The sequence below is a fragment of the Homo sapiens genome, chromosome 20, assembly GCF_000001405.40.
Source record: "Homo sapiens chromosome 20, GRCh38.p14 Primary Assembly".
Taxonomy (NCBI): Eukaryota; Metazoa; Chordata; class Mammalia; order Primates; family Hominidae; genus Homo; species Homo sapiens.
In genome coordinates, this window is record NC_000020.11 from 18,890,113 (window position 1) to 20,043,545 (window position 1,153,433).

General features: G+C 43.2%; 4 protein-coding genes, 5 long non-coding RNA genes and 2 pseudogenes across 43 annotated transcripts in view, besides 37 other annotated features; 6 read left to right on the forward strand and 5 right to left on the reverse strand.

Annotated features, from left to right (window-relative positions):
* Positions 26,632-27,831: an enhancer, noted in NCBI's record as "CDK7 strongly-dependent group 2 enhancer chr20:18897388-18898587 (GRCh37/hg19 assembly coordinates)". NCBI's record gives its function as "activates an origin of replication core promoter dependent on BRD2, BRD4, P300/CBP, MED14 and CDK7 cofactors, with strong dependence on CDK7, by STARR-seq in HCT116 cells {active_cell/tissue: HCT116}" and the evidence as "EXISTENCE:reporter gene assay evidence [ECO:0000049][PMID:35650434]".
* Positions 135,934-135,983: an enhancer, noted in NCBI's record as "active region_17594". NCBI's record gives its function as "activates an Ori minimal core promoter by ATAC-STARR-seq in GM12878 lymphoblastoid cells {active_cell/tissue: GM12878}" and the evidence as "EXISTENCE:reporter gene assay evidence [ECO:0000049][PMID:35858748]".
* Positions 136,364-136,413: an enhancer, noted in NCBI's record as "active region_17595". NCBI's record gives its function as "activates an Ori minimal core promoter by ATAC-STARR-seq in GM12878 lymphoblastoid cells {active_cell/tissue: GM12878}" and the evidence as "EXISTENCE:reporter gene assay evidence [ECO:0000049][PMID:35858748]".
* On the forward strand, positions 154,654-160,618 carry LOC102724734 (uncharacterized). 4 transcript variants are annotated; one of them, XR_001754519.2, is made up of 4 exons: positions 154,654-154,680; positions 158,658-158,776; positions 159,072-159,268; positions 160,262-160,618. It is a non-coding gene; the product is annotated as an uncharacterized LOC102724734 (long non-coding RNA). The 4 variants fall into 4 exon arrangements; XR_937306.3 differs by lacking the exon at positions 154,654-154,680 and adding an exon at positions 157,744-157,819; XR_430280.4 differs by lacking the exon at positions 154,654-154,680 and adding an exon at positions 157,837-157,923.
* Positions 157,753-158,952: an enhancer, noted in NCBI's record as "CDK7 strongly-dependent group 2 enhancer chr20:19028509-19029708 (GRCh37/hg19 assembly coordinates)". NCBI's record gives its function as "activates an origin of replication core promoter dependent on BRD2, BRD4, P300/CBP, MED14 and CDK7 cofactors, with strong dependence on CDK7, by STARR-seq in HCT116 cells {active_cell/tissue: HCT116}" and the evidence as "EXISTENCE:reporter gene assay evidence [ECO:0000049][PMID:35650434]".
* LOC107985442 (uncharacterized) lies at positions 157,922-163,389 on the reverse strand. The gene is made up of 3 exons (XR_001754521.2): positions 163,144-163,389; positions 159,443-159,617; positions 157,922-158,221 (listed from the first exon to the last, which is right to left on the reverse strand). It is a non-coding gene; the product is annotated as an uncharacterized LOC107985442 (long non-coding RNA).
* Positions 206,966-208,165: an enhancer, noted in NCBI's record as "MED14-independent group 3 enhancer chr20:19077722-19078921 (GRCh37/hg19 assembly coordinates)". NCBI's record gives its function as "activates an origin of replication core promoter dependent on BRD2, BRD4, P300/CBP and CDK7 cofactors, and independent of MED14, by STARR-seq in HCT116 cells {active_cell/tissue: HCT116}" and the evidence as "EXISTENCE:reporter gene assay evidence [ECO:0000049][PMID:35650434]".
* Positions 224,548-224,597: a silencer, noted in NCBI's record as "silent region_12704". NCBI's record gives its function as "represses an Ori minimal core promoter by ATAC-STARR-seq in GM12878 lymphoblastoid cells {active_cell/tissue: GM12878}" and the evidence as "EXISTENCE:reporter gene assay evidence [ECO:0000049][PMID:35858748]".
* Positions 317,337-317,895: an enhancer, noted in NCBI's record as "OCT4-NANOG hESC enhancer chr20:19188093-19188651 (GRCh37/hg19 assembly coordinates)". NCBI's record gives its function as "activates a minimal SCP1, AML or CMV promoter by ChIP-STARR-seq in primed H9 embryonic stem cells {active_cell/tissue: H9 hESC(primed)}" and the evidence as "EXISTENCE:reporter gene assay evidence [ECO:0000049][PMID:30033119]".
* LOC101929547 (uncharacterized) lies at positions 317,407-322,356 on the reverse strand. 5 transcript variants are annotated; one of them, XR_007067548.1, is made up of 3 exons: positions 321,517-322,356; positions 319,952-320,108; positions 317,407-319,857 (listed from the first exon to the last, which is right to left on the reverse strand). It is a non-coding gene; the product is annotated as an uncharacterized LOC101929547 (long non-coding RNA). The 5 variants fall into 5 exon arrangements; XR_007067549.1 differs by having other exon boundaries at positions 319,952-320,329; XR_007067550.1 differs by having other exon boundaries at positions 321,386-322,001.
* Positions 322,357-322,529: 173 nt separating this feature from the next.
* SLC24A3 (solute carrier family 24 member 3) lies at positions 322,530-832,814 on the forward strand. Its single transcript, NM_020689.4, has 17 exons — positions 322,530-322,872; positions 390,847-390,975; positions 625,376-625,452; positions 689,888-689,962; positions 694,859-694,943; positions 695,329-695,432; positions 763,950-764,024; positions 775,752-775,777; positions 783,489-783,542; positions 791,746-791,879; positions 794,064-794,224; positions 794,988-795,249; positions 803,147-803,313; positions 806,685-806,799; positions 808,456-808,568; positions 827,416-827,481; positions 830,879-832,814. The coding sequence occupies exons 1-17, from the start codon at positions 322,731-322,733 to the stop codon at positions 831,026-831,028; spliced, it is 1,935 nt and encodes a 644-aa protein (NP_065740.2). The 5' UTR covers positions 322,530-322,730; the 3' UTR covers positions 831,029-832,814.
* Positions 322,881-322,930: a silencer, noted in NCBI's record as "silent region_12705". NCBI's record gives its function as "represses an Ori minimal core promoter by ATAC-STARR-seq in GM12878 lymphoblastoid cells {active_cell/tissue: GM12878}" and the evidence as "EXISTENCE:reporter gene assay evidence [ECO:0000049][PMID:35858748]".
* On the forward strand, positions 333,131-352,961 carry LOC124904879 (uncharacterized). 2 transcript variants are annotated; one of them, XR_007067552.1, is made up of 2 exons: positions 333,131-336,884; positions 343,992-352,961. It is a non-coding gene; the product is annotated as an uncharacterized LOC124904879 (long non-coding RNA). The 2 variants fall into 2 exon arrangements; XR_007067551.1 differs by lacking the exon at positions 333,131-336,884 and adding an exon at positions 343,147-343,352.
* Positions 352,190-394,484, reverse strand: SLC24A3-AS1 (SLC24A3 antisense RNA 1). The gene is made up of 8 exons (NR_024564.1): positions 394,033-394,484; positions 393,027-393,103; positions 375,621-375,887; positions 373,966-374,041; positions 371,597-371,761; positions 367,517-367,583; positions 353,765-354,176; positions 352,190-352,462 (listed from the first exon to the last, which is right to left on the reverse strand). It is a non-coding gene; the product is annotated as an SLC24A3 antisense RNA 1 (long non-coding RNA).
* Positions 369,100-369,189: an enhancer, noted in NCBI's record as "active region_17596". NCBI's record gives its function as "activates an Ori minimal core promoter by ATAC-STARR-seq in GM12878 lymphoblastoid cells {active_cell/tissue: GM12878}" and the evidence as "EXISTENCE:reporter gene assay evidence [ECO:0000049][PMID:35858748]".
* Positions 370,859-370,908: an enhancer, noted in NCBI's record as "active region_17597". NCBI's record gives its function as "activates an Ori minimal core promoter by ATAC-STARR-seq in GM12878 lymphoblastoid cells {active_cell/tissue: GM12878}" and the evidence as "EXISTENCE:reporter gene assay evidence [ECO:0000049][PMID:35858748]".
* Positions 437,502-437,591: an enhancer, noted in NCBI's record as "active region_17598". NCBI's record gives its function as "activates an Ori minimal core promoter by ATAC-STARR-seq in GM12878 lymphoblastoid cells {active_cell/tissue: GM12878}" and the evidence as "EXISTENCE:reporter gene assay evidence [ECO:0000049][PMID:35858748]".
* Positions 543,820-543,879: an enhancer, noted in NCBI's record as "active region_17599". NCBI's record gives its function as "activates an Ori minimal core promoter by ATAC-STARR-seq in GM12878 lymphoblastoid cells {active_cell/tissue: GM12878}" and the evidence as "EXISTENCE:reporter gene assay evidence [ECO:0000049][PMID:35858748]".
* Positions 544,040-544,099: an enhancer, noted in NCBI's record as "active region_17600". NCBI's record gives its function as "activates an Ori minimal core promoter by ATAC-STARR-seq in GM12878 lymphoblastoid cells {active_cell/tissue: GM12878}" and the evidence as "EXISTENCE:reporter gene assay evidence [ECO:0000049][PMID:35858748]".
* Positions 606,535-607,734: an enhancer, noted in NCBI's record as "MED14-independent group 3 enhancer chr20:19477291-19478490 (GRCh37/hg19 assembly coordinates)". NCBI's record gives its function as "activates an origin of replication core promoter dependent on BRD2, BRD4, P300/CBP and CDK7 cofactors, and independent of MED14, by STARR-seq in HCT116 cells {active_cell/tissue: HCT116}" and the evidence as "EXISTENCE:reporter gene assay evidence [ECO:0000049][PMID:35650434]".
* Positions 626,171-626,388: a silencer, noted in NCBI's record as "fragment chr20:19496927-19497144 (GRCh37/hg19 assembly coordinates)". NCBI's record gives its function as "represses an EF-1alpha promoter that drives an FKBP-Casp9 reporter gene in an ReSE screen in HepG2 liver carcinoma cells {active_cell/tissue: HepG2}" and the evidence as "EXISTENCE:reporter gene assay evidence [ECO:0000049][PMID:32094911]".
* Positions 693,163-693,664: an enhancer, noted in NCBI's record as "H3K4me1 hESC enhancer chr20:19563919-19564420 (GRCh37/hg19 assembly coordinates)". NCBI's record gives its function as "activates a minimal SCP1, AML or CMV promoter by ChIP-STARR-seq in naive H9 embryonic stem cells {active_cell/tissue: H9 hESC(naive)}" and the evidence as "EXISTENCE:reporter gene assay evidence [ECO:0000049][PMID:30033119]".
* Positions 729,935-730,848: an enhancer, noted in NCBI's record as "OCT4-NANOG hESC enhancer chr20:19600691-19601604 (GRCh37/hg19 assembly coordinates)". NCBI's record gives its function as "activates a minimal SCP1, AML or CMV promoter by ChIP-STARR-seq in naive and primed H9 embryonic stem cells {active_cell/tissue: H9 hESC(naive and primed)}" and the evidence as "EXISTENCE:reporter gene assay evidence [ECO:0000049][PMID:30033119]".
* Positions 787,496-788,474: an enhancer, noted in NCBI's record as "NANOG-H3K27ac hESC enhancer chr20:19658252-19659230 (GRCh37/hg19 assembly coordinates)". NCBI's record gives its function as "activates a minimal SCP1, AML or CMV promoter by ChIP-STARR-seq in naive H9 embryonic stem cells {active_cell/tissue: H9 hESC(naive)}" and the evidence as "EXISTENCE:reporter gene assay evidence [ECO:0000049][PMID:30033119]".
* Positions 788,475-789,451: an enhancer, noted in NCBI's record as "H3K27ac hESC enhancer chr20:19659231-19660207 (GRCh37/hg19 assembly coordinates)". NCBI's record gives its function as "activates a minimal SCP1, AML or CMV promoter by ChIP-STARR-seq in primed H9 embryonic stem cells {active_cell/tissue: H9 hESC(primed)}" and the evidence as "EXISTENCE:reporter gene assay evidence [ECO:0000049][PMID:30033119]".
* Positions 821,191-821,691: an enhancer, noted in NCBI's record as "H3K4me1 hESC enhancer chr20:19691947-19692447 (GRCh37/hg19 assembly coordinates)". NCBI's record gives its function as "activates a minimal SCP1, AML or CMV promoter by ChIP-STARR-seq in primed H9 embryonic stem cells {active_cell/tissue: H9 hESC(primed)}" and the evidence as "EXISTENCE:reporter gene assay evidence [ECO:0000049][PMID:30033119]".
* On the forward strand, positions 867,487-1,112,344 carry RIN2 (Ras and Rab interactor 2). Of its 20 annotated transcripts, XM_047440212.1 has the most exons (17): positions 867,487-867,827; positions 909,510-909,635; positions 925,111-925,186; positions 980,732-980,803; positions 980,970-981,183; positions 996,525-996,668; positions 999,454-999,546; positions 1,044,987-1,045,087; positions 1,066,503-1,066,695; positions 1,070,588-1,070,699; positions 1,074,840-1,074,912; positions 1,080,726-1,080,817; positions 1,084,542-1,085,675; positions 1,099,894-1,100,199; positions 1,102,056-1,102,187; positions 1,106,567-1,106,730; positions 1,110,501-1,112,344. In XM_047440212.1, the coding sequence occupies exons 6-17, from the start codon at positions 996,558-996,560 to the stop codon at positions 1,110,822-1,110,824; spliced, it is 2,835 nt and encodes a 944-aa protein (XP_047296168.1). In that variant the 5' UTR covers positions 867,487-867,827; positions 909,510-909,635; positions 925,111-925,186; positions 980,732-980,803; positions 980,970-981,183; positions 996,525-996,557; the 3' UTR covers positions 1,110,825-1,112,344. The 20 variants fall into 20 exon arrangements, with proteins under 20 accessions (XP_047296168.1, XP_047296169.1, XP_016883377.1 ...); XM_047440213.1 differs by lacking the exon at positions 980,732-980,803; XM_017027888.2 differs by lacking the exon at positions 925,111-925,186.
* Positions 868,535-869,109: an enhancer, noted in NCBI's record as "OCT4-NANOG-H3K27ac hESC enhancer chr20:19739291-19739865 (GRCh37/hg19 assembly coordinates)". NCBI's record gives its function as "activates a minimal SCP1, AML or CMV promoter by ChIP-STARR-seq in naive H9 embryonic stem cells {active_cell/tissue: H9 hESC(naive)}" and the evidence as "EXISTENCE:reporter gene assay evidence [ECO:0000049][PMID:30033119]".
* Positions 912,333-912,627: an enhancer, noted in NCBI's record as "tiled region #11499; HepG2 Activating DNase matched - State 12:CtcfO, and K562 Activating non-DNase unmatched - State 13:Ctcf". NCBI's record gives its function as "activates a minimal TATA promoter and a strong SV40 promoter by Sharpr-MPRA in HepG2 and K562 cells {active_cell/tissue: HepG2 | K562}" and the evidence as "EXISTENCE:reporter gene assay evidence [ECO:0000049][PMID:27701403]".
* Positions 918,976-919,909, forward strand: LOC100421663 (cutaneous T cell lymphoma-associated antigen 1 pseudogene; annotated as a pseudogene).
* RPL12P12 (ribosomal protein L12 pseudogene 12) lies at positions 933,295-933,919 on the reverse strand (annotated as a pseudogene).
* Positions 938,309-938,478: a silencer, noted in NCBI's record as "silent region_12706". NCBI's record gives its function as "represses an Ori minimal core promoter by ATAC-STARR-seq in GM12878 lymphoblastoid cells {active_cell/tissue: GM12878}" and the evidence as "EXISTENCE:reporter gene assay evidence [ECO:0000049][PMID:35858748]".
* Positions 948,267-948,768: an enhancer, noted in NCBI's record as "H3K4me1 hESC enhancer chr20:19819023-19819524 (GRCh37/hg19 assembly coordinates)". NCBI's record gives its function as "activates a minimal SCP1, AML or CMV promoter by ChIP-STARR-seq in naive H9 embryonic stem cells {active_cell/tissue: H9 hESC(naive)}" and the evidence as "EXISTENCE:reporter gene assay evidence [ECO:0000049][PMID:30033119]".
* Positions 995,628-996,128: an enhancer, noted in NCBI's record as "H3K4me1 hESC enhancer chr20:19866384-19866884 (GRCh37/hg19 assembly coordinates)". NCBI's record gives its function as "activates a minimal SCP1, AML or CMV promoter by ChIP-STARR-seq in primed H9 embryonic stem cells {active_cell/tissue: H9 hESC(primed)}" and the evidence as "EXISTENCE:reporter gene assay evidence [ECO:0000049][PMID:30033119]".
* Positions 1,021,840-1,021,889: an enhancer, noted in NCBI's record as "active region_17601". NCBI's record gives its function as "activates an Ori minimal core promoter by ATAC-STARR-seq in GM12878 lymphoblastoid cells {active_cell/tissue: GM12878}" and the evidence as "EXISTENCE:reporter gene assay evidence [ECO:0000049][PMID:35858748]".
* Positions 1,025,371-1,025,440: an enhancer, noted in NCBI's record as "active region_17602". NCBI's record gives its function as "activates an Ori minimal core promoter by ATAC-STARR-seq in GM12878 lymphoblastoid cells {active_cell/tissue: GM12878}" and the evidence as "EXISTENCE:reporter gene assay evidence [ECO:0000049][PMID:35858748]".
* Positions 1,067,897-1,068,628: an enhancer, noted in NCBI's record as "H3K4me1 hESC enhancer chr20:19938653-19939384 (GRCh37/hg19 assembly coordinates)". NCBI's record gives its function as "activates a minimal SCP1, AML or CMV promoter by ChIP-STARR-seq in naive H9 embryonic stem cells {active_cell/tissue: H9 hESC(naive)}" and the evidence as "EXISTENCE:reporter gene assay evidence [ECO:0000049][PMID:30033119]".
* Positions 1,068,629-1,069,360: an enhancer, noted in NCBI's record as "OCT4-NANOG-H3K4me1 hESC enhancer chr20:19939385-19940116 (GRCh37/hg19 assembly coordinates)". NCBI's record gives its function as "activates a minimal SCP1, AML or CMV promoter by ChIP-STARR-seq in naive H9 embryonic stem cells {active_cell/tissue: H9 hESC(naive)}" and the evidence as "EXISTENCE:reporter gene assay evidence [ECO:0000049][PMID:30033119]".
* Positions 1,090,231-1,090,732: an enhancer, noted in NCBI's record as "H3K27ac hESC enhancer chr20:19960987-19961488 (GRCh37/hg19 assembly coordinates)". NCBI's record gives its function as "activates a minimal SCP1, AML or CMV promoter by ChIP-STARR-seq in naive H9 embryonic stem cells {active_cell/tissue: H9 hESC(naive)}" and the evidence as "EXISTENCE:reporter gene assay evidence [ECO:0000049][PMID:30033119]".
* Positions 1,090,733-1,091,232: an enhancer, noted in NCBI's record as "H3K27ac hESC enhancer chr20:19961489-19961988 (GRCh37/hg19 assembly coordinates)". NCBI's record gives its function as "activates a minimal SCP1, AML or CMV promoter by ChIP-STARR-seq in naive H9 embryonic stem cells {active_cell/tissue: H9 hESC(naive)}" and the evidence as "EXISTENCE:reporter gene assay evidence [ECO:0000049][PMID:30033119]".
* Positions 1,102,893-1,103,764: an enhancer, noted in NCBI's record as "H3K27ac-H3K4me1 hESC enhancer chr20:19973649-19974520 (GRCh37/hg19 assembly coordinates)". NCBI's record gives its function as "activates a minimal SCP1, AML or CMV promoter by ChIP-STARR-seq in primed H9 embryonic stem cells {active_cell/tissue: H9 hESC(primed)}" and the evidence as "EXISTENCE:reporter gene assay evidence [ECO:0000049][PMID:30033119]".
* Positions 1,126,757-1,126,936: an enhancer, noted in NCBI's record as "active region_17603". NCBI's record gives its function as "activates an Ori minimal core promoter by ATAC-STARR-seq in GM12878 lymphoblastoid cells {active_cell/tissue: GM12878}" and the evidence as "EXISTENCE:reporter gene assay evidence [ECO:0000049][PMID:35858748]".
* NAA20 (N-alpha-acetyltransferase 20, NatB catalytic subunit) lies at positions 1,127,178-1,143,543 on the forward strand. 3 transcript variants are annotated; one of them, NM_016100.5, is made up of 6 exons: positions 1,127,250-1,127,337; positions 1,132,344-1,132,368; positions 1,135,565-1,135,655; positions 1,136,672-1,136,807; positions 1,142,396-1,142,541; positions 1,142,990-1,143,543. In NM_016100.5, the coding sequence occupies exons 1-6, from the start codon at positions 1,127,285-1,127,287 to the stop codon at positions 1,143,073-1,143,075; spliced, it is 537 nt and encodes a 178-aa protein (NP_057184.1). In that variant the 5' UTR covers positions 1,127,250-1,127,284; the 3' UTR covers positions 1,143,076-1,143,543. The 3 variants fall into 3 exon arrangements, with proteins under 3 accessions (NP_852669.1, NP_057184.1, NP_852668.1); NM_181527.3 differs by lacking the exon at positions 1,127,250-1,127,337 and adding an exon at positions 1,127,683-1,127,929 and having other exon boundaries at positions 1,142,990-1,143,517; NM_181528.3 differs by lacking the exon at positions 1,142,396-1,142,541 and having other exon boundaries at positions 1,127,178-1,127,337; positions 1,142,990-1,143,517.
* Positions 1,127,257-1,127,326: a silencer, noted in NCBI's record as "silent region_12707". NCBI's record gives its function as "represses an Ori minimal core promoter by ATAC-STARR-seq in GM12878 lymphoblastoid cells {active_cell/tissue: GM12878}" and the evidence as "EXISTENCE:reporter gene assay evidence [ECO:0000049][PMID:35858748]".
* Positions 1,127,377-1,127,496: a silencer, noted in NCBI's record as "silent region_12708". NCBI's record gives its function as "represses an Ori minimal core promoter by ATAC-STARR-seq in GM12878 lymphoblastoid cells {active_cell/tissue: GM12878}" and the evidence as "EXISTENCE:reporter gene assay evidence [ECO:0000049][PMID:35858748]".
* Positions 1,127,551-1,128,051: an enhancer, noted in NCBI's record as "H3K27ac hESC enhancer chr20:19998307-19998807 (GRCh37/hg19 assembly coordinates)". NCBI's record gives its function as "activates a minimal SCP1, AML or CMV promoter by ChIP-STARR-seq in naive H9 embryonic stem cells {active_cell/tissue: H9 hESC(naive)}" and the evidence as "EXISTENCE:reporter gene assay evidence [ECO:0000049][PMID:30033119]".
* Positions 1,128,513-1,129,712: an enhancer, noted in NCBI's record as "MED14-independent group 3 enhancer chr20:19999269-20000468 (GRCh37/hg19 assembly coordinates)". NCBI's record gives its function as "activates an origin of replication core promoter dependent on BRD2, BRD4, P300/CBP and CDK7 cofactors, and independent of MED14, by STARR-seq in HCT116 cells {active_cell/tissue: HCT116}" and the evidence as "EXISTENCE:reporter gene assay evidence [ECO:0000049][PMID:35650434]".
* A 712-nt stretch (positions 1,143,544-1,144,255) lies between the features above and the next one.
* The window catches only part of CRNKL1 (crooked neck pre-mRNA splicing factor 1), a 21,679-nt gene continuing 12,501 nt past the window's right edge, over positions 1,144,256-1,153,433 (reverse strand). For all 6 annotated transcript variants that reach the window (NM_001278627.2, NM_001278626.2, NM_001278625.2 and 3 more), the window contains 8 exons: positions 1,153,380-1,153,433; positions 1,152,213-1,152,404; positions 1,151,454-1,151,513; positions 1,150,574-1,150,654; positions 1,149,497-1,149,736; positions 1,148,237-1,148,338; positions 1,147,211-1,147,459; positions 1,144,256-1,146,250 (listed from right to left, as the gene is read on the reverse strand). The exon at positions 1,153,380-1,153,433 is cut by the window's right edge and continues 117 nt beyond it. In NM_001278627.2, coding sequence (NP_001265556.1) covers positions 1,146,083-1,146,250; positions 1,147,211-1,147,459; positions 1,148,237-1,148,338; positions 1,149,497-1,149,736; positions 1,150,574-1,150,654; positions 1,151,454-1,151,513; positions 1,152,213-1,152,404; positions 1,153,380-1,153,433 — 1,146 coding nt within the window. In that variant the 3' untranslated portion in view covers positions 1,144,256-1,146,082. The remainder of the gene's footprint in view (positions 1,146,251-1,147,210; positions 1,147,460-1,148,236; positions 1,148,339-1,149,496; positions 1,149,737-1,150,573; positions 1,150,655-1,151,453; positions 1,151,514-1,152,212; positions 1,152,405-1,153,379) is intronic.

Genomic DNA, 1,153,433 nt, shown 5'->3' on the forward strand with positions numbered 1-1,153,433 from the left:
ATTCACGTTGGTCAGGGCCCCAATTGTAAAGTGTCATGAATTGACCTCTCCAGATACAGGTGTGTGCTTCAGGGCTCACATTCCCTGGTTTCTGGCATCTGTGCCCTTTGCAGTTCACTGCCGATGCATGAGACCTCTCACCAGACAAATGGTGAGGCTGCCCGTCTCTGACCCATGGCAACCATGGGAACAATCTCCTTTGCCTCCATTGCTGCCACACTACAGTAGCTGTTTGGTTTTCTTACCTCTAAAAGTCCACCAAAGACTTGTGCCACCTGGATAAAGATATGATTAATTAAACAATGCCATCCCAGGCCTCTTTCCACAGCAGCAAATGCCACTTGACTATAGGAACCCATTAACGCAGAGCATCTGAGCAGGGTAGGTCCTGAGTGAAATAATTAGAGTCTGCATAATGGTGATAACAGTACCAATAACCATTTGTTGATCACTTGCTCTGTACAAAGCATTGTATAAGTATGTCCTATGCAATATTTGTAATTAATATTTAATCTTCATGATAACTGTGAATGCAGAACTATTTTCATCATTTTAAGCTAAGGAAGCTAAGACTTGGCAAGGGCATGTAACTTGTTTATAATCTCACAACTATTTAATAGGAAATAGATGAGCTAAAACATGAACTCCTATTTGTCCAACCCCACAGCTGGTGCTCTAAACCATAATGGCTATTGATTTCTTTTGGGAAGAAAGTTCTGTGAGAACCAGTGCCAGGGTAGAAAACCTGAACTGTAACTGATGAACTGATGGGAGCTCAGTGTGGATAAGTCTGAGAACTAAAAACTCCAGGGGGATCCAGATATGAGAGGCCTTCATACTTTTGTAAATTTTACTTCCTGGAACTCTACTAGATTCTTACAGTGAAGATTAGAGAAAAAAAAATCTTGAGTTTCTGGCATGGGTAGTCAGAATGCCAGAGCATTCACTTCTCAACAAGGCCTGCCCTCAAGAGGAACTGTTTTGCCAGAGCCTAACCTATTGGTGTTTCATGAGAGATGAATTGACCTAGGGGAAGACAAATGCCCCACCCCAGCTTTCTTTAGCCATCCTGTACCACCCTGGGGGTGAAAAAAACCTGAGAAGCACTTGTAAAGTGTACAGTCAATGATTATAGTTTATATATAAGTGAAATAAATGAGAGCAATGGTATAAAGGACAGGAGGGAGGGATTAAGAATATTTTATTATTATGAAGTACTCACACTACTTGTGAAGCAGCATAGAGTTATTTGAAAACGGACTTGGATTAGTTGTAAATGTGTATTGCAAACTTGAGCCATGACTAAAAGAGTTTTAAAAATATAATTGATATGCTAATAAAAAAAGAAAATGCAATCATATAAAATGCTCAACTAATGCCACAAAAGGCAGAAAATGTGTAGAAAACAAATGTAGAAACCAAGAGAAAAGGCAATGAATAGAAAACAGCAGCAAATATGACCGATATTAATCCAAGTATATCAATAATAATTTAAAATGTTAATGGTCTAAATACACCAATTAAAAGACAGATATCATCAGAGTGGATCAAAAAACAAGAGTCAACTATATGTCCTGTATAAGAAACCCACTTTAAATATAAAGATGCATATAGATAAAAAGTAAAGGAATGGGGAAAGAAATATGAAACACCAATCAAAAGAAAGATGGAGGAGATATATTAACTTCAGAGAAGGTAGACTTAAGATCAAGAAAAGTTATCAGGGATAAAGAGGAGCACTAGTACATAATGATAAGGAAGTCAGTTTTCCAAAAAGTCATAGCAATCCTTAATCTGCGTGCGCCTAACAACAGAGCCTCGCATATTCTCACTCATAGGTGGGAATTGAACAATGAGAACACATGGATACAGGAAGGGGAACATCACACTCTGGGGACTGTAGTGGGGTGGGAGGTGGGGGGAGGGATAGCATTAGGAGATATACCTAATGCTAAATGATGAGTTAATGGGTGCAGCACACCAGCATGGCACATGTATACATATGTAACTAACCTGCACATTGTGCTCATGTACCCTAAAACTTAAAGTATAAAAAAAAAACAACAAAATATGTGAGGCTAAAACTGATAGAAATGTAAGGAGAAATAGATGAATCCACTCTTATAATTGGTGACTTTAACATTCTTCTATCAGAAATGGACAGACACAGCAGGCAGAAAATCAGTGAGGACAATGTTGAACTCAACAGTACTGTCAATCAACTGGATATAATTGATATCTATAGATTACTTCATCAAACAACAGCAGAACACACATTCTTCTCAAGCTTACATAAAATATTCACCAAGATAGGCCACATTCTGGCCCTAAAATGCACATTAACAAATTTAAAATAATAGAAATAATACAATTTAAGCTCTCAGACAACAATGTAATTAAACTAGAAAGCAATAACAGAAAGATAGCTAGAAAATCCCCAAATAGTTGGAGATTAAATATCATGCTTTTAAGTAACATATTAGTCCGAAAGGAATCTCAAGAGAAATTTAAAAATACTTTGAACTGAAAAAATGAAAGTACTTGTCAAGATTTGTGGGATGCAGTGAAAGAAATACTAAAAAAAATTCATAGCATTGCATGTCTGTATTAGAATAGAAGAAAGATCTAAAATCAACAATCTAAGCTTCCTCTTCAGGAAACTAAAAAAGGAGAGCAAATTAAGTGCAAAGTAAGACCATTTTTGGTCTTATGGAAATAATAAAAATTAAAGTGCAAATCAGTGAAATTGAAAAGAGAAAATTAATAGAAAAAATCACTGAAAACAAAAGGTAGTTCTTGGAAAAGATTAAAACTGATCAGCCTCTAGTTAGGCTAAATAAGGAAAAAAGAGAGAATAAATTACTAATATCAGAAATAAAAGCAAGATATTACTACAGATCCCATGGACTTTGAAATAATAATAAAAATTACTATGAACAACTCTATGTTCATGAATTCAACAACCTGGATAAAATGAACCAATTCCTTGAAAGATACAATCTGCCAAGATTCACATAAAAATAGACAATCGAATAAATTTTTGCCTATTGAAGACATTATATCAATAATTAATAACCTCTTCAAAGAGAAACTACCAGGTCCAGATGCGTTCATCAGCAAATTCTACCAAACCCTTAAGGAAGAAGTTATACCAATTTTATCTCTCTTCCAGAAGATAAAAGGAAAGGGAATATTTCTAACTAATTCTATGATGCCAGCATTACCCTAATAACAAAACAAAATAAAGATATTACCAGAAAACTAAAGACCAGTATTGCTCATGAACATATCATAGAAGCAAAAAATCATTGAAAAATATTAGTAAATTAAATCCAACAATCTATAAAAAGACTTATACAGCATGACCAAGTGGGATTTATTCCAGGTATGCAAGGCTGGTTCAACAATTAACAATTAATTAATGTAATGCATCACATCAATAGAAGAAGAAAATCACAAGATCATTTCAATAGATAAAGAAAAGCACTTGAGAAACTAACAATCATTCATGGTTAAATAAAACCTCTCAGCAAACTAGGAATAAAGAAGAACTTCCTTATTTTGAAAAATAATATCTACAAAACCCTACAGCTAACATCATATTGAATGGTGAGGAAACTAAAAGCTTTCCTGCTAAGATTAGGAACAAGGCAAGGATGTTTTCTCTTACTACTCCTTTTCAACATCAAACTGGAGGTCCCAGGTAAGGCCATAAGGCAAGAAAAGAAAAGAAAAAGGTACAGATTGGGAAGGAAAAAAATAAAACGGTCTTTGCTAACAGATGAATGGTTATCTGGAATCTATAAAAAACCCTCCTGGAACTAATATCATAGCAAGGTTGCATGATACCAGATACAATCACTTTCCTATATAACAGCAATGAACAAGTGAAATTTGAGATAAAAATACTTTACTATTTACATTAGCACACCCCAAAACAAAGTACTTAGATATGAATCTAACAAAATATGTGTGAGACATAAATGAGGAAAACTACAAAACTGATGAAAAAAATCAAAGAATGAAAGAAACGGAGAGATATGCCATGTTGATGGATGGGAAAACTCAATATGTCAGTTCCTTCCAATTTCATCTATAAAGTCTATGTAATCCCAATAAAAATTCTATCAAGTTATTTTGTGGATATGAACAAGCTCATTCTAAAGTTTGTATGGAGAGATAAAAGACTCAGAATAGCCAACACAATAGTGAAGGAGAAAAAGAAAGTCAGGGAACTGACACTACTTGACTTTAAGACTTACTATAAAGCTATAGTAGCAAAGACAGTGAGGCACTGTTGAAAGAACAGACAAATAGATTAGTGGAATAGAATAGAGAGCCCAGAAATAGACCCACATACATATAATGGTCAGTTACTGTTTGACAAAGAAGCAAAGATAGTCTTTACAACGGAGGATGCTGGAATAACTAGACATCCACATGGGCCCTCCCCCACCCTCACCAATAAAAAGAATCTAGACACAGACCTCAACAAAACTAATTCAACCGCAACAAAAACTAATTCAAATGGGATCACAGTACTAAATATAAAACGCAAAACTGTAAAACGACTAGAATACAACATAGGAGAAAATCTATATGGCCTTGGCATATGGTCTTGACTTTTTAGATATAACACCAAAAGTATAATCCATGAAAGAAAAAACTGATATGCTGGACATCATTAATATCAAATTTTCTGCTCTGTCAAAGACATTGTTAAGAGAATGAGAAGACAAGCCACAGACTAGGAGAAAATATTTGCAAAAGATATATCTGATGAAGGACTGTTATCCAAAACATACAAAAAGCTTTCAAAACTCAACAAGAAAATGAACAACTTGATGGAAAAACAGGCTTAGGACCTGACAAAATATCTCACCAAAAATATATACATATAACACATAAACATCTAAAAAGGTGCTCGACATTGTAAGTTAATAGGGAATTGCCAATTAAAACAATGAGTTACCCCTACACATCTGTTACAATGGTGAAGACACAGAATACTGGCAAGACCAAATGCTGGCTGGGACGTGGAGCAATAGGAACACTTATTTATTATTGATGGAAATGCAAAATGATACAGCCACTGTGGAAGACAAGTTGTCAGTTTCTCACAAATAATCTTACCATACACTCTAGCAATCATGTTTCTTGGTACTTACCCAAATGAGCTGAAAACTTACATTCACGCAACAATCTGAATATGAAGGTTTATTTTTAACTGCAAAAACTTGGAAGCAACCAAGATGCCTTTCAGCAGGTGAGCGAATAAATAAACTGTGGTGCATCCAGACCATGGGGTATTATTCAGTGCCAAGAAGCTATCAAGCCATGAAAAGACATGGAGGAACTTTAAATGTATGTTATTATATGAAAGAAACCCCAAAAGCACACATACTATATGGATTTCCAACTATATGACTGATATGGTTTGGCTGTGTCCTCATCCAAACCTCATCTTGAACTGTAGCTCCCATAATCCCCACGTGTCATGGTAGGGACGTGGTGGAAGGTAATTTAATCATGGGGACAGGGTTTCCCAGACTGTTCTTGTGATAGTGAATAAGTCTCACGAGATCTGATGGTTTAATAAAGGGGAGTTCCCCTGCATCTACTCTATTGCCTGCCGCCATGTAAGATACGCCTTTGCTCCTCCTTCACCTTGCACAATGATTGTGAGCCATGAGAAACTGTGAGTTAATTAAACCTCTTTCTTTTATAAATTACTAAGTATTGGGTATGTCTTTATTAACGGCGTGAGAATGGACTAATACAATAATACTCTGGAAAAAGAAAATCTATCAGTAGTTTCCCAGAGTTGGGGGGTGAGAAGGATGGGTAGAGAGAGCACAGAGGAATTTTAGGGCAGTGAGATTGTTCTGCATGATACTGTAGTGGTGGATACATGTCATTATACATTTGTCCAAACACATAGAAAGTACAACACTAAGAGTGAGCCCTAATGTAAACTATGGATTTTGGGTAATTATGATGTGTCAACATGGGTTGGTTCATGGATTGTAACACATGCACCACTCTGGTGAAGAATTCAGGGAGGGTGTGCATGTGGGCAGGCAGAGGGTACATGGGAACCCTGTACTACCTACTCAATTTTGCTGTGAATCTAAAGCTACTCTGAAAAATAATCTATTTAAAAAAACAAAACAAAATCAGCCAAGGTGAACTTGAACACTGAATTAATGATGTTTTACCCAGCCTTTGGAGTGTAGAAGGCTGGTATCTATGCTCAATATTTTCAACATTGAAATACAACATCTGAAAGACTTTTATACCCCAAAATATGAGGACAATGACACGTATTTTCCTTTATTCCTCATTCTTTCCTAAGAAAGCTAGGGTAGAAAAATAAAATGAGGAGTCACCTAGTATTAACGCATTAGATTAGGGTATTAGAAGGGGATTTATCAGACTGTATGGTTTATCAATTTATGTGGACAGGGGAGACTAGGGTCAGAACTAATATATCTGAGCCATGTCATCTGTCTTAGTTTTGTTTCTCCTAGAAGCTGAGCTGAGACAAGGATTCAAGTTCAAGGACTTTATTTGGGAAATGAAAGGAACTCCAGTAGGGGAGTCAGGAAGTGATGCAAGGAAGGGAAGTGTGTTCTCAACTCAGCCACTGCTGTGGACAACTGGAGCTTGAGTTTGCTGGGTAAACTGTAAGCCAGTCTGCAAAAGGCTAGAAGAGTTATTGTATTAATATTTTGAAGGATCTCAAAGTCAAATAAAATATAGGAATCAATCTCTAAAATTAAAATGTTTTATTTTGGAGGAAAGAATTGCAATTTGGGGCATCCTTGTAGGCTGGCTGGTCTTCAGTATGTCCAAAGAACAAAGGAGAAATGTTATGTATTACTCTTTGAGAAATTTCTTTGGCACTAGTAAGCTTTTGAGGAGCTGGCAAGTTCTGATAGGTAAGTGACTGTGGTGGGCAAAAGTAGTCTTAGTTGCAGCAGGTCATTTCAGCAGCCATTAGATAAAATTGGTTTCAGGTTATGGCAGGGAGTTCAGCAGCCAGGCTTGCAGAGAATTACATTTTTGGAGCAATGTTTTGTGCCCTGAGTACTTTTTCTCCTGGCCTCTTGATTCTGTTTTAGTTGGGTATGACAAGAATGCTTAATTTTTATGATCAGCTTTCACAAGGGCAAGGGAGTTGGGATAAAAGAAAAAGTTATCCTTTAACACTTGTCTGAGTTGGGGGTTGAGATTCCTACCTGCTTCAGTTGTGTTTGTGGAGATAGAAATGGCATAATGACTGTATGGAAGAAGGAATGGTTAATTAGCTTTGTCTGGGGTGTGGCGGGGTAGGTCATGGAAAGCTTCGCAAAGGAGATGATATTGAAGAGGGGTCATGGTGAAAGTTTTGGGGTCAAGAGAGGAAGGGACTTCCAAACATAATAAGTAGCATGTGGAAAGGCATGGGTGTGGGAAACAGCACAGTGAGTCTAGGGGACAGTACCCCATCTGGTCCTCTGGTCACCTGGTCTTCTAGTGTGGTGGAAGCCTGGGCTTGAGATGGGGCAGGGAGTCGGTGGGGAGGGAGGGATGGAGAGATGGACCACAGCCAGTCACAGAGGGTCTTATTTGTCTGGATTTTGTTCTATAAGCAAGGGGGTGGAATTGAAGTGTTTCAAATAAGGTCAGATTTGCATTTTAAGAAGACCATTTTGACGAGTGTGGAGGGTGACTTAGGGCCACAGTGGGGTGGTTGTTCGGGTAGAGCATGCAGGAGGGACATGGAGGCAGAGAGACTGGCAGAATGCTCTGGGAAGAGCTGAGGGTGATAAGGGAGCGCTGGGAGGAAACCATGCAGGATTCATGGGATAAAGGAGCTCCAGAGAGAGAGGAGTTGAGATGATGTTAACTCTTATTTCAGCAACAGTAGCAATGCCGTGAGGTGGTTATTAACTTCTTTTAACTTTTAAATTTTGACGCAGTTTCAGATTTTCCGAAAAGGTGTGAGATTTTCTTTTCCTGTTTGAAAATAAGCTGCAGATGTGATGTCTACTGCAGACTGAATGTGTCCCCCAAATCCATGTGTTTAAATGCTAACCCCTACTGTGATGGTATTAGGAGGTGGGGCCTTTGGTAAATGATTAGGTCAGAGAGTGGAGCCCTCATTAATGAGACTAGTGCCCTTATAAAATAGGCCTCAGAGAGCGCACCTGCCTTGTCCATTATGCAAAGACACAGCCAGTAAGAAATCACCATCTATAAACCGGCAAGAGAGCCCTCACCTGAGACCAACTCTGCTGGTGCCTTGATCTTGGAATCTCAGCCTCCAGGACTGTGAGAAACAAATTTCTGTTTTTCATAAGCCACCCAGTCTATAATACTTTGTTATAGAAGCCAAAATAGACTGAAACAATACCCCTTTGCATTTTTAGTTATTGTTTTTCCCTAAAACAAAAATTCTCTTATATAACCATTGCACAATTATGAAAATCAGGAAATTAAATATTTATAAAATACTATTATATAAACTATAGACATGATTTAGATGTTGGTCCCTTATAGCAAAAATAAATAAATAAAGAAATAAACCAAGAAATGAAAAAAATCCTGGCTGCCGCATTGAGTTCTGTTGTTATGTTTCTTTAGCCTCCTGCAATCAGGAACAGTACCTAGACTCTTTGTCTTTCATCTCATGTGTGTGTGTGTGTGTATATATATATCTATGTATATGATATATATATATCATGTATATATGTATATATATCATGTATATATATATCGTGTATATATATATCATGTATATATATATATTATATATATATGTACTACAATCAGGAACAGTACCTAGACTCTTTGTCTTTCATCTCATGTGTGTGTATATATATGTATATATATGTGTATATATGTATATATATGTATATATGTGTATATATGTGTATATATGTATATATGTGTATATATGTGTATATATGTATATATATATCGTGTATATATATCATGTATATATGTATATATATCGTGTATATATGTATACGATAAATATATGAAAAAGTACATATATAGATATATATGTATATGTATATATATGTATATATACTTTTTCATATATATATACTTTTTGACATATTTGAAGTGCACAGGCCCATTGTGTTGCAGAATCTCTTTCCACTTGAGTTTGTCTCATGTCTCCTATGACTAGATTCAGGTGATTATTTTTGGCAGAAACACATAGAGGTGTGTTGTGTCTTCTCAGGGCATGTGACGAAGTATGTGGTGTTGACATGTCCATTATGAGGGTGATAGCTTTGAGCACTTGGTTAAGGTGGTATCTGCCAATTTCTTTTGGTTTAAAGTCGCTATTTTTCCCTTTGTCATTTATAATGACCTCGTGGGGAGATACTTTCAGACTAGGCAAATAACCCATTTTTCCTCAAACTTCTACCCTGTGGTGTTTACTCTTAACACACACTTCACAGATGAGGAAACTGATGCTCAGAGAGGTGGAGCAACTTGTCGGGCTCATGAGGTCAGCAAGCAAAACTCAAGGTTCAATTTTCTGACTCTAGGTCAGACCTCTTCACCCATGAGTGATCTCTATTCCTGGCTTAATAATGTCAGTTTCTAAACCATCCTTTGTGTGTCAGACCTGCCATGCCTTGCCCACATTTCCTTAGCCCTTACACTTGAACCTTGCTTCTGGGTGCAGCATCTGAGAGCTCAGCATGGTCACAGCACCAGCTCTGCCACCCTGTGCCCATCAGAGGTGGCACCCACTGGGAGCAGCCCTGGACTAGTCAGTGACCCCTCATACCACTCAGGAGTTGCTGTAGACATTCCTCAGCAACCTTGCCCATTGTGTGGGACGCTGTGAGGTGTGTGCTCTACATTGTTTCCCAGAGAGTCCCAGCAGGAGGAAGCTGCAGTGCCCACCACAGGGACCTGCTCGAGTGATGTACTCTCATTGGCTTCCTTCACATCCCCCTATCACCCATCCCCATTAGTTCTGGGATCACCTCCTAACTAAAGCACATGAATCCTTCTCTTGGACGTGCCTCTAGGAAAATATAAACTAGGGTCTTTGTGAAGTTTTGTGTTTCCTCTCCATTCTGGTCCCGCCTGTGAGCCCCATATCAGGGTCTCTCAAAAATCATAAGCGCCAAAATGAGCACAGCCCCCAGGTGGAGTTTGAACAGGCTAGGATGGAGCCTGCTGAGTTCTCAGGAGGGCACTTGAAGGGTAATCAGAGGAACGTATTCCCTTGCTCAACTCCAGCGAGCTGGAGACTTCCAAATTGGAGGCTGGATCCGATTGTATAGTCAGAGACATGGTTGAGAACATGCATATGCCAGAACTGAGGGCCTGAGCTCACTGTAGCCAGCAGTGGCCCTTCCCATCTCCCTTTAGGAGCAAGTGATAAGAGGAGTGTGAAATATGAAGTTGGCTTGAAGCTACAATGTTGGGGTACACACATCTTTTGAGCTAGCATCTTAGGAGGGGCTTCCTTGAAGCAAGCCCTATGATGACAATCTGTGTGCGTGTGTTTCATTAAGGCAGGACTCCGGAGAGAAATTGAAAAGGCAGTAGAGCAGGCAGGGGAGAGAAGCAGCAGCAGCAAGCAAGGGAGTAATTTCAGGTGATACTGTGGGCAGTTCTGGAATGTGAATTGCACCAAGAGTTCGCTCCACCTCAAGGCCAGGGAGTGAGGCTTTCATACCCTGCACCAGGGAGGGCAGGCACATCAACTCCAAGGCACTTCTTGCTTTCTTTGTTCTGGGTCATAGTTCCAGCAGTGCAAGGGCATTGAAGTGGGTTGCAGGTGTGAGTGATAGGAGTGAAGGCTGGGTGTAGCGGCTCCTGCCTGTAATTCCAACACATTGGGAGGCTGAGGTGGGAGGGTCGCTTGAGGACAGGAGTTCAAGACCAGCCTGGGCAACATAGAAAGACCTCCTCTCTACAAAAAATAAAGAATTAGTTGGATATTTTGGTGTGTGCCTGTGGTCCCAGCTACTTAGGAGGCTGATGTGGGAGGATCACTTGAGCCCAGGAGGTTGAGATGGCAGTGAGCTGAGATCACACCATTGCTGTCCAGTTTGAGCAACAGAGCAAGAACCTGAGTCAAAACATAAATAAAAAAAAATGTGAAGTGCACAGAAGAGGGCTGGGCACCCAGAACTGGTGTATTAGTCTGGTTGGGCTGCTATGACAAAATACCACAGAGTGGGTGCTTTGAGCAACAGAATTTTTTTTCTCACCATCCTGGAGGCTGGAAATCAAATATCAAGGTGCCACCGGGTTGATTTCTGGTGAGTGTTTCTCTCCTTGGCTTGCAGGTGGCCACCTTCCCAAATGGTGCCCTTATTTGGCCTTTCTTCTGTGCCTGCACATCCCTGGTGTCTCTTCCTGTTCCTATGAGGACACTAGTCAGATTGGATTAGAGTCCCACCCTAACAGCCTCTTTTTTTTTTTTTCCTTTTTGCCTTTACCTGAGAATCTAATGCTTTATTTAACCTTAATTACTTCTTTAAAGAAGCTAACTCCAAATACATCCACATTGGGGGTTAGAGCTTCAACCTATGAATTTGATGGGACACATTCAGTCCATGACAAATGGTGAGAAGGCTCTGAGGTCATCTGGGTGCAGTCCCAACAGTATCTATGCAGACACTTTAAGCTAAGGCCTCACGAAACCTTCTTTAGTAACCACTTCACATTGTGGGTTCATAGTAAGTGTTCTATTACCCAAATCCTCAACACCAGAGCTGTCTCCAGCCTATACCTATACAGTTTACCATAGCCATGCTCTTGGTCTTTACCCATCTTCAGGGATGGAGCACTCCCCTAGAGCTGAAAAGATCTCTGAAAGAGCTGAATCCATGGCTTCATTTTGCAGATGGAAGAAAATAAGGCTGGGGAAAGCCAAATGCCTCCCTGGAAGTTGGTGTCCTCATGGTAGAGTTGAGCTCACCGTCCAGACCTCTAGACTGAGCAGGGGAGAAAGACCTAACTTTCATTGCATGCTGCTTCTTTTTTATGTGCAAAGGAATGTGTAGCTGTTTTCCCCCATCAGATTTGCATATTCTCTTCTGGCTGCCAGGGGTGCAACCTTTTTCTCAGGGTTAATGGTATTTACATCAGTCTGAGACATCAACAGGCGCTCAAGACCCAGACTTTGCAATTAAGCCATTCCATAAGCAAAGAGGAGCTTATGGAGCTTTGTGACAGGTTGAATATTTATAAGCAGGCTTATCTTAATTAAGATTGCTGAGTGGCCAAGCTGGAATGTGTTTTCCTCTTTCACACAATGTCTTTCAGCTGGGAGGTCACTGGCGGTCAGGTTTTTGGGATGGTGGGTGGGGGAAGATTTGGCGATTGAATGAGCCACCTGCAGAAGATGGGAGAGGGTCAGCAGCTCATTCACAGGCCACCCTGAAGAACTTCTCTTGAGCAATCTGTTTACTTACCCAGCCAGCTCACGCTTAGGCTGGGGCTTGGCACTAGTTATTCTCTTCAAAGAAGCAATGTGTGCGATAAGCAACATATGCATCTGGCTATGGTTTATGGTAGACTCTGTCTGGTAGGCATGGAGCTATTTCATCTCAGCAGAGTCATCTTTTCTCGCTTGATCCAGCTGGCCAAAGCAAATGGCCTGTGGAACCAACTGGTCCTTGTTTGCCTGGGATGCTTCTGGTTTTAAAAGTCAAAATTCTATATCCTGAAAGTTCTCTTAGTCTGGTAGGTCACTCTATTTTTAGACCAAGAAGAGAAATCTCATTGGAATGAAGGCCCATTACACCTTGGCGGACTCTATTTTAAAAAATTTAACTGACAAGTAATAATTGTATATATTTATGCGGTACAGTGTGAGGTTTTGATATGTGTATACTTATGAAATAATTAAATCAAGCTAATTACTCTGTCCATCACCTAATCTACTTATTTTTTGTAAGAATATTTAAAACCTACTGTTTTAGTAATTTGGAAATATATAGTACGTTATTAGTTGATTTTCACACTGCTATAAAGTTACTACCTGAGACTGGGTAATTTATAAAGGAAAGAGGTGTAATTGACTCACAGTTCCACATGGCTGGGGAGGCCTCAGGAAACTTACAATTATGCTGGAAGGCAAGGGGGAAATGAGCTTGGACCTTTTCAAATGGCGGCAGGAGAGAGAGTGTTAGCAAGAGTGGGGAAAACTGCCTTATAAAACCATCAGATCTCGTGAGAACTCACTCACTATCGAGAGAACAGCATGGGGAAACCACCCCCTTAATCCAATCACTTCCTACCAGGTCTCTCCATAAACACCTGGGGATTACAAGTCAAGGTGAGATTTGGGTGGGGACACAAAGCCTAACTATATCAAGTACATTGTTATTAATTGTGCTTACCATGCTGCCTCTTCTTTACAGTTCAGCTGGAGGCCAAAGCGTTTGGTTTCCTGGGTGTGACCACCTCTACCTCTCCATAGCCATTTTCTCCATAGACTTGCTTGAAGCCTAAGGGATACTCCATTCCCTGTTTTCCCTTCTATAATAGTTCTGTGGATGGCTGAGGGGATGGCAGAAGACTAAGGGGAAAGTAAAGGCGTAGGTGACCCAGTCATTCCTGTCTTAGGGGCTAGGTTGGCTGGATCCCTAGACTGAGAAGCCAGGCTGAGTGTGACCTGTGGAGACCTAGAAGATTAAGAGGAATGGATATTGCCTTGCAGGGAATGGTAAGCCATGAAATGTTTTGTAAGAAGGAGTGGTACATACAAAATATTGCTCCAGAAAGCGTTTACCTTCAGGAGTTGATAGAGTGGGCAGAGCCCTGCAGGCTGGAGTTTATGGACATCCCAGTGAGAAAGGGCATGACTCGGGAGGCTGTGGAACAGCAAGTGGCCCTAGCCTGAGTGAGTCCCTGCAGTGTCCAAGAAATGATGTTGAGATATAACCACCCAAGAGAAGAGACGAGGGTCAGAAAACCCAACTGTCCAAGCTCACCAAGGGGAGAGAGCAGTGTTGCAGATGTGGTTGGTGCCTTGTCCATCTGCACCCAACACTTGCCCTTCATCTCTCCATCCAAGTTGTGCTTGGTCAAAGCTGAGCAGTTTGGGAGATAGGACCCCAATGATGATGCTGTTTGATGGATAAATACCCCCACTTCCTCATCATTGTCCCAAGGTGGGGACAACTCTGAGCTGTGTTATACACCATCTCCCACAGTGTCCAGCATGACTGATGTCAGTGGCCTGCAGTGGTAACCCAATAAATCCCAGGCATTGGCCGCCTTCCCTTCCTGGCCTCACATCCCCCTCCTCTAGTGGTGGTTTCTGGGATCGCCTCCCAAATAAGCTACTTATATTCAAATTCTTATTCCAGGGTCTGTTTCTGGGGGATCCCAGTCTAAGACAGATTAAAACCAGACGTTCTGGTATTCTGCGTCTAGACATTCTCCTTTAACATTAGACAAATCACAATCACTGCTCTTTGAACTGTGAGCTTCAGTTCTTTGCCATTTTGGGGGAGCAGTTCTCTGGATCTACTTGTCCAGATGTATACAGGTTTCTGATGGTTTGCTGTATGACGTCTCACAAGTCCTCTGCCCGTTCTGGGCCACTGCTTTCCTTTGAGTGTTGTGGTGTCTTCGGGTTTTTGTAAATCAGGACATTCGGGGGCATGCTGTGATAATCAGCTTTGCACTGTTTGGTAGCTCCGTTGATGGAAGAGGGTGCATGGTTGCTGTGTGGCATTTGGAGGCAAGGCCAGATCTAGGGATGGAGGATAGGTGGCAGCAAAGTCCTGGTCATCTCAGCTGGAACTTATCATCCTTTCCTCAAAATGTTGGAGATGAATTTTAGTCTCTCCACTCCAGAGTTTGAAAGTCTTTTACTAGTCCTGACTCAGTTTTCCAACCAACTGACATCCCTGCCCTTGAACCTAGCACCCTCCATAACCATATTGTTTCCCTAATTGTTCACAAAGTTAAGTTTGAAAATGAAAAGCCAGCAAGGGGATGATTCCAATAAAAGGAAACTGAAGAGGACTTTTATGTCTTAGAAATGCACTCATCTGCGCATCTGAGACTAATAATTGTTAGTGCATGTGCGTAAAAGTAATTTGTTACCTCTCTTTGTCTCTTTTTTACCCCTTTTTCTGAGCCTGACTCAACTATGGCTCCTTGGAGAGGGAAGTCAATGGGACTGAAATGGTTACTAATAATGGGTCCCAAAGTAGGCAATGTAGCCCAAGCCAGAGAAACTATCAAACACTAAATGGGCATCAGAGAAGTCAGACAATATGTAAATATGGATTTTGAAGATCAAAAAGTAATTCTAAGTAACCAGAAGCATTAGTATTGTCATCATTCAGGAAACACAGTTGACGACTGAAAGACCCATGGGGCACTTTTCTTAGGCAAATTTAGTGCCAATAATATTTTGAAGCCTCTTTGTAAGGTCATAGTCAAGCTCAAGTTTCATTTGAGTGTCTAAAATTTTGTGACTACAGACATCATGAAATCTTCTCTATTTCTTTTTATGTTCCCCCTGGAACTATCCCTATTGAAAAGGTGATTTTGAGGACAAATTTACATCACCAACATAAATAACATTCCATCTTTAATTAGCTTTCACGATGGGCCCAGGTGGTCCTGACAGCCTTTTGCATCCTAGAGAGCCCAGAGGAATCAGAGAAGGTGTCCATCACCAACTGTTCTTGGTAACATGCAGAGGAGATGAAGATACTTTCCTTAGGGTGGTGGGAAACTTTGATGAAGGTATAAAAAGACTGATCTGGAAGAGGAAAGGAGTTGGATAAAGGTACCAGAATGAGCATACTTTCGAATCATACTCCCTTCTGCATTAGATCTCTAGAAATTACAGAAAAGACATAAAACACATTCATTACAGCTGTAGAAAATTAGATCTTGCTTTTCTTGGATGTGAAATTATGTAAGCTAGAAGCGAGAGGAAATGAGGTTGAAAGTGGAGTTCACTGATCAAAACACATGTAGGTGAGTTTTTTTAAAAGGCAGAAGTAGTCCAGGGGTGCTGCACAAGAGTCCCAGGAGAGCTCCCAGCTTGAGGCTGTGGATGCAGAGGGTGAGAGGGTTGCCTGAGGTCATCTGCCCTGGTGACTGATGATGTGCCTCAGGTGCAGCCTGGTGGCTTGCCACCTACCTGTGTCAAGCAGCAGCAGACAGAGGCATTTTCTGCCAGGTGTGAGCAGAAACCATGAGTACTTGGGAAAGAGAGGCAGGTACCAGGTAGCTGCTGATACTGGGAGTTGACAAACTACTGACACATACATCTAAGATAACATGTCGATACAAAGTGTCTACCAAACACTATAGCGTTACTGTCAAACCTGGAAAAAAGATATCACAATCATCACTGCCATTCAACATTATGCTAAAGGCCAGTGCAATAACAGAGGTGAAAAGGAGATATTTGAAGATGATATGATAATTTAGAAAATCTAAGGAAATCAAGTGACAAATTATTAGAACTTAGATTGCTAAAAAGGCGTCTAATATAAAATCAACATTAAAAAGTCAAAAGACTTAAACATCAGCAATAATAAATTAGACAATGTAATACCAAATAGGATTCCATGACCACAAAACTGTAAAATACCTAACAAATATAATGACAAATGTGAAAGATTTACACAAAAACTTATGAATCCTTATTAAATGTCACCAATAGAAGTCTGAGTAAGTGAAAACCTATACTATGTTTCTATATTGTATATTTCTCAATTCTTACTAAATTAATCCATAAAATACCAGTGTAATTTTAAGAAAGCATATAATAAGTAGAGTAAGTCAGCCAATTTCTTTTTATGAAGAGCATGACAGGGTTCTTGCCTTGTAAGATATAACCATGAAGCTACATGCAACAAATTAACAGCCAGATGCATAAATTGTAACTATAAAGGTAGCAGAAGAAAATACAGGAACATTTGTTAGTAATCTTGAGATAGGGAAATTTTCTTAAGCAAGGCACAAAATACAGAAGGCATAATTGATAGATTTTGATAGACTACATCAAAATGAAAACTTTTATGTAACACTTGCTGGTATAAAACCACACATTAAGACAACTTAAATAACCAGAAAATATTTGCAACATATGGGAGTTAAAGGATTATAAAAATGAATGTGACTGAATCACAAAATTATCATATACTCCAAAGTGCAGATAAAGTTATCTTCTACTTTATTTCTCTGTGTTTGATTTCATCTCCTCTATAAGGCCTCCATAATTTTGTCCACTCTAGTAAGTGTAATATGAACCAATGCATCCAAAAGTTTCTTTAGACAATGCGGATCTCGTTTGGATGAAATGCCCAGACTTCCTCCCTAAGATGCAGGGGATGTAGGAATGAGGCTGTGGCTTGTGTGGCCTTGCGATGGTAAGGACAATGGAGGATTCATTGCTTGTCTTCTGGATTTCCCCTCATGTCCACTTCAGTTCATGGATTAGTGACTGCCCGGGTGCAGCTGGTGTCATGCCTGACTGCTTAATTTCTGGAGGCACTTAGGGCTGAGGTTCACGTTGATGTCTTCGTTTCTGGTTCCTTTCCTAGCTGGGCCAATGCCTATGACCCTTTTGTCAGAAGCATTCAAACCAGAGTGACTCCATCTTGAGTGAGGGCTAGGAAAATGAGGCTGGGACTTATTGGGCTGCATTCCCAGAAAGTTAAGTATCCTAGCCTCTAGATGTTTATGGTTAAGGGAACAGATTGATAACATTTACTAAACAGACCCAGACTTGAGAGTGTCCTAATATCCCAATATCTTGAGAACAGAAGCAGTCCTAATTTTGCTTTAAAGATAATATTGATTCTTCCAAAATACAGTAATTAAGAAAATTAATCCTTTATCACACACCCTTGTAGCAGAGCACATCTCCCATGATCTTTTTTTATCCTATATAAATGAGTATTGTACCTAGGGTGGACGCATTCCTCCTCTTATTTTTGGAAACACCCTGCTCTGTCTGTGGAGTAGCTGTGCTTTATTCCTGTACTTTCTTAATAAACTTGCTTTCACTTTATTACTCTGTGGACTCATCCTGAATTCTGTCTTGTGTGAGATCCAAGAACCCTCTCTTGGCGTCTGGATCAGGACCCCTTTATGGTATCGCTTTCTGGCTGACCCAGCCCCACTACTGCCCTCACTATGACCTTGCCTGAGGTCTATGTGTGTCCCCAGGCCATGTGGCCTGTCCTGCAGCCCTCACCTGGGAGCTGCTTCCCTTCATCTCATGGGCTGTTTGGTGTGCTCCTGTCTAGCCATCCGGGTACCTCTGTACCTGCTCAGGGCTACAGGGAACTCTGGGTTCCCTTAGAGCCTCAGGTAGGGAGTGTCAGATAAAAATACAGGATGCCCAGTTAAATTAGAATTTCAGATAAACAGCAAATAATATTTTAGTATACGTGTGTTCCAAATATTGCAGGTCTCAAATATTACATTATATTAGTATATTAGTTATACTAAAATAAACACTGATTGTTTTTCTAAAGTTCTTATCTAACTGGGTATCCTGTATTTTTATTTGTGAAGTCTGTCAACACTAGCCATGTGGGAGCCAAAGGCTGCTTGGAAGAGGTGAACTCGAGGCCTTCCTTCTTTTGCCTGGCTGCCTGGCACACTGCGTCGACTTGGTTGTGCCCACTCCAGTTAGGCTGGGGGCTGAGCATAAGGCTGCCTCCTTCCTCTGTCTGGATAGAAAGTGAGGTTGAGGTTCTGCTGCTTTTTGCTTTTTCCTCGATTTATCTCCTCTATGCCTTCAATCCAGAGCAATTAAACTAAGACATTCTCTTTACACAGGCTATTGGGACTTCCCCCTGCTTTCCTGTCTGTCTGTGCGGACTTTCCTTGGGTCCTCTAGGCTCTTAATATGTTCAAGGAGGGAGATAAAGGAATTTAGAAAATCTCTTCTCTCTCCACAAAGCCTGGATTTAGAGCCCATTATCTTGCTGTGAATTCAAACTCTACTTTGAATGTCAGTAGCTGAATATTAATTCTTGGTACCACTGCTATAGATAATTCTAAAATCCCTCCCTGGTCCTCAACTGCAAGGGCAGTCAAATTCCTTACACTGATTAGGGGAAACGCTGCTAGAGTATAATTTCCTAGAAGTTGGAAATGACTTTTATACAAATATAAAGTGAACAGGTGTCAAAGATTTTATTTAGCTCATTAATTATTGAAGGGGCAAGTCAGTTGTTAGAAGAGATTCAAATCAGAATTTGAGTTACAAAGAGTTATATTCTCTTTGGGACAAAACTCATTTGCATTGTTAAGGACAGGAACAATTTACATTGCTACCAGTTGTCTTCACTTTAACTGCTGCCCCTACAGGCATGTAAAATAGACTAATAATGGAAAGTCAATCCAAAGGCACAGGCCTCTCTAGACTCAGATCATCCCAGAAGGTCCCCTAGGCAATGCCCAATACTCTACTGAAAGAATTCTCAGGGATCTCTTTTGCCCATTTCCACATCTTGGACAATTTTTTCCTGACAAAGTATAATCTCAAAATTTTTTTTATCCTGTTACAATATGAAAAGATAATAAATTCAAAGAAGAGGAACTATAAATGGCTGACAAATATAAGATTAAATGCTCAACCTCACCAGCCTATTCATGGGAAACATACTAAAACAACATAAGAGTTTTATCAGTTAATATCCAGGATGGAAAGACAAAGATTTCCATGCATTGATGTTGGAAGTATAAATTGGTTACATCTTTTTGGAGCACGATTTGGTAGTGTCTATTGAAATTTTAAATGTGGGCATCTGTTTGCAATTCCACTTACAGATATATCTTCTAGAGAAATAGTAACAAACATGCAAGTGAATAACGGTGAAAGCATCACTAATTCATTTACCAAATATTCATTAAGCACCTACTTTGTGTTAAGCTCAGAGATGCTTGGCACATATCAGTGAACAAACTAGCCAAAGCTCCTGTTTGCTGGAATGTGTATTCTCACGGGTGCAGATAGACAATAAAAAATATAATGAATATATAAATCCCCTAGTTTTTTGGAAGATAATAAATGTGGAAAAAAAGAGTAAGTAGATTAGGGTAAGGAAGAATTTGTAGTGCTGAGAGTTGGGGTGGGAGTAGGGGAACGGGTTTGGGTATTAAATATGGCGGTCAGGGTAGACCTCGTTGAGAAGGTGAAATTTGAATGAAGACTTGAAAGGAGTGTGGGAGTGAGTCATGTAGGTGTTTGAGGGAAGAGCAAAGGCAAGGACACTGAGGTGGGAGTGTGCTTGGCATGTTGGAGAAAAATCAAGGAAGCCAGTGTCTGTGGATCCAGGGGAGGGTAGCAGGAAAGGAAGTTGGTGTGGATAACAGGACACCCAACTTGAGGGGCCTTACTGGGCTTTGTAAGGAATTCAGCAATCTCTGTCATTGAAGTGGGGAGCTTGTAAGGTTTTGAGCAGGGAAGTTACACCATCTGAGTGTCATGTTCCCCGAATCCCGAAAGGTTGCTATGTAGATAATACATATATGGTAGGAGCAGGAGGGTGGACACAGGACCAGTCTAGAAGTGTTGCTCCTGGTCTGGACTAGCCTATTGGGCCAGCAGTCGAGAAGTTAAAGGTGGTCAGCTTCTGCAAGTATGTGTGTGTGTTTTAAATGAATTTTATTGTGTATATACAACATGATGTTATGGGCTACATATAGATAGTAGAATAATTACTATAGTAAAACAAGTTAACGTATTCACCATTAACATATCACATAGTTACCCACACTTTTTTTTTGGTGACAAGGGCAGCTTAAATCTTCTCATTTAGCAGGAATCTCAAATAAAGTAAAATTTTATTACCTTGTAAACCAAAAATAAAATGCTAAGCCCCTCAATCGACTGAATGAACCCTCCTCTCTGCCAAGGGCTTTCTGAAGTAAACCTGAAACACTAGTTCATGTCACATGCCACGTTGGGAATGGGTTGTCGGGCATGTCTCATTATAACTTCCTTCCCCTCATTCTAACTTCCTTCCTTTGGAATTCAGGCAGAGCTGACCAGCACTAACACTAAAACTTAAGACTCATAAAACGGACTCTTTGTAGCAATAAGATAGCAACATGAGATAGCAGGCTCTGGAAGAAATAAAAGTATTTACCCCAAAATATATTTCTTTGACATATTTTGAAATGGCCTTGCAAAGTTGTCTCTTGTGGGGAAAATCCACATTGTGTAGAGAATTCCCTTTCCTTTCCAGGTCTTTTTCCTGATCCAGGAGAGAGTTAACTAAGTGTTTGGCACCTTTTTAAATCTGATAAGAAACGTTTACAATGTATTCTCTCTGAAGCCTGGTACCTGAAGGCTTCATTTGCATAATAAGAACCTTGGTCTCCACAACCCCTTATCTTAACCCAGACACTCCCTCATATTGATTTCAGATCTTTAAATAAACTCTTTCAGTCAATTGCTGGTCAGAAAATCTTTGAATCCACCTGCAACCTGGAAGCCCCTGCTTCAAGTTGTCCTGCCTTTCTGTACTGAACCAATGTACATCTTACATGTACTGATTGATGTCATGTGTCTCCCTAAAATGTATAAAACCAAGCTGTAGCCTGAGCACCTTGGACACAGGTCCTCAGATCTCCTGGGGCTGTATCACAGACCATGGTCACTCATATTTGGCTCAGAACAAATCTCTTCAAGCATTTTATAGAGGTTGACTCTTTTTGTGGACAACCTGTAGTCCTCGTGTTATACATTAGATCTGGAGGCTTATTCATGCTACACATCTGCTACTTAGAGCTCCCCATTTCCTCCCCGCTACCCTTGTACCCACTGTTTTATTCTCTTTCTCTGTATATTTGACCTTTTTTTTCTTTTTTTTTTAGATTTTAGGTATAAGTGATACTGCAATATTTTTCTCTCTGTGTTTGGATTATTTCATTTAGCATAATGTCCTAATGTCCTCTGGTTTCATCCATGTTATGGCAAATGGCAGGATTTTCCTCTTTCTTTCTTTCTTTCTTTTCTTTTCTTTTTTTTTTTTTTTGAGACAGGGTCTTGCTCTATCATCCAGGTTGGAGTGCAGTGGTGCAATCATGGCTTGCTGCAGCCTTGATCTCCTGGGCTCAAGAGATCCTCCTGCCTCAGTCCCCCAAGTAGCTGGGACTACAGGTGTGTACCACCACATCTGGCTAATTTTTTATTTTTTGTATAGACGAATTCTTACTTTGTTGACCCTGTCTCCATGTTGACTTACTAGGCTGGTCTTGAACTCCTGGGCTTAAGCAATCTTCCTGCCTTGGCCTCCCAGAGTGCTGGGATTACAGGCATAAGCCACTGCACCTGGCTGATTCTCTTCTTTTTTAAGGCTGAATAATATTTCATTCTCTCTCTCTCTCTCTATATATATATATACACACACACACACACATAAAAAATATATTTATATACACATATACACTACAGTTTTTTTATTCACTTATCTGTTAACGGACACTTAGATTGTTTCCGTATCTTTCTGCAAGTGTTTCGAAAGTAGAACCCGCATGATTTTCCACCATGTGAATCACTGGGAATCAAGGCTGACTCCTGCGTTTTTGACCTGAACAATCTGGAAGGAAGGAGTTGTCTGTCAACTCCTGGGAGGCTGAGGGTGGAGTAGAGCTCCTTTCTGGTTGGTGGGGGCACATCATCAGAAGCTGAGTTTTGTAGAAAAGAGGTTAGCAATAAAGTATTTTTTTGATAATAGCTAGAAACTGAAAACAAGAGATCATCAAAAGGGTAACAATTATGTAAACTAAGGCTGTACAGAATACAGTAGGTCCACTTTTCAGCATCGCAAGTATAGGGGACAAGGAAGAACATCCCCCTTGCCCTCTGAAGGTTCACTGAAGATCAACTGACAAAAGACAGGTTAACAGGAGGAATGACATGCAAATGTGTTATCACGCACGGGGCAGGGCCACAGAGTGATCTCCCCGTCAGGCAGTGGGGTAGAAATGGCTGCATACCTTCTTCTTAGGGGAAAGTGGGGGTAGTAAATGATTTTTAGCGGAATTCAGTGGTCTTAAAGAACACACAGTGGCCTGAGACAAAGTTTATTGGGCCTGCAGAGTAGACAATGATTTGAGACAAAAGTCTGTCCAGGTGAGTTGAAAGACTTCAGTCTTTCTTCCTGCGACATGAATTCAATTAACAAAAACTCAGGGAAGGAACCGGAGGTGACTGTTTTCTTCTTTGTCAGGTCCAGACTTTAGACAGATCAGGGAACTTCAGGAAACAACTCCATCCTGTGCTTTAGGGGAAACAGAAGATTGAGAGTGGCAGAAGGTCAGAGAGGATGTGAAGCCTTTTCTTCAGTTCAGCATGTCAAAGTGCTGTCTATTAGGATATTGGTTTCTGGGCTCCAGCAGAAGATCTCCAAGGCACAGAATTACAGAAAAAACAATGTTCAATACTACCTCATTCATCTGCACACTCCATTGACAACACAAACAGAACTGTAGACTTTTATATCCATAGCGATGTAGACAGGTATCAGAAATGATACACTTTCAGCTTACATAGATTTCTAACACAATCAGCTTTTAGGTAGTGCTCATATAATTTAAATTTAATGCATAGAAAACAAAAGAGAATAATAAAAAACCTTGTCTCACCTTGGCTGGTGTCCTCATCTATAAAGTGACCTGCAAGGTCCTTCTGCCTCCAGGAATCTGTGCTGTGTAACATCAGGTGAACCAGATTATTCTTGGTTTGAAGCCAAGGTGTATTTACTCTTTGTAAACTCATACCTGGTTGTGACCAGAGAAGGATGGAATTTGGCTTTTCCCCCTAATAAAGTTGGGGGATCACTTTGAAGTATGACTAAAATTTGGATGTACATTGGCTTTCAATTGAATTTCAGACAGGGGTTAAAGCAAGTGGCTGCCTAGAAAGTTCACACCTGTCAACGTGGTCTCTTAGAAGGAGACAGTGACATGTGTAGTGTTCACCATCAAGTTCAAGTCAGAGAGTAGTCTCATGACTGGGTGGTTGAAGCCTTGGGGCTTCCTTAGGAAATGTTTTCTTTTTACTTTACATGGTTGACCAACCTGTGGTATTTTATATACATGAGTTTTGTCCATGGTTTCCTGGCTTATCACTCCTAAAATCCTTAAGATCTCCAAAGCGCTGTCTTTTAGAGTGGCTTTTGTCTGACAGGTTCACAATGGGGGCTGGTCACCAGAAAGACCAAGCCAGGATTAGATGGTTGGACTTTCAGCCACCTCCCCCAATCTCTGAGAAGTGGGGAAGGGGCTGAAAGTTAAATTAATCACCAATGGCCAATTGTTTAACCAACCATTCCTACTTAATGAAGCTTTTATAAAAACCCAAGAGGATTGGGTTCAGAGAGCTTCCAGATAGCTGAACACATGGAGGTTCCTGGACTGTGGCACCCCGGGAGGGCATGGAAGCTCCAGGCCCCTTTCCCGATGGCTCACCCTATGCATCTCTTCATCTGTACCCTTTGTAATATTCTCTTAATAAACCAGTAAATGCAAATTTGTACATTTTCTCCAGCTAATTAATCAAACCCAAAGATGGGGTCATGGGAACCCCAACTTGAATTCAGCCAGCTGGTCAGAAGTTCTGGTGGCCTGGACTTATGACTGGTGTCTGGGAGACAGTCTTGGGGCCTGAGCCCCCAATCTGTGGGATCTGACACTCTCTTGGAGGACACACAGCTGGTGTCTGTTGCATGTCTGTTGTGACCAAACCCCCATACATTTGGTCACAGAAGTCTTCCTGTTTGTTAATGATTGTTGTGATGTGACAGTAGAGGAAAAACATGGTGGGATAGAGTTTCTTTTCTGACATAAACCCTTACACATATTCAAATAGCCAAAGACCTACTGTGCCACTCCCTTCCTGACTGTTTCTTCTGTCTCCTTGCGGCCACTCCTTAACTCTCTGATCAGGTTACCAGTCCCTAATCACTGGCTGATTGGATGTTTGAAAAGAAGGTTTGGACAGGGCATGATTCTGAAGGTGAATGTGTTTCCACTAGACACTCCCTTCCACATACCAGTGCCCTTTAGGACGACCCATGGTGGGCAGAGCATTTCTTGCTTCATTGCAACAAAGTGGAATTTATTTTAAGAAGCTAAGAATAAACTTAAAAAACATTTGATAGGCATGGCTGTTGACTTTTGAAAACTTCAAATTAAAATACTTTCATTTAATTTTTTGATTATAAAAATCAATTTGTTTTACTGAAATACAATAACGTATACAGTCAAGTACCATCCAGAGGTAATCATCATTCATGTTTGGTTTATTTCCTTCCAACCTCCCTCCCATGTATATGCTGTTAAAGAAAAATTTATTCTGACATTCATTAAAATGCTAAGGACAGCCTTATTCAGAACTATTGTGATCAGTGCCAAGACTCACAATAGAGGAGAGATGGAGCTCAACTCTGAATACAGCAAGGGCAAGTGGGGATTTAATGGTCAATGAGCAAAATGAAGTGGTCAGTGGATGGAAAATTACAAGCGGAGACATCAAGGATGGGGGATTCTTGCTAAGCTGACAGGATCCTTGCTGAAGACAGGCCAGGGTGATACAATATCATGGGTGGGGAGTGAGGAATTTGGTCAGATATTGAGTGTGATCAGATACCAAGTGTGATGGGACCAAGGCCAAGGCTGAGGCCTCATTGAGAAGAGGGCTCAGAGGAGCCTGCCGGAAGTTTGGGCAAGGAGAGAGTCTTGGACAATGCAATGGGGACAAATGACATATTTATGAAGGACCATAGTTCCTCCTCCCATCTCTCTCCACACTAGCCCACCAGGCAGAACTGGAAAACAGAGAGAGGAAATAGCAAGAATAGGATACTAGCAAGCCAATTGTCTTGAGAAGGGTAAAGTAAGCTGAGCAGAAGAAAAAAACTCCACTTGTTTTGAGGGTAGGAGAAGAAGCTGAGTCAGAGAAAAGGAGTGGGAATCTGGACATGACATGTACTTTCCTCATAGTGCCTCTTGATAAAAAAGTGAGATTGAAGGTAGGGGAAGTAATATCTTTTTCCTGACTCCTCACGGTGTTCATGACTGAGACCCCTATGACAACAGATTAATGAGAAAAAGTCATACAAATTTATGAAATATAAGTTTTGTGTGTGATGGGAGGCTTCGGAAATGATGACCCAAAGAAGCAGGGACGCTGCGTATTTTTATGCTTGGATTTGATGAAGAGTAGACAGTTATGCAGAAGTAGAATTGGACAAAGGGAGCGTGATCTAGTGGTAACAAGCTGGGAGGAGCTGAGCAAGGCCTGCTTGTTCAGATTCTTCTTGGCATATCTGTGTCTTTCTTCCAGGCATAGGACCCCTCTGGGATTAGGGTTTTATAACCTACTTTAAATAAAGGTTGGAAAATTCTTTTATGGCCTGCTTCAGGGTAGAACAGCAAGAGAAGGCTAGAGACCCTTCCTGCTCCTTCTGTTTTGCTAAATGCCAAGGTACTATATTTCGGGGTAGTGTGATATTGGAATTAGTATTTGGGCTTCCCCAGGGAAGCACCAATTTTGACCCATGATAGAATGGAGAGCCCATTATTAGTCCCCAAAGAAGCTAGTCTTGAACTATTAAAACACAAATGATGAACTCAGTGCTATAAGAAAAGGGTCTCTGCATTTAATTTATTGGTCTGGTTCTGATTAGTCGTGTGGCCTTGAGCAAATCACTTGCATTTCTGGGCTTCACGTTCCTTATCAGTGGGTAAATGAATGAATGGAATTGGTCCATTTGTAAGCCCCCATGAGTTTATAAAATTAGAGCTGTTGAAAGGGAGATCTGTGCTCAGCCTTTGTCTGAGGCAGTTTCACCCCCTTTCACCTGGGCGACTGTATGCGCCTTTGCAGTCCTTCAAGATGGCGACTGGCCCTTGCCATCTCTCAACTCCTATGATGTTTCTGGCAGAGTTCCTCCTGTTGACTCATCTTCCAACCTCAGACTCCTAAGAAAGTACAGACTAGTGATGACCAGGATGGGCCATGGTGGTTGAAAATTTAGAGCTTGGGGTAGGGTCGACCTGAGGGAAAGAACATGTTAATGAGTTTATGTGGGCAGTGAGATGATCCATGTAATGACAGGCAGAACTTAATGCTTCCTGCTCCCTCCCCTTCCTTCTCTCTTCCCCTCAAGGCTGGCTTCCCACCAGAATTGTGCTATTTAATTATCTTTGCTGATAAAGATAAATGGCAATCATTCAACTCCTGAATGAGTAAAAAGAGAAATTTCACATGAGTCACCCAGGGTCTTCTTTCAAACCTCACTGGAAACTAAGCTGTGTTTTTTTATGACTTCTCTGCTTTGCAGGGACTCTAATTTCCTCCACTGGCGACCATTACAGTCCTTTATATAGAACAGTAAAAACAACATGGCACATTAACCTTTGTGAATGACACAGTCAGAAGGTGCCTTCGTCAGCAGTGGGCTCTGATGTAAACATGGGGAAGTGAGACACAGCTTTGGTACAGATTTCTTTGTATAACTTACACCCCTGTGGCCTGGGTGACACTTTTAAAAGTCACAGAAAATGCCAGCTTTGTCCCTCCCTGTTGGAGGTGGGGGAGAGACTGTCACAAATGGCCAGTTTAGAGCAGGATGTGGACATCTCACCAGTTCTCATGGCCTTCTCTGCTGCCACCCCGCTCTGAGCCACCACCGCCTCTCCCCTGGACGATTGCAATGGCTTTGTGACTGGTTCTCCCTGTTTCTGCCCCCATGGTGTATTTTCAAATCAGCAGCCAGAGGAATCTTTTAAAAACATATTAGATTACATCACTGTTCTAGGTTACCCAGCCTCAGCTCACACTCTGAGTAGAAGACAAAGTCTTTCCAATGCCAAATGGGCTCAGGCAGTCTGCCCCAGGTACTTCTCTGTCCCGACTCCTGGCCCACATTACCTGGAAGGGCCTTGGCTCTGGCTGTTTCTTCTGCCGGTAATATTCTTCACCAGATTTCTGCAGGCCCCTCCCACTCCCCTCCTTCAAGCCATTATTCAAATACTGTCTTTTCGATGGGGGTCTTTCCTGTCTTCCTATCTGAAGATGCAAACTTATCTCCCACACTCTCTTTCCTTTTTCCTAGCACTTATCAATGTCTTACATGCAATTTTCAAAATTTAAAGCAAAAAAATCTGCTGGTTACTTCCAAAATCACCAGTTTCATATCTCTAGTTAAATAAATAAATACTATATGTAACATTATTGTTATTATTTACCATTTATCTCTCCCAAGTGAAAATATGCTCCTTGAAGATGGGAATTTTTGTCTTTGTTCCCTACTTTTGGGACTGTATCCTTTAGGTCAGGGATTCTCCAACTTTCATATGCCCGGGAATCACCTGGGGGTCCTTTTAAAAAATGTAGACTCTAATTGGTAGCTTTGGGATGAGAACTGAGAATTTGCATCTCCAACAAGCTCTCAGGTGATACTTGCTATTGAATGAATCTGGGTTCTGCCCGCCCAATGCCGCAAACTCAAACACTGACATCGGGATTTCAGTGAGAGAAAATGAGGCATTTATGGTAGGGCACTAAGCAGGGGGAATGGGGCTGCTAAAGCCTAAGACCCAAATTCCCGGAGGGCTTACAGATAAGGGTTTCTAAAGGTGGGGAGGCAGAGGTCACAGGAAAAGTCATGAGTCAATACATGGAGGCTATGCATTGCTTTGACCTAGAAAGGCAGGACATCTTGAAGCAGGGGCCCAAAGGTCATAGGTGGAGTCAAAGATTTTCTGATTTGCAATTGGTTAAGGAGGTGAAGCTTTGTGTAGAAAGTTTAGGATCAGCAGAAAAGAATGTTAGCTCTGGCTCATGGGTGTGTCCTCCTCCAGGCCTTTCAGGAAGAAATTTAGAACAAAGGACAGCAGTGACAGTTTCCAGTCCTCAGTTTCTCCTTATCTGAGGTCTGTGTGCCAGTGGATCTGTTTGGTGTAGATCAAGATTTCTGAAAAACAACTCAGGGACATACTGATATGGTTTGGATCTGTGTCCCCACCCAAATCTTGTATTGAAATGTAATCCCCAGTGCTGGAGGTGGAGTCTGGTGGGAGGTGATTGGATCATGGGGCTGGTTTCTCATGGTTTAACACCATCCCCACTTGGTGCTCTCATAGCGATAGTGAGTTCTCGTGAGATCTGATTGTTTAAAAGTGTGTGGCACCTCCCCTCCTCTCTCTCCCTCCTGCTCTGGCTATGTGAAGTGCTGGCTCCCCCTTTGCCTTCTGCCATGATTTTCTGAGGCCTCACCAGAAACTGAGCAGGTGCCAGCATCATTCTTTCTGTGCAGTCTGCAGAACCATAAGCCAATTAAACATCTTTTCTTTATAAATTACTCAGTCTCAGGTATTTCCTTATAGCAATACAATGGACTAATGGACTAATACAGAAAATTGGTACTAAGAAGTGAGGGCATTGTTATAAAGATGCCTGAAAATGTGGAAGCAGCTTTGAAACTGGGTAGCCAGCAGAGGTTGGAACAGCTTGGAGGGCTCAGAAGAAGAAAGGAAGGTGAGGGAAACTTTGGAACTTTCCAGACACTTGTTCAATAGTTGTGACCACAATGCTGATAGTGATATGGGCAGTAAAGTCTAGGATGAGGAGGACTCAGGTAGAAATGAGGAACTTATGATTGAAGCAACCATTGCAAAATTATAACTGAGAAAATTATTACAGTAAAATAGATCTGACCTAACCAACTTCATCTTGCTTCTAACCTCCAAGCTGTCCTTGTTCACTCCTGGGCATAGGCCGAACTAACTGTGGGAGGAACTTATAGTTTAATTTTGAAGCAAAGATAATAACAGCCCTTTCCCAAAACAAACCCCCTTCCTGCCTGGGGACTAGACTGCCTTTGTAAGACTAACAAATTACCTACAAGATAAGAAACTATGGTTTAAGAATCATACAGCTGGAGGCTATAAGATTCTGACCCTCCCCAAAGTGCTCCTGGGGATAACATCACTATTGTAAAACCTATGATCAGTGATTGAGATATTGATAGATCAGCTGGAACCACCCAGATTGATAAACTGGCTCATCTGATCTTGCGGCCCCCACCTAGAAACTGACTCAGCAAAAGACGACAGCTTTGATTCCCTTTGACTCATCTCCAACCCAACCAATCAGCACTCCCAACTCACTGGCCCCTCTGTGCCAAATTATCGTTAAAAACTTCAATCCCTAAATTCTCAGGGAGACTGATTATAAAACTCCAGTCTCCCACAGAGGTGGCTCTGCATGAATAACTCTTTCTCTATTGCAATTCATTGTCTTGATAAATCAGCTCTTTCTAGGCAGTGGGCAAGACATGAGTTTTGGGAGGGGCCGGGGACAGAATGATAAGGTTTGGCCGTGTGCCTCCATCCAAATCTCATGTTGAAATGTAATCCTCAATGCTGAAAGTGGGGCCTTGTGGGAGGTGATTGTATCATGGGGGCAGTTTTGTCTCATGGTTTAACAGCATCCCCCCTTGGTTGTCACGATAGTGAGTTCTCATGAAATCTGGTCGTTTCAAAGAGTGTGACACCTCTCCCCACTTCCTCCTGCTCCAGTCATATGATGTGCCAGCCCCCTTCACCATCTGCCATGATTGTAAGTTTCCTGAGGCTACCCCAGAAGCTGAGCAGATGCCAGCACTATCTTCCCTGTACAGCCTGTGGAACCACAGGGCAATTAAACATCTTTTCTTTATAAATTACCCCTTCTCAGCTATTTCTTTATAGCAGTGTGAGAACAGAGTAATACACACGTTAGGATGTTACCTTTAGTTTCCATAGGGAATCAAACATCTAGTGACTCTAACTTCCTTGGCTATTGTTTCAAGCTATTATTACCTTCTTGCATATCAAGTTGCTCTCAGGGCTAGCCAGGTGTCTGGAATTTCCCTTGAAGGAACTCAAGATTTTCTTTTATTTCCATGCTTGGAGGGCCCGTAGCCTCCAAGAGGAGTCCCTGTTGTGTCTCACAGTGATTTGGAACAGCAAGGCTGAAGACCATGTGGTTTCATGCCTGGAGGCAGGACTGCTAGTTGTTTTTTTTTTTTTTTTTTTTTTTTTTTTTTGAGATAGAGTCTTGCCCTGTCACTTAGGCTGGAGTGAAGTGGCGCAATCTCAGCTCACTATAACCTCCACCTCCCAGTTTCAAACAATTCTCCTGCCTCAGCTTCCTGAGTAGCTGGTATTATATGCACGAGCCACCATGCCTTGCTAATTTTTGTACTTTTAGTAGAGACAGGGTTTCACCATGTGGGCCAGGCTGGTCTTGAACTCCTGATCTCAAGTCATCTGCTGGCCTCGGCCTCCTTAAGTGCTGGGATTACAGGCATGAGCCACCACACCTGGCCCCACCAGTTGTTTTCTTTCCAAAGTCAAGTTCAAAAACCCAGGGCTGAGTTGATGGTATCAGTCACATGGGAGAGCTTTAAGTTACAGATTCCTGGCTGTCTACCTCAGAGTTTGTGATTTAGTAGGTCAGAAGAGGGACCTAGGAATCTCAGTTTTTTTTTTTTTTTTTAAAGTTCACTGGGTGATTTGGATGTGCAGCTGGGATGGGTAACCAATGATACGGAAAAATAAAGAATTTCTTACATATGCAAATCTGATGCTAGTTGTTGCCAAATTGTCATCTAGTCGGTACAAAATGGAAATTGGCATCTCAAATGAAAATAAAAAAATATCTTTTTTCTTGTTGGCATCATTTGGTTGGCTTCCAAAAATTTAATGATTTCAACAGAGAAAAAGGGAAAATGTGTATAATCATTTCAGAACATCCCTATTCATCACTTTAAAATTCTATTTAGTATTATGAAAATAGCACAAGCATATAGAAAACAGTTCAAACAGTAAAAAGATATGCAATGAAAAGTGAGCTTTTCTTCTATTTTGGACTTCCAGTCTCATTCTTTGGAGGAAATTTTTGTTAACAATGTCTTATCAATATTTCCAGAAAATTTCTAGGTACATACACACACACACACACACACACACACACACACACACACACACACACACCCCTACATATTTTTTCTTTGTGAAAGCAGGGGAAATGTGACCAAACTGTTTGTACCAGGCTTTTTCTTATTACTGTGTGTCTTGGTTAGCCATGTATGGAAAAGTGTATTTTTACCCTGAGATCTACCATTTCCCAAGCCCCTGCCACCCCTCCCATTGAGAGGTGAGATTTATGGCTCTTTCTTTCGAATCTGGGTGGGCTTTAGACTATGTTGAAAGTGATACTATGTGACTTTTGAGGCTAAATCATGAAAAGTAATACAACTACCACCTGGTCCTCTTGGCATTCTCACTCAAGAACCCAGCTGCCATGCTGTGAAGATGTAGAGAGACGACATGGAGAAGTCATGTTTAGGTTTTCTCGCCAACAGCCCTAGCTGAAGTCCAAGCCAACAGTCAGCATCAACTTTGGGAAATGTGAGGGACAAACTTGAGATGATTCCAGCCTCCAGCCTTCAGGCCACTCCACTGTGGAACACAGATGAACTGCAAAGGAATTGGAGACAGAATGTCCTGATCCCATTTAAGGGCTCACAGCAGGATTTACAGGAGGGTGGTATAACCTGTGTGTCATTCATGGGTGATCTTGAGCCAATCACTATGTGTTAGTTTAGCTAGTCTAGGCAACACTGCAAGAGCAAACAAATCTTCATATCTCCCAACTTCACAACATACACGTTTATTTCTCACTCTCATTGCAATCCCATGAGAGTCAGGCAGCTCTCTTTCCTATCATAACTTAGAGATCCAGTTTCCTTCTCTGTGGTGTCTCTTCTATCTTTGAGAACTTTCTTGGAATCCTTTATTGTATTCTCTTCATTTGGCTGGCCTAAGAGTGGAAAAAGAGGGCATGGAAAAATCACATGGGAAATTATATGGCTTGGCCTTATATGAACTACATCAGTTCTGCCCACAATCCAGTGTGGCAGACAAAAATATATGGCCCCCTCCTAACTGCAAGGGAGTCTGGGAAATGTAGTCTTTTTGAGTACCTAGGTAGAGGACACAAAAGTGGTGGGTGTCTGGCCAGTTTCTGCCGCACCATGCCTCAATTTCCTCTCTTTAGATGAGAATAATAATGAAGTCAACCTCCTCAGGTTGCTGTGAAGATCAAACTATAAGAAATTGTCTTATATCTGAAGTTGAATGGACTAGACGCATTTTAGGTATTATGGTATTTCCCATCAGAGAAAGATACCTGAGACACTTTCCCTCAACAGTCCAGGGGCCCCATAAATGATGAACAATGATAGGCCACTGTTCCTTCCCTGGGCTATCCTAAATGTAACCACTGGCAACCACTGCCCTAATGCCAATGCCGAGAATGCTTCTCCCCCCACGGGTGGAGAGAGTAACGTGTTACAAAAGCAGCCCACCCACGTTCTATTAGGCTCAGAGAAAAGACTCACAGGAACACAGCTGGCCCCTCACCAGACAACATTCAAGTGGGACATTAAGCAGAGATACACTTGTTCTTTTTCTCTCCAGCTTTGTACCACACTGATGGCTACCCATGCTCTCTTTCCACAGCAGCATATACATTTCAGATGAATGAGAGCAAGAGAAAATATTAAGTTAAAGACCCGGGAGCAAACATTGGCAACTCTCTTAGGATCTGGTGGTTCACAGTCTTTCTTGTCCATTCCCTCAGTAAAAATATTTAAGTTCTGGAAAATCTCAATCTTCTCACTGGTAAAATGGGGATGATAATGATATCTGAGCTGCAGAGCATACACAGTTGTGGGGAGGATCAGGTAAGGGAATGCTTAAAAAGGGCTTTGTAAAGTTTATAAACTGCCCTAAACAGAGGTGAGTATAATGGCTCAATCATGATTCACAGCAGTCTCAAACTCTTGTGTTCAAGCAATCCTCCCACCTTAGCTTTTCCAAGTTGCTGGGACTATAGGCATACCCCACCACTCCTAGCTAATTTTTCTTTCTTTTTTCTTTCTAAGCCTAACCCCCTTCTTTTTTTTTTTTTTTTTTGAGATGGAGTCTTGCTCTGTCACCCAGTCTGGAATGTAGTGGCATGATCTTGGCTCACTGCAAGCTCCGCTTCCTGGGTTGAAGTGATTCTCCTGCCTTAGCCTCTGGAGTAGCTGGGACTACAGGCATGTGTCACCAAGCCTGGCTAATTTTTGTATTTTTGATAGAGACGAGGTTTCACCATGTTGGCCTGGCTCAAACTCCTGGCCTCAAGTTATCTGCCCACCTTTGACTCCCAAAGTGTTGGGGGTATTACAGGTGTGAGCCACTGCGGCTGGACAGCTTAACTCCCTTCTAAGTCTAACCCACCTCCTTATTCCTTACTGGTAGGGGGGTCCACTGCACGGTCACCACATCCGTTATTTCATTCTGGGTCCTGAACTTTCAGCTGCATTTTTTTTTTTTCAGAGAGGAGTCTCTCTCTGTTGCCATATTGCTCTTGAAACCCTGGGGTCAAGCAATCCTCCTGCCTCCACCTCCCAAAATGCTGAAATTACAGGCATGAGCCACCAAACCTGGCCATAATCATCCCTTCTTTATACCCCTCTTCCCACTACCTTTTCTCTGATTATAAAATTTCTGTATAAATCTTGGAAAAGATGAGAAATAATAATTATAACTTCTGCTTACTGAATAATTTCTATGTCCAACTGATTTGCCCTCATGGACGGGTGGTACAGTTCTGCCCTCTTACTTGGATAGCAGACAGCTGAGCAGGCCTGTGAGATTCCAGGTTGTGAAGCCGCTTGCTTAATCTGCCTATTTCCAAAGGAAGTAGCTCATCAGTTTCACGACACGTGTCAAGGGCCTTAAAAGCATCCTTTTCCTTTGACCCTGTACATTTCCTCCTAAGAAACTTCCTTAAACACACAGTCTTTACCACAGCCCAGGTTTATGGCCAAATATTAAAAGATGGCTGCTTCAGAGGTATTTATAAAAGTAGGAAATTAAAAATTTAAATGTCTGTCATTAAGGTAATTGGTAAGTAAATCATGGAACATTCACACAGTGACATGTTTTATGACCTCTAAGGCTCGTATTTATGTTATACTTCTAATGACATAGAAAATTGTTTATTATGTAAAGGTTCACAGGATGGGCAATGCTACATACAGTTTTATGTCAACTGTGCTCAAAATGTATAGAATAATAGCAGGGAAGAAACAGGCCAAAATGAACTGTATTGGTTTTGGGTGGTAGAATTATAAGAGACTTATTTTTCTGTGTGTTTCCCTCCCCTACACCGCCTCCCGCTTTCCCATACCTTAAAAAGTTTCTACGTGGAGCAAGATTAGAAAAAAAAAATAAATTAAAATGGTTAATATAAAGTTCAAAATCCCCCAAATCTCACTCTCAAACTGACATTCCCTATCTTAACTCTCTTTGTCTCACCTATTTAGTTTCATTTACTTTTCCTTATAAATGCGTAGGTTGCCACTGATGCGCTCAGAATGAGGTGAAATTCAATTCAAAATACATAAAAACCACAGCCACCCACTCACTAAGCCTTCATGTGCCAAGGAATATTCAAAGGAACTGAGACGTAAGTGGTTCTCATATTAAATTCCCACCTTCAGTCACAAGTTAGGGAGCACAGTTGAATGTTTTTTATAATACTAAACATATCTTTTGCAAACAAGAGTAAGAGAAAAAGAACGTTTATCATGAATCCAATTATAACTGCAGCCTTTTAGAAATGAACTGCTGCAAAGAATCAGGTCAATGAAGAGAGTACAAGTTTGCCGAAGATACAAACAGCTTTGGTTTCCTTTAGAACTTGACAATTGCTGTTAAGGCTCAGAGGAGTCTTGTGTGAGTGCAGACTGAATATTCCTTCAAGGATCTTGCTTGGAGGATAGTCCATGAAAACTACAGCCAGGATTTCCAAACCTCGTCAGAAGAGGAATGCCCATAGGGGGACTTGTTTTCAGGATCATCTTGTCTAGCTTATCTGTTCGTGCTGGCTACCCCCAGAGCCACCTTGAAGTTAAATAACATACAGAGTGACTGCTGAGCAGAAGCCAATGAAGTATGATGTGTATTAAATATCATTCAATGTATCCATTTGTGCCAGAAACAAAGGCAAGAGTATTACTTATTTCTAAGCGTCAATATTTTATGAGGCCTTGCAGAGCCCTTAACAACTGGGACCCTACACATATTTACTCTACATCAGAAGATGAGTCAAGTGTAGACTTCGTTTATTAGAAATTGTCTCAAAACTCAAAATGTTGGTTTTGCTTGGGGTGTGGACTCAGTGAATGCTCTTGGTGTTTGCTGACCCTGACAACCTCAGAGACATCCATGCTCAAAATAAATCTCCAGATTGAGCACTTTATTGCTTTCTGATCTTTTCTGATTAATAGCTGATGTCAGTCCATATATCAAGTGGGGCTGGTGTTTATCACGTGGCCTTGAACTGTTTTGGGAACAGAAGTGTTTGCTAAGTAGGATGTTATATATGAGATAGTGTAGCTTTGAGACTCAACCACTGTTTACTTGGTTTGGTAAGACTACCATTTCCTTGCCTCTCTCCTCCTCTGCACTCACAAGGGGTTCACCAGCTCCTCTTACCTTCCTGGGCTCGTTCTCACATTTCCCTTGCTGTCTGTCTGACCGGTTCTGGTTAAGGCACTGCCTTTCTTGTTTGAAGCCCAGAATCTGTGTATATAAGTTATTATGGCAGGTTCTGCCATGTTTCCTGTCATGAATTTCCTGCTATGGTGACCTGATGTGTACCCCTGCACACTCTTAAACCTGGAAACCCACTCTGCTCTTTCACGATCCCTGCCAGATATTTAAGCCCTGCCCTGAAACCCGAGGATAGGCCTTTCAGGTGCCAACCACTTCTAAGTCTAACCCACCTCCTATTCCTTTCTGGTGGGAAGGTGCATAAAATGGTCACCACATGTGTTCTTTTATTCTGGGTCCCCACAATGAAATGGCTGCATTTATGAAATTCAGCCTACCCTGGGGACAGCTTCAGGGAGATACTCCTCCTTAAGAAGATGCTTTGTAGATGACTCAGCTCCACTCCTCAGATCCAAGAGATGACATTGACTAACTCAAGTGACTGCTACCCAGAAGCTGGTGCAAGTTGAAAAGTGGACCTTCTTGGGCAGCTTCCAATGATAGCAGCTTGTGTTCACTCTGTGTGAGTGAGACTGAAACAACAAGATTCAGAAGAAGAGCTAGATCTCCTTGCATGAAAGGAAGGTCATTCAGGAAAGTAAACAAAATTACAAGGGTAGTTTTACAGCCTCTGATGATGGGGATGGTACTGCCAAATATCCTCACTAATATCATGAGATTGTATAGTCAACTGTGAAATTGTCCACCTTCCTAAATAGAAAGACAAAATACAGATTATCTAAGGAGACTCCTTCCTGTGTGGGGAAGCTGGATCATATGGCCCAGATCTGTTCTCCCAAAACTAACCTTCTTGGAGCTTTCTCATTTATGTTCTGGCTCAAATGGGCATATAGCCCTTTCTCTTAATAGTGTAATTGAGAAAAGACTGACTTTCCATAAAGGCTTCTGGGTTGCAAAATGGACGTGCACACCAAAAAGAACCATAAATTAGAAAATCTGACTGTAAGGTACAGTAGTTTTTAATTTTTTTTTACATTTTTAATTCTTGGCTTGGTATGTTTGACAGAGGGTGCACTCTTCTTAGGCCTTGGCTTGCTGCTATATTGGACCCTGGATAGAGGTTGGGAAGTCCATGGATGAATTTTACCAAGGTCCACGGGTCCCCTGAGATTGTAATTGAATGCCTTTGTGCCTATTTATTTTTTGGGAATAGAGTTCATAGCTTTCATGATATTCTCAAAGATGCTTTTGTATTCCCAAAATACAAAGATATTATAGGCATCTTAGTTATAGGCATTTAGTTATATGCATCTTAGTCCCTATAACTGAATCCCATGTACCTGGTCATCTCCACTATTCAAAGACAAGAAAGAGAAAGCAAGAAAGCAAGAGTCAGTGGATGGAAACTCCCTCCAGCTTCCTTCCTTGGGTGATTTACTCCAAGAATGATTACTTTTTTCAAGGTGGGCCAACCCGTGCTGATAATCAACTCAAAATACAACTCCAATAGGAATAGCATCCCAACATTTAGGATCATGTTCTATTATAGGGCCAACCTCTACCCACTCTGGAAAATATTCCATATAAATCAAAGTTCTTCATTTTATGCTCTAAGACAGGGAACAATTTTCTTGCACATCTTTTCTTCCTGGACCTCAAATGAATTGGGTTTTTAGAATGTCAAGCAAATTTTGTCTTGATAGACACTCAGTGGGGAGAACTTTAATCTGTTGTATGTTCTCAGAAGGTTAGATCAATTAATATTGTAGAAACAATACCGCATGTAGTCTCAGGGATAGCTGTGAATATAAAATGAGACATTAGCTTAATTACCCCCAATGAATGGCTTATTGTCTTTGCCAGCAAATATGGCTCATGGGTAATTGGCAAAATCACACAGATGAATCTCCAAAGAATCCATGTTGGGCTATTAGGGGATCAGTGGCAAAAAACACTGGTTTCAGTTTGATTGATCAGATGTTGATAGTAAATGATGGAGTCATTGTGAACTAAAATGACAGTTTGGATGTCCTTTGGAAAGAATACTACCCTTGGAATGGAGAGGCCAGAGTTCTGGAGCTGTATTGGGCACCCACCAGGTGTGTAAACATAGATAAGTCACCTGGTCTGGCTGGATGCCTGTCTGGGTTCTCATCTGTAGAAAGAGTCTCCCTAAGAGCAGCTTTGACTTCTGTGAGTCTATTGGCTGTACAAATTTGAGTGACTCTGAAAAAGTCTTGGAGAGAACAAATGGCCTTAAATGTTGGTAAAAAGAGCAAGTGACAGAACAATTGTACTATGAGTTGGGGGTTGTACTAATATAGGTCTCAAACAATGGTCAATTTAAAAAACTGTTGGGACAGTGATGATCTTAATTCACTATCTGAGATGTTCAAGTGGGCATTTCTGAATATATCAAATGATTGCATAATTTCCCACATATCTTTGTCTCTATCAGGCAAGCAAACTTGAATTGATCCCCAGAACAAGAAAGAATCATAAACACATTTATTAATTAGCATCACATTTTTTTTATTATACTTTAAGTTCTAGGGTACATGTGCACAATGTGCAGGTTTGTTACATATGTATACATGTGCCATGTTGGTGTGCTGCACCCATTAACTCGACTTTTACATTAGGTATATCTCTTAATGTTATCCCTCCCCCTTCCTCCCACCCCCAACAGGCCCTGGTGTGTGATGTTCCCCTTCCTGTGTCCAAGTGTTCTCATTGTTTAATTCCCACCTATGAGTTAGAACATGCAGTGTTTGGTTTTTTGTCCTTGTGATAGTTTGCTGAGAATGATGATTTCCAGCTTAATCCATGTCCCTACAAAGGACATGAACTCATCCTTTTTTATGGCTGCATAGTATTCCATGGTGTATATGTGCCACATTTTCTTAATTCAGTCTATCATTGATGGACATTTGGGTTGGTTCCAAGTCTTTGCTATTGTAAATAGTGCCGCAATAAACATACATGTGCATGTGTCTTTATAGCAGCATGATTTATAATCCTTTGGGTACATACCCAGTATGTGGTATTGGAACCACTCTCTCCTTCACTCATGGCAGTGATCTGAAGTAACAGGTGTACATTGGACAACTGTGAAGTAAATTTTAGGCTTATAGTTCCTGGGAGGATTCAGATTCACTCAACTTCTGCCCTCAGGGACAAGGCACAAGGTCCTAAGCCAGTGAAATACTATTTTCTAAATAGCTCTAGATTGGGGCCTGAGTGGCAGACATGTGGAATGATTTTCATTTGCAGATGTTGCTCAGCAGTTTAAGCAACCTCCATCAGTCTTGCCAATTATGCACATCTTCCTCCCAGCTCTAACTTGATAATTTATTGTTTCCAAAACCTGAAGCAATCCTGGCTCAGTGGTGATTTAGCAAAAGCTGAGTGTCTTCACTTGAAATGTCTACCAGCAAACTCAGATTTGAGCCCCGGAAATATTTTTGATGGATAAAATTTACAGTAATCCCATTCAAACTGTGATCCAACAGAAGGCACCATTTATAAGTATTTACCAATGGGACTAAGGAGAGCAGAGTACAGAACAATAAGAAGACATCCAACTGAAAATAAATGCAGTCATCTTATCCCTCATGGGTTGAAAGTTTTGCTTAGACTCAGCCAGTGACCTGAGAAATTTTTGGCTAGAAAGGTGGTACATCAAAATGTTTCTGAGTAAAATAATTTTCAGCAAATATTGTTGTCAAACATAAGCATTGTACTAAGCAGGACACAAATGCAAATCAGGTACAGATATTCTATCATAAACGAGCTTAAGGGGGAGATGAGTTCATAAGTAACCAGAACATGTAGTGCTATGGGTAGGAATATTTGAGAGGGAGGAAAGAGTCAGAGCCATGGAACAGCGGTAGAAAATGCTAGATGTGCACAGGAAACTGTAAGCTTAGCTTGGTTGGAAACTGGGCTGAAAGAATAGACTGGAGTCAGAAGCAGTTCATGTTGCTTTTCTTACCACAGGCTGGAATGACATTAACCTTTTGAAAGCTAACACGTTGGCCTATCATATAGAGCCTTTGGACTGTTGGAGGCCTCTGGTAGTCAGGAGGTCCCCAGGAGGCCATATCCCAGCTGGATTGTCTTTCAATAGTTTTGAGATACTCATTGAACACCTGCGTAAAAGTATTCTACAAGGCCTTACAAGAAATGCTAAAAAGAATCTCTTCTAAGAATCTTGAAGTGTAGAAACAGTTATAAGTATCTTAACAGAGGTCCAAGGAAAGACAAAATAGACACTGAAGGGGCATTTGGTGAATGTCAGTATCTGTTTCTTTTATAATAAAACTCTTTGAACTAGAAAGAGAAGGATGGGTCTTTAATTTGATAAAGGATAATTATGGGGGGCATTCACTGTTTTGGATCATTCTATATACTTTAAAATTGTTTTATAACTTTTTATTTCAATAGGTTTTTGGGGAACAGGTGATGCTTGGTTGCATGAATAAGTTCTTTAGTGGTGATTTCTGAGATTTTGGTACACTCATCACCCAAGCAGTATACACTGTATCCAATGTGTAGCCTTTTAGCCCTTGCCACCCCCCATCCTTTCCCCCAAACCCCCAAAGTCCAATATATCATTCTTATGCTTTTGTGTCCTCATAGTTTAGTTCCCACATATGAGTGAGAACATACAATGTTTGGTTTTCCATTCCTGAGTTACTTCACTTAGAATGATAGTCTCCAATCCATCCAGATTGCTGTGGATGCCATTATTTCATTCCTTTTATGGCTGAGTAGTATTCCATGGTGTGTGTGTGTGTGTGTGTATATATATATATATATGTATATCACATTTTATCCACTCAATTGATGGCATTTGGGCTGGTTCCATATTTTTGCAATTGCAAATTGTGCTGCTATAAATGTGTGTGCAAGTATTTTTTTGTTTAATGACTTCTTTTCCTCTGGGTAGATACCTAGTAGTAGGATTGCTAGATCAAACAGTAGATCTACTTTTAGTTCTTTAAGGAACATTCACAATGTTTTTCATAATGGTTGTACTAGTTTACATTCCCACCAACAGTGTAAAAGTGTTCCCTTTTCGTTGCATCCACATCAACACCTATTATTATTTTTATTTTTTTCATTATGGCCATTCTTGCAGGAGTGAGGTGGTATTGCATTGTGGTTTGATTTGCATTTCCCTGATAATTAGTGATGTTGAGCATTTTTCCATATGCTTTTTGGACATTTGCATATCTTCTTTTGAGAATGGTTAATGATTTATTCATGTCCTTAGCCCACTTTTTGATGGGATTGTTTGATTTTTACTTGTTTATTTGTTTGAGTCTCTTGTAGATTCTGGATATTAGTCCTTTGCCAGATGTATAGATTGTCAAGACTTTCTCCCACTCTGTGGGTTGTCTGTTAACTCTGCTGATTATTTATTTTGCTGTGCAGAAGGTTTTTAGTTTAATTAAGTCCTATCTATTTATCTTTGTTTTTGTTGCATTTGCTTTTGGGTTTTTGTTCATGAAGTCTTTGCCTAAGCCAATAACTAAAAGGATTTTTTAGATGTTATCTTCTAGAATATTTGTGGTTTCAGGTCTTAGATGTAAGTCTTTGATCTATTTTGAGTTGATTTTTGTATAAGGTGAGAGATGGGGATATGGTTTCATTCTTCTACATGTGGCTAGCCAATTATCCCAGCACCATTTGTTGAATAGGGTGTCCTTTCCCAACTTTATGTTTTTGTTTGCTTTGTCAAACATCAGTTGGCTGTAACTATTTGGCTTTATTTCTCTATTCTGTACCATTGGTCTATGTGCCTATTTTTACACCAATACTATGCTGTTTTGGTGACTGTGGCCTTATGGTATAGTTTGAAGTCAGGTAATGTGATGCCTCCAGATTTGTTCTTTTTGATTAGTCTTGCTTTGGCTATGTGGGCTCTTTTGTGGTTCCATATTAATTGTGTGTGTGTGTGTGTGTGTGTTTTTTCGGATGGAGTCTCACACTGTCACCCAGGCTGGAGTGCAATGGCATATCTTGGCTCACTGTAACCTCCAACTCCCAGGTTCAAGCAATTCTCCTGCCTCAGCCTCCTGAGTAGCTGGGATTACAGGCACCCACCACCATGCCTGGCTATTTTTTTTGTGTTTTTAGTAGAGACGGAGTTTCACCATGTTGACCAGGCTGGTCTCGAACTCCTGAGCTCATGATCCACCCGCCTTGGCCTCCCAAAGTGCTGGGATTACAGGTGTAAGTCACGTGCCTGGCCCCATATTAATTTTAAGATTGTTTTTTCTAGTTCTGTGAAGAATGATTGTGGTATTTTGATGGGAATTGCATTGAATTTGTAGATTGCTTTGGGGAGTATGGTCATTTTTCACAGTATTGATTCTATCCATCCATGAACATGGGATGTGTTTCCATTTGTTTCCATTTGTTGCTGATTTCTTTCAGCAGTGTTTTGTAGTTTTCCTTGTAGAGGTCCTTCACAATCTTTGTTAGGTATATTCCTAAGTATTTCATTTTTTTTATGCAGCTATTGTGAAAGGCGTCAAGTTCCTGGTTCGATTTTCAGCATGGTGACTGTTGGTGTACAGCAGAGATACTGATTTGTTTGCATTAATTTTGTATCCTGAAATTTTGCTGAATTCATGTACCAGTTCTAGGAGCTTTTTGGATAAGTCTTTAGGGTTTTCTAGGTATATGATCATATCATCTGCAAACAGTGACAGTTTGACTTCCTCTTTCCCAATTTCTTTCTCTTGTCTGATTGCTCTGGCTATGACTTCCAGTACTATGTTGAATACAAGTAGTGAAAGTGGTTCATCCTCATCTTGTTCCAGTTCTCAGGAAGAATGCTTCCAACTTTTCCCCATTCAGTATAAGGTTGACTGTGGTTTTATCATAGATGGCTTTTATTACCTTAAGGTGTGTCCTTTCTATGCCAATTTTGCTGAAGGTTTTAATCATAAAGAGATGCTGGATTTTGTCAAATGATTTTACTGTGTCTATTGAGATGATCATGTGATTTTGTTTTAAATTCTGTTTATGTGGTGCATCACATTTATTGACTTACATATGTTAAACCATCCCTGGATCCCTGGTATGAAACCCACTTGATCATGGGACATTATGTTTTTTATATGCTGTTGGATTCAGTTTGCTGATATTTTGTTGAGGATTTTTGCATCTATGTTCACCAGGGATATTGGTCTGTAGGTATCTTTTTTTATTATGCCCTTCCCCAGTTTTTGTATTAGGGTGATACTGGCTTCATAGAATAATTTAGGGAGGATTCCTTCTTTCTCTATCTTTTGGAATAATCTCAATAGGATTGGTACCAATTCTTCTTTGAATGTCTAATAGAATTAGGCTGTGAATATATCTGGTTCTGGACTTTTTTTTCTTGGCATTTTAAAAAATTACTGTTTCAATCTTGCTGCTTATTATTGGTCTGTTCAGAGATTCTACATCTTCCTGGTTTAATCTAGGATGGTTGTATATTTCTAGGAATTTATCCATCTCCTCTAGGTTTTCTAGTTTATGTGCATAAAGGTGTTCATAGTAGCCTTGAATAATCTTTTGTATTTCTGTGGTATCAGTTGTAATATCTATTGTTTCATTTCTACTTGAGCTTATTTGGATCTTCTCTCTTCTTTTCTTGGCTAATCTGGCTAATGGTCTATCAATTTTTAAAAATCTTTTCAAAGAACCAGCTTCTTGTTCCATTTATCTTTTGTATTTTTTTTTTGTCTCAATTTCATTTAGATCTGCTCTGATCTTTGTTACTTCTTTTCTTCTTTTGGGTTTGGGTTGTTCTTGTTTCTCCATTTCTGTGAGGTGTGACTTTAGATTGTGTATTTGTGCTCTTCCAGACTTTTTGATGTAGGCATTTAATGCTATGAACTTTCCTATTAGCAATGCTTTTGCCGTATCCTAGAGGTTTTGATAGGTTGTGTCATTATTATCGTTCAGTTCAAAGAATTTTTAAATTTCCATTTTGATTTCACTTTTGACCCAACAATCATCAAGAACATGTTATTTAATTTCCATATATTTGCATTGTTTTGAGGGCTCCTTTTGGAGTTGATTTCCAATTTTATTCCACTGTAGTCTGAGAGAGTACTTGATGTAATTTCGATTTTCTTAAATTTACTGAGACTTGTTTTGTGGCCTATCATATGGTCTACCTTGAAGAATGTTCCATATGCTGATTAATAAAATGTATATTCTGTAGTTGTTGGGTAGAATGTTCTGTAAATATCTGTTATCTCCATTTGTTGTAGGGTATCCTTTAAGTCCATTGTTTCTTTATTGACTTTCTGTCTTGATTACCTGTTGAGTGCTGTCAGTGGAGTTTCCCCCACTATTATTGTGTTGCTGTCTATCTCATTTCTTAGGTCTAGTAGAAATTGTTTTATAAATTTGGGATCTCCTGTGTTAGATGCATACATATTTAGAATTGTGATATTTTCCTGTTGGACTAGTCTTTTTATCATTATATAGTGTTCCTCTTTGTCTTTTTAAACTGCTGTTGCTTTGTCTGATGTGTGTTTTTTCTGATATAAGAATACTCCTGCTTGCTTTTGGTGTCCATTTGCATGGGATATCTTTTTCCATCCCTTTACCTTAAGTTTATGTGAGTTGTCATGTGTTAGGTGAGTCTCCTGAAGACAGCAAGAACTTGGTTGGTGAATTCTTATTGATTCTGCCATTCTGTATCTTTTAAGGGGAGCATTTAGGCCATTTACATTCAATGTTAGTATCGAGATGTGAGGTACTATTCTATTCATTGTGCTGTTTGTTGTCTAAATACCTTGATTTTTTCATTGTGTAATTGTTATACAGGTGAGATTTATGCTTTAAGGAGATGCTGTTTTGGTGTATTTTTAGGATTTGTTTCAAGATTTAGAGGTCCTTTTAGTAGTTCTTGTAGTGCTGACTTGGTAGTGGCAAATTTTCTCAGCATTTGTTTGTCTGGCAAAGACTGTATCTTTCTTTAATTTATGAAGCTTAGTTTCATTGGATACAACATTCTTGGCTGATAATCATCTTGTTTAAGGAGGCTAAAAATAGAACCCCAATCCCTTCTAGTTTGTAGGGTTTCTGCTGAGAAATCTGCTGTAAATCTGATAGGTTTTCTTTTTGTTTTTTAATTATACTTTAAGTTCTGGTATACATGTGCAGAATGTGCAGGTTTGTTACATAGGTATACATGTGCCATGGGGGTTTCTGCACCCATCAACCCATCATCTACATCAGGTATTTCTCCTAATGCTATACCTCCCCTTGCTTCCCACCCCCCAACAGGCCCTGGTGTGTGATGTTCCCCTCCCTGTCTCCATGTGTTCTCATTGTTCATCTCCCACTTATGAGTGAGAACATGCGGTGTTTGGTTTTCTGTTCCTGTGTTAGTTTCCTGAGACTGATGGTTTCCAGCTTCATCCATGTCCTTGCAAAGGACATGAACTCATTTTTTTTATGGCTGCGTAGTATTCCACGCTGTATATATGCCACATTTTTTTTAACTGGTCTATCATTGATGTGCATTTACGTTGGTTCCAAGTCTTTGCTATTGTGAATAGTGCTGCAGTAAACATATGTGTGCATGTGTCTTCACAGTAGAATGATTTATAATCCTTTGGGTGGGATTGCTGGGTCAAATGGTATTTCTGGTTCTAGATCCTTGAGGAATCACCACACTGTCTTCCACAATGGTTAAACTAATTTACACTCCCACCAACAGTGTAAAAGCATTCTTATTTCTCCACATCCTCTCCAGCATCTGTTGTTTCCTGAATTTTTAATGATTGCCATTCTAACCTGTGTGAGATGGTATCTCATGGTGATTTTGATTTGCATTTCTCTAATGACCAGTGATGATGAACTTTGTTTCATATGTTTGTTGGCCACATAAATGTCTTCTTTTGAGAAGTGTCTGTTCATATCCTTTGCCCACTTTTTGATAGGGTTGTTTGTTTTTTTCTTGTCAATTTGTTTAAGTTCTTTGTAGATTCCGGATATTAGCCCTTTGTCAGATGGATAGATTGTAAAATTTTTCTCCCATTCTGTAGGTTGCCTGTTCACTCTGACGATAGTTTCTTTTGCTGTGCCAAAGCTCTTTAGTTTAATTAGATCCCATTTGTCATTTTTGGCTTTTGTTCCTATTGCTTTTGGTGTTTTAGTCATGAAGTCTTTGCCCATGCCTATATCCTGAATGGTACTGCCTAGGTTTTCTTCTAGGGTTTTTATGGTTTTAGGTCTTATGTTTACATCTTTAATCCACCTTGAGTTATTTTTTGTATAAGGTAAAAGAAGGGGTCCAGTTTCAGTTTTCTGCATATGGCTAGCCAGTTTCCCGCATATGGCTAGCCAGTTTCCCCAACACCATTTATTAAATAGGGAATCCTTTCCTCATTGCTTGTTTTTGTCAGGTTTGTCAAAGGTCAGATGGTTGTAGACATGTGGTGTTATTTCTGAGGCCTCTGGTCTGTTCCATTGGTCTATATATCTGTTTTGTTACCAGTACCATGGTGCTTTGATTACTGTGGTCTTGTAGTATAATTTGAAGTCAGGTAGTGTGATGCCTCCAGCTTTGTTCTTTTTGCTTAGGATTGTCTTGGGTATACGGGCTCTTGTTTGGTTCCATATAAAATTTAAAGTCGTTTTTTTCTAATTCTGCAAGGAAAGTCAATGGTAGCTTGAGAGGAATAGCACTGAATCTATAAATTACTTTGGGTATTATGGCTATTTTCATGATACTGATTCTTTCAATTTCCATTAGCATAGAATGTTTTTTCATTTGTTTGTGTCTTCTTTTATTTTTTTGAGCAGTGGGTTGTAGTTCTCCTTGAAGACGCCCTTCACATCCCTTGTAAGTTGTATTCCTAGGTATTTTACTCTCTTTGTTGCAGTTGCGAATGGGAGTTCACTCATGATTTGGCTCTCTGTTTGTCTACTATTGGTGTATAGGAATGCTTGTGATTTTTGCACATTGATTTTGTATCCTGAGACTTTTTGAAGTTGCCTATCAACTTAAGGAGTTTTTGGGATGAGATGATAGGGTTTTCTGAATATACAATCATGTCATCTGCAAACAGATACAATTTGACTTCCTCTCTTCCTATTTGAATACCCTTTATTGCTTTCTCTTGCCTGATTGCCCTGGCCAGAACTTCCAATACTATGTTAAATAGGAGTGGTTAGAGAGGGCATCCTGGTCTTGTGCCAGTTTTCAAAGGGAATGTTTCCAGCTTTTGCCCATTCAGTATGATATTGGCTATGCGTTTGTTATAAATAGTTCTTATTATTTTGATATATGTTCCATCAATACCTAATTTATTGAGTGCTTTTAGCATGAAGCAGTGTTGAATTTTATCGAAGGCCTTTTCTGCATCTATTGAGACAATCATGTGGTTTTTGTCATTGGTTCTGTTTATGTGACGGATTACATTTATTGATTTGCGTATGTTGAACCAGCCTTGCATCCCAGGGATGAGGCCAACTTGATCGTGGTGGATAAGCTTTTTGATATGCTGCTGGATTCAGTTTGCCAGTATTTTATTGGGGATTTTCACATTGATGTTCGGCAAGGATATTAGCCAGAAATTTTCTTTTTTTGTTGTGTCTGTGCCCAGTTTTAGTGTCAGGATGATGCTGGCCTCATAAAATGAGTAAGAGAGAAGCCCTTCTTATTCTATTATTTGGAATAGTTTCAGAAGGAATGGTACCAGCTCCTGTTTGTACTTCTGGTAGAATTCAGGTGTGAATCCGTCTTGTCCTGGGCCTTTTTTGGTTGGTAGGCTATTAATTACTGCCTCAGTTTCAGAACTCATTATTGGTCTATTCAGGGATTCGACGTCTTCCTGGTTTAGTCTTGGGAGGGTGTATGTGTCCAGGAATTTATGCACTTCTTCTAGATTTTCTAGTTTATTTGCATAGAAGTGTTTATAGTATTCTCTGATGGTAGTTTGTATCTCTGTGGGATCTGTGGTGGTATTCCCTTTATCATTTTTTATTGTGTCTATTTGATTCTTCTCTCTTTTCTTCTTTATTAGTCTGGCTAGAGGTCTATGTATTTTGTTAATCTTTTCAGAAAACCAGCTCCTGGATTCATTAATTTTTTGAAGGATTTTTCGTGTCTTTATCTTCTTCAGTTCTGCTCTGATCTTAATCATTTCTTGTCTACTGCTAGCTTTTGAATTTGTTTGCTCTTGCTTCTCTAGTTCTTTTAATCGTGATGTTAGCGTGTCAATTTTAAATCTTTCCCACTTTTTCCTGTTGGCATTTAGTGCTATAAATTTCCCTCTAAACACTGCTTTAGCTGTGTCCCAGAGATTCTGGTATGTTATGTCTTTGTTCTTATTGGTTTCAAAGAACTTATTTATTTCTGACTTAATTTCGTTATTTACCCAGTAGTCATTCAGGAGCAGGTTGTTCAGTTTCCATGTAGTTGTGAGGCTTTGAGTGAGTTTCTTAATCCTGAGTTCTAATTTGATTGCACTGTGGCCTGAGAGACTGTTCGTTATGATTTCTGTTCTTTTGCATTTGCTGAGGAGTGTTTTACTTCCAAGTATGTGGTCAATTTTAGAATAAGTGCTATGTGGTGTTGAGAAGCATGTATATTCTATTGATTTGGGGTGGAAAGTTCTGTAGACATCTATTATGTCTGCTTGGTCCAGAGCTAAGTTCAAGTTCTGAATATCCTTGTTAATTTTCTGTCTCATTGATCTGTCTAATATTGACAGTGGGGTTTTAAAGTTTCCCATTATAATTGTGTGGGAGCCTTAGTCTCTTTGTAGGTCTCTAAGAACTTGCTTTATGAACCTGGGTGCTACTATATTGGGTGCATATATATTTAGGATAGTTAGGTCTTCTTGTTGCATTGATTCCTTTACCATTATGTAATGCCCTTCTTTGTCCCTTTTGATCTTTGTTCATTTAAAGTCTGTTTTATCAGAGACTAAAATTACAACCCCCGCTTTTCTTTGCTTTCCATTTTCTTGTTGAATATTCCTCCATCCCTTTATTTTGAGCCTATGTGTGTCTTTGCAAGTGAGGTGGGTCTCCTGAATACAGCACACTGATGGGTCTTCACTCTTTATCCAATTTGCCAGTCTGTGTCTTTTAATTGGGGCATTTAGCCCACTTATGTTTAAGGTTAATATTGTTACATGTGAATTTGATCCTGTTATGATGCTAGCTGGTTATTTTGCCCATTAGTTGATGCAGTTTCTTCATAGTGTCAATGGTCTTCACATTTTAGTATTTTTGCAGTGGCTGGTATCAGTTTTTCCTTTCCATATTTAGTGCTTCCTTCAGGAGCTCTTGTAAGGCAGGCCTGGTGGTGACAAAATCCCTCAGCATTTGCTTGTCTGTAAAGGATTTTATTTCCACTTCACTTATGAAGCTTAGTTTGGCTGGATATGAAATTCTGGGGTTGAAAATTCTTTTCTTTAAGAAGTTTGAATATTGGCCCCCACTGTCTTCTGGCTTGTAGGGTTTCTGCAGAGAGATCCACTGTTATTTTGATGAGCTTTTCTTTGTGGGTAACCCGCCCTTTCTCTCTGGCTGCCCTTAATGTATTTTCCTTCATTTCAACCTTGGTGAATGTGATGATTATGTGTCTTGCAGTTGCTCTTCTCAAGGAGTATCTTTGTGGTGTTCTCTGTATTTCCTGAATTTGAATGTTGGCCTGTCTTGCTAGGTTGGGGAAGTTCTCCTGGATAATATTCTGAAGTATGTTTTCCAACATGGTTCCATTCTTGGTTCCATTCAGGTACACCAATCAAACATAGGTTTGGTCTTTTCACATAGTCCCATATTTCTTGGAGGCTTTGTTTGTTCCTTTTCATTCTTTTTTCTCTAATCTTGTCTTCACACTTTATTTCATTAAGTTGATCTTCAATCTCTGATATCCTTTCTTTTGCTTGACAGATTTGGCTGTTGATACTTGTGTATGCTTCACAAAGTTCTCGTGCTGTGTTTTCCAGCTCCATCAGGTCATTTATGTTCTTCTCTAAACTGGTTATTCTAGTTAGCAGTTCCTGAAATGTTTTATCAAGGTTCTTAGTTTCTTTGCATTGGGTTAGAACATGCTCCTTACTTGGAGGAGTTTGTTATACCCACCTTCTGAAGCCTACTTCTGTCAATTTGTCAAACTTGTTCTCTGTCCAGTTTTGTTCCCTTCCTGGCAAGGAATTATGATTTTTTGGAGGAGAAGAGGCATTCTGGTTTTTGGAATTTTCAGCCTTTTTGCACTGGTTTTTCCTCATCTCTGTGGATTTATCTACCTTTGGTCTTTGATGTTGGTGACCTTTGGATGGGGTTTTTGCATGGGTGTCTTTTTTGTTGATGTTGATGCTATTTCATTCTGTTAGTTTTCCTTCTAACAGTCAGGCCCCTCTGCTGCAGGTCTGCTGGAGCTTGCTGGAGGTCCACTACAGACCCTGTTTGCCTGGGTTTCACCAGTGGAGGATGAAGAACAACAAAGATTGCTGCCTATTCCTTCCTCTGGAAGCTTTGTCCCAGAGGGGCCCCTGCCAGGTGACAGCTGGAGCTCTCCTGTATGAGGTATCTGTCAAACCCTGCTGGGAGGTATCTCCCAGTCAGGAGGCATGGGGGCCAGGGCCCCACTTGAGTAGGCAGTCTCTCTCTTAGCAGAGCTTAAGCGTCCTGCTGGGAGATTTGCTGCTCTCTTCAGAGCTGGCAGGCAGGAACATTTAAGTCTGCTGAAGCTGCCCCTACAGCTGTTCCTTCCCCCATGTTTTCTGTCCCAGAGAGATGGGGGTTTTATGTATAAGCCCCTGACTGGGGCTGCTGCCTTTCTTTCAGAGATGCCCTGCCCAGAGAGAAAGAATCTAGGGAAGCAGTCTGGCTTCAGCGGCTTCGCCGCACTGTGGTGGGTTCCACACCCAGTTTGAACTTCCCAGCGTCTTAGTTTACACTATGAGGGGAAAACCGCCTACTCAAGCCTCAGTAATGGCAGACACCCCTCCCGCCACCAAGCTTGAGCATCCCAGGTCCACCTCAGACTGCTGTGCTGGCAGCGGGAATTTCAAGCCAGAGGATCTTAGCTTGTTGGGCTTCACGGGGGTGGTGGATCTGCTGAGCAAGACGACTTGGCTCCCTGGCTTCAGAGCCCCCTTTCCAGGGGAGTGAATGGTTCTGTCTCTTTGGCATTCCAAGTGCCACTGGGGTACGAAAAAAAAACTCCTGCAGCTAGCTTGATGTCTGCCCAAATGACTGCCCAGTTTTGTGCTTGAAACCCAGGGCCCTGGTGGTGTAGGCACCGGAGGGAATCTCCTGGTCTATGGGTTGGGAAGACTGTGAGAAAAGCATAGTATCTGGGCCAGATAGCACCATCCCTCACAGCACAGTCCCTCATGGTTTCCCTTGGCTGGGGAGAGAGTTCCCCAACCCCTTGCGCTTTCCAGGTGAGGTGATGCCCCACCCTGCTTCAGCTTACCCTCCATGGGCTGCACCCACTGCCTAACCAGTCCCAGTGAGTTGAACCAGGTACCTTAGTTGGAAGTGCAGAAATCACATGCCTTCTTCCTTGGTCTCACTGGGAGCTGCAGATGGGAGCGGTTTCTATTTGGCCATCTTGCCCTCTTCCTGATAGGTTTTCTTTTATGGGTAACCTGATGCTTTTGTCTCACAGCTTTAATATTCTTTCCTTCACCTTGACTTTAGATATCCTGATGATTATGTGTTAAATGATGATCTTTTTGTGATGAATTTCCCAGGTGCTCTTTGAATTTCTTGTATTTGGATGTCTAGGTCTCTAGCAAGGCCAGGGAAGTTTTCCTCAATTATTCCCTCAAATATGTTTTCCAAAGTTTTAGATTTCTCCTTTTCCTTGGGAACACCAATTATTCTTAGGTTTTGACACTTAGTCCAAATTTCTTGCAGGCTTCATTTATTTAAAAAAATGTTTTTTCTTTGTCTTTGATGGATTGGGTTAATTTGAAAGCCTTGTCTTTGAGCTCTGAGGTGTTTTCTTCTGCTTTTTTGATTCTATTGCTGAGGCTTTCCAGTGCACTTTGCATTTATCTAAGTGTGTCCTTGATTTCCAGAAGTTGTGAATTGTTTTTTATTTATGCTCTCTATTTCACTGAAGAATTTTCCTTTCATATCCTGTATATGTTTTTGATTTCTTTAAGTTGGACTTCACCTTTCTTCAGTGACTCCAGAATTAGCTTAATAATTGACCTCCTGAATTCTTTTTCTGGCAATTTGGAAATTTTGTCTTGGTTTGGATCCATTGCTGGTGAGCTTATATGATCTTTTGGAGGTTTTAAAGAACCTTGTTTTGTCATATTTCTGGTTCCTTCTCATTTGGGTAGACTATGTCAGAGAGAAGATCTGGAACTCAAGGGCTGCTGTTCAGATTTTTTTTATCTCATGGGGTGCTCTCTTCATGTGATGTTCTCCTCCCCACCCTAGGAATGGGGCTTCCTGAGAGCCAAACTGTAGTGATTAGTTTTGCTCTTCTGGGTCTCACCACCCAGTGGAGCTACCAGGCTCCAGGTTGGTACTGGGGAGTTTCTACAAAGAGTCCTGTGACATGATCCGTCTTCAGATCTTGTGACCCTGGATACCAGCACCTGCTCCAGTGGAGGTAGCAGAGGAGTGATGTGGACTCTGTGAGGGTCTTTGGTTGTATTTTTGTTTACTGTGCTAGTTTTGTATTAGTTGGCCTCCAGCCAGAAGGTGATACTTTCAAGAGCACATCAGCTGCAGTCTTATAGGGAGGATGCAAACTTGCCCTAGGGACACCTGGTTAAGTATCCAGGATTCTCATGTGGCGGGCAGGGTAGGGCCATAGAGCTCCCAAGAGGTTATGACATTTTTCTTCAGCTACCGGGGTGGGTAGAGAAAGACCACCAGGTGGGTCAGGGATAGGCATGTCTGAGCTCAGCCTCTCCTTGGGCGTGGCTTGCTGTGGCTGCTGTGGGTGATGGGGGTGTGGTTCCTAGTCCAGTGGAGTTATATTCCCAGGGGGATTATGGCTGCCTCTGCTGAGTCATACAGGTTGCCAGGGAAGTAGAAGAAAGCTGGCGGTCACCAGCCTCACCTTACTCTCATGCAGCTGGCAGTCCTTAAGGCTGGTCTCACTCCCACTGTGCCCTGCCAACAGCACTGAGTCTATTTCCAGGCAGCCAGTGGCCAGGGCTGAGAACTTGTCCCTGACTATGAGCCTCCCTCTTGGGAAAGCAAGCCGACTCACAGTTTTTTGGCAACTCAGGGAGCCTGCAGCAGTGATCCAGTTTCTTCAAAAGTTCTGTGGATTCTCTCGGCTTTCCTGGTATGTTCCTCTGGTAGTTCTTATTAGCAAAAGTTCACAATATGAGTCTCCACATGCTGCTCTATTTGTCTGAGTGGGAGCTGCAGGCTAGTCCTGCCTCCTATCCACCAACTTCCCAGGATGCCCTCTCTATATCTATTTTTAAATTGACTGAAGCTGAGCAGCATATATATTCAACTTGGCCATCATGATTTGTGCAGGAATGGGCAAGTGACTGTAAGTTGGGCCCAGTGCAGCACAAGGATATTTCTTCTGGCTCCTGGGAAAACAGCTCCCTAGAGGGATGTTCTCCTTCTGTTGTATGTGAACTAGAAAACTCACAGCATTGAGAGGCCTCTGGCAGCCAGTGTGGAACCAGGGAGGAAAGTGGTCTTAGACACAGGCTGAGCAGAGAGCTGGTTGGCTGCGTCAGGCTTTGCTTGGACTTGCTGTGGGACTTATATTTCACATTATAAGCCAGTTTACATTTAGTTTTCTGTTACTGAAAACAACTGGAAGATTGCTAACTGGTAAAAACATTGACCTTAAACTAACTCCACCACATTTAATGGAGAAACAGAGACATTTTCATTAAGGTCAGAAATAAGAAAAAATTGCTGTGGTTCTTTCTACAACTGAGTATTGTTTTATATGTTCCAGTCGTTCCAGCCTTAGCTAGAACTCACCCTTAGCTAGAACATATAAAAGCATAATTTTTGGAAAGGAAGGCTTTGGAAAGGATGATATTATCATTATTTACAAATTATACAATTTTCTGTTTGACAAATAATCAGCTGAAACTATAAGAGAGTTCAGGAATATGGCTAGAAATAAAATATAGGAAAAAATCTATAATTTTTCTATATAACAGTAATAATCAGTTACAAAATATGCTGGAAAATGAGTTCATTCATAATTGAAAGAAATAGTATATAGGATCAGGTTTGAAAATAACAGCATTTGACAGAGGGCAAACATTTCAGAAATACATTTAAATAATCCACAATTTAAGCGGGAGTGCAGGCCCCCTCAGAACCCTAATATCAATCATAACAAAAGTTGCATAATTATTTTTGGAACTCTGTAAGGCAATGAATACCAAATGCTATAACAGCCTAAAATCTCTTCATTTCCTTGCCTTTATCTGTCAAGAAATTTATCCCATGAAAATTACTAAAGATCTCTTCAAAGACTTAGTTCCAAGGATATGCACTGGAGTATTTTTTATAAATCCAGGAAATAATTGAAATGTAGCACAAAATGGATAAGGTTAATAAATTCTGTTCTATTCATACACAAGGGAATAGTTTGCAATTATTGAAAAGATGCTTCTTACAAGGATATTTGTTGGTTTGGAAGGACTTATATAATATGATAAATGAAAATGCAATTTTATCAGTAGTAGGTACAGAGTGACCTCATTTTAAAGCAGATGTGATGTGACAGTGGGCAGATTTGGGAGAAAGACTGGACTAGGTGTCCCAGGGGATGTCACCTGGCATAGAGGCCACGTGTCTGCAACGTGGGTCTTCAGAAGGTAGCAGTTCTGAGAGGAAGCACATAGAGACAGAGCCAGGGAAAAGGAATGCTACACTTATGTGCATAATTCTCCCCTATGGCTCCACATGTCTTTAGTGGAACACACCTTTCTTGTGGAAGGTGCATGGGACTGAGTTTTGCACTATCACTGTGGACAGAGGAGTGCGTTAGTTATTTATTGCTGTGTAACAAATTATCCCCAAAGTTAGTAGGTTTTATCTCACATTATTTATTATCTCACACAGTTTCTGAGGGTTAGGAGTCTGGGATTGATTTAGCTTGATGGTGCTGGTTCAGGATCTCACACGTCAGGCTTGACTGGGGTGGGAGGGTCTGCTTCCAAGGGACTTTCATTCCTTACCACATGGGTCTCTCCATTGGGCTGCTCACAGCATGACGCCCACCACTGCAAGGAATCAGAGAGAGAGAGAGAGAGAGAGAGAGAGAGAGAGAGGGATTGAGTACACAAGACAAAAGCCACAGTCTTTACAAGCTACTTTCAGAAGTGACATACCGTTCTTCTGCCATATGCTACTGTCACAGAGATTTACCCTAACACAATATGGGCGGGCACTGCACAAGGGTGTGAATGCTGGGACACCATTCTTGGCAACTGTGGGAAGAGAAAAGAGAGTGGAGTTAGGGTGGAGAGTGAGCCCTGATGACACAGGGGCAGACGGTGGGGTGATCACAGGTAATATGTTGAATTCATCAAGTGGTAAAATAAGTGTTTGGAGCTGAGTTCATCTCCATCTCCAAGGGGTCTTATAGGCTTAAATTGCCATATGGAGTATACACAGGATTGGACTGAAACCTTTTGCTGTCTATTACGGAAAAATTTGGGGATCAAAAAGAACCTGCTTGAGAATGGTGCCCTTCAACACATATAGCCTGAGCAGAGGGACTGGCAGTTCACATGAAGGATCTTTACACTGGAATGCAGGCCTGGAAGGAAGACGACTGCAGCTTTTGTATAAAAAAGTCTGCAGTTATTATTATTAATTTACAAGTGGAAGGGGCCAAGTTGTGCTATAGGAGGAACATGTATTCCTCGTGTAGCTGTAAATGCACAAGCCCTGCTAGCAAGTTCTCAAACCAGCAAACAATTTTGGTTTTGGCAACTGAGTTGCGCTCATTTCAGCTAGGGAAACACTGAACCAAATTCAAGGACAAGGGTTTCCTCCCACCTTTTCATCCCACCCCAGTGAGCCCACCCACAGAATCAGAGCTACCCCGCTTTCCCGTGAGAGAAGCAGAAGACTCCTTGGACATCCAGCTGAAGTTTGAAGCAGCAGTGTCTGTAGGTACAAGAGGAGAGGGGATGAGACTCTACTGCCCTCTGGAGAGGGGTCCTTGGTAAAAGATGGGGCCCAACAGCAGATGGAGGAGGTCTTGAGGGAGGTCTACAAGAAAAGCAAAAGGAAGGTTGGAGGATAGAGTTAGGAAGTTAGGGTGTGTCCTTGAGGGACTCCTTCCAGAGGCCCCTGTGCGACACAGGATTCCAGGTAGCTAAGTAAAGGTGTGTCTCCTCATCTGCCTACCTGCAAAAAGGAAACATGTAGATTTCCATCAAAATTCTATGCCTGGTTTGTGGCAGACAGAAGAGGTTGTGCCAGGGAGAAGACAGCCTGAATGCTGATAATCTGATAAGCAGTAACCATCCTCCGTGGGTGCCTGGGTGAAGGCCAACCAACCATGGACAACTCACAGTCCAAGATGCACAGAGCTGCTTCCTCTGACCTGTGCTTGAATCCTCCACACCCACCACCTCCTGCAAAGCACAAAGGGATAGTAAAGAATCCTAAGGCTCTGTTCCCATACATACACATACACCAGGTGCACACACATACACACTCATGTGCACACATATATGCAGAGACATATATGCAGAGACAACATAGGAGTCATTTAATTTTATATAGCTCACGTAAAATCCAGCCCCTTCAATGGCTCAGTCTCAGTACTGTGTCACATTCAAAGAAACACAGTCTAGCCAACAAAGGTGACTAAATAGCACATGCTGTTATACTCTTTGCAAATATCTCCCAAAGAACATTAAAGGGGAACTAATTCTTAGCCCAGAGCAATTTTTAAAAATCTCCTCTGCTCCCCTTTTACTGTTTCATGCCCTGCAATTGCTTTCCAAACTCCTGATTCTCTGTCATGCCAGTCTTCTGCTCTTGTCTTTTCTTTCTCTCTTTCTTTCCTCCCAACCCTTAAGGAATGTTTCTCTATAATTCATCTTCCAAATCTCCAGGGATCAAGGAAGGGAGAGGTCACACCTGCTTGTGGACAATGAGGAAATTGTCCCTGGAAAGGCTGGCATTGGAGATGCCCCCTGATGAATCAGCGATAGAGAAAAGAGGGAGGATACAAGGAGAGAGAAGAGATGGGGAGCTGCAAGTTACCTCAGAACCCCAGACTCATGGGCTCCTGAGCTGGAAGGGCCATTAGGGCCAGGCATGGCCATGGTGCAGTTGAACAGAGCTGCAAAGATGCATGATGCGGTCAACACCCTCTAGTAGCTCATGTAATGGGACATTGACGGCAGTGGGGTGAGGACAGTCTAGAGGTTTGCACTGGGAGATTTCGGGAGACACAAAAAGGGCCAGTGGGAGTTAACGAAGGCTTCCTGGGAGAGGGTGAGGCCAGAGGTGAGCTGGATGTATGACATTACTGAGGGAACCAGGGGCTGACAGTCTCTTCCAGGCAGAGGGAAAGGTCTGAGGAAAGGTAGGAAAAAGGGAGTGATCAAGGAAAGTATTATTTGAGCATAAAATATAAAGAAAGGAGTGATGGGAGATAGGCCAGAGAAACAAGCTTGCATGGAAAGTCTTGTTGGTCATGCTAGGGAGTTCAGAATGTGGCCTGTGGGGGAATCTCAGGGGAGTTTTAGCAGAAAGGGGTACGGGTAGACTTGCCCTATCCACACAGTTACCCAGGGACACGTGGGAATGCACTGGGCAAGGGGGAGAAGGAGAGAAGTATAGGACAGAAACTAGAGGAAATTTGGGAGGCAAAGAGTTAGGGTTTGGACATAGCAGGTGAGAGGGCAGGAAGGGCCAAGGGTGATTCTCAGGTTTGTAGCCGGGAGACGAGCAGACAGTGGGGTCTGCAGTGCAGGTGGGAAAGCAGGATTAGGCTGAGGGTTGTGGGAAATGTGGTTTTGGCTTTCGGCACATTGACTGAGGGGCTGGACAGCATCCACGTCCTAGTCCACAGGGCAGGAGTGTGTAGAATGGGGAGGGGGTGGGGACAGGACCCTGGGACACCCACAGTCTTGTGGTAAATGGTGGGAGACGCGCCCACGGTGGGGCCTAGGCGAGGGGCAGCGGGTGGAGGCCTGGGCCAGGGAAGGAGAGGGAACAAGGGGCTGGAGAAGTGTGTGGAGGAGCTTCAGTGCCAAACCACAGGGGAGCGACGGGGTCAGAGCCTGGACTGTCGGTCTGGCCATGGTGGGAGGATGGCTGGAAGGAAATGGTGTGGGGGTGGCTGTTGTGGTCTGAACACAGGGACTAGAGAAGGGCCCCAAGTGGACAACGCTTCAGCTAGGGGCCCACAATTCTAGAACCACAGTGTCTGGGTTCAGTTCCTAGCTCTGCCGCTTGATAGCTGTGTGACCTTGGGCAAATCACTTAACTTTTCTGTGCCTCAGTTTCCTCATCTGTGAAAGGAGTATGTACCTCAAGGGTTGTAATGAGGAAAAAACAAATTGGTAAATGTCAGTTATGACTTGATACAAGGTAAGTACTCTGTCAAAAGTGCTATTATTATGTTACATATGATATTTTATTGTAGAGTATATGTATAGTATCTAAATATATGTTACATATATAGTACATATACTCTAGTGTGTATACTTATTAGTCAGTTTGGGCTGCTATAACAAAATATGATAGACTGGGAGGCTTAAACAACAGACATTTATTTCTCACAGTTCTGGAGGCTGGGCCGTCCAAGATCAAGGTGTGGGCAGATCAGGTGTCTGGTGAGGGCTTGATACCTAGTTTGCTCTCAGCTACCTTCTCCTTGTATCCTTGCTTGGCAGAGAGAGAGAGAGAGATCTTTCTTTTGTCTCTTCCTCTTATCCCATCATGAGGGCTCCACCTTCATGACATAATTACCTCCAAATGTCCGACCTCCTAATACAATCACATTGGGGGTTAGGATTCCAATATTATGAATTTTGGAGGAGACATAAACATTCAGTCTATAACAACATACAATAAGTGCTATCTATTTCTATTATATATGTTACATATGCTATTATTATAGTAAATACTACTAATATATATTAGTATATTAGCAGATGTTTGTAATATTTATAATGTATTTAAATAATATGTGACACATGATTTAAAATAATATATGATATATAATACAGTATATATTATGTATATTTAGTAATATTCATTATTATTATTATTTTTTTTTAATGTTTTTTTTTTTATTATACTCTAAGTTTTAGGGTACATGTGCACATTGTGCAGGTTAGTTACATATGTATACATGTGCCATGCTGGTGCGCTGCACCCACTAACGTGTCATCTAGCATTAGGTATATCTCCCAATGCTATCCCTCCCCCCTCCCCCGACCCCACCACAGTCCCCAGAGTGTGATATTCCCCTTCCTGTGTCCATGTGATCTCATTGTTCAATTCCCACCTATGAGTGAGAATATGCAGTGTTTGGTTTTTTGTTCTTGCGATAGTTTACTGAGAATGATGGTTTCCAATTTCATCCATGTCCCTACAAAGGACATGAACTCATCATTTTTTATGGCTGCATAGTATTCCATGGTGTATATGTGCCACATTTTCTTAATCCAGTCTATCATTGTTGGACATTTGGGTTGGTTCCAAGTCTTTGCTATTGTGAATAGTGCCGCAATAAACATGCGTGTGCATGTGTCTTTATAGCAGCATGATTTATAGTCCTTTGGGTATATACCCAGTAATGGGATGGCTGGGTCAAATGGTATTTCTAGTTCTAGATCCCTGAGGAATCGCCACACTGACTTCCACAATGGTTGAACTAGTTTCCAGTCCCACCAACAGTGTAAAAGTGTTCCTATTTCTCCACATCCTCTCCAGCACCTGTTGTTTCCTGACTTTTTAATGATTGCCATTCTAACTGGTGTGAGATGATATCTCATAGTGGTTTTGATTTGCATTTCTCTGATGGCCAGTGATGATGAGCATTTCTTCATGTGTTTTTTGGCTGCATAAATGTCTTCTTTTGAGAAGTGTCTGTTCATGTCCTTCGCCCACTTTTTGATGGGGTTGTTTGTTTTTTTCTTGTAAATTTGTTTGAGTTCATTGTAGATTCTGGATATTAGCCCTTTGTCAGATGAGTAGGTTGCGAAAATTTTCTCCCATGTTGTAGGTTGCCTGTTCACTCTGATGGTAGTTTCTTTTGCTGTGCAGAAGCTCTTTAGTTTAATTAGATCCCATTTGTCAATTTTGGCTTTTGTTGCCATTGCTTTTGGTGTTTTGGACATGAAGTCCTTGCCCATGCCTATGTCCTGAATGGTAATGCCTAGGTTTTCTTCTAGGGTTTTTATGGTTTTAGGTCTAACGTTTAAATCTTTAATCCATCTTGAATTGATTTTTGTATAAGGTGTAAGGAAGGGATCCAGTTTCAGCTTTCTACATATGGCTAGCCAGTTTTCCCAGCACCATTTATTAAATAGGGAATCCTTTCCCCATTGCTTGTTTTTCTCAGGTTTGTCAAAGATCAGATAGTTGTAGATATGCGGCATTATTTCTGAGGGCTCTGTTCTGTTCCATTGATCTATATCTCTGTTTTGGTACCAGTGCCATGCTGTTTTGGTTACTGTAGCCTTGTAGTATAGTTTGAAGTCAGGTAGTGTGATGCCTCCAGCTTTGTTCTTTTGGCTTAGGATTGACTTGGCGATGCGGGCTCTTTTTTGGTTCCATATGAACTTTAAAGTAGTTTTTTCCAATTCTGTGAAGAAAGTCATTGGTAGCTTGATGGGGATGGCATTGAATCTGTAAATTACCTTGGGCAGTATGGCCATTTTCACGATATTGATTCTTCCTACCCATGAGCATGGAATGTTCTTCCATTTGTTTGTATCCTCTTTTATTTCCTTGAGCAGTGGTTTGTAGTTCTCCTTGAAGAGGTCCTTCACATCCCTTGTAAGTTGGATTCCTAGGTATTTTATTCTCTTTGAAGCAATTGTGAATGGGAGTTCACTCATGATTTGGCTCTCTGTTTGTCTGTTGTTGGTGTATAAGAATGCTTGTGATTTTTGTACATTGATTTTGTATCCTGAGACTTTGCTGAAGTTGCTTATCAGCTTAAGGAGATTTTGGGCTGAGACGATGGGGTTTTCTAGATAAACAGTCATGTCATCTGCAAACAGGGACAATTTGACTTCCTCTTTTCCTAATTGAATACCCTTTATTTCCTTCTCCTGCCTGATTGCCCTGGCCAGAACTTCCAACACTATGTTGAATAGGAGTGGTGAGAGAGGGCATCCCTGTCTTGTGCCAGTTTTCAAAGGGAATGCTTCCAGTTTTTGCCCATTCAGTATGATATTGGCTGTGGGTTTGTCATAGATAGCTCTTATTATTTTGAAATACGTCCCATCAATACCTAATTTATTGAGAGTTTTTAGCATGAAGGGTTGTTGAATTTTGTCAAAGGCTTTTTCTGCATCTATTGAGATAATCATGTGGTTTTTGTCTTTGGCTCTGTTTATATGCTGGATTACATTTATTGATTTGCATATATTGAACCAGCCTTGCATCCCAGGGATGAAGCCCACTTGATCATGGTGGATAAGCTTTTTGATGTGCTGCTGGATTCGGTTTGCCAGTATTTTATTGAGGATTTTTGCATCAATGTTCATCAAGGATATTGGTCTAAAATTCTCTTTTTTGGTTGTGTCTCTGCCCGGCTTTGGTATCAGAATGATGCTGGCCTCATAAAATGAGTTAGGGAGGATTCCCTCTTTTTCTATTGATTGGAATAGTTTCAGAAGGAATGGTACCAGTTCCTCCTTGTACCTCTGGTAGATTTCGGCTGTGAATCCATCTGGTCCTGGACTCTTTTTGGTTGGTAAACTATTGATTATTGCCACAATTTCAGAGCCTGTTATTGGTCTATTCAGAGATTCAACTTCTTCCTGGTTTAGTCTTGGGAGAGTGTATGTGTCGAGGAATGTATCCATTTCTTCTAGATTTTCTAGTTTATTTGCGTAGAGGTGTTTGTAGTATTCTCTGATGGTAGTTTGTATTTCTGTGGGATCGGTGGTGATATCCCCTTTATCATTTTTTATTGTGTCTATTTGATTCTTCTCTCTTTTTTTCTTTATTAGTCTTGCTAGCGGTCTATCAATTTTGTTGATCCTTTCAAAAAACCAGCTCCTGGATTCATTGATTTTTTGAAGGGTTTTTTGTGTCTCTATTTCCTTCAGTTCTGCTCTGATTTTAGTTATTTCTTGCCTTCTGCTAGCTTTTGAATGTGTTTGCTCTTGCTTTTCTAGTTCTTTTAATTGTGATGTTAGGGTGTCAATTTTGGATCTTTCCTGCTTTCTCTTGTAGGCATTTAGTGCTATAAATTTCCCTCTACACACTGCTTTGAATGCGTCCCAGAGATTCTGGTATGTGGTGTCTTTGTTCTCGTTGGTTTCAAAGAACATCTTTATTTCTGCCTTCATTTCATTATGTACCCAGTAGTCATTCAGGAGCAGGTTGTTCAGTTTCCATGTAGTTGAGCAGCTCTGAGTGAGATTCTTAATCCTGAGTTCTAGTTTGATTGCACTGTGGTCTGAGAGATAGTTTGTTATAATTTCTGTTCTTTTACATTTGCTGAGGAGAGCTTTACTTCCAACTATGTGGTCAATTTTGGAATAGGTGTGGTGTGGTGCTGAAAAAAAATGTATATTCTGTTGATTTGGGGTGGAGAGTTCTGTAGATGTCTATTAGGTCTGCTTGGTGCAGAGCTGAGTTCAATTCCTGGGTATCCTTGTTGACTTTCTGTCTCGTTGATCTGTCTAATGTTGACAGTGGGGTGTTAAAGTCTCCCATTATTAATGTGTGGGAGTCTAAGTCTCTTTGTAGGTCACTCAGGACTTGCTTTATGAATCTGGGTGCTCCTGTATTGGGTGCATAAATATTTAGTATAGTTAGCTCCTCTTGTTGAATTGATCCCTTTACCATTATGTAATGGCCTTCTTTGTCTCTTTTGATCTTTGTTGGTTTAAAGTCTGTTTTATCAGAGACTAGGATTGCAACCCCTGCCTTTTTTTGTTTTCCATTTGCTTGGTAGATCTTCCTCCATCCTTTTATTTTGAGCCTATGTGTGTCTCTGCACGTGAGATGGGTTTCCTGAATACAGCACACTGATGGGTCTTGACTCTTTATCCAACTTGCCAGTCTGTGTCTTTTAATTGCAGAATTTAGTCCATTTATATTTAAAGTTAATATTGTTATGTGTGAATTTGATCCTGTCATTATGATGTTAGCTGGTGATTTTGCTCATTAGTTGATGCAGTTTCTTCCTAGTCTCGATGGTCTTTACATTTTGGCATGATTTTGCAGTGGCTGGTACCGGTTGTTCCTTTCCATGTTTAGCGCTTCCTTCAGGAGCTCTTTTAGGGCAGGCCTGGTGGTGACAAAATCTCTCAGCATTTGCTTGTCTATAAAGTATTTTATTTCTCCTTCACTTATGAAGCTTAGTTTGGCTGGATATGAAATTCTGGGTTGAAAATTCTTTTCTTTAAGAATGTTGAATATTGGCCCCCACTCTCTTCTGGCTTGTAGGGTTTATGCCGAGAGATCCGCTGTTAGTCTGATGGGCTTTCCTTTCAGGGTAACCCGACCTTTCTCTCTGAATATGTGACACATGATTTAAAATAATATATGATATATAATACAGTATATATTATGTATATTTAGTAATATTCATTATTATATATAAAATACTATGTGATTGCATGTACTGCTAGTGTAGATTCTGTATATATGATTACTGTAAAAGCAATTATTATCATTGTCTTTGTTATTAGAATCCATTTGATGCCACTGTTACTGAGGTCAATAGAGAGATAGTGAGAATAACATAGAAATTGTGAATCCTGTTGATACTAGGATTAGAAATAGATCTGATTGCATGTGTGTTTGTGTGTCTATGTGCTCACGCACATGTGCACGTCGGTAGGTAATGAATCTGGCTTTGAGCACAAAATCACAGAAAGAACTGATAGGAATACTGCAGACGATGTGGTCCCATTGCTCATTTTGTTGATGAGGAAAGTGATGTCAGTGCTTCATCAAGCAACCTAAGGTCCCACTATTGCTGGCAGGTCTCTTGTCTCCTCCCTTCTTGAATTTGGGTGGAATCCAGTGAAGATGGTTAGCAAAGAGATGAGGGAGTGGTCCTGGGAGGAGGCTCCTCTACTGGAAGATTCGGCTATTCTTCCTTAACTTGAGCCTAGTGCCACGCTTCTCTCCTGCCCTTCCCTGCTTCTCTATACTTTCACTTCCCACCTTGACATTTAAAACCTCTGTTTTCTGAGTAACACTGATGCTAATGTTTGTCTTTTTGGGGCCTCCTTCTGATGCTAGGCTCAGAGGACATTCAAAATAATAACAGATCAGTGCTTCCGAAACCCAATTTAATACAAGAAGGGGTGGGTGCCTGTTTTGTCTTGAAGTCCAGAGCCAGGTGAGTCACTGTGCTCCCCATGGTCAATTTCCTGAGAGATTATCATCTTGAGGAGGACATATCAAGTACCTTCCAAGGAGGCATCCAAGATTCAGGGCTGTTTTTCCAGCCCATGGAGTCCCAGGAATTGTTTCTTCTCTATTGATTGATTCTTCTCTATTGAAGACCCTTATTGAGGACGAAAATTTTTTCTCTGTGGATTTTCCACGTAATCTTGGCTTGAGAGAAAATATAGTAATTTTAGGCAGTTTGTGATTCTAGAGGTGTTAAGAAAGACATTTCCAAATACATTTAGGGATGTTGCTGGATAAATCTAACCCCTGCCTTCCCCCCTGACTCCACCGCAGGATCACGGGGAGGCAAGGCTGTGATTGCAGCTGGGTGTCTTTGCAGCATCTCAGCCTCGTCTCCCACACCCAGTTCTTCTCCAGCATCCGGGGCTTCCATGCTGTCGACTGGTGTGACCTGAGGACCAGTGTGACCACTCCCCCTCTCCTCCCTGAGCAAGCCCCTGCCATGCTCTGTCCATCCTCTGCCCCTGACTGGCATCGACCCCTGGTACCTCAGCCTCAGTGCCAGGACTTTGAGCCAGGAGCAGCAAATTGGGGAGCCAATGTGAGGATGGGGAGAATGAGGCCTGCCATGGTCTGGGTCTAGGCTGCTTTTGTCCAGCGACTCCCCAGGGTGACCACCCCTGAAGTGGACATCATTTCTGATCTAAGTGGAAGAGTAAGACATAAAGGACAACTGAAGTGAGGGTGCAGGAGGCTGCCCCACTCAGACCGTGGTGTTTGTATCAGAAGCTCTTCTCTGTAAGGGGAAGGTGGGAGCACCAGGATCTTGACTGTATTTTCCAGCTGAGTCTTCCTGATTTGGACACGTTTTAAAACTTTCGAATTTTTAGAGTATTGGTTTAGAGTGATGGAGCCAACTTCATGGGGTCAAACATATGTAATTTACATAAAAGTACTAAACAGTTCATTTAAATTACAGTTACACACAACTCGATGGAACACTGAGTTTTAAAAAGTCCTAGAAAATGATATACCCTATGAAACACTTTTAATACAATTAAAAGCAACTAAAATGAAACAACATATTTTTAGAAAAACATGTGTTAAGACTATATGCAAAATAAAAAAGAAAATGTTAACCCAGGTGTGGTGGTATGGCCTATAGTCCCAGCTACTTGGGAGGCTGAGACAGGAGAATTACTGGAGCCCGGGAGTTTGAGGCTAGCCTGGGCAACACAGCAAGGGCCTGCCTTAAAAGAAAAAAAGAAGGAGAAAGAAAAGAGAGGAAAAAAAGAAAATGTTAAACCTTTGGTTAAGTTAATTTTGGAGAGGTGGGGGACAGTGTGGAAGAGAAGTGTATGTGTAGGTATAAATTATTCCTAGTATTTTGGGTTTTGTGTTCATAATATATTCATTGATGTTTATTACATTAGATTATTAAAATAATATAAATTAGACTAATATAAATTAAATTGTTCAGGCCAATTACAAAAGTGAATTAGTGATCTAGTTAGCATTTATTCATATGCCAGGTAGTGTTCTAAGCACTTTACATATACCATCGACTCACTGAATCCTCAAAACAGTCCTATAAGGTGGGATTATTATTATTTCTATTTCCATGGGGAAACGGAGGCACAGAGAGATCAAGCAACTAGCCCAATACCACACAGCTGAGCGGGAATTCTAACCCAGGCTGTGTGTCTCCAGAGTTCTGCTCTCTTAACCACAAATGTTGTGAATGATGTATTTTGTGAACCCAGGGTTCCTAAAAAAAGAGGAACAAGTTACCTGAAGGAACTGGTTTCTATAGAAAGCAGGTAGAGTGTGCAGGAAAGGAGGATGTGTGGCCTTAGTCTGGGAGGAAAGTTGGTGGTTTTGTTTAGACTAATGTGTCGGTTGGTTACCATCTCTACCCTCCCAGGCAAAATACTTGCACTTTAGCAATGCCTTACTGGGTTAATTCTAATAGTGGGGATTTTGGGTGACATGGCAGACTGTTGGGAGACCATCCATTGACTGCGTGAGTCTTTGAGCTCTTTTCGTATCATACTGGTGATCTGGCTGCTGGCTAGATGGAGTTAGTGCCCCTTTTTGTTTTGCCTCAAGATTTATCACCTATTAAGCAAATATTGACTTCTTAAATTAAATTGTAATGCCTCTTGCAACAGAAGTCAATAGTTGTTTGATGACATCTGGTGACTAAGTGCAGCGAGGTGGCTAGTCTATCCATCAACAAGACCTAGCATGGAGGCCTCCTTTTCCTGTAAGGCAGAGGTTCTCAGAGAGTAGTTTCCAGAACAATAGGACTAACATCCTTTGGGAAATGTTTAGAAATGCAAATTCCTGGGCCTTGCCTCCTACTGAACCCAAAGAGATGGGGGTGGTGTCCAACCCCACCAGTGGTGTGCTGGCAAATATTTAACAAGTGCCTCTTTGAAAAAGTGCAGATATTTATGTACGTAAATTTTGCTGATACATTGAATGTGTAGCACACAATTTACAAATAATAAAATATTCAATATTCTTTACTATAAATGTTATGTAGCTAATTGGCTTTTGCAGAATGCTTTCATTCATTGTTTTTTTGTCAAACTCTTGTATCAGAGACAACCTAGGGTTGCAATTGATGAATGAGTGTAGTTCCAACATGAATGTTGATATTTTTGTTTATATTAAGGAGTAAGATGAAAGTGAAACAAAATGAAGACATATGTCACAATGTCACTTGTTTGTCAGTGATGTGAACAATTTGTTTGCTGAATCGAATGTTGGAAGACTATTTTCTCAACTTTTTTTCTATTCACAATATAATAGCTACAGGTTAACATATTTTGAAGCTTAATCTGTATTTTTACAATTTTCTCCATCACTTTCTTAAGTCTAGACAATCAACAAAATAATAAATCAAGCCCATTTGCTCATTTCTGTGGTGTAAATATTTCTGTCCTGGCCAGTGTCAAGCCACAACATGATACTACTCAACAAGGAGTTAGAAAGAGATGTGTGGCCCCACATCATAATGTACTATGTCCATTGTTCAGACACAGTAGATGTAAATATCCTCCACAGATAATGGAAATATGTAGTACAATAATTAGGAAGTTGCTTCTAATGCAATTTGTTTTTCACGTAATTTCTTTATCTACACATTTTTATCATTTATTTTTTAATGACAGCTTGTGTTTCACAACAGGCTTGCAGAGTTCCTGAAAATTTAACAATGGCCCTCATGAGCTGGTATGAATTGGGCCCATCAATCTGTGTTTTAACAAGCCTTCCACATGATTCTGATGATGCGAAATTTTGTGAACCACTGCTTCAGCAGATGGTGAGAACAAGGAATGCATGTAGCTATACTTAACCTGGTACTACATGCTCTATGTCTGGCCAACCAAATGCTATACTCAAATGTTTAAGCAAGTTCACATTGGGGACAGTGGGGAAAGAAGGAAGTATATCTAAAGGAGAACAGAGGAATGAGAAAAGGTTTTAATTTTAGATCTTTGATTTTTTTTTCTTCTGGATTTGGCCTGCTTTGGTAAACTGTTTATAGATATTCAAATAAATTAGGACTAAATTATGGCTCAGTTTATTCTCTTGAAACAAAATGGCAGCCAATGCAACTGCTCAAATGACATATCTTCTGAAGTCTAAAAAACTTCAGTTAGTTCATTCAATAAATACTTACTAACTACCTATGATGTGCCAAGCACTACACCGGGTGTTGGTTGTGCAGCATCAAATAAGGTAGATAAGGACACTGATCTCAAGGTTTTAGGAGGAAGAAATAGAAAAACCCAAGTAAGTGCCTTAGGTAAGCAAGATAATTCTTTGAGAAGGAAATTATATGGGTGGAGGGTGTTGGGTGGGAAGAGATTTCTTTCTGGCTGGGGGATTAGAGAGGGCCTCGTTGAGGAGGTGTCAATAAGGTGGGTGGTGAATCCAGCCATGTAACTACCTGGGCAAAGAGTGTCCAGGCAGAGGGGACAACAATTGCAAAGATATTGAGTTGGGAATAGATTTGATGTGTCGAAGGCCTGCCTGGTAAGAGGGCTGATGTGGCTGGAGTAATGTGAATGAGGCCAGAGTGAGAGAAGATGTGTTGAAAGGCAGGCAGGCAGGGGCCAGATCAAGTTTTAGGCTAAGCAAACATTTTGGATTTCATTCTGAGTGATGGGAATCCTTTGGAGGCTTAAAGCAGGGAGTGACTGGTCTAATTTCTGCTTTAAAAAGATCACTCACTGCTGTATAGAGAATAGGCTATAACAAGCAAGACTGGAAGCAGGAAAATGCACTGGGAAAATGTTCAAAGAGTCCCAGGGACCAGATAACGGCTTGGAATGGAAGTGGCCAGATTTGGGAGGTACTGTGGAGGAATAGCAGATTGTCCTGGTTGAGAGAGTGTGGCAAATTCTAAGTACAAAATAGACCATTAACCCTACCATCTTTAAGCAAAGTAGACTAGAATCCTTGATATTTATGTCTGCTCATGTCTTACCACACTGGTTGATCTACCTGTTTCAGAATTATGTATATAGGAAGTACAAGATAAGTGGTGACCCCTTAATTGGATGGGTGGCTGAGGAGGTAACACTCCAGACAGTCTAAGAAGATGAAGTATAATCCTCTGACTGCAGCCCCATGAGCTTAGGTAGATAAGGGCCAAGCATGAGTAAGAATAGAGATTACCCCACTACCTCCTCATTCCTGTGTGTAGATGTGAGTAGCAATTACTTGTGTGTGTCTGTGGGACTCTCAGCCTGCTTGAATTGGGTGATGAAACCTGTGGCATGGGTCAGGAAACATTCACGTTTCCCATGCCATCTCCCCAGGCTTGGTGTGTGCATTTGCCAGGAGTGGGCTTGGAGAATAACCTTCCAAGGACTCTGGCCTGCAGGTGGCTTAGCCTGTGGATAACTGATAATGTCTTCCGATGCATACAGTACAGGAGCTGCCACAGGAAGACTCACAGCGATTTCCAGCCCGATGCTGAGGTTGTTACTGTGGTCCATATTTTGTGAATTATTCAACATATGATTTTTATTCAGTGACTTAAAAGAAAATATGAACACACTAACGTCTCATTTATCCAGTATTCTTTGAGAACACAACATTCCATGTAAATGCATTTTTCACGTATACCTTTAAATGTCAAGGCAAATTTTATGTCATGAAACATTTTGAGCACTTGGGAGAGAAGGCTTTCTATAGCAAGCAATACCCTGAAGCAGAGGATCTGTATGGTTTAAACTTTCCTTGAAGCCTCCTGTTCATCATTATGATTGTCAATTACCACTTTATGCTATAATGCAGTGACACAGGGACTCTGAGCTCTGTGAATCAGACTATTGTGCAAATTCCTCATTCCCTCATTTTCTCTTTGGAGAACTAGGCCCCCATTAGACTGTTTTACAACATTAACACTTAGTAATGGCACCCAGGGGCAAAGTACAAGCAAGCCGGGGTCACCTACCACAGCACTGTTTCTTGTTAGAAAATTGGTGCTTTTAAGAAGATGGTTCTTCCACGAGAGAGGTTTTGCCTAGTTGTTGTCCAGTTAGTTATCTGGCCTGCATTTACGGGAAGCAGAAGTCTCAGCGTCTCCAGAAGCTGTATCTCTCTTTTTCTGCTCATCTGAGTCATGTGCACTGAATGTGACTCCCCCACACATCTGTATTACTTATCAATACAAAAACTTAGTATTGCTCCTCACTCATAAAAAGCATCCTTAACATCTGGGAGGCCAAAAGAATGAAACGGAGTTAGAATGAGAAGGGCGAGATGCCTTCTGGGTTATCCAAGCAGAAGCCAAAGGAGGAAATTTGACTGCAGCAGACCAGGGTCCCCCCAGTATGTAAAATAGTGTCAGTGAGACCTGGGTCACCAGTCCTCACCATGGGGGCCATGCTGCAAGTGATAGTGAATAGGTGGATGCTGAAGGGGAGCTCTGGGGCAAACAGGCACAGCTGTACTGTGTTGAATGTTCTCCTAGAGCCCGTTTGTGTGTTAAGATGGACCTGGCTCTTGGAAAGGTTATGTCACAGAATCTTCTAGAGGTCTCGCTACCTCGCTGTGATGTATAATGGCTCCCTTGCTCCAGAATTTGTGACAAGAAGCGTTTGATGCAGTCATTTACATTAAAAAATAAATGGTGTCTTTCTTCCAGTCCCTGGATCCTGGCAATCAGAGGGCTGTTTCTAGTGTGCTGTGATGGACGTGCTTATCTTCCGCTGCAGTTCATCCTGCAACAGTAAAACTGCAGGCAGCACACAGACAAGTTTCTGCCGACAGGCCAGATACCAGAAGTGTAGGTGGGAAGGTTCAGGGCTGCCTTTTGAACCAAAACAGAAGAGAGATGAACCAAGAAAGTGTCTGCAGTTTGCCTGCTGTTTTCTCCTTCCTTTGGGGAAATACATAATTATTTTGTATCTACTTATACACATATGCAGGTAATTTTTCTTTTTTAAAGAGAAAGGTCAAAGATTGTCTGTGTCACATCACACTGAAACTGCTTCGGCCCCTTCCTCTGTATTTCTGTGGTAATTGGTTCTGTGAGCTACAAATACAACAGACGTGGACTGAATAGGATGAGACCACCTGTGCCAGGTCCAGGCATGCTTTTCCCAAATATGGAAAAAAACAGGGCTGTCTTGGGCTGGTGGCTTTGACTTGAAGAGAAATCCATGGTCTAAAGACTCTCTTTTGTTCCTTGTTTTTCACTTAGACCCAAGGGACAAGGACTCCACCTGTCCGGCAGCAGAGGCTGTTGCCTAAGCCTGTGTCATGTAAACTGTCCATGAACCTTTACTGCCATTACTGACATAGTCTTTGGTGCATCTCGTTGTAAGTAAGACCCTGTTATTGGGCTGGGCTTGAGATGCGTAACATCCATGGCACTATCCTTCAAGGGGCTTACAGTTTGGTTAGATAAACAAGAGTGATGCCTGAAAACAACAACAACAAAAACAAAGACAAAACCAAAACCAGACAACAACAACAACAACAAAGACAAAACCAAAACCAGACAACAACAACAACAACAAAGACAAAACCAAAACCAGACAACAACAACAACAACAAAGACAAAACCAAAACCAGACAGCATAACCACCTACCCCCCAACCAACCAACCAAAATAAAAAACCAAGAAAACAGAAACAACAACAACTACAACAAAAAACCAGCCACCATCCCCCCATTCCTTCCCTCCTCCCTCCTGCAATGTAAGCAGCTAACTTTGTTGCTGATTTCTCTTACCCGGAAGGTTTTTGGGGGCAGAGGGGTAACGACTTGTGGATTTCTTGAGCTGGAGATTATTAGAGCTTCATGCCCTGTTAACGTGTCCAAAAGAGCTCTCTGTTGTCTAGGTTCAGGGACACAGTCTGCAAATCACAGCTATCCAGGAAACACTTTACAAAGAGTTTTCTGAACACTGCATTTCATTTGTGGAGAGGAAAAATGCCTGCATTTAACTTCTGCCTCCCAATCTGCAGTTGACAGAAATGAGGAAACTGCTCAATTTCAGGTGTTTACCTCAAAATACCCCATCTTAGCCAAGTGCATGGCCGCTCCCTTCTGCGAATGCAAGCCTCCACTGTCATGCCTTGTGTTTTTTCCTCTCTCCTGGTGTTGGCTTAATGCTCACGTCCAAAAAGCAGGCTTTCAGCAAATTGCATTCTGATTGACTGACCTGGTTTTCTGCTGGGGAGCAGAACACTAAAGCCAAATGAATTTGACCAAAACTTGCTTTGCTGAATACCTTCAGTTTCTTCGGAGCAGCCTCAGACATGTTTTATAAGAGGGAATGAAGACTATTATTTAAGAAGAATGGTACAAGCTAGAATCACAGAAAAGAGGGTTTTAGAGTTGGATGAAATCTCAGGTTATTTGTCCTAAGCTATTAGCTATTCACCTCCTGGTCTTCTTTGGAGAGCGCCTATTGAGACCAGCTTTCTTTTCTTTTTTTTTTTCTTTTTGAGACAGAGTCTCTCTCTGTCACTCAGGCTGGAGTGCAGTGGTGTGATCTCGGCTCACTGCAACCTCCGCCTCCTGGGTTCAAGCGATTCTCCTGCCTCAGCCTCCGAAGTAGCTGGGATTATAGGTGCGTGCCACCACGCCTGGCCAAGACCAAGTTTCTAAATTTGTAAAACCATGTACCTTTGAACAATTAGATCTTGTCTTTTGACTTTCTGTTCACCTTGCCATTTGTTTTTAGCTCGAATCTCATACCCGTTTAATCCATCTAACTTAGGACCCTGGTATCCAAAGTGAGGTATGGCCCCATGGACTTCATAACAACACTTGATAGTGCTGGGGTAATGTGTGTGTGTGTGTGTGTGTGTGTGTGTGTGTGTTTTGAGTTGGAGTCTCACACTGTTGCCCGGGCTGGAATGCAGTGGTGCAATCTCGGCTCACTGCAACCTCTGCCTCCCAGGTTCAAACGATTCTCCTGCCTCAGCCTCCAGAGTAGCTGGGATTACAGGCACCTGCTACCACGGGTAATGTGGTTTTTTAATGGGGTAAATTGGTAAAACCCAGGGATTTAGAATCTCCTGATTGTTCTCACGGACCCTTGTCTAAGCCATCCACATCTTGGACTCCAGCCATTTCCTCTTTCAACCCAATAGCACTGTCTTCCCAAACCCTAGGACTGTCACAGTCTTCCCCAAGCTAAACACTTTAATATCTCCCTATTAGTTTTTTTTTGAAATGAACTTTTTATTTTATAATGGTTTTAAATTTACAGGGAAAGTGCAAAGGTAGAAGAGGGTTTCCATATACTCCAAACCCAGTTTTCCCTTTATTAATATTTAATATAGTATAAGACATTTGTTATAATAATGGACCAATACTTATACATTGTTATTAACTGAAGTCTATGCATTATTCAGATTTTCTTAGTTTTAACCTAAAGTCCTTGTTCTGTTCCAGGATCCCACCAGGATACTACATTGAATTTAGCAGTCATATCAGCTTCTCTCAGCTGAGATAGTTACCCAGACTTTTCTTGTTTTCGACAACCTTGGCAGTTTTGAGGAGTATTAGTCAGTATTTTGTAGAATGCTCCTCTAATGAGATTTGTCCGATTTTTTACCCCTCATGATTAGACTGCAGTGATGTGTTTTTTGGAGGAAGACCACAGAGGTCAAGTGACATTTTCCTCACCCTCAAATCAAAGGTCCACACTATCAAAATTACCTATCACTGCTGATGTCAACCTTCAACACCTGGCTGAAGTAGTCTTTGTTGGCTCTCTCCACTGTGAAGTTACTCCTTTTTCCTCTTAGAAAGTAACTTATCATCAGCAGCACCCACTAAAGGACTGGCAAGTTTTGCTCTGTCTCCTTGAGGGTGGAGTATCTACACAAATTATTTGGAATTCTTCTGCACGGAGATTTGTTTCTTCTATCCTTATTTTGAGTTATTCAAACATTTATTTGGGTTATTATGGACTTAGAGATATTTATTTGATTTTATACTTTGTATTTTCTTTTTTTTTTTTTTTTTTTTGAGACAGAGTTTTGATCTGTCTCCCTGGTTGGGGTGCAGTGGTGTGAACATAGCCCACTGCAGCCTTGACCTCCTGGGCTCAGGAAATTCTCCCACCTCAGCCTCCCAAGTAACTGGAAATACAGGCACACACCAACACATCCAGCTAAGTGTTTGATTTTTTTATAGAGATAGCGTCTCCCTATGTTGCCCAGGCTGGCCTTGAATTCCTGGACTCAAGTGATCTTCCCACCTTGGCATCCCAAAGTGCTGGGATTACAGGCATGAGCCACTGGTGGTGCCTGGCCTATTTTATGCTTTTAGTTATAATTCAATACTAGTTTATTTTGTTGTTCAAATTGTTCCAGCTTTGGTCATTTGGAGCTCTTTCAGTTGGCTCTTGTGTCTTTTCAACATAAGCTACTGTTGTGGAGGTTTCTTGAGCACTTCTTATTTCTGGTGGTACAAGATACTCCAGGTTAGGTTCCTTTTGTATCTTTCTTGCCCCAGTCTTTTTTCCAAGGTTCCTTGGTTTCCCTTTTATTTCTAAAGCTACTTAGGTATACACTGTTTCCTCAAACTTCTTCATTCAGGTTATTGCATACATTTTTAATGCAGTTAGATTGTTTTATCACATTTTGCATTCCATCCTGGGATCTCCTAACATCCTAAATGATTTTTTTTTTTTACATTGCATACATTAAGGGTCATTCATTGTGCCATCAAGTTCTATGGGTTTTGGCAAGTGTGCAGTGCCATGTATTCACCATTACAATATTTTCATTGGCTGAATGAACCCTCCAAAAATGTGCATGTCCTAAGGAATATATTACTATGAACCTGTGAATATATTACTTTACATGGGAAAAGGGAATTTTCAAATATGATGGATTTCACATTTCAGATAAGTGAAGGATTTTGAGTTGGAGAGATTATCCTTGATTATCTGAGCAGACCCAATGTAATTACAAGAAAGAGACAGAGTTAGGATGTAGAGATGTAATGGAAGCAAGAGGTTGGAGTGATGTGAGGAAGGGGCTATCATCCAAGGAATGAAGACAGCCTTTAGAAACTAAAAGGCAAGAAAATGGATTTGCTCTAAAGCCTCTGGAAGGATTGCAGCTCTGCTGACATATTGATTTTAGACTTTATTGTACAAGAAATACAAGAGGGTAAATGTATGTTGCTTTAAGCCATTAACTATATGGCAATTTATTGCAGATTTTGGTACTTGAAAATGGAGTGCTACTCTAACAAATAATAACTTAAAAATATGAAAGTGGCTTTGGAATTAGCTAATGGGTAAAGGCTGGAAGAACTTTGAGGACCATGATAGAAAAAGCCTAGATTTCTTGGACAGACTGTTGATAGAAATATGGATGTTAAAGTTTCACCCTGTGTGGGGGTTGTCAAACACCCTATACAGGAGTGTTCCTACTGGCATCAGGTTGGTGCCCCTCGAGGTCAGAGATCCCAGAGGATGGAGCAGGCACCCATCTTTGCTATTCTCCAGCCTTCTTGAGTGACATCTCTAGGCGTGGAGTGAACCAGGTGAATAGGGCCTGAAGTGAACCCTCAGCAAACCACAGCAGCCCTACAGAAGAGGTACCTGACCATTGAAAGAAAAACAAATAAACAAACAAACAAATGGAAAGCAACAACAGCATCACAAAAAAGTCCCCACAAAAACCTCATCCAAGTGTCAGTGGCCTCAATGATCAAAACTAGACAAACTCATGAGGATGAGAAAGAATCAACAAAAAGGCCCTGAAAACCCAAAAGGCCAGAGTGCCTCTTCTCCTCCAAATGAGTGCAACACCTTTCCAGCAAGGGCACAGAACTGAACAGAGGATGAGATGGATGAATTGACAGAAGTAGGCTTCAGAAGGTGGGTAATCACAAACTCTGCTGAGCTAAAGGAGCGTGTTCTAACCCAATGCAAAGGAGCTAAGAGCCTTGATAAAACGTTACAAGGGATGCTAATTAGAATAACCAGTTTAGAGAGGAACATAAATAACCTCATGGAGCTGAAAAACACAGCACGAGAACTTTGTGAAGCATACACAAGTATCAATAGCCAAATCAATCAAGCAGAAGAAAGAATATCAGACTTTGGAGACCATCTTGCTGAAATAAGGCAGGCAGACAAGATTAGAGAAAAAACATGAAAAGGAACAAACAAAACCTCTGAGAAATATGGGACTATGTAAAAACACTGAACCTATGATTGATCGGAGTACCTGAAAGAGAAAGGGAGAATGGAACCAAGTTGGAAAACACTTCAGGGTATTATCCAGGAGAACTTTCCCAACCTAGCAAGACAAGCTAACAGTCAAATTTAGGAAATACAGAGAACACCACTAAGATACTCCTCGAGAAGAGCAACCCCAAGACATAATCAGCGGATTCTCCAAGGTTAAAATGAAGGAAAAATGTTAAGGGAAGCCAGAGAGAAAGGCCAGGTCATCTACAAAGGGAAGCCCATCAGACTAACAGTGGATCTCTCAGCAGAAACCCTATAAGCCAGAAGACAGTGGGGGCCAATATTCAACATTCTGGAATTTCATATCCAGCCAAACTGAGCTTCATAAGTGAAGGAGAAATAAAATCCTTCTCAGACAAGTGAATGCTGACAGATTTCATCACCACCAGACCTGCCTTGCAAGAGCTCCTGAAGGAAGCACTAAATATGGAAAGGATAAACCAGTACCAGCCACTGCAAAAACACATCAAAATATAAAGACCAATGACACTATGAAGAAACTGCATCAACTAGTATGCAAAATAACCACGTAGCATCATGATGATAGGATCAAATGAACACATAACAATGTTAACCTTAAATGTAAATGGGCTAAATGCCCCAATTAAAAGACACAGACTGGCAAATTGGATAAAGAGTCAAGACCCATTGGTGTGCTGTATTCAGGAGACCCATTTCACATGCAAAGACACACACATAGGCTCAAGATAAAGGGATGGAGGAAAATTTACCAAGCAAATGGAAAGCAAAGCAAAACAAAACAAAACAAAGATACACAACAAAAACAAAAACAGAAACAGGGGTTGCAATCCTAGTCTCTGACAAAACAGACTTTAAGCCAACAAAGACCAAAAAAGGCAAAGAAGGGAATTATATAATGGTAAAGGGATCAATGCAACAAGAAGAGCTAACTATCCTAAATATATATGCACCCAATACAGGAGCACCCAGATTCATAAAACAAGTTCTTAGAGACCTACAAAGAGACTTAGACTCCTACACAATAATAGTTGGAAACTTTAACGCCCCAATGTCAGTATTAGACAGATCAATGAGACAGAAAATTAACAAGGATATTCAGGACTAGAACTCAACTCTGGATCAAGTGGACTTAATAGACATCTACAGAACTCTCCACCCCAAATCAACAGAATATGTATTCTTAGAGCCACATGGCACTTATTCTAAAATCAACCACATAATTGGAAGTAAAACACTCCTCAGCAAATGCAAAAGAACAGAAATCATAACAAACAGTCTCTTAGGCCATAGTGCAATCAAATTAGAACTCAGGATTAAAAAACTCACTCAAAACCACACAGCTACATGGAAGGTGAACAACCTGCTCCTGAATGACTCCTTGGTAAATAATGAAATTAAGGCAGAAATCAAGAAGTTCTTTGAAGCCAATGAGAACAAAGAGGCAATGTACTAGAATCTCTGGGACACAGCTGAAGTAGTGTTAAGAAGAAAATTTATAGCACTAAATGCCCACATCAGAAAGCTAAAAAATCTCCAATCAACACCTGAACATCACAATTAAAAGAACTAGAGAAATAAGAGCGAACAAATCCAAAAGCTAGAAGAAGACAAGAAATAACTAAGATCAGAGCAGAACTGAAGGAGATAGAGACATGAAAAACCCTTTAAAAATCAATAAATCCAGGAGCTGGTTTTTTGAAAAAATTAATAAAATAGACCATTAGCTAGACTAATAAAGAAGAAAAGAGAGAGGAATCAAATAGACACAATAGAAAATGATAAAAGGGATATCACCACTGATCCCACAGAAATACAAACTACCATCAGAGAATACTATAAACACCTGTATGCAAATAAACTAGAAAATCTAGATAAAACAGATAAATTCCTGGACACATACACCCTCCTAAGACTAAAGCAGGAAGAAGTCGAATCCCTGAATAGACTAACATCAAGTTCTGAAACTGAGGCAGTAATTAATAGCCTACCAACCAAAAAAAGCCCAGGACCAGACAGATTCACAGCTGAATTCTACCAGAAGGAACTTTGAAATAGTTCCTTCTGAAACCATTCCAAACAATTGAAAAGGAGGGACTCCTCCCTAACTCACTTTATGAGGCCAGCATCATCCTGGTACCAAAACCTGGCAGAGACACAACAAAAAAAGAAAACTTCAGGTCAATATCCCTGATATCCCTGATGAACATTGATGCGAAAACCCTTAATAAAATACTGGCAAACTGAATCCAGCAGCTCATCAAAAAACTTATCCACCACCATCAAGTCTGCTTCATCCCTGGGATGTAAGGCTGGTTCAACATATGCAAAGTAATAAATGTAATCCATCACATAAACAGAATCAATGACAAAAACCACATGATTATCTCAATAGATGCAGAAAAGGCCTTTGACAAAATTCAACATCGCTTCATGCTAAAATCTCTCAGTAAACTATGTATTGATGGAACGTATCTCAAAATAATGAAACTGAGTCTTGCTCTATCATCCAGACTAGAGTGCAGTGGCGTAATAATAGCTCACTGCAGCCTTGACCTCCTGGTCTCCAGGATCCTCCTGCCTCAGTCTTCCAAGTACGTTGTTTCTTTTTAAGAGCAGCAGTTGTACCCAGCTACTTTTTCTAGTCTCCTTTCAGCTAAGTATGACCATGTGAATAAGTTCTGGCTAATAAGATATAAGCAGTAGCTGTGAAATAGGACTTCTAGAATATTTTCTTAAATTGAGAGAAAGACTGACAGGGTATGCCTCTCTGGCCTTTCCCTTCTTCATCTTTCCTGTTCCTGGAATATGGCTAGAATGGCTGGAGATTCAGCAGCCATCTTGGCCCATTTGGATAAGCTGTATGAACAGGGAAGTCATATGATAAGAAAGGAGGAACAGAGAGAGCTAAGGAACCTAGGTTCTCAGTGGCTTTATACCACAACTGTATACCACAACTTTATACCTGCTGTAGACTGCCAACCTCTGGGATCAGGATCTGTCTGTAATAGTTCTCCATTTCTGTGTGACAAATCACTACACATTTAGCAGTTTAGGACAACACACATTTATTGTGTCATAGTCTCTGTGGGCCAGGAGTCCGGGTATAGGTAATCCGGGTCTTCTGCTCTGGGTCTTTCAGGCTGAAATCAAGGTGGCTGGGACTGTCTTCTCTCCTAAGGCTTGGGATCCTTTTCCAAGCTCACTGGTTCTTACCGTAACTCATTTCCTTGTGGTTGTATCTAGCAAGATGCAGAGCCAGGCTTTGAACCCAGGCAGTCTGGAGTCAATGCCTATTCTCAAATCAACTCTATTGTGCACACCAATCACCTGAGAACCTTTTTAAAATGCAGATTCAAATTACCACATTTTACAGGGCACGTCTAGTTGCCTTGTAAGATCTGCCTCCAGCCCAGTTAAGCCCCCACATGAATTTTCAGCTAATTCTTGAACTTACTTGCCTGACTCCAATGACCAAATAGGTTCCATCTAGAACTCCTTATTAACCACATTCCAAGCTGAGCTTTTCGTGGCTTCCTAACCTCACCCACCTGATTACCGTACTGCCTGGTTGCTGAGCTAGAAGTCACAGGGATGGTCCTGCCCTGCTTTCTCTCCTACTCCTGTAGATTCTCATTCCTGTTATCTTTCCTCCTGCCACTGCTCTGTTCTGATGCTCATCACCTCCTGTCTGGACCTGTGCAAGGATCTTCTTCATGAGCCTTCTTTCTTTCTGTGTTTCCTGGCTTGTAGTTTGGATTATTGTTCCCAATTCTTCATGCCTCTGTAAGAGAATTATTCGTCCATCCTCTTGCCATGACCTTATGATGGATGGTCCCTTGGCCTAGGGCTTGGTAAGGTGACTTGCTTTGTCAGATTGACATGTTCACAAGTGTGATTGGAGCAGAGGCTTGAAGTGTGCTTGCACAGTTGGGCTTGCCCTCTTACACTGCTGCAAGCAGGAAGATGCCCTAGACAGCTTTTGGTGCAAGAAGCATGAGAGACATGTGAAGCAGACCTGCACCCCACTTGTTGTCTGGAGCCAAGCCCACCCAAGCCCAGCCCAGGTCAGCCATACTTAAGCCCAAATGCAGGTGCGAGAATGAAAAATAAATGCTTATTATTGTTTTTGATGTGTTTGTTACTTAGCAAAAGCTGACTAATATACAGCCCTAATTTACTCTCTCCACTGCCAAAGTCACCGTTGTGAAACACATCTATCCTGTTACTGGTATACGATGTCCAATTTATTCCACAGGATAAACTCCTAAATATTTACCCTGCCCTGCATGTAAGCCAACCTTGCTCAACCTCAGTCTACCGTTCCTGTCTCATTCCGTCATGACTCTGACTCATTTGACATTCAGAATACTTGAAGGGCTGAAGCAGGCTTTGGTCTTTGACCAGTCTAAACCTTTGCTTCTTTCTCTCTGCCTGGACTCTCATCTCACATCTGCTTCCTGCCTTGTCAATTCCTGCTCATTCTTCAAAGCCTGCTCAAATGCCACCACTCTGAAGCCTTGCTTTTCTCTCCCAAAAGCGGCCTTTTGCTGTCCCCATAATAATGCTGTTTGAGTGTTCATTTCAAGGCACTGCAGCAGATTGTGTCTATGACCTGGCCTAGCCCAATAGCTTCAGGGAAGTGATTCTACTTTATTCATGCATGTGTTCCTTACATCTATGGCCAACTCATATCCTGGCATACAATGGATGCTCAAAACAGGTAAGTGAGTAATTTTAAGGGGCATCATTTGGCAGCCTGCCCTTCTAGGCACTGCAGTGAGCTTGTGGAGAGTAGATTAATTCAGAGTTCACATTGCAAGCAGTGCTGCTGTGGTTCTCAGAGTAACTCTGCCAGGAAATGAGTTAGGTGTGTTGAAGACTTACCTGTCCTGCTCCAGGGCAGATGGTTAGTGGCATAGTGCCATAGCGGGAGCATGGGACTGCAAGTCGAGAGCCAGCCTGCAGCCCTGGCACTGTCCCCAACTTACCCTTATCTCTTTGAGCTTCACATTCTTTGTACAATGAAGCATGTAGATTTGAGAGTCATCCCAGCTCCTGTTGACTCTGATGTCCAGTTGTTGCATTCTGTAGGAGTTTGGAACAGGAGAAGTGAAGAGCCATAAGGAAAAGGCCTCTCACAATGCAATTAGGGGAACCTGCCCCTTCCTGTGGGTAGGGGACTTGGCTTTCACCAACCTCTCCCATACAATTGTTCTTGTTATCTATTTGCTGGGCAGAAATGACACCCAAACTTAATGGCTTAAGACAGTAATGTTTTATTATTTCTCATGCTTTTGTAGGTTGGATGGGCTTATCTGGGTAGGTTTCACTCAGCGACTTCTATGCAGCTGTGGGGCTGGAGTTATTGGGGAGCCTGGCTGGGCTGAGTACCTGGTGCCTCATCTACACAGCTGGCAGTAATAAGGGCTGTTGGCTGGGGCTGTAACCAGAGCACTGGTGTGCGGCCTCTGTGTGTGGCTTGGGCCTCTCACAATGCGATGGCTGTGTTCTGAGTGGGAGTGTCCTAAGAGTGAGAGTTCCTAGTGACCCAGGCAGAAGTTGGGTTGACACTTCTTGCAAGATTTCTGATGACCTAGCCTCAGAATTCTCAGAACAATTTTGCCACATTGTTTTGGAAAAGGAAGTCACTAAGGCTAGCCCAGATTTAAGGGTGGGGACTCAGACTCCCCCTCCTGTTGGGAGAATGTTGAAGAATTTGCAGCCATCTTTCCTTGCCTCAGCATGGAAATATGCTAAGAATCTTGGAATTTGGAAATCAATTAAGACTGAAAAAGGCCAGATGAATAGGTCTAAATATTTTGGGGTGCTTTGAGGTCTATCCTCAAGGCTGGTGGAGAGGCTCTCTTTCTTATCCCATCTTGAATCAGAGCATCTCTCTGAGGTTCAGCTTCAGATGCTATTAAAAGAAGAATTCCATGGGTTCTAAGGGTGATGTCATGACTAGGGTTAGGTGTGCACCCCACAGCCTTAGCAAACAAATGTATGCCGAGTGAGTTTCTCCCTGGGTGCCCCTAGGCCAATGTAAGTGCCTACAGCAGAAGACACAGATGCAGGCCTGGCCTGGCCTTATAGGAGCTATTCCTTAGTAGGCAGAGCTCCAGGGACTCCCTTTCCCTATTTGGAACTTTGTTAAATTTCTCACTGGGCTATAAATCCCTCAGCATCTTGTTAACTCAGTTTTCCACTTGGAAATTGGGTGTACAGACACAACCTGTAGCACTTGTCATATTTCTATCCTCTGCTGTATCATGAACTATAAAAGGAGCTGCTAACAGGAAGCACTTTTTGTGAAAGTCCAAGAGTCTCATCTTCCTGGGCTGTTTGTTGCCATTCTACCTGGAGTCTGTTTTAGTTTGCGTTTCCCTCCACAATCTTGTTGCAGGTGGGCATGGGGTTTTCCTCGTCTCTGTGTCCTGCTTGGTGTCTTATTTGCACACAAGAGGCTCTCCATGAAGTTCAGACCTGGGTCGAAGGAGTTAAAGAGCTCCACACTTTCCCACTGACAATTTCCTTGGGAATCCCTCTAGGAGCCTCTGAATAGCTCTAACTTCTCTGCTTTGAGGATGTTTTGCTCCTAAAAGGGAGAGGGATGTCTTTTCTCTTTTGATAGATTGGTGGCTGAGCTGGAGGGAGGAGAGGTTACTCATTGCAGAGGTCAGGGTGAACAGGGAGGCGAGGAGGCCTTGGCTGGCCATGCTGCTTGGGGAACTGCTCCAAGTCTGGGCTTGTCATACTCCTTGCCTGCTTTTAGTCATCGGGGTCATTAGGCTCTGTGGCACATGGCCCCGACTCTCTCCTTGTAGAAGCGTAGAAAGATTGGCTGAGGACAATCCAAGTCCAAAATGTCATAAATTTGTCACGATTTGATTTCCCTTTTTAGGCCCTGCACTGTGTATGTATATTTATAGGTGCTTGAGGAAGGCCTGGGAATTAGATAACTCAGGGACAGTTGGCTGTCCGACCACATGTTCTTGGCTCCTCTGGAGTTAACGTTAGTGGAGAAAATGCAAAAGCAATAACTGGTCCCTGTGAGGGCAGTCTTCATTCTGCCTCTTCCCTCTCCCCAGAGTGAGTGGTTGGTTCATCTCTCTTTTTTTTTTCTTGCATTTTTTTTTTTTTTTTTTTGGAGACAGAGTCTCACTCTATCACTCAGGCTGGAGTGCAGTGGTGCCATCACAGCTCATGCAACCTCCGCCTCCTGGGTTCAAGGTATTCTCTCACCTCAGCCTCCTGAGTAGCTGGGACTACAGGTGTGCACCCCCATTCCCAGCTAATTTTTGTATTTTTAGTAGAGACGGGGTTTTGCCATGTTGGCCAAGCTGGTCTCAAACTCCTGGTCTCAAGTGATCTGCCTGCCTTGGCCTCTCAAAGTGTTGGGATTACAGGTGTGGGCCACCATACCTAGCTGGTTGGTTCATCTCTTAAGAATGACCAAGTTGAATGATTCTTCCTAGTGTGTGTAGCTGTTCCTTGATGGGGGCTCAGGAACAACAGGAATGACTCTTTCTGGGTTGACAAAGCCAGACAATCCTGTGCCTTCAGTAATGGAATCTGTCTTAGTTTGAGTTTCCCTCCAAAAGTAGAACCTGAGAAGAGAAAGTTGAGTGCAAGTAGTTTTCTGGGAGGTGAACCCAGGAGTCAGGTGGGAAGAGCAGGTAGAATGAGACAGAGAAGAAAAAAGAATCAGTTTGAGAATGTGTTGCTTTGAGCAGCAGGACTTGATTTTGCTCAGACCTCTGAGAAGCAGGATGAGAGGCTGGGACACTTATCTGTGGGCCTGGCTCCCCTGCTGGTTGTGGTAGCCCCTGGGATGTTCACCTCCCTCTCATCTGGCTGCTCTGCTACTGGACCTGAAAGGGTCTGGTGCACTGTGGAAGCAGACCCTGGGGAGAGAGAGCAGGAGAACAGGGGGCATGTGCATGTGCTTGAGGCGAAAAGCTATCATTGCTGGATGAATCTGAGCTCCTAAGGAAATGTCCACCACTCTGCCTGGAATCAGAGGTGGGCTGAGCAGACAGGATGTAGAGCATCTTTTACTTTCAACTGGGGAAAACCTCTGATGATGTCTTCAACCGAAAGGAGGCATGGGTCCCTAAGACCTACTCTATAACAGGGAACAGGAGCAATGGGTTAGGCACTGGGCTTGACTAACTCTGCAATGTTTAGGACAGAATTGTTACCACACAGAAGACCCATCACTATTGTTTCCTCCTGGCTCTTCTTTGATCAACTTCAGGTAGTTTCTCATCTGAGACCAAAAAGCCACCCATGGCCCCTTCTTTGGGTTAAAAAATATTCCAGGTCATGCCTACTCTTTTTTTCCCTCCCGCTCTACTTCCTTCTTTCATACACACACTTGTTTGCTCTCTCTTGTCTTTCTCTTTCTCTTCCATTTGTCCTCCCTCTGTCCTTTCATTTCTTCAATTTCCCTCTCCTTCCTTCCTCCCTCTTCCTCTTTTTCTCCCTTTATTTCAACAATTATTATTTAATTTCCAAATACTTAAAGATTTTCAAGATTTCTTTGTTATAAATTTCGAGTTTAATTCCATCGGATAGAGGATATATTTTGTATATAGAGTACGTATTTTATATGAATTGAATGATTTTAAATTTGCTGTGATTTGTTTATGGCCCAGAATATGGTTATTTTTGGTGAATGTTTCATTTGTACTTGAAAATAATGTGTATTCTGCTGTTGTTGGATAGAGGAGGTTCTTTTTTTTTTTTTTTCTGAGACGGAGTTTCGCTCTGTCGCCCAGGCTGGAGTGCAGTGGTGCCATCTCAGCTCACTGCAAGCTCCGCCCCCCAGGTTCATGCCATTCTCCTGCCTCAGCCTCCCAAGGAGCTGGGAGGCGCCCACCTCCCTGCTCTTTTAATTTTTTTGGTGTTTTTAGTAGAGACGGGGTTTCACCGTGTTAGCCAGGATGGTCTCGAACTGGATAGTGGAGGTTCTTTAAAGTTAAATAAGTTTTACTTGGCCTGAAGTATTGTATAGCTCTCCCATATCCCTAACTGCTTTTTCTGTTTACGTGCTCTATTGAGTACTGAGAGGGGAGTGATAGTTTCTCCAAATATAATTGTGGATTTGTCTATTCTCCATTCCCTTTTACGAGCGTTTGTTTGATATATTTTGAAGTTATGTTGTTAGGCACCTACACACTTAGTATTGTTATATCTTCTTGGTAAATTGTTCTCTGTATCATTATGTAGTGATACTCTTTATCCCTGGCAATTGTTCTTGTTCTGAAGTCTAGGAGGTCTTATTCCTTGTCTGATGCTGATACAGCATTCTAGCTTTCTTTTGGTTAGTGTTTGTATGGTGTACCTTTTCCCACGCTTTTATTGGTTATCTATCTTGTCTTTATATTAACGTGGATTTCCTGTTGAAAGCATGCCAATTTGACAATCTCTATATTTCACTTGGGATGTTTTAGACCATTTAGACAAATTCGATGTAATTATTGGTATAGTTGACTTAAATCTATCATCTTTCTAGTTATTTTCTATCTGCCCCATGTGTTCTTTGTTTTGTTTTGATTTTTTTCATTTTCTTGCCTTCTTTTGGATGTGTTGGATATTTTTTATGATGCTAGTGTATCTCCACTATCGGCTTATTTTGCATATCTATTTTTATACAGTGGTTGCTCTAGTTTTCACAATGCACATCTTTATTTTATCACAGTCTACCTTCAAAAAATATTATAGCACTACAAATACAGTATAAGAATGTTAAAACAGTAGATTTCCATATTCTCTCTCATCCTCTGTGTATTGTTGCCATATATTTTACTGATACATATTTTATAAACCTCAAAATCTATTGTTACTATTTTTGATTTACATAGCCAATGATCTTTAAAGTTACTGAAAATAACAATGTGCTTTATATTTCCCCTCATTTTTACCATTTTTTACTCTCCATTTTAAAAAGTAGATTCAAATTTCCACCTGGTAACATATTTCCTCTGCCTGAGGAACTTTTTTTAACATTTCTTGTAGTGAAGGTCTAGTTATAGTAAATTATTTCAAATTTCATGTGTTTGAAAAAGCCTTCATTTTGCTTTTTCAAATAATCTGATTTGACAGTTATTTTCATTTAGTATTTTAAAGACATCACTCCACTATCTTTCTGCTCACCTGGCTTTTGATGAATACTCTGCCATAATTATTCTCATTATTCCTCTTTATGTAATGTTTATTTTTTATCTAGCTGCCTTCAGATTTTTATCTTTGGATTTCAGCAGTTTGACTATGCTGTGCTTGTGTGTGTGTGTGTGTGTGTGTGTATGTGTGCTTGTGTGTCTATGTCTGTCTAACTTTATCCTGATTGGGGTACACAGAGCCTCTCACATCTGTAGTTTATAGTCTTTCATTAATTTTAGAAAATTATTGGCTATGATCTCATCAATGTATTTCTTCTGTCTAATTCTCCCTCTTTTCTCCTCTTAGGACTTAAATTACATGTATATAAGAAAACTTGATATTGTCCCACAGATTTTGCATACCTTGTTTTTTTGCCTTTTGTGTTTCAGTATGTATAGTTTTTATTGACCTACCTTCAAATTCACTGGATTCTTGCTTAGTTGGGTCTAGTCTGCTAATAAGACCATAGAAGGAATTTATCTCTGAAATTGTGTCTCGCATTTGCATTTGACTCTTGTTTTGACTCTGCTGAAATTCCCTATCTATCTGCTCGTGCATGTTGTTTTAACTTTTTCCATTAGATTTTTAACATCTTAATCATAGTTATTTTAAGTCCATGTCTGGTAGTTCTAACATGTAAGCTATCTCTAAGTCTGGTTCTGTTGAGTGTCATATCTTTCTACAATGTGTTGTTCTTTCTTGCTTTTTTGTGTCTTAAAATTTTTCATTGCATGCCGGACATTGTAGAAAAAGAGTAGAGACTGAAGTAAATAGTATTTACACAAGAAATGGGCATGCCTCTTCTTTCAGGCTGTCAGCATGGATGGTTCAATCAATCTCATCAGCAATTAAGCTGGGTTTTGATTTTGTAGTTGCTATCACTTCCTTCAGTACATCACAGGCTTCATATACCTGTATCAGTGGACTTTTGTTAGTGTGGAGATTGGAGTGCTAGAGGGATTGTTTCTGTGTTCCTGTTTTACACACAGCTCTTAACAACAGTACCTGTGTGGCCAGTTTCCCCGAGGTTTTGCCCCTCCCCAGTAATAGTCTCTGTTGCTTTTTACTTGGCATTCATGATGGGGACTGGGGGTAGAAAGGGTCTCAATTTTCCTTGTCTAGCCTCAGACTTAGGTAAGGATTCTGTACCTGAGTCTTGAGGATAGAATTTTATCAGCATATTCCCTCCCCACACCCCCTGCCATGGAAACCAAACTCTGTTTTGTCTTTGTGTTGTGTCTTGGTTGGGAAAGAGTTTCCTGCCCCTTACCCAGTAGTAGCAAACCTCTGCTTTGTCTTGGTGCAGGATTCTGAGCTCAAGAGCATTTCCTTCCCCTAATCTAGCAGCTTAAAGCTGTTGCTTCATCTGAACGTAGGGTCTGGGAAGAGGGCACGATGTGTACCTGTATTTTAGTGGCATCACCTGCACACCTGCTCCACTCTGGGGATGTTGTTCCAGTCTCTTTTCTCATGAGTTCCTGGTGAGGGCCCATGGCAAAGAATGTGTGAGTGACTGTGAACCCTCCTGGTGTCTGGGGATCCTCATAATTGCAAACAGATATGCTGGCCCAGACATGACCTTTCAAATTCATTAATATTTTAGCTGATATCTTCTTGTCTACTTTTGTGGTGGGTGCTTCTTCTTCCTGTGCTCTGACAAAGGTGAAACACTTTGTGTGTCCCATTTCTCCTTAGAGGGGCTTTTCGCCCTTTAGAATTTTGTTCATTTGGTTGCCCTGTGACCTCAACACTGATGGGCTCAAAAAAGTTTGATTTTGTAGATTTCCTGGCTTTTCCTCATTGGTATCATGGGGAGAAGTATTCTTTTTTGGCTTTCCACATCCTAAGTGGAAGTGGGGCAACTCTTACCTGAATGTCTGTGATATGCAGGAAACTGGGACAGGCCCTGGTGGTTGAGTTTGCACCATGACTTGTCCCTTTTGACTAATCCCCATCAGTTGGACAACTCTCTGGCCACCTTTTTGATTTGTGGAGTAGCCACCACCTGGATTTATCCCTCAACTGTAAGCACCACAGTCTTGGGGAAAAGAAGGTACCATTCCACTTCTGTGCCTGACATTCTGGGATACTGCCACCCCCCACCCTAACCCAGCAACACTTGCCTGGGAGAGACAGTGGACACATCTCATTTGCCATCTAAGGGCAGTGTGGTAGAAGGGGAGATCAGTTATGTTGTCAGAACCACCAACTCCATGAGGGCATGAACCAGGTCAGATGTACCTTTTAGCTTGTGGCTGATCCCTCTTTTCCAGTTTAAGCAAGTCTCCTGAACCCTGGGTCACAGTTTTCTTGCCTGTAAAATTAGAGGTTGGACTAAATTATCTTGGAATGGATGGCCCTCAGACCGTGGTGTGCCAGTAGTTCCTGGGGCTGTGGATTCTATCTGCACATATGCATTTTCTCACTCAAGAGGCAATGAAAGGGAACTGCTGTTATGTGGGGTTAGGAGAAATGTTCTGTGTTAAGAGCAGTGCTCAGGTTTGGGAAGAAGGAGATACCTGCTGAGCTTCTGTGGTTTTCAAACAGGGTTTCTAGCTCTGCCCCATTTCATCCAGGACAAGCGGAGACTTCACATAGCTTATTTCTTGGGCTTCCCCTCAAATGTCTGTTTGAAGAAAAGGTTTTGTGAAAAAAAAATCCACTCAGAAATCAGGTCAGTGGTTGCCTGGGAGCAGGGAGTAGAAGCACGGGCTTCAAGGAGGTGAGAGATTTTTTGGCGGGCGGGGGTGTTCTGCATCTTGAATATGGTGGTTGTTACAGGAGTATGAATCTTGGTCAAAACTCCTTGAACTATATATTAAGATGGGTTAAGTGTGTTTTATGTAAATCATACTTAAGTTGATTTGAGAATTGAAAGCCACCATTTCGGACCAGTGTTTCTCAAACTTTTAAATATCCATTCTCCTTTAGATTAGACTAAAAACCTCACACTTTTCTTTAGTTACTTAGAATTTTGAAATGAATTAACTGTAGTGGGAAAGATTAAATCAAAACAATGGGAATTTTAGAATATGCTCTGTTGATTTGGAGACAAGAATAATAAAGCAGGTACACAGTTTTGAATTATTCGGAGTTTGTATTTGCACTTTTTTTTTTTTTTAGTGTGAAGGATGTTTTCAGGACTCTGGGAGGTGCTAATCTGGGAAGTTTCAGATAACTTTGATAACTAAAATATCATTTTTTGATAACTATATAATCATATTAATCATAAACATTTATTGATGCCTACTCTGAGGCAGGCACAGTTTTAAACAGTTTATAGAAATCAATTCAGTTGATCTTATACTGATAACAGATAGACTATTATTATAATCTCCACTTGCCAGATAAGAAACTGAGTCCCAGAGAGGTCATGCAGTTTGCCTAGAGTCACACAGTTGGTAAGTAGGGGCACTGGGATTTGAACTCAGATAGCATAAATACAGAATCTTTACTTTTAACTTCTACTGTACTACCCCACACTTAAAATAACACAGGGGACCTGGCTGAACTTTCAGGGATTCCTCTGTAGAATCTTTGTGCAATTTTTAGTTTGTTTAGTTTTTTTTATTTTTTATTTTTTAAAATTTACTTTAAGTTCTGGAATACATGTGCAGAATGTGCAGGTTTGTTACATAGGTATACCCGTGCCATGGTGGTTTGCTCCACCTATCAACCTGTCATCCAGGTTTTAAGGCCTGCATGCATTTGGTATTTGTCCTAATGTTCTCCCTCCCCTTGCCCCTCACCCTCTGACAGGCCCTGGTATGTGATGTTCCCCTCCCCGTATTTGCACTTTTTAAACTTTCATTTGTGTGTGTGTGTGTTTCTGTGTGAGGATAAAGTATTATTGATACATTTGAAGTTCCCTTTGGCTACCACCATTTCATCTCTGTCTCATTTTTTCCTCCCTCCTTTTTCTTCCCTCTTTCTTTCCTTCTCTCCCTTTTCTCCCCCTAGAGGCAATAGTATAAAAATATCATGTACATTCATTCTTCCAGTCTATTTGTTGACATCTTTTCATACACACACACGTGCGCGCACACACACAGACACACACACTCCTGAAAACAAAGTCTTATTTTGAACTTTTGTTTGTAAATTTATGCAATCAGTTTCAGAGTATACAGCTCATGCTGCAATTTGCTTTATTCTAATCAACATTTTTGAGATCCACTCATCATGATATGTGTCTAGGTCTCGGTAATTTTTTTAACCTTTTACTGTTGTGTAGATTTCCATCCTACTAATACAGCACAACCTAGTTTTCAATTTCCCTTGTTGTTGTTGTTAGGTACCGCGTGGCTATGACCTTCCTTGCACGTGCAGCAGGGTTTCTCTAGCTTAAACCTACAACTGAAATTCCTGTTTTATGGAGCTAGAATATGCTTCTTTCCCAACTACACATGTACATTCCAATTCTCAGCTGAAGATTGTGATATTCACATCTTCTCCTTCTGTTACTTTGGCTCAATTGAGGGTCACAGCTGTGGACTGTGAATGTTGTCTTGTGAATGTGGACCGTGGACGGTGAATGCGGACTGTGACTGTGGGTTGATGAATATTTTCTTAAAGAGCCAAAAAGTAAATATCCCAGGCCTTGCTGGACAAGAGTTAAAATGGAGGAAATTATGTATGGAGAATACTTAAAATGTAACTATTAAAAAATGTGAAATGTGAAAATAAGCTGGGTGTGGTGGCTCATGCCTATAATCCCAGCACTTTAGGAGGCTGAGGTGGGAGGATCGCTTGAACCCAGGAGTACGAGACCAGCCTGGGTGACATAGTGAGACACCCACCTCATTAAAAGAAAAAAAATTTATAAAAACTAAAATAAAATAAAAATGTGAAAATCAAATCATCCTTAGTTTGCTGTCTGCAAAAAGCAGCAACTGGATGTATTTAGCTAATGCACTGTAGTTTACTGACCCTTGTCCTCCATGGTCTTCTAGTTCTAATATAAACTTACTTATTAACAGAAAAATCAGTGCATGTGTTGATACACACACACGGTTTTTGAGCAGGGTGAGAAGTTAGGTCGTTTGCATACACACTGGCTGTGGCCAGCCTGGGGGAACCAGTGTCCCATTTCCTAGAAGGCTGCTGTTGCCCTTCGCTCTCAGAGGCAGCAAGGCCCAAGACTGGCCTCATTTCTCACCCCAAGGTGCCCCCTGCCTCTCTGCCTTCTCTGCAGGTTCGGTGCCCCTTCCTTGGTGAGTGGACACACAGCACTGATGCTCTGTCTGCAGTGGGCATTTGCAGGTGCTGCACCCAAAGGCCTGTCTTCCTTAGCACCCTATGACACTGTCTTACAAGGATTGTGAAGTATGTGTTGGGCAGGGTCTCTCCAGTGGGCTCAAGGACAAAATGCTGTGAGGCGTTTGGAGGGACAGTGGAAGGGAGAGCCACAAAAATGGGCCATTTTGAAAATATGAAATCAGGGGGGTCAAAGGGTTCAGGGCCTTTTTCCAAAGACAGGGTCGGAATGGGATATAGACAAGGCTGATAGGGTGGAAATAACCCACCTGGCTTGTTCCCTGAGATAACTAGAGGAAGTAGGATTAATGGAATAAATGACAGTTTTGAAAAGGCTCAGGTAAAAGCAGTTGTTTGTAAAATCCTTGTCCTAGGCAGAATTTGGCATGGCCATTTCCTGTCCTTCCAATAGCACCGCATTCAGATTCACCGTGACCACTAACATCCAGTGTACTTTTTACCATTTCTTTGTAAGGCGTCTCTACAATCTCTTTCTCCAACAACTTTGAAGTTACCATCTAGGAGGTGCCTGCCCTGGGGACTCTGTAAGTTCCTCTGGTACAAGGCCCATCATTTGCAGGGAGTGGGAGGGATTACAGGAAGAGGCAAAGAGCGAACCACCCGTGTGCGTGTGTGTGTGTGTGTGTGTGTGTGTGTGTGTGTGTGTTGGAGGGAATAGAGATAGAGAAACTTTCCCTTTTCACAAATGTCAAACTTGCATAGAAAATACTGTTGCAAGGCCGGGCGCGGTGGCTCACACCTGTAATCCCAGCACTTTGGGAGGCCAAGGCAGGTGGATCACAAGGTCAGGAGATCGAGACCATCCTTGCCAACATGGTGAAACCCCATTTCTACTAAAAATACGAAAATTAGCTGGGTGTGGTGGCGCCTGCTTGTAATCCCAGCTACTTGGGAGGCTGAGGAAGGAGAATCGCTTGAACCCGGGAGGCGGAGATTGTAGTAAGCCGAGATTGCACCACTGCACTCCAGCCTGGCGACAGTTCAAGACTCTGTCTCAAAAAAAAAAAAAAAAAAAAAGGAAAATAAGAAGAAAACAAAATACTCTTGCAAATCTGAGTGCCCACTTAAATTCTGTCAATTTCACCCAGTGTGGATGAATTCAGTGCTACCACTGTCCTCTCCCCCACCCTGCCTGCCTCTTGCTGCCTACCTCTCCAGATTAGGACAGCCCTTTTTGTATTTCCCTCCAGCAAACACGCTCCCTACTCCTATCCAAGCCCCATTCATTCAATAGAGATCAGAGAAGACATGACAACAAAGAAGAGACACAACTGACTGAAATTCTTCAAGACCCAGGATGCACCTGAGTCCATTCCAGGCCCCACACCTGTGGAATGGGGCTTATGCCACGGCTCTGCGAGGCAGTCCCATGAAAAGATGAGCTGGAACTGTCAGAGATGGTGGACCAGGTGAGGCCCCTGGCCTTCTTTTTCAAATCTCTCTACATACACCATCCATCTTTGCAGCGATGACTACGCAGGGCCGGAGGTGGTAAGCTGGCAGGGCTGGCAATCAGGTGGAGGTTTCCCACTGCTGGTTTTGTCATCTATTGACTCAAGCATCCTGCCTTTTACCTAGAGCAAACAACTCAGCAATGAAATCCCATGATTCCCCAGAGCTTGGGTTTGCTGCAACCCACACATGGAGGGCTAAATTAAGCTGTTTGCACCTTGGCTGACATCTTCTAAATGGTTCTGTGGATAATGGTGTTTATCCCCTGTAGAGACGGGGCGACACAGAGGGAAGAACTCAAAGGTAGGATTCCTTGAGTAAACAAAGCTCACCGGTGAACTAACCATCCCCGTTTAAATATTTAAATTCTAGCTTCAGTGGAGAGGAGAATGTGTCATTAAATATTGTCAGGCTCCTGTGTTTATTCCCATTTCAGTAACACGGGGTCCACTGGAGAGTGTTTTATCCCCCTCTGGCCTTTGTGCGCACTGCTCCCTGAGCCAGGAGCCTGCTTCTCCCTCCCACTCTTCCTGGCTGACCTTAGTCAGGGGTTTGACGTCACTCTCTAGCTGCACCTCCCACGCTCCTGCAGTACCCTGCACTCTCCTCATCATAGAACTGATCAGAGTGGGTTGTAATTGCCCATGCACTTGTCTAAGTCCTCATGAGATCAGAAATAGCTGCTGCGTTGCTGTCCTCACAGCCTGGACCAGGCTGAACAGAGCTGAGCTGGCTCTGAAATGGCCAAAGGCACAAAACTCAAAGAGCAGATTCCCAGAGTTCAAGGGTCAGAAAAGCAAGAGTCCTCTTCAAGCCAGTGGCGCAGTGAAGGTGCGGTGAGGAGAGGCAGGCAGGCAGGAGCTGCGGGCACGGGGACCAGGCCTTGGAGTAAAATTCCTGGTGGCTGGAGTTCCAGATGGCAGCGGTGAACTGTACCAGGGTGCCCAGGACTCACTCCGGGGCTGCTGGCTGAGGATCAGGAGGGGCAGGCAGGGGTTTCATGGTGCTGGGATGGGCCAAAGGCTTAACACTGGGCATGAAGAGTCCTAAGCTGGTTCTAGAAGCCCACCCTGAGGGGTGCCTGGCCTCCACAGCACTGGTCCAGAGAGTGTGGCAAACTCAGGAGTGGCTCGGACATGGAAGCTCCAACAGTCAGGCAGGTGAGATGCTGCATACCAGGCAAGTTCAATTCATAGCAGGATTCATCTGGGGCTTGGGGATGTGGAGTGCAGGAGCCAGGCCCTGGAGGTGGGAGATGATACCAATAGAAGGGTTTCAGGGTCCAAGCAGAGCCAGCGAGGAAAAAAGCATGAGCTTTTATTAGGCTGGGTTTCCCAGAAGCAGACCCCGTGACAAGGACTCCAGGGCAGGTGGCTTATTTGGGAGGTGAAGGAAATGGGGGGAGAGTGAGGCAGTGACACAGGAAAGGGAAGGCCGCTGAGGTGCGTTATGCAATGAATGACTACAGTGGTAGCTGGGGCTCTGTCCTGCTGGGAGCTCAGGAAGCCAGGGTGGAACACGTTAGGATTGCCCCACCTGAGGAGTGAGGGAGCTGGGGCATTTACCCACCACGTCCCATCAGCCACTTGTTGAGAGCTGGTCTCCAAGGACATTGATTTATTCTCCCTTTAAAGTGACTTTAGTACCAGAGGAGACCCTCAGACAGAGATGGGGGTGCTGGCAGTGGGAGGCTGGGCCAGTGTGCACTGGATTCATCAGGCCTGAGGGCTAAGCTGCTACAAGCTTCAATGTAAACACTCATCCCTGGAGTATCTGACCTGAGGGCTGGTTTTGAGCAGCCAGACTGCGTCCTGTGGCTATGAGCGCACTTGAGCAGGCTGCTGACACACCTCCAACCCGTGGCTCTGCATGTGGCTACTTCTGCAGGCAGCAGCTGCCGGGACTCCCCCTGGACTGAGTCACTTGTGCAGAGACACCCTACCTGGCTCCTCTGCATACCCCTGTCCTCTGGGCCTGCCGTGTAGAAGACCCTTTGGAACTACTGGTTGAACAGAACTAAAATCCAGTTTGGGAGGGTCAAAGAGGAGAGGGGACCAACTGCTCACTTGAAGGTCCTGAGGCCACCATCAGTGACCTATATCCCAGTAGGAATGCCCACCACATGTGAGCCCTTGGTAAAGAGCTGCAGCAGCCATATTAACATCAGCTGATGTCCACAGAGAGCTTTCTGCCTGCCAGGCATGGTGCTCTAATGCTCACATACATTCTCTCTTTCCGTCTGCATTACCCTCCTAGCTAGGTCCTGAAAGTATCCGCACTGTACAGATGAGGAAAACTTTCGCCCAAGGACTCAGTTTCTCTTGAACTTCTTCTTGGAAAGCAGCTGCACGTGGGTTACTTACCTCTTCCTTGCCTGGTACTGTGAATGCACAGCCTTTCCCAAACCCAGGCTGGTCATGCTAGGGTGAACTCTGAGCAGGATCCTTGCACTATGCGAGGGCGGAAGTGGACAGGACTCCAGCTCTCTTTGAGCTCAGCCCTCATTTCACAGCCAGAAAATGCCTTCTGCAAGGTCACAGAGCTTGGCCTAGCAGCCCCCTCTGTGGACTCCAAGGGTAGAGCTGTAGTTATTCCTCCACAGTCCCTCTCCTGTGGATCAAAGGCAGTTTCTAAAATAATTTGGCTTATGTAGCCCATTTTCTGGGCTGTATTTTCTCAGATGAATAACTTTTTTTTTTCCAGTGGGTAAGTGGATGACTTATGGGATTGTCATGCAACGTTTAGTCTAGGAGAAAAGGCCAATTTTTGGCTAGAGTCTTGTGGCTAGTAAGAAGAGCTTTGTGACCAGAGCAAGGGCTGAACCTTGGGAAAAAACACTGAAGGAACCTGAGGCAGCCCTTCCCTCAAGTGTCCTCAGCTGCCTGGCGCTGAGGTAGGTCTGGCCTAAGAGCAGGGCTGGGCAATGCCCTTGGAAGGCCCGCTTTGCCTCTTTCCCTGGTTTCAAAAACCTCACATCCTTATTCCAACACCAGGGCATTGTCTAGGAGAATGATTTTGACTGTTGCTGAAAAGGCATGTTTCTTCCTGAGATTTTTGGATGAGTTTAATTTCCACTTGTGAAAAGTGAGAGCAGTGTTTTTCCCACTGGGTCACCATCACTCTTCTGCCAAGCCTCACTCTCCCTCCCATGTGCTCCTCTCTGCCATTGGCCTGGGAGGGCCCAGGGTCAACCTTCTCCTTCAAGGCCCTGGAATGTTGTATCTCTGTCCTGTCCAACTCATCCTCCCTCAGGCCCCAGGTTTCCAAGAGACAGAAAACCCGCGTGTCCCATTTCTATATCTTCTATTTGTCCACATCCAACGCGGAACTAGGCTGTGGTTATTTATCATGACTGTTCCCCAATATCACCTGTCTCTAGAATTAACCTGGAAAATGCCAAACTTTTCCATCAGATCCCGGGGTGGGGTCCAACATTGCCAGGCAGACCCCATTCTCTGTGGGAACTGAGAGGGAGTGGGTCTCGGGTAGAAGGCTTCCCTGGAGGCCTCCTTCTCCACGCCCCACTCCCTCAGCAAGGCCACAGCCATGTTCACATAGTGACGCTGGAGGAAAGGTAGTGGGAGGTGGTGGTGATGGAGGTAAACACAGCATGGGGTCCCAGACCAGACTGCACCATTGCACGTGCCTGGAGTGCTTAGAGAAATAATCAAACCTTGGGTCTTCCATCAGTTAGCTTTTCCTGCATAACAAGCTCTTTCAAAACTTGATGGCTTAATTTGCCAAGAAAGTAGATTTTAGATGCTCTTACCATCCACCTCCTCCACCAAAGAAAAGGATGTGAAGAGATGGATCTGTTAATTTGCTGGACTGTGGGAATCATTTCACTATGTAGATATACATCAAAACATCATGTTATATACCTTAAATATATACAACTAGAAGAAAACACTTAATAGCTTAAAACACCAGCCATTTATTTAGCTCACAGTTCTGCAGGTTTATTGCAGGAGGTCAAAGCCTGTCATTTGGATAAGCCCAGAGTCATGTGGGATGGGACCACCCAGGGCCGTGAATACGGAGAGGTGTGGACAAATTGGAGCATGGCTGCTGTCATTCACCAGATCTCTACTCCAGACTAGAATAGAGCCAGGCTCTGGGGATGCCATGACTCAACTTTTAGCCCATTTCCTGGGTGATTCTCACACAGCTGCAGCACAGAAAGTCAATTGGGGACCACTGCAAACAGTGACTGGCTGGGATTCCCACTTCTCATTGTAACATCATCATGAGTTAGAAGTCAAAAACTTGCAAGTAATGTAGGTGCCTGAAGTGTCTGGTGTGGGGCGACCTGGAGTGCTCAGCCCAGGAAACACAGGCAGTCCACAGTGGAAGGAACTCAAATTCAGTTTTGCTACATGCTGACCAGGCCCGGTCTTGTGTCCGAGTGGCATGTGGCTGTAAGCTGCTGTCCCTGGTGGGCTCAGCTGTATGGTGACTCTTTCACAGACTGTAAGAAAGGCCAGTGGTCCTGGAATGAGGGTCCACATCACTCCACGCAGACCCCCCCATTTTCATCCCGGCTGTCCCAACCGTCGGGTCAAAGCAGGGAGAGGTGCTCAGCGGTCCCCGCTTCCTTTTTTCTTTGACTCCAGTTCAGCCTCCTGCTGAAATCTTCCCTATCATCCCCTCCACTTGCCTGCTTTATTTTCCCTCCTTACCACCGTCTGATGTAGAGTTTCCCCGTGTATTTGTTCACTGCCCCGCTCTCTCCCACAAGAACATAAGCTCCATGGATGGACTCCTGTGTGTTCTGTCCACTTCGGAATCCTCAGGTCCTGCTGCACAGTGAGCCCTTATGAATATTTCTTCATTGAATGAGGCCCCCTTGCTGGCATTTTTCACTGTGGTTGTTTCTCTTTGCTGGCCAACCTGGCCTGCACCCCCCTCTCAGCCCTCTGTGCCTTGCTCTGTGGATGGAAGCTGTGTTGATGGCATGGAGCTTCCTCCCTTGAAGGCACATCTTCCCCCAAGTCCATTTGCATTGCAAGAATTTTCTCTTGAGGAGTCTGAGAGAGATGATAAAATCTCCCAATTTCCTCAGAGCCAGGCCTCACCTGGAGGCAGAGGCGGGAGGGAGGGGGCGAGGGAGGGGCCTGAGTGTTGGAAGGGGTTTGAGGCTTTGGCTTCCAGTGTTCCTCCCATCCCAGGTCTAGAACATAGACCATTAGGACTAGAAGGTCCGTAGCTGTAATTTGTGCCAGAGAACTAGAGATGGGGAGGCTGTGTGAGTGTCTGGTGTGGGACTTGCTGCTTAGGGAATCACAAGACCCCTTACCTGGGGCATTTTAATTTGTGCCCCCAGGTCTTACAGGTGAGGAAATAGAGCTGCAGAGATGTTAGAAATTTGCCCAGGGCCCCAGAACCGATGTGAGACCCCACCTCACACCTCCCACCTCCCACCTTGTTCCACTATGCCATCCTGTCCCCCTATATCTTGAGAGGGTGAGCAAGATGGAGTTTCTTTACCAAACCCAATTTTATTATATTTTATTTTTTATTTAGAAATTAAATTTTTAATTTAAAGTATTTTTTTTTTTGTTGTTGTTGTTTTAAATAGAGACCAAGTCTCACTGTATTGCCCAGGCTGGTCTTGAACTCCTGGGCTCAAGCAATCCTCCTACCTTGGCCTCCCAAAGTGCTGGGATTTACTTGAGTACTCCTGAAGCAAAGAATATACATGGACCCTAAAACATTTTTAGCAAAAGAGAAAAGGATTTTACAATTTTATAAAGACAAAAACTGCCAGGAGGCCTGGGGTCAAATTGTTCAAGAGAAAACCAAAGCCCTCCAGATAGACTTTTGATAAGTCAGTTTAAAATATAAGGGACAAGGAGAGCAACATGGCAGGACTCAGTCTCTGTGGCTTTTGGGGGCGATGTTTCCGCAGCACAAATTTGGTACTGTCATTTCTCAGACACCATCATCCAACTGCTTGTTTTCCATCTTGCTGGAAGCAGCCGTGAGCAGCCCAGGCTGTTTTAGATCACGGTTTATTGGCTGGAGATGTGGAGCATTTCCAAGGGCCAAATGTTTCAGGCAGACACACCATGTTCCTATTAGGAAACTCGGGACTTCTTGGATGAGAACATCTCACATAAAACATGAAAATTCAGCAGTTCCAAGTATCAGAGAAGTTGCAGATCTGGGTCCTTTTCCAGTATGCCTCAGAACATGTCCAGACGACCCACTGGAAATGGCATGTTGCTTTCGGATGCTAGGAGGGTGGCCTGCAGAGGTCTCCCATAGTCCAGTCCACACGGGGCTGGTGGTGTCACCCCACCACCCTGGGGCTGCACCTCCAAAAGGGCTCAGCTTCACATGACACTCCTTCAGAGGAGATGCTCTGGGCTTCATCTGTGGGGCAGTGGATTTCCCCTCAGCCTCCCTCCCAGGGGCCTAGCAGAAGGGGAGGCTAATCCACCCCTGCCAGAGCGTCCCAGATTGTAACTGGATCTGTGCATTGGGGCCCATATTGCACAAGGACAGTGTCTGCTCAACTTGCCTCCCCCAGCATCCTTGGCTTTAATGTCAACAGCCAGTGCCTGAAGCCAAAGGGGTGCTGATTCTCCATTGGTATCCGTGGAAGGACATAAAGGGGCCATTCACCGGCACCTCTCAGAGTTGTCAACCACCCAAGAGACAGCTACCAAGAGACAAGCCTGGGCAGAAAAGGTCTATGGGGATGAGCAAAGGAGAGACCTGGACATGAGTGAAAGCCCAGCCCTATGCCCTGAAAATTTGGGAGCCACATAAATGTTGGAAATGTTTCCCTACTAAAGGGATCCTACTGGGTTGTCTGAAGACCAAGAAGGGAATCCTACGGGCTGCCAGAAGGATTCATTGTCAACTTCCAAAACAACTGTCTGAGCCCAGCAATAATCAGTAGGGGAGTTACAGACACCCTCCAGTTTAATGGGGTTATTATTCATTTTTGTCCTCAAAGGTATATGTTCATGTGGAGGCCAAAGCATCTCCATCTTGAATGCTAATCTGCCATGTTGACTTCTGATGAACCTCTGTTCTGGGAATGCCTCTAAGATTTCTACTTTATCTACTAATACCAAAAATCCTACCCTTAGGTCAAATCAAGCTTGACCATAGGTCCTGTCCTTAGGCAGGTTCACATAGCATTCTTGCCTTTCCCTGGTGGAGAAGTGGGGGCTTGGCTTCAATTGTCCTACACATTACTTCCCTATGGCATACAAGCCCTGGGTCTGGGGGTGATGGCACAGGGATCCACCACCTTGTCTTGCTGTCCCCCGAGATACAGATGTGGCTTCTGTTCCTAAGTCCCTGTTAAATATTTCTTTCTGAGAAACTGCTTATGTCAGCCTCTTTCTTCAGCCTCTCAGCTTCCTTGAACTTTTTGGGGGTAGGTCTGCATAGAACAGTCTGGCCCAGATCTCTGCCCTGAAATTCACGTCTATCTATCCCACTGCCTATTTGGCATCTCCACTCAGATGCCCAGCAGGCATCTCCCATTTCACATGTCCAAAGCAAGCTCCAGTCACTTCCCCATCAACACCTCCTCTTCCTGGTCTTTCTTGTCTCAGTTAATTGCAAGTCTACCCTTCTGGGAGTGTAGGCAAAACATTTTCCAGGCACCCTTGATGCTTCCCTTTGTTCACACTGTGCATGCTCCTGGTGGCTTGACCTTCAAAATATGCCAGAACTGCCCATTTCTTACAGCCTCCATAGTCCCCATCCTGGTCCAGAACACTGTTAACTGTTGTGTGCAGTTTTGTGGCAGTCTCCCATCTGGTCACCCCTTACTATCCTTCCTCAGCACAGCAGCTGGAGGGATTCTCTTAAAAACAGGTTGGATTGTGCTGCTCTGCTGCAAACCACGCAATGGCTTCGCATTGTACTCAGAGTAAAATACAAAGTTCTGACTGTGGCCTAGAAGGCCCTGCATATTCTGGGCTGCCATCCTCTCTCTGACCTCATTTCCCAACCTGCTTTCCATGTTCCTTCCTCAGGACCTTTGTGCTTGCTGCACACCTCTCGTTGAGCTAGCCATCATTGAAAGCACCTTTGCAAAATGATAATAGTAACAGAAATTTGACAGAGTTGACTCCATCTTGCTTCTAACCTGCAAGCTGTCCTTGATTATTCCTGGGCATAGGCCAAGCTAATCTTGGGAGAAATTTAGTTTATAGTTTAATCTTAAAACAAGGATGCTTGGTCAGGCATGGTGGCTAATGCCTCTAATTCCAGCACTTTGGGAAGCTGAGGTGTGAGGATTACTTGAGCTCAGGAGTTTGAGACCAGCCTGAGCAACACAGGGAAACCCCGTCTCTCCAAAAAAATAAAAACATAAAAAGAAAAAAAAAAAGAAAAAACAGTAGCTGGGAGTGGTGGTATGCCCCTGTAGTCCTAGCTTTTTGGGAGACTGAGGTGGGGGGTTGCTGGAGCCTGGCAGGTTGAGACTACAGTGAGCAGTGATTGTGCCATTGCACTTCAGCTTGGGCAACAAAGCTAGACCCTATAGACCCTATCTCAAAAAAAAAAAAAAAAAAAAAGATGCTGTTAGCCCTTCCCAAACTAAACTGCCTTCAGGAAACTAATGAAAGGTCACAAGGTTAGTATTTTGAGAGGAGAGCCTGAATTCTTTAAGATGTAGGCTTAGTTAACAAATAACCAGCCATTGTTTTGGAGGTCACAAGTGTTGCAACGTCCCAGATTGCTCCTATAGATAACATCACTACTGTAGAACCTAAGATTGGTCTCTTGAGATGTTTTTTGGACTTTTGCATTCCTGATAACTGGCTGACTCCACCCAGACCAATGACTCATGACTGAATGAGTCCTGTGACCCCTACCCAGGAGCTAACAAAGAACAATTCCCACACTCCTATGATTTCATCCCCAACCAATCAACATTCCCCATTCCCTAGCCCCCTGCCCAGCAAACTATCCTTGAAAAACCCTAACCTCCAAGCCTTCCAGACTAATTTGATTGAGAACTTCATCCCCTACTCACCAATTAAACTTTTTTTTTTTTTTTTTTTGAGAAAGGGTCTCACTTTGTCATCCAGGTTGGAGTGCAGTGCTGTGATCATGGCTCACTGCAGCCTCCATTTCTTGGGCTCAAGTGATCCTCCCACCTCAGCCTCCCAAGTAGCTGTGACTACAGGTGTGTGCCACCACACCTGGCTATTTTTTTTGTAGAGATGAGGTCTTACTATGTTGCCCAGCTGGGTCTTGAACTCCTGAGCTCAAGCAATCTTCCCACCTTGGCCTCCCAAAATGCTGGGATTACAGGCATAAGCTGCCACGCCAGGCCATAAACTCCTTTTACTTTCTTCTTTTTTTTTTTTTTTTTAAGGCAGCGCCATGGTCTTAGTGAATTGATTTTGTCTGTGTAGCAGGCAGGAAGAACCCATTAGGTGATTATATCTCCAGGCAGTCAAGTGATGGCTTCCACCAGCTCTACTATGGTAGATGCCTTGGCACTTTGTCCATCTTTAAGGTGGCTCAGATAGATACTGCTGATGCCTGTCCATAGCCCTCAGTGCTCGTCTTTCTCATGTGTGTCAATGGCATCCTTCTGGAAGCACCTGCCACTCTCTACATAGTATGCTCATGGCTTGCATGGCACAGGCCAGGTGGGCTTTGGAAATTACCCTTCCTTCCTTGTCCATTGGTTGGGACAATTCTGAAGCACATTTGACATGGTCTCCCAGAGTTCCCCAGCAGAATTTCCGTTGCCCATAGTGTTAACTGACCTGATAGCACATGTGTTATTGGCTTCCTTCCCTTCCCCACTTTCCTATGTGTTTACTTGGATCACCTTCCAAATAAATCACTTGCTGTCAAATACTCATCTCAGGGTCTGCTTTTGGGCTTCAAGCCTCTGCTGGTGTGACAACTATCTAGGGAGGCATCCAAGTAGCCAAGACCCCATCTCCTTGTGACTCAAAGCTCAGTGTGCAAAGTCCCTCTTTCCTAGAGCAGTTATTGTTCATGACTTCACGTAGGCAAATGACTGTAGGTCTCAAAAATATAGAAGCAGATACATCCTGGAGGCCAAGAAAGCAGTCCTGCTGTGGTTCCATATGTGTTCCTTATGGCCCAAAGCATCTAGTCTGCAGTTAAAATACCCATGCAGACCCAAAGAGGCACTGGCTGAAGATGATGTAGCAGGGGACTGTGGCTGGGCTTGAGCTGGGACCTACTTTCTTCTGCCAGGAGGTTGGGTGATTTCCCAGGCCAAGTGTCTGCATGTTCCTGTAGTCCTGCTCTGTTCCTCGCTCACATGCCAATGGACCACCATCCTTGCTGGTGTTAGTAATTTAAGCTTTGATCACCCAGGGGGGAGGGAAAATCAACCTTAGTTCCTATGAGACCTTGGAGTTTCAGAGCCCAGGTTTTGCAGATTGTCCTGGTAACTATGGCTGTGGAGCAAATCATCTTAAATCTAGTGGCTTAAAACAATGACAACATTTATTTTGCTCATAAATCTGCAATTTGATCAGAGTTTGGCAGTAGCTCATCTCTGCATCCTTGGCATCAACTGGAGCACCTCAAAGGTCAAGGGCTGAAATCTTCACTCATCCATGTGTCTGGGAGTTGGTGCTGGGAAGATGTGAGCAGCCAGAGCTGGGACAGCAGGGGTCTACAGGAATCTCTCTCTGCTCTCAGTGGTCTCTCCATGGGTTCTCTTCAGGGTGATGACTTTAGGGCAGCCAGACTTCTTACCCAGTAGCTCAGAGCTCCAAAGCTACATGTCCTGAGTGAGAGGGATCCTGGTGGAAGCTGTGTGACTTTTTATGATTTAGCCTAGGAAATTATACAGCATCACTTCTGACACATTCTGTGGGAAGGAGTTATAAAGCTTCACCCATACTTGACCATGTTCGGTAAATATAATCTGCCACACAGATCTTTGATTTGGAGTCTGATGGTGTGATGTTCCTCATGGCCCAAAGTATCTAGTCTGCACTGAAAAAGCCCATGCAGACCCAAAGAGGCATTGACTGAAGCTGATGTAGCAGGGGATTGTGGCTGGGCTTGAGCTGGGACCCACCTCCTTCTGCCAGGAGACTGGGCGATTTCCCAGGCCAAGTGTCTGCATGAGTTATACATATGCCTTGCTGATGCTGTTGTTGAAGAGAGAGGAAGATTTTTGGTAGTAAACAAGGAAAGATGAAATGAAGGGAGGGATGGCAAGGGGTGGTTCCCTGCCCAGCCTCTGAGACTGCTTAAAATTCCCAGGGGGAGAGCCAGAGACAAAAGGCAATAGAACTTGTTTACACAAGGTGTTTTGAGATGCTGAGCACAAGCATCCATACTTCAAGGTCCAGGCAAAGAGGTGCAGCACAGAATAGGGGAGCAAGGCATCCTGTTCTGCTCCGGCACCTTGGGAATCAGGGTTTGGGCAGCTCTGGGAGGAGGGATTTACAAGAGTGTGCTCACGGAGGGCACTGATATTGATGGCCAAGGACCATGACAAGGGCCTGCAATAGAACATGGGAATATTTGTGCCTTTACATCTGTAAAACACCAGCTGGGAACATTCCAAAATAGTGGGAGGAGATGAGGGAGGACCTGTGTCCCTGCATCGCCAGGTGCAGCCTTGGAGCTGGGACAGGTATATGATGTGAGTATGTCCTCATCGTGTTCATAGTCACGGGTGTTTGGGGAGGGTAATAGAAGGTTAAAGATACAGTCACAATCATAGCCATTTTTGGTAAATTGCAGTGGCAGTCATGTCTGTGTGTATGTGGCTAAAAAGTGAAAGACAAAAGTTGAGTGGGTGAGTGTGTAAGACTGACATTTATACCAAGTACCTGAGTCATTCTGAAGCAGGTGGCCTACCACATGGCCTTGTTGATTAAAAAAAAAAGACCACTCTTCCATGACATGTCTGCTACACTGAGAATCCTGTCATTTCTGTGGCTGGGATTTGAATCTCAGCAGGAGAAGAGGAGTTGGGAATTTTTAACTGAAAAGAGGCCATATGGCTTCAGTGTTTCAATATGGAAGATGTCTCCTAGAGACATCCTGGGGACATTGTAGCAGTCCTGGACCTCTCCAGAAGGTGGTCACCATTTCATGGCATGATTTTTTAACAACATTCACAGGAAATTTATAATTCCTTCAAGGAAAATTATGAGACTTCTAAATGCTACTGTGTCCAATATATTTTTATCATTCAAAAAAGATTTTTTCTCATTTAGCAAAATGCATGTTGACTTTTGAAAAATCAAAGAAAAATTTGAATAAGCAAATAAGATAAAATCCCTTTACATCTTAACACTCAGATATATCCAATATTAATAGTATATATACATAAAAGACACAAAATAATAAATCATAAGTGCCTGCATTTCTCCCCTCCTTTTCTGAGAAGGGATGTCTTTATTATTCTGGGTAGAGAGATTGGTGGAAAAGAAATCTGGACAAGCTGAGAGAGACCAAGTTGATCTATACAGGAAAGGGCATGGAGATACCAGAAGGAAGAAAAATAGGGAAGGGGAGGAATTTGGAAGAGAAGGGGGAGGGGGTGCAGGGAGAGAGAAGAGGAGAAGGAAGAGAAGAGAGTAGTGAGGAAGAAAGGCAGAAAAGCTGGGAGTTTTGGGGAATGGGAAAGATCAAAAAGAGAATAGGAGGATATCCCAATAGATGTAGTACTGAGTAGAATTTTAAGGAAAATATGGCAAAATATGATTATTAAAGAAATATTTGTGGCCAGGCACGGTGGCTCATGCCTGTAATCCCAGCACTTTGGGAGGCCTAGGCGGGCAGACCACAAGGTCAGGAGTTCGAGACCAGCCTGACCTACATGGTGAAACTCCCTCTGTACTAAAAATACAAAATTAGCTGGGCCTGGTGGTGCATGCCTGTAAACCCAGCTATTCAGGAGGCTGAGGCAGGAGAATCATTTGAACCCAGGAGGCAGATGTTGCAGTGAGCTGAGATCGCACCATTGCAAGCCAGCCTAGGCAAGAAGAGCAAAAAACTCCGTCTCAAAAAAAAAAAAAAAAAAGAAAAAAAAGAAATATTTGTTAAACACACCATCAGAAAATTTATTAACATACATTACCCTTCAGTTCTGGCTTGATGATTGGAGTTGTATTAAAGCCTGAAGATGACCCAGTATTATGACCTGCCATTTTTTACTTAACAACATGTGTAGAACATAACCTTTAATGGTTACATAACATTCCACTGCATGAAAGAATGTACTATAATTTATTTAATTCATTCCTCATTGGTGATTGGGATTATTTCTTTTTTTTTGGTATGATTCTAAGCAATATACCAATGATGAATAACCTTATAAAAAATCTTCATGCACATGTATGATGATTTACGTATAGGATGACTTCCTTTGGATACATTTCTTAAAGTGGATTTACTGAGCCAAAGGATTATAAAATATTATAGCTTTTAATACTCATTGCTGGACTGTCTTACAGAAAACTTAACTAACTCTTCTCCCATTGTGAGTATAGCTCCTCATCTATTGATTCTAAACCATCTTCCTTTGCATTGTAACAATATCCTGAGAGTAAGTCAGCCAGAATGTAAGCTCCGGAAAGGCAGCAGTTCTCTCTGACTTTACATAACATGGACGGGAGCTCAATACACACCTTTGAATGAATGAATGATTGACGTGCTGGGTGGCTGGCTGGCTGGGATTGGAGTACTCAAGGGCAGGGTTTCTATTTATCCGAAGCCCTCTAATGTCTGGTACACTGCCAGGCACAAAGTAGGTATCTAATGCTAATACTCTCAGGAAGTTGGTTTTGGTCCAGCTATATTGCCATCTGGGAGTCAGTAATACTTTTTAATCTAAGAAAGTGGATGGTTGACTTGAAAATGTCTGAATTCAGAAGAAGTCTACTGCCCCAAGAATGGGTTATATTTCCTGGAGGATTGTCTACCAATATTTAGTACAGCATCCATGCTAATGACTTCTGTTGATAAGTTTCTCTTGGGGTAGGCCCAATCTGAGTAAATCTTTGCTGTCTTCAGATAACAGACCAAGCAACCTCTTGGACATTGCTTTAAAATTCTGTGTTGTGAAGATTGAAGGACAGAACGGATGGGAGGCAACTAGCGCAGTGCCTGGCACAGAGTTGCCCCTCAAAAATGGTGCCTGTTACTGTGAGTAAGTCCATCACTCATCAGTGTTGCCTGGCCTCATCCATTTAAGAATAAAGTGAGGCTGCGTGTGGTGGCTCATGCCTATAATCCCAGCATTTGGGAGGCCAAGACAGAAGGATCGCTTGAGGCCAGGAGTTTGAGACCAATCTGGGCAACATAGGGAGACCCCGTCCCTACAAAAAATAGAAAACTTGGCTGGATGTGGTGGTGCATGCCTGTAGTCCTAGTTGCTTGGGAGGCTGAGGTTGGAGGATCTCTTGAGCCCAGGAAATCAAGGCTACTGTGATCCATGACTGTGTTACAGTAGGTAGCTAGTCAGTCATGAGCCCAGCAGGAGAGGGCTCCCGCCACCACCAGGAATGTCAGGTGACCATCAGGTGATGATCAGGCGGTTGTTACATTGTTTCTCCAAAGTAATAATTGGTCACAGCCAGCACCAGGGAAAAGCAGTCTCCCAATAGATAGAAAAACATAAAACTGGTGATCAGCAGCTTCTGGATAAGATCTCAGGAGCTGGGCGAGTGGGCTCATGCATGCACACTAAGAGGCAAAATGGTAGAGCTTAACTGGTATAACCTTTCTCTAGAAACACTGTTAAGGGAACACCTCAAGTGAGCATACACACAACTTCAGTAAACACACTACACATGAGGCCCCTCCAAAGTGCTGGAAGGCCACTGTGCATGCTTACATCCCACCCCAAGGGAAGAATCAGGGGAGAAGTAAGGCAAGAGCCAGAAGGATGCCAACACATAAAACCCCAAGTCCAAAGGTCAAACCATGATCTCTCATGTTACCCACTTGGCTCTCTTTCAAGTGTACTTTATTTCTTTTCATTCCTGCCAGAAAACTTTTTAATAAACTTTCACTCCTGCTCTAAAACTTGCTTTGTTCTCTCCTTCTGCCTTATGCGCCTCATTTGAATTCTTTCTTCTGAGGAGGCAAGAATCGAGGTTGCTGCAGACCTGTAGGGATTCACCACCAGTAACAATTGCGCCACTGCACTCCATCCTGGGCGACAGAGCAAGGCCATTCCTGTCTCTTAATAAAATAAATAAAATAAAAATAATGAAACAGCAAATACCTCACATTTTGTTAGCTTTTGAGTTTATTTCTCCCTATGCTGCTACGAGTTAGTTAGTTTGTATCTTTTCCATTTTACTATTCAGGAAACTGGGGTTTGGAGAGGAAAGGCGACATTTCTGCCATCTCACAATGGTTAGCGGTCCGTTTGACTCAAGGAATGTGCGCAGCATCAGTTTTAGTCACTGTGTAAATTCCACCTTGAGTGTAGCTGCCCTTTTGACCAGTCAGTGGAGATGAAGCACAGAGCCGCCTCTCTCTCTTGGGCACTGCTGGTTGCCTGGTGCTTGTTATGTCCTTGATGAAGGTGGAAGCCATTTTCATCACAGCCGCCTTTCTGACATCCAGGCAGGTAGAGGCCAACTGTGTTTAAGAAGCTCCACTGAGGTCAGACAGACAAGCTGTGATCGCTCAGGTCAGACACTGTCTGTAAAAAGGAAGGCAACTCCTAAGAATTCTCTCGCCAACATGAGGAGAAGGTCCTGTGTAGAAAGCACAGTAGTCAAGGTTCGTTACATCAGGTTGAAAGTGAAATGCTTATATTGAAAATAAAACCGACTGGGAAAGGCCAAGTTTTTTAACTTTGGTTGACTCAAGGTGTGGACCTGGCACTTTATTTGGCCTGGGTTTATGCAATTTTTAGTCAACTCCTCAGCTGAAGGAATACAGTGAGTTCCTATGGCTGGGCACAAACACTTGTTCTTCCCTTTCAAGCCCCTTCACTTGATTCTCTTTCCGTGTTTTCCCAGCTTTGCCAGCAGCAATGGAATAGTGAATTTGCTCAAGTTGATTGCTTTTCCTTTTGGATGGGGGAGTTTTTGATCTTGGGATCTTCATCGTGAACCAGACCTCAAAGTCTAAATAGCAGCTGTCTATGCCCTGGTGTGAGGGATAAAAGCTGGTGCTTGGAGCAAAGGCTTTTCTTTTATTCTGTCAACACTCAGCTCTCCATTGCTCTGGACGGGGACTGTGTCTGGTGCCACCGACTTACCTAGAGGATGGTTAGGTGGACAGGACTGAGCAGGCTGGGAGGAGAGGCAGGCGTGTGTACGTGTGCGGGCACACACATCACAGACATCGCAGGGAGCGGTTTCCTTTTCATAACTCTTCAAACTTGATTTGTGTGTGTGTCTAAACAGATGCCTGAAAGAAGACATCTGTGTGGCAGACACTGTGCTTGCAGGCTTCTCAAGGGCATGACAGGGTGCTCGATTCTTGACCAGCCATGTGACTTTGAGTGAATCATTTAAGCACATGGAACTTCATTTCTTAAGTGCAAAGTGAAGGCCAATGGTATCCTAGGTAATGTTAATATATTTAAAAGGGCCCAGCACATAGTGAACACGTAATAAACTCCCAATTCCATCTTAATTCCTTCAACCTTAATTTTTATTCAAATGCTCTGGATTACCTAACACAGATGCCCTTTAGGCAGCTGATTGTAAGGACAGTCACTGCAATTTGTGCTGGGTTGAATTGATGCCGCTTCTAAGGCATTCAAGGTCATCTTCTTAGGAAGTCTAAGAGACAAATCTCAGACAGTGTTCATTCTTTTCCAGATGGAAAATGGAAAAATGTGGTCAAGCATCCAAATGTTTGGTCTATAAAACACTGAAAACATTCAGACATTTGGTATTGGGAGAATAAGGTGCCATCTAAGCATGTGAGTGTCATAAAGTCAACTGGCCCTGCCATTGGGATCTTTGGCCTTAATCCAGTTGCCTAGGAGAAATAACCCTGGCTTTGTGGTTTAACTCATTTTTTTTCCTCTTCTTTAGGAAAATTTGAATTTTTATCCTCACTCCAGAAGGTTAAAAAGAAGATTTCTCTGAAATTAGTTGATTTGCAGGGGCTGGCTAAGATTCTTATAAATTATAAAAAAGATGACTTTATAAGGATTCAGATTTGGATGTTGGCTCCTTATTTCAACCAAACTTGTTCCAAAGGAAATTCTGAATTTACCTTAAAGAAAAAAGAAAATAAATTATTTGTTTTCAAGATTAGTTTTTTTAAAGCCAGGTCTTATTTAGTTCTTTCACCTACATGTTAACCCAAAAAACATTTTTCATATTCCTTAGAATATGGGTTTATTTTCAATGCTGTTTGCAAATGGATGCCATAATGTTAAATATTTCCCTTAAAAAAGTGAAAGTCTTGCCACCAATGTTTCCTGCACCCATGGAGGAAGAAAGGGTGTTGGGCATATGAGATCCATGTGTCTAGGGTAGATTTGCTTACATCAATGGCCTCAGTTGACTCCTGGCTCAGCCATGTGGCTTGATTTGGCAGTGGGATGTTAGCACATGTGATGTGTGACATATAAGTTTGAACAATGCTTCTATGTTGGGGCTTGTTCTCCTACTGCTCTTGTAATAACCTGGAGAACATGCTTGAGCTAGCTTGTTTGGATTGTTACACATGAAACAGAGTCCCATTTTCCCTGATCCCAGCCAAGGCCATCATGAACCAGCTGACAGACCTGAGCGCCCCACTGAGAATAGCCCCAAACCTATGGCTAACCAACTGCATGGGGAGGACTGACCAAAACCAGCAGAAGGCCCAGGTGATCCACAAACTCAGGAGCAATGAGAAATAGCTGTTGTCAGCTCCTGACTTTTAGGGAGTTTTGTTACAGAGCATGATTGTGGTCATTGGCAACTGATACATTGCTGTGTACACTGCCCTGCGCTCTGAAATCAAATGGACCTGCTTCACCCTAGCTTCGTAACATACTACAAGGAGCATGCCGCCTAATCTCTTTGATTGCCACTTTCCCCACCTGAATTATGAAGAAAACAGTTCCTATAAGGCAGGATGGTTGAGCAAGTAGATATTAATTATCACTGGACAATTAATAAATAGCCCCCTTAATAAGGAGGCTGCTATTGCCCTGCCTTCTTCTTTATGGGTAGCAAATGGAGAGAGTGAGGCAGCTGATGTCTTGTTGCACCAGCATGGATTTTATAGACCCTTTTGTTCAAAGTCCTTGGGTTTCAGAGACTCACTCAGAGGGAAAGTCCTGGGATATCGTGCTTGGAAAACAGTATGAATTTTACTGCCAAGAAATAACCTTTGAATCTGAATTTTGGCCTTAGTTTTCATTTTTTATATTGAAGTGAGGATCAAGTAGAGACCAAAGAAACCTAGAGACATTTCCAGACTGAGTTAATCTCTTTAATCCTGAACTTTTGGATACCCAGGCAGGACCAGTTCATTGTCTCTTAAGCAAAGACATGTGAGTTGGATATAGAGAATAACAGAGTTTCAGAAGATAAATTCCACTGCCTCAATAGGTTTTTTGAAATAGATACGAGGAATTGATCATCTGGGGCGCAATGCTTGGTTGATGGAATTGCGGAACTGTCCTTTTGGGTTGGGTCTGTGTTTGCATTCCAGGCTAAGAGTTAAGAGAGCTGATCATGAGAAATACAGTTATGTTTCTACTACATCCCACCATGTTTCCATGCTATGGGGCCTCTTCATTCCAAAAGTCTTGTTCAACAGAAGTCTCAACTCTTCAACTTCCCACAGAATTCAATCAGTGTCAGAGCATGGCTGAACACAGACGCTTATTGAATGGCTGTTGGATGAATAAATGAGGGTATAAATGAATGAATTCATCCTTGCCATGAAATGGTAGTCTTTGTAAACAGAGGAGACCATTGATTAAGCATGGTAAGACTCTTAGGATGTGCACACAGAAAGGCACTTTAGGAAGCACTTTGTTCAATTCTCTCATCGAGGAGGAAAAAGTCTTGGACAGATGAAAGAGCTTGTCCTGGGTCACCCAGGCGATAATGTGCAGACTTAGAGAGGGGCCCAGGGCAGGAATCCAGCTCTCCCATCTGCTATGCCAGGATTTCTCCTGCTCTGGCCTGCTGGTTCCTCACCCAAGATTCCCTTCTTATATGCCAAGTTACAATGTATAGCCCAGGTGGTGGGAGGGGCTGGTCCCACATGCCTAGCATTTTAACTTTAATGTGTGTACTGTTACCTTTGGGAAGTTCTTTAAATTATCAGAATTTTCCTAAAGTCCTGCATTTTACCTATATACGTACACACAAGTGTGTGTATAGTATATACATATATATTATGTGTGTACATGAATAAGTATATAATATATACATATATTATATATTGTATACATATAAGTATATAATATATACATATATTATATATTGTATACATATAAGTATATAATATATACATATATTATATATTGTATACATATAAATATATAATATATACATATATTAGATATACATATATGTATATATTATATATAATATATGTAACATATACATACGTGCACATATGCTATATATGTATATACTATATATGCTGTACACATATATGTATATATTATTTATAATTTATATATGTATATATTTATATAATATCCAATCATTGTACAAAATAACTTTCTGCAGCCATTAAGCTATAACCATCACACTGGGGCTTCATCGTTTCCATAGCAACTAATGTACTGCAAAGTGAGGAGCCCAGAGAGGAACTTGGTAGAGGATTAAAAACTATACCAAATGGGGATGGTTGATGGCTACAGAAAAATAGAATATAATACCTAGTATTTGCTAGCACAACAGGGTGACTACAGCCAAAAATAATTTAATCATACATTTAAAAATAATTAATATAATTGGATTGTTTGTAATACAAAGTATAAATGCTTGAGGTGATGGATAAAAACAAAAAAAATGACCCACCCTGACAAAACTACACCATATATGAGCATCAGTAAAACGTGCCATTGGATGGGGTGAAGGAGTGGCTCATAAACTTTTAAATTGATGCCTGCTTAGGAAATCTCTGCCTATCTGACTCAAGGCTTTGCTATTTATAAGCAGTCAAAATTCTAGCATTCCTAGGCATTGCGTCCTCTCTACTGATGGTGCAGAGGTGTTGAGAAGCTGTTTGCTGTCTGTTCCTCACAGAGGCATTGAACTGAAATATTGAGGTTTCCAATTTTTTATATGTGTGGAGACTTCAAGGACTACAGGAGGTTCCAACTTTCTACCACTGGCACTTACTTGCTAAATCAGCCTTGCAAATTAGCACCTGCCCACATGCCTGGTGCTTGTTAGAAAGCTGGCCAGACTAGCAGATAAATGAGCTAGTGAACCACTAAGGGCTTTAAGGAGCTGGGCTTCTGGCCCAATCACAACTTCTTTCTTCTTTTCCCTGCTTTGTTTTGATTATTTTATTCTTTGATCGCCTTTCTTTTTCACTTTTGTTTCCCCCTTCCCCTGTTTTTTCTTTGCTGTGCATGCTTCTAGTACTCATCTTCCTACAACCCCTTACTTTTGTCTGGGTTGCCCATATGGTTATTCTCCCTGGTATTTTATTGTTGCAGCACTTGCTTTCTCCTTCCTCCCACATCATGGACTCCTGAAGGACAGAAGCTCTGCTTCCTCCCAGCTCCTAGGACTGGGAATAAGGTGTGCCTAATTAATGAGCCTAGGTCAGTGGTCTTTCTATTTTAACATGCACTGGAATCTCGTGGGTTGCTGGGCTCCACCCCCAGGAACTTCTGATTTGGTAAGTCTAGGCAGAGATGAGGACTGAGAATTTGAATTTCTAATCGGTTTCCAGGTGATGCTGATGCTGTTGGCCAGAGGTCACACTTTAAGAACCAGGATCCTAAGTCAAGCATGAACCCTTGATCAAATGACATCTTGTGGTTTATTCCTCTAGCGTTTCTTGCTCTCTTTCTTTTTTTTTCTTTAGTAGAATTGGCATCTTGCTGCACACACAGTTTTGTATTCTGTTGGTTTAACCTCTCATACCCATGGGAATATTTCCCTGTGGTGAATATTCTCTAAGTCCAGGTGCAGACCAGCTCTGAAAAGCTAAATCTCACTTGAGGGCAGTGTTAATGGAAAAAAAGGGTTTTGCTTTCTCTGAACAAAGTGGAAGAATTTATGGTAAGTGGGACCAAGAGTTCCAGCTGAAAAAGCCACGCTTGTCTTACGCTGGTGACACTCAGCTGAGCTCAGGGCAAGGCACAGCCCCTCTTGATGGCTGGAATGTGCTCCAGCTGAATGCCTTGCTGCGGGGATGAGCTTAGCTACCTGTGAGGACAGCCAGAGCCAAAGATGCAGCCAGCAGACGCCCATCAAGGGAGCGCTTTCTGCAGTTAGGGTGGGCAGGGTCAGCCTGGATCCTCCAACCCCTGTTCTTGGAGCCTGGAGGAGCTGGAGGGTAGCCTCCCATGCCGAAGTTCAGGCAGAAGCACAGATATGTGGATGTGAATATAAGGAACTCCTCCTTGGATTTCAAAGTACATCCACAGGGGATGGGTGTTTCTGCATGAAGAAAGTCCTGGAAGAGTCTCACCTCCATTTTCTGTGTGGTTTTTGATAATAAGCATATGATTTTTAAGGAGATGTCCTGCCTTTGAAAGACAGCCTCATGGCATCCCCAACGACACGGATGGGTCCAAAAGTGCTCATGTCTGATTTCAGCCACTCCGAGGGGGACAGTCCATCCAAGCAGCAGGAGTGTAAGTGCAACCCAGACGTGTGTGCATGCGTGCCTGCACATATGTGTGGGGAGTTAATGCCCTGGGGCAACTCTCTTTCAAGGAGGTCCAGAGCTAGTGATAAATACCCAGCTGCCTTTCCTTCAGGCAGATACTTCTGGGGGTACTGTGTACATTTCCCAGTGGAGCTGAACCCCTGTTGCTCAGCAGAGACCTCAGTAATGCACCCTTTCAGGGGAGTGTCTCTTCTCCCCTGTCTCAGATTTTTTGCAATCACTCTCCTAAAGAAATTACCTGTATCCAAGTCCTTATCTGAAAAGTCCTTAGTTTTGGGAGAGTCCAAACTGAGAGGGGTGACATGATTTGCTTGGTCTCTTCTGGGTGACCATAGGATGGCAAACCGCCATGACCCTCCATTCTATGGGGCCATCAGCAGATCTCCAGACATATCCCTGAACCGCACAAAATGTACTGATTGAGAGAAGAGGGCACCAAATGTTAGGACAATGGTTTGAACTGGGTTTTATGGGAACCTAGAGGTCCATACAAGGGTTGAAGGGCTGCTGTAGGGTTGGGGAGGAGAGTGGACAACGAAGACCCCGGCATCAACCACAGCAGCTCTTTGTTATCTATTTGTGCTGTGGGATTACTAAGAAAGAAGCTTAAAAAAACACATGATTTTGCTGCTAAGAAATGTCCCAGAGCCCCTGGGTTAGGGCCTAATGCATGTCCTAACAGGAGTGAACACTTTTCAACAAAGGTTGTAAGCAACACTCTCTTCTCCCATGTATCTGTTCTGTGTTTGTGCCTTTCTTGGCAGGAGGAGGTGGGCTGCACCATCCTGGGGGCACAGATGGGAAGTTGAGGCCCTTAACTTCAGGATGTTCTCCCATTCCCTCTGACGGAGCTGGAGAGAAGGCTCTGGTCCCCACAATGGTCATACTCCATGCCCGCCGTCCCTGTTGGGTGAGGCCAAGAGTGAATCACCTGATGCTCTCTGTAGCATTCTTGTTCATCTGAAACCAGGTTAGAACTCCCATCAGGGGCAATAAAGAAGGGGGATAGAAGTCACAAAAATGCACCATGCTGTCTAAATTAGGATTTAGGAAAAGTCTGAATCCATAAGGCAGAAAAGGGTTGATACTTTGCCATGGTGGATTGTTGTTGTTGCTGTTGTTGCTTATTTTGAAATGCCCATAGTAGGCCTAAAAATATACACATGGGCTGTTACATAGACAATGTGAATGGATTTGAAAATCACTGGCCAGTGACCTCTTTGTGAGTTAGGTTTAAAAGCACCACCTTTCTAGGCCCAAAGTTCCTCCAGGGTGGTGGCTCTGAGTTGAGTGGGGAGGTATTGAGCTGGATGCCTGGACTCTGTTCCTGCAGAGCCTAATCAGTATGTCTGCGGTGAGTCTTGGCATCTGGATGCCTTTTTCATGCTCCTTAGGTTATTCTGACATGCAACCAGACTTGGGAATCATCACCAGGTTAGGGTGTGTTGGTCTTGTTTGTAGGTCATTCACAGCAAGAGCCCCTGTGGCCAGTTCTGACATCTTGAAAGCTGTGGGACAACCAGCTGTGGTGCCCCTGAAACTCCTGGGGCTAGGAGACACAGCAACCCTTGTACTAGCAATGCAGGGAAAAGGGCAGTGTTCTCTGATAGGAACTTCCAGAGATGGGGACAGAAGAGCTGGTTAAAGGGCAGATTGGATTAAATAGCTGCCAGGGACCTAGCCTGCAGTTCTTTCATGCCAATTTGAAATGTCCCAAGTTTTCAAGTTTCTCAGGGGATTAATCAAGGCAACCCACTCTCCTTTATTCTAGAAAGCCGTGTATCATGGACATGAGTACACTAGTCCTGTTTTATTCTGAAGAAAGTAGAAATGTAGACTGAAGAAGGCTTTGCTCCCAGGGTATTGGGAATTGGGAAGGGAGAATTGGAAAGGGAGAGTGAAAGGAAGGAGAAAGCTGTGATGAGAAGAAAGAGGGATGTGGAAGAATGAAAAGGAGAGAGAAATGGAAAAGACAGAAAGGGAAGTGGCATAAGGACTGGAAAAGTGAGAGGCAAAGGGCACCTGTGGCTTGCTCAAGACTTCATATCCAGGTGGGATAGTTTCCTCCAACCCGTGGGGTAGACACAGCTCCAACGGTGCCACTGATGAGCTGGACTGTTGTGGAAACTGCCTTGAACCTTGTCTGCGACATACAATACCTAGACGTCAGGAGGCAAAATGGGAGGAGAGGTGTGGGGCACCCTGCGTGTCAGGGAAAGGGCTGAAGTAAAACCATGGTAAAGCCAGAGTCAGACTCACTGCTGGTGCCTTGATGAACGCAGGGGATGGCAACTCTATGTAGACAAAGTGCATCCACAGCTAACCTCTCATCTTTTGGATTCAGTGGTTTGCATCTCCTTTTGGGAATCTGCCTGTCTCTTGGCATTTGGTTGATTTCAGGTTAAAATATGTTTTGCTTGGGATTAGCCTTAGTGTCCAGATTCATCTTTTTCAGCACTGCCTTGCTTCTGACCTTGACTCTTTTCACGTTCCCCCTACCCAGCTGTGGCATCCCTCTGGTCTACCTGGATCACCAAGGGCTCTGGTTCATCACTGTTCTGCGTTCGTTCTTTTATTCATTCATTCATTGAATACCTATATATTAAGTATCTGCACAACCCTGTTGAGCCAGACACTGTGGTACTACTGAGGATGCATTGCTGCTCTTTTGGGGCTTATGCTCTGATACATCAGTTCTTAACCCTATCTGCACATTACAGTCCCTTCAAAGTCCCCCTGCCCAGGCCTTGTCTCTGACTTATTGCATCAAGATCTCTAAGCTGGGGATCCAGCAGATTCTGAGGCTCCTCTAGGCTTTATTTTTTCTTTATTTTTAAATTTTTTAAAAACTAGTTTTCTCAGGTTAAATCCTCCAGGCTCTAGACCACTGAGAAAGAATACTCTCTAAGCACTGGTATTATTTGGGTTCTAGAACTGCACCCTAGCCCCTCGATGAGGGGCATGAAAAGCATCTGACTTTCCGTCTTTGCTATGGGTAGCATTTCCTCCCTGGCTCTCTTGCTGCTGGACAGCTCCTTCCTCCATAGCCCTAGACCCACTGCTCATGCCAGCCGTGGCTTTAACTTCTGCACCACCAGTAACACCATTTCCTCTTTGTCCTTCCAGCCCTGCAGGTGGAGTGGCCTCCAGCTGTCACTAATCTTTATGTGGCTTCTCCGCGGTTCCATCACCTGTGTAACCAATCCTCTTTCATGATTCCCTCTGTTTGAAATGTCTGGGGTGAATTCTGTTTTCCTGACGTGATCCTAACTGATATAACATGAAACATAATGAAAGGCCTCTGTAAAGCGGCACTTCCCCATCTCTTGTGAGATGGTGCCTATGGTGTACAGGGAGGCAGAGACCAAGGTTGCTGGGAAAAGGATGTTCACTTCCTGCATCTGAAGCATCTGGAACAGAAATTTTCATAGATGGGCCATGGCCTGCCTGCATCCAACTCACCTGGGAAGCAATTCCTGGCTGTCACCACAAAACGGCTGAATCAAATTCTCTGGCTGGGGTCAGAAACTGTCAATTTAAAGAAGTTCCTCCTGAGTTGATATGTCTCCTAATACATGCAGCCAGGCTTCCATAGAAAGCTGCCGGTAACAGGACACATAGTTCTTGCCAGGCACACTTCTTACAGGTTCAGTTTCAGTTCCGACTCTAACTTGTGATCTCTTGCAGAAGGGGAATGTCCTTCCCTATACAGGGCAGTCATTTGGGGGATGACTGATCTATGGTTGGAAAAGCACAAACTTACATGCAGCTCTCTCAAAAATCACAGTAGTTTTGGAATCAGGGGAGTGGCTTGTGTATAAAGCAGTGTGACCTGCCAGAGAGCAAAGGGCATGAGTCTTTGACCCTTTCAGGCCTGCATTCAGATCTAAGCTCAGAAAACCCTGGCTGGATCCTTAACCTCTAGAAATCCTCAGTTCGTTGACAGCAGCACCTCCTTGTACAGTGGGGGTGAAGCATAAATGAAATAACAGCTCTTACAACCCAAGCACCTCTTAGGCATTCACCAGTGATTGGTTCCCCTCCCCTCTTTCTCCCTTCCTCCCCCAAGTTGAAAGATGAGTCCAGCAAAGGAGACTGAACGTCAAGAACTATTTGGGTTTCCACTCGGCTTGGTCATTCCTTCCTCTTTCCTGTCACGGTAAACCATGGATCCTGTTGCTTGCTTTGGGTATTTCCTTTCTGTAAGCTCCAGTGACACATAATATTTATCATTATTTTTTCTCCTTATGTATTTACTGCTTTTTAAGCTAATCTCTTTTGAGGGTGGGGACAGCATTACCTCATAGTTTCTAAGCATCTTTCTGGGCACGTTATAGGTGTTCAATAAATATAATTTATTTCAATTATTCTTCCAGTGATAACTACAACCTCTCAAACAGGATTGAATATGCAAGGTATATGCCCCTAGAAATGGAATAAGTTCTCTCAGATCCTATGCTTGCAAATGGAATAGCTGTCGTTAGATGACGGTGTGGTACTGCGGAATGCCATTGAACTTGTTTGGCTCCTCATCAGGCATAGGGACTGATACAATACTATCCACTTGACCTGCTACAGAGGAAAAAGACCCTTTACCAAAACTACCTTGTAAAGCATTTAGCTAATCATCGATTATCTGCATATTCTCTGATTTCTCTGGCCAGTCTTTTTCCCGCCCACTGCTTGTTGTTTTAAATGACATCATTGCACCCCTTTCTTCGTTTACATTCTACTCGCATATTCAAATAGCTCTTCCTAGTCCATGACTCTTACTTTCTTATTAGAATGCTCACCTGAGCGCACTTACCTTTTAGGGTTGGAGGCTTTCCCCTCTCCTTTTAGTTTCATGAATCATTTGCTAAGATTCTGCTTGCTGTGGAATAAATGCTTAATTAATCAATACAGTAGCAGTCTTTCATTTTTTTTCCCCAAGAAAACTGCAGAATTTGCTGGTCGGAAAGCTACAGCCATTCTCCACTGGGAGGCTGTTTACCTTTCTTAACATTGGAACTGAGCAAAATGGAGCTAGAGAGAGAATTTTAACATGAGTGTGACATTGGTTTCCTCACTGTTCTCTCAGGACAGCTTTGTGTGGGTTCATGAGACACAACTGTAATTATTTTCTAGAGCATGATATAAGATTAGGATTACCAGGAAAACCTCTCTGCCCTTCCAAGTACAGCTTTCCAAGTTTTGGGGGTGAGAAGGTGTGTGTAACATAAGTGTGTGTGAGGGGAGGGTAAAATGTAAGAGCAGAAGTCTATGTTTGCCCACAGGGGCATCTGGGGTCTTTTTCTCACCCAGCCATCCTTAGAGTTCTGAAGTCTGAGCCCGTCTACACTTGCTTCTTCCTTGGGACATTATCTCCAAGCAGAGAAACAGAATCTGCTCGCCATGTGTGAAAGCACAAACATCTTTTGAGTGGTGCCAAGCAGAAAGGCCTGGCTCTGAAATCCTTCCTGCTGAAAGGAGGGAGGGCCAGTGAAAACTATTAATGGGGATAACAATATCTGATGCCATTTGGTGACTGGCCTAGGGGTTTTATATGCATTATACCCAAGCCTCCCTTACCGTCCTATCCTGCTTACCTATTGCTGTGTAACAAACCTTGCCAAGACTTAGTGGCTAAAAACGATTATTGCCTTATATCTCATGATTTGTGGGTCAGAAATTCAGACCAAGCTCAGCTGGTGATTCTTTTACATCACACCTGTCACTCTGTGTCATTTGGTCCCACTCAGCTGGTGGATGGACTCCTGTGGATGACCCACATGGCTTTGTCTCATGCTTGGTCCCTTGGCAGGGATGGCTGGAAGGCTGGGCACAGCTGGACAGTCACCCAGAGAACCTACACACGGCCTCTTCAACAGGTGGCCTCGGGGAAGTCAGACTTTTTCCTCAGGGGCTCTGGACTCCCAGAAAGAATGTTCCAAGAGCTGCAGAAGAAAACTGCGAGTCCTCTGGCATTGTCCTGAAATTCTCACAACATCTCTCTGGCATATTCTCTTGGTCAAGCAAGTCACAAAAGGAAGCCTTGATACCGGGATGGGAATTAGGTCCCACCTCCCAACAGAAGGAGTAAAATGAGAAGGAAATAATATGTGGCCACCATCCTCTACCTCATCTGCTTTACATTCTCTTTCCTGTACCATGTATCACCCAACTTACTGTAAATTTACTTATTTATTAGGGTTACTGCTTATTGTTAATCTGTCCATACTTGAATATAAGCTACATGAGGGCAAGGATCAGTGTCCGTATTATTCACTAATGTATCTTAAACACCTAGAAATAGCGTCTGGCAGTGTGGCGATTCCTCAAAGATCTAGAAGCAGAAATACCATTTGTCCCAGCAATCCCATTACTGGGTATATACCCAAAGGAATATAAATCATTCTATTATAAAGATACATGCAAGTGTATGGTCACTGCAGCACTATTCACAATAGCAAAGACGTGGAGTCAACCCAAATGCACTTAATGACAGACTGGATAAAGAAAATGTGGTACACATATACCATGGAACACTATGCAGCCATAAAAAGGAATGAGATCATGTCCTTTGCAGGTACATAGGTGGAGCTGGAAGCCATTACCCTCAGCAAACTAATTCAGGAACAGAAAACCAAGCATCTCATGTTCTCACTTATAAGTGAGAGCTGAATGAGGAGAACACATGGACATATGGGGAAACAGCACACATTGGGACCTGTCGTGGGGGTCCCACGATAAGAAACTGAGGCACAGAGAGGTTAAATCACTTGTTCAAAGTCACATAGCTAGTGAGTGGCAGAGCCAGAATGTGAGCTCAGGTCTCTCTGATGTGGTTTTGTAGGTCAGAACCTAATGGTAAATTCGGCAGAGGAGAGAACAAGCAAAAAATGGTAACTGTGGCCTCTTCTTGGCCCTGGATCCATGGTTCTCCCTTGAAATGACTTATCTCACACACTGGCTTTGCCTTTTTTTTTTTTTTTTTTCCCAGAAAGACATGTGGGGAGAAAGCAAATGTGGGACTGCTGGATTGCTGTGGAAGATCGAGTGGGGGTGAGCTTGTTGCTTCTCTCTCAGTGCTGCTGGCACCAATAGACAATATAGGACTCTTGGAAGTAAAAAAGTTCTTCGTTTGATTGTGAAATCAAGCCAGGCCAAATGGGGATCAGCAGCAAATCAGCTTTCTGCATTCCTGTTGAGTAATTCTATGTGCTGGCCTCCTGGCTATATTTAGAAGCAATTCATGGTCTCTATCTTTGCTAAGGAGATGGTACAACCCAGGGGACGATGTCTCTGAAGCCACCCCATGCAGGCAGAGCTTGACGTCTGCAGTCATACCTTTCCTGTCGCCCCGCCCCCTCTTCTCCCATTGCAAATGTCAAGCTTCCCAGCATCTCCGAGGAGAAGTTAACCTCCCTGGACACTTATTTTGTTGCCTCTAGAGTTACTTCAGTGAAATGACCTCATATTACCTTGAGATCTTTTCCCTCTAAATATGAGTATTTGGGTGCACGTGATTTCCTTCAGGAGGGAGGGTCAGCATCCTGGCAGTTGAAGTTCTCTGCAGTTTGTCATCTGTTCTCCTTCTCTCTAGCTCTGGGAGACCCCTCCCTCACTGGATTCTTTACTACAATGCTGCAGCCTTCTGTGTGGTCTGACTTTGAAGTGCTGTTGCCAGTTGGTGATACTGGAACCTTGGGGGAACAGGCTTGGCAAAACAGAGCTGGGTGATTCCAGGTGGATGATGGAAACCATGGCCTAGTGGGGTTGTGTTGTAGCTGGGTTAGCAAAGACAATTCGTGGAAGGTAGCAGAAAGATATTTTAAGATGGAGGGTGGGATCCAGAAAACCAATGATTGGAGGCACAATTAGGTTAGGAACTAGAAGCAGCTAACCATAGGATCAGGGATTAGAACAGATCTGAGGTCCCAGGACAAGGCTAGTTCATTCATGGACTCATTCTCCCAGCAATATTTACTGAGTGTGTAACATGTGTCCCACATTGTGCTAGCTCTGAGAATACAGGGATGAGCCAAACAGTCATGCTCTTCCCCTCGTGGTAAAATCTAGCAGCAGAGGCTGCGGGGAAACAGGCTGATGGATACATGTACAATTGCACATGCGATGTGCATGAGAGAGAGATGGAAGGGGCATCTCAGGGGAGGCCTTCTGTCCTGGGGAGAACTAAGAGGGGTGGGAGAACAGTGTTCTTACAAAGGAAAAGGCACTTGAGGTGGCTGTGATGGTGATAAGAGTTTGGCATGTTTAAGAAATTGAGCCAAGGCTTCAGGGAGAGGCAGATATTATAGGCAAGAGTGGGGGCTCCTGGCAGAGTGGCACCTTAGTCAGGTTTTAAGGGGCCAGTAGTTCATAACCCAATAACTTCTTAAATATGTCGTGCAGTTTCTGACTATCTATGGAGAAAACACTTCTGTGCTCACCCTTCCATACTTCTGGAAGCCTCTTCCAGGAAGTCCCTCTGGATTTCCCTGCTAAAATGAGCCACTACAGAATTCTTCACTGAATGCTGCACACTCATAGCACCAGTAACCCGTTCTATCCTTAAAGAAAGGGCTGAGTGTTTCTTCATCTTTGCATCCCCAAAGCACAGAATAGGGCCAGGCACATCATATATGTGCAGTAAATAATTATGAATGAAGGGTGTTTCAAGGATTATGGCTGCATTATAAAGCTTAGCAGCCTAAGACAACCATTTTATCATGCTCACAGATCCCGGAGCTCAGGAATTCAGACAGTGTCTAGCAAGAGTGTTATGTGTCTGCTTTGTGATATTCAGGGCCTTGGCTGAAAAGAAGAATCCATGTCTAGGTAAGGCTCGGTGGCTGGGAACTGGAATTATCTGGAGGGTCTTCCCTCACCCATGTGGCTGTTGATGCTGGCTGTGGGCTGGGACCTTAGCTAGGGCTGTGTGTTAGTCCATTTTCATGCTGCTGATAAAGACATACCCAAGACTGGGTAATTCATAAGGAAAAAGCGGTTTAATGGACTCACGGTTCCACGTGGCTGGGGAGGCATCACAATCATGGTGGAAGGTCAAAGGCACATCTTGCACAGTGGCAGACAAGACAGAATGCGAGCCAAGTGAAAGGGGAAGCCCCTTACAAAATCATCAGATCTCATGAGACTTATTCACTATCAGAAGAACAGTATGAGGGCAATCTCCCCTAAGATTCAATTATCTCCCACCAGATCCCTCCCACAACATGTGAGAATTATGGGAGCTACAATTCAAGATGAGATTTGGGTGGGGCACAGCCAAGCCATAACAGGCTGTCAACTAGAACATCTACACATGGCCTCCCCATGAGGTCTGTGCTTCCTCACAATATGAAGGTCTTGGGGTAGTTGGGCTCCTTAGGCAACAGCTCAGGGCCTCAAAGTCAAGGGCCCCTACAGCACCTGATAATGGAAGCTGCATGGGCTTTTTGGACCCTATCTTAGATGTCAGCTGATGTCACCAGTACCATGTTCTCCTGGCTATAAGTGAGTCACAAGCCCACCCAGATGTAGACTCCACCTCTTCATGGAGGGGTGGGGTTTCCACTGTGCTAGCATCCCTGGCAGGTAAATTGGAGTACATTAATTCAGGTGTATCTAAACTGTGTTCTGTGGAGTGCTGTTAGGACCCTTCCTGGAGGAGCATGCGAGGCTCATCAGGCCAGGAGGAGGAAAGGAAGCCCAGGTGTCCCCACGAAGGACTTGCAGGCCCTAGAGGACAGGGTGCTTTTCAGGCTCTGTCTGCCTTCAAGCAAGGGAAGAGGCCTGGTGTGGGGTCCAGCAGAGGAACAGAAAGCCTTTCAGAGTGACGAGATTGCACAATGGGGACGGGGAAGGACAGTGCTGAGACATCAGCTGCATATCCTGCTGCGACCTCAGGGGTGGGGGCTGGAGGCAGATGCCTGTGTGCCTGCTACATGGCTCCGCTGGGGAGGGGCAGGTGAGGGCTCTGTGCTCAGTCCTGGCAGCCACTCACATCATAGCCTTGGACAAACGCAGTGACCTCGTTGTGTCTGAGTCCATCAGAGAGAGGCAGCATTGAGAAGATGAGCTGGGAAGGGCTGGGACTGCTAATCCTGGCTTCCCGGGCTCCATATCGGCCCCAACACTCAGTCAGAGCTCCAGGGGTGGAGGTTGGTCTGAGTGCAGAGACAAGCCTTTCCTGGGATGAGGCTGCATTTATGGATTTATGGGGCTGGACCTGCAATTGAGCTCAGAGCCTGGAGCTTGGCTGCATTTCTTTGCTGTCATCATGGTTCCTGCCAGCCCACTTTTTAAAAATTAGAACAAAATTCACGTAACAAAATTCACCGTTAACCATCACTGTCATCTAATCCTAGAACATTTTCCTCACTCCATAAAGGAATGCTGTCCTCATTAACACTCACTCCCCACACCTCCTGGCCCTCAGCCCTGGCCACCTGCTGGCTCTTTGGGCCTGCCTATTCTGAGCATTTCCTGTAAGTGGAATCGCACATGTGTCAGCCACATTTTTGCTCCTGATGTGGGTGTGACAACCATCTCAGGGCAGGGGTAATCTGGCCTCACGTCCCCTTGCTGTATCCGTGTCCCTCTGAGAGATGGGACAGTCCTTGACCAATGGGGGACAGAGCTGGGGAGGATGGCACTCCCCTCCTCTCCATCTCAGGTGGCCAATTCACAGGCGCAATGTGCACAGGTTCTCCAAGGAGCCCATCGGGAAGGAGCTCTGCTGGCTCGCGGCGTGACCAGTTCAATAAAGCCTCTTTAGGTTGACTTTGTTCCCTCTCATCCCTGCCAATCCTGTTCCATGAGATCACCAGCACTGCCTCCCCAAACCACAGCATGAAAAGTAGCAAAAATTACTTCTTGTACGCAAGTCCTATCTCAGATTCTGCTTTTTATTGGGGATGGGGCAAATTACACCAGTGTCCAAGAGAGGAAAACACCCAGAAAAGGACTTTGCAGCCTTTGTAAGTGGCTGTTCAGGTCCCTATTGATGTGGAAGGGGCCCGGCAGTCAGAGTCTGATTTGCACCCAGCTGTGTCTCTCAGGTGATTTTCCCCAGCACTTAGCTCCTCTATGCCTCAGTTTACCTGTCTGTAAAACGGGGATAATGACCTGTTCTACCCTACAAGGATGCTGGGAAGGTTAAATGAGATCTTGTATGACAAGTGCTGTGCACGGGTCCTGGGAGGCAGCAAATGCTATCGTGATTACTGGGCCCCTTTAGCTCAAAAATTCTGAGTGCAAGGGATCTCCAGCCTAGTCTTACTTCAGCACTCCCAGGACCCAACACTCCAGACCTGTACCGTCCAGTCAGGAGCTACTGGCCATGTGTGGCCCTTTAAATGTTGATTGCTTGAAATTAAATAAAGTAACAAATTCAGTTCCTGGGTAGCAGTGGCACATTTCAAGCGCTCAATGGGCCCATAAGGTTGGCGGCTCCCTCACTGCACGACACAGGTGTCGAGCATTTCCATCATCAAAGCAAGTTCTTTCAAACAATGCTGCTCCCACTGCTTGGAGCTGTTCATTCTTCAAGAAATATATATTTTCTTTTCATTCCTCCATGACCTTGTTCATGGTCTTCCTTTCACCTGAGTGGCCCGTCCACTCCCAAAATCTCACCAGCCATCTGGAAAGGGTGGCGCCCCCTGGGCCCTGACCAGCATGGGCCCTGCCCCTCCTGTCCCACAGCCCTGCCCCATCGGGTGGCTGGCTGCAGCCTCTGTTCCACACCGTGCGACTAGCAGCAGGAACATGACACTTCTTCCCACATCACACTGGCCAAAGCAAAGCATGGTGGTGGGGTGGTGGAGGAGGAGGAGTTCATTCTGTCTTTAGCGGGAGGGACTGCAAAGTTGCAAGAGTAAGGGCATGGGTTCACGGAGGGGTGAAACATTGGAGCCCATAACTGAATCCACCGCTGATGAGGAAGTTTAGGATTCTACTCTCAGCCCCCTTCCCCCTCCTCTCCTAGAGGCTCAGCTGTTGGTCCTCTGGCGTCCCGGAGGCTCCCCATCTGCACCTGAAGCTTCTCCCGCTTGGACAGCATCCTATGTTCATAATGGGCTCTTCCTCCCTGTCCCCAACACCATGCTGCCTGAGAATATCACCATTCCATCTCAGCTTCAAGGAAGGGGCTGCCTTAAAGTACGAGTCTCTGAGAATTAACTCTGTGAATCCATCCGAGATATTTGCAGGCTAAACCAGAACCCTGTTTACGCAGATCAGGGAGTCTTTAATGATGGTATTTTAGGCAGCATGATAGCTCTTTTGGGCCTCCATCTATCCTATCTGTGTATTGATAAACAGGAGCTGGGGCTAAGAATGATTCCTACGTGAGTCCTGCACGTGATGTGTGTGGCTGGAAGGAGCCCTGTTAGGGGTGTAGTGTAGGAACCAGGAGACTTGGGGTGGGGACCTGCTCCTCATAGGTCACCTTTAGACAATTTCTTCCCATCTCTGGGCCTCAGTTTTCTCGTGTGCTAAACAGGTGCAGAGTAGGTGGTTAGGTTGATAGTTCCCATGCTTCTGATGGCTTTGAGATGCTGTGGTCCCGAGTCCTCACTCTGTCCTTGAATGAGGCCAGCAGTTGATCTTGGTGGGATGTGTCCTGCTTTCTAGTCCTTGTCTCTTCAAACTTTTCCAACCTCTGACCCTTATTCTCTGCCAAAGAAACTGACTCCCAGACTCCCACAAAGGGGGAGTCTACTTTTTAGGGTCTGCTTTTTCCAGAAGATCTATTCGTAGAGAGCTCAATGTGGACTGGGCCATGCCTGGACATTATAGCCCCACCTGTAATCCTGCTCACCTTTGCTGGGGTGGGAGAAGGTCTTTCTAGAACATCAATGCCATGTTACAAACTCAAGTCAAAATAAATCAAATTCTAAGGGCAAATTCGGGATAACCCTAAAGCTACGGGGCTTTGATAATGAAGCAGGCCCTGATACTGGCTCCCAGGGCTTATCCCCACCTCTGCTACACCCACATGAGCATCAGAACAATGTGGCCTTTAATTTTTTACAGACAAACCCTAGGGTTTTCTTCCCAAGGAATCACATCGACTAGCATTTATCCAGAATAATTTGCTGTTGGTTTAGAAGTTCATATGTGGGGACAAGAATGTTTCTGAAAAAGGCCCAGAAATGGCTGGAGAAAATAATCTGTTTGTTTGCTCCCCTGCAACAATAGAAGCAAGTGTAATGATTCATGGCTCCTGAGGGAAGACAGCTCTGCTTCCTGCAGGATTCTCCCTGGGCAGCACCTCTCCAAAAGCATTTGCCAGGGTCAAGGTGTCTATAAAAGATTGGGAACTAGATGGAAGAAGTGTTGCAGAGGGAATTTGGGAGAAAAGGTCTTGGAGGTGCCGCAGGCTGCAGGTGCACTGGCCAGGAAGGTAGACACCAGGGGTGCGGTGATGGATTTCAGACACAGACCGCTGCGGGGGAGGGAGGGAAGAATGCCTGCCCTAATGGACCCACTAGAGCTAGGGCTCTCGCAAATCAGCCAGCCTGTCATCTGCTACTCACATCCCCCACTTGCATGTTATAGCCTGTGCCTAAAACATTTGTTCTGTGTCAGGTACTGTCTGGGAATCTAGGTATCTTAAATAAATATGACCCTTGAGGCCACTAAGGTCATTGTGAGAGTTAATTCTATATGATACAATGAATGTAATGGTTATACTAACAGAGATTTTCCAACATGCTGATGCATGTTCTTTTTTCCTCACTGTTACCTTAAAAGATAAGCCTTATTCTAATTTTATAGAGAAGGAAACAGTTTTGGAGAAATTAAATAATTTGCTTTAGGTTATAGCTCAGTCAAGAGGGGTTCTGGCAGAATAATCTATGAGACCAGCACAGTCCAATAGAAATAAATTGAACCATATGAGAAATTGTAAATTTTCTAGTAGCTACATTAAAAACTGAAAAAAAAAGTGAAATTAATTTCAATAACGTATTTTATTTAACCCACTATATCAAAAATATTATCACTGAAATGTGTAAATCAATATATATATTATTAGTGAGTTATTTTGCATTCTTTTTTATGTAACGTTGAAATTTGGTGCATTTTACATTCAGCACATCTCAACTGGGATTAGTCCATTTCAAGTGTGCAGCTGTCCCGCACTTGAAGTGTGGCATCCATATTGGATGGCAAGCACTGGGATTTTATGGAAGCCGGAAGGGGGCATGCAGCCAAGTCCATGTGTCAGGGGACATCAAGGGCAAGGTGCCACCTGAGCTGGACCTAGGAACACAAATGCCACACCACCAGGTGCAAACACCAGGGGGCACCCATCTCTATCCAGTAGTGCCAGGGGCAGCCCTAGGGGTTAGCCAGGCAGAGGAGGGAGGTGAGCTAGTGCAGGAAGACAGACTCCTTCAGCACTATCACCTGTTGAGAGAACTGCAAGCATTTGCCATGAGGATGACGTGGTGAGGTTAGACAGAGGAGGGGAGAGCAAGGTTATGGCAGGCCTCCCGTGCCACCTAAGGGGGCTGAGTTTCATTCTGCTGCTGATGCTGCGTTGTGACATCATCATAGGGTGCTCTTCAGCAGAGGACTTAGAGCAGGGAGACAGGAAAGAAATTCTCAGGAGCTGGAGAGAAATGTTTAGGGACTGGCCTGGGACAGGGGATGGAAGTGGATAGAGAGAGAGTGAGTCTACTAGCTCCCCACTTGCAAGGTTTGTGATTTTTCTGCAGAAATCCTCAGCTACTCTAGGTCAGAGGTAGATTGTCAGAAATTTGGAGCACAACAACCTGTTTCACAAACAGAGAGATATTGATTTAAGAGCAAGAGGCAGCTAGGATCACCTTCATTCTCCCTGTGGCCTGTGCTATCTCCAAACCACCCTATCCTTAATCTCCCCAGGCAGGCCCAGCACAAACCATCTGCCTCCCTCTGTCCCCTGATCTCCTCATAGTTCTCATAGTTCTAAGCAGTGTGAGTGTTTCCTTCCATTTTTATTTCTCCTGATAGCTCTGTCATATTGGAAATACCTGTCTGCAGGATCAACCGAGCTGAGAGATCACCCAGAGGCCTCTTTTCCAGAATGCCTGGTGAAAGAGAAGGCAATTCACAGAGCACAAGCTACAGCTCTGACACTGGCCCTTCCTGCTGAAATCGCCATCATTTAACGACAGTTGTGGTTCTGCCGACACAATGTACTGCCCTGGCTGTGCAGGGGTCTGGACATCTGCAAGTCTCACCAACTCCCAGGGGTGCCTTTACTGCCAGTCTGTGAGCCACACTTTAAGTAGTGATTGGCCTGAGTGGGGCTGGGAGTGGGGGTGTTTCAGTCTTAGCTGCTCACTACAGAAGCTCTTGGAGAGACTATAATTTCTCATACCTGGGCTGCACTCTAGACCTGTGAAAGCACAACCTCTGGGTGTGGGAGCTGAGGACCAGTCCAACCACCATGGACAGAAAGGCCCTGGAGGAGGGGATGCTGTGTGGAAAGAGAGGCCACAGGGAGGTGACCTGGGGCCCAGACATAAGCCACCACCCCAGCTGAGGGCTCGCACACATGAGTGAGACCATCTTGGCCCTGCAGTCCCTGGCCAGCTGCCCCAGCCAACACTCTGGAGCAGAGGTGAGCTGTCCCTGCCCCGCACTGCCTGAATCCCTGACCGACAGCAGCCATGAATTGTAATGTTTAGGCCAAATGATTGTTGTTCGTAAATCAGGAAGCTTGGGGAGATTTCTTATGCAGCAATAGCTAGCTGATACAACTCACAGGACTTTAACTGCCTTGAGAGTAGGACCTGTGTTGGTGCCCCTTTGCAACCCCTACACTTCAGTGGAAATTTGGAGAAGGCTGGAGAAATGCTAAATGCCAGGGAAAGGCCAAAGGAAAAAGTGCAGTGCTGTCCAGGCCAATGGAAGGCAGGAAGTGGAGAGTCATTGTTCGGAAATATGTTCAGCAAAGACCAAAGGAAAATGGACAGGGCTCCTCTCCTTACCCAGATGAGCATCTGGCCTTGTGTTGGCCTCGCTGACCCTGCCTGCTGTTTCTCCTGTCCACTTTCTGCTCTCCCCATGGCTCCAGCTTCCAGGCACAGCCCAAATACTTGGAGCAGTGGACAGTGGGTGGCAAATGGCTTCAGGCCACTCTCAGCAAGGCACTGGGGGCACAGCCTGACTTCCCATGGCCTTCTTTATGGTGATTCGGGTTCCTGTGGTTCTGTGACTCACCTGTCATTGCCAAAGATGCCAGGATGGGGCCTGGAACTTCAAGGCAGCCTGGGAAGGGAGCTGGCAGGACAGATCAGGAAAGAGGAGTATCCTGGGGTCCTAGCCAGATTTTGCAGTCACAGGGGCCTTTGGGGGCAGCAGCTCCCGGCCAGTCAGGCCTGACCCTTTTTTGGGACATGGGTACAGTTTGGGGGTGCGGGGCTTGGAGCTGGAGAGAGGTGTGGCCGTGTCTGCTTTAGTTCCTCTCGCAGGATCCTGTCAGAGCTCCTCTCTCAAGCCCCAGCACCTGCTGTGGCCTCCAGAACCATCTCTCCTTAGCCACAGAGGAAGGGTGCCCTGGGGCTGGGCTTCAGGTAGGGAGGGGTGAGCCTGCCTTCATGCGTGTGGTCGCCATCCTGTGGTTTCCTTCATACTTTTCCAGGGGGCTCACGCCCCATTTCAGGGCACAGACCCAGAGAGAATGACAGCCATTCCCTGTGCTTGGCTCATGCTGGGCCGTGGGCTGCTTTCGGGGTGCATGTGTGAAGATGTCTAGGGGACGCAGAGCTACATGGTGGGGCCCCTCAAAGTGGCCCATGGCCTGGCGCTGGTTCATGAGCTCCTTGTTACCAGTTGGTGACAGGATGAGCATTTAGAAACATTCGTGGAGCTTCAACAGAGCTGCAACACCCACACCTATGATACTGTATTTTTTTTTCTTTGAGACAGAGTTTTGCTCTTATTGCCCTGGCTGGAGTGCAATGGCGCAATCTCAGCTCACTGCAACCTCCACTTCCCAGGTTCAAGCAATTCTCCTGCCTCAACCTCCTGAGTAGCTGGGATTACAGGTGCCCGCCACCACGCCTGGCTAATTTTTAGTATTTTTTTTTCTTTTTTTTTTAGTAGAGACAGGGTTTCACCATGTTGGCCAGGCTGGTCTTGAACTGCTGACCGCAGGTGATCCACCCGCCTCGGCCTCCCAAAGTGTTAGGATTACAGGCGTGAGCCATCGCCCCCAGCCGATCCTGTATTTTACAGAAGAATTAGTCCACAATGGGTTGGAACAAAAATAAAATGGGTCCATCACTACAGAGAGGGAACACTGAGCTAGAAACCACCTGCTTTGTATGGACGCAGCAAAATAACCACTCCCAGGAAGCCCCCACCAGCTGCAGCTGCATGCCCCTAATTTTATACTAAACAGGGCAGCAAGGAAGGAATTAAAGTTCCCTAATATTCCAGCCAGGTCCAGTGCACGGCCAGCTCTTCCTTCTCAGAGCTTCTGCTACTCCAGTGGTTTTCACCGTGTCATCCTTGGACCAGCAATATCAGCCAGATGTGGGAGTGTGTTCGAAATGCACATTCTCAGGTCCCTCCCAGACCCATGGACGCAGGCACTCTGGGGATGGCACCAGCCACCTGTGCCTTAACAAGCCCCCAGGGAATTCTGATGCTTATTTACTTATGCTTGAGAACTCTGTGCTCTTGTCTCTAAAACATCGTTATAGATGATTTTATTCTCTGCTTCTGTTAAACTGGTCACTCTTTTCTCTACAACTACTTTCTGAGCTCATTGAATAAAGGGACTCAGAATTCTACATCTGCATCTTCCACAAATCCTCGCCCAGGCTGAGACAGGGGCTGAATAAACCAACTACTGATATATCCCACCTCTTGAAGTTTCATCACAATTACTGTACCCATTATAGAGCTGGGCAAACCAGTGAGCAGAAGGAACACCATAAAACTGATTTTGGGGCCAGACAATGGAAGAATTGGGTTGAAAATTTTCTTCCCATTCTTTTCTCCTTGGCATCAAGCAGAGAATTCATTCTCTCCCGAGTTTCCTCTTCACTAATCCCACTACCCCCCATCCCTTCCCAAACTTGGAGCTTGCTGCTCTTGGCCTTTTGTAGGGCCTGCCTGGTCTTTTGAGTTTAAAAATAAAAATTTAAAGAATTACCAAAAGGACGTTCTGAGCTCTGTCTGGCAATTTGGGCAGAGAAGCCTGACATCTGTGGCCATCACTGCCCACTGCAGACAAAACGGAGTCAGCCCTGAGACACTCCTCTCATGAAAAGACACCCCAGGCACCTGTTCCAGAAAGACCCACTCGAGGCTGGGAGCGGTGGCTCACGCCTGTAATCCCAGCACTTTGGGAGGCTGAGGCAGGCAGATCATGAGGTCAGGAGATCGAGACCATCCTGGCTAACATGGTGAAACCCCGTCTCTACTGAAAATACAAAAAATTAGCCAGGCGTGGTGGTGGGCGCCTGTGGTCCCAGCTACTTGGGAGGCTGAGGCAGGAGAATGGCACTAACCCAGGAGGCAGAGCTTGCAGTGAGCCGAGATCGCACCACTGCACTCCAGCCTGGGCGACAGAGCGAAACTCTGTCTCAAAAAAAAAAAAAAAAAAAAAAAAGTGAGGTCTGGCTGGGTGCAGTAGCTCACACCAGCACTCAGGGAGGCCGTAGCAGGAGGATTGCTTGAGGTCAGGCGTTTGAAACCAGCCTGGTCAACGTAGCAAAACTCCATCTCTACAAAATAATAATAAAAAACAATTAATGGGGCGTGATGGCACACGCTATAGTCCCAGCTACTTGGGAGGCTGAGGCAGAGAGTTGCTTGAGCCCAGGAGTTTGACACTGCAGTGAGCTGTACTTTCCCACTGCACTCCAGGTTGGGTGACAGAGTGAGACCCTGTCTCAAAAAAATAAATAAATAAGTAAAATAAAAAACAAAAGTGAGTGCTTGCACTGCCAACTAGGCATGCATGTGTGCCACCACCGAAATACGGATGGCACAAGGGAAATTTGTTCTGGCCTCAGTTCCCTGGATGTTGCTGCTCCAGCAGCCCCTGTTGGTGCCACAGGCATGCTCTGATGGCAGCTGCTTGAACTGATGAATGTTTTGCTGAGAAATCAGATAGACATGAGTAAACCAATCCAAGGACTGTAGCTCTCTCACAGTTTTGCAAGCTCAGCAAAGATAAGCGAAATTGCTTTGTGTGCAGAATGTCATTCCCTCTCTGGAAGGAAGATCTCGGTATCTTTCCATCAGGAGAATCTGGTCTCCAAGTTAACAGCACACGCTACGCAGAGGTGAAGGCTGTGGGAGGGAGGTCAGTGGAGAGAATATTGAAGATGGGCACGCCCTGGTTCTAATTGGAGTCACCTGGGGAGCTTCAAAGCCCTCCCACTTGGGCCCCACCCCCACAGCTTCTGATGTAGTCAGACGCAGAAGAGATTTTAAAGCAACCTGGGTAATTCTAATGTGTTGGCCATGTTCAAGATCGCTGGGCCAGGTTCTGGTTAGGACAGGTTATAACTCCATCCAGGTTTGATGGTCTCAGGTTTGAGGGTTCAGCCAGATGATTAGAGGGGGAGAGGACCTCTTGGAATCCTAGTCTTGGCAAATTGGGAGTTTCCTTGGGAGTTCTGAAGATACAGATTTAGATACACACACCCAGCTCTCCAGGCGATTTGTGTATAAATAAGAGCACCTCAGCTTTCCAGCGTTATCTGGATTTGGGGAACTGACTAGATAGCCCTGGGGACACCCTTGGGCTTTTCCTCCACCCCCTACTCAGGTGCTGGCAGATCTCACCTACCTCGCCCATCATTGCTTCTCAGACTTTAAAGTGCACAATAATTGCCCAGGGATGTTGTTCAAGTGCAGATTCGGACTTGCTAGCTCTGGAGTGGAGCCTGAAATTCTGCACTGCTCACAAGCTCCTAGTGATGCTGTTGGTCCCCAGGCCCATTTTAAGCAGTGAGGAGCCCAAATGTGGTCCATGTGAGCAGCCCACCAGCATCAGGCTCTTCCCAAAAGCCTTTTGCAGCTGAGTGGCCCCCTTCTAGCTGGGATTCCAGTGGCTCCTGGAGGCATTAGAGGCACCCGTTATCCCACTTCCCAGTTGTCCCTGATGGTACGCTGCCTGGAGCTGTTCCTGGTTTTCTCCCTGTGGTATCCTGACTCCCTGGAGCAATGGCTTGCAAACTTGGGTTCACCTTAGAATCACCTGAGGAGCCTTACAAAATGCTAATGCCTGGGCCCCAACCCCATTGAGTCAGATTTGTCTGTGGTGTCATCTGGGTATTGTGATTGTTAGAGATTCCCAGGTGATTCTAGTACAGCTGGCCTCAAGCCAGGAGTCTCAAAGTGTGCCTCAGACCAGCAGCAGCATGGCATCTGGGAACTTGTTGGAAGTGCAGCTTCTCAGGCCCCCAGGCTTCCTAAATCAGGAACTCGGGGCTGGAGCTCAGCAGCCTGTGAGCCCACAAGTCCTCTATGTGATTCTGACCCCGCCTTGAGTTTGAGAACCGCTTTCTTAGGATGCTAATGCAGCATAATGCTTGTCTGTAACCTTCTGACCACCGCTGAGGTGTGTGGGAGGTGGGGAACAGCTGTGGTTTCCTCGGAACCCTGAGTAAAACCAGGTGCTCCTGGGGAGGCCCCTAGGACCCTGCAAAGCTCTGAACCGTGAAGTGACTCAGGGTCCTTCTCAAGCCCCACATGTGGGGACCGGCTGCTCTGGCAGCTTCCACGGGCCACCTTCCAGCCCCAGACACATCACATCAGCTATTTAAAGCTCAGCTGAATAATATTTTCCATTATGTGGCACAGACTTTACTTCGGAGTCCTTCAGGGCTGCCAAGGGTCAGGTTTCTCAGCTTATCGAGGACTGTCTGGGACCCGAGTCCATGGGAGAGATCTCTTGTCTGTTTCTTCCCCTCCTAGTTGAGGCCTAATGGGGTGCAGGGGTTGGGGAAGAGAGAGGGGAAATGGCCTTGAGTGTCCCCTGCCCTGACAGGAAAGTCTCCTTGGGAACATGTAACTTTCATCGCCCTTTATTCCATGTGACAGGGTGGCTTCCAGAGAGGGCAAACCAATGGCCCAAACTCACACAGCTCATGCGGGAGAGCTCCAGGTCTCAAATAAAAATCTCTGGGTACATCGGGCTCATTGTCCCCCACACTGTGTTTGAGGGGAGGCCTCTTGACCCCCTCCACAGTCCTCCCTTCCAGGCTACCAGTCTGCCACCTGCAGGGATTTATTCCAGATTCAAGGTGAGGAGACACACACTACCAGGTGACAGGAGGCCCCCTGCTGCTCCCTAAGATGCCAGGAGCTGTGTTTGCAAAACGCGTTTTGAGACGTGGGGATATGGCACCCAGCAGCATCACCTGGGCTGCCCAGGCCCTGGCAGTGGGCAGCAGACAGGTCCTTTCCCCAGGTCCAGATCTCTGCCATGGGCTTCCCCAGGCCCAGTCTGTTCAGACACTTGGGCAGATGGCTTGCTTTCCAGCCACCCCCACAGAGGGGCCATCTGCTTGCATGCTCACTGTCTCCGGGCTATACCTAGGACACTGGCTCTGAGGTGTGCTCACAGTTACAGCACCTGTGGGGCATGGAGTTGTCAGAGGGGAGTTGAGCTTCCATGTAGTCAGTAGTCAACAGAGGCCTTGGTCAGTGACCCGGGGCCCTGGGCTGCTGTGGATGGAAGCAGGGCAGGTGCTTTCACACTCCTGTGTCCACTAGGTGGAGGCTTCCCCTGCGGAGGGTATAGACCGGGTTGGGGAGGGGCATGTAGGGGAATGCATCCCCTGGCCCGATGGGTATCTGGAAGGGCATGTGGCACCCACCACGGTCACATGCCAACTAGCCAAGGCCAGTCCAGGCCAGCTGAGAGTGGGGTTGGGCTGAGCAGCCATGTCGCAGTAAAGCAGCAGAGCCAGCGTGGCTGATAAGATCAAGGCAGGAAGTACCTGGAAGTACCTGGGCTTGAATCCCTCTCAGTGCTTACTAGCTATGGGAGCTTGGGGAGCTACGTGATCGCTCTGTGACTCAGTTTCCTCAACTGTAAAATGGAAATACGACTAGCACATATTTTGTTGTGAGGACTAAGTGAATCGTCATATACAGAGAATTTAACTCAGTGGTTGGCAAAGTGCTTAATAAGCAGCGTTTTTGTCCTGGACAAGGGCTCAGTGTGCTGAGGAACTTCCTCAAATATAGAGAGGATGGAGTCTGTGGTATTGGACCTTGGGGTGGGCTGCTTGGATTGAAAGATCAATAGGGTAGGCCCCTTCCTGGCACATATTCACCCAGAAATGCAGAAGGAATAAACCGATTAACACTCAGGTTTTGAGCTTCTAAATAAACTTTGAAGCCCAAGAAGAGTTTGAGAATCCTAGGGCAAGAGAGCCCCAACAGGCAGCCCGGGTCGGGGCTCCCCCACTCACCTGCAAGACCCTGAAGCAGGCAAGGAGGCTCTCGGAAGGTTCCCATGTGACCCTCCCAGGCTCCTGGAGCTTTCCTGGGCCCTGAGATGAACGCAGATTTCACGACATCCTCATGAGGGAGGACGCAGAAGATGTGGGTCATCAACTCAAGCCTGACAGGAGTGTGGCAATGCTGAGAACCAGGCAGGGGGTATGCAGCTTAGCAGACACTGATGCGGACAGGTGCCGAGCATGGTGGAGAGCTCCTGCAGATGCCTGCATCCCATGCGTGCCCACCTCCCCACTCCCTCAGCTACCACTTTTTTTTTTTTTTTTTTTTGAGACGGAGTCTCACTCTGTCACCCAGGCTGGAGTGCAGTGGCACGATCTCGGCTCACTGCAAGCTCCACCTCCCGGATTCACACCATTATCCTGCCTCAGCCTCCCGAGTAGCTGGGACTATAGGCACCCACCACCACATCTGGCTAAGTTTTTGTATTTTTAGCAGAGACAGGGTTTCACTCTGTTAGCCAGGGTGGTCTCGATCTCCTGACTTCGTGATCTGCCTGCCTCGGCCTCCCAAAGTGCTGGGATTACAGGCTGCGCCCGGCCAGCCACCGCTTTTATCAGGAACAAGAAAGGCAAGGGGAAAATCCAGATGAAATCCAAGATGACTCAGGTTATCCTGACATGGAGATAGATTAAGCCTTCTCGCCCCCAATGAATGGGGGGTACAAAATAGAGATTAAGTTGTATTGTTGAAGAAAACAAATTACAGTGGTGCCCCCTGAACTTTGGACCTGAATGTGTTATTAGAGAAATGCCAATCAAAACCACAATGAGATACCATCTCATGCCAGTTAGAATGGCAATCATTAAAAAGTCTGGAAACAACAGATGCTGGTGAGGATGTGGAGAAATAGGAACACTTTTACACTGTTGGTGGGAGTGTAAATTAGTTCAACAATTGTGGAAGACAGTGTGGCGATTCCTCAAGGATCTAGAACCAGAAACACCATTTGACCCAGCAATCCCATTACTGGGTATATACCCAAAGGATTATAAATCATTCTACTATAAAGACATATGCACACATATGTTTATTGCAGCACTATTCACAATAGCAAAGACTTGGAACCAACCCAAATGACCATCAATGATAGACTGGATAAAAGAAATGTGGCACATATACACCATGAAATACTATGCAGCCGTAAAAAAGCTTGAGTTCATGTCCTTTGTAGGGACGTGGATGAAGCTGGAAACCATCATTCTCAGCAAACTAACACAGGAACAGAAAACCAGACACTGCATGTTCTCACTCATAAGTGGGAGTTGAACAATGAGAACATGTGGACACAGGAAGTCCCAGGAACATCACATACTGGGGCCTGTCAAGGGGTGGGGGGAAAGGGGAGGGAGAGCATTAGGACAAATACCTAGTGCATGTGGGGCTTAAAACCTAGATGATGGGTTGATGGGTGCAGCAAACCACCATGGCACACGTATACCTATGTAACAAACCTGCATGTTCTGCATATGTATCCCAGAACTTAAAGTAAAAGAAAAAAGAAAGAAAAAATCTGTTCTTCCAAACTCTGCCTTTTAATTGGAGAGTTTAATCCATTTACATTTAAAGTAATTAGTAAGGAAGGACTTATGCCATTTTGCTATTTTGCCTCTCCATATGTTATTCTTTGTTTGTTCCTCTATTCCTCCATTATTGCCTTCTTTTTGGTTTAACTGAGTTTTCACAGTATACCATTTTGATTTACCTCTCACTTATTTTTCCGTATATTTTAAAAGCGACCTTCTTATTGATTATTATGGGGATTAAAACTGATACCTTAAATTTATAAGAAACTAATTTGAATCAATGCCAACTTAGCTTCAATAGTATATAAATCCTCTGGTCATACAGTGTTTTTCTTCCCTTTATATGTTGTTATTGTCACAAATTACATATTTATACATTGCCCCTTAATGTAAATCTATAATTATTATTTTCCAAAAATACATAATACAACACTGCATCCCAAAACAGTAGGACACTTATATTTACCCATGTGGTTAACTTTACCAGTGCTCCTTATTTATTTCTTTGTATGGCTTTAATTTACCATCTAGTGTCTTTTCATTTTGACCTGAAGAACTGCCTTTAGCATTTCTTGTTAGGCAGGTATTCTAGAGATAAACTCTTTCAGATTTTGCTTGTCTGGGAATGTTTTATTAATTCAATTAAATTTTATTAATTAAATTAAAACACTTCTTCAGCTTTGAAAGATAGTTTTGATAGATATGGAATATTTGGTTGACAGTAGTTTTCTTTCAGTACTTTGAATATGTCATTTCACTGTCTTATGGTGCCCATGGTTTTTGATAAGAAATTGGCAGCTAATCTTATTGAGAATTCTTAGTATGTGATGAGTTGCTTCTCTCTTACTGCTTTCAAGGTGCTCTCTTTGTCTCTGATTTTTCAGTTTGATTTTAATGTGTCTCAGTGTGGATCTTTTCGTATTTAGCCTATTTGGGGCTTGTTGAGTTTTTTGATTGTGTAGATTCTTGTCTCCCATCAAATTTGACAATGTTTTCAGCCAATATTTCTTCAAGTATTCTTTCTGCACTGCCCTCTTTCTGCTTTCTTCTGGGGGCTTTGTTGGGGGTATTGTCCCACAGGTCCCTGAAGGTCTTCCCATTTTCCCCCAATCTTTTTATAGATTTCATAATCTTTACTGTTTCATTTTCATAATTTTTATTGCTCTATCTTCAAGGTTATTGATTCTTTCCTCCATCATCTCCATTTTTCTATGTAGCCTATCCTTTTTTAAAATTTCATCTACTGTATTTTTTTAGTTATAAAATTTACATTTTATTCTTCTTTCTAGCTTTCATTTCTTTGCTGATATTTTCTATCTTTCCATTGATTTCAAGGACGTTCAAACTTGCTGGAGCATTTTTGTAATAGCTGTTAAAAGTCTTTGTCAGATAATTCTAACTTCTGTGTCATCTTGGTATTGATATGCTGACTGTCTTTTCCACTAAGAATTGTGATTTTCTTGGTTCTTCACAGGACGAGTAATTTGGGATTGTATACTGAACATTTTAAATATTTGCATCGTAAAACTCTGGATTTTGTTTTAATCATCTGTAGGATATTGATATTTTTGTTTTACCAGGCAATCAACCTTTTGAGGCCACAAATTCTGACCAGTCTTTTTAGGTTGTGGTTTCAATGTTACGTTTTCAAATCCTTGTGGTGTTATTAGTATCTGTTCCATGTGTCTCACCCAGTTCCATCTGGTATCTGGATGGCGGTCTGTCCCATAGTTCAGTTCTTGATCTATGGCATGCTGCTCATAGGGAGATCCATGCATGCACAACTTGCTGCTGAGCTGTAGATTCATGATGAACTTATGTGGCTGCTTTCCTGAGCCCCATCCTGTCCGTGACTTCCTTAGTACTTTCTGATTCCCTTAGAGACTCCCCTTTACATTCCTCCAGACAGAAACATGGCAGCATATTTATTCTGATCTGCCATACACCTTTCCAAGTGTACCAATGTCTATGGTCAAGCAGCAAGAGGAAAGAGAAAAAGAACAGGATTTTATCCTTCCCAGGGAGGATCACCGCTCCTCCAATTGGTGAGGGAAGTTTTCTTCATCAGAGTTTTAGGCTCCTGTGGGCCCTCGTTGTTTTTGCTGGTGCCACCATTGGCATTAGATTGTTTGGAAGCCAGAGTGTGAGAGAATAGGAAAACAAAAATAAGGGGGTGAAGATTTCTACACCTTGCTCTCTATGAATGTCAGAAGACCCCTTCCACACTCTGCAAGTCAGACTAGAGGGCTGCTCCTGGAGCAGTCTCTATCCATGCCAATGGTCTCTATCCATGCCAATGGTCTCTATCCATCCAAGTTTTGGGCTACACTGAGTTCAGGCCAGGGAATACAGTAAGTCCTCACCTAATGTTGTCAATAGGTTTTTGGAAACTGTGACTTTAAATGAAACAACATTTGATGAAACCAATTTTACTATAGGCTACTTGATATTAACAAGAGTGAAGTTCCTAAGGAATACTTCTGGTCACAAAAGCATCATTAAACTTATAAATAAAGACCCAAAACACTTCTAATATTAAACATTGAAATAAATGTGAGCTATATATACACTTAAGAAAGATTAATAAAAACAAGTAAGATCACTATTTACCCAATTTTTGGTGAATCAGTGAGTGATGGCAGTCATAGCAGTGGTGGGTTAAATCAAGGAATAAATGTTTGCAAAGTGAAAATAGTAAGAAGCCCCTCTCACCATCCCACAGTTCAAAAACAAGTAATAACAAACATGGCGGCCCCCTGAGCACTTTCGTGATGCATTTATTGTCCTGCATGGGTATGATTGTTGTAGAGTTTATGAATTTTTTATTTTACAGTAATTTTCTTTTCCTTTCTTTCTTTCTTTCTTTCTTTCTTTCTTTCTTTCTTTCTTTCTTTCTCTCTTTTTCTTTCTTTCTCTCTTTGTATCTTTCTTTCATTTTCCTACCCACTTATTCCAGTGCAGGGTCATAGGTGACAAGAGCCTCCCTATCCAGGAACTCAGAACAAGTCAGGCACAACCCTGGACAGGACGCTCTCTCATTACAGGGATGCTCATACCATGCTAACTTATATTGAGACAATTTAGACATGCAATTAACTGAATGTGGACAGCTTTGGGAAACCAGAGAACCCAGAAAAAAACCCACAACCCAAACAGATATGGAGAACATGCAAACTCCACACAGACAGTGGTCCCAGTTGGGAATAGATGTTTTTCTCATTGAGTTTATATGAAATGACTTTGAACAAAGCAAGGTAATTCAAGGACCTGTTGTACTGGAGGGAAATAAAGCGGCACCACTGCCAGTCCAATGGCACTTGAATTCTAGTCTCCTTGCCCATCTGCCTGTTACTCCTTGTTTTTCAGCTCTTCACATGGCTGCTCAATGCATCCTTTACAGGGATTTGGAAGCAACAGGCTGGAGTGTACTTACTGCATCTTACCCCAATCCAGAACCTCTCCTGTATCCTTTTTAGGCCTTTTGGGGTCACTCTCATACCTCCCTCATCACTGAAAAGTACACTTGACCCCTTCCCTCTGTACTGCTCTTTTATCTATTCCTAAGGCATCCTCCAACAACTGTTAAATTCCAGTAAAAAATATGTTGTTAAGTTCAATGGAAAGAATGGTCAGCCAAAGAAACCCCTCTGCTCAGGATGGAACAAAAGATCCAGGCCCCTTTCCCCTGTGACCACTTGTCAGACAAGATTCTAAACCAAACATGTATTGAACAAGAATTATATAATTGGTATTATACTAAAGTTGGAGCCCTTGTTGATCACTGGGCGTTTTTTTTACATTAAAAAGGTATATTTATATAAAATACAGATAATAGGAACAGGATAAAGATGATGATAAAATACAATTAAATATTCTGCTCAATCACAACGGTAAGAGAGAAATAGTCAACCAATATTGCTAAATTAATAACAGTGCACATTGGTACAGCCTTCTTGGAAAAGAACTTGGAAAATGAAAACCCAAGAAATATTAAAGCATTTATACATACTTGGGAATTTATGCTAAAGAAACAATTCTAAGAATGTAGGCATATAATTAAAGCATCATTACTGGCTGGGCACGATGGCTCACACCTGTAATAGGTCCTAGTACTTTGGGAAGCCATGGTGGGCAGATTACTTGAGCTCAGGAGCTTGAGACCAGTCTGGACAACATGGTGAAACCCCATCCCTACAAGAAATACAAAAATTGGCTAGGCATGGTGGTGTGCAGCTGTCATCCCAGCTACTTGTGGAGAGTGAGGCAGGAGGATCACTTGAACCTGGGAGGTCAAGCCTGCAGTGAGCCAAGATCGTGCCACTGCACTCCAGCCTGGGTGACAAAATGAGATGTTGTCTCATTTAAAAACAAGACTAATAAAGAAGAAAAGAGAGAAGAATCAAATAGATGCAATAAAAAATAACAAAGGGGATATCACCATCAATCCCACAGAAATACAAACAACTGTCAGAGAATACTATAAACACCTCTACGCAAATAAACTAGAAAATCTAGAAGAAATGGATACATTCCTCGACACATACACCCTCCCAAGACTAACCCAGGAAGAAGTTGAATCTCTGAATAGACCAATAACAGGCTCTGAAATTGAGGCAATAATTAATAGCTTACCAACCAAAAGAAGTCCAGGACCAGATGGATTCACAGCCAAATTCTACCAGAGGTACAAGGAGGAACTGGTGCCATTCCTTCTGAAACTATTCCAATCAGTAGAAAAAGAGGGAATCCTCCCTAACTCATTTTATGAGGCCAGCATCATCTTGATACCAAAGCCTGGCAGAGACACAACAAAAAAAGAGAATTTTAGACCAATATCCTTGATGAACATTGATGCAAAAATCCTCAATAAAATAGTGGCAAACCGAATCCAGCAGCACATGAAAAAGCTTATCCACCATGATCAAGTGGGCTTCATCCCTGGGATGCAAGGCTGGTTCAACATATGAAAATCAATAAACGTAATCCAGCATATAAACAGAATCAAAGACAAAAACCACATGATTATCTCAATAGATGCAGAAAAGGCCTTTGACAAAATTCAACAACGCTTCATGATAAAAACTCTCAATAAATTAGGTATTGTTGGGACGTATCTCAAAATAATAAGAGCTATCTGTGACAAACCCACAGCCAATATCATACTGAATGGACAAAAACTGGAAGCATTCGCTTTGAAAACTGGCACAAGACAGGGATGCCCTCTCTCACCACTCCTATTCAACATAGTGTTGGAAGTTCTGGCCAGGGCAATTAGGCAGGAGAAGGAAATAAAGGGCATTCAATTAGGAAAACAGGAAGTCAAATTGTCCCTGTTTGCAGATGAGATGATTGTATATCTAGAAAACCCCATCGTCTCAGACCAAAATCTCCTTAAGCTGATAAGCAACTTCAGCAAAGTCTCAGGATACAAAATCAATGTGCAAAAATCACAAGCATTCTTTTACACCAATAACAGACAAACAGAGAGCCAAATCATGAGTGAACTCCCATTCACAATTGCTTCAAAGAGAATAAAATACCTGGGAATCCAACTTACAAGGGACATGAAGGACCTCTTCAAGGAGAACTACAAACCACTCCTCAATGAAATAAAAGAGGGTACAAACAAATAGAAGAACATTCCATGCTCATGGATAAGAAGAATCAATATCGTGAAAATGGCCATACTGGCCAAGGGAATTTATAGATTCAATGCCATCCCCATCAAGCTACCAATGACTTTCTTCACAGAATTGGAAAAAACTACCTTAAAGTTCATATGGAACCAAAAAAGAGCCTGCATTGCCAAGTCAATCCTAAGCCAAAAGAACAAAGCTGGAAGCATCACGCTACCTGACTTCAAACTATACTACAAGGCTACAGTAACCAAAACAGCATGGTACTGGTACCAAAACAGAGATATAGACCAATGGAACAGAGCAGAGCCCTCAGAAATAATGCCACATATCTACAACTATCTGATCTTTGACAAACCTGACAAAAACAAGCAATGGGGAAAGGATTCCCTATTTAATAAATGGTGCTGGGAAAACTGGCTAGCCATATGTAGAAAGCTGAAACTGGATCCCTTCCTTACACCTTATACAAAAATTAATTCAAGACGGATTAAAGATTTAAACGTTAAACCTAAAACCATAAAAACCCTAGAAGAAAACCTAGGCATTACCATTCAGGACATAGGCATGGGCAAGGACTTCATGTCTAAAACACCAAAAGCAATGGCAACAAAAGCCAAAATTGACAAATGGGATCTAATTAAACTAAAGAGCTTCTGCACAGCAAAAGAAACTACTGTCTGAGTGAACAGGCAACCTACAGAATGGGAGAAAATTTTTGCAACCTACCCATCTGACAAAGGGCTAATATCCAGAATCTACAAAGAACTCAAACAAATTTACAAGAAAAAAACAAACAATCCCATCAAAAAGTGGGCAAAGGACATGAACAGACACTTCTGAAAAGAAGACATTTATGCAGCCAAAAAACACATGAAAAAATGCTCATCATCACTGGCCATCAGAGAAATGCAAATCAAAACCACAATGAGGTACCATCTCACACCAGTTAGAATGGCAATCATTAAAAAGTCAGGAAACAACAGGTGCTGGAGAGGATGTGGAGAAATAGGAACACTTTTACACTGTTGGTGGGACTGGAAACTAGTTCAACCATTGTGGAAGTCAGTGTGGCAATTCCTCAGGGATCTAGAACTAGAAATACCATTTGACACAGCCACCCATTACTGGGTATATACCCAAAGGATTATAAATCATGCTGCTATAAAGACACATGCACACATATGTTTATTGCAGCACTATTCACAATAGCAAAGACTTGGAACCAACCCAAATGTCCAACAATGATAGACTAGATTAGGAAAATGTGGCACATATACACCATGGAATACTACGCAGCCATAAAAAATGATGAGTTCATGTCTTTTGTAGGGACATGGATGAAGCTGGAAACCATCATTCTCAGCAAACTATCGCAAGGACAAAAAATCAAACACTGCATGTTCTCACTCATAGGTGGGAATTAAACAATGAGAACACATGGACACAGGAAGGGGAACATCACACTCTGGGGCCTGTTGTGGGGTGGGGGGAGGGGGGAGGGATAGCATTAGGAGATATACCTAATGCTAAATGACAAGTTAATGGGTGCAGCACACCAACATGGCACATGTATACATATGTAACAAACCTGCAAATTATGCACATGTACCCTAAAACTTAAAGTATAAGAATAATAAAATAAAAAAAAGAAAATGCAAAAACAAGTCATTATTAAAGGATTATCTCTAATAAAACTAGAGAACATTTAATTAAATATTGTACATAAATACTATGTTATGCAATATGGTAATTTAAAATAATTATTTTAAGTATATATAGGAGCAAACAAAGTTGTTTATAGTATAATGATGGATCAATTGTCTTGCTGTGTAATTTTAACACTTAGCTAGAGCAGAATGCTTTTTGTTCCTGAAACAAAAAGGATGCTACCCAAATGAAAGGGACAGGAAAGAAAACTTTAACAGAATATTTATTAAAGCCCATCACGATATAAAAATGAAAACACTTTATATTTGTACTCCACCTAGCATGTTAAAAAAAACCCAACTCTGGCCAGGCATAGTGGCTCACGCCTGTAATCCCAGCACTTTGGGAGGCTGAGGCAGGTGGATCACGAGGTCAGGAGTGAAACCCCGTCTCTACTAAAAAAAAGTACAAAAAGTTAGCCGGGCGTGGTGGCAGGCACCTGTAGTCCCAGCTACTCAGGAGGCTGAGGCAGGAGAATGGCGTGAACCCGGGAGGCAGAGCTTGCAGTGAGCCGAGATAGCGCCACTGCACTCCAGCCTGGACAACAGAGCAAGACTCTGTCTCAAAAAACAAAACAAAACAAAACAAAAAACCAACAAAAAAACAGCCCAACTCTATCAGTAGCATATATTTATCTTTTATATTGCCAAATTGTTCAATCCTCATTCATTTTAGTAGGTTGTTCTTAGCAGTGTTCTGGATTTTCTAAGTATGCAAGCATACAGTCTTCAAATGAAGTTAATTTTGCCCTTTCATCTTTAATGTTAGTCTTTTTTCTTTTTAGTCTTTTTCTTTGAGTTCTATAATATTCATCTTGAGTGATTTGTCTTACAACAGAAAATGCTTCCCAATGTTGTGACAGCAGTATTGATATATAATACAATCCTTTTCTGTTACAGAATATTTAATGTAATTTATGATATGAAAAATGTAAAGGAGAAAAAAGTTATTATAGCAAATAACATTTAGCAAATGCTAAAAAGGCATTTTACAAAATTCCACATTCAATCTTTATGAAAGTTCTAATCATAATTGAAATAGGGAGGTATAAAAAATGAAAGGAAACATTTTTCCCCAAAACTACTAACAAATACCTATTTTGTACATCACTACAAAAATATATTCAAGTAGTTATCGAAAGCAAAATAGACAAATGGGATCTAATTAAACTAAAGAGCTTCTGCATGGCAAAAGAAACTATCATCAGAGTGAACAGGCAACCTACAGAATGGGAGAAAATTTTTGCAATCTATCCATCTATCCATCTGACAAAGGGCTAATATCCAGAGTCTACAAGGAACTTAAATAAATTTACAAGAAAAAAATCAAACAACCCCATCAACAAGTGGGCAAAAGATATGAACAGACACTTCTCAAAAGAAGACATTCATGCAGACAACAGACACATGAAAAAATGCTCATCATCACTGGTCATCAGAGAAATGCAAATCAAAACCACAATGAGATACCATCTCACACCAGTTAGAATGGTGATCATTAAAAAGTCAGGAAACAACAGGTGCTGGAGAGGATGTGGAGAAATAGGAACACTTTTGCACTGTTAGTAGGAGTGTAAACTAGTGTGGTGAATCCTCAAGGATCTAGGACTAGAAATACCATTTGACCCAGCGATCTCATTACTGGGTATATACCCAAAGGATTATAAATCATGCTACTATAAAGACACATGCACATGTATGTTTATTGCAGCACTATTCACAATAGCAAAGACTTCGAACCAACCCAAATGTCCATCAATGATAGACTGGATTAAGAAAATGTGGCACATATACGCCATGGAATACTGTGCAGCCAAAAAAAAGATGAGTTCATGTCCTTTGTAGGGACATGGATGAAGCTGGAAACCATCATTCTCAGCAAACTATTCGCAAGGACAGAAAACCAAACACCGCATGTTCTCACTTATAGGTGGGAGTTGAACAATGAGAACGCTGGACACAGGGCAGGGAACATCACACACCGGGGCCTGTTGTGGGGGTGAGGGGATGGGGGAGGGATAGCATTAGGAGAAATACCTAATGTAAATAATGAGTTAATGGGTGCAGCAAACCAACATGGCCCGTGTATACATATGTAACAAACCTGCACGTTGTGCACATGTACCCTACAACTGAAAGTATAAAAAAAAAACAACTGTGTATGGTGACATAATATCTAGGTACCATAATTTATTTAATTCATGAGTTATTATGTTAAGTTGAATATCCTTGTGAACTCTCATTACTTTTTTTTTTACATTTATTTTTTTTGGCACCATGTCTACGAACTCTTTGCTTAACTCCAAGTCATGAATATTTTATTCTAACAGTTTCATGTTTTTACATGTACATTTTTAATTCTGATCCATTTTGAGTTATTTTTTTAAAAAGGTGTGTGCTTAGGTGGATTGTTTTGCATATGAATGCCAAATTGTCATTTTTTGAAAAGACTACTCTTCATCCAATAAATTTATCTTGTACCTTCCTTAAAAATCAGTTGGTCTTGAAAGGCCAAGGTGGGCGGATTACGAGGTCAGGAGATCAAGACCATCTTGGCTAACACTGTGAAACCCCTTCTCTACTAAAAACACAAAAAATTAGCCGGGCGTGGTGGCATATGCCTGTAGTCTCAGTTACTCAGGAGGCTGAGGCCAGGAGAATTGCTTGAACCCAGGAGGCGGAGGTTGTGGTGAGCCAAGATTGCGCCACTGCACTCCAGCCTGGGCGACAGGGCGAGACGCTGTCTCAAACAAACAAACAAACAAACAAGCAAACAAAATCAGTTGATCTTATTTGTGTGGATCTATTTTTGGGCTCTCGTTTTGGTCTATTGTCTTAATTACTATAGCTTTATTAAGCGTAAGTGTTAAAACCAAATAGTGTGATTTCTCTAACTTTACGCTTCTTTTAAAAAGTCATCTTGGCTATTCTAATTCCTTTGCCATTCTAGTACATATGTTTTAGAATCAGCTTGACAATATCAATGAAAAATTCTGTTGGAATTATGATTTACATTTCCTAAATTTCATAAGACATCAACTTATCAAAAAAATGTATTCTTCTGGGAATTGAGCCATCTACACTTGTGGAATAAACTCTCCCTAGTCATAGTATATCATCCTTTTAATACAGTGATGGATTCAATTTGCCAGTGCTTCATTTATACTTTGTATCTATAGTCATAAATAAAGTTGGCCTAGAGTAGTGGGTTTTATTTCATTTGTTTGTTCTTTGCTTCTCTTTTTTTAAAAAATAAATCCTATATAAAGTTTTTCCAGTATGGTTACACAACCTTCATTGAACAGATTTGAAAAGTTGTTCATCTTTTTCTATGGTCTGAAATGGTTTAATATAGGAATTATCTATGTTTTTCTATAGACTTTCTGAGTCTCTGCATGTCTAAAAATATCTTTGCTATGACAGATGATTGATATTATGGCTGGATATATAGGATTCTTAGAATACTGTCCCCATTCAATCATTTTTAAATGTTTTTCCAGTCTTACCTCTAGTGTTGCACACAAGTTGTCTGATGGTAGCCCATTCTTTTTCCGTTGTAAGTAATCTATCATTTCTTTCTATAAGTATGTAATATTTTCTTTTCCATAATTGGAATACAAAAATTTTATCAGGACATGTTACTGGAGGTCTAGGTTTTTTAAAAATTATAATTAACTTTACTTGGGACTCAATTGTTTTTTGTAACCTGAAAACTCAAACCTTTTTTTTCTAAGACATATTTTCTCTCTTGATTACCCTATTTATTACTTCTCCATCTGTTCTCTTTTCCCTTTCTAGTGAACTTTTATTAGTCACATTCAGATATCCTGGATCTGTCCTCCAAGTTTCTTTTCTTAATTCTTCATGAATTCCACATCATTTATAAAATACTTCTTCCAGTTGAGCTTCCAAAACAGTCATATGGTCCTCAGCAAAGAATGGTGTCTTCTCAGCTTATTGAACTTGTAATTTCAAAAATAAGTATTCTGGTTCTAGAAAATCTTTTGTTCTGTGTTAAATTTAATGCCCTTCGGGAGTTCTCATTTATTTTTGTTGTTGTTGTTTTTAAGTTCATCTGTCTTTTCCATTAGCTTTATTTAAACAATTGTCATCTGCTCTTCTTTTAAACTTAGTATTCTCCCTCGGGTTGCTGGAATTCCTTAATCTGGCAGTTCTCAACACTGGCCACACATGAGAATCCCTCTAGGGGGGTTACAAAAGTCCCAATACTCAGGAAACGGTGAAACCAATTAATAAAGACTTTCTGATGGTGGAACAAAGGCATCAGTAGCTTTTAAAACTCCCCAGGTGATTCCAGTGAATCAGCTAAGAATAAGCATTACTTTCTTAAATGGGCCTCATTTTATTTATCTTCTCAGGGGTGTATATTCCTTTAGAATTTTTACAGGTTATAGCTTTAGTATCACAACTGGCAGATGGTGTAAGGGACAAACATTTTTGCTCTCATTAGGTTGTGGGGTAAAACTCAGAAAACTGGGTTCACTTTGCTGGAGTATGGGAGGAGCCTCTCTGTCATTAGGTCTTTTTTGGGGCAAGTGACAGCAACTCCCTCATCTACAGAAACTGGTGCCAATGCACTTCAGTATTCAGCAGCTTTCCAGGTTCACAAAAGTCTGTGGACTAGGGAAGCCTTCTAAGGACCACATGCAAAACAGGGAGCAGGGGCAGGCAAGAGCTTTCTCTTCGAAGGTGATTGTTGGTTGTGACTTGCTAGTTCCAGATGGAGGTAAACAGCTATGCATGTAAACACCCGTATTTCCAGAATCCCCTCTATGATTTCCCCTGATAATTAAAACTTTATTACCATTTAGATTTGTATGATCACATGATCAGTGTGAATGTAAAATGTACACAGCCTCCAACTGGGTGCATCAAGAATCTCATGTAATCCACACAACAACATGGATGAATTTCAAATGCATCATGATAAGTGAAAGAAGCCAGATGCATGAGGCTGAACACCCTGTGATTCATGTATATGCCATTCTGGAAAAGACAAACCAGAGGGATAGAACACAGATCGGTGGTGACCAGGGGCAAAGAGTCAGGGGAGGGAATTGGCTACAGAGGAGCACTGGAGGAAATTGGGTGTGATCGAATTCTTCTATATCTTGATTCTGGTGGTGGTTACATCATTATATGCGTCTGCCAAAACTCACAGAACTGAGCATTAAAAATGGTGTGTTGTATTACATTTAAATTATACCTCAATAAACCCTTTTGGAAAAAAAATCATGTGTCATCTCCATTATACTGAACTCTCTGCAGATCCCCCCAAATCTCTCTTAGGCTTGTCAGCCTTTGTCTACTCTATTTTCTCTGCCAAGACATTTTCATTTAATCGTTAAGACTTGGATTAGATGCTACGTCCTCTGGGAAACCTTCCATTTTTCTGCATGACTCTTCTTGGTGTTTCTTTGCTATCCCAGCCCCGTTTGTGTGGTGTTGAGGTGCGTGTCTGTGTTTGTATTCTCTGCTAGACTGTAGGATCAGTAAAAGTAGGGATTTCATCCTGTTTATCATCATTGTATTCCTATCATCTACCTTAGTCTTGCTAAGTATCTGGTAATCTATAACTTGCAAGGATAAAGTGGCTACTCTCCAGCATATTCACCAGGACTTTCTGTTTTCGGAAACCTCCCTGGAAGCTCCAAAAAATTAAGAAATATCACAGAAATTACTTGCAAAATCCTTGCACTAGAGCAGACATGCTTGACTATGGAGCCACTGAGCTTATAAACCTGAGAGGTGGATACCTAGAGGAAGATATTTTGAGAAGATGGAAGTGAGTTCCCTGAAAATCCATGGTCCATAACACCTTATCCATTTTTATAGCCACAATCGACAAGAATGCTCATCCTATTTGCTTTCCTTGCTTGACAATATAATTTCAGAGACTGGTGAAAGATGTTTTCAGCACTAGAATCAATACTTCGGATTACAGCTGCTTTTGTGCTCGTCTCTCCCCAGTGAAAACATTGCTGGGGAAATGGGAAGATATATGGAAGCTCCATATCTCCTGATATTTTAGCTCTCAAGAATCTGTCTGTTCTAATCAATTGCTGCATTTATTTTGAAGAATTTTGAAGGCAGGGGTACAGGGTAAGAGGAGAGAAATGATAACTTTGAGGCACTTGTTCTAAAGCTGTTGTATCTGAACAAATAAGGAGCCATACGCCCACCTCTGATTCAGAATTGCATTTCTTTTCCTACAGATCCCAAGCCAAGGGCATCTTGTAAAAGCTCTTAGTGTAGTTGGGAAATGCCTCCATATTTCTCTTAATCTATACTTTCAAGGAATTCTCATTCAAGATGGAGGATAGACCACCTGCATTGGGAGAACGGGCCATCACCTCCCTTGATAGCCAAATCCCACAGAAATGTCCATCTCAGGCCACACCCTCAGGTGAGCCAGAAATGTCACTTTTTCTGCTTGTCCTTAACAGAATTGATTTCTCTTTGCATTTGTCTGAGTGGTGGAGACTTTCTCTCTTTCAGTTCAGGGTTTCTCCTCCTGTAACATCCCAGTTGCATTAAGTTCTGGGAAACTTCAGAGAGCCAAAGTGTTCAGGGATTGGGGGTGAGGGGTGCCCATCTTTTTCTCAGTTTCAGTTTTCCATGATAGACCTCATTCCATCTGGCCCTCAGTCATTGATTCATGCTAGCAGTTTCCTCATAGATATCCAGTTCCATTATTTGTTTATTTATTTTTGAGACAGGGTCTTGCTCTGTCACTCAGGCTGCAGTGCAGTGGCATCGTCATAACTCGCTGCAGCCTTGAACTCCTGGGCTCAAGCAATCCTTCCTCCTCAGCCTCTTAAGTAGCTAAGACCACAGGTGGGCAACACCATGCCTGGCTAATTTTTTAAATTTTTTTGTAGAGACGAGGTCTCACTATGTTGCCCAGGCTGGTCTCTAACTCTTGGGCTCAAGCGATCCTCCTGCCTTGGCCTTCCAAAGTGCTGGGATTACAGACATGAGCCACCACTCCCAGCCTAATTCCATTATTATATCCTTCTTCAACCAAACTGCTGGGCCTCTCTCTCTGTCACACAGAACATTTTTGTTCTTTCCCTCATTATGCAAGGGATCTCTTAGCCTGTTTTGGCCCATCTACTTAGAGACCACTCATGGCTGCCTTAGGCCCTAGAGGCATGTGGCAATTATGTTTGGCTCCTGGGGCAATCAGGAAGTGAGGTGTCAGGTTCTTGGTTCCCTGGAGTTCCAGTTACTACCCCAAGTTTCTACTTTATTGGAGCTGGAGATGGGTGGGCTTGGGGTACAAGTCCCTTTCTCAGGGCAGCCGTGAGAGTCTAGGTTACTAGACGCCACACAAACATATAGATTAGGTTGAACCATATAAAATTGTCAATTTTTTTTTGTTAAGTCTGGTTCAATAGTAGCAATTTTATACATTGTGAGCTATACATACCAAATTATGATACACATTCCTCAATCTGTTCCTCAACTTTGCAAAGGGTTTTGTTTTGTTTTGCTTTGTTTTTTTGTTTTTTTTTTGAGATAGGGTCTTGCTCTGTCACCCAGGCTAGAGTAATGCAGTGGCTCCATCATAGCTCACTGCAGCCTCATCTTCCCAGGCTCAAGTGATCCTTTCACCTCTCAGCTTCCTGAGTAGCTGAGACCACAGACATGCGCTACCACTCCTGGCTAATTTTTGTATTTTTTTGCAGAGACGGAGTTTTGACATGTCGCCCAGCCTGGTCTTGAACTCCTGAGCTTAAGCGATCTGCCAGCCTCGGCCTCCCAAAGTGCTGGGATCACAGGTGTGAACAACCATGCCCAACTGCAAAGGTTTTTGTTAGAATTTTTCCAGCAGATTTTATTCTTCCTTGGTAACCTTTACTTGTTTTTGCAAACTAATCAGAAACTTTTGTGCTTGCCTATTTTGAACAAAGTGTTTTAAAACCCCCGACACTCTTCATTTGGAAGATGGTCTAACACGCTAGAAAAGGTCCCAAATTTCTAAAGTGTGAAAATAGCAGCATTTTTATAGGTAAAACACATGATTTTGGGGAAAAAAAAATTCATGTCACATACCCAAACATCTCTTTAAAAAATGTTCTCTTTATAATAGACATTTCTTTGAAAAACAGTGTCTTTTCCCTCTTTGTTTAAATGTCATATTTACCTTGAGTGGACAGTGAGGCACTTCTTTTAAAAAGAAAATATTTGTTAGATAGCAAAGCAATGACAGCCACTTGTCATCACAGAGGAGATCAGCAAATTTGAAACATTTGTCTTTTTGTAAAAGAAAAGTGTATAACACGTCTTTAAGTCTGACAAATCTTTTAAGTACTTTGCTGTGAGATAACGTACAAATATTCATAGGTCACAAAAAAATTTTAAGTCCCCTTCTATTATGAAGTGTTATAAAAATTCTACTTGATCTTAAAGGTCCTAATTTTATAAGTTTTCCAACATCATTGACATCCTGTAATCCTTGGTACTTCTGACTGTAACATATTAGCCACAAGAGTGCGCCCAGCATGAGGCAATGTGTGACATGTGGCATGTGTCATACCATCCTAGCAGCCCTACCCCAAAATTCCTTTTTAATCTTTTAAGAACTTGCATTTATTTAAGGAAATCAGTTGTTAAGATTATATCTTTCTTTGCACGTCTTTACTATACTGATCTCCTAAAATACTTCTTTGTGGATTATCGGAACCAATCTGGCAAATTCCATAAGCTAAAACTTGTTAGAAACATCTGTACTTGATCCGTTTACAGTCTTCTGCACTGAATGCTTGCTCAAATGCTTATTTCCTCAGTGGCGTTTTCTGTGAGTATTCCAACAGTGTTTGCTGATGAAGGGATGTGTTTTCATTTGTTGCCATACTGTTTTCCATGGATTCTTTTAGTCATCTTTTATTGTTGAAGAAAGACAAGTGTTTTTTCAAAGGTAAGGTAGCTTTCTGTCCACCAATAAATAATTTTTTTGAAATTTTGTAAGGTAGTAAAGTAGTTTCAGTTAAACATCACTGAAAAAAGTCAAGGTTTGCCTTCTTGTTTTTGATGCTTTTCAAAAAATTGTCTTGCTGAACGTGATGGTTTTATCCAGCCATTCTGAACTGAATTATGACCTACAGAAAGTGATTTGAATAATTTTCCTGTATTTCTCTGTATGGCTAGCTAGTACTATTCTAGATGCACAGGGTGAAGCTAATCTCTTACATTCAGTGGATGTCTTAGGTCATTAGGACTTAATTTCCTGGAATTTCAGTTGAGAAACTTACTGTATTAATCCATTTTCATACTGCTATAAAGAATTGCCTGAGACGGGGTAATTTACAAAGGAAAGATAGGTTTGATTGACTCACAGTTCAACATGGCTGGGGAGACCTCAGGAAACTTACAATCATGGCAGAAGGTGAAAGGGTAGTAGGCACATTCTTCACAAGGTGGCAGGGCAGGATGGAGTGAGTGCAAGCAGGGGAAATGCCAGACACTTATAAAACCATCAGATCTCCTGAGACTCACTCATTATCATCAGAACAGCATGGGGGAAACCACACCCATGATCCAATTACCTCCACGTGGTCTTATTCTTGACATGCAGGGATTATGGCGATTACAATTCAAGGTGAGATTTGGGTGGGGACACAGAGCCAAACCATATCAAGGAATATTTAAGATTTTAAAAAATCACTATCAACCCCTTTGCATCATAGAATTCTCTTCCTTCCTTCAGGATCCCTGGGGACATGACTAGCACACAGATCCTTTGGCAATGCCATGTCATTCCATACATTAACTCTCGGAAGGCTAAGGTTGCTTTTGGTTAAAAAAATATAAATATGGGCTTAAATATTTAATTTGATAAATATTTTATTTCTGTACCCCCAAAGAAGTGCCTGCCCTATCCCCTGGAGTGTGGACACCTCATTCCAGAGATCATAAGTTTAGGGCACAAAGTGTCACTGTTCTTTATCTTTATTATTTACTTATTTATTTGTTTATTGAGTAATCATGCCAGTAAAACTTTTGCATTGAGAACTGAGAAATAGTGAAAGGGGGATAAAAATAAAGTCCAGTTTCTATAATAGAAAAAGGCTGGATGCACATAGGATCCCGGGAGTCTGTGGTAGATTATTTTCTTTGTTGTGCCGCACTGTTGCAGCAGAACCCTACTTATCCTGCAGAGGATGCCCCAGGTAACTTCTTCATCCTAGGTTACAGAATGTAAGTTACACAGAGCAGAACCAAACTTGCCCTGTAGCGTGGAGCCAACCTCTGCTGAATCCAACAGAGCTACGGCTGACCTGCAGATCCACGAGTAGTATCACAGTAAAATAATGGAACATGACAAACTTTTGCACATAAACCTATGAGTGTGCTCAGTGTTGAGTCCAGCATCAAGGACCTTTGCTCTCTCCAATCCTAAGTTGTATGAAGAGTTCTTCACACAGACACTTACATGCACACACATTCTCTGAGCAGGTCTGCTCAGAATTGCCTGGCTGTGACTTTGTTCTCAAAATATGTTGGTGTTTGGCAGCTATGTCAGACTATCAGCCAGTCCCTAAATACACCTTATTATTTCTCGTCATTTATGTCTCTGGGATGAAAAATATATCAGCCTGGTTGGTAAGAACAGAGTCGCTAAATGTGTTAAAGAAATAAAGGGTTTCATACAGGATTGGGGCTTACCCAAACATGGGAGGGGCTGGGAGAGTCATGGTCTGAAGGCTGCAGTTAAAGGGTAGGAGAAACAGTCACCTACAACTCAGAACTGGAAAGACTGGAACTCTTGGGCGTGCCTGAGAAGCTGCTGTGACTGCCTGCCAGAGTGGGAGTGCCCAGTGAGGTTTGCTAAACCACATGCTCCCTAAAACTGCGGTGTGAGCCAACATGACCTCCCAAGAGCTTTCCTCCTGCCTTCCCACCACAGGCTTCTCATTGGTAATAAGATTCATGTTCAAACCTGGAACCTCTCAGGGAAAGGAGTGCTAGGAAGTGGCTCCAAGTCTCAGATGGGACTCCTGGGGGTGCCACGTTGATAACAGGTGATTCAGCAGAAGGACTGACATTTGTGTGTGTTTACCAATCTAGGGCTTTACGTACCTGAGTCTGTTTGACTCCTGCAACAATGTTGAGGAGTAAGAGCTCCTCCAGGTACACAGCTGCTAAGTGGACAAGACAGGACATGGTCTTCCTGCTTAGTTCCTTCCTGACCACGTGGCATTGCTAGGGGTTATCCATCTGTTTCCTCCTCTAGACTTCAGGTTCCTTGGAGAGGGGATCTCTCTTATGCATCTTTGTATCTTCAATGAAGTAGAATTTTTGTACACCTTAGTATAGCATCTGCATATGAAAAGAATTCAATACTTCTTTTTTTTTTTTTTTTTTTTATAGACAAGGTCTCATTCTGTTGCCTAGGCTGGATGGAGTACAGTGGTGCAACCATAGCTCACTGCAGCCTCAAACTCCTGGACTCAATGGGGTCCTCCCACCTCAGCATCCTGAGTAGCTGGGCCTACAGGTGTGTGCCACCCTGCCTGGCTAATTTAATTTTTTCTTTTTTTAGAGATGGGGTCTCTCTATGTTGCCCAGGCTGGTATTGAACTCCTGGCCTCAAGTGATCCTCTCACCTCAGCTTCCCAAAGTGCTGGAATTACGGGTGTGAGCCACTGCACTCAGCCAGAATTTAATAAATTTTTTTAAAATTGAAGTGTTTAGATCTAGAAACAAAGAGCCAAGAAGATGCTCACCAATACATATCTTTCTTCTTGTCATTTAGGTTATATGTATTTTGAAACAGGAAATCTCGCCATCCTCACCAAAGCCATTTCCTTGAGAGGATTTTATCTGGTTTGTCTCCTTGACTCCAGGCAGGGCTCCATTCCAACCAGATGGAAGGTAATCTTTTATTTAATTTATCTTCTAATTATTTAGTTAATTTAAAGATTTTTTTGCTCTCTCTCCTGAAGTTGCTCAGGAATATGAAGAAAAGGGAGGGAGGCCAGACCAGGCCATTCTCAAACAGCATAGAACTTCCCAGTGACTGGATGAAAGATTTGCATTTCAGAACAGCAGCTGTTAGCTTGGTTGCTGGAATTTGCTTTCCCTCTCAACCCCCCAGCCAGCCTGTATCTCTCAGCTTCTAAAAATATAATCTTATTCTTGCTCTCTTTTCAACTTGAAATGGACATAGAATGCAGACATCTCACATCATTTACACCCAGAAGGCTGTCAGCAGCAGCGCTCAGGGAGTGAGAGTGTTTAATCTCGAGGAGGAAATAGAATGTATACACACCCTGCAAACTGAGATGTTTTACGTTGGCTCTGGCTCCTACCGCCCCCCATGTGTGGCAGCAGCTACCAAGACTCTACTGTGAATCCCCATGACTGGTAAGTCCTGTTGATCAGAACGATCGCGAATGTTTTCCTGCTCCGTAGACACGGGGCCCAGCCAGGCCACCCAGTCATCATTAACTGGGCTGCTGGTCCAGCCCTGTTTGCTGACTCTACCAGGGGTAACTATTTCATGACAAGTTTATAGGAGGGAGAAATCAAAAGTACAACCTTACTTTTTGCTGGTCTCTTCCATCCTCTGCTGGCCTCATGTGACCTCCCGAACATGGCACAGTCATCACCAGCTCCCGTTGGTCCCTGGGGTGGTTTGGCCGCAGTTACATTGGCACAGTCATTGGAAAAATCATTTCTGTACATCGCATCACTGGTGCATCTGGGCTTCTGCCTGAAGCACATGTCAGGAGGAATTGTTGGCAACCCTGAGGGCAAGGACGCATCTGCCTTGGGCTCCAGGGGTGGTGTGGCTTGCTGGAGTGGGAGGTGCGCAGCCCAGCAGGGTCAGACATTTCAGTATGCCACCCCACCCACCACACCCTACTCAGAGTGCAGGCCCCTGCGGCAAAAGCCTGTGCATGTGCTTTTCTCTCACGGCCCTCAAGAGAGGCCAAAGCTTGTGTTACTCTCACTTGCATCCTCTGATGACCTAAAGAGGGGAGAGAGGTCATTTTCATGGGGCCAATTCTATTCTCTTTTTCTCTTCTCCCTTCTCCTCTTCTTCCTCTTTTTCCCCATGACATATGTATTAAAAAGTCCACAGACTCTGGTGTACTTCTGGTGGGAATATAATTAATATGACCATTGTGATATACTGTTAGTAACATCTCATAAAGCCAAATATATATGGATACAGTATGACCCAGCAATCTCACTCCTAGAAATAAACCCAATAGAAATGCATGCAATAGTGCATCAAAAGGCATGCACTAGAATGGTCTTAGCAGCATTATTCATAGTAGCCCCAAACTGGAAATAATACAAACGTCCATCCACAGTAGAATTGCTGAACAATTTGTGCTATACTTACTACAGCAATGAGAATGAACAAAATGAACAACCTGCAGCAACATGAATGGACCTCACAAGGATAATGTTGAACATAAGAAGCCAGGCACAAAAGAGTGCATATTTTTGTGTCTGACTCCATTACATGAAGTTCAAGAAGAAGAAACATTAATGTATGGTTTTGGAAGGCAGGATGTGGGGAGGTAGTTGGGGCATGAGGAGGTTTTGGGGGTACAGGGTGGTGGCAGTGTTTTGCTTCTGGTTCTGGGGGATGGCTAAGTGTGTGTTCATTTCATGTAAGTTCATATGCATTTGTGCAATTGCCTGTAAAGTTGTCATACTTCGATAATATTAAAAATATGAAAAATAAAAATATAAAGCCCATATGGGAGAGCACACTTCTCTGCATTTTTTTTGCACTTTGGCGATGAGCTGACAGAGGGGTTGTTAACAAGCACCCTACTTGCTCACTGTGCTTGGTAGGATCCTCAACCTAGCGAGTCCCACCCCATTCCCCGGTCCCCAATCTCAAGCTCAAATCCCACACTTCCCCCTTCTCTCTAATCACACCACCAGCCCCTTCTCCTACTTTCCCTCCCTCCCAGCATCCGTAAGGCTCGACTCATGGCTCTAACTGCTGTGCCCTGCAGTGCGGGGGCCTTAACAGGGCTAGCCTTACATTCCAGCTGCTCGTGGTGCATACTGAGGGACTCAAAGCAAGACTGCCTTCTCTCCGTTTCTCTGCGGTATCTGCAACCTCCATATTGCTTAGTTCTTTAAGATTATGACATTATATATTCCTACTTAAATGTTAAAATGGAAGTAGCATGCTAATACTATCTTCAAATCCGTCCATCAGCCCAACTTCGCATTCAGGTTCCCTGTGAGCGAGAGAACCTTCCGTCAATACCCGCTTGAAAGTGGCCATCGGACTTTTGACCTTCAAGTTTTGAAGAATGGTCTGAACATTTTATTTTCCTTTTGTGTTTAATAATTGTATACTGTCCTTTCTTGACATAAAGTTGTGGCTATCAGAGATATTTTTAATCCAGTGATTTTTCAAACTGCTTTTGTTATCTGCTAAAGCCCTTCTTTTAACACTGTCTAAATGAGAATAGACGCTTATGAGAGATTAGAGCAAAGTTGTTGGGCAGTGGGGGAGGGGACTTCCAGGGCCCTCTCAGCTCCTTCCCAGTGTCCCCACACAGGTCAGTATGGGGGCCCACAGGGCCTCAGGTTGGAGCATCAGGTAACTTGCTCAATCTCTTTATTTTACAGTCTCTGCTCCAGGTCACCCTGGCCACACTCCAGAGCCAGGCAGAGACTCTCCCTCCAAAACCAGGGCTCTTTCCTCTCTGTTTCAGAAGGAATTCTGGCTTTCCGTCTCACCTCAACATTTGCAATTAGCATCCCCTTCTCTGCTTCCTCATGAGATTTCCCCTCACATTGTGCACATTTTGATTTGGGTGTGTGCTTGCATTCTGATGATTGGAAGTCCAACTTCTTAGACACTTGTAATCCCTGATTTAGGCCTGCAGGTTTGTGCTAGCAGAAGTTGCTGGAAAATGAGTCTGGGTCCTGGGGCTTTCCCCAGGGAATCTGAGACTTGGCTTCCAGGTTAAGGGAGCATGGAGTGGGTTCTGCACAGAGAGACGACCAAGGGCCAACTGAGCTTGGAATCTGGAAGAGTCCTTCAGCTGGTCATTTGCTGAAGTAGTTGCATATGAGTTTGTTGAATTTGGTGGACACAATCAATCACTGAACACACTATTTAATGCTTTAGAATGGTGTGTATGTGTGTATGTTGCATATGAATTGCCAAAGCCACACTAGTCAGAGACTCTAGGAACACACTTATCAAGCAAGGTTAGGTTCATTTAACTTTCTGCAGAAGAGGAAAGCACACACCAGGGGAATCGGGTATCTCAGAAACAGGACACTGGGATGGGGCTTCTGATAGGGTGTGGGCTTGTTGGGTGATTCTAAGGAGGGTTTGGGGAAGTGGAGGCTACTTCTGGGTTGGGTCTTATTAGAAAGCAGAAACAGTTCTGTTGTTGAGTATCTTCGTAATTGTTATCTAGGAAGCTGGAGGATTAAAATGGGGCTAAAGTTATCACTTGGTAAAGAAACAGAAGCTAATTATTAGTTAATTTTGTGGTTGCAGTGTGCCCTTGCCTCTAATTAGGTTTAGACATAATTATAGAGGGCTCTTGTTTCTGTCTTGTTTCATCCTGGTCACTGAGTGTCCTTGTCTGAATGCCTGTATTCTGTGAAAGTTGTTTAAACTCAGTAGGCAGCACTACAGGCTGCTTGCTGTTTGAGGTCAGCTGTCATGGCTGTTTGTTAACCACACACACTCATGTTTATATTATATGAGATATTTATATTATATCCATATCCATATTCATATTTGTGCAATGTGAACATATTACTAAATGATATAGTATATTTGCAAGTATCCAGCATGTGTGTCTGGCATATACAATCTGGAGAGACAATCTCACATCAAGTTTACTAGCATGAGCTTTGGAATCAGACAGACCTGGGGTTCTAATCCCTTAAGTAGATTTCTTCATCTAAGTTTCAATTCTCTCATCCATAAAATGGGGATGGTAATACTGATGATATATGTCTACCACGAGAAGTGAATGGATGTATGCATGCAAAATGATAAGCACAATGAGCACACATGTGGGTTAAACCCTTTGGTCCCCACAGCCATCCTGAGATAGGGACTAGGATGACATGGCCAGGATTTGTGGCCGAGCGTTCTGATGCCTGAGCCCGGCTGTGACAGTTGTACTCTGCTTCCTGGTACTTGGCAGATACTCCAGAGATGGTCACTGAATGTCAGTGCACTTGGGGAGATTGCATATATGAGTACTTCATCAAAGCCAGTTGCAACTTACCAGCAGGAAGAAATCAGCACTTCCACTGTTGGTGTCAGTGAGATGTGCAGGACAAGCAAGCCTGGCTTACTGACGGACAGTGGAGAACACTGGGGCCTATGACTGAGGCAGGAATGTTGCTTATCCACCTGCTCTGACACTGTTTCTTCTCAGAGAGACTGCTCCCGTGGGCAATGGAGTCACATGACCCAAACTGGCCACTCAGAGTCCCTTTCCAGCAACTTGGCTTTGGTTGGTCTCTGTTGGGTGTTGACTGGAGCTGCCATGAGGGATGAGGCTGAACTCTTCCCACCAAGTGCTTAGAGGAGATGAGACCTGTACTCAGTGACAGAGGATGCAAATGAGCAGAGAAGGAGAAATGAGAAGTCATTAGCCTCTGGAAGAGTTTTGGCCAAAGAGTTAGGGAGAAATTTGTCTCTTTCATTCCCCACTAAGGCAAAGGAAGGCGGTGATTGGCTGTCACTTAGAACCCATGAGCAAACAAGCATGATTTCTAGACTAGAAAGGACAAGACAGGAGATCTGTAGACCAGTGTTCTAAAAGTATGGTCTCCAAACCAGCAGCTAGAGCTTGTTAGACATGCAAACTCTCAGGCCTCACTGGAGACCTAAGGAATCAGGAACTCCAGGAGTGCAGCCCAGGAATCTGAGCTATAAGAAGCACTGTGGGGGCCAGGCGCAGTGGCTCACACCTGTAATCCCAGCACTTTGGGAGGCTGAGGTGGGCTGATCACAAGGAGATCGAGACCTTCCTGGCTAACACGGTGAAACCCTGTCACTACTAAAAATACAAATACAAGCTAAAATACAAAATACAATTACAAAAAAAATACAAATACAAAAAATTAGCCGAGTGTGGTGGTGCATGCCTGTAGTCCCAGCTACTTGGAAGGCTGAGGCAGGAGAATGGCATGAACCCGGGAGGCGGAGCTTGCAGTGAGCCGAGATCACATCACTGGACTCCAGCCTGGGTGACAGAGTGAGACTCCATCTCAAAAAATACAATAAATAAAAAATAAAAGAAGCACTGTGTGGATTCTGATGCCACTCAAGGTTGAGAACCACTGCTGTGGGATGGCAGGGTCTCCCTTAACACATGTGTGGAGGTGGTCCTCTACGTATGTGCCTTGCTTTGGAGCATAGTTCACAGTTAAGGCTGTTTAGTCCGTCTTCTTGCTCTGAGGATGAAAAGCCATGACAAGTGGCTGTGAGAAGCTGCAGGCCTCAACAGGGGACTACTCTGCGGGTTCCCAACCACACCTGGGTTCTTTGTGGGTTTTCCTATCCAATCCTAGACCCTAAGAGACCTGAAGATATCATGTCTCCAGGCTTATGACAGAACCTGGGAGCTGCCCTTTAGGGCTGTTCCATGTCTAACAAAGGTATGGACAAAGCTGAAGATGCCTGAGGAAAATGGTCTTAGCTTTGATTTGCTGCAAGAAGTTTTACAAAGTACGCTGTGTCAGCCCTGGGGTTTCTGGAATTAGGAAGCAGGCACAGAAAGAAACGGAGTTTACTAGCTAGCTGGGAAACCAAAGTGACCTTCTTGTTGGCTTTGGGAAGTTATGGGTTACTGATAGAAATAACCCTGTTTTCACTTTTCCCTACCAAGTTTCCCAGTGTCTTGGGCTTATTTAGGTTCCTTAAGGGATTCTCAAGGCCACCTCAGACTTTCCACCTTATGACCTGTCCAACCCAGTGGCCCTTCTCCCTCCTCTAAAAACTTCAGGCTGAGCAGCCACACACACAGAATCACTGTTTTTCTGCCTAAACCTCCATCTCTTGGTTAACCAAGCACAATGCACCAAACAGCATTATTTTACAGCTAAACAAATTAGTACAATTTTAGCTAATTTAATTTTTAAAAAGGCATTCGTTTAATCCTTTTTGTGAAAACCAAAGTGTCACCATTTATATTAACACCAAAAAAAGTTCTTAGGTAAGGCATAAAGTGAATAAAATTTGCAAAAGATCTATACATATCTATGCAGAAAACTACAAAACTTTTGAAAGAAAGCAAAGAAGATCTATTATTGATAATGGAAGGATGTTCTGTGTTCAGGTATTACAAGATTCAGTATTGTTAAGATGTGTGCTTTTCTCAACTTGATCTACAGGTTTAATGCAATTCCAACGAAAATCCCAGTAAGGTATTTTGTGGGTGTTGACAAATTGATTCTAAAGTTTACATGGAAAGGCAAAGGAACCAATACAGCCAATACGATAATGAACAAGAAGAACAAAGTTGGAGGACTGACATTACCCAACTTCAAGGCTTACTATAGTAATCAAGACAGAAATTAAATGATCAAGACGGTGTAGTATTGGTGAAGGAATAGATACATAGGCCAATGGAACATAATAGAAAGCCCAGAAATAGACCCACACAAATATACTCAACTAATATTTGACAATGGAGCAAGAGCAATTCAATTGAGCAAAGATAGTCTTTTTCATAAATGATGCTGGAACAATTGAGGGTCCAGAAGCCAAAAAAAAAAAAAAAAAAAAAAAAAAAAAAAAAAAAAAAAAAAAAAAATCTGGGCACAGATCTTAACCCTTTCATAAAAATTAACTCAAAATGGATCATAGACCTCAATGTAAAGCACAAACCTGCAAACATGCAGGACAAACCACAGGAGAAATCAAAGTGACCTTGGGTGGAGTGATGAGCTTTTAGACAAAATACTAAAAGCATGAATCTATGAAAGAAAACGCTTATTTAAATTTGACTTTATTAAAATAAAAAACTTTTGCACTGCAGAAGACATTGTTAAGAGAATGAAAAGACAAGTCACAGACTGGGAGAAAATATTTGCCAGACAAATATCTGGTAATGGACTTATATCTGAAATATAAAAAGAACTCTTAAAACTCAACAACGACAACAACAAAAACTCATGTGGGTCCATCTGGAAATTGGGATTTTTGTCCAATTTAAATAAGCAAAAGATCTGAATAGATCCCTCATCAAAGAAGATGTACAGATGGCAAATAAGCATATGAAAAAATATTCAACATCATATGCCATTAGGGAATTGCAAATTAAAACAACAATGAGATACCACTACATATATATTGGAATAGCCAAAGTCCAGAAATCTGACAATACTAAATGCCAGTGTTGATGTGAAGCAAAAACTCTCAGAGGATCAGGGTAAGATGGCAGATAGGAGGCAGGACTAGCTTGCAGCTCCTACTTGGATGAACAGAGCAGCGCATGGAGACTCACATCATGAACTTCTGCTCTAAGAACTGCTGCAGGAACATACCAGGAAAGCCGAGAGAATCCACAGACCCTTTGATGGCACTGGATCACTACTGCAGCCTCCCTGAGATGCTGAAAAACTGCCAAAGCAGCTTGCTTTCTCAACAGGGTGGCTCATGGTCTGGGACAAGTTCTCAGCCCTGGTCACTGGCTGCCTGAAAATACACACAGTGCTGTTGCGGGGGGCACAGTGGAAGTGAGACCGACCTTTAGAACTGCCGGCTGCATGGGAGCTGGATGAGGCCAGTGATTGCTAGCTTTCTTCCACTTCCCTGGTGGCCTGTGTGACTCAATAGAGGCAGCCATAATCACCCTGGGAACATAACTCCATTGGACTGAGAACCACACCCCCATTCCCCAATAGCAGCCGCAACAAGCCATTCCCAAGGAGAGGCTGAGCTCAGACACGCCTAATCCTACCCCCACCTGGTGGTCTTTCTTTACCTGCCCTGGTAGCTGAAGATGAAGTTCATAATCTCTTGGGTGCTCTATGGCCCTGCTCACTAGCTAAGAATCCTGAATACTTAACCAGCTGTCCCTTGGGCAAGTTTGCATCCTCCCTATAGGACCACAGCTAATGTGCACTTGAAAGCGCCACCTCCTGGCTGGAGGCCAAACAACATAAAACCAGCACACTAAAAACAACCAAGGACCATCACAGAGTCCATTTCACTCCCCTGCTACCTCCACCACAGCAGGTGCTGGTACCCATGGCTGAAAGACCTGAAGATGTATCACATCACAGGAGTATTTACAGACACTCCCCCGTACCAGCCTGGAGCCTGGTAGCCTACTGGGTGGCTAGACCCAGAAGGGCAAAAACAATCACTACAGTTCAGCTCCCAGGAAGCCCCATTCCCAGGGAAAGGAGGAGAATACCACATCAAGGGAGGACCCCATGGAACAAAATAATCTGAACAGCAGCTCTTGAATCCCAGGTCTTCCCTGTGACATAGTCTACCCAAATGAGAAGGAACCAGAAAAACAATTCTGGTAATATGACAAAACAAGGTTTTTTAATACATCCAAAAGATCAAACCAGCCCACCAGCAATGGATCCAAACCAAAACAAAAATATCTGAATTGCAAGAAAAAGAATTCAGAAGGTCAATTATTAAGCTAATCCAGGAGGCACCAGAGAAGGGGGAAGTCCAACTTAAAGAAATCAAAAATAGGATACAGGATATTAAAAAAAATTTTCAGTGAAATAGCATAAATAAAAAACAATCACAACTTCTGGAACTCAAGAGCACACTTAGAGAAATGCAAAATGCACTGGCAAGTCTTAGCAAAAGAACCAAATAAGCAGAAGAAATAACTTCAGAGCTTGAAGGCAAGGCTTTTGAATTAACCCAATCCAATAAAGACAAAGAAAAAAGAATAAAAAAATGAACAAAGCCTCCAAGAAGTTTGAGACTATAGTAAATGTCCAAACCTAAGAATAATTGTTGTTCCTGAGAAAGAAGAGAAATCTAAAAGTTTGGAAAATATATTTGGGGGAATAATCAAGGAAAACTTCCCCAGCCTTGCTAAAGATCTAGACACCCAAATACAAGAAGCTCAAAGAACACCTGGGAAATTCACTGCAAAAAGATAATCACCTAGGTGCATAATTATCAGGTTATCTAAAGTCAAGATGAAGGAAAGAAAAGAGCTGTAAGGCAAAATCATCAGGTATCCTATAAAGGAAAACCTATCAGATTAACAGCAGATTTCTCAGCAGAAACCCTACAAGCTAGAAAAGATTGGGGTTCTATTTTTAGCCTCCTTAAAACAATTATCAGCCAAGAATTTTGTATCCAGCAAAAATAAGCTTCATAAATGAAGGAAAGATACAGTCTTCTCCAGACAAATGCTGAGAGAATTCACTACTACCAAGCCAGCACTACAAGAACTGCTAAAATGAGCTCTAAATCTTAAAACAAAGCTTTGAAATACACCAAAATAGAACTTCCTTAAAGCATAAATCTCAAGGACCTATATAACAATAACAATGAAAAAAACACAAGGTATTCAGGCAACAAATAGTACAATGAATAGAATAGTACCTTACATCTCAATACTAATATTGAATATAAATGGCTTAAATGTTCCAAGTAAAAGATACAGAATGGCAGAGTGGATAAGAATTCACCAATCAAGTTTCTCCTGTCTTCAGGAGACTCACCTAACACATAAGGACTCACATAAACTTAAGGTAAAAGGGTGGAAAAAGATATTCAATTCAAATGAACACCAAAAGTGAGCAGGAATAGCTATTCTTATATCAGAAAAACAAACTTTAAAGCAACAACAGTTAAAAAAGACAAAGAGGGACATTAGATAATGATAAAAGGACTACTTCAACAGGAAAATGTCACAATTCTAAATATATATGCATCTAACAGTGGAGTTCCCAAATTTATAGAACAATTACTACTAGATCTAAGAAATGAGATTGATGGCAACACAATAATAGTGGGGGACTTTTATACTCCACTGGCAGCACTAGACAGGTCATCAAGACAGAAAGTCAGAAAAGAAACAATGGATTTAAATGATACCCTACAACAAATGGACCTAAGAGATATTTACAGAACATTCTACCCAACAACTGCAGAATATACATTCTATTCATCAGCATACAGAACATTCTCCAAGGTAGACCATATGATAGGCCACAAAACAAGTCTCAGTAAATTTTAAAAAATTGAAATTACATCAAGTACTCTCTCAGATCACAGTGGAATAAAATTAGAAATCAACTCCAAAAGGAGCCCTCAAAATAATGCAAATACATGGAAATTAAATGACCTGCTGCTGAATAATTGTTGGGTCAACAATGAAATCAAGATGGAAATTTAAAAATTCTTTGAGCTGAACTATAATAATGACACAACCTATCAAAACCTCATGGATACAGCAAAAGCAGTGCTAGGAAGATAGTTCATAGTATTATATGCCTACATCAAAATGTCTGGAAGAGCAAAAATACACAATCTAAGGTCACACCTCATGGAACTGGAGAAACAAGAACAACCCAAATCCAAACCCAAAAGAAGAAAAGAAATAACAAAGATCAGAGCAGAACTAAATGAAATTGAAACAAAAAAAAAATACAAAAGATAAGTGGGACAAAATGATGGTTCTTTGAAAAGATTAAAAAATAAAACCTGATAGACCAAAATTGAGATAAACCAAGAAGAGAGAAGATCCAAAGAAGCTCAATTAGAAATGAAACAGGAGATATTACAACTGATACCACAGAAATACAAAAGATTATTCAAGGCTACTATGAACACCTTTATACACATGAACTAGAAAACCTAGAGGAGATAGATAAATTCCTGGAAATATGCAACCATCTAGATTAAATCAGGAAAATGTAGAATCCCTGAACAGACCAATAAGAAGCAGTGAGATTAAAATGGTAATTTAAAAAATTGCCAAGAAAAAAAAGTCCAGGACCAGATATATTCAGAGCTGAACGCTACCAGACATTCAAAGAAGAATTGGTACCAATCCTATTGACATTATTCCAAAAGACAGAGAAAGAAGGAATCCTCCCTAAATTATTCTATGAAGCCACTATACCCTGATACCAAAATCAGGAAAAGACACACACAAAATATAAAACTACAGACCAATATCCCTGATGAACATAGATGCAAAAATCCTCAAAAAATATTAGCAAACTGAATCCAATAGCATATAAAAAAGATAATCCACTATGATCAAGTGGGTTTCATACCAGGGATGCAAGGATGGTTTAACATATATATGTCAATAAATGTAATACACTACATAAACAGAATTAAAAACAACAATCACATAATCATCTCAATAAGTGCTGAAAAAGCATGTGACAAAGTACAGCATCCCTTTATGATTAAAACCCTCAGCAAAATTGGCATAGGAGGGACATACTTTAAGGTAATAAAAGCTATCTATGACAAACCCACAGCCAACATTATGCTGAACAGGGAAAAGTTGAAAGCATTCCCCCTGAGAACTAGAATAAGACAAGGATGCCCACTTTCACAACTTCTATTCAACATAGTACTTGAAGTCTGAGCCAGAGCAATCAGACAAGAGAAAGAAATAAAGAGCATCAAAATCAATAAAGAGAAATCAAACTGTTGCTGTTTGCTGATCATATGATTGTATACCTAGAAAACCCTAAAGATTCATCCAAAAAGCTCCTAGAACTGGTAAATGAATTCAATAAAGTTTCAGGATACAAAATTAATGCACACAAATTAGTAGCTCTGCTATACACCAACAGCAACCAAGCTGAGAATCAAATCAAGAACTCAACCCCTTTCACAATAGCTGTAAAACAAACAAACAAACAAACAAAAGTCAAAATACTTAGGACTTTACCTAACCAATGACCTAAAATACCTCTACAAGGAAAACTACAAAACACTGCTAAAAAAAAAATCATAGACAACACAAACAAGTGGAAACATATCCCATGCTCATGGATAGGTAGAATCAATATTGTGGAAATGACTGTACTGCCAAAAGCAATCTATAAATTCAATGCAATTCCCACCAAAATACCACCATCATTCTTCACAGAACTAGAAAAAAACTATCCTAAAATTCATAAATTTTGTGAATTTATTTATGAATTTACAAATCAAAAAAAGAGCCTGCATACCAAAAGCAAGACTAAGCAAAAAGAACAAATCTAGTGGCATCACATTACCCAATTTCAAACTATACTATAAAGCCATAGTCACCAAAACAGTATGGTACTGGTATAAAAAATAGGCACATAGATCAATGGAACAGAAAAGAGAACCCAGAAATAAAGCCAAATGCTTACAGCCAACTGATATTTGAAACAAAGCAACCAAAAACATAAAGTGGGGAAAGGACACCCTATTCAACAAGTGGTGCTGGGATAATTGGCAAGCAACATGTAGAAGATGAAACTGGATCCTCATCTCTCACCTCACACAAAAATCAACTCAAGATGGATCAAAGACTTAAATGTAAGACCTGAAACCATAACGATTCTAGAATATAACATCTGGAAACCCTTCTACTCATTGGCTTAGGCAAAGACTTCATGACCAAAAATCCAAAAGCAAATGCAGTAAAAAAACAAAAATAAATAGTTGGGACTTAATTAAACTAAAAAGCTCCTGCACAGCAAAAGAAATAATTAGTGGAGTAAACAAACAACCCACAGAGTGGGAGAAAATCTTCACAATCTGTACATCTGACAGAGGACTAATATCCAGAATCTACAAAGAACTCAAACAAATAAGCAAGGAAAAAACAAATAATCCCATCAAAAAGTGGGCTAAGGACATGAATAGAAAATTCTCAAAAGAAGATATGCAAATGGCCAACAAACATATGGAAGAATGCTCAACATCACTAATTATCAGGGAAATGCAAATTGAAACCACAATGTGATACCACCTCACTCCTGCAAGAATGGCCTTCATAAAAAAATAATAGACGTTGGCATGGATGTGGTGAAAAGAGAACACTTTTACACCGTTAGTAGGAATGTAAACCAGTACAACCACTATAGAAAACAGTGTGGAGGTTCCTTAAATAACTAAAAGTAGATCTACTCTTTGATCCAGCAATCCCACTGCTGGGTATCTACCCAGAGGAAAAATAGTCACTATACAAAAATGATACTTGCACATGCATGTTTATAGCAGCACAATTTGCAATTGCAAAAACATGGAATCAGCCCAAATGCCCATCAATCAATGAATGAATAAAGAAAATGTGGTATATGTATACCATGGAATACTACTCAGCCATAAAAAGGAACATTTGCAGCAACCTGGATAGAATTAGATTCTAAGTGAAGTATCTCAGGAGTGGAAAACCAAACATCATATGTTCTCATTCATATGTGGGAGCTAAGCTGTGAGGACACAAAGGCATAAGAATAACACATTGGATTTTGGGGATTTGGGAGAAAGGGTTGGGGATGGTGAGGAATAGAGGACTACACATTGCATACAGTGTACACTGCTTGGGTGATGGGTGAACCAAAATCTCAGAAATCACCACTGAATAACTTATTTATGTAATCAAACACCACTTGTTTCCCCAAAACCTATTGAAATTAAAAAATAAAAAATAAACCTCTCATTCATTGCTAGTGGATATGCAAAATGTTACAGCTACTTTAAAGACAGTTTGTCAGTTTCTTACAAAGCTAAACATAGTCTTACCATAAAATTTTGAAATTATGCTACTTAGTATTTACCCCAATGAGCTGAAAACTTGTGTCCACACAAAAACCTGCATATGAATGATGACGGCAGCTTTTTGCATAATTGCCCTAAATTGGAAGCAACACAGATGTCCTTCAATAGGTGTATGGATAAACAAACTAGTACACCCATAGAATGGATTATTATTCAAGCCATGAAAAATGATGGAGAAACTTTTAATACGTTGACTAAGTGAAAGAAGCCAGTTTGAAAAGACCATACGATTCCAACTATATGATGATTTGAAAAAGACAAAACTATGGAGACACAGTGATTTTCAGAGTTTCAGGGAGAGAGAAAAGGGATAAATACGTAAAGCACAGGGAATTATTAGGGCAGAGAATCTATTCTGTATGGTAATGTAATGGCAGATACATTACAGTGACATTATCCATTTGTTCAAACCCATAGAATATTACAGCACAGAGAATGAACCTTAATGTATACAAATTAAAAAAAAAAACCATTTGGGTATCGAAGTCTCTCTCGATTCCCTTGGTGGAGTGTTTGGCCTGCTCAGGGCATTCTCTAGATGGTTCTTAGGGCAGCTGCCTCTGCTTTGGCCCACCCAGACTTACTGAGTCTGTCATTGAGCATCATCTTGCTGCCTGGGGTCATTAACAGTTCAGCTTTAGCTATATTTTCTAGTCCAGTTATCCATTCTGGGGTAGCTGGGCACATTTCTGGATTCTAGTATGTAAGGCATCTCATATTGAGTGGGATGGAGAGGGTGCAGAGAAGTATCACTGGGTTGTGTGAAGGTAGGAACTGGAGCTGGAAAGCCACTGGGATTGTGACTTTTATTACACCAATAGCCCAGTGAGAAGACATACAGGTATATCAATGTAGACATGCTGAGAGCACCCAGTCAGTGAACTCTTGCCTATTGTACTGTACATGTGAAGTGTGATGGAAACCTGGTACTGTGGCCATCAATCATATAGCTGCTAGTAACTGAAGGTGGAAGGCCTTAATACATGTGTTGCCTGCAATAAGTGTCTTTAGCACAAACTTAATCTCCCCTGCAGTTCTGGCATATGTGTGGAAAAGGAGTTTGGTGGTTGTGGGGGCACAAATCTCTCTCCTAGGACAGAGGAGGAGGAGTACAGACGTTCATCAGACAATCAAGGCAAGACTCAAGGAGTGAATAGGAAAAAAGTACTTAAGGAAGTTTTACAAGCTGTGTTTGTTAAATATTTGTGAATCAGGGTCTTTTGGGAATTAGAAAGAGAGCCAATCAAGGTGATATGGTTTTGCTGTGTCCCCACCTAAATCTCATCTTAAATTGTAGATCCTATAATTCCCATGTGTTGTGGGAGGGACCATAGGGAGAATTGAATCATGGGGGCAGTTTCCCCATACTGTTCTTGTGGTAGTGAATAAGTCTCAGGAGATATGATGGTTTGATAAGGGGAAACCCCTTTTGCTTGGTTCTGATTCTGTCTCTTGCCTGCCATCATGTAAGAACTGTGAGTCTACTAAGCCACGTGGAACTGTGAGTCCATTAAACCTCTATTGCTTTATAAATTACCCAGTCTTGGATATGTCTTTATCAGCAGTGTGAAAACGGAAATTGGTATCAGATAGTAGGGTGCTGCTTTAAAGATACAAAAAAATGTGGAAGTGACTTTGGAACTGGGTAACAGGCAGAGGTTGGAACAGTTTGGAAGACTTAGAAGAAGTCAGGAAAATGTGGGAAAGTTTGGAACTTCCTAGAGACTTGTTGAGTGGCTTTGACCAAAATGCTGATAGTGATATGGACAATAAAATCCAGGCTGAGGTGGTCTCAGATGGAGATGAGGAGCTTGTGGACTGGAGCAAAGGTGACTCTTGCTGTGTTTCAGCAAAGAGACTGGTGGCATTTTCCCCTGCCCTAAAGATTTGTGGAACTTTGAACTTTAGGGAGATGATTTAGGGTGTCTGGTGGAAGAAATTTCTAAACAGCAAAGCATTCAGGAGGTGATTTGGGTACTGTTAAGAGCATTCAGTTTTAAAAGGGACACAGAGCATAAAAGTTTAGAAATTTTGCAGCCTGATGATGTGATAGAAAAGAAAAACCCATTTTCTGAGGAGAAATTCAAACCTGCTGCAGAAATTTGCATAACTAACAAGGAGCCAAATGTTAATTCCCAAGACAATGGGGAAAATGTCTCCAGCGCATGTCAGAGACCTGCAAAGCAGCCCCTCCCATCACAGGCCTGGAGGCCTAGGAGGAAAAAATGGTTTCATGGGCCTGGCCCACCCACCAGTGTTCCCCTGCTGCATGCAGCCTAGGGATTCGGTGACCCGCATACCAGCCACTCCCGCCATGGCTAAAAGGGGCCAAGGTATAGCTTGAGTCATGGCTTCAGAGGGTGTAAGCCCCAAGCTTTGGCAGCTTCCACATGGTGTTGGGCCTGTGGGTGCACAGAAGTCAAGAACTGAGGTTTAGGAACCACTACCTAGATTATAGAAAATGTATGAAAATGACTGGATGTCCAAACAGAAGTTTTCTGCAGGGGTGGGGCCCTTGTGGGGAAACTCTGCTAGGGCAGTGTGGAAGGCAAATGTGGTGTTGAAGCCTCCACATGGAGTCCCCACTGGGGCATTGCCTACCAGAGCTGTGAGAAGAGGACCACCATCCTCCAGACCCCAGAATGATAGATCCACTGACAGCATGCACTGTGTGCCTGGAAAATCCACAGACACTTGACACCAGCCCTTGAAAGCAGCCAGGAGGGAGGCTGTACCCTCCAAAGCCACAGGGGTGGAGCTACATGAGGCCATGGGAGCCCACTTCTTACATCAGCATGACCTGGATGTGAGATCTGGAGCCAAAAGAGATCGTTTTGGAGCTTTAAGATTTGATGGATTTCAGACTTGCATGGAGCCTGTAGTCTCTTCGTTTTGGCCAATTTCTCCCATTTGGAATGAGTGTATTTATCAAATGCCTGTACCCTCATTGTATCTAGGAAGTAACTAACTTGCTTTTGATTTATAGGCTGATAGGCAGAAGGGACTTGCCTTGTCTCAGATGAGACTTTGGACTGTGGACTTCTGAGTTAATGCTGAAATGAGTTAAAACTTTGGGGGGCGGTTGGCAAGGTATGATTGGTTTTGAAATGTGAAAACATGAGATTTGGGAGGGGCCAGGGGTAGAATGATATGGTTTGGCTCTGTCCCCACCCAAATCTCATCTTGAATTATAGTTCCCATAATTCCCATGTGTTATGGGAGGGACTCAGTGGGAGTTAATTAAATCGTGGGGGCAGTTTTCCTCATACTATTCTCATGGTAGTGAATAAGTCTCAGGAGATCTGATGGTTTGATAAGGGGAAACCCCTTTTGCTTGGTTCTTTCTTGCCTGCCACCTTGGTTCTCTCTTGCCTGCCGCCATGTAAGACATGCCTTTTGCCTTCCGCCATAATTGTGAGGCCTCCCCAGCCACGTGGAACTGTGAATCTATTAAATTTCTTTTTCTTTATAAATTACCCAGTCTTGGGTATGTCTTTATCAGCAGTGTGAAAATAGACTAATACACAAGCTATCTTAAGAACTGGAGAGCATGCCTCTCATAGTTGCTGGGTATTCATCCACTAACTGATGGACTAGCTCAGGGAGTGGATATCCACCCACTAACTTAGGAGTCCCCAAACCCCAGGGCATAGACTAGTATCAGTTTGTGGCCTGTTAGGAAGTGGGCCACAGTGCAGGAGGTGAGCAGCAGGTGAGTGAGCATTACTGCCTGAACTCCACCTCCTGTCAGATCAGTAGTAACATTAGATTCTCATAGGATTGCAAACCCTATTGTGAACTGCGCAAGCAAGGGATTTAGGTTGTGCACTCCTTATGAGAATCTAACTAAACTCTGACCATCCCCCTTCCCCCACCCCTGGTGTGTGGAAAAATTATATTATATGAAACTGGTCTCTGGTGTCCAAAAGGTTGGAGATTGCAGCACTAGCTCATATCCCTCACTGAGTAAGGCTCTCAGCTGGGATATCAGCTCCAACACTTCCTGCTTGCTTGCTATGGTCTGATTTCACGTGTTCCCCCCAAATTCATGTGTTGGAAGTTTTTTCCTCAATGCAACAGTGTTGGAAGGTGGGGCCAAATGGGAGGTGTTCAAGTCATGAGGGTTCTGCCCTCACGGATAGATTAATGCCTCTACAGAAAGGGCTTGCTGGAGTGGATTTGCTCTCTTCTGCTCTTCTGCCATGTGAGGATGCAGCAAGAAGGCCCTCACCAGATGCCAGAAACTTGATCTTGGAAACTTTCCAGCCTCTGGAACTGTGAGGAAATAAATTCCTGTTCTTTATAAATTGCCCAGTCTGTGGTATTTTGTTATAGCAGTACAAAACAGACTAAGACACTGCTTAAGCCCAGCCTGTTCCTGTGACTAGAGAGAGCTCTCAGGCTGGTAACCCTGAAGCCTTCCCTGAGTGCAGGTTACCTGCAGGCAGGCTGAGGGGCACGGGTGGCACCAACAGTAGCCACCACTTTAGAATTTTTGTCTTGAGCTGAGTGAGAAGAGCAGGGAAGGTGAGTTGAGCTGAATCATTCCTGGGGCAGGTCTGCAAGCAGATTGTCCAAGGCTCCTTATTGAGGCCTTTGTTGTTGAGCCATTCCTTCGTGTTAGTGAGGTCTCCATGCCTCTTCTAAAAACATACTTACTTTTCTCCCTAAATTACTTAAAATTAGTTTGTTCCTTTACACTTTCAGAGTGAACTGACACACTATTCTAGCCAACTCTAGCTCAGGAGGGATGAGACAGAAGAGTTGGGAAGATCTTTTCCTCTTCCACCTCTTTCTGTGGTTTCTCACCTCACTGATTCTGCAGCCCCTAGAACGCTGCACGGCTGGTACTTAGCTGAAGGAGGTCACATCCTGGTGAAAGGGAAGAGATCCTTTAAGGGGATATGCCATGTGGCACCATGTTGCTGGTTCCCAAGCATTGGATGGGCTTGCTCACTCCCTTGGATATTCTGACACAGAGCTTCAGACATGGCAGGGCCAGGGTCTCTGGGATTTTCCAAAAGAACTTTGAGATTTAATAAAATACCTCTTTTAAAGTTGTTTTTAATGGAGCTCTTATGATGGATTTTGTGCAGAACTAGAAAAACAGGAGTTAGTCAGTCTCACAGAGCTGAATTAGGAAGTACCTGAGATAAAAATGTGAAGTGGGGAGAAATTTGTGTCCATAGCATCCTTTTTTCTCTTTTCATGTGAGCAGTTGGACTAGGTGACATCTAAGGTGTTGATTTTCAAAAGCTGGTTCATAGAGGGATGTCTGTCCATGATGACAATACCATTATCTTAGTTTGGGCTGCTATAACAAAAATACCATAGACTAGGTGGCTTAAACAAAAGAAATTTATTTCTTGCACTTCTGGAGGCTAGAAGTCTGAGCTCAGGGTGCCAGCATGGTTGGATTCTGGACAGGGCTCTCTTCCTGGTTTGCAGGTGGCTGTGTTCTCATATGAAAGAGAAAGAGAGGAAGCAAGCTCTTTCCATTCTGTTCTCACAAGGGCACTAATCTCATCACAAAGGCTTGACCCTCATGATCTAGCTACCGCCCAAAGGTCCCATCTCCAAATACCATCACATTGAGCATTAGGGTTTCCTACATATGAATTTGAAGAGGGACACAAACATTCAATCCATGGGACTGGTCCTTTATAATGAGAATAAAAAGGAGGATGCACTGAGTCTTACATAAAACAAAATATATTCAATTATTTTTAATGGAATAATTACCTTAATAACTATTTTGTAAAAAATTAGTTTGCAACTCTAAGCTATTTTTACAATTTTTTTTTAATTTACTGATAACATCAATCACTCAAATTAGGATGACTTGAGGACGGTTTAATAAAGAGACTATTTACAAAGACATGCTAGGGGTGGGAAAAGCCACAAGAGATAGTACATTACCCTGGGACTAGAAAGCTGGGCCCTGTTATCAACACTTGGCCTGAGTGGTAAAGGGAAGAGAAGTTTCTGGAAATTGAAAGGAGAGAGTCTTGTGGAGATGGCCACCCTAAGGGAAGCCCTTGATTATCCATAGAAAGACATCACCAGCCTGCGGAGACCTTGCAGGGAGGGAGCCTAGGAGTAATTACTCCAACACCTGCCTCTCCTTCCCTCTAAGCTGTTGCTGAGTAGCCTTGCTGGCCAAACACAGCAAAAAGACAGAGGCCAAGGGAACTGTTGGATGTGGTCCACAAAGGTTGACCTCCTGGGGCAAAGATCATGGAAGAGAAGTGGTATGGACTGACTGTGTCACCACAAAATTCGTATGTTGAGATCCTCAACCCCAATGCGATGGCATTAGAAGACTGGGCCTTTAGGAAGTAATTAGGTCATGAGGGTGGAGCTGTTAGAAATGGGATTAGAGCCCTTGTAAAAGGGACCCCACAGGCCAGGCATGGTGGCTCACACCTGTAATCCCAGCACTTTGGGAGGCCGAGGCAGGCAGATCACAAGGTCAAGAGACAGAGACCATCCTGGCCAACATGGCGAAACCCCGTCTCTACTAAAAATACAAAAATTAACTGGGCATGGTGGTGCACACCTGTAGTCCCAGCTACTTGGGAGGCTGACATGAGAATTGCTTGAACCTGGGAGGGGGAGGTTGTAGTGAGCCAAAAATCATGCCATTTCACTGAAGCCTGGTGACAGAGTGAGACTCATCTCAAAAAAAAAAAAAAAAAAAAAAAAAAAAAAGGGACCCCAGAGAGCTGTCTCACCCTCTTTCTGCCGTGTGCAAACAACAAGAAGTTGCCATCTATGAACCAGGAAGAGGGCCTTTGCCAGACACCGAATCTGCCAATGCCTTGATCTCGTACTTCTCAGCCTCCAGAACTGAGAAATAAATGTTTGTTGTTTAAGCCACCTAAACTATGGCATTTTTGTTGTTGCAGCAGCAACTAAGAAAAGAAAGGTCTAGAAGGCATCAAACAGAAGGCATCTGCAGAGTCCATTCTTTTGCCTCTCAACATCCCTTCTCCTCATCTGGGAAAAAATTCACAGAATATACAAAGTCCCATCAGAAACTACATCATTATGAGATAATATCAATGAGGTTACACTCCCAGGAGAAATCTGAAATGTTAGCCACTACTGGTGTCTCAATTTCCAATTCAGTAGAAACAATACTGCATTTCTAGAATAATCATTCTTCCTTTGAGTGTTTCTAAATCTGCCCAAGAACATGGTAACAGGAAGCAAAAGTTCTTCAAGTAGGATAGTAGAAGTAACAGTAAGAGGGACCATTCTTGGACTTTTGCTTGCTGGCTATAGCAGAGAGAACACTACATTTGGATGCTGGCTGAAGGCATGTTGTTTAGGGCAACACCCCAATTGCATAAAGGGTTGGCTCCCAAGCTGGTGCCATTCCTGAGTCTTCAGCAGGTCATTCCAGCACACATCAAGCCAGCCTCTGGGTGATGGGATGCATGGAAAGACTAGTGAATTCGATGTGTGTGGGCCCGTTGCCGCAGCCTCTTTGCAGTAAAATGTTTCCTGAGCAGAAGCAACATTGTGTGGGAAACCATGGCAATGGATTGTGCGTTTTCTAAGTCCAAGAACAGTAGCTCTGGCAGACGCGCTGCTGGCAGGGAGGATACATCCCTAACTGCAATATGTGTGTGTCCCTGTGAGGACAAAGTGCTGTTCCTGCCATGATGGAGGGGGCCAATGTATTCAATTTGTCACCAGATAGCTGACTGCTGCCATATTTATTATAGCACTGGTGGAAGCCGAGCAGAAGACAGAGGGTAAAGTTGCTGGTTGATGCCGCTCACACATGCCAACCTTCTGGTGGAAAGCCGAATGCAGAGAGGAGGAGAGCCACACATTGGTTCAGGAAACCCCCAAATTTAGGGCTCCTGCTCTGAGACCTCCACAAGTTTATGACGTTTTTAAACTTTCAGGCCCTTGTGGTTGCCTCTTCTCCCTCTGTCAAAACGGAGCCCTTTTGAGGATCTCTTCCATCTTGGTGGGGATGTAGGGAGCCCCTTGCTCTTTCTGGAAGAGTTTGCATTTTAGCTTTACCACTTAAAGTGTTACTGCCTGAAGTCTGGCTCATTCCTTTGTGGCCACAAAGTTGGACCCTTGGGAGCAGAGAGTGTTATTTGATTTGACATCATCTTGACTCTTGAAAACCACACACACCTGGGGTTGCTGGTCACAGAGACATTTTGGGGAAGACTGATTTGCAGCAATTCTCAGCTAATTTTCATAAAATAAGCAAAGGAGAAAGAACGTGGCTTCAGGGTCAGAAAATACTGGGTTTAAGTCAAGGCTTTGCTTTGAGAGGTTCTAAAGGGTATGACTTTGGGGAAGTTGCAAACTCTTGGGGAGATTCAACTTTCCTCTTCTGTAAGCTAGGAACCAGAGTGACTATCCCTCAGGGCTTTGAGGAAGTTAAATATGTTGTGCAGGTTGTAACACAATGAGGTTCCAGGGAGTGGTAATAATGCACCAAGAGGATTTGGTCCCACACGCTGCCTGTGATCCACCAGGCCCCCAGTAATCTCTGCATCACCCCCTGCCCCATCACCAATCCACAGAGTCAATAGTCATGTATTTTGCTAGGGGGTCTCAAGTTCTGAGCCTCAAAGAGGAAGTTGAGCATTACAAAAATAGAGGTGTTATATGGATAAAGCTGTAGCTTTCTACCTGTAAAACCCACCACATCAATCTGTGAAGATGCGGTTCATTATTCTCAGGATGATGCAATTAGTCTTAATGACCTGGCAGGCGCTTGTGAGCAATGATTCTTAATAAAGCTTTCAGGGCTAGGGTGAAAACCACCCACTGCTTGTGTCTATTCATCTCACTCCCAAGCTCGGCCATGCATACTCAGTTTGAATATGTGCTTCCTAAATCCATTTTAAGGGGAATTGTTTAGTGATTTACTATCATAGGCATCCTGGCTTATAGCTAAGAGATGGGCTTGCCTCTTTCAGCAAGAAAAACAGGCCAAGATGAAGATCAAAGGCAAAGAACTGGTGTTCCTCAGGAATAAAGACTGGTGGCTTGAACTGAGCCATCTTTGTGCATCACCCACTGAGTTTAATAATGTACCAAGAGGACTGGTTTTGTGTCCTATCCAAGGGGTACACGACTGCAAACTGGCTTGTTCATGAACCTCTTTCCAGCTGGCACAGCCTCATGGAGAGCTGTTTATCTGAATATTTATAATACTTATAGTAGATTAATAATTGTTATATTCCTGTTCAACAGCCATCCTTGACTTTCTTCCTTGCTAGCCGAAGGATACCTCCTACTCTGAAACAGACTGGATTCTAGCTTTCCCAGACATGCTTTCAGCTAAGACATGAGCACGTGACCAATCTTGACCAAAAAAACTAGAGGGGAAGTCAGTTAAGGGCTCATGGAAAGGGTTTTCTTCTATATTAAAAGAGTAACACAGTGGAGGAACATACTGTATCTGTGTTTGGACAGCATATATGAGAATGCAATGTCAGAAATCTAGTGACCAAGAGAGCAAAGCTGAGAGAATCACAGAGAAACCACATCAGTTTAGTTAGTGAACTAATGGGCCCTGAAGCTGCCCACCTCTGAACTTTCTATTTTATGAGATCATCAGTGCCCTTTATTGCAGGTACTTTCAGGTGATGGTTGCAGACACAGTTGTTTACCTATGCAAACATATTCCTCCATATTCCTTGCTAAAGGAATCCTAATTCAATTAATCTGGGGGGAGATCCTCTACCCTTGAGGGAGATGGGCTCAGCCTTTATGCTACTGGCAGGGCCTGGGGGGGCGCATATAAACCATCCTGGACGCAGGGATGTAAAGGGAAGCCTTCTGGAGGACCCTGGGGAAGACTCTTCTGCCCTAATAAGAGATAACTCTGTGAGCATAAAGGTTCTGCCTGACTCTTCCCCTTTGAAAACAGCATATGAGGACAAGTTGCTGAGGACGTGGCTGCTTTCTTAGGATCAGAAGAAGATGAAAAGAAAACTATAGAGGAGGCATCTTTCTTTGAGCTGATCCCTGAAACAATTGCATGTAGGATTTTAAATAAAAGCCATTTAGTAATATTTAATTTTTAGCCATGGGTGGACATTTTCCTGCTGAAGGGATTTTGAAGTGTTCAAGCTTAGACCCAAGGCCCTGGCAGGGGTTGGCAGAGGTAGATTTTAAGAGTGATGCCGATTTGTTTTCCAGTCTAAAAAAAGGGGGGCTGCCTATCATATCTTTAGAGAGCAAGCGGGAATTGGACTGGACCAAAATATGCAGTCAAGTGAGAGAAGTGGCCCTTTGATTAGGGGCTTTTTAAGGCTCCGAATCCCCAGGCAGCCTGGGACTGTGATCTGGCCATGAGATGTGGGACAGGGAAGGGGAGATGCCCCAGATGGGAAAATCTAGGGCTGTGGACCTTGCCCTCCTGAAGTGACCAAGCCACGAAGACAGGGGCTTCAGCACAGCCGAGGCTGGGGTCTGGACACCTAGTGACCTGGGGCTGCATCGTGAGTGGTGGGAGAGGGGAGGCAGCTGTTGCCCCCACAAAAGGCTGGATACGGCTACTTTTGGAAAGCAGAAGGGGAAAAATAGAGGTACATTTCAGTAATTTGCTGGTGAAGGAAGTCAGTGACTGTTTTATCACCCAGGTCCACAGCCCTGTATTGTACCACCAGGATGATGTGGCTTGGGAAAATGATAGATGCTCATGTTTACCCCCATCTCACCAGATATTAGGTTGGTGCAAAAGCTATTGCGGTTTTTGTAATAGTTTTTAAGCACCTTGAAAGCACCGATGGTTTGTTACATTCCTCTGATGTTCCTGTGCAAGCATCAAATAGTTGATATTTAAATTTAATTCAATAAATATATGTTGAGACCATGCTGTGCCCCAGGCACCATGCCAGACACTGGGATACAGCAATGGATGTTTGCCTAAAGGAGGCTTGTGTGACTTGATGTAAGCTACCCCATAACCCTTGGGGCTGTACCCAAGGGGGGCTTCTATGCTGATCTTTGTCAACCACTAGAGGGCAGAAGAAGGGGCCCTTTTCCTGAGCCTGTAACATCCCCAGAGGGATGGCACCGGGAGTGTGAGACCAGGCTCTAGAGAGCTGAGACCTAAAAGGGAGGCAGGGATGGGAAGAGGGCTCCTTGTGATTATTTCTGAGTGGTGTTCTTGGGGGTGGTTTTTTTTTTCTCTTCCCAAGGCATTCTGCAAATTGGAAAATCACTCAGTCATGCTAATTGTGACAGCGTGAGACCTCTGTCAAATTACTGTGGTGCCTGTGCTCTGGGGAACATTGCCTTTTGAGCTGTAAAATGTCTTCTTTTACAGTAATGAACATCTTTTAGCAGCATAAGAATGCACCAGGGGGTTCCCAAGAAAATGGAATAGGTGGTTTCTCATGGGTAGGTTGCCCTACCCTCAACTTGATCTAATTATAAAATGATTGGATTTTCCTTAGATAATGGAGATGATGAGGAAAATCTACTTCATATTATGAGCCAGAGCTTCAGACTGTGGCAGTTTGTTCGTCCTTGGGCAATTGTGGTTGAGTAGCTAATTGAACAGCTTTGGGCTTTGAGAAATAGCCATACGCCTTTATCTCCTTCTCAATTTTCTCATCCTTTTATGTTTATTAACCTCTAAGCATGGTTGTTCCATCATGAATAAGAAAATTCTGAATCTTTGTTTTCCTTCTCCAGAAGGGATTTCTATCTGCAGTGGAGTGAGCCCAAGTTTACCACCAGGGACTAACTGGCAGAGATTCCTGGAGCACCTGCATGATGTGGGGGGCTTGTTGGCATTTGAGTCAGGAGGAAGTGGAGATCTGAGGCTTCTCAGAGTGAGCTTCAAAGAGTCAGAGAAAAGGTTAAAAGTCCTGTAGTCTTATTTATGTGAGACCTCACAACTAAGGTGACCCTTTAAACTTCCCATGGAATTACTGGCATGAACAACTTGCTACATTACTTTGGAATTATATCCTAGATATTTTAGAAAAATGTCCAAGCAATGCACGACATTGAAAACTGCTTATTTCCAACCATTCGTTGCTCAGTCACCAAGTGCTGGCCATTGCCTAGATCCTGGGAGAAGCGGAATGTTTGTTGGTTAAGAGCGTGGAGTTAGACTACTTGGTTGTGGTCTGTGTAGGGTGCAGGGCAATGGGAATATTTGAGAAAAACCTTAAGTTTATTTCTACAGTCAGAAATGTGTTCCTCCATTGGAAATCACTTCATATTTTTAGAGGAAGTGAGAGAGATGTGGAAAGTGTAGATAGAAAATTTTAGTATGATTGATTGCTAAAAAAAATTCCCCCGGAAAGCTATTTCAAGTAGAAAATGGTGTTATGTGGTCAGGTTGGGGCAAGAAAAAAATGAAATACACCAAGATTCTGAAGAGAGCAGAACATGAAAGATGAGCCATGATTCTTTGTAGCAATATCACGTGCTGGAAGCGTCCTGTTGTGGTCACTTTGTCCTTTGTGTTAACTCCACATCCCCCTGCACTTCCTGTCCCCTCCCACAGTTGCCCAACTCGGAAGCCCTCAGACAGGTCTCCGTGTCTGTCAGCAGCTCTGCCCTCAGGGCTGAGTGGCACCTTGCAGCACTGGCTGGATCCTGAGCAGTTCCTTCCTGTCAGCTGTTGGCAAATGCTGCCTTTTGAGCAGGACTCACCTTCCTGCAGCGTGGGAACTGGGGGTGGTGTCACCAACTGTTGGACTGTGACAACTGGCATGGCTAAGAGTATAGAAAGTATCTCCTACCCTGTCCTGCTCTGCCCTTCAAGCCCGGGCACTTCTTCCATTCTCCATTGTCCAAGGTCAAAGGAAGGGCTGGTTGACTCTCAGCAGTGGGATTCCCTGCCTGCCTGGGTACCCTCCCCAGCCCAGCTTCCTTCTAGGAGGTTGGAAACAGGCCCCGGCGAGCCTGGTGCCATGTCTTCATGGGAGTTGCTTACGTGGTACACCAAGCCCAGGTATAAGAGAGGGACCAGAAATGTCAACTGTTTTCTCGGTCCAGGATTTCTCCTTTGCAATGCCTGGAAGGATTTTTTTATTTTATTCTTTACTCTTTCTATTGAGACGTAACATGCATAAAATGCCTAAAATGCACTTAGGAGTGTACGGTCCTTCTACACCTGTATAAATAGCACCCAGATCAAGATTTGGAATCCTACTAGTATTCCAGAAGGTTCCTTATTTTCCTCTTTCAGTCAATAACTCCGCAGGCAACTACCATTCTGACCTCTATTTTCATCAGTTAGTTTTTCCTGTTTTTGTCATCGTATGAATGGAATCATGCCATATATACCCTTTTGTGTCTGGCTTCTGTGCTACTATGAACACTCTTGTATATCCTTTTGTATAGCATGGACTCTTTCTCTTGGGTGCATGCTAAGAGTAGAATCACTGGGCTATAGGTCCGAATGATGTATTTTGATTATGTTAACTTAAGCATGTGCGAGTTGGCACAACAAATAACACAGCTATAAATAAAAGTAGCTATGAATAAATTATAAGTGAGTGCCCCAGCTTTCAATCAACCACACTACCAAATGGAAGCATATTCATGTCATGTCAGGGAAAGGTGATGGCTACTGATTGCCTGGCTTTGAATCTTTGCTCTGCCACTTCCCTGCTCTGCCACTGGGAAAGGCCACGTCAGCCCACTATGCCTGAGTTTCCTCATCTGTAAAATGCTGATACTATGGCAGTACCTATTTCCTAGCAGCAGGAGTGCCTATTTGACACCCAGAGATTATTTCAACACGTCCTCCTCTATAGAACAAAATGATTCAATACTAACTGCATAGTAATACAAAAAATAACAAATTTCTTTATGTGTTCATTAGTTATGAAGAATTTTTTTTTTGAGATGGAGTCTCTTTCTGTCACCCAGGCTGGAGTGCAGTGGTGCTATCTCGGCTCACTGCAAGCTCCGCCTCCCGGGTTCAAGCCATTCTCCTGCCTCAGCCTCCCAAGTAGCTGGGACTACAGGTGCCCGCCACCACACACGGCTAATTTTTTGTACTTTTAGTAGAGATGGGGCTTCACCATGTTAGCCAGGATGGTCTTGATCTCCTGACCTTGTGATCTGCCTGCCTTGGCCTCCCAAGTGCTGGGATTACAGGTGTGAGCCACTGCGCCCGGCCAAAAAGAATTAAAATGCAATTTTAATAGTATTATTCAAGTTTGGTGAAACACTTTATGTATGAATTAAAATTTTCACTTATTAAGCAAAATCAGTATGCCTTGTCCTTTGCATTCAGTTTTGCTGTTTTAAATCTTAAACACAAAAGCTCCAAGTGGTCACATGGGATTGGAGTGACTCAAATTTTGTCTTGGTCTTCACAATCACTGTGCTATCCATATATATTTAAAATCTTTTGTTTATGTGCAGGCATTGGAGACACACACTGAGCTCCAAGGCCCAAGCACGAGGAAGGATTCTGAATAATTATGACCTTACTCCTGGAGTGAACCTGTCTTGCTGATTCTGCATGTGTCCGAGGCCAACTCTGTTATTGGGAATTCTCCAAATTAACTTCCATGTAGAATATAATGTTTATTAATGGGAAAGTAAAGAAAACATACCAATTTAAAGCTTACTTGTGTATAAAATGAAGTGGTAACTACAGTAATTATTTTTAACATAGTCCAACGTTTGGTAAGGAGTATTTTATCACTGATGTTGTTTGAAATTTCTGGTTCCTGGTAATAATTTAAGAAGGAGATGAACTTCTCATTGGTTTTCTTACTGACAAGGCATCTGTTGACTTTCTGCACTCTAGGTGGAGTGTTCCACTTCCCTCTTCCTGCCACTCTGCTGCTCCCTCAGGCTGCTCTGTAGTTATTCACAAATACTTGCTAAGCGCAACCATGCATAGGGCAACACTTCCGACAATAAGGCTGGGGAGGGGAAGTGAACAAAGCAGATTCCTTGACCTCTTGGAGCTTATGTTCTAAGGAGGGGAGAAGAGAAAATAAACACCTAATTGTGTCCTATGTCAGGGAGCAACAGGTGCTCTGGAGACTAATAATACAGGTTAGGGAGGACAGAGAGGTGGAGAGGACAGTGTCATATGGATGGTCAGGAAAGGCCTCCCTGAAAAAGTGACCTGTGAGCAGAGACCTGGAGGAAGTGGAGGAGTGAGCCAAGCAGACCTCCAGGTAAACAGAGGCCCAGGCTGAGGGGGCAGGGAGGGCCGAGGCCCTGAGGAGAGGCTGGTGTGTCTGGACCAGGGTGAAAGCAGAGAGGAGGAGAGGGAGTCAGGAACAGAGATGGGTCAGGAGGACAGGGCCTTGCTGGCACAGTGGGGTTGCTGAATGCTACTCTAAGGATGATGCAGACTCATTGGGGGCTCCTATTTGAGCAGAGGAAGGACAAGCTCTGAAATGTCTTAGTGGAATCACTCTGACTGCAGAATCAAAGATAGATTTATGGTAGGATGGGGAGCAGGCAAGGGCAGCTATGGGAGAGCGTTCTTGGCAACAAGTCAGCAACCCAAGTGAGAGATGGAGATGGCTTGGACCAGGCACTAATCAGGAAGGTGGGAGAAGTGGTAAGATTCAGGGAGAGTCAGCTGGGCTGCTGGAATATATGTGTGTGTGTGTGTGTGTGTGTGTGTGTGTGTGTGTGTGTGAGAGAGAGAGAGAGAGAGAGAGAGAGAGAGAGAGCAAGAGAGCAGAGAGAGACAGCAGAGAAAGACAGGGACAGAGAGACAGAATAAATGGTTAAGGATGACCGCCATAAGAGCTTTGGGTTGGTATCTGGGGAATGCTGGAGAGGAGCAGGTTTAGAAAGAAATCACAAGCTCAGTTTGACGCACCTGATTTGAAGTGCCTATTGGCATCCCAGCCGGGAGAGATCTGGGTTGAAGGTAAGAATTCAGCAGTTGTCAGTGTGTACATTGTATTTAAAGCCCTGAGACCAGCTGAGGTCATCTTGGAAGTGATGAGAAGAATGAGGAGCCTGGGGTTTGATGAAGTGTGTAATGGACTGAGTGTTTGTGTACAGCACAATTCCTATGTTGAAATCCTAACCCCTGATGGGGTGGCATTAGGAGGTAAGGCTCTTGGGAGGTGATTAGGTCATGAGAATGGGGCCCTCATGAATGGGGTGAGTACCCTTAGAAAAGAGACCCAAGAGAGCTCTCTAGCTCTTTCTGCCATGTGAGGATACACAAAACCAGGAGTCTCAGCCTGCAAGAGGACCCGCACCAGAGCCCAGCCAACCTGGCACCTGGGCCTCGGACTGCCAGACTCCAGAACTGTGAGAAATACATTTCTGCTGTTTGGGTCCCCACTCTATGGCACTTTGTTAAAGCAGCCTAAGATGACTAAGACAAAGAGACTACCCAGTAGAGAATTAGGAAGGTGGGGAGAAACCAGTCAATGCAGGCAACTTAGAAGGAGCAGCCAGGAGAGCGTGCTGTCCCGGAAGCCAGGAGGAAAGTACCTCATGGGGAGGAAGGTGCAATCTCTGTGCTGTATGCTCTAATGGGCTGGGAAGGATAGAGTGGGGAACTGGCCAAGGGACTTCTGTAGATGAAAGGTGTTAATGTGCCTAGAACAGGGCCTGGCCCCATGAACACTCAATGCAATAATCACTGCCATCACCCTTATTGATTAATTCATTTTATTGTTCTTAATATTAATGTTATAACAATTAATATAAAAATATTACTTATTATTTACATGCCTTGGGATATCAGAGGGCTGCTGGCTCTCAGGCAGCTGATTAAAAATCTTTCTACATTTTAAGCAGGAGAGAAGAATTTTGATTTTTTTCTTTGTGGTGATTATTTCCAGTTTCATGTTGCACCCTCTCACTAGCCCACTCCACTCCAAGTGCAGCTGCTGGTGTTGAAAGAACTTGTTTTCTGCCTTTCTAGGATGTTGTTGTTTAACCCATTTATGTCCTGTTATGTAAAGGCATCGTGTGAGCATATTCTCACGCTCTTTTAGTTTTGTAACGAAGGCAGTGATGACGCACTCACCTTGGTAAACTGCCAAGTGCACTTATATTTTTGCTTTTTTTCCTCAGCCACATCCTCTCAGCTCTGATTTTTCCCGCTAGATGAATAAGTTCATTTATTTGAGGATATTGACTAAGCTGGGAAATAATGGGGAGGAGAAAGTTTAGCCCTGTATGTAACCCAGGTGTCAATGACACGTATCACGCAAATACTCCAGGTGCAATGCCCCTCTGAGGGTCTAAGTCCCTTGTTTACATTGGTGGAAGTTGCTCCTGATGCCTCACACCGACAGGTACAGAGAATGGACGGCCGATGGCCCCTTATTTCTACCTGTCTGGAGCAGTAGGCAGAACCATGGCATGAGGGTGTGACCCAACATTGCTGCTGTTTTCTTTTGAATACTACACACTTCCCTGCTTGGCTCTGTCTATTCTCTCCAGCCAGCATTCTAGCTGCCACCTGTGCCTGGCAGCATCTCCATTAGTGCACTCTGAGGACAAAGAAGACAGATATAGCTCATATTCACCTGGAGTCCTGGGACAGCCTGGAGGAAGATGTGACACCTGGGCTCTTGAATATAGCCCTCAGAGATGAACCATAGGCTGCGTGGCTAATTAAAAGTTGGCTGTGATAGAACTTAGTTATTTGAGACAGAGGGACAGAAACATTGACTGGTTTGAACCCAGTGTTGCAACAAAGAGAAGCTCTGTGTTGTTTATCTGCTCACATGTGCCTCCTGCACATAAAATGAACCTTCGAAATGCCTGGACCTCTCACTAAATGCCGCTTAATATCCAAATACCTGCTAGACATCCCAACTTGGATGTTAAATAATCATCTCAAAGCAGAGACATCTTTGTCTCATTATGTTCAGGCTTCTGTAAAAAAATACCATAGCCTGGGTGGCTTATAAGCAACAGAAATTTATTTCTCACAGTTCTGGAGGCTGGGAAGTTGAAGATCAAGGTGCTGGTAAATTTGGTGTCTGGTGAGGGGCCCCTTCCTTGTTCATAGCTGGTGCCTTCTTGCCGTATCTTTACATGGCTGAGGGAGCTCTCCAGGGCCTCTTTTTTTTTTTTTTTTTTTTGAGACGGAGTCTCGCTCTGTCGCCCAGGCTGGAGTGCAGTGGCGGGATCTCGGCTCACTGCAAGCTCCGCCTCCCGGGTTCACGCCATTCTCCTGCCTCAGCCTCCCAAGTAGCTGGGACTACAGGCGCCCGCCACTACGCCCGGCTAATTTTTTTTTGTATTTTTAGTAGAGACGGGGTTTCACCGTTTTAGCCGGGATGGTCTCGATCTCCTGACCTCGTGATCCGCCCGCCTCGGCCTCCCAAAGTGCTGGGATTACAGGCGTGAGCCACCGCGCCCGGCCCAGGGCCTCTTTTATGAGGGCACTGATCTCATTCATGAGAGCTCCGACCTCATAGCCCAATCACCTCTGAAAGGCCTCACCTCCAAATACTATCACATGGGGGATTATGTTTCAACATATAAATTTTGAAGGGAATGTAAATATTTAGTCAATAACAATGTCTGAAACCAAACTTGTGATCTCCCCTACCCCCAAAACTCTCTTTCTGCAGGAATCCCTGGCTCAGTAAATGGCAATGTCATCTTTTCATTAGCAAATACACCAAACCTTGGAGTCAAATTTTGACTCCTTTATCATTTTTCTATCCCACAAAATAAATCCATAATCCAATCATTTCTCAAGACCCCCTCTTACTCCTGGGTCTGGGCTGCCTTTCTCTCTCATCTGGAACTTTTGGTGGAATGATGACTGCTCTTCTAGCTTCCACCCTTGTGACTATCCCCCACCGCCCACCACAGTCTATTCTTAGAATCAGGAGTTAGTCCTCCCAATATAACAGGTCATACTCATTCCCTGCTCAGAACTCTCTGGTAACTCCCATCTCACTCAGACAGCATCAAAAGTCCTCAGCCTGGCCTCAAGGCCCTGCACCATCTGACCCCCTTACTCCCTACCCTTGTTCTCTTCCCCTTTCCCCTCTGGCTGCCCTCGCCTCTTTAGTATTCCTGGAGAATGTCAAGCACATCCAGCCTTGGGACCTCTGCTCCTGCCACTCCTTTCTGGGGGAGTTCCTCCCCAGTATTCCCATGGCTCACTCCCTCTCTTCCAGTGCCATCTTCTCAGTAAGGACTTCCCTTACTACCCAGTGTAAAATCCAGCCTCCCACCCCCCTTCTCCTCACCACCTGCACTCCTTTCATCTCCCTGCTTTATTTTCCTCTGTGGGACTTATACTCATCTGACATTCTGTAGCATAGAGCAAAATGATTAACAGCAGGGGTCCCCAACTGCCAGGCCACGGACCAGTTCCAGTTGTGGCCTGTTAGGAAACAGGGTGCACAGCAGGAGGTGAGAGGTGGGCAAGCAAGCAAACCTTCATCTGTATTTATGCCACTCCCCATTGCTTGCATTACCACCTGAGCTCCACCTCCTGCCAGATCAGCAGCAGCATTAGATTCTCATAGGAACACAAACCCTATTGTGAACTGCACATGTGATGAATCTAGGTTGTGTTCTCCTTATGAGAATCTAATGCCTGATGATCTGAGATGGAGCTGAGGCAGTGATGCTAGAGCCAGGTGTGGCTGCAAATACAGATAAACATTAGCAGGGAGGTTTGGCTGCACAGAGTCCATAATAAATCAATTGCTTGCAGATTCATATCAAAACCCTATCAATGAGTGACAAGTGACAATTAAGCTGCATCTGGTGGCAGGCTTTATAGTGGCAGGTGAGTTGATATACTTGAAATGTACAGTTGCATCTAGTGGCAGGCTTTAAGTCAGAATTCGATGTTAATTTTAGTCTGCATGTGGCCCGCCCATTATTTTACTTACCACTTCCATCTGCGCCTCTTTCCTGCACTGTGCACTTGTCTCAGTCATAGTTTTGGCAAGCTCAAAGCAAACTCTAGCCGAAATGAGTAAAATACAGACATCATTGGAGAGCTTCTTCGTAGAGGGGGAAATACCCAGTGATGAGACAGCAGAAGACTCTAAGACTGCCAACAAAAAGAAAGCTGCATTTGAAAGAAAATACCAAGTCTTACTTAAATTATAGGCTCAAGGCAACAGATGATCACATTCTCCAAGCTCACTTTGTATAATATGTGGTGACCAGCTATCCAACGAAGCCATGAAACCTTCAAAACTGCTTCACCACATGGAGACCACGAACCCTGCATTAAAAGACAAGCCTTTGGAGTTAAAAAAATTCGAACATGAAGAACAGAAGCAATTATTGAAGGCCACCACTTCATCAACTGTGTCTGCACTGAGACCATCATTCTTAGTGGCCAACCACATTGCTAAAGCTAAGAAGCCCTTTACTATTGGTGAATAGTTGATCCTGCCTGCTGCTAAGGACATGTGTTGTGAACTTTTAGGAGAGGCTGCAGTTCAAAAAGTGGCACGCGTTCCTCTTTCAGCTAGCACCATAACTAGAAGAATTGATGAAGATATTGAGGCACAATTGTTAGAGAAGATTAATGAGTCACCATGGTATGCAATCCAGGTTGATGAGTCTACCGATGTTGACAACAAGGCAACAATGCTTGCTTTTGTGCAATATATTTTTCAGGAGGTTGTGCATGAGGATATGTTATGTGCACTTTTCTTGCCAACCAACACCACAGCTGCAGAACTTTTGAAGTCTTTGAATGATTACATGTGAGGAAAACTGAATTGGTCATTTTGTGTTGGTTTATGCACAAACAGAGCAGCTCCCATGACTGGATGGCTTTCTGGTTTCACTACTCGAGTCAAAGAGATCGCTTCTGAATGTGAGTTTATGCACTGTGTCATCCATAGAGAAACGCTCGCTAGCCAAAAAATATCACCCGAACTTTATAAAGTTTTGCAGGATGTGATTAAAATTATCAGCCACATTAAAATACATGCCCTTAACTCACATCTACTCACACAGCTCTGTGAGGAGATGGACGCAGAGCACATACATATTCTTTTGTACCTAGAAGTGAGATGGCTTTTTAAAGGTAGATCACCACCCAGAGTTTTCGAGTTACGGGAGCTGCTCCAGAGATTTCTTTTACAAAAACGGTCACCACTGGCAGCACATTTCACTGACACAGAATGGGTCACAAAACTTGCTTAGTGGTGTGAAGTATTCAACCTGCTCAATGAACTCAATCTGTCACTTCAGGGGAGAATGACAGCTGTGTTCCAGTCAGCAGATAAAGTGGTTGCCTTCAAAGCCAAACTGGAATTATGGGGGTGATGAATGAACCTTGTGATTTCTGACATGTTTCAAACATTAGCAGAGATTTTGAAAGAGAGTAAGCCAGGGCTTCTTTCTCCCAGCTGATGCATGATCACCTATCTCAGCTTTCAAAAGAGCTAGAGCATTAGTACCCAACCGCAAAGGACCCCAAACTGGGAAGGAATGGATCCGTGACCCATTTGTGAATAAGCCAGGGGAATTGACTTTGTCCGTGACGGAAGAGGGTGAACTGCTTGTGATTGCAAATGATGGTGGCCTTAAAAGTATGTTTGAGAAAACTTCAAATCTCCATACGTTCTTGATTAAAGTCAAGGCAAAATATCCCGAGATGGCCACAAAAGCACTGAAAACCTTGCTTCCATTTCCAACATCCTATCTTTGGGAATCAGGATTTTCTTCAGTGAATGCAGACACTTTGGGGGTCACTGTCTCCATCACCCCCAGATGGGACTGTCTAGTTGCAGGAAAACAAGCTCAGGGCTCCCGCTGATTTTACATTATGGTGAGTTGTATAATTACTTCATTATATATTACAATGTAATAATAATAGAAATAAAGTGCACAATAAATGTAATGCACTTGAATCATCCCGAAACCTGAAATCATCCCCTACCCCACTAGTCCATGGAGAGATTGTCTTCCTCAAAACCGGTCCCTGGTGCCCAAAATGTTGGGGACCACTGATTAACAGCATGGACCCTGGGGGTAAACCAGTGCAGTGTCTGAGTGACCTTGGGACAGTGGCTTAACAATCTGTGCCTCAATTTCCTCATTTGTAAAATGGAGATACTAGTAGTGCCTGCCTCATTGTGAATTGACAGATGTAAATAGTGTTATGTAAGTATTGAGTGACATTATTATATCTGTATGGTCTATTCCTACTCATTAGAGTATAAAATACTCTCATGAGGGCAGATAAGTTTGTCTGTTTTGTTCATGACTGAATTCATAATGCCTAAAATAATGCCTGTTACTTAGTAGGTGCTCATTAATATGTGGGGAATGAATGAACGATAAAAAATAAGAAGTACGCAGTCCCTTCTCTGTTACTTTGAAAATAAAAGTCTACTTTTATGGTGTGTTTTTCATGCTTTTAAAAACTCCAAGTAATAGAATAGAACATTCTAATTAAAACTCAAAACAATTCAGAGAAATGCACAATACACGTATGTTTATTGTAGTGATAGACTGGATAAAGAAAATGTGGCACATATACACCATGGAATACTATGCAGCCACAAAAAAGAATGAGTTCATGTCCTTTGCAGGGACATGGATGAAGCTGGAAACCATGATTCTCAGCAAACTAACACAGGAACAGAAAACCAAATACCACATATTCTCGCTCGTAAGTGGGAGTTGAGCAATGAGAATACATGGACACAGGGAGGGGAACATTACACACTGGGGCCTGTTGGGGGAGTGGGGGACTAGGGGAGGGATAGCATTAGGAGAAATACCTAATGTAGATGACGGGTTGATGGGTGCAGCAAACCACCATGGCACGTGAATACCTATGTAGCAAACGTGCACGTTCTGAACACGTATCCCAGAAATTAAAGTATAATAAAAAAATAGTATAGCTGGGCATGGTGATGTACAGCTGTGGTTGAGCTATTTGGGAGGCTGAGGTGAGAGGATTCCTTGAGATCAGGAGGTCAAGACTGCAGTGAACTATGATTGCACTGCTGCACTCCAGCCTGGACAACAGAGTGACACCCTGTCTCAAAAACAAACAAAAAAAGTAAAGGCTGTTTTTATGCTCTCCCCATCCTTTTCCCAGAGGTACTTTCTGTTAAGTTTGCTATCATTTTTGAGACTTTTTATTTAATTACATATGTCATAAATGAATTTTGTCCATTTTAGTCTTTGTGTAGTCAAATAGATCAATTATTTCCTTCATGGCACTGGAGATTTGTGTCTTGCATAAGAAGATCCTTATAGTCTTTATATTCTCATTTTTAGAACATTTTTGAAATTGAGTGCTTTTGGAGTTTTTCCTCTTTATCTTATAGTAATGTTTCTCTTGTAACTTCCATCTTGTTGTCTGTCACTTCTTTATTTTGACTGGAGAACATCTGATAAAGATAGTCAGTCAGTAGGCCAGGAGTGGTGACTCACGCCTGTAATCCCAGCACTTTGGGAGGCCGAGGTGGGTGGATAACGAGGTCAGGAGATCGAGTTCATCCTGGCTAACACGGTGAAACCCCGTCTCTACTGAAAATACAAAAAATTAGCCAGGCGTGGTGGTGGGTGCTTGTAGTCCCAGCTACTCGGGAGGCTGAGGCAGGAGAATGGCATGAACCTGGGAGGCAGAGCTTGCAGTGAGCTGAGATTGTGCCACTGCACTCCAGCCTGGGCAACAGAGCGAACCCATCTCAAAAAAAAAAAAAAAAAATAGTTACTCAGTAAATAGAAACATTGGTCTGCAACATGGGTTATCTGCTCACATGTACTGTCTTTTGTGGGGTGAGTGTGCAGTTATTGAAGTAAATGGTCATCTCTTCCTCACACATAAACCTTATATCAGCTAAGCCCTTCTGACCTTTCAAACATGTGTAAAATTTCCTTGAATCTCAAATCCATGGCTTGCTGAAGTCCAAGCCTACCCTAAGATGTCTGTGAGTTCCAGGCATGCTCAATGCTGATGACCTCCCTGGTCTGGAGTCAATTGCTTTGTTGCATAAAGTATTTTTCCTCTATGTGTTTTTCCAGATGAGAAACTCAATCTCTAGTTCAGTTTAAAAGTTATCTTCAAGCAAAATACTCTGAGGTGTTACTAAAGATCTGGAAAGAGATTGTCTAGTGGATCACATAAGAACCAACTTGATCCTTCATATATTAATCCCTTTTTTTATAAGTCTTTGTAAAAAAAGTTGGGTTTTGTTTTGTTTAGTTTTGTTTTGAGACAGAGTCTTGCTCTTGTCACCCAGGCTGGAGCGCAATGGTGTGATCTCAGCTCACTGCAACCTCTGCCTACTGGGTTCAAGCGATTCTTCTGCCTCAGCCTCCTGAGGAGCTAGGATTACTGGCAACTGCCACCACGGCCGGCTAATTTTTTTGTATTTTTAGTAGAGACAGGGTTTCACCATGTTGGCCAGGCTCCAGGCTGGTCTCGAACTCCTGACCTCAGGTGATCCATCCGCCTCGGCCTCCCAAAGTGCTGGGATTATAGGCGTGAGCCACCATGCCTGGCCTGTTTTTTATCCTTACTGTATTTTCCAATGAACTTTTACTTTCATGATCAGGAAAAAAAGATTTAAAAAAATAGGGAAAAAGTAGCACAATCCCTTATCATCATTTTGAACCTATCCTCTCTCCTTATGGCACACAGAGCATTCCACTGTGAATTAGAGTTGAGCCTCAATCCAGATTCCTCTTCAGGCTGGATTTGGGCTCCTTAATGGTGGAGCCTGAGTCTTGGTTCTTTCTGACCCCTGCCTTGTTACACACTTGGAATCTGACGCACACTTGCTGAGTTGAACTGCAGTGCACTGCCCAGGTCTGACGTGAAGGGCCACAGCAGGAACAGAAATGGAGAGACAAAAAAAGAGCAGAGAAGTCTCTAAAGAAGGCGATGTGCATGCAGGACGTGGAGTGTTCTGCTTTACCTTGCTGTGCCTCTCTTTATTCATCTGTGACATGGGAGCAATAATAGTACCTCCTTATGGCACTGAAGTCAAGATTACTTGAGTTCACTGTAAGTTAGCTGTAATTGTAATTTGTTCTAACTACTCGATGCTCTCTCTCAAATGCTGCTTCCCCCGTCAGTCCCACCGTGGGGGACTATGCTCTGTGACTGTGTAACTGAGGCTGTGTCTGGCCTCTCAATTCTCCCCACATTCTACCTTTTATCTGCTTCATTGCAAACTTCTTTTTTTTTAATTTTTTTTTTTTTATTATACTTTAAGTTTTAGGGTACATGTGCACATTGTGCAGGTTAGTTACATATGTATACATGTGCCATGCTGGTGCACTGCACCCACTAACGTGTCATCTAGCATTAGGTATATCTCCCAATGCTATCCCTCCCCCCTCCCCCGACCCCACCACAGTCCCCAGAGTGTGATATTCCCCTTCCTGTGTCCATGTGATCTCATTGTTCAATTCCCACCTATGAGTGAGAATATGTGGTGTTTGGTTTTTTGTTCTTGCGATAGTTTACTGAGAATGATGGTTTCCAATTTCATCCATGTCCCTACAAAGGACATGAACTCATCATTTTTTATGGCTGCATAGTATTCCATGGTGTATATGTGCCACATTTTCTTAATCCAGTCTATCATTGTTGGACATTTGGGTTGGTTCCAAGTCTTTGCTATTGTGAATAATGCCGCAATAAACATACGTGTGCATGTGTCTTTATAGCAGCATGATTTATAGTCCTTTGGGTATATACCCAGTAATGGAATGGCTGGGTCAAATGGTATTTCTAGTTCTAGATCCCTGAGGAATCGCCACACTGACTTCCACAATAGTTTCCAGTCCCACCAACAGTGTAAAAGTGTTCCTATTTCTCCACATCCTCTCCAGCACCTGTTGTTTCCTGACTTTTTAATGATTGCCATTCTAACTGGTGTGAGATGATATCTCATAGTGGTTTTGATTTGCATTTCTCTGATGGCCAGTGATGATGAGCATTTTTTCATGTGTTTTTTGGCTGCATAAATGTCTTCTTTTGAGAAGTGTCTGTTCATGTCCTTCGCCCACTTTTTGATGGGGTTGTTTGTTTTTTTCTTGTAAATTTGTTTGAGTTCATTGTAGATTCTGTAGGAAGAATCAATATCGTGAAAATGGCCATACTGCCCAAGGTAATTTACAGATTCAATGCCATCCCCATCAAGCTACCAATGACTTTCTTCACAGAATTGGAAAAAACTACTTTAAAGTTCATATGGAACCAAAAAAGAGCCCACATCGCCAAGTCAATCCTAAGCCAAAAGAACAAAGCTGGAGGCATCACACTACCTGACTTCAAACTATACTACAAGGCTACAGTAACCAAAACAGCATGGTACTGGTACCAAAACAGAGATATAGATCAATGGAACAGAACAGAGCCCTCAGAAATAATGCCGCATATCTACAACTATCTGATCTTTGACAAACCTGAGAAAAACAAGCAATGGGGAAAGGATTCCCTATTTAATAAATGGTGCTGGGAAAACTGGCTAGCCATATGTAGAAAGCTGAAACTGGATCCCTTCCTTACACCTTATACAAAAATCAATTCAAGATGGATTAAAGATTTAAACGTTAGACCTAAAACCATAAAAACCCTAGAAGAAAACCTAGGCATTACCATTCAGGACATAGGCGTGGGCAAGGACTTCATGTCCAAAACACCAAAAGCAATGGCAACAAAAGCCAAAATTGACAAATGGGATCTAATTAAACTAAAGAGCTTCTGCACAGCAAAAGAAACTACCATCAGAGTGAACAGGCAACCTACAACATGGGAGAAAATTTTCGCAACCTACTCATTGCAAACTTCTTTACCCTCTGGGATGACAAATCCTCTGAAGTTAAGCATTTATTAAACTTTATATTTCCTTCAATACATTTCACCTGGTAGGTACTAAATAAAACATATTTAATTAACTTTAAAATAATGTGTTTATTTCTCTTCCCAGGTGCCCTGACTCATTTTTCTTTTTAAATCATAGTTTTTGTTAAACTCCAATGTAAATGTCCTCTGCTTTTTATGGAGCCAATTCCTGAAGAAACGCACCCTTGGCTTCATCCTGCCTTTGGGAATGAAGCCAAGGATGCCTTTCTCTAGGAATTGGAAAGACAGGCTTTGAGAATGGAAGGAGAGGTCATGGGTGCCAGCACACGGCAGTGTAGTAGTAAAGACATACTTCAACCCAGGTCCCCTGTCTGCTGTGCCCCAGAAACTTCAAGGTTGACAGGAAGGGGTACACTTCTTATTTCCCATTTCCAGTCCTGTGTGGGTGGATAACCCTTGTGTGTGCACAGCTCCTGGGCATCCTGCAATGTTCCAGTGGATGAATATTTATTTATCATTACATTTATCCACAGTTCCAGGCGGCTCAGTCACCCTCACCCCAGTTCCTTGGCAGGTAGGCGACTGAAGCCAGTTTTTGAATTATTCATAGTTCTAGGGTTCTATTCATGTTTGTCTCAGAGTAAGAGTGAGGAAGACACCCACGCTGCATCTCACAGCCAGAGAGAATCAGTGGCCATTCCTTAGGGACCAGAGCTCGACCCTGGTAAATATAAATCACCATTTGGGAGGTGTTCTGAAACATGGGGCTGGCCCCAAGTTCGCATTCTGTCTACAGAAGCCACTTGCTGGGTTGCATTAGTTAATGAGTTAACCCTATTAACTCACTTGGTCTGAAGGGTGTCCGATGGCAAAGGGAGAAGCCAGTGTGCTGCCACCTGGACCTTCGTTCTCCCCTGAGGGGCCAGGTGAGAACTCATGTGGAAATGACTGCTGGCATTTTTCAGGTATAAACGCTCATCAGACATAAGCAGTTGCAGCACTGAGGTAGGAGCCTCAGGAGAAAGCTTCCTGTTTAATCTGCAAATAAAGCTTTCTGGGTTTGACGGGGGCTGGCCCTTGCTTGGTAATGATAGTGGAGCATGTGTCTTCTGGCTTATGGCTCACAGGCCGCCTTTGCCTGCCCCTCTTCAAAAGAGGGAGGATGCTAGCAGCAGGGCTCAGAAGTGATTTTTTAAATTAAAACCTTATTTATATGTCCTCCAGAACAATCCAACCCCTTCAGGAGGAGACACAATGCTCTCTGTTTTGCTGGTGAGGCAGAAGAAACAAAACCACATTATGTACAATATCCCTGAAGCCAAATTACAATGTTTACCTCCACATGTTAACTTGACGTGCATAATTATCTGTGCTTAGAACAGAAAATGGAAGAGAGGGTTCAATGAACAGCCACCTGTGCATTGTGAGTAATGTTATTCCAACAGAAACAAAATTTGAGGGGGAGCATTTAGGGAGGAGAGAAGGGAAGGTGGTATTGGAACTGCCTTAAGAGAAGAAGGAGAGAGGGGGAGTTGCTGTTGTGTGGGTGAGACTTCAAAGACATGGCCTGGCACATGGGGGCTCCCTTGTCCATCCCATTGGTGATGGGACATCACTGAACAACTGCATCATCGTTTCCCCCTCTGAACTAGCATTGGTGTCCCTAGCGATCTCCTATCAAGGATCAGGATAGAATAGCTTCAACACAGTGAGACAAGCTCAGCAAGCATTCAGCATCCTATGGCAAAGAATTAAGTTTAATTCTGTGCAAGGCACCACCACAGCCTTTACGACTGGCTCAAGTTCAGTTGGGCTGGGCTGTGCCCATTGCAGCACAGATGCAGTGCTTTACCTGCATGCCCTCCCATCCTGATGGGCTTTCATTCCCAGCAGCCAGCACCTGTGCCTCTCTCATGGTAGGCTACTCCCAGTGGTCAAAGGCACAAAGAGACCCCAGAAGGCCCTGGGGATTTAACTCCTCCAGGGGCTTTCTTGACCAACAACTGATAGGTATAGGGGTGTAAATAGTCCAGCTCTCTTACCTGGCTGTCCCCCCGCCCCTCCAACATGTACAACTTAGACAGCTCTGATGCCTCTCCTGAGCTCCCCAATGGGACTGAGCCAAAGTCCCTCCATGGGACTTTGCTGGATACCACACAGTGGCTTCCTGATCCCACTTTCTATTCCCCTACCAGTTTTTCCAAGGACACTTCTGATATGGTTTGGCTGCGTCCTTACCCTAATCTCATCTTGAATTGTAGCTTCCATAATTCCCACGTGCTGTGGGAGGAAACCAGGGACCGGGTGGAAGATAACTGAATCATGGGGGCAGGTTTTCCCATGCTATTCTCATGATAGTCAATAAGTCTCATGAGATCTGATGGTTTTATAAAGGGGTGTTTCCCTGCACAAGTTCTCTTGTCTGCCTCCATGTGAGATGTGTCTTATGCCTTCCACCATAATTGGGAGGCCTCCTTAACCATGTGGATCTGTGAGTCCATTAAACCTCTTTCTTTTGTAAATTGCACAGTCTTGGGTATGTCTTTATCAGCAGCATGAAAACAGGCTACTACAACTTCCTAGAAAATCACTTAAACATAAACCCATGGACCACTGATGATGGGTTGAGAAACATTCCCACGGGCAGAAACACAAGACTCTACTGCTCTGGCCACAGCTGATTGGAACAAGGATGAGGGTTAGACCCAAAGCAGCCAACAATAGATGACTGGCTGAGGTCTGCCTAATGGTCCTGATCTTAGATGTTAGCTGGTTACCCCAATCATATCCCCTCTTACTCAATTGAAATTGGAGCTACACAATTATTTGGTGACCCCAGGAAAAACAGAAGTAGCAATGGAAAGCAGTTGTCTCATGAAAATCGTGAAGCATTAGACTAGGGAGCCATTGGTTAGTGGAGAATGGACAAGCTTTAAACCATCTGAGCTTATTTCAGCCTGAATAGCCTCATTCCTGCATGTCCTTGCAAGATGCTGAAGACTGGCTGTGTGGATCTGGAATCATTCTGTGTCCTCTTTTCTTTGTACATTTCACATAACTCTCCCTTCCCCCCAACTAACAGGGCTGTGTTCCTTATGACCTAAAAAAGCTCAACAGGTACAAAGAAGAATATGAAGAAACAATCCTCACATAATTCTAGAGCCCAGAAATAGCACTATAGAACCTGCTAACATTCATTAAAAACTTATATACCTATTCATGAATATATTTTACGAAATGGGGGTTACATAATATATATCATGGGCATTTTCCCTTGCCCTAAAATACTCTTTAAGTACATAACTGACCATACTTTTTTCTTTTTTTGATATGAAGTTTTACTCTTGTTGCCCAGGCTGGAGTGCAATGACGTGATCTTGGCTCACTGCAACCTCCGCCTCCCAGGTTCAAGCTATTCTTCTGCCTCAGCCTCCTGAGTAGCTGGGATTACAGGCACCCGCCACCATACCCTGCTAATTTTTGGTATTTTTTTTAGTAGAGACGGGGTTTCACTATGTTGGCCAGGCTGGTCTTGAACTTCTGACCTCAGGCAATCCACCCGCCTCGGCCTCCCAAAATGCTGGGATTACAGGGGTGAGCCACCCGACCATAACTGACCATATTTTTATATAACCCTAATGTTCATCTCTGCATCGTAGAATTACTGGCTGTGGGGAATTCATGGATTTCTCACAATCCCTAATATGGCTGAGTCTGTGGTTCCACATTTGGCTGCACACTGGCATTCCAGGGGACCTTCAGAGAGTACTAATGTGGAGTCCCACCTCCAGAGACTGTGGTTTGAATGGTCTAGGGTTGGCCAGGGGCTTGGAATTTTCAGATTTTAAGGAGAACTCATGGGAAACTATTAAGTGAGACTTGGCCAGGTGCGGTGGCTCATGCCTATAATACCAGCACTTTGGGAGGCCAAGGTGGGCAGATCACTTGAGGTCAGGAGTTCGAGACCAGCCTGGCCAACATAGTGAAACCTCGTCTCTACTGAAAATACAAAAATTAGCCGGGCATGGTGGCACGCACCTATAATCCTAGCTGCTCGGGAGGCTGAGGTGGGAGAATTGCTTGAACCAGGAGGCAGAGGTTGCAGTGAGCCGAGATCATGCCATTGCACTCCAGCCTGGGAGACAGAGTGAGACTACATCTTAAAAGAAAGAAGTGGGACTTACTATGCTACGTGGTTTTGAGGGCAGCTTTTAACTTTAAGTGGGGAGAGACTTTAGGCAGCTTGGAGTCCCATTACCACTTTGTTAATGGCTTTCAAGTCTCTGATGACCCTTGAATGCCAAGATGTGTGGTCAAAGTTGTCCTGGAAGAAATGGCTTAGGCCTGAGTTTCTAGGAGCATCTACCACATCCCCCTAACCCTTCTCCCACCAGATCAACTTCTGGAATCTTAAGAGTTTCCATTCTCTTCTGGCTGGCCACACAGAGGACGGGACTTATAAAAAAGAAGCTCACAATGACCCAGTTTTCAGAAGAGACTCTGCCCTGGCCTCCCACATAGCTCCAAGCAGTTAACCAAAGAGTGATGGTGACCCAGATTATTAGCAACCAGGGGACCTATTAAACCAAGGCAATGGTAGCGTATGTATATCCCCAGAAGAAGAAACCTAGTTGCTCTAAGTTTTGCTAGTGTGTAAATGACTGATCTTTAACTCTGGTTTGAGAATGGATTTTTAAAATAATATTGCCTTAAGATATTGCCATCAGGACAGTGTTGTCAGAGAAGTATAAATTTTTGCTGTTTCACCCTCATTTCTTACATCATCCCATTTCTTGAAAGGCAGGCCCTGGGAAGAGAATATCTAAAATTCTAACAAAACCTAGAAATTAGGCTCGGTTCTCTCTGATTGAAAGGTGATAATACTGCCTGCTTCAAGTAAGACACACACAGAGAGAGAGAGCTGGGGATATGATTTCCTAAAGGCAAACCCAGCTAATGCTTGATGAAGCTCAGTCCCCAATCATCTTAGGATGCTACCGTGGGTTACAGGCTGTAGTTTTCACAGTCGCCTTGCTTCCCAGTTTTGCAGTTCCCAGCTGATTGTCATAGCCCACTTGGGGCTTACCCACAATATCCAGCCTCTTAAGACCCAGTTGCTGGGCATGATTCTAACTGCTGAGGTGGGCATGTACCAGCTCATGAGAACCAACTGTTAAATATTCAGGAAATCATGAGCTAGTTGTTAAACACAGCCATTATTATTCATTAAATTATATAAAGTTAGTTATAATTAAATACATTGTATTATAAATAAAGAGCATGATTCATCATGCTTATTATTTTACTTATTATTTTACTACATTTTACTACATTACTACCTTATTATTTTAGTACATTTTCCTGTTTTCTATGATTATTTATTGTCTCTTACCTCTATAGAGTGGAAATACTACACAGTATGTGGTGTGCCACTACACTCCCCCTCCCAACTGGGACATCACTTTTGCATCTTGAAATTCACCATGGTGGGAGTATTTACCCATGAAAATAGGAAATGCTACAAATCAAGGTATTTTTGTCCTCTCAGGGTGCTGGTTGTTAAACTCTGAGTTGGGATGATTAGTTGTTCCAAGTGCACACTCGGGAAATACCCATGACTGGGGTCAGTATGACACAGTGGCCTGGCCTTATGAGCAGTCAGAGGCTACAGAAGCAGGTAGCAGGTTATGTCTAAGCCTGGCATCAGATCAGAAACCAGGCAGTCAGAAAGTGCGCAGAGGGTCGAGGTCAAAGCAAAAAAGGAGATTAAAAACCAGTCAGAAGGACAGCCAATCAAAAGTGCTCACCCCCAGGAGGCCTCCAGCCAAGACAACTGTGGCTGATGCCGTGCTGTGGGCACCCCTCCCATGTCTGCCCAATGTCCACTGTCCTACAGGTGCTGACTCATCCTGCTATGAGTACCCGCAGCCTTCACCTGCAAGTGCCAGGAAGTTCATGTCCCTGGTATTGGCTGGTAATGGACAAGAGTTGGAGGATAAACACCCTCACTTTGGTGCTGTATCTGAGATGAGTTCCACCATCTTCCAGGGGTTCCCTGGCTGTATATTTAGAGAAACAGCACTTCAAAAATATCTGATATATCCAGCAAGGCAGAGAGCCCCATTGTCCACTCCTGTAACCTGTTCACTAACACACTTTTGATTGGTTTTCTTCTTCTTGTTGCACTTCCCTACTCGCCTTTTGGTGTTTTCTGGGTTTAAACCTCAAATAAAGCCTTTGCACTCAATCCTTGTCTTAGCGAGACCAGGAAAAGTCTTACGTGCTCCTGTTGAGGCCAGGGTCCCTCCTGGCATGGCTGGTTAGTGCACGGCTGGCTAGGAGATGCAGGGCAGGTCTGCTGATGTGCCCTGGGACAGTGGTTGGGAGAGGAGGCATGAGCAGATCCCGACATGGAGCCACCCTGAGACAAACCTCCTTGTCCCTGTCCCGCATTCCAGGAAAAGCCTCACTCACATGCCCTGCAGGGGGCATTTCACATGGTAAGCAGGGGAGGCGCCCATCCTGAAATCCTGGCCCACTGCAAACTTGCAGTTCACCAGGAGGTAAAGACACCACTCCACTCCCTTGTTTGCTTAATCTGGAATCACCCTCCCCACTTGAGAGCCTTGTGCAGTTATTTGATTCTTTGGCTGTTTCAGCAGTTCACAGTGTTGCTTGTTGGTGACTGGCTGTATATTTAGAGAAACAGCACTTTAAAAATATCTGATTGTTCTGCTTATCTCCTGCAGAGGCACCAGGTTTTTATAAATTAAGGATCTGCTAATTGCCACAAGAATTCAACTGTTAAACAGAAAATGGATAAATGCAGGCCCAGAGACACTATGCCATCATCTTCCTATATACACACACATGTGTATATATATATTATATGTGTGTGTATATAATACACATGTATACATATGTATTTTGTATATACATGTGCATGTAATATTTATGTATAAAATATATAAATATGTATATATACATGTGTATGTACATATATACATATTTATATATTTACATATGTATATATGTATATGTACATATATACATATTTATATATTTACATATGTATATATGTATATGTACATATATACATATTGCATACTACATAACATAATATATAGTATATATTATATGTATAGTATGTAATATATGGTATAATGTAGCATAATATAGTATAGTATAATATAGTATATTATTGTATAGTATAGTGCAGTATATAATATATAGTACAATATATGCAATACTATACTATATATACATTATATATAGTAAATATATTATGTAGCAGATAATGTTTATAAATACTATTATGTAGTATATTTTATATATATATATACACTTGTGTGTGTTTATGTGTGTATGTGTGTATGTATATATATTTTAAATTTGATTGAAAGGACTAGTGATAAATAATGTGTCTCAGAGGACTGTTGCCTTTGCCATAAACAGGTTGTCTGTTTCTCCCATGGGGTTGAGCCTGGTTCAGTTCCACATCTGCAGAATCCAAGCTGACTTGCTGAGCAATGGCCTGGTGGGAATGTGCATTGTGACTCAGCAAAATGTCCCAGTGTATGTTCCCATACATAATCTTATTTTATGATTCTTCTCTTCATGGTTTGCAGTTAGGTTGTTGCTGTCTTTTTGTGCTGTGTTCTTGCACACATTATTTTTGGATACATTGGGATATACATAAATTTAGCGTCATTACCATTGATAGTAATAACTATAATGGCGTTTAAGTAACCAGAGCCAGGCTGAAGCAGAACCGTCATTGGCAAATTGTCCAAACTCTTACATAAGTCAGGGGTCAGTCCTCAAATCAGAAATCATTCTAAGTCTTTCACTGAAAGAATATTTAGCACAGGGAATTAGTGGCACATGTGATAGAGGCCAAGAGACAACAGAGGGGCCTGTGAGGCAGCCTGGAGGAAGATGGGGCCCCCGCTGGGCTGCAGGAGAGAGGAGAAGGTCAGAACCCAGAAGCTGGGACTGCCCATGGGTGGTGGGACCATGAAGGAGTTGCAGGGAGGGCAGGAGGGAGAGAGAGAGAGAAAGAGACACAGAGACAGAGACAGAGACAGAGACAGAGTGAGAAGAGGGAGAGGGGAGAAAAGGAGAGGAGAGAAAGGCACCTTACCTTGTCTTCCTTCTCTCTTCTGATTTTCCACCAGGGCTCTCACTGGCAAAATCTACTTGTTTCCAGCAATACAGAGTGGATCTGGGCATGGGCAGAAGATGGGTACAGCAGAAATTTGGCAGTTACTCAGCATGAGCTGCTTTCTTCACACATGGACACAACCACAAATACCTGCATTTTCTTTTCTCCCCACCAACTTCCAGTCTTTTAGTTTGCTTTGCCCTGTGAAGGCTTGTAGTCTTTTCTACTCCTCTTGTCAGTCAGGAAAATTACTCTGATAATCCTTGCACAGCAAGGTGGTAGACACATCCCATGCTTGATTTGGGGGGTGGTGGTCTTTGGCCACAAATAAATCAGAAGCCCACTATAGCTGACTTAAGCAGAAAAAGAATTTATTAGGGGAAGTGGATGTTCCCATAGGCTACACACAGACAGGAGAGCAAGGCTTGCGGCACCTCCCCGAGGAGGACACCCAAGGGGCACCATGGCCCCACTGCCATGCAGACACGCTTCTGTGGGAGTGCTAGCCCTGGGCTCCACCCCTAGATGTCCACTGCTGACTCTCCTGGAAATTGATGTATTTGCCTTTGCTCTTGCATGAGTTCCAAGCACAGAGTTGCATGCTCTGTGCATGAGTTCCAAGCACAGCCTGATTCTCTCTGTGGCTGTCATTCAACCCAAAGTCCCAGGAGCGCGAGTCTGGTCTGTGGAGCCCAATCACATGACGTACCTTAGCTGCAAAGAAAGCTGGAACATGGGATTCAGAACTTAACCTGGGGAGGGAGGGACTCTTAACAAATTCCCCTAATGCAATGACAAGGGATTAACTGTGTTAAACATTGACAAATCCTCCATATATACTATATCACCAATTGAGTTAAAAAAATAGGTAAGCTGCTATTTAACATGGAATCTGAGGCTTGCGGGCAGTGGGTGAGGGAGGTGAGAAGAGATATTTTGGGTCACAAAGGGAGCTTCTGAGGGCTTCTCAATGTCCCCACATGGAAGACATCCTCCTTCACCAGCCCTGGGGTGCTGCCTCTGTGAAATATCATGGATTTCAACAAACCTTAAGGTCTGGTCTGTGAAACTTCTGTCTGCTAATTTGCAAGTTGGCAGGAAGGAAGCACCTTGGCACTTTTTATAATAGGCTTTGGGCAATTATTTGTTTGCCTGTTTCTATTCTTTTAAATTACTTGCATTAAAATAAAATACTATCTTTAAAGCTTCTACATTGGCCCAGATCGTCACAGTTTGCAAAGCCACTGCTCTTCTACCATCTCCTTTGACCCTGACAACAGCTTGGCAGTGAGCAGGCTGGGTGTGGCCTCCATTTTGCAGAGGAGGAAACTGAAGTTCTCAGTGTTGCAGAGGAGGAAACTGAAGGTCTTAGTGTTGCACAGACGACTGTGGCGGAGACAGAACCCAAACCTGACCTTTGCCCTTCCCAAGTGGCCTTTCCATACCCTTTGAGTTCTGAGAGACAGGGAGTTCACAGAGGTGGCACACGGTAGGTCTCTGACCAGCCACAGCCTGCTGCCTTCGGGGCAGGTGGCCGTGTGTTCAGAGTTCCTAAAGGCTGGCTGAGGCCAAGGTAGATGGAAGGCATTCTGCCTGCTGCCAGCTGGTCTCCGAGCTCACTGTGGACAGTGTCCACAGCTCACCTTCTGTCCCTGCACTGGCCCTAGCTCAGGGTAAGTGTGCATTAGATGCTGACTGAATGACCGATGAGCATGTGCTCACAGAAGGTCAAAAATAGAAGCTTCCCTGAAGGCTGAGGCTCCAGGGACAGCATTTCCTGGCTTTAGAGTGACTTACACTCAAATTAAGAGAAATTCCACATTGCCTGTGACTTCAGAATCTTCTGTTGTCTGCTGTGGCCTGAGACTTCAGAACCCTCTCTCATATGCTACCTGATGACTTTTCTTAGTCCTTGTCTCTCAAGAAGAATCAGGCACAAATTTCAGAAATGTCCACAGTGGCAATGCTTGGCGAGCGCAATCTTTCCGTGAGTTTGGCCTGAGCTCCTTTGCCCATCGTTGCTGACACCAGAGCAACTGCTAAGGGAGGCACCAGGGGCCGAGAGAGGGCGTCCAGAAATGTGGGGCTTAGTAGGAGAGGAAGCACAGAGTCAGATTACAAGTCAATTCCCAAGAACATCTCTACTTTCGGGCGGGGTGTGTGTCTTTACCGTGAGCCAGGTGGATTCCTGCACGCTTTATTTGAATCATCTCATAAAATGAGATAAGAAGGTGAGTAATATTTTAATCTCTATTTTATGGATGAGGAAGCTGAGGCTTAGAGGTTAAGGTCAGGCAGCTTGGAAATGGCAGAGTTTGTATTTTAACTCAGCTCTGTCTCTTCAGAGTCCTTGCTCCTGCCGCCCCCATGGTGGGCTGAAGTTTACATGTTGGGGTTTTTGCCAGGCAACTCCCTGGACAGCCTATCACTAAGCCCTCACCTAAAACCACTGACAGTGGTTCTTATTTTGCTTACTGGACAAAAAAAGAAACCGAGTTTCCGATGGATTTGTTTTTTGGGATGACACCGGGTAATCTCCCATGACAATGTCAAGGCAGCATCTCTATACGGATGGGAGGACAGAGACACAGGGAGGAGGTGCCATTTGCTAAGGAAGAACTGGGGCTCCTGAATCACAAGCCAGGCCTCCATGTCCAACAGTTCAAAGTTTCCCTGGCTTGTGGGAAAGATGAAAACAGCCATAAACCCTGCACACAGCAAATCCAGCAGGAAGGCAGTTACCTAAACAAGGGAGCAGGTTCACGAGAAGAGTCAGCGACCACGCCATGTGGCAAACCTCAGCAGCTGGGCCTGTGTGCTCTGTGAATGCTTTAACTTGTCCTGACTTATTAAGACCCTACACACTGCCCTGGCCTCTTTGTGTTACCTTAAGCTAGTGCCTTTCAACTTGGGATGATTTTACCCCCAAGAGGACATTTGGAAATGTCTGGAGGCATTTTGGGGGGATGCTACTAGCATCTTGTGGATAGAGACTGACATAAAGAAACATCCTACAATGCACATAGTAGCCCCACAACAAGGAATTATCCAGCTCCAAATGTCATTAGTGCTACTGCTCTAATTAGTGCCATTAGCTCAGTGTTAAGGAACACTGAGCTAAGCAGAGCAGATGACACAAGATCAGCCCGCTTACCCACAGACCATGAGCAGGGAAAGAAGGTCCAGCCCAGAGCATAAAAGAAAGCAGCTTGAGGCAGAACTACAATGTCCGAGTTATCCCACTGGGCAGATCAGAGGTGTGTTCCTCACTAGGGGAGTATTTTCAGGAGCACAAAAATCATTTATAGCCCAATCACCACGCCCCATTCTCTATCCTTTCCCAATAAAAGGCACATAAGTTCTTAGTGTCCAGTTTCTTTGACAAAGCCAGAAGCAAAACCTGGATATATTTCAAACTTCTCCAAGTAAAAATCCCACTGAGTGTGGCGCTCACTGTTGGAGAAGTCATTGTTGTTAGTCACTGTGGGGAGCTGGTCAGAACCATCCCACTGGACAGCTCTATGGAGGGATCACTGGCATTGTACTTTGGTGACACAGGCGCTGTCTCCTGGGTCTTAAACAGCTTAAACTTCAGGTCGCCATTTGCAAACTTGGCCCCTAAATCTCAGCCTTGGAGATCTTTTCATGCAACTGTAATTCAAATTTTAATAACAAATCTAGATTTTTAAAAATCACAGTGTCAAGCACATGGCCTGTCTGACATATAGCAGGTGCTCAATAAATACTTGAATGAATAAATGAATGAGTGATTGAGTGAGTAAATAAAGCCCAGAGATAAAAGGTGACTTTCCCAGGGTCACACAGGGAAATAGCAAAGTGGTCCTGCTCTCCCTCCATCTGTTCTCTGGTAGTACTTAATTTGGGGTTGATATTCTTGCAGCACTGACCTCTCTTGTCAGCAGTAAGTATCTGTAACAGGTGACTTATCTTTCCTGTTAGACTATACACTCCTCAAGGACAGTTGTGTGCTGTAACACCACTTAGGGAACTTAGCCAAGAGCCTTGCACACAGTAGGAAGTCAATAATGTGTGATCAACAGTGTGTTCCCTCTAATGCTGCACATTTTGGGCCTTTGAGTTGGCGTATAGGGCTTTTAGCATCTTCCTTCTTTGCGTTGCTGTAAGTTGTCAAGTTTTGCTCTTATCGGTGCTTGCTTAATTTGTGGCTTTCAAATTTGTGTCTTCAAAGTTGGCATAGGCAAGAAATCAATAAATCAAAACCAAAATTGAGTATGTACACACAAACACCACACACACACACACACACACACACACACAGAGTTGATTCTTATTATTCGAGGTACTTATGTTCTATACAGTCACTGCAAACACTGAATTAATTAATGCTAGACCATTGTCCTGGAGGAAACACAGGGTTAAATTCCTGCAAGCCTCTGATCCCAACACAGACCAATCCAAAGCCAGGGGCAAGGGATGGGGGTGGGGAGCCAGGGTCTGAGTCCTGACCACTTGGTCCAACCCTGTTCTGTCCTCAGACATTCTAACTTTGTGTGTCAGCAAACCAAGCTAATTGGAGTCACCTTTTTGCCACTTCCATGTGAACGAGTTCTAATTAACTTATTTGTTCAATAAAAAAGTATTTTATTGTATTCTAGAAATGAAATACAGCTGATACTGCCTTATTTCCAATGACAGAAAATTCTTCGTCTAGTGAAGCACTTTACAGAATACAGCTTTTGTTAAAACACTTCCCTGACACACAGACATACAGAAACATTCATTAAACACCAGTGGTGGCCCAGGCGCTGAATGGGCTTTGGAGGTGACAAATGCATATGACAGTCTAAACCTTCAGTTGGTTTCATGGTTTAAATTCTTTTCAACTTTACAGAAAGTACTCCTTTTAACAGGGGAAAAATAACTTTCTTCTTAGCTTTTTTTTTCATTTAGCTTTTGTAATAATAATGCTGTGTAAAAAACAACTAAAAAGTCTCAGTGGCATACAAGAGCATGCAGGTGGGCTGGGTGGCTTGGAGGGACTCAGCTGGGCTCACTCTCAGGTCTGGGGTTGGCTGGGGTTTGGCTGATCTAGACTGGATATGGCTGGGTGGCTCAGCTTCTTGCTCCATGTGTGCAGGTTGGCTGAGATGGGGTGGCATCAGATTGCGATGCTGGAGTATCTGTTCCACATTATTCTCATACTCCTTATACCAGTGGGCTAGCCAGGCATGTTCTTCTCATAGTAATAGTGGAGATGCAGCAAGGCAAAAGGAAATATGTGAGGTCTCCTAAGGCATGGGCTCATTTCCACCTCATTCTGTTGGCTAAAGCAAGTCACATGGACAAGCCCAAAGTCAAAGGGGCAGGGAAATGATTGCCTCTTTACTGTGAGAGATTGCAAAGTCATGTAGTAAAAGACATGAGCACAGAGAGGGGGAAAGAATTGGGGTCAATAATGCAATCTTCTACATCATGGCCTTAGGTCCACCTTCTAGAAATCCACTCTAGCTAAACACGAGAAGCAATCACTATCTTAAAGATGACTTCTACTTCTGTTTTGGGTTGCTCAGCTGGACTTGGGGATCTCACTGTGGCTTTCTCCCCTCTGGACCTCACTTTTCTCAAATGGGGTGCATGGCAGGGGCCATCTGTCTTTGGAAGGTCCCAGAAAGCTGGAGTTGGTACCTTAATGATGTGCTCTATTCATGAGCTCCCTGGAGGCAAGGCTCTGTATCATTCCAAGTTGCACTCTGCAAATTGCTAAGTTCCAGGGAAGCCAATATTAATGGCAATGCATTAGGAATGAGGTTATCTTGAATTTGTGTACTTGTTCCCAAAACTACCCTGAGAAACTGTTTGCATTAGGCTAATTTTGTTCATTCCTTTTGTAGGAACATGTTCTGGTAATAGATTCGACAAGCTATGATATTTCCTTTAAAGCCTTGCTAGAGTAAGATTGATTTCCTCCATGTGAAGTACAACGCATCCCGTCTATTAAACAAATTAAACTACTTAGGTCGACAAGGCTACAAGAAGGAGCAGTGGTGAGCTGATAAATGTTTAACAACCAACTCTCTGGAAGAAAATGTCTTGATTTGTAGTATTTGACAATTTCCATGGTATAAGCACTCCTACATGGCAGACTTTAAGCTGCCAATGTGATGATGTCCCAAATGAAGATTCAGAAGAAGTGCACCTGTATGAGCCTGCTCTACCACCCTGCTGCCCATGCTGCTGTGCTGTTGAGATGGATTCTCTTGCTGGGTGTTCTTAGGGGAGAGGACATGGCACTTATGTGCTATGTAGAGTTTCTTAGAAGTTCAAGTCAGCACCGGATCAATCAGGGTGAATCCAAAGTGCTTATGGAAAGGACTTTCTCTGGGATGGCACTGTTTAAAAGTAATAATAACACTAGCTACTTTCCCCTCTCCCCCCATGGTAACTCCACACCAGGTACTTTTTTCAGTATTTAACATGCATTAACGTAATTACTTCTTACCAAAACTCTATGAGATAGGCTCTATTGGCATGAAGAGTTAAATAGTGAGCTTTGGACTACTCTAGTTAAATAGTGAGACTGAGATTTGAACCCAGCTGTTTTGGCTGAGAGTCCATGACTTCAAAGTCATGAAGCTATCCTGATACCCACTCAGAACCAGGGGAGTTTAAAATTGGGTCCGATATCCCTACTCACTCCCATATGAACAGCTCCGCCGAACACTTTGCTCTTATCCACATTCTCCATTTGGCAAATAAATCCTCTGCAAGATGCAGCAACAAGCATCCCCATCCCCACAGCTGAGTGTGTCCCACCTACCTGTGTGATGATGCATACCTGAGGCCCCAGTCAGAGGCTCCACCCAGTGGTGGGCAAGCCCGGCTTTTACTGGTTAAAAGGTGTTTAAAAACATCTTCAGGAATTTTGCAAGCCATTAGTAAAAATTAAGTTATAAGAACTTAAAACTAAATCTATCATATTAAAAAATAAAGGACATAAATACCCATCACTCACTACTTCCTAATTATTCTACTGTAATCTGTGCTCTTGGGGTTATTTATGTCGATGGCATCTGTACAGTGGAAATATCTATGTGATGATGGTCACTGAGCTTCTCTTCCCGACTCCATCACATCAGAAGTTTGAAATCATCCATGGTGGGACTATTTATATCACGAAAATCAGCAAACGCTGCAAAACAGGTATTGGTTTATTGTTTTGTGGATTGGCTAGACATAAGAAAATGTCAATAAAGCACATCAAACGTACAAGTCTGCCATGTCTGTATTTGTTACATTGTAAATAACACAAAACTTAAAGAAATATATTCCCAATATTTTAAAACTATGATTCCATTGAGCAAAGAAATCCCTCAGTGATGAACAAATGGATATGCCAATATACAGCTTTGTGTCACTTTTGTCTCACTTGTTGATGCAAACAAAAATACCAACCAACATTCATGAGGGAAGTATACTCATTTGTCAATTGCAATCACAGTTTGGCTACAAGAGTTAGAGAAAAATCAATGAAAGCAACTTTCACTTTCAGCCAAGATGAACTAGATTTACCCTGCCACCTGAAACAATGAAAAAAAAAAAAGATAGAATATGAAAACTAGCTCTCAAGGCATTGGACACCAGGAAAGACTGGAAATAGATAAAGTGAGATCCATTCTTACCCCAGCTTACTGCCTGGAGAAAGTTTCAAGGCAGCAAAACAGAGGAGGAGGTCACTTTGAAGAATGGGGGATGACTGGAAAGTTGGGAGACAGACGGAGAGTCCGGTTAGACTCCCAGAGTTGAGGAGATGAGGCTGGAAGTCTGGAGAGACCAAAGTGGCCATAGCATCACAGCAGAGTATCAGAGAAGAGACAGCTGCTCAGACGGAACACTTCAGAGCTCTTCAGAAGTCCCCCGTATTCAGCTGAGTACTCATCAGCATGATAGCTGTGCATTACCTGCTCTTTACCCACCTCCATCAGGTTAAAGCCTGCAGGGTTGTGCATAAATAATTGTTACAGATCAGATTTACGCATCAGTAGGCACCGCTTTAAATTAATTCACCTGGACAATGAAAGAGCGAGAGTTGATTTATTCACAGCACGTCGGGGATGAAGCATTATTAAGGAGGGGAGATAGAATGGCATGCAATGCTTTGCAATGTACCAACAGCTAATGGAACTCTGCAAGTGGCTGTATACATACAGATGCAGGTGTCAGCCTGGGCCAGGCAGCTGGAGCTACAGTTGCTATGTCCTCGGGATTCAGAGTCATGGGCAAGCTGGAGGGAATTATTATTTCTTCATGGTATAATTTTTTAAAAGCATGTATTGATATGTGTGGTGATGAAGTTATTGTGCTATTACCAGGCTGGATGGCGGGGTGGGGTGGACAGGAATGGACACCACCACTTGGGTTGGGAACACAGACTTCCAGGGCAGCAGCATGAGCACGGGAGGGAGAAAGTTAACTTTTCTCATTTACCCAGAGTATCACTCTGGGTGCCTGGATGCTAGAAATTGTGCTTATATAATGCCTCTATATGCCAGTCATCAAACTTGCATATAAAGCCACAGAGGTACACAGGATGGGCCTGGGTGTTCCAATGTGGAGAAAATCCTCATCCTACTGGTACTGCTACTAAAATTACCTTTCACTTGGGACTATGTGTCAACTGTGCCACATGCTTTTACACACATCATCTCACTTAATAGGGGCTGAGGGTTTCCTCAGATGAAAATGCAGGCTCAGTGGTAAAGTTATTTCCCAAGGTCTCCTGAGACCTCCCAGTGATGTTTGGTTTACTCCAAAGCTTGCTTGCATTTTAAACTTTCATATTACAAAATGGTGCTTAAGGAACCACACTATAAAACATTATTGTTCACAGAGTGCTTTATTGTTTAATATGTCATCATCTGATCAATCATTTGCATACTCACAACCACCCTGTTGCGTAGGTGTCTTTGATCCCATTGCACAGGTGAGGAAACTGAGCTTTGGGTTGGTTGTGCCTCTTGCACATTTGGGGGCACCTGCGATGTGGCAGAGCCAGAATCAAAACACTGGTGCTTTACCCCAAATCCTAATCTCTTCCCATTCTACCTTAACGAGAAGAGAGTTCTGAAGAGCTTCTCAGTGTGCTAGAATATATGAAAGATTGGATCGAGTTTGGGCTGGTTTACTCAGAAGTTATTTCAAATCCTCTGCAAGTTTCACAGGGCTGCAGCACCTGGATGGTGGTTTAACATGGCACTTCTAAAGGACTCACACATTTAGACCTGGATGATTTTCTCTGGCCTCATGCTTAAGAGCTGGGCCTCCAGATTCAGTGGGTCTGGGCTGCAGTTCTAGCATCACCCCTTATGGGCTTTAGCCATTTACTTAACCTTTATGAGTCTCAGTTTTTCCATCTGTCAATTGGGAATATAATAGAACCCACCTCATCTGGTTATTGTGAGGTTTAACATGAGATGACCCATGAGATCAAAGTTTTTGTGTAGTCACTATTGTCAAGACTGTTGTTTTGCAGCATGCTCAGGCTTCAGCAGACTCTGGGGCCAGAGGGCCCCCAGGCAGAGTCACCTGCTCAGGCAGAGTCACCTGCTGCTGTTAGGTGTGCATGAACATGGGGAATGCTGAGGGGAAGCAGCTGGGGTGCCTGCAGCGGCAGCATCTTCTGCACTGCATCAGATTTTGTGGGGGATGGGGGCGTATTCTAAGAGATGTGTGAATACCACTAAGAATTCTAAAAAGTTCTGGAGAGGGAAAATCTGGAGAAAGGTTAGATTTTCTGCAGAGCTAGCAAGCATGGGCCTGAAGTCATTGTAACATGGGGCATTAACACCAATGCATCCTAACCATACTCATGGAGGTTTGATCCTGCAACAAGTGGATGGCCATCCATGAGGTTGTGCTGTGTACAGAGGAGGGGCGCTCCCCTCTCTTGGTCCACATAATGCCATAGATGTTCTCCACACTGGTCAATACCCTCTGCATTTCTTCTTCCTCTGCCACTCTCTCACCCGAGCACACCAGGCTTCATTATTGTAAGGAGTGAGATGATTCCATTAACATTTATGTAGAGAAGTTTGCAGCTCTGAGATGTTTAAAAACCTGAGTAGGGAATCCCAACTATTTTAACTCAAATATAATAAGGTTTTAGGTATTAAAAATATGATTTCAACACTGTTGATTTTAATTGGCCTCATACACCTACACAAACACTTGGCAGACATTTAGGATCTGCCGTGGAGCACCGTGCATCATCACATAACGCTCTGGGAACTAGGGTCCCTGAGTCCTGATTGTGGTGATGCTTCATTCCCTGGGTATCCTTGGGAAGAACACATTTCTAAATTTAGGCCTCTGAACCTAGTTACAAGGAGGGGCTTGGGAGCACCTGTTGTTCAATGCCCATATCTTTCTTAATTTTTAAATTTTAAATGTAAATAAATGCAAAATAATTTTTACAATAAGAAGAAAGACAAATGCATGAGATCCTATATGCACCACCCAGATTCAGAATTGGAAAATTACCATTTCCACGGCAGCCCCTGTGGGCCTCCACTCCTTGATGTGATCCCCGGGATCTACTTCCACCCAGAGTTAACTACTGTCTTGGACTTTGTGTTTATTGTGATCTTGCTTTTATTTATAGTTTGCTTACATATGTATGTGTTCCTCATTAGCATGTTCAGTTCTGTTCAGTTTGGTGCCAATGCATCCTAACCATACCCCTGGAGGGCTGACTGTAATAGGTGGAATAGCGTCTATGAGGTCGTGCTGTGTACAGAGGAGGGCCATGCTTTCTAACTTTAACATTTGATTCATACCCTACTTCGAGTCTTATGCTTCGAGTCTTACTTTTCCCCTCAGCATTGGTTTTGAGATTCTCCCATTTTGTTTGAGTGGCCGCAGTTCATTCATTTATGTGGCTGTGTGGTTGTCTGTTGTTGCCAATGCCATCTACCACCTAATGTTATAGATTCTGTTTGTCCAGTCTTTCTTTCTTGATCTTTCTTGCATTTTTTCCTGGATTGCTTTTCTTTGTCTTTTTAAAAATTCCTTCAATTGCTTTGGAAGTTTTGCACTCTATTTCTTCTCATTTTAGTGAGCACCATAGAAATGTTAATTAACATACTTAATGAACTTTAAAATGTCTGAAATTAATCAATATCTTTACTTCTTCTGGAACAACACTAGACTTTAAACATGTTAACCCTGCTTATCCCGTCCTCTCTTAGATGCACTTAATTTCCAGTATTTTAATTCAGTCTTGATTTTTAGTCTTCCAAAATTGGAGATTTGAAAAAAAAACATTATTTCATGCAATGTTTGATTTTATTTACCCACATTTTCATCACATTTGTCCACTATTCCTTTTCATACTCTAGAACTTCCTTCTGGAATCTTCTGTGTAAAGTATACCTTCAGAGTTTCTTTTAGTGAAGGTTTACTACTGTGTGCCTGTGGTCCTGAAAATGTCTTTATTTGGACATTATTCTTGAACAATTGCTTCACTATACATATAATTTTAGGTAGAAGTTTATTTTTTCTAGGCATATGGAAAAGGTTTTTTTTATTATATAGTTGATGATGTGAAGTTAAACTTTAATTTACAGGTGATTTGTCTTTTCTTCCTGAATGGTTTATTTTCTTGTCTATGCCTTTGATGGTTCTGCAGCGCTTTTTTTTTTTTTTTTTGGGACAGAGTCTAGCTCTGTTGCCAGAGGCTGGAGTGCGGTGGTGTGATCTCAGCTCACTGCAACCCCCGCCTCCTGGGTTCAAGCGATTCTCCTGCCTCAGCCTCCCGAGTAGCTAGGATTACAGGCACACACTGCCACGCCAAGCTAATTTTTGTATTTTTAGTAGAGATGGGGTTTCACCATGTTGGCCAGGATGGTCTTGATCTCCTGACCTCATGATCCACCCATCTTGGCCTCCCAAAGTGCAGGGATTACAGGCGTGAGCCACCACGCCCGGCCATTGATTTTCTTGTTATTAATGCTGCTTGGAATTTATTCTCCATTCTTGGTTTTCTTCATGGATTCTGGAAATGTTCCATTATGTCTTCCCTGTCCTCCCGCAGCAGGTCCGAGACTAAGCTGTCATGGCTGAGACTATGAGCACTTGTTTTGGGCACAGAATTGAGGAGTGGCCAAAAAACTCAGTAATTGAGATAAATCATATTTTAATACAGTATTTTAAATATTTGTTAAAACAAAATCTAATGCAAAGAAACTTGTGGCCAACAAAATATCAAAATTTTCAATAAAGACAGGATCTGGCAGTGCCATGTTGAGATATTTGGAGCCTGAAGCAAAAGGAAAATCTGCACTCCTATGATTTTTTTTTCCTAGAACATTAGTATTTTTCTAGAACATTAAAGTACTTGAAAACTATAAAAAATTGAAAGTAAGTGTATTAAAACTTGACATTATTTTAAGTTTAAATGTTTCATTTATACCAAGGTCAGAATTTATCATGTTTACTTTTCTAGTTCTAACAGAAGCAAACTCATCAAAAATATTTGCATTAAGACCATTAACCATTAAAAATACATAAAAGTCTGTATATGGGTGCAGATTTTTCCTTTCCAGATTGTATTTTCTCTCCTCAGTGTTATTTTCCATTGCAGAAGCTTACATTTTAAAATAGTAGTGATGATGGTGATGAAGATGAAGCATAGTTAGATTTGTCTAAATCTCTTCCGCTGGTTACAGGCAGAGTTAGGCCTAGAATTCTGATCCTTCCTTCTTAGAAGAGCTTTTTCCAATTATATCTCACTTACTGAAACCAATATTCTCATCTCATGACCAAAATCTCTGTAGGAGGTGAGGCCACATCAGCACCCTTGGGCCAGGCAACTGTTGGAGGAGTGACATGCCCACCAGGGTGAATGAGCTATTTTTGGGTGTTTAACTGCTGAGGAGGGATATGACATGTGGGCACTGTGTTTACATCAAGTCACTGGTTCTCGGACCTATCAAGGGGCATGGCACTAGGAAACTGTACCAGTCTTCGTGGCTCACTATAACATGTTGAACTATTACTTTACCCTTTGGTGCTGAATCCAATGCCATCTTAGATTCTAGTTTAAATGAACATGACATATATCACACATTTAAGAAACATTTCTAAGAGAAAACCCTAAAATTGAGACAATCCTACTCATTAACTTACTCTTTTTTCTATGAGTCCTATTATTTTCTTTTAGTAGCTGAATGCCTAGTCTAACTGGAGTTCCCCGGAGGCCTTGCTTGAAATTGACTGCCAGGTATCTCCTTCAGCGTAACTCTTTGATGAGAAGCAAAGCTGCTTTGCTGGCTGCTTGAGTGGAAATGTGATCCCCGATGCTTATGTTCCCATAAAAATCTTTCGTGTGGTCTCAGAATAACAACTCTCTATTATGTCTCAGCTGCCAAATTTATTGGTGTGTGTGGGGAGGGGGGAGGGGGACAGTCAACTTTGCACAGATTATCTTCAATACCCCCTGTTTTAAGACTTTAGGGATGTTTATACAAAACAGTCAACTATTAGCCTTCTTGGCACTTGGTTCTGTGGGAATATTCCTCCCATATTGGGAAGGCGTGTGAACCATGGCTTACATGAAATCCTCAGCCGTATCTTTTGTGGCTGATGTATGCACCACAGAGGACTAGAAACTGCTTGAGTTAGGAAGTGGCCCACCATTTTACTACCCACTTGGAAGGAAAGCTCCACCAACTCCACCAGACCAAGGATAATACTTTATCTTTTATTTTATCCTTGTGAGATTAATGGTTTATGAGATACTTTGTATGCGTTAGGAATTCAGAAGCCAGTGGGTGGGGAGAGAGGAAGGTATTACTACACAGAAGGAAAGCACCGTCTCTGGACACAGGGCCAAGTTTCAGAGAAACTATTGTGAGTTTTTGTCAAGTTGACCCCTCCTACTGCTTCTGGATCTTCCAAATAAGCTCCCACAGTCTAAGATTTTATATTGCTGGCTACGAATATGCAAACGAACTTCCCTTCATCTTTTTTGCCTTACTAAGAAAAGAAACACAAGTTTCAGGTAGCAGTTGCTTTAGATAATTTCTAGACTGCGATCCCTTGAAAAGTTAATCTGTAGCTCCTAGTGTGAAGGTGATTGGGAGAATTTACCAGTGATATGTGCTCTAAATGATTGTAATTCATATCCAGGTGTCCTCAATTAGTTCTTCAAGCAAGATGATAGGATGCTAAGGGATGTTGTTCACCCCAACATTGAAAACAGGTCCACTTGGATTTCTTAGTCTACCTTACCTAGTGCTTGCCAGGTCTAGAACTGGGTTGCCTAATTAAAATATTACATTGAAAAAAGTCTAGATATGTCTTCTCTGATACTGTTGTCACTAGCCACACGTAGCTATTTAAATTTAAGTATAATTCAACATTCAGTTCCTGAGTAGCACTAGCCACTTTTTAAGTCCTCGGTAGTCACCTGTGGCCAGTGCCTACCACATTGGACAGCGCAGATATGGAACATGCCATCATAACATAAAGTTCAATTGGGCAGTGCTTGTCTCTGGATGGAGCACATAGCATTTCTGCCTGTTTCAGGCAGTGGAAGCAATATTCCTGAAGTTCTGATTTTCCAGCCTCTGGCTCTTACAAAGTTGTTACTGTATCCTCATTTAACAAACTTATGATAATAACTTTATATATAATATGTTCTTTTACAAAGTAGTTATTATATCTCTTATTCCTTCTACGTCTGCCACCCAAAGTTACCTGAAGATCTGCTGCAACTTTGGCATTTATACTGCTTTGGTGAAAATCATAACTTTAGCATCTCTGAGATTTTTCTTTTTTATGGAATATATCCTACAGCTAGTTTAGATAATGTTGGATGACTCTCCAAGTCCCTGTGTTTGGTTTTTCTAAATAGTTGCAGTGAGTCCTGCCAGTTGGCAGAGGAACGTCCAGGGCTGGCACTAGGTGCCAAGCAGGTGCTGTGGTCCTCAGCTGTGTTGCACATGAGGTGATGGGGAAAGGAGCGCCATTGCCTGGGAGCTCCTCTGGTGATACAGATAGCTGAGTTCAGGCCTGGTTTCCTGAAGTCACTAGATGGCTGTTATTGTATAGATTGATTAAAATAAGGGGCAGAGACTTCTGAAAATTATCTTGTGGTAGTTTTGCAAAAGGGCTACAAAATTAATTGCCACTCCTCCCATTGAGAGATGGGGATCTATGTTTCCTGCCCTTGAATCTCAGTAGGCTCCTGGGTGAGTTTTCTTTCTATTGCTGTGAAACAAATTACCATCAACTCAGCAACTTAAAACAATACCCATTTGGTAGGTCTTACGTCTGTAAGTCTGAAGTCCAGCACTGCCTGGCTAGATTTTCTGTTCAGGGTGTATCACAGGGCTAAAATCAAGATGTTGGCCAGAAAGAATTCTTGTCTGAAGGCTCTGGGGAGAAATCTGCTTCCAAGAAATCCAATCAGTTTGGATTTCTGAACTGTATTCAGGCTTTCGTAGAATTCAGTTCCTTGTGGTTGCAGCAATGGGGTTTCTGTCTCCTTACTGGCTGTGAGCTGGGGACCTCTCTCAGATACCAAAGACCACAGCATTCTTTTTTTCATGTGGCTTCATCCGTCTTCAAGCCAGCAATTGTGCATTGAATCTCCCTTGTTCTTCACATTTCCATGACTACCTCTTTTTCCATCAGCGAGAGAAGGCTCTCTGCTTTGAAGGACCCATGTGATTAGATCATGCTCACCTGGATAATCTTCTGATCTAAAGGTCACTTGTGCTATAGAACAGCACAGAATCATGGACACTCACAGGTTCTATGGATTACAGTGGAGAACCTTGGGGTGGTGCTTTAGAAACTACGCCACAGGTTGTGACAGTTTGATAGAATATGGTAGGAATGACTCTGCAGATTCTTAGGCTGGGTCATAACAGGTGACACATGTTTGTGCACTGGGATGAACGCTACTGCTTGGAGCCCCACCACGCCATAGAAGAAGTCAACTACTCTGAGGCCACTACGCTGTGAGGAAGCCCAGATATACGTAGCAGCCACAGACAGGCACTCTGGTTGTCAGTCCTACACCCTGAGCCAGCCCTGACCAGGCTCCAGACCTGGGAGTGAACTGGCCTTATTTGATTCTAGCCCCAGCTGTGGGGTTACTCCCAGTCTGCAAGTCTTCCAGTTGAAGGCCCAGCCACAGAATGGGAAACAAGCCATTCCCACTGTGCCTTCCCTGTTCAAATTCCCAACTCATGAACTGGAGAATATAATAATATGATTGTCTAGGCCTCTACATTTGGAGGTAATCTGTTATGCAGCAATAGTAACTGGGACAAATTTGACGGTAAAAAAGAATGAATATTTTCTCACTGATATTTTTTGAAGGTCTCAGGTAAAGGTGGGATGGTGGGGCCTGCAAACCACCCCTGCCCACGAGGAGTTCTAATAGGTGATGACAAACACCAGGAACCAAATTAATTCTAAAAACATTTATTATTTATGTGTACCCTGTGCAAAATACTAGGCTGAATGCTGGGGACATGGGTGCCTAATAAGGGGTAACATCTCTCCTTTCATGGAGCTTAGAGGCTAAGAAGAGTGAATTCCAAACATGTTCATATGCAAAATAATTTTAGATAAAGATAACTCTTAAGAGGAAAATAAAACAGGGCATTGAGTTGGAGCCCGGTGGTGGTGGAAGAGAGGCCACTCTTGACTGGTGCCAAATGAGTCCTGTCTAAAGAGGTAGCAGCTGAAATCTGAATTACAGTCAGTTCTGCTCTCATGCTTGTTTTGAAAGTGTGAATTTGTTCCAAGGAGATTGCTATGTTAGGAAACAAGTTTTGCATTTGCTTATGCATGATTTCATCTGTAAAAACACTAGGTAAACAGAAAACTGCACCCAGCTGAACTGAGCTGTTTAGGAATACACAAAAGACACATGCAGGGCCTCAAACATCTACCCGTGACCTCAGCTCACCACAAGTGTTATGAGACACACCTATGCCTCTAGTGACACAGCTTTTGCCTAACTTCACATCGCTTCCTCCTGTTGCATTCATAATAATTCACAGCTGCAACCCCTCAGATGTCCACTTCCACAAGCAAGTTTAAGGCCTTTTTCAAGGCCAAGTGACACATTTATCATCATATCTATCTATTTCTTATCCATTCACCTGAATAAAATACTGCTACCATTTTTATTAGGTTCCCATCTTTTTTTTTTTTAATGTGTCACATACGTTTTTGAATGCTGGGCCCCTACCCCCATTTTCCTCATGAGCCCTGTCGTTTTTAATTGCATGATTTTGCATAGCATGGTGATTTTTAGAAACAGGTAGCTTGTGTTATACAACGGACTGTGCAAGATCCCGTGAAGATCTTGGAACAACGAGTGCACCATCTCAGAGGCAGAAATGAGCTCCATGTGTGATATGGTTTGGTTCTGTGTCCCCATCCAAATCTCATCTTGAATTGTAATAAGCTAAGATTATTACCTTGACACGGTCTCCCTTTGTCAAGGGCCAGGTGGAGATAATTGAGTCATAGGGGCGGTTCCCCCATACTGTTCTCGTGATAGTGAATGAGTTCTCATGAGACATGATGGTTTTATAAGCATCTGGGATTTACCCTGCTGGTACATTCTCTCTTGTCTGCTGTGATGTGAGACATGCCCTCCGCCTTCTACCTTCTGCCTCCTGTTTTCCAACTTCTGCCTTCCGCCTTCCATGATTGTGAGGCCTCCCCAGCCATGTGGAACTGTGAGTCTATTAAACCTCTTTTTCTTTTGAATCTCAGGTATGTCTTTATCAGCAGCATGAAAACAGACTAAAATAATGTGTCTGAGGAACTGTGTGGCCAACTGAACATGGCAGAGGTCCCAGAAGGGGGGAGGAGAGAAAGCCATGAAAGCTAGGTTACCTGGGGCCTGATAGTAAGGAGTTTGAATGGAACACAATAGAGGGAGTAAAATATAGCGTTGTTTCATTAACGGTGGAGTTGGATTGCAGAAGAGCAACAGATGGGAAGGAGAGGGCGCGGTTCTCTCCTATACTGCCTGCTGTGGTCCGGTGAGTGAAGTGCCCCAGGGAAGCTTGAGGATGGGAAATGGGTTTCCTCCAACAAGTTAACTCATCTTCTTTCAAGTTGCACCAGGGTCTAGCACAGCACTCAGAGGCAGACTAGGAGAAATGTAAGGTTGGTCTTGGGAGGCACCTTCACCACTCCCTCATCTCCTCTCACCCTGGAGGGGAATGCTGTGTTGTATTGTGGCGTGTTATAGTATTGTATGGAATATGTTCACAGTGGCAAAGCTGGGACTGGAAACAAAGTCTAATGTATAATTGATTGATTGGCAGTAGATGAAAGCACATGTTTTCAATCTCTTGGGGAGCAGATGACTTACATTCTTAGATACTTAACAATACCCACATGGAAAGGATTTAAATAACTCATCGTTTTTCCTACCAATGTGTTCACAAGCATCATGAACTTCTTTGCCTGCACACTGGAAATTTTTTATTGTGACATTATTGCTACCCAGAAATTTTTGAGTCCTTGACTTTCGAATGCTTCTGAGGACAAAGTGGTACTGCCCTCTCTGACCTCCCTTTGATTCCTCAGCAATTCTGGGAAGCTTTTTCTTGGTATCAAGATGAGGTTTTAACAGGGCTGATATGTAAGTAGTGAAGGAACTCCAGTTGACCTGCACATGGTGTAAGAGAAACAACACTGACTCTATTCTACAGGGAAGGAAACTGAGGCCAGGGGGAGGGCTACACTGTAGCACAATAGAGTTCCAGGTTTCTCCATATGGCTCAGACTTAATGTATTATATCCCCATTCTTTTTTTTTTTTTTTTTTTTTGAGACAGAGTCTCACTCTGTCACCCAGGCTGGAGTGCAGTGACGTGATCTTGGCTCATGGCAACCTCTGACTCCTGGGTTCAAGCAATTCTCCTGCCTCCAAGCGATTCTCCTGCCTCGGCCTCCAGAGTAGCTGGGACTACAAGCATGCACCACCACACCCGGCTAATTTTTGTATTTTTAGTAGAGATGGGGTTTCACCATATTGGCCAGGCTGATCTCAAACTCCTGACCTCAAGTGATCCACCCGCCTCCGTCTCCCAAAGTCCTGGGATTACAGGCATGAGCCACTGAGCCCAGCCTATACCCCTATTTTTTTCTCCCACCACCTCACTTCCTCTGCTACTCCTTACCTAACTTCAGAGAGGCCAGTGACCTCCAGGCCTTAGCTGGTGATCCAGGAGAGCTGGTAGTGTTACCAATGGGTGCTTCCTTGGGCATTTCATTTCCTCATGTTCTGTGGCCACTCTTTGGAATTATCTGATGACGTGAAAGCTCTCTTGGTCTTCCTTGAGGCTTTCCTCCTTGAGTGTCGATTCCCCTTTCTCTTCAGAAAAGGACTTGATATGGGAATTCACCAGGATCTTCCCTCAGACTTGCCAGGCTTACTCCCCGATCTTCCATCATCTTCCTCTCACCACTATCATCCGAATCTCACACATCTTCTAAGGCCTGGACACTTCTTGCTTCCTCTGAGAATATTCCTCTGACGATTTTGCCTTATACCAAGCCCTCTTATTTATACATTTCTGTAGCCTTTACATTTCTATAGCCTGTACAGAATCTATACATTTCTATAGCCTATATAGAGGCTATACATTTCTATAGCCTGTACAGAATCTATACATTTCTGTAGCCTTTAATTGGACCGACCAATTACTGTAGCCTTGGATTCCCAATCCAAGTTGGGAATCTTTTATTTGTAAAGTATTGACTGACAGAGGAGTTCAAGTTAGGAAAACCAAATGAAAGTAGTGTATGGGAAATTTACTCAAGAATAGAGAAAGGTCTAGAATGACTGAATAACTAGGCTTCTGGATAGGATAAATTGGTCAGTTCCAAGAATGGGGCTGGCCTCAGCTGCATCTCCAGCTAGCACAATGATTCTCTTTGTTGCTGTCCATCTCCGTCTTTGCTTTTCTCAGTTATTTTTATCCCATCTTTCCCCCGCAACCTGCATCCTCTGAGCTTTTCTTCCTTTGGTGTGCAAAATGGCCCCAAATGGCTCTCCTGTCCTCCACTCTCTATGCCCACTGGCACCCACAGCTGACCCAAACCTTCCCTCTCTGTCTCGTAGTTCTAATTCCTGGCCCAAGAAGACTTTGGTAGACCCATTCACCCTTTTGAACCATGACACATGAATCATAGGTCTAGCTAACCAATGGGTGAACTCTCCTTGGGCCTCGTGTCCACCAATGGCCCAACCACCTATGACTGAAAAGATGAGATAGGGTCGGGCCAGGTGTGGTGGCTCATGCCTGTAATCCCAGCACTTTGAGAGACTGAAGCAGGCAGATCTCTTGAGCTCAGGAGTTCAAGACCAGCCTGAGCAATATGGTGAAACCCCATTTATCTCTCTCTATATATGTATATATTTATTTATATAATTTTCTCTCTATATATAAAATAAAAATACATATATAGATAGTGTATATATATATATATATAAAATTCAAAAACATAGAGAGAGTTCAAAAACCTCTTTCTAGAAGCAGAAGTTTTCTTCCTGCTCTAAACATCTATGAATTTATAAAAACACTGCAGAATTACACCCATTTAATGGAGCTATAAAAAGAGGTTCAGTTGATTATCTTATTGTAACAATAAAAGATTTATATTTTTACAAACGAGGTAGGGTGACATCCTATGATGCCCATTCCTCTGTGGTGCATGAATGGAGGCCTCATTAAAGGCATGTTGGCAGGACAAAGAAAAAATTGGCATCTTTTTTTTTTTATTTATACTTTAAGTTTTAGGGTACATGTGCACATTGTGCAGGTTAGTTACATATGTATACATGTGCCATGCTGGTGCGCTGCACCCACTAACTCGTCATCTAGCATTAGGTATATCTCCCGATGCTATCCCTCCCCCCTCCCCCCACCCCACCACAGTCCCCAGAGTGTGATATTCCCCTTCCTGTGTCCATGTGATCTCATTGTTCAATTCCCACCTATGAGTGAGAATATGCAGTGTTTGGTTTTTTGTTCTTGCGATAGTTTACTGAGAATGATGGTTTCCAATTTCATCCATGTCCCTACAAAGGACATGAACTCATCATTTTTTATGGCTGCATAGTATTCCATGGTGTATATGTGCCACATTTTCTTAATCCAGTCTATCATTGTTGGACATTTGGGTTGGTTCCAAGTCTTTGCTATTGTGAATAGTGCCGCAATAAACATGCGTGTGCATGTGTCTTTATAGCAGCATGATTTATAGTCCTTTGGGTATATACCCAGTAATGAGATGGCTGGGTCAAATGGTATTTCCGGTTCTAGATCCCTGAGGAATCGCCACACTGACTTCCACAATGGTTGAACTAGTTTCCAGTCCCACCAACAGTGTAAAAGTGTTCCTATTTCTCCACATCCTCTCCAGCACCTGTTGTTTCCTGACTTTTTAATGATTGAAAATTGGCATCTTTAATACAACTCATGTTCATTTCCACAGAGTTTAACACTTAATCGTCCTTGTGGTGCTTCAGGTGTTTGAATATTGTCTCCTTTATGAGATGGGCCTCTGGTGGCCCATCTGTCAAACAATTCCTGTTTGACCACCTTCTCCAACAACTTCTTGTTGGGAGGATCAAAAGAACCAATGTCTCTGATGGTGCTTTAAAAATTAAATGTTAGCTTGAGTGTCCAGTGATGGGAAATTGATTCAATAATGACATAACTGTGCAAGGGGACACTATCTCATCATTAAATGAAGTTGTAGCAGAATATTTATGTGGCAAGATGTTTAAGACATTGCTAAATGGAAAAAGTGAATTCCAAGCAGTATACACATTATGATTCTGTTTTTGAGAACACAAACACATATTCATCCTTGTATTTGGAAAAGTGCTTATCAAAATATCAGCAGTGATACCACCTGGGTGGCAAGGTTATTGATGAGGTAAATGTTATCCTATTTTTTGAGCTATAACTTCTAAATTTTCTGCAATAAACATCTATCACTTTTACAACAAGAAAAATAAATAAATTTTACTAGAAAAAAACCCTAAAATATAATGCAAGGCTGTAATTTCCTTTTTTTAGATCCCACTGCACTAAGCATGTATAAAAGGCTCAAGAAATAATTTTTGGCTCCCTTAAATCCTGTGTGGAAAGGATGTGTGTAAATGCACAGGTGTCTCTGACTGCATTTGTGACCATGGAAAGACGTCATTACATTGAGTGGCTTTCTTAGGTTGTGCTCACTTTATTTGAGAAGTGATCCCAGGAAGCACCAATCTGAGAGCAGGGAAATGAGACAGACAGTGGAAGAAAGCCACTACTGGGCAAATGGGGCTTCATCTTACTGGGACCTCTGAGAGAAAGAGGGACACACTGCAGCGTTATTCTCCCTGAGGAGCAAGGAAGCTGGGGGTATTTCTCCGCCGCTCCCATCTGCTATTGGTTTAAGGATGATCCCAGAGCATGTCAACTATTTGGCACTTCCAGCCTCCATGCCCAGGCCGAGCACGCTCCAGGGACCTGAGAAACTCTTTACCTTCCCAAAACCACACAGCACTTGCCATTGGAAGGCACCGGGTTGACACACGGAAGCGTGATGAGTGTTGAGGGGATATGGGCCAGGTACCAACAAAATCCACTGCCATAGCATTCTGCTTTTCTTGTTAAGCACCACCTCAGCAATCTTACTGATGATTCTGTCCTGGTGGGGCTGGGACTGTGGCGGGAAGGGAGCAGGAATGGTAGGGATGTAGTAGGTCCATAAGGGAAATCCTGTGACTGGGCTTGGTGTTATCCTGTCTCCTGTCAAATGCTTGAGTGTTCATTTAAAAGGCTGACCCTGCTTGATGACTCTGGGAATATTCAAAACAAAAGATGTGAAATCCAGGTTTCAACATTAACCCAGTATGGCCAGAGGAATTGAAGAATGTACCATGAAAACATGATATCAGAACTCAGAGATGTTTATTTATGAGTTTGGCAAGGTTTTAAAAATTTTTTTATGATGCGTTTGAGTTCTTCTGCATACAAGGCAAAATTCCATCAACCCGGCCAGCCTATAAAATCCCTCACAAATCGTTTTATGATGTGTTTGAAATACCTCAGGCTGAGTTATTTGTTGACAATTTGTCCTTTATTTTTGACACCTCGGCTGAGGATTATCTTCCCCAAAATAGAATTGCTAACTTCTTGGAGACCTGTGACCACTGTGTGCTAGCAATGTCAGTCTACCAGGCACATAAATATTCATTTATTGGTGTTAAGCAGGTAGCAACAGAATTCTGGACCTTAGTTGCTGGAGAAGAAACAAAGACTTTTAGAACTAGAATCACAAATTGTTTATTTTATGGTTGAGGAAATTGAGGCCGAAGGTCACCCAGCCAACTTGATGTGGAGCTGGAATGAAACTCCACCATCTCGTCCCATGAAGCCGCCTCTGCACAAGGTTGATTGGCGGCCCATTCTGGTTGGCTGATGAAGGACACTGGTTCTATAATTCAGCGATTCGTTCTAAGTGCCAGATCAGTCTCCCCATAGTGGGATTTGATACTCTCCTCGTATTGGCCACTGAGTGGTTGGCAGTAATTTCACCCTTTATGGCTTTTCTGGGCCTTTTAGTTCCTTAGATTCTAAATTGGTCAGGACTGTGTACTTCAGAAAACACTGACCGATTACCTAAGAATATTGCTAATCAGCTAGAACGAATTGTTATGGGATCCTAATATAATATTTTGGAGTGTCAGATACAGAGAGAAGACATAGCTGGGAGCTGGCACACTTAAGTTCTCTGGCCTGGTCCTCTTCCCATCCTGGTGGAGGCAATTCTGAAGATAAATAAATTATGTGAGCAAACCACCCTATGGTGAGGTTAAGTTCATTAGAGATTAAATGCTCAGAGGGGAAAAGGGAAGTTGACCTCTTTGATGATTCAAAAAGAACGTCAGCTGAAGTCAAAGTACAACATTCTAGGGCTACCCGCTGGCTGGTGGAGGAAGGCATGGCTTTCCCACAGGGCAAGGACAGACAAGACAGGCAGATAATTACAGCTTGTGCTTGGGCAGTGCATGTGCAAACAGGGCGGAGAACTTGTAGGTTATTAAGCCAAGGAAATAACTTCTCTCTGCTGCCATGCATTTATTAGTAAAATTGGAATAATTTTCATTTCTTTTTATTGCTTGGAAAGATTAATTAGGATAAAACAGAAAAAGCACATAGAGAACTACCAAGAATGTAGTGTGTGCTGAGTAGATATTATCTATGTATCTGTCATCTATCTCTTTATCTATCCACCCATTTATCTATCTATCCATCCTATCATCTATCTATACATCCCATCTTCATCTATCTATATCTATCTATCTATCTATCTATCTATCTATCTATCTATCTATCATCTATCATCTGTCTATCCATCCTATCTAATCTATCATCTATCTATCTGTCTATCTATCTATCTATCTATCTCATCTGTCATCTATCCATCCTATCTAATCTATTATCTATCTATCTATCTATCTATCTATCTATCTATCTATCTATCAATCATCTCCATCAATGTTAACAACAGATTCATGACCAACAAACATGGCTTCCTGTTCATCTTCTCCCTGAAACTTTGTGGTTTTATCTTTGCACCTGCCTCTATGCTCTTGCTTCTGAAGGAATTTTGAGCCCAGTTATAGCTTAACTTCCTTCATTGGCTATACATCAATGTAGACATGGGGCTCAATCCTTTTATATCAGTTTCCAACACTCTACCACTCATACAAGGTTTTTGGATGCAGACTTTACTGAAGGTTCTTAGTAGTTTAGGGGGTCCATGCTACAGCAGCACTATGGCAGATTCACTTTATTCCTATTCAACTGCCACTTCTCCTTTTTTGTTAGTTACAGAACCCCAATTTTGTCTGTGATGGCCACAGGCTTAGTTAAAAATAGTCACTCCTGCAGACTTTCTTGTAGCTAGGAGTGTGACATGATTTTGTCTAACAGGGTAAGCCTTTGCTTTCCTAATACAGACAATACCTCCTTTCTCCTTTGCTATGTTGTCTTATTCCTATCTGGAAGGTAAATGTGATGCTTGGAGAAACAGCAGACACCTTGTGACCATAATGAAAAAAGGCACATGCTGAGGAAAACAGAAAGACTCTTTGTTCTCCGTTACATTATAGAATAGCCAGATCATACCTGAATTGCCAACTTTGGATTTATTGTCAGGTGAGAGAAAAAACAAATGCTCTATCTGTTTAGGCCTGAGTCAAATGCTGCCCTACCATGAAGACAGAAAAATGATAACAAAAACTGAAGACTCAATGTCATGTTTTGTTACATGAGTCCCTGGCTATTTCTCCTGGTGTGGGGTCCAGCTTCCAACTACTTTCTTCATCTTCTATGCCCAGCCCTCCCCTGACCAACCACTCAAAAATTTCCTCACACTTTATTATCCAGAGAAATTCAGCACTTTTTTTTTTTTTTGCATTTCATCTCTCTCTTTTTTTAATTTTTATTTTTAGGTCAGGGATGTATGTGCAGGTTGGTTGTATAGGTAAACTTGTGTCATGTCATGGGGGCTTATTGTACAGATTATTTCGTCACTCACTTTTTGCATCTTTATTTCCCAGTTTTAACATAAAGGAGCCATCCTGTCATGAATTAGGGCACTTATTTAGAAGACAGAATTGATTTAAATCCAGCATACATTATATACGTTATATTACTACAATTTATGTATATATAATATGTTAATATAAACTAGATTTTTGGACACATATTTTAAATTTTTAAATGTACTTAAATTTTAAATGAACTTGCTCCCTGATTGGCTATTCAGTGTGTATGGAGGGAAAGGTAATTTGGATTCAAAGAAAGGAAGTAGGGAAACATTCCAGTTTTGGGCTCTGATAAATTATGAAGAGAATCTAAAGAGTGTTCTTAAAAGAAAAAGAAAAACCAGTATTTTCTATTTTTTTTTTTTTTTGAGACAGAGTCTTGCTCTGTCGCTCAGGCTGGAGCGCAGTGGCGCGATCTCGGCTCACTGCAAGCTCCGCCTCCCGGGTTCACGCCACTCTCCTGCCTCAGACTCCCGAGTAGCTGGGACTACAGGCGCCCGCCACCACACCTGGCTAATTTTTTGCATTTTTAGTAGAGACGGGGTTTCACCGTGTTAGTCAGGATGGTCTCGATCTCCTGACCTTGTGATCTGCCTGCCTCGGCCACTAGTATTTTCTTAAGCAGAGCTTCATAATTGGGGTGTGTGTGTGTGTGTGTGTGTGTTTTCTTTGAGACAGTCTGGCTCTGTCGCCCAGGCTGGAGTGCAGTGGCACGATCTCGGCTAACTCGCTCTGCCTCCCAGGGTCAAGCGATTCTCCTGCCTCAGCCTCCTGAGTAGCTGGGATTACAGGCGCCCACCACTGCGCCCGGCTAATTTTTGTATTTTTAGTAGAGACGGGGTTTCGCCATGTTGGCCAGGATGGTCTCAAACTCCTGACCTTCAGGTGATCCGCCCGCCTTGGCCTCCCAAAGTTGTTGTGTTTTAAAAGAGAAACACATTCAGGGGTCCATACAACTTTAGACATTACTTAACTCAGCTTTCACTTTGCATATAGTAAATTATAGAGTTATCAATGTATGAGATTCTTTTAGAGTGAAGATTTGCAGTTTTATAAGTTCTTTATGGATTATATATCTACTTCTCCTAATTCTACAAAAAATCCAGTCTAATTTCTGGGCACAGGCATGGTAGGAGACACCTCCGGTTTCAGGATTAGAGGAATCCTGAGAGTATTGAGGAATGCGGGGTTGGGGGGCTCTGCTCCCTCCATGGGACGAGGTTTAGCTCCGTTTGTTGATGAGTCCTCATTGTAGGCATGGTGATGTCGGAAGTTAGGCTCTGTGTGACTCCTGAGGCTGATGGCCTCACAGCCCCTGACTTTTAGTGTTAGTGATAATAGCTGACTTTTCCTGAGCACCGACTCTGTGCCAGGCACTGTGATCTCAGGGACTCTGCACAAGCCCCCCCGCCCCCGCCCCCCCACAGAAAGCACCATCTGTGTTGGGGGCTCGGATCCCAGAAAAGGTGAGTTCTCTCATCCAGGTCATGGAGCCAGTCATGGGTTGGGGGTCCCAACCCAGTGAGTCTGACTCCAAAGCCTCTTAATTGCCATGGTGTATGATTTATCTGTTCCACTTGTGTCTTGGTCAGTTGGGGCTGCTATAACAAAATGCCATCGACTGGGTGGCTTATAAACAACAGAAACCTCTTTCTCACAGTTCTAAAGGCTGGGAACTCAAAGACCGAGGTGCTGACAGATTCGGTCCCTGGTGAGGCTTGTAGACAGCCTTCTTCGTGCTGACAGATTCGGTTCCTGGTGAGGCTTGTAGACAGCCTTCTTCTCACTGAGTCCCCACATGGGAGAGGTAGAGTGGCGAGGGCTCTCTTCTATCTCCTCTTAAAAAGGCACTGATTCCATCATGAAGATGCCACCCTCTTGACCTAATTACCTCCCAAACGTCCATCTCCTAATACGATCACACTGGAAATTAGTGATTCAGCTGTGAATTTTGGGAGGACAAAAATATTCAGTCCATAGCAACTTTTATTTATTGATGATCATTTTATTTTGGAATAATGTATTTTCTCCAGCTTTATCAAGGTGAATAAAATTATATATATATTTATGGTATACAACATGATGCTTTAATATACATATTAGTGATATAATTACCACAATCAAGTTAATTAACGTATCTATTGACTAACATAGTTACCATTTTTGTTTTGGGTTAGGGACATTTAAAACCTACTCTCTTAGCAAATTTTAAGTGCACAGTACAGTATCATTAACTCTAGTCATCATGCTGTACATTAAATCTCCAGAAATTATGCATCCTGCAAAACTGAAACTTTGTGCCCTTTGAACAACATCTCCTCATTTCCCTATTCCCCAGCTCCTGGCAGCCACCATTCCACTCTGTGCTTCCAGGAGCTAGAGAGTTTTTAGATTCCACATGTAAGTGAGATCATGCTGTATTCAGCTTTCTATGCCTGGCTTATTTCAGTTAGCATAATGGCCTCCAAGTTGATCCGTGTTGTTACAAATGAGAAGATTTCCTTCTTTTGAAAGCTGGATAATATTTCATTGTGCATATGTATGTGTGTGTGTGTGTGTGTGTGTGTGTATATACACACATATATATACACACATATATATACACATATATACAATATATATATATGAATATACCTTACATTTTCTTTTTAAAAATTCATTCATTTATTCTCCACTTTACTGAGCTCAGTGAAGGCATCTCTGTCAGCACTGGGTGGGATTGGGGAAGTTGTGACACAGTTAATGTAAAATTGTCCATCCTACCCTCTTCAATGTGTCTTTTCTTATTTCTTTGCACTACCCAGGTGTTTTAATCTTTCACCTGGACGCTTGGGTTGATTTCACATTTTAGCCATTGTGCATAATGCTGCAATGAACATGGGTGTACAGATATTTCTTTGAGATACGGATTTCATTACCTTTGGAGATATACTCACAAGTGGGATTGCTGGATCATATGGTAATACTATTTTTAATTTTTAAGCTCCATACTATTTTCCATAATGGCTATACCAATCTACATTTCCTCCAACAGTGAACAAGGATTCCCCTTTCTCCACATTTTTGCCAAAGTTTCTTATCTTTAGACTTTTTGATAATAGTCATTCTAGCAGGTGCAAGGTGATATCTCATCACGGTTTTGCTTTGCATTTCTCCAATGACTAATGATGTTGAGTACCTTTTCATATACCTCATGTAGCCATTTGAATGTCTTTTGTGGAGAAATGACAATTTAAGTCTTTTCTAGTTCTCAATCAGGTTATGTTTTTGTTTTTGTTTTGCTATTGGGTTGTATGATTTCCTTATATATTTTGGATATTAACCCCTTATCAGATATATGATTTGCAAATATATTATTCAGTTTCATAGATCATCTCTTCACTTTGTTGATTGTTTCCTTTGCTGTGCAGAAATTTTTAGTTTTATGTAATATCATTTGTCTACTTTTGTTTTTGTTGCCTGTGCTTTTGGGGTCATATCTAAAAAATCATTGCCCAGACCAATGTCAAGAAACTTCTTCCCTGTGTGTCCTTCTAGAAGTTTTACAGGACCGTGTCTTATATTTAAATATTTAATCAATTTTGAGTTGATTTTCATATATGGCATTATGTAAGAGTCAAATTTTATTCCTCTCCACGAAGATATCCAGTTTTCCTAACACTATTTATTGAAGAGACTGTCCTTTCTCCATTGTTTATTCTTGGCACCTTTGTTGAAGATCAATTGGCCCTAAATGTATGGGCTTATTTCTGGGCTCTCTATTGTGTTCCAATGGCCTATATGTCTTTTTTAAATGCCATGCTGTCTTGGTTACTATAGCTTTGTTTTATAGTATGAAATCAGGAAGTCTGATACCTTCAGTTTTGTTCTTGCTCAAGATTGCTTTGGCTATTCAAGGTCTTCTCTGGTTCAATATGAATCTGACAGTTGTTTATTCTGTTTCTGGGAAAAATAGCATTGGAATTTTTATAGGGATTGCATTGAGTTTGCAGATTGCTGTGGGTAGTATGAACATTTTGACAATATTAACTCTTCCAACCCATGAGTGTGAGATATCTTTCCATTTACTTGTGTTTTCTTCAATTTCCTTCCTTAAAAACATAAAACTGATTTTTATTATTTTGGTAATGGTATCTCATTATAGGTAATTAGATACAGAATTTTTAAAAATTTGGTATATGAAACAGTAAAAGCTATATATTAATGCTGTTTCCCCAGAATCTATTTCAGTTACAACTCTGTGCTGTTGCTACTAGAAGCATACGTGATAAAATACAAAAATAAGAAAAGTTTAAATAATAATTCATCCTTGAGTTATCTTAAGATGTTATGGTAGTAACATCTACCAAAGCACACCTTTTTTCACAGTCCAAAAAACAAGCCTGAGACCTATTTTTTCAGTTTCGAAAAAAAGCAATTTTCTTACAAAGTCAAAGCTTTAATATGTAAATGAGGCAATTAATAAACAATATGCTCTAATAGCATAATAACCCAAAGTAAAAGTTCTGACTTTAATGTACAAATCATTAATCCCCTTTAATACATTTATTTCTAAGTATTTTATTTTCTTTGATTGTAAATGGGATTGCTTCCTTAACTTCCTTTTCTGATAATTTGTTATTCGTGTATAGAAATGCAACTGATTTTTGAATGTTGATTTTTGTATCCTGCAACTTTACCGAATTCATTTATTAATTTTAATAGTTTTTTTTCGGCAGTCTTCAGGGTTTTCTACATATAAGATCATGTCATCTGCAACCAGAGACAATTTTACTTCTTCCTTTCCAATTTGGATGCTTTTTATTTCTCTTTCTTACGGAATTACTCTGGCTAGGACTTCCATTACTGTGGTGAATAGAAGAGGCGAGAGTGGACATCCTTATCTTGTTCCTAATCTTGGAGAAAAAAACTTTCAGCTTTTTTTTGTTGTTGAGTATGATGTTAGCTGTGACCTATTCACTTATCACCTTTATTATGCTGAAGTATATTCCTTTTGGACCTAATTTATTGAGAGTTGAATTTTGTCAAATGCTTTTTCTGTGTCTATTGAGATGATATTATTTTTAGTCTTCATTCTATAATGTGATATATCACGTTTATTGATTTGTATATGTTGAACCAACACTGCGTGCCAGGAATAAATCCCACTTGATCATAGTGTATGATCCTTTTAATGTGCTATTGAATTTGGTTTGCTAACATTCTGTTAAGGATTTTTGCGTGTATGTTCATCAGGGGTATTTGCCTGTAATTTTGATTCTTATAGTATCCTTGTCTGGCTTTGGTATCAGGGTAATGCTGATTTTGTAAAATGAGATTGGAAGTGTTCTCTCCCCTTCAAGTTTTTGAAAGAGTTTGAGAAGAATTGGCATTAAGTTTTATTTCAGCTCAGGACCTGATAGAGTTTACAAGTAAAGTCATCAGGTCCTGAGCTTTTCTTTGTTGGGTGGCTTTTGATTACCTATTTAATCTTCTTATTTGTTAATAGTCTGTTCAGATTATTTATTTCTTCAAGATTCAGTATTGGTAGGTTGTATGTTTCTAGGAAATTATCCATTTCTTCTAGGTCATACTATTGGTCAGCATATAATGGTTCATAGTAATTTCTTATGACCCTTTGTATTTCTGTGGTATCAGTTGTAATGTTTTCTCTTTCATTTATAATTTTACTTTTTGGAATCTTCTCTCTTTTTCTTAGTTAGTCTAACTAAAAGCTTGTCAACTTTATCTTTAAAAAAACCCACTTATATCCATTGATCTTTTTCATTGTTTTTCTGGTCTCTATTTCATTGATTTCTGCTCTTATTTTCTTTGTTTGCTTCCTTCCTCTAACTTTGGACTTGGTTTGTTCTGCTATTTCTAGTTTCTTGTGGTATAAAATTTGGTTGTTTATTTGAGATCTTCCTTTTTTCTTAATGTAGAAGTTTATTGCCATAAAATTCCCTCTTAGAACTACTTTTGCTATATCTCATAAATTTTGGTAAGTTTTGTTTTTATTTTCATTTGTTTCAAGATATTTCTTTAGTTTCCTTTTGAATTCATCTTTGACTCATTGGATGTTCAGGGGTGTTTTCAGGAGTGGAGTTGCAGGGGTCACAGGGGCTGGCCTGGTGCTGGGGTCTATGGAACCTGGGTCCTCAGGAGATGGCCTGGAGTCTGAGTCTATCAGGGCTGGATTCTCTGGGAAAGGCCTGGTGCTGGGGTCTGTGGTGAAACTGGCTGCTCACCACTTCTCTGAGCTCAGTGAAGGTATCTCTCTCAGCACTGGGCAGGCTTGGGGGAGGCGTTGCTTAGTTAATATGAAATTGTCCTTCCTACCCTCTTCAGTGTATCTCTTCCTATTTCTGTGCACTATCCAGGTGCTATAATCTTTTACCTGAATTCTTTAGTTCTAGTGAAGATTGTTTTGTGTGTGTGGGTAGTGTTTCAAATTGCTTTTCTATGAAGGGATGAGCTTTGAAATTTCCTATTCTGCCATCTTGCTTTGAAACAATTTTAAATGTACAGAAATGCAACAGAGATAAGTTCCCATATGTCCCTCACTATCCAGCTTGCCCCTTTGTTAGCATCTTATATTGCCATTGTTTCCCTTTTTAAAATTTCTTTGATTTTTAGGTTTCACATTTTGGGCTATGAAAAAAAATTCCCTGCTTTTCCTTTCTTCTTTTCCCTTTAACTGCAACCTGTCTTATCCCCTTCTTTTGAAGAGAATCAGAACTTGAACTAGGGAGAACTGATCTTTCAGAGAAGATAGATTCACTCTGGCCTAGGGAAAGAGAAGGGAGATGAGACACCCTGCTGAGCCAGACAGCCAGCCTCCTGCCGTCGCTGCCAGTACCCTCACCAGCTGGACACCAGCTGACCTGGCACACAGACATCTCTGCCATCAGGAAGACCTGTGGGGAGTTTTCCACTGTGAATGCCAAGAAGAGCCTGCCTTTCTTTAACAAGTCTGTTTGCTTTAGACTATTTGTACCAGCTTTTCAGTTGAAGACAAAGACATGTGGTCATGAGAGCTGAAGTAAAACCACTTTGTTTCTGTGTTGTTTATTTAAGATGGCAAAGTATGTTAAGGGCATGGAGACCCTTGATCTTCTGCTGATGGAAGCATTTATATGACCCTGAGTGGTGTGCCCAACCCTTTGTTCAACAAACTCAGAGAGAAGGTAGAGAACTAGACCTGAGCACACCCTCCTGGCTGCAGGTGCAGCTCACGTGATGTAAGTGGAGAGAGGCCAAAGTGTCTAATTCTCCCCCACCCCCACTCCCTTGCCATGTGTCAGTTACCCTCCCCAGCTAGGGCTCTGCCTTCTCGCCGAGTTGAATTTCATACATTCACACAGGAATCTTGGGGTGGACCAGGATGGTGGTGAGCACTGGCACAGCTGCTTTGGTTCAGGTGTAAATTGAATCCATTCTATAGCCAGAAAATTAATTCACTTCCTCGTGCCTCGACCTGGCATCCAGGCTTCCTCACTCCAGCGGATCATCCCCACACCCTGTGTGTCCATACCAATCCAAGTGGGGTGGAGGGAAGGTGTGTTAGGAGGTCTACTGGCCCACCCAGGGCCTAGGAGCAGGAATCCTTACAAAGACGGGGTATGGATAGGGCATATACAAGCTTGAGATTCCTAAAAATGTGTGTGTTTAAGGCACAAAAACACTTGCACAGAAAAATCAGATCTTAGGCTTATCTGTAGGGCATTATAGGATTGTCCACAGAGCAATGAATCTCAGAGGGCATTCATTTAGGAACACTAAGACACTTGGGAGGTTACTCAATGTTTTTTCCCTTTCCCAGTCACACTGAAATGCTTCCAGAGAGATTTTATTGTTTTAAAATTCCGCCAATGAGGGGACCCCACTCCCTCTCCCCAACCCATTTTGTGGTGTTTAGTAGTTCACCCAAAAGTGGCTAAAGCTTCCATCAAGCTAAAGAACAGAACTCAGTCTCCTTGGGGAATGTGGGGGCAATTCTCACTATTTGCAGTATATAATAGTCTTTAACCAGCGTCTTCCGCTTTCTTCTGAAAATAGAACTTGTCCATTGAACAAGTAGCAGTAACAACCCCAGGGAATCCTCCTACCTCCATTCTCACAGTGCTGCTTGTGCACTGAGGCATGTGCAAGGTTTAACCTCGAGATGAGCTTCCAAGACGGTCACCAGGGAAGACTTCATCCGGCTGCACTAGTTTTAAACTAGGCTACCAGATAATGAACATGTGTGTGTGTGGTGTGTATGTGTGTGTGTGTGTGTGCAGGTGTGCACATATGGTGCCTGTCTCCAAATGATGTTTGTTTCAGTCAAGTCATGTGCAGAGGCAGCAAGACTCTTTTGTGCTTTGCAGGGACATCCTGGCTTGAGCTTATATGTACTCAATATTGGCATTCAGTTGTTGTAGTTCCGTCTTTCAGGTTTGGGGCCTTCTTGTTTAGTTTATTTTCCTTTTTTTCTTTTCTCCTACTCTCCTTCTATCTCTCTCTCCCTCTTGCTCTCCCTCCCTCCCTCTTTGTTGCTCCTTAAGGGTTTCAGGTCGGCCTCTGAAAAACAATTATGCTGACAGTCACTTACGGAGACTCTGCCATATGCTGGCAGCTTTACATCAGTGGTTAGAATCTTCGCAACAGACCTACAGAGTAGCCGCTGGTGGCAGGGGATATCTGAGGAGTCACTGTAGCAAACGCTGCTGTCATGGCCCCTAGGATTTTATCACCATTTTTGTGCATACCCAGCGTGCATTTGCCTCCAACGGCCAGCCCTCATGTCTCTGTTGGAGAATGGACTTCTGGCCTCTGGGACACTCTGCCTGCACTTGGAGACCTAGAAGTCCTTGGAGAATGTGTTTTATTTTGAAATCAAACTAACAATAAATGGGTAGATTTGACAAGAAGCCAATGCAGTGGGAAGCCAAGTTTGGAAGAGGTTTCTACTACTTTCACTCTCCCTTGGCTTTTAAGCTGTTGAGATGATATATATATATATATATATATTTTTGTTGTTGTTGTTGTTGGAGTCTCCCTCTGTCTCCCAGGCTGGAGTACAATGGCATGATCTCGGCTCACTGCAACCTCCACCTCCTGGGTTCAAGTGATTCTCCTGCCTCAGCCTCCTATGTAATTTATATTAAATGCAACCTGAAGGCCTTGAGCTTTGCCTAATGTATGTACCTGTGTAACTCCCACCCCTATCAAGATAATGAACATTTTCATCACCAGAAAAGTTTCTTTGGACCTCTTCCAAATTAATTCGGACCCCTCCAAGGCCACAAACAACCACTTGCTGATTTATATTAACATCATTTAATTTTGCCTGTTTCAGAACTTGATGTAACTAGAATCATAATTGTGTACTCTTTTGTGCATACTTTTCCTTCAACATTATGTTGTGTCTAGCAATAATTCCATCATTCTTGTTGTTGCATAGTATTCTGTCCTATGAATACAGTTTGTTTATCCATTCCTCTGTTAATGGACACTTAGGTTGTTTATAGTTTGGGGCTACTATGAATAAAACTGCTATGAGCATTTATGTACAAGTCTTTCTATAGAACAAATATTTTCTTCCAGATATTTTTTCCTCCTCTCTGATCCACTGCATTTAAGCATCCATTTTATTTTGTACTTGGAGCTATTTTTTTGATAGCTTTAAAGCAGAGAAAGGGGAGTTTTATGATTAATTTCAGTAGTCTCCATGTTTTTACAAAGTAGCATCCTGAAATGTTTGAGGCTTAGAGGAGACAGGACTTCTGTCCAGACTACCAAAGACTCTCTTGGATAGACTTGGTGAGGAGAGATGCAGGGGGAGAGAGAAAATCATGAGGTCAGAGGACCCCAGGGAAGACAGACAAGACTTCAGGGCCAGGAATGAGAGAAATGTGAGCAAAGGGCCATGTAACTGCCTCAGAGTCTTGGTTACAAACAGAAACTACGTTCAGTTAAATTAAGCAGTAGAGGAATGTATTGACTGGGTGAAAGGTAGTTGATACAATCAAGAGAAAAGCTATGGAACCATGATCAAAAAAAATAGGAAGAAGTTTAAGGAACTGGGCAGGTTAGAAGAGTAAACAAGGTCATCCTGAAGGAGTAGCCAGGTTAGGAGATGTGGGTCATGAATGCAGCAGATTACACCACAGCAAGGTCACCCTAGACCTTGAATGTGCAGATGATACCACAGCCACAACCACCATAGACCTCGAATGCTACAGATGACACCAAAGCCATGGCCACCCTAGATCTTGAATGCTTTAGGCAACACTGCCACTCTTGCCACTAGAGACTGGATGTACAAGCTGACACTGTCACATTGTCATCTGTGTGGTCCCTGGATGCAAGAGTTGATGTCAAGTCCACTGCCATCTCCAAACCTGAACACCGAGACTAGCACCACCCTGGCCAACCACCCTGAGGCTCTGGATGCTGGAGCTCTTATCTGGAACTGCCACTAGCATTATAATCATGTTGAACACTATCCTCTCCCCTGCTTCCAGACTAGATTCTAAACAATCCCTGCCTCCTGATCCACTAGTTTCAGATTCTAGGACAGGCTTTTCTGAGGTCAAGCCCACATTCCACTCACTGGAGACAGTGGGCATCTGGTCTTCTATAATTTTTCTAGTGGAGACAAGTGCTGTCTCCTTGCAAGGCTCACATTGTGCAATTCCCAAGCAGAGCAAGGAGGGGCAGATACTGTTCAGAGTGAAGCACCCTGATGCCCAGCACAGTCACCCACAGGGGAGCTTGTTCAAGCACCAGGATTCTGGTGCTGTCACCTCAGTAACCACATATTCCTGACTCCATTCAACAGGCAACATCCATCACCTGCATCGTGGCTTTGTCATCTGTCCTTAGATGTCCAGCAAGGACTTTCCTTCAGCAACAGCTGGCCAAGCACTGTTGATAGGGACTGATGACTGCTCTGCCTAAAGTTCTTCTCAGTGCCCACCTAACTTAGGCCACGTGGCCTTGTCTCCACCTCTAAACTCAAGAGAAGGCAGTGGGGCCTAGGAGTCCTAATGAGGAAGTGCTAATGGGAAGGTGAATCTCTTTCATCTGAATCAGGGAGATTTGCCTGAGCAGACTAGCTAAAATGTTTTAACATTTTATTATAGAGAATCTTGAACATACAATGGCATCCAATCCATGAATAATTCTGCTCTTTCTACACCCCCTTCTGTATACCCCGGGCATCCCATCAATTCATTTCACTTATAAATAGTTCAGTGTGTATCTGTAGTGTTTGAGGTCACACAATACACACAAGATTACTCTCACTTCTGACACCTACTGCAAAATTAGAGATGCGGGGGTGCTCCGCAAACCACCCTCAGGTTAGATAATTCATTAGAAGGACTCAAAGAACTCAATGATAGCTACTATGCTAATGGTTATGGTTTGTTACAGGCAAAGGATCCAGATTAAATTCAACCAAGGGAAGAGCACCTAGGGCGTGGTGTAGGAGTGTTTCAACCGCAGAGCTTCTGTTGTCTTCTCCCCATAGGGTCATGGGTAGCACTACTTTCCTGGTATTGGTTGTGCTATGGACTGAATGTTTGTTCTCCTTCTCAATGCCTATGTTGAAGCGCTGACCCCTAATATAATCATATTAGGAGGTAAGGACTTTGGAAGAAAATTAAGTTAGGTGAGGTCATGAGGGTGAAGCCTTAATGGTATTAGTGTCTCCATAAGAAGAGGAAGAGACCAGAGCCACTCTCTCTCCACAATGTGAAACTCAGTAAGAAAGCAGATATCTGAAAGTCAGGAAGAGAGCCCTCACCAGAACCAGATCATGCTGGCACCCTGATATCAAACTTCCAGCCTCCAGAACCATGATAAATAAATTTCCATTGTATACACTACCCAATCTGATATTTTATACAGAAGCTGAGGCATACTAATACAATGTGTGACAATATGCACAGAGTATTGACAACCTGAGAAGCTCATCTGAGCTTTAGTGTCCACCTTCTTTACTGGGGATCCATGGTCAACTGCCCATGTGGCTGACCTCAGACTCAGCCCCTCCAGAGATCAAATTGATATTACATGACTCAAGGCCCCCACCATAAATCACAAATTTAGACTTTCTGGGTGGTCAGCCCCAGTCTCAAACTAAGACCCTCCTATTAGGCATGACATTCCAAGGGTTTAGATTACCTCCCCGAAGCTTGGGGCAAAAGCCAGACCCTCTCTTAGGGCAAAGTTAGATTCTCTACTACACAATATCTCTGAATAAATAGAACCATTTTAATATGCATAACTACTATACAATTATCACACCTAAAATATTTACAATAATTTCTTAATGTCTTCAAATATCTAGTCAGTGTTCACATTTCCACTAATTTCCTAAGTGTCATATGGTTAACCGTTTCTCTGTTTGTTGTTTGAATTGGAATCCAAATAAGCTTTGCATGTTAGTTGATATAAATTTTAGAGTATCTTATTCTATAGGATCCCCCTCCATACCTTTTCCTTGCCATTTATTTTATTAAATAAACTGGTAGAATTTTCCACAATCTGGATTTCACTGATTGCCTCCCCATGGTGTGTTTTAACATGTTCCTCTGTTCCCTGTATTTCTTTGTAAATTGGCAGCTGGTTCTAAAGACTCAACCAGATTCATGTTCAGTTGATTTAGGCTGGACTACTTCATATGTGGTGGTATCCAATCCCTTGGGGGAGCCCTGCTACCTGGAATTTCTATTTATGTGATTTGGGGAATCACTGATGGTCATTGCTTAGATCCATTAGTTCACTAGGGGTTGAGGAATGAACTAGATAAAATTAATCCTGAGCTGGGCCTGTGATCACACAGAGCTCTCCACTCCTTCCCATCCCCACATTTTTCACCCTACAGCTCAGGTATAGGAGGAGCCTATGTTTCTGCCTGTGAAAATGTTCCATTACTAATTTGTTGGGGACAACGATCATTCAGTTTTATTTTCTCACATCATGGGAGATGTTTTCTATCTCTGCAGGTCCACAGGTATCTCCACTGCTGCTAGGATGGGGACTCCACGTCATAGCTCTTAGTGTGGTGCGGCAGAGAATCACAGACCCCTGTCTTTGCTGGAGGCTCCATGAATTGATATTTCTTTACCCACTACTTCTACCTTTGCATGATTTCCTCAGAGAAACCCACAGTGTTTCATGCTGCAGTTGTGTGACTTTGTGAACTGAAGTGTTGTAAAGAAGCTATAATAGGGCAGTTTGGGAGAACAAAGGGGGCTTCTCCCCTCCCTCACCCTACACTAGGGCCTTGCAGACCCAGCCTTTAGGCAAGACTACACATATAGCTGCTCCTCTCCCAACCTCCCTTCCACCTTGCAGTCCCACCAGTCAAACCACACAGTCCTTACGTCACATCTCCTTCTCTTGGGAGATTTCAGCTTCTCCCTCCTTGTTAACATCCCCAGCCCTATTTACAAATGATCAGGCTCATTTGGGCCACAGTGGTCTTCTCTCATTCTTGTGGGATCTGTACATCCAGCCTCAGTGAGGTTCCAGCCCCTCTACAGGAAGAGAAGAGTTCTATCTCCCCACATTGCTGTTTATAGCTGAGAAACCTAAGAGGGAGAGGAGTTAAATGACTTGCCCTAGGTTGCACAGCTGGAAAAGAGTGAAGTCAGAATTTAAACTCAGGTCTGCCTCATCCCAAAGTCTATACTTTTCCCATCCCATATCCTATGTTATAAGCTATTAATACCTGGAGTTAAGAATAACGAAATTGCAGGTCAAAAGTCTTTGAGGCCAGGTGTGGTGGCTCATGCCTGTAATTCCAGAGCTTTAGGAGGCTGAGGTGGGTGGAGTGTTTGAGGCCAGGAGTTCGAGATCAGCCTGGCCAACATAGCAAAACCCCGTCTGTACTAAAAACATACAAAAATTAGCTGAGCATAGTGGCACGTGCCTGTGGTCCCAGCTACTCCAGGGCTGAGACACGAGAGTTGCTTGAACTTGGGAGGTGGAGGTTGCAGTAAGCTGAGATTGTGCCACTGCACTCCAGCCTGGGTGACAGAGTGAGACTCTGTCTCAAAAAAAATCTTTGACTAGGTGCTTTTTTATATATAATTACAGTAAAAGGCAGGCAGGCTCAGGGCACAGGGGCCCGTGTGGGAGAAAATATAGATGACTGAACCTGGTGCCACAGGGGGATGCTTCTCAGGGTGAATGACGGGAGAGGGCAGTGATGCCCAGCAGGGTGACCCTGGGAACATTCTACAGATCTACACATGGCTAGAGAGAGAACGGGAGGGTGAATGTTTTGTTCAGTTTTAGTCTTGTGAAAAATACATTAAAAAATTGTAGTCTGGGAAAATGGAACATGAGTCAGCTGAAAACTCAGAATTATTGAGGGGTGGTGGTCCTTTCCTGTGCCACCTAGTGACAAAATGAAAGAAGGCGTAGTTGAACATCAGACTGATTTAATTGTACTCATGAAATGCTGACCTTTAGAACCATTAGATGCTCTGGGCTTTGGGGACACCTGAAAATATCTGCAAACACTTCAGTGTACTACTCTGCAGGCTCTATTGTTTACTCTTTCCCCAACATGGAGATGAGCCATCACTCTGGGAATATGACTCGCTTGACCACCACTGGGCTCTGTGCCTGCAATGCTGAGGGCAGCACAGCAGGGTCCTCTGAGGAGGGGATGAGCAGGTGGAGACAGCCCAGCTGCTGGGGACTGCAGCACCACCTGAAGTGGCTGCACAGATGCAGCTCCTGTAGCACTGCCTGGTCGAGGGCAGTGGTGAATGTGTTAGGGGTCAATGTGTGTTTGTGGCGGCATGCTAAGAAATGTTATATTTATCAAAGTAAAAGTATTGAGAGGGATAAATAATTCTTCCTATAGTAAAATAGGGTGTTCTGTCCAAGATTTATTGTCATCTTCATGCTTTCGATAGAATAATAATTTGAAAGTATACAAAAAAACATGATTTTTATTTCTATCCATTGTATGTTACACAGCAGCCATTTTACAAAAATTGCTAGGGGAAGGGGGAGGTGGAGATGCCCTCTCAGGAAAGAGGCTTTGATTAAAAGGAAGTCCTGGATGACAGGAAGTGGAAATGAAAGCCCCAGGGAACTGTGGGGAGGAGGAGTAATGATGGGGAAGATGGTGAGATGTACATCCTGATCCTCTCCAACCTGGGTCAGGGGAAATGTAGAGGCAGAGGGACACTAGCTGTATTAGTCTGTTCTCATGCTGCTATGAAGAAATACCCAAGACTGGCTAATATATAAAGGAAAGAGGTTTAATTGATTCAGAGTTCTGCATTGCTGGGGATACCTCAGGAAACTTACAATCATGGTGGAAGGCAAAGGAGAAATAGGCACATTCTTCACAGGGTGGCAAGACAGAGTGAGTACAAGCAAGGGAAATGCCAGACGCTTATAAAACCATCAGATCTCATGAGACTCACTCACTGTCATGAGGACAGCATGGGGGTAACTGCCTCCATGTTTCAATTATCTCTGCCTGGTTCCACCCTTGACACCAGGGGATTATGCAGATTATAATTCAAGGTGAGATTTGGGTGGGGCATAGAGCCAAAACATATCATTCCACCCCTGGCACCTCCCAAATCTCATGACCTCACATTTCAAAACACAATCAAGCCTTTCCAACAGTCACACAAAGTCTTAACTCATTCCAGCATTAACCTAAAAGTCCAAGTCCAAGTCCAAAGTCCCATCTGAGACAAGGCAAGTCCCTTCTGCCTATCCTGTAAAATCAAAAGCAAGTTAGATACTTCCTAGATACAATGGGGATACAGGAATTGGGTAGGTACACTCATTCTTAATGGGAGAAATTGACCAAAACAAAGGGGCTACAGGCCACATGCACGTCCAAAATGCAATAGGGCAGTCATTAAACCTTAAAATTCCAAAATGATCTCCTTTGACTTCATGTCTCACATCCAGGTCATGCTGATGCAAGAGGTGGGCTCCCATGGCCTTAGGCAGCTTTGGCCCTGTGGCTTTGCAGGGTACAGTGCCCCTCCTGGCTGCTTTCATGGCTGGCCTTGGGTGTCTGTGGCTTTACCAGGTTCACAGCACAAGCTGTAAGTGGATCTGCCATTCTGAGGTCTGGAGGATGGTGGCTGTCGTCTCACAGCTCCACTAGGCAGTGCCACAGTGGAGACTTTAACCCCACATTTCCCGTCCATACTGCCCTAGCAGAGGTTCTCCATGAAAGTTCTGCTCCTGCAGCAAACTCTGCCTGAACATCCAGGCCTTTCCATACATCCTCTGAAATCTAGGGGGAGGTTCCCAAACCTCAGTTCTTGTCTTCTGTGTACCCACAGGCCCAACACCACATGGAAGCTAAGACGACTTGTGGCTTACACCCTCTGAAGCCATGGACTGAGCTGTACCTTGACCCCTTTTAGCCAAGGCTGGAGCTGAAGCAGCTGGGAGGCTGGGCACAATGTCTCCAGGCTGCATAGAGTAGTGGGGGGGCCCTGGGTCTGGCCTGGGAAACCATTTTTCCCTCCTAGGCCTCCAGGCCTGTGATGGGAGAGGCTGCCATGAAGGTCTCTGACATGCCCTGGAGATATTTTCCCCATTGTCTTGGCGATTAACATTTAGCTCCTTGTTACTTATGCAAATTTCTGCAGCTGGCTTGAATTTCTCCCCCAGAAAAATGGTATTTTCTTTTCTATCACATCCTCAGGCTGCAAATTTTCCAAACTTTTATGCTCTGCTTCTTCTTGAATGCTTTGCTGCTTAGAAATTTCTTCCACCAGATACCCTAAATCATCTCTCTCAAGTTCAAAGTTCCACAAATCTCTAGGGCAGGGGCAAAATGCTGCCAGTTTCTTTGTATAACAAGAGTGACCTTTACTTCAGTTCCCAACAAGTTCCTCATCTCCATCTCAGACCACCTCAGCCTGAACTTCATTATCCATATCACTATCAGCATTTTGGTCAAAGCCATTCAACAAGTCTCTAGGAAGTTCCAAACTTTCCCACATTTTCCTGTCTTCTTCTGAGCCCTCTAAACTGTTCCAATCTCTGCCTGCTACCCAGTTCCAAAGTTGCTTCCAAATTTTTGGGTACCATCCCACTCTCTGTGGTACCAATTTACTGTATTAGTCCATTCTCATACTGCTGTAAGAAATACCTGGGACTGGATAATTTATAAAGGAAAGTTTAATTGACTCACCATTCCACATGGCTGGGGAGGCCTCAGGAAACTTACAATCATGTTAGAAGGCAAAGGAGAAATGGGCAGCTTCTTTACAAGGTGGCAGGGTGGAGTGAGTGCAAGCAGGAGAAATGCCAGATGCTTATAAAATCGTCAGATCTCCTGAGACTCACTATCACAAGAACAGCATGGGGGAAATCACCCTAATGATCTGATTACCTCCACCTGTTCCTGCCCTTGACACATGGGGATTATGGGGATTACAATTCAAGGTGAGATTTGGGTGGGGACACAGAGCTGAACCATATCACTGGTCCTGCATTCCACTTGGAGTTTTAAGTCCTCTGATTAGGCAAAAAAGGGAAGAAAATTAAGTTAGCACTTCCATGGCCCATTGGTTCCCATGTGGCATGGTCAGAATCCAGGTAGACCCTGGGGACCTGAGCAGGGAGAATCAGAGATGAAGCCTTGGGAAGCTGACAGAGGGGTTGCCGTGTTGGGGCAAAGTGGCTTGGTGCATCCAACAGCTACAGAGAATGGCACCCAGGCTGGAGCTGGATGTGAGTACCAAGAAGATTTCTGCACCACAGTGTTGGGATGGGAGGCCAAGTCAAAGGAGAGGATTCCAGGTTCTGAAGGGGCCAAGAATCTGGACCACAAGTTTCCCAGCCACAACCGCAGCTTCTGAAAAACCAGGCACCTCAAGAACAGACAGTTGAGGGCCTCTCCAAGGAGGCCACAGGAGCCACAGCTGCGTAAGACCTGCATGCAGCCTGACTTTTACAGTTAATATTTTAGAATTTTAAAGGCATATAATGTAGAAATAATTTTTAAAAACTATTTGCTGTTAGGCAATGACTTCTTTTCGTGTTTTTTTTAATGAGCCATTTTGAAACTCCAAGAGGCTTGGGGGCCATAAGAACCTCAGATTACCTTAGGAAAGAATTAGTTAATATTAAAAGTCCCTCCAAAAGAGAGAAGCGTTCACAGCCTGAAATTTCAGTCCAGCATTTTTATTTACCAGGAGACATGGGCCCTGAGACTTTTTTTACAGGTATTAAATTACAGTGTTCCTCTGTTGATTCCTCAATGCAATAAAAGGCAGAAAGATAATCACCAAGAAAAACATTAGAATTGTGTATAAAAGGCTCTCAAGATCAGAGAGACCAACTGGCAAATACCATCAATGCTTTTTTCCCCCACCGAGGTTGCCTTGAGCTCTGTGGGCTGTCAAGACCCAGGTTTCAAACTACTCAGAGATAGACACAATGAGTCTTGAGACTTTGGGTCTCTTCCTCTTTAAACAGAAGGTTAGACTATCTGGGTTGTGTGAAGAGCAGCTGCATCTTCTTAGCTGGAGACATAGAGGTATTGAGTTGATTCAGGGAGTGTGTGCAGGAGGATGTATATGGGTGATGAGTAGCTGGAGAGTTGAACATGCCAGGAACATGTTGTCTCTTCACTCCCCACTCATTCTTCTGTACTCTTCCTCATGGGCTGGGGCTGGGACTCATGTACGGTCTGCCTGCTGCTCTGCAGGTCTCCATCAGAAGGGGCATAGAGGAAGACCACAAGGAGGGGAAAAAGGCCTGCTCTTTCTCATTTGCTCCTTGTTCCTGTCTGCAGTTTCCCCGCCTTTCTTCTCCACACTAGTGGTGACTGCCCCTACAGCAGCAGCTGAATCTAGTTTGCCGTTTTCCCAGCAGTAACAAAACCAGCTTTTTCATGCTCCATTCCAGACACCAGCACCAGCTGGCCTGTGCAGCCTCCTCAGATGTCTTTATCCAGCCCCACAGGGCCACGCCTCTGAGCTCAGAGGCACCAACACAAACTGTCTGATGTTCCCTCCTCAGTGGTGATACTGGTAGTTTTACCTTCATGGGACCCTTCCTCTAAGCATCTATGTTTTAATAATTCTACCTCTTCTTGGTGTCCCTCCAGTCCTAGAAGTGGGCACTGCTTCCTGCTGTTGCTGTCTCCATGATGACTTTGTGTTCTCTTTTTGCCTTTTCATGGCTCTAATCCCCAGGTAATAATTCTTTATACTAAGTTCTCTTTGTGAGGAGAACCATCTCTGACTGGGTCATAATTGATAAGATGAGGAGCATCCAGAGGTAAAGAAGGGATGAGCAACGTGGCATTGCTTGCACTGGCATTCTTATGTGAGTCTACACCTAGAGACATCTGGCTCCAGTGTATGTCCACCGTTAGGGACTCTGACGGGTGTTCCCTGACTTGCTTCCCATCTGCTGCCAATCTTAAAGAGCCAGTTCATTTTTCCCTTTTGGGAATGTCTCTAGCCTCTGCTCAGCCTTCAGGCACAACCAATCACATGACCCCAGAAGGGGAAGACATTCTTCTACTCATCCCAGTGTAAGGCCTGTTTTCCCAGGCAACATATTGCATCCACTGTAGATGTCTTCCCAGGGGCTTAGAAAAAACTCTCTCTCTACTTGTGGGAGTGTGTTTGCTGTCTGGTTCTCACAAGTCAATTATTCTAGAACAAAGGGATCAACATCCAAACACATTGGGTTATCCAGGCTTTGAAATACCCAGGGATAGAAAGACTACCCAGAATGTGTTGGGCTCCCAGCTCAGTTAATTTTAATTTTGTCCTCAGCATGAGGTACAAACCAGCCTCCATCACTACATTCAACTTCTAGTCTGCTCACAGAAATTCACACATAACTCATTAAGTACAAGCAATAACATGGCAGTTTAAATTCATACTGGGAATATATACATTTTTCCCATTTAAGCAACAAATCCTATAGGCATAACTCTGGTAGAACACATGACAACTTTATGTTCCCCAAGAAAACCCAAAGCCTCACTCCCAATGACATGATTCCCCACAAAGAACACTGAAGTTAACAGTGGTTCCCCCGAAGAACACCAGGTGTGCCCTTGATTTATATGTGCCCAACTTAAAGGGCCATTATGTTGATTTTCTCCTAAGAGTAAAACAGATACTACTTCTTTTGAGTTAGAGAATGACTGAGCCTTTAAGTCAGTTTTTACGGTCACAGGGAGAAGAAAAGTGTTATTCTCACTTAGCTTAGGAAAAATGCAGAATCCCTTTAGGGGGACAGGTATTCTGTAATTTAGTTAAGTAATCATAATGGGTGCTTGTACTGGGTTGAATATTATCGGTCCCCAAATTCATGTCCATTTAGAACCTCAAAATGTGACCTTATTTGGAAATAGGGTCTTTGCAGATACAATTTACTAATATGAGGTCATTTTAGATTAGGGTGGGTCTTACTTTAACAACTGATGACATTATGAGAAGAGAAAACAGAGACACACAGGAAGAACATCATGTGACAATTGGAGTGATGTGTCTACAGACCAAGGAGTGCCACAGATCACTGTGGCGACCCACAGAAGCTAGAAGAGGCAAGGAAGAATCCTTCCCCCATAAGCTAGAGGGAGCATGGCCCTGCCAATACTTTGATACCAGATTTCTAGCCTTCAGAGCTGTGAGAAAATAAATTTCTCTTGTTTTATGCCACCAGTTTCTGGTAATACGTTGCAGGAGCCCTGTGAAACTAATATGGTGCATTTGATTTTGAAAGATGAGAAACCCTTGAGAATAGTTTTTAAATAATTTTTAAATTTAAATTTTAAATTTAAATTTTAATTTCCCATTAAATTAATTTAAAATTAAATTTAAATTTTAAATTTAAATTTTTAATTTTTAAAAAATAGTTTTTTAAAATTACAGTTATGGATAATAGTCTACGGTACAGTAGAAATTTTTAATTTGCCAAATTCTTTGGCAGCTGACTCAGTGAGGAAGGTGAGAGAGAATTTGGGTAGAGGAGAATTTGCAGGAGCTGATGACAATCCCAGGAAAATTCTTGGAATTCCCACTACACATAATTTAGGATTGGAGCCACTTTATTGGGACACTAAAAGATAGTGTGACTCCAGAAAAATGCAGGGCTTGAGACCATCTCATTACATGTGTTTAGAAAATTTTACTTCCCCTTGGAGAACTCAAGGAAATTAAAACACCATTATAAAAGTAATGCTTTTTTGTTAATGAGGTAAAAGAGGGAGAGAGGTTGGATTTTTTAAAAGCATATTACAATCTTTTGCCAATGAACAGAATCAAGTGAATACTACAGAAAGAAATCTGGAAAATCGGAGTTACAAACTTGATGTATTTTGGGACCACGTACTACACAACCATGTCCACAGAAGGAAATGTGTGGTCGAACCACCTCCATTCCTTCTGTTTGGCTTAATGTGTTTCCTGTGGGACAGGAGAAGCTACTCGACAAGGGAACCAAAAATACACGGCATGATTCATTCATTCTCCATCTCTTTTTCTGTGCATTTCTCAGATGTTCCGCTAGAGAGCCTGTGTTCTACTCCAAATAGGCAGGATAATGACACCCCCTTCCCTAAAGATGTTCACAACCTAATCCCTGGAGACTGTGAATATTACCTTACATGTCAAGAGAGGCTTTGCAGATGTGATTAAGGTTGATAACCTTGACATGGGTAAATTATCTTTGATTATACCAGTAGGCCCAATCTAATCACACAAATCCTTGAAAGCAGGGAATCTTGTCTAATTGTGGTCAGAGAGATGCAGCATTGCTGGCTTTGAAGCTCCAGAGGAAGGGCCATGACCCAACAAATGCAGGCAGCCTCTAGAAGGTAGAAAAGGAAAGAAAATGAATTCTCCCATAGAGTCTCCAGAAAGAAACGTAGCCCTCCAACACCTTGATTTTATCTCAGTGGGACCCATGTCAAAATAATGACCTACAGAACTGTTAGATATTAAGTTTGTGTTATTTAGCCACAAACTTGACGGTCATTTGTTACAGCAGCAATAGGAAACAGTAAAGACCTAGCAGTATCCCTGTATTTGGCACCCTTTCATCATTCATGGACTGGGATTGTGATGCAAGTTGAACTACTATGTGCCAGACATCACACTACATATGGTGTCTCATCCCTCAGCACTCAGAAGGAGGCTATGATTATACCTCTCGCTAACAAATACTGTAAACCCTTGGAGGGTGGTGACTGTGTTGGTCTTACCTCTGCTGGCCTAGACCATGGCCTAATCCAGTGCCTAAAACATGGTAGGTTCTCAATAAAGATTTATCAAATGAAGAAAAGGATGTTCAAGGAGGTTATATGGCTTTCTCAGGATCAGGGGACAATATGGTTATAAATCAACACCTATCCATCTAAATAAAGGTCATATAGTTTCTGTTACAAGGTATAAGCTCCAAAATTATAGTACATGCATATAAAAGCAAGAGTACATAAATTTATTCAGTTTCCAGGGTCCCAGATTCTTTACATACAGTGTTTCATTTGGGTCTTATGATGAAGACATTAATTACATGTATTAGATGGATTAGAAAACCAAGGCTCAGAGAGGTTAAGAAACTCTCTCAAATTTTATGAGTAGCTGAAGCAGAAATAATTTCCAATCCCAAGTCTGTAAACATATTATTTATTTTCATTTTCCTGGGTTCATGAGTTGCTCTATGAAAGCAGAATCTATTATTCTCTTCGGATATTCTAACTACTCACAATAATCATGATCTTTTGAAGACAGAAACCATATCTATTCCTTTTCTTTTATGTTCAGAGAAAGCTGATTTTATGTAGCATATCACACACTCAGATGCTATTGACCTATGACAGAATTTACTGGGTTTAATACAGATATCAGAGATATTCTTTTACTAAATAGTGCTATTTAAAAATGATAGAAAAACTGGAAGTATGTTTTCCAGACTCTGTCAAGACACTTTTTGGTTGCTTGTCATACAGAAGACACCATATTGAGCATAGAACAAAATCCACCTGCATGCAGTATTGTCTTATGGTTAGATGCATGGGACTTAGTCTGACATGATTGGGTTTGGGTCCCTGAACCACCATTCACTAACTCTGGGACTCTAGCAAATTATACTACTTCCATGAACCTCAGTTCTTCATCTATAACAATAGTCCTTACCTATCAGGTTTTTTATTTTTTGCTTGTTTTTTATTTATTTTTAAATTTGGTTTTGTTCTTTTTTGGTAAGGATTAAGTGGAATAAATCTGAGAAGTTCTTAGCATAGTGTCTAGCTAGTGTTATTATTAGTTTAAAAATGATGTATATTTAATGTGCTTATTAGTGCAGTGTTTAGTATGTAATGAGCACTCAAAACTATTGTATAATACTATCAATAAGATATGGTCACTGTCATTACGGAGCTTTAATCTAGATAAGAGATAAGACTGATGTATAGTTTTAAAAGCCTCAGAGTGAGGCTTTTGGTTTCCAGTCTGGCATGTAAGGAGCTGGTAAGTCATCACTCCTGTCCTCACTACATGGCAAAAGCAGAACATGCTGAAAATCAACTGTTCTTAGTTCCATCAGAGATTTGAGACCTTAGGGCAAATCCTTGACCCTCAAATTGGAGAGACAGGCAGAAACAAAGAATCACAACTTACTAGGCAAAAACTCAGGAATAGAAAACTCCACAGGAACTAGTACTAGAGAAGGAAAACCTGAATGTAATTGATGAATTGCTGGAGGCTCAGTGTGGACAGGTCCTAGAATTACAAACTCCAGGTCTTAGAGAGGCCCCCAGGCTTCACTGAGTTTTACTTTAAGGAACCCTACCAGGTCCTCCTAGGGAAGATTGGAGAAAAATTCCCTGTGCTTCTGGCAGCGCATTATGTTCTTCCTAACAAGGACCTGTTCTCAAGAGAAACTATTTTACCAGAGCCTAACTAACTGGGCTCTTATCAGAACCTAAGTAATCTGGTAGAAGGAAAATACTCAACTCTATCCCTCTCTAGTCTCCCTGAATTACCCAAAGAGGAGAAAGGCTGAGGAGCATTTGTGACGACCACATCCCAGGGCCATAGGCTCACTAAAAGACCGTAAGAACTTATCATAGGAGAATTGAATGCTTCTCCTATCTCCACACTTTACCACCATACCAATAGGACTCCTGTATAATAATAAGGAATACAATTAAAATAACTAAGTATAAGACTTTTTTTAAGAAGAAGTATTTAGAGAAAGCCAAAGACAACGAGAGAAAACCAAAGACATTCAGAACATTTTAGATTTGGACACTGACAGCTATGACAAACAGTAAACACAGCCTAGCCCTTGGCTATTCTTTTTTTTTTTTTTTTTTTTTGAGACAGAGTCTCGCTGTCTCCCAGGCTGGAGTGCAGTGGCGCGATCTCGGCTCACTGCAAGCTCCGCTCCCCGGGTTCATGCCATTCTGCTGCCTCAGCCTCCTGAGTAGCTGGGACTACAGGCGCCGGCTACCACGCCCGGCTAATTTTTTTTTCCTTCTGTATTTTTAGTAGAGACGGGGTTTCACTGTGTTCGCCAGGATGGTCTCCATCTCCTGACCTCGTGAGTGATCCGCCCGCCTCGGCCTCCCAAAGTGCTGGGATTACAGGCGTGAGCCACCGCGCCCGGCCGCCCTTGGCTGTTCTAAACATCACACTAAACACTTTTTTAGTGTGATAAAACTAAATGCTTATTTGCCTCAGCTCCTTTTACCCAGGACATCATGTCTGGCTCTCAACAAAAGATTATATGTTATACTAATGAACAAAAAACACAGTTTGAGCAGATACAGCGAGCATCAGAACCAGATTCACATAAGAGAGGTTAGAATTGTCAAACCAGAAATTTAAAACTATAATTAATATGTTAATGGGTCTAACAGAAAAAGTGAAAAGACATGTAAGAACAGAGGGGGTAATGTGTGCAGAGAGAGTAAAACTCTCTCAAGAATCAAAAGGAAACACTCATATAATATAATCATGCTAATACAACAGCAATGAAGACTGCCTTTGATAGGCTCATTAGTAGACTGGACATCTTCAAGGACAGAATCACTGCGCTTGAAGAAATGTCAATGAAAACTTCTCAAACTGAAATGCAAAGAGAAAAAAGAATGGAAAAGACAAGATAAATATCCAAGAATTACAGTTTAAAAAGGTATAATATATATGTAATGAGAATACCAGAAGGAGAAGAAGAAAAAAATGAACAGAAGAAATATTTGAAGAAATAATGGCTGAGAATTTTCCAAAATTAATGATAGGTACCAAAGAATACATTCAGAAAGCTAACATAATATCAAGTAGGATAGCAACCAAAAACTACCCATAGACATATCTCATTAAAACTGCATACAATCAAAGATGAGAAAGTCTGAAAAGAAGCCAGAGGAAAAAAACACCTTACCTATAGAGGAACAAGGATAAGAATTACATTGGATTTCTCTTCAGAAACTACACAAGCAAGAGGAGAGTGGAATGAAATATCTAATGTATGAAAAGAAAAACTCCACAGCTTAGAGTTCTTTATTCACTGAAATTATTCTTCAAAGTAAAGAAGAAATATGGTTTCAGACTAACAAAAATTGCGGGAATTTGTCACCATTAGAACTGCATGGCAAGAAATGTTCAAAAATAAGAAGAGAAACTTTTCAGAAAGAAGAAAAATGATATAGCTCAGGAACTTGGATCTACATAAGGAAAGAGTGTTAGAGGAGAAATAAATGAAAGAAAAATAAAATATTTTCCTTTTCCTATTTTTAATTGAACAAATAAAAATTTATTCAAAATAATAGTATCTACAATGAATTCAGTGATTGTAGCTTATGGATAAGGGAAATGAATAATAGCAATGTTATAAGGAACAGAAGGGGAGGAATTGGCACTACTCTGTTATAAGATGCTTACATTATACATGAAATGGTATAGTGTTATTTTAAAGAGGACTTGGATTAGCTAACATATTTTAAGTTAATATATTAGCTAAAATAATACCTTTGACTAAACTCAAGTGTAGTCACTAAAAGAAGTACAAAAAGAAGTATTTATATGCTCAGAGGGATAAAAATTGGAATCAGTTAAAACCAGAGAAGGCAGAAAAAGAGTGGAAGAGTAAAAAGAGTTAAAAAAATAAAAAGAATAAGGGCTACAGATAGGAAACAATAAAAAATATGGTAAATATTAATCCAACTATATTAATAATCACTTTAAAAATCAATGGTCTATTATTCATTAAAAGACAAACACTTTCAGAGTGGACAAAAAACAGGATTCAACTATACACTCTCTACAAGAAACCCAGCTGAGGCTGAGTGTGGTGGATCACCCCTGTAATCACAGAGCTTTGGGAGGCCCACGTGGGAAGATCAGTAGAGACCAGGAGTTTGAGACCAGCTTGGTCAACACAGTGAGACCTTATCTCTACAAAAAAAAAATTGAAACGTTAGAAAAGAGTGATGGTGCAGATCTGTAGTTCCAGCTACTTGGGAGGCTGAAATGGGAAGATCACTTGAGCCCAGAAGCTCAAGGCTGCAGTGAGCTGTGATCATGCCACCACAATGCAGCCTGGGTGACAGAGTGAGACTGACTCTAAAAAAAACCGAACAAAAAAACAAAAAGGGACCCCCCTCTGGGCAAACCAGTTAAAAAGAAAATGACTTTAAATATAAATACATATAAATTAAAAATAAAGACATAGAGAAAAAATGTTATGCTAATACTAATCAAAAGAATTAATTTTAGATGATATAGACCTCAAAGAAAAAAACAGGAATAGAGTGGCATTACATAATAATAAAGGAGTCAACTCTCTAAGAAGATATAAAAATCTTTAATGTTTATGCACCTAACAACAGAGCATCAAAATATGTGGAATTAAAAACTAATAGAACTGCAAGAAAAGAGAGATGAATCCACTATTATAGTTGGCAACATCAACACCCCTGTATCAGTAACTGACAGGTTCGTTAGGCAGAAAATGAATAAGAACACAGATGAACTGAATAGTACCATCAATTAACTGAACCTGATTGACACCTATAGACTGCTTCATCCAACAACAACAGAATACACATTCTTCTCAAGCTCACACAGAATATTCACTTTATGATAGACTGCATTTTGGGGTGTAAAGTATGCATTAACAAATGCAAAAAATAGAAACCATTCAATGTCTGTTCTCAGCCTATAATAAACTAAATATCAGTAACAGAAATAACTGGAAAATAATAGGTGGAATATCTGAAAACCTTGAAGATTAAACAACATACTTCTAAATAATACAAGGGTCAAAGAAAAAGTCTCAAGAGAAATTAAAAAATAGTTCGAACTAAATGAAAAAGAGAATATGGCTTATCAAAATTTGTGAGATGCAGTAAAAGAAGTGCTTAGAGAGAAATTGATAGCATTGAATGCTTCTATTGGAAAAGAAGACAGGTTTAAAGTCAATAATCTAAGCCTCCAACTTAGGAAACTAGGAAAAGAAGAGCAATTAAATCCAAAGCAAGCAGAAGAAAAGAAATAATATTAATTATAGTAGAAATAAACGAAATTAACAACAGGAATTCAATAAGGAAAGTCAAGAAAACAAAAAAAAATGGTTCTTTGAACAAATCAATAAAATTAATAAAACTTTAGCTAGGTTAACTAAGAAAAAAAGAAGACAAAAATTACTAATCTCAGAAATAAAAGAGGGGCCATCACGATCTCATGGGACAGTAAAAGGATAATATAGGAATATTGTTACCAATGCTTTACTCACAAATTTAATAACCTAGATGAAATGGACCAATTCTTTGAAAGACTTAGCCTACCACAACTCACACAAGGAGAAATAGATAATATTCATAGGCCTATATATTTGAAAAAAGGAGTCAATAATTAGTAATTTTTCAAAACAGAAAACACCAGGTCTACATTGCCTCACCAGTGAATTCTACCAAACACATAAGGAAGAAATTATGCCATTTCTCTACAATCCCTTCCAGAAATAAGAAGCTGAGGGAATATTTCCTAACTCATTTTTATGAGGCCATCATTACCCTAATACCAAAACCAGACAAATATATTACAAGAGAAAAAATCTACAGATCAATATTTCTCATGAACATAGACTCAAAATCCTCAACAAAATATTAGCAAATCAAATCCAACAATGTGTAAAATGGATTACACACCCCAACCAACTGGGATTTATCTCATGTTTCCAAGTGTGGGTTAATATCTGAAAATCAATTAACACAACACATCACAACAGGCTAAAAAAGAGAAATTATATAATCATATTAATGGATGCAGAAAAAACATCTGAAAAAATCCAATACTCACTTATGATTAAAAAAACTTTCTCTGGAAACAGAGAAAGACTTCCTCAACTTGAAAAAAAGAGTATTTACAAAAACTTGATAGCCAACATTATATTTAACCATGTAAAACTAGATTATTTTGCTTATAAGATCAGGAACAAGGCAAAGATATCTGCTTTCACCATTTCTAGTCAAGATTGTACTGAAAATCCTCATTAATTAAAACAATAAAACAAGAAAAGGATATTTTACAAGGTATACAGACTGGGAAGGAAGAAATAAAACTCTTTTTTTTTTTCAAACAACTTGATTAGGTAGAAAATCCCAAAGAACAACAAAAATATAAACTGCTGGAATAAATAAGCAATTACAGTAAGGTGGTAGGATATAAGATCAATATATAAAAGTCAATTGCTTTCCTATATGCCAAGGATGAACAACTTGAATTTGACAGTAAATACACAACACCACTTACATTAGCAACAAAAAGGAAAAGAAAAAGAAGTATTTAGGTATAAATCAAACAAAACATATACAAGATCTATATTAGGAACTCTATAAAACTAGTGAAAAAATCAAAGGCCTGAATAAATGATGATGTATTCCATGTTCATGGATAGGAGAACGCAATACTATCTTAGATGTAGGTTCTTCACAACTTGATCTATAGATTCAATGCAATTCCAATAAAAACCCCAGTAAATTATTCTGTGGATATCAGAAAAAACTGATTCTAAAGATTATATGGAAAGACAAAAGACCCAGAATACCCAACACGGTGTTAAGGGAGAAAAATAGTGTTGAAAGACTGACACTTCCCAACTTCAACACTAAATATAAAGCCACAGTAATGAAGACAGTTTGGTTTTGACAAAAGAATGGACAAATAGATCATTGGAACGTACTAGGGAGCCCAGGGAAAGACACCCACAGTTAGTTAGAATCAATTGATGTTTTATGAAGGAGTAAAGGGAATTCTGTGGAGAATAAATAGTCTTTTCAACAAATAATGCTGGAACAATTGGAAATTGACATGCAAATAAGTAAAAATAGGCATAGACCTTATGCTTTTTACAAAACTTAACTCAAAATGGACCATTAATTTAAATGTAAGATATAAAACTACATACCCCCAGGTAACATAGGTAAAAATCTAGGTGACCTTGGGTTTGGTGACGACTTTTTGGATACTACATCAGAAGAACAATCCATGAAAAAAATTGATAAGTTGGACTTCATTAAAATTAAGAAAAACAATTGCTCTGAAAAAGACACTGTAAGAGACTGAGAGGACAAGTCAGACTGAGGAAAAAATCTTTGTAAAACACTTATCTGTTAAAGGACTGGTATTCAAAATATAGGAGAAAAAACATCTTAAAACTCACAAATAAGAAAACCAATAAGCCAACTAAGAAATTGGTAAAAGGTCTGACTAGATATCTCACTCAGTAAGATATATAGATGGCAAATAAACATGAAAATATGCTCAACATCATATTTCAGTAAAGAATTGCAAGTTAAAACAATGAGATATCACTACATATCTCTTAGAGTAGCTGACATTCAAAACATTGGTAACAACAAATGCTGGCAAGGATGTGGGACAACAGGAACTCTTATTAATTGCTCATGGAAATAAAAAATGGTACAGGCATTTTGGAAGATAGTTTTCAGTTTCTTACAAAATTAAACATAGTCTTACCATATGATCCAGCAGTTACACTCTTTGGTATTTAACCAGGTTGTTGAAAACATATGTCCACCATGATTTGCACATGAATGTTTATAGCTGCTTTAATCGTAATTTCCGAAACTGGAAGCAACTGAAGTGCTCACTTCAATAGGCGAATGTTAAACCAGGTCCCATCTAGACAATGGACTATTATTTTGTCCAACAAAAAGAAATGATCAAGCCATGACAAGACATGGAAGAACCTTAAATATATATTACAAAAGAAAGTAATCAATCCAAAAAGGCTATATACTGTATGATTCTCACAGCATCCCTGGCCTATGAGTTTGGTATTAAGGTTATTATTGGCTCCATTTTATAGATGACTAAACTAAGGCTTATCGTGGTTAAGTCCTGAAGTCACACATTAATGGCTGAGCTGGGGTTCAAACCCACATCTGCTGATTCCAAGTTACAGTTCTTTTTGCTAACTGGACCAAATCTATATGCATTTCATTCTTTGGCTGGGCCTTCACTACCCAAGCTTCCTATATTTTCTCTTATTGATTCCCTATTTCTTGCTCATCAGGATTCTAAGGTTTCCATTTTCCTCAAATACCATCTACATTATCAGGTAAACGTACCCTCCTTCTAGCCATCTAGAGGGTGACAAAATCATAGAAGAGCTGTCCACACCTGTTGGGATCTGAGACCCTGGAGGAGACATTACTTCTGGAAAAAAAGCCACCTGGGCAGATGACAAACCACGAATGGGAGAAGTGCCCTGGCCTCTTCCCCCTCTCTCCCTTCTGCCTGCCTTCTGCCAGTGCCTCCCACTGGCCATGCTGGCCTGGAATCCAGCTGGCAAGGAAGCTGAGACACATGGCTGGCCAGAGAAGGACAGAGCTTCTCCTTTCCCTGCCCCAGCTATAGCTCTCCATGAGGGTTTAGATACATTTGTCTTATATTTTCCAGTTTAAAAATTCAAGAAAGTTACCTGAAGGTTATTCCAAAAAATTATCTACAGATAACCTAGCCCAAATTTGTGGGGAAATTTTGGGTTATCTGCCAAGGCAGCCCTTACTTACACCATGTTCTGGAAACTTCCTTGTTCCCTTTCTCCTCTCTCCACCCTGATCTGCATGTTTTATTATCTTGTTCTTGTCCTGTCTTCCAGTACAGGACGCATGACCAAAAGGTCAATTTTGGGCCAAGAGAACTTCAGTTTCTTTCCATGTCACTAGAGATATCACCTGCATACTCAGCATTCTGAGTAGAAGTGACCTTTGCAAAAACTGTGAAATAAATCACACATACCAAAGGATGTATGTGATGAGTGTGTACATTTTAAAGAACAATACTTATTTTATAAAAGCCAAATATCTGCGCTGGAACCTTTGGAATCTGTCATGTACCTCCCTCAGGTGTACCTCCCCACCTCCTGCCATTGCTTTGCTTTTATAGTTTTGCCATATGCATGTGTTTTTCTAAACAATATATGAGTTGCTTTTGAACTTTATATAAATGGAATCATGTCTTAGGCATTGTATTAGTTCATTTTCATGCTGCTGATAAAGACATACCTGAGACTGGGTAATTTATAAAGAAAAAGAGGTTTACCATTAAACCTCTTTTTAATTTAATGGTAAACTGTGAGGTTTACCATTAAACCTCACAGTTCCATGTGGCTGGGGAGGCCTCGCCATCATGGCAGAAGGCAAAAGGCATGTTTTACATGGCAGCAGGGAAGAGAGAATGAGAGCCAAGTGAAAGGGTAAACCCCTTATAAAACCATCAGATCTCGTAAGAATTATTCACTACTATGAGAACAGCATGGAGAAACTGCCCCCATGATTCAATTATCTTCCACCAGGTCCCTCCCACAACACATGGGAATTATGGGATCTACAATTCAAGATGAGATTTGGGTGGGGACACAGCCAAAACATATCAGGCATCTTTCTAAACGATATTTTCTTTTTCAATCCAGTATTATCTTCTTGAAATTCAAAAATATTTATGTTTTTAACTGTGGTGTTTTCCACTTCTTCCTGCTCCATTGTGGAATATACTGAATTTATTGATTCAGCCTACTTTCAATAGACAATAAGGTTATTTCTAGATTTTTTTGATGCCACAATGATGCTATGGAAAAATTTTGTAACTTTTACTTGGTGCATACCATTGTTTTTCTAGGGCCAATAAGGCAAATATATTAGGGTAGAAATGCTCAATCATTTTGCGTGTGTGCACATACACACACACACACAGTCATGCATCACTTAACCCCAGAGATATGCTCTAAGACATGCGTCATTAGGAGATTTCATTTTTGTGCAAACATTATAGAGTGTACTTACACAAACCGAGATGGGATTAGCATACTACACACCTTGGCTATATGGTATAACCTATTGCTCCCAGGCTATAACCTGCACAGCATGTTACTGTACTGAATGCTGTAGGCAACTGTAACACAATGGGAAGTATATGTGTATCTAAACATAGGAAAGGTACAGTAAAATACTGTAAAAAAGCTAAAAATTGATACACCTGTATAGGGCACTTACCGTGAATGTTGCTTACAGGACTGGAAGTTGCTCTGGGTGAGTCAGTGATGAGTGGTGAGTGAAGGTGAAGGCCTAGGACATTACTGTACACTACTGTAGACTTCATAAACACTGTATACTTATGCTACGTACATTTCTTAAAAAATATTTTTCTTTCTTCAAAACTAAATTAACCTTAGCTTACTGTAACTTTTTTACTGTATAAACTTTTACATTTTTTAAACTGTTAACTCTTTTGTAATACTTAGCTTAAAACACACATTGTCCAGGTATACAAAATATTTATATCCTTATTCTATAAACTTTTTCCTATTAAATTGTTTTTTTCACTTTTTAAACGTTTTTTGTTAAAAACAAAGACACAAACACACACATTAGCCTAGGCCTACACAGGGTCAGAATCATCAATATCACTGTCTGCTGCCTCCACATCTTGTCCCACTGGAAGGTCTTTCAGGGGCAATAACAGGCATGGAGCTGTCATCTCCTGTGAAAACAATGCCTTCTTTTACGGTGCCTCCTAAAGGACATGTATGAGGCTGTTTTACAGTTAACTTTTAAAAACAAATAGAAGTAAACTCTAAACAAATGATAGAAATTATTATAGTAGAGTAAATATATAAATCAGTAACAGTAATTTATTGTCATTATCAAATATGTGCTGTACATACAATAATTGTATGTGCTAGACTTTTATATGACTGGCAGCACAGTAGGTTTGTTTACACCAGCATCCCCACAGACACATGAATAATGCATTCTACTATGATGTTTTGAAGGCTATGACATCACTAGGCAATAAGCATTTTTCAGCTTCAGTATAATTTTATGGGACCACCATTATGTATGTGGCCCATCACTAACTGAAATGTCATTATGGACCACGTGACTGTATATATACATTGGGAAAGGGAGAGAGAGAGTCAGGTTTTCTGCTTAAATTATTTTCCAAAATAGTTTTAAGCCAATTATACACCATAATTAGGTATGAGCATTTCCACTTCTCTAAATCCTCACTGCCACTTGGAATCATCAGACCTTTTATGTTTTTCATTTGCATTTTTCTCTGGTTACTAATGAGCTTGAGGATGTTTTTGTGTGTGTATTGGTCATTTGCTTTTACTTCTTATCTTAATCAGTTTGGGCTTTTATAGCAATCTATCATAGATTAGGTGGCTTATAAACAAAAGTAATTTATTTCTCAAAGTCTGAGATCCAGGTGCCAATATGATCGGGTTCTGGTGAGGGCCATCTTCCAGGCTGCAGACTGCTGACTTCCGGCTGTACTCTCACACGGCAGGAGGAAGATGAGAGTGCTCGCTAGGGGCCCTTTTACAACAACATTAATCCCATGAATGAAGGCTCCATCTTCACGATCTAATTATCTCCCAAAGGCTTCACCTCCTAATACCATCACCTTGGGGGTTAGGACTTCAACGCAGAAATTTTAGGGGAACATAAACATTCAGTCCAGTGCATTCCTCTTTGAAGTATCTCTTCATGTTTACTAATTTTTCTATTAATGCTATTTATCTTTTATGGATTTATAAAAGGTATTTATATACTTTTGATTCAAATTCTTTACATTGTATATGTATGGCAGGTGTCTCTTAATTTGTGGCCTGCCTTTTTATTTATTGAAATATTTTATTGAACAGAAGTTCTCAATTTTCATATAACTGAATCAAGCTGTCTTTTCCTGTCTGATTTTCCCTGTTTGTGTTTAAATAATTTTTGTTCTGTAGAAGATGCTTTTGGTGCCCCAGATCACATCCCATCAGCGCAAGGTCTGATTCAGTATTATTCGTGTTGGAAAATTCTACATAAACTTGGATTCCCTTCAGTAATTTCATTAATAGAGTTTCTACTGTTGATTTAACTTTGTGCTCCAGGAATAAATCCACCTTAGTCATATTAAATATATATTATTTTCCTGTCTGGATTCAGTGTCTAATCTTCTGTTTAGCACTTTGTGCATTTCTGGTCATGCTGAGGTTGTTTCTAATTTCCCCTTCCCTGTCCCTGTCTGGCTTTTCCATCAAAGTTATGCTTCTTTGGGGCTCTGAAAGAGTTTGTACAGGAGTACAATTGTCTATTCCTTGAATGCACAAATGAATCCAACTGTTAAACTGCCTGGGCCTGATATTGTATTTGTGGAACATTTTAAATTAATGATTAAGTTTTATTAGTGTTTTTTAAACAGCATTCAGATGTTTCTATTTATTTGTTGAGTCAGTTTTAGTAAATTTTCTATTTCTAAGAATGTATCCATTTCATCGAAACGTATTGGCATGGTCATAATATCCTCTCATTCCTCTTAATGTTTACAGCATTCGTAGTGAGGTGCCCTTTTTCTTTCCTGACATTAGACATTAGTCACAGGTGCCTTCTGCATTCCTCCCTCTCTCCTCCCCCACCTCTCTCTCCCTACTTCCCTCTCTCTCATTCTTATTTTTCATTCTTTCTGATCAATGTTGCCAGAGGTTTGTGAATTTTACTAGTCTGTTCAGAAAACCTACTTTTGGCAAAATCGATTGTCTCGATTGTATCTTTGCATTTCACTCATTTTGTTCTTATCCTTTTTATTTTCTTCTATTTCACTTAAGTTTATTGTTCTTTTACTAACTTCTTAAATTGGATGCTATGCTCATTTCTTTTCACAATTGTACCTTATAAAATATGTGGTTTTTTTGGTAAGGTTGTAGTTTTAGAAATTCTACTGTACCACTTTTGCAATGGCCCAAGAGTTTTAATAAGCAACATTTCATTAGTGTTAAAGCTAGTTTTTAATTTTTATTTATTCTTGACCTATGGGTTATCTGGTAAATACATATTATTCATAGATCAAGTGTGATAATTATTCTGTTCAAATCACCTCTGACTTTATCAGCTGTTAGTATACTTGATGTATTGATTATTGGGAGAAGTGTAGTAAAATTTAACAGTGTGAGATTGGATAATGGATTAAAAATGTTAAATTTAAAGTTATGTTTTAGATGGTCTAAATTTAAAATTGTTATATCTTCCTGGGACAATGATATTTTAACCTGTATGTCATGAGCCTTTAGCTTTGAATTTATTTTGCTGGAACATAATACACCTAACCAGCTCTCTTTGGGTTAGTATTTGCTGATACATTTCCTCTCCTTTTTTTGTTTACTTTCAGTTTTTCCATGTTTTCAGGTTGTAGGTGTGTCATTTTCACAATAAGCAACTAGGCTAAAACATAATACAGTATAAAAAAGTACTTTTTCTGTGTAGTTCATTTACACCAATTATGATCACTGTGATTATTTTCAATCATCTTAGTTTTGACTTTTTATTTGTCTCATTTTTCAGTCTTTTCTCTCTTTGCCCCTTTTTAAAACTTCTAGCATTTTTTATTGTACTAGACTAGAAGATACATAATCAGTTTTGTGTGTGTGTGTGTGGGTGTGTTTCCTTTTTTTGAGACAGAGTTTCACTCTTGTTGCCCAGGCTGGAGTGCAGTGGCACGATCTTGGCTCAAGCGATTCTCCTGCCACAGCCTCCCCAGTAACTGGGATTAGAAGCGCCTGCCACCTCACCTGGCTAATTTTTGTATTTTTAGTAGAGACGGGGTTTCACCATATTGGCCAGGCTGGTCTCCAGCTCCTGACCTCAGGTGATCCACCCACCTCGGCCTCCCAAAGTGCTGGGATTACAGGCGTGAGCCAACGTGCTTAGCCAGTTTTCTTTTTTTTTAGTGAATACACGGGAAATTCTAACCTGCATATTTAACCTAATAATGACCAATATTAATCAGCACCTTTATGCTCTTCTCAGACAATACAATGATCCAAAAATTCCTTAACCTCATTTTTCCCTCCATGTAAGTCTTCAAATTTCTATTTTCTCCCATTCTGTGGTTTTTCAGTCTCTTGATAGTATCCCTTTATGCACGACAGTTTTTAATGTTGACAAAGTGCAATTTATCTATTTTTCTTTTGTTGCCTGTGCTTTTGGTGACATGTATGAGAAACCATGGCCAAATCCAGTGTCATGCAGGTTTGCCCCTATGTTTTCTTCTAAGAGCTTTTATAGTTTTAGCTATTCTATTTCTATTATTGATCTATTTTGAGTTATTTCCTGTATGTGGTGTGAGGTCCATCTTTATTCTTTTGCATGTAGATATCCGGTTTTCCCAGCACCATTTGTTGAAAAGACAATTCTTTCTCCATGTATGGGTTTATTTTTGGACTCTCAATTTTATTCCATTGGTCTATATGTCTATCCTCATGCTAGGACCATATCATTTTGATTACTGTACCTTTGTAGTAAGTTTGAAATCAAGAAGTATAAGTTCTCCAACTTTTTAAAAATTATTTTTCAAGGACTCTTTTAGTTATTTGGGGACTCTTGCAATTCTGTATGAATTTGAGAACTGGCTTTTCCATTTCCGAAAAAAGAGTTGTTGGAATTTTGACAGAAATTACGTTGAATCTGTAGGTAACTTTGGATACTATTGATATCTTAACAATATTAAGTTTTCTTATTCACAAATGCAGGATGTTTTTCCATCTGTTTAGATCTTCATTTATTTCAATAATATTTTAAAATTTTCAAGTATTTCACTTCCTTGGATAAATTTATTCCTGAGATTTTATTTTTTTAGATGCTATTATAATTGGAATTCCTTTTTAAATTTTATTTTTGGATTGTTTGTTACAGATTTTTTGTGTGTGTTTATCTTGTATCGTGCAATTATGATGAATTCATTGATTAGCTCTAGTAGCTTTTTTTGCAGATTCTTTGGTATTTTCTATATATAGGATCATGCCATTTGCTAATAAATATAGCTTTACTTCTTCCTTTTTAATTTGGGTGCCTTTTATTTCTTTTTAAATGTCTTTGGAAAAAATTCCAATACAATGTTTACAGTGTTGAAAAGAAATAGTGATTCCTTCTTGGTATCAAGGATACCAAGAAGTTGGAATTCCTTGTTTATTCCTGATCTTAGGAAGAAATATTTCAGTCTTTCACCATTAAGTGTGAAGCTGTGAGATTTTCATAAATGCCCTTCATCATGTTGAGAAAGCTTTATTTTATGTTGAGTTTTCTGAGTGTCTTTATCTGAGGGTGTTGGATTTGGATAAATTCCTTATCTACATCAATTGACATGATAGTGTGTTTTTTTCTTCATTCTATGAATGTAATATATTACACTGATAGATTTTTATATGTTGAACCACCCTTGCATTTCTTAGATAAATCCCATTTTATCATAGTGTGTTATCTTTTTGATATGCTGTTAGATTCAGTTTTCTAGTATTTTGTTGAGAATTTTTCTGCATCAATATTCATAAGGTATACAGTACCATATGTAATTTTTTATGATGTCTTTTCCTGGCTTTGCAATGTTACCTTCATAGAATGAATAAGAAGTGTTACTTCTTCTATTTTTTTGGAAGAGAATGAGACAAATTGTTGTTAATTCTTTTTTAAATATTTGATATAATTTACTAGGTGTGAAGTTATCTGGTCCTAGACTTTTCTTTGTTGGGAAGTTTTTTTTTTTTTAATTACTGATTCAATCTCTTTGCTTGTTAGAGGTCTGTTGAGATTTTCTATTTCTTCTTGAGTCAGTTTAGGTAATTTGTATGGTTCTAGGAATGTTTCATTTCAACTAGGTTATGTAACTTGTTGGTGCACAATTGCTTGCAATATTTTGTTATGACCCTTTGTATTTTTGTAGGGTTGGTAGTAATGACCTCACTTTCATTTCTCCTTTTAGTTATCTATGACTTCTCTCTTTTTATGTCTGTCAGCTCAGCCAGAAGTTTGTCAGCTCTTTTCATATTTATTTATTTATTATTATACTTTAAGCTCTATGGTATGTGTGCACAACGTGCAGGTTTGTTACATATGTATACATGTGGCATGTTGGTGTGCTGCACCCATTAACTCGTCATTTACATTAGGTATTTCTCCTAATGCAATCCCTCCCCACTCCCCCAACCCCACGACAGGCCCTGGTGTGTGATGATTCCCACCCTGTGTCCAAGGGTTCCCATTGTTCAATTCCCACCTATGAGTGAGAACATGTGGTGTTTCGTTTTCTGTCCTTGCGATAGTTTGCTCAGAATGATGGTTTCCAGCTTTATCCATCTCCCTACAAAGGACATGAACTCATCATTTTTTATGGCTGCATAGTATTCCATGATGTATATCTGCCACATGTTCTTAATCCAGTCTATCACTGATGGACATTTGGGTTGGTTCCAAGTCTTTGCAATTGTGAATAGTCCCACAATAAGCATATGTGTGCATGAGTCTTTATAATAGCATGATTTATAATCCTTTGGGTATACCCAGTAATGGGATCACTGGGTCAAATGGTATTTCTAGTTCTAGATCCCTGAGGAATCACCACACTGTCTTCCACAATGGTTGAACTAGTTTACAGTCCCACCAAGAGTGTAAAAGTGTTCCTATTTCTCCACATCCTCTCCAGCACCTGTTCCCTGACTTTTTATTGATCCCCATTCTAACTGGTGTGAGATGGTATCTCATTGTGGTTTTGATTTGCATTTCTCTGATGGCCAGTGATGCTGAGCATTTTTTCACGTGTCTGTTGGCTGCATAAATGTCTTTTTTTAAGAAGTGTGTGTTTATATTCTTCGCCCCCTTTTTGATGGGGTTGTTTGATTTTTTCTTGTAAATTTGTTTAAGTTCTTTGTAGATTGTGGATATTAGCCATTTGTGAGATGGGTAGATTGCAAAATTGTTCTCCCATTCTGTAGGTTGCCTGTTCACTCTGATGGTAGTTTCTTTTGCTGTGCAGAAGCTCTTTAGTTTAATTAGATCCCATTTGTCTATTTTGGCTTTAGTTGCTATTGCTTTTGGTGTTTTAGTCATGAAGTCCTTGTCCATGCCTATGTCCTGAATGGCATTGCCTTGGTTTTCTTCTAGGGTTTTTATGGTTTTAGGTCTAACATGTAAGTCTTTAATCCATCTTGAATTAATTTTTGTATAAGGTGTAAGGAAGGGATCCAGTTTCAGCTTTCTACATATGGCTAGCCAGTTTTCCCAGCACCATTTATTAAATAGGGAATCCTTTCCCCATTTCTTGTTTTTGTCAGGTTTGTCAAAGATCAGATAGTTGTAGATATGTGGTATTATTTCTGAGGGCTCTGTTCTGTTCCATTGTTCTGTATCTCTGTTCGGTACCAGTCCCATGCTGTTTTGGTTACTATAGCCTTGTAGTATAGTTTGAAGTCAGGTAGAATGATGCCTCCAGCTTTGTTCTTTTTGCTTAGGATTGTCTTGGCAATGCGGGCTCTTTTTTGGTTCCACATGAACTTTAAAGTAGTTTTTTCCAATTCTCTGAAGAAAGTCATTGGAAGCTTGATGGGGATGGCATTGAATCTATAAATTCCCTTGGCCAGTATGGCCGTTTTCACGATATTGATTCTTCCTTTCCACGAGCATGGAGTATTCTTCCATTTGCTTGTGTTCTCTTTTATTTTATTGAACAGTGGTTTGTAGTTCTCCTTGAAGAGGTCCTTCACTTCCCTTGTAAGTTGGATTCCTAGGTATTTTATACCGTTTGAAGCAATTGTGAATGGGAGTTCACTCATGATTTGCCTCTATGTTTGTCTGTTATTGGTGTATAGGAATGCTTGTGATTTTTGCATATTGATTTTGTATCCTGAGACTTAGCTGAAGTTGCTTATCAGCTTAAGGAGATTTTGGGCTGAGAGGATGGAGTTTTCTAAATATACAATCATGTCATCTGCAAACAGGGACAATTTGACTTCCTCTTTTCCTAATTCAATACCCTTTATTTCTTTCGCTTGCCTGATTGCCCTGGCCAGAACATCGAAAACACTATGTTGAATAGGAGTGGTGAGAGAGGGCATCTCTGTCTTGTGCCAGTTTTCAAAGGGAATGCTTCCAGTTTTTGCCCATTCAGTATAATATTGGCTGTGGGTTTGTCATAAATAGCTCTTATTATTTTGAGATAGATCCCATCAATACCTAGTTTATTGAGAGTTTTTAACATGAAGGGATGTTGAATTTTATCAAAGGCCTTTTCTGAATCTATTGAGATAATCATGTGGTTTTTGTCTTTGGTTCTGTTTATATGCTGGATTACATTTATTGATCTGTGTATGTTGAACCAGCCTTGCATCCCAGGAATGAAGCCAACTTGATCGTGGTGGATAAGCTTTTTGATGTGCTGCTGGATTTGGTTTGCCAGTATTTTATTGAGGATTTTTGCATCGATATTCATCAAGGATATTGGTCTAAAATTCTCTTTTTTTTGTTGTGTCTCTGCCAGGCTTTGGTATCAGGATGATGCTGGCCTCATAAAATGAGTTAGGGAGGATTCCCTCTTTTTCTATTGATTGGAATAGTTTCAGAAGGAATGGTACCAGCTCCTCTTTGTACCTCTGGTAGAATTTGGCTGTGAATCCGTCTGGTCCTGGAGTTTTTTTGGTTGGTAGGCTATTAATTATTGCCTCAATTTCAGAGCCTGTTATTGGTCTATTCAGGGATTCAACTTCTTCCTGGTTTAGTCTTGGGAGGGTATGTGTCCAGGAATTTATCCATTTCTTCTAGATTTTCTAGTTTATTTGCATAGAGGTGTTTATAGTATTCTCTGATAGTAGTTTGTTTTTTTTGGGATCGGTGGTGATATCCCCTTTATCATTTTTTATTGCATCTATTTGATTCTTCTCTCTTTTCTTCCATTAGTCTTGCTAGCAATCTATCTATTTTGTTGATCTTTTCAAAAACCAGCTCCTGGATTCATTGATTTTTTCAAGGGTTTTTTTTTTTTTTTTTTTTTGTCTCTATCTCCTTCAGTTCTGCTCTGATCTTAGTTATTTCTTGCCTTCTGCTAGCTTTTGAATGTGTTTGCTCTTGCTTCTCTAGTTCTTTTAATTGTGATGTTAGGGTGTCAATTTTAGATCTTGCCTGCTTTCTCTTGTGGGCATTTAGTGCTAAAAATTTCCCTCTACACACTGCTTTAAATGTGTCCCAGAGATTCTGGTATGTTGTGTCTTTGTTCTCATTGGTTTCAAAGAATATCTTTATTTCTGCCTTCCTTTCGTTATTTGCCCAGTAGTCATTCAGGAGCAGGTTGTTCAGTTTCCATGTAGTTGTGCAGTTTTGAGTGAGTTTCTTAATCTTGAGTTCTAATTTAATTGGACTGTCTTCTGAGAGACAGTTTGTTATGATTTCTCTTCTTTTACATTTGCTGAGGAGTGCTTTACTTCCAACTATGTGGTCACTTTTGGAATAAGTGCAATGTGGTGCTGAGAAGAATGTATATTCTGCTGATTTGGGGTGGAGAGTTCTGTAGATGTCTATTAGGTCCGCTTGGTGCAGAGCTGAGTTCAAGTCCTGGATATCCTTGTTAACTCTCTGTCTCGTTGATCTGTCTAATGTTGACAGTGGGATGTTAAACTCTCCCATTATTATTGTGTGGGAGTCTAAGTCTTTTTGTAGGTCTCTAAGGACTTGCTTTATGAATCTGGGCACTCCTGTATTGGGTGGATATATATTTAGGATAGTGTGCTCTTCTTGTTGAATTGATCCCTTTACCATTATGTAATGGCCTTCTTTGTCTCTTTTGACCTTTGTTGGTTTAAAGTCTGTTTTATTAGTAACCAGGATCACAACCCCTGCTTTTTTTTGTCTTCCATTTGCTTAGTAGATCTTCCTCCATCCCTTTATTTTGAGCCTATGTGTGTCTCTGCACGTGAGATGGGTCTCCTGAATACAGCACACTGATGCATCTTGACTCTTTATCCAATTTGCCAGTCTGTGTCTTTTAATTGGGGCATTTAGCCCATTTACATTTAAGGTTAATATTGTTATGTGTGAATTTGATCCTGTCATTATGATGTTAGCTGGATATGTTGCTCATTAGTTGATGCAGTTTCTTCCTAGCATCAATGGTCTTTACAATTTGGCATGTTTTTGCAGTGGCTGGTACCAGTTGTTCCTTTTCATGTTTAGTGCTTCCTTCAGGAACTCTTGTAAGGCAGGCCTGGTGGTGACAAAATCTCTCAGCATTTGCTTGTCTGTAAAGGTATTTATTTCTCCTTCACTTATGAAGCTTAGTTTGGCTGGATATGAAATTCTGGGTTGAAAATTCTTTTCTTTAAGAATGTTGAATATTGGCCCCCACTTTCTTCTGGCTTGTAGATTTTCTGCGGAGAGATCTGCTGTTAGTCTGATGGGCTTCCCTTTGTGGGTAAGCCAACCTTTCTCTCTGGCTGCCCTTAATATTTTTTCCTTCATTTCAAACTTGGTGAATCTGACAATTATGTGTCTTGGGGTTGCTCTTCTCAAGGAGTATCTCTGTGGCATTCTCTGTATTTCCTGAATTTGAATGTTGGCCTGCCTTGCTAGATTGGGGAAGTTCTCCTGGATAATATCCTGAAGAGTGTTTTTCCAACTTAGTTCCATTCTCCCCATCACTTTCAGGTACACCAAACAAACATAGATTTGGTCATTTCACTTAGTCCCATATTTCTTGGAGGCTTTGTTCATTTCTTTTTACTCTTTTTTCTCAAAACTTCTCTTCTCTCTTCATTTCACTCATTTGATCTTCAATCACTGATAACCCTTCTTCCAGTTGATCGAATTGGCTACTGAAGCTTGTGCATGTGTCACATAGTTCTCCTGCCATGGTTTTCATCTCCATCAGGTCGTTTAAGGTCTTCTCTATGCTGTTTATTCTACTTAGCCATTTTTCTAATCTTTTTTCAAGGTTTTTAGCTCCCTTGCAATGGGTTCGAACATCCCCTTTAGCTTGGAGAAGTTTGTTATTACCGGTCTTCTGAAGCCTACTTCTGTCAACTTGTCAAAGTCATTCTCCATTGAGCTTTGTTCCATTGCTGGCGAGGAGCTGCGATCCTTTGGAGAAGAATAGGTGCTCTGGTTTTTAGAATTTTCAGCTTTTCTGCTCTGGTTTCTCCCCATCTTTGTGGTTTTTTCTACCTTTGGTCTTTGATGAACCTGACCTTCAGATGGGGTTTTGGTGTGGATGTCTCTTTTGTTGACGTTGATGCTATTCCTTTCTGTTTGTTAGTTTTCCTTCTAACAGTCAGGACCCTCAGCTGCAGGTCTGTTGGAGTTTGCTGGAGGTCCACTCCAGACCCTGTTTGCCTGGGTATCACCAGCAGAGGCTGCATAACAGCAAATATTGCAGAACAGCAAATGTTGCTGCCTGATCCTTCCTCTGGAAGCTTCATCTCAGAGGGGCACCTGGCTGTATGGGGTGTCAGTTGGCCTCTACTGGGAGGTTTCTCCCAGTTAGGCTACTTGGTGGTCAGGGACCCACTTGAGAAGGCAGTCTGTCTGTTCTCAGATCTCAAACTCTATGCTGAGAGGACCACTGCTCTCTTCAAAGCTGTCAGACAGGGATGTTTAAGTCTGCAGAAGTTTCTGCTGCCTTTTGTTCAGCTATGCCCTGCCCCCAGAGGTGGAGTCTACAGAGGCAGGCAGGCCTTCTTGAGGTGTGGTGGGCTCCACCCAGTTCCATCTTCCTGGCTGCTTTGTTTACCTACTCAAGCCTCAGCAATGGCGGATGCTCCTCCCCTAGCCTCGCTGCCACCTCGCAGTTTGATCTCGGACTGCTGTGCTAGCAGTGGGCAAGGCTCTGTGGGTGTGGGACTGGCCAAGCCAGGCACAGGATATAATCTCCTGGTGTGCTGTTTGCTAAGACCATTGGACAAGTGCAGTATTAGGGTGGGAGTGTCCCGATTTTCCAGGTACCATCTGTCACAGCTTCCCTTGGCTAGGAAAGGGAATTCCCCAACCCCATGTGCTTCCCAGGTGAGGTGATGTGCCGCCCTGCTTTGGCTCACACTCTGTGGGCTGCACCCACTGTCCAACCAGTCCCAATGAGATGAATCCAGTACCTCAGTTGGAAATGCAGAAATCACCCGTCTTCTGTGTCGCTCACTCTGGGAGCTGTATACTGGAGCTGTTCCTATTCGGTCATCTTGGAACCTTCAATCAGCTCTTTTCATCCTTTTGAGAACCTACTTTTGGTTTTATTGATTCTCTCTATTCTTTTTATTCTCAATTTTATTTATCTTTAATCTCCATTATTTCTCCTAGCTTTGGGTTTAGTTTGTGTGTGTGTGTGTTTTTTAATAATTGCTCAAGGCGCAAAGTTAGCTTATTGATTTGAGATTTGGCTTCCTTTACGATGTATGCATTTACAGCTATAAATTTTCCTCCGAGCATTTACTTTGCCACATTCCATAAGTTATGGCATGTTGTGCTTCCATTTCATTCCTCTGTAAGTATGTTCTAGATTTCTTTGTGTTTTTTTTTTTTCTTAGTCTTAACGGTCATTTAATAGTGCTGTTTAATTTTCACATAATTGTGAATTTTCTAGCTTTCTTTTCGCTATTGATGTCTAACAGCAATCCATTGTGTTCATAGAGTATACTTTGTATTATTTTAATCTTTTACATTTTTTGAGATTATTTTTTAGGCCTTATATTTTCTATCCTGGAGACTGTTCTATGTGCACTTGAAAAGAATGTATATTCTGCTATGGTTTTGTGGAGTGCTTTATGTATGTCTGTTGTGTCTAGTTGCTTTTTAGTGTTATCCAAGTCCTCTATTTTGTTATTGGTCTTCTGTCTAGATGTTCTATCCAGTATTGGAAATGATGTTTTGAGGTTTCTAACTTTCATCTCTGACTGTTTCACATTTTCTATGTTTGGGTTTTGCCTTTCTGCCACCATGTATCTAGGCTAAATTTCTTTTTATTGATCATGTTTGGGATTTAATGGGCTACTTGAACTTTTTTTTCACTGTGCTTCAATCTGTGTAATTTCTTTATTTCTCCCATTTATCTAATTTTCTTTTTTGCTAATTTTAAGCGGTTATTTAATATAACCATTGAGTTTCAAGTCCCCATTATTTAATTTTTTTCTTTCTCCCAGTACTATTTGGTTATTTAAAAAATTCCTGGTCAATATTGGTAGGTTTTTTTGTCTCTTTCTCATTGCTTCATAAAACTCTTTTTTATCTTTAAATATATTAAACATATTTGTTCTATATTTGTATCTGTTAATTCTAATATCACCAGCCTTTGTGAGTCTGACTCTGGGATTTTGTTGTTGTTGTTGTTGTTGTTGTCTCTTGCTCATGGTAACTTGTTTTCTTTTGGGCTTAGTGATTGTGTTTTGGCAGGTGTGGGGCAGGGGTGTCGGGAGGGATGAGAGACAGAAAGAGAGAAAGAATACTGATGTTTCCTGAACTTTTATCTGTGTGAATTATTTGAGGCCTATTTCCAAAGGGAATTCATTTAGAGAAAATTTCTTTTACTCCTGCAAGGTACCTATCCACAAGCTCGGGATACCTTTCAACTAATATTTTTGCCTCATACTTTTCACAGCAAATGAGGGTATAAATTTAGACCCATACTCATGGAAATACGGGCTTGTGGTTAGGAATTTTCAGGGTAGGACTATTTTTTCCAAGTCTGCCCAGAGTCAATGTTAACTTAAACTAGACATATGCGTATTTTCTTTTCTGTAGTAGAACAGAGGGAAGAGGTCATGGGTCATTCTTTTAGGGTTTCAGGGTCCTGGCTTTTGCAGGAGTCTCCAGCATAACTTTCCATCCTGCTAGGGCCCCACACTCTCCCTCCTGCCACCACGTGCATGGCAACAACCAGGATGGGCAGAGGCACCAGAGCACATCCAACTTCTGTTCCTACTCACTCCACTTGGATTTTCATGTTCTCATCGTGTCTGGTCTCCGCATTTTTCACTACTTACAATCTGCTGATTACTCTCCCAGCTAACTTCTCAGCCTAAGTGGGATGGCCTTCTCGTCAGGAACACAGTCTCTATATTCTGACTTTTAAAACATATTGATATGTGTTCTACAAGCAGCGTAGAATAATTGAACTCAATGGGTTGTCTTGCTTTCCAAACTCAGTTGGGCATTTTAAAAGATGTTTCGAATACCTTCCCCCAGTATTTTTAGGTATGTTATACCAAAATCATACATCTAAATTGGCAAAGCGTATATATGAATTGGAAAAACATACATGCGAATTTCTACATATGAACTGGAAAACTAGAAGAAAACAGTTTTTTGGGGGACAGGATTGTACGGGAGAAGTAGGACAAGGAAAAAGAAGATAAAAAAGAGAATAAAAGGGGATAAGAAGAAAGAAAAAACAAAGTAAGGAGGAGGAAAAAAGTATAAAGAGAAAAATGGAAGGATGAAGTAAAGCAGGAAAGAACACATGTGCGAGATAGAAACTGAGTACTTCTTGAGTTCTCCATAGAATGCCTGTGTCTTGTTCCTGGAACTGTTGTATTCCTGTCCTTGGGATTTGGGAAATACCCTGGGTCTTATTTATTTATTTACCCATTTCAATGTAGTTCCTGTATTGCAACCAAAAGTGCCCTCTGTATACTCCATCAAGTCATGTCTAAAACTATGGGCTGGCTTTTCTCTCCAGGTATGTGGCCTCTCTGCTTTGCCTCCTTAGACACATACAACTGTGCTCAACAGGAAGTACAGGAAGGCACTGGCCAAGCCCTGACCACAAGGTACAATATCAAACTGGTCAATAGCTCAATTTAAAGCAACACTATTCAGTGGAGATTGCTTAAAGAATGTCTCATCTTTCAGTTGTCTTAAGTTTTTACCCCCAGATCAGGCTATAACTAAGGAAAATTAAGAATCCAGATGGCATCATTCTGGTTTTTCTGCTGATTATTTTACTACATATCATTTTTATTTGAGGCTACAAACATATATTGATATTTGTTATAAGAAATATGGTCTGTGTGGTTTATGGGTACCTTGCTTGTTGTTATGTTTCAATTATACCCCTCCAAATCCATATGCTGTGGTCCTATCCCCAGTACCTCAGAATGTGACTGGATTTGGAAAAAGAGTCTTTAAAAGGTAATTAAGTTAAAATGAGTCAATAGGGTGAATTCTTATCCAGTAGGACTGGAACCCTTATAAGAAGAGGAAATTAGGACACAGACATTCACCTAGGGAAAACCAGGTGAAGACACAGGGAGCTGATTTCCATCCACAAGCCAAGGAGAGATACTTAAGAAGAAACCAACCCTGGTGACACCTTGATTTCAGAGTTCCAGCCTTCAGAATTGTGGAAAAATAAATGTCTGTTGTTTAAGCCACTCAGTATTTTGTTGTTGCAGCCCTAGCAAACTAGTACAGCACGAATCAGTCCACAGCTTCAGGGTCTGAGTTTTCACTGGTTCTTGTCAAACATGGTATTCATGTTCCTGTGAAAGCAGTGGCCAGGAGATTTGTGAGTGCAGTAGATTGTCTGGTCTCAATCTCCAGCTGTACTTACATCCTTGTCATGGCTTCCTTATGGGCAGAGTGTCCTTTCCTGCCCCTTGATTTTGGCCATGGCCATGCCACTTGCTTTCACCAGTGTCCTGTGGGCATAATTAACATGGTGCCAATTTCAAGCATAGGCCTTAAGAGGCTTTCTGTGTTTCCATGTTTCCTCTTGCACCCCTTTCATTTCTATGAGAAGAACACGACTCACATACCTTCAGATCCAAGGAGAGTGAGAAACGTGTGAGCAGAGGGTCCCTAGCTTAAAGTAGAGCCACCCAGTCCACCCCAGCCCAAATCGGCCACCCCCACCCAACCTGCAGACCTGTGAGTGAGCCCAGGTGACATCAGCAGAGCCTCTAGACAATCTGTGGACACATGAAGAATACATATGGTTAAATGGCACCAGGATTCTGTAATTATTACCCAGAATTATGTGTCAGTAGTTAACTGGTACAATGAAAATGTGGCCTTAGATTGTTTAATCAAGATGGAAGCTATAATTTTTTCAGTATTGTGAAAGCATTGTTCTTTCCTCCTGAAGGAGCAATTAGCCTGGAAGTTTTGGGCAGCCATATTGTACCTGTGTTGTAGACACTAAGGAGGAACAGGGAAATGGGAGCAATCTGTGTTCCTACAAATGTGGAGTCAGGGGATCAAACAAACACTAAGGCTGGAACTACCTCTGAAATGCCCAGTTATATCAGAAAAGAAATGCCTTATCATTAAGCCCATGGGATTTAGATTTTCTATTAATTCAAAAATACAGACAGAAGACTTCTGGTTTTAGGTCCAACATGTGAAGAGATTAGAAGTGATCACTCTTGGCCAGGCACGGTGGCTCACGCCTGTAATCCCAGCACTTTGAGAGGCCGAGGCAGGCGGATCACGAGGTCAGGAGATCGAGACCATCCTGGCTAACACGGTGAAACCCCATCTCTACTAAAAATACAAAAAAATTAGCCGGGTGTGGTGGCGGGCACCTGTAGTCCCAGCTACTCAGGAGACTGAGGCAGGAGAATGGCGTGAACCCGGGAGGCGGAGCTTGCAGTGAGCCAAGATCGCGCCACTGCACTCCAGCCTGGGTGACAGAGCAAGACTCTTGTCTCAAAAAAAAAAAAAAGAAAAGAAAAGAAAAGAAAAGAAAAGAAATGATCACTCTTGTCCTTACAATGTGAAAAATGCTGAACAAACTTCAAACAAATTTTCTTGGATCCATCAATAATTCAAGATCAGAGGCAAACTGCCACCCCAAAATCTGGAGAGATGGGTAGGTACAGAGAATCTGCTCACCTGGAGCAGAAGCTGCTGGAGCCACAAATGGGTAGGAACACTTAGACAGCACTTGTGATGAACATCTGGAGGCTGAGTATGGACTAGTTCCAGAGTAAGAAACTCTTGTGGTCTGCAGCCTTAGGGAGACCCCACACTTTCATGGATTTACATCTAAGAGCCCAATCAGGTTCTATACAGAAGAATGAAGGAAGATCTCCTGATGGCTTTAGCAGGAGGAAGGGAAAGGTATCCATTGTGAATTCGGAGAGTTGTCCATAGCATATGCTTATGTTCCAAAAGAAAGGATTTTTCCAGAACCTAATGGGAGGGGAAAAGCTAAGAAGCACTTTTGAAGATCATAGTCCAAGGACACAGACCTGTTAAAAGATTATACAGTTATAGAATACTTTCTTTTCCTCATACCTTATCACTACATCAATAGGGTTTTAGTAATAACACTGGATTACAGCTGAAAGAGCTGCAAGGCATAGACTTTATTTAAGAAGCTCAAAGGCAATGGGGAAGCCCAAAGGCAACAGGAAAAACAAAAACTAAAATATCAGACAAATTTGAAGCCTCTGACACCTGCAGGTACAGTAAACATTAGACACAACCCAACTCCTGGATAGATTAACCTAAGACCTCACACTGAGGCTTTTACCTCAGTTCTTATTATCTAATATATCGTGTCTGGCTTTCAATAACAAATTACAAGCCATGCTAAAAAGGAAGAAAAAACACAGCCTGAAGAGAAGAAAGAAGCAATGCAATCAAGCTCAGATATGACATAGATTTTGAAATGATTAAACAGGGAAGTTAAAGTACAGGTATACATCAGAGATGTTGTGGGTTTAGTTCTAGACCACTGAAACAAAGCAAATATTGCAGTAAAGAGAGTCACACAATTTTTTCTGTCTCCCAGTGCATACAAAAGTTTTGTTTACTCTATACTATAACCTAATAAGTGTGCAATAGCATTATTTCTAAAAAATAATGTACATAGATTAATTTTAAAATATTTCATTGCTAAAAAATGCTAACAATATCCTAAACTTTCAGTGAGTCATAATCATCTTTCTGTGGAGGCCCTTGCACCAATGTTGATGACTATTGACTGATAAAGATGGTGGTTGCTGAAGGTTGGAGTGGTTATGGCAATTTCTTAAAATAAGACAACAAATGAAGTTTGCTACATCAAGTGGCTCCTCCTTTTGTGAAAGATTTCTCTGTAGGATGCAATGTTGTTTGAAAGCATTTTGAAAGAATGCTACTTCTTTCAAAATTGGAGTCAATCCTCTCAAACCCTGCTGCTGCTTTATCAACTAAGTTTATGTAATATCTGACATGTTTGTAATCATTTCAAAAATATTCACAGCATCTTCACCAGAAGTGGATTATATCTTAATAAACCACTTTCTTTGCTCATCCCAAAGAAGCAATTCCTCATTCATTAAAGTTTTATTGTGAGATTAGAGAAATTCAGACACATCAGGCTCCAATTCGATTTATCTTGCTATTTCTACCACATCTGCAGTTCCTCTATCGAAATCTTGAACCCCTCAAAGTCCTCCATGTGGGTTGTAGTCAACTTCTTTCAGACTTGTGTTAATGTTGATATTCGGACCTCCTCCCATGAATTATGAATATTCCTAATGGTATCTATAATGTTGACTTATTTCCAGAAGATTTCCAATTTGCTTTGCCCAGATTCATCAGAGGAATCACTCTCTAAGTCAGCTATAGCCATATGAAATGTAGCTCTTAAATAATAAGACTTAAAAGTTGAAATTACTCCTTGGTCTATGGGCTGCAGATTGGATGCTGTGTTAGCAGGCATGAATACAACATTAATCTTGTACATCTCCATCACAGTTCCTGGTGGCCAGGTGCATTGTCAATGAACAGTAATATTAAAAATTTTTTTTTTTCTAAGCAGTAGTTCTCAACAGTGGGCTTAAAACCATGCTATGAACTGACATATTGTCATCCAGGCTTTGTTGTTCCATTTACAGAGCACAGACAGAGTAGATTTAGCATAATTCTTAAGGGCCTAGAATTTTCAGAATGATAAGTGAGAACTGGCTTCAAGTTAAAGTCAGCAGCTGCATTATCCCTTAACAAGACAGTCAGCCTGTCCTTTGAAGTGCTGAAGCCAGGCATTGACTTCTTTCTAGATTTGAGAGTCCTAGATGGCATCTTCTTCTAATAGCAGGCTGTCTCATCTACATTAACTATCTGTTGTTTAGTGTAGCCACCTCCAAAGGTATCCTCAAAGCACAATAAATTGAAGCACAATAAAATGAGGTATACCTGTAAGCATGATTAGCTAGATTTAGCCATTCCATAATGTCTACGTATTTTGAAACAACATATTGTATATGAGACATATATAAAATTGTTATTTATCAAATTAAAAAATTTTTTAAAAATAAAAGATCACATTGTACACCATAAGTACACATAGTTTTTTCAATTATACCTCAATAAAGCTGGGCAAAAAGAAAAAAATAGCCATGATTAATATATCAAGGGCTATAATGGAAAAAGTAGACAACATACAAGAACACATAGGTAATATCAGCAGAGAGCTGAAAACTCTAAGAAATAAACAAAAAGAAATTCTACAAATCAAAAGCACTGTTACAGAAATGAAGTTTACAATAAAGCCTTAGATGGGCTCATCAGTTGAGCAAAGAGAGATTGGGGCTATGCCAATAGAAAGTTCCCAAGCAGAGGTAGTACAAACACACACAAAACAAGAATTAAAAAAGCAGAACAAAATATCCTAAAACAGTGGGGAAATTTCAAAAGGTATAACATACACATAATTGGAATATCAGAAGGAGAAAAAAATGTAGCAGAAAAAATATTTGAAGTAAAAATGTCAGAAAATTTTCCCCAAATTAATGACAGACACAAAACCACAGATCCAGAAAATTTAAAGTACATCAAGATAAATAAAAAAATAAATAAATAAACAAACACCTAGGCATATTATATTCAAACTACAGAAAACCCATGAAAAAATTTTTTTTGTTTGTTTGTTTTTTTGTGAGACAGAGTCTTGCTCTGTTGCCCAGGCTGGAGTGCAGTGGCGTGATCTTGGCTCGCTGCAACATCCACCTCCTGGGTTCAAGCGATTCTCCTGTCTCAGCCTTCAGAGCAGCTGGGATTACAGGCTTGCAGCACCATGCCCAGCTAATTTTTGTATTTTTCATAGAGATGGGATTTCACCTGGTTGGCCAGGCTAGTCTTGAACTCTTGACCTCGAGTGATCCATCTACCTCAGCCTCCCAAAGTGCTTGGATTACAGGCATGAGCCACTGCACACAGCCCAATGACAAACTCTTAAAAGACAAAGGAGAAAAAAAAGAGTATCTATAGAGAAACAAGGATAAGAATTTCAGAGGACTTCTCATCAGAAACCATGAAAGCAAGCAGAGAGTGAACTAAAATATGTAAAGCACTGAAAACGAAAAATATGGAATTTCATATTCAGTGAAAGTATCCTAACAAAAGGAGAAATAAAGGATTTTCTCAGTAAAATAGAAACTGAGGAAATCCATTGCTAGCACACCTGCCCTGCAAGAAATGATAAAAAAGTTCTTCACAGAAAAAAACAATTATATAGGTCAGAAGCTTGGATCTACATAAAGGAAGATCACTGGAAAAGAAATAAATGAAGGTAAAACAAATTGTTATTTTTATTGATCTAAAAGATAACTTTGTTTAAAATTACAGTAGTATTTTATGTGGAATAACAATGTACTGGGTGATTATAGCATATGGATAAATGCAGTGAATGACAGCAATGTCATAAGGGATGGGAAGGAAGAATTGAGAATACTCTGTTGTTATAAGGTAGCTACATTACATGTGATGTGGTATCGTGTTATTTGAAAGTGGACTCAGATAAGTTGTAAATGTATATTACAATTCTAGGCCAACCACTAAGAAATTTTTAAAAGGAAGTGTAGGTTGTATGCTAAGAGAGGAGAAAAAAATAAAATTACATAAAATGCTCAATTAAAACTAGAAAAGGCAGAAAAAAAAGAGAAGGGAAAAAGAACAAGTGAAATTAATAGAAAACAGTTAGAAATATGGTAGTGAAGTAGGAGGTGGAACTCAACCTAGCAGGTGGGGCTTGGACACTGGGCCAAATTGAGGACTAGCTGAAACAGGGATGGGGCAGAAGCAGCTTTCCATAAGACACACCCACCATGTGCCATGTCAGCTTACCATTGCCATGGCAACACCCAGAAGTGACTGCCCCTTTCCATGGCAACAACCTGACAACCCAGAAGTTACAACTGTTTTTCTAGAAATGTCTGCATAATTGACCTTTTAATTTGCATGTAATTATGAGTGGGTACAAATATGACTACAGAACTGCTTCTGAGTGGCTTCTCTGGGCACACTGCCTCTGGGGTAGCCCTGCTCTGCAAGGAGCAGTTCTTCTGTCACTGCTGTACACAGCCGCTTCAATAAAAGTTGCTGTCTAACACCACTGGCTCACTCTTGAATTCTTTCCAGTGGTAAGCCAAGAACCCTCCTAGGCTGGACTCCAACTTTGGGGCTTTCCTGCCCCAAATCAGTAGATATCAATCTAATTATATCAATAGTTAACTCATGCAAATGGTCTAAATCCACCAATTAAAAGACAAGAATTGTCAGAGTGGATTAAAAAACAAAATCCAAATAACAATGTCTATCAGAAACCATCTTTCAATATAAAGATCCAGGTAGGTTAAAAGTGAAGAGATAGAGAAAGTGTACCACGCTAACACTAATCAAGAAAACTGGAGTGCCTAAATTAATTTCAGACAAAGCTGACTTCAGGACAAAAAAATTATCAGAGACCAAAAGGGTATTACAAAATGATTAAGGGGTGAATTCTCTAAGAAGGGATAACAATCCTAAGTGCATATGCAACTAATAACAGCGTATCCAAATACATGAAGCAAAAACTAATAAAACCACAAGGAGAAACAGAAAAAAATCACTATTACTATTGGTGAATTCAACACCCACTTTAGTTTATGATTGATGAAGCAGGCAGAAAATCCGTAAAAATATAGTTGATTTGAACAGCACTATCAGTCAACTTGACATTTATAGACTACTCCATCCAACAACAGCAGAATAAACATCCTTCTCAAGCTCACATGATACTTTCACTAAGATTGACCACATTCTGGATTATAAAATACACCTTAATGAATTTAAAAGAATATAAATTACGTGAAGCATGTTCTCAAACCACAAAGGCATTAAACTAGAAATCAATAACAGAAAGAGAGCTAGAAAATTCTGAAATATTCGGGTATTAAAAACACACTTTAAAATAAACATGGGTCAAAGAAGAAGTCTCAAGAGAAATGTACAAATATTTTGAACTAAATGAAAAAGAAAACATAACTTATGAAATACATACTCTTCACCAACACACCCATCAAGTCAGACTGCCAGAGAATTGCTTGTGCTATTCTGGGAATAAGGGCACTTCTTCAGTGAAGCTATTACCTAAGGATCTGCTTCAATTGCTCAAATGACTAGCTCCACTCCGAGGCATCTGGGGCATTCAGATGGGCTTCATTAGGTCTGAGGGGCAGGCACACTGTGATTGAAAGCTTCAGAGAATAAGCTCTTGGAGAGTGAAAGAACTCATCCATTTGGTTCGTTCTGTACAGAACGTTCAAATGCTGTCTGGTTTTGATTATAGACACCTCAACAAAGCTGCAAAAGTTTTCAGATCATAAATTAAAGTTATTCAAAAAATAACATTTGCATTCCCAAACAAGATCTGAGTCTCTGGTCTGTTAGTGATCACTTAGGCATTTTGAATTTAATCGTGTTTAATAGGAAGTGCTGGCACCAAATTTAGGGATGCATCAAAGTTTAGCTTTGGCCTCAATATTGTACTCTGATCTGCTATGTGCCTTTGCCTGACCTCAGTCTTTAGCAGTCCAAAGAGCCTAATTTGCCTATTTCACCACTTCATTTTGCAACAGCCCTCTATTGTATTTCATGAATGATCAAATGATTGCATAGGTAACATATCCAATCAGAGACAATGCCGATAACAAGAATAAAACATGAACTTTATATTTCAATATGTGAATATTTATCTCCAAATATAATCATCCCTCCTTGTCCATGGAGGGTTGGTTCCAGGCCACCTCCCTATCCCCATGGAGACCTCCTCCCTATCCCCATGGAGTCCCTTATATAAAATGGCATAGTGTTTGCATGTAACTCATGCACATCCCCCTGTAAATTTCAAATTATCTCTATTACTTATAATACCTAATACAATGCCACACATCACTTCATTAGCATGGATTCAATGTAGTACTCAGTGCACAGCAAGTTCAAGTTTGGCTTTGTGAAATTTTTCTTCTGAATATTTTTGATCCACAGTTGGGTGAATCCATGATGCAGAACCAGTAGATACAAAACGCCAACTCTACAGGCAAGCATTCTAGAGATAACGTGAAGTAACAAGTCTGCAAATGTTGACATTATATTAAAGTATGGATATATATTTATTATTGCAAGAGTAAAGTGTTGTGCTAATTAATGATTGTGAGTCATTAAATTTATGTATAAAAGTAGTATTTTCAAATATTTTAACAGGGAAAGAGATCGATAACTGTTATAATATAAATTTTAAAACTGAGAGCATTACCTAAATAACTTCAATAAGACCAACTATTTCATCCTTTCTGAACAAACAAATGTTTATCAAAATTTGAATAATAATTGTATTAGTCTGCTTAAGCTGCATAACAGAATACCACTGACTGGATGGCTTAAACAATGGAAATTTATTTTCTCACAATTCTGGAGGCTGGAAGTCCAAGATCAAGGATCTAGCATGGTTGGCTTCTGGTGAAGCCTCTTACTGACTTGCAGGCAGCCTATTGGATTAGGGTCCTACCTCATGACCACATTTAACCCCAATTACATTCTATCTCCAAATACAGTCATATTGGGAGTTTGGGCTTCAACATATTAATTTGGGTGGGATACAATTCAAACCATAACAATAACATAAGGTAAAACAGTAATAATAATACCACTATTTGGTATACCAGCATCTATAGCATTAAATAACATTTAAGAGCTGTATTAATTTTTAGTTATTTAATGCCATTTAATCTATAAATCTTTTAAGAAAACATCTTATGTAGGACTTTTTCATATCTTATGAAGCAGGACAAATTAAAATCAGGACCTCGACTTTGCTAGCCCAAGATTCCATTGAGAAGAAAAAAAAATTCTAAAATTCTGTGATAAAACATCTTCAGTCCAAATACGATAAAAAAGAATGATGAAAAAAAAATTTGAAAACTATGTAAAAATAAACATTTTGTTCTCACTAGTATAAATTCAAAATGAAAGAATTCAAAGTGTTTTAATAAGAAAATTCTTTATAGTGTTAACAGGCACTTGGTTTTTAAATAAAAATATGTCAAAATAAGAGCTCTAGATTGCAATAATCTCAGTAGTTTTAAATAAAGTTAAGAATCCTATGTGAAAAGTTTCTTCTAAAAATGTGACAAGGGTATTTTACTGAATTCTACAATGCTATACTCAAAAAGGGTAATAATCTTACTTAATGTGCTGTTTTTGTATCCTGAATTAGGCCTTTGGACATGGAAAAGAAGAGGTCTTTTTTACCTTTGATAGCATGGTGGATGGCTTACTAATAATTTTCTGGGTTTCTCCTAGCTAATAAGACATGAATCTGCTAAAGAAACATTCTTGGCGTGGAAATGCAGTAAAGGAAAGACCCATGCAATTGACAATGATATATAGATTGTGAAGGCCAGGAATGAATGAGGAGCTCACAAGCATGCCATGTTTTGTGCATATCTTCCAGTCATGTGTTCAAAATAAAGCAGAAGGTGGCGAAAGAAAATTACTGGCCTGAAGTAGATAAATTGTGAGCTATGTTCTTCATTCTTCTTCAGCCACAGGCAGACTATGAAAGATACAGGAGGTTCTGGAGCTGTCTTGTCAGGTGTTTGCACCAGACATGCACACCAGATACAGAGCAGCTGTTACATGTTTAAATGGGCTTAAAAACAAATGGACAAAAATACATAAATAAAAATATTTAACACTGCATTGTGCAGTATGCAAAACTTACAGAAGGAATCACTAACAAGAATATTTACTCTCAGAGAAAATAGTTCATTTGCTGGAAACTACTGAAAAGTTACCAAAATGCAGCATCTCGAAACTACAATTTTTTTTAAAAAAAAACTATGTTATCTGTCATAGAAGTCTTCATATTAATTTAGTTCAAACAACATACTGAAATGGAAGATGCTGATGGAAAGTCAAGAAATAATTTTTTTATCCTAAAAGTTAATTATATCACTGTTACTATGTTTCTACATTTGAACTAAGGGACAACATTTTCTCAAGTAATTGTGTGTTACAGCAAGTCCACATAAAAATAATCCTGCTACCTGTTTATGTATCTTTATTTATATCCAGATATAGGTATCACCTTAACTCTGTCCCTGAAAATATTCAAAAAGTATCTTCTTAAAGCAGAAAAAGTATCATGTTTTAGTAAAATTTGTATCACCATTGAAATCTTTAAGTTCAGGAGTTAAAAGGAAAAATAAAACTTAATTATTTGATGTCAGTGTCACCTATGCTGGTAGATCCAGCCAAAGATGTTTTACCCATCAATTAACAGTGAACATCAATTTAATATCATTAAGGCATAGTATGGCAAGCACAATGTACTCTGGTTGGTGATATTCTGGCACTATGTTATCAAAATTGTAAAATGTGACTACTCAAAATTCTAATTAATAAAATTATAATGACAGTAGAATTTCTTTTCGATAACATTTTAGATTTATTTTGGTATTCCAGAAGTTCATTCAAAATGATGTGATATTTGCTTTCTGTCTTGGTTTCACCCAAATACTGGTTTAGCATCCAGCCATATTGCATTTGTCCAGATGTGTTATTTGATGCCCCTCCATTTCACACACACATTGAGAGTGTAAAACGTTAAGTGAGGAGGTATAAGGGGCCACAGTTTTCTGTGTGTTTAGTATTAACATCCTTGGAGGCAGGAGTTTAACCAAGAGAGCAAAAATCATCACAACATGAAAATACCCATGAATAAACTGTTTAAAAATTGTGTTTTCCCCTAAGCATCTCACCCCACTGAAAATTAGTCATCTATCTTTGCCCATCTGACCAACTTCTAAGTCTGTTTGGATTTTGGCCAATTGACTCATTTTTGTAAACCCCCAACAATTTGAGACAGATACAGCACAATTTAATTGCTAAGTGAAACTGCAAACCTAGCCAAAGATGTATGCTTTTAAGAAGTCAATGAAAGTGGTGCTGGAGAACGTCTGGGGGCACCTACAAGACAATTGACAAATGAAAATCTGGCAGAGTGCGTCATGGTTAATGGCTGAGGAATGGAAAACTGACCAGGCAGATGACAGAAGCCATGCCTCAGAAAAGGATGATTTTAATATCAAGGGATGAAATGGGGCTTTTAGAAAACTGAAGAAGTTATATGTTTATTAGAAACCTCTTTTTGTCTTATTAGGATAATGAAACATGATATAAATACAGTTGAAAATATAGCTTAAGCATCCCTAATCCAAAAATTCCAAATCCAAAATGCTCCAAAATTCAAAACTTTTTGAGCACTGACCATGATGCCACAAGTGGAAAATTCCACAATTAATGTTGTGTACAGAAACTTTGTTTCATGCACAAAGTTACTAACAATATTGTATAAAATTACTTTCCGGCTATGTGTATAAGACGTATGTGAAACATGAGCGAGTTTCATATTTAGGTTTCAGTCTTATCCCCAAGATATCTAATTATGCAAGTATTCAGAAAATCTAGAAATATCAAAAATCCAGAACACTTCCAGTCCCAATCATTTCAGATAAGGAATACTCAACCTGTAAGAGCTAATATTTATTGAATACTTATTATGTGGAAGACACTGTTTAAGGTGCTTTTCATACATCAGTCTTTTTTTCCTCACAGCAATCCTATGAAATAAGCTAAGCAACTCTCCCAAGGTCACACAATTAGCAAATGGCCTCCTAACTGGCAATATATATTCTTTCAGAAGAATTTTCAATTGAGATATAATTTATATATCTTAAAATTCACCTTAGTAAAATGTATGATTCAGTTGTTTCCAGTATATTAATGAAGATATGCTGGCATCACAACTATCTAATTCTAGAATCTGTCATCACCCCCAAAAAGAAACCTCATACTTACTAGCAGTCAGTCCTCATTTTCCTCTCTCCCAAGACCCTGCCAACTACAAATCTACTTTTTGTCTGTATGGATTGTCTTTTTCTGGAAATTTTATATAAACTAGATCACACAATACATGGTCTTTGTGTCTGGTTTCTTTCACTTAGCATAATGTTTGCAAGGTTTTTCCATGTTGCAGCATGTATAAAAGTAACTTCATTACTTTTTATACATTTTGTTTGTCCATTCATGAGCTACTGTACAATTAGACTTTTTCTACTTTTTGGCAATTATAAATAGGCTACTATGAACCTTCAGGTACAAGTTTATATATATATATATCTAGGAATAGAATTTCTGGAGTATATATATATAAACTGCGAAGCTGTTTTCCAAAGCAACCACACTGTCTAATAACTAACATTCCCACCAACAATGTAAGAAGACTAATTTTTCCACATCCTCACCAACACTTGTTATTGTCTGTGTTTTGATTATAACTATCCTAGTGGATGTAAGGTGGTAGGTCATTTTGGTTGTGATTTGCACCTTCCTTATGGTTAACGATATGATCTTATTGGCCATCAGTATACTTTCTTTGGAGTAATGTCTGTTCAAATTTTGCCCATTTTTAAGTTGGGTTATTTGTCTTTTTAGTGTAGAATTACAAGTTCCTTATATATTATAAACATTAGTCTCTTATCAGCTATATGATTTGCATATTTTTTTCCCATTATGTAGGGTGTATTTTACTTTATTAATAGTGTCCTTTGAAGCATAGTTACTTTTGATTTTTATGAAGTCCAATTAATCAATATTTTATTGCTTGTGTTTTTGGTATCATATCTAAAAAAACCATTGGCTAATACATGGTCACAAAGACTTATGACTATGATTTCTTCTAAGAGTTTTATCATTTTCACTCTTACATTTAGGTCTTTGATTCATTTTGACTTAATTCTTGTATATTCTGAGATTTGACTCCAAATTCATTCTTTTTTCAGGTAGATACATAGTTGTTCCGATACCATTTGCTGCAAAAGCTATATTTTCCCCCATTAAATTTTTTTAGCACCCCTGTCAAAAATTAATTCATCATAAAAGTATCAATTTATTTCTGGACTTTCAATTATATTGCATTGATCTATGTGTCTACTGTTACATCCATACCACACAGTATTGATTCCTGGAGCTTTGTAGTAAGTTTTGAAACTGGAAGTGTGAATTCTCTAACTTTATTCTTTTTTAAAGTTTATTTTCACTATTTTTATCTCTTTCATTACCAAGTAAATTAAAAAAATACTTTATACTTTTATATATAAAGTATATATAAACTGTGAACGCAGTTACATGTTCACAGCAAAATTGGGCAGAAGGTATGTGGAATTCCCACATATCCCCAATCACACATAGCCTCCCCCACCCAAATGTTACACCAGAGTAGTACATTTATTACCTTCAAGGGATCTACATTGGCACATTATTATCACCCAAAGTCCACAGCATATATGAGGTTTCACTCTTGGTGTTACTGGTTTTATGGGTTTTGACAAGTATAAAATGATAAATATTTCACTATTATAATATCAAACAAAATAGTTTATCTGCCCTAAAAATCCTCTGTGTTCCACCTATTCATTTCTCTCTCCCCCACCCCACAATTGGAATCACAGAATATAGCTTTTTCAAAATGCTCAACACCACTAATGATCATGGAAATGCAAATCAAAACCACAATGTGATACCACCTTACTCCCGCACGAATGGCCATAATTAAAAAATAAAAAATAATAAATGTTGGCATGGATGTAGTGAAAAGGGAACACTTTTACACTGCTGGTGGGAATGTAGACTAGTACAACCACTGTGGAAAACAGTGTGGAGATTTCTTAAAGAACTAAAAGTAGAGCTACCATTTGATCCAGCAGTCCCACTACTGGGTATGTATCCAGAGGAAAAGAAGTCATATGAAAAAGACACTTGCACACACAGGTTTATAGCAACACAATTCACAATTGCAAAAATATGGAACCAGCCCAAATGCCCACCAATCAACGAGTGCATAAAGAAAATGTGACATATATATATATATATATATACACACACACACACCATGGAATACTACCCAGTCATAAAAAGGAACAAAATAATGGCATTCGCAGGAATCTGGATGGAATTGGAGACCATTCTTCTAAGTGAAGTAACTCAGGAATGGAAAACTAAACATCTTACGTTCTCACTTATAAGTGGGAGCTAAGCTATGAAGATTCAAAGGCATAAGAATGATACAATGGACTTTGGGGACTCAGGGGAAAGAGAGGGAGCGGGATGAGGGATAAAAGACTATACATTGCGTACAGTGTACACTGCTCGGGTGATGGGTGCAACAAAATCTCAGAAATCACCACTAAAGAACTTATTCATGTAACCAAACAACACCTGTTCCCTCAAAACCTATTGAAATAAAAAAATGTTAAAAAAGAGCACCAGTAAGCTACCACTTAACAAGGATGCTGCTAATATTTAGTTCCATTTCTATCTCACCCCTCACCTCACTCTGACTTCACCCTACCAGTAACAAACATCCCCATCTTGTGGTTACTTTTTACTTCTTTCAAAACTATAATCATATATGAATGTATCCCTAAGCAACATGTTTAATCATGCTAATTTGCAAGATTTATAGAATATATATCATACCAAAAAAAAGAATATTGCCTTATCAAATTGGCTTATTTCACATAGTAACATGTATTTAAGGTTCTTCCATGTCATTTCATGGCTTCCTCGCTCATTTCTTTTTAGTGCTGAATAATATTTCATTGTCTGGATTTACCACAGTTTATCCATTCAGCATTACTGAAGGACATGTTGGTTGCTTTCAAGTTTTGACAACTATAAATAAAGTTGCTAAAAAATGTGCAGGTTTTGTGGGGACATGTCTTCAATTCATTTGAATAAATACTAAGAAGTGCAATTGCTGGATCATATCATAAGAGTATGTTTAATTTTCTAAGAAACTGCTAAACTGTCTTTAAAAGTGGCTATACCATTTTGCATTCCTGCCAACAATGAATGAGAGTTTCTGTTGCTCCACAACCTTGTCACCATTTGATGTTGCCAGTGTTCTGGATTTTGGCCATTCTGTTATGAATGTAGTGCTATTGCATTGTTGTTTAAATTTGCAATTCCTTAATGACAAATGACATTGAACATATTTTCGTATGCATATTTTTCATTTCTAAATATGTTCTTTGTATGTGTCTGTTCAGGTTTATTGCTCATTTTAAAATTGGGTGGTTTGTCTTTTTATTGTTTTTTTGTTGTTGTTGTCAGGGATAGACAAGGTCTTGCTCTGTCACCTGGGCTGGTGCACAGTGGCGCAATCATGGCTGTCTGCGGCCTCAACCTCCAGGGCTCTGGTGATACTCCCACACCTCAGCCTCCTGAGTACCTGGGACTACAGACATGCACCAGCATGCCTGGCTAATTTTTGTATTTTTTGTAGAGTTGGGGTTTTGCCATTTTTCCCAGGCTGGTCTCAAACTCCTGAGCTCAAGTAATCTTCATTGTTGAGTTTTAAGGGTTGTTGATATATTTTGGGTAACAGTCTTTTATCTGATATATCCTTTCGGTCTGTGGCTTGTCTTCTCATTCTCTTGGCAATGTCTTTTGCAGAGCAGAAGTTTTTAATTTTAGTGAAATCCCACTTATCAATCTCTTCTTTCAGATTGTGCTTTTGATGTTGTATCTAAAAAGCCATACATCACACCAATAAACCTACCACTTAACAAGGATGCTGCTAATGTTTAGTTCCATTTCTATCTCACCCCTCACTTCATTCTGACTTCACCCTCCCAGTAACAAGCATCCCCATCTTGTGGTTACTTTTTACTTCTTTCAAAACTATAATCATATATGAATGATCCCTAAGCAACATAATGTTTAATCATGCTAATTTTCAAGATTTATAAAATATATATCATACCCAAGGTCACCAAGATTTTCTCCTATGTTATCTTCTAGGAGTTTTATAGTTTGTTACATTTAGGTAATGATCAAGTTCGAGTTAATCTTTGTGAAAAGTGTAAGTTAATCTTTGTGTAAGGTCTGTCTAGATTTATTTATTTAAAAGTAGATGCAGTTATTCCAGCACTATTTGTTGGAAAGACTATCCTTTCTCCATTGAATTGCTCTTGCTTTTTTGTCAAAGATCAATTGACTATATTTATGTGGGTCTATTCCAGGCCCCTTTATTCCATTCCACTGAGCTACTTGTCTATTCTTTTGCAAATTCTTTGCCAAGGCTTATATTGCTTTAAAGTCGGAAACTGTCAATTCCCTGACTTTGTTGTTCTTTATTATTTTTTTTATTATACTTTAAGTTCTAGGGTACTGGCGCACAATGTGCAGGTTTGTTACATATGTATACATGTGCCATGTTGGTGTGCTACACCCATTAACTCATCATTTACATTAGGTATATCTCCTAATGCTGTCCCTCCCTGCTGTCCCAACCCCACTACAGGCCCCGGTGTGTGATGATCCCCACCCTGTGTCCAAGTGTTCTCATTGTTCAGTTCCCACCTATGAGTGAGAACATGCAGTGTTTGGTTTTCTGTCCTTGTGATAGTTTGCTCAGAGTGATGGTTTCCAGCTCCATCCATGTTCCTACAAAGGACACGAACTCATCCTTTTTTATGGCTGCATAGTATTTCATGGTGTATATGTGCCACATTTTCTTAATCCAGTCTATCATTGATGGACATTTGGGTTGGTTCCAAGTCTTTGCTATTGTGAATAGTGCCGCAATAAACATATGTGTGCATGTGTCTTTATAGCAGCATGTTTTATAATCCTTTGGGTATATACCCTGTAATGGGATGGCTGGGTGAAATGGTATTTCTAGTTCTATATCCTTGAGGAATTGCCACACTGTCTTCCACAATGGTTGAACTAGTTTACACTCCCACCAACAGTGTAAAAGTGTTCCTATTTCTCCACATCCTCTCCAGCACCTGTTGTTTCCTGACTTTTTAATGATCGCCATTCTAACTGGTGTGAGATGGTATCTCATTGTGGTTTTGATTTGCATTCCTCTGATGACCAGTGATGATGAGCATTTTTTCATGTGTCCGTTGTCTGCATAAATGTCTTCTTTTGAGAAGTGTCTGATCATATCCTTTGCCCACTTTTTGATGGGGTTGTTTGCTTTTTTCTTGTAAATTTGTTTAAGTTCTTTGTAGATTCTGGATATTAGCCCTTTGTCGGATGAGTAGATTGTAAAAATTTTCTCCCATTCTGTAGGTTGCCTGTTCACTCTGATGGTAGTTTCTTTTGCTGTGCAGAAGCTCTTTAGTTTAATTAGATCCCATTTGTCTATTTTGGCTTTGGTTGCCAATGCTTTTGGTGTTTTAGTCATGAAGTCCTTGTCCATGCCTATGTCCTGAATGGTATTGCCTAGGTTTTCTTCTAGGGTTTTGATGGTTTTAGGTGTAACATGTAAGTCTTTAATCCATCTTGAATTAATTTTTGTACAAGGTGTAAGGAAGGGATCCAGTTTCAGCTTTCTACATATGGCTAGCCAGTTTTCCCAGCACCATTTATTAAATAGGGAATCCTTTCCCCATTTCTTGTTTTTGTCAGGTTTGTCAAAGATCAGATGGTTGTAGATGTGTGGTATTATTTCTGAGGGCTCTGTTCTGTTCCATTGGTCTGTATCTCTGTTCGGTACCAGTCCCATGCTGTTTTGGTTACTGTAGCCTTGTAGTATAGTTTGAAGTCAGGCAGCGTGATGCCTCCAGCTTTGTTCTCTGTGCTTAGGATTGTCTTGGCAATGCGGGCTCTTTTTTGGTTCCACATGAACTTTAAAGTAGTTTTTTCCAACTCTGTGAAGAAAGCCATTGGTAGCTTGATGGGGATGGCATTGAATCTGTAAATTACCTTGGGCAGTATGGCCATTTTCACAATATTGATTCTTCCTATCGTTGAGCATGGAATGTTCTTCCATTTGTTTGTGTCCTCTTTTATTTCGTTGAGCAGTGGTTTGTAGTTCTCCTTGAAGAGATCCTTCACATCCCTTGTAAGTTGGATTCCTAGACTTTGTTGTTCTTTAATATTGTTTTGGTTATTCTAGGTCTTTTGCCTCTCCAAAAAATTTTAGAATTTGATATGGTTTGGCTGTGTCCTGACCCAAATCTCATCTTGAATCGTAACTCCCACAATTCCCAAGTATTGTGGGAGGAACCCATTGAGAGGTAATTGAAAAATGGGGGCGGGTGTTTCTCATGCTGTTCTCATGTTATTGAATAAGTCTCAAAAGATCTGGTGCTTTTAAAAATGGGAGTTTTCCTCCACAATCTCTCTCTCTTTGCCTGCTGCCATCTATGTAAGACGTGACTTGCTCCTCCTTGCCTTCTGCCATGATTGTGAGGCCTCCCCAGCCATGAGGAATGTAAATCCATTAAACCTCTATCTTTTGGAATTGCCCAGTCTTGGGTATGTCTTTATCAGCAGCATGAAAATGGACCAATACAGAAATAATTTATATCAAAAATAACTTTTTGGGATTTAGATTTGTATTGCATTGAAATATAGATGAAGTTGGGAAGAGCTGACATCTTGAAACTGTTGAGTCTTTATGTTCATAAACAAGAAATATATCTCCATTTATTTATACTTCTTTGACCTTTTCAGAGTTTTGTAGTTTTCCTCATAAATTTCTTTTTTTTTTTTTTTTTTTTTTGAGACGGAGTCTCGCTCTGTCGCCCAGGCTGGAGTGCAGTGGCGCGATCTCGGCTCACTGCAAGCTCCGCCTCCTGGGTTCACGCCATTCTCCTGCCTCAGCCTCCCGAGTAGCTGGGACTACAGGCGCCCGCCACTACGCCCGGCTAATTTTTTGTATTTTTAGTAGAGACGGGGTTTCACCGTGTTAGCCAGGATGGTCTCGATCTCCTGACCTCATGATCCGCCCGCCTCGGCCTCCCAAAGTGCTGGGATTACAGGCGTGAGCCACCGCGCCCGGCCCCTCATAAATTTCTTATACATATTTTGTTAAGTTTTTATGTAAGTATTTTATTTTTTAACACTAATGTAAATAGTATTGTGTTTTAAATTTCAAATTCCAATTGTTCGTTGATGGTAAAGAGGAAAGCAATTGGCTTTTGAATATTTATCTCATATCCTGTAACTTTGCTGTAATTATCTATAAGTTCTGGGAGTTTTGGTTTGTTTATTTTTTGATCAATTTTTTGAATTTTCTGCATAGACCATTATATCATCACTGAAAAAAAATGTTTTATGTCTTATTTTTCAATCAGTATACCTTTTATTTCTTTTTCTTATTGCATTAGCTTTGATTTCAAGCATGGTGTTGAAATGATGAGAAGGGACATCTTTATTTTGTTCCTGATTTTAGTAAAAAAAAAAAGAGATTTTAGTTTCTCACCATTAAGTATGATTTTAGCTGTAGGTTTCTTATAGATGCTCCTTATCAAGTTGAAGAAGTTCTCTATCCCTAGTTTGCTGAGGGTTTTTATCATAAAAAAGTTAGATTTTGTCAAATGCTTTTTCTGTATCTATTTATATGATAATGTTATTTTTCTTCATTAACCTGTCAATGTGATGGCTTACATTAATTGATTTTCAAATGTTGAATCAGCCTTGCATACCCCCACTCGAGGTGGTGATAAATCCTGCTTGGTCTTCGTGTATAGTTTTTTTACACATTGTATTCAATCTGCTAATATTTTATTGAAAATTTTTGAATCCATGTTCATGAGAGATATTGGCCTGTATTTTTCTTTCCTCACTGTGTCTGTGGTTTAAGTATCAGTTTGCCTCATATAATGTATTAGAAAGTAATTTCTCTGCTTCTACCATATCAATGAAATTGTAGAGACTTGGTATAATTTATTACTTAAATATTTGGTAGAATTAACCAATGAACCCATCTAGGCCTGGTACTTTATGTTTTGAAAGGTTATTAATATTTGATTCAATTTCTTCAATACATGTAGGCATATTTAGATTATCTACCTTTCCTTGTGTGAATTGTGATAAACTGTGTCTTTAAAGAGATTGGTCCATGTTATCTATGTTGTCTAATTCACAGGCATATAGTTGTTCACACTATTTATTATTCTTTTAATGTCCATGGAATCTGTAGTGATGTCCCCTCTTTAATATCTGATATTAGTAATTTGTGTCTTCTCTTTTTTTCTTAATTAGATAGGCTAGAGGTTTATCAATTTCATCCATCTTTTAAAAGAACCAAATTTGAATTTCATTGATCTTCTCTATAGATTTCCTATTTTTAATTTTATTAATTTCGACATTAATTTTTATTATTTATTTTCTTATGTTTGGTTTGGATTAATTACTCTTATTTTTCAGTTTACTAAGGAAAACCTCACACTACTCATCTTAGATCTTTCTTCTTTTATAATAAATGCATTCAATGTTATAAATTTTCTTCTTAGCATTGCTTTTGCTATATCCCATAAATTTTGATATTTTATTTTTATTTAGTTCAAAATATTGTAAAATTTTTTTGAAATATCTTCTTTGATTTGTGTATATTTGGAAGTGCGTTATTTAATCTCCAAGTATTTGGGGGTTTTCCACATATCTTTCTGTTATTTATTCAAGTTTAATTCCATCGTAGTCTGAGAGCAGACATTGTATGATTTTCATTCTTTTGAATTTGTTAGGGCATATTCTATGGCCAAGAATGTGATCTGTTTTTGTGAATGTTTATGTGAACTTCAAAATAATGTGTATTCTTTTGCTGTTGAATGAAGTATTTGATACAGATGTCAATTATATCTCATTTTTTGAGTTTAACTGTGCCCTTGCTGAATTTCTACCTGCTCTATCTGTCCATTCTCATAGAGGGTTGTTGAAGTTGCCAACTACAATAATGGATTCATCTCTTTGTCCTTCAAGTTCTATCAATTTTTGCCTCATACATTTTGACACTCGGGTAAGTGCCTGCTCATTAAGGGTATTTATGTCTTCTTGGATAACTGATCTCTTTATCATTATGTAATACCCCTCTTTATCACTGATAAATTTTCCTTCTCTGCTACCTGATATACCTGAAATTAATATAGTTACTCTAGCTTTCTTTTGATTCATGCTAGCATGGTATATATTTCTCCATCCCATTACTTTTAACCTGTATTTTTCTTTATATTTAAAGTGGATTTCCTGTAGACACCATATCACTAGGTCTTGTTTTTTGATCCACTCTGACAATGTCTTTTAATTGGTTTATCTAGACCATTGACATCTGAAGTGATTATTGATATAGTTGGATTGATGTCTACCATATTTGTTACTGTTTTTTATTTATTACTCTTGTGATCTGTTTTAATTTTTTTCTTCCACTCTTTTTCTGGCTTTTTGTGGTTGTGTTTGAGCATTTTATGTAAATACATTTTCTCCTCATTCTTAGCGTATGAATTATATTTCTTTTTATTTTAGTGTTTGCCTTAGAGTTTGTAATGTACACTTACAATGAATCCAAGTCCACTTTCAAATAACACTATATTGCTTCATGGGCAGTGCAAGTACCCTATAATAACACAACGTTACTATTTTCTATCTCCTGTTCCTCATATCATTAATGTCATTTATTTCACTTGTCCATTATATATATATGCATATATATAAAAGTGTATATATATAAGCATATATATATAATATAAAGAGGGTTGCTGTTATTATTTTGAACAATTATTTTCTATTATATCAACTAAGAATAAGAAAATTAAAGTTTTCATTTTACCTTAACCAATTCTTCTTTGCTGCTTTCCCTTTCTTTATGTAGATCCAAGTTTCTGATCTATATCATTTTCCTTCTCTTTTACAGGTTTTCAACATTTCTTGCAAGGCAGGTCTACTTGCAACACATTCCTTCAGTTTTTGTTTGTCTGAGAAAGTCTTTACTTCTCTTTCACATTTAAAAGATAATTCCATAGGGTGCAGAAGTCTAGTTTGATGTTTTTTTTAACCAACACTTTTAATATTTCCCTCTACTCTCTTCTTGCTTGCATGGTTTCTGAGAAGCTTGATGTAATTCTTATCTTTGCTCCTGTATAGGTATCTCCCCACCCCCTGTTTTTTTTTTTCAAGATTTGTTCTTGAATATATTCTAGGTGTAGTTGTTTTGGCACTTAACCTGGGTAGTGTTCTTTGATCTTGCTAGATCTGTGGTTTGGTGTCTGACATTAATTTGGGGGAAATTTCCAGTCATTATTTTCTCCTCAAGATATTTGTATTCCTTTCTCTTTTTCTGATATTGTCATTTTAAGCTTGTTTACACCTTTTTTAGTTGTTCCACAGTTCTTGGATATTCTGTTCTATCTTTTTCCAGTGTTCTTTTTGCTTTTCATTTGTGATTTTCTACTGACATATCTTCAAGCTCAGAGATTCCTTCATCTGTGAGCTATGTCCAGTCTACTAATGAGCTTATCAAATTATCTCTAGCCTTTCACTTTGGATTGTTTATTAGAAGTTCTATCTCTCTGCTTACATTGCCCATCTGTCCTTACATGTTGTCTACTTTATCTGTTGGAACTCTTACCATATTAATTGTAGTCATTTTAAATTCATGGTTTGATAATCTCAACATCTCTGCCATATCTACATCTGGGTCCAATGCTTGCACTGTCTCTTCAAACCTCGTTTTTGTTTTGTTTTGTTTTGTTTTGTTTTAGTATGCCATCTAATTCTTTTTTCATACTTGGACATGATGTATTGGTTAAGTGGAACTGTAGTAATAGGCCTTCTGTGACGTGATGATAAGGTGTGAAGTGGAAGGAAAGCAATCTACGGTTTTATGATTAGGTCTCAGCACTATAGTGAGCCTATCCCTCTGACCTGTGAACTTCACAGAGCACCACAATTCTCCCCAACCTCTACACGTTTGCTGGGAACAAATATTTACAGTTAACCCGAGTTTGATATTTCCCTTCTGTCAGATCAGTTAGTCTGTTACAAAAACTCCATTATTTCAGGCTCTGGTAAAATAGTTTCCTTTGAAAGCAGGACTTGTTAAAAACAAAGTCCTCTGGCATATTTCGAAATGGTTATTTTCACCCTCTCCTATTAGAAGTATGAAAGGATTTTTCTCTGATACTCACCAAGAGAATCCGGTGGAGCATTTGAGAGGAGCATTTACAAAAGTGTAGCTGAGTGGGTTTCTATGACTACCCCATCCCAAAAGTGATTAACACTCAGATTTGTCCACTCTGAGTCTAGCAATTCCAGAAACTTGTCATTTACGGTTCAGGTTTTCCTCTCCTGGTAATGATTCCCTCGTAAATGTCTGCTCAGGGGTTTCCACTCTAACAAGTTGTGATTTTCTGTGTTTGCCTGTCTCCCTGATTTTAAGCACAGTAGTTTGCCTAGCTGTAATGGATCTAAGAGTTGTTGATTGTTCAATTGGTTCAGGTTTTTACTTGCTAAGACAGAGCAATGACTTCCAAGCTCTCTATATGCTGGACCACAAACTGGAAGTTCATTTCTATATGAATTTGAAGATCAGCTTGTTAGTATATGCAAAAGGGCACCTCGAATTTTATAAATATTACATTTAAACTGTAAATGAATTTAAAGAATATGGTATCTTAATTCCAATCCATAAATACAGGATGTCTTTTCACTTTTTAGGTTTCCTTTAGTTTCTTTCAATGATGTTTTATAGATTTCAGTGCACTTTTTTTTAAATTTATTCATAAATGTTTTATTCTTTTTGATAGTATTGTAACTGGAATGACTTTAATTTTATTTTCATTGAGAATATTTTCTTCTATTTGTACCTCTGTTGAGTATTTTTATCATGCAGCGTGTTGAGTTTAGTCAACTGCTTTTTTTGGCCTCACTAAAGGTGATCATGTGTTTTTTGCCCTTTATTGATATGCTGTTTCATTGGTTGATTTTTGTATGTTGAACTAACCTTGCATACCTGTGATAATTTCCGCTTGCTCACGGTGTTAAAACTATTTGTATGTGTTGCTGGATTCAGTCTGTAAATATTTTGTTGAGGACATTTTATCTATATTTAAAGGAATGTCAGTTTGTAGTTTTCTTTTCTTGTGATGTTATTGGTTTTGGAATCAGAAAAATGCTGGTCTTATAGAACGAGTTGGGAAGTATTCCTTTCTCTTCTAATTTTAGAAGGGTCTATGAAGGATTGGTGTTAATTCTTCCATTAACATTTGATATAACTCATTGGATAAGCCATCTAGTCCTGAGATTTTCTTTATGAGAAGTTTTTTCTTACTAATTTAATCTCTTGTTATAGGTATATTCAGATATGATCTTTCTTCTTGAGTCAGCTTTGGTAATTTGTACATCTCATGAATTTGTCCATTTCATCTAGGTTATCTAATTTTTTGTATATAATTTTTTATAATATTATCTTATAATTCTTATTTTTATAATTACTAAAATTTCTAACTTGAGTCTTCCGTCTTATTTTCTGGGTCAGTCTCACTAGAGATTTGTTAGTTTTGTTGATCTTTTCAAAGACTCAACTTTTGGTCTCATTGATTTCTTTCATTTTTTTTCTCCCTATTCTCTGTTTCACTATTTTTACTCCAATCTTTATTCTTTCCCCCCTTTGCTAGCTTTTTGGTGTACTTTGCTCTTCTTTTTCTAGCTTACTAAAGTGGAAGATTAGGTTGTTTATTTGATTTTTTTAAAATAGGTATTTATAGATGTCATTTTTCTCAAAGCACTGCCTTTTTTTTTTTTTTTTTGGTTCTGTGGGGACAAAGTGCCTGAAGTTTACCTCTATACACAGCAGAATGTGGGTTCAGTTTCATAGCAGCAATAATTGGTTGGGAAAGGCTTTGCAGCTTTCTATGAAGGCAAGTCACATGGGATTTTATTTATTTATTTATTTATAAAAACAGAAATGTATTTCCACAGTTCTGGAGGCTAAACATACAAGATCAGGGTGCTATGCATGGTTGTGTTCTGGTGAGGACCTCTTCTAGGTTGCAGATTGCTGTTTTCTTTTTGTATCCTCACACAGCAGAAAGAGGAGGTAAGAGCTCTCTGGGGTCTCTTTTACAAGGGTTCTAATCCCATTCATGAGGACTCCATCCTCAAGATTTACTTACCTCTCAAAGACTCCACCTCCTAATACTATCAATTGGGAATTAGGATTTCAGCATAAGAATTTGGGGGGAACACAAACATTCAGTTCCTAACAGATTTTTTTAATGTAATTTATGTAATCATTTTCTTACTTTTAGGCATTTAGATTGTTTTCTACCTCTGCAGTAAATAATACTATAGTAGTGAGCATTAAAAATATATAAACCTGTGTCATTTTTTCCCCTATATATTTCCTTAGGCTTTATGAATGACTAAGTCAAAAAGTGCAGGTATTTTTAGGTTCTGAATATACAGCTTTCCTGAAAGATTGTACTGCTTCACACTCATATCAATTTTCTCACTATACTCTTGCCACCATTTAGAATAACCTTTTTTATTTCTTTTAGTCTTATTAACTTGGTAAAATAATTATGTCTCATTGCTTTACTTTTCATTTATTTGACTATAATGAAACTTTTAAAAAGGAAAATGATAGCATGTTTCTAATGGATAGTGTGTTCAAATATTGACAGTTTGTAAATATTATTCACAAAGATGCGTCTGACTCCTTTGTCTAAGATTTGGGGCCAAATCTGTAGGTGGTGGTCATGTGAATTCTGGGAATGCAATGTGTTTTTTTAAAGGGACTTCTTTCTAGTGTATTGTCTTTAGAAGCATCTTTTGAAATTTTTTTGAAGCTCCCCTTTTTTTCACAGGTTCTCGAACCTTGAGACAGTAAATCAGTATTATAATCACAGCTAACGTTTACTGAGTACTTACAATTATTTGCTAGGTGTCTTGCCAAGCACTCTACTTGTATTAGCTCACTTAATGTTCATAACCACCCTATAAGATGTACAAAGCTTTTATTTACATTTTACAAATGGGGATTCTTGAGTACATAGAGATTAAGATATTTGGTCAAAGTTACAAAGTTAGTAAGCAGCAGTACCTGGATCTGTACTCAGACATTCCGGCTCTAAAGCCATACTCTTAGGTACTCTGATTCCTGGCAAGATTACTGACTTTGGGATGGTTTTCTTCTAAACATGTAATCTGGTTTAAATTTTTTAAAAAATTTTAGATTCAAGGGGTACATGTACAGGTTTATTATGTGGATATACTGCATGATGCTGAGGTTTGGGTTTCAATTGAAACTTTCACCCAGGTAGTGAGCATAGTACCCAATTGGTAGTTTTTCAACTCTTTCTCACCTCCATCTGTCCCCCTTTTGGAGTACCCAAAAGGACTGTCTATTTGGAGTGTCTATTTTTCCCATCCTTATGTCCACGTGCACCCAATGTTTAGCTCCCACTTATAAGTCAGAACATGTAGTGTTTGGTTTTCTATTTCTACATTAATTCACTTAGGATAATGGCCTCCAGTTTCATCCATGTTGCTGCAAAAGACAGGATTTTGTTGTTTTTTTATGGCTGCATAGTATTCCATGCTGTATATGTACTACATTTTCTTTATTCAGTCCACTATTGATGTGCACCTAGATTGATTCCATGTCTTTGCTATTATATGGTGCTACAATAAACATGGAAGTGTAGACATCTTTTCGATAGAATGATTTATTATCCTTCGGGTATATACTGAGTAATGGAATTGCTGGATAGAATACTAATTCTATTTATAGTTCTTTGAGAAATCTCCAAACTGCTTTCCATAGTGGCTAAACTAATTTACAATCCCACCAACAATATGTAGGCATTTCCTTTTCTCTGCAACCTTGCTAATGTCTGTGACTTTCTTTTTTTCTTTTTTTCTTTTTTAAGATGGAGTCTCACTCTGTCAGCCAGCTGGAGTGCAGTGGCGTGATCTCAGCTCACTGCAACCTCTGCCTTCTGGTTCAAGCGATTCTCCTGCCTCAGCCTCCTGAGTAGCTGGAACTATTGGTGCCTGCAACCACACCCAGCTAATTTTTGTATTTTCAATAGAGATGGGGTTTTACCATGTTGGCCAGGATGGTCTCAATCTCCTGACATCATGATCCACCCACCTCGGCCTCTGAAAGTGTTGGGATTACAGGCGTGAGGCAGCAGGCCTGGCCTTGACATTTTAATAATAGTCATTCTGACTAGTGTGAGATGGTATCTCATTGTGATTTTGATTTGCATTTCTCTGATGTTTAGTGATACCGAACACTTTTTTTTATGTTTGTTGGCCACTTGTATGTGTTTTTTTGAGAAGTGTATATTTATGTCCTTTGCATACTTTTTAATGGGGCTGCTTGTTTTTTTTCTTGTTGAATTGTTTGAGCTTCTTATAAATTCAGGATATTTGTACCTTGTTGGATGCATAGTTTGCAAATATTTTCTCCCATTCCGTAGGTTGTCTGTTTGCTCTGTTGATAGTTTCTTTTGCTGTGCAGTAGGTCTTTAGTTTAATTAGTTACCAATTTTCACTTTTTGTTTTTGTTGCAATTGCTTTTGAAGACTTAATTCTTAATTCTTTGTCAAGGCCAATGTCCAGAAGAGTATTTCCTAGGTTTTTGCTTATGGTAAGAGATAGAGGTTCAGTTTCACTCTTCTGCATATAGCTAGCCAGTTTTCCTAGCACCATTTATTCAATAAGGTATCCTTTTCCCACAGTTTCTTTTTGTCAACTCTGTCAAAGATTAGTTGGTTGTAGGTATATAGCTTTATATTTGGGTTCTATTTTTCTACCAGTACCAAGCTGTTTTGGTTACTGTGGCTTTGTAGTACAGTTTGAAGTCAGGTAATGTAATCTAGCTTCTGTTTTTGTTCTTTTTCTTAGGATTGCTTTGGCTATTTGGGCTCTTTTTTGGTTCCATATGAATTTTAGAATAGTTTTTTCTAAACTTATGATTTTAATTTTAGAAAAATTAAATTTATAAATTAATTTTCTAAAATTAATTATGTGAAAAATGATGTTGATAATTTGATAGGAATTGCACTAAATCTGCAGATCATGTTGGGTAGCATGGACATTTTGATGATATTTCTTCTTCCAATTTATGAGCATGGAATGTTTTTCCATTTGTTTGTAATTTCTTTCAGCAGTGTTTTATAGTTCTCTTTGCAGAGATCTTTCACATGCTAGGTTAGGTGTATTCTTAGGTATTTTATTTTATTTTGTGGCTATTGTAAATGGGATTGTATTCTTGATTTAGTTCTCAGCTTGAACATTATTGGTGTATAGAAATGCTACTAATTTTTGTACCTTGATTGTATACCCTGATACTTTACTGAAGTTGTTTGTCAGCTCTAGGAGTTATTTGGTGAAATGTTTCAGGTTTTCTAGATATAGAATCACATTGTCGGTCAAGAGAGAAAATCTGACTTCTTTTTTCCTATTTGACAAACTTTTATTTTTTTCTCTTGTCTGATTGCTCTGGCTGAAGCTCCCAGTACTATGTCGAATAGGAGTGATGAAAGTGAACATCTTTGTCTTGTTCCAGTTATTAGGGGAATGTTTCCATCTTTTGCTCATTCAGTATAATGTTGACTGTGGATTTGTCATAGATGGCTCTTGTTATTTTGAATTGTGTTCCTTTGATGCCCAGTTTGTTAAGCGTTTTTAACATGTGGGGATTTGGGACTTTATTGAATGCTTTTTCTATGTCTATTGAGATGACCATATATTTTTTGCTTTTAATTCTGTTTATGTGGTTAATCAATTTATTGATTTGCATATGTTGAACCATCCTTGTATCTCATTAATAAAGCCCAATTGATAGTGATGGATTATCTTTTTGAAGTACTACTGGATTTGGTTTGCTAGCATTTTGTTGAGGATTTTTGCATCTATGTTAATTGGGGATATTGGCTTATAGTTTTATTTTGTTGTTGTATTTGCTAGATTTTGATATCAGGATGATACTGGTTTTATAGAACGAGTCAAGAAGGAATCTCTTCTCTATTTTTCAGAATAGTTTCAGCAGGATTGGTACCATCTCTTCTTTGTACATCTGATAGAATTAAGCTGTGAATCCATCTGTTGAAGGTCTTTTTTGGTTGGTAAGTTTTTATATTGCTGATTCAATTTCATAGTTTATTATTGGTATGTTCAGGATTTCAATTTCCTTCTGGTTCAATCTTGGGAGGTTGTGTGTTTCCAGGAATTTGTCCATTTTATCTAAATTTTCCAGTTTGTGTGCATAGAGATGGTTGCAGGATCTTTTGTCACTGAGGATCTTTTGTATTTCTGTGGGATTGGTTGTAATGTCACCTTTGTCATTTCTGATTGGCTTATTTAGATCTCTCTTTTTTCTTTGTCAATCTAGCTAGTGGTCTATCAATCTTGTTTCTCTTTCAAAAAACAATTTTTCATTTTGTTGATCCTTTGTATGTTTTGGGGGGGCCTCAATTTTGTTTAGTTCTGCTGTTATTTTAGTAATTTCTTTTCTTCTGCTAAGTTTGGATTCAGTTCTTGTTTTTTTTTTTTTTTTTTAGTTCCTTTAGGTGTAACATTAGGTTGTTAATTTGAGATCTTTATATCTTCTTGATATACGTGTTTATCGCTATATGCTATAAACTTTTCTCCTAACACTGTTTTTGCTGCATCTCAGAGGTTTTGATACATTTTGCCTCTATTTAAATTTGTTTCAAATACTTTTCTGTCTTATATTTTTGTTTACCCAAAAGTCATTCAGAAGCAATTTGTTTAGTTTCCATGTACTTGTATAGTTTGGAGAGTTCCTCTTGATATTGATTTCTAATTCTGTTCAACTGCAGTCTGAGCTGGTATAATTACATTTTTTTTTAATTTGTAGAGACTTGCTTTAGGACCAAGCATATAGTCAATCTTAGAGTATGTTCTGTGTCTGAGCACTGTTTAAGTTACATCTCATACATTTTGATTTGTTGCATTTGTTTGTATTTTCATCTCAACATATTTTTTAAATTTTTTTTCTGATTTCTTCTTTGGCCCATTTATTTATCAGTGTTTAATTTTCATGGATTTGTGAATTTCCCTCATTTTCCTTCTGATATTGATTCCTAGTGTCAGTCTATTCTGGTTGGAGAATGTGTTTAGCATTATTTCAATCTTTTTCTTTTTGTGTGTGTGTGTCTTTTGTTTTTCTGGAGGATGTCTAATATATGGTCTGGCCTGTGGAATGTTTCATGTACACTTTTGAAGAATATATTTTTTCTGCCATTCTTGGGTAGACTCTTCTATAGATGTCTACTAGGTAGAGTTTGTTTATAGTGTCGTTAAAGTATTAAAGTAATTTATTTCCTTGTTGATCTTCATCCTAGTTGTTCTATCCATTATTGAAAGTAGGCTATAAGGGTCTCCAACTATTATTTTTGACCATTTCTCTATTCAATCCCATGAGCTTTTGCTTCATGTATTTTGAAACTCTCTTGTTAGGCACATATATGTTTGGAATAATTATATTTTCTTGATGGATCGACACTTTTATCATTATAAAATGTCCTTTGTCTTTAGTAATAACTCTTTTTTTTTTTTTTTTTTTTAGACGGAGTCTCGCTCTGTCGCCCAGGCCAGACTGCGGACTGCAGTGGCGCAATCTCGGCTCACTGCAAGCTCCGCTTCCCGGGTTCACGCCATTCTCCTGCCTCAGCCTCCCGAGTAGCTGGGACTACAGGCGCCCGCCACCGCGCCCGGCTAATTTTTTGTATTTTTAGTAGAGACGGGGTTTCACCTTGTTAGCCAGGATGGTCTCGATCTCCTGACCTCATGATCCACCCGCCTCGGCCTCCCAAAGTGCTGGGATTACAGGCGTGAGCCACCGCGCCCGGCCCTTTAGTAATAACTCTTAAAGTCTGTTTGATTGATGTTTTTTAAGCCACTCAGGTCTCTCTTGGTTACTGTTTGCATGGTTCATTGTTTCCCATCTTTTCACTCTCTGCTTATTTATGTCTTTTAACCTAAAGTGTGGCCCTTGTAGATAGTATATACTGGAATCTTACATTTTTGTTTATCCATTCTGCAAATCTCTGCATTTGGCTTGAAGTTTTAAATCAATTCCCATATAATGTAAGTATTGATAAGGTAGGATTTACAGTTGCCATTTGTTATTTGTCTTCTATATGTTTTATGTCATTTTTGGTCCTCTATTTTTCCATTGTTAGTTTATTTTGTGTTAAGTAGAAATTTTCATAGCATATCATTTTAATTCTATTGTCATTTATTTTACTAGTTTTTAAAGTTACTTTAAACTGGGGATCACAAAGAACATCTTACCACTGTATTTCCAACCTTAATTATAAGAGTGTACACAAATTTTACTCTGACATAACTCCATTTCCTTTCCCTCTTCTATGCTGTTATTGTCATCAAGATTACATCTTTATACATAGTATACCCATCAGCACAGATTTGTAATTATAGCTTCACGCAATAGTCTTTAAAATTAGATAGTATAAAAAGTTGCAAATAAAAATATAATTACATTAATTTATATTTATCCATGTAGTTACCTTTACCAGTGTTATTTATTTCTTCATGTAGATTTGAGTTGCTCTCTAGTGTCCAGTCATTTCAGGCCGAAGGACTCCCTTCAGTATATCTTTATTTAAAAAATGGATTTTATTGTGTATATTTGAGGTTTACAACATGATGTATGGGTTACATATAAATAGTAAAAAGCTTACTATAGTGAAGCAAATTAACATATATATCAACTCATGTAGTTACTTTTTATTGTAACAAGAGCGGCTAAAAATCTACTTATTTAACAAAAATCCCAAATACAATGCAATTTTATTAATGATAGTTCTCATGTTGGACATGAAATCTGACTTGTTTATCCCACATATCTGCTACTTTGTATCCTTCGACCTATATCTTCTCATTTCCTCCCCTCTTTGACCAGTAAATAATTGTTTTACTCCCTATCTCTGTATATTTAAATTTTTAAGAAGATTCCACATGTAAGTGAGATCATGCGATATGTTTCTTTCTGTGTTTGGCTAATTTCACTTAGCCAAATGTCCTCCAGATTCACCTACATTGTGGCAAATAGCAGGAGCCCTCTTTTTAATGCTGAATGATATTCCTGTGTGTGTGTGTGTCTTTGTGTTGACAAGACAGGTTTGTTTATCTATTCATCTGTTGACGAGTCTGCAAGTTCTGCTTTCAAAAAATATGGAAATGTCTAATATCTTCTTTAATTTTGAAGAATAGCTTTACTGGTGCAGAATTCTTGGTTGATGGTTCTTTTCTTTCAGCACTGTGAACACGTCATTTCACTGCCTTCTAAATTTCATGGTTTCTGATGAGAAGTCAGCTGTTAACACTATTAAGCCTCCATTGTATATAAAGAATCTCTTAATTATTGCTGCTTTCAATATTCTCTCTGTATTTCAACACTTTGATTTAAATGTGTCTAGATATGGATCTCTTTATATTACTTGAAGTTTACTGGGCTTCTTGGGTGCATAATGTTTTAATCAAAGTTGGGACGTTTGGGGGCTTTATATCTTTAAATATTCTTCCCAGTTATTTCTCTGTTCTCCATTTGAGGCTCCTATGATACATATGTTGCATCACACGTATGAGGCTCTATTCATTTTTATTCATTCTCTTTTCTTTTTCTTTTTCAAACTACACAGTCTCAATTGATCTGTCTTCAAATTTGCTGATATTTTCTTCCGCCTGCTCAGATCTGCTGCTGAAAACCTCCAGTGAATTTCTTATTTCAGTTATTGCACTCATCAACTTCAGAATTTCTATTTGTCTTATTTTTAAAAGCAGTTTCTATCTCTTTATTGAAAGTTTCTATTTTGTAAGACATTTAAAGACATGGTTTCTTTAATTCTTCAAACATATTTAAAATAGTTGATTTAAAATCTTTGTCTAGACTACACATTGGGTACAGTGTACACTGCTCAGGTGATGGGTAACCAAAATCTCAGAAAACACCACTTAAAAACTTATTCATGTAACCAAACACTACCTGTTCCCCAAAAACCTACTGAAATAAAAAAAATAAAAGTAAAGTATTTGTCTAGTGTGTCCAATATCTGGGCTTCCTCAGACACTGTATGTTAACTTCTGGTAGTTGTTGTTATGGGTTATACTTTCTTGTTTCTTTACATGTCTAAAAATTTTTAATTGACAACTGAACATCTCCAGTAACATAACATGACAAGTCTGAAAATCATATTCTTCCTCTTCCTTAGGGTTTGCTGTTGTTGCTATTAATACAACCTGGGCCAGGCATGGTGGCTCATGCCTATAATCCCAGCACTTTGGGAGGCTGATGCAGGAGTATTGCTTGAGGCCAGGAGTTCAAGATCAGCCTAGCAAGATCCTGTCTCTACAAAGAATGAAAAAAGAAAATACAACCTGTAGAGGGGCCCTTCTGTTTTCCTCTCCCCATTCCTCGTTGTTCATTGTTTGAGCACAGCTCTCTTTTCTAGTTGTCATTCAATGCTTCAGAAAAATGGCAAATAACTATTTACATGACAGTTGAATACCGCAGTAATCATTGTTGCAGATAAGATTCATCAATGGATGTTAAAATTAGCGGGTGAAATTTTGAAGAGAAACAAAATTTGCATAGCTTCAAAGTACCTTTCCCAAAATATTAACTCCATGTTATCAAGGTTAGCACGAATAATAAGACATATTGACATCAGAAATCCCATGGTATGAGGCAATGAGAAGGACATGGCATAATTCCATTACCATGATGCATAACCTCATCCAGATAATGAGAACATATTAGACAAAACTAAATTGAGGGGCATTTGTGAAATAAATCATTCGTACTCAAAAGTGTCAAAGTCATGAAAGTAAGGAAAGACTGGGGAAAAATTTATGAAACTTGAATAAGTTCTGTAGTTTATTTAGTACTATTGTTGCTACGTTAATTTGTAGCTCTCGTTATTTTACCATCCATACACAAAGTGATAACATTAGGATGAGATCCATGAAGGGCCTCTTGGGATTCTCTGTACTATTTTTATGACTTCTGTAAGGCCAAAATTAGCTCAAAATAAAAAGTTAAACAAAAATGGTTGTACCCAAGGCGGGAGGACCACTTCAGGTCGGGAGTTCTAGATCAGCCTGGCCAACATAGTGAAACTGCATCTCTACTAAAAATACAAAAATTAGCCAGACGTGGTGGCACATGCCCTTAGTCTCAGCTACTTGGGAGACTGAGGCAGGGGAATGGCTTGAATCTAGGAGGCGGAGGTTGCAGTGAGCCAAGATTGTGCCACTTCACTCCAACCTGGGCAACAGAGCAAGGCTCTGTCTCAAAAAAAAAAAAAAAGTTATATCTACTTTTTAGCATCTCAAAGGAATAATTTTTATTCGTTTAATAATTTTTGTCATCTTACTCAAAAACTTGATATTTTTGGACATGGTATTTTAATGAGAACATGACTAATGCCGACTATGGGTAGGAACACTTTGAAAAAATAAAAATGATTTCACCAAGATATGCTCAAATTCTCATGATACTTATTCATCAGAGTTTAAGTTATACCCTGTTTTGTGTTTAAAATGCATTATGCACTGGTGTTGTTGAACTAACATAGTTTACAATGATGTGGGATTTAACGTCGAAATTTTTCTTTTCAATATTATATGGAATAGGGTGTGTTGCTATTCTCAGCTAAATGTTTGATGCTGTAGCTGGAATTCTTATTCCTTGGAGACTTTAGAAGCTATTGCTTGTAGACTACTTTAAATGCTTAAACGTTGGGAATTTGGTTCTTGTGGTTTTCCATATTTAAGAGGTGTTTAAAAGCAAATGAAACGTGGAAAGTTGAAAAAATGAAAAGGTATGTGTAATCGTGAGTGCTGTAACATATAGTTAGCTATGAATACGGGTAGTTATGAATTCCTAGTCATCTCATCTATGAGGAAATATCAACCAAATCTATGCTTTTCAATCTGTGCATTTTGTTAAAATGCAAGTTCTAATGCAGTGGTCCCAGGAGTCTACCTTTCTAACTAACTCCCAGGTCATGCCACCAACTCCTAGTGCCTGCTGGTCCAGGGACAACATTTGGAGTACCAAGAACTTAAATGATTGGAAAGAAAATGCTATGCATGAGTCCTGTCTATTTCTGGCATAAACTTTCAAAGAAAGGGACTTAATTTTTAAAAAGTGAAATATTTAAGTACCTAAAGGAACTCTTTGAGAAACTCTTGCCAGTGAAACAAACTCGGGAGACAGGAAGAGCTGCATGCGACACACCAGTCATCTTAATGTCACATGTCACCTGACTGGAAATGTGGAAAGAAATGAGGCTGTGAAGTCAAAGATTAAGCTGAACCAGTCAAGGGCAGGTAGGAAACACATCTCAGGCACACAGAAATCCCCCAGCAGGAGAATTACCGCTGCCACCAGGGGGCGCACCGCCACAGCGATCCTAGGAAGAGCATCTGGACCCAATCATTCTGCAGTTCTGGGGCTGGAAACCTGGGCGATGAACTGAGATGAGGAGATGGACACAGCACTGTATAACGTGAGACCATCCCATTAGCCTCAGGTCTCTCTGAGGATGACGACTTGGTGATGGGTCATGTGTTTACCACTCAAGTTTTTGCACTGGACAGCTGAGCTGGGCTTGAAGTGGATTCCGCAGTCAGATTTGAGGCCCTGGGCAAGAGGGGTTTGCTGTGATTATCCCCATCAGAATAACACAGGGCTGTCTAAAGTACAAAGAGCCAACTGACTTTGGCATCTCTCTCATCTGAATGTTTTGTATTTTCAAAATGCTTCATTGCCGCAAAGCACCCTTCTGTGGAAAGGTTGGCATCATCTTTTACCATTGAGGAAACTGAGGCACAGGGGAGGAATGGACTATACTTTAGATCTGTGGCCAAATCAGAATCAGAATTCCAGCTTCTTGCTCCAGCCGTAGCAGACCACCTGGCTGGGCTGCCTTTCCCCTGTCATCTCAGGGCTCCTCCGAATGAGCCTCGGGCACAGAGCTGCCAGCCATGGCAGGGAGGAGCAGCTCCTTGGAAGCCAGGCCTGGAGGCCCAGCCTAGCCTCATGCTCAACCCTGCCAAAGTCAAACCATTTCAATTCCTTTCATTTAAGTCAACTTGCCTTAACTGCTTACACATGAGCAGATTCTTTTAATTTTTCTTTATTTTTTTAATTAATAAAATTGGACATACTGATGGAAGAAAAATAATTTTAAAGCTATGGAAGAGTATAAAATAAAAAGTGAAAGTCCCTCTACATTCTCTGATCCCCAACCCCAAATCCTGTAATCCCACATCCCAAAGTAATCAGAGATAGAGAGAGAGAGATGATTTTGCTTAACTTTACAAAAATGGGATTATACAATTCATAGTGTAGCTTCTTTTTTTTTCCACTTAAGATGTACTGCATATCATGGTCTACCAGGATGAAGTTTTGAAATTTCAAAATGCTAAAACATTTTTTAGATCTATTGTCTTGATTTAAAATATAGGATACCTAAGCCTAATATTTGTATATTAACAAAAATAAGCCCTCAGGGCTCTCCCCAGGCTCCTCTGCCACACTCAGCACCTTGTCTGCCCAAGTTTACGAGGGCAAAATTAAATTAGTGGCATGTATGTGTTTTCTTTCTGAATGATCCTGACAGAATGAACAAATTCCTCAAATTGTGAATACTTAATGTTTGTCCTCTGTGGATTTAAAATTTTAATCTCTTTATTATTTATGTGGTTCTGAATTATTTCTTACAGGAGTCTTTAAGAAACATAGTACTCAAGTGAAAAATGAAATACATATAGACATAGCTACAGGTTGTGTTTTCATACTCTGTCTTTATTTCTTCCAAACACCCCAAACAAGTCAATTTAAAATATCAACAAATAGGTGCTGGGCGGTATATTTTTTGCTTTTTAGACTTGCCCTCCAGGATTTACCAAAAAATACATGCCAAGCTGTCCCTTTCTCTGAAACAGCAGGTCTCAAATCTTAATATGAAAGGATACCTGGGACCTTGTAAATAGGGCAGATTGTTGGGCTTCCTGAGTCCCACATCCTCAGGATAGGTTGGGAATGCACCTTACTAACAAGCTCCCACATACTTTTTCTGCCCAGCAGAAAGGAATTTGATTGACAGGATCCTCCATGAGTTTGTCATGGCCTGGGTGTGACTCTTTCCTGATGGAACCTATTCTACTTTCCTCTCATTTAGAGAAAAAGGAAATGGGTTGTACTGACTTTTGCCATTAAAAGCTGCCTCAAGGTCTAACGCACATTGCAGGAATTTTTCTGTGCTTGTCTTTGACAGCTTGGCCCCCTGAAGTTTCCCAGTGGACCTGTTGTCCTGCAGTTTCCCTTGGGCTCCTCCTTATGTAGTGTAGCTGGTTTGAGAAGCAGCTGATGACTGTTTCAATTTCAACTGAAGTTCCTTACAAAACTAGCCAATCTGGGAGGTCATTTGTCTCTGATCCAGATGTAGTGGTTTGATTATTCTTGGCTTATACTAAAGTTGGAAGGGAACTGAAGCATCAGGTGAAAACCACCTACACCTTCACAGTGTGAAAAAGAACAAATCACAGCTATGCACACCACAATGGACAGACATCACAAAAACGAAGATGGGCAAAAGGAGCCTCCCTTTATCTGAGGTTCAAGGACAGGCAACAATGATCTAGGGTACAGGGTTGGGAAGAGGCACTATCTCTGGGGAATTATTGCCTGGTGAGGGGCTGGCACAGGGAGACTTTCAGGGAGAGCAGGAAATGTTCCATGTCTTGGTCTGGAACCTGTGAGGATGTATACGTATATACAGAGTCATTGAGTTAATGCTTAAGCTGTGTGCGTTTTGCCTCATGTATGTTATACTTCAACACATTTTCTTTTTTTTTTTTTTTTCTTCTGAGACAGAGTCTCGCTCTGCCACCCAGGCTGGAGTGCAGTGTCGTGATCTCGGCTCACTGCAACCTCCACCTTCCGGGTTCAAGAGAGTCTCCTGCCTTAGCCTCCTGAGTAGCTGGGATTACAGGCATGCGCCACCCTGCCTGGCTAATTTTTGTATTTTTAGTAGAGACGGAGTTTCACCATGTTGGCCAGGTTGGCCTCGAACTTCTGACCTCAGATGATCCACCTGCTTCAGCCTCCTAAAGTGTTGGGATTACAGGCGTGAGCCACCGTGCCCAGCCAACAAATTTTTTTTAAAGGCAATTGTGAATCTGACCATGGTCAACTAGGAAAAAAAAATCTATAGTCATATTCATGTGGTGAGTTAAAAACCAAACAAATGCACACAGTTCAGCAAAAAGAATATTCAAAATTAAAAACTCTTATAAAATAAGCAGTCTATTTGAACTCCAGTCATAAACTGATCACCAAAAATAACGTGAGCCCACCTTGCAGACACAATGCTCTCAAAAGAGTAATTTTTTTTTTTTTGTCCTTCAAAATACAGCCGGCTCAGAAAGTGTCTGAAGAAGCAGTTTTCCTGGCTTTTTGATAAAGACGGTGGACAAGAATGGGCGTGAGAAGAAATAGTTGTTAGGTCTTCCTTAGTAAGGATGGGCTTTTGTCCAAGTCTATGTGACTGTGCAGGTGCAGGGGTTTTGTCTGGAGGTGATCAGTGCTATCAGTCTAATGTCTTCCTGGGCTACATTTGAGTGAGGCAATGACAGGAAGCCTGGCCCTTCAAGTCCTAGGCAAGAAGGGGATGCTGCATACAAGGCCTGTTCTAGGCATACTCCATGAATTTCTCCCTTTTATCCCCCATCTACTAACATTTGGTCTCACTGTGCTTAAAGGTTTTCCATGAACACCCAGGGGTCTTTCCCCTCTGAGCTTGGGCCAGGTCTCCTTGTGTTATGAAACAGCCATGGTGAGAAAGCTGATGTCTCTTTACCAAGAAAGTGCCTTTTCTGGTTTTCTCTTCCTCTCTCCTCCTCTCTTCTAAATCAATGGCTTGCCTGCCACACCTGGGAATGTTTGGTGTTGTGGAGACATAACCTTGCTTTGTCCTGGAAACTACTCCATGAGGTCTGTGAGCTGTGGTCAGCAGGAGGCTGGAGAGCTGGAAATATCACAGGAGGGCACCGAGCTGCACCTAGTTTGGCCACAGACGAGGTCCCTTTCACTGGCTGGTGGATGATCTGGCCTGGGCTGAGAGTTAGTGAATATAGTCACGGGAGGCTTTCTATTCTTTGTCCTAAAGGTAGAACTGTGAGAAAGACTAACCAACTTTATTCACCACATCAGGTCCAAAGTCTCTGCAGGGACCTGAAAACAGAATGTTTATGGAAGGTCAAAACAGGGGGAGTAGACAGTGACCCCAGAACCCAGCCCAAGGTGGGGAGGTGCTCTGTAAAGACACCTGTCTTATTCCTGAAAGGGTGAAGACCCCCACACATCTAGGAGTGATGCCTCTCTCTCCAGGAAAGAAATACTCTCAGACTGAAGTATCAGAGCACATTCTTCATTTCAACTCTTGCTCCTTTCACAGTTCGGTTTCTGGAGGGAGCTTCCAAAGACTGAAAGGGACAGGTAGGAAAAAAAATGACTGTTTTCTTTGGAGAGGAGCTCCTGAGGCCTGTCTCACTTGGCCATCACCTGGGGGGCTGAGGAACCTATCAGGTCTCAGTTGCTGTCAGCCTAGGGACCAGGATCCCCACCTTTCTTCCCTAGGTGGTGCCTGGCCGCCCAAGGAATCACTCTCTGTGCTTTACTTTAACAGTGCCCTTCACTCCAAAATCTGTCAAAATGAATAGAAACCCAAGAATCATTTCTGTGTGCCACAGGAGTGCTCTCCCCCGGCCCCCCCGCCCCACCCCGCCACACACACACACATACACTCCTGGTGCTGAGATAATTTCCAAGAAATTACCAGTTCCTGGTTATTCTCCTTCCTCCTGGCTCCCTTCCTAACTCCCCCTCCATCACCAGATTACACAATTCCTTGAGCCTATGGTATTTTCCCCTGGAGCTTGTGTTCATTTCCTAACTCAATTAATTCCAGATTCCCTCTCTCACCTTCTATTTTCCCTCGTTTTCACTAGAAAACACTATTTGAGTGACTTTCCTGGTTAGTTGAATTCTTCTCAGCTCCTAAACTTTCTTTTCTGTGTCTGCAAAAGCTTGATGGAGATAACACAACTAGAGAATTCTCCCCACACACTCCAGCACGGATGAACTCGTATTTTTACACCCTCCTTAGTATCTGCAGCCAAAGCAAAGGGAAAACCACTCAGGCATTGTGGGGGAGGTACTCTGAGTGTCTGGAAGATGCCAGGCTGAGAACAGCAGTCATAAATGATATACCCACAAAGGAAAAGTCTCTGGTCTCCCTGGGTGAGATGGCCTTTCTCTGGAAAGGAGGCCACCTATAACCACTTCCTTTGCCCTTTGCTGTGACCTTGCTGTCCCCGGGCGCTGTCAGGGATTGTCTGGGAGGAGGTCGGGGGGGGTAGGTCAGTCACAGGTGGGGACACATTTGAACAGACCTAGACAGGGGAGCCTTATACAGAGGTTCTCTGCTTCCTTCCCACCTCCTTAGGGTATGAAGCTAGATTCCCTGATCTGAATGGATTCCATGGAGACAGTCACCTAGACAGACACCTGGTTTCAGGTGATCCCTTTCTGGACAAGGTCTTTTGTTTTCAGCGCCCCCCCACCCTCCGCCCCAACAATGGCATCTCCTCCTCAGCCCAGCCAGCAGCCCCAGGCTAGCATCTGGGAAGAGTCCAGGGAAGCCCAATGAGGGAGAGTGGGCTGTGTCTGGGATGGCCAGGGATCCCCTCCAAATGGGCACCTGCGGCAGGTCGTGAGTCCAGCCATCTCTAGGGCAGCCCACACCTTCAGCAAGGAGGGGCAGGAGACCTAGAATGGGGGAAATGGGAGGACTAAGATTCTAACGTTGGAGGTAGGGCAGGCTGGTGTTACCTGCACAAGGCCAGAAGCCTCTTCAGGCCGCCTCTCCAGGGACCGTGCCAGCTGTCCCCACTTCGATCAGCCACAGTATTGGACTTGGTCCAGCACGAACAGAAAGCGAAGTGTGAGCCCAAGACAGAGGGGGGAGCCGGACACCCTTATGGAACTAACAGCCTCTGGGGAGGCCTGTTCCAGATCCCGAGTCGGGCGCACAGGGGGATCCCCGCAAGGGGGCAGAGGGAAACCCGGGAGGCCCGCGAGAAGAGGCGAGGCCAGAGGCTGGGCGCGGGCAGCCAAGCGCACTCGCGGCGCCCCGACTCCAGGTAGCACGTAGAGAGGAGGCTGAAGAGCCCCTCGGTTTTCCGAAAGTTTCCAGCGAATCCTTCTTGGTGAAGATCGGCCTCTGGGAGGCAGCGTGTGTGCTTCCCGAGAGGGGGCCCCCTGCGCCGTCCCTCTTCCCCTGGCACAGAAGGGTTGAAGGACTGCACACAGGGATCCCTCCCCAGCCCAGTCTCCTCCCAGCGCGCCCCCTCCCCGCCATGCCGGCCAGCGCCGGGCTGTGTCCCAGGCACTGCCCCCCGCCAACCCTGGCCCGACCAGCCTCGCCGCTGCAGGCTGCCGGGAGCTGCGCTAGCTCATGCTCCCAGCTCGCTCGGTGCTCCCTGTTCGCTCCGGCCCGGCCCCGGCCCCCATCGCGCCGACCATGGAATAGGCGGGCGGCCCCGCGAGGCGCTCCTGCAGCCGGCGAGGCCAGAGCCAGTCCGGGGTGGCTTTGCCAACCGGCGGAGTTGGCCAGCGGCGGGCCCTCCTACCGTCGGTCCTTCCCCGCTCCTCCTCCTCTGCCCCCTCCGCCCCCGCCTCCCGGCCGCCCCCGCCGCCCCCGCCGCGCCGCCGCCCCAGGCCGAGCGCGGGCGCGGAGCGTGGGAGCCATGGCGCGCGAGGAGGAGCGGGACCCCGAGCGCCGGGAGGCGGCGGCGCGGGCGAGCGGCGAGGAGGAGGAGGAGGGAGGGGAGGAGGGACTGGGCGATAGCGACGAGGAGGGCGACGACGAGGAGACGGGCAGCGGCGAGGAGGAGGAAGAGGAGGCGGAGGCGGCGGCCGGGTGGGAGCGCAGCGAGGACGCGCGGCTGCTGCGCGCAGGGCTGCCTCCTGCCGCTGTCCCCGCCGCGGCCGCCCGCGACAGGAGCGGCCGCCGCCCGCCGAGGCCGCCGCCCGGCCGCCCGAGGATGCGGCCGTCCGGCGACGAGGACCGCGCGCGTCGCCGCCGCCGCCGCCGCCGCCGGAGGGACCTTCTGCTGAGCCAGCTCTGCTTCCTGGCCTCGGTGGCGCTGCTGCTCTGGTCGCTGTCGAGCCTGCGAGAGCAGAAGGGTGAGTGCACGCTGCCTGCCCCGAGTGGGCGCTGCGGCTCCGGCGGCTCGGGGCTCCCGGGGCTGGGCGCGGGGCTCCTTCGGGCGGCCCGGCCGGAGCCCCAGGATAAGCGGGCTGGGTTGGCGGGGGGAGTGGGATGCCAGGCACGAGGACTCCCCCTGCCCCACGCAGAGGCATGGAGGTGGGGACCCTGAGCGCCAGCAGCCAGCAGGCTTAGGCGTCTGGCCGCCCTGGGAACATTTACCTGTGCCCGCCTGTGCGCTGCTTACTCGCGAGCTGGAGGTACTGCTGGTGGCGGTGGTGGGGAGTCTTACTCTCCATCAGCCCCCAAGGCCAGGGATAAAGTTGTGGTGGTAGACCCGGCACCTGTGCAGGTGACCACCTGTATACTCCTTGGCTTGCTGAAGGATTCAAGGGGACTGCTTAACACACAGTTGTCCGTATGTTCTCCATCCAGAGAGCAGGCGGGATGGCCCGAGTAGAGAGCTCTTCAACCCCCTTTCAGAACAGGTGCCGGGAACTTCAGGGAGAGAAAAAGTGTTGGCCCTCCAGCTATGGGCTAGTAGGGGACTTGTTCTCCTAAAATGACCACTCACTGGGAAGACAGGGAATTCTTCCTCAGAGGTCCCTTTTGCAGAGCTGCTGCTGTGGAAGAAATGGTTTGCAGTGGACCACGCATCACACTGTCCGCTCCTCTACCGGTGCTCTGCGCAAAGTCTGCCCTTTAACCCACAACTTTTGTCTTGTCTTTGTCCTTGGCCTTTCTTGAGCTGAAATAGATCTTGTGTGCTCCCAACAGTTGTCTGCTGAAACAGCTTCGATCCTGGGATTCAGCTGTCTATAAAATGAAGGAAAAACATGGGAGAATAACTGTTGTAAAATGGTTTTATATCCCGGCCGTGGAAGTGGCACGATTAGTGGGAAAACAGCCATGTAAAGGGTTGTGAGAAAGAAACAAAACAAAACAAAACAAACAAACAAAAAAACAGTTACAAGTATGTGCTGTGGTGTTGAGGTCGACGTAGCTCTAATGCAAGATGTCATGAGGTGCAGAATAAAGACATTTTGATAGTCACCGTAAAATATTTTCAAAGGTGCCATGAATTTAAAAAGGGATCTCCCCCAGCTTGGCTGGTCTCCTGCTTGGTGGGGAAGTGAAACAGGCGTCAGTCTTCATTCAGTCTTAGCAGACCGCTTGACAGACTTCATCATTTATGGTAATAGCAGAGAGTCCGTCTTGGTCTTCAGTGAAGCTGTTCAAGACTCCACGGCTCTCTCCATTGCTCTCCTGGATCTCAGATCCCGTAGCCTTGGGTTCTGACATCAGGAAGGGGGCCGTGCCGGTGTGAGGGAAGCAGAATCTCTCCCAGGGCAGATTCACATCTGCCAGACTTCTGTCTACTGACAGTCTCACTAAGGGGGTTTTCCCGAATCCCATTTTTATTTTCCTTTTTTATTTTTCTCCAGTGAAAAACCAGTTTATAGTTCATGCCACCTTTGGAAAGGGCTATTCCTAGTGGATTACACGCTGGCCATTTTTTTCTGGTATGTTGGGGCTCTATGAGACATAGAGTTCCCACCACTTTCAAGAATATAAAAGACATTTTTTTCTGGGTGAAGGATGTGACTCATATAGTTAAGTCAATCAGTGACAGGGGGCTGCCTGGGCCCTGAAAAGCTGGGATTTGGGAGGAGAGGAGGCCAGACACTCTGCAAACTTGAAACCTGGGGACTGGAATGTCATTTTGGAATGGTTTCCCTGGTAGTGACATTTCTATTCAGGTGCCACTGACTCAGATTTAGTTCCATAGCACGGCCTTTTCCGCATCCCTCCCTCTGTCCTACCTTTCTCCTTCCTACCTTTCATATTCTTTTTTCCTCTCACTTCCTCTTCCTCCCTTCTCATCTCTGTTGGTCTTAGGACCCCTCCACACCCCAGTAACTGAAGATCTAACAGGCAAAAGCCAAATGTTAAGGAGGATGCCAGCCAGCCTCCCTGTGTTGCCCCCGAATGACATATGAGTTGAAATGGTCTCCAATCACTTTTTTTTCCGTTAGGTATTGATGATTTTGGTATGTGATGCACAGTAGTATTTTGCAGCAAGACACAGGTTTTTCTAGATAATTTTTAACATATTAATTAATGTGTGTGAATCTGCAAATGATAATTTTGCAAGGGGAATTGTCGTTTGGCACACGTAAGCATTTGAATGGTGACTTTTACCCTGGAAACTTGGAGCACACACTACCTAGTGGTCCTTTGGTACAGATACTGAAGTTTGGAATGGAGCATTGTTTCGAAGACCTTGTGGTGTAGAGAGGCTGAGTGATTAGCTTAAAGTCACACAGCATTCGAAGAGTAGAGGAAAAAACCAACCTGAGGTAACCTGGTTTTTTGTTCCCTACTCTGTCCTCATATTCAAACCACCATTTGGGTGTAGCTTTGTAATATTTATATAATCTCATAGGGGGTACCTTCATAATGATCAAAGGTAATATTTTCATTTAGTCACCTTGAAAGCCATGCAGTGATTGTTAAATGTAACTTCTCAGAAGCTCGTTTTCTAACACATATTGACCTTTCCCTCCCTCCTTCCTTCTGTTGGCCCTTCCTCCCTCTCTCCTTCCTTCATTCTTTCTTCCTTCCTGCTCCCTTCCTTTCTCTCTTCTTTCCTCTTAAAATGACAGTTCTTTTACCAAAGCAAAATAGAGATGTGTGATAATTATATTATATGATGTTTCATAACATTTCTAATCATATGGAATCCAAGATCCCTTTCTAGACATCTAACGAAACTCAGATTTGGCTATGTACTGAAAAGTTTTGGTTATATACTGAAAACATTTTCCACATATTCAGTATTTGGTTATATGCAGTAAGAATCTACATTGATTCTTTTCTGCTGAGGTGTAACATGAGGTCTGCTTAATTTAGGTCAGGAAGAATTAGTGCTGGAATCAAGAAATTCTAACAACAAAAGCAATAATAATAACTGGAATTTTGGTGGGCTCTTATGTGCCAGGCAATGCGCTATTCCCACCTTATAGGTATTGCTTTATTTAATCTGCAGACACTCTTTTCGGAGGCATGAGCCTTCAGTGGTGGAAAGCAATGAGCTCTAGTTGCCCTATTTAGTTGTTATGGATGAAGATCTCATTTTTGATCTCTGTTTTCAAAGCCAATTAAAATAAGGTGTTAGATTTGCTGAGGAGGATTTTCTTTCCTTTTTGCAATGAGAATAGATTACTTTTGTGTATTTTGAGTGGTTTAAAAGTGTTATATTTTTCTTTGACATGAACTACCCAGCCATTTTTTTTCCAGAAGTAGTGTGGATAAAGCCCAGGGATTCTAACTGAGGAGTAATTCTAGACTTTCTCTCTAGAAGGTTCTCAGGGAGGTCAATAGTAATTAAGAAAAAATATACACCAGCCTAGGCAACATAGTAAGACCCCATCTCTTAAAAAATTTTTTTTAATTAGCTGGGTGTGGTGGTGCATTCCTGTAATCCCAGCTACTCAGAGTCTCAGGCAGCAGGATTGTTTGAGCCCAGAAGACTGAGGTTGCAGTGAGCCATCATTGTACCACTGTACCCCAGCCTGGGCAACAGAGTGAGACCCTGTCTCAAAAACAGAAAAAAAGGAAAAAAAGAAAAAAATTACACACACATGCATGTACATATACACACACATATGTACATATACCTATGTGCATGAATGTATGTATGTATTTATGTATATACTTTGAGCTACTTTCTATACTAGTTGCTATTGCTGCATAACAAGTCACCCCAAAAGTTAGTGGTGTAAAACAGCCACTTAATTTTTTTTGCTTATGGATACTTTGGGTCAGGAATTTGGATGGGGGTAATGGGGCTGGCTTGTCTCTGCTCCACTACATCTGGTACCTCAGCTGGAAAGATTGCAAAGCTGGGTGGCTTGACAGCTGCATCTGGAGTCATCTGAAGCAACACCTCTCCCATGCCTGGGGTCGATGTGGCTCTTCACTGGACCCTCAGAGCTGGGCTGCCAACCAGAACACCCACACGTGGCCTCTCCATGCGATCTCTTTATGTGGCTCACTTTGAACTCCCTGAGAGCATGACATCTGGGTCGCAAGGGCGGATATCCCAAAAGGACAAGGTGAAAGATGGCATGTTTATATCCTAGCCTCATAAGTCACAGTCACAGAATGTCATTTTCGCTATTTTCTGTTAGTCAAAGCAGCGTTAGATGTCAGCCCACGTTGAAGGAGAAGGGCATAGATACCAGCAGTCATTCAGTGGAGGAGTGTAGGGTCACATTATAAGAGCCTCTGCTGTGGGAGATACTGCTGTGTCTGCCTTTTTAAAAACCCAAGGATCTGAAGGGATCATAACTTGGTAGTGAATGTAGACATTTCCCAAGGTGGCTAAGGTGAATGCCACATATGCATACATACAAACATATATAGACAAACATACACACAGACGTATGTATGTATGCATATATTATCTTTGAAATATCTTCCATTCATGAAAATATTGCTGCTTATTTTAGCTGGTGTGGGGTCTAGAAGTGGTATTTGAAAAGGAGGTTGCAGTGGGTATTTGAACTGCAAATTTAAATTGCAGAGCTGAGAGCCCGTCTTTGCCTTTGTGGCTGCCGATTCCTCCTATGGCAAATGACCACAGCTGTTGAATCCTTCTTATGGCTCAGTGTGAGGACTGCTGGAATCTCCAGCTTTGTTTCCCTCTTCTATTTCCATGCATCCCCACTCTGGTTTTTCCTCTGCTCCTCAAAAGGTCTATGATTCTTCCGATCTCAGATTCCTGGCGCTTGCTGGTCCCACTGTCTGGACTGCTTTGTCCACCATGGCTAGTGAATTCCTCACTACCTGGCTCGAGATCTTCCTGAATAGACTGGGTCCCTCCATTTCTCTGAATACACCATATGTTCCCTTCATAGCATTTATCACAGTTGGTAATTATGTGTTTATTTGGTCATGATTTGGGTGATATCTCCTCTTCCCCAGATTCTAGGGTCCAGGAGGTCAGGGACCCTATGAACTTTCCGTACCTCTGTACCCCAGTCACTGGCCCCATAGTAGGAGCTCAGAAGATATATAAATATCTTAAATATAGAGGCAAATATAAAAGGTATTTGGTAAATAAAGACGCTCTTTTGATCGCTGAACTACAGTGCCTGTGATAAAAGTAGTCATCCTGTGTTAGGAGCCCATCAGCTGACATGGATTTTATTGTCATGATTTATTAGGTTGGCGCAAAACTAACTGCAGGTTTTGCCATTGATAATAGAATTCTGCTCTCAGTCCAGCAGATTCGATATCATTACCCATTTCTCATGGGATAGCACTGAGCTGAAGAAAGGTGGAGTGCAGTGCCTAGTGTCTGTTAAGTGGAGGGATTTGAACCCAAGTCCACCTACATCAGGGCTGCATGCTGCTGCGTTTTCCAGCCTCTGTGGAGGAGGACATGAATAGAAGACGGGGAATCACCCTGCCTTTTTCAGTTAACTGAGGAGTAAGGAGTAACAGAAGGTTGGTTTCATAGAAGCAGTATTTTAGAAACACATTGCTTTTCAACCTTTTCTATTTTTTGCATAAACATATATAGATATGTCTCTTTCCTCTTGGCTTTTCTTAGCTTCTCATCAACCCAGATTTTTCTCAAAGATTTCCTCCACTTGCAAGCCTCAAATCCTTGTGGGAAGCTTTTTTTTTTTTTCTTCACCCTGGAGGGTTGGTGAAGCTAAAAGAATTGCAAAACTAGATATTTGCTGAAAATTCCAAGGCCTGGTGGAAGATGGCTGATAGGACAAAATTTTGGCAATTTTCTTTTTCTGTATGGAGGTTTCTTTTCCTTGAGTGAAAGAACTTTTTGGAGGAATAATAGTACACAGACTTTCATAATGGGGAAACTGAGGTATGGGGTGGTTAGAAAATGTTCCCAAAGTTGCAAAGCAAATGGGTTATGCTGCCAGGAAGGTAATTTGGATTTTTTTTTTCTGGTCCATTTTTGCCTTCTTTTTCTATAGAGCTTGTTTGGCAATTATTTATATTTATTGTTTGCAATGGTTTCACAAATGGGATTATCCTGTAGCATTTGAGAATGTGAAGTATTAAGGACCCAAATGGAAGAAGGTTTTGTATGAACCAAGTGGTGATGGGCTTCAGGTTTCCTAGGATTCCCCCTGCTGTTCTCTTCCTGTTCCACTTCCAACCTGGAGAGGCAATGCTCCTTGCTGTTGCTAGTCCCGGACGGCCCACACTATCCCTTATTGGTTTCCCAGCCCTACTCTTACCCTTGTAGGCTGTTCCTTCATGAAGCTCTCTCAGTGGGATCCCTTGAGGGAGTTCCTGCCCGGACCCCAGTTGCGTAAGACACGGGGACCTTCACCCATTTGTTCATTCAACAAATGGCAGGCTCTTTGCTAGTTGCTAGGGTGGCAGCGTTGTCTTCGAGGGACACCGTGATGTTCATCCTCGTGGTGCTCAAGCTTGAGTGAGAAGAGAGGTGCTGAACAAGTAATTTTCATGAATTATGAGAGATCGGGATGAGAAATACAGCATGGCATGGAGGAGGCTGTGGTGGTCAGGAAAAGCTGGAACCTGAATAATAAAGGGAATAAGATTGAGGAAGAATGGAGGATACAAAGGCAAATGTAGAAAAATAGGCAAAAGATGCAGACAGGCAATTTACAAGAAAACAATTGCAGATGGCCAACAGACACAAATAACAAACTTAATCTCAGTTTTAACATGAAAATCAAATTAAAAATAATGAAATACCATTTCTCAATATCAGGTTGGTAGATTAAAGTAAATTAAAACATGGGCTCACATCAAGGGTTTGTACAGATTCTGGAGACACAGCTGTTCTGGTTCACTTCAGAGGAGGTTGTCAGATGGCACTCCAGACACTGCGGGGGACCATCATCAGGGGACCTGGTTATAGGAATAGACCCCAAATGAAGCCTTGGCCATTTAATGCAATTGACATGTAGAAAGGGAGGTGGGTGGATTAGAATGGCTATATGTAGATATTTGAGACTTGGGTAGAAACTCATCTTAGCTGGACCCATCCATGGACCATGGAGCATGTTGGTCATGACCTTTTCATGTTTAGTTGCTTAGGTGGGAGCTCCAGGAAACAAGGAAAGACCTGTGTCATTCCTGGAACTGTCTGAACCAATAAACATCACTTATTTAAATCATGAAATCTAGTAATCGTTTTTGGCTTGTCAATAGTGATTTATTTTTAGGAGAGAGTGAACAAATAAAGTCAGCTCATCTGTGACCTAATTTAGGGACTTTCACATTTGCAACTTTTACATTTGGAATATTTGCAACAAATATTTCTCTTCCTTTCTCCTTTGCATTTCTGCATTGTTTGATCTCAGCAAAAGTCATTTTCACTTTAGTCAGCCAGTCTGCCATGGAATTGAACCCACAGAGGACAGAGAAAGGAGCAGGTTTCTTGATTAGGACCTTGACAATAGAACAAAAGGGGTGGGATAAGGGATTGGTGACCTCAGGAAGTCGATAATGCCATGTTTAAGACAGAACATGAAACATTTATTTTTGAAGATTTGGACTTTTAGAGCATCTAGGTGGAATATAGAGCTGACATTTGAAAGTCAAGGTGATAAGCATTTGTGGCTGCAGATAAAGATGTTGGAATGGTATGCATGAGGGTAAACATTACATCTATGGTTAGCTCCGTGCTTCTCAGTCTTGTCTGCACATTGTAATCACTTTGGGAACTTTAATAATTACTCATATGTGAGTCCCACCTCCCAGAAATTCTATTGTCATGCTCCCAGTTGTGGCCTGGGCATTGGGATTTTATAAAAAAGTAATACAGTTGGTGCCAGTGTATCTCAGCAGCCAGAGCTAAGAACCAAAGGGTTAAAGGTTATTCTTTACCTTATCACAAGCACATTTTGCTGTTCGTCATTGAGGTACGAAATACACTGTACTTAAATTTCCTGTCCTGGATGTGAATATATGTGTTTTTCTGCTTCATTTTCTAAGCCTTCACCACTAATTTAAACTTAAACTTCTCTCCAGTTGCCTAGATTTCCTTTTCTTTTTAGAGACAGGATCTTGCTGTTGCCTAGGCTGGAGTGTAGTAGCATGAACATAGCTCACTGCAGCCTCAAACTCCTAGGCTCAAGCAATCCTCCTGCCTCAGCCTCCTGAGTTGCTGGGATTACAGGTGCGAGCCCTCACACCTGGCTCTTCCATCTCCTCTCAATATGTGCAGGGACACTAAGTATTCCAGCACGTCTTCTTTGGAGGAAGTCTTTACCAGATTCCTCTGGCCTGCTCTGATCTAGACAGGTCACTTGTAAAGTCTGCTGCCAGCTGTCATCTTCCCATTGCCCTTCAGCTTCATCCTGCATATTTCTTTTAACTTTCCCTTGGGATGAAAGCCCTGCTCCCTGGAACCCAGGTATGCGTCTTTCTTAGCTTATTCCTGAAATTTCAGTGTACATTTTTGAGGGTCACAGCCTCCAGGTGCCTCCTACAATAGGGAGTGTGGAAAGTAAAGATTCAAGACTGTATGTGCTTTAAAATATATTCCTTCTACCTCTACACTTAGAAGATAGTTAGACTGGGTCAAGAATTTAGGTTGAAACTCATTTGCCTTGGAATTCTGAAGGCATTGCTTGAATGTCTTCTAGCTTCCATTGTTGCCTCTGAGAAATCTGCTGCTGTCTTGGTTAATCATTTTCGAAGCCTGTATCCACCCCCCGCCTCACCCCAAGAGCATGTCTATTCTTTGCTTTGCTCCTAATGGTCTATTTTTTCCTAATCTTCAATCACGTCACAATTATATGACTGGCGTGGGTCTGTTTTCATTCATTTTCTTGGATCTTTCACCAGGTTCTCTTAAACTGGAAGCTTGTCTTCTTTAGGTCTGGAAACTTCCCTTTTATAATATTCTCCATCCTAAGTACTCCCTTTTCTCTTTCTGGATTGTCTATTATTTGGGTGTTTGACTTCCTGGATTGACCTTCTAATTTTCTTATCTCTTCTCTCCAATTTCTCTCATCCTTTTGCTCTAATTTCTATAGATTTTTTTTAACCATGTCTTCCAACTCTTATACTGAGTGTTTAATTTCTGCTGTCATATTTTTAATTTCCAAGAGCTCTTCTTCCTGTGGAAGCTATTTTTAGTAGCATCCTGTTCCGCTTCAGTGGTACAATATCATCTCCCATATCCCTAAGTAGATTCGTAGTAGTATTGAGGTTTTCTTTTCCCCATATGGACTCTTTTTTCAAGTTGCTGTTGTTCCTTTGTTTTGTCTTGTTTTTCATATTATACATGCTTTCTTCAGATGTCAGGGGATCTTTGGCAACTACTTATATTTAGGTGGTGCTGTGGAAAAGATGACTGGAAATTGTGCAAAGGAGGGTCTTGTTGATTGTATCTCTGTTATGCTATCTAACTGGGCTATTTTATTGGGCAATGCTTCATATCTCAAGTTTTAGATCTCTGTCAGGGGGTGGTCAGTTTTCCCAGAGAAAGATCACTCAGCATCCTGTCTTGAGGGAAAAGACCTAGTTACTTCTGAGAATCCGATAGGAGAGGAATCTGGGAATGGGGAAGGTTTTTTCAACAGAAACACTCCCCTAGACTCAAGATATATTCAGCCCTCACAACTGTGAGTAAGGAAGCACTAAATAATTTATTTAGATATATAGCAGGACCATCCCAAATTATTTAATCCTTCCTTCCTTCCTTCCTTCCCTCCCTCCCTCCTTCTTCCTTCCCTCCTCCCCTTCCCCTCCCTCCCTTCCTTCCTTCCTTCCTTCCTTCCTTCCTTCGTTCCTTCCTTCCTTCCTTCTTTCCTTCCCTTTTAACTACTGTACACATGAATCTGGTAAGAGCTACTGCCTCCTGGTAGAACTAATGGTCAGAAGTAAAGAGAAGGCTTAATCTTCCCCATACCCCTTTTTTTAATTGAAAAATTTTTTAGAGAATTTCAGATTCACACACAGTCATAAGAAGTAATACAGAGGGCCAGGCACAGTGGCTCATGCCTGTAATCCCAGCACTTTGGGAGGCCGAGGTGGGCGGATCATCTGAGGTCAGGAGTTCGAGATCAGCCTGTCCAACCTGGTGAAACCCTGTCTCTACTAAAAATACAAAATTAACTGGGTGAAGTGGCGCATGCCTGTAATCCCAGCTACTCAGGAGGCTGAAGCAGGAGAATCATTTGAACCCAGGATGTGGAGGTTGCAGTGAGCTGAGATTGCACCATTGCACTCCAGCCTGGGCAACAAGAGCCAAGCTCTGTCTCGGGGTGGTGCGGTGGGGGAGAAGTAATACAGAGACATCTCTTACACATTTTCCCATTTCCTTTACATTTTGCAAAACTATAGTATAATATCATAACCAGGGTAATAACATTGATACAATCCACGAACTTTATTCAGATTTTTCCAGTGTTATTTGTATGGTAGTCCCTCAGTATCCATGGAGGATATGTTTCAAGACCTCCCAGTGAATGCCCGAAACCATGGATAGTACTGAATGCTACATACACTGTGTTTTTTCCTATACCTATATAACCATGATAAAGTTTAATTTAGAAATTAGGCACAGTAAGAGATTAACAATAACTAACAATAAAATAGAACAATCGTAATATACTCTAAGAAAGGTTATGAGAATGTGGTCGCTCCTTCTCTCTCAAAATATCTTCTTGTACTGTGCTCACCCTTCTGGTGATGATGTGAGATGATACAGGGCCTACGTAAGGAGATGAAGTCAGGTGCATGACGTAGGCCTGTGACATAGCGTTAGGCTACTGTTCACCTTGAACCCAGGCACTGCCACACCATGACAGTCGATCTGATAACCGAGCTGGCTACTGAGTGACTAAGTGACTGCAGAATGGATCAGCTGGACAAAGGGATGATTTATGTCCCAGGCGGGACAGAGCATGACAACTTGAGATTTTATCACATTACTCAGAATAGTGGCAATTTAGAACTTAGGTATTGCTTACTTCTGGGTTTTTCCATTTAATATTTTTGGACTATGGTCGACTGCAGGTAACTGAAACAGCAGAAAGTGAAACTGAGGATAAATGAGGACTACTGTACCCATGTGGTGTGAGTGTGTGAGTGTGTGTGTGTGTGTGTGTGTGTGTGAGAGTATTGAGTTACACACAGTTTTATCACCTGTGTAGGTTTGTGTATTCATTATCACATTCAAGATACTGTACAGATCCAACACCACAAGGATCCCTTATGCTGCACACCCATGTGTCTTTTAGTACAAAAGGAGTAGTCCAGTAATTTATGTCACCTATTCCCAAAAAAGTCAATTAAAAAGTATAACGTCAAGAATTAAGGAAATTCTACCCCCAATAATTTTGCACTCTACACAAAGGATTTCTTGCAATTTGGGGCAGGTCAGTCTACATTAGTAAAATTGAACCATGAAGGGTTTTCTCCATGGATGCACTTTTATTACTGTCAGGTATGGTAACCTGAACTACGTGCTGGATAAAGGCCATGCATGGCTTGTTAACAATTTCTTTGATAATGATTTTTTTTCTGTCATTTGCACAATATTTCTGAATGAATGCTCCATGAAAATAGCTTATTTGAGTAGTTTGTTCATTCAAGCAGCTTAGCCATGGCCCTTGCAATATTACTTTCACCATTATCTGTTTCCTAGAGTATCAGAGATGGAGAAACTCTTGGGGACCATTGAATCTTAACATCCTGTTTTACTTTTGAGGAAACTAATGTCAAAGGAAATTGGAATTGGGGCTGGAACCCAGGCTTTCTGATTCTTTGCTTAGTAAATTCTTTAAAAAATGCCAGAAAGTTAAGGTTATAAAAATATTTAATGCAAATTAACTCTTGGTAAAATTTTTTCAAATTCTGAAATTCTTCTGAAATGCTGGAATCTTTCTGGGAATTTTTTGGCATTTAGTGTAGTTAGTACATGGGAAAAATTAGGAATTTTCAGGGTGAGCCACTTCTTGTGACAAAAAAGAGATTTGTTTAATCAGAAACACTGGCTGTTGGAATGCTCCTAGGTTGCTTTAGAAGAGAGTTTGCATTGTTGGTTCACCACCTTCTACCTGGGTTGTAACCTCATATAACCATTAGGATGATTGACCGTTTTGAAAATGAGTGGCCATTAATTCATTTTGTTAGGGGTCTTTGAGCTTACGAGTTTTCAACTTTTTTCATCCTTCTTGTTGGAATTCTGGGTTGTGATTTGAAGATACTTCCAAAGAAATAAAATATTCCTAGGACCTTAAGAACCCAGGCTTTGTAAACGTGATATGAAGGACCTCTTGAATGGCATTCCACAGTTTGGTTGTTTGAAATCACAGGTGTTTGTTGGGCCATGTGCAGGAAGAAAGTCATTGTACCTACTTTAAGTAAATCTGGGCATGAGAACAGGTCAATTCCGGTATTTTCCAAGCATTGTGGAATATTTCTTCCCTTACATATGTTAAATTGATATCATACTACATATAATGTTTTAGATCCTGCTTTTAAAATAAAAAACCCCTAAACTTGACAGGGTGCAGAACAATATATCACCCCAAAAACCCCCCTCAAGCTACCCCTTTATATTCATACCCTTCTTCCATCTCTGAACCCTGATGTGTTTTCTGTTACTATAGTTTTGTCTTTTTGAGAACGTCATAGATGGAGTTCTATAGTTTATAATCTTTTGAAACAGGCTTTTTTCACTCAGTACAATGCTTCTCAGCTTCATCTAAGTTGTTTTGCACATCAGTAGTTCATTCCTTTTTATGGCTGAGTAGTATTCCACTATACAGATGTACAATAGTTTGTCTGTCCATTTAATGTTGAAGAACATTTGAGTTGTTTTTAGTTTTGTTAATTTATGAACAGAGTTGCTAAAAACACTCAGATCCAGGGTTTGTAATTCCTTTTTCTTGACTTATTACAGTGGCTAAGACTTTTAGTACAATATTGAGTTTGAATGGACATCCTTGTCTTGTGTCCCTGATATTAGGGGGAAAACGTTTAGTCCTTCCCTGTTAAGTATGCTATTTGCTGTAGGTTTTTCATAGATTGCCTTTATCAAATTGAGTAATTTCCTTTTTCGCCTTAGTTTTCTGAGAGTTTTTATCAAGGGTGGATATTGGTTTATCAGATGTTTTTCATGTATCAATTGATATGCTGAGGTGGTTTTAATTCTTTAGACAGTTAATATGGTGGATTGCATGGATTGATTTTCAAATACGGAATCAGCCTTGCATACCCTGTATAAGACCCACTTGATCATGGTGTGTTTTTCATTTTGTATTTCCTGGATTTGATTGATCATATTCGGTTGAGGGCTTTTGTGTCTAGGATCACACAAGATACGGACCTGTAATTTTCTTCATTTGGTACTATCACTGTCTGGTTTTGCTACCAGGGTAATACTGGCACCATAAAATGATTTAGGAGATGCTTCCTCACAGTTTCTGGAAGAAACTATGTACAATTGGTGGGTCATGCTTTTTAACTTATCATGGGCATCCCTCCATGGAATTAATCTTAAAAACTAGTTTTAATGTCTGCTTAATAGTAATAATAATCACAGTATTTTTCTTCATGTTACAGCATGTAATGTTTATTGGGCATTTAGTGTGGCCGAGGACTGTTCTAAGTGCTTTACTTGTACTGACTCCTTTAATCTCCACAATAACTCTATAGAGTAGATACCATTATTATCTCCAATTTACATGCGAAGAAAAATAAGACAAACAGTTTAAATAACTTGCTCAAGGTCACAAAGTTTCTATGTGGTCAAGTAGAATTTGAATCCAGGCAGTCTGATTCCACATCCTGTGGTCTTAACTATTACATCGTATCCTTTGATTATGTCATAACTTATTTATTCAGGGTTCCATTTGAGATCCATATTTTGAGATTTTCCATGCCTTCACTTTGATGACTGTTCTTGTCAGAAGTCTTTGACAATCTCTGCCGGTTTCTTTAGGTTGGATTTCTAAAGGTGGTATTTCAGCATCAAAAGGCATGCCCATCGTAAAGGCTCACACGTACTATCATGTAACTTTCCAGGAATTGGAACAAATTTGAAATCCCAACAGCAGTGTTTGAGAGAGCTCAATTCGATGTTCTGTTGCCTGAATTATTTTTATATATTTTTAATTCAATTTGATTGTAGAAAGATGGTGTCCCGTTGGTTTAGTTTGCCTTCCTTCTTTACCGAGCAGGTTCAACGTTTTACACGTTTGTTGAACTTTTATATTTATTTTCTTGTGAGAAGGGTTTGCTCATATCCAGTCTTCATTTTCTTCTAATGAGTTAATAGTGTTTTTTCTTAATGTTTTGTAAGAGCTTTTATATATTTTGTTTTACTTTGCCGTATTTCAAAAGTCTTGTTCATTCTTTTTTTTTTTTGGCATAGAGGATTCTCATGACATCTGGCCCACGCCGTATCTCTTTCCCTTTATTTTTTCATCCGCCTATTCTTAGATTCAGGCTCTTAGTCAACGTATTTATTCACCATTTGTATGGTTTACTTTTTAAAAAATTTAACTCTTTACTTCATTTGGAATTTATTTTAGCATAAGATTAAAATTTAATTTAAACAGATTAACATATTTAATAGTTAATTCCAGAATTGTTTATTGACTACTGTTTCCTCTACCTCCACATTTGTGGTATCACCTTTATTCCATGCCTATTCTCTTATGTACCAGAGGCAAATATTTTATGATATTTATTTTGTTATATTTACTCATTAATTAATTGTAACTTATTAGCATGTTAATTATCTGGTAGGTCAAGACACCTTTCCTGTTTTTTGAAAAAACTATTTATTTATTGTTATCACTCATTTATCTTTCCAGATGAATTTATAATCCTTTACATTTTCTCCAAATCCTTCTAGGTTTTGATAAATCTATAAATAATTTATGGAAAAATGGCATTTTATAATGTTGATTCTTTTTGTTCATAGTGTGTTTCTTCATTTGATAAAGGCTTTTAAAAAATTTGTCAAGATTCATGATTATTTCTCTATTTCTTCCTTACATTTACTGGTGAAGGTTACTCTGGTATTTATTATTTGTTGTTGCTCTTGTTTCATCCCTTAATAGTCTTTTAAAATATTGCTTCTTTATATTTTATTCTTAAAAATGTGAAATTATACAATACTGAAAATAAACTTATTCTATGAATCAATATCTTTAGGTTCATTCTGTAGCTGAGGAGTTTTTTTACTGTTGGAAGACTATGTGCTGTCCATTGGGGTATGGATCCCCTTGGCTATTAGTGACACTGGTTACTTTTCATTATGCTGTGGAAGTTTCCTTTCATTTGTGGTTTTCTATATTAGAAAAAAATCAGGGCCGGGCGCGGTGGCTCACGCCTGTAATCCCAGCACTTTCGGAGGCTGAGGTGGGCGGATCACGAGGTCAGGAGATCAAGACCATCCTGGCTAACACTGTGAAACCTTGTCTCTACTAAAAATACAAAAAATTAGCCGGGCGTGGGCGTGGTGGTGGGCGCCTGTAGTCTCAGCTACTCGGGAGACTGAGGCAGGAAAATGGCGTGAACCCAGGAGGCGGAGCTTGCAGTGAGCTGAGATCACGCCACTGCACTCCAGCCTGGGTGACAGAGCTAGACTCCGTCTCAAAAAAAAAAAAATTAGCCATGGATGTTGAATGTGATCAAATGCCTTATTAACACTTATTAAAGTGTTTAATATAACAATATATATAGAAAAAAATATCCTTACTAAAGCACTTCTGAAAGTGAATCTTACAAAGGCATGACATATATTTTTAATATGATGCTGGATTTTATTTATTTGCATTTTCTATGAAATTTTTGCCTATATATTTATGAAAGAAATAGACATATAGCTCCTTTGCCAGGTTTTGGTGTCAGGATCACACTAACTTTACAAATGAATTGATAATTTCTATGTTCCTCTATGTTCTGGAATATTTTATGAAGCATGGAAATTATTTGTATATTGAAAATTTGACAAAAGCACTTATAGTGCTGCCTGCCTTACAGTCTTCTATGAAGATAATTTTGAACAAACTTTAATTTCTTTCATTGATACTTTTCTGTGTGGGTAATTTATGTTTTCCTAGAGAAGTGTTAATTTCATTAATATTTTAGAAATGAACAAAATTATGAAGTACTTTTTTTGTTTTAATTTGTTCTGTAATTGAGATCATATAAACTTTTCTCAGTACTAACGTATATGTTTATTTTTTTCATTGATAAAATCTGACTGTATTTGGTGTATTTTATCAATTTGTGAAAATTTGTATCTTGTATTTCTTCATTAATTTTTCTCTTTTCCCTTTTCCCTGAGTCAGTAAAGCTTTAATATTTATTCAAAATCTCCTCTTAATTCCTGTGTTTATTTTCAAATATCTTGAATGAAATGCTTTATTTCCTTTTTATTATTTCTTGCTTTATAATGCATTTGATGTTTAGTGTAGCTTTAGACTCAAACTATAAGTTTTGAAATGTCATGCAGTCATTATTGGTACTTTTCAAATAGTCTTGTAATTATAGTTTTTATTTTTTCTGCAATTAATTATTTGAGAGACTGAATTTTAACTTCTAAGTTGTTGGAGTGTGTGTGTGTATATATATATATGTATATATACCAAGTTCTAATTTTATTTCGTTTTGCCTGGAGAATATGACCTTTAATTGTGGCTTCTTGTTGGTTTTGGTTGTTTCCCTTGGAACATGAACTGTTTGTAATTTGGATAGTTATTTGGCTGTGTCTTCATCTTTTTGTCTTTTCCTCTTCATTCTGTAAGAGCCTATGTTTTTTTCCCCTTGGTAATTTGATTTTCAGCACTATTGGGTCTGCTGTCTGCTGCCTCTTATTCCCATTTATGTTTTGTGTTTGCATTTCTGGTTTTTTAACCATTTTATGTCTTGTCATCTCCATCTTAGCTGACTCCCCTTGTAATCTTAGCCTTTTCCATTTAGTGATTTTTCTTTCATATATCCTATGTTTATTTGATATTGAGATTAAAAAAAATGGATTCCAAAATTTACATCTTCTTCCCATAATAGATTTTTTTTTTTTTTAGAAGAATAGTGTTTTACTTCAGATGTTGCAGAGAATTTTCAAAATTGTCTTGAGTTATCAACCTTGAAAGAGAAGGTCCAGGCCGGGGGTGTGCCTGTGAACAGACCCTCCTGTCCCTTCAGCGCCCTCACCACTCTCACCTGGTCACAATTGTCAGGTTACTGTGAGCATCGCTTATGCTGAAGGGGTGGTTGTTGTGCATGGTCCCTGGCCAACCTTCCAGTGTTGATGTTGACTTTTCTAGGGTGACTCAGCTTGCCTGAGAGGGGATCTCCTGCTCCTTCTACCTTGTAGTTAGAATACTGAGGTGGAACCTTATTCATTATAATTTTGATCAGTGATAGTTCTTCCTAGTTCTTATATCTAGAGACAGTGTGTGAAAATCTGCCACCCTGGTTTGATCCCTCCTGTGGCTCTTTCCATCGCACCTCTTTTCTATTAATCTCCAGAAGGCTCCATACCACCCTCCTTTTGCTTCTTTGCCTAGTTGAGTTGCATTTCCGGGAACTGGGGTCTCTGAATGGATGGGTATAGAAAGACATATTGATGGGGGGGAATGGATGGGTATAGAAAGACATATTGATGGGGGGGGTGCCCTTTACAACAGTTCCTTTCAGCAACAAATGCCTCATGTTTCTGAGATGGGATTCACACCTGGGGACCCATGTGCCCTTCCACAGTCCGCATGTCACAATCCCTTCTTGTGTGTTAGGCATTCATCCACACTCAGCTTCTTTTATGCATCTCTGTATTTCCTTCAGTGGGAATGACCCATTGAAGGGTCATTGGGTCCTAATGCTAGGCTAATGACCATGCATCCCAGAATGCCTGTTCAGATTTTAGCTTGAAATTTTTAGTTTGTTACAAAGAAAAAGAAATTGGGATTTGGGAACAACTAAAGCTATCCGATATTAACTACTCTGTCTTAGTATTTTTTAGGCTTACACCTGTTTCTATGGTTTACCCCACGTAATTATCTCTGCAGAACCATGGATTAGGTATTATTATCCTCATTTAAATTAAAGTAACTTTCCCAAGGTAAAAAACAGGTAGACAGGGCAGTTTTGAACTTATACTTTCTGTGAAAACACTCTTACACTATTTTCCCCATGCCAAACATCTCTGAAGAAAGACATTTCTGGATATTTCTGCCAGGAAGTTAGACAAGGAGCTACCCCAGTGTGGTTTGCAGAATAGTGCTCCCGAAGATGTTTACGTCCGAATCCTTGAAATCTGTGGGTTTGTTATGTTACGTGGCAAGGAGGAGTTCAAGTTGCTGATGGAATTCAGGTTGCAAGTTAGCTGACCTTGGAATAGTGAGATGATCCTGGATTATCAGGGTGGGCTCCGTGCAATCACATGGTTCTTGTAAAACAGGGAGGCAGGAGAGTCAGCCAGAGAAGGTGATGTGCCAACAGAAGCCGAGGTCAGAATGATGTCATTACTGGCTTGAAGATGGAAGAGGCCGTGAGCCAAGGAATGGGGGGTGCCTCCAGGAGCTGGACAAGGCAAGGCTGCAGATTCTTCCCAAGAGCTTCCAGTAGGAATGCAGTCCTGCTGACACATTAAATTTAGCCCAGCAAGACTTCTGTAGGATTCTGACTTCCAGAACTGTATGGGGCTGTTGAAAGCCAGTAAGTTTGTGGTAATTTATTACAGCAGCAATAGGAAACGCACGCACCCAGTGTATCGAATATTGGCCATGGTCTAACTCTCTGCAGAGCAGGAACAGGAAGTCCTGGAGTGATTGGCTGTGTGTGCACACCCACCACATGGAAATTTACATTAACATGTAACATGTTATCACTTGATTATATATTTATTAGCTCATTTTATTGTTGTCACCCTCCCCTAGCTAGAATGTCAGCTCCCTAAGAGCAGAAACTTGGTTTGGTGCATTCATGGCTGTATGCCCAGTGCCTCATGTGGAGGAGAGGCTAAAGTATTTATTGGATGATTAATTTTTTTCCCAGGTGACATTGTACCAACTAAATGGAAGCTAACTTTTATCTTGTGGTGGAATACTGTAGATTATATAAGTAATAATAGAAATAGAAGAAATTGAGTTAAAATTATCTACCCTTGACAATCAAAATATTTATTTTCAGTGTTCAGTGTTTGGTCATATGTGTAAATATTATTCATGTAGGTAGTAAATATTTCCATTTAAGGATCAAACATGCAACATGTGACATTCTATTTATTTTGTGATGATCAGCTCTCTTTATTTTATGAATATTTTTATGAATAAAATAAGAGAGATGGTTATCACAAAATAAATGCAATGTTGTATGTTGTATTTTTGACTTTTAAATAGAATGTTTCATGTTGCACTTTTGTGACAACATATTTGAAATAAAGGTCACTGAATTTTTTAATAATTATCTCAGTCTGGTTGGCATTCTGTTGACTGTATAGGTCATACTTATTTATTGTTGGTTATTTAAAATATTATAGTTTATTTGAGATATTTGAATACTGTTAACTGAACACCTTTGTGCATGAGTCTGCTGTCAATCATGTTAGCTCTCCAGGCATCACCGTAGTAGTCCAGTAGCCTGCACTAGCTGGGAAAGCCACTGACGAGGACTCTGGAGTTAGAGAGCTTTTGCATATTGATAGAGAACTCTGTTGGCTAAGCTATCTGCCTTTAGGCTTGTTGCATGCTTTTATAATTTTTGTCTAAATCTATTTAGAGGGAATTCTCACCTGGCATCAGGTGTCCTCACCTTGCCTCTTCAACGTCAGCTTGTGCTTCTTCTATGGAAACTCATTCCTCATCAGAAATGCCCAGAACCTCTATGACAAGTGTAGGCAAAAGCGTAGTATGAACGGGACAATGATGGCAAAGGAGGAGCTACCAATTTGGAAAATGAATCGACTTGGAAACTGAATCAACCCCCAAGAGCGTTATTAGTATCAGACTAAATTATCTCCTTTAACTGCGTCACATCATGACCTTTACTTTTTAAACAGATATCTTGTTTTTCTTATCTTCTCTTCTTGACAGTTGCTTCGGTTTTTCTACATACTGACTGTTCCTCTGATAACAAAGCAAGAAGGAAAAACAAAATTTTAACTGTCAACTGAGTTTCGCAAGAGCGATGAGCAGTCCGGGGTGGGGAGGGTCTCTCCCCAGGCTCCCCGTGGTTGTACAAGCCAGCAGCGTTAACGGAAGTGCACACAGCAGTTCCAAGCCTGGGAGGAGAAGGATGTCCGCTCCAGGCAGTTTAGGATAGTTGTTTTGCCTAAGATGGCAAGAACATCACCCTTGCATCTTGAGCCAAGGAAACCATACATGGACGCATCTTGTCCTACATGGGAAGGGATACCCCTGCAGGCTTCTGGGGTACCATAAGTGTCCCGTGATGGCTCTTTCACCTTGGGGTTTGTTTTCCAAACTTTTCTAAGTCATTGGAAAGTAGAGTAGGAAGGAGGGGAGGAGGAAGGGGAGACAAGAAATATACTTGCCTGTGCATGCACTTTTCTGATTAATGTTCTGAGTGTCAGCACACAGTGAAGGTTTATTTTAGAAGACACCAGGAATGAAATATTTTATGTTGATATTGTGCAGGACTGATCTTTATTTTCTGCTATGAAGGACGGTATAACTTCATGATGCTCCTGCATCTTTGTAGTTCCTGTCATGAAATCATTCAGGGGTAGGAGACATGGCTCACAAGAGTGAAGGGCATTGCCTAGAACAGGAGTGCTGGACAGTGACTCTAGAGACAGGAGTTCTAATCTCACTTCAGCTATTAACTTTCTGCATGTTCTCTTCTGTTCTCAGTTTCTTTATCTATAGAATGGGAGCATTTATGCTAAATTGTCTTTATATTGGTAACACTAATTTCTCTCTAATTTGATTATTGCTTTTAAGTCTCTAGCCTCCTGAAAGATGCTACCTTCTAAGGCTAATTTATAGCCAGAGTAATATGGTTTTGCTCTGAGCATGCCCTGAATCATTATTCGTTCTTATTTCATGAGAATTACTTTTGTAAATGTTATTTTCTTTTGGTTTCACAGAGCCATTGAGATTGCACAGCTCGGATTTCTTCTGCATGTCATAAATTTTGCTAATAGTATAAACCCGTGTTTTTCAAAGTGAGAGCCTTGGAACAGCAGCATCAGCATCGCCCAGGTCCCCTGTGAGCTTGTTAGAAATGCAGAGTCATGGGCCCCTCCCCAACCTGCTGAATGGGAGCCTCTGAGGATGAGACCCAGGAAAGTTTGCTTAACGAAGTTGGCATGTATTGCCTGTGAAAGAGAAGTTTGAGAAGCACTGCTGTGAAACAGGGCAGCCAGGAGGTGCTGTGATTTTGCCCTCTGCACGTGGTCACACACTCAAGCATATGGTTTGCTCCTTGCATGACTGCACTTCAGATGAAATGCCAAGATTGAGACCCTTCTATGCTAGTGAAGCACAGGCTACTTTATTGAGAGCCTAGCAATATTGAGAGAGAAAAATGCAGACCTTCTTGGGGTAGAAAGGAGGATGGGTTTCCTTTCCTTATGAGATGGGATCCAGCTTCCTTACTACTATAGAGTCTCCCATGGATGGTGGCTTTGCTGACTTCAGAGAGAGCTGCAGGTGCACAGGAGCACCGTGATGTCATTGGTGTGCTCTGAAGAAATGAGGCCATGAGAAGAAGGTGAACAGAAGGTATTTCTAAAGGGTCTGGGAAGAGGAACAGCACCTATGATAATGGCTATCATTTCTGTTGCACAGTACTGATTATTTTGATGGTTGGCCCTGGGCTTTGATTTCCAGCCCTGTGGTCACACACACTCCTTATAATCATCTGCTCCCAGGAGAAGGTGTCATGAATTCTCTCTTTTCCTCCAGCCTTAGCTGTCACTGGCCTGGAATACGGTGTGACTGTGTAGAAGCTGTTGGCATTGTTTCTGCATTGTAAACTCACACACACTGAGTTAAATGCTGCTGAGCAGTTAATGTGCCCACTCCGGCTATTTTCTACCCAAGGATACTTGACTCATTTCTTATATCCTCTACTGTCCTTTAAAGCTCAATAGTGCTCTATCGGGGCCATTTAATTTGGTGGCACAAGGCATGCCCTGCATGGGATGTCTGCTTTTGTTTGAGTGGGACTGAGACCCTGGCCTGGAGCTGTAGCTGCTTGGAGCAAGAACTGCCTTTTTCAAATGTGCATGAAGGTGCTACCCACTCATCTTCCCTGCCTATGCCCCTACCTAGTGCAGAAGTAAGGTGAGGTAGGGTGGTGCTGTCGCCAGTTTGTACAAAGGACCAGCTGCGGCTCTGGGTCCCTGTATGGTGCAAGGAGAAACATTTATTTTCACTCAGGTGCTCTGCCTTAATCTAAAGCAAAACTCATGGACTTACCTCCTACACTAGGGTCCCTTCCTATTTACACACCTAGGTTGAGTACCTGAGTCTCCTGAATTCCTGTGTCTTCATCAGAGCAGCGTCTGGGAAGCTGGGTCTCTGTACTAGCTCCTTCACAGCGTCTCTCCCATGGCTCCTCATCTGGACTGTCACCTCATCTCCCCTCAAGTCCAGATCTTGACACCTTGTACTTGCACCTTCTGGCTTCTTACCTGTCTGGCCCTCTAGACCCCAACCCCTTCCTCCTGACTGTTCCAGCGCATCACATGGACTGAGCTTCCTGCAGTAGCTTTGAGATGCTGGCAGGTGCATCCCCTGCAGAACATCCATTCATATGTCCCAGTTTCTCCATTACCTACAAGGTGCAACTGAGCCCTGCAGCCTGCACCTGGAGCCTCCAGATTTCTGCTCCAGCCTACCTTGAAGATGAAGAGCCAGTCTGTAGTCTTCAAGGTCAAGGTGTCTATGGGTCATAAATGCATTTAACAGCATGAACGCTGGGTGACAAACCCAATAAAGAAATAGTTTCACTCTTTGAACACTTGTGAAGTGCTCATGTATGAGACAAATTTCAAGGCCTAATTTGACTCCAACGTCCTGACCACTTCTTCTATCTCATGGCGAACTTTTCTGTTTTTGAATTTATTCATAATTTAATTTGATATAATTCAACCAACTTTTATTGGGGAGCCATGCTCTGTTGGTAACATATGGGTCTAAATAGCATATGGGACACAGTCGTTGCTTTGAAGGCACCTAGAGTCAAGTAGGGAGAATGGGCATGTACAGTCAAAAGACTCTCATGCCACCTGTGAGGTGCCCCTAAAGAGCAGTGTGGGAGTGTGCAAGGGGTGTTGATAGTGAGTGATATGGGTTAATTCCACAAGACAGCTCAGGGGGAAGCCAGCAGTGCCTTCCTAGAGAAGCTTGGAGTTTCTGTCCCTCCCAGGGGGTTGATAGACCGGCCCATATATCATAGTATGCTTCTATCCTCCACTCTACACTAGTTTTAGAGAAAAAATAAGCAGGCTTGTCATGGTGGCTCATGCCTATAATCCTAGTACTTCGGAAGGCTGGGGTGGGAGGATTGCTTGAGGCCAAGAGCTTGAGACCAGCCTTGGCAACATAGCAAGACCGCAACTCTGCAAAAAAAATATGCAAAAATTGGCCAGGCATGGTGGTGCATGCCTGTATTCCCAGCCACTGGGGAGGCTGAGGAGGCAGCATCATTTGAGCCCAGGCGTTTGAGGCTGCAGTAAACTATGATTGCGCCACTTCACTCCAGCCTGGGTGACAAAGTGAGACCCTGTCTCAAAAACAAAACAAAACAAACAAAAAACAAACAAACTTAACATGAGCACCAAGGGCATATTGAAAGGTCAACAGCTGTGGCAGAAACCCACAGAGAGAGAGGGATGCAAGTGTGGAGATGGAGTGAGGGAGTGTCCCTTGGGGATGGTGGCTCATGTTTATAAACCTCACTCTATTTTTCGGTAGAGTTTCCCTCTTCTTTTCTGGGCTGTTATTCTCCAAGGAACTACCTAAGCTCTGGACACTTCCAAGCCTTGCAACGAACTTTAAAATGTGATATTCATTACATTATTTAGCACTTGGCCTGAAATGATGACAATGAGAAATTATGGCAACACAACAAACATTTGATTAGCTCTGTTTCATTAGGATTCTTCACATTTTGAGTTTAGAGACCCTCTAGGTTTCGGGAGCTGCAGATGTTCATCCATTTTCCTTTCCTTCTGAAGTTCCTTCTGCCATGGAAAGAGAAGTTGGGAGGAATTTCAGCACCTGGTGCTCCTGGGCCTGCAGGCGGGGGTCAGTGTCTGGTGTGGATGGCGGGGTCGTGCATCTGGATTTGGTTAGCTGGCTGGCCATCTGCTGTTCCCCTGCCTCAGCTGCCCATCTTCACCTGCTTTGCCATCTGTAAGTCATCCTGAGAAGGGATTTCATGAGAATTACCTTCTGAGAAGGCCTGGTGTGCCGTCCCTTTCAAGTCATGGGAATCTGTGCTTTGTGGGTTCGGCACCTGTTCCCGTCATGTGCTAGCTCAGCTTGCAGAACATCCACCCAGCTTGCAGAACAGCTTGGGTCCAGTCTCTCTGAGACAACCAAACACCAGCAGGGCCAGGCTGGAATCTGGGCTCTGAGCTGATCCTTCCCCTGCTCTCCATGCATAGGACCTGTCTCTTCTCCTGCGTCGTCATTGAATGGACAACAGCATGAGCATTGACCTGTGGCTGAATTCAGCTGGATTGAGATTCACTCTTGGTGAGAGGGAGATTGAGCAGGAGAGATATGCAGCTCTCATGAGGGGCTCTTGGTTTGGCCTCCTTCTCATCAAATCCCAGCCTGCTCCCCCTTTTTCCTCGCAGCCTCCACCTCGCCTTCTGATTTAAGCCTGGGCCTGAGTTTCACGTCTGTCGGTTTTACTTTCAGTCGATTTTACGGGTGCCTGAGCGGCTGTAACATTTTCCTGCTGCCTTTTCTATTTTCAACCCAAATAGGAAGTGACAAAGATGGTTTTGGTGCAGAGAGAATGTGATTCATTTTGTTACTTTTTTAAAACTTTTTTTAAAGTTCAATATATGTACAGAAAAGGGTATCTATCATAAGTGTATATAGCTTGATGAATTTTCACTAACTAGACAGCAGCCGCCAAATTAAGAAACAGAGCAGGATCTGCACCCTTGAAACCTGCACATGGTCCTTCCGAGTCACCCCCCACAAGAGTGACCACTGTCCCAGCTTCTAACAGCAGAGAGCAGCTCTGCCTGTTCTTGTGCCGTTTGTCATCTGTGTGTCTGTTTTCTTGCTGAATGTTATGCTTGTGAGATTCATCCGTGTCGTCATGTCTAGTTGTAGGTTATTCATTATTGTTGCCGTTCACAGTTTTATTGTGAGAACTGATGGACATTTGTGTGATTTCCACTGTTCATCTATAATGAGCTGTGCAGCTCAGAACATTCTTGTTCATGCCTTTCCGCCATCACTTGCATGTATTTTGATCTGGTGTATACTCCAGAGTGGAATGGCAGGGTCTGAGGGGATGCTATGTTCGGCTGCAGTAGATCCTAATAAACAGTTTTCCAACATGGAGGTACCTATTTAAAGTGTAACTTCGATTTTAAAGCAAAGTGGATGCTTGGGTTTGAACTTCACAGTCACATTTATTGGATTGAAAGGGCTCATTGGCAACCCACAGCCAAGAGACCAAGAGAGAGTCCTAACCATGGGGAGGGAGCAGTTGCCAGTGCCCTGGCATCCTGGTCCCCGCCCTGGTCTGGTGTTGGGTCTCTGCAGCATGCAAAGGGGATGGCCAGACAAGACACACCGAAGACACACCTCCTGCCCTCTGGAGGCTGATTGTTTCCACAATGACGACAATGATCATCAGTATTACTATTGATCTTTCTCCTCCTCCTGTCCTTCTCTTTCACTTCTCCCCTCCACTTCACCCAAAAAAAGGAGTTTTATTCCCATCCCTCACCCAGCACACACATGGGCGCATGCACACACACACACACACACACACCTGCCAAATTCGTGGGAGGACCCACTCCTAAGGTTGGGATGCAGTTGGGAATCACAGTGTGGGGAAAAGTGTTAGTTACACTGGAGGAAGTGTGATGCAATCACTGGAGCTCTTTGAGAAAAGCTTATTTTAAAAAAAAAAAAAAAAAACAACACAGAGTAAGAATGAGTCTTTCCAAAATTACTGTGTCTTGGGCCAGGCCTGGAGACAGCCCTATCCCTCTCTTATGCTCCTTGTGCAGTGTTTGAGATGCCTAAGCCCGTATGAAGCACAACAGGAGAAGCAGCCCCAGTACCCTCAGATAAAAGCAACAGGTGATGCGTTTTCTAAATAGTGCATTGCCTTTCTAGTGCCACCTCCTGCAACTGGGGATCCCACTGCCAGCAGCCTCTCCAGGCACCCCCAAGGCTGTCTCCCACAGGTGGGCTAGGAGATGGGGAACAGGGCTCGCTGCTCACCTGAGGACCTGCACGGGCAACTGGAAGGGGCCAGCTGAACACAAGAGGCACTGGGTGCTGTTGGAGAAGAGGGTGCTTCTTCGGGACATTTGTTAGCCCATCAGAGGATGGTGACCCCAGGGTGGCTGACCCTTTCTTCCTCCATTCACTTCAGCTGGGTGTGGCAGAGGAGCTTGGACACGCATCAATTGCATGTCTGCAGGGCCAGAGAGGTGTGTCATATTAGCAGGTAACCAATTTGATCCACACCACCCTGTCACATTGTTTTCACCCCAAGGGTCCTGGCTCCCAGCCTGAGGGATCTCAAAGGTCCCCCTCGATGGCTTTGCCTTTGAGAAGTAGGGGGAGTGGAGGCATGGGTGAGGAAACTGCCTGGACACAACCCAGGGGCCCTGTGGGCAGCCTTGGCACTAGTCCAGGGCTGGGAAGCTGCCCCCTCAGTTCTATGGCCCTCGTTGGACTGTATGGGACCCCATGGTCTGTGGAGTGGGAGAAGCACAATCTGCGGTTGTCCTGAGTCTTTTCTGTCTTCCTGCAGGCTGCCCAACCCCAAGGGCCTAACAGAGATGATCAGTTTAACCAGGTAGAACATGGTGGTTTTGATACCTCCTTCTGTTAGTTTCTTCCAAATGGCCAATGTCTTGGAAAATTCTGTTGACCAGTAAAGCTTTATTAATAAAGCATTCATTTTTTCGTTTTCCCACTGAAAATCATCATAGACCCACATGACTGCCAGTGGGGCTTCAGGTCACACTGCAACAACTGCTGTGACTACTAGAGTTTATCTAACTGTGTCTGAAACTAGAGGCTCGTGATGTTCTTGTGAGCCATTGCAGCCTCAATGGTGTACATCTGAGGTTCCTGTTGCTTTGAAATAACATGCAGACCCTCAATACCACACTGTCCTACTTCTAGAAGGAGAAGTAGCTCTGAATTGTGAGTTTGCATTGTAAAAGCAGTTTTCTCCTTCCAGGAGTTTCCAAATTCTAAGTGACAGGGAACTCCAGGGATAGTAAAACTCTCTTCAGAGTGGACAAAACTCTGTATGTGCAGACAGGCTCAGGAAGCCAGGGAAGCCAGAGGAGGTGCTGCTGCAGTAACTCATCTCTCTTGTGAAGGTGGAAATGAAAAAGGAATCTCAGACCTCCTTCTGTGGGTCACCCACTGTCTCTGGTTAGTGAGCCTGATTTGTGGGCAGGTGAGTAATTGAGGGAGGGAAGGAGGATAGGCTGGGGATGAAGGTTGGGTTGGGATGTTGTCTCTGCTTGGGTTTGGCTGATCCCACAGGGTGCTCTGGAGCACAACAACATCACACAGTTGATCTTATCTTGGGTCAATGGGACCACTTTTTGTAGACCCAGTCAGCCACTCACTAGCCCCTGGCTGCCCCTCGCATGGGGCAGGGGAAATGTGTGACTCCTAAGCAAGGCAGCTTCTCTGGACATGGGGGAAGCTGAGAGCCAGGAGCAGCCAGAGCTCACAGCAGCAGGGTGCATGGCCGGCAAGGGTATCTGCAGGCATTGGCAGCAAGTGCCACGCCTCCCACTTGTGAACCTGGCTGGCCACGGGCTACCACCTCTCTCAGCCTGTCCCGGTGAAGAGGGTTGGTCTAGATTTAGATCCTACTGTTTGAATAAGTCTCTGCAGCCCTGCAGGGATCTTGCAGTAGATTGAGGGAAAGCAAACCAACCATGTCCAAAAAGACCATGCCAGTGGGCAAAGTGGAGCAGCGGAGATGTGGCTGTTAGGGTAGGACACGGACGGGGTTATCCAGAGGTGTGGGGAGGTGTGCCTGTCTCAGACCTGTCCAAGATTCTTTCTGGATGGCATTTCTGCTCAGCCATGTGTTCCTGCTTCGTCCATGTGCTTTGAGGCCCCAGGGTTTGTGCACACAATACTCGGGGCTTGGGAGTGCCCCATGTAGCTCAGAGCTGTCCACCCCTCACTCCCCAGGCATCTCCTCTCAGGCCGGGGATGCTTTTCTCAGGATGGCCTGGCCGTTTTCAGGCCACTCGGTTTCTCCATTTCTCCATTCTTGCGGTGGGCCTATTGATTAGGAGAATCTCACCCAGTCTCGCTTTGGCCGGGGTAGCTCTGCCAGGTCTGAATTCTTTTCAAAAATTGAAAAGTACTTGTAAGTAGATTAACCGTGCATGCCCGGGGCGTTTCCCAAAGCCAGCATTGACAAGTAGATAAGAATGATTTATAACTAGCACTTCAGTCTGCGTCAGTGGTGCTTGTGGACAGATAACGGTGTCTTCGGCTCGATTTCTTCTTGGCTGAGTTGGAGATGCTCCTTCCAGGCTGGTGGCTCTGAATTCAAGAACTCTGGCACACTCAGCTCTCATTGAGGGCAATCGTGATGAATAGTGAATCAGCTTCCCCTGACAATGGGGGTCATTTTACTGCAAAATGGCTGCCCTTTGTGTCTCTGGGAAAAGGGTGCTGAGAAATGAATGTCGAGGGCTGTAGAAATGCTGAATAATAAGTGAACTTGATCACATCGGGCAGCGAGTCTGAATGCCTCCCTTTGATTTGACCCAGTTATACCTTCAAGGTCCCAGGACTGGTGCTTTGGAAAAAGTGACTGGCTCCAGCACATCTCTGTGTACCTCAATGCTATCAGATCTCCATCATGGACTCTCATCTCAATAGAATGTTAAGTTTTGAGAATAATAACTCAAAGAATTTCCTGGAAAAGGCAGAGGAGGTGAGGGGTGGGATTGTGAATGGGCATACTGGAGACCCAGCTCCAAGAGGAAGATTAATTTAGAACTCAGAGGGAGGGGCCTTGGCTTAAGCTGGAGCCAGGCTGCATGGGCCCTGATGGGAATAAATAGAAGCCCCAGGTTTTGTAGGTGTTTCACCTCATTCCTTTATTCATTAAGTCAATGGGCAGGTGTGGGATTAGGTCAGTTTTGCTCGTATTGCATTTGAGATGTCCCATATAGATTGAGGTTTGGGCGATAGAGGTTTGGGTTGTGGGAGGAAGCAATTCTTTACTCTTTTCCCAAGACTGTACTGAAAGCAGCTGGGATTGCATCTGATGTTTTCCACACGTGGCTGTAATCTGAAAGTACAGGGCAGTTGTCGGTCGTCTCTAAATTCACGGGGCAAGTTTGCATCCCTAGTTAAGTAATAATTTAAAGAAATGGTTAATCATGACCTTCCTACAGATATAAAATAAACATGTGTTGAAGATTTTCTTTAACTCATTATGAATGAGGAAACTGGTAAGATGTTATAGACATTTCAAAGGAGAATCCAAAGAACGGACACAAATATAGATCAGGAGTATTGAAATGAATGTGCAAATGGAGGCAAAATTGGTTTCTTTCATAGTAGGGGAGAGAAGTCGATTGAACCTACTAGACAAAATTTGCATGTATAGATAATTATTTTGCATCACTGTCAATTTACAGAGTTGTAAAAGAGCTCAAATGCAATGAAAAGTAAGAATAATCTGGAAAGGTGTGCTGTAAACAATGCATAATTTCCTGTTGAACCACATTTTTTTTCCTTTTCTCTTCTTAGTAAAGTTCAATATTTTTATCATTAAACTTGTTCAGAAAGTGTCTGTCTCTTTAAAATATGTAAGCAATAATAAAAGTTTCTTTTTTATTTGAGATGTTTTATGTCTGTTTTTATGATATTAAATTTTAGATAGGGCTTTTACTCTCCAAATAACTCTAAGAGTTAATGAAATTATCCCAGGTGATTTCCTGAGACATATGTTAATGAGTAGAAAGTATGATTTATAAGATTGATGTATATTATTTGTAAGATACTGGGGATATGAATAACATTGGAATAATGAGTCTGTGACCAGAATAAAATAGCTCAAACAACACAGAAGTTTCCAAAGCACAACTGTTACGGGGTGGGCTACAGGAGGTGAGGGAATAAGACACATTCAGAAACATCTAGATAATTCCAGAACATAACTTCCCCAAAATAACTGCGAATTTCTTCATGCGTTATTTTTGAATCTCTGAGAACTTCTAGAGTGATTTAATGGAAGTTAACATTTTTCCTAGTTCAGAAGGACCCCACAGGGTAGATGCCTCTATCTTGTCTGTCTTTCTAAAGTTTATCCTGAGAAGATGTACAGGAGAACATGGGTAGGTAATTCATGGCAGAATTGAACTTGCAAAGCTTCTTCTGGTGTAATGTGGAAATAGTTCTTCTTGACCTTTCTGCAGTCTTTGACATTGTGGACTCAGCTCTCCTGTTGGAAACCTATCCCTCATTTCCTTAACCCTCTTACAGTCCCTGTTTCTCATCTGCTAGGGCTGCTTCCTGTGTCTTTCTCTGGCCCCTTCTTCTTTCCTCCCCTTGGTTCTGAGGACGCAGCCCCAGGCACCACGCTCCTCTCTCCCCAGAGCCTTCCCCAAGAACTGAATCCCCATGTGGAAAATCAGCCACCCACCTTGATTCAGATGACTATGATCTTCATTCATCTCCTGAGCATGATTCCAGTATTCCCCACGACCACTGGAGGTTTCCACCTGAATGTTCTTACACTCGTTACTCAGAGTGGCTGAAATGTAGATAATCAAATATCTTCCAGTGAAATATAGCTCCCTTTTAAACGTATTCTGTCATCCAATTGTTTGACAATTACCAAGCATTGTCAATTCTTTTTTCTCAATCTCTCTCCTATCTGACCTTTCCTCTCATTCCATTGTCAAGCCATAATCCAGGCCTTTATCCCTTCATCAAGGGGTCATCCTAATAGCTTCTGCATTCATCTTAATTCAATGAGCATTCCTTTAGTGCCTTATGAGTAGATACCGTGAACCAGGTGCTGACGTGCCTGGTAGGGCTACAATGCCGAGAGGCTGCTGGGAAGACAGACATCCGTTAGATACTCACACTGTTAAGCAACTAATCATAAACTGCAGTAAGTACTAGAAAGAAGGTGTGGTGAGAACATGCAGTGGGGAGCTGGACATTAGCCTCTAGGGCCAGACACGGCATCTGAGGAATGAAGAGACATGACATACATCAAGGCGAGGTGGAGGGGAGAATTTACCAGGCAAAGTCCCAGCGCTGGGCAAGTCTATGGGGTGGTTGGAGGCATGGCATGTCAGAGAGACTGAGCATGAAAGGCCTGTTGCTAGAGCGAGGTGAGGTGGGAGAAGGCAGCGGCAGGCCGGCAATGTGAAGTTGAAATAGGAATTCAGGTGTCTATCCTCAGGGCAGAGGCGAGTCTTTGAAGGGCTTAAGCAGGAAGGGAATGACAGGATCAGGTAAGCCTTTTCTAAAGGTCATTGTGACTGCTTTGTGATGTCCAATAGACAAGATAACCTGAAAATCCTCCTGATCCAAAACAACAGGAAATGCTGGATAATATCACAGCAGAGCTGAACTTAGAAGCAGGTGAGAGATATCCTTGGAGCTGTAAATAAAGAGGAAGCTGAATACCCAAGGAGCATGTTGTCACTCACTACTGCATCTCTCCTGGTGGCATTTGCCCATCTCAGTAAACAAGAAATGTCCGTTTTAATGACTGCACAAGGACAGAAGACAAGGCTGGGGGTGAAAGTGGGTTGGGGAATTGGATCTGTGACCCTGCCATGAAAGAGGAGCCTTTTGATTAATAAACAGGGGACTGTATGGTAAATCCGCTTCTCACAAAATAAAATGCTAGAAAGTTTGTCTCTTTTGATCTGGGCTCTAGGTGGGGCTGGGGGAGTCTTCTTAAAAAATATCTTATCGTGGACCTGCCCCAAGTGGGTTTGGAGTTCTTTACACTACTTTCATGGTCCTGGAAACCTCATGCCAAGAAATTAACATATTATAGTAATGGAGTTCACACTGGTCATCAGTGCAGGATTCCTAGAAGAAGAATGGAAATTTTCTCTGAAATTCTCAGTAGAAATGAACTCTAAATAACTTCAAATAATAATATTCATGAATATTTATATAAAAAGATATTTTAAATATTTCAGACTGTATAAATCAATGACTACATAAGTGTGATCAATTTGAGTTGGCGGTCAGAATTATGACATTTTAAGTCCCTGTATTTTTGAAGAAGACAGTCAATATAGAGTGAAATTTAATTTTATTAAATGAAACGTTTGTGTTAAAATTTATGGAGAATTACTAAGATAATACATTCACAACACAAAGGCACAAATGGTTGAAAATAAAAGAATGGAAAAATATGTAGTAGGCAAACACTAACCAAAAGACACCATTGGATTAGGTTGGATATTACTATCCAATAAAGTTGATTTAAGAGCAAAACATTATTATTTGAGACGATTTTAATGCTAATGGTAATTTTAATGGTAAATGGTACAGTTTACTGGGAAGATAAAACAATTTAAAACTTCTAAACATTTAATAACATAGTCTCAACATGTCAAAAAAAAACTTCACCAGAAACTGAAGATATAAGAAGAAACAACAAATTTTTTAAAATGACAAATTTATAATCAGATTGAGAGATTTTAATACAATTTTTTGGTAACTGAAAGATCAAATAATAAAGTCTTTAAGGTATAGAAGATTTGAACAATGGTTTGATTTGATGGACATATATAGAACTTTACTCTCAACAATATAGCATAATATTTTCCAAAATATCTAAGAATAAAACATGTGTAAGAATTCACTTTGTACGTGGCCATAACACAAGTCTCAAAAAATGTCATTGAATCAACATCACACCAGTTAAATTATTTGACTACAGAGAGACATATATAGCCTTATGTTGAATATTGTATATATTATCTTATGCTTTATTATATCACAGTAAAGGAAGACTAAAATTAAATATGCTAATTGTTCAGTGTGATAAGTTAGAAGAAAGAATAATAAACCTAAACAAATTAGAAGGAAGGAAATAATATATATGAGTAGAATCAATGAAATAGAAAACAGCTATTATCAGTGGAATGGTCAAAACTCAAGTTTTGTTCATTATGAAGAACAGTAAAATACACAGATTCTTTGACAAGCTTGATCCGCAAAAATGAATAATGTTAGACAAGAAAAGGAGGATATAGGTACAGCTATAGCAGAGATTATTAAAAAGATAAAGTGACTCTTACCGACATATTAGGCAACTCAGATGAGATTGACATTTTTTCTAGAAAAGTATAACAACATTGACTGAACAAGAAATCGAAAATGTGAAGAGATGTATAACACTAAAAATTTTGATCAGTAGTTCAAAATATGTTTATTTAAATCTATGATGTAATTTATCTCATGAACAGATAAAAAAGAACAGGATTATTTCAATAGGTGCAGAAAAACATTTTTAAAATTTGAGCCTATTCTTTGTCTCTCTCTCCCTCTATCTCTGTCTTCTATCTCTATCCCTTTCTCTATCTCTATCTCTATCTCCATCTCTGTCTGTCTCTATCTCTATCTGTCTCTATCTTGTTGTCTGCAAAGCAGGGCTAGTAGGGAGTAAAGAGTATTTATCAAAACCTGAAAGTAAATATAATTATCAATTAAGAAATAATAAAAGCATTTCCTTTAAAATCAGGAACAGGCAAGAGTGATCATTGTCATCCCTTTTAATCAATATTTTATTTGTGGTTATAATCAGCGTAATAAGTCATAAAAGGAAAGTAAAAGCATTTCAACATAAGAAGTACATTTGTTTATAAATACGTTTTTTAAATAAAAAAGAATATAAATTCGATGATTAGAGTTAGAAACAAAATCAGTTCCATATGTACACGTCAGTCATGAATAGAAAAGTACATAGCGTTTAGAAAGCAGGGCCAATGACTCCAGTAGGCTCTCTGATGGCTCAGTGAGGCATTGCCTGGTGAGTGAGCCTTCCATTTTAGGTACAGAAAGAATTCTGTGTGCAAATTATGCCCACTCTCCTACCTACCCTCGCGAAAGTTACTTGTAACCCCAGTTACTTTGCATAATATTTTTTTGACTAAAAGAAAATTATGAAGAAAAAAATTTTAAATCCTATTTCTGAAATGTCTTCCACTCTTTTTAGTGATCTATGACTTTCTCAGAAAACTCTTTTGGAGGAAAGGGTGTAATCCTGAGGTAGTAATGTTGTGGATAAAAATATGAGGCTCATAGCCACTGAAATGCTCATTTCTAGAGGCAGCAGACAGTTCCCAATTCTCTCTGGTTTGGTAGCCAACAATCCCGCGTAGATGATGGAGCAACTTGAAATGTGGAATTGACATGTGCCTTAGGTATAAATGCTCATCAGATTTTGAAGACTTCGTACAAAAGAATGTGACTATTTCCTTATTAATTGTATATTGAGAACATGCTGCATTGATAATATTTTTGATATATTGGGTTAATTAAAAGTTACTACACTTAATTTCTTTTAGAAAACTTCTAAAATGTGAACACTAGAAAATTTAAAGTTACATATGTGATTTGCTTTTTAGATGTTTTATATCTACTTGATGACACTGTTGTAGGTCCTCCAATTCCTAATTGTGTGGTTTGGGGTTAGTGCTTAATTTTCTCTCAGCCTCAGTTTCCTCCTTTGTAAATAAGTGAGATAAGTGTGTCCTCTACCTTAGATGATTGAGAGTATTCCATGGAGAAACCCATCCTTTAAAAGACAACTTGCTAAATGGTAAAGCTTTATAAAACCTACATAGGTTTGTTGTTTCTTATTTTTCAGTCCATTTTTGTTCCAGAGCATGACATAGTCCCAAAAATAGAAAAAAACAAAACAAAACAAAACAAGGTGGAGGGCTTGGAGAAAATCTACCATGTTTCTGCCACGTTGCCTCCTTGTGGGAGCCAGATGTCAGAACCAACCTCTAGGCAAGGTTTTGCCATTTCTCTTCTACTTTCAAAGAGAATTCTGTGTGCCCCGCATCCCGTTCATCATGCTGCAGTAGTACAGAATTGTAAACATTACCATGTAAGCTGAAAATGTGCAATATCATCTAAATAATTAATAAAAAAATGACGATGGTTTTGTAAACTTTAACATTTTTTCTCAAATCTTTAAAAACTCTCTTAGTATTGGTTATAAAGCATAGTAAAGTGGAAAATAGTGAAACTAATATTCAGTCAGTACATTTAACAGAACATTTGAAATATTGACGTGGAGAAAAGGGAACCCTAGTACCCTTTTGGCGGAAATGTAAATGAATACAGCCATTATGGAAAACAGTATGAAGGTTCCTCAAAAAACTAAAATTAGAGTTACTATATGATCCAGCAGCTCCACTTCTGGGTATACATCCAAAGACTTTGAAATTGGTATGTTGAAGGGATATGCACATTCCCATGCCTGTTGCAGCACTATTCATGATAGCCAAGATACGGCAGCAACCAAAGCGTCCATCGACAGATGAATGGCTAAAGAGAAGGTGGTGTATATATACAATGGAGTACTGTTCAGACTTGAAAGATGATGTCAGTTGTGACAACATGGATGAACCTAGAGGATATTGTGCTAAGTGAAATTAGCCAGGCACAGAAAGACAAATACCGCATGATCTCGTATGTGGAATCTAAAATAACCAGACACATAGAAGCAGGGAACAGAATAATGGTTTCCAGAGGCTGGGGAGTGGAAGGAATGGGCAGATGTTGGTCCAAGGATATGAAGCTTCAGTTGGACAGGAGGATAAATGATAAGTATTTGAGATAACGAATATGTGAATTAGCTTGATCCAGTCATTCCACATTGTATATGTAGATCAAGCATCACTTTGTATCTCACAAATAGATCCAATTTCAATTTGTCAATGTGCAGTTGAAAAGCCATTATAATTTTGAGAACCAAAGTGTTTTATTTCTTTGTAAAACAAACTTACCAAGAGTAGTTTGAACAGTGCTTATGATGTGGAGTGAGTATCTTTCCTAAGCCCTGGCAAGCTTCCGTACTCCTAAGTTTGGCTCAGCTTCCAACATCTTATCTTTTGTGCTCTCAGTGTCATGAAATATCTTCAAGCATTTCTTTAAGACATCATCCTTTTCCTCAAGACCACTTTCTTCATTTGTGTTGTTTGTCTTCACTAATTCCTGTGTCTCCAAATCTAGAGTGTCTGTACCTCAGGAGTGTCAACATCCCCACGGTCAGCTGCTTCTTCTCTAGCTCCATTTATATTCCATTCACATTTCATTTCCAGTGTGAACATATTTCATTTCTTTGCTTCACTTTCATTTCATCTTGTTGGCCAGTTGTTTCTTTTGGTCATCTGTCTTGTGAAATGGGTTTATCGCTGGGAGACAGGAAGGCAACACAACTTCACAATTTGCTGTCTATTGGTGGACTGAGTAACTGATGCACAGTGACCCCTGGTGACTCACTTTGAAAAAAAATCAGCATGTTAGTCATGGATCATGGTGCACATGTTAATTGCATGATGATTTGCGGACTGAAGCATTAGGGGCGAAATTTACACTTTTAGCAATTACAGTTAATATACCGTGCTAACTGAAACTTGTACAGTGTTACTGGGGCACTAAATTAATGCCTACAGAACTATGCCAAGTGAAGACTGCCTATGCTCAGCATTTTCAGACAGTTGTTCTTTGGAGGAGTCTTTGTCTCTTGTCTTTTGACTGATCTGAAAGGCCATCTTTCCTATTTGCAGTCCTCACATGCTGTCTTCTGAGCATTCCAAGTGTACAGAGGAGATGTGCAGGGGTCAGCAGTCATTCAGCCATTCAACAGCCATGTGTGCAGTGTCCACGCTGTGCTGAGCTCAGCACTGGGTGCTGGCATATTTGCTGGCAATTTCCAGTGCCTTAAATTGCTGTCATTTTTGGCTTTTGGCAGCTAACTTTCCGACATATTTTCCAAACCACTGCTTATACAATTTGCACAAGGTTTTAAAGTTACCTCTCACTTGCACAAATTTCCACTATCTTGATTGCTGGGATACACATACTGTCAGGAGCATCAGGTTCCTCCGGTTGGGATACAGTCCCCATCTTGGCATGCCAAATGGGGCAGTCCCTTTTTAAACAGAACAATCAGCTAATGGACACAGTCTAAACTTGCATAGTTGCTGGTTAATTATTCAAAGCATGTTTCATTAAAGCCAGTCCCATTTCTCAGCATCTTCTTTCTTCAGTGTTTTTAATTGACCTGAGAATTACCATACTCTGAAGGGTGTGCCAAAGAATCAGATGTCTTTGCCTGGAGCATTAAATTCCACTGAAAAACTACTTCAACCAGAAGAGAGGTGTGGCTAGAGAGAGAGGTTCATAGTTTTAGAGCTTTTTAAAAATTTTTTAATCCTTTTGAGATTCTTTGCCATTAAATATATTAAGTAGTTTTGGAAAATAATGTGTTTGCTTAAGAAATCCAAAACACTTTTTATAAGGGAGCTCCCTGGCTCCCAGTGGTGAAGGGAACCAAACGTTTATGGATCTGGGAGTGTGCCAGGGACTTTCACATATCATCATCCACAATCCTCATAATGGCCTTATAGGATGGAAATTGTTATCTTCATTTTCACAGTTGAGGAAACTGAGGCCTAGACAAGTAAATTAAGATGCCCAAGATCTTACTTCTGTTTGATGTTAGAGCTGAATTTTGACGTTTTAGTTTGTCCCATTCCAAAATCATTATACTTTTCCATATATAAATGATTGCAAATGTCTGACATGCCAGCCACCACTCTTCCATTCTGGTACCATTACAGACATCACTAATTGATAACCTATGTATTCAACCTGACTTTTGTCATGCAGCTGCCCATGAACGCTGCTCAGAATGGAAAACCCAGCTCACCCTCTAAATGGAAGATAATGTAAGCAAAGAGATTTTAGGGTAGCACTGATACAAGCTTTTAGGCCAGTGTAGCCACTCACTGATGTTGGGTTGGAGGTGCCCCTCCCTCATACTGGCATTTTCTTATGCCCTCTATTTCTACATTAGGGATAGTAAGAGAGCACTGAAGCATTCCCTGTGGAAGAAGCCACAGACAGGGAAGAAAAGTAAGAACTTATTAATTTAAATTCTGTCTGTTTCGCCAGTGTCTTGGTTTGGGTTCCTCTAGAAGCACACACTCAGACAAGGACTTGGGTGCAAGGAGGTGACCTAAGAAGCACAAGAGAGAGAATGAGGTAATGAAACAGAGTGAGGGGAAAGGCAGATAAAGGTGCATTCTTAAGCAGAACACTGCAGGGGACAACGAGGGCCCAGCTCTAGCCGGGGTCTCAGAGAGTCTGTGGAACAGGCTTCAGAATTGTCCCACGAGAGAGGCAAGGAAGCCAGGGTATTGATCCACCTAATTCAGTCCTCTGCAGGTTGAGGGTTGCTCACATCCCTCCACTCTCCTAGAATTAAATCTTATCTGCCTCTCAGTTTGTCTGTGCTGGTCCTGCAGAAAGCCCTCCAGGAGGAGCTGGGAGACTCCAGCCCTGGAGTTGAGGAGCAGTCATCAGGACACTGCACCAGGGCAGCCGGGGTCCCCAAGGGGGCATGAAGGGGGCCCCTCCAGTATCTGTGTGCTCTCTAGCTGGCTCTGTTGGGTAACTTTCTCTGATGGTGATCAGAGTTAAGTTGATCCCACTGTCCTAACTTTAGAAAATCACTGAGATTCTGTATATCCTGAACGCCACCTAATGGGATGTATAGACCACAGATGGCCTTTCTTTGTGGCCAGGCTACATTCTCAGTGGTTGCAGCCCAGCAGCATGGATTTGAAATTTATGGTGGTGGTTGATTCCACCAAAGACAACACAGAGTGTTGTGTGTAGCTCTTAGTAAATTCCTTGTTATCTTTTACAACCATCTCGGGCAAATATTGTTCCTCTTGACAGAGTGGGCCATGTTAGCCAGAGCAAATGTTACCCCAGACAACCGTGAATTGAAGATGAAAGAGGAGTTGCAGCCAGAATAACTAGCTTGGAAATGGAGCCAGTCTTTCAACAGCAGAAGGGGCAGATAGGAGGCAGGGTGAACTCAGACAACCTTTGTGCTGAAGAGACCCTTTGCTGTGTGAGGGTCTAAGCAGTTGCTGGTAGCAAAATTTTTGCCACCAAGGCTTGGAGTAAGAAGAAAAATCATGGTGGTGACGGAGTAGCAATATACTTGTGGTCATAGGCACTAATTAACCCAGACAGCTGATTTTAATCATTGCTGTCATCTGTTGCAATCAGCTAGCTGACAGAGGGGTTGTTTCATCTTTTCCAATAAGTGAATATTCAAAGCTGTTCTCTTTTCTCTCTCTTTCAGCTTAAAAAAACAAAAAGCCTGAAATTGGAATGGCGGGGGGGGGTGCCTGTTCCAGAAACTCCTTGCAATTGCCCTTCAGTCATCTTAGTACATTCATTTGTATGTGACTTTGTCTCACTGGATTGTGTAAACTAGGCAGGGAATAACTCCGCAGATCTTACTCAACAACTCCCATGATATAAACTTCTTGGGATCCTCCAGTGAAGCCTCCAGTATGGGGGAGGGGTCAGCATGTTTAGAATGAATGTGTCACTAGCTCTGTGCTAAATTCTAAAGAGACACATAGAAGAGGTGGTGCTTGATTTCACAATCTCATGGTACAGCTTTGGGTGCATTTAGATTTATATAATTATGCAATGGGTGCTTCGCCTGTTGGAGTGAAGCAAGGTCATGTGGCAACTTGTGGAGCAATTCTTGGACACTTGGGCTTCCCACGGGGTTAGGCAATCCTGCTGCTCCTAAGTGCCCCCAGGCAACAGACGGGATGGTATCATTTATAGAAGGCATCCAGCTTTGGGCCGGTGGTCTCATCTGCCATTTCCTATAGGAGTAGGTAGAGGAGGGGACAGACCTAAAGACTCACATTCTCTAGGGGTTTGTTGGGATGTCCCAGGGCCCTGGCACATCCTGGAAATTTCAACCAGGGAGTGCAAATGACCTGCCACGCTTGGTTGCAGGAATCTGTCATTTTCAGGGCATTTTCGCTTCAAGAGAGGCATGAAATTGTTTTAGACTCTGGGGTCTGATGAAGGTGTGCGCAGCACAGGCTCATGTTGCCCTTGCCAAGCGTTACCCCTGTTCCCCTCAGGGCCTGAGATCTTCTGAGCAGTCAAATTGGAATCCTCTAGACTTCCCCAACCCTTTCCATGTTGTATTTGCTTCTGGCATTTGCTTCTCGGATTGTTTCCTGGTTGTTAATTTTGAGTCATCAGCATCTTTGCCTGTAGTATCCGCATCTGTACACCCTCCGTGGCCTTCTGAGGTCTTGGCATGGGGTTGACCAGTGAGGGGCTGTGTGAAGTCACCCCACTGTTACCCCCATCCTCACAGGTTTCCCATAGGCTCTTCTAATGTTGCATGAGAACCTATTGTGGGCCTAACCCAGTCTGGCAGGAAAAGGAGAGAAGGAAAGTGCATGGAATGGTCCTGTCCTTAAAGAGCTTCTGGAGGAGATGGAGAAAGGAGGCATTCACATGTGAGATGAAAACAGCAAAGCAAGACCTGACAAGCTTGATAGGCCTGATGAGCCAGGCCACACCGTCCTCTTCCATGGTCCAGTCTAGTGTGCATGTTCCATGTCTAAATCAGAGGACCCAGTGGGAGACAGTAGGGTGTAGTGGAGGCTGTGGTGAGCACAAAGGAGGTTTTCCTGTCCAACATGAGGTAGACGTTCCCCTCAGGGCTTACATGGCATGAACTCTGGCCCATGTTGCCAGGTCTTCTGGTTTTTAAGAGAAACTGGAAATCTGGCTCTTTATATGAAATTGGGGATTTTTTATGACATTGTATGAGGAAATAATCACGCCTGTGCCCATATTCATCCTGACTGTAGCCTCTGGGCTGTGCCATCCTAGTGTGCTCCCACAGAGTGACATTGCCCAGGCGGCCATCTACTCCCGACCCCAGAGTCTGGCTTCATTTGTGAGGTCACCTCACATGGTCCAGGGGTTCCCTCACAAGTCACAGGCTCCACTGAATGTTCAGTGAGTAGAGGCTGGGGAGAAGAGCTCATCTGTGGGGACGCGGCCTCCCCACGCTCACTACATTGCTTGCCACCTCAAGGGAAGATTTCTGAGGCTGCATTTCAGGCACAGATTTCTGAGGCTGCACTCAGGTTGGGTAGGCACGTTTTGGGGACAAAAGCAGTGAGTCCAAGTGTTGTAGAGTCTGTCATTCCTCAGCAACAAACTCAGCAGCTTTCCTTCCAGTTTAATAAATCCAGACCCTTGTGGCTTATATAACACGCGTGATGACAAGTAATGATAACTCACGAAGAAAAGGAAGAAAACTTTTTTTGTCTTTCTGACTCATGCCTCTAGTGTGGGAAATCTGGTCAGGGTGGCCACACATGTTCCCTGGAGCTAGAAGGCGAGATTCCAGAGGACACACAGCATGGGCTGGGAGGTCTTTTGCTTCCACCGAGGAAGATGAGATTTCACAGGGAAGGGTTTCCTGGAGTTCCAGGTTTCTCCAGGGCAGCATGGTGGTCAGGAACCTGCATCCTAGAGCCAGATTGCCTGGGTTCAAATGCTGGCTGCACCACTTACTAGCTCTGTGACCTTGAGAAAGTTACGTAAACTCTCTGTGCCATACTTCTTTCATCTTTAAATGCAGGTAATGAGAATACCTCTCACACAGCATTGTTAGGACTAAAGCTGCTTCCAGTACTGTATACAAAAGGAAGCATGCATCTGCCTTGCCCTTTCCCAGAAGTAGTAAATGTTTTTGATTCACTGGGTGGGGATCCATGTGGCAATATTATTTATAAGGGATAGAAGTTCACTGACTGTCATTACCCAACAGACCTCATCTACCCAGGCGTGTTTGTACCTCATCTCCAGGGCTACCCTGCAAAGCAGGAGATGTATGTATTGTTCCTCTGCCAAGAGTCCCCAGGGGAGTTGAGTGGCTTATCACGGTGACCCATCAGTTTAACTCTTGCTGCCTGTCAGTGGTGGCTGCTGTTGAGAATTCCCTCCGCTATAGGATGGAGAGGTGCTCTCTTTAGGATGATCGTGGCTGGGCTGTCCCAATCCTTGTCCCACTGGGCCTGTGCCCTGGTTGAAAACCAAAGATGATTAAGATTTGGAGTGTCGTTGAGAGAGAAGTGTGGACTTCCATGGATGTCTGTTTAGCCAGATGGATTTCCATCTTTGTCCTCTCCAGGTGGCCCAAAGCATGGGTGAAGAGGAAGCATGGTGCCACTGGATGGTCCCAGGAATGCTTGGGTTCAAGCTCAGATGGAGCCATTAACTGGCACGTGGCCTTGGGGCAAGTCATTGTCCTTCCAATGCCATACTTAGTTTCTTAAAAAGAGGTGGACTAGATCTGTGCTGTCCAATACGGGAGCCATGAGCCACACATGGCAACCGAGCACTTGCAATGTCGCTTGCTAGATGAGATGTGCTGTGAGTATAAAATGCACAGTGGCTTTTAAGGGCTTAGTACAAAAAAGAATGAAAAATACCCCAGTAACTTTTTATCGGTCAAGTGCAGTGGTTCATGCCTATAATCCTAGCACTTTAAGAGGCCAAGGAGGGAGGATTACTTGAGGCCAGAAGTTTGAGACATCCTGGGCAACATAGTGAGACCCCATCTCTACAAAAAATAAAAATAAGAATTAGCTGGGTATGGTGGCACGTGCCTGTAGTCTTACCTACTTGGGAGGCTGAGGCTGGAGGATTGCTTGAGCCCAGCAGTTCCAGGCTGCAGTGACCTATGATGGTGGTACTGCACTCCAGCCTGCGTGATCGAACGAGACCCTGTCTCTAATAATAATAATAATAATAATAATAGTAATTTTTTATCTACACAGTAGCAATGAAAAGGAATGGAGCACTGATGCATGCTGCAACATGGATGAATCTTGAAAACATTATGATGAATTCATAAGCAATTCAGCAAAGCCCACATACTGTACAATTCCATTCATATGATGTGTTCAGAACAGGCAGCTCCATAGAGACAGAAAGCAGTTTCATGGTTGCCTGGGGCTGGTCAAGAGGGTAACAGGGAGTGGCTGCTAATGGATGCAAAGTGTCTTTTTGGGGTGATGAAAATATTCTAAAATTAGATGATGGTGATGGTTACACAACTCTGTAAATATATGAAAAACCATTTAATTGTACACGTTACATGGGTGAATTTTTATGGTACTGGCTGGGTGCAGTGGCTCACGCTTGTAATTCCGGCACTTTGGGAGGCCGAGGTGGGCAGATCACTTGAGGCCAGGAGTTTAACACCAGCCTGGGCAACATGGTGAAACCCCATCTTTACAAAAAATACAAAAATTAGCCGGGCATGGTGGCATACGCTTGTAGTCCCAGCTACTTAGGCGGCTGAGGCATGAGAATCACTTGAACCCAGGAAGTAGAGGTTGCAGTGAGCTGAGATCATGCCACTGCACTCCAGCCTGGGTAACAGAGCAAGACGTTGTCTCAAAAAAAAAAAAAAAAAAAAGAGAATTTTATGATACTTAAGCTATGTATTGATAAAGCTGATAAAATAGTTTTTATAATTATTACATGTTGAAATGTTAATATTTTGGATATATCAGGTTAGGTAGAATATATTATTGAAATTAATGTCACCTGTTTGGTTTTACTTTTTAATATGTCTGCTAGAAAATCTGGAATTCATGGCTCGCATTAGATTTCTGTTGGACTGCTGCACCGAACCCTCTCTAAGGACCTTCCTAGTTCCAAAATTATATTCTTCCACAAAACGATCCCTAGGTTTGGACTTCTGATGACTCATCTGGTATCATGGCTATGACCCAACTTGAAAAAAGTTCATTTGGGTCTTTTTGAAAACCATTTGCAAAAATAGGTTTTTAAAGAGAAATCCTGAAAGGAGGCACAGAGTCACATAAGGCGAGCCCAGGAGCTGGGACCATCACTTTCTCCTGCCTCCGTAAGCAGCCTGGAGCCATCTACAGCTGTGGATGGGGCTGTTTCAAAAAATCTATAGTCTAAGCCTGAACAGCGGTTTCCTTAATCGATCCTCCTCTCAGACGGTTGACTCCGCTGAGACTGGCCCTGCTGGGCATCAGGCCCAGGAGAATGGGCAGTAAATTCCCAGCTGGCGTCAGCCAAGAACAGGTGCTTGGGTTTCTCATATCTTTATGGTCTGGGGGGAGACCAGGGAGGTGCCTTTGAATCCCCAAAAGGCTCAATGTCAAAACACAAATCTCGGCCTCCAGTTGTACCTCCAAGGAGGGCTCAGGATGATGTTGGGAAGCATCTTTTTACCTTAGTTCTCCTGCAGGAATTAATTAAGAATGCCTGTTATGTTTCCTACCTTTTTCTGGGTGCTGGAGGGAAATTCAGAAGTCTCACTTATATCTCTTTTCAGAGCAGCTTGACTCCTGCAAGAACCAGAGTGTGTTCATGTCCATAAAAACCAAATCCAACCAAACACCCTCCAAACTCCTGGATATGGTGTGTATTTCCATTGGGAGCTTGAGTCTTTCCTGTTTACTCCTTCTACTGCTTCTTTTGATTTTTATATTTTTAGAGATAGGGTTTCCCTCTGTTGTCCAGGCTAAAATGCAGTGGGGAGATCATAGCTCACAGCAGTCTCAAACTCCTGCACGTAAGCCGTCCTCTCATCTCAGTCTCCTGAGTAGCTGGAACTACAGGCACACGCATCACTGTGCCCAGCTCACCTGCTTCTTAAAGGCTGGTAAGAGTCTGAGCCCTGGGGCTGTGAGCCTTTATCAACCTCTGTTTTCTGCAGCACCTGCACTCAGGTAGTTTCCTGTTTGGAATGCCGTTCCTAAACTGGCTTACCTCCCTTTTCACCTGTTTTCATGTAAACAGCTGATAGAAGCACCGCCATCCTGGGGAGGCCCAGCTGCAAGCTCCTGGAGGCGGGCACCTTTGCTGCCTCTGCCCTCACAGCTCTTCTTCCCACCCCATGAGCTCTTCTTCCCCATTCCAGGCTTTGGGCAAAGGCAAGGGGAAGAGAGCTTTTGGTAAAAGCCACTCTGAACATTTTTCCAGAAAACTGGGCAAAAGCAAACTTCTTTGGGTACTGGGCATCTTTTTAGATGATAATTAGAAATACAGAGGAATAGTAATAAACTATAATGATGGTGGGGTGCCGTGGCTCACGCCTGTAATCCTAGCACTTTGGGAGGCTGAGGTGGGCGGATCACGAGGTCAGCAGTTCGAGACCAGCCTCACCAATATGGTGAAACCCTGTCTCTAATAAAAATACAAAATTAGCTGGTTGTGGTGCACGTGCCCATAATCCCGGCTACTCGGGAGGCTGAGGCGGAAGAATCACTTGAATCCAGGAGGCGGAAGTTGCAGTGAGCTGAGATCGCGCCACTGCACTCCAGCCTGGGTGACAGAGTGAGACTCTGTCTCCAAATAAAAGAAAGAAACTATAATGATGAGGCAGATATAAAAGTGAACATTTTCCTGTGGCTTTTCCACCAAGCACTGGCTTTTCAGAGAACTCCAGAGAACAAGCAGCAGACAGGCAGCTTGTGCAGGGTCGATCAAGCACAAGATAAGGCCAGTGTCTTCAGGAATCAGAGTGGTTTGTGAGACACTTAAGCAAATTGCATTCAGGCCCTATCTCCTTCTGGCAATAATTCACCAGAGAAATGAGCCATTTCACTAGAAGATTTCCATTTTAATATTAGCACAGGGACAAGCCTTGTTTCACAATTAAATTAGAGCCAGGTAAGTTTTCTAGTAATAGTGATATCTCGAGGAAGGATTGAAAATAGAGCTGCTCAGAGATAATTTGCTTCTGAGCCAAGTTATTTCATGGATCTCCCAGGAGGACATCTTGCTGGTATGGCTTTGCTACTGAGGGGAAGCCCTCCAAGCCCCTCTGATGAAAAGATAAGTCACACTGCAGGTCTAAGAGGAAATGAAACGAGTGTGCAGCTTGAGAGACAGCGAGGTGCTGGGACACTCTGACTCCACCGTACAGATGTCTCAGGAGCAAAGGACCCAGCATGCAGGAGCTTTCCTTCTGGAATGGGCTGCTTCCGTCCGCCTGACACCTCTAGGATGTTGTCTTGTCAACAGTAGATGTTTGTCATATGCTTGGCCATGTGTTGGCACCATGTCACTCTGCTGGTGACAGTTCAGGACCAGAGGCCTTTAATCATAGTAGAAACAGTCTCAGAAGTGGAGCACTGCTGAGTGGCAGCGACACCTGAAGATTGGCGACCAGGCAAGGTGATGTGACCACAGTGGCCACATGGCAGCCAGTCATGGCCACCCCTGGAGGGGTTCATGGAACACATCGAGCTTGACCGCAGCCCTTGCTGTTGCATTGATCTTTCTTCTTATCACCCTCAGATACTACAAGAGGGTGTTATCAATATTAATGTACCACTGAGATATTGGAAACATTGTTTCTCCCCCAACATTATATATGAAAATGTTCAACCATACAGAAACATCAAAACAATTAGACGGTGAACATTCAGATACCCACCACCAGGATTTCACCATTAACATTTCACTCTATTTATAGTTTTTTCCCCCTGTGCTATGGGAAAATCTCTTTTTAATGTTTCTATCATGTTTTCCTTTTAACAAAGTAGGTCTCTCCCTCCCATGTCTCAGATGGAAACATTGAGGGGAAGATCATGCCAAATACATAGCATGTTAGTGAAGCCAAAGAAAAAGAATCCGTATGCCCTGAGATTAAGGTAGCAAAATATTAAGGGAAGGTCTCTGGAGTGGGATCTGGAAGGTGGATACCAGGCCCAGCTCTGCTGCTGCACAGCCTGTGAACCTGAGGTGATCAACTTCATCATTGTTATTTTTTCTTTTTCTCTTTTTTCCCATTATATTCAAGATCACCTCTATTCTGCCAGGATGGTCCTAAGGCTGACATTGGGCTAATTGTTGCCTGCAGTCTAGTCCTATGCAGAGATAACAGGTAGCCTGCGACCTTTGGCAAGTTGCTGGACTCGATTCTGAGCTATTGATTTCTTCTTTTGGAAGTGAGGATAACAACACCCAGCTCTCAAAGCTGTTGTAAGGTTAAGTAAGGTGTTGAGATGCAAAAAGAAAGTACTCAAAACCATGCCCGGAATGAGGTCAGCATACTCAGCATGGCAAATATTATGACTCCTAGTACACATATTCCCTTGCCAGTGTCCAGCACATAATCTCCCTGAGGGTAAGGTAAGCACTGCTGAAGTTAGAGCTGTGTTGTATTTAGAAATAATAATAGTAGCAAGAGCAGCAGTTATTGTAAAGTAAAACTGAACTGAAAATGAAAGAACTCGAGATACAATTTCTCAGTTCACAACATGTGCATCCTCTGCATGAATTTGTGAAAAGAACTGCTGCACTTGTCTCTATAGAAGAGCGTGTTTGGTTTACTGCTTCCCAAAAAAGATTGAGGCTATGAGACTGCTGTCCTCCTCTGCCACCCTTTGCAGAAGGCCTGCGAGGCATCATTGCTGTAGGCATCATTCTCAGTATGAGATGTGGTTACTGGAGCTCTGCCTTCCCAAGTTAGGTAACCCCCTCCGGCATGGACCGACACGCTCCTCTTACTCAGTGACTTCCTGTTTATCATCTGGCGGTAGACAGCCTGTCATTGGAGAGGATGGGATCAGGTCGAGTCACAGATTCAATGTGTTTCTAATGGGAAACCGAATCAGGGTTGCCTTGGAAGCAGGACATGGCAATGAAGACTTTCTATAGCCCCTCAGAAGCCCCAGCCCCTCCTCATGAGGCTCAACCCTTGCTTCAAGCTGCCTTGCAAATCAGACACCACCTTTCACAGTGCCTTTTCTGGCTTCACTGAACCTCTCTGAGGCAAGGAATCCCCTTGGAAAGATGGGAATTTATTCCAGAGACTCCTCGTTCTGGTCTGTCCTCCCTCTCTACTGCAGTTTAGAGCTGAGAGGTGCTAGAGCTGACTGACAGGCTGTCCTGATGGAGACATGATGTGAGGTAATGGACAATGGACCCCCAAGAAGGGGGATGGGGACTTTGTGGTGAGCATTCATTGTCCCAGTTTTATATTTTACTTTACTTTTAGAGACAAGGTCTCACTCTCTTCCAGGCTGGAGTGCAGTGGTGTGGCATGATCACAGCTCACTGCAGCCTCGAACTCCTGGGCTCAAGTGGCTCCCACCTCAGCCTCATGAGTAGCTGGGACTACAGGTGTGCATCACCACATTCAGCTATTTTTTTTTAATGATTTTTTTTTTGTAAAGATGGTGTTTTGCTGTATTGCCCAGGCTGGTCTTGAACTCCTGGCCTCACGCGATCCTTCCACCTCAGCCTCCCAGAGTGCTGGAATTACAGACGTGAGGCATTGTGCCCAGCCTTACTGCCCTTCACAAAAATATCTGTGTCCAAGCTTGCTCATATATGGAACAGTCCACACCTGTGTAGCGCCAGCTTCCAGGAAGAAGTTTATGCATTCGTAAGGCCACGTAGGTCCGAAAGTTGCAGAGCAGTAACTTAAACCAAAGTCTGGTGTTTCTCATGACAATGCTTATATCTTCTTAACAAAAGGCTTAATCTGACATATAAGTCATGAGGCTTCACACTGTCAAAAATAGAAAACAATGCAAAATGCTTGATGTATTGGAGATTTATCAGCAGCTGTTTCTGCAGGGAGTGTGGGTGTCAAGGCAGGTAGGATCAATGGGACAGTGATGTCATCAAGGACCCAGTGTTGTTTTCTCCTTTCCCTCCCTTCCTTATGTTAGCATCATTCCCAAAGAAGCTTCCTCCATGGTGGCAAAATGGCTGCAGCAGTTGCAAGCATCGCCTCTATACACAGAAAGAGAGAGAGGCCGGGCGCGGTGGCTCACGCCTGTAATCCCAGCACTTTGGGAGGCCGAGGCGGGCGGATCACGAGGTCAGGAGATCGAGACCATCCTGGCTAACACAGTGAAACCCCGTCTCTACTAAAAAACACAAAAAAATTAGCCGGGCGTGGTGGCGGGCGCCTGTAGTCCCAGCTACGCGGGAGGCTGAGGCAGGAGAATGGCGTGAACCCGGGAGGCGGAGCTTGCAGTGAGCCGAGATCGCGCCACTGCACTCCAGCCTGGGCGACAGAGCGAGACTCCGTCTCAAAAAAAAAAAAAAAAAAAAAAGAAAGAGAGAGAAATAGGACATCAGTAGCTCTCTCTGATAAAGAGGGCTTTATTCTCAGAAGCCACCAGCAAACCTCCCCTACCATCTCATTGGCAGGAATGGGGCCACTTACCTCTCCCTGAACCAGTCCCTTTGGTCAAGGAGATGCCATATGCTGATTCCCCCAATTGTGCTACAATGATGATGGCCCATCCCTGGAACTAAGGTAAAGTCAGGCCACCCCTTCTCCCCTTTCTCCATAACTTTCTGCTGCTACTCAATGGGGACTGGTGGAAGGGATCTTGAGAAAAAGACAATGTGTGTGGTATCTATGATGGGGACATTTACTAATCCCACCCACTTTACACTAACTACTGCTCTTGCTCTTACGATTATTTCTGAATGTAATACAGCTCTAACTTCAGCAGTGTCTACCCTCTGTGAGATTGTGTGCTGGGCACTGACAAAGCTGCGTGTGTCCTTATAGTCACAATATTTGCCCCGAGCCATTTGCCCTTTCACCACCCACTCATCCTGCTGCCATGGAGTGACCGTATGGGATTCCAGAAGAGACAGACACGCCCCTTTGTTCCTAGAATCCCTCGCTCCATCACCCACTCCAGCCTTTGTGTGTGTGTGTGTGTGTGTGTGTGTGTGTGTGTGTGTTTTCTGTTGACCCCCCCACGTTTGTTCCTGTTTCTTTCACTTTTAGAAACAATGGAAAAGGATTTTCTTTCTGGCTTCCCATCAGATGACTTGCTGACCTTGGCTGGTAGTGGCTGCAATGAGCAGGGTAGCTCACAGCATTGAGAAGGGAACAGTCTCATGTGGCTTTGGAGAGAGAATGTGGGCTGGAGAGAAGGAAGCAGAAAGCCACGCAAAGAGCAAACTGTGAAGAATGAGACAGAAGCCCTCAGCTAGGGGCACACAGCCAAACCTACATGCTGAATATTGCTTGTTTTCAAGGGGGGACGTTATTGGAAGTCTGCACTTAGATACCAGTGCTCCTTGTCAGGAGTCTGAAAAATAAAAAAAGCCTGATTATTTAGGCAAATGCCTAATCAATTAGAAATATAGGGGTTCACTAGGGATGAGAGTGAGAGAGGCGTTGCTCTCTGGCTGAAATATGCAAAGCAAGCCTCCCCGTTTCTCAGGCGCAGGTGGTGGCCAGGAAAGTCCTGCTTGCATCAACCCCTCCTGGTCTGACTGAGCCACATCCTCTCTCCTTTCCCTGCCTTCCCTTACCTATCAGTGGATCTCAGACTCTGGGCTGAAACTGAGAGGGCATGGATCTATCTTTCTTTCCATTCAACCTTGCTATTCTCCTATTGCTGGTTTCAGTTCCAACTTGGAAAGTTGCAAGCAATGGGCCAAAGAATAGGAAAAAGTGAGAAGAATAAAGTGGCTTTGTGTTTAAACGAAAGCTTCACTGCCTATCCTCCCCTCAGTTCTGTCTTTCTCACTGTGAGGCATCAAGAGGATATTTTAGTTCTGGTGTCAAGTTCCAATGGTGAAAGGAGAAGAGAGAAACATTATCAGAAAATCTATGGGCCAGGGGCGGTGATGGCTCAGACTTGTAATCCCAGCGACTTGGGAGGTTAAGACAGGAGTTCGAGACTAGCCTGGGCAACATAGTGAAATCCCATCTCTAAAAAAAAAAAAAATGCTTACTGTGGTGGTGCACGTCTGTAGTTCTAGCTAGCTAATTTCCACCACTACACTCCAGCCTGAGTGACAAAGCAAGACCCTGTCAAAAAAAAAAAAAAAAAATTATCCACTTCTATGGCTCTGGACCAAACACATCTTCCCACTTGTTTTAAGAGACATTGTTTCCAAGATGAGGTCAAGGTTACCTTCAGGGCTGACATCACTTGGTGTCCCTCAAGACAGACCCTCGGCTCTCCTCTGGTGCCAGCCTCAGGTGCCATGGGCAGTTCAGTGTAAGCTCAGACTCTCATTGCAATACAGCATTGCCCCAAGCATACGCTATGTGTCTCTCTGCTTCCTGGCTCAGGGCCTTCCTGAGAGGTGGGAGCCAGCTTGACTCACTCAAAAGTGCAGTCTGCCCAGCACTTTGGGAGGCCGAGGCGGGTGGATTGCCTGAGCTCAGGAGTTCGCGACCAGCCTGGGCAACACGGTGAAAACCTGTCTCTACTAAAATAAAAAAAAAAAATTAGCTGGGCATGGTGGCATGCACCTGTAGTCCCAGCTACTCAGGAGGCTGAGGCAGGAGAATTGCTTGAACCTGGGAGGCAGAGGTTGCAGTGAGCCAAGATCACGCCACTGCACTCCAGCCTGGGCGACAGAGCGAGACTCCATCTCAAAAAAAAAAAAAAAAACAAAACAAAAACGTGCAGCCTGGACTCTGGGGAGTTTGTGCTCCTGGAGCAAACCTCACCTAGTGAGGAACGGAAGCCACAGCCTCATTCTTCACGTGGACAATTCTGGGAAGCATTCTCAATGCATGTCTGAGCTTCCAGAGGGATCCTGGTCTTGTTACCAGTGGCAGCAACCTTTGTAATGCATGTTTATATATGCTTTTCCCCTTTATCTGTCTTGCTTTCCACTTTCTTTCACTGTTTCCTGGGATTCTCTCCAGAATAAACTACTTGCACCCAAGTCCTTGTCTCAGACTTGGCTGTTGGAAAACCCAAACCAGGACACCTTTCAACGTTGCAAACACTATATTGCAACGTAAAGCATTACTGCACTACTACAATGACATCTGAGGCTTTTGTTTGTGTGACTGAGCCAGCCTCTGCTGTCAGTTGGCCCAGGCTAGCCAGGTATTTTGGGGGGCTAGGTGTCAACTGTCTTGCTCCACCATCAGTGGCCAGCCTTCTCCCCTTGTAGCTTGTACTTGAAACTTTTATGTCCCATAGCCATCTTAATTCACAATTTCCCCAGGGCTCTTAGAGCTTTATTACTGTGATTCATAGAAGCCACTTGAGAGGCTCTGTGTTCATGGCATGGGGAGGGACATTCATGCAAAGAAAAGAAATAGCTCTCTGCACAGCAGTGCACTACGATGGACACAGGATGAAGCCAGGAAGGGCTGGGGAAGAGCGTTACTGGGGTTCTGTTTGGGATTTCAACAGACTTTACATGGGATGGGATTTTTTTAAAAAGTAGAAGCATGTATCAGCTATGAGCTTCTCAGGTGCTCTTAGAAAAAAGCCAGCCCAATCTGGCTCAGGCTAAAAAGGGAATACATTGCAACATGGAATCGAAAAGTTTATGATTAGTCTGGCTTCAGGTATCAGGGGCTGAAATGTGATGACATCAGGACCTTGCCTATCTCTGTCCTTTGGTCTGACTGTACTCACCTTTATGTGCCATCTGCGGACTCTCAGCCTCCAGGCTCTCCTACTTCCAGGTTCAAGGTCACTGGGACAGAGTGGGTGAGTCTCTTTCTGGGAGCTCTGCTTTGATTGGCCTGGCTCAGTTACAGGCACCTCTCAGAACCAATCATTATGGCCTACAGGATGTGGGACTTTGGCCTTTAGTTCAGGCAGCATCTTTGCTGGTGGTGCAGTGGGTGGGTGGAGCTTCCTCCCAGAACAGGTAGACTTGGCAGGAGGGAGGGGTCTCTCCTAAAATGAAAATCTGAGGTTGATTCTAACCAAGGGAGAGGGGATGCTGGGAGGGGGAAGTGCAGGCACCAAACTTGCAGTGTAGTTAACACTTTAAATTTCCCAGTGGAGTTTTATTGAATCTCTCCTCTGTGCAAGTACTGGGGCCAATAAGAAAAAAAAATGATGTCATCAGGAAGCTTATAGTCTAATAGGGGAAATAAGAATCATACATAGATAACTGCAATGTAATAATTGTTTGAAGGCACATTTCTTATTACTCTGTGAGCAGATGAAACGTGCTTTCTCACTGTTCACATGGTAGCTGCTCTTTCTTCTCCTCACCCCTAGAGAGTCCCGATACTTGGTACTTTTGAAGAAAGGTGTTCCAGTCAGGATTGTGGAGAAGAAACCACTGTATTTCTTTTCCCTCTGCCTGACTCATTGGTGATAACTGTACTCTAGGCATGAATTAAGAAAAGCCCAGAATTAAGGAAAGACTGATTTCCTGCCCTGTTCTATAATGGCAGAGACAAGACAGCCTGAGAGAAAACAGCAGACAATTTTATACTCATACTCATAAATAAATTGGACTGTTTATCCAATCACAAAGGATGGAAGTGGCAGTGATTTTGAGAAGCCAAGTGATGTAGAGTTGTCAAATTCTACTCAATTGGAAACAAAAAAGTGAGTTTTAAAGAGAACTGAAGAAACACATTTGGCAGGTTTGCAGGGGCAAATATATTAGATGTATGAAAAATACAAGTGTTCGGAGTATATCAACAGAGCCTGAGGCAAGGCATATGTACAGCTGGAATGGACTATGAAGCTGTGATCCTTAGGAAAGTATATTTTTTAAGAAATTATGTTTAAGAAATATTGTAATATACGTTATGTATATATATGTATAATGAGATATTATTTTTAAGCCTTATACCTATCTTTGTATTTGTAAAATTTTATATTTAAAAAAGTGGTCTCAATATTACATAAACTTCAGGTCCCATAAAACCTGGATCTGCCCCAGATTTTTATATACAATGAAAGATAAATGTAATAGGAATAAAATAGCGATGAAATGAACCATTTAAAAATAATAATTATATTTTAACAGAACAAAACGTGGATTTTTCTAAACTATGATGATGTTAATGTTGTTATATTTATGGTAGTATCTTATTGAGAAAACATGATAGAATATATTTAACCATTTTGAAAATATTAGTTCCATACTTTGAGATACAGCTAACAGAAGGTCTGCTTATTTTAATTTAAGGTTGTTTATTTTAAGTTTGAAGTTTAATGGCTGTCCTACTTGTAATAGATAATTCCCCAAGATATATAGATCCAAATGGAAGAAAAGCACTATGGGCTATAACTACTAAATCAAGATATTAAATTTTCAGTTTCATTCACCAATTACCCAAAGACTGTTGTTAACATCTTCCCATCTTTTCTGACTTCAGTAGATTAATCTTGCAACTTTTCAGAAGGTGTTGCATTTACATATTTCTAATAAATTGATTTATAAAAATCCATTTTTTTAAAATAAAAGACATTGAATTTTAATTTCAATTTTCTAATAAAAGTCATTGAAACTCTTTGGGAATTTTTAAATCAGGTTATGTAATTTTGATTCCAAATTTTTAAGTGGAACATACACGTTTTTAGAATGTACTGATTTTTATCATTTTCTTGATATGATTTATCATATGAAGACATAAAAAGTCTTGATATTTATTTTCAAAATGCTCTCTCCATAGAGCAAATTTCTTTAGAAAAGCTTACTCTTTCACTGGTTGTTAAAAAGTCACCTTGAGGGATGTGGAGCGAGGGCAGACATGGGGGGCAGTGTGTTTTCTGAAAATATCCGCTAGGTGCACACTTAGCTGGTGGCCATGTCTTCCCAGAAAAGGTTAGCATATTTATATCACTTGTCTTTTTATGAGAGAGAAATGCATAATTCATCTCTAAGTTCAACAGTTTTAAAAAATTATTTGCCAAAAGACAATCAATGGACATGTGCATGGTGTAAAAAGATTTCATGATCATGTCCCCATCTCATTTCAAAATATTGTAATATTTTAATATTTCAAATAATATTGGCAAATCTGCTCAACTGAGCCCATGTAAGGTGCATCATGCTGTGATAATAGGAAAGTAGGTGAGCTAGGAAGGGCACCAGGTCCATCCTGTGCTTTTCCTTCAGGTCCCTCACCTGCTGTGGGCAACAGGTGCACTTCTATTATGTAAATTATGGGATATGCTGACAAGTGCACTCGGTGCAGGTGCCATTGTGAATTCATATTTTAAATATTAAATAAATATGTATTTCTTATTTTTAGAGTGGAATGTGATATAAAGGTTCCAATATTTTCTTTCCAATCTCCAATAAGTTATGTAGCTCATCCTCCAGTAGCACACAATTCTGAAGGTGGGGGACCCTACCAGCTTTTGAACATATTATTCTACCATAGATTTAATAAAAAAGACTCTTAAAGTCCAAACGCAAAGGACCTTAGAGGTCAGCTCATTCATGCTTTTTAATATCCAGATGTGGTAATCGGGCTAAAGTGATTCAACTTCTCCAACAGCTTAAAGTTCATGATAGATCTGAGACTAGAAACCCAAATTGACACATCACCAAGATGACAAATTTCTGCTATCATAAGTCCATGTATCTTCCCATGGGGCCTCATGTGATTTCTTGGTCAACTTGAGTTGTGTTTACTTTAAATCCTGGTTGGGATGCTTCTATGCCATCACTATGCAAGATCACTATACCAAGTCACTATCATTCTTTTGGCTAAAAGGGGTTAAGGCTAGTTTTCAGTATTGATGCTCCTTTCCATTCTTTTCTACCAGTGAGACTGGCTGGCTTTCTTCTTCCCAGGCAAAGAAGGAGGCTAGAAGAAAATAAAAGTCAGACAAACTCCATCTTCTTTGTCTCATCAGAATGTTTAGTAACCTTTATCTAAAGGCCATTGCACTTTCCTTTGTCTCCTCTTGCCACTGCAGTCTTCTGACAGATTGGGGTTCTGCCTTGGTTCTTGGCCTTGGAATAGGGGACTCAGATTATGGGATAAGGCCAGTCCTTAGTTTAGTCACTAGCCACATGTGTCTATTTAAATTTAGATTTGCATCAATAAAATTAAAAATTCAGCTTCCAGTTGTATAGTCTTATTTAAAGTAAATAACAGCCACATGTGGCTGGTAGCTACCATGTTGGACAGTGCAAATATGGGACATTCCCATCACTGCACAGGGTCCTTTTGGACTGCACAGACCTAGATTGATCATCATGGTATTTGGGAGTTTCTGCCTCTCAAATGTGGGAAATTATCCTGGGGAGTGTTTCAGGAGCTCAGAAGGGGATAGGTAACCACTCACCTACCAGATGTGTCTCTGTTAATTTCCCAGTATTCCCTGGCATGTTAGATCTCAGGCCAGGTGGTCAAAGAGTAGCCCAAGAGTGATAACAAGTAGCATTTAACTGACAATTTCTGTCTGAAAGGCGATTTCAATTTCTAGGCCAGAGGCCCACATTGTTTCCATTAAATTGTGGGTGCACCTGTTGCCATCTGCCCCCCTTTGCTCTTCCCTTTCCCCTTCTTTCCAGCACCCTTTGAAAGCTGAAAGCTGTCTTCATTGTGAGACCCACTGCACAAACACCTATACAGGTTGAGTTGAATTGGCTTCCTGCACTTGAGTGTCATTCAGTATAATGGTAGTGGGTGGGGTATGGCTGACACAGATGCCCCCTGTTGCCTGAGAAACGTGGTTCATTTCACTCTCCATCATCAGGTGAGGTGGGCACACAATTATAGTATTTGCTCCTGAGGCCCGTATAATAATAGTTGAGACCCAGCAGGCTCATTCTTTCAACGGGGGTTAACTGTAGGTCTACAGAGTTATTGCATGAAGAGAAGAACATCCTGCATGCATACCTTCATCATGACTCTTCTTCCTGCTGGACAGAACCCACTACCGGTCAGAACATCATCTTCTTCGCTTCCATTCCTACGATTTCTCTTCCAACGGCACCCATTTCATTGGGGCTGCTCTGTCCAGCCTGATTGGGAGTCCCTGGGATTGCTTGGAGCTACTACACAATGCATTGCTCCTGAACTTGCATTTTCCTTTCTGAAACACAGCCCAGTTGGGGTGCACATTTGCATATGCTTCTAGTGACTCAGATCCTTTCATGTGTGTGTACATTCACTTAAAAATGTGTAATTGAGCCCAGCTGCTCAAAGTGGTGCTTGGACCAGCAGCACTGGCATCCACTGAGAACTCTTGAGAAACACAGAATCTCGGTGCCCACCCCAGACCTCCTTACTCAAAGTGTACATTTTAAGAAGGTCCCTACATTACATGCATGCATGCTCTTTAGAGTTTGAGACATATCTTAGTTCAGGCTGCTATAACAGAATACCACAGATTTAGCAGCTTAAAAAACAGCAGTTTATTCCTCACAGTTCTGGAGCCTGGAAGCCTAAGGTCAGGGTGCCAGCGTGGTCAGGTTCTGGTGAGGGCCCTCTTCTGAATTGCATACTGATATATTATTGTATCCTCATGTGGTGGAGAAAGGGCTAAAGAGCTCACTAGGGTCCCTTTAGCAAGGGCACTAATCCCATTCTTGGGATTTGGTGGATGTATTCTGGTCTTATTACCTAATTACCTCCCAATTGGGAGTTAGGATTTCCACATATGAATTTGACACCAACATTCCATACTTTGTAAGAAGAAACCCCATATTGGACATTGTATGTATGTGAGTGTGGGAGAGAGATAGAGTTAGAGGGGGAGGGGGAAGAGAAGGGGTGGAAGAAAGAGAGAGAGAGAGATACTAGAAGAGAGGAGAGAGAGAGGAAGGGTCTTCATCAGGTGGGGTCAGTCAACATCCCTGAGCTTTGAGCTACTACAGATTGTGAAACCTGGGGAAAGACATCAATAGGCAAAGGGTGGCAGGAGAGCTTTTGAAGTCCAGCAAGGGCCAGAGGAAGCGGAGCCTGAGGAGCAGGTGTTGCCTTGGGGCTGAGCTTGGGCCCTTGAAATACCTGAAGACCATCACAAGAAAGGCAGGCTTTGAGCAGAGAACTCCTGGGCTCAGCCCTATAGGTCATTAGAAGAACCACATTTACGTTATTTAGTAGTTCAATGGAGAAAGATAGGGATGTTCTGAAAAGAGAAAGCTCTGAAACCAGGATGCTGGGACTTGATTTTGTGAAGCCTTCTGAAGCAATTTCAAAATGGGAATGTCAACCTCACTAATGATCAGGGAAATGCAAATTAAACCCACAGTGTGATACTACCTTACTCCTGCAAGAATGGCCATAATTAAAAAATAAAAAAAAAAAAAGATGTTGGTGTGGATGTGGTGAAAGGGAACACTTCTACACTGCTGGTGGGAATGTAAACTAGTACAACCACTGTGGAAAACAGTGTGGAGATTCCTTAAAGAACTGCAAGTAGAACTACCATTTGATCCAGCAATCCCACTACTTGGAATCCACCCAGAGGAAAAGAAGTCATTATATGAAAAAGACACTTGCACATGCATGTTTATAGCAGCACAATTCGCAATTGCAAAAATATGGAATCAGGCTAAAAGCCCATCAACCAATGAGTGGATAAAGAAAATATGGTATATATGCACCACAGAATACCATTCAGCCATAAAAGGAATGAAGTAATGGCATTTGCAGCAACCTGGGTGGAGTTGGAGACTATTATTCTCAGTGAAGTAACTCAGGAATGGAAAACCAAACATTGTATGTTCCCACTCATAAGTGGGAGCTAAGCTATGAGGGTGCAAAGGCATAAGAATGACTCTGGGGACCTGGAGGGAAGGGTGGGAATGGGGTGAGGGATAAAAGACTACACATTGAGTATAGTGTACACTGCTCAGATGATGGGTGCACCAAAATCTCATAAATTACCATTAAAAATCTTATCCATGTAACCAAAAACCTCCTATTCCCCGAAAACTATTGAAATAAAAATTTTTAAAAAGAGGACTGTTGGCAGATACGGGAGAAAGCGTATTCAGGTGGCCACTCCCATGTGGATGCTGAAGTATCTTCAGCAGGGGCTTAGGCCCCTCTCCCTTTCTCCATCAGAACTTCTGCTTTCTCTGTGCTGCCCGCCCAGCCACTGGGGGTGGAAACCATTTCCCTGATCCTTGCAGCCCTCTGCCAGGCACTTGCAGGCTCTGCAGCCTCCCTTTGCTGATCCTGCCAGGAGGGTTGCCCCTCAGGGTCTGGGAGCAGTAACTCAGACTCCAGTGGTCTCAGTGAGGGGCCTTCCTGGTCCTGGGGATGTTGAAGACTGCATATTGGGCTTTAGAGATGGAGAGATCAAGCTGTGCACTGTGCCGGGAACTTTGAAGGCACGCAACAATGTCTGTGAGTGGAGCTGGGATAAAATAGGTAAGCACAGGCTGTCAGGCTTCTGCAGAATTGCTGGGCACATGAGTCACCTTGTGAAAATGCAGATTCTGATGCAGCATGCTGCCTGTCTCACAAGCTTGCAGGTGATGTTGATGCCGCTGGTCTAGGGACCACACTTTGAGAAGCAAGGCTGTCATGCAGACAGTTTTGTCCAGCAACCCAGAAAATCTGGATTCTGTCTCAAGCTTGCCACTAAAATTCTTGGGCTTATCATTTAAACTTAATCCCCAGGTCAAGGGGCATGGCCCTGAGGGGTGGGACCCATGGACCTGGGATCTTTTCTGTACGCTGTGCCTCCCTCCTCCCTTGGTGGTTCAGTGATTACCCAGGTGGTAGCTCTAATGAAGTGCTGGGACACAATGGCTACAGCATCCAGGCTGTCACTTTGGGAGGTGGGGAGACACAGCTAAGAAAAAAACATAACTGAACTTCCCTGGAGCTTACAACCTGCGGGTGGGGGTCAGGGACGGGTGATGGAGTAAAGATGGACAGGTTTTTGTGAAGGAAGTCCTGGAGGGTCCAGGAAGGCTTCCTGGAGGAAGGGCTTCCCTCTAGAAGAAGTGGGAGAATATGTGGGCTTTCCCATCTTTGTGCCACCCTCACAACCAGCTTGCCTCGATCTGCCCAACAATCATAGCAGAATCTGCCCTTGGGACCAGTTTGGACTTCTGGCTCAGGGCTTTGGTCCAGGTGCTTTGGGCCATCCCTTGTTCCCAAGGCCACCCTTGCCAGGGGCTCAGCCAGTCTCCCCTCCTCATACCTAACCTAGGCCAGTGTGGGCGAGGCCATGTAGGGGTCGGTGTCATGTCGGACAGGAAGGCAAAGGGATTTTGATGGGAAGTAGAGAAAGAGCCAGGCCTCTCTTTGCCCTCCCATAGGGGAGTTGCACTGGGACTGGTGATGGGGCCATTCTCCCAGGGTGCAAGACACAGGTGAACCCCACAGCCTCACATCAGAGCCCTGAAGTCCCAGCTGCTGGCTTAGCCACCCCTCTCCCTTTCTCCATCAGGACTTCTGCTTTCTCTGTGCCGCCAGCCCAGCCACTGGGGGTGGAAACCATTTCCCTGAACCTTGCAGCCCTCTGCCAGGTGCTTGCAGGCTCTGCAGTCTCCCTTTGCTGATCCTGCCAGGAGGGCTGCCCCTCAGGGTCTGGGAGCAGTAACTCAGACTCCAGGGTGCCCAGGGATCTGCTGCGGATCTTGTGAGATGCAGATTCTGACTCTGGTCCAGCCCCAGGAGGTGCCAATGCTGCTCCTCCTCTGACTGGAAGACAGGGACTCCATCCAGAAGACAGAAGATCTCCAAGCCACAGGAGGCCATAGGTTCTGTTTAAATCCTCTTCCATGAGCTGTCTCCACAGCCTGTCCAATGGGCAAGGGGATGCTGAGAACACCCCCTTGGGCTGGGTCAAGGTCTCCCTCTAATGTCCCCAACTCAGCAACGACAATCACAGGCATCACCTCTTAACTGGTGTAAATTTCTTGCCAGTATCAATTGAGCCTTTTCAGTCCCTCCAATAGGACAGGCCTCCCTTTAATCCAAAGGCGAAGAGGGGAGAAGGCACGAAGTGCCCTGCCTCAAGTGGGCAGGTGGCTAGGGTTGCCTTCTCCCCTCTTCCCCTCTGGGTTAAAGGGAGGCCTGTCCTATTGAAGGGACTGAAAACGCTCAACTTTCAATCTGGTTTTCCTCTTGGAGTGGAGGTGTAGCGCCTTGACACTGGTGAGAAATTTACATCCAGTGTAAGAGTTGATGCCTGTGATTGCCGCCGCTGAGTTGGGGACATTAGAGGGAGACCTTGACCCAGCCCAAGGGGGTGTTCTCAGCATCCCCTTGCCCACTGGACAGGCTGTGGAAACAGCTCATGGAAGACAATTTAAACAGAACCTATCGCCTCCTGTGGCTTGGAGATCTTCTCCCAGCCACCTTCTCTGGATATTCCCTTCTCTGACTTTCTGGAAGCTTTGAGGCAGTTGAGGGGAATGAATGTATGGCCCTGTTAGCCTCTGGCTTCCTCCTCTCCTGCTGGGTTAGGAGAGGTCTGTTTGGGGGATGTGTGGCCCTGTTAGCCTCCAGCATCCTCCTCTCCTTCTGGGTTAGGAGAGCTCCTTTTGGGGGCTGCAACCTCTCCACAATTGGTGCTCCTTTCCAAGGACCTTGAACAAAAGCACAGGGAAGCTCTTGCTTCAGCTGGAAAACCCATGAGAAAAATCTACCTGTACGAAGCCAGGGCCTCCACTGCTCCCCTCTTCATCCACAGAGGGTGAGGACACCAGGCTCATCCTTCCAAGACTTCAGGGGGAGGGGCAGGAAAGGGGTCATTTGGAGAGCAGTGCTGCTCACTCAAGTCTGCAGAAGGCGTCCGCTGGCTGCGGGCTTATGCAAACCTGACCTCCAACCCCAGGGTGAAGACCCGGGTTGTACAGAGTGGAGGCAGCTGTGTAAACTGTAGGGTGGGGTATTTATAGCCTTAGTGAGGAGCACCAAACCAGCCTAGAGAGCCTGAGTTAGTGCTGCCGCCCTTGGCTGTGTTTCTTGTGCCGTTAACTGAGTTTTCCAGACATTCTTTCTCCAGTGTTGCATTCGGCTTTACAAGACTCAGTTTCTTCATCTGCAAATGGGAGGCTGTTGCCATGGCCCTCTGAGTGCTTCAGCCAGATGGTTCTCTGCATCCCAGTTTTCAAAAAGAAAAGCAGTATTCCAGTTCACAGGGAGGGGAGAGTTAATACGTCCTCTCAAAAGGAGCTGCTATGCCCCTAAGGCCACTTCCCTGGGCTCCTGGAGCTCTGGGACAGGTGAGAAACACATACCTGAGCTTTGCAGTCAGCTCTGGCCTAGGGTCCTGGCTTGGCTGCTTACCTGCATCAGCATTCCCTGCAAGAGGATGGAGTGAGATGGTATAGGAAGGGTGCTTGGCACATAATAAGGGGCATAAAAGATAATTTTGCTGATGATGCAGCAAACTTCCTCATCTGCTGCCACCGCGGTGTCTGAAGGAGTTAAACCTCTTATCAGAGAGCAGGCAGCTCCACCTCTCCACCAGGCCTGGGGCTAGTGTTTGGGAAGGGTTTGCAAGCCCTGTGGGACAAGGTTCACATAGGAGACAGTGTTAGGGTGAAGGCTGCTAGTCAAGGCTGTTTGTCAGGGGGCATGCAGGGAGATCCATTCTTGGTGTCAGAAATCCTTGGGCTCTCTAAGCCCCAGTTGTGGGGAGGAGGGCGGTAGGGGAGGAGGAGGGAGGAGAGCACAAAAGGGTGAGCACACAGCTCTGTAATGGAAACTTGGCGTCCAGCCTCACTTTGTGTCCTTCCTTAGTGCATGCGGCTTGCTTTTCGAGTTGAGAGCTTGGTTTCCTCCCCTTCTAGCCAACATCCCGTGCTATCCCCATGGCCCACTCCTGTCCCCTCTTCTTAGAGCCTGCAGTCCTGCAGACTGCCTCCACCCGTGACATGTGACATGTGAGCCTGCTGCCTCCCCTCTTCATCCCCTACCCCTCCCCTGACTAATTAGGCCAACATGCAACTTCCAGGGCCTGGCAGATGAGGAGCCAAGAATGCCATGGACAGGGGCCAAGTGTTTTTGTTGACATTGCTCAAGTATAGCTTTGTGGAGCGGCCTCTTTGCTGTAGCAGAGAAATCCAAGGAAGCTGGAGAGGTGAGCGAGGGGAGAGCAGGGAGGATAGCCAGTGTGGGCGCCTCTCCGTATCCCCTTCACCTTCCCACCCTCCAAGCCTTCCCAGCTGCCCACCCTCTGCCCCTCCTCCCTAAGTGCAAGAAGATAGCCCTCCATGTCATAATTTGTGGGACCAGCCCAGTCTCTAGGAAATCACACTGAGCAGAGTGAGTTGCACGCAGTGGGACTTTAGAAGTGTCTTATTTCTTCGTTTGTGAACCTTTCATGGGGGATGCTCGTCCTCACTGCTGTTCCCAATTCAGTCACATGTCCCTTAACAGTGGGGATATGTTCTGAGAAATGCACTGTTAGGCGATTTTGTTCTTGTACCAACATCACAGAATGTATTTACATAAATCTGGATGGTATAGCCTATTGCTCCTAGGCTAAAAACCTGTACGGCAAGTGACTGACTGTACTGAACACTGTAGGCAGTTGTAACACAGTGGTAAATATGTATGTATCTAAACATATCTAAATACAGCAAAGGGACAGTAAAAATATGGTGTTAAAATCTTATGGGGCTGACTGTGGTGGCTCGTGCGTATAATCCCAGCACTTTAGGAGGTCGAGGTGGGAGGATCACTTGAGGCCAGGAGTTTGAGACCAGCCTGGGCAACATAGTGAGACTCTGTCTCTACAAAAAATAATAAAATTAGCTGGATGTGGTGGCATGCACCTGCAGTCCTAGATACTGGGGAGGCTGAGGCAGGAGGATCATGTGAGCCTCGGAGTTTGAGGCTGCAGTGCACCATTGCACTCCTGCCTGGGCAACAGAGCCAGACCATGTCTCTAATTAAAAAAAAAAAAAATTGACCACTCTTATATATGCCCTCCGACGCTGACAGAAATGTCATTTTGCAGTGCATGACTGTAATTTCTGAGGAAACAACCATCTTTGAAATAAGACCAGTGAGACTTATTTACCTCTTCACTGCTAGCCTATTATAAGGTGCAGGCTGCATTATTGAGCTACTTTACTATAGCTGTATAATTAAACCAGGATGGATTTCATCCTATCCCAGGATCTACCAAGAATTTGTCCTTTGAGGTCACTATACCTGGGTTCAAATCCTCATTCTGCTACTTGCTCACTGTGTGACCTTGGGCAAGATATTTAACCTCTCTGCCTATCAATTTCCTTATTTACAAAATGGAACTAGTATTTCCATGTAGGGTTTTCATCCATGAAGATGAAACATGGTGAAGAATGGAAAGGTTTCTGCACATCACAGACATTCAGTGAATGGAAGCCATGCTAACTACGAAATGATAGTTGATGTAGCCACGGATTGGCTCTGATCTTAGGCAAATTGCTTATCCTCTGACTTATGTACTCTAAAAGTAAATTGACCCTAGAACCAACTGCCTCTTCCTAGCTCAGCAGGAGTTTTGTGAGGACAAATGAACTGTGCTATAATATTGTCAAACTTGGTTCTCTGTGGGAAGGAAATGGATGCAATGCATTGCTTCATCATTCTTCTTTTCTCAGACTCTGGTCTCTGTGTTATTACATCAGCCATCAGTGGTCAAATACACTTTTGTTGAGATAAAAGTTTGCAGGTTTTGGAATCCAGAGGTGCTGCCTTAAGAGTCTAATTCCTGAAGATATTGAATCATTATGTTTAAAAATCCTCTAATTTTCTGCTACAATAGCTGGCTTTATTTTTACATCTCTTAATTGGTATCAGCTTTTCTCTCAGAATTACGGAACCATGGAAACTTGGCATATGAAGGAACTTTGGAAGTCATTGGAAGGGATACTCCTGCTTCTTTTTAAATCTTTGGGGTCTTCCTGAGCATTAAGATTACAGTACCACAAAGCATTTCTCCTTGACCCAGAGAACAGTGGAATGGCCACGCTGCTGGCCACAGCATGACTCTCTCTTTAGGTACTGTGTAGATGGGCAGATGCCGTGGTGCTCGACCGATATTACTTGGTTCTGACCTCTTCAATGCCAGCTGGCACAGTGCAGCTTCTAGCACCTTCCTGTCATTGCCCAAGGCCTTTTTCTGGGCATCACCTTGGACATCCATGTGGCAGATTAGAAATGCTGGGGGATTATGTCCTCTTTCATCAGCTTCAACCAATGTTAGACTAGGAGTAGGTGGATGAATACCTAAGCTTCCTCACATCTTAGGTGTCTGAGATGCATGTCTACGCTGGCCCCCAAAGCTATCCAGAGAGATCAGTTTCTAGTTATTCATGATGGCAACTGACTTAAAGTGCACCTACTATTAGCATTTCCTGTCCTACTCTGCTCTTCTACCGATTCTTCTTAGGATCACCTCCCGTATAAACCACCTTCTCACAAATCCTTCTCTCAGGGGCTGCTTCTGGGGAAACCCAGCCTGAAACAGAGGGGATGCCCTTCTCCACACTTTCAGATTATTTGTGATAATATGGGAGTTTAAGGCTACTAACCTTAACGTTTCTTCATGAGGTTTTGAAACTTTTTTGTCTCTGTTCATCACTATTCTTAACCATTAGAATCCACCATTCAGGTTATCCAAACTACACAAATGCCTTGCTTTAACCTCGAATTATCTTTGATATTGTCCTCATAATCTGGGCTAAGCTGATACATGTGGCCGCCATGTAGAATTTTGTATTTCAAGAGTCTGAAATTATTGTTTCTTTTCATTAGACTCCACATCCTTCCTCCATTTTTTGGGGAAAAAAACCTGGGGGGCTCTCCTGGATGATATGCATAAACTGTAATTTGATATCTTGCTAAATTTACATGTGGAAGCAGGGTCTGTGTTTGAGGAAGACCTCAGTTCATGAGCTACTGATATTATGTGCATCATGTTAGCTTAGGTGAGGTGCCCACAGGCATTGTGATTTCCAGACACTTCCATGAGTCTCACTTTCTCCACCTAAAAAGTGGGACTAATTATTTCAACACATACCTACTGAGTACCTACCCTGAGCCAGCAGTGATCAGGTGCTGGAGAGGCAATGTCCACACTCTCCTTCTTTCTTGAGCGGTGTTGTGAGGTTTGAATTCAGTAACGAAGGAGAAATCATTTGGGAAACTGAATCACTGTGGAAGTAGAGGAGAGGGCAGAATGCCCTCCAGCTCTTCAGTGACCACTTCAGACACCGTGTTGGTGTGGCTGGGTGCACCATGTGGCCTTGTGTGAAGGCCACTGGGCCCATGGGTTAGGCCCACGTCTTGTGTTTCCATCCGTTTTCCGCCCGCGGCAACTTTGGACATTCAAGAGGCAGCATTGCCTCAGGTCCCTTCTTCAGTGCCAAGCCCCTGGGAAGAGCCACTTTTGCAGCTTGGCTTACTGTCTGTGTCTCCCCATGGCCCCATGAAGCCAGGCCCCACCTGTCATGTTTCTGCCTTCATCTTACCTGATCTGTCCATGGTGGTCAAGGCTGTTGGCTACACCTTCCTTCCTGAAATTCTCTTTCTGCTTACCTTCCACGACACCTGCTTTCCTTGCTCTTTTCCTTCCTTTCATGATCCCTTCCTGTATCCTTTTGCTCTGTCTCCTCTCTGAAGGATATTGTGTTCTTCCATTCCTTCTCCCTGGTGCCCCCTCTTCTCCACCGGGAGACCCCATTCATATATGTGCCTCCCACCCTTCCCTATTGCTGATGACTTCCCTGAGGCTTGCTGTGGCTCTACTTTTCTGCCCGAGGTTCCTCCACTCACATTTGCAGCATTTCTAATCTGCCACATGGATGTCCAAGGTGATGCCCAGAAAAAGGCCTTGGGCAATGACAGGAAGGTGCTAGAAGCTGCACTGTGCCAGCTGGCATTGAAGAGGTCAGAACCAAGTAATATGGGTCGAGCACCACGGCATCTGCCTATCTACACGGTACCTAAAGAGAGAGTCATGCTGTGGCCAGCAACGTGGCCATTCCACTGTTCTCTGGGTCAAGGAGAAATGCTTTGTGGTACTGTAATCTTAATGCTCAGGAAGACCCCAAAGATTTAAAAAGAAGCAGGAGTATCCCTTCCAATGACTTCCAAAGTTCCTCCCTTTCCGTGCTCTGTAGGCTCTTCAAACTCAGCATGCCCCAAACAGAATGCACTGCACTGGCCCCTTCAGTGTGCTCTTTAGCCTGTGTTCTTTCTTCTGGCACCTCCAACCCCACAGTCATTGCAGCCCTGAGCCCTGTTACCTGCTCTCCCAACCTACTGTTTCCTAGTTCGTGCCTTCATCTCTTGTTCATTGAAAACATGCTGTGTGGCACTCATGAACCTATGCTTTGGGGATGGCAAATTATGTCTTTGCTTGATAACCCCCAGAAGCAGATCCTGATGTATGTTCAATGGTGGGTGGTTCATTTGGGGGCTGATTTCAGGAGATACTGGCAGGGGCTAGACCTCGGTGGGCTGGAGCCAGCTCTTATTGACTCAGTGGAGCTGATTGTGTCCATCTCTTCCGAATACCATTTTCAATGATGTCATGTGGGCAGCTTGGCATTGGCTACAATGGGAATATTGACACCACAGAAGTTGGCCAGTGGCTGCAAAACAGGGCTTTTCTCCCCCTTCGAGATTTGGTTGTTAAACATTTCTCAGCATGTCACTGGGAGCAGGGAATTGAGACAGGGAATGGGGGGCAGTTGATCAAGTGTGCTTTATCAAGAGAGTTACACAGTAGACAACTGGAGCTTGATCCCACTGGGAAGAATCTAGAATCCAGCTTAGAACATACACCTCAAAGTCATCCCACTGGTGCGGCAAGGAAGCCTTCAGGCAGCTAGAGGCAGAGTGGCTGGGGGTGCAGGCGGGGCTGAACAAGTGATGGCTGATCAGGGCAGCGGGCATGCAGCGTCGGCAGAGGCTGAAACCCAGCTGTGAATGATGTGTGGTTATTGTCTTTGTCTCCCCAGAGCTTGACCTCATGGACCTCGTAGGGGAAGACAGAAAGTGGATGATGGCGAGGAAGCTGATGCAGGTGAACGACACTCTGACTTCCGAAGATGCCGGACTCCGGAACAGCAAGAACTGCACCGAACCAGGTAACAGTGCTGACTACTCATGGGCAGCAGCTGTCATTTTCTCTGGCTATGGCTGAGGAAGAGCCAGCTGCTGTGTGTTTTCTTAGAATTTTAATCCAGAAAGCCTCCAAAGATGTTTAGGATGGGAGTCTAAGAAACTTTCAGGTGACATCCTGAGGGACTATTAAGTTGTGTTTTGACCTCTGTGTTCGTTTTCTACTGGAGCTGGGGGTAAGTCAGAGACAGTGACACTCCTGATGCGGTACTGAGATCAGATGTGGAGGCTGGTGCTGCCAAGTGAGAAACCAAGGCAGGAGCAGGATGGGTGAGGATATTTTGTGGTTACCTTTGCTTTGATTGCTTTGGTCCTCTTTGGCTGGTTTTTAATCAGGAACTTTGTTTCTATCACAGTAGAGACACAGGGATTGGGCCGGATCGTCACTCACGATGTTGAACTTCTTGGAAGAGGCGAATATTAATTTATTGGTTGTGAGATTTGATATCTATTATGCCATTCCCCAGAAATATATATGGAACATTCTATCTCTAATGTTACTAAACAGAAAAAGAAAACAAAGCAGATCAAAGGGAATGAGGAGCTGTGAGGACCCAGCCCACCAAGCCTCAGGGACGTGACAGGCATCCCTCTGGATGAATGAAGTCCCTGAAGGTTTAGACCTGGAGTCAGTAAACTTGTTCTGGAAAGGGCCAGACAGTAAATACTGTAGGCTTTGCAGGCCACATATCGCATCTGTAGTGTATTCTTAAAATAATTTTTTATAATGCTTTATCAATTTAAAAAGCATTCTTATCTCACAGGTTGTACCAAAACAGGCGGTGGGATGGAGTAGGTCTGTAGCCATATTTTGCTGCTTTGACTTGGACCTCGAAGCTCTCTGGGGCTTTCTGTCCTTGCCTGGTGGGGACTTGGCCTCATGTGTGCCACTGTCAAGGGCCCAGGAGCTCAATGACATGCTGATCCTACATCCAAAGGTCTGTCTCATCTTTAGTGTCAGCACGGAAGGATATAAACAATCTCCATTGCAGCCCAAACAACTACAGGCTGTTGAGTACAGAAGACATGTCAGAGAATTGCAGGTCTGCGATCTATTGGGAAGATGGGTGGGAGTGCCCTTCCCACCATACTTAGACTCTTAACAATCAGCTTTCAAGCAAAGCTGGAAAGAATTAAAAATAGTTATCTGCCCTGCCTCCACCACCACCACCAGAAAAACAAAAACAAAAACAAACAAAAAAAATACCCTATGTAGTCTATGTTCCTCAACCTGGAGAATCCAAGGGTTACTGTGGCTGTTGTTCCATGCTCACAAGGAGCATTTTTCACTTGAAAGTGAAGCAGCACATGGGCAGCTACGTGAGTTAGAAATGAAAATGGGTATGAAGGGTCCAAGTGCCCCACTGAGGGACTGAACCACGTGTACTTTAAGAAGCAGAGATTTCCAAGGACTAGCCTGAAAAGGCATAGCAGGGAAGGCACAGCTTCTGTGCCAAGAACAGATCTGGTCCTGTAGTCAAATAGTTTTCAACATCTTTCTCCAACTAATAAGCTAATTAGGATTAATCAGCTAATAGTATTAGAAAGCCCAGGTATCACTTCTGGTATGGGAAAGAATGGAATCAGACAGGACATGGTGACCAGCTCTGAGCATTAGGTTCAGCCATATGCAGAACCAGCAAGGATGGGGGGATTCTGTTCCCTGTTGCTGGGGTGTGTTTTGGGGGCAGGTGGTTGGTCTCTCTGTGAGTAGCATTGCTCACTGTATTGGGAAATACCGTTCTCAGAGTGACAGATGTAGAAGCATAAAGCACATTCAAAGTCATTCCAAGAGTGGAAATAACTCAGCCTCACAGATAGAAAAGAAAATGTCTAGGTAGATAAAAAGAACGTGAACCCGGGATCTGCCTGTGTTGGCAGGGGCCACACAGGGAAAGGGAGGAGAGGAAAGGCTTCAGGAGGAATATGGGAGGAAGCAAAAGCAAGCTGAGTCATGCTGCGAAAAGCAGGTCCAAAGGGAATATGGATCCAGGAGGGACAATCTTGATTTCCTTACCTGCAGACCAAAAGAACCGGGCTTGGTTTCTGAGGCCCTTGATTCAGAACCAAATTCCACAAGGAAGATGATCATGCCTGAAACAGGAGAAGTTCTGTTCAAATCCTAACACATCAAGGGCTGGGTCAGAGCCCACGTGCTTCATGAAGCTTGCTTGGACCACCCCAGACTGCAGCATTCTTTTCTGACTGCTGCTGGTATAAAATGTCTCCACATGTGCTGTTAAATATGGACATTCAATGGCAATTTCAATTCAAGTGAATTCAAACCAACTAAAATTAAATATTCAGATTCTCAGTTGCACCAACTACATGTCAAATACTCGATAGTTGGATCACAGATGACAGCACAGGTCCCAAAACATTTCCATCATCACAGAAAGAGCTATTGGACAGGGTGGTCAGAACTTGCAGTTGTCTTTGGATGTATCTCCTGTCTTTCCAGCCCAATTGCAAACATCTCAAGGGTGTAGAGCAAATATGTAAATCTGAGGGCCTTATCTCTACCCCGGGTCTTAGAGTCACACTGACCTGAAGCTGTGGACTTTGGCCAAATAGCCAGGTTCTCAGAGTCTCTGTGTGCTTCTCTAGAAGTTGACATCATCATTCTGATCTTTCATGATTGCTGTGAGAATTACTAATAAAGTGTGGACAGCTTAGTGCCCTGGGTTTGATGGCACTGTAGTAGGAGTGTATTCGTGAATTTCCCACCCTCTGTCCTGGGGCATCATTACGGGTGGGGCACAGTGCAAGATTCCTAGAGCAACATTCTCCAGCTACTCCCTGCAGAGCGAGTCTGTCAGCAGGCCACACCGCAGGTAGCTCAGGTCTAAACAGACCGTCATCTAGACAGGAGGCTTCAGTACCATCTTCCCATGTAGGCAAGCCCTGAAGACCTCAGGCTTGGCAATGAATGCCATCATCTCTGCTGCATTGACTATTTCTAACAACAGGATCAGAACATTGCCACAGACACATGTGAGCCCTGGTTACCTCCATGCCCTTACCAGAATGCTGTCGAAGCTGGCTCCTCGGTCTGGACTGGACAGATATTTTATGAAAAAAGTTGAGAGCCAAAGCACCCATAAGGTCCTGATTTAGAAGCATCATTTTAATAATATTCATCTTCTCTGCCTCTAACTTGTTGTTGGGTGAAATGGTTGAGCAGGAGTGAGGTGAGGGCAGGTTCATTCTAAAACTTTGTTCAGTTTTCCTTAAGAGGCCCTGGGCACAATGAATACTACTTGTGCTGGTTAAATATAGTGCCATCTGCCCTCGAAAATCTTAAATAGAGAGGCTAGGAAGTGAGCCCTGTGGTTCCTGGACTCTCTCCCTTCCTATTTATGATGATGTCAGCGGCAGCAGTACACTTAACAGAGCCTACGGAGCAGGCTTCCCTCTGTGCTTGGAGGAGTGAAGATTTACACAGGGACTTGAGTGTTTGGGGTGCAGTGTGTGTCCTGGCTGTCTGAGTTATGGTGGCAAGGTCACAGGCAGGAGTTAATTTGGCATTTGTCATAAAGTACACCCAGCTGCCACTTGTGATGTCATGGGGCTTCTCAGACTGTGCTGTCAGAAGCCCTGGCTTTAGATGCTATTAGAGGAAGCCTGTAGATTCAGAGACTGGAGACAGAGTTACCTCTATTCTGGTTATATTCCCTGTTGGGGCATGATTCTGGTTTGCCTCTCAGATTACCATTTCCTCACCTACAAAATAGATCTTCAACTACATTTATCCCTTCCCTTGCACACATCCATTTATTCCAAGAAATTTCAAGAATAGAAATTCAAGAAAACTTCTTCCCCTTGACACTCTCCCATTTCCCTTAATAACTGCTGTGTTTGCAGAATTCCATGCCATACCTCAAGCCTTCCTCTACTCCCTCTCCCCTCCTCCCCTTCCCTCTGCCCTGCCTTCTCCCTTTCTCTCTGTCTGAAAACCAGGAGCACAGAGTGCCCAGTTTTGGTGCCAGAGAAAGCCCAGGGTGCTGTCTTCTGATGACAGCTGCTACTTTAAGGATATATTACTTTATACATTTTCTGCTTTCAAAAAAATGGCACTGGGCGCGGTGACTCACGCCTATAATCCCAGCACTTTGGGAGCCCAAGGCGGGTGGATTACTTGAGGCCAGGAGTTCGGGACCAGCCTGGGCAACATGGTGAAACCCCATCTCTATAAAATGTACAAAAGTTAGCCAGTCGTGGTGGTGTGAGTCTGTGGTCCCAGCTACTTGGGGGGCTGAGGTGGAAGGATCAACTGAGCCTGGGAGATGGAGGTTGCAGTGAGCTGAGATCACTCCACTGCACTCCAGCCTGGGTGACAGAATGAGACCCTGTCTCAAAAAAAAAAAAAAAAAAAAAAAAAGGCATTTTTCCTTTGCCCCTTGAAGACCTAGTTTTGGTAGAAATTTGTGATTTTTTTTTTTTTTTCTACCTTCAGAACTGCATGAACAAGACTGACTGACCTCCGGGCTCCAACTTTTCTTTGCAATTGTTCCAGCTCTCTGTGAATTTTTAAGGTTGTTTTCTTAGCCTGACACTGCCGACTTCATCTGAAGCCTGGAAACATTTTTTTTTTTTTCTTTTGGCAAGTAACACTTGAAATTGTTTACTCAGATGACCTATTAAGAGAAATTTAACTTTGAATAATTTGATCCATGGAAAATTAAGTTAGCTAAATGTAATATTGAAGATGGTAGACAACTGTAGCAGAAATGAATTCTTTGTAATATTTATTTGTGCACTTTACAGAATTTTATTTATACACTTTGCAGTGTGTCTCCAGAAAAATATATCATCTTTTGGTTTTTGGTTCCTTGATATTTTAAGGAAATGAGCTTTTCCTCAGAGTGCTTTTTCCAAATAAACTTTGGAAGAAGGAAAATATTTAAAATGATGGCCTTTGGTGTGGGCTTCACTGTGAGATCACTGGATTTCCCTTGATAAAGGATCATCCCACTCTGTCTGGCTTAGCTGGGCCTAAGGCCTCGAAAAGTGAAGAGGATGCTTGGCCTGTGTTTCAAGACCAAAGTCAGGCTGGCAGGGCACTGCCCTATGGGGATGGCCAGGAGTGCCTACAGGTCAGCTATTGACTGGCCCGAAGCCCACAGTTAACAGTTAAATGTGAGCTGCAGTTGACGAGGGAAACCGGGAAGTCTATATGAGAGAAGCAACAGGAGGGGAGGTTCAAGGGGTGCCTGTGGTCCATAAACAAGAACTGGAGTCCAGGCACAGACCAGCAAGCAGAAAACATGCGTTCAGGGTACTGGCCATGAACAGTGTCAGGATCCCACTGTTTGGGGTTTAAACTGTGACATCAGAGTGGGCTGGTTTAAAATCAGAGGGCTGGACATGACCAGTCTACAAAGCATGATAGGGCCAACATTGTCATCTTTTACATGAAAAAAACAAGAACCAGAGGGGATAAACAACCGCCCAAGGTCAGAGGGCTTGTCAGAAGTAACATAGGGCCACCCAACACCCGTGCAGTGCTCAATACCCATTAATAATTGAAGAGAAAATCTGAGGTCTGCACAATCTCGAGTAGCACTGTCCAGTAGGAACAAGATGTGAGCTACAAGCGTACTTTTAAATTTTCTATTAGCTACATTACAAAAGTACAAAGAAACAGGTGAAATTAATTTTAATAATATGTTTTATTTGACCAAATGTTTCCGAAATACTAGAAATGACAAATTGCAATTAGGTTAATGTGGTTATTGCTGGGTTTGAACCCAAGAAAGAACTAAATTTAAAGACTTAAGATTCATCTGTACATTATTTCACTAGCTTATGTAACTTGAACTTCTTTCTGAAGTTGTAATTCTCATAATGATTCAAATCACAGCTGTTGAGATTCTTAAGTGGAACAGATTTGGAACTAATGTGATCTGCTTTTTAATTTGTATCAAATTGTGTGCTGAATTATTTAGATAGGGTAATAGTAGCTGCTGTAACAGAGAAGTCCTCCAGATTTCTGTGTTAACACAAGAGAAGTTTATTTCTTTCTCATGGAATGTTCTAGTCTATAGTTGCACCTGTTGCAAGAAGGGGTCCATGGACTCCAGAACCTTCTATCTTTAGGCCTTTCCCTCCTCAACTTGGCTTCCAAGGTTGCTGTGCTTCTTTGCATTAAGGGGAAAGAGCATGGAGGATTTGGGGTAGCAGGGTTTTATGGACTAGATGCTCACCGATGCTCACATTCCATTGGCGGAGCTCAGTCACATGACAACCTCTAACCTCAAGGGAGGCTGGCCCATGTACATCAGTGGAATGTAGAAAGAAGAAGAAACAGGTTTGGTGAACTGCTAGCTAGTCTCTGCTACATTAATTTCCCCCAAACTTGTTTCTTCTGAAAAAGCAAATTTCCCAATTTTTCTTTATGCTTATCTCATTTTCAAAAGCCAAATACCACCATTATAGAAAAATCATAACCCAAATTTATGTCTGCCAAGGCTGGCTATAGCTCTTGCTTTAATCTTCATAACAATTCCCTCATCAAGTGAAACAATTTTATTCTCTTTTCACCTTGTGGGGGTCATCAATGAGGCAGAAATTGTCCCAGTGGTGCCATTTGCAAATTGCATCTTTTCTTTGGTAATAAAAGAACCCTGCGGAAAATAATGAATGCTTTTGTATAGATGAAGTCATTTGGCAATTGTGTGGAAAGAACTTGGGTTCTGGAGTAAATCCTAAATCCCAACTCCACCACTTTCGACCTGTGTGATGCCAAGTGGCTTCCTAAATTATTTAGACCTCATTTCCACCCTCTGTAAAATGCAAATTAAGATGCCTTCTTCCCAGGCTTGTGGTAATCATTCAGTGAAGTAAGCTTTGCAGAGCAGCTGCAAATCATAGTATGTGCTTAATAAATTGTAGCCATATTATCTTTGCTGCCAGAAATACAGTGGAAGGTAGGCTGATGGAGATCATTTATAGGAATTTACCACTCTGCAGGCACATTAGAACTTTGTGGGAATAAGATTGTTTTAATGATGAATAGATTATTTAGTGTCATTCAGCAACAATACCACATTCTTACAGGTTGGGCTGCGTGTAGGAGACATACAGTGGTATTAACTACGAGGCTTCTGACTAATAAGTTTCTGGCCTAAGAGTCCACTATGTAAACAAACAGGATGAAATAGGGAGCAGAGGATTTTCTACTTTATACTAATGAAGAGTTTAAAGTCTCAGGCTCTAGCAGAAAGGGCCAGACACTATTTGTTTTTTCTAGCTTTGACATCCCTTTAGGGCATTTTTATTGAGACATTTTTTTAAACACTGTTCTTTAAAAGCAGCCCAGGCAGCCTAATTTGGTGAGTGGTGTCTGGAATCTTTCTGAAACACAGGTAAAGGATGATAAAACTCTGCTGTTAGATGCAGAGATTTTGTGGATCTATTTGTAAAGTCCTTTAGACATTTCAAAGCATTTTCACATTCATTAGCTCATTGGAACATGTTTGGCTCTTGGAATAAATACCTCAAGGTCAGGAAAAACGGTATGATGATGCCCAGTTGATAGATTAGTTAGTCTGAGAGCAAAGCAAGTCGAGTTAAAGAACTGAGAATTCAGAGTCATAAATGCAAAAACAAACATAGGGATTATGGTTTCTAGTGGCTTCTAAACCCTTTTCCTCTAAGCCAGGGCTCAACAAACAAGAGCCCTTGGCCACAGGGGGCCTGTCGACTGTCTTTGTGAATAAAGTTTTATTGGAACACAGCCACACACATCCATTTATGTGTTTCTATGGCAACTTTTGCTCTATGAAGGCTGAATTGAGTAGTTGCAACACAGACCACAGGGCTTGAAAAGCCTAAAATATTTATTCTTGGGCCTTTACAGAAATGTTTGCTGCTGCCCCTGGTTCCAGGCTCTGTGACAGTTGCCTCATGTGCTCTGCAGGGGAGGTTGAGGCAGGAATGACATTTCCAAGGTCCTCTCTACTCTCCCTGATCCTTCCCCCAGGTGGTGCCTGTGCCATATTGCATATTTTTAATGTCACCCCTGGGCTGGGGGTCTGTGATTCAGGTACTCTCCCCTCCTCCTGCCCCCACCCACTGGCACACAATCAAAAAAACTCCAATATTTTTCCTTTCGTATGTTAGGGATCTGTTTAAAATTTTATTTGAAGAGTAAAAGTTTACCCCCTAAAAGAGCTTGAAACCACGGGCCTGGAACACCCCTTGCTCCAGAGCATCTGGGTCTCCAGACCACATGTCTAGTACTCATTCTACCTTGGAATTGCTTTCCTCTGGGGTTCCACAGTAAAGCAGCCACTTAGGGTTGTCCACCTGTACTCATGGCTTGCTCTGCACGATGACAGTTTCCCCAGAGCTTATCTCACAGGCACCCCCGGAGCAGTGAGCAATGCACTCAACTGTGTGTAGAGACCATGGGTATTACAGCGGGGTGCTGGGAACACCCACCTTGGGGAGTGGAGAGCCTGCAAGAGAAGTCACCTCCTGGTCCCAACACACCTCTCGGCTGCACTGTGGCCTATGACAGTGATAAGCCACATAGTGCTGCTTCCTCCTGGCCTGGGAGCACATGTGGCCTTGGCCATGTCTCTACTCCCTGGGGTTCACTCCCACCCACCTGGCTCCCCACTCCTCAATCATTTCTGGAGCAGCAGTGTGCCCAGGGGACTTGGGGCTCTTTTCTTCAATCTCTTACTGAGATTGTTACACAGATAATCTTATTTTGCAGATGAAGCTTCAGGTTTAGAGACATGAGGGGCACCTCCAGGGCTCCCTGCTAGTTGGCACTAGAGCAAGGACCAGGACTCTAAGGTTGCCTGTCTCCCAAAGCCTTGTTTGTGTGTGGTCAGCCTTAGGTCACATAATCTGGGTTGCCAGGTGGGCTCTGTTCTGCCCCCTTTTAAGCGCTCTCAGATGTCTTAGGACCACCACCACCAGCAGCAGCAGCCCCTGGGTGCCTGTTACAAATGCTCATCCTTGAGCTGCACCTGCGCCCTACTGGATTGGAACCTCTGAAAGGCAGGCCCAGCCATCTGGGTTGTAACAAGCCCTCCAGGGGCTTGTGAGGCACACTCAAGTGTGAGGATCCCTGGCTTAGCTCATTGGAGGCACCTGTGGAGATTTTAAACCCAGGTCCACCCCAGGCCAGGAAAATCTCAGCCTCTGGGACTGGGAAGCAGGTGTCAGAGGTTTTCAAGCTTCCAGGGGGTTATAGTCTGAGTGTTTGTGTCCCTCCAGTATTCATTTGTTGAAATTCTAACTCCCAAGGTGATAGTGTTAGAAGATGGAGCTTTTAGGGGAACGATTAGGTCATGAGATCAGTCCCCTCAGGAATAGGATTTAGTGTTCTTATAAAAGAGGCCTGAGAGAAAGCCCTCACCCCTTCCACCTTGTGAGGCTAGAGTGAGAAAATGTCATCTATGAACCAGCATGCAGGCCCTCCACCAGACACCAAGCCTGCTGGCATCTTGATCTTGGACTTCCCAGCCTTCAGAGCTGTGAGAAATAAATTTCTGTTGTTTATAGGCCACCCAGTCTATGGTGTTCTATTATAGCAGCGTGAACAGCAGGTGAGAATGGTGGCCTGAGACCCACCTCTTGCATGGGTGGTCTCTGTCAAGCTGGCTCAGGGTAGAATAGCTGGGCTTGCAAGGCCTAGAATCTTCAACAAGCTGGCAAACAGATGAATAAAGGGAGACCGCCAGCCACATGTAAGACACCAAACCTGTCTTCCAGCAGGGTCTATGTGTGTTCAGCACTACTCCCAAGCCCTGTGAACATTTGTTTCTTCACTCTATCTTGGAGACCACGGGTTTTGTTTCTAAGCTTTCTTGCCCTGGGAAACACCAGGGTGTGTTTCACACTAGCTGCATTTTAAAATCTCTTTGTATTGAAGTCAACAGGGAATGTTCCTGCCTTGTCCTATTTGTGGGTCTAATCTTGCCATCGGGTCCTCAGTTGCCTCAGCACTTGCCACTCCCACCCACTCAGAAGCCAGGGCTGGCCGAGGTAACAGGGCGAGGTGCCCCTGGGGCTGAGGGCAGGGCCTTGGGGCACATCTCCCGGCTGCTCTCTGACACTCCCAGGCCTGGGTGGACTCTGGTGCTTCGGGGTGGAATGAGGCCCAGGGAGGCCCAGGTAGGCCTGGTCTCTCTCCCCAAAGGCTCTCCAGGCCTGAGGAGTTTCTCAGCAGGCTCCATGAACAATGGGGGTGGCCTGTCTGAGGGCTGTGAAGGTCAGGGATGGTCTGAGCTACACCAGTGAGTGCGCTTTGGTTTGGTCAGAGGCACCAAGCACAGTCTATCCCTGGCTAGTGGGCCACGGCCACACCTCGGTTTGTGTGCCCTGGAGTAGGTTCCACTGAGGCCCAGGACTATGTTCACATTCCACCTTGGAGAGTAAGTTTAAATAGGTACATGTCTAGGCTATCCTACGGACGCTTCTGAGGTTCCTGATAGAGTGTGACTCCCATTTCTTTTGGCTGAAATGTCTATAATAGAACAATAAAATCCTTGAACTAAAGATTAGCAGCCTTTTTTAGAAGCTGACTCAGAACAAAATGGATTTGGGCCCAGCCCAGTGGCTCATCCATCCCTGTCAAAACCTTTGTGCCAGGAGCTCAGCCTGGCTCCCCAGCCCTGGGCCTGCAGGAGACCTCAGGGCCCACTCAGTGTCCACGTTATTGGGATCAGGGACACTGATATGAAAAAAAGAAAAAAGGCAAGAAGCTGCAGACCCCTGGGACAGGCTCTGGAAGGAGCAGAGGACTGGGTCCAAAGAGCAGGCTGGACTCAGTGAAGCTTCTGTGACCTCAGTTGATAAATGGGCACTCACAGTACCCACCCTGTCTTGGGGTCATGAGGGAACCTTTCAGATAGATAAGGAGAGGCCACATTTTGTAATTGTAGGTACTTCTGAGCAGAGTGATGGATGTAGGGCCTGGGCATCACAGGCCTGGGGAGGACCCATGGGCTGTGGGACCCTGGACCAGCCGCGTAATCTCTCAAAGCCTTGGTTCCCTTCCCTGAGAAGTGGGGATCATTCATGAGTTGGTGGAACAAAGCGTGTCAAGTCTTTAACACACAGCCAGTGCTCAGTCCCTGAGTGGATGCCCATTTTCCAAGCACCCACTTTGCAACAGTCCTGAGGGGTCCTGCAAACGGAGTCTCAGCTTGTCACACTTAAGAGATTGTAGTTATTATTCATGCTGCTGATTCCTTTCTCTGGTTTTTAGGGCGTGGGAGTTTTCTACTATGGGAGGCAGGTAAAATGAATTTGACAGGCACTAATACTACAAAAACCCAGGCGGAAAGTAAAAATAGTCTTAGTTGTCAAAGCACAGGAGCCAGTCACATGAACAGCCTGTCAGTATCAAGGTAAGCCTCCCCGTGGAGCTTTTTCTGGGGAACGGGAATTCCACTTCTGCTGAAATCTTGTTGACTTGCCCTGGGTAAATTTATAGAAAAATCACGGATGATGGGGATTTTGGTCTGTAGGCCGAGTATGCAGGCTGGGTGTGTAGAATGGATAGCAGTGGTCGCAGGGATGAGGTTGAGAGGCAGAAGCAGGTGGGAAAGGAGGGTTTGATCTGCACTTGACTGACCTTCTTGTCGTAGTCTGCTCAGGCTGCTAAAACAAAATGCCATAGACTGAATGTCGTCTAAACGACAGAAATTTATTTCTTACAGTTCTGGAAGCTGGAAGTCCAAGGCCAAGGCACTGGCAGATTCAGTGTCTGGTGAGGACCTGTTTCCTGGTTCATGGTTAGCGCCTTCTTACTCTGTCCTCACACTGAGGAAGGGGCAAGGGAGCCCTTTGGAGTCTCTTTTATAGATTTAGTAATCCTATTCTTAATCATCTTCCCAAAGGTCTTACCTCCTAATCACCTTGCCAAAGGTCCTACCCCCTGCCTTGGGGGCTAGGAATTTAGCATGAGAATTTGGGGGGAACATAAGCATGAAGACCATAGCACCCTTGCATCCGTAGGACCATTGAGGTGGGAGGCTGCCCTTTGGACAATATCTTTCCACATTCCAGCAACACAGTTTCCCCACTGCCTGCTCCATTTTAACCACAAATACTAGGCCAATTTATTAAATTGAGTTATTTAATACTGAATTTAAAGGAAGGAGAGTTGTAACGCAGCTGCACCTCCCCACTCTCAGCCATTTTTATCCAATTGCCCTGGTTTCATGCAGGACATTGGCCCCTTTGTGGAATCATTTTATGTTCGTGGCTCGGAAAGGGATGTTTCCTGGCTGGGCATGGTGGCTCATGTCTGAAATCCCAGCATTTTGGGAGGCTGAGGTGGGTGGATCACCCGAGGTCAGGAGTTCAAGACCAGCCTGGCCAACATCGTGAAAACCCATCTCTACTAAAAATACAAAAATTAGTTGGGCGTGGTGGCAGGCACCTGTAATCCCAGCTACTTGGGAGGCTGAGGTATGAGAATCACTTGAACCCGGGAGATGGAGGTTGCAGTGAGCCGAGATGGCACCACTGCACTCCAACCTGGGCAACATAACAAAACTTCGTCTCAAAAAAAAAAAAAAAAAAAAGGGATATTTCCTTTAAGGATGCCCAAGCAAAATTACTCAGTGCCTGGCTCTGCTTAGTGGTTCTCAGGAGGACAGAATTCCTCAGTAATTCCCACTATAAATATAGAATTACTGTCCCATCAATGCCACAATTCGATGTGCTGTTTATTTAAAATTTTGCTTCCTCTGTCTCCTCATTCAGTCTCAAGAATCTTGCCTTTAGGTCCAGTGGTCCCTTGGTATCCACGGGGGATTGGTTCTAGGACACCCCCCCACCTCAGAATATCAGAATGCATGGGTCCTCAAGTCCCTGATATAAAATGGCATAGCATTTGCATATAACCTATGCACATCCTCCCATACACTTTAAATCATCTCTAGGTTGCTTATAATACCTAATACCTAATACAATGCCTATACATCACTTCATTTACGTGGATTCAATGTAGTACTTGAGACGTGGCAAATTTAAGTTTTGCTTTTTGGAACTTTGTGGAATTTTTTTTCCAATTATTTTTTAATGGAAAACTCTAGCATTTATTCATAAAATCTATAAATGGAAATCAAACCATTTTAATTAATTACTCTAGTCAAAATTACTTTTAATCAATAAACACTTTTTTTCTTTAAAGAAAAAATTTAATTGTATTTTATATTAAGTTCTGGGATACAGGTGCAGGATATGCAGGTTTGTGCTTTGGTGATTTGCTGCACCTATCAACCCATCACCTAGGTATTAAGCCCCACATGCATTAGCTATTTATCCTGATGCTCTTTCTCCCCCTTCTCCCCAACAGGCCCCAGTGTGTGTTGTTCCCTTCCCCGTTTCCATGTGTTCTCATTGTTCAGCTCCTACTTACATGTGGGAACATGCAGTGTTTGGTTTTCCGTGCTTGCATTAGTTTTCTGAGGATAATGGCTTCCAGCTCCATCCATATATATATATGCAAAGGACACTATCTCATTCCTTTTTATGGCTGCATAGTATTCCATGGTGCATATGTACCACATTTTCTTTATCTAGCCTGTCATTGATTGGCATTTGGATTGATTCCATGTCTTTGCTATTGTGAATAGTGCTGCAATGAATATATGCATGCATGTGTCTTTATTGTAGAATTACTTATATTCCTTTGGTTATATACCTAGTAATGGGATTGCTGGGTCAAATGGTATTTCTGTTTTTAGGTCTTTGAGGAATCGCCACACTGTCTTCCACAATGGTTGAACTAATTTACATTCCCACCAACAGTGTAAAAGTGTTTCTATTTCTCCACAGCCTTACCAGCATCTATTTTAACAATAAATAGCTGTTGTTTCTTAACTTTTTAATAATTGCATTCTAACTGGCTCGAGATTGTATCTCACTGTGGTTTTTATTTGCATTTCTCTAATGATCAGTGATATTGAGCTTTTGTTCATATGTTTGTTGGCCGTACAAATGTCTTCTTTTGAGAAGTGTCTGTTCGTGTCCCTTGCCCAATTTTTAATGGGGTTGTTTGTTTTTCTTCTTGTAAAATTTTTTAAGTTCCTTGTAGAATCTGGATATTAGAATCATTTCCTGAGACTTTGCTGATGTTGCTTGTCAGCTTAAGAAGCTTTTGGGCTGAGACCATGGGGTTTTCTAGATATGGGTTCATGTAATCTGCAAACAGAGACAGTTTGACTTCCTCTTCTCCTATTTGAATACCTTTTATTTCTTTCTCTTTGCCCTGGCCAGAACTTCCACTACTATGTTGAATAGGGGTGGTGAGATGGGGCATCCTTGCCTTGGGCCAGTTTTTAAGGGGAATGCTTCCAGCTTTTGCCCATTCAGTATGATATTGGCTGTGGGTTTGTCATAAATGACTCTTATTATTTTAAGGTATGTTCCATCAATACCTAGTTTATTGAGAGTTTTTAACATGAAGGGATGTTGAATTTTATTGAAGGTCTTTTCTGTGTCTATTGAGATAATCATGTGGTTTCTGATTTTATTTCTGTTTATGTGATGAATTACATTTATTGACTTGCATATGTTGAACCAGCCTTGCATCAGGGATGAAGCTGAATTGATCGTGGTGGATAAACTTTTTGATGTGCTGCTGGATTCAGTTTGCCAGTATTTTATTGAGGATTTTTGCATAGATGTTCATCAGGGATATTGGCCTTAAGTTTTTTTTTTTGTTGTTGTTGTATCTCTGCCAGGTTTTGGTATCAAGATGATGCTGGCCTCATAGAATGAGTTAGAGAGAAGTCCCTCCTTCTCAATTGTTTGGAATAGTTTCAGAAGAAATGGTACCGGCTCCTCTTTGTACCTCTGGTAGAATTCAGCTATAAATCTGTCTGGTCCTGGGCTTTTTTTGGTTGGTAGGCTATTTATTACTGTCTCGATTTCAGAACTTGTTATTGGTCTATTCAGGGATTCAACTTATTCCCGGTTCAATCTTGGGATGGTGTATGTGTCCAACAGTTTATCCTTTTCTTCTAGATTTTCTAGTTTATTTGCATAGAGGTGTTTATAGTATTCTCTGACAGTTGTTTGTATTTCAGTGGGATCAGTGGTGATATCCCCATTATCATTTTTTATTGTGTCTATTTGATTCTTTTTTCTTTATTAGTCTAGCTAGTGGTCTTTTTTTTTTTTTTTTTTCAAAAAAAAATAGCTCCTGGATTCATGGATTTTTTGAAGGGTTTCTCATGTCTCTGTCTCCTTCAGTTCCACTGTGATCTTGGTTATTTCTTGTCTTCTGCTAGCTTTGGGGTTTGTTTGCTCTTGGTTCTCTAGTTCTTTTAGTTATGATGTTAGGGTGTTGATTTAAGATCTTTCTAGCTTTTCGATATGGTCATTTAGTGTTATATATTTCCCTCTTAACACTGCTTTAGCTAAGGAATCAATTCAACAAGAAGAGCTAACTGTCCTAAATACATATGCACCCAATACAGGAGCACCCAGATTCATAAAACCAGTTCTAAGAGATCTACAAAGAGACTTAGACTGCCACACAATAATAGTGGGAAACTTTAATACCCCACTGTCAATATTAGGCCATTGAGACAGAAAATTAACAAGGATATTCAGGACTTGAACTCAGCTCTGGATCAAGTGGACCTGATAGACATCTACAGAGCTTTCCACCTAAAAACAACAGATTATACATTCTTCTTGGAGCCACGTGGCACTTACTTTAAAATCAATCACATAATTAGAAGTAAAACACTTCTCAGCAAATGGAAGAGAACTGAAAACATAACAAAGAGTCTCTCAGACCATGGCTCAAATTTTCCAAATATTTTTTATCCACAATTGGTTGAATTCACAGATACAGAACCCATGAATACAGGAGCCAGCTGTATTTTCTTCTCCAGCATTTTATTATGAACATTTGGAAACATATAGAAAACTAGAATGAATTTTATACTGAATGCATATAGACCCAGCACCTAGGTTCTATAGTTTACATTTTACTATACTGGCTATTATCACATGTTTATCCCTCTCCCCAACCCTGTGGCCATCCATCAATCCATGCTATTTTAGTAGACTTCAAAGTAATTTCAGAAGTCAACCCATTCCCTCTCACATGTGTTGTTAGATCATGTATATCATTAGCTAAAGTTTATCACTTTTTACCCTTCTACTTTGGGTTACGTTTATACGCATGATGTGCACAAGTTTTGAGTTGCATCCATGAGTTCTGACATATAGTAAACCTTTGCCCCCTGCCTCTGTCAAGGTATAGGACATACCATCATCCCAGGAAGTTCTCTCTTGCCCCTTCTCAGGAACCCCAGCTCAGCATACCCCATACAACTACTTTTCTGATATCACCATAGATTAGTTTGTGCCTGTTCTAGAACTTTATGTGCATGAATCCTACAATATGTGCTTTTGGATGTAAGGCTTCATAGCACTCTGTTTTTGAGATTCATCCATGTATTTGTGTGTAGGCACATTCTGGACACATACACATCCTCATATACATACATGTAGATACACATCTATACATATTGATGACATATACACCATGACAGACTTTCCAGGTAAATGTTAATTTGTTGCATGTATTTCTCTTCAGGAAATGCCTTGTAGATTTTAGTCATTTTTCTTAGATACTTACTTAGGTAAACTTTTAAAGAGACTTTTGTGAAAAATGGAAACTTAGAGCTTTGGTTGACCACAGAAAGTAACTTAACAAGGGCCAGTTATCCCTAATATCCCTCTCACTTCCTTCCAAAGCAGAACCATGAACTGGTCTCAAAAATCTTGTGCTAGGAAGGGAAGGGAAGAAGGAAGGGAGGAGGAGGTGTCCCTAGTCCTTGGGTCTTATAACCATTCACACCTTTCAGGTGCAGCACTGCACATTCAGCTATGACAGTAAGTGGGAGGAGAGAAGCTAAGAAGGTGGGGGAATGGTCTGATTTGCCGAGTAAACAGCCATGTTATTCTGTAGTGGAAGCTGCTTTCAGTGGCCAGCAGCCTCTTCATTACAGACACAGCATCAGAGAGAGAAAACAATTCCTTCTTCAAGTACCTTTATTGGGAAATGGATGCCTGGAATAGATGTAGGGATACAAGGCCCCCTGCATGAACACGGGAGTTGCATGTGTCAGGGTCTTTGGAAGGAATACGATCGTCATTTTTTCCAACAAACGCTGTCCCAGCAGAACACTTCATTGGTGTGGATCCTCATTTGTTTCTTTGTGATTCTTTTTTATGTGTTGGTTCCTGACACACAAGTTGATTTGGGGTGGATAACTTGAGATGCATAAATGACATGTACAGCAGTGGCACACCCTTGGTGATCATTAATATGTTGCTCTGCCATCAAGTGCCTTGCTAAGTTCTTGTTCCCCAGAAGCAGATTCTAAGACAAGGATGTGGGTGTGTATAGTTTATTTAGGAGTTGATCCCAGGAAACAACAGTAGAGGATGGGGAAGTGAGACCAGGAAGGAAAGATGAAGCTCAAAACAGGTCAAAAAAGAAAGAAAAAGAAAAAAAAATAGAAGGAACTGAAAAGAAAATTCTGCCTAAGTTCCTTCTGCAAGAAAATAGAAGCTTTACTCACAAAGATTCCCTTTGCCAGGCAGATCTTTTTATTTTGCAAATCAATGAAATAGTTGGTATCATTCCCAGTTACCACTGTGAGCAACTCAGTTTAATCTGGCTGGGGTCGCCAGGATACAATGTAGAACACATACCTCAGAGTTCTCCCTTCAAGGGGTGAGGGAGCTGGGGTATTTATACACCACTTCCACCAGTCATGGGTTGGGGGCTGTTCCCAGAAGTGTCAATGCCTTGGCACGTCCAGCCTGCCCCTCACACAGGAAAAGCAGTCCCCATGGCCGAAGACAGCCTTCAGGTAAAAGACTGCAGGTGCTGGCAGTTGGAAGTTGGGCCATTGTGGGTGAGGGGAAAAAAGCCGGCACTGCCAGTCATTGCTAAGTTCCCGCATCCCCCCAACTACATGATTTCAATGTTGTTGAGTTGGGGTGGAAAGCTCATCTTGACCCAGAAGACCACATAATAGTTCTTCCCCTTCGTGTGTGTGTGTGTGTGTGTATGTGTGTGTGTGTGTGTGTGTGTGTTTTCATCTTGCTAAGTCCCGGCACTCAACCTCAGCCCATTATTTTTCACTGCCTCATAACATGTGTTTGTACAAGTGCTGACTGCTGGCAAGCCATCCTGCCACAGCAGTGGGCTCAGCTGAATGGGTGATCTGAGGAGGCATTTCAGACCTAGGTCTAGAATGAGAGGAAAAACATTTCTTCTTTCCTCATTCATCTTTTACTGCCTCCGTCCATGTGTCAGACTTCTGGGGACTCCAGTGAAGCTCAAAACAGGTCAAATTTTTTTAAAAAAGAGAGCCAATAAGAAAATTTTGCCAAAACTCCTTGTACAAGAAAATAGAGGCTTTACTCACAAGGGTTCCCTTCACCTGGACTGATCTTTTTATTTTGTAATACAAAAGTAAAAGAGTTATTTCTAGAAGTGTTGCTGGGGCCTGGGGCCTGGAACTTATGTAAACGCAGAGAGGAGACTCCATTTGAGTCCTGAGTAGAAGTTAGGAGATATGGTATCAGCACAGAAGCACAGTCTGTTCTGGAGGCTTTGACCTGTGTGTTATTTTAGGGGCATACACTGGCTTTCCTGGCTTCAGAGTCAAAAGAAAATGGAACTATATCCACAGGCAACTGGTTAATCCCTCACTGGGCTCTACCTTGTGTGAAATGGAATTTGTATTTCACACAAAATCTTTGAAAGTGACTCAATATGTTTAAAGCCAGGAACGCTGTGGCCCTGGCATTCAGGTCTTCCATGATTTCTTATTTCCAGAGCCTCCCAAATGTGGACACATCCAACTCAGTGATGCTCCTTAACCCAAAGCCAGGCACAATGAGAGGTAATTCCTGCTCTGGGAAGTGATGTGTGGATTCCTCAAAGGCGATGGAGTACAGTTTCTAAAGGAAAGGTTGTACCTGTGGTCTTCTAAAACATGCTCACAAGTGCTTTGATATTTCTCTTACATGAAGTGACTCTGATTCCCCTTTCCTTGAATATGGCTGGCCTCTGTGAGTCCCCTGTAACTGACAGATTATAGCAGAAGTCATTTGCCTTCAGAAGCTGGGTCATAAAAACAATACAGCTTCCACCCAGCTCTCTCCCTTTGAACCTGGCTGCCATGTTGGGAGGAAGCCCAGGCATCATGGATGACCCCAGCTGAGGTCCTAGCTGACAGGCAGCATCAACAACCAGAGGTGTGGGTGAAGACACTTCCTAGGTGACCCCATCCTCAGTCACCACCTGACTGCAACCTCTTAAGAATTTCTGAGTGAGAACTACCTAACTGAGGCTAGTCACACACAGAACCAGGAGACGTAATGACAAGAAAAGAATGCTGCTGTTTTGTGCTGCCAGTGTGGTCTGGTTTGTTATGCAGCCACGGTGACTGATACACACATATGCTCATTGTCACACGGCTAAAGAACTTCCGGGGCTCATAAAGGATCTCCACTGTCCATCACTCACTTCCTTCCTTCGGTGCGATGACTGACTGGCTTCTTGACTCTCAGGAAATCAGTGTCTGGGGAGAAGAGACAAGGAGGGGTGTCTCTCTCTCATTCCTGGAGTCTTCAGCTTGCTGCCAAGTTTTGTGACCTAGAGGCAGGCAGGAGGTTTCCAGCTGTTTCGCCCTCAACAGGTTGGAGATTGAGGGACTGTTCACTGTCTGGCTGCGAGAAGTGGGGGTGGCAGCTGCTGCCTTTCTTCCTCCAGATGAGATCACAGTGGTGGTGGCAGCTGCCGGGAACAGTTCTCCATGTTGTCCCCACGTGCTGTGCCTCTGGCCAACATAGCACACCTAACTTGCTTTTAGGTTGTGACCTCCACACCGAGCCTCTGACCTTAGGAAGTAGTTGCAGGGTGCATGGCAATTGGAGCCAGTGTCTTTTCCAATGCTTCAGTTCCGTGGAAGGCAGGTCCCTCTATGCCCAATCACAGGCCTTTCCTCTCACTTTCTCCCCTGCACCTCTCCCTGTTCAGCTTAGGATTGGATCTGCTATTTCTTCATGGGCTCTTGGGGAGAAATGTGAAAATGCATGTGAAAGGACTTTGAAAATATCCAAAGATGTTGCAAAAATGGAAGCTACTGTTAAGGGATTAGTGAGCAATTAGTGGGACAGGCTGGAGCAGGACACCTATCCAGCTGTTTCAGCTCCTCTTAAGACCGTAAGTTAGTCATAAACTCTCAACACTCAGAGACTTTAAAAAAGCATGCAGCCCAGAAATCGATAGAATGCTTGGATTTCCTTTGTAGCATCACCACAGAGTGCTCTTCTACCACATCCTTGGTTATCCTCAGTGATGGGGAGCTCACTTACCACCTCCTTTTAGAGGTCTTTTATTCCATGGGCAACTGGGATTATTAACATTGTCTTCCTTGTGGCAAGCCAAACTCATTTTCCTTTGAGTTATCTTGAATTCTATAAAGTAAGTCGTATTTCTTTTCCTCATGGCATACTTTTGAGGTCAGCTATTAAGTTCTTCCTTGTTCAGGCTTCTCTCTCTTCAGTTTTTTAGTCGCCCCCTTATGTGACATGGTTTGATGACCCCCCTCAGCATCTCCCTTCTAGTTACCTTCTGGGCCAAATGCTTATCTCCTCTTCAGCTCTTAAAAATCAGCCTCCTGTTATTATGTTTGAACAGCTTGTGAAAAGATTGGACCTCACTCCGCCCATGTTTAGCTGTTGAATATAATTATTTCAGATGCAAACCCAGCATTCCTAAACTAGCACTTAAAGCCCTGCATTCTCTCAAGGGACAAAGTAAAGGAACCGGGCATTTGTTGAGTGCCTCCTTGGAGCCAGGGCTAGGCTAAGGGCTCTAGCTACAGAATCACCTTAATTCTAGTAACATGCCCATGAGTCAGGCATTCCAGGAACACCCAGAAAGGGTAGGACATACAGGAGTTAAATCTCAGCTACACCTAAGTGCTCCTTCTAACCACCTTCCTAAACTGAACTTCAGGGAAGACTCTCAAGCTGGTGGACTATATTTCCATAAGGAGTGGTCTTTGCCCTACATGTGCTAAGCCCTGTGTGGGCAGGGGCTGGGGCTGTTTTGCTCACTAGTAGATCGCCAAGCTGTAGAGAGTACTTGATACTATCTATAATGGTAATGGCATTAAATCTTAGGTGAATTAATGAACAATTGATTGAATGAATCCATGTAACTTCTCTGTGACAAGTTTTTAGTATTTTATCTTGAAACAACAAAAATTAATACAGAAAACTGTAAAGGAAAATATTACAAACTCCAGTGTATTTATTTGCCAAATTAATAAATGCTAACATTTTTATATTTGCTTCTAATCTTTTTCCATTTATAAGAAGTAAAACATTGCACATCAAGTTGACATCCTTTTTATTTGCCTTGTCAGGTCTTCTACTCCAGAAGCAACCATCATCTTTATTTGGGGAGTGTCTGGCCTGTGTTTAATATTTTTGCCTCATATATAAGTATGCATAAGCACTAAATAATTGTATATGTTTTCAAATTTAAGCAAATGTTGTTTTACTATATTAATATTTGTGATGTTCATTCCACTCATGTATTTTTGAGATCTATGTGTATACTCTACTTCATTTAACTGCTGTCTAGTATTCCACCTTATCACTTGATTGCCATTTGCTTATTCATCCCCCAGTAATCAATATGTGGGTTGTTTTCAGTTCCCTGTTGTGGGTAGTTAATATTATCGTCACCCTAAGTTTTCAAGCAAGGAAACTTAGAGTCATCAGTTAAATGACCCATTTAAGGTGTCAGTTTTAATAGGTTGTGGAACGTGATAATGAACTTAGTGGCCTTTGTTTTTTTTTTTAACTTTTATTTTAGTTTCAGTGGTGCATGTGTGAGTTTGTTACATAAGTAAACTGCATGTCGTGGGGGTTTTGTGTATAGATTATTTCATCACCCAGGTAATAAGCATAGTACCCAATAGGTAGTTTTTCTGATTCTTCCTCTCCTCCCACTCTCCACCTCAAGTAGGCCCCAGTGTCTGTTGTTCCTTTTAGTATCCGTGTGTTCTCATTGTGTAACTCTCACTCATAAGTGAGAATATGCAGTATTTGGTTTTCTGTCCCTGTGTTAGTTTGCTTTGGATAATGGCCTCCACCTCCATCCATGTTGCTGCAAAGGACATGCTCTCGTTCTTTTCTTACGGCTGCATGGTATTCCATAGTGTATATGTGCCACATTTTCTTTAACCAGTCTACCGTTGATGGGCATTTAGGTTGATTCCATGTCCTTGCTATTGTGAATAGTGCTGCAATGAACATATGCGTGCCTGTATCTTTATGGTAGAATGATTTATGTTCCTTTGGGTGTATACCCAATAATGGGATCGCTGGATCAAATGGTATTTCTGTTAATTTCTTTGAGGAATCACCATACTACTTTCCACCAATGGTCTTTCTCACTGTATCAGTTGTCTGCCTTCAGGAAAGGGAGTGAATTGAAGGAAATGTTGGACTGCTTTATCTTCTAAAACTCCAGAAAGGAAAATGATCATTTTTAGAGGAGACCGTAAATGTTCTATGCAAAAGGAAGTCACCTCGTGTGTTCCAAGGATGAGAAAAAACTCATGCATGATAGGAGGTTATCCCTGAGGCTAAGTCTTGCCTTCCTATCTCCCATTTTTGTGGTCACCATTAGGCATGAACAGCGTTGTTGCCAAGTCACCCTACTGTGTGGCTGCTGACTATTCACCCATGGCTTCTGAGCAATAGACAGGTCAAGTATTACAACCACCTTGAGGTTGGCCCGTGTTTCACAAAAACCAGGAGGCCATGGGTGACCTTATCTCCTAGCTTCGAGGATCCAAAACTAACAAATCCCTGGAGGATGCAGCCATTTCTGTCTTTGGTTAGCATCCTTCTTTAATTTCAACGGAATATAATGTCCCCGTAGAGCAAGTTTAAACAAGTTAACATAAAAAGACCGTGATCATATCTTCCCTAGCTTCTCTTTAATACATAGGCTTTGAATAACATTAATCAAGTTTTACAAATTTACCAAAAGATGTTCTAATTTCTGCTACAATAAAAACCTTATTTTCCCTTTTCTAGGGATGGGATGGCATCATGGTCTTTAAGCCACCTGGCTCTGTTCCTTGCTATTGAGAGGCTCAGGGGCAATTTGCGTAACTTCTCGTAGTTTCCTCATCTTTCAAAGCAGATGTTGTTGATACCTGCCTCATTGCCGGAACAAATTTACCAGAAAACCTGAGCCTGGGAGTCCCTACTTGCAATGGCCCTTCCAAGACGTTCCATCTCATTTCCTATTCGTTAATTTGGTAGGCTTTTTTAATAAAGAGGGTCCCCTGAGTTGATAAGCTCCTCTCCCTAAGCCCTGGCTCCACCTCCTTGTACATTGGGTTGTTGTAAGGAAGTTGCACCCCTCGCTGTGCCTGTGGCGTCATTCATGCCCAGTAATTGTTAGCTGTGGTTAGGTTAATTTTTTCCCCTTCTTAAAAGAACATGAATATGAAAATTTCTCAACTAAAAGCCAATGGTAAAACATTTTACAAGGGGGAAAAAAGCATGCAAGAAAATGCTGATTACCAACAAAAGCAGAGAAAAAATTGTTCCTAGAAAAGATGAAATTGTACAAGAGAGGAAAGGAGTCATGAAAAGTCTATTCTTGAGCATCCTGAATGCCTGGCTTCTTAAATAATCTACACCCTGAAAACTTGAACGTGACTATTTTGGCCCTGTCTGAACTTTAAGACCTGATGAGTTATTTTTTTTCTTTCCTTTTTGAATGCAAAGTAACAGTTGTGTTCTAAATTTAACTTTTCCTGTTGGCTGCTTGGACTTTTTGCTCACATCAGGCCCAAGTGGGATATGAGCGGCTCCCCATGAAGGATCAACTCTGCCATGGGCTGTCACATCCCTGGGGAAAAATGGTCTCAAGGGCCCTGAGGGATGAGTGGCTTTTGGATGTGTCCATTCTTTCTGTGCAGTGATATTTTTTCCCCAGAGTTAGTTTCCTTGACATCATGTTCCTCAGCCTCCCCAGGAGTCCCCAGCATTGCCTCTTTCATGAGGAAATGTGGGAGGATGGTTGCTTCCTGTGTAATTCTGAAAGCCATTTATGGGATCTTCTTGCAGTTTCTCACCTCTTTGAATGCCTTCTTAGCACTCACTATGCCATGGAGACCCAGACTATTTGTAATTGAGGCACCCGAACCACCAGGAGGGTAAGGGATTTGGCCAAAGGTGCATCACATGCTAAGAGTGAATGCTACGCCCTGACGGAGGGTAGAGGTGGGGTGCTGCTTCTGCTTGGACCTCCATTCTTGCCTTGCTTGAGTGTTTATACTTAGGATGTTTACACCAGGTATGACTTGTGGGGTTAAGAATGATCTCATGACACATAGACCAATGGAACAGGATAGAGAACCCAGAAATAAAGCCACATCTGGTCTTCAAAAAAGTCAACATTAACAAGCAATGGGGAAAGGACTCCTTACGCGATAAACGGTGCTGGGATAAGTGGCCAGCCACATGCAGAAGAATGAAACTAGACCCCATTCTTTCACCATATACAAAAATTAACCAAGACCTCAAACAATAAAAATCCTAGAAGAAAACCTAGGAAATATCATTCTGAACATTGACGTTGGCAAAGAATTTATGACTAAGTCCTTAAAAGCAGTGGCAACAAAAACAAAAATTGACAAGTGAGATCTAATTAAACTAAAGAGCTTCTGCATAGCAAAATAAACTATCAACAGAGTAAAAAGACAACCTACAGAATGGGAGAAAATATTTGCAAACTATGCATCTGACAGAAGTCTAATGTCTAGAATCTATAAGGAACTTAATTCAATAAGCACAAAACAAATAACCCATTAAAAATGGGTAAAGGACATAAACGGACATTTCTCAAAAGAAGACATACGTGTGGCCAACAAATATATGAAAAAGTGTTCAACATCACTAATGATTAGAGAAATGCAAATCAAAGCAACAAGAAGATATCATCTCACATCAGTCAGAATGGCTATTAATAAAAAGACAGAAAAGAATAGATGTTGGCAAAGTTGTAGAGAAAACAGAATGCTTATATACTGTTTGTGGAAATGTAAATTACATCAGCCACTGTAGAAAGTAATTTGGAGATTTCTCAAAGAACTTAATACAGAACTACCATTCAATCCAGCAATCTCATTACTGGGTATATAGTCAAAAGACATAGGTACTCATATGTTCATTGCAGCACTATTCACAGTAGTAAAGACATGAAATCAACCTAGGTGTCCATCAATGGTGGACTGGATAAAGAAATTGTGATACATATATACCATGGAATATTACACAGGCATAAAAAAGAATGAAATTATGTTCTTTGCAGCAATATGAATGGAGCTGAAGGCCATGATCCTAAGTGAATTATCGCAAGAACAGAAAACCAAATGCTACATGTTCTCACTTGTAAGTGGGAGCTAAACATTGGGTACACATGGACATAAAGATGGGAACAATAGACACTGCAGACTACTAGAGGGGGAAAGTAGGGAGGGGGTGAGGGATGAAAAACTGCCTAATCAGTTACTCTATTCACTACCTGGGTGACAGTATCATTCATACACCAAACCTTAGCAACACACAATTTACCCATGCAATAAACCTGCACATGTACCCGCAGAGTCTAAAACAAAAGATTAAAAAACAAAAACAAACAAACAAACAAACAAACAAAAACCTCTCACGTGACACTGCATAGCTTTTCTGTCAGTAGAGGTTTACGTTTCACTGACCTTTCCTCTGAGTGAGATCTGGGTCTCCCAAGGACTTGAGGTCTTCTGAGCCTTCTGAAGGCTCTGGCTGTTCTCTTCCCTGGTGAGGATATTGGTTGGAGTGGGGTCAGCATTCTAGGTGAAACTGAAACAGCAATGAACTGGGAATCTGCAGACTAAATTTTGGCCATTGCGTTTTCATTGATCAGTTGGATGAAAACATCCATCCTCTCATCTCAAAATGGGGATATGAACTACATTACTGTGTTATCATGAAGAGTAAATGAGATAATATTTGCAATCATGCCTAATATTTATAGTACCGGGTGTGTGATCAATGCTCAATCAATGGTCACCCCCCTTTGAATCCTTGGATTTTGTATATCAAATGCACAGACTGACTAGATGATCTTTAAGGCTCCTACTAGCACCAAAATGGAATGATTTTATCTGTTAAGAGTGATCTTTTAAAATCTGTCTTTATGTAGATGAAAAGCTTCATGTAGATGAGAAAAGATAAAACGTTTTTAAAAAGTGTCTTTCATCCTCAGCAAAGTAACACAGGAACAGAAAACCAAACACTGCATGTTCTCAGTCATAAGTGGGAGTTGAACAATGAGAACACATGGACACAGGGAGAGGAACATCACACACCGGGGCCTGTTGGGGGGTGGGTGGAAAGGGGAGGGAGAACATTAGGACAAATACCTAATGCATGTGGGGCTTAAAACCTAGATGATGGGTTGATGGGTGCAGCAAACCATCATGGCACATGTGCACCTAGGTAACAAACCTGCATGTTCAGCACGTGTATCCCAGAACTTCAAGTAAAATAAAAATAAAAATAAAGAAAAGTTTTGGCAACCAAAAAAAAGTGTCTTGTTTGTAAAGCCCTTTACACAGGAATACACATGGCAGGGAAACTGAGGAGTCCACCTTGGGACCAACTCTGCATCTGTGGTGACCCAGCAGACATCGGTTTGCTTAAGCTAACTCAGCACAGGAGGATTTACATTTTCCTTGTGCCTCATATTTATGGAAACAAAGAATTTTTTAAAGTGAAATGTTATCTTTATTAACCATACTTGACCTCATGTCTACATGACACATGACACAGAAGTCCCCTCCACCAGAACACAAAGAGGGCCCTTAGAAAATGGATGTGGGAGAGTGAACCAGGTAAGTCTTTATTCCCTTCAACCTGGCCATTGTTTAAATTAAGGAGGTATCATATTTATCATATTTTAATTCAGGGCTATGAGGTTTTCTAACGGACTCATAAAGCAATGCTTTGAAAGGAAAAGGTCTCTAGTGGTATATTGACCAACTTTGATGTCACCAACTTCTTGACTTTTAGTTTCTTCACTCTACAGCTGTAAAGATTGCTCAAATGGACCTTGCAAAAGGAAAGCTTCTAGCTAGACAGGGAGTGGCTTCATTCTGAAATTGCAGAAGACTGAAGTGACTTTCATTTTGTTATGCGTTTTGTTTGGAGGGTGCAGAAATTAAACCTGTGAGTCTGCCTCCGCAGTCCTCAGGCCACCAGCTGAGGGGAGGGGACATTTGTGATGTCTTCTGAAAGCTGGTGTTGGAGAGCTGAATCATGCCAAGTCTCCCATTCATTTACTGTGAATTTGTCTGAGGGCTTATCAGGATAGATTCTATACTTGATGCACTTCGCAAACCTTTATTGAGCGATTTTTTATTAAAGTATCTGAAATCAGTCATGTCATTTGCAACTCGGAATGGAGAAATACTAAACGGGGTTGCAGGAGGGGCTTTATTTCATCGTTAAGGAGCCCGTATTATGACTTAAGTACCTCATTTATCTGGCATCGTTGGGATATCGTTTCTGCCTAAGTGGCTGCTGCTGAGGGTGCAGTTCCCTCCACATCTAGGAACTCGACAAATGTCTGCAGAATGTGGTTGAATGAACTAAATGAAACATCTCTGCAAACGCCAGGCCATTTTGAAAAGTGATAAGCATTTGATTGATATCTTTCTAAGTAAATTTAATACGTTCTTGTCTGTGAGTCACAGTGCACGGAATGTGGATTGGACATTCTAGTGATAAATTGAAGCCATGGATTCGTGGAGGACATATGTTATTTTACCGTCTTGTAATTCAGACCAGGGCCTCCTTTTTTGTTGTCACTGTGTCCACTGTCACTTCCACTACTTCCTAGGTTTGTCTACCTTTAAAACTTTCACACCCTCAGATCTTCTAAAGTTTCATCCCGACAGCAGATCTATGGTTAGAACATAAACTTTAGTGTCAGGCAGATCAGACTTGAAATCCAGTTCCTCTCATTTTCTTGCTGCAGAACTTGATCAGCTTTCCTAACTTCACTGAATATGGGCTTCCTCATCTATCAGATAAAGGATCTGTGCTTGACCTGATGACATTACCAGTTCATTAAATTAGCTAATGTATATTAAGGGCCAAACCAGGTGGTTAGCATGTTCTCTTGCCTTCTGCTACTCAGTGTGGTCCAGGGACCAGCCTGGAAGTGTCAACACCTCTTGGAAGCTTGTTAGAAATGTAGAATCTCATACTCCACCCAAACCTACCAGACCTATGGAATCAGAATCTGCATATTAACTAGCTCCCCAGGTGGTACCTATGCACACTGAATTTTGGAAAACGCTGGCCTAGAGCTTCTATTTTTTCTCCTCTTTGGGAGGGATAACAAGATGTTAACTTTAGTTTGTCAAAGCTTCAGTTTTCTGGAAGGATGAGGGGTTCTAAGCATCATGAGAAGTGGCCTTCAAAAAGAGAGTTGGAACTTTTTGCAAGCTTCTTCTCTGTGTGGCAGCTTAATTTGAGATGGCCCTTTATTGTTCATTTCTTACCCATCCACATACCAACATAGAATCATCATTTGGGGGAATGTGAAGACAAGGGACTCCTCCTTGCACCCTGGGAGAGCTGGGCTTCCAGTCTGTGCTCCAAGCTTTCACGCCCCAGGAGTGACTCTGGGTCATTGGGACAGGTCAGGGCGGCAAAGCATCACACTCTTCCTGCTATCAGTGTCCGACCAGCCTGAGTCCCCATCCTGCACAGTGAAAAGAGTCCAGCAGGCACAATGGGCCTGAGCAGAGCCGGACTTGACATTGGAGGCAGCCCTGGGAGATGGTGCCTGGTGTCTTCGTGGAGTTCATTCCATCTTCTGGCTACTTCACCTAGGTGTCATGACATCTAATAACTGATTTTTCATTTTCTTGAACCGATAGACCCTTGCTTTCACATTACCCCTTCTAACATGTTTCTGCCACATTCTAAACCCTTGCTACTCAGAGTGTGGCCTCAGGCCCAGAGGCATCAGCAAGACTGAGAGCTTATTGGCCACACAGAAGCTCAGCCCCCACCAGGAAAATGCACTGAGTCTGACCATGAATTTCAAAAGTTCCCAGGTGGTCATGTGCACAGAAGACTTGGACAAGTGCTGAGCTAGTGTATGTTCAGTAAATATTAATTTTCTCTTCCATTTTTAAACCTGGTGTATGAAATAAAAATCAATAAGGCTCTGAATGAGAGCTTGAGAAATGAGAAGCTCAATATCAGGGCAGGAATTCCATGAGGACTGTCTATTCTCTGGTCCAGGCCAGTTCTCTGGAAGGTCCGGGTTGCTTCAGGACTGACCTGCGGCTACCTGGGAAGGAAACTTACTGCTCCAGCCACTGTTCTTCCTCATAGATGTCTGCAGCCTATGAAGCCTTGCTGAGACAGTCATTATCTGTGCTGCAGTCATTCAGGGCAGCAAGCATATAAACAGAGCTTGATGCTGCCTTCAGCTTCCAGTTACATAACCTCACTTTGGAGTCATACTTTCCAGATGTTGTGTATGGACATGCTCCCTTCTTGCACTACCTGTTTCTTTAGCCACATTCAACTTTTGGGGGAAAGGTCTAAAGACAAGCTCCAAGGACAGCCAGCATGCTTTAAATCTGAAATAAAGCCTTTTTTGAGCTTATAATCATGTTTATTTGCTTTGCTGGAGTCTTTCTGAAAGCTTTTCATTTCTTTTTTATTCCCCCTCTATGTAATCTTCCTTCGTTCCTTTCTTCCTTCCTTGCTTCCATCCCTCCTTCCCTTTCCTTCCCTTTCCTTCCTTCCTTCTTGCCTTCCCTTCCTTTTTTCCTTCCTTGCCTTCCCTTCATTTTTTCCTTCCTTTCTTCCTTTAGTGGAGAAGCACAGTTTGGGGTCACTGGAGCTTGGGTTTTGGTTACTCATATGTGTGTAGAGACTTGAGTTCAGATTTGCGAGGAATTTGGGCATGAACCTAAACCTCATGTTCAAAGGCTCAAGGCTTCAAGAGAACCCCAGGCTTGCAGTCAGCAACTTTTGGCCAGCAGGGCCCGCGGATGGGTTCTCTGTATGTGGTGGATCATTCCAGGGCCCCACACAGGAAATCAGGATGAGGTCACTCAACAGCCCCATGCTCCTTCAGCTTTCATGCTGGTCCAGGCATTCTGCTAATGGTGGGAAGGTTTGGAGAAAGAAGAGATACAGTCCCAGCCCTCAGGGATCACATGCGGAAGGTAGTGGGGAGAGGAATCCAGCTACATCCACTCAGAGTGATCAATGCTGTACTACAGGTGTGCACGTTGGCCCCCACAGAGGGCCAGGATGGGGCCTCCCATCCTGGGAGGTGTGGGGTAAAGGAAGGCTTCCAGGAGGAGGCAGTGTTTGAGTCAACAAGTGTCCCCAAAGGAAAACAGTTAGATCAGATTTCACCAGGGAGGATGATGGTACTCATTTGAGGAGGTGGAAGCCATGAAGTCAAGATAGCCTGTTAGTAACAACAGTATGCAGCTCTCTTTTTTCCCCTATGGCCAGCAGGGAATTCATCTGCCACACTTACTTTCCACACTCATTAAATACATCTTCCCAAAGGGTGGCCTGGAGGAAATAGGGATGCAGTCTCCTGATGGGATCGAGGCCCACTGAGAAACATGGCTGCCGGTGCTGTGTGTGTAGCATGAGGGTTTCCTTCCCATGCGCCCTTCCTCTTTCCTCTGTTGTGGGTCATGAATAACTATGAATCCATTCGCTGCTCTTGTTCTACTTCATGTTTCAAACACAGGAAATGAGCCTCTAATATAAGAACAATAAACTCAGAGGTAGATCACTGCCCGGATGGAAAATTGCCATGTGAACCAAAATGACACTTGATTAGTTTGTTAAGGTGAAAACATTTTTCTAAGTGGCAGTGGGTGTCCCTCAGTGAGATCCCAGCATTGGAAGAGTTCTTCAGGGGTGTAAGACACAAAGTTCCATTTTCCCTTCAGTGAAGGGCTTCATTCTTGCATGTAGGGAAAGTATAGGTGTGCCAGACTTCATCGGTGGGTAGCCCAAGGCGCAGGGGACAGTGTTCCAGGGAACTGGTCAAAGCTCTAGGAATTTGGAAGTTAGAACAGTATAGGTATATATAGCTTTTATATTTATATAGTTGATTTTTTAAAACTTGAAGAATCATTTAAGAATGCATACATATCCTAGAGAACCCAAACAGTACTGAACTATACAGGGTAAAAAGTTAAAATCATTCTCCACTTACCTCCTCCAGCCACTCTGCACAAGGGTAACTGACCATTGTGAACAAGGAGGCCCAGAAGGTGGGATTCTTCATGATCTCTTCCTATTCATTCACAAGTATATATATAGGTTATTAATACACCAGTGAGATACACTTTACACTTTATTTTGGGACTTGCTAAACTGCTGCCTTGATGTTTTATTGTTTTGTTTTGTTGCCCTCACACCTTTTGTCTGGACTTTATGTTGACAAGTGTGATGGAGAAGGGCCTTGGGGTTGTGAGTTTTATCCCAGGACTTAAATGGAACCAGAGAGTTCCCATGTGCTTCTGAGGTTGCTCAAAGCTCAGAGTTCCATTGGCCTGGTGTGTTTTATGTGGTGGCAGCCTGGGTATTGGTAGCAATGGTGATGCTGGCACAGCCTGGCCACTTGGGTTTCCCTGGCCATTGTATTGTAAAGTTCCCATTTACTTTGTAGCAGTGTCAGGACCAACAAGATGAGGGAAAACAGAAATGTTCTCCAGGGTTTTCAAGTATTCTTCCTTTTCTCTTGCTTTTTTTTTTTTTTTTTTTTTTTTTTGACATGGAGTCTTGTTCTGTCACCCAGGCTTGAGTGCAATGGCAGGATCTCAGCTCACTGCAAACTCTGCTTCCCAGGTTCAAGCGATTCTTCCCCCTCAGACTCCCGAGTAGCTGGGATTATAGGCACCCGCCAGCATGCCTGGCTAATTTTGTATTTTTATGGAGACAGCATTTCACCATGTTGGCCAGGCTGGTCTTGAACTCTTGACCTCAGGTGATCCGCCTGCCTCAGCCTCCCAAAGTGCTGGGATTACAGGCATGAGCCACCACACACAGCCTCTCTTGTTTTTTTATGACCTCTTCTTTCTGGCCAAGGGAGACGAAATGAAGCATGTTGTTTCGGAGCTGCTCCTCCACCCAGAGATGGAATTAAATCAGAGCCTTCCAAGGAAAAGCAGTGGGGTGTCTGGTTCCTCCCCTGTTTGCTCTGGGCTCTGTACTTGAGTGGCACTGAGAAGGGCCAGGGAACCTGAGCTAGGCTGGAACCCAGCCTGTTCTGGGTCAGTGGCCCATTTCAGCTCTGAGGTCTGAACTTGCCTCTCCTGCCACTGCTAGGTCTTTCTTTTCTTAGTTGACTTAACAAGTCAGATTTTGAGATTTAACTAAGAATCCGAGGCATTAAACCTAGCTCAGCTACAGTAATCTGGCTGCTGATTCCATGTGGACATGTAACAGCTCCTGCTTTCAGAGCAGGTCCTGGGGATCACGGTGATATGGGGCAAGTTTCTCTTGTGCTTGAACCTTTTCTTCTGCCCTTTTCAAACTAGTAACAGGGAGGTACCATACTGACAAGTTTAATCCCTCTGGGGCTTTAGAAACTTGTTTTGCTGCTCCACTTCAACCCCATGAGGAGATGATACATCTTAAAGGATGGGCAGAGGGAGAGGGCGATGCCAGATACATGAGTTGAACTATAGAACTTCAGGTCTTGAGGTAAGGAAAGGAAAATTCATGCTGTAAGCATCCCCTGATGAAATTCACAGACCGGTCACTGTGGTCATTTATCCAGCTCATGTTTACAGAACCCAGGACTGTTGATAAACAACAAAAGCCTTCACCTTTGAAAATTTTCTGTCCCCAACTTTGTCTGTGGTTTTGCTGTAAGGTCCCAGGCCTGCAGACAGGTGTTCTTCCAAGGGCCAATATTTTTTTAGGAAGGTTGGAGTAAAGATGCACTGATACCTAGTTCTATTCCAAATCCTCTTTTTTTGTTTTTATTTATTTATTTTATTTTATTTTATTTTATTTTATTTTATTTTATTTTATTTTATTTTTGAGACAGGGTCTCAGTCCACCACCCAGGCTGGAGTGCAGTGGCGCAATCTCGGCTCACTGCAACCTTGACTTCCCCTGGCTCAAGTGATCCTCCCACCTCAGCCTCCTGAGTAGCTGGGGCTACAGGCATGCACCACCATACCTGGCTAATTTTTGTATTTTTTATAGAGATGGGGTTTCACCATGTTACCTAGGCTGTTCTCATACTCTCGGGCTCTAGCAATCTGCCCACCTCAGCCTCCCAAAGTTCTGGGATTACAGGCGTGAGCTACTGCGCCCTGCCTTTAAATCTTCTTTACTGGAATTGTAGACACTTAAGCATTCTCATTCCTTGTCTGCAGGATGAAGGGAGTTGCTGCGGAAGCTTCTCTGCCATCAGGCAGCCTGTAACTCCTGCCATGCCAGCACGCTTCCCATCCGTACTCACAGTCTTCCGGAAGGAATGTCAGCAAAGCTTGTCATAACACACCTTAGTGGTTACCAGGCCTTGGCCTGTCGGTGTGTCTGGACATGAGTTACCGACTGTGGGCAGGAAGTCTGACGTTTCAGATGTGTGATTTACACATGGTGTCTGCAATGCACAGAATTGCAGTATCACCCTGTCATCTGACATCATTAACTGCATGTTGTGGCATTTGGTCAAAGGCCACACATAAAAGTGCTGAAGAAGAAATTTGCTTTGATTTTCTAGGTGGTAGGGCCAGTGTGCTGGCAATCAGGTCACTTGCTTCTGAGGCACCCGCGTTCTGTCCCATCTGCTCTGTTTCTGCTATTTTTGCAAAGAAAGGGTCCTTGGCATTACTGTGCTCAGATTCGCCTATCCTTGCACCCACACCTGTCTCTATAGTTCACACAGGGTAGGTTGGTTTCCTCTGTGCTGGGCAGACCTGATTTCCCTCTTCTCCATCAAACTAGGCATGTTTTAAATGGGAAATGGAAAGGAGGCTGCGGCAGCAGCCTGGCAGTGGCCCCAGGGTAGGTTTTCCAGAATATGATGCTGTTAGGACGAGATCACTGGGGCTGGGGTGCCAGAGACCCCATTCAGGTGCAAAGAAGCAAGTGTATGGTTGAGGGATTTTCTATCCAGCACCAAATAGGAATGGAATGGAGTGTTCTGGAAAGAGGCAAGATTTGTGCTGAAATCCTGGGGTCATGGTCTTAGAAAGTCTTAGAAAGCTAAGTGGGTTATATGGCTGGGGGCAGATCCCTGAACCTCCCTGGGCTATGGATTCTTTCTACAAAGTGCTGATGTCCCTCCCTCCTGGTTGTGGTCATAGAAATTACATGGAAGCGTGCACTGCTGTGCTCAGGTCATGATCAAGAACACAGGTGCTGGTGACTTTCATGATCTGTTGATGTGGATCCAGTGGCTCTTCTGGTAGGAGGGTCATCACCCTGCTGGAAGATTACAGCACTGTAACCAGAGTTCACAGTTCTTTTGTTCACTCGTGTACATAAACGTAGGTGCTCCTCAATTTAAAATGGGATTATGTGCCAGTAAGCCTGTCCACAACTGAAAATATCATAAGTTGAAAATGCATTTAATACATCTAACCTAGCAAGCATCGTCACTTAGCCTAGCCTACCTTAGACATGCTCAGAACACTTACATTAGCTTACAGTTAGCCAGAATCATCTAACACAAAGCTTTTTATTACAAAGTGTTGAACGTCTCATAGATCTGTTGAGTACAATGTACTGCAGAATGCACTGGTAATAGCATGGCTGGGGGCGGCAGCTCACCGCAGCTGCCCAGCATCACCAAAGCCTATTGAACCACATATTGCTAGCTCAGGAAAAGATCAAAATTTAAAATCTGAAGTACACTTTCTACTGAATGTGCATCACTTTCTACCGTCACAAAGTGGAGAAATCCCAAGATGAACCATCAAAAATCTGGGACCACCTGTACTAAGGAAGCTCTAGTTAAGTGGGGGTTTGAGCAAAGACAAGGCTGCACAGTTCCTACCTCTTGGTGCTTCTGTAGAGCTGGAGTGAGAAGGGTGAAATAAAGGCTTACCAGGGTTTACATAAAAGGCCAAGGAAGGCAGCGTGTCCTGCAGCCACTGGGTCAGGGTGTAGGCTGAAAACCATCAGGGTTTGCTCCACCTCCGGGGGAGCAAGTACGATGGTCCCTTTGACAGGACAGGGTTTCCCTGTTTAATCTGAGCTATGGCTCATAAATCAGTCAAATAAAAAAATCCAATCTTGAAAATGTCTAGCATTTTCAAAAATTCTGGGATTCAGTGAAGACAATGGGAGCCATAAATCAGCCAGACACCAAGTCGTGCCGACTCCCCCTGGGCAGGAGCACAGAGTCCAGGCCAGGTTGGCCCTAGGGGCTGGGGAGAGGTCACCTGACCTGAAATGGACTTTGCTGAGGAGACAATGAGAATGATCTCAAGGTCTTTGCTGAGGAGGCAGACTTCTTTAAGTGTTCCCAATTAACTCTCTTTGCAAAATTTTTAAAAATAGAATCTCTTGATTTCTTTTTTTAAAAATTTCCTACTTTTATTTTAAGTTCAGGGGTACATGTGCAGGATGTGCAGGTTTGTGACATAGGTAAATGTGTGCCATTGTGGTTTGCTGCAAAGATCATCCCATCACCCAAGTATTAAGCCCAACATCCATTAGCTATTCTTCCTGGCGCTCTCCCTCCTCCCACCCCTCTGACAAAAGGCCATACACCTACAACCATCTGACCTTTGACAAACCTGACAAAAACAAGCAATGGGGAAAGGATTCCCTATTTAATAAATGGTGCTGAGAGAACTGGCTAGCTGTATACAGAAAATTAAAAACTGGACTCCTTCCTTACACCATGTACAAAAATCAATTCCAGATGGATTAAAAACTTAAATGCAAAACCCAAAACTATAAAAACCCTAGAAGAAAACCCAGGCAGTACCATTTAGGACATAGGCATGGGCAAAGATTTCATGACAAAAATGCCAAAAGCAATTGCAAGGAAAGCAAAAATTGAGTCTCCTTGATTTCTAAGTGAGCTACCGGTGACTGGGCAGACACATGCATTCGAGGTCTTAGAATCATCTCATTTCTGTTTCTCCTCAATTGCCAAGTGTTACTTTCATTTCCACTCTGCTCTGCAAGATGACTCCCCTGTGACCTGCTGCATTCACAGAAAAGAGGCAAAAGGAAAAAGATCACTTCAGGACAAAGCAGCCACAGCCAGGCCCATGGGCCATGCCTTCTCAGGCCACCCCTCACTCCTGTGACCCCAAAGGGTAAAACAGCTTCCCATCCCCCGCCCCAGGACACCTGTTTAGAAAGCTTATGAGGAAGATCTGTTCCTCCTTTGAGTTGCTGTAGACAGGTACACTCATCTTTGGGGAGGGTTCTCTTTTGTTCTCCCCTTCACCAGCTCACCCCTTCTTGCCAGGGAAATAGAATTGCTTGTCTGGGTGGATAAGCATGCCTTGTGTTTACAGGACACCTCTCTCCTGAGGAGTGTAAGCCTTTTACATAAAGGTGCCCTCGGGCATCACAGCTGGTATAGTAATAGCTGCATTCTCTGGGTCTTTCAGGAAGCAGACACCACTGTGCCTGCCCATGGTTCCTTGCTCTTACCACATTGGTGCACACTGGCCACATTCTGCCTGCTCACACCTGCATTCCTTTGCCCAAAGGCTTTCTTTGGAGGCCAGAGTCCACACTGCTTTGTGCATGGCAGGCTGGAAATGTCAGAGAATTAACGACCTCTGGAGCAGCCCTCAACCAATGGCTGATGGGAGGTGGTGTACAAATACCCCAGCTCCCTCATCCCTACAGGGGGCTGACTCTGAGGCACGAGTCTGCACTGTCTCCTAGAGTTGCCCAGTAGGATTATGCTCCACTTGCCCACAGCCATAACCTGCTGGATAACACAAGCTTTATGGGCAGCCTTTCCCCCTCTCTCTATTCCTTCTTCCTCTATCTTCACCTCCCAAATACATTACTCTCAGTGTCTGTTCAGTGGGATTGAAAGCCAAGACATTTACTTGCATCCTTTTGTAGGTGGGCGATGGTAGACCTAGGGAAGAAGTAATTAGCCATGATGAGGAGGCTGAGAGACAAGACCCAAGAAAGACCAGAGCCAGGGGGAAACACTGGCATCTCTGCCTGGGGAGGCTGTGCTACCTCCTCATCCCTAGTACTGATGTTCACGACTCTTCCAGAAAAGCCGAGTTAGCTCTCCTCATGCTGATTTCCTGAGACTTAGCTGCTCTTATTACCAGATATGAAATCAAGAGTGGGAGACACCACATGTACTCCTTTGCCACAAAGAGGCCCCCTTGCAATCTCCAGTCCTAGTCTCTTGCTTGTCCCACAGGTAGAAGGGTAGGTGTGGGGAGGGAATACTGCTGTGCACCTGAGACACTTAGTTTTAGTGGGAAAAGACAGCACAAGGACACGTGGGATGCTCTTCAGGGCTGGAAGAGAGGCTGATGGGGGTGGGGCAGTCATGTCCCCAGAACTGCTGTCCTGTCACTTGCAGGGTTACAGCCTGCCTGCGAGGGGAGATAAATATTCTGTCTTGTTCCATGCTGAATGGCTGCCTCGGTCTAAATGATGCTTTTTTTTCTCCTTTTGAGATAGCATCTTTACTTCCACACAGTTCTTCCCCTTGTTACCAGCATTTTCCAGACCTCAGAAGAAAGTTCGAGAAGGATCCTGGTCTTGGTGATGTGAGAGCTCCTTTGTGCCATGTTTTAGAGCCTCTGCTTCTTTTTGCCTGCCAGTGAGTTCACTGCACTGCTGTTCTTTGCCTCTTCCTGCTCTAAACTTTACAATTGGTTTGCCAGGGTGAGGCTCTGTTTCCTTTAGGGAAGTAGAAATAGAAGATCAAAGTGAATCTAAAGGAACCATGGACTCTACTGTCCCATGAGCAGGACACTGGTAGGGGCTGGCTGGGCTTAATTTTTGCTCCGTAAATATGCATGTGTGTTTATTACTTAAAAAGTGTATCTCAAGTAAGCATTTTCCAGCAGAACTGCCTTATACATAAATCAGTGCCTCAGACCTATTGCGATTCATAGGCTCTGCACCTGAAACTCAGATGTGGCTCAAATGCAGTGGTGTGATACCTACCACAGCAACTCGCCGCTGCTCACTCTTCCTCACTCACAGTCAGCCCTGCCTCATGGCAAGCTCCTCTTGGGTCCTTGGTGGATGCATTGAACTGATACTTCTGCGGGTGTGGCTTCAAGACATGCTAGAGATGCAGAAATTAATAAAATAGACTCCTTGCCCTGGAAGCACCAGAGTCTAGGAGGCAGAGTGCTGTTTAAAATACTCAACAGTGACAGAGTACCTGGCCCTAGGTTGGATGCAGTGAGATTTTAGCTCTTGGAGTTAATGGGCCATGGGGGAGGCGGTGTTGAGGGGTCCTGGTGGAGGAGGCAGCAGGAAAGCACAGGAGTGGGCACTGGAGGCATTTGGAGGGCAGTTATTTACCAGCTGGTACAGAGCATCTTGGTATTTTAACAGCTGGTACACCTGTACATGTGTACCCCAGCTGGCCTGTGCCCATTTGACCATGGGGTCATGGGACGCATACCTAAGGAATCAGTGCACTGGGTTTGTCAAAGGGTGGTGGCTCCCTGCCAAGCATGGGGAGGTCGCAGAGCTTCCTCCTAAAACTCCTAGGGCAGCTCTTCTAGACCTGCTCTACTTCTCAGCAGCTGCAGCATGGATGGGGAAAGCTGGATCCATACAGCTTGCTCACCTCTAATTACGTTTGCTTGAATCTGTTGGCAGGTCAAGGCTGTGCCTGGAGCCCAGTGTGTTTAAATAAAAGCTGAGCTGAAGACGCGCCAATGTCCCTTGTCCTGCTCTGTAGCTGTTTTGTGGCTTTGTTTTCTGTCGGGCGCCGACGGTCCAGGCTTTGTCATTTGGAGAAGTGGTGTGCATGTGTTTTTGTTTCACTCAAAAGATGGTAATTTCCTAACATCATAAAGGTCGAGTTATGAAATTAACATGAGGGGATGCCTGAGTGGAACTTAAAAGATTATTTCCACCTCATTTAAGAGATTGATGCTGAATTGCTATTCTGGAGCTCTTGGGTTTGGGCATCTGCTCATTTTTCTGGGACAGATGTTGTCCCTAGCTTTGTTCATGGGATGGTCATTCTGCTTGGAGTGTGCTGACCTCATGGACACAGTTCATGTCTGGCTTTATGTCCACATCCTATGCAGGGGCTTTATCACATCTGCTTGGTCTCTCTCTCTCTGTTATGCATTATGGACACACACATGCATGTTACATTACGTTACACATATTTTATTACTATTCAGTTGTCGCTCGGTATCTTCAGGGGATTTGTTCCAGGACCCCTCACAGTTGCCAAAATCCGAGGGTGGGTGCCCAAATCCCTGATATGATCCTCCCATATGCTTTAAGTCATCTCCAGATTAATTGTAATACCTATTGCAATGTAAATGCTATGTAAGTAGTTGTTTTACTGTATTGTTTAGGGAATAATTACGAGAAAACAGTCTGTACATGTTCAGTACAGATGCAATTTTTAAGATATTTTCAATCTGAAGTTGGTTGACTCTGTGGATGTGGAATTCATGAATGTAGAAGACTGACTGTATACAGAATGTGTGTACATGTACACACACATATATATGTATTGAATATGTGGATATATATGTATACATACATACATATGCATGTATTGTGTCTATATGCAGTTAGTCCTCTGTATCCACGGTGAATTTGGAATCCACAGATATAGAGGGCTCACTGTGTGTGTGTATATATATATGTATTTATATATATAATTTACTTTTTTGTGTGAAAGCGTTTGACAGTAAGCTGCAGAAAGACATCATGACTCTTTGGCTCTAAATACTTCAGCCTGATCTAGAAACAAAGCCATTATATTCCTGCTCATAACCACAGTGTCATTATCACACTCAAGACATTGGAGCAGTAACCTTAAGAAGTTTAAAAACAATACAAGTAAGGTTTTTGTCACATTAAGCACTTGAGTGATGGAGCGAACACAGCGATTACTCATTATGGACTAAGCGTTTCCCAAGTCCCTGGCATGGGCTGAGCACTGCACTTAGCACTAAGGAGGCAACAGGCAGAGGAAAAACATGAATCGGTGAAGACAGTGAAAACATGTGAAGGAAAGGAAAGGAAACTTAGAGAAGCTCATGCTACGTAACTTCAATCTTGGAAAATCTTAGAACATTAAAAGCCACTTCTATCTCTAGACTGTTAGATCATCCAGAAATCAATACAAATCATCTTAAGATTATCTTATGTCTTAGGTCTCTAAGACACTTGTTACATTTAAATGGGCTTAAAATAATTAAAACCATATGTTAAGGGAGAGTGGATAGAAGATGCTGTAAAGTTTTGTATAGTTACCTTCCAAGACGTTGAATAAATACAGTTCCATTTTCTGGTCAAATTAATGTCAATAATGTCTAATATATTCCTATATTCTTATTTCTCCAAATCATCTCCAAAAGTCTTCTATAGTTTTATTTTTTAAATCTAGAATCTAGCCAAGGTTCCCACATTGCATTTTAGAAAATCTCCTGCCATTTTCTTTTTCTTCCAGCCACTGACATTTGGATGCATCCAGGCCTGTTGACTTGCAGAATGCCCCATGCTCTGAACTTGTCTGATTAACGGATTACCTCTCTCTGATTAGATGCAGGATGAACATCTTTGACATCAGGGGTGCGGTGCCCTTCCCAGTGCATCACTTCAGGAGCCACACGATGTCAATATCTCTCATATTTGTTAACTCTGACTGCTTGGTTATGAAGTGTCCACCAGGTTGATGCTTTGTCTATGTAAGGTGCTCCTGCTTCTCAACAACCTTTCCCTCTGTGGCTTTAGTATCCTTGGATCATCCTCTCCTAGATCTTTATTATAGCAGGGTGTGCAAAATGGTGATTTTCCTATTCAATCATTTCTTCTACGTTAGCTGGTATTCCTCTCTAAATATACCCCTCCCCTTTTAGTATCATTATGGATTCATGGATTGAGCCTTCTTTCCTTCCTTCCTTCCCTTCCTTCCTTCCTTCCTTCCTTCCTTCCTTCCTTCCTTCCTTCCTTCCTTCCTTCTTTCCTTACATCCGTTTTTAATCCATTACCTTCATTGTTCTTTTTGGTTTTCAAATTGTCCCAATTTTGGACATAAGAGCCCATTTAAGCTGACATGGTCCTAACAGAATTTCCAAACTCACCTTTTTCTTTCCTGTGTGGGTATTTTTGACTTTCAAAGGCTTGGGATTTCCCTCTAGCCTGCATCTACTTGTTCTGTGAAATTTAGTTAGGTTATAACAGTCTATCTTGTAATTATCGAGCACTGGTCTTAAACACATAGTGCTCCCTCATGTTCACTCTGCACACACAGGAGATGCAATTTGCACACCAGACCTTGGCTCACAGCCACAAGCTCCTGGAATGCAGCAAACCCAGGGCCTGTGGTTAAGCCCTTCTCTGAGCTTGTAAGGATGAACTCTTCTTATCAGCTGGAGCTGGCAAAAAGACGGTAGACATAAAGACAGTGGGGCTGGAAGGAACCCATTTTGGATGAAGAAATTTTCCTTTAAGAAGAAATATAGGCCGGGCGCGGTGGCTCACGCCTGTAATTCCAGCACTTTGGGAGGCCGAGGCGGGCGGATCACGAGGTCAGGAGATCGAGACCATCCTGGCTAACACGGTGAAACCCCGTCTCTACTAAAAATACAAAAAATTAGCCGGGCGTGGTAGCGGGCGCCTGTAGTCCCAGCTACTCGGGAGGCTGAGGCAGGAGAATGGCGTGAACCCGGGAGGCGGAGGTTGCAGTGAGCCGAGATCGCGCCACTGCACTCCAGCCTGGGCGACAGAGCGAGACTCCGTCTCAAAAAAAAAAAAAAAAAAAAAGAAGAAGAAATATAACCTTCTTTATTCTTCAAGCTATTAGAGCATTGAGAATAGAGCTTTGTAATTATAAGCAGAATGACCTGGAGCAAAATTTATGCATGGACTAGCGGAGGTTAGAGTGTGAGCAGGTCCATGCCACATAAGCTTTTGGATGACCCAGCCTGAAAATGTTCCAGATTTATCCTAGGACACACAGGTTTCAACTATAGTGGGTGTTTCTGGCAAGGTTGATCATTTCTTTTATATTTAAGATATTTTAAAATATAAGGGTACCTCAAGAACCAATGGAATAAGGCCTTGTGGAGCAAACAGGACTAGACCTTCATATCCAGACAGCTGTCCCCCCAGCACACATCCCTAGCCTGCTGCAGGGAAGTCCTCACTGTCAGTTTTCCCCCTGTGAACCCCACATCCAGTGGGTTCACCAGGCAGTTAATATGGGAGGCCAAGACCTAAGGGGGACTTTAGCTACTATTTATACATTTTATGGAACCTTCTATCAGAGAAGTGCTGGAAGCCACACTGACCCATGAGGAAAAGTGAAAGCTGGAACTTCATTTGCTGAGATGGCAGAAGAATAAGCTTTAGCTGGAAAATTGTTCCTTTCCATTACTCAGTTTAAAAAAGTTTTTTTGATAGCTCTGCAAACCATTTAATTGATGTTATTATCATCAGCAGCATCATTAGCATTTCAAAAAAGTCTGCTAAATTAAGAATATTTGCTTTCTAGTCTGTCATAGATAAGAAGAATACCTGCCTTGCAAGGTCGTTGATTGGTACATGAGATCACACACAGGGAGCTCTCATCACAGTGCCCGGCGCAGGATGAGAGCCCAGAAAACGCTGCTGGTGATGACTGAACAAGCTTGGTTGCTGCCATGATGTGGCCTAGGAACACTTCCAAATGAAAAATGCTCTTCCCAAGCCATTAAATAATTCTTCCTGTTTCAGTCATGTGAAATCTCCTGGCTGTTCACTGTGGCGGATGAGAAGTCACAAGTGGATGTTGGGGGGCAAGTTTGACTGTCCCTTCCCCTCATTAGAGAAGGGAAAATTAGCCAGAATCCTGCCTTCCTTGGTGCTAAAACTTCACTGGATTGGTTTGCAACCATTTTTGATTTGAATATTTTTAACTGCAGTGAGATTGGGTTACACAGATACTATCGTGTCTAAATTATACATCCTGTGGCATTTATCACAAGACATTTTCACTGCTCTAACAGATGAGTGGGAAGTTCTGCTTTTAAGAACGTATCTTTCTCAGGTTGGCACTAAGTGGTGTCACAGTCCCATGTCCCCCAGGGTTGTCCTGGCCTTGGGGTTCACTGTGCTCTTTGGCCTCAGCCACGCTTCTCACTGCTTCTTCTGACTTTGCGCCATGAGGGTTTGACATTTTTACCCATCCGTATAATCAAAGGCAATCAAGTTGTTGCTTCATTAATGACGTTTCCTTAGGCTATGTCTATAGAATACCAATTATATGGCTGGAAATTGGGCTAAGTCAATTATCTTATTTTTCCCAAAGAGTTTAACACAATCTGAGATTTGGATTAATATTGTGACACATGCCGTCCTGAGAAATGTCTCAGACTTTTGTTCAACGAGTTAATCCTCCTGCTATCTTCACTTTTCTTTTCTTTTTTTCTCTCAAATTTTATTACAAAATATTCACTAACAATACAAAAATCCAATGTCTTCACTTTTCAATCGTTACCCTGGCAGTTGACATTCAAGAACCACAGCTCTGCTGTTATGACAGCTTGGAAGGTGAATGGACGGTAGATGGTAGAGCCTTTTTTTTTTTTTTTAATGACACTATCTCATTCTTACTCATGTTTGTCATTCTCTTGCACTCCTAAAATACCTTAGGTAGCTTTTCGGTCAGTGGGGTCACCTCCTTAGGAGAGAGAAGGAACCCAGGCTGGCTACAGTGGCTCACGCCTATAACCCCAATACTTTGGGAGGCTGAGACAAGGGGATCACTTGAGGCCAGAAGTTCCAGCCTGGGAAACATGGTGAGACCTTGTCTGCACTACAAAATAATAATAATAATAATAATATTAATAATAATTACCTGGGTATGGTGGTGCATCCCTGTAGTCCCAGCTACTGGTGGGGCTGAGGCAGGAGGATCCCTTGAGCCCAGGAGTTCAAGGCTGCAATGTGCTGTAATGGCATCACTGCACTCCAGCCTGGGTGACGACCGTGAGACCCTGCCTCAAAAAAATAAACAAACCAACAAGAAAGGGAATCCAGACCACAGCCTTGGGTGCTGCATTGGATGAATAGTCCCTCCTGTTCTCAGAAGCGATGGTGGTTTCTTCCAGTGCCCTGCTCCTTCCTGACCACCTTCATGGGAGAGGAGGCAGCTACCAGGGCCCTAGGATGTCCAGGTTGAGTGTTCCTTGTCTGAAGTACTTCAGACCAGAAGTATTTGGGATTTGGAGATTTTTTTGTTTTTTTGTTTTTGGATTTTGGAATATTTGCAAATATGCATATATATATATGTGTGTGTGTGTGTGTGTGTATACATACATACATATATATATACATATATATATATATATATAGAGAGAGAGAGAGAGAGAGAGAGAGAGAGAGAGAGAGAGAGAGGGAGACATCTGGAGGAGGGGGACCCAAATCTAAACATGAAATTTATTTATGTTTCATATACACTTTATACACATAGTCTGAGGGTAATTTTATACAATATTTTAAAGAACTTTATACACGAAACAACGTTTTGACTGCAACCAGTCACATGAGGTCAGGTGTGGTATTTTCCACTGGTGCTTCATGTTGGTGCTTATAAAGTTTTGGATTCTAGAGCATTTTGGGTATTGTATTTTAGGATTAGGGATGTTGAACCTGTATTTCTCTCTGAGTGTGTTGTTCTGCCTGGCACGTGAATTCTTCCTTTGGCATCCAGGGCCTGTAAGCAACAGATGGGGTATGCAAAGGGGGTAGTGCTTCATGAAGGGCCCCCATTACCGAGATGTGGGCAGGACAAGGGAGCCAAGAGCAGATGGTGAAGCACCCAGAGGACCAACAGTGAGGGGCCATCATCATCCTCTGCCCAAGGGAGCAAAGGAGGACAGGGACGAGCTGTGGATGCTGGGGACTTGATGGGGACTATGGGCTGGGAGAGAACTACGAGAATAACAATCCTGACTACTCTCTTCTTTCACTCTTTAACTTCCTGCCATTGGCCAAATCCACCTGGAAGCCAGAGGGGAAAGGAGCCAGGTCCGGCCTCCTGGGGCACAAACTAGGGGCAGTGGGTGTGTAGAGCTGGATCAGGGTAAAAAGGAGAATTTCTAGCACATTCAGTTTTTTCTTTCTTTTCTTTTCTTTTTTTTTTTTTTTCTTGAGATAGTGTCTCCCTTGGTCTCCCAGGCTGGTGTGTAGTGATGCAATCATAACTCACTGCAGCCTCGACCTTCCAGGCTCAAGAGATTCTCCTGCTTCAGTCTCCAGAGTAGCTGGGACTATAGACACATGCCACCACACCAGCTAATGTTTGTACTTTTATTTTTTGTAGCGACAAGGTCTCACTGTGTTGCCTAGGCTTCCCTCAAGCTCCTGGCCTCAAGTGATCCTCCTGCCTCAGCCTCCTAAAGTATGTTGTCCTTTTTAAAATACAGAACAAAGCTTGTTTCCTTTGTTTTACAGAAATAGATTATTTGGAAATCCAGGAAAAGTAGATCCTGCCAATAATTAGGTCCTGTTTAGAAACTCATTAGCAGAAGACTTTGCTCTGGGAAAGAGTTGCGGCCTTCCCATTTTATGAAGGTTTACTGTTCTCTACATTTAATTTAACTTTTTTATTTCTTTAATTTAAAAAAACGTACTAATATTTAGCTACCAAGTATTGGATCATTTTATCCTGTTCTGTTTCAAACACCTGGAAGGTAATTTCTAAAGCTCTTTTCTCTGGTGATTACTGGAGAGGTAGATTACTGGAAATGCGTTGAGCTTGTCCAGCTATTGAGAAGGTCACTGTTGACTCCCGTGTGTCCTCACTCCATGGCGGGGCAGGGAGAGTGACGGAGCAGCAGGCAGCCACAACTGCTTTGTTCCCAAATGTCAAGGCATTGGGTTGTCAATAAAAAAACGTTCTTTCATTTTCCCATGCAAAGTGCCCTCAGGTAGAGATGCCAACGGATGGAACATATGAGCAACAAATGATTTGTTAACTTCACAGACTCTTGCCAGAATAAACAAGAGAAGTGGCAGTGAGTGCTCTACCCAGAGCCCCCTCTGGAATCTCAGCATGAGACTTCACACATTACAACCCTTCTGACAAGGGTTGTACAAGGTCTCCACATCTTTGCCTCAAGTGGAGCTGGCTCCAGGACATGTGGTTCTGCTCTGATGACTGTCTGTTCCATTTGCATGTGGTCTTTGTCGTCATATCATTGTTAGATGTTACTGACGTGAGCTTGTCTGCTCCCAGCCTCAGGACGCCTGTGGCTTTCTTGGTTTCCCCTACTTTCATGGTCTGATGCATGGGTGCATCCTTCTTGTTTTGTCTCCATTTCCACAAGATTATGTAGAAGCGCGTTCATTCATTCAATGTATATTTATTGGACACCCACTGTGTGTCACTCATTATGTGTTCTGGAACATAAGGACAAGGAACAAAGAAGGAAAAGTCCTTCCATGCATGGAGTTTCCATTGGGGTGGTGGGGGCTGGTGGTGAAGACAAACAAAAACATGCACAAATAAATGTAAAGTATGCTCGAAAGTGATACAGAAAAAAAATGAACAAGGTGAGAGGGATGACAAGTTGGGGGGAGTTTGGAGGGCTTGCTTTTTAAGGCCAAGGTTGAGGTGACATTTGAGCAGTCTCTGAAGGAGGGAGGGAGGGAGCCATGGAGAGTTCTGAGGAAGAGCATCCAGGCAGAGGGGCAGCAAAGGCCAGGGATGGAAGCACGCTTGGTGTGTCCAGAGAATGGCACAGAGGGTCAGTGTGGCTGGAGCAGAATGAGGGAGGAGGAGAGGAGTTGGAGGGACGTCAAAGGTCGTGGGGAACCAGGTCTCTTAGGGTCTTGGGGGCTGGTGGAGGTCTTCTGCATTCACTGTGGAGTGGAGAGCCGCCTCTTGCTTCCTGTGACCAGGCATACATTGTTAAAGGATCAACCAGAATGTTGGATTGATAATAAAATGTAGTGGGCAAGAGTGGAAGGTGAAAGACTCCAGAGAGTATTATAATAATGGTGGCTCAGTTCAGAGCAGTAACAGGGGCAGGGTGAGGCGGTATCTGATTCCGGACATGGTTTGCCTTCTTGCAGGATTGACTGGACATGGTTTGAATTGGTGACAACACCCTGAAGGAGTGGATGTGGGTGAGAAAGAGCAATAGAAGACTCTGCAATTCCTGGCCTGAGCAGTTGTAGGAGAAGGTGAGGGGCGGGTGGAGTGAGCTTCATGGGAGACCGGGTGTCCTGTGTTGGAAGTGCTCATTTTGAGATGTGTCCTGGGTGTCCCAGTTGAGATCATGAGTAGGATGATAATAAGAGTGTGTGCATCTGGAGTTCAGGCTGCAGGTCAAGGCTGGAGATACCAAGGGGGGACTGGGAGGAAGACAGAAGCTTATATTGACAGCCATGAAGTGGAGGGGATTCCCCACAGGAGCAAGCGTAAGCAGAGAGAGGACTAAGAGCCCAGCCCAGGCTCTGCGAGGAGCCAGCAGAGGAGGCTCGGAGGAGCAGCCATCGAGGCGGGAGGAGGATCAGGAGAGGTGGCCTGAAAGTTGGGCACCAGGGAGGCGGGAGTGAGCAGTGGGTTGCAGGCTGTGGATGCATCAGGCGACTCCAAGGCCATTAGTGACATGGACAGGAAGAGTTGTGGTGCTGGTAGGAACAAAATTCTGATTGTAATGGGTCCAAAAGAGGATGGAAGGGGAAGGATTGGAAGCAAAGCAGATTGATAACTCTTTTTAGTTTTGCTACAGAAAGGTGAAGTAGTATAGTAGTTCATAGGGAAAATGGGAATAAGATTTTTTTTTTACTGGTTAGAAATAAAACGAAAGTATAATAATAAAAAAAGAAAAAAGCTTGTTTTTATGCTAATGAAATGGTTTCCTGTTTACCTGAATGTATTGGCTTTACAGAGTCTTTTTTCTATTCATATTAACTGATCTGAATCCATTTCTTGCACTCCTTCATTACATGAGCATACCTTCCCTCCTATCAGTAGAGCCGGTCATTATTCCTATAGGAAACACAACGAGATGCTCTCAAGTCCAGTTTAGTTCAGCTATTCCTTGGGCACTTATAAATCATTTCATATGCTCAAGAAAGAAGTTTGTCACATTACTTTGGTCATTATAATGTTTGATTGTTTTATTCTATCATGAAGCTATGAAGGCTATTTTGTATGCAGTATTATTGAATTTGTTGCCTAGTTTGCAGGGCAGTGAGATATATTGTGGATTTATTCTTCTGGGAACAGATAAGATCCCTCCTTCTGAATCTTCTGCCCCAGAAATATTTTTCCCCCTTCATAGCTAAGTGACTCAGGTGAGTTAGTTTGTGGTTGAAAACATGTTCCTTGATTCCAAGTTTGCTGTTTGCTTCATCTCATCTACTTAATACACAGTGAGTGCTAGCCTTTTACCTGTGCTATTTGAAGGTCAAGGCTTTGACCTTGGCAGCATGTGGGGACCCTCTGTGAGCTGATGTATGTGAAATTTTGCTTGTTCCAGGTTGGAGGCCTGCCATGTTACTGGACACCCCTCGAGCTGGTTGGAATTAGTTTTAATCATCTGCAGTCTCTACACATGATTTTAACTCAGAAGGGCTCCTTAACACACATCACAGACCATTTTACACCATGTTTATTGCAGCAAGAGTCTGGGGCTAACCAGATGACACACTCGTCTTCTGAAACAAAATCGTGCCTTAGGACGGAACCATCTTAGTTGCTTGCAGGGATGCGGTGCTGTTGTCTCCTGGCCAGAGGTTTCCCTGGGCAGGGCTGGGCTGAGGAGGGCCTCCAATCGGTGGGTCTGGACCTGCTCAGACTCCTCAGGGCTGGTTTCTCTTTGTCCCAGAGGAGGTGGTCAGGGACAGTGAAGAGCTGTGGCTGAGCCAATTAAATGGCCCCCAGCTGTCCAGGGCCCTGATGTGGGAGAAACGCTTATTTCCCCATTAAAGGGGAAAAAGGGCATCTTTGAAGCAACCAGGATTTTATGAATGTACTTAAAAATTATCCTCTTTTATACAGAAGCCATCTTGAAAGGGCTCTCACTGGCCAAATATGGTATATTTCAGGAGAGGAGATAAAATATAAATCTTGGGAAATAAGAATCCATGATTTCATACTTATAATAAATAGATAAAGCAGTGGAGAAGCAAATGTGGAAGGAGGAGGGCTCTTGCTTTCAGTAGAACACTGACTATTAACTGCTAAATGTGGAGAAGGTGCTGAGTTGGAAACTCATAATTTTGTAACTATCACAGTAAAGATTGGTCTGATAAAAGTCATCAGTAGATGCAAAATCCATGGGAAAGTTTTGATGAGGATATTTGCATGGTCTTCAAATGCCTCTCATAAGTGTACAGTGGGTAAATATGACAGCACCTTGACTGAAACTTCCTTGTTAAAGTTAACATCACCAAGGAGACCGATGGTCATGGTGCCCTCCACATGTGATACACCTTCCTTTCTGCAGTATTCTGGCAAGGAAGGCATGACTTGAATCTAGTTATGAGGAAGCACCAGAAAAACCCCCAATGAGGAACATTCTATTGAAGCAAGGGACTGTGTTCTTCCAAAATGCTGAAGTTGTGAAAGACAGGAAGGCTGAGGAATAGCTCCACATTAGAGGAGACCAGGGAGGTGGGACAGCTAATTAACCACACCTGAATCAGATCCTGTACTGGAGGGAGAAGTGCTTTAGTGCATATTATCGGGTCAATTGACAGTTTGAAAATGGACAGAAGTTTAGATAAAAGAGTTGTATCAGTGATAAACTTACTGGAATTGATGAGTGTGCTGTGGTCATGTTAGGGAATTCCTTTATTCCTGGGAAATAAGCATTGAAGTATTTAAGGGTGAGGGGCAATGATGCTTGCTACCTACTCTAGAACAGTTCAGGAAAAATGGTATAGATAGATGGATGGATGAGTGGTGGACAGATAGGTAGGTAGGTAGGTAGATAGAGTAGATATGATTGATAGATGGATAGATAGGATAGTTGGATGAATGCATAGATAGATGATAGAGAGAGATAATAGATAGAGATAGAAATGATATAGATAGATAAACAGAATGCTAACAAAAATGAGTACAATATTGACAATAGGTGAATCAGGGTAAAGTGTTTATGGGAGTTCCTTGTACGATTGTTGTAATTTTTCTACAAGTTTGAAATTACTTCCCTGCAAAAAATAGAATAAATAAATCAGGCCCCCTTTTTATTGACTGATTGATGCCTTCTTTCAGGATTGATTGGGCATTGGTCCATCTCAGGCCCCATCTTTCATGCTGTGAGCCACACAGACAAGCTCCTGATTCTCATGAAGCTTCCATTCTAGGGGGAGGTGTCAGAATTAAGGAATAAACAAAGAACAATTAGAAAGCATCTGATTTTGATCAGTGTTACGGAAAAAGGGAATGAGGAATAGGTCGTGATGGGGGTCGATGGGAGGCGTCCTTTGGATCAGGAGCCATGGGAAAAGGAATTTGATTGAGGGAAGGAGTCATTCCTATAACCAGCCAAGGAAGAACATTCCAGGCAGAGGGACCAGCCGCTGCAAAGGCACCCAAGCCGGAGGGAGACGGAGGTGCTTGAGGAACACAGAAGGACATTGCAGCTGGGGATTAGGGAGAGAAGGAGAAGAATTGGAGCGTCTTGCAGGGCTGGACCATCTAAGGTCTTGTCTGCCATGGTAAGGAGTTTAGATTTTATTCTAAGTAGCAGAGGGAGTCCATGGAAGGTTGGAAGAATGAAGTGACATTAATGAATTCATGTCTCCATATATCACTCTGATTATTGTGTGGAGCTTGAATTGTAGTGGGACACTGAGCAGGAACAGAAGCCAGTGGGCCACCGCTGTGGCCTCTCTGGGGACACAGCCACCCCCTCAACAGGGAGCAAGGCAGCTCCCTGAGCCCCCTTGCCTTGTTTCCCCTCGCCAGCCCTCACCCTCATGGGGTTGATGTCTTTAGGAGTATAGCATGATTCCGGCACACCATCTTTTTTTATTTCTTTTATATCAACACATGTCTTTAGTGAAGTCACTCAATGCCTTTCAGCAACTCTAAAAATTTACCAGGTTTCTTTTTCCAACATTACTTTGACACATGCCAAGAATGACAAAAATGCATCTCTCTTCAACTGACTTCTTTCTGCTGTTGAGCTGCCTTCAGTCTTGAGCACTGGGGAAGAATAAATAGAAACCCAGAATGGGACTGAGGAGACCCAGTTCCACAGGGAGAAAACCACCTTGAGGTTTCAGAAGGGTATTTGGGGGTTCCCAGCGCTCCCTAAAATAGGAGAGGTGGCAAGAGGACCTTGGTCCCATGAACACTCCAGCACTACATGGGATACTCTGAGGACACAGAGGCTGTGGCTTTTCTTGCCTGTTGGTGGGTTCTCTTCTCTGCCTCTATCCTGTGCTACCAGCCACCCTCATTGAGAATTTGGAATTCTTAAGTCTAGGGAGCCAGGACAATTTAGGGAGGATGCTCTAAATAGCTTTCTGGTTTTGTCTCCTCCCAGGGTCAGATGAACTGAGGTTTTTCTTTAGCAGGCTAAAGGGGCTGTGTCTGGGTTCTTGTGGCTAATAGAGGGCTGTTTTGTTGTGGGATCATCCTGCCAGAAACTGGGAGGGCCAGGGAAGTGTCCTTCAAAGCTGTGAGTGATTCTTTAAAGAGGGGCAGTGGTTGTAAACCCTTCACACTTCAAGCCATGTGGCTGTCTGTCTGTTTATCTGTCATCTGTCTGAGGAGTGAGGGGATGTGTAGTGGGACAGTGGGTGTCCCTGGAAAGAAATTTATCCCTGACATCAGTAGTTGTGGTCAGACATTCAGTTGGTTATGAAGAGTGGTACCCTTTTATCTTCCCCCCTGGACTTAATATTTATCTGCCCTAATGCATCTGTTCATTACAACCAGGGTGCTCAAACTAGGGGCTGAGAAACAGATTCTGGTGGGAGCTTCAGTGGCCCCAGCAGATGCAGGAGTCTTAGGGGGAAGTGACAGATTTGGCCTGTTGCAAAGAGCGGTGTGGGAAGAGAAGGGAATTGTTTCACCAAAGCGGTTTGTGGTATCAGTAATAATCAGAGAACTAGGGAGAAACGAAATTTTTTAAAAGAATACATTTTTGTGTGGGAATTTGTATTTCGTTGAGCAAACAATATGTTACTGGTGAGTCCAGTCTTGCTAGTGTGTGTGTGTGTGTGTGAGTGTGTGTGTGTGTGAGAGTGTGTGTGTGTGTGTGCAGTATAACTGATTATTTTACTGCCCTGGGGATTAGGTGAGTTGATGACTGAACACGGTAATTCTGAAAAATGGAGGGGAAGGAGCGACATTAGTATAACGATTGCATATTCTGTTGCCTAGCCTCAGTGCCAGTAAATTGTCCTCCACCACACATGACTTGGTCTTTGATTTTTGAATGTAGCCATAAGGTTCTTAAGCTGGAATAATGTGTGAGGTCAAACTGCCTGTTTCCATTTATGGTGAAAGAAGACAAGAAAAGACATGGTTGTGCATCCTGTGAGTATACTAAAAAAGGGTGGAATTGTACATTTTCAATGGTTAAAATGTATGACAGGTGCATTATATCAGAAGAAAAGCTGTTAAAAAAAAAAAAAGACAGCAAAGAGAAATAGACAAGTGTGACTATGAAGAAATCAAATTGTAAAAGTCACACAGGAAACAAAACATGTAAATGGGTGGTCGTTGTCTCCGTGAGTATGGTCCGTTTATCCTAATGACTTGTTATTGGCCAAAGGTCCTGAGAGCCAGACTGTGGGAATAGCTTTCAGAGCCTGGGATGTATTCCCTTCAGTATTCTCAGTGCAGTCAAATGTTGTCCTTGGAGAGTGGCTTGATTTTTGGAGATAGCTAAAATAATTCAAAAGTGGGTTTGGTAATTAAATAAAATGATCAAACTGAGAAATATCAACACAGTAAAAAAAATAAAGAGTGCTATGAAGCATACAAAAGTATATGAAGTATATCAACACAGTAAAAAAAAAGAATTCTGTAATGTAAGGCAACAGACTTAATTTTTTTCTGAGCTCTCATATATTGATTCCATAAGTGATCATCTTTTTCACTGGTAAAGTTGGCTAGTTTTCAAACACCAAGATTCAGTGCCAACATCAATGTGACTGTCTTACAATTTGTGAACTACCAGTGAAGTTCATTGTCTTAGGTGGGTTCCTAAAGAAGGCAACCCAAGTCAAGCCAATTAAGGGAATTTCAGCAAGCAGGTGATTGCTGTGGGCAGCTGGGACTCATTGCAATTTGGCACCTCTGGGAGCCTCTGTAGGACACGCCTCAGAGCTCTGTAAGCCAGGAAACATGGACGCTGGGGGGCTCATCTGCTGATTCCCACCTGCCATTCGCTGAGCCCTGCTTCTAGGGGTGTTTGTTGGCACTGCTGGCTTGACCCATCCTGCATGTGGGCTGAATGTCCCCTCCCAGCCAGAAACTAAGCATACAGACACAGGGTTAGCATGTCAGTGGTGAACAGCCTCTGCTGTGCCATATGCAGGAGATAGGCACAGAGCACTGCAGCACCTGGTACTTTAGTCTGAATCAGAACTTTCTTTGATGATGGACATATTCTCCCTCTGCACTGTGCAGTAATATAGCTTGAAATAGGACTGGAATATGACTGAAGAACTAAATTTTTAATATTATTTAATTTTAGTTTAATTTTAAATAGCTACATACGGTTATTGGCTACCATCATGGATAGTGAAAGTCTAAATAGAATATTAGAAAATGAATCCCTCAAAGTCTCATAGTCTCAAAGTTAGGAATTAAGAGGGCTAGAATGAAATGAGTGGTGTCCACGGATATATATCCACTGCCCCTTAAATCTTGTCTTTTCTACTTTAGCTGGATGGGTTTCCAGCTTCTCTTAGCCCACAGATAGGACTTTGTGTGCTCAGCTGAAGATAATTGCTAATTAATGAAATTCAACAGTTTTTTCGAGGACCACTGTAGGAAATTGCTGTGGCCCTGCATCCTAGCTCTGCACACAGAGAACAGTAATTGCTGGAGCCTTCAGTGATAAGGAATTCATTCCTGTAGGACTGCCCAAGTGCTTGACTTAGCCCAGATAAAGGCTGCTCAGGTAAATATTGTTGCAAGGGGGTTACTGGAATTATGCCTCCAGCTCAATGCCCATATTTGAAGATAGTAATGGTTAGGCAATTTTGCCTAGTCCTTTCCAGATTCAGTGTATTGACCAGCTCTTGACTTTTAAGGTGAAATAATTGAAGCTGGCAATCAGATCACTGGGTCAAGGGTATTCAGAAGATTATTCACACCTGTTTCTGAAAAGCATCCTGCATGATCAACAATTCATTTTAAATTGAGTTAGCATCAATTAACTTGTATTGAAAATGGGTAATGATGATGTAGAACATACATGACCAGTGTGTGGGATATTTGACTCATTTCATGCCATCTTTCTCCCTTATTTTGCCCAAGACAGACATTGCTAATCAATCACAGTGCCCTTTCATGTGGACCCACCATATAGCCCCTGGGTCTTTCTTAACACAACATCTCTGGTACATAATTGCAAGTCCATCAAGATGAATATGTTCAGTAAGAAATAATTAGTCATTTCTGTCATAACATAACAATGGGTGATTCAGATATCACTTAGAAGTAAGACTTTAATAGACTACTTGTTGTTTCTTAACTCCAGGGAGTGAGGGCACCAGCATTACTGTGTATTTCCCCTCTTCTCTCTCTGTCCTTTAGGCCAGGGCTCGGGAAACTACCCCCGTTTTTGTGAATAAAGGTTTACTGGACATAGCCCATAGACACACCTGTTGGTTTATGTGTTATCTGTGGCTGCTTTTGTGGTAGAACAGTGCATTCAAGACTGTTTGACCTGCCAAGCCTAAAAGATTTACTACCTTGCCCTTTATAGAAAAAGTTTTCTGACTCCTGCCCTGGGCATTTTTTATTTATTTATTTATTTTTTTGAGACGGAGTCTCACTCTGTCACCCAGGCTGGCATGCCGTGGCTCACTGCAACCTCCGCCTCCCGGGTTCAAGCGATTCTCATCCCTCAGCTTCCTGAGTAGCTGGAATTACAGGCGCCTGCCACCACACCTGGATAATTTTTGTATTTTTAGTAGAGACCAGGTTTCACCATGTTGGCCAGACTGGTCTTGAACTCCTGGCCTCAATCTGCCCCCACTTGGCTTCCCAAAGTGCTGGGATTAGAGGCGTGAGCCACTGTGCCCGCCCGCCACCCCCCACCCCCCACCCCCCACCCCCTCCTGCCCTGGACTCTTATTTTGACTTTTATACAGGGAGAAAACCACTCCTTCCTGTTGGCACAGAGAGCCACGTTAGATTCGCCTATGCTTGTCCTCTCCTAGACTGGGTAAAACCGGTAGGCCTTACTACTTACAAAACTTCCTCTTTATAAAATGTACACGAACATGCTATGTGGCCATGATGGAAATTTTAAATCCCAGCACATCATGTTAATTCATTACAGAGACAGAACTTCTCAAGCATACTCTGTAAGCATGTGAGCTTGGGATAAGTTGCCCTTGGGTTCATGTTAGCCTCTCTGAGTCTGTTTCTTCATCTTTCATATGAGAATATTAAATCCCAATTCTTGTGTGTGGCTGCTGAGATAATGTTGCTGTGAAGATTAAATTACAAAGGGACTAAAAGTGCTTTTCCTAGTACCTCATACATATTAACAGTCCACACATCGGCCGAGCGCAGTGGCTCACGCCTGTAATCCCAGCACTTTGGGAGGCTGAGGCGAGCGGATCACTTGAGGTCAGGAGTTCGAGACCAGCCTGACCAAAATGGAGAAACCTCGTCTTTACTAAAAATACAAAATTAGCCAGGTGTGGTGGCACATGTCTGTAATCCCAGCTACTCAGGAGGCTGAGACAGGAGAATCACTTGAACCTGGGAGGTGGAGGTTGCGGTGAGCTGAAATCACACCATTGCACTCCAGCCTGGGCAACAAGAGCGAAACTCCATCTCAAAATAAGTAAATAAATAAATAAATAAATTAATTAATTAATTAAATAAAAGTCCACACATGGTAGTTCTTCTTGAAGCAGCATGTTTTAGTAAATAAGATGATGGACTTGTTATGAGCTCAGAACAAGCTCATATTTGCCATGTGTCTTGGGGAAAGATTCTCCATTTATGCCTTGGGAACCCTATTGTTATCAGTTAGCTACAGCTGTATAACAAACTACGCTAAAACATGGTCGTTTCTAACGCTAAGCATTTACTATGGCTTATGAGTCCATAGGTCAGCTGGGCAGTTATGTTGCTCTGGGCCAGGATCAGCTGGTGGTTGCTGAGCTTGTTCATGCCTCTGTGATCATCTGGTGGTCAGCTTGGGGCTGGCTCGATTAGGATGGCCTCTCATGTCTTGTGGTTGGCTGGCTTTTGGCTGGCACTTGCCTCTCATCACTCAGTAGCCAGTTGAGACTTGTTCATAGGGTGGTGGCAGGGGTGGCACAGCATCACTTCCTTCAATTATCTTGCCCATATCAAGTCACAAAGATGGCCCATCTTCAGGGGATAGAGGCACCACAGGATGGGAGGAGAAAAATCCAATTGCAAAGGGCGTGGATACAGGGATGAATGGAGAACTGGGAAGAAAAAAATGTTGTAATTATCTATCACATTGGCCCCTTCACCAAGATGGTAAAAAATATACTGTTTTCCTTTAATAGAAAGAAGCTATTAAATAAAGCTTTTCATTAGGAAGTTTCGCATGGCAAAGTCAAGCTCTCCCCTGCCCTGTCACTCTTGCTCTGGCTTTGGTCAGCAGAGCCTCTGACATGGCAGGAGGTTAATTTGGGTCCTGCCTCCCAGGGTTTGTCTCTTGTGTGACAGGGTCAGCAAACCTTGGGGCCTGTTGGCTGGTTGCATATCGGATTTCTTCCTCTGACATTCTCACAAGTTCCACAGCCCTTGGATTGGTTTATGAAGGAGCCCTCATGTCCTCCACTTCTCAGACGTGTGGAACTCCCTGAGGCTGTGTCTGCAGATTGCCACTGAGACCACTTGAGAAGTGAGAATCGTGTCTGCTCAGTGCATTGTCTTGGCCTCTGGGATCAAGGCCTCCTGTCCAACCTGCCCATATGATCACAATGCCTGTTCTATTTCAGCCAGTTGTTTGGATGAACTGTTGAGATGTATGAGGCATTTAAGAGCTTGGCTCTGGAGTCAAATGCAATGTGGAAATCTGGCTCCTTTACATGCAGATGTGACCTTGGGCAAGATGCTGACCTCAAGGGACTTCAGGTTTTACATCAATAGAATAGGAGTAATAACAGTGCTTATGATATGGGGCTGCGAAAATTGCATGGGCTTGAGAAGCACCTTACCTGTGTGTGTGGAATAAGCCCTCACTCAATGATAGAGGTTATTAGCACGATTATTTTTATGACTCTGACCCCACCATATATGACGAGTTTCACCTCTTCAAAGGAGTCTCTATTACCTTTTTTTAAGGCTGGGAAGGCTTAGTTTTAGCACATCCATGGGTTGTCACAGAGATGTCATTTTTGATTCACACAGGGATGTTCCACATTTTGAATGGGATAGCTGGTCCTCAGCAAAGGGACACTGCCAAGATTCGGAAGAGCTGTGAACTTGCTGAGTCGTGGAGAAGCATTCTTGGACACATAGCCTGACTCTGTTTGTAATTAATTTGAATGCTTCCAGAGCTTCCTTTTATACCCTCCCTGTTGTAATTCCATGGGGAGTTCATCGGGCCGAAGCTGCAGTTCAGATCATTGCGTTCAGTGCTCATTCTTACCATCTGGGCTTCATTTGAGTGGAGGGCAGTTATTTTTTAGGTATCTAGTTTTTTTTTTCCCCTTGTGCAGCATCTGTGGGTGTTTGTACCGCAGAAGGAAGCATGTAAATAAATGCACTTGATGAAGAATCAGTAAGAATATTAATTCCTAAGCTATCACTCAGTCTATATAACCATTTGTAAAAGAGAAAAATGTCATTTCACTTATTTAGCTGTTCAAGAATTCTAATATTTCTCATTTTATAAGGAAAAGTAGAAGAAACAGGTTAGGAAGACTAAACCCAAAGTATGACAGTGCTAGAAGAAACAGAAATTGTTAAGTAAATGCTGGAGTTGCATTTCACATTGCCTCCCACATGGTGTTTTAGAGAGATACCACCCCGATCTACCTGCTGGGGAAAAGTGTGTCCTTAACCCAAAGCTTCCAAGTTTGCCAAGACTTGGGGGCTGAGGGCCAGAAACCAACCAGGAGATAGGGTACCAGGGTAACCTGGAGACAACCCTCATCAGATGCATGTGGACACCTCTCCAAGCCAGTAACATTTTACTAAGCATGTTTGATAAATTAGGCTTAACCAACAGCACATTGGGTAGAGAGAAGAAGGGAGGAAGGCAGAGGAATTCTAGAAGGAAAATGAGTGAGTTCCATATAATCTGCAAAAGAATTCCTTCTGGCAGTTTATGAAACGAGATGTTTGATGAAAGTAACATTCTAACCAGGACCCTGCACCTTGGCAGCCTGTCTTCTGTCTCTGGGACTTGGGGCATGTGGGGGATCCAAGGGGTGGGCTCAGGTGTTCAGGTTTGGGATGGTGTTGTGGATTGAATTGTGTCCCTTAAAAGAAGATATGTTGGCGTCTTAGTCCTAACCCCCAGTAACTCACAATGTGACCTTATTTAGAGATAAGGTTTTTACAGAGGTAATTAAGTTAAAATGAGTTTATTAGTATCGTACTAATTCAGCATGCCAGGTGTCCTGATAAAAAGGGGACATATGAACACAGACATGCACACAGGGAGCACTCCATGTGAAGATAAAGGCAGTTGCTGGGAGGCTGTGCCTGCAAGATGAGGAAAACCAAAGCTTAGCAGCAAACCATCAGAAGCTGGAGAGAGGCATGAAACAAATTCTCCCTAACAACCTCAGAAGGAACCAGCTTTGCTGACACCTTGATCTAGGACTTCTAGCCTCCAGAACTGTCAGAGAATACGTTTCCATGGTTTAAGCCAATCAGTCTGTGGTAGTTTTTGACAGCATCCCTAGCAAACGAATACAGATGGTGTCGTGATAAAAGGCGTGGATCTTCTCACTGCATCACCCCACTTTCCTGTTTCCACCATCCCCACAGCCTGGGCAGGGAGGAAGAGTGGGGTGAAGAGAGGCCATTGACAAAATTTGGGGATCAGGCATTCCCAGGTCCTCCAACATGAGGTTGGGAACCGCTTGGCAACTTAGATTCCTGTGTTTCAAATAAACATCCAGAAATAACATGATGAGCTCAGATTTCTGCCTCTTATCTTGTCATCTAGTTTTTCTGTTTATAACAAAAATGGTAATATGAAAAGTACAGTTGTATGATGTGATTTGTTGAGGGAGCGACACAGTTGCACAGGGTAATTTGTGTGCAGATCACATGTTATCCCCACCACGATGGAATGAAGGAGGTCTCATTGGGCCCCTTTTGTGAAGCAGCTGACTTGTACAGGAGGCAGTGACTTGTACACAGTGAATGATAGAACCACAGTTCAAGTTCAGGACTCTTGATTTGCTTGCATGTAAGCTCTTCCCTCCTACCTGTAGGATGAGTGCACCAAGGTCTGGCTGGGATGGCCCAGAGAGTTCTGAAAATACAGATGCCTGAACCATCCCCAGAGGGGCTGAACTAATTGGTCTGGGATGTGGTCTGGGTAGCGGGAGTTTTTGAGTCTTCCAGGTGGATACCCACCACAGTAGGCAAACCAGCAAAGCATTTTAGGTTGACAGCAGCCTGGAGAGGTTAGCTTATTCAGAAGTTCTCAGGGGCTTGTGACAATCCCCGGGAAAGCCATTCCTAAAATACAGATTCCTGGGACCTGCCCAGACATAACAGATCAGAATTTCCAGGAGTGGAGTCCAGGAATCTGTATTTTACAAAAGGCCCAGAGGTCATCTGAGGATCACGTAGGTTTGGGAACTGGACCTAGTCCATCCACTGTGCCTGTGGGGTGTGTTCTGGAGGGATTCTAGGCAGTAAAGCACTCTGTTGTTTTCACTTAAAGCCTGCGCTGTAACACCTTACCAGAAACAAGGTCATCTGCTTACTTCACAGATTCCAGGGGTAAATATAGTGTCACACTAGGAAGGACTCAGGACTCAAGACAGAGTAAACACTTCTTCACTCAGCAACTGGGCACAGCTCCCAGCCACCCAGGAACGCTAATTTGGCATTAAACAGAGACTTGCAGAAGTCCCCCAAATAGCAGCAGTTTCCCATCCTGTAGACCCACAGAATACAGCCTTTTTGATATCCTCTGTCTCAGTTCTTCATTCTGCAAATGAAGAAGTTGAAGCCAATGAAGGTATGACCATCTAATCTCTGTGACAGGCAGATCTTGGATGCCCTCTGCAATGGGCAGCTCCTAGTGCCAGCTGCTGTGTCCTTGTCATTGTCTCTGTGTGTTTCTGACCCTGGACTCATCTGGCTGCAATTCAGTGGCCACATTTGTAGATACAATACCTATTTTTGAAGTATTTTTGAAGAGTAAATGAGATAGCATTAAAAGCACTTTAATAGTTTATAAAATACTAGTTGTTGTTATTGTTGAAATGTCAGTTTGCATTAGATTGATATGGAAACTTAAGGTGGGGCACCAACTTTGATTTGTACCTGTAAGAATAGTCATGTAACAATATTGTTTGTGGATCTGGTTCCCTTTTGCCAGTCTTTAAAAAATTTCCTAATGCAATGCCCTATTCAGTGAGTTAAGCTAATTATCTATCTGTTCTCCTGGAGCTTAAAGCCAAGACAGAAAATACTGGCAGTGGCAAAGATGACTGGGCCATTGGCCAGAGTGGATCCATTGATAAATCCATTTTTATGTCTTGCCCAAGCACTGTGGGAAACTGGAACAGAACCATGGGACCTATACTCTGCCAGTGTTCCAAAAATCAGGTCCTAGGCATTCATCATGGCAAATTTCTGCTGAGTTGGCCATGTTAATCTTTGGACAGATCAGATGTTTAAGATCATATTCAATTATACAGCAATCATACATTGGAATATGGGAAACTCATTATAAATTAGGTTGTTGAATATTGAAAGACATGGGAATTTATTTATGACAACTGTTTTAGGTGCAAAAAGCAAGCTGCAACATGGAAATGTATGTACCAAATGTTAAGAAGGAGTTTCTAGTGGAAGAAGGAGTGTCTTTTTATTTTCATCTTTGTATCTCTTGGCATTTTTTAAAGAAATGCCAATTCTTCCAGATGAAGGTGGCTTGACGGAAGAGATAACGTCGAAGGTGGGTCTTTGATAGATGTATAAGAGTTTGAAAAGGCAGAAGCGCCGGGCACGGTGGCCCACGCCTGTAATCCTAGCACTTTGGGAGGCTGAGGCAGGAGGATCACGAGGTGAGGAGATTGAGACCATCCTGGCTAACATGGTGAAACCCCGTCTCTACTAAAATACAAAATAGTTAGCTGGGCGTGGTGGCAGGTGCCTGTAGTCCCAGCTACTCGGGAGGCTGAGGCAGGAGAATGGTGTGAACCCAGGAGGCGGAGCTTGCAGTGAGCCGAGATCATGCCACTGCACTCCAGCCTGGGTGACAGAACGAGACTCCATCTCAAAAAAAAAAAAAAAGAAAAAAGAAAAAGAAAAAGAAAAGGCAGAAAAATCATCCAGAGGAATGAGAGTAGCATTTGTGGAGGCATGGAGTAGTGAAATCCCATAGTTTGTTCTGGAACTGGCTGGCTGTTCCAGCTGGACCACATTCAGATGGCTGACTGGTTATCAAGGCAATGTACCACTGAGACTGAGAGCAGTTTGTTTGACCCACACAACCTGAGTTTGAGTCTTGGCTTTACCATTTCAATTGTGTGACCTTGGGCAAGTCAGTTTACATCACCTACTCTATGTGTTTTCATGTGTAATATGTGGATAATAAAAGGACCAAGGTATGGGGGAAGGTTAAATGAATTAACACACGTGAAGCAATTAGACCCCTCACCTGGAGCATAGTGAGTGCTTCATAATTTAGTCTATCGTATCTCATCATTACGGCAGATATTGTTTTGCACCCAGTAGAAATGTACAGCCTTACTTCTCTGAGAGTTGAAGGAGAAAAAAAAAATGGTGAGTTGGAAGTAATACTTCATGGAGTACAGGGTCTCTGTGGGGCTGTTTGGAATTGTGCAGACAGAGGGAAGACAGGAGGGCATTGCCATGAGAGGGTGGCACCAAGTGAGAGCAATTCTTCTGAGCTCAAGATTTAAAGCCAGTTCTAGTTGGAGCAGAAAGAGGGACTGGAAAGTGTTAGGAAATAATGTTGGATGCATTCAATGAAGCCAGATTATAGAGGGCCTTATGGACCAGTTGGTAGGCGTCTCACTCATAAAAAGGAAAAGGGGACTAGGACATGATTTTTACAGGTGATATACGCCTGGTGGAAATGTTACAGCATAAAGGGCCTGGACTCGGACTTGTTTTCTAAAGCCATCGGGTGATATTTCCTGTGGACCTCACCTGTAGCCAGTAATGATCTGGAAATATTTCAGACCTTAGTAATAGACCCTGGTTTCTGCACCTAGAAAGAACCATGGTGGACTTTTCTTCTGAACATTGGTTTCTGACTTGGGGAAAGCAGATGAGTATCTGTGAACACCTCCTCCTTCAGTGAATAAAGAGAACAATGGTGGATGATGGAAAGAGCAGTGAACATGTTGCAGCCACAATAAAGTGTATTGCTAATTCATTTTTTAAAATGTGTTTGTCTTCTTACTTTCCTTGATTTTTTACTACCACATTATTTTTGAAGTTTAATAATATGGTTGAGATATATGACTAGCTGGGTTTCTAGTGGATATGATACTCTGTCTCTGAGCAGTACTTGCGAGCATTCTGAATCCTAGCCTTTTACACCTTTAGATAGAGTGAAACCATAACTACATATGTACATGGCTTGGTCTTGGGTTGGGGTTCCCAAAGAAAAGACTCTGAGACTAGCATTTAAATTCAGTAGTTTATTTAGGAGGTAGTTGCAAGAGGCACTGGTAGCAGAGTGGGAAGTGAGACAGGCAAGGGCAGGAAGCCAAAAAAGATGTGATAATAAGTAAGTCACTTCTGTGGACAATGGGGATTCAACCCACTCAGTGGCTTGGGAGGCGGGGAGGACTGGGACACTGCAGACAGTATACCACAGGCTTGTCTCCCAAAATAGGTGAGAATACTGTGGAGCATTTATTTACCAACTCCTGTCTGCTATTGGTTGACGTTTGCTTCTGGAGAAATTAACTCCCCAGCACTCCTGGCTTCTCCACATAATGGATGGAGCCTGGTCTGTGGCCAGAGAAAGCTCCCAGACAAGGAAGATTGAATGCCAAGGGAAAATGTGTAGAGCACCTACTACTCCACGTCACATGGAGGGCTTAACAGTGAAAGTAATGGTGAGAAACTAGATACTTTACCCCTAAGATCAGAAATAAGGCAAAAATGTCCGTTCTCATCATTCTTATTTGACATCATACTGGAAGCCCTAGACAATGTAGTGAGACCAGAAAAGCAAAGAAAAGACACACTGATTTGGAAGAAAGAAATAAACTGGTTTTGTTCACAGCTGACACGATTGCCTGTAGAACGTCTCAAAGAATTGATAAAAATCTCCAGGAACTAATAAGTAATTATAACAAGGTTGCAGGATACAAAGACACAGGAGTTGATTGCTTTCCTATATGCCAGGAATGGAGAATTAGAAGAGTATAATTCTAACAAAATATATACAAGACTGATATGAAAAAACTGCCAAACTCTGATGAAAGAAATCAAAAAAAGAACTAAATGGATATTCCATGTTCATGAATAGGAAGAGTCAGAGTCAAGTTCTTCCCAACGTGTTCTATACTTTCAATGTAATTGTAGTAAAAATCTCAGTAATTTATTTTGTGGATATCCACAAAGTGATTTCTAAAGTTTATATTGAAAGGCAAAAGGCCCAGAATAACCAAAACAATACTGAAGAAGAACAAAATCAGAGGACTGACACTATGAGACTTCAACACTCACTGTAAAGCTACGGTAATCAAGACAATGTGGTATTGGTAAAAGAAGGACTAATATCCAGAATCTACAAAGAACTCCAACAAATGAGCAAGAAAAAAACAAACAATCCCATCAAAAAGTGGGCTAAGGACATAAATAGACATTTCTCAAAAGAAGATATACAAATGGCCAACAAGCATTTGGAAAAATGCTCAACATCACTAATTATCAGGGAAATGCAAATCAAAACCACAATGCAATACCACCTCACTCCTGCAGGAATGACCATAATCAAGAATAAAAAAAGAGTAGACGTTGGCGTGGATGTAGTGAAAAGGGAACACTTTTACACGGTTGGTGGGAAGGTAAAATAGTACCACCACTATGGAAAACAGTGTGGAGATTCCTTAAAGGACTAAAAGTAGATTTATCGTTTGATCCAGCAATCCCACTACTAGGTATCTACCCAGAGGAAGTCATTATACAAAAAAGATAGTTGTACATGCATGTTTATAGCAGCACAATTTGCAATTGCAAAAATATGCACCCAGCCCAAATGCCCATCAATCAATGAATAAAGAAAACTATATATATATATATATATATATATATATATATATATATATATATGGTGTGTGTGTGTGTGTATATATATATATGGTGTGTGTATATATATATGGTGTATATATATGGTATATATATATGGTGTATATATATATATGGTATATATATATGGTGTATATGTATATATGGTATATATATATGGTGTATATATATATGGTATATATATATGGTGTATATATATATGGTATATATATATGGTGTATATATATATATGGTATATATATATGGTGTATATATATATGGTATATATATGGTGTATATATATGTGGTGTATATATATGGTATATATATGGTGTATATATATGGTATATATATGGTGTGTGTATATATGGTGTATATATACACACACCATATACCATGGAATACTACTCAGCCATAAAAAGGAATGAAATAATGGCATAATGAAAAGGAATGAATAATGGCATAATGGTATTAGCTGCAACCTGTGTGGAATTAGAGACTATTATTCAAAGTGAAGTAACTCAGGAATGGAAAAGCAAACATCATATGTTCTCACTCATATGTGGGAGCTAAGCTATGAGGATGCAAAGGCATAAGAATGATACATTGGACTTTGGGAACTCAGGGGAAAGGGTGGGAGTTGTCGAGGGATAAAAGACTACACATTGGATACGGTGTACACTGCTCGGGTGATGGGTGCACAGAAATCTCAGAAATCACCACTGAAGAAATTATTCATGTAACCAAACACCACCTGATCCCCAAAACCTATTGAAATAAAAAGTAATAAAAAAAGAAAAGAAGAGTAATTATATAAAGATCACTGTTTAAACACACAAACAGTAAAAGAATAAACAAATAGGCTAATAGAACAGGATAGACAGCCCCAAATTTGGAAGCAACCAAGATGTGCTTCAACAGATACATAAATAAACTATGGTACAGACATACAATGGAATGTTATTCAGTGATATGAAGAAATGAGCCATCAAGCCACAAAAAGACATTTAGGAACTTTTAATGCATATTGCTCAGCAAAAGAAGCCAATTTGAAAGGGTTATATATTGTATGATTCCAACTATGTGACATTTTGGAAAAGATAAAACTGTACAGACAGTAGAAAGATAAGTAGTTGCTTGGGGCTCCAGGGGTAGGGAGGAAGGAGGGATAACTAGGTGGAGTGTAGAGGGTTTTTAAGGTGGCAAAACTATTCTCTTATGATACTGTAATGATGGATACATGACATTACATATTTTCAAAACTCATAAAATGTAGAACATCAAAGGCTGACCCTAATGTTAGCCATGCACCTCAGTTAATAATAATGTATCAATATTGGTTAATCAGTTGTTACAAATGTACCTCACCAATGCAAGATGTTAGTAATAGGGGAAACTGGTTATCGGGGGAGCATTTGGGAACTCTGTACATTCTGTTCAGCTTTTCCCAAAACCACTCTAAATTTGTTAAGACCTTATTTTAAGGTCTATTGACAAATGACAAGAAAAAAATTATGTAAATTGGAGTTTTAAAAATTAGTATTTGTGATTATTAACTTACAAAATAAATTGGAACAGAATTCATGGTTTGCTTGTTAAAAAATGAGTTCTGTTTGAAAGACAAAAGGGCGACATTATAGAAATGGAAAATACTGTGTTTGAGGTTGTGCATGGTGTAGTGGAAGGCCACAGTTCAGGGGCTGGTCACTCTGTGTTTGAGTCCCCTCCAGCCCGTTTCTGAGAAGTACTGGGACTTCAAATTAGTTACAACTAAGCTTCGGACTTCACATCTGCAAAGTGAGGATAGGGAGACCTACTTGATGGGGTTGTTGTGAAGGTGAAGAGAGAGGAAGTCTGTCAAAGCAATTAAACAACACCCGGCATGTGGAGCTCTGTGCCTCGCCCTGCTTCGAAACCTTTCCTGGTGCTGACCTGAATGTTTCTCTCTGATTCGGTCAACAGTTGTGCCATTTTTGGCTAGTGATCTGTGGCTGGGCTGCCAGCCGATGACAGGCAGTTCCCCAAGCAGGTCACAACAAGGTGGCAATTGACCTTGCTCCCCGAGGATGTCTGTTCGGGTTCTGCTAGAAGCCAAGGGCTCCCTGATGTGGGGTTTCGGTTTCACACTGTGGCACTCTGAACAATTCTTTATGGGCTGGCAAAAGGCGTTTCACACTTCAGATAGGCCCCAGGAGGATGATTTGCTTTCTTCAAGGAGAACTGAGAATTCTCAGATGATTGGAAGGTTCTGTACTCTCATTTTAGCACCTCCGATAGATTCTCCCACATGTGGCAAACACAGTCATAGCTGGAGGTCCATTGTCGGTTGTTAACAGGCAGTGAACTGTTGCTGAATCAGACAGTCCACGTATAGGGCATTTCCATCATCACAGAAAGTTCTGTTGGTCAGAGCATCTAAAGCATATTCGGCCTCTCCCCCTAGCCACCCTGTTTATCTCTTGCTTGCATTCCTCCTTGGTATTTGTGCTGCTGCCACCCCAGTTCCAGCCCCCAATGCCTAATAACATCCTGATAGATCAATAGAGTTGTGTTTTAGCAGGTCTAACATCATGTTGTATCTCTGGCCTCTCAAATGGCAGAGCTACTCCTCTGCTTGGTGCTTAAGGCCTCATCAGGGCCCTGACCGCCTGTGTCACCTTACAGTCTCCATCCTCCAGGATATGCCGAGGAGTGCATGGAGTGCACACACAGACTGCTTGCTGTTTATTGAGTAAGCTTTGTCAGTCTGTGCTAGGTCTGTTTCACAATCCACTCTCCATCTGCCCTGGTCAAACTCTTCTCCATTGTGTATCTGCTTCTTATATATCACCAGAGACAATTTCTCCCTCAGGTAAACACCTGAATACTTCAGGTTTCCCTTCCACGTGACACCCAGCATATCCTGCTTCATATGCAATTTGTCTGTCTGCATCCCCCAGCCTTGCTTCTTCCTGGAGTGCTTGTTCCTTTAGGAACAGGTGCTCTAGGCCTTCTTCTGTGTAGGCTAGCCCAGCAATACATAATTACCAAGCAATACATACTTGGTAAATTGTAAGATGCTTTTTCCAAGATACAATTTCTAAATTTCTTCTCTAAGAAGTTCTTTCCTAAACTTCCATAGGAACAAGCCAGCATACTTGCATTGACTCCACATTGGGAGACTACAGAATCGCTCCCTCAAGCAATCCTCTCTCCTTGCATCAGTCTCCTGTCTCTGTGCCTCTAGACTAACATTCAGCCACACTAGCTGAGTGTCCCCTTCTGCAGACTAGGAGGATTGGGTTGTGTATTAGACACTGTCCATGCCTAGTTCGTATCTCTTAGGCGTTACTACTTAGTATGTATTATCAGAGCCTCCCATTGCCTGAACCTGAATCTCTTTGCCTGAGGGTTCTGGGAGACTTCTCCAATCCCTAAGAGGACCACACCACCTGCCCCTCAAAGCAGACCAGAAGTTCCAGGAGAATGAAGACCCCTGAGAAAAGTCCTTGACCAAGAACTGATGAGTCAGTGTGTAAATATCCCAGTTCCCTTGCCTATTCGATGGGATGGCTCTGAGGTGCATGCTCTGTGTGGTTTTCTGGAGGCCCCCAGCAGGATGGAGCTTCAGTTGCCCACAGCAGTAACTGGCTTGATAAATTACTTTGTTGACTCCTTTGTTGGCTCCTTTATTCCCTATCCCTTTCTCCTCACATGTATCTTTGTCTTAAGCTCTACTTCTGAGGAACCCAAATTCAGATTGAATGACTCCCAAGTAATCTTCCTTTCCAACTCTCTGGCTGCTTTGGTTTTTATCATCCTTTGATTTGCTCTGGTTGGTGTTTTGCCTACACAGGTTACCACTGTGTGGCATATGTTTCTAAGCTTCAGATGAAATTATTGTTTCACTCATGTCACAAGACTAATCCTTGTAAATGGCGTGTCCAACCAGGGACCCAGCAGGGTGAGACGCAAACCTCGAGAGCACGGGCACCGTTGGAGGCCTCCAGGAGTCCTGGAGAAGACAGTGCAGAGAAGCTCTTGGCTGCAGTAGCTCTACCTTAAGCCAGGGATTACTGAGAGTTACCCACTCTGCTATTTATAAGGACTGAATTCATAGCTAGGGAGTTTATATATGAATAATGGGAAATAACTTTTTTATGTGATATTTCATTTTGTTCTGTAGTTGGTAAAAAGAGCACTTTATTAAAATAGAATTTGGTAGATGAGATCAAAGTTACCTTGAAAAATTACTTTTACAAATTTATTTCTGTCTGAGTTTGCTCCTACTTTTCTTAATTCTGACTCTCCTATTCTTTCTTTTCATTCTTCTCCTTCCTTTTCTTTCTGCCTCTCTTTTTATGATGACTTTTTGTGCTATTGCATTTAGGAAACATTAAGGTATTTTCTTTTTGAAATGCACATACACATGGTATCATTTACCAGTTTAGCTTTTGAATCTATTGGAAGATTCTAAACAAAAAGATATGTGTTGCTGTCTCTTTGCCACTACGCCTGCCAGACATCAATAGTCAATTGTAGCATCATTCTCAATCTTGAGCTCCAGGGCACCATGGTAATTGATGGGTATCAGCATAGGAGAGGAAACTGTTATGATCTAATGGAAATGATTAGATTAGGTAGACCAATGTAGGCAGATACTTGATATTCTTTTCCTTTCATTTGTCCTTTGTTAGGAGAAGGAGACTGAATGATTACTTCAGAAGAAGGGAGGTTCTTGGACAAATTCTTGAGTTCCATGGGTTGTGAGTCTGTCTTGGGTACAGACCGTGCTGTTTCTCATCCATCTTGGAGAACTCCAAGAAAGAGTAGAACCACAAGCTGGATGTTCCACTCACCTCTGTCCAGGCCCCAGTGGCAGTTTAATTCTCAATATGGACAGATAGGATGCTTACCTTTTCTCTCCTCCTGTAGACTTTATACATATTAATGCCCTGGCTTTCCCCATGGCCCAGCCTCCATTATTGACATTACCTGTCCTTAGATGCTTTGATGTTTGGCTGTCTTTTTGATGGTGGCCAATGGTCCAGGCCCAGGGCTGGCCTCCATAGGGTCTCTTGGGAGGGTGATAGAGAGGAGACAGTTCCCTATGTCAACACCTTATCTCAGTCCTCCCCAGAACCTTGGCCTTGTCACTGCTGCAGTCTGAAGTTCTCATTTTCCCTTCAGGTTGTTGGATTTCCTCATACACCCAAACGTGGGGATCATCTCCCACTCCTAAATACTTTTGCAAAGCTGAAGCTTGTTGTTGCTATTTCCTCTCTATTTCACCTTCACATCATCAGCAGACAGTATCATCGCCTGCCTGTGGGCTTAGCTGCTTTTCTCTAGGTCTGAATGTGTGATGAAACAAGAGCTCTTCCCTCTGACTTTGTGACCATCTCCCTCCCCAGCTTCTCCTTCCCTCTTGGCCTTATGTCCTGGCCTGCGAGTCAACTTGGAGAGCTTTTCCAATTTTTGCTGTGGAACCTAAGTTAAGTGATTAAGCTTCCCATGGGCCCTTGTGTGTCCAACAACAGGGTTAGTAACGTTTTCCTCTCCCAGCCTCCCCTAGGACTCCTTTCCTGGGGTATCTGTCAGCATCTTTTATCGATAGTTGGACTGGAGGTTTGGCTTTGTCAGCTCTCTTCTGAACACTCCCCAAGGCTTCATGCACTTCACCTCAGTTTCCACCAGGTGGTTAGTTTGAAGCAGGCTGAACACAGTAATATCCAGAGACTCCATGGGTTTGATCAAACACAGAATGTGTAGAAAATGCCTTCATCTGGGATGCTTTCACACTCCAGTGGTTAGAGAGCACAGCTTCAAAACAAAAAGTTAGCCTTTGTGCCATTAATGCATTGTGAAGGAAATGGTGCCCCTCAAGTTCCTGGGTGTCATAGGTGGGGCTCCTACAAGCAGAGCCTGAGGTGAGGACTCCGGAGCCTGTGTTTTATTGAGGGAGAGCTCTCAGGGGATACCGATGAAGGAGGGAGAGAAGCAGGACAGGGCAGGGGAGGGGCTGCACAGGGAGGATGAGGGGGTAGCAGGGCAGCTCAGCCTTGGCCTGAACCATTGTCGGTGGGAGGGGCGGGGAGGGGGTAGTTCTGTGGCTTAAATTACACCCAAAGTTGCCTTTCTTGAGTCAAGGGCCTTAGCATTTGTACTTAAAGTGGTCGGTCATTGAAAGCCCCCAGGGCAGAGTGGGGGTACAGCCTTCGATGAGGCCCTATCCAGGGGGCCCTATTGATGAAGGGCAGTTCTGCAGAGAGTCTCAGCTTTAGCCCTGCACTCACAGTAGCTGGCACTGCGGTACCAACCACTAAGAGAGACCTGGGCCAGCACCAACGGCAGCAACTACCCAAGCCTTCTTGGCTCACGACAAAGGAAACTAACATTATTAACGGCTGCTGTGAGTAGGTGCAGTGTGGAGAGCTTCTACACCCATCTCCTCATTTGATTATTGAAACAGCCCTTAAACACGTTATTATTTTTCCTGATTTTCAAATGAAGACTCTGAGCCTCAGGGATTCAGGAACTTCCTAAGGTCTAAACTGTAAGCAGAAGAGTTGGAATTTGAACTCAGATCCCTCTTTCTTGGTTTCTCACCCCAAAGCCCAAGTCCGCATTGAACCTTAAGGTTAAATTGCTGCCTGGACCAGAGACACTTGTTTCAACATGTGAAGTCTCAGCTGTTGGTGGGGAAGAGACATTGTGTAGGAATTTCCTGTACAATCATCTTTTAAAGTCTTTAAGGTCATCACTCAGGGCTATTTGCTTTTATTGTCATGTGTCTTGTACCAACATTTTGTCAATGATGGACCACTTATGCAATGGTGGTCCCATAAGATTATAATGGAGCTGAGAAAACCTTATCACCGAGTGACATCACAGCTGTTGTAATGTCATAGCATAATGCATTATCTTTTCTATGTTGAGATACACTTAGATACACAAAATACTTGCCATGGTGTTCCAGTTGCCTGGAGTATTCAGTGCACTGTCGTGCTATACAGGTTTGTAGCCTAGGAGCAATAGGCTATACCTCATAGCCTAGGTGTATAGTAGGCTATACTAGCTAGGTTTGTGTAAGTATGCTCTATGATGTTCGACAACCATGAAATCATCAAAAGATGCATTTTTCAGAACACGTCTTCATCATTAAGTGATGCATGACTGTATTTATACAGTTGTAAATTTAGAAGTCAAAACAAACTTCTATGTCAGCTCCCCAAACAAGCCCACAGTAGATTCAAATCACCAGTTTGGAAGGTAGGTCATCTACAGGCAGGGGGAAGCTGAAGATTTGATATGAAAGGAGAGACAGTTTAATCATAGCTATTTAAAAAAAAATAGTCTTGGGCCATTCAGTTAGAGAAAGCTGCTGCTTTACACTCTTTAGTAGGTGACAAATATGTCATCAGATTACATCCTAGAATTAACTGGAATCTGTTTGCTCATCTTTTTTCAATAGACTTATTGAGTACCTTCAGTGTGTCAGAAACTGTGCTAGAGATGCAAGAACTATTAAGACATGATCCTTGTGCATAAAGAGCTTGCATCTTAAAAGCTTGAACACAAGGAGGCTGCAGAGGAAGACAGAGCAAGCACCTCTCCTGAGCAGAGTTCTTTATCACATTAGCCAGACTAATAAAAATGCATGACCTGATACACTCATAAAAGGATGTTCAACATCATTAGTCACTGGGAAATGAAAATTAAAATTGCCATGAGATAGTACTGCACTAGAGTTGCTCAAGTTTAAAAGCTGACAATACCAAGTCTTGTCAAGGATGTGAAGACTCTGGACTCTAATATATGGTTGATGGACATGTAAGATGGTGCAGCTATCTTGGAAAACAGTTTGGAGTTTCTTATAAGACATATGAACCAGCCATTCCACCCTTAGGTATTTACCCAAGATAAATGAAAATATATGGTTACCAAAAAGATGTTCACATGAATGTTTATAGCAATTTTATTCTAATAGCTCCAAACTAGAAAAATCCAGATGTCCTCCAACTGGTAAATGAACAGTTAGAGGCACATCCATGCAATGGAAAGCTACTCAATAGTTTCAAAGAATGCACCCCTGAAACCCACAACCGCATGAACGGACCTCACAGACATCATACTATTCTTGAGCTGAAGCTGCAGTGTAAAAATAAAATTAAGTTTAAAAATAATTAGAAATAAGTAATTTGAAAACAGAAAAAAATAATTTAAAAACATGCCAAATGAAAGGAACCAGACACAAAAGAATACATGCTTTGTGATTCTAGTTGTATGAGAGTCTAGGAAATGCAAACGAGGCAATAGGAGCAGAAAGCAGCTCAGTAATGTTATGGGGGTCAGGTGCAGGGGGTTGGCCTACAGAGGAGGACAAGAAACTTCCAGGGATGGCAGAATTGTACACTTTAAGTGGCTGCAGTTTATTTTATGTAAATTATACCTCAATAAAATTCATTTTTCAAAAAGCACCTAGAAGCATGCCCAACACATAGCAAATGGTCAATAAATGGTGGACTTCATAAAAAATTTGTGTATGTGTGTGTGTGTGTGTGTGTGTGTGTGTGTGTGTATGTGTGTATGACCCAGTAAGCTCATAGAATGATGTTCAACATCATTAGTCATTAGGAAATGAAGATTAAAACTACATGAGATCATGTAGTACTAGTGCAGTAGTACTGCACTAGAGTGGCTTAAGTTTAAAAGTTGACAATACCAAGTCTTCTCAAGGATGTGTAGCAACCAGGCTCTAATATATGGTTGATAGAAATGTACGATGGTACAGCTACCTTGGAAAACAGTTTGGAATTCTCCCAATGCATGCTAGGTTCTTGCCAGCCTCTCCCCTCAGATAAGTCACTTCTCCTCCTTTGGGCAGCAGCAAGGTACAGAAACTTCAAGCTCTTCCCTGTAAGGCAAAAATGCCAACTCCAACTCACCTTCTTGGTGGCCTCTTAGCATCAGAGAAGGCTACTTCCTGACAAAAGCAATTGTGTTCTCTGTTTCATCTTGGCTTCCTTATGACCCCTTTCAGACTTATCAGGACTGTGTGCCACTCCTCAGACTGGGCTGAGTCAGGAACCCAGCCGGCTCTCCATGCCTGTCCTCCACATGGCATCAGAAGGGAGGAAGCTACATGTGGTTCCAATCACTGCATTACAGACTCAGCCTTTATGCCCTTCATTGTGTTTGGTTTGGAGGCCCCCTCGCAGACTTTATCCACTAGCTCGGTTCTTATGTTAAATTTATGTCTGGGTTCAGAACACTTCACATGATAACCACTGATTAAAATCCAAAAAATGAGACAGAAAGAAGACAGGATAAGAAGGATGACACATTCGAAAATAAGTGATCTTAATTCCTGGGCTCAACATTCTCCATCTGCTAAGATAAACAAGTGCAACTTCCTTTGCCTCCTTACATTGTGATTTGATTCTTCTCTCTGGCCTCTACCTGGAGCTGTAGGACCCCCAGGGTGTTAGCCACTGACCTGACCACTGGACCCTTGGAGAATCCCCAGCCCTTCTGGAATGTGCAGGGATTTCTAACTCCATGACATTTTGGTGAAGAATTTTATTTTCAAAAACATAGCATAAAATAGAACAACAGCAGGTATTTCCAACCTATAGTGAATAAACAACCTGGTGGTGAAGGAATGTATATGCTTCTTTATCCGCACATTAGTGGCAAGATCTGGTAGTGAGCCTAATAACTCCTGTCAGTTTGAATTGTTGATGAGCATAAATGCTATTTTGAGATGCCTGCTACATTGTAATGGGCTGTAAAATACCTGACTGCCGTTGATGATAAAGTCATGGAAATTGCTAACACTGTGTGGTGTGCTGCCTACATTCATATTAGAAGGAACTGCTACATTTGGGTTAGAAGTTATTTAAAAACATATGTATTTTGCTCAATTCACTTTAGAGACCCCCTAAATTCTACCCATAGTCACCTAGGGGGTCTATAGACCCCAAATTAAGAACCCTTGGAATTAGGACCAAACTCTGCCACCTGCCAGGTATTCTCACTGAGATGAGTGACCTGTCACCACTCCTGCCAACAGCATATGCCACCTCCTAAATTATTTTTAAAAAGTGATAAAACATTTCAGATACAAAAACATATAGGGAGTAACATAATGAATATCCATATACTCATCATTCACCTAAGACATAAACTGTTTGCAAATGTATTTTGAAATCCCCTGCAGACTTGTCACTGCACACAGTTTCAATCTGTTCCTTTCTCCCAAGGGCAACTACTAACTAGAATTGTCTTTTGGATTCCTGTATGTATCCTTATGCCTTTTCCACAAATGTATGTACCCATGAACAATGCCAAGTATCAGCTGCATGTTTTTAAACTTTGAGTGAATGAGATTGTGCTATGTGTATTCTCCTGCAATGTGCTTTTTCCTCTTGACATTATTTTTGTGAGGTTTATCTGTGTCGCTGTATGGGACCCCAGTTCACTTATTCTCAATTTGCATGGTGTCCTATAGTGTGGCTCTACCACAGGTAAGCTAGCTATTTTGTTGTTGATTGACATTTGGATTGTTTCCAGTTCTTCACATGACAGTACTCCACAGAACATTCTTGTGGGTGTCTCCTGGTGGGATGAATTTGTCTATCAGTGGAATGGCTGGGGAATAAGGTATGTGCATCCTTGGTATCTACAGGTTCTACCAAACTGTTCTCCAGCATGTTTCTTCCGATAGATTTACACTTTGACTAGCAGGGGATGCAAGTTCCTACTGCTCTACATGGTCATCAGTACTTCATATTCTCAGACTTTGCATTAATAATAATAATAATAATAATAATTCCTGCAGTCTGATGATGTGAAATGGTATTTCAATGTGGTTTTAATTTGACTTCCCTGGTTACTGGTTATAATAATATAAATTGTGCCCCCAAAGAGAGAAGGTCCTAATCCCTGGAACCTGTGAATATTGCTTTGGTAAATTATTTTGCAGGTGTGGTTCAGTTAAGGATCTTGAAATGAAGAGATTATCTTGGATTATCTGGGTGGGCCCTAAATGTGATCACAAGCATCCTTGTAAGAGAGAGGCAGTGGGAGATTAGACACACAAGAAGATATGAAGGTGGAGGCAGAGATTGGGGTGATGCAGTCACAAGCCAAGGGATGCTGGCAGCCCCCAGAAGCTGAGACAGGCAAGGAACAGATTCCTTCTTAGAGCTTCTGGAGGGGGCATGGCTCTGCTGACACCTTCGGTTTGGACTTCTGGCCTCCAGAACTGTGAGAGGCTACATTTCTGTTGTTTTAAGGGACACAGTTTGGGGTAATTTGTTCCGGAAGCCTAGGAAGCAAATTCATGGATCAAATTCAGCTTCTGTTCACAAGTCTATTGGGCATAGGGATGGCCTCTTCTGTGGATTGATTATTCATCAACATTGCCTATTTTTTCTTATTAACTGTAAGAGAACTTGCTGCATTATGGATATTAATTCTTTCTTGTTACTATGTTTTGTCCATGGCTTGTCTTTTCTGTTTTTGGTGGTGGTTTTTTTATATACAGAAGTTTTAAACTTTAATGTAGTCAGTGTGCCATTTCTTCTTCTTATTGATTTGTGTCAGGTCTTGATTGAAAAGTCCTTACTGTCCTGAAATTGGAGATACATACATATCCTGTTATTGTCCGCTAAGTATCTCCTGCTGTGTTGGGGCATGGCCAGCCCTTGCCTCTTGGGTGAGAGACCCCAGCTGGGAAGGGGCTGCCTTGCCCTTCAGATAATGGGCAAAGCCATGCAGATATCCCAGGGAACCTGCTAGAGCACACTGGACTGGGAGGGGGTGTTGGCTCTTTCAAACCTTAATTTTGCCAAATGGCCATGCTAATGATTTTGATATTGAGTTTTTGTAGATATCGACTTCTCTGTTGCTAACCTGTGCTTTTTAATCATCACTTACCATTTACCACTTTTCAGTTCAGTTACCACCACCGTAGGTCCAATGAAGGCAGATGTGCCCTCCAGCTCAGCTATATGTTGTCAGGGTTGTTTTCCCTCCTGCTCCAAGGTTGTCTTCATTTTCACATAGTTAATTATTTGCAGTGCCTAAAATTCCAGTCATGACAGTTTTGTTTAGTATTTTCCTGTCAAAAATCCAGATTGCAGGCCATGACCTGGGGTGCCTTTGGGCTGAGGCAGGTGATACATGAGCAAGGAGGTGAGTGAGTGACCTTAGGGACAGCTGCGGAGGGCAGGCCCCCGAGGTCTAAGATTGGACTCAACATCCACCCGCGCCACATCTGGGCCCTGGGCTCCTTGCTGGATGGCCTGTTATAGACCTCCACTATGGAAACTTTGGTCTCATTTTGGGAAAAAGGAGACTAGAGCCTCTAGCAGAGGAAATGACCCCTCTTGATACTTTTTGCAACCCTGACCAAGTCATTAACTGCCCTGCATCTTTCTTGAGCTTTCAAATGGGATTACAGATGAGTGTATTTTTAAGGCCCCTTCCAGCACCTAAAAAGTGTCCAGTGATACTTAAGAAATCCAAAGGTGTCCAGTTTCACAGACTTATATCTTCCTTTTAAGAAAACATGGTGTAAAGTATGCATAATGTAAAATGTACTATGTTACTCATTTTAAGGTGTACGATTTAGTAGTATTTAGTACATTCACGTTGCTGTACAACCATCACAGAACTTTTACCACCCCAAGGGATATTCTGTATCCGTTAGCAGTCGCTCCCCACTTCCCCAGTTCCCAGGCCCCCGGCAGTCACCAATCTGTGTTCCTTCTGTATGGATTAGTCTAGATTGGATATTTCATATAAATGGAATCATACAATTTATGGCTTTTTGTGTCTGGCTTATTTCACTTAGTATCATGTTTTCAGGGTTCATCCATTTTGTAGCATGTGTCAGCACTTCATTCACTTTTATAACTGAATGATAGTCCACTGTGTGCATATATCACATTTTGTTAATCCATTCATTCATTGGTGGACATTTGGGTGTTTCCACCTTATGCCTATAGTAAATAGTGCTACTGTGAACATTTGTGTACAGGTTTTGGTTTGAACACCTGAATTTACTTCTTTTAGGTATATTCCCAGGAGTGGAACTGTGGGGCAATGTAGTAATTTTATGATTGATTTGTTGAGGGACTGCCAAACTGTTTTCCATGACAGCTGCGCCATTTGTGTTTTTCTTGATGAACTGTGTCCCCAATTAAAAAAAAAGTTCTTGTTCTTTCAAATTTCCCATGTTTATGATTCCTCTGTTCCTAAAAGAATCCTTAATTTATTCCCACCCAGAGATTCCAGGAAATATTTCCTATGAATGGCCTGTGTAGCTTTTCAGTACCTTCTCTCCCCACTGAGGAGCCATACTGGGGGCTGCCCCAAAAGAGAGCTGCCAACCCGTCACCCATGTCATCTGGGTGCAGAGGGTGAGAAGCAGCCCTTCCAGGTCCCTGTGTGATGGGAGGTGGGTAAAGTCAGGGAAAATGAGCATGTCCTCAATCTGGGAAGGATGTTGATAGAGATTGAGGCACCTCCATAGATTTCTATCCTCCCAGTGACCCCTGCTTCTCAAGGGGCAAGTCCCCAGCCCCAGGTGCCTCAGCCACCCTTACAGATTGTAGGTGGTTACCCGACAGTCTACAGAGAAAAATATGTCTCTTTTAGCAGGGGTGGGTGTTCTGGCTCTGCTTTCTGACTGTTTGGAGACAGGACTGGTCCTTTGGGGATGGCTTAGTTAGGGTCCAAAATTGTTTGGGAGGTAATCCCAGGAAACACCCATAGGGAGTGTTACCACTGAGGACAGCTTGGGCTCAGTTTCGATGACTACCCTCTGGGAGACAGTGTAGAACCCTCAGTGTTGAGGCACTAATAGGTGAGGAAGGTGGGGTATTTATCCCCCAAATCTCATCCTACCTTGGTTGAGGATCACTCCTGAGGTCTGTCAGTCCAGTCTACACATGTAAAGTCTTAGCACACTCCTAGGGCCAGAGAACATCCTCAGGCAGAAAGATGCAGGAAGCCATAGGCATGAATGGAAACTGGGGAGACCTCCAACAGTGCTAACACCGTGCTAATAGCAAAGAGGTGTGTAAGAAGAATTTGACAGATATTGCCCAGAAATGATCAGTATCTATATCTTGGGTTTTGCTGATACCATCTTATGTTTGCAGTCAGACACGAATGAGAAGGTCTTAACATCTCAACATGTCAGTGAGTCAACTGATCCTGTCGATGTCTGTACAAGTCAACATGCAAAAATCTCAACAGCCACATCTTCAAATGCCTCCACATCTGGGCCTGTGAATATCTCAAAACTTTAACATGCAAATGACCCAATATCTCAACATGAGAATGTCCCTACATCTTAACATGTGGATGTCACATCAACAGCTGAATCTGTGAATGTCAACATTTCAGCATGTGAATACTTCAACATTTCAACATGGGGATGCCACCTGTGAATAATATGCCAACTTCTCAACATGAAAATGTCTCAGCATGGAAATTTTATGGCATCTGAATCTATGGATACCTCAAAGCTTCAATATGTAAATGTCTTGGTATCTTAACATGTGGATATTACAACATCTGAACCTGTGAATGTCTACACATAACAACATGCAAATGTTTTGATGTCTCAACATGTGATTGTCAACATCTCAGCAATGTCTAGACATCACAGCACATGTGACAACACCACAACTCCAAAAGGTTGAGTGAGCCATTATCTTTCTTCTCAATCCAATTCCTCAAAACCCTATTGAAGTACTAGCATGCAGAAATTTTTTTTTTTTTTTTGAGACGGAGTCTCGCTCTGTCGGCCAGGCTGGAGTGCAGTGGCACAATCTCGGCTCACTGCAAGCTCTGCCTCCAGGGTTCACGCCGTTCTCCTGCCTCAGCCTCCCGAGTAGCTGGGACTACAGGTGCCCGCCACCATGCCTGGCTAATTTTTTTGTATTTTTAGTAGAGACGGGATTTCACCGTGTTAGCCAGGATGGTCTCGATCTCCTGACCTCGTGATCCACCTGCCTTGGCCTCCCAAAGTGCTGGGATTACAGGCGTGAACCACTGCACCCGGCCAGAAATTTTAACTCTTGTAGACATTCTGTTCTTTTGCAGATCAGCACTGGCTCTCACATGTGGAAAGATATCTGCTAAAGCTTTGCAACAATCCATCAGCACTGCACTACATTTATATGGAAATGAGGCTGCTGGATATCTCAGATGCTTCCAGATCTTTGTTGGGAAAAGACCACCCTGAGACCCATCCAGTTTCCTGATAGTGGCTTTAGAATCCCTCTCACAATCCCATCCAGATAGTTGCAGATAAAATGAGGCTACAGATTAGAAACAGAACCTCTGACACTTGTAAAGAGACAGTTGACTGCAGAGGGAAGAAAAGGAAAAGCTGTAGAAAGTAGGATCCTAAGGAAGTGACAGTGGGATTGACTAGGACAAGCCCCAAGGAACTTCCTGGGACACAGCAATACTCTTTATTTTGATAGAGCTTTGGGTTACACAGGTGCATTCCTTGTCAAAACTAGATTCAGATCACTTCAGATTTGTACATTTTATTGTATGTTTTTGAATTGTATCTCAGCAGAAAAATACTGTAAACAAATATTGATATGATATGCTTGCTGAAGTATTCAGGGAAAAGTGTGTTGATGTTGGCAATATATTTTGAAATGTATTTTTTAAAAGATTGATGGGTGGGTAGTTAAATATATTTGTGAAAAAACAAGTATTTTACAATGTTGTCATAGAATCTAGGTGCTGGGTAACATTTTTTCAACTTTTATACATATCTTAAAATTTTCCTAATAAAATATTCCAAAAGAAAATCTAGGCTGGGAAAACTAACAAGTTCAGCCTTTGGGGGTTGCTCTACCCACATCACAGACTCTGAGAATGCCTCTCAGTCGTATCTCGTTTTCATGCCTGATACTCATTAATGGGCTGGGTTATTTTTAGAAATCTTAAGTTCTGGTTCATGTGTAGTAAAGACAGCAAAAATGCATGTAATTGCTTCTGGAAATTTTCCATTAAAAATAACTGCATTAGAAAAAAGTGGATTCTTAATTAGGGGTAAGCCTTAGATACTTGGAAAATCCCACTTAAGTGAAATCTCGCATTCTCTGGCAACATAGACGCAGGAGATGTTATTTTAATTAGCATTTCTAGTTAGTGGGTGATCCCATCAGCTTACCTTTATCCTGGCTTTATCATTTCCAGGGCATTTTTACATGTATCACCTCAGAGTTTTAGAGAAAGGGTTTTTGAGCTAGAGCTGCCTGAGTTTGAACTCTAGTGTGACCACCTGCTGGGTGTGTGACCGTGAAGTCACTTCTTGATTTGTTTGAGCTCAGCGCTTTTTCGTGACAAGTGGAAATGGTAATATCTAAAACACAGGCTTCTTATAGGAAATAAATAATTCAGGCAAAGCAGATTAAAGGGCCTGATCGGCCATAGGTACTTAATGAGATGGTGTTCTCGGCTTCAGTTACTTTGATGCAGTCACCATGACGTTTCTGTGAAGGAGGAGAATGAATATTGGTTTATCGTTTCCCAGACGAGATAGCCGATGTTTGGAGAATTTCAGTTACCTGCAGACCACCAACCATGTGGGTCTCCCAAAGTAGAAGGAGGACTTGAACCGACGTCTCCTGTGTCCCCTGCTGTTTCTACTTCAGCCATGCTCCCTACACCCCCGAGTCTGATGGGACAGTCACACAAACAGAATAAGGGGTACAAAGATGAACTGAGCTGGAATCTCCATGGGTCTCGGGGCAAAAATAAGGTTGCCTTATGCTTTTGGGTGTCACAGAAAGTTTTGTTGAAAATTATTAATATCCATGATTGAACAATGAAAATGTAGCTGAAATCACTCAGCAAACTTGCTGTGCCGTTTTCAAACACGGTTAAGTATTTGGGCTTCCCATGTGTCGCTGGGAAAGCTTGACTTAGGGCTACAACTGCCAAAACGTTGAAATCACAGGATAGGAACTGACAGGTGTTTTCCTGGCCTGTGAGCTCCCCAGGTGGAGATGCTCCATGTTTGCACGTCCTGCTGCTCGTCACTCCATCCCCCGAGGCCCCTCACTTCCCACCTGACAGCAAGCACTGGTGAGGAAGATTGGGGCATGGGTTGAGTGCACAAGCATGGATCAGTAGGGCAACAATGGCCTTTCGAAGGGCCGTGGGCCCTTTTGTTCCCCTTTTTTGGCCAAAGCTGTGGAGTTCCCACACACCACAAGGAAGAATAGCTGTATTACTTGCCAGACCATTCTCCCAGGACATCAAATCTGCCTCAGACCTGGTCATTGGACAGCTTTATGCAGATATCTAAGTTCTAATGAAGACTTTCCCGTCTTCTTAAGTTCATTATCCAGAATTGGCCACCAGCCTTATTTTAGAATAAAAGAAGAAAACACATATCCATTGGAAAATCATGTCAGCTGTTTGAGTGCTCTATCAATGCTGAAAGGGAGAGCCCTGGAGCCCAGCATGTGTCTGCTGGGGATGCCCATTCATGGTGCTCTATGGCAAGAGAGAGACCATGAGAGGAACAAAATACACTCACACCAACCCTGGGAGAGACGCTGTGGCCAAAGAACACACACCCTCGTGTGGCTTATTGTTTTTAGAGCATGCTAGAGAACTACAACAGACTGTTTGGAGCCTTAACAATCGCTTATTTTGTATTGGATGTTTTAAAAAAGCAAAGGATTTTTTTCTTTGTATGTTACACGTATGCCAGGAAAAATAGTTCCTGCAGAATGAAAACAACATGAGGGCCAGTTTGCAACTTGAGAGGGGCCATTGGGTCCAATTGCAAAGATGCCATTTTCTCTGAAGCAATGAGGCTGAGTGTCTGTGGGGAGACAGACTTGGTCAGGCAGGTGGGCTTGATGTCAGATGATTGGCTGTCTTTAGGGAGGGCCCAGTCAGATCTTCGGTGGGAACTGCAGATACAGTAATGACCTTGCCCCTGGCCAGCAGGAACATGGGCTCCTGAAAAACTGGTTTCCAGAACCTAATGGGAAACAGAGCTGTGCTGTCCCACAGCCTGGGGTGGTGGGTTTTATCGTTTCCAAGAGGAGATATCTGGTGTTTGGAGAAGTTCAGTTACCTGCAGATCACCAACCGTGTGGGTCTCCCAAAGTAGATGGAGGACTTGAACCCACGTTTTTGTATCCCCTGCTGCTTCCACTTCAGCCAGCCGCCCCCCTCCCCTGAGTCTGATGGGACAGTCATGAAAACAGAATGAGGGGAATGAGGGGTACAAAGATGGACTGAACTGGGATCTCCGTTGATCTCAGGGCAACCTTATTTTTGCCCTGAGACCAACAGATTCCAGTTCAGGAATAAGGTGTCCACACACGGCTCTAGGTTCCTCAAGAACAGTTAACTTTTTTTTCTTTCTTGAGATAGGGTGTCACTCTGTCACCCAGGCTGGAGGGCAGTGGTGCAGTCATGTTTCACTGCAGCATCAAACTCCCGGGCTCAGTTGATTCTCTACTTCAGCCTCCCGAGTAGCTAGGACTACAGGTGTGCACCATCATGCCTGGTTAATTTCTGTATTTTTTGTAGACGTGGGGTTTTGCCATGTTGCCCAGGCTGGTCTCAAACTCCTGGACTCAAGCTATCCTCCTGCCTTGGTCTCCCAACATGCTGGGATTACAGGCATGAGCCACCGTACCTGGCCAAGAGTGGTTAACTTTCAAAGTTCACCTTGCCTCAGCATCCCCAGGGCTGGGTTGGGAAACCCACCCAGACCTCAGGTTTTCTCTGGGCAGTGCCATTATCTGCAGGGTCAAGAAACTAGGCCCTACCAGAAAAGTAGGCACGGAGGAGCAGCAGGAGAAATGAAAGGAAGAAAGCCAGAAAAGTAAGTTCTAAGAACTAAGTAAGTTCACCCAGGGATGCATCAGGCAGCCTCCATGTGGACCACAGAGAGGGGATCCAAGAACCTTGTGCACATCATCTGTTGAGAATGAGACCCTCCCCATGGCTACTCCATAGAGCCATGCAGCTGTGCCAGGATGCTCTCCCATGAGGCCTTGCACTTTGTACCGTTATACAAGGAGAAGGATGCTCACCTACTGGCCCCTTCAGCTTGACTTTCCCTCAAGCCAACTTCTGGGGTGATAGGAATCCTTAAAGCAGAGTTTCTCAAAGAGAGTTTCCAGGACCAACAGTGTCAGCTTCCCCTGGGAGAAGCTTGTGAAAAATGCACATTCTCAGGCCCCACCCCATACCCAGTGAATCAGGAACTCTGGAGGTGGGCCCCAGGATCTGAGTTTCCCAAGCCCTCCAGGTGAGCCTGGTTCTAGATACACAGCTGTAGAGGAACCACGATAGCTCCTGCAGAAAACAGATTGGGTGGGGATTCCACTGTGGGGCGTTTCTTTAATCTCTTTCACATTCTACACTCTTTAGCAGAGTTTCTATATGGGAATGCATTAGGAACATGTGAGGCAGTGATCTGGCTGATAAGGGGCACTAGGGGATTTTTTTTTGAAGTTGCTATACAGAAAAGCACATGGTTATTACTTAAATGATATGTTGTAGATCAATAAAAAATGATAAAATGTTGTAAATGATGCCTTTGTTCACACTTTACGTAAGAGTGAGTAAATGTCTATGGTTCATTTCAATGGCTATGACTGTTGTCTGTGGAGGGTAGAGCTACCTCCAGCCTCACTGCCCCCAGCCCATCTCTGAGGCTCCATCATTAACATATCCAATTGCAAAAGTTTCCTACTTTCTGGTTCAGGACACTGCCCTCTGAAAATAAAGCCTCCCCACTAAAATCCTTTTATTTGATTTCTGATTTTTCCCTGACATGTGGGTCCTTTATTATCTGTTTTTTCTTTTCTCTGCCTCCAGGCAAGGACTATATTTAAGCCAATTCAAACTTCGCAAGTCTTAAAAATAACTCTCCCTTTGCTAACCCCTTCCAGGTTTGGCAGGGGCTTCCCTGGAACAGGAAATCCATCTCTTTCTACCTGCCCAACCCTCATGATTAACTTGCCCCATGATCTTTTCTTACTTTTTCAAGCTATTATGCTACAATTTGACAAGGTTTTTGGTGGTGGTGGTAGGGGAGGGTGGGGGTGGAGTCCTGCTTTTCCTTCCATTGCCAAGGATCCTGATTTTTAATGGTGAAGATTCACTTCTGTAAAGGCAAAACAGGCATTATGGCCCCTCATGAATATTCACACCTTGAATGAGTTCATCTTTATCTAATTGTTCCTAAAAGTTATCCCAGCCTTCTAGAAGTGAAAGCAACTATGACTATTTTAAAAAACGACCTTTAAATGTCATTGATAATTATCTCCAGTGTGAATTACTTCCATACTGAAAGGAGGCCTCTGAAGAGTTTTCTTTTTTTGTAGTTCTCCATGTAATGGGCTTTTGAGCACATTTGTTAGTTCTAATCTCTCATCTCCCACTGCTTCCCATCTATCCCTAATGACCAGCCCTTACCCTGACATGTTTTTCTGTCCCCGAAAACCACTGCAGTAATCAAACTCTTCATCCCCTGAAGGGGCCTCCTACAACCATGCATCTCCCTTCATGGGACCCTTAGTAAAGATGAGTGGGAATCTTTGATCACAGAGGGATCTTTGGTAAAATCAAGTTTGCTTTATTAAAAATTAAGAAAAAAAAATAGGGGCTGACAATTGGGCCCCATATTGAGGGGAGTGTGTCAACTTGCTGAGAAATGAAGCGTGCAAAATATTTGGAAGGTAAAATATCAGTAAAAGAAGGATAAGGGTCAAATGATCTTCCATTCCCACCTCCCACCCCCAGATCTGCATACCCTGCACCTGACCACCATTCATGGGTACACATGGAGACAGCATTCTGGGAAGTCCTCGAGTGGCTCAACCCCAAGTGCTCTCTACTTTGAAACAGATGCACCAATTGGCCAGCCCTGATATCCAAAAGAACCTATTGTGATGGCGGAAATATTCTCTGTCCTATTGGTACAACAGCCACTTGCCAATGTGTGTACTGAGCACTTGGCATGTGGCTAGTGTGACAGAAGAACTGAATTTTGAATTGTAGTTAATTTAACTTTAATTCACATTTACATTTAAATGGCCACATGTAGCTAGTAGCTCCCAAGTTGGACAGCACAGAAGTGGACAGAAGGAAGTGGAGTTGCCTGAGCAATGTCCACTCTTCCTCAGCTACCAGAAAATTCCTCTGGATAGTGGTCACAGGAGCCGATTGGCTCCCCAAAGAGGAGTTCCTTACCAGTTTTAAATCTGGAAGCTGAGGGAGGAAAAGACAATTGTTTGGCAAAGAAACAAAGATAACCGAGGCTTGAAATTTTCACTGAGGTGAAACAGAGCCTTCCTTATTAACAAACAGGCTTGGGAAAAAACAAAGCAGAGACGTAAAACAAACAAACAAAAAAAGAAGCCCTGCCTTTTTTTTTTTAAACCCTGCTTAGGTATGAATCCCAGAAAACTGTGAGTGTTCAAGGGCTCTCCTTGCCTAGAAAAGAGGTGGCGTCACAGTTGTCTAATTAGATGCCCAGGTTCTCAGACTAGCTGTGGTCTCCCTGCCTTCTGTTTACCGTCTACTAAGCCACACCTTACTTGGGAAGGTAGAATAAGGTGGGAATGAGCATTAGTTAATTTCTTCCTTGTTGGCCAGGTTCATGAGAGGGTCTGGTGGGGAGGCTCATGAAACATCCCAGACAAGGTCTGGAGGATCTCAGATAGCCCTGGGCCCAGTTCCACTTGGCATTGGTGCATTGGCCGTGTTTGTCTGAGAAAGCTAGTTCTGTTTTGGAATGATCCTTAGTGATGATCAACCAGCAGCCATCACTGGATGTCTGCTGAGTAACAGACTCCATGTTTTCTGCTATGAGATTCAAAAGAAACATGATGTATTAGCAGAGAGCATAATCTATAGAGTTGGAAAGATAAAATATACTCTCTTGGAATAGATGGTAGTAAAGGTAGATATTCAAGTGTTAATTTCAGGTAGTTATTGAAGTAAAGAATAGGGCTGTGAGGGTGTGTATGAATGTGAGTGTGTGTGTGTGTGTGTCCACGTGCATGCACATTTAGTTAACATGTTGGGGGCAGTTGGTGGGACAGAACCTAGAGGGATGTTGGGCTTCTTTTAACCTTAGAAACATCATGGCTGGATGGCTGGTGTCGCTACTGAAGACAGGACAGTAATTGGAAATGAGTAACACTGGCACTTTAAGACGGGCAAAGTACAGCCAGAGAGAACATGGGGCAGACAGAGTTAAAAGCAGCAAACCAAGATCCCAAGACTGCCCTGGGACCCTCGTGCCCCTACTGGCCTGGTCAGTTCCATTTTACTCCCCTTGATGGTGGTGTCACTTCATGGTCCTCCTCAGCACATGCTGTCGGCCCTGCATCTCCACCAGCAGCACTGACCAGCTTGGCTTGGCTTCAGAGTCTGGTGTGTGCCCTCTATTCATACTGTTGGCTGGCACCTCCAGCAGCAGGCCACTGCATTCAACTGAGGTCTGGGCCTTGCTTCTCCTTCCTGCATGCTCAGGGGGCACCACCCCCATTCCATCTGCAGTCTCTGGTACATCTGCTTCACCTCTCTCCCTGGGGCAGGCAGCCATGACAACCATTGGCCCCAATACCCAGCAGTGTAGCCAAATGACGCATTATTTAGACAAGCATTTAACAAACATTACATCTATTCTGAAACAAAAATGGGGTCCGTGGTATCTCAGCATCCGGGAGAATTTTCCAGTTCTGACATATCAAAAGGACACAGGAGCCAGCTTGAAGAAGATCCCACTGACCAAAGCTGGGACAATTTGAACATCAAAATAAATAATGACAATAACAGGTTATAATCCATAGAGTAAAATAAGAATCTGTGGGTCCACATGTGAATGAATGAATGAACAAGATGAGAAAATGTCTTCCTTTGAGCAGAAGACATGATGGAATTAGAAAAATTACCATTTGACAATCATCATCATCATAATTGTTTCAAGCAAAAATTCTAAACTAACACTAAAACTAGTGGATAAATGCTTGATAAATAGGATGTTTACATAGTTTCAAACTATATCCCCTTAAGATACTTATAAATTGTAAAGGAAAAAGTAGTAACTTTGCAGTGGAGGAACCTGGCCGCCTCCCCTAACCAAGTGCTTGCAGTTAGCGTCACCAGTGAAGGCACCTGCATTCTGCCTCCTGATGAAGGGCAGCACAGTGTCCTGTCAAAAATGCAGAGCCTGACTATAATTTTGAGAAATCATCAGGCAAACCCAAACTGAGGGGCATTCTACAAAATAACTGGTCTGTAGTCTTCCAAAATGTCAAGGGCATGAAAGACAAAGCAAGATGGAGGAACTGTCCCAGATTAGGGGAGACAAAGGAGATAGGATGGTTAAGTGCAATGGGGGACTTTTGTTGAATCCTGGACCACAATTTTTTTTACTTTTCTTGTAAAGACATTAATGATAATGAATAATATGAATAAAGTCTAACATAGATTAGATAATAGTAGTGTTATCCTTGTGAATTTCCATTTTTTTATAATTTCACAGTGATTATGAAATAGAATGTCCTGTTCTGAGAAAATACACTAAAATACTTAGGTATCCTTGTGAATTTCCATTTTTTGATAATTTCACAGTGATTATGAAATAGAATGTCCTTGTTCTTAGGAAATACGCTAAAATACTTAGGTATACAGGGGCACAATACCTGTATTGGGGCCTCAAAGGAACTGTCCAGAATGATGGAAATGCTCTGTGTCTTTTTAAAATTTTTTTTTGTAGAGTTGAGAGTTTCACTATGTTACAAAAACTGGTCTCTAACTTCTGGGCTCAAGCAGTCCTCCCACTTCGGCCTCTCAAAGTGCTGAGGTTACAAGCGTGAGCCACTGCACCCGACTGAAATGTTCTGTATCTTGACTGGGATGTGGGTTACAAGGGGATTCACATTTGTTAAAACTCATTAAACTGTGCTGGAAATCTAAGCTTTTTCCCATGTATAAATTGTGCCTCAATGAAAAGTTAAATTAAAGCAAATTAAATTCTTAAAAAAAAAGATAATTCCAAAATCGCTGGGTGCAAAGCCATGGAAGTGGTTGTAAATCTGTCCACAGTGGCTACTTTGAAATTCCAGAGTATCCCTGATCTAAGCATATTAATTGTTTTTTTGATGATTCACTACTTTCTGCTCACACATCATTTCCTTCATAGCATTTCGCATCATGTGGAACATAAATGTTTGTCTGTTGTTTGATAAGTGATGTCATTGACTGTATAATACATTTCATCTTATTTGAGACCTGACAGACTGGAATGACATTCGTGTTTTCAGGGAGAAGCAGATGACCCAGGTCAGAACTTTCAGGCACCCACAGCCTCTATGGGAACATTTCCCACCCTAAGAAATGTTCCTGCCATCTAATGCATGAAAGTGGCAAGCCTCATGGTCCTATGGCTTGAAGCCAGACAGTCCGTGGATTGGAGTATCCATTTAATGGACACCAGCTGGCTCCCTGCCTTGTTTTGAAAAGGTTGGAGAATGTATTTCTTGCTTTTTAAATCATGCTCCTGTGCCAGGAAGCTTCTAAACACTGTAATCCCTCTGCCTCCAAATCAGGTAGAGTAAAAATTTCCTGCCAACCTATCCCAGCAGGAGAAATAGGAGGTTTGAGCACATTGTCAGGTCTTTCAACTGAGGACTAGAGTTCAGGCCAAGGAAACAGGTTGAAGACTTCATCATGGGAGTTCTCACAGTATTGTGGCTCTGGTTGCTCAAGGAAAGAAACACAACTCTCTGGTTAGACCGGCTCTGGGCTGTCAGCAGCCTGGTGGGTCCCGGTGGTGGTTCTCATCCTTTAGTGTAATATTTTGATCCTCATTGGAAGATGATGAAATGGAGGATCAGAGATTTTAACTCACTAGAACCTGAGCTTTCTTTTCTCTTTTCCAGGGCTCTTGCCTGTCTTGGTGTGGGTCTTCCCAGAAGCAGCTCCTGAGCAAGGATTTGGGTGCAGTGCATCCCTCTGGGAGGTGAATGAGGACAGGAGCTCTGGGGGCAACTGGGCTGAAGTTTGTCCTCCATGGGATTCTGGAAAGCAGTGTAGAACAGGCACCTCAGCATTTCCTCCCCAATAGGGGAGGGAGCAGGGTACATATAGGCCAACTGGGAGGTAGGGGAGGATGCTAATTCCAGGCACTTCTGTCCATCACTCATTTCAGCAAAGAGATACTAATGTCTGTGTGTGAGAGTGGAGAGGGCAGGCCCTGGGAGGGTAAAGGCCCAGGAGGTCTGGGGATCACCGAGCAGTCTGCTCTGCCACTGTTTAGGTGTAGGCCCTGTGGTGTGGAACAGCTGGGAGCACTGAGAAGGAAATGAGCAAAGCATTATGGACAAGACCCCAAGCCTGGCCTTGGACTAGGATCACACTGCCTGGGAACCAGTGGCTGGGAATACGCAGTTAGTTTTCTAGCTAGTTCCTGAAAAAGGGATTTGGGTCCCCCAGGTTCCTACCATTGGTAATAAACCCCACCACCCCCTACATACAGGGACAAAATCCCCACACTCTCCATATGGCGGAAAGCTTTTGGCTGTCCATGTTTTTTAGTGGTATATTTCCCTACCTTTTTTGGGGTGGGACCCCAGACCCAGTTCTAATCTCATATCTGGACCACCTGGCCATGTGAAGCTGAGGAAAGTCCTTAGACTCCCTGTATTCTGCAGCGTACAGGTCTATTCAAACCTACCCCAGAGTCTGAGGAAGCTGATAAGCTATGTAAAAAGGCTGGCATACGGATATGGATCCATATCTCAGGTGGGTATGCCAGCCTTTTCTTCAGCCCATCAGCTTCCTCAGACTTCTCTGTGGAAGTCATGTCTGTGTCTCAGGCAGCAGTGAGGCAAGATGGTAAATCCCTATGCCATCATCCCCAGACCAGACCCAGGGCTTCTATATCATAGAGAAAAAGTATACATGCCTTGGAAGGGATGTGTAGGACAATTGCTTAAGGGCAGGATTTATGGTAAGGACATGCTCTTACACAAGGAACAGTAAATAAACTGGAAACCTTAGAACTGTGGTTGCTTAGAAGTCAACATGGTGGATTTTCATCCAAGATGGAGTTGCTTTAGCTTCCATACCTTTGGTCCAGAATTCCTCATGTGCTATATCTGTATTTGTTTGGAATCTTCTAACTCAGGGAAAGAAGCAGAAGTTGAGGGAAGGCAGGAATGAATATAAAGAGACCATAAAGGAATCATTTCAAGACAAGTGAAGCCTCATGAGGTACACAAGAAAGACAGGAACATCCACAGCTCACTGATGCTCTCACTTAGCATCTGGCTCAGCCACACCCACTTTCTGAGGGTAAGGGATGCTCTTGCAGGACAAAGAGCAAATTGAAAAACAGGAGAAAATGGTTCATGCGGGAATAAAGGCTGTGACCTTGACCTTATTAGCACTATCTGGGAGCAGGCTCAGTGTGTCGTTCAATTGCTTCCTATGAAAATGGTGAAACAGAAAAAGGAACAAATCAACAAACAGACTAACCAAACCTTGGAGAAGCTTCCTATGTGTTTACTAAGAATCAAATCCTGCTGGAGTGAGAAAACTGGGATTCCTTTGGCCAAGCCCTGCTGGTCACCTTAGTTATGAAGAGTGATGGAGCGGGAGGAAAGGGTCCCCAGGGAAAAACAGAAAACACAGGAAAATGCCCGGCTTTCCCTCCCCGAGCTCAGCACCACTGAGCAAAGGACACCGGTACAACCAGCACATTTCATCCTTCTCTGTGGCGGCCAGAATTACAGATTTAATCAGGTGGCATCAGAAGGCAAATATATGGACCTGTCTAATGGAAAGTTCTTCTGATCCACAGTTTCCTGTGGTGGCCCCAGGGCTGGATGGGACCAAAAGTGAAATGAATTGCACAGAAAGACTCATGCCTAACTTAGTTACCAAAAGAGAAATAAAGAAAGAAAGAAATTCTTTAGTTTTGCGATTTTTTTTTTTGGCCCATTTTTATTAAGGAGAGATCCTGGCAATGTCCTCTGTCCAGGGGCTTGCAGGTGGGATCCTGTGCCTGTCTCACTTTGTCTATTCACACCGAAGCTTTTAGGTCTGGTTTTTGTTTGTTGCTGGTGTTTAGTTCCTGAGAGATGATCCGATTTCTGCAACCTAAATTTTCCTTCAGCAGACCCCAGGGGAAATCAAGGCCTCTCTCGGAGGCCCTTCCTTGTCCTGCCCAGGTCCAGCCCCATGGTCACCTCCTCTGCAAAGGCAGAGCCTTGGAATGGTCTGACGTCAGGGTGGGAAGTTCTTATGGTCAGGGAGACCTGGTGGAACATTCGAGAACCCTTTTCTCTACCTTTTGGAGGTCAGAGCTGCCCACATGCTGCCTGAGCACTCAGCAGGCAGATCCTTGCCATCTCCATGCCTTTTTCAAGGATGTTTTTGTCTGGGATGATTCCTAACTCTTGAGGGACACTGAGCCCATGGAGGATCTAATTATAGTGGCTATAGATTTTGCCACTATATATATAGATTTATATATTCTGACTTAGATTTTGCACATATTTTGAGGACAGTCTAGCCCACCCTATAGATTCTTAGTTCCTGGATCCTAAGTTACGGAGATTTTGTCCAGACTGATGTAGGTGAGGGGAGAAATTTAGTGGAGGAGGAGCTTCAGCTGCTGCTATCCATCATTTTCCTGGAGTGGGTGGGCTTCTGAATTTGGAGGCATCTACTAAGAGCATGACATGTTTTTAAGCCAAAACGAAATGAAGCTGAGATCAGCGGTGGGAGCAGGGTGGGCAGGGAGGAGTGTGTGTCTATCTACGAACCCTAGATCCCTGGTAGGTTAATCACAGCTTCTTTCAGGTTTTCCTTGAATGGGTTGAATAACTGGATGAAGGATTCCTTATCCAAGTAGTTGTCACTTGGCCACTAATGTCCATTTTTCACAGCATCATTTTGTAACGTAGCATAGGTACTTGAATGCCAAATGCCTTTGCTTGAGATCCGGTAAAGAAAGAGCCTCAGATCGGGGAAGCATAGAGGAATGGTTTATCCTGTGGTCTAAGGGCAAAGCAAGGAATTTCCATCATGTTTCAAAAATGGGAAAGTTTCCCAGTTCCTCTGCTTACCTGACCCTTAGATATAACTCAAATATCACCACCATCTCAGTGACAGGGTGGGCCGTCACTCCTCCACATGCTCAAGTTGCCATTTCTTTCTGGTCTTGCATGAGTAACCATAACCCTGTTAAAATGACAAATGTTTTCCCTGAGCTGGGACACCGGTGAAGCAGGCTGGATTTGTGCCCCTGAAAATTAGGCAGCCTGCCCGCTAAGTGCTCAGATGAGCAGAATACTGACTGTTGAATGAGCCTCCCCTTTGCTGCTCAATTATAAGACATGGGGAGACTAAGCCTGCACACCTTTTCTATCTCTCCTGGAGTTCTGGGCACTGGTGGGCTCCCACCCTTCCCTGTGAGTTTATGGTTTAACAGCCCTTTGTAATATGCACTGTCCTTTCACAGCATTACCTGACTTGATTCTCACCCCAAGCCTGTGGGGTAGGCATGAAGGCACTCTTTTCTCAATGTGAAGCTCAGGTATGGGTCAGAGAAGTTAAAGGATATGTCTGAATCACAGCTCTGATCAGCAGCAGAACATGGATTCATAGGCTCTCATGGCCCTGATCATATTCTTCACCCATTCTTATCAGGGCATCTGCATTCTTTTGTCAAAGGCCTCTCTCTGGCCTCCTAAGTGTAGCTTGCCAGCCTTTATGGTAGACCAGAAGTCAGAGGAATGAATGCTTTCTGGAGCCACCCATAGCCGATGATGGGAGTTGGTGTATAAATACCCCAGCTCCCTTACCCCTTGGGCAAGGTAACACTGAGTCTGTGTTTTTATTTTTCCCAGAGTTTCTGCTAGTAGGAAGCCCCAGGTACACCCAGGGATAACTGATGCAACCACTCATGCCTCATTGGCTGGTGTCTCTTCCCAGTATCACCTCCTCACTCCCCAGCTGGCCCTGCTTCACCTCACAGATCAATCACCTGTACTGAAATCCTTGCCTCAGGGTTTGCTTCTGGGAGAACCTACACTATACCCCAGATTCCTGGGCACCAAATCCTGGCTTTTCTCATCTTCTCTCTGGGCGTAAAAGTTCGCCAGGCTCCTTAGGGAGAAGGCAGGCTATGTCCCGATGCTCAGAACACCCTGTCTCAATGCTGTGGTGCATAGAGTGTAGTTAAAGTTGATGGTTTTTATTTCTTTCTTTTACTCTGGGAGAAAGAAAACTCACTGGCCCTCCCTTATACACTCCATCATGAACCGCACGGATCAGCACTGTGTTTCTTATCATAAAGAGAACTTGGCTGAAATGGAGGCGGGGCAGGCAGAGACCCAGGAGGAAACCCCAGTGTCAGAGCTGCTGGCCTGGGAAGACAGATTTGTCCCAGATAGGTTAAAGCGTTCATGGAGTGACTGCATTTCTTCTGCACATTGCCTTATGTTATGTGAGAGGAGGAAGTGCCATATCAAACTCCATGACAGATGTTGTAAATCTTGGGAAGTGTGCTGCGGCCATCTCTGCACTGTGGCTTGCAAATGAAGCCATCTGTCAAACCAGGGGCCAGGCGCCCAGCCCTCACTCACCTGGGCTGTGCCTCTGGCCAATGGCTGAGGTGACCTCCCAGGCATCCATAGTGGAGTATGTTTCTACTTTATTGAACAGCCTTGAAAATCAGAGAAGCTGAGGAAACCATGTCAAAATTTCCTGAGAAATTTCTCTCCTGCACTTGGTAAAGGTGAACTAGAATTTGCCATGTGAGTGAGGAGGACATTTTTTAATGAGGCAAGAGCTCCACAATTCCCACAGCTGCTCAGAAAGTTCTCTTGCGTGTCTTGAGAGAGACTGAAATAAAGGGAAGTCGAGGACAGCCTGGCTTTGTTCTTTGAAACTACTTATCAAAGTAAGATCATCCTAACCCAATATGAGAAGTATATGTGCAACTGTGTGAGTGTGTGTTTGTGTGTGGGGGTACACACTGAAAGAAAATAAATAAGGATGAAGGAAAGAGGAAAACAGAACTGTTTCATGGAATACATTGTGTACCCCAATTAATGCTTCCTATACTTTTATTATTTTGTTTGTAATTTTATTTATTATTAATGAAACTGCCAACTTGGGAATAACGTTTTAGGTGCTAGGCGCCACATTCAATAAGAACCCAAAGAGTGAAAGGACAAATGGAGGGCTATCAGTGTTCAAGATGGCTTCCTGCTGGTTGTCCTGGTGAAGAACAGTAACATAAAGGGTAAGAGAAGGATTAATGGAAACTATTGAACAAAGTGAGGCTTCCGAGTCATCTCCAGATTGCCTTGTGCGCTGCTGTATCTGTACCGTAGCGTGGATAATCGTGGCAGGCTATCGTTCTAGCCCTGCTGCGAGACAGATTCCAATTCATTATTTCATTCCCCAGCATGAGCCAGCCAAGGGAAAAGGATATTCCCAGAACCAGAGTGTTCCAAGTTTTCTGAAAGGTCATTGCCACTTTTTTTTTTTTTTGGTAGCTCCCAGCAAAGCAGAAACACTTGGAAGTCAACCCTGTCCCTTTAACACTGCTGTGAGCTGACTCCATTTGTCTGAGATAAAACTTCCCTCTTGATCCAGTAGCGTTCACGGCTGAGTTGGCCACGAGACAGAGGACCCTGTGTTCCTAATTATTTCTGGATGAAAAGTCCTGCAGGCGAGTGGAGATTCGGGGCAAAGACGGCCAGGTGGAGCCGTCACCAGCGAGCAGTGGATTGTAGAAATGGAGAGATAATTAAATTAAAAGTGCCAGGTGCAGGCATTGAAAAATAACCCTGGGTGTTAATTATGCAGTTCAGTGTTAGCAGAGGAAATGCCACCGGCCTGTCCATCACGTGGCAGTTGAAAAGCTTGGGAAAGACACATTCATGGTTTCTAGAGAATTTGCCAGGGCTGCCTACTTGGGATTCTGGTGAAGCAGAGATTATTTATTAGTTGGAGTGTGTACATTTCCCCCATTTTCCACTCAGCCAAGTTGGGCATTTGGTGGGTACTTGGTGTGTGGGGGATTAACTTTGATCCACATGAAAATTTGAACGTTGGAGTGTGTCACTTCCAATTTAGGCACTTAGGAGTATTTCTTCTCTTTCTGATTTGAAATGAATTTGATTTTAGGGGTCAGAGGTAGTGTGTCCCTGTCATGAAGATGGAAGGATAAATGGTGGCGTGTTCAGACAATGGAATAGAGCACAGTAATCAAAAGGAGGGGACCCCAGTAGCATAATAGCAGCATGACTGTGTTACAAGCACAGTTGAATGAATGAAAGAAGCCAGACCTCAAGACCCATTCTGCATGAATTTATTTTGGTGACGTTCTAGAACAGGTTAAACTAAGCTATGGAGGTGGATGTCAGGTCTGTGGCTGCATCAGGGAACTTTTGGGGTAATGGGGTAACTTTCTTGGGCTGAAGGGCACATGAATGTAAACATTTTTCAAAATCTGTTGAATGCACGCTTAAAATCTGTGCATATTCTTGCATGGAAATTATCCCTCAATGAAAGGAATGTGAAAAGATCTTCCCATGTTTTGTCCTTCCATGGATTTTGAACCCTGGTCAGTCAGTTCATTTCAAAAGGTGATAAGGATTAATCTGTTTGTGGTCCTTCCTGACCACCCAGCCTTTTCCTGTTCACAGACCTGTTCAGAAAAGGCTTTCATTCCAAGGAAGCAGAATGGAAAACAGGGTGGCCCACTACAGCCTTTGGGCCAAATCTGCTCAATCACATTTTTGTAAGTAAAGTTGTATTGGGACACAGCCACATGGCCAGTCATTTATGTGTCTTCTGTGGCTGCTTTCATGCCACAGTGACAGCCGAGGAGCTTTTACAGAGACTGATCCACCACCTAAAGTGTTTACTCTCTATCCCTTTACAGAAAAGGTTTCCTGGCCCTTGGTCTAAACATTCATTTCTTTTTGGAACTTCTCCCTTCAGATCTGTGTGGGTGGAGGTTTTGGATGGAGAGTGCTCTCCAGGAACGAGAACCCTGTAGAGCCAGGTACTTAGGTTGAGCATGGTCACAATTTGGATAAGCTATCCTTCATCCCATGGAGTTCACTGGGCATGCGTGCTGTCACAGATCTACAACAGTGCACAGAGCTTGGCCTACGTAGAGGTTTTTTTAAAAAAAAAAAATAAAGTTATCCAGGCCACTGTAAAGAGAAGAGGAATAAATAAGGCCTGGAAGCCATCAGTGGACAAAGCTAGACTCCTGTTTTAAACTCCAAGCTACTGGCTATAAATTAGTCCTGCATGGAAAATAAAACTAAGCTAACTGATTTTGATAAAAGTAAATGTGATCTGGTTGAATTGGGTCCACATGGTTGGCAATGTTTGTTAAGTCAATGAAGGAACAAATTGAACTGATGTAACAATTCAGTTTTGAATTTGGGGCTAAATGAGCCATTCTGTTGAAGACACCCTGTGCTGCTGTTTTCTTCAGTAAGATTTAAGCCTCCCTTCTTTCCTTTACCTTCCACCCAAGATGAATGCACGTGATCAAGCAGGAAGTCTCTGGAGGATTTGCTAACGAGACACACAGGTCCCCAAAGCTCAGTCTTTCTTCATTTTGCAAGTATGTATTTCCTTCATCTGTCTGTTTTCTCATTCCACAGTTACTGGAATTAAAGAGTTAGATCTTGGGGAAAAGCAATCAATAGCTTTTTTAATGAAAGGGGACAAATGCAATTGGTATCACCTAAGGCTTGAGAAGTAGATCTCTACTTTCTTTAAAAAAAGCTCAAAAAAAAAAAAAAGGATGCAGTGGGGGTAATTATAGACCCCAAGAGTCCACCTAACTGGGGAGTTTTAAAAAGTCAAGGGAATGTCTTGTATTATATTGGACTGTTCCTTAATGACTCCAGGTTACAGTGGCTGTGAGCAGATGAGGAATAATTGTTAGAAATGGAAAATTACCATTTAACCAAGAGGATTTCCAAAACAAGCAGATGAACCATGAGCGGTAAAAATGTGCTCTACGGAATGTGATTATTGCTGATTTCATCATATGTCCTGGGCATCTTGGGTGAGAATTCACTCATTTACTCCGTCACATATGTTCAGAGCCTCCCCTAAGTCTGGCACTGTACTAGGAGCTGGGGGCACCCTTTTGAGAACCACCCATGTGTTTCTGCCTTCAGGGATCTTCACTCTGGAGTGGGGTGGTAGAGGTGGAGAATAATTGGAGATAAGGCTGGAAGGCCAAGATGCCAGCCACGTGGGATCAGGGTTTTGCTGAGTTTTTTATTTAAGCCTGTGGTCAGTGGGGTGCCATTTTTTTTACTGTTTTAGGAATGAGGGGGTTTGATAAGCCCGAGTCTCACCAGATTTGTAGTGAATCTGAGCTGGATCATGTTGTTATTTGTGCTGCCAGTGATCCTGGGGAAGGACTGTCCATGGGCCATGGTGACCTGTGCTCACAGGTGCACACCCCCAGTTACCTTTGTAACCAGAAATTAGTCAGGGGTTGGCAGAATTAAGCCAGTGGCTGCTTCCACTGCATAATAGTATAAAAAATGATTAAATCTCTATACAAGCCTCCCCTCCTCCCTCCAGGCCACTGTATCTTACAACAACAACAATGACAAACACCACACCATTATCTGATTTTCCCCCTTCTAGCTTGTTTCATCTATGGATTTGGGATTGAAGGAGAATATGATTGTCCATATTTTCATCAAATGTAAAGTATTTGTTCTATACGTATTCTTATAGAATTGCTAAAATAAACCTATGACCCAGACATAGGCTGGCTAGCATTGTCTATGCATTCATTCATTTAGTAACTCATATATATGAAGCACATTGCTGTATGGCAAATACCCTACTTGGTGCTTGGGAATAAACAGTGAACAAAAGTGAACCCAGTTCCTGCCTACAGGGAACTTACAATAATGGAGGCAGGTAATAATCAAATAATATTCAAATTTATGCTTGCAAGTTTAGAAAAGGTTTGTAAGTGATGCAATATGATGAGATGGCACAACAGGTCTAGGGGTCAGGAGAGGTTTTGCAGAGAAGAAAGTGACACTGGGTCTGGAATCTACAGGAAGCGTATTGACCAGGTGAAGGTTGCGGGAAGGCCTGTTGGTGCAAAGAAGCAGGGCACATTAGAGGAATTGAAAGAAGACTGCAGAGAATCAGAAAAGGAGAGTGCGGTGTGAGACAGGGCTGGAGACACTGGCAGAGACCCGGCAATACTAGTCCTTGTGGGTTGTGCTAAGGAGGCCGGGCCTGATTTCAAGAACAGCAGGAGGCTGCTGCAGTGCTTTAATAAGGGTGGATTTACATTTGGAAGATGCACATTTGGATTTACATTTTGGAAAGGTCTCTCTGGCTGCTGAGCTGCTGTGGACTGGAAGGGGGAAGATTCAACCTCCGATGATGGCTTTCTGCTGATTTGTTTTCCTTCTTTCACTTTTCTTCTGGGTTTGGGGGCTCTTGGCTGATTTAGTCTCTACTAGCCTCTGAGGAAAAGCACTGGTCCTGGGGTATTTATTAAAGGAAGCATGATGGATTATTTTGGAGGGATATTCTTTGAAATCTGGAGTGAGAGGGGGTACCATATGCCAGCAGCAATGGGCAAAATGGTGCTAAGAGGTAAACTGATGTCCAAAATGATTCCATCCACCAACCTTGGACATGAGAGTGAAGTTCCTATTTCATAAATGGAAATATAAACCTAGTTTATCCTTTGACATCCAGAATAATGTGTAAGAAGTTTTCCTTGGCAGCAAATCTTAAATGATGGAGCCTTGGGGAATGACTTCTGACCCTTTATAATAATTAGCCAGGCCAGGACACATAGGTAAGACACCTGGTGACCAACAGCCTAAGGGTCAGGGGGCAAAGGGTGGTAGGACAATATAAGAGTGCTTAACTCAGTGTCCTGCATAGATGGTAGCTATTAGCATAATGACTATCACTAATATACACACCACTATTACCAACAGAAGTGTCCTATATTGCTCTCTCATCTTTTAAAATATTTATTCATTTATTCATTCAATTCATTGTTTCAGTGAATGTTTATTGAACACCCACAATACTATGCATTGTTATGGGAGGTGGGGACTCAACAGTGTCAAAAACTAAGTTCCAGCCACCATGGAGCTTACATTCTGGTTGGGAGAGGAGAATAAACAAATAAAATTAAATAAAGGAATGCATTGTCTGGCAGACGGTAATAAGAGCTGAGAAGAGAAACACAAAGCAGGATAAAGAGATGGAGAATGATGGATAAGATGATCTGGGAGGCCCTCTTTGAAGAGGCACTGTGAGCCAAGCTCTGAATAGAGGGATTGAACTATGCAGATGACTGGAAAGATGGAACAGCAGGTGCAAAGGCCCCACAGCAGAAGACGCTTGCAGGATTTGAGAAGGGGTGCCCTCCACTGTGTGCCCAGAGCTTCTGTTATTCTATAACTACTAACCTTAGTAACAGGAGTGACCCCTCTTCCAGGAGAAGGAGATGAGCAGCTCTGATAGAGTAGCATCCGCTTTCAATTTTCTTTCTTTATTTCTTAAGGCTCTTATTCCAACCTCCCAACTACGGTTTCAGCACAAGTTAGGTGAGCAGCTATTTATGTACTAGGTGAAGGTTCCCAGAATAAATGTCTTGAGATTTTAAGCAAGGTGTAGTATTATCGTATGTCTCTTCTGACAATTTTCCAGGTTGACAAAAATCTGCGTTTGTCTAGCAACATGGTGACTGGAGGGGCAGGCAGGCATTCTGTTCAGCATGGAACAGAAATAAGCAGTGGGAGCTGATGTGCTGAAGTAGCAACTGAAGGAAATACAGCTTTGGATAAAATGGAGCCACTCAAATGGCATTTGAAATGTCTGCTCTGAATTCGACAGATGATGTTCTCTGCCACCGGCATCCTTTCCGATATTTAATGCAGACGTTTGCCACGTGTCAGTTCTCAGCTGGGGACTAGGAAGCATTCTTCAGGGTGTCAGCGTCTTGATAAACATGTCACCAATTTGTATGATTCACTACACATGAATAAATGCTAGGAATTTGGCTGATCAATTCATATGCCAGGGCCTACAAATGTGGAGGAAAATCGCACTTCTTATCTGTGGGCGGAAATGCAAAAACCAGCGTGATAGTGCACAATGCATGATCTGAGTGTGTGAAAAGTTTTAGAGACTCGATTACTGTTGATGATGATGATCTGAGTAATTGAAGCTGTATCAGAATTAGTCTAATTTACTGCAGTGGGAGGAAGAAAAAAAAATATTTATTTTTATACTCATGAGAATCATAGTGATTGAAATTAAGCAATTTCCTCATCTTTTTAAAAGACAACCTAGAGACGCTGTTATCTTTGTTCCAGGGGCCTTGCGGCTGGCAGACATGCAATGTGAATTTACTTGTCCTTCCTGATTTGGGAGCTGCTCAAGCCCTGGGTGTAACGAGCATCTGTCTCTCTGCTTGGCTCCTGTCTCTCTGGCTGTGCCAGGCAACACCAAAACCCCCAGAGGGCATTAAGACTGGATAACCAAACTGCACAAATGTGAGAGAAGAGAACAAGGTTTAATTACAGCTTCCCTTCATTGCCTGTCTTCTCCCACCCCAAAATTAATTTGTAAACAAACATGGCATATTGGGGTTTGAAGAGGATTCAAGCAGGAGGTTGTTTGGTTGTAGCCAGGATAGATGATGGGGCTGCAGTGTGCTCCGATATATTCACTCAAGTCTGGCCGCCCCATGTCTCTACGGCAAAGCCTGCAAAATTGTGAGCATTCAACTCTGTACAATTACCCCTGACTCAGCTGCCAAAACGTATTTTCCATCCATTTTTGACAGAGGCTTCTGTTTAAGTAGAGAGAAGAGGAGAGATGATCTCTTTTAAAAGTGATTCCAGTCTGATTCTCGAAGTGCAAGTGGTAAAGTCACCAAGCCTAATTGGAATGAATTGATTTATCCTCTTTGGCAGCCCTGATCAGTACCCTCTCAAGAGACTGGACTACATATGGGAGGTAATCATGATGATATACATATTTCTTTGGATGCTGCTTGGCTCATCCAGTCCATTTTCCATAGATATTATCACTTAAGACAGCTGCTATTCTATCACTGGTCTTGGATTTTTTATTTAATCCCGTACTTCAAAAAGAGAAATCTGTTGGCTTTTTGAATGCAGAAGAATTGCCAGAAAAGATAGGGGAGACAAACTGTTTCCTTTAACAGTCTTCTATGGAAGTTAAGTTTTTTTTTTCCCACTACCCCCAGGCAAAAACCGAATGACCATTTATCCTGTGAAATGTCCTGAAGCTACATGTAGTATACACATAGTAATCATCTGTGTACTCCTGCCTATGTTCTGTGTTCATCCATCAGACCCATCAAGCCTTGAGTTGTCCTTCTGCCTGTCGTGCTTGACCCTGAGAGGACTGAGGAATGTGGGGTTGGGGGCTCAGCCTCTTAATTGCCATGGTGTGTGATTTATCTGTTCCACTTTTGTCTTGGTCAGTTGGGGCTGCTATAACAAAATGCCATAGACTGGGTGGCTTATAAACAACAGAAATTTCTTTCTCACAGTTCTGGAGTCTGAGATCAAGGTGCTGGAGATTCAGTTCCCCATGAGGCTTGCAGACAGGCTTCTTCTGACTGAGTCCCCAGATGGGAGAGGCAAGGGAGACTGTCTTCTGTCTCCGCTTATAAAGGCACTGATTCCATCATGAGCATGCCACCCTCTTAACCTAATTACCTCCCAAACGCCCATCTCCTAACACCATCACCTTGGGGATTAGCGATTCAATTGTGAATTTGGGGAGGACACAAACATTCAGTCCATAGCAGCTTTTATTTTTATCTTTTGCTATTCTTTTTATTTTGGAATAACTTTATTTCTCTAGCTTTATCAAGGCATAATTGGCAAACAAAATTATATATGTTTAAGGTGTACAATATGATGTATTCACTTTCATAAACATTGTGAAATAATTACCACAGTTAAGATAATTTAAGATATTCACTGCCTCACATAGTTAGCATTTTTGTTTCATGTTAATAATATTTAACAGCTACTCTCTTATCAAATTTCAATTATACAATACAGTATTATTAACTATAGTCATCATGCTATACGTTAAATCTCCAGAACTTATTCATCCTGCGTAACTGAAACTTTGTGCTCTCTGAACAACATCTCAACATCTCCTTTGCCTCCTAGCTCCTGGTAACCACCATTCTACTTGCTGCTTCCAGGAGCTTGACTTTTTTAGATTCCACATATAAGTCATATCATTTGGGTTTGTCTTTCTGAGCTTGGCTTATTTCACTTAGCATAATGCCCAGTAGGTTCACCCATGTTTTAGCAAACAAAGAATTTCCTTCTTTTTTAAGGCTGAATAGTATTCCATTGTGTATATATACCACCTTTTCTTTACCTATTCATCTGTAGGTAGATGGACACTTAGGTTGATTCAGAATCTTGGCTATTGTGAATACTGCTGCAATGAACATGGGAGTGCAGATATCTCTTCAACATACTGATTTCATTTCCTTTGGATACATACCCCAAAATGGGATGTGAGAATCATAAAGCAGTTCTCATTTTAATTCTCTGAAGAATCATCATACTCTTTTCCATAATGGTGGTACTAATTATATCGCCACCAAAAGTGTAGAAGAGTTTCTTTTTCTCCACATCCTTGCCAACACTTGTTTTCTTTTGTCTTTTTGTGAATAATCATCCTAATAGGTGTGAGGTACTATCTCTTAGTTTGCGTTTCTCTGATGATTAGACATTTTTCTTGTATACCTGCTGGCCATTTTTATCAGGACCCTTGATCATTTTTTAATCAGGTTATTTGTTTTCTTGCTGTGAAATTGTTTGAGTTCCTTATCCATTCTAGATATTAATGCCTTATCAGATGTATGGCTTGCAAATATTTTTTCTCATTTCTTAGGTTGCCTCTTCACTCTGTTGATTGTTTCCTTTACTGGGCAGAAGGGTTTTAGTTATGATGCAATCCCATTTGTCTGTATTTACTATTGTTGCCTATAATTTTGGGGTCATACCCAAAAAACCAAAATCATTGTCCAGACCTATGTCAAGAAGCTTTCACTCTATATTTTCTTCTAGTAGTTTTAAAACAGTTTCAGCCCTTATGGTAAGTTTTTAATTAATTTAGAATTGATTTTTGTATATGGTGTGAGATAATGGTCCAATTTCATTATTAAGCATGTTTCCCTAATGCCATTTATTGAAGAGACTGTTCTTTCCCCGTTGTGTGTTCTTGGTACTTTGTTGAAGATCAATCAACTGTAAATGCATGAATTAATTTCTGGGCTTTTTGTTCTGTTCCATTGACCTGTGTGTCTGTTTTTATGCCAGTGCCTTGCTCTTTTGCTTATTGGAGCTTTGAAGTCAGGTGGCGTGATGCCTCCAGCTTTGTTCTTTTTGCTCAAGATTGCTTTGGCTATTCAAAGTCCTTGTGGTTTCATATGAATTTTAAAATTGGCTTTTTTTTTTTTTTCTGAGACAGGGTCTCACTATGTCACCCAGGTTGGATTGCAGTGTTGCAGTCATAGCTCATTGCAGCCTCAACCTCCTGGGCTCAAATGATCCTCTTACCTCAGCCTTGCAAGTAGCTGGGACTAGAGGCACACACCACCATGCCAGGATCTTATTTTTGTAGAGACAAAGTCTCAAACTGTGTTGCCCAGGCTGGTCTCAAACTCCTGAGCTCAAGCAGTCCTCCTACTTCAGCCTTCCAAACTGTTGGGATTACAGGCATGAGCCACCACCTGGCCTATTTTTCTATTTCTGTGAAAAATACCATTGGAATTTTGATAGGGATTACATTGAATCTGTAGATCACTTTGGCTAGCATGGACATTTTAACAGTATTCATTCTTCCAATGCATGAACACAGGATATCTTTCCATTTATGTGTGTATTTTTCATTTTTTTCAGCAGTGCTTCATACTTTCTAGTGTGTGGACTTTTTCTCTCTTAGGTTAAATTTATTCGAAGTATTTTGGTTTGGTGCTACTGTAAATATTATAAGATTGTTTTCTTGGTTTCTTTCTCAGATAGTTTGTTGTTAATGGACAGAAACTGCTGATTTTTTGTATGTTGATTTTGTATTCTGAAACTTTACTGAATTTATTTATCAGTTCTAACAGGGTTTTTTGGTGTAGTGTTTAGAGTTTTCTGTATCTAAAATCATGGCATCTGCAAACAGAGACAATTTAACTTCTTCTTTTTCAATTTGTATGCCTTTTTATTTCTTATCTGGTTGCTCTAGCTAGAACTCCCAGTACTATATTGAGTAGAAGTGGTGAGAGTGGGCATCCTTGCCTTGTAATAGCTCTTAGAGTATAAGCTTTCCATTTTTCCCATTGATTGTGAGGTTAGCTGTGGGTTTCTCATAAGTGATCTTTGTTATGTTGAGGAAATTTTGCTCTATACCTAATTTTCTGGGAGTTTTTATTATGAAAGGATGCCAGACTTTGTCAAATGCTTTTTGGCATCTATTGAGATGATCATGTGGTTTTTATTTTTCATTCTATTAACGTGATTTGTCATGTTAATTGATTTGCATTTGGTTAACCAAACTTGTATAGCAGAGATAAATCCCACTTGGTCATATTACATAATCTTTTTGATGTGTTGTTGGATTTAGCTTGATAGTATTTTATTGAGGATTTTTGCATCTATGCTCATCAGATATATTGGCCTGTAGTATTCTTTCTTGTGATGTCTTTGCCTTTGGAGGAATTTAAGGAGGATTGGTATTCATTCTTCTTTAAATGTTTGTTAAAGTTCACCCATGAAGCTACCTGGATCTGGGCTTTTCTTTATTGGGAATTTTTTGATTACTGATTCAATCTCCTTACTCGTTATTGGTCTGTTGAGATTTTCTATTTCTTCATAATTTAGTGTTGTTAGATTGTATGTTTCTAGGAATTTATCCATTTATTCTAGGTTATCCAATTTGTTGTTACATAATTGTTCACTGTAGTCTCTTATGATCCTTAGTATTTCTGTAGAATCTATTGTAATGTTTCCTCTTTTATTTATAATTTTGTTTATTTGAATCTTCTTTCTTTTTTCTTTAGTTATGATTTGTCAATTTTATTTATCTTTTTGAAAAACCAGCTTTTTGTTTTATGTATCTTTTTATTGCTTTTTTCTCTATTTCATTTATTTCTGCTCTGATTTTACTTTTCCTTTCTTCTGCTGACTTTGGGCTTCATTCTTTTTTTCTAATTCCCTGATGTGTAAAGTTAGTCTATTTGAGATCTTTCTTTCTGCTTATGTAGGCATTTATCACTATAAACATCCCTCTTAAAACTGCTTTTACTGCATCACATAATTTTTGGTATGTTGTGTTTCCAACTTCATTTGTCTCAAGATATTTTTTAATTTTCTTTTTGATTTCTTCTTTGAGCAATTGGTTGTTCAGAAGTGTGCTGTTTAATTCCACATATTTGTGAATTTTCCATTTTTTCCTGTTTTTGAATTTCTGGTTTCATACCATTGTGGTTGGAAAAGACACTTGATATGATTTCAGTCTTCTTGAATTTGTTAAGACTTGTTTTGTGGCCTAACATGATCTATCCCGGGAAACATTTCTTGTGTGCTTGAAAAGAATGTGTATTCTGCTGCTGTTGGATGGAATGTTCTGTATATGTCTGGTAGGGCCATTTGGTTTATAGTATTATTTAAGTCTGCTGTTTCATTATTGATTTTCAGTCTGGATAATCTATCCTTTGTTGAAAGTAGAGTATTGAAGTCCTCTACTATTATTGTTTTTAATTTTTTTAATTTTTAATTTTTGTGTGTTCATAGTGGTATATATATCTATGGGGTACAAGAGATGTTTTGATACAGGTATGCAATGCATAATAATCTCATCATGGAGAATGGGGTATCCATCCCCTCAAGCTTTTATCCTTTGTATTACTCTTAATCTAATTACGCTGTTAGTTATTTTAAAATGTACAATTAAGTTATTATTGACTGTAGTCACCCTGTTGTACTATAAAATAGTAGGTCTTCTTTATTTTTTCTAACTATCCCTACTATTGTATTGCTTTCTATTTCTCCATTTACTTCTGTTAATATTTGCTTCATATATTTAGGTGTTCTGGTGTTGGATGTAAATGTATTTAAAATTGCTGTATCTTCTTCATGTCTTCATGAATTTACCCCCTTTATCATTATATAATGACCTTTTTTGTCTCTTGTGACAGTTTTTAACTTAAATTCTATTTTGTCTGATATAAGTATAGCTATCCTCAGCCTGGTGCGGTGGCTCACGCCTGTAATCCCAGCACTTTGGGAGGCCAAGGCAGGTGGATCACCGGGTCAGGAGATGAAGACCATCCTGGCTAACACGGTGAAACCCCATCTCTACTAGAAATACAAAAAATTAGCCGGGCGTGGTGGTGGGTGCCTGTAGTCCCAGCTACTCGGGAAGCTGAGGGCAGGAGAATGGTGTGAACCCGGGAGATGGAGCTTGCAGTGAGCCGAGATTGGGCCACTGTAAATAAATATAGCTATCCTCTCTTGCTTGTTTTTAGTTCCTATTTGCATGGAATTTCTTTTTCCATCTTTTCACTTTCAGCCTATGCGTGTTCTTAAAACTAAAGTGAATCTTTTGTAGTTAGCATATGGTCAGCTCTTGTTTTTTTAATCCATTCAGTCTTTTAATTGGATAATTTCAGCCATTTATATCTAAAGTACTATCATTTTAAAATTGTTTTGTGGCTCTTTTGCCGTTCCTTTATTCAATTCTTCCAATCTTGCTGTCTTCCTTTGTGATTTGATTATTTTTGTAGTGATGCGCTTTGATTCTTTTCTCTTTATCTTTTGTGATTTATCTTTATTGTTACCATGAAGCTTACATAAAACATCTTATAGTTATTGCAGTATATTTTAATCTGATAACAGCTTACCATTCATTACATACAAAAACTCTCCATTTTAACTTCTCTTCCCCCCAAACTTTGTGTTATTAATGTCATAATTTATATCTTTTATATATCCTTATTAAATTATTGTATATATAGTTATTTTTAATACTTTTGTCTTTTAACTGTTACACTGGAACTAAAAGTGATTTATACACCACTAGTACAATATTAGAATACTCTCAATTTGACTATATTCTTACCTTTAAATTGAGTTTTATACTTTTACATGCTTTCATGTTAGTATTCTTTTGTTTCTACTTGAAGAACTCCCTTTAGTATTTCTTATAATACAAATCTAGTGATGATTAACTCTCATACCTTTTGTCTGTCAGGGAAAGTCCTTATCTCTCCTTAATTTCTGAAGGACAGTCTTGCAGGTTATAATATTCTTGGTTAGCAGGGTTTTGTTTTTTTTTTCTTCTTCAATACTTTGAATATATCACTGTACTCTTTCCTGACCTCCAAAGTTTCTGGTGAGAAATCTTCTGATAGTCTAACAGACATTCCCTTGTGAGTGGCAATTTGCTTTTCTCTTACTGCTTTCAAAATTATTACTTTTTGTCTTTGACTTTTGAGAATTGTATTATAATTGTGTCTCAATGAAGATCTCTTTATCTTTAATATATTTGGGGCTCTTTGGAATTTATATATCTGAATATTAACTTCCCTTTCCAGATTTGGAAGATTTCCTGTCATTATTTGTTTAATATGCTTTTAGCCTCTTGCTCTTTCTGTGTTCCTTCCAGAACTTTCTTATTGGTATGCTTGATTGTGTTCCATAAATCCCATATCCTTTCTTCACTCTTTAAATTTTTGGTGGTGTTGTTGTTGTTCTGACTGGGTAATCTCAAATGACCTTTCTTTAAGCTCGATGATTCTTTCTTCTGTTTGATTGAGTTTGTTGTGAAAAAACTTTCAGTTCAGTCATTGTGTTCTTTAGCTCCAGAATTTTTGTTGTTTCCTTTTTATGGTTTCTAGCTCTTTGTTGAACTTACCATTTTGGTTTTTTGTTTCCTGATTTTTATTTAGTTGTCTGTTATCTCTTGCAGCTCACTGAGTTTCTTTAAGATTATTATTTTGAATTCTTTGGCCAGGCAGTTTATAAATTTCTATATTTTGAGGTCAGCTAATGTTTTTCATTTCGTTTCTTTGTTGGTGTCATGTTTCCCTGATTATTTGTGATCCTTGTGGCCATGTGTTGGTATCTGCCCATTTGGAAAAGCCCTTCACCAGTCAGCTGATCCAGAGATGCTCAATGGACCATCTGGTGTGGTCCATGGGTGGGCTTGCCACTAAAGTCCTTGGTAGGCTTGCCTGGTGCCTCATTCATCAGTTCACCAGGCCTGGTGCCTGGGTCCACAGGGGCTGGCTTGGAGGCTAGGTCCATGTGTCTGGCCTGTAGTATAGGACCATGAAGAATGGCCTGGCACTGGGGCAGGCCTGGAGGCTGGGTCCACAGAGGTCTACCCAGTGTGATGATCTACAGGGCAGAATTAAATGCTGAGTTTGCTGGACCATGGAGCTGTGGGGAGTGACCTGTTGCTTGGAGTCACAGGGACTGGCTGGACCTGGAGCCTACATTTGCTGAATTTCCTGTATCAGCTATAATTGCTGAATTTCCAACATGGGAATTTCCAGCATAGGCCTGGCAGGGAGGCTGCATCTACAGGTATTGGCCTGGTGCCTGAGGCCAAAGGGACTGACACTGAGCCTGGGGAGGCCTGGAGACTGGGTCTGCAGGTGCAGATTTGTAGCTCGGGGCTGCAGAGGCCAGCCTTGCACTAGGTGGTCCTGAATTCTGAGGCTGCAGGGGCTTGCCTGGAAGTGTAGCAGGTCTGAGGGCTGAGACTTTGGGAGCCAGACTATAGCCTTGGGCTCTGGAGGCTGGCCTGGCACCAGTGTGGGCTTAAAGCCCAGGGTTGCAAAGCCACCCTGGTGCTAGGGCAGGTCTGAGATCAGCGGCTTTGGGACCATCCTGGGACCAGAACATCTTGTCATCACTGCTCACGTGGCATTTAACCCAAGCTGTCTTGTTCTGGTGTTTAACAGATTCAAGGAAGCCTTTTTATCCCTAACCCCACTAACACCCTTGGCTCCTTAGGTTAGGCCTCATGAGAATTCTCTTTTTTTATTTCCCAAGGCTACTAGCCAAGCTCTGGGCCATAGTGAACCACCAGTAGTGTCTTGATGACTTCTTGATGACTGAGTAACTATGGGTGAATGAATGTATCTCATAGTCCCTGAGTGTGAGTCTAGATGTGTGTTACTGAGGAATGTAGAGGAGTTTCTGGTCTGAGGGTAGGCTTTTCAGATCTCCAAGGTGAAGCATCCTGTAGCTCAGTTTTTCTTGAGGGCACAAATACAAAATCTAAACCAGTGGATCTCAGACTGGTGTCCCATATCCAGCAGGCCACATCACTTAGGAACTTGGGAATGCAAATTCTCAGGGCCCATCTAGACTTCCTGAATCAGAACCTCTGGGGTGAGGCCATGCAGTGTATGCTATAACTAGCCTCCAGGGAATTTGGAGGCACTCTCAAGTGCAAGAACCACTGGCCCAGAACACTGCATTTTTAGCTATGCTGCCAGAGGGAGCATAGTCTTTGGGAGTCTTCAGTCTTTGGGACGGGCCTTGGCTGACCCCAAGAGAGTTTACACAGCCTCTATGTCTGGAAAAGTCTCACAGAAAAATGCAGAGGTTTTTCCTTAGCTAAGAAGACTGACTCCTCTGGCCTCTTGAGGCTTGTGTCTATAAAGAGACATTCTGGAGACTTGGCTTCTGTCCCTGCTACATTGACTTTTTGTCAGCAGGCAGGTAGCAAGCAGTGTCTCCGAATCTTGTGCCTGGAGAAGGGAACAAATGTTCTGGGTACAGATGACCCTTCGCTTATTGTCCATCTTCCTTTCAGAAATCTAACTTCATGAGACCAGTGATAGAGTCCTGCTGTTTGCCTAGGTGTCGGGGGCACACAGTAGGTATACAATTAATGTTTGTTGATTTAAAAAAAGAAAGGTCCTTGGAGCATAGATGTTTAGAGGTCAGGTGAGGAATTAAGATTTATATCTTAACAGTTTCCTGAGCCTGAGTTGTAATTCTAAGGGGTAAACAAACAACAGTTACATCTGAAGGTCCCTTGTATTGGGCCCTCTGATCACCTGTGGGTACAGGTGGGCAGAAGGGTGGTCACGGAGGGACATAATTCATTCAAATGCCTTAGTCTGCCTCAAATGCCTCAAAGCACATGGATTCCAGCATGTTCTATTAGCGTTTCTTGAGAGTGGAGGATATAGGAACCTTCTCAGTGTTTAAAGTTTTAGAGAAGACTTATGGAGTGATGAGAAATGTTCCAGCATAGCTCCCAGGGCTGGGCCTGGATACTTCTAGCTTGGCTGTGAGCTTTGCTGTGGCTTCTTCAGCTGTTTGTGGGAGAGTGCTGACCAAGCAAGATTTCTCTCAATAAGAACTAGAACCAAATACAAAACTGAGGATGTGCCCTGGCTCCCATGGTAATGATATTGTAAGATTATTTTATGTGCCGTTGAGATTGATGATCTCCTGTTTGCCAGGCAATGGTCCTCCTGTTACCCTAGCTGGATGACAGCATTAAGCCAGAGTGAAAGTGTATCAACCATTGACCTGTAACATACAGATCTGTCATGCATCTTCATTTCAGATGACAAATGTGAGTATGACATGTGGGTAAATCTTTACCAGAGAATAGACCACCACAAAGGCAGGTGATCATATGTTTAGTTTGCTGACAGTAATTGAGTGAGCCTTTCCCTTCTTGCAAGGAAAGGAGAACTTGCAGTCAAAAGGGGAAAGATCCTCTCTTATCTTGTCCATCTTTATGGCCAGAACAAAAATATACCTCACTTCCTGTCTATCTCTTATCTCTGATCACACCTGGTTATCCTCAAGCAGAGAGTACATTTTTCAGTGAAGTAGTTCAATCATGATCTGGCCAACAAATTATTGTTTGTTAAATAACTTTTAATCTGATTATTAAAAATATGCATAATCTCTTACAGAAAACTTATGAAATATAGAAATATACACAGAAAACATAAAAATCACTGATACCCATAGCCTGACATCATTCTTTATGATGAAAGACTGAAAGCGTTTTTCCTAAGATCAGGATGGCCATTCAGGGTACTCGAGGGTATGATAGAGACTGTGGAAGAAACAAAGCACACTCACACCAACCACTAGAAATGAGGATGCCTGCTTTTGCTGGTTTGCTCAACATACCACTGGAAATCCTAATCAGAGCAATTAGGCAAGAAAAATAAATAAAAGGTATTGGAAAGGAAGTAGTAAAATTATATCTGTCATAGGCAACATGATCTTATATGTAGAAAACAAACTGTTGTTACTAATAAAGAAATTTAGCCCAGTTGCTGCATACAGGATCAACATACAAAAATCAGTTGCATTTCTATAAAATAACAATGAATAAGCTGAAAATGAAACCAAGAAAACAATTTTATTTATAACATTATCAAAAAGAATAAAATACTTAGGAATAAACTTAACCAAGGAGGAAGGCAAGAGATTTGTCCATTCAAAACTACAAAATGTTGATGAAAGAAATTTTTTAAAAATGTAAATAGATGAAAAGACATCACATATTTATGTAATTGGAATAGTTAATATTGTTAAGATGTCAAGATTACACAAAATGATCTACGTATTTAATATAATACCCATCAAAATTGTAATAGTGTTTTTTGAAGAATTAGAAAAATCCACCCTAAAATTCATATAGAATCTTAAGGGACCCCAAATAGCCAAAACAATCTTGAAAAAGAATGAAGTTGGAAGTCTCACACTTACTGATTACAAAATATATTACAAAGCTACAGTGATCAAAACAGTGTAGTACTTGTGTAAAGACAGACATAGATCAATGGAATAGAATAGGTAGCCCATATATTAACCCTCACATATGTGGTCAAATTATTTTCAACAAGAGTTCCAAGACTATTCAATGGGGAAAGGACAGTCTCTTCAACAAATGTTTCTGGGTAAACTTGATATCTACATGCAAAAGGATGAAGTTGAGCTCTTACCTTACACCATAGACAAAAATTAAGTCAAAATGAATCAAAGACCTAAATATAATATCTAAAAATATAAAATTCTTAGAAGAAAACATAGGAGTAAAGCTTCCTGCTGTTGGATTTTGCAGGGATTTCTCAGATATGACACCAAAACCATAGGCAACAAAAGTAGAAATATCTAAATTGGACTGCATCCAAATGAAAAACTTTCACCAATTAAAAAACACTATCAACACAATGAAAAGGCAACCTACAGAGTGGGAGAAAATACTTGCAAATTATATATCTGATCATAAGTTAATATCCAGGATATATAAGGAAGTCCTACATCTAAAAGCAAATGAGAAAACCCAAATAACCCAAAAAACTCAATAAAGGACTTGAATAGACATTCCTTCAAAAAAGATGTACAAGTGGCCGACAAGTGTATGAAAAAATGCTCCATGTCACCAGTCACTAGGGAAATGCAGATCAAAACTGCAATGAGATATCACCTCCTACCTAGTAGGATGGCTGTCATAAAAAACAAACAAAACAGAAAATAACAACTGTTGATAAGTCTGTGGAGAAATTGGAACCTTTGTGTACTCTTGGAGGGAATGTAAAATGGTGCAGCCACAGTGGAAAACAGTATGGTAATTCCTCAAAAAATTAAAAGTAGAATTGCCATATGATCCAGCAATTCCACTTCTAGGTATATGCCTGAAGGATTGAAAGCAGACACTCAAACAGATATCTGTACCCACATGTTCACAGCAGCATTATTTACAGCAGTCAAAATGTGGGAGCAACCCAAATGTCTAATGATTGATGAATAGATAAACAAAATGTGGCGTATACATACAGCATTATTTAACCTTAAAAAGGAAGACAATTCTGGCACAAGTTACAATATGGATGAAATAAGTCAGTTATAAAAAGACAAATACTATATGGTGTAACTTATGTGTGGCATCAGGTACAGGCCGACTCACAGAAACAGGAAGTTGGATGGTGGTTGCCAGGTACTGGGGGGAGAAATAAGGGGAGCTACCGTGTAATGGTCATAGAGTTTCAGGTTTGCAAGATGAAAAAGTTCTGGGGACAGGTTGCACAAAAATGTGCGTATACTTAACACTACAGACTGTACACTTAGAATTGGTTAAAATGGTAAATTTTATGTCATATGCATTTTATCACAATTTTAAAAAGTCACTTATGATCCACATGATCTCAACATCAGAACTGACCAATGTTAACATTTTGGTATATAACTCTGTCTAGTTTGTAGATTTTTCTTTCCTAGGTGTATGTGTTTGCAAATGTGTGTGTGCATACACACATACCAACACAAAATTTGCTCTGTTCGTCTGACAGTTCTGTAGGCATGTAGAGAACTACAAATTAGACAAGATAGTTCCTGCTCACATGAGCAGAGAGATACTCAAATAATGACAATGAAATCTAGCTGTGCTCTAGTAACTAAACGCTGAAAATGTCAGAACACTGCGGGAGCCAGAGGGGGATGACCTGCAAAGAAGGAGGCATCCAAGTTGAGTTTTAAAGTATGAGTAGGAATTTTATAGCAGAAAGAGGGGATCATAGCATTCCAGGAAGGAGAATAGCATGTGAAAAGGCATGGGGTTGTAAAAGGTTGTGTGTACTTGGGGAATAATGAAGAGTTCATGCCTGTGTTTCGAGAATTGGAGTGGGGTAGGTAGTGGCAGGTCACGAGCCTAGAGGAGATGGTTTGGGGCCATTTGGGGCTTTGGTCTTCTAGCTGTGAGCCAACAGGACCCACACCCTCCAAACCCTGAGATGGTTGGTTTGATTGATTTTAATAACAAGAATGATATTTTGGCTGCAACATGACACAACAATGATTACTAGGAATTACTTGTCATTGTAGAATTTGTATGATAACCCTTGAAAAGATGACCATTTATGGCTCTGCAAAAGGAAGTTACCAATATCCTCGTTACCAGATGTTTAAATTTCTAATGGGTATACAAGTTAGCTCGCAAAGGTTGATGTGCTCTTGCTGTTGCCTTTCCAATTGGTGCACTTTGAAATAGACCAAGCAATGAGTATACAAGGTTTATTAATCTTTACTGTTTACAATAACAATAAAGCAAGACATAATAAACTTTTAAATTTTCTAATAGCTACATTAAATAAAGTAAAAATGAACAGGTAAACTTGACTTGAATAATTTATTTTACCCATTTTAGTATTGAGATAGTATCATCAACATGAAGTCAATATACAAATTAGTAATGAGCTATTTAAATTCTCTTTTTATAGTAATTCTTCAAAATCTGATGTATATTTTACACTTATAGCACATATCAATTCAGACTGTTCACATTTTGAATGCTCAATAGCCACGTTGTCAGTGGCTATCCTATTGAATACAGCAGGTCTAGAACATGCAGTGGTTTAAACCCAATAAATAATAGCCACACATTGTTCACAGCCTTTGGTTGGAATGAAACATGATCAGTATCAGCACTGTTTTAAGACTTTGCTCATAGTGCAGATCAAATTACTTCTCTGGCATTTAGGAAGGTTTAAGCTGATGGAGTATAATTTTCACTGACACTTTCATTTGCCAGGATCATATAGTGTCTAAAAAATATGCAGTCATGTCAAATCACGGTAATTAGTGCCAGAAAAAAAAATGTGTCAAAGCATGCATGCAGACTCTAACATCTCCACTTGCCAACCTCATGTGTGAATGTTCTTTTGCATTTTCATCTCAGTCAACAGAACTGAATTCTGCTTCAGGATATGTACCCACGGCCTGTGTTAGTATAGGTGGAATTGAATTTAGAACAGAACTTGGCCTGAAGGGTAAATGAGAAAGTGATCTTTAACACTGCTAAATATTGGAGGTAGCAAACACATAAGCATACACTAGACACTTTGATAAATGTGTTTGTATATGCGTTTGCATTTCAACCCCACTCAATAGAATTCATTCTTTCAGTCTCAATGTAAACATATCATACCCACTTTTCAAATTTTCCCTCATTCCATGTCTTACATGTTTTTAAGATACAGATTTGAAACTCTTAAATCATACATTATCTTTTTCTCATTAGCAAAATTTCTTCCACAATCCATATTTTTTCTCCTCTCAAGATACACGCAATTTGTTGTACATCATAACCAGTTAGGTTCTTGCCAAAGGTATGAAATAATTTTTTTGAGATGGCGTTATCTTGACGCCAAGCCCTCCAATCAAGATAAGAAACTAGTTGGAAACCCCAACAGTTGGAAAGAAAACAAGACTTGAGCCCAGGAGTTGAGCAGTGTTTTCAAACTTTGAAGGAAAACAAAATCCTAAAAACAACTTATTATGGATAACAGACATTTGTTGTCTTCAAAAGCAGAAATGGTTTTTCCATATCTCTTATTTCATTTTGCCTTAAAAATGTTAGCTTTTTTCAAAATGTGGTTATAAAGGAAAAGGTTGTGCTTTTTTTTTCTTTTCTTTTTTTTTTTTTTTTTTTTGAGTGGTAATTAAACAGATAAAGAAAACAAGGTAAAGATTCTAAAGTTTGAGGCTGTTAAAATAGCCAGACTCTGCATCTATTAAATAAGTTGGAAGCTTCCAAGAAATAACATAATTTGGAACTATTGTTATGATGTTGAAAGGGCTGTTGTGTGAGAGTCTGAAGGAGGAGGAGCTCTAGGGCAACAGGAAATGAGATTCAAGTAGGAAGTGAGAGGCTCACAGAGAATGAGAAAGCTGACTATTCGTCTGCCACTTGAGCAAGGAAGAGGCCCTGTGGAGAAAATCAACACCATTTTCTTAAAACATGCTCAAGAGGAATAATAACCTACCTTATTAGATTATGGATGTTTTCTACTTCTTTTTTCTATCTTGGCTTCTTTCTCTTAAATTATTACTTTTTACTTATCTCAGGAATTAAAGCCTTCTCTCTTCTATTGGTAATCATTTCCTTTTGACTTATGATTTTACTTGTGTGACTTCCCATTGATATACCTTTATTACTTAACTTAAAGGCTCTGTAACTTTTTTCTTCTTCTTTAAAAAAGACTGTTGGGATTTTGATTGGGATTGTGTTGAATCTATAGATCAAACTGGGGAGAATTGATATCTTAGTAATAATGAGTCTTCCAACACATGAATATGGTATATTGCTCCATTTACTTCAGTGTTCAATTTCTCTCAGCAATGTTTTGTAATTTTCATTTTACAGATCTGACACATCTTTTGTCAGATTTATCCCATTTTTGACGTTAAAAAGTGTGTTGCTTTTTAAATTTTTGATATTTTGTTTTCATTTCAACTTTTAATTATTCATTGTTAGCATTTAAAAATGTGATAGATTTTTGCATTTTGATTTTGTATCTTGCAACCTTGTGAAACTCACATATATGTTCTAATACCTTTTAGTCTACAACATTAAATTTTCCACATAGAGGGTTATAACATCTGCAAATGAAGACAGTTTTCTTTTGTCTTTCCAATGTAAAGAAAGACATTTTATTTATTTTTCTTGTCTTATTGCACTGGCTAGAACTTCTGTAATTTTGAACAGAAGTGAGGAGAGTAGCTATCCTTGTTTTGCCCCATATCTGGGAAATGCATTTAATCTTTCACTATTAGATTAATTATTCTGTTTTAGTCTTCAGAATAATTCTGTCTTCATAAAATAAGTTACATGGGAGCTAGACAAGTTTTGTGTGCAATTGGTATTATTTATTTTTTAGTTGGTAGAACTTACCAGTGAAGCCATCTGGGCCTAGAGTTTTAGTTCTATTTGCATTAACGTTTTTAGATATAAATTCGATTTCTTTAGTAGATGAGGGCTATTCAAATTATCTATTTCTTTGGTAGTTTGTTCAGAAATGTGTTCATTTCATCCATGTTGTCAAATTTATTGACATAAGGTTGTTGAAATATCTACTTAGTGTCCATTACATATATATAGAATCTGTGTTGATGTCACCTCCCTCATTCCTGATCTGTCTGAATAGTTATCATTTTTTTATGACCATCTCAAGAATCAGCTTTTGGTTTCATTGATTTTCTTAATTGTTTTCTTTGTTTGTTTATTTTGTATTTCGTTGATCCCACTCTGATCTTTATTATTTTCTATCTTCTACTTCCTTTGAGTTTTATTTGCTCTTCTTTTCTTAGTTTCTTAGGTTGGAAGCTGAGATCACTGATTTGAAACCTTTCTTCTTTTTCAATATAGATAAGTTCTATATATTTCCCCTTACTTGATGACATCTGGCAATGTTTGATATGGTATGTTTTTATTTTCATCCATTTCAAAAATATTTCTAATTTCTCTTAGAATTCTTCTTTGACAAATTGATTATTTAGAAATATATTATTTGTTTCCAAATATTTTGGAGATTTTTCAATTATCCCTTTGTGACTGATTTCTAGTATAATTCCACTATGGACAGGGAACAAACTTTGTATGACCTGAATCCTTTTAAGTTATTATAATCGAGGCTAATTTTATGGCCCAGAATATGGTTTGTTTTGACAGCTGTTCTGTGTGCACCTGAAGAGAACATGCTTTCTGCTGTTGTTGGATGGAGTGTTTTGTAACTGTCAATTTGGTCAAGTTGGTTGGTAGAGCTGTTGAAATCTACTATCTACTTACTAGCTTTCTGTCTACTTGTTATATTAGGGATTGAGAGGAAGTGTTGAAGTATCTTTTTGTTCTCTCTTATTTTGGATAGTTTCTATTGGTATATCTTCGATGTCACTAATCTTTTATTAGACGAAACATCTAATCTGCTGTTAATCTTGTCCAGCATATTTTTCTCAGATAGTGTGGTTTTCACTTAGAGATGCTCAATTAAATTTTTTTATATCTTCCATGTCTCTACGTAACTTTTGGAACATAGAACAGATAGTTATAACAACTTTTCTAATGTCGTGGCTCTAATTCTATCATCTGTGTCCATTCTTGGTTAGCTTTGATTGATTGATTTATCTCCTCATTATGGGTCCTGTTTTTCTACTCCTTTGTACAGTTGGTCATTTTTGATTGGATATACAGACATTGTGGATTTTACCTTATTAGGTGCTGGATATGTTTGTATTCTTATAAATATTCCTGAGTTTTGTTCTGAGATTCAGTTAGGTTACTTGGACACAGTTTGATTCTTTTGGATCTTACTTTTTTGACTTGTTGGGCAGAATCACAGCAATGCTCACTGGGGCTAATTATTACCCACTTCTGAGGCAAGACCTTCCCATGTACTCTACCCACTGCCCCAGGAATCTTTCCATTTTCCAGTCTTGCTGTTGAGAACAGGCACTATTCCTAGCCCTGTGTGAGTGCCGGGCGCTGTGACCTCTAACCTCTTCGAGTGGTTCTTTCCCAGGTAGGCTCTTCATCTGTATGTGCTGATCAGTGCTCAGCTGAATGCTCCTGCGGGACCCTCTGCAACCCTCTAGAATTCTGTGTCTGATCAGCTGTCTTCTCCCTAGTGCCCTTCCCTGAGGACTCTAGCTGTCTTGGTCTCCTTAGACTCTCAACTGCATCTCCCCAGTTCAAGAATCCTGCCAGTCTGCTTCTGTGTTTCCCTCCCCATGCTGCAGCATCTTGGAATCTCTCTCAAAGCAGTAAGCAGAGGGATTTCTAGGGCTCATGCCATTCATTTCTCATCTTTTGGGGATCACTGCCCTTTTGTGCCTGATATCTATTGTCTTGAAAACTGTTTTATATATTTTGCTTATTTATTTATTTTTGGTTGTTTAATGTAGGAGGGTAAATCCATTCCATTACTCCATCTTGATCAGAAGCTTGATCTGGGGCAAATATTTAAATCCCAGTTCCTCTATTTTCTCAATTTTCACCCATGTTTCATAAGGCTGTTATCGAGTGTGTGAGTTGCTCAACGTAAAGTGCTTAGAGCATGCCTGGCATTTGGTAAGCTCCCCTCCATTTCAGGAGGGAAAATGACTGAGGTCCAAAAGAGACAATGGTCCCAATTGCTCTTCCTGAGATTGTCAAAAGAATCATGAGACAGTTCCTAGAATGAATGCTAGGCAAACCTCTGAGGTCAGACAGTGGCTGAAGCACGAGTCCACAGAAGTGGGATGGTGCTGCCAATGATGACACCAGCCTCTCTCATCTCTCACGGGTAGTCTTGGAGAGTAAGAACAGCTCATGCAGCAAACTGCCATGAGTGACAGAGGAACCGATGAAAGATTTCTAGATGGAAACGATTGTTGCATCTGATAGTCTACTGTCAGTCTTGGGGATAAGAGGCATCCACTCAGATATGTATTGGAAAGTAGTTCAGAGCCTCAAATAATCAACAAATGTTTCCAGAACTTTGGGGATCATCTACTTTGGCCCCATTATTGGGCTGATGAGAATACTGAACAAGGAAAGGTTAATTGACTTGTTCCAAAGGATTTCCCAATAGGGACTGATTAGGAACCTGATTGGAGAGTGGAGCAGCTGCTGTCAGGACCCTGCCTGGAGGTCCTCACCCTTACCACATCAAGTTCTGACTTCACTTCTTTGTCCAAGGGCTTTCTTTGACTCACAAAGCATGTTTTGCCTGTCGAGTAGAAGCATGAAAGTGTAGAGAAATAATGCCCTTGTCCAAGAATCCCTCTCAAATGATGACTGCGGGAATTGGTGTGTAAGTACCCCAGCTTCCTTCCTCAGGAGCACATGCTTTACACTGCTTCCTGGAATTCACTCGTGGGATTGAGCTCCAGTTGTCTACAGTGGTAGCTGGTTTGATAACACACGTTTTATTGATCACCTTCACTTCACTGTCTCATTTCTCTACCTCCTACTGGTGTTTCTTGGGCTCACATCCCCAAAATCATTGCTTGCCCTTAAATCCTTGTCTTGTTGTCTGCTTCTGGGGAGAACCCAAAATAAGGCAGGGGCTACATGGGGACAATTTACAAGTTTCAGGAAAGGAAGAAACAACAAAGGCAGAAATCCCTTTTTAATGTAATGTTATGAAAGAGGAAAGAAAGAATTACTGCTCTGAAGCTCTAATCTAAAGATTAGACAGAAGCCTGGGAGGAAATGATCACAAAATAATCAAATCCTTGATGATCTCAATAGGAATAAGCCAGAAAATGAAGAGAGTTCAGTTTACGAAAGCAGATTTGCTTAGATTTTCTCTCCAGCCTTTTTCCCCTAACGATTACAGGAATGTGAGTGAAGGATGAATGGAGATATTAGAACTATTATTTAGCAGCCTAAAGTTTGCTTCAGAAACAAACAAACCAGGGTCTCAGAAGGACAGAAATGATGAGAAACCAACCAAGGCCTCACTGCAGACTCTGTGTAGTTAGGGCACATTGGAAATGAGGCCATGTCCTCAACAAGAAGTAGAATTAGACAGCCCAGCAATATTAAGCGGGCCAACATTGAAAGAAGTTGTTGCCAGCAAAGGGCATAAAAATAATAACAACAAACAGAACATTTAAAATCTATTGGGCAGAAGGAAAGGATCAGAGAAGTTGTTTTTTTGACAGATGAAAGCTGTAAAAATCTTTCTCACTTCTGACTTTTCAGAAAAGATCAGCAGTGAACATTTGGTTGCAGCAAGTTCTAGTTATACATTAGGAAAGAAGGCAAACTCTAGACAGGGGGTGATGTAGTTCAAGATGACCCAGAAATATGGGATGCATTGAGCTTAGCAGGGCCCACACAGTGCTATCCAAAAGGACTTTCTGCATGGGTGGGCATGGTCTGCCCCAGTGGTGTCCAGGACAGTGGCCACTGGCCACACATGGCTCTTGAGCACTGGAAATGTGACTACTGTACCCAAAGAACTGAATTTTTGAATTTTATTAACTTTTAATCACTGTAATTATAATTAACCATGTGTAGCTGAGGGCTTCCATATTAGACATCCCAGGCCTGGAATATATTCCCCCAGGTAATGTGAGATGTCGTGAAGGAGCCACTGGCCTCCTATTTTGAGACATCACATAGAACAGATAATAAGCCCAAAAACTGGGGAAGGGCCAGTGTCACAATTGTACTTTTCTAAGAGAAATGTGACCACTGGAAACTACAGGTTTGTCCAACATCTGAAGGTACATGGGATTGTACCCTCATAGTAATGAACTGTTATGCATCATCTTCATGCTTGTTAAACTTGTTATTCATTATTCCTTCAAGAAATCAGAGAATGCTTATTCTATTATAGAGAATGAAGTTTTGCCTGATTCTAGGATCACAAATAAAAGTCAATGAATTTTCTTTTAAAGAAATAGTTATTGAGTAATACATATGAGGTCAACTCTGGGAGCCATGTGGTGAACAAACAGACCCCATCTCTGCCTTCATCTCCTGGAAATGTTCCTCTGGCAAAAAGAACAGACCTCTGACCAATAATCACATTGATGTATTTAATTATAGTATAACTATAAAAGGTACTGTCAATAAAGAGGACATAGTACTGTGGGAACAAATAACGGGGCCTCAGACATAGCAGAAGGCAGCAGGGATGGCTCTTCTGGGGAAATAGCATTTAAGTAGGAGTTAGTCACGCAGAGATGTAGCAGCAGGTAGGTGGGAAAGGGCATTCCAGGTAGAGGGAACAGCATGCGGACTGGCCCTGGGGAAGGGAGGACTTTGACATATTTCAGGAATCATAAGAATGCAGTGTAGCTAGAATGCAATTTGAAATATCATCAGGTGGTAGAGCCTTTTGGGGCAACAAAGCCCAGTGGTTTTCTCGACCATTTATGATTAGCAGGGGAATCCTTTAGTCAAACAAAATAAAATGGGTAACCCTCATGATAAAACAGGTAAAAGCAGCTGTGCTCAGGTCTCCTGTGTGCTTCTGCACGGAAGTGCCTTCGCTAAGCTTTGGGACTTGATGAAGGTCACGTATCTTGATAAGAGCAAGGGGAAATCAGCATTGTGGTCATCTGGCCCCACTGCCAAAGGATATTTCTGCTTTACTGCAAAGCAATAATTCTGAACCTGCTGTCAGGGATTTCTTGGCACCCCTTTAAAATTCAGTTTTACTCAGCAAATATTTTTGAGTGCCTACTATGTGTGTCAGGTACTCTCCTGGGAGCTGGGAATATCTCGGTTAACAAAACAGACCATGGCACCTGGTGGAGCTAAATTTTTGTGAGCTCGTATTTAGACAATGAAATATGGGCTGGGTAAGCCAATAGCCTTTCTAGTTGCAGAAATCCTTAGGTTCTTATGACAGCACTGTGGACAAATAAAAACTCCCTTACCCACTTGTCATGGGGGTGTAGGTAAAAGTGGAAAAGCAAATGGGCAGTGAGATCCGCAGTCAGTACTTTGTAAGTAGGGCTTGCAAAGGAATTACCAGGAAACAAGAAATCCCCTGGAGCCTAACGGGTCTAGTTTTACCCCAGTTTTTTGCCTGGCCTTCCATCAGCCTTTCTCCTTCTGTATTTGTTCAGACGCACCTAGCTGATGATTTGGGCATGAGTTTTAATCCAGTTCAGTGCATTCTTCAATGTGATACAGCATGGTTGCTGATGGGGCCCAGAGGTCGGGCTGGACACTCCTGTGGGGAAGTCATGTGTGGTCTGTTCAGAGTGCAAGCATGTCCCCTTGCAACTGCATGATGCATGCAGCTCCTCACAAGAGCTTGGCCATGGCTGAAGGACTGAAGGGGCTCTTCCCCAGGAGGCTGGCTCTTTCCCTAATTAAGTGGCAGTTCTTTCACCTGGTGCCCAAGCAAGATGGTCTTGCATTCCTGGTTTCTTTCAAGCCTATTAGGGTTGAAATGGCTCTATTTTTAAAAGGCCAGTCAGTTTTTTTCCACTGTCTCTCGGGGTACTTAGGACAGAGAGAGCAGACAGTATGACACATCCCAAAGTCATCCTTCCCTAGTGACCACTAGCCAGTGCCCCAGGAGGTCCTACATCCACAGGGTGGGTTCTTGCTAAACATGACTTTCTCTGAAAGACAGAAATCACATCTTTTCAGCTGCCCCCGCCCCAATCCCCAGCTTCTCTGGAATCTTAATTCCAAGGTGCAGTGCATTTTTCCATAGTCCCTAGTCCCCAGGTCTCCAGAGGGCCCGGGCCCACTCCTAGCATCCCCTCTGTGCAGTGGCTTGAGTGAGAGGTTAGTTGGCGTGACTGAAACCAGGACTTGGGATTCTCATGTTGGTGCTTCTTCCAGCAGCTCTTTGAGAAAACCAGGAACCACTAGCACATCACTCTCAAGTCTGTCTTCCCGTTTTTTCTGGAAAGTAAAAGTTACTGTTAGGAAAAAAGATTAGTGTTTGAGAAAACAAAATGTTGGTGCGCCTTCTGTCAGTGGCATTCTAGCTGCCTCAAATTTCTTTTCATTTTGAGTCAGGGAATAAACGACCAAAATGTACTTAGTACCCTGGCCACATGTATGGAAGCCAAAGGCAGAATAGCGACTTGGGTTAGATCACAAGGGAGAAGCGTAATTTCAGCCACATCTATCTTCACAATCACTGCTCCTCTACATTTTCGTTGAAAACCATCCTGACTTAAATAACCTGATTCCCAATAGTGCATTTGGTTTCAGTGCTGTTTCCAACCAGTTTAAAACAAAATCACAAGCCTTGAAGAATTTGAAGAATTTAAATTTTATTTCTACAAAGGATAATTATTGAAAGGTATAGCTTCCTGGGCTTATGGTCACACACTGGACAGTATAAAGTGAAGGTGTCTTATTTTTGGCAGGTGTAGAAGGAACTTTGGGTAAAATAATGAAACAGTTTTAACACACGGATTTGGAAATGTATTCATGTTTATTCCGTGAATGATTTTCTCTGCTGAAGGACTGTGTTAATAAATATTCTGCCAGCAAATATATTTTCTAAAAGGAACTTCTGAAAATATGATTTTGAATTGCTTCATGGAACTTGCTGGAGTCTTGGGCCTGCCCCTCCTTCTTATTTAATTGCTTTAGAAAGTTCTTAGAATGCAGTCTAAGAGGCTTAACTGCCTTCAAGAATATTGTAGCAGCCCATCCCGAAGTGCTTATTACATTAGAACATTTAGTGCTTTTAAAGATGGTGTGTGTGTGTGTGTGTGTGTGTGTGCGTGCGTGTGTGTGTGTGTGAGAGAGAGAGAAAGCATATCTAAATGTTGGTACCAAATCATACCCCATTGGAAAGATTCAATTTTCTGAAATTCCACCTAAGAATTTTTGTATGTATATATGAAGGCAATTGTGAAATTATAGAGAATTAGCAAAGTTTATTTAGAATTTGAGGGGTTTGGAGTGCAGTTTTACAGATTTTCTGACTCTCTTTTCTTTAATGTCCATGCAGAGACTAACATAATTGACTTTTAGATCTTTATCCAGAGAGTCAATCCAATTCAATTCAAAAATGTTTATTGCCAGTCCACTCTGAACAAACAGGATGTGATTTCTACCTTAAAGGAATTTACAGTCTAGCTGGGGCTCAAGACACATGTTGACACATTTATTGCAATACAGAGTGATGAATGCAGTGAGAAAAGTGGGGTGAGCTACAGGAGACTGGCAGACAGACTGAAAGGTAGCACAGAGGGGGAAATCATTACATTTGGGGACCTGGGGGTGCAGTAGACATCACAGCGTGCTCTATGCCCTCGGTGGCTGGTTCAGCACCCCAACTAGAATGAGACAGTGCCATGACCTTGCCATCCCAAAGCACAGTGAGGTTATTTGTTTGCTTTTTCTATTGTAAGTTAGAGAAATATTGCACCCCATTTATGAGGTACTAAGTTTCCAAGACACAAGTGTAATCCCTGGTGATGTGAAGGGAGGGGTCCAGTAAGAGAAGGCAGTTGACATGTGGTGCTGCCAGGTGTCTGTGACTAGCACAGACACATATCACTCACCAATCATGGCACTCTTTTCTGTTGATCTCTGACAACACGGTGAACCAGGTAGTTTCTACCAATCTGTGAGGTTGGGATCCAGAGGATATCAATTGACAATTACCAGAGGATCTGTTTCTGGAAACTGAGTAAGAAGATGGGATCTTGTTGGATGCATTAATCCAGAGACGATGGAGGCATCCAAGGACTGGAGCGCCTCCTTGTCACAGAGTCCACAAGCAGAGTGGTTGAGCATTCTGGGAGTGTATTTGGCAGCAGCAGCACTAAGAGGATGGCGGTAGGAGACCTTTGGATAGTTGGAAATGCCCTTCAGATGGAAAGCATTCGCCATCTTTAGTTTTTCTGTGTCCCGGTGCTGTGTCCTCATTCCTGTCTTCCTCCTGTGAGTTGAGAACGGGGCAGGTCGTGCTCTGATGCTGCAGCTCCTGCTGCTTCCAGTGTGAAGGGGCACCTGGCAGAGCAGAGCTGCCTTTCATGTCGGACACAGAGGAGGGAAAATAACAACAAAGTTTTCCTGCTTTAGAAGAGAACTGCAGGAAAGATGCAGCAGAGAGAGCTCTTCGTGGAGAATAAATGAATCACGGAAGTGTCTATTTTAGGAATCTTTACTCTTGATTAATCTCAGACATAGAAAGAAAAGAAAGGAAAACAAGTAGCCAAGAACAACAATAGTAATGATAGTTGTCATTTAAACTATGCCCTTCTTTTCCATGTTATATAGGTTCCCATTCTCCACCATATTGATGTCTGAATCTTTTATATTTTAGCAAGGACATATTGGCAATGGTCAGTCTCTATCATGGCGTCTGCATGCTAACCATGAAACCGCCACAGAAGAATTTGGCAGAAGGTGTCACTGAAATAGGAGTAAGTCCTTCTACTTCTTTCTGCATTCGTGGTGGTTGGGACACACCAAGGATGAAGGCTGCTACAGTTCTAAGGAAACCTTGTGGCTTTATGGGAGTAAACCTGTAAAACTGGTTCCTTCTCTGAACATTCTTTCTGTAACACTTAAAAAAATACCAACAGTTTGCAAAACGCTTCTAAGAATAGAAAAGAAGTCCTCCCTTACCTCAATAAAATGTGGGAATAAAATGTTGAGTACAAATGCCTTTGAACTCAGAAACTGGAGAATTTGTAATATTTTACTTTTGTCTGATTGTGAAACACATGCCTGTTCATTGGAGAAAAGTTGTAAAACACTAAAGTACCAAGTAAAAAATACTAATTATATCATTCAGATATACCATTAACATTTAGTATATTTGTTGTCATTAAAAATTCTATAAACATTTTTTTTAAATCTACATAATGCTTTGCCATTCCTAAGAGATTAACCCGTATAATAATTTTCCCCTTTTTCTAGTGAGGGTTTATTTTTGACATTAAAAATACTTTTTTTTTTTTTTTTTGAGACAGAGTCTCGCTCTGCCACCCAGCCTGGAGTGCAGTGGCATAATCTCAGCTTACTGCAGCCTCCACCTCCCAGGTTCAAGCGATTCTCCTGCCTCAGCCTCCCAAATAGCTGGGACTACTGGTGCACACCACTACTCCCGGCTAATTTTTGTATTTTTGGTAGAGACAGGGTTTCACCATGTTGGCCAAGCTGGTCTCGAACTTCTGGCCTAAAGTGATCCACCCACCTCAGCCTCCCAAAGTGCTGGGATTACAGGTGTCAGCCACCACACCCGGCCTAAAAATACTGTTCTGATGACCATCCTTGTGCCAAAATTGGTGTCTCCATTTTTGTCTATGTCATTAGGAGAGATTCCTAGAAGCAAAATACTGGTCAAAGGGTTATGGACAATTTAACACTCCTCTGGAAATAAAGGACATCCATATAATGTGGCAAATAATTTATAAAGCATTTCACCAGGGAAATGAGATTTGCCTTCATGTTTTCATTCATTCATTTGTTCATTCGGGAAACATTTATTGAGCTCCTGCTGTATGCTTTCACTGTTCTGGGCGCAAGAGACACAGGGATGCACATGAGAAATAGTTTGGCTAAAGGGAGAAGACGATCCAGAAACACATCAAAGCACCAGATATTATCAGGGAGAGTTCCGTGAAGAGCTCAGTGTTCTTGGGTCATGTTACTGAGTTGATTGGTGAGGAGGGAGACTTAGAGCTTCTTTAGATTGTAGATCCAGGAGGCCTCTCTGAGAAGGTGACTCATAGGCTGGGACTGAATTACAAGGAGACACCCTATGAAGACCAGGGAGAAGGAGGAGCCCTTCCCAGGAAGAGGCGCAGCAGGAGCAGAGGCCCTGCAGGGGACCTCTGTGCATGGGCGAGGGGAGGTGGAAACAGCTGCAGGGATAGTGGGTTCAGGAAGCAAAACATGAGTGCAGATGTTGACACTGAAGGGTCTAGAGGCAGGATGTTTCCCATCAGGTGAAGACCAGGGTGTGCAGCTTTTGGAGAGTATGCATGACCTGAGAAGGAGGAGAATGTTCTGTGCCGGATCAGACAAGTGAACTAGAAAAGGTTCTGAGCACCTTTGTGGATGAGCCACTGAGTCAGAAAGACTGCAGCACAATTATGCTCAAATGTCTCATTGGAGAAGGAGTAGGGGAGATACATTTCTTATATGATTGTAACAAGCAAGGAAAAATAACCCAAGTGTCAAGCTAGGAAAATGATGCAATAAATTATGATAGACTTGAAGTATAAAATATTATGTGACTATTTACAATCATGCTTGTGAAGAATTTTAATAACATAGGAAAATACTAACACTACTATGTTGAATTTTAAAAGATCTAAAATTATACATAAAAAACTATACACAGTTATATAACTGTGCTATTATGTATAGTTTGAATATATATAATATGTGTGTGTGTGTGTATATATATATATATATATGTATTCAAAAAATGTCCTGGCATAGAGTGGTCCAAAATGTTATTAGTGGAAGTCTTTGGGTGGTAGAATTGTGGTTATCTTTAATTTTTATGTTTATCCTTTTTTGCATCTTTCAAATTTTTAATGATACATGCATCACATCTAAAATCTAAAAAATAAAGTATGTCGACAGTTTTTTGAATGCCAGAATTCAGACGAAATTCATCGCACAGTTATTCAATTACAGAACAAGAAACTGCAGAAAGAATAGAGGCATTAGCTAGAAAAACGTTGGAAGGAACCATGTAACAAAGCAAGTTCCTCCCAAGAATCAGGAGACTTTATCAAACTCCTCATTAGAGGCCTAGAAAAAATACCTACAAAGAAGCAAGAAATGTGGCACCCAGAGGGAGAAAAATAAATTATCATCTTAACAGAAAGGCATTAGACAGTGTCCTTGAGGAAGCGAACCCAGCGTGCGGTCATGGCCTCCAAAAGATAGAAGAGAAAGAAAAGAAAAAAGGAAGCAGCCTCATTGTCATGCATCTCAGGACACATTTAGAGGAGAAACAGAAGGTGCTGTGCTCTGGCCTGGGTTGCTAGGCTCTCTCAGGCTATCTCACCACAAGGAAGGTGGTCAGAGAAAGAGAACACTCAGGGACAATAAGTATGTATCAGATCATGAGATGACAAAATGGCAGAACTGGAGGAAATACGCCTCTTCATCCCTGGTTGGGTTGAAAAATAAGCGTGGTTCTCTCGGGGAGGTCTCTGGATTCCAAAAAGCCGAAACCACATCTAATTTTGGTTTTGGTCATAGCCCCAGCACCAAGAACATTGCCTGGCACATAATAGGTGCTCAGTAAACCCTGAAAATAAGTGAATGAAAGAATCCAATGAACCATGATTTGAAGGTATCTCAAGTGGTGACACTAGCAACATCTTCATTCACCAATTCATTCGTTTTCTCTACAAACATGTATTGAACATTTTCCTGTGAAAGGCACCATCTTTAAAATAAAAACTGGTTCACAACAATTTGATGAGCTCAGTGGGCTCACATTCAGTTGTGACAGGGAGCTGTGGTGGGAGTTGTTTCTGGAAACATCCCAGCCTTTTGAGTTGAAGTCTAGGGAGAAGCCACATAATGCTGTTCTGCTTTCCTTGGTGCCTAAGAATGGCCACACATTTACGATTTGGTTTCTTAGTCCCTGCTTTCCAGGTGATGTTCCCCTCTGCCATTTTGGGCACCGATGGCCCATGGGCTGGCTGCTGTGGAGGATGCCTGCTTGAACCCAGGGTGATCACAATCTGAATGGTGTGATCTGTGACACCCTGAGCACACTTTTGCATCAGGGCTCCCATTACCCCTTCCTTAGGTGCTGAATCTCCCCATGTTCCCAAATAGGTGTTACCCACCTTGGGCCTGAATTGGTCTTTCTTTGAATTCTTGCTTCAAAAAGAAAGTGTTGGGTTTTTCTTTAGGGGGACAATGACGTGGACTTTATTTTTTCTAACACAAGTCTTCAGAACTCTGTGGTATCCTGTTAGTTGGCAGGACAGTAAAGTCAATATTTGGGAAATGTCAAGATATGTTTGGACTTTGCCTTGGACATCGCCGAGCAGATTGATGTTTCTTCCTCCCAAGTCTAGGACCTGGATCTTTTAAGTGCATCCAGCAGCAAGAAGGAAGTTGAATTTCCCAGGCAACTGAAAACCCTGGCTGTTGGAACAATCTTGCTGTGATGCATGAGTGAGTCAAATAAGCTTGAGTGATTTAAGGGAAACAAATATGGAGCAACAGGGTATCACTTGGAGGAGGGTCTCATTGGCTTCCCCTCAAAGCTTTGGCCACCTTTCAGTCAGTTTGAATAATTGTAGGTTATGCTTTTGAAGAGCAGAAACGCAAATGTTTCACTTGAGCAACCTCTGACGCGTTGATCTCCAGTAGTACATTATAACTTTGGGCATGAGGACACTGAATTTCCCTTGACACTGTCAAAATAGTTGACAATTTTTTTGTACATATTTGGTGAACTTCCTTTGTGTTCATCTCAGGACTGTCGGCATGTCAGAAATTCACAATGTGAGCTAAAGAAAAGCTCCATGATAGTCCCCAACCCCAGCCCTTACTTGTTCTTCACTGTATTTTTAACTGTGAGTACACGGGGTCAGGGTCACGGCCTCTTCTTCTGCAACAAGCTAGGAAAACCTCTTGAAAATATGAAATTACAGTATTATTGAGTATACCACTAGGCAAATTCTGAACTCCAGTAATTCTAGGAATTCAGTGCATTTGGCCTGCAAATTTATCTCTCACTATTTTTCTTCAAATCCATCCAGTGCATCTTTGTTTTAAGCCTAATAAAATTAAGCCTTAATAAAATTATTCAGGCAGGAGTGACCCAGACAAAGAAAGATGGGCTTGGTTGGGGTGGCAAGACAGAACTGTAAATTCATGGAAAAAACCTTTTGATAGGATAAAGATGGGAAAGTCATGAAGAAGATTGTGACCATTCAGGTTCCCCTGTGAGCGAAATGCCAAATTGAAGAAGAAAAGAAAAAGAAGGAGGTGGAGAAGGAGGAAGAAGAGACAGGGAGGAAGAAGAGGAAGAGTAAATAAGGAGAAGGAGGGAGAATAAGAAGAGAAGAAACAGAAGAGGGAGATGAGGAAGCAGGAGGAGAAGGAGGAAAAGAGGAAGACGGAGAAGGAGGAGGGACAGGACGAGGAGAAAGGAGGGCAGGAAGAGAAAGAGAAGGAGGAGCAAGAGGAGGAGGAGGAGGAGGGGGGGAGGAGGAGCACCTGAAGGCAGCAGCATGCCCTGATGAAATTCTTTTAAGATCTCCCACAGAATAGTATAGGGTGCATATTTTGGATGTCACTTTGACTTGATATCTTTTAAAGAAAGAGAAAATGGGCTGTTTTCTCATGGCCTGAATCACTTGGACTTCATTTGTGCAGTAACAGCTGAATAGCTTGCATTCAGCCCCTAAACTCCCAGTAACCAGCCAATTGATATTACTTTGGAGGCCTCCTTCTCTTTGATGTATCTCTGTTGAACACATCACAATGTTTTTGGGATAAATATAAAAGATAGTTCAAAGTGGGAAGAGTGGCTTAAATGGGGAGGAATATCCCAACTGGTGGTTGCTATCATAATGCGTCATCTTGGCATGAATGCTCTAATTGGAGATTTCTGATGCTCAACTGGGACACTTCTAGGATCTGTTAGCTCCTGAAGTAATTTTCAGCCCTTTTGCCTTTGGGCTACCTACTTAGTCGTTGAGAAAGACCAAACCCAGAAGTATAGGGCCAGGACTAGAAGTCTTCCAGAATTGGACTGGACCTATAGCTAGTTACATTTTCATAAGTCAGACCATTTTCTGAAAACAGAAAGAAAATGGAGAAATGAGAACTTGCATCATTACATGGTTTATGATGCTTCATGGAGTATCTTGAGCAAAACCAAGATGCAATGAATATTTGTTGTATAAATAAATCAATGGTACCAGACATTGGGGTCCCTGGTCTCTAGGACAGTGGAAAAGAGCAGAGGAATTGGAGGAAATGCTGAAGAGTTAGAAAAATTTTCTAACTTCTCTTCAAGCAAGGATTACTGTTTCAGGTGGGCCCTTTGAGCTGCCCCGTTCTTTAAAGGAGACTGTCTGGGAAGATGCTCCACGCTGAATGTTCTAGCTGCACTGATTGCCCCCCTGGTTGCTTGTTTGGTTTCTATCAAGAACACCCAGTAATCACCTTTCACTTTCCCCCCAACCTCACCTTTGCAGCAGACTGATGATTACATTTTGATTTGCAACTTCTTGTTCTAAAACAGGTAAGCAGAAGGAAAAACATGTCTCTATGACATTCTACCATAGTTCCCCAGGACAGGAATATTTTAGTCAAGCTCTTTGTTAGAATGGCTTAAAGTAAATGCATTGAAAGAAATCATCATGGAATCAATCAATAGGTTTGACGTAATAACATTTTAAAATTTCTCTTTATAATGTTATCTCATGAGCAAAATCAACAGACAAGCATCAAGCTGGGAAATGTTTGAAACCAATATGTTGGAGAAAAAATATTAATATTCCTAATATATAAAGAATGCATACAAATCAATAAGAAAAACATTAAGACCCAAAATAGATACCCAGGTAAAGGACAAACAAATCTCTGAAGAGGGAATGCAAATGGCAAATCAGCATATGATACAATGTCCAGCCCTCCTTGGTTTTGAACAAAATGCAAATTGAAATAGCAGAAGGACATCATTTGCCCTATCAAATTAACAAAGATTCTAAAATGATGGTCGAAGAAAGGGGGCAGTGAAGTAGAATGTCATGTGCTACTCAGGAGAGGCACAGATTTTCTGGAAAATAACTAGCCCATTATAAATCAAGAGCCTTAAAACAGGTGGATACGTTTTGACCTAGGAATTCAGCTTCTAGAAATGTATCATGAGGAGGTCATCAGAAATATGGGAACTCACTTATATACAAAGATATTAATAACAGACATTTGCTTTATTTAAACATTAATTATCAAAGAGTCAAAGTGCACCAAATCATGAGAATGGCTCAATGAATATGGCTTATCCATTCCACGGAATATAGAGCTGTTAAACATGGTATGTGTGTAAAGAGTTTGTGTGGCATGAAAAAACTTTTAAGATATAACATTAGTAGAACAAAATAGGAAAATATCACTACATATCATTTTATATATTTTCAAAACCGTAAAGAGACTGGAAGAAAATACTCTAAATTCTTACATCAGTTATCTCAGGACAATGCAATTACAAGGAACTATTATTTTCTTTTTAAACATTTTTTTCTCCAGGTTTTCAGAAAGGGTATCTTTTCCTCTTAAAATAGAAGAGAGAATAGCATTCTCTCAGAGAGGCCCTCAGTCAAGATCAATGACCTCATGGTTTAGTGTTATCTTAGAGCATGAACTCAATCTGTGGACAAATAACCTGTAAATTACATAATGCATCATATCACGTTTCCCTTTCTGCCTTGGCTGTCAAAAACCTAAGGCCAATTATAATGTTCAACCAAAATAAATAATTATCTTGACTTTGTATTGAGTTTTCTCCCACTTCTTTTTATATCACTTCATGAATTTTATATTTATTTTTACAGCCTTATAGTATGTATCTTTAGTTAGAAACCACTTCAAATTCTTTTTATTTTAAAAGTAGTTGGCTCTCTCATTATAATACCTATAAATGTGTATATCGAGCTTTAGAGTCAGTAAAAAGCATTGACCATATTTAGTTTTGATGTGTTGTCCAGCAGCAGGGGTCTTTGGGAAGTGATATAAGGATCCTGGTGGTGTTGAGAGTGGACACGCTTGTGGATACACAGGTATGTGCACACCACTGACACACTCACACCTGCTCATCCTGCATGTTCATTGTAGAATATAAGCCTCAGGGCTGCACCTTTTCATGCCTGCATGTTATTCCAGAACTGTGTAGGCTCCTGTGCCTTGATTGTGCAGTGCACGGTGTGACCTGAATGACAGAAGCCACCTCACCAAAGTGAGGCAGAACTTTATTACAAACCCTCAAGTCCACTCTCCCGCATGTCTATAGAAAAGTTGAGGTGGAAACAACTGCTTCCAGCCATACCATTCATTTTTCCTAAAGAAACCCTAAGTAAGTATTCTAAGTTCCACTGTTTAAAAAAAGTGAGATAAAACAACCTTTCAAAACTAACTCTGGGCTCACCAGAATGTATACCTTAAATGTGTACAAGATTTTGTGTATCAGTTATACCTCAATAAAGCTTAAAAAAAAAAAAACTGAATCTAGGTCCCTGGTCAGGGATTTCGGCTTTCTCTTAGGGTGAGGTATTGTTCAAAATTAGCATGCATTTCAGAGAATTTGTTCTGTCAAGTGAATTATCTCATCCTATTATATTCCAATTCCAGGAGGGGAAAGCTAAGATATACAGTAAACCTAAAGTCATGATTTTAGACTTCTTAATGTCTTAAATTAAATGTCTTAAATTAAAAGGAAAACTCACCAAGACTCTCTTGTCCTTGAAAGACCTTTTTCTCTAGATTGTGCAAGGTGGTAGGCATATCATGGTAGCTAAGCAAAGGTCAGGGGTTCAGACAGGCCTGGCTTTGAATTATATCTCTCCTGCTTATTAGCTCTGTAAGTTTGGCAGTGATATTTAACTCCACTGAGCCTCAGTTTTCTCATTTGTAAATAAACCCAGTAATGATAGTTAATGTGTTACATGTTTACTGTGTGCCAAGCACTGGGCTGAGTGCTTCACACATATCGACTCATCCCATCCCCCACCACCTCACCAAGGTGGGTGATCCATGGACTACCATGGCAAATGGGGAAACCAAGGCACAAAACACAACACAAAAACAAAAACAACACAATCATTTGCTAAAGTTCTGTGTGAGCTTGTAAGTGGCAGAGCCCAGATTCCGATTCAGGAAACGTGGCCCTTGAGCCTGCATTCGTAACCACCCTGGGAAGGTGGTATGGGAAGACAACTCCAGCCTTGTAGTAGATTTTTATTTTATGGCTCGCCAGCTAACTAAAATCCTTTCAATAAATTGTCCTTCTGCTGAGCTCAGGCAGAGGGGCTTCTTTCTCTTATAATGAAGACCTTTGATTGATAAGGGTCCTTCTCCCTCACAGACAAGGACACCAGTGAGGAGAGTGGCTCTGCCCAAGGACACCTGCAAGCCGGTGCCTTGTCCTGCTGGTTCCCAATCAGTGCACTTCCTTGTTTGGAGTAAATTGATATAGTACAAGAGAGATTCAAGGAAAAGATGGAATTTTAGCAGTTCACTACAGAGAGCCTGTAACTTAAATAGGAGAGTTGAGTAGGAATTTTAGGTTTGGAACCAAGAACCTTCACTCATTCCCTTGCTTGGTCATTTCATTAAGACTGAGTGTTTACCACTTCCTGGGCTCTGTGCTAAGTACTTGAGATGTGAATGTAAGGAGTCTTTTAAGGAGCTTCCTGTCTATGGGGGAGACATGCAGATACAATAAAATGCCACCAGTCGTATAGCAAAACTCGCAGAAGGTACTGTGGGAGCACAGAAGGGGAGCAGTTAACCTAAAACCAAAAGGAGCAATCTTGGAGAACTTCTTGAAGCAGGTGGCACTTCAGTTTAATTTTTTAAGAATAAACAGGAATTAGACAAATGAAGGGTGACAGGAAAGACAAGATAGACTGGAGAGGCCACATACACAAAGGCCGATGGCAGGGGAAATGTTAGGTGTTTGAGGAACTGCAAGTAATTTGGGGTGTATTAGACCAGTGAGGAAAAAAATAGACCCGTGAACAACCTTTAGCATTAAAAAATTTAATTTTATCCTGAAGACAGTAAGGAATGGTCAACAGGAAGTAACATGATCAGATTTGCAGTAGTGTAGAAAATAGATTGGAGACAACTATTGGTTAAACATAGTGCATTATATATGTGTTTATCTTTGTTCTCTCCAAAAATCCACGGAAATGATAATAACATAAAAAAAGTCATTAATCTGCAAGTACAGACAGAATGGAACAATAGCGGGCAGATGAGAGGTGTCAACTCAGTTGTACAAGATGTCAAGTGGATGGAAGCGTGATACCTCATCAGTGAACTAGAGACAGTGGGATCCCTGCTTCTGCAGGATGGGAAAGATGAGACACCAACTAGAAGCAAGCTGATTCACATTGAGAAACCTTGAAAGCTTCAGAAATCAGGGTGCCAGATATCCATAAATGTACAGACTTGGGAAAGGCTGAAAACAGAAGAATAAGTTGTTTATTAGGAACAATTACGTAAACTTCTAGATATGCTCTCTTCCCATACCACACAGTCAGGAAACCAGCCTGCACCCCAAACCTAGCAGAACTCTGAAGGCACATTTTCTGAGTTGAACTAGAAACATTCTGACTCAGGCATCAGCCGAGGTGAGGATGCTGGATGAGGCATCACATTACAATAGTGGGAGTAAGTGAAACTCTACATACTGAATGGTGAGACCCCTGCCTAGCACCCAGAAATGAAAGCCAGACCTGTACTCTCTAGGTAGGAAGTTGGAGGAGTGGAGGAGTCCTTTTGGGAGAAACCAATCTGCTCAAAACAAAAGGCCTACATAATGTTGACATTGGAGGTCCCCTGAGAGATTGCTAGATCCCTGCCTGCCCACTCTGCAGTGAAACCCTGAAGGAAATAGTCTCATCCTTCACAGAAACAGAGCTTTCAGTCAACATTTTAGCTCCTCACTCAAATATGAAAAAACAACAAGGGATCATTAGGCACTTGAAAGGGAATGGCAGAAACCAAAGTGGAAAAGCAGGACAAAAAGGAATTTTAAACAAACAGAGACAGCGTGGAGCACATATGAAACATCAAGAAAAGGATAAGTGATAGCTTCAGGTCTAGGAGAAGTTGTTGCACCCATGGAACAAGAACAGCATGCTGTATAAAAAGAACATTCAGAGAACACAATAGAGCTCTTGGAAATAAAAATATGTAATAGCAAAAACAAAAAATCCAAAAAAATAGTGCCAACATAAAGTTGAGGAAATCTCCCGGAAAATAGAATAAAACTACAATGGATGGAATAAAGTAGGGGGAAAAAAATAAGAAAATTAGAGGACTGGTCTGTGCAATCTAAAACCCAGATAAATAAAAGTTATAGAAGCAAAACAAAACAAAAAACAGTAAATGGAAGAGGAGATGAAATTATCAAAGAAAAATACAAGAAAATATCCAGCTCATAAATATGAGTTGACTACTTTGAAAGGGCTCATTGAGTGCCCATCACCATGAATTGTAAAAGACCCTAATAATATAATATATAATATAATAATATAATAAACATCACTCCTCTTTAAAAGAATGAGATTCTTAGAGAAGTGGATAATTCTAAGTCTGGGGCAGGAAATGCACAAGATGGAACATTATATCAAACCAAATAGCAAAACAGTCATGGAAGTAAGTCTGTTTGGGTCATGTCAGTGGGACTCAGGAGCCAATTTGGAGAGATTCCCACTGGCCAGAGGTGTAATGATTTGAGCATCACTTAGAATAATGACTGTAATGAATCAGACATGTTTCAAACCACGAGTCTATTATGATGCCTAAAAAAAGAAGTCATTGGCCACCTTTGGAAGATGCTAGGAAATCAACTCATTATTTTGAAAGCTGATAAATAACAAGAAAGAATCAAGCATTTATTTTGTCTTTCATGTAAAACTGTAGTTCAAGTAACCAAACAGTTGATGAGAGAAGGTTTCTCTTTATACAAGTATTTCAACTCATAAACAAAGAAGGAAGGAAAACAAATGTGAACTTCACCACACTGCATCTCCTGGTGACATAAAGGATCTGGGCCAAGATCACTGATTATTGCTAACACCAAAAGGAGTGACAAGCAGACATTTGTGCTTCCTGGTGGAAGTACACACCACCACCTGTGAGGCCCTATTGCCAAACCCCCTCTCCTGCTGGCACAAATCAGGCAGTAAAAAGCTAGCTTCTTTTTTTTTTTTTTCCTGGGCATTTAAGCCAGAAGAGAATATGTTTTGCAGAGGCTCAGTTTACACTGAATGCAAGGACCGGGGATCTGGTATAAAGGTTTTTGCAAGTGATGGATTTAATACTTAATGACTGATACAGAGCCTCTAAGCAAAATTTCCTGAATCTCTGCCCAGAAGAAATGTTGGAGGTTTAACCCAGCTGTCCATCTGTCATGTGGACCGTCTCTGCAGTCCCTCAGGCAGATCCTGAGGGGAGGGATGTGAAGGGGCTGGGAAAAGGGTGTGCAGCCTCCTGGGTAGGATCTTTGCAGCAGCTGCCCTTTCCTGCCTTCCCGTGGGAGGCAGTGCTGGAAGCTGCACAGCATCTCCTTTCACTTCTGAGGGCTTTCAGAGATGGAGGCCACACGGGCTCAGGGACATTAATTCCAGGTCTCGCCATGTCCTCGACAGCCAAGTTTTTTTTTTTTTTTTTTATTATACTCTAAGTTTTAGGGTACATGTGCACATTGTGCAGGTTAGTTACATATGTATACATGTGCCATGCTGGTGCGCTGCACCCACTAACGTGTCATCTAGCATTAGGTATATCTCCCAATGCTATCCCTCCCCCCTCCCCCGACCCCACCACAGTCCCCAGAGTGTGATATTCCCCTTCCTGTGTCCATGTGATCTCATTGTTCAATTCCCACCTATGAGTGAGAATATGCGGTGTTTGGTTTTTTGTTCTTGCGATAGTTTACTGAGAATGATGGTTTCCAATTTCATCCATGTCCCTACAAAGGACATGAACTCATCATTTTTTATGGCTGCATAGTATTCCATGGTGTATATGTGCCACATTTTCTTAATCCAGTCTATCATTGTTGGACATTTGGGTTGGTTCCAAGTCTTTGCTATTGTGAATAGTGCCGCAATAAACATACGTGTGCATGTGTCTTTATAGCAGCATGATTTATAGTCCTTTGGGTATATACCCAGTAATGGGATGGCTGGGTCAAATGGTATTTCTAGTTCTAGATCCCTGAGGAATCGCCACACTGACTTCCACAATGGTTGAACTAGTTTCCAGTCCCACCAACAGTGTAAAAGTGTTCCTATTTCTCCACATCCTCTCCAGCACCTGTTGTTTCCTGACTTTTTAATGATTGCCATTCTAACTGGTGTGAGATGATATTCCATGCTCATGGGTAGGAAGAATCAATATCGTGAAAATGGCCATACTGCCATTTTCATAATTTCATAATTTCATAATTTCATAATTTACAGATTCAATGCCATCCCCATCAAGCTACCAATGACTTTCTTCACAGAATTGGAAAAAACTACTTTAAAGTTCATATGGAACCAAAAAAGAGCCCGCATCGCCAAGTCAATCCTAAGCCAAAAGAACAAAGCTGGAGGCATCACACTACCTGACTTCAAACTATACTACAAGGCTACAGTAACCAAAACAGCATGGTACTGGTACCAAAACAGAGATATAGATCAATGGAACAGAACAGAGCCCTCAGAAATAATGCCGCATATCTACAACTATCTGATCTTTGACAAACCTGAGAAAAACAAGCAATGGGGAAAGGATTCCCTATTTAATAAATGGTGCTGGGAAAACTGGCTAGCCATATGTAGAAAGCTGAAACTGGATCCCTTCCTTACACCTTATACAAAAATCAATTCAAGATGGATTAAAGATTTAAACGTTAGACCTAAAACCATAAAAACCCTAGAAGAAAACCTAGGCATTACCATTCAGGACATAGGCGTGGGCAAGGACTTCATGTCCAAAACACCAAAAGCAATGGCAACAAAAGCCAAAATTGACAAATGGGATCTAATTAAACTAAAGAGCTTCTGCACAGCAAAAGAAACTACCATCAGAGTGAACAGGCAACCTACAACATGGGAGAAAATTTTCGCAACCTACTCATCTGACAAAGGGCTAATATCCAGAATCTACAATGAACACAAACAAATTTACAAGAAAAAAACAAACAACCCCATCAAAAAGTGGGCGAAGGACATGAACAGACACTTCTCAAAAGAAGACATTTATGCAGCCAAAAAACACATGAAGAAATGCTCATCATCACTGGCCATCAGAGAAATGACAGCCAAGTTTTGAGTTTTGAGTTTCTTCAACAGCTGAGCCTGAACAAGGGCTTCAGTTTAGGAGGAGGAGACAGGAAGCAAGGTAAGCAAATGAGACAGGAGAGCTAATATTGTTGCAGGACTTCTTCCTTAGTTCAGCTAAAGATGTGGATCCTTATCACACGCCCATGAAAATTTAGGCTTGCAGACGATTTGAAGAGTGAGAAAAACGGGATTTACTGGGCAAAAAGGAAAAAAAAGTGGGGGGACAGAGACTCTTAGCAAAGCAAGAGAGTGTGCTTTTTGGCCATGGGCTTCGCGCCTCACAGCTTAAATTCCAGGTTCAACACAGGAAGAAGAGGGGCCAGGCTTCTCCCTTCTGCAAAATGCACGAACTTCCGGAGCCTCCACCCCAGTGGCACAGGCTGGTTAGAGTTTTGCCAGGGAACTCTTCGCACCTGGCTGTCTCAATACAAGATGTGTCAGGGAGCGAGTTACCACTGTGGACACCGGGAACCTCCGGGAGATTGTGAGGAACACGCCTCAGCCTCAGAGTTGTCCCATCCGGGACAAAGAAGTGGGAGTCTCTTTCCCCCAGTGCTTGAGGGTCACTCCTGGGGTGCTGACTCTCTGGCAGTTCTGGTCGATCCTACTGAGTGTGTTCTCTGGCCAGAGAACACATGCAGACTGGGTAGAGCTGTCTGCAGGTAATCTCTGAGGGAATCTAAGTCTCCCCCACATGGCCAGTAAATGGCAGAGCTCAGAGCAGAACCAGACCATCTTGGCCACAGTGCTGTGCTTGTAGCCTCCGCACTAAACAGGTGTTGGGTTTTTTAAATAAAGCTCAGATCTGGAACTTGGGGAGAGAGGGCAGGCTGCTACTGGCTAGACGTGCCTTTGTCAAGCAGGTAGTGACACAGGTATTGTGTGTTGGGAGAGCAAGCAGTTACGGGAGTAGGGCTGCACCTCCATGGTTCTGGCCTGATGTATCCCAGAAAGAACTGAGGATGCTTGTGATCAGTGGGGCTGTCAGGAACCTGGCTTCTGACCTGGGCTATCCTGCTCTCAACATCTTCTGTAGTTTTGTTGAAAATGCTGACGGTCATTCTCAACCCTGGCTGCACATTAAGGTCACCTGGAGAACTTTAAAAAATACTGATGCCTCTGTTCCTTCCGCAGAGTGAGGTAAGTAATTGGTCTGCAGTGAGTCCTGGCAGGGGGAGCTTTAAAAATCTCCCCAGGTGTTTCCAATGAGCAGCCACAGCTTATAAGAAAGTTCTAAAAGCTTAAGCAGGAAGCTTCTATTGCAAGAAAGTATTATTTTAGCAATCAGGAAGGAATTTCTCACCTCTTTACAAAACCCCACCCAGTGAGTTGGGGGAAGAACGAGCCCCCATAGAAGGATGTGTGAGTGAGCCCTTTTGCCTGCAGGCCTCTGATGGAATAAGAGAGTTACACATAAGTGTAATTGATTAGTAATTGATAAAGTTAGGAAGTCGCTTATCAGTGTCACCTCCTGGCCATAAAACTCTGCTGATCAGTGATGCTACTTTAATTCCCAAGCTTCAGTTTTCACATTTATAAATGAACATATTCATGTGGCCTGAGCAAACTCCTATGGCTGGGCACCTGGCATGCTCAGGGCAGACACACTGGCAGCTCTTGCCCCGCATCCAGCCGGTCTGGCCAAGAGTGGTTCAGTGTTCTGGGCCACAACTAAGGTGCTTTAGCAGAACAGGGAATGTTCGATTTTCTCAGCCCTACTGGTCATCCAGATGTTGTGGGAGGGAGACATTTGAGGGGCTGAGCTCAGAAGGGGCCATCTCCCTTCCTCTAGCTTTTCCTGCTTTCCCGCTCAGCCCCAACTGCAGAAACTGAATCCTAGCAGCAGGGTGAGTGCAAAGTGATAAGGGGCCTTTGCTCGGTCTGAAAAAGATGGCTGTGGTAATTAGGACAAAAGAAAATGTAGCTAGGCCATTTAAAAACTTTGCAGGATGCTTTCCTTCCCAAAGAATGAGCTAAGCAGGAGCCCCCGGGAGGTGTTTTTAATGGGGCTAAGCAGCAGGAGGGTTTGCAGAATTGTTTTCTCTGCTCCCAGGGGTTCTGTTTCTGTTTTGGTATAGGCACCGAACTTATTGGTTTTCCAGAGCTCCATTTGTTGTTATTAATAACACAGCATCATCCAGAGCTTGAGCAAAGGCAGGCAGCAAGGAAGCAGGAATCCTGATATTTAGAGAGGGCTGCATGTTTAGAGACATCCCTGCCCAGCCCCCACAGTAGGTTGGTTCTCTGGACATTGAGGGTGCCAGGTCCTGACAGTGCACTCAGGATTTGAAGCCAGGTCTTCCTGGGGAGCTTACTGTTTAGTGCAGGATGCCAGGTTTGTCGGTAGTCAGCAGTTCATGTCCCACAACAGAGTGCATGATACGATGGAGGTAGGCACCCAAGCCTGGAGGGGTAGGGGAGGGGTGTGCAGGAAAGGAGTTTGTCTCACAAAGAGTCTTGTCTGAGATACGTTTAAAGGAAGTGAAGTTATGAAGCATGAAAAGGAAGGAATCCCTTAATGGTGGGAGGAACCACATGAGCCATAGCAGAGCGAAGAGGAAAGGCATGGTGTGATCTAGAAACAGTAGACAAGTGGGGGTGGCTGGTGCAAGGGAGGCCAGGGGTGACAAGATATAAAGCTGAGAGATTAAGCAGAAACCAAATACCCAAGACAATTTCCTGGGTCCGGGAGCATAGACTTGACTCCAACTCCTTCCAGCTTTTCATTTTGAAACGTACAAATCTACAGAAAAGTTTCAAGAATAGTACCATAAATAACTGCACATTCTACACATGGATTCCCAACTTGTTAACAGGTGCCACATTGGTCTTCTCTTCCTCTCTGTATATTTTTGCCAAAACTTTGAAAATAGGTTATAGACATGATGACTAAATAATTGAGCATGGGGCCGGGTGCAGTGGCTCATGCCAGTAATCCCAGCATTTTGGGAGGCTGAGGCGGGTGAATCATTTAAGGTCAGGAGTTCAAGACCAGCCTGGCCAACATGGTGAAACCCCAGCTCTACTAAAAATACAAAAATTAGCCGAGTGGTAGTGGTGTGTGCCTGTAATCCCAGCTACTTGGGAGGCTGAGGCAGAATCGCTTGAGCCTGGGAGGCAGAGGTTGTGGAGCCAAGAGCCTAGGTTGTGGAGCCAAAAGGCTTGAGCCTGGGAGCCAAGATTGTGCCACAGCACTCCAGCCTGGGCAACAGAGTGAGACCCTTTCTCAAAAAAAAAACAACAACAAAAAAAAAAAAAAAAAAAAAAAAAACTTGAGCATAGGTCTCTAGGAGAAAAAGACATTATCTTACATAACCACAATGTCACTGCTATTCTATGGAATTGAACACTGAAAATATATTGAACGTATTATTTGACACTCATTCTATAGTTAAATTTTCTGAATTATCCCACAAAGGAACTTTATAGGTCTCCTGTTCTTTATGGAGAGTCTGATCAAGGAAGACATAAGAACACTAATGGCCAATACCCGCAAAACATACCCGCTAATAAAAATTTTTGGGCTGGGCACAGTGACTTACACCTGTAATCCCAGCACTTTGGGAGGCCGAGGTGGGCAGATCACGAGTTCAGGAGTTCAAAACCAGCCTGACCAACATGGTAAAACCCCGTCTCTACTAAAAATACAAAAATTAGCTGGGCATGGTGGTGTGCACCTGTAATCCCAGCTACTCAGGAGGCTGAGGCAGGAGAATCACTTGAACCTGGGAGGCGGAGGTTGCAGTGAGCCAAGATTGTGCCACTGCACTCCAGCCTAGGTGACAGAGTGAGACTCCGTCTCAAAAAAAAAAAAATTAATTACTGGGGACATTGGCTCTTTTATCTCTTTTAATGACCAGCCCCCGGCCTTTTTGTTGTTACTGTTGCTTTGTTTTTCTTGACATTATCATCCGTTAAGAGTACAGGCCAGTCACTTTGTAGAATGTCCCTCAGTGTGAGGTTTGTGCAATTGTTCACTCATTATTAGATTAAGGTCAAACATTTTTGGCAAAAGTACCACATGGGAGAGGTGGTGGCCTTCCCGTTGCATCGGTTCCAGAGGTTCATGGTGCCAGCTTGTCCCAGTATTGCTGTCCTAAGTTGTCCGCTTGATGTCTCTACAGTTTTTCCATTTTAAAGATATATCTTACTCTTCATAATTAAGGGAGATTTTACAGTTCTATCTTCCATTCTCCATTTGTAGCTTGACATGCTTCTCTGAAGAGAAACTCCCACCACACACTTCTTTAAATTATCACTGTAGACTCCTGGGATTCATTTTTTTATTCAATGCATTATAATTCATTAGTGTCATTCCTTATGCATGTTGGTGCTCAAATTGTCCCAAATTGGGCCAGTGGTTGCTCCTTCAAGCCAGCTCGTGTGCCTTGGATGGTCCTTACTCAGTTTTGCGCACTTCCAGGCTTCCTGCCTAACTTTGTGCTTTCTTGCCCTGAACTTGGAATTACACTTTTCCAGAGAGCCCTAGTTCCTTTTAGTGAGGAATAATCACTAGAAACCCAGGTCCATGTGCTAACTGTGCTTTATTGCTACCGAAATATCGCTGCTTCTAGGCCCTTCAAGTGGAAAGTGCTTAGAAATGTGTATTTTCCCAAACTTACTAGTTTATGCCAATAACACCAATTCAACATGAGATTCTTCCTCACTTCCTCCCATTCCATATCCCTACATTGGTTCTCAAATATATGAATATATTTACTTATTTGTGCTCTGTATTACAATATACACAAGGTTGTTTCCAGATTACTGTATAGGTAACACCACCACCAACAGCAAACTTACCAGGTAAAATGTAAGATTTCTTGGAGCTATTTTCTTTCTTAGAACATGTCCCACTATGGGCGTACACTCAGAGGACTGTGTTTAAAATTACTTAAATATATTATTTGTGGTTAGATTCAATTGTTTATATACAACTTTAGGCTTGTTTATCTTTGAATTTATTTTTTGGAAATGCAAAATGCTTACATTTCAAAAAGTCAACACTATATAAAATTGTTTATCTAGCCAGTGTCCTAGGGATAGGCACTTGGATTGTTTCCAATACTTTGCTATCACAAATAATGCTGTGGTCAGTTATTTTGATGCATGGATGTATTTTCGAGGTAAACTCCTGAAAATGAGATTGCTGCATTGAAGGGCACATGTGTGTCATTTTGTGAGATGTTGCCACATTCCACTCACTACCGGCTGTACCATTTGAGTTTGTATTGGTTCTCTTGGGGAATGGATTTGAGAGGAAATGAGGTTGGACCTAGGAGCATGGGTCAGGAGGCTACTGCGGCCATCCAGGTGGGTGATGAGGAATACCTGAACCACAACAGTGGGACTGGGGAGTGAGAGGAGGGGCCAGGCTAGAGGCTTGGCCCTTGATTGGACATGAGCAGCAAGGGCATAAAAAGAACAGAGAACAAAGGAATAAAAAGATTCCCAGGTGAATGCGTGAAGGGGAAGCAGGCAGTTTGGTGTCCACACTAGGACAGGAAATACAAGGGTGAAGAAGATATGCATGTATGTGTGTATGCCTGTGTGTGCGTGTGTGTGTGCATGTGTGTGTGTGCGTGTGTCTCTGTGTGCATGTGTATGCATATGTGTGCACACGTGTAGGTGTGTGTGCATGCACGCGCAGGAATGAATGCCATCTGAACACGTGGAGTTTGGGAAGCAGATGCCCAGGAAGCCTGGAACACCAGGTGAGGTGGGGCTGGCAGCAGTGAGACACCGGCATGAAAAAAGCAGCAAAAGCCATGATCGTGGATGAGATCAGTACACACATCATAGTGTCCCCAGACTCGGACACACAGGGAAAATGGTGCATCTGCTTTACTTTTGTCGGGTGAACAAGTGAACTCATTGCTTTAAATTTCAAGGTATTTCATCTGAAGAGGCATCTGGAGGCTGAAAAAAATATATTGAGCATATTATGTAAAAATGTAAATACTGTTTAGAAAGAAATCGATTTTATGTTTCTTGACTTTTCAAATACCATTTGCGCTTTAGTGTTCCACTGGGGGCTGGGGGAAAAGGTAGGTGGATGCAGCCTTGGCCCCAAAAATGAGGTGTGAAGACGCTCCCTGTGAAACAAGCTGCTATCGGGAACCCGGAGTCCATTCCCACTGCCGTGCCTCTGCCTATTACAGGCCCCGCCCTCCGACTTGTCCTCCTCCCAGGCCTGTCCTGGGCTGACCCAGAGAGGATAAAGATCTCTCCTGGAAAAAAGTATTTGCTGGAGGCTGGGAGGAGGGACTCCAGGCAGTGGGAACCAGTGGGACCTGTAGAGGTTGTCTGGAAAGGGGCTTTTATCTCCCGTCAGGGAACAGGCTCTTCATTTCCAGAGGATAGTTTATGTTTCGCTCTGTGTATTCATGCACAACTTTAATATCAGTGGATTAATCCACAGTTTTAGAAGCTTATCAATAATTCTGCTGTCCACACACATATAACAAAACAGCACATTTGCAGTAACACATCAGGGATCTTGCGTTGCTGTGCTCCTCATATTTGAATTACTCAGATAATTGGAAGTCCAACGTTTGGTTTGGACTTATTTCAGTGCAGTCTTTTGAAAATATGTTCTTGCCACCTTGCACTGTGTCTCGTGCACATTCCTCAGCCGTCTCTCCATGCAGTAGCAGCAGCATGAGCCCGGTCTGGTTGTGGGTATTGCAGTTGCTGTTTGTTCCCTTCACGGGTGGCCGTCAGCTTCTACTTCTGTTACCTTCTGGTTTGCCTCAACCAGCTCATTTCACACCAGTACAATTCAATCAGTGTGCTTATTGTTTGCTAGCTTAAACATTCACTGAGCTTGGACACAGCACTCAATCGACACCGTGTTAATACTGTGTGTTAAGTAGGAGTCATTAGACTCTGAGGGACTTCTCAAAAATAAATGTCTGACTGGAGTTCAGGGCACTGTCAGCAAGGGCTGCGAAATTCTAAAATGGGAACAAGGATGTGGAGGAAGTTCCACATTTGCATGTTGGTGTCTAACCACTGGTACTTGCAACAGACATTATTTTCCCCAAAATGATAAAACTGCCAGAGCCACTGAGCAAAGTAAGCTACAGTGTAATTGCTCATGTGAGTTCTCTCCTTTGAGTGGGCAGGATATGGCATGGACCATCCTTAATCCTCATCGGGGAGGCAGAAGAGAAGCAGCCCTAGATTGTAGTTCCGAGTTCTTACCCACTCCAGATTCCATCACTTCTTGGCCACGTGGTGTTGGGTACGTTGCAGCTTCCTTATCTACACCTTCCTTTTCTCTAAAATTGTAGCTATTTAACCTGCCCTGCCCAGGAGGTGGGTGTGAAGAGGCTTTATGCAAGTAATGCAGTCTACAAACATAAACTGTCTTTATCAGTATCGATATCCTTACTTGCAAGTTGGGGATATGGCAAATGTGTAATAGACAAGTTGTGAATTGTGGTTTTGTCAGCTACAGCAAGCATGGGATGCCTTCTTTCCATCTTTAGGTTCTTCCCTCCCCCTCCAGTGTTTCTGCCCAGGAATTTAAAACAGAAATATAATGCTATTTTTTAGAAATCAGAAATAATTTCCCCTCTGTACACTATTAGCAGCCAGAAACTTTCATTTCTCTGAAGGTTACTAAATGCAAAAGAGGTATGAACTGTGTTTAACAAAACAAAAGCAAGCAACTCAACTATCCTCACTGTTCACTCAACCATCCTCCACTATTCTCACCTTTACCTCTGTTATCATTGAGAAAAGAATTGATGTATTGGGTTGACCCAGAGGAGGCTGCTGATATTTGATCACTTCTGGCATGTCATTTTTGTATGCTCAACCTAATTATTTCTGAGAAAAGAGAATTACACCTTTGGTTCAGGATTATCCAGGCAGCATTGCAGCATAATGCTGAAACTCTCATTTTTATGGTGCAAAGCCTTGAAAGAAGCCTATGGAAAGCGTGTGAGTAAATGCAGAGGTAATACACGCACTATCTCTAATACTTTGTATCTACCCCTCATTCAGGAGACACTGTTCTTTCTTGAGTTAAGCTTAGCCCGGGAAGGACACATATTTATGTGGAAGACGATGAGAGTTAGACTTGAATTTACTGTGTCATTTTAATAGACTGCTTCATCTACTTGACAATGAGGTTCTTCCAGGATTATCTTCGAAGCCCTGATGATCTGCTAAATAAATAATGTTCTGGGCCGGCCGACTCTATATATGGTCATCCGAGAGGGCCATAAATCTGTGCTCCTAGGGTAGCAGGAGTTCAGTTGTCCCATTTTTATTTCTAACTGACCCATAAAAGGCATCTTCAGTGTTGCTGATTATGCTCTCCTCATTTGATTTGGAGTTATGTCACCCTAAAGCAGGGAGAATTTCCTCACAATAAATCTCTCATTTTTAATCTCGAGCTACAGTGGGAAAGCCTGTCTGCACAGCTGAGAAAAAAAGAGGAGGGCCTGGGCTGTGATTTAATAGGGTGAAGGGTGGGGAGGTAGCCACCCTAGGGGCTGCACAAAGGCATCTCTGGGGAAGCCGCTGGGAACTGAGTCCCAAGGGGGAGAGGGAAGGAAGGAGGAAGGGATTTGGTTTGATCTTTCTTCCCCAGCCCCCGACCCCACCCTAATACTATGTCTTTCTTTGAGCTAAGATTTGGCTCTTGCTGGGGTAAAGGCCACCTTTAGGGTTTGACTCCTTGGAGCCATCATCTCTGCTGGCACTGATCTTACAGACATGGCCAAAGACATCATTGTTCTTCTGTTTTCTGGGCTCACTGAAGACAGACAAGGCTTAAAGCAGAGAAGATCAATAATCAAAACAGAGTTTTCCCTTGGCTCACCGCTCAGGCAGGTGCAATCTCCAGCCCGACCAAGGGTCTTGATGCCAAAAGAAAGAAAATAAAGGAAGGAGGGAAGTTGGGTGAGGAAGAGAAAAAATAGGGAGGGAGGAAAAGGAGGGAAAGGACCAGGGAGGGAAGGAGAGCAAGGGGGAAGGAAAGGCCATTCTCCCAGTTTATTTATGTGGAATTTAAAAACAGAACGTGGACTATAGGATTTCTGTAGTCTTCAGGGAGAGTGCTAATGGGGAAAATAGTGCATAGAAATGCAGCTGATCCACACTAGCAGCCCTTCTCCCTTGAGATGCTCCTGCTGCAGCCTGTGACCACATACTCACACACACATACACATTTGTATATGTGCACACTCAGTCAAATTCACACATGCATACAGGCCCATGCACAAGCACAGCTAGGTAGACTCACACACTTGCATGCATGCACACACACACACACAGGCACTTGCACTCATGGACACACATGCACGTGCACACACATGCAGGTACACACTCACCTAGGGACACATGCACACACATACGCAGACACGGTCACACCCTACTCCATCCTGCCTGTTTTGAATTTTGGCCTTTGAAGTTGTTGATGACTTTGATCAGCGGTGGAGTCTGCACAAGGTCATGTCCTCCATCCTCTGCCTGCCCTCAGGACCCCAGCACAGACAGGTATCTCTGCTGGGGGCAAAAGGAGCACCTAGGCTTTGGGGTCAGGGCAGTAGAGCAGCTTTTATGCACCCTGGGAAGATGCTAACTGGCTGGTTGGCCAATGGGAAGGGAGTGTTGATGAGCACTACAGTGAGGACTCTGGTTCTGCCCTCAACCCAGCCCCATGTGACATCCCAAGGTCATCCCTAGGGGAAGCCTGGGTCCTCCGAGAAACAGATGCCAAGACAGAATGAAGGATGCAAGGGTTTTATAAGAGAAATGCCTATAAAGAGGGCAAGGGAGCTGGGGGAGGGTTGGGAGGGGCAGTGGACCCCTGCACCTTCTGACCCAAGTGAAGGAGGGAGAGAGGGAAGCAAGGTTGTGTGAAAGCATCCACGTGTGGATGGCTGTGCAGTACAGACAAGGTTCAGCAAGACCAGCAGAGCATCACTGAGTCCTTGGTGTTCCTGCTGTGCTCAGTCACAGGCTGGGAGCAGCCGCTCCATGGGGCCGTGGGTCTCAGTCACCCTTTGGTCAGTGGTGAGGTGCCTGTCGCCAGCCAGATAAGCACCCAGAGCCTCCCCTCCCAGCTGCCTTCCAAACTACTACTGAGCAATTGGAGGAGGTAGATTGAAAACTCAGCCTGGAGTCAGAAGCAGTAGCCCCAGTCAACTTCATACTGAGTTGAAACAGAAAATCAACAATTCACTCAAGAAATAGATTCACTTCAAAAAAAAAAAGGTAAATTCATTCAAATAATAACTTGTTAACAAGGTGTTTTCTCTGTCTGAATTTGAGGAGTTCTCTCTCCATATCCAACTGGGCAACACAGAGGCATGGCTGTTATCAGCACCGAGAAATGTCAGGGTTTTAAGCTGCCACAGAGAACATTTAGCTTGAAAATAAGAAAGACTTTCTGGATGGTGAGGGGAGCTTTAAACATTGCAAAGGGTTATAGAATTATTTTGTTTTAGAATTCTTAAAAATCAGGTTTAAATCTTACCGTTTTAAGGTAAGTTGAGTGACTCAGGGGGAAGATGCTTTGAAGTCCTAGCTTTGCAAACTACCTGAATTCTCTCAGCATCTGGTTGAGGTCATCAAAGGCACCACTGAGGTGACAGCAGGGAGAGGTCTTTGCTTTGAGGCTGACAAAATATGCAGCATGTCAATGCAAACATAGTGCTTAGCAAAAGCCAACCCCCAATGCGGGTATCCTAGAGGAGCAGATAGTTGGCTACTATCATTTTTACAGAATCAAACAGATTTATATATATCTGTTTTATATATATATATATATATAAGATTATATATATATAATCTTAATAATCATCCTAATAAACAATTTTCAGAGTCAAAATTTAAAAAGTTGAATCAATCAAAGAAGACAAGAAAAAATGCCTGATTAATTTGAAAGTATTAGATTGCTTTTTCTGTGACCATCTTTCAGTTCACCTATTGAACTTTCTCTCATTGTTCACAATAATTCACCTAAAGGCAGATGACCCCATGGAGAATTCCAAGCTGACGTCTACCACTCTCTGCCTATCTAAAGCCCCAAGACATTCATAAGTGGAAAAAACAAAAAAAGCAACAAAAGTCAGCAGCTAAAGAAAGTCTTCAGTCAGAAGCTTGGGGTCTCTCTTGTCACCTGGGTGAGAGTCAGGTAATATTGCACTGCGGAGACTGGCTCAGCTGTGTTGCCTCAGCTAATAAGGGGAATGCTTTGCTTGCTCTTTATAGCCAGATGTATTATTAAGCACAGGTTTACAGAAGCATCTTAAAACACTGACTTAGTGCTGTAAACTGTGAAAAGTAGAAATTCATGTGAATGCTTCAAGTTTTTTTGATGAACTTTCAGTGGATGATGGTGGTTGTAACTGTCTGCTTTTTATTTTTGCCTAGTGTTCCATTATTGGAACATAAGCATGTGACAGTTATTTATATCCTATTGCTCAAGGTCATCGCCAAGGTCTGATTGCAAAAGTTCAAAAAATTGCAACCTCGGGCATAAATGGGTTCAATAACATTAGAAGGACTATATTTCATTATTCAGGTAGTTCCAGTTAAGATATAGATATTTTATCTTGTGCAAATAGCTCTCTCTCTAGGAAGTTCTCCTCACTCAGGATTTAATGGAACATGCCCTTTCTCCGCAATGTATCATCCAAGGCATTTCAGGTTATATGTGGGGCAGTATCACCCTGTTACTTATTAATAGACTAATGATAGATGACCAAATCCTCGTACATAAAACATTTATATTTTATTTCTGGAGTTTGGGGATTGAAACTGGGTCAAATCACAGAGAGCTCTTACACAAACTAATGAGCTTACAAAATCCAGATCCTCAGAAATCATGCAGTGGTTTTAATGAATGTTCCGCAGGGAAAACGCACCAAGATTTGTTGTTTGAATGAGGCAGTGACTAAACTCAGGTCACCTTAGGTAAGTTTTCTCCAAGATGCAGAGTATTAAACTTGCATCTGCATCTCTTTGATTGTTTTGCTTCCTTTTTAAATCACAGTGGTTGGTTTTTCTCTTTGAAAAGCAAGATAAGGATGAGGACACCAAAATTCTTCTGCTGCCTTGTGGTAGGCCCTGGAATTTGGTAAGAGTGACTCAGTAGAGACTCTCACTTTGAAAAAATATAAAGTATTAATAGAAAATGTAAAGTATGGTAAGACCAACAAATTAGGAGACAACTGCCACTGAAAAAATAGTGCGTAGCAATAGCAAGCAATTTCAAAAGGTGAGTCCATAGCGCCAAGGGGAAGTAGGACTGATTACCGTCTCATCTTAATGTCTCTCTAGGCCCCATGGTTTAAAAGGACTCACATTCTTCACATAAAGGTTCTTTTCTTTTCTCACTAGGTTTTTGACACCTGGCCCTGGGGTGACCTGAACAGTGGATAGTGGTCCCAAAGTGGGGAGTGAGAGTCTAATAAAGGAGATGGTTGGGTGTGAGCTCTGGATTGATTGGTTTGTATTTGAAAAGCACAGTCTTGGGTATGTTGCTCCCTATCTCTAGGAGCTGGTTAACCCTGGGAGGGGCAGTCCCTCAGGGTCAGCAAGATGCAGTATCAGAGCATTGAAATACAGGAAATGAAAGACGTGATTAATACACATCACTGAGCTGAAATGTCAGTGGTTTACCGAACAAGATAAGTAAAGATTTAGGACTACATTTGTGCTCACAGAAACCCCCATATATGGGAAATTTTCATGGGCAGTAAAACCAAGGAACCGCTGAACTGTATTCTCCCATGGAATTTCCTAAACCTGGCATCCATCAGCCCCTTTTGATCACTCCGCAGCGAGGGCTTGGGAAAGCTCTCTAGAGAGAAGCAGGCAGCTGAACAAGGTGCGAGAGAAAAGGAGCATCACCTTGAGTCTGAGCACATGGTGGGAACAAATGAGAAAACGTTCTTCAGGTGACCTCAGCTCAAGAAAGTGGACACTGCAGGAAGAACATTTCAATTCTGGAAAAAACAGAAAACTTTATAGAACCCTGGTCTGCACTGTTAGCATTGGTGCATTGGTGACAAATGATTTTTTTTTCTTTTGGAGAATTTGTCATTTTTGCTCAGAAAGAAACAAATAATACCTACAGTGAGGCATGCTATCTACCATTCTCTTTTTTTCTCTACATCCCTCTAATAGGCAGCACAGCTGCCTCTGGATGGTTATTTGTTCTTGGCTAATTACAAAGTAAAGGGATTTTACAGTCTTACAGATGGGAACTTAGAGATAGGATGCTTTTTTTTTTTTTCTGGAAAGAAATGGAGCTCATTTAATGCCTAATTAGGGAGAGTCACATGTGCAGGGTAAGGGGAATGGTGACTGCTAACCTGAAGGGAAGGAACTCTTTCCTTCTTGCTGGCATCATACAGGGATTCTGTCTCTTACTTTTGTAAGCCACTTAACAATTGACAGTTATCTTGGCAACAGCCAAGATATTCAAAATTTCAAAAAATTCAAAAAATTCAAAAAAGGCTATCTTTCCTTAGTCTTCCCCGTAGCTTGAGGTGCTCTGCATATCTTTGGACAGATACTTGTTGATCAACTGATCCAATTACTCCAGCTTTGGATTTTGCCAAAATTATTTACAAATGCTGCCCTCTCTATTTTGAGACAATGCACAATGGAGAGAGAACAGGCTTCCAAGTAAGGCAAGGCCAGGTTTAAATCCTGGCAGAGCCAATTACCAGCTGCAGAAAGTTGGGAAACTTAACTCCCCAGAACTTGAATTTTCTCCTCTGTAAAATGAGCATAACAGCACCTACTCCATCACTTCACTGACATGATTAAGTGGTACTGCCCATGCAAGAACCTGCCATCTTACAGACTTATCTTCAGTATATGTTTTACATTTCTACACCAAACAACATAGAAAAGGATTTTAGTAAAAAAGACATTCGTTGTCACCACTTATAGTCTATACCATAGCATTAAGTACAATTTCAAGGAGAAATGTTTTGGAAGGAGATTCATCTGCCCACTAAAATGTTAGGAATCCAGAATGATCTACTTGGCTAGATGATGTGCTCACAGTTCAGTACTGGACAGTTAGGGGTATCCCAGGGCAATTAGTATGTGCTTAAAGTACTCACGGTCACCTTTGGAGCTTTTTCCCCAGGCAAAGAGTGACCCAGCTGGAGTGCCCACCCCTGACAAGCACTGACCTGTAGACTCAGAATCCAAAGGTGACTGTAGTTTTCTCGTCTGTCTAGTGAGAGTCTGTGATAGCTTTCCTTATCTTTAAAGTCTCTTCCAGTTGGAACAGTCCTATAACAGCTCATGGTTATAGGAGAAACATAGAACAGAGAAAAGTCTGCCCTGCTGACTTGCCTACACCTCACATTGTAGTAGATGCCCAAACTGGTTCCAAGAATGAATGATATAATGATGCAGACATTCATTTTCTTGTCTCTTGGGTCTGCAGCTTAATCACCTGAAATTCTCTGTACCAAGTGACCTGCTGGCATGTCCTTCCTACAAGTGCTGACTTGTGCTTGGCAAGGAGACTGGTTTAAGATCTTCCTCAGTTCAAATGCAAATAGTGGAGATAATAATAGCTAACAGTTGTTGAGTATTTACCATGTGTCAGATAGTTTCCAGAACTTGGCACATGTCAGTTGATTCAGTCCTTACACCCTGAGGTAAGGATCACTGTTTTCATATCCTATACTAATATAATAGTACTTATGTTTTCCTAGTTGCACTGAGCCACTAATGGAACTTCTAATTGACCCGTCCTTTTTCAACGGTTGGGAATACTCTCCTCTGACTTCCTTTAAAAAAGCCATGTAAAAGGACCCAAGTAGAATTTCAGCTCATGATCTTGGCCTTATTTAGCATGACGCTCAGATTTATGTCTCTTGGACTTCACAGATGGATGTGAGAAAGAACTCCTGCTCTACCTGCTGAAAAGGTTCAGTATGCTCATGTAGATTTACTGACCCCAGTACTTTCAGGGGCTTCTCCAGGGGATATCTTCCCCACCTCAACCCTAGTTTCTGGCTGGATGCTCCCAGGAGCTTTGTGGCTGATAGACAGCACTAGAGCAAAGGAGCCCAGGAGGTCTTCTGGCTGCCTCTCTCATCATATCAGTCTTACTCTCTTTTACTCTTTTCTTGGTGTGTATTCATGTATCTGCTTTCACAGGCAGCCGGGTCCAGGGTCACCACTACACCTGGACCCAATCTTTACATCTCAGCTTCTAGGGATAATGGGACTCTCTCCCCATCTCTACTTGGGAAAACCCCAAAGAAGGGCTCTGATTGGTTACAGCTGGCACCTGTGCCCTTCCCTGGACCAATCACAATGGCTAAGAAACTGAGGGACCATTTTTGGTTCAGCACAGGCCATGTCTCCACTTTTGATCAATTTCTGCAGCCAGGGGATTGGGGTCACATCAGAGGATAGCAGCCCCCATTGATGAGAAAGCTAGAAGGGCAGTGGGGGCTAGGTGTACCCACGAAAAGAGAGATCAAGTTCCAAAAGACAGAACGGATAAATGAGTGAACAGAATAACATGGTGAGACATGTAAATGTTGGTGAGTAAATGTTGGAGGAGCAGTGAAATGGCCTTGTGGGGACATCAAAAGCAAATGGACTGTGTCAATGTAGGGGGGAGAGAGGATACATAAGAGGAAAGACATGAGAGTCGGTGATATGGTTTGGCTCTGTATCCCCACCCAAGTCTCACTTTGAATTGTAATTCCCATAATCCCCAAGTGTCAAGGGCAGGACCAGGTGGAGGTAATTGAATCATGGGGGCAGTTTTCCCCATGCTGTTCTCATGATAATGAGTGAGTCTCACAAGATCTGATGGTTTTATAAGCACCTGGCATTTGCCCTGCTGTCACTCATTCTCTCTCCCGATTCCCTGTGAAGTGGTGTCTTCCACCATGATTGTAGTTTTCTCAGGCCTCCCCAGCCATGCGGAACTGTGAGTCAATGAAACCTCTTTTATAAATTACCCAGTCCTGCGTATTTCCTTATAGCAATGTGAAAATGGACTAATACAGTCAGAATTAGTAGAAGTGAGAAGACAGAGCAAGAAGTGCTGGGGCCAACATCATGCCCTCAAGAATCCCATGAGGAGGTGGGAAGAAGGCTGAGGCTTATCCAGGCCAATTGACCCAAACGGCCAGGACAGGATAATGCTAGTGAGCATCTGGGTTTCCACAGCCTGGCCCTGCCCTGCAGTTCTCTATAGCAAACCCACGTGCCTGAGGGGAGATGGTTTTCAAGACAGCTGCTAGGGGTGCCAGGGAGCTCCTGTGCTCCTCAAGTGCGTTCTGATCCTGTCTCCATCCTCCTCCACCCTGTTCCCCCTGCTCTTTGGGGCATGGTGGTTGGTCATGCTTCCCTCTCCCAGCATAATTCCAGAAAATTCCCCACCACCATTTTGCCACAAGCTGGTGAAGGGACATTAATGAGGTCGTTATAGGGCCTGCTGCATTTTCGGAACAGAACTCTGCACATGAGTCTAACTGCCAAGTGAGCTGATGGAGAACACCATGGCTTTCCCTGAAAGGCTCTGGCATTAGTGCCCAAACACTCTCACTTCCTCAAGGTCCCCTGTGTTTTTGAACCCAGGGCCCCTGTGTTTTTGAAAATGTGAAATGATAAGTGAGAAAATGAAGTGAATCAAGTTTTGTGGGTCCTTGGTGTCTGGGCATCAGGCGCTCAGCTGTGAAAGGAAAATGCTGGTCTTTGAGCACACAAAAGTCATCTGACAGAGTTAGAAAGAAGGGGCTTTTCACCACTTCAGGGCAGTAAATTGAACTTTGAAAAGGGCACCTTTCCTTCTGGGAGGACTGATTTGTACAGCCGTTATTTCTGAGTGATATAAAGATGGTCTTAGAGATCTTCAATGTCCGGCTCCTGGCCCATCACCTGCTTAGGGGGTGGTAGGTAGTGTAGACAGCAAACTGCTTGCTGGCCTCTATACAGGACATCCCTACATGGTAGGTAGTGTGGACAGCAAGCTGCTCATTGGCCTCTGCACCCGACACCCCCATACAGTAGGTAGTGTAGACACCAAGCAACTCATTGGTCTCTGCACCTAGCACCCCTACATGGTAGGCAGTGTGAACAACAAGCTGCTCATTGGCCTCCCCACCTGGCATTCCCACATGGTAGGTAGTGTAGACACCAAGCCACTCATTGGCCTCTGCACCCAGCATCCCCACAGGGTAGGTAGTGTGGACAGCAATCTGCTCATTGGCCTCTGCACCTGGCACCCTGACATGGCAGGTAGTATAGACACTAAGCCACTCATTGGTCTCTGCCCCTGGCACCCTCACAGGGTAGGTAGTGTAGATAGTAAGCTGCTCGTTGGCCTCTGCACCTGGCATCCCCACAGGGTAGGCAATATAGACAGCAAGCTGCTTTTGACCTCTGCATCCTCCCTCTCCAGTCCTCAACTTGTGACTGCCTGAGGCACTGTAAATCATGCCCAGAGTCAAGCGCATGGTGAGACAAGTGCATACCCGGGGGAAGAAGCCTTTGGCTGTGGCTTTCTGGGATGCAGAGTGGCCTCCCAGGAAATAAGGCTGATTGCCTCCAGGTTGGCACCCCACATCCCATACAGATGTTCCCATTCCACTGCTGTGCTTGTCTCCACTGCCACATCTTCCTTGCCCCTCCACCAGCCTGCTGCCCCCTTAGCACTCTGTGACAGCTGTCCTGTTGGTGACCCCAGACCCACATTCAGTGGAGCATGGGATGCTGCTGGGCAGCCATCCCAGGTCTGGGGATCAGGCCTCCCTCATCTTGAGAAACGTTCCTTTACTTTCAAAACTTTGTAGGAACATGGCACCAAATTTTCGTCTTTGTATTTTTGCTTGGTTTAAAAAATTTTTTTCTTCTGTGGAAAATGAACACACATGTAAACAAAAATTATATATTGGGACATAAGCCTGCCCTTCCTCGCCAAAAAACAAAACAAAACCACAGATAGATTTGGCTGTTCCTGTCTCAGAAGTATATTTGTGAAACACTTGTGAATGATTTATATCCCATGTAACTCCATACAAATTTTGTTAGCACATGTGAGTAACTTCTTAGCACCCCACCAAAATGATTACTAATAATAGCCTGATTCACCAAAAACAAACCAAAACTTATTTCCTTCCAAGCAAGAGTCTTCCAGATCTCTTGCTTTCTTCCTTTACATTTATCCATCAATTATGTCTGTATAAAGTCAGAACAACTGATGGTTTGGATCTGTGTAGTGGGCAAGTTCAGAGGTCTCTGAATGGAAAATAATGGAATGCCTCGCTGATCCGAGTGATTGATTTGGCAATAACACGGTCTCTCCGTGTAGACGTTGTTAACTCTTGCTGAGGGTAAGAAGGGGAGAGAGAGGTTGAATTCGGTCTTAAACTGAGGAAGCTGTTGGCTTTGCATGTGGCCAGCTTTGGGTGGGAGGGGGATGTTAGTGGCTGGGTTTCTGACGGGATGTTGGGGTTTTAGTTCAATACAAGAAATACATATTCCTATGGATTTATTATATTTCACTTTTTCAAATATGGGAAACAAAATCAAAGTTAACCTTAACAATTTGTCTTTGCTGAAACACAGTGATGTGAGAATCCTCAAGCACTGAAAACAGACATCGTTCTAGAATTTGCATTTTCTTATCTGGGTGAATTTAACTTATTTCGAAGCTCAGAGATATCCAATGTAAATTTAAGAGCAGCACCACAGCCTGTACTTCACTTTGATCATGCTAGTCCTATCTGACCGTGCATCCACTCACCTTATCTGTCAAACACCTAGTTGTCAAGTTAGGCGCTCTGTGGTGTTCAGGTAGGAAGGTTCTATCTGTAATCTCAGAAGGAGCTGGCAAGACAGCTGGGGAGAGAGAATGGGACAAGTGTCCAGAGATCTCTTTTGTCTCTGACTGTAGTAAGTGCCTTAAAAGTTGAATGCTGCAGAGATATGCAGAAAAGTAATACCCCAGCCCCTACGGTGTTTCCTAGCAAGGGACAAACTACCTTTGACCTATATACCTGGCTTCCAAACCATGAGGTAAGAGAGAGAGGGTGCCGACAACGAACATTTCCTTACTTTTCTAAACCAGAAGAGATTTCATTACTTGGAAAAATCTAGAAACAGTTCCTGGAGGAGAGGCCTCACTGTTTTTTTTTTTTTTTTTTTTTTAAGAATGAATTTATTTAGTAGAATGAATGAATTTAGTAGAATTTCAGCTACTAGAGGTAAGTCCAGCTCCAAGGAAGTGTGTCAGCAGAGGAAGAAGAACGATGAGAGTGTCCAGGGTTCTGCCAGGCATCTGGAGGGATGGATGGAAGATGAACTTAAGGGCTCGGGTGGAGGGCCCTGGGTGAGGGCTCAGCACTGGGCCGACAGCAGCCTCAGGGTGCATTTGGATACCGACGGACTGTTTTTTCATCACATATGAGTGACAGGGGAGTTTAGATGGATGGGTTAAAAGCAAAGCCATGTATTCTCTGAGTGGGAAGCAGGCCGGATCCTGAGAGTTCGTAATCATTGAGATTTCACATCGCATACCTGCAGCCATGTTTCAGACAAGATTGTGCACCCACTCCTGGGTGAGGCAGCTTTTGAAACCAAGCTGGAAGCCTTTAGCCTTCCTGCTGTCTCACCAAGCTAAGGATGGGCTGACCTCTGTATGGGACCTTCCCTTCCTTGCACCGTGGAAGCCCATTTCTAATTCACATTCTGACACTGACAAACTCGGTGACCTTGGTTACGTTATCTCATCTTCTTGGACCCCGGCATCCCACCTAGGGGCCGGAAGTAATGACGGTTGACACCTCATAGCCACACACAGGGCTAGCACAGACTGCTCCAGACTTGCTAGGTGAGGGCCCTGTGCATCTGAAAGCAAAGGAAGGAAGTGTGGTTAGGACTGCAGTTAGCATGGACTCAATGCACAGTCCCCACTCTGCTAATCAGATCATCACTTCTTAGACCTCCAGGGAACAGAAATATATTTAATGTTTATTTGAGATACTTTAAGTTAATAGACTTTATTTTTAAGAGTAGTTTTAGAGTTACAGAAAAGTGAGTGGAAAGTATGAAAAGTCCCCATATCCCCATCACTTACCCATCTACCCCCGTTTTCCCTGTTAACATCTTATATTAGTGTGGTACATTTATTACGATTGATGAACAAATAATGATGCATTATTATTAACTCAACTTTATAGTTCATATTAGGGTTTATTCTTGGTGTATAGTTCTGTGGGGTTTGCCAAATGCATAATGTCCTGTATCCATCATTACTGTATCCTACAAAATTGTTTAATTGCCCTAAAAATCCTCAGTGCTCTGCTAATCCATCCCTCCCTCTCACTGACCCCTGGAAACCACTGATTTTTTTTCTGTCTCTGATAAAAATCATAAAACCACTGATTTTTTTTATGTGACATTTCTTCCAGAATGTCACATAGTTGACATTATACAGTATGCAGCTTTTCAGATTGGCTTCTTTGACTTAGTAATATGTGTTTAAAGCTCCTCTATATCATTTTGAGGCTTGATAGCGCATTTCTTTTCATTGCTGAATAATATTCCATTGTCTGAATGTACCACAATTTGTTTATTCATTCACCTACTGAAGAACATCTTGGTTTCTTCCAAGTTTTGGCAATTAAGAATAAGGCTGCTATGAATATTTATGTGTAGGCTGTTGTGTGGATATAAGTTTTCAGCTCATTTAGGTAAATATCAAGGAACACAATTGCCTGATCAATCATATGGTAAAAGTATGCCTAGTTTTGTAATAATCTGCTAAGCTATCTTCCAATATGGCTGTACCATTTTTCATTCCCACCAGTAATGAATAAAAGTTTCTGTTACCCCACATCTTCACCAGCATTTGGTGGTGTCAGTCTTTTGGATTTTGGCCACTCTAATAGGTGCATAGTTGTATCTCATTGTTCTTCTAATTTGTATTTTCCTAATGACATATGATTTGGAATCTTTTCGTATGCTCATTTGTCATCTGTACATCTTCTTTGTCAGAGTGTCTGTTCAGATCTTTTGCTCACTTTTTAATTGGGTTGTTTGCGTATTGTTGAATTTAAAGAATTATTTGTGTAGATTGCTTACTAGTTCTTTATCAAATATCTGTTTTGCAAATATATTCACCCAGTCTGTGGCTTGTCTTTTCACTCTCTGAGCAGTGTCTTTCACAAAACAGTTAATTTAATGAAGTTCAATTTATCTATTTTTTATTTCTTTTATTTTGTATGTTGCATCTGAAAAATCATCACCAAACCCAAGGTCACCTATATTTTCTCTTATGTTATCTTCCAGAGGTTTTACAGTTTTGCATTTTACTTTTGGTCTATGATCCATTTTGAGTTAATTTTTGGGAAAGGTGTAATGTCAGCATCTATGTTCATTTTCTTTTGCATATGGATCTAACTTTCCCAGCACCATTTATTAAATACTGTCTTTTCTCTATTGCATTGCCTTTGATACCTTGTCAGAGATCAATTGACTATGTTTGCATGGGTCTATTTCTAAGCTTTCTATTGTGTTCCATTAGTCTGTCTTTGCTTTCAGAAATATCACATTATCTTGATTACCATAGCCTTGTAAGAGATGAAGTCAGGTAGTTTTAGTCCTCTGACTTATTTTTCTCCAATAGTGTGTTGGCTCTTCTGGGTCTTTTGCCTTACTGTATAAACTCTGGAATCAGCTTGTTCATATCCACAAAATTACTTGCTATGATATTGATTTTAGATTGCATTGAACCCATAGAGCAAGTCAGGAAAAACTGATATCCTAACAATATTGAGTCTTGCTATCCATTAACATGGAATGTCTCTCCTTTTTTTAGTTCTTTTTTATTTCTTTTATCAGAGTTTTATATTTTTATACAGATCTTATACATAGTTTATTAGATTTATACTTAATTTTTTGTTATTTGGTGCTAATATAAATGGTATTATGATTTTACTTTCATATTTCAATCACTCATTGCTGGTAGTAGGAAAGCAATTGACTTTTGTAAATTAACCTTGTATCCTACAACCTTGCTGTAATTACTTTCAGGAGTTTGTTGTTGTTGTTGTTGATTCTTTGGAATTTTCTACATAGACAATTCTGAAACCTGTAAGAGGACAGTTTCATTTCTTCTTCTCCAATCTCCATGCCTTTCATTTATTTTTCTTGTCCTATTACATTGGATAGGACTTTTATTATGATGTTGAATAGGAGTAGTGAGAGGAAACATCATTGCCTTACTCCTGCTGATCTTAGGGGAATAATACCTGGTTTCTCACCTTTACTTTTACTGTTAAACCCTCCCCATAACTGGGGAGTGCTCTACCCATAATTGCCTTGGCATCCACTCTTCCTTGTTTAAGGCTTTTCTCTAGCCATGGATAAGGCCCAGCCCATAATGTGGAGAAAGACAGGAGTGCTTGAGAGTTAATAAAGTATCTTGTTTCTTACCATTAATGTTACCGTAGGCTTTTGATAGGTGTTTTCTGCCAGGTTCCCCTCTATCCTTAGTTTCCTGAGAGTTTTTTAAAATCATAAATTAGTGTTAGATTTTGTTAAATGCTTTTTCTGCATCTATTGATAAGTTTATATGATTTTTCTTCTTTACCCTATGGATGTGATTAATTACATTAATTGATTTCAAATATCAATCCCACCTTGCATAACTAGAACAAATATCACCTGGTCATGGCGTATAATTTTTATATACCTCATTGGATTTGATTTGCTGATATTTTGTTGAGGATTTTTTTGCATCTATGTTCATGAGACATATTAGTCTGTAGTTTTCCTTTCATGTAATTTATCTGGTTTGGTACTGGAGTAATGTTGGCCTTAGAGAATGGGTTAGGAAGTATTCCCGCTGCTTCATCTTCTGGAAGACATTGTACAGAATTGATGTAATTTCTTCCTTAAAGGCTTGGTATAATTTACTAGTGAACTCATCTGGGCCTGGTTTTCTTTTAGTAAATTATTAATTGCTAATTAAATTTATTTAATGATGTAGGCTTATTCAGGTTATATATTTCTCCTTATTTGAATTTGGTAGACTTTGTCTTTCAAAGAATTGGCCCATATCATCTAGGTTATCAAATTTCTGGGTATAGGTTGTCATAATAGTCCTTTATTAACCTTTCAATGTCAATGCAATAAGTAGTGATGGTCCCACTTTCATTTCTGATGTTAGTAATTTGTGTCTTCTTTTATTTTTCTTTTTACCTGGCTTGATCAATTTTATTGTCCTTTTAAAAGAACTATCTTTTTGTTTTGCTGATTTTATCTATTTTTTTAACCTTTTTAGTTTCATTGATTTCTGCTCTAATTTTTATTTTTTTTCTTCTGCTTACTTTGGATCTAATCGGCTTTTTGTTGTTGTTGTTGTTGTTGTTGTTGTTTTTACTTTCCTAAAGTAGATGCTTAGGTTATTGATTTTGGATCTCTTTTTTTCTGATACGTGCATTCACTGTAAGCACTATTTTCTGTGTCTCACACGTTTTGATACATTTAACTTTTATTTTTATTTTATTTGAGAAAGTTTTAAAAATACAAAGATAACACACTCTGTATAACCACCAACCAGAACTGACCTTTTTCATGACCTTATATCTGCTTCATCTCTTTATAGTAAAATCCAGTACAGCGTTACACATAATATGGATCTTGGCTTCCACCATCATTAGTCTGCATCATTCCTCACCCCTTATTTCTAAATATAACCACTGGCTTGAAGTTAGTGTGTTCTTTTCAACCCAATTACTTCTACTGATTTGGGTTACAACCTTAATTACTCCTACATCAACAATGTGGACCTCAGGAAGCTGGAAAGGATAGCAGTATAATAAAAGATAGTAGCAGCAGAATTCATAGATATCTGGGCCAGAATGCATGGATTTGTATTTATGCACAATGCATCTGTCTTAGTTTGAAGTTTCTTAGAAGCAGACTCAGGGTCAGTTATTTAAGGCAAATAGTTTATTTGGCAGTGCAGAACAGGGAATTGGAATGTAAGACGAGGAAGGGAAGAACTCTGAGAAAAAGTACATTATCAAGAAAGTTATCACTTTGGACAACTGGAGCTTAATCCGTCTTGAAACTCTGGGAGGCAGCGTAGAGCACACATGGGGAAGTGGGATATTCATCCGCAACACCCATCAGCCATTAGTTAAGAGCAGACAACAGGTGCATTGAACCCCTGGTATTTATGGACATAGACAAAGTCAGCTCTGACAGCCAGGAAGTGCCCTTGAGAGGGGAGGTATAGGTCCTCACATGCAGAAATCAGACAGATGGGTGCTGACATGGTCAAGGTGAGGAGATGTGGGCAGTCCACCAACGACATCTGCCCAAACCTCTTATTAAAAATTCCTTTTCTGAGATTTAGCTTATTTAGTAGGTATATTAAAAGAATAAAAAGTAAGAGCACTATCCTTACTGACTACATGCTGTGTACCAGGTACCGGCATCTCATTCTATCCTCACAGTAACCCTTTAGGAAACTGTTGTTACCTTTATCTTCATTGTCCAAATGAGGCCCGTAGGGGTTCACTCCTTACCAGTGGCCAGTGCCAGCACCAGAACTCTGACTCATCTGCCCAGGACCCCAAGTTGCTGCTCATAGAGTGTGGCTTCAGTAACCCTTAAGAACATTCAGGAAGGGAAAGGCTGTAATGGCAAAGAAAGCTTATTTTGAGTCAACTTTTAGAGGGCAATGTATAATGAGTTCTGGGAGCCTTTTAATTAAACATGGAAAAGCACGAGAGGTTGAAAGCAAGCTGCTTAAATGGGAAAGCTAATATTTACAGATTTAAAAACCATGTAAAAGTCTGAAAATCCAGGTCTCTCATTAGGTGTGATATAATTACTGAATTTCCATTTCCTAACAGTAAGGAAAAAGATGTTAATTCTCCATCCATGGATTGCATTTAAGCAGGTCTTGGATATAGCCTCTGGCTGAAGCCTGTTGTCAAGGGATTTATCTTTGGACTTTTTAATGGAAGCAAGCGTTCGGGGAAATTGTTCTGTAAAGGATGGCGTTACTCTTATTCTCTGTATTCAGGTGACTTGGATGAGAAGTTTGGGCAGTGAATGTCAGAAAGGGAAAGTGCTCTTTATGTGACCTTGACTCATTCTTCCAGAATGTCTGCCTACAGGGAAAACACCTAGGCTAAAAACAGAGACCTCAGCTTTGCCACTAGCCAGCTGTGGGACTTTGGACAAGTCTGTAGACTTCTCCAAATTTAGAGTGACTTTTGGTGAGGTCCTGTTCAGCTCTGTTAATTGTACATGGCTGTAAGTGAACCTGTGAGCAATGGAGCCTCTGCCAAAAGGCTTTCGCGTGCACCTGCAGTGCTCGTCGTCAGCTGCAGCCCATGTCTGCCACCAGATTATCCCACTTTGTGTCATTAAATGGATTTCCCCTTGGCATTAGGCCTAACACTTCACTGTGGTCCCCAGCATCTCTCATATGACTTGGATGAGGGCACTAAAAGCATACACATCCACTTTATGGATCCCACAAAGCTGGAGCAATGAGCAGAAAGTACCTTGTTTAGAAAGAAATGGAACCTGGACAAACCCAAGATAGATTTGAGTATCATCTGCCCCACACCAGCCCTGTGACCTTGACCAAATTCATTTGATCTCCTTGAGCCTCAGATTCTTTATCTGTGAAATCTGGGAATACTTACCTAGGAGGGTGGGTGTAAAAATGAAATGAGATAATGAATCCAAATGCAAGAAAATGGCCAATGTAGTCAGTTCTCAATGCCCTCCTCTGGCAAACGGGGAAGGGAGCAGGCTCAGTGGTGAGGGACGGGCGTGGTGTCAAATTCCTGTTCTGGAGGGAAAGAAGGGTGCCTAGTGTTGTTTGCTCTGGAGAATGAGCATTTTAGGTGGCTAGTCCGTCTACTGGAAGGAAGGGAATACTGAATGGACAGGTTTGCAGAGCCCCAAGCAGTACGACTAGGGCCTGAACAGGTGCAGTTATGGGAGGCAAAGTGTTGTTCAATAGAATAAAGTGGTTTTTTTGCCTTAAAAAATGGCGACACATATACACACACACAAAATAAAATAAAACAAAACAAATAAATAGAAACAGGAAGATGGCAGGTTTACCATCATTGGAAGTATTTAGGTTATGCTGGGCACAATTTTCTGGCAGTGGTGTTGAGAGAATTCAAGCACATCTTGATGGGGTGCGATGATGGTTGTTCCTCTGTGAAGCTATACCAGGATGCCCCATAGATAGATGGTCTGCTTGCTCCTTTGAGCCCCACTATGCTTTTGGAAGAGACCTGTTTCTGCACTTGGGACTCCTTAGTGAACTTAATTTCTGGGGTAGACTTAATCCACCTTCAGATCTCCAGTGGTTATCACAGAGTGGGTACTTCGTGAAGGCTGTAATTAATGAATGAATGCATACATGCGTGAATGAATGTAGGGTTGGAAGGCAGGGACATATGACTTCTTAGGTCCCTCTGACCCCAGACTTTCATCGTTTCATGAACAAAATGAGCTCGCTCTTCCCAGAACTGACCTGTGGATTTAGCTTTTCCGGCCTTAGCTGGTTCTAGGTTCTGGGGGAACCCCACAGTTCCAGTCATCCCTTCCTCCCAAAATGCCGGATCCAAGGTTTTCACTGCCCCTCTTGCACATGCCAGGATGGCTAGACCTGGTCTCCAAACCCTCAACGGTAGTTCAGAGCCAGACACAGTGCTGGACCCCATGATCTGCGATTATTTTCGCATTACTAAGAACATTGTTGATATTGTTAATAGCTACTATGTATCGGGTACTTATATACACAAGTCACAAGTGGTTACTTTGCATACTCTGTCTTTTAATTCCGGTAACCAACTGTAAGATAGTCTTTATAATTCACATTTTTCAATGTGCAAACACAACCTTGAGTTTCAGAGAAGGTCAATGGCTGATTCCAAATGCAAGCCTCGTCCGCCTGACTTCAACACCGTGTTTTCCCAGGTGTCACACGATTTCTCTGAACCCTCGAATCACAGCGTCCAACAGTTACCATTTGTCCTTTTCTCCCCAGAAGTAGTCTTGAGTGGTTTCCCTAGTCAACATTGTATCCCAGTGTGTGTGTCCATGGTGAATAGGATGAGGCTCCCACAGTCATGGCTGGAGGTATGAGACTGGGTTCAAGCTACCTTTTGGTCAAACCTGGGCCGCACCATTCAGCAGTATATTATTCTGACATCCCTGTTTTCCCCTTTGTATGGTGTGGATGACACTTGTGCCAGTCTTCCCAGAAAATGGTCAAAGAGTCAATGAGACAAACCATGCAAAGCCACTTAGCACAGTCCTGGCCCCTACTCAACCCTCCATAAATTATTAGGATTTGAGAGAAAGCAGAAGGCTGTAAAGCCATTTTCTCCTCTCCTACTAATAAAGGAGAGAAAACCACACTTTGTGGGCAGGGAAAGTGCAACTGAACAGCAGCCATTCAGCCCCTCCTGGATGTGCACCCTGGGATGGACACATGTAGGGACCTGCCTGTTTTGTTCAGGAGTCATTTATTAATGAAGTGGGCAAGAAAAAGAAGTGAGTGGGCAGGGAGAGGGAGGCAGGAAATGGGAAGGGCCCATCAAGGGGCAACATCCAGGGACTCCATGGCGGTAGAACTGGATGAAATGCCTCTCAGAGTTACGTCTCTGCAGTGGTGGCTGCAGGCAGAGTTCTCTACCACCCCCGATCCTTGGTGGCTGAGGGCCAGCTCCCCTGCATTCCCAGGGACTGAGCAGCTTTGCGAGGCTTTGGAGAGAGCTCCGAGGCAGGAAAGCTGAGAGCTGCTGCTGGCACTGACAGTGGGATTCTGCCCCAGATGTGGGATGTGCCTCACAGCCACAGTGAAATAAAGGGTCTTCCTGCCCCACGTGGCGCCCAAGCTCTGGGGCCGAAGACACACATTTCCAGGAAGATCAACCTGACAGAGTCCTAGGCTGGGGCTTGAATCAGGAATTTAGAAAATGCCTTGACCTCTGGCAGGAAAATAAAAGTTCTCAAGTCTTGCCAGCCACAGTGCTCAGCCCAGTGGGATGTCCAGGCCTATGGCTCTTGAGCTAGGGTCCTCCATCTTTTCCTCTCTTTGAGCTTGAACATCCCACTAATTCAAAAGGGGCTGGCAGATGAGATGAATGAGAACTTCTTCCTGGGCAGTCATGTTTGCAAGTCTTGGACTTAAACCACATGCCTTGGAGCTTTAGGGGAAGAGGAGGAATAACTTGCTACAGTAAGTTCTCTGATAGGAACCTCATCTTCCCCCCTGTTCTGTATCTAGGGGTCCAAACCCCAGCCCTTGAAGGGCTCCCAATAGAGTGTTCATTCCAGATACGCTTTATCTTCAAACTTTTTAGAAAGGAGCATTAAGTAGAAAATAAGGGGAAATAAATACCTTTCTTTTTTAATGAACTTTGCACTCATTTATGCATGCATTCATTCAGTATTCTCATTTTTTTCAAGAAACAGAGCTATGGTGTCCAGACCTCAAGGCATTGACAGTCTGGGGAGAGAGAAGCAGAAGATGTGCATCACTTTGGAATGGGTCAACACAAAACATCAACCATAGGTGCCAAGTGAGAGCACGGTGATTCAGAGGAGTTGGGTCTCTACAAGTTAATGTGGTCATAGCATACTCCTTTTCTTTGGCTCATAAGAAGTTAGGTGAGAAAGCTTCAGACAACATGATGGCAGTCCTCTCCACAGACAGTAAACTGGACTTGCTTCCAACAGTCAGACAGTGGTGAACCAGCAACTTTCAAACTCCAGACAGCTCTCATGTAGGATGGGGTTGCATCCCTGGCACTTGTTACACTTTCTTTCTGTTCTCACTTCCAATGAGATTCTCATTCTCGTTTCATCTCCCCAGCCCTGATCATGAGACACTGTGATATTTACTGTGGGGAGGAGGAGGTGGCAGAGGGGAGGGAGGTTGGAGGGGTGTGGGCAGAGGAAGTCTTCCCTCTGTGCAACGTCACGTGTCATGTTCTCATCACACAGTTGTTACCTTTGCACCTGCCCAGTCCCCCTCACAATATGCTAATTTCTTGAGGATAGTGGCCACCTTTCCTGAGACATCACCAGCTCATAGAGTGTTTTTGTGCACACTTAAAAGGTGCCCCCTTATGATGATCACAGCCTTGTGGGCACTGGCTTAGTGAATAGATGATACCTTGATTCAAATTTATAAAACAGTGGGCTGGGTTCGATGGCTCACACCTGTAATCCCAGCACTTTGGGAGGTCGAGATGGGTGGATCACTTGAGGTCAGGAGTTTGAGAGTAGCCTGGCCAACATGGTGAAACCCCATCTCTACTAAAAATAGAAAAATTAGCCGGGCACGTTGGCTCACACCTGTAGCCCCAGCTACTAAGGAGACTGAGGCAGAAGAATCACTTGAACCTGGGAAGTGGAAGTTTGCAGTGAGCTGAGATTGCACCACTGCACTCCAGCCTGGGTGACAGAGCGAGACTCTGTTTCAAAAAAAAAGGAAGAAAACACATTTTTAAGACTACTTCTGGGGTTTTGTTAATGCTCCATTATGTGACCCAGGTGCTGAGTACATGGTTGTGTTCAGTTTGTGAAGATTTATGGAACTTATGATTTATGTATTTTTCTTGTATGTATGTAATACTTCAGTGAAATTTACAGAAAGATCAAAGGTAAAAGAAAACACATATTTTAAAATATTCCTTCCTCCAGCTTGGCTTGGCAAGAGGAGCTAGTGGCAGGATATCAGCACCCAGTTGCCTCTTCAGTCAAAGGTCCTTGGGCATTGCACATCCTACACAACTGTGTATGACTATTCTCGCCTGAATCAACATCTTACGTCTCTGGGGTTGGGGGTTTCTGTAACAGTCCTTGGCCCCGGTGGGCTTTCTTATCAGTCGCTATCCACTTGGTCCATTCGTCATCATGTTGAGCCTCTGTAGCCCTTTGAGCGGAGCCAATCTTTATCTCCTTCATTGCTGACGATAAGTCTGCTATGTGGCACAGTGCAGAGATGACTTGTGCCAACTCATGAGTTTTGTTACTTGAACTAGTCCTCTGTTTTTGCAAGAGTGAATGAATGAAAGGTTGACTGGCAGCTCCCTGTCATGAAGATGTTTTGAATGTTGGCTGCAAAGGCAGGTAGGACTGGAAGATTCTCAAGGTCATCAGAAAGGTCACATTTTCAGCTGCCAATAAATAACTTTCAAGTGGTTTCTTACAGACTCTGTCTCTTCCTGGTGTTGTGTTCCTCTTGCCTCTTCTCTGCATGCCTGCCTTGGGAGTGCACCACACAGTCATGTCATGCGCTGGCACCTCAGATCCCAGGCCATCCAAAGGGAATCAACTTGGTCTCTGTTTTTTTCCCCTAGCAGTGCTAGAAATGAGCTTTCAGCCCCAATAAAGTGAAAGAAGGAAATGTTTACCAAGAGCCTCCCTCCCCATCCCGTTTGCTTTCCTTGACTTGCTTCAGTCTGTCCACATGTTATAAAACAGGATTCTCTCTGTGGCTATTTTCAGAAGCTCAGACCACATCTCATTACAGCGCGAGAACATAATTCAAAAGAAGCCCAGCTCTGCTCCTGGGAAACGTTGCGTGTGATAGATGAGGCGCTTAAGGCTTATCCCACAAGTGCAGTAGTGCTTTTTCAACCACAGACCAACATTTGAGAAGCCAAGAGGAAGACGTGGTATACTTTTTAAAGAACAGGGCTAGAATTTACCAAGGGGGAGAGGTTAGGTTCACATCAAAATCTACTATCTAGCCGTCAGGCTCCGAGCAGTATTTCTGTCCTAATTATTACAACTTGTTAATGGCAAATTTAGAAAAATGAACAGTAGGTGGTCAATGTGGGATCCTGTGGGGGATGTGTGTGTGTGTGTGTGTGTGTGTGTGTGTGTGTGTGTGTGTGTGTGTTGGGGAAGTAAGGTGGTGGGGAGGAGAGTCCTTAGAGAAAGGAAGGGAGAATGTGAGAGTGATGGGGTACACTGGGACCCTTAACTGGGAAAGACTGAGGCACTTGGTGGAGTTGGAAATAGTCAGAGGGAAGAAGCTGACCCTTCTATAAGAGGCCTGTGGGGACATTATGTTCCACCCTTCATAGAGCATCATACAGGGGTCCTGGGTGAATCATTCTAGGCCAGAGAGGTAATTGTGCTATAGATGGGATACAGCTGGTATATTAGCAACTGATTGAAAACAGCTTCAGCAAGGTGATTTATGGTTGGGCCCAGTGGCTCAAAGTGCTGTAATCTCAGCACTTTGGGAGACAAAGGCAGGAGGATCAGTTGAGGCCAGGAGTTTAAGCCCAGCCTGGGCAACATAACAAGACCCCATCTCTACAAAAAATAATAATACTAATAATAAATAAAAATAAAAATATTAGCCACCTGTACCAGGCGCGGTGGCTCACGCCTATAATCCCAGCACTTTGGGAGGCCGAGGTGGGTGGATCACAAGGTCAGGAGTTCAAGACCAGCGTGGCCAAGATGGTGAAACCCCATCTCTACTAACAATACAAAAATTTGCCTGCGTGGTGGCGGGCGCCTGTAATCCCAGCTACTCAGGAGACTGAGGCAAAGAATTCCTTGAACCTAGGAGGCAGAGGTTGCAGTGACCCGAGATCGCACCACTGCACTCCAGCCTGGGTGACAGAGCGAGACTCTGCCTCGAACAACAACAACAACAACAAATTAGCCAGTTGTGATGGTACAGGCCTGTACTCCAGCTACTCAGGTGACTGAGGCAGGAGGATTGTTTGAGCCCAGGAGTTTGAGGCTACAGTAAACTATGATCATGATCATGCCACTGCCTCCAGCCTGGGTGGCAGAGTCAGACCCTGCCCCTCAAAAAAAGTGTGATTTATGGCTTTGGTGGGAGGATTCTCTATAATGGCATGTCTGCACTTGACCCCAACAACACCCTGATCTGGCTCTTTGATGAGGAGAATGTATTGGTGGAGACAAGGAACATACTGTTAACCACCAGAGTCTCTTGGGAGCCTGACCAAGCTCTGGAGGTCCTTGACTTCTGGCCTCAGGAGGAAATTTGCCAACTTTCCAAAGACACATGAGAAGTGGGGCGGGAGTGGCCGATGGAGCCTGGAGACAGATGGTCAGTGTTGAAGTTCTACTTGAGGCATATTCACAAGATTTGCTTTAGATACTCCCAATGTCCTTCCATTGCCATAGGCTCTGCTCAGACCTGTGCGCCCACCCCACCTTTCCTTTCTGCAGCACTCTAGCATGGTGTCACCCCCATTGGAGCTGGCTCCCTCTCCCCAGATCACTTGCAGGGCCTGCCCACTGTGAGAACAACGAGGACATCAAAACACACAGAGGCACAGGAGAGGGCTTTGGGGGCTTAGGGTGTTCCCAGGCTGCCCAGGCTGCCTCAAAAAAGACTGAAAATACACGCAAAGTCTTCATTTACTGCAAGCGTATGAGCTAAACAGCGCCAACACTGCTGACAGAGCGGTTTTTCCACTTTACAAGCTGCTATCTTCAGATGCTAATGAATTATTCCTTGAAGCCTGACCAGCCTAGAGATACTCCCATCTCAGAGTTCAGGAGGCAGACATGCTGGGGGTTAAGAAGCAGTGCTCAGAGCCAGTGATTTAGAGGCGGGTCTGATGTAATTGAATATTTATGGCCCATGGTGTGGGGAGAGGCTGGGCAGCTGGGCTTGCCTGCTTCCTGCCCATCTAAGGAGTCAAACTGTCATCAGAGTAGCCGGGGAAGACCCATCAATGTTGTGTTCCCCAACCTCTAAACCTCTGATCCATAATAGATTTAAGGTTCATTGAGGGCATCTTTTGCACTGATAATTTATTTCCTGATTTTTGATAGGTTTTTCAGGCTAATAGTTCAGGACAATGAAATAGATATTTGGTCTTGATTTCATTGTAGGATTTGCAGAATCTGTTATGCTATCATTTTAGGCCAGACTGTGCTATGGATGGTATACAGCTGCTATGTTAGCAATTGGTTGGAAACCACTTCAAAAATGTGATTCATGGCCCAGGCTTGGGGGGACTCTCTATAATGCCATGTCTGAACTTGATCCTAACAAGTTTGACATTTTTACAAATGATAGAGACTTAGAAAAGTTAAGCCATAAAGAACTTCACTGAAGACATAAAAGGTGTAATTATCACATTTGCAAAAGACCCAAGGGTTGTAGGGGTAACCACAAAGTATAATGAAGAACCGGGATTTTAGGCTATCTGCACAACCTGCAGATGAATGAGATGAAATGTAATCAGGTTAAATGCAAAGTCCCTCATGTAAGTTCCCAGAACCAACAATGTAAGTGCAGGAAGGGTGAACTCTGTCTAAAGAGCAGTTCCTCTAGAAATTGCTTGTATTTTCTAGTTTTCATCAGTGTTAGTATGATCAGATATGGCTGAGAATACACATTCTCAGCCACTGAGAATTATAGACAGAGTCTAGGTGATAGTGTCACTCTCAGAACTCCTTCCCGCTCCCTTCCCTCCCTGTCTCTTGTTCTATGTCTTTTTTTATCAGCAAGGCAGACTTTTAGTGTCCCCCAATACCTAACCCTCATATTTCATGCCCATTCCCAAGCTAAGCATTTGCAAGTAGAATGGAGTCACCATTATTGGTTGATGAGCACCATGCTCGGAGGAGGAGAACAGATCCTGTGAGCAAAAGCGGGACCCTGTTAGAGAGGAGGAAGGGGACAGATGGATCTTCTACAGAAAGTGAACAATTTTTGTTTTCTTTTTCCATAGACCCTGATATAGTGTTGAGTCATTGGTGGGTTGATTGATCTTATGACGTTTATTTCTTATCATCACTATTAGGTAACCAGATAAACCTAATGGTTAGATGGATGAGATGTGAAGTTGTGGCAGATGCTATCAGTGCCCTTCCCATGTTGCCTCAGCCTACCCCAGAGGTCACCTGTAGATACTTTTCATAAATGTATGTAAACAGATTCTTGCATCTGTCTCCCTCATGGTATCCTTTAACCATGGAAGTATGCTCAGCATAAACATAGAGAGAGCCGAGAATGTCTGGAAACCAATACACCAGGAGCAATCTTTAATCAGCGAGAGATAAGAGTATAGTAGATAAACCCCAGCCTCTTCACCTCTTCATGGAGCAATAAAAGGTAATTCAGCATCCTCTCTCAGAGCATCCCCAGGAGGATCAAGCCCTAGCTGATGGAGGTAATATGCTCATGAATGTTTGGGCCACCTTCGGGGCTCTGTCTCACTTCCTCACTCCCTTACTGGTGCTTCCTCGGATCACCCCCCTAATTTCACAGTCGCCTTCTGGGGGAAGTCAAATGAAGATGGAGGCTAAATAATTAGAACTACTTGGTTGAGAGGCTAAAATTATAAGTGTCAGTATAATATATAATTGGTTCCTTAAGTAACGTTTATTAGGCGACTATTGTGTACAAGGAACTGCACCCTGTGTTGGATATTTTGACATAGATGAATGAGCTATGAGTTTATAATGTACTGGGGAAGGTAAGGTAAGTACATCCCACCCAGGAAGTCCTCTGTGCTGCCAGGCAGTGAAATCTCCACAAGTCCTATGTTTGCCCTTTTTTTTTCCATCTGTATCTGTAACACGTTTCTTAAAGTTGAAGGAAAGACCCTTTAGAAAAAGAGATTTGGGCCCCACAGTTAGGGTAGCCTTTGGAGGAACACTTATGGCAAGAGAAAGACCTTTTATTCCTTCCAGGAGGAGACATACAACCAGATATGGTTTGGCTATGTCTCCACCAAAATCTCATCTTGAATTGTATTCCCATAATTCCCATGTGTTGTGGGAGGGACCTGGGGAGAGATAATTGAATCGTGGGGGCAGTTTCCCCCATACTGTTCTCGTGGTAGTGAATAAGTCTCATGAGATCTGATGGTTTTATCAGGGGTTTCTGCTTTTGCGTGTTCCTCATTTTCTCTTTGCCTGCTGCCATCCATGTAAGACGGGACTTGCTCCTCCTTGCCTTCCACCAGGATTGTGAAGCTTCCCCAGCCATGTGGAACTGTAAGTCCAATTAAACCTCTTCATTTTGTAAATTGCCCAGTCTTTATTGGCAGCGTGAAAATGGACTAATACACAACCCATTCTTTAAATCTTTCCACATTGCTGTGAGATGGCCAGGATGTCAGTAACCAGGCTGTCACTTCACTGCCCCTCTACAGCTAGCAATGGCTCAGACATCCACTGTCAACTCATGAATCCCAAACCCTAGTCATTGGGCAAGACAGGCTAACAGGGCAAGGAAGTGATTGTGGGTGGTGACTTCCTGCCTTGGGACAGCTTTGACCTGGGAGTCAGTGCAACACACCAGTCACCACCCTGGGCTTATTACACTCCCCAGTACTCAGTCTGGCAGGTACAGTGTACAGTGTGTTCACAGAGATAAAAGATGATACTGTGACTTTGTCCAGAATCTCTGTTAATGACTTGGAAGCTTAAATATTAGAGCCTGAGCTTTCTCTTGGGATTAATATAAGAGGAGGCATGTGCCAGACATGGCTCCTCCGTGAGCTATCTGATGCTATAAAAAGAAAAACTGCAAAGGGCATCCAGAAAAATGTCTGGACCCAAGAAAAAAATGAATAATGTAGTACTTACTGACCTGTGGCCTGGGATGTAAAGGGAAACCCTAATGGCGTAATCCCAGATCCATCAACTGTGGAGTCTCATATTTTATGACCAGTCTTTCTAGTTGTGGTGAGGGGGGAAATGTGGAGGAGGGCAGAGTCTTGCTTTCAGCTCTGCATCTCATTTGCTGCATAACCTGGGGCAAATCATGTTACCACCCTGAGCTGTAACTTTAAAATGAAGGAATTAGGTTGGGTCATTTTCAAGGAACATTTTCTTTTTGCATGATACAAATTCAGACTAAAACAAAAATTATTTATAGTCTACTTACTTTTCACTCAAGATGAAAATGCTTTATTGAATTCCATAAAAGAAAATAGTATTTTTACAATTTAGATGGTTTATTCTACTGAATAGAAAAATGCCAATGACAAAGTCAACACTGCTTTTTAGCCTCTGAAGCATTCACTAGCTGGGAATATTTGAGAAGTGGTACAGTAGTGGAAGCTTTCTAATGTTCTGCCTTAAAACTGGATCTCTGGGCTGTCTTATGAAGCCAAGCAAATCCTGTACATCCTGACAGCCACAAATCACTCATGGGACCAAGGCCCCAACCTCAAATTCCATTTGAGGACTCACATTCCCTGGATCTGTGGTTCTAGCCTGCTGTGAATCCCATCTGGAAGAGGTTGAGGGAGTCAGCTGTGAGAGCTGAGCAGTCCCCAGAGAAAGAACTACACGTGGCTTCTGCAGGAATTACCTTCAGCCTGTGGTAATCGAGAGTGGCAGCTCCAGCTATGAGGTTCAGAGGTGGCAAAGCCTTGGGATTAGGTGGCCCCAGGTGAATCACAGAGCATCTGGAGGACCGTTGATGAATTCCTTCCCCACCTTTTTCCTCCAGAAATTTCAGGTTAAACTTACTCTACAGTTTCATAATGACTGTTTCATCCATGACTTCTGCAAGCCTAGGTTGGCAGGGCAGGGTGGGAGCTACAGTGCTTTGTAAGTTGGAAGTTCTGCTTGAGAATGTGTTCTGGACTTATTCTACATCCTGCAAAAAAGATGGCTTCAAGCTCCCCCCTCACATGCACACACACACACACGTACGTCTATGTTCATGTGTGTGTTTCCGTATTCTTTTTATTGTTAGTTTCACTTGAATAATGTCAGAGGCAGGCTTTGCACCCAAGCCCTTAAGGGTAGGTATATAAAAATTATTTTTTAGCAGACTGTGTTTTTAAAAGTTTCAGCAGACTTGGTTTTTAAAATTGTCGTAAATACAAAATTTGCCGTCTTAACCAATTTTAAGTGCACAGTTCAGCTGCATTGAGTACATTCACATTGTCTGTGCAACTGTCACCATCAGCTGTCTCCAGAATCCTTTTCATCTTGCAAAACTGAAACTCATCAAACAACATTAAGTAATCACTTTCCATTTCTCCCTCCTCCCTAGCCCCTGGCAACCACCATTCCATTTTCTGTGTGTATGAATTTGACTACTCTAGGTACCTCATATAAGTGGAATCATACAGTATTAGTCTTTTTGTGACTGGCTTTCAGTTTTATCCGTATTGTAGCATGTCTCAGCAAGTCCTTTCTTTCTAAAGAAGAATATTCCATTTTATATACATCCCACATTTTCTTTATCCCAGACTGTATTTTTCACAGTTGACTGAGCAGTCTCTTTTTTGTTGTTAATACATACCCTATGGCCATCCATTTTTTAAATAAGAATTGTATTTAATTCTGTGGAAGCAGCAGAAAAAGTGATTTTTTACTGTGTGAGCATTCTCAAGTCCCTTACTTTGACGGACTTAAGAATTATAACTTGTAAAACTTGAGAACTTAGGACTGGTTAACCCACTTGTTTTAGCCCATTGGAGTGGTTAAGATAGTAGTGTTATAGTCAGATTTGCTTAGAACTCACTTCCCCCCTCCAACATGAGCCCTGGGATCATTGAAATATTCTGAGATTTTGGAGGACTTGAGTCTCAGCACCTACCTGTGGGGACTGCAAGATTGATATGTGTGATACATCCTTCTTGGTTGACTTGAATTGGTTGAGATACCTGGTTTACTGAGCTGCTTTCAATGGAAAATATATACATACAGATATATTTTAAAGAGATATTTAGCATAACCCTAAACATGTTGGCCGGTCTTGTTATAGTCACAAGTATCTTCTGGTCTCCATTTAGTGCTTCCCTAACATTTCACCTGCCACCATGTGCCTCTACCCCCCTTGCAATCTAAGCCTCCATCAGATAAAACCGTCCAGTATATGTGGATGGCCCGTGGTCTCTTGACCTCCCTTGTTAGTAACTGGCTCACTACTATTCTTCACATCTTCTGGTTGTGGAAGGAACAGGAACTTGGACATGTGCCTGACACATTTTGCTTTCAAGTTCTGTATGCCTTTGAGACATCACGTAAATGTTTATTGATTTTCATTGCATAGACTGTATTGACATACTGCAATATTCAATAGAACCTTCATACTATGGAACCTTAGGGAGTGGTTGTTCCTCCATCCAAATACAGTGTGTGAGCTTTGCTAAATATTTCATAAATGGTCAATAAATACTTCTTTTAATATAATCAGTGTGATGTCTCTCTGGAAGCTGAATATAGGTTTGTGATCTCCAGGTGGCCTGAGAGAGACTCAGGGAAACCCTTGGGGAATCTTCCTTCTGCTGGTATCACTCAATCACCTCCCACCCCCATTTGGACCAAGGCTGAGATGGCAAATGGCAGACGAGCCTGGGGTTCTGCCCTTCCTTGCCTCTGCTACCTCTCAAATATCAATTGTGCCGCTATAAATCTCCTGGAGGTCTTGTCACTTTGCAGATTATGACACAGTAGGTCTGGAGCTAAACCCAAGGCCCTGCATTTCTAACAAGCTCCTAGGGGATGCTGATACTGCTGGCCCGTGGAAAGCAAGATAGAAAAGAAGTGGGCCAGGGTGAGGGTGAGGCGAGGGATGCATCCAGGCCACAAAATTTAGGGAGGCACCTGCTCTCAGAGTCATCCAGCTGCTCTTAGGGAGGTTTGCCCTCTTGGTTGGTGCAGGTGTGGACAGGCACCTAAGCGTGGGCGACTTCTTAAATTTTGCGCACCAGGTACTTCAGGCACCTCTCACTAGTCCTGGCTCTGAAAGAAAGATATGGGTCCAGGGATTTGAAGTCTGTTGTGCTGTTTGCCCTGAGTTACCCTATAGGCCAGTGCAGTAGATACCTCTGCCTGTTTGACCAACTATGCCCCGTCTTTCCTGCTCCCTGAGCCATCTGTAGACAGAGACCCGGGCTCATGTAAACGACCCCCACAGCCTAACCAGATGTGGGCAGGATTCTCTCACAGCTGAGTCCCTGTAGCTGCCCAGATAGTGCAATGTTTTAAAAAGAAGACTTTTAGCATGATTTCTTCTGCGTGCTTTGTGGTGCAATGTGCATGATGTCCTGTGGCAGCAAGCAGAGAGGATGCAGAGTGAATTAGCAGTGGGGCCATGACTCAAACCCAGGCAGTCCCCTGACTCACTGTGTCTTAACCACTCTACTCAACTGTTTTATTTGGACGTGTTTCCCTCCGGGGTGTTTATGGTGGATAATCATGTTCTCTTCAGCATGTTAGCCGTATGGAAGGAGAGACTGCAAAGCCTCATACTGCAGGCCCTCCCTTGTTCTTTTACCTACTTTCCCTCTCCTCTTTGTAAGTCTATTGGCATTTAGTAAAATTAAGTTACAGGAAAAAAAGAAAATAGAAAAGAGCTGTTAGCCAACAGTTGACCAGGCCTCCTCCAGTTGTGGACTTTCTGGGAGGGTCCCCATGAGTGAGGGGAAGGGTTTTAATTTTCCTGGTAGAGTCATGTCCTAGAGAAGACCAGGCTTTGGTTGTTTTAAAGCTAAGCAGTTTTATTAGCCAGCGGAGGGATTGGGGGCATCTTCCCATAGCACATTGAGGTCTCCAGTTTCTGGAAGAGATCAAGGTGAGGCTGACGGACTTCCATATCTGGAGAAAGCCCCTGATCATCTGCCTTTTCAGAGGCTGCTTCTCAGCTCACCCTGTGTTTGTTGGCTTTAAAAAAGCCAAACAAGCCTTCAGGGAGGAGCTTAAGATGCCAAGCCTGAGTTCACTCCATGTTCTCTAGATGGTCTTGGATAAGTCCCTGTCCTCCACCTTAAGTTTGGATTTTGTCCCAAGAAAGATTTGATTCTTATTTCCTTTACCAGAAGAAAAATGGGAAAAGAAAAAGAAAAATATATATATACACACAAATATACATATACATATATGCACATATATACATATACACATACATGTACGCACATATACATATATGTTCACACATATTATGTATAGTCTGTATATAATATGCATGCACTGGGCACTTATTATTCGCCAGATACTTGTCTACGTCCTTTTCTTTTCTTTTTTTTCTTTTTTTTTTTTTTTTTTTTTGAGGTGGAGTCTTGCTCTGTCGCCCAGGCTAGAGTGCAGTGGCACAATCTTGGCTCACTGCAACCTCCACCCCCTGGGCTCAAGTGATTCTTCCACCTCAGCCTCCCAGGTAGCTGGGATAACAAGTGCGCACCACCACACCTGGCTAATTTTTGTATTTTTAGTAGAGACGAGGTTTCACCATGTTGGCCAGGCTGGTCTCGAACTCCTGACCTCAAGCCATCTGCCCGCCTCTGCCTCCCTAAGTGCTGAAGTTACAGGAGTGAGCCATCGTGCCTGGCCCCCAAGTACTTCATCTACCTATTTTGTTTATGCCTACAAGCAATCTTAAGGGAAAGTATAAGCATTTTCCCCATTTATGAGAGGTTAAGTAAAGTCTCTCAGGTTAAACAAATATTCAGTGGTTGGTCAAGGATTTGAATTCAGGCGTTCTGACTCCAGGGTCTTAAATCATTTTTTTCTTTCCAACTTTTATTTTAGGTTCAGGGAGTCCGTGTACAGGTATCTTATCCACCTCCCATCCTGTACATGGGTAAGTGCATGTTGCAGAGGTTTGGTGTACACATTATCTCGTGTCTTAAATCTTAACCATTAAAGCAGTAGTTCTCAAACTGTAGTTCCCCTCAGAGCCCCCTGGAGGGACTAGGAAACCCAGATGACTGGACTGCTGTCCTCAGAGCTTCTGATTCCGTGGGTGTGGGGAGGCAGATGGCGGGTGGCTTTCTTTCTTTTTTTTGCTCTCTCTGTTGCCCAGGCTGGAGTGCAGTGGCACGATCTCGGCTCACTGCAAGCTCCACCTCCTGGGTTCACGCCATTCTCCTGCCTCAGCCTCCCTAGTAGGGACTACGGGCGCCTGACACCACGCCCGGCTAAGCTTTCTAACAGGCTCCCAGGGGCTGCTGTTGCCTGGGGTTGGGGCAGGGCACACACTTGAGAACCACTGCCCTGGACACAACCCAAACTTGGGAGAAAGCCCCAAAACTCAGTGAGCAACTTAACCGACATGGTGAGACCTGAGTCCCCGCTGGGATGAGCCTGGGAGAGGCGTCCCTTTGCCTCTGGTCACGTGCTTGTGCGCTCCTGGCTTGATGATCATCTGAGAGTCCATGTGGAGTGGAGCTTTTGGGCTTCTGTCCAGCCAGAGAGAGGCCCAGGACACAGCCGAGGCTTCTCATTGCCATCACCATGAAGTCAATGAGACCAGAGCTGGGAGGTGGTGAGTGCAGATGGAAATGCATTAGCCTGGAGGGGGCACCATAGACCCCAGCCCTGCCTTCCACATCCCTAGCAATGCTTTTCCACTTAGAAAAGGTGGGGCTGGACTATCTATCCCTGGCAGTTTGGAATTTGAATTCAAATGTATCAAATTTTCACAGGTCATAGTTTGAGATTCTGTTTCTAAGTGCCTGTCCCACCCTGCCTTAAGAAAATGTGTCTTATCCACCTCCTATCTCTTCACTGCCCGGGGTCTGGTCCTGCCCACTCTTTCCAGTTTCCCAAGGACTTCTATGTAAGTTTCTTTGTTCAGTTAGCAACATATTATTAACCTCTTTTCCTGTAAATAAAGAGAAATATTCCATAGCTTTCAATAACGGTGTGACATTTACCTGTGTGGACCCTTTGTCTTTATTTACTTAGACTTCTCTTATGAGGCACTCACGTGACTCCTGTTTTCTCTCTATCGTAAACACACTGCATCCTTGTACATTCATCTTGCCTTATAACAAATTCCTGGGAGCGTATTCACTGGGTCCAGTAATGACAGTATTTCCCTAGTGAGGTACTCAAGGGCGCAGGTGCCCACCAGTCTCTCGATCCGTTAACATTTCAGTCTTGGTGAAATAATGTCACAGGCTCCCAGAATCCCTCCACTGAAACACTTATTCCTCACCACTGTGTTTTTCTATTCGCAAGTATCAAGGCACAGGTGAGCTTTTGATGTCTTTTCCATGACTTGTTTCAAGACAGGTCCCCGAGTGAATGCAGAGCATGAATTTGAGGTTGTCCTAGGATGTGGATAGAGTTGGGTCATGGGCCATCAGTCAGTTACAGTGGGAACTGTGGTGGGCTAGCCCGGACTCAAGGGCAGAAAGTCCTTAACAGCCCTGACTGAAGAGCACAGGATGTGCACACAGGAGCCCTCTTCTGGGCCACATGTGCGGATTGAGAAATTCAGGGGAAAACCTGACTTGCGGAGGTGGCCAGAAAATGGAATCAGGGCTGAGAAAGCAGGGACAGGATGTAAAGGGCTCCCCCTGGCTAGGCTGAGGCCTCTTGGGAAGGGTTCAGCGCAGGTTGCACTCTCCTTGTCACCTACAGGGCTTTCCCAAGATTGCTGGGGGGCAGCCCTGGTAGTGGGTGGGAGGTGGCCCTGGTGCTTTTTCTGCCTACTCTTAAAGCCCTGTTGAAAATAAAAGGCCTTTCATACAGAGCAGCCCAGCCCTGAACACTTGTGAAATACCAAGAATGAAATCGCAGTGCACTGCCACCTAGGCCATTGGAAGTTAGTAGTTTTTATTCACCAGTGAAAAGATCAGTAGAACCTGGAGAAAGGTGTCATGAAAGGCTCTTCATCACAGCAGCTGTCAGGCCTTGCCCAGCCTTCTCGCCAACACTGGCTGCCAGAAATGGGCTTTCCTATGTCTTCTTAGAGCTGGACCAGTGTCTGGCTCAGCCACTCCTGCCACACAGCTCTGGCTCTTCGACTTCTGGGCTCTGGCTCATGACTTCCTTGCCTTCCTCTGTGACTGCCCCTCAGGACTCCTGAGGCTCTCAGTTCAAGAGCACATGCGTGCATATTAATGCATTCATACCACACACATACGTGCGCACACGTGTGTACACACACACACATGCACACACACAAAGCCAGTAAGAGAGGTTGTGGATTTGAGCCCATTCACGTGCATGCTCACAAAGCCAGGACCGAAGAGAGAGCTAGAGTCAATTGGGTAAGGAATGATCACATAAAACTCTCTCTGCTTTAGATCACCAAACGGTGAACTCTTCGTATTCTCACTCATTTGCTGTCAGTGATTTTTTTTCTTCCTGGGCCTGGTGTCTGGGGCCTGTTTGTTAGTACTTAATGTTGAAATTAGCAACAATCATAGCACAGTCTACATACAGAGTACATTTGTCTCAGCAATTTAAAGCTCCCTTTTTAGCAAGCCTTTAAGTATATTGAGGTCAAGAGAAAAAAAGGAGTGAGTATGCCCATTTTACAGGTTAAGAAACTGAGGTCTATAAATGCACCATGATTCCCCCTTACCCCAGAGTACGATCATGGGTATACTTTGGCATTTGATTTTCCTTTATGTCTCCAGCCCTAGTCAATATTGTCTAGCATCAGTTGGCAGGATACTGCAGGCTGACAGCAGCGCTGTCCAGTGGATCTTTCTGGAGTGATAAAAGCACTCTGTGCCTGTACCATCCAGTATGATAGCACTTGCCACATGTGTGGCTGTGGAGCACTCAAAATGTGGCTGGTGCAACTGAAGGCTTTATGTTTAAATTTTACTTAAATTTAACTCATTTAAATTTAGATAGCCACATGTGGCCAGTGGCTACCACACTGGACAGACCACAGGCAGAGAGCATGAGAAGGAAAAAGTCCTTACCAGGGCAGATTTCACGGAGCGATAGCCAGCTCTCCTCGGCTCATTTACATTGGAGATGCCATCAGGGCAGCAAGTTGGGAGGGTGGAGAACTGGGAACTCCTGAGAGGCCCAGGGGTCTGAGGACATCATTGATAGCCAAGGAAGTGGACACAGTGCCCAGTCCTCTCAGAGAAACTTCCCATTTGGAAGAGTTACCCCAGCAGGGCTGGAGAATTTTTTTTTTTTTTTTTTTATCAAAACACAAAAACTCAAGAGACTTTTTACTAATGTTCTTTCACGTGGTTTGCTAGAATGCACATTTGTTTGCTACAATCCAGCCAATGAACAATGAAATTTATTTAAGATGCTTCCTGCAAAAACCAGAGTTGATGATGTGCCATTATATTAGTGATTCTATAGAACAGGATCCATGTGATCAACTCATGCATGAGTCTGGGGGCTTCCGGGAAAACAAGTTATGTTATCTCTGCAGACCAACTGTGGCCTCCTCTTAGCAGACAAAATTGATGTGGCTCAGCAGGTTCCCCTTTGTCATAGATGTCAGAAAATGTACAGGCAAAGTAGCTGCCCAATTGCACTCAGCAGTTCCTCTCTGTGATGTAATAGAATCTCACGCTACTTTCTCTGGGCTTGTGCTTCTACCACTGGAAGCACATTAGAATCACTGGAGAGCTTTCCAAATAACACAGTGAAACCCAGGCCTCATCCCAGGATAATTAAACCAGAATCTCTGCATGCAGCCTGAGAAATGACATCTTTTAAAGCCCTCTAGGAGCTTCTTCTGTGTATCCAGGGTGAGCCAGTCCTCTTTAGGTAGTCATTCTCCTTGTCTCCCCAGCTGTCTTATTTTGTATTTGATTTCCTTGTGAACTGCCCAAGGTCCATTTAGAAGTACACTGGGATAAACCTTAAATAAAATTCTATAGTGTGTTTGTTAGACAAAGTACAAATGTATTTTCACTATGTAGAGAAGTTTGGCTTTTCTTGAATGTAGGAGTCTAAATAATAAATCTGAATAGAATTTCTGTGAAGTGTCAAATAATGTCATTATTTCAGGTTGATTCCTCCCATACCTATTCCCTGCAATAGTTCTTTTAGCCACACCGTCTGATTGCCACAGGAAAGGATGCTGCAGACCTCTCCTGAGTGGTGATTAAGTGAAATGCACCAAAGAAATGAGGACAGTGAGCAACTAAGATGCCTGAAGCAACACTGGAAAGGGAGTCAGGTCTGAGCCACCTCTTTTTGCAGCCAGTGTGCAGTGGAAGTGGCTCGTGGGTGTTCCATATTTGGATTGGAGAGCAAAGCATAATCCCAGCGCTAAGGGAAGCCTCTTATGCTTCTGGAATAGTGCCCCATACTTCCCTGAAAAGGTAATAAAATATGTGCATTCGCTGATTAGGAACAAATGTCAAAGCGTCCACCATGATGGAAGTGTCCGATTTCCATGGCTCTGATAAGTCGCCACAGGATCTCATGAATCTTTAATGGCTGGCCTATATTTAGGGGCTTTCAGTTTCTGAGGGTGGTAAAAGGTCCACAGAGATGCTATTCTCCTAGCACACTGGCTTCTGCCAAGACCGGTGTCTATTTAAAGCACCTCTCGTCTTTCGAATGTACAGAGATTCTGCTGACAACAAGAAACTTTCTTGGGCCTGAAATTAGATGAAAAGACCTCCCACTCAGAAAGTGTTTATTAATTTATTTAAAAATATGATCTGGATCATCCACTACATGTCAGGGCTTATTCTGGGCACACTGAGGAATAAGACAGGGTCCCTGACCTCTGAGCTTGCATTCTAGTTAGGGGATACAGGCACTAGGTAAGAAAACAAATAATCGAGGTAATGACAGTACAGGGTAATTGCTATGAAAAGAATAAGCCGGGCAATCGGATATCATTTAAGCACAGCAGTGACATGAGCTTATTTGCATTTTGAAAGATCACTCTAGCTGTTGGATGGGAAAAATGGATTGTAGGGGGATAAAAGCAAAAGCCGGGAAATCAATTAAGAGGCCATTGAGTGGTCCAGGGAAGAGATGGTAGTGGTGATAGAGATAGAAGAGAGCAGATGTGCAACATATATTTGAGAATGAAAGAGAATGTGCTGGTGATTGGGACAGAATCGCAGAAAGAAAAGAAGCAAGAAAAACTCCAAACGGGTGGCTTAACCACTTGGTGGATTGTGACAGCATTTCCTGAGACAGAGAAGACTGGGTTGTACATATAAAGAATAGATTTGGGGGAAATTTCAAGTGTACAGTCATCTAAATTATCCAAGTATGGCTATTATCTAAGGGTAGATATGCCTAGAGTCTGGCTAGAGGTCAAGCCTGGAGATACTCACTTTGGAGACATAAGCTTGTAAGTGGTACTGAAAGCTAGAGCTGACCTGGAAAGACAACTCAGTTAGAAAATGAGCCCTTTGAGGCTAGGCATGGTGGCTCATGCCTGTAATCCTAGCACTTTGAGAGCCCGAGGAGTGTGGATCACCTGAGGTCAGGAAGTCGAGACCAGCCTGGCCAACATGGTGAAACCCCATCTCCACTAAAAATACAAAAATTAGCTGGGCGTAGTGGTGCACGCCTGTAATCCCAGCTACTTGTGAAGCTGAGGAACGAGAATAGCTTGAACCTGGGAGGTGGAGGTTGCAGTGAGCTGAGATCACACCACTGCACTCCAGCCTGGGTGACAGAGTGGGACCCTGTCTCAAAAAAAAAAAAAAAAGCCACCTGATTCTTCACCCTGCAGCATCCAGGAGCAGAGGTAACCAAGATGGAGCAGCCAGTGAGGTATGTCCTAGAAACCAGGAAGAGAGAGAGCTTCCATAGGAAAGAGTGGTCACCAGGGAACATGAGGTTGGAGAAGCATCATTGAGATGTTCAGCACCATGGAGCAGACAAGAGCAGTCTTAGAGGGAAGTTTTAGAGTGGAAAATGGATTGGATGGGTCAAGAGTGACTGTAATGAGAAAGTGGAGTTAAGCTTTTTCAATTTTGTCTTTGAAAACTAGAGCACAGATATAAGATGGTAGCTGACAGTGGATACTGAACAAGATAGGGATCTGTTTGTAAGATAAGAGATATTTCTGAATAGAGATTCCGTAGCATATTTGTTTGCTGATGGAAATGATGGAGTAGAAAGGGAGATGTTAATGTGGCAAGGATGGGGGAGCTGTCAGAGGAAAGCTCTCAAAAAGCCAAGGGGGTACAGGCCTCAGAATCCGAGTTCACCAATACACTTACTAAAGCAGCAGGGACATTTCCATTTTAACAGCAAGCAGGAGAGAGTATGGGTATAGAGACCAGGAGGCTGGGAGATTTGGTGGAGAAGGTGAAAATCTCGTCACTCCTATTTTCTTCCAAATATAAGGCAAAATTCTGAGTCAATAGAGATGGCACATTCAAGGAGAGAGAAGAAAGCATGAAGCAGTCACCTCTAAGAGCAGGGAGCAAACATACTAAGAAAATGTGGTCTGATTGCCCAGCTCTGCTGGTGCCCGTTGGAGCTTCCATGGCCTGTTTAGGCTGAGGTCAGCTAGCTCAGGCTTGTTGTCTTCTCTGGCCACATAAATTGCTCGGATATGGCCCAGATTAAGTGTATGTTGGGTTTAACCATGGCCTGAAGTTTAGCCAGCTAAGTACTACCTGAGATGAGAGGGGCAAGGAGGTGAGTGTATTTGAAAAGAAGAAACTGGAAGGATAGACAATGGGATCTTGTGGGCAGCCAGTGCAGTAAAAGTAGGAAGGGAACGGTGGGTAATGAAAAGAGGGATTGGAGCCCTGAGGGTTCTAGAGTGAATGGCCTGGACAGATGCAGGAGTTCAGAGAGATGGATACTTAACACCAGCATGTCTGATGTCATGACGTCGTTTATGATAACAAAGGGCAATGCTTAGGAGGGGCAGAGAGCATGATCATTAGGAAAAATGAGGTCACGGCTCTGGATGGTCATCTCCATGGATCCTGGCATCACCATGATTGTGACAGAAGCGGACGGATGAGCAGAGACCAAGCCTGGGGATGAAGGATGTGCATGGGGCAGGCAGGAGATGAGGAGGACTGGGAAGGGTGGCGTAGGAACTGGATGACAGGAACTTCAAAGGGTCTGGGACTCGAACAAGGAGATGGAGAAATGGTTTGGTGGCAGCAGTGGGGAGCTTTGATGGAAATTAAAATTATATGCATTGCTTGAGTTTTCTCACCTTTTAGGCTTGGAGACACTGTTTTAGTTAGTACTATAGAAGCTTCTTGGAGAACAACATGTTCCCAAGCCGCCCCTGGTCAACCTGCCATACTGGAGAAATTCCAGCCTGCCCACAGTGCTAAGCAGGGAGCACTCCACGTAGCTGCATCCACTGTTGGGTAGCCCAGAGTCAATGTTGCATGATGCCTTCATCTGAGGACATCCAGTAGACATCAGTGACCTGAGGACCAGTCCAGCTCTGCCAGTACATTCCTGTGTGACTTTGGACCTGTGACTCCACCTCAGCTCACTGATTTGCAAAATGAGAGTCAATGTACTTCTTGGCTTCCTAAATCCATTCTCGTGCTAGTCTTCCATGATGTTACATGTCTGGGTCGGGGAAGAGTGGCCTGAGGTCTCTATCCATTAAGCTTTGGGAAAAACTAGCAAGCACACCATCACTTTATGAATATTGGCAAAGGAAACGGCTGTGGTCACATGCCCATTCAAGCATGTCATCTTGCCAACCTCGACTCTTCAAACCTAAAATTATTCCCATGCAAGGGTGACACCCATGTTCATACTAAGGTAGGGAGTCTGCCCACATAGACCTCCTCCCTGCAAACTTAGAGGTGCTCTAGGTTCAGCCAGGGACCCTTGCTTGAGAACCGCCGGCAAGCTCAGGTCGTTCCCACAGTTTTAGGACTGTGCACAAGTGTGTGAAGATGCCCTGCCACCTGTGTTCCTGATCAATTCCTTGGCCCATTCAGCTCTGCCTGTCTTGTCAGCCGGTTAGAGATTTACACTGGAGACCAAAGTCCTACCCCCAAATGTTCGTGCAAATATCCTTTCTTTTCCATCTGCTGTACAACCACTCAATGTGTCTGTTTCCCAAAAGTGAAGCAGCCTCAAATGTGGCTCAGAGATGACAATACCCAAATTAGAGATAGGAGGCTACACAGATCCCTGAGCAGGGCTGTTATCTCAGCAACTCCAGGTATAGGATTTTAGGGCCAACTTTTTTTCTCTGAAAAGGGGGAGGGCTGAAACTGGGAGGCCAGGCTGCACTGCCCAAGAATCAACAGAGTGTTCTTCTCTCTCCCAAGTATGGTTTGCTCAGACCTTAAAATATGGATGACATCAGAGTCTGGGGAATGGTCACTCAGATGCACAGCATTAAGTCTGTACGCTGAACTTCTCCCCCTCCTTTGCACATACACTCGGGTACATGTGCACACATGTACATACACGCACACACACACATAGACATGACTACTATTGGCTGATGCGCTGACATTAACCATGCAAAATGCCAGAAATTAGACGCAGAAGAAGACTTTGACCCACTCATTTCTGTGTTTCTGTGCATAACACAGGACTTGGCACCAAGTAGATCACACACGTATGCATGTTAGTTCATTCCTTTATTCCCCACTCACATGTTAGTGATGTGAAACTCACGTAGACCCAGACATTTAGGGAGGTGCAGGCTAGCTGAGGTGCAAAACACACACAATAGCTGTAACACCAGTGTGGTAAGTAACATAAGGGAGATATCAGCAAAACACTGTGGGGGTTCGAAGCAGGATAGATTTCTCCTAAAAGAAGGCATCAGGAGGGCCTCAGAGGGAGACGGCACAAGGTTGAGCATCTAAGATTCAAGCCAGCAGACTGAGAAAGGACAAGTCCCCAGCAGAGGGTGTGTCAGGGGCTTGGAGAACATGTCTGGGGTTCTCAGGTTGCTATGTGGTATTTTGACGTTTTGGGGTAGAGATGTCTTGAGGGCTTGAAGAAGAAGCAGAGTAAGAGGGGAGCCCCCGTGCTGGAGCTGTGAGTGATGATCTAGTGGAAAGGCCCCTTCAGTGTTTGGCGTTGCTGTGCACCTCTCGTCCATGAGAGATCCCCAGATTTGCCCAGTCTTCGCTCTAAACTGCTGTTTTGGTCAGTCCATGAATATGGTCCTGACAGATTCACAGAAACTGCCTCAGATTTCAGCCTTAACGAATATACTATCAAAATCAATGTGGCTCCAATTTCTTCCTTAGGGTTCATTGCTAATGCATTTCTCTTTTTGCACTGGAAGCTGGAAAGCCAGATGCCGTCTCTGTGAATGTTTCTAGATGTTGAATGCATGTGTGTTCAAGGGAGTGGGGGCAGGGGTGTCCAGATAAAATGGCTGGGTGGGAGAAGTCCCTATTTCTGTGGTATAAATACCCCCATAATGGCCAATGTCAAGACAAGGACATTTAACAACTAGCCCATAACATCCCTGCATGTTTCTACTTGGCCCTCAGAAGCTGGTTCAGGATGGCTTAGCCCATCACTCTGTCGGGGAAGAGTGGGAATGAAGAAAAGAAAGTGTGTAGTAGATAGAGGTGGCAAAGTTTCCTTCCCTCCATACCCTGATGTCCCCTGCAGCACTGTCTATAATTAGTTGCTTTTTTAATTAAAAAGAAAAAGTTTTAACTGAATGGAGGCAGCCAATTTGTCTCCCTATATCCAAATTTCAAACGGTTCCTTTAAAAAAGAGCAACATTTGAAAATCGAAAATATGAAAGTAATAGTCTGCAAATCTCTGCATGACAGAGAGATTATTGCTTTACAAAGGAATTTGCCATGTAGTTCTTTAAATCCCAAGTTCTCCTGGGGTTTTAAAATTATTCAATTTTTGCAAATATTTAATGTACTGTTTCTTTTAAAATTCCTGTTGTGTAGAGCAGAAGTTCTTAATTTGGGGTCCACGGATCCCTGGAAGGATCCACTGGGGTGGGAGTTTAGGAACTTGGTGAACGCTGTGAAGTGGTGCACTTGTGCTTTCCCTATGGAAATGGTGGGTAGCTTTCAACATATTTTTAAATAGATCCTTCACTTGAAAGGTAATGACCTATGTCACCTGCCTGGGGGCCCTGCGTTATGCACATAAAAAATGCATGGGTGGTCAACTCTAGGGGTCCAGTGAGGCGTTTTAAAACTGAAGGCACATTTAAAGTTGGTGCAGATTTAGTCTATGTAATGGCCTTCTTTACCTTCCAGAGAAACTGGGCTTGCCCTGGGATGGCAGGTAGGATGTAGGCTTTGCTAGCAAGCCTCTGCCACAGATTTTTGATAATGACAATGCCAGTGATGAGGACACTTCAGCTTCACACATGTGGGGAAGGAAACCAAGCCAGAAGTCAAGTGTGTTACTTCCCTCCTCCAGCCATGAGGACGCTCTACCTCATTTTCATCTGTGAATCTCCAGGGTCATACCCGTTTCCTTCACCAGACCTTCGTGGGAACTCTGGAATAGTTTATGTCAATCTCCTGGTTAACTAGGGGAGCCAAGACCTCCTACACTGGCTTTCCTGGGAACTGCAGGATTTTCTGTTGGATGAACGGGATTGTGGACGTCCCCACTACCGTTGCCTGAAATACAGGGGTGTGCTGTAGTGAGTGGGGTAGGAAGAGAAACCACCCCATTTTCAATCATCCACGTTCACACCCTTGGGCATGCGGACTTCCTGGGCCCCTAGCAGGGTTCCCCTGCGGCTGCATACAGGGCCGGCATCAGCAGTGGTGGGAGCTGCTTGTAAGAACGAGGCTGGGAAGGGAACAAGGGGTGTTTAGCCCATTGAACAGCACACTTGCTGGCCACTGGGCACTGGGGTTGCTAGCTGGGGTTCGGGGGCCACTGATCAAGGCTGGATCAGACATACAGAGGCCGCTATGCATCTGATACCAGAGTTAGTATTTCTGGCCTCTCCCCTCCTTCCTGAACCCCCAGAACCCTAGCTTTGCCACTTTCAAAGCCAAAGATCTTGCTCCTGAGACTCGGAGGTTTAGGGTTCTTTTATGTTTGCTATTGTTATCCATTCAGCAGAACACGAAGCTTGTATCTGTGTGGCTCTTCAGGATTTTAAAGCACATGTTCTTTAGAACTCTGTAAAACAAGATAGAGATTATTTATTTACATTATAAAGGTAAGAAAACAGAGGCTTGGGGTTTATGGAATTGGCTAAGTTCAGAACTCTAGATTCCTAACTCACAATGCACCACACTGCCTGCCCAGGAGAGATAATAACAATGATGAAATAGCAGTAGTGGTGGTGGCGGTGGTAATAACAACAGCAATGGCGGGTAACCCGCCTTGAGCACTTACTGGAACTACGTTAAGCCCTTTCTGTAGCTTTCTTTTTTTCATCCTACAACAATCTGTGACATACATTAAGTACTTTATTCCCATTTCTGAGGTCATGTAGCTGGGGAATTGGGGAGCCAGGATCTGAACCCCGGAAGCTGAATTCCAGCCTCTGAGCTCTCTCTGGCTTCATGAACCACCTCCTTGTGTGGTCTGTGTAGTTCATACCAGACTCTCTCAGGGACAATGCTGTCCACAGAGGGTCTGGCCACTGCTATGCAGAGGCTGATGGGCTCCAGTAAGCGCCCCTCCAAGGCAGTGTAGGTGAGATCGGGCTGGCCCAGGCCTTTGCCCCAGTGACCTCTCACTGTCCTTTGCAATCAGATCAGTCCTTAATTCTGTGGTTTGGTCTGCAGAGACTTCTAATTAAAAGATGGGTTTTCTAATGAACTTTTATTAATTCAGCAATCTGTCTGGATGCTGAATTGTCATTTTTGCTAATAGAGAAAATGGTTTGGTTTATTTTCCAGAACAGTGAAAGTCACTCAACTTAATTAAACTGTCGGAGGAGATGTTCTACTTGTCTTACTCAACACGGGTCCCTGAGGGAGCTCGCTTCATAAAGCCTGTCAGCCGCAGTGGCAATTCCAGTCTAGCTTTTCTTTTGAAGTCAGGATGGATTTGGTGTCAGCTACTTCTAAAATTCCCTGTCTGGTCTCCAGCAGCACCAGCCTGAAGCAAGGCACAGCAGGACGGTGTGCACATTATATGACTTCAGGTGATCAAGAAGGCCCTGTGTCCCCCGGGGCTCCCCCACTTCCCTGTGCCTGGTATCCAGAGAATGGTGGAGGGAGGCTTTTAATTCCCAATGCAAGAAGACTGCACAACCCGGATTTTAAAATCTGATAGCGAGCACCTGAAAAGAAAATTATTAAAAATTCAGAACTGTTAAGGAAAATACTAACTACATTTGGCAATACATTAAAAGAATCACCTCTCATGGGCAGTTAGGGGTTTATCCTGGTGATACCAAGACTGATTAATGGTAGAATATCTACCAGTGCCATCCATCATAGAGCTGGGTCTCCGTGGAGAAAAACACTATGTGAAAGAAAAATATTTTAGGAACATTTTTATTTTTTCTGTATTGTATGTATTTAGGGGGTGCAACAAGATGTTTTGATATATGTGTATATTAGGGGATGATTAAATCAAGCTAATTAACATATTCATCACCTCATGTTGGAATTTTTTTGTGTGTGTGGTAAGAACATTTAAGATCTACTCTCTTAACAATTTTCAATTGTACAGCATCTCATTACTACCATGCTCTACAACAGATCTTTAGAACATATTCCTCTTAACTGAAACTTTAAACCCTTTGACCAACATTGCCCTATCCATTTCTCACTCCCCCAGCCCCTGGTAACCACCGTTCTATTCTCTGCTTCTGTGAATTCAACTTTTGAAAAACTGTTTGATGTGGAAGGAAAGGGTATCTTCTGATATGAAAAAGGCTCTCTGACACTAACAGTTCACAATAGAGGTGACCAGGAAATACACACGCCCCATAAAAATCACATCCAGGCTGGGCGCGGTGGCTCACGCCTGTAATCCCAGCACTTTCGGAGGCCGAGGTGGGAGGATCACAAGGTCAGGAGATCGAAACCATCCTGGCTAACATGGTGAAACCCCATCTTTACTAAAAATACAAAAAAATTAGCCGGGCGTGGTGGCGGTTGCCTGTAGTCACAGCTACTCGGGAGGCTGAGGCAGGAGAATGGCATGAACCAGGGAGGTGGAGCTTGCAGTGAGCTGAGATCGCGCCACTACACTCCAGCCTGGGCAACAGAGTGAGACTCTGTCTCAAGAAAAAAAAAAAAATCACATCCAAGGCAGAGAATGGCCACCATTCCCATTTCCATTTACCGTTTTAAAGGGCCCAATGGATGGCTATTGTAAATACAAAGATAACTGCTATTATTTGCAGATAATATGATAGACCTAGAAAATCATGAGAATCTAGTGATAATCTCTTAAAATTAATAAGAAAGTGTTAATGATTGAACATAAGATAAATATGCAGAAACTAATAGTTCTTCCAGTTACTGGACATGACCAGTTAGAAGATACACTCAATCTTTTATTTGCATTATAATGACAAAAAAAGAAATAATAAAATAAATAGGAATTGACTTTAATCTTGCACAACCTATATAAAGAAAACTATTTTAATTAGTATGTGTTCTTGGGTGAAGGATGGAAACTTATTTTTAAATCATTTTTTCAGTTTAATTTAAAAATTCCAAAAATTTATTTTTAGATTTACCTAAAGACCTGAAAATATTCTGATGGAGAGCAACAAAGAAACATTTTCTTCCTACTCTATACTTGGAAATGTGTTTTGGGTTTTATTAAAACTACAGCATCAAACCAAACCAATGAGTAGTGTGAAGGAGATAGCCCAGAACTGACATTAGGACTTGAGCCTAATCTATAACAATGGGAATAGCCTTGGCCAAATCAGACAGAAGGACAGTTTAGCAAAGCATGTGGGAAAATAGGCAAATGACTTGGGAAAACTCACTGTGGATGTAACATCCTCCTTGATCTCCCATTCTTCTGTCAGACCCACGCGATCCACTCCCAGGCCGGAGAGCTAGAGTCCTCTGCCTGCCCAATGTCTTCCTTGCTGGTGTTGCAGCTGGTTATATAAATGCCTTCAGAGATTCATTCTGGTGAGCAATTGATATTAATCTGAGATGTTGGTAGTTAAAAATAATATGTCCGAGCTTGCCTCAGGTGTAAATCCTGGACTTGATGAAAAACAGAAGTAAGGCCATCCCTGATGTTCTTACTGGTTAGCGAATGACTTTTCTTCCTGCTGTGCAATATTAAATGTAGGCCTCAATGTAAAATGCAAAACCATAAAATTCCTGGAAGGTAACATAGGAGAAAATTAGGTGACTTTAGGTTTGGTGATGATCTTTTAGATCAATACCAAAAACATGATCCATGAAAGGAAAATTTGCTAAGCTGGCTTTCATTGAAATTCAAAACCTCTGCTCTGTGTAAGACACCATGAAGAGAATAAAAAGACAAGCCACAGACTAGGAGAAAAATCTTGGCAAAGTACATGTCTGATAAAGGACTAGCATTCAAAATATGTAAAACTATACAACATATTGTCGGAGAGAGTTAGGTGAATGCTTGAAGATGGTTGCTTCAGAAAGGAGGGAAATCCAGTTGAAAGTATGGGGCCTTCCGTAGCAAGGATGTCAGTGTCCATAATTATGGGAACCCAGGCAGGGCTCCTCTCCCAAAGCACAAAAAATTCCAGAGGCATCCACCAGAGGAGGAACGATAGCACAGCAATGCCTGCTTGCTCATTAATCTTCTCTCCCTCTGATTCTTTTGCCCTCCTCTCTCTTCTGGGCACTATAAGGGCATTTTCGAGACTTAGAAACAAATAATAATGCAAGGAAGGTAAGGGCTCGTTTTTCTTGCTGTGGGTAAACCCTACGGGTGTCAGCTGAGCTGGGGTGGGATAAATGCAAGACGAGGACTGGTGCCTAGCCATAGTAAGGACTGTGGTCCTCACTCTGCTGACAGCTGAGCTGACACAGGGCTATTAACCAGGCAGACGCAAGCAGAAGAGACTGGGAAAGGAAGTACTCCTTCTTTATAATGGATCCAGCAGGTGGAACTCCTAGGACCTGCCAGATGGCAACGAGGTGAGGAAGAGTGGAGGCACTGCTGAAGCAAGCAGGAGATGGGCCTCCAAATTTGGAAACTGGCTGGACCCTGGGCTGGGTCAAGCCTGAGGAGGCCAAAAGATTCCAGATCCTCTGTTCTGAGCTTGTGTGGATGCCACTAACGTTTACAGGAATAACAAATCCAGGAGAAAGAGGCAGGTGTTTGCAACTGGTAGAACCTGCAGGGAGTAGATCGCCAATTTATTTGGAGGCAAGCTAAGTCCAAAAAAGGTGAGATTTTAATAGCAGATAAAGTCATTACCCAGAAGTATTTTTGAGCTACAAAATTTCTCTTCCACAGTGTAAGTGTGTGGAAGGAACTCAACAGAGAGAGATCAGTGCTTCATCCAGAGTTCAGCATCACAGACACCACAGTCCTTGGATAGGCAGAGAGTTTTTGGCTTTTGGTTCAACTCTGGCTCCTCCTGGCAGTGCTATCCTGGCATGAGGGTGCCATGTGCCATGTACCTAAAGTGTCGATGACATCCCAATTAAGGCAAATGGCTTGATTATGGTCTTGCTCCTCTGACAATTTCTCCCATTTGCCAGTCTTACACGTGAATATAGTATACACTGTACCTACTGACTCTACCCTGTGTGATACAAAACCATTAAGACTTGATCCAAAAAGGAACAAAATGGCTACTATTGGGTTTTGCAGGTATTAGAAGTGAATGAAAGAATGGGTTCTCATCTTCACAAAGGACAGTCTATACTGGAGGATAGGAAACTATCCAGAAATAGAATGCCCAGGTCCCTGGACATCAATTCCCCCTTTCGAAAGCCATCAGGAATCCCATCCTCGCTGCTAGCAAGAAGTCCTCAGTCATTCTCATTTATTGCCATCTGTCACCTTGGTTATTTGCAGGGATTTCATTTAGTGATCTGAATCCAGAGATTGTCCATCAAAGTCAGGAGCCAGGAGATGACCTTGTGTCCCTGGTTCTGGTCCTGTCTCAGCCTTCCTGAAATTGATAACTGGCATTCCCCTCCCTCTACTCCCTGGGAGAAATGAAGTGCAGGCTCAGAGCCTTATTGATTTCCCATAACAACTGATGGATCTTTAGGGCTCTATTTTTATTTCAGAAGTGGCCATCTGACCTGATCAGGTCTGTAAATGAGCTGATAAAATGTTTGCTGCTCTTGTTCTCGGCATGATCTTTCGTGCTATGGTTTTTTTCTTATATTTGACATAGAGTATATCCTTGGGGTTTAGGTACATCCTCTTCTTTTGAGGGGAGCTTTTCTGAAGTGTAACCTCAAAGACAGTTTTTAAAAGGGGACTGAAAGAACCACAGCCCCCCATCCATTGTGGTTTGACTAATCCAGCTTACAAAGCTACAGTGTGCCCATGTGTGGCTGTGTCCCCAGCAACCAGCAGTGTTTCTCAGCCCCTTTTGGGGGAAGGGTGAGCATTTCCACCAACAAGAGGAGTCTGGGCCCATGACCACACTCGAGAGCTTTTATGCTGTAAAAGAACCCTGCATGCCTTCTGTGTCCGATAGATAAGTCGAGGCTCACCAGGCCATTCAAACTCTGCCCATCTCATTCATGTTACATGATGAGGAACTGCAAACCAAGTGCACTTTGAGGACAGGAGTTGTCTCAAGTTCATCTGCATCCCCAAAATAAAGCCCAGTGTCTGGCAGTCACCCCAGTGTCAATCAACTCCTGTTGACTGAACAAACCAGTAGATGGTCTTGCTTGTCAGTGGCAGGTCTCCTTCAAAAGCGAAGCATTGTTCTTGTTCTCACACGGGCTGTGGAACTTTCTCTTTCCTCCTCCACAGAAAGCTGCTCTGCTGTCCCTTAGCATGTAGCAGGTCTCTGAGGATGGTGTGGCATTCTCCCAGGCTTCTAACAGGCCCATGCCATGCTCAGTGACTGACTACCCCTAAGTTGAAAGATCAGTGCATTCAGAGAGTCATAGAGTACCAGTTGTCTTAGCCTTTCATGGCTAACACACCTCCACATGCTTCCTTCCTGCCAATGTCCACTTAGTTTCACCACCTTCACCAGGAATATCTGACTGTGGGCGAGCCACAGGTTAATTACTCATTGCCCATCTTCCACTTTACCCATTTTGCACACAGCTCTTCTTGGCTTTGTAATTGCTCCATATCTGTATTTACGAGTGAAACTTGCACCTCTAGACTGGCTTTCCTGACATCTCCTTGAAGTGTTTCATACAGATCTTCTGTTCTCCCTTCTCGCAGTTACAGAATGAAAACCATCCTCTTTTCTCATGCTGGCTTGGAATGGCTTCCCCAAGGAGCAAACCCCTGAGTGAAGATTCAAGTGTCAGTGGTTTATTTGGGAGGTGATCCCAGGAAGTTTGGTGTGTGAGTGGGGAAGAGAGACAAGAGAGGGAAAGGAATAAGATTAGCTGTGTGAGTGAGTGAGCAGATTGCTTTTGTGGGCAACCAAAGCTTTCTCCAGCTGGAGAGCTCTGGGAGACAGTAGGGGAGGGGAAGGCTGTGGGTTTTACCCTCCAGCTCCCATCAGTCATTGGCTGGAGCTGCATCAGGGGCATTAACCCCTAGCTCTGGTCTGTCCCATTGTCCCACATGTTGGATGAGGAAAGGACCTCGACACTTGCATGAGGACCATGAATGCTTAAGGCACATGGTTGGGACACTGACAGCCCCAGCTACACTCAGGTTTTGAGAACCTTGAAAGAAAATTTTAAAGGGCCTTGGCCTCAATACCCGCTCATTCCAGGGACTTGAACAAGCTGCTGAAACTCAGTGAGACTCAGTCCTTCCCTCTATCAAAAGGGACTGTTGTGATGCATATTTCATATAGTGGTTGCAAAATCCAGGAAATGCATATGAGGTGCTTAGTGCTGGCCTGGCTAAGAAAGCACAAATACATTAGATTCATTAACAATGTTATAATCATACTCGTTTTTTGCTACCTCTTTTGGACTGAAATGTGTTCAGTATGGTGTGATGAGGTGTCTGCTGCATGCAGCAGAAAGTTGCAGTTCCTAGGAGACAGAGCACTTGGGTGCCTGGCCTTAAGATGAGTGAGCTAAGAGAAGTCATTTCACCTCTCTGGGGCTGTTTTCTCCTTTGGACTAGAGGAGAGGTTCTAATCATTGATGATTCTGTGAAATGGTCACTCATACATATAAATATCATATTCTACATTGTTCTCTTGGCTTCCCAAACCCACTCTTACCCAGCTGAGCCATCCTGCCTTTGGGACTATATTACATCATTACACACACAGCTGCCTGAATTCGGGGTTAAAAAGTTGTGTCCAGTTTGAGGTGCACTATTGCAGAAACTAGTTGGGGTCTTGCCTACCATGTTGCCTACCTGACATGTGGTGGCATCCTCTGCCCTAGACTTGGTTCCATGCCCTTGTCTGACAACTAGCCCATTCAGCTCCTGGAACCCTGCTCACAGAGGAGACCAGAACATTCTGTAGACTCCATGTACCTTATTCTCATGGTTGGGAGGGCAACTCTGTGTGCTGATCTTGCAGAAAGGGGGAAGTTCCCCAAAGACCAGTTGGCTTATCTGAGTCCCCTTGGCCAGTGAACTCAATCTAAGAGCTGGGTTTCTTGTTCATGAATATTTGGGTCCTGGGACACTGATCCTTACTGGTTTTATTGTCCTCCTGAAAGGCTGAAACAGCAGAACTGAGTTTAGTAAGCCCAGAAAAATCCAATAGAATTTAACAAATACATATTGACTACCCTATTTAATACAAAACCTCTAAAAATACTTTGGGTTCTTGACAGGAACATTATTAATGCTCATTTCTCTCACTGCCCACTGCATGCCTGGACTTATAAAATTTGCTGTGACTGCACAATCATAGAAGTAGTGGTCATTTTGGAGCACATTCAGGGCATTGCGACAGGAACTTGGGAACCAAATAGTAATGAGAAACAGCCTCTGCCCACGATGAGTTTCCAGTCCAGAGGAAGAAATAGATAGTATAGGCAACACTCTCAAGAGAAGGTGCTACATTGCTACGTCCTGGCTTGTCAGTGTGCCCAAAGTATGTTGAAGAAGATATTAAAGTTGTGATAATAATAACTATTGAGCAGTGACTATGTGCTGGACACCCGTTTTAGCACTTCACACGTACTAGTGCTTAGTTTATACAGCCCTGTGAAGTGTATGAGGCCACAGCCACCATCTTAGAAAAGGAAATTGAGGCATATCTGGTCTAAGGTTGTCCAGTTGGTAAATGGTGGAGTCACAGTGGAAATTCAGGAGGCTGGCTTTAGACTCAACAGAAATTCCATCCCATGAATAGGAGAAGAATCTGGCAGAGATTCAGGAAAATTCACAATGACTCTGACTTCAGCTGGGTGCCTGGAGAAACGGTGGTCCCACAAGTCTACGAAAGGACTAGTGGGTCTCCAAGCTGGGGGAGAGCAGAGTGAGTCTGATTTGGGATGAGCAGAGTTTGATGTTGGCAGGACAGCTGGGGAAAGTGTCCAGGGGGATTCCCTGGAGAAGTCATGAAAGCCAGATCAGCATTTCATTCCACCTACAGAGAGCCCGGGGAGTGCTCCCCGAGTGATCTTCCTACAGAGGGCCCTTTTCTATGGAGTGAGTGCAAGGATTTCCCCTCTTTGGCCCCTCCCCTTAGGGTTCTTCTTTGAGCTCTAGCCTTATAATCTTGGGCTCTAGACCTAGTGGACACCTCCTTCTGGAAAAGCCATAGGCTTTTCAAATGCTACATGTCCAAACTGACCTCTAGACCCATCTCCCAGACCCAGTCTTCCTCCCGGGTTCCCACCCTGTGCACACATCTCCACTGCAGAGCCAAGCACTTCTTCCTCTCACCTGGACTCCACCATAGCCCATGTTGCTTCATTGGCCTCCAATACTCTGTACACATGACAGCCAGAATGATCCTTCAAGAAATTCAGCCTGGTTGTGCACCCCCTTTTTAGAAATGCAAATGGCTTCCCATTGCTCTAAGGGTGAAGACCAACACTTCAACCTGATCCTCCCAGCCCACCTGGCCCACCTGGCCTGCATTGTCTGGCACCCTCTGCACCTCACCTCACCGTCATTCCTTATTCTCTTTCCTCAAGCCTCATTCTCCTTCTTCAGCTGTCAACACCATGTTGTCCTCCCTCCCCCAGGCTTCTCTGGGCTTTTCCTCTTCCTGGAACAGTGGTCCTCCACATCTCCCTACTTTACTCCAAATCTGCTTGCCCCTCTGCCATGTAGGCCAAGGGAATCACAGCCATCCTTGCACAGGTCTTAGACTCTCTGGGGACATCTTCCTGGTGCTTATCAAGTTGAAACTTTGCATTCATTAGTAAAATTAAATCACCACTTGCTTTCACACTGCATGGTAATCTCTCTTGTGTCCCCAGTGTCCAGCCATTGGCAGGCACATAACATGTGCTCAGGAAATTTTATTTGAATAAATGAGTGAATGATTCAATGAATGGAGCAAGCCTGAGATAGCCTCATTTCCTTTCCCATTGGAGGATTGTTCTTTCTTCTGTGAGGACAGAACCTATACCTTGCTGAAATATTCTGGACAGTGAGAACCCTTCTGCTGAGATTGTCCTTTAGCTCCTCACTTGGTGGGATCTCAGAGAAGAACTCTTGGAGACAGTTTGAGGACACCACAAGCACACGGTTCAGTCAATAGGAGGCTCTGCACCTGTGTGTGCTGAATTCAATTGCAAGGTTTATGATTCAGTGTGAAGACCAGCTTAGCAGATGGGAAGGTGGTGAATCACAAAAATGGCCCATGGTGTTGCTGTGGTCTTTCCCTTTCAGCACATGATGTAGTCTTGCTGGCTTTGCTCACGTGACAACACACTTTCTATCTCCACTGCAGGGATATAGGCTTGACAGCAATAAGTAACCTACTAATGATTAGCTTGTTTGCTTGTAATTAATGGCTGCTAAGGCCAGGCACATCAGGGGCAATGATCAGTCCTGATTCATTGATCAAACTGTCCCACTGACCATGGACTCCAGAAGGCAGCTGCACTTGGTCACCAATAGTTTTCCTCCTACCCACCCTATCCCTGGGGAAGTTGATACTAACTAACAATAGCTTCTTAGCAGATTTTTTACTGAGCTTGGCTTTCCAAAACAACTGGGGTCCCTTTTGAGAAAAGGGACCAAAGAAAGTTATTTGCAATGGAAATAAATGGAAAATAAATTTTGACAGCAGCCAGCCTAGGACACTTGACACAGAATTTGGCTATCACATTTCAGTGGATTGTGGGGCTGTGGAGTAATTGTGTGTGTATGTGGTAACTAAACCTAAATTTAGGGTTTAGAATATTTGGCAAGTTCTTAAGGGTAGGTGGCATTTTCACCAGCTGTGTCTGCTGTTTTTCTTGCCCTGAGGTTTACTGACATTCCAAATGGAGTTGCCTCCTTTGCTGTGGATACCAGAGTCAGGGCAACTGTGAACAGGAAAAAAGCTACTGGATCTACATGGCCAGGAGGCTCAGCTAAGGGTCCTGAGGTCTAAGCCTGTGTGGAGTTGCTGTGATAATAGCCCAGCTTCTTGCAACTGTGGGGCCAGGTTGGGTCCGTGCTGCTGGTTTCTGGCTTTCTTCTTGGGTCACACTGGAAGTCAAAATCCCAGAGTACCAAAGAGAACTGAGGGACCTAAGAACAAATTCTGTGATGAGCTTGAGTATCCATGAAAGAGACTTCCAGGAACTGAGGTCTGGCTGGTGTTTAACGGTTAGCTGGAAATAAAAAAATCCAAATAGAATCACCCAGCAATTCCACTTTGAGATACGTATCCAAAAGAATGTATATATCCAAAAGCAGGGTCTTGAAGAGATATTTGCACACCTATGTTAATGGGAGCATTAGTCACGGTAGCTGAGAGGTGGACTCAAATGTCCACCAAAAGATAAATGGATAAATAAAATGTGGTAAGGGTTGAGTATCCCTTTTCCCAAATACTTAGGACCAGAAGTATTTTGAATTTTGGATTTTTTCAAATTTGGGAATATTTGCGTATGCATAATGAGGTATCTTGGAGATGGGGCCCAATTCTAAACATAAAATTCATTTATGTTTTATATGCACCTTATACACGTAGCCTAAAGGTTATTTTTTGTAAATTTTTAATAATTTTGAGCCTGAAACAAAGTTTTGATTGCATTTTGACTGCGACCTGTCACATGAGGTCAGGTGTGAGATTTTCTACTTGTGGCATCATGTTGACACAAAAAATTTTAGATTTGGAAGCATTTCAGATTTCAGATTTTTGGATTAAGGATGCTCAACTTGTATATCTGTACAAGGAATATTACTCAGTCTTAAAAAGGAAGGAAATTCTGATGTATGTTACACAACGGATGAGCCTTGAAGACATTATGCTAAGTGAAATAAACCGGTCACAAAAAGGCAAATGCTATATGAGTCCACTTGGGTGAAGTCTCTAGAGTAGTCAAATGCATAGAGACAGAAAGTAGAGTAGGATTGTCAGGGTCCGGGGGGAGGCAGGAATGGGGAGTTATTCAATGGGTTAAGAGTTTCAGTCTTCCAAGATGAAAATGTTCTGCCTAGTGGCTGCGCAAACAACATGAATATACTTTAGACTACTGAGCTGTTCATTTAAAAAGGGTTATGATGAAAAATTTTGTGCTGTGTACATTTTTACCACAATTAAAACGAAAAAATTAAAACTAACTTTAAAAATAGGTGTGTATTTTTTCAGGAGACTGAAAGATACTCAGTCTCCTCGGTTATAAGCAAACGTGCAAATTAGTGCTACCCTGGACAGCATTTTTCTTGGACCATAGTGGCAGAGGATCAAAAAGCTACATAATTAAATGTGTTGGCAATAGCATGGGACTCAGGCACTCACTCTCATGCATGGCTGGTGGGTGTGAAATTGGTATAAGCCCTTTGGATAGTATTTTATTTCTGTCAATTTTTTTTAAATGTGCAGCACTTTTACCCATCAATTTCCCTTCTAGGAATTTATCTTCTAAATATTCTTGTCCAGATACACAAAGAAGTGTGCATAGGATGATGCTGTAGCCCAGTTTGCCAACACTGGCAGCAGCCTCGTTGTCTGTCATGGGGCCCTGGGTAAGGGAGTCATTCCTTGACACCCAGTAAGTGAATGAGGCAGCTGGACTGATGAGTCCATGTGGAAAGATTTCCAAGATATGTTAAGTGAAAATTGCAGTATACATACCACTGTATGTAATTAGCTACTATTTGTGTAAAAACAAAGGAGGCTGTATTTATGCCTAAGTGCACCATTCTCATAGGAAAACACCTGCTAGGGCCTCGAGAGACTGAGTATCCTGGTTGTATCTGGGCCAGGAGTTGGGCGACTGGGGACTTCATTCCTTCTTATCCTTTTGAAGGCTACTTTTTGAAAGCATGTGTTATTTATTTGTAACAAATACATGCATATGTAATATATCTATTCAAACATACATACACTTTTTTAGAGTTGGCCTTGATGATGAAGGTCCCAGTCATACTGGCCTCACAGCTCCTTGAAGGGCCTCTGATCCACAGCTCCTAAGGACCAAACAACCAAGATTCACACGCTCCCAAAACACACCTGCTCCAAGGATCTTACTCACATTGCTAGAATCTCAACAGAAACAAAGTGCCCCCCATGGGAGAAAGAGATCCCCCTCTAGACAACGGGAACAATTACCCATTGTCTATCATTCTGTTGTCCTGAAAACCTGACTGCCTTCCATTTCTGGGGTTAGCCCAGGTGGTCCATTGAGGGCCTTGGAGGAGGCCATCAGTGGGCACTGTTACCTGCAAGGGGTCTGGTATAGGTGGGTGCAGGGTCAGCTGCAGTGTGGGGGTGTGGGAGGTAAGTGGGCTGGAGGGTAGGTGGAGGGAATTTCAGCTCCATCTCATGGCCCTGGCTCAGGTTCACTCACCAGCATGCATGCCCCCACCACATCCCTAGGCTTAGCAAGTCCTTGCTGACCCAGGGAAGGAGAGTCTCCCTTCTAGTCCATGGTACTAAGTAGGGAAACAGAATTTATAAAGACTAGAAATAAGTATTACCATAGTAAATTCTGTTCCTAAATTGTAAGAACAGAAAAACTGATCACTGTTTGCCAAGGATTAGGAGTTAACTACCAGAGAATTAGGGGGTGATGGAACTGTGGTGTGTCTTGATGGTAACAGTGGTTGAATGAAGAAATGAAAGCCTTTGCCAAAACTCCTAGAACAGTACACCAAAAGTGGTGAATTTTATTGAATGTATGTTTTAAAAAAGTAAATGAAAATTTCCGAAAGAAAGTATCTGCCTGCTGGTGAGATAAATGAGGAAAATAACTGTTATCATGTGACTAGTGTCAGCTCAGGTTTGGGGGCCATGGCCCCACACCCAACCCACAAGCTCAACTTCAGGGACAAAAGTATGTGGTTCTCATTTATCTCCTGTCTCCATACACAGCTCCATCAACAGCACTGACCTCCACTTCATGAGGGTTATTTTTGTCTCCTGTTTTATCCTTGTATGTCTCGTCAACCCAATGGCTTAATTTTAGGGACTATAAGTATCTAAGAAAAGAGGTGATGAGGTATGTCTCATGTTGTGGCTGAAGTGGAAGGATGTGGATTCCACTTATCTTCTGCCAGGCACCCAGACCCTGCAGAATCAATAAAGACGTGCTACTGCATAGGAAGCCTGGGAATTAAATACATCAGATACTGCTCCCATGGGCTTGGACACAACTTTGGTCAAGTTCTGTCTTTGCCATGGAGCCCTGCTTCTCTGGAGGGCAGTTAGAGGTACAGACATTGGGGCCCGTCAAACCTGGGATTGGATTCTGGTTCCAGGTCCTTGAACACAGTTATTTAAATGCCTTAAACCTCAGCCTGTTTGTTTATAAAGTGGGGATAATTACTTTATAAGAGTTTGGAAGATCTGTTAGGTGAATGTGGAGTGTCAGCTGTACCCTTATGACTCTTCTTTAGCGTCTCCCATAGAGCTGAGTGCTCAGAACACAGGAGATGCCAAATTGATGCCTCTTGAATTGAATTAAATGCCCTGTAATATGATAAGGAAGGACTCAGAGGCTGGAGACCCCATGCGTTAGGAATCTTTGTTTCCTTCCAAGAGCACAAAGAGACCTCTCTGTTTTCTTACCACCTTCATTCTCTTTCTTTTTCCCTTCATATTTCATTGTTTTCATATTTACCATTCCATTTTCCTCCCTGTACCTTAACTAAATCTGATTGCCTTTTCCTGTACCAGATCAGTGCTTCTGAATAATAATAATAACAACAATAGCACTATACAGATTTCCATAGCAAAATGCCTTTTGCCTGATTTGGTAGGAAACCAGGGCTCAGAGGAGACAAATGACACATCTGTGGTCCCCAAGCTAATACATATTTGGTGGACCCAAAGCTCTCTGAAGAACTGAATCCCAGCTTATTGCACAATAATATCAGTACTAGATGATATCAAGAAATTCCATCTTGACTCAATCACAGCCACTACACCTAGTCAGTCACTGTGAGCTGAGGTGAAGAAAAAGGTCTGTATGCCACGCTAATATCCCAGTGAATTTACAGAGCAAGCCATAGCTACTCCATTCTAGAAATATTTGCTGATCCCCAAGATACTGATGCCACTTTGAGGTCATGAAGCTTTATTCCAAGCCTTCTTAAAATGAGGCTTCTTTATGATTAGCTGCTGCTTCCATTTTATTGTCAAAATTCCTACAGAGTTTTGTTTTGTTTGGTTTGTCCTGATGAACCAATATATGTGGGTTGTTTTCTTCTTCAATTTGTGGCCAAATTGAAAGATGTGTCAATGACCATCTCTGCATGTTGATGTTACCACATCCCAAATAGGCCCTTATGGACCTCCTTCCCCAGAAGATTGATGGGGCTGGTCAAGAGAGACTTTCTCGTACCAAACAAGAAGAGAATTGGCATGCGCTGGGTAGCGCATTTTATTGTTACTGACTCTGGCATTTTCCCCCCATTGCAGCTATAATCATGGGACCTCAGGCAGTGCTCAGTCCCCTCAGCAGTACTAGGCAGAGGCCAGAGGGCAGGTGCCTTGGAGCAGGGACTTGGCCCTCTCATCCCAGCTCTGCTTGCCTCTGCGCACATCAGGATTGCACCTCCTCTTGCCTGACTTAATACTTCATAACCTGGACTGACACGTTAGGATGGGAATCCTTTATACTGGAAAACAAAACAAACAGGGCAGTGCTTCATTATAGAGCCTCATGTGTGAGGTTCTGTTCTCCCTCAGACCAAGATCTAGGAATTGCCTTCTAGAAAGAAATGAGAATGAGAGCCCAGCTCCATCCAGCCTAACAACCTTCTGGAGGGATAAAACATGCTGGGACTCTCGACTCTCCATTACTGTCACCACCAGGAAATGCTTCAGTTGGAAAATTGGCCAAACTACATTTCAACCTAGTTAACAGTGGGCACAAGTACAGGTTGGGCATCCCTTATCTGAAATACGCAGGACCAGAAGTGTTTCAGATTTTTTTTTATTTTGAAATATTTGCATATACGTAATGAGATATCTTGTGGGTGGTACCCAATCTAAATACAAAATTTAATTATGTTTTATATACACCTTCTACACAGGCCCTGAGGGTAATTTTATACAATTTCTTAATAATTTTGCACATGAAACAAAGTTAGTGTACACTGAACAATCAGCAAGCAAAAGTGTCACTGTCTCAGCCCACCAATGTGGCATTATGTCACTGATCCAAAGTCAGATTTTGGAGCAGTTGGGATTTGGGATTTTCGGATTAGGGATGTTCAACCTGTAGATTATTTAAGTTGTATTTACTGAGATCAGTCACAGAGCAGAAACCCGCATACGTCTTCTTTGCTTTTTTCCTTTAATGCACTCAGGAAAGGAAAGCCACCCTTGGAATTTCTGGGGAAGTCACCTAGCCTAATTCAATCTATACATTCAGAACTCCTACAGCCTATAATTTCTCAAGAGAAAAGGGTTTTGTCCCATAATAATATGGAGAATTGCTAGACTCTCAATCCCTATCACAGGGATTATCTCAATCCCCTTGTAGGTATGATTGACTCATTGGCTATATGAGGTTTTTATATTCTCAGTGTATGTGGGTTTTCATGTCTTAGAATCCTGAGTTAAGATCACAGGTTTTAATGGCAAGCATCTCATTTTATTGTGTGTTATTTTATTTTAATTAACATTGCAGGTTAAAGCAGCACATGACTCAAAAGTATAAACATCATAGTAATATATTTGAAGTAGGCTTTGTTTATAGTTGATGAATCATTTGTTCTTGGTTCACAATTTACATTTACTAAATGCCTGCAATTTGATAAGTACTATTCTAAACATTTTCATATTTCTCTCTTTTATGGATTTGTTTCCCAATTTACTTTTTCAAATGAGCCCAAGGGCCTTTGGGACATTCCAGTATATGACCAGCCAGGAACTACAATTTGGGGGCACAGAGGGGCTGATCAGGGGAATTTTAACTGTTGTTGAGAGCTTCCTAGTGGCCCTGAGGATCTGTGGGTCCCGAATTGTCTTTGGAACATCAAAGACAAATTATATATGTTCAGAAAACAGTTCAGAGCACTGAGTGTACAGTATACCACGTGGCCTTTTTAGTTGATGGCCCATATATTAACCTATGGTGGGTGCCTCTCCCTCTGGAATGTGCCGTTCTTCACTGTTCTGAATAATGGAGTTGAATGTTGCCCCATTTTCTTTCTGAATCCAGCACTAGATTTAGAGGCTCTGGGTAGGAGGAAGTAGAAACTGTCTTTGGGAGTGTGGAAAGTTTGTGTCCTTGGTGTATCTGGTTGGGGGGATCCTGAATTGCTCACCTGTTTCTGTGTTTGTAAACTTCCAAATACTCCCCTGGATCCCACAGATCTTCCTCCTTACTCATTGATGGCCAGATTGGCCATCAGAACTGTTGCCAGTTCATTCAAATTGTCCTTTTGATCCAAGGCCACATGTCCTCCCATCTTTCACTCTAGATGGTAATGAGATGGAAACCAATCTTGTGCCCAGGGGTAGCATCTCTCCAATACACAGCCCATGGCCCCTAGGGAATTGAAAAAATGGCTCCTGGTTTATTTTCCCAAAACAGAAACTCTCTCAGGCTCGTGAGAAATCTGGCAGTTGAAAAATGTCTCCTGCCATATACTTCATCCACAAAGCCAAGAGAGAGGCAGTCAGCACCCAAGAGTCCCACTGGCCTCCTTTGTTACCGAATCCCCTGACTTTCTGGAGAGAGGGATGCCCAGGAGTTTCCCAAGTTACCATGTGCATCATTAACCACCTAAAATAGCGGCTTTAGGTGCAGTGGTATTTGAACTACTGAAAAATCCTGACCTGGATGTCTGCTAAATATAGTAATTATGACTCAGTAATTGATACAGTTAGAGCTATTATTAAGATTGGGATGTTAGGGTGAAGATTTTGCCAAAGACACTCTAGTGTTAAAAAATAAACACCATTCCTCAATTTGGTAGTTCCACACCTCAGACCCACCTTCCTGAGGGATGTGGGATTTCATGTGCTCTTGGTACACACATACAAAATCCTGGAGAACTGCCTAGGGGGCAAATGGGGACTTATATCTCCCATCCTTGCTCTTTGCCATCCCTTGAAGGTTTTAAAAATATGCATCTGTAGCCCTTGCATGGAATGAATGGCTGGCTTGCAGGAAACAATTCTTTCTCCCTGCTCCTCCCTCATGGCAATCTGTGCCACTGCCACTTTCTAATCTCTCATTGCTTCTCTGTTTCTTCTCAGCGAGCAGAAAGTAATTTATTCATATTTTAAAATACGGAACATTCACAAAACTCAACTTTGCCTTTTCCTCTTTTCCCATGCACTAATCACCCAGTTATGGCAACAACCATTTGAAGCATGTGAACTTGCCCTTTCATTCCTTGGAGGGGAGGGGTCCTCACTGCCATCCTTGCATTTAGATGCCAGGGATAGCAGCACCAACCTTCTTTCCCCAGGTCCCTCACCTGAGCTCGTAGTTGTCCAGAGAGGGGAAGGGCTGTGCACCCCTCCCTGTCCTCTGAATATGCTTCTCATTCCGGTTCCTCCTGGTCACTGTGTTTCCTGCACATTGAATCCTCCTTCCTTGTTACCTGTCTAGTCTGTAACTAACCTCTTCAAAGATGGTTCTTTCGACATGCTTGGTTCCCTAGCACCAATCTGTGTTGTCTGCTGTGTTCCTGAGTTGGTTGAACAGAAGTGTCATCTGTCTTCCATGCCCCTTAGCACAATGACCTCAGGGCAGAAATGACCAACCCTTGTCCTCGATGGACAAAGGTTGCCTGAGCTTCCAGTCACCCTGGCTTAGGCCTTTCCAGGCTCTGTCACCCCAGGCACTGAGTGGCGCTGCCATCACATTCTGGCACCCCCCATACCTCCTCTACCCTCCTGCTCATGTGTCAGACACCCCTGCCCCTCCTCTGTTCCCAATGAGGATGGGCTCCCCAGAAGTGCTTTCAAGAGGAGGACTTGTTTGCAAATCACTAAGGACATGCTGGGAAAGGAGTGGGAGAGGAAAGAGGAAGGGAAGGAACCAAATTGAGGGTGTCTCCCCAGTCAAAACACTGCCCGGGAAGGCTTCATCTTAATCCCACAGGTACTCAGTGTGAATTCTCCCTCCAGGATGTCCCAGCCCTGGGCAAGGGCGCTGGGCTTGCAAACACCTTCCTCCATCAGTGATTAGTTAAGGGACCTGGGCAGGGCAGCAGTGTCATTATTGCCCATGCTCTTCCAGAAGTGCTCAAGGGCCCCCCCTTCACCCCTCTTCAAAGAGAAGGTGCATGTGCTGGCTGTTACAAACTGGAGGCACACCGAAGCGGGGTGCAGATGAAAACCAGTGGTGTGGGCAGATACCCAGGTTGTTCACTGTGCACTAGATCCGAAAGTTATCTACCTTTTGATAGGAAACTTTGCAAGTATTTCAAACAGAGCTTTCTGGCCTTGACAAGGCCATGGATATTCTTCTTTACTATACTCTAAAGCAAGGCCAGATGCTTGCTTTAGAGTACTCAGGACAACATTGTAGTTAAAAGCCTGGGCTCTGGAGTCCAAGAAAACAGGGTTTTAGATTTGTCTCTGCCACTTATGAGTCATGTGGCCTTGGGCAGATTATTTTCCTTTCTGAATCAAATCTCCACATCTGTGCAATGGTGACAACTCCACTTATCTGCCAGTGTGTTCGAAGGACCATTTGAGACAACGCATCTGTAGCCTGGCACCAGCGTTCAGCCCACCACACCTGCTCAGTCCATGGGAGTTCTTACAGTCATTCATTTTTCCCATTCAAGAAGCAGAGGATTCCAGGAAGTTAATACTGTGGTAGAATCCCACTCACTATGGACCTTTAGCCTTTTACTCCTGAGGCCAGGGATCCAGTGCTTTAGTTTCCTGCATCTCATATTTACATGTTCACCATATCCACATACTCCCTGGAGAATTATTATTTCCTGTATATTTTCCTTAAACTCACTTTCAAAAACTGTATTTTTTGAAGCTAATTTTATTATATCTGTTTCATAAATAAGTGTGGATATTTTTATAATAATATTAAAATGATCATTATATAACTATTAACATTTACAAAGTTTGTTCTCGTATGGCCTGTCCTCATCTACACATCCCTGGAAGCACACCAAGCACCTTCCAGGCATCCTGTGTGTACTTCTCATACCTTAAGAGCTATCCAGCCATAGCGATGGGATTTCAACAGCCCTAGGGATTTAGAAGCAGTTCAGAGTATGGTATTTCTAATCTTTCCAATAATGTTTTATATGTCTCACTGCCGATATCTGACTCTGGGAATGGAATTATTTCTGGATCCTGAGGTTGCTTGTGAGGCTGCTGTGTAGCTCTCTGAATTAAATGGTTGGCCTGGCCTCGTTGCCATGGTGACAGGAATCAGTGCAAGCCGACCAGGTGACCAGCTGGATGGGGAAGCATCACAGATGTGGGCCATTTCTTTGTCAGTTATCTCAATGACTGTCATTTCCATCCCCTTGAGTTGGTCACATGAGCAGTCACCATCTCAGATCTTATCTCTGACATAGCCGGTGGGAGGGCCTGAAGACCTTGGAAGTTGGTCTAGGATGCATACCTTGGAAGACACACACAATTCAGTGATGTATTTTTAAAAAGAGTAAGAAAGATAAGCAAACCGGGTGAACACTGTCTATTTATTTACTGATGAATGCAACACCTGTTATAGAGTTGGTACTCCAAAATTTTAATTAAATGAGTGAATGAATAAACCAAGTACTAACACTGTACTATATAATAATCATATGTATGCTTCTTCAACCAGCATTTATTGACTATTTTCTGCATTCTTAGGACCAGGCTGAGGATAAAAGGGTAGAATAGCCTGAAAATGTGAAGCAGTCATCAGATGTCAGGGGGTGGGTAAGAGGAGAGAATCTGGGTGCTTTCTTAGGGAAAGAGAATGGATCATAAAATGGGATCACTGGAGCTGGAGGGTAAGAATCTTAGTTGGGGGGATCAGTTAGGCTAAGGGCAAGTCAGGGAAACACTTCTCAAGCCAATGGCCAGTTCATCCCCTTCCCTGAGAGAATGGCTTAGCCCTCCACACTCCAGAAACACTGCAATGAGGCAGACTTTCTAGGGTCGTGCTGCAGATGGTCCACTATGCTGCTTGCCTCTTTGGTTCCTCACAGGCCTGGTTTGGAGGGAAATGCTCTCTCTCGGGTGTCTTGCTGGACACTGTATCTCTTGGCTCCAACTTCCTTGGCCTAGCTTGCCGCATTCCAAGTCAAAATAGCTCATGCTCCTTCCGGGCGGCTCCCCAGGGCCTGGGGTGCATAGATCTGCATGGAGGGGGAGAGGGTCTGTGACTGGAGATCCTTCTTTTGATGGGTATCTCTCTGTGAGGCTCAGCCTCGGCCACCAGGCCCCATGTGCCCAGCAGAGATGCTGCCTGTGTTATCTGAGTACTTAGACCCTGGGTTTGCCCATCTATAGTCCATACCCACCCAAATAAGTCATGCCTGTGGAAAACTTTTTAGACAGTTTTAGTCCTTGTGATGAAGGAGAGCAAAATCTCTCTCCAGAATTGAAAATGCTTCAGCAGAGAAGTACTCTTGCAGTAAACTGGCTCCATCTAGCAGATCTACAAAATTAGTGGAGGGAAGCTTTGCAAACACGAATCTTTAGGGCATCTCAATGAGGATGCTTGGTTCTGTCCAGACTCATTGCCTTCCAAGTAATGAAATCATCTGGGAAACAAACTTATTAAAATATAAAACCCTTCTAGAATCCTTCTTCAAGCTTCAAAGGGAGATTTGGGGGAAGGAAATACTACCCCATTTTAATGATTGCAAAGATGTTTGGGGTGGGAGTTTGGGGGTGCACATTGTTTTTGGTGTCTAATTCAAATTTGGTTATGTGCTGTAGGTCAGTTTCCAGGGTGCACAGCCTGGACTAGGGTCTTCCTGAGCCTGGAATTTGGGACAGAAGGAGCTAGACCCACTCATCCAGCTTTGGGCTGCAGTGACTTAGAGGGATTAAGAGGCAAATCTTGCTCTGGCCATCCCGAAAAGGCTAGAGGACTCACCTCTGATGCATTTTACAATTCAAAGGGATGCCCCATTCCTTTGGAGACTTAGAACAAAAGCCAACTGAAGAGGTTGTCTCGGGTTGGGTCCCCAAGACAGAGATTCTTGTGCAAGTCATTCATTGTTGGAGAGATCTCCAGAGAAAAGGAGTGAGAGAAACAGGATCAGGCAGGAAAGGAGGCAACAAAGGAGTGGTGTTGGCTGCAGACCAGCCTCAGGTGGATCCCAGGAGACCATGGAGTGTGAATGGCACCACAGAGCTGTCCTGCCTTGAGGCAGGAGCTGGCCTTTGTACCCTAGTGTCTACCACCCCTCTTGGAGTGAGGACTTAATCTTCTAGGCATTTCTGGGTGAGGTTGCATGCACTGGCCAAGTGCAACTCTGGAGAACTTACTCTTAGCCTTTATCAGGAGCTGGATGCATCAGCCCCAGAAAGGGTTTCTGAGCGGGCACCAACAGCATCTACAAGACATAGTCATGTGGTTGTCCTGCCTGTACTTTGCATTGGACTGGATGTACAAGTTCTTGTCACCTTTACAAGGAGACATCATTCATCTGTCTATGAGAACTCCCTTTCCTTTCCAGCCCTTTCCTTCTCAGCTTTTAGACATGTTTTGTAAAAGTAGGGGAAGGGGTGGATACATAAGTGAATGTAGCTGGTCAGACATGAACGCCTCGCTCTGTAGAGCATCGCCAGCTGTGGATGTAGCCGCTCAGCTATTCATCCAGGCTTGTTAAAATATTAGAGCATAAAAAGGCTGATTTCATTCGTTGTATGGCAGTACAGCTTCCCTCAGGAAAGGCAAGGCTGGCCAAAATGTGTGTGGTCCATACCTTTTGGGTGGATGATATTTGCAAGACTTGACTCCCTCGGCTGTGCCCAATCTTGCCCTGACCATTCACTTCACTTCTTGCCTTTTCTCTAGAACTTCCCTTTCTGTTATTTGGAAATGGTCACAGAAAAGTACAATCTTTTCCATTCTGAAACCCAACTTGCCATTTTCTTCCATACCATGTGGTTCTAATATCCACATCCTCCACAGCACCCCAGATTTCAGGCTGGGCATCCTGTTGTCACCTGAGTCTGCGCCTGCTTCCAACACACCAATACATAGCCACACAGTGGATTCTGTTTGGCTCTTTGGATCTGAGTTTCCGGCAAAAACAAGATTTTTTTTAAAAACAATGTGACAGAAGAACATAGAAATGTCTGGAACGTGTTCAAGCCAGTGAAAACACTGAGAAGACACTCTCCCTGCCGCCTCTCAGTGCAGACGAGTCAGACATGCCTCTGGGACACCCCGGCTCCCTTTGGCTGGCACAGGGAATGGAAACTTTGGCCACGGGTGGTTGTTTCTGTGGCTTCTGCACTTCTGGCCTCACCCGCTTCTCACTGATGATTTCGCAGAGTAAGCCTAGTCTAGCATCAGTCCATCCTCAACACCAGCCAGCCGGTCTCCATGCAGCAAGGCCCGATAGGCATGCTGGAGTCTCAACAGGAAATGTGCTTTTCCACTGAGCAAAAACAGACACTCAGGAGCTGATGGGCTGTGGAGTGATGTGCATGGTTCACTCAGGACCCTGTCACATTAAAGGAGCATATGAAGCCATATCCCCACATAGCTCAGGGATGTGGGGAACAAGTTGCTGTCCATCGCCCACCCTCCAGCCTGCACTCCTGTGGTTGGATTCCCAATCTCTGTAGCAATTTATTGCAGGATTCCTTTGGAATGATCAAGAGAATGTTTGTGGAAGAAGCAGCATTTGTGTGGCTCCTGAGTTAGCCTGGGTTGCCAGAACCTGAGCCTGGCATGAGCATTCCCGTGAAAGCCATGTTGGACATGCTTCTTGGAAAAACTGGTCAGAGAGCACATAGTGTGATCAGGAAAAGGTAGGAGGTCAAGAAGGGCACGGTGTCAAGCAGAGTCCCACAGAGAGGAACTTCAGCACAACCGAGCCCTGGGTGCTGGCTCCTGAGTGTAGAAGCACTCTGGGAGCTGGAGTTAGCAAAATGGTAAAGGGCTTTCCAGGGAGGAGGACAGAACCCTGACTGCCAGCTTCAGTTCCATTATAGCAACTTTCAGAGGAGTTTGTGGGAGCAATAACAGCACCAGGCCTGTTCTTCCCCAGTGTCTAAACTTCTTTCTGTTGTAAGCTGAGCTCTTTTGCAAGCCCCAGTATCAACTCCTTCTGCCTTCTCCTTGTGAGTTCCAACACACTAAGTAGACATTAGGGTACCAGCCATTTACCCCATGGGGTACCAGCGATTTGCCCCATGGCCGTAAAATGTGCACATGATAAAAAAGGGCCCTGGGGCATAGAAAGAGTCCCTACAAAAGGTGCCAACATGCTTTCCATCAGGATGTATCTCAGGCAACAGGAGAATCTGAGTCAGCTCCCAGCTCATTCTTAGCCCATGACAAATGTTGAGACACAAGTAGACATTTCCGGCACTCAAATAAGGCAAGAACTCCAAACCAGTCCCTTTTTGGGTAGAAGGGGCTAGGACCGTTTCATCTGAATAGGAAGCTCTAGTTGGAGAAAGATACTTACCGCAAGGCCTGCAGTGAGGAGCAGAATCCCAGACGCTATGTCCTCCGGGGTCATGTTTCTCCAGCCCAAGGCTTAGTAAAAGGCTAATTAGGAAGTTGGCCAATTTTAGTCTCGGGTCCCATTTTGGGCTCTAATGTACTGTGAAATGTAATGCAATTCCACATGTTTTGCAGATGCTTGGTGCAGTCATTTCTTTGGGAAAAAACAAGGTTAGGGTTTGCACATTTTTTCCCCTTTGAGCCTGGGGAGAAACGTGAACTAAACCACGTCTAATGTTGATCCTGAAGAGGCTGCTGTGGTGTAGAAGGAAGGACACTTGCCTCAGAAGATCAAGTGGATCTTCTTACTTTGTGAACTGAGCCTCAGTTTCCCACTCTGTGAAGCACAGAGCTCTCGAGTTCTCATGAGGATCAGGAAAGAGCATGCAATGGGAACAATGATATTAACATATTAAGAGTTGCTACTGTTTCTGCTGGAGAACTTGGCTGTTTGTTCAAGGAGAAATGCTTTAAAGCAGAGGTCCCCATTCCCCAGACCATGGACCAGTACCAATCCCTGGCCTGTTAGGAACTGGGCCACATAGCAGGAGGGGAGTGGTGGATGAGCAAGTAAAGCTTCATCCGTATTTACAGCCACTCCCCACGGCTCACGTTAATACCTGAGCTCCACCTCCTGTCAGATCAGTGGTGGCATTAGATTCTCGTAGGAGCATGAACCTTGTTGTGAACTGCACATGCGAGGGATCTAGGTTGCACACTCCTCATGAAATTCTAATGCCTGATGATCTGTCACTGTCTCTCATCACCCCCAGATGGGACTGGTCTAGTTGCAGGAAAACCAGCTCAGGGCTCCCACTGATTCTACATGGAGGTGAGTTGTATAATTATTTCATTATATATTACAAAGTAATAATAATAGAAATAAAGTACACAATAAATGTAAATACTTGAATCATCCCCAAACCACCCTTCCCCACCAGTCCATGGAAAAATTGTCTTCCACAAAACTGGTCCCTATGCCAAAAAGGTTGGGGACTGCAGCATTAAAGAGCCACAACCTCATTCAAACTCTGGATGGCTGTGCCCCTCCCCCACCCCCACACCTTGTCTCTACTTCCCTGTCCACCTGGACTGCCTCCTGCAGTCCTTCTCTAGGGCTCCACTCAAGCCTGATTTGCCCTATGCAGCCTCACTCACTGTGCTGGCTCATGCTGACACCTTCCTTCCTGACCTCACTTCCCACTCACTGTCTGATCCATATTAATAGATATCAATTGTTATCAATATGGTTATAGCTATGGTTATCAGTTCAGGTGAGATAAATAGTGGCAGATTGCATCTTCCCAAAAGACCACAGCAAGAACTCCAGGACAACATACTCTTCCAGAATCTTGTCCTCCCCCACCAAAAATGAAGAGATAGGGTCCACTTCACCTCCCTTTAAGACTGGTTAAATCTTTGTAACTGCCATGACCAGCAGAAGCAGCGGAAATGTTTTGCGTGACTTCCTATGCCAGATCATAAAAGGCTGTATGATTTCCTCCTGGCACTCTCTTGGCGTGTGCACGTGCAGCTCTGAGCCACTATTTGAGAAGTCTCCAAGCTGAGAAGACCACATGGCAAGACCACAGACTTGGAGAGGCCAGGGAGCCCCAGCTGTTCCAGCTCCCAGGTGTTTCAGTTCCCCTAGCCCAGAGGCCAGACAGGCAGTGAGTGTTGGAGCCTTCACATTTCCAGGTCCAGCCACCATATGATTGCAATTGTGTGAGCAGCCAAGTAAAGACCACCTACCTGAGGCCGGTCAACGCCTAAAAATGTGAGACATAACAATAAAATGTTACAGTTGTCTTAAGCCACTATGTTTGGGATGGTTATTATGCAGATACATATACATATGTACTATCTTAGTTCTGGCAGCTTTAAGAAAATACCATACTGGGTGGGTTTATAAACACAGGAATTTATTTCACACAGTTCTGGAAGCTAGAAGTCTGAGAACTGGGTGCCAGCATGGTTAAGTTCTGGCAAGAGCCTTCTTCTGGGTGACGGACCTCTGACTTCTCCTTGTATTCTCACGTGACAGAGAGCAGAGAGGGGAAACAAACTCTCTCATGACTCTTCTAGAGACAAGGTCTCTCTCCATCACCCAGGCTGGAGTGCAGTGGTTCTATCCTCCCACCTTAGCCTGCTGAGTAGCTGAGAATACAGTTGCATACCACTATGCCAAGCTAATTTTTCATGACTTTTATAAGGATACTAATCTTATTTGTGAGGGCTCCACCCTCATGACCTAATTACCTCCCAAAGACCCCATCGCACTGGGGATTAGGATTTCAACATATGAATTTGGGGAGTAGGGTATTCAGTCCATTACACACATACACCTAGATACTTGCGTATGCATATGTTTGTACATATGCACACACACATACATGCATACCTATATTTACATACATGTACACACATGGATGCTACATACATACATACATGTACACACATGGATTATACATACATACATGTTTAGGGATGTAGCCTGATTTCTTCAATCATCCTCCAGTTTGTGCATTTGTGTGTGTGTGTGTGCTGGAAGTTAGCTTCCCAGCTGGGCTGTAAACTCCTGACATCAAGACTGTGCTGAATACTCCCTGTTATCCTCCGCCAGCTGAAGAACGACATGGTGGATGTAGCGACTCTGCCCTGAACCCTTGAGTTATATTGATGAGGAAATGTGTGGTGCACACCTGTGTCCCTGAAAAGCTCATTACATGATGCAAGTGGGATCAGAGTCACTTTGGTCTTTGAATCTTTCTCAAGGAACCTGTATCCTTGGAAAGAACCATTTACCTGAAATTGTTGAGAAAAAGCCACTCGATTTGCTTCTGTGTCGTAGACTCAGTGGAAGGAAATGCCACTCTCTCCAGTCCCCCAACTGTGGATACTCGGCCGCCACCTCGGAAGCTATTAGGCAGGGTCTCCTTTCCTTGTTCAGGATCCCCATGGGATTTGCTGCTTCTATCTTCAGATTCAAAAGCAGCTCTTTTGCTTCTCTCCTCATCTTAGTGTTACCTAGGAGATCAGAGATTTTTATGAGTTAGGATTGACAGTCTGATCATATTTATGTGAGCTAGGCAAGAAAAGTTAAATATTGGAGTCTCTCATTGAATACAATATTATTTGGATAAAAAATTGTCTCAAACATTGAAAGGGTCATTTTCTAAAAGAATTTATTTTAATAAATTTTCCTCCATAAATCTATATGAAATGCCCTGAAATTCAAAGTTATATAATATATGAGAAAACATCAAAGGAAGCAATGATATTAAATTCCTTTCCATCCTTGAAAATTCTGCTAAGTTATTTTACCCCACCCACTGCATGAACTCAAACATCGTTACAAGAACTCAAACAGCCCAGTGAGGTGCAACACAGCTTCTTCAAGTACATGGTAAACCACTCCTCGTCTGGGAAGGCTGGAGAGGAGGTATTAGTATCTTTGATCAGCCTTTGACTCAAGTGGGCCTGAAATTTGTCCTAGCTCATGACTGTAAATGTATACATTTGCATGAGGCCTCTGTGACATCATGACCAAGGTTATTACATCAGAGTGGATGTTGCTACCACTACCTCTTGCATTATTTTGTCTTGTAATAATTGTATTACTTTATGGATCTCTTTTAATCTGTTTTCAACTCCAGCCAACCCTGCAATGATACATAAGTACATGGAAAGACAAAGATGACAATCTTTGTGCCAATGACACAAACTCATAGGTTCTGAGGAGGAGCAAGAAGTAATTGACTTATAATGGGTGATATGATGGCATTCTAACATAAGAATGAAGTGAAACTTTTTCCTCCTACTTCCTGTCCACTTTCCCTCCTTACTTGGAACATAAATTATGGTATTTATCATTTTCATCTTAACTAACTCAACAACTAAGCCAAATTTTCACTTTCTTCCATAAAAAAAGTAAATGTTAATACTGAGGTACTTTATGTAATGGCCGGACTTGGTCAAAAGTTTTATTTTTCTGCCCACTTTTCTTTCCTCTTCATAAAGCTTCACAAGTTTCTCTAGACTCGAAAAGCATTTATTAAACACCTACCTTGCTGTTACCATGAATTTCAATTTGGCGACTTCACATGGGACATCAAAATCTGACACTTGCAGGAAACATCTAAGAGATCCCACAGATTCTAAAGGAAAGTAGAACACAATTTTACCTTCTTGGCTGTAACTGGTTTCCAATATCATTTTGCCTCTGAACACATGTTCTTGCCTCTGAGCCTTGGGGCATCACCTGTCAGAGACATTAGAACTGCCACAGATGCTTGTTTGGGATGACTTGACCTTGAAATATTTATAGTTGAGAGCTTTGGAAGGCTGCAGTGTCTCTTCCTGTAATCTCCCACTGTTCTGATTGCTCTTTCTGTCTGATTTTTGGTTTATCCACGTAAGTTGACATGCAATTAGCTCACCTCCCAGGCTTTCCATCCTAGCTTGTCAGCCCATCCCAACAACCTTTACTTTCCCTAGGCTGTTATTTACCACCAGGCCACACCGTGACTCCAGGCAGCATAAGTTCCATGGAGGACTTAATGTGGCTAAGGGCAAGTTTGGGGAATCTTTAATGTGAATTTGGTTTGCAGTCGCTTATGAAGTAGAATATATTCCAGAGGAAAGTGAAGAAAACAAGCAGAGACTGGAGGGGATATGAACCTCAAAAGAAAACTAGACTGGCAGAGAGCCATAGCAGTTAGCTTTTCTCCTCTGAAACCTCCCCAAGGTGTGTAGCATATGGGGGATAGAGCTCAGGCAGAAAGCAGCAGTCTTACTCGGTTGAGGCATCAGAGATTGGAGCTTGGGTCCCAGAGCAGCTGAAAATTGGGGGAAATCTCAGAAAGAAAGGAGTCAAAGAGGGAGAGCCCTATAATAGACATATAAATTTCCCTCAGGTCCGTGACTGACTGCTGAACCTCACATGCTTGGGGATGACTCCACGCGGCCCAGGGAAAACAACAGCTGAAAGGCTGAAAGCGGATATGTCAGCTGCTGCCTGGCACTGGGGAGACAAACTGAGAAGTGCAAGCCTCTAAAGTTAAAGGGGCTTGATAAACAGTTCAGATGCTCCACTGAAAGCCTATAGGGACCACATCTCAGGACTAAGGGCACACTTAAAACAGGCCTAAAATTACCACAAATGATGACCCTCCAGTAATTCAATCAAAGCTGAAAACCTAAAACCACCTCTGGCTTTGTGGCTTGTAATTACAATCCTCTGATAATTCAACTTCCTATTAGAACAAAACTCAACACTGTTCAGAGGAAGATGACAGAATCCAGAATCTCCTGAGCCACCATCCATGAAGTCAAATATATAATAAAAAAAATTAATAGAAGACCGGGTGCAGTGGCTTATGCTTGTAATCTCAGCACTTTGGGAGGCCAAGGTGGGAGGATAGCTTGAGGCCAGGAGTTTGAGACCAGCTTAGGTGACATAGCAAGACCCTGTCTCTACCAAAAAAAAAAAAAAAAAAAAAAATAGCTGGGCATGTTGATGCACACCTGTTGGGAGGCTAAGGTGGGAGGATTGCTTAAGCCCAGGAGTTGGAGGCTGCAGTGAGCCATGATAGTGTTACTGCGCTCCAGCCCTGGCAACAGAGTGAGACCTTGTCTCAGAAAAAAAAAAAAAAAAAATACTAGATACACATCAAGTAGATTCTAAATTCTCTTGCTTTGATCTTGCTTGCTCCAAACTCTGACAGGTCTTCTGCCATCTACAAGGCAGCACAGTGCCCTTCCTAAGATACCTCTCATGTCATCAGTTTCTGTTCTTAATCTGTAACCCAAAATCCTAGCTGGACACCAAAGCACATTGTTGAAGCAAAAGGCACTTAGTATGTTTCATTCAGAGCTATAGTGTGCCATCACCAGAGCCCTGTGACAGTTCAAGGAAATGGAGAAAAGTGAACAAATGAATTACATTTTTGGTTTGAATTAATTATGCTCTTTTCTTAATTTCTGTTCATATTCAGAGGCAAATGTTGTCCAAGAGATGGAGACTTGATATTTGGAATCTAAACTTTGGATGCACAAACTTAGTGATCTAACAAAAAATAATCAAGTTCTAATCTACCCTTAAAAGAGTTTCAGGAGTAATTTGCAGATTCTTTAGTGCTTTGACCTAAAATTATAGGTAAATGGTCAAAAAATATTGAATGTATGGTAACATAAAAGGAAAAATGATTTCCTGCAGTCAACATCTGCATTTTCCCCTTAAGGAGGGGGCCAGAGGTGGCCAGGACCAAAACTGAGAAGTAAGCACAGCTCTTATTTTTTCCAACTGAGCTAATCAATATTTTTTGTCTGCTTATTTATGTCTTCCTACAACAGCTACGCATATTCTTAGATATTTATTTCATTATCATAAACTAGAAATCAAGCTAAAGATTAAAGACGTCTCAATAAATTCCCTGAAGATACCAAATACCTTCAAGCAGATGGATTAGTAATAACTCTCCCCCTTTTAAATGGATTATATTCTAAAATAGGTGCAGATCAAACAAAATGATATCAGGAATCACTATTACCAGGACCAAGGAGTGCCAGTTATTCTTTCATTTTAGGACTTGGTTAGCAAAGCTTCAGTATAGGGAAATAAGGAGCGCACATGTCCCTGTTCCTATTCCCCTAACCATGGTAGACATTGCTAATAGATGGAGATGCTCTACCACACTGAGCCCCATCCAAGACTCAGCCTATCAGTCAATCATTAGCAGTCAAGCAATGAACATGAATGAGACTAATTTTCTATCCTTAAAATTGGCAGTCGTGGAATAACAACATCAGGAGGAAAGAAAAAGGGCAGTTTTTAAGAGGGGAAGCAGAGGGAAACTTTTGTGCTTTTCATGAAATTCTGTTATTATCCTCCCATCTATAGACCAATAGAACCATAAAGGTTACTTCCACCTCTGGAATTTAATGAGTTAACATTAAAAAATGTCATTGATTTTGAAACCTCCAGCCATTTAGCATGCACACTTCACCTTCTATAAAATAAATATTTAAAGTTTAAAAACTTTCCATGTAGATTCCTGTAGGGAATTACTACATTCCAAAAGCACTATTTCAAGTGCATTTTTTTTCTAGAAAAGTTTTTCATGCAATCTCATCCTTTCTGAGGGCATTGAACAGGAATGGGCATTCCTTGTAATCACCATGGGTTCCCTTGAGGAACTATTTAGTGGGTTCCTGTGTACATCAGCCTATTGGTCTGGATCAATAGCAGACATAAGAACATGAGAGATGCAGCACTTGGGTCAGACCCTAGGTCATCCATTCAAACATTCTGTCTCTGATGTTGGCACCAAGGGACACTTTGAGAAACAAAGGAGTCCAAGAAGAGTATCAAGTTCTGCACACCACAGGGAATTTACCATAAATATGTCACTTTCTTTAATGAGAATTCATTAGTGACACAGCCTTGATAATCACATGTGAGCAACAAATGCATGCCGTAGGCTCTTGCCCTTGCAAACAGACCTCCTATCTGCTGCCATGTTTGTGGCCTGGGAAAACTACATTATTCATGAGATTGCTGTATTTTCTACAGTAGCTGCTGGCTCAAAGACATGAGCAGCACTGATGCCATGGTTTTTATTATTGATAAAGAAATATGTTTCTAGTTTGTCAAATTACATTTCAGTGCTCTGCTAGGCCAATAGTCTATGTAACTAATGATTGGGGTTCTTTAGTTCCAAAGAATGTCTGTTCTCTTCCAGGAGAAAAGTTTGTGGGCTGATTGTTTAAAATCTTCTGCCAATACAGACATGAGAAAAAGAGCTCTTAAGTGGGAACCAAGGGGCTTCTCATGATGTTGGATCAACTTCAGCATCATGAACAAGGAGCAAAGGCAGTTTCTCAATCTGCATTCAGGAGTGAGGTAGTTCCATAATGCTATCTAGATTGCAAATCCACCGCAAATTGTCCATACAGACTATTGCCATGATTTAGGGGAAAATTCATCCAAATGTGTTTAAGTTCTTTTCTGGAAAAACAAATCTTTGTTGAAATAGAGAGAGGGAAAAGTGCAAAATTCCTAACTCTCCTTTTCTAAATATGGGTTTTCCAGAAGTAGTCCCAGAAACAAACTCAAGTACAAGTTGTTTGTTTCTGAGATGATCCCAAATATGGGAGCTGGGAAGTGAGACAACGAGACAATGACAGATAGGCAACCAATCATAGGCATGTTACCACCGTGAGCAACCAGAGCTTAGTTGTGCTGGGAACCCTTAACAGTGTAGAACACACCTCAGCGTTATCTCATCCAGGTAATGAGGGAGCTGGGGTACTTATACACCCACCTTTCATCAGACTTTGGTTGACAGTTTCTCTTGAGAGAAAGAGTGGTATTAATTCTCCAGCATATCCAGCCTGCAGTGCCTGGGCAGGGGAACCTTTCTCAGCTCTGGAGAAAGCCTTCAGGGAAAGAGATGAAGGTGCTTAGTACAAAAGACATAGGGCCCCAGGACTGTGGGCCTGGTATTGATGTCTTGGGAAACTCCCCTATCCATATTTCTCCCTCTCCATTATTTAATAAATTAGAGACAAACAGAGCTATCATTTGATAGGTCCTTGCCCAATTTTAGGTATTGCATATTTCATAAGCATCATCATCAATCCTCATAATAACCACATAAATGGGTATTGTTTTCATTCTCCCATTTTGCACATTAACAATTAAGACTCAAAGATGTTAAAGAATTTTCCCAAAGCCACAGAACTTATGAGTGGTAAAGGACGGATTCAAATCCAGGCCCTCAGGCTCTTGTAAAATGCTGGTTGCCTGTGGTAAGCAAATGTCACCACATAAGCATTTGGCTGATCCAAGTTTTCTTAGCAAATTTGATTGGCAATACCATTTTGATTGATAGTTTAATGATCCCTCTAGGCCATCTGTTCCCATGACTTGTGGTTGCATCTTCCTTCACAGAGATGCTTCTCATGACCTTGTTTTCATTCACACATCAATCCATTTGAATCTGAACTTTGTTTCTGGTTTTTGAAGGGAAGGACTTATGCCCTTAAAAAAACAAGAAAAAAGGGGGTAATTTGTTCTTTCTAGGACAGTGGAATCAACATATTAGAAAGTTGGACCCTAGTTTGATCTCAGCTCTTCCACTAACGTCTATGTGAACTTGGACTGGTTACTTGCCCTCTTTGGGCCTCAGCTTACCCATCTGTAAATTGGGATAATGCTTCCTATCATATAGAAGCAATGAAAAAGTGATAAATATATTTTCAATACTTGATAAAGGTTATTTCCATTCTTAAATTCAGAATACTTAAGGTATTGGGATGATTTCAAAGAGAGTCCCCTTGCTCCCAAGCTAACCTCAACTGTTAACTCCTCAGTGATAAGGGCTGTGTACCTTTAACTAGTATTGAGTATGGTATCCAGCAGATGGTAAGTGCTGAAAGTAAGCAGTGGTGTTTTGACACAGTATTGATTTAATAAATTTTCCAATGTTATTAAGATATGATCTTTAGAACGAGACAAAAATTCAAAAGATGATCTAAGAACAGACTGGTTCCCTGGAACACCCAGCACCTCCTGTTGCCAGATGCCTTCTCCCATGCCTGCCTGAGGTTTACTTGACCTCGTTGAATGTAAGCATGCATTGAAATGTCTCTAAAACATTTCCAAAGACTAAATATTTAGAAAATTAAGTTATGCATTTATGTACTTTCACACAGATTCTTTTGTGGATAATTTTGTTCAGGGGCCTTTATTTATGACAAATGTGTTAATTGCCTCAACCAACACTATTAAGTGATTTGTGTGCCAGGTATTTTGCTAGACACCAGGGCTACAGAGAAGAATCAATATCCTACAACCTTAACCTCCCTCCCCCAGTCTACTGGAGAAGAGAGAAAACAACCAAAAATTGCTGCAAGGCAAACAACGTGCAAAAGGCTGTAGGGATGCCAAGGAGCAAGGACCATATGCATTTCTCACAAGGAGCTAGGATATGCTGGGTAGCAAACAGCCCCCGAAGATCAGTGGCTACAAAATACAATAATGTTATTTTTACTCATGCTACACGTACAAAATGCATGTATTGGGGTTGGGGATTCTGGTATCAGTCACTCAGGGATCCAGGCTGATGGGAGATGCACATTGCATCCTGATGTACCTTTCAAGAAATGCTGAGACAAGAAAATGCAAAATGGTGAGCCAGGCACTGGTTTGAAAGCCACATGCAATCCACATCATTTTGCTCACATTTCACTAATCAAAGCAAGCTGCATGGCCTTACCTAACTTTGAAAGGGATGTAGAAATACTCCTCCTAGGTCTCTGGAACAATGAGAAATGGGGTATTTGTGAACAGCCCTCATTGCCACCAGAGTTGGGATCTAGTAGTTGGGAGTTTGACTGAGCTGTCCCTCCCAACACCATTTCTCAGCCAATAATTCTGTCTTGTGTTTATACAAAACCACTTCCTGAGAGAAAGGCCCTCTGCATTCAGTCACACTTGATATTTGTTGTCCTCTTTCATGTATCCCAGCCTGGTGGGTGCTGATGACAAAGAGAGAAATGACAGGGCTCCTGTCCTCAGGGAGCTGAGCTCATGGTGCCACTGAGTCCACGGTACACATGGACAAGAAAATGCCTACAGTGTGGTTGGAAAATAATTTGATGAGCACTGGGACAATGCAACTGGGCCACAGAAAGAGAGGCAGGGAAGGCTTTGTGAGAAGCGGAGGAGGTACCGCACCCGGAAGACAAAGTTTTTACAGTGCCCCAGGAAAAGTGGGAGCAACAGGCTTTACTAAGACAGATGAAAGCACGTGAAACAGAAGCTTGAAGCCACTCATCACTGCAGGGGGAAGCTGGGTAGCATCCAGACTGCCATCCTTCGGTGCAATTCCTGAGAGACCAATCCCTCAAGTTGCATGGGTATTTTGTCATGAGAAGGTCACTGGGATGGCAGACTGGTATTCTGATGGCTGCAGCAGCCCATGTTCCTTTTGCTCAGACATGTTAAGGGAGCCAGGCTTTTTAGGATGTGTTGATCTTCATTTTGGCCTGCTCCATTTGATCAATATGTGATGAGTATGTCTAAAGATGGCATGAATGTTCCTGCTGCATTTTTTTTCAAGCAAAGGAGAAAAGACTCTACCTCTGTGAACCTCCGTTTAGACTCATCAAACTCGGGTCTCATGAAAGCAGCCAGGAGGGAGAAGCAAGGAAGCTGATTGCTGTTGCCTTGGTAAGGGGAATCCACTCCACTCAGGTCCCTGTGGTTTCCATGGGAACAGCACCGCTTGCTTCTGCAGGCCCCCAGGGCTGGCGGGATGCACTGAAAGGAAAATTGGGGGATGAAAGAGAGGAGCAGAAAGAGACTTTGAGGACCTTGAAGGTATTTGGGGAATGACTCTCAGCTGGATGAGGCTGCTCCGTTCTCCCTGCATAGGTAGCTGCTGTTAACAGGCCATGTGGGCCATGTGGCCCCAACAGGCTGAGTACCAGAAGCACCTGCCTAGAGGCACATGCATTTATGCAGCTCTCATGGACTAATCACCATCCAGGTAAACAGATGCCAATGCAAGACAGGAAGGAACTGGCAATATGTGGATTTCAACATCAAGACCAGAGATGAATGTGTCCTCTGCCCACACCAGGCCAGCATGTCATTGTTGTTATAATTTAGAATAATGATATGTGACCCCAGGAAGCATGGCGGTAGGTATTTCACATTCACTATCTACACTCTTCATAACAACCCTGCAGGGATGACATCAACACACCCATCTACAGATGAAGGAAATGAGGCCCGGTGTGGCACAGAAGGAGATCTGGACCCGAGCCTGATTCTCCACTGTGGGATCTTATTCAAAATCTAACTGATCACCCAAGGAAAATGTTAGTTCCCAAATACAGCAAGCATCCTAGCTCAAGCCTTAAAAAATGCGCTGAGTACTTTTGGATTTGGCGCTAGGATGCACACCTGGAGAGGGTGACATCAGCACCAGCCATCAGCTCTGGGAGGCGCTAGAGGCCCCACATTGTCTTACCTCTTGTTCTAGAAGTGAACCAACTGAGGCCAAGAAGCACTTGGCAGAGCCTTCCAGTCCAGTGCACCACACTGTCCGCATACACTCTTTTCTTGGACAGCTGCAGCTATTCAGAAAATCGCATGCCCCACACACACCTGCAAGGCACCAGAGTGTGTCGCCAGTTGAAGAGCTGTTGCAGTCTCCAGGAGGAAAGCACAGCTGCTGTTGCAGCTCTTTTCTTGAACCACTGGGTCAACTGGGCAGAGTGGATTTACCCCATCCATGCCTAAGGTCTGTTCTCAGAGTTCTTCATCCCACTGAGACTTATCAGGCATCTGCTGTGTGCACTGCAGTGTACTGTGTTTGGACCAGAGGCAATGGGAAGGAGGATCCTCAGAGGCCACTTTTCAAATGGCCAAAAGGCAAATTGAGTCCCAGAGAGATGAAATGACAGGTGGCCAAAGCCACACTTTGGAAATGTTGGCATTGAGCCCCACATTTCCAGATTCCCAATTGAGGACACTTTTCTTGACTCCAGGCTGACCCCTTCCTTAGGAAGATTAAACACTGTGATACCAAATTGCTTTAGAACCACAGCAAGGCAACGAGTGAAATAACAATGTTATTAGTAGGCTGTGTATATAGCACGCACGTAGGAGCTGACAAAGATCAATGACAATCCTTATGGCCTCCCTAAACGAAGCTGCTGCCCCAGTGGGTCTCTAAGATAGGATTCTTCCTGATTTACATTCTGTGCTGCAGGGTCATCTGGCAACAAATGCCCTTTGCAAATGAATCAAAGAAGCTTCTAACATGGTGGAACAGGATATGTAATATAAGAACATGTTACAACCCTAAGTCTTAACATTGGGGTCCTACCATGCTAGATTCAGAATGCAAGTCTTAATAACAGTTTATCCTGATGTTATGCTTGTGCAGAGGGACTCCCTTCTGCCACCTCCACCCCATGCCCCACTGCTGTGTGCTGAAGCTAATTATGTGTGTATAAGTTATGGTCTCTCCTTTCCTGCAATAAGATACCTTGCGTCTCCTCTTCAGTTCTTATGCAAAGGAGGCTTCGGAGATGCTGTGAACTGAATGTTTGTTCCCACTTCCCAGATTCATATGTTGAAGCCCTAACCCCCAAAATGATGGTATTTGGAGATGGGACCTTTGGGAGGTAATTAGGGTCACATAAAGGTGTAAGAGTGGGACCCCAATCATGAGATTAATGTCCAAATAAGAGGAGGAAGAGACCAGAGTTTACTCATACTCTGATATGTAGATACTGTAAGAAGGTGGCCTCAGCCAGCCAGAAGACAGCCCTCATCAGAACCCAACCATGCTGGCACCTTTATCTCAGACTTCCAGCCTCCAGAGCTATGAGAGATAAATGTCTGTTGGTTAAGCTCCCAAGTCTACGGTATTCTGTTGTATCAGGCTAGGGCAGACATGGGGCATTCCTACACCCAGACATGCGGATGGTTTCTTGATATATCACCTGTGACTCTTTCTAGGGCCTTCTCTGGCCCCAGAAGCATGCTTGGCTTGGCCAGTGCAGGGCTGAGCAGAAGTGTTGAAGGGTCAGTGCCTTTGGGACAGCCCTAAACAGTGACAGGCAGGCGTCAGTGGACGGAGCCCCCCACCCTGCTGCTGACCCTGCAGTAGACAACTCTGAGACCTGCTTTCCTCTGTCTCCCAGCAAGCTTGAGACACTGTGCCAGCCCCTTCCCCTCCCTGCCTCATCTCTCCACCCTGCTCCCGATGCTTCCTGGGATCACCTCCCAAACAAACAGCTGTCATTCAAATCTTTCTCTCAGGGTCTGCTCTTGAGGGCCCCAGCCTAAGGCATGGGCATTTGGAACCTATGAGGGAAGACTCACCTCTCACAGGGTAGGAGAAGAGGGCTTAGCTCAATTTTTTTTTTTTTTTTTGAGATGGAGTCTCGCTCTGTCACCCAGGCTGGAGTACAGTGGCGTGATCTCCGCTCACTGCAAGCTCCGCCTCTCAGGTTCACGCCATTCTCCTGCCTCAGCCTCCCAGGTAGCTGGGACTACAGGCGCCCGCCACCACGCCCGGCTAATTTTTTGTATTTTTAGTAGAGACAGGGTTTCACCGTGTTAGCCAGGATGGTCTCAATCTCCTGACCTTGTGATCCGCCCACATCGGCCTCCCAAAGTGCTGGGATTACAGGCGTGAGCCACCGCGCCCGGCCTGGGCTTAGCTCAATTTTTAGATGAAATCTCTCCCTGTGACTTTTTTTTCAAATGATAATGCATATCTAAAAGGGAAAATAAAATATATGTAGTATTCTTTGCAAGCTGTGCATGAGTCCTTTGAAACCATTTTTCCAATTTTGTTATTTTCCTGATACGTGTTTTCTGAGAGGAGCTGTAATGAAAAAGTGGTCAGAGTGGGTGGATATCAGGTGAAGTTTGCTAGGTGAGTATTTAACCTGGTCATTCTTTCCACATTGCTATTGGCCATCAAATAAGACTCTTTGTTTTTCTTGAAGAACAGTGGTTCAAAACCGTTAGACTGTCCTCTGCCTTGCCCACCCTGACCCTGGAGCTCCCACATTCTACCCACATTCAACTCGGTGAGGAGGCCCACAGTGCTGGCCGCTCCATTCACAAGCTGTGCTGCTGACTGTGCCAGATTGGAGGCTCTCATTGCCCCATGGAGAATTTTCACACACTTCCTCATGGCCAGCTGTGACTGCTGACAAGAGGAGACAGTTTTGATAGAGGAGCTCCCAGCTGGGCATGGATCAGAGAGCAGGCCCTGGAGAGCAGACCAAGATCAGGTCACTGGTAAGCTGCCCACTCCCTGAAGGGAGGAAAGGGAGGGTTGCTGAGCCTCCAAGGAAGGAGGACCCTGACGAAGCTCCTGTGGTTTCTCTTTGGCTCACCCCTGCCCGGCCAGGACTTTGGGCAGCTTCTGGGTGGACTGTCCCGAGCCAGCATGGGGCCCTTTGGGTCCTGCTCCATCCAGGGCTCAGCCTCCAGTGTGTCTTCCCCAGGGGTCCCAGCTGGGGCCACCATGTGGGCTGGCATGGAGACCCCTGACAAGAAACCTCCTCCACCAGAGAACCAGGCCCAGTGGGATACACATATCTGCAGTTGCTTCATTCAGCCAGTTGCTGTTCATGTTGTGGAGAATTGAAACTCAGAATGCCTGGATTCAGAACCCAAGCCTGTCACTTACTGACATGGTGTCCTTGGTGGAACAGATGTGCTCCCTGGCCCTCAGTGGCCTCATGCACGGGGCAGCAGTGAGGCAAGAGAATAGAGCTGGGCTGGGGAGAACCCAGTGCAGACGTGGATGATGCTCATGGGGTGACTTTCACTCCTTTCCTGTGCTCCCTCGGTCCCTTGTTATTGATCACGGAGGAAGCTTGTGGGGCGGAAAGTAAAGAGCTAACTGGATGCCACATACCTGTACCCACTGTACCCCTCGTTGATGATTGGGGACCTCAAATAAGAGGTTTCCACACGATTCCTTTGCTTGGCACTGCCCCAGGGCATATGACTGGCTTGTTTCCCATGGGTGATGGCTGTTGTGATTGATACATTAACTCAGCATCCCATCTCTAGCTTCCAGCTCTGAGACTAGGAGAACAATAGGAGAGGTGACCTTTCAACCCTAGGACTGGCCAGTGCCAAAACACCCTGTGGCAGCTACACTGAAAAATGCAAAGAAAAAAAAAAGCCTATTGCTTCTCCTCCAGGAGAGTGGCAGCTGAATGTAAATCAGGTCAAATCCTCTTTTGGAGGAGGTCACAGAAGGAAGAAGTCAGAGGGCAGAATGGAATTGCAGATCCATGCAGTAGGGGGGTGGCATGTGTGAGGGGCGTCCCCAGCCCTGGGTTTGCTGGGTGTGCAGCCCTTCTCCCACTTTCCAGCCATGGAGCCCAAGCATGTTGCCCCATCTGTCTTCCCCTTGGGTTCCTCATCTACAGAACTGGAATAATAATCTGTTTGTGAGGATAAGATGGGATCACAGGGGCAAAGTGCAAGGTACAGTGCTTGCCAGGAGCAGGTGCTCAATAAATGCTCACTGTTGTCATCCCTCTGCCCCTCACATTAATTTCCAGATCGTGGCTTCATTTTGGTCCCCAAGGGAAACTCCTCCAGGCTTCTCCCAGTTTATTCATTGTTCAGAGGGGCTCTGTGCAGCCTGTTTAGAGCAGCTTCAGCTTAGAAAAATCCTCCCATAATCATGATGTTCCTGTCTTTTCTTGTCTCCTTTTTTATGTTTAAAGGACCATACAAAACTAGAGATTGTGATTGGCTAGACACACAGGTGGGTCTTGCTTTTTTTTTAGAAAAAAAAAAAAAGCCTTTTTGAGATATTATTGACGTATAAAAATTGTATATGCTTAAGGTATACAACTTGATCTTTTGATATACAGATACATTGTGAAATGTTAACCACATTTCAGTTCATTAACGTATCCATTACCTCTACATAGTTATCATTTATGTGTGTGTGTTTGTGTGTGTGTGTAGTGAGAAGATTTAGATCCATCCTCTTCGCAAGTTTCAAGTATATAATGTAGTATTTTTAACTGTCCCCCACTTGCTGTACTTTGGAAGGTGAGCCTTGCTTTATGTACTAGACGTACCCTTTGGCCCAAACACTTCGTGTGGCTCCAACCCAATACCTGCACAATGCCTTAAGCCAATGCTGCCTTGGATGCAGAGAGCAGAGCCTTTTCAAGCAGTGACCGATGGCTTGTGTCTTGCACAAATCCTCCGGGCAAGCCAGGGGTCCCCAGCAGAACTGGGCCTGGATGTCTCAGAGGTCATCCACTCACTCCTTAGCAGCACTGTCTTTGTCTCTTCTCCCCTTCCTGGCTGCACTGCCTCCCTCATGCACAGTGCATCCTGGAGTCATCTCCCAAGTAAACCACATAGCTCCACATCCTTGTCGGAGGGTCTGCTTTTAGAGGAATCCAAAATAAGACAGGTGGCAAGCAGGTATCATCTAGCATATCCTCCCCATCAAATGGTGGTGGTTTCTCTAAGAACTTGCTAGAGAAAGACTTGGAGACATCATCAAGCTCAGAGGGAAAGACTTCTTTCAGCAGCTGGTGATGTCTGCCCATGTGGGGCTGTGGGTGGGGGTGGTGTGTGCTGCTTCCTGCCGCGCCTGGTGGGCACATCCTCCAGCAAAGGAGCCGTGGATTCCTATCGGAGGGACCACAGGAGGCTTCATAAAGGAGAGGAGATGTGAGAACCTGGCCCAGAAGGTTGATTGGATTTTATGAGAGGAAGGGACAGGAGGCCTGGTTAGTGGTGGAGGACCTTCTTGGGACCGTCAGTTCACAGACTCCAGCTTTCATCTCAAGGCAGAAAGGTTTTGGAACATTGAGAAGGCATGAACATCCCTGTGGTTGGCATTCTGGTCCAGCCACAAATGGAGGTCAACTTAGAAAGGGGAGCAGAGGGAGGGAGCAGGGAGGGGGTTGTTCTAATAGCACACGAGGCCCACACCCTAAGCCAGGTCAGGCAAAGTGGAAAAGGAGCAAAATGAAGACCCACTTAGAGCAGGGGCTTCAAATCTGTCTGAGCCACAGACCCTTTTGGTGATCCAGTGAAGCCTACAGCCCCCGCTCAGAAAAGCAGTTTTCAATGCATGCATGCAGCAAAGTACATAAGGTTACACATGGAAACTGACTGTGTGGAAATGAAGCTGTCAAAGTATTAGAAAACAAATTTGCAATATAGTAGTTCACGTGCTTCCTCATTAACACTTTAAGTCACAGGTGGTGACCTAACAACCACCATAAGATTGAAGCAGTGGGTGAGAGCTGCACAAGTATGATGGTATGACGTGTTATGAAAATATCTGTGGGGCCGAGCCCCAGGTTCTGCTAACGCTACTGTGGTTGGTTGCCCACGTTCTTATCTGAAGGAAACACTAAATTCTGGTTAGTTTTGTGAACTTAAAGATTCAGGATCTTTTTTTCATCCAAGTTCATGGACCCCATGTTAAAACCAAGACTCCCAGACCTACAGCACTGAAAATGTGGTCACCTGTGCTGAGACGGTTTTCTTTCTCTGTTCTTTAGCCCTGCATGAATTCCCCAATGACATCTTCACAAACGAGGATAGAAGACAAGGTGCGGTGGTCCTCCATGTGCTCTGTGTAAGTACCCCTCTGTGCCTCTGCCTGGAGGGTCCATAGGCTAGGCCTAGGGGTGTGGGGTGTGGCACCTGAGGTGCCCCCAGTAGATTCTCTCTGCCCTCCTGTTCCCACGCTGCCTGGTGGGGGTCCTTCGAGCTCTGTAGGGGGCCATCACCAAATGGAGATGAAAGACCACAGCTTTCGAAGGTGGAGCCATCTGTTATGCACTTTCCCTTCATGTTAGTGCCCAGAGTGTGGACTCTAAAGTCAAACAGCCCCACTCTCCATGACTTAACCCTACTCTCTGCTCAAACACCACCCTCTTGGGGAGCCCTTTCCTAACTGGCCTTTCTGAAATGCCGCCATATTTCCTCTTACCCTGCTTTGTTTTCCTCCATGCTATCTGCCATTGCATAGTTATTTGCTTTTCAACTTTTCACCCTCACTCACACGTAAGCCCCATGAGAACAGGGACTTGGTTTTGTACACGGCTTCATTCCCAGACCCTTTCTTGGCATGTGGTAGGGACAGAACATTTGCTCACTGAGTGGATTATATGTAATGGCAACTAGCACCATGTCTGACACATAGAAGATGAACAAGAAAAGCTTGTTCTGTTCCCATCTGGCCTCTTACTTTCCACCACTGCCCAGCATCTTCTGCCACAGAGCCAGTGGCTCTAAAGTCTGTGGTCCTCTTGTCCCCATTTGGAGGGTTTGGGGGAGGGCATACATGTGACGATGTCTAAGGAGTGGACAGCTGTCCAACAAGAAATCTCTGAGCCAAATTCTCGACTAGGTACATTACTGCTTCCCCATCTCTGTGGCATTCCCTCCCCCTTAATTCCATTCTAGTTATTTATCGCTGTGAAGCGAGCTCCCCACATTCAGTGGCATGCCTGGTCACCATGTTGTTTTGTTCTTGGGTTGTTTGTGTTGAGTGCTCAGAAGGAGCACAGTGGGAATGCTGCTCCACGGAATCCAGGGCCTCAGATGGACCGACTCCGATGGCTGTGGCTAGACCAGTGGTCCTAAAGGGTTTCTCTCTCCCATGCCTGGTATGTGGGGTGGGATGGCTGAAGGGCTGGCTCAGCTATGGCTACTGAGAAGAGCACCTACAGTGACCTCTACAGCATGGCAGCCTCAGGCAGTCAGACTTCCACGTGGCAGCCCAGAGAGCTCAGAAAGGGAGGGTGACTTAGCCTTGAAGTCCCACGGTGTCATTTCCACCATTACAGTCACAGCCCACTGTGATTCAACGGAGGGGTCAGAGACCTTGCTTTCAACCCACAGCTGGAGCAGGTCAGCAGGCACAGCCTGGGCTGTGGAGTCAGAGAAGACATGGGCTTGAAGCCCACTTCTGCTGGCCTTGCTTTATGTGTCACTTCTGGGAGGACACTTGACCTCTTACGACCCACAGGCCACCTTGATCTTGACTCTGGGTAAAATCAATCAACTCTTCAACTGGTCTCCCACTCCCAAAAAAGGGAGCATGAAAAGTCTCTTTTCTACAAGGACATTCTCTAAAAATACCAAATGAGTAAGGAGAGCCTTTGCAACCCCCCAGCCCTCCCTGCCTTTCAGGGAAGTTGTGTGCACTGAGCCATTAATATGGATGGCACCTTCGGCACCAAGGAGGCTACCCTGTCGCAAGGCTGAGGAGCTCCAGGCACTGAGTTGGATCCGGAATTCCCTGGCAGCCGTTAGCATCCTGATGCTTTGACATCTGAGATATGAGATTTCCACTCTGGACCCAAACACTGCGTGCTTTCATCCTCCTGAAGAGATGTTGTCGCCTGCAGCTGCATGGTCCTTTCTCCCCACCTCCATCTCCCCTCTGGACTCACTGAGTCATCAGCTGGAGGTGGAGGGGGTTCATTTTTCTTGCTCTTCATGAGCCCAGGATACCCAGGAAGGTTTCTGGTGTCTGTGGTAGTGCATTTCCAGGCTGGCATAAAGGCAACATGGACACAAATGCATACTATCCTCCTTAAACACTTCCCTAAGAATGGGCATGAGTCTACATGTTAGCACTTCGTAATCACTGGAATCCGATGCCACTGTTAGCCCCTGCCCTGGGCCCTACACTTTAGAATCCATAGGGCAAGGAGTTCATGGACCAAGGCCAGTGCCCACCCCTTCAAGATTATGTTCCAAGCACACAGAAGCCCAGAATTCTCCACCCAAATAGCCATGAGCCTGCTGCCAAGGCCCTTGCAGGTTTTCTCCCTGGCTCCTCTTCTTGTAGGGAAGAGACCCAAGTGGGGCAAGCTTCAACACACAACATACATGCCTGTGTCCAACGTGAGGCCAGGTGGGCAGAGCAGCAGGGCAGAGACAAATGTTCGGGTGGACCTGCTGGTGCCATCCCCAAGGCCCAAGATCAAATCTTGTTATCCTACCCACTAGAATATAAGCCCCTACCACCAGAATGTAAGCCCCAATAAAGAAGCCCCTTCGTACTGTGTCCAGCCATTGAATGCCTGGAGTTGGACAGTCACTTTTTGTTCAGGGCAGGAGTAAATTATTCTTTCTATCCCCTTCACCTTCCATGTTGTACAGCACATTTAGGATGCTCAGAAATTTTTAAACAAACATCATTGGATGTAAGAACTGCTGGAAGGGTAACATCTGGCATTTGACTGGCCAGCAGGAAACAGATGAATGCATGGGTCAAAGCTGCAAGAAGCAAAATACAGACTTCCTGCACTTGGACATCTAGAAAGCACTTTTTGAGCCCCTGCAGAGTAGTGCTGGGCTGAGTCCTTCTAGATGCTCAGGACATGGCTTCACTCTGAAGGAACCTGCTGTCTTGTGAAGAGAACCACTTATGGTCAGCACCTGCCATGCACCAAATGCTGACGAGGGTCTATACAGCGTGCTGTGCTGTGGGAGCTTAGAGGAGGCAACTCAGTGTCAGGAAGGCCAGGTGGTGCTGTTCTTGAAGAGTGCAGGCAGATTCCAAAGAAGCATGGAGAAAAGGGACTCCACACAGGAATGGGAAGCCTCATGATCAGAGACACAGAGAGGTGAGAGTCAGGGAGTCTAGAGAGAGCAGAAACCAAAGGTGTTGGTGTTGGAGAGTGAGAGAATATGAGCGTGGAGAGACTGACAGGACCTCACATGGGAGGCACCACAGGTGATTTAGCTGCTGCGTTGGAGTGGTGAGAGATTCCTGACCTCACCGTCCCTCCTTGCCTAGGGTTTGTGCTGCATTAGCTCAGGCTTCGCCCGAAGTGACCCAGAGTCATCTGCCCTACAGTCAGTTGAGAAGAGCCCAGGCAGGACATAGAAAAAGGCTCAGGGCCATTTGGGCAGGTGATCCCAGAGTCCCAAGGGCCCTAGGGAATATCCAGAAGGGAATGTGGAGGACAGAACGACCCCAGGAGGCTGTCTCTAGGCTCCTGAAGATCTGGGACTGCCTTATCCAGGCAGGGGAGTGATGGTCTTCTGCTGGAGGGTCCCAGAGGGGTGTCCTGCCACCTCAGGCTTCCCCCAAGAGAGGGCCATGGGGCTGTCTTTTCCTGGGGTTCACTGCTCGTAGTCATGGATCTGGACCAGAGGGCCTAGTCCTTGCTGCTCCAGTTTGATCTGAAACCTGATCACACTTAGCATTGGCACCTACACTCAACCTGCCCCTTTCCATTTGGGCCCCACGAGTTTGCTTTGCTTCTAAGGCTTGCAGCCTTCAGCCTCAGTCTGGGTAGAAGTCTGGAGACACAGATGGTTCTGACCCCTTGATACACTCTTTTAAACCTTAAATGACAAAGCTTGCATTCTTTTTGTTTTTTCTTGTAGATACTTCCCTGTTTTGTGTGTGCTTTGTGTGTGTTTTGTGTGTGGCTTTGAACAGCCATTGCTGGTTCAACTTTCTGAACATCGCAGCTTGAATGTTCCCTTGGATCTTTCGTGTTTTATGTATTTCAGAAATCCCAAGCCTGAGAGTGTGCTTTTTAAAAAAGGTTTCTGTTCCTTCTGGCTGTTTGTCATGTATGGTTTCCTTACTAGTGGGGAAATCCATGATCTTGACAACTTTTTCAACAAAAGATAGCCCCAAGAAAACACTTGTCTTAGAACTTGCTTTATATCTAATCTATTATAACATTGAAACACTAAAAGCAGGATTTCCTGTCTGTGAGGAAATTTGCACCCTATAGATTCATTGAGCCTGTGCCAAGTAAAGGAAGAAGGCTATGAATGATTTTCTAGAATTGTAGTTTGTTTGTGATTTATCAAGATCTTGTGAAATTTTGCTCATTATCCCCATGACACAAATAGCTGAATCTGGGAGATTATAAGCCAAGCTACGCATTTCTCTTCCAGTAAGAGTCTTTAAATCATCAATATTTGGAATTCTTTCTCGAAGTTGGTGTGGGTGGCTGCCTATCTTTAAGAGATCAAACTCCACAGCAGGAATAAATACTCTCTGCACACCTTTTCAGCTTTCAAAAGTATTCTTCCTAAGCTTTGAGCCTTGCTTTCCGATTTTTAATGTAATTCCTGTCTTCTGGAAGGCAGATATTTCTATATGCTTGTGTGTATGAGAGTAGAAGGTGTCACACATTTGAAAATGATTCTCTATCCCATACCAAGGCAAGCTCTTGTTAAGTGAGTCTGTTTGGTAGGAGGGCTGCTAATTAGTCCAGCAACCCAGACCTGTCAATAGATGTGCTGGGAAAAGACATATCAAGGAGAATATTTTCAATGTGCGTCTTCATTTTCTAAACCCTAGGCACGCCCTGAGATGTCCCATAGGAAACTTGGGAATTCAGGCAGAGGGGACTTTTCCCTCCACTGAGCTGTTGGAGTTGCTGCCATCTGCACCTCCTCAGGTTGATCAGAGCAGCAAAAGGGATGTTCTGGCCACGTGGGAGGTCCCTGGCCATCTGCCTTAGGCCCCTTCTGTTTAGTGGTAGGGACTCCCTTGTGCACATCTCCATCTTCACACTCCTGTGTCCAGTGCCCATTAGGGGCTCATGTTATTAAAGGAAATAGGCTCTCTACGGCGCAGGTCATTCCGGAAGTCCAAGCAGGATTCTTGTGCTGAGCTGAGCCGTCAAGCCGGGGCTCCCTACAAGTGGAGGTTCTCCAACAATGAGGAAGAGGACCATTAACATCACTCCTTTTGGTGTCTGCATGGTGAGGGTGCCCAGGGCATGATCTCAAGGTTGGTGGTCTCCCCTGTTCCCCGCGTCAACACCTGTCCGCACTTCTTTCTTCCTCCCCTGGACCCAGGGAATTTTATCTGGTCTGGGAATTGGGGAATCTCACTTATGAGCTTACATCCAAATTCTCTCTTATTCCTAGATCAGCTTTTAAACTTCAGAATGTGCTTTCTGTCTCATGATCCCATTGTGACCTCTTTGCTCCCCAAAACTGCAGAGGAAGCTGATTAGCATTGGAGGGCAGCCTTTGATATAGAAGTGATGAAAGTGATTGGAGTACTGGGGAAGGAGGGAGGCTAGTCACATCTTATCCTCCCTCTGGCTTTGTGGTTTTCAGGTCCACTGTCTATTTCTGGATTTTGTGTTATTCCTAGCCTAGCAGAGTACCTAGGTGACCTGAACCATGCTTTCCTTCCCTCCTTCCCTCTTTGCCTCCCTCCCTCCCCACACAATCCTTATTCTCTCAGAAGAAGTGTGTCTCTGCCTCCACTCTGGCCCTGGCTCTAGCTGTTGTCATCTTTTGTGCACTTGCCCTGCTTCTTCAGTACCTCCCGGCACTGGTCAGTTTCCTAATTTATAGTCCCCAGAAGTCTCTAATTATTGGGCCAGCTCATACTTTTCCTGCCTGGCCATGGGGTGACCATCCCCTATAGGTTGACTCCCCCTGGGTCAGGTCTTAACCAGTCAGTGTGACCAAATCACACAGGTTTCCATAGGAGGCCTGGAGGGAGAGGAGTCTCAGCTCCACAACCCCACCTTCCCATCCTCAGCAAAAGTGGAGACTTATGTGGATGTGTTCTTGAAGGAGCATGAGGCTGGGACACCTCCTGGGAGAGCCCAGGTTCCAAGTGGAAAGGGGTCCCTTCCTCCCAGCTGACTGCTCCTCTTTCAGGTCTGGGGGAGGAGAGGAGGAGGAAGCTCTTCTTTCTGGAAGGAGCCTCACCAAATGGATGTCATTTCCTGGGGCCTGAGGTTCTTCCAGTTATTTCTGCTATTTAATTTTAATATCTGAAAGAATTATTTCCCTGGGTGCACTCCCCCAGGCCCAGATTGCTGTTGTTCAGAGCCAAAGAATAAACTAATGATGCAGTAGCCAGTTCTTAGGGGGCAGAAGACCAGGGTCCTGGCAGGAGGTGCAGAAGGCCCCTTCCCCAGCCCCCATCTCCTCCAGTATTTTGTATATTTAAGCTCACTTTCCACCTCACTCCCAGGGGTATTTTTTTTTCATGGTCTTTCAAGGATGTCTTTTCACTTTTTTGGCCCTAAGACTCAACTCTCCATTTGTAGGCCATCAGTGTCTAGCAGACCTTCCCCAGCTGTCCAGTAGTCTAAATCTGTGCTGTCTAACGTGGTAGCCACTGGCCATGGGAGCTATTGAGCACTTGAAATGTGGCTAGTGTGAATGAGGAGCTAACTTTTTTTTAAATTAACATAAATGTAGATAGCCACATGTAGCTAGGAATCACCCTAGAAGGCCTAGCAATGAATTCTAATTCAGTATCTTCCCTTCCTCGTTTATGTCATCAACTTGAAATCAAGAAGCAGAAGTGGCTGGAGAAAAGGTTGTCAGCAAAGAGACACTGCTGCTTTACTCAGTCCTCTCAAGGGCTGGCCTGGCTTTAGCCATCCAAACAAGCAGGATGTATAGAAGGCACTGCCAGGCCACCAGGCTTACCAAAACAAGGGAAGGATGAGATGTTCTGGTAAGGAGGAAGGACACCCAAGTTAAAAGCTAGAAAAACATGTATATGACCAACAAGCTTCCTGCTTTGGAACAAGTCCCAGAACTTCTCCTGACCTCAATATCCACATCAATAAAGTGGGAACGCATGGTAGGTGCTCCGTCAGTGTTAAGGTTTTTGATCTTCACCGTCTCTTCCCCCGCAAACGCCACCAAAGGCAGCTCAGCTGTGCTTGCCAACCCCATCACAAAGTACCTCCTGTCACAGGGCCAGAGCCCAATCCATTCAGACGGAGCTGCCCTCCTTGTGAGCAACAGAACGGGGTGGCGCAGGAGGCCTCTCTGCAACTGGTGTTGCTGCCATGCCCAGGGCTCCAGGAGAGGCTGCTCCTGCAGGGTTTTTTTTTTTTTTAACTGAATAACAATAATCATCTATATTTATGGGGTATAATGTGATGTTGTAATTACATTGTAGAATAAGCAAATCAGGCTAATTAATATATTTATCACCTCACATTCTTACTTATTTGTGATGAAAACATTTAAAATCTCTTTTACCAATTTTGAAATACATATTATTATTAACTATAAAAAAGGAAAGGGAGAAGTGAAATTGTCTACTAATGACGTGGTCTTGTATGTGGAAAACCCAAAAAATCCTGCCAAAAGACCGTTAAAACTGACGAACAAATTCAGTATAAAGTTGCAAGGTACAAAATCAACACACAAAAATCAGTAGCATTTCTATACACTAAAAACAAACTATCTTCAAAAGAAATTAAGAAAACAAACTCATTTACTGTGGCATTAAAAATAAGATAGGAGTGCATTTAAACCAGGGGGGTTTGAAATTTGAGGGGACCTGCATGATCTGGTCAGAAAGGTCCCAGCAACAACTCACTTGCAGGGCAGACGTGTTTAGTTAAGGGATTTTACTCTGGAAGAGAAAAATGATTAGAATAGCTTGTGGAATTTGCTGTTTACTCTTGGAAAAGTGCTGAGCATGTCCTTAATTTGTCAGTGTCAACACAAAGCTAAAACTGGTGTCCAGAGAGGATTAGCACAAAGAGAGTAAATTATGTTTCCATACATCAGTGATTTAAATCACTGCCTCACCCCCTTGATCATGAGACTTAATTCAGAAGGTCCAGGTCTAATCATTCAGCCCCACAGGCCCCATGGCTTGCTGGTGGGTTGATATCCTAGGACCTGAGCTGGATATAAAGCATGACGGCTTAGAGCATGCCCTTGCAGTGAAACCCATCTGAGTCGTAGTCCTGAATTTTCCACTTTAGCTTGTAGCCATGGGAAAGCTGTTTTGCCTTCTTGAGCCTCAGTTTCCTCATCTGTCACAGCACCCACCTCATCAGGCTGCCTTGAAGAACACATGAAAGCAGGTGGATGAAGCTCTTGGCAGAGTGTCTGGCACTGAATAGACGATACCTTACTTGTCCCTCTGCTTAGTTCTTGCTACCTGTGCATGCCCACCCAACTTTAAAGTTCCAGCCCCTGCAACTCTGGGCATTTTCTGGACCCTCACATCCTATTCTACCTGAATACTGGACAGGCAAGAAGTGCCAGGAAATCAGCATCCCCCAGAAGAAGGCCTTAGACAGACAGGGGATTGGTGGTGGATAAATGCCTGTTCCCTCTCGCTTCAGCTGGGCTAACAGAAACACATGTTCTAGCCTGCCCCCGAAAGTACCCCCAAAGGAATAAGCCCTCGCTGTCTGCCCCAGTGCCCCACTTGGTAACACACCTTTATTAGATGCTCTTCCTGCCCTGACTCACTTCCCTGCTCCTCTCCTGGAACCTCCTGGGATCCCAATTAAATGACACGCACTGAAAACCACCTGCTTCTGAGGCACAGCCTCCATAGATGTCACCTACCATTATTATTATGCAAAACCCACAAAGACTTCAGGACGTACAGAATCCTGAGACTCCAGTCCCTCCTCGACATCCACAGCAAAACTCTGGCCGGAGTTGACCTGCAACCAGTTTGGTTAATGTCTTGAGGCTGGGCAAGATAGAAGGATGTTTGGGGAATGAGCTTTGAAGTAGACAGTTTCCAATTTGATTTTATCATGGCGCCAAATGGTGGTAGAGGAGACATAATTTTGTGTTTTAGCTCATCCCTGCCCTTCAGTAGAGAGCTTATGCACATTGCTTAGATACCAAACGTTTACATGTGGAGATTAGATACATGCAGCCTGCTGTATGCTCCTCTTCATCTTACTTGTTTATTACTCAGTCCACCTGTTCCCCACTTCATGTATTTCCTTTTTATTTATTTTATTTTTATAGTAAATAAGCTTTATTTATTTGTTCTTCTGGGCTGACATTGCAGCAGTCACAGATCTGCATAACATAGTTACATGTTGACTATATCTACAATTTACAAGAGTATTTTTTTCCTCTGAAAAGCATAAGAACAAAAGCTAAGTAAATAATGAGGTACTACTATTTGGAATGATCATATGTCATGGCTTAAAGAACTAGTCTTAGCAAATATTCAGCAAATCAATCTGGATAAAATAGCCAACCAAATGCTCTAATTTATCAGGGCACACTCCATGTTGGCGCTCAATGGTTTTGTCTCTTTGCCAATAGTTTTCTGACAATTTTGTACCTGGGAAAACTGCAGAACAAGACCTGCTGCTTATCATGACTTGAGACTTCAGAATAAACACTATCCAGCAGGAGTTTTGTTTTTATGCCATCCTTCCCCTTTCTCTCCCAAGCCAGCCCCCCTTATATAGTAGAGACTCCAGATAGGAGTTTCAAGCTTAAGAAGAATCTGATCTTACAGCAGAGAAGCTTCCCTATCCCAGGAACCTGGATATGCAGAGTGTTCTGCAGCCAGTGTCTTGAGGAGTCACTTCCTCCTGAGGACCCACACCAGAAGAGCTACAGGAGCCAAGACAGCTGTCTCAGGCTGACTCCCCCAGAAGCAGACCCTCAGACAAGGAGGCCAGGGCAGAGACTTTGGATGATGGTCCCAGGAAGTCCACTATGGGGAGTGAGGTAGAGAAGGAAGGCAGCCCTGAGGGTCTGTGGGAGAGCCAGTGACGGCTGGGGAGAAGGAGGCTGGAGCTTCATCCCACTGGGGAACTGGCAGGTCATGGAGAACATCCACAACTGATGACCTCAAGCAGGGCAGGGGAGGAGGGGCATCTATCCACCAGCTCCTATCTATTGTCTGTCGAGGGCTGCTTGGGGGTCCCAAACTCATAGCATTTCCAGTCGGCCCCACCAAAGCCCTCACACAAATGGACGTCATGGGGTTTGCATACTCAGGAGAGTGGCCGAGGACGAGGACGGGCACCAACGGTGCCTGTGACAACACACACCAGATCCCACCCAGCTGGGCCGCTCAAAGAGGGGTAGACTTGCACCTGTGCCCACCCCTAGGCTTCAGCTGAAGCTCCCAGCCTGCAGACTCCCCGTGAGTCTTCTTCCCAGCCCCTCATTCCACAGGCGCGGCTGTGCGGTGAGGATTCACATGCCTCACGAGGGTCCTCTGGGAGTCTCCTGAGGTAGGTGGCTCTGGCAGATTCTCCTGGAGTTTCTCCAGTTCTGAACGAACTCGGAGGTAGGGGAGTGGGAGAGGATGCCCTGCCTCTCATCCAGCTACCCAGCTTTGACACTCCACCTGGAATGGTCACACCCTCCGCGGGTGTGCTGTGTCACCCCACTGCCAGTCTCCCCGATAGCTCTTCTTTCTATTCAGCTCACATGTTTCCCTTCCTACCCACTGAGCCATGAAGAGCAAGCGTTTTGACTGGTCCCAAAGCACCCTTGTTCTCTTCAGTGCATTTCCTCCAGTGCTGGCTCTGATTTTGGACTTGACAAGTCCTATTGGCCCTCCCACCACTTCCCAGGATTAGTGTGGAGGTCACGAGTGCAAGCCCTGGCTATGCCACGTACTGCCTATGTGACCCCTAATATTCTGGGCCTCAGTGTCTCCATTGAGGTAGCACCTACCTCATGAAGATGAAGAAGATAAAGTGTGTAACATGTTTAATCCAGTGCCCCACTCACAATAGGCACAAGGAAATGTTAGCTCTCATATTATTTTCATCTCTTCTATGTTGGATCAGGCTATGGTCACTTCTTGTCCAGAAAGTGGCCATCTAATTGACCTTCCTGGATTCAGTCTATTCTCTTCCGATCAAAATTTAGCTCTACCAACACCAGATCAGCCCTTGAGAGCAACGTCCAGGTCACGCTTTGCTCGGAACTATCCTTCCTCCATCTCCCCCACTATCAGAGGGTCCACATGGCATGGTGGGGAGAGTGGGTTTTCAGAGTTAGACTTCCTGGGTTCAAACCCCAGCCTTGCTGTTTTTTAGGTACATACTACCTAAAGTAAGAGTATAAGTTATTTTCCTTCTGTCTATCTTGATTTTTCTAAAAAATGTGGATAATGATAGTATCTACTTCATAGGGCTGTCTGCGTGAGAATTGATCAATCCATGCCAGATGCTTTGAGCACAGCAGGGCATTTAGTAAGGACTTAGTAATTGTTGGCCATTGTCGTTATTTTTATTTCAGTATCCCCATAATCCATGTGATGACTATGTTTGCAGTCTTGCTTTTCTCTTCTCATAAACCCCATGTATCACGGCCTAGCAAAAATTAATTATTCACCACCCACCAAGAAATCCCAGTTCCTGCCTAGGCCCCAAAACCTTTGGTCTCCCTGAAATCCAACTACAAACTCCAGCTAGAAGTCATTTGCCTCCTGGAAGCTTTCTTTGACTTCCTATAAGGAAGAGTGGGACTTTACACTAGCACAGATCTCCCTCTACTCTAAATTCCCACTTTTCTTTGTTGCTGTCCTGTAACATGTCCTTCCCCTCTTCCCAGAATGATGTTGGAGACCTGGGACCATGCCTCACTCATCTTTATGTCCCCATCATGCCCAGCACGGCACCTTGCATGGAAGAAGTGCTCATTGAATGTGTAGTGTGACGGTGAATGAATGAAGTGTGCTTAAGATCTTGGTGTCTGAGTATAGGGTCTATCCACTAAGCTGGTAAGTGAGTGATTTAGCTGTGGTTTCATAAGGCTCTGGGGGTTTCATCAGTCCTAAGCATAACAAGATGAACTTTGGGGGGCCAGACCTTCCTTAAGAGACATGGACTAAGTTAAATACTCAGGAAACCCCTGCTCATGAGGCAGGAGAGAGCAAGATGAAGTAAGAACACACAAGTCTCTTATGCCAGTGGCATGCCCTGTCTCTCTAAGAGGTCCAGATAGCTTGGGCATTGCAAAGATCCAGGGACAGCAGAGACCCTGCCCTGCAAAGACATGTGCATTTCACAGTTTAAGAGTGACTCAGAGCCCTTTCTGAACATTTGCACAAAGACATAGCATCTAAACAAACGTCATCATTACTGAGGATCACGATGTTCTCCAACTTTTATTAAATTAAATTATTTCCCTGAAGGATTGGCTTCTATCTACTGAGATTTTATTTCAGCAGCCAAATTCAGTGTCCCACACATGAAAGGTACCCAAACATATCACCAACTAAGGGCGGGTGGAGTGAGGTTTGTAAATGTGGCTTTGGTTTTCTAACCCCATTCAGCCTGAGAGGCAACTACTAGAAAGTAAGCAGTCCTGTTTGTCCCAGGCTCCAAGATTCCACCTAGTAAGGGCCCAGGAGTCCAAGCTCTTTAAGACCCCTTTGTTTCCCTGATATTCTAAATCCTTTTTTGTCCTCTTTAAAGGCTCCTGAAAATTTTCCCAAGCTCTTCCCATTTCTGGTGCTTCTTTGTTTTCACAGTTTAAAGAAACTCAAGGGCCCCAAAGATAACTTGTCCTTTCAGTTTGAACAACTTATTTAGGAATTTGGAACCGGATCCCAAAGTGCTGGTTCAGGGGACATTTGTAATAAACTGTCAGCCATCAGCGCTCCCACTCACCATAAGCTAGGGACACAGGTTGGTGCCCATTTTCCCATCTCTTTACCTTCCCATCTCTTTACCTTTGGTGCCCTTAACCCATCCTTATTTCCTAAGATGCTTCACCATTTCTCCCAATAATCCCAGAAGCTATTTGCAAATAGATTTTTTGATGACATGTCCTTTTACTTGGAAATCGCCAAGCACATAGGAAAATCAGGTCTACACGTGGCCCTCACTATTGCGACTTTGGTTTGGATGCTTTTTACTGATTATCATGATGAATCCTGAGAATACTGAAAGATACCCTGCTGCTTGCCCATGAGTGGATTCCAAAGGTGGTCATGAAACCTACCTTCTCAGCTGTGTCATTAGCACTCTGATTGCTGCTGTTTTGTGCACCAAGGTAGAAGCCTGAGGATTTATTTTTTCCCCTTATTGAACTTGTTCCAGCTGTCTTTTCCTCTGTACTGTGGACCACAGGAATTAGGCAGAGGGGGTATTTTTGGCAGTTAGCTTAATGCTTTTTAGCATCAGAAGCTTTCATGGGACCAGCGGTTTGACTGATTGTGGGCCTCTCATTCTCTCCTGGACCCAAGCCCAAATTCATTGGATTTCATGCCTTTGGTTTTTCAGAATTAGTTTGGGGTGAGACCCATTACTCTCCTTTTTAGAGGATCAAACCTGGAGGATAGTTGTATCCCCATGCTTAGATCTCAGTGTACACATTACACACACACAATGTATATTTATGGTACTCCAACTCTTTTGTAAAATACAATAGGCACTAATTTTTAACATATTAGGCACAGCTATTTAAAGTATGATTCTGAATAAATGTACATTTGTATGCATGTGAGAAATACATGTATGTGTGTATATATGTGTGTGTGTATATGTATATACACACACATAAATATGTGTCTCCGTGGCAACCCATACAACACTTTTTGGGTTTACATAGAGTCTGAACGTAGTTTGAAATGGAGCTATGAGGTTTTAGAAGACAAAATTATTTCATTCTCCTTGCAAACCTGTTCGTCTCTTAGCTTTGCCATGTCAATACTTGTCACCACCATGCACTGAGCTGCACAGGCTGGAATCCTAGAAATCAACCTTGATTTCTCTCTGTAGCCCCACCCATCAGCAAGGTCTGGCCACTTTCAACCTGGGTCTCCATCCCATCTCCTCTCCATCTCCACAAGCATGGCCCTTGATCAGGCCGCTGCCCATGGCAAGAGCTCACTGATGGATCTCACCTTCACATCCATATTCCATGTGATGCTTTAGAAACATACATGAGGATCAAGACTGCACGATCTGGCCCTGACTACCTCTCCCAAGTTCATCCCCTCCTCCCCGCACCATCATGGCACTTGGGCCTCAGACCTTCCTCCTGTTTGACAGATAATCCAGGCTCATCCCATCCTAGGTACCTGGCTGGGTACAGCCCCTTTCTTTGATACCACTCTGACCTTACACCCTGCTGCCTGTGCAGTTTGTTATACATGTCCCAGTTCTTGCTTGCGTGTGAACCCTCACCAACAGCCTGCCACCTGAAAATTTGATTCCACTCTTTGCTCTGCTGATAAATGAATCTGACCTTTCTATACCAAAAATGGCAAGAAGTGAATCTTCTTGTCTCCCTTCCTATAGTAAATAGACTATATAGTAGATAGACTGAGTCAGCTCAGAGAGGAATTTGTTCAAACTAGAAAGGGCTCAGTATGACTAAAGAGATGACTGACTATGTCATTCCCTATAAAACCAGCTGGCCTTTATTTTTTATTTTTTTAAAAAGAGTGTTGGAAAGGAAGTAAAAAGCTCCTCTGTGAATGTATTCATATATACTTGATTCAGTGATGGCGTTGGCATGGAGACACAGCATGAAAGGGGAACGGAAGGGGTCTCCTGCACTGTAAGACATGGGCAGAGACTTTTGTTTTCTATTGTGATCCTTCTAATAACATGACATAGATAAACCGTACTCACTGGGCAGCAACAGAATCACCGTGCTACTCTGAGTGTCTTGAAATCAACTGAGTGCCGAGGGCCTCTCTCTCTTTGTCTTTTGGGGTAAGGTGGTGATGGAACTGGTTCAGTGGTTAAAGGAGGGAGAATCTGGGTGGGTGAGGATGTCAGTAGCAACAACTTGTTGATTTCCATGACAGCTCAATGGTGGTGGGTCATTCTGTCCCAGAGCCACCACTGACCAGCTCTACGACCTTCAATATGTCACTTGCCCTTCAGGGTTTTGGCTTCTTCATCTTTAGAATGAGGAAAAGCTTCTTAAGGTCCAGCCTAAAGATTCTCAAGGTCCGAGATCTGTGATTTATATAGTAAAAGAGGAAGGAGCTCCTGGGTGACCTGAAGCATCCATCCCTAGACAGCAGGGACATTGTCAGATTCCCCAGAATGCAACCACTTCTGATGAGCCTGAAGTTCCAGGGAGCACAACAGAAGGCTTGATATTGCCTGATGATAAGTCCCTAGACAGTAGCTGCGAGCTTGAGCACTGGGGTCTAATCAGACACTCCAGGGGGAAAGGCTCCATACCCACCTGTCCAGAGTAAACAGGTATGGCTCCATGCCCTGGGGTTAGACAGAGTCACCTGACCAGTGCAGGCAGAAAAAAGGCCCACAGCTGCTCCATAGAAGGAATAGGACTCTATCATAAATAAGAGCCATTGTCCCCAAAATAATAATATTAAAGGTAAGGGCAAGACGCTAGCCAGTGCCTGCCTTAGGTTGCCTGTGGTTCAGCCTATCCGTGTGCTGTAGTCACACCAATTCTGAACCTGTCCACATGCATCAGGATGGGAGTTGAGCAGAAAGGCCCCCTGATGTTTATTGCTGCTCTGCTGTAAGCCCAGCCACCAGGTTAACAGGCCACTGGTCACCCATTTTATTTTTCAGTCACAAATGGACCCAGAAGTGGGTATTGAGTGCATCAGAAGTTTTTCTAGAAGTTCCAACAAATAAAACAAAGCAAAAAAGCAGTCAGTCAAGTAATTAGGAATTCTTCTGTCCTACTAAGATGCTTACAAGGAAGAGTGGAATAAAAGAAACATGGCATGTGGAAATATGTCAAGTACAAATACAGCATTCAGTTGTTTTGCTCCTGGGCCATTAAGAGGAGGAGAACTGGCATTGACTGGAGCCCACTGTTTGGCAAGAGGTGTCTGGGGCCTTCCCCATACTCTCTAGAGTGTGGATTAACATCCATCCAAGAATGTACAATCCTCCCTATTTTATAAATGAGTAAAGTAAGGCTTGGAGGAAGAATTAGTCCAAGGAAACAAACTGTTTGTATTGTGGTTAGCCAGTGTATGTGTAAATACCTCAGGTTCAATCAAACAAAGAAGTATTACGAAGAGCTTTGGAAACCAGTGATGCAGAATGGAGACAGGGAGGGATAAATAATACATGGCCACTGCCTCTGAGGAGCCTGGTGTCTCCCAAGGTATGAACTGGGAAACGTTAGACCACAGCGAAAAGTGAAAGCAGCTTTCCAAGCCCCCGCGTGGAGATCAGAGTGTCCCAACACGTGGCTGTTCTGATGTCCATTTTGCAGATGGATAATTAAGGCTCAGAGAGGTTAAATGAGTTGCCCCCCCATGACAGAAGTATTATCTCCTCCATGTTAGAGGTGAGGAAACTGAGGCACAGAGAAATTAAGCAACTTGCCCAAGGCATGCAGCTCACGAATGGTGGAACTGGGGGTTGACTCCAGGCTATGGGGCTCCAGTGTTCCAGTGGTGGGGAGGGCAGCCCTCTTCCCATGGCAATGGCTTAGAAGGAAGTCCAGCCTTGAGCAGTGGACATGTTGTTTGATCAGTTTTCTCAGCTTTTGATCTAGACGACGGATCTAAGAACAACGTTCCTTGATTCCTGTATGCAGCCAGGGGACCATGGATAGAGACAAGGACTATGGCTCTGCCCTCAGGGCCCAATCAGCCAGCCTCAAGTCAAGCACAAAGCAGGGCTGGATACTTGCGGAAGGCCCCGCAGCCCTCCATGTCCAGACCCCTGAGTGCTTGGGTCTGCCCTCACTGCTCCCTCATCCACAAGGGGCATTGCATCCCCAGGACTGTCTCAGCCTCTGGTGCCCAAGTCCACTGTGGTTCATGGAGTCACCACCACAGTGGGGCCCCATCTTGGAAATGAGCCCGGCTGTCTCTCCTGGAGGAGAATTCCTGGGGTAGCTATGGCAGAGCCTCCCATCAAGCCATTCACCTGAGTTCATCTTCTGGAAAAGGGCAGACAACAGAGGATCAAAACCAAGCATCCGTTTTGCTACCTTTGGCAAGCACTCCTGAGTGTCTGCAGAATGGGGAGCTCAGTGGTAGGTGACACGTTCAGAGCTGAAAGACTCTGCCCATGGAGCACTTGCACCAGACACTGTGCTCGGTGTTCCACACACCGTCTTATTCCACCCTGGCAACCCTCAGAGCTAGGTACCATAGAGACCTGAAAGTCACAGAAGTAGGGTAACTTGCCACAGCTGAAAGATAGGATATTAATTGGTATAAAGAGGTCAGCACAGGCTATTGAGAGAGCACATTGGCAGCCCCCTGATTGGGATGTCATTCAAGATATTTAATAACTGGAGGCAACAGAGACGCTGATCAAGCAGACAGATATCAGCTGTCAACATCCAGTTCAGCCAAACCAACACATATTAGCTGAATTTCAGAACTGCCTGATTCTTCTTGGGCACAGCATGAGCTACCTTTCTGGATATCTACTGCTGCATTACAAAACACCCAGTATTTAATGGATTAAAACAATTTGTTATCAGTCCTGGGTCTATCGGTTGACTGCACTCAGCTGGGTGGCTCCTGCTTCAGGTCTCTCATGCACTTGCAGTCAGACAACAGCTGGAGCTAAAGTCATGTGAATGCTCTATGGGGCTGAACATCCATGATGGCCCCATTCACACAGCTAGTGTCTCTATGCTTCTCCAGGTGGCTTCTCTCTCTAACAGAGGAGGCTGAATGGTTTACGCAGAAGCTTGAATCTCCAAGAGGCAGAAAGCAGGGGCTGCTGGGTATTTCGTGGCTACCCCTGAAACTGGCCCACCATCACTCCCGCATGCCCAGATGTAAGAGGAGTTGCAAGGTCACACTGCAGAAGAGCAGGTGGGATGCAGTGATAATTCCATGGCCGTCTTTGAAAACCATCTGCCACAGCAACCTTAGAAGAAGAGGCAATACCTATGTGGAGCCAGGTGAAGGGGTCAAGGAAGGGTATCCCAGGCAGCGAGACACTATGCAGAGGCAGAGGGGAGAGAGAACACCAAGCACCTGTGCTTATAAATATAGGGCACTCACTGTGGCTGGCATGGTTGGGTCAAGATGGGAGATGGCAAGAGCTTGGGCAGGAGAGAGACTTAGATCTTTGAGGGTCTCCAGTGCCTAAGGAGTTTAGATTTTATCCCAGCAGCATTGAAAGCCATTAAGGGGATTTGATCAAGCAAGGAGTTGACCCAACCATATCTATATCTTGGAAAGATTTTGCTGGCTGTAAGATGGAGTAGATGAAGACAGGTAGACCAGCTGCCTTCCCCCAGCTGTCCCACATCTCAAAAGAAGAGCTACCGGGATAAAGCCTTGTTGTAGCTTTGGCCTTAGCCCTGTCCTGGTTCTTCATTCTCATCTGAGCAACAAGGCTGCATAAAAGAACAGAAGCCCTGGGGCAGTGGTGTTTGCAGGGTTCAGTTGACTCTATCTGTTATGCTCATTTGTCTGAGATTCCGGAAGCCTTTGAATAGCACTTGTGATAATTACAGAATCCCCACATATATTGATGAAAAACAGCTACATAAATAGCAAAGCTTGGTATTTGTGAAGTGCCAGTTTTCTGTAAATATAGAATGTTGGCAGTTACTGCCGTGTGGTTTGTCTACTCTCTGGAGCCAGCACTGGTTTTATTACAGCCCTTTCCAGGGAGGGTTTTATATCCTGCCTACCTGTGGCCAGTCCACTGGCCTCACAGGTACAACTGCAAAAAGCAACAGGCAATCTGAGACCAAGAGAGGCAATCCTCAATCTCTTTTAAGTGTGGAGAGTCCTGTTTGACATCCAAAAAGGCTTTTCTGTTGTTGTTTTTTTGTTTTGTTTTGTTTTGTGACGGAGTCTCGCTCTGTCACCCAGGCTGGAGTGCAGTGGCACGATCTTGGCTCACTGCAACCTCTATCTCCCAGATTCACGTGATCTTCCTGCCTCAGCCTCCTGAGTAGCTGGGATTACAGGCATGTATCACCACGCCTGGCTAATTTGTTCGTATTTTTAGTAGAGACAAGGTTTCCCCATGTTGGTCAGGCTGGTCTCAAGCTCCTGACCTCGTGATCCACCTGCCTCCCAAAGTACTGGAATTACAGGCCTGAGCCACCATGCCTGGCCCCAAAAAGTATTTTTAGCTATTCCTACATCTATGTGTAGAGACCCCTGACTGCTTTAGTAAGTTGAGGCTCCTTAGCAAGTGTATAAGGTACAGATTGGAAACCAAGGCTTATTTGTAGATCTAGACCAGCATTTTCCAAACTGTTTTCTCAGGACACTAGTGAAAGAATGATAGGTATTGTATAGGTATTGTATAGAAAATGAGGATCTCTTAATCAAGTGTTTAAGAAATGCTAACTTACTATGTATTTTCTAAATGCAGGGTTTCTCACAAACTTTAAATATGCTAATTTGGGCCATGATTCTGCACAAAGGAAGTGTAATAGCTGGGTTTTCAAAATTGACCACAGAACTCTTTTTAACAGAGTATTTTACAGGAGTTTGGAAAGAATTCTACTTTGAGTAATGATGACTAACCATCCTCAAGGCTCATTAATTGATCTCAGCTCAGCTCTCAAAGGAGTGATATTGTATCAGTTAGCTTTTGCTGTGTAACAAATGATGCTACATTTTGGTAGCTTAAACCAATGGCTATTTTTTTAACTCATGATTCCCTTGGTCAGTAATTTGGGCTGGACTCAACTGCGTGGTTCTTCTTGTCTTGGCTGCCTTTCTCATGTTTCTGTAGTCAGCTGTCAGCAGTTAGACCAGCTTGGTTTTGGACAGTTAGTTGGCTGTCAGCTTGGGCAATGAGAGTAACTGAGTCACATGCTCTGTCATCCTTCACCAGGCTAGCCAAGTTTATTCACATGGCAGACAAACAGGGTTCCCAGAGATCAATTAGAAGCTGCAGGTCATACTGAGGCCTAGGCTTAAAACTGACACAACTTCCCCTCCAGTACATTCTATTGGTCAAAGCAATTCAAAAGGCCAGCTGCTGTGATTTTCAAGCCAAAGAGAAATTAGCTTGAGAAATAGGGGCTTCCACATTTTTTATAAGAGAGTCTTAGGGGAGGTGATTTGCTTGAGAGAGAAGAACTGGGGTTATTTTTGAAGTTGTGTCTGCATAACAAACAAAAAGAATCTTGGACCTAGATTGCATATTTATTTAGGGTACTGGGAGGGTGTCTTAGTCCATTTTGTGATGCTATAACATAACATCACAGACTAGGAAATTTATAAACAATAGAAATTTGTTAATCATGGTTCTGGAGTCTGGGAAGTCCAAGATCAAGAGGCTGGCATCTGGCAGGGTCCTTCTTGCTGTGTCATCCCATGGCAGAAGGGCAAAGAGAGGAAAAGGGAGAGAGAAGATAGGGAGGCTGAACTTGTTTATTTGTTTTAAGGAGCCCACCCTCACAATAATGGCATTAATCCCCTCTTAAAGGTCCCACCTCTTAATTTGCCACATTGAGGATCAAGTTTCCAACGCATGAACTTTGGGGGAAGCACTCAAATCACCTCAGGGAGAGATGCCGCTGATGGAGATTATGTGGGGCTAAAACCACCCCTCAATCCACTCCTCAGTACTCTCATTGGAAGTGAGTCTAAATTTCTCTCTCTCAATAAATAATATACCAAAAGCCCACCAACTGAAGATGACTAGGAACATATTTGTAGTCATACACAGTACAATGTTTGATTTTTTTAGCAAGTGCAAGCAAGGTTAGACCTGCCCAGAGGAACTTTGGGAGTGTTTCTGTAAGGGGAAGATTGGCTTTGGGATGCATGACTCTGAGGACAGATGATGGAGTGGGGCAGGTCTGGGTTGGATGCTGCTAAAAAGTGGGGGTAGGCCATACTGCCCAAGGTAATTTATAGATTCAATGCCATCCCCATCAAGCTACCAATGACTTTCTTCACAGAATTGGGAAAAACTACTTTAAAGTTCATATGGAACCAAAAAAGAGTCCGCATTGCCAAGTCAATCCTAAGCCAAAAGAACAAAGCTGGAGGCATCACGCTACCTGACTTCAAACTATACTACAAGGCTGCAGTAACCAAAACAGCATGGGACTGGTACCAAAACAGAGATATAGACCAATGGAACAGAACAGAGCCCTCAGAAATAATGCCGCATATCTACAACTATCTGATCTTTGACAAACCTGACAAAAACAGGCAATGGGGAAAGGATTCCCTATTTAATAAATGGTGCTGGGAAAACTGGCTAGCCATATGTAGAAAGCTGAAACTGGATCCCTTCCTTACACCTTATACAAAAATTAATTCAAGATGGATTAAAGACTTACATGTTACACCTAAAACCATAAAAACCCTAGAAGAAAACCTAGGCAATACCATTCAGGACACAGGCATGGGCAATGACTTCATGTATAAAACACCAAAAGCAATGGCAACAAAAGCCAAAATTGACAAATGGGATCTAATTAAACTAAAGAGCTTCTGCACAGCAAAAGAAACTGCCATCAGAGTGAACAGGCAACCTACAGAATGGGAGAAAATTTTTGCAACCTACTCACCTGACAAAGGGCTAATATCCAGAATCTACAATGAACTCAAACAAATTTACAAGAAAAAAACAAACAACCCCATCAAAAAGTGGGCGAAGGATATGAACAGACACTTCTCAAAAGAAGATATTTATGCAGCCAAAAAACACATGAAAAAATGCTCATCATCACCGGCCATCAGAGAAATGCAAATCAAAACCACAGCGAGATACCATCTCACTCCAATTAGAATGGCGATCATTCAAAAGTCAGGAAACAACAGGTGCTGGAGAGGATGTGGAGAAACAGGAACACTTTTACACTGTTGGTGGGACTGGAAACTAGTTCAACCATTGTGGAAGTCAGTGTGGCGATTCCTCAGGGATCTAGAACTAGAAATACCATTTGACCCAGCCATCCCATTACTGGGCATATACCCAAAGGATTATAAATCATGCTGCTATAAAGACACATGCACACGTATGTTTATTGCAGCACTATTCACAATAGCAAAGACTTGGAACCAACCCAAATGTCCAACAATGATTGACTGGATTAAGAAAATGTGGCACATATACACCATGGAATACTATGCAGCCATAAAAAAATGATGAGTTCATGTCCTTTGTAGGGACATGGATGAAGCTGGAAACCATCATTCTGAGCAAACTATTGCAAGGACAAAAAACCAAACACTGCATGTTCTCACTCATAGGTGGGAATTGAACAATGAGAACACATGGACACAGGAAGGGGAACATCACACACCGGGGACCGTTGTGGGGTGGGGGGAGGGGGAGGGATAGCATTAGGAGATATACCTAATGCTAAATGACGAGTTAATGGGTGCAGCACACCAACATGGCACATGTATACATATGTAACAAACCTGCGCATTGTGCACATGTACCCTAAAACTTAAAGTATAATAATAATAAAATTTAAAAAAAAATGGGGGTAGTTTGGTAATTGGATATCTCCATAGTATCTGTCCAAGATACAGTACATGTTAAGCCACGGTGTGGTTTCCATTGGTAAGAAGGTGGCAACGGTCACTCAAAAGCAAGATGTTGGCCATTTTAGGGTTGAGGTTCAGCCTTGTCTATGTCCTGCTAGACATGTTTCTCAGGATCCACTGGCTTGTGTAGAAACATCAAAATTCTCTTGGAAATAGTGTGATTTGATCGTCAGTGGGTAGATTATTGTTTCATCACAGACCAGGATGGAAGCTGGTCAGCAAGAGACTTAACTATAGATAGAGATAGAGACATCCAATAAAGGATGTGTATCCAGAGTATATATTTTTAAAAACTGTTAAAAATCAATAAGAAAATAACAGACAACTTTGCTTTTTAATGAAAAAAGCAAAAAGACTTGAACTTCATAGATGAGAATGTTCAAATGGCCAATAAACATGAAAAGTTGTTTGACTTCCTTATTCATTAGGGAAATTCAAATTAAAATCACAATGTAGTACCACTATACACCCACCAACATGGCTAAAGAAAGACGAGCAAAACCAAGTGTTGACAAGTATCTAAATAAAGCAACTGGAATTCTCATCTGCTTCTGGAGGAACATAAATTGATGCACTCACTCTGTAAAACTGCTTGGCACTAAGTAGTAGAGCTGAACATATGCATGCTCCCTGATCCAACACCACTACTCCCCGAATCAACAGAAATTCATATATACATGCAATGAAGGTACTAGAATATCCACGGCAGCACTGTTCATGCCAAGCACTGGAAACTACCAAGCTGTCTCTCAATAACAGAAAGGATAAACTGTGCTGTGTTCAAACAACAGAATGCTATGCAACAATGGTGATAATCTACCATGATCCACAACTGCATACAACAACACGGTTGAATCCATGAACACAATATTGAACCAGACACAAAAAAAGTATGGGCTGTATGATCCCACTTATATTAAGGTACAAAAGCAGGCAAAACTAGTCAGTGGTGATAGAAGTCAGGATGATGGTTAGAGACTGTGGGGATGTGCAAGAGCTTCTGGGGTGATAGTTACATTCTGTTGTTTCTTGGGCTGATTACAGATTACATAGTTATATTCACTGTGTAAAAATTCATTCAAGGTATTCACTTCTAATACGTCCATTCCAATTAGAAGGAAACATAACATCAGAATCCTTGTGTTGCTGGTGACATGGCAGCTCTGGCCACACTGGAGCACAGTCTTCCTCCTGCCCTCCCCACCTCTGGGCAGCAGCTGAAGGTGAAATCCTATGCTGGATTTCAGCTGGGGGCAGGGTTCCTTCACACCTTCCAAGTTGGCAGAGACACAGCTTTGAGCCTCGTGGCCTTGTGTGGGGTCGTGAGCTTAGTCTCTGGAGCCAGCCTGCCTGCAATTCTGCTGACTAATAAACATCTGCCCTCATAACACTGAGACACAGTAAGCACTATATTTATTTTTGCCGTTATTTTCTGCTCCATTTTACAGATTTAAAAAACTAAGATTCAGAGTGGACAGATGATTTTAGAGGAAGAAGGGGGAGACACCTTTCCTCCCCATCATAAGGGTCTCAACTGACACTCCTATAACAAATGTCAGGTTAACAAGAGAAAAGCATAACAAATGTATTTAATCAAGTTTCATGTGACACAGGGACCTTCAGAAATGAAGACCCAAAGACCCAGGGAAAATTATCTGTTTTGACACTTACGTTTGATGAAAAATGGGCAGCCATATAAAAATGTGATTGGACAAAAAGGGTGTAATCTAATGGCAAGAGATTAAGGGGGAAACCTAGCATGCCTGTGTGTTCAGCTTCTTCTTAGCCTCTCTGACTTGGATTTTTTCCACCTAAATAGGAGGCAGAACTCTTCTGGAATGAGAGTCTTCAAGGGAGATGGAGAGGGAGAAAGTGACCTTTCGGAATTGTATGGCTTGCTTTTGGGAGAGACCTGTTTTGGGCAATAGGAATTCTGGTTTCTGTGGTTCACTTGGCGGGAGAAGAGGGATGGGAGACAGGAGGGCAGAAAGTCAGAGAGAACTTGCTTCTGAGCCCCTTCCAGTGTCCTTCGGTTCAAAGTACTCAGCATACCAAGGTGCCACACTTCGGGATATGATGTTCTGAGTCCCAGCATGACCCATCCCAAGCCATGCAGTAAAACACGTTCAGTGCAGAGCTGCAACTGGGACCAGCATCTCCTTGACTCCAGAACTTGTGTTCTGAAGCATTCAGCCCTTTCATCAGGAAGGGGAGAACAAGGAACGCAGGGAGTGGTGCTCCTCGAGAGAGACCTGCTCTCTCTGCCATCGCTGGAACAGCCAGAAGCCCCTGAAGCCCTCCACACAAGGGCTCTGCCTGAACACCCATTTTTTAAATGCAAACTAATTCTTCAGTCTGCCTTGGAAACGCAAAAGCTGTTCTTTTACACAAAGATGAAACCAGCAGGCTCGCAGAGGCCAGTAACACCCACTCCCCTGCATCATAAGTTCCAAACAGTGTGTGAGGGACAGAGCCAGCGCCACGGTGAGGAGTAAACATCACACACGCCACACGTGGGTGGTTAGTACTGCATGAAGCCCAGGGGAGGCCCATTTCCTGGCATTCTGCTTCTATGTTTTAGTCAGTGCTGCATTCATGGGTAAGTTTGCATTTGATTTGCTTTATTTCCAAAATTATTTCCAGCAATGGAAAGGGAAGTCGAGAGGAAAAAACCAAAACATTTCCCATCTTCCGTCCCTTTATATAGGGCAGCCTTAGCCCACTCATTACATCACCAAAGATCTATTGCAAATGTCAGTGAAAAGAAAATCTGTTTTGATAACAATGTCACTTTAGATGTATTTGAAATGTCTAAATGTTGGTGCAATTTTGATACTAATAATCCTCCCCGTGTCCCAACCCTACTTTTTGTGGATAACCCCGCACAACAATCCTTGGTGGGAATGTCAGATGACGACTTGAAAGGCAACTGCTTTAAGAAAACCCCATACACACAGCTCATGTGTTCTTCTGATTTAAAAGCAGCTTTTTACTTTAGTCTACATTTGTAGTGGACATATTTAGCTTAAACCTTACAGCAAGATGTACCTTTCAGGATAAAACCCATGTGGAAACCTTTCAGGCAGAAAAGAATGGCTTGTATGGAAGTCTTAATAGTAATGGTAATAACAAGGATAATGGCAGCGGCTGCAGCGGGGAGACGTCTCTGGAAGATGTTGGAGCTATCCTAACACTCCTCCATCCCCATTCACTGTTATCTGCCTGTCCCGGAAGCCTGGCTTCCTTCTCTTCTCTTTTTTCCCACTTTTAGGAAAGCCCATGTCCAGGAGCAGCCTCCCTTTTGTTGCCTCCTGCAAGCCCTCTGTATTAGCACGTGTGTGTCTATTTACACGCACCATTAAGTGCTGTCCCTCAGTTAGAACAGGTGCTGAAGGAAGGGGATTGGTGTAGTCTAAGGATGTGGGGCACCCCCGCGCCCTCCGCCCCCATCCACTTGGAATCCCAAATCCCTAGCATCTCAGGATTGGGAAGGGTCTCAGGATTCATAGTCTCACTCCTATCAAAGCCATTGCTAGAGAACTTAGTTGCCATTTCCGGAATGCTCCTATTAAACTATAAAAATCCCACCTGAGATTGTAAAAACTTTTGCACTATTTTGAAAAAAGTCAGGGAAATGTGCTTCCCAGTTGGCATTTTAGTTGGCCACCCTTTCGGGGTTGGGCGGTGTGTGCGGCTATGGGTCCATCTCTCCTCTCACACATTCTCGAGGTTTGCACATCCTTACCTGTAATTAATTAGTCAGCACACACTGTGGTGCTCCTACTGTGTGCACTACCAGCCAGCCTGTGAGTAAGGGGAGCAAGGAACAGGGAGAGGAAAAAGCCTCAGCTCCTGCCCTTCCAGGTTTTCCAAACCAACGCAATACCAAATGAGAATCCAAGATATCTCACTCCACAGAGTATTATCAAATCAAATGAAGGGGGGACCTGCAGCCAGGCTGGAAGGTGGCATTGAAAGGGGAGAGATAGCAGGTGGAGCAGTGTTCAGAGGCAATGCCCAGAGGAGGAAACACACTTAAGTTGATGTGAAATGTTGAGGTCAAGGTGAAAATTGCAGTTCAATTTATGCAGTCCAATCTTCACCTAGAGAATGTGAAGTTGGGAGCTTGTGCATGCATATGTTTACTAGGTATTGAAATTGTATAGATGAGTAATTAATGTGTTTGAGATTGAAATAAGCTGCTGGTCGTCATTTTGAAATCTGTCTCTGGACTTCCTCTTCATTAGAATGCAAACCTCAGGGCAGGGCTGCTGCATCAGGGTGGTAAATTGACTGGAAACCACGCCTAGGACTTCCAGGTGAAATCACCTGTGTTTTGTTTTTGAAGTTGCCAAGGTTTATTTTCTTCCTGCTGTGTTGTTGTTGTTGCTTATGACTGCAAGATGAACATTAGAGTATCAGTAGAATCTGCGTCTGGGGGCTGATAGTCACCCCAGAATGAGAGCTGCCTCCCAAAATGAAAGAGAAATGTTTCAGCATATAGATGCCAGCTGACACGTCTTTGCTACTGTAATTCCATAAGTGTTCAGCCCAGATTGAGGCTGTGCCTAAGGAAAAATGAAAGGAATGTACCCAAGAGATTGAGTATTGGTGGGGGGCTATGGAGAGGAAGGGATCGGAGAGCCCCTCTGAGATCATAAACCCATGAGAGAGAAGGAGGAGCCTCTTTCAGAAGACAACCATACACCAGACTTGTTTGGACATTTATCCAGAATCTCCAGGATGGTCTATGGAGTTCAGGCTGACCTAATTCTCCTTAACAGAGTGACCTAGGGAGGGTTACTACTGTCCCACAGATTCAGTTTTAGCATCTGTACAATGGGGATAATGACACCAACCATGCAGCCTTAAAGAAAGGGTTACATTAAGGTATGTGTTTAAAGCACTTAGGAGGAGGCCTGAGACACAGTAAGTGCTCAGTACACATGGGATTTTTATTATAATGATCATGGCCTTGTCTATTCCTCAAATGAGCCAGGGAGGTTCATCTCACTGTCCCCATTATACAGGAGAGTAAAAAAGAGCTTTATAAAGATCAAAAATTCCATTAGATGAAATCGCTTCTTCAAGGTTATACATTCAGTGAGTGACAGTACCAGGAAGTAGCCACATGCATGTCTAATCCTCACGTGGGTGTTACTACCCCTGGAGATGAGCCTATGGCAAGGAAAGAAAAAACCGGATACCAGTGGTTTTTTGCAGAGAAAGTGAGCTTTGTTTTGAAACGGCGTGTCACAGACAATGTTGGCAAAGCCAAGGATGCTAGGCCATAAATTTGAGCCTCTGGAGGGCCCGAACTATGTAGCATTTATTCAGTGAGTACTTACTGATATCCTATAATGTGCCAAGGTGGTGCTAGTGTTGATGATGCAAAAGTGAGTGAAACACTGAAGCAGAGTGCAGCTGCCAGGCCGGGGAGGGAGGCCAACCTGCGGTGCTGCATGAGAGGTCTCCCCACAGCAGCAGAGGGAGGGAGAGGTCCACTCCCACCGGGTGGGAGGGAAGTCTTCACATAGGCCACAGAGGAAGTCTGGCATCTTGGGCTCTAGGATGAAAACAGTCACCATGCTTTGTGCGTAGCCAACCCCCAGTATATACTGGTTGAATTGCTAAATAAACTAGGTTTCTTAAAGGTGGTGGTACCCTTATTTGCAAAAAGGATAGCAAAACTCTGAACACAAGAATCCAGTCCTGCCTCGGGTACAATTTATGGCTGTAAAGAATGAGGTTTATCTTAACAGACATTCCATAATGTACACCCTGAAATGAGTGCTGCCTCCTTTGGAACAGAATCCTGAGTGACTCCACATTTATTCCTGTGATTTTGCCTTTATCCCAAACAGTTTTGGAACTCTTCTTTGTCAGGTGAAGAGTTTTGATGTTTACAGGTCCCACCAGAAAGTCAAACTCAATTTGTTACTGCAGTCATACTTCATTTCTAACCAAAAATATCATTTCCCAGCCTGACTGTCCACTTGATTCATGTATTTTACCTCCGAAGGGTTTTTAGACCATTTTCCAAATTCAAAACACCCTCTAAGGACCTAGTTTGCCACATTTGAAGTTGTTAGAAAGGATAAGCCACAGGCTCTAAAAGCAATTCCAAAGAACAGGAGCAACACTACAGAAATCCTTCCTCAAGGACCCCTGAGAGGTGCCCAGTGTGCACGTGGCCCTGTAGAAGCCCTTGAAAAGTGAGAAATAGACCAGCATGAAAGATACACCCTTTTCATTCTCTGCCTTAGTTCTGAGACATTCCAGCTATCCAGATGTTACACAGCAAGAGAATCAACAGAGAGCTCGAAAGAAAAAACAAAATAAGCATAAAAGTAACGTGAAATTCTAGCGCTTGTGTACAGATGTGGGAGGGGAAGCCTGACTGAGTGGTACCATTTTTGCACCAGACTAAAATTCACAGGGTTAAAGATTGTAGGAGGGAAGATTGCTCATCATAACACCCACTCTTCCTCTGGGGCATTTTTTTTTAGCAAAGCACAATAAGAAAATTAAAAATCTGTTATGCATCTGATAACCACCAGTGCAAAATTCCGATAAAAACTGGATTTATACACTCAAGCCTGAGATTCAAGTGATTCCTCTTTCTCTCTCCACATTGGATCCAAGATGGCAGTTGGCAAAATGGACCTGACAACCCAGATGGGACAGAAAGAAAGGGAGCGGACAGGAACCCAAGGCAGTTTGAATGAAGCAACTCCAAGCAATAGTAAAGCATGGCCACCATGAACTTGAACTCTGACCTCAGATTAGCTTTCTTATCGGAGCCAATAAGGGAAACGAGCAGGGAAATAGAAGCGTGGAAAGGAAATGCGGCCTCCTCCTAGCACCAGATCCAAGGATTAAGGAAGAATAAGGCTATATGGGCATATTCATAATTTTTTTAAAGATTTAGTAGAAGATAGATCACACGGGGTTTAAAAACAATGCAGCTCTATTGTTTTGCTTCCAGTGTTTACTAGGCTCCAAGTGGTGAGAAGGAGAAGTGGGACATAAACATGGGAAATGCATGAAGCGGCTCTTAACTCAATATACTCACAGTGTGGGTGAGAAGGCAGCACATAAGTACATGCAATTATCCAGCTCTGCAGGAGCAGATATGAGTTCGTGAGCAGTCCAGACAGCAAGTGTGGACAAACGCAGGTCGGGAGGAGAGGAATTCCCTATTTCCATATGGATCTCCCAATGCTCAGCTTCTGCAAGACTCCTCTTCAGAGGTGCTCCCCCTGGAGTCAGCTGGCCTGGCATCCGCACTTGGACAGAGCTGCTCCGTGTATGCAGATTGGGTTTAATGAAGACCAGATTAAATGGCTGCTTTTTTTCGGACTCTTGCTCCCATGTGGAGTTGAAAGGAATCAGACAACTAAGTCAGCCACACCCTCTGGCCCTGGGAAGAGAGTGATGTTAGCAGGTCCCTCTGAGATAGGCATGGGGACATGGGTCTGGGCCTTGCTGCGTTGCCACCCCTCATCCCCATCTTCTGGTCTAATCACAAGACCACCTGCCCCCCACTGGAGCATATCCTGCAGTATTTTCCCAGGACTGGGACAAAATGCAATGACTGGTTTGGAGGCATGTACCTTTTCAGGTTCCCAGAGGAGTCAAAGAACAGTGTAAGTTTTGTTTTTGCTTTTCCTGATGTAAATGGATTGATTCGAATAGTGCTTTCATTTCTTTGGACGTAAACACCATTCCTTATAATAACCCATAAAACAGGTCATCGACCGGCCAGGCATGGTGGCTCACACTTGTAATCCCAGCACTTTGGGAGGCCGAGGCGGGTGGATCACGAGGTCAGGAGATCGAGACCATCTTGACTAACACGTTGAAACCCCATTTCTACTAAAAATACAAAAAATTAGCCGGGCATGGTGGCGGGCACCTGTAGTCCCAGCTACTCGGGAGGCAGAAGTAGGAAAATGGCGTGAACCCGGGAGGCAGAGCTTGCAGTGAGCCGAGATTGTGCCACTGCACTTCAGCCTGGGCGACAGAGCGAGACTCCGTCTCAAAAAAAAAAAAAAAAAAAAAAAAAAAAAACCAGGTAATCGACCTGAGCCTTCTTAGTGCTCCCTTCTCCAGGACGCAGGATGTGGCTGAAAGGAGTATCTTGATGCTATAATGAGTCTTCATCCTCTCTCCCTACACCCCTGAGCCTGTGTGGGAACCCAGACCTAGAAGATGAGACAAGGCTTTGCAGTGACTGCCAGAAACTAGGCCACATTCCTGTGACACCGAAATCCTTTCCTTCCTTCTCCCATCTTTTAAAGTAATAGATTACAAACCAAATCTCATCAATGCCTAAAACAGAGCTGCTTGACAGAAGTGGGCTGGAAGGACCGGAGCCCTGCTCCCTGAACCCCATCACCCTCATGTCTGTCCCACTCTTCACCTCCTCCCTGCAAGGCAGCTGCATAGAATGTTGACAACTGGACAGCATAGCTTGAAAATGCTGCCTCCTTTTTTTGAGGGGAAAGGGGGTGGGGGGCAGACTCGCAATTTTTAAGGTCCTTTCCAATTTGGAGTTTCTCTGATTCCCTGGGGCATAGTCACATAATACCCTCAAGCCATCTGCTCATGGGAGTAAATCCAGAACTTGCCTTCCCAACCTGGTTTCTGCCTAGACCACTGCAGTCACCCTGCCTCCAGGAGGGGCAGCTCTGGTGCATTCACACTCCAGAGTCCACCCTGGGGTCAGGCTGAGGAAGCATCCCCCACGCCTTCCCTTTCCACCCAGCCACTGCATGCCCACAGGGTGCTCCAACAACTCTGACCTGCTTCCATTTCTTCAGACAACTAATCTCTTTGGAAAATTAACTACTGCTCCTCCCTGAGGTCTCAGCTGAGAGGTCCCGCTCTCTGAAGGTGTTTATGACCACCCAGGTCAGATTCTGTGTCCTGCCTGCATGAGCTAGTCTCCCTCTGCACTATTCCTGTGGTAGCTATTATCACAACATGTAATTATACATTGTGGCATTATTTGATTAGCATCTTTCTTCCTCTTAGTCTTAATCTACATGAGGATAGGGACCATGTCAATTTCATTCATCATTCCAACCATAGGGCCTAATTTAGTGTGTAACACACCATGAATGTCCTATAAGCATTCAGCTAAGTGAAAGAGGCTAGGTCTAAAGTTCTAGATGCTGTATGATTTTAGTGATATGAAATTTCTAGAAAAGGCAAACTAATGAGGCAAAATGCTAATCATTGGTGACCTGAAGATGAGGATAGGAGTAAGGACTGGCTGCAAATGGACATGGGGAAATATTCTGGGGTGATGGAAGTGTTCTAAAACTGGGCTGTGGTGATAGTTGCATGATTTCATAAATTTCCTCAAAATGACAAGTGTACACCTACAATGGGTGGATTTTGTGATATGTAAATTATACCTCAATAAAGCTGTTCAGAAAATGAAATGAAATGAAGCCGGATCTCACAGGTGACTGCGTTCACTCGGCTGCTGTCATATTTCCCTCTCTCCTTTGTCCAGCAAAGAGATGTGCACTATCAGCAGAAGCTGAGTGAATGGCCAGGCCAAAAAAAACTGCCTCTCCCACCCTCCCCTTGCCCTGAGCCCAGCTCAGATGCAGATGCTGAAACTGCAGTTCCTTTGATGGTATGCCAGAGCCAGGGCAAGAGAAAAATTCATGATGTCTAATAACCCTCATCTCTGGTTGCAGCTCTGTCCTCTCTCTAATTAAAGAGATCTCCTTTGGGCGCAGCCCAGAAGTCAGGACATCTTTGCAGCTATCACTGCAGAGTTTAGCAAAATAACCAAGTATTGGGAACTGTGGTACAGTCCAGGATTTTTTCCCCCAGATCAAAAATGCCCAGACAAGTTTTGTTATTTTTAGAGTTCTTCTTCTGACTACATTATTTTCTCCTCTGAATTAACATGGTCTTCTCAGTCATCATGCAGAATAGTTCAGTCCCAGTACATGAAGAATGTGGGCCTGGTATCAAAAGGGGCTGATTTACAAGCAAGGCTGATGTTCCGCGCTTCTCGGCTCTTACTGGGCCAGCATCTGTCCTGAGTTGCTGGTGCTCATGCCTTACCTGGTATTATGTATTTGGATGACCCCTCTGCTTACAAGTAGCACACTTGTCTCAAATTAGAAGACTTGGCCTCCAATGTAAGTTTTTCGTTTTCCCATATGCTAACACTGTAAATAATGGCCCTGGAAAATCTGTCATTAATTAGAAATTTTCACTATAGCAGTTTTTTTAATTTAACAATGAGATGTTATGTGACATTTGACTCTAAATAGGTCTGTGCACTAGTATGGTAGGCTAATTGTAGTAACAAATAAACCCTATGTTAGTTTTCTATTGCTGTGGAACAAATTACCACAAACTTAGAAGCTTAAAACAGCAACCATTTATCATCTCAGATGTCAGACACAGCATGATTGGGTTCTCTGCTCAGGGTCTCACAAGGCTAACGCCAAGGTGTCAGCCATCAAAGGAGAATATCCGTCAAGGCAAATGCCTCTTACCCTTGGAATCTCTTTCAACAGAAAGAGTCCAGCCTCTTTTGAGGACTCCCCTGACTAGGTTGGACCCACCAAGAATAATCTTCCTCTTTTAAGGTCAACTGATGAGAGGCCTTGATTACACTTGCAATATCTGTTTTCAGCAGCACCCATATTTGCATTTGAATAACACCAAGGTGTGCACACATCAGAGGTTATCTTAAGAGTTCTGCCTACCACAAATGCCTAAATGCATCATGGAATGAACATAATAAGGGATTATTTCTTCCTCACACAAATATTCCAAGGTAGTTGCAGGTCAGGGCAGTAGGGTTAGCTCTTTCCATAGAGCCAACCAAGGGCATAGACTGGTGGAGGCCCTGCTATTTTCAACAAGTGGCTTTCAAGATCTTTCTGAGCCTTAACGGCCAGCCAGCAGGAATAAAACACAGAGGCACATGAGACAAAAGGTCTTTATGGACCAAGCCTGAGAGTGGTACCTGTCACTTTGCCTGCTCACATTGGATTAAATAGAACTCAGTCACATGATGGCACCTAACTGCAAGGGATGCTGGGACATGCTGTCTTTAGCTGGGTAGCCACTTCTCTGTGAAGGCTTTACACCATGATTAAAAGAGCATCAGTTTTTGGTAGATAGCTAGACATACCTCTACCATGACTGAATTTTAGGGAAACAATCCAGAAGGAATACATGTAAATGAGGTATATTGTCCTCCAAGATTAAAAGTTGATATTGTAGAATCAATATCTCAGGTCTGACCTAAAGACAGATCATTTTTTAAATGTCAACATATGTATTATTCATAATTTAATTGCTCAATGTATTTACTAGATTCAGCCTCAAAAACCTTTGACTTGGCCAGGTGTGGTGGCTCATGCCTGCAATCCCAGCACTTTGGGAGGCCAAGGCGGGCGGATCACTTGAGGTCAGGAGTTCAAAACCAGCTTGGCCAACATGCTGAAACCCCATGCCTACTAAAAATACAAAAATTAGCAAGGTGTGTTGGCGGGCGTCTGTAATCCCAGCTACTCAGGAGGCTGAGGCACGAGAATTGCTTGAACCTGGGAGATAGAGGTTGCAGTGAGCCGAGATCATGCCATTGCACTCCAGCTGGGGCAACAGTGCAAGACTTTGTCTCAAAAACAAAACAAAACAATACAAACAAAAAACCTTTGACTCTTGAAAAAATTATATCCACTTCCAACTGATGAGGGGTTAAATGATTGAAATTATCCCAAAGAATATGATGCAGGTCATCAAAATCTGAGTTCCAAATATGTTTTGAACAATAGAAAACATGAGAAAAACTACATAACCTTCCAAAACCATTACTTTGAATTGTGACATTTATTTGAAAATAAAACTTCCAGATATTTTATTTAAAGGATCTTATGTTGTTTGAGTCACACTTCATCATTATCAGTCCTTCCTGTCAGGGAAAAGTGTGTTTGGGAGAAATACAAAGAAAAGCTTTGAGTTGCCAAGATAGCATTTACTAAATTTGGTCATAAAAAATGTTCTGAAACTTACTTTCTGTATGCTGTTTTAGAGGCAGCTCAAGAATTACAGAAATTTCCTTTTTTCTACACTCTTAATTTTTCTACTTTATGTATTTCTTTTTGGCTCTTTAAAAGGCAACAGATTAAAAAAAATTAGAGGAAAAACATTTGTTCTACTAATGTGTCACTTGAGAATCCCAGACAATACATAGTATCATTGAGCTAAAATGTGTTGTAGCCTATAGAACTTAGCACTTCTCTCAAAGAGAGAAGGGGAGACCCAATGAGAGAGGCAGACATGGGGTGAGGCCAATGAACACTCAGAAATTAAAAAGAATAGTTCTACCTTCTTGACTTATGTGTAGCAACTAAATCACAATTAGAGAAAGATACATGTGTGAGTGTGTGTGTGTATACTTGTGTGTGTGAAGGTGTGCATGTGTACAAGGAAAATGGAAAATGCATTTCTACCTAGTGTCATAATGAAACTAGGTTTTCGGCCAAGATATTTTCCTTTTGCCTTTGCATATCTGTGGCCTACTGGACCCTTATATTGTACCTGTGTAGAAAGGAAGCCTCTAAGTCTAGTTGAGAGGCAAAGTGCCTTGAAGGCCGTGACCCATTAAGGAACCATATTGAAGAAATGTAAAGCCAGGCAGTAATGAAGAGCATGACCCATTAAGGAACCATATTGAAGAAATGTAAAGCCAGGCAGTAATGAAGAGCAAATGAGGCCAGAGGTGAGCACGGTAAGTAAATTAGACCCAAGTGGGCAGTGAAATCTGAGAGCAAATGAGAGTGGTGAGGAAAGAGGATGAGAACGTAAGGCACGGGCCACATGGACTCTGCATCTTTAGCGTGCTGTTTGGCCACAGGGAATAGAAACCCAACAAATAGTGGCCTAACTCCTAGATGCCTGTTTCTCTCAAGGGAATGGATTCAGAGGAGCCACTTCAAAAGCTAGTGCAGTGCTTCTGCAGTTTCATTAATGCATCAAGCCCGTTCCATCTTTCCACTTAACAGAGCTTCTCTTTGGTCCTCATAGTTTCAAGACGGAAGTGAAAGGACTGTGGGAGTCAGGACCTCACATGGAATAAACCAGGAAGGCAGGAGGTGAAGATGAGAATGGAATGCATGAATTTGAAGTTGAGGAAGGTACAGTAGGTATTCATAATGATAAGGTCTACTATGGTATGATTATGGAGGTGAGTGAGGTTGGATGGACAAGACCCTTGGAGAAGAAATCAAGAAATGGAGAAGCAGGTATTAAAAAGATCATCTACAGGTACATTGAAACCTCCAAATATTAAAACAGAAGTGGTATTTTAAATGAATTATGACTCCCGCCTCCCCATCCCACATTCTATAACCTTCCATTGTCTTCATGGTGAGTGTAGAGAAATAAATGCCTTGGTGGAGTTGCTATAACATGCCATGAGTCGCTTGTTTTTCCTCATGTGCGGTTTCCTCCTAGCCTCTTCTACAGACCTCATATTGCCCTGTGTTGGAGAGAGTGCCACCCTTTAGCCTGGGCTGCCATGCTCCTCGGCTCCTGCTGACTGAGACACTCTGGCAGAAGGCTCTTCCCTCCTTTCTTCCCATAGGACATGCTCTCAGCTCTCCTCCCAAGTCCTAGCAATCAGCTACAAGAATCTGCTTCATTACTTTCATCCTCCTTCCCTCCACTGCCCGGAGGACCAGGCAGGCTGCTCTCAGCTGCCTGATCTATCATTGGGGCTCAAAATACATCAAACTCTCTTAAAAGCCAAAACATTTTTTAAAAAAAGAAAGAAAACCAAAAACCCAAAACTTGTCTTTCACTGACTGTATGTGGGGCTACTCACGTCGCCACTGCTTGCTCTTTTATTTGCCTGGAAGCTATTTTCTCAGTTTAGTTACCTCCCACCTAAAAGAGTTTAGTTTCCAAGATCTACCTTTAGGGAAACTTTTTCCCCGTCTTTGAATCTTTCATTGTTAGTACGTTCCTAGAAGTATTTCTGTCCCCTTAAAAAATGTGAAAATTGCATGGGGCCCTCTGGGTCTCAGGCATCAGCCAGAAATGGGCAGGTGAGCTGGTTCTTCTAAGACTCTCTCTCCAGCAGAGGCAAAAGGGCTCTGAACAACTCCCCTCCCACATTCCCAAATCACCAAGGACAGCCCAGCCTCCCTCCTGTCTGCGCAAGCAAAGCTCCTCCCTCTCACATTGCTGTCTACACAGCCGCCCAGCAACTAGGGGAGAGACCAGCAAATGCATTCTGCTGACTCTGACTTTACCCCAGCTTTGAATTTTCCAGGTCTTTAGAATATAGCTGCTCCTGTGTGGCCATCTACATAGAAGTTCAGAAAAGTAAATGAATCTTCCTATTTCCCCCAAGTTAAGACACTTCTTGCCATTATTTGATTGACAGCATAAATCATTCCTTTACTGTTTGCCAGCTGGGTCTCTGGGCTCCAGCAAGGAGGCTGAATACAATTTCATTATGAAACAGCACCTGATTTCAGCTGATCCCATTCACTTTCACTTTGAGGTTAAACAATTCAAAAGATTCTTTTTTTCCTTCTTTCTGACCCCTCTTTAAACTCCCTGTTTGGCGTTTCTCAGCTGCCTGCACTCTCCCTGGCCTGTAATCTCACAGACAAAAAGTCTCCCTCCGGTGACTCCTCCAGTGTCAGTTTCTGTGACAAGTATGGACAGGATTAGGTGACAGCCTACATCTGTGTCATCTTGCTTCATCAGAGGAAAGGGGAGGGGGCCACGATCTGTAAACCACAACCAGCAGGAATTTGTCCTGTGCAGTGCGGGCCTGTGATTGTCAAGGTTTGCAAGGTCCCCAGACTAGGGACCTCGCCTTTCCCTCGTTCCCTCCATCCCTCCCTCCTCCCTTCCTCCTTCCCTCCCTCCTTCTTTCCTTCCCTCCTTCCTTCCCTCCCTCCCTCCCTCCCTCCCTCCTTCCTTCCTTCCTTCCTTCCTGTCTTTCTAAAATTATTCTGGCAAATCACAAGCAGCTTACAGAACACAGGGCAGCCTCCGCACCTTTGTGTGCACGTGTATGTCCGTGTGCACACCTCTGTGTGCACATCTCTAGGTGTGTGTGCACCTGTGTGTACACCTCTGTATGTGTGTGCACCTTTGTGTGTGCACTTCTGTGTGTGTGATCAATGTAGGTGATGCCCAGTATTCACAGGACACTTAAAAACCATGGGGAAATAGACCAGTTTCTGTATGTGACTTGCTGCATCACAAGGAAGTAAGGTGACTTTCATGGTGAGTGGGATACACTCAATTCAGAAAATGAGAAATCTCATGTATGGAAGGGTAGAATGACCTCTCTGTAACACAACTGTGTACACTTCAAGAGGTCATAGTTCAAATTGGAATAATCCTTCCTTCTCCCTCAGAACATGTCTTTCATATGATGAAAGACCCAGCATGGTACTCAGTAAATAATAACAGAATGACTGGTGAGGTGTGTAAAACTAATGCTGACAAAAGCACTTGGTAGCACCGATGCTGTCCATGTCAGCTGGCTGATATGGCAACTGCAAGCCTTGTAAATGACATTATGAAGTTGAAGATGACTCCAAAGACTGAGGAGCAAGAGGGCATGCATTGGAGTGTACAGGTGTGGCTGAGACTGTTTCCAAAATGTACCCCAGGGGAAACATAAAATATTTGAGTGCAAAAAAAGACGGAGCGTATAAAGACACAGGCCAGCCTGTGCATTTTTTGGGTGAAGTTGTAGATAACTTACATTGGCAGAGTAGACAATCTGAGAACAGCAGGAGGGCAGTAGGCAGAGTTTGTCAAAAGGAGGAAAACGATTCAGAAAAGGCAGAAATTGACTCTAAGGCACTGAATGCAAACCAAGAGGAATGAATCCAATGATAACAATGCAGTCTAAGAAGAAATAACCCAGAGACTGGAAATTGGGTATCCTCTATCCAGTATGGTGGCCAGCAGGCATGGATGGCTCAGGCACATGTGAAAGTGCCAAGTTTAAACTGAGAATTGCTGTAAATGTAGAACACATGAGATGGCAAACAGGAGGAGAAAGAAAGTAAAATGTCACATTAGTATTTTTATATGGATTCCATAGTGAATGATAATATTTGGATACATTCAGTTAAATAAAATATTATTAACATTAATTTCATCTTTTTTTAACCTCTTTGAACTAAAAATTTTACTTCAGAAGTAGAAATTTTTTTCATTGCATATGTAGCTCACGTGATAGTTCTCTTTGATGGCCTTACTCCGGAAGTGCTTCTAACAGAGTTTGTGGAGAGAAGAGAAAAGGTGGAAGAGAGATAATATTGTGATGGTAGAAATTACACTGGGCTCAGAGTTCACTTCCTGGGTATAGGTTATTGAGCATTACATAATTTCAGAAAACCTCAGTTTCCTCATCTGTAAAATATGGTGCTTGCTAATAATGTCTGTTTGACGGAGTTGTTGTTAAGCCTAAATAGGAAACCATGCAAAGCCTCTAATGGGATACCTTGCATGTAGCAGAAGGTCCTCAAAGAGTAGTTCCTTTCTTCCCTTCCTTTCCCCCACCCAGAGTAATACATCAGGGGCTCCAGAGGCAGCAGGCAGAGCTGAAATAACCTCAGTGAGTTCTGAATGTGCCAGCTTTCTAAATGCATTGGATTGCAGGAGATGGGGCAAGTGAAAGAGGAGCAGAAAGCTCAGTGGAGAAGTCAGAGTTTAGCAAGGACTGCAGCCAGTCTGCAATGACAAAGCCACCCACCAATTTAAAGGGAGCGTAGAATGGCAACAGAGAACAAGTCCTGATGGTTAGCAGGCAGGACTTAGAAGTTCCCTGTCCAGTTTTGCTAACAGCTGCTGTCAGATACAATTGGATTAAGCAGATAGGTTTCCTATTAGGTAAAGAAGTATTATTTTCTAATTCTTTGTGGTTTCGTAAAGCCAACTCTGAGTTAGCCGTAGCCTCAGCAACTTGCAGCAATAATGAATCTTCAAATAGAATTTAGCAACCCTGAGAAAGATGCCAAAACTCATGCTTAGTGTTGAGCTAAGAGACTCACAAAGAGAAGAACTTATGTACTTGCTACTCATAAATAAGCCACCCACCAAGGGACACCAGATAACAGTGAATGTCCCAGGATCCTGAAGAGGCTCAGTGGTGGCAGCAAAAGCAGATTATGTCAGAGGCCCCTGGTCGTGATTTGACACTTCTTAAAGAAACAAAACTGAGGCCAAGGAATTCTGATGAATGAGAAATTCATCCAGTTCCAATCTACTGGATTTATACTTCAAGAATGGCCATATTTCTTCTTCCATTAGTCTCGACAATGGGAAAGAAAAATAGATGCATGGCTATCCTAGAATGGTAGACAATCCCTGGATTACTCCAGGAAGTATTACAAAAACCACTGGTCTACAGAGACTTAAAGAGATCTGCTTCTGCTGTAATGGCACCAGTGACTTGTTCCTTCCCCACTGAGAAAATTGAGTCTGTCTTCTATGGACCTCAGTTTCTTGATTTGAAGACGATTAACAGAACAGAGCATCGTAAAACCAGTTCCCTTATTTTATGCATTCAAAAGAAACCCCATCTTTGTACATGACTGAAGAATATTGTAAATTACTCTGAGTTTTGAAGGACCCCTCTCCTCCCTATGACAAATACACCACACCAAGGGTTTCAAAAACCCAAGTCAAGTAAATGCTGGTAGTCACAAAGATGTACAAAAAGACATGGAATGTGTCTCAGTCAATTCAGGCTGAAATAATTAACAAAATAGCTTAGACTAGTGCCTTATAAACCACAGAAATTTATTTCTCACAGTTGTGAAAGCTGGAAATTCCAAGATCAAGGAGCCAGGAGATTTGGTGTCTGGTAAGGCCTTTCTGGTTCAGAGATGCCACCTTTTTGCTGTGTCCTCACATGGTGGAAGGGGCAAGGCAGCTCTCTGGGGCCTCTTTTATAAGGATATTGATCCCATTCATGAGGGGTCTTCCCTCATGACCTAATCACCTCCCAAAGGCCCCACCTCCCAATACCTTCATATTGTTGATTAGGTTTCAACATATAAATTTGGGGGGGACATACACATTCAGACCATTAGCACCACCGGCATCCAGAGTTGCCTGTTTCTCATCTCCTTCTCTATGTGCCTTAGGCATAAGGAAAATCCAAAAATAAAATTCTTTTCTTGCTAGCAAAGTATTCTAGTGGGAAAATCAGTCATGGTGTTAATAATCAGTTTGTCTTATTAAATTGTCCTCTCTCCCACCCCATCGTCCAAATTAGTAGAGAATTTAGAGTCAGCTGAATAATTTCACCATTAAGTCATTTAATACGTGTGGGTTTTCTTCCAGCAAACCCTAAATAATTATGCTGAATTGAGAAAAAGATGTTGTTTTTAGCTAGAGTGTAAAATTGTCACTGTAGTGGCCAGTGTGTGAAAAAAAAAAAAAAAAAAGAAAAGGCAATTTTAGCTTGGTGGCTCAAACAACTCAGATTTAAGTCACTGCTACAAACGGCTTGTCACAACTGGTTGGGACACTGTTGCCCAAGTTTCTCAAGTGATTAGTTTTGTGAAATTCTTCCACTAAGTGGTATTTTCTCTCTTAATGCACAGACAGGACTGTGCCACATCCTTACTGACCTCAAACCCAAAGTAAGAGAGAAAAGAAGTCTAACTAGAAAACAACACCAGGCAATCATGAGGTCTGCAGACGGCTTGTGGAAGCTGAATATTCCTTACACTTCTCAAAACAAAACCCATTTTTTTAAAAAAGTATTCATTTCCAGTGGCCTAAAATGTAAAGTCTTCTCCATGGTCTGACTGCTCCCTGGGCCTCTGCTATGTGCTGCCAATGAGATGCCCAAGGTTCTCTGGGCTTGTCCACAGCCCCAGCCCTTTGGAGATCCTTCCCAGTGAGGCTCAGGTTCCTGCAGGATTTAGAAGTCTGCAGCTCATGCACTCAGCAGGGCAAACTGTGGTTGTTTACTCCTCCTGTCATCTTGGTTCTTTTGTCCTAGTGATATCTTGACTTTTCTATGGCTTTTATCCGCTAGATAAAGAGGTCTTTTCCACCTACAAACACTTGTGAAATCCTCTCCCAATTATCAGTATACTGAATCCTGCCCCAGCATGTCTGTGCAGTGGTGTGCTGGAGATGGCCTGGGCTGGCCTGCAAGAGTCAATTATGCACAACTCTTCCCAACTTTGACATCACAGGGGTAGCCTCCAATCAATCATGGTGGTAGTATTTACACCATGAACATCAGAAAATGCTACAAATCAAGGTTTCATCCCCCAGTGTCAGTTACTAAACATTTGCAAGCTAACCCCTATGTCCATCTATTGACAAATCACTTCCTCAAACTCAGTAGCTGTCTCCAAAACCACCCTAAGTGTGGGGAATATTCAGCTCCCATAAGCCGTCTGCAGACCTCATGATTGCCTGGTGTTGTTTTCTAGTTAGACTTCTTTTCTCTATTACTTTGGGTTTTGAGGTCAGTAAGAATGCAGCACAGTTCTGTCTGTGCATTAAGACAGAAAATACCACTTAGTGGAAGAATTACACAAAACTAATCACTTGAGAATCTTGGGCAAATATGTCCCAATTGGGTGTGACAAATCTGTTCTAACAGTGACTTAAATCTGTATTGTTTGAGCCACCAAGCTGAACTTGTCCACTTTCATTTTTCTCAAAGGCAAGTTTCTGAAAGTTAGACCTAAATGGAATGTTTTGAAATATAAAGGTATTGAAATTTTCCATAGTTGTTAGCAATAATATCCCCCCTTTTTAATGGAGTCATAACAGAATAAATATATTTATGTGTGTATGTGTGTACATGCATGGGTAGGTGGATGGATGGGTGGATGGATGATGTTAAAATAGAACTAAATGCGTTGAAGCATAACCTGCAATAGAAGATGGGGGAGGGAAATGAGGATGGAGCTTCCCCTCTTTACTGTGTCCTCATTTCAGGGCCCTTGAAGAAACATCAGGTTCTCTGAGTCACAGTGTAAGAAACATGGGCTTACTAAGTTTTTAAATCACCTTTACTGACATATAATTTTACACAAAGAAAATATCATTTTTATAAACTTTTTATTTTTTATTTTTTTATTTTTGAGACAGAGTCTCGCTCTGTCACCCAGGCTGGGGTGCAGTGGTGTAAGAAACTTTTTATTTTGAAATAATTTTAGATATACAGAAAAGCTGCAAAATAGCACAGAGAATTCTCTTATACCATTCACCCAGCTTCCCCTAATGTTAACATCTTACATAATCACAGTGCAATTATCAAGATCACAAATTTGACGTCTACAGACATTTTTAAACTTCACCAGTTTTCCCACCAAGCTGTTTGTCTGGTCCAACCCAAGATCCCACAGTGCATTTGGTTGTTGTCTCTTTAGTAGCCTCCTCTCCATGTCAGATCCTTGGTCTTTTCTTATTTTTAGGACCTTCAAAATTTTGAACAGCTTGGGCCAGTTTAAGTTTGTCATCTCTTTCCTCATGATTTTGTTGAGTTTATAGATTTTCAGCAGGAATACCACAGTGACGTTGTACAGCTGTCAGCATATCATATCAGTACATGGTGTTGATATGCCTTATTACTGATATATAATGCTTTTGAGATCCATCCATATAGTTATATGTATGTGCTGTGTGTAAAGAGGCAGTTTATTCCTTTTTATTAACAAGAAGAACTCCATTGTATGGAAGTACTAAAGTTCGTTCATCCATTCACTAATTGATAAACATCTGGATTGCTCCTGGTTTGGGGGTATTATGAATAAAGCTGTTATGAACATTTATGTACAATAGTTAGTGTCTACAGATTTTTCATTTATCTTGGGTAAATACCTGGGAGTGCCATGTAAGTATAGGTTGAATTTTGTAAGAAACTACCAAACTGTTTTACAACATGGCTTTACCTTTCACACTCCCACCAGCAATATCTGAGGTTCCAGCTGCTCTATGCTCTCACAAGCACTTGATATTGTCAGCTTTCTTTACTTTAGTCATTCTAGTGAGTGTGTAGAGGTACCTCATTGTGGCTTCTATTTGTTTCCTTAATGACAAATAATATGAACATCTTTTCATCACCTTCTTGTTCATTATCTTTTTGGGTGAAGTGTTTGCTCAAATTTTTTGTTCATTTTTAATTGGATTATTTCTTTTGTTTTTGTGTTGTACGTATTCTTTATACATATTGAATACATGTACTTCATAAGATACATAGCTTGTGCTTATTTTCTCCCAGTCTATGGCCTGCATTTTCATTTTCTTAGCAGCATCTGTTGGAGAGCAAAGTACTTTTATTGTTAAGTTTTGTTTGGTTTCGTTTGATGTGGCTCATTTTATCAATCTTTTTTCTTTCCTAGTTTTTCATTTTCCTTTTGTGTGTTCTATGTAATAAATCATTGTGTAACCCAAGGTCACAAAGATTTTCTCCTATATTTTCTTCTAGAGGACTTTCAAGTGGCAACAGCTCCTGGTATACTTTCCTTTTAGTTTCTCTACCTATTCCCTTAACTCTAAATCTAGTAACAGATTATCTTCCACCAGTTAAGTGCCCTGAGAATCATTAATTACATAATTATTTGTAATAATTATGAGAAATTTTGATGCTTTTTTATCATAAATATTCATACGTTGGCTTCTGTGAGCACTTGCTACTCACACTCATAGTTTCAGTGCTCCCAAAAGCAAACCCTAGATGAGGACTTGGGTGAAGACAACAGTGTGCTCATAAATATTTAACAACTGGCTCTCCTAAAATAAATAAATAATAAAAACCCTGACATGTAGCATTTGCAAATTTCCGTGGTGTAAATACTCACATGGCAAGTTTTCAACTACTAGTGTTACATTAACTGATTTACAACAGTCCTGAATTTTTAATAATTGTCTCTCATGACAGTTCATGAGATACAAGCCCACTCCAGCACAGCCCCAGGTGCAGGTAGTTTATTTGATCCCCAGGAGTGATCCCCAGGAGTCAAAAGTGAGGGAGTGAGAGAAATGAGACGGAAAAAGAGGAAGCCAACAAAGGGGGGAATTAAAGAGCTGATAACACTGAGGACAACTGGGGCTCGATCCTGCGGAAGAGTCTCAGAGGAACTATGTAGACCACAACTCAAAATCGTCCCAAGGAGGGTGGAGAAGACCAGGTCACTGAGGCATCAATTCCTACTCCTGTCTCTCTGTTGTTGTTAATTGTTCTTGGGCTTTTAAAACCCGGGCACTTTCAGGGTGCTCCGCACATGGGCTGAGAAAAGTTCTCTAGCACTGGTAGGAGCTGCAGGCAGAAAAGTAGAAAGTCACAGGGTGAGGTGTGGGTAGGAAGCTGTCATGGGTAGGAAACTGCCAGTGTATCTTAAGTTGTCCATTGTCAGAAGTGGGCAGAAGGGTACATCTGCTCCCTGTACCAGACACGTTTTAAACACTGGATCACTGCTATTCCACAACACCTCCCATTAGATCCACAGTCAGAGGTATAATTCCCTGTCTGGTGCAAAGTTGATGATAAAATATAACCAAGAATAGGGACCTTCGGTGTCCATTAAATAATGCTTTCTTTATTGGCTGATGTCAGTGGATTCAAAGCCCCCACTGACCAGACTCTAGTGGCACTGGCATTCCCTACAGGAGCATGACTTTCATCCTTCTGTTCCATTAGTACATTTTGTATTCTTCGAAGAAAGGGTAATTCTTTGTCAGTCCTTAAAATATATGTAAGTATAATTAATAGAATCCAAACAAATAATTTCTCCATCCAAGCCACTTAATAATTAGAATCATATGTACGTGTGGATGAGGAGGAGGGTTGTCTCACAAACTGATAGGCAAGTCAGATTCAAATATTTTTTTGTCTCCAGACTATCTCACTGTGGTAGCATCTTGAGCTCCTGTAAGCCGTCTACATTCCGGGAGTATTTCCGCTGACCTTTCCTTGTTTGGACCTCTGACCTAATGTTTCTGTGGTTATGTAGATCAGAGAGAATCTTATCATGACAAATAATAAGATATTTTCTTAAATGCAAAATCCCAGTCTTTCTTGGGGCAAAAAGAAATTGGCTATGGCTCTGTCTTCTCCACTGGGGAAATGTCCCACAGATGTGGAACAGATGGGCCTAGATTTAGACACCATCCGCTTTTCAGTTGTAATTAACATCGGATCCAGGGGCAGATTGGATTTTACCACTGCGTTGGTCATCCCTGATGACCGCTGGGGAATCCTAAATCATGTGTTTGTTAGAATGTGAAATCTGGTTTGGGTTTCTTTGGATGGGCAAAAGCTCTTAGGAGTCAAAGGAAGAAAAATAAACCAACCTCTTCAGCACACCACTCCTATGTGTCTGTTTCTATGGAAGTAGCCCCCACAGATGCAGTCGAAGAATAAGCCTGCTGACCTTTCCTGGTGATTTTGTAAAGAAGAACATATGCAAGCTTCCCTAAATCCACTTCTACTCAGTTGGTCCCAGTTTTTGAACAAGTGGATTAAAATAATAATGACCCCCAGCAACAATAAAACTATCTAGCACTTACTGAATGCTTGAAACATTCCAGCTATTGCGCTAAGAATTTTGCACATATTATCCACTTTTAAAACAACCATATGAGGTTGGCACTATTATTTTTCCCATTTTACACACAAAGGAAACTGAAGCCTTAGTGAGGTCAAAATAGCTCGAGTCATACAGCTGAAATATGGACCCAGGCTGTCTGATTCCTGGTTTGTAACCACAGTATCGTTACTACCTTCACTGACTTATTTACATCTGGGCAGAGCAAGGGTAACCAGCTAGCAAATTTCTTCCATTCCTGTTTTGTAAGGTGCAGAAGAGAACTGCCAAAACTCAAAGCTACCACTGTAGTCCAGTCTTTTTATAACCTCAAGGAAATTTATTTCTCTCATGCTTCAGCATGCCTTACCCCAGTGTGCCTTTATATGATCTCCTGGATTCCCATTTGTGACTCTGCTTCTTGCTTCTTCTGAGCCCTGGGGAAGGTAACTGGAAGCATGATTAAATTTTAGCTCTCTGCTTTGTAGTCATGGCTCCTAAACATTGGTGGCAGCATCTGCAAACTGCAAGTGTAGGTCCTTCTCATTAACAATGAGAATATCTCACATTGTTCCTCTAACAGCCGTAGAACCAAAATGTTGTCTGAGAACATCTTTCTCTTGAGTTCTGATTGCTCTCTAAGGGCACACTGGGTGAACAGATTGCAAGAAGGACATACTGAGACCAGGAGTCATCTGTGCTGATGTCCAGGTACCAAGGTTTCCCTGGAATACCCCTGAATTTCAAGCTAGCCTACATCAGTCAGAGACAAAGGAGCCCATGTGCCCAACTGAGCTAATTGTCTAACAAGAGAGGTTTTGAACTTCCTAGTTAGAAGTCCATAGTAATCATATGGTAATTATTTTAATGGGTTGTCATTGAAGCGTGAAGTTGAAAGTGCTGTAATAAGAAGCTTCAGTATGGCTTCGTTAGCTGTACTAAATCTTAAGCAATAAAACCGAAGGTCAGAGTTTAAACCCCACACAAGTGTGTTGGCTTTGTTCATTTACACACACAGCCTCAGATTGGGCCCCTAACCCACTGCCATCCAGCTTGTTAGCTCTTTGTACCTATCATGAGAACGATCTGGCTAGACACCCTAGGATGACCTAGTTGGCCCATCACCGCTAATGAGAAATCATATTCCACTCCAGGAACACATCCTATGGGATTAGGTCAGTTCTGGCAATAGGATACAGTATAGAGAGGCAGTTAAAGAAATGGTCCCAACCTGGGAATCTTACTATGGCTTTCAGCAGCTGGGTGCACAAAGCTAGATTGTAGGGTGACCCCCTGAGCACCTTCTCAGGGTGCCAATCTACAATGGGCACTCAAACATCATTATAATAAACTGGAAATATGGTGTTGCTTAACTTGGATCTCCACGTGACAGAAGTTATTATACAACTGAAGACAAATTAATCCGCACAACTGAAGACAAAAAGCCATCCCCTCTACCTGAAGGATCTTTTTTTCTTCTGCTATTGCTAGCCTAAATATGCATATAACATATATCTCATAGGTGCTCACATTGTCCCCGCCAGCTGAGATTTTAAAATTCAACAGTGTGTGGTAGCTACCCAAGTTAAATAAAATGTGTTCACTGTCTAAATATTAAATATTAAAACTTCAAATACACCCACAAGAAGTTGCCTGCTTGAGAAACATACAAAAGAAACTTGAAAGAAAATAACAATGAAAGGAAAATGGGAGATATTTTGCAGAATTGTTTGCAGAATATTGACTATGCTTGTGCCAGGGGAAATGAATTAGTAAGAGGCTTATTTCTATACACACTTTTTTATTAATAGAAGATTAGTTTTCTCCTCCCTCCTCCACAGAATAAATGTTGAATAAATATTTAAAGAATATAGGCTTGAAGAGGCGCCAGATTACGAGCCTGCTGGCGTCCTGTGTCTCAGGCCTATTCTGTTTTTGGAAGTCCTGGTTGCTTGCCCTTGATTGGCCAGCAGTTCCACTGTTTGATGTTATCTGGTAGCAGCAATGTCCATCAGCTCCTGAGTCTGAGTTTGCAGAGAGAACAAGAAAGTGACAGAAAGGCAAGAATGCAAAAATCTTGATAATTTTAACCAGTCTTGTATCTTTTAAAAGCACAATGTTGGGCAATAAACATTGCTGTAACTGGCACGAAAATTCCTACCTTATTGTGATAACCCTCGGAAAGGCTCAGGTTACTAATAAGAACCTTTAGGCAAGAAGTAGGTTTCTTACCAACCTTGAAGTGAAGAGCTCTATCATCTTGTAGACAGTTGAATGAGTTTTGAAATTTCAAAGGCCTCTAGAAAATTTAAATGATCTAATATTTACAGTAGATACCTAGACAGAAGTCATTGTCCTCACTTCTCAAGTAAGCCTGAAGAGGAAGATCCCAGTATTGGCAAACAGGACCTCTAGCCAGCCAGTGTTTACCTGGGATCAGAAGAACTCCCACAGGGTATGGCACTGGGGTTTAGAGGAGTAGTAGGGAGGGAATATCATTGAAAAGTGGGAGAGGGTAAAAGGGAAGAAAGAATCTGATGAACCAGTAGAGGTCACGGGCATTCTGAGCTTCCTCTCATGTTGCTGAAAGCAATCAGGGTTAGATTCATGGGTTCTGGCTTGGATTGGAGTCACACAAACAGGATTGAAGTCCCATCATCAATGCCACCATCATCACTATCATCATCACCAACATCTTTGTCATCGTGATCACCATCTCCTCCTCATCACCATTACCGTGATCAACTTCATCATCCTTGTCTCCACCATCATCATATCACAATCACTATCGTCACCATCATCATCACCACTACTGTCAAAACCTCATTCATTATCACCATCAGATAAGGTTCATCTAGTGGAGTCAGCAGTGATTCCTGTTCAAGACAGATAACCTGAACTTATACATCCAAGTAGCATGGTCCTTCCTAGAATGAACTTTACCTGTTCCTCCAGTCTCATCTGTTTGTGCTCCCTCATACACAATCTACATACTAGCAACAGTGAATAATTTGTAGTTTTCAAGATAAACCACATTAATTTTTGACACCATGCTTTTACTCATTCTGTTCCCTTGCCACTTCCTTCCTAATGGCTAATGCCTGTTCATCTTCTCAGATGTTATGTAGGTATCAATTCTTCCAGATAATCCTACCATATTATCTTCTCACTCTCAGCTCACTGCAACCTTTGCCTCCTGGGTTCAAGCAATTCTCCTGCCTTAGCCTCCCAAGTAGCTGGTATTACAGGCATGCGCCACCCTGCTGGCTAATTTTTGTGTTCAGTAGAGATGGGGTTTCACCATGTTGGCCAGGCTAGTCTTGAACTCCTGACCTCAGGTGATCCACCCACCTTAGTCTTCCAAAGTGCTGGGATTACATCGTGTGCCAACACACCCGGCTTCCATCCTCTCATTCTCTAAGACCTAGGTTAGGTGTCCCTCCTCTGTGGGTTTGTGGAATCCAGTAAGTCTAGGTTTAGCTTTAATTTCAAAGGCTCCGCTTACATATGTAGAAGATATATTGGGGCTCCATTAGATCCACATGAATTCTCTTTCCTTGTTTGTGTGTCTATCCAGCAGCTCTGTGTGCTTTGCTACGAATGTTTCACCCCTACAACCTTCAATGAACTACCTTAGGCTACTAGAGCCACTTCACCAGGAGGCACTGAGAGTGAGAACGACCTGGGAATTTGTGTTCTCGGGGGGTGGGGGGTCAAATAACCAATGATTGATTGGTATAGTAGTAGGAAAGTCCAGCTGCTTTGCCTCAAGTTCTGTGGTGCAATCCACATTCTGTGCAGGTGAGGCTAAGGCTGAGGTGTCACCTGGCATCACACCCCTCATTGGCTGCTGCTTCTTCCTTGTCTTGCCTTTGCCACTACCTTATTGGTCCCCCATTGCATATGGACTCTTATCTGAGGGTCTACTTCTGAGCAACCCAACCAAGACCTCGGAGCCTTTTTCCTTGTATTGATTCCTATCACCTGAGAGCCAATTTCCCTCTCACACTAAATGGCACCTTTAAATGAATGAATGAATGGGATGGTGACCAGACAGGTAGGGAATTCTGCATCTTCAGTGCCTGGAGTCTACTGAGAGTGGAGGCTGTATGATTCAGATCAGGGGCTTTGAAGTCATGTGGCACTAAATTTGGATGAATGCTGACTCTGTAAATCGGGCATCTTTCTTATTTCCTCCAAACATAAGTTTACTCATCTGTGAATCAGAGATTCAGCAGGCCCAACTTCTGTATGTTGGTTATTGGGAAAGTGAAATGAGCTAATGCATATCAAGCACTGAGCCCAGGGCTTGGCCCACTGAAAGCTCATTCATTCATTCATTCGTTTATTCATTCAAATTCCAGAAGGAGTACCAGGTACTGCTCTGGAACTAAGGATACAAAAGTAAACTAAACTGTCCCAAGATCATTCAAGCAACAACCGGGAAGCCAGTGTGCCTGGCACAGAGGCAGCAGCAAGGGAGAAGGATCTGAGAACAGAGTGGCTACTTAGTGTCCATTACTCAAAATCAAGAGATTGTATCTAGAAGCCCAGCTTTGCAGCTTTTCTTAAAGAATCAGAAGCTTTGACCACACTAAGCACGTATTCTCCTGCAACAACTGGCTGAGTCAAAGATGGTCCTCCACTGTCCAGTGAGCAGTGGGCCCTACCTCATTCATTTCTACATTCCCACACCCTGCTGTTTCCTGTGGGCAGTTGAGGTCATGGCCCAGGCAGCAGCCTCTGACAACACCAGGGACTCCCACACTTCTCATTGCTCACTGCCTCCACCCTGTGCCTGTCATTCTTTCCCTCAACCACAGAATGGGGATAAAGAACCTCAATCATCTATGCCTGTTCTTGTACGAACCAAATGAAGACTTCTACTGGGTAATACTTTGAAAAGGAAGGAAACTCATATAGATGTAGGAGGAATTAACATTCCTTATTCTACAAGAGAGGCCCTTCCTTGGAAAATAATTAATGGACTCAAACCAGGAAGGTATCTTCCTCTAGAATCATGCTTCACAGAGTGTGTGTGTGCTTGCCAGGGGAAAGTTGCCAGGAAAACCAGGAAACATTTCTGCTTCTCCATCATGCTTGGCAGCAGGGCTTCAGGAGGATGGCAGTGAGAGGGGATTTCACTTTTTCAAAAATGAACTTTTTTAAAGACATAATAACACAGCCAACAAGCGCATGAAAAATGCTCAACATCACTACTCATTAGAGAAATGCAAATTCAAACCACAAGTAGATGCCATCTCACACCAGATAGAATGGCTATTATTAAAAAGTCAAAAAATAATAGTTGCTGACAAGGTTGAGGAGAAAAGAGAATGCTTATACATTGCTGCTGGGAATGTAAATTAGTTCAGCCACTGTGGAAAGCCATTTGGAGGTTTGTCAAGAACTTAAAATAGAACTTATCATTCGACCTAGCAATCCTATTACTGGGTATATACCCAATATATAGAATAGTTCACAAGTGGTCCAAAAGAATATAAATCGTTCTACCATAAAGACATTGCAGGCAGCACTATTCACAAAAGCAAAGACATGGAATCAACTTAAATGTCCATCAACAGTAGACTGGATTTTTTAAAATGTGGTACATATACACGATGGAATTCTACACAGCCATAAAAAAGAATGAGGTCATGTCCTTTGTAGCAACATAGATGGAGCTGGAGCAAATTAATAAACAGAAAGTCAAATACTGCATATTCTCACTTACAAGTGGGAGTTAAACACTGAGTACACATGGACACAAAGCTGGGAACAACAGACACTGGGACCTACTTGAGGGTAGGGGTGGGAGGAAGGTGAGGATTGAAAAACTACCTATCAGGTACTATGCTTATTATCTTGGTGACTAAATGGTCTGTACACCAAACTCCCACAACATTCAGTTTACCCATGTAACAAGCCTGCACATCTATCCCTGAAACCTAAAAGTTCAAAAGAAAAAATAAACTTTCTAACCAAATCCAAAACCATGTCTCAGTCACCATCTCTTGGCAGCAGAAAAATAGATATATTGACCATCACACACACATTAGAGTGGCTGAAAAAATAAATTGGAATACATCAAAAATTAAAACTTTTGTCCATCAAAGGACACAATCAATAGAGTGAAAAGGCAACTCACAGAATGGGAGAAAATATTTGCAAATCGTATATCTGATAAGGGGTTAATATCCAGAATATATAAAGAGCCCTTACAAGCCAACAACCAAAAAACAAACAGCTTGATTTCAAAATGGGCGAAGGACTTGAATAGACTTTTCTGCAAAAAAATGATATATAAATAGCCAATAAACATATACAAAGATGCTCAAAATCAGTAATCATTAGGAAAATGCAAATTAAAACCACAGTAAGATACCACTTCACACCTATTAGGATGACTACTATCAAAATATCAGAAAATAGCTGGTGTTGGCAAGGATGTGGAGAAATTGGAACCCATTTACACTATAGTTAGGAATGCAAAATGGTGCAGCTGCTGTGGAAAATAGTATGGCAGTTTCTCAAATGATTTAAAACAGAATTACATGTGAACCATCAATTCCACTTCTGGGTTTATACCCATAAGAATTGAAATCGGGGACTCAAAGAATATTGCATCATTCACAACAGCTAAAAGGTGGAAACAGACTGTCCGTAGACAGATAAATGGATAAGCACATTTGGTATAGACATATAATAGAATATTATTCAGCCTTATAAAGGAGGGAAATTCTAACACATGCTGCAACAGGGATGAACCTTGAATATATTATGCTAAGTGAAATAAGCCTGTCCCAAAAGAGGAAATATCATATGATTTTACTTGTATGAAGTACCTAGCACAGTCAAATTCATAGAAAGGAGAATGATGGTTACCAGAGACTAAGGAGAAGGGAAAATGGGGAGTTATTGTTTAATAAGGACAGAGTTTCAATCTGGGAAAATGAGAAAAGCTCTGAAGATGGATGGCGATGATGGTTTCATGGCATGAATGCACCACTGAACTGTAGATTTTAAAATTATTAAAATGGTAAATTATGTTATGCCTATTTTACCACAATAAAAATAGTTTAAAACATTTAATCCAAACTAATAGATATGTGGGAATATATACAATATTTGTATATGTTGATACATCCAATATATACTGTGTATATATGAACAGTGACTAAAATAGAGGGAGAGATAGATACAGAGAGACTTTTTTAATGATGCAGCCCCTCTCGGAGTTATTGGCCCTTCCAGTTCCCCAACTAGGTTTGCTTTCCTCTATCTTACTTAAGAAAACGAATACATAAGCTGACTTAGAAATGGAAATGGTTCACAAACCCCAGGAAGCAGTCCAGCTCAGGAACCCAAGAAAGAGTGGGTCAGGGAACCCTTGTGGGAGGTCAGACCTGTCCAGCGTAATGGGCCTGCCCTTCCCTGGCCAGCCCCCAGCACTTCTGGGAGGCACAAATCCACAGGGGATGTAAGATGCCATATCAGTGTTCTTCTGCTTCCTCCTCTTAACCCACTACTTGTATTTTTATGTTTCCTGTGTCCTGATGCTTTGCACGTACTTGTTTTGTACAATGATTTTATCATGTATGTACTTATTGAGGGCCTTAGTACATCGGCAGTGAGGGCAAGGAAGTGATAAAGGCCTGGTGTCTTCATGTTGAGTTAGACTTAAGGACTTGTTCATGTCCCTTTCCTCATCCTTCCACTCCTGTGGCCCTCCTGTCCCACTTGTGCCTCCCATTTCCTTTCCATCCTTTCCCAAGCTTCCTGGGAGGTTATTCTCTGCTCCAACCCCTCTCCCATTCTCCATTCTTCTCTGCCCTGCTCTGGACAGGGAGATCAGCCTCTAACGACCTTAGCCCCAGGGCTCCCACACCTCTAGCTTTCACCTCAACTGATGGGAAGCTGTGACAGGAGAGGGGAGGGCAGGAGGAGTGAGAGGCCCAGACACTTCTTTTTTGCTCCCTCCTGGCTCTCCAGGGTCTGGCGGCAGCTGCTTCCCTCCACTCCTGTGATCATCTACATGCTCTTAACCCCCTTCCCCACACTTACCAGGCTGCAGCAACTCCGTGTCCTCTTGCACCTTCAGGCCAAAGGTTCCCGTTGTTATTAGGCTCTGGGGGTCTCCACCATCTTTGCTGGTTCCCCTAACCCTGACTGCACTGCTGCAAATAAGTCCTTCATTAAATTCTCTTCAGTTAGAAAAGAGTTCTCTTTGGTCAAACCCTTTTGAGTTGGCTTCTGCTTTCTGCCCAGACCCTGACAGGTACATTAGACCTCCCCACTATTCTGGATGTATTTATCTGTTCTCACACTGCTGTAAAGACCTACCTGTCACTGGGAAATTTATTAAGAAAGGGGGTTTAATTGGCTCACAGTTCTGTGAGTTGTACAAGCTTCTGCTTCTGGGGAGACCTCAGGAAACTTACAATCATGGCAGAAGGTGAAGGGGAAGCAGGCACATCTTCACATGGCCAGGAGGAGAGAGAGCAGGGGGAAGTGCTACACACTTTTTAACAAGCAGATCTTGGGAGAACTCTATCAGAAGAATAGCATCGGAGATGTCTGCCCCTATGATTAAATCACCTCCCACCAGGCCCCTCCTCCAACACTCAGGATCACACTTCAACATGAGATCTGGGTGGGGACACAGAGCCAAACCATATCACTGACCCCTTCTCAAGGAGTTTTATGGAAGCAGACCAGGAAATGTACAAGAATACCCCCCTGTGTGTTCCCATGCAGCACCTGGTACTGGTTAGAAATGGAGATCCCTGGGCCCCAACCCAGATTGCTAAATAGATCTTCTGGAGTGATGCTAGGGACCCCCATTTTATCTGCATTTTCTGGTGACTCTGGGATACATAAAGTGATATAGTAACATAGGATACTTTGTTAATACATTGGATAGAAGGTCTAGCGTTAGGTCTCATAGCTACTTATTTTTGAAGTAATGATGAACACAAATGATAGTTTGAGGTCTGTGAAACATGAGTAATATGATATGAAAGATCTGTGACTTCTGCTGGGGACATATTCCCAGGTTTTGCCAGTATTACTGTGGCATATTGCCTGTATTCATAGTGGAAGGAAGTGCTGAATTCCAATTAGAGGTTAGTGAGAACAAGGATGTAATTTGTTTGCATCCTTAGCAAACTCACGAATTCTTTTTGAGTGCTCTTTGGAGGATAGAGGGGCTTATGGACCCCAGGATAAGAGCCTCAGTCTTAAGAGAGGTCTCCATAGAAGGGGATTTGAGGCCTGGTAGAGGTTAGAGCTGTAGACGTTCCTCAAGTAGAAAGCAGGCTTGTCCTCTTCCTGGAATGCTGTGTGGTGTGGTGTGGTGTGGTGGTCAGGATTTGAACCCAGTGGGTCACCTGGGTTCAAATCCTGCCTCTATCACTTACAAGTCATGTGGCCTGAGCTGCTGGACTTCTCTGTGCCCCAGGTTCCCACCTGTGAGGCTGGATGAGGTCCATTGTCCCCTACTGCAGGTGGGGAGGTAAATGGAGAAGGTGTGTACTGGAATCTCAGTATAGCCCTGTAGGGAGCACATCAGCATCAGCCCAGCTGCACAAACCTTGTTCCCAGAGCCTTCATTCAGAGGGTTTCAAGGGGAATCAGCAATGATCACCTGAGAAACTGACAACCAAAAGAAATAAATGACTTCCTCAGTAACACAGGAGTCAATATCTCAGCAAGTGGATATTGTGAAAAAGGCATCTTCAAGGAGGAAGAGGGAGAGAGAGGAGAAAAAGAAGGAGAACAAAGGGGGGAAAGTAGAATAATCTTTTCCTGCTGAAAAATTTCTCCAGAGATGGCAAATCTCTCATTCCCAAGGCTCCAAAACAGGGACCCCAGTATGGTGACCTTCAAGAACACTAAATGGTCAAGGACACATCTGGGCACCTTTAAACTCCTTTAAAGTAAAATCATTCAAGGATTTATGTTAATGGTGCAGGTACATTCACATATGCTCGTTTCCCTTGGAATCTGAGCCCCTGCAAGAAAACTATTTCAGCTGGTAATGGCTCCCAAAGACTTTCCCAATGCCAAATGACTAAATAACCATAGGGTGGGACTCAGGAGAGGCTCCCATGTACCTTAGGAAGGCAGTTGTTTCTGAGAGTGGCCCATTTTGATTTAAAATTGTATTTCATTCCCTTCACAATCTTCCTTAACTCACTCCCCTCTTGTTTTAATGTGGGCTCTCTCAGAAGCAGACCTTGAGACAAGGATTTAAATGTAAGTGATATTGGAGAAGAGGAAGAAAACATCAGTAGGGGAATAGAAAGTGAGACAGGAAAGTCAAAGCTACTAATAAAAGGTACATGACCTGAGCCAGGTGCAGTGGCTCACACCTGTAATCCCAGCAACTCAGAAGGCTGAGAGGGGAGGATCGCTTGAGTCCAGGAATTCAACACCAGCCTTGGCAACATAGGGAGGAGCCCCCTCCCCCTCTAAAAATGTTACGTAAAAAAACTAGCAAGGCACAGTGGGCATGCCTGTAGCCCTAGCTACTCAGGTGGCTGAAGTGGGAGGATCCCTTGAGCTGAGAAGTTTGAGGCTACAGTGAGTTATGATCATGCCACTGAACTCCAGTCTGGGCAACAGAGCATGACCCCATCTCTAAAAGAAGAAAAAAAGAAAAAAACAGGTCCATAACCAAGCCAGCAATGCAACATAATATTCTGGGCACCTGAAGCTTAATTCAGCTGGGAAACTCTGGAGACAGCCTAGAGTTAGCCCACTCAGGGGTACTGATATGCCAACTCTCAACATTTGAGGGCTCCCATGGGTGTTAATTTTCAAGCATTTCTTGACTTCTTTGTGTGGTAAAATCAAAAGCCTTCAAAGAAATTGAGGCATTCGCTGGTATTTGAAAGTCAACGGAGCTCTCTAAATTAATAAGGCCTGAAGAATATAGTGAAGGGAAGGGGCACCAGCAGCCTTCTGCTACATTCCTCTTCCCTGCAAACCCCCACCCCAAATCCTCTTGTTCAGAACCTGGACTGTGAGACTGATCATTTCTCTCTAGTGACTAGAATCAATGAATGGTTCCAGAACAATGATATTCACACTGGTAGCAGCACCCTACAGCAGACCCATGGTCAGTTCCACCTTGTCCTCATGGGGCTATTAGATACAGAGCCTGTGATCAGGGAAAATAAATTTAAAAAAAAACTTTTATATTCCAAGCTTAATTATATGTGATCACTTGAAACTATGAAAAAGAGGAGGAAAAGGAAGATTTTATTATTATTATTCCAGCCGTGTTCCCTGGGAGGTTTAAGATTTAGAACAATTTCCACCAAGGCCACAGTTCTGTAGCACTTCCCTAAGAATTGCTTCTCCACAACACCTTCACTGAAATTAAAGACAGAGAGACAGGAGTGCAGATGATGTAGTAAAAAGAAATTGTCTGTGAAAACCGCTGACTGTCGATGCAACATAAAACAGCAGGGTTAACGTCCTGCCATTCAAATACATTTGCCCTCAGTATTCAGAAGCCCTTATGTGGATCAACATTCCAGCTAGAGCCTGCTCACCTCTAATATGTCATGGGCCATGATGATTTCCTGTTATCTTAGGTGTTTTTCCATTTAACCACTGTAGACAAAGTTCTTTAGTTTTATTAGTCTCAATCAACCTTTGAAATTACCTGATGAGATAGTAATTATTTCTCAGAATCCTGGGTCAATAGCCACTTCCTCAATCTTCTCCTTGCACTACCTCTACCCAGCACAGTATCTTCTGTGGCTCACATCAGTTAGGGAAGCACATGGCTTCAAGTACAGAGCCCCCAGCTAATGGTGAGTGAAGCAAGTAAGGAAGTCCTTTCCTCACATAGTTAGAAATACAGAAGGAGCTGATTTCAGGAATTAGTCCAGATGGTGCATGGTGTCCTCAGGGCCCTGCTGCCCTCAGCATGTTGGTGTGTATCCTCAGGCTTATTATCTCATAGTCATAAATGGCTGCTGCCATTCCAGACATCACATCCAAGTTGCACGCCGGAAGATAGGGTGACTTTAGCTGGATTTGTGCTTTCTTCTCATTGGCCAAAACTGTGTCACATGGCCATGACTAGATCCAAGAAGGCCAGAAGAGTTGAGCATATTATTACTTAGAACAAGATTGAAGTTGTGTTTGCAAAATAAAAGGTTTAATGACTAATGAATAGGCCACCAACAGCATCTGCCACATTACAGAACTCTGTCCTAAGATCTCCACACTGAGTTAAGGTGAACCTCTTACGTTGGGTACTTCCAACTGGACCTCAGGCCATTCTTCTTTGTTGAAGGACAGTAACTTATTAAGTCTTAGACCCTTCCCACCAAGCAGCGCATCTGGCTTTGAGTTGGTGCTGCACACATTATTGTTGAATTAATAAATAAATAACTCTTCAAATCCTAAGGCAGGCGTGTCTCAGAATAGAATCATCATTTTCCTTGGTGGCCTCTGAATAGTGCATGCTTTAAACATATAAATGTGATTTCAGCTGAGTGGAGCTATCCCTGGAAGTTTACTTTGTCATTTAGTTTGTTAGGAATGTTTCAAGTCTGCTTCTTGGAAGTTACTCGTTATTGTTTTTTCACTGTGGCTCTTTTTATTATCTGGGCTGTATCTGTTACCTGTACATCAAAGGACACTATCAACATACTGACTGCCACAATAATGCTGCATAACAAATGGCCTCACAACTTCAGTGACATACAATAAACAATTCATTGGTTCATGGGTTTTTCTGGTTCAGCTGAACTGTTGAACTTGAACTGGGCTGGGCCTGTCTCAGTTGGGCTCACCCACATCTAGGGGTTAGCTGCTTGCCAGCTAATCTCTGACAGCCTTAGCCAGGACAACTGAGGTGACCTGTCTGTACCCTGCATGTCTCTTTTCCTCCAGCAGGCTAGCTTGGGCATGTTCTCATGGCATCATTATTGTTGCCACAACAATGGCAGTGCATGAGGGGCTGCGCTATGTCTAAGCTCCTTTGCTCATTGCTTTTCATTTACTTCTCACAACAGCCTTGTAAGCACTAGGGAGCATGCTGTGACGAGGCCCATGTTGAAGGGTAAGCAAAGTAAGAAGAGTCACACAAAGTCACACAGCTTGGAAGTGTCAAGTCTAGGACCTGATGGGAGATCCCATACCATGCCCTGGGCTTCCTCCAAGGCTCCAGGCTTTGTTGCTTTTAGCAGCTGCTTGTGCCCTGTCCCTGCTACTTGGGCATTTCCCTTGCTAGATTACACCAGGCCAGCTGCGGTGGCTCACAGCTGCAATCCCAGCACTTTGGGAGGCCCAAGTGGGTAGATCACTTGAGCTCAGGAGTTTGAGACCAGCCTGGGCAACATGGTGAAACTCTGACTCTAAAAAAAATACAAAAAAAAATGAAGGGCGTGGTGGCACACATCTGTAGTCCCAGCTACTCAGGCAGCTAAGGTAGGAGGATTTCTTGAGTCTGGTGGAACAAAGCTGCAGTGAACTATGAGTGCACTGCATCACTATACTCCAGCCTGGGTGACAGAGTGAGACACTCTCAAAAAAAAAAAAAAAAAAAAAAAGGCAACACCAGCTACTCCACGAACACCACCCTCCTTGGGATCCATCACTTCATATATAGAGAGCCCATGCTTGGGAGGGGTGGATATTAATATGTGAGGACACAGCTGCTGCCCTCAATAGAAGGGAGGCCAGATACATGAACATAAAGCAAAAGGGAGGCCAGAGACATGAACATAAAACACGGCTCATGGTCCAGGCTACACATGATCAAGGCCAAAGCAGATTCCCACTCAGAGGGTTCTAAAAAGTTCCCTGGGAAGAGAAGCCTTGTGATCATGAGACTAAAGCTGAAATTCCAAAAGACCACCCATCTTCTCTAAATGCCTATCATTCATCGTTTCCAGAAGGCACTCCACATTCACTTGTACCGGCTGCTGTAGCCAAGCCATGGGCTTGGATTCCAGGGTGAGTTACAGCATATCTGGGCTGCCTCAGGGTGTTGGGCCAGCCCAAGCATTTTCAGGAGTTCAAACCTGTCTCATATTTTGTAGTGCATCTGGTAAAAATAATAATATTGATAAAGAACTTCAACGGCTCTGACAGGCAGCCCCAAAAAGTGGATGGCTGGAATTCTAAAAATATCCCTCACTGTCTGCAGTTGGAGAAGACAGCTCACTAGTAGATGAGCTGAACATCAGAAAAAGTGGAGATGGGGTGGTGAACCAGAAATGATCTTTATACAGGGAGATAGCTGGGCTCTGTGGGAAGGCTTGGAGGGAGTCCTGGGGTCAAATTTAAGCCCTGCCATTTGCTAGCCATGTGTACTTGGGTAAGTTCCCACACCCTCTGCATTGTCTGGGAAATGGGACCAGTAACTCCCTGCCTCATATAATATTTAGAAGAACTGAGGAAGTCCAGGTAATATACCTGGAGCATGCCTGGAATTCCTGTCTCAACAAACAGTGGCAAATGTGATTATTATTATTATTGTCAATGATATTAATATATCCTTTGAAAACATAAGAATGGTCAAAGTAACCTAAAGATGCCTTACTCTATTAAAACTATTTGTGCTAGTTGTATTAATAGTACCATCAATGTCACACTCCCAGTAGGTTTTCTGCATCCTAAAATTTGACTTTGAACCTTTGTTTTCTTCCTTTGTTCTCTTTGCTTGTGCTGCAGGAACCTGTTTTCCAGTGAGTAACATGAGAGAGACTTAGAGCAGAGTGTTTTGTAGCCAGAGTGGCAGGCCCACCGTCAGGTGCCAGGAAGGGCTCTGCAGCTGGAGAAGGGCTCATCACCTCGCAGGCCTCTCTGGGTGCCCAGAGGTGCTATGTCAAAGGGTATCTGGTTAACAGTGAGCATCCCCGCCTCATGCTGCCCAGCTCACGAGAACTAACACAGCTTTTGATAGTCATTACCCTCAAAAGTCCTGAGTGCTTGGCAGATCTCATTTCTCATCCCCCTCGAAGCGTGGATACAACAGTGTGTTAGATGGAGCTTCTTGCCACAAAACCAGATCAATATGTAATACTGGAACATATTCTTGGTGAGATGGTTTATGGACTTCTAGGCAGTGTTGGCTGTTTCAGTGAGTTGAATATGTCAGCTATGGAACAGCTTATTTAGATCTTGATTAATCTACAAATGTGCAATTCTGTATCCCAATTACCTAATGTGAGTGTCCTTTCAAAGCTAATCCTAAAACCTGCATATCATTGGATCAGCCAAGTCATACAGCAAAAGAGGGTTTGAGTCCATTGCAATTTGGGAATGTATTTTCTGATTTATTCCCAGGCTACAAAGTACAGCAAGAATTATTCTTAATTGACATTTTCTTTTTATTTTTTTGAGACAGAGTCTCACTCTGTCGCCGAGGCTGGAGTGCAGTGGCGCGATCTCGGCTCATGGCAAGCTCCCCCTCCCAGGTTCATGCCATTCTCCTGCCTCAGCCTCCTGAGTAGCCGGGAGTACAGGAGCCCACCACCACGCGCAGCTAATTTTTTTGTATTTTTAGTAGAGATGGGGTTTCACCATGTTAGCCAGGATGGTCTCAATCTCATGACCTTGTGATCTGCCCGCCTCGGCCTCCCAAAGTGCTGGGATTACAGGCATGAGCCACCGTGCCCGTTAATCGACATTTTTAATAAAAAGCCCATTGGCAAATAATTTTGTACAGATTATGAATAGATCTATCAATGAGTTATTTTTGAGATTTTTTTCCATGCCAAGCATCCCAGGCTCCTCAGAAATTAGTGAAGTATAAGACAGAATTCTTACCTCTAAAATCTCCCATCACCTACAAAAGTTACACAAGAAATACTATTTCAGAGTGAAAATATTACAAAATATAGTTATGGATTATAAAATACAGATAGAGTCACACCAACTGAGAGAGAAATGTAGCCACTATTTTGATTAATGGCCTTACAAACTCTTATATGCAAATATATAATATGTGTATATACACATATACATAGATTATTTAATAAAAAAAGACATTGTAATGCTGTTTTTCATTTAGCAATGTATTATGAATGCCTTTCCTTATCACTTCATATTGGATTTACACAATCCCTTTTAAGGGCGTCTTATTGAATGATGAACCACAGTTTATATAACCCATTCCCCAAGGTATATTTTGCTAGGTTTGATAACTTATTGTAGTCAGCAATTTTGGAATGAAAATACTAGTGCATATGTCTTTATGCATTTGTCTGATATTTCCACAGGATCTAGTGTTAAAGTATACTTTAGAATCTTACGATCTTATGGAAGAGACCAAACATATATGTGAAAAGCAAACAAGCTCATACAAAGCAGGGACCCTGGGGCTACGTTAGTGCAACTGCTAAGGGTCAAAGGCAACAGAGATCATTTCATGCTTGGGTTGCCACAGAGGCTTCATGAAGGACAGTTGCAAGTGACAGAAACTTAAAACTGCTTAAGTGTAAAAGGCCTATTATTGGCTCATGAAATTAGAAAGTGATTTTGATTTTAGACTGGAGCCGGGGCCAGGGGTCACATGGTGTCATTTGGGACGTGTGTGTGTGTGTGTGCATACATGCTTGCGTGTGTGTGCCTGTGGGTGTACTTTTCGTGTATGCATGCGTGTGTGTGTGCATGTGTGTGTGTGCGTGTGCCTGTCCCATCTCTTGGGTCGGCTTCTCACTGTGGGAGCAGCATTCTTCTCAGGCAAGTTTTCTCTATATGACAGCTGCCTCTAGCAGCTCCAGATGTGGGGTGTTTATATCCATAAAAAGAGGGTGTCTCTGCCTCAGCTTCTCCACTTATCTCTGCTTGGCCCCTTACAGACCTGTCCCTGACTCTCCACTGTGTGACAGGGCATGGATGTTCTATGGCTATACTGGGTCATGTGTGTGCGCCCTGTGTGAGGAGGAGGGGATGTACGACTCCCATCCTGAGGAGCACTTCTCAAAAGGAAAAGATACTGGGAGGTCAATAAATGAATGCAATGTCACTGCTGAGGGTGCTAGAACTTGAACCACACCTATTAGATGCTTTGAGAAGCAAGTAACAGAGACATTCTAAATCAAACTGGCCTCAACAATGCTCATGGTATGTTATGAAGTCAAGAGGCAGGGTGGACACCTGATCAAGGGCTCAGTGATGTTATCCGGGGGCTTAGGTTTTTTCTGATTCAGGGTCAACTTCCTCTCAAGTCAGATTCCTTCAATATGACTGTCAGTGGCAATGAGGGCTCCCAGCTTCCTGGTCCACAGCAAGCAACAGAGGGTGAGAAATGGCTCCCTTTGGCAAAAAGTAAAAGCCTTTCCTGCTCTCTAATTGGGCCAACCTAGGTCATGTGCTCACCTCTGAAACAATGGCCACAGCTAAGGAATACTACATACTGATTGACCAATCAGCATCCACTCCTGGAGAAAAGGATAGGGTCACCTTCCACATGGGGCATGGTGGATATTTGGACAAAACTGGGGTCTCCTTAGGAAAGAGTGGGAGAAGGATGTTGAGTGGTCAGTCAACACTGAAATCCTAGTAAGATTTCATTAGTTGGAGAGGAAACATGCGGTTGGATACAGTGGAGAGGCAATTTCTGGCCAGAAGGTAGAATTCCAGGGAATACCCTGGTCATAGCTGACCAAGATGCAGAAGCAAGTTTGCAAAGCTTTCCTGCAGGGATCCAGTGAGTAAACAGGTTCAGTTGGAAGTGTTCATTTATTTATTCCCTCATTCCACATACCTTTATGGAGTACCTACTATATACCAGGCCCTGTGCTGACTGCTGCGGATATGGCAATCATTATATGAAATTAATTATATGACATCATATCCTCATGAACTTCTGGTGGAGGAGACAGACAATAGATGAATTAATTTAACATATAATGTATCAGGAAAAACCAAAGAGATAAATGACATAGAGAGAAATGGGAGCGGGGGAAAGAGGTTGCCATTTGAGCAGGGACCTGAAGGGTGTGATGGCGTGAGCCAGTGGGATATCTTGGGGCAGAGTGTTCAGGGCAGAGGGAAGAACAAGTGCAAAGGCCCTGAGACAGGAATCCATGACATGTTTCATGGAAAGGGAAGTGGGCAAAAGGAGAGTGACAGGTGATAACATCAGAGAGAAAGCTGGGACCAGGTCACAGGAGAGTGTTGTGGGCATTGGAAAGACTTGGTATTTAAGGTGTTGAATTCATGATGACAGAAGACATTATCAAAGCAGAAGGTGGCTGGACGTTCATCTTCCTGGCTCTGCCTCACTCTAACTTTAACCCCTTTTATCTCCTCTCTTCCAGGCCATATACATGTTCTATGCGCTGGCCATTGTGTGTGATGACTTCTTCGTCCCTTCCTTGGAAAAGATCTGTGAGGTACGTGCCTCACATTCTTGGTATGTGTGAGCCAGACTGGGGACTGGACCTGTGCCCTGTACTGTTCCAGCCTCCTCACCAAAGTCCTGGGGAGCCCTCGCAGGGCAGCTGCAGCGGGAACACCAGGCATCACCATGTTTGAGAGCAATGGGCAATATTAGCACAAAAGTGTCATCGGTCTACTGAGCATTTCATGACTCTGATCAATAATCAGACGAAAACCCACAGGACCAACCTCCCCAACTCCATTTAGACCTAACTAATGGTACTATTTGTGTTTTCCTTCCCCATTTTCTTTTCCTTTTAAACTCACTCTTCCTTTCTGTTACTTCCTCCACCTCTCTCTCCTGTGTTTCCTTCTGCCTCCATAACTCTCCTTTGATATCCATGGCATCCTCGCAGGATTAAAAACCTCCAACCGCATACCTCTGCCATGCTTCCTCTCTCTGTATATGTACAGAAATGCTCCAAGCGGAAGCACTGAGATGAAAGAATTGGCCACGGAGATCAGGAAAGTGTCCCTGTTAGAAATCATCATAGTGCATGCCAGGCTGAACAGCAAGTTAAACCCCTTTCATCAAAAAATATTCAGCAGATCTAGAACTCTTTCATTCTCTTGCCTCTTTCATCTCTGTCTGTTTGGAAATGTAGCTTCCTTTATCTGAAAGCTTTCCATTTTATTTATTTATTTATATTTATCGGTTTATATTTTAATTCAGAATCCCTGTTTCCAGAAGGCATCTCCCCCAGACACATCTGTCGAGAACTCGGTTTCTTTATGCCAGTAGTTCTCAAAACTGGTTGTGTCTTCCCTTTCCTTCTCTCTCCCCTGAGTACCTGATCCAGTAGGTCTTGGGAGAGTGGGAGGGGGTAGAATTTGCATTTCTAATACGTTTTTCAGGTGATGCTGAGGCTGCTGCCTAGTCCAGGAACCACAGACTTAGAGAACCACATACCCTAAGCAGTGTCTTCTACATCCTGGAAGTTAGTGTTGGATACTTAAATAAATAAAAAGTGTCCCACAATAACAATATTTAGAGAGCCACAGGAGGTGTTCTCTTCCACAGTAGCACAGAGTAATTGAGGTGGCATCTGAAATGCACAGTGGGCAGGTGTGGAAGCCCTTTGTCTGAGGAATTCCACCTGAGAGTGGGGTCACCTTATGTCGAAGGGGAGGAGGTGTTCCTCACCTGTAACTGGAGTCCTCTGTGATCTCTGAAATACCACTATTGGGTGTTTTATTATTCATGCAGAGCAAAACAACTCTCTCTCTTTCCCATGCAATTTTTTTGGTGTGAATATCAAAATTATATTCTGGAAATGTCAGTACAGTTGTCAGCATGTGTTCTACTCAGTTGAGGACACAGAACCTGTGAATACCCATGCCCTTGTAGGGAGAGGCAATCAAAGAGCCAGAAAATGGCAGGAAAAGAGGGCAGGTGTGAGTCTTTTAACAAAAAAGTTATAAGGAGAGGAAAAGGAAAGAAAATGTTTAAGGAGGGTGAGGTGTTATTTTACTAGGTCCCTGATATGGTTCAGTCGCTAAACAGTGTGGTGTGACTATGTCTACCTGTCTTTAATCATCTCAAGAATTCTGCCAGGTGACTGATATTATCCCCTCTTTACAAACAAGGAAACCAGAGCTTAGAGAAGCTGAGCAACTTGCCCTGGGTCAAGGGATAGAGTCACTATTTGAGCCCAAGTCAGCCTGATTTCCAAGTCTTCAGGCTTTTCTCTACTCCATCCAGAGACGAGCCTGGACCAGGTCATGGTGGTGTTAGAACTGGCTGCACTGCCCAGACCCACAGCGATACTGGAGGAGTGGGCACAGAAGAGCAACCACATTTTCCTGGGCTCTCCCTGCTCCCACCCCAAATCTGGTCTTATAAGCAAGATTCATATAACAAGAGTGGGTGCCCCGTGCCTGTCTCCTGGAAAGACAATGTTGGCTCCATGGACCTTAAACAACCTTAATTGCTGGGGAAACATTATGTCTGTGAATGATGGGTGGGCTGAGGTCAGAGCTCACATATATTTAGAGATCCTGACATGTTTACATCTTCTAAGAGACGTGGAATCAGTTCTCCCTGGAGTTACACTTTCTCACAAGATGAGAGGATCATGACGTGGGTCCACCAGCAGTGGCCTGGAGGGCCTCTCGGCCCTGGATTCTGTTTACTGCCTGTGCTTTCCTTAATCACCTTTTAATGATTCGATACTCTGTGTTTCATGGTTACTCGTAGACTAAAACTGGGAGTGGGGCAGAAAAACACAGAAGGTTGTCGTTTCCAGCTTTTGTGAAAGATGAGTGGGGAGAGAAATCCACACTGTGCAACGAATCATTGCTTGGAGGTCAGGGCAGATTCTCGCTCAGTCTCAAATACTTTAAAGTTAAAAGCAGAAAAATGTGGGGTTCAGGAAAAGGCAAAGAAAAGAAAATGGGAGAAAGAGAAGGAGATAAAGGCAATGATCCAGGATCCGAAACTGGGGTCAGGCAGGCCCTGGTGCTTACAAAGCACCTGCTCCATGCCAGCCCCTTCCCCTGTCTGGACCTTACTTTCTCCTTGTGTGAAATGACAGCCCCTAGATTTTGAACAGTCCAGAGATACCATTGCAGAACGTGCAGAGAGGGTCTCCAGAGTTTAGAGAAATCCTATAAGCCACAGTAGACAGCCTCAGCTGCACTGAGGCGGGAAGGGAGAGAGGCATTTCAGGAAGAAGAGTGAACATGAACCAAAGCGCAGCGAGTGGAAGGGCCTGGCATCCCCAAGGACCATGAGGTGGCAGGCCTGGCCGAGCAGAGGCTTGTCTAGGAAAGGTGAAGTCGGATGGGGAGGGTGGGAGGCTTTGGGACCCATGTGGAGGCTTCCAGGACAGCAGTGGGACATTTGAGCAGCGGAGGATGTGACAATAGGTCTGGAACACTACTCACCCCTCTGACGTCAGCACTAAGCTGGGCTCTGCCTGGACCAAGCTCTATGCCAGGGGCTGGGAGGAAACTAGATCACACACAGCATGTCCCATCCCATCCCAGGGCTCCTAGCTGCAGAGCAGCTCCAGGGTAATATCCACAGGGGGCTGGAGGAAGTGGCGGGGAATTGGCAAGTGCAGAAGTGCAGAGAGAGAGTGGGGGAAGGAGAGATTGACGCTGCGAGGGACAGAGTTGGGAGGAGATCAGGAAAGGGCTTGTGCAAGGGGCAGGATTAGAACAGCCCTTAGAGGGAAGGTGTCAGTGGCCAAGTATTTTGAGGAAGGGTATTTGGTGAGAGAATGTGTGAGCCGCAAAACCAAGATGGGGTTTTGCACCAGCATACAGGGAGCCCTGCAAGCCAGGCTGGGCGTTAGGAATTATTCCAAGCTCTGGAGGGAGCTGGGGAGGGCTTTTCAGGGCTCTGTCATGGTAGATAGGAGTCCAGAGTCAAGAAGACTAGAGTCCTGTGAGATATTGCCAGGGCTGAAGTGAACTGGGGATGATGGAGGGGTATAAGAAGATACAGAGGAAGAAACAAACTGGCTGGATGAAGGAGAGAGGGGAAACGGACATGAACCCAAGGTTTGGATGCCACAACTAATACCCCAGCAGGACAGAACCACAGCAACACATGGCTCCCGCCTCCTGGCAGGTCTCGGCAAACCATACAGGGAGCTGCGAGCTGTGTCAGGCTACCTCACTCACAGACTCTTAGCTCCATGGGACAGGAGTGCTTGGGCACCCCTCACAGCCACACCTTGCAACTTTGCGCTATCTGCGCCTCCATCTTAGGATCTGCTCGGCATCCCATGTGAAGCTTCGCTGTCCAGCCGACAGCGAAGCGACCCAGGATCCTAGATCAAAATCCTCAGTTAGGGCTTCTCCTGCAGACTATTGTGGGTCACTCAATGGAGGCCAGTGACCTACATCAGGGCCACACCGCCCCTCTCTGGCTGAGCAAGGAAGTGCAGCTGTAGGTGCCACTGGGAAGAGAAGGATGTCACTCAAGCTTGACTGCCAGGAGGGAACTGGCTATTCACTGGCAGCCAGCAGCATACTTTCTGGGTCATGACTGAATGCAGAAATGCAAAATCTGGTTACCAGCCTCTAATGTATAATTGCCTTGTCTTCTTGTAAATCACCTTTTGGTTTAACAAACAGAGTAACCTGGAGAGCTCATTGTATAAACCCCGTCTTGGCAGGGCTGATGCCTCATTACCTTCTTTTCAGCCTTAAGCCCCCACTCCCACTCTCTGATCCCGGGGTTTCCAGAATGCCTCAAGGAAGGGGAGTGGGTTTCAGGAGGGTGATCCCCACATCCACACCCCAACATGCCTCCATAACCTCCTAAAGACTCACAAACTGGTTACCATGAGCGTCATTTAGCCTGAGATCAGCATAGTATCACAAAAATCAGGAAGTTTTGCATAAAAGGTTGGATTATTGGCATCTCTTAAAAATCAGAATATCTGGCCACACTGAGGGAACTGGGCAATGCTGCCCATAGAAAGAGGTGAATGCCCCCACCATAGCCTCAGACCTACCGCCTGCTGTGGCCTCCCATGGGCCCACTCCACTCCTGACTGTCATCTGCACAGCCCCTGCGGGAATTGGGTTGAAGACCCCTAGATCTTCCCAAGAGCCTTTAGCTCATAAGGACATGTAGTTCCCTCCCCAAACCTGTCCCTTAAGGAGGACATTGAGAGGAGCTCTGACTCAGCAGGGGATCGGCAGCAGTGGCTGCGCTCTGTGAGAAGGAGAAGGAGGCTGAGAGGGACTAAGTACCAGCCCCAGGTCCCATCGGTCCTACTCTCGCTGAAGCCCCAGTCTTTGCTTCTCAGGGCTTGGACTCTCGGGTGTCACAGTCACCTCTCTTCCGAGATGGAATCCCAACTCACCTGTGCTTTGTCTTTGCTCCTCTGTAGCGCCTGCACCTCAGTGAAGATGTGGCTGGGGCCACATTCATGGCAGCGGGAAGTTCGGCCCCAGAGCTGTTCACATCGGTCATAGGTAGGTGACAGACTGAGGGACATCTCAGACCTTCACTGTCTGAAGGAAAAGGGCTCTGGGAATGGATGGCCCCCAGACCGAGATTGTCTGCCACTCATAGAAAATGATAATCCAGGGACCCCAATGAGTAGAACATCAGCCTCCCATCTGCCGTTGTTGTTTTATTTAAGTGATGCTTTTACTGTGCATGAACTTGTCCCAGACCCCAAGCCCATCACACTCCTGTGCAGCTATCATCCCTCTGTAGATTAGAAAGCTCTCTCCACCCCTCAGCTGTTTCCTGTAGATTCTGAGAACAATCTAATGCTTATGAAAGGTTCCCCATGCCCACCTTGGAATGCAACAGGGCCACAACAGCCAGGCTGATGTGGGATCTGTGTTTCAGGGGTCTTCATCACCAAAGGCGATGTGGGAGTTGGCACCATCGTGGGCTCAGCGGTATTCAACATCCTGTGCATCATTGGTGTCTGTGGGCTCTTTGCTGGGCAGGTAAGACTGGCGGCTTCTTTGTGATGGCAAAATGTGACATTGGGGAAAGGGGAGGCATGGAGTTTAGGCAGGAGACTGTCTTGCTGGAACACAACTTGCATTAGGGCCCAGTGGTTTGGGCAGCAGTGATTTGGGACCTCACATCCCAGGAGGCTGGCCCAGCTAGAAGTGGAAACTGGTAATCCACCATTACTTGGTCTCCATGTTGATGGAATATAGAATGCTCAGGTCCACATAAATAATTAACCAGACTGAAAGATGTGGGTTACAATCTGAAGGGTTCCACATTCATTTTGGTATGTTACTGATCTGAACTAGAATGGCCTAAAACAATTTTAGGTATGATTTTTGCTCATTGGAAATAGAATACATGAGAATCTGCTAAACACAATGAGAATACATGAGAATCTGCTAAACAAAACATGCAGTCATCACGGTTTAGGACACAGCCTAACCTTTTTTGACTGTGGTAGAGCATTTCATTTCTCTATTATAACGTGCCTTTGGGGTTATGAAGGGCTTAGCAAGCCTGCAGTTTACCTATGGAGTTGATGCCACTTCCAGGTGGTGTCCTGCTATCTGAGTTCTTTATGAATACTGGCGTCTGTTTTGGAAAGTCTGGGGAAGGTGCTCAGAAGCCACTGCGTGGGAGGCTCTGGGCGACAAGCCTACACTGCAGCAGCACCTGGAGGTTTGTTTGCAGGGTTTGCAACTGTTTTGCCAACTCTGATATCCTAAATTTCTTCATAGGGATTTTATTCAGAAACAACACAACCCTGAGATCTCTGCCCAAATACCCACAACTTTGTGTATCTTCTAGTAAAAGGCACTTCTAAAAGCTCATGGAGGCTACTCCACTTACAATATCAAGGAACCTGCTGATCCTAACCACTTGATCAGCAGCCTTGATATGAACAGTGCACTGTTCTCCTAGAAGTGGCTGATTGGGTCAGGGGGCTAAGGAAAGCCCCGGGGCAGCCTTCCCCCTACCCTTTGCCAGGGCCCTCACCCCACAGCAGCGGCAAGGGGCACCCCATGCTGCCCGTTCCACTGATGTAGACTCGAGGGTCTCCATGCAGGATACCCCGGGTCCACCATTGCATTCTCCACTGCCCATTTTTACTTCCGTCATCTTCGTGCCTATTGATTTGTCTGGATTGCCTGGTGTGTCAGTTGCCTTCAGGTGACACGCAGAGGGACACCTGGATCTCATCGGGATTCAGCTCCAGGGCCCACAGGTGGATGGGTCCCTTCTATCTGGAAAAGGGGCTCCCAGTACATGGTGACTGAGCTCTGCTCAGCTCCTTAGACTGAATGATTTCCCTCTTCTCATCCTCTCAGTCAATGAGCTCATGTCTTAGATTTTGTGTACCCACAATATGTGCTTTTTAAATCTCCCATAAATGTAGTTAGTATTTTTTTAAAAAATGAGTCTCTGCCTTTGCCTTTGGTGCTATTTGCACTTCCCTGGCTCTCCTTTGCCTTGGACACCTGCTTGTGGCCTTCCACAGATGAACAGTTGCACCCAGCAGAAGAGTCTGTCGCTGTTAGCACTCTCCTAATTGGCATTGTCACCATCAGCAGTATGGTTATTAGTCTGGCTGTTATTAGTGTTGTCATTAGTTCATTCATCATTTGTACCTGAAGCTTGATTCACAAGCAAGCCCAAAGGAAGAGAGATAATGTAGAGAAATGAAACAAATGACTGGGGAGCATCTAGTCAGTGCCACACAACTAATTACTTATGAAATGGCTTGGATGCATGTGTGGCTCATCACTCATTAGTAACGCGGTTCATCCCAGCTTGGTTGGAACACCTGCATCAAAGGCAAAGGGCTCCCTGAACTCCAAAAAATGCTGGTGTCTGTCCCTTGACTCACCCCAGAAGGTCTTTGCTGGCTCACCTCACAACCCTGTAGCCATGGACAGAAGTAACAACCATGACTGTTGGGAGAAGCAGTCCACAGTCCACGCGATGACTCTGGATGCCAACCTTTCCTTCTGACTTTCCTGTCATGTGCCAAACTGGAGATTTTCAAGGCCATCCAGCTCAGGGTTTTGTAGGATCCTTCAAGTCTTTGCAGAGGAAGCAAAATTATGTTTTGGGAAGAACATGGGCTGGGGAATCAGACGGGTCTGGGTTTAAATCCTGATTCTGCCATTTTCTGGCTGTGGAACCCTGGAGAAGTTACTTATGTTCTCAAAGCCTCATTTTTCTCATCTATAGAGTGGGTACAAGCACACCTACTTCCTAGTGTTGCCATCAAGATGAATTGTAGCATGTTCAGCATTAATAGACCTGCTCTACATGGTAAGTCAGTCTCAGTTAGACACCATTAGCTATGCTCAGAATACGCATCCCTGGGGTTCTCACCTCCAAATTCCACCTAGGTCACTGTGATAATTTGACCAACTCATTGATGGAACTTATCTAACAGTCAAGGGTGTCCACAGCTTAATTAACAGACACAGGATACTCAGTGGGAAGGAAAGGGATAGTCAGGGAGAAGGTCTTCTAAATGTAAATCAAAGTAAGGAGATGTTCGTAGAAAAACAGTCTCAAAGGACTAGTACTTACTTCTGTGCTGTCTACCAGTGGGAGGTGAAAAAAAAGAAATGACAGCTTCCCAGCCTCAAACAGGGAGAAGCTCTCCCAGGCGGTGGAGTTGGTGCAGTGGAATGTTACGGCAAAGGCTGGATATTGGGAATTGAAGCGATTAATAAATCCAATCATGGATTTCACTTAGCATTTTATTTATGTTGATCTGCACTTTCATTTGGCTGGGAGAATTACCAGCGAGTGCCCGTGGGCCTCCCTCTATGAATTTCAGCATGGAGGGTTGCACATGACCAAGTCTGTTATCCATCTGAAATTAAAGTAATTAAGCTATAAGGTTTGAGTTCCTGTCTCAATTAGGGTTTTGATGAATTCAGTGTAATTAAATGTCTGCTGTATTTGCAGTTTGCAAACATAACCCTCGCTTTGGTGTTCACCTAAGGTGCTTTGGGGAGTTTTATGGGACAAAAAGGAAATTGCTTTTTAGAAAGTGGCTTATAGAGAGGTTCTTGGCATCACTTCAAGACATTTACAAGGCTGTGGTCCTACAAGTTTCCTTTATTTAAAAACGAAGAATAATAACAACAAAGAGAAAACACCGAGCTCTTGATGCAACATACTAATGTATCTTGTACGTTGTATTGAAGGGACTTCATGCCAGTTTTGTAAAACAATGTACTTGTGAATTTCGATCTGCCGTTCAGAGCATGTTAAGATTTAAATGCCTAACCACAAACAGAAATTATGCAGTTTAACTGCATCCCAGGTTAGGACTTTCATATTCAGGTTATTACAGGCCGGCAGATGGCTCTAGTTTATAATAAAGAGCTCCAACATCAGCCCTACTGGCATGCTTAAAATGTGCCTGATGTTCTTTGGCAAGGCCCATCTCATCTTGGCTGGGTTTGCCTTTCTTCAAATAATACTGGCTCGTTTAAACAAACCCTAGCAGCACCCAAAGATTGCACCTCTGAATTGAAATCCACCTGCATTTGGGCTTCCCCAAGAGACTCTAAGCAAGGACTCAAGTGCAAACAGTTGATTTGAAAGGTGATCCCAGGAAGTGCTTGTGGGACAGTGTGGAAGGAAGGCAAGGAAGAGAAAGCAGTGGAGGAAAGTGTGTTAGCAAGCCAGTTATCACTGTGGGTAACAGAGATCTAATTCTTCTGTGGGAACTGGGAGACAGTTTAACTGGAGAGCCACTAAGTTATCTCATGTAAGGAGGCGGGGGAGCTAGAGTATTTCTCCACCAGCTTCCATCATTCATTGGTTAAAGACTGCACTTAAGGGATATTAATTCCCCAGCATTCCAGCTTGCTGGGCTCAGGCGGAGTGGACCTTGGGGCCCAGGGAAAACCCCCAGGCAAAGAGATCTAGGGGACAGCAGTGGAAAGGGCCTGAAATGGTAAAGGTGGGGAAATATGAGTGAGCTCATAGTAAAACATTTGCTATGAACTCAAGACAAAGACTTTAAAACAATACACTTCCTGGGTCTCATCTTCAGCTCCCTTGGATGAAACACAAGCTTTAGTACTAGGCAGACTATAAAGTGTCTAGGGCCAGGACATCTTGCATTTAAAGAATTTTCTCTAATGTTAAAAATACCAGCTACTGTTTATTAAGCTTCTCTAACGTTCAGGCACCACACTAGATTCTGTAAAAATATTTGCGGAAATACACCCACTGAGTTTTAAGATAGTTATCATCCTTCTTTACAGGCAAGGAAATGGATACTGGGGGATTCAGTATTCCCCAGATGGCAAAGAGTCTATTGTCTGGTAGTTAAGACTGAATTTGAGCTCACATCAGTTGGTTATAAATTCCATTCTCCTTCCAAAAGGGGGAATCTACGATTTAAAAACCTCCAGATGTTATCATTGCATTCTTATGATTAGCCTTGGATTTTATGTGTTCTTTGGAAGTTTTGAGTGTAGGATCTGGGGTCAATGCCAAGAAAACAGACACATCAGCAAAATGGTGGTAGCCCCTGCTACAATGGAAGTATTAGATAGGTGCAAAAGTAATTGCGGTTTTTGCCATTGAAAGTAATGGCAAAAACCGCAATTACTTTTGCACCAACCTAATATTTTACTTAGCACAAACAATGTGCAGCTAGAAGTTTCTCTTATACTCAGATGGCATCTCCCACAGCTGGGCTTTTGCTTCCACCACAGATGGAGGACTCAGGCTGATAAACACAGCGGGACACCCACAGGCTGCCCCAGCTTACCCCGTACACCTTGATTTCTATCTTATTGTTCCCCAGACAAAACCCAACACACAGCTCCCCTGTTCCAATCCTGAGATGCATCCAGATTTTCCAAGAAGCTGGGGACAGAGGACAGGGGAGGCCAAAAACCACACACCCATAGTGCTGCCAAACCTAAAAATAGGGGCTGGAGGCCTAACATCCATTCCAGGGAGGGAGATGAAATTGCAAGGAAGAGAGCAAGTGATCTGTTGAGAAACCAAGAGGGCAGGTGTGGCAGAAGGCCTCATCCAGGAGCCAGCGTGCTTCCGTACATGATCCTGTGAGTAGCAGAGAGCAGAATGTGAAGTGCAGGAGTAGACCAAGGCCAAGGTCAGGTCCAGCTGAGGCAGCCAGTGAATTCCATCACACCCAGTAAAACTGGGTTTCTCCCGGCATCTTCTGCAGGCTGTGGCATCAGGAGGCAGATTCCTGTTAGAAGCAGAGCCCCAGCCCTAGCCCAAGGCCAACTGAATCAGAAGAGCAGCTCACCTGCTTCAGCTCCATCTGCAGGCTCAGCTCTCATCACGTTCTAGACCAAGCGTGGCCCTGGATGAGAGGCAGCCTCCAGCAGTTGGTCCAGGAAAGGTAGACAGTCCTGCTGAGGCCCCAGTCTTATGACTGACCATCTGCCTGAGGCTGTCTCTTGCACTGTCCCCTCATAGTTTCTTTTCTCTGGCCATCCCCACCCCAACCCCCTCAAGGCCAGGTCCTGACAGGGCCCCACACCTGATCTCCCCCTGACAGATGCTGTTGGTCCCAGGCCCAGAGTTCTGCTAAGGCCACCCACCTGGCTCTGTGCTGCTCTGTTTTCATTGCCTCTACAACTTCACCCCAGATCTCTGTGTTAGCTTTGATCTGGGCTCACAAAACGTGTGTCTTGCTTGTTCCACTTCTTTGATACGATCTCCTGAAGTCAGATTCATTCTCAGATCCACATCTAGACTAATTAGAAGCTTTCAGTTTCAGGTAACAACAAAAAAAAAATCCCAACTCTAACTGGCTTCTTAAATGAAGGAAATTTATAGATGTCTCTGAAAAATGCAAAGGAAAGTGGACATCAGGTATGACTTGATCAGGACTTCCAGCCCCATTGTTGTGATTCTTTTATCTCTAATCTCCTCTGTTTCCTTCCTCATACTAGTTTTTTTTTTTTAATGGCAGAAAATAGCTGTAGCATTTTCAGGCCTCAGGTACACATACCACTTTGGCCAGGAAAGAGAAAGAGGATGTCTCCTTGGCCACCACATCTCATTCCCCATCCCCCCATAGCATCATCAAACAAAAATCTGATTGAGCCAACTCAGGTTACCTGACCATCCCTGAACCAATCATTGTGGCAAAGGAACTAGTTACTCAATTGGTTTAGGTTAATCAAGAACCACATACCCATTTCTCCCTTCCCTCCAGAGCTAAGAATCTAATCACTTCCACCTCGAATACACAGTTTTCAGTTTATTATAAAAAGCAGAGATAAATGATTACAGGACAAAGCCTGTGCACTATCGTGTGCTGCCTCAATGTCTGCTTTCCCTGGGCTGGTGGAACACAAGGGAAAAACTGCACACAGATGCACTCTAGGTCTTGCTGTGGACATATGCTCTCATTTCTTTCAGGTAAATAACCTAGGAGTGGGATTACTGGGTTGTGTGCTAAGTATGTTTGTAAGAAACCACCAACAGCTTTGCAAAGTGGCTAAACCATTTGTATTTCCACCACCTACATGTGGGATTCCAGGTGCCCCACATCATCACCAGCACTTAGTATTATCAGTACTATTTTGTTTTGTTTTCATTTTAGCCATTCTATTGAGCACGAGTGGCACGTCACTGTGGTTTTAATTTGCATTTCCCTGACGAGCCATAATGTTGGGCATTTTTTAACAGGCTTCTTTGCCATCTTCTTTGGTGAAAAATCTGTTTAAATCATTGCCCATTTGTTAGTCAGGGGTTTTGTCCTCTTCTTATTATATTGTCCAGGCAGTCTCTAAATCATCACACTCGACTAAGCACTCCTCTGAGTCCTTCTGTCCAATTTATTTCCATAGCCAAATCAATAGTGGGTAGAGCCATTAGAAATGATTTAAACTGATCATGGCAATGTTTTATTAGTTCTGTTTCTTGGATTTAGGTTTGCAAGAGAGGTACTCATAATCAGCACGGTGCAATGGGGGAAAGAAAATGAAGCAATCATTTCCCTTTAGTATGGCACACCTGGATGTATCTGAGATGCATCATTCCAGAAATGTGAAGAGAAAAGCAGGAACCTCTCGTGGCCAGGGGTGAGGACTCCTTCCATGTAGTTTTCACATGCTCCTTCAAAGTGAGTAATTTTCATGTTTCTCTTGAAACTCACTTCCAAGGAGCACCATGAAAATTACTGGAAGGAATATTCACCTTCTGAAACTCACTGCCTACATCTTCGGCAAAAATTTTCTTTCTTTCTTTCTTTTTTTTTTTTTTTTGAGATAGAGTCTCACTGCGTTGCCCATGCTGGAGTGCAGTGGCACGATCTTGGCTCACTACAACCTCCACCTCCCAAGTTTAAGCGATTCTCCTGCCTCAGCCTCCCGAGTAGCTGAGATTACAGGTGCCTGCCACCATGCCTGGCTAATTTTTGTATTTTTAGTAGGGACAGGGTTTCGCCATGTTAGTCAGGCTGGTCTCCAACTCCTGACCTCAGATGATCCGCCTGCCTCAGCCTCCCCAAGTGCTGGACTTATAGGCGTGAGCCACCGCACATGGCTGGCAAAGACTTTCAATGTACAAGTTGCCCAGAGTCTTACCATCATGGCAGCTGAGCACTGTCCCAAGATGAGAGTCCATTTTTGGGGCACAAATGTCATTTCTTTCCATGACACCACATTCCCCACACTGCCTCCTATCACAGGCAAGTGGGGCTCTTAGCAAGAATCTGCCAAATGAGCCCAGGGCTAATTGAACCAAAGCCAGGTCACCCCTTAGCAAAATCACAGAAGGAGGTAGAGACTGGGCATCCAGGCCCCTCTGCCCCGCAAGTAGCTGAACCTGAGTTGAAGGTTAAGTATAGTGAGGACAAAAGCCAGTCAGGCTGGCAGATGCTTGTTTTATTTATGCTTCCCTTTAACAAGCACACCTACAGTACTTACCTTGTGGCAGGCACTGTCTCGCAGCGTTACATATGTGAACTCATTTTGATCCTTTCAATAACTCCTGGAGAAAGACATTGTTGAGAAAAGAGGAAACCAAGGCTCAGAGAGGCTGAGTACTGTGTCAGTCACAGAACCAATGAGTTGGGAGACGTTGAGGGCTGCAGGGATACAGCTAAACAACACAGGCAAAGCAGGGTAACTGCTTCCTCAAGGCTGGCTCCCAGAGTCAGCTTAGACCAAGGGCCTCATACCCTAAAGCTCCCTCCACAGTGTGGCTGTCCTCAACATTCCTTCACAGCTCAGTGCCCTCTTATCACCATGCAACCCACTTCAGTGAGTAATCAGAGGGGCACACTTGGGTGCAAAGGGACTGGCAGCCCAGAAAATGCCTTCTTCCGCACTGCTGCAACATGTGACATCTGCTGAGCTCGTTCTCCTGCTGGACCCCGGCCATTCACTCCTGAACCCCACAACAGCTGCCGGGTGGGCCCAGGCACCCCTAGCCTTAGCACAGAGACCCCTCATCTCCACACCTGCCCTTTCTGCACAGGCAGAGCCAGCCTGCACACCAAGTGAGGGGAGGCGAAGGATTCCCGTCATGGCCTTCGAACTCCACCCTTGGGCAAAAAAGCACTGGAAAGCTTCCCCTGGTAAAAGGGCACACAGGACATTAGCAAGTCACAAAAGTGTATGTGCAGCAGGCAGGGAAGGCTTCCACCTCTGTTCCTTCGACTGGTGTCCACTGAAGACTCCCTGGTCTTCCCTCCTATCAACCCCCTACACAGGTCACCATGTAGGGAGTGACAGAGCAGACCAGATTTCATGCCCTAGGTCCAAGCAGCTACAGTCCAGGTGGCTATGGCCTGAACCACACCAGGACCTGAGGCCTGAGACCTCCTAGAATCTAAAAATGCAGGCCTGTCTGTACACAATAATGTGAATTAAAGGTGGTTTGTCTCGTAGTTATTTGTGAATTTAAAGCCAGGGTCATAGTCCACTGATTGTGTTCTAGGGAGAAATGTTTATTATAGTCTTCTTTGGGCAGTAAGCTCATTCACTGATTTAACAAATGTTTACTGAGAGCCTACTATGTGCCAGGCACAGTTTCAGGCACTGAAGAGGCACTAGAGAAAAAATTACATTCTAGTAGCAGGCTTCGAGATGTTAAATACTCAACAGAGGTGATAGATTGGTAGGTAGGTGAGTGGGTGGGTGGCTGAGTGGATGGATGGATGGATAGATGGAGAGAGAGTAAGATATTAATATAGTGGGATAGTGGGATAGTGAGATAGGGAGAAGATATATGGAGTCAAGTGGTGGCCAATGCTATGAAAAAGCAATACAGCATGGTAAGCGTTAAAGAAAGTACATGAGAGAGAAGTTACTGTGTTATAAAGAGTTTTCAGGGAAGACACCCCTGCAAGCACTGATAGCATAGTGCCGTGAAAAAATATTAAGACATTGCACTCTGTGAAGAAAATGGCACCATTTAAAATGTAGACTCTGATTTGGTGCAGTTTTGAACATGAGTCACTCTCTGAGCAGAAGGAATGTGCCATCCCAGTAAACTGCCAGCCATTGCCCCCAGGAACAGTGTAAAATGCTGGTCTTCTAGGTTCACAAGCTAGAGTAAGAAAACAGCAAGGCCAAGGGCAACAGGAAGAGGCATATTCATCGACCATCCCCAACCCTGGCAACAGTGAAATGCATGATGTGTCTAAGCAGACACATCACGCATTTTTTCTGCTGAGGGAATCACTGTGCTAGGCTGTGAGCTCCCCAAGAATGCAGCCCGTCTCTGCCTGTTCCTTACTGCATCTGCAGCACCAACAGTAGTGTCACATATGGTAAGGGCTGAAGCATCTTCGATAAGGGCCTGGCTAGCTGATATCCTGCCCTTGATGCAGGGCAGGGGAGGATGAGTATATGATCAGAGTTCACAGGGCCCTTCAGCTGGCACAAACGTGCTCAGGGACTATTCTAGGGGTGCCTGGGTAGTCAGATGGATGCATGGATGAATGAGTATCACAAGTTGCCACCAGATACACCAAAGACAAGGTGAGTTGAAACAGCACAAACTCTGGGTAGCATTTGAGACACAGTCATGAAACCGAATTATTGATTTCATGTGGACTTCCATTCACTGCTTTTTAGCGGCAGGCACAAAGCATACTGAGGTGAACAAAACAGGAAAGGTTTCTTCCCTTCTAGAGCTCACAGACCCATGGGAGAACACAGGCAAGGAGCATCTGAACCAATCAATGATCAGATAATAGAAGACAAAAGTTATTGATGGAAATGCATTGGGCAATGGGATGGGTGGTGAACAGTGGAGAAGGTGGAGGAACAGCTTTAGCGAGGGTGATCGGGGAAGTGTCTCAAAGAAACCCCAAATCATGACAGCAACTCCAATCAAGATCTAGGAGAAGAAACTTCCAGGTGGGAAGAAGAGTAAATGTTCATACAGAAGCAAGCTTGACATGTTCGAGGATCATGGAATAGGCCAGTTTGGAGCCTGGTGAAGAAGGGGAGTATGGCTGGGAGTGCTCAGAGAGGTGGTAGCCAGGGGCCGATCATGTCCAGCCTTGGGTCATGCTGAGGATATGGGTGCATTGGGAAGCTACGGGAGAGTTTTAAGCTGTTGACTACCGTTATGCAATTTATATTCTGGGAATATCACCCCAACTGCTTGGCAGAGAAAGGATACTACAGGGGCATGATGGTGGCCGGGAGACCAGGTAGGAAGCCTGTGGTAAGACTTGAGTGGCGTTGTCAGCAGTAAAGATAAGAAGTGGTTGCTGTCTTTAGAATATTTTTTGGAGGTGATGCCAAGAGGGTTTGCAGGTCAGTTGGAAATAGGAGTGATGACATGGGAAAAATCATGGAACACTCCTGGATATTTGCCCTGAGCAGTATAAATTGATTAAGCAATATTTGTTAACTGTACAAATGAGTACAAATCGCCATGAGCAATTAGGAGCTTGTGTTCAGAAAGTAGGCATCCTGTTATCCAACACATTCTGAGGTTGACCGTTATGAGTCAGATCCAGAAAGTTGGTAGGGTCTCTGAGTAAATGGTGAGATTTTAATTAAAAGTTGTTGATGTTATTCACTGGCCCTGCCCAACCTCCTGAGCCGCCCAACCCTCTTACAGTCACAGCTTCCCTTGGTGGCACTTGTAGTGAAAGCCCTGATTGGCTCCTTCTAGGACTTCAGATACGGTGACACCTATGTCCTGGATAGCACTGCCCATCTCCAGGTCAACCTCAGTCTTTATGAATTTGAAATTGGCACCTAGGAGCTCCATAGACCCCTGGTGGCCATGCTTTTGCATATGGTGGAGCAGGACGTGAACAGGTGAAATACACAGCATTTGCTACGGTGTGGATTGACCCATCTTATTCTCTGTCCTCTGCTTTCTCACACCCCCTTTCCCCGCCCATCTTAGGTCCAGCTAGAGTTTGGATATTTTATCAGACTCTGCTAGGCTGCAATATCATTAGCATGTCTTTATTCTGTGTTCCCTGAGCTCCTGACAAGCCTTATCTCTACTTGTTAATCCATCAGACAAGAAGGACTCAGTTTGCAATTTTATTTTATTTTTTAATAAATACAATTTTTTGCTAGGCACTGTGGCTCACACCTGTGGCCCCAGCACTTTGGAAGGCCAAGGTGGGTGGATTGCTTGAGCCTAGGAGTTCCACAACGAACGGCCTGGGCAACATAGTGAGACCCCATTTCTAAAAAAAGTTTAAGAATTAGCCAGGTGTGGTAGTTCACACCTATATTCCCCACTACTTGGGAGGCTAAGGTGGGAGGATCACTTGAGCCTGGGTAGTTGAGGCTGCAGTGAGCTTTGATCACACCACTGCACTCCAGCCTGGGCAACAGAGTGAAATAACCCAAAAATAAAAATAACCCCAAAAATAAAATAAAATATATATAATTTTAGAAAACACGTATGGGATACATATTTTTGCATATTTATTAGGTACATGTGATATTTTATTACATGCATAGAATATATAATAATCAAATCTGGGTATTTAGAGTGTCTGTCACCTCCAGTATTTATCATTTCTACATGTTGGGAACGTTTCAAGTCCTCTCTTCTAGCTACTTTGAAATATACACTACATTGTTGTTCATTGTGGTCACCCTACTCTGCCATCAAATATTATAACTTATTCTTTTTACCTAATTGTATGTTTGTACCCATTAACCAACCTCTCTTCATCTCCCCTCACCCCACACCCTGCCCAGTTGCTGGTATCCATCATTCTACTTTCTGCCTCCATGAGATTAACTATTTTAGCTCCTACATATGAATGAGAACATGAGATATTTGTCTTTCTGTGCCTGGCTTATTTTCACTGAACATGATGACGTCCAATTCCATCCGCGTTGCTGCAGATGACAGCATTTCATTCTTTGTTATGGCCAAATAGTATTCCCTTGAATGTATATGCCACATTTCACCCACTCATCCATTCGTGGAGACTTAGGTTGATTCTATACCTTTGCTATTGTGAACAGAGCTGCAACAAACGACAGTGCAGCGTATCCCTTCAATACTGAGTTTGCAATCTTAAAATGGAGAAGTGAAGGACACAATCAAAGGAAAGTTTGAGGGGTGTTTTTGGGATTTTTTTAATATGACAGAATACTTTTCTAGTCAAATCCTTTTTATTCTAGGCCAATCTCCTTTTATTTTTTGTGAAGTAAGACATTTGTGGCCTCCTGCTGCAGCTGCTCTTTCCTGCAGGGGAAATCTCACTCTGCATTTGAATGGAAACCTGGAGCCTGGACCTGAGCCTGAATCTCCAAGTGAGAAAGAAACTAATGCCATTAACCTTTCCAGATGGTGTGCAGACCATCTAGGGCAATGGGAGGGCTCATGTACCACGTGTCCGGCTTTCACTGGCAAAGTAAGATTGTGTTGCAGTTGGCTGGGGGCTCTCCCTCCCCTGACCCAACCAAGGGGGTGACATATCTTGTGTGTGGAAGGGAGGATGAGTTTCTTCTTCCCTTCCCTATAGTGCATATACCTGAGTGCCATTGCCTGGGAGAGGAGAAAGAATAAAGCACACTGGCCTCAGTGTGCTTTATTTACTTGTGACTTTCTCCCACAGTGAAATTGTGACTGCAGTTGGGGCATGGAAAATTAGAATTAGGGCACTTGGTGAGGTACCAGCAGCTGGGGGACTCAAGGCGTGGGTACAGCTGTTAGACAACATTAAACCCCTGCCCTTCGTCATTTTAAGATATTGGTCATTATACAGTAAACTTTACTTTTTCCACTCTCTTGCTCTGTCTTTGATTACTGCAACATGCAGCTTCTAAACACATGTGTCCCAGCCTCCCCATAGCATCTTTGTGCTTGACCTTTTTCTTAAATAAAAATTTAAATATATATATATGTATATACACACACACACACACGCACACACACACCTTTCTTTTACTCCCAGTTGCTATTTTTATTTTAAATTAAAAATAGTTTTCATATGAATAGCTAATCTTTACTGGGAACTCAGTTGAGTCGATGTGAAATTACATGCATGAACTCGTTTAATCTTTGTATCAACCCCATGGTGTCGGTTCTTCTTTCTTCATTGTACATATGAGAAAATAGAGCCCAGAGAGGGAGGTTGAGAAACATACCCCAGGCCACACATCCAGGAATAGCAGAGTTAGGATGCAGAACAAGGCAATTTGCTTCCAGAATTTGTGTTCTTGATCTCTGTGGGGCACACATGAGTCAGTGGAGCAAAACAGGACAGAGGGGCTCCCGTCCTGGAGGCTGTAGAACATGTCTCACAAATGGAGGAGGAGGGCGCCCTAGACTGTCTTGCGGTCCCTCCCGCGCACCTGGCGGACTGCGTGTATGATGTGGTCCCTCCCGCGCACCTGGCGGACGGCGTGTGTGATGCGGTCCCTCCCGCGCACCTGGTGGCCTGCATGTGTGATGCGGTCCCTCCCGTGCATCTGGAGGACTGCGTGTATGATGCAGACCCTCCCGCGCATCTGTATATGTATGATGTGTCCCTGGGCCTTTTTGGTTTAGAACACCTGATAGTGCTGAGCCTGGCTACCCAGGTGCTCATCTCTGAGTGGAACACAAGATGCTGCCTCCTGTTAGACACTGAGACTCTATTCCGAGCTACGTTTATGCATGCCCTCATTATGGAATTTAGCAGGGATTGAAATGTGGTGTGGGACTAAATGGAATTTGAGGCCTTTCTGATACCATTTCCTGATGCCAATACGCTGTGGTGCTGGGATGTTCTGCAGAATGAAGCGTGGGAAGACGCACCTTCCCTCATCCTGATGAGTTTGTTCAGCCCATCCTGTTCCTGGCATCTACTCTCTTTGGGAAGAATTGACTCTGTTTAAGGGATAAGGAGGAAAGCTTGAGAGGGGAACAGCCAGGAGATTCTTCTATGACCCGCGGAGTCAAAGCTCAGCCATGTCCTTGGTAAACGTGTGCTTTCCTGTTTTGGAAACATGTTGGCGTCGAAGTCCTTGCAGGGCTTGGCTTGGCTTATGCTACCTGTGAAGGTCCAGGAGCCAGGTTGAAGGCCCGTGGGGGTCATTCTGAGGGAAGGCCTCAGTGCTCTTGGTACAGAGTTGAGAATCAGGTCAGGGTGGAAAACACGTGGCTTTCACCCAAACAGGGGTTGATCTCCCAGCGCTCCCAGCCTCCCCTCGGCCCCAGCTCCAGCTCCAGACCCTGCCAGCTTGGCCTAGACAAACCCATTAGGAGGCGCCATTTCTCGCTGGACTCTTAAATTCTGCCCAGCGGTTAAGTCCAGAACACCTACTAAGAGTCATCATATTCATATGAAGGCTTCAGGAGGGCCTCTGAGAGCCCTTTTAAATGCCATCAAAAAAGTCAGCTCTGCAATTTCATGTAAAGAAACAAGAATATCATGATCAAATATATCTCCTTAATTTTTATGACAATAAAATAAAAGAATTGTGCACATCTGTCATCTCACATAAATAAAAATGGATTTTAATGAAGTGCTACTCTACAAGTTTGAACTGAAGCAAAATGTTTAATATAAAGTGTGCAGCTCCAATTCTGGCCTTGGGCAGAGAGAGTAATTGTAAATATTAGTCATATTGTATTATTATGCACAAGCACTAAGCTAAGTGGGTTTTGTGTATGTGTGCTTTCTTAAAAATATTTTAGAAATGAGTTCTTGTCCTGTCACCCAGGCTGGAGTGCAGTGGCATAATCATAGCTCACTGCAGCTTCAAACTCCTGGGCTCCAGTGATCCTCCCACCTCAGCCTCCTGAGTAGCTAGGACTACAGGCAGGTGCCACCACACCTGGCTAATTTTTAAAATGTTTTTGTAGTGACAGGGTCTCCCTATGTTGCTTAGGCTAGTCTCAAACTCCTGGCCTCAAGTGATCCCCCCACTTCTGCCTCCCAAGGCACTGAGATTGCAGGTGTGAGCCCCTGCACCTGGCCAACGCTAAGTTTTTCATATGGTTCTGGAGGCTAACTGCCCACATTCAAATCTTGGCCTCCCCACATCTTGAATACATGAACTTCAGAAGTTACTTAACCTTGCTGTACCTAAGTTTTCTCATCTACTAAATGGGAGTAATAATAATATCTACCTAATAGGGTTGTTGTGGTGTTGATATATGTTTATATATGTAAAACACCCAGAAGACCCATTCGCCTTCTCCTCTACCTGTGTTGCCAGCAAGAGTTTGGCTTGGGCTTTCTGCCCAGCACAGAAGCTTGTCTGGGCGGTGGTCCCAATCCACTTTTTCATGGGGCCCTCTTGCCCAGAAGCTCCAGGTCTATTTTCAGCCTCTGCAGCTGCCCTCTCAGAAATCTCCTGTTTCTTTGGTGCCCCAGTTCCCTGGTCTGTTCCGGCCAGCAAGAGCTCAAGGAGTTGGAATTCCCTTTATGTGGGGATCCACACTTCAAAAAGAATAAAAAAGCAACGCACCCACAACCTATGTATCTGCGTCATCCCTCCTCCACTCATGGAGATCACAGACCCAGGGTGAACCCATGCTCCCCCTTCTGACTCCTGCCCTGTTGACAAAACCAGGGAAGTCACCAACACCATCCTAGTTGTTCCACAGAGAGCTGAGGTTAGATGTAGCCCTTTCTCAGAACGGTGTTGACACATGATTCATGCAAGGGCTCCTGAGACGTCAGAATGTTCACGGCCATGCTACAAGCCGGGAATGTGAATCTGAGAGTCCTACAAGTCTCATCTCTCCAGTCCCTCCATGCACAGCCTCTCAGCTGGCTCTGGTCTGCAGTGCTGGTGTTTTCCATAAAAGAGGGGTGTAAGTTAATGTTTAAGACTCCTATTACTAATAATAATTGAAACAGTAATAGGAGTAGTAGTAGCATTAATTTAAAGTTATTATTATTGGCCAAGCACGGTGGCTCACGCCTGTAATCCCAGCATTTTAGGAGGCTGAGGCGGACGGATCACCTGAGGTCAGGAGTTCGAGACCAGCCTGGGCAACATGGTGAAACCCTGTCTCTACTAAAAATACAAAAATTAGCTGGGTGTGGCTGGCGGGTGCCTGTAACCCCAGCAACTTGGGAGGCTGAGGCAGGAGAATCGCTTGAACCTGGGAGGTGGAAGTTGCAGTGAGCCGAGATTGTGCCACTGCACTCCAGCCTGGGCGACAAGAGCAAAACTGTGTCTCAAATAAATAAATAAGTTATTATTGTTATTGTTATTCCTAACATGTATTGATGGCTCCTGGGCACCGCACTTTGTTGTTTATATACATTATTTTATTTAATCTTTTCTAGAGTCCCCTGAAAAAAGTACTATCATTGTCCCCATTTTACAGATGAAAAATCAGAGATGTAGCTCATCAGTGTTGGTGTCAATGGGTGGCTTGGGAGAGCTTTTGCCCACCTACTCCACACACAAGCCCCCACAGTGTCCTTGCTATAAAGATATGACTTCAGAAAAAACCCTCTACCTTCTCCTTTACCCAGACAGATGCCTGGACCTCTTCTTTAAAGCTTCGAAACCACAGCTGGTTTTCAGTTTCACCCAGGTAGGAAATGTCCAATCCAAACTTCCAACCCAGGTCTGGCCAACTCTAGAATCCAAGCCATAACACACTGTATACTATTATATATTTACCAAAAGACATACACATCTACCAAGAGAGTCCCCATGCTAAGCATGGCTTGGCTTGAGAACTCCTTCTTCACAAGCATCAACATCTAAAGGAGTCTCTCATCACGTACATGAAATCCCTGCTTATGGCTCTGTCCAGAGGAGGCCTGTCCAAACCAGATGGCAAAGGCACGGGAGTCCCTGACTCTCTCTCTGCGCTAATGAGTCAGCAGGCAGGTGTGTGGGGAGTTGAAAGCCAGCCACATGTCCGGCAAGCAGACCACTCTCTGCTACCACTGGAGGCATCAGCCAGCTGAGGGGGGCTCATCACACCCGCACCGTGGTTCAGCTGAGCAAGATTGCTTAGGAAGAGCCTGGCATGTTCACGGTGCATGTGGAGTTAAGTCCTAGTAAAACAAGTCAGGGTTTCAGTCTCTCTGGAATTGTCACCCTGTTTAAAGTCCTGAAATCACACAGCGTGGCACTAGTCATGGAACCAAAGTTCATCTACCAAAGTCCCAAGTGGGATTTAGAAGTAAATGAATCCTTACATGTAATTGAGTCTCTGGCCCTGATTTGACCAGAGTTGGACCTGACTCAGGAATTCCCTGGTCCTGGCTTAACTTTTGTGGGGGTTTTGGTCTGGGCAGTCCTGGCCACACCACAGCATCTGCCCGCTGAACAGATGCAGCTGTGGGGTCAGACAGCTCAGCAGGGGGTGATGGCATATGCTGAATTTTGGCATCTTCAACTTTGTGTACCCTAATTTCTCTCCTTTTCCAAAGAAAAGAGTTCCGTGTGGAATGGGGGCTGGTGATGGATGTTTCTGAGGTTGTTTGCCGGCTCTTGGTGCTCACGTATCAAGTGGGACAATCAGAGAATCAATGGACTCCATAAATAGTCCGGAATGACTTCCTATTTGTGACCAAATCCCTCCTGAGTCTGAACACCTGTTCGCCCAGCAGGCTGGCTGTTGTCAAACCACTTGGCAGTTGTTTGAAAGCAGGAAGTCTTTTCTCCATCAGAAGAAAGAAGAGGTTTCCCATAACTATCAGACTTCGGGTACATATTTCCCTTCAGTTCTTTTTTTATTATTCCTTAAATTCATTGTTCATTTTGGAACTAAGTGTGCTGTCTGTTGCTGGCCTTGGAGCCACATTATGCACATATTCAAAGAAAAAAAAACAAGGCTGTGAGTTCCAGGGGTGACACCTGCAGCTGTCCTGGCATCCTGGTGCACACCGAGCTGGTGCGTATGAGAGCAACTGAGCAATGGTAGCCTCTGTTACCCCTGGGTCTGTGCTGAGCCCCATCATTCACGTGTCTCTGTAAGGGCTTCGAAAGGAAGCTCAAGGCTCCCATGCTACTACATCATGAAAGGCAGCAGAGATGTCTGCAATCCCCGGGCAGCACAGTGTGGTCCAGTCACTTACTCCATCGGTGAGTATCTTCTGAGTGACAATTCTAGGGCTCGGGGATATGATGGTGACCAAGACAGGAAAGGCCCATGCTCTCAAGGTGCTTCTGTGCTGCCAGAGGGAAGGTAGATGATCAATAAGAAAAAATAAACCAGCAAGGTAATCTCCAGTAGGAGTGGTCTGAAGAGAGTAAAATAGGGGGACGTCAGGGCCTAGTGGGAGTGAGGGGCTGGCATGAGCCACCACAGATGGGAAGGGAACAAAGGCCTCTATGAAGAGGGAATCTTGGGGCTGAGACCCTAGTGGTATGAAGGAGGAGCCATGTGAAGACCTAGAACATTCCAGGAAGAGTGAACTCCCACTCCAAAGCCGTGAGGCAGGAACAGAGTGACTCGGTTAGGGGAACAGAAAGAAGACCGCTGATGCTGGAGAGCAGGGTCCTGGGTGAAGCCAAGGGCTAGGCAGGGCTGGGTGGGGGGTCCTGGGGCCTTGGTGAGCAGTTTAGTTGCAATTAGGACAATGATCTAGGAACTTGCAGTCCTTGGGAGCAGTGATAAATCACAGAGAGTAGAAAGGAGTCAGAACCCCCAGTGTTAACCTAGATCTCTGAAGGTGCTCAGTGGTTCTAAACTAGCTTATTGTCATGGACCAAGCATTGCTAACACGACCTCAAGTGTGAGCCTCCGCCAGAGCCCTGGATGCCTTTGAGTGTTCGCTCAAATCCCCCTACTGCAGGCTCTGAGGAATTTCCTCCATTACCCTCTGCCTACCCTCCTCTCTCAGGAGCTCTGCATCCCCACTTCAAAGCACCCCACCTTCCCTCAGTCTTTGTTCCATTCCTGACAGATTGTGCAGGTGGTCAGGCTTAACCGCCTTCTCCTCATTGTCTAAATCTCATCCTTTTTCCACAGGCTGTCAGCATTCCCCTCTTACAGGTGACCATTTTGATTAACGGATCCCAGGCTTTAGCATTTGCCACCCTCTCTCTGGGTACCATTTCCCTTCCATCCCATTTTGATATTAGAACACTCAGTCTGACCACGGCTTATGCTATTTTAAAGTATAAGAGTTAAATTAGGAAAAAAAACACGTTGGCCTCATCTCAATCCTGGAATGGTCCTAGATTTGGGAAACTCCCAGAGAGTGTGGGATGGTCAAAGATCAAGCAAAGAGATTATTTTCACCGTTTGTACAAAGTGTATGATTGATCAGATTTACTTAAGGCTCCATCATCACACAGTTTAACCACAGCTGTCTGATGTCTAAAGACTTTTACACTGTGTTTATTTCCAGTCCTTTCTCCTGTGATTTTTTTTTTAATCACTTACATCTACTGGCTAGTCTGTTTCCAATTAAGACTTCTACTAAGCTTTCTCTACGAAAGAGGTTTTTCTTTTCTTTTCTTTATAAAATGCATCCTTGGTATTAGAACGTAATAGCAACATATGAGTTTCTGAAGCTGAAGTCAACTGATTCTTAAAGATTCTTAGAATATATATTGGCTGCCACTAAGAGATTAATGTCAACCCCACAAGCCTGCCATATCAATTATCCCTATGTTTGTTCATTCAGAGCTGTAACACGTGCTGTCTGCTTTTTAATTCAGCATAGGCCTTCTTACATCTACCCATTGAGTCTCTGTTTAGTGACCTGATTTTTCGACGTCTTCCCCAGAAAGTCACAACCACTGCATTTTTAAGCTTCAGTTTTCCCCTTGAATCAACCCATCGAACGTGCCAAACCAAAAGAAAACTAATAAAATTTAATAGCATTGAAAAGAAAAACAAATTATACCTATCAGACTGCTTTTTTTCCCTAACTCCTCCACTCAAGAGGTTTGGGGAGACTGGAAGGGAAGAGGCTACACCTCTTGTCCTCTCTGCTCTGAATGACTGTGCCCACTTCTGAAGCCAATTCTGACACCCAGCCCTGAATTCCTAGTCTGGGAACAGATATTCTAAAAGCCTAGAAACATCCTCAGCTTTGGTCTCATGATATCCCCCAGCTGGACTTCCTATTTGGCCAGCATGAGCAGCAAAGCAAAAGAAAGTTGGCCAAACTGCCAGTTTCCCAGCCTTCCTCTCCATCAGGGCCTGTGGCAGCACACCCAAAACTGTGCTCAATAGATTCCTCTCCCTGAAAATTACCCAGGGGTGCAGGTGAGGCAGACCTGCCTGCCTGCCTGTTCCATGTGAACATACCACTCGCCAGTGTGCATAGCCTTGTCATGTTCTAGTTACTGCTGCCTGAGTGCTAGAGGCTTCCAATATGGGGAAGGATGACATATCATTTAAATTAGCTCCTTTTATGGCAGGAATGATTCTGGTTGACATTGGCTCAGGCAGTGCCCATAGAGATAATAGCAGTTGGTATTGATTTTATTTTTTATTTTGTAGCTCAGGGTGTTTAAAAATGTTTGGTGCTGAAATGCAAAAACACAAAATTTTTGCAGGGGATTTTAAGCTCCAGTAAAGCTCTAAAACCTCTCACTAAATTTGAATCTGGATGACTGCTTTGCAAATGATATTCATCTGACTTTGATGAGTGAATTTTTAAACTCAGGGAAGTAACCGCTTCTTTGTGCATAAATATAAATAGGAAGCATTTGTGAATCCCTCATATGTAGGAGGGAGATGAGAAAAGCAGGGACTTATAGGACTGAGAATGCAGAGGGAAGAAGGCCAGGGAAGGTCATGAACCAGAGGAGAATGCCCATGGCATAGAAGGATGTCAGAAAGCAGGAGGTCCAATCCCTCATTTTGCAGGTGAATGAACTGGTGGTCAGAACAGGGTGTGGCCTGTGCAAGTCCACACAGTGAAGAACTATCAAACTAGGACTTGAACCCCACTGTTCTGCTTTGGTCATTCCAGTGTATATGTGGACAGTGTGCGGCCAAGCCATGCCTCACACTTGGTACACCTGTCAACCCTTGTCCCTCTGCAGCCCCTCAGGCCCCTCTGTGAATTAAGGAAGAGAATGTAGGCATAGAAGAGGGTTGGACGTGTGAATGAGTTTAGATGTTTATCTTCAAGGAAGCCACCAGAAATATGAGTCAGTTCACAGACGTCCTTTGAGAACCCATAACATGGGACTTGCCTCCTTCTCCTGCCCTGATCCCCAATTGAAACTGATTCTTTAGACTCCCCATAGTTCTTTTTCCTGGACACCAATCCAGTGAACAATCTCACTGTGCATCCTCTCCACCTGCTGTACTCTATGGAATGCTTTCTTCCTCCTGAAACCCCTCTTTTCTCACCCCAAATGGTAGCATTCCTTCTCCCACAGAGATGCTCTTGGCCACACCTCCTTCAAAAGGGATGGTCTCATCTGATCTCATGACATCAGTCCCCTCCTCTGGCACCCCACTCCTCATCCTTGGTCTTGATTTTTCTCCCATCCTCATGACTTAGTTTACAAATGGGTGCCAGATCTTTCCAGCCCGGGCCTTCTGAGGCAGGCTCCAATTGGGGGTCTAAGCTATGAACTAAATTACTTGCTCATTAATGTACCATTTCACCTGAGTTCTTCTGGTACATTGGGTGCACCTTTGTGGTTTCTGTCACTCAGCCTTTAAGCCTCAGCTTCATGGCCGACTGTCCACATCCAGACTGCTGTCAAATCTAATCAATTCTTCCACTGTAGCATTTCTCATCCTGCCCCTTGCTTTCCAAGTCCACTGCACCATACACTCCAGACCTCCACTCTTGGTCAACTGGACTGCCAAAGTCCCCTCACCCCTGTCTCTCTGTTCTTTATCCTCTGCTCCATCAAATTCATTTTCATACTGATAAGGCTTCCTGAGCCTCCACTCTGACGTTGCCTCTTGCCTGAAAGGCCCCCTTTGCTGGTCACATCCCAGTAGCCCTTTCTCATGTCTAGCTGTCTTTCCCCTGTCCATATCTACAGCAGAACTGAACTGCTCGTTGTGTCTTACCTTTGTTGTCTTACCTGTGTGCTTGTGCTTATGTTGTTCTTCCTAACCAGAATGCCCTTTTTCATCTCTGTTCACTTCAACCCATCTCCCAATTTTAAAAGTGCAAGTCATTTTTGTCCTTCAAATCTGTAGTCTGTGTCACCTCCTGCAAGAAGCCTTCCCTGGTTTCCCCAGGTGGACACAATCTTCTCTTCTTTGAACTGCCATAGCAATCTTTCGGTTTTATCTTGATATTGGTGTGGGCCGATGATAGTCTTTAATAGACTCCTAAACTTGTTCGTCTGAATTGATTGTTCTGGTATTTGCTTTCTTTGGTGATGATGATATGGAGTAAGAGTGTATAGAAAAATACATACACAGATGACTGTTAATTAGCAACATAAGATTTAAATACATATTAAAGACCACAAGAAATGTGAAGTTACTGGTTGGTAAATGATTACCAAATGGATTGTACAGACTTCAAGATCCCAATGCATCATTCTACAACATGAGTTAAAGTCAGTCCTTTAATATCTGTACCATTTGCTGGTGTCTTCTCATTTAGGACACACAGTTCTATGAGAAGCATAACTAGGTAAATAACTTTTCTTTGCAGATTAGCAATACTTGCTCCATTTTTCATGTATGCTTTGGTTGTTTCTATAGAATGACCGTGTCACAATAAGGCTTTTAAAAAGAATAATAATATGTTTTTTAAGTTGTCAAAAAGGAGGGTGTAATGTATAATGGAGGCAGAGGTTCTTCGTTGATCTAAGTTCAGCATTCATTATCTGAATCACTGCTGTTGGCAGGTTGCATAGGAAAGCAAACTTGTCAAAACACACAATATTCACTAATGATCTGACCGCTTTAAAAACCTAGGCCCCCTCCTACTTTTTTTCCTGCTTAACAATAGCATCTCTCCCCATTCATTACATAAGCCAATTTTTGGCCATTTGTTGGAAATTGTAACATTCCCATAAAAATACAAACTGACTGCAAACTGAAACTGAAAATCTGGCAGAGATAGAGGGTTTCATGAGGCAGACGTGTTGAATGATGTCTCCATCCCACGTACAAAGGCATTAATGAAGGAGGCTCCTGCAATTGAGGAAGAAAAAAAGTCAAGGATGACAACCCAGGTTCTCTATCCCCCCAAAGAAAATGATACTAATATTAAAGGATCAGGATGGAGACTTGGAAAACTTGATGAAACTCTTGAATGTTTTTCCCCAAACTCTCTTTATGACCATGCAGGAAAATGAAATACGAAGGAGGGGGTTATTATCTTATGTTCTTCTACCATTTTATGGGGAAATTACACCAAGGAACAATTAACTTGGTGGCAGGACATGGTTGCTCTTATAACCTGATTTTTTTTTTTCAGTTATAAAGACTTTTATTTCTGTCCTACCACAATAGAGAAATCTTAATTTTTTAGTATTTATTTTTATGTATGTATTTATTTATTTTTTAATTTTACTTTAAGTTCCAGGATACATGTGCAGACTGTGCAGGCTTTTGTTATATAGGTATACATGTACCATGGTGGTTTGCTGCTATCAACCTGTCATCTAGGTTTTAAGCCCCGCATGCATTAGGTATTTGTCCTAATGCTCTCCCTCCCCTTGCCCCCCACCTCCAACAGGCCCCGGTGTGTGTTGTTCCCCTCCCTGTGTCCATGTGTTTTCATTAGAACCTAAATTTTTAAGAAAACATTAGGTTCACATGTTTTGCTTTTGAAGCTAAAATCTCAATGCAACCATTCTTTACTTATGCAACTTATTCCCATTTCAGGTAGTTTACCTGACCATGTCTTTTCTTTACCAGCTATCCTCATATTTATTAAGTTTAAATAATGGGAGAAGTGTCTTTCTCTGAAAAAGGACTTTGAGACCACAAAGAGTTTGGTTTGGAGCTGTGTGCCTGTGAGTCAGGTGGAAGTGATAGCAGTAACTGGAACTTTGCAGTGTTTGCCAACAAATGGAACAGACTTTCATTCATCTTAGGTTTAACCACAAATCCTCTGTTTCTACTCACTGAGTCAATACATCTTGAATCGCAGACCAGGAAACTCAGGTGGAAAACTGCTCATTTGTTTTCTTTATGAGCTAACTACAGTCCATCACCCCAATTCCAGTGAAATAAAGCTTTTTGTGACAGTTGGTACTTTTTTCTTATTTTTCTTTCCTGTTTCTTTTGTCTTCCTCGGCTTTCTTCTTCTCCTTTTCCTTCCACTTCCTTCTTATCATTCTCTTCATTCTCCCCTTCTTTTATTTTTCTTTTTGGTTTTCATTCTGTTTTGTACCAAATTGTTGTTTCAGTTACAAAGGAAAACATTGGGATCTCCTAGGTACAATTTTGCTTCTCCAAGGTGTACAACATTAATCTTAAAATAAACCCGAGAGATGAGGTGGTCTACCCCACTCTGGCCTAGAGACGGAACAGTGGGGCTGGGCTGGGACCCCACAGATGCACAGCCCCAAGCCACATCCTTAGGCAGCTGCCTGCCATGCCTCTTGAGGGATAGCCACAGAGGGGATTGACAAGAATCTAGGGATATCAAATCTTGGAGCCTTTTTTCTGCATCAAGTTTTGTATTCCCCAGAAGTAGGACCTCAGACAAAGATTCTAGAGCAGTTAATTTATTTGGGATAGGATCCTAGGAAACACTGAGTGGGGAGTGGGAGAGAAAGACAAAGGAGAGAATAAAGGCAACCAAAGGTGTGTTATCAAGCAGGTCACTGCTCTGGACACCAAGGTTTGACCCCATGGTGGAATCCTGGAAGATGATGGGGTACACATACTTCAGAGTGGCCACCTGGGGGGTCAGAGAGCTGGAATATTTGTACACCAGCTCCCATTAGTCAGTGCTGCCCCTTGAGGGTATCACTCCTGAGCACATCCAGCCTGGCCATGTGAGGGCAGAGTGGGCTCGGGCCACCAGGGCACTTGGACAGAGTTGCGGGCACTGGAAGCTGGAAGTCCAGCCCCCATGCATGGAAAGGGCTGGTAAGATATACAGGCAGGAACCAGCTGTATCTGCCACACACCACATCACAGAAACACACTGCAGAGGGCACAGCGTCCACTCTTCTACACTCAGGTAGGAAGATGCTGGCTTCACGGATGCTAAATTCCCTTTTCAACAAGGATGGCAGGAAGGGGTCCTAGAAGGCCAGGACAGACCTAGATCCAAGTGACTGCCTCACAGAAGGAACCCCATGGGGAAGGTCTCATCAATGCACTCAACAATGCAGATTCAACAGGCGGGCAGACTCAGCTTAGAGCAGAAGATGGATATCATTCAGCCCATCTCCACTGCAAGATTCCTCACTTCTCTGCCTTTTTCTCAGTCATTAGAGTGAAGGTCAAATCTATCACTGGAGTGGTTCTTGGAACAGAGAAGAAAAGAAGTGGCTGTAACCCGTTGAGAGATTTTTTGAATACAGGAGTCAGTCTGATAGCTCAACCAGGATTCTTGATCCCCACTTAGGACTCTCTAAGCAGAGTAGCCCATACATGATTGTCTTCATTTTCATCCATAAAGCCACTGGACAAATGGATGGAAATGGGAAAATATACCTGGCTGCAGCAGAGCCTTTGGCCAAGTCCAGAACCTTTCCAAAGGCTTTTTTGACTTTCAGGAATTGGGATGGTTTGTTCCTTCATCTGCCCTTCCACTAACCAGACCATCTTCCAGAATGGAAATCATAGTAAGAGTGCAGAATAATCTCAGGGTTCCAAGAGGACATTAGGGACTATTCAATCCAAATTTTCTCCCAATACAGTACTCCTTGAAGGGTCTGTTGGTCCCACACCTATCGGGCTGTGTCCCTTTGCTTCACAATCACTGCCCTTAGCAAGAGGTTCCTGCATGGCTGAGTCTAACACTGACCCTTGGCCTCTTCCTCCTTTACATAAAGCAGCCTTTGGCGCACTTGTTCACTCCTGGAATCGTTGCTTCCCGCAGCCTCCAGGCTCCCCGTTGCCCTGGCCATCCTCTTACCTCCCCTGCCTGCCCACCTTGGTTGCTTTTTCTCTCCTCCCCACTGAGGTGTTATGTCTTCTGACAATGTTCCTTCTCTCTCCACACTCGCTTTCAGGCTTGCGGCTTTCCATACCTTCTGTGCGCTGATGAGGCTAGCCACCCGTCCCTAGTTGTCTACTTGACAGTCTCAAATATGTCCAGACCTGCTCTCCTGGCCCTCCCCGCAACATCAAATCTTCTAAGTAAATGGTGTCTCCATCTTTCCAGCAGCTCTAACAAACCTTGGGGCCATCCTTGGTTGACCCTATGCCCCATATCCCATGTCAAAGCTAACAGGAAATCCTGTGGATTTACCTTCAAAATACATCCAGATGCAAAGTTACTGCTAGACGGGAGGAAGAAGCTCTGGCATTCTGTAGCACCACAGGGCGAATATGGTTGACAGTGATTTAGTGTATACTTTCAAGAAGCTAGAAGAGAGGATTTTTAATGTGCACAACACAAAGAAATGATCAATGTTCAAGGTGATGGATCTGCTGTGTACCCTGATGTGATCGTTAAGCATTGTATACATGTATCAAATATCACTCTGTATCCTACAAATATGCACAGTTATTTAATATCACATGTCAATGAAAAGTAAAAGGAAAAAAATAAAACTCAAGAACCCTTAAGAAAAGTGTGTGTGTGTGTGTGTGTGTGTGTGTGTGTGTAAAATAAATGTTTTTAAAAATACATCCAGAATCTGACCACTGTGATCACCCCCCCTCTGCTGCCATCTGGCTCAGCTGCCACAATCCCTCCTTGGGATGACTGCAGGAGGCCCCTCAGGGCTCTCCCTGTTTCTTTCCTCATCTCCTGGTGGGTGCTCTGTGCCCCACCAAGCACTCAGAATCGTGTCAGAAGGTCTGAGTAGAGCCACTCCACTTACACCCTCCACCAGGGTCCCATTGTGCTTAGAGTAAAAGGCAAACTCAGACTTCCTCACCTACAGTCCAACCCTTCCTCAGGTCCCTCCAGTCTCCCTGGCCACCTTGCTGTTTCCCACACGGTCCTGCCTTGGCACCTGCTCTGACTTTGTTCATGGACATCTGTGCCCCAGACTTCCAATGTTCTCTTCCTCATGACTTTCCAAATGTCACCATCTTGGTAAGGTCTTTTGTGGTCACCCTACTCACATGTTCACACACGTCCCCACCCAGAACCCCCAGTTCCCCTTCTCTGTCTTTTAAGTTTTAATTCTCCATCCTATGTATCATCATGAACATGCTGTATAATTTAAAATCTATTTGTGTATTATAAAACTTCCTCCAATGGGATGTGAGCATTATGGGGCAGACAGCTTTATCAATTTTGTTTCTTGCTCTATCCTCAGTATCTGAACAGTGCCCAAAATCCATTTGGTGGCTGAATGATGGCTGAACAAACACCATAATCAAGTGCCTATCCCCAATGGCTTATAGTTCAGGGATAAAGAGCCTACCATTTTACAAGGCACTTCTATTATTTTTTTAAAGAGTTCTTTTCTAAAGAGTTCTTTTTTAGAGTATCTTGCTGAATTCTCCCTGGAATGTGTGGCAGTTGGTTCAGTTTCTGCATTCTCTGCCAAAACAAAATACATCTATTCCCCGTTTTAATCAAATAATCTCAGATCAATTCCTGGGCGTCACTTCCACCTATGATGGAAACCGTTCTCTGCCTCTTGGCCTCAAGACACCTGTTCCTCCTTGGGATGTTCACGCATGGCCAATGTCTCCATTACAGAGTGGGACCCAGACCTGGAGGATATTATTCTCTAGAAGTGTAATGAACAATGCTGAGCATGGAGAGATGCCCACCTCTTCCCCATCACATGAAAAACCTTTTCACCCAGATGAAGGCTTCCTTGGTTTGCGTAGCTGTTGATGCTCACCCTTGACTCATGGGAATGTTTGAACAGCTCCAGTCTCCATGTATTTTTCCCATGCACCACCCTGTTCTATATTAAGATGTGAAATTCTTTGCGTTCAACCCGCTTACACCACCCTTGTTTGTCCTGGCGCAGACTGTTGACATCCTTTTAAATCTTGATTCTCTTATGCGGGGGCTGGCTCTGCCTCCCAGTTGTGTATATCCACAGATCTGATGAGCAGTTTCAACAGTGTGATGAGGGTGGGACAGTTTGCATCTGGAATCTTTAAGAGATTGCAATTGAGAGTGTGATTAAGAGCTTGAGATTTACAGCCAGACTGTTGGGACTAAAATCTATCTTTACCATTTGCTATCTGTATGAAGTTGAGCAAATTAATTAAATTCTCTGTGCCTCAGTTTCCTCAACTGTAAAATGGATTAATAATAATAGCTTTACCTCATGGAGTAATTGCATTAACTAAATGAGTTAATACACTCAGAGTACTTAGAATGGCACCAGCTATATAGAAAGTACTCAGTAAAAATGACCTGTTATTATGCTCTTGGACATGCAATATCTTTCTCCTAGAATGTGCTTCATGCAGGGCTGGGCCCCAGCCCATCCTCTCCTGGAAGCTGTCCCTTAGTGCCACAGGCCCATTGATTCTCCTTCCTCCAGATATTAGTTTTTACCACAGAACCTGGCAAAGATCGCTTTGGATCCCATTCCACCGTTCTTGCCCACTTAGCACATGTTATTCTGGGCCACAAAGATGGACTGTGGGCACTGGAAGAGCAAGTGCCATTGCACAGCAGGTTCTTATTAACCAAAGACGCAGCCCAAATTGTAGCGTTGGGAGAGTGCACTCGGTGACACTGAGGCCTCTGTTGTTGCCATGTGGATTCAAGTTAAAATGCCACTGACTCTACAGCTGCTGTGACTTTGCCTCTTTTCCTAAGTGGATCCTTGACCTGGATCACTCTGCTAAGAACACTAAGACTGGTAATCAATAATGAGGCTGGATTAGAAGGAAGATGAATGATCCACTGGGTTAGCGTTTAACAACCCAAATTGAAATTTGCTGGTGGGACGTGTGTGTGTGGGTATGTGTGCACTGTGATTAGTGAATCTCTTCTGTTTGCTCATCATCCAAACCATAATCTTTTTGTTAAAGCCGTAATCTTTTAAGCTTTAATTTTACAGACTATGTGGTCTTTAGCTTCATCCTTAAACAGATCTGTAAGGGTAAAGCATCTTAACCACCAAGTGGTTTGATTCCTTCTCCCATTGGTTTTGTTGTTATTTGGTTCAGATTTTCTTATGTTTTTGGTGGGGGAAGAGGAGAGTCATTTAAAAATATATATATCATGGAGGGATCAAATCAGAGTCCGGAAGTTGTAAATGAATTAATTAAATGCTGTCACCAGTTGGGTTCTCTGGAAGCAGACACGAAGACAGAGTTTTGAGTGCAAGATATTTTTTAATCAATACCTATGTTAGTCCATTCTCAAATTGCTATAACTAAATAGCTGAGACTGGGTAATTTATAAAGAAAATAGTTTTAATTGGCTCGCATTCTGCAGACTGTACAGGAAACATAATGCTGGCATCTGTTCTGTTTCTGGAGAGGCCTCAGGAAGCTTACAATGGTGACGGAAGGTGAAGGGAAAGCAGGCATATCACACGGCCAGAGCAGGAGCAAGAGAGAGCAAGGCAGGAGGTGCTACACACTTTCAAACAACCAGATCTCTAAAAAATTCACTCACTATCACGAGAACAGCACCAAACGGATGATGCTAAACCATTCATGAGAAATCCACTCCCATGTTCCAATCAGCTACCAGCACCAGAACAAAACAGGCAGAACAAGAGGGGATAGCTTTGCTTGCTGAGTCTTCTGGCTCTTTTATTCTTCCCACACTGGACCCTTGCTTCTGTTCCTCCTGCCCTTGGACATCAGACTCCAGGTTCTTTGGCCTTTGGACTCTGAGACTTGCACCAGTGGCTTCCTGGGGACTCTCAGACCTTTGCCCACAGACTGAAGGCTACACTGTTGGCTTCCCTGCTTTTGAGGCTTTTGGACTCAGACTGAGCCACTACTGGCTTCTCTCTTCCCCAGCTTGCAGACAGCCTATGGTGGGACTTCACCTTGTAATTATCTGAGCCAATTCTCCCTAATAAACTCCTTCTATAGGTACATAGATCCTATTGGTGCTGTCCCTCTGAGACCCCTAACTAATACAATGCCTGTGAAAGGAAAGGAGAGGAAGATGAAGTCAAGCCATGATGCAGGCTCACCAGAGTCCCAGCCAAGCTGACAAAGAGTTCTGGAACAAATATGGTTCATCCTGGAACCAAACTGCCAGGAATGTATACCACTGCCTCTGTGTCAGTGGATGTGGGCCTTCCAGGAAGGGTGTGATGTGGGCGAGGTAGCTCTCTGCAGCTGAGGCTGACCCAGCCCAGTGGAGCCAACAGCTTGAAGCCACCTGATGGCCACATCCCTCTGCAGCTGGACAGCAGATCCTTCCTTGCAGGGAGTTTGTGTGTCACCTCTCCATGCCTGCCACGTGTGCTTTACAGCCCTCTAGACAGAGTCATTCAGGACCTCTGAACACTCACAAACACTTAGGCAGGGGACAACATGTTAGGGGAGGTGGGGTGAGTGCTTGACAATTTTTTAACAAATGCTGTGACCTCCCAGTTCTCAGGCCAACTGTCCATCTGAGACGGCTAACCTAGATCTGCCCACCAATGCTGGGGCCACCCAAACAGTAGGCACTTGGACTATGAATGAAAAGTTTCCATGGTCAAAATCACCCCCAAGAAAATGGGTTCCAGGAAGTGTCTAATCATCTGGAGGACATGGGAAGATCTAGGGGCCATTTAGGAGTTTCGACCAGCAATGATGAGCCACTCCCTTAGGGATGTCAGTAGGCCTCCCACCTCTCATTCCCCTTCTGGGCTCTTCAGCCAAGAGCCCAAACCTGCTTCTGTCCAAGGTGCTACTTAGGCAGCTGAGAACCCCCTTTAGGGCCTTTTTGATACATAGGAGGAAGGAAAGAAGCAAACCATTTCCTGCAGATGCCCCGAGTTCTCCGTTGGGCAGAAGAACCATGGGCCAAACGCCTACTCTTTCTTTCATCCATTCAATGTTTGTTGAGTGCCTGTTTGTAGTGAACCAAGCAGATGAAGCCCCTCCCCTCATGAGCTTTACATTCCCTGGAATATATGGTGCATCAGACACAATGCTGGAGATTGCACGTGAAGTCAAATGGAATGACCCCAGCCTAGAAAGCAAACAATCTTATGAGTCAAAGCTCAAAATGAATCTGACTTCATAGGGCTCCTCTCGAGCAGATCCTTTCAATTCATTTTCCCTGGACTCTCGAGTCTGATGAAGTATGAGAATCTAGACGAGGCCGTGGAGCCTGCCTGGTGGCCTGCAAGCCAGCGCATCTGTGCTGTGCCACCCACCTCTGCTGGTAGTTAGAAGGACAAGGACAGCATGCCCCTAAAGCACCTCTGAGTGTCACCTGGAGGTGTTGGGCAAGAAGCTCCCATGACTGTGGCAGCCACAGACATGCATTCAAGCCCTTCTCCCGCTGCCTCTAGCAGTGAGGAAGGGAGCAACACCCTGGGACTCAAAGCGGCAGGGCTTTGAGGTGTCCATTGGAGCTGGCCTTGGTATCACAGTATTTTCTTCTCACGTAGGCTCAGGAGACATTGTCCATGACTTTTGTTTCAGGGAAGATCTGGAGAGGCAAATGGTCATGAAACCTCTGCTGTTGCAAACCAAGACTGCCTGCAGGAGGGCGGCTTGGGCTTTCTTTCTGAGGTCTGGAGCCAGGGACTGTTCCCAGTGGGGAAGTTTGCTGCCCACAATCTCTATCCTAAACCTCATATTCCCAGATCCCATCCCTAGCCCATAAGTTTCTGCCTGTCACAGCAGCAATTATAAAAAGAGGGATTTAATAAAAAGAATAGTGGTGTCCCAGCAGGAATTTCCAGTCCACGGTTCAGACGAGGCGGCATGTTACATAATGAAAAGACTAAAGGGCCCTGGGACTTTCTTTTTGATCTCCAACTTCCAAGCCAGATCCTGGGGAGCTTAAAAACTCCTCTCATCTTATTTTAAATGATCTCATTTCAGGTTTTGTTGTGTTTTTGTTTTTTGTTTTTTTTTTCCTTCTTCACTTTAAATTGACTTCTCCTCCTAGCATTTCCACGGAGCATCTACCTGGAAATTCGCAGGAAAGGAGTGTCAGCCTGTCCTAAAACATGTTTGGTACTAGTGGTGGGGAAAGATGGGGAAGAAGGTCACTAGTGGGGAGCCCACTTTCCAGCCCCAGCAGTGGGATGGGTAAGAGTCAGGCTGTCTACATCCAGGTTCCAACTTCATTGCTTTGTTAGTCTACTTGGGCTGCCATAGCAAAGCACAGCAGAGTGGGTGGCTTACACAACAGAAATTTATTTTCTCACACTTCTGGAGGCTGGAAGTCTGAGATCAAGGTGTCAGGAGGGTTGCTGTCTTCTGGCTTTGCCTCCTCACCTTGCAGGTGCCGTCTTCCCCCTCCCCATGTCTTCACAGGCTCTTCCCTCTGTGCATGTATCCTAATTTCCTGTTCTTATAAGGACACCAGTCATATGGGATTAGGACCCACCCCTATGACCTCATTTTAACTTTAATTACTTCTTTAAAGGCCCTAGCTCCAAATACAGCTGCCTTCTGTGATACTAGGGGGTAAGACTTCAACATATGAATGTTGGGGGAGAGAGAATTCAGCCCGTGACAACCATGTACCAACTAGGTGACCTTAACCAAGTGCTTTTTAAGCCTCTTGTGCCTCTGTTACCACATACGAAAAATGGGCACAGTGATAGTGCTTCCTAGTGGGATTGTTGTAAAGATTAAATGAGTTAATACCTCGTGAGTTAGGTATGATCTAAAACAGTGTTGGGAACTGTTACTTCAGATGAAAGCTGAGCAAATTCTCAAGGCATAGCCCTTTCATGCTTATGATCCATGGGATCGAGGCATGCCCAACTTTGTCCTCAGATCCAGAAAGCTTGTGTGGCCAGTTATTTTTACTGTTGGAAAGTGCTGCGTTGTTCAGATTCCCACAAACCAAACTGTAAAACCACGGCAGGGTGAACCACCAGGGCAGCCCAGAGCTCCAGCCAGCTACCCCACTTTGCTCCCCGAGTGCCCCACATCCCACCCTGCCTGATTACAGAGGCTTAAAATGTGACAGCAAATTATTTTATTCTCCTCCCTCCCATCAAAAAGTGGCATCTAATTACCCTTCTCTTGATAAGGAGCCAGCTCAGCAATTCCCTTACAGCAAATATGAGACATAAGTGACCTTGCATGGCTCCCAGGCTAGGTCAGAAAAAGCATTATGGCTTTCTCCTTGGTTTGCTCTCTCTCTTTTTCTTGGGACATTGATCTTTGGAGCTGGTAGCCACCATGAAGCAAGCCCAGCTACCTGAAGGCACCGTGCTGAAGAGACCATACATGGAGAGAGATGCTCAGGGAGCCTCAGATGTTCTCTCCCCAACTGTTTGAATGTTTCCAGCTGGGAAGCCAGACTCAGAATATGTACTATGCATATGATTTCAGCCTGCAATCCTCAAGCCACCCCAATCGATGCCAACTAGAGCAGAGATGAGCTTTCCCGTGGATCCATAGGATCTGTGATCATGAGAATGGTTGTTTTATGCTACCACATGTTGGAGTAACTTTTTAAGCAACTGACATTACTGGAGCATAGATACATAGATAAAATCCAGCCACTCTCAGACAAGGCAATGTGGGTGCTTCTCAAGGCCCCTAAACAAGGAAGTGCCTCCAGCTCCTCCCTTTGGTGCATTGGGTTGTAGATCTATGATTATGAGCTCTACATCCTTTTTTATTAGTATACGTTGTATGTATGTTATTAAAAACTGCCAGAAGGAACTTCTGTTTGTTGGTGAATGACAGCTGATAGGGTCTTAAAAGAAGACCAAGTCTGATTATGAGATGGCCGTGCGGGTAAAAAGTGATGTGTACAGATTAAACTATGGCAAGGGAAAATCTTGGCTGAGGGGAAAGTTTATCAAGAAACAGGTTTGGGGGATACCTATGGTTTTAAGATACTTTATTCTGCAGGGAAAAAATCTCCTATGACTCACCAAAAGGGTCACAAGACCACCCACCTTGGCCCACCAACCCTCTTTTGCATTTTCAGAGGAACTGGACCACTTTTTTCCTTGGCTGACTCACTCCACAGTCTCCAGTGTTAATTTAGACATCCCATCAGTCTATCTAGCCTGAGGGTCTCCCAGCACAAAGAGGCTATCATCCTGCAAATCCACCCATGACACCTTTACTAGTTAGGCAGATCTTTTTATCAGGGCAGCTTCCAGCATGTTAGAAATAAGATTAAACGATTACTCTTTTTCCTTTGGAATAAAAGAAATGATGATTGGGGAGTCTTAAGTGTCTGTGTGTTGTCAATCTTTTTTGGGGGGGAAAGCTTGAAGAGATAACGATTGTATTCAAGCATCTCAAATTCAAGGCTCTTTCAAAACCAGTATATTCTGCAGTGCTCTGCAAGGAGAAACATTACAGAGGGTGAGAGATTAGGCGTTATTAAGAGAAAGAAGCTGAAAGAGGAAGAAATGACCTTGCCAGACCCTCAGCAGTTTGACATTAAAGCTTGGCAACAAAGCAGAAGTTCACCAGGGAGCAAACAGCTGGAATATTCACACCAGTTGTCCTAGCTGTCACTGGGACACTAGCACATTCTTGGGGAAATCCAGATAAGGCCCCACCTGCTGGGACATTAGCAGGTCTTCTGTCTTGTGTTTACAGAGCAGCTGGATGATTAACGCATGTGTTGCTTACCTGAGAAATGGAATTTGAGCTTCTGTCCTGGGAGAGAGATGAGAAAGGAGAGAATATCTGTGGGGCTGGATGAGGCAATAACTCTGGCCTCATTTGCAGTCTGCCTTGCAAAGACAGAGAGGGAGAGAATGATGGGGTTCACCAGCTCTCATTGCATTTACCAGAAAAAAATGTTTGCAAAGCCCAGACATTTTTCAAGGGACCTGAGTTTTCTGCAGAATGAAAATATTACTAACTCTGAAAAGGCTTCTTACTAGAAAAGTAAAACTCTCCAAGCTGCCAGATTCTTTTTGGAATGAGTTTGATGTGAAAGGTGCCTTAAGATCATCTATTTTCTCTTTAGTGGCCATGGAGAGTTCATTTTCTAGACTCTGCGCCCACACCATTTGCAGGTAACAAAAGGAGGCAAATAGCATAATTTCCAGCAAACACAAAAGTAAAACACTGAACTTCCTGTTCTTAAGAATTCTTCCTGATTAACATCTCCCCATCTGTGCCTTCCTCTTTGTGCAGCAGTCATGCAGGATGCTTGAGTGGATCTCCAGAGACTGACATTATCAAACCAATGACTCAAAGCAGGCTCATTTCTCCCTATGTCTCTTAGCTCCTTGATGGTTACCCTGACTCATCCCCTCAACAGTAACCCCTTAGCCCTTAGACCTAACTTCCTCAGAAGTAGATTTGTAGAAGGGTTGTTGGTTGGTTTGTTTAGTTGTTTTTAACTAAAGATACTTAATACTGTTCCCCTAGGAACCCTCTTGACCCTCTTGGTTAGAGTGTGTTGGTTCTCATCCCCTCGGGAATTTCCAAATGCATTCAGTAGATGTTCCTTTTTTGTAGAATTCATGTCCCTTAGGTATGTCCCTGGTATCTTTTTACTTCTAGACCAATGTCTCTCCCATTTTATCATGCACATGGATCACTGGGGATCGGGTTAAAATGCAGATTCTAATTTGAAAGGACTGGGATGGGGCCTGAGATTCTGCATGGTTCCAGGTATGGCAGCTCCTGGGTTCTGCTGCTGCTGCTGTACCCAGAACCACATGAAAGAACAACCTGTTGGACGTATCCAGTCTTCTGCTCTTTCCGTCTTCCCTGGAACCCCTGGCTCCACCATTTCTCCTTAGAAATGCTCCTCTTAGCTGTTATGTTTGTGAAAGATCATTACTAGGAGGCATTAAAGCCCAGAAATGCCAAATCTCCTGGTTGCCAATGCAGATCTGTCATGCTCATCAGCCCCTGCCCACCCCACTTTAAATATGGATTGAGCTCCTCCCCTGTGCCAACATCAGGCAAGATGCAGGGAGGTGATGGGTTCTGAGGAGCTCTCCTTAGGGAGTTTTTGTGCACTTGCAGAGTCAGGGACCCAGAAAGAAAACCAGATGAGAGAGCAAGAAGTAAAGGACTTCAGTGCATGATTGCACTAAACCAGTGCCACGAACCTTCAGGAACTTGAAAGGAGACTGGGGATGGAACAATCAGAGGCTTGGTGCAGAAAAAGAAACTGGAGCTGGGTTCTAAGATGTATGGAGAAGGAAGCAATGTGGAGACCAGAGTGAACTCAGGCTCACTGGAGGAATGAGCATGGGGCTGTTAAGGGCTAACCTGTGGAGAGCTCAAAGTCTATGGAGAAGGAGAAAACCAAGATATTATGGCTGGGTCATTTCTAGAGTATCCTTTAGTGAGCTGGTAAAAGTGTTTAGTGATAGTTCTCTGCTTGTCATCAAACTAGTGCTATAATTCACACCCTTTGAGGTTGAGTTTCTGATCAGAAAGAGCTGAAAAAGGAAAAATATATTTCAGGGAGCATGGTTCAACACATTTTCACTCTCATTCTTGGAGTCTGTGTCGACTTTTGAGAAGGTCATTCACAACACACCATGCTTTGGGCTAAACTGGGGAATAGAGTATCTGAAAATAAACTTAACATTCCAACCATGCTAAATTATTTTCCAACCCTGGAGCATACAGGTGAGTTCAGATGAGTTCAGTTGTGTATTAGCCCATTTGTGTTGCTATAAAAGAAATACCTGAGGCTGGGTAATTTACAAAGAAAGTAAGTTTATTTGGCTGTCAGTTCTGCAGGCTATACAAGAAGCATGGCACCAGCATCTGCTTGTGGTGAGGGCTTCAAGGAACTTCCACTCATGGAGGAAGGAGAAGGAGGAGCAGGCATATCCCATGTCAAGAGAGGGAGCAAGAGAGAAGGAAGGAAGATGCCAGGCTCTTTAAACAGTCAGCTCTCGTGTGAACTAATAAAGTGAGACTCACTCATTATTGGGGGTGGCACCAAGCCATCTGCCCCTATGACCCAAACACCTCCCACTTGGTCCCACCTCCAACACTGGAGATCAAATTTCAACATGAGATTTAGAGGAGACAAATATCCAAACCATAACAAGTTCTAACTGTTTTTTGTTTTTTGCTTGGTTTTATTTTTTAAACAAAAAAAGCTATCAAATACAGTGACTTGAATTCAGAGTCTTTAATTGAACAAGTGGCTCCCATGGGCTCTGGACATTGAAAAAGCCAGCACTGCAGGCCCATGTGTCTATTGCCTATTTATCAAGATGGCGGCAAGTCTAATGCCATAAATGCTTTCTCAAAATGAATGGCTCTTGGCAGTTGAGAATTTTGTGTGCTCACCACCAGCAGCAAGCATGCTCAGCTCTGAAACAGGAGCTGCAAAGGACCATCAAGGCTGTGGCTAGTTTGCAAAGGCTTACCTTTCCAGTAGCTTTAGATTTTTATATTAGTAATGTCTATTAGAGGTTCAGAATGTATTGGGGTTGGCCAGCACAATGCCATCTAGAATTCTGCTGTCCAGAATGGTAACCACTAGCCACATATGGCCACCCAAACTTAAATTAATTATTTTTTAATTAAAAATTAATTTCCTCAGTCACACCAGTTATATTTCAAGTGCTCAATAACCATATGTGTTTAGTGGCTACCATATTGGACAGCACAAGTTATAGACTATTTTCACATCACAGAAAGTTCTATTGAGCAGCTGCTCTAGAAACTAATCACATACATTGTCTTAATATCCAGTGGTGGGTGGAGAATGGGCCTGCCAGGGTATGAGCGAAACATCTGTGGATGAAGAGCAAATATGTGTCCCTAGGAAGAAAGACCACACCAGTATGATACCAGGTGGACTAAGCTACATACCAACAGCACAAACACTTGGTGGCCAGCCACATCCCTGAGACTCAGGAAGAAGAGGGGGAATTGAAGAGCATGCTTTCTTCTCCACAAAAGCCTCCTTTTCCTGAACTGGCCTGACAACTCCTTCTCTTATCACAAGCCAAGGCACACCCCTTTCTCAAAAGAGCCAAGGCCTCCAGAAATCTTTTCAGATCTCACCTCCTATTACTATACTTTGCTTCAAGAACTTACTTGCTTTGTCTGGGTACTTCTAAGCTATTGTTTTCAAGTATTTTACCTGTCACCTGCGTTTCTTCTCAGTCCCTTCTCTCTGATGTTTTGATTGGACTCCCTGCTTGGTTTGATCTTGCCTTGGCCTCTAAAGGTCATTTTTCCAAAGTCACTCAGTGACAGCTCTGTAGGCAAGTATCCTGGAACCCAGCATTCTAGAACTCAGGCCTAGAATAGTTCCTGAGATGCCCACTTATCTGGGAAGGAAATGCACACATAGTGGCAGTATCAAAATAAAGTTGTATGTATGAGACAGCTATTGCTGTGTAACAAAAAGCACCTGAATCTCAGTTGCACACAAGAACGAACATTTATTTCTCACATGTCTTTCATTCTGGGGCCCAGGACAAAATAGCAGCGGCTACTCAGGGGGAAGTCTTCTCATGGTGATGGCAAAAATACAAAAGGAAAAGTGAACTATGCCAGGCCTCCTAATTTTAGGCTCAGAGCTGGCAAACCATCACTTCCACTCTCCTTCAGTGTCCAAAGTAAGTCACATCAGCATGCTCAAAATCAAGGGGCTGGGAATCACATTCTATACTTTACAGGAAAAATTATATAGTTACTGAAATAGGGTGTGAGTTCACACTGTGCATGACCACTTATTTAGATCTTGGGAAGAGGAAGTGAGCAGGCAGTCAGTCATACAGCTCCCACTCATTGAGTTCTGATTTTGTGGATGAGTCTACATATTATCATTTATCTATTGCTATGTCACAAACTATTCCAAGATTTATTGACTTAAAACAACAAATTTTATATAGCTCATAATTTTTCGGGTCAGCAATTTGAGCTCAACCCAATGGAATGGTTCTTATGATCTGGGCTGATCCTGGCTGGGTTTGTTTAAATGTTTCAGGCTGGGAAGGCTGCACCTCACATTCTCCAGCAGGCTATCCCAGGCTTGTTCACACAGTGTAGTGGAGAAGTTCTTGTCATAAGAGTGGATGCTCAAGCCCTTTTAAAACCTAGGCTTGGAACTGAAGCCCCATTACTTCTATTGCATCCTATGAATTAAAGCAAGATAACAGATTCAAAAGAGGAATTGGGGAATAGACTCCACCTCTTGATGGAATGATGATCAAAGAATCTCAGATTCTTGTTTTGCAATCTACTAGATGAATCAAGGATATATATTCCATTACTGGAAATAACATTATAAGGCTTGGTCCCCATCCAAAATTTACCATATAGAGGCAACTTGAGTGACACATATTAAGTGCAGATAGAGTTTGGAAGATGTATTTCCTTCCTCAGTTACTCCCTATACAGTGGGACATCTTTGCTTGCCCTGTCTTGATGAGACAATGTCAAAAGTATGTTGAAGTTATATAATATACTATGATGGCAGCCAGTTATTGCCAACTCAATATCATACCAGCAATTCACTGGGAAAATTCACTGGGTCTGAATTTACTAAGAAAATCCCCATGTATGTCCATCGTCAGTATTACCACCTGTCAGTTCTTTTCTAAGGGATGGAGTTGCAGCTGCTAATAACAGCTGTCAATAACAGCTGCAATCATAACCCTAAATCCAAGTTTCTATAGTTTCATTCTTTCTGGGAGCCAAAATGACTGCAAACATATATTTTGTCATTTATTCCTACTGAGGTATGTTTATTCAGAAACAGTTGGGCACAAGTGAATGCAAGTAATAACTCCCTAAATATATATATATCTTTCCCTGAAGTCCCAGTTTCCCATTTCATCCCATCAAGAGTGTTAATGCAACACTTTCTCTTACTTCAGGCATTGTAAATCTATTCATCTGATTCACGTTTCTTTTGGATTGTTCCTTTCTCCACCTTTATTGAATTCTATTTTTCTTCCTATTTATCTAGGGGCATAGTTTATTCATTTTTCCTGAGTTTAGCCCACCTGACTATGGCTTTATAGCCTGTTTGTGAATTGGTTTTAGTAATAATTATTATATTTTAATATTACTTGGATTCATAAAACATTAATTTTCAACTTACAGTAGTCACTAAGTCCAATCAAAATCCATCAGAATTCAGATAGAAAGGAAACCACATTCCAAGCTCTATAGTAAGACTTGACATGATCCTGCTCATCTTTATGTCAGTCCAGAAAGAAATGCATTATTACTTCCATGTTTCAGCTGAGAAATCTGAGGCTCAGATCAGGGAAGTACCTTTTCTATGTTCCAGGATAGGCATGAAGCAGACCAAGAATATTCTTATCATTTTTCCTGATGATGAAACTGTGATGTAAGTTACATATAGAGAAAGAAATTCCAATATTTTTCTAAAAGACACTTATTTTTGTACATTGTTATTGAAGGTGACAGAAAAGGGTGTTGAGTTGAACAGAATAAAATCCACCTTTAGAGTAACTATGCAACTTATTTCAAGAGTAGGTGAATATTTCTTGGTCCTATTCTCCTGGGTTCTAAGTAGTTCTTCCCAGGAAAACATAAGAGAGATTACGTTTAAGTAGTTAGTGCTTCCTTGTAAATGTATAGTCCTTAATGCTGGTGCTCTGTTTCTACCACAGCCTGAAAAATATAAAATAACTCTAGTGGCTTTGCTCCATCTCATAAGCATCCTTATCACCAAGTACCAGGAGTAAGAATGAGCAGTGTAGATGTGGAGGAAAAACATTTGTTTTCATGATCTTAGTCCCCCAGTTCTACTGAAAAGGCCTTGGGTATTTTGATTACTGACAATATACCTATTTGATCATTCCTCATCCCTTGCAAAATGAATATGGGCTGTCACGTAGAGCCAGTTGAATACTGTGAAAAGATCACAGTGGAAAGTCTTAAGGGCGACCTTGGACAAGAACCTGGATTCCTGCTTCTAACTGAAAACATCCTACAAGGTTATACAAACTGGTAGGAAATGGCTGACCTACTGGAGATCTGCAGATTGATCAGGAGCGAAGCCACTTAGAGCGTATCAGATTCTCTTGTTATCTGCAAAGCAGGAGTGAGTCATTTCATTGAGCTGTTGGCATGCAACAGGCACTTAGGAAAGATCTGACGAAGTGAAAGTATCCATTTGGGACCCATTCTATTCAAATATGTGCCTACCCTCAAGATGCATGTATCTGTCTGTGTTGTTTCTTAGAAGTGGTACAACCGCACATAAGCCATTCTTCCCAACCACTATCTTCTTCATTTTAACATGTAAAAATATTGTTATTCCATTATGTCTAAATTCTTCATTTTCTTGACTCTCCTACTATCTCCATAGTATTTCCACATGTAAGATGTAGGCTTTTGTGAGAAAAAGAGAATTCCTTTAATTTGTTTCAGCACTCATTAACCTAACGTGATTCTTGACCATTCTACATGGAAGTCTACTTACACTTTCCATGGACACAAAGGAACCTTGATTCTTATATTTACTTGGCAGATGGACTGAGGATGGGGGGAAAAAAAGGCACAGAATGAAAACAAGTAAATATTCTGGGGTTCAGGGAGATTATGATAAAATAAATAAAGGAACAACAAGCTGTAAGAAGAAAAGAAAAGAATAAGTCATGCCTGATCAACATTATTTTAATTGTTCCACTACATTAATTAATGGAAGGAGGAACACCATGGTGCCCACCCTTGAGAAGAATGTTCTGTTGAGTGATTTGTGAAACATTTAACTATCACATTCATTGAACAAGTATAAACACAGAGTAGTAATAAGTGACAAGGATTCTATAAGGAGATGTATATTAGCACAGGTAGGAGCAAATTTGAAGTAATTTCGAGGAAAATGTAAATCAGTCACTGAGAAGAAAATACCCTCAGCTGGGAGTTGTGGCTCACTCCTGTAATCCCAGAACTTTGGGAGGCTGAGGCGGGCAGACCACGAGGACAAGAGATTGAGACCCTCTTGGCCAACATGGTGAAACCCTGTCTCTGCTAAAAATAATTTTTAAAAAAAATTAGCCAGGCATGGTGGGGCACGCCTATAGTCCCAGCTACTCGGGAGACTGAGGCAGGAGAATCGCTTGAACCCAGGAGGCGGAGGTTGCAGTGAGCTGAGATTGCGCCACTGCACTCCAGCCTGGCGACACAGCGAGACTCCATCTCAAAAAAAAAAAAAAAAAAAAGAAAAAGAAAAAAGAAAAGAAAATAATCTCAGCCTGCAGAAGTGAGAGCACTCATATCACTGATGAGTAGAGAGAGCATCAGTGATTTCAGCAAGATGGTGGAACAGGAAGCCCCAGGTCCTTCCCCCATGGAGACATTAACTTAACAACAATGTATAAACCACATTGCCTTTGTGAGAACATCAGAAACCAGTTGACAGGTTACAGGACCCCAGGTGAGTACAACACCAAGAAGAGACACATTGGAGGAGGGAAGAACATTTGTTGGACTTACCTACTATATCCCATCCTCCAAACTCATGGCTTCTCCTTCAGGAGGAAAAGAAAAAGGCAGAACATGCACCCAATGCCTGGATTTTGGGGGTGCTTCTCAGGGGACTGGTTGCTTTCTTGCCTGACCTAGAATGCTGGTGGGGAAACAGCACACTTTTGATACCTGGGGGCCACTGAGAACCAAGGCAACAGTTCTGCTTGCTACACCACTACCAGAGAAATTAAAGCATCACAGACAGACACCAGGGGGAGCTACTGAGTAGAAACAGGCACACCACTTCAGCTGGGAAATTATACCTGTAGGCCCAGAGATGATGCAACCGCTGGGAAGATTTGAGAGGCCTGCAGAATCTCTAGTGGGGCTAATTGGAGAAGATGTTCCCTGTCTGAAGACAGTCCATAGAGACTGGGAGAGGTGTTTGTTTTTTCAAATGTCCACATATCAACAAAATATCGTAAGACATACAAAACAACAACAACAAACAAACAAACAAGAAACAGGAAAACATGGCCCAATAAAAGGAAAAAATAAATTAATAAATCTCCAGTAACTGACCCAAAAGAAATAAAGATTTATGAATTACCTGAAAAAGAATTAAGAATAACCATCATAAAAATGCCCAATGAGCTATAAAACACACACACACACACAGACAACTAAATGAAATCAGGAAAACAATATACAAACAAAATGAGAGCATCAGCAAAAAGAAACTATAAAAAAGAACTAAACAGAAAATCTAGGGCTAAAGAACAATAACTGAATTGAAAAATTCACCAGAAGGGATCAACAGTATACTGTATCAAGCAAAAGAAAGAATCAGCAAACTTCAAGACAGGTTATTTGAAATTATCAAGTCATAGGGGTAAAAAACAAAAAGGATGAAGAAAAGCAAAGAGCTATTAAGAGACATATAGGATACGATCAAGTGGACCAATGTACACATCATGGGAGTTCAGAAGGAGAAGAAAGAAAGGACAGAGAGCCTATTTGAAGAAATAATAGCCAATATCTCCGCAAATTTGAGGAAGGAAATGGGCATACAAATTCAAGGACCTCATATAACTCCAAATACAATTAATCCAAAGAGACCTTGCCATCAAACACACTATCATCAAACTGTCAAAAGTAAAGACATGAATCTTGAAAGCAGCAAGAGAAAAGTGATTTGCCTCATACAAGAGAAAATCCATAAGATTATCAATGGATTTCTCAGAAGAAGCCTTGCGGGCCAGAATGGATTGGGATGATATATTCAAAGTGCTAAAAGAAAAAACTGACGGCCAAGAATACTGTGCAGAAAAACTGCCATTCATTAATCATGGGGAAATTAAGATTTTCTCAGATAAATAAAAGCTGAGAGAGTTATCACCACTAGGCCTGCCCTACAAGAAATACTGAAGAGAGACCTTCAAGTTGAAACAAAAGGATTCTAGAAAGCCAAACAAAAGTATACAAAAATATGAAGCTCTCTGGTAAAGGTAAATACATACACAAGTATAGAGTCCCATGGTATTGTGATGTTAGTGCAAAATCACTTAATTCTGGTATAGAATTTAAAAGACATAGGTATAAGCAATAACTATAAATTATTGGTGAGTAAAGAGAAATCATCTTAGAGGCTTAGGGCACAAGAGATCCTATGAAAAGCCACTATGGCTATTCTCATAAGAGATTCCATTTTGAGCAAAGTTGCCCAGATGGAGATGAGGGAGATTGTCAAAGTTTAAAACATTATACAACGTTGGAAAATAAGATTAAGACAGCTAGTAACTTTGAAGATATCTGTTTAATAATCACATTAATAACAGTAAGTTTGGAGACAACAAGCCACCCAAATTCTCATGAGATCCATCTATGTTTGACTTAAATGATCAAAATGACTTGAGATATATGAAATTAATTTGCCAAGTCTATTTCTGTAATCTTCAGGTCATCTGCTACTTACACTGACCAGGTAACTCTAGCTTTGTTTTGAAAGAAGGTCTGATGGTGAAATTAAATAACAAGTTAGGATCAAGGAGACCATTTGAGAGAGAAAAGGATCTAAATTCTAGTTCTAGAATGGAATCCCAGACATAACATATAACTGACCCCAATTATTCTTTAGCTAAAAGGTATCCTTTTCTACAACAGGATTGCAGTCATTCTTTTCCAATTGACTCAGCAATATATAACCTCATTTTATTATTTAACTTTATTTTCATAGCTCTGACATAAGCTAAACTCCATTTAATCCAAAAGGATTTTTAAAGTGTCTATACTGGAAAAGACTACAATGGAAAAGGACTGACTTTGTACCTAGAGCAGGCCAGGATGAAAACATACCCTAGGACCAGAACAGCAAGGAGGGATGGGTTTCAATGGATGGTGCTCTGAAAACAGCCTCTTGAAATTTAGATGCTGGCCCTTGAACTAATTGTATGGGTGGAGCACGTTAGCTGCTTCAGAATAAAAACCAATTATATTAACAACCACCCTCATTATGCAGGACATAATCACCATGACCATGTCAATATGTGTGTGGAATATGGATTTTAAGTATTTTATTATGAAAGTATTGTGTGTTGGGCACAGTGGCTCATGCCTGTAATTGTAGCACTTTGGGAGGCTGAGGTGGACAGATCACTTGAGCCCAGGAGTTCGAGACCAGCCTGGGCAACATGGTGAAACACTGTCTACAAAAAAGAAAAAGAAAAAAAGAAATACACAAATTAGCGTAGGCTGGTAGTACCACATGTAGACCCAGCTACTTGGGAGACTGAGGTTAAGCCTTGGAGATGGAGGTTGCAGTAAGCTGAGATCACACCGCTGTGCTCCAGCCTGGGTGACAGAGTCAGACCCTGTCTCAAAAATGAAAATAAAAAGATATTGTGAATATTTTGCGAAGTGTTGTAAGGACATATCCATCAAAGAATGTCTAAAATAAAGCCAAAATACATCAACTTTTATTTTTTTTTAAGTATAGGTGCTCCTTGACTTATCATGAGATTACATTCCAATAAACCTATTGTAAGTTGAAGATATTATAAGTTAAAAATGCATTTTCTACATCTACCCTATCAGTTGTTTACACTCATGGTCACGTGGCTGACTGGGAGTTGTGGCTCACTGCCACCGCCCAGCATCACGAGGGCATTGTACTGCACGTTGCTAGCCCAGGAAAAGATCGAAATTCAAATTTTGAAGTGTGCTTCCTACTGAATGCTTATCACTTTCTCTCCCTAGTAAGGTAAAAAAATCTTAAACCATCATAAGTTGGGGACTATCTCTGTATCTGTGTGTATGAGTGAGAGTGTGTGTGTGTGTGTGTGTGTGTGTGTGTGTATGTAACCACAATTTTTTAAAAGTTTTTCTAAAATGTGGACTTCAGACTCTGGGAAATGTGAGTCTGGCTCTGACTCCGCTGTTCTCAACTGTGGGACCTTGGGTAAGTCTTTCTGTTGTCCTAAGCCTCTGTTTCCTTCTCTAGAGAATGGCAGTAACCACACACACCTACACAGGATTGTTGGAAGAGTTAGATTTGTCAGGCTCATTAAAGACACTCACTCCCCATGCACAGCCTCAAGTGCAGGGTTTTGGCGCACCAGCTGGCCTAAGGAAAGCAAACCTTTCTTCTCTCAGGAAAAGAATTGGAACCCCTCCTTTAGAACACTAACTGTGCATGGAGTAGCTGGAGTCGGCAGCACCTGGTGCCTGGCATGCGAAGTTCCATAGCAGGGTAGGTGTATTAGCTTCCTATCACCTCTATCACAAATTACCATGAACTTAGTGGCTTAAAACAACCCAAATTGACTCTCTTACAGTTCTGGATGTTAGAAGTCTAAAATCGAGGTGTCGGTAGGAATGTATTCCTTCTGGAAGCTTTTGGAGAGAATCCATTTCTTTGCTTTTCTCAGCTTCTAGCGGCCACCTACCTTCCTTGACTCGTGGCCTCTTCCTTGTATCACTCCACCCTCTTGTTTCCATCATCACCTCTCTCACTCATCCCTCTGATCCTCCTTCTTCCCTCTTGTAAAGGACCCTTGTGATTACATAAAGTTCACCCAGATAATCCAGGCTAACCTCTCTATCCCAACATCCTTACTTACTTCTGCAAAGTCTCACTTACAATGTAAGCTAACATATCATCAGATTCCAGGGATTAGGATATTCAACTAGTCATACCAGGCACTGTGTTTTTATAGGAGACCATCAAACAGATTGTATACACCACCACTGAGCTCAGCACAAGGGAAAAAGAACAACTCTGCTGCAGAATAGGTGTCCCTGACAACAGCTCTGGCATGCTGAAAGGCTCTAGGCACCCCGTCCTAGAAAGTCTATTAAACAATGCCAGGCCTGGTCCTCCAACTCTTAGGGCTGTTTGAATTCAAGAACTGGACCATGTAGACTTTGCCTCCTATGCAGAAATTTGCCTTCACAGCGAGTTGTAAGCTCCTACAAGATACGGACAACTTTCCATTTTATTTTTACTACTTGAGAAAAATAGTTTTTTTAATAAAATGCATGTAAGCATGGACTTTTGAGTCATTCAGCTGGCTCCATTGCTGGGCATGTGCAGATTTATCAGTTTACCATGATCTTTGGCTTTCCACATCTGTAAAATGGAGACAACTTTATGTAGCATATTCTTAGTCAGCCAGGGCTGACATAATAAAATACCACAAACTGGGTGGTTTAAATAATGAAAATTTATTTTTTCACATTTCTAAAAGCTAGAAGTTCAAGCTCAATGTATTGGCAGAGTTTACTTCTTCCGAAGCCTTCCTCCTTGCATTGTAGATGGCTGTCTTCTCCCTGTGTCTTCACATGATCTTCACCTTGTACATATCTGTGTCCAAATTCATTCTTATAAGAATGCCAGTCGTGGCCGGGCGCGGTGGCTCACGCCTGTAATCCCAGCACTTTGGGAGGCCGAGGCGGGCGGATCACGAGGTCAGGAGATCGAGACCATCCCGGCTAAACCGGTGAAACCCCGTCTCTACTAAAAATACAAAAAATTAGCCGGGCGTAGTGGCGGGCGCCTGTAGTCCCAGCTACTTGGGAGGCTGAGGCAGGAGAATGGCGTGAACCCGGGAGGCGGAGCTTGCAGTGAGCCGAGATCCCGCCACTGCACTCCAGCCTGGGCGACAGAGCGAGACTCCGTCTCAAAAAAAAAAAAAAAAAAAAAAGAATGCCAGTAGTATTGGATTAGGGTCCACCTAATGACCTCACTTTAAGTTAGTTCCCTCTTTAAAGACTCTATCTCCAAATACAGTCACATTCTGAGGTACTGAGGTTTAGGACCACAACTTATGAATTGGGCTGGGGGAAAGGCACAATTCCCCCCATAACAAGCACCCTTCTTAAGGAGTTGTGTGAGAATTACATTAATTAAAGCATGCAGAGGAAAGTCCCTAGAATGATGCCTGGCAATCATAAATATTCAATAAAATGCTGCTGCTGTTACTGTTTGTAAAGGAAGTTGTCCAACACTCCCTCCCACCTCTTTCTATATCTGCCATAAAATAGTTCACATGTTTATAAGAAAAAAAATTCTTGTGCCTTCCATTTCTTTTCAAGTTCCCTACTCAGCATTTATTTTTATAGGCATGGCCATTCCTAAATACTGAGACATCGCCAGTCAAAGGGGAAGCATTTTCAGCTTGTGCTCCATGGTAGTGGTGTTTATGTGCTATTTAAAGGGAAGCTGCCTATCTCTTTGAAATGCTTATTATCAAAGCATGCCTGAGTCAACTTTTCCAGTGCAGTAATGCTGGCTTTGATTTTCACAGACCACTTTTGATATGATTAGCTCGTTCTCTCCCACTCCTGGGAGCCAGCATCTTCTCATTTACAGATGCTAGTTGCCCAGCGGCCACCAGAAATTCTGCTGGGGAGACTCTAGTTCATTTAAGGAGGAAACAAAGGGCTTTAAAATATATAGATCCAAAGCACTCCTACAGTGTTCATCAAAAGGCTTGTCCCAAAATGTTCATATCAGTTTTAATAATAATAATACCTCAAAACCAGTAACATTCCAAATATCTATCAATAGGGAAATCAATGAACAAATCTAATAGTGCTCAACAATAAAAAAGAGAAAATTATTGATACACATAACTTAAATGAAGCTCAAAAATATGCTGAGTGAAAGAAGCAAGCACAAAAGTATACAGTATGATTCCACTTATATGAAGTTCTAGAACAGTGAAAACTAATCTACAGTGAGAGAAATCCAATCTGTGGTTAGCTGGGTGGGGATAGATGAGGTGATTGACTGGAAGCCGGGGGGGACACTTTTCTGTGTGGTAGAAATGCTCTATGTCTTGACTGAGGTGATGGTTGCAGGGGTATACAACATCTTATATGAATAAATTTCACTGCTTATAAATGATACCGCAAAAATTTTATTTAAAAACCAATCAACAAATAAAACACCATCCAACCAAGATAGAAGAAATTTAATTATCTTCACAGTGCGTATGTTTAGGAAAAAGATATTTGACTACATTTTTCATATTTGTGCATGCTATGTCATAGACACAGCCTATTTCTAACTCACTGATGGCTGTAAAATGTACCCAACTTGAGTAGAGGATCTATCTCTTTCTGTGAAGAATCTCACTGCTGGTTCTCAGAACAGACACTTACCTCCCCTGACTACAAGCTCGTTGAAATAACAGCCTGATACACAAAGGGGAGGGATGAGTCCATCATTGCCCAGATACCAATAATGCATAGCGAGAGTAGTCTAGAGTTTTTAATGAATTTCTAGAGAACAGAAATAAGATGTGGTTGTATTGATCCAGAGTATGGAAATCCTTAAACTAAAACACACACAGGAAAAAGCTGAAGTGGGGATGAGGGACATGAATCCTAGAGGGTCTCTCTGAGCTTAAAGCACAGAATCAGAAAATTTGGTGTGTGAGTAGGTTGATGAAGAAGGAGTAATCAGGGTAATTAATTAAACAAATCTTTGTGCATCAGGTATCTATTGCTGTGTAACTAGCAACCCCAAACTTAGTTATGTAAAACAACCACCACATAATTCTTCTCAGTGATTCTGTGGGCCAAGAATTTGGACAAATCACAGCAGGGATGGCTTGTGTCTGTTCCACTGGAAATACTGGAATAGCTGGAGGTGACGTGAATGACTGGGGCTGGAATCATCTGGAAGATTCTTCACTCACATGTTTGGCACCTGGATTGGGGTGACTCGAAGACTGGGCTCATCTAGGACTATCACCTGGAGCACCTTTGTATGTTCACTCTATGTGGCTTGGGCCTCCTTACATCATGGCAGCCTCAGGTTATCAGATTACTTTCATGGCAGCTTAGGGCTCTGAGAGTAAATGTTCCAGAAAATAAGAAAGATCAGGCCAGGCGCGGTGGCTTACACCTGTAATCCCAGCACTTTGGGAGGCCGAGATGGGTGGATCACAAGGTCAGGAGATCGAGACCATCCTGGCTAACACGGTGAAACCCCGTCTCTGCTAAAAATACAAAAAATTAGCCAGGCGTGGTGGCGGGCGCCTGTGGTCCCAGCTACTTGGGAGGCTGAGGCAGGAGAATGGCATGAACCCGGGAGGCAGAGCTTGCAATGAGCCAAGATCGTGCCACTGCACTTCAGCCTGGGCGACAGAGCGAGACTCCATCTCAAAAAAAGAAAGAAAGAAAGAAAGAAAGATCTCCCAAGGCCTTTTATGGTCTCACCTCAAGAGTGATGTAACACCATTTCTGTCATGCTCTACTGGTCAAAAAGTCACAAGTCCACCTTTATTCAAGAGGAGGATATATAGGTCCCCAACTCTTGACGAGAGGAGTGTCAAAGAATGTGTGCCATATTTGAAAACATCCATCCATCGAATAAATGGATCAGTTGGTCCTTGCTCATCACTATTAATAGACTAATGGCTTTCCCAAGACAGTACCAGAAAGATGCTCTTTAAGGCAAAAGAAGGTATGTCTAGGGAGGTTTGTAACTGAGAGAGAAAAAAGGGATGTCTTTCAACTTTCACAAGGTTCAATATTGCAGAGGTCTAACCAGGAGCCAAGCACACTTAAGTATTACATTCTCTCTTTTATTTTGGCTTTTGAGCCTACCACACTGACCACACACCCTACAGTGAAGCTTGCCAGTCTACACATCCTATTTACCTCCACAGAGCCAGCAATCAGCCTTCCTGTTTGGAGGAATTTGGGCAAATAGACCTATACACCTGCAAAGAACACTCACACTAGCTGCCACATCACTCATCCTGGCCACTAATCCATATGTATAAGGCTGCTTCCTCAGGCTACCAGGCATCTAAGGATCCTTCCCAAAGGAAGGACCAAAATGGGTAAACAGAGCAGCTGTCTACCAAGTAACCGAAGATAATTCCAGTAATAGAAATCAACTTCTTAAAAGTTTTAATTAGTATTCTCAGAGAGCTTCACAGGGATATTGAAGCCATAAAACAAGAACAAGCCGCTATTTAAAAAAGAAGAAGAAGAAGACGGCAGTAGGAGTAAGCAGTAAAAAAGAAATTGTTGGCCTGGCACCGTGGCTCACACCTGTAAAATCCCAGCACTTTGGGAAGCCAAGGTGGTGGATCACCTGAGGTCAGGAATTCAAGATCCGCCTGGCCAACATGGCAAAACCCCGTCTCTACTAAAAAAATACAAAAATTAGCCAGACATGGCGGTGCATGCCTGTAATCCCAGCTTTTTGGGAGGCTGAGGCAGGTGAATCGCTTGAACCCAGGAGGTGAAGGTTGCAGTGAGCCAAGATCGTGCCACTGCACTCCAGCCTGGGCAACAGAGCAAGACTCTGTCTCAAAACACAAAAAATTGTTCTTAAAATTTTTAAGTGTGGCTTCCAAAATGTAAAATATAATGAAAAGGACCAAAATAGTGGAATTGATATGGTGATGACCAAAATAGAGACTTGAGAGACATACGGAATATTTTTTTAAAGATGATGTTTCAGATAACAGGTTCTGTTTTATCTTAACATAAGAACATAATCTTTTGAATAGGGAGTAGGCCAGCACATTGAATCCATACAAAAATATTATGTTCCTAGCACACTATTTGGCTCCACAGTGAGCAATATTCGCGTACTGGTAGTAATAATATAACTGCTATTTATCGTTTAATCCACATTTAAAGGAATCCTTAGATAAGGCATAGACAACTGAAAGAGGATGACGGATTAGAATGTAAATGTTTTCAGTGTTGACAATATAAGAATCAAGTTATATCTAAGAAAAGATTAAAAGTGGAAGATGGAGTGAGGAGGTGGCTGGAAGATAAGAATGTGAACATTTTTGTTCTACCTAATATGGAATCGAGAGATACTCCCGAAAGCTAATGGTATGTGACACAGAGGGGAAAGCTTCAAAGATAGTAGTCCTAATAATTATAACTATCAAATAGATTAGGAGTATAAGAGAATGCAGGACATAATATAAATTAGCTAAACCTTCATTTTTCTTTTTTTTAAATTTTATTTACATGTGCAGAACGTGCAGGTTTGTTACATAGGTAAAGTGTGCTGTGGTGGTTTCCTGCATCTATAGACCCATCCTCTAAGTTCCTTCCCCCTCATCCCCCACCCCTCTACAGACCCCAGTATATGATGTTCCCCTCCCTGTGTCCATGTGTTCTCACTGTTCAACTCCCACTTAGGACTGAGAACATGCAGTGTTTGGTTTTCTGTTCCTGTGTTAGTTAGCTGAGGATGATGGCTCATTTTTCATAGTGGGATTCAATAGATGATACCAAAAGTAGATAAATCTAGAAAGGCCTATTATGATTCTTTTATTTGGCATTATATAAATAAGAACTAAAAGACTCCAAAATGAAAATAAATAAAAGTGTATACCGCTGGGACATAGGAGGGATGAGACAGGGAAGAGTTGTTTTTCATTATCAACCCTTAAGTATTATTTAATTTCATAATATGTGCAATTTAATTTTATTGAATATGGGAATAAAGTCCTTAAGATACCCACTTGAGGAACTCATTTTCAAATACCCAAGAAAGGAGGAGTGGAGTGAGGGAGAGGAGAAGCAATGAGAGTAGCTGTCACTTATCATACAGACTTTATTACATGCCAGGCAGTGTTCTAAACCTGTTACATATGTCAATGCATTTGATCCTCATAAAGACCTTGAGAGGGTGCTATTATTATCCCTATTTTTGAAGATGAGGAAACTGAGGCACAGAGACATAATTAATAGCTTGCTCAAGGCCAGACAAGTAGTAGTGTGTCCAGAATTGGTGGGTTCTTGCTCTCAATGACTTCAAGAATGAAGCCACAGACCCTCGCGGTGAGTGTTACAGCTCTTAAGTTGGCACGTCTGGAGTTGTTCGTTCCTCCCAGTGGGCTCGTGGGCTTGCTGGTTTCAGGAGTGAAGCTGCAGACCTTCGCAGTGAGTATTACAGCTCATAAAAGCAGTGTGGACCCAAAGAGTGAGCAGTAGCAAGACTCATTGCAAAGAGTGAAAGAACAAACCTTCCACACTGTGGAAGGGGACCCCAGTGGGTTGCCACTGCTGGCTCCGGCAGCCTGCTTTTATTCTCTTATCTGGCCCCACCCACATCCTGCTGATTGGTAGAGCCCAGTGATCTGTTTTGACAGGGCGCTGATTGGTGCATTTACAATCCCTGAGCTAGACACAAAGGTTCTCCACCTCCCCACTAGATTACCTAGATACAGAGTGTCCACACAAAGGTTCTCCAAGGCCCCACCAGAGTAGCTAGATACAGAGTGTCAATTGGTGCATTCACAAACCCTGAGCTAGACACAGGGTGCTGATTGGTGTATTTACAAACCTTGAGCTAGATACAGAGTGCTGATTGGTGTATTTACAATCCCTGAGCTAGACATAAAGGTTCTCCAAGGCCCCACAAGAGTAGCTAGATACAGAGTGTCGATTGGTGCATTCACAAACCCTGAGCTAGACACAGGGTGCTGATTGGTGTATTTACAAACCTTGAGCTAGATACAGAGTGCCCATTGGTGTATTTACAATCCCTGGGCTAGACATAAAGGTTCTCCACGTCCCCACCAGACTCAGGAGCCCAGCTGGCTTCACCCAGTGGATCCCGCACTGGGGCTGCAGGTGGAGGTGCCTGCCAGTCCGGCGCGCTGTGCAGCCGCACTCCTCAGCCCTTGGGTGGTCGATGGGACTGGGTGCCGAGGAGCAGGGGGCGGCGCTCAATGGGGAGGCTCCGGCCGCACAGGAGCCCATGGAGTGGGTGGGAGGCTCAGGCATGGCGGGCTGCAGGTCCCAAGCCCTGCCCCGCGGGAAGGCAGCTAAGGCCAGGTGAGAAATAGACAGCAGCGCCGGTGGGCTGGCACTGCTGGGGGACCCATTACACCCTCCGCAGCCGCTGGCCCAGGTGCTAAGCCCCTCATTACCTGGGCCGGCAGGGCCGGCTGGCCGGCTGCTCCGAGTGCGGGGGCTGCCAAGACCACGCCCACCCGGAACTCCAGCTGGCCCGCAAGCGCGGAGCGCAGCCCTGATTCCCGCTGGCGCCTCTCCCTCCACACCTCCCTGCAAGCTGAGGGAGCCTGCTGGGGCCTTGATCAGCCCAGAAAGGGGCTCCCACAGTGCAGAGGTGGGCTGAAGGGCTCCTCAAGTGCCTCCAAAGTGGGAGCCCAGGCAGAGGAGGCGCGGAGAGCGAGCGAGGGCTGTGAGGACTGCCAGCACGCTGTCACCTCTCAGTAGCGGTAATGCAGGCACAAGTGTGTCATTTTTTTATCTTTCCTAACAAGACATCAATACAAAACAAGATACAGAAGTGGAAGCAAATTATTAAGGGTTAGTTTACTGACACCTGAAATAAGGAAAAGGAGAAATTTTAAGAATGCTGACCCCTGGTGAGGAAGGCTGGGGTGAGGCAAGGAGGGGCCAGAGATTTTTTTACTTTTATTTTATACTCAGTTGTCCTGCTTGATTTTTTTTAACTGTAATTGTCAATATCATTTTTTAAGCAAAAATATTTTTTGTCACACCTGTAATCCTAGCACTTTGGGAGGCCAAGGAGGGCAGATCAGTTGAGGTCAGGAGTTCAAGACCAGCCTGCCCAACATGGTGGAACCCCTTTTCTACTGAAAATACAAAAATTAGCCAGATGTGGTGGCGGATGCCTGTAATCCCAGCTACTCCGAAGTGTGAGGCAGGAGAATCACTTCAACCCGGGAGGCGAAGGTTGCAGTGAGCCGAGATCATGCCACTACACTCCAGCCTAAGTGACACAGCGAGAATCTGTTTCAGAAATTATATATGTATTTTTATTTTTATGTCATACAAAACCTACAATTATCACTGAACTTTTAAGTTAAAATCAGATAGAAATAGGAAGAAATTGATAAAAACTTAATTTATGACCCTTTTGTCTCCTAAGATTGGAGATACAATTTGTATGTTTGCATGACTTTTGCAACCAAATGCACCCTTAGGAAATTTGACTTAAATATTTTATTATGTCAGGTGTTTGCTTCATTTGAAGGAAAACATATTTAAATTTTCTTGCCAGTACTTCTATTCAGTTTTTAAAGTGCAGTAATTAGATTTTACCAGTCTTGTGCATAAGATACAAAGTGAGACTATCTGACTTTTAGTGCCACACCATAAAAGACTATATGGCTTCTGCCTGTTCTCTTGGGACACTTGCATTTGGAGCCTGAGCCCCCATTTAAGTTGTCTGATTACCCTGAGGCTGCCCTACTAAGGAAGCCCTGGCCTCAAGTTCAGCCCATATACCCATCTGAGATCTCTGTCCACAGTCAGTGTCAGCCACCCATCATTCTGGCAAAAAAAACCTTCAGATGATTTCAGCCCCAAGCCTCTGAGTCTTCCCAGCTATAAAATTAAACCCAGCAATTCCACACATCTTGTTTTATGCTGATGGGACTCTCAAAGTAAATTTTTATTATAAATATAAAAGGGATATTAAAACAGATCTGCTGTATAAGCAGAGATGGATAGCAGCGCTGCTGGTGTGTGGACTCTGAGATAATCCTGAAGCATGTACAAAATGCGCTGTGACTTCTCGAAATCTCATCCACACGGATGGGGCTTTCTTCACTGTTGTGTGGGACTGGGGAGTGCTAGGGTATTTCTCATTTTTTATTGTCTCACATCTATTAGCCTCATGGGGTGCAGCAGGAGGGAGCAGTGGTCTCAGTCCCTATCTCATGTTAGAATTACTGGGGGGTATTTTTAAAACCCCAGTGGCTGGGCCACAGCACAGCTCAGCTAAATCAGAATCTCTAGGGGTGGGACCCAGGCATGAGTATTTCATAAAGCTTCTAGGTGATTCCAATGTACAGCCAAAGTTGAAAACCAGGGCCTCCCTGAAAGAGTTTGATTCAGAAGGTCTGGGGTAGGTGGGCCCGGGAATCTGTACTTAACAAAGACACCCAGGTCATTCTTACAATGATGTAAGTTAGGGTCTTACCTCAACAAGGGACTAACCATGTGCACTCTGCAGTAAGTCAGACCTGGCTCAAAACGTAGTCCTATCACTTTCAAACTATGATCCTCACTAAGCCTTAGTTTTCTCATCTGTGAAATGGGAATATTAAAAGTTTGTAAGAAAAAAAAGGCATGTAAAGTGCTGAGCACAGTGTTTGACACTTAAGAACCAATTGTTAAATGTTGGCTCTTGCAGGGAGAGGCTTCAGCACAGGCCATGACCTCCTGGAAAACAAGAGGTTCCTGACAGCCCCATATCATTCAGAGGGGTCTGTTCTTCCCTAGGAATGAGATAAGATTCTATAGCTATTTGCAAATGTTCACTGTTCCTTATGTATATATGCACACAGTAATCTTTTCATTCCGAAATCTTAGGATCTTCTCATACGTTTTTGCACGGATTCTTACACATTGCTGAGCATCTGTTATGGATAAATATTATCATTCCAGGTGGAAAACTGAAATGAGGAAGTGCATAGGCAGCACTCTTGATCACACAGTACCTGAAGGGTGAAGGTGAAGAGTAGCTCAGGCTTCCAGGCCCCACACACACCCTAAAATGTGGAGGAAAATGAAGGAGGTGAGGCTGCACATGGAACCCATTCTCCCTTGTCTCAGCCTTCTCTGCACAATATAAGCACATATTTTTATCACTGTACTTCCTAGGCTGCAAATTGATTACCTTTCTGATCCTGTGAACAGCTAAGGTGCTAACTACACTCTGCTGAGATGGTCTTCATTTGCAAGCTGAAAATCCACATAAATACTTTGATAACATAACCTCCCCCTATGTTTTTGACTAAAAAATATTCAGCTCCTTAAGGAAGGGTTCTTTGTTGGCTGGTTGACTTATTGGCTGCCTTAGTCACCCAATTCTCTCAGCTCTCTTCTTTATTGTCCAACACAGATCAAACCTAGATGTGTTATTGATGTGGTACTTTGTTTTAATTCTCAATTTCTTTAATGCAGGGGGGAAATATCTTCCAAGCACACATTAAAGAAATGTCCTTGTGTTCGATTTGCCCTGGCTGCAGAATTGATTCATGAGTGTCACCTGCTTTCCCTACCCTGAGTCACAGAAATTACTTAAAATAGATCGTCTGAAGATCAGTTGGGGCCAGATCAGCCACACAGTCATAGCAATCAGTATCCTTGAGTATAAAAATATCACTGTTCACTCCTAAGAGAAGACGGTGGCCGGCATCTGCACCTGAGGGGGACAGGTGCTTCTCTTCCAACCTAGAGTGCACACCAAATATGCAGAAGGGTTTTATTTGGGGGGTTGGGAGGAGTCACCCACATTTTTAAACGCATGCTCCATTTTAAGCCAGATTAGCTCCTGATACTGTGAAAGTCCCCTTCATTGCCAAACACCAGGTAGAAATCTTAATTTTAAAAGCACAATCAACTATTCTTCTTCGTTGTTAATTGATGAAACCAGAAAACCTTGGATCCTTCCCGATATGAACCAGAAATTTCCAAATCCATGTCCAAGCCTGCGAATTGAAAAACAGCTGGCTCTTCTGTCTTTCTATCCTCTTTGTTTTAGCATTTTAATTTTTAGAGAGATGAGAGAAATGGAGCATCTGTCCCCTGTGATTCTATTACTGGCTCTCCTAACACCATGAAAAATATCAGCTTCTGCATTCTGATAATATTATAGACATCAAATGCCAGTGTAATAATGTATGTAATTTTAGGCAGGGTCTTACTTCCAAAGCTTAAACTCAGATGCATAGTCTTAACTGTCTGATTTCTGAACTCACCTGGTAGGTATTCACTTCCATTTTTGTCAGCACTTCAAATGTAATGTTGAGTGAACTCCACACTATTTTGGAGACCAAGTACTATGATGGTATATTCAGGTCAGGACACCAAAAGTGTTCCTCAAGTTAGAGATTGCTCTTAGGTTTTGTAATTCATAAAACAAGGAAATATTTGCTCCCTACATAGCTCTAGCTACTAATGTGACAGGTATACATTTTAAAATAAATTCAGCTCCACTCTGGTTTGGACTTCTTTATACCGTGGAAGGAATAGGAGAGCTTGGGGGGAGCAGGAATTTTCTAACATGGTTCTATCCATTATACAAAAGGGTGATTTCCCCCAGCATCTTAAACAGGGTTGCTGCTCAAAATAGATGAAGTATGAAGCCCCAAACAAGTGGTGCTTCTAACTTGCAGCTTCAGCCCACGCACAGAGTCACTAGGTGTCCCAAAGGTCCCAGATGACTCTCTGTGCCTGCTGCATCGCGTCCAGATCCCACTTCTCACGGGGAGGGCCGTGGACCTCCTCCCCAGCCTCTCACTCTTTGCATTTCCAGTTTCATGGGTGTGACTCAGACCCTGAATTCTCTGTCCTCTAAGCCAGCAGGACTCACACTACAATAAACCCTTGAGTCACCTGGGCACCTCGGCAGCATACAGGTTCTGATGCAGCAGGTCTGGAGGGAGGTCTGAGAGTTGCTTTTCTAACCAGCTCCCCGGCGATGCTGATACCACTGTCCCCGTGTCTTTGGGGATAAACAGCAGGAGGCACACACTTAGCTGTGGGGAGATTGTCTGTTCAGTCCTCACAGAAATGACTCCAGTTCTGCACTCATCAGTCTGAGATGACAGAATGAATATTGTGAGCCACTTTAATTCTTCCTGCAAAACTGTAAATATAGCCAAATTTCTCTCTATGATAATGAATTAAACAAATAGCACTCTTAATCAAAATCTACAGATAACCCCAAACAGTGTTTTTGCCATTAGTTTAACCTCCTCCACCTGAATTCTTATCAATATAGCCAGAATGGGCTGAGAGCCCATTTCCTCCTGCCCCCTTCTCCAGGGGAAAATTAGATGACCAAATGCCAAGAACTGAAAAGGAGTAGAACCTCAGGGCTTCCAACTCTGAAAACTAGATTAGGGAGTGGGTGAGCATAAATGAGAAAAAAAAATACATCTTTATTTTCACTAAGCACTTTTATCTAGCATTTGGTCTTATTATACATGAAGCAACAACCATAGCCACATGAGCTGTATCTGTGATGTCGTCTCCGATAGAAATGTGAGCAATTGCGTGCTGGATTACAGTCACCGCAGTTATCTCAGAGCTCTTCTCATTCATCACTACTTCAGAGTGAATGGCTAACTCTTCTTATAATAAAGAAATTTACTGGCTCTTGTTAATAAGGAAACACATATATTAATGAATCTCTATTTTTCAATGTTTTGATGACTAGATTTCAATAAATCAGTTTCCTAGTGATTCTATTATTTATTGTATGCCTTTTAACACACTATTCTGCAAAGGGATCCACAGAGTGTCAGGGGCGCATAGCACAGAAAATGTTTAAGAACCCCAGAGCATCATGTCAAATGTTGAAGAGATGGCAACTGATTGTGTTCAGCATTGTTGATGCTAATTAATATAATTATTTTAGATCAGGGATCACAGATGCATATTCCTGCAAGGCTCAGCTATATAGAATAAATAAGTGGAGTGGTTGGGTCTAAGGACAATCCTAGCAGAAAGAGAGTAGTATATGGCATCTGACTCTTGGCCTTAGGAGTTGGGGGCAATGAAGAGGTGGGCGATCCATGCAAGCAGATGAATGCACATCCCATCTATACAGGGCACCGCTGAGCGGCTCCACAGTGACACAAGTTGCCTGGTCTTCAGATTTTTCCAAGAGAAACCAAAAGTCTTGATGTTGTGGACATCCCCCCTAAAAAAAAATGCAATGTACACTTTAGCAACTATTTCAACTAACAAGAAACAAAGAAAAAATTCTAATCAGGCCAAACAACCAAAATAAAACAGGGGCTCAGGCCGAGCACAGTGGCTCACCCCCGTAATCCCAGCACTGTGAGAGGCCAAAGCAGATGGATTGCTTGAGCCCAGGAGTTCCAGATCAGCCTGGGCAACATGCAAAAACTCCATCTCTACTAAAAATACAAAAAATCAGCCCAGCGTGGTGGCATGTGCCTATAATCTCAGCTACCTGGGAGACTGAGATGGGAGGATCACCTGAGCTTGGGAAGTCGAGGCTGCAGTGAGCCAAGATTGCACCACTGCACTCCAGCCTGGGCAACGAGAGTAAGGCCCTGTCTCAAAAAACAAGAAATATATAGTGGTTAATATCCAGCATAAGATAAATAGGCAACATAGAACAGGTTCAACTTGCCCTTTGTCCTAAAAATATTTAGTCCAAAATCACTAAACTTCCAATCTTGTGCTTATCCAAAGAAAGTCAAAATAGTTATTTTAATGAACACCCAAAATCTAATAAGTATGGTTACTAGGTTTATCAAACAAAAATACAGTATATCACATTAAATTTTAATTTTAGATAAGCAACTATACTATTTTTAGTATACTGTATGTCCCATGTGATATTTGAGATATGCTTATCTCAAATATCCAAGATAATTTTTATTTGTATTAAAAAATGACTTGGTGTTTTCTTGAAATTCTGATTTCACTGGGCTTCCTGTATCTTATCTGGCAACTTTTATAATAAGCCAACCCCACATTGTGATGGAGTAATTACTATTAAAATTAATGTGTAATGTTAACAACGATAACAGTTAACATTGTAATTGCATTTGTGCTTTGTTTGAATAGCGTTTTTATTGAAGCACCACATACACTTAGGAAAGTGCACCTGTCCTAATCCAGCTCCATGGCATTTCACAAAGTGGGCACACGTGGTAGCCAGCACCCTGATCAAGAGGGAGAACAGTCATGGCCTCTGAGAGCCCCTCATGGCCTCTTTCAGACACTAGCCTTACCTCCAGGGGAACACTACTCCTGATTTAAAATGGCATGAATTAGTGGTGCCTGCTTTTGAGTCTTATACAAATGTGATCGGGTTGTACTTTAAAAATTACAAAACTCTGTGTGTGTGCGTGTGTGTGTGTGTGTGTTTATGCTTTCTCTGAATATTGGATTACTGTGTAAATCCACATTTTTGGTTAGACAGTCCTCATGCCCCACCCGTGGCTTTTCACCCTTACCAGTTCAGTTCCCACTGGCCTGACTGCCAACAGCCAAAACCTGCATTTCTTTGTCTGGGAGCTCCTCTTGGTCACAAAAGCCCACATTTTCTGCCCTTGGGGTAGGAGGTGCCAGAGAATTTACACTCCTAGGTGCAGCTCTCAACCAATGACCGATGGAAGTGGGTGGATTAATACCCCAGCTCCCTCTCCTCTCAGAGGCATGTTCCATCCACATGGTCCCCCAGAGATCCCCACTAGGATGGAGTCCCAGTTGCCCACTGCCATGACTTGGTTATTATCTTCCTTCCACCGCCTGCCTCACTTCCCCACTCTCCTAACAATTATCCTAGAATCACCTCCCAAGATAAACTATTTGCACTCAAATCTGGGTCTGTTTCTGGGTGAATCCAAGCTAATATATTTGGTTAAATTAAATTACCCTAAATGTCCTACATTTATTCAACAAATTTGTATCAAGTACCTAGTACTGCCAAATGCTGTGCCGGGTGCTGGCACATCAATGCCTGGCAGTGAATGCAGATATCCTTACACCTGGTACCCAGAGTGGGCGAAGGGAGCCAGGGGCACTGCAGGGAACAGCCCTGTGGCCTCAAGTCCAGCATTTTCTTCCCTACAGCAGAGCTGACTCCCTGTGAATTCTGATGTGTGGGGGAACACTCTGAACTACCAAATTTTGAAGGCCTAGCAGGCAATAACTTACACTTAACATGAAAACTGCACATAATTTTGTGGATGATTGAGAAGGCATGTCTGAGTCCTGAGGCATCTCCAGGTCATTATGAGCATCCGTGGTTATTGTTCAGCAAGATCAATGAAGAGCACTCAAGAGATTATTCTATGTCTGCACTGTCCTGATATGGCCTTGTTTTTATTTAAATCTGTCTCCACTAGAAGCTTGTTTATTTGTCATTTGTTTTTCTCACACAAAACTAGAACTCAAAATGAGTTTTCTTTAAAAAATTAGATTTAAAATGTGAATTTATTTTGTGTTCCTGGTTGGGAAGATTAATAAGCAGCAGTTCACTGTATTTTGCAAAAGCGTGTAATTGTCTTTTTACATAGCCCAATTATTACTGTCCATTTTCGATAGTGAACTTCTAGAAAACAGGAGCCATTTGTATTTCAGTGATTTTTCCCGGCATAGAAGTTTTTTAAAAGTGTACTTCATGAGCAGACAGTAGTACTGAGACTGCCCTGTGGGAGGAAAAACCCACATCAGGCCTGTCTGAACTTCAGCACCACTTGGTGTCCTCAGATGGTTTCAGAGACACCCCAGAGCCCCATCCTCACTGCAGATCAGGTGGCTGTGTTTCCTGAGATGAGAATTGGCTGTAGAAATTGTGTCAGCTCAAAAGCTTGGAACAAAACTCATGATTTCTCAAATCCCTTTTCCATGAAATTTGTGTGAAATAACAACATTTCTCACAGACACTAACAGTTTTATGTTTTATGTTGTGTAACTATTATGTTGTTTTGTTTGCTTCAACAGTTTTTTTTTTTAAAGCAAATACTCACAAATCGAGAATATTTGTGCCTTTTTAAATGTGCCGGTAATGTCAGGTTATATTGTTCATCAAGAAAAGTTATCATAAATATTATATAATATTACAGATACGCAATCTATCTTCATATATACTATATGTATATTATCATATATAAAAATAGCTGTATATAGATTCACAATGCATATCTGTACACAGAAAATATATGGTTTTATCATAAACAATTACTTTTACCTCCTAGAGGGAGCCAGAATTCCAGAAGAGAATGTGTTGTTTTAAAAGTGTGAATTATTTTTTGCATTATGCCACTCTGAAACTAAATGAAATTATAAGAAGGAAACTGAAGCTGCATATTCAATAGAGAATGTGTGAATGCATTCCATAAATAGAAAAAGAAATATCAAGATGAAATTCCAGCTGGGTGGGATTCCTAAAGCTATAGGGGGAAAATAGAGTCTCTGGCTGAATCTGTGGAGGAGTGGATGGGCTTCTGTAATCTGCACCATCTATGTTATTGACCAGTGAGGTCAAGGACAGAATTACTCACTGTTGGTTTTCTACTGGGATCTCTAATCTGGTCTCTTAGCCAGAGTGATTTGACTTTCTTCCCTGCAATCATTTTGCAAAGGGCTACAGAAGGTGACCTGTCTTCTCATCAACCTACTGTGGCTTGGGGGACACCTGCCAACAGATGCAAAGAGCCTCCCATTTGATGCAGAGATGCTAACACGCCCCCTCTGCCAGGAAATGTGTTCAGGGCTGAGTCACATGGTTTCCGGTCTTCATCTAGAGATAAGTGATCCTTCACTGAGAGGCAAAGGGAACCACATGGAGCCCAGAAGACGAGGGTATTCATGTTTGTGAAACAGTGAAACATTCAACCACCAATGAGCTGTAGTGGTGTTTTATTTTTGTAAATTGAACTGGCCAAATGGACAGGTAGTTTCAGTGTTTATTTAACTGATTCTCTCCCTCCTAGAATATATCCATATCTAGAATATATCCCTTCCATATCTACATTCCTATCTATAGTTTTTATAGTAACTCTTTTTTTGCTTTGATCACTTACCTCGATTCTCTTGAAAGCAGTTAATTTTAAAATGTAGCTGTGGTCACTGTTTTTTGTTTTTTTTGTTTGTTTGTTTTTGTCTCTCAGCCTTCAACTATTCTCTTTTTTGGCTACAATTTCTATTATACCTGTTCTAATGGCTACAGTAGTGAGGGAGAAAGGAAAATCCCCATGGGAGGCAGTCGCAAGTGGGTGCCTGTTTTTCACCTTTGCCTGTAGTGAAGCATTGTAGTATAGTGTCTGGGAACAGGGACCCAAGGCCCAGGCTTCCTGGATTCAAATCCCAAACTCTTTCCCACTGCTGGTATTACCAACCTGGCTTAGTACTCAACTTCATCAAGATCAGGTTTCTGGGAAATGAGGGTAAGCCAAATGGTATTGGGCCTCTGCAAGGATACAGAACCCTTCTAAACCCTCTTCTTTGCAGGAAGGGTCAGATAAATATTGCTTTTGTGGTGAATGGTGGTGTCAGAAAGGTAAATCAGAGGTGGGCATGAGTTCACGATCACAGATCTCACTGTAAGTACCATAGAATTGTGAATTATTTGGGTGTATGCCTTTCTAAATTCCTTCTAGAGTGTGGAAAGAATTCTTTGGTTTGATGCCTTCTTACCTGTGCTCCAGTTTGTCACCTCTATGCAAAAAAAAAATGATTTTGCTAAGGGTAGGCTCTGAATATGCGGCTGAAATTTGATTACAATCCAGACATTGAAAACTATTCTATTTATAAAGAAGAGAAAGGATATCACTATCCACCCACATTTGACATCTAGACCTAGTGCAAGATGCATTTCTTGCAGAAGTAAAACTAAGTGGATAATTTGTGATATATTTTCCTATTTTTATTAAAGTTATATGGGCACAGAGCTTAAAGACGCAACCCACTCTAGAAAGCTTATTATGGAAAATAGCCATCTTCCAGTCCCACCATCACCATTTCCCCACTCTTCTAAGGCAACTGCTTTCCATTAGTTTGCCTGTTCCTGATATTTGCTCAACATCTCTAAATAACCTGCTTAGATGACAGCTACTTGATTTTTTCAGTTACCGGCATTCTCCATTGAATTCACAGTATAGAAGAGGAGGGTTTACGTCTCTTTTAGCCCCCCCTTCTCACTACCCAGCCCCCATCTTCCCCTAAAGAATTATAAGTTTGGTTAGACAATATTCTGCTTAGTTTATTATTACTATACAACCACTCTTCATAGTTGAGCCATTAATACACAATGGTTCATCTTCTTTGGAGCACAGTTCTGTGTTTACCTTGTGGCTTATAATTGTCTTTTTTATTGTTTGCTTGCTTAGTTTTCTATGTTCTATTCTTAGAGCTCTCCAATCTTCTTTCTGTACGTTCAAAATTATCAACTGTTTCATCAATTTTGTCCTTCTGGCAACATTTTTTCTGTAGTCTTCTGAGTCACTCCAGTCTGGCTAGGTTGTTCTCTAAGCCTGCTGTAAAAGTTTCATTTTGGAATTTCCTTTTATCATCCTTCTAAATTCTCCCTTCACTGTCATTCTAGAAATCCCCTTTAATTATCATCATAGATTCTGGTTGCTTGGTATTATGTTTTATTGTAACATAATTATATGTAACAAGTGCTTTACTCCCTTATTTTGGTGGAGTACATTCTCCAGTAGCTTTTTCAGAAAGGACACATAGGAGGCAAATTTTTTGAGACAACTAAAATTTTATTTTTATTCTTTTCTCATTTTTAATTAATAATTTGATTGGGCATAGAATTTCAATTGTTTTCCTTTCTAATTTTGAAGGCATGACTCCATTTTTTGCTAGCTTTCCATGTCTTTGTTGATTACAAAATGTCATTCTGGTTTTTATTATATATATATATATATATATATACACACATATATATATATATATATCTGCTTTCCTCTCCTCTGTCTGGTAATTTCTAGGGTCTGTTCTTTGTTCCAGTGTTCTGAAGATTTATGATTATCTGCTTTGATGTATGTCTTGTTTTGTTTATTGTGCACTCAATGAAATAAACTCAGAGGACCCTTTTGCTATGAAAATGCATGTCCGGCCAGGCGCCGTGGCTCACGCCTGTAATCCCAGCACTTTGGGAGGCCGAGGCAGGTGGATCACAAGGTCAGGAGATCGAGACCATCCTGGCTAACACGGTGAAACCCTGTCTCTACTAAAAAATACAAAAAAATTTGCCAGGCGTGGTGGTGGGCGCCTGTAGTCCCAACTACTTGGGAGGCTGAGGCAGGAGAATGGTGTGAACCTGTGAGGCAGAGCTTGCAGTGAGCCAAGATCACGCCACTGCACTCCAGCCTGGGTGACAGAGAGAGACTCCATCTCAAAAAAAAAAAAAAAAATCCATGTCCTTAACTTCTGGAATGGTTTCTGAATTATTTATTTCATCATTTCCTCCCTCTGTGTTCTCTGTTTTCTGGAACTTCAATTCTTCAAATGCTGGATCTCTTATTTTCTATTAAGGTAAAGAATGAGCATTAACTGGGCTGTATGAAGTAAGGAAGGAGGCTTGAGATTAAATTCTTAAACAGTCTTTTGATTGTTCTGTTTTCAGGCCTATCTTTATTCTAACTTTTAGAACATTCCCAATTATTCTTCTGCTTTCCAGCTTCAAAAATTTTGTTGTTCTTATCAGCTCTTCTATTCCTTTTGCATTGTGGGTTTATGTCCTGATCGAAAAAACCCTTTAGTATTATCTTGTTACGGTATAACAAGAACGGTAATGGTATGTACTCAATCTGTCGTCGTTAACTAAAAGTCCAAGTAATGTGTTAAAGAAATTCAAAATTGATATTTGCCACGTTTTAAGCCCATTTGTCTGATTATAATAAAGTGAATAAATACAACCTTTTATGACCTGCTGGAAAATGAACAATTTAGTCCAATTTAATCTATTGCATAAATGGTGAGTGATGACCACAGATTCTAAGAGTTTACAGTACTGAGAGAGAATGAAAAAAGGGTAAAGAATACTTTATATTTATTCTAACATGATTTTTCTGATGTGAATTCTCTTCTTGACAACCCTGTCATGTGTGACTTAGAAATGCAAATGCTTCACCTAATAAGGCAAAATTAGCAACAGGAAATAACTAAGTGTTCATATAGGAAGTGGGGAATGCGTTAATGGAAAGAGACTGGCCTTGTTATTCATTTATGGTCCTATTTAAGTCATGCCTTTCATGTTATTTGCATCCAGAAAACCTCTAGTTTGACTTGGTCTGATCTTTATAGACTTGCACAGCAGTCGGGGAGGGTAGAGGCTCAGGGATTGCATGTCCCTGGGGTCCCTTTTTCCCACTGTGTTTGGTGTAGCATGTGCCTGTCATTGCCACGGCTGAGAGTGTTGACTTGTGCTGTGTCTTTTTTCACTTACTACGCCAAGGGCAAAGGTAGCCAGGCAAACATCCTGTGGCCATGGGGTAGTCGATACTCCTCTAGGGAAGGGAAAGGGACTTGCCAGTGACAACCCTTGGAACAAGGTGTGTGGACTCTCCCAGACTTATTTGTAAGGTCTGCCAAAGTGGACCTACACTGTAAACAGATAAAAATACTAAATATCCCTTAATAAGAGACTTAGAAGAACTTTCCTGGGAGAAATGATTCTTTCTCCAGAACAGAAGCCTCAACCTGACACCCACAGCTCTTTCCCCTCTCCTCAAACTCTCCCGACCACCTCCAGCCCTGGCTCCTCTGCCCTTCTTTGCACCTAGCAGCCCCCTCCTCTTGCAGGGAAAGGCTGCTTTAGCCTCCAGCAATGTGCCTATCAGCTTCGTGTCAGCAGAGCCAGCATCTCTTTAAAAAGGGCTATCTCCAAATGCCAAGAACATTTTCCCCTGGATCAGTATGCAAATCAATCTTTCAAAGATTCTGATTAAACCGAGGTCAAATGCCAGCAAGGCCAGGCATATAATAGAGATGAGGGAAGAAGGTCTGGCAGAGACAGGCTTGTCCACACCCCTTCTGAAGGGCGGCAGCAGCCCAGCACATGTTGCTCACTCCACGGGGCAAGACAGGCTGTAGCAGACGCTAGACTCATGGCAAAGGCACAGGTTAGGATTGCTCCTCCTATCCCCTTGATATTAGGGATGTCAAGGCAGGCCCGTTCCTGGGGGGATGTGAGACTCCTCTGATAGGCAACTTTGCATTGAGGGTTCCCTGGGCCTCACTGCACCTTCCTCAGACTGCGTGCCAGCTAGGACAGTGCACCCAACCATCCCTGTCTCCACGGGGGTCAGACCCGCATCACAGTTGGACAGGCTGCATGCCCAGCTCCCCCGATGCCCCATTTTCTATCACCAGTTGTTTCCCGCTAACAAAATTGTTGCAGGTTTAATTGTATCTTCATGTCTGCCTCTCAGAAGATCCAGACTAATATGCCTAAATACTTGAATAAATTCCGATTGATTGGCAGATTGGGTGCAGGACAGGAGGCCTAGACAGGAAGCTGGCTAAACCTGCAAGAGTCCCGCCATCTCATTTGTACAGTCTATATCCTGTTTGACTTTGTTTCCCTTGTCCTGCAGGTTGTGGCTCTTTCCTCCTGGTGCCTGCTGAGGGATTCTATTTACTACACGCTGTCTGTGATCGCGCTCATCGTGGTGAGTCACTCTGGCCATTTCAGCTCCCATCAGTGCTCTTTTAAGCACCAGGGGTGGTGTGAGGCTCCTCCACATGGAGTTCACTCGAGGTCACCGGTGGCGAGTGCGAGATGCATGTCTTTGCTTGGAGGCAGATTTATTTCTTTCAGCTACTTTGATCACCCAGAACTCCAGCCTGACCAATTGCTGGTCAGAGCCGGCATTTAGACTTGGGTTATCTGGGTCTATGAGAGTCCATGGCTGTTCTCCTGAGACCCTCGTGAGCATGGCTCTTCTGTCGCTTCATTGGCGTCCCTAGCTTTGGACATCACTTCTCCCCCTTCTCACTCTGTATGCTCTGCCAGGACTCCCTGCCCTCCCACAGAGCCCATTACCGTGGCCACCTTTGTGCCAACACCCACACATGTCACTTAGCAGTGACACCTCCCTGAGGTCCAGTGGTGGATAAAGAACTCTCTACTAGACATCTCCATGCCCCAACTCAACATGTCCCTAAATAGAATCCTTTTTTTTTTTTTTTTTTTTTTTTGAGATAGAGTCTCACTCTGTTGCCCAGGCAGGAGTGCAGTGGAGTGATCTTGGCTCACTGCAAGCTCCGCCTCCCGGGTCCCAATGATTCTCCTGCCTCAGCCTGCCAAGTATCTGGGACTACAGGCGTGCACCACCACGGCTGGCTAATTTTTGTATTTTAGTAGAGATGGGGTTTCACCATGTTGGCCAGGTTGGTCTCAAACTCCTGACCTCAAGTGATCTGCCCGTCTCAGCCTCCCAAACTGCTGGGTTTACAGGCATGAGCCACAGCACCCAGTCCCTAAATAGACTTTTGATGTTTTCCCCAGGACTTGCCTTTCTATATATTTCAGTCCTCGTTCCTATCGTAGCCACAGACTGGGAATGAGATTAAACTGACCTTTCCCTCAACTCCCAGCATACCCATTTGGCTTAATTGTACCGTGAATTTCAGGTTACCACAATCTGTCCACTGCATTCCTCCAGAGCCCACTTCAGCTGAGGCTCTCTGCATTGCCGGCCTGACGCAGCAGCTGCTGCAGTTCATTGCGGGTCAGTGTTTCCATGCAGTGCATCTCCACCACTTACTCCCCGCTTCTCTCCACCCCAGCCAGTCCTCACGGCCATCCAAGTGGTGTCTCCATAAAGAACACCTGCAAATGCTTCTATCCCTTGTTCAACTGCTCAGTGGCTCTGTGTCATTTGTGGGGAAAAACTCATACTCTTTAGTGTGGCAAGCTGGGCTGTCCAAAAAAAAAGGGTGAAAAATTGGGAAGAACATTGAAATAGGAGTCGGGAGATCTGACTCCTAGTTCTGCTTGCCCCTTTACCATCATGGTTAATTTTATGTGTCAACTCGACTGGGCTAAGGTGTGCCCAGAGGGCTGGTGAAAGTATTTCTGGCTGTCTGTGAGAGTGCTTTTCAGAGGAGATCAGCGTTTGAATCCTAGAAGATCACCCTCCCCACGGTGAATGAGCATGATTCAATTCACTGAAGGCCCGAATAGAACAAAAAGGCAGAAGGGTGAATTTGCCCTTTCTGTTTGAGCTGGGCTATGAATCTTCTCCTGTCCTCAGACATCAGTGCTCCAGGTTCTTGGGCCTTTGGATTCAAATTGGGACCTACAGCATTGGCTTCCCTGGTTCTCAGGCCTTCGGGCTTAAACTTGCACCACACCACAGGCTTTGTAGATGGAAGGTCGTGAGACATCTCAGCCTCCATTGTACTGTGAGCCAATCCCTCACAGCAAATCTTCATTTTATATATATATATCTTTTGTTGGTTCAGTGTCTCTTAAGAGCCCTAACTAATACAGCCCTCACTGGCTCTCATGACCTGGGAGAAATCAATCTCTCTAGGTTTCAGTTTTCTTACCTACACAATAGGAATAGATCAACTAAAGGGTCTACTCACCTGTTTGACAAAGCTCCTACCAGTAGATTATTTTATTGTAAGTCTTTATACAAATAAAATGAACATGAGGGTTGACGTGAGATTTTCCCTGCGGAACCAGACAGGTACTTCAGTGACCAGCAGTTTCTGACACTGAAAATCTTGAGTTTACAAACCATCACAAGGTTTGCCAGCAAGTCAATATTCCTTTAAAATGTGCTTTCAATTTTGTCCTCCAGTGTCCCCAGATTAAAACAGGAAGGGAACTGGACCTACCATGCTCCCCTAATTCCAGGGTCCCTTTATCATTGGGAGGGTTAGAACCCACCCCACAGAGCAGAGAGGTTCATGCTGGAACTGAAGACATGCTTCTGTTAGGAGATTTAAGGACATACATGAACTATGTTCTTATTCTGTTATTACCTGTGAAAAGGGTATGATCACCTGGAACCCAAGGACTCTTCCCAGGCTTCTCTAATACCCCTTCCAGCAAGCTTCATCCTTCTATGCACAAACCCACACTGACTGTGTGCACTCTGCTCTTCTGCCATTACAGGATGTTGGGATGATTTTTGAAAAAAATTTTTTTTCAAAAGACATGGTTAGGGAACAGTGTCAATGAACACAGCCCTCTACTTTGCTGAATTCCAGAAGGAGACGACTGTGCTCATGAAGACAAGGTGGTGGAACAGAATGGAGCAGATTTGGATCTCCTGGGAGCACAGACTTAACCACACACTCCCAACAGCAGTTCTGCTGGTGTTGGCTTCTTTCCCTGTTTTCCGCATAGACACTAACTGGACTATGTGTGAAATCACTTGTCTTCTGTTCAGTGTATCTGGATATATCAAAGATAAAATGAATGTAATTGTTGTTAATGACGTGTGAATAAGTAAAGAGGTTTTGCTTCTTTGGGCTTTGAGTAACTCCCTCACCCGAGCCTGGTCTTTGGGCAAAGCAATCATCTGCCCTCAGGGTGCAGCATATAAACCCCAGAGCTGAGCTAGCTGAACACGCAGGCTGCCAGGGCAACTCCATATTTCATTCAGACAGCAACAAACCACATAAGCAAATGATTCTTTGCTGTTACCTGAAGATGTGGACTGTGTATTTACAGACCAGTTGTCAAGGCTAGAGTTTTGTGATTTGAGAAAAATTACATCTCTCCACTGTTAAGAAGAAATAGAAAAGATAAAGTTTGAGTCCTCAAGGTTAGGTCTTGGTTCTTTTTACTTTAACTGGTGTTCCTCCAACTTTAGTCTACACTGGAAACACCCAGGATGCCTATTTAGTTCAACAGGCTCTTGGGTAGGGCCTGGGAAATTGCATTTTAACCAACATCTTCCCTCACCCACAGGTGATTCTGATGCCACTAGCATCAGAGAAACTGCACCTTGAGAAACACAACTTTAAATATGGCTGGAAACCATTTCCTTGGGGTATTCATCTGTTGCATAGAAATGATAATTTCTGGAGTCAGTTTTCAGATTCCCAAAGGAAAGGAATCATAGCAGCCTAAGTAACTTTAGTTGCCTGGATTTCTGACTATTGCTAGTCTGAGTAGACTCTTAACTCTTGTTAAATGGTGGCCAAACTCCCAGGGTCATTTTTCCATGAAATTTGAAACTGTCCATGAGGAGTAAAACAGAGTTTCACACTCAAAAGTGCTGCAGTTCACAAAGTACCTCTCACAATGTCTCCATATCTATTCCATGCCCCCAGCCAGAGGCTACAGGTCGCACGCACTGTCTTTTTTCTTCTTCTCCTCTTTCTGTTTCCCCTAATATCATGGTAACAAAATCATTTTTCTTCTGATTTCCCTTAGGTAATACTAAGTTTCTCTATAGGACTCTGCAATGAGCACTTGAAATTCCTTTATTTAAAAGCCCTTCCTCGTACCCACCAAATAATTACCAACCTTCCCAAACAATGCATTCAACTCTTCGGGTTTTTTCAAACCACTCTCCCTATTATACAGCAATGAAATGTTCAGAAGGCGTGTAACTGTCGGTGTCCTGAGGTTGTGTAATAAAGAGCTCCTTCACCCAGAGGGCAAGTCAGGATTAAGCAGGACCAGATGCTGTTCTGTGTACACGCCCACCAAGGGGTTCTTCAGACCTCAGCAGAGGGGCCCTGGAGACAAACCATGGGGCCTGGAGACCCACAGAGAGGCATGGCGACTTCTCCAGAGACGCTGATGGCTGCTGAGGGGCCGAGGGTTCAGAGGAGGGTCAGGAAAGCGCCAATAGAGTCCTTAAGACCTGGATTCAAAATGGCTGAAATGTCAGCTGATGCGGGCGGGGCATGCCGAGGTGGACAACCAAAACCACAGGAGCAGGAAGCGCACGTGCATTCCGAAACCAACAGAGCTCAGAACAGTTCACTCGGACGGAGACGTGGGGCGATCCACTTCCCTATTCGGGTATTTCACCTAAACTTTCCTCTGTGCTATTTTCTAGTTTGCTTGTTTGAAGGAGAAGCAAAAGAAATGAATTCAGTCATTGTCTAAAGCAATTATAATTTCAAAAACATAAAGTGTGTGCTTCTCGGGGCCCTTCCCCAGCCCCAGTCAACTTTCTCTTAGCCCTGGTGACATTCCGTACTTTGAAACATCTGGCCAGCGGTGGAGAGGCTGGACAGGGGCTCTGAAAGCGTTGAGAAGGCTCCCCCAATGCCTTCAGTCTCTTTTTGCAAGACAGACATCACCTTTTAAATCCTGAAAGAGTTCTAGGTTCTTTAGAGCCCTTCCTTGTGCCCATTCACCCAACAGCCAGGTGCAAATTATTGCAGATTCTTCGCTGCTTCTCCTCTGCCCCCAGTGAGCACTTCAACTCTGGGTATCTCCGGCCTCCCAGTCCTGTCTTTTCTCCAAATTCCAGCAGACGGACAGTTTTTTGTATTGAAATGTTACTGTAATTTACATAATGAGGTAATTTACATAAATGCAAATGATTCATTACATAGGCAGTCTAGCAGCTGCTCTAAAAGAAATACTTTATTTTTACCTTTCGTCTCTGCTGGAGGACGGGGACTGTGAACATGGAGAGGAGGGCAGCCCTCAGGGGAAGCAGATAGGCCTATGGGACAGGTCCCAGGTAACGTGGGCCAGCTTGAAACTCCAAATTCACAAGTGCTGTCTGTCTGCTGATGGGTCAGGTGAGCCCTTGGCAGCAGTTTGGGGGTCTTCAGGGCAACCTGAACACTGGCACAGCAGCGAGGTTCCTTTACACCAACACGTCTCCTTCCTTCCCTGGGACATTCATTGTCATGGCACCGAGTGAATGGAACCCAGGGGGATATGAGAGAGTTCAGCTGATTCACCTGCCACAGGTGCCCAGCACTTCTAGCAGAATTTACATGGTGATAGAAATGGCCTACAATCTTGTGCTGTCCAATGTGGTAGCCACTAGTCACACGTGGCTACTGACAGGCAACTAGTGGGACCAAGGAACTACACTTCTTATCTTATTAATTTTAATTTTTAACAAGCATGGACTTGATCCTCAGCAGGGGACTGTGTTGGGTCTACTGATAATTACTTTTTAGTTTAATACTCGTGACTATGCAAGCAAGCTATTTTGTGAGTCCCACGTTAGAGATGGCATCACCAGGGCTCTGGTGGTTAAATGATTCACCCAAGGTCAGGGACCGGTAATACCTCGAGTTTGCCAGAGCAGGTGTCTGACATGGTGCAGCTCTACTGCCCCAATATAGAATTTGGACTTTCCCTCCAATAAAATCCTCCTCTTACAGTCTTTAAAATCATCCTACCCCACCGCCCACTCCCCCTGTTAGAGACGAGGGTTACCTTCACTTACTTTGTGGTCTAGTTTTTAGGCAGAAGGGAACAGCTCCAGCCACCCCCTGCTAGAATTTTTTCATTAAAATAACTAATCTGAAATAATCTGGAAATGATTGTATCTTGCCCTTTCTGTGATAGAGAAGAAATCTCAGAGGTCATGTGGAAGTCTGTCCATCACCGGCAGCTGGCTGACCTCCAAGGCCCTGCCCCTCTGACCCATCACCCTCCCCTCCTGCACCCATTTTTCATGGGAATTAACCTCTTCTCTCTCCAATTTAGAAACTTGGGGTTCTTATTTTTTTATTTCAATGGCTTTTGAGGTACGTGTGGTTTTTGGTTACATGGATGAATTATATAGTGGTGAAGTCTGAAATTTTAGCATTCCCTTCACCGGAGTAGTGTACATTATACCCAATATGTAGTTTTTGTATCCCTTGCCCCTCCTCCCACCCCCCCACCTTCTAAGTCTCCAAAGTCCATGCCACCACGCTGTATGCCTTTGCATACACATAGCTTAGCTCCCACTTATAAGTGAGAACATACGGTATTTGATTTTCCATTCCTGGGTTACTTCACTTAGAATAATGGCCTCCAGGTCCATCCAAGTTGCTGCAAAAGATATTGTTTCGTTTCTTTTCGTGGCTCAGTAGTATTCCATGGTGTATATAAACCATATTTTCCTTATCCACTCGTTAGCTGATGAATACTCAGGTTAGTTTCATATCTTTGCAACTGTGAATTGTGCTGTGATAAACATACTCACGCAGGTGTCTTTTTGATAGAATGATTTCTTTTCTTCGGGGTAGATACCCAGTAGTGGGATTGCTGGATTGAAGGGTAGATCTACTTTCAGTTCTTTAAGACATTCTCATACTGGAAAACTTGAGGTCCTTCAGCTCGTTGTGCCCTCATTACATTTCAGCCCTCAGGTCTTTCAGCTCATTTTGCCCTCATTACATTTCAGCTCTCTTTCTGGCAAAGTCGGAATAACTATGGTAGCAAGAAGATCCTCACCGAGAATGACTTTGACAGAATTTTAAGATCCTTAAACAAATCGACTATGGTCTTACAAAGGTCGCCTGTTTTGTAATCCCTGCTGTCAACAGGAGGAAGGAAAGTCCTGCTTTAATGACACTGGGTAAACTAGGAGGCCGGTTACACTCTCATTTGCTGCTTGGACAGGGAAGTGCATCCGCTGGCCTGGAGACCCCAGAGAGGAGCCTTTCATCTCTAACAAGGAAAACAACGTGGAAACTGTAGCTATGTGCTTGATTTTGGTTTTCCCTGCCCAGCAAACATAGTCCTTTCAGTTTAACAACCCCCATCTCCTATATCCTCAGTACTTGCCCTTTTTTCTTTCCTGTAGCCTGCCTTCATATATTTATACAACATGATCAGCTCGGCTAAAGCCCTGCCCGTAGGTCATTTTTTCCCTGCCCTTCTGCAACCACAACCTTCATCAATCAAGCCTATAAGACATCCTGAAGTAGGAATTTCTGCTTAACTTTGAAATATAAGTGATACTGGTGCCTAACAGCCAGCTTCCCAGTGTATTCCACTGGATCCCTCTCCTCAGATGAAATCACCATGGCCTTAGCTAAGCCGTCTGCACCCCCACCCAAGAGCTGAAGAAGTGAGAACTACACCCACTCAAGGGAGTTCCCGTGATATTGAGTGGGAAAAGTCTACGGGGGGCTGTTTTCTTTGCAGCAAGGAAGGAAAGAGTTTCAGGTTTCAGTCTCTTGAAAGAAAACGATGATGTTGATTTTCTCCCATTATTTTCACTGCTTAAAATTCTCATGGTGCCAGTGATTACAATACATGCTATGAAGTCTTAGCTTCAGCAATGCAGCCTCTCCTGCTTCATGGTGACAATTTACAGTAAGCAAACCCAGGGGCTGACATGGCGATGTTGAGACAGCCACCTGCCTCCCAGCTCAGCCAGCCTCTTCTCTCCCGCGTATACTAGGGGCTCCTGGCTCTTCCTCCCCTGCTCCTCCATGTTGAGCACTCCATTCCCTTGGCAGCTCTCTGGGTTGTTCTGATATCCAGGGATTCGCCGGCCTGATGTAAGCCCGTCTTGCTTGGAAGAATTCTGGAGCAGACACCAGGAATGAAAAGCCGGTTTCCATGGTACCCAGCCGTTTCTCTGAAGCCTGGAGGAAATGAGTGCTTTTTTCAAATTCATTCCTGTTGAACATTTAGCTCAGCAGCAGAACACGTGGAAACCTCAGGGCGAAGCCAAGGGTATCTTTGGATGAACCACATGTGGGTCAGAGGGCAGAGGCCCCCTGACCAGCTGGTGCTCAGCAGATCTGAGATCCAGCTATCAGTATCACCCTTGGTGGTCTCTGGGCTATCGCAGAGCCTGGCCCCCAAACAGAACCAACAGGGCACAGAGAGAAGAACGCTTACCCAAGGGTTGCTTTCACAAATCTGATGGGGAAGAAGCTGAGTCAGTTCCAAAGCCCACAACAGGAGGTCCGTCAAGTGCAACTCATCGTTGAGGACAGAGTGTTGACCCCAGGACAGAGCACCAGGCAGGACCTGCCCCTGGAACACCACCTTGCCTCAAGACAGCAGCGGCTAAAGCCGCCTTCAGTAGGCTGCCTGCCTTGAGGTGATTCCCTTCCTTCCAGGAGATTTAATAGAACTGCGAAAATGGACTTGAACTGACTTCATTTCAACTTCACTACCTTGGCAGGCTGGACATGGAGGGAGGACTGGAACGTGAGCACCACTTAGTGGTCATTTGCAGGAACTGCGGGTGCAACTTGTTCTAGTCTAGAAAGAAATGATTTCAAGTTTTCTTCTACACTAGTAATACTTATCTAAGGGATGGGGGATGTTGCTTTGATTTCTTTTACTCTCAGCTAGTAGAGCATAAACTACAGAGGGATACGCAACACGTGTCTTAAATGTATTGAATAACATGAAATCTTTAAGGAATAACAAATTCATTTCCTAACCTTCAGCAAACTCAAGTGAAAGGAACCTCATCCTTGCCGTTTGTAGAGTTTTCTGAGGGAGCGATTCAAATGCTCCATCAAGATGGTCCAGCAAGGTACCCTCCCGATGGAACGTTCTGCAAACAGCGCCAGTCCTAATTTCCAGTCTTCGGAAGAGGCGATGACCAGCTGCTTGTTCTCCAAATAACAGCACTGAATGTTCACAGGCAGTTGATAGCTCATCTCCACCTTCTTTCTCATGATGAGGAAGCCCTGCTTCTGTTTAGAGTTTTTTTAGAGACAGGGTCTTGCTGTCTCCCCAAGGCTGGAATGCAGTGGCCAGATCATAGCTCACTGCAGCCTCAAACTCATGGCTCAAGTGATTCTCCCACCTTGATCTCCCAAGGTGCTAGGATTGCAGGCATGAGCCACTGTGCCAAGCCAATTTAGATTTTCTCAGAGTCCTGATTTCTAGTCCCTTTTGTTCATTTCATTGTTCTTTTCTGAGTCCTCTCATTCCTCCACACAGTCCTCTCAAAGGAGAAGGATAAACCCGAATGATATTTGCCATCAGCCACAGGGTAGAGAAGCCCTGACTTTGTGGAGGCCTCCTCCTCCACCTCCTCCTCCTCCTCCTCCTCCTCCGCCTTCTCATCCTCCTCCACTTCCTCCTCCTCCTCCTCCTCCGCCTTCTCATCCTCCTCCTCTTCATCTACCCTTATGCATTCTGAGTGATGGGGCATCTTCACACAAGGCAGAGATCAAAGGGGAAACTATATCAGTTATTTGCATGTTTCCGGATCTCCTCCATTAGTTAGTACTTGTAGTGAGATCACCTGCATTTCTCTTTCCCTGTCTGCCTCCCTGAACCATATCCCCAACCACAGCTCCCCAAGCCACAACCATCCTCTTGACTCCAGGGTCATGAAGCTCTGGACCTAATTGCATATTTTGTCCAATCTCACCCGGATTTGCCCACTGTTTCTCTGATTATTGTGCTCCTGTTTGGGGTCCCTCCTAAAATTAAGCCCAATCTCATTTTTTCTTTGCTATGATCATTGAAATGATCAGTAGCTAAAGTCCTATGAATCTCAGGGCTGACTGCTAGCAGACAGGAAGAGTACTTTCTTCCAGGGTGAGCGATCTCCAAGCTTTTCCTTTGCAGAATCTGTGCCCCACCTATGGGGAGGATCACTCAGAATAAGGGCTTTCTAAAAGCTGCTTTCATATTCTATGTTATTGCCTGCCTTCCCTGATAGAAGAAAATTAAATTGGCCTGGTCTAATAAACTCTTTCTCAATATCTTCTGTTCTCTTAAGTGGCTACAAATTGATTGTTCCAGCCTGCTGCAAGGACTAATATTGAATTAACTTCAATTAATAGAAAATGTTTTCTATCTTAAATAATTTGATCTGCTCCATGATTTTTTGGCAACAATCTTTTTTCAAAAAAGAAAGTTGGGGGGGTTATACAAAAGAGCTGTCAATGCCTTCTAGGGGTTGGGTACCATGCCATTCAACCTGGATTATGAGATTGTTGCCTTTATTTCTTTAATTCTCTGCCCATTCTAGTTTGACATTGTCATCCCAATGTCAACTTGTTGAATCTGATAATAAAGATGAAAGTAACAAAAATGATGAAGCCCACATTTCCAATGGCTTGTTGGGAAGAATGAGTTACAAATGAGCACAGCTCCTTCCTCCTCATCCTCATTTTGACCTTCAAGATAATTGGAAAGAGTTGCTTTATGCGCTTTGTGACTGGTGCCCTGAGGTGTTCTCTACGTCTCTACCCAGCTCATGGTTACTGCCCTGGCTGGAGGCTGATGCCATGCCCGCTTTGTTAACTGAGTTTCCCATCTCCAAGTTGTGATGGCAGTTGACACCCAGAGTGTCCTGCAAGTGTCTGCTTCAGTCTGCAGAGGGCTGCTGCCTCTAAAGGAAAGGCCGCTCTGAGACGACCATACTCAAAGCAGTTGTCCTTCAGGAGTTTGAGAAGAAAGAGCTATGAACCATGTCCTCGGCTTCCTACTTCTATGAAATATAGGTGTACTCATTTGGTTTCGGCAACATGTCATCAGCCATGTGTGTCATGAAAAGGACACCAAATTCGGAGCTGGGGCTGAGTTCTCGAGCCAATTCTGCAGCAAATGGAGCAAGCCTAGGAAAATTACTTATGTTCTCTGTGACTCAGTTTCCCTGTATAATCAAAGGATTACACTAGGCTTCCCCCCATGCCCCCACAAGGTGGGAAATGATTTTAGATGGTATATAGACCAGGACTTCAGTAGATTAAATCCTGCCGTGTATTCTCTCTGTATTCTCTTTCAAGTCCTAACTGATGAGTAAACCTCAGTGGGGTGCTAGTGTGCCTTTGACTGCTTCTGACCCCTAATAATCTTCCTTAGTGAAAGGGCAGGACCATGCCCAGGGCTTGGGCGCCAACAGTGTCCAGATGGGATTTGCAAACACCATTTGTTGTTAATGCACTTATTTTTCGGGGTGATGGCAAGGAGTGTTGATCCCCTACTTCTGGTTGTGATGTGAAGTTTCCTTTGAAAATAAATTATTTTAAGGAAACAAAAAAAAATCAATTAAAAGAAAAAATTGAGCCCATAGAAGTCCAAGCACTTGCATAAAAACTGAAGATGCACAGACATGCAGAAATCTTACAGAGACTAATATTTGGAAGAACCTGCTGAGCTCCTACATCCCCTTGCAGATCTAAGATTCTACAATGGGCCTTGCTTTACAAAGCAGGTTAGTCACACTTCCCTGTCACTCTGATGTTGTACAGAAATTGCAGGAAGAAGGGAATTACCTGAGGCTGTTCTTTTCCACACATGCCCACCCTGATCTACCAACACCTCCTTCCACTAACACTGGCCAAAGGCCAAACCAGTACAGAGGGAAGTTTACCCACAGGGACTCCAGGTCCCAGGACAACCCAGTCCTGATTACACCATCCCAGGAACAAGGTGGATACTGCGTGCAGCCTTAAAGCGTGTGTGTGTGTGTGTGTGTGTGTGTGTGTGTGTGTGTGTCTAATCTTCTATTCTTTTTATTTTTTCACAGTTTATTTATGATGAAAAAGTTTCCTGGTAAGTACCTCTCTTTCCCCTTCTCATTTCTGAATGTTATGTTGCAGAGCCAAATATATTGAAGACCAGTGTTGGGATTCAAGAAAGAAAGGGAAGTGTCATGACAGCTTAGAATGAGGAGAATTTCCTAGGAACCCTCTGCACACCTCAGGGGAGAAATTAAATTCATTTTCACAGAGTCAAGACCTTTCCTCTTGGGCTAGAGTGGTGGGGTTCTATTTGAGATCCTAATATCTAAATGTCTTTATTATCCTATGTCTGGACATCATGGCTTAGCTGTGTCTTTCTACAGTCAGCCATGTGCTAGGGTAGAGTTAAGATTTGACTGATTTTTGGGCCGGGCACAGTGGCTCATGCCTGTAATCCCAGCACTTTGAGAGGCCGAGGCGGGTGGATCACGAGGTCAGGAGATCGAGACCATCCTGGCTAATACGGTGAAACCTCGTCTCTACTAAAAATACAAAAAATTAGCCGGGCATGGTGGTAGGCACCTGTAGTCCCAGCTACTCAAGAGGCTGAGGCAGGAGAATGGCATGAACCTAGGAGGTGGAGCTTGCAGTGAGCCAAGATCACACCACTGCACTCCAGCCTGGGCGACACAGTGAGACTCCATCCCCCACCCCCCAAAAAAAAAATTGTGTCCAAACCAAGCTCCATGTTCCCAATCCCACGTTTATCTTAGGAATTAGGACCCAGGCACTTCTGTGACCATTAATCCATTAAAGTTCCCCCTGACTTTCAAAAGATCTTAGAGCTCTGAAAATTGGTGTTGTTGGGGATGTTTTATTTTGATAGAAACTGTTGCCCAAATTGGCCCGGCATGGTGGCTCATGCCTGTAATCCTAGCACTTTGGGAGGCCGAGGTGGGCGGATCACCTGAGGTCAGGAGTTCGAGAACAGAAACTGTTGCCCAAATTAAATATATGGCAAGACATTTGCATTTGGTCCAACTGTTCAAATCCTCGTTTTCGAGATGGGTTCTGAGCAAATCAAGCATGTTTGAAATGGAAATGGAAATCGAGTGTATTGTGCATTCTCGTTACATATTTTCCGAATATTTGATCTACAGAGGTAAGCAATGTGAAATAACATATTAGGAATAGGCGTAGGTAGAAAATCTCCCTGGTATTATTGAAAGCTGTGAATGAGCCAGAAAAAGTAGAGTCCACCAGGCTTCACTTTCAGCAAAATGACTGCTAACTCTTTGTTGGTGTGGGCCTCTCTGTATCTGAGGACATCTCTGACTTTCAGAATTAGGGGGCAGTGGAGAACCCATCACATTGATGATAAATGTTACTTGCTATGTCAAGGTATTAAGATACTTTTGCTAACTCTCCTCTTTGCAAGAAGAAAGAGGAGGAGACAGCTAGGAGAAAATGAGAAGGAGGTCTTCTTTGAATCATAGTGACCAATAGGCTGAAAGGAATTGACATGCCCAGGAGCACCCCAGATCAGAGAACCTCCTTGTTATATCATCCTGGAGGTGGCTGCCAAATGGAGTGAGGGGCATTTTTCCCCCCTGTCCTTGGGGATAAAGTGCAGCACAAGAAAACTTCCAGAAGCTGATGGCGTAGTTAGCACAACCACTGCTCCGCCTTAGCAAACAGTAGGTGCTTCAACGTTGCTCAGTGGTGCTAGTCTTTGCTAATGACACTCCCCAAAAGACAAACAAGTTGTGATCACAGTTGATCTCAGAAATGTGTGTGCAGCTGTTGTGCAGAAACATGTTAGGAAAGGCTACCCAGGATGGTTTGCTGTCAGCCTTAGAGGGAGCCGTCTTTTCTACCACCTCCATGGCATTGCTGTATGAAAGCCATGGCAAGTGAAGAAAGCAGGCTTCACCATCAGCCCATTTCACTCCGTATCCTCAAAACATCTCGGGATAGTTCAGATGGTTTGGAGCAAGAAAAGGAGTGTCTATTTCATCTTCATTCCTAAGTTTTTCCCATGATGTTAGGTAACCCCATCCTAGGGTAGGTGCCCGAGGCTGCAGCAGAAGGGTCTAGATTCTGGAAGGTACAAGTCATCAGAGCCCTCGCCCTGAGCACCGAGGCTCCCTCTCATCCAATTATGAGTAAGAGGCTTGGAGGGCCATGGATACATGAGTTGCAAATCCCCTCGTGTGTCTTGATCTATCTGGGGGGCATTGGAATCATAAGTCATGCACAGTTGTGGCTTCCAGGGAAGAATTGGCCTGGGGGGGCCTTGGTGGCACCAGAACTACATTCTTCCCAGAGCACTGGCCTGTCGTGTAACTTGTTATTACACGCATGGGCTGATGAAGAGCATTTTGCACGTGAGTGAGGCTGAGAAATTAAAGTCTGTGCCACTGGCCCTTATCTACTTTGGGACTCCCGGGGATTTCAACTTCTCATTTAATGGATGAAAAATAATGGAAGTTTAAGAATTTTTTACTGTTCACTTCTTCTATCTTCTTACCAAGCCAATCATGACCATTTATTTTGCTGAAATGGTGCGTCTAGGTGCTGATTTCTCTCTTTAAAATCAGAGTCTTCAGTCTGTGCAATTAAAGCACAGTAACATTTTGAAAATACCTTTAACAGAGAGTTCCATTCCTCATTATAGAACATTCCAGCATGGCCTAGAGATTTCAAGGCAGGTAACCAGTTCACCCCAAAAAATCTTCAAAAGGAAACAAATTTCAATTGTGTTTATTTCGAAACTACAGTACTCTTTAAGAGGAAGTGAGCTTTGTCAAATACAAATACACCAGGACAAAGTACCCCTGTCATGCAGTTCAGATTCTTTCACCATTCCTGAAGCAGCATTCTGCAGGAAGTCACATTCAGTCAAAAAAATGGTGGTTGACAGTTAGTCAGGATTGATTTTAGTAGCAGGTACTAGAAGAACCAGCTACAGCGTATTGAATACATACTGGTGTATTTTTCTTACTATCAGTGCCCCGGATGTAGGTGGTGCTGTGGCTCTGCATTTCCCCTGGCCTTTGCCTAATGGTCCCAAGATGGCTGCTGCAGCCCCAGCCACCAAGTTCATATTGAAGAAAGGAAGGAGGAAGAAGGGGCACTGTTGTTCTTTTTGGCACACTTCCACCTTGCATCTCTTTGGTCGCAGAAGGGTCTGCCTTGACCACTGAGCAGCCAGGGAGATTAGAATGACCACTTTAGACCAATCATGATTCATGCTCAGGGCCTGGGGTCAGGCGCACCCTCTTTGAGATCAGAAGGGCTCCATTTGCTGCCTCAACCTAGTGGGTGGGGTTCTCTTAGCAGGGAAGAGGCAGGGGAATAGTGGTGAGTGCTCTTCGGTTAGGTGCCTATGTGCTAAAAGACACTTGACATAGGAAGCATCGGCAGGTCATGGTGGCTCACGCCCATAATCCCAGCTCTTTGGGAGGCTGAGGCAGGTGGATCACTTGAGGTTAGGAGTTCGAGACCAGCCTGGCCAACATGGTGAAAACCCATCTCTACTGAAAATACAAAAATTAGCCAGGCATGGTGATGCACACCTGTAGTCCCGGCTGCTCGGGAGGCTGAGGCTGGAGAATAGCTTGAACCCTGGCAGCGGAGGTTGCTGTGAGCCAAGATTGTGCCACTGCACTCCAGCCTGGGTGACCGAGCAAGACTCTGTCTCAAAAAAAAAAAAAGAAAAAAAAGTGTCAGAGGCCCACATATTAGGATGTATGCTCGACCCACAGAGCATTCCCGTGTTGTTGCCAGAAGGAATTCGGAATGTGTCTTCAGGGAGTCTGAAGGCCCAACAAGAAAACTAAAGAACGCAGGGCGATGGTTTGGTTTCTTCTTTTGAGTCCGAAGTTGTGACTTTGGGAGAGAAAAGAGACCCTGGGATTGCAACCTGGAAACTCTTCTTGGTGGGGCTGGAAAACAGCTTTTGCTGTTCTGGGATGTGTTCAGGAAACCAGAGCCAACAGTGTACCCAGGTGAGGAGAGGAGCAGTCCTCACATCTGAGAAGGAACCGTCTTTGGTGAGAATCAGGGACCCGTTGAAAATGATTCAAAATGGAAGCCTGGGGAGGGAAGAAACAAACCCAGATCAGCTACAGAATGGGATCCTCAGAGGACAGCGGGTGAGGTGTGCTCAGGAGGAAAGGGGAGAAGGTGCCCAGCGTCCTAGGTGAAAGGGCGAGAAAGGGGACCAAGGAGGGCCGGGTGACTTCCAAGGTCTGGATGCTTCCTAAGCACCTCCTCTACGCCAGGGAAACATGTCGTACAAAACCAGAGCTGGCCCGACCTGGAGCTCTCTCAGGCTGGAGGGATGCAGACCCTTCACATGTAACTGTGGGACCACATGGAGAGGCTCACCACACTGAGGAGAGGGGGTGGGGGGAAGGGCCCTGAAGAGCATTAGGCCAAGGCTTGATGATCCAAATTCAACCAGGTCAAAAATGCATGAGGAACAGCAGGTGGGGCGGCACAGAGGCCTCCTAGAGCCCACTGGGTTCAATGGGGAGGAAGCCTGGTGAGCCCTGTGTCTGAAAGCCAACAGAGCAAACTTGAAATGTCAACAAAAGCAAGGAATCTCATCCTACAGGCATCTCTGCAAAATGGCCAGAGAGAACCTGGTTTGAATATTGCAACAGAAGGGCTTTTGATGAGTAAAAAATTGAAAAGATCTAAAAGAATTAGAAAGAGCATACATACGCCTGTTTATAAAGTGCTGGACTTAATTCAATCTGACTACAATATTTCATTAAAGTTGATTCATTTTCTGGTGACTTCTCACTGAATCTATTAAAATGCATCTAAGCAATAACGTGACATCCCTTCAGAACCTGGGAGCCTGTTCCTTCCAAATGAATGGGCTGTGAATAAATCTCACTTTTCACCATGAAGTGTATGCTACGTATACATTGGTGTCGATGAGATAAGAACTATGTTCAGGCCACTGGAGGCATTTTGCAACTGAAAATTGATGTTTGGAGGGAGTGTCACCTGCACAGATGAGCTGATGGCTGCTTTCTGCTGGGGAGAAGAGGCAAGTGGGCAAGACCTGGGGGTGTCTGCGTGGGGAGAAATCAGTTGTCGGCATTTTAAATCTCTGGATAATGAGACACCAGATACCAGGGAAGGTGTCAGGTGTGAGGAGTGGTGTCAAGTGACTGCTAGAAACAGGTGTTAGTTACATAATAAATGAGTAATAAATATATAAACAAGATAATCACAGACTGCTTAGAGGTTTGAAGAACATAAACAGGGTCATGTGAGAGAAAGTCGGGCAGGGGCAGGCAGGGAAGATTGCTTGGAGGAGGTGATATTTAAAAGCTGGTATCTGCAGGATAAAAGTGGCCAGCCAAGGAGTGAAGGCAAAGCCATTCCTGGCCAAAAGAACATTCAGTGCAAAGGCTCTGGGAGAGGGAAAGAGACGGCTGTGTGCAAATGAAAGGCCATTGAGGTGGGGCACAGATAGGACACAAGACAACATGGAGACAGAAGAAAAGGCCAGGATTTGCAAGGAAAAAGGAAACTTTCATTTTTTTTCTTAGGCATTTTGGGAAGTAAAGATTTTAAGAAGTGCATTGACATGCTCCCATAGTATCAAGGAAACCAGTTCAGAGGTTGAAGTGAAAAATGACCTAGGGAGGGCACAGTAGAGAAGAAAGAAGTCAGTGATTGATGAAATACTTGAGACACAGAGTCCGATGGATATGGGAGTGAGGAAAAGGGAGTGCTCCATATTGATTTCCAGATTCTGGGCTTGACTGGGCAGGGAGTGGTACAGTTGACTGAAAGGACAAAGCCCAGGGTTGGTTTTTTTTTTGTTTTTTTGTTTTTTTGTTTTTTTGTTTTAAGGAGGCTAGGAAATAAGAATGAAGAATTCTGTTCTGATAGACATTTAGACTTCCAGGTGCAGAGGCCAAATATATGAATCTGGAGCTGGAGAGAGGTGTGGTGTGGATGTGTAAATTGGGGGTCATTATCATGTATTTGGTATTTATAGCAATAGGTCAGGATGAGGTCACCTAGGGAGAAAACATAGGCAATAAAGATGGCCCAATAATGAGAGGATGAACTGAAGGAGTGGAGGAGGCAAAGGAGATGGAGAAGGAGAAGCTGGGGGCAGGAAGGAAGCCAGGGGTGTGGCCTCTCGGCAGTCAGAAGAGAGGGTTTTATGAAGCGGGGCAGATGATCTCCTTTCAGATGCTACCAGGAAATCGAACAGGATGATGGACAACCACCCACTCATGCTTGGACTGGTGTGGATAGAAATCACTGGTGCCCTTGACAGGTGATTCAGGAGATCGGGGGGTGTGGAAGTTAGGCTAGAGAAATTTGCCAACTGAATGAGAGGCACTGAAACGCAGTGTGCACAGCCCTTTAAGAAGTTTTGCCATGACAGAAGCTGAGAAATGTGGCAGAAATTGAAAGGGCTTGGATACCCTGATTTCCTCTCTCAATAGTGCATCTGAGCACTTTCTAGAATAAATACCTACATCTTTGCATAATTTGTTTTGGAAGGGAGATGGAAGAAAGGGTTTTACTGTGTCGCCCAGGCTGTCGTGCAGTGGTGTAATCATAGCTCACTGTAGCCTCCATCTCCTGAGCTCAAGCAATCCTCCCGCCTCAGCCTCCCCATGTAGCCGAGACTCCAGGGGCACACCACCATACCTGGCTAATTTTTTAATTTTTTTCTGGAGACGGGGTCCTGTTATGTTGCTCAGGCTGTTCTGGAACTTGGGGACATAAGTGATCCTTTCCTCTCGGCCTCCCAAAATGCTGGGATTACAGGAGCGGGTCACTGTGCCCAGCCTGCATAATCATTCTTAATGGATACATGAACCTACGTATCATTTATGTACCCAGTGCCCTATTTTATAACCACCTGGCTTCCTTCCAGCTTTTCACTTTTTTATAAACACTGCCGCAGGAAAAACCCTTGTGTATGTATCCTTTTCACATTTGACCAAATATTTCTCTAGGATCAGCTTCTAGACATGGAATTTGAAAAGAGAAAAGGAAGGATGGGTATAACCTGGAGTTTCCTCATCTGACCATTCTCCAGTAACCTACCACTGAAGCCAAAATTACTCCCTCAATGAGCTGATTTGATTCTGTAGCTAAAGCGAAACCTGGAAAACAAGCTCCTGGTTTTTAGTTGGAAGCCACTAAGATAAAGAAAACAGAAGTATTCAGACTATTAGAAGCTCAAGGCACATTCTAGCAGGTTTTTCTTTTCTTCCTTCCTGTGGAATGTTTTCCCACTTATTCCTTCTTACTCTTCGACTGGTACCTTCCCTGCCCAGGTTCCGTCTGTCTGTCTGCCTGCCTCTCTCCCCACTTCTACCCTTTATGCCTGGCTCCTATATATACAGCAATCCCTCAGGCATCCCCGGCAATTCCTCTAATTTTAGTTTCCCCTTGTAAATATGTCTGAATAGTTTCAGTGAATGATTAAGCTGAGACCAGATGTATACATATTGACCTATATTCAGCAACGTGTATGAAAGGCTTGCTGCTTTCAAAGAGCTCTTTTAGGTGACAAATAACAGAGAGGAAGGGGCATTTTCCCTTTAGGTGAGGAGAGAAGAGAAAGATGGTTGACAGCCTTATGCAGCATAGAGAATGTCTCTAGACCAGGAAATATCCGTCACCTAGCACCGTCTGCCTTCTCCTTACTATCCTGGCCGTTTGCATCAAATATGTCTTTAAAAATGAGGCAGGTGAGTTTCACAGATGTCCATGACTGTCTTTAACTGTTCTTGGTTTACACACAGGTGGGAGTCTTTAGTCCTTGTGCTGATGTATCTTATCTACATTGTCATCATGAAGTAAGTAAAATTTTTCATTTCTTATCCAAAACTGTTTCTTGCATTCCACATTATGTGATGATGTGGGAAGAGGATTGGGGTGGGTATCTGACTGGTTTTTCAGTGTGTATCATCACAGTCACTTGGCTCCCTGCCAGACTGTTGTGAGTCACTGTAATTTTGATTAGTATCAATTGTAGTGACCCTTCCAGCCCATATTTGATGATAGACTCAAAGCTTCAGTGTTTCACTTGAGAACTCTCTAGAACCCCTAATCTCTCTTCAGGATCTGGCAGCTCTGGGAGGTTTCTTCACTCTCTTTCTTAACACAAAGGAGATAAAACTCAATATGTTACACTGCTATAGAGGGTGAGAGAAGATGCAAGGTAGTCTACTCAATATGGCAGCCAACATGAGCCAGCCATCCGGTGGTCTGTGTAGACCCAGTCTCTAGGGCTTGCTTGTGAAGGGAATTCCTAGGGTAGGACCTTCATCAAACATATCCTGGCATGGAGTTATCATGAGGTAACTGATGAAGAGTTAGTTAAGAGACAGCTGAAATCATGGATCAAATATCTGTGGACTTCCATTATTTATATGGTATTAGTCATCCACTGCTGCATAACAAACCATCCCAAAACTTAGTGGCTTAAAAGCACAAACATGTATTATCTCACACATTGTCTGAGAGTTAGGAACCCAGGAGCAGCTTAACTGCAAGGTTCTGGCTCAGAGTCTCTCATGAGTTTGCAGCCAGAGCTGCCATCATGTACTGGACTGGTGTGGGAGAACCTGCCTTCAAGCGATGCTGGCTCTTGACTGGCGGGCTGTTTCTCACCACATGGGCTCCTCCCTAGAGCTGCTTGAGTGGCTTCCTCCAGAGCAAGTGGTTCAAGACAGAGAGCAAGAAGGGCCCTGCAGCACCTTTTATAATATCCCAGAAGTCACACGCCATTACTTCTACCATATTCTGTTTATTAGAAGCGAGTCACTAAGTCCAGTCCACACTCAAGGGGCTGGCATCACTTAGTGAAGGGAAAAATGTCAAAGAACTGTTGAGGTATTTTAAAACCACCATGTTATGACATATGTTCTTTTCCCTCCTGGAGTTGGGGTAGCTTATTTATATCAAGAATTTGCCAGGCGCAGTGGCTCATGCCTGTAATCTCAGCACTTTGGGAGGCCAAGGTGAGTGGATCACTTGAAATCAGGAGTTCGTGACCAGCCTGGCCAACATGGTGAAACCCCATCTCTACTAAAAATACAAAAATTAGCCAGGCGTGGTGGCGTGCGCCTGTAATCCCAGCTACTTGGGAGGAGGCAGGAGAATCGCTGGAACCCGGGAGGCAGAGGTTGCAATGAGCTGAGATCGCGCCACCACTCCAGCCTGGGTGACAGAGCGAGACTCCATCTCATTAAAAAATAAAAATAAATAAGAATTGTATGACCAATGTTTCCCATGCTGTAAGTTAAATGTAAGCACCATGGTGGTAAGCCTGCTGGTTCATCTTTTTGCCAGGCACCACTGGGATGAGGAGGTTATAAAGAATGCAGAGATGTTCTGTGCTGCAACTGCCCAACCCCGTGGGAGCTGCTGCTTTTCCTCTAAATTAGCCCATGTTTCCCCAACATATGTAGCCGTAGGAGTGACTGCCTTCTCTAGGGGCAAGAAAGTAGAAATCCATCAACAATGGCCAGTTTGGACATATCAGGTGGCAGTCTGGAACTGACACATTAAGGTTTCTTATTGTTGAGGCCTGACAAAAGTTAATTCTGGTGACCAGTGACTGAGACACTTGTTGAGAGAAATCAACACGGACATTGGCAAATATCACAGGAGCAATGAAGGTAGAAGCTGGCTTGGCCAGTGCCCAGGGTGGGCTGTAGGCAATCTGCTGCCAGTCTACTCAATATGGGGGCCAACATTTGTGAGGGGAGCCATCCAATGGTTACTGTAGACCCCACATCTGGAGCTTAGTGGAGAAGGGCATTCCTAGAGTAGGACCTTAGTCATACATATCCTGGTACCATAAGGTAACTAATGAAGAAACCAGAAGTTACACACCGTAGAACTAATCATTTAAAAATACCAATAGATGAGCTGTCATGAAAACCAGAGTTGATCCAAAGCCTTTCCAAACTTTCCAGCCCCCAAAGGAAAAGCCTTTAAAGATCAGAGTACCCATCTTATGCCTCTTTGTCTCAAAGAGCAAAACTATATAGCAAATCAGTGCCAAAGTGGGGAAGCCTCAAACTACTGTCTGTGTGTGTACTCACACATCTTCCTTTGCTGTTTTCTAGTGCATCGTTTCAATTTTTTAACATTTTGAGGCTCTAATTGAGCTCCCAAAAGTGGATTAGTTGATTATTCTGGAAGAATCGCCACACAGTGTCTGCTCTATGCCCAACATTAATCTTGGGTCTTGAATCTTAATTTTCATGAAAGTATGTTTCAAAATGAATTCACTAAGGGCTTCAGAGAGTTAAGTATTCTTCAAAAACAGATGTGGCCAGAGAGAAGAAGACTTGAGGAATTTTGCTGGCATGCATCTTATAGCCACTGCTCCCCTTTTCCAAGCCACCTTGAAGCCCATGAGTCGCTGGCAGGACACGTGTACAGTAAGATAGTACAGCGAACACATCCTCTCCTCTTCCCCAAACCGTACCAAATGTGGAAGCTAATGAGGTGTGTTTCTGCTGATGCCTCACTTTTACCAACATTCCAGCTGTTCAAACCAGCAGGATACAAATAAAACTGGGAATGGAAGCTACTGTGCTCATGAAATTTTCTGCATAAATTCTGGTCCTAAGTTCTAAATTGAAATCTCTGCTCTTTAGCCATCCCCCTCTGCAATCAGAGGCTTTAATCATTGGGTTTTATCAAATCTGATTTATAAAATTGCATGCTTCACAATAAAATAGCTTCAGGGTGCAAGCACAAAATTTAAAACATTCAATTAAAAATATAAAACAGCAACAGTAGTTAAGAAAAAAAACAGCATATATTAGAATCGTCAGCTGCCTCCTAGGTGGAGAGTTTTTAAATGACTTTAAACATTCTATCTGAAGGTCAAAAAGCAATTTCAGATTGTCCAGTTAGGTAGAAACCTTCAAGGAGCATAAAGCATGCCTGGCCTTGGCAAGGATTGCTTTCTGTACATCCCAGGTCACTGCTCTAGGATTTGTTCCCCAGATGGGGTATGTGTGCTGGTGGTTAAGAACCAGTGCCTCACATTCAGCCCTGACAGCAGAGCCCCCTGCCACTGACAGTCATGGGACCTCAGCCAAGTTCTTCAGCCATCTTGAATCTCAGTTTCCTCTTCTGCAAAACAAGATTAATAATAATTTCTACTATTATTATATATATTCCATGAGAACGGAATGTGACAGCTTAGTTAAGCTGTCAAGCTAAGTTAAGCTTAGTTTAACCTGGTATCCAGTTTTGAGAAAGCCCTCACTGTATAGTATTATTATCCTGTTCTCTAAACCCTGATAAATGTATAATACATGAGTTTGCTTTTGTACTTTAAAAGCAAAACCTAATCACTGGGCACTGTAGTGCATGCCTGTGATCCCAGCTATTCAGAAAGCTGGAGCGAGAGGATTGCTTGAAGCCAGGAGTTTGAGACTAACCTCAGCAACATAGCAAGACCCCGTTCCAAAAAAAAAAAAAAAAGCAAACCTTTATGCAAGTCAGTATTTCTTTCAGGGAAATGGAGTCTAAGTCAAGATGACAGAAACACTGCCTCTTTCCCTGTCGCTCTACAGGGCAAGGCATCCTTGTCGAATCTAGAAAGTGTGGAGGCCTTTTCACTAACAGGAATTTTGAATATATACAGGAGTCTGCAGAATAGTACGATGAACCCCATGCATTCGTCACCACCCCCAGCAACCATCAACCCACAGTTGCCCCATCCACACCCTATTCACTTCCCTTTTCTCCTATAATTTTGAAGTCCCGGACATCATACTAGTTCATCCACAAAAATTCCAGTATACATCTGGACATCTCTAGACACAGCTGGATACTCTTTTAGGATTCTTTTTTTTTTCTTTTTTTTTTTTTTTTTTTTAATTTTCATTTTTATTTTTATTGATCATTCTTGGGTGTTTCTCACAGAGGGGGATTTGGCAGGGTCGTAGGACAATAGTGGAGGGAAGGTCAGCAGATAAACAAGTGAACAAAGGTCTCTGGTTTTCCTAGGGAGAGGACCCTGAGGCCTTCCGCAGTGTTTGCCTCCCTGGGTACTTGAGATTAGGGAGTGGTGATGACTCTTAACGAGCATGCTGCCTTCAAGCATCTGTTTAACAAAGCACATCTTGCACCGCCCTTAATCCATTTAACCCTGAGTGGACACAGCACATGTTTCAGAGAGCACAGGGTTGGGGGGTAAGGTCACAGATCAACAGGATCCCAAGGCAGAAGAATTTTTCTTAGTACAGAACAAAATGAAAAGTCTCCCATGTCTACTTCTTTCTACACAGACACGGCAACCATTCGATTTCTCAATCTTTTCCCCACCTTTCCCCCCTTTCTATTCCACAAAACCGCCATTGTCATCCTGGCCCGTTCTCAATGAGCTGTTGGGCACACCTCCCAGACGGGGTGGTGGCCGGGCAGAGGGGCTCCTCACTTCCCAGTAGGGGCGGCCGGGCAGAGGCACCCCTCACCTCCCAGACGGGGCGGCTGGCCGGGCGGGGGGCTGACCCCCCCCACCTCCCTCCCGGACGGGGCGGCTGGCCGGGCAGAGGGGCTCCTCACTTCCCAGTAGGGACGGCCAGGCAGAGGCGCCCCTCACCTCCCGGACGGGGCGGCTGGCCGGGCGGGGGGCTGACCCCCCACCTCCCTCCCGGACGGGGCGGCTGGCCGGGCGGGGGGCTGACCCCCCAACCTCCCTCCCGGACGGGGCGGCTGGCCGGGCAGAGGGGCTCCTCACTTCCCAGTAGGGGCGGCTGGGCAGAGGCGCCCCTCACCTCCCGGACGGGGCGGCTGGCCCCGGGCGGGGGGCTGACCCTCCACCTCCCTCCCGGACACGGCGGCTGCCGGGCGGAGACGCTCCTCACTTCCCAGACGGGGTGGCTGCCGGGCGGAGGGGCTCCTCATTTCTCAGACGGGGCGGCTGCCGGGCGGAGGGGCTCCTCACTTCTCAGACGGGGCGGTTGCCGGGCGGAGGGTCTCCTCCCTTCTCAGATGGGGCGGCTGGGCAGAGACGCTCCTCACCTCCCAGACGGGGTCGCGGCCGGGCAGAGGCTCTCCTCACATCCGAAACGGAGCGGCGGGGCAAAGGCGCTCCCCACATCTCAGACGATGGGAGGCCGGGCAGAGACGCTCCTCACTTCCTAGATGGGATGGCGGCCGGGCAGAGACGCTCCTCACTTTCCAGACTGGGCAGCCAGGCAGAGGGGCTCCTCACATCCCAGACGATGGGCGGCCAGGCAGAGACGCTCCTCACTTCCTAGACAGGGTGGCGGCCGGGCAGAGGCTGCACTCTGGGCACTTTGGGAGGCCAAGGCAGGCGGCTGGGAGGTGGAGGTTGTAGCAAGCCGAGATCACGCCACTGCACTCCAGCCTGGGCACCATTGAGCACTGAGTGAACCAGACACCGTCTGCAATCCCAGCACCTCCGGAGGCCGAGGCTGGCGGATCACTCGCGGTTAGGAGCTGGAGACCAGCCCGGCCAACACAGCGAAACCCCGTCTCCACCAAAAAAATACGAAAACCAGTCAGGCGTGGCGGCACGCACCTGCAATCGCAGGCACTCCGCAGGCTGAGGCAGGAGAATCAGGCAGGGAGGTTGCAGTGAGCCGAGATGGCAGCAGTACAGTCCAGCTTCGGCTCGGCATCAGAGGGAGACCGTGGAAAGAGACGGAGAGGGAGACCGTGGGGAGAGGGAGACCGTGGGGAGGGGGAGAGGGAGAGGGAGAGGGAGAGGGAGACGGAGACGGAGACCGTGGGGAGAGGGAGAGGGAGAGGGAGACTCACTCTTTTAGGATTCTAAAAGGACTATTTTCTTTAACATAACCACATTATCGTCATACGTAAAATTAATACTAATTCCTTAATATCATAAAATACCTAATGTTCAAATTTTCAGTGGCCTCACAAATGTCTTTTTCATTGTTTTCTTTTAGTTTCATAAATATCATAAATATTTTAAAAATGAGAATTCAAATAAATTCCACTCATTAGAATTGGTGGCCCATGACTTGCTGCTGTGTCTGTATGTGTGTGCATGTGTGTGTGTGCATTTTCCTTGCACTTTGTTCTTTAATGAAGTTTGGCTGTTTGCTCTGCAGAGTTGCCCACGGTTGGAAAGCGTTGATTATATCCCATGATGTGGCACAGTCTGTTCCCTTGGCCTCTGTGTCTGTGTGTTGTCTGTGTGTGTATGTGTGTGCATGACTGGGCATCTGTGTGTGTCTGTGTGCTGTGTGTCTGTGTGTGTGTCTGTATGTGTCTGTGTGTGCGAGTGTGTGTCTGTGTCTGTGTGTGTGTCTGTGTGTGTCTCTGTGTGTGTCTGTGTGTGTCTGTGTGTCTCTGTGTGTCTGTATGTGCATGTGTGTGTGTGTGCATTTTCCTTGCACTTTGTTCTTTGATGAAGTTTGGCTGTTTGCTCTGCAGAGTTGCCCATGGTTGGAAACTGTTGATTATATCCCATGCTGTGGTGCAATCTGTTCCCTTGGCCTATGTGTTTCCTATATGTCTGTAATTGATCTGATTCAGGCTAGACTATGTCCCAAGTGGTGGTAAAGTTCCATCACCAGGAGGCACGGTGAGGTCTGCCTTTCTCTGTCTGTAGTGTTGGCAGCCGTCAGCATTCAGGTTCCATCACCAGGAGGCATGGTGATGTCTGCCTTTCTCTGTCTGTAGTGTTGGCAGCCATCAGTGCTCAGTGTCTGCATCCATTATTTCGTTTGGGTTGCAAAATAGTGGTGTTCTAATTCTACGCTTCGTGTCTTATGAACTACAAATGACACCCGTCACTTTGACTAGTTTTCTGTTCTCTCTCATGCAATGTAGTAACTGCACGTTCCTAGAGAGTACAGGAAAGAACTCATGGATGAGACGGTCCAGCCACAGAGGACCTCTTCGTCTCTCTGAGGTCTTGTTGCCATAGGCCAGCCACCTCAGAGCTGTACCCACTGAAGAATCAGGCACAAAGGAGATAGCTGGGAGGGAATCCAGAGAGCTTCATGTCTGTAGCAGCAAAGAGATGAGGAAAGGGAAGAGAAACATAGGTTGAGTGGCCTTCCAGCTGGCAACTTACGGTCACCATGCCTAACTGCCATGCCTATGGGAGGCCGGAGGTCAAACTGGAGGTCCCCAGTGGGCTGTCCCATGGCCAGTAAACGATGGAGGGGGGAAAAGCAGTAGCAGCCTTTTGTGACATGGAAACTGTGCCTGGCTGTCTTTGCCCGTGAGTTTTTATGAGTTTTCTAGGATTCCTCTGTGGGAATCTTCTCATACTAAAGCTAGGGAGACTGTAAAAAACCATCCTCGGAACTTGTACAAGCTTCTTCCCTTCCCACCTCAGCCTGCTGGGGCATCTAAGGAACACTGCACAATGTATTCACTTGATCATTCTGGAGGATAATAGCCTAGAATTTTTTCATAAAGCTAAGGGCCCATTGGATCTGAAACTTAGGCACGATAGTCATAGAAATTTGGAGAATCCCAACCCATGACCTCAGGAAACCAAAGCCATACAGAGACCTAGACGGCCAACCGGACTGTAGCACATAGACTGTGACACACAGCCACTGTTCCTGGGGAGTGGTGTGGATGAAGCAGCTTCTCCTTCTCCCAAAAAGCTGGTCCCTGATTACAAAGGCCCTGGAGATGTGGCCCAGAGAAGGTAGACCTTGACCATCCTACTGAGTCTTAGCACAGTCCTTCCATGTGCAGACTGAGAAGGGGAGCTCAATCCCAGAGAGGCCCCCACTGGCATGAAAGAGGTGGCAAAGTAAGCAATGTGCCCATGTGCTCTGGTTTATTTCTATAATGGTGGTTTTCTTTTCACTTACCATTTGTTCATAAATTGGGAAATGGGACAGGCTTGTATATTCTGAGGGGGAATGGGTTGAGAAAATTAGAACACTAATAACTTGAGGCCTGGTGACTGTGCATGCAGACTGGGAGAGCTCTCAGAAGCACTTGGTGGGAGTTGAGAAATGGGAGAATGGAAAACACTGATGGACTCTGCCCACTTGTCGCTTTGCTCAGATATAACGCTTGCATACATCAGTGCTTTGAGAGGAGGACAAAAGGTGCCGGGAACATGGTCAACGGATTGGCCAACAATGCTGAAATTGATGACAGCAGCAACTGCGACGCAACTGTGGTGCTACTTAAGAAAGGTAACCAAGGAGAGCACTTTGGGGTCCAAGGCAGGAGGATCAATTGAGGCCAGGAGTTCAAGACCAGCCTGGCCAACATGGCAAATCCCCATCTTTACTAAAAATACAACAAAATTAACCAGGAGTGGTGGCCCAAGCCTGTAATCCCAGCTGCATGGGAGGCCGAGGCATGAGAATCGCTTGAACGCAGGAGGCAGACGTTGCAGTGAGCCGAGATTGCTCTACTGCACTCCAGTCAGGACAACAGAGCCAGACCCTATTTCAAAAAAAAATAAAAGAAAGAAAGAAAAGGTAACCAAGGAGATATTGTGTGTGAGAAGAAAGTGCTAGAATATGAGCCCATCTGCCCACTCTCATAGCCACACATGGCATGTCCCAGCTGGCCTTGAGAGGGCACTCCCTGCCCCGAGAGAGCAGAAGTTTCCAGTCCTCCAACCCTCCCTTTCACTACAATGTCATGGAGCCATCTCATACCTGGTAAGCCCCTTAGAGCTCAGAAAGCCCCCTGGAAATTCCCAGGCAACACATTTGCTCGAGTGCTGCAGAGAACAGGATGGCAAAGGAAAGGAGACCCTAGGTTCTGAGATAGGGTTTTGGTTGTGTGACCATGAAGCAGGTTATGTAACCTCTTGAGCCTCAGTTTTCTCTTCTGAAATACGAGAATCATTTTTGTAATAAGCAAAGTAGATAAATATGTGTCAGAGTTTAGTGCAATGCTCTATAAATGACAGGTGTTATTAGTATATTACTAGATCCAAATTCACTTTAAGGCTACATTAACTCAGTTTCCAAGCTGCAAACAGAAATAGAAAAGTGCCTTCCTCTTCAAAGTAATTCTTGTATTCAGTCGAGTCTTACAAAACAGCTGAGACACTAAGGGAAATTAGATGGTGCTCTCAAATATATAATATTTTTTCTAAGAGGAACTCAGAAAATAATCATTTAATTTTACCTGGAATGTGTTTTTTACTTAATTTTTTAAACTTTTCTCTTGAAATATGGGAGTTTATTTTTTCTTGGTCCCATATGGTTGCTTTGCAGGAAGAAAAAAAAAGAAATTAGAAAGATTATTTTCAAATACATCTATGGGTTATTTTCAAATATATCTCTGACATCACTGCATCATTAGATTTTCAAAATTAAATATTTGATATATTTTTCTGAATGATTATACATATGTTTAACAAATGACTTAGGTGATTTAGTACCATTTCACATGAGGATTTTATTTAGTTTCTTCTCTTCTGGGTAGTTTATAACCGTAAAAGGAATATGCTAAAGAGAGCTACCTAGTATTAGCCAGTGTTTCCAGAGATCACTTCATGCTTTAGTGGCTTGGAAAACAGGAGCTAGTATTACAAGAGGCTGCAGCCAAGTACCCTTGAACTGTGTGCATATACAGCTCATTCATAGAGAGGGAGCTGGACCCTTCGTGCAACATTATTTTTTAGGCCTTCTGGTGAACTATCACACAAGATTTGTCCCAAGCACTCTTCTGACCTCGGTTCTCTGTAACATGAACAACTCACCCAACACTTGTCAGCTCTGCTCATAGACTGGGCTGAGGGAATGTGTACATTTCACCACCATGTCCTCCAGTGCAGAACTGCACTAACGTCAATTCAGTAGCATTTAACAGCTCAGTATGAATATTGCTGACATTTGAAGGGCATATAGGGTACAAAGTTCTTGGAGTCTTCTCTGTGCCCCAGATCTGAATGGTGGGAAAAGAATCCTTTAAGGACAAGGAGGAATTCTCTTATGGTATCATTAATTCTTACCATGTCAGTGAATGAGGCTTAAATTGTTTCAAGTCCTTTCAAAAGATTTAACATGAACACCCATGGAAAGGAGATTTTGACTCTTGTTCAAAATTTGCTCACTGCAACCCTTCCTGGCTGGCTGGATGAATGGAAAGAAGGAAGGAAAGAAGGAATAAGGAAAGAAGAGTGGATGGATGGATGGATAGGTGAGTTGGATGGATGGAAAGAAGAATGAATGCATGGATGGGTGGAAGGAAGGAAGAAATAAGGAAAGAAGAGTGGATGAGTGGATAGATGGATGGGTGAATGGATGGGAGGAAAGAAGGGAGGAAGAGAAAAGAAGGGAAGGAAGAATAAATGAATGCCTCTTTCCTGCTCCTGGCCTCCATGTTATTTTACCTTATGTTTTTCGTTTCCCTAGCAAATTTCCACCGCAAAGCATCAGTGATCATGGTAGACGAGCTGCTGTCAGCCTACCCACACCAGCTTTCCTTCTCTGAGGCTGGCCTTCGAATCATGATAACCAGCCACTTTCCCCCCAAGACCCGGCTCTCCATGGCCAGTCGCATGTTGATCAATGAGGTACCTGGGAAAGCACTGTCCACTGCCCACTGGACAGGGGTGGGAAACTCTGGGAAGGAGAGAAGGTTTCTTGTTTGAAAGAAGAAGCACCTAACTCAAAGTTTAACACCGCAGCATCCCTCAGCCATTTCCTAATCTTAGTTCCCTGGGCCAGCTGTATATCTGGCCCTTGCTCTTCCCTCCACGTGTTGAGACATGGACTAATTTCCATTTATATAGAAAACTCCCCTGTTCCTTCTCCCTTTCACCCACATTTTTCTTCTATTCTTCCATTTGAATAAAGCCCCCTGATATGAACTTGCACAGAAATTGTTTCTAACTAAGGGTTACCTTAGTTTAAAGTAATCCAGAGTCCCTGACTTGAATTTTGCTGTGCATTCCTTTTCTGGAATATAGCCTTATTGATACACTAGACCAAACACAGTTGTGCAGCTTTCTCACATAGGGACCCAGGAACTCCTGCAGTCTGGGGAAGAAAGATGACATCACAGTGCACAGAGTGTCAAGGAACTGCACATCCCCTAAGAACTTTCCTCTAAAGGGATTTGCAAGTTCTGATGGGTCATAAAAGACTAATCTTTCCTCCCAGATGGAAGTTGTCTGGAGTTGGTTATCACATTGAGAGGCCCCTTAAAACTTGACTCCAGGGTCTTCTGGAAGCATATCGTCAGCTGCCAGGGAAAGATCCCAACAGCTCATGTTCTGAGTGTAAGGTATTTGCAATCCCTCTGACCGTGGTAAGAGTGCGCCTTTCTCTTTCCAGAGACAAAGATTGATAAACAGCAGGGCTTATACCAACGGGGAATCTGAGGTGGCCATCAAAATCCCAATTAAGCACACCGTGGAGAATGGGACAGGGCCCAGCAGTGCCCCAGACAGGGGCGTGAATGGGACACGGAGGGACGATGTTGTGGCTGAGGCTGGCAACGAAACAGAGAATGAAAATGAGGACAATGAGAATGATGAGGAGGAAGAGGAGGACGAGGATGATGATGAAGGACCGTACACACCATTCGACACCCCCTGTAAGAGGTTCTATGTCTGGGCTGGGGTTGGGAGCTATTTTGAGCCACTGAGTAGATGCCCTTGACTTAGATTATCTTTTTACCATTCAATTTTTTAAAATCTCTGTATGAACATGAGACTATGTATATCAAGTCTCCTTTGGGCAGGACTTTGTTGTAGAAGTTCAAAGATGGCCAAGATGGGGGTCCATGATCATTGCTTGAAATGTGAGCTCTTTAACCAACTCTGTTTTGTGGAAGTGTTACTGAAATGTCAGGGATTTGTTCTAGGTCCTGCTCATCAGTACACAGAAAGCCAGTCACTGAGACAACGAATATTGCCAGGGAAGAAGGCTTTAATCAGGTGCTGCAGCTGAGGAGATAGGAGATCAGTCTCAAATCCATCTCGCTGACCAACTGCAATTGGGGATTTATATAGCAGGGAAGGAATGTAGCTACCTTCCAGCAAGCAGGAATTAGGGAGAAGTAAGGAAGAGGAATTGCTCCGCAGGAAATAGGCAGTCCATCAGGCATCACGATGAAGGAGAGATCTGACTCCTCATTGTCCAGACACAATGATCTGGTGAGTTTCAGTTCCTTGATGCCATCTGGGAGGCCTAAGGGTCCATTTCCTGAGAAAAGAGCTCAGGGAAGACAAATGTAAGTTTCGCAAGTTTTAAAGCTGAGAGAGAGTCAGTTTTTATATTAATTCAAAAGAAACTATAAGCATCAGTTCTATGGGACAGTTGGGCTGGTTTCAGGGGACGGTCTTATCTTACTTAGCTGTTCTGCAGGAACTTTTGGTATGAAGGAAGAAATGCCCATGACCCGTGTGGGCAAGGCAGCTTGGTGCACAAAAGGAGAGGCACGTCACTCACCTCCACCCATCCCATTGCACCTAGCCGGGAGAGCTGTCCTGCCAAGGCCAGCCTGGTGGATGCCAAGGCCTGAAGAAGCTTTCAGGACCTCAGCCACCAGGGTGGTGTCCTCCTCTCCCAACTGCTGCCTCCAACAAGGACTTGGTTGTTCCAGAAACTGTTTCACCCCACCCCACCCATTATCAGAGCAGGTGGTCCAAGCCCAAAGAATTCAGCCTATTTGCTGGACCTTCCAGAAGCTTCTGGCTGTTTCAGGGAAGAGTACACTAGTTTGATTCACATGGACTGTCAAGTGTGTGAGGCTCAGTATACATGTGCAGCAACCTCTTCGGGATGTTTGAATGTGCAGGATTATCTGAAGAAACGTTTGATTGACTTGAAAGCCCATTTAATGATAGGACATGGTGCCGAGTGTCAGAGTCCTGTGTTAATTTTGGATGCGCAGGGTCTTGCTGTGCTCCAGGGGAGCTCCTTTCTGTCCAGAGGACAGCAAGTAAAACTTGAACCAGAGATGCCCCTGTGCCCACTCAGGGCACCCAAGATCTCAGCCTCTTCAAGAACTTATCAGAAAATATTCATCCAGATTCCTATTCCCCCAGGTCCCTTACCTCCCACCCAAAGCTAAATCATTACTTGTTAGTACATTATCTTCATAGAAAAAATGTACACTCGTTCTTTATCCATTTTGCCACCATCAGATATATTTCTTGGCAACCTTTCCTATCAACCAAGACAAAAACATCTTAAGGATTAAATGGCAAAACACTCCTTTCCTCCCTTGTAAACCCTTCCATTCATTTTCTGTTGCTGCATAACAAAATGCCACATATTTTGCAGCTCAAAACAAGACCCTCTGATTAGCTTACAGTTCTGTAGGTCAGAAGTCCTGCTGGATTCTGTCTCACAGGCCGTAATGAAGGTGTAGCCAGGGCTACATTCCTTTGCAGAGGCTCTGGGAGAAATCATTACCAGGCACCGGTTCATTGCGGCTGTGCAGGTCCTTGATGGCTGTCAGCTGGGGATGTCCCACTGTTCCTAAAAGCCACAGAGCCCCTCCACCTTCACCTGGATGTGTGGAGCTCTTCCCGCCATCATTCCTAATCTCTCTGGCTCCCCTTTTGCTTTTGAGGACTCTTTGCAGCTAGATCAGGCACCTGCACAATCTCTCTACCTAAAGGTCAACTGTGCCATACAACACAGCAGAATCACGAGGCTGATAGCTCATCCCACTCACAGACCCTGAGAATCTTAGGGACCTGTGTCTAGAATTCCACTTACTCAACCCCTGTTTTCAGAGTCCGCCATTAGCTGGCCATAACCAAGCTCCAGTAATGCTTATTTCGCTAAAATCTTTCACTAATTAAACAGTCGAGCCAGTGGAAGTTCTGTAAGTGACCAAGTTCTATGTTAGCATCTTGGGAGCCCAGAATCCCCAAGTGCACCCCTCCAGGGGACAATGAAAGATGTGTGTGTGAGATGAGACCAAGTCTGGCCCAGTGCCTGGGCCTCGTTACTGATTGGGACCAAGCACCCCTTTCAGATCCCTGGTTCCGTATTTCTCTCCTGGATGAGAGCTAACTGTGGGGTTTCAAGGTCTTTGAAACTCGTGCTCGCCACCCTCTGTCTCACTGTGATTAGGTTGCAGATGATGGAGGCCTCAGACCTTCCAGCCACACCTTCTGGGCTCCTGTGTATGAGGAGACATGGCTGCAGGCATCTCACCCCCAACAGATGCTTCACCTGAGGCTCAGGAACCCCACATCCCCTCCTGTGTCCTTCCTGAAGCACAGACAGGAGAGAAGAGACGATACTCTGTGTGGTCGTACCATCCCGTGGGGTCTCCATGTCATTCAAGGGCTCCCAGCTGCCAAGATAGAAAGCAGAATTCCAAGTTCTTCTCTAGCAGCCCTTCTCACCAGGGCTTCCTTAATGAAATGCACGTTCTGATTCAGGAGGTCTAGGGTGAGGCCCGAGTCTGCATTGCTAATCAAGAACCGGCTGCCCCCCATCCTGTGACACTGACGCTGCTGGTCTGTGTGCCACACTTGGAGCACGGAGAGGCTAGAGACCTAGAGGCACTCAGCAATCTTCCCAGTTCTTCTAAGATGCGGGAAAGCCTGATTCAGAGCCCGGGTCTGCCTTTGAAAAGAGTGGGCTCCCCCAGTTACAACTGTCTCTTCCCCTCCACCAGCTGCTAAGGAATCCCAGGCCCAGAATTAGGAACTCCATTTTAAGGCAAGGGGACTGAATGTCCAGCCAGGCCCGCTTCCTGGGGCAGGCAGGCCTCTGCTTATGGGTGAGAAGCCTGTCGGGTGCTTCCGGCCAGCAGAGGGCATTGAGAAGCCAGGGAGTCAGTTCTGGGAGCCCCAGATGGGTTCCTATCAAGTCAAGTTCCTGTGGACTGAAAAAGATCCGTCCACATGATGAGGACATTTTTCTCTCTCATAGTCATTCTGCAAGGCATGAGTACCCTGTTTCTGGCACCCAGCCACAGTGCTTTCTTCTCTCAGGACTTGACTATAATGGGTATGATGATTACCAAGAAAGTAATTATTTAGGAGTATGTGAATACTGTTGTGAGTTCATATATGTACATATATGTACAGTGTGCAATTTAAGATTGATATAACATAGTGTTAACATGCACATGTATACTGTGTACACTTAATATATTGTATGCATGTATAATATATGTGCAGATATTAACATATTTATGTTTATATATGTATATACTATATTATAGGTTATATACACACAATATACACATATACATCTACACTTGGTATATGCACATACATACATATAAACGTGCAGCTATTGTTATCTCTTGGGTGAAGAAAGCCTTATTGTTGACAGACAGCAAAAGAAACCTTTTCATGTGTATGTAGGTAAACACATTTCCATGGGAAAGAAAAACTAGAAGGAAATACACCAAAATATAAGTAGGTTTTTCCAAAGCAAAATTATGTTTTTTCTGTATTTTTTACTTTAAAACAGTGTACATTTTTATTGCCGATATTATCGGAACAAATGTATATGTTTAGGTCTAGGTCTAAAATACTGTGCAATAACTTTTTCTCTCTTTGATAGAATTCAGCTTTCTTCAAAGCTGACTGAGGAACATAATTTAGAAACAAATCCTTTTGCTTGTTAAAGCCAAGTCCAACTCAAAGGGATACTATCATGCTTACGGGCCAGCTCCGGCCCCTGGCTTCAGCTCTCAGTTGCTGGCTGACTTTTGTGAAATCAGGTAATCACCAACACATCAGGTCCATGGTCAGGGAAGTTTTTTCTCTTAATTCATTGCTGTACCCCCAGGACCTGCAGCAGTGCCTGGCACAAAATGGCATAGAGGACATTCACAGATATTTATTAAATGAATGAATGAAGAATAAACCTATCCCCCTTGTTGCTCTATTTTGACCCAATGGTAATAGAGCAGAAGATGGAAAAATGTCCAGAAATGTTGTTGACTCAAAGAGGAAAGGAAACCTTTTTAAACCCTTTATTCAGAAATGGAAATTAAGGGCTGGGCGTGGTGGCTCATGCCTGTAATCCCAGAACTTTGGGATGCAAAGGGAGGATGCGGATCACCTGAGTTCAGGAGTTGGAGACCAGCCTGGCCAACATGGCAAAACCCCATCTCTACTAAAAATACAAAAGTTAGCCAGGCATGGTGGCACACGCCTGTAATCCTAGCTACTCAGGAGGCTGAGGCAGGAGAATCACTTGAACCTGGGAGGCAAAGGTTGCAGTGAGCTGAGATTGCACCACTGCACTCCAGCCTGGACAAAAGAGTGAGACTCTGTCTCAAAAAAAAAAAAAAAAAAAAAGGAAAATTAAGACCAGCTAAAATGTGGGTGATCTTTATTTGACTGCCTTTGTTCCTCAAAATCATTTTTAAAAAACACCTTTATATTTGTTATATTTGCTGCATTACATTTAAATATATGATTCAGATAATGCTCATTGAATTTCTGCTTTTAAGGTTCTGTTGTTACAAAGGGGCAATAACTTAAAGAAAGCATATATGTCATTGAAAATGATGTTTTCCAGATATAATGCCCTCCCAGTGTCCAGTCAGAAATTTTTAAAGCAGTTGATAAAAACTCAAAATTCACTGGCACTAACTTACACTTCTTACAACTTTGTCTAATCAATATCATTTTCCAAGCTCTTGCACTCGTAAATTCTGACTTCATTTTTTTCTTCCCTCTTTTTTTTTATTTTCTGAAGAATGTGAAAGAGCCAAGTTGGGATCATTTCTCTTCCTCTTCCTGTGTTTCTTCGTAATCTTTGATTGGGTGTGTATTTTAAACTAAACCGAGTTACTCTGTCCGTTTGAGGGCATCAGCCATATGGAAGGCCGTTGAGGGGATTCTAGGAGGTTCCACATGGGTAAATGCCTTATCAGCACATTGCGGGATTTAGGAATGTGCCAAATTCCAGGATGCATTTGGGATCCAAAGAGCTGGCCATATCCTGGATTCTGCAGCATCTGGAAGCCCCTCTCCAAACAACTCTCAGCCAGGCTTCTTGATTTACAAAGCAAGCACAGTCTCTATGTTCTCATCATTCACTTGACCATCTCCAAAGCTTAAATCTAACAAGACTCATAGCAGCTAATAGGAAAACACTTCTCTTTTCTTACTATTTTTTTTGTTTGTTTGCTTTACTCTGTACTTGTAAATTGGATAGCCTTAGATTCTCAAAACCAAGTAATTTTCTTTGGTCTGTCTGATTAGATTGTTCATAATAACATTATTACTACTACTGTTACTGATATTTACTGAAAATGCAATATAAGCCCTGCACTATCCCTGCCTTTCAATCAGGTGCTAAACAAGTGAGAAGACCCCTGTTCTCATAGACTTTATTCTAATTTGAGGGAGACTGAAAATAAATTAAGAAACAACCCTGATGGTTTAAGACAGGAAATATTCGCATGAAACAAATAAAAATATTTGCTATGAAACAAATAGAAAAGCTGGAGTGAGATGATGAGAGTTATATTTAGATTTATCTGAGGGCTCAGTGACATTCGAGCAGTGAAGTGGCCTGCGTGACAGGGCAGATTCTGCCATGAGAAGATCCAGGCAGAAGACCTGCGAGGGCAAAGTCCTTGAGGCAGGAAAAGGCTTGGAGTGTCTGAGGACAGAAAGTTAGCCAAGACCAGGGAGTATGTGAGCAGGGAGAGTGGCAGGTGCGGCAAAATCAGGCAGTGCCTTACAGACCATGGTGGGGAGACCTGATTTTACTCTAAGGGCAGTGGAGGCCAGTGGAAGGTTCTAGAACAATTTGGTTTTTGAGACTCTTTCCTCTGGCTACTGGTAGCAAACAGATGGAGGTAGGATAGGCATTGGAGCAGTAGTCCCCGTAGGAAGCCAGGTTGTCAGCCAGGCCTTGGTGAACCTGGCCCCAGCGGAGGCTGTGGGGATGATGAGATGGTGGGAATGTCCTGTCAGGTTGCCAGGGTTGGCTGTGGGGGATAAAAGAAAGGGAAAGATCAAGAATGACTCCCAGGATTTTGACAGGAACGACTTGTGAGCTCATGTTGTCCCAGCCCTCATCCTAATATCATCTCATTTAATTCTCCCAGCAACTCTGTGAGCTCGGTGCTGCTGTATACACATTTTCACAGATGAAGAAACTGAGGTGTAGAGAGTTTAATTAACTGAGTCTTTCAACTCATAAGCCACAGAGCAGGGACCGGAGCCCAGCACCATCTAATGAGAAACCCCTCTGCCTCCCATAGACACTGTGCCTCGGCCCTTTAAGAGAGGCCAGAGGGTGCCAGAAATAATGTTAGATACTTTTTCTATCTATGCAGTTTTAAGAAACTATTTGGAGATTGGTAGGATATATGAAACAAATACTGGATACTGGTCTAAAATTATAAAATACATTTTATTAAACATTTAATTACTGTTCAAATGTTATAATATAAAAATTCCTCCTTAACTCTGGTGGGAATATAAAATGGTTCAATCATTTTGGAAAACTGGCAGTTTCTTATAAAGTTAAATAAATACCCACCTTATGACTCAGCAATTTTCCTGGGTCTTCGTCCAAGAGAGATGAAACATGACCACAAAAAGACTTGTACAACAATGTTCATAGTCACCTGGCTTGTAATACCCTCAAACTGGCAACAAACAAATGCTCACCCACCGCCATATGGATAACAAATCGTAGCACATTCATAGGAGGGAATACTACACAGCAATTAAAAGGAATGGATCACGCAACATGAATGAATCTCAATCACATTATGTTGAAAAGAAGAAGGAAGGCACGAAAACATCCTATATGGTTTTATTTGAAGTTGGAGAACAGTAAAAACAATATCTATGGTGGTAGAGGGTGAGGGTTTGACTAGAAAGAGGCACAGCAAACTTTCTGGAAGGTAGAGGCACTGTGTATCTGGATTGCATTGAGGAATACATGGAAATATGTATGCATATTTATTTCTAGAGGTGAATTAGCAGTTAATCAGGTTAGTAATACAGGTCTAGGGAGAGCCTTCAAATCCTCTTTGAAGATTCCGGCGCGCTGACCGACGATGCTGAGAAATTCCACCAGGTGGCGCTGCGTCCGCTGACGCTTTATTATCGGGCGAAAACGTGGAAAACAGAAGCCCACTGGAGGTCTTCCTAGCTCCCCACCCCCATTTCGACCCCCTGCACCTACACACATTCCACCTCTTTTTTGACCTGAGTATCCTCCTCTCTTTTCCCACCTGGCCATCTGCCAAACCATCCCCCTAGCCTGGTATTACTAAGAAGTGATTCACCCTCTCATTTCGGAGACCTAATCAGCAGGTGGGCAGTGGGTAATTTTTTTTTTAATTCTGTTTGGTGTTGCATGTCAGGTTTCGTTGGTGATGGAAAGTCATTTGAATGTTTTAGAAAAAGAGCAATATAATAAGGTTTAATTCTGGGGAAAGCAGTACAGACACTTGGCAGAGCAAAGAAATAAAGCTAACTGGGGTTCTTTGTTATTTTTTTTTTATTTCTTTTTGGCCTTTTTCATTTTTCCAGCGGGTAAACTGGAAACAGTGAAATGGGCGTTCACCTGGCCGCTGAGTTTCGTCTTATACTTCACTGTACCCAACTGCAACAAGCCGCGCTGGGAGAAATGGTTCATGGTGACGTTTGCTTCCTCCACGCTGTGGATCGCAGCCTTCTCCTACATGATGGTGTGGATGGTGAGTGCAATCGGGACCCCATGGCACTGTTAAATCTCTTTAGAGAATAAAGAAGGGAATAAGAGTCAGGGTTTCAGCCGATAACTGTACTAGTCAGCTATTGCTACAATAAGCTGCACAACGAACCACTCCTAAACTTAGTAGTTTAGAATTGCAGGCATCGATTCTCCTGCTCACACGTCTTCATGTTGACTGTGGATTCATTAATCTTAGCTGGGACCTGCTATGCAGCTCTGCTTCAGGCTTCAGGGTGGTCATGTTTGATTCAGGCAGCAGGTGGGGTCCATGTCTACTCCACGTGTCTGCTCATTTTCTTTGTACCAGAGGCTAGCTACCTGGGGTATGCTCTTCTCACAGTGCATCATTAGAATGCAAGAGAGTACGTGGAAACACGAAATGCCTCCAGGATCTTCGCCTGGCCCTGACTTACCATCACGTCCACACACATTTTACTGGCCAAGCCCCACATCAATGGCATGGGGGAAGTGTACTCCACCTGCTCCAGTGGGAAGAACAGCCATGTCACAGGGCAAAGGACATGGAGGAAAGGCACAAAGAATTGGGAAATGATGATCAATCCCTATCGGCATCTTAGTTTCTTCAGCCAGACAATGAGGCATTGTATGAGGTGATCACTCAAGGGTCCCTTCTGAGGCTAAAATAATGACTCAGTGATTCACATTGGTTGATTGACATTGACTGATATTAGTTGATTGACATCGATTCAGTGGCTTTGACCTTAACAAAGCCATTTTAGGAAACCCAGCCTTCCAGAATGCATTACCCATTTATGGCTATACTTTTTAACTGGGGAGAAATTCCAAATCATTAGGATTGGACAGAAATTAAAAAGCATGGCAAAATGATGCAAATCCAAATTAATCTTGCCTTGAGTGTTGGATAGAAATGTAATATAAATTCTGGAGAATTAAACTCAAGAGCTAAAAAGAAGGTTATGAAAAAGATATTTTGGTAAGAACAAAAATACCCAGAAAAATTTTGCTACATGGGTTGCAAATTTGTAAACCTGACACAACTAATTCATAATCATCTCTTTCCTCAATATCACAAACATTTTTTTAAAACCCAAGTTTTATAGCCAGGGGTTTCTCCCTCATCCTGCATTCACTAATGTTTTCATCTGACATATGCACCAAGAGCCACCTCCTATCTGGATTTGGGGGACAGTGTTGGCTGTCCCTGACCTTAAGGTGCTACATGATTTTCTGTGCAGCCCCCTAACCAGCGGGCTAACTGACCTGACTCATCTGAGGTTCAACTTCCTTCTGTTTGCTTCCTTTTCCTCCAGTGGAGGTTCTAATAAGTCCCAATCAATGCCCAGGAGTAGGGAGAAAACTAGGAGAAGCCGGAGACCTGGTCCCAGCCACCTGAGCAGTCTGCTCCCCTGAACTCCAGACCCAGCCACAAACATGATCATGAAAATGATGAACCAGAGGCCAAGACTGGCTGAGCCAAACCAGGTTCCTACAGGGACTGAGCTGAGGGTTAAAAAGGAAAAACAAGGTTTGGCCAGGACGCTGGTAGCTCCATTTGATCCAGAGCGACAAAATAGAAACAGCGTGTGTTTCTGCAGCTCACTTTCCTCCCTGGAGACCGGAAGTCAGAAAGCCCTGTGGCCACCCCAGGTTAAATTCTGTTCAGTTCTGCTCAGTACTGAACAGAAATGAGCTGCATTCTCTGTCTGAAAGGAGGCAAGGCAAGCATCTCTATGGATTTCACTCACATCCCCCCAATCTTTGAACAGGGAAGGAGCGATTGTGGCCTTTGGAGTGAAGTCAGGGTTCCGGGTGTAGGTGTCTCTCAAGGGCTGGCCCAGGAGGAACTGTGAGAAGAATGTGCTCCTTACAACATGTGCTTTGCATTTCCTGTAATTTTATGGCAAGTGAGGGAGATCCAGTGGCATCCTAAAATGACCTGACAGTTTCAACTCTTGTGAGTTATCTTCTCCTTGGGCCCACATGCAGGGAATGTGTCTCTTTTTCCACTTACCTCTTTTTTTGCCACCAGCTCCCTCATCATCTGCCTCATCAACTGCTTTTGTTTTTTTAAGCATGCTTGCATTTGCTTTTTCTATATTTGCATAAATTTAAGCGGTACAAGTAAATTTGTTACATGGATATATTGTGTGATGGAAGTGACGAAGTCCTGACTTTAGTGTATCCATGACTGAAATAATGTTCATCGTACCCATTAAGTAATTTCTCGTCACCCACCCCACTTCATTCCGTGCTGAATTTAAACTGAGGTGGCCTCTGGCCTTCCTGTTTTTCAGTCTCCAGGGAGGAAATTGAGATGTAGAAACACAACATTTCTGCCCCCAATCCTTCCAAGACTCCATTGCCTATCATTCCACACCCCATGTCCAAGTGTACACATTACGTAGCACCCACTTATGAGTGAGAACATGTGGAGTTTGACTTTCTGTGTCTGAGCTGTTTCACTTAAGATGATGGTCCCCAGAAGCTATTATAGTGAAGAAGATGTTGACAAGGACAGCAAATTGCTACCAAGCTTCAAGGAATAGAGAAAAGGAAATGCTAGTTATGGCTTTCCCCTTTTTTTCCTTTTCTTTTTTTTTTTTTTTTTTGTGAGACAGGGTCTCACTGTGTTGCCGAGGCTGGAGTACAATGGCACTATCACAGCTCATCGCAGCCTGAACCTCCTGGGCTCAAGCCATCCTCCTGCCTCAGCCTCTCAAGGAGCTGGGACCACAGACATACACCACCATGCCCAGCTAATTTTTAAAATTTTTTGTGGAGACAAGGTCTCACTATGTTGCTCACGCTGGTCTAGAACTTTTGAACTTAAGCAATCCTCTCAACTTGGCCTCCCAGAGTGATAGGATTACAGGCCTGAGCCACCGTGCCCAACCTTAGAGTTATGCCTTTTCTAACAAGTATGGATACTGTCAAATCCAGCCCCTTTGCAGTTCTTCTAAATTCCCATTGTGCATCCTCCCTGACATGGACGCTCAAATTCCAAGCAAAGCATCCATCCATTCTGGATGCCTCAGGGCCACCCGTAGTTCAAATATTCTGTCCCAATATTGCCTTTTTCCCAGAAATTCTATTTTCTCTTCTCAAACCACCCGCCTCACCGGAAGAGAACAAGTGAAAAGGCCAATGTTTTGTTGGAAAGTTTGGGTCCTATTACAGCACCGTCCCCTGACCTGCAGCCCCGGTCGGCATCCACATAGTGTTTGTCACCCTCTGTATTGATACAGAGAGCAGACATTGCACCCCACAGAGATAGCCCAGACCATAGCCTGTTGTGAGTCTCCATCAGAAGAATCATGGGCAGGTGGGGCTTGAGGTGACCCTCAGCTGACCACCTCTTCCTGCTCCTTCTAGGTCACAATCATTGGTTACACCCTGGGGATTCCTGACGTCATCATGGGGATCACCTTCCTGGCTGCTGGGACCAGCGTGCCTGACTGCATGGCCAGCCTCATTGTGGCCAGACAAGGTGGGACTTCCAGTGGCAATGGGGAAGGAGGGAGGGAGGGAGGAGGAGAGGGAGGGAAGAAGGGAGGGAGGGAGGGAGGGAAGGAAGGCAGGAGGGAGAAGAGAAAGGGAGGGAGAAGAGAAGGAAAGAGGGAGGGAGGGAGTGAAGGAAAGAAGGAAGGAAGGGAGGAAGTCAGGCGGGCAGGCGGGCCTCTCTACCTGGGGGACCCACCTGGTAATTAACAGGGTTTGGAAGGAGGGAGGGTGATGCCGTGTTGGTTGAAAGGTTTCCTGGGCTCAGAAGAACAGAGAAATAATCCAGAAGGTCCTACCCTTGAGGAAAGCAAAGACATTTCCTAGGTAGCACCCATAGCCCCTTCTGGAGGCTGTATCACCATCCTCCTATTATTCAAAGTAGTAGGAAATGTACTGACAGCTAACCTTTACTGAGTAAAACATGATAGATGCACTATCTTATTTGATTTAAACAACAGCTCTGTGAAATAAGCACAATCATACCCCCATTTTATGGACAAGAAAATTGAGGCTTAGAGAGGACAAACCTCATCCCTAAGGCTGACCCACCTGCAGTGCCCTCTAAGTGACAGGTCCCAGAGGTCAGTTTTCAGAGTGTGACAGATCCTTCCCTCCTTCAAAGCCAAGCTCACAGGCTCACAGCTTACCTTCCCAAACAGATTCCCCAGATGGCCACACCCTTCTGTAGCACTCATTCTGACGCATCTGCCTGATTTATGCTGGAGGGCATTTGTTTCAAACAAATGTGTGTTGAGCTACAAAACTTAGCTCAGTGTCCCATAGACATCCTCATGAAGCTCTACTGTTGTCTACACTATTGTTCAGTTATTCCGAAGAAGGACTGGAGACAGTACAGGGCAGTTGGAAGATGACCCAGTATGCAGGTGTGAGCTCGGGAGTCACTTTCTAGAATGGTTGAGTTTATTCCTTTCCATAAGGGTGTCTCAGAATCTCCAGAATCCTTGAAACCATCTGTATTAGTGCGTCTCACATTGCTGTAAAGAAATACCTGAGGCTGAGTAATTTATCAAAAAAGAGCTCTAACTGGCTGATGGTTCTGCAGGCTGTACAAGAAGCATGCCAGCATCTGCTCGGCTTCTGGGGAGGCCTCAGGAAACTTCCAGTCATGGTGGAAGGTGAACGGGGAGCAGGCATGTCTTACACAGCAGGAGCAAGAGGGTGGGGGGAGGTGCTACACATGTTTAAATAACCAGATCTCACGAGATCTCACTCACTATCACAAAGCCGGTACCAATGGGGGATGGTGTTAAACCATTCATAAGAAACCACCCCCATAATCCAATCACTTCCCGCCAAGCCTCACCTCCAACACTGGGGACTACAATCCACATGAGATTTTGTGGGGACACAGACACAAAGCCTATCACTGTATTTGGTTTTTTGAATCACTTATATTCAATCAGTGATGATATTTGAAGTAAAGGTCAACCATTCAATAGAACGTGTGTTTCTCTGTTTTATAATTCATGTCATCCTTTCACATGGGTGATGGCCTTGAAAGAGAAGCACATATGTGAGCTTGCAGAACCACTCTCTGGCTGTGAGACTAAAGGCTTGGGAGAGTCCTGTGTGGGGCCCCTGGGTTCCCTTCCCTCTCTTAAGTGACCTCTTGTCCCTGCAGGGATGGGGGACATGGCTGTGTCCAACTCCATTGGGAGCAACGTGTTTGACATCCTGATTGGCCTCGGTCTCCCCTGGGCTCTGCAGACCCTGGCTGTGGATTACGGATCCTACGTAAGTGGTTTTCTCCAGGACTTCTCCTGAAATCCAGGGCTACGTGACTGTGTTTTAACAGCCTTGGCCACAGGGTCTTTGTCTCGGGGAAAAAGGGGTGTAGAAATCGTAATATTGAGGGGGAAACAAATTCTCCTTGTCAAAGGCCTTACTAGTCAGGCTTGCAGGGACATTCAGGACTTTAGAGCAGGGGCCAGCAAACTTTTTCTGTCGAGGGGCAAATACTAAATATTTTAGGCTTTGTGGGCCAGAGGATGTTTATACAGCTATTCAGCTTTGCTGCTGTAGCAGAAAAACGGCCATAGACAATAAATAACCAAACGGGCATGTCTGTTTCAATACAACTTTCCTAACAGAAACCGAAGTTTGAATTTTATATCATTTTTATATGTCATGATATATAACACTTCTTTTGATTTTTGTTCCAACCATTTAAATATGTAAAAACCATTCTTCACTCATGGACTATGCAGAAACAATTGGTGGGCCAAATTTGGCCCATGGGTCATAACTTGCCAACCCCTACTTTAGTGTACTTAGACTTGCTTCACCTTATTACAGGCTAAGTGATTCATGTCAGAGAAACACTGGAGAGATGCCATCCAGGCTGGCCACTGAAAGGGCAACGCCCTGGCGGGGAGAGGGGGAGAGGGTCACAGAATTCCAAATAACTCTTCTAAGTTCTGCAGCCCACAGGGTGAGACTTTTGCAGTCAGGCTCTTATGAATTGACTCACATCAGCCAAATTCACAAGAATTTGATGTCTAGGATAGAATGTCAACAGATGGTAGTAACAGATGGTAAGATATATAAGGGCTGTGCAGAAAGCATGTGCTTATTTTGGATGATATGTTCTCTATATTCCTGGAGAAATATCTTATGTGGGAATTATTTTGGGCATCCTATGACCATCCTCTAATTCAGGGTTTCAGGAGTACTCACAGATTACATTCATGGCTAAGGTTTATTATAGCACAGGATATGGGATAAAAGGAGCTGGAAAATGAAATGCATCAGGAGAAGCCCAGCGTGGTCAGCTGCAGGCCTCTAATTCCTTCCCTAATGAGTCACACAGGAAGTGCTTTCTCCCTTGCAGGAAACATGCATGAGATGTCTCTATCCAGGGAAGTCCACTGGAGGCTGAGGCTTTTGGGGAGGGCTGGTCAAGTAGGCACATTCCTGCTGCATGAACAGCCATGATGCCTGAATCTCAGAACCCCAGCATAGATACCAGGTAGACATTATAAAGTTTGGGAAATGATCGTGACAAATTGGTACAGCATGGCCTATCGCTTCTGGGGTACAAACCAATGTCATCAATTGTAGCATCCCAAGGGTCACATTCACAGGGGTTGGCCAAAGGTCAACCATGGTTCAGGACTCTCCTGGAGGTATGCAAGGATTAAATAACCAGGCCTGCTGTGTCAACAACTTTCGCAGAGAAGGTCAAATTATGGTTTTATTTTTCAGAATAAGTGTTGCTAGCTACTGTATTACCAAAAACCCCAAAATTCCACTGGAGTAGCCCAACACGGGATTGGTTTTTTACTCAAATTCCACTGCAGATGTTCCCATCCTGGCAGCTCTCATGTCTCTTCCAAGCAGAAACTCAGGGTTTGTGGCACAGTCCATCCAGTGGTTCTACCATCTTGAAGTCCTTCTCCCATAGCTACACAGAAAGCAGAGAAGGCAAGGGCATGGAATATTGTGTAGATCACTTTCTGATGAGGCCTGGAAGTGGTGTCTGTCCCAACTGTTCCCATCCCACTGTCCACATAAGTTACATGTACCCACTTGGATGCAAGAAGGATCCAGGTAATTAGGTTAGTGTTGTGCCTGAAATTCATATAGCCACATGTGGCTTGTGGCTGACTGTTGGACCCTGTAGCTCTAGAGGATTAAATGACAATCACCCAGAGTCTAATCCATAGATAACTATTGTTAACATTTCAGCATATTTTTCTTTCTCTAGGTTACTTTGTATAGCAAAGATCATCCTATGTAGGCAATTTTATACATTGCTTTTTATACTTCCTGTTATATCAAACGTTTTTTCCTCAAAATCTCATTGGAAACATCATCTTCAAGGTGACCTATTATTACAGTATATTCCAAAGTGTACTTAATCATGCTGCTGCTCTTGGACACTTATGTTGATTCAAACCTTTCACTGTTGTAAGTAGTGACACCACAGACATCTTTGTACATTAACCTATAGGTTTTAGAGTTTTACCTAAATCTATACTTTTCAAGTTAACATTTCAAGTTCTTCTTTAGATGATTTTTCTCAGTGTTAGAAAAGTTATATAAAAGATTGTTTTCCAGAATGACAATATTTTTTACATGGTTATTTGTCCAGATTCATTCCTGAAGTTTTGGGACAGCTTTATGACACCCTCATATCCTGACCACAGGAAGCCCCATGAGGGCTGACATTGAGCCTTTCACATGTCTGTCTTCTTCATGGCACACAGTATGGGGCAGGCACATACTCAAGCCATGAAAAGCATGTTGAATAAATGGGAATCCATGTTTAGCTCTTCCATGGCCTTTGCATTCACTTTCACCAGCAGTGAAAGTTACCTTTCATGAATTAGAGGGACACTTCAGGTCCAGGCTGAGACACGAGGGCATGAATAACCTCGTAATTTGGTGCCCCCCGAAACATATTTTTATTAAAAAAAAACATTAATTCAGCATTTATTTTCAAGATGAGATAAATGCTTCATGAGCAAAGGGTGGAGATGGGAGATTACTGGTTCCTTCAGTAATGCAGTCTTCTCTTGTTATCAAGAAGTTCAGCTCTGAACTCAAACTTGCATATCATGGTCTGAACAAAAGCTTCGCAGTTAACACAACCTAACTTCCTTAAAAAATATTTAGTGGCTTTCTGTCTCTACTCAGTCATACGTGACAAGGATGCCAATGAAGATACTCCTCAGCCCAACTCAGAGTGCTGCATGCAGGGGTCTGATGAACCCGTTGGCAGTCCATCTGGTTTACTCCTCAGCTTGTTTCACTTCCCCATTGACCTCTTATCAAAGTTATGAGGAATTAAAAATCAGAACTATCTGAATTTTAACTGCTTTTTGTCCCTCTGTTGAGGACTAGAAGACAATGGCTAAAAAACAGACATCAAAAAGAAGAAGAAAAAAAAACCTGGGCTCTAAACAACCTGAAGAATTCATCCCTGAATAATATATTTTCACCAGGATGACTCTCCAGTGAGGGAGGGACAGGCAGGAGCAGAGAATGAGAAACTTTCAATGTCCTTCAGATCCATGATGTTATTTCTTATTTTACTTTGATTAAAGGGGACAATCATAGAAGGTGAAATCAAAAACTTTCAAAACAAAACTAAAACTCACCCCAGAAGCAAACCAGTTTATCTTACTAACTTTGAAATCTTCCTGACTAGACATGGATATCAGGCCTGAAATTCCAACTCGATTCAGCACACCATAAATCATTCTCCTAATGATCTCTCCTCCTTTCCTCCCCTTCTGACATTTTCCCAATACTCTTTAGAGAACAAAAAAAATTAAACATTATTCTTCTATCAGTAATTCCCAGAGCTATGAAAGTATACTCTTTCCAGATCTCAATGTCTACTGACACGGTGACATCATGAAAACAAAAATTCAGGCTTTAGTGGATGTTTGGTCCAAATTCATGTTTTTCACCTGAAGATGACATAATTGGATCACTCTGGTCATTCTGCTGGAATTATACAAGGGCCACATTAAGTCTTGAAATTGAAGATCTACTTTATCCTTGAAGTCAAGGGGGAAATGCAGGAGAAGAAACCACTCTGGCTTATTATGATCAATAGCCATGACATGCACAAGAGTCCTCTTGGGGGAGACTTGGTTAGGAAGACTTTGGAGAAAGGTGTGTCATGTTGTGTTTCCATCCAAATGCTGCTGTTTCTGTAATAAGTGCAAAAAAAAAAAAAATCATTTTATGCTGGGGATACAAACATCCAATGCAGACCACTCTTTTGAAAGTAGAAAATCAGTAATATAATCAATAAACAGTTTATGAACTCCAGGGAAGTCAAGGAGATTCCATTTGATATATGGTGTGAGGTAGGGATTCAATTTTATTATTTGGCACATAGATATATAGTTGTTTCAGCACCGTCTGTTGAAAAGGAGATTTCATTTTGAGCTTTAAAAATTCAATGGAAAAATTTCTGGTTAGCTTATTTTTCAGTAATAATCACAACCTAGGAACTACTAGGAAGCCATGATTTGGTTAAAGCTGTGAATGTTGCATTTCATAAGTAATGCTAACTTCCACTATTTGGAAAAGTTTATCTTGAGTCAAGACTAAAATGTAAATGAACAAGAAACAGGGAAGGATCAACCTGGTGAACTGAATCGGGGAGTGAGGGTCATAAAATCAGCCCCAGATCCTAGTGGCATGCTTTAATATTCTGCATTCTCCTTATTCTACTCAAGTAGTTGCTCTCCTTCCTTGAGAGGGCATTTAATAAGGGAAGAATCCCTATGAAGAGAAGAACCCCAAATGCTCCCCACATCCTAAATCTTCTAATCCTTCTAAGCTCTGCCCAAATACATCCTCACACTGCACATAATCTCTTTCCACATCCCTGCTGGCCCATCCACGTTCTTCCTTGTTTCACAGTTATTAACCACATCTCTCTCTGCTGTTAGAATCTGAGTTTAAGACCTCATCCACTTAATGTCTGCCACTCACACTGCACCAGTATCCATCTGACACATAGAAGGACATTTTATTTGTTTAAATAGAGAATAAATTTTATTTTTTCAACTGCAGCAGCAAGCAATCCCTTTGTACATCAATAACTCCTGAGATCTTTGCCATGTGTCAGCCCAGTTAAATAATTTATATTAATGGTGGTGATCCTGAGTCATTCAAGAAAAAGTTAAGTTAGATCTCATATCCTCTAGGATAAGCATCAAGTGTATGATCTATTTCAAAGTGAAATATTTCATCAAAAATAGTTAAGGAACTAGCCTATAGAAAGGTAGACTTTAATTTTCCAGAAGCTTTTGCTTGTACAGACTATGCTTCTTTGACTAATAATGTTAGATCAAAATAGTAACAGTATTTGGCCCAACCAAACAATGCCTTTTGGTTTGCTTGGAAGCTGGGGTTCCCAGAAAATGGCACTCTGAACCCAGACTACCTCACAGAGGGGGTTACAGGGGCCCCAACCAAGGGCTTCTTTCTTTCTCTAGCTCATCCTTCAGGTATCAATATAGATGTTGAACTGGGATTTCCCAAGCCTGGACCAGATGTCATGCCTGTGTTCAGCAGTTCTCATCAAAGTGCTTACCTTTACCCCTTGGTCTGAGTCTCCCCCTGGAGAAGTGACCTCCCTGAAGACAGGAACTGTGCTCCTCTATGCATTTATTATTTTGTTTGTGCCTAGCGCAGTGCTTGGCACTTGGAACATATTCCACAAATATTTGTTGGATGGATGGATGGATGGATGGAGAGATGGATGGATGGATGGAGAGATGGATGGATGGATAGATGGATGGAGGAACATGTGTGAGCAAAGAAGAACAGAGCAGTAGGGTGACTTGAGAAGAGAGTAGGGGGGCAAGCACAACAGCAAAAAGAATAGCTAGAATTCACTGAGCATCTACTCTGCACCAGGCACTGTAGGAACACTGTATTCGCATGGTCTCATCTAATCCTTCCAACGCCTATGTAAGGGAATGATTATTCTTTCAACCAGGGCTTATTATGCACCCACTATATGCCAGGAACTTGTCAAGGCAATAGGGATTCAGAAGTGAACAAGGTAGACAAGACCTTTCCTCTTAGAGTATACATTGAGTGGGGAAGGATAGACAGTACATACGTGAACAAATGCCTGATTGCACTAACTTCAGAGGACATCTGCCTTATGCAGATGATGAGTTGAAGTGATGTTTTAGAGAGAGAGGTGCAGATGTCACTCTGTATTTACTGAACAGGAGATTAAGTTCTGTGTGGAGTCATGAGTGACAAGAGCCAGCCATGGGAAGAGAGGGGTGTGTGGCGAGCAGGGGAGCATTCTGAGAAGGAACAGTACTTGCAAAGGCGTCGAGGCAGGATGTGTCCTAGAACAGGAGACATGCTGGGCAGAGGTAGTGCAGAGTAAGGTGGGCAGGGGTCACACTGGGCCACCAAGACTGGTCACAGGGCTCAGGTTTCATGCTAAATCCAATATAGTTCTTAGCTCAGTTCTGCAGATTAGGAAACCAAGGCACAGCGGTTAAATCACACAGCCAGAAAGAGGCAGAGAGGAGTGCTTTCCTCAAAGCACTGACAACTATTGCCAAAGCAAATCATGCCACAGCAGTCACCCATGCATAACTCTGGGCTCAGAGGAGAAATTTCAGACCAGATCCATCCCTGAGTTTGAATCTTTGCTAAAAGACAGGGCAGGGTCTGCTTATTAATGCTTAGGTGGCTTCTTCAACTTTATATAAAGAAGTGAAGAGCTAGAAGGGGAGGAAATTCTGATCCCCAGTTTTCTATCCTAAAAGTACCAACAGGCATAATGGGGGCTGCACTCCTTGCTGTCCTGGGCCATGGTAACTGATATTTCTACAGGGATTTTCTGTCTGATGGTTGGAGGAACCTCTCTGGATCCTTTGTTCAGTCCCTGGTCCCTCCCTGGCTCTCTTTGGGTGTCTTCAAGTGGTCGATTCCTCATGCTCAGCCACACTGGGCAGGGTGGGGGACATCACCATGGAGCTCATGCCGAAATGCAGACGTTATTTGGAAAAATAATCCCAGGTTCATGAAAAAGCAAATCTAGGGCTTATTTGCTTGAGAGCATTTTGATCTGCCCTCTTCTCCACCACAAGCTTTTCCTATGAGAGGCTTTATTTCCAAAACGACACTCAAAAGCCTCTTTCATGTAGCATGGTAGTGACCGCATGACATCTTTCTGCATCTCTGACATCAGAACCGAGCAGCTACTGTGGGTTTAATGGCCCTCCTAACCTCACAAGGGACCTGCCAACAATTTTGAGCAATTTTTTCATCTCATCTAGATGGGATTTCCAAGTCATAATTATCTGATAATTACCATCCGGATGGCTGTTTTGTGCATGGCATTAGGTTTAAGCATTTGGCAGGGAAGGATGAATGCAGTTTTACAGATTTTGACATTTCTTAATACTCTGTGGCTTGCTCAGAAGGCAGCTAGTTACCTAAGTGCCCAAAATAAGAAATCTTTCTAAAAGTCAAAGTTTGGAAAATGAGCACTTCTTGTTCCATTATGGTGATGAACGTCTGTTCCACAAGCTTTAAGAGAGCTGAGAAAGTCACCATGCAGGCTCCAGGAAGCCAGGGCAAAACTCATATTTCTAGCTAGGGCTTAGAAATGTAAAATAAATCTGAGATGCAATGGAGGGAGGGTGTCTGTCTCTCTCTCTCCAAGCAAGAGACCACCAGAGTCCAGAAACAACAGAGACAAAAAGAAGAGCTGTCCAGAAATATTCTCACCCCACACTGTCTGCCTGGTTTATTCTTTCTTTGACAAAGTGTTAATTGAGTGCCTACTATGTGCTATGCTGGTAACCACTGGAGATGGTGCAGTAAGCAAGACAGTCAGAGGCCTATGCTCCTGGACCTACAGCTATGGAAGGAGAGATTTGCACAAGCAATTCCAAAACAAGACGTGATGCCTGCTCTCCTAAGGGCTGCCTATACAGAAGTTTAGGTAGTGTGTGGCAGTGATTGGGGGATCTGGAATGCTGGGGAGGAAATGACAGTTATTCTGAGAATCCAAGATTATCAGGACAAGCAGGTGGAGAGAGGTGAGAAAATTTATTTCCAAACAGAAATAAGAGCTTGTAGAATACCAAGATATGGGAAAACTTGTTGCACTGAAGCACCCAAGGGCTGCTTCTGTGGCTGGGGGGAGTATGGGAGGGGTGAGGAGTTGGGGAACTGAAACAAAGTGGCAGAAATGAAACTAGAGACAGAGAAGCTGCATGGTAAAGGCCATGGTAATGGAAAGAATAAAGGGTACATGAGAAGGAGAGGTACGGTCATGTGTGCCTTTTAGAAAGGACGTTCTGACAATTCCGTAGAGAAAGCACTGGAGCCTGACAAGACTGATGGCAACAAGTTCAGCTACGGGGCATTTGCAGGAGAGAGAGAATAGGGTGATTGGATTAGGATGGTTGTATCTGTTAGCTATGGTTACCCTAATGCTAAGTAACAAAAGGCATGCATCCATTAGCGTATATATCTCAGTCATACCTTTGTGGCTGACAAGTGTGTGGCTGCTCTGGGCTTGGCTGCAGGCTTCATATGAGTCTGCTCCATGTGCCTCTCATTCTCTTTGGACCACTGGCTTCTCAAGACACAGTCTTCTCATGATGTGTCTCAAAGAAGACACATCATGTTTTGCTCTTCTCAAAGCAAGAGCACAAGAAGACGCACCCAGCTTCGGAAACACATTATGGATTCAGGCTCATATCAGGTCAGCTAACACCATTGGCCAAAGAGTATCACACAGCCAAGCCCCAAATCAGGAAGCAGAAAAATGCATCCACCCACCATGAGGCTATGGAAAGTGTGTGGACATAAAACCTATTACAGGGAGAGGAGGTGAGACCAGCAGTTCACTCTGCCTCCACAGTAGCGGTAAAACTGGAGATCAGTGGAAAGCTAAGCAAGAGACTACAGAAAAAAATAACAGGACCTGGCAATTAGTTTAACTTTAGCCCCTAAACAGCTGTTCATGCGGAAGTAAGTCGGGAAAGGCAAGGATTTTGTAAGCTATTGCAAACTTTTCAGGTGTTATTATAACTACGATTGAGGATTTTAGCAAGGCAATGGCATGATTCACTTTACATTTTAAGATTACACTGGATGCTCTTTCTAAATGCATAGGAGGCAAGAGTGGATGAGGGGAGACAGGTCAAGGAGCTGATGACAAAAAGAGATTCTTTTTAAGGAAGAATTAATAAGATTTTCTGACAGTTGTATGGAGAGAATGAGAAGGAGAATAATCATAAGTAACATGTGATTCTTTGCTTGGGCAACTAAGTGTATTGTGATGCCATTCATGGAGATGGGGAGACAAGCTGGGAGATGAGGAACACATTTAAGATGACATACCAAATGTTCCATTTAGGACAAATAAAGTTTGATATGTTTGCGGGTCACCTGAATGGAGATATTAAGTAGGTAGTGGAAATGATAGGTCTGAAGTTCAGAGGCAAGGTCTTGGTTGCAGATATGAATTCGGGAGTCAAGAGCATTAACTGCAAGTAACAACGTAAGAAGGTAAGTGTAGATAGAGGAGAGGGCCTAGAACATGTCGTGATGTTGGATGGGGGAAGAAACAAACATTCACTGAAGGAGACTGAGGAAGGGCCAGCCAGGGACAGGGAGAATCAGAAGAAAGGGGGCCACACAGCCAGAAGAAAGTTACAAGGATGTTGGAGCAGCCAAGTATATCAGACCTTGTCCAAGGTCCTTCTTCTAAGGCCAGCGCTTTCAACCAACCATCACCTCCTCCAAGAAGCCTACCCTCAGCCAAATTTAGTACCTGTATGACAGCATGGGGGTATATTCTATGATGTGTATGCCTCCCCCTTAACTCCCTGAGGGCAGAAACTGTATCTTACTCAACTTGTGCTCCTTAACACCTAGCAGAGGGCTTTCTGTGGAATGAATCAATGAACCCATCAGTTCTTGATGTCTCCCACGTCTTTCATTCTCACCTTGTATGGCAACCATTCCGAATTCAGGCTCCCAGCACCAGGACACTGCTCCCTCTGCTAGAACCAGTCTTCCCTTTTCTGCAAATTCCTTCCCACGCCCCCAGGGACAGTAGGGTGCTGGAGCCAACTCATATAGCCTCCAGAGAAGCTATCATGTGCAGCTCTTCATAGCTTCCTCTGGCGATGCCACGTTGGTAGCTTGAAATCAGCCATGATGGCAGTATTTACACCACGGAAACAGGACCGTGTCAGAAGACCACTGCTAGGGTCTCCTACAAACTATCCCCACAGGACCTAGATAGGTAACTTGGGGATAATGTGGTGATGTCTTAATGAACGAGGCTTCTCAAGGTTATTCAAACAGAGCTCCTGGGAGCAAAAGTATCACCACCCAATCCCCTTGATCTTGACCATTGTGTTTCAGGCTCTATGTTAGGAAAATTAGGTGATGCCTGAGGGAAGGAAGGGTTCTTCCAGATCCTACTGTGGAAGGGCTTACCTGGAAAGCTGAATCAGTCTCTCTGTTCATCACAGTTTAGGTCCCTCAGAAACTATTCATTTCTAAGAGGAGGATCCAGGGTGAAGAGTTTATTGAGGGGGAGCAGTATGAGAGTGGAGAGGAAGAAGGAGGGAAGGCAGCCCACAGCGGCTGTGCTAGCAAGACTATTACCACAGTGGGCAATCAGGGCTGACTCCCATAGTGGGAGCTCTGGGAAACAGAGGACAGCCTCTGTCTCAGAATGACTCCATCCGAGGGGCAAGGGAGCTGGGGGGTTTATTCACCCACTCCTCAGAGTCACTGGTGGAGAACAGCTTCTAGAATTGTTCATTTCTTGGCACTTCTTTGGTTTAGGAGAAAGTCCTAAGGCAACGAGGCAGGAATGGCTGTTGGGAGGCAGCTGGCACCCACCAAAATAGCACCTCAGGGAGATGGGGGGATGTGGGTGAGTACTGCTGGCAGCTGCTGCAGGGGCATCTGTGATTCTTAAAGTTCATTCAGGACTCTTACAAACATGGTAGGCAGACATGGTGAAACCCTGTCCCTACTAAAAACACAAAAATTAGCCGAGCGTGGTGGCACACACCTATAGTCCCAGCTACTCGGGAGGCTGAGGCAGGAGAATCACTTGAACCCAGGAGGTGGAAGTCGCAGTGAACTGAGATCATGCCACTGCACTCCAGCCTGGGTGACACAGCAAGACTCCATCTCAGAAAAAAAAAGTGCTAGGCAGGAAAGGTCCAGATGCACTTCTGAGGGTTCTTAGAGGGTAAAGGGAGGCTTTACCCTGGCTTTCTGCTGTGCCTGGCAGAGTACAACAAAAAGTGAGAATTTAGGGTCCAAAGTCCAACTCTAAATGCAGACCTGACCCCTCACCAGCTTCGTAAACTTGACTAAGTGGTTTAACCTCTCTGAGCCTCAGTTGTCTCATCTTTCAAATGGGGAGAACAAAACCCACTTTGCATATTTCATGAGTGGCCACCAGAACTAAATGCACTATTGTACTAAATGACTAAAGGACTTAGGGATGCAACTGTCATTAAATTGCTTCTTTTCTGTGGGCTGGGTCACTGTCTTACCTCATTTAATTGTTCAAACAAAGAGATTGCCACCCAGTGATATTTTACAATGTAAAGCCACAGCTGGGAACATCCATTTGGAAACTACACCCAAACAAGTGTAAAACTACCCAAATAAGAAAATGTGAAATGACATGCCACATATGTTCCAAGTTAGAAATAAATTAGCAAAAATCCAGGGGCTTCTTATTTTTCCTAAAGGAATTTGTTGGTTGGGTCAAGCTGACCACAAACTAGAGAGAGATTTTAAACTGTAGTATTAGGGAAATCAGAATCTTTTAGGGTGGGGGTGTTGGCTCTCCAAAGGTAATAGGGTTCAAAGAACTGTTTTATGAGCAGCAAGTATGCATGAAACTTGGTATGAATGAGTATCTGTGTCTGCATCCGTACTAAAAAATATACATGCACTGTGGGCTAAATCCCTGTTGACTTTGGAACTAGCCACCCTCCTGTTTCCTCCACAACAACTGCCAAGAGGGAATTAGAGAATGAAAATGCATGCTTCTTAAGGCAAGAAATGAAAACAGCATTAAATGTCAGGACTGAACAATCTGAGATGTGCCTCACATGCTCTCAGATCAGCATTGCCTTGAAGATTTTCTGCATTGGCACTTAATGTTCCTTGCGTCTTTGAGGCAGGGAGGAGGGAGATGATCTAGTTCAACACTGTGCAGGCCTGTCCAAAGGTCATTCACGGATGAGAAGGGTTTGGTGATATCATTTGGCTTAGCATGCCTCAAGAAAGTGTTTTACTGCCTTCAGGGAAAGTTACTGGGATGATGAAAATGTTTTTTATTTTTGTTGAAGTGTGGATTACATGAGTATAGGTATTTGTCAAAACTCATCCAGTAGTAAGAACACTTAAGATCTGTGCATTTTACTCTATGCAAATTATGCCTCAATTAAAAAGCAATTTGGTTCCCTCTTGCTTTGTTACTTGCGGAGATCGGCTTAAAGCCAACCCTCACCATGGCCTGTCTCCCAATCAACTCTCCACTCTTGCCCTTTGCTATGCAGTCTCACTGCCTCCCAGTATGCACATGCAGTCTCACTGCCTCCCAGTATGCACATGCATGCACACATGCAGACACACACAGACAAAGGCACATAAACACATGCACACAGGCAGACACATGCAGGCAAACACACACACACACATCCACACATGCAAACATGCAGGCAAACGTACACACACACGCATCCACACATGCAAACATGCAGGCAAACGCACACACACATGCAGACACACGCAGGCAAATGTGCACACACACATGCACACATGCAAACATATGCATGCAAACACGCACACACATGCACACATACAAACGCACACACATGCATGCACACGTGCAAACATACCACACACATGCATGCACACATGCAAGCAAACGCACACATATCCACACATGCAAACACACAGGCAAATGCACACACACATGCAAACACATGCAGGCAAACGCGTGCACACACACACATGCACAAATGCAAACACATGCAGGCAAATGCACACACGTGCATGCAAACATGCAGGCAAACACACACATGCATGCAAACATGCAAACATGCAGGCAAACGCACACACGTGCATGCTCACATGCAAACACATGCACACAAACACACACACCCATGCTCAGAATCACCAGCAGATGCTTTTTTCTTTTTTTTTTTTCGACAAGAGTTTCACTCTGTCGCCAGGCTGGAGTGCAGTGGCTTGATCTCAGCTCACTGCAACCTCCGCTTCCAAGGTTCAAGCAATTCTCCTGCTTCAGCCTCCCAAGTAGCTGGAACTACAGGTACGCATCGCCATGCCCAGCTAATTTTTGTGTTTTGAGTAGAGACAGGTTTTCACCATGTTGGCCAGGATGGTCTTGATCTCTTGACCTCGTGATCTGCCCGCTTTGGCCTCCCAAAGTGCTAGGGTTACAGGTGTGAGCTACCGCGCCTGGCCGCAGATGCTCATTTTGTTTGTTTGTTTGGGGTAGGGTTTTGCTCTGCCACCCAGGCTGGAGTGCAGTGGTGGGATCACAGCTCACTGTAGCCTCGACCTTCCCAGCTCAAGTGATCCTCCCACCTCACCCTTTCAAGTAGCTGGGACTATAGAGACACTCCAACAGAACTGGCTAATTTTTATTTTTATTTTTTGTAGAGTTGAGGTCTCACTATGTTGCCCAGGCTGGTCTTTAACTCCTAGATTCAGGCAACCCACCTACATCACCTTCCCAAAGTGCTAGAATTGCAGGCATAAGTCACCACGCCTGGCCCAGATGCTCATTTAAACATACAGTATGTGGAGCCAGGGACTGGAGGGGTGAGGGAATTAGGTGCTAGAGTGAGGAAAAACTCACGAGCCAGGCATCTGCCCTCTGAGCATTTGGACCTGCTGTTCTGGTAAGAACATGCCCCAACCCAAGCACAAGCAGGACGACATCAGCACCATAGGGACAATAGTGAACTTGGAAGAGGCAAAAGGACTTATGGCAGGATGGGCAGAGTAGAGGTGGGAAGGAGGTGAGACCCCCACCTAGCTAGACCGAAAGTCTCAAAGAGGGCACAGGAGTGTGCTTAAGGTGCTGACTACAGAGAAGGGGTGCTAGGATATGAGACAGTGACATGAGGTCCTTAGCAGAGCTCCTGGCCCTCCTCGATCTTCATTAATGGCTAGCCTGTCAGGAAGGAGGAGCCCTACAGGCCTCTTTTCATTTTGCTTTTGAATTATAAAAGTAATACACATTAATAGCCCAAAACTGGAAGTGGCCCAGATGTCCATCAACAGGAGCATAATTAAACACACCGTGGCATATTTACACTGCTGTAAAAATAAATGAGCTGTTGATGCAATGAAAACATTGAAGGAGTCTTTAAAAATGATGCGGATATAAAAGAGTACACGCTGCAGGATTCCATTGCTATGAAGCTCTAGGACAGGCTGAACTGCCTTGTGGTAGAGAAACAGGGCAGTGCCTGCCTCAGGCAAGGCTTACAGAAGGGCACCTGAGAACTTTCTGGAATGACAGAAGTGTTCTGAGCCATGGTAGAGTTTGAGTTACATGGGTGTATGCATTTCTCAGAACCTGTTGAATGGTACAATTTTGTGGTGGGAATTTTACCATGTAAAATGGCATCTAAGAATAAAAGACCCATGAATTGTGAATGAACTCTACTTAATGAGATGCAGGCAGGAGTGCTGAGGGGTGAAATGGCCTGGTCTCTGCAGTTTACTTTGAAGTTCCCACAAGCACACGTGGACATGCCCTGCTCTTAAAAAAATAAGATGGTATAATTCTTCCAACTTTCCTGAATGCTTGAAAACTTCCATAGCAGCATGCTGGGTTTAAAAACACTACATAGACTCAAAATAATTTAAGTAAAGTGGGGAAGGGAGAGAGAGTACATTGGGCAGAGACCACATTGCTTCTGGAACATTATCCAGGGAGTGGCATCCGGGGTCTCTCTGCTTCCAACCTCACTCTGACCAGTCCCTGCTGCCCCACAGAACACTGGCCTCCTTATAATGCATATTCCAAATGAGACTTCATGGACATGCCTTATTCATTCATCAGTTACGTTTTAAGCACGTGGTCTGTGCCCAGCCCTCTGCCAGGTGGAGGGTAAAGTCAGACGTGGTTCCTACCCTTGCGGTGTCTGTAATCTAGTAAGCTATTGTTCAGTGATAGGTTTAGAAAAGAAGCAGCCTCGGGTGCAAGGAAGTGGACCCAGCCCCCAATTATTCAGAAGGTATTACACACCAGGCCCTGTTCAACAGTTTTAACGTGGATTAATTCAGTTCAACCTCATAAGCACCAACAAAGCAGGAACTGTATTATCCCCATTTTACACTTTGAAAAACTGAGGCTTAGAGAAGTTCAGTTACCCATCCATGATGATACAGCAAGTGAATGACCAAGAAGAGATTCAAAACCCAGGAAGTTAGCTCTGGAGTCCATGCCTTAAACCAGAGGGTTGCAAACATTTTCTACAAGGGGCCAGAGAGGAAATATTTTAAGCCCTGTGGATCATGCTGTCTCCATCAAAACCACTCAGCTCAGCTGCTGTCGTGTGAAAATAGCCATTGATGATACATAAATGAATGAACTGAGTTCCAATAAAATTTTATTTACAAAGACAGGCTGGAGCCAGATGCCGTGGCTCATGCTTGTAATTCCAGCACTTTGGGAGGCCAATGCTGGAGGATTGCTTGAGGCCAGGAGTTTGAGACCAGCCTGAGCAACATAGCAAGATCCTATCTTTACAAACAACAACAACAAATTAGCTAGGCATAGTGGTGTGTGCCTATAGTCCCAGCTACTTGGGAGGCTAAGGCAGGAGGATCACTTGGGCACAGGAGTTCAAAGCTACAGTGAGCTATGATTTCACCTCTGCACTCCAGCCTGGACAACACAATGAGACCCAGTCTCTAAAAAAAAAAAAAAAAAAAAACAACAAAAAGAGGCAATGGCAATGACTCCTGCCCCAAACCATCCATAGCTGCAGCAGCTGGGAGATGTTTGAGCTGGGCCAGAAGGCAGCTGAAGGAGCCCTCATTCCTGCCTGTCACATCCTGGTGGAAGTACAAGGGTCAGACAGCAAGGAGTAAATACAGGCTTTGAGAGCCCAGGTCTCTAACAATGAAAACACAAAAATACACCCCTGGGTGTGTGTAGTAGTTCATGACCAAAGGAAGGCCATAGAGAAAAAGGTGAGAAGTTAAAAACACAGCAACTCCACAAAAGAGTGAGTTGCCTTTGGCCTCTGGAACCAGATTTAGAATTTCAGCCACACTGTTCTTCGAGATTTCATGTGAACATAGGAAGAGTAAAGTTCAAAAGCTTTGGTTTAACAGGATTCCTTTTGAAAATGTTTGGCCAAAGGGAATTTTCCTGCTAGGAGCTTTGCTGTCACTGGCTCTTGGTTTCTTAAGGGCATGAAATCACTTTACTAAGTTCTTGTTGCTGACAAGGGTTTGACCCTGGAGCTCAGAGGGCAAGCTGTGCTGGAAATGCATTGCCCCTCTTAGAAGATATCTGTATGCGCAGTGCTGAAAGTTAAGAGCTCAAAAGGATTCCTGAGTGTTTATCTACAGTTTCACATCTACCCAAGGGTGACTGAGGATAGCTCCAAGAGCCTCTTCCTCTCTCCTAGGGGTTGCCATCTTGCTCTGAGGAGCCCATCTCTCCCATTCAACATTGACCAGAACACAGGGGATTATCATAGTCAGTGTGGACAGAATATTTGGAGGAAGAAAATCTTCAGTACAACCCATTTGCGATGCAGTCTTGTATGCTGGCCTCTTTATACCAACCCAGCTGATGAAAGTAGGAAAGTCTATCCGCAGTCAGGTTGAGTGTGTGCATGAAGTTAAGCCACCAGCTGGACTGCGACGGGGCCGATCTGCCATTTTTCCACACTGAATTAACCAGGTTAAGCCATTGCTCTAGTGTCACAGAGATATGACTTGAGTCTTCCTTTATTCTCGGGAAGGCATTTGGTGGCAGGGAAGCATGTTCCAGCTGGGGGCCAGCAAATGGTTGACTCACAGGGATTGCAAGTCACGAGAGAAAGAGTCCAGCTCAATCCCTCTGTGACAGGACATCATTAAGTCACATCTTCACAGAAAGGGTTGGCTGTTTAGGGCGTATGGTGTCCCTATTTTCTGTCCTGTCAGAAAATAAACCTGACACACCCACCTATGGAGACTCCTTCCCATATGCACACTCCAGTAGTGAACTGGTGCAGTCATGCCAAGAGGTACCTTAAACCCTGTCAGAAGGGCCCAGAACCACTCCTACTCGATAATTACCACTTAGTTGTCTAACAGAAACAATGCACAAATCAACCAGCCTCACTTTCCCTTCCCAAGAACGTAGAGAAGCTTTTCACTCCCTGCAGGAGAGTGTACATTGGTTGGGGTCTGTAGTCCTCAAACCTGAATGCACACAAGCATTTCCAAGAAAACATGTGAAAAATGAATGTCAAGATCCCTTCCACAGAACCCTTGGAGAACAGAAGTGGATCTGAGCTTTATGCTTTCTCTAAATCAGTGGTTCTTAAACTTTCCTGTGCATCAGAATCACCTGGAGTTAAAGCACAGATTCTTGGGCCCTGCCCCAGGGTTTCTGATTCAGGAGTTCTGGGTGGGGCCTGAGATCCTGCATTTCTAACAAGTTCCCGAGAGCTGCTGCCGCTGCTGGCCCCAAAACCACCCTCTGAGAACCACTGCTCTAAGGAATCTCTTCTATTTTGGGGCAGCCGGCCTCATGACTTTGGTCAAAGGCAGAAGCAGTGTCTTCTCTACATCATGAAAGAAACTATTTGGCCTTTGTCAGCCAAGTCAGCACCCCAGTACTCTCTACCTGCTCTGCTTGATATTATAGCCACAACCACATGTGGCTCTTTAAATGTAAATTTGGTTAAAGATGAGATTAAAACTGTTTCTTTTTTTTTCAGTTGCATGAGACACATTTCAAATGCCCAACAGCCACCTGTACCTAATGGCTACCATGTTGGAGAGCACAGATATAGAACTTTTCCATCACCACAGAAAGTTCTGCTCATCAGTGCTATTCTATAGAAACTCCAAGGCTGGGTGCAGTGTCTCATGCTTGTAATGAGCCACTTTGAGAGCATGTTGGGCTGCTTGTAATGAGCACTTTGGGTGGCCGAGCTGGGAGGATCACTTGCTTCCAGGAGTTCAAGACCAGCCCGGGCAACGTAGTGAGACCTAGTCTCTACAAAAAATCAAAAATCAGCCAGGTGTGATGGTGTGTGCCTGTAGTCCTCAGGAGGCTGAGGTGGGAGGATCACTTGTGGCTGGGAGGTTGAGGCTATAGTGAGCCAAGATCACACCACTGCACCCCAGCCTGGGTAACAGAGTGAAACCCTGTCTCAAAAAAAAAGAAGGAACTCCAAATATGCTTCTCTTTTTCTCTTCATTGGCTGTTATCCCCATTCTGCAAAAAACAAACCTCCAAAAATCCCTTTACTAACATCAGAAATGGAATTTTAACTTTTTCTTCTGTTTTGTTTGCTCACAACAGCAACCCTCCTCCACTTCTTCCCATCAAGTTAGGGGAAGGACAGAGACATTTTGGTGCAAAAGAGATGAAAAGTTTATTCATATTTTTCCATTGCCCATGTCATGAAATTCATCCTAAAAGCAGTACGGGTTTGAGAAAGTAAAAGTTCCCCAGAGGTAAAGGAACACGTGGACAGGGATGTGTTGTGGGCCACAAGAATCTCACAGTCCCAGATAGAGGGTTCAGGTGGCCGTGGGGCACTCCAGCCAGGGGCCTGCTATTGAGGGTAAGGCCAGGATGGGACTGAGAGTGGACAAGACAAAGACAAGCCTTGGGTTTCCAGAACAGCACACGTCTCAAGTATAAGCTGTGGAGCTGGCTGCTGAAGCTGTTGCTTTTTCATTCTAGAGGGGAGATGTGGAATCACTGCTACTCAGAGTTGCGTAGGCAGATGCCTTTTCCAAAGCCTAACTCTGCTTTGGAAGCCTAGCTTGTCAGAAGCCTAACTCTAACCCTCTCTTACAGATCCGGCTGAATAGCAGGGGGCTGATCTACTCCGTAGGCTTGCTCCTGGCCTCTGTTTTTGTCACGGTAGGTTGGCAGCTCTCTCCTCGTACTTGTGTTTGCCTGTTCTTTCCTCCCCTTGGTTTCTTTGGAGACCAGATGAGCTTGGTCTCCTGGTGACTGGGTACAAGCAACCTCCTTGTCCCATCTCCTGGCTCTTTCTTCTAGAAGTGAGTCCTAGCAACCCACTAGAACACCTTCTCCCTTTCTGAAAGAAGCCAGCCTTCCTCTCAAAGGCATGGCCCTATCTTACATAGAAAGCAAACCATTTTCCCAAACACAAAGAGAAGATCCCACTTTGTCTGCAATATGAGTCATGGAAAGGTAGATTCCAATTCATTGATTGTTCCAGGTTCCCATACGAATCCATGAATTTGACTAATACTTGGAAACTAAAAATATATTTTATTGACAGTACATTTTGAGGCCATTCCACTCTCTCAGCCATTACGCCCACTTGCGTACTTTAATATTCCCAACTCAACTGTTGTGTTTGGAACAAGTTCACACCAACGCATGGACTCATCCACATGAAGCATCCATTAACATACAAATATGCTGTTGGCATTAAGCAGCATTGAGACACAATATGTTTTTTCCTTAATTATTCAAGGAAATAGTCATTGAGTTACACCTGGCATGTTGTTAGCATAAATATGCCAGAGAATGGGAATTCAGAAGGACAGGCAGGAAGCAAAATAAGTAGTTTACAGGATCAGGGTGTGAATTGAATGTCAAGATTTCACCAAAGCTAATACTGCCTTATACAAAAGTGCAAATCGACATCATTCATGCTCTTATGGTTTAGGAGGTCCTGCAGTTCTGCTATGACTTGGAGTGGTGATATTTGTAATAGCCACACGCCGTACTTAATGTTTTGTATACATATCTTCCCATTTGGAGCTCATCATGCCCCCCATGAGGTTCACTAAGATCAACCTATTATACAAATGAGCGACTGAGGCCTAGAGGAGCTAATTGACTCCTTTTTATTGACACCAAGTGAATGGAGGAACAAGCATCTGACACCAGGGTGCACAATCATAGCTACGGTGCATCTTTTTAGGCTATGCTATAGTTATACCATCTACAGGAGACCTGGCTAACCACTAACTGGGCTGTCAAAATGAGGTTACCAAAATGCTGAAGAGAGGCAGGTTTGGGGGAGGAAAAGCAATTTTAAACATCTTAAGTTTGCAATGCCTGTTTGACATCCAAAGGAAGAGGTCAAGAAAGCCATTGGAAATATAAGTCTGAGTTCACGAGAAATGTTCAGTCTAGAGACACCATAGTGTAGATGGTATTTAAAGCCCTGCAGTTGGGAGAGATCTCCAAGGGAATGAGTGTACACAAAAGAGAGAAGAGCCCCAAGATCTCAGTGTTGAGGCAGTCTGATGCTTACAGGTCAGGATGATAAGGAAGAAACACCAAAAGAAACAGAGAAGGAACAGTTTGGAGATGCGGGAATAAAACCACGAGAGTGCAGGGTCCTGGAAGCCACCTGCTGGAGGGTTTTCCAGGTGGAGGGAGCTATTGGCTGAGTCAGGGAGAGGAGCCCTGAGCATTGGCCATGGGAGTTAGCAATGCAAAACCATTGGTGCTAATGAGAGGGTAGTGCTGTGGAGTCAAGTGGAATAAGTTAATAGAGAATGAAAGGAGAGAGATTGGAGACCGTGGGCAGACATTCACAACTCTTTCATGTTATCTGACTGTAAAGAAAGGAGAAAAACGGAAATTCAGGAAAAAAAGTGTTATTTTAAGATGAATAAGATAACAGAATCTTTGTATGCCAATTAGAATAATCCAGGGATGGAGTTGGGGCATGTGCTAGAGGAGAGGGAGTTGCTGGAACCAGGTCCTTAAGAAGGGTGGGAGATGGGATCTGGGGCATGCAGGGTGGAGTTGACCTCACTGCCAGGAGAGAAGGCAGGGAGGTGGGGTTGGGAGCTCTGTGCCGTGGGGATAAGTGAGGACGGGGAAGTGAGTGTCGGAGATTGGAAGAAAGGGGAGAGGTGTGAAGTAGCCGTCTGGGGAAGGGAGAGACAAGGGACTAGGGAAGGATGAGATGCCTGCTGAAAAGCATGAATGACCCACTTAATGTCAGTGGTCTCTAATTTAAAATAAGACCCATCCGCATGGCTGACCGATTTCCTCCAACCCTGATGGACAGCTGCGTGGATGCAGCATGAACCAGATTGGGACTTGGCTTGAACTGAAGGGCTATGGCTTAGCCAAGCAAGGACAACCAAGCAAGAGAGAGGCCAGGGAATCAGGGTGGATGCCCCGGAGTGACTCCAGCGAGTGTGGGTGGAATTGAATCAGAGGAAGGAGAGAAGGAAACGGGCAAAGTGGGTGAAGCCTAGAGAAGTGGTGATGGTATCAATGAGGTGTGGGCTATGGGCATTTGCAGAGTTGTGGGAGCTGGGGAATCAGGCGGAGTAAGCTAGAAAGGAAGAGATTTGAGTCAGAAAGTGGGATGAGTGACACTAAGATAAGACAGATGCTTCTGTCACTGCCAATAGCAACATCTAGGCCCCAGTGCCACCCAGCAGACCTTTCTGCAGTGAAATGGCCTACACCTGGGCTGGACAGTACCACTGGCTATGGTTGGCTGTAGCACTTGAAATGTGGAGCTGTGTTTTAATTTTATTTCATTTAAATTTGGGTAGCACATAGGCTGGTGGGTGTGAGTGGCTGAGGCCAGATGAAGGATGAGGACTTGATGGGGCAGGGTGTTGGAAAGACCCTCTCCCCTCTGGAGGCATTGAAATCACAGAGAAAGTCAGCAGGAGTGCAGTGGAGAGTGGCAAGAGCCGGGCGGAAAGCTTCAAGGATAGGCAGTGGCCGGGGTTACATCGTTGGCTGCAACAGGCAGAACCAAGAGGAACTGTGGGAAGAACCGAGATTCCAGGCTCAGTGTTTTTAGGGAGGAGAGAAGGAAAATGGTCTGGAAGCAGCCATGATTTGCTGTGGGGAGGGAGGAACTTCTCACCTCCAGACGCAGCCGTAGGAAGAGATGCAGCCGCCACCGCCTGAGGACTGAGGGGTCAGTGTCCCCAGGGGAGTGGGGGCCTGCTTAAAGCAAGATGGGGAAGGCCCAGAACAGATGAAGGGCCCACAGGGGTGTGGAGTTGGAGCTTCGTGAAAGAGGGTTGGCTGCTGGGATGTGCTTGTGAGTCCTGCCATTTGTTTTAGTTATTTTTCTACAACCAGCAGCTTCTGGCTTCCTTTCTTCCTGATGTTGATGTTCTCACCTCCCACAATCTGAGACGAGAGGTGGATTTTGCAGGCTCAGAGAGGATCAGCACCCTGCCCGAGGCCCATAGTCAGCAGCCCTTCCCCGGGTCCCCTGGGTTCCCCTACCAACCCCCCAAAGGCTGCTGCCTCCTCCTGGTGCCCTCTGAACCTGTTCTGTGCCCTGCAGGTGTTCGGCGTCCACCTGAACAAGTGGCAGCTGGACAAGAAGCTGGGCTGTGGGTGCCTCCTCCTGTATGGTGTGTTCCTGTGCTTCTCCATCATGACTGAGTTCAACGTGTTCACCTTTGTGAACCTGCCCATGTGCGGGGACCACTGAGCCGCCGGGTGCCCACAGAGGCTCAGCTCCTTCTTTTCTGTGCAATACGAGACCCGGCCGCACCCCGAGTCACACAGGCCCCCGGGGCCACGGCGTTCGTCTCTCCTGTGCTGTCCTCAGGCCTCCGCTCCTGTTTTGGTGGCCCAGGCTCTCCCCTGACCCATCCTCGCTCCCCCACCTCCTTGGGTCATGCCCACCCACCCTTTCCTGCCTCCTCCGTGTGAAGACATCCAACATCCACGTGACTTTTCCAGCTCCATTTTTGAACAGTGACTGAGATTCTAGAAAAACTGGCTGCTAACTGGCCTGAGCCAGGCAACACTGATTCCAATCCCTCCTCCTTTTTTAAGTTATTTGATGGAAGACTCACCTAATTTGTGACCTGAGACTGTTGAAGAAATAGAGAGGAGGGGGCCCGTTGATTACAGAGAGCATTTGGGATTTTGTTTGGTTTGGAGATGATGCCTAGGTTACTGGGTTTGGGGGGATTGTTTTCTTTTGGGGGCCTTCCCCTTTTACTCCTTTTCTTCCAGAGATCAAGAGCTTCTCTTGCATCTTCTTCCACTGGGCTCTGGATTAATCAATTACCCAAAGGCTGCACCTGCCGTGTTGTCTGGGCTTGCATCCCAGATGTGTTGGAGTATGCATGGATGTAGTGCTTTTTAGAGGAGCCACTGGGCAAGGCCACCAAGAACAAATGCATGACATTTTATAGCCAAGGACGCCTCGCTAAAGTCTTATGGGCGTCCCCTGGGGTTGGGGGGGCACAAGGTTTTGGAGGAAGAAGACAACTTCCCTCATTCCATCATCACCATCTCTTTCTCACTAGGTTCTTTCTAGTTTTCAAGCAATAGTTCTAGCCTGCCTTGGACAAGGGGGCCCCAGTTAAACAAACTACCCATCCATGAGCTGCCAGGCAGTCAAAAACAGAAGCTTCCCCGACTTGTGAGTCCCTGAGATGTGCTCTTGTTGTTTGGCATTTGGGGTGACAGGGAGTGACCCAGAGGCCACCACTGCTTTTCATGCAGGAGTTACAGACACTGGTTTCTTGGAAAATGGAGAGAAGCGCACTTTGCACAGACGTCGTCAATTAAGTCCCAATTTGCCACTTGGTATTGAGTACACTGGACCCTGACCACTGGCTCTTGGGCAAACGTCCTTCCTCACGGGGCGCCTCCGCCAAGCCGGCCCAGCTGCACCCCTCCCTTCCTGGAGGGATGGCCAGGGAAGGAGAAAACAGAGAACTGACACCTTTGAAACCACAGAATGTGTTACATGCAGACTCGCTCAAGGGCATAAGTTATTGTGAACGTTTTTGCCAATCACTGCTCAACAGCCCTGCTAGATTTTGTATGATGCTGAATTATTATGCAGACTAATTCCACCCAGTTGAGACACACCATGCTTGTTCACTTGTATTTATTGAAACTGTGGATTCTTGCCCGTGCTGTCCCTTGTATTTACTTTAAGCACTGATCACTTATCATTCATTCGGTATGGTTTTCCCTGTCCCTTGTACACATTCTGGTATGAATTTGTAAAAATAACCTGCTACAAATTGGTTGAATGTTTCTGTCTGTGGTGCGAACCAGCATTAACGGATGGGGCACGTGCCCAACTGAGGAACAGGAGAAGAAATCACCAATTTGGGCTCTCAGAGCTAAGACACACTTATTGATTCTGTTGCACATTTTGCACTGGTTTATGGCGATTGTTTTCTTGGACGGATAGTGTAAAATAAACTTCTCTGTTCTCTATCCTTCCCAGAGCAGAGTGCATTACTTTCTCCCCTGGAAAGCTGTGCATTTTTCATTGAGGAGAATGTATGGGAGGTAAAATGATTGTAGTCACTATGTGGCCAGGCATTTGCCACCTGCTGTTTCTGCGTTGCCTCACCTGGAAAGCTGGCGTACGTGTGGCAGATTACGAGAATGAAGTGGCCAGCTGTGGGTCCCCTCTAAATCTTGAAGGGACTTTAGGCCTATCATCCTGTCACAGAATTCCAGAACTCTACCCGTCCTAGAATACATTAGTTAAGAATTCATTCTTTCCATTGAACATGAGAGAAGGAGCATCACAGTACTGATGATGACATTCTGGAGTGGCCAAGTTCTCCATTCTGTCTGATTTTAGTAGTTCTTAATCGTGAAAATTAAGATTTCCCCAAAGCTGATTCCTTAAAAGTGACAATAACATAGTTGTAATAAGCCATGATCTGATTCTAGGTGATGCTCAAGAAATAACTACCCACATCTAAATTAGTAAACACAGAGAGCTAGGCTTCCACCAGAAATGCAGCATAATTCATTTATAAGAGGCAGAAGAAAAATAGCCACTAATCCACAGCACCAACTTTATTTAACTGTTGAAAAATATATATTCCCAAGGTGGGAGGAATACTAGATACTTAGCATGTTTTGAGTGTTTCCATCTTCAAATGTTTTATTACTATATTTGTATATTTTACAAATATACCCTGGACACAGGGCAGGGTATTTTCATTGTGCTGATCAGTGCCTACAAAGCATTAGATACTTTCATGTTAAGTATCTTGTTAAACTAGTCTTAATTAGTTTTACTTTTAATATTAAGCAAAGACATTTAGTCAGAAGCTTGATTTAAAAAAATACATTTTCTATGAAATCTTTAGAAACTATAGTTCATGGCTGAATTTCTCAAAGTGAGAATTATGGGACAGCGTAGAGTTTTCATGCTTCCATGCATAATGATTGCCAACCCAGGAACTGTGGGGGTTTCCTTTCTGAAATGAGAATTTAGCCTATTTCTGCCTAGAACTCAGGCATGCACAACTGTCTTGGGTCGTGAGTTGAGAATGGGGTTTGAAATGAGCCGGCTGTTCAGTGATGCCGGATTGCTGATATTGCTCTTTTCACGACTTCTGCTGAGCTGGGACTTAAGATGGGGCTGGGATAAGTTTGAGGAAAGAACCTTTGTCAATATCCCCAAACCTGACGATGTCTCCTAGAGAAACCCTCACGGCAGTTTTCTGAGCAGGCTGAACTCCCCAGGCCGCAGCCTCGTGCACAAGTGGGACGTCTTTCTGGCCTTGGCCAAGGGAAGATGGGCACTGGGGCTCACACTTGCTCCTGAGTGTGTCCTAGTGGCCCCCAACAGCTGGCACCTGGAGAAGACCCTCTGTTCCCAGAGATTCTGTTTCTACCTTGCTGAGAGTCACTGCCAGGAGGAGTCATTGAGGCCCTCAAGTGGCCTCAGATACACTGAGAGGTCACTATGAGGGGATATTTCCAGGCACAATGGAAAGATAGCGTCTGCCCCTTCTACAGAAAACTGCTGGCTCTACCTTTTTAGTAATAGTTCACTTTTGTAGGCATATGTTTTGTATTCACCTCCAAAAGATACCTGGCATAGAGGGTAAGTGGATAGAAGCCATTTTATTTTCCTAGGTCTTTTGCTACAGACACTTATAGTTTACAGTCCTAGATTTGCATACTAGGGATCCGAGACTCTGTATAACTCAAGCAGCAAATTTGAGCTCATTTTAAGCATTCCAGCTTCAAAGAAAAGCCTGAATGTTTAGAAAAAGGTAAGGAGTGATAACATTGTAAAATCCAGACCGTTTTACGTTGTGGTGTATAAAAATAAATGTAACCAAATAGTGTCCTAGAATTTTACCTAATTGTTCTTAAAAATATTCAGATTGTCGAGACCACGGTGAAACCCCGTCTTCACTAAAAATACAAGAAACTAGCCGGGCGCAGTGGCGGGCGCCTGTAGTCCCAGCTACTCGGGAGGCTGAGGCAGGAGAAGGGCGTGAACCTGGGAGGCGGAGCTTGCAGTGAGCCGAGATCGCACCACTGCACTCCAGCCTGGGCGACAGAGCGAGACTCCATCTCAAAAAAAAAATTCAGATCGTTGGGAAAAATTAGAAGTGAGAAGTTGGTGATGACGATGATGCTTTTTCCGAGATTTATTTATTTTCACTTTTTTAAAGTAGAATAATTATCCCATTAACAGAATAATTATCCAGTTACGCTGACCCATTTCCATCAACTATTTTGAAATAGATGAGATATTTTCATATTGGATTTTGTAAAGTCTCATACTAATTAATGAGTCTCATTTATTTTGTTATTTTCTGCAATGGCTGCCCATACTCACACACGTGTGTGCACACACATACACACACACACACCATCTATGTGATACCAAAACTCTGTATGAAGACAAGCCAGTGGATTATTGAAATTTTTTCAAAAAAGTTCTTCCAACTCTCTATTATTATGCAAGAATAACAGAGGCGGATTCCGCAAACTTTTCTCTGATAAATAAAAAGCTATATGTTCATTGTCTCGTCATCCAGAGATGTGGGCCCTGCTGAGATGCTGAAAAGTGAGGAGCTGGGGCTGTGGAGAGCAGAGAAGATTAGCAATGTACATGAGATAGATAATGCCAGGCCCCAGAATTGATCTCACATTGAACTTTATGCTTACAACACAGGGCAGAGTAACAAAACTCCACCAAAGTTGTTCAGATGGCTTACTGTTACACTCAGGCCATTTATTTCTTTAATAACATGTACCCAGTAGTCCCATTAATTTAAGAAATTCTTACTAAACCTTAATGTAGCAAACATTCTTGCCACGTTACAGAGATTTAAACATAGTGAGTAGCCACAGTTAATACTCATGTTGGTCTTGGTCTTCGTTTTTGCAATAAGAAGGAGGGGAGGTAAGATTTAAAACTACAATTTTGGCTTTCACAGATGCCACATGAGGATTTTTCTACTTGAATGAATTTACATAAACATATGCATGTATACATAAATTATGTTTCTTCTTCATATAACTTCCCACTTACCCTATTTATCAAAAGCTGAATTTGGTGATGTCACATCTTCTGGTTTGTTGGGACAATCAATCCAGTAACTGATTCCAGAAAACTACACACAAAACTTGGAATGAAATGTGATGAGGAATTTCAGAATCCCTGCAATTGCTTTTTTCAGTGCTTCTGAGCCATGCTTATAAATCATTGCTTAAAAGAGATATGCTTGTGTGTGAAGGTGCTTCCAGTACAAAACTAATGTTTTTTAATTCTTGCAAAATAAAGTGTACTCCACTCAGTTTTACATCTTTATTTTTGATGTGCCAAGTCAGACATTTCACTTCCTCCCATGATTAATGAAGGATGATTCATTTTTTAAAATACTACATACTAAATCTGTACTGTGTTTGGTCATCATGGCTCTAACCACCAATGAGTCTGAACCCAAATGCCCAGTGCTGTTTTCTTAGGAGAATGGATTTTGTCTGCTGGTTACAGATTTCTGATATACCAGTTCCAGCTTTTCTAAAAATGTATTGTCATAACATGTAGAACAGTTTTTTACAATTGCTTAAATATTCAATCCAACTTCACATGTGAAAAACATGTTTACCTGCATTTATTCATCATATTATTTAATCAGTGTTTCCCAAACTGATGCATACGTCAGAATTATCTAGAGACTTCTGGGCCTCACCCCAGAGTTTCTAACTCAGTAGACCCAAGGATAAGTCCAAGAATTTTCATTTCTCACCAATGCCCACACATTACCACTGTTGGGTCTAGAACTGACTTTGAGAACCACTGGTCCAAATAATGTCCTTTGCCCATAAACCACATTTTTCTTACACCAGCCCCACCAGTATCATAGGTTTACAACTTATGAAAAGCATACATGCATACATGCACACAGATACTATTTCTTCCATTTTTCAGAATTATTTTTTCCTTCTACTTCCTGAGAGCTATGAATAGCTGAAAGTGGGAAAAGAGTATGTCTAATTCTTCATAATCTCCATTTTCTACCATTCTGCAGTCTGTCTGTTCCCATCCCAAAAGAACTTTTAAATTAAAACTAAATCAGATGAAAGTAAATGATTTAAGATAAAGATGCAGGAAAGCCAAAATTCTGTGTGGGATATTCACTCTGCAGAGATGGAAGCAGGTGACTACCAATTTCATTTAAGGTAAAAAGGATTTCATTATAAACTACAAGAAAAAGTAATGTTGCATATAGGAGAAATTTTCTGCACATGAATTCATATTTGCATATTACAACCATGTGTAGCTAACCTTCTCATCTAAATGTGTTATTTTGATGCAAATCAATCCAGCAAATATGTCATGGCTTAGAAAATAAATAATAGGCCTGCACAAGAGTGAGCCACCAAGTGCTTCAGATCATCACATGAAATGAGAGCGGCACACACCCCGCCACGCGTCTCTTGCCCGGGACTCAGAAACCTCCATGGACAGGCTGTGACCAAGGGTCAGCTCCCAAGTGGAAAATGATTGAGACTCCCAGGTGAGAGACAGAGGCAGGCAAGACTTGTGTCTATGGCCAGACCTTAACTCGGGCATGGGCTCTTGCATTGTCTGCAAGAACTCAGAGGACACACTGGGCTCAAAATGACCTGGTAAAAGCCACATTTTTATAGAGTTCACTAAAAGTTTTGCTCTGAGTCAGGAAGTGGGTATAAATATTGGCAAGCGGAATCCAGGGTGGGCTAGGCAATGAGGAAGGGTGAAGTGTTCCTCTCTAGAAATAGAACATTTCACGCTTGGCCTGAGCCAGCAAAGGGGTAATCAGCCCAAAGGCAAAGAGGTGTGCGAATTCACCCTCAAATTTCTGGATGCTCCGAAAAACCAGTGTGGCTCTCTTCCCAGTGGTGGTATCACCAATCAAGAAACATGGGCCAGCAGTAGGAGATCCTGCCTGTAATCTCAGCACTTTGGGAAGCCAAGGTGGGAGGATTGCTTGAGCCCAGGAATTTAAGACCAGCCTGGGCAACATAGCAAGACCCCATCTCTACAAAATTTTAAAAATTAGCAAGGTGTGGTGGTATGCACCTGTAGTCTCAGCTACTCTGGAGGCTGACACAGAAGGATCACTTGAGCCAAGGAGCTCAGGGCTACAGTGAGCTATGATGGCACCACTGCACTCCAACCTGAGCAACAGAGCAAGACCCTGTCTCCAAAACAAAAAAAAAGAAGAAAGACTTTGAGAACCGCTGTTCAAAATAATGTCCTTTGCCCATAAACCCACATTTTTCTTATACCAGCGCCTACCCACATCACTCTTCTGTGGTAGCATTGTTAGTGTGAGACCGCTTTGCCACTGTATGATGGAATGCAAGATATTTCTTCCTATTTCTAAGCCCCTCTGTGGGCCAAGTGCAGTGGCTCAAGCCTGTAATCCCAGCATTTTGGGAGGCCACGGCAGGCTGATCACTTGAGTTCAGGAATTCCAGATCAGCCTGGGCAACATGGCGAGAGCCCCGTCTCTTCAAAAAAAAGATAAAAAATTAGCCAGGCATGGTGGCTTGCACCTGTAGTCCCAGCTACTTGGGAGGCTGAGGTGGGAGGATCACTCGAGCCCAGGAGGCAGAAATTGCAGTGAGCCGAGATCACACTACTGCACTCCAGTCTGGGTGACAAAAGGGAGACCTTGTCTCAAAAAATAAATAAATAAATAAAACCCTCTGTGATGGAGGCAGCCTCCTTACACTTCTAGGCAGAATCTAATCTGTCACCTAAATGTTAACTGTTGGCACTTCTTAGGAGGAAACCAAGAAGTTTGAAAAAACAGAAGAGATCCATGCCAAGAAATTCACTCATCTGTTATAAATGAGGCAAGTCTGTCATACATAAGGCAGATCAATTATTCGGAGGTGTTGGTACTTACTGTGCCTTGGATGCGCATGCTAACAGAGTCACTCATGTTGCTCTCAAAGGGAATCTAATACAATTCCAAATTTTCAACTTTATTATTTGTTTCATTAGGAATTATGTCCCTGATATGTTTTGGCTGTGTCCCCACCCAAATCTCATCTTGACTTGTAGCTCCAGTAAATCCCAAGTGTTGTGGGAGGAACCCGGTGGGAGATAATTGAATCATGGGGGTGGTTTCCCCCATACTGTTCTCATGGAATTATTAAGTCTCACGAGATCTGATGGTTTTATAAGGGGAAACCCCTTTCGCTTGACTCTGATTCTCTCTTTACTTGCCGCCGTGTTAAGACATGCGTTTCACCTTCTGCCATGATTGTGAGGCCTCCCCAGCCATGTGGAACTGTGAGTCCATTATACCTCTTTTCCTTTATAAATTACCCAGTCTCAGGTATGTCTTTATCAGCAGTGTAAAAATGGACTAATACAGTCCTTTTAACATTTTAACATGGGTTGACTGGCTGCACAGAAAGTTTCACAATTTTTTTTTTTTTGAGATGGAGTTTTGCTCTTGTTGCTCAGGCTGGGGTGCAATGGTTCGATCTCGGCTGATGGCAACCTCTGCCTCCCGGGTTCAAGCGATTCTCCTGCCTTAGCCTCCTGAGTAGCTGGGACTACAGGCATGCACCACCACACCCGGCTAATTTTGTATTTCTAGTAGTGACAGGGTTTCTCCATGTTGGTCAGGCTGGTCTTTAACTCGGGACCTCAGGTCATCCGCCCGCCTCAGCCTCCCAAAGTGCTGGGATTACAGGCGTGAGCCACTGTGCCTGGCCGAAAGTTTCACAATTTATATGTATGAATTCTGGGACCAGACAGCCTTTGAATGTCAGTGGCAAGCTCTTCCCTGGCCCTCATCAGGGGAACCATGCTGGCTTCGCTGTATCTTCTGAGAGTTTCCTCTGTGACTCAGTGGTGTGGGAAGCCAGGAGGTCCCAAATCCTGCTTGCTTGCTCATTTCTCACTTGCTTCACCTCCGTCACCATCCTGAGAGTTCCCACGTGGCCCCTTTTCACAGGTCTCAGGCAGTCTGATGTGACTTCTCTCACTTTTGCTGGCCTGGCAGTGGCCAGATGTAGGATCCTCAAGGGTTCTCATCATCAGCTGAGCTGTGAAGCCGACTCCCACCATCAAGAGACCCCAAAATGGGGAGAGCTGGGGTCATGGCTTACCCAGGTTCTGTGATGCATGAAATGAAAACAGGGAATATTTCTAACCCAACTTTCAAACTCTGGATAAAGACGCGGTGGCCATGATATGATCCTGCTTCTCGTGAAAGCCGTAATCAGGGGGCCAGCAGGCTCTGGGTTCAAGGGCAGGAGTTCTGGCCCATCCTCTCGTCCTCCTGGAAGAATTCATTGGGGCACATGGTCACCGAGGTCCCTACCAGCTCGGACAATGTATTAACTTAGAAGAGAGAAGATGATTTCCCTCCAGAAATCAAAAATAATAATTATATATGTTATGTAAATACAGCAAGACTGGCATGAGTTTTGATATAAAATACTTCACAAGTTATTCTGGTCATTTGCTCTGTAACTGAAATTCTGTCTGACTACAGGTGCAAGCCACCAGGCCCGGCTAATTTTTGTATTTTTTTTTGCCTGGCTAATTTTTGTATTTTTTTTTGTATTTTTTATTGTAGTTGGGGTTTTGTAATGTCTATAATTTTGGACATCATCTGTAAGATGATGTAAACATGTTTGTAAAGTCCCATCCCCTTGTCCTTCTCAGGAGGCATTGTTGGGTTCCAGAGACCCGACATGCATTTATTTTAAAGGAGATGTAGGGTGGGTGCTTGTTGCCTGGCAATGGCTACGTGTATCCTTTCCAACATCATACAGGGTGTGAGTTCTGGCCCTCTGGAAAAAAAAAAATCTCCAAGAACTGGTCATCTTGGGGACAGGAAGCTTTCCAAGAGGCAGAAATGGCTGGAGTTGGGCTGGCACTGGGCATCAGAACGTTCCAGCAGAACTGGTGGTGTGGACAGGAAGCCAGGCATCCTCAATGAGCGCCACAAGCCATGCTGACACACGTGCAAGGTCAAGAACCTCTCGGTTCACTTCCTTTGCACATGTAAGTCACTTTAGGGACAGACAAAAAGTATTTCGAATGTGTATAATACATAGAGCAGAGAAAATGCTGCTGTCCCTGTTGGTCACAGGTCACCTGTTTTCCTACAGCGCTCTGTGTGTCTTATGCTCACCAGAAGCTGAGTTATTTTTTTCTTTGCTTACACTTAAAATTTACTATTTCATGTAGTACAATGACAAAATGAGGGACAATAACAAGGCAAAATATGCTTAATGTTATAAATATTTGTTAATAACAGTTGCAGGGCTTGAGATTTGGAAAATAGCTACCTATCCACCATGCTTTCTATTTAGACAATGTCAGCCATGGGGGAGAAAAAAGCAACAGTGTTTTCTTGAATGCTTACTAAATGTGAGGAATTTTCCCCCAGTGAAAATCAGAGTCACAAATGGTAAAATCTGCACAATACATTAGTAAAGTATCATGCTAGCAGCCTCGCAGAAGACCTCAGTGCATTTTTTTCAATGTAAACTATGAACCATGCCTGAGACGGCCTGGCCTGACCAGGGATAAACAGCAGTGATGTCTGCAACTGGAAAACCTGGCCACACATATCAGGCATGGAAGTCACCCTTGACCAGGGGTCCTTTGACATGTCTTAGGTTTTGTTTTTACTTTATTTCTATTTTTTTATTTTTTTTATTTTTATGGGCACATAGTAGAGGTATATATTTATAAGGTACCTGAGATATCTGATACAGGCCTACAATGTGTGATAATCTCATGAGGGTAAATGGAGTATCTACCACCTCATGCATTTACACTTTGTGTTACAAATAATTCAGTTATACTCTTAGTTACTTAAAATGTACAATTAAATTATTATTGATTATAGTCACCCTGTTATACTAGCAATTACTAGGTCTTTTTCATTCTTTCTATTTTTTTGTGCCCAATAATCATCCCCACTTCCCTTCCCAACCTCCACACTACCCTTCCCAGCCTCTGGTAACAAACAGTCCTTCTACTCTCCATCTCCATGAGTTCAATCGTTTTAATTTTTGGCACAATTAAGTGAGAATATGTAAAGTTAGTCTTTGTGTGCCTGGTATATTTCACTTAACATAATGACCTCCAGCTTCATCCATGTTGTTGCAAATGACAAGATCTCATTCTTTTTTGCGGCTGAACAGTACTCCATGATGTATATGTACCACATTTTCTTTTCTTTTCTTTCTTTTTTTGAGATGGAGTCCCACTCTGTCACCCAGGCTGGAGTGCAGTGGCGCGATCTCGGCTCACTGCAACCTCTGCCTTCCAGGTTCAAGCAATTCTCTGCCTCAGCCTCCCAAGTAGCTGGGATTACAGGCACCCACCACCACTCCTGGCTAATTTTTGTATTTTTAGTAGAGGCAGGGTTTCACCATTTTGGCCAGGCTGGTCTTGAATTCCTGACCTCGTGATCCACCACCTTGGCTTCCCAAAGTGCTGGGATTATAGGCATGAGCCACCGCACCCGGCCTATGTACCACATTTTCTTTTTCCATTCATCGGATGTTGGACACTTAGGTTGCTTCCGAATCCTGGCTGTTGTGAACAGAACTGCAACAAACATGGGAGTGCAGATAATGTCCATATCCTGATTTCCTTTTTTTTTTTTTGGTATTGACCTAGCAGTAGGATAGCTGGTAGCTTTATTTTTAGTTTTTGAGGAACCTCCAAACTGTTCTCCATAGCGGTTGTATTAACACTAATTTACATTCCCATCAACAGTGTATGAAGGTTCTCTTTTCTCCACATCATCACCAGCATTTGTTATCGCCTGTCTTTTGCATAAAAGCCATTTTAAATGGAGTTGAGATGACATCTCGTTGTTTTGATTTGCATTCCCTGATGGTCAGCGATGTTGAGCAGTTTTTCATATGCCTGTTTATAGGCCTGATTTTTAAATTGATAAGTGTGGGTTATACACAGGCACAATGTCAAATAGGCCTGGTCCTCAGTATATTTTTCAACCCAGCAAAAGGAATCTCTGTGGCCAACTGCCAAGAAAAGACTATGAGTGATTACTAACAAAATAGAAGACACTTCGGAAGCATGCAGGTGTACATGGACCTATGACAGCTCAGATACTCACAGTGACATGGATCCAACATCTGGACCATGTCATTATTGCAGACCAAATGCCAGTTCAGCTGAAAGGCCTACACTATCTTTGCTGTAATTGATGTTGCTTCTAAACAGGTCTTTCTATCCTCCCTGTCCATTTTTCTGAATGCAGTTACATGAGCATAAGGCAGAAACCAGGAAACTCTGCTTTTAAATCTTTATAAAATGTACTTTTTTCCTTTTTTTTTTTTTTTTCAGACGGAGTCTCTCACTTTCTTGCTCAGGCTGGAGTGCAGTGGCACAGTCTCGGCTCACTGCAACCTCTGCCTCCCAGGTTCAAGCGACACTCCTGACCTCATGATCCACCCACCTCCACCTCCCAAAGTGCTGGGATTACAGGCGTGAGCCACCACGCCCAACAAAAATGTATTTTCTTAATGTATGCATCTAGCATAGAGAGTTCAAAATCTCAGGAGCAACCCTTAATGTGTCCCTTATATCCACAGGTACTCTTCACATGGAGAGTCAAATCCAACCAAAGATGAAATTCCTCACCTGTAACTATTTGCATGATTTTCACGGGCCTGCCTGGCCCAGGCACTATTCTTTTCCCAGTGACTGGAACATTAATGGGAACACTGATGGGTGTAAGAAATGTGTTAACATAAAAATGTTTTATTTTCCCTTCTTGACTTTCATAAATAAGGCAGGTTTCAATACGGGGACACTTGAAGCAAAGAAAGATCAAAATGAATCTCAGTGTTCCTTCAACGGCGGCCAAACATCTCTTCTTGTGTGAGAATGTCACAGTGAAGATGTCTCAGTTTCTTAGTCTCTATTAGAAATTTAAAATTATTATTATTTTTAAAGGCTTCAGTCCAATTTCTCAGAGACTTCACCTGAAAATGGAGGCACTGAAAAAGCCATGAGGAGCTGAAAACAAGCAGAGTATTTTGAGAAGCCCAGAAAATGTTTCCTAGCCCTTCTCACACCGTGCGTCAGTGCAGGGCACGGCACTAAATTCAGGTGGAAGCAGTGATTCCTCACCTTGGGTCCACATTAGAACCACCTAGGATGCATTTAAGAATCCCAAGGCCCAGCCGCCAACCCCCACCCCATCCCGATTTGGGTTCTCTGGTGTCTGACACACCCCAGGACCTCAGATTTTGTTTGGGACTCCCAGGTATTTCTGACATGTATCCATGGTTCAGAACCACTGGTTTAAGGAAGCATAATCATACCATTTGCGATCTTTCATTGTGCAGATTCCTAAAGGAAAGCCCTGTGTCCTGCAGGCCTTTGCTACCCAGTGTGAGTGGGCCTTAACCCGGCAGCTTTGATGAGAGAGAGAGAGAGAGAGAAATGATTTTTGGAGTTCCTGGAGGACAGCACTGTCCAGCAGGACTTCCCATGATGATGGAAATGTTCTTTACCTCTGCTGCTCAGTACAGTAGCCACCAGAGGCCTGTTGCCGTTGAGCACTTGCAGTGTGGCTCATGCAACTGAGGAACAAAATGTTTAACCTTGTTTATCTTTAATTTAAATCTGCATTTAAAGAACCATATGTGATTAGGGGCTCCAATATTGAGCAGAGCAGACAGAGCGTACTGAGGGGCCGACTTGGCCAACAAAGGCCCTAGAGTTTCTTCCATGGTGTAGAGAGAACATTGCTTCTGCCTTTGGCAAAGGTCATGAGGCCGTCTGCCCTGAAACAGACGGGATGCTTCAGAGCAACGGTTCTCAAAGGATAGTCCCAGAGCCAGCAGCATGAGCAACAGCATCACTGGGGAACTTGTTAGAAATGCAGACTCTCAGGCCCCATCCAGACCTCCTGAACTAGAGCCTGCATTTTAACAAGATCCCCAGGTGATTTCTGTGAATAGTCAAGTGTGAGATGAGCTGCCAGTAGCTCTCTGCTCTGCTCTTCAGAAGACAAGAAGCAGGTTGCACAGAAGCCTTGTCCAGGAGGTCACTCTATATTAAGTCAAGGGTATCCGTGTGTATTACAAGACTTGCCAAATGTGGACAGACAAGAGTTATGGAGAGCAACACATTTGAAACTGGGGATAGATTGGTACAGTTTAAAGGGCAAAAGGGTCATCTTTTAGTTCCAATAAGCCTTTGTTTTGATGGGGCAGAGGAGAAACTAGAGAGCTCAATTAAAAGATAAAGATTTAACTCAAGGTGTTTCCTACTTGATTTTCAAATTCATTCCAGTTGTTTCTTTAGAAGGGGACTCACATCAGATATCTTGCTAGTATAGAAAGTTCCTAAGCTGTACTGACAAACAAAACAGGCCTGTAGCCCTGCGACACTGTGCTTTACTTGCAAGATAAGGGGCTAAGGGAATGGGGGACAAAAAACAAAAAAAAACCTCAACCAAGAAACTCAACACATTTAAAAAAGGGGGCAGAAAATAGGACAAGGAAAAAAGTGGTTTATGTAACAGCAATTTTTTGTAATAAGTGTGGGGACGGGTCCCATCGGGACGACATTAGGCTGTTAATTTTGAAATAATCATTGGAACCCAGCTGGATAGCAGCAAGATTTGACGCCAGGAGCAAACACAGCCAGGAAGTGGAGGAGCAGATGACTCAGCCCACAGGGCACCAGAGGCGGGGATAATTTCTTTGCCCAGGGGAGTAGCAGTAGTCATCTGTTGTGTAGGCATTACCAAGTTCAATTGTGTGAGCGAGAATGGAAATCTGTTCTTCTGCAGCTTGTGAAAGAAATTAATCACAGCTCTCTGCATGACAAATTTTGGATTTTAGTTCACACAGTCCCTGAATTTTCCTTCAGGTTAAATTTTCCTTTCCTTGGGACCTCGTGTTGCCTTTACTACAGCCCAACTCTCTCTTGCCCATTTTGCACCCCAATCCAAATATAAAACAAAACAACTGGGAATTGGTTCTAAATGCCCCTTTCACATCTGCTCAGGCCATCATTACAGAATTTCATTTGCAAAAAAAAATCCAGATGAAACCAAATGAGGCATTTTATTCTGGCATTTCATTTTATTCTACATACAGATAACGACAGGGCAGTGAGGAGTTTTGGTCTGTGGCCTCTTCCCAGGACTAACAAGAGCCTGACACAAGAAAACACACCCTTGGTGCTTTTATTAATAACTTTTTTTTTTTTTTTTGAGATGGAGTCTTGCTCTGTCGCCAGGCTGGAGTGCAGTGGCTCGATCTCGGCTCACTGCAAGCTCTGCCTCCTGGGTTCAAGCGATTCTCCTGCCTCAGCCTCCTGAGTAACTGGGACTACAGGCACGCGCCACCATGCTCGGCTAATTTTTGTATTTTTAGTAGAGACAGGGTTTCACCATGTTGGCCAGGATGGTCTCGAACTCTTGACCTCTAGTGATCTGCCCACCTCAGCCTCCCAAAGTTCTGGAATTATAGGAGTGAGCCACCGTGCTCGGCCTTAATAACCTTTTATATGTTGGGTACGGTTTTTCACCTTTGTAATCCCAGTGCTTTGGAAGGTCAAAGCCAGAGGATTATTTGAGGCCAGGCTTTGGAGACCAGCCTGGGCAACATAGCAAGACCCTATCTCTACAGAAAATTTAAAAATTAGCCAGCCATGGTGGCATGCACCTGTAGTGTAGTTCTGGCTACTTGGGAGGCTCAGGCAGAAGGATCACTTATGCTCAGGAGTTCGAGGTTGCAGTGAGCTATGATCGTACCACTGCATTCCAGCCTGGGTGACAGTGTGAGACCCTATCTCTAAAAAAAGAAACTAGCAAGAAATAAAAAATAGCATAACCTCTTATAGTCCACCACCAAAACAAGGATACAGATAAAAAGTCCAAAATTGTGTGAAAGCACAATGCTCAAAAATCTTTCCAAGACTACTCTCATGGAAAACTAAAATGAGTGTAGGTTTAGATTTATTAGCTTATTAACACATTAATCAGTAAGATGGTAAATGTAGCTCAAAAAGCATGTTGAGGACATCAGGATGTATAGGTATATACAAAGACTGTGAAGAGTGCTAGATTTGAGACTAATGAATGAGCTCCAATGCAACCACACTCATAACCTCTCGCAGTCTTCATTACCTGATTCAAATGATTTGCCTTTCCCAGACAAGATACACATGTTGAAGTGTAACTTCATAAAGTGTGAGTCCTCCATCAACAGTAAAGAGTGAGTCAGAGGTGCACTCCCTTAGTTCACACAACAATCCTTGGGTGCGTCTGTTGAGCAATGTTTCAGTATGCCACTGAAAGGAGAAACTAACCTTAACCCTAACCTTAACCCTCTCTTGTCTTTATTTCCAAGTGTTGGGTAATTGTGTGAAACTCGTGCTGGTTTCAATTGAAATCATTCGTCATACATGCATGTTCACAAGTGCTTCAGCTAAGCAGGCCTGAAATGCCTTTAGTTTCCTGGAAATTTCGTTAAAAGCCTTTGTCCTTCCTAAAATGTCCCCTTTTGAAATCCTATACTTCAAAGTATCAGCCTTATACTGTATACTTATGTACAGGGTAAGATATTAATTCAAAGAAACAATGCAGGCAGCTAAATTCCTTTCATCTAAACATGCCTTTCTTCTTTCTCCTTGGTGCTACATTTCACTCAAAGCTGCAGGAAAGTATACAGGAAAAATGAGCTGAGTGTGTTCTGCAAATAGGTCAGGCTGAAGCAGGAATGTTTTCCTGTGCTGAATTAAAAGTTTTCTGTTTCATTTATCAGTAGAATTAAAAGTTCTCTGATGTTTCTCTAAGTGTCATACATATACAAAACAGTGTAAAATTGAAAAAAAAAAACCCACATGCTGTATTGTCCATTTCTGTTCTTTGGGACTCTACAGTTTAAAAAAGAAAGAAATTAAAGAATTTTGAAAATAAAAGTTATCTTCAAATATTATCTCTCTTCTTAATGAAATTTTTTACCTTTAAAGCAGATGCAGCAAAGACAAACTTTGGTTATTCTTTTTAAAGAGATATAAACTGATTTGTTTCATGCTTATATGAACCTGATTTCTCTATATTTGTTTTGCCACTTATTATAGAGGAGTATTTGCCTTTATGACTCTTTTTCTTCTTGCATGCACTAATTAGTAGTTTAAGAGAGGTGAAAGCACTTACTTTTCCATTTTTCAGTAATCTGAGTATTTTTAAACCAGTGTTTGTGTATTTTAAAAAGTGGCTATTTGTGAGCCTAAGAAAATTTCACAACACTGTTGCTGAAAGAATAATAATATGTATCACATTTTAGTGTTTAATTATCTTTTAATTTACTTTGATAACTATTCTGGGTTGAATTGTCCCCCCTCCAAAAAAAATTTATGTTAAAGTCCCATCCCTCAGAACCTGTGAATGTGACCTTCTTTGGAAATAGGGACTTTGCAAATATGATCAAGTTAAGATGAGGTCATAGGGGATTGGGGTAAGCGCTAATCCAATGACTGGTGCCCCTTCAAGAAGAGGGAAACATGGGCCGGGCACGGTGGCTCACGCCTGTAATCCCAGCATTTTGAGAGGCTGGGGCGGGTGGATCAGCTGAGGTCAGAAGTTCAAGACCAGCCTGGCCAACATGGTGAAACCCCGTCTCTACTAAAAATGCAAAAATTAGCCAGGCCTGGTGGCGTATGCCTGTAATCCCAGCTACTCGAGGGGCTGAGGCAGGAGGAGTGCTTGAACCTGGGAGGCAGAGGTTGCACTGAGTTAAGATCGCACCATTGCACTCCAGCCTGGGCAACAAGAGCAAAACTCCGTCTCAAAATAAATAAATAAATAAATAGAAGTAAATAATAAAAAGAAGAGGGAAATGTGGCCACAGACACAGAGAGAGAACGCCAGGTGACCTCGGAGGCCGAGAGTGGAGTGATGCTGCCACAAGCCGAGGAATGCCAAGGACTGCCAGCCATCGCCGGAAGCTAGGAGAGAATGGAACAGGTCCTCCCCGTGAGCCCCAAGAAGAAAACAACCCGGACTGATTACGGACTTCTGGCCTCCAGAGCTGTAAGTGAAAATGGCTCTGTTGTTTTAAGCCATCAGATTTGTGGTAATTTGTGACAGCAGCCCTGGGAAATGAGCACAGTGGTGATTCAGATCCTAACCTGAAACCATCCCAAGTTGATGGATGCACCAAGTCTTTGTAATTTGAGCTGAACTACTTACAAGAAAGAGTTATGACTATCGATAAAGGTGAGAATATTTTACAATCCTGTTTAAGCCCTCTGTGTCTATTTCCAGGGTGGGGCCATGCTATAAACAGGACAAACAGAACTCTCTGCTTTTGCTACCACTGAAAAAGCATTTCCGTGGGAGATCCATATTAGGTAGCACCTGGAGATGCCAGGACCACAAAACCACTGCCCAGCGTTACACACACATACGCCCTCCAACCCCCAGGATGGGATCAGATCCCTCTGTGATTCTGCCAAAGGCTGAGGCTGGCCACGGGTTTGGGGGATGGGGCTGAGACCAGGCGGCAGGGATGCCGTCTAGTGGGGATGGGAAGCACAAGAGAGATGAAAGCTTCTGCAGCTTCTGCTGCCATGCGCTCTTACATAGGATAGCCAAGGGCACAGGCCAGAGGCAGATAGGGGAGCGGGCTCTCTCTAGGAAACATCAGCTCCAAGGAGGACCGGGATCCTTTGGAAGGAGCTGGAGCTGGGGTGAGACAGGGGCAGACACCCTCCGGATGGATGGGACGATCATGGTTCCAGCCTTTGGACATCTGGAAGGTGAGTAGGGACACAAAGCATGTGGGAACTGGGGCAGACAGTGGCCCATTTCCCACTCTGCTGTGTGGGCATCAAATGTTCCCCCAAGGGAGTTTCTAGCTTGAGCAAGCCATTGTTCTCAGCATTCATTTGCCCAGTGAGCCATGGTTTTGGAGACCAGAGTATGATTCTCCAAAACACAAGTGTGTTGGACCTACCCACATAGGAGACCCATGGAGAATACTAAGTATCAGTCAATTCCATTTCTCCCATCGCGGCCCCAGTCCACACCCTAGGAGGCATCCTACTGGTGGTTATCATTATTTATTCACTCTGCAGAGATGCCCTTTTTTCCTCTGGCCTTTCCTCATTGGTCCATGTAGGTTTCTTTGGCCACCCAGAGGGTGTGGCAATCCTATGGTGCTGTCTTAGGCCTGTGTGCCTCAATACCCCTCATCCATAGTTCTTCTGACCCCAAACCATGCTAAGTGAAAGAGAGCTCCACAGTCTTCCCACATCGCTGGGCCCCAGCCTGGAAAGGAGACACAGATGCCCTGCTAGTCTTAGCTCCTCATTCTCTGTAGGGAATCTATAATTCCTCCTGATCACAATCAGGACTTACTAGGGTAAATGGCACTCGAGCCTTTCCTCCAGAGGGCTTAAACTTAACACAATGTCTGGTCAAAACCATCCTATATTGATTTTTTATTACTTCACACTTGAATAAGTAACATCATCTTTAAGTTTAGGTTGCAACTCAAGTGCCAACTACAAATTGCACTGAAATGGAAGAACTCAAATGCATGCCTGGACCAGCATCAGGTGCCTTCCGGAAGTACTGGACATGTAGAGTTTAGGTAGTAAGCTGCCTGTAGAGTTTCTACTCTGCATAAACATAAGCACAGGACTAATCAAAATTGCCCAGAAGATATTGGAATATTCTTTTCTATTCAATTAAAAAGTGATGTCATAGTTTGCTTAAGGGCAAAGCGCATGGAAGTCCCCCTGATGTCACTTCTTCAGGTCACCACTGACAGCCAAAGTTTCCCCAGGAGGTCATTCAAGGATCTCCGAGTCCTTCAGTCTTCTGGGATCATCCTTTCCTTTAATATCCAAATAAAATATCTGAAGAAGTAGAGCTCAAAATGGTAGACTAATCACATGCATTTGCCTCCCTACCCTCCCCAAATCCCTTAGAATGAAAGTAAAGAGGTGCAAGAGGAATTAAATCCATAATAATGGGATCTGTGTGAGGCTCATCAAGAAATGTGAAACTATGGTAAATTAAATGAAAACACAAGCAGATATGAGGATACTGATGGATAAAACAAAGCAATGAATGAAAGATCAAGTCCAGACAGATTCTTGTGAATTTTACAACTTGGGGGGATTTAAAAGAAAAAGTCTCCAGAGGAAAAGAAAATCAGATCAGCTATAAGGAGAAGGAGATTCAGACTAACATTGATTAGACTTCATCCACACCAGTCAGTAAAGCACAGTGGAGAAATGCCTTCAAATTAAGAGGGAAAAATATTTTGAACTAAAATGTCATTGTTAGCCAAAATATCCACTGAACATGAATAATATATATTCTCAGATATACACAACCTCTGAAAGCCTTTTCTGCAACAAAATGAGAGAGAAAACAAAATAAAAGAGGAAGACTTGAGATTCTAGAAAACAACAGATTTACCCCCAGAAGTATGGAGGGAAAAAAATGCCTTGGGGTTATAGCTCCCAGCAGGTATAGACAACAGCCAATTTAGATTGGAGCAGAAATGCAGGATTCTCTGGAAACATGTCTTCAGAGAGAAAGTAAATCCCTTAGTTGGTGTGATTAAATAGCTGGATATTTCTGAAGATGTGTAATGATAAATGTCCTCTGTTGACAATATAAATATAAGGAGAGAAGGAAGGAAGGAAGGAAAGAAGGGAGGGAGGGTGGGAGGGACTTTAGCAGAGGTGCTATCTAAGAAAATGATGGTTAAAACATGAAGCAAGCTGAAATATAGCATGGTTGTGATTTTGAGGAATTGAGGGAAGGCAAGAAAAGAGAATTTATTTGACCTTGATGCTAGAAAAGAAGGTCTAGAAAACAGAATTGGGATTATAGGGCAGAATGTGCCTGTTACAGTAAATCCGTAGCTGATAGGATAGGAAGAAAGAGTTCTATCAATTAAGGTAGTTAGAAAACATTTGTCCTCCATAAATTTTCTCTTCTCCTGTATCTTTTAAGTTATATTGTTTGTTGTTCAACAGCCATGCACAATCCCACCTCCACACATTTGACCTTGAACTTCAGCCTCTTTCTCCAGCCTAGCTAAGCCTACCCTCAGGCTCCAGCTGAGGGCCAGCTTCTCTGTGCTCTCTCCTTTGGCAACCCAGTCTACAGTGATCTCACTGCTGAAACCAAAAGGATGCTTCGGGACTGCTTCACAAACTCAAACTGACATGCCAGATGGAGAATCTGAATAATGTGCTCTTAATACTGCTTATGAAAATCAAAACACATGCAAAATTTAGTATCAAAGGGAAATTTCAACTGCTTGTTTGGAAAACTTTCCTGAAAGTGGGGAATCTGATCTATCCTTGAATTAATATTCTCGATGATTTCAACTTTCAGAGCAAAAGCAACCCGGAGCCTTATTTTCTGACCACCATTTTACTAATAACATTTAAACCTGAACACCCGCCTCTTTCCTTAGTGAGCAGAGCAGAAAAATGAGATTAGTCCCTGTGAGCATTTTGCTACATAGATGTCAAGCCAGGGTGTGCTAGCATCACCTAGAGAGCTTTTAAATATCCTGACACCCAGGCCACACGCCAGACCAATTGCATCAAAATCTCTATGCGGGAGGCCCAGGCACCAGTGTCTTTTAGAGTTTCTGGGGTGATTCCAGTGATCGAGAATTGCTTTAAAGGCTACAGCTTCTCAAATAGTGACACTTCCAGAACCTTAGATACATATTAGAACCACCTGGAAGCTACAAAATTTCTTATGCCTGGGTCCCATTTTAGAGGCTCTAGCTAGGGTGTGACCTCGGCATCAGGATTTTAAGACTCCCCAGGTGACTGTAATATATAGCCAGCGTTGAGCCCACTGCCCCACAACAGAACAGAGCACTAAAGCGGACGGGCTGTGTACCAGGAGTTGAAGGACCCCACACTTAAGGAGATAGTAGAAGAGACATGGAAAGCCATGGAGGCAAACAATGACATTTTTGGGAACGTTAAGTTTTTCACCTAGAGTATTAGAGAGCTAGAGAACCAGGGAGTGTATTAGGAGATTAATTCTTGCTAACTGGGTAGAGGCGTCCAGGTAGGGCACTGAGAGAAGAGTTTGAAAGGAACCTTCTAATTTCTGCTCCTGGTCTCTTTCGCACAGAAATCAGCCACAGCCACCGAGCCGCAGGTGTTAAGAGAGAGGCTTTCAGGGCAGCACACAACCGTCTGTGTTGAAGTACCATTGAAACAAGGGCCGGCACAGCACTGGTGGAACTGGCTTCTTCCCAGTGCTCCTTCTACAAGTTTAAAGGTGAAACCCCAAGTGTGGATGTCATCTGGTGGAAAATCAATGAATGGCAGTGACCAACAGTTGTTCTCCAGGACCTGGGTTCTCCTTGTGAGGTTCATTCTCTCTTCTCTCCTGTTAGGCGCTATGCTAAGTAGTAGGCAAAATGTCCGATGATCTCCTGTCCCAGAGTTATACTCCAAAGAATCCTCCCTCTTCAGTGCGGGCAGGACTTGTGACTTGCTTCTAGCTAACAGAATGTGGCAACAGTGATGAAATGTCACTCCTGTGATTATGCAATGGCATGTCATAAAATACCATCTTCCCAGAATGCCTAAGAGTGAGAGATGCTCTTCTGCTGACCCTGAAGAAGTGCCCATGGAGATAGCTACAGGGTAGGGGACTACAGGTCTCCTAGGGAGCTGCAAGTCTGAATATATAAAGGGACAATGGCCAGATCATCTGTAAAAATAGAACTCTAACCAGCAACCTGCAGCAGCTAGCCCAGGAAACCCACCGATTATCTGCAGGAGCCAGCCCAGGAAGCCAGTCTGCTATTTACAAGTCAATCTCATACAGGAAGTCAGACCACCAAATCTAACAACTGGCCCAAGGAGCCAAACAATAACTCCTGTTACAATCAGTCTCACACTGCCAGGACTTGATATAACAGACAGCTTCCCTCATTTTATTGCTAATTTCCAATTAAGGACAAACCAGAGAGAACTAAATATGCACTTTCAACCAACCACATGGGACAACCTTCTTCCCTTAGCCCACCTACAGATTCCTCATCACAACAGCCTCTATCAAGGCACACCTGAAGCCTTCCCTTTCTTCCTGGATAAGGTTTTCCAACTCCTCTGCCTGGGAGTCAGAATTAGCAGCATCTTGGACAGTAGTAACTTCGACAAAAGCCATTTCAGTCTAGTATCGGGGACAGACTGGAGCAGGCTGAAGAGCAAATGGTAGATGAGGAAGCCAAGACAAATAACATAGACAAGAGTAACACAATCTAAGAATTATAGGTGATCTAGACCAGCAGTGAACATTTTTGTAAACTGCCGAATAGTATATTTTAGCCTTTGTGAGCCAGATGATTTTATTTTATTTTACTGAAATGGAGTCTCACTCTGTCACCCAGGCTGGAGTGCAGTGGCACAATTTTGGCTCACTGCAACCTCCACCTCCCAGGTTCAAGCGGTTCTCCTGCCTCAGCCTCCTGAGTAGCTGGGACTACAAGTGCACACCACCACACCTGGCTAGTTTTTTGTATTTTTAGTAGAGATAGGTTTCGCCATGTTGGCCAGGCTGGTCTTGAACTCCTGGACTCAAGTGATCTGCCTGCCTCAGCCTCCCAAAGTGCTGGGATTACAGGCATGAGCCACCGCTCCCGGCCCCAGATGATTTTTTAAATGTAGGTTTAATTATTATTAATGTATGGTGAAGCCAACAAGCCATTGAATGAGATGATTGCCATTGAAAAGATAGTTTGTTACAGTTCCCAAGAGGAGGGGCACATCATGCAATTGAGGGAGGTCACACTGTGAAGTATCAGGGTTGGTCAGGAGGCCGAAGAAGTGAAGGGAAAACGTGGGCAGGAGCCTCTGTGTGTGTGTGTGTGGTTTCATAGGAATGGGCAAGTTAAGGTAAACAGGCTTAGGACAAGCTGGTTTGAGTAATTTCAGTGGGCTCTGGGGCACAGTGACTATCCCTAGTTGTCTGGTGCCTGGCCCTGGGGTGATTAGGGCAGGTGGATAGTGGTCCAAGTCTGAGAGCCCAACAAAGGAGGTGGTTGGGTATGGGTTTCAGATGGGTTGATTTGCATTAGAAAGCAGCATTCCTGGACAGAGTTGTTTGCTATCTCTAGGAATTAGCTAACTCTGAGGGGGCAGTCCCTTCCAGTGTCCGCAGAGCCCCATATGTCAAAGCCTCAGAATAAAAAAAAGAAAAACATGCTTAATACAGATGTTCTCTGTTGCAGCTACTTAACTCTGCTGTTGAAGTATGAAAGCAGCCATAGACAATATATAAATGAATGGCTATGGCTGGGCCCCAGTAAAATTTTATTGACAAAAACAGGTGGCAGGCCAGGTTTTTCATGCAGGCTGCAGTTGCTGACCCGTGTGTAGATGAAGGAATCATTACAATTAGAACCCGTGCAGTAATCAAAGGCTTCCCTAAAGAAAATGTTTTAGAGCTGAAAAAGAAACCCTTAGATAAATCAAAAATTTAACTCTGTTGTACACCAAATCAATGAAGAAGTATTCATACTCCAACACATACAGGGAAATAGCTTAAAGTAGGAAAATGAAGCAAATTCTTAAAGTATGCAAAATTAGTGTCTATAATAATGAGAAAAGACAATCAGGCTGAACCCAAACTTGTCACTGAGATTAAACATTAGAAAGTAATAAAGCAGTGTTTATTGAGTTTTGAAGGGAAATGGTATCAGTTATCTATTGCTGTGTAACAAACTACCCCTAAACTTAGTGGCTTAAAACAACAATTACTTCTTTTTCATCATTATATAGGTTGGCTGGGCTCAGCTGGTGGTTCTTCTGCATCCTGTGTTATCTGTTGGAGTCACTGACATGGCTGCATTCAGCTAGAAACTCAGCTAGGGTTGGATCATCCAAGATGGCTAGAGCCTCAACTAGGGTAATCAGATGGCAGAAAGCTGTCTAGGATTCTCTCTCCCTACTTGGTATCTTATCATGCAGCAGCCTTTCCCAAGATTATTTACATCGTTTTGGATCCTATGATGAGAAAAATTGGGGTATCCAAAGCTTTAAAGTCCCAAGGCAAAAAAGTCTCACAGCATCATTTTTGCCATATTCTCTCAGCCAAAGCAATTCAGAAAATGAGACTAGATTCAAATAGAGGGGAAATAAACCAACCTCTTCATGAGAAAAGTGATAGATGTCCATATACCAGGATGGGAAAAACTGTCAGGGGCCATTTTTGTAGATAATCTACCACAGAAAACAAAATTCCATACACATCTGTGTATAAAGAGATAAGAAAAACTTTTTCAGAAACACGTATGCTTAGAAAACTTATGATCTTTATGTTCTTCTTGAAAAAAGTATTTTGTTATGTTCTTTCTATTCTGATGAAAAGGTATATCATTAAGAATGGCAAAGACAAGATATGAAAGACGGGGGAGTAGATATTTAAACAAGTTTAAATAAATAATTAAATCTAAGTAATTGTTATAAATAGAATTGAAATTTGTAGATACAAAATAATTCTTGAAAGACAACTCATATAGTCTAAAAATAATGATTCACTAATCCAAATATCTGTTTTAAAGTTTAGAGTGTATAAACAAATACTAGAGAAAGAAGAGGGAGGCTGGGCATAGGCTGTGAGTAGGGAACTGGGAAGCATGATAAATTCCATGTTGACACAGGCAGAGCCATGTATTTTTTATCCTGGTAGTTAAGGTAGGCAGTTTTTAGGTAAATTAAAGATAACCGGTACTCTATTTTCCACCCCCTAAAACTGCTCCCATCTCAATAAAGGGACCCACATTTCAGCCAGGCACTCAGCAGAAAGCCTAAATCCATGTGTGATCTCTCTTTTCCTCCCCTTTATGGGACTTCTGCAACGTGCCCTGAAGCCTTATCCTCTGAAACATTTGCAGGAAAGGTTTAGTGTATGTCTTAGTCTGTTTTGTGTTGCTATAACAGAATACCTGAGATTGGGTAATTTATAATGAACAGAAATTTATTTCTTACAGCTCTGGAGGCTGAGAAGTCCAAGGTCAAGGGGCTGGGATCTGGCAAGGGCCTTCTTGCTGCATCATCACATGGCAGAAGGTGGAAGGGCAAAAGAGAACAAGATGGGGCAAACTCACCCTTTTATAAAGGCCTCTATCCCGCCTTGAGCCCTCATGGCCTAATTATCTCTTAAAGGTCCCACCTTTAATACTGTTGCAGTAGCAATCAAATGTCAACATGAGTTTTGGAGAGGACAAACATTCAAACCATAACAAAGTGTAAACACATACCCACATGCATATATACATGCACGGACACATTTTTTTTAACACCACTATCTCATTATAACTTCTTATTTTAAACATTCTCAAAGGAGGCAATATATTTTCAGCTAATGTAAGCAAATATTTGGTACTTTAAGTCACCCTACAAGTTTAATAAATTTATTGATAGCTAAATTCAACTAAAGTATAATCCAAATTGTATTCAAATGTACTACAGGAGGGATATGTAAAATAGCTTGCCCAGTGGGTCCTACCTTCAAAGCTTACCTTGAATTCACCCACTCCATTCCATCTCTAACCCTCTACCTAATCAATCTACCATCCCTTGCCTGGGGACTGCAAGTCTACCTCTTTGGTAGACTTCTCCTTCTACCATTCATTGCCCATCTCCTCCCTGCTATCCTTTCTCCCTACAGCCTTCTTTGTGGCTACTTTTAAACATACAAAGCTGATTGAGCTGTTCCTTGCTGGAACCCTCCCTGAGGACTCTCCCTAAGCCTCTAGCTGCAGCCCCAGTGGGCTTCTTCATATTCCTTGACACCCACCTGAAGGCCTTGTCTTTGGCTGTTCCTTCTGCCTAGACTGGAATATTTCTCAGGTACTCATCTGTCTGCATCCTTGTTGTCATCTATCTCAGCTTAAGCATAACCTTCTCAGGGAGGTCTTCTCTGATAGCCCAAATTAAGTCAGCCCCCAGCCACTCTTCCTCACACTATTCTGTTTGTTTTATTCATGGTATGCATCATGCCCTGCCTATCTTCATATTTAATTGTTCACGTGTTTATTGTCTGCCCCCCGTTGGATGATAAGTACATTGAAGGAAAGATTTGATCTGTTTCATCACATATCCACAGTACCAAGGACAGTGCCTTGCCACCCCTTAGGTAATCAAAAGTTCTATATTTAAAAAAGAAATGACTCCAGGCTCAGTGGCTCACACCTGTAATCTCAGCACTTTGGGAGGCCGAGATGGGTGGATCATGAGGTCAAGAGATTGAGACTAGCCTGGCCAACATGGTGAAACCCCGACTCTATTAAAAATACAAAAATTAGCTGGGCATGGTGGTGCGAACCTGTACTCCCAGCTATTCGAGAGGCTGAGGCAGGAAAATCACTTGAACCCAGGAGGCGGAGGTTGCAGTGAACCAAGATCGCACCACTCCACTCCACTCCACTCCAGTCTGGTGACAGAGTGAGACTCTGTCAAAAAGAAAAAAAAAAAAAAAGAAGCACTATGTTTAAAACAACAAATATACTTTCCAAATGACTGGAGAATATATAAGGAAATAGAGCACAGTCAGTTTTACCAAAAACACAGAACTTAGGAATTGGCAGGGTTTCATAAAACCCAGAAAGCATAAAACAAGATGGCAGAAATTAAACCAAATTCATTAGTTGGGTTTAAAACAAAATCCAATCGTGGTATATGTCGCTTTAAATGTACTCTTTCAAAATAAAATGATGCAGAGAGACTTAAAACAAAGGGTGGACAAAAATTTACTACATGGACACAAAGACAAAGAAAGCAGGGATCGTGATATGAATTTCAGTCAAAGAATAGATCAAGGGAAACACATTGAATGGGGCAAAGGAGTTTTATTACACCAATAACTATGTAGTCCATGGCAACGTGACAGTACACATACATATTTATGTACTGTGTAACACAGCATGAAAATGCTGGAATAAGAGCAGTTGAAAGTCAAAGAAAAATGTCAGAATTTTGATTGAAATGGAAGATGTTAATACACCCATCCTAAATCCATTTTCTTCACAAAGATGGGTAGGGGAGAAGGCAGAATATAGTCTAGAAGACTGTTTGGAAGATGAAATAATAAAGTAAATGACATAAAGACTTAGAATAAATATGCAAGATGAATGAACGTTTAATTATTGCTCATGTTCACATGTTAAAATTGTTAAAAAATAAACAATTTTTTAACAGCTACTACATGCTCAGCCTAGAACTAGATTATGGGGCTTGCTTAATATGCCTTTTGTTCAGATAACTATGGAGATTTTTTTTCAAAATTGGTCATACACTAGATCACAAAGAAAGCCCCAATTAATTTCCAAAAAAAAAAAAAAAAAGCAGAAATTGAACAAGCTACATTTCTTCACCACAATGCAATAAACCTGGAAACTAATAACAAAAATTTAAAGAGCAACAACAAGGAAATCTCAACCCTTGGAAATTTTTAAGTGATTTAAATACTAAAGTCAAAGAGGATATCAAAATCTTAAGTAATTATATACAAGATTGCCTTCACACTTGTGTTTTCAATTCTCTCACCAGAGCGACTCCATCTTGAAAACGGGATGGGTAAAATAAGGCTGAGACCTACTGGGTGACATGCCCAGGAGTTTAAGGCATTCTTAGTCACAGGATGAGACAGGAGGTCAGCAGAAGATACAGGTCACAAAGACCTTGCTGATAAAACAGCATGTGGTAAGGAAGCACGCCAGATCCCACCAAAACTGAGATGGGGATGAAAGTGACCTCTGGTTGTCCTCATCGCTTTTTATATGCTAATTATAATACATTAGCATGCTAAAAGACACTCCCACAAGCTCCATTAAAGTTTACAGATGTCATGGTAACATCTGGAAGCTACCCTATATGAACTAAAAAGGGGAGGAAACCTCAGCTCCAGGAATTGCCTATTGCTTTCCAGGAAAACTCATGAATAATCCATTCCTTGTTTAGCATATAATCAGGAAGTAACAATAAGCATAAGCAGCTGAGTAGCCTAAGCGGCTACTAAGAAACTTTGCTTTTACTTTACTCTATGGATTTGCCTCCAATTTTTTCTTGCATGACAGCCAAGAGCCCTCTCTTGGGACCTGGATCGGGATCCCTTTCCGGTAATGCTTTTTCTTCAGATTAACTAAGGATTCATATAATATTTTAAATATTTAAATAATTCATAAACATGCAACTTGAAAAGTTAAGGGCCCATGCCAGGCACAGTGGCTCATGCCTGTAATCCCAACACTGTGGGAGGTCAAGGGAGGCGGATTACTCGAGCCCAGGATTTTGAGACCAGCCTGGGCAATATGGTGAAACCCCGTCTCTACAAAAAATACAAAAATTAGCCAGGCATGTTGGTGCTCGCCTGTAGTCCCAGCTACTTGGGAGGCTGAGGTAAGAGGATCACTTAAGCCTGGGTGGTGGATGTTGCAATGAGCCAAAATTGTACCACTGCACTCCAGCCTGGGTGACTGAGAAAGACTGTCTCCAAAAGAAAAAAAAAATGTTAAGGGCCCAGTAATCCCACACTCCAGGGATAATCACTGACTCCTTTCTTTGAGATTCTGAAACAAAGATATAAGTTAAAAAGTAGAAAGAATGTATCTTTTTCAATGTCCCTTCCTTCTTAGAAACTCCTCTCTCTTGTGAACCATATCTTTGGAGAGGGAGATGCAGTTATATAAGCACTGTTTAGGTAATTTCTAATACATGGAAATAGTTAAGTATCTTCTGATATTCTCTACTGTCTTCTGGGGTAGCTATGCTATGGTGCTTGAGCAGGGTAATGTTACCCAGTATCAGCAGCCACCAACAAAAAAGAATTGCCATAATGATTATGATGATGATTTTATAGCGCAGGGTCCAGAGTAAAAAATTGCACTTTTCAAATCATTTACACATGACACTCACTTCTACCTGTTCTGCTCAGCAGAGAGGAGAGGAGAGGAGAGAAACAAATTGCTGAGTTGCCAGCTCTGGGCAATGCTTCCAGAACCAACAGTGCTTGGTTTACTTTAAAGGGGAAATAACTTCATTAGAAATGACATTTTCTTGGCTAGCTGGTCCCCAAGCCTGCAAAAGTGCCCCATGAGCACTTGTGCTCTCTGCAGCTGACTGAAGCGGCCACTTGAGTCTCTTGGGACCCTCAGATGGGAGGTCAAATCTGCCAAAAATGAGATAAGTCCATGTGTCCTCACGGGTTTTCTTTGATGAGTATCTCTGTTATAAGTGCAGCCTCCCCAGCACTCTCTCTTCCTCTTCCTGGTTTAGCTTGAATACTGTGGCTTGACTACCACACATTCACCTTGTTTGTCTGGTTTATTGCCTCTCCCTCCCGATTAGATTGTGAGTTCAGAGAGAACAAGGGGATTTTTCTGTTTAGCTCACTGCTGTAGCTCCAGTGCCTATGACAGTGCTTGGCGCATAGTAGGTACTCAATAAACACTTTTGAATAAATAACCCCCGAATTCATTTCTATGGTAAAAGATGTTTTCCTGGGGAAGGGCAGAGCAAAATGGCCCCCAAGTTCTGGAAAAGACTGAGATTCTAGGACCATCCATGCATGGAGCAATGTGGGCAGAGGAAGCATGTTTTCAAGAGAGTGGGTGGAAGGGGAGAAAGGAAAACTTGACAGGAAGAAAGGAGCAGAGGCCGGGTGTCTTCAGCACTTACCTGGCACCCTTTATCTATAAAACCGGGTCCCTCTGCAGCTGAAAAAGGAAGAGAAGAGAGAGGGACATGGGGCCAGGTCTACCTGTCTGTCCACTTCTCCCTTTTGCCCATGTATCCAACCTCTTAGGAATTGCTGTCAGCTCAACCTTCAAAATAATTAAGAATCCAACTACCTCTCTCCACCACCCCTGCTCTGAGCCTGCTACCAGCCACCATCTCTAGCCTGAACTATTTCAATCGCCTCCTCGCTTATTTCCACCTCTGCCCGGACAGTGGGCTCTCCAAACAGCATTAGACTGAGCTCTCAGCAATAACAGATCAGGTTATCCTCTGCTCAAACCCTTACGGCTCAAATCCCACCTTCCCTGAGGACTACTCTGACCACACTTTCATGCGCGTCTGTGTGAAGAGACCACCAAACAGGCTTTGTGTGAGCAACATGGCTGTTTATTTCACCTGGGTGCAGGTGGGCTGAGTCCAAAAAGAGAGTCAGCAAAGAGTGGTGGATTATTATTAGTTCTTATAGGTTTTGGGTTAGGCAGTGAAGTTAAGAGCAATGTTTTGTGGGCGGGGTGGATCTCACAAAGTACATTCTCAAGGGTGGGGAGAATTACAAAGAACCTTCTTAAGGGTGGGGGAGATTACAAAGTACATTGATTAGTTAGGGTGGGGCGGGAACAAATCACAATGGTGGAATGTCATCAGTTAAGGCTATGTTTACTTCTTTTGTGGATCTTCAGTTACTTCAGGCCACGTGGATGTATACGTGCAAGTCACAGGGGATGCGATGGCTTGGCTTGGGCTCAGAGGCCTGACATTCCTGCCTTCTTATATTAATAAGAAAAATAAAACAAAATAGTGTTGAAGTCTTGGGGCGGTGAAAATTTGTGGGGGTTGGTGTGGAGAGAGAATGGGCGATGTTTCTCAGGGCTGCTTCGAGCGGGATTAGGGGTGGCGTGGGAACCTAGAGTGGGAGAGATTAAGCTGAAGGAAGATTTTGTGGTAAGGGGTGATATTGTGGGGTTGTTAGAAGAAACATTTGTTGTGTAGAATTATTGGTGATGGCCTGGATATGGTTTTGTATGAATTGAAAAACTAAATGGAATAAGAGAAGGAGAAAAACAGGTATAAAAGGTCTAAGAATTGGGACGACTCAGGACATCTGATTAGAGAGTGCCTAAGGAGATTCAGCATAGCCCTGCCAGCAAAGATTATTTACTTCAAGAGTTAAGAATGGCAGTTTGGGGATAGCACGAGGCAAGCGTGATCAGGGTGAGGAACAGCAAAGAAGGAAATATGGGGAAATGGGGTGAATATCAGGTGGATCAGAGAGATACAGTCATGGGGGTCAGGTGTGGTATCAGGAATAATGTGGGAGGCCAGATTGAAGTCCGGGCCAGGAACAATGGTAATTGTGGGACTTAAAGAGTGAGTACAGCTGAAGGAGCCGGGGAGCAGAAAGTATATGTGTCAGGTATGAGGAAGAAAATAGATTTTGGAAGTTATGAGAAATGTAGAGAGTGAGTTGAGCATAGTTTGTGATTTTTAGGGCCTCTAACGGTATTAAAGCAGCGGCAGCCGCTGCACGCAGACATGAGGGCTAGGCTAAAACAGTAAGGTCAAGTTGTTTGGACAGAAAGGCTACACGGTGTGGTCCTGGCTCTTGTGTAAGAATTCTGACCGCACTAACCATGCCTAGGAAGGAAAGGAGTTGTTCTTTTGTAAGGGATTGAGGTTTGGGAGATTAATCGGACATGATCAGCAGGAAGAGCACATGTGTTTCTATGAGAATTATGCCGAGATAGGTAACAGATGAGGATGAAATTTGGGCTTGACTGAAGTAATGGGGGCTGTCCGCGAAGCCTTGCGGCAGTACAGCCCAGGTAATTTACTGAGCCTAATGGGTGTCAGGGTCAGTCTAAGTGAAGGCAAAGAGAGGCTGGGATGAAGGGTGCAAAGGAATAGTAAAGAAAGCATGTTTGAGATCCAGAACAGAATAATGGGTAGTAGAGGGAGGTATTGAGGATAGGAGAGTATATGGGTTTGGCACCACAGGGTGGATAGGCAAAACAATTTGGTTGATAAGGTGCAGATTCTGAACTAACTTGTAAGCCTTGCCTGGTTTTAGGACAGGTGAAATGGGGGAATGGTAAGGAGAGTTTATAGGTGCCCATGCTGTAGCAGGCGAGTGATAACAGGCTTTAATCCTTTTAAAGCATGCTGTGGGATAGGATATTGGCGTTGAGCGGGGTAAGGGTGATTCAGTTTTAATGAGATGGTAAGGGGTGCGTGATCAGTCACCAAGGAGGGAGTAGAGGTCTCTTATACTTGTGGGTTAAGGTGGGGGAATACAAGAGGAGGACGCAAAGGAGGCTTTGGATTGGGAAGAAGGGCAGCAATGAGATGCGGCTGTAGTCCAGGAATAGTCAGGGAAGCAGATAATTTGGTTAAAATATCTCGGCCTAATAAGGGAAGTGGGCAGGTGGAGATAACTAAAAAAGAGTGCTTAAAAGAGTGTTGTCTAAGTTGGCACCAGAGTTGGGGAGTTTTAAGAGGTTTAGAAGCCTGGCTGTCAATACCCACAACAGTTATGGAGGCAAGGGAAACAGGCCCTTGAAAAGAAGGTAATGTGGAGTGGGTAGCCTCCATATTGATTAAGAAGGGGACGGACTTACCTTCCACTCTGAGAGTTACCCAAAGCTCGGCGTCCGTGATGGCCTACGGGGCTTCCGAGGCGATCGGGCAGCATCAGTCTTCAGCCGCTAAGCCGAGAAGGAGTCAGTCAGAGAGCCTCGGGCCAGAGTTCCAGGGGCTCGGGGAGTGGCTGCCAGGTGAGTTGAACAGTCTAATTTCCAGTGGGGTCCCGCACAGATGGGACACGGCTTAGGAGGAATCCTGGGCTGCAGGCATTCCTTGCCCTGGTGGTCAGATTTCTGGCACTTGTAGCAAGCTCCTGGGGGAGGAGGTTCTAGAAGAACGCCTGGCCGCTGCGGTTCAGGCATTTGGAAGTTCTTGTATGCTGGAGATGTGGCTGGGGTTTGTCTCACAGTGGAGCCAAGGAATTGCAACTTTTTTCTATTATTGTACACCTTGAAGGCGAGGTTAATTAAATCCTGTTGTGGGGTTTGAGGGCCGGAATTTAATTTTTGGAGTTTTATTTAATGTCGGGAGCAGATCGGGTAATAAAATGTATATTGAGAATAAGATGGCCTTTTGACCTTTTAGGGTCTAGGGCTGTAAAGCGTCTCAGGGTTGCTGCCGAACGAGCCATGAACTGGGCTGGGTTTTTATATTTGATGAAAAAGAGCCTAAACGCTATGTGATTTGGGATAATGAAAAAGGAGCATTAACCCTGACTATGCCTTTGGCTCCAGCCACCTTTTTAAGAGTAAACTGCTGGGCAGGTGGGGGAGGGCTAGTCACAGAATGAAACTATAAGTCGGACCAGGTGTGGGATGAAGGGAGGGGAGGCGCGGAGGCTGAGGAAGAATTGGGACCTAGCTTGGGCTGGCGCGGAGGGGAGAGGTCAGATGGGTCTGTAGAAGAGGAAGATTAGAAAGACTCAGCGCCGCTTGGGGTTGGGACTGAGGGGACAGGAGGGAGGGAAAGAAGGAAGATTTGGGACGAGTTGCACGGGGCACAGAGACTAGGAAGGGACTGATGTGTAAAAGAATGCCTGGACGTCAGGCACCTCAGACCATTTGCCCATTTTACGACAAGAATTATTTAGATCTTGTAGGATGGAAAAATTGAAAGCGCCGTTTTCCAGCTATTTGGAACTACTGTCGAGTTTGTATTGGGGTCAAGCGGCATTGCAGAAGAAAATAAGGCATTTAGGTTTTAGGTCAGGTGTGAGTTGAAGAGGTTTTAAGTTTTTGAGAACACAGGCTAAGGGAGAACAAGGAGGAATGGAAGGTGGAAGCCTACCCATAGTGAAGGAGGCAAGCCCAGAGAAAAGAGTAGAGACATGGAGAAGGGGTGGGGAGTTCTTGCCCTCCAGAAAAGCAGAGAAAGGGTTGGGGCACGGAAATAAGGGATTGGGGCACAGAGATAAGAGGTTGGGGTGCGGAAATAAGCGATTGGGAGGTTCTTGCCCCTAGGAAAGCGGGACTTGCCGCTAAGGGTGAAGGAGAAGGGGTTGAGGGGTACTTGCCCCTGCCCCAGGAAAGGCAGAGAAGGGGTAGAGACAAGGAGAGAAGGGGTTGGGGTACTTGCCCCTTCCCCAGAAAAGCAGGACTTGCCGCTAAGGGTGAAGGACCAAGGCAGGCGTCCCTGCGTGGTCTGACACCCTTGAAACGTGGGTGTATAATCACAGAGGCATCCCTGCAATGATTAAACACCAAGGGAAGGCTGCCTTCCCAGTCCGTGACCGGCGCCGGAGTTTTGGGTCCACGGATAAAACGTGTCTCTTTTGTCTCTACCAGAAAATGAAAGGAATTGAAATTAAGAGAAGGGAGAGATTGAAGTGTAGCGCCAAGATTGAAAGGAGAAAGAGGTTGAGGGATAGTGAGGCAAGTTGGAGAAGAGAGTAAAAAGAGGCCGCTTACTGGATTTGAAATTGGTGAGATGTTTCTTGGGCTGGTCGGTCCTGAGGTCGTAGGTGGATCTTTCTCACAGAGCAAAGAGCAGGAGGACAGGGGATTGATCTCCCAAGGGAGGTCCCCCAATCTGAGTCACGACACCAAATTTCATGCGCGTCCGTGTGAAGAGACCACCAAACAGGCTTTGTGTGAGCAACATGGCTGTTTATTTCACCTGGGTGCAGGTGGGCTGAGTCCAAACAGAGAGTCAGCAAAGAGTGGTGGATTATTATTAGTTCTTATAGGTTTTGAGATAGGCGGTGAAGTTAAGAGCAATGTTTTGTGGGCAGGGGTGGATCTCACAAAGTACATTCTCAAGGGTGGGGAGAATTACAAAGAACCTTCTTAAGGGTGGGGGAGATTACAAAGTACATTGATTAGTTAGGGTGGGGCGGGAACAAATCACAATGGTGGAATGTCATCAGTTAAGGCTATGTTTACTTCTTTTGTGGATCTTCAGTTACTTCAGACCATCTGGATGTATACGTGCAAGTCACAGGGGATGCGATGGCTTGGCTTGGGCTCAGAGGCCTGACACACACCATCTATTTAATTCTGTGACCTGCTCCAGACACAAGCACTCTGGGCCCCCATATTCTTTTTCTTGTTTTCCCTATCACCGACCTCTTCCAACACCCCAAATAATTTACTTAGGGATGGCCATGGTTTACCCTCTGTCTCCCACTTCTTCCCCGCAGGCCTTCAGCTCCCCCAGGTGAGGGAGACCTTTGCTTTGTTCACCGACATATCCCAAGCATTAGAACTGCGCCTGGCACCAGCAGGTGTTCAATTATTTATTTAATGGGTGACTTGGAGCAGAAACCGAAGTGCAGTGGACTGTTTTCCTGGGATCTGAGCTGATGATAAATGATAAATAAGTCTTGGGATTTTAGAAGGCAGGAATCACGAAAACCAACACCAATGAAATCCAAGTCTCCTCTGCTACTATCTGAAGTGGAACAGAACAGAAATAAGGTCTGTTTTCTTTCCGCTTCGCTGTTCTGTTTCTGTCCAAAACAACCGTCTCTCTGACACCTTCGAGGTGTCCCTTTGTCTCTTTGAGGTTCCCTCCGTGACACTGGCTACTTTGTAACTCTAACACTGTCAGCAATTAATTCCCAAAGGTGAGGTCCCCGTGGGAAGTGGGAAAACCCAGCGAATCACCAGGGACCCGCCTGATTCCGAAAAGGCTGGATGCTGGCTGGGAACCGGCCCCGCAGCTCCGGCGTCCCCGCCTGCCTGCGCGGCCTTCAGCTGGGGTTACGGAGGGCTCCCAGCGCCGATCCAAACCGCGTTCCAGGCGGGGTGGGCGGGCCCCTGGCCAGCGAGGCCGAAGCAAAACAACCCGCCCAGGCGTCCAGAGCGTATCCAACCCTGGAGAACCTGCCCCGGAACCAAGAGCCGCAGCCAGCTCAGGCCTCTCGAGTGGGGCCTTTCCAGCCCCTGCAACAGATCCCGGGATCTGTAGTTGGGCGGAGGGGCTCGTTATGGGAAAGGGGTGCGTGCGCGTTTGTGCTAAAACAAGAAAGGCAAGAATCTCCGAGAACAAAACTCTGGTCCTCGCCTGGCCGGGGACCGCAGAAGACAGGGGCGGCAGCGCCAAGGCGGGTCAGGGGCCGGTCCAGCCAAGTTTGCTCCGGCTTAGATAAACTTTCTGATGGCAGTTTTTCCTGGTTGCAGCCTGGGTTCCTTGTAACAGGGTAAGCGTAGCGGGTGGTTGTCAAGAGGGGCGGAGGCTGGCGGTTACAGGGAATGGAGGGATGGGCCGGACCTGGGGTCGCGCAGGCGCCTTGGTCGCTGCCTCCGATCCGATCACCCCCGCCCCATCTCCTCTGCGAGCTCAGGAAGGTGGCTGGGGGAGGGGGATGGCTCCCTACTGCCGAGGGACGGCCCGAGGCAAACACAAAGCCCTTCCCTCCCCTCCTCCTCTTTCCTCTCCTCTCCCCTCCCCTCCCCTCCTTTCTCCCCCTTCCTCCTCTTCCTCCTCCTCCTCTTGCTCCTCCCGGGCGGGGAAACCCAGCCCCGCGCTCGTCTTTGGGGCCACCGGTCGCCCCCGCCTCCGGGACCTGCGGGGAGGGCCCGCGAGAGGTAAGGGGCGGTGGCAGCGGAGACCCCACCCCCTGTGCCCGCACCTAGAGAGCCCGGAGAGGCTCCGGGCACGGGCGGGGCTCTCTGGGGTTCCAGACGTGGGTGCTGCTGTGCGCACTCTCTCCCTACTCCGGAGGGGACTTGAGGAAGACAGCCAGAGCGCGTCCTCGGGGATCGTGGGGAACGGAAGGGGGAAGGGGGATCAGGGAGTGGGGACAAGGGGCAGAGTGACATTCCGGAGCGCGAGGTGGCCGCTGGTCCCGGCAGGGTCACCGGGTGTCCTCAGCTGACCTGTGCGGGGCTGGGGTGAGGGACAGCTGGAGGGTGCAGGCACTATGGCTCGAGGTGCGGAGGTGCGGGTGTGCGTGCGTGTGCACCGGACGGAGTTTGGTAGGGACCTTTGAGGAGTTCTACCTGCAGGGCTGCCTGTGGGGTGTCAAGTGCTCCCTGCGCCTGAGCGCGCGGGTCAGACCCGGTGTCGCACAGCTTTGATCCCCAGCGCGGACCCCACTGGTGAGTCCAGCCAGTGTGCAGGGCAGATGCTCCGACCGGAGATTTCCTCCCCCGGGTGGAAAAGCAGGAGGGTTGTTGTGTCCGGGCAGGGGGCACTTGGGCTGTCGCGGTGATTGATGGCTGCGCAGCGGGCGGAGGAGGAGCCCCGGATTCCTGCCGGGAAGGGACGGGGCCACTTTCCCACTTTGAGGCCTCCCCGCCCCCTTCTGGGCTTGGCCTCCACCCTTGGCCTGGGCTCCCACCAGCTCGGCGTCCACCCACCGGCGGTGGCGCGCCCCTCGACCGCGCGGGGACAGCAGGATTTGCAGAAGTTCAGCTTGAAAGCCTATGATATGTTGCCAAGAAATACAGGGCAAGATCGGTCCCCTGGGCCCTGAGAGGCGCCTGTCTTCTCAGAGCTCTTAAATCCCTGGGGCTTTCCTAATTCCGCAGTGTAGCGGCACTTCCTTGCGCGGTTTTGGGCACATTGGGGTTTCTTAGGAACACGCTGTCATCGGTAAGGAAACATCAGAGTACTCTTCGACCAAAAGGACTGTAAATACTGAAGCAAAAAGAAACACTTGCTGGGAGTGCAAAGGGCTTACTGGGAAAAAAGAAACACACAGGGCAGCACTCCATCATTAAGATAAATAGTATTTTAATACAATCTTTTTAACAAAACCAAATTGAATGTAAAAAATTCATGATAAGCAAAAATCAACATTTTAAATACAGGTGGGTGTTGTTAGAACCCTGCTTCATAGGCCGGGTGCAGTGGCTTATGCCTGTAATCCCAGCACTTAGGGAGGCCAAGGCAGGCAGATCACTTGAGGTCAGGAGTTCAAGACCAGCCTGGCCAACAGGGTGAAACCCCATCTCTACTAAAAATACAAAAATTAGCTGGGCCTGAAGGCATGTGCCTGTGGTCCCAGCTACTCGGGAGGCTGAGGTGGGAGAATCACTTGAACCTGGGGGCAGAGGTTGCAGTAAGCCGACATTGTGCCACTCCACTCAGCCTGGGTGACAGAGTGAAACTCTGTCTAAAAAAAAAGAACCCTGCTTCATTGTTCAATGGGAACAGTCATATCCAGTCTCCCTCCCCCACCTCCCCATTTGTTTGTTCCCTTGCCTGGTGGTTTGAGAGTTGACAGTGGCATGCAACAGATTGAGCAACTCTGGCTTCAGATGTAGTCACGTTCACTGAATGCAGAGCTTTTATTAACTTTTTACCTAATTCAAATGTAGGAGGATATTGTCATAAGTGGATATAGAGGTGCTAATTTTCCTTTTTGCCTCAGGTTCCAATATTGCCTCTGGAATACTCATGCACTCCCGTGCTTTGGCACCTCCAGAGAGAGCATCACAGGCTAGGGATGGGTAGGGTCCCGGGACAGTGAAGGGCCCTTGCTTTTGGAACTTGGGAAGAAGGCTGTTGACAGGAGCTTTTGGGTTTGGAGACTTGCTCTCAGTAGTTGGAGGCTGGAGACACGGGGAAAACCAACCTGCTATCAAGACCTTTGTCTGGAAACATTCTCCTGCAGACAGTTCATCAGAGCAGAGGAGGAAACTGAAATAGCCCACACTTGACCTCTAGTGTAGGGCAGGTGGGAGGGAGCTTGACTCCCAGGATGGCTATGGCGTGTGCTTATTTAAAGATAACTTCGCAGCAGCACTCTTATCCCCACCCAAGGTGTCCTGCCATACACCTTATCCAAAGTCAAGGGTCACTACCCACTTCAGGACTTCCACTTTCCAGAAAGAACCTCCTTGCTTAGCTAAACCCTCTTCCTCTGCTTGGAGGACACAGATGAATCAGGTATCACAGATGAAACACAGGGTATGCTACCCTGAGAGGTCCATGCTCGTGTGACCCATTAATGGGAGGCCCATTCTTCACATACTCTCTGTATTATAGTGCTTTGACCTTGTGCCCAATTCCCCTTGTATATCCAACCTACCTAATGAACCTTCAAGAATCCTAATAGTTTCAGCAAGAAAGATTTCCCCGACCCTGTCCTCCTTTCCCCAGTAAGACACCCCCTCACTGCCACCAGAATTCCTTGTGTGTGTGTATGTGTATGTATCTCTTAAAGCAATACAGTGGACCTCACTTGCCCACTGTCTGTAAGCTTCCCAGGGTCCAAAACCAGGCCATAGCCCTTAAGACCTACCACTCAAGGAGGGGGTGTTGAATGAATGAATGAACAAAAGTGTCCCTTTGTCAAGGCATTTTGAGAAGTTGCACAGCAAGAAGTATACCCTCAGGACTGTAATGCCTCTGAAGAAAGCAGGTAACATTTTTGTAGCACATTATAAAATGGATTTACAAATAGTATCTCAGTCGTTTCTCACAACAGTAGTATTCATTGCATTTTGTAGGTGAGGAAATGAAAGCCTAAAATTAGTCTGTCATTCTGCCGCAGCACAGTGGACTTGCTAAAGGCGAACCTGCCCAGAGGCACACTCCATGCAGTGTATGTACAGAGCAGGATTCACCGAGTTGTGTTTTAGGATGCAGTTTTGCTAAACAATCACTAATGAGTTACAGTGATAAAATATGTTAGGGAAATGCTAATGTTGTCTGTTTTTTTATGGCAGGACTTTAAGGAGTCTTTATTGTTATACCATACATTGGGACTCTTTAGAATGACACCATAGTATGGGATGCTTGCCAACTTTATTTGGCCACAGAACACTCTTTCTCATGAAGTATCTTCTGGATCCAGTGTTCCAAGGAATTCACCTAGGGAATTGTTTAGTTCTCCCAAAATCTTATAATGTCTAGGCCAACTTCCAAGGAATGTTGATTCCATCTAATATGTGGTATTTTGGATAGTAAAAATGTATATTCTGGACACTAGAAAAGCATAATAATCCACCCTTGTCAATTTAGAGTGGATTGTTGATCTGTGTATCCAATTAACTCAAGTAGCTTCCATGCATCCGATTAATATGAATAGGTTCTTTGGGTTTGATCAGATATGATCTGAGGGAACCCCAGCCTCTGGAGAGCACTGCCTTTTTGCTGCCCAGAAGCCTTCAGATTTCAACCAGCCTTTCCAACTCTGAGAATCCCCTCAAACGCAGCTCTGTAGATGGGGTGGCAACTTCAGGGTTCTTGTCCTGAGATCACTATTTCATCTTGGCTAGTTACATCCATTGAGTGAGAAAGTACACCTGCTCAGTGAATTTTCTGTTCTCTCATTCCTCTCTCCTTGGGTGCTGGCCAAGTGAATTCTCTAGGGTGTCTAAGTGTGTGTGGACATTTGCTTATGAAAAGTAAGTAAATGTCACTCTCTGGGTGTCTCAGACCTGGAACAGAAGCCTGCTAACAGCAATCCCTCCTCATAGGAGCTGCAGCCCCCGTTCACAAGCAACCATTGTTTGAAATCAGGTATTTTTAAATCAGAGTTTGCCTTCAATCTACTGTTAGAGCACCTTCCACAGACCAGTAACCTCAGCTATTGAGGCTTTATTGCAATTAAGGAGACAAAGTGAGGAAGTTGGAGTTAGAATTTCAGGGACTCAAAGGAGAATTGTGGGCTAGTGGAGGAGCCTTCGGAAAGTGATCAAAGAGGCACAGCTGTGCAAATTTAACATTCATCTGCAGACATTTCTAGGTCTCCAATGCTGAGCAAATATATCTCAAGATTTGTTTCGTAGATTTTTCGAAAGCACAAAAAGTAACAATTCTCATTTAGAGATATGTATTAAACAGGGTGGTGTCACAGAAGTCAAGGGAAGGAGTGTTTTGAGAAAAATGGACCTATCAGATGGGGCGGGATGGGGAGTGACAAGGGGAGTTGAAGAAGATGACTAGAAGGCTGATGGGTCATTAGCCAAGCCGTGGAGTTCAAGTGTGTGTGTGAGCATGCACATGTCATCGTGCTGTGCGAACAAGGGAGAAGGTAGGGAAGAAACACTGAATGTGATTTATTTTATTTATTTATTTATTTATTTAGAGATAGAGTTTCGCTCTTGTTGCCCAGGCTGGAGTGCAGTGGTGCGATCTCGGCTCACTACAACCTCCACCTCCCGGAGTCAAGCGATTCTCCTGCCTCAGCCTCCTGAATAGCTGGGATTACAGGTGCCCGCCACCACACCTGGCTAATTTTTTGTATTTTTAGTAGAGATGGGGTTTCATGATGTTGGCCAGGCTGGTCTCGAACTCCTGACCTCGGGTAATCCACCCACCTTGGCCTCCCAAAATGCAGCAATTACAGGCGTGTGCCACCATGCACAGGCCTAAATGTGATTTTTAACCTGTTGAGTTTAAAAGTCCTGGCCAGGTGCAGTGGCTCATGCCTGTAATCCTAGCACTATGGGAGGCTGAGGTGGGCAGATCACTTGAGGTTAGGAGTTCAAGGCCAGCCTGACCAACATGGTGAAACCCTGTCTCTACTAAAAATACCAAAAAAATTAGCTGGGCCTGGTGGCAGGCCCCTGTAGTCCTCGCTACTTCAGAGGCTAAGGCAGGAGAATCCCCTGAACCCGGGAGGCAGAGGTTGCAGTGAGCCAGGATCACTCCATTGCACTCCAGCCTGGGTGACAGAGCAAGACTCTGTCTCTAAATAAATAAATAAATAAATAAGATATATATGTATATCAGCACAGAGAAGTGTGGAATGTCAGCTGAAAGTGTGAATAGAACCACACAAGTGAATACAGCCGCTAGCAAAACCACTCAATAGCATAATCACATAATGAATGAGTGAATGAATGAATGAATGATTAAATGACACTGTTTTTTGTAGCAGAAACTGTTTTTAAACTCACTAATAGTTAGGTGAAAGTTTAAACACAGTCATTTTGTGAAAGAGTCTAAGAAAATAAAATTGAATTTTTTAACGCTGTGGGTATTCCAGCCTGTGTGAGATGTCTTATTCTGGTCAAAAAGCTTTGGTTGTAAGAACCTCCATTACTAACGTTGAATGATGCTCCATGATTGAGAGCCCCTGATTCAGTTTGATGTAGGAATGGTTATAAAGGTATGCTGGTTTGTTTTAAAAACCATCCTAAGAGTGATTTAAAAGACGTTGCTGGACTTTATAGTATCCAAATGAGAAACGGATTCGGGAGGTGTTCTAATTCCTACTATGAGTGTATATCTCATTTTTATTTGATGATACCATCTGGCCAAGTGATAGTACATGGAGTATTAATACATAACCCCCCACTTGCTTAAAATTCTCAAAATTTGAGTCATTTCAAAAATCAGATTTGGAAACATTTGTATTTTTAATGAGTGAAGTCTTTTTTTAAGTAAGTTAATCCAATAAATTGGATAAAGAGACTTTTTGTTTTTTATGTACCTGATTTTATTTGGTAGATCAGGAATTCAAAATTTAAAAAAAGCTAGATTAAATAGTTAGCTAGATGAACTTTAGTTATTAAAGAAATTGTTACCGATTTTTCCCAAATACTGAACTCCCCCATTGCATTTTAACTATGGCTCGATTACAAGAATACTTTTAAAACATGAATGGAAGCAGACATCTGTCCTGTGTGGTAACTGAGGGCAGCTGTGCATGGAAACCTTTGAGTCTCGGAAAGTCAGCCAGGATCCCACACCAGGGGAAGTTGAGTGCTGAGACCAGTCACCTCGTCTATGCAGGACCTAGCAGTCCTGGGTGTGTCTGACTTCAGCACACCCATGTCCAGATAAGGGACGTGGAACCTAAACGCTCATCATCTTGCTATCCAGACTTTCCTTGCTTAAGTGCTAAATGTTTATCGCTTCAGCGATACACATTTTGTTATACAAAATCTTTAACCTTTTGCATCATCAAATGTTTGTGCTTTTTCTTAAAATTTCCTTAGTGGCTCTTCTGCATAGAAAACCTTTCCACTTCCTCAATCAATTACCTAGCCTTTTATATTTTCTTCTAATGTTTATGCTTTCAGTTTTTCAGATTACTATTTAAATTCATTTGAGATCATTTGGCAGGTGGTTTATAGAGTAGGAACAAAAGTTTATTCCTTTTTCCCCATAGTTTTCCCCTAGGTCTGGCATCATTTGGTGAATAAACCTGCCTTTCCCCAGCTCCATAACACATACAAATTCTACTAGGAAGGGCAAGTCCCACTTCACTTTCTGCGTTTTTTTTTTTTTTTTTTTTTTTTTGACAGAGTCTTGCTCTGTCTCCCAGGCAGGAGTGCAGTGGCATGATCTCAGCTCACTGCAACCTCTGCCTACCAGGTTGTACTTTTAGTAGAGACGGGGTTTCACCATGTTGGCCAGGCTGGTCTCGAACTCCTGACCTAAAGTGATCCACCTGCCTCAGCCTCCCAAAGTGCTGGGATTACAGGCGTGAGCCACCGTGCCAGGCCACTTTCTGCCCTTTTATCTTCTCCCCCACCCCCAAATCTTCTTGGCAAATTCACTTATTAATTCTTCCAGTGAAATTTTATTCCAGGGGATTTGTTTGGAATTATATTAAGCCTAATTTGGGAAGACCCGAAAGATAGTTTGGGATCCTCTTTTTCTGGGAAACCATGACATTGAATTAGAGCCAGTGGGCATTGATTGTATGTGTTCAGGCCACACATGCACACTGATCCCTGGGGTGGCTGGTGAGGAAGGCACAAACCCAGACTGGAGGAGACTGGCTTCTGGTTTCAGCTCTGCTGGGAGGTGTGGGACCTTGGCTGGCTCAAAGGTTCATTTGCACTCATGTGTGTAGGCGCTCCTTTAGGATTCCAGGCTTCAAGGACCTAGCAGCCTAGCAGGGGATACTTACACAGACTGGGAAGGGCAGGACAGTGTGGTCAGTGCTTGACTTGAGAGACAGACATACTTGTGTTGAGTTTGAACTGGAAGACCCCTAATTCAAGTTCTTTGTTGCTTTCCTTTGCAATGGTTTTTCTCCTTGATAATTTAGGGATCCCACAAAGTCAGAGGCTCTTGTCTTTTTAGAAAAGGCATTTATCCCTCTTCCTTTTATGAAGTAAGCACAGGGATCTTGGGGGTGGGATGGGGTGGGTTTAGGAGATTCCTCTGGCTCTCTGCTAGACTAATGTTGTTGAAGGAAGGTGACTTCATCCTCATGGATGGCAAGACCCTTTGGAAGGTTTCATGGCTTGTGAGAAAAGGAGGCTACAGAGGGAGGGAGGGAAGGAGGGACAGCCAGTGGGATGGACCAGGCACAGATGGGGAGAATGGTCCTCCTAGGTTGACGGAGGCGCTTTATTAGGGTGGCTTCTTCAAAGCTTCTTATCCCCTCAGTCCTGTGAGGTCTGATGTCTGAAGTGACAGTCAGACAGCTCCCTGTCCTTCCCTCATGGTGGGAGGCTGCTCCTGGCCATCTGTCATGGATGGGGCACCCACCCATCCTCTCTGTATTCCGGGATTCCTGCCTTAACAGATGGTGTGTGTTTCGTATGACAAACACTGTCTCTGGGCACACCTCATACCCTAGTTTTCCCCAATATTTGCAGCTAATGTCTTTCCCTAAACAGTTTACAGGATGACCTTAGACCACATATATGATCTAAATAATACAAATAACCTACTACACTTTAGTATCAGCTTAGGCACTCTCCCTCTTTTAAACTGTGCTTCCATGGGACGTTGGGATCAGAGGTAGAGTCATTTCAAAGAACAGGGCTAGGAAAGGGCAGATTCAAGGTTGGTTCCCAGACCACTTTCTATTCAAGGGCAATGTGGTTGCATACAGAAGGGGTACTTCATCCTTTCCTGGGCATCAGAAAAGGATTCACAATGGAAGAGATGTCTAAGCTACGGTGGATGGAATCATCAGTGTTAACTAATAACACGTGGGTTCCAGGCAGGAGCGGCAAGTACAAAGAGTGAGAAATAAGCTGGGTGTGATGGCTCACACCTGTAATCCCAGCACTTTGAGAGGCTGAGGCAGGCAGATCACTTGAAGTCAGGAGTTCAAGACCACCCTGGCCAATATGGTGAAACCCCATCTCTACTACAAATGCAAAAATTAGCTGGGCGTTGTGGCACGCACCTGCTACTCGGGAGATTGAGGCAAGAGAATTGCTTGAACCCGGGAGGCGGAGGTTGCAGTGAGCTGAGATCGCGCCACTGCACTCCAGCCTGGGCAATAGCGTGAGACTCCATCTCAGAAAAAAAAAAAAAAGAAAAAAAAGAGTGAGAAACAAGAGAGGCTTGGAGCACCTAGGGAAGGAACGTGGAGTTTGTAGGGGCCAAGGGAAAAGTTCTCCTTCACCTGCTGAAGGTTTGCTGTAAAATCAACTCAGAAAAGGCAGGTTAATTGGGGAAAAGGCATACAGATTTACTTAACGTGTCTACAGAGGAGCCTTCAGAATGAAGACCCAAAATACAGGGGAAATTGTGTTTATGTTTAGGTTCAACAAATATGGACAGCCGTGTAGAAATGTGACTGGACAAACAGTCTGATTGAGTGCGAACAGACTGCTTGGGGAGATCCAGCAAGGCCTGTCTGTCTAGATTCCTCCTGGTCTCTCTGAGCAGCATTCCTTTCTTCCAGGTATGGAGCTGACCCTCTCCGGAATGCTCTTATGACCTATAGTTAGTCACAGTAGGTCAGACAGTTTCTTTATGGCCAGTTTTTACACAGAATGGTGGAGGGAAAGTTACAGCAGTAAGTTTAGGTTTTGTGGCTGGCTCTGGGGAAAAGAGGTTATGGGTCCTATGACCCACTTTGAAGGAGAATTCTAGTTTCTCTGGCTAGCCTCAGGGAGGATGGGACTGAGAGACCAGAGGGCAGGAGGTCAGAGAATGACTTTTGCTTCTGAGGCCCTCATTTTGGGGTACTGTTTTCTGAGCTCCTGCGAGTTCATTATGGCACCACTTAGAATGCGAGGCTCCTGGCCAGGCGTGGTGGCTCACTCCTGTAATCCCAGGACTTTGTGGGGGCTAAGGCGGGTGGATCACCTGAGGTCAGGAGTTCGAGACCAGCCTGGCCAACATGGCGAAACCCTGTCTCTACTAAAAATACAAAAATTAGCTGGGCGTGGTGGCAGGTGCCCATAATCCCAGCTACTCAGGAGGCTGAGGTAGGAGAATCACTTGAACCTGAGAGGCAGAGGTTGCAGGGAGCCGAGATCACGCCACTGCACTCCAGCCTGGGCAACAGAGCAAAACTGTCTCAAAAAAAAAAAAAAAAATCAATGCAAGTCTCCTGCGAAACATGGAGAGAGACGGAGGATGTGACCCAGACCCTCTGAGGGCTTCAGTCCAGGGAGGGAGGCAAGAACTGTACCTGCAGGACAAGTGGAGGACAACTTAGGAGAGCGTCATGTCCCAATGATCCAGACTGTGTGTCACGATGGAGAAAGTCTGTGAGGGAAACAAACCAGGTTCTGCCTGGTCTCTCCCTATGTTTTGATCTAAATAGCATCTCAGGCTCCTTGTCTATAACAGGAGATGAGGGAAGGTCTCAGACCAGGTTCCCTAGAAGCAGACCCCGAGGTGAGGATTCATGGAAAATGGATGAAGAAATATTCACAGGAAAACAGGAGAGTGGGGAAAGGGGGCCAGAGGCAAGGAAGCTGAGCAGTGGTGCAAACTGGAATGCTCTGGAAACAGTGGGAGCCCCACAAGAGTAGCCAGATCGGAGGCCAGCTTTCTGGAGACGCTCTACCCCTGCATCAGTCAGACTAAGGGTTGCCCCAAGTGCTTCCAGCTCTCTCTGCATGCGGGCAAAGCGAGTCCCATAGAGAGCATCCTCTGACAGGGACCCAGGTGCTGGCTGTGGCTTGCAAATGTGCATGAAAATGATTTAGGACTCTGAAGGCACAGGGACAGGGCGTGGCAGCATTTGCCAGAGTGGGATACCTGTTCTCATCCTCACACAGGCAGACAGAGTGGATTGTTATGAATAATTCATTGTCATTTCTTGTGACCTCCTGATCGTATGAGGAGCAGGAGTTTCTTACTGACATTACACAGCATGATGCCATGTGTGGCTTACTGGCCCCTCAGAGGTTATGCTGGCCCACCAGAAACCGTCTCTCCTCTATGTGCTTATTTCCCACACTTCTGGTGCTGATTTTTATGCCTTTAGACCTTATTGGAAATATTCAATATAATTACAAGATACCTATAGATATATAAATATTCTTCTTGGAAATACTTTGCTTTCTGTTTCTTTTTTTTTTTTTTTTTGAGACCGAGTCTCGCTCTGTCACCCAGGCTGGAGTACAAAGTCGCACTCTCGGCTCACTGCAACCTCTGCCTCTTGGGTTCAAGTGATTCGCCTGCCTCAGCCTCCTGAGTAGCTGGAATTACAGGTGCCCACCGCCACGCCCAGCTAATTTTTGTGTTTTTAGTAGAGATGGGCTTTCACCATGTTGGCCAGGCTGGTCTTGAACTCCTGACCTCAGGTGATCCACGCGCCTTGGCCACGCGCCTTGGCCTCCCAAAGTGCTGGGATTACAGGCATGAGCCACCGTGCCGTGCCCGGCCAGCTTTCTGTTTCTATTATTATTGGCTCTGAGTTCCTTGAAGGGTAAGTAATGAATAGGATAGAGGACATTGAAAGCTGTGGGTCTAGGAGACCAGAGAATATGAAGATCTGAAGAAGAATCTTCTAACTAGGTCAGGGCACAGCACACACCCTCACCACCCAGGCTAGTAGTTTGTCAAATCCTTACTCAAATACACATGAGTATCTGAATGCATAGGCACCTTCCCACCTCCATCCGTTCTGTGCCGTAGTCATCATCATCGACCCTCCATCTCTGGTAGGTTGCACAAGCCCTGCCAGTGAAGTGTAACAGGGTTGGATATGTAAATTACTTCAAACTAGCAGATCACAAGAGATTTCAGAGATGAAGCACGTTGTTGTTACCAGGCGGCTGCAATTTGACATGAAGCTCCTACCAGTGACAAACCACTAGTAAGAATTCCATGTGTTTGCTATTCTGAGCATGCAGCAGCTGGAGTAATGGCTGAGAAAGCAGAATAACATGACAGGGCCATATGAAATCAGATATTTTAAATACTGTGTTTCAAGACCTCAGGAGGTGGATCATGATAAGCTCTAATTTGAACTGCTGATATAAGGTGGAAATCAACCTCTTTTGAAAGTTTTTTACTAAGGTATATTTCACTTAGCTTAAGAATCAATAAACAATAAAAATAATTATTGTAAGAGAAAAAGTAATCAACCCCAAGAGCAAAAGAAAATGAACAGCAGAAAAGGAAAAGCGAATATTTTAGCTATAGTTTCCTATAAGCGCATTTAAACCTCTTGGTTGTAGTTGGTCTTTAACATTCTGAGGAATTGTTTCTATTTCTCATGGAAGATGGTGTAATGAAGGTATGAAAGGCTCCAGGAAAAGCTATGCTCAAGTTTTTTAGAGAGACAAAAAGAGCCTGGCATAAGAACTAAGACTTCATATTTCACAAGGATTATGATGCTTTTACAAAATAAATATCATTCTAGAAGCAAAGATAAAAAGTAATAAATTTAGCAAAATAACTGTTGAAGGTTGACTGAGCTGAAGGAACTATGCAATTAAGGATTATTTAATTTAACAGGACTGCCTTTGAGGAAAACAATGTTGGGTGAGTGCTGGAGAAATTGACCCAGCTATGATACCATTTGACTTCAAAATTGTTTACATGCCATGTGAAAAGCCCAGCGCAGAGGCAAGGAGAAAGCCCTCTGACCCTTAAAGCATTTCCCAATGAGCCATTTTAACAGAACCTCTCTGCAAATGAGCATTTCTAAGGGGACACAATTCCCCTGCCCTCCATCTGGAGGAGGAAATGTGAAATCTTGTTTTCCCTGCGGAGCTGCTTCCGCTCAGTCACCACCAAGCTCTGCAACTCATGGCTCTGCCCCCAGCCTCTGTCCCTCTTCCACCTCCTGCTGCCTCCTTCCCAGCAAGAATTCCATGTTTTCACGTATAACCTGTACGTGAAAAAAACAAAAACGTGTTTTTCCTCTGCTCTCACAACAATCACCAACACAGAAGCCTTCTGTGACCAAATGTGTGGGGTTTTTCCCCACACACCAAGTAGTGGACACCAGCTGGGCATCCTCCAGCTCAATTCCCACAGGGTGAGGGCTGAGTCTCACAAGACTGCCCCCACCCCCCCCCCCCACCTTCCCACTAGGGCCGCAAGTCCCGGCCTCCGGATCTGCTGACAGACCCGGCATCAAGTGGGGGTTCCCACAGCCCCTTCTTCGAGTTCAACTAATTTGCTAGAGTAGCTCACAGAGCTCAGGGAAACACAAATATTTATTGGATTATTGTAAAGGATATTGCAAAGGATACAGATGAAGAGAAGCACAGGGGGAGGCCAGCTTCCAAGAAGCTTTCTGAATGCAGGCCTTTGGCGTGTTTGTGGAAGCTTCATTACCTAGGTCTGCCTGGTCAAACCATTGGCTATTGGTGATCAACTTAACCTTCAGCCCCTCTCCTGTCCCTGGAGGTGAGACAGTGGTCAAAGTCCCAGTCCTCTAATCCTGCCTTGGTCTTTCCTGTAACCAGGGACTGCCAGCTGTCAATCAGCTCATTAGCATGCAGAAACATCACTTTGGAGATTCTAAGGATTTTTGGAGTTGTATGGCAGGAAACAGGGTTAAAGACCAGGTATATGTTTCATAATATATCACATAACACCTCCTTTGCGTATTCCTCATTTCTCTTGCCTGGTCTCTCTCAGGGCACTCCCCGAACTCAACCCCAACCCCTGCTGAAGCACACTTCCCCTGGGCTGTCCCTGCACCAGGCAGACGGACATGGCCAGGAAGACCACGGCATCCTTAAGGGATTCACGGCTGTCGGTCTCGAGGGGTCCAGCTCCCTTTCCGTAGTCCATCCACACACCTCTTCGGATCCATCTTCGACATACTTGTTTTTCAAATTACATTTTTATATGCATAGGAGTGAAGGAGAGTTTGGGGAACTAACACTGCTTTGGTATTTCCTTTCTTCTCCTCTCTGATCCTATCCTCTTTCATTTCATTAAAACGCTCTGACAGCAGCTTTTCTAAATTGCTTTCACAACCCACTAATGGGCTTTGAAAAAAACATGCCCTGAATGATTGTTCCACTCCGACTCTCCCTTCTCAAGCCTCCTGCCTCCTCCTGCCTCCTCTTGCCCTCCTCACTCTCTCGTTATTTTGAGACAGGATCTTGCTCTGTTGCACAGAAACTAGAACTAATCTGCAGAACTTCCATGACTCCCAAACACTACCAAGCCACCTGCATGCCGACTGTAGGCTCCAGCTCCCTCCTGCTTCCGTGGATAGAACAGATGCGCGCTCTCAGTTATGCAGTCCACCCAGGCTTCTCTCAGATACTCAAGGGCATTACTGCAGCAATTGTCCCGCTCTTTGCTGGGTCACCAGTTTCTCACCCTGTTTCCTGGGTCATTTCCATCCAGCTGGATTCATACTGTAGTATGGCCCAACTTTAGAGAACCTTCTCTTGACTCCACTTTTACTTCCAGCTCCCACATCTTTTCTCAGCTTTCATTTTACAAAGAACTCTTTACGAGTGCATCGGTGCTCACTGTCCCCAAGTCTCTTCCTCCACTTCTTCCGTTGTACCACTCTAGCCAGGATACTGCCCCCTGAACTGATTTTGTCAAGGTCACCGATGACCCCCCTGTTTTCAAATCCAGTGGTCAGTCTTTGATCCCCATATGATGTGATTTTCTAGCAGCATCTGACATTAAACCAAGGATGGGGCCCTTCTGAATGCAGGGCCCTGTGTGACTGAACAGTTTGGGTGCCACGAAGCCAGCCCTGGAACCATGCTGATCTTGGGTTTCATGTCACAAGAGACACAAGCTTCCACTGACAAGCACTCCAAGATCCCAAGGAATAATCCCAGCAGCTAAAAGGGTCCCGGCACTGCCTGAGCCAGACCTCTGTTCAGGACTTCACATGGCTGCCTCATCTCAGAACCCTGACCAGCCTGTGAGATGATCACTTCGTGCCTCATCCCCCTGGTATGCATGAAGTCGTTTTATGCTTTTTTCCCCAAATTATAGAAACTGAGGCACAGAGAGATGGAGTGATTTGTCTGTAGTCACAAAGCTTGAAAGTGGGGAAGCCACAATTCACTCCTGGTCTGTCAAACACCAGGACCTACACTTGTAGCAATGACTCTGTAATAACCTCAGGGTGTCCCTGTGTAGAAATACAGGCATGCATTAATTTTCTAGGGTTGCTGTAACAAAATACCACAAACAAGGTGGCTCGAAACAACAGAAATTTATTGTCTCACAGTTCTGGAGTCCAGAAGTCTGAAATCAAGGTGTTGGCAGGGCTGTGCTCCCTCTGACGGTGGTAGGGAAGGAGCTGTTCCAGGCCTCCCGGCTTCTGGAAGCCTCAAGCATGCCTTGTAGATGCATCCCTCCAGTCCTCCATGCTCACACATTCTCCCTGAGTGTCCTCACATCGTCCTCCAGGTTTCCCCTTTCCTGTTGGATTGGGGCTCATCTGATGACCTCATCTAAATTAGTTAAATCTGCATAGACCCCATTTCCAAATAAGGTAATATCCAATGCTAGTAGGGGTGAGAACTCCAACATATCTCTTTGTGGGGACACAATTCAACCCATAACTAGGTGTAAAATTAGAAACTGATGAGATATCCAGGAAGTGTGACCAGTGCACACAATCAGAAAATAGAGTCAGGCATTCTCAGCAGTAAATAGCTATTCCAGGTCAAAGGGCTGGGTGTGAGTTGCCTCCATCTTGTCTTGTTCTGCTGTTGTTGGGGAGGCCTTAGCACCTTCTGAGGTGGGTGAAAGCAGAGAATGGGAGCTGAAGGCTTAAAGAAAGGGCCAAGCGAGGTGGGTGGTTCCTGAGCTTTGATTTGGTGGCGTGCTGTCTATTAGACCACCCTGACTGGTTTCTGTGATCTCTCCATGGTACTGCTGAGTGCCAGGTACATCTCTTTGGAGGTATTGATGCTTAATGAACGGCAGCTTCTCCTTCCTGCTGGCTGAGGTGCATGAGAGGCCAAATGACTGTATTTGGGAGATGTGCGGTACAATTTCAAAATGCCTGATAATACAGTGATCTGGTTACAATCACTATTAAAATCACATCATGGATTGTGATAATAAAAATAAAATAATATATACTAGATGATAAATATTATAAAATATTATATATATATAATAAAGATAAAGGAAATATGTTTAGCTTCATATAAAAATCACCATCATGCCCTTGATTTGCCCCTGACCAGCACCCAGTTCCCATGACCTTGGAGCTTCCTGCATTCTGACCCTGAGCTTCTGTCCCATGGAGCAACTGTGTTTATGGGCTGTCAACCAGCTACCATAGGCAGGGGATGGAGGCCTTTATAGGCTCCTCTCTTTTATCTCACAGGGAATTTTTCAAGACAGAGCTCAGGTTTCTGAACTCAACTTACATAATGCATCTAAAATGACATAAATATGAATGTATCTCACCTATCACCCCCGAGCAGCCAAGTACCAGTTCACTGAATCAGGAGAGAGCCCTGGGATTGCTGAAGAGGGCAGGATGATGGAGTTGCATAAAGAACTCAACACAACCCAACTCTGATTTATGTCTCCAAAGGAAGTCAGATAGGAATGTGAACTGGGCACATAGTATTTTTCTTACAGGAGCATATAATAAAAGCAATATTTTTGCAACTAGAGAAGAAGCGGGAAAAAGATCAAGAGTCAGAGATTGCAGAGAGGAATTCCAAGAGGAATCTTTAGTCAGAAAAAGCCATGAGTCTCTCTTGTCCTCTGCCACTGTGGCATGTAAAGGAATTGAAAATGCCTTGAGAAAATTATTCGTATTCTAGAAAAAGGACACAAGGGAGTGGGATCCATGCATTTGCTCATCAAATCACTATTGGGTACCAATTGTGTTGTCAGGCACTGAACAGGCAGGGTACCCGCTTTGTACTTCCCTGAATCTCCATGGCCATTGTCCCATTCCAAGCCATTGTTCTCTCTTGTGAATAGGATGATGTAATAGGATTTGGTGTTACAAAGTTCACCCTGACTGCTGATCACAGACAGCATTTCAGTGGAGCAAGAGTGGCCTCAGTGAGACCAGATAGGAGAAGACTGTGATCATTCAGAAACTGGTCCCTGGCTAGAGGAAAGAATTGGAGGCAAAATTTGGAGAATGACCCAGCAAAGCTGTGGTGAATTAGATGTGAGGAGAGCAGAAGAGTCAAGGATGGCCCATTACTGACCACCCACATTCATGGAGGCATTATTTAAGGAGATGATCAATCTGGTAGGAAAAGAAGCCAGAGCAATACAGAGTTCCACTTCGTATGTGTTAAGTTTGATGAGCCTGTGAAAACCCAAGGAGGTGTTAAATATCTGGGAGTCTGGAGCTTGAAAGAGAGCTTTGGGCTACAAATGCATTGGTAGCAGTTTTCAGAATATAGAAAGCCTAAAGAGGATAAAATTGTCTAAGAAAAGGATATGGAGATGTTATCCTAGGGTTAACTCGTGTAATAGGATGGCAATAAGTGCAAAATTTTATGTTGCCAACTATGGTCTCCAAAGTCTGTGAAAACGTGGCAGTGCAAAGGTTGACTGCTGGTTCATTTCACTAAATTGCGTATCTTCCCTGCAAATGGGGCCCCCATTGAAGTCGGTATTTTGGATGTTAGCATCTGGCTCCCTCAACTGCAGAGGATTTCTGACTGGTGGAGGTATGCCTACCCTTCCAATTTGGGGCTGAGGACACCACCTGATTTCAAAAAGAGACTGTAGATAGACTGCTGAGAGGTGACATCACTAATTTATTAAGCACATGTGTGTCACTCATATACTTGCCACAGTCCATGTGCTATTTATTGTATACTTACACCAGTCTTGAAGATGAGTATTTTTACCCAATTTACACTGGAAAAACAGAGGCTTAGAGAACACAAGCATTTGCTGAAGTTCATGTTAATCAGTGGTAGAACAGGTCTTGGACCAGCTCTGTCCACTGACAGAGTCCAAACTCCTAAGTGCCAAGCTGTACTGCTTCTCCCAAAGCAAACAGCCTAAGGAGTATGTCCGCCCCAGGGCCCTCCATTGCTTAGCTGAGTATGGGACTCAGCTGCAGTTAGGAGCCTCACCCTCCACAGGCTGTCAGAGCCTCCGGCTTCGCTCCACCCAGGCAATCTGGTTTTACAGTTTCCTTCTCAAATAGAAATACTAATACTAACAAATATTTTTGTGATGTGTATAGCTTATTAAAGACTTACCCAGGCGTTCTCTGGCCTCAATCTTTTATGTGCCCTAAAGTCAACCATTAACTTCTTTTCATTTCCTTGGTATGTAAACCAAAAATAAAACTCTAAGTCCCCCAACTAACTGATGGACCCCTCCCCTTGGCCAAAGGCATTCCAAAGTTAACCAGAAAAACTAGCTCAGGCCATGATGGGAAGTGGGAGTCGGACATGCCTCATTATACCCTCCTCCCTTTGGGAATTCAGGCACAGCTGACCAACATTAACATCAACACAGAAACCTTAAGACTGATAGAACAGATTCTTGAAGTCTGATGAGAAACATTTACCATCTCTTCTCTCTGAAGCTTGCTACCTGGAGGCTTTATTTGCATGACAAAACTTTACTCTCCACAACCCCTTATTGATTCCAGGTCTTTAGATAATAACTCTTGCAACCAATTGCCAATCAGAAAATCTTTGAATGTGGCCAGGCACTGTAGTTCACGCCTGTAATCCTAGCCCTTTGGGAGGCTGAGGCAGATGGTTCACCTGAGGTCAGGAGTTCGAGACAAGCCTGGCCAACATGGTGAAACCCCATCTCTACTAAAAATGCAAAAGTTAGCTGGGCATGGTGGCGGCTGCCTGTAGTCCCAGCTACTCGGGAGGCTGAGGTGGAAGAATTGCTTGAACCCAGGAGGTGGAGGCTGCAGTGAGCCGAGATCACGCCACTGCGCTCCAGCCTGGGTGACAGAGTGAGACCCTGTCTCAAAAAAAAAAAAAAGAAAGAAAGAAAAAATCTTCAAATCTGCCCACAGCCTGGAAACCCCTTCCCTTCCGATTTTCCTGCCTTTCCAGACGAAACCAGTGTACATCTTACATGTATTGATTATGTCTTAGATGTATTGATGTCTTATGTCCCCCTAGAATGTATAAAACCAAGCTGTAGCCTGACACCTTGGTCACATGTTCTCAGGATCTCCTTGGGCTCTAACTCAGGCCACTGATCACTCATATTTGGCTCAGAATAAATCTCTTCATATATTTTACAGAGTTGGACTCTTTTTGTTGACAGATAAAATAGGAAAAGGAGTGAGGGAGGAAGGAGGAGGTGTTCAGGGGCGGGTCCATCCGGGAGGGAATTGTTTTATCCTGGCTTCTCCCTCCATCCTTCATGGTAGAGTGTTGGTCTTTTTAAATGTAGGAGGTTTAGAAGAACTGTGTGCTCAGGGCCAAAGAACACAGGGAAGGGCACAGGTGGAACCCCTGGAAATCTCAGGGGAAGAGACTCCAAGTCCCTGAATCTCTTTCCCTCTTCACCCCACTAGGCCCCTTCTGCTTCATGCTCATCTGCCCCACTGGGGCCTTTGGAGCAGGGTCCCACCTATCGAGAAGCCTGGGGTGGGGTAGCCCCAATGTCTCTTACAAAGAAACATGCTGTTTCAGAACTTCAGCTCTGCATTCTTCCACATTTCCCCTCCATGCCAGGAGATTAAAATTCCACACTCCAGTTACTATAAAACTGACCCATGGGATTTAATAGGCTTTTATAAATTGTTGATAGACCTGACCTCCCTGTCGCCTCATGGTTCCAGGAAATGACCATTTAAAACGAATTCTTCAAGTAAACGGGGGCTCTCTTTCTGCAGAGCAGAGATGTTCGCCATGATTTTTCTTATACTAGTTTGTATTCATTTCTGGCTGAGACGAGATCTTCCTTATAATAAATGGGATTTTCTATTCACATGGAATTTTTAATTTCTCTGGTTTAGTTTTCATTCCAGACGAATTGTGAAATGCTGTGAATAAACACTCAAAACACTGGCGTGGAGCAAAGGCTTGTGTTGTGGCCTTCCTGGTTTTTTAATTTTGCCATTTTTAAAAGTCAAATGTCACTTTTTTAGGAGCCACCAAAATGTAATTGAATTTTGGGAGGCTTTGGGTGTGTGATTACAATCAACACATGCTACAATCCACAGTCTTACTGGTGTGTTCCAAATCCAAGGAAATTCCTAAAAAGGCTAACGATGCTACAGAAGCTGTATTTTCAAAGGAGGAAAAAAGCATGCCTTTGTTTGGAGTCCACCTGAATATATTTTCATTTGCTTGGGAAGGAAAAACTAAGTCCCCTGATACAGAAGAGGTAACTTTAGAAATGCAGAGGGCGTTGCCCCGGGTGTTTATAAATTGCCTACATGCATAGGGCTCCCTGCCAGGTGCCACAGAAGAAACAGAGTGTTTAGGGTTCAGACAAGATGGCAAATTCCAGTTGCATGAACATTTACATAGACTCAGAATTTGAGATAACAAAAGACCCTAAAAATCACTGAATCATGTCACCCAATTTTACAGAAGGAGACACTAAATCCTAGAAATGTCAAAGTATGTGCCCAAGTCCTTGTAATTAGAGCATTTATTATTTTGGCACTGTTAGTTGTGTGTGAGGCACTGTGGTGGGAACTTTATCTACTTTATTTGGGGTACTCACAGTTTTGTGGGGTGAATGCCTTGATCCCCACTTTACAGATGGGCAAACAAATGCTCTGAGAAGTTAAGTGAACTGGTCCCAAGTCACAAATCCAATAAGTACTGCCAGAGCCAGGATTTGGAACCAGAAGTGCTGACTGCAAAGCCCAGCATAGACTTTCCATGACACATCCCAAACACGGGCTGATTCTTAGCTTGGAGCAGACGCTGGGTAGGGAAAACCCTGAGCTTCTTTGGGGCCAGGAACTGGGCCACACCAAGTAATGGGGCAGTGGGCTGGGGACATTTGGAGGAAGGACACCTGTTCTGAAGTTAGGGAACTTCTGGGACCTCGGAGGGCCCTGTGGGGTACAAAGAAGGAAAGCGAGGCCCAGAGACACCACCTGAGTTGCCTTGCTAGTGCCTGGGACTGTATTCCTGGCCCCCCAACCACTACAACTCCTGGGATTCCCCTTCTCCATTTCCTTACAGCCAAAAACCAGCGTCGGAGCATCTGGGTCCTGACTCAGAGTAGAGTTTGGACTTAGAACATCACTAAGTCAAAAGGTAGAAATGTCCACAAGGAAATTATAAGTAACTTAAAAGAGAAAATAAGGCCATGTGGGTGATCCCACGAGAGCAATAATGGTAGTGACGGGAGGATTTATCTTCTTGGATCATCACAAATCTGTAAAAAGGAGACTGAGCCATATTCCTTGCAATTCCAGGTCCAGCTCAGAAAGATGTCTCAGTGAGAGGATTGGAGGGTGTTTGATTTCTGGCTCAGTTCTCACCTAAATCCAGCCAGTTTTATATAGCAAATGCTGTGTCCTGTGTGTCAAAGTGATACCAGGCATTCAAAGCACAGATTAAAAAAAAAATCCTCCTAATTATTAATAGTGTCATTAATACTTACTGAGTGCTACCATGCCCAGGTGCTGAGCTAAGTGCTCTTCTCTGGGCCAGGCCCTGGGCTGGGCATCCCAGAGAGATCATCTCAACTCATTCTTACAGCACAGTCCTCAGGGCACGGGTCACTAGAACTGTACCTCAGCGGGGTATAGCTAACTTGCTTAGGATCCCAAGATGAGAGAACGTGGAAGCTGGGATTTGAATAAGAAATGTGTTCAAATTCCAGGATCTATGTTGACCCCTAGGATGAAAAATTGATTCATTCTGGCCGTGCTTGTCAAATTGTAGCCAAGCAGAGAGCCTCAGATAAGTGTCCCCAGACCCAAGCACAGGAAAAACAAGTATTAATATTTTTCTTGCTTGAACACTTTGAGATTTTCTAAAATAAGACTTTCAGTGGTTAGACAATCTAGTCATGCCATGGCTTTCAAAAGTATACCATGTATTGCTTACAGAGCTCGAGTTAGTGCGATGGATGTGGTTTTTATTGTTACCAGCATGTTTTGTGCCTCCGGGGAAAGAATACATGAAACCTGTGGTTTGCCTAAGCATAGCAAAATCAGCCTATTTCTGGAGGTCAGCGTGTTTGCCCTAAAGAAGCGATATTATGGCTTCTGTAATAGTTCAATCATTTCCTTTCTGCTAGCACCTCATTAACAGATAATAGCTTTTATTTCTGATTATAAAGACAATATCTACTCATTGTATATGATTTGAACCGTTCAGAAAAATACAGAAACAAAAATACAAAACACCAATGCCTCATTGACTCAGCTCTTGGTCCAGAGTGTAATGTGATTCAGAGCATGAATTGTTAATGTGGGAGATATTCCTTGAGAAATTTCACTTATCATGAAGGCAGCTATATAATTTTAAGGCTGCATTTGCCTAGAATTCAGTTAAAAGGAAAGCATTAAAATAGCAAGGGAATAATCATGACCTAGGGTTGTTTGTGAAGACAGCTTCCGATAGTGGTCCCGAATTGATATGTTTTGAAGAAGCAGTGCCTCTTTAAAAATACAATCACAAAGGACCAGCGTGTCCCATTCTCTGCTCAGATGTCACATGCCCTGCTACCCACTGAGATAAGAGACCAGGGTGTCCCATTCTCTGCTCAGATGTCACACGCCCTGCTACCCACTGAGATCTGGATGTAATGAGCTTCTCTTAAAGTAGAGCAAGCCAAGTGGGACTCAAGGGTCTCACCATGAGTCCACCCAGCAGCCAACACTGTGTTAGTGGAAATGCCTAGTGCTCAAGAATATGACTGGTGCTGAAACGAAAGGCCAGATGGAGAGGTGGGACAGTGTGGTGAATAAAAACACATGTTCTGGAGCTAGGTGGCCTCTGTTGCAACCCTCGTGAATCTACTTACAAGCTGGGGATTTCTGGGCAAACTAATTAACCTCTCTGGGCTTCAGTTTCTTCATATGTAAAATGAAAATAAGAATAGCACCTGCTTCAAAGGAGAAGATTAAAGGAGCTATGCCACATAATACTTGAATTTAACTGGCATGGGGTGTGCACTCAGCATTTGTGCTGTGGCTTTACATGTAACAAGGTAAATAATAGAGGTCTTGAAGAATAGGAAGGAAGTTCATTTTATTTTAGTTCTCCTAGTAATAGAGAGATGAAAGAGTGGTTGCAGCGAGCCACTAAACCCACAACCACCACATGATCTTGGTTGGGTGGCTCTTCTCCAGGTGATAATGCAGGGATCCAGGCTGTTTTAATCTTGTATCATGTCATCTGGAACATATAGTTTACAAGGCTATTGCAGAAAGGGAGAGAAGGCTGGAGACACGTGACCTCACTTTAAATGCCATGAGTGAGGGTGGCATATGTCACTTCCATCCATATTTTACTGGCCCAAACTCAGTCACATAGACCCTCCCCAATGCAAGAACATCTGGGACATAGAAGACACGTGGATGGATGCTCAGTGGGCAGTGACTACATGTTGTAAGGAGTGTGTAGAATTCGCTTATTATTGCCAAGAAAGAGAACATCGATAATGACTTTGCAATAGGTGACTTTCTGGAGGTTAGGAAATCTCCTTGTATCCTGGCTTTGGGGATCTGTTTAGAAAAGCATGAGTGTTGCATCATTCAGGAAATCTGACATCTGCGTACCCTTTACCAAGTGACACGATTTCTCTGCTCACTGCAACCCCCGTCTTCTGGGTTCAAGTGATTCTCCTGCCTCAGCCTCTGAAATAGCTGGGATTACAGGCACCCACCACCACAGCTGGCTAATTTTTATATTTTTAGTAGAGACGGGGTTTCACCATGTTGGCCAGGCTGGTCTCAAACTCTGGACCTCAAGTGATCCACCTGCCTTGGCTTCCCAAAGTGGTGAGATTGAAGGCCTGAGCCACAGCGCAAGGCCTATTTAGCAAGCTTTTTATGAGTGAGGCAAAGAGCTATGAAGGAAGATTATACACTTTTTTTTTTTTTTTCAAGAAAAGTATTTCCAGGTATCCATCTGTGGCCAATCTTCATTAACCCAGTGCTTGCAATTACTGTGCCCCCTACAGCTAGGAATACGAAACCTAAAACATATGTACTGAAGGTTATTGATGACCATGCATCGTCAAAGAATGGTTCCATTTCCCATGGTAGGTTACTAAGGTAGTGTAATTTGGCTTTACATTTTAAGTTAAGCGCTAATTGAAAAATCTGTTTTATTGTTTGAGGTGTTAATGACAAGACAGTTAACCCTTCCTTATCTGGGCTTGCACATGACCAGGGTCCACAGGCCCGTATCAGACAAAGATGAATGGAGAATTATTCATGAAATATCCAATGGATTGACCACACTAGATTGGTCTGTCTTTCCCACTAAAACTCTTGAAGGAAAGGTCCAGATCAAGCCTATATGTTCCTTGCCATATGCGTAGCACCTAAGCCAATGTCAGGCATGAGATACGTATTTTAAAATGTTAGCCAGCCGTGGTGGCTCACGCCTGTAATCCCGGCACTTTGGGAGGCTGAGGTGGGTGGATCACATGAGGCCAGGAGTTTGAGATTAGCCTGGCCAACATGGTGAAACCCCGCTTCTACTAAAATTACAAAAATTATCCAGGCGTGGTGATGCACGCCTGTAGTCCCAGCTACTTGGGTGGCTGAGGCACAAGAATCACTTGAACCTGGGAGGTGGAGCTTGCAGTGAGTTGAGATGGACTCCAGCCTGGGCGACAGAGCGAGACTCTGTCTTAAAAAAAAAAAAAAAAAGATAACTATTAAAATGTTATTATTGAATAACAAAGTTTAAAAATAACGGCTGATTTAATTAACTGATGTCCCCAAGAATTGGAAAAAGCCTGATTCTACCTGTAAATGTGCATCTTCTCTTGTGTTCTAAATGCCTCCCTTCCTCCTACTTGGCATGAACCAAACTCATCAGCTTCATGTGCTAGTCTGGCCTCTTCTAAAGCATCACTCAAGTTGATCTGTCCCTTGTCTTAATTATTAAGGTATTTCCTACCTGGTACAGAGATGTATTGACTTCATGGCCATTCAACAGGTGTTTGACGGTTTGACTGCATCCCCTGCCTACCTGTATGCTGGCTGTCCAGCTCAGGCCTGCAACAGGAGGAGCCTAGAATGCCTAGCAGCTTTGGACAGTGAGTGTCTGAAGACAAGCTTAAACCATTTCCATCTCTCTTAATATGTGACCCCACCCAGGAATTCAAAGCAGCGGCCGCCTATGGTCAGTGGTGGGTTCTCTTGAGTGCCCCACGTTGGTGGTGGGTGGGAGTCTATAAATCCCAGCTCTCGCTCATCCTGGTGGTAGTGTGTTGCTGTATCAGATCATAACACAACAAATATTTGTTATATTAGAGTTGTAACTGGAAAAACTTTCTGTGTTTAACAGGGTTTATATTCATACGGTTTTCTCAAACTAAATTCCTGCTCATTTATTAATCCCACAAACATCAGCAGAGAAGTTACTGTGTGCACAGGCCTTTGTCATGGACTGTAGATGGCCTTCCCCATCACTGCCCCTTTGAGTCTCAGCCATGCCACACCAGGGTTCTCTGCAAACTCTCATCAGGGCCTTCTCCTGAGCTTCCCTAGACCCCCAGGTTTTTGGGCGTCCCCTCTCATTCCTGCCCTGTTTGGATGGGGACCCAGCTGGGGCTGTCTCTGACCTGGGTGATTCCTGTCCAGGCAAAGGCTCTGGGTGGCTGGAGGTGAGGCCCTGAGCTGGGGAGCTGTCTGGATCTGAATTCCTCCCGAAGCCGGCTCTGAACAAGGATTTGATTAGAATGCAAGTAGTTGATGGGGAAGGCGGTCCCAGGAAACCCCTAGGAAAGTGGGGAGGTGAGGCAAGGGAGGGAGGCAACAATATGGAGTGTATTATCAATAATTTACCCCATGGACAGCTAGAGCTTACCCCTGCCGGGAAGCTGACTATCCCACGAGGGGTGGAGGTGTGGGAGGTGCAGGGCAGGTGTTCACACTCGCTCTCATCAGTTGTAGATTGAGGGCTACTGGGGTCTGGGAACTGATTCCCAGCATTTCAGGCCTCTCCCTGGGAAAAGCTCATTCCAAGAGCCAGAGGAACCCTCAGGCAAGGAGACGGGGATGCTGGCTGTGTGGAGTCCAGCAGGCTGTCGTGGAAGAGGGGACACGAGCAGCACCTGCAGTGTCTACTCCAGGGCCGAGGCCAGGTTAGCACAGTGAGACACTGACGGACACAGTGTGTCAGAGCAGGGCTGGCACGTGGCACCGGATGGCGCTGCTTGAAATTGGCCAATTGCCTGCTACCCCAAGGCAACTGGAAAATCACATGCGGCTTTGCCAGCAACTCCTGCAACCTGTAGTTTTATTCAGGACAGCAGATGCTATCAAGGGTGCTGTGCCCTTTGCTGATGCAGTTGATGTAGGAAGTTTGCTTGTTTTGGTGATGGCTGATGATATCTAAGAATTGTAGCTTCAAGTATGCTATAGTGGTCAGAAAGGAATTTAAACAATTATGTGTGTGTGTGTGTATGTGTGTGTGTATGCATTTAGTTATTACAAAGGGTTCCTTGTTTAAAAAGCTATATATACTGTTGCACTAAGAAATGCTTGTATTGTGAAGAGCAAATAGATTTGGGTAAATGGATGTTTTAGCACAGTAAATGGCATTATTATTTAAACACATAGGGAACTCTGAATTTCAGTAGAATAATGGTGGTTGCCTGCATCCAAATCTCTTACCATAACTTAAAAAAATTTACCCAAATCAACAAATAGAGCAAATAAAACCATTGTTTACACAAGCCCTCAGGATTACTAAGAGACAAAATTCTACAGACTTCAAATTTCCTGTAAGTAGTGAGAGAAGTATCCAGGTCCAGCCAGGCAGGCTCCGGAGCCCGCCCCTGTCTAGAGCATTGGGCGGGGACCACAGAGGACAAGTGGAGAAGGGCAGGAGTGTGCATAGCCCGGGGTGATGCAGCCCAGATCACATTACCCCTGGAAGGACAGGCCCCATCCTGAGTGGGAATACCAGACAGTGTGAGACTGGAGGCTACAGCCGTAGGAAAGGCGAGGTTACTGGGAGAGAGGAGGGAAACTAGGAAGGGCACTGCCCCTTGGAGACTTGGTGATATCCAGAAAGAAGGCAAAAAGAATAAAATAAAGGGTCCTTCAGAGATCAAAGAAAACCGCAAAATCAGACATGCTTCCCCTCTTCCAGAGTAAGCACAATAAAGAAATTACACTTCACTCTATCAACGGTAGAGGGCGCATCTGAATCAAGAAACCTGGCTAACCACCCACACGCTGTCCCCTGCCTACATCAACTCTCACTCACGATCCAGTAAAGAAAATAGATGACAAAAGGAGCAGAAAGTGGCAGACAACGTGCAAGCAAAGCTGCAATCAGAAGAAACGAGTTTGTGAATCTAAGCATTTCAGCTAGTCAATGTTCTCACCCCTCTACATACACACACACACACACACACACACACCAGAGCAAAAGAAAACTAATGACATTCCACCACTAATTAAATGTCCTAACATAAGAACTTTCATATGCTAAAAAACCCAACCTTTAATAAAAAAATCAGAACTAAAATGGGCAAAACCCAGGATGAAGTGAAATGAGAGTTGACTGAACTCCGGAGAGGAAATGGGGAAATTCAGTTTGCAGATGCTTTTGTGCTGCCAGGCAGGACATCCTTTCAGTGGACAGTAGATGGACAAGAACTGTTGCCTTTTCCCATCCACAGGCCTATGTTTTCTAAACCCCAGCCCAAGGCAAGCATTTCTTATCCATAAGCGTACTGGCTATTTCAGTGGGGAACATTGTGCAAGGCCAATGTTGGCTATCATTTTTACTTGCCAAGTTCTCTATTATATGAGACTAGGAAATACCCAAATACTTTCCCAGGGAAGATCAAGTTGAGTGGATTAAACTTTCCAAGGAGAGCTTCATTCTCCTTGGTAATATGTCAAACTTTCAGAGATAAACTTTTCAGAGATGTTTTCAAATTGTAATGAATGACTACCATAAATGATGCCGTATTTTATACTTTAAAAAGTAATTTTCATACATTATATTCATCATTAAAGTTGTATATATGTCAAAGTAACACATGTGATAGTTTCTTCCCTGCCTCTGTGTGACCACAAGCAGCTTAGAAATGCTTCGCCTTGGTTTATACATGTGAAAAATGAGAATGGGAATGGCTTCCCCCTCTGTGAGATTTCCAGTGCATTGCTAACTTCAGTCTGTGGGACAGATTGTATTTTTCTAAACATAGCCACAATGTCATCACCCATCCCACACCTTCTCCTAGGCACCTCCTTATCAAGAGGTAAAGTTGAATGCCTGTCTCTTGAGTCTGAGTGGGTTTGTGTCTCACTTGTACCCAATAGAATGCAGCAGAAATAATACTGCATTACTTCTGAGGATAATTTGGAAAGAAAAAGATAGTGCAATTTCCACCTTGCTGTCTGGTACATTCTTGCTGGAGTGCTGAGCTGCCATGCAAGCAGTTAGACTGTTCTGAGGCTACCATGCTATGAGGAAACCCAAACTAGCCCCGGGCAAACAGATCACATGACAAAGCCCTGAAGCTACATGAAGAAAGAGAGAGATACCGTAGCAGTCTCCAGCTGTTCCAGCCATACCTTCCCGTTCCCCACCCCCACACACTCTGCCTTTTGTTCCAGTTCCAGTTACCATCTGGCTGCAACCACATTTGAGACTCTGAGCCAGAACAACCCAGCCAAGCCCTTCCTGAATTCCAGACACTCAGAAACCATGGCAATAATAAAATGATTATTGTTTTAAGCCACTGAGTCTTGCGGTGACTAGTTATATAGCAATAGATAATGAGGATGCATGAAGCGTGAAGATGCATGAAGCCATCATTTCTAGGGAAAGTGTAGTGACTATGCCTAATACCTTTTGCGGTAGTGCTGTTTTGGATAATTTTTATAGCGGAAGTTGATAGGACAGAACATGTCTCTTTGGGGAAGAATTATATTCCTCTCTAGATTTAGCTTACATGCTAACCTTTCCAGTGGAAAAGAATTGAGTTATTTTCCAGTGATTTTCTGTTTTTGTACTTGCAAAGCTTTATGTATCTATTGCTTTTGGTGAAAGTAAATGATAGGATAGGTTACTGGAGAGCTATTTATTTTGTTTCTGGATGGGATAAAGCTAAAAGGACATAGGGACTAAAAATGTGGCTGCTGGTCTCAAGGATTTCTAATGAAACCCAACATTGGGTAGCTCTCAAGTTAATTCTATGGTGAGCAAACATATTTAACATTCTAGGCCATAATAAAGACAAATGACTGTCTGGGCACAGTGGCTCATACCTGTAATCCCAGCACTTTGGGAGGCCGAGGCAGGCAGATCACAAGGTCAGGAGTTCGAGACCAGCCTGGCCAACATGGTGACACTCCATCTCTACTAAAAAAATACAAAAATTAGCTGGGCATGGTGGCGTGCAGCTGTAATCCTAGCTACTTGGGAAGCTGAGGCAGGAGAATTGCTTGAACCCAGGAGGCAGAGGTTGCAGTGAGCTGAGATCGCACCAGTGCACTCCTGCCTGGGCGACAGAGCAAGACTCCATCTTAAAAAAAAAAAAAAAAAAAAAAAAGAGAGAGAGAGAGAGAAATGACCTCAAATGCGGGGCTAGAGGGAGAAGATTTTATTCCTGATGGCAAAAGTGTAGTGATTAATGTCATGGAGTCAGATGGTTTGAATCCTGGCTCCCTCACTTACTGGCTGTGTGACCACAGGCAAGTAAATTTATCTCTCATGCCTTTGTTGCCTCATCTGTTGTTATGAAGGTTATGGCAAGGATTGGATGAAATAATAGACATAAATGGCTTAATACAATGTCAAGCATATACTGAGTGCTCAATAAGTGGTAGCTAGTGCTATCATTATGTTATGCTTTCTGGATTTTGTATTTTAAGCTCCAGGTCCAGAGACATAGATCTAGTAAGGGGAGGATAGACAGTTCAGGTATTAAACTGCTTGACTCAAGCATGTGCTTACTGGCAACCATGTTACTACCCTATGCATTACACAAGACAATCTCAGATCTACTCCATCTATCCCAGGTGATGGTCTTTTCCAAATAGAGGAAGACTTCCTCTATCAGTAATGTAAAGTACTACACCCCTCCCTAACTTGTATTTCCAAATAAGTTATTGTGTTTTTATTGTAGAATTTAACATTTAGATTAAAAATACTTAGTGCGATCTCAGCAAACTACCATGGAAAGGTAACCACTTGAATCTGACAAAGGGTATGTGCAAGCCATGTTGAATGGTGAAATACTTAATGCTTTCACTCTGATGTATGGAATAACACAAGCGTGCCCTATCACTCTTATTCACTGTCACCTTATAGCATCTATCACTCTGTCATCTGTATTCAACAATATACTGGTAGTCTTACCAGGACACTAAGGCAAGAAAAAGAAAGAAATGTTATTAAAATTAGAAAATAAGAATTGGCCAGGTGCATTGCCTCATGCCTGTAATCCCAGCACTTTGGGGGGCTGAGGCAGGCAGATCACTTAAAGTCAGGAGTTCAAGACTAGCCTGGCCAACATGGCGAAATCCTGTCTCTGCCAAAAAAAAAAAAAAAAACAACTAGCTAGGCATGGTGGCAGGCACCTGTAATCCCAGTTACTTGGAAGGCTGAGGCAGGAGAATCACCTGATCCCAGTAGACAGAGGTTGCAGTGGGCTGGGATGGCACCACTGCACTCCAGCCTGGGCAACAAAGCAAGACTTTGTCTCGAAAAAAAAAAAAAAAATTAAAATTGCCATTACTCAGGAGTTAATATACTAGTAACAAGTAGAAAATTAAATAGAAAATGTGATCTACAGTACCATACAAAAAAAACCTTAACAATAGATATGCAAGAACACCACACTAAAACTACAAAACATTGAGAGAAATTAAAGAAGACCTAAATAGATAGAAGGACATACCATGTTCATGGATTGAGATATTTTAAAGATGTCATTTATCCCCAAAGTGATCTACGGACTCATTAAAATTTCAAATAAGTCCTAGCAGAATTATTTTCTGTTTAAATTGGCAAGTTAATTCCAAACTGTAGGTGAAACTGAAAAATAATTATAAAATTCAAAGCCATATTTAAGAACAACAGCAAATCTGTAGCTCTTACATTACCAATTATTAAGACATGCTATAAAGCTACATAATGAAGACTGTGGCATCAGAACAAGGATAGACAAATAGGTAAATGGAACAGAAGTGAGAGTTCAGAGACAGAGCTACAAGATAATGCAGTATCTTGGCTTACAACAAAGGCTACACTGCAATTAAGCGGGTGTGGAGGCGGGAGAAGAGTCTTTTCCACAGATGGCGCTAGTCAGTTGATATTCCTGAGGAAAAAAATAAAACTTGATTCCTATGCCATACACAAAAATGATTTTATGATGGATCATAGGCTTAAATGTTAAAACTAAAACAATTAACCTTCTAGAAAAAATACAAGAGAAATATCTTCGTGAACTTGGGATATGCGAAGATTTTTTAAAATAATACTTTTAACTTAAGATGTGTGCACTTTACTGTATGTTAATTATACTTCAATAGAATTTCCTCTCCCTTGTCTTTTGTTATGTGACACTCTTAATTTTCTTCCTAGTCCTTTATGATTTCTCTATCTTGCCTAGTTTCTTTTATTTTGTACAAGATTCTTTCTGTGGTTTACTTACTTTCTCTTGCTGCAGTTGGTATCTTGGGCATTTTACCTATTTGTAGCTTTAGCTGCCTGCTCCCTGTAGGTGGCTCCTAATCTTATAACTGTTGTTCCAATCTGCCTCCTCCCATGGGGTCGTAGGACTCTCAGGGACATCCAACTATTGCCTGGTTCCCTGCCATGTGCTTCAGTCCCCTCTATGCATCCCCATGGGTTGTTGTTCAGTCTGTGCTTTAATATTTTTGATGAGGAGAAAATCACCCAGTCCCAAAGTGCTAGCCAGAGATTCCTCACCTCGAGTTGCAATTTGTCTTCCTCTAATTTCTCTCCTTTGGTTCTCCTCTTATCTGTCACTGAGCAAGTCTAATTCCACTCACATGACAGAGGCTTCCCTGCTTTTTCTTTTCTCCAAGTCAATCATCCAAGACTCCTTCAAACATCTTTTCCTAAACATGGTCACATATTTCATTTCTAGCTACTTCTTGACGGGCCCTAATTTTATCACGTTTTTATCAAAATGTGGCACCCAGAATTGAACAGAAGGCTTGAAGGTGATCTGGCCTCTATAGACCATCATTTCCCTCGTTGCAGATGAGTTGTTTTCTGAATATAGACTTATTCATTTGTCTCTAGTAATTCTTCAACTGCCTTTTGGATTTCTCAATCTGGATCTCCCTAGAAACCTCAATTTATTCAAAAATGAAATAATCATACACCCACCGACACCAGCAACTGCCCCAGTCTTACAAGGCTAGCAAGTCAGGTTGCCTGCTTCCCACTCAGATAACTTGATCTCTAGCCTTATTAATTAGGGGGCAGCTATTACTCCACTTGGCTTTCATTCTCTATTTGTGTATGTGGGTTTAGGGAAGGGGACTTTTTATCCTGATACAGAATATCCATTTATTCCTGTTAATTTTTCAACTAATGTTGGATTTTTCAAGTTGGGCTTAACTTATCTAAATCTAGGATAAGCTGGGCTCTGTGGCTTGCACTTGTAGTCCTATCTACTCTGGAGGCTGAGGTAGGAGGATGACATGAGTCCAGGAGGAGTTCAAGGCCAGCCTGGGCAACATAGGGTTACCCCAGCAGTAAAAAAATTAATAAAAATAGAATAATCATCCACTTACCCCAACCAATTCCCCCTCCCAACTTCCTTATCCTTTGGGTGGCCTTATCTGGCCCTTCTTCATGTCTGTCACCTTCTTTCTTAGTTCAAGCCCATATTCCTTAGTTCAGGTCTCTCTTACTTGCCCTAAATGGTCCTTCCAGCCTCCAGCACTTCACCCCAACTCTGAGATGGTCACTAGCTCCCATAGGTTTGCATTGTAAAATGGAAACCCTTCCCTTTGTCCAGACCATGACCTGGCCTGCCTTTCCATGTGAATCCTCAATATGCCCCAAGGGCTAAGCAGTGTTCTAATGGTTGTAGCTTGGCACAGCTGCTTTAAACCAAGTGGTTCTGTCTAAACTAAAATGCCTTTCCCCATACTCCCCAGCCAAAACTACACTCATCTTCTGCATCTCTTTCAGATGGCCCACAAAGAAAAACAGGACTTCATGTGTGTTCCTGTAATGTATAGCTTAGACCTTGAACAAAATCAGCCAGTGGCTTTGAAATTGAATAAACAAATGAATTACTTGTCCCATTTCTTTAATTGGAAAAATAGAATTAGAAATGATTGGAAAATTATCACAGATATATATGTATTTCTAAAACTACTGGTCATTTCTAAAGATAAGTTTTCCAAAAAAGTGAATGAATTTATTTGAGAAAATGACTAAAATACAATTCTGTGGATGTTATTTAATTTCCTCTTACATATTTAAGAAGACACCAAAGAATATAATTTGGGAGTTACAGTGCTAAGGCTTAGATAATTTAAGGTCAACAAAATTCTTAGCTTGATCTTTGAAAGAATACCTGATCCACCAAAGAGGAGATGTGCCCCCTGCCTCAGATATTATTATGTGGAAGTGAGGAAAGCTTCATAAAATTACAGTAACATGACTTCTCTAGGGAAAACAGAGATCATCAGTTGAGGAAAGTTAACTAAGAAGTTCATTTTAAAGTAATCTAAATTTTCTTCATTACACAAATGTCTTTGGAAAGGGAATGAAAAATATAACAAATATAAATCCTTATTTTTCATAGGAACTTTAATTTCTTTTTCCAAAGATAAATTATTCTTTGAAATAAGTATTCCTAGAACTGTTAACAGGAGGCATTTTGAGGAAATGCTCATATTCTCATGCAAACTCAGCACTGGGGTTGTCTTAGTGCAACTAGCAAGGCTTTCTTTGCCTGTATCGTGTCCACTTCAGGCAACAGGTAAGGAATAAAGTCATCTAAACTTACCTAAAATGTTCATGTTTTAGAATTACCCATAATTATTATCTTCATTCCTTTAATAATGTTGAAAAGGAAATGTGTATTTTTTCCTTCCCTCCCCCATCCAGCTTTTTCTCAGGTTGTTTCCATGGTTGGGGGAAGAGGAAGGACAAGTGGGACTCCTTCCAGGGACATGGCCAGAGCAGTTGACAAGGCCAAGTGGACAGTATGAGCTGAAAGAAAGAAATTCTTCTTTGTGGACAGAGGAACTGCCTGTGAAGGTCTTCAGAGGCAAATTCTACCACAGCGGAAATTCCACTTCCAGCTGGCGTGGTTTGCCTTGGCTTTTTAGGGTCTACCTGTCTGTAATGGTCACCCTCATCAATGCACTTAATTCCCATTTTTAACAGCAAAAATATACATTTCTAAAAGATGGCGAAAGGAAGATATTCAAGTATATAACATGCTTTACCTTAACCAAATATTGACTGAGGCCTCATAGTGTCATTTCTCGTGAACATTTAAACAAGAGCAGAATCCACCCGGGTCATCAGAGGGTATCATGTGCCTGAAACAAAATGTCAAAGCAGTGGTAATAGGATGTAATGAGTGATGTGTGTTGTGAGAAAGACACTTGAACTAAGATCTGGAAAGTGAGGGAAGCAAAGCTCACAGGAGCAAGGGGTGCCTGCCATTGAGGACTTAGCGCACACATGGGGAGGTGAGGCAAGAGCCACCAGAGGGGCTAAAGGGGGGACAGTGATGACAAACCAAAGATGATTTGGTGATTGACAAGCCAAAGAAGACTCAGGTTTGCCACTGACCAGCACATAGCGTTAAGCAGGTTACCTCACCTCTTCCAGCTACAAAATGAGCATATTCTATTACCCCTTCATTGGCTGTCGGGGTGATTTGAGGGAGGAGGGGGCTCAGCATAGTGCCTGGCATGGAATCACTTCTGAAAACCTGCTAGCAATTGCCTATTATGTTTTGAGGTGGATCTTAAAAGTTTGGCAGGATGGTAACAGGAGATGGCTGCGGAGGGCAAGGTATTTTAGGCTAAGCAGCCACTGTGTGTGTGTGTGTGTGTGTGTGTGTGTGTCTGGTGTGTTCAGAATATAGCATTGTGTTTGTGTGTATGTGTTCAGAATACAGCAAATACAGCAGCCCAGCCAAGGGGTATTGATGACCTGTAAGGCTTTGGGAATTATTCCATCAGGCAGCACTGTCCAATAGAAATATAACATGAGTTGCATATGTAATTTAAAATTTTTTGTAGTCACATTTTAGAAAGTCAAAAGCAATAGGTAAAATTAATTTTAATAAGATATCGTATTTAATTCAATATTTCAACATATGATCAATATGAAAATTTATTACTGAAGCATTTAAAATTTTTTTGTATTAAGTCTTCAAAACCTGGAGCATATTTTCTACTTACAAAGCATTCCTATTCAGACTTGCCACATTTCAGGTGCTCGATTGCCACACAGGGCCCGTGGCTGCTATATTGGATGGCTCAGCCACAGAGGGGCTTTCCTGTGATAATAGCATGGTTTTCCTTGAATGTTAGTCTTTCTCTCTCTCGTACCCCAGAGAGGGAGATGGCAATGCCTTTCTCTAGTACAATTAATTTAAAGAAAAAAAAGGAAAGGAAAAAGGGAGGGAGAAAAGAAGTACTCCAGGGCACTATCTTCACAGCTGGCCTAATCCTGAGGTTTTCACAAATGAAAACTCAAAGGGTTTTGGGAGATGCTGGAACATACTTTGACCCTTTTAGATTATACTAGCAGAGATGCTCTAGAAATCTTGCACAAAGAAACTTATTTTACTTTGAGTAACTCCAAATTTTCCAGGTTATTAGGATTACAGAACAATGTTTTTAACACTTTCTAAGGTTGACAATTCATCGTTTTGTAGGAAAAGCTGTGGGGAAAGACTGGAGAAGCCTAGATTTGGGTTCCCCATGGTAGCTACTGACGCATTGCTGGGGTTGCTAGATAGGGAAGTACAGGGAATTGGAATGAGAAAGCTCATAGCTGGGTGAGTAAATTCTTAGCCTGAGCCAACACCAGAGATGTGGTCCAGTCATGAAGATAACACAGGCAGGATTCAGTACCTAACAAAAATCAATCAAATTGGTCACTGAATCTTTTCATCTGTGAAGCTTAGATACACTAAGGCAGGATGAACTGAACCAATTTTACTTCCTTTAAGAGAAGATCAGGGAAAATAATATACCCAAGATCACAAGGATCCAAAGAATAATGCATCTATAGTCAACATGTACAGAATAGAAAAGAAAAGAAAGGCTTTAGTGAGAGATGAACTCCACCAGTAGCAGATTTCAAAATGGCACCCAGCAAGTGGCCTGCATGTGCAAATCTTCAAAAAAAGATTCAGTGGGCTGGGTGCAGTAGCTCACGTCTGTAATCCCAGCACTTTGGGAGGCCACGGCGGGCAGATCACCTGAGGTCAAGAGTTCGAGCCCAGCCTGGCCAACATGGCGAAACCCCATCTCTACTAAAAATACAAAAATTAGCCAGGTGAGGTGGCGGGAGGCGGAGGCAGGAGAATCACTTGAACCCAGGAGGTGGAGGTTGCCTTGAGCCAAAATTGCACCACTGCACTCCAGCCTAAGCAACAGGGTGAGACCCTGTATCCAAAAAAAAAAAAAAAAAAAAAAAAGATACAGTGATACTAGGTAATGATGAATAACGTTCATATGAACCTTCTAGATGATGCTATCAAAATATGTGGAAAAATAAGCAACTACTTCAGTTTCTAGAGTTGTGACTACTGGATTAAGAAAAATTAAATCTAGTTGTATTTCATTTTCTTCAACCTGTTATTACCTTGTAGGTTTTAATTTATAAATTTCTTTATAAGGACTTCAGGGTTTCTATGAGAACAGCGACTCAGGATTTCTCACAACGCCTCGCACCTACTAGATGCTTACTCCGCATTTGGTTAATTCATGAATAATTCTGATCAAGACAATCCCCTTCATAAATTTGGCTTTCCTCCATAGAAAAATTAAATTAAAATTTAAGACAATTTAGAATCCTTAAAGGTAGAAACACTTCAGTTGTCTTTAGAGAAACTCTAGTTTGTTGAGAAACCAATGTAAGTTTTAAAAGAATTTGCATTTCTCTTAGGAACACAACCCTGTTAAAGTTCAATAACCCATTTAAAACACAGGCACTTTGCTGAGGAAATGCTCTTGTGTACACATGCGGTGACACTGGCCCAGGAAGGTCAGGACAGCATCCCAAGTTGTTCCAGCTGCTTAACCCGGACTCGCAGGGAAGTCTCAGTCAGTCTGTTTCTGTTTTTAATATGTCATTATATTTCTTCTTACGGAAAAGCACCATTTGTAAGTGGCTATAGTGTTTTTGTTTCTGTAGTAATATCTTAGTTTCTGTAAGATGTCGTAGCATATGTCATACATATTCAGTGCAAATTCAGTTTTGTGTCTATTTTTTAGATTGTTTGGGTTTGGCTGTTTATTGTAGTTTTCAAGTAAAAACCCCTTTGGAAGTTGACCAGTAGCATTTTGCCTGGTGAGTTTTTTTTCCCCTCAGGTCCTCAGAAAATTTAGTTTTAAATACTTGTGGATGCTACTGAAGCAATATTAATGAAAATTGGATTTTTTATTGCCCTCTATTTTGCCCGTGAGATAAGGGTGTCAGAGATCTAAAACAATACAGTCTGATGTTAGAAGGGGTTCTAGGCTGGAAAACAGCCTAACTATTGAGATCCTGCACGTGACAGCAAATCCCCTTCTCTATAAGACCAAACAAACATTTTTTTCCGCCTCCTTAGAGTGCCATTGTGTCAAATCCAAATTGGAAATATGTCCTAGAATGCTAAAACTCAGTCAACAAATGTTAAAATGCACACACCTACCCCATGCATCATGGGCAAAGGAAAAAAAGACCAGCACCCCCAAACAACACACACTGAAGTAACATCACTAAGCTCCAGAAGCTCTATGTTTAAGGGTCCACAGTGTCATCATTTAAGGATTTTTCAAATAGACAAAATGGCACATGAAAATATGAAATAAAGGGCTGGGCGCAGTGGCTCAGCCTATAATCTTGCAGTGAGCCGAGGTTGCACCATTGCATTCCAGCCTGGGCGACAGAATGAAGCTGTCTAAAAAAAAAGAAAGAAGAGAAGAGAAAGAAAGAGAAGAGAAGGAAGAAAAGAGCAAAGAAAAAAAAGAAAAGAAAAGAAAAGTAGGTTAGGGCAAAGTGTAACACACACAGGCACGTACACATCCAGGAGGAATGTATATAGGAGTTTGACCTTTTCTGTTTTGTAAAATGAAGGATTTGGTCCATAGTAAAGATTTTCAAAATGGGCCTCTATATGGACTTATTCTCAGGAATTCACATATCCTCCTTTTGGAATGTCTGAAATCCAGTATGTTTTTATATCAAGGATAACATTTACTAATTAATCAAATTACATTCTGGACTAACTACAGCAATGTTTTTCAAGCTGTAGGTCATGATCCCCCAGTGAACTGTGGTTCATTAAGGGGTGAAGTTGGGTATATCCAGCGTTGTTTTAAATAAAAGTGAAGAAAATGGAAAATATTAGAGTGTACGGTTGGTAGTAACAGTTAAGTATTGTTCTACAAAATGTTTGTTTCTGTTTTGTATGCATATGCCTGGGTATGGATCATGATGTGAAATATATTTATTACCATGGATGGATGGTCAAACGTGTTTGAAAGCTATGAGTCAATAGATTCCTGTTCTCGACCTTCAGTGCACATTGGAATCACGCAGGGAGCTTCAAAAATAGGGTTCCCATCCCCAAATTGATTTGGGATGTACTCTGGGCTTGGAGCTTGCTTAAAGCTTCACAGGTGTGCAGCCAGGTTGGAGAATCCCAAAGAATTGAGCCTTGGGACCAAGTTCTGCCAAGTAATTTCAGTGTCTGCCTCTGAGTTTGAGTTTATTTAATTTGCCTTGGGGCCAAATCATCCCATAAACTGAGATTGTTGCAAGGTATGAAGATGGTCAGGGGAGACTTCACACAGAGTCAATGTTTTTTGTTTTTTGTTTTCCCCAAAGTGAAGGCCAAATGCAGTGTAATGGGGGAGGATGAATGAAAGCTGCCCAGTAGTTCAGATAGAGAAATGTAGTGGGAGAATTCAAAGAAAGAGTGAAAGAGATTGGAATAATTTGAATTGTGTGAGCAATTCCAGCTGCCATTCCACTCAGTAAGTGAGTGTCCCAGCATCAGCATAACGCAGGGCACTGGAGTCTGCTGTTCCCCCAGGTGGTCTCAGTTTATAGGTGCTTATCACTAGTGTGAGCCTCTGCACACAGCAAATTAGCTGTCAGGGTAATTTTTGACTTGTTCTCTCATGTAAGCCCTTCCTCTCTTAGAATATGCAGGCCCACCGTATTTATGATGCAAGAGTGACTTAGTTTCAGGAAAACATTATCCCTTGCATTAATTGAGTTACTTTTAATTATATTCATTTACATTCTTGTTCTTATATAATTTACAATTGTGCTTGGTTTTATAACTATGTAAAAGCAAGAACATAGGCCATTTACACCTAGTTATTTTATTTGCACATACTTATTTAATACCATAATATAAACCATGCAACAGGCTCCCTTTACTCTGTGTGATTTATGAAGCTCACCCTGAATACAGTGGGGCAGTACATTGAATCCAAGACCTACCTATTAGTAAAGATTAGAAGACATTGTGAAGTGATGTCAACGTAGCTTAATGTTTATTGGGATGATTTTGAGTAGTCCTATCTGTGTGTGAAGCAGGGGTTCAGAGGAAAATCTGGATTCAGGAGGAAAATCTGGATTAAGAAGGAAAGTGGGATTTAAATGATTCCTGAAAAATGATGATGATCACTAACATTGACGGTGGTGGCAGTTCACATTGTTTGAGCATTTACTAAATAATCTGCAATGGACCAATGCTTTCTATGGATTATTCTACTTAATCTTTTTTTTTTTTTTTTTTTTGAGATGGAGCCTTGCTCTGTTGCCCAGGTTGGCGGTGTCTCAGCTCACTGCAACCTCCGCCTGCCAGGTTCACACCATTCTCCTGCCTCAGCCTCCTGAGTAGCTGGGACTACAGGCACCTGCCACCACGCCCGGCTAATTTTTTGTATTTTCAGTAGAGATGGGGTTTCACTGTGTTAGCCAGGATGGCCTTGATCTCCTGACCTCGTGATCTGCCTGCCTTGGCCTCCCGAAGTGCTGGGATTACAGGTGTGAGCCACCACGCCCGGCCTATTCTACTTAATCTTTAGAGCAATGCTTTGAAATATAATAAATGCTATTACAATTACCCTATTTTTTTATATAAGAACCCAGGTTAAGTAATTTACCTGAGCAACTCATCTGGGACTGAAGCCCAAGTATGTTGCATCCCAGCCCAAGAGCTGAATCTTCTCAAGGAAGAGGAGAGGGACAGGGAGGATATTCTACACCAGAAAGCTAACATGGACCCAGGCATGAAGGAAGGGATGTGTGTGCATCTGTGTGCGAGATTTCCAGGGGAGGAGATGGAGGGAAAGTCAGAGTCCAGTTATAGAGCCTGACAGAGGAGCCAAGACTATGAAGTATTAGGAAAGCAGTGGGAAAAAAAGAATGAGATAACCTTCTTATACCGATGTTGGGAGTTTGATAGGACATCCTGAGGATAGAACAAGCAGGAGAGTGGAGCACATGAGAAACATATTTAGAAAAGAAACACATATACGTGTGTGTGTGCACGTGTGTGCATGTGTGTTTGTGTGTGTGCGTGTAATAGGATATTGGAATGCACAGAAGCAATCTGGAAAGATATAATTTAAATTATAAAAATGCCCACTTCTGCCAAGAATATAGGAGTTAATGGTGATGGTCAAAGGGAACTTGAGCTTTGATCTAATATTTGCGTTTTCAAGCAAGGTGACTGCATTCATGCATGTACTTAGGTAATTTTGAAAAGGCTAGGATACTGATTCAAACAGTTAAAAATGAAATATAGGATAATATAGTAATTTTTTTTTTTTTGAAATGGAGTCTCACTCTGTCACCCAGGCTGAAGTGCAGCAGCATAATCTCTGCTAACTGCAACTTCGGCCTCCTAGGCTCAAGCAATCCTCCCACCTCAGCCTCCCCAGTAGGTGGGACCATAGGCGTGTGTCGCTATGCCTGGCTAATTTTTTGTATTTTTGGTAGAGACGGGATTTCACCATGTTGCCCAGGCTGGTCTCAAACTCCTGAGCCCAAGCGATCCACCCACCTCTGCCTTCCAAAGTGCTGGGATTATAGAGGCCAGTCACTGTGCCTGGAGATATAGGAATTTCTTATTCTGATTAGTCCCATCTCCAGAATCCTAGACTAGAAGATTTCGGGATCCTTTTTGTAGGAAGCGATGTGATGCAAGGGATAAGGGAAGGAAATGAATTGTCACTTAACTGGTGGGGAAGACAGGATGCTTGTTAATTAGTTCCATTCATGAAAGACCATTTAGAGTTTTTAAAATCTGAGCATTGGCACAGGGATTTAGAGGGCATTCTGGTAAAGAAATCTCCCTCCTCGGTTTCCTGGTCCAGAGGTGGAGGACCAGGAATGGGAAGGAAAGGCCATCACTGTGTTCTCATTTCGCAATGTCTCCTCCCAGAGCCAGACTAGGAAGCAAGTCCTCTGTGTGGTTGTTCATTGTGTTTTTAATATACATACAAAACCCTGAATGGTCAATTTTTGTGTTGTAGATGGAGACGAGAGATCTGGACTTCTGAACATCTACCGGAAAAGATAAAATGTGCAAGCCCTTCAGAACGCTGGGGAGGTTGGGCTGAACTGCAGTGGGAGAGGAGAAGAGATGCTGGCGTGAAGGGGTACGTAGCAGCGAGACCATAAACCCAGTGTGCGCCACCCCAGCGTTTTCTTCATTTCCAAGCTCATCAGTGTGATTGGGAATATCATGTGCTATAGTTGTGATATGTGGTCGTGGAAGGGACTTTGCTCCGACAGAGCAACAGGGAGGATGTTTTCCAGCTGCCTGAGGGATTCTGTCCATGATACACTGGCAGCAGGGCCACATCAAGATCAGGACAAGTTAGGAGCCCACGAGCATAAAGGGAAACCATTCACATTTTCAGAGCACTCATCATGGGCCAAGCACAGCTTTAAGCACTTTAATGGGTTAGTTCATTCAATTATCACAACACCACCACGAGGTGGGCACTGCTGTTGCCCCGTCTGAGGGATGACACCACTGCCGAGTACAAAGAACCTGGCAATAACTGAAAGAGGACATGGCAGTAATGATTCTACTTCTCTTTCTTCAGTTCCCACCACCTTGCTTCCTGTTCTCCACTTTTTGTAGTTTTTTTTATAATAGAATTATAAATCTTCACATTGAAAGGAAATTGCATTGATGGGATTTCAGTATAGGCCACTATGGCAGATCATATTTTTCAACATGGGTCACAGTCATGGCTCCTCCAAAACCTTGCTACTCCTCCATCAAGTGGAGAGGTCTATTTTCCCTCTCCTTGAATCTGAGCAGGACACAGTGACTGCCTTGACATAAAGAATGTGGCAAAGTGATGTCGAGTGACATCAAAGTCTTGATTAGCAAAGGTGACGGGGCTTCCACGTAGCTCTCTAAATCCCTTAGGATACATGTCCTTGAGACCCAGCCACCATGTTTCTGGGAAGCCAGGCCCTGCAGAGAGGCCACATGTAGGTGCTCCAGTTGACAGCCCCACTGACATGGGACTTAGAAGGCTGGCTCCAGCCCCCAGCCTTTGAGCTGTCCCCACTGATGCTAAATCGAGCAGAGATAAGCTGTCCCTGCTAAACCATCCCTGCTGATCCCTGCTCCTATAGCAGATTCATGAGCAAAATAAACATTGTTGTTTTCAGCTATTTCATTTAAACCCACAGCAACACTGTTTGAAGTGTAAAATATCATTTTGCTTGTTTACAAGTAAGAAAACAGAAGTTGAATGAGATGAACTGACTTACCTAAGGCCACACAACTATTGAATGTGTTGCTGGAGTTTCAACCCAGAGCTGCCTGATTTCAAGCTTGTGAGGTTCACCACTGCTCTAACTACACATTCTTTCTGGGCTGGGAGCTGGGCCTTCGCTGCCCTGTAGACACAACTGCTCTCAGAGAAAGCAAACCCTTGCAGAGTAAGAGCAATAAGAGAGAAAAATGTTAGAGAACTATTTCTGCACAATATGTTGTTGCTCTATTTCTTAATTTGGACCCTGGTTGGGTGCCTCCCTTTCTGACTTAAGTGTAGAGTTCTCTCAGGAAGCTGTCTACCTTCCCTCCATGAATTTAGATCCTGTGGTATCTGCTCATATTACACAATATTCTTTTCCTTATCATGTAAAATAATCATCAAGTAATTCTTTATTTTATTTTATTTTATTATTATTATTTTTTGAAATGGAGTTCTTGTTTGTTTGTTTGAGACAGAGTCTTGCTCTGTCACCCAGGCTGGAGTGCAGTGGCGCAATGTCGGCTCACTGCAATCTCTGCCTTTCGGGTTCACGCCATTCTCCTGCCTCAGCCTCCCGAGTAGCTGGGACTACAGGCCCCCACCACCACGCCCGGCTAATTTTTTTGTATTTTTAGTAGAGATGGGGTTTCACTATGTTAGCCAGCATGGTCTCAATCTCCTGACCTCGTGATCCGCCCGCCTCGGCCTCCCAAAGTGCTGGGATTACAGGCGTGAGCCACCGCGCCCGGCATCATTATGCGATTCTGTGATCAATGTCTCTATCCCTAGTTTTATTTCGGGAAGGCCCGGGATTGGTCTGTCTTTCCTATTCTTCACCTCTTTTCTTCTAGCAAAGACCCTTACCTGAGCAGATACCTAATAAATGCATGTTAAATAAACACCAAAGAGCATTAGATGTGAATTTTCTTGATAATAATGATGACAGAGTAAGGAAGTGCATAGTTCCAGGTATAAATACTGAAGTCTTATCATGATGTTGTAGGTTTGTCTTTTGAGGCCAAAGATTTCTCACTTCCTCTGTCCTTCCTGTTAGATAAAACATCCCTGTGTTTGACTTTCATAAATAAATAACTTCAATAAAATGCAGTTGTAAAATAAACAATAATAGGAACTGCCACAGGACTCTGAGATACGATATTTCATTAGGTTATCCGAGCAAAAAATATTTTCAAGAGGGGAAAAGCCAATATATAACATTGGAGAACTGATGACCACATCATCCGTTGTCACATTTAATCATCACGACAGCCCTATACAGGTGGGATTGTTATTATTCTCATTTTACAGATGGGAAAACTGAGTCTCATGAGGTTAGGTCACTTGCCCTACATCACCCAGTTAGGCAGTATCAAGGCGGAATTTGGAGCAGGCCGGGTGACTTCACTGGGCCCTGTCCCGAGCACCCCGTGCTTAGGTGACCTACATGCTTGGCAGAAAGAGCTGCCCCTACCAGGTATGGCCAGGCCAGGTGTGGTGGCTCATGTCTGTAATCTCAGCCCTTTGGGAGGCCAAGGCAGGAGGATTGCTTGAGGACAGGAGTTCAAGATCAGCTTGGGCACTATCTCTACAAAAAGTTTCTTTAAAAAAAAAAAAAAAAAGTATACCTAGAGTTCCTGGGGCTTGGCCTCCCTCCCTTCCCCTTGCCACAGTGTGACTAAAGGTCTGGAGTGAGGCTGTGTTATAGAAAGGCAGGCTGGAGGGATGACATCACTGAAGAATTCCTTGGCAAGCAGTCAGTCAGCCACCTTTGGGTAGTCCCTACTTTCACCTGGGTCGCTAGGGTTGGTTAATTTTTAATACCAACTGAGTGACCCATCCCCTTCTCCACCTTGACTGAGTCCTGAAGGCCCCCTCAAAAGCTAGGTTTTAGTGCCCTATTTCATGGTACACCAAGGAGTGCTCTGGCACCATCTAGAGCAAGCCCTAGTCATCTGCATACCTGAGCGAAGTCTTCCAGCCCCTGCTGGACCCTGTTGGAAACAATGTATCCTCTCTTGGACACAGTCCATGCCTTAGACCTATACTCCAAGGAGCACAACCTGACCAGCCTCTCCCACTAGACCCCTCTTTTATCTTCTCTTGTTCTCGGGCTTCTCCTGCCCTCAGTGCAATAGAACTTCATTAACTAAATACAATTAACCGAGAATGCTTTATTGTTCCTGTTGTTCTACCTGCTCACTGATTAGTGAAAAAGGCCAGCACTGCCATCTGTGGGCTGAGAATTGTAAAGTGACTTAATGAAGATGAAATGTATTCCTTTCTCTTCATTCTCTTTTACCTGTCTATTTTCCTCGATTCTACCCTGTTCTTTCAACCCTAGCAGATGCAGCTTAGAAGCCTGATAATAATAAGGATAAGCAAGTCTTGCTGGAAAATAACTAGCATTTATTGAAAGCTTGTTGTGTGCAAAAAGAACAAAGCTGGAGGCATCCACTACCTGAGTTAAAACTATACTACAAGGCTACAGTAACCAAAACAGCATGATACTGGTACAAAAACAGACACATAGACCAAAAGAACAGAATAGAGATCTCAGAAATAAGACCACACATCTACAAACATCTGATTTTTGACAAACCTGACAAAAACAAGCAATGGGGAAAGGATTCCTTATTTAATAAACGGTACTAGGAAAACTGGCTAGGCATATGCAGAAAATTGAAACTGGACCCCTTCCTTATACCTTACACAAAAATCAACTCAAGATGGATTAAAGACTTAAATGTAAAACTCAAAACTAAAAATCAGATCTTTGTTCTTTTTGCTCCAGATTGTCTTACCTGTACAGACTCTTTTTTGGTTCCATGTGAATTTTAAAGTAGTTATTTTTTAATTCTGTGAAGAATGTCAATGGTAGTTTAATGGGAATAGCATTGAATCTATAAATTGCTTTGGGCAGTATGGCCATTTTCACAATATTGATTCTTCCTATCCTTGAGCATGGGATGTTTTTCCATTTGTTTGAGTCATCTCTGATTTCCTTGAGCAGTGGTTTGTAGTTCTCCTTGAAGAGGCCCTTCACTTCTCTTGTTAGCTGTATTCCTAGGTATTTTATTCTCTTTATAGCAATTGTGAATGGGAGTTCATTCATGATTTGGCTCTCTGCTTGTCTATTGTTGGTGTATAGCAATGCTTGCGATTTTCCCACATTGATTTTGCATCCTGAGACTTTGCTGAAGTTGCTTATCAGCTTAAGAGGCTTTTGGGCTGAGACAATGTGGTTTTCTAGATATAGGATCATGTCATCTGCAAACAAAGGCAATTTGACTTCCTCTCTTCCTATTTGAATTCCCTTTTTATCTTTCTCTTGCCTGACTGCCCTGGCCAGAACTTCCAATACTATGTTGAATAGGAGTGGTGAAAGAGGGCATCCTTATCTTGTGCTAGTTTTCAAGGGGAATGCATCCAGCTTTTGTCCATTCAGTGTGATATTAACTGTAGGTTTGTCATAAATGGCTCTTATTATTTTGAAGTATGTTCCATCAATACCTAGTTTATTGAGAGTTTTTAACATAAAGGGATGTGGAGTTCTATTGGATGCCTTTTCTACATCTATTGAGATAATCATGTGGTTTTTATCTTTAGTTCTGTTTATATGATGAATTACCTTTATTGATTTGCATATATCAAACCAGCCTTGCATCCCAGGGTTGAAGCTGACTTGATCGTGGTGAATAAGCTTTTTGATGTGCTGCTGGATTTGGTTTGCCAGTATTTTATTGAGGATTTTTGTATCAATATTCATCAGGGATATTGGCCTGAAGTTTTATTTTTTTGTTGTATCTCTGCCAGGTTTTGGTATCAGGATTATGCTGGCCTCATAAAATGGGTTAGGGAGAAGTCCCTCCTTTTCAATTGTTTGGAATAGTTTCAGAAGAAATGGTACCAGCTCCACTTTGTACCTCTGGTAGAACTCAGCGGTAAATCCATGTGGGTTTTTTTTGTTTTGTTTTGCTGTTGTTGTTGTTGTTTGTTTTGTTTTGTTTTTGGTTGGTAGGCTATTTATGACTCCCTCAAAATTTCAGAACTTGTTATTGGTCTATTCAGGGATTCAACTTCTTCCTGGTTCAGTCTTGGGAGGGTCTTTGTGTCCAGTAATTTATCCATTTCTGCTAGATTTTCTAGTTTATTTAGGTAGGCACTATTCTTATCCTTATTTTACAGATGAGAAAACTGAAGCACTGAGAAGTCAAGTTACCTGTGTGTCATGGCGTCTGGCACATTCAAGTGTTCAGTGAGTGTTAGTTACTATTTATTACAATGAGACTTAGCTTTGGTCAAAAATTGGGATGCGGGTATTTATATGGGCAGGGATGCCCTGAAGCACAATGAGGGAGTAGGGAGTGGCATACGGAGGGCAAAGAGGCCATACAGTCTGTGACATGAGCAGGTTACCACTGTGGGCACCAGGGCTCAATCCCACCATCACTGCGACAGACTGTGTAGGATTCATCTTCGAATAGTCCAACTATGGGACTCAGAAGTTAGGATATTCCTGAAAGAAGTTATAGGGACCTTATTTTTTTTCTGAGATGAAGTCTCACTCTGTCACCCAGGCTGGAGTGCAGTGGTGCGATCTCGGCTCACTGCAACCTCCACCTCCTGGGTTCAAGCAGTTCTCCTACCTCAGCCTCCCAGGTAGCTGGGATTACAGGCACGCACCACCACACCCAGCTAATTTTTGTATTTTTAGTAGAGACAGGGTTTCGCCACGTTGGCCAGGCTGGTCTCAAACTCTTGATCTCAGATGATCTGCCCGCCTTAGCCTCCCAAAGTGCTGGGATTACAGGCATGAGCCACTGCGCCTGGCCCAAGTTACAAGGACTTTTTTTTTTTTAATTATTATACTTTAAGTTCTGGGGTACATGTGCAGAACATGAAGGTTTGTTACATAGGTATACATGTGCCATGGTGGTTTGCTGCACCCATCAACCCGTCATCTACATTAGGAATTTCTCCTAATGCTATCCCTCCCCCAGCCCCCAACCTCCAACAGGCCACAGTGTGTGATGCTCCCCTATCCTGTGTCTATGTGTTCTCATTGTTCAGCTCCCACTTATGAGTGAGAACATGCAGTGTTTGGTTTTCTGTCCTTGTGATAGTTTGCTGAGAATGATGGTTTCCATCTTCATCCATGTCCCTGCAAAGGACATGAACTCATCCTTCTTTATGGCTGCATAGTATTCTATGGTGTATATGTGCACCACATTTTCTTTATCCAGTCTATCATTGATAGGCATTTGGGTTGGTTCCAAGTCTTTGCTATTGTGAACAGTGCTGCAATAAATGTGAGTGTGCATGTGTCTTTATGGTAGAATGATTTCTAATCCTTTGGGTATATACCCAGTAATGGGATTGCTGGGTCAAATGGTATTTCTAGTTCTAGTTCCTTGAGGAATCGCCCCAGTGTTTTCCACAATGGTTGAACTAGTTTACACTCCCACCAACAGTGTAAAAGCGTTCCTATTTCTCCACATCCTCTCCAGCATCTGTTGTTTCCTGACTTTTTAATGATCGCCATTCTAACTGGCGTGAGATGGACTTTTTAAAAAGCAACGATGAACATCATGATTATATCCTGTACGTTGCCACCCATTTTTCCAGGGAAGGAAAGAGGAGAAACCTACTATAAACTATTCCCCCTGGCTTCCTGTACTTCCCCTTTGCTCTGGCATCAGCTTTTACGTGTGCAACAAAACATCTCCAAACTCAGTAGGAAAACTGAGCTGGGTGTGATGGCTCACACCTGTAAACCTAGCACTTTGGGAGGCTGAGGTGGGATGATTGCCTGAGCACAGAAGTTTGAGATCAGCCTGGGTAACATGGTGAAACCTCATTTCTACAAAAGATAACAAAAATTAGCCAGGCATGGTGGTGTGCATCTGTAGTCCTAGCTAATAGGCAAGCTAAGGTGGGAGGATTGCTTGAGTCCAGGAGCTCGAGGCTACAGTGAGCCAGCCTGGGCAACAGAGTAAGATCCTGTCTCAAAAAGAAAAAGACAAGAAATTGATAATAAATATCTGTTTAGCTCATGCAAACAGAGGTTAGCTGGGATCTGGCAGATCTAGGTTGGGCTCAGCTAGGTGACGCTGCTTCCTGCACAGGTTCAGCTAGGCTTGGCTTCCCACTGATGTCTGGGTTCAGGCCAGCAACACTTAGCACACGCTAAGTCCAGGTTGGTGGGCATGGCTACCTGAGGAAAGCTCTCCTGTGACAATGGCAAAAGTGCATGAGTATAAGTGGAAGCCCAAGAAACCTTGTAAAGCTTGTGCTTGGAATCGGCACACTGACATTTTTGTATTATTCTATTAGCCAAAGCAAGTCACATGGCCAAACCTAAGTCAAGAGGCAGAGAAATGTGTTCTGCCTTTGCTGGAGGAGTTTCCACTGTTGACCTTGGCTTAAGACCAATAAGGCAATCTACCATGCTTCCTCTATCTTATGCCAAATTGGGCAAACATGATGTGAAATTTAAGTCTTTGCCAGTGCTAGTTTTAGTTATCACTTTTGGCAAAATCCCAAAACCTTAATGATATTCTAAGTTGTTATTAATGGGAGATGAGATGATACTAAAAGCTGCACACCCTAAGGCTCCAGGAATCTCTTTATCTCAGACCTGAGCTGGGAATTGTTACTTTATCTTGTATGATGGCTTTGTTCACCTTAGAATTATGAAGTGTTTGGAGATGGTGAGCTTGTTCCTCCACAGTGACAACCTGTTAGCACTTCAGCAGCTGCCTCAAATGATCAGACTTGGATTCAGCACACACCAGTTGCCCAAACTTGTCAGAATGAAATAAAAGCAGCAAGTAGAATGAATAAATTGTCAGTCATATTGATGTGTGTGTTTTCCTAAATTTTAGGAGAAGGTTTTGGATTCTGCAAAAATGCCTTTTCTGTGCTTCTCTCAATACCTTGGCTCTCTCATCTGGCATGGATGCAGTTTAGCTGGAAGGAGAAGAGGCAAAGCTTTTATGTTGGTTGGAATTTGCAGCCTTAAATTTACAGGACTTTTTCCAACTTAGCATGGAAAAGACTTGCAGTTTTATGCTTTTTGTGAGTTATAAGTCATAAAGCATATGCTAGGGGTGGCATCACTGTTGTGTTCTTGGCCATCTAAAGAAGGTCTGCGGAAGAAACCTAAGCCTTAAATGATTAAATGTCTTTCCAAACACTCATAAGTTATTTATACTGTGTCCTTGCATTGGCTAAGCAAGCAAGCAAATGAACCCAGACGTTGATGCTAGTGTCTTACAGTGCATTCTAATTAAACTATGAATGAAATCATATGCCTTATGCGTGCCGTTAAGATGCCTGCATGCTTAGTGGCTTGCTTCTGTTTGTATAAATTCACAGGCCACACCTGGCAGTCACAGGCCGCCCCTCTCCTCCCTGAGCCTGGTCCCCAGCAGGGCCAGAGAGGCCGCCATGGCCCAGTAGGAGTCAGGGGAAGGGGAGTCGGGTGAAGGAAAGCTGAGAATAGGATCTTGTGTAGACACAGGCTGTGGCATGGCCCTGCTTTGACCATCTAGCTGGGCTGTAGGGCCTGTTGGGGCCTGGAGTGGCCTCAGCTCGGGTCTGCCATGAGCTCTTTCCACTCCCCGAAGGCCCTGTATAAGTAATGTCATTTTCTATTTGCACAGCAAAATCAGGGACACAGTTTTCTAAAGCACGAGGTGCCTCCCCTCCCCCAGTCCAATGGATGGTCTACCCTGGTTGGTGGGCCCCTGTTTGTGTCAGAGACAGAACACTCCGCAGGGTTCCGGTTAGCTGTCCACAGGTCACTGGCAAGTGGAAACAGAGCAGCAGAGCCCTCTGGAGCCACGGAAGGCCTGCTGCTCGCCACGCAATATCTACTCAGCTGCTGCTGGCCCCCTGGGGGTGGCATTGCTAGTGATGTATAGAATCCTGGGACTAGTGCCAGCGACCCTAGGGATACCCTGGGTGATCTGGACATGCACTGTTATGGTGGCCTTTATGGTCAGGAGACGACATGCAGTGAAAAGAAGGGCAGAGCCGGCCTAAAGGGATGCGGTCCAGGGCGTGGTCCAAGGAAAGGCCAGAGCCAGGATGCAGTCAGCACCCCAGGCTGGTGGGGGGCCTCATGTCACCCATGCCACAGGCCAGTCCTGGATTGCTCCAAACCCTCTGCCTAGGGTTCTGAATGAAATAAGCAGGTCTTTCCCATCAGGACCTAGGTGAGCTTCTGAAAAAAGCATCAAAAAGGAAGCCTCCTGAACTTCCCCAAGTGACTGATGCAAACCACGTCCATATACTTCACAGCTGGGGCAGAAGATCAGGGGAAAATTGCGGATGATCTGAATGATAGCAGTGACCACCAGCAACCTACAGAGCTGCCCAACCAGGAAATTGTCAGATGGAAGCAACGCTTGCAGGCAAAGAAGGCTGAAGCAGGCCAAGGCAGGAATGAAACAGTCATAAATGTTGGAGTGAAGCGACTGACCTCCCCGGTCCACACCCCGGCCCAGCGTCCTGCATCTGCTGGAGGATGGTGGAGACCATGTGGAGGATGGGGACTTGGCAGTGGAGGAGAACATGGAAGCAGGATATGGCAGTCCCCTAGCGTCCCAGCCACAAGTCCTCTGAAGAGTGTGGATGACGATGGTGACTTAGGTGCATCCTTCGAATGTCCTGAGGGGGAGACTGGAGAAGCAGACACGCAATTGTGGGAAGAAATCAAAGGCATAAAGAACTCACAGCACAAGTCCAAAGTCTGATCAGCGAGCAGGCCTCTCTGCAGGGTGCAAGGGCACAGCTGGAGAGGGAGCTCCCGAAGCTACAGCCGACGCTTCCTGTTCTGCCTGATCTCCACCGAGAACACATGATGGGGCCTCATGGGAGTCCACAGAGGAGGACGCCTACTGCCTGGACCTTGAGCAGAGACTTCACAAGGTGCACACATACATGAACCACATGTCACAACCCACAACCACTACAAGAAGATGGCCCAAGACCTGGCCCAGAAATTGAAGAAAGACACTTCCAGTTTTCAGAGGGAGATCCTCTGCCACAAGAGAACAGCCCAGGAAAGCTAGATGGCCGCTGCGACCACTGAGATAGAACTCCAGGTGCTGCAGAAAGAAAATGACTACAGCAGGCAGAAGCCGGCTGACTGCAAGGCCAAGTTGCAGCCTTTCCTGAGTGGCCCTTTGGCTCCTAGGGCTCCACCATCCACAGCCCACAGGAGCCCAGAAGTGCCAAGAGGGGCCAGGCGTGGTGGCTCACACCTGTAATGCCAGCACTTTGGGAGGCCAAGGCAGGTGGATTTCTTGAGGTCAGGAGTTCGAGACCAGCCTGGCCAACATGGCAAAACCCCGTCTCTATTAATAATACAAAAAAAAAAAAAAAAAGCCAGGTGTGGTGGTGCATGCCTGTAGTCCCAGCTACTTGGGAGGCTGAGGCATGAGAATCACTTGAACCTGGGAGGCAGAGGTTGCAGTGAGCTGAGATTGTGCCACTGCACTCCACCCTGGGTGACAGAGTGAGACTCTGTCTCAAAGAAATGAAAAAAGAAGTGCCAAGAGTACCATGGGCTGCCAGGGCCCCCAGGAGGGAGGTGGGTCACAATGTGAGCGCTTGGGTCCAGAGCACCTACCGATTTGATTCTGTTTTCCCTTTAGCCAAGTTCTGAATGCCCAGAGCCTCGGCAGAACATCAGCCGGTGCTGCTCCCTTTAAAGCACTTTTGATTGCTCTCTCGTTAGTTTAGCTACAGCTTATTGATGCTGAAATTGCTCTTATTGAAGTTTGATCATGTTAAGATTATAAGGTACTTTTTTTTTTTTTTTTTTTTTTTTTTGAGACGGAGTCTTGTTCTGTCTCGCCCAGGCTAGAGTGCAGTGGCGTGATCTCGGCTCACTGCAAGCTCTGCCTCCCGGGTTCACGCCATTCTCCCGCCTCAGCCTCCCAAGTAGCTGGGACTACAGGCACCCACCACCATGCCCGGCTAAATTTTGTGTGTGTGTGTGTTTTTTTTTTTTTTAGTAGAGACAGGGTTTCACCGTGTTAGCCAGGATTGTCTCGATCTCCTGACCTCGTGATCCGCCCGCCTCGGCCTCCCAAAGTGCTGGGATTACAGGCGTGAACCACCGTGCCCGGCCAAGGTACTGTTTTTCAAATAACGATTGTTTAATATAAAAAAAAAATGCACAAGGATAAAGCGGAAAGTACCAGATGTATAAACCAATTAGTAACTGTCGCTTCTTGGTGGTGGTTTATTTTGGTCCCCCTGAGACAAGGATTTAGATGCAGTAATTTATTTGGTGAGTGATTCCAGAAGGATGGAGGAGGGGTAGGGAAATGGGAGAGAGAAGGGAAAGAACGAGTGTTAAAGATCAGATGCCACCATTGGCAACGGGGGCTCAGTGGCGCTAGGAGCTCTGCGAGGTGCTGGAGACCTCACCTGCGAGTGGTTTTACCCACAGAGTAAGGGAGCTGGGGTGTTTATCCACAACTTCCTTCCATCATTGGTGAGGACTGCTCCAAAAGGCAGTAACTTCCTGGCACTTCTGGCCACCCATGCGTGATTCAAGTATGCTCCTGTCACCAGAGAGACTTCAGGAAGAGACTCACGGGTACCTGCAGTGGGAAACCCTTGGCATGGATGGGAACAGTGGGTGTGGAGGGGACAAGGGAGGCACCATGAGCATCCATCACAGGGTGCTTAAGAGATTTTGAGGCAAGGAACTAATTTGTAGCTTTTAAAACTGAACGCAGAAACTGTATGCCTACAAGGTCTTTGGTCTGAATGGAGAAATGAGATCTTTTCGTTCATGGCTATTTGAGTTACTTAAATTTGGACACAATCATACAGCGAACCATTATAACCACTAAAAAATGAGGGCCATCTCCTGTGCTAATATGAAACTCTCTTTGAGTTATAGTTTTGAGTAGAAAAAAGCACAGTACAAACAATATTTAGAATATGCTCCCATTTTAAAAAAAAAAAGCTTTGTTTGGGTATAATTTAAATACCACAAAATTTACCTATTTTAAGTGTACCAGTGTAGTGTTTTAGTAAATTTATACAGCTTTCCAGAAACTTTACATAAGTGGAACTATACCATATATGGTCTTTTGTGCCTGACTACTCCCACTCAACATAGTGTTATTAAAGTCATCCACGTTGTAGCAGGTATCAATAGCTTGTTCTTTTTTTTTACCACTGAATAGTATTTCATTGCATGGATTTATCACACTTTGTTTATCCATTCTACATTTGGACTGTTTTTAATTTTATTGTTATAAATCATGCTATTGTGAACACCCACATACAAGTCTTTATGTAGACACATATTTTCACTTCTCTTGAGTAAATACCTATGAGTGGAATTTCTGGGTGATGTGTTAAGTTTATGTTTATTTCTTTAAGAAACTACCCAACTGTTTTCCGAAGAGACTGTACCATTTTATGTTCCCATCAACTATGTATGGTGCTTCCAGTTCTCTGAGTCCTCATTGACAGTTGGTAATATCACTCTTTTCTATTTCAGCCATTCTGATAGATGTGTTGTGGCATCTTATTGTGGTTTTAGCCTTTCCCTACAGACTAATGATGTTAAGCATCTTTTCATGTGCTCATTTGCCATTTGCATAGCTTCTTTGATAAAATGTCTGTTCAAATCTTTTGCTTATTTTGTGTTGGGTTGTTTTTCTCCTTCCTGAGTAGTAAGGGTTTGGATAATTGCAATTATTTTCTGTAAGTTCAAAATTATTTCCAAATAAAAAGTTAAAAAAGCAATTCTAGCTCCCATCACACTGCAGCACCCCCCCATTCAGAATGGCATACTTGGGAATTGTTTCATAGCGTGGGCATCCTCACTGAAAGAATCAAAAGGAAGAGCAAGATCAGACTTTCAATCTTTTGTTAAAAATAGTCATTGTCTGGTAATAATACTCCCTGGATTACTTTTTGTCTGTGAATAGGAAGTTGGTGGTTAAAATGTCCAGATGTTGGGTAAAGAAAGACATGAGAGTACTCATGATTATCTTCCTTTCTTTGGTTACTGCAGAAGTTACTCAGCTTCCTCAGCATTGTCCCTTTGGGTCTGATCAAGAGTCACTTGCTTTGTATCCACCTAACAGTGCAGGGTCAGATTCTGAGAATGGAGGAATTGAGGGGAGCTATTCATTCACCACCCCTGCAGGAAGAACACAGGCACTAGTAAGCTCAGCAATAGACTTCCCCACTCTAATCCACTCCACAGTGGCCTCTCGGACAGTCAGCCCCATTTGTGGGGTCACCATTCTTTCCCTTGCCCCCAGATCACTACTTCTCTCTAGTTCTCATATAATGAATCAACTGCGTGCCTGCAGCTAATTGACTGAGTTCAAATTAATGGGCTAATCGGCCAATAGCAGAGGAAATCAAGAAATATGAGGTGGAAAAGAAAGAAGTTCCCATCCATTTGCCATATCATGACTTTAGGTCAGTTGGCTTGTACTTCATGGCTTCTTTCAATTCTTCAAATATTTAGTGAGCATCAACTATTCATTCATTCTTTCATGGACACCGAATACGTACCAGATACTATGTGAGGCTAGTGGGGCTTAGTAGTGAACAAAAGAGGCAGAGTACTTTCTCCTAAGAGGCTTCCATTCGAGTGGGAGAAATAGATTATAACAATTGGGCAAATGAATACGTAATACATGTCAGGTTATAATAGGAATTACAAAATGAAGTAAAACACAATAAAAAAGTAGAGACAGGTGCATAAAAATTCTGGAAGGATGTACTCCAAATGATTAATAAATAGACCTGTAGCTTTTAAAATTTATGTCTTCTAAATGTTCTGTAACAAACATGTATTTTTTAAAAAAATGAAAAGTTATTTTAAATATATAAAAAGCACTGGGTTTGAATGTCCCACATGATTAATTGTGTCACCTGTTGTATCATAATTTTATTACCAAAAATACTGAAAAAAGTTCAACTGGAAAATAATACATAGTCTTTATTATCTGGGGTGTGGTTTCAACATATTTTAGGAATCTTGATATCTGGAAATATAAATAAATTATAGAAAACTAGACATGTTTATAAAATGCCTTCCAGATGGGTAATTTGAAATGATGAATAATCTCTTCCGGTCTTGGTAAACAGCAAAATGTGCTAAATAGGTCAGAATAGAAAAATAGTCGTATCACGTGCAAGAAACAGAGAACAAAGCATTGGAGCCCAAAATGCTATTTCTAATGCTGCTTTGTTTTGTTATGTTCTTACTGGCAAATGAAGGGCAAATGTGTGTTTACGAGGTCACACAATAAAATATAAAGTGAAAATTTCAGTCATTTGGTTAGCTTGGCCCAAGGAGACTATCAGGCTTGGAAAAATCAGACAAAAATAAATCATGTTAAGTAAGGTCCAATCCAGCCGCTTGCCTGGGGCTCAGCTCCCTGGGGTGTTTGGACCCATGTTTGGTAGGTGGACGTGAGGTCGCGGTGCACACTTGCCCTTTCCCCTCCTCCCACCCCCTCCCCAGTGCTTCCACAAGTCTGACTCTGCCTTGTCACTGATTGACTTTGCCTTCCAAAATGAGATGACATGTTTATTGTCTAACATCATCACTGATTACGACAACAATCACTCACAACAACTGGTGTGGTCACACAACATCTCACCCCAGATGTCCACCTAAATCCTCCACCTCTCATGTGATTAAAGTCATTCAATCTCTGGTCTATAGTAATTTTATATTTTATATTTTGGAGACAGGGTTTTGCCCTTTCATCCAGGCTGGAGTGCAGTGGCACAATCAGACCGCACTGGAACTCCTGGAACTCAAGCATCCTCCCACCTTAGGCTCACAAGTAGCTGGGATTACAGGTGCATGCCATCATACCCAGCTAATTTTTTTTTTTTGTAGAGACATGGTCTTCATATGTTGCCCAGTCTGGCTTTGAACTCCTGGCCTCAAGTGATCCGCCCACCTCAGCCTCCCAAAAAGTATCAGGATTACAGGTGTGAGCCATCATGCCTGGCCCTGGTCTACACTGATTTTAAAATCCACTTGGCCATTTCTGGTGTTAGAATAAACCAAATCCTATCCAAATATTAATTTAATTTTATGTTTTATAAGCTTGATCATGTAATATTTATCCATTTAAGCACCAACAAAGAAACTCAAATTTGTATCTGTGTGGATTATTAACTGGCTCTGAGCTCTATGGCTTTCTGCAGTATTTCCAGCAGGTTTCAAAGTGATCAGTCCTAATAACTCTGAGGTTTGCATTTTGTTTATTTATTTTTTAAATTGCTTGTTGAGTCTAACAACAATGAATCCAACTTGCACTTTCTTATTTTGTGTTCCTAGGTAATTCATTATTGAGAAAGCAATTTATGCTAGTTAAGAGAAGGCCTATAATGAGGCAAGAATTCTGCTTACAAAGGTAAAGTAATTTAAGCAAAAGCTAAAATTTAAAAGTTCGATAGTAGTCAATAAAAATTAAAGAAGTTATACATAGGAATCTTTGAAATTATGTCTAAAGCAATACATTGGCTCCCTTTTTCTTATAACAAAAACCAAGTTCACTGAAAGTAATTTATTTCTTTTTATGGAACTACATTGTGCATTATATGAGTTCAATCTTGCCATCAATAGATTTCTTAGGCTTTGTTTTGAAAAGTTGCTTTTCTTTTTCTTCTTTGGACTTTTCAAAAGCAGAAGTTTCCCTGACATGCTCGGTGTGGTATTTGCTGATGCGTGCATGTGTGTGGTTTTAATTTTTAGGTTTGTTTCCCCTCAACCTTTTCTTTGAGTTAATGTGAATCACAGCTGTATTTTTCATTCCTGAGCACTGTGATTCATTGCCGTTGACTTCCTCTGGAGCCCGCTACACCACAGAGTCCTGTGGGAAACTGATTAGTCACTGCTGAGCAAGGTACCTTGCAAGCCATGGTCAGCATCGGCTCAAACAACTGTCTTTGGGCAACGATGAAAGTTGTTGTAGCATCTTCCTTTGGGAAAGTAAGAAAGCTTCCCTTTAGGGGTTCATATAGTTTGTAGCAATCCATGGATTCATCTTGATAACATACGGGAAAATTTGATGTTGAAAAAGATAAACGTCTTCTTTGGTTAAGAAGATTTTGGGTCACACTTCTGCCTTCAAGAAACAGACATTGATCACAGCCCCTTGCCAGTGGCATATAAATAGTATTTGTGGATAGCTTGAACCTTACTATATTGGTGCAGCTTTGAAAAACTTGGAACAGATTCATTTATCTCAAACATACTTTTATCTAACTTCCTTGAGTCTAATTTTAGAAATTTTCAAGCCAAGGGATTTTTCTTTATAAGCTAGACTTACAAAGAATTCCTAAAGTCATGCCTTAACAGTAATCAATTATTCTCCATAAGTTTCCACTTGCAGTTAGCATTGCTGATTAACAGTTTGTGATCACCTATTCTAAGGGTGGAGAGGCGACCCTACCTCCATTTGATATCACCTAACCTGAAGGGGCTTTGGCGGCTATGTCTGTGATAATGAGAACTCGAATTTTCCTGTTCAGAGTAAAGGCTCTATAAGTTTAAGGAATTGGAGCAGTTTAAGAGCAGGGACAAATGGTTAACCAGTTAAATAAGCCAAACAAGGTGTCAGAAGATCAAATTCTGGTTTGATCCTTGGGTAGCCTTGGGAAAGAATTTTTGCCTTGCTAGGCCTCGGGCTTTTTACGTGTCTGTTAGCATGGAGAGCTTGAGGTGGAAATGCAAACAGAAAACAGTGCACCCGGGTAGAAGTTGCATGTGGTTGCCTTGCAGTTAGAACTGGGTCACACAAACAAAAAGCCTGATCAAATATTTCCTGAACATATAGGAAGTATAATTCCTTAACCTCTGCATAAAAGAGGATTGCCAGCCATATTCTGTTGAGACAAGAGGACATTGATACAATTCCTGATGCATCTGAATAACTGAAAGAAGATTTAGAAAATTTGCAAATTTCAGGATGAATAAGAGAAAAGTAAATAAAAACTAAAAACAAGACAATATTAAGTTGTTCAAGAGAGGAACATTTATCATAATATACTGTGTATTTCAGTGATGAATACAATATTGGCATGATTGCAATATAATCATGTAGAGAAAATGGAGACATAGTCATATAGAGAATGTGGAGACAAGAAGTGTGTACATTTGCTAGAGCTGGGATGGGGGTGGAGGTGGTAGAGTTCAATCCTTGCCTTCCATAATGGGGAATCAACAGTCTAAAACTGAAAATTCCAGAAGTTGCAACACGTGTGTTATTACTTGGAAGTAAATACCAACTGGGTTGGTCCATTCCGGCTGCTCTAACAAAATACCTTAAACTGAGTAATTTATAAACAATAGAAATGTACTGCTCACAGTTCCGGAGCCCGGAAATCCTGAGTTCAAGGTGCTAGCTGACTCAGTCCCTGGGGAAGGCTCACCCTTTCCTTCAAAGATGAAGGTTTCTAGCTGTGTCCTCACTTGGCAGACGGGGCAAACAAGCTCACTCAGGCCTCTTTTATAAGGGCAGTAATCCCATTCATGAGAGCTTCACTCAAGACCTAATCACCTCCTAAAGGCCCTACCTCTTAATACTATTGCAATGGGGATTCGGTTTCAATGTATAAATTTGGGGGCGGGGGGCACAAACATTTAGATTATAGCACCAACACAATTAGCTAAAAAGATTGAAAGTGGTTGACTCTAAGGAGAGGGAAGTGGGGAGAAATGCTTTTTATGTGAATAATATTTATGGATCTATTTGACTTTTTGTATAATTTTGATGAAACTAAAGACTGAAAAAGTCATAAGAATTTTTTTAAATAAAATCAATGAATCAAAAAGAAAGACACTGATGCCCACTGAGGTTCAATAACTTGTCTAGGGTTCACCACTGACAATGGGGCAAAGCCAAGATTCAAAAGCTCTCAGTTCAGCTCTAGAGCCTGAGCACTCCATCACTATTGAATATCGCCTCTCCAAAAAACATTAAATATACTCATCATCATTCATCATTCAATATCAAAAAATGTGAATTAAAATAACGGTGAAGTATAGTCATGCATCCCTTAACGATGGGGTACATTCTGAGAAATGCATCATTTGGCAATTTTGCCATTGTGCAAATGTTGTAGAGTGCACTTACACAAAAATGGTAGAGCCCACTACACAGGTAGGCTATATGGTATAGTCTCTTGCTTCTGAGTTACAAACCTGTGCAGCATGTACTGTACTGAATACCATCAGGCAATTGTAACATAAAAATAAGTACTAAACATATTTAACATAGAAAATGTACAGTAAAAATATGGTATAAAAGATTTTTTTTTAAATAGTACACCTGTATAGTGCAGCTCCATTATAATCTTATGGCACCACCATTGTATATACAGTCCATCATTAACTGAAATGTCATTGTACAAGGCACAACTGTATTATATTGTACTTTTCAGATGAGCAAAAATGTAAACAATTGTTAATGTTCATGGTTGGCAAGAGTGTGAAGTCATGGGGATCCTTGCATCACAAGTTCTTAAAAACTGCACATGCCTTGCCCTAGTAATTCACTTTATAGAACTTAATTTAAGAAAATAGATGGGCATGCCCAGCACTTTGGGAAGCCAAGGTGGGCGGATCACAAGGTCAGGAGTTTGAGACCAGTCTGACCAACATGGTGAAACCCTGTCTTTACTAAAAATACAAAAATTAGTCGGGCATGGTGGTGCATGCCTGTAATACCAGCTACTTGGGAGGCTGAGGCGGGAGAATTGCTTGAACCCGGAAGGCAGAAGTTGCAGTAAGCCGAGATGGCTCCATAGCACTCCAGCCTGGGCGACAGAGCGAGACTCCGTATCAAAAAAAAAAAAGAAAGAAAGAGAAAAAAAAAAAGAAAGTAACTGGGCATGGATTAAAAGATATTTGAAAAAAAGGCTGCAACATTGTTTAAAATATCAAAAACAGCAAAAATTAAAAGTAACCGAAACATTCATCAGTTGGTTAAATGTATTACTATATGCATTTCACAGGTGTGAAAGGGATGAGGTGGATATATTTGTGTTAACATGAAAAGATGTCCATGTTATATTATCAAATGTAAAATGTACATCTCAGGACAGTATGTGCAATATGATCCCTTCATGTAAAAATGTGTGTGCATGTGCACGTGGGCATACATATAGGGTCCGGAAGGACAGATCTTTAATGGTTGATGACATTTATTTCTAGGTGGGAAAGGATTAGAAGGTGTCTTAGCTCAGGCTGCCGTAACAAAATACCATAGGCTGGGTGGCTTAAACAACAGAAATGTATGTCCTGTCGTTCTGAAGGCTGAGAAGTCCAAGGTCCAGGTGCCAGCATGGTCAGGCTCTGATGAGGGCCCACTTCCTGGCTTGCAGATAGTCACCTTCTCACACAGCAGAGAGAAGAAGAACCAGCAAGCTCTCTGGTGTCTCTTCTTTGAGGGCACTAATCCCATCACAAGCACCCCACCCTCATGACCTCATCTAAACCTAATTACCTCCCAAAGATTCCACCTCTAAATAACTTCACAGTGGAGATTAGGGCTTTAACACAGGTATTCACAAACATTCAGTTCATAACAAGAGGGGACTTTCCCTTTTATTGATACACTTTTGTGTTGTTTTAATATTTACAAAATATTTAACAATTGAAATCGTATATGTATGAGACAAGGTCTCACCGAGGCTAGAGTGCAGTGGCACAATCACGGCTCACTGTAACCTCGACCTCCCAAGTTCATGCCATCTTCCCACCTCACCCTCCTGGTAGCTGGGACCACAGGTGCATGCCACCATGCCTAGCTAATTCTTTTATTTTTGTAGAGATGGGGTCTCACTATGTTGCCTGGACTGGTCTGAAACCCCTGAGCTCAAATGATCCTCCTGCCTCAGCCTCCCAAAATGCTGGGATTACAGGCATGAGCCACCACACCCAGCTGAAAATATACTTTTATTTAAAAGGCAAAAGCATATAGCTATGAGTGATAAGTGATCAGAGACGACATCTAATCCAAACTTTCAATTTGTATAGGTAATCAAAGAGATTTAATAAATTTCTCAAAGTCACACAAATGCAAATGCAAATAAAAACTCAAGATTTCTGGTCTGATGAGTATCAAATTACTGTAATCAATAAAGTATTAAAATAAAACAATGGCATTATATGGTTCTCATTAAATTTAAAAGGCTCAAACAGACAACTCAAAATGTGTCTCTAATATTCTAGGCGATTTGTTGCCATTTTCACATCAACATTGGTTTTTACTGCTAATCCTGTTGATTTTAACCTTGTTTTGTGACAGTTATAAAGACTGGTAAGATCAAGTGGCCAATGTTATGATTATTTATTTGAAAGGTGAAACCAGAAAACAAAGCCTGATTCTAAATAAGGTCATTTTAAATGGCAAATGAACAGATGCCAGTTTTAAGAGACTCCATCGTAGCCTTTCTCAGTGAGTGAGATTTTAACATTGTAACGTATCACCAAAAAGTAAAGTAATGCACTACAGACTCTTAAATTGTCACTATTTCCCTTAAACCCCCTCAAAACACAGACAAAAAATAATAATTTAGGAAATACGAGAAGTGTGGGCGAGGGGTCTGGGCATGTTACTTCTATCACAGATTTGGAGAGATGTTGGCCAATTGTCAACAGTCTGTTTCTGGGTCCTGTGGTCTAGAGTCCCCCAAGAGCAAGCCAGGGGTCTCCCTGAGCCAGCCCAGCCTCAGGTGTGTTTCCACCAGGTTCCAGGCCAGGCCAGTCTTCCTGGGCCAGTGTGGACCATGTACTTCCTGTGGTTAGCTGGGGTTCTCTAACTTTCCCATCTGAGTCCCCTGGGGAGCTGGTGAAAACTCCCTCAGGGTTTCTGATGCGATAGGTCTGGACTGGAGCCTGATAATTTGCATTTATAATTCCTTCTGCACCATATGCTGGTAGCCAGCTCTGGGATGGGTTGTGGAGCAAGCAGACCTAATTTACAGCATTTGCTGACTTCCATGCGGTATAAATACTCCCACCAAGCTACCAAGGGTTTCACATATTTAGTAAATATGTGAAATTACTGAATATGCTGCATATTTAGTAACTGGCTCTTGTGAGCTGGTGTGAGCTGGTGTGAACTGGCTGCAGAACATTGCTGCAGGTGAGACTGATACTGCTGATCTAAACGAGCTGTCTGGCTTTCTACCAAGAGTTTCATCCATTGGTGATCCTGCCCGCTTTAACTCTGTTTCTCCACCCCTGACTGTGTGTCTCAGCTCCATACTCATCTATCCAACTATCCTTTGGTCATTTCCACTTGGGAGACCTACAGGCTCCTCAAATTTAGCTGGTCCAAAGTTCAACTATTTTATTTTTCTCCCACCATAGCTTTTATCTTTCTAGATGTCTTATTTTGGTGAATTATACCACTATCCACTCAAGTTTCCTAAGAGAAACTCAAATCCTGTATCCCATAAATAGATCACCCATATGTGCCCCACCCTTTTCCATTCATCTCACATGTGTACAATCATTCCCCTACCTGCTTGGCCATCCACAATGTCACTCTCCTACTCAGAAGTATTCAGTGGGGCCCCATCATTCCCCATAGGATCAAACCTCAATTTGTCTCTATGGCCTAAGGATGATCTGATCTTCCCTGTCCAGCCCCACTTCCCCTTCCACAGGACACTTGAGCCTCCAGCAATAGTGGGCAGTATTGGATTTGTTGCTCTCCAAAGCACTTGCTCCTTTCTCACTTCTAGGGACCATTCCTCACGCTGCTCTCTCTCTCTCTCTCTGCCTGGAATCCCTTCGTCTGCCTACTCATCCTTTCAGGCTCAACTCAGAGGCTACTTTTTCTGCAACACCCTTCTGGCCTCCCTCAGAAGAACTTGCACTTTCCGTTTTCTGTTCCTATTGCACTGGTCACAGATCTGTTTTAGCAGTGATCTTGTTGGTAGTGTCTGGGTGCAAAGGGCTGCATTTTCACATGTCTGTTATCTCACATTGACTGCCTGGGACATTATAGATGTTCAGTCATGTTTGTTAAGTAGAAGAATGGCTGAGTGAATTGTGGGCCAAGTTTTACCCATCTTCAGTGCTTAGGCTGCAGAAGGTAGAACTGAAAAGGTGAAACCAGAGTTAAACGTGGCTCATTCTCCTCCCACTTTTTGGAAGATATTTTTGTCTCCAGAATCTTCAGACCCATGAAGTCCATTCTGATCTGTGTTCCAGCCTTTAAGATGGACCCAAATGTATTTGTTTCTAGGTGGCTCACAGGTCTGAGCTTCCTGGGAGACCTGCAGACTAGAAATGGTGCAGGACTGGTCTGGGACAGGTTGACCAGCTCTTCAAGACTGAGACAGTGGGGTGAGAAATGCCTACATCTGAACAATGAGAGTGGCAGCACTCTTTCTTTTGATTGGGCTTCCTTCCTGTGTTTTCTCAGAGCTTATAAATGAAGTTAGTATAGATGAATCCAAAGAACGGCAAGAATTTTCAGAGGGTGGATCGACAGAATAGATGGAAGAGCCCATTATCTGTATGAAGAGACTCAGGAAGTAAGGAGCTCCAAAAGCCACGAATAGATTCTAAACAGATATCCTGATTTCATCTTAAATGCTCTCTTGCTCATCTTTCCCTGATCCCCTCCAAATGTCTTCATTCCATCCGGTATTAGAATTACTTACAGCACTGGTAAGACCTCTGCTAATGACACCTATTCTTCTAGGCAGGATAGGTTCTTACTGATTTACACTAATGAGAGCAAAATACACACACACACACACCCACACACAATTACAAATTCAGATGTTAAAGCACCAAATACATCTATTTGGATGAACATAGTAAAGTTTTAATTATTTATGGTCACTTTTTGTTGCTCATGCTAATATATGCATTATTATGGTTAATATTTTTAACAATAATTTAACTTGCAAAGTGCTTTGGATGCATTTATTTAGTATGCTATAATTTCTGAACAATGTACTCTGCAAAAAGAGGTGACTATTTGCATGAATACATATTTTTTGGCCTAGCAACTTAGTAAATGAGGATTTTAAAAATATATATTTCTAATAATTTCTAATAATAAATAATCACTAGAATAGCTAGCATTTATTAATCATTTGTCATATTACACACATTGTGCTAAGAAGTGCTTTTTCATGGACTGTTTTTATTCAATGCCCATTTTACAGATGAGGAAACTAAAGCACAGAGTAACTAAGTAACTGCTCAAAGTCACGCCTTTAGTGATTCCCTGGGATGGCCCTTCCCTGGTTTAATAGTCGTAGAGCCATAGCAAGGAGACATTGCTGCTTGCTGAAGTTTCTCACCTTAATGTCAAAGCTAACTGGCAGTGAACGTGCTGAAGAAGCAGAAGGTAGTGAAAGTGTTCATGCCCTGGAATCTGGGGACTGAATGAAGTTCTCATCTTACTCTTTCGTGGCTGTTTGTCATTCTCTGAGCAAGTGAGTGAATGGTGGTAACATCTGCTCTGCCTGCTTTTTTTTTTTTCTTTTTTTGTCAAATGATCCTTTATTGAAATATTTTCCTTTGTGCTTAACTAGCTGGGCATTCTACAGCACCACTGTTGATGTCATCTATGATGTCATGAGGGTGGCGGCCATCAACATTACAGCCCACAGACTGGGCAGTCCCCAGGATCTCTTTAGTGGTTCCAGAGAGTTCTCTGGCTAAGGATTGGTGCCGCATCTGTCGAGCAATGTTGACGATCTCATCAAAAGTGATATTCCCACTGTGTTTAATGTTTTTCTGTTTCTTTCTGTCTCTTGGTGGTTCCTTGAGGGCTTTGATGATCATGGCAGAGGCAGAAGGCACCACCTCAATCTGGGCCTGTCTGTTCTGAATGGTTAGTTTCACTGTAATCCTCAGGCCCTTCCAGTCACCCATTGCCTTGGCAATGTCATCACCAACCTTTTTTGGAGACAGACCCAGGGGGCCGATCTTGGGGGCCAGGGCAGAAGTGGCACCGACTTCACCTCCGGTGCACCTCAGGTATACGACTTTGATCTCGTTCGGGTCGAACTTCGGCAGCATGGTGGAGGCAGCTGGTGTCGGATGAACCCGGATTCAGGACGACCGAAGAAAGTTGCACCTTGGCCTCCTCCGAGCCGAAAGCCGAGAGAGCTGCTCTGCCTGCTTCTATGGCCCCCCAGGGACTGGTATGCACATGTGCTGAGTTAATTGTATAAAAGTTATTTGCATGCTGGACCTGAGTGAGATCCTATTTCAGGAGCTTCATCTAGGCTCCCTCCCAATGGCCTTTCCCTTTCCTTCCTGTAAGAACAAGCCTACGGCAGAGAAGGAAGCTTCCCACGCAGTTTGCTACCACGCCTTATCAGCGGGAGGCCCCTGTGCCCTTGAGTGAACATGAGATAATTTTAGATGGAACATCTTTTTTGGGCTTAGGGGTTTATTTTAAGATTATTCAAAATACATGTACCTAGTACATCAAATTGTGATTTCATCATCCTTATTATTATTTAAGGTGTTAGGTATATTTGTTTTTAAATAATAGTATAGTATTCTGTGGGTAAGGCAAAAATTAACGCAGGCAGGTGTAGATTTATGGTGTATCTAGTGACACTCATGTCCTTCAAGGCCCTTCTTTTGCCCAGATCCCTCCCAGTCCTGTGGGCAGTTTGCATTAGTAATTTCATATCCTTTCTCCTAAAGGGGGCTTCCAGAATAGAATGAATCTAAGGCCCCCTGAGACCTGGATCCTCCCTGTGTGACATGGACTGTGTAACCATTGCAGGAACTTCTTAGAATCTCTAAAAGAGAGATTTTCCTGAGTTCTGGCTGGCAGGGACACAACAGGAGCTAAGGAGAAGGAAAATGGTCTAGAAGAGTTTTTGAAAAATGAACTGAAGACATTAGTTACAGAAACTCGGTTAGGTCCCGCCGATGATCATTTCCATGTGGAGAGGAGCATTCGAAGGCCACCCTCTTATATCACTGTTGGGATGCTGATCCACCCAGATCTCCTCCTCTAGCCATGGTGGGAGTTGAATGTGATGGCTCTCAGTGGCCCTCTTCTCCAAGGCCTGCTCGAGGCCACGAGAACCTCTTCACCCAGGACACACTCAGACATACTGACTGGCACCAAAGCATAACAGTCAGCATGGCCCGCCTTGTCACCAGTGGGATAACTGTGGGGTATGAGTCATGCTCTCAAGATCCCTGGGGATGAGACCAGGCTAGACTTTCCCTGCAACCACTGGCTTGATCTGCTCTTTCTCCTTTCCTACCTGCCTTCCTCACTTCCATACAAGACCCTCCCTATATGCCTTGTGCATCCCAATATGCCTTGTGTAGTTAATCTCTACTTCAGGCTCTGCCTCTAGGAAATCTGATCTAGGACTAAACCTTTCTTGACAGCCCTGCTACCTGGTTGATGTCCTAGGGTCACCCAGCGGTCTGAGGCCCTCTGCCTCCAGAGCAGTCCATGCCATGTGTGGGCAGCTCTGATCATTAGATAGGTCTTTCTTAGCTTGAGCCAGGCAGATGGAGCCTCGCTTTCAGAAGACAGCTCTCCTGCCCTACTCCTCTCCCCTTCCCAGTCCTCTCTTAAACTAAACTTTTCTAGGCCCTTCAGCTAGGCCTTTTGTGGCCAGGTTCCTGTTCTCTCACTTCCTGGGTTCTTTCCTTACCTCAATCCAGTGTTGCAAAATCCCACCATAGGTGCTCACTTAAGCTGAGCCCTTCATTCTCACTGAAGGTTGAGGACACTCAGAATAGGACTTCCACCAATACGGATACTGCCTTGGATAAGCCCAAATGCTCATCAGGGATTTGGGCAACTCTGTCACTGAGCTTCAAACAAAAGATGCTCTCACGTGTGTTTCTAGTAGGCTGCACCTTGCCTCAGTGCACCCTCAAGCGATGTTTTCTGTAACCCCACTCACAGGATTTTGCATTTATTTCTGCTACTCTCATTTGTGAGCCTGTTGTCTCAGCCAGTTGAGTTGTATTTTGTATCCTAATTATTTCATCTGGTCCTATCTTTCCAAAGCATGTTACAACAATGATTGTAGGTATAGCCCTGAAGATTTTTAGCTGGAACTCAGATTAGCATTTTGTGATAATTTTATTTCATTTTTCAATTCTTATGAATTCAGTTTATAGCATAAAAGTATGATTTATAGTCAATCTTTGTTGCTCATGCTAATATATGCATTATTATGGTTAATATTTTTAACAATAACTTGCAAAGTGCTTTGCATGCATTTATTTAGTATGCTGTTAATTTCTAAACAATGTACTCTGTAAAAGGAGGTGAGTGACTATTTGCATGAATACATTTTATCTTGACCTTAGTAAACCAGGATTTTAAAAAAATTCTAATAATAAATAATTATGAGAATAGCTAGCATTTATTAATCATTTATTATATTACACACATTGTGCTAAGAAGTGCTTTTTCATGAACTATTTCATTCAATACCCATTTTACAGATGAGGAAACTAAGGCACGGGTAACTAAGTAACTGCTCAAAGTCACACTCTTAGTGATTCCCTGGGGTGGCCCTTCCCTGTTTTCATAGTCATGGAGCCATAGCAAGGATGTAATTAGCACATCATATCCATTAGCTTCTTCTGCTATAGATTCAAGTTGAAAAGAGAGTAAATTTAAGGAAAATTCACAATCCTGTCTGATAGTTGGCAGCAAGCATTGGGAAGGCAGTACATGAATGACTGGTGTTTAGGAAACACTGATTTATAAGATTTGTCATTCTCTCTGCTTTAAGTCATCTATTAGCTTAACCTCTGTTCAATCCTTATCCTGGTTTAACTTCTTAGCAAACATCCTGCGCAGGACAGGCACGGAGGGAATCTTGGGGCCTACTCCTGTTTGGTGGCAATCCATCAACTGTGGCTCCTGTGTGCAGGCATTTAACTATTTTCTTGTCATCCTCTTAGGCACAAATTTTTTTCTTGCTAAAAAGGTGTCATTATTTGTCAACTCCCTATTTGAAATTCAGATCCATGCAACAGTTTTTTTCTAATTTTATTTTTGTTATTGTTGGTGGTGGTGGTGGTGGTTTTTCTATTCGTTTGGTTTTGGGTTTTTTTTTTTTTTTTTGAGACAGAGTTTCGCTCTTGTTGCCCAGGCTGGAGTACAGTGGTGCAATCTAAGCTTACTGCAACCTCCGCCTCCTGGGTTCAAGTGATTCTCCTGCCTCAGACTCCCGAGTAGCTGGGATTACAGGCATGTGCTACCATACCTAGCTAATTTTTGTATTTTTAGTAGAGATGGGGTCTCGCCATGTTGGCCAGACTGGTCTCCAACTCCTGACCTCAGGTGATCTGCCTGCCTCGGCCTCCCAAAGTGCTGGGATTACAGGCGTGAGCCACCACACCCCGCCTTTTTCTAATTTTCTAGTCTAATAGCCCTGCGAAGTACATAAGGAATATGGCTAAACTGACATAGCTTGTCTTGGGAAACCCAAACTGGACCCTGGGCTTGACCACGTTTTGGCTAAGATACACCATCTTGCAAAGAATTCCAAGAGCAATCATCTCTCAAATGGCCCTGGAGCCCACAGCTTCATAGCTGGAGAAGTCTACTGCCTTCTCTGTTTTTGAAGCCAAGGACCAACATTATCTACCAGCTTTGTCCAGCCCTCTTTAATTCTCCTGAGTGCTTGAAGGTGATCACAAATAATCTCACATGCATTTAACTTATAACCATAGTGTGGCAGTGAGTCCTCCAGATTGGAAAAGAAAATGCCTATAGAAGATCCAGGTACGCCCTTATGACCGCCAAATTGACTTCAGGATCCAGTCCCGCTTTTTAATGCTGGTCTCCTCTTCCTGTCTTACAGCCTTTAGGTGTTCAGCTGATGTAAATTAATTGCTCCCATTGTCAAGGACTTTAGTAGGTTTGCTTTTCTTTTTTTCTTTTTTTTTTTTTTTGCTGCTAGTCAACCACATTGTGTTCCAAAAGTACCTTTAAAAAGGTATTTTATGGTTTTATTTAGCTTTGTTTTATTTGTAAAATACCCTTCTCCTGGGCTGTAGGCTTCTAGGCATTATTCACACAGATCCAGCACACTGTTTGGGGTACACTTAAGCCTCTAGAGCCCTTACCCATATTTGCATGCTGCCCAGCTGTGAGTTCATTGCAAAGGTGCAGACTCACCTGCTTGTGATACCTCTCCCTCTTAGCTACTGACTTATTTGTGGTGTCAGAACCCCATTTTCAAGAACTTCCCATTCTGTTTGATGGGAACGAGGGCACTTTTTATAGACTCCAACTCACCTTTAAACTTTGTGAAATCTCTGTTTGTAAACCACAAAATTTATCAGCACAACTGAGTTTCCCATTCCTAGCTTTTGTGAACATAAGGATGACATAAGAATTTCCTCTTACAATGCCTCTCACTTCCACTTCCCCAATCAGTTCCTCCCCGTGAATCGGAAGTAAGTTGAGAATAGCAGCTCCACCCACAGCTTTCTGATCCTTCTGAGGGCTGAATCTGCCCACAAGTTAGGTCAAGTGTGTGTCAGAAATGGTTTTTATCACAGAGACACTATGAGAATATGTGCGGACAGCTGAGTCTGCCACCTGTCTTTCTGCCTGATTTCTGCAGCAGGAATGAATCACTCACTTCCTGCGTTGATGGTGGCTGTGGCATCCTGTCATCACAGTAGCCCTTTTATTCTATTCCTCCATTCATCTCCATTATCTTCTAATATGAAAACCATTATGTAGGTGCATAGATTTATTTGTCCTTGACTTAACAGAGACAGCTTAGTACTCTCCAAAAGAAAAGAAAAAATATGTTTCTTATGAATGGAACATGATAAAATATGCCATCTCTTGGTTGCATTCTAACCGAGTGTCCCATTCCCTGTGATCTTGCTGACTCCTAGGAAGTTCTGCAGAGCTGATCATTTCCTCCACCATCCTAGGTCCATTTTTGCTTGTTCTGCTCTGTATGATCATTGGGATGGTCCAACCGGCTACGTCGTCTGAGGCTCCCTTTGCTAACTGGCTTCCTGCTAGGCTTGGTTTGGCTCATGTGAAGCCCTGGTTGATAGGGTGGGTGGAAGGAAAGGAAAAGCCAGGGCATTTCACCACGTTTAATATACTAATGATTCAAATTTGTGCCTCAGCAAACATGCAGATTACCTGGGATCCTCAGCAGAGAATAATAGCTACCTCTGGAAATAGTAGGCTCATGAATGCTAAGAGGCTACTGAAATTGCCACCTATATGATGGGACGCTTTGGGTGAGAGGTTCATGGAGGTTCTGATTGATTGGGTTCTTGAAGAGTACATGAGCATTTTCCTGGCAGATCTACTCATGACAGACATCCCAGGAAGACAGAAGAGAAGATGAGCAGTTATGGAAACCCAAAGTTGTATGGCGTGCTTGCAAATTGGATTAACTTATTAATTTGTAGGACTTTGGGGGCATGATAGGAGATGAAGCCAAAAAAAGAAAAAAAAATGGATTGAATCCAGTATATGAAGGACCCTCTGTAATAACTATGCTTTCTCCCAGGGGTGAGTTCACAGGAGCAACAGAGAGCTCTAGAGTGAGGAGGGTGGGAAGAACAATTTTGTATATCATCTACGTTGTATACTGGGCTTCTATAGGCTGTTGTGTTTGATGAAAGTGTGCCGGCTTAAAAAGTTCAAAAATCCACTGTTGTGACTATAGGAAATGTATTGGTCAGGGTTTTTAGATGCATACTAGAGAATCGCCTCTAGCTGGTTTAGGCAGGGAGGGGTACTGAGGAACAGAGTTCCCAAAGTCAAGGGATGGATCAAGCAGTGGGGTTTAGGCTGGGCTTCCCAAGTGACTCCCAGAATGGCCCACCAGAATCAGCCCACCAAGGGGTTGGCCACTACGGAAGGGGTCAGGAAGCTGCTGAATTGGGAGACCCCCTCAGGGCTGCTGCTCAGAGCAACTCCAGCTCTGCCATGGCCCCTGACCACAAAATGATGCCCCTGACTCTGTCTCATTCCCTGCATCACTCAGTTCCCAACAAAGCCTTGTGGGAGCCCATCTGCGTGGTAGAATCTAAATCACGTAGCCATATCCCAGCAGCAAGGAGGCCAGAAAATGAGGTTTCTGTTGTCTTATTTTTGCATCGTATGTTGGAAAGACAGAAATTATCCTGAACGACACTATCAAAATACGGATTGTGATCAAAAGATTTGGGGGATACCCAAATGATAGCAGTCCACCTCAGGAAGACATATTTTCCAAAGGAAGGGAGAGTAGGATGAAATTTGCATTTTAAAATATCATTTTTATGAAACCATTTGTTTTTTAGCCAAGGCCAATCCTGATGACTGTGTGAGGTCATGAGACTGCTGGTTTCTCTAACTAGCTTCACATTTTTTTTTACCAAGTTCTCTAAAGCCAAGCTAGCTTTTCATTAACTTTTATGCCAGGCCTCAAATCTTCTTTTACTTACATGGCATGACCTTAGAATCCTTTCTTGGCCTCTCTTTCATGCTTCATTCTTGTGCAGTTTGGTGAAGACCCCCTGCACTCTCAGGTGTAGCATCTTCCTGCCACATGAGGGATACCTTAATAATATGACCATCAGCCACAAGCCTCAGCCCTTTCCAATGTCATGTCCCACAGTGCATAACATACCAGCAAATGTTTATCACAACCTACTCAAGGCCAGTCATTCAGTTTCCAGGACTCTCAATGAGGTTGGGCCGGAATTTCCTGTTGCTGTGGAATAAAGCATGAACAACTGCCACATGATGTGTTGCTAAAATGAATGCAGTATCATTAGCATGGTGGACACTGTGATGCACCACCAGATGCCCCTTAAGGAGGGACTTGTTGCCCGGCTGCTGGGAGTGCTGACCATGGGGAGTCTATAGCTGCCACCAGCCCCTGCAGGGGTACCTTGGCTGAAGGGGGCTGCCTAGGCAAGGGTCATGCCATGCCCAGGGATACCCACATCCAGCGATGACTGATGCTGGTGGGGGTACAATGGCATAGCCATCTCACCCCACCTCGGGACACCCCTATAAGGTTGACTCATCCTGAATCCTGAACCTCATCTCCATGTCCCCGTGTCCACTCCTGCTTCCTTCCCATTCCACAGGCACTGATCCCACGGGCGCTCCTTAATAAGTCTCTTGTACCCTAAACTCTGTCTCCAAGTCTGCTTCTGGGAGACCCCAACCCATGACCATCAGCCTCTTCTAGAAGTACACAGATGCCCCAGCATGCCACACTCCGGGTAGATACTCCACCCTCCCAGGGCACCCAATTCACCTTAGAAATGTGAAGCTGCCAACTGCTCTCAGCAAGGAGATGTCTGGTACTTGGTGCTTGGAAGTAGTTTCGTTCGTCTAAAAACGTAACATAAATTTTTACATTAACATTTTTTAACCTGAAAAAATTGAATTCTAGTTAGTGATATGTATGTTAGAAGTATTTAGTGGGAAGTACAGACATCCAAGTTTTTCTTTTAAATGCACCAAAAGTAAGATGGATTGAGGGATGCGTAGAGGGAGGTAGAGATGGAAAAATATGGATAAAACAAATATTGTAAAATGTCAGTGGTAAAATCTTGGTGGTGTGTATGTGAGTGTTCACTGAAAAATTATTTCAATTTCACTCTGTTTGAAACTTTTTATTTTAAAGTATTGGGAAAATAAATAGGTGTGACTGAATAGGAAGAGTAGACCGAGATTGTTTTATGAACTGATTTCAAAGATAAAGTTAAGCCCGTCAAGTACTTGAGATTATATCAGTGTAATTTCCCTGATACATTTGAACCCATCGTTTATTTAGCAAACATTCGTTGAGCAGGTACAATGAGCTTGGATATACAGTAAGTGTTCCAGGGAGGACAAAGAAATATAAGAGCTATATTCTGCAAGTTTATTGTAGTAGATACAATAAATACATATGGAAAGTTAAATAGTAATAGTTCATATCACCCTAGACATAGACTTTTAAAATACATGGATTCTCCTTCTTATAGGAGATAGCTACAAAGCAAAACACAAACAAAAACAAATGCATGTATTGGTTCTACCATACAGATAATGTTTCTAGCAATGAATAATAACAATTATAATAATAATGATAGCAGATCTTACACAGTGTTCGCCATGTACCTGGCAGTGTTCCAAGGGCTTCACCTATTTCAATGCATTTCATCCGTACACTGTGTGGTGGTGAGAATGTATCTGCAGATTTGCAACTAAAGGGGACGTGACTGGCCGAGGGCACCACCTGCTGTGCTCTCTAATCCATCACTAAATTTCTAAGCCAGTGGCTGAGCCCAGTGGGGATACTAAGGCAAGCACATTCCCAAGGACGCAGGCGGCCTCTGATAGTCATCGCTGGCTCTGTGACTCCCAGATGGCCTTGCCAACCTTTCTAAGCCAGCATGGTGATCTAGGATGCTGTCCCCAACCTTCCTTCCTCCCCACTCTCCTTTACAGAGACAAGACCTGTGTGGCATCCCGATGGCTCTCCCCACCTCCCTAGACTGCCTCCCTCTTGCTCCCCACTGTCCCTCCCAGGGCTAATTTTTGGAAATAGTAAAAAAGACTCACCCTCAAGCACGCCTTTCAAAGGCAAACCAACCACTCTGTAGCCCACATCCCAGCCACCTCTTTCATGTGCTCCCACCCTCCGGGCCATGACCCACCAGCCCTGATCACCCCGGGGCCAGGTACCAGACAACCAGGGACAGCCCCTTCCTTAGTCCCTCAGTGCCCCAGACTGGGTAACTTAGAAACAATAGGCATTTATTCTTAACAGTTCTGGAGTCTAGGAAGTCCAAGAAGAAGACACCAGCAGGTTCAGTGTCTGGTGAGGGCTGCTCTCTGCTTCCAGGTGTTGCTGCATCTTCTGGAGGGGACGAATGCTCTGTCCTCATGCAGCAGAAGGGACAGAAAGGGCCAACTCACCTCCTCAAGCCCTTTGGTAAGACCCTAATCTATTCATAAGGGCAGGTCCCTCATGGCCTTCTCCCCTCCTAAGGGCCCCACCTCTTAACACTGTTGCACTGAGGATTAAGTTTTAACATGAATTTTGAAGGAGGCACAGACATTCAAACCACAGCAGCCCCTATGCTCCAGAGCCTAATGAAATTATTCAAACCACCCACTCCTAAGCCGGATTACCCTGCCCTACATGTTCCTCCCCACGGAAACCACAGTGAAAGCTCCCGCCCACAGTTTTCCCCTCACCTTCTGCCTCTAACAGACCTTGGTGCTTCCCTGTGTGGCCCCTGACAACGTGGCAAGCCCTCCTCTTGGGATCTGTGAGTAACAAACCGTCTTTTCAATGATAGTCATCTCCTGATATGCTGGTCTTGCCAAAACAAAATCATAATAAAACCTATATCTATATATAGATAGATAGATATAGGTTATATATATATATTTTAACTTTAAGTTCCAGGATGCACGTGCAGAACATGCAGGTTTGTTACGTAGGTATACGTGTGCCATGGTGGTTTGCTGAACGTATTGACTCATCCTTTATGTTTCCTCCCCTCACTCCCGACTCCCCAACAGGACCCGGTATGTGTTGTTCCCCTTCCCGTGTCCACATAAAACCTATATTTTTTAAAAGCCAGTTAAGTACAAATGTCCCTTGGTGTTCAGCTTTTCTGAGTTACTGTTTACAACGTGTTGAGCTCTTAAAATAGCAAGAATGCCAAGAATATTTTGCTCTCAATTACTTGGTTTTATGGTCTTACATGCACAAGGAAGAGAACAGAAGGTATCTCTATATGAGTAGTGAGTGTAGCAGTGCGCTTGGGGCCCCACCAGATCTTCAAGCCTGGGCTGGTGCCCCACCGTGTTAGGAGTGGTGGCTGCTAACTGGCCTCCCTCCCCAGGAGATTCTCCCCTATGAGATGCAAGGCAGCCCACAGCCCGTGGCTGACTAGCACAGGGGTGCAAAAGTGCAGTCCCCTCGCCCCAGTGCAGGACCAAATCTGTGTTCAAACCCCAGAGCTCCCTGCAGGCTTAGGCTGAGGTTGGCATCCTGCTGAGGTCCCATTCCCCTGCCCCCTCCTGCTTGTCCCCGTCCCCTTCTCCTGAGAGCTTTCCTCCACCACATCGCCTGCACAAGGATCCCCTGTGAGTGAGACCCCCAGTGGCCTGGTAACCCACAACTAAGCATCACATGAAATGTGGAGGGACCTTGTGCTGGGTGCAAGGTTTTCCCCTAGTGTGTGTAATGGTTATGGATCATTTAGTGACTCCTGCTAATCTCCTTAGTACAGACTGTCAGAGCCTAGTTAATGGATCAGCCCATAGGCAGCTCCCTAAATATTCCACCTATAAAGAACATGAAATAAACCACTGGCATGAGCAGCAGATTACCTACGAGCAAATTCACATCCCCTCATTCAGCTTTTTGCTTAAGTGGGAAGATGCAACTGGGACCCATTTTTGCCAAAGTGGAAGCTGCCTATGGGTGACAATAGCAGGGAGAAGGGATAGCCCATGTTTATGGGGCACTTGCTTGGTGCCAGGTACCCTGCTAAGCACAGGAAGGACAAATGGCCTAACCCAAATCGCACAGCTAGTAAGCAGCAGCATTCAGCCCCACAGCTGCAACCTCCCACCCAGTGCGACGCTCTGGTTCCCTGACAGGCTCCTCCTCCTGCCCTCCCACCCCCTTAAAAGTGGAGGAGCAAATCAAGAATACTGGTGTGAAGGGAGGCACCTCATGGCTGGCCCTGTTGGCTGTATTTAGTCTTCAGATTTCATAAATATGCAAACTAGGAAAATAGAATGATCTTCGGTCTTTTTAGTTTTTTCTTTTGTTTTTGTATTATTCTTATCTTTTGTGGTAACATGTAGACCTGACATCCCAATCTTCTGTCTTTTAAGTTGTATAATAAATAATGTTCATCATTCTCTTTAAAACTTGACTCTAGGCCAGGCACAGTGGCTCACACCTGCAATCCCAGCACTTTGAGAGACTGAGGCAAGAGAATCCAGGAGGTCAAGGCTGCAATAAGCCAAGAGCAAGCCACTGCGCTCCAGCCAGGGCAACAGAGCAGGACCCTGTGAAGAAAAGAGAGAGAGAGAGAGAGAGAAAGAAAGAAAGGAAGGAAAGAGAGAAAGAGAGAGAGAGAAAGAAAAAGAGAGAGAGAAAAAAGAGAAAGAGAAAGAAAAAGACAGAAAGAAAGAGAAAAAGAGAAAGAGAAAGAAAGAGAAAAAGAAAGAAGAAAGAAAGAAAGAGGGAGGAAGGAAGAAAGGAAGGAAGGGAGGGAGGAAGGAAGGAAGGAATGAAGGGAAGAAGGAAGGGAGGGATTTCCTAGACTAACTCCCACATTGCATCTATCATTTTCTTCATGTCTGCACTAGTAATTGTGTAAATTATAGCACATTGTTTTGTTTATATACATATACATATGTGGGTGTGTGGTGGTGGTGAATGTGTGTATCTATAGGTATGTGTGTGGAATGTATATAAATCTTCTTTATTGTTTGAAGTGCTCATGTGTAAATGTTTTTGCCTTCAACTTCATTAAAATTTTTTGAGGGCAGAATATTTTAAAGTCTTCAATAACAATCATTATATTACTTTAAACGAGATCAGATAAAAAAGGACATAAATAAAGTCTACTGAGTTATAAAAGGAGTAAACCGAATTTCACATCATTTACATGAGGCAATTAAAAGATCAGCATTTAAAAAGCTATACTCTAAGGTAAATAAATCAGTACCTGAAGGCAAATGGTAAGGAAATATTTAGTTAACAGAAAGAAGTCAGTTTATCTCAAAAGCCGTCTTCCCTGAAATTCGGGCCTGCATTGCTTTGCTTAAGTAACAGCAAATATGAATGGGAAGTTGAGTGGATGCTCAGAATTATTTAAATTTTTTCAAGCTTTTTTCAAGCACTCCGTTTAGTGAACCAGGCTGAGTAGGAAAATCTCTCCTCTCCATGAACTTGTTTAATTGCAGAAAAGCTACAGAAGGAAAGGTTCCTGGCCAGAAGGAGAGAGTGCATCTTGCTCCTCTAAGGATGACAGTCGATGAGGGAATCCAGGGTCCTTGCCTGTCACACATTCCTCTGAGCTCTGGGCACTGTGCTAGGACCGGGACTGGCTGCCTTTGTTCCTTTGGGGCATGGCCAGGCCATCTGGTATTCCGGGCTACCAGATAAGTCGCCCTGTTCTGCATCCCAGAGGGAGAGTTGAGCTCTGCACCAAGCACTTAGGGACAGAGCAGTGGTCTGAGCTCAGCCACTTTTGTTCCCACGACTGGTATCATCTGGTGACATCAGATGCTGCACAATCCATGTCGACTGCAGACCACTAGGCAAAATGGGTTACAGAATTAATGCACTGAGTGCTCCAGCGATTATAACACTGAACATAAGAGATCCCCATTTCTTCCAGGTAAATTCTTGTTTCAATTAACTAAAATTTGAGTGAATTCATAAGTGACTAGTTCCTCATGACGCCATCGCACCAAAACTAAATTAAAGGATTAATCCTCAATTTCCACATTAGTAACTTAAATATTAGAGCATGAAAAGATTTGTAATTCTCATTACAGATCACTGGCTCCTTCTTCAGAAAAATTGGACTAATTAGATCTAACTTAATTCCTCACAGTTATGTCCCTACTTTAATTGGAATTACATTAAATATTGATAGTAAATTAAAGAATATTTTCATGGATAGAATTTCTAATCTACCAATTAGGAGACCATGAGCTCTCTCTCTCTCTCTCTCCATTTATCTAAATCTTTCTTCATTTCTCCTATTAGGGTTATATAATTTTGAACGGCTCTTATGTTTATTGAATTATGTAATTCTCATCTATTTAATTTTTGTAGCTGTTATGATAGAGGAAGATAATGAGTTTCTGTTCCATTACTAACATTAAATAATGCTGTTGATTTTTACGTTTATAGGTAACATCCTATAATCTTGCTGAACTTAACTATTTTCTTAAATAAATTTTTGTTGATTTTTGCCAAATTCAAGGTATATAATCACATTATTATAAAAAGCAACAAAAATGCATCAGAGTCTTAGTGACAAGTATTAATTTTAGAGGAATGGGAAGATATTGAAAGAGCCTCATCCTGGCCACTGCGCCATTGTATTAACTACCATTTATTGTATATCATGTGCAGACACCTCCCCTAAAGCTTTATCTATATAATTTCCATACAACACTGCTGTAAGATGGGTACTGTAATGATCCCCATTTTGCAGATATGTGTGGAAACTAAGCCTCAGAGAGATTAAGTAACACTGAACATCACACACCGCCCCCCCCAACACACACACACACACACACACACACACACACACACACACACAGAGTGAATTACACAGCTTGGGTTTTAACCCAGCTCAGTGTGAGCCCAGAATCTGTTCATGTAATAGCAGCAAAAAGGAAATAATATACTTGAGAATTAACTCAATACACATGAACTATTCAAAGAAAATTAAAATACCTCCAGGGAAAATAAAGGCTCTGAGAAATCCACAGGGAAGCATTATCTCTTTCTTAATCTTCACTAATTTCACAAATGAGAAATAGTCTCTTGTTGTCAGTTTAATTTGCGTTTTTGTTACTAGGAAGTTTCAACATTTTCAAATTAATCACATGTCTTTTCTATCCTGTGTTTTTTCTATTCAAAATTTCTAATTTCACCATTGGGATACTAGAGTTTTTATTGCTGTATTTAAATTCATTATAAGTTAAGTATATTATCTTTTATAAATTCTTAGCAAATGATAAGCCAAGCTTTTGCTTTGCTTTTTAATTGTTTATTATATATGCTGATATACAGATAACTATTTTTAATATAATTAAATTTGTCAACCTTTTTCTCCTTGATTCTTTCTTTTTTCTCTTTCTTTTTTCTTTCCTTTCTTCCTTTCCCTCTCTTTTTCTTTCTCCATCCTTCTTTCCTTTCTTTCTTCCCCTCCCCTGTCTCCTTTCCTTTCCTTTCTTGTGGGAGTGAATGTTGAGAATTATCTTCTCAATCCAGAGATAAGACAGACATACGCCTATATTTTCATCTGGTTTCACTATTTATTGACTTAACTATAATATATCTGAAACATATTTTGAGTGGAGGGGACAAGAAAAAGAAAGTAATTTATTCAGCTGGCTAAAACAGTCACTTCACAAAAATCAGAGGGTTTTTTAATTAAAAAATTATCCTCAGATTTTAGTTAAAAAACAAAAACATATCTTCTCTCATTGGAAGGCTATTTCCATCTTCTTTTAACATGAAGTAACTTTTGCTAGTTACATTCTGACTTCTTTTTAAACAGATTCTGCAATAAGTAAGTCTAAGATCAGTCATACTACATTGCATAGGATATTGTGAACTAAGCTTGCATTTGTTTTGTGTCTTGAGGAAGAGAGATATGGCCTGGTTAATTAATTAATTTACCCAATCAAGTTTAAGAGTGATGTTAATTTTAATAAGACTGTTACTTTTTGTACTTTCTAAAAATTAAAGTATGATCTACGTACTATAAGGTTCATACATATTCAAGGTTCATCCATGTTGTAACCCATATCAGTAATTCAGTCCTTTTTATAACTACATATATATTTCATTGTATGGACATACCCTATTCTGTTTGTCCATTCATTAATTTATAGACATTTGGATTGGGTCCACTTTTTGGCTATTATGAATAATGCTGTGTGACCCTGGGAGGATCGTGTGTGGCTGTAGCCACTCCCTTTATCACTGGGATTCATGCTGGGGGCTGGAGCTGGCTGCTTCCAGTCAGGTCTCTTTCCCGCATGGCTACAGGAAATCATACTCCCAACTGTGGTGAAATCTAAACCAATGGCCTGGATGAGTCTTTTGCAGACAGGTTTGGCACTGTTTGGATAGCTTGGCAAGTCTCTGCACACCTGCACTCCGGCGTCTATTTCTCTAGTGTGGGAAGTAACTCTGGGTGCAGGGCTGGTGCTGAGGGTACCACCGCCTCCCCACACACTGGGGTCCCCGAGACTTCACCCGAGCCTCCTCTCCAGCCCCCAAACCTCCACCCAGTGGCCTGACAACACCAGCTTGTCAGCCTGGATGGCCCGGGAGGCCTCTAGGATCATTTTAAATCCATCCATGAGTGGACCAACCTGATGATTGGGAACAGGATTCCAGCAGGACTGTTGGGTGAGATTGTTTCTGCAGTGGGAGGAGCACAAATCAGAGTCTGCGCAGCCCCAGTGCTCAGCGCCTCATGGATGTTCCCTGGCATCTGTTACGATCCCCCTGTCAGCTTTAACCTTTGCCTGACAACCATGTGGTTTCTAAGGGAGGAACAAAACCGGTGAGAAAAGCTACTGTGCACAAAGTCCCTTTTGTTGGTACGCAATTGCATAAATACTTGAGAAGGAAAATGAATAAAGGCCAGGATGGGACCTCCCTCCTCATGGCAGTGAGAATAACTTGCCCTTGGGCATGCCCTGGAACCTGCCTACAGCTTTCATGGGCTAGATCCGCCGTATCATACCAGCCACAGTGTGGCGACTGAGCAGGACCTGCTGCCCACATTTTGCAGATGAAGACATGGAAACTCGATGAGGTTCCATAACCCAGCCAAAGTCACAAAACCACCTAAGTGATGGAGTTCACCATGTCTCTGGGTCCCTGGCTTAATGCTTTTCTCTACCAGGGGCTATTTACCCACTCAGAGTCTGTTCTGTCTTAAGAGAATTGCTTGGCTAGAGAAGATCCTTTCCTTCCTTCTCTCTACCACCTCCCCCTGGAGGATCTAGTTCCACCCTTACCTCTGGTTTCTCTCCTGGGCCTTTCTTCTTGCACCTTTGCAACCCTGTACCCCTTCCCTCTCCACTTTTCTTTGTGCAATATGGCTAGCAAGGTCCTCCCCTTTCCCACTCACCCTCTGAATGAATCCTATCTAAAACACTTGGCTTCAAATCCAATGGGACATTTGAAATGTACAGTACTGACATGTTTAAAGTGAGAGTAAGCAGTATCTTTAAATCAAAAGTGCTTCTGTAAATGCAAAATTGAAACCCGCCTTTCCTGCAGCAGTAAAGCCTTAGAACTGCAAAGAATTTGAAAGAGTAGCTATTTATAAAAAATATGTTAATACATGTATTTGAGGACAATTGCCTAAAATTAATATACCAAATGATAACAGTGGTTACTTCGAGGTGGCAAGATTATCAATGTTTTTGATATTCTTCTTCCAGCTTTATTGTATTCCCTACAATGAGTAGTTATTATTTCTATAATCAAGGAAAAAGCTGAACACTTTTAGTTTTAGCCAACTCCAACCTCAAATTTCACAAACAGAGAAACAGAAACTTGGAGAGAACATTCCTGGTCACACAAAGGTTTGCCAGTGGAAGTGGGTGAGTCTGGGTCTCAGGGTTTCCTTCCCCACTCCTTTTCCCTGGTGCCACACCTTGGTAAGACAGTGGCCACGCTCAGCACTGCATACTTGGGCAGCAGTTTGCGGTTGGTTGGTTGTCTATCCTTACAAGGTGCCTGATTTTCACCAGCGTGACCGTGAGCAGGCAACTTGGGGAAACACAAGTTAAAAGAAAGAGTTGTTCTTATGTTCTTTTTTAAAGCGCAAACACACATTGTCATTTCCTTTCCATAGAGAGCCCTTCCCCACAGTTTATAGGAATGCCTTATCATTGTTGACATAGCCTGTTCATGGGCTTCTGTCAAGGGTAAGTCCCCATGCCCCTTAGCCAACCAGAAACCACTTCTGTTAATTGAGGAATTGTCTTTACATGCCCTTACGTTCAGTCACGCCTTGAAGTGCTGGGAGAACATCTTCATCCAGGATGGGCAGTGAGAGACAAAGCCTTGAATCCACACAGTTCCATTTCCTGGGGACCCGTAGAGCATTTTTCATGCATGTTCCACAAGCTCCTTTCATGGGCACCTCATTATGCTCAGAGTTATCCAGAGCAATTGATGAACAAATGTCTTTTCTTTCTAGGAACTCACAGATTTCAAATCTTGAAAACTGGTTAAGAGAGTTTGTTGTTGAGAGATGAGACATAACCCACATGTAAGAACGTTTCCATCATCTCCAGTGTGGACTTTTGTCTCACTTTTCTCTTTTTTCTTCGGCCTCTCTTATTCTCCAAAAGTTATCTGTTCTTTAGGGAACATTTGATCCTATGGGTCATTTTCAATCCCTCGTTAACTACCCGGCAAGGACTTTATTTTCTTTTAGAGATAGGGTCTCACTATGTTGCCAAGAGTGAGAGTGAGAGTGGCTATTCACAGATGTGAACATAGCACATTGCAGCCTCAAACTCTTGGCCTCAAGTGTTCCTTCCACCCCAGCCTCCCAAGGACAGTAAAATCCTTTTGAAAAAATCCTTAGCCGAGTGAGGTGGCTACAGGCGTGAGCCACCACACTCGGTGAAGGGTTTTTTCAAAAGGACTTTACTGTGATTTTTTTGGCAGTGCTGGCTTGAACATGAATTGGCTTTTGTTCTTTCAGTTCTATTGAAGTGAATTAAATCTATAACCTCACCTGGAGTTGGGAGTAACAAACGCAGCCCCATAGATTTTGCCAGCTTATGGAATTAAAAAGGCCACCATTGAAATGACGATCTGAACCATAAAGGCAGAGTCTCCTCTTTCCCTGCTATAAAGTGTTCATGTTTATTTGGGGGATGATCCAGGCATCCACACTGTAAAGGGGCTTATCATGTGACAAAAGTGACCTTTTCAAACACTGAAACCTGTGAGAGCATCCCACAGCTGAAAATCAGGGAAGGGAACTGGGACCAATGAGAAAAAGCATTTAAGGATGCACAGGGCTAGGCTGGCTTGCAGGCAGAACTGCCCTTGTACCTACTCTGTGCAGGTCCTGCTGGGGAGCTTTGTCAATATGAAGGCTAAGTCACATGAGGAAGCTGCAGAAGAAAAGTTTGAAGCTAACAAAGTTAGTTCATGAGATTTAAGAAAAGAGGCCATCTGCAGGTGCCAGTGGAGAATCTGCAGCAAGCTGTCCAGAAGATCTAGCCAAGATAATTGATAATTGCAACTCACTACACTAAACAACAGATTTTCATTGTAGATGAAACAGCCTTTTGTTGGAAGAAGATGTCATCTACAGCTCTTATAGCTAGAGAGAAGTCAATGCTTGGCTTCAAAACATCAAAGAACAGGCTGACTCTTGTTAGGGGCTAATGCAGTTGGCAACCTTAAGTTGAAGCCAATATTCATTTATCATTCCCCAAATCCTAGAGCCCTTCATAATTAGGCTAAATCTACTCTGCCTGTGCTCTACAATTGGAACTGTAAAGCCTGTATGACAGCACATCTGCTTTTTTGTTTCTTTGTTTTTTTTGTTTGTTTGTTTGTTTGTTTGTTTGAGACAGAGTCTTGTTCTGTTGCCCAGGCTGGAGTGTAGTGGTGCGATCTTGGCTCACTGCAACCTCTGCCTCCTGAGTTAAAGCAATTCTCCTGCCTCAGCACCCCCTAGTAGCTGGGATTACAGGCACTCACCACCATCCCTGGCTTTTTTTTTTTTTTTTTTTTTTTTTTGTATTTTTAGTAGAGATGGGGTTTCGCCATGTTGGCCAGGCTGGTCTCGAACTCTGGACCTCAGGTGATCCACCTGCCTCGGCCTCCCAAAGTGCTGGGATTACAGGCGTAAGCCACTGCACCCAGCCACACATCTGTTTACAGGATGGTTTACTGAATATTTTAATCCCACTGTTGAGACCTACTGCTTAGAAAAAAATACATTTCTTTAAAAATATTACTGTTTATTGACAATGCATCTGGCCACCCAAGAGTTCTAACTGAGATGTAAGAAGAGATTCGTGTTGTTTTCAGGCCTGCTAACACAGCATCCATTCTGCAGCCCATGGATCAAGAAGTAATTTCAACTTTCAAGTCTTATTATTTAAGAACTACATTTTGTAAGGCTATAGCTGCCATAGGTAGTGATTCCTCTGATGGATCTGAGCAAAATACATTGAAAAATCTTCTGAAAAGAATTCAGCATTCTAGATGTCACAAAGAACATTCATGATTCACAGGAGGAGGTCAAAATATCAGTATAAATTGGAGTTTGGAAGAAGTTGATGCCAACTCTCATGAATGATTTTGAGGGACTCAAGACTTCTGTGGAGGAATCTGCTGCAGATGTGGTAGAAGCAGCAAGAGAATAGAATTAGAAATGGAACCTGAAGATGTCGTTGAATTACTGCAATCCCATGATAAAATTCAAATGAATGAGGAGTTGCTTCGTGCAAATGAGCAAAGAAAATCGTTTATTGAGATGGAATTGCTCCTGGTGAAGATACTGTGAACAGTGTTAAAATGACAACTAAAGATTTAGAATATTTTATAAACTTAGTTGATAAAGTAGTGGCAGGATTTGAGAAGATTACTCCAATTTTGAAACAAGTTCTACTGTGGGTAAAATGCTATCAAACAACATCACATGCTACAGAGAAATCTTTGATGAAAAAAAGTCAATCAATGTGACAAACATCATTGTTGTCTTATTTCAATAAATTGCCACAGCAACACCAACTTTCAGCAACCACCACTCTGATCAGCCAGCAGCCATCAACATCAAGGCAAAACTCTCCACCAGCAAAAAATGACAACTTGCTGAAGGCCCAGATGATCGTTAGTATTTTTCGGAGATAAAGTATTTTTACATACACAAATTGTTATTAGGTACTTAATAGACTATAGTAGAGTCTAAACATAACTTCTACATGCACTGGAAAACCAAAAACTTTGCATGACTCCCTTTATTGCAATATTCACTTTATTGTGATATCTGCTTTATTGTGGTGGTCTGGAACCAAACCAACAGTAACTCCAAGAGGTGCCTGGACTACCACAATCCACCAGCATGCGCGAATATCAACTGACAAGCAATATTGAAAAATATAGTCACTTTTCTTTAATTTCTTTTGAAAAGAACTAATCATATTAGAAGTAAAAAGTTATTCTGAAAAAAAATAACCTTTAGTCCTCAAAATGATTTCAAATAGAAACTACTGACTTTATAAAGAATACATTTTATCCTTCTATAAAACATGCAATTCTTTGACTCATTAACTATTCATAACTTTTAAAAACAACATGATTTGGGCAAATTAACAATCTTTAGAGTACAAATACCTTCAGTGGGGAAGAATAAATCTTTAATTTCAATATGATGGTAAATCATATTGAAATCCTCCAGTATGTCAAATTCCAATGCCAAAATAAGGGAGAGTAGCTCTAGAAATGATGTTGGTGGAGTGTTTTTCCAGTTTGGCTGGCAAGATTGGAAACAGTTTGTAATTTCAAGCCTGTGCTGTTGGGAGTTCCCTCATTAAACACTTCATTACCTCAGATATGTGAGGGATAAAAAAACATCACTTGCCTTTGAATCTGGGACCAACTATTCTACTAAGATATAAGCTAAAGGCTCAAAGCCCCTTAAGGTTAAACTGAAACCACTCGAATATAAACATGATAAATAATGGTGTTTAATTTTGCTACAATTTTTCCTATTGCCAATAGCATGCAACCATATTGCTTTCAACATTAGCCTATTGTAACTCAGAAAAGTCTTATTGTCCCAAAGGAATGACTACTGCAGGGGACACAAGCTCAAAAACTAGGTAGTCAAGCAAATGGGTGCATGGCTGGTGTGTGACAGGTGGGAATGGTGGAGAACATGGCCAACTAGAGAGCTGCTGCTGCTGCTGCTGCTTCTTCCTCTTCTTCTTCTTCTTCTTCTTCTTCTTCTTCTTCTTCTTCTTCTTCTTCTTCTTCTTCTTCTTCTTCCTTCTTCTTCTTCTTCCTCTTCCTCTTCCTCTTCTTCTTCTTCTTCTTCTTCTTCTTCTTCTTCTTCTTCTTCTTTTAATTATACTTTAAGTTCTGGGATACATGTACAGGACATGCAGGTTTGTTACATAGGTATACACGTGCCATGATGGTTTGCTGCACCAATCAACCTGTCATCTACATTAGGTATTTCTGCTAATGCTATTCCTCCACAGTCCCCCACCCCCCAACAGGCCCCAGTGTGTGATGTTCCCCTCCCTGTGTCCATGTGTTCTTGTTGTTCAACTCCCACTTATGAGTGAGAACATCTGGTGCTTGGTTTTCTGTTCCTGTGTTAGTTTGCTGAGAATGATGGTTTCCAGCTTCATCCATGTCCCTGCAAAGGACATGACCTCATCCTTTTTTATGGCTGCATAGTATTCCATGGCATATATGTGCCACATTTTCTTTATCCAGTCTATCATTGATGGGCATTTGGGCTGGTTCCAAGTCTTTGCTATTGTGAATAGTGCTGCAATAAACATACATGTGCATGTGTCTTTATAGTAGAATGAGTTATAATCCTTTGGGTATATACCCAGTAATGGGATTGCTGGGTCAAATAGTATTTCTAGTTCTAGATCCTTGAGGAATTGCCACATTGTCTTCCACGATGGTTGAACTAATTTACACTCCCACCAACAGTGTAAAAGCTTTCCTATTTCTCCACATCCTCTCCAGCATCTGTTGTTTCCTGACTTTTTAATGATCACCATTCTAACTGGTGTGAGATGGTATCTCATTGTGGTTTTGATTTGCATCTCTCTTATGACCAGTGATGATGAGCTTTTTTTTCATATGTTTGTTGGCCACATAAATGTCTTCTTTTGAGAAGTGTCTGTTCATACCCTTCACCTACTTTTTGATTTTTTTTTTTTTTGTAAATTTGTTTAAGTTCCTTGTAGATTCTGGATATTAGCCCTTTGTCAGATGGATAGATTGCAAAAATTTTCTCCCATTCTATAGGTTGCCTGTTCACTCTGATGATAGTTTCTTTTGCTGTGCAGAAGCTCTTTAGTTTAATTAGATCCCATTTGTCTATTTTGGCTTTTGTTGCCATTGCTTTTGGTGTTTTAGTCATGAAGTCTTTGCCCATGCCTATGTCCTGAATTGTATTGCCTAGGTTTTATTCTAATGTTTTCATGGTTTTAGGTCTTATGTTTAAGTCTTTAATTCATCTTGAGTTAATTTCTGTATAAGGTTTATGAAAGGGGTCCAGTTTCAGTTTTCTGCATATGGCTAGCCAGTTTTCCCAACATCATTTATTAAATAGGGAATCCTTTCCCCATTGCTTGTTTTTGTCAGGTTTGTCAAAGATCAGATGGTTGTAGATGTGTGGCGTTACTTCTGAGGGCTCTGTTCTGTTCCATTGGTCTATCTACCTGTTTTGGTACCATTACTGTGCTGTTTTGGTTACTGTAGCCTTGTAGTATAGTTTGAAGTCAGGTAGTGTGATGCCTCCAGCTTTGTTCTTTTTGCTTAGGATTGTCTTGGCTATACGGGCTCTTTTTTGGTTCCATATGAAATTTAAAGTAGTTCTTTCTAATTGTGTGAAGAAAGTCAATGGTAGCTTGATGGGGATAACATTAAATCTATAAATTACTTTGGGTAGTATGGCCATTTTCACGATATTGATTCTTCCTATCCATGAGCATGGAATGTTTTTCCATTTGTTTGTGTCCCCCTCTTATTTCCTTGAGTAGTGGTTTGTAGTTCTTGAAGAAGTCCTTCACATCCCTTGTAAGTTGGATTCCTAGGTATTTTATTCTCTTTATAGCAATTGTGAATGGGAGTTCACTCATGATTTGGCTCTCTATTATTGGTGTATAGGAATGTGTGTGATTTTTGCACATTGGTTTTGTATCTTGAGACTTTGCTGAAGTTGCTGATCAGCTTAAGGAGATTTTGGGCTGAGACGGTGGGGTTTTCTAAATATACAATCATGTCATCTGCAAACACAGACTATTTGATTTCCTCTCTTCCTATTTGAATATGCTTTATTTCTTTCTCTTGCCTGATTGGCCCAGCCAGAACTTCCAATACTATGTTGAACAGGAGTGGTGAGAGAGGACATCCTTGTCTTGTGCCGGTTTTCAAAGGGAATGCTTCCAGTTTTTGCCCATTCAGTATGATATTGGCTGTGGGTTTGTCATGAATAGAGATAGCACCTTCTTCTATGGGCAGGGGCACCAGTTACTCCATCCAGCCTACCATAATTACCTGAGAATACAGGACCTGTGCTCACAGACCTTTTGATTTTTCAAAAGACAACAGAAATCCAGATTTGTAAGTAGTATCTCTTAATTTTTGAACATTAGCAACTATTCCATTTTTCTTTTGTTTATCTCTTTTTGTAATATTGGGCAGACCAAAATTAAATTACTGTTTTGCCCTGCAGTCAACATTGTTTTGTCACTGAATAGGATAATGGCACAGCTGAGTTGCTGAAGATCCTCTTGAGGGATGCTCATTGATTCCTTTTTTGCTTTTTATCCTTCATCTGAAGCATTTAGCATTTGTTTGCAGTTTTCATGTAATTTTTCCCTTAGTGAAAGTCCAAAGGGTTTTGATGCTCATCAGCTCACTCTACCCTTGCTCATAAAACTGTCAGTTTAGGCCACAGTTCCTTACTCTTCATCCCTGAGATATGTTACTACTAAGTGTTGTAGGATTTCTCAGGGTGGTTTTGAAAATTCACATTTTAAAGAATCAGGAAAGCTTATGCATAAACGTGCATGCAGTTAAAAGGGAGGTGCCTAGACTGGCAGTGGGCTCAACAAGAGGGTAGAGGTGCTGCCACTTCAGCTTCCGGAGACCCAGAGGGGGTTCTAGAAGTGTGGCACCCAGCACAGTAGTCCCAGAATACATGGCACTGTCCAGCACTTGACGTGTGGCTTGTGTGAACTGAGATGTGCAATCAGTGTAAAATACATACCAGATTTAGAAACATAATGAAAAAGAGATAAAATATCTCATTTTTGAAATTGGTTACATATTTAAGTGGCATTTTAGATATATTGGGAAATTAAATAGTATTAAAATTAATTTTACCTGTCTAATCTTACTTTTTAATCTGGTTACTAGAAAATTTAACATTATGACTGTGAGTCGCATTATATTCTACTGATCAGTTCTGCTCTAGAACAGGGAGGGGCCCATAAACTTTTTTCTGTAGAGATCCACAGAGTAACTTTTTTAAGCTCCACAGGCCATATGGTCCTTGTTGCAAACATTCACTCCACCATTCCAGTACAAAAGCAACCATGGATGAGATGTAAATGAATGAGCAGGGCTGTGTTCCAATAAAACTTTATTTGCTAAAATAGGCAGGGGCCAGATTTGCTGACTCCTGCTTGATGAGAAAATAAAAGCAAGGGGGAGGGAGGGGACATTGAGGTGTTGGTGGCATTCTGTTTCTTGATCTTAATGCTAGTTAAGTGGTGTACTTTTTGAAAATCCATCGAGCTACAGTTATATGATATGTGTACTTTTCATGTACACATTATACTTCAATAAAAAGTTGACTTAAAAAGAGCAGGGTCTCGGCCAGACAAGGTGGCTCATGCCTGTAATCCCAGCACTTTGGGAGGCTGAGGTGGGTGGATCATGAGGTCAGGAGATCGAGACCATCCTGGCCAACATGGTGAAACCCCGTCTTTACTAAAAACACACAAAAAATTAGCTGGGCGTGGTGGTGTGTGCCTGTAATCCCAGCTACTTGGGAGGCTGAGGCAGGAGAATCACTTGAACCAGGGAGTCGGAGGTTGCAGTGAGCTGAGATCACACCACAGCACTTCAGCCTGGTGACAGAGCAAGACTCCATCTCAAAAAAAAAAAAAAAAAAAAAAGAGTGGGGTCTCTTCTGGAAGATCTGACTAAAAGAAAAAAAGCCGGAGATGTACATCTGCTCTTATTAATCAGTAACAATCCTCTTCCCGGTTTAAGAATGAAACAGTTTTTTTTTCACAGTACATAGCAGTTATTTATTTAAATACTTGAAAAGGTTGATGATGGAAAAAATAGGTTTATCGTGAGTTTATATCCATTCGATTTATTTTATCATTTAAAAAACTACTGCCTCTAGGTTATTCTAGCCTGACATAGAACACTTTTGACACCTGCAGTTACTGTAATATACTATAATAGACACAGCCATTATAGAATGATTTCCACTTGGGAGGAAATTCAACAGTAGTAAGGATGACTCTTTATTTAAACTAAAATCATTTTTCTAATTCTCTACCATCAGTCGGCCATTTAGTTGTCCAAACTCATCTGGCTTTCCTCAGGTCTCTGTACATCCATTCCGTACAATGGTCACTACCTTTGTGAGAATTGCACTGGGACAAAATTCAAGCTATTGGCCATTTGGGGAGTAGTAAGGGGATAGAATTCACTGGATATCAAAAGCCTAAACTGTATTAAAGTTGTGTAGACTTAAACCACCAGATTTTGCAAATTAAAAAAAAAAAATTCTGGTTCCCTGTGAGCTCATCCTGTGCAGAATGAATATGCAGGTTTTACTATTTTGCCATCTGAATATAGACAGACAGAAAAGTATGACTTTTCCTTCTAGACCTCGATACTGACCAACTATCAAGACACTTGCTCAGGCCTGCTCAGACAGAAATGAGAAAGCGTGGAAACCGGGGCCGAGGTTAGAGAACAGGACAGCCATGGACACAGGCTCCCAAGGTCAGGGCATGGAAGTGCCAGACCCAGCAGGGTCCTGGTAGCTGCGAGAGCATCGTTCTACCCCGACTCTGCTCCTGCTCAGCAGCAAAGTTGCAGAGAGAGAGAGCTTCCAGAAGTGGAAAGATTTTTAAATAAGTCTTTTAACTTTTTGCCTGTGGATACAGCTGCGTTGACACAAAGCCACATTTGAGGCATGATGTCTCGGAAGCCTGGCACCACGGACTGTTTTTCTACTGGGACCCATAATTGCTGCCTTTTAAGAGGTGTCCTGTGTTCAGTTTTATCAATGTGGTGCTTGAACCGGACTTTCAGCTGACTCCCAAAAGGAAATAGTTTTAAAAGGAAGAATTTTAAGTCTGCCAAGAGCCAGATAATGGCATAGCACAGAGAAAAGCCAGGGTTTTGTGGTTTGTATATTAAAATACAAGTCTCTTAATGCCTCAAAACAGCAGCCTCCAGAAAATGGGAAGTTTAATAGATGAGGCTAGAGAAAGCAGTTTTAAAGATCGAAATTTTCCCTCTTTGTTCCTTGTGATTTACCCGAAAGGAACAAGTTCCTTTCTCCTGAACCTCCTCCTATGTCTATTTTTGGTTTTATACAAGTGACTGTTCTCATTAAAGTAAATCTCAAAGTGCTCTGAAAATGTCCATGCTGGGCTGCCGGCCTCACGCCTGAGGAGCTTTTGGCCTGGACACTCTGCAAAAATGTGTCCTGAGGACAAAGGCCATTAACATTTGGTTAATCTAACATCATAAATTACTTTTCCCATAAATTACTATTAACAGACCTCCCTCCATACTTTTTCTGAGTGCTGTCTTGCCGTTTTTAACCTCCCTTACATTTCCACCCTTTTGCCCAACACAGAATCACATGAGAGCCCCTGGAGGACACGGGGGAGGGGTGGGTTCAGCTGTTGTCCTAGCACAGTCTGCAGCTCCTCCGTGCAGGCTGTTGTTTTCCCTGACAGTAATCATCTGTCAGGAGAAATGTTACGTATCCCATCATCAGTGTGGACTCTGGCTGGACTCTAGACAATGCACAGAACCATCAGCCATGGTCCTCACAAACCACTTGGCCACTATTGTCTTCTTACCTTCTGTTTGTAGCAGTCACTGCAATAGGTTGGGCCAGGGGACAGCAGAGGAGGTTTGGGGATGCCTGAATTCAACTGGAATGCCACCTACACTTGTATTATCCAACACATGCCCCTGGTGCAGTGTATTTGGTTTTAAAACCAGTTTTAAACGGATGCACATTGTGGTTAGAAATGGCAGACCAGGCTGGGTGCAGTGGCTCATGCCTGTAATCCCAGCACTTTGGAAGGCCGAGGCTGGTGGATCATTTGGGGTCAGGAGTTCAAGACCAGCCTGACCAACATGGTGAAAACCTGTCTCCTAAAAATACAAACAAAAACCAAAAATTAGCCTGGCATGTTGGCACATGCCTGTAATCTCAGCTACTCAGGAGGCTGAGGCAGGAGAATTGCTTGAACCTGGGATGCAGAAATTGCAGTAAGCCAAGATCGTGCCACTGCACTCCAGCCTGGGCAACAAAAGCAAGACTCTGTCAAAAAAAGAAAGGGAGAAAAGGAAGGAAGGAAGGAAGGAAGGAAGGAAGGAAGGAAGGAAGGAAGGAAGGAAGGAAGGAGAAAGAAAGGAAGGAAGGAAGGAAGGAAGGAAGGTAGGAAGGAAGGAAAGAGAAGAGAAGAGAAAGAAAAAGGGCGAATTTGCCTAACCTGCAGTCTGACACTGATCTCTAGGCATGCTGGGTGCTGGGAACTGGGGTGATGGAGGGGGTCAGTGGCAAAGAGAAAACCTTGGGGCAGGTGAGATGATGCTGGGGAAGGGACCCCAGTGGTGTGGATGTGACACTAGGCCATAGAGGACTCAATCAATAAGAAAGGAAGGATTTGCAGTGTCAGGGGTTCCAGACACAGGTGAATCTTGAAGCCAGGTACAGATGAAGGAGATTGGGAAAAGTTTCCAGCCACTGGGTAGGCCAACCCAGGTGCCAGGGACAAAGAACCTTGGTCTTGGGGCTGGGCATGATGGCTCAAGCCTGTAATCCCAGCACTTAAGGAGGCTGAGGCAGGAAGATTGCTTGAGGCCAGAAGTTCTTGAGATCAGCCTGTGCAACATAACGAGACTTCATCTCTACAAAAACAAAAAATCAGCTGGGCTTGGTGGTGTGTGCCGGTGGTCCCAGCTACTCAGAGGCTAAGGTGGGAAGATCGCTTAAGCCTAGGAGGTCGAGAATGCAGTGAGTTATGATTGTGCTACTACACTCCAACCTGGGCAATAGAATAGAACTCTCTTCTCTTGGGCTCCCAAGAGCTCTAGCGGGGAGTGACCACACATGGTTGCTGAGCACTGTGACAGCTGCCATGAGACCGGCTGAAAAGAGGTATTAGTTAGCTATAGTCCCAGTAGAACTACCTAACAAGGCACCCCCAAACTCAGAGGTATACAACAACAAGCACTTCTTTCTCACACTTACGTATGCAGGCTGGCTGAAGTCCAGCTGATCTAGGCTGGGCAGGCTGGGCTCATCTGGGCTCAACTAGGCTTGGCTGCAAGTCGTGGATTGGTTCAGGGCTACTCCATATGTCTTTCGTCTTCCCTGGCATCTCTGACACATGTTCTCAGGGCCGTGGCAGAAGCACCAGAGCACAAGCCCGACCACAGAAACACTTTTTAGAGCCAGTGCTCATGGCATTTATTCTATTGGGCAATGCAGGTCATGCCGTGAAACCCCACATCAAAGGGCAGGGAAATATGCTCTGCCTCTACGTGGGGAACTGCAAAGCCACATGGCAAAGGGTGTGGATAAATAGAAGGGTAAAGAATTGAAGGTGGGTAACATGACCAAGGTGATTCTACCAGCATCTCCAGGTGGTGATGAAGGCTCCAGATGGACTCCCACTAATTAAGCTCATGCAACTGATACTTAAACCAGAAAGTCACCTTATTGATCTGCAGCTAGAAATCTTAGTATATTGCAGACTAGAAAGCTCCTGTCATCCGCTCAGTGTATTCTTTTCAGTAGGAAATTAATGTAGAACATCAAGTCATAATTCCAGCTTTGCTTATGAACATGGAGAGCAAGCAAGAAGCATTGGTTGGGCGATCCTAAAGGCTTGAATTATCCAGGTCTCGTTGCCTGAGGCCTCCCTTTCCACTACAGGAAAACACCTGCCAAAGGGATAGTGGGCAGGCTGCTCCCTTGTTTAGGTAGAGACCTTGCCAAATTACTCTTTGTATGCTCTTTTCTAGCCTCCTCTCTGATCATTCTTAATCTACATTAGTCCTTTACATACAAGGTAATAATGAAATTATTATTCTGTGACTACAAGCCATATTGGGAATTAAGGTCTCTAAGATGCCACAGTCACCTAGTCACTTAAGACTGTCGCTTAGGATAAGGTGCTTTACATATTCATCAATATCTCTTAAATAGCAATGGATATCATTTGCCATCCTTTTTTTTTTAATTATTATACTTTAAGTTCTAGGGTACATGTGCACAACGTGCAGGTTTGTTACATATGTATACATGTGCCATGTTGGTGTGCTGCACCCATTAACTCGTCATTTACATTAGGTATATCTCCTAATGCTATGCCTCCCCCTCCCCCCACCCCATGACAGGCCCCAGTGTGTGATGTTCCCCTTCCTGTGTCCATGTGTTCTCATTGTTCAATTCCCACCTATGAGTGAGAATATGCGGTGTTTGGTTTTTTGTCCTTGCGATAGTTTGCTGAGAATGACGGTTTCCAGCTTCATCCATGTCCCTACAAAGGACATGAACTCATCCTTTTTTATGGCTGCATAGTATTCCATGGTGTGTATGTGTCACATTTTCTTAATCCAGTCTATCATTGATGGACATTTGGGTTGGTTCCAAGTCTTTGCTATTGTGAATAATGCTGCAATAAACATACGTGTGCATGTGTCTTTATAGCAGCATGATTTATACTCCTTTGGGTATATACCCAGTAATGGGATGGCTGGGTCAAATGGTATTTCTAGTTCTAGATCCTTGAGGAATCACCACACTGTCTTCCACAATGGTTGAACTAGTTTACAGTCCCACCAACAGTGTAAAAGTGTTCCTGTTTCTCCACATCCTCTCCAGCACCTGTTGTCTCCTGACTTTTTAATGATCACCATTCTAACTGGCATGAGATGGTATCTCATTGTGGTTTTGATTTGCATTTCTCTGATGGCCAGTGACGATGAGCATTTTTTCATGTGTCTGTTGGCTGCATAAATGTCTTCTTTTGAGAAGTGTCTGTTCATATCCTTTGCCCACTTTGTGATGGGGTTGTTTTTTTCTTGTAAATTTCTTTGAGTTCTTCGTAGATTCTGGATATTAGCCCTTTGTCAGATGAGTAGATTGCAAAAATTTTCTCCCATTCTGTAGGTTGCCTGTTCACTCTGATGATAGTTTCTTTTGCTGTGCAGAAGCTCTTTAGTTTAATTAGATCCCATTTGTCAATTTTGGCTTTTGTTGCCATTGCTTTTGGTGTTTTAGTCATGAAGTCGTTGCCCATGCCTATGTCCTGAATGGTATTGCCTAGGTTTTCTTCTAGGGTTTTGATGGTTTTAGGTCTAACCTTTAAGTCTTTAATCCATCTTGAATTAATTTTTGTATAAGGTGTAAGGAAGGGATCCAGTTTCAGCTTTCTACATATGGCTAGCCAGTTTTCCCAGCACCATTTATTAAATAGGGAATCCTTTCCCCATTTCTTGTTTTTGTCAGGTTTGTCAAAGATCAGATGGTTGTAGATGTGTGGTATTACTTCTGAGGGCTCTGTTCTGTTCCATTGGTCTATATCTCTGTTTTGGTACCAGTACCATGCTGTTTTGGTTACTGTAGCCTTGTAGTATAGTTTGAAGTCAGGTAGTGTGATGCCTCCAGCTTTGTTCTTTTGGCTTAGGATTGCCTTGGCAATGCGGGCCCTTTTTTGGTTCCATATGAACTTTAAAGTAGTTTTTCCCAATTCTGTGAAGAAAGTCATTGGTAGCTTGATGGGGATGGCATTGAATCTATAAATTTCCTTGGGCAGTATGGCCATTTTCATGATATTGATTCTTCCTATCTATGAGCATGGAATGTTCTTCCATTTGTTTGTGTCCTCTTTTGTTTCGTTGAGCAGTGGTTTGTAGTTCTCCTTGAAGAGGTCCTTCACATCCCTTATAAATTGGATTCCTAGGTATTTTGTTCTCTTTGAAGCAATAGTGAATGGTAGTTCACTCATGATTTGGCTCTCTGTTTGTCTGTTATTGGTGTATAAGAATGCTTGTGATTTTTGCACATTGATTTTGTATCCTGAGACTTTGCTGAAGTTGCTGATCAGCTTAAGGAGATTTTGGGCTGAGACGATGGGGTTTTCTAAATATATAATCATGTCATCTGCAAACAGGGACAATTTGACTTCCTCTTTTCCTAATTGAATACCCTTTATTTCTTTCTCCTGCCTGATTGCCCTGGCCAGAACTTCCAAGGCTATGTTGAATAGGAGTGGTGAGAGAGGGCATCCCTGTCTTGTGCCAGTTTTCAAAGGGAATGCTTCCAGTTTTTGCCCATTCAGTATGATATTGGCTGTGGGTTTGTCATAAATAGCTCTTATTATTTTGAGATACGTCCCATCAATACCTAATTTATTGAGAGTTTTTGGCATGAAGGGCTGTTGAATTTCGTCAAAGGCCTTTTCTGCATCTATTGAGATAATCATGTGGTTTTTGTCTTTGGTTCTGTTTATATGCTGAATTACATTTATTGATTTGCGTATGTTGAACCAGCCTTGCATCCCAGGGATGAAGCCCACTTGATCTTGGTGGATAAGCTTTTTGATGTGCTGCTGGATTCGGTTTGCCAGTATGTTATTGAGGACTTTTGCATCAATGTTCATCAGGGATATTTGTCTAAAATTCACTTTTTTTGTTGTGTCTCTGTCAGGCTTTGGTATCAGGATGATGCTGGCCTCATAAAATGAATTAGGGAGGATTCCCTCTTTTTCTATTGATTGGAATAGTTTCAGAAGGAATGGTGCCAGCTCCTCCTCATACCTCTGGTAGAATTCAGTTGTGAATCCGTCTGGTCCTGGACTTTTTCTGGTTGGTACATTTGCCATCCTTTGATGGCAACTTACAACCCCTTCTGACCATGTAGTCATCAAGTGGTTGTCATTTCCTGAATGTGTACAAGTTTGCAACTGGACATCCTGAAGTTTCCATCAACCAACCATTTAAGGAGCATTTAAGGAAGGAATATGAGTCTTTCACTGACCTCTTCTGTAAAATCAAGAAAACACCAACAAGAGACTGGCAAAACTGACACCGGAGGCTTGGGGGAAAAAAATCCCAGAGACAAAAATGAAACATCTTGGCCAGGCATGGTGGCTCACGCTTGTAATCCTAGCACTTTGGGAGGCCAAGGCGGGTGGATCACAAGGTCAGGAGTTCGAGACCAGCCTGGCCAACATGGTGAAACCCTATCTCTACTAAAAATACAAAAATTAGCAGGGTATGGTGGCAGGCACCTGTGATCCCAGCTACTCGGGAGGCTGAGGCAGGAGAATTGCTTGAACCTGAGAGGCGGAGGTTGCAGTGAGCAGAGATCGCACCATTGCGCTCCAGCCTGCGTGACACAGCAAGACTCCTTCTAGAACAAAAAAAAAGAAGAAAAATCTTTTAAGAGACGCTACATCATGAATGTCCTTGAAAGATCATACCCTGTATATGAAAGAACTTTAGGGATATCTTAATTAATTAATTTTGCTTTTATTTTCCTTGTAATGCGCATGGGAAAAACTGTGCATGACGACATTCTGTGTCTAAATATGATTTTAGGGTTTTAAGAGTTATTTCAATAAGATTAAAGTAAATTCTAAGAGATAAGAAAATAAATTCAGCCTGGTCAACATAGTGACAACCCATCTCTACAAAATAAATTTAAAAAATAATTTTAATTAGCAGTAGTTGGGCATGGTGACATTTGCCTGTAGTCCCAGCTACTCCAGAGGCTGAGGTGGGAGGATCGCTTGAGCCCAGGAGTTCAAGACTACAATGAGTCACGATCATGTCACTGTACTCCAGGCTGGGAGAGAGAGTGAGACTTTGTCTCAGAAAAAAAAAAAAGAGAGAGGGAGAGAAAGGGAGGAAGGAAGGAAAGGAAGGGAGGGAGGGAGGATGGAAGAAAGGAAGGAAGGAAGGAAAGAAGGAAGGAAGGAAGGGAGGGAGGGAGAGAGATATTGCCATGGTTTAATTGGCAATGTCTGTTTCATTAGATGATACATAAAATAATGATGTCCTTTACTATTGATGGAGGCTCAAATGCTATTAAATTTTGTATTTCTCCACTGGAGCATTCCAGCGACTGGTCATCAGAAATGGAACTAGCACCATGAGCGAGGTAGCTTTGGCTGTGAACTGATTCCAAATCTTGCAACGTGGCCAGTAGTAAAGAAACAAGATGAGAGGCCACTTTTTATATGGCTTTTTAAAGCCTTTATATATACATACTGGAATATCTTAGCCAGTATCCCCCCTCATTTTTTAAAACCTTAATTTTATTGAGATATAATTTGTATACAGCAAAGTGCAAAGTCTTAAGTGTACAGCCCAGTGAACTTTAGGCAGAGACCCCGGTAGCCACCATCCAGATCAAGGTCTAGAACATTTTCATTATCCCGGATGGTTTCCTGTCCCTTTCCTAGTCAATGCCTCCCTAAACAAGAATACCCATTATTCTGTTTTCTATTAATAGCAATGTAGATTAGTTTTGCCTGTTATTGATCTCCATATATATGGAATCAAAATGTATACACCTTTGTGACTGGCCTCTTTTGCTCAACATAATGTTTTGAGCAAATGCATCCACGTTGCTTCATATATCAGTAATTTGTTCCTTTTTGTTCCTGGGTACTTATCCATTGTATGAATAATACAATGGATTCATTGTATTATTTTCATATTGATGGATATTTAAATTGTTTCTAGTCTGGACTATAATGAATAAAGCTGCAATGAACATTTCTGTACGTGTATCTTTTTGTAGACACATACATCCATTTATTTTGGATGTATAACTAAGAGTGGAATTACTGGATTATAGAGCAAGCATAGATATTAGTAGATTATTCCAGCTTTCTAAGGTAGTTGGACCAATTTTTATTCCCACCAACACCATATGAGAGTTCCAGTTGCTAACACTTGGTATGATCAGTCTTTTAAATTTTACTTATTCCAGAGGGTGCATGGGAGTGTCTCAATGTGGCTTTAATCTGGATTTTCCTCACTGGATATGGTGGTACACACCTGGAATCCCAGCTACTTGGGAGACTGAGGTGGGAAGATTGCTTGAGCCCAGGAATTTGAAGCCAGTCTGGGCAACAAAGTGAGACCCTGTCTCTAATAATAATAATAATAATAATTTGGATTTTCCTGATGAGTAATAATGTTGAACAGTCTTTTGAATGTTTTAGGTTTGAATATTCTCTGTAGTGAAGGCTCCATTTAAGCCTTTTGTTCTTTTGAAAATGTGTTTTGTCTTCCTTATATATTCTAGCCAGAAGTTATTTGTCTTACATGTGCATTTCAAATATCTTCTCCTGCTCTATGTCTTATTCATTCACTTTTTAATGATGTGTTTTGTTGAACAAAAGCATTTAACTTTAATGAGGTCCAACTCATCCCTTTTTATGGTCTGTCTTTTTTTAAAAAAAAATATTAAGATGGCTTGAGTTTTTTATGTCCTGTTTAAGACATTTTTGCCTACTCCTTGTTTTTCTGTCTTACAACCCCTGTTTCTTTTGCCAGTTTAATTGCCTGCCCTTTTCTTGAGTGGGGAGAATAGGAATCAGGTCAGGCTACATCTGAGTGAGGAAGGAAGGGTGACAGAGTTAAATTAGGAAAGCGAGGCCAACAAATTAGGGGAATAGATTGAAGCAGGAAGAGGCCCAACACTGTCTGATTTTTGGTCTAAGGGACCTGAAAGCCTTTGAGTCTGGGTAACCTGATAACTGACTTCAGTGCTGTCCAGCCCAAATATCTGCATTGCGTCTCTTAGAGTGTTTGGAGAAGCTTGTCAAATTTTATGAAATCAACCTCTTCCGTGCTCACAGCCCTGATCTATTGCCTAGAAACATGAAAAAGTTAATGAAGTTCGTGTTTTAAGGACATCGTGCTAATGTCTAGAGACCATCATTTTCCTTCTAAGTGCTCAAAAACCATCTTGATAATCCCTTCTTGACCATATCCAGGAAATGAAACCTCCATTTGGAATAATATTTACTTATTCCTAATCCTCTGACTCCTTCCCCATTCTCCATAAGTTTTCCTTACTTACTAAAGATGTCAATAATTCCATGATCTCATCTGTCTTCCTACAATCAAGGGTAAATGTTTGGGTCTGCTTTTCATAAAGAGACCCTGGCAGGGCCTGAACTGAGCTGACCATGTAGTGGAGACCAGAACAAAGCAGGAGTTGGCAGGGGGCTCGGGACATGCAGGGAGAAGGCGGGACTGCTGCAAACACGGTGGAGGACAGAATACATTTCTTAAAGTAGCTTCAGATTAGGTAGCAGCAACTGAGTTGAGATCCCTGGGCTCAGAAGATGGACTCTGGAGTCCATAGGGCTTTCTTGGGAAGATAAACAGCTCTACAGGGAGAAAATACTTCCATGCCAGGCCCTTCCAGGGGGTCATACTTAGAATGTTGGGACTACATTGATGAATCAGAGTCTCCTTAGAGGCACTAATTGGCAGGAACAAGATGGGGAGGAGCCATCCAACTTCCAGGGATGAGCTGGATGAGGGCAGGCAGGATGTGGCTGCAGAGACGCCCCTGGGCGTCCACCCTCAGGCACAGGGAAAGGGAGTATGGTGTAATAGAAAGAGAGGACTGCTGGGATTCACACATTCCTGGTTCTAATCCTGACTCTACCACTTATTAATTGTGTAACATTAGGCAAGAATAGTGCTTCCATCCGAAGATTGACTAGAGGGTCAAATAGGATACTGTGCATAAAATGCCAATTTCCCCATTTTCCTCCCATTTCTTTGGCTCTTCCTTCTGGTTGCTCTACCCAACAGACAGCTTTCAATTCTTATCTTTCTTGCCCACTTTGAAGCACTGGCACCATTAAATAGTCACAAGGTCTTGAAATATAACTTTCCCTTGACTTCCATGAAGATCCCATCTATTCCATGACAGTAGCTACCATGTGCATGCTGACAACTCCCACGTGACTATCTCCGCACATAACTCCTTCCTAAGAGCCAGATCCATTGATATACCTGCTTCCTGAACTTTCCACATGGATGTCCTACTGACAGCTCAAACTCAACAATTCCAAATTCAGCTCATTATCTTTTCCATAAATCTTTCCCTTCCTCACCTGCGTTCTCTATATGGAGAATCCAGTCATCAAGCCCAAAACTTGGGAGTCATGGATTCAAGTGCAAGTGGTTTATTTGGGAGATGATCCCCAGAAGCATCACTGGGGGATCTTGGAAGTGAAACAAGGAAGGGAAGGAAGCCAGTATAGAGTGTTTTATCAAGCCTGGCACCCCTGTGGACAACTGGAACTGAATCCCACTGAAAAACTTGGAGATGCTGTAGAGAGCACAAGCTTCAGAGTCACTCATCCCAAGGTGCAAAGGAGCTGGGTGTTTATTTGCCAACTCCTGCCAGGCATTGGCTTATCTCTGTCACTGGCTGCCCCTTGCACTTCTGGCCTTCCATAGGTGTGATAGCATTAGGTCCCACCACCAGAGAAAACCCTCAGATGAAGTGGCACAGATGCTGATGGTTGGAAGTCAGAAATGGAACTCCTGACTGGTGCCAAGAGACATCCTGTATCGGGTCTGCCCCTTTACATGGGTGATTCTTGTTTGTTTGTTTTTTTGTTTTGTTTTTTGTTTTTTTTCTGAGACGGAGTCTCACTCTGTTGCTCAGGCTGGAGTGCAGTGGCTCGATGATCTCGGCTCACTGCAACCTCCACCTCCTCAAGCAACTCCCCTGCTTCAGCCTCCCAAGTAGCTGGGATTACAGGCACACACCACCACACCCAGCTAATTTTTTTTGTATTTTTAGTAGAGACGGGGTTTCACCATGTTGGCCATACTCGTCTCGAACTCCTGACCTCAGGCAATCCACCCACCTTGGCCTCCCAAAGTACTGGGATTACAGGCATGAGCCACTGCACCTGGCCGGTTAATTCTAAGCTAATTTTCAGATTGCCTAGTTGTCTTCTCCTCTTGGGACCCTTGTGTTTCTCTCACACTCACTCCCCATGGAGTCTGGATGGTGTGCCCCTCTCTCTCTGTTTTAGCACTGATAAGCTTGTCTTTTAATGGTTTCTTATTTAATTATGTCCCTCACTGGACTATGAGCATATTCAGAACAGAAACCAAACTCTGATTCACCTTTACATCCCCATAGTTGAGTTAATGAATGACTAAGTGAACGAAGAAAAAAGCCATAAAAGAGGTGGCACAGCACATAACCAACTGCAAGTTTTTGCAGATAACCCAGGAAAGTAGCAAATTAAAGCCAGGGCAAAGAACACCCTTCTTTCACTATTACAAATCCTATGATAACATTCGGTCAGGTCTAAACCCACAGCCAGTCTTTCCTTGTTAAGTTTAGGGTTAACAGTTCCCCTTATGACTTTATGAGGTAGAAAATATTCAGCAGAGTCAATCAAGAATGTGTCAAATGTCCTGCTTTGATCAGTCTCCGGGCAGATGTCACACTATTCCTTCTACCCTTCTTGATCCTGTCCACCTCCTAAACTCCTATTCTTCCTTTAAAGCCTGTCTCAAAAGTCCCACCTCCTTATAGGTTTCCATGACCCTCCAACCTCTAGAGAAAATTGATTTCTGCCCAGCTGCACTCTACTGTCATTGTCAGCCTTTGCTATGATATGTTCCACCACAGCCCTTCCCCTTGACAAAGATTCTTGGCTTGACGAAACTTTAGTCAGGCTCCTGAACCTCCTCCTAGGTGCTTCTGAGCACTTCCTTATAAAATCTAGTTTTAACAAAGAACCCTGCTAAGTAGGTTGAGCAAGAACGCCCTGCCCTCGATATCTGATCACCCTCCATATCTGATCACCCTCCATATCTGATCACCCTCCTTATCTGATCACCCTCCATATCTGATGATCACCCTCCATATCTGGTGATCACCCTCCATATCTGATGATCACCCTCCATATCTAATGATCACCCTCCATATCTGATCACTCTCCATATCTGATGATGACCCTCCGTATCTGATCAACCTCCATATCTGATGATCATCCTCCATATCTGATGCTCACCCTCCATATCCGATGATCACCCTCCATATCTGATGATCACCCTCCATATCTGATGATCACCCTCCATATCTAATGATGACCATCCATATCTGATCATTCTCCATATTCAATGATCACCCTCCATATCTGATCAACCTCCATACCTGATGATCACCCTCCATATGTGATCACCCTCCATATCTGATGATCACCATCCATATCTGATCATCTTCCATATTTGATGCTCACCCTCCATATCTGATGATCACCCTCCATATCTGATGATCACCCTCCATATCTGATGATCACCCTCCATATCTGATCACCCTCCATACCTGATCAGATTTCTTCACTGCCACTATCCCCCAAGTGGAGTCCGGCCATCCTGGCCTGTCTTCAGCAACCTGCTAGGTTGGTTTAGCCAGAGTCTCCTGACCCTGATGTTTCCTCTTGGTAATATGCATATGATACATAAACAGTTATACAATAGATATCCATGGTATTAAAATTTAATGGAGGCCCCATCCACTGTCCCTCCACTCTTCTCCTTGGCTATAAATTCCCACTTGTCCATACTGCATTCAGAGTTGAACTTGGCCGGGCGTGTTGGCTCACACCAGTAATCCCACCACTTTGGGAGGCCGAGGCGGGTGGATTGCCTGAGCTCGAGAGTTCGAGACCAGCCTGGCCAACATGGTGAAACCCTATCTCTACTAAAAATACAAAAAATTAGTCGGGCGTGGTGGCAGGCACCTGTAGTCCCAGCTACTTGGGAGGCTGAGGCAGGAGAATCGCTTAAACTCGGGAGGCAGAGGTTGCGGTGAGCCAATATCGTGCCACTGCACTCCAGCCTGGGTGACAGAGTGAGACTCCGTCTCAAAACAAACAAACAAACAAACAAACAAACAAGCAAAAACAGAGTTGAACTCAATCTCTCTCCTCAACCACCCATTGCCACGGACTGAATAAAGTCTGTCTTACCAGGCATTAACAAGTATCATTGAATAATTTTTTCTTTAATGCTCTTTGTAGACTATGAGTTCTTCAAAGTTAGAACCAGGGCTGGTCTTAGTCATCTTGGTGTTCCCAGTGCTTGGGAGCACAGTCCCTAGAACTGAATCCTTGCCAAATGCACGTTTTCTGAGTTGAATCCCCTTTCACTGCAAGATCTTGTCTTTGGATTGGTTTGTAACATGACTTAATGTAGCAACATCTGCCCTCCAGCGTGGAGCCAGCAGACTTGTACCATGTTCCTCCCTCTTGGCATCATCTACTTTTCTCTCTTCTTTCACCCTCTGCTCTGTGCCTACCCTTGTCCTCTCAACTTATGTGTTTACCTAAGGTGAGCGTTTTCTCATATACATCTTATTGCTTTGTCAAATCAATCTGAATAGGAAAAATCAAGAGGAACAGCATGTGTGTGCAAGAAGAAAGGCAGTATACATGTGCAGCCTGTCATTTATGCATGTGGCCTCTGGAGTCAGCACTTGTCACTTCCACTTACTCCCTGTTGACTTTAGGAACATTATTTAACACGTTTTGTCTCATTTCTATAACATTTGCAGTGATTAAGGGCTCACCTGTCATAGATGTTGTGCGTTACATGAAACCATGTATGTGCCTCACCCTTCTGCCCTGGGCCTTATCATTGCAGCTCACACCAACTTGACTGCTGGCTGCTTGCATTTGCATCTGTCTGTCTAGAGAGTACTGGGGAGTTAATGTCCCCACAAGCAGCCTTCAACCAATGACTGATGGAAGTCAGCTGTATCAGTACCCCAGCTCCCTCACCCCCTTCAGAAGGGATAACTCTGAAGCTTGTGTTTGACACTGCTTACCAGCATTACTCTGTGAGATTAAACTCCATTTGTCCACAGCTGTCAATGGCTTGAAAATCATCCTCCTCTTTCCTGCCTCACTTTCCCATTCACCTATCAGTATTTCTCAGGACCACTTTCCCAGAAATTACCAGCCCTAGAATCCTTGCCTTGGGGTTTGCTTCTGGGAGAAGGCAAACTTTGACAGTATGTAAAGTGCTTAGCTCATTCCTTGCATCTAGGAAGTCCCAGAATGGTTGTTTCTGCTGTTATAAAACTGCGGTTCATCGGTAGAAAGCAAAGATGACCATAGATGGGAGAGGTCATTCCCATCCTGTGTTCATCTTCACACTGCTCTGGGAAACCCCATATGGGCATTGCCAGGCTGTGAGAGCACAGTGAATAATGGTCAGTTTACAACACGCATTCTCAACAGGGGCTAGATTGCCCCCAAGAAGGCAAGAATTGGTTCTCGGGGGTGGGTGGTAAAAAAAAAACTTTTTTTTTAATGTATAAGACACAGATATGCATATGATACATAAACAGTTATACGATGGATATCCATGGTATTAAGATTTAATGGAGGGATCAATTAGAAAAAAGGGTCTGAAAAGGCTGGGAAACAATAGTTTGCAAGAGGCGGGAGAAGTTACTATTGACAGTACCCTGGTTTTTGACCATCCTGGGTGGCACTGTTTAGTTTGCAGGGTCATGTCCTCTTCTGGAGTGAGGAGTTAACAGCTGAACTTTCATAAAGTTGTTTGGTTAAGTTTGCCCCACAGGGCACAAGCTTTTTGGCAAAACATTCAACTGTTTGTGGTTAGGATTTTCCTGGTTCTTATTAACACCAGACCTGGTTACATTTAGAAGATCATGACGCTTGGCTCTATAAACAAAATTACCAGGTCGTGAAACACAGCATCCTTTGAATCCTTCCTTCCTGACTTCACCAAAGTCCCTCCTCCAAAGCAGACAGCATGGAATTTGACAAGAAGAAAAAAGGACCAAATTATTTGGTTCCAATACACTTCTCCTTTGTCAAAATATGATCATTTAAAAGTTTAAAAATAGAGCCCTCCTATTGACATATAAGGAGCGTGGGGTTAAAGACTTATTAGGAAGGCATCAGCAGGTGGGTAAAGCTAGTTCAAAGCAGGATGGGTACAAGAGATTGGTGTATATGTAATCAGTCTAAAGAAATCCTGCTGAAATAGGCTACATATACTCGCTGCCTGTGATACAAAACTGGTTACCATCCTCAAAGGGCCGTCAAACCATCATCTTTGGAGTTGTTCTCTACCAGACAAATTTTATTTGTAAATTATATTTGGATGATTCTATTTGGGCATTTTGGACCATTTTTTTAAGATCACCTAAATTCACCTTAACACTTTCTATAGCATTCAAGCTAGGATATGAAATCTTAACAAGTTTTATTTCTTCATTTTCTCTTTTAAGTATCTGAAAGACTACCTGAAAAACCTGAATTAGCTTATCCCTTTTACATCAAAGATGCTGGGGAGCAAGGTGCAGACAATGGTTTGCTGTAAATGTTTACGACTCCCCCAGATTTAGTACTTGCCAATTTCCATGGTGTAAATAAATACTCCAACCATAATCATCTTCAAATTACTAACAGAATGTCCTTAGGCAGAGTTAAGGAGAGATGCTCACCGTCACCATTGTGAGATGGCATATTTTGGTCCCAGCATGTCATCAGGTGTGTGCTATGACATATTTTCTATACAGTATAGTCACAACATTCAGGTTCCTTTCTGAGGAGGTACACTCAGGCCACTGGGTAAATGCCTCTGAAGAGCCAGAAAGATCAGCTCAGCTAAATAAAACTGCCCAATAAAACTGTATTCCCTGGAACCTTAATACATACCCTGAGGGGTCCTTCAGGGATTACACAATTTTAAATTCAAATTTCATTTTAAAAGTTATACTTTCTTTCTTTTTTTTTTTTTTTGGCAACAGTGTCTTGCTCTGTTAACCCAGGCTAAAGTGCAGTGCTGCAATCATGGCTCACTGCAGCCTCAAACTCCTGGGTTCAAGTGATCTTCCCTCCTCAGCCTCTCAAAAAGCTAAAACTATAGGCACACACCACCAGGCCCAGCTAATTTTTATTTTTTATTTTTTGTACAGATGGAGGGTCTCACTTTGTTCCCCAGCCTGGTCTCAAACTCCTGACCTTAAGCAATCCTGCTTTGGCCTCCCAAAGTGCTGGGATTACAAGCATGAGCCACCATGCCTGACCAAAAGTTATACTTTACAAAAATATAATAAAAATATACACATACATACATATGTAGCAAATGTATAAAGGTGCATTTGCATACATATAATAGAAGTGGTCCCCAACCTTTTTGGCACCAGGGACCAGTTTCACGGAAGACAATTTTTCCATAGACCGGGGTTGTGTGAGGGATGGTTTTGGGATGATTCAAGCACATTACATTTATTGTGTACTTTATTTCTATTATTATTACATTGTAATATATAATTAAATAATTATACAAGTCACCTTAATGTAGAATCAGTGGGTGCCCTGAGCTTGGTTTCCTGCAACTAGATGGTCCCATCTGGGGGTGATGGGAGACAGATCATCAGGCATTAGATTCTCATAAGGAGCACAGAGTGTAGATCCCTTGCATGTGCAGTTCACAATAGGGTTTGTGCTACTATGAGAATCTAATGCCACTGCTGATCTGACAGGAGGCAGAGCTCAGGTGATAATATGAGCAATGGGGAGTGGCTGTAAATACAGATGAAGCTTCACTGCCTCACTCACTGCTCACCTCCTGCTGTGCAGTCTTGGGGGGTGGGGGACCCCTGATATATAGGACTGATGAACTCCAAGTTCAGAATTCTTGTAACCTCTGAAAAGAAAAAGGATATATGATAGACAGGACTCCACAGGGCTGGGGAGTGCAGAGAGACATGTTACATCTTTAAACCTTTTTGTATATCTTTAACATTGCATACAAAATTCACAAAACACATAGCCATATATGCTTTTTATATCAAATTTCAAGCTTTTAAAAAACATTAACGTGAAATTGTGTTTCTAGATTAATTTTGGATATTTTATTTTATTTTATTTATTTTGAGACAGAGTCTTCCTGTGTCACCCAGGCGGGAGTGCAGTGGCATGATCTCAGCTCACTGCAAGTTCCACCTCCCAGGTTCAAATGATTCTCATGCCTCAGCCTCCTGAGTAGCTGGGATTACAGGCAGGCACCACCACACCAGCATAATTATTGTATTTTTAGTAGAGATGGGGTTTCACTATGTTGACCAGGCTGATCTCGATCTCCTGACCTCAAGCGATTCTCCCGCCTTGGCCTCCCAAAGTGCTGGGATTACAGGAGTGAGCCACCATACCTGGCCAGATTAATTTATTTTTCAACACACATGTTAGTGTTTTGCTGTGCGAAAACGTTAAACCATCACTAAGAATCTTGTTTATTTTTATTTTTTTTTTTGTTTAATGGAATGCATTTTTACATTTTTAAATAATTTCAAATTTACACAAAGTTTGCAAGTATAGTACAGAGACTCATAAGATGTCAGTTATCCAGATTAACACATTTTAACATTTTACCATATTTGTTTTATTTCTCTTTTTTACCTCTCACTCCACACACAACACGTGCACACATGCTCATGTGCACACACACACACTTTTTTCTAAACCATTGGACAGTAAGTTGCATGAGTCACGCCTCTTTACCACTCAATACTTTAGTGTTTACTTCTTAAGAACAAGGACATATTTTTACATCATCACAATCCAGTTACCAAATTCAGGAAATTTAACATTGATGCAATACTTTAATCTGTTGCCCATATTTCAGTTTTTCCAATTATCCCAATAATGTCATTTACAGCATTTTTTTTCAGTTAAGCATCCAACTGAGGATCATTTATTGAATTGAGTTGTCACTTCTGTTTAGAGACTCCTTCACTCTGAAATGTATCCTTAGCTTTTGTTGCCTTTTAAGACCTTTACGTTTTTAGAGCATGCAGGCCAATCATTTTTGTAGAGTGACCCTCAGTTTAGGTTTGTCTGATGCTCCTCACAGTAGATTCATGTTTTGCACCCGTGGCAGGAATGCCCCAGAGTGATGCGGTGGCCTCCTCAGTCCCAGATATCAGGAGGCACATGTGGCAGGTTTGTTTTATTCCTGGTGACACCAGCTCCAATAGTTTAGTTAAGATGGTGGTGTCCACCAAGTTTCTCTGCAGTGGGAGAATTTTAAGAGTTGTGGTTTGTCTAAAACTGAGAGATGAATCAAACTGGGAGGGTATTTAGACTTTGCTGGATGATGGCCCCAAAGCTGCTCTGAAAATGCTGTGCAGCTGGGTGAGCCGGCCTGCTCTCTGAACTGCAAGGCGTTTTCGTGGGACAAGAAAGGGCAGCATCAGCAGCCTGTTCTGTGGCTGGGGCTGCAAAAGCCATCAGTGTCGTCATGTCTGGCGTGGGGCATGCTGGTGCACAAAGAGCCGAACCAAGCTCCACAGCAGGAACTGACACCAAGCCAGGCCCCAAGGAGGCCTGTGAGTGTGGCCAGTTCCCTGCTTTGGTGACGTGATATTTATGCACCACGGCTCTTCTGAGGTTTCTCCAACTTTCCCATATAAAATGAAGATGGCCTTTCTTCTGAGCCAGGGCTGCCCAAGTGGCAGGCCACAAACCACGCATCGCCTGACCCAGGCTGGGGCAGCAGCGTCTCGGAGAAAAACAGGAAATTGGGACATACGCGCTTTCCACCGCCTGGCTACGTTATGAGTTTCTTAGTGGTTCCATGTGGCTTGAGTAACAGGGTAATTTTCCTTAATGCAGTAAAATACCCAAAGGAATGAAGATGTATTTTATTGGACAACGTTTTATTTTAGTAAATTATTTAGTGTCCAGCACTGTTTGAAGTACTCTTACAGATTCGCTCCTGAATTCATACCACACACTTTCACTGGGCCAGGAAACACGTGAAATGAGCAGGGCAGGTCTTAGGGTTTCATCCGGGTTTTATGATATGCTGGGCAGACCGTGAACATTCGACAACAGGCCGTGCTCCATCCTGTAGGGGCACACAGCCTATGTGAGATAAACAGACAGCTATAATCATGATGTTGTGGAGGCTGTCAGAGGGACCTTGGGGACCCAGAAAGGGGAAGGGCTGATAATGGGAATAGGTAATGAAGGGAAGCTAGCACAGAGATGATCTCTGACCTAAGTCTTGAGGGATAAAAAGGTGTTCACTAGCTGGGCATGCTGGCTCACACCTGTAATCCCAGCACTTTGAGAGGCCAAGGGGGGTGGATCACCTAAGGTCAGGAGTTCAAGACCAACCTGGCCAACATCGTGAAACCTTGTCTCTACTAAAAATACAAAAAGTTAGCTGGGTGTGGTGGCATGTGCCTCTAATTCCAGCTACTCGGGAGGCAGAGACAGGAGAATTGCTTGAACCGGGAGGTGGAGGTTGCAGTTGAGCCGAGATCACGCCACTGCACTCCAGCCTGGGTGACAGAGCAAGACTCCGTCTCAAAAAAAAAAAAAAAAAAAAAAAGTGTTCACCAGGTGGTGAGGCATTTTAAACAGAGACTGAGTGATGTATACAGAAACACGCAGGGTGGATGAGTCTGCGCTGGAGAGAGGGATTAGAAATGCAAATAAAGGTTTGAATGAAATTGATGAAGACCATATACGCTGTGGCAGAGTTTGGACTGATGTCAGGGCCACCTTGATTAGATTTTGTGTTTTAGGCAGGATTTCCCAAACTTGAGAGGAAGGGTTTCTGGGGAACAAGACCCTCACTATTCCTTCAGAGGTTACTGACTTTTGTGACATGGTGAGGTGGGGAGACGAAGCCACGTCATCACTGGCCACACTGAAGATGGGTTAGCACTGACCCCAGGGAAGGGCCAAACCAAGAGATAGAAAAAGCTGGGGAAATGGGGCCTGGTTGAATTGTGGAGCTGCTGGATTGGCCCATGCCACTCCATGAAGCCTCCACCCTCACCCTGGACTTTAGGCCATCCCTTAATCACTTTTACTGCTTAGAGATTTTTAAGCTTTTATTTTGTTCTTGGGTTTTTTTTTTTTTGAGAGACAGGGTCTCGCTCTGGGGCCCAAGCTGGAGTGCAGTGGTGCAATCACAGCTACTGCAGCCTCGAACTCCTAGACTCAAGTGATGCTCCCACCTCAGCCTCCCAAGTAGCTGGGAATACAGGTGTGCACCACCATGCCTGGCTAATTTTATTTATTTATTTATTTATTTATTTATTTATTTATTTATTGTAGAGAAGGGGGTTCGCTATGTTGCCCAGATGACAGTGCTGGACCCAAGCAATTCTCCCGCCTGGGCGTCCCAAAGCATTGGGATTACAGGCGTGAGCCACCTCACGGGGCCAAGTTATTTTGAAATAATGTCAAACTTCCAGAACCGTGGCAAGAATAGTTCTGAGGACTCCTCTGTACTATTTGCACAGGTTCACTGACCTGTGCCATTTTGCCCCATTTCCTGTATCAGCCTCTGAACCAGGTTAGAGTAGATTGTAGCCATCAGGCCCCTTCACCACTTACTGCACCAGTATATACTTCTGAAGAACATGGAGGTTCTCCTACATTCCCACAGTTCGATGACCCAAGAATGGAGCCTAATCATCATATGATACTTTGATCTAAACCCGAGATGCCAATTGTTATCATTTTTCCCAATAATGTCCTGTATAGCATGTTTCTTTCTCTAGTCCAGGAACTAGTCCAGATCATGTCTTTTGCAGGAAGGTGTCAGGCCTCTTTAATCTTTTTTAAGAGTGATTCCTCAGGCTAGGTGTAGTGGCTCAAGCCTGTAATCCCAACACTTTGGGAGGCCAAGGTGGGTGGATCATATAAGGCCAGGAGTTCAAAACCAGCCTGGCCAACATGGTGAAACCCCATCTCTACTAAAAATACAAAAATTAGCCAGGCACGATGGTGCACGTCTGTAATCCTAGCTACCCAGGAGGTTGAGGCACGAGAATCACTTGAACCCAGGAGGCAGAGGTTGCAGTGAGCCAAGATCGCACCACTGCACTCCAGCCTGGGCTATAGCATTAGACTCTTTCAAAAAAAAGAAAGAAAGAAAGAAAAAATGGTTCCTCAGCCTTTCTTTGTTTTTCACGACATTGATATTGATGTAGAATCTAGGCCAGTTCTATGATGGGATGTCCCTCAGTTGGAGTGGGTATGATGTTTCTTCTTGATGAGATTCCACATACACACTCTCTGTTGTAATATCCTCTAACTGATGCTGTGTTCTTCTAGGGCATCACGTCTGGAGGAACACAGCATCTGGCTGCCTTCGTTTGGGATGCTGACTTGGATCACCTGGACAAGGTGTTGCCTAATTTCTCCACTGTGTAGTTACTATCGGTCCCCTTGCAACTAACAAATACTGTTTAAGGAGATGTTATTATTTATCTTCAAGCCAATTTGAATGGGGTTTTCTGTTACTTCCAACATAAAAATTCCTAGCTGATTCAAGGGCTCATTTGTATTGCAGGATTGATTGCTGATTACCATGGAGAAGCAGGCAAGGGATTATGAAGAGAAAGACAGGAGGGATATCTTAAAAGCTTTCATTGTGGTCTGATGGGAGCAGATCTGGACCAAGGCACATGGGGATCCTAAGAGGACTAATTCATTTGGTGACACTTCTTTTTCTTTGAATTTATTTTGCAAGAGCTGAACAACAACAAAAATGATACTCTCGCCAGGTAGGTGGCTCACATCTGTAATCTTACTTTGGGAGGCCAAGACGGGGCTTCACTTTGAAGCCAGGAGTTTGAGACCACCCTGAGCAACAAATTGACACCCAGCTGAAGCTTCATCTCATGAGGTATCTTTGGGAGACAGTATATATCGTGCACCTCAGAGATGTCCTACTAAAATGAGGGAGCAGGGTTGAGGTGAGAAAAATCACTGTTGCTAGTAAATAGCAGTGCATCATGCACTATGTGGTTTCAGAATTTCCTCTTCCTCAGACTGCCAACTTAGGTCACACATTCTAGCTGTTCTAGGTTGGCTTGTTCTAGGTTTGGCTGGGAGTTAGGGCATGCATTGCCACGTGTCAAAATACTCAACAAAGATAGATCAGTGCTAGTGAGGATTGTTTCCTATCTCCACTTCTGTGGGGTCTCTACTCTGAAGGAGGTAGAACCAATGTACGCATCGCGGCTTCTCTAAGGAATCATAGGCAGGAACTCTGCCTAACAGGGACTATATTTCCAGTTAAAAATGCTGAAATGGATCCCCAGTTTATTTCAATGATGTTTATGAGGAGGACGCTAAGATTTAGGAATTGTGGACTCTTAAGTTATTTCACTGGTTCAATAATGGAGTTAGATCATTATGGGGGCAGTGCTCAGGGAAAAGCCCATGAACAGGGTGGGTGATATGGTTAGGCTTCGTGTCCCCACTCAAATCTCATCTTGAATTGTAATCCCCAGGTGTTGAAGGAGGGAGCTGGTGGGAGGTTATTGGATCATGGGGGCAGTTTCCCCCATGCCTAGTGATAGTAACTGAGTGCTCACGAGATCTGATGGTTTTATAAGAGTTCAGAAGTTCCTCCTTTTTCACTCGTCTCTCTCCTGCTGCCTTGTGAAGAAGGTGCTTGCTTCCCCTTCCACTATGATTGTAAGTTGCCTGAAACCTCCTCAGCCATGAGGAACTGTAAGTCAATTAAACCTCTTTCCTTTATAAATGACCCAGTTTCAGGAAGTTCTGTATAATAGTGTGAGAATGGACTAATACCATGGGCTTGAGCTAGTCTTTGAAGAATAGGCAGAATTTGGATATACGAAGTAGGGAAGGTGTGGGGGCACTGGTCCAAATGCAAAGGTGGGAGTGGGGATAAAATATGGATAAGATGCATGTGCGATTGTACCTCGCTCACTTCCTCCTACCATACACTCCTATGCACGTCTTACTGCAACTTTCTGCCTGGCCGTCTGAGGGTGCCATCAAGTTAATACGCCCAGGAGCAATTCTCCAACAGTGACCTACACAACCCAGCTTCCTTGACCTCAAGTGGGACACCCCTGAAGCACACTCACCCCACATCATCTGCACTCCCCTGCAGCATCATGCTCTGGTGGCCCCCAGCTATACATGTTCAGTCTTAAAGGATAAATATTCTAAAGGTAAAATCATGACATTAATAGAAAACTTTTTAAAAACTACATCAGAGTGAAATACTGGACATTGGAAACTACAAAATGTGGGACGCTGGGTAGGGAGTGAGGGTTGAAAAATTACCCATTGATTATGATGCTCACTATTCAGGTGATGGATATAGCAGAAGCCCAAACTTCACCACTACACAAAATATGCATGTAAGGTACCTGCACTTGTACTCTCTACATATATTTAATAAATAAATTAATTAAATGTTTTAAAAACTGCTTAAAATTTTTTAAACTCATTAGTGAATGAGGGAAATGGTAAAATGTCACAACTGATTTAAACATAGACTCAAATAGCACTTACATACAAATATATAACACACTTTTTCTTTTTTTAATGTTTTATTTTATTATTTTTATTTTTATTTTATTTTATTTTTGAGACAGAGTCTTGCTCTATCACCCAGGCTGGAGTGCAGTGGTGCAATCTCGGCTCACTGCAGCCTTGATCTCCTGGGCTCAGGTAATCCTCATGCCTCAGCCTCCCAAGTAGCTGGGACTACAGGCATGTGCCACCACTCTTGGCTAATTTTTTAAAGTTTTTTGTAGAGTTGGGGTCTCACTATGTTGCCAAGGCTGCTCTTGAACTCCGGGGTCAAGGGATCCTCCTGCTTCAGCCTGCCAATGTGCTGGAATTACAGGTGTGCACCACCATGTCCAACCATGTAACACACTTTTTCTGGAAAGGACCAGATAACATTTTAGGGTTTGCAGGCCACGTAGTCTCTGTTGCAACTACTCAGTTCTACCACTGTAGCCTGAAACAGCTATAGACTATATGTTAATAAAGGAGTGGTTGCTGGTGTTTCAATGAAACTTTATTCTCAAAAGCACATGGTAGGTGCATTTGGCCTAGAGACCTTCTTTGCAGACCCCTGATACAGGCAATTAAGAACCCTGAAATTGCTTTACAAGTGGATGCAAAACTGGTCAATATCCACAGGGCACTAATCAAGTGCATCTCCATAGAACCGAATTTGCATCTCTGTGGGCAACATTCATCTGCATTATTATGAGTTTTCTACAATTTACAGAATTGAAAATACAGTTGATCCTCATTATTTGTGAATTCTGTATTTGCAAATTTGCCTTCTTGCTAAAATTTATTTGTGACTCCCAAATCAATAATCATGGTGCTTTTGTGGTCATTCGTGCACATACACAGAGGAGCAAAAATTTAAATCACCTGGCACATTCCCAGCTGAGGATGAATGAAGCTCTACCTTCTTGTTTCAGCTCTCATACTGTAAACAAGTGTCCTTTTTGATGTCTATTTAGTGCTGCCTTTTTCACATTTTGGTGTGTGTGTGTGTGTGTGTGTGTTTGTGTGTGTTGGTTATTTCACTGCTTTAAGAGGCCCCTAAAGTAAATGCCAAACAACTGTTTAAGGGCAAGAAGGCTGTGATGGAGAAAATGTGAATGTTAGATAAACTCTGTTCAGGCTTGAGTTATAGTGCTGTTGACTATGACTTCAGTGTCAATGACTCAACATTACATATTAAATAAGGTGGTTTTAACTAGAAACACACATAAAGCAAGGTTATGCATTGATCTGTTAATGAAAATGCTGTGACCAGGGGCTAGCAGGAACCTAAACTGGTATTTCCCCTAGGAACAATGGTTCAGTGTTGGCTAATTCACGGTTGGTGATGACTTTACAGAACTTAATACCATGAAGTACAACAATTGATTGTGGCTCAAAGAAAGACAGTGAAAGGTGGAGCTAACCCAGAAGGGTGCTCAAGACAGCACACCCCGTCATTATCTCATAATGCTTCCTGGTGTCAGTAATGCACCTTTCTTTGGCTGCCTTCTCTTCCCTGACTCCCTCACAGTACCTGTCTCCTTCCCTACAGTGTTTCCTGTGACTACCTCTGAAGGAAACAATTTGCACAGCAATGCTTCTCTCAGAGTTGGCTTCCAGGGGAATGGAGACTAAGACAGGTTACACTGAGCAGAGGAGTGTAATGAGAGTTGAGGGTGTAGAGACATAATTAGCAACTGAGATTGAATAGTTGAGTTGGTTGCAGAGCAGAAGGGGCCCTAAAGAGGGAATATAGATACACTTTTATTTTTAAAATTATTTTATTTTATTTTATTTTATTTTTTATTTTTTGAGACAGGGTCTCACTCCATCACCCAGACTGGAGTGCAGTGGCATGATCTTGGCTCACTGAAGCCTCCTCCTCTTGGGTTCAAGCGATTCTCATGCCTCAGCCTCCTGAGGAGCTAGGATTACAGGTGGGTGCCACCATACCCAGCTAAGTTTTGTATTTTTAGTAGAGCTGGGGTTTTGCTATGTTGTCCAGGCTGGTCTCCAACTCCTGACTTCAAGTGATCCACCCACCTCGGTCCCCCAAAGAGCTGGGATTACAGGCATGAGCCACCGCACCCAGCAGATAATTTTTTTTTTTTAAACGGAGGCTTACTCTGTTGCTCAGGCTGGAGTGCAGTGGTATGATCTTGGCTCACTGCAACCTCCACCTCCCGGGTTGAAGCAATTTTCCTGCCTCAGCCTCCCAAGTAGCTGGGATTACAGGCGCACGCTACCATGCCCGGCTAATTTTTGTATTTTCTTTTTTTTAGTAGAGATGGGGTTTCACCATGTTGGCGAGGCTGGTCTCAAACTCCTGACCTTGTGATCTGCCCACCTCAGCCTCCCAAAGTGCTAGGATTACAGGCGTGAGCCACTGCGCCCAGCCTAAATTTTTAAATTCTAAAAAGATGAGTTAACTGGATGTGGTATTGCACACCTGTAGTCCCAAAGGAGTCTGAGGCGGGAGGATGGCTTGAGTCCAAGAGTTTGAGGCTATAGTGAGCTATGATTGTGCCATTGCAGTCCAGCCTAAGCAACAGATTAAAAATTAAACTTTTTTTAATAAATAAAAAATGGGTTGCAAACAGGGAAGCAGAATGCTGGTGCAGGCCTGCAGGATGGAATGAAACAGACACAGACAGTGGTGATGCAGACATTTAAATCACTCAACACGTTCCCAGCAGAATGTGTCCTTTGGTGTGGGCCTGCAGGATGGAATGAAGCAGAGACAGACAGTGGGGATGCACAGACATTTAAAGAGCTGCTGAAGCCATTAGGGTCGGCGCAGTCCAAGGCCTGAGTGAGTGCAGAGGATGGGAAGGAAGATGAGTGACGTTTCAGCCAGAAGATTCAGCAGAACTGCAGAGTGACTGATGTGAGGAGGAAAGTAAGGGCACAGCCGGGGTCCCTCCCTCTGAGGCTTTGAGCCTGGGGTTGTCATTAACAGAAGAGGGAGCGAGGACTTCAGGGGAACGGAATGTGAAGTGGAAAGTCTGCACTGGAAGCTAAATTTCAGAGAGAGAAACCAAAAATGACTGCTTCTCGTACTTTTTTCTAGACAGATATTTCTGAGTATAGGAAAAGAGGAAGCAGACTCCACAAACCCTTGGCTTTTGTTTTTGTTTTATTTTTATTTGATCCAGGCAAAGTAAGTAGTTGCAATCCAGAAATAATGCACAGCTCTGCCAACTGAAAGATCTGACTTCTATCCTCTGGTTTATCTTCAGGTCGTATAAATCTTTTGCCTTCGACTGAAAGATTTGATTTCTGTCTACTCTCTGTGTATACCCCAATGAGATAATAAAGGGGTAGACTATAATTCAAAAAAAGGGAAGAGGAGAGAAAAGGAAAGACTCCTAACTAAGAGAATAGGGCTTAACTGGAAAATAGGGCCTATGGAGAAAGCCTTGGTTAAAATGGAAGCTTCCAGATGTAGGGAGGGCTCATGTAGAGAGAGGTGCCACACAGACTATGATGGCATAACAGACAGGCGAAATGGGGATATGTGAGTAAAAGCCCTTTATAAATCAAAATACCACATACCGGCTGGGTGCTGTGGCTCACGCCTGGAATCCCAGCACTTTGGGAGGCTGAGGCAGGCAGATCACTTGAGATCAGGAGTTCAAGACCAGCCTGGCAAACATGGTGAAATCCTGTCTCTACTAAAAATACAAAAATTATCTGGGTGTGGTGGCGGGTGCGTGTAATTCCAGCTACTCAGGAGGCTGAGGCAGGAGAATCGCTTGAACCCAGCGGGGCGGAGGTTGCAGTGAGCTGAGATCTCACCACTGCACTCCAGCCTGGGCAATAGAGACTCCATCTCAAAAAAAAAAAACAAAAAACAAACAAACAAAAAAAACAACCACATACCAAGTGTACTGGGGCATTCATTCTTTTACAGCCAGACCCACCCATTTGGATTAGGCCAGTCAGGACTGCGAAGAGGTCAGTTTGGCCCAGTTTGCTTTACTGATTTCAGCAAAAGCACTTACAGCCTTCTGGAGGAGAGTAAGAAGATAAGGTCTTCAGGAAGATAAAAGCATTAACTTCTAACCTTCCCCCTTGCTGGAGATGCTGTTACAACCACCCAAAGAGAGGGATGCCTTGTTTTACCAAGAAACTCAGCTTCTGGGTGATTCTCAGGCATGTTATCTGTTTTCCTATTATCTGCAGTAACTCGAGGTCAATGGATGCTGATTGCAGAGGGTTCATAACATTACCCCAGCCCCAGAGAAAGTGTGCATATCTCAGACACAAGGCAGAGGTATTTTTCAGTGCTTACTGGATGTGTTTTGACTCCCAAGAGAAGAATGTTTGGAGGGGAAAGGCATCTGGTTTGGAACTGAGAGCGAGGTTTCAGAAGTCTAAGACAGTGGGTCCATAGTGCAGGGTTATAGTGTTGTAGACTCACCCCGTGAAAGAGCCATAAGGCAGAGGAAGGAGCACAAGAGCCAGGATGCTTCTCAGGAGAGAGTCTGACCTCTTTGCTGGAATTCAGAGCTAGAGAGAAATTAGGTTGCAATAGGGCTGTTGAACCTAAGCCCACCTGCTTTCTGCAAGTGCCACAAGGATGTAACTAGGCCCACACAGGACCGAACCTTATACTTTTGCAAACCAGGATTGGATGGAGGGTGGGAGAGGACTAAAAGCAGTGGTGGGGCTGGGCACAGTGGTTCATGCCTATAATCTCAGCACTTTGGGAGGCTGAGGTGGGAGGATCGCTTGAGCCCAGGAGTTCAAGACTAGACTGGACAACTGTAGAGACCCCTGTCTCTACAAAAAAGTCAAAAAATTATCCAAGTGTGGTGGTGCACACCTGTAGTCCCAGCTACTGGAGAGGCTGTGGTGGGAGTATCACTTGAGCCTGGGAGGTTGAGGCTGCAGTAAGCCATGATTATGCCAGTGCATTCTAGTCTGGGCGACAGAGTAAGAGTGTCTCAAAAAAGAAAAATAGTAGCGGAAGCTGTGTCCATTCTGTTGTGAGCCCTAAGATGATCCTACCTGCCACCCAATAGTCCCCTAACACCTGAGATATGCACTTTGTCCTATCCTAGCCTCACCCCTCCTCGTGGAAGGAGAAGTTTTTGGAGCAAACAAGTTGTGCCAGTCTTGGGCCCACATCCCCTCCCTGCCTCACCCATGCTCCCAATGCCCAAAGCTCTGGAATCTCTTCCCGCGTGGCCCAAGCCTGCTTCCACTGCTTGGCAGGATGTCTCCCAAGCCCCTGGGCCCATGGGCTGACTCTGCTCCTGGAGTAGCATCCATAGGCTGAAAAGTGTGGGAGGGAATAAAGGATGCACAGCACTTGGACATGAAGGATGGGGTATCCACAGAGCTATTGGAGGGAGAAGAGGTGTAACAAACCAGGGTCACCCCATGTCCCCATGTTCAGGGACAAAACACAGACGAGTCTGAGAATTTTAAATTTAAACCAGGTTTCCCAAGTCCTCGTAAAGGCACATTTGTCGTGGTAGGAGAATAGAACATACTTTAGTTAACAGTTTGTTCTCTTGATGTATAATTTTTTTAATATTCAGACATAAAGTATAAGTGAACTTCCATCTGTCCTCTTGCCTCAGTCCCTGAAAATGCCAGTGTCCACCCAGCATCCTCATGGGTGGCACGAAAACCCAGACACAGGCAATGATGCTGTCTCTACTGTCAACTCAGACCATCCATCCATGGGCCCACTCGACCCTCCGTGCTTTACTGTTTTCCATAATCTAATTCTTTTGCTATCATTATGACTCAAAGCAGTCTCTCTTGGACATGAGTTTGTACCCACCCTCAAATAGTCTCAATGGATAAGAGGTAATCCTGCTTCCTCCCCTGTACCTTGGGCTCCATGCTAACCACACCTGCCCTGTCTGGCCCCACTGCCAGAGGAAGGAGTCAGACGTCTGAACAAGAGGATGGGGTGAGGTAGAACATTGAGAGGAAAACCCTAAGCTTCAGAGAACCTGCAGAGCCTAGCAGAAATTATTTGGTAGTTGCAAATAGTGCAAAACTGAATAATAGGAAACTGGATTTGTGAAATATCCTATGTCCTTGTCACTCCTAACAAAAGACATGAATGCCATTGGTCAGCCAAGACAGACTTTTAAACATGCCTGAACTTCTGAGGCACAATTGCTGCCACCAAAACCACCTTTCTGGTGATGGCAACAGATATCTCTGAGAGCATTACATGGATTTTTATGACTCTTTCATAGACACACAAAATACTAAGTTATTTTGGAGAACTGTTACTTTCTTTATGCTTTTCCCTTGCTAATTTCTGGAGTCTGGTTGTGTGATGGTATTAAATATTAATACCTGTTATCGGCACATTTACTATGTTTAGAAGGTGTCATGGTATGTTGTTATTTTGATATTAGACACTGTGCTTCCGCTGACTGTCCACATGGAATCCGTGGGCTTACAAGGAAGACATTCTTCAGAGGAGGCTATCTGTTCTCCGGCCCACTTCCTAAGAGAAAGCATGGAAATTTTAAGGCTCTAATCCTACAACACATGGATGCAAAGACATGCACAAACACACAGCGTGGTCAATTTGCTTCACTGGTCGATATATTTCACTGGGAGTTTAGCACGTGTTTCCGTGGACTTTTTTCATTGTGTGATCTTCAATGCTGATGTGTTGACTTGGACAAACACCCGGAGACTTCTCTAGAATTCCAATTTGTGCAAAAATGAAAGGGCTGAGAAACATGATTGGCTAGTGGACTTGTAGAGAATAAAGTAGGTTTGTATGCTATAGAGAGAGGAAAGATCTTCAGATCATAGAACTCTGTAAGAAAAATCCAACCACAGAGAGAACACATGGACTCCCTAAACTCTTTCATTTCTTTGGTATTTCAAAGTGGTATCAAAAAATATGTATTTTTTTCCAGACCGGTTGCAGTGGCTCATGCCATCCCAGCACTTTGGGAGGCCAAGGCGGTCGGATCACTTGAGGCCAGGAGTTCAAGACCAGCCTGGCCAACATGGTGAAACTCTGTCTCTAACAAAATTACAAAAATTAGCTGGGCATGGTGGTGCACACCTGTGATCTCAGCTACTCAGGTAACTGAGGCAGCAAGACAATTGATGAACCAGGAAGGTGGAGATTGCAGTGAGCCGAGATCATGCCACTGTACTCCATCCTGGGCAACAGAGTGAGACTCTGTCTTAAAAAAAAAAAAAAAAAAAATTTCCAGCATGTTTTGTGGGTCAACAGCATGGTATGTGTGTTGCTGGCGTTTATCTGTCCTAGGAATTCTTAAAGATAAGCATGGCTCTTCCTATCATCTTATGCTTTAGAGGAAGTCATTCTTTTTTTTTTTTTTTTTTTTTTTTTTCTGAGACAGCGTCTCACTCTGTTACCCAAGCAGGAGTGCAGTTGCATGATTAATGCAGCCTTGACCTTCCAGGCTCAAGCGATTCTTCCACATCATCCTCCTGAGTGGCTGGGACCACAGATACATGCCACCATGCCCAGCTAATTTTCTGTAGAGATGAGGTTTTGCTGTGCTGCTGGGCTCAAGAGATCCTTCTGCCTTGGCCTCCCAAAATGCTGAGATTATAGATGTGAGCTGCTGCACCTAGCCGAGAAAGTCATTCTTTAAAAACCCTTCTCTTTAGCCTAGATGACTTCCTTGTAAAATCCTATGCACTTACTCATTCGGCAAACATTTACTGAGCACATACGTACCAGGCAGCACGTAAGGTATTAAAGACACCACTGTGAACAAGCAGATGAGATCTCTAATGTCTGGTTCCATAAAGGAAGATCTTTTCTTCTTCTCTCTTCAACCTCCATAGAAATGGAACCCACTAAGTCTAAAATAACAGACCGAACATATGGCTTCCTTTAACTATTCCCGATGGCAGCATTTTACTTGGTTAAGATGAGAGCCAGAAATATTTCGTGTCCTACTAGTGACAAATAATGTGGTTTCATGGATAAAGCACTGGTTTCAGTCTAGAGATCTAGTTTCTTACTTTTGCTATCTTTTATTACTTAAGTGTATGAAGAATCAAATAAAAGCCACCTCTTCAGAGACCTTGTGGTTTAGAATTAGTGAATTAAATATAGTGGTGACCTGGAATTGGTTCTCCCTGCTCACTAGAGCTGATTGTTAAAATTTCATGAACTTTCCAAGTCTGTTGATGTCACACTGGTAGCTTGAAACCAGCCATGATGGGAGTATTTACACCACAAAATAGGCAAATGCTAAAACCCGGGGCTTTTATTTCCCAGAAAGCCAGTTGTTAAACATTTCCCTGCGCATCACTAACTAAAGGGAAGGGTAAACACCCTGATGGTGAAGGGGAAAGTTTGGAAAGACATCAGCATATACATGGTCAAAATGAAGGAAAAGAAGCAAATTAGTACATGAGATTCCAGGCAAGATGTATCCTAGAGGCTAATTTATTATATAGGGATGATGTTCCTCTCTTTTTCCTTCATAGCACTGGTTGTCATGACATTTCGACCCAAAACATTGTATTTTATTTATTTATTTTTTAAAAGAGACAGAGCCCCTCACAGAGTCACCCAGTCTGGAGTGCAGTGCTGCAATCAGAGCTCACCACAGCCTCAATCTCCTGGACTCAAGAGATCCTCCCTCTTTAGCCTCCTGAGTAGCAGCTGGAATTACAGGCATGCACCACCACACCTGGCTAATAGACTCAGGACATTTTCATGTAACCCTGTGGACTTTGTTTATGTTCTTTACTCCACTAATGACATAGGCTGTTAGTAAACAAAACAAAAAACATTGTAAGAATAAAGAGTATTGTGTTTAGAATTTCAATACTCCATTGCTGGGCCAAAGAATATTCCTAGAGTTTCTGTGGAATTGCTTCTACTTTCATTATTGACTGTCTAAGAATTACAAAATCACTGGTATTGTAGCCATTTCAGAATGAAATGGGTGAAGATGCACTCAACAGAATTTGTGATAGATCCAAACATAAATTGATGAATTTTATCTTGCTTGTAATTTTGGAAAGTGAAAAAAACTTGGTCTGAGAAAAATGATACTGGTAGAAGAAAACCTGATGACAGCTGTCACTAACTACACCCAGTCACACTTGTTATGATGGAACAAGTGACGGAAGCATCAGTCTTACAAAATTCGGACATTCCAAATGTAACCCAGGGAATTTGGAACTTCATAGAAATAATGAAAACAGCCAACACCTCACAGAGCAGGAATCTTAAACAGTAAAGTTTCACGAAGACAAAAATCTTTTTGATCAATCATGTCTCTTTTACAAAGTTTACAAGGAAAGTATTCATCCCTAAAACTATTTTCTATAAAATTAAAATTAAATGAATAGCTATATGAAAAAACTGTCATACCACACACAAAATCCAAAGCTGCCAGATTACAACCTCTAATGAAAAATAATCACCTACATAGACTCTTTTACCATCATGGACAGAGAGCCTTGGAAAAGAAAGCTCTAAACTCAACTGCTAACAGGTTGATGAGTAGACCCTGAGGAAGTCCCAGTGTGTGTGGCTTCTTTGTCCATGGGATTCTGTGGATTACGGGCTGAGGTGGCTTATGACACCTCTGCACTGTATTGCATGAAGTTACTGCACACATATGTTGTGTGACCACTGATCACATGGAGCTTTTCGAGTGAGGAGGTTTGGAAATATTGTTGACCCTTGAACAAAACAGGTTTTCAAACTGCACTAGTCCATGTATACACGGGTTTTTTTCAATAAACATATTGGAAAATTCTGGGGGAGATTTGCAACAATTTGAAAAAAACGCACAAGTTGTGTAGCCTAGAAATACTGAAAAAAATTAAGACAATGCTAGGTATCTTATGAATGCATAACATACGGGTTAATTGGCTGCTTATGTTATCAGTAAGGCTTCTGATCAATAGTAGGCTATTTGTAGCTAAGTTTTGGGGGAGTTAAAAGTTGTACTCAGATTTTTGACGGCTCAGAACCCTTACCCCATCCATTGTTCAAGGGTCAACTGTATGCAGACTTTTCAATGACCTTGCGGGTAGCCAAGGGGAAGCCACCCCTCTTTCCCTGCTCAATCATATTCCAAGTGAGTTGAGTCCATCAGCCCTGAGGCCTGGGCCACCGGTGCAGGAGAAGCCATCAGTCAAGAGAGGAATAAGGGATGCCTGCAGGGGTGGCGAAGAGGGATGCCTCAGGAGGCTAATTCTTAAATGGCCCAAGGGGGAAAATGAGGGCATTGGATAGGAGGTGAGAGAAGCTTCCTACTCCAGAAAGAGAGGACTTTTTTTTTTTTTTTTTTTTTAGACCTGGTCTCTCTCTGTTACCCAGGCTGGAGTGCAGCGGAGCGATAATGGCTCCCAGCACCTTTGACCTCCTGGGCTCAGGCAATCCTCCTGCCTCATCTTCCCAAGTAGCTGGGACCCTAGGCACTCACCACCATGCCTGGCTCATGTTTTTGTTATTATTTGTAGAGACAGGGTCTCCCTATGTTGCCTGGGCTGATCTTGAACTCCTGACCTCAAGTGATCCTCCCACCTCAGCGTCCCAAAGTGCTGGGATTACAGGCATGAGCCACCATGTCCAGTCAGAAAAGGAGGACTTTCTAACCAGCAGAGGAGCCCACCTGTTGCCCTCGGGTGGTCACATGGCCAGTAACTACATGGGCACCAGCAGGGCTTCTGTGGTGTGGACAAGGTGAGAGTTTCTATGAGTCTGTGAACCAGTTTTCCAAGGAAAGAAGGGATGGACTTCCACCAGAATTAACCCCATTTACAGGCCAGTCCTGTAAGTGGTAGAAAGGAGTTTTAACCACCGCACCTCACACCACCTTGTTAAAAAAAAAAAAAAAAGGTTACTCTTAGAAAAATTGAGGCACTGGACATTGTTCCTAATTACATTTTTAAAATACTTTTTAATTTTTTTATGTGAAAGATAGGGTTTCACTATATTGTCCAGGCTGGTCTCAAACTCCTGGCCTCAAGCATTCCTTCTGCCTTGGCCTCCTAAAGTGCTTGGGATTATAGGCATACGGGCATGAGCCACAGCACCTGGCCAACAAGAGTTTTTAAATAGGATTAGGACCAGGCGTGGTGGTTTACGCCTGTAATCCCAGCACTTTGGGAAGCCAAGGCGGGAGGATTGCTTGAGGCCAGGAGTTTGAGACCAGCCTGGGCAACATAGGGAGGGAGACCTGGTCTCTACAAAATAAAAATAAAAAGATGAGTTGAATGTGGTAGCACACACTGGTAGTCTCAGCTATTCGGGAGGCTGAGGTGGGAGAATCACTTGAGCCCAGGAGGTTGAGGGGCAGTGAGCCGTGACTGCAGCAATGCACTCCAGCCTGGGCAACAGAGCGAGACCCTGTCTCAAAAACAATAATTAAAATTAAAATTAAAACACTGTTGTTGAGTAAGGGGGCTGGGAATACAGTTCTTTCCATATGACTTCTTTCTTTCTCGTAAATTAGCTTGTCTTTTCAATGGAAAGTTTTCATGACCTTCAAACTTAAAATTTTTTTTTAAAATGACTGTTGGGTGAGGGAAAACCTGTGTCAAACAGTGATCCAAGACACTTTAAAAATTTCTTTCAATTCACATAGTTCGAATTGTCAAGTCTGATCCTGGAATAACATTTGTCTGTCCAACGTGTAAAATATTGAGTAATACAAAGATAATTATGGAAATATTCAGAGAACTTCCCTGGACCCAGACACAGAGCCACCTCCATTTCCTCCTACCTCTCTTAGAAAAAAACAAAAAGCATTAAAAGGAGAGATGACCTGTCTCCCTGGGAGCTGGTTAAGCGACCAGGCAAAAAAAGTGAGATGCATTTCTTAGATTCGGACTTGACCTGACAGGTCCTCTAGGGTGAGTCACTTTTTCCTATTTCAGTCAATTTGGCTGTAAAATAATTACAATAACGAGGTCTTGTTTACTGAGACTGAAGTCCGTGCTGCCCGGCCTCATTTAACGGCTAGAAAGAAAAACTGAAGGTTGTGATTAGAAAGCTTCTGTAGCCAACCTCATGCAGCACGGAGATGAGAATCCAGGACTTGAGTACACTAAGTGTCTATTAAGTCAGAACTGTGAGTAGTGGAATCCAATATAATTGCTTTTGCTGCTTCTTTTGTGGGTTTGCACTTGTGACCTAAAGTAAATAAAATAGCATAAAATAGGAAGCTGGGGTGGGGGCAAGAGGAGAAGAGATTGGGCCGATGTTGGTCAAAGGATACAAACTTTCAGTTCAGAAGGAGGAAAAAGTCCAAGAGCCGTATTGTGCAACACGGTGACTGTAGTTAATACCAATGTATTGCGTATTTGAAAATTGCGGCCGGGAGCGGTGGCTCATGCCTGTAATCCCAGCACTTTGGGAGGCCGAGGCAGGTGGATCACTTGAGGTCAGGAGTTCAAGACCAGCCTGGCCAACATGGTAAAACCCCACATCTACCAAAAAATACAAAAATTAGCCAGGCATGATGGTGCACGCCTGTAATCCTGGCTACTTGCAGGCTGAGGCAGGAGAATCACTTGAACCCTGGAGGCGGAAGCTAAAGTGAGCTGAGATGGTGCCACTGCACTGCAGCCTGGGTGACAAAGTAAGACCCTGTCTCGAAAAAGAAATACAAGCAAACAAACAAAAAAAAAAACGAAAAGAAAAGAAAATTTTCGAAGACAGGAGATTGTAAGTGCACAAGTGCACTCAGAACAAAAAAAAGCATATGAGGTAATGCATATGTTAATTAGCTTCACTTAGCCATTCTGCAATATGTATACCTATATATATCAAGATGTCATGTTGTATACCATAAATATATACAATTTTTACTGGTCAATTAATAAAATAAAATCCTTCCCCCAAAATAGGAAGGTTACGTTGGACTAAAGAAATTAAGAGAAGAGGAGAGGAGCGGAGGGGATGGGAAGGGTGGGGAAGGGACAGTAGAGGTGGGCGGGGAATAGGCGACGGGGGAGGGCAGAGGAGGGAACAGGCCTGTCCTTAATCCTTCTCAAGCTCTGTATCTTGCCAAGATCTGGCCTGTGGCCCGGCGCAGCAAAAGCTGGGAAAATGCCAGTGACTCAACCCAGTTCCATTGATCAGTGAAATGGAAATCGGGGACTCTGTGTTTCAACCCCAGTCAGCCAGCCCACAGCCAGGGTCCAGGTGGCAGCCTCAGCTCCTGGCCTCAGTGGCTGTCAGTAGAATGGGTTGGGGAGCCAGCCTCCAGCGGTCTCACATAGCAGGCAGGCAGTGCAGCCTGGAGCCCAGCCAGGGGACGCAGGAATCCTTTCTGCTTTTTAAGGACAGACTTTGCTTTACCACAGCAGTCGCTCTTGGGGCCACACGGAAAGCCACCACTGAGTTTACTATAAAGTGACAGAGGCTGGTGTCTCTAGGAGAATGAGGAATAGTCACTTCCTGCCTTTGTCCATTAGCGCCGACCAACGCGACCAGCTCCGTTTACATTCTTTCAGTGGTGTTGTTGAAAGGGCTTGGCAGCTCCCAAATGTTTGCAGTGTCCTTAGTCCTATGAGGGCTGCCTTCTTCTTCTTCTTCTTCTTTTTTTTTTTTTTTTTTTGCTAGCTTTTAGCTAGTATCTGGAAACATCTACTGGACATGTTGGACTCATTTTCTCAAGAATCCACTTTACCCTTCAGGGAAGCCAGGAAAAGAACAAGCTTCCAACCGGTACAAGTCTGGAGGAATTTCACAGCCTCTCAAACTACGGTACCCTTTTTGTTTCTTAGTCTAGCCTGTTACTGGGATGGTTTTAGGATGAAGCTGCTGGGGTGACATCTGTGGGGAGGCATGGGGAAGCGCAGGTGAAGAGAAGTTATCGTTTTAAATGGTATTAAATTGCTGTCAATATTGAGTCAAGGTGTCTAAGGTTATGGTTTGGGGAAGAAAACTATAGCTAACTATAGCTACTACAGAAAGATCTTAAACCAGAACTCTTTTGGGGCCCTGAAGAACTTTTTTTTTTTTCTTTCGAGACAGAGTGTTACTCTGTCGCTCAGGCCAAAGTGCAGTGGTGCGATCATGGCTCACTGCAGCCTCAATCTCCTGGGCTCAAGTGATCCTCCCTCCTGAGTAGCTGGGACTACAGGAGCATGCCACCATGCCCATCTATTTTTTTTTTTTTTAATTTTTTTTAGAGACAGGGTCTCGCTATGTTGCCCAGACTAGTCTCAAACTGCTGGATTCAAGTGATTCTCCTGCCTTGGCTTCCCAAAATGCTGGTCATGAGCCACTGCACAGACCAAGAACTTTGTTTTTCTGGCCAAGGACTTTATTTTTTAAAATAATAATAAGCTATGTACTGTCTGCTTGAACTATTGGATGGCCACCAGCATTTAATCCCATGGGATGTACCTGCTGCTGCACCTGGCAGTGTGTTCCTGTCACCTGCTCTCATTTCCCTCTTGGAGCAGCTTATGAAGGAGAGATGCCACCTGCATCTTTTGAAATGTGATGGATCTGCCTGCCCTGAGCAGAATTCAAACTGGATGGTGAATTGAGGACTGCTGGAGGTTAAAGGGTACACATGAAGTTTTCAGGCAGCTAATTAAAATAAACTAGTACATTTCTGGAACCTAAACTGCTCCAATGCTGTAGGCAAAATTCCCTGTCTGCCCTGGCTCATCAGAAAGAGTTTGTATATGGAAAACTTCAGAACAGAACAAAGGAACTTAAGTCTGGATGAGGAATGAAGTCTTGGCTCTCGTTTAGCAATTCCTGAACTGCCAGGTGACATCAAATCCCCTGCCGAAGAAATGTCTGAAATAAAAAGAATTCCAGACATTAGGCCTGGTTTAAAACAGGGTATGCTTTTTTATTTGTGTGCTTCTGGGTCTAAACAGGTCATGGTTTGCTCCCCAAGGTGACAGTGTGGCTCCCATTCCGTCCCTAGTTCTGAGCATGGCACTGTGATTTCTTTCTGGAGTTGCTCCAACCTGTGGCCTTTTGCTAATGAGTGATGAACCCCAGAACCTGAACTTCTAGAGTCAGCAAAATTGCACACTGCCTTCTCAGGAGGTTTCTGGAACATTGGCCTTCATCCCAGCAGGATCACAAGTGGAAAGAAACACAGGGAAGACCCCGTCAAATCTTTAAAGTGGCCACAGCACGGAGCACTGACACAAAGAGACGATGGTTCTGGAAGGAGGGGTGGGATGCTCTGTGTCACTATTGTTTTCTAGATGGGATTCCGTGCACAGATCATCACAACTCACTGTGAGTGCAAGCAGGGGTGTAAATCGTGGGGCCGAAAAAAACCTTTGTGCAAAGATCCTTGCTCACTCACTGATATGCACTTCTCAGCTATAGATTCATGCTTTTCCACTTGTTGAAACGTCCCTAAATATCGCCCTCAATGTCCTGTTTGTGTCGCTGGCTCTCTGCCACTCAGCTAATAATGAAACAGCCTCAGTGAACCTGCAGCAGCAGCTGCCTTAGCTTCAGTGCCTACCCACCCCTGCAGCTGAACCACTTTGAATATTCCTTGATGGTGCAAGAGACAGTCTCACTATTCCCTTCACTGGCCTTCCTCTGTGTCCGTCACGGTTGGCATGAGCTACCTCCTGTGCATGTTATGGCGAGAAGGGATGAATGAGGAAAGACAGGGTGGTTTTATACTTGATCCTGGGACAGTCACTGGGTAAGGAAGGGTTTGGGGTTGCTCCCCCAGGCCCCCCTCAATGCGTGAAGGCCTGAGCCAGGTCAGCTGGCAGAGGTGTGTGTATGTTTAACTTAGAACTGAATGTTGAAGGCTTTGTGACCCAAAGGGAAGAATTATTGGGATCTGATGCCCTAGCAGGGGAAATTCCAAGCCCAAAAAGCTACAGTTAGAATTCAGAACTGTGTTGTTACCCTGCCTCTGAGTTTTCCTCTACGTTCAGCTCCCCTTTTGTGGATGATCGTGAAGCTGTTTACATGTTGTCCTCTTCCGTGAACTGATCCCTGTAAACAGTGACAGGATTTTATCCAAATATTTCTGATTTCTAAGGGAAAAATAGAGCAATTTCTTCCCAGTGCCCTTCTGTTGACCTTGCCTGGGGGAGAGGCCAGCAGAGCTAAGGATGACCTCACCCCCTTCCAGCAGGATTTCCTGGGATGTACAGAACCTCCTTCTTCAGCTGTCCCTCTGTGATCAGCCACATTCAATCTATAAACTTCCAGTGCAGATGATGGGGACATCTAATATTGGGTCTGTTCACATTTCAGCAGGAGGTGAAACACACAAAGTAATCATTAGGCTTCCTGAAGTCCCAAGGACCTTCTACGTCAGTGGCAGAGGTGGGAGGTGGGCTGGCGAGGTGGGGCAGTCTAGGAACTGCGCTGGTGGGGACAGGAAATTGGGCTGAAGGGAGATGTAAGGCCTTGGTGGGAAATAAATGGCACTGTGTTGTTGACGGAAAAAGATCTTGGCAGGACTGTTGTTGTGAGTGTTCTGTGGCTTAGAAAGGAATTTCCTACAGGCTGGACTAACCATTAAAAATGTCTCTACCTTCAGGAGTCCCCGGCGTGCAGTGGAGCCTCGCTGGGGGAAATGACAGCTTGGACCATGGGCGCCCGCGGTCTGGACAAGCGAGGAAGTTTCTTTAAGGTAAAAGGAAGCCTTGATTGGGATCTCAACTCGTCGGCTTGCTGCCTGAGCCTGGGAGCTGCGGTGCTCCATGGAGCTGCTGAGGGAAGTCTGCTCTCTGAGCCAGCACCGGCTAAGGGAGCTTGCCCGAGCCCAGCTGCTGATTGTTACCAGGGCTTATAACAGGTTGCGGGGTCTGTGATTTAGTGCTTTCATACAGGCACAGGACTCGGGCACGGAGAGGGGCCGTGCTGTGCAAGACGGCTGAGGCTGTCTTTATTTGAGAGCTGCTCAGTTTGTCCTTTTTCAGCTGCAGGGTTTTATGGTGGAAGCTGTACTTTGCTTTCCAGTGAATCAATGCTGTCGTCCATGTGTTCTCTCCTTGGCTTGTTTGTATGAATCACTGAAGGGCTCCAAAACAAACAAACAAACAAACAAACAAACAAAAAACAGCTTCCTGGACCGCACCTTAGAATGATGAAATATTATTTTCTGGTATATTTTATCAAACATCCCCAAAGGCTTCTTATGATAATGAGGAAGCATGATTATAACTGTCTAACTCTTCTGTGTTCATATTGATGTTAATGGGACTAAATTACCTTGCTAGCTTAATGAGATAAGATTTTAAATGGGTGTTTTATGTACTCTGTGTGTGTGTATTTAATGAAGACTTGGTGGTCGCTTCTGATTTACACTTGGGAATCAATTCCCCTCTTGTGGCTTTTTGCTTTGTTTCCTTTCATTCACCCTCGAATTAAGGCATCCTCAGTATAGAAAATTTTGAAAATACAGAATTATGTTTAAAAAGGTAGAAAAATGGAGGTAAAATATGCACTTGAAATCTGTCATAGGCAGTGTTCCAACACCAGGTCTTGTCCTCAGAGGAGGAAGACGGAGGAGATTTTATTACCGAGGACAAGTGACTATGTTTAACAATTAACCAACCTTTATGGGTTGGAAGTATCTATTAACACTTATTTACATGTTTCCTGTTTCCAAGAGACCAAAACTGATATATTGTGTCAACTGTTGACTCTACAAAAAAAAAAAAAAAAAAAAAAAACCATCAGAAGAACCTGCTGATAAAGCAAAGTTCATGAGATTTACTGAAATAAGGAAGAACATCACCAGGACACAGTCTTATTCATGTCTAAGCCAGGGGAGATTAAGAGGCAGATTTATAGGATTCGGGGATCTAGGCCTAAGTCCTTCAAGCTGCATTTTTCAAGGTGGAGAACTAATTTGATTTCAGTGACGTCTATGCCACAATAGCTTGGGACTGGTGGATACAGCAAGACTAGTATATTGAAGTGGCTCTTGACAAGTAAACCCTTGTTTGATAAGTGAGCTGTTTTCCCAGGTGAGCAAATTGCTTGCCAGGACAAATTAGTGTGTAGACATTTCCTGCAACAAACAGTGAAGTTATTTATTGGTTTACAGTCTTAATTTTCTGGGCAAGAAGATCCTGGAAGAATGAGTTACGTTATGTTGACACAGATGGTCTCAATTATCAATCCTAATAGTTAAGCTTTGTGGACAAAGTAGTCTCAGTTCTCAAATGATTTACTCAGTTTTGATCAAACCTGTATAACCTCCACCCATTGGAGGCAAATGAGAGTAAGGAGCTCCTCAAGTCCTCTGTAGATCAAGAGCTAAGCCCACCAGGTTGCCCAATTGTCATCCTCCAGGTTCCTGAGTTGCATCTGATGCTGAGATATTTATTTCCCCCTGTTAAGAGGGATGATCCAAAACCTCTCCTTAACCCAAAGCACTGTCTAGATCAGCCTAAATATTGGCTAGTCCATAATTACCACCTTATGATGGTCAGGAAGCACAGTGGAGCCGTATCTTACATAGTAGTTAGATTTTAAAGTCAAGGCAAAAGAAGAAAATGGAGGCCAGCCATGGTGCTTCATGCCTGTAATTCCAGCACTTTGGGAGGCCTAGGTGGGCGGATCACTTGAGGTCAGGAGTTCGAGACGAGCCTGGCCAACATGGCGAAACCCCATCTCTACTAAAAATACAAAACTTAGCTGGGTGTGGTGGCCTGCACCTGTAATCCCAGCTACTTAGGAGGCTGAAGCAGGAGAATCGTTTGAACCTGGGAGGTGGAGGTTGCAGGAGGTTGCAGTGAGCCAACATCGCACCACTGCACTCCAGCCTGGGCAACAGAGCAAGACTCCATCTAAAAAAAGAAGAAGAAGAAGAAAATGGAGTATAAAGTTGCCTTTGAACATTTCTTAGGAAGGTGCCCTGAGGGGCCCAATGTACTACCTATCATCAAGTCCATTGTAGCCAGTTTTTCCTGCAGTTCTAAGAAAATCATATTTGTTTTTATTTGAGTTTTCAGTGGGACAGCAGTTAAGTCATTGACTTGTATTTCTGGGCTATGCTATAGGAAAGAACCAATCAGGTGAGAGGTGAGAGGTCTGCCTGACCCCGCCAAGGGTGAGATCTGCCATGTAACCTCTCCTGGGTCAAATACCCATGAAAATATTGGCAAAGGCACCTGCACTATTTAACTTGTCTGTAATTTTGTGTTTTTGGCAGAGTTTAAATTGTTTAATTCATTAATTAATTAATTAATTTATTTTGAGACGGAGCCTCATTCTTTCACCCAGGCTGGTGTGCAGTGGTGCGATCTCGGCTCACTGCAACCTCTGCCTCCCGGGTTCAAGCGATTCTCTGCCTCAGCCTCCCGAGCAGCTGGGATTACAGGTGCCTGCCACCACACCCAGCTAATTTTTGTATTTTTAGTAGAGACGGGGTTTCACCATCTTGGCCGTGCTGGTCTCGAACTCCTGACCTCGTGATCCACCCGCCTCAGCCCCCAAAATGCTGGGATTACAGGCATGAGCCACCACGCCCAGCCTTGTTTAATTTATTTAAGTCAGATGCTCCATGTAAATGATATAGTTACTTTATACTTCTTTCTTTCCTCTTTCTTTCTTTCTTGGAGCTCCCAGGCTCAAGCAATCCTCCCACCCTGGCCTCCCAAACTGCTGGGATTACAGGCGTGAGCCACCGCACCCAGCCTCCTTCCTCTTCCTTCTAGACATGGTTATTCTTTGCTGTAACAATTATTCCGTAATTAGTCACCAATATTCACATGTAGTTCTCTGTGAGGAGAAGTGAACTGCCCTTTGGACATTCAGTACTGATTCTTTGCAGGTTCATTTGTAACAAGCTGGAGGGGAGTTCGGTGCTGAGATGGATTGTCACCCAGTGGCCACCTTCTGGGACCCACTGGCCCTGCTCTGACTCACCATGCTTTATTTCAGTTCTCACCTATTAAGCGCCCATGAGCAGCCAAGCTCTGTACGTGGCCAGGGAGAGAAAAAGCAGAAGCCACCCCTAACCTCATGGAGCTTTCAGTCTGGTAGCAAATAAAGATATTAATCAAATAATCACAGCACCAGACACATAATTATAAATCATGTTTTAAAAATGCTTCATGGGAGATGTAAAAGGAGCCCTGAGAATATATAACCTAATCTGGGGTTCCAGAGAAATCTTTCCCAAGGAAGCGGACTTCGATTTGAGAGCTGAGGTCGACATTATACCATTTAGGAAGATGGTTGGAGCTAAGTTTTGGAGTGACTCTTGATGCTACCGCAACGCACTTCTCAGCAGATACCAGTGATGCCATACAATTGGAGAGGATGCTTTCATAAAGCGTGAGGTTTCCTGGTCACATTCTTGGCTCACAGCTGAATTCCACATGAGTATTATCCCTCTCTTGGCTATTAGTGCTCACGTGACTTTGTGTAAAGCACAGATAATTGGAAGGCAATCATTGGACCTCTTTTTCATCATTATCCTCCCCATCCAGTTTGTGTTTCTAAGCCAGAGTTGCTAACCACTAGTAGTTAGCACTACTAGTGATTTGTGGTTTCCCATCTGTCCTGGCTCATGGACATGACTCAGATAGGCTGGAGGACATGAGGTGCGTGGATAACACACAGATTATCTGAGCATTCTGGGATCACTGAGATGCCCTGTGGTTACTGTGGAATCGCATCCCAGAAGCTCCGACCACATCCATCCATGCAGATAAACCCATTTTCCAGGCACTCACAGCACCATTGTTAATTTTCCACAACCATCTGGGAAAAGTGGTATCTTCCTGCTCCACAAAACATATGGCAGAGCCGGGCGCCATGGCTCACACCTGTAAATTGTAGCATTTTGGGAGGGCAAGGTGGGCAGATCACTTGAGGTCAGGAGTTTGAAACCAGCCTGGCCAACATGGTGAAACCTGTCTCCACTGAAAATACAAAAATTAGCCAGGTGTGATGATGGGCGCCTGTATTCCCAGCTACTCAGGAGGCTGAGGCAGGAGAATGGCTTGAACCCAGGAGATGGAGGTTGCACTGAGCCAAGATGGTGCCACCACACTCCAGCCTGGGCAACAGAGCAAGACTGTGTCTCAAAAAACAACAAAAACAACAACAAAACACGTGGTGGGGAGAAGGGGTAACACCCTACACATGGTAGCCAAAGTTACCTGCTTTTAAGTAATAAATGTGAACACCTACTGCTATCACATTTCAAAGGTACATTGAACGAAAGAGTTTGTATAAGAAAGATGTCATCTAGGCTGGGAAAGCTATTGGTAGTCTTGAATTAGGGGCAGAGATGCTCAAAGTTATCTTTGATCCCCGCTTTCCCTGAATCCCATAGTTACCCCCAAGCCACCCCCACTCTCCCTACCATCCAGGCTCCCAATGCTGGCAAATCCTCCTCTTTAAAAAAATTTTTTTAAATTTTTAAATAACTTCTCTTTTTAAAAAAATAGAGATGGATTCTCTGTGTTGTCCAGGCTGGCCTCAAACTCCTAGCTTGAAGCAATCCTCCTGCTTTGGCTTCCCAAATCCCTGGGATTTCAGGCATGAGCCAGCACCCCTGGCCTAAATCCTCTTCATGTCTCCAAAGTCCTTGCCTTTCTTTCCTGTCCTATAACCACCTTTCCTGTCCTATATCCTGTCCTTGCCCTTCTTTCCTATCCTATATCCACTTGGCTATTAGTGCTCATGTGACTTTGTGTAAAGCAGAGATAATTGGAAGGCAATCATTGGACCTCTTTTTCGTCATTATCCTCCCCATCCAGTTTAGGTTCTCATTCTTTCATTTGGTTCTCCTTCTTCCATTGTGGGCATTATAAATGATGCCTATAATCCACCCACACCAACACTGTACATGTTTCTACTGATCCATGTCACCTGCTTGAAGACCCTGGCTCCTTGCTGGGCACAGGACCAAGTCTGTACCTTGACATTCAAAGATTTTCAGGCTGTGCTTCCACTTTCCCGGAACTCTTCCTCCACCGGTCCTGCCTCTGCAGCATCGTGAGTCTCTCCTGGGGTCCAAACCCACCAATCCCTGCCTCCAGCCTTGCCCACCACCCTATCCCTTACCCCTCCCCACCATCAGCCTCCCAACCACCCTTCCAGGCTTTAGACCCACTTCATCCACTGACAACAGAGCTCACATGGGCTGGGCTGGTATCTTCCTTTAGTTTTGTCTGAAGATCAAACTGTGGGAGAAATGTTATGTATGAAGGCCTAGCTGTAGTCTCAATGCAGTGCCAGGAAATAAACTTCAATTCATAACTCTGCCATAAGGGATTTGTTCTTTCCATTTGTCATCACGGCTATGATCCTGAGAGGGATCCTCTTATAGCAAAGAATGGTGCCAGAAGAGAACCAGGGTGAATTGTCCGGTCGACAGTTCTAATTTCTTACCGGCATACCTTTGGGCTTCCTGAGCAAGCCTGCCCTCCCCAGCCTCAAGTGTGTAGAGTACCCCCTTTCTAAGTGGCTGCCTTCTAACCTTCCTTGGCCTCTGGGACAGGGTGAGAGTTGAGAGTTGCTCTTACTAGACCAAGAAGAAAACATGTTTTAGCTTACAGGGATCCTACCCTCCCGGGCCTCAAAACCACTCATGCTGCAGAAGGATCCCTGAACCTAGGTTCACGAACCAACCGGGGTCATTCAAAGGCCCAGCCCAGCAGCAGAGGCCCAACTTGAGAGGCCCTCTTTGGTCATGTCTCACAGGTTGGATAAGAAGGTGCATCACGATTGTGTTTCAGAAACAGAAAACCTGTCATTATATTTCAGAGAATAACAGAAGAGCTCTCTGACACCACAAAGACTAGACCTGCGACTAGCTTTGAAGAAACTACATTGCTGAAATCTGGCTATACCGAATAGATGAACCAGTGGGTGATGATTCACTTGACCTCAGCTGAGTTCCCTCAACTATTGGTCTCTTCTTGGCATTTGAAAAAGTATTCAATTTTCAAAAATTCTGTCTGCCAAGCAAAATTTTTCAATCATTCAGAACTGGTCCAACTGCACATCTCAGGCCTCAGGGATTCCCAGTAATGGAGTTTTCAGATTTTTTTGTTTCCAGATAAGTGGAAATTCATTCATCTGCATGCACAGTAACAATGTACTGTGGACAGAGATTGCAGGGGCATGAAAAATAATGGATAGAATCAAAAACCACATTTTAGTCAGTAATTTCTTTTTTTATTTTTTTTATTTTTATTTTTATGTTTTTTTGAGACAAAGTCTTGCTCTGTTGCCTAGGCTGGAGTGCAGTGACATGATCTTGGCTCGCGGCAGCCTCCGGCTCCCAGGTTCAATCAATTTTCCTGCCTCAGCCTCCCAAGTAGCTGGGATTACAGGCATGCGCCACCACACCCAGCTAATTTTTTGTATTTTTAGTAGAGGCGGGGTTTCTCCACGTTGGCCAGGCTGGCCTCCAACTCCTGCTAGTCAGTAATTTCATTGAGCAAATCCTTACATGGTTCTCTGGATGCTCAAAAGCCATAGAGATGAATGTTGCCCCCTTGGCCTCCCAGCAGATCCCCTGGACTGTGAGTAGACGGAACATCACCTGCCCACTGTCCAGTGAGTCCACATCCCCACAATGTATCAGCCCACAGGCCTCTCAGCACCTTGCAGTGGAAACAGCAGAGCAAGTAGAGATTTAGTCACAGTGACAATTTACTCATAATAGTATTGCAAAGCATGCCTCACACCTGTATCTGGATGTGTCTTTTGTTTTCCATAAATAAATTCTTCATAGACACTGACACCTGGAGAGGCCTCAGAGCATAGAAACAATAGCACCATAGAAAACAATGTAAGCCACAGATGTAATTTTAAGCATTCTAGTAGCCACATTTAAAACTTTAAAAGGAAAACAAGTGGAATTAATGTTAATAATATATTGTATTTGGCCTAATATATCAAAATATCATCATGTCAACACATGATAGATATAAAAAAGTATTAATCAGATATTTTACATTCTTTTTTGTACCACTTTTTTTATTGACAAAAATGGTATATATTTATTGTGTACATGTTATTTGAAAACATGTATTATTCCATGTCTTTGAAACCCTGTGTGTATTTTACACTCAGCATGTCTCAATTCAGACCAGCTACATTTTGTTGTTGTTGTTGTTTTTGAGACAGAGTCTCTCTCTGTCGCCCAGACTGGAGTGTAGTGGAACAATCTCTGCTCACTGCAACCTCCGCCTTCTGAGTTCAAGTGATTCTCCTGCCTCAGCCTCCTGAGTAGCTGGGATTACAGATGAACCGCCACCATGCCCAGCTAACTTTTTTGGATTTTTAGTAGAGACAGAGTTTCACCATGTTGGCCAGGCTGCTCTTTAATTCCTGACCTCAAGTGATCTTCCTGCCTCAGCCTCCTAAAGTTCTGGGATTACAGGTGAGTGTCACCGCACCCAGCCAGACCAGCTACATTTTTAAGTGCTCAGTATCCACACGTGGCTGGCAGCTGCCAGACTGGACAGCAAAGGTTTAGCTGGTCTAAATCCCTTCCTTCTACAGATGGGGAAACTGAGGCCCAGTTTAGGCTACAGCAGGGATGGGAGTCAGACCTGATCTGACATTGCTCTGTGGCTTCCTGACCCCACGTAACCTCCTGCTCTGGTTCTTCTGTGACTGTCTTCCCCCTTTTCCAGCTCCCTCTCCCAGAAAACTCCATCTGAAGAGGTCATAAGAATGGTGGTCTCTCTCTGCAGGAACTGTTGGCTTCTTTTTTTTTTTTTGAGTTGGAATCTGACTCTGTTGCCCAGGCTGGAGGGCTGTGGTGTGAACATAGCTTACTGCAGCCTGGAACTCCTGGGCTCAAGCTATCTTCCCCCATCAGCCTCCCAAGTAGCTAGGACTACAGATGCATGCCACCATGCCTGGCAACTTTTATTTTAGTTTTTGTAGAGACAGGGTCTCACTTCGTTGCCCCGTCTGGTCTTGAACTCTTGGGCTCAAGTGACCCTCCTGCTTCAGCCTCCCAAAGTGCTGGGATTATTGGCATGAGCTTTGGTGCCCAGCCTGTTGGCTATTTTTGGATGCACACACATGCCTCTCACCATTTGTTCCAAACATTTCCAGGACTCAAGTCAGCGCCCCCAAGGCATGACTTTCTAGGAATGCTATGAGCCTATCGAACAGAAATTCCTTTTCATATTTTCAAAAAGCAATGGATCTCATGGTTTTATAAATGGTTTTTCCAGTACATTGTGGCCATTCATTTCTGATGCTAACAGCATGTGTCGTTCCAACACATGCTCATCTTCGCCAGGGGACTTCTTTGTTTAAAAATCAGGAGTGAAGCAGATTGCCCAGGTTCCCCTCAATGATGTATTTCTCCAGGCTTCCTTGTAGCTCTAAGTTTCATATTAGAAGGATACCAAGAAGGAAGATGTAGTTTTGAAGGACTATTGTGTCAATGTAAAATTTTCAAAAAGTTAAAATATGACTCTTGTACAATATAGAATGAACACCTGCCAAAGCTTTATCTCACCCATTTATGAGGAAACCAGTAAATAGTAAAACTGGTTCAAAAAATGCTTTGACAAATGATGTATTTGTAGTCAACTTAGAAAGGCAGTCTGTGATAAGTTTGCTGAGTTAAAATCCAAACTGGTAACATCCTACAAGGCAATAAAACTGTAACCTTTGGTGTTCTCCCTTTTTACAGAACAGAAATCTGCAGGCTGGTATATAACCTCACTGTGTCTGATCTCTTCATTAATACCACATAAGTCAAACACAGATACATTCCTCTAGACAATTAACTAATCCATAGATAAACTTGTTAAATCACGTGCCAGCATGGCAATGAAAGGACAAACTCAAATAAACAAAAAGGCCCTTTCATCTAGAAGTTTTAAAACCCTCTAATAAACAACTCTGGGGTGAAAGCAGAAATACAAACTGGAATTACAGAAAAAAATGATACAAAATGATAATCAAAACACTACCTATCAGAATCAATGTTATACATTTAAAGCAGCAATCAGAGGAAAATTCATAGCACTAAACACTTTTTATCAGAAAAAACACGCCCCACCTTTTTAATCTATTTCCAAGTCTGAGTGTTTCTTAATAATTACTGCTGAAATGGCTTATTCCCAGCCACTTCTATTATGCCTCTCCTTTCCTTGTTCCCAAATATCCCCAACCAAGGATTTTTGCCTTAAAAAATCAAATGTCTTCAATGAGGTTGAAGAACTATGTGACAGCTAGCTCTATGTTTATTGACTTAAATACTGGTAGAGGATTCCTGGGCTCTTTTTCATGGTGTAAAATCCTCACAGTGACGCTCTTGGTGTTGCTCTAATCCCTAAACTCAGATATGTACATATATATGTCCAGTGGTCCGAGGTGAATTGGATGGAGAATAATTTCCCAGCATAAAATCTTTCAAATGTCTTTATGGTGGCATGTAGAAAACCATTTCCACAACATAATCTGAAGCTGTACTATCTATTGCTGTGTAACTAATTACCCAAAATCTTAGTGACTTCAAACCGCAAACATTCATACCTCACATTTTCTGTGGGTCAGAGATCTAAACGCAGTTTAGCTGAGAGCCTCAAGCTCAAGGTCACTATGAGATTTGGGAGGAGTTGGTGGCCAGGGTCATAGTCTCATCTGAAGGCTTGACTGGTGAGGAATCCACTTACAAACTAACTTGGCAGGTCTCGGTCCATTGTCAAATGGTTCTCTTCACAGGGGTGGCCTTAGGACATGGCAGATGGCTTCCTCACATGGCAAATTAAACAGGAGAGAGCAAGAGAGATGGAAGTCACAGTCTTTTTATAACCTACTCTTGAATGGTACCCCATCACTTCTGCTATATTCTATTCGTTAGAAGCCAGTCAATAAGTCTAGCCTCAGGAGCAATTACTCAAAGGTGTGAATATCAGGCTGTGGCTTACACTGGGAACATCTTAGGGAGCGCAACATAGAAAAACAGCTCAGTCACAAACTCAACAACCTGCAGGGCCAAACAGAAATAAAATGAGTGAGTGGGCCTGGCATCAGACAGGTGGGATTGGTGGAGACTGTAACAAAACTGGAGCATACAAGTCCCTTCTAGAAGGAGAAACTGCTCTCTCAGTTCCAACCAATTCTTGTCATGCAAGAATGAATGTGGGTTTTTTGGTTTTTTCCAAGTGAGGGAGGCCAGAAATCTAGATTTTCATGTAAAATAATCCCAATTTAAAAACTATTCTGGCTGGGCATCATGGCTCATGCCTGTAATCCCAGCACTTTGGGAGGCTGAGGCTGGCAGATCACTTGAGGTCAGGAGTTCAAGACCAGCCTGGCCAACATGGTGAAACCCTGACTCTACAAAAAATACAAAAATTAGTCAGGCGTGGTGGTGCATGCCTATAGTCCCAGTTACTCAGGAGGCGAGGCAGGAGAATTGCTTGAACCCAGGAGGCAGAGGTTGCAGTGAGCTGAGATTGTGCCACTGCACTCCAGCCTGGGCAACAGAGTCTCAAAATAAAAAATAAAAAAATAAAAACCGTCCTAAAGTCAGGTACAGTGGCCCATACCTGTAATCCCAGCACTTTGGGAGGTCGAGGTGGGAGGATCACTTGAGCCCAGGAATTAGAGACCACCCTGGGCAACACAGGGAGACCCTGTCTCTACTACATTAAAAAAAAAGAAAAAACAAAAACAACAACAAAAATTAGGCTGGGTGTGGTGGCTCACGCCTGTAATCCCAGCACTTTGGGAGTCCAAGGTGGGCAGATGTCCTGAGGTCGGGAGTCCCAGACCAGCCTGATCAACATGGATAAACCTCGTCTCTACTAAAAATGCAAAATGAGCCAGGCGTGGTGGCGCATGCCTGTAATCCCAGCTACTTGGGAGGCTGAGGCAGGAGAATCGCTTGAACCCGGGAGGCGGAGGTTGCAGTGAGCCGAGATCACACCATTGCACTCTGGCCTGGGCAACAAGAGCTCTGTCTCAAAAAAAAAAAAAAAAAAAAAAAAAAAAGAAATGTACTTCTTGGATTCCACTCCAGACCCAGAGAATCAGAAACTGCAGGATAAGGCCCAGCTCTCTCCTGGTGATTCTGATGTTCACCCAGGTGGGAGAACCACTGCTCCAGACCCTGTATTTCAATGAGTGAACGGCACTATACAAAAAGCATAGAAACGTCTTCATTCTCAACCTAGCTTCATGTCCTTCTCTGGAAAATGGAATGATACCACCTTACCAGCTGGATTGTAACTGTCTGTTGGTCAGATACAGTATTTTGATGATTTCAGTCAATAACTCTGCAAGCCTTGGTGTTACTACTGGTGTCTTTTTCTGTCTGCTTTCCCCCACCCCCGTCCCCACATTTTATTTGCTTTCTCAAAAGCATCTGCACACAGATACATGGGTGGACATCCTCAGAGGCAGGGTGACTCAGCCGAACAGAACCCTGCAACATGCACTGGCAAAAGTGCCCCACCCAGCGTCGAACACCCGACCTTGTCATTTACCCACGGGTGCTAGCACAATCAGTGTGCTACGATTGAGGGGCGGCTCTTCCCCCTGCCAACTAAACCCTGGGGAAAATGAACACTCAAACTCCGTTGTTGGTATACACTGCCATTAGCCAAAGGAACAAATGATCAAATGGAAAAAACAGACATTTTGTTGTTTGACATTTAGGTAAAATCAACTATTTTGGTGCCACTCCCTAGGCACAGCCCAGCCTTCTTCCTTATTCAATTACTTTGTAATATTTATGTTTAATCTAATAAACAGGTCGAGTGCGGTGGCCCACACCTGTAATCCCAGCTCTTTGGGAGGCCAAGGCCAGCAGATCACTTGAGGTTAGGTGTTTGAGACCAGCCTGGCCAACATGGTGAAACCCCGTCTCTACTACAGACACAAAAATTAGCCGGGTGTGGTGCAGGCGCCTGTAATCTCAGCTACTCAGGAAGCTGAGGCAGGAGAATCACTCGAACCCGGGAGGCGGAGGTTGTGATGAGCCAAGATGGCACCACTGCACTTCAGCCTGGGCGACAGAACGAGACTCTGTCTCAAAAAAAAAAAAAAAAAAAAAAAAAAATTGAGCAAACACACTGTTCCAGGCATTGTTCTAAGCACTTTAAAACCATTAACTTATTTAATCCTCACAATATTATTATCCCCCTTTTGCAGTTAAGAAAACTGAGGCATGAAGAACTTGCCACACAGTTTGTGAAGTATGTGGTGGCTCCGTGGACACTGTATATAAACTTGGGAGGAATTTCATAGAGACAGGACCCAGCACTCATTGGACTCCTCCGACTCTCCTTGAGTCCTTGAGATGCTGACTCTGTGCCTCAGCCAGCTCAGAAATGAGACTCAGGCAGTCTCTCCTCCCACCACCTTCCATGGAGTGCTCCCTGGGCTGGATGCTAGTGAGCTGAGCCTCTCTGAACTTTCCCACTGCACCTGTCCCTCACCGCTGTCCTTTGCTGGCCACCCACCACTACCTCTTTCCGATGGCCATCTCTGAGTTTCCTATAGCAAAAGGTGGGGATGATTCTTCTCAAAGGCCACCAGGAGGACATCCTTCCTCAAAGTTAGGTTTATGAGCTTGTGCAGACAGAGAGAATGCCCACTGACAGAGGCATAGGAGGTTCTCAGTCCGAGGGAGCTGGGGGAGCTCATTACAGGGTTTCTGCTTGCGCTGGGTAATTCTAAGGAAGGTGGGGTTGCAGATCTAGCAAATAAAATATACAGGACACCAGTGAAACTTGAATTCCAGATATGGCATAAGTATATCCTATGCAATATTTAGCACATACTTATACTAAAAAACATTATTCATTATTTATCAAAAATTTAAATTTGGCCGGGCACGGTGGCTCACGCCTGTAATCCCAGCACTTTGGGAGGCCTAGGTGGGTGGATCACAATGTCAGGAGATTGAGACCATCCTGGCTAACGCGGTGAAACCCCGTCTCTACTAACAACACAACAAATTAGCCGGGCATGGTGGCGGGCCCCTGTAGTCCCAGCTACTCGGGAGGCTGAGGCAGGAGAATGGCATGAACTCAGGAGGCGGAGCGTGCCGTGAGCCGAGATTGTGCCACTGTACTCCAGCCTGGGCAACAGAGCGAGACTCTGTCTCAAAAAAATAAAATAAATAAAAATAAAATAAAATTTAAATTTAACTTAGCATCCTGTATTTTCTTGAGTAACTCTACAGGAGGGCTAAGATGTTGTCAGGAAGTGAGGGTAATTTGTTGCTAGGGGTAGCTTGATGGTCTTTATCTGGAAGGGGAGGAAATAAAGGGAGCTTGAGGGATCATCGGTGGAGGAGCAGCCAGCGCTCGTGTGTGTCGAAAGAGGGGGCCATTTCGTCGTTTTTGTGGTTTCAGCATCCTGGTTTCTGTTCTGTCATTTCAGACCTGTTCCCTAGTGGCCTTGAATAGTTGGTGTTTACATTGTGTCTGTGTTGTTTATGTTCTGTTGGGAGCGTGCCAGGGGTGTTTCTTCCTTTCTCATTCTACTTCCAGATTCTAGGCTTGTTTCAGGGTCTCAAAGACACAGGTCACTTGGGGTTCTGTTCCGGGACAGCTGGTTCCACCTTGACCACTGGTTCTCTGGAAATATTTTTGGTTGCCACCACTGGGATGGGGATGCTACTGGTCTCTAGTAGGCAGACGCCAGAGATGCTGCCAAACTTCCTCCAATGACCAGGACAGCCCCCACGACAAAGAATTATCTAGCCCCAAATTCTAACAATGCTGATGTTGAGAAATCCTGGTCTGCACTGTAAATTAGGAAATAAAATTTGTGTTTCTTGAGGTTTCTCCAACTATCTCTGAATCAGGCTTTCCAGAAGTAAAGGAAATGAAAGCAAGAAGACTGTGATCATGTATTTAGCACCCAGTGTCCTGCATGCTCCTTGAGGACAGAGAGAGTGTCTTACTGAATTTGTATTACCTGGGCTGAGCTCAGTACCTGGCCGGTAATTGCAGGTGTTCAATAAATATGCTGGATGGGCCGGGCGCCATGGCTCATGCCTGTAATCCCAGCACTTTGGGAGGCCGAGGCGGGTAGATCACTTGAGGTCAGGAGTTCAAGACCAGCCTGGTCTCTACTAAAAACACAAAAATTAGCCAGGTGTGGTGGCGCACGTCTGTAATCCCAGCCACTCGGGAGGCTGAGGCAGGAGAATTGCTTGAACCCAGCAGGTAGAGGTTGCAGTGAGCTGAGATCATGCCATTGCACTCCAGCCTGGGTGACAGAATGAGACTTCGTCTCAAAAAAAAAATATATATATATATATATATAAAATATATATATATATTTGCTGGATGAATAAAAAAATGTGTAGCACACATCTGTATGCGCTGCCTATATATGGTTCATTTATTCAGCCAGTATTGATTCCACACCTACAATGGTGAGGCCAGCCCTGGGCACCGGGTATGCGGTGCTGGGGGAAGCAAATCAGAATTGGAGAAACTTGAACTTGAAGGATGGGGATGAGGGGCAGGGCTACTCACATTGGGGTAGGGAAAGTCTTCCTGAAAAGGTGACTTTAAGCTGAACTGTGCAGGAGAGAAAGAGACGAAAGGAAGAGCATTCCCGGATAAGGAAGCCACATGTTTAAAGGCCTGGAGTGACATCTGAGGCTCTGAGGGAGAAAAAGGGTGGCAAGTATAATGAATGGCAGGCCGGAAGGGCAGGAGGGGCAGGATGCCAGTCATGCCAGCCAGGTGAACACTGGGATTCCATTCTTAGTGCTATCGGAAGCGGTGATGGGTATGAGGAGGGGAGTGCCACCTATGTGCCACCCTCATAAAGCTCACCCGGCATTAGCACTGTGTCTCCATCCATCAACCAAGAAAACCAAAGTGCAATTAAAATCTTCCCTGGAGTCACTCAAAGGAGGCCAGAGCCAGCCTCCCCATCAGCACAACTTGAAATCTTGACATTGAGTTGCTGTTCTTTCTCTACACTTGCTTCTTCAGGTGCCAAGCAGCTCTCTCAAATTGAGGTAGCCCTGCCCTTCCTCCCCATCCTTCAAGTTCAAGCTTCTCCAGTTCTGATTTGCTTCCTCTATCTCTCCCAAGCTCTTCCAGCCTGGTGGTCCTCTCTGGTTTACTCTGTCCCGTTCCCACTTTCTGGTCTTTATTGTACAGGTCCCCTTGACCTGGCTGGGGTCTTTAGTATCATGGTTTTCTTCTCTGCCCCGATTCAGAATCTGCTCAGCAAAAGCTGAGCCAGAACAGACTCAAAACTCACACCTTCCCCACTTGGAAGGTAAGACAGGGAGGAGGATTGCAGACTCCTGTCATGTGCATTTTTCAGGATTGTCTCATACTCTTTGAAATAACTCGTCTACCTGACATATGTGGAGTGGACAAGAGAGGGGCAGGAGAGGGAGTGAGAGAACCTCTGAGGACAAAGCAAACGATGACACTCAGGCCACATCCAGCTGGCATCTGTGCTTGAAAGTCAAGTTCTGGCTGGGCGAAGTGGCTCATACCTGTAATCCTAACTCTGTGGGAGGCTGAGATGGGAGGATGGCTTGAGGCCAGGAGTTCGAGACCAGCCTGGTCAACACAGTGAGACCCCATCTCTATTTATAAAGATAAATAAACTAAGAAAGTCAAGTTCTATTGGAGCTGGGCATGGTAGCGTGTGCCTGTAGTCCCAGGTGCTCCTGGAGGCTGAGGCAAGAGGATCACTTGAGCCCAGGAGTTCAAGGCTGCAGCCACTGCACTCCAGCCTGGACAACAGAGCAAAACTCCATCTCTAACAAAAAACAAATAAACAAACAACAAGTTCTATTGGAACCCAGCCATTCACTCACGTATTGTCTGTAACTGCTTCTGTACCATTAACTGCAGAGTTTGGTTGCTACAGGGACTGTATTGCCCCTATATAATAATTCCTAAAATATTCATTCTCTGGCCCTCTGTAGAGAAAGTTTGCTGACCACTGACTTAGGAACTAACTGCATCCTGTCACTGAATTCTCAAAGGTAGTCTTGAGTGTAGGTAGCAGTATCTCTATTTCACAAACAAACAAACAAACACATGCCAGGGCCATGAATCTATATAAACACCCCCAGAGAGTAAGTGGCAGAGCCAAGATTCACAGCCTGATCTCCCAGGGCAGGTTCCATTCTCTATCCTGAACTGCACTACTTGCCTCATACATACAGGTTGTCAGAAACAGCTGGAATAGTGGCTAGGCATGGTGAATTACACTTGTAATCCCAGCACTTTGGGAGGCTGAAGTGGGAGGATTGCACGAGTTTGGGAGTTTGAGACCAGCCTGGGCAATACAGCAAGACCTTGTCTATACTAAAAATAAAAAATTAGCCAGGCATGGTGGCATGCACCTGTAGCCCTAGCTACCCCGGAGGCTGAGATGGGAGGATTGCTTGAGCCCAGGAGGTTGAGGCTGTAGTGAGCTATAATCATGCCACTGCACTCCAGAGCCTGGGTGACAGAGTGAGACTCTGTCTCAAAAAGAAAAAAATAGCAGGAATGAATTCATCAGAGGTGTTAACCTTGGATGCTTACAGGGGCCAGGAAGATAATGTAGGCGAGTGAAGCCAACCCAGGCCAAAGTTGATAAATGGCAACTGACATTTGGCCTCAGTATTAGAGAACAAGAACCATAGGGAGTGGTGGGGTCTGCGGCCATCTGGAGAATAGATATCCCATCTAACAAGGCAGCATCACCATCGTGGTCCAGGGTTTCTAATTTTCAAGAAGCTGGAAACCTGAATTTTTTTGTTTAAGTCTCCTGACTTTTGCATGAAATATTATTATATTTAAATGTTGAAACTAGTTTAACTCTAAAAGACAAGACAAGCCCATGTGAAGCAAACTGGGCAGAGCATGGATGAGTGTCCTATAGGCCACTGGAGTATGACCTCTGATATGTGACATACACATTGGAGTGACTGCCACAGCCTTCCTCAATGTCTTAGACTGTTTTCTGCCGCTAAAACAGAATACCTGAGCCTGGCTAATTTATAAAGAACAGAGATTTATATGCTACAACTCTGGAGGCTGGGAAGTCCCAAGGTTGAGGGGACTGCATTTTGCGGGGGCCTTCTTGCTGCGTCATTCCATGGTGGAAGGTGGAAGGGCAGCAGAGAGTACATGTGCATGCAAGGGTAGGAGGGAGAGAGAGAGGAAGGGCAGGAGAGAGAAGGAAAAGGGGCTGAACTCATCCTTTTATCAGGAACCCACTCCTGTGATAACCAGCCCACTCCCAAAATAATGGCGTTAATCCATTCAAGATGGCAGACCCCTTTGACCTATTTACCTCCTAAAAGCCCCACCTCTCAACACTGTTGCATTGAAGATTAAGTTTCCAACATATGAACTTTGAGGACACAGCCCAATCATAGCCCTGGAGAGGGTTGGGTCTTGTGGAGGGGAGAGGCAGCTCTAGGGGAGGCAGCTGGGGGTTGCCCTGGCCTGTGTACCAGACAGAGCCCTGGCTCCCAGCCAAACCCTCAGCTGGACACTGGGTGCATTCTCATCCTTCACTTATCACCAGAGCGAGGAAGGAAGGAAGTTCCACCCATCACCAGAAGCTCTCCACTTATTACTTCAAGGAAGGAAATTCCAAGGAACCAAAGAAGATACAGAGATGCAGGAACACTGAGCTCAGGAAGGAAGAGGGTGGAGGTGGGTCTGGGAAAGCCCCAGGGTCTGAGATAAAGCTGGTGAGTTTGTCCTGGGTATAGCCACAGGGCCTTGCCCAGAGTCCACACACTCACCTTTTCAAACGTAGTAAAAGCCAATATTCCCTTTAATGCATCAAAGATATGTGTACCTCACCTGGGTAAATACTGGTGGAAAGGCCATGGGTTTGTAAGGGCTGCCAATCCCTGTTGCACCATTACCAGCTGCATGACATTAAGCAAACTCTCAGAGCCTCAGTTTCCTCATCTGTAAGGTGGGATTAATAAATCCCTGTCCTATGGTGCTAAGACGATGGAGGATTAAGTGAGACAATGGACAATGCCAGCCATCAAGAAGGCCCCTCCTTAAGGGGCAGCTGCTGTTGGCTGAAGCTGGTTAATGAAGTGTTATTTCTTCACCTTCCTCATGCCTGTAACATTGACCTCTGAGCCTTCACCACAGTCGGGAGAGCTTAGGTCCATGCTCCATCTGTCTGCAGGGCGATCACTTCCAAACCAAAAAAGACTCATCCAAGAGGCATTATGTTGTGTTATGGACATAGGAACTTCAGAGTTTGGACATCGGCCAGGCGCGGTGGCTCACACCTACAATCCCAGCACTTTGGGAGGCCGAGGTGGGCAGATCATGAGGTCAGGAGATCGAGACCATCCTGGCTAACATGGTGAAACCCCGTCTCTACTAAAAATACAAAAAATTAGCCGGACGTGGTGGCGGGCGCCTGCAGTCCCAGCTACTCGGGAGGCTGAGGCAGGAGAATGGCGTGAACCCGGGAGGCGGAGCGTGCATTGAGCTGAGATCGCACCACTGCACTCCGGCCTGGGCCACAGAGCGAGACTCCGTCTCAAAAAAAAAAAAAAAGAAAGAAAGAAAGAGTTTGGACATCAAGGGGGTGGGGAGATAATCCTCTGGTAAGTAAAATAATTCTGTGGAAACAATCTCTCATTCCCAGCATGCAGGTTAATGAAGATTGAGAAAAATTCAAGTAACCCCAAAACATCATCATTTATTTACTAAGACTTCGAGTTTCAAAGTTCAAAGCTTTTCAGAATCAAATTGAAGAGTCAGAAATTACTCACAGGCAGCAGAAGTTGGCGGCCCTCCTTCCATTCTGTTCAGAGATTTGTGGTCACTTGTGGAATATCCACTATTTGGAAAGAGCTGGGCTTAGGGGTGGGCAATGGAAAAAATACACGTGGAACACCACGCCTGTTGTTCAGTTTGTTTGTTTATCTTTGAGATGGAGTTTTGCTCCTGTTGCCCAGGCTGGAGTGCAATGGCCTGATCTCAGCTCACTGCAACCTCTGCCTCCCAGGTTCAAGTGATTCTCCTGCCTCAGCCTCCCAAGTAGCTGAGATTACAGACGCCCACCGCCACTCCCAGCTAACTTTGTATTTTTAGTAGAGACTGGGTTTTGCCATGTTGGCCAGGCTGGTCTCAAACTCCTGACGTCAGGTGATCCACCCACCTGGGCCTCCCAAAGTGCTGTGATTACAGGTGTGAGCCACCGCGCCCAGTCTGCTCTTCAGTTTTTGTTAGTAACCCACTGAGGCCCATAAAACAAACACACCTGTCATCAGAGCAGCCAGCTTTATAATCTCCTCCTCCAATCCCCCTCGTTGTCTCCTCCGTCCCATCATTCACCCCACACATCCTTCCCTGCCCTACCCCCAAGGCAAGATTAAATGCCTTCAGAGGTTCCCAAATACTGAGGAGTTTTGATCCGCCACCACTTATACATAACTAAAAATAATTTCAATTTTTCCCAAGTGACACAGAAGTTACCTATATACTGAAATTGAAATCATTCCTTTCTGGAACTTTCAACAGCCAAGTGCTGGGCAAGTTCATCCGAGATGAGCATTTGTGTGCTTGTGTGCACGTCTCTGTGTTGAGCCCCGGCACACACTCTGCACCCTACTCCCCGCTGGCATGGGATGATTTGGGTTGGAGCAGTTGTGCCCACTATTGTGGGCATCATCATGCTGGTCCCCTTTCACCATCCCACCAAGTTATCTCATCTTTTACAGATGAGGAAACTGAGATCCTGGTAGGTTACAGTCTCGCCGCACAGGTCCCATAGGTAGTAGGAGCCAGCAGAGCTAGTTTCAGGCCAGGTCTGTGTGGTTTCCAGGGCTCATCAGTAAGCTAAACTGGTCTCCTTGGTGGCCACAAGACATTGGCTTCCCCAGAGGCACTCAGCAGGCAGCCTGGGTGTGGTGCGGCTACTAGTAAATGGGGACCATGATGCGGCCATGCCTGGGAGCCCAGCCAGTCTTGAGCAGGAAAAGGTGGGGCCCCTGTGGTAGCTGCACACGCTTCCTCCAGCTTGCATCCCAAGTGTCCATCAACGCAGATTTTGAGGACAAGGCACAGAGCTGGCTGAACTTTTCAAAGAAGAGATTTCCCAACAGGAAGAATGTGCAAAGTGAGCTCTGAAGATGTGCTAGGAGAAATTAAGGAAGTGTTTCCTTGCAACCTGGTTTTTAATCTTGTGTACATTAATTTTTTATTTATTTTAATTTTTTTCATACTTTCTCTCTTTTTTTTGAGACAAGGTCTCACTCTGTCACCCAGACTGGAGTGCAGAGGCACGATCTTGGCTCACTGCAACCTCTGCCTCCCGGGTTCAAGTGATTTCCCCTTGAATCCTGAGTAGCTGGGACTACAGGCATGCGCCACCATGCCCAGCTAATTTTTGTATTTTTAGTGGAGTCAGGGTTTCACCATGTTGGCCAGGCTGGTCTCGAACTCCTCACCTCAAGTCGTCTGTTCACCTTGGCCTCCCAAAGTGCTGGGATTACAGGCATAAGCCACCATGCTTGGCCTTCATACTCTCTTTTTTCTTTTTCTTTTCTTCTTCTTTTTTTTAATCATTCTTGTGTATATTGTTTGAATTTTTTTTTCTCTGTGAGAGGAAGTGAACTTTTTTTTTTTTTTTTGAGATGGAGTCTCACTCTGTCACCCAGAATGGAGTGCAGTGGCGCAGTCTCGGCTCACTGCAGCCTCTGTCTCCTGGGTTCAAGTAATTCTCCTGCCATAGCCTCCCACAGAGCTGGGATTACAGGCGCCCACTACCACGCCCGGCTAATTTTGTATTTTTAATAGAGACAGAGTTTCTCCATGTTGGCCAGGCTGGTCACAAACTCTTGACCTCAAGTGATCCGCCTGCCTCGGCCTCCCAAAGTGCTGGGATTACAGGCGTGAGCCACACCGCACCCAGCCAGGAAGTGAGTTTATTGATATAATTCCAAACTTCCAGAATAGTTGCAAGAAGAGTTCAAAGAACGCTTATATATCCATTACCTTGGTTCCATATGCACCAGTGGTTAACATTTCACTGCCCTTGCTCTGTCATTCTCTTTCTACACACACATACACACACATATGCAGAATTATATAAATATGTAAATTTTTTTTTTTGAGACAAAGTTTCACTCTTGTTGCCCAGCCTGGAGTGCAGTGGTGCAAACTCGACTCACTGCAACCTCTGCGTCCCAGTTTCAAGCAATTCTCCTGCCTCAGCCTCCTGAGTAGCTGGGATTACAGGCATGCACCACCTTGCCCAGCTAATTTTTTAATTTTTTTAGTAGAGACAGGATTTCACCATGTTGGCCAGGCTGGTCTCGAACTCCTGACCTCAGATGATCTGTGCGCCTTGGCCTCCCAAAGTGCTGGGATTACAGGCGTTGAGCCACCGCGCCTGGCCCAAATATGTCAATATTTTACATAAATAGATAATTTTGTCTCTATATAGCTACATATGTAGTCTGTTTTCTGAACCATCTGAAAATACATTGGAGACACACCTGCGACCACACCACCTTATCTCTAAATCCTCCTTGTGTATTTCTGAGGAACAAGGACATTCTCTTGCACAAACAGTAAGTAAAAGACACAAGCCAAAAAGCTATTATACACACACTGATAACACTAATATAACACTCCTCTCTAACCCACAGCTCATTTTCAGAGCTTGTTCATTGCTCTGGTCATGTCCTTATACTATTTCTTTTCCTATTTCTTTGCCTCACTGCATTTAGTTGTCATGATTCTTTGGCCTCCAAATGGTCCTGTCTCACTCATTTCATTCCGTGAATTTTTGCTTCAGTGTCACATACATGCAGAAAGTGCTCACGTCAATATCCAGCTTAGTGAATTTCCACAAAGTCAACATACCTGTTACTGGCTTTGAATGGCATTTGTATGTGACATTTTTTACAAAATGAATCTCTTTGTTATCAGAATAGGTGAATCGCGTGGGTGAGCCCAGCGTACAGATGTGCAGCCAGCCATGGCTATGGGTCCACAAGACAGGGGCTGTCTGTGGTTTTGATGGAAGGATCTACAGGGCTCCCTTTTAGTTCAGGTTTTACTTCCTGGCCCTGTGGACTCCTGTGGCCTCTTCTACCCATTTCAGAGTAGCCATTTGATGTGTTTTCATAATTGAATTAAGCTAAACATGAAAAGCAGATTCTAAAACTCAGCCTTAACTCCAGGACTCCTCAAGTACACGTCAACTGGACCCAGACAAGTTTCTCATCTGAGTCAAAATGCTGTGACCCAGAACAGGGAAAGGGCTTTCACATAGACACATTTCATATGAGCATTGCTTAAAGACACAAAGGAAGGAAGCCTGGGGTTCAACTGTGCTCTCACCACCCCAGAACCTGATTTGGTCTCCTGCTGCAGGTCCATGCTTTTTACCAGGCCAGACCCCTCTCCAGGGGCATCTCAGCCAGTTCACCTGGCTCCAGGAGGCCTGTTCCCATCAGGAAAAGCCCCTGCATCCATTGCTGGGATGGTCATTTCTTTTTTCTTTTTCTTTTTCTTTTTTTTTTTTTTTTTTTTGAGATGAAGTCTCACTCCCATCGCCCAGGCTGGAGTGCCATGCTGCGATTTCGGCTCACTGCAACTTCCGCCTCCGGAGTTCAAACGATTCCACTGTCTCAGCCTCCCAAATAGCTGGGATTACAGGCGCCTGCCACCATGCCCAGCTAATTTTTGTATTTTTAGTAGAGACGGGGTTTCACCATGTTGGCCAGGCCAGTCTCAAACTCCTGAGCTCAAGTGATCCACTCGCCTCAGCCTCCCAAAGTGCTGGGATTACAGGCGTGAGCTACCACGACCACGCCGGGATGGTCATTTCTAACCACCTTTTTGGGTGAACAGCAGGTTTTTCTTCTCCATCCTGAATGTTTGATGTCACTAGGAAATGGAAAACCCCGGGGTGTGGGAAAGGCACAGCTGAGGAAGCTGCATGTTGTCCACAGCATCAAGAGGTGCCATGAGCGTGCGGTGCACAGGCTGAGCCTCAGTCCATGCGCATGGGTCCAGAGAAAGTGCTGCGAGGTCCTCTTCACAGTTAGGGCCCTCCTGGGCTTTGCCTCTGATTACTGTCATTTTCTTGGAGGAGCCCAGAATTTAGAAGCTGGAGATGGGTTCGTATAGATCATTTTCTCAAGAGAAGGTCTCCATGACATATATTCATAAACAAAAAGAAACTCTTCTACCTTGTTTTCTATGAAGTTATTTTCTAGGGATTCTGTTTTGTTGTCGTTGTTCACACTGTAGCTCTCAGATCTTACTGTTTTTTTTTTAATTGTGATAAAGCATACATAACATAAAATTTACCATTTTAAGCATTTTTAACCATGTTTTTTAAGCTCACCATTTTAAGCACTTTAGTGATGGTGTCTCACTGTGTTGCCCAGGCTGTTCTCAAACTCCTAGGCTCAAGCCATCTTCCTGCCTTGACTTCTGAAAGTGCTGAGATTACAGACATGAGCCACCATGCCCAGTCACATTTTAAACATTTTTAAATGTACAATTCTGTGGCATTAAGTACATTCATATTGTTGTGCAACCATCACCACCATCCATTTCCAGAACTCCTTTCATCTTGCAGAATTGAAACTCTATCTATTAAATAATTCCCCATTCCTCCTTTTCCTCAACCCCTGGTAACTACCCTTCTGCTTCCTGTTTCTATGAGTTTGACTCCTCTCGGTACTTCCTACAAGTGGAATCATACAGTGTTTGTCCTTCTGTAACTGGCTTATTTCACTTAGCTTAATGTCCTCAAAGTTTATCCTTTTTGTAGCATATGTTATAATTTTCTTCCTTTTTAAGGCTGAATAATATTCCATTGTATGAGAAGACCACATTTTGCTTATTCATTCATCCATCAGCGGACACTGGGTGCTTCTACCTTTTGACTGTGGGAAATAATGCTGCTATGAATGTGGATTAGAACCTGTTTTTAAGGAAGATTATTTTTTTCTCTTGCCCCGAATAAAAATATTAAAACCTATGTGATTAAGGGGGCCCATCTGCCCATAGGCATATGCACACGTGCGTTGTGATGGGGTGCGTGTGAAGTTGAATCTGAATTTTGTGAAATGCAACTACCAGAGTTTGCGGTCTAGGAGAGCCAGGTGGCTTTAATAACAGTATTATCAGTTCAGTGATCAGACGGGCTTACTGAGATGTCAAGTGAGTTAGATCAAGCAAACTAGTTGTCAGGGTTACTACTGTCTTTAACCACTCACCTGATGCTTGTTTCTTATTGTCTGTCTCATTTTTTCAGTCACATTGCAAGCCTTTTGGGGGATAGAAATAATATCTTATGCTTCTTTTGGTGTCTAGTTAGGCTATTACCCTAAAGGTAGCAGGTCTTCAATAATGTTGACAATGGTGTGAGTTGACAATGACTCACACCAAATTTGCCTGTCTGCACACGCTCTGCATTGTTCTGTGGTGTTCCTGTATGACTTTCCCAGTATGTACTTTCCCACCATCAGAAGGACATTGCATCAAAAAAATTTGCATTAAACAGTTGCTGCTCTCGTGTTTGAAGCTGGGCAGCTGAATTAAATTAGTGAATCGATGTGTTAATCAATTGCAAGAGCCAAATTTAACAAATATAAACTCAGCACCCACTATGTAGCCAGCTGGACGAGACACTGGATATACCGACCTGGGAAAGAATTGGTCTTGTGGTTGGGGCTCTCACACTCCAGTGGAACCTTGTTCACAGTGTGGTCTGCCCGTCAGCCATGGAGTTTGCTAAAAATGCAGACTCTCAGGCCCTACGGAATGCCTCTGAATCAGAACCTGCACCTTCACCAGGTCCCTAGGTCATGCGTGTGCACATTCCAGTTTGAGAAACACCAGTCTTGTGAATGTTATCCTGTTAGCTATATCCTAAATGATAACAAAGGGTGTTTTGTGTGTGTCAGGGAGAGATGAGACTAAGGTGGCACTGGGAAACTGTGCCCAGTTCTGGTCACTACAACCTCAATGAGAGCAGAACAGCACAAGAGACCCCTCTGTGGCCATTCCCTAAGACCTTCGGGATGACAGCAGTGCAGCTGGGAGAAAAGGCCCTACGGGTAGTGAAGGTATCTGACTGCCTAAGATGGAGCGAATCCCAGCAGGGATTTCCTGCTCTGAATTTATAGTAAAAAGAAAAACATTGTTTGGGTTCCTCCAGTAGCAGAGACAGAATACGAATGCAAGTAGTCTATTCTGTGTTGAGTGATCACAGAAAGTTCATGTGGGAGAGTAGGGGAGTGAGACAGGAAGGGGAGGCAGCCAATACATGGTGCAATCCCACTGGGGACCTCTGAGAGACTGTGTGGGGGCATCCAAGTTGTTCCACATAAGAGCGAGGCAGCTGGGGTGTTTGTGCACCCACTGCCATCCCTCCTTGGCTGAGGGCTGCCCTGGGGTATTAACTCCCCAGCACTGTGGTCTGATCTGCTCAGCACTCACTCCCAGCCACAGAGCTTCCTCAGCTGTGGGCAGAGACTTCCAGGTGCCTGCAGTAGAGCCATCACAACAGAAGAAAACGGTGACTTCCAAGGGTTGTGGGCAGAGCACTCACAGTCTCTGCTCCATGTGTCCCATCTGGATTAAGAAGTCAAGGGTGTCTCAGCAGATGTCCGCATCAGAGCGCAGGTTCCAAATGAGGAACAAACCTTTGCATTTCAGTAAATTTCAAATCTTAGTGACTCATCCCCTCAGAGTAACTAATCATCTTCACAAGACCGAAAATGGCTGAGCTTCATATTTGCTTATAATCCAAATTCCCTTTTCATACCCACTCTGCTCTCTTCCTTCCCTAAACCAACTCTATGTGCTCAGAGGACACTGACAAGCTCAATTTACAGAAAATTTTTTGTCATTTTCTGTTTCAAAATTTCCCTTCTGATATTGCATGCTACAGATTCATCTCCCCTATCCAATTCCTTTCACTGTGAACCCTTACTCCATTCTTTCCTGTTTTGTTTTTTAATTAAAACTGAAATTCTGGCCGAGCGCTGTGGCTCACGCCTGTAATCCCAGCACTTTGGGAGGCCGAGGCGAGTGGATCACGAGGTCAAGAGACCGAGACCATCCTGGCCAACATGGTGAAGCCCTGAATCTACTAAAAATACAAAAATTAGCTGAGTATGGTGGCACGCGCCTGTAGTCCCAGCTACTCGGGAGGCTGAGGCAGGAGAATCGCTTGAACCTGAGAGGCGGAGATTGCAGTGAGCTGAGATAGTGCCATTGCACTCCAGCCTGGTGACAGAGTGAGACTCCATCTCAGAAAAAACAAACAAACAAACAAAACTGAAATTCCAAATACAGCAGTTACTGTCCCCAGGAACACTGCTTTAAGTTTGCATTTCTTTAAGAGTTTGGGGGCTGGGTGTAGTGGCTCACGCCCATAATCCTAGTACTTTGGGAAACCAAAGCGGGAGGATTGCCTGAGGCCAGGAGTTTGAGTCCATCCTGGACAAACTAGCGAGATTCCATCTGTACAAGAAATAAAAATATTAGCTGGGCGTGGTGGCACACACCTCTGGTTCCAGCTACTCAGGAGGCTGAGTTGAGAGGATCGCTTTAGCCTGGGAGCTCAAGGCTGCACTCCAGCTCCAGCCTGGGCGACAGAGTGAGATCCTGTCCAAAAAATAAAAAATAAAGAGTTTTGCAGACCACTGCTCCCCAGAAATGATCATCAACAGAAAGCCCTAAAGCCAGTAGGTTTGGGGAACCCCGCATACTTTATTCACTCCCTGGAGACCAACCCTGGACATCAGCATCTGAAAAGTTCTGAGGAGTCTTCAGTGACCTCATTTTATCGAATGTTTAATGTGCTTCCACTGTTGTTCGAGCAGTAGTGTTTGTATTGAAATCGTGCCTGTTCACATCCTACACTGCTTGTGTTGGGTGGAAACCACTTGGGGAGATGCTGCTTGATATACAGATCCTGGCTCCATCTGTGCATTTGAAATTCATAGGCATCTGGAGACAGTGGCATAGAAGCAGTGGGCGCAGGAAAAGTACAACTCAGAGTTTACAACGAGAAAAAGTGAAAACCACCTGACACATAGCTAATGTTTTAGAATGAAAAGTGACTTCCATTCCAATTGAAGTCAGCCCCTGCTGTGTAATTAAGCAGATATTTAAAAAATTTAAAAAAAAAAAAGGCAGGCGGAGTGGGTAAGGTACGACTCCAAATGGCAAAGCCCCAGCTTCAGGGAGGGAGAGGGCCCAGGAGTGAGGAACATAATTAAATAGCTGTGCCACGGTCATCCACCGAATGCCTTATTTCCTTTGTTTTACCAAGAATTGCACCAACCAAGTGATCTGTTGCCAGCCTTCCATATGGCAAATGTAAGCACCTGTCCAGAGTACTAAATGGCTGAGCCCAGGAGCTCCAGAGGAAACTTGTCTGATTGCTCTGCTGCCAATTCCAGGCTCTCTGTTAATTCCATCCATCAAATTATTCTTTTTCTTCTATTTTTCCTAAAATGATAATAGTTATTTTTACTGTGAAATTTAAAAAGTGTAAAGAAGAAAAGAGACCTAAATTGTACCACCTCTAATCACTCCACTCGGGAATGAAGCCAGTGAGCATCTTGACACTAATGCATTCAGATTTTTGTTCTGTCTGTGATTCGACTATATTATGTAAATCCATACATAAGTGCAGCCACAACTATTACTTAAGTGAGCTCAGAGAACACATACTTTTCACAACTTGTTTATTTCCACTTAATAACATATCACTATATTGATATATTGACATACAATATATCGATATATACTGTACATCTCAAGAAATATGTTTTAAAGGCGGAATCGCCTTTTAAAGGCGGAATAGCATTCCATCATATTGGGGTACACACTTTATTTACCCAGTCCACAGCTGTTTGACATTTAGCACTTTTTCCCCTGTTCACTATCATAAATGATATTGCCCAAAGCATTCTTTTACATGTATCTGATTATTTCTTTGGGTCAATTCCTAGAAGTAGAAATGCTGAATCCAACAGTTTTCATACTTTAATGTTGATATACACATTCAGATTGTCTTCTAGAAAGAGCAAGTCATCTTTTTTCTCTAGTGCTTGTAGAAAACCCAGTGAAGACAAGTGGTAAGAAGCCAGAAATGGTAAAAGGGAAGTGAATGTGACTGTGACACCCACGCCAGTGCATTCCGGAAAGGCAAAGTGGGACAGCTGGGGGGACACCAAGTTAGAGCCAGAAGAGGCACTGGAAACCTGCTCGTCTATTTTAAGCTTAAGGAAACCAAAGGCCAGAAAGGTTAAGCAACCTCCCACCCAAGGCCAAGGTCCCATAGCTTAGATGGATAGCTGTAAACTTCAGGGATAATTTTCAAAAAACGAAAAAACGTGACTCTCATACAAATACATTGTGTGTGTGTGTGTGTGTGTGTGTGTGTGTGTGTGTGTGTCAAAGATTGATTTAACTCATTAATGAGATCAACAGGACATTAAAGCTGGCTCCAAATGGGGCAAAGATTGGGAAAGACTCAGTGGGCAAAAGAATAACACCTTAAACGAACTTTGTCATCTACTATGAGCCACTTTTGCATATCTACCTTTGAAGGTTAGAGATAAGCTTGCTATTGTCAGCATTCAACCACTTTTTGACCTTCAAACAACTCAACTTCAAAAGGTACAACCCAATACAAACCTGGCTAAAGACATAAAAGGCAATACAATTAAAACCTCTGGGGTTCTCTTTTCTACTGGACAAACATCATTTGCAATTTACAGACCTTCCAGAAGTTAGCATCTGACTTTACGGAGTCTGGGCCTTAATTAAAAAAAAAAAAAAAATCAGACAAAATACAAAATGACATCTGGGATGACACTTAGGTAGATGTGTTACGCAGAGCCCAAGTATGCCTTTGCAAGGGAATATTTTGTGCTTTATTGAAGTTGGCATAGTTATATTTGCTGTAAGAACAGCCTTTGGTGGCTGAACTATGTGTGGGAGAACAAGGTTGATATTCACGGCAAATCTACTCAAGCTACTCTCCAATGGAGTTTCTCTGAAGGCTGGGAGGCTGGAAGGCCCCGCAGTGAATTGTTGCTCTCACTTCTCATGGAGTGGGCTCCAGGCTTTGTGTTTCCCCAGGAAGCTGAGGTGGAGCAACTGTTTGCCATGTGGGAATCTGCTCTTGTCAGCCTTCCAGCTGGGGGATGACAGATGCCGTGCGAGAGTCCCGGTTATATCCAGAGAGGGTTTTAGGGAGAGCTCAGGATGCTGGAAGGCCTGCCGGTCATCTGCCAGTTTCTATTTTGTAAATTCCAGGATGCTGGTCCCCACACAGCATGTTTGTCACTAACAATGCAACCAAACAAGTCACTAATATTTGACCTATACACCTGCAGGCCCCTTCAACCTGAGCTCTATGAAGACATAAGTCAGCACATTTCAGTTATAAGATTTTCAAAATGTTATCCCTGAAATCATTTATATCCTGTAGTCAATGGTGTATAAAAGTGGCAGGGCTCTTTTTCTTGATACTATATAAAATAAGAGTGTGTGTTATCATTAATAGTATCTTAAATTTGTGGCCAGGTGCAGTGGCTCACACCATAATCCCCGTACCTTGGGAGATCAAGGCGGGCAGATCACTTGAGCTCAGGAGTTCAAGACCAGCCTGGCCAACATGGTGAAACCCCGTCTCTACTATAAATACAAAAATTAGCCAGGCGTGGTGGCATACACCTGTAATCCTAGCTACTTGGGAGGTTGAGGCAGAAGGATTGCTTGAACCCAGAAGGTGGAGGCTGCAGTGAGCCGAGATCATGCCACTGCACTCCAGCCTGGACAACAGAGCTCAGAAAATAAAAAATAAAATAAATAAAAATGTGAAAGTGCACATTATGTATTTTTCTTCCCTATTGTAGACCCAAAGCCTGATGCTTAATAAGTACTCTATAAACACATCTTAAAAATATTAAGCAAAAGATGCAAGATCTAACTGAAAACACCAATGCTAAAACTAACTGGGGCTGCCGAAAGCCTTAGTGACCACTCTTAGAAAGAACGTCATCCCAGGCCGGGCGCAGTGGCTCACGCCTGTAATCCCAGCACTTTGGGAGGCCGAGGCGGGCAGATCACAAGGTCAGAAGATCAAGACCATCCTGGCTAACACGGTGAAACCCCGTCTCTACTAAAAATACAAAAAAAATTAGCCAGGCATGGTGGCGGGCGCCTATAGTCCCAGCTACTTGGGAGGCTGAGGCAGGAGAATGGCGTGAACCCGGGAGGGGGAGCTTGCAGTGAGCTGAGATCGCGCCACTGCACTCCAGTCTGGGCGACAGAGCGAGACTCTGTCTCAAAAAAAAAAAAAAAAAGGAAAAACTTCATCCCTTGTGGTACTTCAATCATTTCACTTATTACTGAACCTAAAAATGCAAAGCCACAGGCAGGAGTATGGTGCCATCTGTGACTGCCAAGGTCATTGAATAATCCAGAGGTCATGGAGTAATCTAAGGCAACACTGGACTCAGACAACTGATGCAATAGATCAAGGCCTCAGCAGGAGGACTGTTTCAAGATACAGCCACACACGCTGCTTCCGTAGTTCACACATTGAACTGCAGATACTACACGCACCTTTTACAACTTATTTTTCTTTCTCTGTGAGCATGCGCCAAATTGAAGGTTATATCAGAGTGTTTGCTCTGCAGTGTAATTTCAAACATAGTTCTTTTGTTTTCGTTTTTGTTTTCTTTGAGACAGAGTCTCGCTGTGTTGCCCAGGCTGGAGCACAGTGGCGTGATCATGGCTCACTGGCAACCTCCACCCCCCAAGTTCAAGCGATTCTCCTGTCTCAGCCCCTGAGTAGCTGGGACTACAGGTGTGCACCATGTCCAGCTAATTTTTGTATTTTTAGTGGAGACGGGGTTTCACCATGTTGGCCAGGCTGGTCTTGAACTCCTGACCTCAAGTGATCCACCTGCCTCTGCCTCCCAAACTGCTGGGATTAGAGGCGTGAGCCGCCATGCCCAGCCGAAACAGTTTTTTGGGTTGTTTGTTTGTTTGTTTGTTTGTTTTTTAATAAAAACAACTCTGGGCTAAGCCTCTGGGAGTGCCACTGATCAGGGGTGCCGCCTAAACAGGGATGTCCTCCCGGCCCTTCACAGCCTCTCCCATGTGTGGTGAGGAGTGCCTGGCAAGGTGGAGCCCACTTTGATCTCTTTTGTATGTTGAGAGGAGCAGTTTACAATTTAGTTATTAATTGTTTGAAAGCAAACGTTTTACACTCAATGAGAACTTCCCCCAGAATCAGAAGAGAACCGCTGCCTCCTGGATGTGCAAGCACATTGGTGTTTTTGGGTGGTGGATAATTGAAAACTCGAGCAGTCTCTTTTTAGTGGATGCCACACGTCAGCAACTTTCCCATCCCATCCAGCTGAGGTTATAATGGATTGGATCCGAGCTCCGCCTCCTCTCTGTCCTGATTTACCCCCTGCCTGGCACAAAAATGAACAGAGAAGTCACCAAGAGGAAGGCGGAGAGGGAAGAGCACTTGATTCACTCAACAACTAATGTGTGCCAGGGACTGCTCTGAGCTGAGGAGACTGCAGTGAACCAAAGGACAGCATTCCTGCTCCGTGGAATTCGCATCCAGGTGGGGGCGTTTGGGAGCATCTCTGGCTCCAGGAAGAACCCACCGAGCGGCGCCAAGCAGGAAGGCTGGGGGTGTCCTAGGTCGGGTTCCCCAGAAACAGGCCCAGAGCCGAAGAACTGTGTGAAAGTGGCTATCAGGAAGTGCTCCCAAGAGAAACGCATGGTGAAGTGGGGGTTGGAGCCTGGAGGGGAAAGAGATCAGAGATCAGAGGTCCAATATCAGGTGAAGTCCCCTAAGGGTAAATTTGGATCTGTCGGTTGTTTGTTTGTTTGTTTGTTTGTTTGTTTGTTTGTGACAGGGTCTCTCTCTGTCACCCAGGCTGGAGTGCAGCGGCACAATCTCAGCTCACTGCAACCTCTGCCTCCTGGGTTCAAGCGATTCTGCTGCCTCAGCCTCCAGAACAGCTGAGATTACAGGCGCATGCCACCATGCCCAGCTAATCTTTGTATTTTTAGTAGAGATGGTGTTTCACCATATTGGCCAGGCTAGTCTTGAACTCCTGACCTCAAGTGATCTATTCGCCTCGGCCTCCCAAACTGCTAGGATTACAGGCGTGAGCCACTGCTCCCCGCCTGGGTCCGTCTTAAAGGGAGCTTGAGGACAATGTAGGTCTCACCTCAATTATCCCAATCAGGAGTGGGGAGCTAGGATATTTACACCCCAACACCCAGCTTCACTGGTCAAGGACTGACCCTGGAGACCCTTCATGGTCTCTGCACCAAACAAAGCCAGCTGTGCCAGCCTGAACCACCAGCTTTGGGGGATGCGCTTCTCTTGTCCTGACCACTCTTTCTCTGGAGGTGTGAGAGGCCCCCTCTGGCAGAAGTGCTGGTCTCAATTGAGGCCACTGTGCAGCCTGATGTTTCTAGGGATTTTCAGATCTGAAAAAAGCCCAAGATAAAAAGGTCCAAGATCTGAAAAAGGTCCAAGATAAAAAAGGTCCATAGCTTTCCAAAGCTATGGAAACCTCGTCATCAATGCCTTGAGGTCCCCCGAGGAGGTAGCACCACTCAGTAGGAGTACCACGTGCTCCATTTTCTGAGGCTCTCCTAATTTCAAATATTCTGTCCACTGTAAGTCCATCCATGCTTCTCAGACCCCATGTCCCTGTGGAATGAAAGTGCCCATGGGGACCATAAGGTGGGGAGCTTCCCTCCTGCTCCCAGGAAGCGCCCAAAGACCAGTGTCCCCAGCAGATACAATTAGCCAATGCATTCTGCCACCTGGACCCCACCCCATACTGCAGCATTCGTTTAAACCATACCTTTCACTCGCCTGTCTTTGGAAGAGGGTGTAAGTCACTCAGCCCTCCCCCCACCAGCACACTACAGATGCTCGCCTGCTGGGGGCTCTGCCAGCATAACTTCCGTGAACTCTCGGCAACCTTGGACGCAGCCTTCATCCTGTCCTCCTTTTAAGCTTGAGGAAATTTAAGGGGTCAGATTATTTACTCAAGGACACACTGCTTAGAGCAGCAGAGATGATAACATTCCAAGTAGGCATTTCAGTCAAAATTCTGCTTTTAAATACTAAGTTGGCCAAGAGGCCAGCGCGGTAGCTCACGCCTGTAATCGCAGCACTTTGGGAGGCTGAGGCGGGTGGATCACAAGGTCAGGAGTTCGAGACCAGCCTGGCCAGTATGTTGAAACCCCATCTCTACTAAAAATACAAAAATTAGCCAGGTGTGGTGGCGGGCGCCTGTAGTCTCAGCTACTTGGGAGACTGAGGCAGGAGAATCCCTTGAACCCAGGAGGCAGAGGTTGCAGTGAGCCGAGATTGTGCCACTGTACTCCAGCCTGGGAGATGGAGCGAGACTGTGTCTCAAAATAAAATAAATAAAATAAAATAAAATAAAATAAAATAAAATAAAATAAAATAAATAAAATAAAATAAAATAAATATTGGCTGAGAGGTGTGGTTCACACCTGTAATCCCAGCACTTTGGGAGGCCAAGGTGGGAGGATTACTTGAGCCCAGGAGTTTGAGACCAGCTTGGGCAACACAGCAAGACTCCATCTCTATTTTTAAAAATAGACAAATATTAAATTATCCATTGTGTTTATTTCCTTTAGATACTACCATTTACTAATTAGAACTAAAATTATAAAGTTATTCACAACAAAATACTCATTTCACTTAACTCAGAGGATGGGGGTGGATGGCTTATTACCTTTTTTTCTACATACTGTTATTTGAGGTATAAGGAGAAAAAGGGAATTAAAAGATAGTGAACGTTGCTTTTTGGTAAATAGAACATCCCGATTTTGACTAAGGTGGTGTCTTGAACCAACAGGGCTAGGATAGACAATTGAATAAATGCTGTTGAGCTCATTTGCTGTCCATTTGCAATGAAAAATGAAGGGCAGAGTTCTGTTTCAAACCTCCACCTCTTCATACCCCCACCTTTATACCCCCACCTTCGTATCCCCACCTTCCATACCCCCACCTTCCTTACCCCCACCTTCCATACCCCACTTTCATACCCCCACCTTCATACCCCCACTTTCCATACCCCTACCTTCATTCCCCACCTTTTCATACCCCCACCTTCATACCCTACCTCTTTATACCCCCACCTTCATACCCACACCTTCATACCCCACCTTCATACCCCCAACTTTCATACCCCCACCTTCCATACCCCACCTTCAAACCCCCACTTTTGTACCCCCACCTTCATATCCCCACCTTTCATACCCCACCTCCATACTCCACCTTCATACCCCCACCTTCATACCGCACCTCTTCATACCCCACCTCTTCATACCCCCACCTTCATACCCTCACCTTCGTACCCCACCTCTTCATACCCCACCTCTTCATAACCCTACTTTCATACCCCCACCTTCATACCCTCACCTTCATACCCTCACCTTCATACCCCCACCTTCATACCCCACCTTCATACCCCCACCTTCACACTCCCACCTTCGTTCCCGACCTCTTCATACCCCCTCTTCATACCCCACCTTCATACCCCCACCTTCATTCCCCACCCCTTCATACCCCACCCCTTCATAATCCACCTCTTCATACCCCCCACCTTCGTACCCCCACCTTCCATACCCCACCTTCCTTACCCCCACTTTCATACCCCCACCTCTTCGTTTCATATCCCCACCTCTTTTTTTTTTTTTTTTTTTTTTTTTTTTTTTTTTTTTTTTGAGACGGAGTTTTGCTCTTGTTGCCCAGGCTGTAGTGCAGTGGTGCAATCTCGGCTCACAGCAACCTCTGCCTCCTGGGTTAAAGAGATGCTCCTGCCTCAGCCTTCCAAGTAGCTGGGATTACAGGCATATGCCACCATGCCCAGCTAATTTTGTATTTTTAGTAGAGATAGGGTTTCTCCAAGTTGGTCAGGCTGGTCTCAAACTCCCGACCTCAGGTGATCCACCCGCCTCGGCCTCCCAAAGTGCTGGGATTACAGGCGTGAGCCACTGCGCCCGGCCTCCCCCACCTCTTTGTGCTCCTCCTCTCACCACTCCTCAGCCTTTGGGTAAATTTGTGGAAAAAAAAAAAAAAAAAGCTGTCCTCTGGGCACATTCCTTAGCCTGCAGAAGGTGCCTCAGGCAGACAGAGCCAACCCAGGGTATAGTGCTTAACAGGCTGGGGGAACCCAGCTCTGGCCATGTTGTAGTTGTTCCTTGCTCTCTAGTCCTGACTTTGCACCATGCACAAAACTAAATTCCAGATGAATGAAAGGACTACAAATAAATAAATACATCATATATAAACAGGCAAAGCTGTATATACTGTATAAGTCTTAGCAGAAAATAAAGGAGACTTTATTACTTCAAGATGAGGAACTTCTTTCTAGGCAAGGGCCAATAAGCAATGGCCATATTGAAAACTTGGATAAATTTGATTCTATCATCATTAAAAGCTTAAGAAAATTTAAAAGGCAGAAAAACAATGAAAGAGATCATATGTGAAACATATCAGACAATGGATTCATATACACAACCAACTTATGCAACTTAATTTTAAAAAATCAAGAAACCACAAAATAGGCAACAGATGAATGAAAAGGCAATTCCTTGCAAGAGGAAATAGAAATAAACGATAAAAATATAATCAGGGCAAAGCAAATGAAAACAAAAATTATTTCTGCTCATCAGATTGGTCTGCTTAAATGTTTGATAATATCAATCATTGACAAGCAGCGTGGACACTTTCACAGATGGCAGGGGCAGTGCAGAAGGGCACAGCCACCCGGGGAGCAATGTGGCACCAGCTCAGAACCTGCTACATGCATAGGCTCCAGCATTTTCTCTGAGGTTTCACACAGTGCACAAGGGAACACACACACAGGTGACCATCACAGCCCTGCCTGTGATAGCAAAACTCTGGAAACAACTAAGCCTCTATCAAAATAGAATGGATATGTGGATTGTGGTATATCCCTATGGTGGAAAACCGTTCCCACTTACAACAAATGAACCAGGGCTTCGTGTATCAGTGTGGATAAACCTCATTACAATTTGTCGAGTGAAATTAGTAAGCCAGTACAATTCCTTTGGTTGGAGAAAACACAGATGATACCATTCAAGGATGATACACACAAAACTGATAACAGTGGTTACATCTGAGTAGGTGAAGGAGATTATGGGTGATGGTCAAGGGAGATTACTTTTAAGTACAATCATTTATTTTCTTTAATTAAAATATATTCATTTGTGACATTTGTAATTACAATTAAATATCAAAAATATAAATGCAAACACCCTTGGGAGGAGTAATACACAAAGTTAAAAGAAAAGAAGCAATGTTCTCCAAAGGTGTGCTTGCATCATTGTCCAGGTGCCCCTCTGCAAGTGAAGGGGAAAAGCCTCCATTACGTTTTTGTTTTCCAGGTGACAGTTCCTGGGGGCAAAGGTCATTTGAAAGTTTGGAGGAAGCTCATTATTTTCCAGACTAGTTTAGAAAAACCCCAACATGAGAGGTACCCACCACACCAGGAGGCTCCTCAGCCAAGCAGAAGCACATGGTCGAGGGAACTGTTTGGGTAATGCGGTTTTTTTAGGATCTGGAGGTAGATCTGATACCGCAGAGCTGATTCCCGGATTATAAATGCTTACCACACCTCAAGGCCAAGTTGATGCACTTGGGGAATGGAAATTCCATAGCTGGGAGCCAAGGACTTGACTTTTCCCACACCCTAAGTTTCAAGTCTTCAACATATCAGCAACACATCCCTTTTCAAACCACTGATAACATTCCTGAATGAGACTTGGAATTTGAAGAGCGCTGTATCAGGACTTGTGCTATAAGCACTTTCTTATTTGACTTTTACTTGACCTTCAAGAGAATTTTTCTCCTTTTATCTAACCCTAAAAGAAAGAAAACAAGACTTGGGGTTCCTCCCTTTTCCCTCCTCCCTGCAGCTTCCTATGCATGCAAAGAAGCATACAACAACTTTTCTCTCTATTAGGGGAAATTCAGCGCCTAGTGGGCAAATCTCTAGGTTAGAGGCTTCTGAGCAGACAGGCAGGAGGAGATTGGACTCCGCGGACATTGTTTCTTTGTAGTCCCAGGTCTCTGCTGCTGGTGATTAAATGGCCTCTTTCCAGGAGGGGAGGTACATGAATCCATTTTAAGTGTCTTTTAGTATCAGCTCTCTGGTTAATAACAATTGCCATTAATATAAAGAGATAATTTGTTACTTATTTATTTTAAGAGATGGGGTCTCACTCTGTTACCTAGGCTGGAGTGCAGTGGCACCGTCATGGCTCACTGCAGCCTTGAACTCCTGGGCTCAAGTGAGCCACCTTCCTCAGCCTCCTGAGTAGCTGGGACTACAAGGCACATGCCACCATGCCTGGGTAATTTTTTTTTTCTTTTTGGAGATGGAGTCTCACTCTGTTGCCCAGGCTAGAGTGCAGTGGCGTGATCTTGGCTCACTGCAACCTCTGTCTCCCAGGTTCAAGTAATTCTCTTGCCTCAGCCTCCTGAGTAGCTGGGACTACAGGTGCATGCCGCCATGCCCAACTAATTTTTTGTATTTTAGTAGAGACGGGGTTCCACTGTGTTGCCCAGGCTGGTCTGAAACTCCTGAGTTCAGGCAATCTGCCCACCTTGGCCTCCAAAAGTGCTAAGATTACAAGCGTGAGCCACCACGCCCAGCCAATTTTTTACTTTTTTGTAGAGCCAAGGTCTCTCTATGTTGCTTAGGCTGGTCTCAAACTCCTGGGCTCAAGTGATCCTCCTGCCTCAGACTCCCACAGCACTGGGATTATAGGGGTAGGCTACTGCTCCCGGCCAAGAGATCATTTAAATAGGAAGAGGATTAGAGAGTATTTAGGTGCCTATTGAAGTGTTTTGTTTTGTTTTTGAGATGGAGTCTCACTCTGTAGCCCAGGCTGGAGTGCAGTGGTATGACCTCGGCTCACTGCAACCTCCACCACCTGGGTTCAAGTGATTCTCCTGCCTCCGCCTTCGGAGTAGCTGGGACTATAGGTGCACACCACCATGCCCGGCTAATTTTTGTATTTTTAGTAGAGACAGGGTTTCACCATGTTGGCCAGGCTGGTTTCGAACTCCTGACTTCAGGTCATCTGCCCACCTCAGCCTCCCAAAATGTTGGGATTACAGGCGTGAGCCACTGTGCCCGACCTGTTGCAGTGTTTTAATCTCATTGTCCTTTTTATTCCTCCAATGACCTTCCCTTGACATCATCAGCCCTAGCTTTGGGGATTTAAGGATGAGGGCACCCAAATGGGTCGCCCAAGGCGACCCAGCCAACCGGGGCCCGAGACAGGATTTGAAGACAGATTTTTCTGAGCCAAAAGCTGGTATGCCTACCCCTACTCCCAGCTGTCAGGTCACCAGTCAGAGCTTCAGGCCACACCGCCTCGAAATTGCACAAGTTGCTGCCTGAAGAATGGCCCCTTGGATGAGGTCCCCGCCTACTGAGAAATTATGCAGAATGATTACAAAATGGTACAAATTACTGTAGACTCCTGCACCAGACTGGAACTCAGCAGGCCCAGCCTTGCCCAGGCCCAGCCCTGGGTGTGACCTCAAAGGGCTGGGAAAGAACTTGGGCCTTCTCCAGTTATTCTCTTGCCCTTGGCCAGGATGCCAGCTCTTATGCAGGAGCACTCAGGTGAACACCTCAGGCTTCTCAAGGTGTGTTATGCACGAATGCAGGACGAGGGAGTGGACCCAACCCCTGACCTGCCTTCCTCTCCCTCTTGTGGTCACCAGCACCCCCTCTTCTTCCCTGGAAGTCCCCAGCCAGGCCAGCAGCCCACTCTCTCCCAGCTTCTAAAGGCAACACATCACCCCTCTGTCCTGCTGTACATGCCTGCAGGGAAAAACAAACACAGGCAATGCCCCGGCAAGACCTCCGTTGAGGTCTGCTGTGCTGTATAAGGATAGGTGGCTATCCCTTGGGTTGGGGTCTTTGTCACTGCTTGTGGGATTTTCTGGGAATGATGCAGCTGTGCTGGGTGTTTGATGTAAGAACCATGGTCTCACCAACTTTGTGCCTTGTCAGCCTTGTCCTATCTGACCCTCTGGCTGCACTGAATCACAGGTGGCTCTGCCACCACTTTCCCAGGTGTCCACAGACGAGCAGGGGTGTAGTGAGCAGCACTCACTCACCAGCTTTGCAGATGTTTAGACAGCCCCTCCCCATGCTTGCAGGAATTCTGCACAGGTACAGGGATGTGTTAGAGGCTGGGATTGTGTAAGTGGGTCTGGAGAAACTTCAGTTAGTAGCACCAGTTTTTTGTGTTTTTGTTTTTGGGTTTTGTTTGTTTGTTTGTTTGTTTGTTTTGGTCTGGTTTGAGACAGAGTCTCGCTCTGTCACCCAGGCTGGAGTGCAGTGGCTCAATCTGGGCTCACTGCAACCTCTGCCTCCCGGGTTCAAGCGATTCTCCTCCCTCAGCCTCCCAAGTAGCTGGAATTATAGGCACATGCCACCATACCCAGCGAATTTTTGCATTTTTAGTAGAGATGGGATTTTATCATGTTGGCGAGGCTGGTTTCAAACTCCTGACCTCAAGTGAACCGCCCACCTCAGCCTCCGGAAGTGCTGGGATTACAGGCATGAGCCACCACACTGGGCCTGTAGCACCAACTGCTATTGGCTTTGTCATGGGAAAGCTGACATTAAAACTGGCCTCCTTTGTTGGGTGACAAGTTATTTCTGCCCTCAAAGAAGGAAATTTTGAAGAAGCAAGTGTAAGGGATGAGATTGAAAGTCTGTGAGAATTAGAAACAAACAAATAAATCAACACAAACTTGTCCAAAAACAACTTCAAAAAAACACCCAAAATCCCTTCAGTGGGACAAAATCCAACCGTCAGAGGGGAGGAAGTGTTTTGTGATGCTAACTGCTGCTGGCGGAGGGCCCAGTGGGTATATACACATGATTCTGAGAGGCAGGACTGGCCCTGGAACACTAAACTCTGGTCCATTTGTGAGATTAAATCCCTCTGCACTCTGGGACAAGTGAGTCAGGACTGAATGGAAGGGGAGGGAAAAGTTGCTGGGGGCTGGGGCTGGGGGGGATGCGAGGGACCAAAAAAAAGTCCCCACATCCAGCAGGGAAGGGTCCACAGCGATCCAGCCAAGTGCAACCTCTGTGCTTGTCCACCCTCGTGCCTTGGGGTCATGGTGCCTTCCTCTGCACTAGAGATAGGTGGCATGGCAATGGTGCCTTCCTCTGCACTAGAGATAGGTGGCATGGCATGATTGGTGACTTGGCATGGGAGTGCCGCTAAGTGACAGCCACAGACACCGTCAGCTTCTTGTGTGTGGCCAGATGTAGAGAAGGAATTGAGGAGGAAACTTGGAGGTCTGGAGATCCAGCCAACAGCATCGGCAAGAGCGGTACCCAGACAAAAACAGCCTGGCTGAAGGGAATCAACTGATGCCCATTCTGATGAGAATCAAGGCCATTTGGGGTTTTTATGTTCAAATCAGTATGATGGTTGTGAAGGTAACCAAAGTGTGGAGAGGGAAATGTACCCAGTGACGGGGCTTCCTGCTGGGGTGGGAGTCCTCTCTTTGAGGTTTGCCAGAGGCTGTGGCCGGCCCTCCCTCACAAGGCCTTCTGCTTCTGATAGGTGTGTGGCTCTCCTGTTTGGGGCCACAGCCACGGTCCAGAATGAAGCAGGGCCTAGTCCCAGGGTGGTGGGGCTTCAGCAGACGTACCCAAACTCCCCTCAACCCCTTCCTTGCTTCTACCTTTTTAGTCCCTTCACTCCTTCCATTTTCATACACACCACCCTTTCTTTTTCTTGTTTTCCTAAAATTTTGTTTACAAAGTACTTTAAGCATACAGAAAACCACACACCATATTAAAATACCCATCACTCAGCACTGTCAAATGTCATCATTTCGCCATTTCATTTTAAGAAATAAAATCTTTCCAGGCACGGTGGTGCCTATCTGCAATCCCAGAGCTTTGGGAGACCAAGGTGGGAGGATTGCTTGAGGCCAGGAGTTCAAGACCAGCCTGCACAACATGGTGAGAAAGTGTCTCTACAAAATAAATACATAAATAAAATCTCACACGTGACCGAGCCCATTGACCTGTGAACACTTTCATCCATTTCTCCTGTCTAGAGGTAACCACTATCCTGGATTAGGATTATAACCCCATACATATTAGGATAGCCTTTGTGTCTATGTGTGTATCTATAAACATACAGTACAGTTTTGCATGCATTTATAATTTTAATAATATAACATGTAACAGTATTTTATTTTTAAAAAAACTTTTTATAGAGACGATCTCACTATGTTGTCCAGGCTGGTCTCCAACTCCTGGCCTCAAGCAGTTCTCCCACCTTGGCCTCCCAAAATGCTGAGATTACAGGCATGAGCTACCACATCTGGCCTAATAATATATTTTAAAACCTAACATAGACGAAATAGTATTCTTTCAACATGTTATCAATATAAACATTATATGGATACATTTTATTTGTTAATTTGTTATGTCATAGTTGTACATATTTTGGGGTGTACAGGTGATATTTTAATATGCAATATGTAATGAGCAAATCAGGGTAACTGGGATATCCATCCATGTATCTTTTTCCTTGTGTTGGGAACGTTTGCATGGTTTTAAACTTCACATGCTGTATATAATGCTTCTCGATTTGCCTTTTTTTTTTTTTTTTCTGCTTTCAAAAAAAGCCTTTTGGGCTTTTATGTTTATACATGTGTTCATACATACAGTTCTGGTTCATTAATTTTTAACTGCTATGTAGCATTTTATACTCAATTAATGTATCCATTCTCCTCTTAATGAACCCTTAGGTGTTCTCACAAATAATGGTGCAACAAATATTCTTGCAAAGGTATCTTTGGGCCCACGTGCAAGTTTAGTCTCTAAAGTACACATATAGGTTTGTGTATCTTTAACCCTACAAGATGTTGCCAAATTGCTTTCCAAAGTAGCTCTGGGGGTAATATTCCTCCAGCAGTGTAAGAGGTGCCATGGTTTGAATGTCACCTCTAAAACTCATGTTGAAATTTAATTGCCATTGTAACGGTCTTAAAAGGTGAGACCTTTAACAGATCATTAGGTCATGAGGGCTCTGCCCTCACAAATGAATTAATGCCGTTATCTTGGTAGCGGGTTAGTTTTCAAAGACGTGGTTTCCTGACAAAAAGAATGAGCTTGGCCGATTTCCTCTCCCTGTCTCCACTCACTTCTGCCTTCCGCCACGGGATGACTCTTACCAGATGCCAGAGTCATGCTCTCGGACTTTCCAGCTTCCAGAACCATGAGCCAAATAAACTTCTGTTCTTAATAAATTAGCCAGTCTGTAGTATTCTGTTATAGCAACAGGAAACAGAGAAAGACAAGGGGGATCCTGTTTTCCCACATCCTAGAGTATTTGGCATTGTCAGACTTTTTAAAAAAACTTTGCCACAGAGATATGTATAAAATAGGATCTCCTAATCATTTCCTCTCTCGAGGCCCCAGTGCTTCTGGAAGCTCCCCCTCTGGTCCTTACTGCAGTCACAGGCACCGAGGGGATGGATCAAGCATGAAGGGCTTGGCTGGCTTCCCTTCTTCTGACCTCTAAGTCCTGGGAGTGTCCAGAGCTATCTGCTGGGCCCCCTTCTCCATCGACCTCTCTCCTTAGATAATCTCTCCCTGCCACAGTGCTTTAGAATGCCAGCCACACATGCCAGTGACTTCCAAACAGAAAAATCTCCATCCAGAGTGTCAGAAGCTACTTCACAGATTTATTTGATGGCTGATAAACAACTGAAATAAATTTAATCTGCCCGAAGTTCAATGCAGTTTCCCCCTCAAGTCTAATTCTTCCCCATTGCTCCCATCTCAGTCAAGGGCAATGCCATTTATTAATTGCTCAAACCAAACACTTCGGAGCCATCCTTGATTATTCTCTTTCTACCACCCCCACATTCAATCCATCAAATTATATCAATTTCTATGTCAAATTGTTCCTAAATTCCCCCGTTCTTTCTAGTTCCACCACTACCACCTCGGTCCAAGCTGCATCATCTCTTGCCTAGACCACTGTAGTTGCTCCTAACTGGTCTTCCTGTTTCTCATCTTGCCCTTTCCAACCACCTCAGTGCCAAGGTGATCGGTTTAGACCATAAAACAGATGTAAAATGGCTTTCTCCTACTTAAGGCCTTCCAATGGTTCTTATCATGGAAGACTCAAGGTGGTGAATACCATGATCTACAAAGTTGGCAAGATCTGATCCCTGCCTGCCTCTCCTCCTGCACACCTTCCTGGCCTCCAGAACTTTCTCTCCATGTGGAGGGCTCTTCCTTTGATCTTTTCATGGCATTCTTGTCATTCAAGGCTCTATCGCTTAAAAAAGACTTGCCCTGACCAACCCGCCCTGATCTGTTTGGCCCCTTTGTTGCTCCCACAGCATTACCTTCACCTGTCTTCATTCTGGAACTGCTCAGTGCTTGGTTCTGGTGTCTTTCTGCCCCACCAGAATCTCATCTCCATGAGAACTGAGATCTTCTCAGCTCCACTCCCCATTTGCAGTACCTGGCATGAAGCGGGAGCCCATAAAAGTTTGTCGAAATAGTGAGTGAATAGATGGGGTCACATTTTAGAACAAGCTTTAAGCGCAAGTGAAGTTTCCCTCCCAGAGTCTGGGTGGGATAAAAGCTACCTGAGACAAGACAACATTTCTCTTTAGTGAGAACAGTGCTCAAATTTCTTAGCCTCAGGACCCCTTGATGCTCTTTAAAATTATTATTGTTGTTGTTATTTTTTTGAGATGGAGCCTCACTCTGTCGCCCAGGCTGGAGTGCAGTGGCATGATCTTGGCTCACTGCAACCTCCATCTCCTGGGTTCAAGTGATTCTCCTACCTCAGCCTCTGGAGTAGCTGGGACTACAGGCACGCACCACCACGCCTGGCTAATTTTTTTGTATTTATGTACAGATGGGGTTTTACCATGTTGGCCAGGCTGGTCTTGAACTCCTGACCTCAAGTGATCTGCCTGCCTCGGCCTCCCAAAGTGCTGGGATTACAGGCAAGAGCCGCTATGCCTGGCCAATGCTCTTAAAAATTATTGAGGATCCCAAAGAACTTATGTTTGTATGGATCATATCTATAAATAGTTGCCATCTTAGAAATTAAAATGAAGGAATTTAATAACGCTTATTTTAAAACAATAATGGACCTGTTACCTGTTAATGTAAATAACGTTTGTATGGAAAATTACTATGTTTTCAAAAAATAGTGAGCAGAGTGGCACCCTTGAGAACAGCCACTGTACACTTACAGTGCCTAGTACGCGCCAGGAAAGACTCTGTTGAATGAGTGAATAGGAGGGTGAAAGATTTTAGACCAGCCTGAAGGGTCAGATGCAGGTGCATGGATAGGTGGGGATCTGAGATGGGGCCGCCTTTTCCCCTAGATGGCCCTGGGGCCCACTCCCCTCCTCCCCACTCATCCACCCCAGCCTCACTCAGTCCTTTCTCTTCCCTTTCCCCAACAATCTTCTCTCCACAGCAGTGCAAAGAATAGAACAAGAAATCATTTTGATGTCGTCAGAAATCAATATGTAAGCTGGATATATCTTTTAAATAAACTCATTTCTATAACAAAATAATCATTGTATGAATTTCAGTCCTTCAAAGGGGGTTCCTTTGGAGGGTTTCCCTTGCCAAATGAATATTGAGGCCCGGTTTTGCCAGGATGTATTTATTCCCGTCTATATTCATGTTGAGAAAGCTAACTGGGTGTTATATTATCTTCCTTATTACAATACTGAAACCTAACAAACTGGGTGTCATATTCTTTTCCTTATTACAATACCGAAACCTAAGTTCTTCCCCTTTCTAAGGAGAAGCTGCCTCCTCCCCCTTTATTTTTTCCTCTGGCTAGAGGAAATTCACAGAGCCAAGATTAAAAAAAAAAAAAAAGAAATAGAAAAAGATGGTCATCTCTGTTCCTATTGAAAAGCCTGAGTTCCCCGGGCGCTGTGGGCATGCCACGCCTCTCCACTTCCTGACGTCATACTATTTTTGTCTTTGAATAGCTCATTGACACAATTGCCTCGGAGATCGGAGAACTGAAACAGGAGATGGTGCGGACAGATGTCAACCTGGAAAATGGCCTGGAACCCGCTGAAACCCACAGGTGACCAGAGACACGGTTAGGTGATGGGTGCGAGAAAGGGATCGAGTGAACCCTGGCACTGCCAAGGGCTGACTTGCAGTCACTCCTCAGAAGTCTGGGAGCTGGGAGTGTGGTAGCAGCTCTAGATGAAATCCTCTGTAGGAGGTGGGAGTGGCCTAGGAACTAGTTGTCTGCTTGTTTATTTTAATCACTTTGAAGGCACTTGAACTTTATACTCTCTCAATTCCTCCTGGCACCAGAACCCGGAAACCTAAAATTGTCTGTGCCATATCCACCTACTCCCAATGATGGAAACAGTAATGCAGCAAGATCCAGCGTGTGCAAAGTAGAATTCAGTGTAGCCGTGTGAGTCTCCAGAAGGCTTACAGGGGAGCAGCTAAAGAGGATGGACTCATTTTGCATTCTCAGGTCAGAGAAAAACCCCAGCAGTCTCCAAAAAACCATTAACCTGAAAAGCCGTGCAGTGATTGGAAACTGGATGTGGTTGTAAATTCGATACAAAGGGAAGGCGGCGTGCTGTGCTGTTGAAGGCGATACCTGTGCACATACTGCACACCGTCTGAATAGGAGGCAAGGGACTGGTCTGTACCTGGAGAAAGGGGGTGCAAAGGTCGGGGGGTGGTGGGAAGTTGAAGGTGACTTCTTCCAACTTTGATGCTAACAAGATAACAATATAATGGCTATAAAAAGACACAGACACTTCGTGCCTTAGAGGCCAGATTTGTTAACAGCTTCCCCTTTCTCCCAGAAAGTGGGGCTGAGCCTGCCTGGAGCAGTGTGAGGCTGAGATTTATGGAGTAGGTTTTGCCTGCAAGTCATGCAACAGGCAGGCCAGCCAGATGGTTCTGGTTGTCCAGGCAAGTTTCAAACCAGCCCGACTAGTTCCGCCATACGCTGACGGGAGAGAGCAACATCCCAGGGAGGCACTTGCAGCTGGAAGGTGGTACTTTGATACCCGATGTCTCTGGGGGAACAGCACTCACCCTTAATTCTCTGTGCCTTCCTTTCCTTTCCTTCTCTACAAAACGATGGGGGTGAACCAGATGGTCCCCCTGCTCCTTGCAGCACACCCAGCATTCTATGATTGTTCTTGACCTCAGTGTGAAAGTCTTATTTTTTCCCCATAAACTAGACAAATGCACAATGATTTTCAGGTAGTGACTCTCTGCCTCACCTCCAGAGTAGTTTCAAACATCGTGGAACTTTAGCCAGGGAATTTCTCTATCCTGTGCCTTGTTGAGCTAAAATTTAATTGGGAGTCTAGGCTGATAACAACAGAAAAGAGAGCTTTGGTAGCACTGATTTCTTTCATAGCCAGGAAAGGCGGCTCTGTGAGATCAACCCCAAGCTCCACAGATGACAGACACCCAGACACAGAGCGGCGGAAACCTTTCCCCTGCATATAAGCACAGGGGATTTTGGGGGTGTGAGAAGGACGTTCTGAACATGTGAGGGGCCCTCAAGATCTTGTTTTCTGACTCCGGTGGGTATTAGAGTGAGAGCTGGGTGGTTGCTTAATCTTTAACATTTCCTTCCATCTTTTCCTTTTCAGAGGTAAGAATAACTGTAAGCAGTCCACAACAGCCTTTTTTCCCAGATGAATGTCACTTTGAATGCTATGTTGCTTAATTCATGAATTTATACATTTGCAAAGGCATTTTATTTGGCTTTTTTTTAACAGAAAAGAAAGAGGAAAAAGCAAGATGAGTTGTCTTTATTTAACAATATAGATCATGTTGGCCATGTGGCAACACTGTTCATATTAAACTACTGTTCTAAGTCGCTTATAGCGACTAACTTACGGAATCTTCCTAGCACTTCCAGGAGGGAAAGCTCTTTAGGGCCTGCATTTGACTGATGTGGAAACTGTGTGCTGTGGGGAAAAAGCTACACAGTTTTGGCTTCTGTGCTGGAGTGTCTTGCTGATTTTTTAGAAGTAGTGAGTTTGGTTTTAATTTCTCCATTTTGTCCAATGGAGCTGTCAGGAGGGCCAGTTCAGTTATTTCTAAGATCAAGGAAAAGCATAGCTGTGGCCACAATTCAGCCTGGCACAGAGCAGCAGCCAAAGGGGAGAGGAGGGAAGAGGAAAGCAGACCAGTAGGTAGCAGAGTTGCTTTCAGCAAAACCCCTGGAGAAAGAAGTGGCGAGCACCGCCCGGGCCCCTGGCTCTGCACGTCTGACGGCTGCAGGAAATGCACCGCCGTCAGCTTCCTCTGCAGCTTCGTACTCTGTGAGTGTGAGCTGGGATAGGGAGTCGCCTATCCCACCACAGCCACCACGAAATGTCTATGGTTCCTTAGTTGATGGAATACCAGATTAAGCACCAAGCTAGTCCCTAGGTTAGGAATCACTATTACTCTAGCTGTGTTAGTGTTTGGTTGCTCTTTCGTGCTTAATATTGAGATAACCTTGATCTTTAACTTTGTCTTGTGCCATGGACTCCTTCTCTGAATAATCTTTTGAATGCATAAAATAACATATATAGGATGTCATGGGAAAAACAATTACAGTGAAGTCCAGTGATCAGAATGTTTCAGTGTGTGTTTCAGCATGTGCTTCCATGGCATAGGTGCTTCTGTTTTACATGTGACAGATAGGCATAAATGACACAATCTCTGTAACAGCTGTGACAACGGTGAAACCTCTGTGGTTTCTGTTGGTGACAAAATCACAGGTCGTGATACTACTACTGTGGTTTGTTGCCTACAATCAAAATGGAAGGAAGTTCATTCAGAATGAGGCTATGGAAAGTGAAGATGTCAGTTTTTGGCCCGATGGCCAGTGCCCACCTCCCGTCCTGTCTCCTGTCAGCGTCGTCTGCCATGGTCCATCTGCCCTCCTTTTTGGGACATTTGCTTGGCTTGGCTTCTGGGACCCCACACCTCCCTGGGATCCTCTTAGCTGTCCTGCTGCTGCCCCCAGTGCCCTGGCTGGTTCTTCTTTATCTCCCTGAACTCCAGCCCTGGAGAACCCAGAGATCACACTTTGATCCCCTCCTTTTCTTTTTTTGTTTGTTTGGTTTTTGTTTGTTTGTTTTGAGACAGAGTCTCACTCTGTTACCCAGGCTGGAGTGCAGTGGCACAATCACAGCTCACTGCAGCCTTGACCTCCTGGGCTCAAGTGATCTTCCCGCCTCAGCCTCCCAAGTAGTTGGAAGCACGGGTGCCCACCACCACACCCAGCTAATTTTTTTTTTTAATTTTTGGTAGAGATTGGGGTCTCTCTGTGTTGCCCAGGTGTGTCTCAGACCCCTAGGCTCAAGGGATCCTCCCACCTCAGCCTCCCAAATTGCTGGGATTACAAGTGTGAGCCACTGCGCCTGGCTGAGCCACTCCTTTTCACTCTTCACACCTTTCCTTTTCTCTCTCCCACTAACTTTGTACAAGGTACTTTAAAAAATATCTGTGCCTCAGTGTTCTCCTCATTAAAATGGGAATAATAACAGAGTTACCTCACAGTGTTGTTGGGAAGATTAAGTGAGTTAATAGCTGTCAAGGACTCAGCACAGTGCCTGACACGTGGTAATAGCCACACTATATGTAGTTTTAAAAGGTGGTCTGTGGAGTAATTTCCTAGGTTATCCCACCCAGTCTTGTGGCTCTGATACCATCTATACATTGGTTATTCCCAACTTATACTCCCTTGGCCAATCCTCTCTTTGAGTCCAGAGGTTGGTAACCAACTGCCCACTCAGGAAGTGTTCCTTCATAGGTTCATTCCTTCCTGGGTCTTCCCCGTCCCAGTCACCATGCCTCCAGCTTCTTGGGCCTTGTACTCATCAATGGTGCCTCTATTCCTGTCATAACTGCCCTCCTCCCATCCATCTCCAAATCCAGGCAGCTCTACCTTTTATTTTTCTTTGAGACAGAATCTCGCTCTGTTGCCTAGAGCTGGAGTGCAGTGGTGACACGATCTCAGCCTCCTGCAACCTCTGCCTCCCAGGTTCAAGCAATTCTCGTGCCTCAGCCTCCCAACATAGCTGGGATTACAGGCATGTGCCAAAATGCCTGGCTAATTTTTGTAATTTTAGTAGAGATGGGGTTTCACCATGTTGGCCAGTCTGATCTCGAATTCCTGGCCTCAAGTGGTCCACCTGTCTCAGCCTCCCAAAGTGCTGGGATTACAGGCATGAGCCACCGTGCTTGGCCTCTACCTTTAAATAGATCCAGGATGGAACCACTTCTCACCAGCACCACTGCAGTAGCCCCTGCCTGGTGCCTCTGCTTCTACCAGTTCCACTTTCTCCAGGCTATTAGCCAAGCAGCATGGTGAACCTTTTAGTTCACCTAAGTCCAAGACACATCTCTCCTTTGTTCAAAGCCTTTTGATAATTTTGCATCTAAAACCAAAATTATTACCATGGCCTTCAAGACTCTATAAGATGTGACACCCCAGCACCCCTCTCCTCTGCCATCTCTTCTCTAGCATTCTCTCCCCATCACTCAGCTCCAGTCCCACTGACTTCCTTGCCAATGTGGCCCCTGCCTCCTGGCCTTTGTACTTGCGGTTCCTTCTGTCTGGCACATCCTTCCCCCAGGAAGCCTTCACCCTTGAGCCCTCCTTTTCTTCTACCTCATTACCTGGCTTTATGTTTCTTCATAGAACTTGTACACACAGGACATATATTCACTTGCTTCCTGTCCATTCTTTCTTTTTTTTTTTTTTCTTGGAAACAGACTTCCACTCTATCGCCTAGGCTGGAGTGCAATAGTGGTGTGATATTGGCTCACTGCAACCTCCACCTCATAGGTTCAAGCAATTCTTATGCCTCCAGCCTCCTGAGTAGCTGGGATTACAGGCACGCGCCACCACCACCGGCTAAGTTTTTGTATTTTAGTGGAGACATTTCATCATGTTGCCCAGGCTGGTCTTTAACTCCTGAGTTCAGGCAATCCGCCCGCCTTGACCTCCCAAAGAGTTAGGATCACAAGCGTGTGCCACCACACCTGGCCTATCTGTGCATTTCCTGCCTCCCACCACTAGAAGGTAAGCTCTGTGAGACCAGGGACTGGGTCTGTCCTTCACCCTGGGATTGCAGTGCCAGGGACAGTATCTGGCATAGAGCACGCACTCGCAAGTATTTGTTGAATGGATAAAGGAAAGGTGCCAAGCCCCTTAGTGATTTTAAAGTATTCTTGCCTCAGAGACCTCTTGCAGGTGGCCACCAACCGGTGCATAAAAAAATAAAAAGTTGAAAATGTGTGACAGGCCTAAGGCTTCCTCCCTAGCAAAGAAATAGGGCAGAGGCCCTTCCCCCAGTCTCCAGTTGTGCCTCCCTGACCAGTTCTACCATGAGCTATTTTAATCTTTGGCCAATAGAGTAGGAGCTGATTAAATCTCCCTCCATGCCTCTGCTGATCTACCAAATGGAAGCCCGTAAGCCAGGGGCGAGACTGAGGGCTTCTTGCTCCTGGTTTTCTGCTCTCTCCCAGTGTGGTTTCCTGCTTCCTCTCTTCCCACTGCATCCCTGCAAAGACTGGAGAGTATGGGAACATGAAGGCATTTCACTCCCCTCTCCCTCCCACATGATTCCACAGTCCATTTTCATTTGGCGGAAGCAGGCCTCTTTTGGGTAGGCTCACCAGGCCTGAGGTAGGTTCCACCCTCATCATCACTTGAACCCATCCCCTCTAGGCTGAGACAAGTCTCTAAAGATCACTTTATCCTCAGGCGGAACAGAGGGATCCACAGAACAACCTCCCCAGCTATTGTCTGGGCCCAGGCTGCCTCTGCAGGATCCCTGGCATCCTGGCTAGAGCAGGTCAGTGAGAACTGCAGCTCATCCCTTCCTCCACTCTCCTGTAGCTGTCACTCCTGCTGCCACTTCGCTGGTGTCCTCTAGCCCAAGTGGATTGCTGTGAGATGCCTGCGGTCCCATGTCTTCACTCCTCCTGCCCCACCACAGAACCAGACATGACACAGGAAATTCAAAAATTCCTTGGCCAGCTCTTCTCAATGTTACAATGTAGCAGCTGGTCATCACCTTTGGCCTCTTCTGGGAAGCTCTGAGCTTCCCAGTGGCTATGTGACAGCATTGACATTATAACCACAGGAAACCCAGAAGGCTCCTCCCTTGTACAATTGTTCACTTCTTCACTTGCCCAGAGGTGAGAACTGAAGATGAGAAGGGAAGAATGGTGGCCGCAGCCTGGGGAAAGATGCCCAGAGTTCCACTTCCTTAAGTCTCAAGAGGGACAGTTGTGACCACATTAGCGACTCTGTGGCTTTTTGAACCAGATCCACCTTCACTTGGTGCTGCTTTTTAAATAATTTTCCACTGAAGTAAAACATAACTCAGCAAAATTGCACAAATAAGTATCCAGCTAGATGAAAATCCACAGAGTAAACACATCACACATCGATGGCTTTGCTCACAAACCTGTTACTGCTACAGGGCAGGCCGTGTAGCAGCAACAGGTTTATGGTGAGACATTTTCCGGCTATGTCACTGAGGATTCTCTACTATGATTACTTTGATCAATTTACCCCCAATCCCCTAGAATATTTCCATATTTCAACTCAACCAGGAGTGTCCTGAACATGATTTCAATGAATTCTATGAGGGTTGACCAACTCTTCGCTACACTATCACCAATGTAGCAACAACTAAACTCAAATTAAAGAAAATATTTAAGCCGGGCAGGGTGACTCACACCTGTAATCCCAGCACTTTGGGAGGCTGAGGTGGGTGGATCACGAGGTCAGGAGTTTGAGACCAGCTTGGCCAACATGGTGAAACCCCCTCTCTAGTAAAAACACAAAAATTAGCCAGGCGCAGTGGCTCATGCCTGTAATCCCAGCTACTCAGGATGAGGCAAGAGAATTGCTTGAACCTGAAAGATGGAGGTTGTCATGAGCCGAGATCAAGCCACTGCACTCCAGCATGGGTGACAGAGTGAGACTCTATCTCAAAAAAAAAAAAAGAAAGAGAAAGTATTTATTCAGTGGATCATATTTACCAAAATACCATGAGAGTGGAGCCTGAAGATTTACACAACCTAAGGAGGGAAAAAATTGTAAACAAGTGAGTATCATGTAACGAAATGGGACATAATAGAATACGTCAGATGAACAGAGGAGGACAGCAGATGTCCCAAGAACCTCAGGTGGGAAGCAGGTAATTCTAGGTCAGAGGTACATCAATTTCATTAACGAATAAGAAGTGTAAGATAAAAAATGCCCTAAAGAGCTGTTCAGTCTATCTTGACTGGTGATATCTGTTATCTTTGGGAAGTTTTTTAAAAGAAACATTTAAGATTTCTTTTTTTGATAGCCAAAAGTAAAACGTGTACATGGTGGAAAAAGCACAATGCAGAAAATAAAAATAAACAACACCCTGACCCCGACCCCACCCCCACTCCAAGATAGAATCATTTTTGATTGTTTGTTGGGTTGGCTGATTTAATTCTTTGCTTTGATGTGTATCCTTCTGATGTTTTTGCATGACAATCCATTTAAATGGTAGATCATGCATGATTTTTCACTGACCTACAAGGTGTTTTTGATCATCCTAGAAATGCAGTTTCCTAGAAATTGATTCTGTTTTTGTTGACGGGTAGCACCTTCCAATGTAGTGGCTAGCTTATCTGTTTACAGTAAACCTTGGCCACACAATGTCACCAGCAGCATACTCCAGAGTTGGAGCTATTTTGACCTTGGCCACACAATGTCACCAGCAGCATACTCCAGAATTGGAGCTATTTTGTGCTCTGTAGGCTTTGCATTGCTGCTATATTGGCAATTGGTTCTGCCATAAAATATCTGCTTAGTTAGAATTCATCTGCTAGGAAATAACACCAGTGTAACCCAGAGCAATTAAATACTAGAAACTGCCAATCCATGGAACACTTGCCTTTCCGTGAAGCAGGGTGCATGCCCCGGGCTTGAAGGGCATCGGGACCAAGACTGGAGCCCGCCTGGCTCCTTCTTCTGCCTGTTTTCAGCTCCAAGGGCAACCAGGACAACAGGTTCTTTGTTCCTCTTTCTTATTTTTACAGGAACAAATGAAAGCCTCTGCCAGCATTCGCTCTGTATCTGGCCTTCTCATCTCTAGCTGGAGAGTCAACCAGAGGAAGTTCCTGGGCAAAACAGCTACCACTTTTTCTTACCTCCCGAAATGGCAGCGTCTCCCTGGAGGCAGACATGAGCTTTTGTTCCCATTTCTGTGTCCTCTTCTGCTGGGCCTCAGTTGATAGAACTTAAAAATTACCAAAGGCCCTAAAGGTTTTTCAGAATAGTCCTACTGTGACATGCTCTTACAAATCTTTTTTGAGGAAGTTGGGGCTCCACCCTCAAAAAGCAGCAGCCCTTCGCCATGGAGGAATAAAATCTGTAACCCCAAATATGCTAGTGATTCTTTTTCCTTTTAGAGTTTAATGGGACAAAAAAAGGCCTTGAGGAATTAAGTATGAACTTGCTTGCTCTAGGGAAACTCCCTAAGTCGGAAAACTGGACCTAGGACCAGTTTTATCAATTTCTAGCATTTTGATCTCAAATAAGGAGATAAACTGGATGGCCTCTGATAGCCCTTAAAACTTGGCTAAATATGCAGGGGTCCTTCTAAGACAATCCATTTCCCCATGCCTCTCTGCCCACCACTCTTCCCATGCTGGGTGGTGGGTAAAAGGTTTCTTCTGCTCACCTGGCAATTTCCATGCTGTCAACTGTGTTAGCCAGGCCAGGGTCCTGCCGTGTCCAGAATAATGGATTGGGGTTTCCCTTCTTCTCCAGACTAATAGAATATTACAGAGACATGTTTAATTCCATTTCAATATCCTTTTTTTTTTTTTTTTTTTTTTTTTTTACCTATAACTAGACTCAAGTTCTGAACTTCAAAATTCTAAAGAAATATTTTTATGTCTGAAGGTGTTAAGAAATCATTGGATATCAACTTCTATGTATTTTTGAAGTTGAAGTTTTTCTGGGAATTTTTTGTTTGCTCTGTGTGTGTGTATGTCTTTAACACAAATTGGAATTTGTCCTGTGCCAAAGATTTTTAGTTGATAGATATCTTCAGTATGGGCCATTATTTTCTGTCTCTCTACATAAGGGGCCTCTGGTACTAATATTCTTCCACAAGTTGTTGATCCCAGACCCACCACCTCTCTTCTCCCAACCCCGCTAAGTCCTGGCTTCATCTCCCACCTATCCAGGCATCTTGGCTGCAGCTTGGCATTTGAGGTGTATATTTGTGTTCCTTTTGATACATGGTCAAGGATCTACTGCCCCAAGATCAGGACCATGGTGGGCACAAGACTCTTGACTTCTGTCTCATCCTTGATTCATAAGATGACCCCTGCATTGGCCTCTTGTAGCTAGAAGCCTGGGCCCTCCGGCAATGCCACATCCCAGGGTGTATCTTTCTTGCCATTGCAGCTGGTTAAGACAACAGCCTGGAAAAAGATTTTAGTCTGGCATGCAGCTGAAGGGAAGCTCCTGGAGAAGCATGATATACATGGAAATTTTAACACAAAAATATCAAGAGAAGTGGCTTTTTTTTTTCTTTTTCCATCTGAAAGTTGAGGATGGCAATACCAGAGTCCAGGTTGAGCCTAGACACTAATGGTAGATGGAGAACTCTCCTGCTTCCAGGACCTGCTGGAAGCTGGCCTGTAGAAGCTTTGGGGTTTTGCTTTCTCCCAGGTCACATGAAATGCTGCCAAAACAAGCTCCAGAGTTGTGTTAATACCACAGGATTTGTCAGTCCTAGAATGGAAACACATTGCCTTGCTTTCTTTTTGTGACTATCCAAAAATTAGAAGACGGTAAGAAGTCATCCTGAAAACTCCCATGGAGCGGAACCATTACTCATAGTTTCAAAGACAGTCCAGGCACTTAGAATCAGAAGTTCTTTTCAGGTTCTGTTTATTTGTTTTGCTAACAGATTCCTTTTTTCAGCAAGAATCCATTTTTAGACACAGGGAAACTGAGATTAAACAGTGCATGGTAATGGGTGCAGGCCTCACAGTGATGAAGGGGCAGTGCTGAGGCTCTGATTCAAGTCTGACTTGGAGTCCTCTTTCCACCTAACCGCTGAAGATTAGGAGGCTGAGGGAGACTAGAATCAGGGTTGATTCCATTGAAACTATGACATGCCTTACCAAAAATAGCATTGTGATTTCAGTGCACTCACATGGGCAGGAGGTGGGTGGCTTTGATTCCGGATAAATTGATGACTGAATGTGAAAGCCCCTGAAGCTGTGTGTGGGGTTCCCACTGGGGTTTCTTCAGACCTCATGCACTGCACCTGCCTTTATCCAAGAGCACTTTCCTGCCAGGACTGTCTACCCTCTACTTTCTCCTGCACTCAGCAGGCCACTTTTGTTGGAATCCTAAATCTCATTCTCCGTGCTGGAATAAAGCATTCTGTATTTGGAGACCTTGGATGGAGCACTGGTCTCCAATGTCTGGTATTGGTGGGCATAGAATTATTGTAATTCTACACTAAAGCTCATCACTGACTTTTCTTTTTATCTTTCTTATCATTTTTTTTTTCACTATGTAGACTGCAGGAACATCATTGACTTTTACAACCAAAGCCACTCAAAGCCCACTCCTTGCTAGTTGACTTGAGCTTAGAAGGGGTGTCCATGGGAGAAATTAATGAGCAATAAGGAAGGATTTGTTTTTCTGGAAGGATTGGAGCTGCCTCCTTTTCTTGCCCCAGAGATGGCCAAAGGCCAGGTGGCTCTTGGTAGCTGTGGTGATTTTTGCCGCCCATTTCCTGATAAGCACAGAAACAAGAACGCTTTGTCTCCTGAGGCTGGAGCTGAGCAGCGGATTCTATTTGTTAGGGGGCCTCAGAAAGAAACTGCCCAGTGCCCCTAAGAATATTTCTCCCTGCCCGCTAAGCTCCTCCTCTTCCGTAAACCTTGCTGTCTGCAGATCACCTCCTCCTCAGGCCCCTGGTCATGCCTAAAGCAGACCTTTTATTAATTCCTGCACAGGGCTAGGCCTGAATATGGGCTGGGGATGAGGCCAGGCTAGTAAGGGAGAGAAGTCTGACCAGAGTGGAATGGGGTAGGGGCCCTGGAGGTGTGGGGACAGTAGGGAAGGAATGTGATGGGCCACAGATTACTTGCAGCTGAAAGAGATAAGGGATGAGGATTTGAACCCAGTTTGACAGGTAGGTAGGTAGGAGCCAGATATGGCAGGAGACATTCCAAGTAGCTTGAACTCAGTAATGAGGAAGCTGAGCAACAGCATGTAGATGTATCTACAGGATGATCTTCCCAGGCCGGCGCCGGGGTTCACACCTGGAATCCCAGCACCACTTTGAGAGGCCAAGGTGGGAGGATTGATTGAGACCAGGAGTTCGAGACCAGCATGGCCAACATGGCGAAACCCCGTCTCTACTAAAAATGCACATATTAGTCTGGCATGGTGGCGCTTGCCTAGCTGCTCGGGAGGTTGAGGCACAAGAATTGTCTGAACCTGGGAGACAGAGGTTGCAGTAAGCCGAGATTGTGTCACCACTGCACTCCAGCCCTGGGTGACAGAGCAAGATTCTATCTCAAAAAAAAAAAAAAAAAAAAGGGAAAAGCAAATTCAGCTGGGTGCGGTGGCTCACACCTATAATCCCAGCACTTTGGGAGGCCGAGGTGGGTGGATCACCTGATGTCAGGAGTTCGAGACCAGCCTGGCCAACATAGCAAAACTCTGTCTCTACTAAAAATACAAAAATTAGCTGGACGTGGTGGCGCACGCCTAAAGTCCCAGCTACTCAGGAGGCTGAGGCGGGAGAATTGCTCGAACCCAGGAGGTGGAGGTTGCAGTGAGCCGAGATCGTACCACTGCACTCCAGCCTGGGTGTCAGACTGTCTTAAAAAAAAAAAAAAAAAGCAAATTCAGTATCTTTACCATAATTAGGAAACACACTGAATACATATAACCATTAAAATAAGTAATGGCCATTAAAATTAAAACCATGCCTCCATGGATTACCTTGATGTATCCATCACTTTTTGGGAAACATTGTCAGTTTCTAACAACATTGAGATATTACAAAATATCAAAATTGGGCTAGGCATGGTGGCTTGTGCCTGTAGCCCCAGCTACTCAGGAAGCTGAGGCTGAGGCAGGAGGATCACTTAAGGCCAGGAGTTTGAGACCAGCCTGGGAAACACAGCAAGACCCCATCTCTAAAAAAGTATTTTTTAAAATTAAAAATTTAAATATCAAAATTAACCTACACTTTTCCACCATTAGAGCTTTATTTTGTTTTTGAGTTTTCCACTTAGTAGCAAAACTACAGTTCTTTATGTTTGGGAGACAAACAAGGTAATGAATCTTAAACCATAATTTAGTCAGAGTCAAAAGTAATATGGAACCTGAGTTCTGCTTTTGTTGTTGTTTTTGTTTATTGATAAGAACTTATCACATGATAATTAGCCCATTGTCTTCATTCTGTAACCACTTATTAAACACTTACCATGTAAACAATGAGAAACTTTGTTTTCATAAAAGTCTAGGAGATTCCCGGAAACCTTCAGGGAACGAGCCCTCAGGCTTCAAGAAAAGCCAGGATTTTTCGTAAAGACTGTTTTCAGGGAGTGCCTGGCCAGAAAGGTGAGACTTGCAAGGAGAGACATGGGCGGAGCCTGCCGCTCACTCCTTCAAATCCCAGGTCTGGGGCAGTCCTTGTAGATTCCACCAGGATTGGCCTGGGAAAGCCGGCAAAGCAAGCAGGTGTTGCTCTTCCAAGAGGAGAGTTCTCCATACCTTGTGGAGCCTGACATGGGAGAGAAAGTCCTGTCTAGGGCCAGGGTTTGGGGAACTGAGATACAAGCCGAAAGCCAAGCTGCTTTTGAGAAACTGTGATAATCCTTCCTCCAACTAACTGCTGACCCAGTCATCCCAGTGTCTCCAGATGACTCATGTAAGTAGAAGCAAACAGGGTACCTTGATAAAACACAAGGGTAGACCACAGATGGTTCCAGCTCCAAGGCAGATGTGATACTGACAGTGCTGAGACACAGCTGCTCGCACAGACACACGGAAGGGAGCCAGAGAACTATGGAACTTCCCCTAGGAAAGCATCATTTGACTTACGGGCCACAACCACCTTATTTATCTCCATAGGGGACTTGCCATTCATTCTATGAGGGGTTTTCAGATATTGTTAATTAACTAAACCAATCCCATCCTAGCTGAATTATGATCTAACAGTCTGCTATAGACTGGAAAAAAATATATACATATACATATTTTTTTGGAGACGCAGTATCCATCTGTCTCCCAGGCTGGAGTGCAGTGGCGTGATCTCGGCTTACTGCAACCTCCGCCTCCCAGGTTCAAGCCATTCTCATGCCTCAGCCTCCCGAGTAGCTGGGACTACAGGAGCGCGCCACCACACCCAGTTAATTTTTGTACTTTTAGTAAAGACAGGGTTTCACCATGTTGGCCAGGCTGGTGGAAAAATCATAGTACATTTTAAATATTTGTTTGAAATCACTTTTGTTCTTAAAAAAAATCAGGCACATCTTACCATAGATGATATTAAATTGTCCATTTAAAAACTCCAGTTTCTCGGGAACACTCCCCAAGGCAACTTGGAAGTATGCCCCAGACAAAAGTGATTGTCTTGAATGATTTTAATTTTAATTTTATTTATTTATTTATTGAGACAAGGTCTCACTCTGTTGCCCAGGCTCGAATGTAGTGGCATGATCACAGCTCACTGCAGCCTCAACCTCCTAGGCTCAAGCAATCCACCTCCTTCTGCCTCCGAAAATGCTGGGATTATAGGTACAGGCCACTGCACCAGGCCGTAATTTTACTTTAAAAAAAAAAAAATCTAGGCTGTACACCGTGGCTCACGCCTGTAATCCCAGCACTTTGGGAGGCCAAGGCGGGGGATTGCCTGAGTTCAGGAGTTCCAGACCAGCCTGGACAACGTGGTGAAACCTCGTCTCTACTAAAAAAAATACAAACATTAGCTGGGCATGGTGGTGTGTGCCTGTAATCCCAGCTACTTAGGAAGCTGAGGCAGGAGAATCGCTTGAGCCTGGGAGGCAGAGGTTGCAGTGAGCCAAGACTGCACCATTGCACTTCAGCCTGGGTGACAGAGCCAGACTCCGTCTCAAAATAAATAAATAAAAATCTAATTGCTCGGCTTAGTGAAGGTGTGGTTTTACACACATAGAGGAGGTTTAGGGGGCTTTTTGTTTTACTTGTTTATCCTCATGTCCTGCCACTGAGGGCAGAGCCACACAGGGCACAGCACACCTGCTGCCACCCACAGCCTAATGGATGTGCACCATCCTTGGTTGACAGAGTAAGAATTTGTCATTTTGCCTTGAACTTTATTTTTGCTATTTAACAGCCAAACTAGGTTTCTTATATCTAGAAAGTTGTTCACTTTATTTACTCAGTCAGTAAGTTTTGTCACAGAAATGGCCTCGCATCACATTTCTGTGTATTTTTGCCTTATTGTCTCTCATTTGCAAGGTCAAAGTGTACATTTCAGATGTATGGTTGGGGATGCAGCTCGCGGGAGCGGGTGATGTAGGGGGAGGTGCAAGGGAGGCTTCATAGCATGCTTTGTCTAGACCCTGGTCACTAGGACTGGTCATTAGGGGCTGCGCTGGTAGACTGTAATGTCTTCTGGAATTCTGAATTAGGACAAGAAAAGGCATGCATCGTTTGGAAGTTCTGCTCTGTGTCGATGGTTTCTCTGAGGTGAATCTGATTCTGGCAATGTTAGTAAAACTAACCCTTGTCTGCCTGGTTGTCCTACTCAGAAAGAGCTTTCTGCAATCACTTACTCTCCCACCTGCTCAGGCGACTAATGTTGGGCCATGGGAAGGAAGGAAATCCAGCCCAGTGGAAAGGCTTCTCTCATCCCATACTCCAAAGAACCTTAACCTGGTTGTCACGAGAGCAGGACAGGTGCTGGAGAGCCCTGCCCTTCCAAAGTGGATGGAATATCCACCCATCTGCTTCAAAGCCATGAGGCCCAGGTTTGGTTGTAATTGGAATGGGTGGAGGCTGTGACTTTTGGGTGAGTGTTTGTTCTCTGCCCCTAGAGGCACCTTATACTTTGCGGGCCATTCTATGGTTTGCCCATTGTATTCACATGTGGGTCTCACTGTATCTGTACCTAAGTTTTATCTCCCCATGATAGCAGCCCTAGACACCTAGACATAGTGGGAATGGCTGCACAAATAAATGAGTTTTATAGTTATAAAAACTCAGTGAGATGGTAGATATTATTACTTCTCCTCCAACCTATTATTTTGAGAAATTTCAAACATTATGGAAAAGTTGCAAAGATAGCACTGTTCAGTTAATTCACTAAGTGCTGAAATTTTGCTACATTTTCTTTATCTCCCTATTTTTTTTCTTTTTAGGGGGAGCTCATCATTTGACACTTTCTTTCTTTCTTTCTTTTGACACTTTCAAACATGTTTATACTTTGCCCTTAAATTTTTCAGTATGCATGTCCTAAGAATAAAAGCATTTTTCCTTTGTAAGCATAATAAAATTATCACACTTAAGGAAATTCTCCATTTTATTTTATTTTATTTTTGAGACAGGGTCTTGCTCTGTCACCCAGGCTGGAGTGCAATGGTGCAGTCTGGCTCACTGCAACCTCCACTTCTCGGGTTCAAACAGTTCTCCTGCCTTAGCCTCCTGAGCAGCTGTGGCTAGAACTGTAGGCACACCCCACTGTGCCTGGCTAACCTTTTTTTTTTTTTTTCTTTTTTTGGGACAGAGTCTAACTCTGTCACCCCCGCTGAAGTGCAGTGGTGCCATCTCAGCTCACTGCAACCTCCACCTCCCAAGCTCAAGCAATCCTCCCGCCTCAGACTCTTGAGTAGCTGGGACCAGAGGAACGCTCCATCATGCCTGGCTAATTCTTTTCTGTATATTTTGTAGAGACTGGGTTTTGCCATGTTGCCCGGGCTGGCCTCAAACTCCTGAGGTCAAGCGATCCATACACCTTGCCCTCCCAAAGTGCTGGGATTACAGGTGAAATTGTCCTTTATAGATCTTTTTATACTGATGCCATATATGAGTTCCAGGCTATGCACTCCATGTAGTTACCACATCTCTTTATTCACCTCGAACCTGTATTAATCCTACAGCCTGTTAAAATTCATAACATTGACATTTTTGAAGTTTTGGCCATTGGTTTTGCTGTCACTGAAATTTGGATTTTTCTGATTGTTTTCTCCTGTATACATTCAGGTGAGTCATATTTGGGAGCAGGAAAGACACCTAGGTGACATGGTACCTTCTCAGAGCCTCACACTGGGGGCACTTGATGTCAGGGCAGCTCATTTTTGGAGGAGTTAACACAGATCACTTGGTTAAGGTGACATCTACCAGTTTCCTCCATTGCCAGGGTACCTTTTCATTTTCACAAGTCATTAAGTGATCTGTGAGGTGATATTTTAAGACTATGACTATCCTATTTCCTAAGTCTTTTGCCTTCTGATTTTAGCATCCACTCAATTTTTGCTTGCATTGATTACTACCTGGTGGTGAAGGTATTGTTATTTACTATTTTCAGATCAAAAGGGCGAGGCTCAGAAAGGGACCTGAGCAAGGTCTCACATGCCCAGCTGAGCTAGGAGAGGAACCTCATGCTTCCTGCCCTGAGCTTGGCTCTGTGGCCATTCCACTATGACCATGTTTTTATTGGAATCTCCTGGATTGTATCACAGTGTTTTACCTTTTATGAACCTCTGTTCACTGCCTTCCCTCCTGTTTGCATGCAGACACCTTTCTTAGAAATCGCTAGTTTCTATGAATCTCATCAAGTTCTGTCATAGGTTGAGTTCCCTGGAAGGAGAGCCTGATTTGGGGCTTCTTGTGCAAGTGATTCAGAAGCAGCCTGCCAAGGAGTGAGGGATCCAGGATGGGAAAGGGAGGAGGCAAGGCAAAGACGTGGGCTCTGCCTGGTCCCACAGGGAGCTCAGCAGCGTGAATAGCCCCCCAGAGTTGTCTCAACTCAAGGCTAGAAGGCCACTCTTCTCCATCTCACATATGTAGAAAGTACATATCAGTATGTCACTGGCAGTGAGTCTGCTCTCAGGGAGAGGATGTAGCTTCCTGGGCATTTCCAGGAGAAGAGGGGCAGCTGTGAGCTTTCCACAGCCAACACTCGCAGCAGATGGGGCATGGGTGCCTGCCCTAGAGGAGGGGCTCTAGGTGGAGCACCAGTAGCATCCCCTACATGTTCAATGTTCTCACATTAGTTTTTTCCTGAAGGTTGTTCCTGATAAAAGCCAATTTGTCCTGTAATAATATGCTATAAACCTCAAGTGGCTGGCTGAATCAAGGTGTCAGCTTAGTCATTTGCAAAGGCAAGGGATAATTATGGTTGCTGTTTTATAAGGCCCCATGAATCTTATTCACCATCTTCCTGTCTGGGCCCTGCTTTTTAGGCTGAGGTCACTTGTCAGAACAAAGGCTTTTCAGCTCCTTGAAACCACAGAGGAGTCACAGGATGCGCCCTTCTAGGGAAGGAAGATATGTCAACGTGTTTACTTTCAGCACACATGAGCATCACGATTGTCATGTTAGACACTGTCCAATTTGGTCTTGGCAAAATATGGCCAACCTGAGATGGCAGTGATAAAATATTTATTTAGTCGCCAAGAATTCTTTTAGTGGCATGGTACCCATCCCGCGCCCGCAGCCCCTAGCAAAACAAAACCAAACCCCTAATTGATCTGAGTTAATATGCATGTTTTACACTTGGATCTCAGGCAAATGTTCCTTACAGTGTTGTCCTCAGATTGGTCACTGAGAGCTTGTTAGAAATGCAATGTCTCTGGCTCACCCCACACCTGCAGAAGCTGTGAGTCTGAAACCAGGAATCTGTGGCTTAACAAACCCCAGGTGACTTTCACGCAGGCTCTCAAGTTTGACAAATACTGATCCAAAGTAGTGGTTGTAAACTTGGTTGCACGTTGGGATCCCCTGGGGAATTTTTTTTTCTTTTTTTGGAGACGGAGTCTTGCTCTGTTGCCCAGGCTACAGTACAGTGGAAGGATCTCGGCTCACTGCAACCTCCACCTCCCATGTTCAAGGCTGCCTCAGCCTCCTGAGTAGCTGGGACTACAGGTGTGTGCCACCATGCCCAGCTAATTATGGTATTTTTAGCAGAGACAGGGTTTCACCATGTTGACCAGGCTGGTCTTGAACTCCTGACTTCCAGTGATCCAACCGCCTCAGCATCCCAAAGTGTGCTGGGATTACAGGCGTGAGCCACTGCACCTGGCTTTTCTTTTCTTTTCTTTTCTTTTTGAGACAGGGTCTTGCTCTGTTGCCCAGCCTGGAGTGCAGTGGCACGATCTCCACTCACTGCAACCTCCGCCTCCCCAAGTTCAAGCAATTCTCCCGCCCTAGCCTCCTGAGTAGCTGGGACTACAGGCACCCACCACCACTCCTAGCTACTTTTTGTATTTTAGTAGAGACAGGGATTCACCATGTTGGCCAGGCTGATCTTGAACTCCTGGTCTCAGATGATCTGCCTCCCAAAGTGCTGGGATTACAGGCTTTAGCCACCATGCCTGGCTTTTTTAGGTGATTTTTATCAGCAGCCAGGGTTGAGAATCACTTGTCTAAAGCTGGCTCTTTTACCTTCTATGAAAGGAATTTTAACACCAGCTTCACTTTGAAGAGTATGTTTTTTTAACTGCAAATATTCACTTCCCAATACCTGCAGGCCCTGGAATGGCATTTGCAGAAGGAGAAACTATTCTTTTTGGCACAGAGTCTCCTACCTGGAAATTTGTAGCAGAAGTTGAGCAAAGCTTTCACATATTTGAGAAGAAATAAAAAGATAAATCTTGAATGAATGAGTGAGATTCCTTAGGCCTGCAGAAAGTCACGAAGGTGATGGAGAGAAGTTAGGACGGGGGTCTCTGGCCAGTCCACATGCCAACACTGGGTATTATTATTGAGTCTGCACACCCAAAAATGATCGGCATAGGTTGGCTTCTTCTAAATTCAGTCCCACCTCTTAGGAGTAGAGTTGTCCATGTGGAAATATCACACTTCCTTCCTTTAATTTCCTTTTTATAACTCATCATACATTCAGTTTCATTATCCATCCTTCTCAGTGCTAAATACATTATCTAGTTCACACAGTTGAGTTCCTTTGGGTTTAGAGGATTGAAGACCATATGTACCCGAATCTAAACCTGCTTGTTTGGACATGAATGGTCAGGTCTGGTGTCCCTTGGCTGCCCCAGGATAGGGCTTGATGACCTGCTCCTTGAGAGCCAGGTTAAGTGTCAGTTCTGAGTTTGGTAAAGGGTGAGAGAACCCAGAGCGAAGCTGCCTTGGATGGAAATGTCAGCCCCCTCTCTCTGACCAGGGGCTTGACCTTGAGCAAGATCCTGACCTGAGCTAAGACTCCTGGTCCTCTCTGTAAAACCGGGATCATGGTGCCTGTGGTCCAGGGCTGCCAAGAGGAGTAAATGAGAGAATGTAGGTAAAGGGCTTGGCACACAACAGCCGCTACATGGATACAAACTGCCCTGTGCCCCTCACCCCTGTGTCCCTCACCCCTGTGCCCCTCACCCCTGTGTCCCTGACCTGACTTGGTACCCACAACATTGGATAAATACCAGAGCATGTGTAATTTCTAGTTCTGCTGTTTCAAGGCTGTTATCACTCAGGACAGCTCAGTAACTTCTTAGGCCTCGGTCTTCTCATTGGTAAAATGGGAATTAAACACTCACTGACAGAACCAGTATTGGCACCAAAAGGATGTCAATATGGTTTGGTCATTAAGACGTAATTCACATACCATAAAATTCACCCTTTTAATGTGCATGATTCGCGGGTTTTAGTACCTTCACACATTGTGCAATTATCACCACTCTCTAATACCAGAACATTTCCATCACCCTGGAAAGAAACCTGGTACCTGTTTGCAATCGCTCCCCATTCTCTTTTCTCTCCCCCATTCTCTGGAGCCCACTGATCTACTTTGTGTCTCTGTAGATTTGCTTGTTCTGGATATTTCATGTAAATCGAGTCATTCAGTATGTGGCCTTATGTCTGGCTTCTGTCACTGAACAAGATGCTTTCCAAGTATATCCATGTTGCAGCATGCGTCAGTGCCCCATTCCTTTTTATGGCTGAATAATATTCCATTGTAAGAATAGATTACTCTTTTTTTTTTCTTTTTTTGAGACAGGGCCTCACTCCTGTTGTCCAGGCTGGAGTGCAGTGGTGGGATCATGGCTTACTGCAGCCTTAAACTCCCAGGCTAGAGCCATCCTCCCACCTCAGCCTCCTGAGTAGCTGGGACTACAGGTGCGCATGACCACACCTGGCTAATTTTTGCATTTTTAGTAGAAATGGAATTTCGTCAGGTTCCACGGGCTGGCTTCAAACTCCTGGGTTCAAGTGATCTGCCTGCCTCAACCTCCCAAAGTGCTGGGATTATAGGCGTGAGCCACCACACTTGGCCACATTTTGTTCATCCACTCATCAGCTGACAGACATTTGGGTTGTTTCCGCTTGTTAGCTATTATGAGTAATGTCGACATGATTTTACGAATAGCACAGCATCACTCCTCTGTGAGGTTTTATTATAAATAATGTCAGTAATAAAAATGCTTAGATTTGTGAGAAGAAATAAAATCCAATCATTCAGGTACAAAATAAATCTGTGTGAGTGCATTTGCCTTTAGACTGGGGCATGGTTGTGCTTATGAGAAATGCTACTGAGCATTAGGAACTCACGGTTACCATCCATGCTATTTCGCATTTAGGGTTCTGTCCTCAAAGTTAGAAATGTTTTATATTGGCCAGGCAGGGTGGCTTATGCCTGTAATCCCAGCACTTTGGAATGCCGAGGTAGGCGGATCACCTGAGGTCAAGAGTTCAAGACCAGCCTGGCCAACATGGCGACACCCTATCTCTATTAAAAATACAAAAATTTAGCCGGGCATTGTGGTGTGCGCCTATAATCCCAGCTACTCAGGAGACTGAGGCAGGAGAATCACTTGAACCCAGGAGACGGAGGTTGCAGTGAGCCCAGATCGCGCCACTGCACTCCAGCCTGGGCAACAGAATAAGACTCCATCTCAAAAAAAAAAAAAAAAAAAAGAAAAGAAAAAGAAAAAAAGAAATGTTTTATGTCGGAAGACAAAGCCTGAATAAATGGCATTTAGGATGCTTAGAACTTTTGAAAATGGGGTTAGGAATAGAAGGTCAGGTCTGCCCAGTGCAAAGTGTTCTTTTTAATATTAGAGATAGAGGGTAAAATAAAACATTGTGTCTGCCCTCAGAAAGCTTTCAGTCTGGAAGAGAAGATGATTAAGGGGGCGATCACAAGATGGGGTATGTGCGGTGGCAAGCCTGGCCTATGAACTTGTAGGGACGGTCTCCTTGTTAGGGAAATGGTACTGCAGCCAGCTGACCGTGCCGCTTCTCTTTCTCCTAGCATGGTAAGACACAAGGATGGTGGCTATTCCGAGGAAGAGGACGTGAAGACCTGTGCCCGGGACTCAGGCTATGACAGCCTCTCCAACAGGCTCAGCATCTTGGACCGGCTCCTCCACACCCACCCCATATGGCTGCAGCTGAGTCTGAGTGAGGAGGAGGCAGCAGAGGTCCTGCAGGCCCAGCCTCCGGGGGTAAGACTCAGAACCTCGGGAAGCAGGTTGAAGCAGGCAGGACTGCTGCCGGCTTAAAGAAAAACACTTGGAGTTAGTTCCAGAAATTTCTTCCTAGCTTGTAAGGAGCATGTCTCTTGATGTGTAACTGGTTTTCAATGCAGAAATATTCTGTAAACCCAGGAACAGAGCCCTTCACGATGTGTCTTTCTGTCTTTATCTGCTCAGTTACCATGGGAGGTACAAGGATCCAGCAGAGAACTGAGCATCTGGGTAGCGAGTAGGGGCCACTGGCCAGAAGCCTGGGTCTGACCTCTTGAGCCTGGACACTGAGGATGAGCCTGGGTCTGAGATCCTTGGTGGCCTCTGCTACCTTCCTCTCCTTCTGAGCCTGGGAGCCCTGCCAAGGTCCAGCCATCCAACTTGGGACCCAGCCTTCAAAAGTTCTGTGTCCACAGACTTGCCTGCTCTGTAGTCCTCTTTTCCCTGGGCTTTCCACACAGACTAAAGTCTAATATGGTTTCCTCAGCTACTGTCTATCCAAGACCACTGTCCGTCCCATCCAGACCACTCCACGACTTGTGGAAGGTCCTCAAAAAAGTGACTGGAGCCGGGCACGGTGGCTCACGCCTGTAATCCCAGCACTTTGGGAGGCCAAGACGGACAGATCACTTGAGGCCAGGATTTCTAGACCAGCCTGGGCAACACAGTGGCACCCTATCTCTACTAAAATTACAAAAATTAGCCCGGTGTGGTGGCACACGCCTGTAATCCCAGCTACTCAGGAGGCTGAGGCAGGAGAATCACTTGAACACAGGAAGTGGAGGTTGCCATGAGCAGAGATTGTGCCACTGCACTCCAGTCTGGGCGACAGAGCAAGAATCTGTCCCCCCCAAAAAAAAAAAGTGATTGGTATCTCTAGTGCTATCCAATATGGTAGCTTCTTGCCCCATGTGGCTGTTTAAATTTACATGAATTAAAGCAAATAAAATTAGAAATTCAGCTCCTCAGTTACCGTAGCCACATTTTAAGTGCTCTCTGGCCTCGGCTGGCTGCCATATTAGATGGTGCAAAATTTGGAACATTGTCATTGTAGTACAAAGTTATAGTGGACGGCATTTGTGTACAGTGTCTACTTCCAAAGGATAAATACAATAAGTCACAGATAAAATAATACTTAACACGCAACACAAGATAGAAACTAAGAACTAGATGGAGAAGCAAGGAGAAAATCCCATTAGTAGCTAGCTGAGGAATGTCATAAGAATTGGGCACTAAATACCTTTTTGAGTTTCCTAGCAGTCAGAGTCTGTCTGTTCTCACTTTTTAAAAAACATATGAATCTTTCTTTATTCCTCATCAGGCAGAAACAGGTAGAACTAAGACGTCTGCTAGAACATGCTCAGGGGAACAAGGCACGGTGCTTTCTCATCTTTGCAGAGAATCCCTTGGCCATAACACAGAGCTGCTGCCTCTAGTTTTGTTCTATAGGATCAGGATTTCCTCACCTTCTGTGAAGCCTAACTTTCAGCCAGTTGAATTGTCTGCTCTTGCATTTCTGCAAAACATTCCAAAGACAGAAGTTGCTGCAGAGCTAGGCAACAGCCTGCCCAGCTCCCCCTCCCAAGGTAGGGCACGTCCACTCTTGCTGAAACCTGCATGGGAAACAAGCCAGGCATGTTCTCTCCATCCACCTGCCTGATCCCTGCACAGGGCCTGCCTGATGAGATTGGGCAGGTTGAGGGCAGGGCCAGGACAGGAGTAACGTGGACCAGGACAGTCAAGAATAACGAAGGGAGAGGCCAGGCATGGTGGCTCAGGCCTGTAATCCCAGCACTTTGGGAGGCCAAGGCGAGCAGATCACTTGAGATCAGGAGTTCGAGACCAGCCTGGCCAACATGGCGAAACCCCGTCTCTACTAAAAATACACAAGTTAGCCAGCCATGGTGGCACGCACCCATAACCCCAGCTACTCCAGAGGCTGAGGCAGGAGAATTGCTTGAACCCAGGAGGTGGAGGTTGCAGTGAGCTGAGATTGCACCACTGCACTCCAGCCTGAATGACAGACCAAGACTCCATCTAAAAATAAAATAATTAAATAAAATAAAGAAGAGAGAGAAAAGCAGGTGGCTAAAAGTGTGTGAAAAAGGAGGATTTGAGAGACTGGCCATGGTGGCATGAGTGAAGTGGGCTCTTGGGGTGCCCATCCTTAATTATTCTACAATCTAAGATAGAGGTCCACAGACTGTTTCTGTAAAGGGCAAAGTAAACTATTTTTGGCTTTGCAGGCCATAGAGTCTCTGTCACAACTACTCAACTACACTATTGTCATGCAAAAGCAGCCATAGACAATATGTAAATGATCGAGCGTGGCTGTATTTCACTACAACTTTACTCAGAAACAGATGGCAGGATGGATTTCGTCTGCAGGCCAGACTTTGCCAACCCCTGATATAACGTAAGGCTGCAGTCCTCCAAAAAATAAGGCCTAGAGGTTGCACTCCCCAACCCCAAGGCTCAGGGAGATCTCCACTTGGAAAAGGGAGTGTTACTTCCTCTCCTAACAACCAACAGCTGCCTCTCCACAGTGCTTTGGCCTCTTACCCCCCTGGATGCTATTTAGGAAGCATCTGCTTCAGTTTTAGGGTGTCCCAGAGGCACTGACTCCCAGAACCTGCTACTGGATGAGTCCTATGGATGCATCCCCATGGTGCCAGGAGAAAAGAGAACTCACGGTCTTCCAGCTTCATTCTTCACCAGATACCCAAGTCCCATACCCATCTTCCCACCCCCCAAATAAAGTATCTTATGAGATATCAACTGGAGATAAAGAGAGGAGCAAAGATTAGGCAGGGAAAAAATGAAAGGCTATAGAAAGGTAGGGGAGAGAATAGGTAGAGAGTAAGGTGTTTAAATGCAGAGGAAAGAGAAGTAGCTAAAGAAGCATGACAGACAGAATAGGAGAAGGGCCATGCTCCACAGAAGGGAACCAGGACTCAGCTGGGCTGCCACACGCCATACTCCAGGGAGAGTCACTTCATTTGTAGGCTAGGTGAATGGTGCCTCCTGGAGTTGTGCAGTGCACGGCCTACACAACAGTACACAGCATACTTAACTCTGCAGTGATGAGGGACAGAATGGTGTCCTGAGATCAGCACTAGGAATTGAACTGTTTTAAAGCATGTGTCTAAAGACAATATTAGGATCTTGAGGGAACTGGTAGAATGTGAAGTGAGTCAGGAATAAATGGACAGCCTCCATGTCCACCGGGGTGAACTTCAGAGTGCATCCACCCACCACCCAAATGGAACAGCCATTTTTCAGCTCCAGTAGATTGTTGCCTGGTCTTGCTATATCATCTCATTTTCCAAGAGGAGCTAGAAATTCAGATTTCAATTTGAAAACAAAAAACAAAGCAACTTCTGCTTTTTCACTGTTGGCCACAAACTTAAATTTCTATTGTAAATATCCTCATAAGCCAAGTTAACCAATGAAATGCCAATTCCTATGGTTTAGTCATGTTACCTGTGTTTAGAATTTAGGTTTCACCAACCAAGATATATAAGACAGGGGCTACAGAATATAACTCATATAAGACAGGGGCTGGAGACCGTAACTCCAGCAGTAAAACAGTCACTGAACTGAAAATGCTTATGCAGACTAGGGGAGTTCTTAGCCCCATGGAGAAGCTTCTGTCAGAGGGAAAGCAGGATTCTTTTGGAGGCAGTAATGAACAAAGGTGTCTGCAGCCTGTGCTCTGAGCACCCCTTTCTATGGCAGGAGAGTTTCCTGCAGGGAGCCATGCAGTGTGGATATGAAGGGATTCTATTCATTGAGTGTGAGGGAAACCAGATGCTTGGGTTCCAACATTCTAGATATTTCCTAAAGCTTGTATTTCTTTTCCCTCCACTAGATCTTCCTGGTTCATAAATCTACCAAGATGCAGAAGAAAGTCCTCTCCCTCCGCCTGCCCTGTGAATTTGGGGCCCCACTCAAGGAATTTGCCATAAAGGAAAGCACATACAGTAAGTGGTCATTGGATGCTCAGGTCCTGACTGACAGGGCCACGGGGCTCTGCAGGGAGTGGAAATGGAAGGAGCTCTGGTTATGAGATGGGCAGATATGGGCCTGAGTCTTGGCACTGAATGACTAGGCAGATAACCTACTCCAGGAGCCTCAGTTTTCTCATCTGTGTAATGGGATGATGGTAACCTCTGAGATGTTAATGAGTCAAACAACCTGAATATAAAGTGTGCAGCCTACTGCATGGCATATGGTAGGGAACTAATAGAGGTTGACTTCCTCTCCCCCTACCCAGTTAAGTGGAACATGAATTCAGTTCCCAGGTTTGCCAGTGACTAAGTTGCAAGGAGACTGTAGCGAGAGAGCCCTTTCACGCTAATCCTAAATCCTAAAGCATGTGTCTGCACTTCTTCGTGAATAAATAATCCCTGAGCAGACCTGTTCCCTCCAGGCAATCAGTGTTCAGTCTTCTATGAAATGCAGCTAATCAGAGGCAGAATCCAACCTTTTGATGAACATTTTGAAGGGAGAGTGGTGTTCAGAAGTGTTGGTTTTCTTTCTGCTGTTCCACGATTGGTCATTGGAAATGTGAAGTGTCGGGAGGCCAAATTTTAAATAAAAAAGGGAACACCCAGTTCTGATGTACTGCCAGCCTCCAAGAAAGGATCGGAAGATGGATCTGCACATCAAAGGGGGAGGAGTGGGAGGAGCAGGCCAGGAGGAGAGAGCTCAGAAGCAAGACAGAGCCTGGGATTCCCACTTGCTTCCCGATTTCCCAGCACCTCACCTCCTGCATTTGGAGAAGCTGAAGGTGTAGATGAAGGTCAATTTCAGGGCCGAGATGAGATTCTACTCAGCCGGGAGGGCACAATCTTGCTGAGCCAAATGACCATTAACTGAGTTAGGGGAGGGTAAAACCTGCCAGGCTGACTGTGAACCGCCTCCAGCTCAATTGTCAACCTGGATCTTACAAGTCCACAAGGTCATGGATGCCAGGGAAAAACTTCCCCCTGAAAGGCGCACAAGCAGGCGGAACCCAGCCAATAATGTAAATACATTAGGATGCAACCAGAAGGTACATTGCAAACCCACTGCTTGAAAGGTAATAAATTCATATTGAGCTAATAATGTGTTAGGTGAATTGATAATGAATTTATATTAAGTGAATCAATTAAGTAATTCTGAATTGGCTTTTGAAAGTCTGCGAGAGGCTGGGCACCATGGCTCACACCTGTAATCCTAGCACTTTGGGAGGCCAAGGCCAGAGGGTTGCTTGAGCTCAGGAATTTGAGACCAGCCTGGGCAACATGGCAAAACTCCATCTCCACCAAAAAAAAAAAAAAAAATTAGCCAGGCATGATGACACACGCCTGTAGTCCCAGCTACTAAGGAGGCTGAGGTGGGATCACTTAAGTGCAGTGAGCCGTGATCGTGCCACTGCACTCCAGCCTGGGCGACAGAGCCAGACCGTGTCTTAAAAATGAAAAAACAACCCAAAAATATTAAAAAAAAAAAAAGTCCACAAGGCAAGAAGCCACAGATCTAACTGGTTTTCAAATTCCTCCCTAATGTCCAAAGTGGAGCACGATGGATGTGTTGGTCGGAAGCCACTTCCTCTCCTCTTCCAGAAGTGTGGGCAATGTGTGTGGAAGCTTCCTCGTTGTTCATTGAGGTCCTTGTGGCCGAAGGTTTTTCCCCCATAATTTGACAAGGCCTCTAATCACTTCCCTAATCTTCTCCAGGTGACTTCAAGTGGTTAAAAGAGCTTGTTTAAATAAAGCATTAGCCTGGTCATAACTAGTTACCACAGGCCTGGGTCCCACTGCAATGGCCCCTTCTCAGCCAGGGCCTGTTTATCTTCTCTGTGAATTGAGGTGAAGGAAGGACTTGCTATAAAAACATTCAGGGAGGCTGAGGTGGGCGGATCACTTGAGGCTAGGGGTTCGAGACCAGCCTGGGCAACATGGTGAAACCCCGTCTCTACTGAAAACACAAAAATTAGCCAGGTGTGGTGGCGCAAGCCTGTAATCCCATCTGCTCAGGAGGTTGAGGCAGGAGAATCGCTTGAACCCGGGAGGTGGAGGTTGCAGTGATCCGAGATAGTGCCGTTGCACTCTCCAGCCTGGGCGACAGAGTGAGACTTTATCTCAAATAAATAAATATTCAGATATTTTGTCATAACTTACAGACAGTGCAGCTTAATAATAAACAACACCTCATATTTGGAAACAATGCTTTCACATAAATTATTTCATTTTTAAAAAATTTCATCTCCCCCCACCACCCTTCTGGGAGATAAGGAAAGTACTGTTAGGGTCCATTTTCCAGATGAGAAAACCGAGGCTTAGAGAAGCTAACCTGCTCCAAATCAGTTCCCTCCTCCTTAACTCTACAAATTGTGGCACACGTGTGTTTGTTGTTTCTGTGTGTCTGTGTGTGTCTGTGATGGTATATGTGTAGCGGTATGGATGTTTTTTGGGGGTGCTACAGAAATAATAAAATAATACAAAAAAGCGAAGAAGCAGCCGGCGCAGTGGCTCACACCTGTAATCCCAGCACTTTGGGAGGCTGAGGTGGGCGGATCGCCTGAGGTCAGCAGTTCGAGACCAGCCTGACATGGAGAAACCCCGTCTCTACTAAAAATACAAAATTAGCCAGGCTTGGTGGTACATGCCTGTAATCCCAGCTACTTGGGAGGCTTAGACAGGAGAATCGCTTGAACCCGGGAGATGGAGGTTGCAGTGAGCTGAGATTGCACCATTGCACTCCAACCTGGGCAACAACAGCGAAACTCTGTCTCCAAAAAAAAAAAAAAAGGCAAATAAGCAAAATAAATGAGGGTATGAGTGAGAAGAAACACATCGGATTGAGGAAATCTTCATAAAACAGGATATTTCAAATGTTTAGAGGAATATCAGTGTGAGTTGCTCAGCTGAGGTGGTGTGAGGGCTGGCTGGCAAATTCATGAGTATTTGAAGTCAGACTACTTGCTGCTCCAGCATTTGGAAGATGTGCAGAATGCCACACCATCTTGCCAGTATGTGTCTTTTTTTTTTTTTTTTTTTTTTTTTTGAGACAGAGTCTTTCTCTGTCACCCAGGCTAGAGTGCAGTGGCTCTATCTTGGCTCACTGCAACGTCCACCTCCCAGGTTCAAATGATTCTCCTCCCTCAGCCTCCCAAATAGCTGGGATTACAGGTGCATGTCACCACATCCAGCTAATTTTTGTATTTTCAGTAGAGACAGGGTTTTGCCATGTTGGCCAGGCTGGTGTCAAACTCCTGACCTCAGGTAATCCACCCACCTTGGCCTCACAAAGTGCTGGGATTACGGGCGTGAGCCACCATGGCCGGCTCAGAACATGTCTTCTGTGTTAGAAAATGTGAACACTGGAGCAGGGGTGGAGGGGGGAACAACACTCCAAGTAAATGGGTTTTAGAATCTTTGTTTTAAAAAAAAGTGAGAGAGAGAGAAAAAAAAAAAGAGAGATGTAGTCTCGCTATAATGCCCAGACTGGTCTCAAACTCCTGGGCTCAAGAGATCTCCCTCCTCGGCCTCCCAAAGTGCTGGGATTACATGCATGAGGCACCATGCCCGGCCAGTTTTGGAATCTTTCATGTTGAATTTAACCAAAAGCTGATTTCAGGGAACTTGTTATATCCTCCCAGCTCTACATTCCTTCTCCCGTGTGCTTTTATCACAGGTGCTCTGTTATGGCAAAAAGGAGTGGCCAGGGAAGTGTGTGTCCTAGGAGGGTCAAGGGATCGAGGGGAGTAGGGGTCTTGGTGTTCCCCAAGCCCTGTCCTGTGCTGATACAATCCAGACAGACTGGCCCCTTGTCCCCTGCCCTTTGTGTTCTGAAGTTAAAAAAAAAGACAGTTGTGCAACTCGAGTCTGTCCTGGTCTGTTTACCAAGCACTGGAGCATGTGCTCGGCATGAGTCAAGCGATGAACTTCCAGATCATCGACTGTTTACCGGTGGCTGCTGGCTGACATGCCTCCTCTGCACAGCTGGTTCTGATAAGCCACACGGTAGTTTGTTTGAGAGTACTCAGATGGTCCCACACACATGGTGTTAGGGGCTCTTCCTGTCCCAGAACGTGCTCAGGGAGAATCAGCTGGTTTCTGAAATCTCTTTTCCAGCCTTTTCCCTGGAAGGCTCAGGAATCAGTTTCGCAGATTTATTCCGGCTCATTGCTTTCTACTGCATCAGCAGGTAAGGCCTCTTCCTCTCATATGGTTTCAAGGCCCTGTTTGGTGTGTGGGATATAATTAACCTGAGGTTTCTTGAAGGATCTAGGAGGCTGGCCACCTATTTGATGTTGGCAGATTAAGACTGGTTACTTAAGTAAAATGTTCACCAAGTGAACAGGTTCACCAAGTTCACACCATGCCAGGCTTAAGGTCAAAACGACTATCCCAACCCCTCCAAACATAAATTATCCTTCATATGATTATTTCTTCAAGCTGCTCCCAAGGCTCCTTTCAGCCAGGCCCATCAAGCAGGAAACACACACACACGCACATATGTGCACACATGCACACACAGACACACATGCACACACATACATGCGCACACACACCTACACACAGAAAGGGAATGTGCATGCAAACCTGTGACTTTGAAAGCTTCATGATAATGCCTCTGAAAACTCTGTAAGGGATGGAGTTCATTCTACAAATGTGGGTTCCTTAAACCAGCCCATCAGTCTTGTCCTTCAGGCCAACTGGGTGCTCATGTCCTTTTCATAACCAAAGCAACTATTTTGTTCTATACAATGTTAAGTCCAAAATCAGTTTTTTGTTTTTTGTTTTCTTTTTGAGATGAAGTCTCACTCTGTCACCCAGGCTGGAGAGCAGTGGCGTGATCTTGGCTCACTACAACCTCTGCCTCCTGGGATCAAGCAATTCTCCCGACTCAGCCTCCTGAGTAGCTGAGATTACAGGCGCCTACCACTATGCCTGGCTAATTTTTGTATTTTTAGTAGAGACGGGTTTTCACCATGTTGACCAGGCTGGTCTTGAACTCCTAACCTCAGATGATTCACCCACCTCGGCCTCCCAAAGTGCTGGGATCACAGGTGTGAGCCACCACGCCCCGCCCAGAATCAGAATATTAACCAGAGTCAACAGGGTGTGCATTGTGAAAGGCTTTCTTTCTTTCTTTTTTTCCATTTTTTTCTTACTAGCAATAACAGTTTTTTCACATCAAGTGTTTTTTCAGTAATTAAGAATCAAAATTCTTGTTATCTGCAGGGATTGGCATTGCCTCCTCTTATGGGGCTGAGCTCAATTTGGCTTCCTTTTCTTCTCTGTCCATGGCAGCTGATATGGCAGAGACAGGAAAATGTGTTACTAGGATGTTTTCAGACATCACTTCTCACAGCTAACACACGTATAGGCTGGGGAGTTTATTTGAGTTTGGCTCGGTTTATTTTAATTTAAGGATTAGGTTGTTTCTCAAAGACTAAATGCCTGTTGACTAGACTCTGCCAGAGGGCAGGAGGCACTACGCACTTTTTTTTTTTTTTGAGATGGAGTTTCACTTTTGTTGCCCAAGCTGGGGTGCAATGGCGTGATCTCGGCTCACTGCAACCTCCACCTCCTTGGGTTCAAGCAATTCTCCTGCCTCAGCCTCCTGAGTAGCTGGGATTACAGGCATGCACCACCATGCCCAGCTAATTTTTGTATTTTTAGTAGAGATGGGGTTTTACCACGTTGGCCAGGCTGGTCTCAAACTCCTGACCTCAGGCAATCCGCCCGCCTCCGCCTCCCAAAGTGCTGGGATTACAGGTGTGAGCACCATGCCCGGCCAGGAGCCACTAAGCCGTTCACCCTCTGAAGTCTCCAGGTCAGCTGAAGCCACACAATAAATGGCCTCAGGAAGGGGAGGCACTTCCAGAGGAGGAATTCAGCGCTGCTCACCAGCAGGAAGAAAATGAGGGCTTCACTGAGAATGGGACTAGTACCTGGGGGCACCTCCCAAGAGGATGCAACCTGCCTGCCATGATTTGGGCAGGATCTCTTAAGCCTGTGTAAGGAAATGAAATGTGCTGCCCAAAGAGAGGAGGCTGGTGCAGAAGCACAGCCCCCAACAGACACACACACACACACACACACATATATACACACTCATCCCCAGGGAACCACACCTGGTATGGCCTAAAGCCAACCAGGTTGGAGGAGTAAGTCTCAATGCTAACACGTTGGCCAGGGGTGAAGCCAGCTGATATTTACTTTTCACAGTTTGCTTTTTGGTAATTGTGGAGTTGCTGGGAAAAATCATTACACCTACAAAGCAATATTTGGCAGTAGCATAGAAAAGTTACCATCAGTGTTCATGGTAGACTGGAGTACCTGCTGTCCAGGACTGTTTGAAGATGCAAGGAGATAAAGTATATGAAAGCCTTATAAACTATAACACATGATACCAATATATAAGGTACTTACAGGAAAACTCCAAAATTGATGTTTTGCAGGTAGGAAGGCCAAGATTAATTTCCCTGTCTGTTCCAAAATGCAAAGATATTTGATGTTTTTGTTTCTCTTTCTATGCTACTCATCTATGTTCTTGGCAATTGGTAGTTGATTTACTCAGTCTTACAAGAATATTTGTGACATTTTTTAGTTGGTTGTTAGTATATAAATATATTCAAGTAAAGAAAGTGATTGGATTATTGGTTCTGGTGTTTCACACAGCATGCATATGCAAATATGCATTGCACAAGAGAATTCACGAATCAATAAACATAGGATTTGCCATAGTGGGAAGGCTCGCTGAAAAGTGTCATTGAGAATACAAATAGTGACTGCACACCTTCACCCCCAATGCCTGGCAACGCTCTGTTGATTTGGTGTTATCAGTGTAGTAGTGAGAGTACTAGAGTCATTTGGAGTCTTGCTAAATGCAGAATCCGGTACAGTGGGTCTGGGGTGGTACCTGAGGTTTTGCATTTTCAGCAAGCTCCCATGGGTTAAGGCTAATGCTGCTTGTCCTCAGACCGGAATAGAGGAATAGAGGAAATAATAATTTTAGGGGTCTTCTATATCTGTACTAAGCACCATACATACATATTTCTAATCCTTATGGCAACCCTATAAATTAGGATGATGAAAACACTGAGACAGAAAAAGTGAAGCATGTGCCCACAATCATTCAATCAGTAAATGACAGTTACGGGAGTTGAACTCAGGCCTGCCTTAATGCCAAAGCCCGTATTTTCCCACCATACTATTCAGCTGCTGAGACCTTAGGGTCCAACACATCCAGGTTTTGACCCTCACTTCACCTCCATTAGCTCTGCGAAGGTGTGCTAGGGACCTCACTTGTCTGTGTCGTCATCTGCTCCTGATCCACAGAATGGGGGCATCACGGCTTCCTCCCAGGGCTGTTCCAGGCCCCACACGAGTTACGGTGCCTGCTGTAATTTAATAGTAGTTGCCCGATGATCTTTGTCCCCTCCCCTTTAGAAATCTACGTATAGAGCAAAGTTAAACAAAATAAATCTAGACTGTACATGTTTTAACTCTTGGGTGAAACATTTATATCTAAGATGATGGCTTTTGTTTTTCTGTTATGCAAGCTTTAGAATTGAGGCCCCTTTCTTTAATAGGATGTAAGTGAGAAGGCGTCCCTGTGTGAGTGTGTGTGCGTGTGCATGCATGTGCATGTGTGTGTGCATGTGTGTGTGAAGATGCTGGGATGCACCCTGGCTGGCACAGTGGGAGACGATGCATATACAACATCTAATTTTCTAGTAGATCAAAGCCTGAAACCATCCATTAACCAAGGACAGGTGTGGCTTCCTGTCATATATCATTAAGAAAACCCCAAACCAGTCATGTGACGTTTAAGCTCCAGGTACTGCATTGAGCAAGGTAAAAGCTTAATATAAACACAGGTTGGTTTTGTGGTATGCAGCTTTCCCCCAAAATTGTCTGAGGAAAGTAGATTTTAATTAAGTTGGTCCGGCCACACAAACATATATTTACAGTCTAGTTTGGTGTTACAAGGTTGTGGTTCCCATTAATCTTCACTTGAGATTAGCATCAGGGTTGCCGCCCTGCCAGGTCAGGCAGCAGCTATTACAGACACAGCCATCCCCTGCAGTGCTGCCTGCTTCATCTCAAACAGACACAAGTGGCCAAGCAAAGGGGGTGCTCACAACATTTGAGGACAAGTGAAAGGTCTCATGGAAGGAAGAGGTGATATGGGCCTGACCCCCAAGAACAGCAGCCTCCTGGCTTTACATTAGCAGAGTACTACGGTGTCAAAACATTCTTGCTTTTTTCTTCTTTTCATTGACTTACTAATTTGTTATTCATTGTTAACAGCTTCCATGGCTCCAAAATTCTCCAGTCATCCAGATTTAATCTGGTTTATCCAAGAATGTTGCCTAATTTTACCGTAAACAATAGGTTGTTTGGTATCATTATTCTCGTCAGTGGAAATTCTCAGCACGTCTCATGATGACAAAGTCCAGGCAGGACTCCAAGTTTTGTTCCTTACTAGCACCTTCCAGCCGCAGTGGTCTCCTTGCTGTTCTTCATCCATGCCAGACCCTCCCCACCCCAGGGCCTTTGCACCTGCTGCTCACTCTGCCTGGAAGGTCCTTCCCCTCATGATTTAACCCCTGGCCACCATTAGATCTTCAGTCAAATGCTGCCTGCTCACGAAGACTTGTCTGCCCACCTTCACACTCAAACACTCTTTATTCTCCTTTCCTGCTTCACTTTTATCCATGTCATGGATCTCCTTCTCATAGATTCTGTAAATTGTGTATTTGTTTATTGTCTATCGGTATCCCCTGACATGGAGCTCCATGCAGGCAGGAACTTCCGTCTGTTTCGTTCCCAGCCCCTGATGCAATGTCTGGCACATTGCAGATGATCATAAACATCTGTGGAACAAATGAATGAATAATTATTTCTTTGTAAGACTATTACCACCACTGGAAAAAAACAAACAAACAAACAAACCCTCCTTTTTGATTAAGTCACCATATTTATTGAATATTCATTCATTCATTCAAGTACTTCCTGCCTGTCTGTGTCAGGACAGTGTTGTGCTTTGCCCTGTGGGGAATTCACCAGTGCTTAGAGCATGGTCCTAACCTTTGTGAATGAACATGAGCAAATGTTTAAGTCTGCCTTTGCCATTTCCAAGAAAGCAAGTCATGGCCCATGGCTGTGGCAGGTCCCTGATGCTGGCTGGGCTCTCTCCTGTTGGGTCTGTTGCTCTCTCTGCCATGTGTGTTTGTCCATCTGCACGTGGCACCATGCTGCTTGGGTGCTGGGGTTATTGGCATGAGGGGTCTTAGACTTGCTTTCCTATTCAAAGCCTGGTCCAGGGTCCAGCAGCATCAGCATCCTCTAAGAGCTTGGCAGAAATGCCGAATCTCCAGTCCCTCCCAGACCTCTGGAATCAGAGTGTGCAGTATAACAAGACCCTGGGTATCTATCTGTACATTAGAGAAGCTCTGCCTTCAAACACAGGAGAACGTTTTGTCTCCAGCACACCAAGGCCAATGTGTGGGCTGTAATGGGAAGATTTCATAAGTAAAGCCAACAGATATTCATTGAGAGCCTGCAGTGTGCAAGGCAATGGGCTAATTCATCTCGGTTTAGGATTCCACATTCCTGCCCAGGCAGTTTCGGCCCAACATTCACATAGGCATGCAGTGAATTAGTACATAATGTTTTATATGCATGCTAGATCTACCAACAAGTCAGCAATTCTGATGTAAACTCTACATACGTTTTAGCTACTCAGCAGGGCAATTGGGTCCCTACTTTGATACTGAAACTATGCTGGTTTTTCTCTCAGCCTGTCCTGAGTGTGTGATAATACAGACAGGAATTTTAAGTGTTAAGTTTTACCACCAGGAAAGATAACTTTGTCGATATGGTATGGTGTCTACTTAGGACATTTTAAACAGTTTAAGCTAAAACATCTCTATGATGAAAATAAACACAAGATAGAAAGCAGACATGTAATTACAAACATTCTCTCTTTTTCTGAACAATCAGGGATGTTCTACCATTTACCTTGAAGTTGCCTTATGCCATTTCAACAGCCAAGTCGGAGGCTCAGCTTGAAGAACTGGCCCAGATGGGACTAAGTAAGTGTGTGCCCCCTGCCTGAGTCTATCTAAAAATGAATCCATGGAGCAGAGTCAATGGTGGGCTCACTGAGGCTACATTGCTCCGTCAATCTCTCCAGCTTCTCCATCAGTGAGTTTGGGCTATCCAAAATGTTGACGTCCTCTTGTAAACATCTGTAACGTGTTGATGTCTTCCCTTTCTGAGGCATCTTCCTGGGGAGAGGCAGCACTTGACAGAAAGAGAAATCCAGTGTAGTGCATCTCGCGTGCATGATTTTTTTTTTTTGAGGGGCACACGGGCATTGACGGCACTTCTGTGCTTTGAGGAATTTGACAGCACAGACATCTAGAGTAACGTCTGTTCCACTTCCTCTCTTGTCGTTCAATTGTTGTCCTGCTGTTCTGGTCCATGTCCTAACCCTGCCGGGGATCCTTGGTCTGGCAGCTGGGTACTTGCTTCCCCGTCCTGTCCCTTTGCCGATGTCCCCTAAGTCCCCACAATTCTGCCGGACAATGGTTGACAATGGATCAAGACATACAACTCACCCACTTTAACGTCTTTTCCCCATTGCCTTGGGGGAATCTGTGTGGGTTTAGCTTTTGCAAAAAATGTTCCTCCTAGATCAAAAGAGGAAATTCTCTTAAGATTTTAGGACTTCACTCACTGTGATACTTGACCCAGCAAATAAAAGATGTATGTATTCCTCCTCTGGCATATTTTTCTCTTAATTTAAAGAACTTGTTTTGAAGCAAGCGCCATTTCCAAGGAAGCTTCAGCGAGGAGCCTGGGCATAGCTTTGAATTCCCTTCTGCTGAAACTGCAATTTTTTTTTTTTTTTTTTTTTTTTGAGAGGGAGTCTCGCTCTGTCACCCAGGCTGGAGTGCAGTGTTGAGATCTCAGCTCTCTGCAGCTTCTGCCTCCCAGGTTCAAGCGATCCTCCCACCTTAGCCTCCCGAGTAGCTGGGGTCACAGGCACTTGCCACCACGCCCAGATAATGTTTGTATTTTCAGTAGCGACGGCGTTTCACCACGTTGGCCAAGCTGGTCTCGAAATCCTGACTTTTGGTGATCCACCCGCTTTGGTATCCCAAAGTGCTGGGATTACAGGCGTGCGCCACTGTGCTCGGCCATGAAACTTAGATTGTATCTGTAGAAGGATTGCCTTCTGTGTTTGAGGCCTGTCTGATGGCAAGACTGGGTAATGGGATTTGGAAAGAGAATACTGGTAAAACTCTCGGGCCATAGAAACGTCCCTATTTAAAAGTTGCACCTTCTCTTGCAACTAAGTTCTGCATACCTTTGGAGAGAGATTAAAATACTTGCTGAAGTTAAGTCAATATTGTCAACTAGATTCTAGGCCTCTTGAAGATGTGCACCGGGTCTCAGTTCTCTCTCCCGACCTCTGTCCACATAGCTCCAGTCTGATGGTCCACAGGCTTAGTGAGTGCATAGTGCTGAGTCTGAAGGACTAAAGTGTCAAGGACAATGCTTGTGCCATGCCGAGAGAGGTGAAAAGAGTTTGCTCCAGTGGCTACTAACCAGAAGCGACTGAGGGCTAATTAACATATATTCGACTTGTGATTCTCGATGTGCATATTATCCATTTTGCGTAGAGATAGAATATTTTAAAATTCTGTGCCTCAGTAAAAGTACTGTTCATCAAACTAATATTCCTCGAGGGTCTGCTTTGTGGCAGACACTGTGCCCCAGACCAAGGACTCAAGGGTTAATAAGATCCCCTCTCACTCCCTGTGCCTGTACCTACTGCCAATGAGATTTGTAGTTTATATGGGAGATAGATATACACGTGAACTAAATATACAAAGCCTTACAAAAGATTTACAGCTGTGACAGTATAAGTCTAAGGAGGACTCAAAGGAGGTGGAAGTAATTTCTCCAAGACCTGCTGTCCTGGGTAATAGAAACATAAGGCTAATCTGTGTGTAATTTGAAACTGTCTAGTAGCCACACAGGTTAAATTGATTTTAATAATTTATTTTGTTGTATTTAATATATCCAAAACATTATAATTTCTACATGCAGCCAATATAAAAAATTTTAAGGTATGAAATGTTTTACATTCTTTTTTTCATATCATGTATTCGAAACCCAATGAGTTATTTTATACTTACAGCATATCTCAAACTCAGGCCCTGAATGTTTGTCAGAAATACATGGTTTGTATTTAGATTTCATTAAATTCACAGTTAAAAAGGTAGATTCTCATAACCAAGTTCCAAAGATACTTAAACGTTTTCCAGTAACTGAACTGAACATGAGTTCTAAAATTTAAATTGATTGACACTGAATGAGATTTGATATTGACTTCCTCGGTTGTACTAGCCAACTTCAAGTGCTCAATAGCCACCTGTGGCTGTTGGCTTTCTTGTTGGACAGTGCGGGAGTCGGGAGAGAGAAGGAGGGATACAGGATAGATTACATAAGGCAGGTGACACGGCTGTCACCACACAGACAAGGGAGAGCCAGGACTCCCAAAGGGCTTCATCTCAGTCCTCCCATGGCCAGCCATTCTGGGCCCATGGGAAAGAAAGACACTGCAAAGCATAGCTAGAGATAGAGAATAACCCATTCCAGGCCAGGCACAGTGGCTCACTCCTGTAATCCCAGCACTTTGGGAGGCCAAGGCAGGTGGATCACCTGAGTTCAGGAGTTGGAGACCAGCCTGGTAAACATGGTGAAACCCCGTCTCTCCTAAAAATACCAAAATTAGCCAGGCGTGGTGGTGTGCGCCTGTAGTCCCAGCTACTCGGGAGGCTGAGGAAGGAGAATCACTTGAACCTGGGAGGTGGTGGTTGCAGTGAGCCAAGATCGTGCCACTGCACTCCAGCCTGGGCGACAGAGCAAGACTCCGTCTCAAGGGAAAAAAAAAAAAGAATAACCTATCCCAAATGGAAATTATAACAGGCACCACTGATCACAGCACTACCTCCCTCAACTTACATGGAACACTGAGACTCATCTGCAAGAGGAGACACAGGCAGTACAGATCAATAAGCAATCTGCACTACTTCGCAGAGCATTGCATATTTATGAGCATGGTGAGGAGGTTATATAGGATTTGGGAAGGAGGGACTCCAAACCACAAAGGTAAATGGTTGGGCCTGCACTGCACATTAAGCTTGCTGTGGTTTTTCTGCTGATGGGACCCATGAATGTAGTTTTCCTCCTTTGGTGGTTTTAATGCTGAATGTGTAAAACCCTAGGCAGATTGTGTAACATCCCCCAGGCCCAGCTGCTGGTCCTGCCCATTAAAGGGGAACTTCAAGGCCCGATTCCTTGGCTGGCAGCTGCACTGTGGAGGGCATCCCAGGAGAAGTTGTTGGGAAAGGGTGGTGTTGCTTTGTAAGTCGGTTCAGTTTTTGTAAAGCAAGTCAGGAAGCCCCAGTGACCTTTTTTGAGCTTATACTGGAGCAATTCCAGTTCCTTTTTTTCTTCCAACTTACCTGTGAAAAGGCAGGGCTGGAATCCTATGTTGGCCAAGCCATTTCTCCAGGGCTTTGAAGGTGACAGACCCCTGGAGCCTTCCTGTGAGCCCACAGCTGGGCCTGGCAGCCTTTCTGCCCTTTCCAGTAAAGGAATGCAGTAAACCTGAGTACAACGCACCCCCTACCCCACCCCGCAAGACTCGCGTTGTCATGCAGTGTGCTTTTTTTAATTTGTGAAGGAATGGTCTGAGTGTACCGTATTTACATTCTTGTGTTCACTGATAATGACTTTCAGATTTCTGGAGCTCCCCAGCTGACAGCAAACCCCCGAACCTTCCACCTCCCCATAGGCCTCTTTCCTCCGACGGTGTCTGTCCTGCCTCCCTGCGTCAGCTCTGCCTTATAAATGGAGTGCATTCTATCAAAACCAGGACGCCTTCAGAGCTGGAGTGCAGCCAGACCAACGGGGCCCTGTGCTTTATTAATCCCCTTTTCTTGAAAGTGCACAGCCAGGACCTCAGTGGAGGCCTGAAACGGCCGAGCACAAGGACTCCCAACGCGAATGGCACGGAGCGGACTCGGTCCCCCCCACCCAGGCCCCCGCCACCCGCTATTAATAGTCTCCACACAAGCCCTCGGCTGGCCAGGACTGAAACCCAGACGAGCATGCCAGAAACAGTCAACCATAACAAACATGGGAACGTAGCTCTGCCTGGAACGAAACCAACTCCCATCCCTCCACCCCGGCTGAAGAAGCAGGCTTCTTTTCTGGAAGCAGAGGGCGGTGCAAAGACCTTGAGCGGCGGCCGGCCGGGCGCAGGCCCGGAGCTGGAGCTGGGCACAGCTGGCAGCCCAGGTGGGGCCCCGCCTGAGGCCGCCCCGGGGGATTGCACAAGGGCCCCGCCGCCCAGCTCTGAATCACGGCCCCCGTGCCATGGAGGCCGGCAGCGGCTGAGCGACATGAGCATTTCTACTTCCTCCTCCGACTCGCTGGAGTTCGACCGGAGCATGCCTCTGTTTGGCTACGAGGCGGACACCAACAGCAGCCTGGAGGACTACGAGGGGGAAAGTGACCAAGAGACCATGGCGCCCCCCATCAAGTCCAAAAAGAAAAGGAGCAGCTCCTTCGTGCTGCCCAAGCTCGTCAAGTCCCAGCTGCAGAAGGTGAGCGGGGTGTTCAGCTCCTTCATGACCCCGGAGAAGCGGATGGTCCGCAGGATCGCCGAGCTTTCCCGGGACAAATGCACCTACTTCGGGTGCTTAGTGCAGGACTACGTGAGCTTCCTGCAGGAGAACAAGGAGTGCCACGTGTCCAGCACCGACATGCTGCAGACCATCCGGCAGTTCATGACCCAGGTCAAGAACTATTTGTCTCAGAGCTCGGAGCTGGACCCCCCCATCGAGTCGCTGATCCCTGAAGACCAAATAGGTAAGTACCCTCTTTTTTAAAATATAAAATCTATTGTAACTCTGTCCGGGCAGTGCAACCTATGTTTGTTATTTTTTATGAAGTTTACTCCGAAGTTCAAAACAACACCCAGCTCCACCTTCTCTCCCGGTTTGAATGGAAAAATCAGTTTCTCAAAGTAGCTGCTGACTGCCAGACTCAAAAATGTCTTCGGGAGTGACAGATTGGAGCTGCACAGTGATTCTGTTCAGGGATGGAGTTTGGTCCTCTGTGGGTCCAGCTGCCGCCTGCTGTGGTAACGTGTGTGTGTTACATGTGCCGGGTGTTTCTGGACGCGTGCTTCTCTGCAGGCTGTGCATACATACAAAGGTAGTTTTGTTATCTTCTGAGAGGCAGTGGGTATTTTGTTCTGTCTTGGTTGCAAGTAAACTTTTTATTGAGGTGTAGCATATGTTCAGAGAGCACAAAACTCACGTATGCATTGGAATGAGTTTCCACCGCAAGCTTACCTGTGGGACAACTACCAACCCCTGGATAAGCAGAACCTGACCAGCATCTAGGGACCCCGGGCCCCCTGTTCTCCCTCAAGGTTACCATCCTGCTGGCTCCTCATCCCATACACTTCTGTAAGCAGCACGGCTTGGGAGTAAGCAAAAACTGAAAAAGACAAGTTTGTTTTGTGTAACTTTAAAATAAGTAACATAGTTTGGAGGTCACATGAAAGGTGTTTTCTCCAACTTCAAGGGGAAATTCTTTCTTTATAATCTCATTTAAAGGATGAGTTGCTAATGGTTACTTTGGCCAAGGCAAATTTGAATTTGGCAAGCAGTCTTTTCTTCCAGGGTGAGAATGTTGAAGGTTCTTTGTTTGTTTGTTTGTTGTTTTTAATTTTAGAAGGTTGACTCTTGAAGGTTAATTTCAGAGACTTTATTCACCAGGCAGCAGGAGCCTTTGGAGCTACCAAACATTTCCAGGCGGTTCAGAAGCTACACCCCAATTTTTTCTTTCTGATTGGGTCCATTTGTTGAAAGTAGTAAACAGTGTGTGATAGAGGGCTCTTTCTCTTTCTCTGTCTCTCTCTCTCTCTCCTCTCTTTTTTCTCGTTTAAGTGATTTTCAGCAGCTCTTTGATTTTCTCACAAAGGAATCAAAGCCTTGTTTGTTTTCTTGTGGTTTGACTGAGGCCAGGCCTGGTTGATCAGGGCGTGGTTAAAGCTGGGGTGTTGCTGGAGTGAGTGGCTAAAGGAATGTGCCCTTGTGAGGTGCCTTCTAATTGAAAAAGACATCAAGGAGACAGCAGAATATCCACACAGGCTGCCTTTTTCCCCATCCCACCAGAGACCCGCTCTCAAGGGAGACCATATCTGACTCAGTATTAACAGAAACCCAACCTGCAGGAGAAGCTTCCTCTTAGGGGCTGGGGTCAGAGGGGGGTGCAGCCAGGCAGGGGCTGATGTCAGGCCTGAGCTATGTGGCCAGCGGCGCCAACCAGCCCACAGTGCCTGGCCTTCCCTCCCTGCTGATGCTGTAAGAACCAACCCAAGTTAGTCCCGGGAAGCTCTTCAGCCAGCTCCTTTTGTAGTTAAATTCGGATGTGGTACTTGCTCTTAGAACTCAAGGACTCACTCATTTTCTCCAAAAAACATGCTAAAATTATGTATTTCACTACTCTAGAAGGATGCAGCCTTTAATTTAAAATGATTTATGGAGCTTCGAGTATAAGCCCGGCAGCCTGTCCAAGCTATTCCAGTGGGTCCTCACCTCACCCCTGTGAACAGGCATCGTCATCCCTTAAGGATTGGAGGAAGGCAAGGAGGGCTCTGCCAGGCCATGCCATTTGTCTGACAGCCACACTCTCTAGTAAACTAGCAGGTGCGGTATTTGAACTTCCATTGGATCAGAAGCCCACGTTTGCTGAGCTCACTGTTCTGCTGCTGCTGCTTGTGTTTCTATTTTCTCATCAGTAGTTCAGGGGAATTGTAACTGCAGGGACAACCCTGTGTTGAGGCAGCTCAGACTAAAGCTCTCTGTTGAGTTATGGATATGGCCTCCACAAGCATTGCCATGCTTTTTCTGTGGGTTTGTTTGGTTTGGTTTTTTTAAACTTTTGCACTAAAAGCAGTCAGTTCCTCCTGTTTCTTCACCAGTGAAACAGCATTCTGTTTTGAAAGTATAGTGACAGTGCTAGGCTTTTGAAATAAAGAAGGTGAGTGGGAGCAGAGGTCAACCTGAGAAACTCATCACAAGTCCAGGTGGAAGGAAAGATGCGACCCTAACTATTAGAAAGCCAGTCCCCATAGAGGTGCACTTTATTAGATTAGGCCTCTGACCAGAACATGGACTTAGCCAGCCCACTTGTCTATGTGGGCTTAAAAACTGGTCTATGTCTGCTTTAAAAAAAAAAATCTAGTTCTATCCTCATTTCCTATAGCTTCTGAAGAAGATAGCTCTGAACTAGAAGACAGAATTCTAATTTAAAGCCTAGATTTATGGAACAACTTGAAGTCAAGAAGGTAGGAGGAGATAATACACTGGTTTAATCCATGTATGTTAGAGCAGTCATTCTTAGGTGAAAATGACCCTGTGAATGCATGCACATGTATCCCTTTAGTATATGGAGATACTACTCATCTGTCTTCTTCAGAGGGTGGTTCTTCAGTTACATAGAGAAAAGCTAATGAGAAAAACAAATAGTTCTCAGTCACTTTCCTTTTGCCCATGTGCTGGTGTCACTATCCTTTCTAGCACTTTCTAGACAAGTGCAAATGATAAACAGTGAATCAATCTCAAAACCGAAAAACTGCCCCTGTAAATGATTATGTTCTCTCATGGAGAATTTGCATTCTATTTAGACTACCCTTTGGAGCACTTCCAACCAAAAGCCCTGCTATGCAGAGGTTCCTGAATACATGTTCATTGCCTGGCACCAGCTTGGCTCTCCTGGTTGGAGAGACACGGGCTCGTTCCTGTGTGTGCCAGCTCTCTATTCATTCCAGGCCACATACTGGGCTTCCCTCCCAGAGAGCCATCACCTACTCTCACCCTTCCAGAGTGGTACATGGAAGAACAGACAAATGCTTTAATAAGAAGTGTGCAGTTTGGGGGCCCTACTTAAAGTATTGGGATCAACCTCTTCACGGACAGTGTGCTGCGCTCATTACTGATGACCCATGCTATAGGATGTAGATGGGGTGAAATCACTTCCTGCTTCAACACACGTTCCTCACTGGTGGGTGTTCACATCCCACCACTCTTGCTTTAGTCTTTTTCAACCCATGGGGGATATCCAACCAAAGTTTCTGGTAGAGAAATCTTCATTTTGCAGAACTTGTTGCAATGGTGTGGTTAGTGTTTTCATTTTAGTAAAATGATGTTTATTTCTGACTTGATGTCAGTCTTGGGAAATCCCTCTGTTTTCAAGGCTTGTTTCAAGAAAAACAAAATTTGTCCAAATCCAAACATGTTAGTAATCTTAAATTTTCTATTTCATTCAGATACTCTCCACAGACTATCAGCAGTGATACAAAAGAGCCAACTATTCATATTCCTAGAAGTCAGTAGCAGAAAAGAGACAGTACTGTGCTTATTTAAGTGCTACAAACCAAAATGTATGTTTTCTCCAAAGAGCAATTTAACAATTTGAAGAAAAAGTACCCTTAAAGTCAATTTCCACATATTTCAAAGGTCACTTCGATTTACGTATCTGAGTGTTTTTTGTTTGTTAATAGAGAAATGATACGGAAAATGTGGTTAGACACCGGAGAGTATAGCGCATATAGAAAAGGTGATTGAAATGATTCCCGGGGAGTTAAACAATCACAACTACTCTGGTTCAGATCTGGGTTTTTTTTGTTTTTGTTTTTGTTTTCAAATGAGTATTTAAGCTGGCTCTAGCTTCAATATCTAGTGTGACTTGTTTTTAATTTTTCAGGTCACAGTTTGGTTCAAGCCCCTGAGTTATCTGGGTTATTTTTTAAGATAAAGAGCTATTCTGGGGCCAGGTGCAGTGGCTCACACCTGTAATCTCAGCACTTAAGGAGGCCGAGGTGGGTGGATCACCTGAGGTCAGGAGTTTGAGACCAGCCTGGCCAACATGGTGAAACCCAGTCTCTACTAAAAATACAAAAAAATTAGCCAGGCATGATGGTGGATGCCTGTAATCCCAGCTACTCAGAGGCTGAGGCAGGAGAATCACTTGAACCCGGGAGGCGGAGGTTGCAATAAGCCGAGATCATGCCATTGCACTCCAGCCTGGGCAACAAGAGTGAAACTCCATCTCAAAAAAAAAAAAAAAAAAAAAACTCTTCTGAGAGGTGTAGCCAGGGAGGCATGTTAGTGCCAAACAGAGATTAAAACCTTGAATCTTCTGACTTCTGATCTAGTACATGTGACCCTATCGCCTGAAGGAACAAATGTCCTTGTAGAGTTAACAAGAGGCAGAGAAAAAGAAGAAAGATTGTGGTATGCAAAAGGATACCTATATTATTTCCAAAAATTAATTTAAATAGAAGACCACGACAAGAAGCACTTGGTTTTCCCCTGTGGGACATCTTTTGTTGATTAATTTTTACTTTAGGGCATCAAAATGGGGTCAATTATGTTACATCAACCAAAACAAGGTTGACACCCCTGGAGTTGTGACTCTCTGACCCTGAGCCCCTGACTCCATGACAGCCTGCACAAGGGGGCTGTTAGCTCAGTAATTCGGAAAGACCTTGCTCACAAGGTGGGTGGCGGATGGCATCACAAAATAAGTCACACGAAGATGTCTGCTCCAGAGTATTTTTTGACCATATTCCTAGAGTCTTTCTACCTCCCAGGCAGGAAACCTCACCAGGTAAAAGAGGAATTCATGTAGGAATTGAGGAATGTCACCCAAAAGACACCTAAAATGCTGCACGAATTGTGTGGCAGCATCAGGCTCTTTAGGGCACACCTATGTTTTTCCACCCCTCCACTCCAGCCAAAAGGAGGGTTCCCACTGGCTGCCTCTGTGAGGCCAGCACCGCATAGACGCAGCCCTCCCTGGTCCTCAGGTCCTACCCACAGCCTTGTCTCACTAGCTCAGTCTCTCAACAGGGAACAAATGGTGTAGACACAGCCCCCACTCTCTTCTCGCAGACACAGTATCCACTTTGGAGCTTCTCAGTTATTGTCCAGGCCCAGGTGAAGTCACAGCCACCTCCTCTGTAGAGTCAAAGCGTATGAATTAAATGCATCCCTGTTTTTAAAAGAGCCAAGTGAGAGCACTGGTAATCACTCCTCGTGGGCGGCCCTGTGTGGTTTACAAAGCACTTTAATGTATAAGAATCCCTTTTAATCCTCCGAATGCCTTGGGAGGCTCCATTTATTGCCCTCACTTCTATAGATGAAGAAACCAAAGGCGTAGCAAGGTCAAGCCAAGATGCAAGCGCGACTGACACGGTCCCTTGGCAGGCCTTGTCTATACTTCTGGTGGCAGGGAATTACCGCTGCCTTCCAGTTGGTTTTATGTGGCGGGAAGGTGACCTCAGAGGTGAAGGCACATCACACCAGAGGGTACTGCTGTCTGCATGACTCATCACTGAAATTGTTCTCCCAACCCCCTGACCCAGGCCATGTATGCCAGGTTTCTGCCCTGTAAAATTAAAGATTCCCTTCTTTCCATACTCTGTTCTTTGGAAGCAAGTCACTTAGCACTGCCCACACTCAAGGGATGGAGTAGAATTAAGCTCCACCTCCCAGAAGCGGGAGGATCTACATAAATTATTTGGAATTCTTCCATAAGGGAGATTGGTCTCTTCTTCCCTGCTTTCATTTTTCCTGGCCTTTTACTAAAAGACACTGAAATCAGGCTGATGGATTCCCTACATCAAATATCACACAGATGTAGCCCATACTTTTGCAGACTAGCTTTCCTTGAAGCCCACCAAAATGAGCAGAAACTGAAGTGGATCAAAGCCCCAGTGCTTGTTATCCTTATTTCGGCCCCTTTCCTTGCTGGGCTAATGGGATCTTCCTTAAAATCATACCGTGTCCTTCAGTATTTATTATTTATGAGCCAAAGTGTGCATGGCCAACAATACTTAAAACCAACCCAGGTTACAGGACATCCCTGCAGAGTGACAGGGTGCCCCACACCTGCCTGCCCCATGCCTGGGCGGTGATTTCATCGCTAGAGTTACACACCTGTATTCTGCAGGGTAAAGAGAAGAAACATAATTCCATGTCTTCTCCCAAAGGAAGAATTCTCTGTTAAACTTCACACTTTTGGAGTGTGTGCTGCATGAGGGCCTCATGCTGGGGACTTCAGGTGACACTAGACTGCAGGAACCCCAGTGTGGTTTTCAGAGGGCTTCCCCTCAAAGAGAGAAGACTAATTGACTCTATGTCAGGGCGGAGACAACAAAGAAAGCAGCGTGCTTACGAGGTGTCAGATGCATACAATTGCTCCTGGTGGAGACGCCACCCAGTCCTCCCAGCAACCACCCCGGGAAGCTGTGCGTGGCCCTATTTTACAGATGAGGAAGCTGAGGCTGGGAAAGGTCATCTTCTTTGACGGTCAGAAACCAGAAAGCTACCCATTCAGACTTGGCATCTGACCTGAGTGCCTCTGCAACCCCAGGTGGCCTGCTGTTTTTTTGCGTAGTTTGTAATAGAGGATTAGCAAAATGCTGTCATGGCGGCCCTGGTGTCATATTTTCAAGATCCTGCCTTCCACCCTCCTCAGCCACCAGCTCTGCTCACATAAGATAGAGAAGTTTCTTGGCTGAAAGTCAGGGGCGAGTGGTGGCTCAGAGGAAGGGCTCAGGCAGGTTTGAAGCCCTGACTCTGCTGTTCCCGACTTGTGGGTGCTTGGTCATATTTCTTAATATCTCTGTGCCTCAGTTGCCTCAAATGTAACACGGTGTTGTGGATGCCATTGTGCTGTGCCCACTGACACTTGCTTACCAGTCTGACGTCCAGCTTCCAGCACCTGTGACATTTTGCATGAGGCTTTCACCAGAGCTCTGGCCCAGGGTGGGCTAGAAAGCCTGGGGAATTGATGCCCGTCCACCTCCAGGAGCAGCCTCAACCAGGGACTGAAGGGAGCATGTGTATCCATAACCCAGCTGCCTCTTCTCCAGGGGGAGCAACTGTAAGGCATGTTCAACGCCACCTCTTGGAGCTCCCCAGCAGGGCTGAGATCCACCTGCCAGTGGTGATAACTGGCTTAATAAAGCAAACTATATTGGCTGCCTTCTCTCCCCAGTCAGTGCTTCCTGGGATCACTTCTCAAATTTAACCACTCACACTCAAATCCTTGTCTCAGGATTGGCTTCTGAGAGAATCCAAACTAAGACAAATGGGGATTATGCACCCATTTTAGTCAAAGAATTGTTTAAATACCTGTAAAGTGCTTAGTAGACATACTGAGCTTTCACTCAATGTTAGTTCTGATCCTTAATCCAATAATACAGCCAAAGGAGAATATGTTAGCACATAAAAAAAGAAAGCATCAAGTTGTTTTGCCCTTTTTGTACCAAGAGAGGTCTATGTGCCATCTCCTGACTTGTCGGAAATAGAAGTTACCTGGTTTGCATTTCTTCTCCACCATCTGGGAAAGTCACCTGACTTCCAAGCTTCATGGCCATCTGTAAAATGAATGACAGAATGACAGTAGTCCCAGCGTCGTAGGGCTGAAGTGAGGGTTAATGAGGTAATACATATAATATTAGAATAGGAAGTGCTCAAATAAATGCCCAATAAATGTTAGCAATTATAAATGTTTACATTTTCACAATTTGACTTCCCTACAAAAAAAAGGCCCATATCTTGTTATCAAACATTAGCTTCTATTTCTACTACTTTACCTTTTTAAAAAAAAATCAGAATGCTAGAACTAAAATAAGCTAAGAGGTCACATGATCTAAACTCATGGATTTTTAAATTTTAAATATGTTTATGTATTTAGGAAGTACGCATGCAGAATTCTAACATGCATATGTTGCGTAGTGATGAAGTCTGGGCTTCTGGTATACCCATCACCTGAATAATGAACATTGTAACCCAATAGGTAATTTTTCCACCCTCACCTCCCTCCCACCCTAACCTCATGTTGTATCTTTGTCAAGTAACTTTAGGTTGTAACCTGTACATTTTTTGTTTATTATTATTATACTTCTAGGGTACATGTGTGCAACGTGCAGGTTTTTTACATATGTATACATGTGCCGTGTTGGTTTGCTGCACCCATTAACTCATCATTTACATTAGGTATTTCTCCTAATGCTATCCCTCCCCCCTCCTCCCACCCAACAACAGGCCCCCATGAAGCTGGAAACCATCATTCTGAGCAAACTATCGCAAGGACCAGAAAACCAAACACTGCATGTTCTCACTCATAGGTGGGAATTGAACAATGAGAACACTTGGACACAGGGTGGGGGACATCACACACCTGTACATTTTTAATACAATCATGTGTTGTTTAACTACAGGGATACATCTGAGAAGTGCACTGTTAGAGAATTTTGTTGTTGTGGGAGCATCATAGAGTACTTACACAAAGCTAGATGGCATAGCCTACTACATACCTAGGCTATATGGTATATCCTGCTGCTTCTAGGCTACAAACCTGGACAGCATGTGACATACTGAACAGTGTAGGCAACTGTAACACAATGCTCAGTATCTATATATCTAAACACGTCTAAACACAGGAAAGGAACAGTAAAAATACGGTAACAGAATCTCATGGGGCCAGGCGTGGTGGCTCATACCTGTAATCCCAGCACTTTGCGAGGCTGAGGTGGGTGGATCACCTGAGGTCAGGAGTTCAAGACCAGCCTGGCCAACATGGTGAAACCCCATCTCTACTAAAAATACAAAAGTTAGCTGGGTGTGGTGGTGCATGCATGTAATCCCAGCTACTCAGGATGCTGAGGCAGGAGAATCACTTAAACCTGGGAGATGGAGGTTGCAGTGAGCCAAAATTGTGCCACTGCACTCCAGCCTGGGTGACAGAGTGAGACTCTGTCTCAAAAAAATAAATAAGAATCTTATGGGACCACCCTGGCATATGTGGTTCATCTTTGACCAAAACACGCCATTATGAAGCATGTGATTATATTACATGGTTTAGACTCTGGGTGTGGTTAGATTCCCTGGAGAGTATTGATTTTTACTTTGTGTTGTTTGAACAATCACCAACTCAGTTAGGTTCAGACTGCTGGCTCTGTCTTGCCTTCTGTGGACAATGATTCTGATGGCTGTCCAGACAGTGGCAGTGAGAGGGGAAGGGACTTGGCCTCCCCACGGCTCCCAGGGCTCTTTCTAACACAAGCAATTTCTCCAGTCTTCAGCTTTGCCTCTCAAAGTCTCACTGCCTTCTGGCCAGCAGTGGAAATGCAGAAAGTGTACAAACAAAGCCACTGAATTGCTGGTCTTGTGATGTTTCCTTGTCTATCTCCAGCCTCTGGAATCCATGCAGTAGGTGGTCAGCATGAAGGAAAGGGTCAAGGTTTCTGTCTCTCTTCCTTAATGGAGGAGTGAATCAATTCTTGGAGAAGTAATAAGAGTGAATCACTTCTTGTCTAGAAGCCAACACATTGAATACTTCCTATAAATTATTACAGTAAGTGACATTTAGTCAAGGAAAAGCCAGCAATTGCTATGGCCTCTACCACTTTCCTCTTATGGATTATTTTGGGGCCAGTTGATATAATCTTGATAAATATTTTCAGAAAACTTGTTTCCAGTTTTGATCATTTAGAAACATTTAGTTTCTAAAGTTCAATATGTTGTGGTTCAAACGATTTTTTACTATTTGCTTGTTACTAGAAAAATAGAAAAGAAATGAGTGAGGCTGGGCATGGTGTCTTATGCCTATAATCCCAGTGTTTTGGGAGGCTGAGGTGGGAGGATCCCTTGAGACCAGGAGTTCGAGGCCAACCTGGGCAACATAGTGAGACCCCCAGCATCTCAACAACAGCAACAACAAAAAGACCTTAATGAGCTTTAAAAGCATATACTCATCTTACTCATCTGTAAAGGTTTCAGGTGTTTGTTTTGCACGCGTGCTTGTGGATGAATACAGTTGACATTACTCCAAGAACTCAGGAAACATTTTATGAGTTCCAGTCCTGGCTCTCCCTCTTGATAGCTGCATGACAAAGATGTCCTTGGGTTTCAGTTTCCTCATCTGTGAAATGAAAACATAGTAGGCCTCCCTGGATGGAGTTTGTCTGAGGATTTGAAGATCCAGTGCAGGTAAAGTGGCTAGAATAGTGTCATTGTTCTGAGAGTTTAAAAGGTTTTGTTTTTTTGTCCAGGAATTAACGATTAATGCAAAAAGAGATCATAGAAAAAAATGGAGAGTAGTAATTTATGAGAAATGTGACCAATTTGTTCTTTCCTCTTTTGTCTGAGGTGGTTCATGTTATGAAAGATCGTCTGTTCCTTGGGCTCCTCAAATCCTTTTTCCTTCTCGCTTTATGAGCAGAAGCTTGCTTTTCCTATTGGAGAGAGCCAGCTGGATCGTGGGTCCCTCTTTTCATTTAGGCTCTTGTCCCCTACTCTTTATGTTTATTAAGGATTTGGGGAGGGTGGGGAGGAGGAGTGGGATAAACCTCTGAAAAAAAAATGCAGGGACCAGTTTCCTTATTTTTAAATTATGGTCTTTAAAGAAAAATGTCCTAAAATCTACCACTAGCAATTACTTTTTCATTTTATTTTCAGAAAACGGGCTACTCCCTTGGCAATTGGTCCTAGGTTTCAACCCTCCTAAGAGATTTCCACAGCCCCTTTTATACCCAAGGGTGGAATTCCCCTCGAAGGCCAGCACCCCTCCCTGGCAGCAAGGATGAGTTGCTCAAGGGAGCCTGTCCAACTTGCTAGTAACGACTTTTCTGATGTCATCATTCCCCAGAAGCAGCTGCGAGCCTTTTGGGGATGATTTGTATTAACACTCTGGCCCAGAGGTGACCGGGCTCACTCTGATGATAACAGTTGCCCGTGGGGTTCAAGGTGAAAATCTCATCCAGGTCTTTAGTTGTTTTCTGTTTTTCTGATTCATATACATTTATTGAGGTTTAACTTACATCCATAAAGTGTGTAAATCTTAAGTACTCGGCTCAACAGAATTTTACACACATGCACACCCATGTAGACACAGTCCAGATCCAGATCCAGAACATCTCTAATCCCTGGTGTCCTGTCCTGGCCCAGATCCTCCCCAAGGGGGACTGCCATCATGACTTCTGTCCCACAGGTTAGTTTTGCCTGCTTTTGAACTTCATATAAACGAAATGCTGTAGGAGATACTCTTGTGTCTGGGTTCTTTCACACAGCCTTGCGTTCATGAGATGCATCCATGTTGTTCTGGAGCAGTAATGTGAGCTTTTTCATTGAATAAATACATTCCATTGTCTGAATTTCATTGTAGTATTCCATTGAATGAATATATCCAATGTATTCATTTCTGTCCAAATGGGCCTTTGGGTTATTTCCAGCTTGGGGCTATTATAAATAACATTACTATGGACATTCATTTACGTTTCTAATTAATGACTGACATGGCCTTTGTCCTCCCGTGGTGACCCTATTTTAACCAAGTAGTGGTCACTTACAACCATGAATGTAGCTTTCAGAATGTTTGGATGAGAGGAATAAACTGGCGAGTATTTATAAAGTGACTTGAACTTTACAATTAAAAGATTATTTACTTTGAAAAGCTGTATAAATGGTTATTTAAAATAGTTGTGTGGCTTCTATCAAGCCATTAGTCATCTCTGAGCCTCAGTTTCCCCATCTGTTAAACGGACATAATATTAGTATTGTGCAAAAATAATAGAATTATTGCAAGGATTAGATGATAGTGAAGTAAAGCACTTAGATGGAGGCTGGCCCATCTGAGCACTCAATATTAATTTCTGTTATTAATTTTTTATCATAATGATGATATAAGGTAAAGTCAAAGATGCTATGAAGTTGCACGAGCTTATTAACACAAAGCAACCAATGTAAACCAAGTAATTTGTTTTAATGCCAGATGTGAATAAGTTGTTCTGCTTTTTTTCCTACTTTATAACCTCCTTCGCATCAACCTTGATTTCTATAGTTATATAAACCTTTGTATTTAAACAAAGAGATCTCCTGGATAAGTTGGAAGAGGAGAAAGAAAAAAACAACTTGGGCTGGGGAATCTGATGATTGTGGGGTCAGCGTTAACTTTTGGCCTCAGTTTTAACCTTGGGGGACTGTTTTCATTGTTTGTACCTCTGCGTTAGATTTATCTTTGTCCCTGGCCTTCTAATAATAGGTAATCATTTGAATTCAATAAGATCTGATCCAGCGTCAGGAATTCCAAAGGCCAGAGAGACAACTCAACTATTTCTTTTGCTTTTTCTTTTGAGACAGAGTCTCATTCTGTCACTCAGGCTGGAGTGCAGTGGCAGGATCTCGGCTCACTGCAAGCTTTGCCTCCAGGGTTCAAGAGATTCTCATGCCCCAGCCTCCAGAGTAGTTGGTATTACAGGTGTGCGCCACAACGCCAAGCTAATTTTTTGTATTTTTGGTAGTGATGGGATTTCGCTGTGTTGGCCAGGCTGGTCTTGAACCCCTGGCCTCAAGTGATCTGCCCACCCCAGCCTCCCAAAGTGCTGGGATTACAGTCATGAGCCGCCATGCCTGGCCTAACTTAACTATTTCTGATCTTATATGTAAGTGGACCCATTGGCTTCCCAAATGGAATAAAATTAAGGTGTCATCATTTTATGCGTAGATGCTGCAGCAGAACCCAAGGGGCTCAGATGAGAATGTGCAAACGTGTGAGGTCAAAAAGCTGCTATTGACAAAGCAGAGGAGTTATTATTATATAAATAGCCTTCAGCCCGCATCTCTGGATTTATGGTACTGGTCATTTTAGTATTAGCCAAGAAAGCTACTCCACTGGGAAACCATTCAATGAAGGAGGGAAGAATAACGCCTCCCACACCCAAAGGTGTTTCCTAACTCGGAACAGAAACACATTTCACACATTTTTAACTTTTAATTTTGAAATCATTTCAGATTTCCAGGAAAGTTGCAAAAATATCATAAAGAAATATCTACCCTTCACTCAGATTCCCAAATGTTAGCACTTCGCCACATCTGCCTCATTCTTCTTTCTCTCTCTTCACACACACACACACACACGCGTGCACACACACAGATACATGCACGTACACATACATGCACACAAATACGTGCACACACACTGTCTCTCATTTTTTCTGAACCATTTAAGTTGCAGACATTATATCCCTTTACCCCTAAATACTTCAATGCATATTTCCTAAAAACAAGGCTATTCTGTTTAATAACTACAGTATAATTATCAGACCTAGAAAATTAACACTGATGCCTTGTTAGCACTATTACCTTATCTGCAGGCTGTATTCGATGCCCCACTAATGTCCTTTATAGCAAATGAAGAATTTTTTAGTCCAGAATCTGATCCAAGATCACATACTATATTTAGGTGGATCTATTTCCTCAGAAAACATTCTTTTTTTTTTTTTTTTTTTGAGATGGAGTATCACTCTGTCACCCAGGTTGGAGTGCAGTGGCACAATCTTGGCTCACTGCAACCTCTGCCTCTTGGGTTCAAACAATTCTCCTGCCTCAGCCTCCCCAGTAGCTGGGACTACAAGCGTGCACCACCATGCCCAGCTAATTTTTTTGTATTTTTAGTAGAGATGGGGTTTCACTATGTTGATCAGGCTGGTCTCCAACTCTTGACCTCAAATGATCTGCCTGCCTCAGCCTCCCAAAGTGCTGGGATTACAGATGTGAGCTACCACGCCTGGCCCTCAGAAAATATTCTAAGAGATGTTGAATGCTCATTATTAGAAAATCCTTCCTTTAAGATAACATCTTTGCTCTCCTGTTAATTGGATGACCAGTTGAAGGACTAGGTCAAAAGAATGTCTTCTAGCATATTTGCCTGTACTTACAGGGATAGGGCATGAAAGTAATTAAAACAAATATATTTCATTGTATTGATTATATGCAAGTTAGACATCATTGGGGAAGATTCGGTCTTCCTGGCTTTTCAGAGAAAAATGTTAACATGTGAGTTATGGCGCTGCTTGGTGTTGTCTGTTGGTTGGATGTTAAGGTGTACAATTTGTGTGCCTGCAACCAATGCATAGAGTTGCAGATGTCCATTGTAAGAAAGCAGATGTTGCATTTCTTCTTTCTTCAGACAATAGTCATAGTAGCTACACTTTCTTTGGCAGATGTGGTGCTGGAAAAAGCCATGCACAAGTGCATCTTGAAGCCCCTCAAGGGGCACGTGGAGGCCATGCTGAAGGACTTTCACATGGCCGATGGCTCATGGAAGCAACTCAAGGAGAACCTGCAGCTTGTGCGGCAGAGGAATCCGCAGGAGCTGGGGGTCTTCGCCCCGACCCCTGATTTTGTGGATGTGGAGAAAATCAAAGTCAAGTTCATGACCATGCAGAAGATGTATTCGCCGGAAAAGAAGGTCATGCTGCTGCTGCGGGTCTGCAAGCTCATTTACACGGTCATGGAGAACAACTCAGGTGAGGCCGCTGGAAGCCCAGGCTTCGTGCCGCTTCCCTTCCGGGCCGGGGACAGGCCTCTCTCCTGTCAGGCTTTCTGATTCCCAATTTCTCCTCCCTTTGGTCTCTTGATTTCACCAAGTGGCTTACAGAACTACAAGTGATTCTCTGATATCCGGCACATTAGTCACATGCAACAGATTAAAATGTAAGCAGATGAGGGCAACAAGATTTTTGTACCAGGCCGATTTAATTAAAGATTTAGTTCAGAGTATGGTTACAAATTCAGTCTCTGGAGTCTGAGTTCAAATCTTCCCTCCGAGAAGAAGAAAATTAACTGAGGGACTTTGGCCCCCTTAATCAACCTTGCACGCTGTAGTTTTCTGCGTCTTTAGCCGGATGTCACCCTTTCTTTCATGAGGTGGGGATTAGCTGAGACAGCCCACACATAGCCCCAAGTGCAATGGAAATGTCAGCGATTATCATTACAACATTTTGGCCAATGAGGGTTTGTGTCAATGACCTATAGTATGTGAAAGAAACTCTGAACATTCAGTTATAATGAGGCCTCATTAGAGCCGCTTCATTGGCTAGCCCTTCTTTGCTACAAGCTGAAGCAATATAATTGAAATTCACCGAAGAGTTACAATCTTGGAAAGCCAGCCCTCAGATTTAGCCTTGTTGTTTCCTGTAGATGCAGGGGTAACCATGAATCCTGGATAGTAATGGAGCCCTGCATTGTCCCAGGTCTTCAGTAAGCTTATTGTAATTCTGAAGACGATTACGAACTTTTCTTCTGAGTGAAATTGCTTAATGGAGAAGCAGCAGAGAGAAAACACAGGCTGTATTAACCACTGCTTGAGTAGACAGGAATGTGTGTGCACTTTGGGAATTGTTGAGTGAAGAAGTTAAAATATGAGCTCCTGGGCGTGGTAATGATAGCAAGTGAACATCACCTCACAAGTTTGCAAGCATATTTCACATATAGGAAACATATTTTCTATAGTTCACAGTTATTTATAAAAATTCCCCAAATAATATCTGAATATCTGAATTCCCCAAATAATTCAGAAGGATTATGCTCTTCTGAAGCACAGTTCCTCAACACACACACTAAAGACATTAATGTAGACAGGATAATTCTTCTTTTGGGGGCTGCCCTGCTTCCTGTAGGAAGTTTAGCAGCATTCCAGATGTCATCTGCATCCCCACCCTCCAGTTATGTCAATGAAAAATGTCTTCAGACAGTGCCAAATGTCCCCTGGGGGACAAAATTATCTCCAGTTGAGAACCACTGATGTAAAGAAAACTAGAAGTAAACACTAACATTTTTTGCCATATATTTCCATTAATCAATGTGTATATTCAACATGTACTGAATTGGCACGTTTAAAGAAATTAACTGTGTGCTCACATTAAATACAGAGCAAAGTTAGCTTATTCCTGGTTTGAGTTTGACCTTGTCATTATGTTTGTAAATAATGTGCACAGCAAGAAAGAGGAAGTAAGACACAAAGAATTAGCATAAGTAAATATTTTGTAAGCATTTTATAATCTTGTTTGCTGAAAGTTAAAATATTTTAACGAGTATTCTGTTCTATCACATAATTTTATACAAATTATAAAAGTAGGGAGAAAATCTGTAATGTGTTCATTGGTTCATAGACATTCATTCTGAAACTGTAAGGGCTGGTCTCTAACATTAGCAGCTGGGAGGGTCAGAGGCTACATAGGATTCCAGAAACACTCACCTCTGTTTATAAATAGCACAGTTCCCCCCAGAGTGACTCCTTGCTGTCTAATAAAAGCAGCAAGAAGGATGTGAAAGAAAGAAAAGTTGGTAAAAATATTCCATCTCCTTCTCTTCCTGCTCTCAGGGAGGATGTATGGCGCTGATGACTTCTTGCCAGTCCTGACCTATGTCATAGCCCAGTGTGACATGCTTGAATTGGACACTGAAATCGAGTACATGATGGAGCTCCTAGACCCATCGCTGTTACATGGAGAAGGTAACTGCTTTTGAGAAAAGTTGAAGGAACTGGGTGCTATTTTTTTCATTTTTTTATAATTGAGACGAAATTCATGTCACATAACATTAATCATTTTACAGTGAATAATTCAGTGGCATTTAGTATATTCACAATGTCATGCATTCTCCACCTTTATTTAGTGTCAAACTATTTTCCTCACCCTAAAATAAAATTCTGCACCCATGAAGCAGTTACTTGGGTGCTTTTTTGACATCTTAAGTGTTAACTGAATTTTTTATTAATTTAAAAGAGTGTACTAACCTTTTTCTGATTGCAAAAGTAATACACACTCGTGGTAGAAAATTTGGAAAAGTCAGGAAAAACACAAAGAAAAAATATAACCCCATCTTAACTATACTTCACTAAGATTGCTTAATGGCAATAAAAAAAATACATTCAGTAGAATAAATGCCATTTTTTTTGGAAGAAATGGTTTCTTTGGCTCCAAGAGGAAATTATAAACTTTTGTTGAGGATATTTCCATTGCCAGGAAAATAACCTGCTCTTATATTAGTGAAATGGATAAAAGCTTGGCTTTGTTTTTATTTTTTAAAATTTCGTTTTCAAGGTGAAAACAGTATTAATTTTTTTCCAGTTTTTTTTAAGTATCTTTTCATTTTTATAGTAAAAATACAGGGGTGTGGAATCTGTGCAGTTTGCTCTCAATTTACGTTGGCATTCGGGTTCCTTCTCCTTGTGTCTGCCTAACCCCAACATGTCTTAGCAGAAATTCCTTCTCCTTACACATAGCTTAGGTATTTTACATGGAAATGATTAGGATGTTTGGCACAGTAGTGCACAGCCTTGAAACGCAGAAATAACTGGGACTCTATGTGAGCTTATCTTTTCAAAGGAGAACAAATCAGGGCCTGTGCACTGTGAATCCTCTTAATCCATTTTTATATATCCAGATAAAAGCCCAGACAAGCCCTGGGGGGGATTGTCACGGTTTCGTTTTTTTTTTTCCCGTGAGTTTCAGTCTGGGCTTGAGTAGAAAGGTCCATCTCTGACAGGATTCCCTAAGGAATGAGTCATCCCAGCATTTTCCCTGGAGGGAATGAAATGCATTTTTACCACCCCCAGAATGTGCCCCCTTAGTCTCCTCAGTCCTGTAATGTGAATTCACCAGGCCTTAACTTTTCCTGTCGGAGGGACCGCCCTCCTTGGAGCCCGATTATGCCCTTCCCACGTGACCATGGGTAGTGCTGACTCAGGATGGGGGATGAATATCTCTCCTCCCGTACCCGATCCCAGGCAGGTATGAATGGGCCTCTTTCATGCTTTCACCCTTTAGCCTCTTCTGTCCCCTTATTAATATTACTAACCATGGAACCAGACACTCCCCGATGAGCCTCCAAGGCCCTCCCTGGAGCTTTTCTTGCCTGCTCTGCCCTGGGATTAGACAGGACAAGGCCAAACATGTGGTTTTGCCCAGGGACCAAGAGAAGCATGTTAGTCTACATAGCATGCTTTCCTTCCTTCCACTGTAATGTTTGTTATTAATACAGTTTGGGGTTTGGTTATTCTTTTTCGAGCTTCGATCATGTTTAATTCTAGTAATATAAGTATGTAGAGCTCTTAGGGCTTTGGGGAAAAAGACACGCCGGTTTCACTTAGAAAGTCGATTCTGTTGCTGACAATGTGCACTCAGGACAAACATTGCTTGTATCTTGTGGCTCAAGGATAGAAACAGCTACTTCCTGCCCCTTTCCCAGATTGGCCCAGGGCAAGGCCCTGTGTTGATGACTAATGGACAGGTGGCTGTCTTCTCCTCCACGAATCCCACAAGAAAGACAAGGGCACAGCTAGTGAGGATACAAAAGCTGCTGGTGAGCTCGCACTTAAATAGAGCCTGCTTCCACTTAACCGTGTCTGGGGCTTCTTGGCTGCCTTCCTTGGGAAGTAGGCGGCCCAGTTGGGTTGGCTGTGATCACAGACCAGGCCTGCACAGCATCGAACTGAAGCTATGCAGCCTGGGAGGAAGAGGCTACTGAGCAGTGGCAAAAATACAGATTGGACTTTTCCGTGCCTGCCCAAAGTCCTCTTTGGTTTGCGGGGTAGCAGCCACGTCTGTTTTCCGCTGTTTAAGCAGGTATTCTCATTTACCAAAAAGGCGTCATAGAATCCCTTAGAAGTGCACAGCTCTTGTGGTAGGGTTATAGTCTTGCTGAAATTTAAAACCTTCTCTAATTGCATCCACATGTTTCAAAGTGTGGTCAATTTTGTGCTTCCAGCATTTGAGTTTTCTCCTTAGCGTCCTGAACAGATGAGAGCTAGGGAGTCTAAAATTTGAAGTCCAAAGGAGCCCCCCTCCACCCCCACAAAGATTGTAACAGTTCTCCGAGTCCTTGCTCAAATCCTGACCCTCCATACGGCCTTTCCTGAATACTTATGTTCATATTGATTTCTCCTGAAATTCTCCATGTAGCATCTGTATTCTGGATTACTGAGTTTCACACACAGTCACATGCTGATTTGTTTGTGGGGCGAATATTTGGTAAAGATCAACAATTCAAAACTCTTAACTAGGGTGATTATACTGTAGGTGGCAAGGTCTGGAAAACCCTTCAGATCACTCTATACACAAAAAGCTTGACATGTGATCAATGGAAAGTGCATGGCTCAGGGTGACCCAGATTATGCCGCGGGAAAAAATAACCTCAAGTCTTCATCTGCAACCTGAAAACAAGAAGGGTATTTTTCTTTCTCGTGTTCATGTCCAGCACGAGTTTGCAGGGCGTGTGGCTCCTGATCCACATGGAGGGGACAGTTGCCATCTTGCATATTGCCACTTATTGACCAGAGAGAGGCTTCTGCAGGGTCTCACATGAATAAAGCTAAATACTTTGGCCCTAAAGGTGACACTTCTGCACAAAACTCATTTCGCCAAACTAACTTCTGGTCCCTGCAGGAATAAATTGCCAGTGTCTGTTTTTTTTTTAAAAAAAAAAAAAAAAACAAAACACATTCATAAACTTCTGGAGAGTGGGGACTCAGATTCTATTTCTTACAAACCTACTTTCTTCTCTGTAGCTGTGGCTCACAGTAGAGATTCAATGAGTATTTTGACAAAGAATGTCTCTAAATCTAAAATATGCTGTGCCCAATTAGGGAATTTTTAATAAACATTCAGGGCGACCCCTAGTGGCTCTTCAGCGCAGAGACCATAAGTTCCTCCCCAGGCACCTAATTATATGTTAGGACAAAAACTATGAAGGAATACATACACATCTTACAGTGTCGTCAGCCCTTTTTACACTCCTCAAGAACATAAGAGATCATTCCTAAATACACCATCACAGGAACATCACTTTCCTGTAAATTATTTTATCCTAAATGCCAGATGTTATGTTAGTCCCAAAGGAAGGGGGGGGTAAGAAAGGGAATCAAGGGAGAGAAATTATTTTTGAAGTGTCCACATTTTTGCGAACAGTTCTTTCAAAGTGTATAGTTTACTTAAGATTTAGAAAATACTCATTGCGTTTTTTCCTTTTTACTTTTTTTTAAACCAAATTCTTGTTTATCAGAGATAGAAAATATCAATTTCTAAAAGAAAAAGCCAAGAGCAAGTGTTGCCACGAGTCTGGACTGATGGAGGGGATACTGGCCTTGGATCACCTCACACGCCTGACTTTCCCCCCACCTCCCCGTCAGGCCTTAATACCCCAACTACTCCTGGCAAACATTTTTCATAATTGCACTTTAATAATTTCGGCTGGGCATGGTGGTCATGCCTGTAATCCCAGCACTTTGAGAGGCCGAGACAGGTGGATCAGTTGAGGCCAAGGTTCAAGACCAGCCTGGCCAATATGGTGAAACCCCATCTCTACTAAAAATACAAAAATTAGCCAGGCGTGGTGGTGCATGCCTTTAATCCGAGCCACTCGGGAGGCTGAGGTGGGAGCGTCGCTTGAACCTGGGAGGCGGAGGTTGCAGTGAGCTGAGATTGTGCCACTGCACTCCAGCCTGGGTGACAAAGCAAGACGCCGTCTCAAAAACAAACAAACAAAAAAACAAACAAACAAAAAAAACACTTTAGTGGCTTGGTCAGTCTCACGCACTAGAATGGAAATCCCATCATTGAAAAACAGGAACCTTGTCAGCCTGGCTTGTCTGTGCCCCCTTGGCCCCTCCCAGGCCTGGGTCGCTCCAGAAATCTCTGTGGGATGGCTGTGTGAAGGGATGGATGGAGGAGTGAGTGCCATGCTCTTGGGTGTGTGCTTCTGTGATCCCACAAGGAAATGCATGTTGAAGAAATACTAAAAATACAAAACATGCCTTCTAACGCTGGCATCCCCTGTTATCACCCGTGAGCGGAGGTTGGCACTGGGAGGACCCACTCTTTCTGCTCTTTTCAGGAGGCTATTACTTGACAAGCGCATATGGAGCACTTTCTCTGATAAAGAATTTCCAAGAAGAACAAGCAGCGCGACTGCTCAGCTCAGAAACCAGAGACACCCTGAGGCAGTGGCACAAACGGAGAACCACCAACCGGACCATCCCCTCTGTGGACGACTTCCAGGTGTGCAGCTGGCCACCCCTTTGCTTCCTTCGTCCTCCAGGAATGCGGAGCTGGCTCACCCAGCACATCCCAGCTCAGAGGTCCCCACTGTGTTGAATTATTTGGCAGGAAAGGGATATCTCAAACCACCCTCTGGCCTTGTTACACTGATCTGTTTTCTTTACATTTATATACGCATGGGATACTTGGCCCAAGTTTTGCTGTCTTTAAGAAAACCAAGTTGAATTAAGGCAGAATCTCTGCCCAATCAAGCAGACGATAAGTCAAAAAGGAGGAGGAAGCACTTGGCACAGACGTTGGAGATTTTGTTTCATCAGGAAACAGCCGCTGTGTTACGCGATGCAATTGGCCTAGTTTCTCTTTGGGAAGAGGGAGAGGAACAGCGATGTCTCCTTCCCTTTTCTCTCGCCCACTCTCCAAAACAGAAGACCCCAGAATCTCAGCAGCAGCAGCAACAGCTATGGCAGCCGTCCACGGCGCAGAGTGACCAGGCGAGCATCTGAGCGAGTCCTGCTCAGGTTCCCTGGCCAGGGCTTTTCCTGACCGTGAGCTGCTGCTTGGGAATGTGGGACTCCCAGTGAGCTTGTTTCTTAGAATGGACAGGTGGGTTAGGGCTATAGAAATCTTTACCCAAGGCCAGGCATCAGGGCTCACGCCTGTAATCCCAGCACTTTGGGAGGCCAAGGTGGGCAGATCACCTGAGGTCAGGAATTCGAGACCAGCCTGGCCAACACGGTGAAACCCTGTCTCTACTAAAAATACAAAAATTAGCTGGGTGTAGTGGCAGGCACCTGTAATCCCAGCTACTTGGGAGGCTGAGGCAGGAGAATCGCTTGAACCCAGGAGATGGAGGTTGCAGTGAGCCGAGATCACGCCACTGCACTCCAGCCTGGACAACAGAGTGAGACTTAGTCTCAAAAAAGAAACAAAGAAATCCTTACCCAACACAATTCCTGATTTGCTCATTGTCTATGAAATAATGAGTGAGTTGGCAAATGTCTGCAAATAATATTTTGAAGGTTTTAAATTAAATGATAAAACCTTCCTGTGGTTTGTTTCTATGTTCCCCATGATGAGTTTCCAAGCAGGGATGTGGAAAGCAAGACAGATTTGTCTACACATCCAGATTCACCTGCTTTTTTTTTTTTCTTAAGACAGAGTCTCGCTCTGTCACCCAGGCTGGAGTGCAGTGGTGGCACGATCTCTGCTCACTGCAACCTCCACCTCCCAGGTTCAAACGATTCTCCTGCCTCAGCCTCCGGAGTAGCTGGGACTACAGGTGCTCACCACCACACCTGGCTAATTTATTTTGTATTTTTAGTAGAGATGGGATTTCACCGTGGTGGCCAGGCTGGACTCAAACTCCTGGCCTCAACTGATCCACCCGCCTCAGCTTCCCAAAGTGCTGGGATTACAGGCGTGAGCCACTGCGCCTGGCCATTTTTTTTTTTTATAAGAGCTCTGAAAATAGAGGGTCAGATGAGGTGGCTCATGCCTGTAATCCCAGCACCTTAGAGGCTAAGGCAGGAAGATCGCTTGAGGCCAGGAGTTGGAGACCAGCCTTGGCAACAAAGTGAGACTCCATCTCGACAAAACAACCACAACAAAAAATTTTCAAGTTAGGTAGGCGTAGTGGTGCACACCTGTAGTCCCAGCTACTCAGGAGGCTAAAGTGGGAGGATCCGTTGAGCCCAGGAGTTTGAGGCTACAGTGAGCCATGATCACACCACTGCACTCCAGCCTGGGCAGCAGAATGAGACCCTGTATCAAAAACAAACAAACAAAAAGGCAAGCCCATCTTTGAAAGCCAAGATCAGCTCATTCTTCTCCATGATTGCAGTATGCTCAGAAATTCCTTCTGGAGCGCATAAACCTAAAGAGTGAGAATACACGCACTGCACTCTCCCCACCCTGTTGCACTAAGAAGGTCCCTGTGCCACTCAGTGCCTGCAGACCCCTGGGGTGCCATCATATAGCCATCCAGGGAGGGGCTGCCTAGGGCAGAACAGAGGAAGTGAAAAAAGTTCATTGTTCCTTTCCCCACCTGCCAACACACCCTCCTCCACCTCTTCACCTGGAGACCCTCAGACACCATAGAGCTGCCTTCTTCTGCAGCCGTCCCCTCCTGCCCTCATTGACCCTGCTCACCTTGGAGGTGCATGCCTTCTCAGAGTGTAACCGAAGAAGGAAATGTTCAGCACTCGGCTCAGGGGTCAAAGCAAAACCTCAGACCCAAAGCTCCATCTGGAACCCCTAAATCAGAGGCCACAGACACAGAGGTCTTCTCACATGGGAAGAGGTAGTACGTCTTGGTGGTAAAGGCGGTGGGGCTGCATCTGCCACGTCCTAGCTGTGTGGCTTTGGGCAAGTTACGTAGCCTCTCTGTGCCTCAGTTTCTGCACTAGTCAAACAGGGATTATGTAGACCCTGTCTCTTAAAAAAAAAGGTTCAAAGAGTGTCACTGTCAATCTGGGCACCTCCCACTAGCTCACCTCTCCTGCAAAGTCACTGGGCTAGCAAAAGTCCCCACTGGAAGCAGATATGAAACATATCTTACATGTGCAGAGCTCACTGTCCTTCCCAAGAGCTTTCCCTTCTGTTATCCCAGGAAACCCTCGTGGTGACCTTGCAGGCACCTGGGCAGAGAGCCCTCCTTCCCTTCACTGCTGAGCAGGGTTGCCAGATTTAGCAGAAAAAAATCTATTTGTTTTCTAGCTGAAACTCAAATTTAACTGGCTGTTCTAGATTTCATCTGATAACTCCACTGTTAAGGAAACAGAAGCAAAGTTATCTGGGGTCACAAAATCTAGGAGAGCCTGATGTGAGTTTAAGATTCTTTATGCCTGGTCTGGGCTTTGTATCTTGTAAGGCCACAGGTTTACATGTTTCATGATAGCATGTACCTGGCATGATTGCAGCACCTGAGCCTGCAAACGTCTTTGTTTAATTCCCTGCAGCACCACCTTGCATGTAATCAGCTCCATCTGCAAAGTATTTGGCAAAATCAACATTCTTCTCCTTCTGACTTTTTCCACATTGTGCCCAGAGCCACTAGGAGCCTTGTATTAGATTGAACTACATGAAATCACCATTTGGGGGAGATAAAAAATAGTCAAAAGTCAGCGCATTTTGTGTGTGTGTGATTCAACCTAAATGATTGCCCTTGCTTAGGATTTATTTAAAAAGTTTGTCAAAAGTGAACACAAGCCAGGTACAGTGGCATGCACCTGTACACCTAGCTACTCAGGAGGCTGAGGCAGAAGGATCACTTGAGCCCAGCGGTATGAGTCCAGCCTGGAGAATATAGTGAGATCTCATCTCTTAAAATGAAAAGAAGAAAACAAAAAGTGAGCACAGTACGTGCTTTTGTGTCTAGATATTTTAAATCTCTTTCTGCTGACTTCCTTCATACTCTTGTGCTATTTGGTTTAGTTTTCAAGCTGGGAATAAACCCAGCATTGGATGTGGTTCACACTCTTAAGCAGGGGTTTCTTAACCAGACCTTATGAGGGAAATGGAAAGATCAGAACCAGGGCTGCATGGACTTCCTGCTTCTTACAGTTGCAATGAATCATGTAGTCATCTTCGCCACTGTCCAAAGTCAGATCAGCCTCTTTCCTTGCCATTCGAAGCCTCGTGGCCTGACATCGGACATTATGACAGGAAAGGGCCTGGAAATGGCTTACAGTTACCCCCTCCCCTGGTCCCCCATCATGCTCACTATCTAGTTTTCTCTTCTGACTGTCTCAACATTCCTCTTCCACCTGCAGAATTACCTCCGAGTTGCATTTCAGGAGGTCAACAGTGGTTGCACAGGAAAGACCCTCCTTGTGAGACCTTACATCACCACTGAGGATGTGTGTCAGATCTGCGCTGAGAAGTTCAAGGTGGGGGACCCTGAGGAGTACAGCCTCTTTCTCTTCGTTGACGAGACATGGCAGCAGCTGGCAGAGGACACTTACCCTCAAAAAATCAAGGCGGAGCTGCACAGCCGACCACAGCCCCACATCTTCCACTTTGTCTACAAACGCATCAAGAACGATCCTTATGGCATCATTTTCCAGAACGGGGAAGAAGACCTCACCACCTCCTAGAAGACAGGCGGGACTTCCCAGTGGTGCATCCAAAGGGGAGCTGGAAGCCTTGCCTTCCCGCTTCTACATGCTTGAGCTTGAAAAGCAGTCACCTCCTCGGGGACCCCTCAGTGTAGTGACTAAGCCATCCACAGGCCAACTCGGCCAAGGGCAACTTTAGCCACGCAAGGTAGCTGAGGTTTGTGAAACAGTAGGATTCTCTTTTGGCAATGGAGAATTGCATCTGATGGTTCAAGTGTCCTGAGATTGTTTGCTACCTACCCCCAGTCAGGTTCTAGGTTGGCTTACAGGTATGTATATGTGCAGAAGAAACACTTAAGATACAAGTTCTTTTGAATTCAACAGCAGATGCTTGCGATGCAGTGCGTCAGGTGATTCTCACTCCTGTGGATGGCTTCATCCCTGCCTTCCTTCCTTTCTTTTTCCTTTTTTTTTTTTTTTTTTTTTTTTTTACAAAGAGCCTTCATGTTTTTATATATTTCATAGAAATTTTTATAGCAGTTGCAGGTAAACTGTCAGGATTGGTTTTAAAATATTTTTGTAACTTTAAAATATTCTATAATTATGCATGTGATTTTAACATTTAATATTCAAAAATAAATCTCTTGCTGGATTTGAGAGTATTGCATTTTTAAAGTCTCTCTTCTGTAACTGGATGTTTTGGCAACTTTGTGGGGAGAGACTGCTGGATTTCTTAAAGCAACGTATTCCTGACACTGGCCACAGAATGCCTTTGGAAATCGGATGTACTGTTCTCTTGTTCACGTTTAGTGGTGTTTTGCTGTTTTGTTTTTTAAACAAATGATGCTGAGAATAAGGAGAGAAATGAATGTAGAGAGAGGTAGAGAGAGAAATATGAACTCTAACAAAGGACTGAGGAGTGCAGTCTGCTGGTTCAGGCTCTTCAAAAGATGTAGAAAAAGAGATAGAAGGAACCACCTATGCTTAAAATACTGTAAATATGCAGTGAGGTTTGGCAAAATCTATTCCATGTGTGATTTGCTTGTAGAAACAATTTTGAAAGCCCCTTGAGGAAAATAAAAATCAAGAAGAACACTTTTCTCCCTTTTCCATACAAATTAAAACTTAACAGCATCAAATTATTGGGACCAGAAACCAAGTAATGTATAATGTGGCTTTTGTTGAGTTAAATAAGATGCTATATAATGGAGAAGAATTTGAAAATGCACAAAAAAATCAATCTACATTATCAGAACCTGCAGTGAAATTAAACTTATGTTAAATAAAACCAGTTTGCAGGTGCACAAACTATGAGGGTCTTGTATCCACGTAACACAGGTAGTTACAAAAACATGTTATTGTACTGTGTAAAGATGCATAGTCATCTCATTTGGTTGGCTTTGTACCTTGTACCTTTTTTAGCCTTGGCTTTTGTTGAACTAGAACCCTCAGCACATACTGTGTTGTACTTTTGTAAATGATTTTTTAAATGGAATTTTGCACATAATACATTGTAATACTGTATGATAATCATGTGTGAAAATAATTTTTGAAATATCCTTTGGCTGTTTTTTTTTTTCTTTAGAGTAAGAATATATTCATGCACCACGCAGTGTCATGGACAGATGAAATCCGAACCAGGGTTTGTGGTTAGACAATGTATCGTGGGGGTGAGCAGAAAAGCTCACATTTCTCAGAAGCTCCTCCTGATATGGGGCAAAAGTTAAGGAGCAGAAGGAAAAGATCATCCTCCCACCTGAAAGTGTTTTCATTGTTATCTAGTGCTGTACTTGGCTCAGTGGGACTTAGAGCAAATCACAGGTAATTTGAACCCGGAGTTAGCTGGGGTCCTGCAGACAGCCCCACCCTGTCCTCACGTAACCTCTGCAATGCCCTGGGTGACAGTTCAGTGCTGTTGCAAAATTGATAGCGCAGAGGCTTGGACTCCTCGCTGCCATACTCCCCATGCTTGGAAGGGTGCCTGGCATATATTAATAGTAAGTGCTCAATAAATCCTTGCTGGCTGAAGGAAGGAAAACATGAGTTTAGAAGGGTTTCTAACTCATCAGTGGGAGAGATCCGTAAAGATCAGAATGAGAATTGAATGGGCTGCCTGCTTTTGATATTTACAACGGACCAAAAGATGACAGCTCAATCCATATGGTTGTCCTCCCAACTCTTCAAACTAAGATCATCATGCTTTGTTGATTTAAAGCAGGTCACAGCCTCTGGATGCGAGGCAGCCTTGCAGCCTTCGGTGGGACGAGAGCGGGCTCAGAAGAGGAAAAGGTAGCGTGGGCAGAAAGCAACATCACAAGACGGTCCCTGGTTTTGTCATTGGGCAATGTTTCCCCGTTAAAATTACAACACAACATGTGCCTCCACTTTTTCCCCCACGCAGGCATTTCTCACTTCTCAAATTGCCAGGAAACAGACTTGGGTGAAGGTTGGAGGGAATAAGAGGAGAGTAAAAATATACATGCTGGGTGGAGGAAGAGGAGAACGCATTTCCAAATTTAAAAATACATTATAGCTGAGGTGGGAGGATCGCTTGATCCCAGGAGTTTGAGGGTGCGGGGAGCTATGATCCCGCCACTGCGTTGCAGCCTGGACGACAGAGCAACCCTGTCTTCCCCCTACAAAAAAGTAAAAATAAAAACATGTTATAAAAGTTGAACGCCGGCCAAAGGAAGGGATTTTTTTTTTTTTTTATGTTGCATGCGCTGCCAAATACTTTCACTCTAGTACCACCCCCACACCCCCGGGACACAGAATAGAAATAGAAACTGTTGAAGTAGTTCATATTATGTGGAGGTTACAACTTCAGATCTATAAGAAAATACAAAGGACAGGAAACCCAGCTATGAATGCTTCCATTCACAAATGCGGTTCCGTCCTCATTGGGCAGCTGTTACCTTCATCTTCTTTAAGAGACTTGAAATGAGGCAGCGCTCCAATCTTTAACGCCTGCTCATGCCGTCATGCCTGGTCACACCTAGTCACTCCTGGTCTCCTACCAGCAGTCTCAGAGAAACAGAAACAGCACAAGAAGGACTCCGAAGGGCACAGTGTGTGTGGAACACAGGCATTTTAATCATCTGGCAGTATCTGATAGTAAAATTCTAAGTGTCCTCATTTTTTCGGCCCATTTTCATGATGGTGAATTTGAGACCAAAAGTACTTTTTGTCATTTGGTTAACTCTAATTCAGTTGGAAATATGGGAAAGAAATCGCCTAACATTGCAAAATCCTAAATACGTGATAAGGAAAGGAAGGAAAGAAGGCAGAGAGGGGCCAGGCGCGGTGGCTCATGCCTGTAATCCCAGTACTTTGGGAGGCCAAGGTGGGTGAATCACTTGAGGTCAGGAGTTCAAGACTAGCCTGGCCAACATGTGAAACCCCATCTCTACTAAAAATACAAAAATTAGCCGGGCATGGTGGCAGGCACCTGTAATCCCAGCTACTCGGGAAGCTGAGGCAGGAGAATCCCTTGAAGCCAGGAGGCGGAGGTTGCAGAGAGCTGAGATGAGGACACTGCACTCTAGCCTGGGCAATAGAGCAAGACTCAGTCTCAAAAAGAAAAAAAAGAAAAAAAAAGAAGGCAGAGAGGGAGGGAGGAGGAAAACATCTGGCATTTGTCTCAAGAAACAGGTTCTGATTAGAAAAAGATCGATTTTACTCCAACATCAAAAATGGTGGCAGTTGGCACAAACCTTTCCCCCATGAATACTAGCTTTGGAAGAAATGTAGGTATGGGAAGTTAAAAATATATATAATTATTCTGAAAGGTCTGGGCATGTAACCTTTTTTTTTTTTTTTTTTTTTTTGAGACAAGGTGTGACTGTCACTCAGGCTGAAATGAAATGCAGTGGTGCTATCTCGGCTCACTGCAGCCTCAACCTCCTGGGCTCAAGCACAATCCTCCTACCTCGGCCTCCTGACTAGCTAGGACTACAGGTGTGCACCACCATGCCCAGCTAATTTGTGTTTATTTTTTGTAGAGGTGAGGTCTCACTATGTTGCCCAGGCTAGTCTCAAACTCCTGAACTCAAGGGATCTACCCCCCTCAGCTTCCCAAATTTCTGAGAAAGTGTAACCAAGGCCTCCCCTCAGAAGTCTCCCTGGAGAAGCTTCAGTTGGAGTGAGGTGGTTGGGGGTGGAGATGGGGGCAGAGTTTCTTATCTCGAGTCTGCTATAAATTCTCCCATTTAAAAGTAAAATTTGCCTGAACTCTGAGGCTGCATGTAAGACACTTAGACTATCATTACATTAATGAATCTGAGTATTTCCTTTGAGTGCACACATTAGAACTACTACAGCCAGCCCTCATTTCTCACTGCTGGGGAACGGGGGTGGTCAGATCCTGCCACCTGTGGAGAGGGGCTCAGAACCTGAGGACCACGGGTGGCCAGGGAGGAGCTCCTAGACGGCCTTCACCTCTGTAACCAGCCTTCGGTTTCCTGGGGGAAATATCACTACACATAATTAGCTCCATTGCTTCCCTTTCTTCCCATTTCCCCACCATGATTCTGTGGGCTGGGTTTTCCCTCACGTAGTAGGTTTGAGGGTGCTCTTAACTCTATTCCAAGCCTCCTTGCCAAAAAGCAGGCTCTGATCCTTTTCACAGTTTGTTTCTTCAGTTCCAACCAGAGACTCAAAAAGTGTGAACCCGGCCCCACTGCAAACATTACCCGCCCACACTATCTGTCACCAAGACCCAGTGTCCGTTGTTCCATTTGAATAGGTGGCTCTCAGCTTTGGCTGTCAGCTTGAAGTCACCCGGAGCCTTTTAAAACTCCCAATGCCCCAGCTGCCCAGACCATCAGAATCTCTGCAGAGGCGACCCAGCCAGCCATATTTATTTTAAACTTCCAAGGTGCTTCTGCTGTGAAAACTACTAGTTTAGATCAAAATCTGGATTTTAATATAAAAACACACCTGCGAGAAGTAACACCTTTGCCTAACCAAGACCACTGACACCTAACCAAGCATGCATTCTCAACCTGATTTGGCTGGCAGAGGACCATGGAACATGTACTTCTAGCCTGGTGCTATCCCGTAGAAATACGAAGCAAGCCACATAATAGGTAATTTTACATTTACTAGTGGCCACATTTTTAAAAATCAAGAAGAAATATGTAGAATCAATTTTAGTAATTTTATTTAGCTCATGATATCTCAAATATATTTCAACAACCAATCAATTAAAAATATTAAAGAGGCATTTTACATTTTTTTATTTTTTATATTGTCTTCAAAGTCTTGTGTGCATTTTGCACCTACAGCACATCTCATTTCACACTGGCCATGTCTTAAATAACCAATAGCCACATGTGGCTGGTGGCTACCATATTGGAGAGTGCAGTTCTAGCATATCAACTAGGGATGATCTTAAAAGTTAAAAAAAAAAAAACGGTATGTGTATATAAAATAAAACACATTCACAGGTTACATCTACAAAGGAACAGACACATGCATCCTGTCAAACGTATGTACCTATTACTAGCCAAGGATGAAAATAGCATCTTGCCTCTTCAGGCACTGCTGTAAGGCAAACATAAATTGATCCATGCAAAGTGCTTAGAACATCCAGGCACCACACCACAAGCACTGTTAAATGTTACTTATTATGATTATTAGATAATCGACTGCTTTGGCATTTCACCCCTACTGCTTATTTCTGCTTACCCATTCATGCTATTATCTGCTGGCAAGTTTCTTGTGAAACAGAAGAAAGGCAGTAATGGGTATCAAAGGTTTAAGAAAAATGTACTGGGGCGGGTTGCTCAATGTAGGAAGATCAAACATAAAGTGAATACTAGTCATTAATTTTATTTTATTTATTTATTTATTTTTGAGACGGAGTCTCACTCTGTCGCCCAGGCTGGAGTGCAGTGGCACGATCTCGGCTCACTGCAAGCTCCGCCTCCCAGGTTCATGCCATTCTCCTGCCTCAGCCTCCTGAGTAGCTGGGACTGCAGGTGCCCGCCACCATGCCCGGCTAATTTTTTATATTTTTAGTAGAGATGGTGTTTCACCGTGTTAGCCAGGATGGTCTCGATCTCCTGACCTCGTGATCCACCCGCCTTGGCCTCCCAAAGTGCTGGGATTACAGGCGTGAGCCACCGCACCTGGCCTAACTTTATTGTTGTTACTGCTGACGGTGGTGATGGCGGTGATGGTGGTGTGTGCGTGTGAGTTGGGAGTAGCTCATTTTCCCCAGTATTCAATGCTGGTCAAGAGCATCATCAGGGCCCATAGCCAGGGGTGACTTTCGCCAAGAAGGGAGAAGGGAGCAAGGGAGGTTGCAAAGACGTCTTGCTAGCTTCCCAGTCACGGGCAGATCGAAATCCTAAGAGGAACCATCTCTGCCTGCACAAGAGTCTAAAATAGTATTTCCCAAAAAGGAATTATTATTTAAGTAAAAGCATAATTATAGTCAGTGATTATTTTAACCACTTTCCTCCACCTTTTTCCCCTTTTACTTTATTATATTCACGAATTTATATGTCCATTTATATCATTTAACAGGACTATTGTTTAAAACTTGGTGCTTTACCAAGAAGAATACAGAGGTTGACGTGATTAATTCTTTTTATTTCTGATGTGCGTGCTTCCGATTTCTCACCACTTCTACAAATTATGAGAGAATGCATTTATTTACCAGATTGCAGTTTCCGTCCATTTTATCTTTCTCACTCCCATTTTTCTCTGCAGCCTATTGATGTACGATCATATGCAGAAAAGACTTATGCATCTATTATCTACTGAAAGAAAAACTACAGAAAACAATAAAATGCTAGAGACTCTTTAACCAATCAGAAAAAAATACGTAAGTGAAGCAGCTACGACATCACAAAGCTTCTATTTTTCGCTAGCACATGAAAATATGAGACCTGACAAATTGCAAACTCTCATTGAACAGATAGTTTAGGGTTTTGCCTTGAAAACCATAGTCCACGGATCAAGCATCACATCTTTTGGGAGTTTGTGAGAATCTCAGACCCCTGGCAGACCTGCTGGATCAGAATCTGCATTTTAACAAGATTCACGAGCACATTAGAGTTGGCTTGAGAAGCATTAGTTCAAGGTATATTTGGGGCCTTGGCATTTGTGCAGCTGATACAAATACACAAATGTAGGAGGTGTGCTGCTCTTAGAACCCTGCAGGAAAGGAGAAGAAAATAGCTCATAATTGTTTTGCTAAGAGTAAGGCATAACTTCATTTAAAATCACCTACATTATGGACAAAAGGCTTAACAAACAAATGTCAGGAACCAAGTTTTTACCTCATTATATATATTCAATTATGTTCTTCTTGCTTTGACAGGGAAAAGGGGCTTGAAGGGCGTGGGGAAAAGATTCTGAAAATTAGGTGGGATTGCTGAAGTCAAACTTAATGATTTTGCTGAGTTTGCTGGAGAGTGGCTTCTCTCACCTCCAACATCTGTATGAGGGCAAACAGGAGCAGCGGAGGGGGATCTCTCTGTCCGGGCCAGCTGCTTGCACATGCATGTGTGTGCACGCACGGATGTCGTCATGTAGTCTGCACAATTAGTCACATTGTCTGCATGTGACATGGGAAGTTTATAAGCTTTTTTATTTTCTTAAAGAACAGCTGGTCCGGCCACAGTGGCTCACGCCTGTAATCCCAGCACTTTGGGAGGCCGAGGTGGGCAGATCACCTGAGGTCGGGAGTTTGAGACCAGCCTGACCAACATGGAGAAACCCCATCTCTACTAGAAATACAAAATTAGCCAGGTGTGGTGGCGCACGCCTGTAATCCCAGCTACTCAGGAGGCTGAGGCAGGAGAATGGCTTGAACCCAGGAAGGGAAGGTTGTGATGAGCCGAGACTGTGTCGTTGCACTCCAGCCTGGGCAACAAGAGTGAAACTCTGTCTCAAAAAAAAGAAGAAGAAGAACAGCCAACTTCCTTTTAAAGGCATTTCATTCCCTGAGAATCTACTAATCATAAGACCCTTTTACTCACCAACTTCGAAAAACAAAGATGTGTTTAATAAAACCTCTTCGGTGAGCAAGGAGTGGATGATTTAAAACATCGCTGGAAAAAGCTCCTGTGGAATCCCCAGCAGACAATTTCAAAGGGAAAGTATGGTGAATTTCGCAGAACTCTTTCATTTCTCCAGGTAACCATTGTGGACAATCCTGAGCCCTCATTTGTTTTTCCAGATGACACTGGTTTACTCACATGATTTTGCCTTATGTTTTTCAAGGGGAAGGAGGATTTTAAAAGAATAAACACAATACATGGTTTTCAAAATCAAATATTGGAAGACTTGCAATGGAAGGCAGCAGCCCCTGAGCCTCCTCCCAATCCCATTTCTGTTATCTCCTCCCCTAAACTACGTCTCCAGCTGTGTATTCATTATTTATCTCCATACTTCTAAAAAGATGCTGATACTGCTGCTTATTGGTTTCTTTTTCTTTTCTTTCTTTCTTTTTTTTTTTTTTGGAGACAGAGTCTCACTCTGTCCCCCAGGCTGGAGTGCAGCGGCACGATCTCAGCTAACTGCAAACCACCTCCCAGGTTCAAGCAATTCTCCTGCCTCAGCCTCCTGAGTAGCTGGGATTACAGGCATGTGCCACCACACCCGGCTAATTTTTATATTTTTAGTAGAGAAGGGGTTTCACCATGTTGGCCAGGCTAGTCTTGAACTCCTGACCTGAAGTAATTCACCCACCTCTGCCTCCCAAAGTGCTGGGATTACAGGCGTGAGCTACCATGCCCGGCCTCTTTTTCAATATTAGACATTAATAATTGATTCCATATCATGGAAGGTGAGGATTGAACCTTCTTGTATGGTGGTCCTCTCCTTAGGGTGACCATGTAGCAGCCTGGTCATATGTCAATGCCTGTGGGGCTTTTCTCCTGGGTCAGGTGGTTTCCCCACAAGAAAATTCTCCAGTATCCTACGGGCGCCGGGTGCAAAGTGGGGTTAAATTTTGTTGCCAGCGTTCTAGGAGCTAAGCAGGCAAGGAGCCTGTGGGTTTTCAGCTTTCCGTCTGCCAGCTTTCACCTCCTCCCATTTCCAATGCAGTGTCTCAACGTCACTTTTCGCTGCCTGTGCTCTGACGGCTCAGGGACATGGCTTCTGGGTCTCTCCAGGAGTGAGGCGCTCATCTTCTCCCTTCACTCACACCTGCCAGAGCTCATTCCTGAGCCCGCTCAGACGCTGCATAGGGAATCGATTGCCTTGCTTCCTGCTGGCTTTTCCGCCTGACATTGGTTAACATCTAGCTTTCTCCTGTCTGCTGAGTTTTCAAGCCCGCAAAATTTTGTTACCAGTTCCCATTGGCTGCTGTCTCCTCTTCCATTCTTTTTGTTCCTATGGATGTATGCCCTTTTAAAAATTCCTTTTTAAATTTTCTTTAATTCTCATTTTAGTGAGGTATTGGTAGGGGAAAGATAGGTAATGCAGCCTGCCTTGTTTAATTGAAACCTGTAGTTTTAATAAGAAAAAAAATAAATAATAAAATAATAAAGAAAGAAACCTGTAGTTTTACATTTGAATGGTGAATGAACTTATACATCCTAGTTAGCAAAACTGAAAATAGATTATTACAATGATAGGCCAGAGTCAATGCATCTATCTTATCCAGTTATTATTTTATATAAAAAATTTCTTATATGAAGTCATCCAAACATCCAAGCTGTTTAATTGTAAAGTATGCTGCCTAGGATATATCAAAATATATATTTACTGTGCACTTTGTCCTTTCCATATAATCTGAAAGAAAAGAAACAGAGCAACAACAGATGAACCATCAAGCTGTTTGCTTGTTTTCAATGTGGAATTTTGCAATGATGGATGTGAATCTGGGTCAGCACTGTTTACAGAGAGCACATGGTGTTTTGTTTCAATGAGCAGGAAAATGTTTGCCATTAAATGTGGTAAAAGCTTGTAGTTTTTTCCAACTAAGCAGTAAAAGAAATTACTCTGTGTAGAATGATAAATAAAGAGTTCTATGAGTCATCTTTAATGTAGGGGAAAATGTGCAGCCGGGATAGAAACAGTGTTTTACTGCCGGCTAAAAATAAAATCAAATGCACTGAAACAGAAGTCAATAACAGCATGTCCTAGAAGCCCAAGTAACTGTGGGGTTTAACGTAGTTCATGCTTTTCAAATATACTTCTTAAAATGATGGTGACAAAAATGGAAAGACTATGCTGATCCTTCCTTCTTTCCTTCCTTCCTTCCTTCTGTCCCCTCCCCTCCCCTCCCACCATTATTTATCTCCATACTTCTAAAAATATGCTGATACTGCTGCTTATTGGTTTCTTTTCCTTTTTCTTTTCTTTTTTCTTTTTTTGAGACGGTGTCTCACTGTGTTGCCCAGGCTAGAGTGCAGTGGCACAATCTCAGCTTTCCTTCTCCCTTTCTCCCCTCCCCTCTCTTCCCTTCCCTTCCTTTCTTTTTTAAAAACACCATGCTGGAGTGCAGTGGTGCAATCATGGCTCACTGGAGCCTCAAACTCCTGGGTTCAAGGGATCCCCCTGGCCTTACCCTCCTAAGTAGCTGGGACTACAGACACATACCACCATGCCTGGCTATTTCTTCTTCTTTTCCTTCTCCTTCTCCTTCTTCTTCTTCTTCCTTTTTTTTTTTTTTTTTTTTGTTTTTGTTTTTTTGTAAAGATGGGGTCTCGCTTTGTTGCCCAGGCTGGTCTCCAACTCCTCAAGCAGTCCTCCCACCATAGCCTCCCAAAGTGCTGGTGATTCTTCTGTTTAAAGTCAGATTTATTAAGGTATAAGTTTGATAAAGTAAAATTGACTCATATTAGTACACATTTGATGTATTTTGACAGACTCATTTGGTCATGTAGCCACCACCATGATCAGTCCCAGCCTGGGCAAACATTGGTCTGTTTTCTTCTGTTCCTATAATTCTGCCCTTTCAGAATGTCATATAAATGGCTGGGCACATTCACTCATGCCTGTAATCCCAGCATTTTGGAAGACTGAGGTGGATGGATCACCTGAGGCCAGGAGTTTGAGACCAGCCTAGGCAATATGTCAAAACCCCATCTCTACTAAAAATATAAAAATTAGCCAGGTGTGGTGGTACACACCTATAGCCCCAGCTACTCGGGAGGCTGAGGCAGGAGAATCGCTTGAACCTGGGAGGTGGAGGTTGCAGTGAGCCGAGATGGTGCCACTTCACTCCAGCCTGGGCAACAGAGTGAGACCCTGTCTCAAAAAAAAAAAAAAAAAAAAAAAAAGAATGTCCATGTAAATGGAATCACAGGGTACACAGACTTTTGATTCCGGCTTAAATATTCATACAGATGTTTTGATAAAAACGTAACTTTTCGTTTCCCTGGGGTAAATGCCCAGGAATGCAATTGCTGGGTTAAGTGATAGTTGCATGTTTGCATGTTCAATTTGTAAAGAAACTACCAAACTGTTTTCCAGAGGGGCTGCACCATTTTATATTCCCATCAGCTATGTATGAGTGATTCTGTTTTGAAGTTTTTAGTACATTTCAGTGTTAAACTGCTGAAATTGTCAGATTCACTAGGTTTAAAACACATGCACTGTTAAAAATGTTTTATTTCTGAAAGTGTTATAATTATATTTCTAGAAATGTTATAATTAGACTCCAGCATAAATTAAGTCGCTGATACAAGGGGGAAAAAAACTCATGCTGGCCTTATTCTTCTCCCCCAGAAACTTTAAACACCAGAAAACAATGGAGTAATGATGTTTACAAAATCTTGGAGGAGAGAACATGGGATCCAGGAATATCCAGCCAATATTCCACTTGAGCATCCTAAGAGACAAGGGCGCTCTGTGAATAGAGCACCAGCACCATGAGCCCGAGGAAAAACAAAGCACAGCAAAGTCAAACAAACAAAAGCTCAGCAGAGAAACCCAGCCAACCCATACATGCATCAGAATGAAGAATGGAAAGGGAAAAGCTGTAAGAAGAAACAGGAATGACAATTACATCCACTCAATCATAGACTTAAAACCAAACAACTAGGTGATATATAGTTGAAAAACTGATGTGGCTTTATAGAGAATGGTGGCACACGCCTATAGTCCCAGCTACTCAGGAGCTGAGGCACGAGAATCGCTTGAACTTGGGAGGTGGAGGTTGCAGTGAGCTGAGATGGTGCCACTTCACTACAGCCTGGGCAACAGAGAGAGACCCTCTCTCAAAAAAAAAAAAAAAAAGAAAGAAAGAAAAAGAAAGAAAGAAAAAGACCAGTCACGGTGGCTCACGCCTGTAATCCCAGCACTCCGGGAGGCCAAGGCTGGTGGATCACAAGGTCAGGAGTTCAAGACCAGCTTGGCCAAGATGGTGAAACCCCGTCTCTACTAAAAATGCAAAAAAAGTAGCCAGGCATAGTGGCGGGCACCTGTAATCCCAGCTACTAAGGAGGCTGAGGCAGAGAATCGCTTGAACTCAGGAGGCGGAGGTTGCAGTGAGCTGGGATCACACCACTGCACTCCAGCCTGGGCGACAGAGCAAGACTCTGTCTCAAAAAAAAAAAAAGGCCTCGTGTGGTGGTGCACACCTATAGTTCCAGCTACTCAGGAGGCGGAGGCAGGAGAATCCCTTGAACCCAGGAGGCAGAGGTTCCACTGAGCTGAGATCTTGCCAGCGCTCCAGCCTGGGAGACAGAGCGAGACCCTGTCTCAAAAAAGCAAAAAAACAAAAAACAAAACAACACAAAAAAAGAGTAAATAGTGCCCTAAATTGAAATTTCTATTAAAAAATCTGATTTTGACCATTAATTATCCTCATTAGGAGATTGAAATTACATTTAATACATATATAAGATAATACTATACATATCTTAAACTTTACAGGAAACTTTTAGGAGCTTTTATTTTGTGCTGCTCAGCAATCTCTTTATTTTCATATTTATTTATTTATTTATTCTTTGTATTATTTTTTAATTTTTTGAGACAGAGTCTTGCTCTGTCACCCAGGCTAGAGTGCAGTGGTACAGTCTCGGCTCACTGCAACCTCTGCCTCCCGGGTTCAAGCGATTCTCCTGCCTCAGCCTGACAAGTAGCTGGGATTACAGGCGCCCGCCACCATGCCTGGCTAAATTTTTTTTGTATTTTTAGTAGAGATGGGATTTCACCATGTTGGCCAGGCTGGTCTCAAACTCCTGACCTTATGATCCACCCGCCTCGGCCTCCCAAAGCATTGGGATTACAGGTGTGAGCCACCGCGCCCAGCCTATTTATTTATTTATTTATTTATTGACATGGAGTCTCCCTCTGTCGCCCAGGCTGGAGTGCAGTGGTGCAATCTCAGCAAACTGCAACCTCTGCCTCCTGGGTTCAAGCGATTCTTCTGCCTCAGCCTTCCGAGTAGCTGAGATTACAGGTGCCCACCACCACGCCCGGCTAATTTTTGTATTTTTAGTAGAGATGGGGTTTCACCGTGTTGGCCAGGCTGGTCTCAAACTCCTGAACTCAGGTGAACCACCTGCCTCGGCCTCCCAAAGTGCTGGGATTACAGGCGTGACTCACCGCGCCTGGCACTCTTTCATTTTCATTTGATTTGTTTTTCTTCTGTTAAATTCAAGAAAAAAGTCAAGTACAGTAATACCTTATACTTCATAATCTATTAACATATATAATTAGAATCCCTTTTAAGTAAAAGTCTCTTTCTCACTCCCCTTAATCTACATAGAGAGATGACTGAAATTATCTGAGAGTTAACATGGTTTATTCCCAGGTGGCAAAATTTTCAATGATTTGTTGCTTTATTCTTTGTACATTTCCACAAGTCTTTGATTTCTTAATAATGTGCATATATCCTTTTTATTAAAAAGTCTTTAAGAATGTAAATAGCCCTAAAAGGTATTTTTAAAACCCATAAAACAAGTGTGTCAACATGTAGACTTTTCTGGTTGAAGCAAGACAATAAGAGGAAAGGGAGGCGGCTTCCAAAGCCCCACCCATCTCCTCTAAGCTGCTCATCGGGGACTATGAGCAAACATCACCCCTCCAGAGCCATTTGTGCTAAGGTCTATGATTGAGGGCTGTGCCTCTCCTAACTCTACATCTCCAGATTCTGATCCTTCAAAATGCAAGATACTTAATTTCATTATTTTTCTTAACAAACACTTATATGGCACTTAAAATGTGGCAAGCACTGTTATAACTGCTTTACAAATATTAACTCATGTAATCTTCATAATAATCCAATGAAGTAGGTGCTATGATTATGCACCTTTTACAGAAACTGAGGCAAAGAGAGGTGAAATACCTTTGTTGAGAATGTGAATACCCTCTTTGTAAACTACCAAGGATGACATTATCTTCTGGGTAACCTGTGTGCCACTTTTTCACTCAGCTATTTAATCAATATTTGCTAGGCACTTACTGGCCACCCTTCGAGATGCTAATTCATAGGAGGCAATCAGCAATGGAAACTGATAACAGTTTAAAAATAAGTAGACAAACAGGAGAGAAGGGAGAACCAGCTGGTGAATATCCAGGATATTCTCTGTACTGCCCTGCACGTTCCCCTGACCCCATGTGTTGGAATGGCCACGTAGCTATAGGATATTTCTGATCTGTGCCTCAAAATCGGAATAATAATTCGTATCGGTGCTTGCAAACTGCTGGCCTACAGCATCCAGTTTCTGCAGGGTTCCAATGCTACCTTTGTGTTAAACCCACAGTGTTTTTTTCTAAAAATCAAAATCATGTTTATTCCACCATTACCTAGATACAAACATAAAGTAGCTATAAACTTCTAATGTTTATAATACCAATGAATCAGAGCCAAAAATATTATAAAAACCTTCACTACTTCATAAGGAACAAAATTCAAATCAACATTAGTTCATGTCACACACAAAAAATTATGAAACACTTTGAAATGGCCAGAAAAAGATTACTGTTTAGTACACGTTTCCAGGTTTTCTCTGCTTTTTATTGTCTTTGACAATACAAAATTTTACAAATTTGTAAGCTGAGGAAAATTGATAGTAATGAAAATTTTTCTTGTCCATAAAATACAAATGCATAGTGTTATACAGTGCCCAGGAGAGACAGTGATTACAGCTCTGTGGATATTGACCAGTTTAACACTCATGTGTAAATACATTTCAGCATTCCTGCTTGCTTTATGTATTTTATCTCTCTTTATCTTATCTTTTTGAGACAGGGTCTTGGTGTGTCACCCAGGCTGGAGTGCAGTGGTGCAATCATGTCTCAGAGCAACCTCTACCTCCCGGGCTCAAATGATCCTCCCACCTCAGCCTCCCAAGTAGCTGGGATTACAGGTGTGAGCCACTGTGTCTGGTCTGAATAAAGGAATTTTTAACTTTTAATTTTAACTACTTTAAATTTAAAAACTGATGTTTGGTTCAGCGATTTGAAAACAGTATATTTGGAACCGCTTGGATATGAGAATCTGCTTTTTAACCATACATTGATGAAATCTAAATAGAGAACAAGCATTTCCGATGACAGCTGCTCTCTCAGATTGAAATGCACTGCAAATGTAAAATACACACCGGATTTCAAAGTCTTTGCAAAAAAGAATGTAACATATCACATTCCTTTTTTTATTGATTGATTACATGTTGAGTATTGATTGGTTACATGTTGAAATGATATTTCGGGTATAATAAAGTGGGGTCAGGGAAAAATATTTTTCCCAAATAGGAAAAATAAATGGGTAAAATAAAGCGTACTATCAAAATCAATTTTACATTTCGTTTTGCTTTTATTTATTTATTATTTATTTTTGAGACCAAGTCTAGCTCTGTCGCCCAGGCTGGAGTGCAGTGGCGAGATCTCGGCTCACTGCAACCTCCGCCTCCTGGGTTCAAGCGATTCTCCTGCCTCAGCCTCCAAGTAGCTGGGATTAGAGGCGCGTGCCACCACGCCCAGCTAATTTTTATTTCTTTCCTTTTTTTTTTTTTTTTAGTAGAGAGGGGGTTTCGCCATGTTGGCCAGGTTGGTCTCGAACTGCTGAACTCAAGTGATCTGCCCGCCTTGGCCTCCCAGTGTTGGGATTACAGGCGTGAGCCACCGCGCCCGGCCTTCTTTTTGTTTTTAAACGTGGTATTGACATTTTAAGATGACATCTGCAACTCGCAACACTGGGACAAGGGATTCTGGGTCATAAATTCTCCCATTCCTCATTTACTCTGCAGCACCGGGTGGCTGCGAACTCCGCTCTTCTGCTTGGGTTTCCGCATCACCAGCAGCTTCTTTCCTTCCCAGGTGTCGCCGCCTGCTTTCTGCAGCCGCTGCCTGGGAGGGGTTCCGAGGTTCTGGGCAGCCACAGCCCCGGAGGCCTTACAGGAGCGACCTGGCAATTCCCGCCGCCGGCCGCCAGAGGAAGCTGCTTTGCTGCTGTCGTTGCCCAGCAACTCGTAGCCCGGAAGCAGTACCCCGTCTCGCTCGGTTCCGCGGCGGCCACGCTCCGGGAGACTTCCGGCAGGGCGGGCGCGGGGTCTTGGCGAACGGTCTTCGGAAGCGGCGGCGGCGCGATGACCACGCTACGGGCCTTTACCTGCGACGACCTGTTCCGCTTCAACAACATGTGAGTGACACGCGCCTAGGGCCAGCCGCTCTTGGCCGGGCCTCGCTTCCCGGCCCCGCCAGCTCCGGCCCCAGCCGCGCCTTCCCGGCCGGACCCCAAGCCCGGACGGGGACCCGCGAGAACCACCCCCCGCCGGCCAACGTGGGCGCCTCCCTGGGGCCACAGGGTCCAGGGAGAGGTGGGCCTGGAGTCGACGCACGCCGGCCTTGGCGACCTTGGCCGAGGTGCTCAAACTTTGTCTCTGGACCCTGCGAGCTGGCAGGTTCTGGGGCAGCGCTCGGGCCTCCGCTCGTGGTCGCTGTCAGGAGGCGCTGGGGTGATGGGGCGAGCTGGAGACGCGGCCTGGAGCCCACGACCTGGGCTTCTCGCCCTGCCCTACTGCTTGCTGGTTCGTGGCCGGGCCGCGCCTCTTCTGGGCAGAGGGCACCGCCGACGGCCAGGCCGCAGAGGGGGCTTGCGAGGATCGGAAGCTGGTCAGCAGCTGTTGGGATGTGTACATCGTGAAGCCCACCTGGTGGCCGTGGTTAAATTGTATCCAAATGAAATGACACTGATCACTGCGTCCCCTGCAGCAGATGCTGTCTCAGTCATGGTTAGTGTTTGCAAGTTTAGTTACTGTAGCTGCGCACCCCGGTGTACACACCTTTCCTCTGTGAGGAGTCACGGCAGATCTTAGGGGAGGCTCGCTGTGCCCAGAGCCCTGGATGCAGTTTCTTTGGATTCGAGTTAAGGCCAGACCTCTGATTTGCAGGTACCAATTTTTTTTTTTTAAGAAAACATTTTATTATGAAGATTCCCACACATTTAGAAAAGTTGGAGGAATTTCACCATGTGCTTTTATAGACACTTTTCCTGGATTCTGCAGTTAACATTTTGCTACGCTGGTATCTCTCCTTCCTTCCCATCTATCAGTCCTGGATCCACTTTAAAAAAACAACAGGGCGGTATGTGAAAACTAAGGACAAAGTGGTTCCGATTCAAGTGTCAGGAAGATGGAAAGAACTATGGGATAAGATGGCTGGGAACATTTCAAAGAGGGGGTGAGCCTTGAAGATGGATAACACATTGGTAAGTGAGGAAGACGGAAGTTCCGGAGAAGGAGCGGGGCATGAAAATGGGGAAACTTGAAGTGCGGTCAGACAACTGGGATCAGTGCGAATCTAGTGGCTGGTTTCTGCCACTGAGCAGTCAGGAAGAAATGGGTGAAACAGGAGGGGTTTAGACTTGATCCTGTGGAAAGAATTTTCTGTTGGGCCAGTCTGGTAGCTACGGTGACTTGTGTTGAACTCACTGTTCCCTGCATTGTTCTGAGTGCCCACGTAATAATCCAGTTAATCCTCACGATTCTTTGAGGTGCTGTCACCCCCATTTTGTGTATGAGTAAACCAAGGCATGGCAAGCACAAGTGAATTGGCCCAGGTGAGAATGAGTAAAGCGAGGAACTTCATCCAAGGATATTGGCTCTGGAGCAGTGGTTCTGAAAGACTTGGTGCCTGTGGTCAGGGGACCATGTTAGAAACGCACATTCCGTTTGCGATCCACTGCTCTGGAGTGGGTCTTAACCCACCTGGAGCCTCTGGAGAGGCTCACCCTCTCTTTAAAGTGTTCCCAGCCATCTCATCCCATAGTCCTTTCTATCCTCCTGACCCTTGAATCGGAACCACTTGGTTTTTCGTTTTCACTTACTGCCCTGTTGTTTTTAAAAGTGGATCTAGGATTGATAGGTGGGCAGAGAGAAATGATGAAGCCAGTGTAGCAAAGTGTTCACTGTAGAATCCAGGTGATGGATTCAAATTCTTAACCACTGAGCTCTGTGGGCTGTCATGTGATGACAGCAGGTAAACTGGGCAGGTAAGCCATTCAGGAGGCCTTGGCAGTGGCCCAGAGACGATGACTTGACAGAGGCTTCAGTTTGGGAGGTGCAGCATGGGAGGTGACAGGGTGCCTTGAAGCTTCAAGAAAAGGCAGAGCCTCATGGAGAATCAGTTTTAACTGAAGATCTAGGAAAGGACAACAGTTTTACATGGAAATGAATAGAAAGAAAATACACAGGAACACTTGCAAGAAAATATTAGATTTCAGAGAATCATGTGGCCTCTTCAGAAGGTGCCAGTAGGGGAACTCCACTTATTCCCCATTTTCTTTTATTTTTTGAGACAGGGTCTCGCTCTGTTGCCCAGACAGGAGTGCAGTGGCACAATCCTAGGTCGCTTTAGTCTCAAGCTCCCAGGCCCAGGCAATCCTCCTGCCTCAGCCTCCCGAGTAGTTGGGACTACAGGCACGTGCTGCCACACCCCACTAATTTTTAAATTTTTTTGTGGAGACAGGGTCTTGTTTTGTTACCCGGGCTGGTCTGGAACTCCCAGGCTCAAGTGATTCTCCCACCTAATCCTTCCAAAGTGCTGGAATTACAAGTGTGAGCCACCACACCTGGTTCCCATTTTTTTGTATTTACTTGCCTCTTTGATTAGGGCATTTTGGTAGAAAACTCTGAGAATGACTCAGATTAGATGATGCAGTTGGAATTGAAATAATCCATGGATGTAGAACACTGCAATTAATTTAACACATATTTTATTCTTGGAAAAATATTTGAGTGCCTACTGTGTGCCAGTTCTAGAGACACAGCAGTGAACAAGACATAAACAAAAAGGTGTCTTTATAGAATGTAGATTTTCCCCTCTAAACACCTTAATGTATCATAAAGTAGCTGTGACTTCATAGAACACCTGAAACAATTTTGGGGACCCCCTCAAATCCTGGCCCACACCTTGGGAATCACAGTGCGGGGAGTCATGTGGAACTTAGTGTTCAGTTACAAAGGAAAATAGAAGCAGGGAAGGAAAGCTGGAAGTGAGTGGGGATTCAGCTTTAGTTTGGGGGTTCAGGGAGACTGCCCTTGAAGAAAGACCTGGGGAAGTTAGGAATGAGTTACATGAACACTGGGGGCCAGGGGAGCTTCCAGATAGAGGGAACAGTAAGTGAAGACACCCCTGTTTCAAATAGGAGGCAGGCCGCATGGCTGGTACAGAGTGAGCATGGGAGGGTAAGGGGATAACAGCAGAGAGTTAGAAGGGCAGGGCCTGGAGAGGCCATCATAAGACCTGAACTTCTCTGCCAAGTGCACCAAGAAACCCAGGTGGAGGGGCCAGGAAGGCATCTGGGCATGGGCGTCTCAAGATTAGGTCTGAGCTAAAGATGGAAATTTGGGGGTCAGCACAAGTGTAGAAAAAAAGGCTAAGAGTTTGTAAGATGGCGCCTTAGGGCATCAAGTGTTCAAGTAAAGGAGACCGTGTGGCTCAGTGAGGTGAGAGGAGAACCCCATGGTCTCAGAAGCTGAGTGAAGACAGCATTTCAGGCTGTCCCAGGAGTGGGAAGCTGTTCAAGAGGAGCTGATGGCTCAGTGCACATCATATTTGTACATTTCTTCCAGGAAAGAGAAATTGAAGATGCAGATGCAGGAGGGAAAGAGAATTGCAGGAGGAGGGTCCCGAGTACTGAGGGGGTCTCTCGCCCGCACTCCGTGCCTATTGACAGGAGAGCAAGTAGCATATGGGTGCAGATGCCTGTGTGCGTGGGTTCGGTGGGCGGGGGGGGGGGGGGACTTTGGCAAAGACTTCTTCCTGTTTTCTCTTCTTAGTGATGAAATAGGAAGCCCCTGAGATGGCGGGGCTGGAGGTGAGGGTGCGGGTGGGCAGACAAGAGGAGATAAAGCAGTTCAGTCGTCGAAAGGTGTGGTGGAGTGACTCCCTGCACTGTATTAGAGCAGTGATTCTCAAGGAGTGGGCCAGGGTTTGGGGTCCCCAAGATTGTTTCAGGTGTTGTGTGAGGTTAGAGCTATCTTCATGATGTATTAAGAAGGTTTTTCATCTTTTCCACTGTCATTCCCTCACAAGTAGACAGTGGAGCTTCCCAAGGTGTGATCTTTCAGCAGCAAGCATAACAAATGCTTGAGAATCCCGTTGTCTTTTAAGCAGGACGTTGCAGAATTGTTAAAACAATGCCATTGTTGTCACTGGATTTTGTTTTGTTTTGTTTTCGGAAGTATAGTGATTTTTTTGGTAAAGGTATTTGTGTTAACGTGTAATTGATTTATTATTTTTGAGTGAATATTTAAAATTTTTAAATCTCAGTAGATATTACGCGTATAAACAAAAGTTCTTTGGAGTCTTCAGTAACTTTTTAGCGTAAAGGAGTTCTGAAACCAAACAGTTTAAGAACTGCTGGACTACAGAAATATGATATGACTAGCATTGTTATGGGTCTCAAAGGAGAATTTGACTAGAAATCAGAAGAGAACAGTTGAAAAGTAGCTGGTTTTGAACCTGACAAAATAGTGGCTCCATTAATTGACTAGGGAAGTGAGGGGATGGAGATGGGTTTTCAGAATGCAGATTTGGGAATGGTGTGCTGGGATGTGCTGGTGAGCTGCCCACAGCATCGGAGCCAGGTTGGGAGGCATCCACTAAGAACACGTGATTGAACACATAGGAATGGGGATGGTGGGGACAGGGAGGTGGGAGTGTAGAATAGGAGTGGGGAGCAAAAACCGAGTGGTGGGAGTGACCACATTTAGAGGGTGGAATAAAGGAGCAATTGTCAGGGAAGACCCAGACACAGGCGGGGAGGATCCATGGGGTTGGATGCTGCAGCGGGCGAGTTTGACCTTCTGTCTCTGCGAGATACATCCCTAGTTGGTCTCCAGTTCCATTAGCAATTTATTGCCACTTAGAAAACACAAGATGTAGATTTATTAACTTGAATTTTAAAGAAGCAAGTAGCAGTTAAGTGAAAAAATATGTAAACACCTTAATAGTGGCTGTGACAGCTTATTATGGCTATTAGGTAGATTAAATCATCTGCCTCAGCCCTAAAGTTGGCCTTAAAGTTGTTGATGAAACATGTTTTGTTTTCCTTGTGGCATATTACTGTTAGCTTTAGCAGGCTTATTTCAACTGGTTATTGTAAACGCTGCTTACTAGAGACATTTCTCTTGTTTCTTTCAGTAACTTGGATCCACTTACAGAAACTGTATCCTTTTTTACAAAAAAAAAAAAGTTGAATGAAGATTTACTGAGAATAAAGAAAACAGAAATGAAAGGAAAACAGAGGAGTACTGAAAAGTTTAAAAACTTGTAGGTCAGGAAACATCATAAGCAACACTGAAAGCAATTTTAAAAAGTGAAACTGAGAACAAGAGTTGTCTTAGATCTGCTGACAAACTGTTAATATCATGACTTGGTAGAAATCTGTAACATCATAGCTCCCCTGCCAACCTTGCCCCTCAGGAGTCAGCATGGCTGTATTCACCAGAAAGCACAGTGACTTCAGCAAGGTGGCTGCATAGTCTCCAGTGTGAACAAAGTCTGGAGATAAGCAGTCCCAGGCAGGTGATGCTTCCATGAAGACACCAACAGCCAGGCTCTTTGCAGTTTAAGCACTCTACCCCTCCCAGGGTGGCCGTAACCTTGTTCCAGATGTTGCCACAGCAAACAGCATCACAGCCATGTTTCCGGCAGCAGAAACAGCAGAGGGGGAGGTGAGGGTGTTCTTCCCTTTTAAGAGTACCTTTGGGCCTGTACTCCCAGCACTTTGGGGGGCCAAGGCAGGCAGATCACGAGGTCAGGCGTTCAAGACCAGCCTGGCCAACATGGTGAAACCCCGTCCGTCTCTAGTAAAAATACAAGAACTAGCCAGCCGTGGTGGCTCACTCCGTAATCCCAGCTACTTAGGAGGCTGAGGCAGGAGAATCGCTTGAACCAGGACCCGGGAGGCAGAGGTTGCAGTGAGCCGAGGTTGCAGTGAGCCGAGATCGCGCCACTGCACTCCAGCCTGGGCTACATGTAGAGCGAGACTCCGTCTCAAAAAAAAAAAAAAAAGGAGAGTACCTTTGGGAAATGCCACACAGGCCCGCTCTGTCTCATTGACCAGCACCTGTTTCATGCTTCACCTGTCTACTGAATCCTATCTAGAGTCCAGAAATGTGCCCTGCTTTATAAATTGGGACTTGTTACTAAAGTGAAGGCTTTGAGGTAACAATGAACAGTGTCTATTATTGTCCTAATGGAAAAATGGGGCAAAGATGTGAAGATAGGATACTGTGGTTATGCTGCTGTAACAGATAACCCCACATCTCTAGTGGCTTACAACACAAAGTTCGGATTCTGTGTTATGCTCTGTATCTACTGTAGGTGGGTAGGAGGGTTCTGCTAACCGGTAATTTATCAAAAGAGGGCATATAGGAGCTTAATGAACGTGTTAAGAGTTCAGTCTCATCAGTCAAAAGACATGTAAACTAAAACCAAAATGAGATGCCATATTTTATGTATCAGCCAAGATTTTAAAAAATGATAAACCTCAGTGCTGATGATGGTGAGGTGAGAGGAACATTCTCATAAATTGCTAGTGACAATATAAATTGCTATTATCTTTCCAGAAGGCACTTTGGAAATAGTAATTCCATTTCCTGAAAGCTGAAAATAAGAAGAAATAGAGGCAGTTTGTCAGTGGTTGACAAAATAAGGCCCATAGGCCAAATCTGGCCCACTGCCTGTTTTTGTAAATAAAATGTTATTGGGACACCACGCTGATTAATTTATATTTTTTTCTGTGGCTTTTGCAGTTTGAGTAGTTCAGCAGGGACTGTATGGCCCACAAAGCCTAGGATGTTAACTATTTGGCCTTTTACAGAAAAAGTTTGCTAACCCCTGAGTTATACCATTACAAACATTATTTATTGCAGGAGAGTTACTAAGCATTTGGAATAAGATTCACACACAACAATCAGGAGATGGTTAAGTAAATTAAGCTGTACTGAAGAAGGATTTCAAACATTTTTTTGAGAAACAGGAAATGACCCAGGTGTCCATTGTCAGGATACAGGCTATTTAAGGTGTCTCTTCACATAAAGAAATACTATACAGCAGTAAAAATTAACTTACAGGTGCAGGCAGCAACAGGACTACATATCAGAAACAAAACTGAATGGGAAAAGCAAAAAATCTCTGCAGGTTCATCTGGATTTTTTAAATTACGACTAATGATATCACCACTTTTAAGATTTTTGAAGAATTTTGAATGACAAAAGTTTCACTATATAGGAAGGAAGGATTTTAGGATGCAAATCCGTTTATATGGTGTGCTTCCAGTGACATTTAAAATTTGCAGTGAAAGTCCCATAATCCAGGTGAGCCTATATTTGAAAGTAACCTGTTAGGTCCTAGAGGTCGATGGGAGGGAGGGGTGTCTGGGACTCCTCTGTTAGCCACAGAAGAGATGGTTGTGGTATATGTCAGTGGCTGGCTGGCAGGAAGACTGGCTGTCCTGCCATGTTAAGGGTTGTATTTGAGGGGTATTCAAAATAATGATGGTCCTTCAGAGGAGATTTTGAAGAATTTCGCACGGAACAGGTTTTCCAGGAACTTAAAAAATATATTTATGTGTGATTGATGGTGTCCTCTGATAAATTGCATCAGAAAGTTTATACTAACAAGAAATATATTTTCATCCATTAAAGTACAGAGTAAAAAGAAGAAGAGAAATGTAGGAATGATTACATGTCAGTAAGGATATCCCAAGGTTGAAGAGTGAAGTCATGAGCAAATTATTCAGGCATTTACTGTTAACATAGTTGATTCCTTAAGTCAGCTTTTATCTGCATTACTAGAAATGCAGGATTTGAATCAGTGGAGAGGAAAAACTGGGTAATTAAGTTGGCTCTGGAAGGACTTAGGTTGTAAAGTTATTTTCACAGTCTCATAGCTGAAGTCAAAGTAGGAACTACCCATTAATTTTTCAGTGCAATTATGTAAGCATCAGTGTATTAAGCATCTACTGTGTACCAGGCACCAGGGACAGAGGGAACATGATATTCATAGACTAAGAGGAGGCAGACCGCAAACAAACAATATCAGGTGATAAATGGAGAGACTTAGATATGGTATGGTCAGTAGGGAAGTAGACTGTAGAACTTTGGGGTCCTGATTCTCTGCTTTCTATTAGACAGTGCTATCACCATTCCACACTTGAGGCTATATGTCCAGGCAATTTTGTTAAAAATCAGTGATAACCTAAATATTTCATGTAATGGTATGTATGATTATAGGACTCATACAGAGCTGGGGATAAAGTAACAGTATACTTTTTAAAGGAAACTTTTTTTACAATATCCCTTAATGAAGAACTTTTTACTGTCCATTACTTTTCACACTCCTTAACAGGACTCTAGTATGGGATTCCTTTCTACCTACAATACCTCGCCCACTGGCCAGAGTATTTCATTGTTGCAGAGGCACCTGGTGGAGAATTAATGGGTTATAGTAAGTATAATACCACTAGTATTTTGTGGAGTAGGTAAAGATTTTAATATAGATTTCAACTGATTGCTTTAGACTGCAGAATTGGAATATAATGATGCTTGTAATTTTATTTCCTCTTCAACAATTCAAGAACTTACTGATCTCTGTTTTGGGCACTGTGCTAGGCCCAGGCGATAACGGCAGTGAACCAGACAGACATGGTCTTAGTCTTCTTAAATCTTTCATTCTAAAAAAAAAAAAAATCTTTCATTCTAAGGCCAGGTACAGTGGCTCACGCCTGTAATCCCAACACTTTGGAAGGCCAAGGCAGGCAGATCCTTTGAGGTCAGGAGTTCAAGATCGGCCTGGCCAAATGGTGAAAGCCTGCCTCTACTAAAAATACAAAAAATTAGCTGGGCGTGGTATCGCGTGCCTATAATCCCAGCTACTCAGGAAGCTGAGGCGGGAGAATCACTTGAACCCCGGAGGCAGAACTTGCAGTGGGCTGAGATCATGCCACTGCACTCCAGCCTGGGTGACACAGTGAGACTCTGTCTCAAAAAAAAAAAAAAAATCTTTCATTCTATACTTTTGTTAAATTTCTACATGGTTTATTTAGTACATAATGCAGGCATCATAGCATCCTCATTGAATTAGCATTACTAACAGAACCTTTAGCTCTGAACTATATGTGTACATCCACATGTACCCACATATACCCACACCCATATGAAATGCAGATATTTGAAAAAATACATACTCTGGTTTTTTTTTTTTCAAAATTAGTTGTGTTTTAAGTATATCGTTCTTTTTTGTTCTAATTCTGATTTTAGAACTATTCTAAATGTAACAGATAGTGTTACATTTACAAGTGAATTTCAAATAAAAGCACTAACTGTTAGCTGGATGACCTCAGGTGGTACTTAAAAACTTCTTTATTAGTTTCCTTTGTAATAAAAACATACTGAACAGTAATTCTATATTTATGTGTAAATCAATGTCTAGTTACTGAATGTGATTTTTGTTGTTGTTGGCAGTTATGGGTAAAGCAGAAGGCTCAGTAGCTAGGGAAGAATGGCACGGGCACGTCACAGCTCTGTCTGTTGCCCCAGAATTTCGACGCCTTGGTTTGGCTGCTAAACTTATGGAGTTACTAGAGGAGATTTCAGAAAGGTGAGATTCAGTTTTTCAAATACACTTAGTGATTTGTGGACCCCTAACCATTTTCTTCCCCTTCAGGCTGAATAACTGTCATGCTTTACAGTTCACAGGAATTTCATCTTCCATCTCCAGTAGTCCTTAGAACAATTCTATCACATAGTCAAAGTGATATTGTTTCTATTTTGCCATTGAGGAAATTAAGGCAAAGTGTTGTAGTGACCCGCTATAGGCCTATAAGCTGAGGAATTGGTGCAATTCAGTTCCAAAGGCTAGCTCTCGAGGTTTCTCTTAGTGTTCCTGCCACAGTGGCACACATTCCTAAAATCTGTTACCATTGCTTTGGCATCTGAATAAATTTTTAGCAGTGCTCCTCGGCCAAAAGAAAATAGTTCAGTCTTAAGCAGTTATATTCTAACTGTTTAATAAGTATTTATAGCCTAACAGCTAATAGCCATTTAGAAAAAAAATAAATTGAAAGAAGAAATATTTTCATTTCATTCTTAAATAACTGTGGCTAGCTACCAATGAGAGGTGTGCACCTGTTGGACATTAAATGACTTGGCAGAACCACTTGCATTCCTGTTTCATATTGATTTTCATCTAGTATTTTTTTTTAATCACAGCAACTGCCAGAAACTCAGCTTCATAGAAATATTATGTCATTAAGAGGAATGTAGCATGATCTTACGTTGAATTTGTGAACTACTTCAAACTAGTTTGCCAATATCTGACATGTAAGGTTTTGCTGTTTTCCCTGAACATTCGAAATATCCTTTGGTGGCTGTATGAGTTTGGGACACCTTAGGGCACCTGAGTGCACAGTTTGCGAACTGCCAGCATGGCATTTTTTTTTTTTTTTTTAAGGGACGTGTTGTATATATCAAACCTCTTCATTACTGGAGATAAAAGAAATACAATAAATAGAAGAGAAGGCCCCTCCTCGTATCTTCATTCTAGAAGAGAGATGTTTGTAGTAGCTTCACCTGTTGTCAAGCTGCCATTTCTTTCTCCACTGTAATTTCCTAAAAGTGTGGTAGGAAAGAGAATAGTTGCTGAGAAGGGTTCTTGAGCTTAATTTCTACTTAATTATTAGATTTAATAAAGGCAAGTTTTAAAGAAGTATCTGTGGCCTGACAAAGACTTCAAGCCAAATTAGAGGCAAAGGAGCTCAAACTCATTCAGAGAAGAAATTGTGTTAGCTGAAAAAGAAGTCGGTGCTAATCTTTAAGATTTTTTAAAGTTCTCTCTAGACCAAACAAAGAAGGGAAGAAAATTTTAGCATGATTATAGTTTACACACATTTATTAATGGCATTATGTTGAAAAAAAGTATTTGGCATTATTGTATAGTGAACAGGGAGTTAGAAAGTGGGTTGTTCAATGAGAACACATGGACACAGGGAGGGGAACATCACACACCAGGGCCTGTCGGGGGTGGGGGTCTAAGGGAGGGATAGAATTAGGATAAATACCTAATGTAGATGACGAGTTGATGGGTGCAGCAAACCACCATGGCACGCGTATACCTATGTAACAAACCTGCACGTTCTGCACATGTATCCCAGAACTTAAAGTATAATAATAATAAAAAAAAGCAGGTCGTAACTAGCTATGACCTTGCACATATAATTTAGGGTATTTGTATGATAGATTCTCCCTCTGAGTAGAAGACCACTAAGCTCTCTTCCCTTCCAGTTTCTAAGCCTTCATTATTTTAGACTAGTTGCTAAGATTTAAGTAATCTTCATTTGTAGGCATATATATACATATACACATACATGATACATATACATATGCTTATATACACTATATACATGTATACATAGTGCATACAATGTATACATTAAAAATAGAAACCAAACAAGTAGAGGAGAAGAAAAATTGAATGATAGAAGTCAACTCCAAAGAAGAGAAAAAGGAAATTAAACCAGCAAAACAAAATGCATGAAATAAAATGGTAGCCCAGAATCCAAATATTGTCAGTAATTACAACAGTAAACGTTAATGGACTTAGGACTTTATTTATTTATTATTAGTTTTGGAGATGGGGTCTTGCTCTGTTGCTCAGGCTGGAGTGCAGTGGCGTGATCTCAGCTCACTGCAACGTCTGCCTCCCAGGCTCAAATGATTTTCCTCTCTCACCCTCTGAGTAGCTGGGATTACAGGCGCCCACCACCATGCACGGCCAGCTATGATGACTCTATTTAAAAGACAAAGGCTGTCTGTATTGTTTACAGGAAATATGTGTAAAATATATTAAAATATTTTTAATACAGAAAGATTGAAAGTAAATTTTTAAATTACCTTGCAAATTCTAACCAAAAGAAAGTTAGAATACTTATTAATAATAGTTATAGTTGAATAATTATTACCAGCATAAAAAAGGGTCACTGCATATTGATAAAATATTTAATCAAGGAAGTAACAAGTCTGGGAGTGGTGGCTCATGACTGTAATCCCAGCACCTTGGGAGGCCGAGACAGGTGGATCACTTGAGGTCAGGAGTTCCAGACCAGTCTGGCCAACATGGTGAAATCCCGTCTCGACTAAAAATACAAAAATTAGCCGGGTGTGGTAGCACGTGACTGTAATCCCAGCTACTCGGGAGGCTGAGGCAGGAGAATTGCTTGAACCTGGGAGGCGAAGATTACAGTGAGCCAAGATCACGCCATTGCACTCCAGCCTGTGCAACAGAGCGAGACTCCATCTCAAAAAAAAAAAAAAAAATAGCGATTTAAAATGGTATATACCAAGTGACATCATTTCAAAGTAAAAATGCACAAATTGACAAAACTACAAGGAGAAATAGACAAATTATTATTATAATGGGAGATTTAGACATGCTTTTTTCTAATTGATAGAACAATGAGATAGAAATTTGTCAAGCCTATAGAACAAGAATCAGCAATTTTCTTCTGGGTCAGATAGTAAATATTCAGGCATTACAGGCCACCTAAAGTCTTGGTTACATAGTTTTTTGTTTTGTTTTGTTTTGTTTTGTTTTTAACAACCATTGCAAAAACCATTCTTAGCTTGAAGGCAGTAGCAAAATAGGTTATAAGCCAACCCCTGCCCTAAAGAATTTCAATCAGTAGCCCAAAATCTTTTCACGAAGAAAGCTGTGGCTTCTCTGGCCAATTTTACTAAACATTTAAGAAATAATGACTGAAAGGTCACTTTTACACAAACTATTTTGCACAAGCCAAAAAAGGGAACATTCCTCAACTTATTTTTTAAGGCCAGGATAACCTTGATAACAATACTTGGCAAAATATGGGAAAGGAAAATTCGAGGAACATCTCACTCAGATGCAAAATCTCGGAAAAATAATTAGCAAAGTGGATTTGGCACTACATAAATAGGATGACACATCAGGAACAAGGTGGTTTCAACTTTACACTAAAGGAGAACACTGGTTATTTTAGAAAGTGCAGCAAACTTGATAAAATCCAATATTCCTTCCTGATAAAAACTGTTAGCAAACTGGGAAATAGAAAGGGGGAACTTCCTTAACCTGAAAAATATCTACAAGAAATTTGTAGTAAATATATTTAGTAGTGATACACTGAATGCTTTCCTTTTGAAATTAGGGACAAGTTAGTCCCGCTTCAGTAATTTACTAGAAATTATAGCACAGGAAAGCAGGAAAAAATAAACGATAGGAGGATTGAGAGGAAACAAAACTTATTTTGCACAGATATGATTATATAAATATAAAATCCATAAGAATATAAATATTTAGAATTAATAAAAGGCAAAGTTGTTGGATATAAAGTCAGTATAAAAATCAATTGTATTTACATATGAGAGGAAACAAAACTTACTTATTTTGCACAGATATGATTATACAAATATAAAATCCACAAGAATCTAGAAATAAATGTTTAGAATTAATAAAAGGTAGGCAAGGTTGTTGGATAGAAAGTCAGTATAAAAATCAATTGTATTTATATATATATAAACAGTAAAATTTAGAAAAAGATGCCATAGCATGAAAAAACATTAAGTACTTAAGAATCTAGCAAGTGCTATGCAAGACCTCTCTGACATTTAAAAAACTTTTTTGAGAGATATTAAAGTAGCCCTGATAAGTGGAGCGATAAACTATCACTGGATTAGAGGATACAGTAAACAGGTAATCGACCGCAGTTCCAATGTAATTGCAGTCAAAATCCCAAGCATTTTTTATAGTACTTGTTAAGCTGACTCTGAAACATACAGAGGAACAGAAAGAGCAAAAAAGAGACAAGATATTCTTGAACAACAACAAAAATGGGTGATGTGCCCCTCCAGGTATCAGACTGTAAAGAGTGAGACTATATCTTAGTGCTGTAGTTATCTAGACCAGTGTTACAGAATTTGAGAAACAGACCCAAGAATATATGGACTTTAACATACCACAGAAGAGGCATTGCACATCAATAGTATGAAGATAGACTTTTCAGTAAAGGTGGTTGGACAATTGGATGTCCCTATGGGAAAAAAAAATTTCCCAGATTACCATTATTCCATACACAAATCAACTCCAGATTTATTAAAAACCTAGATGTGAAACCAAAACTAAGAAGTCTTTTGAATATAATATGGCAGAGTGTCTCTGTGGCCTCAGTGTAGAACTTTTTAAAAAGGCCATAAAAAGGCTAAGGAAAGGATTCATATATTCAGCTTCACTGAAGTGAAGTAACTTTTTATCAAAAGATAACATAAGGATAATGACAAGACAAACCACAAATTGGAAAAAGATACTTGCAGACATTACACAGTATTGAATATTCACAATACATAGAGAACTGTAGCGGGGGAAAAATTGTATGAAAGATTTAAGTACTATACAGAAGGAGAAATCTAAATGGCCAACCAACAGAAATATATTCAGCATTGTTAGTAATTGGAAATACAAATTAAAATCTGAGATATAGTTACACTGTAAGATTGGCAAAAATAAAAACATGTGATGCACCAAGCCTTGTTGCTGTGGAATGGAGGCTTACTCACTTCTGTGCAAGAGTAAGTTGGTACAAGCCAGTTGGAAAAACAGTTTGGTATTAACTAATGAAGATGTGCCCTGTGACACAACAGTGAGACTCCTAGCTATAGACCTTACGTGAGACACTCAACAGAAGTATTCACAGGAGCATCGTTTGTATAGTAAAAGCCAGAAACGTATCAACAGGACCGTGAATGACTTGTGCACAAGCCCAGCCACTCTTGAAGCTGACTCTTACAATGTTAGTCGACTGAGAGAAGCAAAAGACAAAAGAATATATGATTCCATGTATATAAACTTCATAAACAGGAGAAACTGTAATAGGTGGTGAATTTGTAGAACAAATGCCTTGAGTTTATCTTTTAAGAAAACGTGTTGCTTTTGAAATACTAGCATGCAAACATAAAGTCATGTTCTTACACTGCAAAGTAATTGTCATAAATCCTAAGTAATACAAATTTCTATTACCATGTAATCAGCTACAAGGTCCTATTACTACCATTCTGAGTAGTAGTCAAAGCAAGGTAAAAACACGTTTTAAAAAAAATATGTATCTATTACTTTCTAGGGTTTCTCACATTCTAACATTTTCCTTTTTTGTTTTTCTTTTAAAGAAAGGGTGGATTTTTTGTGGATCTCTTTGTAAGAGTATCTAACCAAGTTGCAGTTAACATGTACAAGCAGTTGGGCTACAGTGTATATAGGACGGTCATAGAGTACTATTCGGCCAGCAACGGGGAGCCTGATGAGGACGCTTATGGTAAGCTCCCTTCCATGGCAGTATCCCCAAGAAGTCGAAACAGTTACATTCTTTCTACAGATTGTAGTATTTGATTATTTTAATAAATGTAGAATATTTGACTTTAAAATTTAAATTTCCCTCAACCTACCTTTATCAACCTATTAGTAGTAGTAATTAACTTACCTATTAACTAACCAATGGTTAATTTCTGTACCTTACTGTTTCACTCTGTTACATACATATTATTTTGCTAACAAGAAAACGTGTATTGTGAGCTGAATACTGGGTGAGGTCTGGTTAGCATCTGGTACACTTGGCAATTGGGAGACATTTATAAATACATTTTGCTTAGAATATGGTGAAGTGGGGGTAGGGATAAAACCTCTTATGGGAACTTTACCTATACACTTTACATTTGATATAATACATTTTTTGGGTGTTTATATTAAACTTTGCTTCTTTACAGATATGAGGAAAGCACTTTCCAGGGATACTGAGAAGAAATCCATCATACCATTACCTCATCCTGTGAGGCCTGAAGACATTGAATAACCCTGGGCAGTGGTTCTTAGGCAGATACTCTAGATGCTTTATGGACAATATTATTTTCATTGGATGATTCTGGAGCTCTATTAGGAGAAAAGTAATCATTTTAGGTCTTAAAGACTTCAAGAAAATACAGGTTATCAATTTATTTTAAATCTCATTGTTTCCAGTTAGCAATATCATACCTATTAAAGCTGTTCATTGTAACAAAATTCAATCAAAAAGGCAGCTAGGTCAGAAGGAAACATACCACTCTCATGGTTCATAGTATTCACTGTATGTATGCTAGGGAAAAGACTTGCTCCAGTCTCCTCCTCAGTTCTGTGCCTGAGAACCACTGCTGCATATATTTGTTTTTAAATTTTGTATTGAACTGTTAATTGAAGCTTTAAAAGCATATATGAAATGTATAAATCTAAGATGTATAATACATTATTGACTCTATGAATGTTTTCTGAAGTTTGTTAGTCATTTGTAAAACTAAATCAGATTGTAATCCCAGTACTTTGGGAGGCCAAGGCAGGCTGATTGCTTGAGGTCAGGAGTTTGAGACCAGCCTGGCCAAAATCTATACTAAAAAAAATACAAAAATTAGCTGGGCATCCCAGCTATGCAGAAGCTGAAGCACAAGAATTGCTTGAACCCTGGAGGTGGAGGTTGCAGTGAGCTGAGATCGTCCCACTGCACTCCAGCCCGGGCAACAGAGTAAGACCCTGCCTCAAGAAAAAAAAAAAAAAAAAAAATCAGGATTGTGAAAGGTCATCATCATTTAAGATACGTTTAATTAAATTGTGACTTCCATACGTAGTATTTTAAAAATGCACACTTGAAGCAATCACTGTCCAGCATACTTAAGAAGCTCCCTTCTTATCGTGTAGTAAATTCTTCCCAGTCACCTGCGTTCATACCATTATACTGTTTGTTTGTTAGTCCTAGATCTTTTCTCCTCTTCACAATGCTTTGCTTAAATCCTGCCCTTCTAAAAAGCCAAAAAAAAAAAAAAAAAACTTGAGGTTTTTTTTTTTTTTGGAGAGGGAAAAGAACATAATTCCTAAAGAAAGGCCATATAACTATATCATAGGCCAACCATGTATTTTATGTGTAGTGTCTTCCTCTGTAATATGTGAAAATATCCAGTTAGTTAGTTAGTGAAAGACTTAACGAAAGAAAAACCCACAAGAAATTATTAAACTTTTACTATCGAAAGGATTTACTTTGGTGGAGTTGAGGGTGGGAGAGAAATGAATCTTTATGTTCTCCTGTTAGAGAATAGCTTTTTTCCTTCCAGCTTTCACACTGGCACATGCTTATTACAATTCTACCTTGGGAACATGACAGAATTTTTTTCTTATGCATTCATGCAACATAAACAGATAATTCTAGGAAGACTGTGATTAAGTCACTTGCATTCTGACCTATTATTTTCATCTCTCCCTGACTCTGGGTGAGCCAAAGGCTATTAAGATGATGTTCTCCTGCTCACTCACTAGGCAGACCTCTACTCGAGAAGTGATCTGACACCGCAGTAGCTGATGCTCGTCCAGTGACTAAAGCAGTCAGGCTGAAAACAGATTTTATCTCAACAACAGTCCTAGTTTCTTCTGTCCTCAAACACTGTTATTTATTTTCAAGATAAAATTTAGTAACAACATTACGAAGTAGCTTTTATTCCCTTGGGTGAATAAGATGTGCACATTTAATAATAAATTTGCTTACTAAAGGTCCTTTTAGGGGAAAACAACCTTAAAAATACAGTTCTAGTCCTTGGGCAGTGAACAAAGAAAAAATGTGCTTGAGAAACACAGTCCAGGTTAAAGGAAAACTCTCAGATCGGTTAATGCAGTTGAATTTTTGCTTGAGAATGTGAGCAACGTATCAGCAAATACATTCATTCTTGTGCTACTCTTCATTATTTAGCATAGAGCTACCTTAGGTGTTTCTACACATGCTCTAAACCAAGAGTAAGTTTAACATGTCAGCAGTGAGGAGTAGACATTTTCTACTATAGCACACTGGGAGATGTTTACTGGTACTCTAGGTAGAAATGACTCCATTGTCCACTAAGTTTGGGAAATAAATAATATGGCAACATTGCTACTGGAGATACATAATGTACAGAAGCCTAACTATAAAGAGATTTGATTAACGAGACTTAAGTCTTAGTCCAGAATTTCCCAAATTTATGTGAACATGGGACATCATTTTTCATAGCACACACGTGAACAAGCCATTATTCTTTAAACAAGGTATTACAAACTCAACCACTCTGGAGAACTGATGAGCGCCTAACTGAAATTATTAGACTAAATTCTTAGTAAACAATGTTTTCTGAACCTTGTTCAGAAATATAATCACTGCAAATTATTTTCCAAGTGTTGTTCTAAAAAACAATATAACTGGACACTAGTAAGAAAGTAAGGTAAATTATTAATCCACTCGCATTCAATTCTACAAGGAATGAAACCATTTTTAAAAGTGGCTTAGAACAAACAATTTACTGAGCACTTACTATGCACCCACCAGGTATATTCCTTTTATAATGTAATCTTCAAAATGAGCTGTCAAACTATTGGCCCATTTTGTGAATGAGGAAAATGAAAATTAAGTTATATAATCATGAGTGGCAGAGCTGGGAAATGAACTCAAGTCTGTGACTCTGAAGACATGAAAAAGTTACACATTTCAGATGAATGCATAAACTATCTTTATGGGTATGACATGAAAAGTAACTGTAGAATGTTACCTTAATTACATTTCCTAATGCATGATGTGGACAGACATTAGAAAAGTTTGGACTCAGTTGGAAAAACAAATCCAGCAGTTAAAAAAGTCCTTTACTTGCAATCCCTACCCCTAGCTAACCCAAGAGCATTTAAAAAATAACTTAAAAAGTAGCCATCAAAGATACCAATCAATTTCTTACTGGTGAAATATATAAGAACTTCCAGGAGTCACAAGAGTTCCAAACAATTAATTTATAAAAATAACAAAACATTTGTCTATGAAAAAAAGATCAGGATTCACTCTCATCGACGTCCTCATCTGGATGGTGCTCAGCATCCTCCTTTTCCTGCTGCTGTTTCTTCCACAGTTTGGCCATGGCCAGGAGTTTGAGGTTAGGTTGGTTGGCAGCATCTTCTGGAAAGATGTAATCAAAGTATTCTTCCCAGCCTGCATCAGACTACAGAAATAAAAAATGAAAAGATAAGCAAACGTGGGTGATATACTCACATATCAGAGTGAAGAATTTTTACTGGAAATCCGGATGATTACCTCCATTTTACAAAATAACATCAAAGTCTACTACAGAAAGAACAAGGGCTGGGTCTGAAAGACTGGGAGTGAGTAAGCAGCAACTGTAGCTCAGTGAGAACTAAACTGGTAGAAAAACATTCTAAAAATCTAAGCACAGCTCCTCTATAGCCAACCAAGATGTTCAGTGTCTCCAACTACATTGTGCAGTCTTACACTTAAGAAAACGTTTAACGATCTTTACATAATATTCACCCAGTAGCAAAAGCCATACATCTGTGCATTATTATTCCAACTCCCTACCTTCCCATCCTCACCTCCTATCAGTCACTGATTTCACTTCCCAAATATTGTTCTAACAGGCCCTGTGGCCCTGTTCTAGTTCCAGCTTCCATGTCTTGCTCAGCTTATAAAAACTGCTTCCTGATGGGTCTTCTTTCTCCAATCTAAGCCCCTTGAGTCTGCCAGGATGAGAGGCTAGCAATCTGGTCACGTCATTTTATGCAAAACAGCCTTCACTGACTCCCACCAAACTCCTTCTTACCGCCTACAAGCCTTCTCTGGATAGGCTCCTATCTGAAAGTTCAGTTCCATCTTCCTCCACACTTACTTCCTATTAAATGCTCTAAAAATATCACACTTCATGAAGTTCCCAGACTCAACCATCACCAAAACACCTTTGCCAACCCCTTCCCGTTCTCCACCTCTGACTGGACCATATGTTCTACCCCGTGTTTCCATAACAGCCAGATTGCAACCATCTCCTACTCCAGGTGGTCTGCTTCCATTCTAAGATTGTACATATGCCACTTAAAAGTCCACATTTCGACGTCAGAAGTGTTTCTACTCATGTGACGTGAGATGAACAGTCCCAGGGCAGAGTTCTTACCCCATCATCAGTCTGGACCTTTCTTCTCTTCTTGACTTTCTCTGGCATGAGTTTGTCTACTCTCTCCTTATCTGAAGCTGTTCCAAATTCTTCTTCAAAACTTCGCCAAGATTCCAGCAGCATAAGTCTCTCTTCCTTTTCTTCACAGTTTCGCATGGTTTTGTTAGCTTCTTCATAAATTTGTCTGCATTTAGTCAAACTTCCTTCTTTTCCTGAAGACAACTCAAACTGAGCAAAGCTGATCCATACCTTTAAAAAAAGTTATTATTGAACCAAATTAACCATATCACTCAGAAGATAATAATGTAGTAATAATAAAGCGAATTCCCAGTTAATGACATCGGAAAGTAATGTGTGCATCACTAATGTTTCACAGATGAAAACAATGAATATATGCTTCAATATAAACACTGAAAATATTTGATTCTACATTCTACAATTAAATGTCTGACATAGTCTTAAACTCTTGAAAAGAGTTTAACTTGGCTGGGTGCAGTGGCTCACGCCTGTAATCCCAGCACTTCGGGAGGCTGAGGTGGGCAGATCACGAGGTCAAGAGATCGAGACCATCCTGGCCAACAGGTGAAACCCTGTCTCTATTAAAAATAGAAAAATTAGCCTGGGCATTATGGTGCGCGTCTCTAGTCCCAGCTACTCTGGAGGCTGAGGCAGGAGAATTGCTTGAACCTGGGAGGCGGAGGTTGCAGTGAGCCGAGATAACGCCACTGCACTCCAGCCTAGAGACACAGCAAGACTCCGTCTCAAAAAAAAAAAAAATAGTTTAACTTTTTTTCAATCTTGTGATACCCAAGCTACTCACATGCAGCATAAACAATGACCTGGTATAAACTTAACATTCCAAACATTCCAAAGTCCTCTGAGACTCACGTTTCTCTTGAAAAGCAAGGAAGTCATTAAAAAAAAAAAAAAAACAAAAACCCAAACACTTAAAATACAGAAATATATCATTTTCTTCTGGACTGCTGATTCAAGCAAAATGAAAGATCATCTACAAAGCAAGGATACCTTGACATGCTGCGTCCGTTGAAGCAACCGCCGGTAAAGGTTTCGTGTTCTTTCTGTTTCTTCCTGCTCAATTTCAAAATCAATATATGATTTCCAAAGCACCTAAGGAAGAAAAGTAAATGGGTCAGTCTTGACATTTACAAAGCAGCATGCCCCCATCCAAAGCACAGCTGAAGTATCACTCTAACCTACATCTAGGAACATAGGATTTTTACTGAACAACTAAAGAACACATGTGGATAAGATAAATAACATTGGTATCTATAAGCTGGCCAAAACTTGGCTAGAATTCCAGATTACAGAAAAAGGGCCTTGGATTCAGTCTTAGAGATTCTCTTTGGAAGTTTTTCAAATGCTTGACTTATCAAGAGCTGAGAAACTTGCCAAGCATCTCCCAGGTACTCCATATTCTAGCCACACGCAATTGAGCGTCCAGAGAGAAAACAGGCCCAGGTTAGCCAGTATGCATGTTCTTACCTCTACTGTACATTCCTTGTTATTATGAGAGTTCAGTGCAACAAGCATTCACTGAACAGGTGCGCACTGGCTCGGTGCAGCCTGGCAGGGAATAAGGATGAATAAACCGTGGCATGGACACCTGAAAGCTGGCAGTCTGGTGGAGGAGCCGAGGACAACTGATGAACTCAGTGATACCCAAAGCCCTGCCTTAATTAATGCAATCAGGGGGCCAAACCATTAAATGCAGGGTCATGTTAGTGCATGAGATTAACAAAACGGCTGGGTGAGTTCTACGACTCATGTGAGATTCAAATCTTTCCTAGCTGTGGTTTGGTGCTACCTTGTGGGTCAAGCTTAACTACTGAAGGCAGGCGAGGACTTTCAGGACAGTGACAACAGAAGTTGCAAGGACATCCTGGTTTAGAGAATACAGGGATGTGCAGTTCCTACCTCCATCCCCCTCGTTCTCCGGGTGGGCCAGCCTGCTGGCTTCTTCCTTGCCTGGCCTCTTCCCCAGCCCCTTTAGGCTTTCCTGCTGCAGAAGGGGCGTCACCCACCCCCATGATATCCCAGTTCATCCTGGGCATCATCCTGGATGTCTACTGCTCTGGTATCTAATGAGAGGGCTACTTCCCCTGTCCCCCACAGCCACCTTTCCACGTACAAGCCTAATCTGAGTAGAAGAGACTAAGTTAGTTAGATCATCGTTATACTCTAAAATACACCCACATTTAGATGGTCATCTAAAGTAAGACTAAACACGTATCTCAAACAAAATTATATTTGACTTGAGATGCTCACCTCTGGCATGTCTAAACGTGGCTGACTGATGGCTAATTCATAGATTGCCCGTGCTCTGTCAATATCACCAAGGATTGTCTCTAATTCAGCGAATTTAATCCATGAGGTACAATTTTCAGGTCCAAATTCCAGGAACTTTTCATAAAGCTTCCGGCATCTGTCAAATTCTCGAAGCTGTAGCTCCAATTCTATGTAAACTTTAAATAATTTGTTCTTTGGACATTTGCCTATGGAAGTTCCCTGGAAAATAAAATAACCAGACCACTGTGATACTGTAGTGGATTTAATCTGTGCAGTTATTGCACTGCCCTAGAGGCTGTTCTCTGCTGAGGAAGAATCTTGCAAAGTCAACATGGCCTACCATTCTTTCCCTCTGTGGTATCACAATGTTTACTGGTTCTTGACAAAAGGCTGAAGGAAACTCCTCTAATTCACTCAGCAAGAGGCAGTGTTCCAGAATTGTTTGGGCAACTAAATAAAATAAGATTTGAAAGTTTCTCAGGATCTCCTAGGGAATAGGGATGTCAAATGCATAAAACCTCCTATAAATAAAAAGGACAAGGCATGGTGGCTCATGCCTGTAATCCCAGCATTCTGAGAGGCCAACATGGGAGGATCATTTCCGCCCAGGAGGCAGAGGTTGCAGTGAGCCAAGATCGCGCTACTGCATTCCAGCTTGGGGAACAGAGCGAGACCCTGTCTCAAAAAAAAACCAAACAAACAAAAAAAAAAAAAAGAAAAAAAAAGTGGAACAATTAAAAGTGCATTTAACACACCAAAAAGTTTGCACAGGATCAGATTACTAATTCCAGTCTGTGGAAAGATTTAGTAACTGGTAGCTATAGAAGTTTCCAATATTGAAACAGAATGTTAATTTGCCCCAGGTAATAAGAATAATTTACGCATTATTAGTCAGTGTTTTTACAGAGGACGCATGTTTTCTAACATGTCCCAGGCTATAAAGGTATAATACTTCTGTCACTCTTTAAAGTAGGAACTGTACAACTTCCAAGCACCAAGATTTTAATTTCTTTCTCATAGAACTTGATGAGACATCTTGATCCTTTCTTTACTTACCAATGCTCTTCTGGCTAATGACAGATTCTTCTGTCGTATTTCAAACTGTGCATACAGTATCCACATTTTGGCAAATGTGAACTAGAAAACAAAAGCACAAAAATATCTAGCTTAAAAGCCTCATCCAAATTAAATTGAATTAAAATTAATTTAAATTAACCAAAGCCATTGGTAATTCGATTTCTCTAAAACTTCAGAGTAAGAGGAATGTACTCTGCTTATTTACAAGCAAAGACCACATTCATTTCACAAAAGTTAGAAACCCACATACCATGATCCAGATACTATATTGTACTGCATGGCATGGTAACCTCTCCTGAGAACCATGATCCAGATACTGTACTGTACTGTATGGCACGGTAGCCTCTGCTCAGAACAGACTTTGTTTTGTAGGCATGCTTGTATATGGGCAGAATGTCCTACCTCTATTCTGAAAAGTAACTCAGTCAACACTTCTACAGAAGGAAACACGTTTTGTTTCTCGTGCTGGGAAACAAGGCGGAGGTAACATCTCAACCATCTACACAAGGGGCACATTCATCTGTGCATGCACACACTCACTGTTACCAACAAACCCGCCTGTGTGTCCCCCGCACACGTTGTGTGCTCTCTGCATGGATGTCTTTCTCCTTCCACTCAGACTATTCACATTACCTAGCCTTCTCTGAATTTATATTATTTGTTTGTCAATGCAGGTTGTCCTCCAACCTAGTCTGTGAGCTGTTTTCAGAGGCAAGGAGCATATCTCAGTCTTATTTATGTTGTCCATGGTGGGACAGGGAAGCATTTTATCAATCAATATTATTTCACTGAATTACTTCACAAGTAACAGAAGAGGATTCTGACCTGTTTGAAATGGAACACTTTAGAGCAAACATACCTTTTTGTGAGGAATTAGTTCCAAAGAGGCTTGATACACCTGTCTTGTCCTCTCAGGATCCTGTATTAGGATAAGAAATTTTCACAAAATATTGAAGTCTGCTGCTAACACTCATTTTACTAGTTACTAATTTTACTGATATTGGTAAAAATGTACACCCCCAAAACAGCATGTTTCACAAGTTGTTACTTGCAAACCCTGATTTATGATCTAAAGTATGAACGGCCATGAAACTTCAGTTTAAGAATCACCAACAAGATAGCCACCAAACTTCTAAGCCCTTCTTTGTAGAAAGCCGTTTTGCCTGATGGCAGAAAGAAACAAAGATGTTTCATAGTCTCAGATCAAACCCAGAAGGTTAATACAAATGATTTCTGAAAATGCCACTTGATTTTTGCTAAAAGCAAAAATGCATAATCTAGCCAGAATTACTCCTATTAATGAGCAAATCCAGGAAACTATATTTCACTAAATTAAGGGCTGGTTCACTGTTCTCTTTCAAGCTCCAAGTGATATCTTGTTGTGCCTCAAGTAAAAATCAAACCAAAGTTAAAAAAGCCCCTCACGTGTGGCCACAACAAGCACAGAGGGTTTAAAATGTTGCAGAGCGAATATATAACTGTATGGATGAACAGAAGCCTATAAAAATTTAAAACTAAATTTCCTTCTTTCAAGAATTACAAACATCCACAATAGGTGAGCTGTGAATACAGAAGACAGGAAACCATTATCAGCTGACACATAATTCTGTTTTTTCACCTTTGCCTCCAATTCTTCATAGAGTGCATAGTTGATCCAAAGATAAATGTAGCGCTTCCAGTGCCTCTTCTCCTGAATGGGTGGGACATTGGCAATGGCCCTTTCATAGACTTCTCTCACGGCTTCAGCTTCTGCGTCACTTTCTACCAAGCGCAAGTAATCAAACCATGCATCATAATTGTGTGGATTCGCCTAGAAAGACAACCAGTTTAATAAATAAAAAACAAAACCAAGAGCTGCACTTGCCAGGTTAAGCAAGCTGAAAAAAGGCATCAGGCTGACTTTCTATATTTTAGCACCTTTTCTTCTAAATGTTACATGTTCTTTCATTTTAAAAACACCATCCCTGAGACTGCATAAATAGAAAAGAAACAGGAATACAGAGGATAGATTACTGGCCAGGTGTCCCACAGCAAGGACTCCTTCATCTATAGCCATCACTCTCACGACAGTCAATAATTAGATGCCTATTCTTGCCAATGCATTTGCTTAAATATGTGACTATGTATCATTATGTCTGTAACAACAGAATCGTATCATGCTCACAATTGTTAAACTTGCCTTTCCAATTAATAGCAATTCATCTTTAACATATCTTGCTAACCTACCACCACATTTAATAACAGACTTAGTCCTTTGCTTGGAGGTATCTTAATTAACTTGACTAAGGAAGAGTATTTTTAAATACACAACAGAATACTGAAGGAAAATGACACTCTCTTTGAATTGAAATCAAAATAGTACATTACAGAAAAAGAGATGCCGATGGAACCCTGTCTAGCATACATCTTTTGTTCAGGCAGTTAAGCTCAAAGGTGATGTGCAAAACAGGTTTTTGGACCAATCTCTGACTCTTCCACCTTCTTCCAACAATGAGCTCGAATGGATTCCACATTTCTTTTGCTCCAGTTCTACATACAGTCAACAATCAACAAAACGACTTACAACATGTAAGTGGCAGAGCAAATCCAAGTGTTGTTTGCTTGCCTTTTCTATCAGCCTTGTTTATTCCTACTTGTCTGAAATAGCTGCCAATTGGATCACGGGCACATCATCACGAGAGTAATCACTAGTAGTGCTACTTGCTATTATTCATTTTAGTGTTGCTAGTATTGATGAGCACATCTTGGGTTATCTGCAGAGTTGACCATCCACACCAGTGCTCACCTTCACTTCTTCTTCGTACTGGAATCTCCGTTTGCTCACAATGATATCTTCAAT

Excerpts from the sequence above, each read along its gene's own strand:
- NAA20 (NM_016100.5), top strand. The coding sequence starts at position 1,127,285 with ATGACCACGCTACGGGCCTTTACCTGCGACGACCTGTTCCGCTTCAAC. Across the intron at positions 1,127,338-1,132,343 it reads CTGTTCCGCTTCAACAACAT|TAACTTGGATCCACTTACAG; the intron begins GTGAGTGACACG and ends TGTTTCTTTCAG. Across the intron at positions 1,135,656-1,136,671 it reads TGGAGAATTAATGGGTTATA|TTATGGGTAAAGCAGAAGGC; the intron begins GTAAGTATAATA and ends TGTTGTTGGCAG.
- SLC24A3 (NM_020689.4), top strand. The coding sequence starts at position 322,731 with ATGCGGCCGTCCGGCGACGAGGACCGCGCGCGTCGCCGCCGCCGCCGC. Across the intron at positions 694,944-695,328 it reads GCTGTTCACATCGGTCATAG|GGGTCTTCATCACCAAAGGC; the intron begins GTAGGTGACAGA and ends TCTGTGTTTCAG. Across the intron at positions 794,225-794,987 it reads GTCGCATGTTGATCAATGAG|AGACAAAGATTGATAAACAG; the intron begins GTACCTGGGAAA and ends TTCTCTTTCCAG.
- RIN2 (XM_047440212.1), top strand. The coding sequence starts at position 996,558 with ATGTTGGACTCATTTTCTCAAGAATCCACTTTACCCTTCAGGGAAGCC. Across the intron at positions 996,669-999,453 it reads TCACAGCCTCTCAAACTACG|GAGTCCCCGGCGTGCAGTGG; the intron begins GTACCCTTTTTG and ends CTCTACCTTCAG. Across the intron at positions 1,106,731-1,110,500 it reads CCTCTGTGGACGACTTCCAG|AATTACCTCCGAGTTGCATT; the intron begins GTGTGCAGCTGG and ends TTCCACCTGCAG.